The following is a 1,145,543-nucleotide window of genomic DNA, read 5'->3' as shown; positions in this document are numbered from 1 at the left end:
TTTAACTTGATGACATGTGTAGAAACCCAGTTTCCAAAGAGGTTCACTTTCTGTAGTACTGGAGGTCAGTTTAGCATATCTTTTTGGAAGACAAAATTCAACCCATGGGGCCAGGCGATGGCGCACCTGGTTAAGTGCTCATATTACAGTGCACAAGGAACCAGGTTTAAGCCTCTGATCCCTACCTGTAGGGACAAAGCTTCACGAGTGGTGAAGCAAGGCTGCAGGTGTCTCTCTGTCTCTTTCCCTCACTATCTCCTCCCAATTTCTCTCTGTCTCTCTCCAATAATAAATAAATGGGAGTCGGGCGGTAGCACAGCGGGTTAAGCACACATGGCCCAAAGCGCAAGGACCAGCATAAGGATCCCAGTTCGAGCCCCCGGCTCTCCACCTGCAGGGGAGTCACTTCACAAGTGGTGAAGCAGGTCTGCAGGGGTCTGTCTTTCTCTCCCCCTCCGTCCTCCCCTCCTCTCTCCATTTCTGTCTGTCCTATCTAACAACAACAACATCAATAGCAACAACAATAACTACAACAACAATAAAAAACAAGGGCAATAAAAGGGAAAAGTAAATTTAAAAAATTAAAAATAAATAAATAAGTAAATAAAATTAAAATTTTAACTCATGTTAAACTAACCAGTACTTCCTTTCATATCATTTACCAGAAAGTGTCACCTACCTGCAAGGGACAAGGGAAGACCTGGTCTTCAGGTGGGTACATTTTTGCAGCTTTCACCCCCCCCAATAAAGTCAAGACACTAGAGAGGTAGTGGATATTGTGCAGTGACTGAACATTTCCACTACAAATTAGAAAGATTATTTCCCCCTTTTATAAATCATCATACTAGGTCAAATTATTACCAGTTTTGCCCCATACAGCAGACAGAGAAGTGGATAAATATTTGTGGATATCTGTGGAGTGACAGGCACCATGCTGTTTACAAACACATGATTGCATTTCATCTTTAGACAACTCTGTGAGACAAACATTACTGGATTCTTTTTTTTCATAAATATTTATTTATTCCCTTTTTTTGCCCTTGTTATTTGATTATTGTAGTTATTATTGTTGTCATTATTGGATAGGAAAGAGAGAAATGGAGAAAGGAGGGGAAGAGAGAGGGGGAAAAGAAAGATAGACACTTGCAGACCTACTTTACTGCTTGTGAAGTGACTCCCCTGCAGGGTGGGGAGCCGGGGGCTCGAACCGGGATCCTTACGCTGGTCCTTGCGCTTCGTGCCACGTGCACTTAACCCGCTGCTCTACCACCCGAATCCCAACTGGACTCATTTTACAGGTGAGAAAGTCAGGGTTAAATCTTCTGTTTAAGGTTACACAGTTAATGAGAAACTGCAGGGACTTAGATCTGTTCTGGTTGGCTTTAGGTCTGTGAGTTAGGGCTTGGGAATGGGGAGTAAATTCAGAACAAAGAATGCTGAGTTGGAGAGACAGCTCTCCAGCCAGGGGGATTCCTAGCTACACATGTGGCCCAGATTTGACTTCCCAACACCAGTAGGAGGTGCTTTGGCACTGGAGATCTGTACCTCGGGAGACAGCTGAGGAACCAGTACTGAGAAAGCAAAGCTCAAGTTTGTTGAATGAAGATGGAATTACAGTCACAACCTTCCCCTAGACAGAGATTATGATGTTGAATTTAGTAGTAGCTTGGATTTCTCTTATGTTTATTTTCACTCTCTTTGAGGTTGAAGGCAAAGGTGAAAAAACAATAGTATGTGACAATTAAGCAAGTCACATACTTTCTCTCAAGTCACACCTGAGTCATTTCTGACAAGTGTGATGAGAAAACAGCAATAGTCAAGTGAAAACAATAGTAATAATAATAAACTCTCCACTGAAAATCCTCACTGTCTCCAGCCATTATTTCCAGAGCAAGAGCCACTGAGGGTGGAACAGACTGCTGGCTGTCCCGCATTCTTCAGTGGTGCTCAGATGAATCAGAATCCCCCTGCAGGACTTGATAAAACTGTAAATTGCTGGGCCCCACCCTGGAATTTCTGATTCAGTAGGTCTGTGTTTCACTGAGATTTTGTATCTCTGACAAGGTGGTGCTGAAACATTTTGAGAACCCCTGGTCAAAACAAACTTGAAGCATAGCCAGGCAAAAAGTCTATTTCCTTGAAAGAAGCCCCTCAGGCCTTCTCTGAAAAGGAAGTGGGTTGGAACAAAAACCAATCTGAAATGAATGACTGCACTGTTTCCAGACTATTAAAAAAACCAAAACCAGCGGTGTCAGTCCATCTCTCTTGTCAGACTTCTCTGGTTATGTGACCTCTTCTGTAAACCTCCCTTTATTCAAAATTGAGCAGGGTAAATGCCTACTTCCTGTCTTGGTGTCAGGAGCTGGTGAGTGTGGAAGTCCTTGACTAATGCTTAATGCCTAAATCAGCAAATGTGTTTTAAGTAGTAGCTATTAGTGTTTCCTCTTTCTTTCTCTTTCTTTCTCTCTTTCTTTCTTTCCTTTCTTTCCTACTATTTTTTTCTCTTGAAAGAGAGAGAAAGAAAGAGGGAGACAGGCATGAGGGTAGATAGCATAATGGTTATGCAGACTCATGCCTGAAGCTCCAAAATCCTAGGTTCAATCCCCCATACCAAAATAAATCAGAGCTGAGCTGTATTCTAGGGGAGAGAGAGGAGGGAGGGAGGGAAGAAGGGAGGGTGAGAGAGAGAAAGAAAGAGGATGTGAAAGAGACCACAACACCCAAGCTTCCTTCAGTGCAGTAGGGCCAGGCTCAAACTTGGATCACACACAAGGCAAAACAGTGCACAAAGTGAGCAATTTCACCAACCCTAAGTCATAGCTGTTAGTACTGTTATTCTGAACCAGTGCATAGAGTCAGAGGAGGAACTCTAGAAATGTACCAGAGGGATACTGCTGGGATGGCATTTGAAGAAGCAGCCCCATACGGTGTCTTTTGTAGAGGAAAAGTAAGCACCAAAGTTTCCTCCAGTATGGTAGGGCCTGGGCTCAGGACATTTTTGGACCTGAGCTGAAGAACACCCAGCAAAGGTCAGGGACTTAGGAGGTAGACCAGTGCAATGTGTGTGTGTGTGTGTGGGGGGGGTAGAATTCTATTCCACTCCTGTGTGCCTTCATGGGGACAGGGGCTGATGTGCTGGATACTGAGTCATGCAGGCCAGTCCTAGTCTCCTCTTGAAAACTTCACTTGCCCCGAGGAAGAATGGAGGCAGGCAGTCATGACAGACCTCAGGGCACTCCCACTCCAATGGCTGAGTGAACTGTACCAAAGTCTCCAATTAACTGACTTTCAGAGATAGAGATTTAGGTCAGCACTAAGGTCAGTGGAATCCACTCCAGGGTGGGAACCCGGAGTGTTTGCTTCTGTTTCTGAAGCCATGCCTGGTGTCCCTGAGGGATCCCAGGTCTTTCGGGTAAGCTCCCTTAACTGAAGCTGCTGAGCAGAGCCCTCAGAAACATGGATACCAGAGTCCTGCCTTTAAAAAGGACTTTTTAAAATGTAACTTCTTCTACATTTTGTTGGTTAAAATGTGTCACTGGGAGTCAGGCGGTAGCGCTGAGGGTTAAGCGCAGGTGACGCAAAGCACGAGGACCAGCCTAAGAATCCTGGTTCGAGCCCCCAGCTCCGCACCTGCAGGGGAGTCGCTTCACAGGTGGTGAAGCATGTCTGCAGGTGTCTATCTTTCTCCCCCCCTTGTCTTCCCCTCTTCTCTCCATTTTTCTCTGTCCTATCCAACAATGACAACAACAATAATAACTACAACAATAAAAAAACAAAACAAAGCAAGGGCAACAAAAGGACGTAAATAAATAAATACTTTTAAAAAATGTGTCACTCTAGAGCATTGGACTTAAGAGCATGAGTTTCCAAGTTTGACCCCTGTCAAAGCATGTATTAGAATGATGTTGTGATTCCCCGCTTCTCATTAGTAAATACGCTGTTAAAATTTTTTTAATTTATTTTTTGCCTCCAGGGTTAAAAAAAATGTGTCACTAAGAGTTGGGGAAATAACATAGCAGTTATGCCAAAAGACTTCCATACTTAAGGCTGACGTCCCAAGATCAGTCTCCAGCACTACCATAAACCAGAGCTGAATGAGCAGTGCTCCGGTGCACAACAAAGCAAACAAATAAACCACCTTAAAATGAGTCACCAAGCATCTTAGAGTAAATCTGGAATGGGACCACACAATGCCTGAATACTGGGAGATGTGGTTGATGGGGGGCCATCTTTGAACACTAATTAGTCCATCCAGTCATATACACCCACTGCTTCTGCTTTTAAGTCATCATCAACTTTAACCTGCAGGTCTGTGGTAATTTTCTAAATATTCTTCCATTAATGCCCTCCTGTCAACCTAACTTCCACAGTGCAGCTAGAGTGTTATTAAAATGTCAAAACGTGCAGCTTGGAAGGCAGGTTTATGACTAGAGCTTTGGACTTAAAAGCATGTGGTCCTCATAGGAAAAAAATGGGGAAGAATATATAGAGATAGATATAGGCATATAGATACAAATATAAAGTCAACCCATACCTGTGATCTTGGGAGAACTATTGCAGTTTCTGCTGAAGAGGGATGGTGGTAGGAATGGTGTGGAATTATAACTCAATTATCTTGTAATTTTGTAAATCATGATTAAATAACTATTAATTTTTTAGAAAGTAACTTTTAAAATTTTTTATATTTATTTATTTTCCCTTTTGTTGCCCTTTTTTATTGTTGTTGTTGTTATTGATGTCATCATTGTTAGATAGGAGGGGAAGACAGAGAGGGGGAGAGAAAGATAGATACCTGCAGACCTGCTTCACCACTTGTGAAGTGACCCCTGCAGGTGGGGGAGCCAGGGGCTCGAACCAGGATCCTTGCAACAATCCTTGCACTTGGCGCCATGTGTTTAACTTGCTGTGCTACCACCCAACCCCCTGTAAAAATAGTTTTAAAGTTGGAGAGTTGGGTGGTAGCACAGGGGTTAAGCACACATGGCTGAAGCACAAGGACTGGCATAAGGATCCTGGTTCAAGCCCCCGGCTCCCCACCTGCAGGGGAGTCACTTCACAAGCAGTAAAGCAGGTCTGCAGGTGTCTATCTCTCTCTCCCACTCTCTGTATTCCCCTCCTCTCTCTATTTCTCTCTGTCCTATCTAACAACAATGACATCAATAACAACAATAACTATAATAAAACAACAAGGGCAAAAAAAGGGAATAAATAAATATAAAAATTGATACTTTGAAAAAAATAGTTTTAAAGTAAAATGTCAAGGGTGGCAGTAGATAGCATAGTGGTTATGCAAATAGACTCTCATTCCTGAGGCTCCAAGGTCCCAGGTTCAATCTTCCACACCACCATAAGCCAGAGTTAAGCAGTGCTCTCTCTGGCTACTTTCACTCTGTATCTCTGTTTCATTAGAAATAAATAAAATATTTAATTATAGGTCCATGAAAGATGATGAATGACATAGTGGGGGTTATATTGTTAAATGGGAATCTGGGGAATGTTATGCATGTACAAACTATTGTATTTACTGTTGAATGTAAAACATTAATTCCCCAATAAAGAAATGAATTATTTAAAAAAATAAAAATAAAAAAATAAAAAATAATAATAATAATAATAATAATAAAAGAAATAAATAAAATATTTATTTAAGAAAGATAAAGATGAGTATGGGATGATCCCACTCACAAACAGAAGTTGAGAAAGAAGAACAGAAAGGGAAACTCAAAGTAGGATCTGACTAAATTTATAGTAGGGCACCAAAGTAACAACTCTGGGTGCAGGGTGTGGGTGGTGCTTTGGATGAGTCAATGCATTTTTTAATGCTAATAAGATCAAAGAGAACCCAACTCTAACATAATCAAAATGAATATACTACCCAGAGCCATTTACAAATTTAATGCTATCCTCATCAAGATCCCAAGCACATTTTTAGGAGAATAGAACAAATGCTACAAATGTTTATCTGGAACCAGAAAAGACCTAGAATTGCCAAAACAATCTTGAGAAAAAAAGAACAGAACCGGTAGCATCACACTCCCAGATCTCAAACTGTATTATAGGGCCATTGTCATCAAAACTGCTTGGTACTGGAACATGAATAGACACACTGACCAGTGGAATAGAATTGAGAGCCCAGAAATGAGGCCCCACACCTATGGACATCTAATCTTTGACAAAGGTGCCCAGGCTATTAAATGGGGAAAGCAGAGTCTCTTCAACAAATGGTGTTGGGAAAAAATAGGTTGAAACATGCAGAAGAATGAAACTGAACCACTGTATTTCACCAAACACAAAAGTAAATTCCAAGTGGATCAAAGACTTGGATGTTAGACCACAAACTATCAGATACTTAGAAGAAAATATTGGCAGAACTCTTTTCTGCATAAATTTTAAAGACATCTTCAATGAAATGAATCCAATTACAAAGAAGACTAAGGCAAGTATAAACCTGTGGGACTACATCAAATTAAAAAGCTTCTTCACAGCAAAAGAAACTACTACTCAAACCAAGAGATCCCCTCACAGAATGGGAGATCTTTACATGCCATACATCAGACAAGAGGCTAATAACCAAAATATATATAGAGCTTGCCAAACTCAACAACAAGAAAACAAATAACCCCATCCAAAAATGAGGGGAGGACATGGACAGAATATTCACCACAGAAGAGATCCAAAAGGCCAAGAAACACATGAAAAAACGCTCCAAGTCTCTGATTGTCAGAGAAATGCAAATCAAGACAACAATGAGATACCACTTCACTCCTGTGAGAATGTCATACATCAGAAAAGGTAACAGCAGCAAATGCTGGAGAGGCTATGGGGTCAAAGGAATCCTCCTACACTGCTGGTGGGAATATAAATTGGTCCAACCCCTGTGGAGAGCAGAATTTTCAGAAGGCTAGAAATGGACCTACCCTATGATCCTGCAATTCCTCTCCTGGGGATATATCCTAAAGAACCCAACACATCCATCCAAAAAGATCTGTGTACACATATGTTCTTGGCAGCACAATTTGTAATAGCCAAAACCTGGAAGCAACCCAGGTGTCCAACAACAGATGAGTGGCTGAGCAAGTTGTGGTCTATATACACAATGGAATACTACTCAGCTGTAAAAAATGGTGACTTCACCATTTTCAGCCAATCTTGGATGGACCTTGAAAAATTCATGTTGAGTGAAATAAGTCAGAAACCGAAGGATGAATATGGGATGATCTCACTCTCAGGCAGAAGTTGAAAAACAAGATCAGAAAAGAAAACACAAGTAGAACCTGAAATGGAATTGGCATATTGCACCCAAGTAAAAGACTCTGGGGTGGGTGGGTAGGGAGAATACAGATTCAAGAAGGATGACAGAGGACCTAGTGGGGGTTGTATTGTTATATGGGAAACTGGGGAATGTTATGCATGTACAAACTATTGTATTTACTGTCTAATGTAAAACATTAATTCCCCAATAAATAAATTTTTAAAAAAAGAAAAGAAAACCAAACTCAAATTGGCTCAAATAAAAAAAGGAATGCATTGCCTCATGTAACTAACTTGTTGAGGAATAAATGTTCAGATATAAACTGCATCTGAGAATTCACAACTGTTATTAAGATCCATTTTGTAGGAGAAGAAATAAATATTTTCCTTGACCCTTCTAGGCTCTTGATGGAGATGCCCCTGTAATATAGGATAAAGTAATAAAAGAAAAAAAAATTTAACATTTTATGTACTGGACCCCCAAAGATATATAATACCCAAGAGCAAGCTGGACCACTGAGTTTCATATTTCATCTGAAGCAAGGGAAATAAAGATCTAGGCCTTCAAAGGGAGGGACATGAGGCATTATGAGCATTCTTATGTCATAGGTCATAAGACAAATCATTCTGATAAACGTAATCTCTAGGAATAGCTCTTACTGAACTAGGTCTCCAGCTAAATTATTTTAGAAAGTTAAGGAAGGAGTAAAAGTTCTTGGGATTGGGTGATGACTTGCCCAGTAGAATGCATATGCTACCACACTTAAGGACCTAAGTTCAAGCCCCCATCCCCACCTACAAAGAGGTTGAAACCTCATTAGTGGTGGAGCAGTGTTCTACTTCTTTGTCTCTTTCTCCCTTTCTTTTTCTCCCTCTCTAGGTCTCTCTCTCTCACTGCCTCTATCAAGAGAGAAAGAAAGAAAGAAAGAAAGAAGACAGAGAGAGGAAGAAAGAAAGAAAGAAAGAAAAAGGAAGAAAGAAGACAGAGAGAGGAAGAGAGAAAGAGAGAAAGAAAGAAAGAAAGAAAGAAAGAAAGAAAGAAAGAAAGAAAGAAAGAAAGAAAGCAGGCAAAAAAAAAAGCAACTGGGGAGTAGGGTGGTAGCTCAGCGGGTTAAGCACACATGGCTCGAAGCTCAAGGACTGGTGTAAGATCCTGGTTCGAACCCCCAGCTCCCCACCTGCAGGGGAGTCGCTTCACAGGCTGTGAAGCAGGTCTGCAGCTGTCTATCTTTCTCTTCCCCTCCTCTCTCCATTTCTCTCTGTCCTATGTAACAGTGACAATATCAATAATTACAACAACAATAAAAAAACTAAAGGGCAACAAAAGGGAAAATAAATAAATAAATATTTTTTAAAAAAGGGGAAAAAAAGCAACCAGGAGTGGTGAAACCATGCAGGTACCCCCCAAAGATAACCCTGGTGGTAAATAAATAAATATAATTTAAATTGTTAAAAATAATAATCAATAAATAAAATTTTTCTTAAATCTGTTGGGTCTTGACTAACTTCAATTTAAAAATTTACATATCAAAGTGGTACAACCGGAAGAGGCTTGTTCTGAGCACCTTCATCCTCAGGTCTCAGCTCTATCATTTCAGAGGTTGGCATTCTCCCCACCTCACCTCATACACCAATCCTGGACCTCACAACTGTGTGTCTTTGACCCTGTTCTATTTTATTTTATTTTATTTTATTTTATTTTATTTTATTTTATTTTATTTTATTTATATTAGAGACAGAAAGAAATTGAGAAGGGAGGGGGAGATAGTAAGGGAAAGAGACAGAGAGACACCTGAGCTCTACTTCACCACTTCTGAAGCTTTCTCCCTGTAGGTAGGGACCAAAGGTTCGTTCAAACCCAGGTCCTTGCACACTGTAATGTATGCACTTAGCCAAGTGCGCCACCGCCTGGCCCCCGACCCTGTTCTTAATCTATATATCTGATTGGCCAGTCCTGAGTCTCAAGCCCCTCCATCCCTAATCCCCACCCCAAGCAGTCTGGGAGAGTCAGGAAGGGGTGGTCCTCAGAAAGATAAAAATGGAGGTGTTGAGGGAGTAGCGCAGCGGGTTAAGCACACGTGGCGCCAAGCGCAAGGACCGGCATTAGGATTCCGGTTTGAGCCCCCGGCTTCCCATCTGCAGGGGAGTCGCTTCACAGGCCGTGAAGCTGGTCTTCAGGTGTCTATCTTTCCCTCCCCTTCTCTGTCTTCTCCTCCTCTCTCCATTTCTCATATCCTATCCAACAATGACGACATCAATAACAACAACAATAATAACTACAACAATGAAAAACAAGGGCAACAAAAGGGAAAAATAAATAAAAAGAAGCCTCTTTAAAAAAAAAATGGCGGTGTTGGATGGTGGCTCACCCAGTGGAAAAAAGTTTCTCCCACATACGTTATCATACTCAAAGACCTGTGTAGGGGAAATTTCATAAACAGTGAAAGAGACTTGCGGGTCTCTCTCTCTTCCTCTCAGTATTTAATTTATTTATTTTAATAAGAGATACTGGGAGAAAGAAAGCGAATAGAGCTCTGCTTACTTGTCTTATTGGTGGTGCTGAGGATTGAATTCAAGACTTCAGAGCCTCAAGCATGAAAGTCTTTTTGCATGACCTTTATGCTATCTCCCTAGGCCCTGTCAGTCTCTTGATATCACTCTAGGAAATCTGAGTTGAGATTGAGACATTTTTCTCTGATGACAGAATATGTAACTTATTCTTATAGGGAATAGAAAATTACTTCCCAGCCTCTATGGCCATATCACCCTGAACTTGTCGAATCTCTTCTGATCTTGGAAGCTAAACAGGGTCTGGCCTGGCTAGTACTTGAATGGGAGAAAAATTATTTCCCAGGACACATTGGTGAAGTCATCTGCCCAGGGACTTAAGGGTGGAATCATAATAGCAGCTGCAACTTGGTGGCTGGAAAGCAATAAGATATAAAGCAGGACAAATTATTTAATAAACAGGAACCAAAAAGTAGGAATAGAGCAAATGAGATTAGAGATCTTGGGGTGGAAAGAAGCTAGGAAGTCTATTTTAGGTATATTCCAAGGGGTCCATGACTAATAATTTTTGCCTAAGCTTGATGACTAACATGCAGATATTGTCTGGGAAAGTGGTGTCAGAGTTAAGAATAGAGTTGGAAAGCTGTATTAGGGCAGAGAGTAGCTCCCAAACTTGAAGAAATTATATAAGTACAATTAACTGTTTACCCCATCAATCTGACTCAGGGCCCATATATATTCGTATTTTGTATAGGAGCCTCACTAACCTCTAAGTCCCTGTCAGTTTGAGCTCACAGTTCATGGTCACAGCTGGGAGTATTCTAGGCTGTACTCATTTCAGGACTAGTCTTCCTTGAGTGGTAGAGTAAGATGACCCAGCCTCACTTCAGAGAGAGGGGCAGTCTTTACCACTGCTACTTTATAGTGAAGGCAAGGTCCTGGAGAGGCCCACAAGAGATAGAAACAGACTGGGGTTACGGATCAACATGTCAGTAGAAAAGCAATTACAGAAGCCAGACCTTCCACCTCCTATACCACATGAAGAATTTTGATCCATAATCCCAGAGCATTTTCCCAAAGGGGAAATGTTTGGGGAAGATGACCAGAGGGCTCTGAACTCTAATTCCATCAGGACCTGGAGAGAAAAGGAAAAAAAAAAAAAAAAAAAAAGACATTTGGAAGTAGTAATAAGTGTAGGTGTGACTTAGAAGGCAGGACCATAAGGAAAAAAAGAGCAAATACAAATAAATAAAGACAGTTATATAAATAATAGTCAACACACATCTGTAACTTTGGGAGAACTACTCCAGTTCCCATTGGAGGGAATGGGAACACAGAGCTCTGGTGGTGGGAATGGTGTGGAATTATACTCCTGTTATCCCATAATTTTGTAAATCAATATTAAATCACTAATTTAAAAAGTATTTCCCAGTCTATGGGGTGCTGCTTTGCTTCTCTGCCTCTCTGTTTCTTTAAACCTAATGTAACTTTTCTTATAGGGAATAGAAATTTACTTCCCGGCGTCTACAGCCATATCATACGGCCATGTCTCCTACCCCTATAACTGACCATTTGCTTCATTGTCCTTTGTCCTCATTTCCTCTATGGTAAATGGATTTAGTGCTGTCTTCTCCAGAAGGTTGTTATGAGGAGTAAATAAAAAGAAGAAACACGGGAGTCGGGCTGTAGCGCAGAGGGCTAAGCGCAGGTGGCGCAAAGCACAAGGACCGGCATAAGGATCCCGGTTCGAACCCCGGCTCCCCACCTGCAGGGGAGTCGCTTCACAGGCGGTGAAGCAGGTCTGCAGGTGTCTATCTTTCTCTCCTCCTCTCTGTCTTCCCTTCCTCTCTCCATTTCTCTCTGTCCTATCCAACAACGACAACAACAATAATGACTACAACAATAAAACAACAAGGGCAACAAAAGGGAATAAATAAATAATAAAAAAAAAAAAGAAGAAGAAACACAAGGCACTTTGCATATCACATAAAACTGACACACCCAAAGTGTTCTAAAAAATAGTAGCTTGCCCATTCCTGGGCTTTGGACTAGCTCCTGCAGGTATGTGAGGGTTGGTGAGGGTTGGTGAGGGTCGGTGAGGGTTTCTGACATGCTCCCTGCATGGCAGATGTGGGCCCAAAGCTGTCTGCAGCTGTGGGGGCTGGATTGATGGGCAGAGGCTGTGGCTATTTCAGAGACAGCAGTTCCTTATGTCTAGACAGAGCTCTTGGCCCCTTGTATCTGCATCTCAAGAGTCTGAGTCAGAAGTCTGAGTTACAAACATGCTCAAATGTCCCTGGAAAAGTCATCTGGGCCAGGGGGATTTTAAAGTCCCCCACCCTCTGCCATGTGTTTCATTTATTAAAATATTGTATTCATCTTTTATAGCTACAAAACAGGCAATTCCCAAGCCTTAATGACTTAAAACAACAGACATCTATTATCATACACAGTTTCTACATTCAGGAAACATCTTAGCTGAGTGGCTTGGCTCAAGGTCTCTCACAAGTTTTTGGTCAAACAATCAGCCAAGGCTACAGACAACAGAAGGCTTTAACAGGGGCAGGAGGATCCACTTACTGTAAGCTCACTCACACAACTGTTTGCAGGAAGCTTTCGCTTAGTCACATGGGTTCCTCCATAGGAATATATGATATATAACCTTCCCCAGAATGAGTGTCCAAGAGGGGAGGATGTGTCAGTGGAGACACAAGAACAAAACTGCAGCATCTTCTTTAAAAGAAAAAAATATATGGTGGTCCGAGAGGTAGCACAGTGGGTAAATCACTGGACTCTCAAGTATGAAGTTCCAAGTTCAATCCCTGGTAGCACATGTACCAGAGTGCTGTCTGGTTCTTTCTCTCTCCTATCTTTCTCATGAATAAATAAATAAAAATCTTTAAAAGTAAATTAATGAAATTATTTTAAATATATACACATATATGTATGTATGTGTTTATGGAGCATGGGGAGAGAGAGTATCAGAGCATTACTGGCTAATATGATACTGGGGATTGAAGTCAGGACCTCATGCTTGAGAATCCAACACTTTATCCACTGTACTACCTCCCAGGCAGCAAAGCTGGAGCAGCTTCTATAGCCCAATCATAGAGACAGTCTACCATCCCTTCTGCCATCATTTATGACATAAAGACCAGCAGTCTGCAACATGGGGAGCAGGGATTGTACAAGGATACCAGGAAGCAGGGGCTCACTAAAGGCTATTTCAAATGCTGCCCATCACAACTTTCATGAAATGAATAGACCTCTAGTGAGTAGTTTGATCTCTCTCTCTCTCTTTTTTTTTTCTTCTTCTTTTTTGCTTGTTTGTTTGCTGGTAGGGTTTTTCCAAGGGGGGAGGTTTCATTTTTTTTAAATTTTGTAATTATCTTTATTTGTTTACTGGCTAGAGACAGTCAGAAATCAAGAGGGAAGGTGAGATAAAGAGGGAGAGAGACAGAGAGACACCTGCAGCTCTGCTTCACCACTCTCAAAGCTTTCCCCAGCAGGTGGGGACCGAGGGCTCGAACTTGGGTCTTTGAGCACTGTAATATGTGGGCTCAACCAGGTGTGCTACCACCCAGCCCCTGGGGGGGTTCATTCTTGCATGACACTACAACACTACCACTTGTGAGGTTTTCCCTTTTCCTGGTGCTCCCATGTGGCAACAGGAACCTTAAACCCAGGTCCTCGTGTATGGCAAAGTGCATAGCAAAGCAGCTAGCAAGTAAGTGAGCTCCTGGTTACTGCAGTTTGATCACTTTTAACAATTGAGCATTCCCCTGTAACCCACACTCCTTTTAAGGTTCAGAAAATTTCCATTACCTCCAAACATTTCTCAAAATATCCATCACCTCATGCTCTTTCCAGTCAATTCCTCCTCATGTCAAGCAACTATTGATCTTATTTGTGTAAATCATCCACAAATTTCCTTGGCCCACAATTTCATGAAAAATGGAATCATCCCAAACTATCTCCAAGACTTTGTGAGAACAGTCACACTTATTTGAGGTGGTGTGTGTGTGTGTGTGTGTGTGTGTGTGCGCGCAGCATAATCTTATAACTTTGTAAACCATTATGAAATCACTAATAAAAAATTTTAAATTAGGGGCCTGGTTGAGTGTACATGTTATAGTGCGCAAGGCCTAGGTTTGAGCCCCCAGTTCCCACCTGCGGCACCCCGTGCCTTGACCCCCCGTGGAGCTTGACAAGGTCAGCTGCCACAGCTATGAAGATGACAGACTTCAAGGAGCTGCATCCCCGGGAATGGGCAAGGACGCCGTTGAAGGAGTCTATGTTAGAATGTTTTGACTAGAAGATGGCACCCCCACACAAACATAATAAACCTATAAACACAAAAAGTATAGCTCCCACGGTCATGACTGACCATGGCCCCGCTTACAAAATAGGTGACATTTCTCATGATTAATATCAACTGTTTATAGAATTTGGATGAGGAATCATCCACAATATGGTCATGATCCATCAGCTGTTACTAGGCGTGCACTCCATAAGACTCATGCTCCCAAAAATCCTAGCCAAAAGAATTTACAGGACAAACAATAAAGTCACTGACTATACAGCCAGCTGATTATACAAATGTCAAGGGAAAAAACAAATGAACTAAAAACAAATAGTGCTGCATGAACAGTACAGAGCAGGAATTATGATTCTAGGCAAAACTACAAACCCCGATACTTCTCTTTTGATTTCGTTTTGCACCAATGTTTATGTAACTGTGAAACTGTATAAAAGAAGTTCTAATCAAGTAAAATTGAGTTAAGTTTTTAAGAAAGATAATCATACTTGAGAGTATGTAGATAATACTAAAAAAATGTTACAGTAAAGTGAAAGTAAAAAGAAAACTGCCATGCTATCCCCATAAAGATCCCAAGCACATTTTTTAGGAGATTAGAAAAAATGCTGCAAATGTTTATCTGGAACCAGAAAAGACCTAGAATTGCCAAAACAATCTTGAGAAAAAAGAATAGAACCGGAGGCATCACACTCCCAGATCTCAAACTGTATTATAGGGCCATGGTCATCAAAACTGCTTGGTACTGGAACATGAATAGACACACTGACCAGTGGAATAGAATTGAGAGACCAGAAATGAGGCCCCACACCTATGGACATCTAATCTTTGACGAAGGAGCCCAGGCTATTAAATGGGGAAAGCAGAGTCTCTTCAACAAATGGTGTTGGAAACAATGGGTTGAAACATGCAGAAGAATGAAACTGAATCACTGTATTTCACCAAATACAAAAGTAAATTCCAAGTGGATCAAGGACTTGGATGTTAGACCAGAAACTATCAGATACTTAGAGGAAAATATTGGCAGAACTCTTTTCCGCATACATTTTAAAGACATCTTCAATGAAATGAATCCAATTACAAAGAAGACTAAGGCAAGTATAAACCTATGGGACTACATCAAATTAAAAAGCTTCTTCACAGCAAAAGAAACCACTACCCAAATCAGGAGACCACTCACAGAATAGGAGAAGATCTTTACATGCCATACATCAGATAAGAGTTTAATAACCAACATATATAAAGAGCTTACCAGACTCAACAACAAGAAAACAAATAACCCCATCCAAAAATGGGGGGAGGACATGGACAGAATATTCACCACAGAAGAGATCCAAAAGGCCGAGAAACATATGAAAAAATGTTCCAAGTCTCTGATTGTCAGAGAAATGCAAATCAAGACAACAATGAGATACCACTTCACTCCTGTGAGAATGTCATACATCAGAAAAGGTAACAGCAGCAAATGCTGGAGAGGGTGTGGGGTCAAAGGAACCCTCCTACACTGCTGGAGGAATGTCAATTGGTTCAACCTCTGTGGAGAACAGTCTGGAGAACTCTCAGAAGGCTAGAAATGGACCTACCCTATGATCCTGCAATTCTTCTCCTGGGGATATATCCTAAGAAACTCAACACATCCATCCAAAAAGATCTGTGTACACATATGTTCTTGGCAGCACAATTTATAATAGCCAAAACTTGGAAGCATGGAAGCAACCCAGGTGTCCAACAACAAATGAGTGGCTGAGCAAGTTGTGGTCTATATACACAATGGAATACTACTCAGCTGTAAAAAATGGTGACTTCACCGTTTTCAGCCGATCTTGGATGGACCTCGAAAAATTCATGTTATGTGAAATAAGTCAGAAACAGAAGGCTGAATATGGGATGATCTCACTCTCAGGCAGAAGTTGAAAAACAAGATCAGAAATGAAAACACAATTAGAACCTGAAATTGGCATATCGCACCCAAGTAAAAGACTCTGGGGTGGGAGTGGGTGGGTGGGGAGAATACAGGTCCATGAAGGATGATAAATGACATAGTGGGGGTTGTATTGTTAAATGGGAAACTGGGGAATGTTATGCATGCACAAACTATTGTATTTACTATTGAATGTAAACCATTAATTCCCCAATAAAGAAAAAATAAAAAAGAAAGAAAGAAAGAAAACTGCCACACCTCACTCAACTCCAGAACGACGGGTCTGACAGGGTCAGCACCCAGGAAAACTCTCTTCAAGGAGGAAAAATCCTGGGAGTGGGTCTTGGCATCCTGAACAGATCTAAACTGGAAACTCTGATTATTGTTTTCATTATGAGGATAATTTCTGGAACTATCCGTTCCACCCCGGTTCCATGGCTGCCAGTTCTTAGCAACATCGCCCCACCAGATATTCGTCGGGATGCGGCATCATCTAAGTTCATTTCCCACGTCTACGCTCGACCGGACCGGCCAATATACGCGGATATCTTCGCCCACCCTGTCCAATGCTTGACGTCTCGTCACCCAATCTGGTCCCCTACGCCTACACTGAACTTCTCTGTTCCAGACTCTTGGAAACAGAGTTGGCAGTCAGCTGAGGTAAAGAACAAACACCTCATCACAGACCCCTGCAAGCGTCAACCCGGCTTTGACCTAGCACGTTATGATTGGGCCCTCCTCAATCGCTATGGAACAGGCCATGGCTGGTGCGCCGCTATGTTCCATCGCTGGGGAGCCAGAGACGACCCGAACTGCCCCTGCAGCTCCAGACAGACTATGACCCACATAGTCAACGATTGCCACCTCTCCAGATTCAAAGGAGGTCTCGAAACTTTACATCAGGCTCAACCTGACGCTATTGACTGGCTACGGAAGAAGGGCAAACGCTAGAAGAAGAAGAATTATGTACATGGTAATGATGCTATGTAATCGGGGATGAACAGCTCCTCTTCCCAGAATAGATACAGATGAACAAAAAATGAGGTAGACAAAGTTATGGGTCATCAAATACATAAAGTTTTAGGAAAAATTCTTAATAATACTTACCTCCTCTTATGAAATATGTTAAAACTCTACGTAAAATAGTATCTGCTAAGCCTATTACTCAGAAATACATCACCCCATGAAGTATGACATTTCTGTAAAACCACAAGGCCATCTAATCAAAAAATGAGCTTTACTTTCTGTATTCAGATATTGTTTATGTAAGGCTGAAAGATATATAAGTTCTCACTTGCTAAATAAAACTTGAGATTCACCCTCCAACAGAGTGTGGTGTATTCTGTTCTCCCCTGCGCGGCCTTCTGACCCACCAGGTGGTCACCTTCAGAGTCCCTGATCCTTCCTGCTGCTCCTCCACCTGAGTGGTCCGTCACACCCACCTGCAGGGGGAAAGCTTCACAAGTGGTGAAGCAGTGCTGTAGGTGTCTCTCTATCTCTCTCCCTCTCTATCACCCCTTCCCTCTCAATTTCTGGCGTGTCTATCCAATAAATAAATAAAGATAAAAAAATTTAATTTTAAATGAACCAGAGAGAACAGAAAGCACAATAAAATGGATTTTGTTAAATGTACAACAAACCTAAAACCAAAAAACAGATATTCAGAGAAATAAAAGTAATAAACCTAATATGAAAATATGAAGAAGCAATACATGTTCAAAAAATGGAACCACACAATCAGTACTCTTGTATCTGGGTTCTTTTGTTCTGCATGATGGGGGTTAACTAAACTTATCCTGGCAAATCACTCAGCAGTACATACATAAACCAGGTCCTCATGCTGCATGCCCCACCCCACATTCACACAGAGTCTTCAGTAAAGGAATGTCCATGGAAGACAGAGGGAAGACAATGATATCCTGAATGGGACTCACTTTCCAACTCTTGAGAGCTTGTTTGGAGGTTCTAGCAAGGGGGCGCAGCTACTCGTATACCCTCGACCTACCGAGGACCAGTCCATCTCTATTCACGGACTCTCTCTCTCTTCGACTGAGCATGCAGCTTCGGGAGGGATGCACATGGAGCAGTGAGGGAGGAAGGGGACACCTGCCTAGCCAGCCAGATCAGCTGAATCAACCCTAGCGATCAGTGAGGTGACAGATGTCGCAGTCAGATCGCCCTCACATCCACTTTCCAACTCTTGATGAGGGATCTACTTTATTTCTTTTCTGCCTTCCTATCTAGCACTGCATGGTCATGATCCAACGCAGTAGCCACTGGTGATGTATTTTGTTGAGCTCTTGAAATGTAGTTGGTTCAAGCTGTGAATGCTTGCAGGTGGCAGTGGTAGCCGGACACGAAGACAAGTGTATTAATGTATAGCAAGCACTCCACAAGGGATGCACTTCTTTGAGCTACCACTACCTTCTGCAGACCAGGCTGGCCCCTACCTGGCTCCCTACCTGGCCATCTCTGGCCACTGCCCAACCATTAGCTTAGTATGATGATCTTGAGATCCAGGGGGCTGGGAGATGGCACACCTGGTAGACAGAGTACACTCATTACCAAGTGCAAGGATCTAGGTCTAAGCCCCTGATCCCTACATGCAGGGGGGAAGTTTTACCAGTGGTGAAGCAGTGCAGCAGATAGCTTTCTTCTCCACCTCTAGTTCTCTCTCCCCTGAGGACAGAACAGGGAGCAACAGGTCATTTCCTCCTCCTAGAAAAGAAAGAGAGAAAGAATGAGAGGGAGAAAGGAAAGAAGGAACGAAGGAAAGAAAGAAGGAAGAAGAGCAAGCCACCAAGCTAACCTTCAAGTCACCCATGATATGAGTGAAGCAGTCCACAGACAATTCCAGTCCCTGGATTTTGGAATCTTCTGCAGCCATGGGCCCAGCTTGCATGGAGCAGTGTAGATGTTATCTAATGCTGCATAACAAATTACTGTCAATCTGTAATTGTTGTTAAAATTCGGCGGCTCCAGCCGGCCGGGCTAGCTTCACGGGCGGGTAACAGAGACGCGGAGACAACTGCTGGGGAAGCTGTATTTCTTTATTTTATTTCTTTATTCAGGAACAACGATTTATAAACTAAGACAAACTAATCACCAAACAGAACTCTGCTGCCTCTTTCCTCGCGGCAGCACCAAGCGCTCTCTCTAACTCTGCAACCCTCTTGGGGTTCTCAGGGGCGGGGCCAAGTGGGCCGCAAAACTGAAGGGACTGATCCAATTCTCTTGGCGGGGGAGAACTAGAACAACCCAATGTAAAGCATACAACAATTCCCCCTTTTCTTTTTAACTAAATGACTACAGTATCAAGGGTGTGGGGTGAACAGAAACCTCTATCATACAGGCATTTTTTAAAAAGGAAACTGGCACAAACATGGAGAAACATGTAAGCAAGTAACAAGAACCAGTGTGCTGCCAAGGGAAGGCCTGAGGGGGCCTTTTTTGCCTCTGTGGGCAAAACTTTATCAGCTTAAAAAAAAACATTTCTTGCCTCTGGGGGGCGTACTTGTCTCAACGGACATTTGTGTGGGGGTGGGGAACGGCCTAGAGTCCCAAAGGCAGCTGGCTGTAATTTACTTACTATGAAACAAAACTTGTTATTAGCATATCCACAGCACAACCTAATGTTCTAATAGAGAAGGAATTTGAGACTTTTACATATCAACAACGTCTTTTTAACCTTTTGTTACACCCATTCAAGATGGAGTCACACCCTAGTTGTGCGCAGGAAAGGAAACCTCAGGCATGAGAATAATTAGCATAGCCATTGTGCGATCTACCATTTCTAATAGAGAAGGTAACGGAGAGTTTTACATATCAACAAGTCTATTTAACCTTTTGTTTAGACCAACTTAGTTAAAATATATTGCTTGTTAACTAATTTTTACCTCAGACTTTAAATGTAAGTTAATTTTATCTTTATGAGAATTACATTGAAAACCTTTTTCATTTAACTTGGTCTAGTAAGAATTTAGCCTTAAAGTTACTGTTTACCAAACTTTAAACATACACATAAACATGGTCATTAATACACAAGGAGGGAAACATTTGTTACGAAGACATGTCATTTTAAACACGAATTTAAATCTGTACTGTCTTAGTTGTTGGGGGGGTGCGTTGTCCAGTGGTGGTCTCTTGGGCAGCTTCACTTCTAGGAATTGCAGGTTGTGATCTCTGCACAAATCTCTGCGTACTCCAGCTTGTCTGCCTTCAGACTGGACCGGCAGCTGGAGATCTTGTGTGCCCAGTTTCAGCAGGAAGCCCAGGGGTCCGGGAGGTCCGGGATCGTTCCAGAATTCATAGCAAGAGGGCAAGAAATACTACAAGAGGACCAGATGCAGGATACATTCCAGGACCCATAATACGACATGGCAGAACCTACAAAATCTGGCTCACAGAGACCTCTCTCCTACCCTTTCCCTGTATTTCTTATGTTATAACTGGCCAGTTGTTTTTGTGAGTGAGTGTGTTGAATGACCAAAAAAAAAAAAAGAAAAAATTTTGCATGACCCATCTGCTCAGAGTACTCTAAAAGGTAATTGGCTTTATATAAAAATGCTGGACGCAGCCAAAGTTTCTGGAGACGTCCAGAAACATTCCAAAAATTTTTTTCTTTCTCCCTCTTTTGATTTTTATATATAGTTTTGGTATATATGTAAGTGTTTAGTCTTAAACTGTGTTGTTGGTATGCATGAGACCCCTTCTGTTTCATTTGGTTTAAATCCCCCCTGCTTAACACTATTCTATTTACATAACCACTTCATTCTATTTACATAACCGCTGTTAACAAGCACCTCCCTCCAGGGCATTGGTTCAATCCCCACTGTTTCATGATATGTTTTTGCTCCACCCCCTCTCCTTGTCACACCCTGATCCTCTCCTTGTCACACTCTGATTGTCACCAGTCACTTTTCTCTCCAACCTCTCTATGTCACATCCTGTTTCCACCCTACTTGGAAAGTATATATAAAGACAGCATTGTGAGTTTTACAGTAACTTGAGTTTAGCTTAGCTCGTCTTAGATTGTGCTGCGTCCTGCATGAATAAAGAGATACTGCCTACAACCCAGCCATGAGTCCCTGGTCGTCTGTTGCCCGCCCTTGAAGCCAGACCAGTGAAAACAACATAACCCGTCGAAAACAACATGTAATAGCTTAAAACAATAAACATTATTCATTTCATGGAAAGGAATCAGAGAGTATCAGAACCGAGCAGTTCTGACTCTGTCACTCATGAGGATACAGTCAGTCATTGGGTAGGACTGTAGTCACCTAAGATTATCTCTGTGCCTACATCTCCTCTGCCAAGCTCACTTAGATGGTTTCTGGCAGGTGACCTCCACTCCCCTCCAGACAGACCTCTCCATATATGAGCGTCCACATGACATGACAACTGACTTCCTACAGAGAGTGGCCTAAGAGATGGAAGCCACAATATCTCTTTCTCTTTTTTTAAATTTGTATAAGTTTATTTTTAATTATCTTTATTTATTTATTGAATAGAGACAGCCAGAAATCAAGAAGGAAAGAAGAGATAGAGAGTGAGAGAGACACCCGTAGCCCTGCTTCACCACTCACAAAGCTTTCCCCGGGCAGGTGGGGGCTGGGTCCTGGCACACCGTAACATGTGCACTCAACCAGGTGTGCCACCACCTGGCCTCTCTCTCTCTCTTTTTTTTAACCAGAGTACTGCTCAACTCTGGTTAATGGTGGTGGTGAGGTGAATTGAACCTGGGATCTCAGAGCCTCTGGCATGAAAGACTTTTGCATAACCACTATGCTCTCTTCCTGGCCTGCCACAATATCTTTTATAACCTAGACTCACAAGTGGCATGCCGTCACTTCAGCCATATTCTGTCACACAGACTGCCCCTGATCTAGCGGGAGGGGAACTACACAAGACCTTCAATACCAGGAGGCGGGCCTCATTAGGAGCCATCTCAGGGGCTAAAAACCTCAAGCAGGGCCCAGCCACACCTGCTCCTTTGTATCAAACTCCTGACCTACAGAATCCATGATAAAAAGACGGTTTGTTTTTGCTGTAAAATTTTGGGTGTCTTACACAACTTGGATAACTGAAACAGTTGAGAATTGTCTCTGCCGCTTTTCAGTGCCACCAGAGGGCGCCTGACCTCTCATATCCTCTCTTACCCTGCTGACGTGCCTGGGAGCTGCTGAAAATAGGGGAAAGTTCACTGGAGCCCAGGTTCAAGGCAGCCATGAGCACGTGTCTCCTGGGTTAGAAGGAGAAAGATAGGGAGTCAGGCGGTGGTGCAGCTGGTAAAGCTCACATGGTGCAAAGCTCAAGGACCAGTGTAAGGATCCCGGTTCGAGGTCTACAGGTGTCTGTCTTTCTCTCCCCCTCTGTCTTCCCCTCCTCTCTCCATTTCTCTCTGTCTTATCCAACAACAACGACATCAGTAACCACAAAAATGTTAAGCAACAAGGGCAACAAAAGGGAAAATAAATAAATTTTTTTAAAAAAGGAGAAAGATGGATTCTGCCCACATCTACAGGTCTCAGCATTGGACTGCAGAGGCCAGATGTGATGGAGGCCACAGGTTGACATGGGGGTGGGTATAGGGAGGGGAGAGTCATGACGTGGTGGTGCTGTTTGACACCAAGTCTTTTATCCACTGGATCTGTTGGGGGCCTCACCCCAGGCAGCATTTTGTGTCCACAGGTTATGAGCTGAACAGCTGTTATAATAGAGAAGACAGAAATACGGCCACCTTACAAGCAGTTAAAAAAAAAAGGGGGGTAACAGAGCCAGTGAAATAGCTCACTTGGATAGTGTGATGCTCTGTCATGTGTTGCCACCCAGGTTCAAGCCCATCCTCCAGCGAATTAAAGAAAGCTTTGGTGTTGTTCTGTCTCTTTCTCTCTCTCTCCCTCCCTCTCAGCCTCTGTCTCTATCTAAAAAAAAATTAAATTAAGGGGGATGGGTAGTGGCGCACCTGGTTGAGTGCATGTATTACAATGCTCAAGGACCCGGGTTCAAGCCCCCAATCCCCACCTGCAGGGGGAAAGCTTTGCGAGTGGTGAAGCAGGGCTGCAGGTGTCTCTCTGTCTCTCTCCCTCTCTATCACTCCTTCCCTCTTGATTTCTGTCTCTATCCGATAAATAAAGATAAAAAAGTATAAAATCTAAAAAAAAAAGTTTAAAAAATTAAATTAAATTAAATTAAAAGAGGTCAATTATGGAAGGAAGCAAGTTCATTTTGTTCTTGTTTCTCCCCACCAGAAGACAAGGAAGAGAGAGAAGACCACACCCATCTCCTTTCCTGTCACAAACCCTGCCTGCTGGGACTTTGAATCCTATACAAGATTAGCCTTTGGAAAATGAAAAACTGGGGGTCAGGCGGCAGCGCAGTGGGTTAAGCGCATGTGGCGCAAAGCGCAGGGACCGGCTTAAGGATCCCGGTTCGAGCCCCCGGCTCCCCACCTGCAGGGAGTCGCTTCACAGGCGGTGAAGCAGGTCTGCAGGTGTCTATCTTTCTCTCCCCTTCTCTGTCTTCCCCTCCTCTCTCCATTTCTCTCTGTCCTATCCAACAACGAATTGAGTCAACAAGGGCAATAATAATAACCACAACGAAGCTACAACAAGGGCAACAAAAGGGGGAAAAAATGGCCTCCAGGAGCGGTGGATTCATGGTGCAGGCACCGAGCCCAGCAATAACCCTGGAGGAGGGAAAAAAAAATAAAATAAAAAATGAAAAACTAGCTTAATGTCTGGAACAGAAGACTGCATTAATAATTTTCAATGACTGCAGCTTCATGGCCAGCAGGAGATGTCATCAACCCCGTGGAATGACTGTCAGGAGAGAATTTTTGTGGCAACACCACTCTAAACGTGCCCAACCTCCTTCGATCATGGAAGCTTAACAGGGCCAGCTCTGACTAGTTATTTAAATGGGAGGAGAGAGAGAATAACAAATATATATATTATATATACGTAATTTAAGAGTTGCTCTAGGGAACAGGAGATAGCTCACCTGATAGAGTGTACACTTTACCATGCATAAGAATTCAGATTAGAGGTCCCAGAGCCATATGGGGGCACTGTACACAATAGGTGCATGGAAAAAGAATCTACTCACAGCAAAAGAAACCACTACCCAAACAAAGAGACCCCTCACAGAATGGGAGAAGATCTTTATATGCCATACATCAGATAAGAGTTTAATAAGCAAAATATATAAAGAGCTTGCCAAACTCAACAAGAAAACAACCCAAAATAATCCAAAAATGAGGGGAGGACATGGACAGAATATTCACCACAGAAGAGATCCAAAAGGCCGAGAAACACATGAAAAAATGCTCCAAGTCTTTGATTGTCAGAGAAATGCAAATAAAGACAACAATGAGATAGCACTTCACTCCTGTGAGAATGTCATACATCAGAAAAGGTAACAGCAGCAAATGCTATAGAGGGTGTGGGGACAAAGGAACCCTCCTGCATTGCTGGTGGGAATGTAAATTGGTCCAACCCCTGTGGAGAGCAGAATTTTCAGAAGGCTAGAAATGGACCTACCCTATGACCCTGCAATTCTTCTCCTGGGGATATATCCTAAGGAACCCAATGCACCCATCCAAAAAGATTTGTGTATACCTATATTCTTAGCAGCACAATTTGTAATAGCCAAAACCTGGAGGCAACCCAGGTGTCCAACAACAGATGAGTAACTGAGCAAGTTGTGGTCTATATACACAATAGAATACTACTCAGCTATAAAAAACAGTGACTTCATCATTTTCAGCCCATCTTGGATGGAGCTTGAAGAAATCATGTTAATTGAAATAAGTCATAAACAGAAGGATGAATATGGGATGATCTCACTCTCAGGAAGAAGCTGAAAAACAGGATAAGAAGAGAAAGCACAAGTAGAACCTGAACTTTAATTGGCATATCGCACCAAAGTAAAAGACTCTGGGGTGGGGTGGGGGGATAATACAGGTCCAGAAAGGATGACAGAGGACCTAGTGCTATGTAGAAAACCGAGAAATGTTATGCATGTACAAAATATTGTATTTACTGTCGAATGTAAAACATTAATCCCCCAACAAAGAAATTTTTTTTAAAAAAAAGAAAAAAAAAAGGTCTGGGAGGTGGCACAGTGGATGAAACATTGGACTCTTGAGCATGAGGTCCTGAGTTCCACATGTACCAGAGTGATATCTGGTTCATTCTCCTTCTCCTCCTATCTTTCTCATTAATAAATAAAAAAATATAAAATATAAAAGTAAAGTAAACACCTCTTATTTGAGTCATTGTCATTAGGGAGTCTTTTTTACTTTAAAAATATTTATTTATGGGAGTCGGGTGGTAGCACAGAGGGTTAAGTGCACGTGGCGCAAAGTGCAAGGACCGGGCCCACCTGCAGGGGAGTTACTTCACAGGCGGTGAAGCAGGTCTGCAGGTGTCTATCTTTCTCTCCCCCTCTCTGTCTTCTCCTCCTCTCTCCATTTCTCTCTGTCCTATCCAACAACAGTGACATCAATAATAACTATAACAATAAAAAAACAATAAGGGCAACAAAGGGGAATAAATAAATAAATATTTATTTATTTATTTATTATTGGATAGAGAGAGAAATTGAGAGGGGAGAGAGAGATACAAAGGGAGAGAGACAGAGAGATACCTGAAGTCTTGCTTCATCACTCATGAAGCTTTCCTCCTGCAGGTGGGGGAGCAGGGGCTTGAACTCAGGTCCTTGCACACTGTAATGTGTGTGCTTAACCAGGTCTGCCACCACTGGGAGTCTTTTTTATAGTAAGTGAACCAGTCTCCTAAAAAAACACCCCAACTCAGAACTTCCACCAGTCTCCAGGTTAAGTTCAACCATGTACTGCTCACTGCCTGTCTCTGCCGCCACCTGAGTTCCCTGCTGCAGGGAACACAAAGCAGTGACTGCCAGGCAGACTGGGTCAGAGCTCTTCCAACACAGTGCCCTCTACTCTCTATCATCACTTTCCAATAAAATCCCTGGCTTATTCCACATGGGTTTCCTCATAGGCAGCGGCCAATGTGCAACATTTCACAACCCAGTTTGTATTTGTTGCTATTAACATCATAAGTCTTTTCTTGGAAACTGGTGGCTTTTATGAAAAATTAACATTTGGCCACAGTGACCTCAAACAGTAACTGAAAGGCTGGGCTTGTTCAGGTGACTTGGGTTTAGTGAGTTCTTTAGAAAAACCACATCTGAGTGTTGTGGTTTGGTGGCAAATGGACAGGAAGCATGATGCAGAGATTGGAAAGTAAGTGACAGGTCAAAAGGGACTGTGAAGCTTAAAGGGGCACTGAAGGAGAGGCACACTCAGACAGGCGGCGTGGAGGGGAGGGGCAGGGCTCACAGTCACTGGTTGCTGGCCCACTTAGCAAGAGCCTCCTGCCCAGTCTTTATTCTAACCTTAATGTAGGTTAGATTCTTCTAGAGATTTTGCCAGAGTAAGAAACATCTAGGAAAATCTCAGTAGCTTCAAAAGACAAAATTAGGGGCCAGGAGATAGCTCACCCAGTAAAAGCACCATGCAAAGGGGAACTTTCATGAGCAGTGCTAGTAAATCTCTCTCTCTCTCCCTCCGTCTCTCTGTCTCTCTCTCTCCTTCTGTCTGGAAGAATGAGAGAAGTGCAACCTGGAGATGGCATAGTAGATAAAGCACTGAATAATAAGAGACAGAAAGGGAAAGAGGGTAGGGAGACAGCATAATGGTTATGCAAAGTCCCAGTTTTGATCCCCCACACCACCTTAAGCCAGAACTGAGCAGTGTTATGGCAAGAGAGAGAGGAGAAAGAAGAAGTGAAAGGAAAAAGAAGAAGGAGGAAGAAGAGAAACCAGGCGGTGGTGCCTCTAGTAGACTGTTCAAGTTCTATAATGTGCTAGGACATGGGTTCAAGCACCTAGCCCCCACCTGCAAGGGGGAAACTTCATAAGTGGTAGAGCAGTGCTACAGGTCTCTCTCTCTCTCTCTCCTCTATCTCCATATTCCCTCTCAATTTCTCTCTGTCTCTATTTAAAATAAATAAAAATTAATTGATTAAATATTTTTTTAAAAATGAAAACTATAACATTGAATCTTTCTTCAGTGCAGTAAGAGCCAGTCTCAAGCCTAGGCTGTGCACATGGCAATGTAGCACATTATCCAAGTGAACCATTTTTCCAGCTCTTTTATTGCAATTTTTAGATAGAGGATGAGAGCATCAGAAAGAAAAGAAGAGACACCACAGCGCTGTGTCATCATTCGTGACACTTCCGCTATGCAGGTGTTTCTATGTGGCGGCTGGGGAGGGGGTCCAACTGGAGTTTTCACACATGTCAAAATGTGCTCTACTGAGTGTGTAATCCCCTGGCCCCAGTAAATCTTTTTTTTTTTTTTTAAGAAAAAAAATAGCTTGCTAGGAATAGTAAAATCAGACAGGTGCAAAGTTCCAACGAAGCCCTGGTGGCAAAGTACTAGTAACAATAATTCACTTGCAGTGGGTAAGCTTCATAAGTGGTGCTACAGGTTTCTGTGTGTGTGTGTGTGTGTGTGTGTGTGTGTGTGTGTGTCTGTCTGTCTGTCTGTCTTTCTCTCTCTCCCACATGTAGCATCTGAGTTCAAGAGCTACTGCCCTAATCTGAGAAGGCCTGGAATTTCATTTGTCCTGAGTGGGTGTAGGTAGGCAGAGCTGGCCTCTGAACCTGCCTTGGTTCTTGACAGGTAGTCAATGAGGCCTACAAAATAAGGCCATGAACGTAGTTAGTGAAGCTCTCTGGAAGTCAGTATCATACTTTGGGGGTGTAAGGAAAGATAACAGGTGAACTGAAGCCAACCCTCCTAAACCTTAGAAAATTATTTGGATGTGTGTTGTGTACATGTTACTTGTACTAAGTGAGCAGATGGATGCATTAGCTGACTGCTGCCAGTTAGGAAGAGCCAGGAGGGTAGCTTAGCTCCTCAGAATGGGAGGGAAGTAAGTGCTTCTTACATCCAACAGACCCCTTCTTCTATGGGGCAGAAGCAGCTTATAGCTGAGCAGAAGTTTGGAAACTCTGAGCCAACTGTACCTCATTCTGGGAACATGCACATTGTCTCCTATTGGTGGAACCCCAAAGAAGATAGTTTTACATACATACAGTGTGCTCCCCCCCCACCGGGGTTATTGCACAGTACCTGCACAATCAATCTACCCCTCCCAGAAACCATTTTTTCTTTCTTCTGCTTCCTCTCCTTCTCCATCTCCTTCCCCTTCCACTTCCCCTTTCCCTTCCCCTTCCCCTTCCCCTTCCCTTTCCCCTTCTTCTTGTTCCTTTTTTACTTGGTAGGACTGAAAGATATTGAGAAAGGAGAGAGAAAGAGAAGGAGGGGGGGAAGATGAAGAAAGAGATGAGACACCTGCAGTACTGCTTCACTGCTCCTGAAGCTTCCCCTGAAGGTGGGGACCAGAGGGTTGAACCCAGCTCCTTATACATGACAACATATGTGATCTACTGGGTGCCCCACCATCTGGCCCCCTCCATATAGAGAGTTATTAAAGAAAACTGACATTCATTAATCCTGCTATTATTTTTCTTTGCTATAACTTTTTCCCTTACCATCTTATTGGGGATAGAATGATTTACAGGACAGTTGTTAATGTGATTTTCTTCTAGTTGCATCACTATCCTGGTGTGACACCCAGAAAAGCCCAAAAGCATCCAGTCTATACCAAGTTCTCTCTTTTGGGGCGCAGGGGAGAAGAAATTAGAGGATGCAGGGTGCTGAGCCAGAAAACAATGGCAAGAACCCTCGTGAGAGGAGAAGGCAGCCTGTGCCAGTGCTTGGCAGAAGGAATGAAGGACAAGATAAACAGGAGAGATGAGCTCAGAGGGATAGAATATGCTGAGTGAGGACAGCAAGGAAGGTTAATTCTCAGGACTAAAATGTATTTTTTTTCCATTTCATTTGGCACCCAATTTTTGTTTCTTTGGCAGCAAAATCTGATCCAAATAAGAAACGTTCAAATTCAAAAGCTGTGTATCTCCACAGTTTTCAGCAGATATAGTAGTAGATTTTACTATTTGGGTTCACCCCTAGATCACTAAGTACATACATAGGATCAATAGGATCATTGGTCCTATAGGATCAATGTCTAAAGTCCAAAAGAATTCCAAAATCTGAATCACATCTGGTTTCAGATAAGGGACTTGGGCCTGTGACACTAGTGGTAGCAACAGCGGCAGCAGCAGCTAGCTCCTCTGCTAGGCTCCTCCCAAAGTGTGTGGGAAATATCTTGTCCCCATTTGCTTTACAGTTATCCAGCCACAAGACCCTGCTGTTTGCTTCTTGGATCACACCTTCATCTAATTACCAGGTCACCACTGCAGCCCCCCACACCACATTATGGTCAGGCAACACACTCTACTGCTCCCCTACAGCACACAGGATCATAAGGACACCCATGGGTGTTTCTCTGGTCCTTGACTTTACTCTGAATAGTGGGATGAGGACAGGACTTCGAGATCATAAGTTTTCTTAGACCTTCACTGTTACACTCTATCCACCCATAGAAAAGTGACAGTGTTGTTTTAGTTTTTTTCATGCCTATCTGGATATCTAAAATTGCCACTAACCTGTGCCACCCATCCTCAGGGTGTTAAGGGAAAAGCCATGTGACCCATTTCTTGAAGCCTTCAGATTTGGGCTGAGGTATCTACTCTTCAGCAGTGGAGAACCAACTCAATTTTATTGATTGATTGATTGATTGACTTGGTTTTAGGTCAAGACCTCAGCTGATAGAAACTCTTTCTCTTCTGTTCTTTGGTTCCTCTGATGTCATCCCTCTCATGAGGCATCTTAATTGCAGAAAGAGATTGAGTAGTACTGAAAATGCCATGTGGGCCTACCAATCCACAGGCTGCCTCTTTCTAAATAAACCTTACTCCCCACTTAGCAATCCCCCACCCTCACCCCAAGTGACTATCTCTTTCCAGCCCCTGGACCACACATCTGTGATAAAAGTTATTATTAAAAAGACAAAGAACAGAAGTCTTCTGGAGGAGGGGCTACAGAGCAGCAGCAGTAGTGTTTCTCTCCTCTCCTCTCCTCGCCTCGCCTCGCCTCGCCTCGCCTCGCCTCGCCTCGCCTCGCCTCGCCTCGCCTCGCCTCGCCTCGCCTCGCCTCGCCTCGCCTCTCCTTTCCTCTCCCGAGTCAACTAGGAATACCAAAGGAGACAACTTGGGACTGCAACAAGGCAGGACTAAAACAACTTCAGGAACCCACTAAACCACCATTGAGTGCAAACACGTGTGGCTCGTGGACAGAGTGGAGCCTAGGGAGAGATTGAGTGGCTGGTAACAGTCCAGCAGTTTACCAGTTGAGGCACCACCTCCAGTTGGTATTACCAACAAAAAAGATTCACGAATGGAGGAGAGGAGTTGCCTAAGACTCACCTAGTGCAACTGTGAGTCTCCATTGCTACTACCCTCAGAGGCTAGATCAGGAGGGGGGAAGCCCTATGCTGACACCCGGGGACAGAGAACTGACCAGAAAACTCAGGAGAAGAGCTACACCTCAGTGCCCTAACAGTGGGGCTGTATAGTGGGAGCCTTTCCACATTATTCTCCTGATGAGAACATGGTGAATAATTGCCTCAGAACCCACAAACTATAAACGGGACTAGTTTAGAAACTCACAGGGCCCAGCAGTGCTGCCTAGCTTTGCAAAGAAGCTGAATTTAGCCCGGAGCTTTGGACCCTTGGGGTGTGAGAGTCTCTTTGCATACCACTGTATTATCTTTCTTACACCTTGATTTATCTCTTGGATAGGAGTGAGTGATTAAACTAAGAAACCTACTTATAGTTTAAAAGCTCTTAGACTCTCATAGCCTACATGGAAGAAGAAGAACAAAAGAGGCTTTAACAGCCACTCCAGCTCAAGAATTGAAATAATATTGAAACAACTGTTAATTTCCACAACTGTGAACTCTTTAAGTACCTTACATAGACACAAGTCAATCCAGGCAAGAGTGATCAGTAATTTGAAAAAAGTACTGAGAGAGGGACCTCATAACATACTAAATAAAATAGTTAAACCAACAAGAAGAAATATTGGAGAAATTAACTAAGACAAGAGTCCAGCTAAAAGCTCCCCAAAGGTTGAAGCACAAAATATTGAGGTCAACATCCAAACACTAGTTAAGGAAATAATCACAGGAGTGAGTAAAGCGTTGGAAAGAATTGTCATCAGAAATGCAGAAACAACAATGAGACTCTGGAAGAAAACACTAATTATCTCAAGGTTACTAGAGAGCTGAAAACTGAAATAGCTGAACTAAGAACACAACTAGCTGAACAAGCTAAAACAGTATCAGAACAGGGTAACAAAAGAGATGAACTCCACAAAACAGTAGAGGGCAGAGAGAATAGAATAAATGAGGCTGAAGTCAGAATTAGCAAGATCAAGGACAAATTAGAGACAACTAAAAAGGAAGAAACCTCAAAAAGAGATTAAGAGATACTGAAAACAACAACAGAGAACTATGGGATGACTTCAAAAGAAGTAATATACGCATTATTGGCTTACCAGAGGAAGAAAGAGAGGAAGGGGAAGAAAGCATTCTTCAGGACATAATAGCTGAGAATTCCTCTAGTCTAGACGACAAAAAAAGACATAAAGCGGGAGTCAGGCAGCAGTGCCACGGGTTAAACGCATATGGCACAAAGCCCAAGGACTGGCAAAAGGATCTCGGTTCGAACCCCCAGCTCCCCACCTGCAGGGGAATTGCTTCACAGACAGTGAAGCAGGTCTGCAGGTATCTATCTTTATCTCCCCTGCTCTGTCTTCCCCTCCTCTCTCCTTTTCTCTCTTTCCTATCCAACAACAATGACATCAGTAACAACAACAATAACTACAACAATAAAACAATAAGGGCAACAAAAGGGAATAAATAAATAAATATTTTTTAAAAGGCACAGAGTAGGAAGATGGATCAGAAAACATAATCCAGCAATATGCTGGCTACAGGAAATCCACCTAACTCAACACAGACTCAAAGTCAAAGGATGGAAAAACTACAAGCCAATGGCCCACAAAAAAAGGGTAGTAACATCTGATCTCATATCTGACATTATATACTTTAAAATAAATAAAATTAAAAAATAGGGGTGGATATTATATATGATCAGAGGATCAGTCAACCAAGAGGACTTAACAATTAATTAACATCTATGCACCCAATGAGAAGCCACTAAATATATCAAACATCTACTGAAAGAACTATAGCAATATATTAACAGCAACAGTAATTGTAGGGGACTTCAACACCCCACTCTCTCAATGTGACAGATCATCCAGACAGACAATCAACAAAGAAATGAGGGAGCTAAATGAAGAGATAGATAAACTAGAACTCTTGGACATTTTCAGAGTCATTCATCCCAAGGAACTGGAATACACTTTCTATACAAGTCCACATGGGTCATTCTCAAGGACAGACCATATGTTAGGCCATAAAGGTAGCATCAGCAATTTCAAGAGCATTGAAATCATCCCAAGCATCTTCTCAGACCACCGTGGAATTAAACTAACACTTAACAATCAACAAAAGATTAGTAGTAGTCACAAAATGTGGAAGCTCAACAGTATACTACTTAGCAACTACTGGGTCAAAGAGGAAATAAAGGAAGAAATCAAAATGTTTCGAGAGTTCATTGAAAATGAAGACACCCATACATCAGACAAGAAACTAATCACCAAAATACATAAAGAGCTCAGCAAACTTAGCACCAAAAATGCAAATGACCCCATCCAAAAATGGGCAGAGGATATGAACAAAACATTCACCTCAGAGGAGATCCAAAAGGCTAACAAACATGAAAAACTGCTTTAGGTCACTGATTGTCAGAGAAATGCAAATTAAGACAACACTGAGATACCACCTCACTCCTGTAAGAATGGCATACATCAAAAAGGACAGCAGCAACAAATGCTGGAGAGGATGTGGGGTCAAAGGAACCCTCCTGCACTGCTGGTGGGAATGTAAATTGGTACAGCCTCTGTGGAGAGCAGTCTGGAAAACTCTCAGAAGGCTAGACATGGACCTTCCATATGATCCAGTAATTCCTCTCCTGGGGTTATACCCCAAGGACTCCATAACACCCAACCAAAAAGAGGTGTGTACTCCTATGTTCACAGCAGCACAATTCATAATAGCTAAAACCTGGAAGCAACCCAGATGCCCAACAACAGATGAGTGGCTGAGAAAGCTGTGGTATATATACACAATGGAATACTATGCAGCTATCAAGAACAATGAACCTACCTTCTCTGACCCATCTTGGACAGAGCTAGAAGGAATTATGTTAAGTGAGCTAAGTCAGAAAGATAAAGATGAGTATGGGATGATCCCACTCATCAACAGAAGTTGAGTAAGAAGATCTGAAAGGGAAACTAAAAGCAAGACCTGACCAAATTGTAAGTAGGGCACCAAAGTAAAAACCCTGTGGTGAGGGGTAGACATGCAGCTTCTTGGGCCAGTGGGGGGTGAAAGTGGGTGGGAGGGATGGGTCACAGTCTTTTGGTGGTAGGAATGGTGTTCATGGTGTTTACCCTTGGATAAAATGTAGTCATATAAATCACTAGTTAATTAATATGAGAGGGGTAAAATTAATTGTATGTCTCGAAGTTTTTTAAAACACAGACTGAATCTTTTTAATATATAGGCTGTGTATTTGATATGTGGACTCTCTCAAAATCCTAGACCAAGTAGATCAGAAGCAACCAATAGCACAGCTATATACAAGATACTGGGTACTGTACAGCAAACCCTAACAAAAGGACTTTTCAAAGTTAACCCAATTACCAAATAATGTGATGATAACATTAACTATCGATTGTCTTTTGGAACCCTAAGACAGCAGGAACCTCACATGTCCACTATAGAGCCTCTACTTCCCCCAGTCTTGGAACCCTTGGATAGGGCCCACTTTCCCATATGCCTCTCCCAATCCATATCAAATAATATTGCATCTGCCGATCACAACCTAATCAATGCAACGATTGCCACCTCAACATGCTTCACTTTAGACTGTGTCCAGAGACTTCACGTGTGGAATGACAACCCTTCAGCTTCATTACTCGGGTGAGCCCTTTCCTTTCATAGTATACTCTAATTTCATCTCAGGTGGTTCACTTTCTAACAAAGTCCCAAAACCTAGATATACACCAGTTTCTGTGTGAAAGAGAGCATATGTTCACACGTATCCATAAACTACTGCAAAATATATACCTGAAAGCAGAAGTACACTAGAGTTTGCAGTGAGTATCCCCCTAACACATCCTCTCCACTATTCCAAGCTTTGGGTCCATGATTGCTCAACAATTTGTTTGGCTTCGTATGTTAACTCCCTTTTCAGTCACCAGGTTCCAGATGTCATCAGGATGTCCCTGGACTGAAGACCCCACCAATATGTCCTGGAGCTCTGCTTCCCCAGAGACCCACCCTACTAGGGAAAGAGAGAGGCAGACTGGGAGTATGGACCGACCAGTCAACGCCCATGTTCAGCGGGGAAGCAATTACAGAAGCCAGACCTTCTACCTTCTGCAACCCACAATGACCCTGGGTCCATGCTCCCAGAGGGATAGAGAATGGGAAAGCTATCAGGGGAGGTGGTGGGATATGGAGATTGGGTGGTGGGAATTGTGTGGAGTTGTACCCCTCCTACCCTATGGTTTTGTTAACTTATTCTTTCTTAAATAAAAAAAAAAAGAAAGAAAGAAAATGAAGACACAAGCTATCAGATTATTTGGGACACAGCTAAGGCAGTACTGAGAGGGAAGTTCATAGCCATACAAGCACACATTAGGAAACAAGAAAAAGCAAAAATAAACAACCTGATTGCACACCTTAGAGACCTAGAAGAAAAATAACAAAAGAACCTTAAAGCAACCAGAAGAACAAAAATAACTAAAGTTAGGGCAGAAATAAATAACATTGAAAATAAGAAAAACATACAGAACATCAATGAAAATAAATGTTGGTTCTTCGAAAGAGTGAACAAAATGGACAAATGTTTAGCCAGACTCACAAAACAAAAAAAGGAGAAGACCCAAATAAATCAGATCATAAGTGAAAGAGGAGATATCACAACAGACACTGAAGAAATTCAACATATCATGCGAGGCTTCTATGAACAACTATACGCCACCAAGCTAGAGAACCTGGAAGAAATGGACGATTTCCTAGATATCTACCAACTTCCAAAATTAAATAAAGAGGAACTAGATAATCTGAACAGGCCCATCACAGCAAATGAAATTGAAACAGCTATCAAAAACCTTCCCAAGAATAAAAGTCTTCGGCCAGATGATTTTACAAATGAATTCTACAAAACCTTCAAAGAAGAACTAATACCTCTACTTTTAAAAATCTTCCAGAAGAGTGAAGACACAGGAATATTCCTTGCCAGCTTCTAGGAAGCCAACATCACTCTGATATCAAAAGCAGACAGGGACACAACCAAAAAAGAAAACTACAGACCAATATCACTGATGAACATAGATGCTAAAATATTGAACAAAATTCTAACCAACCAGATACAGCAGTATATTAAAAAGATTATTCATCATGGCCAAGTGAGGTTTATCCCAGAAATGCAAGGTTGGTTTAATATATGTAAATCAATCAGTGTGATCCACCACATCAGTAAAATCAAGACCAAAAACCACATGGTTATATCAATAGATGCAGAGAAATCCTTTGACAAAATCTAACATCCTTTTATGATCAAAACGCTACAAAAAATGGGAATAGATGGAAAATTCCTGAAGATAGTGAAGTCTATATATAACAAACCTACAGCCAACATCATACTCAATGGTGAAAAACTGAAAGCATTTCCACTCAGATCAGGTACTAGACAGGGCTGCCCACTATCACCATTACTATTCAACATAGTGTTGGAAGTTCTTGCCACAGCAACCAGGCAGGAACAAGGAATTAAAGGGATTCAGATTGGAAGAGAAGAAGTCAAACACTCCTTATTTGCAGATGGCATGATAGTATATATAGAAAAACCTAAGGAATCCAGCAAGAAGCTTTTGGAAATTATCAGGCAATACAGTAAGGTGTCAGGCTACAAAATTAACATTCAAAAGTCAGTGGCATTCCTCTATGCAAAAGTTAGAAGAAGATAAAATCCAGAAATCAATTCCTTTTACTATAGCAACAAAAACAATAAAATATCTAGGAATAAACCTAACCAAAGAACTAAAAGACTTGTATACTGAAAATTATGAATCACTCCTCAAGGAAACTGAAAAAGACACAAAGAAATGGAAAGATATTCCATGTTCATGGGTTGGAAGAATTAACATCATCAAAATGAATATACTACCCAGAGCCATCTACAGATTTAATGCTATCCCCATCAAGATCACAAACACATTTTTTAGGAGAATAACAAATGTTATAAACATTTTGTAACAAATGTTACAAATGTTTATCTGGAACCAGAAAAGACCTAGAATTGCCAAAACAATCTTGACAAGAAAGAACAGAACTGGAGACATCACACTCCCAGATCTCAAATTGTATTATAGGGCCATTGTCATCAAAACTGCTTGGTACTGGAACATGAACAGACACACTGACCAGTGGAATAGAATTGAGAGCCCAAAAGTAAGTCCACACACCTATGGATATCTAATCTTTGACAAAAGTGCCCAGACTATTAAATGGACACCTTCAACATATGAGTCTTTTCAATAAATGGTATTGGAAAAAATGGGTTGAAACATGCAGAAGAATGAAACTGAACCACCATATTTCATCAAACACAAAAGTAAATTCCAAGTGGATCAGAGACTTGGATGTTATACCACAAACTACCAGATACTTGGAGGAAAATATTGGCAGAACTCCTTTCCGCATACATTTTAAAGACATCTTCAATGAAACGAATCCCATTACAGAGGCAAGCATAAACCTATGGGACTACATCAAATTAAACAAGCTTCTGCACGGCAAAAGAAAACACTACCCAAACCAAGAGACCCCTCACAGAATGGGAGAAGATCTTTACATGCCATACATCAGATAAGAGTTTAATAACCAAAATATATAAAGAGCTTACCAAACTCAACAACAAGAAAACAAATAGCCCCATCCAAAAATGGGAAGAGGACATGGACAGAATATTCACCAGAGAAGAGATCCAAAAGGCTGAGAAACACATGAAAAAATGCTCCAAGTCTTTGATTGTCAGAGAAATGCAAATAAAGACAACAATGAGATATCACTTCACTCCTGTCATACATCAGAAAACGTAGCAGCAACAAATGCTGGAGGGGTTGTGGGGTCAAAGGAACTCTCCTGGACTGCTAGTGGGAATGTAAATTGGTCCAACCTCTGTGGAGAACAGTCTGGAGAACACTCAGAAGTCTAGAAATAGACCTACCTTATGATCCTGTAATTTCTCTCCTGGGGATATATCCTAAGGAACCCAACACACCCATCCAAAAAGATCTGTGTACACATATTTTATCAGCAGCACAATTTGTAATATCTAAAACCTGGAAGCAACCCAGGCATCCAGTAACAACAGATGAGTGGCTGAGCACGTTGTGGTCTATATACACAAAGGAATACTACTCTGCTACTAAAAATAGTGACTTCACCATTTTCAGCCCATCTTAGATGTAGCTTGAAGAAATCATATTAAGTGAAATAAGTCCAAAACAAAAGGATGAATATGACATGACCTCACTCAGAAGTTGAAAAACAAGATCAGAAGAGAAAACACAAGTAGAACCTGAACTGGAGTTGGTGTATTGCACCAAAGTAAAAGACTCTGGGGTGCGTGGGGCGGGGGAGAATACAAGTCCAAAAAGGATGACAGAGGACCTAGTGGGGGTTGTATTGCTATGTTGAAAACTGGGAAATGTTTTGCATGTACAAAATATTGTATTTACTGTCTATTGTAAAACATTAATTTCCCAATAAAGAAATTTTAAAAAAGACTTTGGGGTGGCTTGGGGGGAGAGTACAGGTCCAAATAGGATGACAAAGGACCTAATGGGGTTTGTATTGTTGTTATGTGGAAAACTGAGAAATGTTATGCATGTACAAACTATTATATTTATTGTTAAATGTAAAACATTAATCCCTCAATAAAGAAGTGAAAAATAAAAAGAAATAAAATAAAAAGATAAAGAACAGCAAATGTCAGAGACAATGTATGGAAAAAGGTGATAATGTGTATTGGTATAGTCACTATGGAAAAGTGTGGAGATTTCCTCAAAGAAAAGAAAAATTGAAATAGAATTTCTGAATATGTCACCAAAGAATACAAAAACACAAATTTGAAGATATGTATGTAGCCCAGGTTTATTTCAGTATTAGTCACAACAGTCAAGAATTAAAAACCATTGAAGTGTCCATGAATAAAAATGATTAAATAAAGTTGAATGAGTAGAGTTTTGACTGAAGAGGGAGAGGGAGATAGAAGGGGAGAAAGAGTGGTCCGGGAGCTGGCGCAGTGGTAAAGCTTTGGACTCTCAAGCATGAGGTCCTGAGTTTGATCCCTGGCAGCACATGTGCCAGAGTGATGTTTGGTTCTTCCTCTCTCCTCTTATCTTTCTCATAAATAAATAAAATCTTTTTTAAAAATGAAGAAGAGGAAGAAGAAGGAGAAGGAGAAGGAGAAGGAGAAGGAGAAGGAGAAGGAGAAGGAGAAGGAGAAGGAGAAGGAGAAGGAGAATGAGAAGAAAAAGAAGGGGAGAAAGACACCTGCAGACCTGCTTCACCACTCATAAAGCGACTCCCCTGCAGTTGGGGAGCCAAGGGCTTGAACTGGGATCCTTATGTGGTTCCTTGCACTTTAGTACTATGTGCGCTTAACCCGGTTCACCACTGCCCAGCCCCGAGAAGCATATTCCTATATAACCTTAGTTGCAGATTAGACATGAGATTTGCTCAAGCTGTGCAATGTGAGTGCGGACTACCGACAGCACTTTCATAATGACCTCTACCATTTCTAAGCAGAAACCTTAAGGACGAGCAATATTTGTTAGCTTTCCTATTGCTGTTCTGGTAAATATTTAACAACTGCATCTCTAAAGAGAAGAAACATTGTCAATTCCCATAGTAAAAAAATACTTCCAGCGGTCAGATGGTGGCACATGCAGTTGAGCTCACAAGTTACCATGCACAAGGACCCAGGTTCAAGCCCCTAGTTCTCACCTGTAGAGAAGAAACCTCACAAGTACTATAGGTGTGTGTGTGTGTGTGTGTGTGTTTTTCCCTTTATATCTCTATCAATTTCTATCTGTTCTATCAAAAATAAGGAAGGAAGGAGGGAAGGAAGGAAAGAAAGAAAGAAAGAAAGAGAGAAAGAAAAAAAGAGAGAAAGAAAGAAAGAGAGAGAGAGAAAGGAAGAAAGGAAGGAAGGAAGGAAGGAAGGAAGGAAGGAAGGAAGGAAGGAGAGAGGGGAGGGAGAGAGAAGTGGATCTGTCATGTAGGCACAAGCACTAGTGTAACCCTAGTGGTAAATAAATAAAAGACTGCCACCAGGACCACATGGAAAGGAGTCAGTCTACTTGGAGACCTCTCCCCACCAATTGCCAGCCATTCATTTTTAATGAATGCTAGGTTTCTGGAGATGATAGTTTTGACAAGAATCTCTGTTGGTCTTGGAGACACAGTTGAATTTTTTTTTTAAGATTTATTGTATTTAAAGAGCGATAGAAGTATCATAATTCAGGGCTGAGTGGTGGTGCACCTGGTAGAGCGCATATGTTACAACAATGCACAAGGACCCAGGTTTGAATCCCTGGACCCCATCTGCAGGAAAGCTTCATGAGTGGTGAAGCAGTGCTGCATGTGTCTCTCTGTCTCTCTTCCTCTCTATCCCCCACTTCTCTCTTGATTTCTGGCTGTCTCTATCCAATATATAAATAAAGATAATTAAAAAATTTTTATTAGGGAGTTGGGCGGCAGTGCAGCGGGTTAAGCGCAGGTGAAGCAAAGCGCAAGGACCAGCATAAGGATCCTGGTTCGAGCCCCCGGCTCCCTACCTGTAGGGGAGTCGCTTCACAGGCAGTGAAGCAGGTCTGCAGGTGTCTTTCTCTTCCCCTCTCTGTCTTCCCTTCCTCTCTCCATTTCTCTCTGTCCTATCCAACAACAATGACATCAATAACAACAACAATAATAACAATAACAACGATAAAACAACAAGGGCAACAAAAAGGAAAAAAAAAAAAAAACCTCCAGGAGTGGTAGATCCGTGGTGCAGGCACCAAGGCCCAGCAACAGCCCCAGAGGCAAAAAATAATAATAATAATTAAGTAAAAATAAATAAATAAATAAAAGTATCATATTGTACTACTGTACCATCTCCTGGATTACAGTTGGATCATTTCTACATAGTGTTTATTTATCTTTAGTAGGCTATATTGCAAAATTGAATTAATGAGGTATAAGATATATATGTCCACCATGATCAATTTCAAGCAACCAATATGACATCACTGAGCATGGAGTGGAGGAAAGATATGCACTATGATCACTTGCTAATACAAGCAGACCTCAGTTCACCCAAGTATCACTTCCTTCTGTGCGGAGAGCACCATTATTTTAAGTAGAGGCTGCCCCTCAGCCAGCAGCCCTGATGTATAGCAGAGTCATGGCTGACTCACAGATGTAATGTCTTCTCTAAATTAACATTTGGGGTTGTCACTACAGTATCACCTGCCTGAAACTGACTAATACACTTCCTGAAACTCTTTGGCTATAGAAGCACTCCTTATCATTTTAATCAACATTTTACTAGTAAGAGACAACCCAATGTAGTTAGTTACAAGGACCTGGGTTCAAGCCCCCCACACCTGTGGTAAAGCAGTGCTGTAGATATCTCTTTCTCCCTACCTCCTTTCCCTCCTTCAATTTCTCACTATTCTATAAAATTAATTAATTAAATTAACAAAATTAAATTACAGCATAATGGTTATGCAAAAGACTTTCAGGCCCAGAGCTCTGAGGTCCCAGGTTCAGTCCCCCACTCCTCAGCATCTCCAGAAGCCAGGGCTAAGTAGTGCTCTGGTCTCTATATATATCTTTCTTTCCATATCTCTCTCATTAAAATAAATTTTATAAAATATTTTCATTTATAATTAAATTATTTATTTATAATAAAAAAAATCAACAAGACCATAAGATAAGAGGGGTACAATTCCACACAATTCCCATCACCATTCCCTCCCTTGAAAGTTTTCCCATTCTTTCTATCTGGGAGCATGGAACCAGGATCATTATGGGGTGCATAAAGTGGAAGGTCTGGCTTCTGTAATTGCTTCTCCACTGAACATAGTCTATAAAATATTTTTAGGAAGTTAGGAGGTAGAGTAATGCATTAAGCACATGTGGACCGGTGTAAGGATCCCGGTTCAAGCCCCCGGCTCCCCAGGGACCTGCAGGGGAGTCGCTTCACAGGTGGTAAAGCTTGTCTGCAGGTGTCTATCTTTCTCTCCCCCTCTCTGTCTTTGCCTCCTCTCTTCATTTCTCTCTGTCCTATCCAACAACAACAACAACAACAAATAATAACTACAACAATAAAACAAGGGCAACAAAAGGGAATGAATAAATATTTTTAAAAATCTAAGCAATATATTTTATAAAAAAGAAAAGAAATAACTGAACATCTTAGCTTGTCAGATAGCTCTGCCTTTTACCAATCATAACTTTAGGCAAATTACTTGACTTCTCAGCTTATCCACTTCTTTTTTGTTGTTGTTCAGAAACCCATTTTATTTATTTATTCATTTATTTATTTAATATGTTAATGAGAGAGATGGAGAAAGAACCCATGTAATGAACCTACACATGTGATGCCTGAAACCAAATCTGGGCCCCTGCAACCATACCTTCCATCTCAGAAACATGTTTTTGTTTGTTTATTTGTTTGTTTTTCATCCAGGGTTATCACTGGGGCTCAGTGCCTGCATTATGAATCCACTGCTCCTAGAGGCCATTTTTCCCATTTTGTTGCCATTGCTGCTGTTGTTGTTGGATAGGACAGTCAGAAATTGAGAGAGGAAGGGAAGACAGAGAGGAGGAAAGAAAAACAAACACCTGCAGACCTGCTTCACTGCCCATAAAGCGACACCCCTGGAGGTGGGGAGCTGAGGGCTCAAACCGGGATTCTTGCACTTCACGCCATGTGTGCCTAACCCTCTGGGCTATGGCCCAGCCCTCAGAAACATGTTTTAAGTGTAAAATTTTGTAAGTCCTGGGTCAAAGTAAGTGTCCAGATATGCTCCTATCAGATGTTTTCTGTGGCAATGTGAGCTCAAAGTCTTGCCTGGGTCACCCTCAGAGCTGGGACTCTCATCCACTTCATCCATAAAATGGTACCTACCTTATATAGTTGTCATGAGGATTAAATGACCTAATGTGTCAAGAAACACTTCACACATTGTTTGGAGCAGAATTATCATTCATCAAATATTAGCCTTCATTGTCATCACGAGCTGTCAGGTCCCATGCCAGGAGCAGAAAATTCTGCTCACAGGTAGTTAATTCATGGTCTCAAGCAGGAGACAGAAGCAAAAGCAGAAAAAGCACACTAAATCATGACAAGAGTAAGAACAGAAGGCTGTGCTGTGGAAGGCAGAACACTAGGATGGCTAGCTGGAGATGAGAGGCTGGGGTTGAAGGCCCAGGAAAACTTTATTGAGACAGGGATATTTAACCTGGACATCAAGTATGGCAGTTTTCTAGATTAAAAAGTGTGTGCTGGCACAGTGAAATTTAAAGTTTCCCCTTAAATGTCTAAAGTCTTTAACTTATCTACAGGCCAAGTTTTGGTTCCTTTCTTTCCTCTCAAGTTTGGTTCCCCAAATTAAGTCTCTTAATAAAAATTTTACATCAGACTTATATGCCAAGCTCCACTGGCACAATCAGTTAGCGCGTGGTACTTACACAGACTTACATGCCTGAGGACCCAGAGGTCCCAAGTCTAATTGCCAGCACTATCATATGCCAGAGTTAAGTAGTACCCTGGTCTCTCTTTCTCTCCCTCTTCCTCATGGAAATAAGTAGATCTTCTAAAAAATATTTTATTTGGGGGCTGGGCAATAGCACAGAGGGTTAAGCACACATGGCGCAAAGTGCAACAACCTACATAAGGATCCTGGTTAGAGCCTCCAGTTCCCCAAGTGCAGAGGGGTCGTAAGAAGCAGGTCTGTAAGTGTCTATGTGTCTCTTCCCCTCTCTGTCTTTCTCTCCTCTCTCAATTTCTCTCTGTCCTATGCAACAACAATGACAGCAATAACAATAACAGTGATAAACAATAAGGGCAACGAAAGGGAAAAATGGCAAAAAAAGAGAAAAAATATTAGAAATTATTTTATTTTGTGATAGAGAATGTGTGTATGTATGTGTGTTTTCCCAAAGCACCAACTCAGAATATGCAGTATCTAGAGTCAAACCTTGAATTTCAGACATTCAAATCTTGCACTCTAGTTCCACCTCTCCCCTCCCTGGTCACATCCTCAGATGTGTCTTAGTTTTCCCTCTCTCTCCACCTCCTTCCTCCCTCCCTCCTCCTATCAACCTCTTTTACATAGAGTGAAAGAGATAACAGCATTAAAACTTTTTTGAGGGGTGGAGTAAATTAATGGTTTACAGTAAATACAGTTGTTGGTACATATGTAAAATTTCTTAGTTTTCTGCAAAATACTCTCACCCCCAGCCTAGGCCCTCCTCCACCACTATGCACCAAGACATGAAAGTCTGCCCTCCTCCCCAACCCTGTCTTTTACTTTGGTGCAATACACCAAACCCAGTCCGAAGTTCTGCTTTTCATTTCCTCTTCTGTTCTTATTTCTCCATTGCATCAAAGCTCTTGAAGGAAGCTTTGAGGATTGAAGATGCAGTGGAGATGGGGCTTGAACCTGGTTCATGAACATGGCAAAGCAGCACACTATTGAAGTGAGTTATGTCACCAGCTCTTAATTCTCCCTATCTTCTCTACTCTTTAAGTCAAACTCATCTACTGCACAGTTTTGATACAGGTATTAATAGCATTTCTGTGTGCTTCCCTTAATTAAGACATTGTATGAAAAAACTTGACATTCATTTTCTTTTTTGATATTATTATTATTATTTATTTTAATGAAAGAGAAATACAGAGAGAAAGACATACTGCTCAGCTCTGGTTTTCTGCTGGTGCTGAGTGAGGTCTGAACCCCAGACCTCAAAACCTCAGGCATGAAGACATTCATTCTCTAATGCAATATTCACGGCAACTCTCTGAGACAGGCATCAGTATTCTTACTTTACAAAGAAAAAGCTGAGGCCCACAGGAGTTAAATGACTTTCAGTGTCTTATAAATTTCTTCCAAAAGCAGATATGAGAACACCCAAATAAATTTGGCTTGAATATCAGAGTGTGTCTTTCGTTGTAGCCAAACCTCACAATTTTAGTCCATCACTTAATTCATAGCTGGATATAACTAGTCATTGGATCATCATTGCTAACCTGTGCTCATATATCCCTGAAACAGCTTGTTTAAAGTCCCTTATCACTGAGAAATACTAGTTTTCTTTACAGAAGAGGCCCATACTCTCAAAGAAATCATGACCACAGACAACACAGTCCCAGCTGCTACTGACACCAAGTCTGGTTATACAAGATGTCAGTATGTAAAGAAATGTATATTCCCCTTTTGTCTTCCCTGAAATTCACACTTTTTGTTTCCTGACCTTCAAAAACAGATTGCTTATGGTTTCTATGAATGTGATAGACTTTACTATCTTATTTTCACTTAAACAATCTCTAAATAAATCCTACAACATACACACACACAGCTGTTTGTTGGGTGTGCACAGTTAAGTTGGGGCCTTTGGTAACACAGAAGAGGAAGGTGACACCCAATTATTTAATTCAGCAGCTCAGCAATAGCAGGTTTGCAATCAGTTTCTCTGAGTCTCCAGACATACCCCTCCTGGCCCCAAGAGAACTGACTGTTAGAGACTAAGTGTTACATCCTTCTTCAACATCCAAAGGCAGGCAAAGGGGGTGGGGGGTGGGGGGCGTGCTAGTCCTCCCAGGCAACTCTCTTCTCACTAGAGAGAAAAACCTTCCCTACAAGCTCCCAGGAAAACTCCTCCTTGTGTACCTCTATCTCCCTCTGCCTTTTCTTTCTTCCCCACCCTTTCATGTTGTAATGTCAACTAGATTGGCCCTCTCTCAGCTAGGTACCAATCAAGACTCTTGGTGGCTGGATGGGGAGATAGCATAATGGTTCTACAAAAAGGTTTTCATGACTGAGGCTCTGAGGCCCCTGGTTCAAACCCCAGTATCACCACAAGCCATAGCTGAACAGTCCTCTGGTCAGTCTCTCTCTCTCTCTCTCTCTCTCTCTCTCATTAAAAATAATTAAATGATAGATTTTTTTAAAAGAAAGCAAAAGGCTCTTGGTAGCCAAGATAAGCTGTAGAGAAGCTTATTGAACAGTGTAGGGAGCTCCTGCATCTCAGACAAGACTAGGCACCACAAACAGTTAGGCTACAAACACTAGCAAAGACAAGGCTCAGGAGCTGCGTGCCTGGTTGCACAGTTATCCCTGGCCACCCACTGCTGCTGGACTCTCACCTCTCCAAAACAGGCCTTGCCACTTTACTTTTCTCCCACAAAGGTCAAAGTCTTGGGCAGGGACATACCACTGGTCAAGTGCGGTCATGTGCTTATTCTCCAGCTGCCAGCAAGGCACAAGAGTCTGCCCTTTCAGCTTCAGTAGGGTGAGACGTGGCCCGGTGTTCCCAAGTCCCCCTGAGGTATTGGATTTCTAGGACATTCAATTTTTTCCCTTTTTTTTTCTAATATTTATTTATTCCCTTTTGTTGCCCCTGTTGTTTTATTGTTGTGGTTATTGTTGTTATAGCTGTTGTTGTTGGATAAGACTGACAGAAATCAAGGGAAAAGGGGAGGGCAGAGGGGAGAAGAGACAGACACCTGCAGACCTGCTTCACCGCTTGTGAACTGACTCCCCTGCAGGTGGGGAGCTGGGGACTGGAACGGGGATCCTTACACCGGTCCTTAGGCTTTGCACCGCATGAGCTTATCCCACTGCGCTACCATCGGACTCTCAGGACATTCAATTATTACTTTGCTGAATATGTAGTAACACTCAACTTGCCATAGTCTCTCTAGCCTCTGAGTCCTTGCATACACTGTTCCTTTTCCCTGGAATAGCCTTCTGTTCTGTCTTCTCTGGGCAAATCCTCTGCTTTGAGATTTCATTTCTCTTTCATGTCACTACCCCTCAAATCTGGGCTGGATGTCCCTCATCTGTGTTTCCTGGCCTCACCTCCATTACTGTGCTGTAATTGACACCTCACTTGTCTGATTTCCCCCCACCTGATTGCAAGGGCTTTTGAGGGTAGAAGCCTTGCCCTTCTTGTTCATCATGGGATCCCAAGAATCATATACAATACTGGACATTTAGGATGTACTCACTAAATGTATGTCAAACAAATGACTTAAATTTAATAAGATTAATATTAATGGTACCATCATCCTGCCATTCATCTGGCCCCAAGACTTTGATAAAGAAAAAGAAACCAGGAGTTGGGTGGTAGCACAGCGGGTTAAGCGCACGTGGCACAAAGCGCAAGGACCGGCATAAGGATCTGGGTTTGATCCCCCAGCTCCCCACCTGCAGGGGAGTCGCTTCACAGGCGGTGAAGTAGGTCTGCATGTGTCTGTCTCTCTCTCCCCCATCTTCTCCTCCTCTCTCCATTTCTCTCAGTCCTATCCAACAACAACTACATCAACAACAACAATAACTACAATAATAAAACAACAAGGGCAACAAAAGGAAATAAAATTAAAATTAAATTAAATTTTTTTAAAAGCGCACCAAAGTAAAAGATTCTGGGGTGGGTGGGTGGGGAGAATACAGGTCCAAGAAGGATTCAGAGGACCTAGTGGGGGTTGTATTGTTATATGGGAAACTGGGGAATGTTATGCATGTACAAACTATTGTACTTACTGTTGAATGTAAAACATTCATTCCCCAATAAAAAAATTTTTTAAAGAATATTTAAAAAAAGAAAAAGAAACCAGAGCATTACTCCAAAAAGGATCCCCCACACTCTAGCCCCCATGGAAAAAGCTGGAGGACAAAATATTCTCCTCAGCACTGCTACTTACCGATATCTAGATTATCTTAAATAGGCCTGGCTCCTCAGATTGAGGCCCCTAGTTGTACGATTATATTCTCCCAGGGAATTCCTTTCTTTTTTAAAATTTTTTTATTATATTTATTTATTGGATCAAAACAACCAGAAATTTAGAATAATGAGGAGCTAGGGAGGGAGAGAAACAGAGAGATACCTGCAGCCCTGTTTCACCACTTCTGAAGCTTTTGCTTTGCAGATGGGGATGGGGAACATGAACCCAGTCCTTTATACATTGTAACATGTGAGCCCAATCACCCAGCCCCTGCGGCATGATTCTTTTTTTATGTTTATATTGTTTTATTTCTTTGATTAATAATAATACTAAAACAAACACACCTGCTATATGCTGTGTAGAAATTTAATTTTTTTTCCCTCCAGGGTTATTGCTGGAGTCGGTGCCTGCACCATGAATCCACCGCTCCTGGAGGCCATTCCCCCCCCCCCTTTTTGTTGCCCTTGTTGTTGTATCCTCATTGTGGTCATCATTATTGCCATCGTTGATGTTGTTCGTTGTTGGATAGGACAGAGAGAAATGGAGAGAGGAGGGGAAGACAGAGAGGGGGAGAGAAAGACAGACACCTGCAGACCTGCTTCACCGCCTGTGAAGCGACTCCCCTGCAGGTGGGGAGCTGGGGGCTCGAACCGGGATCCTTAAGCCGGTCCCTGCGCTTTGCGCCACATGCACTTAACCCACTGTGCCACCACCTGACCCCCTTAAAAATTTTTTTTACATTTTTTAAAAAATTTATTTAAGAAAGGAGACATTAACAAAATCATGGGATGGGGGGGGGGACAATTCCACACAATTCCCGCCACCCAGTCTCCATATCCCATCCCCTCCCCAATAGCTTTCCCATTCTCTATCCCCCTGGGAATATGTACCCAGGGTCTTTGTGGGTTGCAGAAGGTGGGAGGTCTGGCTTCTGTAATTGCTTCCCCGCTGAACATGGGCGTTGACTGGTCTATTCCTTTCTTGCTTAATGGAGCCAGAGTCTGTTGCTTATTTGCTTATATCCACAAAGCACGTAAAAAAAAAAAAAAAAAAAAAAAAAAAGGCATGTATGTATTAGTTTCCTTTCACTGCCATAAGAAATTGCTACAAATCTGGCAGTTTAGACCAATACAAATTTGTTAACTCACAGTTGTGGAAGTAAGAAGTACAAAATAACTTTTATGGAGGATGGATTCAAGTTATCAGCAGAAGCTATGTTCTCTCTGGGGGCTCTGGTGACACAGTTTCCTGGCCTTATCGGTTTCAGAGGTGGCCATCATTCCTGGACTTGTGGTCCCAACTAGCAAGTGCATAACACTGACCTCTGCCTGTGTCGTTAGCCCTTCTTCTCTGCCTCCCCTGCCACCCTCTTACCCTCATGATGACCTTTGGGATTATGTTCGCCCAGCAGACAATCCAGGATAATCTCTCCACTTTTTAAAAAATTGCTACCAGGGTTATTGCTGGGGCTCAGTGTCAGCACTATGAATCCACTGCTCCTTGTGGCCTTTACTCTCTCTCTCTTTTCTAATTTTTTATTAGATAAGACAGAGAGAAATTAAGAGAGGATGGGAGACAGAGAGAGGGAGAGAATGTGAGACACCTGCAGACCTGCTTTGCCGCTCCTGAAGTGAACCTCCTGCAAGTGGGAAGCGGGAGCTTGAACCTGGATCTCTGAGCTTGGTAATATGTGTGCTTAACAGGGTACAACATCACCCACCCACCCCACGTCTGAATCCATAATTTAATCACAGCATCTGCAAAGTTCCTTTTGCCATGTAACATGGTCATAGGATCTGAGGATTAGGATGAGGACTTCCTGGGGACAAAGGGCATTAATCTGCCTACCATAATACACAAATAAAAAATTTGATATTGAGTGGGGAGGTAGCATAATGGTTATGCAAAGAGACTTTCATGCCTGAGCTTCCAAGATTCCAGGTTCAATTCCCTGCACCACCATATACTAAGCCGAACTGTGTGTGTGTGTCTGTGCGCATGCGTGCATGTGTGCGTGCGGTGTGTGTGTGTGTGTGTGTGTGTGTGTGTGTGTGTGTGTGTATGTGTGTGTTTTACCAGAGCACTGCTCAGCTCTGGTTTGGGATTGAACCTGGGGCCAACAAGCCTCAGACATAAAAATCTTTGCATAACCATTATGTGTTTCCCCAGCCCTGGTAATAAATAAATAATTTTTAAAAGATCTGGGATAAATATGAAAATGTACCCTGTGACAACAAAAATCCTGTAAATCAACATTTCCTCGATAAAGTAATATTGGAATTGAAAAAAAAAGTTCTTAGCTTGTCTGACATTTATATTTTTCTTTCCTTTCCTGTCTGTCCTGCAAATGACTTTTATTGTTATTGTCACTGGGGCTTCACTAGAGTGTCAAATTTCTCAGATAGATAGACAGACAGACAGATATTCTTTGAGAGAAAGACCACAGCACAGAAGCTTCTTCCAGTGCAATGAGAGCTAGGCTCTAACCTGGACCATGTGCATGACAAAGCAGGTATACTGTCCAGGTGAGCTATATTGCTGGATCAATCTTTATAAAATGTGAATCTGATCACAACTGTTCTACCTAAGAAACTTCCCCCCCTAAACCTATGAAATAAAACCCACAGATACAACATTAGTCTCTATCTCTTGTTCACCCCCACCCCCACCCCCACCTGCCATGGTTTGCTCTAAATGTTCTCTCAGCCTAGCTGTGGGAGAATCAGCACATGATCAGGTTAGCCAGTGGAATGCTCTTGCCCAGGACTTAGACCTTTGAGGGATAAAAATCACAGTGGCCAAAAAAAAAAAAAAATTTAAAAATTTAAAAATTAAAAATTAAAAAAAATTCACAGTGGCCTGGCCTATTTTGGAGAGGTGAGAGTCCAGCAGTAGTGGGCAGCCAGCCAGGCTTCTCCTGTGCCTTGTTTTTTATCTGTGTTCTTATCCTAATTGCTTTTGGTCCCTAGCCATGTTTGGAATTTACCAAGCACCCAAAGCCAAGTCCTTTGCATCCTTGGAGGTCCTTCTCTGTCAAAGAGACCTCCATGATTCTTCAGTTACAACCCAGATGAGTTGTGAGCTCCATGTCTGCAGAAGTTGCCTGTTTTGTCATCTAGCAGGACTAGAACTAGCCAGTAAGACAGGACTGAATTCAAATCTCCTCTAAGCCACAGGCTAGACTTGTGATCTTGGTCAAGGCATTCCATTTTCTAACTTAGGCTAGCTCTTTTTAAAAGTGTGATATTTTAGAAAGGGACTGAAAGTGGGGAGGGAGACCAATGGTCTGTGGTGGAAGGAGACTGGTTGTGGGCGAGGTGTGGTAACGCGTATTTTCAAGAGGTGTGAAACTGTATCCCTAAAACATAAACAGCTCTGGTAAATATTATCCAAATAAAAAAGCAAATAATAAAATAGTGGCTTCATATTTAGTTTCTCTTGAGAATAAAATAAATTAACTAGGAATACCAAAGGAGACAACCTGGGACCACAACAAGACAGGACTAGGACAACCTCAGGAACCCACCAAATCATCAGTGAGTGCAAACACATGTAGCTCGTGGACAGGGAGGAGCCTACGGAGAGATTAAGTGGCTGGTAACAGTCCAGCAGTTTACCTGAGTTGAGACACCACCTCCAGTCTGTTTCACCAACAAAAAGATGGCTGAAGGGAGGAGAGGACTCCCATAAGACTCACCAAATGCAATTGTGAGCCTCCATTACTACTGCCCTCAGAATCTGGAGGAGCAGGGGGGGGAGGCCCTGTGCTGACACCAGGGGACAGAGAACTAACAAGGAAACTCAGGAGAAGATCTATACCTCGGTGGCCTAGCAGTGGGGCTGTGAGAGTCTCTTTGCATAACCACTGGATTATCTCTGCACCAACCTGCTTTATCTCTTGGTCAGGAGTCAGTGATTAAGCTAAGAATCCTATTTATAGTTTAAAAGTGCTTAGGCTCTCATAGCCTACAAGGAAGAAAAACAACAAAAGAGACTTTTAAACCACTGTGTTCCAACTCAAGGATTAAAATAATATTGAAACAACTGTTAATTTCCACAACTGTGAACTCTTTAAGTAAGTACCTTACTTAGACACAAGTCAATCTAGGCTAGAGTGATCAGTAATTTGAAAAGTACTGAGAGAGGGACCTCATAACATACTATATAGAATGGTTAAACCAACAAGAAGAAATATTGGAGAAAGGAACCAGGGCAAGAGTCCAGCTAAAAGCCCCCCAAAAGTTGAACCACAAAATAATGAGGTCAATATCCAAACACTAGTTAAGGAAATAATCACAGGAGTGAGTAAAGAGTTTGAAAGACTTCAACAATTTGTTTGGCTTTGTATGTTAACTCTCTTTTCAGCCACCAGGTTCCAGATACCATCAGGATGCTGGCCAGGCTTCCCTGGACTGAAGACCCCACCAATGTGTCCTGGAGCTCTGCTTCCCCAGAGACCCATCCTACTAGGGAAAGAGAGAGGCAGACTGGGAGTATGGATCCACCAGTCAATGCCCATGTTCAGCAGGGAAGCAATTACAGAAGCCAGACCTTCCACCTTCTGCAACCCACAATGACCCTGGGTCCATGCTCCCAGGGGAATAAAGAATGGGAAAGCTATTGGGGAGGGGATGGGATATGGAGATTGGGTGGTGGGAATTGTGTGGAATTGCAGCCCCCCATCCTATGATTTTGTTAATGTCTCCTTTCTTAAATAAAATTTTAAAAAAAGAGTTTGAAAGAATTGTCATTAGAAATACAGGAACAACAAATGAGACTCTGGAAGAAAACACTAACTATCTCAAGGTTATTAGAGAGCTGAAAGCTGAAATAGCTGAGTTAAGACCACAACTAGCTGAACAAGCTAAAACAGTATCAGAACAGGGTTACAAAAGAGATGAACTCCAGAAAACAGTAGAGGGCAGAAAGAATAGAATAAATGAGACTGAAGTCAGAATTAGCAAGATCAAGGACTAATTAGAGACAACTAAAAAAGAAGAGCTCTCAAAAAGAGATTAAGAGATACTGAAAACAACAACAGAGAACTATGGGATGACTTCAAAAGAAATAATATACGCATTGTTGACTTACCAGAGGAAGAAAGAGAGGGAGGGGAAGAAAGCATTCTTCAAGACATAATAGCTGAGAACTTCTCTAGTCTAGACAACATAAAAGTCATAAAGGTTCAAGAAGCCCAGAAGGTCCCAAAGAAAATTAACCCAGACTTAAAGACACCAAAACATATCATATTTAGAATGGAAAGGAGAATAAAATAAATCACTGAGTGAGCTAAAGTGTTTAGCACAGGACTGGCATGCAGAACCCAAAAATAGATAGATGGTAGCAAATTTTATTTATTATTTATTTATTTATTTTGCCCCCATGGTTATTGCTGGGGCTTAGTGCCTGCACCATGAATCCACTGCTCCTGGAGGCCATTTTTCCTCCTTTTGTTGTCCTTGTTGTTGTAACCTTGTTGTGGTAATTACTGTTATTGTTGATGTCATTAATTGTTGGATAGGACAGAGAGCAATGGAGAGAGAAAGGGAAGACAGAGAGGGGGAGAGAAAGAATGACACCTACAGACCTGTTTCACCACCTGTGAAGCAATTCCCTTGCAGGTGGGGAGTCGGGGGATCGAACCGGGATCTTTAAGTCAGTACTTGCCTTTGTGCCACGTGTGCCTAACCCACTGCTCTATCACTCAACCCCCTTTTTTTTTCTAATCTATTTGTTTATTGAATAGAGACAGCCAGAAATTGAGAGGGAAGAGGGGGATAGTGAGGGAGAGAGACAGAGAGACATCTGCAGACCCGCTTCACCACTTGTGAAGTCAGGATGGAATCATAATAACATCTGCAATTTGATGGCAGATGCTACTATGATTCCATCCTGACTTCCCTGGGCAGATGGCCTCACCCATGTGTCCCAGAACCCCATGTCTGCAGAGTCCTACCCTACTAGGAAAAGATAGAAACAAGCTGGGGGTATGGATCAACCTGCCAACCTCCAGGTCCAGTGGAGAAGCAATTATAGAATCCATATCTCCCACCTTCTAAATCCCATAAAGAATTTTGGTTCATATTCCCAGAGGTGTAAATGTTAGGTAAAGATGACCAGAGGGTTCTGAACTCCAGTTCTATCAGGACCCAGAGAGAGGAGAGGGAAAAAAAGGACACTCAGAAGTAATAGATGTAAACTCAGAAAGGAAGAGAAGGCAGAACCATAGAAAAAATGGACAAGTACATATAAATATAAATAGATAGTTATAGAAATAATAGTCAGGGGTCAGGTGGTAGCACAGCGGGTTAAGTGCACATGACGGGAAGCACAAGAACTGGCTGAGAATCCCGGTTAGAGCCCCGGCTCTTCACCTGCAGGGGGTTGCTTCACAGGCAGTGAAGCAGGTCTGCAGGTGTCTGTCTTTCTCTCTGTCTGTCTCCCCTCCTCTCTTGATTTCTCTCTGTCCTGTTCAACAACAGTAACAGTAATGATAACGACAACAACAAGGGTAACAAGAGCAACAAAATGGGAAAAATGGCCTCCAGGAGCAGTGGATTTGTAGTGCAGGCACCCAGCCCCAGCAATAACCCTGGAGGCAAAAAGAAAGAAAGAAAGGAAGGAAGGAAGGAAGGAAGGAAGGAAGGAAGGAAGGAAGGAAGGAAGGAAGGAAAGAAGTAATAGTCAACCCATATCTGTGATCCTGGGAGAACTAATGCAGTTTCCAATGGAGGGAATGGGGGATGGAAGGACACAGAACTCTGGTGGTGGTAATGGTGTGGTATTAAAAACCTGTTATCTTATAATTTTGTAAAAAACCTGTTATCTTATAATTTTGTAAAAAAAAGTCAAATGGGGAGGCTAGGTGGTGGTGTACCTGGTTGAGTGCACGTGTCACAATGGCCAAGGACCCTGTTTTGAGCCCATGGTTCCCACCTGCCAGGGGAAAGCTTCACAAGTAGTGAAGCAGGGTTGCAGGTCTCTCTCTCTCTATCTCTATCTCTATCTCTATCTCTATCTCTCCCATCTCTCTCGATTTCTGACTGTCTCTACCCAATAAATAAATAAAGATAATACAAAGAAATTTGGAGGGAGAGTCGGGCAGTAGTGAGTGGGTAAAGTGCAGGTAGTGCAAAGCACAAGGACTGGCTAAGGATCCTGGTTTGAGCTTCAGCTCCCCACCTGCAGGGGAGTAGCCTCACAAGCAGTGAAACAGGTCTACAGGTGTCTTTTTCTCCCCTCTCTGTCTTCCCCTTTTCTCTCCATTTTTCTCTGTCCTATCCGACAAAAACAATAATAACTACAATAATAAAACAAGGCAACAAAAGGGAATAAATAAATAAATATTTTTTGAAATCTTAAAAAAAATTTTTTTTTAATCACCAAAGTGAAAGACCTGGGGGGCGGCGGGTAGGATCAGGTCTGGAACATGACAACAAAGGAGGACCTAGTGGGGGTTGTATTATTATGTGGAAATGTTATGCATGGAGTGGGGGCAGATAGCAAGCATAATGGTTATGCAAAGAGAGTCTCATGCCTGAGGCTCCAATGTCCCAGGTTTAATTCCCCACACTACCATAAACCAGAGCTGAGTAGTGCTCTGGTAAAAAAAGAAAAAAAAAAGTTATGCATGTACAAACTATTGTATTTTACTGTTGACTGTAAACCATTAATCCCAGTAAAGAAATTTTAAAAAAATAAAATGAGAAAATAGAACTTTGTGTTTGCTTCCCAGTATCACATAGAAATTAACTGAATGAATAAAATTCAATTTTGTATATTTATGAGTAATCTTGATTCTCAGGGGAGGGAGAAGTGTTAGAGGGATGTCATGTGTGATCAGAATCACTGTAGGGACTGGTGATAGAAGTGAAAGGATGTTCCCCTGCCCCTTCCTGGTGCCTTGAACATAGTTAATCTCTATAGACCCCGGCCTTCTTGAAGTAAACTTTGTCTGTAGAGGGGATTCCAGAAATATGCTTGCTCTATGAGCATTCTGCTTTGGAGCACCAGCCTGTTGTGCCCAGTCTTGTGACTCTGTGCTGCATTCAGGCTGGTCACTGCACCCTGCCAGGACTTTGCTTGATTCCTGAGAAATGGGCAGAACAATCCTTGCCTCCTTCAGGGGTATTTAGAGGATCCAACAAAGTCAAGGAGGCACCTTATTCAGTGTGGCAATAAGGAATTAATGCTAACTTCTTTTGTGCAGTAAAGCAGAGGAGGTAAAGTTGGAGGGATAGCAAATTCACTAGTAGGATGTGGAAATGAGTTGCTACCAACCTGTGGGGAAACATAATTGTTTCATAATCACATTTTGACTAAATTTCCCAAAGGGCCCTTAAAGCTAGGCTTGCCAGGGCTTCAGAGGTTGCTTCATAGAACCTGTGGGTGAAACCTTCACATAACAAGCTGTAGAAATGATTTCCCTGTCCCAAGAAAAGCTCGTTTCTTTGGAGGAAAAAACACTGCCTTCTCCTGAATTTAAAAAGTTGTTTCATTATTATAAGTGGAATATATTTTTATAGAATTTGCTGTAGAACTTTTTGAAAATATTAAAGTACAAGAAGAATGAAACTCCTGTATTCACACTACGTGGTCACTACTAGTAACTATCAAATTGAGACACTGTTCTAACTGCAATTTTGTATTCTGTTTGGTGGCCATTTCTCTAGGTGAATATATATCCTAAATAGGGGCTGGCTAGATAACACAACGATTATGCAAAGAGACTCATGCCTGCACTCTAAAGTCCAAGTTTAATCCCTGGCACCACAAACCAGAGCTGAGCAGTACTCTGGTAAAAACAAAACAAAACTCCACTATCTTGCATAATGAAGGATTCTGGTATAGAATTGACTCAATTTCTCTAACCAGTCTCTTATTGTTGAATAATCAGAATATCGACTTTGGTTTTTGTTTTGTCTATTTATTCGAGAGTTTGAGTCTGTTTTTAAAGGGGGGGGGTCTTTGTCATGCAAATTTTACACATTTCCTTGATTATGTCTTGGAAATGGAATTGCTGGACCAACGCCTATTACTAATATGTCTTCTAAAACTGAAGTGATTTTGTCCACTTGCACATCAACAGGCAATTTCAGAAGACTTCACGGAAGTTTCCTGCATCATTAACTGTCAGAGGTGAATTCGAACTCTCTACATAGTCCCAGTCTCGCTTCACCTTTTCCCGCCCACTCGCCGCACACAAGCCAGGAGTCCCACCCCTCGGGCCTTGCCCGCCCCTTCCTGACCCACTCAATCTATTCTGTCCAATAAAAAAAAAAGCTTTCTCCCGTATTGGTTCGTAATTGGTGAATGGAAGTGTCTGTCGCACGGAACAGACTGATGGACGTGGCGGATAGGCCAATGTGAGCGGCGAACGGGGCGTGCGTGGTGTGCGTGGCGCTCTGGCCTGGAAGGCTGAACCTGTGAAGTGTGCAGGCGGCTTGAGCTGCAAGAGTCTTCGGCAACCATGGCTCCCAACGCGCTCCCGCTCGCGCCGGAACCCAGCGAAAAGTATCCCAAAGGCATCCGGGCTGTGCTGCTGGGACCACCCGGGGCCGGCAAGGGTACGCAGGTGAGCTGCAGGGCCGGGCTGAATGGCAGAACACAGGGCCCCCCAAGGTCAGGGCGGCCAAAGGTCCGATCGCCGCAGACCGAGGCCTGGCAGCCTTGGCCGCCAACTGCGGTTCTGACAAGGCGCTTGGTTGGAGATCGATGGAGTCAAGTTTAGGATTAGAGTTCTTGAGGGTTCCAGCCCTGAGGTCTCGTGTGAGAGGGTGTGAAGATTTAAGGATCCTGTTCAGGGCTTAGAGGCTGACGGGCTTAAAGGGTAGGATGAGCCCTGGACCGAAGCCTCTAGATTACAGCCCTGAACGCCCTGCCACCTGGGTGGTGTCAGGATCGGACTTCCATTCCGGGCACGGGGGGGCGGCGAGGGGGGAGGTGTCTTATGTTTAGCGACTGGAAGTGGAGGAGCATCTCCAGCACGTGGGGCAGAGTGGGAGCTGCCATGTGCCCAGGAGAAGAACTGCTAAGAGGTGAGGCTGTTAGGCTGGAGAATGGAAAGAGAGCACCTCATATACAGGTAGGAAAACGGGCCTAAGGAGCCTTTCCCATTAACCACCCGTGTACACACACACACACACACACACACACACACACACACACTTTACAAATCGATGGTGTTCTGCTGACCGCTCAGTGCCCACTTTTACTACCCTGTAAAAATTTCCGATATTAAACCCCTGCTCATGTCTTAATTATTCTTGGAATTCCCATAGCACCTAGCACATTACTTGGCAACATGGAGGGGTGACCCGACAGTGGATGGATGACATAGATAATTGTGGATGATGAGGAAGGGCACATCAGGGAAATTTAGCTCATTCCATTGCCTTTGTTTCATATCTTTGACACAAGGTCAAGTAAGACCACTTTCCCTTTTATGTCTGTATCCTGAACTGATTCTTCCTTGGACCTGGATACCTAATCCCCTTTGTTTTGTGTTTTTACTAGTGTACTGCTCAGTTCTGATTTATGATATAGGGGGTAACCTGGGAACTGCAGGCAAGAAAGTGTTGTGCTACCAATGGTGTTCTCTTTCTGGACCAGTCCCTTTGTTCTTGGTTGAAGTTGCCTCTTTTCCTGTTGCTACTACCCTCAGTTATCAGGTACCTGCAGCCTAGGCATGTTTAATCTTAGACTCTGCAGGTTTTTGAGTGGCAGTATAAACAGGGTATTTTAGGTGTATCAGCTAATTCTTTTAGTTCGTAGTGAAGTGAATCTTTTCCATAGTTGTGAATTAGACTACCCATCCCAATGCAAAAACAAACCATTTGTGGTCTAGCAAGCTTTGTAACTTTTAAATCTCAGTAGGAAAAATAGAAATAGTACTGTCTTACTTATTCAGCATTTAGTGAGCACCAAACATTGAAGATAGAGCAGTGTTTAAGATAGGTCTAGTCCATGAAGATCAAAAGCTCACAATAATATTGGGGGATTATGTTATATACCTGCATAAAGTACCTGTAGCTGCCTAGAATACAACCAGGCACAGCATGGCCATTGAGTAATTATTGATTCCCTTATCTTAGTAAACAGTCTGCCCCCATTCAAACATAGTGTACTTGTTGTCATTGTCACTTGAACTTCACCACCAGACAGACTTTTTTCAAATAGATAAAGAGAGGGGGCCAAGTGGTGGTGCACCAGGTTAAGTGCACATAGTATAAAGTGTAAGGAGCCACACAAAGATCCTGGTTCAAGCCTCCAGCTCCCCACCTGTAGGCAGGTCACTTCACAAGTGGTGAAGCAGGTCTGCAGGTATTTATCTCCCTCTCTGCCTTCCTCTCCCTTCTCAATTTCTCTCTGTTTTATCAAAAAAAAAAAAAAAAAAATCAAATAAATGGCCACCAGGAGCACTGGATTTGTAATGCAGGCACTAAGCCCCAGCGATAACCCAGGTGGCAAAAAGAGAGAGAGAGACCACAGCCCTGAAGCTTCCCCAGGTTCTCAAGACTGGACCATAGCACTGAACCACAGCACTGAAGCTTCCTCTAGGTTCTCTAGACTGGAACCTAGGTCAAGCACATGGCAAAGCAGGCGCTCTCCTAGGTGAGCTATCTTACCAGCCCAACTTGGATATGTTTCAGTGTGAAGGGGAATGACTCCAAGGAATTGTTTTTGTTTGTTTGGTTACGGATTTTTTTTTAATTTGAGTTTTTATTGTTTTATTTGTTTTCCCTTTTGTTGCCCTTGTTGTTTTTTATTGTTGTAGTTATTGTTGTTGTTATTGATGTTGTCATTGTTAGATAGGACAGAGAGAAATGGAGAGAGAGGAGGGGAAGGGGGGAGAGAAAAATAGACACCTGCAGACCTGTGAAGCAACTCCCCTGCAGGTGGGGAGCCGGGGCCTCAAACTGGGACCCTTAAGCCGGTCCTTGAGCTTTGTGCCATGTGCGCTTAACCCACTGCACACCCAACTCCCTCTTTTTTATTTATTTTATTTTTTTCCCTTTTGTTGCACTTGTTTATCCTTGTTGTTGTTATTGCTGTTGTTGTTGGATAGGACAGAAACAAATGGATAGAGAGGGGGAGAGAAAGACACCTGCAGACCTGCTTCACTGCCGGTGAAATGACCCCCTGCTGGTGGGGAGCCAGGGGCTCAAACGGATCCTTAACACTGGCCCTTGCCCTTCGGGCCATGTGCACTTAACCTGCTGTGCCACTGCCTGGCTCCCTGTTTAAGTGATTTTTTTTAATAAATAAATATATATATATGTATATGTATATATTTAAAATATATATACATAGTTTACAGTCAACAGTAAAATACAGTAGTTTGTACATGTATAACATCTTAGTTTTCCACATAACTATTCAACCCCATTTAGGTCTTCCTCTGCCATCATGTTCAAGGACCTGAACCTTCCCCCCCACACACACACCCCGAGTCTTTTACTTTGGTGCAGTACACCAGGTTGTAGTTTTATGGCATCAAAAGTAAAAACAGTTGAGTTCATAAATCAGAAGTTTCAGAGTGGCAGCGTATAACAGCGTTTAGCCTGAAGACACACCTTCCATACACAACATTGGGGAGTGTAATAATCCCCACACATCCATTAAACAAACACGGTGTCTCCCATAATAACAATTTTTAATAGCAGTTAGTGTTCACATCTCCATTTGAAGTTTCTTAATTTACCCCTCCTTTGCCTTTTTTAACATCAGTGCTGGGGAATGAATGAAGCATGCACATGCATGGTACTACTGTGCTGCCTTCCTCGCCCAATTTTTTATTTTGAGAGACCCCCAAAGCACCATCTATGGTATTCCCTTGGTTCTGTCAGTGTTCTTATGGGGTGACCATAAAACCCAGAGCTCATGCATGTTGAGGCATGCACTCTAGCTACTGAGTTACCTCCCAGGCTTTCCACCTTACCCCCCTATATATATATATATATATATATATATATATATATATATATATATATATATATATATACTTGTCTTGTTGGGGTTTTTTGGTTTTTTTTTTATATTTTATTTTATTTTTTATTTTTGAGAAACACAGAGAGGAACACCAGAGCACTGCTCAGCTCTGGCTTATGGTGGTGTGGGGCATTGAACCTGGTACTTTGGAGCCTCAGGCATGAGAGTCTGTATAACCATTATGCTATCTTCCCCCACCCTATTTGTCTTGCTTTTTACACAGAGAATGTGTGTGTTACATGAGACAGAAACATGCCAGAGCAGGTATCAGACTGGGAACCGTGGGTATGGCATGTCTAGTGCTCACCTAATTAAGCTATTTCCCCAACTTCCCCATGTCCCTTTTTTTAAACTGAATTTTTAAAAAATATTTTATTTATTTATTTATTTATGAGAAAGATAAGAGGAAAGAGAGAAAGAACCAGACATCACTCTGGTACATGTACTGCCAGGTATTGAACTCAGGACCTCATGCTTGACAGTCCAGTGCCTTACCCACTGCACCATCTCCTAGACCACTAAACCGAAGTGTTTTTGTGGATGAAGCTGAGTTATTGATTGTAGTAGTATCATGATATACTATAACTCTGGTGTGTTTATTATCTTCCCTTTCCTGTAAATCGGTACTTTGATTATATACTTAGCCAGATGCAAGGTCAGGTTTTTGGACTTAGTGAGTCACAAAAATTAATAAATAAAATCGTGTGCTATCTTATCCATTAGGAGTTACAGACCGCCTGACTGTCTCTCTGGTGTTCAGTGCTTGGTGCAGAAATTCAATATAGGTGGCAAAACGGTGGTGTTTTAGCTTCAGTGAAACTGAGTAAAATGTTCCCATAAAGTGAACTCCAGCTTCTCTTGAGATGTCAGGTCAAGTGGGCGTGGGCCACCATTCTGAGCAGTGTACAGTTGAGTGGTGATGCTGCTTTGACTAACCCATGTGCCTTCTCTGCTGTCGATGACTTCTATGTGACCCACTTCTTCCTTTTGCACTGCCTGCCTGGCCTCCACTGGTAGGTCTTTGTTATCTTTGATGTCAAGTTCCTAACCTGGGGATAGTGCCTAGTGCCTACTCAGTAATGTTTTTCTTCCACAGTACTTCCTTTTTTAAATCTACACAACTCAGTATTTTTTTTTTAGTTTTCTTTTTTTTTATATTTATTTTATTTATTTATTCCCTTTTGTTGCCCTTGTTGTTTTATTGTTGTAGTTATTATTGTTGTTGTCGTTGTTGGATAGGACAGAGAGAAATGGAGAGAGGAGGAGAGAAAGACAGACACCTGCAGACCTGCTTCACCGCCTGTGAAGCGACTCCCCTGCAGGTGGGGAGCCGGGGTTTGAACCGGGATCCTTATGTTGGTCCTTGTGCTTTGCGCCACCTGCGCTTAACCCGCTGTGCTACAGCCCGACTCCCCACAACTCAGTATTTTATGCACCTTATGTTGGCATGATTGAAATAATGTTTCCTTTTTTTTTTTTTTTTACATTTTTTTGTCTTTATCTGTTGGATAGAGATAGTCAGAAATAGAGAGGGAAGGGGGTGATAGAGAGGGAGAGAGACAGAGAGACACCTGCAGCACTGCTTCACCACTTGTGAAGCTTTCCCCCGGGGGCTCGAACCTGGATCCTTGTGCACGGTAATAGGTGCACTCAACCAGGTGTGCCACCACCTGGCCCTCATCATGTTTCCTTTTAAGACTTATTATTTGGAGGGACATAGAACCTTGATGATAGGTGTGGTGTGGAGCTGTATGCTGTAACCTTACAATCTTGTAACCCATTATTAATCATAAATAAAAAATATGGGGGGGACAGTTTTTAAACTATATATTTTTTAAATTTATTTTTAGGTAGAGATAGAAATGAGAGGCAAGAGGGTGATAGGGAGAGATACCTGCAGCACTGCTTTATCACTTGTGAAGCTTCCCCACCCTGCAGGTGGGAACTGGGAGCTTAAAACTAGGTCCTTGCTCACTGGAGCACCTCTCTTTACTAAGTGCATCTCTACCTGGCCTCCTCTCCCTGCTTTTCATAAACATAATGTTTTAAACATCTGTATTTTTTAATTAAATGACTTTTAATTTCCTGTCTTTGGGGAGTTGGATATTCTTACAGTGTGATCAAAACCCAGGTGTTTCCTGTTTCCTCAGGTGTGTTTCTTTCCTGTGCCAACTTATTACCAGTTCCAAGGCCGTGTACACTTGAGCAAAAAACCACTGTCTTCCAAGTCAGGCTCAGTCTGTTTGGTCAGTGCAGTTACAACTGTCAGAGGTCTGCTTTGACAGCTGGAGAAACTGAAGTTCCAAACAAGGTTACACAGCAAGTCATTGCTGACCTTGCATCTTTATACTTCCAAAGCTCCTGCTCTTTCTGCTGCCCTGAGTTAGATGTCTCTTTGACCCTATGCATATATTGTTGGCTAAGTTTGATGCCAAACATGCAGAAAACAAAGACATTCCCTTCCAGAAGGTGTAATTTTAGTTTTATGTGACAGATTTCACCCTACCCTGGTCGAAGTCTTTATGTGTGTCATCTGACTTAATCCTATAATCCTAGAAAGTGTGAACTCTTTTTGTCCATATATATTTTTTCTTTTTTCTTTATGGGAGGGATTAATGGTTTACAGTCAACAGTAAAACACAGTAGTCTATATATACATGTGTAACATTTCTTAGTTTTCCACATAACAATTCAGCCCCTCTAAGTCCTCCTCTGCCATCATGTTCCAAGACCTAAACCCTCACCCCTTTCCCCAGTCTTTTCCTTTGGTGCAGTACACCATTATCCATATTTTTTACTTATGAACTGGCCCAGAGGCTATATCTTGCCCCAGGACACATGCACATTACATAGATATAATATCAAAGATAGAGTCAACTCTGTCTCAGTGTTTATTTTTTAATATATAATTTAGTTTTTTTAGTCATATTTAGGTTTATTCTTAATTAACCATCTATCAAGAATACACTTCAAAAGAGTAGAAAAAATTAAGAAGCCCAACAAAAATAATTCCCTGGCAAGTGGGAGGGAGGGCGTGTCATTAAGAACCTTTTTTAGGGAAGGAAATATTGTCCAGGTCATGGATGCCATTTCTGTCAATGATCCGAACACTGAAGGTTGGCGGATTAAGGGTCAATCTCTGTCTGGAGCTCCTCTAGACATTTGCTAAGAAGTTCCACTGCACTCTGATGAGATATTTGGTGTGTAGTATCGGTACAGGATACTGAGAGTCAGGAAGGCATCATAGCCAGCCAACAGGAGGTTGACATGATACGGGGTCCAACTCTGAAGACGGTCAGTCAGGTTTTGGCATCTAAAATTAGCTGCTGCTGTGAGAGCTAACCATTCATAACCATTTCACATTTTATAAAGTTGTACATTTTTCTGAATATATTCTGCAAATTGTACAGTGTCTCCAGCCTCTCCAACACAAAGGAGTAAGATTTTTTTTTCGCTCGTCCTAAACATCTTGTCGTGATGTCCTTCATTTGGGCAGTATTACTATCAGCCACGCGGTCAGAGGTGACAAGAACATAGTCAGGCCCTTGAATGCCGATGATAGTGATGGAGGATCAGAGGCTGAAGATTTGATGGAGTGCGGGACTCATTGGCTTCTCAGCCTCACTGGTGAGACAGCATCACTGAGAGGGTTCACACGATGCAGGCTGTGAGACCTACCCAAGTACTTATTTTTAAAATTTTTTTATCATCTTTGTTTATTGATTGGAAATCAAAAGGGAAAGTGGGGAAAGAGACATCTGCAGCACTGCTTCACCACTTGTGAAGCTTTCCCCCACAGGTAGGGATCGGGTCTTGTACCTGGGTCCTTGAGCGTTGTAACATGCACTCTACCAGGTGTGCCACCACCTGGCCCCTGATTTTTTTTTTTTATTTTAATGAGAGAGGTACAGAGAGAGAAAAAGAGAGGGACCAAAGCACTATTCAACTCTGGATTATGGTGGTACTGGGAATTTAATCTGGGACTTCAGAGTCTCAAGCATGAAAGTCTTCTGCATTATCATTATACAGTCTCCCTAGCCCCCAACCCTTTAAATTTATTCATTTATGTATGAGAGGAATGTGGGGGAAAGAGCCAGAACATTACTCTGGCACATACAATGCCAAGGGATTGAATTTAGAACCTCATACTTGAGAGTCTCAATGTTTCATCTGCTGTGCCATTTAATGAGCCACCAGAGGCAGGGTCTTAAACTCATGTATACATTTTTTTAAAAATATTTATTTATTTTCCCTTTTGTCACCCCTGTTGTTTTTCATTGTTGTAGTTATTATTATTGGTGTTGTTAGATAGGACAGAGAGAAATGGAGAGAGAAGGGGAAGACAGAGAGGAGAAGAGAAAGACACCTGCAGACCTGCTTCACCACTGGGGCCTCGAACTGGGATCCTTAAGCCAGTCCTTGAGCTTTGCGCCACGTGCACTTAACCCACTGCGCTACCGCCTGACTCTGTCATGTATACATTTTTTTTTTTTAAGTCATCATCTTACATTATTAAACTAGGCGTAGAGGCAGAAATAATACATACTCATGCAAAGTGCCATGTGGGAAATGTCAGAAGATTGACAAATACTGGAATAGTTCAAGTTCAGAACAAGAACTATAATTTGTTGAAAGTCTTTCTTCCTCTTACCCACCCAGTGATATTGGTAATGATGTCCCAGATTTACAGATGAGAAAATAGCCGCAAGAAACTACTGGTCTAAGGTTACATGGTCTAAAGAGACAGAGCTGAGATTCTAGTGCCAGCTGTGCTTTCTAAAGAGATTACCATGGCATGAAGTCCTGAATTTGATCCTCAGCATCACATATGCCAGAGTGATGTGCTGGTTCTCTGTCTCTGTCTCCATCTCATAAATAAATCTTAGGGAAAAAAAAGAAAAAGAACAAAACTTCCAGGGCTGGTGAGGTGACACAGTAAGGTAGTACAGGCTTTACACATGTGAGGTGCAGTCCCATACAGAGCCAAAGCTTATCCCTGATAAGCCAAAGCTGAGCTGTACTCTGGCTGGTTTCTCTCTCTTTCTCTTAATTAACGTAAGTCAATCAGGTCAGGATGTTGGTACAGGGGTAAAAGGAATTTGTTTGTACCAGAGTACTGCACAGCACGGGCTTATGGTGGTGCTGGGGAATGAACCTGGGATCTACTAGCTTCATTTGAAAGTTTGGCTTGTTTTTTTTTAATAACTGTTAGGCAGTCTCCCCAAGCCCCCACAAAAATCTTGTTAATTGGAGTATAATAAACAGAGAAAGGTGTGGGCAGCTTGATGACTTTTCACAACATAAATACACTTGTGTAGTTTACACCCATATCAAGAAAAAGAATGGACCTACCCTACGACCCTGCAACTCCTCTCCTGGGGATATATCCTAAGGAACCCAACACATCCATCCAAAAAGATCTGTGTGCACATATGTTCTTGGCAGCACAATTTGTAATAGGCAAAACCTGGAAGCAACCCAGGTGTCCAACAACAGATGAGTGGCTGAGCAAGTTGTGGTATATATACACGATGGAATACTACTCAGCTGTAAAAAATGGTGACTTCACCGTTTTCAGCCGATCTTGGATGGACCTTGAAAAATTCATGTTATGTGAAATAAGTCAGAAACAGAAGGATGAATATGGGATGATCTCACTCTCAGGCAGAAGTTGAAAAACAAGATCAGAAACGAAAACACAATTAGAACCTGAAATTGGCATATCACACCAAAGTAAAAGACTGGGGTGGGAGTGGGTGTGTGGGGAGAATACAGGTCCATGAAGGATGATAAATGACATAGTGGGGGTTGTATTGTTAAATGGGAAGCTGGGGAATGTTATGCATGTACAAACTATTGTATTTACTGTTGAATGTAAAACATTAATTCCCCAATAAAGAAATAAAAAAATAAAGTAAGAAAGAAAGAAAGAAAAAAGAACTTTGCCAGCACTTTGAGACCTCCGTGAACTCCCTTCTAATCACATGCACTTACCTTCCCCTGAGGGTTTATGATTTGTTTGTTCAATAAGGTGATGAGTAAGAGCCAAATCTTAACAGCCTTGGGGCCAGTTGACTCAGCTCCTACCACTGACTATATGGTCTTAGGCAACTTAGCTTGTTGTGGGGGACTTCTCATGTATGAGACTCTGTGAGGTAAATTTGGAGCACTCAGAAGGTATAGGAAACTTATGGTGGAGGTCACTGCATGCTCAGTTAACAACATTTGAGTTTTCCCCTGTTACACTGGGGAGACATTGAAAGCTTCAGAATGTGAGTGTTGGGGGATTTGATGGCATGCCAATATTTATGAGATGTTTCCACTGTGTGTACAAGGACATTGGAAATGGAGATGGGAGAGACTAGAGGCAGAAAGGCGAAAGATGGCTGCAGAAATAGCTCGACTTATTAGAATCCCCGAAACCAGTGGTCCCAAGTTTAACCCCTAGTGTCATCATAAACAAGAGCTGAGCAGTGCTCTGGCATCTCTCATAAAAATAAATTTTGGGAGTCAGGCGGTAGAGCAGCAGGTTAAGTGCACGTGGCGCAAAGCACAAGGACCTGTGTAAGGATCCTGGTTCAAGCCCCCGGCTCCCCGCCTGAAGGGGAGTCGCTTCACAGGCAGTGAAGCAGGTCTGCAGGTGTTTATCTTTCTCTCCCCCCCCTCTGTCTTCCTCTCCTCTCTCCATTTCTCTCTGTCCTGTCCAGCAACGACAACATCAGCAACAACAATAATAACTACAACAACAATGAAAAACAACAAGGGCAACAAAAGGAAATAAATAAAAATAAATAAATCTTTAAAAAGGAAAGCAAGACAAAACTCAACAACTGATAGTTGCTCTTTGTTTTTCTAAATGCTAGGCACTGTGCTGAATGCTTTTGCATATATAAACTTATTAAAATCCCCATGGCAATTCTAAAAGAAGAATTGTTCTCCGTACTCTAGGGGTGAAGAAACTAGGCCTTAAGGAGGCAGCCTGACTTGTTCAAGGTGGCACAAGGAGTAAACGATCCCAGTGTCTAACCCTGATCTGCACTGTTATATAACCCTGTCTTGTGCCACTGCCCCAGGACTCTACTTGAGGACTATTTAATCATAAACTTTAAGCCAACCAGTGGGCCTGGCTTTGTATTTTAGCAAGTACTCCAATGACTTTGGTGGTACATTGATCTTAGAGAACATTGAACCCAGCATGCTATCTCTCTAGTCGTGTTAGACAGCCCTAATCATACTTCACGAAAGTTTGCCTCCCATCCCGTAGTTCTTTTTATCTATTATTGGATAGAGACAGAGAGAAATTAAGAGGGAGACAGAGAAAGACAGAGAGAGGCCAAGTGGTGGGTACATTATAGTACCCAAGGATGAAGGTTTGAGCTCCTGGTTCCCACCTGCAGGGAAAAGCTTCATAAGTGGTGAAGTAGGGCTGCAGGTGTCTCTCTGTCTCCCCCTCCTCTCTCAGTTTCTCTCTGTTTCTAGCCAATATTAAAGAAATAAAAAATAGTAAAAAGAGGCAGTCAGGCGGTAGCGCAGTGGGTTAAGTACACGTGGCGCAGAGCGCAAGGACCGGCATAAGGATCCCGGTTCAAGTCCCTGGCTCCCCACCTGCAGGGGAGTCGCTTCACAGGCGGTGAAGCAGGTCTGCAGGTCTCTGTCTTTCTCTTCCGCTCCTTTCTCCATTTCTTTCTGTCCTGTCTTAACAACGATGACATCAATAACAATAATAACTAAAACAATAAAAAAACAAGAGCAACAAAAGGGAAAATAAATTAAAAATATATTAAAAAGAAAAAAAGGGGTGGGGGTAGATAGCATAATGGTTACGCAAACAGACTCTTATGCCTGAGGCTTCAGGTTCAATCCCTCGCACCACCATAAGCCAGAGCTGAGCAGTGCTCTGGTAAAAGAGAGAGAGAGAGAGAGAGAGAGAGAAAGAAAGAAAGAAAGAGAAAAGAAAGAAAACTGCAGTCCTGCTTCACCACTTGTGAAGCTTTCTTCTGCAAGTGGGTACCAGGGGTTTGAACCTGGGTCCTTGAGCACTGTAATGTGAGCGCTTAACCAGGTGCGCCACCACCTAGCCCCCATCCCATGGTTCTTAACAGAAATAATGGGGAGTCGGGTGGTAGCGCAGCGGGTTAAACGCAGGTGATGCAAAGCGCAAGGACCGGCATAAGGATCCCAGTTTGAGTCCCTGGCTCCCCACCTGCAGGGGAGTCGCTTCACAGGCGGTGAAGCAGGTCTGCAGGTGTCTGTCTTTCTCTCCCCTCTGTCTTCCCTTCTTCTCTCCGTTTCTCTCTGTCCTGTCCAACAACGACATCAATAATAACTACAACAATAAAAAAACAAGGGCAACAAAAGGAAATGAATAAATATTTTTAAAAAATAGAAATAATGAACCTATTTGGGGGGAGAGGGGGGTGGAGAAAGGGGGCAGCAACAGTCCTTAGCTGAGGCAAGTGGCTCAGGCTCAGCAGCTCAGTCAGGCCTAGGAGCTTGTTAATTCATCTGTATGCAGCCCAGGAGGTAGCTTAGTGGGTAGAGCCTGACTTGCAGGCATGAGGTCCCAACATCCATCGCTGGTATCATATATGCCAGAATGATATTTTGGTTCTTCTTCCCTACCCTCATTAATAGACTTTTTTAAAATGTAAATTAGAGAGATATATCAACATATGAGGACAGAGATTGCATCCCTGAAGCCCCAAAGGCCATAAGTTCAATCCCTAACACTATCATATGCGAGAGCTGAATAATGCTGTAGTCTTTCATTGTCTTTCTAACAGTAGATAAATAAGTAATTTTTTTAATGCAAATGCATAAACCTCAGCCTATGGTGTTAGAATTTACTTTAGCAGCATCTCCGAGTGATTTAGAGAGGGTGAGACAGTGCTCTGATCTTTCTCATAAAATAACAAAACAGAAAAGAGTCACCTATCGCAGTGGGTTAAGTGTATGTGACACAAAGCACAAGGACCGGCATAAGGATTCCGGTTCGAGCCCCTGGCTCCCCACCTGCAGGGGAGTCGCTTCACAGACGGTGAAGCAGGTCTGCAGGTCTCTATCTTTCTCTCCCCCTCTCTGTCTTCCCCTCCTCTCTCCATTTCTCTCTGTCCTATCCAACAACAACATCAATAACCGATAATAATAACTACACTGATAAAACAACCAGGGCAACAAAAGGGAATAAATAAATATTTTTTTAAAAAAGAGTCACCTATCTAATCCTTGGTATAAAGTCTCTGAAACTAACATTAGTCCTTCCTATTTGTTGTTTGTATATATTTCTTTAGTACCCTAACAAGCTATTCTTCATTTTAAACAGAGGGGGAAATTGAATCTCTGAGAAGTTAAGTGATTATAGCAAAGGCAATGCAGCTGCCTACTAACAGGGAGTGGGAATAACTAACCAATTCTTTCTGGGAAAGCCTTTTTTTTCCCCCTTTCCCCAGCTGCCTTCCAGGCCCAGTGACCACAGTGTACTTGACAATCACATGGTTCATTCCTTTGGCAGATGATCATTCAGTACATTATGTGTCAGACATTGTGCCAGGTCCTTTCTATCCCCAGTCTTAATATTGAAACTTCATTGCAAAAGTGAGGGCAGGTAGATAGCGCAGCAGTAACCGTAACTCAAGGACTTGGATCAAACAAGAGGTTCCAGGTTTGATCTCTGGTGCTACAAACAGCCCGAGCTGAGTAGTACTCTGGTCAATAAATAAATAAGCTTCATCACAACCATGTAAAGTGTTTGTACTGCTAGTTTTATCCTTTCTATTTAAAATAAGAAAGTGGACACTTAGATATTTACTGAAAGTAGTGATATTAGCTGATGTTTATGATATCTGCCTTTGCATTAAGAGCAACAGTTTTTAGTGCTTTACATGTATTATCTCATAATTCTTACCACAACTCTTATTTGTACATTTGAATACAGCTTGGAGTATTTTTATCCATGTTACAGGCATTTGCTGAAACTTACGCAGCTAATAAGCAGCAGGTTCAGGTTCACCTGTCTTGACTCCTGGCCTACAAGGTTAACTGAATCTTGATTTTTGTTTTTTCCATCCACAGGCACCTAAATTAGCTAAAAACTTCTGTGTCTGTCATTTGGCTACTGGGGACATGCTGAGGGCCATGGTGGCTTCTGGTTCAGAGCTGGGAAAAAAGCTTAAGGCAACGATGGATGCTGGGAAACTGGTAAGTTTAAGGTACCAGTGAATATTGCTTATTCCTCAGAGTCTAGATCTAATGGTAGCTATTAGCCACAGGTAGCTATCAAGATTAACTTTAAGCTCTCTTTTCTCTCTGATCCTTGCATCCCTAAATAAGTTTACTCGGATTCTTTTATTTTAAATCTTTGATTATTTTTCTAATAGAATTTCCTTAACATCTTAACTTTAATTTAAAATTCATTTTCTCAGTCTCATTTATTCTGTGTCAAGTATGCTATAATCAGCACAAATACAGAATATTTCCATCATGACAGAAAGTTGTATTGGAAAACCCCATGCTATATAACACATTGGCAGCTTATATGAACTTTTAGAACAACAAGTTATTTGGTTCATTCTGAATGTATGGCACTTATTTTGTTCACAGTATTCTTGAGGCTCTTTTTAGTTGATTCATTTTATAGTAATCTGGTTTTTAGGGGCAAAACCAAAACCGTTATCCTTAGAGTAGAATGCAGGAATGTATTCAGGAAAGAACTTGGGAAGAAGGACTAGGTGAAAAACACCCCGTTTTTAGCCTACTTTTGTGGCTCTCTGTTCTGTGTCTCTCACAGAGTCATTTGGTAAGTCACTAAAATAACCCTTCCCACTTGGGAGATACGTTAGCTTTTTCTCTTGATTTTAGGACATTAGATCTGATAAATACAGTCTATTATCTAGATAAATACAGTCTATTATCAAATAGGTTTTTCTGATTAGTGTGAGGTTTTAGTTGTAACTTGGTTATTGGGAAGTGTGGATCAAGGAATCCTCTTCAAATGTTACTTTGTGTTGCTCCTTCTGTTTGGGAAAGCCATTGAGCTTTGCCTCCATCCCCAATTTACTTTTTGTTGGTCCTTTCCATTTCTCTCTGTCCTACCTAACAACGACAACATCAATAACAACAATAATAACTACAACAGCAATAAAAAAAAAAAGGCAACAAAAGGAAAAATTAATAAATTTTAGAAAGAAAGATAGACAGATAGATCGATTAATCGATCAATCAAGTGTTGTGGTCCGAGAGGTGGCACAGTGGATATAGCATTGGATTCTCAGTCACGAGGACCAAGTTCAATCCCTGGCAGCACATGTGCCAGAGTGATGTCTGGTTCTTTCTCTCCACCTATCTTTCTCATGAAAAGTTGATAATTTTTATAGCCCACAAATGATGTCATAAATATGTACATGGCCCCTGGAAGAAAAAAAGATTCCCCCATCCCTGGTATAAAGCAACTACAGAAGTAATTATGAAATTGATTCTTCCTAATGGACCCATACCATGTTTGCTGGTTTTTGCTTCTTTGAGTCAAGAAAACATGCTGCCTAGTAGTCAGATTATATAGATAAGAACTTTGGAGCTGGTGAAATAGCTCACTTGGTTAGTGTGCTGCTTTACTATGTGTGGGACCCAGGTTGGAGCCCAGCCCCTACCACATGGAAGGACAGTGCTTCAATGTCTTTCTCTCTCTGCTTCTCTGTCTCTATTAAAAACTAACAAGCATGGGGCCCGGTGGTGGCTCACCTGGTCGAGCACACATATTACAACATGCAAGGACCCAGGTTTGAGCCCCCAGGCCCCACCTGCAGGGGGAAATATTTGCGAGGGGTGAAGCAGTGTTGCAGGTCTCTCTCTCTAAAGATAGTAAAATTAAAAAAAAAAAAAAAAACAACTTGTGGCCCTGGAGTTGGGCTAATGTCATCTATTTAATAGATTAAAACCCAAGATTATTATGTTCTTCACTTCCAGGTGAGTGATGAAATGGTAGTGGAACTCATTGAGAAGAATTTGGAGACCCCATCATGCAGAAATGGTTTTCTTCTAGATGGCTTCCCTCGGACTGTAAGACAGGCAGAAATGGTAAGTAACTTGAATTCAGATCATCACTGCATGCAAACAAACTCTGCCCCGTTATGTCTTGATTCCCTTGAGGAAAAATTGGGTCTGATCAAGCCTGGGTAGCTTAGGTGGGCCACACACTGTTTTACAGCTTGATAACCTCATGGAGAAGAGGAAAGAGAAGCTTGATTCTGTCATCGAATTCAAAATCCCAGACTCTCTGCTGATCCGGAGAATCACAGGAAGGTATTTGTCCCCCAAAAGTCCTTTCTCTCCATAGTTCTTCATAGTTTTGTCACATCATGGCACCTGAGTTTCCTAATGCCAGCCGTGACACTCTATCATTTCATTGTGTATTGGTCTTAACTTGGTGACATTGTTGAAATGGTGTCATGGGGTCATATAGGAAGAGCAGCAGGTGGGGAGTCAAACAGCTTTCAGTCCTATTATGGACAATTAAAACTTGTCTAGAATTATGGACTTGGAGCTGGTGAAATAGCTCACTTGGTTAGTGTGCTGTTTTACTATGTGTGGGACCCAGGTTGGAGCCCAGCCCCTACCACATGGAAGTGCTTCAATGTCTTTCTCTCTGCTCCTCTGTCTCTATTAAAATGAACAAACATGGGGCCTGGTGGTGGCTTTTAATTCTAGACAAGTTTCTTCACCTCCCCAAGACTTTCCTCATACATAGAAGGGAGTTAATATGTGCTTTAGTAACTTACTGTGTGTGTTAGGTAACAAAATGCTTAGTACAGAGCTTTTGCTTATAGTAAGCACTTAAGCAATGCTTTGGATTTTTTTTTAGTATTTATTTATTCCCTTTTTGTTGCCCTTGTTGTTATTAATGTTGTTGTTGTTGGATAGGACAGAGAGAAATGGAAAGAGGAGGAGAGAAAGATAGACACCTGTTGACCTGCTTCACTGCTTCTGAAGCGACTCCCCTGCAGGTGGGGAGCCAGGGGCTCAAACCGGGATCCTTACACCTTGCACTTTGTGCCACATTCACTTAACCTGCTGCACTACCACCTGACTCCCGTTATTTCTTTTATTAATATTTTTAGGGCTGGGGAGGTGGCATAATGATTATGCCAAAGACTTTCATGCCAGGCGGGGGTGGATAGCATGCCTGAGGCTCCAAAGTCCCAGCACCACCATAAGCCAGAACTGAACAGTACTTTGGTGTCCCTGTCTCTCTCATGCGTAAAAATAATATTTTTTTAAATTATTTCTTACATATTTACTTATTTATTTTGGATAGAGACAGAAATTGAGAGGGAAATTAAGAGAGAGGAAGAGACACCTGCAGCAGTTTCACCTCTCATGAAGTCTTTCCCCCTGCAGGTGGGGACTGGGGCCAGGACCCAGGTCACTGTACAGTGCAATGTATGTGCTCAACCAGGTGCGCCACCACCCAGCCCCCACGCCATGTTAATTTTTTTTTAAGATTTATTCTTTTTGAAAAAGATTTATTCATGATAAAAGGGAACCCAATTTAATGTTTTTTTAAAAAAGATTAATTTACTAATTAGAGAAGGAGAAAAACAGAGCATTACTCTGACACATGTGGTCCTAGACATCAAACTCAAGACCTTATGCTCCTTAGTCTAACACTCCCGCCTGAGCACTACTTCCCAGGTCTCATGTAACCTTTTTTATTAGAGGAGAAATGTTACCTTTGACTCCCTAATGGGATTGAACACTTCCCCATTTATCTGCAGTCCACATTTTGTAGGAGACAGGTAGACATACAAGCAGACAGTGGAGCGTTAGAAGGCTATACTAGGTACAGTATGATCCATCTTAAAGTAATACTCCTTTTATTTTGTTGTAATGTAAGAGATATAAAAAAAAAAAAAACAGAGCACTGTTCCGCTTTGGCTTACGATAGTGCTGGGGATTGAACTTGGGACCTCAGAGCCTCGGGGACTAAAGTCTTTTTGCATAACCTTTATACTGTCTTCCAGTAATATTCTTTTCAGTTGTGCAGTCTCCACATTTCTACCTATTCCATAGGCTCCCTCACTGTACAGTTTGGATTCTTTGCATCCCCAAAGTAGACAGTTGTCTACTTTGTTTAGTAGGCTAAGGAGGAGGAAGAAGAGATTTTTACCAGGGCTAGACTCCCCATTGTACAAAGCAGATGCTAATAAAACTAGGTTATGCTGGGTGCCTTTGATTCATCTAACCCAGCTTTCTGAGTGTCTGCTTTGTGTCCAGCACAATAATAGGCTCTAGGGTCAAGAGACTAGGCAAAGATAGAGACCAATATGATGGTAACCATGGCTGTCCTCAGTCTATAAACCATACCTGAAACCTTTTTTTTTTTTTCAATGCAGAAGGAAGTCCACAAAGAGAGCCTAAGGGCAGAGTGCTTAGAAGTGTAGTGTTGGGAAGTTGGGTGGTAATGCAGCACGTGGCGCAAAGTGCAAGGACCGGCATAAGGATCCCAGTTCAAACCCCCGGCTCCCCACCTGCAGGGGAGTCGCTTCACAAGTGGTGAAGCAGGTCTGCAGGTGTCTATCTTTCTCTCCCCCTCTGTCTTCCTTTCTCTCCGCCCTATCCAACAACAAGAATAATAATAACTACAACCATAAAACAGCAAGGGCAACAAAAGGAAATAAACAAATAAATTTTTTTTTTAAGTATAGTGTCAAATTTGACCTTCCAGGATAGATAGGATTTATTAGAGCTTTCCCCAGAATTAGTATATTGGGGGAAGGGCTCTAACAGGGAGAATTATCAGGAGAACTGGGGAAGGGGTATAGATCAATTGCTGTCAGGGAAAATGGGAGCTTGACTGAGGTAGGTGTGCCAGGGTGAAGAGAATAAACACAACAAAGAGGCAGGGGTCATAGGACACTCTGGAGCCACTAGATGTTGTGGCAAAGACAGCATTCTTAGAAGATTTTTCCTGGTATACAGGGTAGATTAGAGAAGAGGAAAAACAAGCAAGGACTCCCATCTAGTTGCCTGAGATCCACAGGTAATTTGAGGAGGCCTCTAAGTGAGGTAGACTGGTAGGGAGTATAGATTCTGAAGAGCAAATGACAGGGCTGCTGTAGTAGGTGAGGAGAAGATGCAGTTTCCACACCCCACTCTTTTTTTTTTCCCCCCACATCAGGACCTTACCTATCTACAGTCATTGTCTCTCTCTGGATCTCCAGAAGATGCCATTGCACAGTGAATGTACCCCTCCTGCCACTCAAATAAAAGAGAACTCAGATTACATGTTTACAGTTACAGGTCCACTCGCTGTAGCTTATTTATTACTCTGCCTTCATGTTGTCCCACCAATGCTATCAGTAGACCGTCTTGTACTTTGAGTGAACCACTTGCCCCCACAAAAACATACTGTTGTTAAAACATGGTCATATTTTACAAAGGTGTGACTTACAACAGGAGCTTTGATGATGGGGTGTGGTGAGTTGTATACATACACGTGTAAGTATGAAACTACATGCCCCAGAATCTTACAAAATTATAAACCAATCTCAAGTCAATAAAAAATAGTGTGTTGGCTATAGTTTAACCCGGACTTTTGCAACTAGTGTGATGAGATATTGATCCACTAGGATAGTAAGAGTAGTTGTGTGCCAGTGTGGGTCACAATAGTGAGAAATGGGTCACTGAGAGAAACAAAAATCCCCAGTGCTGTACCAAATACTACTACTGTGCATGCCAAAAGGTAGAACAGATTGAAAAGCTTTGATCTCACAGACCTTCACAGGAGAATATCTGTTAATTAAATGGCACAGAAGCAGGAAGACTCAAGAACTCGAGAAAGAGCTGTTTGTTGCAGTGTCTGACCTGGTTCTCAGCCAGCTGTTAGTTTTTTGGGAGCTTGAAGGAGTGAAAGGATTACTTTCAGGCAACCTAAGTGTCCATTTGTTGTCTTTCAGGTTAATTCATCCTCAGAGTGGCCGTTCCTACCATGAAGAGTTCAACCCCCCAAAAGAACCCATGAAAGATGATGTATGTAATTGAAGAAAGGACGTTTCCTTTTCTTCCCTGCCCACCCCCTTATTATTTTCCATCTTCCCTTTTTTCCAACCTTGAAATAGCTACTTCTTGGTACCCAGTTTTTACCTTTTGTACAGAAAAAAAAAAAAAGGCATTAGGCCACTTTAGTGATAACTAGTCAGGAAAAGGCTGCTTGGAATCCCAGAATTAGAGCCAAGATGAGTATAATACTGAGATGTTTGTTGACCAGTTCTGCTTCAAATGAATGTCTTCCTACTAACTGTTCTGCTGTGCCCTGCTGATTCAAGATATTTTTGCTGGATTAACATTGCTAAGTCCTTATGACAGTCTTATATTACTTGCAGATATAAAAGGAGTGTCTCATACATGTTCACTGTAACTAACATTTGCCATAGTCTTATTTTGTCTGTATTAGGGCAGTCAAGCAACAGTTGATGATTTCCTGGATTTGACTTAGTCATATGAGACAAGTTCATCAGTTTGTATAAGTTCCTAAGTCATCATGTCAACTTAGTCATATTTCACAAAGTAACTAATTCTATCACTTAGATTTTTTTTCTCACTTGGCCATTTTTAGAAGGTGGCTGGCCAGCATTCTAGCAATAAAACACAATAGTAATGTAACTAGAGTTATAATATTAGGCTAACACATCTCTGATTTTCATGTTTTTCCTTGTCTCAGTCACCTCCATTTTTCTTGCATCTCACCCTAGAAGTATGCATTTTGGAAACAACCTGGGCAAAAACTGTGGAGGAAAAGCATTGCCCATCCCTCACCATTTATTTACTTATTCACTCATTCATTCATTCATTTATTATTGGGTAAAGACAGAAATTGGGGGGGAGATAGAGAGGGAGAGAGACACCTGCAGCCCTGCTTCACTACTTGGTGAAGCTTTCCTCCTGCAGGTAGGGACCAGGGGCTTGAACCTGGTTCCTTGCATACTGTAGTATGTGCACTTAACCAGGTACACCACCACCTGACCCCAATCATTTCTTTATAGTTGTTTTTGTTTTGTATTCCCTCACTTCTTGGTATCTATTTCTGGAACCAACATGCTGGGAATAGCAACCTTTTTATTATTATTACATACAAAAGGTAGTTTTACATGAGGCAGAGAAAGTGGTGAGAATGACAAACCAGAGCACTACTCCAGTACATGCATCACTGGGGCTTGAACCGGCGACTTCAGACACGAAAGTCCATTTATTGTAGTTGAGCCATTTCTCCAGATGCAAAAGTAGCAGGCTTTTTTTTTTTTTTTTTTTTTTTTGCCTCCAGGGTTATTGCTGGGGCTTGGTACCTGCACTATAAATCCACTGCTCCTGGAGGCTTTTTTTTTTTTTCCTTTTGTTGCCCTTGTTTATCTGTTGTTATTGTTTCTACTGCTGTCATTGTTGTTAGATAGGACAGAGAGAAATGGTGAGAGGAGGGGAAGACAGAGGGGAGAGAAAGACACCTGCAGAACTGCTTCAACACTTGTGAAGCAGCCTCCTGCAGGTGGGGAGCTGGGGCTTGAACCAGGATCCTTGTGCCAGTCCTTGCGCTTTGCACCATGTGCACTTAACCCACTGTGCTACCGCCTGGCCCTAGGCCTTTATATATATACTTTTTTTTAATCTTTATTTATTGGATAGAGACAGCCAGAAATCAAGAGGGAAGGGGGTGACAGAGAGACACCTGCAGCCCTGCTTCACCACTTGTAAAGCTTTCCCCCTGCAAGTGGGGACTGGGGGCTCAAACCTGGGTCCTTGCGCATTGTAATACATGCACTTAACCAGGTGCGCCACCACCCAGCCCCACTTTTTTTTTTTTTTTACTTTATTTAATTTGAGTGGACAGAAAGAAATTGAGAGAGAGGGAGGACAGGGAGAGAGATGGGCACCTGCAATACTGCTTCACTGCTTGTGAAACTTATCTCCTGCAGATGGGGAACAGGGGCTTGAACCTGGGTCCTTGAGCATAGTAATATGTGCACTTAACCAGTTGTGCCACTGCTTGGCCCCTAGGCTTTTTATTAGAGAAGGTTAAGATGGAGTCAGGTGGTAGTGCACAGAGTTAAGCACATGTTTTATGAAGTACAAGGATCAAGCCCCTGACTCACCACCTGTGGGGGGGGTATTGCTTCACAAGTGCTAAAGCAGATCTTCTCAGTGTCTTCTCTCCTCATCTCTACTTTCCCTTCCCCTCAATTTCTCTTTGTCCTATCCTGTTTAAAAAAAAAAAATGGAAAGAATGGCCTGAGGAGCTGTGGATTTGTAATGCCAACACCAAGCCCCAGTGATAACCCTGGTGGCAGAGAGAAAGAGTTTAGATTACCTGCCTTTCCCTCTGATAAGCTATTGGATCAGATAGCATTTCAGTTTTGCATCTGGTATCAGATAAGGAAACCTCTCTAGTAGAGCACTGGACTTGCAGGCCTGAGGTTCCCAGTTCAATCCTTGGTGCCACATGTATCAGAAATGGTGCTCTGGTTTCTCTCTCTTTCTGTCTAAAGTGAAACTGTCCCATTTATAATAAATAAAATAAATCTTGAGAAAGAAGGAAAGAAAGAGAAACTCTTGCTAATAGTCCAAAGCTTATTATTCTCGTTCTGTTCTCAGGTCACTGGGGAACCCTTGGTTCGCCGGTCAGATGATAATGAGAAAGCCTTGAAAATCCGGCTGGAGGCCTACCACACTCAGACCACCCCCCTTGTGGAGTACTATTGCAAACGAGGAATCCACTCTGCCATTGATGCATCCCAGACTCCTGATGTCGTGTTTGCAAGCATCTTAGCAGCCTTCTCCAAAGCCACATGTAAAGACTTGGTTATGTTTATTTAATATTGGGTCCAAAATGGAATTTCTCTCCTCTTCCTTTCCAAGTTCAGGGAGGAGTGGGTAGGAATAGCAGAGCAGCAAGGGAAACTTCTTCAGACCAGCAAGGAGATCGATGAATTGATTAAAAAACACTTGCTTCATGTGTCATCAATGTATGTGCGACTCTCATCTGACGTGTGTGTGTGTGTGTGTGTGTGTGTGTGTGTGTGTGTGTGTGTGTGTGTGTGTGAGTGAGTGTGTGAACACTCTACTGCTTTCTCAGTTACAGGCATGGTGACTTTACAGCTTCTGACTTCTTTAGCTATACTCTTGATTTTATTTTTTGGCCTTTATTAGTAACTTTGCACCACATTTCGATGGCATATTCTATCTTCAGCAGCTGATCAGAAGTCCAGAGTCTTGTGAAATCAAGCAGGGCCAGAGTTATTGATGGCAGGTCATTGGCAAGGAATTCCACTTATTTTATAGCCTACAGTGAAACCCATAAGTGAAGTGGAAAAAAACAAAAGACACTTAAATTGCAGATTCCAGAAATTACTGGAAGAAGGTATTACCAGCGAAAGAGCCAAGCCCAGGTGACATGCATCATGGCGCTACAAAGTAGAGATTATTTGGGACTGATATTTGAAAAGGAAATTGTTGCCAAACAACTAAAGGTGAAAGATCCTTTTGAATCACGCTGCCTCCTGAATATCCAGGCTGAGCATCTGAGAGCAGCCAGCCCACTTCCCCTAATAGAGACTAGGGTAGGTTTGTTTTCTTTTCACACTTACCTGTTTTCTGAGTATGAACGAAACAGTGTGTTAGAATGATCCATTCTTGGATTTATTTTTTACTAGAATTTATTCAAATTCAGTCTGTCACCAAGATATAAGACCCAAATCAGATGTGTCCCTTTTAAACTTAGACCACCTTTCCAAATACAGTCCTTCACCTTCCTACTTCATAAAGCTTGTGACACAGAATCCCCAAGGAAAGATCTCTCAAAAATAAGACCACCTGTGACAGTAACCAGCTTTCAGTCCTAACTTCCAGCTCCCCAATTATTACATGTTTCTTGGGGTTCATGCTGTACCTTTTGACCTCTGTTTTGCTTGTGGCAAACAGATGAATTAAGTTGCTCTGAGGGAGCACATAACAGCAGCCTCTGGAAAAAACCATTAGAAAGTCAGTGTGGCAGATTGAGTAACTATTGCCTCCTCCGAGGCACCTCCGGTGTATTCTGCTGACTAAGCAGCAGACTCAGTCCCAGCCAGGCGTGAGCACTCCTGTCTGTGGGATTACCAAAGGGCTTGTCTTCTGTCTACCTGGAAGCTGGGTGTGGGTATGTGGCCATCTTGCTCTCTTCTTTGTCCGGTTTGAGTGAGTTTCTGCTGGCTCTGCTCTGCCTTGTTTCCCTGGTTCTAAACTAATTCCACTCATTTTTAATGGAACCTCAGTCTGGCATGAGGCATTTTTGAGAAGCATGTGGTGCTGGGCTTGGGCAAGGGAAAGGAGGGAAACCAAAACTATCAGCTATGTTTGTAGAAGCCTGGAGTCTTTCTTGTGGTGAGTGTAGCATTATGAATATTGGAGTCAACTCCTCTTTGGCGGAAGGACCATTGTAAACACCTGACCTCAAAGCTTTGAATGCTTATTAATTGAATATAAATGACCCTTGTGCAAATGTTTGTCTTCCATTCTTACACATTCACTGTTGCACAGGCGTACACATGTGCCTATAATATATGTTCTGCTGGTGAAAAAGGAAGACATGGTGGATGCATAGTCCCAACTAGGGGGTGGTTAGTATTTGACTTTTTACTTCATTTAATTCCAGAAACTTAACCTCAGCTGAGCATGAGAGCTTTCAACTGGCAGAGAAATGTCCAGTGTTTAATGCAGTTGATTGCTGGGGCATGCATGCCAGCCTTCTCTGATCATTTACTTGGTTTTTAAAAACCCATTTTGTTCTCTCTTGTTTCCTCTCTATTTCAGCCTAGTAACAGAAGGCCAGGCGAGACTACACCACTGCTCATCACCCCGCGGCGTGATCCCTGCTCTTAGGTGCTGGGCAGAGGGATGGGTGGTCAGGGTAAGGATGGAGGGAGGGGAGTGGTGAAGGGCTCAAAAAGAGTATTGGAAAAGCAGCAGTATTGTATGGGGCCATTTCTTTTACACAAATTAAGCATTTTAATAAGTGGAAGAGGAAATTAATTTTTTAAAAACTGATTGGAGGGTGCCAGTAGATACAGGGAGATGCAGTATTATTGCTAAAGAATCGAGTTTTCATTTACTCTGGACTGGTGACAGTATGTTTTAAAACTAATGCCCTAAGACCTCAGCTTTTATTTCAGGACCTCATGGGTTGCCAGCCCAGGAATGCAGGAAGTCAAGCTGTCCTATTCTTTCCTGTAGCATGGAAGAGAAAGGGTTTGACTACTCACCTTTCTTCCCTACATATGAAATTAAAAAAAAAAAAAAATTATGTCTGCATTGGGAAAAGACACATGTGATGTGTTCCTAGGAACAGTGGTTCAGCAAGCCAAGTTTACAATAGCTGTGGGGATGGGGGGACAGGCTGGACTCTCACCCTACTGGACTTAGAACTGATATACCAGTTTACCTATTCTCCTGGGAAAGCTCTCAGCAACCACCCAGCATATGTCACAATCCTCCACTCTTGCCTTCTTTTGCCTATGATATGTGAAAGGACTCTAGCAAATAACCAAGTGTCCTAAGCAATATCATCCAAAGATTATTTTTCCCATCCTCAAATCCTGTGACTGGAATCACTCAACAGCACTGTGATGTATTTTCAACGAGGTGCCTTTCTTAATGGACCAAATGCCTTTTTGACCCCTAAATCAATAAAGTATGTTAAAAGTTTGTATCCCCTGTTGTGGTTTTTTGTTTGTTAGGGATTCTGGTTTAGAAAAGTAGCATTGAATTTTGAATTCTGATTTGGAAATCCTTATGATCACTGGGCATTGTGAAATAGAGTTCCACATGTATACTCAAGACTCCCTTAACCTTGAGCTCATAGCCAGGCATTTCTTGAACCCAAGGACAAGTGAACTTGATCTGGTAGAAATGGTGGTATGTTTGGAGTTTAGGGAATATTCAAGAGATCCCAGTCCGTCATTTACTCTGATCTGTTTCCTTTGGGAGGGTAAGGGGAGAAGTCAGGGTTTTTGATGCCTGACACACAACAGACACTACATAATGTTAATTGGACTTGAATATACACAGAAAAATATCTGCTTCTGGCCAGGCTGGATAATTGTCCACAGCCTAGAAAGCCAACGCTTCTAATCGCTAATCCAGATCTTTGACTCCATTTCAGCTTCCTCTTTTTTTATTTTTTTCATTTATACATATGTATATTCCCTTTTGTTGCCCTTGTTTTTTGTTTTTTTATTGTTGTTATTGATGTCATCATTGTTAGATAGGACAGAGAGAAATGGAGTGAGGAGGGAAAGGCAGAGAGGGGAAGGGAAAGATAGACACCTGCAGACCTTCACCACTTGTGAAACAACTCCCTTGCAGGTGGGGAGCTGGGGGCTTGAACCGGGATCCTTCCGCTGGTCCTTGTGCTTTGCACCACCTGCACTTAACCCGTTGCGCTACTGCCCAACTCCCTTTTTTTATTTTGTATTTATTTACTGCAGGATAAATGTTTTATAGTTGACTAAATAGAATACTTTGCATAATGTTTCCCAGTTCTCCACATAATAATACAACCCCCACTAGGTCCTCTGCCATCAATGTTTCAGGACCTCTTCCCCCCCACCCCAGAGTCTTTTACTTTGGTGCAATACACCAACTCCAGTCCAAGTTCTGCTTAGTGTTTTCTCATCTTGTTTTTCATTTCCTGACTATGAGTGAGATTATCCCATATTCATCCTTCTGTTTCTGATTTATCTCACGTAACATAATTTCTTTAAGCTCCATCCAAGATGGGCTGAAAACGTTAAATTCACCATTTTTAATAGCTGAGTAGTAGTCCATTGTGTTTATAGACTACAATTACTCAGCCACTCATCTGTTGCTGGACATCTGGGTTGCTTCCAGGTTTTGGCTATTCCAAATTGTGCTGCTATGAACATGGGTATACACAAATTTTTTTGTGTTTGATTCCTTATGATAGATTCCCCAAAAGAGGAATTGCATGGATATAGGGTAGGTCCATTTCTTCCAGCTTCCTCTTTAATACCCTGGTTCCTTCTTTGTAAATCCATTTCTTCTCAGCGTAAATGAGCTTAAGTTGTTTTTCCAGACTGGAGCTCTCACTTTGTTCTGAAGGGCTGTGTTTGCCAGTGAGATTTCTGAAAAATGACTGCTGTTCCCAAAGCTGAGGGAGCCGACTGAAAGTACCATTCTTCACAAGGCTTTCTTGTTCTAGAGAGAGACGGCATCATCACTAGCATATTAAATCCTATTCCCTGGGGCAACCCCTCCTATTTCTCTACCTCTGCAGGGTCATTTTCAGATGTTAGTGTGACATACATTCTGGTCTTTCCTGAGCTATCTGAATGCCCTCCTGCCCCCTGATATTTTTCTTCCCTTTCTTGAGTGTAGTGCAAAAACTCGTGGGCAGTATTTGTCAAACAGACTGGGAGAGTCCATGATATAGTTGAGAAGAATAAACTGAAAGAAGAACTGTTTAAACTGTTCTGCCACTCCTTTGTACTTGGTTTCTTCATCTGGAAAAACTGGAATTGGGTGATATACCAATGGCTTCATACCCACTACCTCAACTTGACCCTCTTGAAGCACCGTAGACTAGACATTCAGAACTGTCATTCTGCTACTTTACTGGTGAGGAAACAATACTCAGCACAGTGAAATAACATCCTTAAGGTCACACAAGAGGCAAATGCAGTCTCTAACATCAGTCTGTCCCCTTGACCTTATTACTGAAGTCATTTAGTGACTTGTGTCACTCTACAGTAGGAAGGACCCTTCCAGGTGGATGATAATTATTTACTTACACTGCCAGAACTGATTTTGAAGAAGCTTGCCAGTCCAAGGATATAGGATATGTGTCTCAGGATTTCTTGTGTACATGAGGTGTCACAGAACAGAATAAAGAAAAACATCATTTCTTAGGAAGCCTCACCAGATTTTGAAAGACAACTAAATTCAAGACAGATTCCAGCGGCTACTCCACCAATATGAAACATCAGGAAGTTGATCTCACTTCACCAGTAAAATGGAAATGATCGTTATCCTGCAGATATGCTGACAGCATTCGTGATCAAGATATTCTTGTATAGAAGCAAATGCTTAGTATATGCTGGTGCAGTTCCAAAAGAGAATAGAAAATGCAGGTTGGGGAAGATAGCATAATGGTTATGCAAGAAGACTTTCATACCTGAGGCTTCAAAGTCCTATGTTCAATTCCCCAACCCCATAAACCAGGGCTGAGCAGTGCTCTGGTTAAAAAAAATAATAAAATACTGCGAAGAACTATTGTCTTCCTGATTTTTCCATGCCTGAGGTTCCCAGGTTTAATTCCCCCATACCACCATAAACCATTAATTAACAGAGTCCTGGTATAAAAGAGATACCTGTAGCAGTGCTTCATCACTTGTGAAGTTTACCCCCTACAAGTAGAAACTCGGGCCTTGAACCCAGGTCCTTGCACATTGTAATGTGTTTTCTACTAGGTGAGCCACTGCCTGGCCCCTTAGGGGATTGCAAGTTCTCGGACCTCTTAAATTGTGTGTAGAAACCTGTGCTTTTGTATTCTCTTGGTTAATGGTAGTTTAACATGTACTATATTTGTGTGAGAGAGACCAGTGTGCTGCTCTGCCTTTTATGATTTTTTTTTTCATTTTGTTTTTTGTCTTTTGTTCCGATGATACAAGGATTTGAACCCAGAAACCCAGGCATAGAAAGCTGCTTGTTTGTTTGCCACCAGGTTTATCACTAGGGGTTCAGTGCCTGCAAGGTGAATCCACTGCTTCTGGTGGTCATTTTGGTTTTGTTTTGTTTTGTTATTATTTTTGATAGAAATTGTGAGAGAAAGAAGAGAGGGCGGGGATAATAGCATAATGGTTATGCAAACAGACTCTGAAGCCTGAGGCTCCAATGTTCCAGGTTCAATCTCCAGTACCAGCACCATCATAAGCCAAAGCTGAGCAGTGCTCTGGAGAAAGAAAGAGAGAGAGAGAGAGACCTATAGCAGTGCTTCATGAAGCTTCCTCCCTGCAGTTGGGGACCAGGGCCTTGCACCCATGTCCTTGCACATGGTGATGTATACATCTACCAGGTACACCACCACCTGGCTCTAAAGAGCATGCACTCTTACAGTGAGCTACCTCCCTGGCTCACTAGTTTCTATTTAGTGCTTGCCTGTAGTAAGTTCTACATAACACCATCTCATTTACTCATCTCAACAGTCCTATGATAGTACCAGTGTGGCCTGAGAGGTGGTACAGTGGATAAAATGCTGGACTCAAACATGAGGTCCTGAGTTCAATACCTAGCATTACATACTCCAGAATAGTGCTCTGGTTCTCACTCTTCCTCTTTCCTTTTAATAAATAAATCTTTAAATAAATGTAAAAAGAAAATAAGAACTAGCGTTGTCAGGTGCCAGGCAGTGGCACACCTGTTGAGCACACACATTACCAAGTGGAAGGACACAGGTTCAAGCCCCCCAGTCTGTACCTGCAGGGTGAAAGCTCCATAATCAATGAAGCAGGTCTTCTGCTGTCTTCCCAATTTCTCTCTGTCCTATCAAATGAAATTAAAATATCACATCTATGCCATTTGAAGTTCTTCCCATACCTGAAAATGGCCTCTCCAGAGAGTCTGGTCTGTGGTTCCACAGTCCAGTGTCTTAGGTCTAAGCCAAAAGCTTTGACACTGACAGGAGTGAGGAAACATTCTCAAGGAACCTGTGATACAGAGAAGTCAACAAGCTGTGGATCTGAATAAAAGAAGAAATTAAGATTTGCTGTCACAATGAAGGACCTGAAGGGAGACTGTTGCCTCCAGTAAGGCTTTTGCTTTTGCCTCTTCCTCTTCTTCTCCTTCTTCATTTCATCATATTATTTTGCTTCTTTTTTTTTTTAATGTTTATTTTATTTGATAGGACAGAAAAATTGAGAGGGAGAGACAGACACTGGCAGCATTGCTTCACCACTCATGAAGCTTTCCTCCTGCAGATGGGGCTCGGGGCCTTGAACCTGGCTCCTTGTGCACTGTAATATGTATACTTAATCAGCTGCTGCACCACCACCCAGCCCCTTTCTGTTTTGCTGCTTTGCTGTGGATACCAGTAATGTGCTGACTTTGCAAAGCTCTTGGGTGTGCCCCTAATCTGGAAGGGCCAGAGAGGTGAGAAGTCATTCCCCCCACCACACACACACCCAATTCTGGAAAGGGTTGGCAACAGGAGGGTGTGTATACTGGACCTACTTCACAACATCAAATTATTGTCTTGCACCTCCCCACACTTCATGGCATTGCATTACTCATACTCCCCAAGGGGGTGTTATCCCTGTGATATGTTGGGAATATGGCATCTCTGTTTAGAGTCCAGAGGAATGTGTTGCTGAGCTTCTTTCACAGAAGACCCCCTTCCTGGTGCCCAGTCCAGATGAGGTGCCCTTCACAGAGAGCAGATGGGAATGGGAGAACTAGGTGTCAGAGGAGCAAGAGCAAAACAAGTTTTAGGTCCAGATCTTGTGCAGGTTACGCTCAGTACAAACAGACCTGTGCTTTGGGGGTACAGTGGCCGTGGAGTAAGTTAGTAATCCCACTGGCATCCCTTAGATAAAGACTTTGGGGACAAATTTCTCTGAACTTAGAACCAAGAGATAATTTTTCTTTCTACTTAGTTGGCTTGCATTTTGCTACTAGGTAAATGACTGTTTGACTTGCTATTGTGTTTTCCTCTTTGTCCTGACTGTGAGGGAACTCCCCTTTTGTTCACTTGCTATGTTTCCCTCTGCCAGGCTTTCTTAACAAAATGCTTACCCATCTTCACCCAATCTCAGTCCTTTTATGTTTAGTATTTCTGTGCTCGTACATGTGTTGTAAACTGCCTCAAGTCTATTTTGGAAAAGAAGCAGGGTGGAAAGAAAGGGCTAATTATGAGGTACAAAAAATCAGGCTGCAGTGAGAGAGGAGCTTTGTGGAGGAGGTGGAACTGGGTTGCCTCTGTGCAGAGGCTGGTGCTTTTGAGGCGGAGAGCACACCGGAGGGAAGGCCCAGAGACTCCTGCCACTCGGGGGCCATTTGGTCTAGTGGATGTTAGGGACCTTGAGAAATCTACATCTGGCCAGACATAGAGGGTTTTTTTTCCCTGTTTTTAATATTTATTTATTATAAGAAAGACTAGAGCACTCTGCTCAGCTCTGACACAAGGTGGAGCTAGAAATTGAACTTGTAGCCTTTTAAGAGACCCAGACATGTAAATTCTTTGCTCTAGCAGGCTGAACGCCCCAGCCTGGACATACTATTTCTCAAACAAAGTATAGGGTCAATTGAAGGGCAGTTTTGCCACCTCACCACCCCCCCCCCCAGAATGATGTGAGCCCAGGGGAGCAGGACTTTCTCTGCCACCAGAGCTCCCACCCCAACCCAATCCAATCCCAACACATACCACACTTTGTCCACGATTTATATTATCCTTTGCCGTGTGGCTAAAGAGAGGGGGATCCCTTGGTTTTATTGTCAACTGTGTTCAGTCATGTGCCTTACTGATAGAGATGAGGGTTTTGTAGATGACATGTTTGACCTGTGTGGTTAGATCCTGGCAGTGACTACGTGACTTAGGGAGACACTGAAGCTGAGCCACAGCCAGCTCACTTGTAAAATGAGAGTCAGCACTCACCTAGAAGTGTGGCAGAGTTAATTTAAAAAAAAAAAAGACAGCCACTGTCTTGGAAAAAGAATCTTAATCATGGTAGTTGACTATTTCAGAATATTTTGTTTGTTTTTTGAGCCAGAGCACTGCTCAGCTCTAACTTATGGATACCAAGGACTGAGTCTGGGACCTCCAGTGCCTCAGTTATGAAAGACCATTATATCAACTACTGGATATTTCCCCAGGCATGTGTGTGTGTGTGTGTGTGTGTGTGTGTGTGTGTGTGTGTGTGTGTGTGTGTGTTTATTTTCCTCCAGGGTCATTGCTGGGGCTTGGTGCCTACACTATGTATCCACTGCTCCTGGTGGCCATTATTTTTCCATTGTTGTTGCTGTTGTTGGATAGGACAGAGAGAAATTGAGAGAGGAGGGGAAGACAGAGATGGGAGAGAAAAACAGAAGATACCTGCAGACTTGCTTCACCACTTGTGAAGCGACCCCTTTGCAGGTGGGGAGCTAGGGGATCGAACCAGGATCCTTGATTGGGGGTCCTTGCACTTCGCACTATGTGCACTTAACCCGGTGCACAACTGCCCGGCCCCCTGTATTTTTTTTTTTTTACCAGAACACTGCTCAGCTCTGGCTTATAATAGTGTGAGGGATTAAACCTGAGACATCAAACCTCAGGCATGAGAGGTTATCTTCCTTGGCGTGTATGTATGTGTCCATATGAGAGAGAAAAACAGAACATTTCTTTGGCACATACAATGCCAGGGCTCCAATTTGGGACCTCATGTTTTTTAAGTCCAAAGCTCCAGCCACTGTGCCACTTCCCAGGTGATACAGCATCACCTATTCCCACTGCAAGTTGCACACACACACCCCATGGAATGCTTCACCAAAGCAGAACAGGTTGCTTCTCACTAGGCTATTTTCTCTCAAGTGCCAATCCCCCTGAGTGGGAAGGGGCATCAGTTCTCTTTCCTAGAGATGCTAGTCCTACTCCAGGCTGGCAGGAGGCACTGCTGCCCTAACAGGGCAGCCTGTGGTATACTGGTTGATGTGGCACCTGCAATGCCTACAATCCAGCCTGATAGACATTATGTCGCTGGAGATGAGGAAAGCAGGAGCTGCTGCTAAAGCCACACCTTGAACTGGTGTCCCTGCTCTCACCCCACAGACCTGCTCTGATGGCTAGCTTTTTCCAAAATGGAGACCCCAAATTTCCATCCATAATATTCTTGCCTTTAGGTTCATGATTAGTCAACAATTTGCTCTGCTTTCTATCTTACCTCTTTTTCAGACACCAGGCTCCAGATGCCAACCAGACTTCCCAGGGTAGTTGACCCCACCAATGCGTTCTGGATCCCCACCTCCCCAGATCCCTGCCCCACTAGGGAAAGAGAGAGACAGGCTAGGAGTATGGATCATCCTGTCAATGCCCATGTTCAGCGGGAAGCAATTACAGAAGCCAGACGCACCCCATAATGACTCTGGGTCCATACTCCCAGAGGGATAAAGAATAGGAAAGCTATCAGGGAAGGGGAGGGGATATGGAGTTCCGGTGTTGGGAATTTTGTGGAGTTGTACCCCTCTTATACTATGGTCTTGTCAGCGTTTCCATTTTATAAATAAAAACTAAAAAAGAAAAAAAAAAAAAAGGGAAACAGGGCCAGGCAAGTAGCACTGTAGTTATGCAACAGATTTTCATGCTTGAGACACAGAAGTACCAGAGCACTGCTCAGCTCTGGTTTATGGTGGTGCAGGGGATTGAACCTGGGACTTGGGAGCCTCAGGAATGAAAGTCTGTTTGCATAACCTTTATGCTATCTACTACTGCCCTCTTTTCTTTAAGATTCATTTATTATTAGTTAGAGATGGAGAGAAATTGAGAGGGGGAAGATAAAGAAACAGCCACCTACAGCCCTGCTTCATCATTCATGAAGCTTTTCCCCCTGTAGGTGGGGACCAGGGATCCTTGCGCACTTTAATGCGAGCACCTAGCCAGGTGCACCACCACCAGGTCTGATCTCTCTCCTTTTTTTATTTTTTATTTCTGAGTGAGATGAAGAGAGAAAAAGACACAGACACAGAGAGAAACACCAGAGCGCTGTTCAGCTCTGGCTTATGGTGGTACGGGGGATTGAACCTGGGACTTAGGAGCCTCAGGCATGACAGTCTTTTTGCATAACCATTGTGCTATCTACCCCTGCCTTTTTTTTTTTTTAATTCTACTTATTCATGAAGAATGAGGAGGAGAGAGAGAGAACCAGACATCACTCTGGCACATGTGCTGCTGGGGATTGAACTCAGGACCTCACACTGCAAAGTCCAGTGTTTTATACACTGTACCACCTCCCAGACCACCCCGGTCTCTAGCACATCATAAGCAAGAGCTGAGCAGTGAACCAGTCAGAAAAAAAAAAAAAAAAAAGGTGGGGGGGTGGGCGAGCTTGGATATAGCTCACATGGTAGAGAGTACACTTTACCATGCTCAAGGACCCACACTCAAGCCTCCAGCCACCACATGGTAGTAGCACATAAAAGGGAAGTTTCAGGAGCTTTGAGGTAGTGTTATGATGTCTCTCATTCTTTCTCTGTCTCTCTCCCTATCTGGCTCTCACCTATGTGAAAAAAATAAAATAAGGGTGGTGGAGGAAAATAGTCTGAAAACACATAGCTCTGGCAGCAAAAAAAAAAAGAATTGGGAACAACCTAAGTTTCCAGCAATAGAAGAGAGAGGTTGTGACTCATTCTTCAGATAGAATAGTATGTGATCATGAAATAAATCATTTCAAGACAGAAGAATTTCACAATAAACGATTAAGTGAATAAACAAATTCTAAAACAATAGAGACTGAGATGAGTTCATTTTTTAAAATAATGTTTTTTTTTTAACTTTGGAACAGTTTTAAGTTTACAAATAAGAGCCAAAGGTAGAGAATTTCTTCATATACTATATGATTTTTCCTAATGTTAATGACTTATATAAATATACATTTATATAAGTCATTAACATTTATATAAGTATATATATAACATTTATATAAGTATAATTTACATTTATATAAGTCATATAATGGTACATTTGCCAAAACTACGAGATTGATACTTTATTTAATTCTGCCGTTATCTGGCTTTTACCACTTCTCCCTCTAGTAACTTTTCTTTTTTAATGTTCTGGGCTCCTACCTAATATATCTCATTGCATTTAGTATGTTTGGTAAGTTTATGCACAACGCATATGGAGGGGCCAGGTGGCGGCGCACCTGGTTGAGAGAACGTTAGTTACAATGCGCGAGGACCCAGGTTCTAGTCCCCAGTTCCCACCTGCAGGGGGAAAGACTTTCAAGTGGTGAAGCAGTGCTGCAGGTGTCTGTCTCCCTTTCTATCTTCTCCATCCCCCTTGATTTCTGTCTGTCTCTATCTAATAAATCAAGATTAAAAAGAAAAAAGAAAAGCATATGGAAGGGGGCTAGACGGTAGCACAGTGGGTTAAGTGCACAAGGTGCAAAGCACATAGACCGGCTCAAGGATCCCAGTTAGAGTCCCTGGTTCGTCACCTGCAAGGAACTCACTTCAAGAGCAGTGAAGCAGGTCTGTAGGTGTCTGTCTTTCTTCCCCCCCCTCTGTTTTCCCCATCTCCTCTGTCGATTTCTCTCTGTCCTATCCAACAACAGCTATAACAATACTAACAATAACCACAACAACAAGGGCAACAAAATGGGGAAAATGACCTCCAGGAGCAGTGGATTCGCAGTGCAGGCACCAAGCCCTAGTGATAACCCTGGAGAAAAAAAACAAAAGGAAGGAAGGAAGAAAGGAAGGAAGAAAGGAAGGGAGGAAGGAAGGGAAGAAAGGAGGAAGGGAGAAAGGAAGGGAGGGAGGAAGGGAGGAAGAGAGAGAAAGAAAAAAAGGAAGACAGAAAAAGAAAAGCATATGGAAGATTATAAGTAATAATATTAATTGACTGGAGCTGGTGAAATACCTCACTTGGATAGTGCACTGCTTTGCCATGTGCTATGGTCTCTTTCATTCTGTCTTTCTGTATCTTATCTAAGTGGCTCAGGAGGTGGTGCAGTGGATAAAGCACTGGACTCTCAAGCATCAGGTGGTCCTGAGTTCAATTCCTGGCAGGACATGTACCAGAGTAATGTCTGGTTCTTTCTCCTATCTTTCCAATAAATAAATAAAATATTTTAAACAGAACAAAAAAATTAATCCAAATTTTAAAAATATCTTTGTTGGGGAGTCGGGCGGTAGTGCATTGGGTTAAGCACACATGGTGCAAAGCACAAGGACTGGCAGAAGGATCCTGGTTTGAGCCCCCGGCTCCCCACCTGCAGGGGAGTCGCTTCACAGGGGGTGAAGCAGGTCTGCAGGTGTCTATTTTTCCCCCTCTCTGTCTTCCCCTCCTCTCTCCATTTCTCTCTGTCCTATCCAACAATGACAGCATCAATAACAACAACAACTACAACAATAAAACAACAAAGGCAACAAAAGGGAATGAATAAATAAATTTTAAAAATATATTTGTTATAATTTTTTGTATTTGTTTTCTTTTTTATTTTATTTATTTTATTTTTGAGAGAGATGCAGACAGAAACACCAGAGCACTGCTCAGCTCTGGCTTATGGTGGTGTAGGGATTGAACCTGGAACTTTGGAGCCTCAGGCATGAGAGTCTGTTTGCATAAGTTTGTTTTCTTTTTAAACAAATTCTTTTTTTTTAAATTTTAATTTCTTTATTGGGGAATTAATGTTTTACATTCAACAATACATACAATATTTTGTACATGCATAACATTTCTCAGATTTCCATATAACAACATAACCCCCACTAGGTCCTCTGTCATCCTTTTTGGACCTGTATTCTCCCCCATCCACCCACCCCAGAGTCTTTTATTTTTTTTAATTTCTTTATTGGGGAATTAATGTTTTACATTCAACAGTAAATACAATAGTTTGTACATGCATAACATTCCCCAGATTCCCATTTAACAATACAACCCCCACTATGTCATTCATCATCTTTCATGGACCTGTATTCTCCCCACCCACCCACCCACCCCAGAGTCAATTCCATTTCAGGTTCGACTTGTGTTTTCTTTTCTAATCTTGTTTTTAACTTCGGCCTGAGAGTGAGATCATCCCATATTCATCCTTCTGTTTCTGACTTATTTCACTCAACATGATTTTTTCAAGGTCCATCCAAGCTTGGCTGAAAACGGTGAAGTCACCATTTTTTACAGCTGAGTAGTATTCCATTGTGTATATAGACCACAACTTGCTCAGCCACTCATCTGTTGTTGGACACCTGGGTTGCTTCCAGGTTTTGCCTATTACAAATTGTGCTGCCAAGAACATATGTGTACACAGATCTTTTTGGATGGATGTGTTGGGTTCCTTAGGATATATCCCCAGGAGAGGAATTGCAGGGTCATAGGGTAGGTCCATTTCTAGCCTTCTGAGAGTTCTCCAGACTGTTCTCCACAGAGGTTGGACCAATTGACATTCCCACCAGCAGTGCAGGAGGGTTCCTTTGACCCCACACCCTCTCCAGCATTTGCACAAATTCTATTTATTTATTTATTTACACAATATAGGAAGAGAGAACTAGAGCATCACTGACAGATGGGATGGCAAGAATCAAACTCATGACCTCATGATTCCAAGTTCAACACCCCACTCTGCACTGCCTCCCAAGCCCCCTTTCTCTTCTTTCTTTCTTTCTTTCTTTCTTTCTTTCTTTCTTCCTTTCTTTTTTTTTCCAAAGCACTACTCAAATTTGGCTTATGGTGATGTTACGGATTGAATCTGGGACATTTGGTGCCCCAGACATAGAAGTCTTTTTTTTTTTTTTTTTGCCTTCAGGGTTATCACTGGGACTTGGTGCCTGAACTGTAAATCCACTGCTCTTGGAGGCCATTTTTTCCCTTTTATTGCCCTTGTTGTTTATCATTGTTGTTATTGCTGTTGTTGGATAGGACAGAGAGAAATAGAGAGAGGAGGGGAAGACAAAGGGGGGGAGAGAAAGATAGACACCTGCAGAACTATTCCACAGCTTGTGAAGTGACAACACCACCCCACCATCCCACCCCACCCCTGCAAGTCATAATGGTACTTAATTGCTCCAGATTGACTTTAGATAGAGAGAGATACAGGAGAAAAGGAAAGATCACAGCAACAACACTTCTACCAGTGTGTTGGAGGCTGAGTTCCAACCTGGTGGGTCATGTAACTTGACAAAGGAGACACCTTCCCAGGTGAGCTATCTTGCCAGCCTAATTAAGGATGGTTTGAGTCAACAGAAACTGGCTAAGGTTGTAGATAGCATAATGGCTATACAAAAAGACTTTCATGCCTAAGGCACCAAAAGGTCCTAGGTTCAACCCCTAGTGCCACCAAAAGCCAGAGCTAAGCAGTGCTCTTGTAGAAAAAAAAAAAATCAACTGTAACAGAAAACTGAATAATAAAGAAAATTTGTTGGGGAGTCGGCGGTAGTGCAGCGGGTTAAGCGCACATGGCTCAAAGCGCAAGGACAGGCGTAAGGATCCCAGTTCAAACCCCCAGCTCCCCACCTGCAGGGGGACTCGCTTCACAGGCCAAGCAGGTCTGCAGGTGTCTTTCTCTCCCCCTCCTGTCTTCCCCTCCTCTCTCCATTTCTTTCTGTCCTATCCAACAATGATATCAATAACAACAGCAATAATAACTACAACAATTAAAAAAAACAAGAGCAACAAAAGGGAATAAATAAATAAATAAAAATTTGTTAGCTAATGCAACTGAAAATTCAAGTGGAGACTGGAAGTCAGGCACTGGTCGAACAGTTCTCTGCTGCCTTCCTAGCTCTGCACCCTTGGTCTCATCCTCAATCTGGCTTCTCTCATGGTAGGTAGCAAAGTAACTGAAGTAGTTCCACACTTCATATCTGCATTCCACACCCTCTGAATCCAGAGAAAATAAATCTGTGAGCCAAAATTTCCAGTAAGTTCTGAGATTCACTGTAATCTGAATAAGGTCACCCATCCACCCCTAAATCCGTTGGTCATTAGGAACAGAGTGGGCGGGGGCAGGAGAAAGTATAATCAATCTCCCTCAAACCATAAGGATTTCCAACAAGAATGGAGATTCAGGGAGAAGGGACAATAGTCTAGAGCCTGAGAAATTGACCCACAGGAATCCAGTTCAAATATGCTAACTTGTGTGGCTCAGAGAAGGGCAGCAGCAGTTCAGAGAAGGCAAGGGGTCAAGGTGGAAGCAGGCAGCAGAGAGGCTCCCTGGAGGAGGATGAGACGCTGAGCTAAACCCTGAGGAAGCGATGGGGCACTAGGGGCTGGGCGGGGAGGAGGAAAGGACAGTCTGTGATGACGTAATGAACACTGCCTGCCTGTCAGGCTAAACTCTTGGTGTGCATTGTCTCAGTCTTTTAGGAGAACTGTGATGTGAGGATCCCCTCCATTTCACAGATGAGTCACTGAAACCCAGCAGCCACATCACTACTAATGATTTGGGGACTTAAAGTCACCTGTCTGACTGTGGAACCATCCTGATACTAGTAAGTAAAGAGAGCCAAAGCCATGGAGGAAGTAGGGAACTAGTGAAGTGAGTAGCCGGACCTCAAATTAAAGGGCATCACAGAAGAAGCAGAAGGCATGAAGCCAGGGTCCAGAATCTCATCTCCCAGCCTGTGTTCATGCTGTTTCTTCTCCCTGGCATTCCTTCTCCACCCAAATTCTCCCTCTTCCTGGCTCAACACAAGGCCGGAACCCTCCCCCCCGCCCCCAGCTCATTCTAGCACCTGGCAGTAATAAACCACATGCACAACTGTCTTCCCACTAGACTTCTGCAAGCTTCTTACAAAACTAAACTTTATCTTTGCCTCCTGGGTACTGACATGGTAGACTTCCTTTTACAGTCACCCTGGTGATTTTCTTATCATGGACAGAGAGGGGAGGCTCAGAGAGGCTGAGGCTTGCCCAAGGAAGCAGTGGAGGCTAGTGCCCAGGAGTCTGGGATCCCAAAATGCTGTGGCTAGAATATCAGTCGCTCTGAAACCAGAGTTGTTGCATCTCAGTGTCCTGAGTGTGAGACCTGGGCAGGTCATTTAACCTCTCTGAGTATCAGTCCCATCATCTGTATAGTGGAGCTCTAATGGTTCCTAGCTCCTCCAGATTGCTGTGAGAAATTAGTCCTGACAGAGCTCCCAGCAGAACTCCTGGCACATGGTGGTTCTGCAGAAATCAAGGGTTGTTATCAGAGTTGTGACCTGTGAAAAATGCTGAAGCCAGCTCCACCCACCTGTGAAGCAGGTCTGCAGGTGTCTATCTTTCTCTCCCCCTCTCTGTCTTCCCCTCCTCTCTCCATTTCTCTCTGTCCTATCCAACAATGAACGACATCAACAACAATAATAACTGCAACAAGGCTACAACAACAAGGGCAACAAAAGGGGGAAAAAATGGCCTCTAGGAGCAGTGGATTCATGGTGCAGGCACTGAGTCCCCGCAATAACCCTGGAGGCAAAAAAAAAAAAAAAAAAAGGAGACAGTGCTTGCTTTCAAAGGCCATCCAGTCTAGTAGAAAAGATAGAAAATCAGAAACCCTGTGGAGGGTAGATAGCATAATGGTTATGCAAACAGACTCTCATGCCTGGGGCTCCAAAGTCCCAGGTTCAATTCCCCCCACCACCACCACCAGCACTATAAGTCAGAGCTGAGCAAGTGCTCTGGTTAAACAAAAAAAAAAGGAAGAAAATCAGAAACTCAGGGTAGGGGTAGATAGCATAATGGTTATGCAAAGAGACTCTCACGCCTGAGGTTCCACAATCCCAGGTTCAATCCCCCACACTACCATAAACCAGAGCTGAGCAGTGCTTTGGCATGTGCACAACCAAGGTTCGAGCCCGGCCACCATTTCATTCAAGAAACCTTCATTACTGTGGTCTCTTTCCGCTATCTTCTAATAAAATAAAATCAGAGGCTCATGGGAATAGTAGACACAGAACACAAAGTGATTAGCTCAGCTTGGTGGATTTGGAAATATTTGTCTTTTGATTACTGTACTATAAGAGTTAGAATCATCATCATTACCATCACCATCATGCTATGCTAATATTTAGTGAGTTGTATATATCCCATGGTGGACTCTGCTGTGTGCCCAGAAACTGTTACCTTGTGCTTTATTCATTCATTTATTTTTGTCACCACTAGAATTAGGAAGCCTAGTATAGTTTTCTGTGGTTCCACATACATTCTGGTACATACAATTTAAGGATCACATTGTTTAATTACTAAAGCCCTTACAACCTCAAAATTCTTTCACATGTGTATTTCTTACTTCAAGTGGATTCTACAGGTTTCTCTATAGCAGTCATCTGTCAACTAATGACCAGTGTTTAAATATTTGACTTTTTAAATTTTGCCTCGTGTTATTGCTGGGGCTCGGTGCCTGCACCACAAATCCACTGCTCCTGGAGGCCATTTCCCCCCATTTTTTGTTGCCCTTGTTGTTGTCGTTATTGTTGCCATTGATGTCGTTGTTGGATAGGATAGAGAGAAATGGAGAGAGGAGGGGAAGACAGAGAGGGGGGAGAGAAAGACAGACACCTACAGACCAGCTTCACTGTCTGTGAAGCGAACCCCCTGCAGGTGGAGAGCCAGGGGCTCAAACCAGGATCCTTAGGCCAGTCCTTTTTCTTTGTGCCATGTGCACGTAGCCTGACTCCCTGACTTATGTTTTTGCTGGGAGAGTACAAAGTCCTATCTATACTTCCTTACTTTCTTTCTCTTTCTTTCCTTTCTTTCTTTCTTTCTTTCTTTCTTTCTTCCCTCTTTCCTTCTTCCCTCCCTCCCTCCCTTCCTTCCTTTCTTTCTTTCTTCCTTTCTTTTTGGGTAGAGACAGAGAGAAATTGAAAAGGGGAGAGGGAGAGTGATAGATACCTGCAGCCCTGCTTTACCACTTGTGAAGCTTTCCCCCTGCAGGTAGGGACCAGGGGCTCGAACCTGGATCCTTGCACACTGAAGTGTGTGTGCTTAACCAGGTGTGCCACCACCTGGCCCCTATACCTCTTTTAAAATTATTATTATTATTATTATTATTATTAGTAGTAGTAGTAGTAGTAGTAGTAGTAGTATTACATAGTTTGAGAGGTTGTTGACATTAGTGTGATTTGAATTGTGCTTGGCAAGTAATAAGAAAGTAAAAATCAAAAAGAACTTGGGCAAACAGTGACCAGTAAGCCATCTTTTCCGCCCACCCACAGGATATTCAAACCTGATAGTCAGTCAGTCTTCATCCATTATTTTTACTCTTACTCAGATTGCACCTTGTGAATTTTCAACAGAGGATGTGCTTCTGGAGGCACCTGAACTGCATTGATGTGACCCAAATGATACAGTACAAGGAGCTACTTCTCTACCTATATTTTATAGCCTCCTGCCCAACCCCATCCTCATGACTTTACTTAGGTCCTGCTTGGCAGGATCTGATGGTTTGAGACACATTTCAGGATGTGAGAGGTTTCTTATTTAGTAGGAACCGACTATTTATTTTCAAATATTTTTGACGTTATTGGTTCTCTAGGTTGGGTATTGGACTTGTCTGAGGAACTTTAAAAAAAAATTCAAGGCCTGCATCTTTTTAAAAAATTATTTGTAAAATGGAAATATTGACAAGACCATAGGAGAGGAGAACAACTCCACACAATTCCCACCACCAGAACTCTGTATCCAATCCCCTCCCTTGATAGCTTTCCTATTCTTTATCCCTCTGGGAGTATGGACCCAGGGTCATTATGGGGTGCAAAAGGTGGAAGGTCTGGCTTCTGTAATTGCTTCCCCACTGAACATGGGCATTGATAGGATGATCCACACTCCCAGCTTGTCTCTCTCTTTCCCTAGTGGGGAAGGGCTCTGGGAAGTCAGGCTCCAGGACACATGGTATAGTTGTCTGCCCTGGGATGTCTGGTTGGCATCATGATAGTATCTAGAACCTGGTGGCAGTGTAATGAAGCTGAAGGGTTGACATTCCATGCCTGATGTCTCTGGACATAGACCAAAGTGTAACATGCTGTGGTGGTGCTGGTTGCATTGATTAGGTTGGTATCAGCAGATGCAGTATCAGTTGGTATGAATTGAGAGAGACATGCAGGAAAGTGAGCCCCACCCTAGAGGTTCCAGGACTGGGAGAAATATGGGCTTTATAGAGAAAGGGGAAGGTTCCTGCTGTCTAAGGGTTTAAGAAGGCAATATATAGTTATTGCTATAACCAAATTATTTGGCAATTGGGTTAATTTTGAAAATCCCTTTATTAACATTTGCTACAAAAACCTCACCATAATTTATGTCCTTTTATGCTATTTACATATAGATGTATCTTATAAAGTAACACCACCAGTTGTTTCTGTTCTCCCTGGTCTAAGATTTTAGAAGATTTAATATTTCAAAGAACATGTCATTTGTGTAGTTGTGTTGTTGCGTAGTTGTGTAGCTGTGTTGTTGTGTAGTGTGTAGTTGCATTGTGTTGTTGTGTAGTTGTGTTGTATTGTTGTGTTGAGTTGTTGTGTTGTGTAGTTTGTTGTTGTGTAGTTGTGTAGTTTCATTGTGTTGTTGTGTAGTTGTGTTGTATTGTTGTGTTGAGTTGTTGTGTTGTGTAGTTGCATTGTGTTGTTGTGTAGTTGTGTTGTATTGTTGTGTTGAGTTGTTGTGTTGTGTAGTTATGTTGTTGTGTAGTTATGTAGTTGTGTTGTGTAGTTGTGTTGTATTGTTGTGTTGAGTTGTGTAGTTGTTTTGTTGTGTAGTTATGTAGTTGTGTAGTTGTGTTGTTGTGTAGTTGTGTTGCATAGTGGTGTTGTTGTGTAGTTGTGTTGCATAGTGGTGTTGTGTTGTTTTGTTGTGTAGTTGTGTTGCGTTGTTGTATTGTTGTGTAGTAGAAGATGCTTCTTGGGAGTCGGGCTATAGTGCAGCGGGCTAAGCACAGGTGGCGCAAAGCACAAGGACTGGCATAAGGATCCCAGTTCGAACCCCGGCTCCCCACCTGCAGGGGAGTCGCTTCACAGGTGGTGAAGCAGGTCTGCAGGTGTCTATCTTTCTCTCCTCCTCTCTGTCTTCCCCTCTCTCTCTCTATTTCTCTCTGTCCTATCCAACAATGACAACAACAATAATAACTACAACAATAAAACAAGGGCAACAAAAGGGAATAAATAAAATAAATATAAAAAATTTAAAAATTAAAAAAAAAAAAAGAAGATGCTTCTTCAGGCTTTGTTGTATCTGAGCCATCTAGAGGGAAATGGCCTGGCCACCTCCCTAAATTGCTGACAGCGACCTTTGGCAGGGGCAGCAAGAGCCTCGTGCTGCAGTTGGCTGGGAGCCCAGGCAGAAGGGCTGAGCCAATGCAGAGCGAGCAGCTGCGGGTGGGGGAGTTGCTGTGGCCTCCAGGCACCATGGCTTAATGCCAGGACGCTGTTCCAGACTGCTGTGGGCCAGAACTGGGGTCCAAGAACTCCTGCTTTTTGAGTCCAGTGAATTTGCAGCTATGCTATGGGGTATTGGCAAAACCCTACCCTTCCATGAATGTTTTCTAGGGCATGAAAAGGTTTTCCCTGTTTGCCTTTCTTCCCACCTCACCTAACAGATTGGGGTTGAGCTGGGGAGACAGCATAATGGTTCTGCAAAAGACTCATGCCTGAGGCTCTGAAGTCCCAGGTTCAATGACCAGCATTACCATAAACCAAATCTGAGCAGTGTTCTGATCTCTCTTATTTCTATCTCTCTTGTTAAAATAAATGAAGAGTCTTTAAAAGCAGATTGGTGGGGGTCAGGCAGTAGCACAGCAGGTTAAGCACACATGGTGCAAAGCACAAGGACAGACATAAGGATCCTGGTTCAAGCCCCCAGCTCCCCACCTGTAGGGGTCACTTCATGGGTAGTGAAGCAGGTCTGCAGGTGTCTGTCTTTCTCTCCCCCTCTGTCCTGCCTTCCTCTCTCGATTTCTCTCTGTCCTATCCAACAACAATGACAGCAATAATAATAATGATAAACAACAAGGATAACAAAAGGGAAAAATGGCCTCCAGGAGCAGTGGATTCGAGTGCAGGCATCAAGCCACAGCAATAACCCTGGAGGCAAAAAAAAAAAAAAAAAGTAGGGCAGCCTGGTGGTGGCTCACTGGCTGAGCACACATATTACAGTGCACAAGAACACAGGTTCAAGCCCCTGGTCTCCACCTGCAGGGGGAAAGCTTTGCGAGTGGTGAAACACGGCTGCAGGTGTCTCTCCATCTCTCTCCCTATCTTCCTCTTCCCTCTCGATTTCTGGCTGTCTCTATCCAATAAATACAGATAATTTTTAAAAAAACATTACAGAAAAAAGATTTTAAAAAAATTTTTAAAAATTGAGCCTTGGGCCTTGTGCTCTATCCTACTAGAAAACCCAGAACCCAGTTTGTTTAGGATCTCTCCTCGGTATCAGGCCCTGTGCTGTGTTTGTCTCAATTGATACCTTTTCTAAATTTATGTGGGCTACAGCTCAGACAGGAGAAAGTGCTAAAAAGCTTGTAAGCCATATGCTCTCTTGTTTTGCCGTTATGGGGGTCCCATTATTTTTGAAAGCAGACAATGCACCTATGTTTACAAGCAAACAATTAAAGATTTTTGTTCCCTCTGGAATATTACTCATACCACGGGCATTCCCTACAATCCACAGGGACAAGGCATTGTCGAGAGGGCCCATCAAACTCTGAAGGCTCAACTAAATAAAGATAAAGGAGAAACCCCGAGAGAGGGTTCCTGAGTCCGAGAGTTCCTGAGTTCCTGAGTTCGAGAGGAAGAGAGAGAGGGCCAGAGGGTTCCTGAGTTCGAGAGTGCCAGAGTTTCAGAGGGTTCCCCAGTACGAGAGTTCCAGAGTGACAGAGTTGGAGCGTTTCAGAGTTCCAGAGTTGGAGAGTTCCTGAGTTCGAGAGTAAAAGAAAGAGTGCTGCGCCGCCGCAAAGAGACAGCCGAGTTCTGTTTGGTGATTAGTTTGTCTTAGTTTATGAATCGTTGTTCCTGAATAAAGAAATACAGCTTCCCTGCCCAGCCGTTGTCTCCGCGTCTCTGTTACCCGCCCGTGAAGCCAACCCAGCCAGAGCCCGCCGAAAAATTTAACAACACTGTGCTATATGCTGAGGAGACAAGCTGTGCTCAGGGAAGACAAGCTGATCCCACCTGTAAATTTTCAATAGTCATTTGTGGGGTTGGAGAGCTGACAGGAAAACCAAGCACAGTACTTTAGAGTTCTTTAGAGACAGAAGGATACCCAAGGGCTGTGGGCCTCCAAAAAGGGAGCAACTGACACTGTGTCCTGAAAGGCTGCCCAGTGAGGAGAACAAGGAACTGAGCTGTCTCTTGCGTCTTCCAGGAGAGAAGGAAGCAATGTGTGTGATATGTGCAATGTGTGCAAGGATCTGGAGGCAGGAAAGTCCTTGAGAGAAGAGTGAGCTCCATTTGGCAGATGTGGGTGTCAAGTGGATGGAGTGGGTGTGAGTACAAGGAGATATAGGGCCTGAAAGGTAAGCAGGAGGCATCCAGGGGCGGAAATGGGCCATGGGTTGCACAGCCACAGCTGCAGGCTCCCAACTGGAAAGAGCACATCCCAGCTAAGGGCCTGACAGGTATATGGGAGAGAAAAGAGCCTCTGGAAATCCCAGCGTGGCCCATTCCACTTCCTCCCTCCACTCCCACCCCAGATCAAAGACCAATTGCCTTCCTATCCTGGGCATTCTCTTTCCTTCCAATCTCAGATCAAGCTGGTCACAGAGCAGGTCAGTTTCAAACACCTCACTCCTATAGGCGATGTCCTCTACAGGGCTTCTCCAGCAATTTAGGGAGGTAGCTGAAATTCAGCCTACCAGGTGACGAAGAAGCAGTTACTGAGCACCTGGAGGTTAGCCTGTGCTGACCTGGAGAACAGGCCAGGCAGGTTTCCTGCAAGGAACCCATAGTCTGGCTGGGAAGGCTGATGTTAAACCTTCAGTTATGCCAATATTTCATTACTTATGATTGCTTTGTTATGATTCCTTTGTTTTTTGTTAAGAAAAGCCCTGGGAACTGGAGACCTTTACAACAGGGAGCTGATCTCTCTGGGTAGACAGGGAAGATAGTTCTAAGGAGAAATGCTGCAGTTAAGAGTTAGAGAATGCGAAAAGGCCACCTGGAATGAAGCAGCTGGGGAAGAGTGTTGTTGCCAAGTTCCAGGTGACAGATCCAAGGTCACCTGGCCACAAGAGGGAGCTGATTCCAAGGCCCACATCTCACAGTTCCCTCCCACTGGGGATTTTTCTCCAACTAGTCAACTGTCAATAACAAATAATTTACATATCTCGGTTCTTGCTGGCAGGAGCATTCTCCTCTTTTAGAGGGAAACTGAAACCTGGGAATCCTAAATGACTCACCCAAATTCACACAGCAAATCAGAACCAAGACAAGCACCCACATCTCTGGACTCTCAGATATCTAGTGAGATCTTAGAGGAAGGTCACCTCTGTCTTTCCCAGATTTGCCCTGGACTAGGCCATCTCTGGGATGATGGATACCCAAGGGACTTTCCTGAGAAATAACTTCCTGGAGGGACATAAGAGCTGCCAAGAAATGTTTTTGACTTGGGGACAACCCCATGCTAAATCGGAGGGTATCCAGGAAACCCAAGCGATTTTCTCAGCCTTACTGGCAGCCCAAAGCTAAGAGCAGTCTTTAGGACTATGGTTCTTTCTGCCCTTGTAGTTGTGTGTGTTCTTAAGATTTATTCATGGGGGCCAGGTGGTGGTGCACCTGGTTAAGTGCACATACTACAATACACAAGGACCCAGGTTCAAGCCCCTGATCCCCACCTACAAGAGGAAAGGTGTGTCTCTGTCTCTCTCCCTATCTCTCCCACCCCTCTCAATTTCTCTTTATCAAATAATAATTAAACAATTTTTTTCACATTGCTGAATAACAAAGTGCAAAATGTAAAGCAGACAAGGAAAAAAAAGATTTATTCAAACAAAAAAATTTTTAAAAAAAATATTTATTCATGTATTTATTTATCTATATGAGAGAGAGAGAGAATAACAACCAGAGCATCGGGAGGAGGGTAGATAGCATAATGGTTAAGCAAATAGACTCTTATGCTGAGGCTCCAAAGTCCCCTGCACCACCATAAGCCAGACCTAAACAGTGCTCTGGCTAAAAAGAAAAAAAGAAAAGAAAGAAAGAGAAGAAAAGAAAAAGAACCAGAGCATTACTCTGGCATATGTGATGCTGGGGTTCAAACTCAGGGCTTTATGCTTTTAAGCTCGACATGCTAGTCACTGCACCATCTCCCTGGCCACTGAGCTTACTGTTGTTATAATTTTAGTCATCCTCTGTATTTCACAGCTCCAAACTACCTTTTTCAGACAGAAAGAATGAGACAGAGAAGTGGGGGTTGGGAGAGGTGGGGAGGTGGGGAGATATGACAGCACCAATGCTTCCTTCAATGGAAGAGGAACAGGGCTCAGACCTAGACAATGTACCACTTGAGGATATTTTTGAATGAAATGGAGCATGAGCTCCTACCAGGTCTGAACAGGCCCCTCTGGAAGACGGTATCATCATCAGAGACCTATAAACTGCAGGAAGTTCTAATCCCCTGGATACTGGGCCCTAGGGTCTTATTGCAGGATAAGTATCTTTGGGCCCAAAAGGAGTCTCAGTCCCATTAAAGAGCCACAGGGTCTCTAGAGGAGGAGGGTCTCTAGACACTTATGCAAGAGATCTCTGAGTTCCAATGAGAAGTCTTTTAATCCTCTGAACCTCAGGAGAAGGAATTTCTAAAAATTACAAACCACCACCTAAGAGATGGTGTAGTGGGTAAAGCACTGGACTATCAAACATGAGGTCCAGAGTTTGATCCCCAGCAACACATGTGCCAGAATGATATTCTGGTTCTCTCTTTCCCTACTTTCTTCTCTCTCACAAATATTTTCTTTTAAATTATTATTGGATACAGAGAGAAATTGAGAGGGGTGGGGAGATAGAGGGAAAGAGACAGATAGATACTTGCAGCACTGCTTCACCATTCGTGAAGCTTTTCCCCTACAGGCAGGAGACTAGGGCCTTGAACCTGGGTTACTGTGCACTGCAATGTGTGTGCTTAGCCAGGTGTGCCACCAACTGGTTCCATTTATATATCACTTTTCAAAAATATGGGAACAGTTGAAGTATTTGAATATATTTGGAAGCATATATTTATCTATGGAGCTGAAGGGTTTTGTTTGTTTGTTTTTTTTTCCTTTATTGGGAAACTAATGTTTTACATTTGACAGTGAATACAATAGTTTGTACATGCATAACATTTCTCAGTTTTCCACATAACAATACAACCCTCACTAGGTCCTCTGCCAGGGACCTAGTCTCTCTAGGACCTGAACCCTCCCACCTACCAATTTGTTTTATTTATTTATTTATTTATTTATTTTAAACTGTTTTTACATTTATTTATTTATTCCCTTTTGTTGCCCTTGTAGTTTTTATTGCTGTATTTATTATTGTTGTCGTCCTTGTTGGACAGGACAGAAAGAAATGGAGAGAGAAGGGGAAGACGGGGGGGGGGGGAAGACACCTGCAGACCTGCTTCACTGCCTGTGAAGCGACTCCCCTGCAGGTGGGGAGCCAGACGCTTGAAACAGGATCCTTATGTCCTTGCACTTTGTGCCAAGTGCACTTAACCTGCTGCACTACCACCCAACTCCCTTTTGTTTTATTTTTTTAGTGGAGCTAGAGCACAACTTCACTGCTCTAAGGTTGTCTTTTTTTTTTTTTAATAGGTAAAGAGAGAAAGTCCACAGCACCAGAGCTTCCCCCAGTGCCATGGCAACTCTCACATAGTGCCAGGTCACATGCATGGCAAGGCATGCACTTGACCTAGTACATTCTCTTTTTTGCTCTTGAAGTTTCTTCAATAATTTACATTCCCAGAGTTCTCATATCTTAGTTACCTTTTTAAAAATATATATATGTATGTTTTTAAAAAATATTTATTTATGTGGGTGGTGCAATGAATAAGGCATTGGACTCTCAAGCATGAGGTCCTGAGTTTGATCCCCAGCAGCACATGTACCAGAGTGATGTCTGGTTCTTTCTCTCTCTCCTCCTATCTTTCTCATTAATAAATAAATAAAACCTTAAAAAATATTTATTTATTCCTTTTTGTTGCCCTTGTTGTTTTATTGTTGTAGTTATTATTGTTGTTGTTGTTGTTGATGTCATTGTTGTTGGATAGGACAGAGAGAAATGGAGAGAGGAGGGAAAGACAGAGAGAGGGAGAGAAAGATAGACACCTGCAGACCTGCTTCACCACCTGTGAAGCAACTACCCTGAAGGTAGGGAGCCGGGGGCTCGAACTGAGATCCTTACACTGGTCCTGCTCTTTGTGCCATGTGCGCTTAACCTGCTGCGCTATCGCCTGACTCCCTTTTCTAATATATTTTTAAAATATTTTATTTATGTACTAACGAGAAGGATAGGAGCAGAGAGGAAGAACCAGCCATCACTCTGGTACATGTGCTACTGGAGATTTAATTCAGGACTTCATGCTTGAGAGTTTAATACATTGTACCGCCTCCCAGATCACACATAATAATAATGCCATTGTTATTATTATTATCTTCCCAGAGCCCTGCTCATCTCTGGCTGATGGTGGTGCTAGGACTTAAACCTGAGACCTCAGAGCCTCAGGCAGGAGAATCTGTTTGCATAACTATTATGCTATGTACACCTACTAGTTATCTTTTTATTACTATAGACATTTTTTTTTGGATTTTCTTTATTGGGTAGAGACAGCTAGAAATCAAGAGGGGAGGGGGAGATGGGAGAGACGCCTGCAGACCTGCTTCACCACTTGCAAAGCTTCCCCCCTGCAGGTGGGAACTGGGGGCTCAAACCCAGGTCCTTGCACACTGTACATGTGCTAACCAGGTGCGCCACCACCTGGCCCCTTACTATAGACATTTCAAAGGTTGTCACTGGAGCTTCACCACTCCAGACCAACTTGTTCAAATAAAAAGACAAAAACAGTTTGAGCCCCCTGTGGGGGTTCGCTTCACAGGTGGTAAAGCAGGTCTGCAGGTCTATCTTTCTCTCATCTATCTTTCATCTATCTTTTCATCTATCTTTCTCTCCCCCTCCTCTCTCGATTTCTCTATGTCCTATCCAACAGCAATAATGACAATAACAATAACAACAGCAAGGGCAACAAAAATGGAAAAAGTGGCCTTCAGGAGCAGTGGATTTGTAGTGCAGGCACCAAGTCCCAGCGATAACCCTGAAGGCAGAGAGAGAAAGACACCACAGCACCAGTTTCCCTCAGTGTTGTAGTGTTGTGGGGGGCTGGCTCAAAACTGGACTATGTCCATGACAAACAAGCATATTATCTAAGTCTTTTAATTTAAAAAGAAAGAAATATTGAGAGAGAGAGAGAGATATCAAACTCGTCTCCATGAGTTCAATCACACAAGGACATCATGTTTGTTGAGTCCAGAGCTCTAGTGCTATGCCACCTCCCCAGCAGCCTCGCCCTGTAGTTATCTGTTTATTTTTATTCTTTCGACAAGAACACTGCTCAGCTTTGTTTTATAGTAGTGTCAAGGATTAAACCTGGGGCCTCTGGGATCTTAGGCATGAAAGTGTGTTGTAGTGGTCTAGGATGTGGGCTGGTGGATAAGCCGGTGGGCGCTCAGACATGATGTTCCAAGTTTAATCCCCAGCATTGCATGTGCTAAAGTAATGTTCTGCTTCTCTTCCTGTCTCTCACATTAATAAAAAGAAAGAGAGAAAGAAAGAAAGAGAGAGGGAGAGAAAGGAAGAAATAGAGAGAAAGGAGGGCCTGATGGTGGTGTACTCAGTAGAGTGCACATGTTCTCATGTGCAAGGGGTTGGGTTCAAGACCCCATCCACAACTACAGGAGAGAAGCTGAACAAATAGTGGAGCAGTGCTGCAAGTCTCTCTCTCTCTCTCTCTCTCCATCTCCACTCCCCCCCCACCATTTCTCTCTGTCTCTATAAAAAAAAAGTGATTGAGCGAAGTGAAGTAGGAGGTAGGAGGGTGTCTTGGCCCAAGTAGTAAATATTTGATTTTTTAAATATTTATTTATTTATTTATTTATTTATTTATTTATTTATTTACCAGAACTCTGCTCAGCTCTGATGGTGTGGGAGATTGAACCTGGGACTCTGGAGTCTCAGGCATGAAAGTCTCTTTGTATAACCATTACCTACCCCCCACTCAGTAGTAAATAGTTGATTAGATACTTTATGGTGTCTTCTTTAGATCTTTCTACTTGCTTGCTGAGCTTATTAAATCTAAGTCTAATCACAGCAGACTATTGAGCACTTTTTCTCTGAGGCATATGGTTGCCCCTAAATTAAGGATACATGTGCCATACATGTACCCTGTCCCTTAGGCCCTGGTCTACATCTAGGGCCTATAACTTTGTTAGGGAAATGTGCCATTTGAAATGGAACTAGGAAGTCCTACGTGTTAGGAAAGGTCTCTCCGGATTATTGACATTAAAAGGTTGGCATCTCAGACTTGGCCTCTCTGGATACAGTCCAAAGTGAAACGTGGCATGGTGGCACTGGTTGCATTGATTTAGTTGAGTCAGCAGAGGCAGGATCAAAGCATAGGGGATCAAAAGGAGAAGCATAAAGAAATACAAGCAAAGTGCCAGAGGTTCCAGGACTGGGAGAAATACAGATATTTTATCTTATTTTATTTTATTTTTTGCCTCCAGGGTTATCACTGGGGCTCGGCAATAGGACAGAGAGAAATTGAGAGTGGAGGGAAAGAGGGAGAGAGACATACAGCTGCAGACCTGCTTCACCGCTTGTGAAGTGACCTCCCCTGCAGGTAGGGAGCCAAAACTAGGATCCTTGAGCCAGTTCTTGTGTTTCCCACTATGTGTGCTTAACATGGAACCCTCACCCAGACACCTTTTTTACTTTTTTTGTTTTTAACCAGAGCACTGTTTAGCTCTGGCTATGGTGGTACAGGGGACAGAACCTGGGACTTTGGAGCCTCAGGCATGAGAATCTCTTTGAATAACCATTATACTATCTACCCTCTGCCCACTTTTTTTTAAAAAATAAATAAAATCTTTTTAAAAAGACAGAGAGAGAGAGTGGTTCAGGAGGTGGTACAGTGGCTAAGGCAATAGACTCTCAAGCATGAGGTCTGAAGTTCAATCCCTGGCAGCACATGTAACAGAGTGATGGCTGGTTCTTTCTCTCCTCTATCTTTTTTATGAATAAATAAATAAATTCTTGAAAGAGAGAGAGAACCAGAGTATCACTGTGGCATATGTGTAGCTGGGGGTTGAATTTAGAACCTCATACTGAGAGTCCAACATTTTTCCCACCGCACCATTTCCCAGACCTCAATAACGGGAAATCTAAAACAGGGAATGGGTACTCATGCAAAGGATTACTATTTCTTTTTTTTTTTTTTTTTTATAAATTTCTAAACAGAGGCTCGGAGTGAGCAATCAATTTCCCCAAAACTTCTGTATTATGCATTAGTCATAAATAGAAACTGTGTGTGTGTGTGTGTGTGTGTGTGTGTGTGTGTGTGTGTGTGTGTGTGTGTGTGAATACAGAGAGGGATTCCAAATATGTGTTAACACATAAGAGATGTATTAATAATCGAGCCATACATATATAAACACCAGCAAGTGCCAAGCTCTGAAGAGTGAGTTGGCAAACTGGAAACTCAGAAGAGCCAATGGTTTAAGTTACAGCCTTGCCCAAAGCTATCCAGGAACCCCTTGAGCCACTAAAGTTAATACAGAAAATAAACAATCACAGTCTTGTAATAGACGGTGGAAGATCTAGGGTTCAAACCCAAAGCCCTTTGTGCAGTTAGTGGGCAGAGAGAGATCCAGGGCTCTCCTTTCCTGACCTGGATTCCAGCATCATGCCAGCCGAATTCCTTAGAGAGTGATGGGAGAAAAAGCCAGGCCTTGCCTACATCAATATCCACTCTCTTCTGTTCATCCCATCGAGCTCAATAGCCCTGAGAGAGAGAGGAGAGGGAATGCTCAGTGGGCAGATAGAGAAACTAAAACAGAGAGGTGAAGTGGCTTGGCCAGACTCCCAGCTGGGAAATAATCACAGGACCCAAGACCTTAGGCCCATCCTCTTCTGTTTCACAGAGAAGGAACTAGAGGCCCAAAGGGGAATATCCCCAATTGCTGATGAGGAAGTGGAAACACATGGAAGTTGGAGCTCCTCCAAACCCTTCAGGGAATAGTGATCAAACCCTCTAAGTGTCTGAATGCTTTTTCACCTCTCCCTGGCACTAGGTCTAGCTACTGTCCCCAAGTCCAGAGTTTACAAAATACTCATCTTGGTCACTGGCCCTGGGTTCAAATTCATATCTGATGCAATTTCACTCTCAGTCGGTATATAGACCCAGAGAGGGGAGACTAGGTCACTCAGAAAAATCAGGAGCTAATTCCAAAGACTATTTCTTTCCCTGGACCTACACGTAGGAGAGCAGAATCGAAGTTTACCTGATGGAGCCAATTTCTGGGTGACTCTGGGAAATCTCTGGAAGGGGGAGGTTGTAACGCTCATAGATGGAAAATGGCTGGCCTCAGGCTGCACACACCAACACCTCTCACTGCTCTGTCACAGCTCAGGTACTTTCTGGTGGGGATGGAGGAGGGGCCGCTTTAGTGCCTTCCAGACCTCCCACCAAGAGAACACACCAGCAGCAGTAAGGGGCTTTCCATGCAGGTCCCTGAGAAGTTGCTCCATCATTATGTCTCACCACAACCATTTCCTTCTCTAAAAAAAACTCCCTTCCTCACAGCCCCTGAGGCCAGCCAGGCTCTCAGCACAAAGGGCCAGTCTGGCTTCTTCAGCTCTGCAGAGGCAGCCCCACCAGGCTTAGGAATGTCCCTGGAAGCCCTTTTACCTCTGTGTCCACTACAAGTCAGGAGCATATGTGGCTGGGTTCACAGACAACAGCCCTTCACAAACAGCAGCTGGCAATCCTCACAGCCATGGCGGGGGCTGGCAGGGGTTGGAAGTTATTACTGGTGGCCACATTACAGGAAACTGAAGGCTGGGAAGGAGCTAGGGCAAGGCAATTTTTCTGTCTGACTCAGAACTCTGCTCCTCCTAAGGGGCTGCTCAGTGGAGTCAAAGAAGATGCTGAGTACGCAGTTTTCAATTTGGTTTTGATGCCAAATATATATGTACACACACACATATATATAATTTTTCTCGTTTAGGTTTCAATTTTTTTAGGTTTTCATGCTATATATATATATATAATTTTTCTTTTTTAGGTCTCCTAGTGGTGCCAAAGCGAGAAGGCTCCCCAGTCCCTAACACACACACACACACACACACACACACACACACTTCAGGGAAAAGGAGACGTGTCAGTTAAAGTCACAGGAACTCAAAAAAAAAAAAGTCATAGGAACTCAGCAATCCAGCTGAGATCACGTTTCTGTCCTAATGAACCTGACAGGCTTGCACCCCGACTTCCAGGATGTCATCTCCCATCCCCCACCCCCAGCCTCTGTTTCTCCCTTTGAGGCCTGGACCCCTTCCAGAGCTCACACCTCCTATTGGGACCACAGACTGTGGGAGTTGGCGCCTATGCAACTGCAATCGGAAAATAGTTTGTGTGTCTGTTTAGATTCTGACCCTGCTGGGGGTCACAGGCGGTTCCACCACAAGCTGGCTGGGCTTCCCAGCGCTCTAGATGTGCCCCTAGGTGACAGACGCAGAGGCCCGCAGAGGCCCCGTCCCAGACAGCCTTGAGGGGCGGAGCCTCTGGGCCAAGCCAGGCTGGAGCTCCGCCTCCCAGAGGGCAGAGCCTACTTTGGAAGGTTGGAGAGATCACTCTCATGCGTTCGCCCATACAGATGTTTAATTTCTCCAATATAATCTCCAACAAATGCTTACCCCACACCCTCATTCTCTCAGGAGCCACTTCCTGACAGCCACTCTGGCTCAAGCCTTTGGCCATGCCCTTCTTCTTCTAGCGTTTGCCGGCCATGTCCTGAGGGTGCAGAAAGGAAGGTGGTCCTTGGATGTTCTTGTTCACAATAAACAAAGTGGACTCGATCTCTTGAGTGTAAGTGGCAAGGCAACGTGTATCGGATGCTGACAGGAAAAAGGAAGCAGCAGTTGGCTAGGTGAAAAGTTGATAGTAACAACCCGAATACAAGCTCTTTGTAAACACTCACGTGAGCCTTCTTTGTTTTTCTCTCTCTTCTTAATGATTTATTTATTTTTAGGCTGGGGGCAGGGACTAAAGTACTGTTCAACTCTGGCATGTGGTACTGCTGGGGATTCAACTTGGGACCTCTGGAGCCTCAGTCTACTGTGCTACCATTTTGCAGTCTCTCTACCCCACTTATGTGCCTTTTCTCTCTCCTCTCTCCCTCTCTCTCTGCCAAAGCACTGCTCAGCTCTGACTTATGGTGGTGTGGGGGACTGAACCTGAGGCTGCAGAGCCTCAGGAATGAGTCTCTTTGCATAACCATTATGATATCTACCCCCCCTTATTTATCTTAATTCTCATCTTTACCACAACCCTGGGAAGTAGGTTTGTTAGTTTTTTTTCCAATTTTAAGTAAACTTAAAATTTTACTTTTAAGATAATTGCATTACAAGTGATTTAGCATTGGTTTACAAAAGTATAAGATTTCAGAAGTGGGCCGGGGAGACCACATAATGGTTATGCAAACAGACTCTCATGCCTGAAGCTCCTAAGTCCCAGGTTCAATCCTCTGCACCACCATAAACCAGAGCTGAGCAGTGCTCTGGTGTTTCTCTCTGTCTCTCTCTGTCTCTCTCTCTCTCTCTGCATTTCTCTCAAAAATAAAATTAATTAAAAAACCTAAAAAAGAGATTTCAGAAGTATAGTTTCAAACCCATGTATGTGTGTGTGTAATTCACTACACCCACCAGCCACCAAAGTTGTTGTGCACCTTCCCCACCAGAAATCAACCACTTCTATTTCACAAATGAAGAAACAGAGGTTCCAGTGTGCACAGAAACCAAACTTTGGACTAAATCTCTCCCCAAATCCAGTGCTAAATTTACACCTGGAGGCTATACCCAAAGTATTAGTAATAGTCTCTAAGAGGTATGTTCACATAAAGTACATTGTCACACTTGAATTTTAGATGAGATACTTAAATATCTTAACAATTCTAGTTACCCCATGACACTATAGTTTTGTCTTCTCCAATTTGTTTCTCTTTCTCTGGAAATGAAAATTGCTTGAGTCTGAGTTTTTTGTTTACTTTTGTTTTTTTCCTTACTACCAGAAATAGAGGTCTTCTTTTTGAAAATCATTCTGCTTGAAACTGACCATCAGCAGTGATTTTCCCCCTTTGTGATTTCCTAACTAGCTACATCAAGTTTCTATTACTTTTATAATCTGAAAGTAAGTGCTATTTTTAAGAAATGAATTGTACACGTCATGGGCGGAGGTGACCCTGCCAACCAGAGCAGTTCCTGAGAAAAACGCCTGGGGTTTTTGGTTGACCTCAGATCAGAATGAATCAGCAGGGTGAAGTAGCTGCCAAAAGCCAGGACAAGTAGAAACATGAGTCCTGGATTAGGAACTTCCCTTGTGCCCCAGGGCTGGTCAGACCTCATTTGAGACTCAGGAAATGCTGCTCTGATGGGGAGAGACCTATGTACAGCTGAGGGACATTGAGAAGAGTCACCTGGGGAAAGTCATCACAATGCATATACCACTGGCCTACAGGTATGCACAGGGCAGGGTCAGAAACTTAACAAGCCAGGGGGAACAGAGAGTAAGGAAGGAGCCCCTCAAGACTACTTCAGTAAAGGGAAATCATAGTATTGACTGATTGTATTAGAGAGCTTCCACATATATAAAGTGTTTGTATGACAAGAGAGACACCCAATCAGCATCTCAAAGAGAATGTACTACAGCTATCAATAGTAAAAATAATAGTGATAATAACGAGTATCATTTGTTGATACTCTTTATGCCTAGCACATTATATACAATATAGTAAATATGTATTGATATTATATATGAAGTAATATATATGAAATACAGTAGACATAAAGATGAGGGATGCACACATTACACTGCATAAGGATGCAGGTTCAAGCCCCTGGCTCCCACTTGCAGGGGGAAAGCTTCACAAGTGGTGAAAGTGTTCCAGGTGTTTCTATCTCCTCTTCCCCCCCCCCCAATTTATCTGTCTCTATCCAAAATAAATACATAAAATATTTTGTTTGGGGGCTGAGGAAACAGCATAATGGTTATGCAAAAGATTGTCATGCCTGAGGCTCCAAGGTCCCAAGTTCAATCCCCAGGACAACCATAAACCAGAGCTGAGCAGTCCTCTGGGGTGTGTGTGTGTGTGTGTGTGTGTGTATGTGTGTGTATGAGTGTGTGTGTGTGTGTGTGATCAAAATAAAATAAATAGAATATGTATTTAAAAGAATAAATATAGGGGCCAGGCAGTGGTACAACTGATTAAGTGAACACAGTACAGTGCTCAAGGACCCAGGTTCAATCCCCTGATCCCCACCTACAGGTGGAAAGCTTTAGGAGTGGTGAAGCAATGCTGCAGGTATTTCTCTGTCTCTCTCCCCTCTCAGTTTCTCTCTGTCTCTATTGAATAATAAATAAATAAGGTGAAGGATAAATAGAATAATGGTTATGCAAAGAGACTCTCTTGCCTGAGCCTCCAAAGTCCCAGGTTCAATTCCCAGCATCACTACAGCTGAGCAGTGCTCTGGTAAAAATAAATAAATAAAATATTTTTAAAAGAAAAAATTTATTTTAAATGCTTATTTTAATTTAATTTTTTATGTGATAAGACAAAGAGAAATTGAAAGGGGAAAGGGAGATAGAGAAGGAGAGTGACACATGCAATACTACTTCACTGCTTGTGAAGCTTTTACCCTGCTACCAGTAGGGATGAGGGGAGCTTTAACCCAGGCCCTTGTGCATGATAATGTGTGCATTCAACCACTTACCTCCTAAATAAAATATTTATTAGAGGTTTATTTACTTACTTTAATGAGAGCATTATCCTGGCATATGAAGTGCCAGAAATCAAAATGTTCACCTCCAAAGTTCAATAGCTGAACCAGCTCTCTGGCTGCTATATTATCTAATTTATTTGTCAAACTTACCATAAAGATTCTGCTGTTATCTCTGCTTTAAAAAATCAAAAACAAACAAGAGAATATCTCACCTGGGGCTTCTCACAGGAATGAAAACTACTGTTTATCCTTAGGAAATAGCAGAGCCTATGTTTGGATTCAGCTCTTTTCTGACACCAAAACGTATATATAACCAAAACAATGTTTTCTTGTTTTTTTTTTTAATTGATAACAGAAATCAAGCACAGAGGGTAGATAGCATAATATTTATGTAAACATACTCTCATGCCTGAGGTTCCAAAGTCCCAGGTTCAATCCCTCAAACCACCATAAGCCATAGCTGAACAGTACACTGGTGTAAGAAAAAAAAAAAAAAAAAAAGAAAGAAAGGAAGGAAAAAATCAATATTTAAATTGTTTGATGTTAAGCCTGTAAATTGCTTTCTTTTTTTTTTTTAAAGATTTTATTTATTTATTAATGAGAAAGATAGGAGGAGAGAAAGAACTAGTCATGACTCTAGTACATGTGCTGCTGGGGATTGAACTCAGGACCTCATGCTTGAAAGTTCAGTGCTTTATTCACTGCACCACCTCCCAGACCAAAAATTTCTTTCTTTGTAAAAAAATTTTTTATTTTTATTTATTTATTGGATAGAGACAGCTAGAAATTGAGATGAAGGGAAAGATAAAGGAGAGAGACAGAGAGACACCTGCAGCCCTGCTTCACCACTTGTGAAGCTTTTCCCCAGCAGGTGGGAACTGGGGCCTTGAACCTGGGTCCTTGCACATGGTAATATATATGCTTAACCAGGTGCACCACCGCCAGGCCCCTACAAATTGCTTTCTTCAGTCTAATGTTCACCCAACTGAGCTATTTCAGCGGGCTACAAATTGCTTTCTTAAGACAGAAAATAAGGGGCCTGGTGGCGGCGTACCTGGTTGAGCGTACATGTTACCATGAACAAGGACCCGGGCCAAGTGGTTACACACCAGCTTAAAATATGACCTAAAAGTTGGCTCAGCAGGTAGATGCTGGTGGTCACGTGGGTGGCCTTGCGACAGAGGTAAGCCACTGGCGTCCCCATTGCCAGTTCAAGGGCTTGCACAAAACAGAAGGGACCCACCAGGAGAAATTCAGGTATGAACTTCAAATTTTAAGACAAGACTTATATAGCAAAGTGGAACAAAGAACATTTTTCACGTATGTCAGTATTCATAGGTTTCCAAAAGGTCAGTACCCCTATGGTGGGGAGAGCTAAGGAATGATGGGAATTGATGAGATACCAAAAGGTCAAAGCAGTTAGTTTCCATGAAGCAGAGGTGTTAATTACCTAAAGGTATTAAGAAAAACATGGTGGCTAAACCAGCAGAGTGAGATAAAGCAGAGAAGAGCAGAGCATGGATGTAAAACATGGTGATCAAAGAAGGAGGAATAAGGTGTGTGGTGGTCTCATTGTTAAGTTACTGTCAAGGCAGTGTGATGGAGTATACTTTGTATGTGATCAAAAGATGGTGACCTTATAGTCAACTTTAAGTGAACTTTCAAGCAGGCAACCATTTGGTTTACAGCAGAGGAATGAGTTAAGTGTTAGAGGTTGCAGGTGTCTGTGAAGCCTGGGAGACTGACAAGGGGGAACTGAGTCAGGAAAGCATTTTCTTCCAAGCTCTATCCTCGAAAGGGAGAGATTGACAGGTGGGGTGTCTTTTCAGACCTCCATCCCAAGGATGGGGGAGTTCCCCTATGCTCTACCATGCTTTCACATAATCCCACAATTCCTCCTTTTCTTTTTCATTAATGAGCAGTGTTTATGGGTCTGTATCAGCAAAGGATGTCATGTCTGTCATAGGGACAGCCGTGTAGGGATGAATGGAAACTTTCTGAACTGTAACGTTTATAATGTCATGTATGCGTCTTTTGAGGAATTGAATAAGGCAAGGAGTAATCAGTAATAGAACTGCAATAGCCATCAAGAAGCCTAGAAAAGGTAAAAGACAAGAAGTTAGAGGGAAGAAAACCAAGAGTTAGTACTGAAAGAGGAATAGGAATTCGTAAGGTCACAGCTGAGTTTATGCAAAGTATCAACATTTTGTTCTACCAGTCCAGATTCATTTATGAAAAAGCAGCATTCTTCTTGTAGTGCCACACATGTCCCCCCATGTTCCATCAGAATTAAGTCAAGAGCTTTGCGGTTCTGGAGTGTCACTTTGGCAAGAGAGTTTATCTGTCTCTGGAGAGACTCCAAACTGTCAGAGGTTGAAGTTGGTCTTCGATGAGTCCAGCCATATAGAGAGAATGTCCCAAAGCACCACCTGCAAGTCCAATGGAGGCAGTCAGTCCAGTGCCAATGACCAGGGGAAGAAACACTGCACGTCTGTTCCTTGGGTGGTGGGATGTCAGCTAGTGGAATTCTTCTTCTCCATAGAGGGTTGGCTGTGGAACAAGAGAGACTAGGAGGCAAGGACTGGGTAGAGAAGAGTTGACACGAAAATATAGGGTGGAATTGCACCAGAACACAAACAGAGGAGGGGCATACACGTTAGAAGATAAAGTGAGGTTTTTTGAACATTGGGGAACATTGGAAGAAAAGGAAGAGGTTAACAGACATATAAGGATGAAGTCAGAGCTAATAGCTTCTGTATAGACAGGAATTGAGGTAAGGAGTGGTAAATCAGCTAGGTAGGCTAATGAGGGTGGCTGGGGTATTGTTTACTGGTGTGGCTGCGAGAAGGGGTCTGTCAAGAGAAGCACACAGGAAGGAGTTTGAGGCATTTGGGAGAGCAGGGGATTGATCAATAAGAGAGACAACATATTGAAGATAGTCAGGCCATGACGAGAGATCAAGGTTGGAGGAATGGGAGCAAGAGCTTGAGAAAGAGCTTGTTCATGTTTGACTATCATATTTTAAGTTTGAACTTCTCTAGAGGCAGAGACAAACTGTCAAGAGATGAAAATATCAGCAGTAGGAGAATTAGAAGTAGCACTATAACAAAGCTTTCCAGTGACTCTAGTGGCCCATCTGTTATGCCAGGGGTCATGAATAATGATTTTAAGAGATCCCTTGCCAGAAAAATATTGTCAGCTAAGGTTGAATATTGGTGTGGGGTCCTTGTGGTAACCATATCTGATAAACCCAAAGAGAGATAATAGGTGGACAGTTTGAATTTTTGTAAATATTAAAAAGGTTTAGTGTAGTTACTCCATTAATGCTTTAGCCAACTGAATATTGGGGAGGGGGCATTCCCTCTCTTTTTTTATTTAATTGTGCCTAAAGGTTTGATGTGTCCTCTAAACAATGTCTCGTCTTTGAGGGTTATAGGAAATATCTGTAATGAGAGTAATGTTCTAAAGGGAACAAAAAGTAAGTCGAATTAGTATGTCTATTACAGCAAAATAGGAGAGCATATTGCTTATAAAAAAAGTATTCATAGTTATAGTTACAGTTATAATTACAGTTATAGTGGCAGTGCTCTGAAAGGGATCACACTTTAAAATCAGAACTCAAGTGAAAGAGCATGTTCAAAATTATATTTGAAAGCCCTTAAGTTACCTATATTTTGCAATATATATATATATATATTTGCAATATATATATATATATATATATATATCTGCTTTCTTAGATATCAGAACTAAGCTGAAAAAATAACTAATGGAAAAATAGAGGGGTTATCTCAAAATAGACATCAGACTATTCTGTTTCTTTTCCTTTAAATATATTTTATTTTAGAGAGAGAGAGAAAGAAAAACCAGAGCACTGCTCACCTCTGGCTTATGGTGGTGCTGGGGATTGAGTCTAGGACCTCTGGTGCACTGTTTTGTCTTTAAGAAAAAGATTTGAGGGAGTCAGGCGGTAGCATAGCAGATTAAGCGCACATGGCGCAAAGCACAAGAACCAGCATAAGGATCCTGGTTCGAGCCTCCAGCTCCCCACCTGCAGGGGAGTCGCTTCGCAGGCGGTGAAGCAGGTCTGCAGGTGTCTATCTTTCTCTCCCCTCTCTCTGTCTTCCCCTCCTCTCTCCATTTCCCTCTTCCTATCCAACAATGACAACATCAATAACAAAACAATAATAAATACAACAATAAACAACAAGGGTAACAAAAAAGAAAATAAATAATTAAAATATTTAAAAAAAAATAAAAAGATTTGGAAGGGATTGAGGTTGGGCAGAGACTTCAGCAGTGCTCCTGGTAGCTGCAGGGTGGTTCCAATAGACTTAAAAAATTTTTTTTTAATTATCTTTATTTATTTACTGGATAGAGATAGCCAGAAATCAAGGGAGATGGGGGTGATAGAGAGGGAGAGAGACAGAGAGACACTTGCAACACTGCTTTACCACTTGCAAACCATTCCCCTTGAAGGTGGGGACCAGGGTCTTGAACTTGGGTTCTTGAACATTGTAGCATGTGCACTCAACCAGGTGTGCCACCACCTAGTCCCCATCCAATAGACCTTTTAAATTCAAAATTCTTTTTTTATTATTTCTTTATTGGGGAATTAATGCTTTATTTTTTAAAATTTTATTTATTTATTTATTTTACCAGAGCACTGCTCAGCTCTGGCTTATGGTGGTTCAGGGGATTGAACCTGGGACTTTGAAGCCTCAAGCATGAGAGTCTCTTTGCATAACCATTATGCTATCTACCCCTGCCCGAATTAATGTTTTATATTCAACAGTAAATACAATAGTTTGTACATGCATAACATTCCCCAGTTTCCCATATAAACAATACAACTCCCACTAGGTCCTCTGTCATCCTTCTTGGACCTGTATTCTCCCCACACACCCACCCCCACCCCAGAGTCTTTTACTTTGGTGTGGTATGCCAATTCCAGTTCAAGTTCTACTTGTGTTTTTTTTTTTTTTCTGATCTTGTTTTTCAACTTCAAATTCAAAATTCTATTACAAGAACCACTTTTTTTTCCCAGTATTGAACACGGGGGTCACTTCACAGGTGGTGAAGCAGATTTGTAAGTATCTATCTTTCTCTACCCCTCTCTGTCTTTCCCTCCTCTCTCCATTTCTCTCTGTCCTATCTAACAACAATGACATCAGTAACAACAACAATAATAATTACAACAACAATAAAAAACAACAAGGGCAACAAAAGGGAAAATAAGTAAATAAATATTAAAAATTTTAGTGGTCCGGGAGGTGGCGCAGTGATAAAGCTTTGAACTCTCAAGCATGAGGTCCCAAGTTCAAAATCCAGCAGCACATGTGCCAGAGTGATGTCTGGTTCTTTCTCTATCCTCCTATCTTTCTCATAAATAAATAAAATCTTTTTTTAAAAAAAAGATTTTTTTAAATTCTTTTTTTGTTTTTTTGATTTTTTAAAATTCTACTACAAGGACCACTTGCTTTTTTTTGTTAATTTTTTTCCAGTATTGAGTGTTGAACTCCAAGGCTTCACACATTGCAAGGCATGTGCTCTACCACCTGAACAGTTCTTCCAGTTTGCTGTTATGTTAAGCAACTACCATCATAGTACATACTAAAAATCACTGTGTGTGTAATATTAAATTCATTTTAATTAATTTATTAATTTATTTCTTCCAGGGTTATTGCTGGGGCTTGGTGCCTGCACCATGAATCCACTGCTCCTGGAGGCCATTTTTTCCCCTTTTTGTTGGCCTTGTTGGTGTGGTTATTATTGTTGTTGCTGTTGTTGTTGCATAGGACAGAGAGGAATTGAGAGAGGAAGGTAAGACAGAGAGGGGGAGAGAAAGACAGACACCTGCAGACTTGCTTCTCTGTCCATGAAACGACACCCCCCACCCCCACAGGTGGGAAGCCAAGGGCTCGAACCAGTATCCTTATGACGGTCCTTGCACTTTGTGCCATGTGCGCTTCACCCACTGCTCTACTGTCTGAGCCGCGTAATATTAAATTAAAAGTTGCATCTTTGAAGATTGATGATTGGAGGCTAGGTTCTAAAGTTGGGATTAGTTAAATATCCCTCTGATGAATGCATAGCAAAGTGCCACTAGTTGTACTATGGAAAAGAGATGGACTCAGGAGAACCCACGTTGGGGACCTAGCGCAGGGTTCACAGAGATCTTCCCAGAGGAAGTTACAGTAAGTTGACTCCTGAAAGATTGGTAGTCACTAACTGGACAAGCTGACTCTGGGGAAGAAAGCTCTTGGCACACAAAACACCTTAACCAGTGGATAGTGGAGACCTCCTTTGAATGACTGATTGCCCATGTGACTGATTCCACAGCACCTTTGCTGCCCAGAGGAAGGCTAGGATCCTCTGTTCTAGTGCTAAGAATTCTGGGTGGTCCTTGAACCTCAGGAACCGTTCCACTTTCTAGGAAATACTAGTGAGTCCTTAAGACTTCAGGTTTCATGTTTTGTTTTTTAATTTATTTTCTATATTTATAAAAAGGAAGCATTGACAATTCACAGGATAAGAGGGTACAACTCCACACAATTCCCACCACCAGAACTCTGTATCCCATCCCTTCTCCTGATAGCTTTCCTATTCTTTTTTTAAATTATTTATTTATTTATTTTCCCTTTTGTTGCCCTTGTTTTTGTTGTTCTAGTTATTATTGTTGTTATTGATGTTGTTGTTGTTAGAACAGAGAGAAATGGAGAGAGGAGAGGAAGACAGAGAGGAGGAGAGAAAGATAGACACCTGCAGACCTGCTTCACTGCCTGTGAAGCGACTCCCCTGCAGGTGGGGAGCTGGGGGATAAAACCGGGATCCTTATGCCGGTCCTTGCACTTTGCGCCACGTGCGCTTAACCCCTGTGCTACCGCCCAACTCCCAGCTTTCCTATTCTTTAACCCTCTGGGAGTATGGGCCCAAGGTCATTGTGGGATGCCTAAGGTGAAAGGTCTGTCTTCTGTAATTGCTTCCCCACTGAACATGGGTGTTGACAGTTCGAGCCATACTCCCAGCTTGCCTCTCTCTTTTCCTAGTAGGGTGGGGCTCTGAGGAAGCTGAGCTCCAGGACACATTGGTGGGGTTGTCTGTTCAAGGAAGTCCAGTTGGCAACATGGTAGCATCTGGAACCCGGTGGCTGAAAAGAGAGTTAACATACAAAGCCAAACAAACTGTTGAACAATCATGAACCTAAAGGCTGGAATAGTGCAGATGAAGAGTTGGGGGTATCCATTTTGTAGATAGCTAGTAGGCATATTTTAGTTATATTTCAAAGGGCTGTGGCTATACTAGCTTTTTTTCCCCTTTTGTTGCCCCTGTTGCTTTATCGTTGTTGTAGTTATCATTGTTACTGATGTCATTGTTGTTGGATAGGACAGAGAGAAATGGAGAGAGGAAGGGAAGACAGAGTGGAGGAGTGAAAGATAGACACCTGCAGACCTACTTTGTCACATGTGAAGCGACGCCCCTGCAGGTGGGGAGCTAGGGATTTGAACCTGGATTCTTGCGCTCATCCTTGCGCTTTGCGCCATGTGCGTTTAACCCCTGCACTACCTTCTGACCCCAGGGATCCATGTTTATATCTGGTGCATACTTAGCTTTCTGAAATGATGTGGTGAGGCTTTGAGGGAGTAATTCTAGAATCTGCTCTGATGTGATATGACAGAACTTCTCTCCTAGGCCTCTCTGTAACGTGGGGGTTGGAGCTAGTTGAGCCCTTACAGCTCTAATAGTCCCTTTGACACTAAAGAAATAGTACCCAGCACTAATATGAAAACCTCCTCTCCCTACCTCTTGCTGTGGCATTAGCTTTGAGCATGAATCTAATTCCACCGATTACTGGAACCTTAGGGCAGTCATTTCACCTTTTTGAGGCTCATCTCCTCATGTGTAAAACAGGGGGGCACTGTCCCCATCCCTCAGTATTGTGTGAGGATTAAATAAGATCTCAGACATAAAGCATTTGTTGTGTGCCAAGCCCAGCAAATAGCAGCTGCTGTCACTCTTTGTAGTGGTTGTGAAATGGAACATGTTAACTCTGCTGATTGCTGCAAAAAGCACCACCTCCCTCAGGGTTTAACCATCAGTGAAAGCTCTGAAAGTAGCACCAGTAGGTCCTCTGATGGATGTTCAGGGAAACACCCAGAGTTGGGTAGCTTCATTTTGGCAGGAACAGAGGAAATTCCCTGCTGGGAAAAGTCTGCTCGGTAGGCGGTAGCTGCACTTGCTTGTGGGCACAAAGATTTCCAGACAAAGCTTTAGAAGCGAGCTTGGGATGGAATCTGGATGACCCAAATTAGGTCATGGTGGGAAAGAAAATGCCCATTGCCCTCAGCTGCTAACCAGGGCCAGGACCAAATGGGGCAGGATGAACAAGAGAAGTGAGAGCCTCTAGGCCCCGCCATCACCCTGGTCTGACCATCTGGTTTCTACCTATATTGTAACTTAAACAGTTTAACCTTTTTTTCTACACCAGGGCTGTCAGTACCTGCTCAGTGACTCCACCACTCCTGGTGGCATTCTTTTTTTTAATTATTATCATTATTTTATTTGTTTGATAGGACAGTGAGAAATTGAGAGGGGCAGGAGAGATAGGGGAAGAGAGAGAGGGGGCCAAGTAGTGGCATACACAGCTAAAACACATATGTTATCCTAGCTTGAGCCTCCCATCCCCACCAGTAAGGGGAAAGCTTCGTGAGTGGTGAAGCAGGTCTGCAGGTACCTATCTTTCTCTCTCCCTTTTTATTTCCCCACTCCCTCTCAATTTCTATCTGTCCTATCAAATAAAAAAATAGGAAAAAAATGGGGAGCCAGGTGGTAGCACACCTGGTTGAGCGCACAGTTACAGTGTGCAAGGACCCAGGCTCAAGCCCCTGATCCCCACCTGCAGGGGGAAAGCTTCACAAATGGTGAAACAGGGCTGCAGGTGTCTCTGTCTCTTCCCCTCTCTATATCTCTTTTCCTCTCGGTTTCTGGCTGTCTCTATCAAATAAATAAAGATAATAAAAAATAATAATAAAACATGTTTTAAAATAGGGAAAAATGGCCACTGGAAAAAGTAGATTTGTAGTGCCAGTACCAAGTCCTAGCAATAACCCTAGTGGTAATAAAAGAAAGGGGGTAGATAGCATAATGGTTATGCAAACAGACTCTCATGCCTGAGGCTCTAGAGTCCCAGGTTCAATCCCCCATACTACCATAAGCGAGAGCTGAGCAGTGCTCTTTAAAAAAAAAAAAGAAAGAGAGAGAGAGAAGAGAAGGGACAGCTGCAGCCTTGCTTCATCAATCATGAAGTCCCCCCAACACACACACAGGAGGAAACTAGAGGTTTGAATCTGGGTCCTTGCACATGATAACATGGACACTTAACTGAGTGTACCACCTCCCAACACCTTAGTCTAACATATTCTTTTTCTTTGTAATCATTATCTTTATTTATTAGATAAAGACGGTCAGAAATCTAGAAGGAAGAGGGAGATAGAGAAGAAGAGAGACAGAGAAACACCTGTATATCTGTTTCACCACTCATGAAGCTTTCCCACTGCAGGTGGGGACTGGATGCTCGAACCTAGCCAGGTCCTTGTGCATTATAACATGTGTAGTCAACCTGGTGTGCCACCACCCAGTCCCTCTAACATATTCTAAATACATATATTCAAACTATTAATGACAAATAATTACATATATATTCTATTATATTCCAGGTGAAATATAGAGTTTCACATGAGGGTGAGAAAGAGCAAAGTCAAAACACCCCTCCAGTATAAGCAGCACCAGAAATTAAACTGGGAGCCTCAGGCATGTGAGAACTGAGCTTTATCAACTGAGCTACTTCCTATTCTTTGTATAATATAAAGCTGAGTCCCAGAAAGGGATAGGGACTTGCCCAAGATAACACAGAAAATTGGAACCAGGCTCTAGGTGTCTGGCTTCAGATCCAAGAATTCCAGGCAAATTCCTTGACTTTTGTCAAGTGGGCAAGTTGCTGGTTGTTTCCTTGGCAACTGCAGCAACTCCAGATGTTTTCTATCTCCACATTTTCATGGGAATTAGGCCACCCAAGTGAGAGCTAGGTTCAGACTCAGAGAGACAATGTGTTTGGTTTAAGGGGCAGTGAGAAAGGCTTTTCTTATTGAAATACGACTCTGGACCAGACACAGTCAGTCTCTCAACCCTCCTACCTCACCCCATCTCCCCAGATCCCAGAACACCCCAGCCCCAACTATTTTTCTGGCTTAGGAACTGACTTACATGATTCCTTTGCTCCAGGCAGAGCTCAACTGTGAATTCTCATTGCAGAAAGCTGAAAGTTCTGGAAAGAAAACGCTGCCAGGATCCCTTAGTCACCACTGGGAGGCACCTGGAGGGATAAATGTGGAGCTACACCTGCACTAAACCATCTCTGCCACTTATCGGTTGCTCCACCTCTCTGCATCTATAAAATGGGGCTAAGTGGTCTGGGAGGTGGTGCAGTGGATTAAAGCACTGGACTCTCAAGCATGAGGTCCTGAGTTCAATCTCTGGCAGCACATGTACCAGAGTGATATATAGTTCTTTATTTCTCTCTCCTCCTGTCATTCTTATTAATAAATAAATAAAATCTTTTAAAAAAAATAAATAAAAAATAAAAATAAAATGGGGTTAATACTATCAATGTCTCAAGTTTCTATAAGAAGTAAATAGCATAATGAATGTAGAAGACCAGACATATAAATAGGTATTCAGAATAACTGTATCAGCGTTCTGAATTGTAAACTAGAGCCCTGTCTAGGTTATCTATCTAACAGAAACATGGTCAGAGGAGGCCAGGTGTTAGTTCACCAGTACAGTGCACACTTCACTGTGCATGAGGACCCAGGCTCGAACCCTCTGGCTGTTGCATGGGAGCAGCACGTAAAGCAATGGAGCAGTGCAGTGCTATGGTGTCCTCCGTGTGTCTCTGTCTCTCACCCTCTATGCAAAAAAAAGGGGGGGGTTCAGGCAGTAGTGCACTAGGTTAAGCACACATGGTGCGAAGCACAAGAACCAGCTTAAAGATCCTGGTTCGAGCCCCCCAACTTCCCACCTGCAGGGGGGTCGCCTCACAAGCAGTGAAGCAGGTCTGCAGGTGTCTATCTTTCTCTCCTCCTCTCATCTCCCCTCCTCTCTCAATTTCTCTCTGTCCTATCCAACTACATCAATGGCAACAATAACAATAATGATGACAACAACAAGGGCAACAAAATGGAAAAAAATGGCTTCCAGAGGGAGTCGGGTATTAGCGCAGTGGGTTAAGCGCAGGTGGTGCAAAGCGCAAGGACTGATGTAAGGATCCCGGTTCGAGCCTCCGGCTCCCCACCTGCAGGGGAGTCGCTTCACAAGCTGTGAAGCAGGTCTGCAGGTGTCTATCTTTCTCTCCCCCTCTCTGTCTTCCCTTCCTCTCTCCATTTCTCTCTGTCCTATCCAACACCAGTGACAGCAATAATAACAACAACAATAAAAAACAACAAGGGCAACAAAAAGGGTAGAAATGAATATTTTTTTAAAAATGGCTTCCAGGAGCAGTGGATTCATGGTGCAGGCACCGAGCCCCAGTGACAAGCCTGGTGGCAAAAAAAAAAAAAAAAAATCTAGTGTGTAGTCCAAGCAGTTACTCTGGCAGCAAAAAAAATAAGGTCAGAGCCCCATACATATGGACATCTCATTTTTAAAAAAAGATTTTATTTACTTATTTATTAAGGAGAAAGATAGGAGGAGAGAGAGAAAAAGCCAGACATCACTCTGGTACATGTGCTGCCGGGGATTGAACTCAGGACCTCATGGTTGAGAATCTAGTTTCTTAGCCACTGTGCCATCTCCAGGATCACAGACATCTCAGTTTTTATAATGGGGCCCAAATTATTAAATGAAGAAATTCATTTAATAAATGGTGCTGGGAAATTTGGGCTGAAATGTGCAGAAGAATGAAACAACCACTATATCTCACCAGAAACAAAAGTAAACTCCAAATGGATCAAGGACCTAGATTTTAGACCAGAAACTATCAAATATTCAGAGGAAAATATTGGTGAAAATCTTTCCCATCTAAATCTCAAGGGCATCTTTGATGATACAGACTCAATTGCAAGGAAGACTGAAGCAAAAATAAACCAATGGGACTATAGCAGATTAAAAAGCTTCTGCACAGCAAAAGAACCCATCACCCAAACAAAGAGACTCCTCACAGGATGGAAGATCATTATATACATCAGACAAGAGGCTAATAACCAAAACTTATAGAGAGCCCACCAAATTTAGCAACAAAAAAGCAAATGACCTAATTCAAAAGTGGGGAGAGGATGTGAACAGAATATTCACTGTAGAAGAGATACAGAAAGGCCAAAATATGAAAAATTGCTCCAAGTCACTGATTATCAGAGAAATGCAAATAAAGACAACAATGAGATACCACTTCACCCCTGTGAGGATGTCATACATCAGAAACGACAGCAACAACAAATGCTGGAGAGGTTGTGGGGACAAAGGATCCCTCTGGCACTGCTGATGGGAATATAAACTGGTCCAACCCCTGTGGAGAGCAGTCTGGAGAACCCTCACAAGCCTAGAAATGGACCTTCCTTATGACCCAATAATCTCTCCTAGGAATATATCCTAACGAGTCAAGCACATCCATCCAAAAAAGATATGTGTACTCCAATGTTTATAGCAGCACAATTTGTAATAGCCAAAACCTGGAATCAACCCAGGTATCCAACAACATATAAGTGGCTGAGAAAGTCGTGGTATATATACACAATGGAATACTAATCAGTTACTAAGAATAATGAATCCACCTTCTTCAACTCATCTTGTATGGAGCCAGAAGCAATTTTATGTTAAGTGAGATAAGCCAGAAAGAGAAAGAGGAGTATGGGATGATCCCATTCATAAACAGAAGTTGAGAAAGATGAACAGAAAGGGAACTGCAAAGCAGAATCTGAGTTTGGAGTAGGGCACCAAAGTAAAAAACTTGGAGAGGGGTTAGATTTTCAGCTTCACTGTAGTGGGGGTGAGGGTAGGGACACAGACCTTGGGTGGCGGGAATGGTGTTAATATATACCCCTATTAACTTATAGTCATATAAATCACTATTTAAAAAGAGTCTTTAAAAAAATTTATTATCTTTATTATTTATTGGATAGAGATAGCCAGAAATTGAGAGGAAGGGGGAGATAAAGAAGGAGCAAGAGAGACCAGGTGGTGGAGCATCTGTTGAGTGCACATGTTATAGTGCTGCGGGGGAAAGCTTTATGAGTAGTTAAGCAATGCTGCAGGTGTCTCTCTGTCTCTCCCTCTCTATCACCCCCTTCCCTCTAGATTTCTGGATGTCTCTGTCCACTAAAGAAATTTAAAAAAAAAAAAGCCACCATAAAAAAAGAGAGGGCTGGGGAGACAGCATAATGGTTATGCAAAAGCATATATATATATCCCCTTTTGTTGCCCTCATTTTCTTATTGTAGTTGTTGTTGTTGTTATTGATGTCATCGTTGTTGAACAGAACAGAGAGAAGTGGAAAGAGGAGGGGAAGACAGAGAGGGGGAGAGAAGGATAGACACCTACAGACCTGCATCACCACCTGTGAAGTGACCCCTCGCAAGTGGGGGTCTAGGAGCTTGAACCAGGATCCTTATGCCAGTCCTTGCGCTTTGCACCACGTGCATGCACTTAACCTGCTGCGCTACTGCCCAACTCCCACAAAAGTCTTTCAAGTCTGAGGCTCTGAGGTCCCAGGTTCAATTCCCAGCACCACCATAAGCCTGAAATAAACAGTGTTCTGGTCTAGAAAAGAAAAGAGAAAAAAGAAAGAAAAGAAAGAGAGAGCGAGAGCAAGACAGAGAGACACCTGCAAAACTGCTTCACCACTTTTATGCTTAACCCATGCACTCCTGTCCTGCCTGCATTCCCACCCCCTTTTTTTAAAGAAGTATGAGAATACAGCTCAGCTCTGAAGTACACAGTGTCAGGGATCTAACCTGGGACCTCATGCATGCAAGTCCTGTTCTCTAATGCTGAGTATCTCCCTGGTCTCTCTCTATTTTTTTAAATTTTTATTTATTGGACAGAGACAGCCAGAAACTGAGAGGGTAGGAGAAGACAGAGTGGGAGAGAGAGTGAGACAACTGCAGCATTGCTTCACCACTTGCAAAGCTTTCTCCCTGCTAGTGGGGAGTCAGAGCTCAAACTCAGATCCTTTAACCTTGTAACATGTGTGCTCAAACAGGTGTGCCACCACCCATCCACCCTGGCCTCTGCTCTTAATTATCTCATTTGGAAAATAGTACAGTGGGGAGCCGGGTGGTGACACACCTGGTTAAACGCTCACATTACAGTGCTCAAGGACCTGGGTTCAAGCAAGGCCCTGGTTCCCACCTCATGAGTGGTGAAACAGGGCTGCATATGTCTCTATCTCTTTCCCTCTCTGTCTCCCTTCCCCTATAAACTTCTCTCTTTTTATTATTTATTTATTTATTTAATATTTATTTATTTATTCCTTTTTGTTGCCCTAGTTGTTTTTGTTGTTGTAGTTATTATTGTTGTCGTCGTTGTTGGATAGGACAGAGAAATGGAGAGAGGAGGGGAAGACAGAGACGGAGAGAGAAAGATAGACACCTGCAGACCTGCTTCACCGCTTGTGAAGCGACTCCCCTGCAGGTGGGGAGCTGGGGGCTGTAGGTGTCTATCACCGCCTGTGAAGCTTGAATCGGGATCCTTAAGCCGGTCCTTGCACTTTATGCCACGTGCGCTTAACCCGCTGCGCCACTGCCCGACTCCCAACTTCTCTGTTTCTATATAATCAATCAGTAAATAAAATATTTTTAAAAAAGGAAATAAGGGAGCTGGTCGGTGGCACAGCAGGTTAAGCACACATGGCGGGAAAGCACACAGACCCGGCATCAGAATCCCAGTTTGAGCTCCCCACCTGCAGAAGGGTCGCTTCACAGGTGGTGAAAGTGGGTCTGCAGGTGTGTATCTTTTTCTTCCCCTCTCTGTCTTCCCCTCCTCTCTCCATTTCTCTCTGTCCTATCCAACAACAACAGCAATAACAACAACAACAATAATAATAACAACCATAATAAACAACAAGGGCAACAAAAAAGGGAATAAAATAAAATAAAATAAAATAGTAGAGTGATCCTCACTCACCTACTTCTTTGACTCAGTGAGTGCTTGTGTGTGAAAAGCTATTATGTGTAAGTACTGTGCAATAAGAGCTTAGAATGGTCTTTGAGGGACTGAGGAGACAGCATAATAGTTATGCAAAAGACTTTCAGGGGTCCAGGTGGTGGCACACCTGGTTAAGTGCACACATTACAGTGCACAAGGACCCAGGTTCAAGCCCCTGGCCCCCACCTGCAGGGGGAAAGCTTCATGAGTGGTGAAGTAGGGATACAGGTATCTCTCTGTCTCTTTCCCTCTATATCTCCCCCTCCCTTTTCAATTTATCTCTGTCTCTAATAAATAAATAAATTAATTAAAATATATTTTTTAAATGACTTTCATGCCTGAGGCTCTGAATTCCCAGGTTCAATTCCCCAGGCCCACCATAAGCCAGAGCTGAACAATGTTCTGGTCTTTCTCTGTATCTTTCTCTTTTCTCTCATTAAAAATAAATAAAATATAAAACTGTTCTTTGAATCCAGAGATTGAAAACATACAGACCTGTACTCAAATCCTTCCTCCATCACTTTTTATCTGTGTATCCCTGAGCAAGTAATGGAAACTCTCTGAGTCTGCATTTCTTTTCCTATGAAATGGGTCATTGATTTTCTCAACCGTGAAATAATTTGTCTCCTAGTGGTTTTGATGGTGAACTGAGATACTGCACATCAAGGACTAGGACAGACTTAATCTTGTTATTGAATCAAAGGCTCAATTTGCTTTCTGCACAGAAGGCTAATTTACTAAGAGACACAGGCTGGTGAGAAAAAAGGTTGCTCGCAGTCCTGAGAAGATGGTAGACTCTTTTCTTAAAAAAGCATCTTACTCTCTGGCTGGGGTTTATGAAGGGTAGTGGATTAGTGGGGAAGACAGGCCGTGTCATGTAGCCATTTGACTGATGTAAAAGGTCCTGTCACATGACTCTCCAGCTGGAAGGAGTCCTGTCATGTGGAATAAATTACTGGGACCCGGTGGTCTATCCCTTGTAAAGCCTTGAGATAACATCCACCACTAAGCAGCAGCTTTTCCCCCCAGAAGTTTGCATGACAGGTTTCTAGTTTTAACATTCTTTGGCATTAGGAGATAAGGCCAAAGAACAAAGGAGAGTGAGGATAAAAGAAATATAAATGGGAGTCGGGCAGTAGCGCAGCAGGTTAAGCATAGGTGGCGCAAAGCGCAAGGATCCTGATTTGAGCCCATGGCTTCCCGCCTGCAGAGGAGTCACTTCACAGGCGGTGAAGCAGGTCTGCAGGTGTCTATCTTTCTCTCCTCCTCTCTGTCTTCCCTTCCTCTCTCCATTTCTCTCTGTCCTATCTAACAATGACTATATCAATAACAAAACCATAATAACTACAACAACAATAAAAAACAAGGGCAACAAAAGGTAAAATAAAATAAATAAATTTTTTAAAAATTTAAAAAAAGAAATATAAATGTGGAGGGCAATATGGAGTCTGTAATGCTCATTCACTAACAGACTGAATGCAAACCCTGATGAATGCTGCTGGCTGTTCTTTTTTATTTTCTGTGACATCTCACTTGCTCAAGCCTCACTAGCCTTATCTAGTTCTAGTTGTGCACAGAATGAAGCCCCTCCTCTATTGCTTTGGCTAGACCTTTCTAATTTTGGGAGACCACAAATAATTGTTAATGTAGAGGGCAACTATATCTAGATTTTCAGTTATTATGAAACTAATATATATGTGGCAGGAAAAAATACTAAGGAAATTAGTGAAAAGAAGAAAATATAGATTACATATAATTTTACCACCTAGAGATAATAATAATAATAATAATAATAATAATAATAATAATGATTATTTTTTTTTGGCTCCAGGGTTATTGCTGGGGCTCAGTGCCTGCACCATGAATCCACTGCTCCTGGAGGCCATGTCTTTTTCCCTCTTTTGTTGCCCTTGTTGTTGTTGTCTTGTTGTGGTTGTTATTATTATTGTTGTTGATGTCATTCATTGTTGGATAGAACAGAGAGAAATGGAGAGAAGAAGGGAAGACAGAGGGGGGAGAGAAAGACAGACACTTGCAGACCTGCTTCACCTCCTGTGAAGTGACTCCCATGCAGGTGGGGAGCTGGGGGCTCGAACCGGGATCCTTACTCCAGTCCTTGCGCTTTGCGCCACCACCCGACCCCCTATTATAATTATTATTATTATTATTTTGCCTCCAGGGTTATTGCTGGGGCTCAGTGCTGGCACTATGAATCCACTGCTCCTGGAGGCCATTTTTTCCCCGTTTTTATTGGATAGGACAGAGAAATTGAAAGAGATGGGGAAGATAAGAGAAGGAGAGAGAAACATAGACACCTGCAGACCTGCTTCACCACTTGTGAAGCAACCCCTCTGCAGGCGGAGAACCGGGGGCTTGAGCCAGGATCCTTGAGTGGGTCCTTGTACTTCATACTATGTGCACTTAAACCAGTGCACCACCACCAGACCCAGATAATCACTCTTGACAGTCGGGGGTGACTTTCCTTCCTTATTTCTCTTTAATACATGTGTAACAGGATGTTAAATGAAAGTTTCCTGTCTTTTTTTTTTTCTTTCACTTTAGGTAGAGCAAGAAATGCCACTGACTACCAGATATGGCATACTGAGGAGAGAAACTGGTTTTATCAGTATTAATCATCACTCATCATTGGTCATCCTGGGGTGGGGAGATGGAGTAGAAGAAAAGCCATGTGGTGACGCACTTGGTTGAGCACACGTTACAGTGCACAAGGTCACAAGTTCAAGCCCACCACTCATGAAACTTTCCCCCTGCAGGTGGGGACCAAGGGATTTGAACCTAGGTCCTTGAGCATAGTAACATGTTCTCAATGGTGTGTGTTACTGCTGAGCCCTGGGAGAAATTTCTTTGGGTAAGGACTGTTAATCATTGTTTGGTCCCTACTGTAAAACCTGCCTCCATTCCACAGAGGAGGGGCAAGAATCTGTCTTTTTTTTTTTTAATTTTTAAATTATCTTTATTTATTGGATAGAGATGGTCAGAAATCAAGAGGGTAGGGGGAGATAGAGAGGAAGAGAGAGAGACAACTGTAGCCCTGCTTCACCACTTTCAAAGCTTTCCCCCTGTAGGTGGGGACCAGAGGCTTGAACCAGGGTCCTTGAGCATTGTAACATGTGCGCTCAACCAGGTGTGCTCAACCAGGTGCGCCACCACCTGGCCCCAGAATGTGTCTTTCTTTACATCAAGGTAAAGGCACTTGAAGAGAAATACTTAGAAAGCTTGAGATGTATTTCAGGATCCTCAGACAAAGGAGAAAGGCAAGTATAAGGTAGTGGCCCACTGCTCTGTCACCCACACTCCCCCAGCAGAGAGCCTATTGTGCTGAACTATGAATGTCTATTGAGTTGGCTGCCTTCCGCAGTTGACCTTTCAGACAGTCTAGGTTTTATACCCTGCAGAAAATCCACCAGGAGGTAGTGTAATAGGTAAAATGCCATGCTTGCATACATGAGGTTACTAGTTGAATTCCTAATATCGAATATGCAAGAGTGATGTTCTGCACCTCTCCTTCCCTCATTAACAAATGAATAAGTAGTGGCAGAGACTGGGTGGTGGCACAATTGGCTGAGCATATGTTACAATATGCAAGGAACCGGGTAAATTTAAGCCCCTAGACCCCATCTGCGGGGAGGAGGGGGGAAGGGTGCACTTCATAAACAGTAAAGCAGTGCTGCACGTGTCTTTCCCCCTGTCTCTCCTCTTCTCTCTCAACTTTTCTCTGTCTCTATCCAATAAATAAAAATTGAAGTATATTGGCAAATGAAAAGAAAGCTGAAAAAGCTGTGGAATATGAATCAGAGAGGAGAGGATTTTAGAATAATACAGATCTGAGTTCAAATCTTCCCTTTGGTACTTGTCACTCTCTAACTGTGGTTCCCTTCAGAAATCATGTATGTCTCTAACCTCATTCTCCTCACTTGTGAAATGAGGGTAAGTTGAATCTGTTCTGCAAAGTTTTGAATGAGATGAGATTAAGAACTGGCATGTTGTAGCTGTTGTAGCAATAATAGTGTGAGGTGAACGCGATATCCACTACTCTACTCTACAGAAACTAGTAATAAGAGTGAATTAAGGCACTATTGTATTGGAAACTTGTCGGACTGCAACACAGAGGAGAGAGAGAGGAGATCCAGAGCAGATAGGGAACACAATTCTTTATTTTCGGGGGCACCTCAGAGTTGGGTGAGAGCGCAGTGGTTTGGGCCACGTGGAGCTAGCCAAAATGTCAGCCTCCCACTATACACTGCACCCTTCCATTCACCTAGGTGAAAAGCGGGCAAGAGAGACAGTGAGAGGTGGAAGAAGAAGGGCTTTTATGAGAGACATGTCGGGACATGACTGGCTAGGAAACAAGGCACTTGGGGATAGGATATTGGCAAGGGGGAGGATTAACCAAAGCACTCCAACCATCGCAGGGAAAAGACAATGCCCTGAGGGAACAACATGGTGGCTGTGACTGCATCTGCACAATTTCCCAGCATCTCCCCCCCTTTTTTTTAACCTAATGGTCACAGTATAGGAAATTTAGAGTGGAGCAGGTTTAAATGTTTTTTAAGGAATGCCATGCTCAGGTGGGAAAATGTAGGATGTTTTGTGGGGGAGGGGAGACTTACATGGCTGCCAACCTTGTGAGATTATGTGTTCCCCCTATGCTCAACCCCTCTGTAGAGAGAGAGACTTACCTGGAAGGACTCATCTCATAGGTTAAGCTCTGCCAGGCTCCACCATCTCCTCACAATATTTCTACATCTCTCCCTATCTTTCTATCTGGTCATCACATTAAGATGGGTCAGTGTCTGTAAAAGACTCCATCTGTGACAGAGGAATAGTAGTGTAGGGGTGAGCAGAAACCTTTTGGGCATAAACCTGAATCCTATAACAAAGCAGGAAGGGACAAGTAGGGGAGCAATAAGAGTCAGTGTGATGCCAAGGGAAGGCTGTTGGGCAGGGGGGCATTTCCTGGGTTTCCTGAGAATTCCCTATCTGAGCTGCTACTGTTTTCAAATGTCTAGACCCTGTTTCCTCATCTACTTCTTCCTCAATTCCCATCATCATCATCTTTTTTTTATATTTATTTATTTATTCCCTTTGGTTGCCCTTGTTGTTTTATTGTTGTAGTTATTATTGATGTTGTTGTTGTTGTTGGATAGAACAGAGGGGAATGGAGAGAGGAAGGGAAGACATAGAGGGGGAGAGAAAGATAGACACCTGCAGACCTGTTTCACCGCTTGTGAAGCAACAATCCTGCAGGTGGGGGCCAGGTGCTCAAACCTGGATCCTTATGCTGGTCCTTGTGCTTGGCGCCATCTGTGCTTAAACCGCTGCACTATGCCCAACTCCCCACCATCATCTTTTCTTTTTCTTTCTTTCTTTTTTTTTTTGCCTCCAGGTTTATTGCTGGTGCTTTGTGCCTGCACTATGAGTCCACTGGTCCTGGTGGCCATCTTCCTTCCATTGTTGCTGCTGTTGTTCTTGGATAGGATAGAGAAATTGAGAGAGAAGGGAGAAAACAGAAAGGAGGAGAGAAAGATAAACACCTGCAGGCTTGCTTCACTGCTTGCAAAGTGACCCCCCTGCAGGTGGGAGCAGCAGGCTCGAATCAGGATCCTTGTATGGTCCTTGTGCACGTTTAGCACTATGTGCGCTTAACACAGGGCACGCGACCACCTAACACCTTCCCTTTATTTCTTCTTTCTTCCTTTCTTTCTATTTTATTTTAGAGAGATGCTGAGCAAGAGAAAGAGAGACAGAAAAATACCAGAGCACTGCTCAGCTCTGGCTTATGGTAGTGTGGGGGATTGAACATGGGATTTCAGAGCCTCAGGCATGAGAGTCTCTTTGCATAACCATTCTGCTATCTGCCCTGCCCCTCCTTTATTTTTTTCTTACCAGAGCACTGTTCAACTCTGGTTACAGCAGGTGCCAGGGATTGAACCTGGGAGGGAACTCAAAGCCTCAGGCACAAAAGTCATTTGCATAAGTATTATGCTGTCTCTCCACCCCATCATCATTATTTTTATAGAAGTAACAACAGCTGCTGCTTGTAAGTCAATCGACTGGAATTTCCATGACCTAGTCACACTTTAATCTTGTTGTGCCAGGCACTTAACATTAATAGACTGACTTAATACCTCTTTACAAATAACTGAGGAGGACAGACACAGAAGTCAAAACAATACCTATGACTTTGCATGGTAAGTACTGTCAATTAAAAAAAAAAAAAACAGAGCTGGGGAGATAGCATAATGATTTTGCAAAAGTCATTCAAGTCTTTATTTTTTTCATTCAAGTCTTTCATGCCTGAGGTTCTGAAGTGTCAGGTTCAACACCTAGTCCCACTATTGCTGAGCATTGCTCTGGTAAAAATAAAATAAGTAAATAAATACATAAATTAAAATGTTGACAATTCAGTTCAGTAGATAACTAAGTGACAGAGTGCATACCTGCCATGCATGAGATTCTGGGCTTCATCCCTACACTACATGGACAAAACCAAGGATAAAATGGGTAAAATTCCATGGATGGTAGGAATGATGTATTGGTGTCCATATTATATATTAGAAAAATGTTGAGGGAGTCGGGCAGTGGCGTGAAGCACAAGGACCGGTATTAAAGGATCCTGGTTGGAGCCTCCGGCTCCCCACCTACAGGAGAGTCGCTTCACAGGCAGTGAAGCAGGTCTGCAGGTATCTGTCTTTCTCTCCCCCTCTCTGTCTCCCTTCCTCTCTCGATTCCTCTCTGTCCTATCCAACAACAGCAACAATAATAACTACAACAACAATAAGAATCAACAAGGGCAACAAAAGGGAAAATAAATAAATAAACTTTTTTTTAAAAAAAGAAAAATGTAGAATAGGGGCCGGGTCGTGGCGCACCTGGTTGAGCGCACATGTTGCAATGCGCGAGGACCAGGGTTCGAGCACGGATCCCCAATTGTATGGGGAAAGCTTTATGAGTGGTGAAGCAGGGCTGCAGGTGTCTCTCTGCCTCTCCCTCTCTATCACCCCCTTCCCTCTTGATTTCTGGCTGTCTCTATGCAATAAATAAATAAAGATTTAAAAAAATGTTTTTTAATGTAGAATAAAATTTGGGTGTGGGGGACAGGGCAACAGGTTACCGGGAAGAGAAAACACATTACCATAGGTGATGACCTGGGTCCAAGCCTCCCAGCCACCAAATGGGAGCATTATGCAAGGGTGGAGGGGGGCTTCATGAAATGTGAAGCAAAGTTATGTTATCTCTTCTCTCTCTGTCTCCCTCTCCTTCTCTTGTCTTTCACCCTCTATATGAAAAGAAAAGAATGTGAAAGGCTCTGATGCATTTCCCTGCACTGCATTAAAAAAAAAAAAAAAAAGGTTATTTCTGCTGGGAGCAATTAACTAGAGAGAATGTCTATTCTACTGTTTTCATTCCCCCTTCTCTCCAGAACTGGAGCCTTATGCATGTGCAGTTCCACTGTCCCCAGGCTGCCTTTTCAATCAGCTAGAAAAGAACAGGGAGAGAAACCACAGCACTGAAGCTTCATGTGATGTTGTGGCACTCTCACATGGTGCTGAAGTTCAATCTGGGCATTGTGCATGGCAAAATACACACCCTACCCTCTAAACTATTTTTCATTCTTTTTAAAAAATATTTTATTCATTAATGTGAAAGACAGGAGAAGAGAGAGAAAGAACCAGACATCATTCTGGCACATATGCTGCTGGGGATTGAACTCAGGACCTCATGCTTGAGAGTCTAAGGCTTTATCCACTGAGCCACCTCCCAGATCACCCCACTGAACTATTTCTTGACCTTGAGTTTACTCAAGTTCTATCTTTTGTGGCTTTGAACAAACCACTTTACCACTCCGGGCCTTAATTTCTATAAAGTGGGCATTATGATAAAAAGTACATCTTTCGGGAGTCCGGCAGTAGCGCAGCAGGTTAAGCACCCATGGCGAAAAGCACAAGGGCTAGCGTAATGATCCCAGTTTGAGCCCCGGCTCCTCACCTGCAGGGGAGTTGCTTCACAGGTGGTGAAGCAGGTCTGCAGATGTTTATCTTTCTCTCCTCCTCTCTGTCTTCCCCTCCTCTCTCCATTTCTCTCTGTCCTAACAATGATGGTATCAATAACAACAACAATTATAACTACAACAACCATAAAAAGCAAGGGCAACAAAAGGGAAAATAAATTTAAAAAAAGAAGAGAAAAGTACCTCTATATAGATATATTCCCTTTTGTTGCCCTTGTTTTTATTGTTGTTATTATTGATGTTGGATAGGACAGAGAGAAATGGTGAGAGGAGGGGAAGACAGAGAGGGGGAAAGAAAGATAGACACCTGCAGACCTACTTCACTGCCTATGAAGTGACTCCCCTGCAGGTGGGGAGCCGGGGAATTGAACCGGGATCCTTACGCCTCTCCTTGTGCTTCACGCCATGGATTTTCACGCCATGTGTGCTTAAACTGCTACACTACCGCCCAACTCCAAAAAGTACCTCTTTTACAGATTCACTGTGGATACCAAAGACATTGTATGCTTAGAATACAGTATCTGACACAAGCAAACACTCAGTGATACACCTGGTTAAGTACACACATTACAGTGGACAAGGACCCAGGTTCAAGCTCCTGGTCCCCACCTGTAGGGGGAAACCTTCACAAGTGGTGAAGCAGAGCTACAGGTGTCTCTCTCTCTCTCTCTCTATCATCTCCTCCCCTCTCAATTTCTATCTCTCTCCAATAATAAATAAATAAAAATACAAATAGATGTCAACCAGGGGCCTCCTAATCCTTTGAGAGTTTCATGGGATGAACCCGAACACCCATTCTAAAGCCTTCTTCAAAATTATTGCGAATTCCTGGGAAGTTCTCTTTCTCTTCACCTAGCTCCTGTTGCAACTTCTGCTTTCCTTGGCTTGTATTACTTCAAAAACAGATACACCTACAGATACATTTACAAAACTTGGCCCATTCAGTCATTTCTACAAACTGCCAATTTGGACTTTATGAGTATATACTTAATAAAAATAAACTAAATTGGAGGGGCAGAGATAGCTCACCCAGTATAGTGAACATGCTACTATATTCAAGGACCCAAATCTGAGTACAAAGCATCACCTGGGAGTACTGTGCATGGCACCAAGGGAAGATTCATGAATGGTGGAGCCTTACTGTGGTGTCTATTTCTTTTCCTGTCTCTATTTGGAAAGCAAGTCTACCAGAAGCAGTGGAATAGCAGAGGCACACACAAAAATAGAGTAAAATAAAGATTTCCAGGAATGGGAGCAAAAAAGGAGATCACATCATAGCTACAAATAAACCTCAAGATGAACTAAAAATATACTGTTGCCCAATCCAACCTCAGCCTGCTCTTTTGCTTCCCTATTTTTTTTTTTTTTACCAGAGCACTACTCAGCTCTGGTTTATGGTGGTGTGGGGGACTGAACCTGAGACTTCAGAGTCTCAGGCATGAAAGTCTCTTTGCATAACCATTATGCTACCTACCTGCCCTTCAGGTAGCTCTCCCTCCCCCACTCCTTTGATTACAGCCAATTTCTCATTTCCCACATCCAGCCTTGTTTCTGGTAGATTCTCTGAGTCCTTGGGTAACTTAAAACATTCTGAGCCATTTTAGGAACAAATCCAAACTCAAGTGCTATTCTTTGTTGCTTCCACAACAGCCGCCTCTGGGAGCTGCAATATCACATTTTCACCCTACACAGTTTCAAGGTTTGTGTGTGTGTGTGTGTGTGTGTGTGTGTGTGTGTGTGTGTGTGTGTTTCCCACCCACCCCATGAAAGTTATCCCTAGGAGAGGTGGTCAGGCTGCATCTGGTCCTCGGGGATGTTTAAAAAATAAACCAACATTTATGCAACGAGAGATTACAAATAACAAAAGTCGAAAGTAAAGGCCTTTCTCATGAACTCAAAATACCTGGCCTCATAGGATCACCTGCTAGCAAAGAGCAAGCTGCCCTGAATATAGAGGAGTGTCCCTGCCCTGGAGATGATAGATGCTTTTTCTTTCTGCTCCTGCCTGTAGGCTTTATTTCACCTACTTGACCTGAGCAGGTCTTCAGGTTTGTGCTCTTTCCTGAAAGACATATCAGTACGCTTCCACCCTCCCTTGTTAATAATATATGTTGGTTCCACGAATCTGCCACCCTCACACAGATCATCCTAGGCAGAAGACACAAGGCTGGGCAGACATAGTCTTTTAGTTATGCAAGGGGTGGTGGTTGCTGAAAGTGGGGGAACCCAGAGGGGCTGGGTCTCCAGCGTGAGCGAGTCTCAGGACTGGAAAGAGTTAAGTTTCGGCTCCATTACGGGGAGATCCCTAAAGCTCTCATATAGGGGGCAACAGAATGTTAGAATAGTGGGTTAAAGTTAGGTTACACAGCTTTAAGTGTGCTTAGGAAAAATGTAACTGCGCAGCGTGGGGGTGGATAGGCTGACATCCTCCCACACATCCACGGCGATCCGCTTCCCCCAAGTCTCCGCGAGACTAGGGGTGTAGGGGGTGTGGTGGGACAGCGCTGCAGACAGAAGCAAGTGGCAGTCGTGGGAAAGACTGGGAGGACTCCGAGGGAGGGAGTCCAGGAGTGGGTCTGCTTGACCTTGAGAGAAAACACTGCGGGCGCTGGCTGCAGCTCGCTCCGCACTCTCCCCTCCCCTGCAATGGACTGCGGCGGAATCCCGGCAGCGCGCCCAGAACCCTCCCTCGCGGCTGCGGCACGCGAGGCACGGGGGGCGGCGGCGGGGGTGGCGGGATGGAGGGAATGCCCGTCTTCCCTGGAAGACTCGAGAGAGGGAGGCCGATCACATGGCGATGCCACTAGGCACAGCTCGATTGGCTGCTCCCGCAGCTCCGCCAGCTCCAGCTGTTGGGGTTTCCCGGCACGGTGCAGCCCCGCCCAGCGTGGTGCGGGATAGGGCCGGGTCTTGCTTCCTCCGAGGTGTGCAGGGCTGCCAGCTACCCGCCCTGCCTGCGCCTGTGGGGAGGTCTGGTTATAGTCTGCAAGAACGTGTCGGTTCTCTACTTCGCTCCTGCCAGCCCTACCTACCCCTGTTCCTACCGTGCTACCTGGATGCCAGCTTTGTTTGGGTTGGCAGAAATGGCTGTTTCTGTAACTTGCTTCAAGTCAGTTAACCTTGCTGGAGGTGGGAAAGAAGCAAATAGCCCAGAGACAACTCAAACCCTGCACGTTCAAAAAGATTTAGCCCCCTACTTCCACCCTCCCCCCCCCACTCCTTCATATCATTTTGGTTAAACAAAATCCCAGAGCCATCTCCATCTTGCTATCTTCCATCAAATTCATGACCACAACCTATCTTTTAAAAATATTTATTTATTTGTTTAATTGAAAGATAGATACAAAGAGAAACAGAGAAACAGAAACCAGAGCACTGCTCAGCTCTGGCTTTTGGTGGTGCTAGGAACTAAACCTGGGACCTCAGAGCCTCAGGTTTGAAAGCTTTTTGCAGAATCATAATGCTGTCTCCCCAGTCAAATATTTTTGTTTATTAGCATGAGATAGCGAACCAGAGCATCACTCTGGCACATACCAGGGATCAAGATCAGGACGTAATCTTTTTAAAAATCTCTCTCTCTTTTATTTTTTTTTCTTTTTAATACTTATTTATGTATTCCCTTTTGTTGCCCTTGTTTTATTGTTGTCGTTATTATTGATGTCGTTGGATAGGACAGAGAGAAATGGAGAGAGGAAGGGAAGACAGAGAGGGGGAGAGAGACACCTGCAGACCTGCTTCACCGCTTGTGAAGCCACTCCCCTACAGGTGGGAAGCCGGGGGCTCAAACCGGGATCCTTATGCCTGTCCTTGTGCTTTGCGCCACCTGCGCTTAACCCGCTGAGCTACTGCCGGACTCCCTCTCTTTCTCTTTTTACCAGAGCATTGCTTAGCTCTGGCTTATGGTGGTGTGGGGGATTGAACCTGAGACTTTGGAGCCTCAGGCATGATAGTCTCTTTGCATAACCATTATGCTATCTACCCCTGCCCTCCTTTTAGTCCTGAAATTTAGCCATTGTACCACCTTCATGACTGTCAAAGCCTATTGATTTTACCTCCAAAATGCTTTTCTTTTTTTCCATTTTTTTTTGGGAGGGTTAATGGTTTACAGTACAGTTGTTGACACATGAGTAAAATTTCTCATCTCACCATGATAGCTGTCTTCTAAATACTCTCACCTACAGCCTAGGTCCTTTTCCACCGTGATTTACCAGGATTCCAAAGCCCACCCCTCCCCTCCCTCTTTTTCCTCCCTTGAGTCCTTTGCCTTGGTGCAACACACCAAACCCAGTACAAGTTCTTTGTGTTTCCCCCTTTCTGTTCTTGTTTCTCAAGTTTGCCTGCAAGCGAGACCATCCCATATTCCTCCTTCTCTTTCTGGCTTATCTCATTTAACATGATTCCTTTAAGCTCTATCCTAGATTCCTAGATGACATGAAGAAGATAACTTCATTATTCTCTCTCTCTCTCTCTCTTTTTTTTTTTTTTTACAGATTTTATTTATTTATCAATGAGAAAATAGGAGAGAGAGAAAGAACCAGACATTACTCTGGTACATGTGCTACCAGGGATTGAACTTGGGACCTCCTGCTTGAAAGTCCAATGTTTTATCCACTACACCATCTCCCAGACCACACTTCATCATTCTTAATAGCTGATTAGAATTACATTGTGTATATATACCACAACTTTCTTAGCCACTCATCTCTTGTTGGACACCTAAATTGCTTCCAAATGTGGGCTAATGCGAACTGTGCTGAACATAGGTGTACACAGATCTCTTTCCAAAATATTTCTTAGACCTTATAACTCCGTATTTCCCACTTAGTTTTTGAAACTATGTTTACATACTATGATAACGAGGACAGTGTTTATTTTGCTAACCATTACAGCACCAGATAACATAGTAGGTACTTGTCCTATGATAGGAGCTGGGGGTGGGGTGGGGATGGGAGGGAGAGACAGGAGAAGGGAATTATAAGATGAAACACAGGGCCAGAAGATAACACTCATAGAGTACACAGCTTGCCTGAAACCCTGTTCAAAGGGCAACAAAAAAGGGAAAATAAATAAATAATAAATATATTTTTAAAAATGCACTGCATGTTATTCTCTAAAAAAAAAAATTCTTCAGGAGGATTTTGCATGTTTAGAACAAAGAGAAGGAAAATTCTCATTGGTAAATAAGATAAAAGATGTGACTGGGGATTGATATTGGGCACATTCCAGTTTAGCAAGAAGAGCGATGGGGCCGGGTGGTGGTGCACCTGGTTAAGCACACATGTTACAGTATGTAAGGCCCAGGGTTCAAGTTCTCAGTCCCCATTTGCAGGGGGAAATCTTTGCAAGTGGTGAAGCAGGGCTGCAGGTGTCTCCTGTCTCTCCCTCTCCATCTCTCCCTTCCTCTCAATATCTGGCTGTCTCTATCCAATAGACAATAAATAAGGATAATAAAAAAATAAAAATATATTTCAAAAGAAAGAAGAGTGATCTGAGAAAAATGAATTGGAGAGCTTTTGTTTAAGGTTATGGAGTTTTGATTTGGGAAGAAAAGTGCTGATGATAGGTGTAGTTGCACCAACAATGTGAATGCACTTGATATTAAATGGTATGTTTGTCTTTCTATCTTTATTTATATATTGGATAGAGACAGCCAGAAATTGAAAGGAGGAGGGGAGATAGAGAGGGAGAGAGACAGAGAGAAACCTGGAGCACTGCTTCACCACTCGCAAAGCTTTCCCACTGCAGGTGGGGACCGGGGGCTCGAACCTGGGTCCTTGTGCACTGTGACATGTGCATTCAACCAGGTGTGCCACCGCCTGACCCTTAAATAGTATAATCAAAATGTTTTTAAATTATGTGTGTGGGTTTTATTTATTTATTTTAATATATTTTTAAAATATTTTTATTTTATTTTTGAGAGAGATGCAGAGAGAGAGAGAGAAACACCAGAGCACTGCTCAGCTCTGGCTTATGGTAGTATGGGGGATTGAACCTGGGACTTTGGAGCCTCAGTCATGAGAGTCTGTTTGCATAACCATTATGTTATCTTTTTTTTTTAACATTTATTTAGTCCCTTTTGCTGCCCTTGTTGTTTTATTGTTGTAGTTATTATTGTTGTTGTTATTGATATCATTGTTGTTGGATAGGACAGAGAAAAATGGAGAGAGGAGGGGAAGACAGAGAGGGGGAGAGAAACAGACACCTATAGACCTGCTTCACCACCTGTGAAGCGACTCCCCTGCAGATGGGGAGCCAGAGGCTCAAACCAGGATCCTTACGCTGGTCCTTGCACTTTGCACCACCCGCGCTTAACCCCCTGCACTGCCACCTGACTCCCATCCTTCCACCTTGTAAAATGTGCGCTCAACCGGATGTGCCACCACCTGTCACCATACATAAATTTAATTTTTAAAATTATTTATTTACTTATTTATTTTGCCTCCAGGGCTATCAATGGGGCTCAGTGCTTGCACTATGAATCCACTGCTCTTGTGTCCTTCCCCCCCCCCTTTTTTTTTTTGGATAGGACTGAGAGAAATTGAGAGGGGAGGGAAAGACAGAGAGGGGGACAGAAAGATAGATACTTGCAGACCTTCTTCACTTGTGAAGAGACCCCCTACAGATGGGGTCTGTTAATTTTAGATAGTATACATTTTGCTATAATTTGAAAAAAAAGAATGTAGAAGAAAAGAAGCAGTCTAGGAGGTGGTGCGGTGGCTAGAGCTTTGAAATTCAAAGCAGGAGGTCCATACTTTGAGACCTAGGAATGCAGGGGCCAGAGTGATGCTCTAGTGCTCTCTCTCTCTCCCTGTCTCTCTCTCTCTCTCTCTCTCACACACACACAAATAAAGCTTTTAATTTTTTATTTTATCATTATCTTTATTTGTTTATTGGTTAGAGACAACCAGGAATTGAGAGAGAAAGGGTAGATAGAGAGGGAGAGAGACAGACACACCTGCAGCCCTGCTTCACCACTTGTGAAGTTTTTCCTCTGCAGGTGAAGACTGGGGGCTTGAACTCAGGTCCTTGCACACTATAACATGTGCGCTCAACCAGGTGTGCCACTACCCACCCCAGCCCCAAATAAATCTTAATAAAAAATTTCTTTTTAAAAAAGGGGTTGATATGTGGAGAAAAAAAGATGAATGACAGAGTACAGGAATTGGGTGGCTCCCTGAATGCTGTTGGTCCTTTGGCCCAGTTGCCATAGTACTTTTCTCAAAGGGTTACATGAGTCAAACAAAATCACTCCATAGGCTAACTTACGTTTGACTTCTTTTTGCTTGCATCTAGTGAACTACTGAACACAGCTTTTCCTTTCCTCTTCTCTCCTGCATCCCTTCATTTTCTGCTCCCTTCACGCCCTACTGCCCACAATTTCTCAAACTGATCCTGAGCTTGTAAGAATACTCCAGGTCCCTCAGTTTGGAATGTCCTTTTCCTTTCTTAAGCATGTCAAAAGCCCATTCATCCTTTGAGAAACAGCTTAAATGACTTTCTTAATGAAAGCAGTCCTTGACCACCCTGAGCAGGGTCCACCATGACCTCCTCTGACCTGCCACAGTTTTTGTTTTGTTTATGTATGTCCTTGTCACTAGTATCCCAATGACCTGCTTCTTTTCTATAACCCCTATTAGACTGTTTTTCATCTCTAAGGCTCTACTGCCTGGCAAATGGCCTAACCCAAAGCATAATAAATGTTTACTGAGTGAGTGAGTAGATGACTGAAAATCCTTCTCTCCCTCATACGATCTCCCTGAGTCACTACTCAGTTCCTACAAGGAGACACACAAAGGGGAAAGTGGGAGCAATTGCTTTCATCCCTCAATTCAAGGATGGTGGATTCAGGAGAGAAGAAAATCCATTAGAAATGGAGCCATTGCAAACTCTGATGGCATTTATGAAACCACTGATGGTGACAGCTTTTGAGGTGTGGCAACATTTGGAAGCTGGTAGTAAGATAAGAAAACACTCAGTGCATTTTTTGAGCTTTCCAGCAAGCTGGTATTCTGACAGCTGTTTGTATGAGCTTCACAGGGAAAAGCATCTAAAACTGAATTGAGTTTGCCTAAAGTGAAGGAACCCCGTCTCCTTCAGTACAATCTCATCCAAAGAACAGGACAACCCTCTCCTTCACTCTTCATTCCCTTCACAGGCATATACCTCCTCTAATGGGGTTCTGCAACTAATCTTGGCTGAGAATAGAGTCAACAGTGACTAAATAGGTGAGACAATATTGCTTACTAAATATCCATGGCTTCCAACTAGACCTCCCAGTTTCTCTTGCCATTCGATTAGGACTGCATGACAAATTCTGGTTCATGGTTCTGGCTAATAATGGATAGAAGTAATGTGTCATTTCCAGGCTGAAATGGTTCGTTGTTGCTGCAGACTCATCAGCTCTTTTTCTCCTATTGAAGCAATTCTGAAAGATTCATGTTGAAATGGTAGAGCCCAGAATGGAAGTGACTGAATCTCTGAGTTACCCAGAGGAGTGAAAGTTTTTCTCCAAATCTTTGACACATAGCAGGGTTTGCATGAATGGAGAAAATGTATATAATGGCTACATTAAGCTACTACTGCATTTGGATTGACTGTTGCCATAGCAGAACCTAGCCTATTCTGATCAAAATACAGAAATTAATTATGTGATCCAGGAGGCAGTGTAGTGGATAAAGCCATATTGGACTCTCAAGCATGAGGTCCTGAGTTCAATCCCTGGAAACACATGTACCAGAGTGTTGTCTGGTCTTTCTCTCTCTCTCTTATCTTTCTCATGAATAAGTAAATAAGAAATTAATTATTGTTTTAGCCACCTAGCATCAAACTTCCTTCCTACTTGAGGAGAAACATTACCCCTCCTTATAGGACTCTTTGGTATTACTAAATCAACGTTTACTTCTCTGTTCTTTTCTTAATTTCTCAGCAGCATCTGTCACAATTGGCCACTCCCCCTTGGAAACATTTTATCTTGGTGTCTGTGACATCACTCTTACTTGGTTTTCCTCCTATCTCATAGGCCATGCTTCTCAGTTTCCTTTGCTGGATCCTCTTCCATTGTTTTACCTCAAAATTTTGAAGTTTCTTGGGGCATATTATTGGGGAGCTTTCTTATAGTCCTGTTTTACTATTTTTGTTAACTTAAGCTATTACATTTATATAGGCTGGCAGTGTTTTTAAATGGTGAGGCTTCTACTAGTCTTTCAATTTCTCCAGCTTTTTTTTTTTTTTTAAGATTTTTTCCCCCCATAAAAACAGTAAGAAAATAGACCAGAGCACCATTCTAGTATATGTGGTTCCAAGTATCAAAACTTGGACCGTACTCACTCAAGTCCTGCACTCTACTGCTGAGTCATCTCCCTGGCTGCTCTTATGTCTTTACTGTAATAGCAGAGATGATAATGTAGGTTCAGACACCAACATATACCATGTTCATACAGGAACCACAGTGCCAGATCCCTACAGCTTGTTTCTTCATCTTGGTTTTATGACAGAAGCAAGTGTATCTAGCATCCTGACTGACATCAATTTTCTTTACTCTCAATTCCCCGAACCACCATAAGCCAAAACTGAACAGTGTACTGGTGAAAAAAAAAAAAAAAAAAAAAGCCCCCGGCTCGCCACCTGGGTAGTCACTTTTACAGGCAGTGAAGCAGGTCTGCAGGTGTCTCTTTCTCTCCCCCTCTCTGCCTTCCCCATCTCTTTCCATTTCTCTTTGTCCTATCCAACAAAGATGACTTCAATAACAACAACAATAATAACTACAACAACAACAACAAAAACCAGGGCAACAAAAAAGGAAATAAATAATAAAAAAAAATTTTTTTTCTTTACTCTTTTCCTGGGGGGGATGGAGGGTATGGAGCCCCAACTGTCCTGACTGTGAATCAGACCTTCATCATGTGTTTAGCCATGCTGCTGCAAACTTGGTTCAAGCTGAAAGAGAAAGAACTCTCTCAGTTTTAAATAGTGTCTCCCCGCCCACCCCACAGGACAGCTGGTTTCCTTTCAGTAGCCATTCTACCACTCTTTGTTAGTAACTGAGCCCTCATGTAAAAACATTTATTTTACTTGACGAGAGGATGAGAAATAGGGAGTAGTACTATGGTATATTCTATGGTGGGGTTGCAACACAAGAGTTTTGCTTCATACCCAAGAGCCCCTATTTTCAGTCAGGCACCTTGTGTCAGATAAAGATTATATATATATAGTTTATTTATTCCCTTTTGTTGCCCTTGTTTTTTTTTATTGTTATTTATGTCATTGTTGTTGGATAGGACAGAGAGAAATGGAAAGAGGAGGGGAAGACAGAGAGGGGGAGAGAAAGATAGACACCTGCTTACCTGTTTCACCACCTGTGAAGTGACTCCCCTGCAGGTGGGGAGCCGGGGACTCGAACCTGGATCCTTACACCAGTCTTTGCGCTTTGCGCCACCTGCGCTTAACCCACTGTGCTACCCCCTGACTCCCTAAAGATTATATTTCTCAGTATGACCATGTGAGTCTGTTTTGACCAATGAGATGTAAGCAAAGTGTGCAGAACTTCCAAGGCAGTCCTGTTAAAAGGAAAAGTCTGTCTGAAATGTGGATCCTAATGAGATAAGAATGGAAACCAATTGCTAAAGATGGAAAAATCACCTTGAACTATCTGCTGTCTGGATTTGTTTTTCTTTTTTTCTATTTATAAAAAAGAAACATTGACTAAACCATAAGATAAGAGGGGTACAATGTTGTATGCTTTACATTGGTTTGTTCTAGCCCTCCCCCGCCAAAAAAATTGGATCAGTCCAGTTAGTGTCGCGGGCTGCTTGGCCCCGCCCCTAGGAACCCGGACAGAGTTCCAGAGTTGGAGAGTTGCAGAGTAAGAGAGAGTGCTTGCAATGCCACAAAGAGACAGCAGAGTTCTGTTTGGTCATTAGTTTGGTTTAGTTTATGAATCGTTGTTCCTGAATAAATACAGCTTCCCTGCCCAGCCATTGTCTCCGCATCTCTGTTACCCACCCGTGAAGCTAGCCCGGCCGGCTAGAGCCTCAGGAATTTTAACAACAGTACAACTTCACACAATTCCTACCACCAGAACTCTGTATCCCACCCCTGGCCCTGATAGCTTTCCTATTCTTTAACCCTCTGGGAGTATGGGCCCAAGGTCATTGTGGGATGCAGAAGGTGGAAGGTCTGGCTTCTGTAATTGCTTCCCCACTGAATATGGGCATTGACGGGTCGATCCATACTCCCAGCCTGTCTTTCTCTTTCCCTAGTAGGGCAGGGCTCTGGGGAAGTGGAGCTCCAGGACACATTGGTGGGGTTGTCTGTCCAGGGAAGTCTGGTCGGCATCATCCCTTTGGAGGATGGAACATTCTCTCCCTTTGTTGATCCAAGTTGAGGGAAAGGTCCTATGGGGGCCCCACAAAGGGGCCTATTGTCTTGTTCCTGATAGAGATGACCAGTAACAATGGAGAGAGGGATTTATTTGAGGTCTAGGCCCATCATGTCTGTTTGGGAATCTCAGGATTCACCAACTAGGGCCCCAACTGATGGGGTGGGTTTATTTTTCATGGTGAGAAATAAAATTCTAACACAAGCCATTTTCCCTTTGTCATTTGCAATGGAATCTAACCTTAACTGGTACACTCCTGTAGAAACCACATGCTTTCCTCCCATTAGAAGACTGAGTGCAGACACCCACCCCTATCCACTAGGAACAGAGAACAGAAGAAAGGTACTTCCAGACAATATATATATATTGGGCCTCTTCCCATAAATTCTGTGGAACCAGGGGCCAGGTGGTGGCAAACCTGGTTGAGTTTGTGTTGCAGTGCTCATGCAGGGAAGAAAGCTTCGCAAGCCGTGAGGCAGTGTTGCATGTTCTCTTTCTTTCCCACTTCCTCTCAGTTTCTGTCTCCACCCAGTAAAGACTTTGTAAGGAACGCAACTACCAGGAAAATGGAAACGGAGGTAGATGCACAGTGACTGACGGCATTCTTTATTAATGAATGCTGTTTGCTTAATAAGAGTAACGTAGGAAAGTGGACCTGTGTGCATCACCTTCTAATGACCCTTGTCTACTTTTCTACACATGAATTAGCTGAAGCATCATTTGCTGGAAGTGGCAGTCAGTCTCTTGATGAGGCCAGACACCCAAAAACTGCACTTGACGGCCGATGCTGGGAGCGGTGATAGAACCAGGGCAGACACCTAGGAAAGCAGCGGGGTTAGGGTCTCCCCAAAATGGCCGTGCTGGAACCACCTGACCCACACCAGCTCGCGCGGCCCCACCCCTCGGCCCCGCCCAGCGCCCCCCTCCGGCCGGGGCGGCGCGGGTTGTGAGGTGTCTCGGCTAAGCGCCTGCGCAGTGGGCGGCGGCGCACGGGGCGGAGGCTTTATAACCACTTGGTCGCGAGCGCTCGACTTCGATCTCCGGGAGGGCGGCTGAGGCGGCAGCGGCCGGGGCGCCGGCAGAGCGGGCGCTGAGGCGGGAGCTGGGGCGGCGCTGGGCGCCCCTGGCCCCTCGGCCTCTGCGGGCCATGGGTTCCGAGAAGGACTCCGAGTCGCCGCGCTCTACATCGATACACGCGGCCGCGCCGGACCCCAAGTGCCGCAGCGGCGGCCGGCGCCGGCGCCTCACCTTCCACAGCGTCTTCTCCGCCTCGGCCCGTAGCCGCCGCGCCCGGGCCAAGCATCAGGCCGAGCCGCCGCCCCCTGCCGCACCGCCGCCGCCCGCCCCGACCCCCGCCGCGGCCCAGGCCCCGCCGCCCGAGGCGCTGCCCGAAGATCCGGTCGTGGAGGCCGAGGCCGCGGCCGCGGCGGCGGCGGGGCCGGGCTTCGACGATGAGGCGGCGGCGGAGGGCGGCGGCTCGGGCCCGGAGGAGGTGGAGTGCCCGCTGTGCCTGGTGCGGCTGCCGCCCGAGCGAGCCCCGCGCCTCCTCAGCTGCCCGCACCGCTCGTGCCGCGACTGCCTCCGCCACTACCTGCGGCTGGAGATCAGCGAGAGCCGCGTCCCCATCAGCTGCCCCGAGTGCAGCGAGCGGCTCAACCCGCACGACATCCGCCTGCTGCTCGCCGACCCGCCGCTCATGCACAAGTACGAGGAGTTCATGCTGCGCCGCTACCTGGCCTCGGACCCCGACTGCCGCTGGTGCCCGGCCCCGGACTGCGGGTGAGCGCGGGGGACCCCGGGGCCGGGGCGGGACGCGCGGCCGCTGCGGCGCGTGGGGGCCGGCAACCGCCCAACCGCCCGCGGCCAGGCGAGCCGAGCGCGTGTGGGTGCGGCGGGGCCGGGGTCCCGGGGAGCCCCTGCGAGGGCCCGCGCTTCAGAGGGGTGTGTCGGGCGGCGGGGCGCCGGCTCTGCAGCATTGCAGAAGGCGTGTGCTTCCCGGCCGCCGCCGCCGCGGAAAGTTGGGCTGAGGCGAAGGGAGTGGCAGTCGGGGAACCGGACACTTGCCCGCCGGAGATCTGCGGTGCCCAGATGTTGGGAAGGCACTTGGGGTGCTGTTACCAGGGCGAGGGGCGGGCGGACCCTTTCTTTGTCCCGGGGGCAGTGGAGCACGAGAACGATGCTCCGAGGTTGGCATGGGAGAAAGTGTGTCTTCCACACCTTGAGATCTCGAGCGTCCGAGAACAGTCTTTATTTTTTCCAGATCACTGCTCAGCTCTGGCTCATGGTGGTGCTGGGGATTGAACCTAGGACCTTAGGTGACTCGGGCATAGGAGTCTTTTTGCACAGCCATTATGCTGTCTCCCCCGCCCAATATTTTATTTTAGTGAGAGAGAAACAGTGAGAAAAATAGGGAGAGAGAGAAAGAGAAGGAAAAGGCGAGTGACCAGAACACTGCTTGGCTGTGGCTTATGGTGATGCTGGGACCCCTAAGGCATGAAAGCCCTTCTCATAACCTTTATGCTGTCTCCCGGGGCCCCAGGAAGTCTTCAGTGTGCCATCCATACCGAATGCATAAGGTCAATGAGAAGGTATGCATTGCCTGCAGAGATCTAACACCTCCAGGTTTCACTGTTGTTCAGAAATTTTCGGTGGACAGCCTCATCCCCTCCCACGCCACCCCCACCCCATTTCCTAAAATGTGATTGTGTGTGAAGGTTAAAACAGCCAGTGAATAGCAGCAGGGGCTCACCTAAGGGGTTGGGAACCAGGCTGCCATTACCTGCTCTGTGACCTTGGGCAGATTACTTTATTCTTGTGTGTCATGTTTTGGAGACTCCTTGCACTGTGTAAATGTAATGCTAATAAAAAGCTTCACAAGCTTTTGCTTCAAAGAGTTAAAAAGGGTTCATTTGTGACTTAACCATTAAGGCTGTTTTAGAATTTCCATGATGCTGCTCTGGTCCTCTTTGAAGGATACTGTCTTGGAATGCCTAAGAGTAAGAAGAGCTAACTTGTATTTTTCTACTCTGACTTGTTTAGAGAGGGTTGTGTTACTTGACCTTATTGAAATGGGATTTCTAAATTACTTTGAAGTATTGTGGTCAAAAGTACCATGTTTATCTGTGGTAAAAAAACAACTTTCACTTTCAGTTAATAAGTACTGGAAATAACCTCTGATTCTTGAATGCATTTGCTTTTATCTGGTGCTCTGGTGATCTTACTAGCTGTAAGAGGTTAATTGAGTGGCATTAGAGGTTTACAAACATTATTGATCTATTTTAAACATGCTTCTTTTAAAGAACACTGTACTTAATTTTGAAACGGGACATTAACTCCCTTTGAAATAGTGAGTTTCCTTGACTTTCAACCAAGAAGTGTGGTATCACTGATTATGGTAAAGTTTCCTTTTTGTTTTCATTTCTCTCAAATTTTACTTATTGTCAAAAAGGGACAAGAATTAGTTTATAATCTTTATGACTACCCTAAACCATTACTGATTTGGAAGTTATTTAAAAATTAAGACAATTTATTTCAGTCAAGTAATGAATCCAGAAGGCATTTTTTAATTAGCTAGAAGTATGACAATTATCTGTATATATAAATTTGAATGTGTCATCCATTAACTTAACGAAGTAGTCTGAAAAAAGAAAGCAAATAGACATCCATGTAGTTTGATCCTTACTTAAAACATTACAAGATTTGATCTAGGGGCTAGGCTATGGTGCACCTAGTTAAGCACATGCCTTACCACAGGCAAGGCCCTGGATTTGAGCGGCCCCCCCCCCCCCCCCTAGAGAGGAAGCTTCACAAGTGGTGAAGTATGCAGGTTTCGCTGTCTGTCTCTTCCTGTATATCTGTCTATCTGAAATAAAATGAGTGGAAAAATAACCCAGGAGTGATAAAGTTGTATGAGGCCATAGAGAGAGGTTGGAGGGGATAGTTTATCAAGTTTTGTTATTTTTTGTTTTGGACATAAACACAGTGTCTCTTTACATGTAAGGCTTGTGCTCTACCACTGGGCTACATCCACAGTTAGATCTAGTTACATTCCTAGTAGACCTAATTATATAGATGAGGACACTGAAATGTAAAGAAACTGAGTAAGATTTGTTCAGAGTCATATAACCACTCATTTATTTAAAGAGAAGCACCAGAGCAGTACCCTGCTGTGTGCTGGGCGTCTAACCTGGGGCCTCATGAATGCAAGTGTGAGCGCTATTGCTGAGCCACCTCCAGACCACTGGAATACTATATATATATATATATATATATATTTTTTTTTTTAATTATTACATGTGTAAAAGAAGGAGAGTCTCTAACATGAGGCAGGGAGAGAGTATACAGTACACAGCTTTTGGTACACGTGATGCTGGGGGTAGAACCAGCAACCTCAGGCATGAAAACGTGATGTCCTACCAGTTGAGCAATTTCCCCCAGCCACTGGAACACTGATTTTAACTCCATCCAAGACTCAGTCTCTGCTTTTAAAAAACTTGGACTTGGACCAACAAAATAGCTCATTTTGATAGTGTGCTGCTTTGTCATGCATGGGTTGGAAGAAGCATCGTGTTGTGGTTTCTTTCCCTCTCTCTTTGCCTCTCTGTCTGTGTGCAAAAATGCGCTCTATCTACTCCTTAAAACAGGGACTGAGGTACCGAGAATCATGAACAAGGCTAAAGTTTTACGGGCACGTGCAGGGATATAAGCCAGCAGGCACACCAAGGGCCATCTTCAGGGCCTTTTTATACATTACTAGGACATGGGAACAACTGGTCCTTTTCCCATTTGGCAAGAAGTAATGGGCTCACAGTCTAACCATATTCAGGGAAAGGGGATGGGAATGGGTGTGTGAGAAGTGGAAAGGGGGTCGGGAGGTCTAAGCTTACAATGTTTGGGAAGGGGGTGGGAACAGATGTATGAAAAGTGAGTGAGGAGGGGGCCGGGTAGTCTAAGCTAAATTTGAAGAAAACCAGGGCATGGTTGTAGTCATGTAGACGTGCAAGGGTCAGGGGTCTATAGTCGATAAACATCTACAAAATAGATGGGCTGAATAAACAGTGAAAGGCTACAACCAAATGGGCTGTTTCTCATAGTCTCTATCTGAAAAAGTCAACCTAAGCAGCTAAAGGGGCAGTGATGACATTTTGAAGTGGAATGAAAGGACAAGTTTGTACTTGTCAGCATTATTGGGTATACTGCTGTTTGTCACAGTTTGTCAGTTGTCTACTGTGGACAGCGTTGAGATTCAAGAATATCAGAATCTACTCCCCCCCCCCCCCCCGATTTTTACTGTTAACAGCTTCTTGTCTACCTCATTACTGGCTTGAGAGACCTAATATCTGCAAGGAGTTTTGAAGTTTGTTTGTTTGTTTTTAACCAGAGCACTGCTCAGCTCTGGCTTATGGTGGTGTGGGGGATTGAACCTGGGACTTTGGAGCCTCAGGCATGAGAGCTGTTTACATAACCACTGTGCTATCTAGCCCTGCCTGAGTTTTGAGATCTTTACTTAAAGATAGTAAATAAACAGCTTTAAAATTATGTCTCTCTAAATAGGTAATGAGGTCCCTGAGAGTATTACTGTCAGTGGTTTTACCATCCCCTTTTAATGCTAAGAGAAAAATTACTTGTTCTGTTTTAGTTGAGTGGTCCTAGTCTTCTGGCTCTGGCTAAGGTCATGAATGGTACTGGAAGAGAAGCCCATGTCCAGTTTATCTCCTCTTTCCATGCATGAGATCTTTCACTTTCCACAGAGCAAGTTCTTACCAGGCAAATTTACCCTTTCCTGTCTTTGTACTCTGTGTATGTGTATTTGACAGATACATGTAATTGATCTTAGATTTCTAATTACTGATATTACTGTGATTTTTTCATGGTAAGAATACTGTATGTTAAAATATTTATTAGTTCTTTATAAAATATTTGTAGACTGGCCTAGGGGGCGGTTCTCTGGCAGAGTTCTGGACTTGTGTACATAGAGCATTGCGTTCAGTTCCCCACACTACATATGTGAAATTGGTGCTCAGGTTCCCTGTCATTTTTCCTCAATCCCCCCCCCCCACCTTCCAGGGTTACTGCAGGTCTACAGACTCCTCTACTCCCAGTGGATTTATTTGTTTTTATTAGAAGGTGAGAGAGAGAGAGAGAGATAAAGAGAGAAGACATTACAGCATTACTCCACTGCCTGTGAGGCCATATAAAGCATGTAATGTTTTCCTCTGAAGTTATCTGTTGCCAATCTTTTATTTTTATTTTTTTATTATCTTTATTTATTGATTTATTTGATAGAGACAGCCAAAAGTTGAGAGGAAGGGTAATATATATATATGGGGGGGGATAGATAGATAGATAGATAGACAGACAGACAGATAGATAGATACATATACTTATAGCACTGCTTCACCACTTGAAACGCTTTCCTCCTGCAGGGTGGGTACTGGGAGCTTGAACCCGGTTCTTTGTGCACTCAACCAGGTGTTCCACTAACTGGCCCCAATGTTTTTTTTTTTTTACTTTTTATTAGTGAATTAATATTTATTTATAAGCTTGTAAGATAATAGGGTTATAATTCCATACAGTTCCCACTACCAGAGTTCTGTGTCCCATCCCCTTCATTGGAAACTTTTCCTGTTTCTGTTGGCAATCTTTAAACCCTCTCAGAATCTGTAGAAGACTGAAGAAGATTGTTTTGTGTAGGTCCACCACTCCAGCCCCTCACTGCTGCCTCTGCGCCTCTTCCCCAGCGCCCCATATGACCCCTGCAGATAGTGTCAGCTGTTGGTCTTCCTGAGCAACTGAACTGGACCATCTGGTAAACGGGCAGCTTCCGTTCATCTCTAGCACACTTGTGACTGAAGAGCATAAATTTCTCAGTGAAAGGGATTTTTTTCTTCTTCTTTGCAGAACTTATAGGGCCACTTAATTTATTTTCTACTGATACTTCACATCTCTTCTCTCTAATTTCTACCGCCGTCTACATTATCCTCCAGCACAGTACATCTTTCTCATATTTGCCAGAGTACTCATTTGAAAGTGGGATATTTTGCAGTGCACCAGGTAAGTGCACATAGTACGAACCACAGGAACCCTTACAAGGATCCCAGTTCAATCCCCCTGGCTCCCCACCTGCATAAGGGTCACTTCACAAGGGGTGAAACAGGTCTGTAGGTGTCTGTCTTTCTCTCCCCCTCTCTGTTCTGCCCTTCTCTCAGTTCTCTCTGTCCTGTCCAACAACAATGACAGGCAACAACAATGGGGAAAAAAATGGCCCCTAGGAGCATTGGATTCTCGGTGCAGGCACTGAGCCTCCAGCGATAACCCTGGAGACAAAAAAAAAAAAAGGAATATTTTATATCACTCCCATTTTTTATTAGTTTTTTAATATTGATTTACAAAATTATAAGATAATAGGAGTATAATTCCATACTGTTCCCACCACCAGAGTTCTGTGTCCCCATTCCTTCCAGTAGAAACTGCAGTAGTTCTCCCAAGGTCACCGATATGGGCTGATTCTATATGTTGTTTTTTTTTCCTCCTATTTTTTCAGTGGTCCTGCCTTCACCTCCTTTCTAAGTTGCCCCTGCACATATTACTTCTTCCTGTCTTTTTTTTTCTTCTCTCTCTCTCTCTCTCTCTCTCTCTCTCCCCCAGATAAGAGAAATGGTTGGCTTCCTCTGGTGTTTTCCAGATTCACTTCCCTTTTATTGACAGTATAAAAATAAGATTCCTAGTAACAAATGTTTCGGGTCCTAGTGGAATGGTAGTGCAGAGCCCTGGTTTACTTCCCTTATCATTTACCCTTCTGGGAGTGTGGACCAAAATTCTTTTTGGGGTGGGAGTTCTAGCTTCTGTAATTGCTTCTCCACTGGACTTGGGTGTTGGCAGGTCACCCCCAGCCTGTTTCTATCTTTTCCTAGTGGGGTAGGGCTCTGGAGAGCCACTCCCCTGTTTTAAACTGTTCATATCTGAGGCCAGGCAGTGGGTTGTAACTTTTAGAACATACAAGTTAGATGCACAAGGATCCAGGTTCAAGCCCCCAGATTCCACCTGCGGGGGGAAGTTTCACAAGTGATAGAACAGTGTTGCACATCTCTCTCCCTTTCCATTTTTTGTTTCTTTCTGAGTCTGTCAATAAATAAATAAAATATAGTTAAACATTGCTCATATCTGACCTGTAAGATGATTTTTGGGGGGAGTTAGGAGGTAGCATAGCAGGTTAAGCGCAGGTGGCACAAAGCTCAAGGACTGACATAAGGATCCCAGTTGGAGCTCCCAGCTCCCCACCTGCAGGGGAGTCACTTCACAAGCGGTGAAGTAGGTCTGCAAGTGTCTTTCTTTCCTTTTTTGTCTTCCCCTCCTCTCTCCATTACTCTCTGCCCTATTCAACAACGACGACAACAATAAAACAAGGGTAACAAAAGGGAATAAATAAATATTTTAAAAGATGGTATTTTATGATTTTAAGAACTTATGGCAGCAGGAGTGGTGACAGGTATAGAGCTCTGGACTCATAAGCATGAGATTCTGAATTTGATCCCCAGGACTGTATATGCCAGAGTGCTGCTTTGGTAATATTTATTTCTCTCTCTGCCTATCTCTGTGACATAAGTAAACATTATTATTTTAAAAGGGATTTATTTAGATGATCTCTCCTTATAACTTAAGCACCTTTATAGTCTCTTTCCATCTTTATACTTTATTTTCTATTTTTTTCCATAAGTATACCCCATGGTAGGTCTTAGATATGACTTCAAAGAAAATGTGAATTTATATTTATTTATGCCAGAGCACTTCTCAGCACCGGCTCATGGTGGTATGGGGGATTGAACCTGGGACTTCAGAGCCTCAGACATCAGAGTCTCTTTACATAACCATTATGCTATCTCCCCAATCCAGAAAAATGGTTTATTCAAATAGGTATGGAAAATGTTGGATTAAACAAAATGAAGTAAATGTATTTCTGAACTTCTTACACCTTTTAAGCATGCTAATGTGAAATATAAATCTTCCAACATGGCAAACTTTCCCTGAATTAAGATCAAGACGCATGCTCCCCCCCACACACACGTCTTTACAACTTAACTAAAACTTTCCCTATTTGCTGCCTTCCTGATGCCCTTTACAGTTACCAACCTGTTGTTAGTATATTTTAAGGGTGTATGTGTGTGTTTTAAATATTCATTTACCTACTAACAAAAAAGAGAATGGGAGAGAGATAAAACCTGAGCATTGGTCTGGCATATGTGAACTCAGGACCTCATGCTTGAGATACCAGTGTTTCATCTACTGTGCATCTGTCAGGCCATTCACAGTATTTTTTACCGTGACTATGAATCTTATTCTCTCTTTTTCAAAAATTATCTTTATTTATTACATAGAGACAGCCAGAAATTGAGAGGGAAGGGGATGATAGGAAGAAAGACAGAGAGACACCTGCAACACTGGTTCACTACTCCAAAAGCTTTCCCCCTGCAGGTGGGGACCAGGGGTTTGAACCCAGGTCCTTATGCATTATAACATGTGAGCTCAACCAAGTGCACCACCACCTGGTCCCTGAATATTATTCTCTTTATAACTATAAAAATAAATTTCTTTTTAAAATTAATTTATATTATTATTGTTGTTATTGTTATTATTTTACTAGAGCATTGCTCAGCTTTGGCTTATGGTGGTGTGTGTGTGGAGGTGACACTTACTCTTTTACATATATATTTTTAAATCTTTATTTATGTATTGGATAGACACAGCCAGAAATTGAGAGGGAAGGGGGTGGTAGACAGGGAGAGAGACAGAGAGACACCTGTAGCACTGCTTCACCACTTGTGAAGCTTTCCCCCTGCAGGTGGAGACTGGGGACTTGAACCTGGGTCCTTGCACACTGTAACATGTATGCTCAACCAGGTTGCACCACCATCCAGCCCCCGAAAAAAAAAAAAAAAAATTAATGGGGGAAGAGAGACATACCAGAGAATCACTTTGTTACATGGGCTTTCAGGGGTCAAACCCAGGGCGGCACACCAGCAAGACATGTCCTTTTTCTACTGAACCATCTCTGACAGAAACTTTCAGTTACCCATATGAATGGAGTGAGGGGCCAGGCAGTGGTGCCAGCACCTGGTTAAGTGCACACTATTCCCATGTTCAAGGACCCAGATTCAAGCCCCTGGTCCCCATTTGCAGGGGTAAATCATCACAAGTGGTGATGAAACAGTGTTGCAAGTGTCTCTCTTTCTCTTTCCCTATCCAGCCCTTCCCCTATCAATTTCTCTCTCTCTGCTAAAGGGGGTGTGGGGTGGTGAATACAATTTTCATGAGAAAGAATACCAATTTGGGGAAGAAAAATAAGAGGACAGGAGGGAAGACAAGAAGGGGACAGATGGAGAGGGCCAGCACAATAGTTCATCTAGGAGGATGCATGCTTTTCCACTCAGGCGACCCAAGTTCAAGTTTCCAGCCTCCCCCACCTCTATAGCAGGTGACACTTTGGTGCTGTTGTCTTTTCCTTACTTTGTCTTTTCATCTGAAAATGTTGATCCAGAGTGGTATAGCCCCATCAATAACAAAAGAGGTAGAGGGATACAAGTAATCATTCAATAGACACTGCTGAGCATTATTTAATGTCAAATCTTGGGTTATTACAACATGGTCCTTGACAGGGAGTTTGACAACATATGAGACAGATGATTGTTTAATTGTTGGGTGAGTGACAGGTAATTATAAATGTAGTATAATGAATATTAAAGAAAATGTTGGGGCCGACTTGGCTGATGAGCCTGCCTGCAGGGGCCTCAGACCAGCCGCGCCCTCCACCAGGACTGGGATCTGAGGAGATGCACGCAGAACACAGCTTGGCTTGGGGACCAGGGAATCCAGGAGGTATGGGGAGTAAGAGGAGGTGGCACCACTTGGCCCTCAGACCTAGTGAGACGCCCCAGTGTCCTCAGCTCTGCCGAGGTGCTGGGCAGGGCTTATTTCAAAACTTTTGTCCTGCAGTTGCAGGAGGCAGCATTTGCCAATGAAAAGCTCTAGGAAACGCCGGCCTGCAGTCCACATGCGTGTCAGCACATACACGCTTCCTGGAAGCCACTTGGACCGACTGGGAGGCAGCGTTTTGCGCACACAGCAACTTGTAGGTCTCAGATAGCCTCAACTCTGCTGGATCCCAAACTCACCTGGTGGGCGGGACCTGGCTCCTGCATCCCCACACCCCGCTGCCCCCCCCTTTCTCAGGTGGGAAGAAACCAAATCATGATCAGTGCTTCCCCAGGAAAGAAGATATGGCACACGCAGGCTCATACCCTTCCTCAAGGCCTTTGTCTCTTGACTTTTTTTTAAGTTTTAAGATTAAATGGTTCTGTACTCTTTTCTTTTTTTTTTTTCTATCTGAGAAAAAAAAAGAAAGAAATGTTGGGGCTGGGTGTTGATGCATCTGGTAGAGCACGCACATTACAGTACTCAAGGACCCAGGTTCAAGCCTCAGGTCCCTACCTGAAGGGGAAGGAAGCTTCATAAGAGGCAAAGCAGTGCTGCTGCAGGTCTTTCCCTTTCTCTCTCCCTCTCTCTCCCTTTCCTTCTCTCCCTCCCCCTCTCTCCCTTGCTTTCTCCCCTTCCTTCTCAATTTCTCTCTGTTTCTATCAAAAAGAGAAATAAAAGAATGATCACTGGGAGCAATGGATTCATAGTGCAGGCACCAAGCATCAGTGATAACACTGATGGAAAAAAAAGTTAAGAAAAATAATACTAAGTAAGGATAGATGGAAGGTTTTGCATGATGGTATATAGACTTCACAGAGGAGATGGTATTTTGATCTGGACCTTTAAAAACACAAATAGGAACCAGGCCCAACAAAGACACTAAGCATTTTAAACAAGTATTATGGCAATGCTTGGAGGTATAAGACATGATATTAAGTCTGGAGTCTAGTTTGGTAGCCTCTGGATACAGTGTGGTTAGCATAATCTGGGAAGTGACCAGAGGTCAGTCTGTTTGTTTTTAGTATCTTATTTACTAGAGAGAAAAGCACCCAGAGCAAATCTGGGACTTTAGAGGCCAAGGCAGGAAAGTCTTTCTGCATCACGATTATTGCTGTTCCCTCACTACCACACTACCTTTTTTTTTTTTTTAAACATCATGTCAGAACCTCATGCATAGGCAATATCACTGCTCTGAACCTTCCCCCCCCTCATTATTTAGAGAGACAGCAGGAAAAAGGAAAGATACCACACCACTACTCCAGTATCCATGGAGTTCCCCAGTACCATCCTTGGTGTTTCTGTGAGGTGCTGGGGCTCAAACCTATAGTCATAGTCAGTCTTGTGCATGGTAAGGCCCATGCTTTACTGTGTGAGTTATTTCCTGGCCCCAGAGATTAACCTGTTAGACTAAACTCAAATTGGCAGGCCTGTCTTTGCCATGCAAAGTTTAAAGAACTTTTTGCTTTTTAATTTTTTTAAATATTTATTTATTTCCTTTTTGTTACCCTTGTTGTTTTTATTGTTGTTGTAGTCATTGTTGTTGTTGTCGTTGTTGGATAGGACAGAGAGAAATGGAGAGAGATGGGGAAGACAGAGAGGAGAGAAAGACAGACACCTGCAGACCTGCTTCACCGCCTGTGAATCGACTTCCCTACAGGTGGGGAGCCGGGGTCTCGACTAGGATCCTCATGCCAGTCCTTGAGCTTTGCGCCACATGCACTTAACTCACTGTGCTATCGCCCGACTCTTTAATATTTATTTAAAAAAATTTTTATTACCTTTATTTACTTATTGGATAGAGACAGCTAGAAATCAAGAGGGAAGTGGTGATAGAGGGAGAGAGAGAGATACCTACAGTCCTACTTCACCACTTGTGAAGCTTTCCCCCTGCAGGTGGGGGCTGGGGGCTAGAACCTGGGTCCTTGTGCACTGTACCATGAGTGCTCAACCAGGTGTACCACCACCTGGCCCCTAATATTTATTTTTTAATGAGATAAATAGAGAAACACACACATATACCACCACCACACCACCCCTCAATAGCACTACACAGCTCTGGTTTATGGTGGTGCTGGGAATTTTTTTTTTTTTTGCCTCCAGGGTTATTGCTGGGACTAGGTGCCTGCAGCACTATAAATCCACTGCTCCTGGAAGCTATTTTTTCCCTTTGGTTGCCCTTGTTGTTTATCGTTGTTGTTGTTATTGTTGCTGTCGTTATTGGATAGGACAAGAAGAAATCGAGAGAGGAGGGGAAGACAGAGGGGGAGAGAGAGATAGACACCTGCAGACCTGCTTCACCACCGGTGAAGCAAACCCCCTGCAGGTGGAGAGCCGGGGGCTCGAACAGGGATCCTTATGCTGGTCCTTGCAATTCATGCCATGTGCGCTTAACCCGCGGCACCACTGCCCAGTTCCTGATTTTTTAAAAATCTTTTATTTATTTATTATGGGTAGAGACATGGAGACATTAAGAGGGGAGGGGGATAGAGAGGGAGAGACACCTGCAGCCCTGCTTCACCGGTCGTGAAGCTTTCCTCCTGCAGATGTGGACCAAGGACTTGAGTGCTGGGAATTTAACCTAAGAGCTCAGAGCTTCAAGCAGGAGTCTTTTTTTTTTTTTTTTTTTAAGATTTTATTTATTTATGAGGAAGATAGGAGAAGAGAGAGAAAGAACCAGACATCACTCTGGTACAAATGCTGCCTGGGAATGAACCCAGGACCTCATGCTTGAGAGTCCAATGCCCCCATCCACTGCGCTACCTCCCGGACCACGAATATGAGTCTTTTCATAACCATACTGTCTCCCCAGCCCTGAAGAACTTTCCTCCTCTTCCTTCTCCACATTTTTCTTTCTTTCTTTCTTTTTTTTTTTTTTTGGTATTAGAATTATTTATTTAATGAAAGAGACCAGAACACCTTTCTAAACCATACACAGCGCTGGTGATCAGATCCAGGGCCCCATACATGAAAACCATACACTCTGGTGAACTACTACCTCACATTGCTGTTTCTTTTTCATTGAAGGATTTTAAGCAGAAGAGTAATGTTATAACCATTTGGAAGTCTTTACCAAGAGGTAACCTGAAAAGGCCTAGGGTTTGATCTAGAGCTGGAATGTATATGGGCAACTTGGCCCTTATACCATGAGCTTAGTGGTCACGTGTAAATGAAATTTAATGACCTTGAGATGGGAAATACAGACATAAGAACACATTTCTTTAGTTTTCAGGGGGTCTGTTGGATCACTATCACACATAAAACTAGCTATCTCTTCCCTACAATTTAGAAAATGTTGTGGTCTTGCTCACACCTGATGTTTTGAGCATTTAGGAAAGTAACACATTAGTAAAAAACTGTATAAAGGGGAAAAGTGATGCATCTGTATTTTTAGCCACAGATAATTTCCTGTATCTTCCATCTACTTCTGACAAATCTAAATGCTTGGTTAAACTAAGTGACCAGGGTAAGACACTGCAGTGTCAGACATGAATGAAAAAACTTGAATTCAAGGCAGAGTGGTCTAAAGGAGAGAGCTGTTTGCAACTGCCTAAGGGATAAGATTTCCTTATTCAGAATTTAGGAGTTTACCCTCAAATGAGCTTTAAAATTTTAGCATCAAGTTTCAGTGTATGGCGTATAAATACATAGATAAATTTAAAAGATTAGTGGTCTTGGAGGTGGTGCAGTGGATAAGACTTTGGACTCTCAAGCATGAGGTCGTGGGTTCAGTCCCTGGCAGCACATATACCAGACTAATGTCTGGTTCTTTCTCTGTCTCCTATTATTTCTTTATTATTATTATTATTATTTACCAGAGTACTGCTCAGCTCTGACTTATAGTGGTGCTGGGGATTGAACCTGGGACTTTGGAACCTCAGGCATGAGAGTCTCTTTGCATAACCATTATGCTGTCTATCCCCCCACTTTCCTGTTATTTCTCATGAATAAATAAGTAAAATCTAAAAAAAAAAAAAAAACTTTAAAGATTACATTGAGGGGGCCAGGTGGTAGCACAGCAGGTTAAGCACACATGGCACAGAGCCCAAGGATCAACCTAAGGATCCCAGTTCGAGCCCCTGGCTCCCCACCTGCAGGGGGTTCACTTCACAAGCCATGAAGCAGGCCTGCAGGTGTCTTATCTCTTACCCTGTCTCGCTCCTCCTCTCAGTTTCTCTCTGTTCTATCCCAACAACAGCAGCAGTGGTAACAATAACTAGGAAAATGGCCTCCAGGAGCAATGGATTCGTAGTGCAGGCACTGAGCCCCAGCAATAACCCTGCAAGCAGAAAAGGAATAAATAAATAACAATAGTATGGGTGGGCCAGGCGGTAGCACAGTGGATTAAGCACACTTGGCGTAAAGGATCCCAGTTCGAGCCCCCGGCTCCCCACCTGCAGGGGAGTCGCTTCACAGGCCGTGAAGCAGGTCTGCATTAGTCTATATCTTTCTCTTCCCCTCTCTGTCTTCCCCTCCTCTCTCAGTTTCTCTATGTCCTATCCAACAACGACAGCAATAACAACAGCAATAATAATAACAACGATAAACAGCAAGGGCAACAAAAGGGAAAAATAGCCTCCAAGAGCAGTGGATTTGTAGTGCGGGCACTGAGCCCCAGTGATAACCCTGGAAGCAAGAAATAGATAAATAATACATTGAATAGAGTACTGGCCCTGGAGAAGAGCTAGAATCCATCAAGGCAAGGAAGGGGGAGAAAAAAATCCAGAGGAGGGAATAGAGTCTCCATCACTTAGCAGATATTTTAAGCAGGAATTGTTTGTTTGTTTGTTTTTTATTTTTAAATAATACTTTTCCTTTAATCTGGTTGAGGAAGCACACATATAAACAGTGATTACAGTATATTAAGTTTATTTTTATCTTATTTATTCATTTATTTGTTTATTAATGGATAGAGACAGAGAAATTGAAAGGGACAAAGGAGATAGAAAAGGAAAGAGAGGGAGTCGGGGTAGTGCAGTGGTTTAAGCGCAGGCGGCACAAGGCGCAAGGACTGGCGTAAGGTTCCTGATTCAAGCCCCCGGCTTCCCACCTGCAGGGGAGTCGCTTCACAGGTGGTGAAGCAGGTCTGCGGGTGTCTATCTTTCTCTCCCCCTCTCTTTCTCCCCCTCCTCTCTCCATTTCTCTCTGTCCTATCCAACAACGACATCAATAACAACAATAATAACCACAACAATAAAAAACAACAAAGGGAATAAATAAATATTTAAAAAAAAAAGAAAAGTAAAGAGGGGCCGGGTGGTGGTTCACCTAGTTGAGCACACATGTTAGTGTACAAGGACCCAGGTTCAAGCCCCCAGACAGCAGAGGGAAGGCTTTGAGAGTGGTGAAGTAGTGCTGCAGGTATCTCTCATCACTCTTTTTTCTCTTTTTTAAATTTCTTAATGTATATAGACATATATTTGGATAGGGACAGCCGGAAACCAAGAGGGAAGGGGGTCATAGGGAGAGAGACAGGGAGACACCTACAGCATTGCTTCACCACTCGCAAAGCTTTCCGCCTGCAGGTGGGGGCCAGGACCTTGACCCTGAGCCCTTGCACATTTGTAACATGTACACTCGACGTGTGTCACCACCTGGCCCCTCACTCTCATTCTCTATCTCCCCCTACCCTCTCCATTTCTGGCTGTCTCTATACAATAAATAAAGATTTTAAAAAATTAAAGAGAGAGAGAGATGGACCTGCAGCCCTGCTTTACTACTTGAGTTTTTTCCCTGCAGGTGAGGTCCAGGGGCTTAAACTTGGGTCGTTGTGCACTGTAATTGTGTGCTTAACCAGAAGCACCACCGCCGGGCCCCTAGTATATTAAGTTTATAAAGTAATTATAAACATAATGGATGGTATCAAACTTCCTAGAGAAGTAAAGTGAATTTTATAAAAATGGCATTTTAATTTTTATTGTATGGATAAATATCTACCAGGGTAAGAAATAAATGATAGCGCAGCAGGTTAAGTGCACGTAGCGTGAAGCACAAGGACTGGTTTAAGTATCCTAGTTCGAGCCCCTGGCTCCCCACCTGCAGTCTATCTTTCTCTCCCTCTCTGTCTTCCCTATCTCTCTCCATTTCTGTCTGTCCTATATAACAATGCTGACATTAATAACTACAACAACAATTAAAAAAAACAAGGTCAACAAAAGGGAAATAAATTAATTAATTAAAAAGAAATAAAGGATAGTCATTTGTAGGAGGAAGAAAGAAAGTACTCAAAAGTCAGGAAATAGGAGAAAGTTTGCTCTGTTTTTGTACCATAGCATTTAGGGCAAGATCTCAAATGAAATTTTAGAACATAATTTAGTTGCACTTGGAGGTGGCAAGCACACCTCCATTCTGATGATAGAAGCCAAGGGTTGACTATTTTAACTAGCTTGGTGTCATGCATTATGAGTCAGGGACAAGGAGCCCAGACCAGGTGTACAGAAACAGGAATGCCAGGTCTTGTGTTCTGAGTAATTCTATGTCATGATAATAGACTCTTGTGGGTCCATGAATATTTGAAATTATCTTACATTCTTAGACATCAAAATCTACATCCAAAATTTCCTTCTATCAAATGTCCATTTATTTATTTATTTATTTGCCAGAGCACTGCTCAGCTCTGGCTTAGGGTGATGCGGGTGATTAAACCTGGGACTTGTGCCTTGAGCCTCAGGCACAAGTCTCTTTGCATAACCATTATGCTATCTACCCTCTTCCCTGTCCTCTTATTTGTTTAACTTTAAAAATGGAATTTACTAATACTACTACCATGTGGGATAGATACGGGTCAAGAAATGCTTTAGACTTCTTAATAGGCTGTCTAACGTGTATCATTAAAAGTTGGAAGTGTGTCTGCAATCATGCCATACCTGTCCCACTTAATAAGAAATGACAAATCAGTTTCTTCACTAGAAATGTTGTTTATCTTTAGTAGTTATGTTGCAGCTAGGTGGGGTAATTTGCTCAGAACTCCTACAGGATATGAATCATTTGCATTCATACATTGACCTATTCTCACTTGGCTCTTTCTGAGAACAGCCTGTATTATATAATAGAGGAAATCTTGTCATTGATATTTTCAGTGTCATTCTCAAATCAATTTACAGACTCTATTACCAGTGAGTTTGAGTCACTATTATGAACATCTAATATTCAATACACTTGAAACAAACTAGAATAAATCTGAGATAGCATTACTAAGGCATTTTATTGTTATACTTACTTTATCTATTTAGTACCAGCTCTGGCTTATGATGGTACAGGGGATTGAACCTGGGACTTCAGAACCTCAGGCATGAGAGTATTTTTGCATAGCTGTTATGCTATCTCCCTTGCTACTAAGGCTTAAAAAAACAAACTTTTGTACATCAGTGTTAGTACTGGATCTCGCTGCCTTTTTCTCTTTCTTTCATTCTTTCCTTCCTTCCTCCCTCCCTCCCTCCTTTCTTTTTTTCCTTGTTTTTTTTTTTTTTTCTTTTCCTTTCTGACAAGAGATGCAAAGTTTAGAGAAAGGGATTGGAGAGACACCTGAAGTGCTGTCCCACCGTTCTTCAAACTCACACACAGGCGTGCGCTTAGGTGTGGACTGGGAACATGAATACTGGTGCTCACTAAGTATGTCATCACACAGCCCCTTATTAAGCTTCCTGCATAAGTTGTTAGAGGTTTTTGACTGTTGAAGAAGAACATAAGAAAGAGGACAACAAAGCCCACATGACAATACTTAAGCTTGCAGCCACTGATCTGTCTAAATATTGTATGAACTTACACAAGTTATATCTTACTTTCTCCATGTTGATAAGATAAGAGGTAATCTTGATTGATGGAACCTGTTAAGAGGGAAGATAGTTAAGGCAGAGGTAGGGAATGTCTGGCTCATGGGCTGGAAATGGCTGTGAAATCATTTGGTCTGGTCTTAACCAAAGCAACCACTGGCAGAACTCAAAATTTGATAAATCTATGAGCTTTTTTCATAGCAGCATTAAGTGCTAGTTTTTTTTGTTTTGTTTTGTTTTGTTTTTTAGGACAGAGAGAAATGGAGAGGAGGGGAAGACAGAGAGGAGGAGAGAAAGATAGACACCTGCAGACCTGCTTCACTGCCTGTGAAGCGACTCCCCTGCAGGTGGGGAGCTGGGGTTCGAACCGGGATCCTTATGCCGGTCCTTGTGCTTTGCGCCCCTGCGCTTAACCCGCTGCGCTACAGCCCGACTCCCCTAAGTGCTAGTTTTTATTATTTATTTATTTTTACCAGAGCTCTAGCTTGTGGTGGTGGGTAGGGGATGAGAGGGTATTGAACCTGGGACCTCTGGTGCTCCAGGAATGAAATTTTTTTGCATAACCGTTATCCAGAATTTTAAATCTTTTTATTCTTTTATTATTGAGTAGATAGAGACAGAGAGAAATTGAGATGGGAAGGGGAGATAAAAGGAAGAGAGATAGAGAAACACCTGCAGCCCTATTTCACCAATTGTGAAGCTCCCCTGCAGGTGGGGACCAGGCATTTGAACCTGGGTCCTTGCATACTGTAATGTGTGCACTTAACCAGGTATGCCACTGCCTGGAAATATCCAAATGGCCACTCCCTCCCCCCCAAAAAAAGAAAGTTCCCCATCCCTGCTTTAAGGTATAGATTTGAATTGTGGGGGAGAGGGGATATAGAAAATTAAAATGAGGGAATCGAGTGGGAGTGCAGTGGTTTAAGCGCATTTGGCGCAAAGCGCAAGGGCTGGCATAAGGATCCTCGTTTGAGCCCCTGGCTCCCCACCTACAGGGCAGTCACTTCACAGATGGTGAAGCAGGTCTGCAGGTGTCTATCTTTCTCTCCTTCTCTCTGTCTTCTCCTCCTCTCTCCATTTCTCTCTGTCCTATCCAATAACAACAACAATAATAACTACAACTGTCGTATGCTTTACATTGGCTTGTTCTAGCCCTCCCCCTCCAAGAGAATTGGATGAGTCCTGTTAATTTCGCGGGCCTGCTTGGCCCCGCCCCAAGGGACCCTGGGAGAGGGTTCCGGAGTCCGAGAGTTCCTGAGTTCCCCAGTGACAGAGTTCCTGAGTTCCGGAGTTCGAGAGTGCGAGAGTGCGAGAGTTTCAGAGTTCGAGAGTAAGAGAGAGGGTTCCTGAGTTCGAGAGTGCCAGAGTTCCTGAGTTCCTGAGTTCGAGAGTTTCAGGGTTACAGAGTAAGAGAGAGTGCCAGAGAGACAGAGTTCCTGAGTTCCTGAGTTCGAGAGAAAAGAGAGTTCCTGAGTTCGAGAGTTTCAGGGTTACAGAGTAAGAGAGAGTGCCAGAGAGACAGAGTTCCTGGGTTCCTGAGTTCCAGAGAAAAAGAGAGAGTGCTTGCGCCGCCGCAAAGAGACAGCAGAGTTCTGTTTGGTGATTAGTTTGTCTTAGTTTATGAATCGTTGTTCCTGAATAAAGAAATACAGCTTCCCTGCCCAGCCGTTGTCTCCGCGTCTCTGTTACCAGCCGTGAAGCAAGCCCGGCCAGCTGGAGCCGTCCGGAAATTTTAACAACAAATGGCGCCCACGTGGACCTGACCTGCGCATCTCTCAGATAAGTAAAGACAATTTGGCTACCTATGCACGATGGCCTTCTCTTCTGCTTGTGAAGAGATCTCCAAAGGCCTCTGCTCTTTCTTCACGAGACTGTTTTGCTGTTTCTGGAACATTTATCTCTGGACCACTCTGTGGTTTCCACTCGCTCGGGCGAACTCAGAACAGCCAGCGGGAAGAGCCAGCGGGCGGGAGGCAAGGCGCGGAGCTGCTGTTTCCACCTGGTCAAACAGCCAGCCAGCCGGCTGCGCCCAGACAACCCCGCGCACCCGCGCCAGCAACCCCGCAGCCCCGCAGCCCGCAGGAGGCCTACGCCACCATGCAAGAGCCCGATGCCAGCACGCTAGAGCCCGATGCCAACATGCTGGAGCCCGATGCCAACATGCTGGAGCCTGAGGCCAACATGCTGGAGCCCGATGCCAACATGCTGGAGCCTGAGGCCAGCCCACAGGAGCCGGCTCTCCACCGCGTGGTGCAGGGCACTGGACGCTTGATCCCTCCACGCTGCTCGGCCACTGCAAACAGGGCAGCAGACATGGCAGGGCCATGGGGCAGGGCCGCGGCGGCCTATCATGGCCGCCACCCCTGGGCACCTAGGCCCACGCCTTCTACAAAGATGGCCTGCCTGCCCTCTTTCTATGAATTCTGGAACCATCCCGGGCCTCCCGGACCCCCGGGCTCCCTGCCAAAACTGGGCACACGAGATCTCCAGCCGCCGGTCCGGTCTGAAGGCAGACAAGCTGGAGTATGCAGAGATTTGTGCAGAGATCGCAACCTGCAGTTCCTAGAAGTGGAGCTGCTCGGAAATGGAGCTGCACGGGAAGCCACCTCCGGATGGTGAACCCCCCCCCCCCCAACAACTAAGACAATATAGATTTAAATTCGTGTTTAAAATGACATGTCTTCGTAACAAAGGTTTCTCTCCTCGTGTATTAATGACTATGTTTATGTGTATGTTTAAAGTTTGGTAAACAGTAGCTTTAAGGCTAAATTCTTACTAGTCAAAGATAAATGAAAAAGGTTTTCAACGTAATTCTCATAAAGATAAAAATTAACTTACATTTAAAGTCTGAGGTAAAAATTAGTTAACAATCAATATATTTCAACTAAGTTGGTCTAAACAAAAGGTTAAATAGACTTGTTGATATGTAAAACACTACCTTCTCTATTAGAAATGGTAGATCGCACAATGGCTATGCTAATTATTCTCATGCCTGAGGTTTCCTCTCCGGCCCACACCTAGGGTGTGTCTCCATCTTGAATGGGTGTAACAAAAGGTTAAAAGACGTTGTTGATATGTAAAAGTCTCAAATTCCTTCTCTATTAGAAATGTTAGATCGTGCAGTAGATATGCTAATAACAAGTTTTGTTTCATAGTAAGTAAGTTGCAGCCAGCTGCCTTTGGGACCCTAGGCCGTTCCCCGCCCCCATGCAAATGCCCGTCGAGGCAAGTAGCCCCCCAGAGGCAAGAAATGTTTTTTTTTTCAGATATGGCCCCCTCAGGCCTTCCCTTGGCAACATGCTGGTTTTGGTTATATATGTTTCTGTTCACCCCACACCCTTGATACTATAGTCATTTAGTTAAAAAGAAAAGGGGGAATTGTCGTGTGCTTTACATTGGCTTGTTCTAGCCCTCCCCCTCCAAGAGAATTGGATGAGTCCTGTTAATTTCGCGGGCCTGCTTGGCCCCGCCCCAAGGGACCCTGGGAGAGGGTTCCGGAGTCCGAGAGTTCCTGAGTTCCCCAGTGACAGAGTTCCTGAGTTCCGGAGTTCGAGAGTGCGAGAGTGCGAGAGTTTCAGAGTTCGAGAGTAAGAGAGAGGGTTCCTGAGTTCGAGAGTGCCAGAGTTCCTGAGTTCCTGAGTTCGAGAGTTTCAGGGTTACAGAGTAAGAGAGAGTGCCAGAGAGACAGAGTTCCTGAGTTCCTGAGTTCGAGAGAAAAGAGAGTTCCTGAGTTCGAGAGTTTCAGGGTTACAGAGTAAGAGAGAGTGCCAGAGAGACAGAGTTCCTGGGTTCCTGAGTTCCAGAGAAAAAGAGAGAGTGCTTGCGCCGCCGCAAAGAGACAGCAGAGTTCTGTTTGGTGATTAGTTTGTCTTAGTTTATGAATCGTTGTTCCTGAATAAAGAAATACAGCTTCCCTGCCCAGCCGTTGTCTCCGCGTCTCTGTTACCAGCCGTGAAGCAAGCCAGCCCGGCAAGAGCCTCCGAAATTTTAACAACATACAACAATAAAACAACAAGGGCAACAAAAGGGAATAAATAAATGTTTTTTAAAAAAGAAAATTAAACTGAACTTTCTTTAGGAAAACTTGATCCTGAATCCATCTAGAGCTGCGATTAGACCAATTAAAAAAATTTAAAGGAGATATAAATCTCAGTTTATTTATTTATTTATTTATTTATTTATTTTATGAGAAAGAGGAGAGAAAGAACCAGACATCACTCTGGTACATGTGCTGCCAAGGATTGAATTTGGGACCTCATGCCTGAGAATCCAGTGCTTTATCCACTGCACCATCTCCCAGACCACGATCAGACCACTTTTATATTAGAACTTAAAAATTAAAAAGTAGAGGCTCACCTGGGTAGAATGCATGCCAGGAGCCTGGATTCAAGACCCAGCACTGAATGGGTACATCATCGACAGCATACATTGAGCTCCATGGAGTACGCCAGGGTGTGTCCCTGTCTCTTCTCCCTCCCCCATGTGCCCTACTAAAGTAAAGAATGAAGGGAGTCGGGCGGTAGCACAGTGGGTTAAGCGCACGTGGTGCAAACTGCAAGGACCAGCGTAAGGATCCTGGTTTGAGCCCCAACTCCCCACCTGCAGGGAAGTCCCTTCACAAGCAGTGAAGCAGGTCTGCAGGTGTCTATCTTTCCCCCTCTCCATCTTCCCCTTCTCTCTCCATTTCCCTCTGTCCTATCCAACAACAACAATAATAATAAAACAAGGGCAACAAAAGGGAATAAATAAATTTAAAAAATAATTTTGGCCTCAGGAGGCCACTTTGCAGTGCTTTTGTGCATTTGTTAGACCCTAGCTCATTCTCTAGTGCTGCATAAGAAAAAAGAAAAGGCTTTTTCCCTTTAGCTTTTGCTATAGCTCTTTATTTCACAAGTAATCTGTTCTTTAATATAAGCAAATGCTAACCATTTCTAAATAAACAAATCATCATAAGGTTATGGTTTTTCTAAAGGAGTTGGGGATCAAGCCCAGAACATGCAAAACATGTTCTACCACTGGGCTACATCCTGGCCCCATTAAACCACCAAAGGGAAATAGTTTTGTGCCCTGTTATTTATGAAACTTGCTGTGGCAAGCTGCTTCTAAAACTTAGTCTATGACTGAATACATGCTGCAGATTCTAGATACGTATACTGTCTATCTCCCCCTCCCCCATTTCTTAGGAAATAAATGTATCTTTTTTAAGTTATATGTTTGTTTTACCACTACATTACATATGATTATGGGAAGTGTAATGTTAGCCCACTGAAACTGATCAATTAAAGTCTGTCTTGGTTGGATTATCCTTACCTTACTTTTGTCTCTTCCTGTTTCAATACCTAGTTATGCTGTTATTGCCTATGGCTGTGCCAGCTGCCCAAAGCTAACCTGTGAGAGGGAAGGCTGCCAGACTGAGTTCTGCTACCACTGCAAGCAAATATGGCATCCAAATCAGACATGCGATATGGCTCGTCAGCAGAGGGCACAGACTTTGCGAGTACGAACCAAACACACTTCAGGTCTCAGTTATGGGCAAGAATCTGGACCAGGTATTTAAGTTGGCATTATCTCATTTTTCTCTTTATTTTGATATTTTATAATATGAGTTCAAAAACTAGGAGAGATTATCTTACTATGTAATCCTGATGTCAGAACAGAAATTATTTGGTAATACTTTTAATGTTACATTTGATAGGCAGTTTTCCTCTATGACTATTATAAATTACTCAACCTGGGTAGAATAGGAATACAGTAAAATCAGATTCTTTTTTTTTTTTTTTTAAGGATGCAGAGAGAGGGAGAGAAAGATAGACCCCTGCAGATCTGCTTTACCTCCTGTGAGGTGACCCCTCTGCAAGAGGGGAACCAGGGGCTCAAACTGGGATCCTTGTGCTTTGTGCCATGTGCACTTAACCCACTGCACTACTGCCCAGCTCCCTTAAAATCAGATTCTCTAGTTGCTACCTTCTTAGTGATGTCTCAAATTGGAGTGCAATTGGATCCTTTTACTAGAAGTTTTTTTGAAGCTTTAATTATGAATAGAAAAACATAACTCGTCTTAAAATTACACTATTTTCCTAAAAGCTTTAAGTGCATTACTGGTTTTGAGAGTAGTGTACAGATTTAAGGAAAAGAAATAATATGGAGTAATGATTCACCTTATATGAGTATCACACGTTCAGTTTCAGCCTTGACAAGTCAAGAGTAATCCTATTTTAAAATGTCAGTGGATTTATTGCCTTTTATAAATGTAGTTTATTTTGGGCCAGGAAGGTAACACAGCAGATAAGGTACTAGATTCTCAAACATGAAGTTCCAAGTTTGATCTCCAACAACCTGTATTAGGGTGATGCTCTAGGTTTGTTTTTTTTTTCCCCTCCTCTTGTGTTAATAAGGGGGAATTTTTTTTTTTAATGTACATCATTCCACTGGTGACATTGGAAGGGGTGGGGAGTGAATAGAAAGAATTTTGCTGTTTAGTTTTTCCTGGAATGGCATAATCTCTTTAAATGTCATTTAAATCTGATAGTTTGTAGCTTGTTGTAAAAATGACCAGGTATATGCTTTAGCGCATACCCACTTGTTTTTAGGTTTTGGATTTGAAGTATCATGGGAAGAAACTATGTATTGTGTTAACAGAAAATCACAGTGACACTTGCTGAGCCTGAAAAAAATGATTTTCCTGAACTAAACATTTCCAAATTTATAGTCAACACCCCTGTTCTTTCTGCAGGACTGTACTTCTGATTCTGTCAGCCTGCTAGCTGGTACAAATTATTTTTCTTAGAATCACCTTTTGGGAAAGTCTTCATGCTCAGAGTGTGACTTAAGTGTTGTGTAAAATGCTAGTTTAGGTATAATACAAGGCTCAATAGAAGACAGGGTCCAGTATATGAAATTTCCTGAAATCTAGACATATCCAGCCTTCCAGGGAAATGGATTGTATAATTTGGATATTTATTTATTTATTTATTTATAGAAAGGAAGCATTGACAAAGCCATAGGATAAGAGGGTGCAACTCCACACAATTCCCACCACCAGAACTCTGTATCCCATCCCCTCCCCTGATAGCTTTCCTATTCTTTATCCCTCTGGGAGTATGAACCCAAGGTCATTGTGGGATGCAGAAGGTGAAAGGTCTGGCTTCTGTAAATTGTTCCCCCACTGAACATGGGCGTTAACTGGTAGATCCATACTCCCAGCCTATCTCTCTCTTTCCCTAGTGGGGCAGGGCTCTGGGGAAGCGGAGCTCCAGTACACATTGGTGGGGTTCTCTGTCCAGGGAAGTCTGGTCGGCATCATGCTGGCATCTGGAACCTGGTGGTTGAAAAGCTGTTATGAATTCTTAATTGCCTCCTTGTTTCTTATATTCTTAGCAATAATAAAATCAAAGTAGATTTAATTGGAGTTATTTTTCTACCTTATTCTTCTCTTCCTTACAGATGACATCAAGCCATGCCCACGATGCAGTGCTTACATTATCAAGATGAATGATGGAAGCTGTAATCATATGACCTGTGCAGTGTGTGGCTGTGAATTCTGTTGGCTTTGTATGAAAGAAATCTCAGACTTGCATTACCTCAGGTGAGATGGGGAATGTGTCCATTGCTTTTATAGTCCTTGTTCTCTTATCAATTTAGGGAAGAGGATGTAAAAAAAAAAAATAGTTGCTTTCTCACTGCAGCATAAAGAAACTGTAAAATATTTCTCTGAAGCAACTCTCTGATCATGTTTTCTCCAGCTCAGCACTTCCAGTGACTGTCTCCATCATTTGCAGATAAGAATTAAATTTTTCCAGCATGGCTTTTAAGGTTTTCCAGAGTCTGGTTCTAACCTACTTTTTCCATTTTGCTTTACTTGATGTTCCCTGTGTTTCTTCTATGTTCTTACCTCCATATTCATTTTCTTTCCTTTGGCTGGAACACTTTCTAATCACATCCCAGCATCTCCCTTTTGTTTCAGACTGCTCAGTTTATTGTGTTTTTTTTTTTTTTTTTAAGTCATGACATTTTTTCTTTTTTTTTTTTTAATATTTATTCCCTTTTCTTGCCCTTGTTGTTTTATTGTTGTAGTTATTATTGTTGTTGTTATTGATGTCGCTGTTGTTGGATAGGACAGAGAGAAATGGAAAGAGGGAGGAGAGAAAGACAGACACCTGCAGACCTGCTTCACCACTTGTGAAGCGAAACCCCTGCAGGTAGGGAGCTAGGGGCTTAAACTGGGATTCTTATGACAGTCCTTGTGCTTTGCGCCACATGCGCTTAACCCACTGTGCTAATTTTTTATTTTTGAGAAAGATGCAGAGAGTGAAAGACACAGAAACACAAGAGAACTGCTCAGCTTGGGCTTATGGTGGTACGGGGGATTGAACCTGGGACTTCAGAGCCTCAGACATGACAGTCTCTTTGCATAACCATTATGCTATCTACCCTCACCCGCAGACTGCTCAGTTATTATCTACCTTTCAAGAGCCACTTAAATTTCATTGCATTTGTGTTGTCTTTCCTGTTTTTTTCTACCACATTCTTTTTTATTGGCATTCCATAAATGTTTCTTTCTCTCTTTTCTTCTTTATTTCTTATGACCGTCAGTGTTATCACTGGGGCTCAGGGCCAACACTACAAATTCACTGCTCCTGGTGGCCATTTTTTCTATTTTTTTTTCTTTCTTTCCCTTTTTTTTTTATTGGGGGATTAATGTTTTACATTCAACAGTAAATACAATAGTTTGTACATGCATAACATTCCCCAGTTTCCCATATAACAATACAACCCCCACTAGGTTCTCTGAATCCTTCTTGGACCTGTATTCTTCCCACCCACCCACCCCAGAGTCTTTCACTTTGGTGCAATACTCCAGTTCCATTTCAGGTTCTACTTGTGTTTTTTTTTTTTTTTTTAATTTCTTTATTGGGGAATTAATGTTTTACATTCAACAGTAAATACAATAGTTTTTACATGCATAACACTTCCCAGTTTCCCATTTAACAATACAACCCCCACTATGTCATTTATCATCCTTCATGGACCTGTATTCTCCCCACCCAACCACCCCATAGTCTTTTACTTTGGTGCGATACGCCAATTCCATTTCGGGTTCTACTTCTGGTTTCTTTTCTGATCTTGTTTTTCAGCTTCGACCAGAGAGTGAGATCATCCCATATTCATCCTTCTGTTTCTGACTTATTTCACTCAACATGATTTTTTCAAGGTCCATCCAAGATCGGCTGAAAATGGTGAAGTCACCATTTTTAATAGCTGAGTAGTATTCCATTGTATATATATACCACAACTTGCTCAGCCACTCATCTGTTGTTGGACACCTGGGTTGCTTCCAGGTTTTGCCTATTACAAATTGTGCTGCCAAGAACATACGTGTACACAGATCTTTTTGGATGGATGTGTTGGGTTCCTTAGGATATATCCCCAGGAGAGGAATTGCAAGATGATAGGGTAGGTCCATTTCTAGCCTTCTGAGAGTTCTCCAGACTGTTCTCCACAGAGGTTGGACAAATTGACATTCCCACCAGCAGTGTAGGAGGGTTCCTTTGACCCCACACCCTCTCCAGCATTTGATGCTGTTACCTTTTCTGATGTATGACATTCTCACAGGAGTGAAGTGGTATCTCGTTGTCTTTATTTGCATTTCTCTGACAATGAGAGACTTGGAGCATTTTTTCATGTGTTTCTCGGCCTTTTGGATCTCTTCTGTGGTGAATATTCTGTCCATGTCCTCCCCCCATTTTTGGATGGGGTTATTTGTTGTCTTGTTGTTGAGTTTGGCAAGCTCTTTATATATGTTGGTTATTAAACTCTTGTCTGATGTATGGCATGTAAAGATCTTCTCCCATTCTGTGAGGGGTCTCTTGATTTGAGTAGTGGTTTCTTTTGCTGTGAAGAAGCTTTTTATTTTTATTTTTTTTTAATTTTTTTTTATTTAAGAAAGGATTAATTAACAAAACCATAGGGTAGGAGGGGTACAACTCCACACAATTCCCACCGCCCAGTCTCCATATCCCACCCCCTCCCCAGTAGCTTTCCCATTCTCCATCCCTCTGGGAGCATGGACTCAGGGTCATTGTGGGTTGCAGAAGGTAGAAGGTCTGGCTTCTGTAATTGCTTCCCCGCTGAACATGGGCGTTGACTGGTCGGTCCATACTCCCAGTCTGCCTCTCTCTTTCCCTAGTAAGGTGTGTCTCTGGGGAAGCTGAGCTCCAGGACACATTGGTGGGGATGAAGAAGCTTTTTAATTTGATGTAGTCCCATAGGTTTATACTTGCCTTAGTCTTCTTTGTAATTGGATTCGTTTCATTGAAGATGTCTTTAAAATTTATGTGGAAAAGAGTTCTGCCAATATTTTCTTCTAAGTATCTGATAGTTTGTGGTCTAACATCCAAGTCCTTGATCTACTTGGAATTTACTTTTGTATTTGGTGAAATACAGTGATTCAGTTTCATTCTTCTGCTTGTTTCAACCCATTTATTCTAACACCATTTGTTGAAGAGACTCTGCTTTCCCCATGTAATAGTCTGGGCCCCTTTGTCAAAGATTAGATGTCCATAGGTGTGGGGGCTCACTTCTGGGCTCTCAGTTCTATTCCACTGGTCAGTGTGTCTATTCATGTTCCAGTACCAAGCAGTTTTGATGACAATGGCCCTATAATACAGTTTGAGATCTGGGAGTGTGATGCCTCCGGTTCTGTTCTTTTTTCTCAAGATTTTCACAATTCTAGGTCTTTTCTGGTTCCAGATAAACATTTGTAGCATTTGTTCTATTCTCCTAAAAAAATGTGCTTGGGATCTTGATGGGGATAGCATTAAATTTGTAGATGGCTTTGGGTAGTATATTCATTTTGATGATATTAATTCTACCAGCCCATGAACATGGAATATCTTTCCACTTCTTTGTGTCTTTTTCAGTTTCCTTGAGTAGTAACATAATTTTCAGTATACAAATCTTTCACTTCTTTGATTAGGTTTATTCATATATATTTTATTGTTTTTGTTGCTATAGTAAAAGGAATTAATTTCTGGATTTAAATTTCTTCTAGCTTAGTGTTTGCATAGAGGAATGCCACTGATTTTTGAATGTTAATTTTGTAGCCTGACACCTTACTGTATTGCCTGATGATTTCCAAAAGCTTCTTACTGGATTCCTTAGGTTTTTCTGTGTATACTATCATGTCATCTGCAAATACGGAGAGTTTGACTTCTTCTCTTCCAATCTGTATCCCTTTAATTCCTTGTTCCTGTCTGATTGCTATGGCAAGAACTTCCAACTCTATGTTGAATAGTAATGGTGATGATAGTGGGCATCCCTGTCTAGTACCTGATCTGAGTGGAAATGCTTCCAGTTTTTCACCATTAAGTATGATGTTGGCTGTAGGTTTGCTATATATAGACTCCACTATCTTCAGGAATTTTCCATCTATTCCCATTTTTTGTAGTGTTTTGATCATAAAGGGATGTTGTATTTTGTCAAAGGCTTTCTCTGCATCTATTGATATGACCATGTGGTTTTGGGTCTTGCTTTTGTTGGTGTGGTGGATCACATTGATTGATTTACGTATATTAAACCAACCTTGCACCCCTGGGATAAACTCCACTTGGTCATGATGAACAATCTTTAATATACTGCTGTATCCGGTTGGCTAGGATTTTGCTCTGTATTTTAGCATCTATGTTCATCAGAGATATTGGTCTGTAGTTTTCTTTTTTGGTTGTGTCCCTGTCTGCTTTTGGTATCAGAGTGATGTTAGCTTCATAAAAGCTGGCAGGGAGTATTCCAGTGTCTTCAATCTTCTGGAAGACTTTTAAAAGTAGAGGTATTAGTTCTTCTTTGAAGGTTTTGTAGAATTCATTTGTAAAACCATCTGGTCCAGGACTTTTATTTTTGGAGATATTTTTTATAACTGTTTCTTTCAATTTCATTAGCTGTGATGGGCCTGTTCATGTTATCCACTTCCTCTTTACTTACTTTTGGAAGTTGGTAGGTATCTAGGAAATCGTCCATTTCTTCCAGGTTCTCTAGCTTGGGGGGCATATAGAAGCCTCGCATGATATGTTGAATTTCTTTAGTGTCTGTTGTGATATCTCCTCTTTCATTTACTATCCGATTTATTTGGGTCTTCTCCCTTTTTTGTTTTGTGAGTCTGGCTAAAGGTTTGTCGATTTTGTTCACTTTTTCGAAGAACCAACATTTACTTTTGTTGATCTTTTGTATGGTTTTCCTATTCTCAATGTTATTTATTTCTGCCCTAACTTTAGTGATTTCTGTCCTTCTGGTTGCTTTAGGGTTCCTTTGTTCTTCTTCTAAGTCTTTAAGATGTGCAATCAGGCTGTTTATTTGTGCTTTTTCTTGTTTCCTATTGTGTGCTTGTATAGCTATGAACTTCCCTCTCAGTACTGCCTTAGCTGTGTCCCAAATATTTTGATAGCTTGTGTCTTCATTTTCACTGAATTCTCAAAACATTTTGATTTCTCCCTTGATTTCCTCTTTGACCCAGAGGTTGTTAAGAGGTGTACTATTGAGCTTCCACATTTTGGGACTATTACTAATCTTTTGTTGATTGTGAAGTGTTAGTTTAATTCCACTGTGGTCTGAGAAGATGCTTAGGATGATTTCAATGCTCTTGAATTTGCTGATGCTGTCTTTGTGGCCTAACATATGGTCTATCCTTGAGAACGACCCATGTGGATTTGAGTAAAATGTGTATTCCAGTTTCTTGGGATGAATGACTCTGAAAATGTCCAATAGTTCTAGTTTATCTATCTCTTCTCTTTTTTTTTAAAGTTTTTATTTATTTGATAGAACAGAGAGAAATTGAGAGATGGGGGAGATAGAGGACGAGAGAGAAAGGCACCCACTTACCTGCTTCACCACTCATGAAGCTTCCCCCTGTACATGGGGAGTGAGGGCTCAAATTGGGGTCCTTGAGCATGATGGGGTATGTATTCAACTGGATGTACTGCCTACCCCAGTGTTTCTTTTTTCTCTTCTTCTTTTTTTTTTACCTCCAGGGTTATTGCTGGAGTTAAATGTTTCTTTATGAGTATCACCATTCATATAGCACTCTAACATTAACTAAACATTAATTAATATAAGTTTCATAAAGCCAGCTACCTTTTTATACTTCCTTGCATGCAGTGAGTTTTCAAAGAATTCATTGAATGACTATTTAACTGCTATCATGAATGAGTTAAGTATTTGCAAGCTTAACATTTACAAGATGGCTGTATAGATGGAACTTTGATTTTAATACAGATTTGAGTACTTACAGTGTACCAACTTGGGGATAAAAGGGGCTAATAAGATATGGCCCTTTTAATTATTATTTTTATTATTGATTTAATAATATTTAACAAGATTGTAGGATAAGATGGGTACAATTCCCACCACCAGAGTTCCATATCCCCTCCATTGGAAGCTTTCCTATTCTTTATCCCTCTGGGACCATAGACTCAGGATCATTATGGGGTGCAGAGGGTGGAAGGCCTGACTTCTAAAATTGCTTCTTTGCTGGACATGGGCGTTGGCAGGTTGATCCATACTCCCAACCTGTTTCTGTCTTTTCCCTAGTGGGGCAGGGATCTGGAGAGGTGGGATTCCAGGGTACACTGGTGAGGTCATCTGCCCAGGAAAGTCAGGTTGACATCATAGCACCTTCAACTTGGTGGCTGAAAAAGCATGAAGATATAAAGCAGAACAAATTTTTAAATAATCAAGAACCTAAAGGCAAGAATATATCAGATGAGATTTGGGGTCTACATAGTGGAAAAAGCTAGTAGGTCTATTTTAGGTATATTCCAAGGGGCCCATGACTTTACAAATTTTTGCCTGAGCCCGACAGATAACATGCAGGTAGACTAAAGGTATTGTCTGATAAGATGGTGTTAAAGAGTTGGAAATAAGACTTACAGGACTAGAAAGCTGAATCTGGGGACCCTTTCAATTGTTTATTTATTTTCCCTTTTGTTGCCCTTGTGTTTTATTGTTGTTATTGATGTCGTCGTTGTTAGGTAGGACAGAGAAAAATAGAGAGAGATGAGGAAGACAGAGGGGCAGAGAAAGATAAACACCTGCTTAACCACCTGTGAAGCTACTCCCCTGAAGGTGGGGAGCTGAGAGCTCCAACCGGGATCCTTACGCCAGCCCTTGCACTTCGCGCCACGTGCAGTTAACCCGCTGCAGCTACCACCTGACTCCTTCAGTTATTTTTTTGTAATATTTATTTATTCCCTTTTTGTTTTATTGTGATAATTGTTGTTGTCATCGTTGTTGGATGGTACAGAGAGAAATGGAGAGAGGAGGGGAATACAGGGGGAGAGAAAGATAAGACACCTGCAGACCTTCACCGCTTGTGAAGTGACTCCCCTGCCGATGGGGAGCCGGGGGCTCGAACTGGGTTCCATATGCCAGTCTTTGCGCTTTGCGCCACCTGCACTTAACCCACTGTGCTACCGCCTGACTCCTGACCCTTTCAGTTATTATCCCATCTAGTAGGGAAGCTACTAGTGGGACAAAGGGAATGAGCAGAAATGGTTGACATGGAAGAGCTGACTGTAAAAGTAGTCAAAATCTTGTACAAACTCAATATAAAGGTTTAATGAAATCTTTTTATATCCTTTCCAGGAATGTGATTTATTGTAGATGTTGGATATTGTAGGACATATGCCAAGAAAACTATGCAAATCAGTGTTAATTGTAAGGCACTTGGATAAGATGTCAAGTGGTGGCTGTGCAAATAGTATCAAGGAAACTGAATCAGAGTTGTAGGATTAGGGAGGACTGAGTTCACCAGGGGTTAAAAATGGAAGTTTGAAGTCTGCCAGATTTTCTTTACAAAAATAAAACATAGAGCTTTCAATAGTGTGGTCTTATACTTTGCTCCATGTTATAAAATATATCCATTTTTAAATAACTTTTTGTAACTGCTAATCACTCCTGTTGAAAAGAAGGTTCATATTCTTGAATCAACCATCTGGTCATAAAGCTGAGGTTGTAATGTAACTATTAACTTCATTATGTTTTCTCTACAGTCCCTCTGGCTGTACATTCTGGGGCAAGAAACCATGGAGCCGAAAGAAGAAAATTCTTTGGCAGCTGGGCACATTGATTGGTGCTCCAGTGGGAATTTCCCTCATTGCTGGCATTGCCATTCCTGCCATGGTCATTGGCATTCCTGTTTATGTTGGTAGAAAGGTAAGATATGCTGAGTTCTGTGCATGTTGCGTCTTAGGTTTGTTCATAAAGGTTTGAAAGAAATAGGAAGAGCTTATATTTTTCAGAGGTGCCTGAAAACTGGTTCTTGGATAAAAATAACTTTAATTTCCTTTTTTCTTCACCACTGCTTTGTGTCTGTAAAATTCCACTGTTCCCAGCGGGCCCTTTTTCCTACCAGATAGAGGGCCAGAGACCAGGAAAGAAAGAAGGAAGGAAGGAAGGAAGGAAGGAAGGAAGGAAGGAAGGAAGGAAGGAAGGAAGGAAGGAAGGAAGGAGTGAGTGAGTAGAGGCCACAACATGACACCACCACTCATGAAGCTTTCCCTTTGTATACATACTGCTCCCATGTAGTAAACAGAAATTTGAAACCTGAGACCTAGCACATGATAAAGTGAGCTCCCTACTGTGTGACTGTTCTCCCAGTATGACCCTGCACTCTTATTTTCTTTATTTTCTCAGAATTAATTTATGTTTCCCACTGGGGCTTCATGCCCACATGACTCCAGATTCCAATAATCCTAGTACCCCCCTCCCCCTTAAGATAAAAGGTGAGAGAGCTGGAAGTCGGGCGGTAGCACAGCAGGGGGGTGCAAAGCACAAGAACTGGTGGAAAGATCCCGGTTCGAGCCCCCGGCTCCCCACCTGCAGGGGAATCGCTTCACAGGCAGTGAAGCAGGTCTACAGGTGTCTTATCTTTCTCTCCCCCCTCTTTGTCTTCCCTTCCTCTCTCCATTTCTCTCTGTCCTATCTAACAGTGGCAACATCAATAACAATAGTAACTACAACAACAATAAAAAACAAGGGCAACAAAAGGGAAAATAAATAATATATATATAAGAGGTGAGGACTAGGGAGACAGAAAAGCAAAACCATGACATCTCTATTTCTTTTTTCTTTTTTACCTCCAGGGTTATTGCTGGGGCTTGCACTATGAATCCACTGCTCCTGAAGGCCATTTTTGTTGCTACCCTTGTTGTTGTCAGTGTTATTGTTGCCATTGCTGCTGTTGTATAGGACAGAAAGAAATCAAGAGAGAAGGGGAAAACAGAGGGGGAGAGAAAGACACCTGCAGACCTGCTTCACCTGCTATAAAGCGACCCCTCCCCCCGCTGGTGGGGAGCTGGGAGTGTGTTGGGGGGCCTCAAACCAGGATCCTTACACTGGATCCTTGCACTTTGCGCCATGTGCGTTTATGTGCGTTTAACCCGCTGCGCCACTACTCAGCCCCCATCTCTTATTTCTTTTGAAGCTTCCCCTTTGCATGGTATGTTGATGTGGTGGCCAGAGGCTCAAACTCTTAGAGCATGTCCTAGAGCATGGTAAGGTATGCTCTGCTAGGTGAGCTATCTCCTGGCACCCTAACCACAGAACTTTCATAGACCCCTGAGGGAGCTGAAAGTTCTTATTAATAAGCTGGATCTGGTTTTTGTCTCAGTGATTAAAAGGTGAAATACTGGGCAGGGGAGATAGTACATAGGGCTTGCATGCAAGAGGTTCCAGCTTTGATCCTCATCCTTTAATAGCTAGAGCTTGAACACTACTCTGGTCAAAAATAAAATAAAATAAATGAGGGTGGGGGTAGGTAGCATAATGGTTATGCAAACAGACTTTGATGCTTGAGGCTCCAAAGTCCCAGGTTCAATCCCCTGCATCATCATAAGCCAGAGCTGATCAGTGCTCTGGTAAAAACAAAAATAAAGTAAAAGTTGAAATTTGTACCTCACTCCTGTGAGTTACTTTGTCTTTCCCTGTATTTTGAAAAAAAAAAAGGGGGGGGAGGGTTTATATCTTCCTGGTCTGAATTAGGTTAAAATTTGAGAAAGATACTTGAGAGTTGGGGGTGTTTTTATATAGATCACTTATAAAAGAATATTCACATGTCCTTTGTCTCCTGGCAAAAAAAGATAGCTGTCCTTACCTGCTAACCTGGATTTGGATTTTTCTTTCTGTTCTTAGATTCACAGCAGATATGAAGGAAGGAAAACCTCCAAACATAAGAGAAATTTGGCTATCACAGGTGGAGTGACCTTATCAGTCATTGCATCCCCGGTTATTGCTGCAGTTAGTGTTGGTAAGCTAGCAGGGATGAAAACTCCCTCTTTCTCTTCTATTCATTCCTTCTCTATTCTTCTTTTCTCTCCCACTTCCTCTCCCTCTTTTTTCTATATCATCAACTCTCGCCTTCAGTCGTCACTAACTTTTCTGATGGTAGCAGTTTATTGAATTGGCCAGGTATTTCTCCCAGAAGGCTCCTATATTTAGTGCCAAATCCATTTTAATAATTCACTATATTAGGCACTGCTGTTATGATTATAGACTACACTAAATTATGAGAATTTTGCATCTTTTACTCTAAAATTAATGTCTGCAACTCAGTCTGGCACAGGTAAATATATGACTTAAAGAACTTTAAGACCTAGTTTTTCACCTTTGTTTTCTTTTCTACTTGAAATGGAACCCAAAAAATTAACTTTTATTTTGATTTGATTAATGTCTTACAGTATTTTGGGAGACATTATAGTTTGCTTCCGAATGACAATAATACAGCTAAAGGTAGCCTTAATTGTTTTACATGTATTGATTTAATCCTCACACAGCACGGTAATTTGCCCAACATCACTTAATTGGAACAAAACCCAGTGCAGGGGCTAGGTTTAAGCCTTTGATTCCCACCTGCAGGGGTGAAGTTTCACACATGCTGCAGGTGTCTCTCTTTCTCCCCCTAACTTCCTTCCCCTTCCTAATTTTTCTGTCTCTATTCAAAATAAATAAATTTTAAAAAATAAAAAAAAATAAAAACCAGTGTAGATCCTGTGTTCTTAACAACTAAGCCATTCTTACATAGCATTAAATTTTTGGAATTAACACTCTTAGACATTCTCAACCATAATTTGTCACTTACTCAATGTTTGGTTATTGATTGGTTTTTGGATTAGCACATCAACGATGAATAGAAGAGAGAGATGAAAATAATATATACTTACTATGCTAGGTATTGTATTGGGTTGTTAGAAAAGTCAAGATAGGGGCCGAGCAATGGCACACCTGGTTGAATACACAGGTTTACAATGTGCCAAGGACCTGGTTTCAAGCCCCTGGTCCTCACCCTGCAAGGGAAGCCTCACAAGTGCTAAAGCAGAGCTGCAGGTGTCTCTTTCTTTCTCCCTGTCTATCTCTCCCTTCCTTCTTAATTATTCTGTCTCTGTCCAATAAATAATAAAAAATATATATTTTTTAAAGTTATGATGCAGTTTTGTGTAGAAAAATACATCATGATTTTACCAACAACCCAATATATGCATATGCGCTTCCTTTTTTTAAAATCTTTATTTATTTATTGAATAGAGACTATCAGAAGTGAGAGGAAGAGGGAGCGCGACACCTGCAGCCCTGCTTCACAACTTGTAAAGCTTTCCCCATAAAGGTGGGGATGGGGCCCGAACCCCAGACCTTGCACATTGTAACATCTGCTCAACCGGGTGCACCACCACCAGCCCCTGTGCACTCCCTTTTGATCACTGGTAACTACGAGGAGGTTATGTCTAAGGTTATACTGCTACTAAATTGGTGCCAGGATTCTATCCAGACTTTTGTGACTAGTCTAGTCAACATTGTCTTATACCAGGCTACTACCTTTTTGTAATAGCTGTCTACTGTGTTTGCCTGCTCCTTTATAAAATGACTTACCTGTGTCTAGGGCAGGAAGAATTTAGGGCAGTTGCAGCCTGGTGACCTGCTGACACGTTTCCTTCTCTTCCCCTAGGTATTGGTGTTCCCATTATGCTAGCATATGTCTATGGGGTTGTGCCTATTTCTCTCTGTCGTGGAGGTGGCTGTGGAGTTAGCACAGCTAATGGAAAAGGAGTGAAAATTGAGTTTGATGAAGATGATGGTCCAATCACAGGTAAAAGAAATAATTTAGCTTCCCTTGGAATTTATGGATGACAAGATAAAAATCAGTAATTTACATTTTACCAAGAGATTGTCCTTGGGTTGCTTTGGATAATGAGCTTTGTAGTAGATAAAGTATTTTTAGCTTTTCATTTCTTTGTTCCAGAGTTTTTAGGTTAATTCCTGTGCTGCTTGCCTCCCTGTGGCAGGTACAAACTAGTAGAATTCTCAGTAACTTCAAGTATGCTGGCAACATTAGTGATTACAATAAAGGTCTTGTATCTGCACAGTCCTTTATAATTTTCAGGTGATTTTACATAGTTATTATCTCACTTGCCTTTTATGATGGCTCTATGAAGAGAGAGGGCAGTGACTATTATTATCCCAATGTAATGAGAACTTCTATAAATCTTTGTCTCATCTGTTCAGTGGGCTTAACGGTTTCTGCACAGCTGGATGAGACAAGGGACTCTTTTGACTCCTACTTCGATCTCTTTCCTGTTATCATATTAACAAGCCTGGTGCAGAGATCCCCAAAGGTTTTTCAAGCCTAAATGTATTTGGACATCATGTTTGGTTAAATGGCATCTGTTGTACAATGGAAGGAATAGTGAACTTGGAAACAGAATTGTAGTTTTGTGTGACTAGACATGATGTTGGACAAGTCATGTAGTTCTAAGCCTTCATTCCCTCATCTAAGATGAGGACTTATTAATGCTTAGTTACTGGGAAGATGAAATATAAACAATGCAGCTGGGAAGGTAATTCAGCTGGTTGAGCTTTGGCTTTGCATGCCTGAAGCTCCTGGTTTGATCCCATGTACCAGAGTAGTGTTCAGACTTGTCTCTCTTCTTCCTTCATTCTCCTGTGAAACTCTTTCATGTATAAGAAGCCAGTGTTTATAGAATACAAACATATTACACAACCAACCGGTGGTAACTGTACACAATAACTGCTCATTAAGTGAATAAATTACTGTTTTTAATACATTGCTCTCTTAAATTGAGGTGCTTGGTTCTATCCCCAGTGGCAGATGCCTGGCGAGCCCTCAAGAATCCCAGCATCGGGGAAAGTAGCATTGAAGGTCTGACAAGTGTATTGAGCACCAGTGGAAGCCCTACAGATGGACTCAGCGTTATGCAGGGTCCATACAGTGAAACAGCCAGCTTTGCAGCCCTCTCTGGGGGCACACTGAGTGGTGGCATTCTTTCCAGTGGCAAGGGAAAATATAGCAGGTAAGTAAACAGGTAATTTCTTATTGAGTCATTGGAATTCTAGTTGTAGCATACCCGTGTTTAGTTATTTCTCTGTGCCAAACATGTTCCATCCATAGATTAATTTATTTTCAATTAATCATCAATCGTGCCCTCCCTCACTTTCATAATTAGAAAACCCAGGGCCAGGCGGTAGCACATCTGGTTGAGCGCACACACTACAGTGCACAAGGACCCAGGTTCAAGCCCCTGGCCCCATCTGCAGGGGGAAAGCTTCACAAGTGGTGAAACAGGGCTGCAGATGTCTCTCTCCCTCTCTATCCCCCCCCATACTTATCAATTTCTCTCTATCTGATAAATAAATAAAATATTAAAAAATAAAAATTAGAAAACAGACTCAAAGGTTGTGATTAATACAAAGTTCAGTCTTTTTTTTTTTTTTTCCTCCAGATTTATCACTAGGGCTTAGTGCCAGCACCATAAATCCACTGCTCCTGGAGGCCATTTTTCCCATTCTGTTGCCCCTGTTGTCGTTGCTGTTATTGTTATAGCTGCTGTTGTTGTTGTTGGGACAGAGAGAGATCGAGAGAGGAGAAGAGAAAGATAGACACCTGTAAACCTGCTTCACGGCTTGCAAAGCAAACCCCCTGCAGGTGGGAAGCTGGGGGCTCAAACCAGGATCCTTATTGCTGGTCCTTATGCTTTGCGCCACGTGCGCTTAACCAACACTGCACTACCGCCCAGTCCCCCAATCTTTATTTTTATTTTTCACCAGAGCACTGCTCAGCTCTGGGATATGGTGGTGCAGGGGATTGAACCTGGGACTTTGGAGCCTCAGGCATGAGAGTGTTATTTGCATGTTGTCTACCCCGCCCAGGTTCAGTCTTTCCACTGCGCCATAGCAACTCCATAAAAAACAGTCTTGACTTTATATATACTGGCATTTGGGAAAGGAAAACACACATTTATGTAGAATTCTCAAGACTGTGTTCTCTATATGGTCTGTCACTGGCTTTCAATTGAACATCAGTGCTGTATCTTACTGGCTATTGGTGTTACGATCCTACATAGAAAAATTGTCATGATTTTTCCAGCAGCACAATATTATCTGAAAGACCTTGAATTGAAGAAGATAAAAGGTGGGGTGTCCCCAGCTCATGCTAAGAGTTAAATTAAGATGAGTTGGCAAAAATTACAGAGGTTGATTCAAGCAATATTTGCTAGGTGGATTGGATTCTATGGCTGATGTATATGCATTTTTTTAAGGGAAAAAAACAGAATAAGAACTCTGTCCCAGAATTGTGGTCTGGGAGGTGGTGCAGTAGATAAAGCATTGTATTCTCAAGCGTGAGGTTCTGAGTTCAGTCCCCAGCAGCACATGTACCAGAGTGATGTCTGGTTCTTTCTCTCCTCCTGTCTTTCTCATTAATAAATAAATTCTAAAAAAAAAAATTAAAAAAAAAAAAAAGCAGAAGAAGAACTCTGTCCCAGAATCAATAAATTAGAATCTCCTGGAACATGGACTTAAGGATTGGTATTTTGGAGGCTAGGTGGTAGCACACCCAGTAGAATGCATACATTGCCATGCTCAAGGAACTAGGTTCAAGTCCCTGGTCCCAACCTACAGGGAGGAAACTTTATAAGAGGTGAAACAATGCTGCAGATATCTCTCTCTTCCCCCCAACCCCTCTTCCTCCAACTTTCCTCTAGTTTTTCTCTGTCTCTAAGAAAGCAAAAAGAAGAAAGCAAAAAGAAAAAATGGATAAAGGAAGGAAAAAAAGAAAGATAAACTTCCTGGGGCCAGGTGGTGGTGCACCTGGTTGGGTGCACATGTTACAGTGTGCAAGGGCCCAGGTTGGAGTCCCTGGCCCCCCATCTGCAGGGGAAAGCTTCACAAATAGTGAATCAGTGCTGCAGGTGTGTCTCTCCCTCTCTATCACCCCCTTCCCTCTCAATTTCTGACTCTCTGTCCAGCAAATAAATAAATAAATATTTTTTAAAAAATTTTTTTTAAAAAAGACAGACTTCCTGGGAGTAGTCAATTTGTCATGTAGGTACTCAGTCTCAGCAGTAACTCTGGAGGAAAAAAAAAAAAAAAATTCTGAAAAACCTCCCCGGGGGGCTAGGCCACAACTCACCTGGAAAAGCACCTATTACCACACACAAGGGTTTAGATTCAGTCAAGCTCCACCTGCAGAGGGAAAGCTGCATAAATGGTAAAGCAGTGCTGCAAATGTCTTATCTTCTCCACCAAGAACAGTGAAGTCTTCGTGCAGGCACTGAGCCACAGCAATAAGCTTGGTGGCAGAGAGAGAGAGCTGGGAATCAAACTCAGGACCTCATGCTTGAGAGTCCAACACTTTATTCACTGTGCCACTTCCTGGACCACATAGATAAAATCTTTAAAAAAGAGAGAGGGAGTCAGGCGGTAGTGCAGCAGGTTAAGTGCACATGGCGCAAAGTGCAAGGACCAGCATAAAGATCCAGGTTCAAGCCCCCAGCTCCCCACCTGCAGGGGTGTCGCTTCACAGGCAGTGAAGCAGGTCTGCAGGTGTCTATCTTTCTCTCCCCCCTCTCTGTCTTCCCCTCCTCTCTCCATTTCTCTCTGTCCTATTGTAACAGCGACACTAATAACAACAACAATAAAAAACAAGGACAACAAAAGGGAAATTAAATATTAAAAAAGAGAGAGGAAGAAAGAAAAGACCTACCCAGGTTCACATTTTGGAACCAACTAATTCTGAAAACAATTCTGTGGAAGAGATGGAACTAGAAACTAGAACCCAGGTCTTTCTGACTTGATGCATTTTCTATCACACTTCCTGGGATGTGGCACGTTTTTGAAGGGCATGAGACTGGAGAGGCTTGGTAGTTGCTTGAATGGTGTTTGTATGCCATTGGTAGTTGCTTAAATGTGCAGCTGTGAGCTGCTGACCTGTTTGTATATCATTTGTTAGGGGATCCCCCCCCCACTGTGTGCTTTCTTAAAACCAACACCTCTGTAAATGAGTAGACAGACATAATTGGAGACTGACTTGCTGAAACTACAGCTTAGCTGGTCCAGCTGTTCCAGTTCTGTGAAAGCCTTTTATAGGAAGTAAATGAGTCAGATGGGTTTGACTGTGAAATCCATTATGAGGAAACACTTAAGTGTGCAGCAAAATGGTATTGGAAACCAACAAAGGAAATAGTTACGGCTTTGCATCTCTGAGACACCATTTAGAAAGCTTGCTGCTCTTTTAGGAAGTGGGATACTGTTTGTCCTTCAGTTTGATTACATTTGAGTTCCTGTAATATGCAAGAAACAAAGGGTAAAGTGTAGGTATGTGGCTTTCTTAGATGCTCATAAACAAGTAGGAGATGGGTATATTGTTATAATAAATAGTACTGTGGCCATGCTTGGCTGAAAGAGTGAGGGGAGGAGATTCTTTTTTGTAAAAGACTTAAGATGAGTTTGTCTCACAGAGAAATGAAACTTCCAGAGAGGGGATAATAATGTGTATAATCATGGAGGCATAGAATGTATATTGGTGTGTGAGGAAAGAAATTTCTGAATGATTATGATTTAGGATCTATGATAAGAGGTGCAACTGGATAAAGAGCTTGGAGATAGATTGAGGAGTACTTTAAATGCCTGTTGGTGGTAGGGAACCGAGAAAGAACTGTTAGTGTTTGAGCCTTTGTCTACCTTGGCATTGATCTGGAAATTGTTGGACTTGGACTTGGACTACTAGAAAAAGAGCCAGAGTGTGATTGAGGCAGAAGGTGTTGACGACCTGAAGTTAAGAAGTAGCAGTGGGTATGGAAAGGAGGGGACAATTTCAGTAGATATTTAAGAGAAGAAAACTATGTGTATCTGTCTGAACTACCTGATAACTAGAGAAGGTTAGAGCTATTCAAGAGAATAATGTGCCAGGGAGCAGCTTGTGTCAGAATACCCAGGCCTCATATTAACTTAAAGTCCCCTCTTTACACAGGTTAGAAGTCCAAGCCGATGTCCAAAAGGAAATTTTCCCCAAAGACACAGCCAGTCTTGGTGCAATTAGTGACAACGCAAGTACTCGTGCTATGGCCGGTTCCATAATCAGTTCCTACAATCCACAGGACAGGTATGTGAACAGTCAGATATCCAGGAGAGGTTGGTTACCTTTTTTTGTTTTCTTTCTTTTTTTTTTTTCTTCGCTTGGGTACTAGGCTTCAGGAGCTCAACATCTCATGACAGGACTTAGTACCTACCACCTAGTGGGACCTATAGTTTGTGTACCTGTGAATCTATTGAGCAAGTTCTTCATTGCAGAAGTGGTATCTCTTGATTGGTTCTTCTTAGCATATGATTATTGTGAATGGATTTTTCCCCTCCTTTTTTGCTTCTGTTTTTGTGAGTAAAAAGGTGTAATTGTTTACCTAGAACTTTAAGAGCTAGATTGCTGTTCACTGGTGTCTGTGAGTCTACAGTTTCTGCTCTCATTGCCATATGCTTCATGTGGCTTCCATAGCCTATTTTTCTTAATGTTTGAGAAGCTAGTTTATCTAGTGTGGTGTGGTTACAACTGGTTCATTTTGTGGCACAAATAGTGAAAAGCTATGAATATTCATATGATAGTTGAAGCTCTTCGTTGAATTTTGGAAAGTCTTTCATTTGGCTAAAAATGTTTGAAGAGGTGTATGTGTTTTAAATCAATGAATAGGATCTAGTTGTTTTTCTTCGTATTTGAGTACTAGGTACAATTTTTTAAATTTTTTTCTAAAAGTGAGCTCCAGTCTACTGTTTTGTTTGCCTATTCTTTTGGACTTCCTAATCCTGAACCCACCAACTGCTTTTACCAACAGGTATAGCATGACTCATGCATGACTCAGCAAAGTGGATTTTGTCTCCACAGAGAATGCAACAATATGGAAATCCAAGTGGACATTGAAGCCAAGCCAAGTCACTATCAGCTGGTGAGTGGTAGCAGCACAGAGGACTCACTCCATGTTCATGCTCAGATGGCAGAGAATGAAGAAGAAGGTAGTGGTGGTGGTGGTGATGGTAGTGCCGGTGGTGGTAGCGGCGGCGGCAATGGCAGCGGTGGCAATAGTGAAGAGGATCCCCCCTGCAAACACCAAAGCTGTGAGCAGAAAGACTGCCTGGCCAGCAAACCTTGGGACATCAGCCTGGCCCAACCAGAGAGCATCCGCAGTGACCTGGAAAGCTCTGATACACAGTCAGATGATGTGCCAGACATCACCTCAGATGAGTGTGGCTCCCCTCGCTCCCATACGGCAGCCTGCCCTGAAACCCCCAGAGCCCAAGGTGCACCAAGCCCAAGTGCCCACATGAACCTCTCTGCCCCAACAGAGGGGAAGACTGTCTTGAAGCCAGATGGTGCAGAAGTCAGAGTATGAAGTGGAATGAATGCTCCTGTTCTGAGAAGCACACTTGTAACTGCATCTTTTGGAATCTTTTGCGGGGGGTGGGAGGGCTGGGAGGCAGGTATTTACATATTTTATTTCAAATATCCTCTGGTCACAGTCCCCCCCCAGGGAAATTCTGAGAAATTTGGAAATTTCTTACTAGATAAAACATGGAAATTTTGCCCTTCGTCCCATCCTTTTCCCCATCTTTTTCTAGTTTTAATTTATTGGTTAAACTGATGGTGGCGATCTGTGAGATGTGTCAAAGAGTGTACAGATGTATGTGTGTATATTGTATGTATGCTAACATATTACTGAAGGACACATTTTAATAAAGATTTCTGTTGTAAATCAACTCATCTCATTTCCTTGGCTTAGATAGTTACACAGAGCCAAGTGTCTAATGGAAACAGGCCACTATGTCTTGAACAATTTCTAGTTTTTAATTTTCGGAATCCAGGGAAGAAAGAACTTATTCTGGTCAGACTGCAGTGGAGTCATCTATAAAACCAGTGACTCCTAGAATGACAGAAAGCAAAGTTAGATTTGCTTCATAGGCAATTACACTGAAGACTTAAGCTGAGTCAGTCAGATAAAGAAGCTATAGATTCAGATAAACCTTGTTTACCCTCTAGAGGCAGCTGTGCACTTTCATGTTGAAAGTTTTTTCTCCCCTTTCCCACATAATTTATAATAACATAAATATACTTCAGAATTGGGAAGAGATGACATATCTAGCCGCTGTTTAGAGATCCAGTGAATGAAGTAGGTTATAAGTTGGTGAACAAGAAAAAATGGTCTGGGTCTTCACTACCACCACCAAGCAATAAAACCTAGATAGATGTTTATTGTTCTCTTAACTTAACACTTCCTGTTCCAAAAAGTTTTAAGTAAGAGGTACTAAGGAATCTGACTAAAATTTGTAATGAAATTAGTATGGCTTAGCTTCAGAATTTTAACATTTTTTAAAATTTATTTTCCCTTTTTTTTTTTTAATTGTTGTAGTTACTATTGTTGTCATCTCTGTTGGATGGAACAGAGAGAAATGGAGAGAGGAGGAGAAGACAGAGAGAGAAAGATAGACACCTGCAGACCTGCTTTACCGCCTGTGAAGCAACTCTCCTGCAGGTGGGGAGCCGGGGGCTTGAACCAGAATCCTTATGCTGGCCGTTGTGCTTTGCATCACGTGCACTTAACCTGCTGTGCTACCACCCACTTTTTTTTTTTTTTACACTGAAGCAATGCTCAGCTCTGGTTTATGGTGGTGCGGGGGATTGAACCTGGGACTTCAGAGCCTCAGGCATGAAAGTCTTTTTGTATAATAGTTATGCTATCTACACTCACCCATATTTAACTTTATTTGATCTGATAATGCATAAGAATTATAGTAAGTTAGAATTTTGGTTGTGCCTAGAATTATGGCTTTAGAAATGAAAACTCGTGCACAATATGGCAGAAAAGTTAATATATTTGTGAAATCCTTATATAAGATCCCAAATGTGGTAATAACTTACTTTGTTATCTATGTGTTATTTACTCTCTCATACCCCTGATTTCCCTAATTCTTGACAGAATTACTTTTCTATCACCTTGGGCATGGGCCCAGAGGAAGAATTGAAAATATTCTTTCCTAAGGGCCAGATGGCTTTCTGTTTCCTTTCACAGATGTACCTGCTCTTTGTCTTCTTGGCCTGTGCTTTAACAATGACGATGATGTATCTGGACAACAGCTGACTTGGAAGAGTCTTATTTCTTGGGCATTGCAGCCACACTTAGCACGTTTCCCTGAACCTGGGAGAGGAAATGCTGTTAGTGACTGTGGGTCTCTGGAAGAAAGCCCCTTAGAGGGGGTGTCCTTGTGTGAAAAATGGAACCTGCTGGGAAAAGGGGCAGTCTGGAAACCTGCCGTGCGAATTGTCAACTCAAGATTTGTAATTCTCTTGAAGAGTCCTCTAGAGAGCAACTAAAGCCTCACCTAGAGAGATTAAAAAAAAAAAAAAAAAAAAGTCTGTTGGAAGGGCAGAGTTTGCCGCCAAACTTATTCTTGGCTCCACTTATTACTACTGTGAGACTTGGGCAACTTACTCTGTTTTCACTTAGGGAAAAAAAAAAAAAGGAGTAGTAATCCTAATTATGGATGTCATGTAAAGATTAAGTGAGATGGCATACTGAAAATGGCTAGGAATTTTTCCTCTTGTAAAATAAGAAGGGAGGAACTGGGTATCAATGAAGAAAAGGCCTAGACTCTAAACTCTACATTATGAAATCTAAACTTCTAATCTTTTGTGACATTTATTTTATCTCTTAGACATTGTTAGTTGATGAAAAAGCCCATCAGCACCACCTGGAGGAAAACAGAATTAATGCACTGGAAAATCTGGTTCTAGGGGAAGAACATTCACACGAGGCGTAATGTACAATGGCCCTTAGTGAAGCAGTCTTGTTCTATTTGAACATACACTCGCACAAACTGTAGCAGGATATATGGTTTAGAACAAAGTTGAATTGAGAGTTGTAGATTAAATTGAAGAAGTGGATGGGACGAGGCTAAAATTGGAAACAGGCATCTTTGGTCACCAGTCTACTTGGATAGGCCAATGGAAAGAAGTTTGTCATATAGTATATGGGTATGTTAGCATTCTGATCTCTTTGTAATGTACTTTTCTGTGCTGCAGAATCTGGAAAACTAAAAGCATGTCTTAAACCCTTGAAAACAAGGCTCTGGATGTATTTAAATTTTACCAGTTACATGCACAAAGAAGGCGGTGTGCAAGGGGAAAGTGATTCAGCGATCATTTTCAGCTACTTAGTTTTAAGGATGCAGAGACCTTATGTTTTCCTTAAATGATGTTGTAATAGCCATTATTAGCTTTGCGGGTGTTGAAGGGCGTCCTGATCCATAAATAAGTTTGCAATGTATATCCATGTAGTCTGTGTGGTAGCGTGATTCTCACCTTTCTGGTGGTGGCAGATATAGCAGCTCCCATGCTAGATTAATTCTCGGAGTCTTCTGGAGACCCACCATGTCCATTCACTCTCTCTCCATTTCCTGTAGGAACCTAAATTTATTTGTATTGAATTATTTTTTACTTAAAATAAGAAGGGTTCTCTGCAACAATGAAATAACTGATAAGAGTATTTAGTTCTAAAAGTGGTGATTAGCAATAAGCCCTCTAGGCTGGGACCCTTAGATTACTCAGAACTAAGATGGGACTAGTAAGATAACTCACCTGGGAAGGTACCTTCATGCAACCCACATTTGAGGCCCTGCCCCCACCCCCACACTTGGCAAAGTTTGGTGCTTTAGTGTCTTTTCCTTTCTGAAAAGATAGACCCAGAGTGGTGAAGCCCCAGCAACAGCAAAAAACAGAACAAAAAAACTTGGGACCTGGTAAAGTGCGCTTATTACAATGCATAAGGACCTGCAGGGTGGGAGCTTCATAAGTGAAGAAACAATGTTGCAGGTCTCTCTCCCCTACTCTCCTTGCCTCTCAATTTCTCTTATCTCTATTTAAAAAAAAAATAGAAAAAAAAAATCAACAGTAGAGGTGAATTTAACAGGCACCAAGCACCACCAATAATCCTGCTAACAATTAAAAAAAAAAAATCTTGTCATTGGGAAATTGTAAACAACTAGGCTTATAGGTCACATAACGTGAAATGTTTTGGTTTTTTATATCTTAGCCTTTTTTTTTTTTTTTTTTACCAGAGCATTGCTCAGCTCTGCCTTGCAGTTCTTCTTCTAGCGTTTGCCCTTCTTCCGTAGCCAGTCAACAGCGTCAGGTTGAGCCTGATGTAAAGTTTCGAGACCTCCTTTGAATCTGGAGAGGTGGCAGTCGTTGACTATGTGGGTCATAGTCTGTCTGTAGCCGCAGGGGCAGTTCGGGTCGTCTCTGGCTCCCCAGCGATGGAACATAGCGGCGCACCGGCCATGGCCTGTTCGATAGCGATTGAGGAGAGCCCAATCATAACGTGCTAGGTCAAAGCCGGGTTGACGCTTGCAGGGGTCTGTGATGTGCCTTGCAGTGATGCAGAGGATTAAACCTGGGACTTTGGAGCCTCAGGCATGAGAGCCTGTTTGCATAACCATTACGCTAGCTACTTCTACCCTAAAGTGAAATATTTTACAGGAAAGACTTTGGCAGATCAAGTGACTGCTACAATAGACAGTCGGTAGAAACTGAGGACAAAAAATGTAGCTGTGCCAGAGAGGTTAAAGAAAATGAAAGTTAGGAGCCGGGTGGTAACACATCTGATCGAGCACACATTACAATGTGCAAAGACCCAGGTTCGAGCCCCTGGTCCCCACCTGCAGGGGGAAACCTTTGGGTGGCGAAGCAGTGCTGTAGGTGTCTGTCTCCCCTTCCCTCTTGATTTCTGGCTGACTACCCATTACATAAAGATACAAGAAGAAAAGAAAATGAAGGTCTAAAGAGTATTACATTTCCGACTCCGGTATATATGGGAGAGCCCCCAAAGGACCTTTTGTACCCATAATGCTATGCGTGTGAAAATCAGAAATTTCTGGGATATTTATAATACAAGTGGGACTAAAGACAAATTGGGCATTGTTTGGAAGAGTGGGACTCTGACATGAGCAAGGACTTGGAAGGCAAGAACTTGTGTGGACTTGGATAAATCTTAGTGTTCTGAACCCAGACTCCACTTAGGTTCCTTTACCCAAGTCCTATCTTACTTGGAGACTGAGGATAGTTATCTAGAAAGGGAATGCCAGGGGGCCGGGTGGTATCTCAGTAGGTTAAGTGCAGATGGCGTGAATCACAAGGGCTAGTGTAACAACCCAGGTTCAAGCCCTCAGCTCCCCACCTGCAGATGGTTGGCTTCATAAGCAGGTCTGCAGAGATGTCTTTTTCTCCCCCGTGTCTTCCCCTCCTCTCTCAATTTCTCTGTCCAGCAACAATGACAACAATAATAACAATACACAACAAGGGCAACAAAAGGGAAAAAATAGCCTCTAAGAGCAGGGAATTCGTAGTGGAGTCACTGAGCCCCAGCGATAACCCTGAAGGCAAAAAAAAAAAAAAAAAAAGCCATGTTCTGGGAGGTGGCGCAGTGGATAAAGCATTGGACTCTCAAGTATGAGATCCTCTGTTTGATCCCCAGCAGCACATATAGCAATTGATGTCTGGTTCCCTCTCTTTCTCTCCTATCTTTCTCATTAGTAAATAAGATCTCTAAAAAATAAGAATGCCAGTAATTTTCATGTCCCACCCACCACCCCTACTTTGCCACCTGATCTGAAACTAGAACAGATCCTAGAATGGTTTAAAGGCAAAAACAAAACGTGACCTTACAGACTTAGATAACAATTTTTATATTGTGTCTATCTTTCTCTCCCCCTCTGTCTTCTCCTTTGTCCATTTCTCTGTCCTATCCAACAACAATGTCATCAATAACAACAATAATAACTACAACAATAAAACAAGGGCAACAAAAGGTAATATATTTTTTTAAATGTTTGCTTCTCCCACGTGAAAGGGGAAAGCTTTTCAAGTGGTGAAGCTCCCTTTCTATCACCTCCTTCCCTCTCAATTTCTGGCTGTCTCTATCCAATAAATAAATATAATAAAAACATTAAAAAATGTTTACTTCTGGGGGCAGGGTGGTGGCACATCTGGTTGAACACACATGTTACAATGCACAAGGACCCAGGTTTGAGCCCCGGTCCCCACCTATAGGGAGAAAGCTTTGCAAGTGGTGAAGCAGGGCTGCAGGTGTCCCTCTGTCACTCCCCCCTCACTATTTCTCCCTTCCCTCTCAATTTCTGGCTATATCTATCCAATAAATAAATATAATTAAAAATATTTTTTAATGTATGCTTCTTTCCTGTGGGACTTTGTTCTTAATTTTGTTTTGTTTTTCTAAGGTTTTATTTTTATGAGAGACCAAACCACTGCTTTGCTCTGCTCAGGCATATGGTGGTACCAGGGATTGAACCTGGGACTTCTGAGACCTCAGAGATGAAAATTGGATGCTCTGCCTCCCCAGTCCTATCCCTGTGACTTTGATCTTTGTTGGCTTATAAGTCTTAGTGCAGGGGAGTCAGGCAGTAGCGCAGCAGGTTAAGTGCAGGTGGCGCAAAGCACAAGAACTGGTGTAAGGATCCGATTCGAGCCCCCGGCTCCCCACCTGCAGGGGAGTCGCTTCACAGGTGGTGAAGCAGGTCCGCAGGTGTCGTTCTCTCCCCCTCTGTCTTCACCTCCTCTCTACATTTCTCTCTGTGCTATCCAACAACTACATCAATAATAACTACAACAATAAAACAAGGACAACAAAAGGGGATAAATAAATATAAAAAAATAAAAAGTCTTAGTACATAAAGGAGAAGTTTCACCAGGGCACATGGCAATAAGTCTGGTTGTTGTCTGGGCAATTTGAGATCCTCACTTACAGGACCAATAGTCTAAAAGGAAGCAGTTAAGGTAGGAGGAATTATTTTTTTATTATTTTTTTAATATTTTATTTTATTTATTCCCTTTTGTTGCCCTTGTTGTTTTTATTGTTGTAGTTATTATTGTTGTCGTCATTGTTGGATAGGACAGAGAGAAATGGAGAGAGGAGGGGAAGACAGGAGGAGAGAAAGATAGACACGTGCAGACCTGCTTCACCGCCTGTGAAGCGACTCCCCTGCAGGTGGGGAGCCGGGGTTCGAACCGGGATCCTTATGCCGGTCCTTGTGCTTTGCGCCACCTGCGCTTAACCCGCTGCACTACAGCCCGACTCCCTGGAGGAATTATTGATCTTGATTATCAAGAGAAAATAGGTTTACTGTTGGGGGGCTGGGTGGTGGCGCACCTGGTTAAATGCACATGCTACAATGTGCAAGGACCGGGGTTCTAACCCCCAGACCCCCACCTGTAGGGGGAAAGCTTCACAAGCAGTGAAACAGTGTTGCAGATGTCTCTGTCTCTCTCCTTCTCTATCAACCCCTTCCCTCTCAATTTCTGGCTGTCTCTATCAAATAAATAAATAAATAAAATTTTTTAAAAAACAAAGAAAATAGGTTTACTGTTGTTCATGGAGTCAAAAGGATATATGCCTGGGTCCCCTAGAAGTAATCTTCATACTGCCATATTGAGAAGTAGAAGTTCTAAATGACAGAATCATTCAAGGCTCAATTCTTTTATTTATTTTGTTTGTGGGGGAAAAAAAGGGTCCATCAAGGGTCTGTGTTGGAGCATGTCAGCAGTGGCCAGAGGTTCACAGTCACAAGGCAGAGGCAAGGCAGAGGCAGGAGCACCAAGGTTCAGACAGCCTGGGTAATGACCAGGCGTTCAAGATTGTTAAGTGCTCAGCATCCACTATGTTGCTGTGAACGGGGTCAGGTCTGCAAGGAGGCTGGAGTCTCATTCCCAGGTGATGATGCAGTGTCCAAGGCTGACTGTTCTGAGGGAGTGGGCTATGAACTTGACAGAGGGCAGAGAAGGCAGTGAGTGCCCCGCCCCCTTGCAAGAGAGTTATGCTTAGGGGATCCTCAGGGTGTTTGCTGGCTCTATGGGTGTGTGTGTGTGTGTGTGTGTGTGTGTGTGTGTGTGTGTGATTTTTTGGTAAAATATTTACGGGGGGGTGGTAGATAGCATAATGGTTATGCAAAGAGACTCTTGTGCCTGAGGCTCCAAAGTTCCAAATTCAATCCCTCCCCCACCCCACCCTGCACCACCTTTAAGCCAGAGTTTAAAAAATATATATATTAGCACAGCTATATACAAGATACTGGGTACAGTACAGCAAACCCTAACAAAAGGACTTTTCAAAGTTAACCCAATTACCAAATAATGTGATGATAACATTAACTATCAATTGTCTTTTTGAACCCTAAGACAGCAGGAACCTCACATCTCCACTATAGAGCCTCTACTTCCCCCAGTCCTAGAACCATTGTATAGGGCCCACTTTCCCATATGCCTCTCCCAATCCATATCAAATAATATTGCATCTGCCGATCACAACCTAACCAACACAACAATTGCCACCTCAACATGCTTCACTTCAGACTATGTCCAGAGACTTCACATGTGGAATGACAACCCTTCAGCTTCATTACTCAGGTGAGACCTTTCCTTTCATAGTATACTCTAATTCCATCTCAGGTGGTTCACTTTCTAACAAAGTCCCAAAACCTAGATATATACCAGTTTCTGTGAGAGAGAGCATATGTTCACACATATCCGTAAACTACTGCAAAATATATACCTGAAAGCATAAGTACACTAGAGTTTGCAGTGAGTACCCCCCTAACACTTCCTCTCCACTATTCCAAGCTTTGGGTCCATGATTGCTCAACAATTTGTTTGGCTTCGTATGTTAACTCTCTTTTCAGTCACCAGGTTCCAGATGTCATCAGGATGCCGGCCAGGCTTCCCTGGACTGAAGACCCCACCAATGTGTCCTGGAGCTCTGCTTCCCCAGAGACCCACCCTACTAGGGAAAGAGAGAGACAGACTGGGAGTATGGACCGACCAGTCAATGCCCATGTTCAGCGGGGAAGCAATTACAGAAGCCAGACCTTCCACCTTCTGCAACCCACAATGACCCTGGGTCCATGCTCCCAGAGGGATAGGGAATGGGAAAGCTATCAGGGGAGGGAGTGGGATATGGAGATTGGGTGGTGGGTATTGTGTGGAATTGTACCCCTCCTAACCTATGGTTTTGTTAATTTATCCTTTCTTAAATAAAAAAGAATATATATATATATATATATATATATATATATATTTAATGAGATAGTAGAGAGCACTTTTCAGCCCTGGCTTATGGTGGTTCTGGCCATTGAACCTGGGGCCTTAGGGCCTCAGGCATGAGAGTCTTGGATAACCATTATACTGTCTCTCCAACTTACAGCTGTCATTTGTTTGCTAGCCAGTCGGCAAATGTGGCTTAGTGAGGACTGAGTCTACTGTCTTCCAGGAATTAGCACTCTTGATAACTTGTCTCTGAGAACCCAGCTGAGTCTACTCCCAGCTAGGGGCAAAATGCTCCTGGAATCTGCCCCAAGGCCAGTTACTATGGAGACTAAATTTCAATATGGGGTCAACCATCTCTGCTCTCAGTAAATTGCAGAGATCGTCTGGAAGTCTACTGCTCAACTCCCACCCAGTGGACACCATATATTGATCATTGTCAAAAAAAAAAACATATATTTTTCTTTCTTTTTTTAAAATTCTTCACTTTTTAAATATTTTTATTTATTTATTAGTGGATAGAGGCAGAAAGAAATTGAGAGGGAAGGGAGATAGAGAAGAAAAGAGACAGAGATGTCCTGCTTCACCACTTGTGAAGCTTCCCCCTGCAGGTGGGAACCAGGGGCTTGAACCCAGGTCCTTGTGCACTGTAGTGTGTGGACTTAACTAGGTGCACCTCCACCTGGCCCATGATATATTTATCTATCCAAAAAAAAAAAGGATCATGACTTTTCCAACAAGCCAATAGTTTCTTGCCTGCCATTGCAATGTTGTAAGATTGCAGTAAAATTGAAGTGCAGGAGTTCGATATAACCCAATCCCTGCTCCTCAGGTTAAGTGACACACCTTATAGTTCTCTTCCTGATTTTTTTTAAAAAAAAATTATCTTTATTTATTGGATTGAGAAAGCCAGAAATCAAGAGGGAAGGGGGCTATAGAGAGGGAGAGAGTGGGTGGGGGTGACAGCATAATGGTTATGCAAACAGACTCTCATGCTTGAGGCTTCTAAGTCCCAGGTTCAATCCCCGCACCACCATAAGCCTGAGCTGGGCAGTGCTCTGGTGTTTCCATGTGTGTCTCTCTGCATCTCTCAAAAAAAAATAAAACTAAAAAAAAAAAAAAGAGAGAGAGGGAGAGAGACAGACACCTGCAGCCCTACTTTACCCCTTGCAAAGCTTTCCCCCTGCAGGTGAGGCTGGGGGCTCAAACACAGGTCCTTGCGCACTGTAAGTGCTTAACCAGGTGTGCCACCACCCAGCCCCATTCTCTTCCTGAATGCAGCCTGTTATAATGTGGTGGAGTTTATTTCTTGGGGGAGGGCATCTCTGTGTCATCACTACCTGAATGAAGCCCAAAATGTACCTTTTCTTAAACTTTACAACTCAGGTTGGGAGATAGCACATCTGGTAGAGTGCACACCTTACCATGGGCAAAGCCTTGGGTGTAAACCTTAGCACCAAATGAGAGGAGCACTATAGTGAGCACTGGGGGGAGTTCCGAGGATACTAGAGGGAGAAGTACTGTGGTATTTTTTGTCTCCCCCTCCATCTCTCTCTACCCCCTCCCTCTTGAAAATCTGTGTGTATGTGTGTGTATGTGTGTGTGTGTGTGTGTGTGTGTGTACCCAGAAAGTCTTCAGCAGTTGTATCACTTGCCCACAAGAGACTTTGACTACATTCCTCAGCACTGAATTAAAAACCAACAAATGCACAACCTGGGAGGTGGCGCAGTGGATAGATGAAGTGTTGAATTCACAAGCATGGAGTTAGGTCTCCTACATAAAATGTGCCAGAGTGATGTTCTGATTCTCTTTCTTACTGCCTTCCCTCCCTCCCTTTCTCACACTAATAAATTAATATTTGGAAAACTCTAGCAAGCAGGGCAGGATAGGCAAAATAGCTCACTTACTAGTGCATTGTTTTGCATGTGTGCAACCTAGGTTCAAGCCCAAGCCACTGCATTGGAGGAGGCTTAAGTGCTGTGGTCTCTCACTTTCTCTGCCTCTCTGTTGCCAAAAAAAAAAAAAATTCAATTTATCAGATCTTAAACATATATTCACAGTTAATGCAGCTACCACCACTATCTAATTCTAGAACATTTTCACCACCCATCCACCCACCCCCCCCTTTTTTTTTTTCTGACCAGAACACTGCTCAGCTCTGGCTTATGGTGTGCTGCAGGAGATTGAGCCTGGTACTTTGGAGCCTCAAGCAAGAGAATCTCTTTGCACGTCCACTACGCTATCACTCCGCCCACAGTTTCATCACTGTCAAAGAAGCCTGCTAACAATCATTCCAGGTTTTCATTTGCCCCAGCCCTGCCAACCACTAACCTACATTTTGCATCTATGTCTTTCCTTATTCCGGACATTCTGTATAAATGGAATCAAGCAATATGTAGCCTTTTGTGTCTTATTTCTTCCACTTGGTTTAGAGTTTTCAAGGAATGGGAAGTGGTGCACCTGGTTGAGTGCACCACTCAACATACAGGGACCCAGGTTCAAGCTCCTGGTCCCCACCTGCAGGAGAGAAGCTTCATGAGTGGTGAAGAAGTGCTACAGGTGTCTCTCTTCCGCCCTAGCTTCCCCTCCCCTCTCAATCTCTCTTTATCCAAATAAATAAGTAAATATTTAAATAAAATTCTCAAGGCTCATCCATGTTCTAACTTGTATTGCTCTTCATTCCTCTTTATTATTTAATATAGTATAGACATTATGTGAATATACCACATTATGTTTTTTATTTATTTTTTATTTATTAAAAAAGGAGACATTAACAAAACCATAGGATAAGAGGAGTACAACTCCACACACTTCCCACCATCCGATCTCCATATCCCATCCCCTCCCCTGATAGCTTTCCTATTCTTTATCCCTCTGGGAGTATGGACCCAAGGTCATTGTGGGATGCAGAAGGTGGAAGGTCTGGCTTCTGTGACTGCTTCCTGGCTGAACATGGGCATTGACAAGTCGATCCATACTCCTAGCCTGTCTCTTTCCCTAGTGTGGCAGGGCTCTGGGGAATCGGAGCTCCAGGACACATTGATGAGGTCATCTGTCCAGGGAAGTCTGGTTGGCATCATGCTGGCATCTGGAGCCTGGTGGCTGAAAAGAGAGTTAACATACAAAGCCAAACAAACTGTTGAACAATCATGGACCTAAAGGCTGGAATACTGCAGATGAAGTGTTGTGGGGTACTCACTGCAGACTATTATGTACTTTTGCTTTCAGGTATATATTTTGCCCTAGTTTATGAATATGTGTGAACATATGCTCTATCTCACTGGACCTGGTCTATATCTAGGTTTTGGGACTTTGTTAGGAAATGAACCACCTGGAATGGAATTAGAGAATCTTATGAAAGGAAAGGTCTCACCTGAGTAATGAAGCTGAAGGGTTGATATTCCACACCTGAAGTCTCTGGACACAAGCTGAGACCACATTATGTTTATCCACCAATCAATGGATATTTAGTCTGTTGACACTTTTTGACCACTGTGAGAAGTATTCTGTGAATATTTATATACATGTATCTATTTAAGTCTCTGCTTTCATTTTGTTTGGATTTATAACCAGAAGTGGAATTGTTGTATATATGGAAATTGTTTAAATTTTTTAGGAGAGCTGGCCAGGTAGCTCATCTGGATAGTTGCACCTGCTTTGTCATCTGCACAACCCAAGTTTAAGCTCCCCACCACCACATTCAAGAAAACTTTGTAGGGAGTCGGGCCGTAGCACAGTAGGGTAAACGCATGTGGCCTGAAGCGTAAGGGCCGGCTTAAGGATCCCAGTTCGAGCCCCCGGCTCCCCACCTGCAGGGGAGTCGCTTCACAGGTGGTGAAGCAGGTCTGCAAGTGTCTATCTTTCTCTCCCCCTCTGTCTTCCCCTCCTCTCTCCATTTCTCTTTGTCCTATCCAACAACGACAACAATAACAATAACAACAATAATAACCACGACAACAAGAGCAACAAAAGGAGAAAAATGGCCTTCAGGAGCAGTGGATTCGTAGTGCAGTGCAGGCACCGGGCCTCAGCAATAACCCTGGAGGCGGGGGAAAAAAAAAAAAAGGATTCATCTACTTGAGAATCAAAGCATCACTTTCACAGGCGGTGAAGCAGGTCTGCAGGTGTCTATCTTTCTCTTCCCCTCTCTGTCTTCCCTTCCTCTCTCCATTTCTCTCTGTCCTATCCAACAACGACGACATCAATAGCAACAACAATAATAACTACAACAATAATGAAAAACAACAAGGTTGCAAAAGAGAAAATGAATAATTTTTTTTCCTCCAGAGTTATTGCTGGGCTTGGTGCCTGCACCATGACTCCACCGCTCCTGGAGGCCATTTTTCCCCCTTTTGTTGCCCTTGTTGTTGTAGCCTCGTTGAGTTTATTATTATTGCCATTGTTGATGTTGTTCGTTGTTGGATAGGACAGAGAGAAATGGAGAGAGGAGGGGAAGACAGAGAGGGAGAGAGAAAGATAGACACCTGCAGACCTGCTTCACCACCTGTGAAGCGACTCCCCTGCAGGTGGGGAGCCGGGGGCTCGAACCGGGATCCTTACGCCCGTCCTTGCGCTTTGCATCACGTGCGCTTAACCCACTGTGACACCGCCCACCCCCATGAATAATTTTTTTAAAAAGACAATAAAATCTTGTTACTTTGTTTAAATAATTAATAAAAAATAAACATTAATCCCTCAATAAAGTGAGAAATATCTAATATATATGCATTCTTGTATTAAATTATTTTCTGCTTCAAACAGTTAAAATGGTTTCTATTAACTACTGATTTTTGACTGATAAGCAACACAACTTGAAACCTTCAAGTAGAAATATGACATGTCCAAACTTTGTTACTGATAAAACTCCTGGAAAGTCAAACTTGGAAGCTTTGAAGAGCAATTGGCCCACCATCTTTCACTCATCAAGTGAAGGAAAGAAACTGAGATGCAACAGGGAAACACAAGAACTTCAAGGCTAAACACCTGCAACTCACTCCTGAGGCTAACAGAACTAGCTGATGGTGTTTCCTGAAATCTCTGTGATCTAGGTCACATAAATGCAGTGAGGCCAGCTCTTCCCTGAAACAGATTGGACACAGGATTTGGGCTCAAGCCAGATGCTGCCTCAAGCAAGCTAGCTGTGGTGAAGACTGTCTGATGCAGGAGACTTAAAAGCCAGGAGCATACCCAGAGCAGCTAGAGCATAGCCGGGTCATCATTTCTCCCCTCCATCTCTCTGCTCCGTGCTGCTGAAATGACTTCCTTGTGTCCTAAGATCCTCTGTACCCTTACCATAGCCCCTCATTGATGAAAGTCATCTGAGCATGGTTCTTCCTCGCACACCTGAAGGAGCTCATAAATGTACCCAAACATCGTCACCAGTTTTTTAGAGGTTGCACATCTGGGTTGGGGGGTGGGAGGTGGGGAACAGAGGAGACAAGCCACAAACCCAGTTCTAAAATTCTAGATACCATGCCTTTTCCACTCTGGCATGACAGTTTTATTGACAAATATGAGAGTTCCAGATCTGGATAGTTTGCCATTACTGTCAACTATAAACCATTAGCTATTCCAACCCCCCCAAAAAAAAATCTTTTAAAAAAAAACCCACTGATGTCAATAAAAAGACTTTTCCTTCACATAAATATTTAGCCAGTGAATGCAAAAAGGAACAACAACATGGGAGCCTGGTGGTGGCACACTCAGTTAAGCACATATATTACCAAGCGCAAGGACCCGGGTTCAGGCCCCCACTCCCCACCATCCAAGGGTCCACTTCACGAGTGGTGCAGATCTGCAGGTGTCTCTCTTTCTCTCCCTCTATCTCCCCACCCTCTCTCAATTTCTCTCTGCCCCATTTAATAAAAATTAGAAGAAAAAAAAAGGAACCACAAAAGGGAGGAAAAGATTAAGGAATGAACAAAATGATGGGGGCCCAAATGGTATGAGAGTTTCAGGGAAGGAAAGCATGCTTAGTACACATGTGAGACAGATCAGACTCACTGAGAGCTGGATTGGTCCCCATGTGGCAGGCAAGTAATTGGTAATCTGAGAGACAGCAATTTCAGAAGATAGCAGCAATTGAAAATGAGCTTCATTGAGTTGAAGTGTGAGTAAAAGTTGAAGAGACAGGAATGGTAGACAACTCTTTCCTAAACTAAGGTTGTTTTTTTTTTTCCTTTAAGCAGGAAAGACTAAGGTATGTTTGGTGGCTCAGAAGCAAATAGTGAGAGAAAAAACAAATCATATGAGAGAGAGAGGACACATTATTTGATGATACTTTGCCTTTAGAATATCTAAGGATAGAATCAAAGGCACAGACAGGAAAGGGTTGGGTCTGGACATGAGAAAGGGCCCCCTCCCCCTCTCAACCTGGAGAAAAATGAAAATAGCTCTCTCTCCAAAGAGGGTCTTCATTACCATAAGATATAAAATGCTTGCTACAGAGGGCTGGTCAGTCTTGCATCCCATTAAGCGCATACATTACCATGGGTGAGGACCTGAGTTCGAGCAGTGGGGGCTCATATATGGGGGGGACACTTCATAAGCAGAGAAGTGTGTCTATTTTTCTTTCTCTCTCTCCCCTCTCCCTCTCAATTTCTATCTGTCCTATCAAAATAAAAAAATACAAAAAAAAGAAAAATGGCCACCAGTAGTAGCTGACTGACCGTGCAGGCACTGAGCCCCATCGATAACCCTAGTAACAATGGAAGAAAAAAAAAAAAAACACTTGCTACAGAATAGGTGGCTAGTAGCCATCACCCTTTCTACCCCTTCTCTGGATGTGCCAATTCAGTCCTCGCAGGCCACAGGGGACATCACCCTGGGATGTCAAAACTAGACCGGAAGAAATCAAAGGCAATTCCGAATGCTTCCAGATTCTGAGAAAAATAGAATCTGACTTCTCCTCAGGTTGCTAAATGAGAGAAATATAAGCATTGATCTGCAGAGGAAGGAGGATCTGGGAACTAGAGAAAGAGCAAGACACAGAGACACCGGAAGAACACAGCAGATAACACAGGTTTAATAGTGGAACTGACCATGCCTCAAACTCCTGAACTCCCTCACAATGTAATCCAATAAATTGTTTCCCCACAACTCAAAGCCCATTTCTGTTGGAATCCTGTCACCTGGAGCTGAAGAAATGCTGGTTAATACAGGGAGTGTTGTGTTGTGTTGCTAGTGATGTCCCTAATTCGTGAGATTGGCTGAGTTGAGGTGGGCTCCAAAACTGAGAATTTACACCACCCCAGCCTGAGGGGAAGGAGAGCAGGTCCTGTAAAACAGGTGCAGAGTCTCCTGAAGCTTGGCCAACTTAACTAACATAGTGGAAGTGCTAGAGAATTGGCAGAAATGTGTCAGAAGATAGTGTGTGTTGACTATTTCCCCAGGCCTTCAGCATCAAAAAGACATCTCCAAGAAAGGAAAAATGAAAGGAGGCCGGGCAGTGGTGCACCTGGGTGAGTAGACATGCTCCAGCTCCTGGTGCTTATGGAGGTGGGGAGCTTCACGAGAGATAAAGCAGTGCTAAAGGTCTCTCTCTCCCTTTCTATCTCTACCTTCCTTCTCCATTTCTTTCTCTATCAAATAAATAAAAGGAGAGAGAGAGAGAAAGAAAGAAAGGGAGAAAGGAAGGAAGAAAGGAAGGAAGGAACAGGAGTACTGCAAACAGTATTTTTGATTTTTTTAATTTTTTAATTTATTTTCCCCTTTTGTTGCCCTTGTTGTTTTAATGTTGTTGTAGTTATTGTTGTTGATGTCATCATTGTTGGATAGGACAGAGAGAAATGGAGAGAGGAGGGGAAGACAGAGAGAGGGAGAGAAAGATAGATACCAGCAGACCTGCTTCACCGCCTATGAAGCAACTCCCCTGTAGTTGGGGAGCCAGGGGCTCGAACCAGGGTCCTTAACACTGGTCCTTGCACTTTGTACCGTGTGCGCTTAACCTGCTGCACTACTGCCCTACTTATTTTATTTTATTTTATTTTACCTCCAGGGTTATTGCTGGGGCTCTGTACTTGAACCATGAATCTATTGCTCTTGGAGGCTACTTTTTTCCTTTTGTTGCCCTTGTTGTTTTATCGTTGTTGTGGTTATTATTGTTGTTATTAATGTTGTTGGATAGGACAGAGAGAAATGGAGAGAGGAAGGAAAGACAGAGAGGGGCAGAGTAAGATAGACACCTGTAGACCTGCTTCACTGCCTGTGAAATGACTCCCCACAGGTGGGGAGGTGGGGAGCCAGGGGTTTGAACTGGGATCCTTACGCCTGTCCTTGCGCTTTGTGCCACATGCGCTTAACCTACTGAGCTACCGCCCGACTCCCGATTACTGCTCTTATTCCTCATTCTGTATTTGAGACACAGAATAATTTGCCCAGAGGCTGGGTGGTGGCCCACCTGGTTGAGCACACATGTTGCAATGAGCAAGGACCCAGATTCAAACCCCCAGTCCCTACCTGCGGGAGGAAAGCTTCACAAGTGGTGAAGCAGTGCTGAAGGTCTCTCTCTCTCTCTCTCTCTCTCTTTCTGGCTACCTCTATAAAATAAAGATAAAGTAAAGACAGAATAATTTGCCCAAGTTCTCCAAGGTGGACAAGGTTAGTTTGAATCAGGAGCTCAGTCCCTGAGTATGCCTCTACAGCTTTGCTAGGAAAAACTGCCTGTCACCAGCAATCCAAACAGTTGCAGCACCTGATGGTTACAGGATGCTTTACAGGAGTGGAAAAGTTCATATCTGTGGGGGGCCAGATGGTGGCACACCTGGTTGAGCACACATGTTACAGTGTGCAAGGACCCAGGTTCAAGCCCCTCGTCCCCACCTGCAGGGGGAAAGTTTCACAAGTGGTGAAGCAGTGCTGCAGGTGTCTCTCTGTCTCTCTGTCTCTCTCTCTCTCTCTATCACCCCCTTCCCTCTCAATTTCTGACTGTTTCTATCCAACAAATAAAGATTTTTTTAAAAGTTCATATCTGTAATGTCAAAACATAAAGAAACAAAGGGAGAGAGGCAGGAAAAACAGTCCTTCCTGTCTACCTCCACTAAAAGGATAGTACTCTATGTAAAGAGGTGTCCAGCACTGGGATTGTTCCAAGGCAGCAGGGAAGCTGGAGGCCCTGAGCCCAGGACTAGAAGGCACTTTTGCTAAGAGATGCCTCTCCTCTTGGCACACCAAGATCAAGTTCTGGCCTTAGAAGACATCATCTACATGGAAGGATCCAAGTATGAATAGTCAGAAAACTGAGTTTTCGGGAGTCGGGCAGTAGCGCAGTGGGTTAAGTGCATGTGGTGTGTGCCAAGAGCCATTTCTCTGCTTGATAGATGATAAGCTTTGAAACAATGGAAGCCCTTGAGACAAGTTTCATTTCCCCCCTGGGCAGGCCATTTTCCCCTCAGGTAGACCATTTATCAGAAATAGTGACACAACACATAGTTGTGGTAGCAAACATGATTTCATCCATTGTATGTTGCAAGGAACATTCCCCTTTCAAGATTGCTCCCCCTCCTCCTCCTCCAGCACTTCCCCCCCCTTCCCCAAAGCCTAATAATGCCTGTGTACACAATAAAATTTTGCAGCTTGATCAGAAACTTGTCTTGCTGTCGTTCTTTCGTGTCTCCTGTCCCTATCATTCCAGGTCTTTTAGGTTCCTAGCCCCTGTTCACCACCCTGCTGGTCGGGGCAGGTGTGAAGTGCAAGGACCAGTGTAAGGATCCCGGTTCGAGCCCCCAGCTCCCCACCTGCAGGGGAGTCGCTTCACAGGCAGTGAAGCAGGTCTGCAGGTGTCTGTCTTTCTCTCCCCCTCTCTGTCTTCCCCTCCTCTCTCCATTTCTCTCTGTCCTATCCAACAACAACGACATCAATAATGACTACAACAATAAAACAGCAAGGGCAACAAAAGGGAGTAAATAAAAAAATATTTTTTAAAAATGTTTTTAATTCTTTAAAAAAACAGTTTTTGATAGAGTGAGTTTGTCAGAAAAGAAAAAGAAAAAACAATTCCTGACACATGGAAGTTGTGACTGATCAAACCTAGGCAACAAACAATTCTAAACAATACTAAAACAATACTTTGTTCCAAACAATACTAAAAGGAAATCCTTAACTTTTTTTTTTTTCTTGCTAGCAAGGTAGCTCACCTGGATAGTGTGTGCCTGCTTGGTCATGTACATGACCTATGCTCAGGTCCGGCCACCACCACCCTAAAGAAGTTTTGGGGTGGGAGTCAGGCGGTAGCGCAGCGGGTTGAGAGCATGTGGCACGAAGCACAGGGACCAGCATAAGGATCCCGGTTAGAGGGAGTCGCTTCACAGGCAGTGAAGTAGGTCTGCAGGTGTCTATCTTTCTCTCTCCCTCTCTGTCTTCCCCTCCTCTCTCCATTTCTCTCTGTTCTATCTAATGATGACGACAACGGTAATAACTACAACAACAATAAAAACAACAACAAGGGCAACAAATGGGAAAATAAATAAATAAATTTTTTTAAAAAAGAAGTTTTGGGGTTCTGGTGTCTTTCTTTCTTTTCCTCTGCCTCTCTCTTTATATATGAAAAAGTCGGGGTCTGTCTGTGGCACACTGGGTAGGTAGAGTGCATACATTCCCATGTGTAAGAGCCTAAGTTCAAGAGACCTGTTGGTGGCACACCTGGTTAAGCACACACATTACAGTGTACAAGGACCTGGGTTCAAGCCTCTGGTCCCCACCTGCAGGGAGAAGCTTCACAAGTTGGTAAAGCAGTGATGCAGATGGCTCTCTCCCTCCCTATCTCCCTCTTCCCTTTAAATTTCTCTCTGTCCTATCAAATAAAATAAATAAAGTTAAAAATAATTTTTTTAAAAAAGAAGCTGAGTTCAAGTCCCTGCTTCCCAACCTGCTGTGGGGAAGCTTCATGATTGGCGAAGCAATTATACAGGTGTCTTTCTCTTTTTCTCTCCCTCTCTATTTCCTTCTCCCCCTCCCACCGCCTTGATTGAAAAAGATTGGGGAGATAGCATTACGGTTATGCAAATAAACTTTCTTTTTTAAATTTTTTTAATCTTTATTTATTGGATAGAGACAGCCAGAAATCAAGAGAGAAGGGGGTGATAGAAAGGGAGAGAGACACCTGTAGCACTGCTTCACCACTTGCAAAGCTTTCCCCCTGCAGTTGGGGACTGGGGACTCGAACCTGGGTCCTTGAGCATTGTGATATATGCGCTCAACCAGATGCACAACCAGCCGGCCCCCGCAAAGAGACTTTCATACCTGAGACTCTGAGGTCCCTGGCTCAATCACCAGCACTACCATAATGCAGAACTTAGCAGTGCTCTGGACAATGGATTTGTTGTGCAAGCATCAAGCCCCAGTCATGCTCCTGTTAGCAATTTAAATAAAAACAAAAAGTTGGCTTGGAGCTATGAAACCCAGGAAATGGCAATAAATATATTTTTTCCACTCCAGGGCTTTGCTGGAACATCTTGCCCATGCAATTTCATGACTTTCAGCAGCCTTTTTTTTTTTTTCCTCCTTTTTCCAAATAGAAGGTGGAGAAAGAGAGGGAAAACAAGCCAGACAGAGAAGAGAAACACGGAAGCACTGCTCATGAAGCTTTCCCTTTGGGGGCCAGGCAGTGGCACACCTGGTTAAGCACACACAGTGTGCTTAACACACAGTGTGCTTAACACACACAGTGTACAAGGACCCAGGCTCAAGCCCGTAGTCCCCACCTGCAGGGGGAAAGCTTCATGAGTGGTAAAGCAGCGCTCCAGGCATCTCTCTGTCTCTCTCCCTCTCTGCCTCCCTTTCCCCTCTCAACTTCTGTCTCTATCCAATAATATGTCTCTATCCAATAATAAATATATGTGTGTGTGTGTGTATACTTTAAAGCTTTCCCTTTGTATATTGCTCCCATGTAGTGATTAGAGACTTGAACATGGGTCCTCAGGCATGGCAGAGTACACACTCTAGCAGGTAAGTCATCTCCTGGCCCCAGTCTTTAAAATCATTTAAAGATGCAGTCACACAGTTATAACAGATAGGAGAGACTGCATATCACCACCAACTCCAAGAAGACAGGACAACTAAATAGGCCTCTGCAAAATCTGGAAACCCTTGCTCTTTTATTTTTTTAACAGTGGTTTAATAATGACTAACAAGACTGTAAGATAACAGGTACAACTCCACACAGTTCCTGTCACCAGAATGCCATTTCTCATTTCCTCCACTGGAAGCTTCCCTATTCTTTATCCCTCTGGGAGTATGAACCAAAATTCTGTTTGGGTGCAGAAGGTGGGAGGTCTGGCTTCTTGCTCTTCTGGACCCATAGGATGCAATACATACACACACCAGTAGGTGTTCTTCCTTCTTTAAAAGAGAGAGAGGGAGAGGCAGGTTCAAGCCTCAGATTCAGTCTGTACCAACATAAGCCAGAGCTGAAACAATGCTCTGGCGGTGGGGGGGAGGAGAGAGAGAAGGAGAGGGAGAGGAAGAGAGAGAAAGGAAGAGTTTACTGAGCTATAAAGAGATTCCAAATGAAGATTCATTTTACTATACAGTATTAAAAAATCATATTTGTTAGGGGGGTCGGGCGGTAGCACAGGGGGGTGGTAGCACAGTGGGTTAAGCGCACATGGCACAAAGCACAAGAACCAGCGTAAGGATCCCGGTTCGAGCCCCAGCTCCCCACACTCAGGTGGGTTGCTTCACAGGCGGTGAAGTAGGTCTTCATGTGTCTATCTTTCTCTCTTGCTCTGTCTCCCCCTCCTCTCTCCATTTCTCTCTGTCCTATCCAACAACAGCAACAACAATAATAATAACAACAACAATGATAAACAACAAGGGCCACAGAAGGGGAAAGGTAGCCTCCAGGTGCAGTGGATTCCTGGTGCAAGCACCGAGCCCCAGCAATAACCCTGGAGGCAAAAATAAAGCAAAATAAAAAGTAAAGTAAAATAAGATAAAAATCATATTTGTTAGTGTCACCATTGATCTTATCAAAAAGTCATTATGTACTCATAGTGGTGGGGACACATATGCCAAAAGTCTAATATCTACCCACATGTTCAAAGTTTATCATTGGCACCAAATATTCTCAATTTCCCTCTTAAATTGACAGACTTACTTTCTTCAATTTTAGAGAAAATCGAGGTGGGGGACACACTTGCATAAGCAGAGTGTGTCTTTCAATCCTTCCTTCAAGTAGAAATGTTGTTATGGGGGTGGGGGGAAGCAGCTAGCTCAGCACAGAACTCAAACAATTACACAAGTGCTTCTCCTTAAGACAACCACTGTACTTAGACACACAGCAGAATTCTTCCTGTTCTGTCAAAATATTTAAAAGAAGTGTACTCAAGGGTGGAAATTTAATAAAGTTAATAATTTTTACTGTTTCAAGTCACTCTTAAGTGACAGTGGCATTTGCTTCTTTTCTGTGCAGCATGCGGGCACACACTGACTCTCGCGCATGGTCTAGAGCCACTGCCTTGCTGCGTGCTAAGGGGCCAGCTCTCCCGCCCACCACTGCTGGTACACCACCGAAGAGACAAAATCAGCTGGTAAAACTGTTATGGGGGCCAGGTAGTGGTGTACCTGGTTGAGTCCACATGTTACAATGAGCAAGGACCTGGGTTCAAGCCCGTAGTTTCCACCTGCAGTGGAGGGAAGCTTCACAAACGGTGAAGCAATGTTGCAGCTCCTTTTCTCTCTCTCTCTCTTCTGTCTCTTTCTTTTCTCTCTCACCTTTCTCTCTCTTCTGTCTCTCTCTTCTCTCTCTCACCTTTCTCTCTCTTCTGTCTCTCTGTCTCTATACAATAAATAAATAAACATGGGGGGTCGGGCGGCAGCACACCTGGTTACACACACAGTGCAATGTGCAAGGACCCGCTCAAGAATTCCGGTTCCATCCATCCCCACCCCCCCCACTCCCCACCTGCAGGGATGTCGATTCACAAGCAGTGAAGCAGGTCTGCAGGTGTCTGTCTTTCTCTCCCCCTCTCTGTCTTCCCCTCTCTCAATTTCTCTCTGTCCTACCCAACAACAACAGCAACAGCAACAACAATAACAACAATGGGAAAAAGATGGCTGCCAGAAGCAGTGGACTCATAGAGCATGCAGCAAGCCCCAATGATAACCCTGGAGGCAAATAGATACAGAAATAAATAAAAGTAATTAATAATTTTTAAAAATAAATATAAAATATTTAAAATAATGTTTAGGTCTGGGGAGATAGTATAATGGTTATGCAAAAAGCCTTTCATATCTGAGGTACCAAAGGTCCCAGGTGTGATCCGTACCACACTATAAGGCAGAGCTGCTTCTCTCTCTCTCTCAAAGAAGTAAATCAGATCAAGAAGGCAGTTTAGTGGTAGAGGTTTGTTTTTGTTTTTGTTTTCCGGAGCACTGCTCAGCTCTGACTTATGGCGGTGCTGGGGATTGAACCTGGGGCTTCAGAGCCTCAAGCCTGAAAGTATTTTGCTGGGTCTTGGCAGTGGCATACCTGGTTGAGTGCACACATTTCCATGCACAAGGACCTGTGTTCAAATCCCCAGTTCCCACTTGCAGGGGAGGAAGCTTTACAAGTGGTGAAGTAGAGCTGCAGGTGTCTTTCTCTATCTACTTTTTCCCCTTTTAGTTTCTCTCTGTCTACACCCAAAATAAATAAGTAAATGAATGAATGAATAAATAAAATGTTTAAGAAACAGAATTTTTGCATTACCATTATACTATTTGGGAGTAGAGTGCTAAAGTGTAAGGCCTTATAGATTGTATAGTTACCACTGGTAACAAGGTCAATAACTTGACCAAGGCAGGGGAGGTAGTATAATGGTTATGCAAACAGACTATGTCATGCCTGAGGCTCCAATGTCCCAGGTTCAATCCCCCTGAACCACTTGGGCTCACCAGAGATGAGCAATGCACTGGTAAAATAAATAAATAAATAAATAACTTGACCTTGGAATAAGCAGTTGAGCGGCTGGGTGGTGACACATCCAGTTGAGTACACATGCTACAATCCACAAGGATCCAGGTTCAAGCTCCTGGCCCCCACCTGCAGGGAGAAAGCTTTGCGTGTGGTGAAGCAGGGCTGCAGATGTCTCTCTCTCTCCCCCTCTCTACCACCCTCTTCCCTCTCAATTTCTGGTTGTCTCCATCCAATTAATAAAGATAATAAAAAAATTAGAAAATGAGTAAGCAGTTGAGGACTCAACTTAAAGGTCTAAATTCAGGAGGGAGTAATCAACTGAAGAGACCAAGAGTGAGTGAGTGGTTCCAGAAGTAGGAGGAAAGTTACAAAATAAAGCAAGTCAGATTTTAAGCGGAATGAAATAGTCACTGCAGCTGATTTACTGAGCAGTTAAGCAAACAGCAGTGAATTGACCACTAAGTTTGACAATATGAAAGATCTCAGTGTCTTGATAAAGGTAGTTTTCCAGGGCCAGGCAGTGGCACACCAGTTTAGTATACAAACTACTATGCTCAAAGACCTGGGTTTGAGCTCCCAGTCCCCACCTGCAGGGGGGAAGCTTCATCACTCAAGAAGCAGAATTCCAGGTGTCTGTCTTTCCCCTCTCTATCTACTCCTTCCCATTCAGTTTATTTAAAAAAAAAAAAAAAAAAAAAGGTTTCCAGGAGTGGTGAATTTGTCATGTAGGCACAGAATGCCCAGCAACAACCCTGGTAAGAAAACAAAACAAAAAAGGAAAGGAAGGGGAGTCCAGTAGCGCAGCGGCTTACGTGCAGGTGGCCAAAGCACAAGGACAAACCCCCGGCTCCCCACCTGCAGGGGAGTCGCTTCACAGGTGGTGAAGCAGGTCTGCAGGTGTCTATCTTTCTCTCCCTTTCTCTTGCACCATGTGCACTTAACCCGCTGCACTACCACCCGACTCCCAATAAATCATACTTTTATCACTGGGAATTGAGAAGTTTATTTTTTATTATCTTTATTTTATTTTTATTTTCTTTCTTTATTTATTGTATAAAGACAGCCAGAAATTGAGAAGGAAGGGGGTGATAGAGAGAAAGAGAGGGGAGTCGGGCGGTGGTGCAGCAGATTAAGTGCACATGGCGCGAAACACAAGGACCAGCCTAAGGATCCTGGTTAGAGCCTCCGGCTCCCCACCTGTAGGAGAGTAGCTTCACAGGCAGTGAAGCAGGTCTGCAGGTGTTTATCTTTCTCTCCCCCTCTCCATCTTCCCCATCTCTCTCCATTTCTCTCTGTCCTATCCAACAACGACATCAATAGCTACAACAATAAAACAACAAGGGCAACAAAAGGGAGAAAATAAATAAATATAAAAAAAAGAGGAAGAGAGACACCTGCAGCCCTGATTCACCACTCAAAAAGCTTTCCCCCTGCAAGTGGGGACCAGGGGCTCAAACCTGGATCCTTGTACATTGTAACATGTGTACTCAACCAGGTGTGCCACCACCTGGCCATAATTATCTTTATTTATTGGTTGGATAGAGACAGTCAGAAATTGAGAGGGACGGGGGAGATAGAGGGAGAAAGAGAGACACCTTGCAGCCCTGTTTTATCACTCACAAAGATTTCCTCCTATAGGTGGGAAACAGGGCTCGAACCTGGGTCCTTATGCACTGTAACATGTGTGCTCAATTAGGTGCACCACCACCCAGCCCCTATGAGTTGAGAAATTATACCCATGTTTCAAAAACTGACCTGTAAACCATTAACCACCAACCCTGCCCCACCAGCTGTAAAGTGATCTGAAGAAGAAAAAGAAATAAAGAAATACATCTTTAAAAAATATAGGAAAATGAGGGGGATTCGACTTCCGGAGGCCGAGCTACGAGCAGCAGATCGCTTTCTCTCCTCTCCTCTCCTCTCCTGGATCAACTAGGAATAACAAAGGAGACCACCCGGACCGAAACAAGACAGGACTAGAATGACCACAGAAACCCAGTAAATCACCCGTGAGTACAAACACGCGTGGCTGGTGACAGAGAGGAGAGAGGGGCCTAAGGAGAGATTAAGTGACTGCTAACAGTTCGACAGTTTGTCAGTGGAGACACTACCTCCAGTCTGCTCCACCAACAAGGGGACAGCTGAAGGGAGGAAAGGACTCCCCAGAGACTCACCAAGTACAACTCTGAGTCTCCATTGCTACTACCCTCAGAATCTGGAGCAGCAACAGGGAGGGACACCAGGGCACAGAGATCTAACTGGGAAACTCAGGAGAAGACCTATACCTCGGTGGCATAGCTGAAGGGCTGTGAAAGTCTCTTTGCATAACCACTGGATTATCTCTGCCACACCCTGCTTTATCTCTTGGTCAGGAGTCATTGATTAAGCCAAGAAGCCTACTGATAGTTTAAAAGCCCTCAGGCTACCATAGCCTACAGGGGAAAAAAAAAAAAGGCTTTTACACCACTGAACTCCAACTCAGGGATTGAAAAAACTGTTAACTTATATAAAATGGTTAAAACAACAAGAAAAAATAATGGAGACTCGAACCAGGACAAGAGTCCAGCTAAAAGTCCTCCAGAGGGCGAAGCACAAAACAACGAGTTCAACATCCAAACATTAGCTAAGGAAATAATAACAGGAGTGAGTAAAGAATTTGAAAAAATTGTAATCAGAACTGCAGGAACAACAAATGAGAATATGGAAGAAAATTCTAATAATCTCATGGTTATTAGAGAGCTGAAAGCTGAAATTGCTGAGCTAAGAAGGCAACTAGCTGAACAAGCTAAAACAGTATCAGAGCAGGGCAACAAAATAGATGAACTCCAGAAAGCAGTAGAGGGCAGAGAGAATAGAATCAATGAGGCTGAAGACAGAATTAGCAAGATTGAGGATGAATTAGAGACAACTAAAAAAGAAGTAAGAGATCTCAAAAAGAGATTAAGAGATGCTGAAAACAACAACAGAGTCCTATGGGATGACTTCAAAAGAAACAATATACGCATTATTGGCTTACCAGAGGAAGAAAGAGAAGGGGAGGAAGAAAGCATTCTCCAGGCCATAATAGCTGAAAATTTCTCTAGTCTAGACAATACCAAAGACATAGAGATTCAAGAAGCCCAGAGGGTCCCAAACAGAATTAACCCAGACCTAAAGACACCAAGACATGTCATACTTAGATTGGAAAGGAATAAGGATAAAGAAAGGATCCTCAAGGCTGCAAGAGAAAAACAAAGAGTCACCTACAAAGGAAAACCCATAAGATTAGCAGCAGACTTCTCCATACAAACACTACAGGCCAGAAGAGAATGGCAAGATATCTATCGAGTGCTCAATGAGAAAGGCTTTCAGCCAAGAATACTATATCCTGCTAGATTGTCATTCAGACTAGATGGAAGCATCAAAACCTTCTCAGATAAGCAACAGTTGAAGGAAGCAACCATCACCAAGCCTGCCTTGAAAGAAGTTCTGAAAGGTTTCCTATAAACAACCAGACCACCACAAATAGAACATATATCAAAACACTCTAAAACTCTACAAGAATGGCGTTAAAATATCTTCAATCTTTGATATCAATAAATGTGAATGGCCTGAATTCACCTATTAAAAGACACAGAGTAGGAAGATGGATCAGAAAACACAACCCAACAATATGTTGTCTACAGGAAACTCACCTAACGCAACAAGACAAACACAGACTTAAAGTGAAAGGATGGAAAACTATCATTCAAGCCAATGGCCCACAAAAAAGGGCAGGAACAGCTATTCTCATATCTGACATGATAGACTTTAAAATAGATAAGATTAAAAAAGACAGGAATGGACACTACTTAATGTTCAGAGGATCAGTCAATCAAGAGGACTTAACAATTATTAATATCTATGCACCCAATGAGAAGCCATCTAAATACATCAAACTTCTACTGAAAGAGCTACAGCAATATATTAACAATAACACAATCATAGTAGGGGACTTCAACACCCCACTCTCTCAACTTGACAGATCATCCAGGCAGAAAATCAGTAAAGACATAAGGGAGCTAAATGAAGAGATAGATAAACTAGAACTATTGGACATTTTCAGAGTCATTCATCCCAAGAAACTGGAATACACATTTTACTCAAATCCACATGGATCATTCTCAAAGATAGACCATATGTTAGGCCACAAAGACAGCATCAGCCTATTCAAGAGCACTGAAATCATCCCAAGCATCTTCTCAGACCACAGTGGAATTAAACTAACACTTAACAATCAACAAAAGATTAGTAACAGTACCAAAATGTGGAAGCTCAACAGTACACTTCTTAACAACTTCTGGGTCAAAGAGGAAATCAAGGAAGAAATCAAAATGTTTCGAGAGTTCAATGAAAATGAAGACACAAGCTATCAAAATATTTGGGACACAGCTAAAGCAGTCCTAAGAGGGAAGTTCATAGCTATACAAGCACATATTAGGAAACAAGAAAAGGCACAAATAAACAGCCTGATTGCACATCTTAAAGACCTAGAAGAAGAACAACAAAGGAACCCTAAAGCAACCAGAAGGACAGAAATCACTAAACTTAGGGCAGAAATAAATAACATTGAGAATAGGAAAACCATACAGAAGATCAATGAAAGTAAATGTTGGTTCTTCGAAAGAGTAAACAAAATCGACAAACCTTTAGCCAGACTCACAAAACAAAAAAGGGAGAAGACCCAAATAAATCGGATAGTAAATGAAAGAGGAGATATCACAACAGACACTGCAGAAATTCAACATATCATGCGAGGCTTCTATGAACAACTATATGCCACCAAGTTAGAGAACCTGGAAGAAATGAATGATTTCCTAGATACCTACCAACTTCCAAAACTAAGTAAAGAGGAAGTGGATAACATGAACAGGCCCATCACAGCTAATGAAATTGAAACAGTTATCAAAAATCTTCCCAAAAATAAAAGTCCTGGACCAGATGGTTTTACAAATGAATTCTACAAAACTTTCAAAGAAGAACTAATACCTCTACTTTTAAAAGTCTTCCAGAAGATTGAAGACACTGGAATACTCCCTGCCAGCTTCTATGAAGCCAACATCACCCTGATACCAAAAGCAGACAGGGACACAACCAAAAAAGAAAACTACAGACCAATATCTCTGATGAACATAGATGCGAAAATATTGAACAAAATTCTAGCCAACCGGATACAGCAGTATATCAAAAAAATTGTTCATCATGACCAAGTGGGGTTTATCCCAGGCATGCAAGGTTGGTTTAATATACGTAAATCAATCAATGTGATCCACCACATCAACAAAAGCAAGACCAAAAACCACATGGTCATATCAATAGATGCAGAGAAAGCCTTTGACAAAATACAACATCCCTTTATGATCAAAACACTACAAAAAATAGGAATAGATGGAAAATTCCTGAAGATAGTGGAGTCTATATATAGCAAACCTACAGCCAACATCATACTCAATGGTGAAAAACTGGAAGCATTTCCCCTCAGATCAGGTACTAGACAGGGCTGCCCACTATCACCATTACTATTCAACATAGTGTTGGAAGTTCTTGCCATAGCAATCAGGCAGGAGCAAGGAATTAAAGGAATACAGATTGGAAGAGAAGAAGTCAAACTCTCCTTATTTGCAGATGACATGATAGTATACATGGAAAAACCTAAGGAATCTAGCAAGAAGCTTTTGGAAATCATCAGGCAATACAGTAATGTGTCAGGCTATAAAATTAACATTCAAAAGTCAGTGGCATTCCTCTATGCAAACACTAAGTTAGAAGAAATTGAAATCCAGAAATCAGTTCCTTTTTCTATAGCAACAAAAACAATAAAATATCTAGGAATAAACCTAACCAAAGAAGTGAAAGACTTGTATACTGAAAATTCTGAGTCACTACTCAAAGAAATTGAAAAAGACACAAAGAAGTGGAAAGATATTCCATGTTCATGGGTTGGAAGAATTAACATCATCAAAATGAATATATTACCCAGAGCCATCTACAAATTTAATGCTATCCCCATCAAGATCCCAAGCACATTTTTTAGGAGAATAGAACAAATGCTACAAACGTTTATCTGGAACCAGAAAAGACCTAGAATTGCCAAAACAATCTTGAGAAAAAAGAACAGAACCGGAGGCATCACACTGCCAGATCTCAAACTATATTATAGGGCCATTGTCATCAAAACTGCTTGGTACTGGAACATGAACAGACACACTGACCAGTGGAATAGAATTGAGAGCCCAGAAATGAGGCCCCACACCTATGGACATCTAATCTTTGACAAAGGGGCCCAGACTATTATATGGGGGAAGCAGTCTCTTCAACAAATGGTGTTGGAAACAATGGGTTGAAACATGCAGAAGAATGAAGCTGAATCACTGTATTTCACCAAATACAAAAGTAAATTCCAAGTGGATCAAGGACTTGGATGTTAGACCAGAAACTATCAGATACTTAGAGGAAAATATTGGAAGAACTTTTTTCCGCATAAATTTTAAAGACATTTTCAATTAAACGAATCCAATTACAAGGAAGACTAAGGCAAGTATAAACCTATGGGACTACATCAAATTAAAAAGCTTCTTCACAGCAAAAGAAACCACTACCCAAATCAAGAGACCCCTCACAGAATGGGAGAAGATCTTTACATGCCATACATCAGATAAGAGTTTAATAACCAACATATATAAAGAGCTTACCAGACTCAACAACAAGACAACAAATAACCCCATCCAAAAATGGGGGGAGGACATGGACAGAATATTCACCACAGAAGAGATCCAAAAGGCCGAGAAACACATGAAAAAATGCTCCAAGTCTCTGATTGTCAGAGAAATGCAAATCAAGACAACAATGAGATATCACTTCACTCCTGTGAGAATGTCACACATCAGAAAAGGTAACAGCAGCAAATGCTGGAGAGGGTGTGGGGTCAAAGGAACCCTCCTGCACTGCTGGTGGGAATGTCAATTGGTCCAACCTCTGTGGAGAACAGTCTGGAGAACTCTCAGAAGGCTAGAAATGGACCTACCCTATGACCCTGCAATTCCCCTCCTGGGGATATATCCTAAGGAACCCAACACATCCATCCAAAAAAGATCTGTGTACACATATGTTCTTGGCAGCACAATTTGTAATAGCCAAAACCTAGAAACAACCCAGGTGTCCAACAACAGATGAGTGGCTGAGCAAGTTGTGGTATATATACACAATGGAATACTACTCAGCTATTAAAAATGGTGACTTCACCGTTTTCAGCCGATCTTGGATGGACCTTGAAAAAATCATGTTGAGTGAAATAAGTCAGAAACAGAAGGATGAATATGGGATGATCTCACTCTCAGGCCGAAGTTGAAAAACAAGATTAGAAAAGAAAACACAAGTCGAACCTGAAATGGAATTGGAGTATTACACCAAAGTAAAAGACTCTGGGGTGGGTGGGTGGGTGGGTGGGGAGAATACAGGTCCATGAAAAATGATGAATGAAATAGTGGGGGTTGTATTGTTAAATGGGAATCTGGGGAATGTTATGCATGTAAAAAAAAAAAAAAAAAAGAAGTAGAAACGCAAAGCAGAAATTGACTGAGTTTGGAGTATGGCATCAAAGTAAGAAAGCAGAAGTATACTAGAGTTTGCAGTGAGTACCTCCCTAATACTTCCTCTCCACTTTTCCAAGCTTTGGGTCCATGATTGCTCAACAATTTGTTTGGCTTTGTATGTTAACTCTCTTTTCAGTCACCAGGTTCCAGGTGTCATCAGGATGCCGGCCAGACTTCCCTGGATTGAAGACACCACCAATGTGTCCTGGAGCTCAGCTTCCCCAGAGACCCATCCTACTAGGGAAAGAGAGAGGCAGACTGGGAGTATGGACCGACCAGTCAACGCCCATGTTCAGCGAGGAAGCAATTACAGAAGCCAGACCTTCTACCTTCTGCAACCCTCAATGACCCTGGGTCCATGCTCCCAGAGGGACAGAGAATGGGAAAGCTATCAGGGGAGGGGGTGGGATATGGAGATTGGGCAGTGGGAATTGTGTGGAGTTGTACCCCTCCTACCCTATGGTTTTGTTAATTAATCCTTTCTTTAATAAAAAAAAAATTAAAAAATATATATATAGGAAAATGAATAACAACAGTCAGGCAAGCATGTGGGGTCCGGGAAGATGTTTTCTGTTTGTATCTTTTTTTAAAATTTTGACATGACAGAAAGAAATTGAAAACAGGGAGAGAGAAAGAGGGACACCTGTAACACTGCTTTACCCCGTGTGAAGGTTCCTGCCTGCAGATGAAGACCAGGAGCTTGAATCTGGGTCCTTGTGTATGATAATGAGTGTACTCAACCAGGTGCACCACCACCTGACCCCCCTGTTATTGTCTTTAGAAAAAATGGAAATAGTGGTCCATTAGGTGGCACAGTGGCTATGGCACTAGACTCTCAAGCATGAGGTCCTGAGTTCAATCCCCGGCAGCACATGTACCAGAGTGATGTCTGGTTCTTTCTCTCTCTCTCCTATCTTTCTCATTAATAAATAAATAAAATCTTTAAAAAAAAAAGAAAGAAAGAAAGAAAGAAAGAAAGAAAGAAAGAAAGAAAGAAAGAAAATGGAAATAAGCCACATATAGAGCTGGGAGATAGTTTGCCAGGTAAAATGCATGCCTTCCCATGAGCAAAGCCCTGGGTCTGAGTCACAGCACTACATAAAAGCACTATGATGGGAGTCGGGCGGTAGCACAGCGGGTTAAGCACACATGGTGCAAAGCGCAAGGACCATCGTAAGGATCCTGGTTTGAGCCCCGGCTCCCCACCTACAAGGGAGTCGCTTCACAGGTGGTGAAGCAGGTGTGCAGGTGTCTGTCTTTCTCTCCCCCTCTCTGTCTTCCCCTCCTCTCTCCATTTCTCTCTGTCCTATTCAACAATGACGACATCAATAACAATAATAACTACAACAATAAAAAAAAACAAGGGCAACAAAAGGAAATAAATAAATATTTTTAAAAAGCACTATGACACCAGGGTAGTAGAGCAGTACTTTGGTGTCTCTTCCTCTCTCCCTGAGTGTGTGTGTGTGTGTGTGTGTGTGTGTGTGTGTGTGTGTAATTTAAAAGGAATGAAAAAACTGATCCAGAAACAGTGAAATGGTGCATGTACAAGGCCCAGACACTGAAAAAAGAAAACACACAAAGCCTGGGAGATAGCTCTCCCAGTAGAATGCACACTTTGCCGTGCATGAGAGCATGGATTCGACCTCCTCCCTGAACCAATGGGCATGCCATGCAAAGAGAGAACTTCATGAGTAGTGCTATGGTGTCTCTCTTACTCTGTCTGTCTCTCAACTCCTATCTGGAAAGGAAGGAAAGAACAGTCCACTGGAAGTGGTGGAATCACACAGGTGTAAAGAACTGTTGGCAAAACAAATCCAGAATATTTGGATATTGATTGGAATGATCCATTGGAAAGAGGAACTTGGTGCCTGATTAAAGAATATAATTACATAGGGTGGGGGTATAGCATAATGGTTATGCAAAGAGACTTTCATGCCTGAGGCTCTCAAGTCCTAGGTTCAATCCCCCACATCACCATAAGCCAGAGCTGAGCAGTGCTCTGGTAATAAAAATAAATAAATAAATAAATAAATAAATAAATAAAATTAAAAATTAAAAATTAAGAATATAATTACAGAAGCAAAGTCCTTGAAGAAGGAAAAAAGTGTGGGTTCTCTCTCTCTCTCAACAGAGCACTGCTCAATTCTGGCTTATGGTGGTGCAGAAGGATTGAACCTGGGACGTCAGAACCTCAGGCATGCGAGTCTTTGCATAACCATTATGCTATCTAACCCTACTTAAGTGTGGGTTTCTGTTCTAGAATGTGTTGATGTAATTATGAATAAAGTTGCTCTAAACTATGTATAACTTTAAATATGTACTTATTTTTGCATATTTTGCTTATATGAGAGTTTCATATCAAATAAAGAGAGAAGCCAAGTATCATTCTGATACATATGGTGCTTGTGAAAGAACAGGGAATCTGAGGGTCGGGCAGCAGCGCAGCGAGTTAAGCGCACATGGCGCCAACCGCAAGGACTGGCATAAGGATTCTGGTTCGAGTAACCAGTTTCCCACCTGCAGGGCAGTCACTTCACAGGTGGTGAAGCAGGTCTGCAGGTGTCTATCTTTCTCTCTCCCTCTTTGTCTTCCCCTCCTTTCTTGATTTCTCTCTGTCCTATCCAACAAAAGTAATGACATCAGTAACAATAAGGACAACAACAAGGGCAACAAAATGGAAAGATAGCCTCCAGAAGCAGTGGATTCATAGTGTAGACACTGAGTCCTAGCAATAACCCTGGAGAAAAAAAAAAGAACAGGGAATCTTAGGCATGCAAGTCAAATGCCCTACTAATTAAGCAATCTTCCTAGATACCATGTACAAAATTTGTTTTGCTTTGGTTTGGTTTGGTTTAGCTTGGTTTTGTTGTTGTTTTTCCCATTGTTCAATTCTGACATAGTGGTGCTGGGATTGAACCTGAACTTGGTGCTTCAGGCATGGAAATCTTTTTTTTTAATTTATTTCTTTATTGGGGAATTAATGTTTTACATTCAACAGTAAATACAATAGTTTGTACATGCATAACATTCCCCAGTTTCCCATTTAATAATACAACCCCCACTATGTCATTTATCATCCTTCATGGACCTGTATTCTCCCCACCCACCCACCCCAGAGTCTTTTACTTTGGTGCAATACGCCAATTCCATTTCAGGTTCTACTTGTGTTTTCTTTTCTGGTCTTGTTTTTCAACTTCTGCCTGAGAGTGAGATCATCCCATATTCATCCTTCTGTTTCTGACTTATTTCACTCAACATGATTTTTTTCAAGGTCCATCCAAGATCGGCTGAAAACGGTGAAGTCACCATTTTTAATAGCTGAGTAGTATTCCATTGTGTATATATACCACAAGTTGCTCAGCCACTCATCTGTTGTTGGACACCTGGGTTGCTCATGGAAATCTTTTTACGTATCTATTATGCTATCTCTCCATTCCTCAATTTTTTTTTATTTTTTAAAAATTATCTTTATTTGCTTATTGGATAGTAGATACAGCCAGAAATTGAGAGTGAAGGGGGAGATAGAGAGGGAGAGAGACAAAGAGACACCTGCAGCACTACTTCACCACTTGTGAAGCTTTCCCCCTGTAGGTGGGGGCCAGGAATTCAAACCTGGGTCCTTGTGCATTATAACATGTGCGCTCAACTAGGTTCACCACCGCCTGGCCCCTTCACAAAAAAACTTTAAAAGACTTTTTATTATTTACTAATGAGGGAGAAAAAGAGAGAGAGCCAGAGCACCACTCTGACATATGTGATTCTAGAAATGGAACTCAAGACCTTGTGCTTGAGACTTCAAAGCCTTATCCAGTGCACTACCTCCCGGGCTGTGTGTACACAGATTATTGTATGACTGTCTTTATTGCTCCTAGATAGTTATATAGGAATTGAATTGCTGGGTTATATGGCTAATTCTTTATTTTTTAATATTTATTTCCCTTTTTTAATATTTAATTTTTAATATTTATTTCCCTTCTGTTGCCCTTGTTGTTTTATTATTATAGTTATTATTATTGTTATTGATGTCATTGTTGGATAGGACAGAGAGAAATGGAGAGAGGAGGGGAAGACAGAGAGGGGGAGAGAAAGATAGACACCTGCAGACCTGTTTCACCGCTTGTGAATCGACTCCCCTGCAGGTGGGAGAGCGGGGGCTCAAACAGGGATCCTTATGCCAGTCCTTGTGCTTTGTGCCACGTGCACTTAACTTGCTGCACTACCGCCCGACTCCCCTGTGTGGCTACTTCTATCTTTTTTTTTTTTTTTTTTTTTTTTACTTTTTTTTTTTGATTTTTTTTTTTAATTTAAATTTTTAATTTAAGAAAGGATTAGTGAACAAAAGCATAAGGTAGGAGGGGTACAACTCCACACAATTCCCACCACCCAATCCCCATAACCCACCCTCTCCCATGATAGCCTTCCCATTCTCTAGCCCTCTGGGAGCATGGACCCAGGGTCATTGAGGGTTGCAGAAGGTAGAGGGTCTGGCTTCTGTAATTGCTTCCCCGCTGAACATGGGCGTTGACTGGTCGGTCCATACTCCCAGTCTGCCTCTCTCTTTCCCTAGTAAGGTGTGTCTCTGGGGAAGCTGAGCTCCAGGACACATTGGTGGGGTCTTCAATCCAGGGAAGCCTAGCCAGCATCCTGGTGGCATCTGGAACCTGGTGATTGAAAAGAGAGTTAACATACAAAGCCAAACAATTTGTTGAGCAAACATGGATCCCAAGATTGGAATAGTGGAGAGGAAGTGTTGGGGAGGTACTCACTGCAAACTCTAGTGTAATCCTGCTTTCAGGTATATATTTTGCAGTAGTTTATGGATACGTGTGCGCATACGCTCTCTCTCACAGAAACTGGTGTATGTCTAGGTTATGGGACTTTGTTAGAAAGTGAACTACCTGAGATGAAATTAGAGTGTACTATAAAAGGAAAGGTCTCACCCGAGTAATGAAGCTGAAGGGTTGTCATTCCACACGTGAAGTCTCTGGATACACTCTGAGGTGAAGCATGTTGAGATGGCAATCGTTGCGCTACTTCTATCTTTAACTTTCTGAAGAGCTGCCACATTTTCCCAAAGTGGCTATATATACTATTTGACATTCATTCCCACCAGCAGTACATCATGTTTCTTATTTCCTTTTTCTTTCTTTCTTTCTTTCTTTCTTTCTTTCTTTCTTTCTTTCTTTCTTTTTTTTTTTTTTTTACCAGAGCACTCCTCAGCTCTGGTTTATGTTGGTGCAGGGGACTGAACCTAGGATTTTGGAGACCTAGGCATGAGAGTCTCTTTGCATAAGCATTATGCCATCTACCCCTTCCCCTTATTTTTATTCTTGAGATGTAGTAGTTCTTTATGTTTTCTGGATATTAGACCCTTATCATATATACTTGTTCTGCAAACCTTTTTTCCTAGTCTGTAAATATTTTCTGTAGTCTACAGTTCAATTTATTGATAATGCCCCTTGAATTTGATTTTATATATCTCCAGCAGGACTTCAATAGGATTTTGAGCCTGAAATAATCTGCATTGATCTTGGTGGGCTCTTATTTTTCTCCCTTTTTTCAGATAAAGGGACACCATAGCACTGCTCCACCACTTGTGACACTTTGCCTGTGAAGATAAAACTGACTTTATCAAATTAAAAATGAATTCAGGGCTGGGAGATAGCTCTCCCAGTAGAACACACATTTTACCTTGGTGCACAAGGACCCTCCGAGTTCAAGTCTTTTTTCGTTTGTTAATTTTATTTATTTTATTTTTTTAAGAGAGATGCAGAGAGAGAGACACACAGAGAGAGAAACACCAGAGCACTGCTCAGCTCTGGTTTATGATGGTGGGGGGATTGAACCTGGGACTTAGGAGCCTCAGGCATGAGGCTGTTTGCTTAACCATTATGCTGTCTCCCCTGCCCCTGAGTTCAAGTCTTCATCACCACATAGGAGACTAGAATGGGGGAAACTTTATACGCAGTGGAGCAATGCTATAGTGTCTATTCTCTGTCTTTATCTATCTGTCCTTGCCCTCTAAGACAGACGAAAAGAAAAAAAAAGAGAGAGAAGAAAAGAAAAAAGAAAAGAAGAAAGAAAGGAAGGAAGGAAGAGAGAGAGAAAGAAATTGCACCAAAGTAAAAGACTCTGGGGTGGTCCTGGAGGTGGTACAGTGGCTAAGGCACTAGATTCTCAAGCATGAGGTCCTGAGTTCAATTCCCAGCAGCACATGTACAGAGTGACATCTGGTTCTCTCTCTCTCTCCTATCTTTCTCATTAATAAATAAATAAAATCTTTAAAAATAAAATAAAATAAAAGACTCTGGGCTTGGGGGGAAGGCTTAGGTCGTGGAACATGATGGCAGAGGATGACCTAGTGGAGGTTGAATTGTTACATGGAAAACTGGAAAATTTTATGCATGTACAAACTATTATATTTTACTGTCAACTGCAAACCATTAATCCCCCAATTAAAAAAAAAAAAAAAAGGAAGGAAGGAAGGGGGCTGTGCCATGTGTGTGATGGAGGTTTAAGCCTGTACCCCACTGCGCTAGGGGGAAGTTTCTGTGATATAGTGTCTTTCTCTCTCTTCCTCAACAAGGACAAAAGTTTAGAAGCAGAGAAGGTAGGAAGGAAGAAAGGGAGACTGGGAGGAAAGGAGGGAGGGAGGGAGGGAGAGAAAAAGACAAATGGCGAGCAGCCTGGGAGGTGGTGCAGTGGATGGACTGTTGAACTCACAGGCATGAGGTCCTGAGAGAAAGGGAGCCAGGGCGTGATGTATTTTCTGTAGAATAGAAGAGGCTTGAGTATTCAGAGGCTGATGGGAAGGATTTTGCAGAATGCAAGTAGAATGGGATCCATTTAAAGTTAGAGGAGCTGCACCAAAGTAAAAGACTCTGGGTTGGGTGGGGAGGAGAGTACAGGTCTCGGAAAAGGATGACAGAGGACCTAGTGGGGGCTGTATTGTTATGTGGAAAACTGAAAAATGTTCTGCATGTACAAACTATTGTATTTACTGTCGACTGTAAAACATTAATCCCCCAATAAAGAAACTTAAAAAACAAAGAAAGTTACAGGAGCAACTTGGAGAAGCAAGGAAGTAAAAGGATTTCAAACAGTGGTCTTCATTTCCTTTCTTTCTCTCTCTCTTCTTTTTCCTACTCCCCCCCCCCACCCCAGTGTTGGGGAGGGAGTCATCTCCAGGGCTTCACTGTCCTGGGCTGATTTTTTCAGAGAGAGAAAAGAGGGAGAGAGAACAGCAGCAACAAGCTTCCTTCAGTGCAGTCTTGTGCATGGCAAAGCAGTGCATTACCCAAGCAAGCAAGCAAGCTACTTCAGCAGCCCTGCAATTATACTTATGATTGGAGGAGGGAAGCTTTCCTTCCTTCCTTCCTTCCTTCCTTCCTTCCTTCCTTCCTTCCTTCCTTCCTTCCTTCCTTTCTTCCCTCCAGGGTTATAACTGGGGCTTGGTGCCTGCACTATGAATCCACTGCTCCTGGAGGCTATTTTTTCCCTTTTGTTGCCCTTGTTGTTTATTGTTGTTATTATTATTGTTGTTGTTGTTATTTCTGTCATTGTTGAATAGGACAGAGAGAAATGGAGAGAGGAGGGGAAGACAGAAAGGGGGAGAGAAAGATAGACATCAGCAGACTTGCTTCACCACTTGTGAAGCGACCCCCCTGTAGGTGGGGAGCCAGGGGCTCTAACCGGGATCCTTATGCTGGTTCTTAAGTTTCATGCCATGTGTGCTTAACCCTCTGCACTAACGCCGGCCCCAGGTTAAGTGCACTGAGCCACACCTGGTTGTTAATGTTCCAGGAAAAGAGAGAACTACTTATTACCTACTTGTTTTCCTCTAGCTAGGCTAGGCTGCTCTCTTCTCTCAAGTCACGTATGCCTCAGAAAGCTGGAACACCAAGAAGGCCATTGTTATCTCCATTTGATAGATGGGGAAACTGAGGCCCAGGGAACAGCAGTGAGCTGCTAGTGTGTCACAGTGAGCTGGTGGAGGACAAGGAGGTAAAGCTTGGAGCCAGCAGGGAACAGGTGGCTCAGACTACTGAACTTCGGCCTCAGCAATAAGGAAGAAAAAAGTGGGACTGTCCTTCCTCTTCAGAGGGCCCAGAGAGCAAGGCAGTTCCCTGGAGACTCTGCTTCCCCCATCCCCCATCACATACAGAAATCAGGTGTAGTCTCTATATTTGGGTCTAGATTCAAGTCTTGGTTCTACTGGTCATATATCCTGTGCAACCTTTGAAAATCCCAGGTTCAAGCCCAGACGCTGCACGGGGGTGCTATGGCACCTGAGGAAACTCCAATGTTATGATGTCTCTCCTTTTTTTTTTTAATTAACATCTTTTTAAAAATTATTTTATTATCTTTCTTTATTTATTGGATAGAGACACCCAGAAATTGAGATGGAAGGGAATGATAGAGAGGGAGAGAGTCAGACACCCGCAGCCCTGCTTTACCACTTGCAAAGCTTTCCCCCTGCAGGTGGGGACAGGGGCTCAAACCTGGGTCCTTGTGCACTGTAACATGTGCGCTCAACCAGGTGCGCCACCACCCAGCCCCTCTTTTTTTATTGGGGAATTAACGGTTTACAGTCAACAGTAAAATTAAATACAATAGTTTGTGATGTCTAGCTCTAGCTCTCTACATGAAACATTGTCTTTTTTTTAATTTATTTATTTTCCCTATTGTTGCCCTTTTATTATTGTTGTTGTTGTTGTTATTGATGTTGTCGTTGTTGGGTAGGACAGAGAGAAATGGAGAGAGGAGGGGAAGACAGAGAGGGGGAGAGAAAGATAGACACCTGCAGACCTGCTTCACCGCCTGTAAAGTGACTCCCCTGCAGGTGGGGAGCTGGGGGCTCGAACCGGGATCCTTTCACAGGTCCTTGCATTTTGCACCACGTGCCCTCAACCTGCTGCGCTACCGCCGGACTCCTGAAACACTGTCTTGAGCAGTGAAATCACAAATTGATGAATCCCCACCCCTTTTACTTTTCTGGACTTCAGTTTTTCTCATCTGCAAAGTGGAGTTATAGTCTTTTAACTCTTTGTGTTGTTCTAAAGATAAAAAGAAAGCACCCTCATCTATACAGCTGAAAACAGAAATATTTAAAAGGTCTGATCTGGCAGGGGTAGATAGTATAGTGGTTATGTAAAGAGACTCTTGGGCTTGAGGCTCCAAAATTCCAGGTTCAATTCCCTGAGCCACCATAAACCATAGCTGAGCAGTGCTCTTGGGGGAAAAAAAAGTCTGATCCAGCAGCCTAAGAGGTATATGCCAGAGTAATGCTCTGTGGCTCTATCTCTCTCTCTCTCTTTTTTTTTTTTTTTTTTGCCTCCAGGGTTCTTGCTAGGGCTCAGTGCCTACAAATCCACTGCTCTTGGAGGTTATTTTTTCCCTTTTGTTGCCCTTATTGTTTATCATTGTTGTTGTTATTATTACTGTTATTGTGGTTGTTGTTGTTGGATAGGACAGAGATAAATGGAGAGAGGAGGGGAAGACAGAGAGGGAGAGAGAAAGACACCTGCAGACCTGCCTCAGCCTGTGAAGTGACTCCCCTGCAGGTGGGGAGCCAGGGTCTCCAACCAGAATCCTTATGTTGGTCCTTGTGCTTTGGGCCATGTGCACTCAACCTGCTGTGCTACTGCCTGGCCCTCTCCTCTTACTTTTTTAAAGATTTTGTTTATTTATTATTAAGAAAGATAGGAGGAGAGAAAGAGAAAGAACCAGACATCACTGTGGTACATGTGCTGCTGGATCAAACTCAGGACCTCATGCTTGAGAGTCCACTGCTTTATCCACTGTGTCACCTCCCGGATCATGGCTCTCTCTCCCTCTCTCTCTCTCTCATATTAATAAATAACTTATTTGTAAAAATATTTATTTATTTATTTTTCCCTTTTGTTGCCCTTATTGTTTTATTGTTGTAGCTATTATTGTTGTTGTTGTTGATGTCGTCACTGTTGGGTAGGACAGAGAGAAATGGAGAGAGGAGGGGAAGACAGAGAGGGGGAGAGAAAATAGACATCTGCAGACCTGCTTCACTGCCTGTGAAGCGACTCCCATGCAGGTGAGGAGCTGGGGGCTCGAACCAGGATCCTTAAGCCAGTCCTTGTGTGATTTTGTTGTTGTTGTTGTTGTTGTTGTTACCAGAGCATTCTCAACTCTGGCTTATGATGGTGCTGGTATCTTGGAGTCTCAGGCATGAAAGTCTTTTGTACAACGATTATGCTACTCCCCTGCCAAATTTGTTTTCAATAAAATGTCTACCTCTGATCTAATGTCAAAGGCCCTCGGTGGGTTTTGTGTCAAGGGTACTAACACAAACAAGGATAGAGAAGCTGCATGCACGTACACATTCAGGCTTGGCATCAGCTCTTCAAGGGCTACACATGGAGGTGGCAACCCCTGCGAAGTGGTCTTTATTAGAAGAGAGTTACTGGTAGGGTGGGAACAGTGAGAGGAGATAGGGAAGAGTGTCTTTTTTTTTCTCTCTCTCTTCAACAAAAGTAAATAAATAAATAAATAAATAAATAAATGTCAAGGGAAAGATTCCTACAGTGCTGTCCTGCGGGAAACAAAAGAGTAAACTCCCTCCTTAACTCTGCTCCAGGCCCCAGCCTCTCTGGGTGATCTCTCTGGAGAAATATTGCCAGCCCTGAGAACAGCCCCTTTGTAAACACCACTGAAGTGAACTATTTTTTCTTTGTGTAGGATACAGACCCGGATATGGAACTGTCAGGTCACAAACATGAGTGCTCCACTATTTATTTGTAAGATGAATCTCTAGTGCCCAATTGCTCTACTAGAAGACTGCCAAACATTGATATTTGAGAGCCGGCTAGGAGGATGCTACTGCTCCCACACAAGGGGCTTAGAGTCCAGCTCAGCTGTGATCCACAACATGCATACACACGTTAATGTTCCTCATCTGCCTTCCACTTTGCCTGTCTTCCTCCTCACTGCATGTCTGCCATCCACCCTCCATTTCCATTTTCCAACAAGGAAGCACACCAGCAGAGTGGCTTACCAGACCAGCTTTCCTATCCACAGTGGTCTGCAGCTGCCCCAGGGGGCTTTCCAGAGCTGGGAGTCCAGATGGTTCTGCCTCCTTCTTCCATGTTAATGAGCTCTCCCAGCCGTAGAAGTTGAACTAACCTAGGGGCCCAATAGGTGCACAATAGGCACCAGTTCTGGGGCGGGGTGGTGGCACACCTGTTTGAGTGCATATGTTATAGTGTACAAGGACTAGGGTTCTAGCCCCCTGTCCCCACACGCAGGGAGAAAGCTTTGCAAGTGGTGAAGCAGGGCTGCAGGTGTCTCGCTCCCTCGTTATCTTCCCCTACCCTCTTGATTTCTGGCTGTCTCTATCCAATAAATAAAGATAATTAAAAATTAAAGAAAAGGGAGTCGGGCAGTAGAGCAGAAGGTTAAGCGCACGTGGTACAAAGTGCAAGAACCAGCTCAAGGAACCCGGTTCGAGCCCCGGCTCCCCACCTGCAGGTGAAGCAGGTCTGCAGGTGTCTATCTTACTCTCCCCCTCTATGTCTTCCCTTCCTCTCTCCATCTCTCTCTGTCCTATCCAACAATGATGACAACAATAATAATAATAATAACTGCGATAATAAAAAAGGGCAACAAAAAGGAATAAATAAAAAAAAATTTTAATTAAAGAAAAAACCATTACAGTAGGCACCAGTTCAGGTATGCAAGAAGACACACACTCAGTGGACACCCAGTGTTCCAGGCTCCTACTGAGCATGTAAACAGCATCAAGCTAGCCCCTGCCCTCAAGTCCACTGGTCAGTGGTTGCAGGTCAAACTGAGAACAGAGGCTACCCAGATGCCATAGCCTGCTCTGAGGGGGAAGAGAACAGGGCTGGGAGGGGGGCTATCATCACTCTGGAAAACACAGACATCCAACTTGGGTGCTCTGGGAGCTGAAGATGAAAGGACAGACTGAGCCCATCTTGGCATTTTATTTTTTTATTTTTTTTTTTAAATTTTTTTATTATTTATTTATTTATTTATTCCCTTTTGTTGCCTTTGTTGTTTTATTGTTGTAGTTATTATTGTTGTTGTCGTTGTTGGATAGGACAGAGAGAAATGGAGAGAGGAGGGGAAGACAGAGAGGAGGAGAGAAAGATAGACACCTGCAGACCTGCTTCACCGCCTGTGAAGCGACTCCCCTGCAGGTGGGGAGCCGGGGTTCGAACCGGGATCCTTATGCCGGTCCTTGTGCTTTGCGCCACCTGTGCTTAACCCGCTGCGCTACAGCCCGACTCCCCCATCTTGGCATTTTAATAGGGCTCCTCACCAATGGCCGGGTCACTAGAACTCCTGCTGTTTGCTCCTGCCAGCTCTATACTTTTTATTTATTTATTTATTTGTTGGGGGGATTAATGGTTTACAGTCAACAGTAAAATACAAATGTTTAGTCCCCGGCTCCTTATGTGCAGGGGAGTCGCTTCAGCAGGTCAGTAGGTGTCCATCTTTCTTTCCCCCTCTGTCTTCCCCTCCTCTCTCCATGTCTCTCTGTCCTATCCAACAATGATGACATCAATAACAACAACAATAATAACTACAACAACAATGAAAAACAACGGGGCAACAAAAGGGTAAATAAATAAATAAATAGCAAAAAACTGGAAATGTGTGAATAAAAAAATACAAATGTTTATACATGTGTAACATTTCCCAGTTTTCCACATAACAATTCAACCCCCACTAGGTCCTACTCTGCTATCATGTTCCAGGACCTGAGCCCTCCACCCCAGCCCAGAGTCTTGTACTTTGGTGCAATATACCAACTGCAGTCCAAGTTCTGCTTTTGTGTTTTCCCTTCTGTTCTTGTTTTTCAACTTCTGTCTATGAGTGACATCATCTCATATTTATCCTTCTGTTTCTGGCTGATCTCACTTCACATGATTCCTTCAAGCTCCATCCAAGACTGGGTGAAGAAGGTGAAATCATTATTTTTAATAGCTGAGTAGTATTCCATTGTGTATATATACCACAACTTGCTCAGCCACTCATCTGTTGTTGGACACCTGGGTTGCTTCCAGGTTTTGGCTATTACAAATTGTGCTGCTATGAACATAGGTATACACAAATCTTTTTTGATGCTTTTTTTTATGTTTCTTATTCTTTTTTTTTGTTCTTACTTTTTTATTTTTTTATTTAAGAAAGGATTAATTAACAAAACCATAGGGTAGGAGGGGTACAATTCCACACAATTCCCACCACCCAATCTCCATATCCCACCCCCTCCCCTGATAGCTTTCCCATTCTCTATCCCTCTGGGAGCATGGACCCAGGGTCATTGTGGGTTGCAGAAGGTGGAAGGTCTGGCTTCTGTAATTGCTTCCCCGCTGAACATGGGCATTGACTGGTCGGTCCATACTCCCAGTCTGCCTCTCTCTTTCCCTAGTAGGGTGGGTCTCTGGGGAAGCGGAGCTCCAGGACACATTGGTGGGGTCTTCAGTCTAGGGAAGCCTGGCCGGCATCCTGATGACATCTGGAACCTGGTGACTGAAAAGAGAGTTAACATACAAAGCCAAACAAATTGTTGAGCAATCATGGACCCAAAGCTTGGAATAGTGGAGAGGAAGTGTTAGGGGTGTACTCACTGCAAACTCTAGTGTACTTATGCTTTCAGGTATATATTTTGCAGTAGTTTACGGATACGTGTGAACATATGCTCTCTCTCACAGAAACTGGTGTATATCTAGGTTTTGGGACTTTGTTAGAAAGTGAACCACCTGAGATGGATGTTTCTTATTCTTTTTATCTTTATTTATTGGATAGAGAAAGCCAGAAATAAAGAGGGAAGGGGGTGATAGAGAGGGAGAGAGACAGAGAGACACCTGAACCCTGCTTCACCACTTGTAAAGCATAGTGGTTATGCAAAAAGGATTTCTTGTCTGAAGTTACAATTTCCCCAGCCAGGGTTGTTTTTTTTAATTTCTTTATTGGGGAATTAATGTTTTACATTCAACAGTAAATACAATAGTTTGTACATGCATAACATTTCCCAGTTTTCCATATAACAATACAACCCCCACTAGGTCCTCTGCAGGGTTTTGTGTTTGTTTGTTTTAAGAGATTTATTTATGGGCTGAGGAGATAACATAGTGATTATGTAAAAATGACTCACCTGTCTGAGGCACCAAAGATCCCAGGTTCATTCCCCAGCACCACTGTAAGCCAGAGCTGAGCAGTGTTCTGGTAAGTAAATAAATGAGAGAGGAGGTTGATAGAGGGAACCATCACTCTGGCACAGGCCCTCATGCTTGAGTCTAGTGATTTATCCGCTGTGCAGCCTCCTGAGCTGTGAGCTGCTACTGTTATAAATTTTACTGTTATAAATTTTACCCGTTCACCCCAAGAACAGACTCAAGAGACTTGAGAAAGGCAGGAAGTGAGACAGTTTATTTAATTCTGCGGAATTGGGCACCGGCCCAAACTGAGTGCACCATTGTTGGAGACAATAAAGTAGCCCCTACTGCAAGCTTGAAACTGCACTACTCTCCTCGGATTGGATACACAGATTCAGTCTTATGACTGATTGGCTAAAAGAAGAGGCGTGCCGCACTTGGGCCGGGTGGGGGTGTGTGTGAGAGGGGAAGAACTTTTTCCTTTTCTTTGCTTTTTTTTCAATGTTAAGGGCTTACCTGACCCTAGTCACACAGTTGGGTGGGATTTCTTAGCAGGCAGGGGTACTCAGGAAGAACTCTTTCCTGGGGATGGTGTGTGTGTGTGTGTGTGTGTGTGTGTGTGTGTGTGTGTGTCAGAGAGAGAGAGATAGATAACATTTTTGGTATATATATATTTTTATCTCACTGTGATCTTAGGGAGTAGGACTTATCCCTGGTTTTCCAGTGAGAGAACAGAAAGCCCAGGACAGAGAAACCATGCTAAACACGGGGAAACTCCTAGGCCAGGGCAGGGAGGAAAAGTTTATCCAATGTCACACAAGCGGATCAAGGACAGATCCCAGATGCCCGGACAACAGCATTTCCACCACCCACTGCAGCCCCCTTCTCCCAAAGGAGAGAATTCTGCCCTAAAGGTTTGCCCGCCCCACTGCCCTAGGCGGTGAGCACCGCATTTTAGGTGCTTAAAGGCTCCCGGGTCCAGGCGGTCGCAGCTCCGGAGCCTCAGCGTCCATCTGTAAAATGGGTACAGCTGGCGCGGGGTGCGGGGTGCGGGGTGCACGGGCCCGGATCCCGGCGGCGGGTGGGAAGGGGGGCCGGACCTGCAAGGGCTGCCCAGCCGGTCCGACCAGCCGGGACGCAAACGCGCCGCCAGGGGGCCGGGCCGCCCGGAGGGTGTCGGGAAGGGAGGCAGGGCGCCGGCGAGCCCGGGGCGCCGGGCGGGAAGTGGGCGCGGCAGCGGCCCCGAGCATGGGAGCGCGGCCCCCCGGCCGGCCGCAGCCTGTGGAGCCCGGGCAGCCGCGGAGGCCCCGCGCGGGAGCCGAGATGTGTCTGCGCCTCGGTGAGCCGCGGGGGGCGGGGCGGTCCGGGCGGAGCACTGGAGGGGGAGCCGCGGACCCGGGGTCCTGCAGCCTTCCGCGGGGCGCTCTGAGCACCGGCCTCAGTTTCCCCGGCAGCCCCCCAGCCCCAGCCCGCCTCTGCTTTCCTGTCTGGAGGAGGGAAGCGCAGGCGGGAGAGTTGGGAGCAGCCCCCGCCGGCCTGGAAGGGAGAGCGGAAGGAAGGCAGGCGCTTGGGGACTTGGGGCCAGAGGCTGCCGGCCGGGTGCGCCTCTTCCTCGGCCTCGCTCCTGCAAAGCCTCCCCTGGGCCTGGCCAGTCGGGAGGAAAAGGAAGCCGACGAACAGGGTCGTGGACTGAGCAGGTCTGATTCGTCCCTTCCCCTCCCTCAGACACAAGTGATGCGGCTTTGGGGGCAGCAGACAGACCTGGGGAGTTCCCCACTCTAATCAAAGGACTTGTGACTCTCAGTTGCCTGACCCATAAAATGAGATAACACCTCTTGCTATTATACAGAGAGAGAGATGCCAGAGCATTGCTCACCTTTGGTTTATGGTGGTGCTGGGGATTGAACCTGAGACCTCAGGCATGAAAGTATTTGCATAATTATTATGCTGCCTCCGCAGCCCATAACACCCTCCCTAAGATGAGGATGTACTTGGCTTTTAAAAGTGAGATACCTGCCAACCATGTAGTTAGGCTCTCCAGAGAAGTATTTTACCAGGAAGTGGCTAGACCCCCATCTTCCCCCCCACACACACACACACACAAGCTTCCCTCCAGTGCAGTGGCCCCTGCTTCCTTCTGTTTGATCAGATTCTGTCTTGGAAGCTGCTGTTGTGCATGAGCCCAGCCCTGAGCAGGGTGGTGCCTGAGCTGCCAGGTAGGTGGGTGGATAGAATGATCTGGGTCAGGCCCCTGGGACAAAACTGCCATGCCCTTTCCTGTTTGGCTAGCAGCTAATGGTCACAGGCCCTTCCAGTTCCACAGCACCTGTGCAGCCCATCATCAGCCCTCTGCCTCCCCAGGCCTGACCCAGCTCCAGAGGGTCCCGCACAATCCAGGGATCTCAGAGACCAGTCAGACCAACTCCTCAATTTTCATGTGAAGAATCTGGGGTAGATAGCATAATGGTTATGCAAAAAGAGACTCTCATGCCTGAGGCTCCAAAGTCCCAGGTTCAGTCTCCCGCACCAACATAAGCCAGAGTTGAGCAGTGCTCTGGTACAAGAATTTGGGGTCCAGAAGGGGAGCAGGTAGGAGTAAGGTCACATAGAGGGTTTGTGGGTAAATGATTTCATCCCTCCCTGCACCTTGGGGGCCCTCCCCTTTTACTAGCTGTAGATCTCCCAGAAATAAACTCATACCCTTTCTGCTTCAAGGGAGATTGAAACAGTGCTAGGACCAGACGCCCAGCCAGGCCCCACTAGGAGCAGCTAAAGGGAAAGGGGGCTGCTTGGTTCTGGGGAACCAGTCAGCCTTGGGGGTAAAGGAGGATTAGGGCTGAGGACCAACATGTGTGTCCTGGGGGGTAGAGCCACCTCCTAGGGAGATTCCAGAGGGCAGATCTGGAAGAATAGGATTGAGGGAAGAGGGCACCCATTTCTAGGAGTGTGCAGGTAGTGGACTCTGCGTGAATCCCGGGTGTGTGTTCCTTTGGCCTCAGCCTCCCCTGCTCACCCCATCTCTGCCCAGGGCCCCTGTACCAAAAACTGCTTTTCTCTTTTTTTAGCACCCCTAGGGTGTATTTCACTCTCCCATCCTGATGGGACCCTTCTTCCTTGCTGGGAGACAAGAGTTACTCTTCTGGATTTGTTTCCAGCTCTGACTTGAGTATCTACCGTGTGCCAAGCCCTATCCACTGAGCTGAATCCTGAGCACGTTGTCCTCTTACCTTGGTGCCTAGGACCTGACAAGGAACTGTGTGAGGAGCACATGAGTGAGGGCGTCAGTAAACAGGGAGCTTAGTGGAAGGGCCATGGAGCAAGAGTCAGGGGCCGGAGTTCAAATCCAAGCCCTGCTGCTCATGACCTGGAGTTCTAATCTTACTTGGATAGTACGCTGCTTTGCCATGTGCACAACTGAGATTCAAGCCTGGCCTCCACCACCTCACTGAAAGAAACTAAGGTGCTGTGTTCTCTGACTCTCTCTTTCTAAAAAAAAAAAAAAAAAAGCCATCCGCACGGTGGTTGCTGAGATACATCACCTGGGAACATACTTGCTTTGCTGTGTGTTCCACCTCGTCATCAGCCTTCAATACTACAGCACGTGGGGTGGGGAGCATAGGTGCTGTGGGGTGTCTCTTATCTGAAAAAGTCAGCCTTGGAATGGTGAAACCCTGGCAACAGCAACCAAAAAGAAAAAAGTCTTAAGAAAGCACTGTGGGGAATCGGATGGTAGCGCAGCGGTTTAAGTGCACATGGCACAAAGCCCAAGGGCCAGCCGGTTCGAGCCCCCTGCTCCCCACCTGCAGGGGGGTCGATTCACGTGTGGTGAAGCAGGTCTGCAGGTGTCATCTATCTTTCTCTCCCCTCTCTGTCTTCCCCTCCTCTCTCAATTTTTCTCTGTCCTATCAATGACTATGGCAATGCCAACAACAATAATAATGACAATATGGCAACAACAAGGGCAATAAAGCTGAGAGGGAAAAAAATGGCCTCCAGGAGCAGTGGATTCGCAGTGCAGGCACTGAGCCCCAGTAATAACCCTGGAGGCAAAAAAAAAAAAAAAAAAAAAGAGGAAGAAAGAAAGAAAGAAAGTACTGTGAATTCCTTTTCCAGATGAGGAAGCTTAAAGTCTGAGAGGACAAGTTTACTGCCCCCTAAGCCACTCACATACAGATCTAGAACTCCATGTCCCTCATGCCCATCGGAGGCTGGGTTTTTCCAGCAGGATGAGCCCCAGCCATAGCCTTGACACAGCCCTCTCCCACAGGTGGCCCCTGTGTGAATGACTTTGGGAGAGTGCTGATGAAGACGGGGCTGGTGCTGGTGGTGTTGGGCCACTTGAGTTTCATTGCCGCTGCTCTGCTCCACGGCACCGTGCTGCGCTACGTGGCTGCCCCCCACAACGCTGTGGCTCTGCAGTACTGTGTGGGCAACATCCTCTCTGTCACCTCTGCCATTGTGGTAAGGCCAGGCTGGGGAGGAGACTGCCAGGGACTGGGTGGGCAAGCAGGATCCTCAGCATTAACTGCTCTGCCACTTTCCAACTTCTGCACCAGTCACATGACCTTTGTGTTTCAGCTTCCTCGGGTATAAAGCAGGGGTGGGAACAGTGTCCATCTCAGGTGGTCCAAGTGAGTAGTGAGGGAGGTCATCCATGGAGAGTGCTTGGCACAGTAACTAACACCTGATAAAGGCTCACTCCTGTGAGTTAGTTATTACTAGTCTAGGCAGACATCACAGACACCCTGGATAGAAGGAAGGAACAGAGCTCAGCCTGGAAGGGTCCAGAAGGGTTCACAGAGGAAAAGCCCCTTTAGCTGGGTATTGATGGATGAATAGAAGTGGACAGATGGGCTACAATGATCAGAAGCCAAGTATGAGGCAAACTGGGGCCAGCAGGAAGGAGCAGAAGCTGGGTAGCATTCCAGACACCGAGTTTGGCAGGTACAAAAGTGTATGTGTGTGTGTGTGGTGGTGAGAGTAGCTAAGAACTGTTCTGGAGACGGACGCTAAAAGTAAAATTAGGAGCTGAGCTTTAGATCTGGTTAGTGCTCCACAAGTGGCAGCTGGGGATGGATTTGTGCGAATGAAGATTGCAGGAGAGCTTCAGTGGGACCAGCTGGGCCAGGCAGATCTGTGTAGTATCTCCAGAGTTACAATTATTTGTTCCTCTCCCCGGTCTTGTGAGGAAGATCAGGAAGCAACAGGCTTGTAGTGAGCCATAGCTCTAGGGGTAGGCACCTGGGCAGGTGAAGAGGAGCAGGAGGGGTGTTCCTGGCAGGGTTCTGTGAGTGGCATTATCAGCAGGCTGGTGAGGTGCCATGTCCAGGACAATGAGGGAAGAGACCAGCCCAGGACAGGGTTAAGAAGCTGATGGAGGGAAGTCAGGTGGTAGCACAGCCGGTTAATCACAGGTGGTGCAAAGTGCAAGGACCAGGGTAAGGATCCCGGTTTGAGTCCCCGGCTCCCCACCTGCAGGGGGGTTGCTTCACAGGCGGTAAAGCTGGCCTGCAGGTGTCTATCTCTCCCTGCTCTGTCTTCCCCTCCTCTCTCCATTTCTGTCTGTCCTATCCAACAACAATAACAGCCAGTAGTAACAACAACAATAAACAACAAGAGCAACAAAAGGGGAAAAAATAGCCTCCAGGAGCAGTGGATTCATAGTGCAGGTACAGAACCCCAGCAATAACCCTGGAGTCAAAAAAAAAAATGCTGTCACCAAGTGCCTGGGATAATTTAAAATACTCTGTAAAGTGCCCCAAGTTGTTTTAAATGAACACTTGTTTCACATTCCTTCCCAGTCCAGTTAGTTTTCTTCCAAAGTCTTTTTGACTCTAGGCCATGCATATCCAGTGGCTCAGCATCCCCCCTGACCTGCCCCTGGCCCCCTGGGAGATGGGTCAGTGCTGAGATGCACTATTATAGGCAGTGGGGAGTCAAGGATGGTTCTAGACAAGCAATGGCTGTGCTTTAGAAAATCACTTGAGGGCTGGACCATGAGGATGCAGTGCCTGTGTGCAGAGGAAGGGAATGAGGCCACAGCTAAGTGGCCAGTGAGGGTGTGGAGATTCCAAAGGCTAAAGTTGGCACTGGTGTGATCTTTCGACAGTGGTCTTGCCCCCTGTCTATTCCACAGTGGGGAAGTAAGGACTGACTTGAGCTTCCCTCCACAGGTCATCATCTCAGGCATTGTAGCCATCATCTTGTCACGCTACCTCCCCAACATCCCTCTGGTAGGTGGCATCTCTGGGTGTGGGGGGAGGCTGACCCTGATGCTCACTGACCGGTGGCTTTCCCCATCCAGCGCTGGACAGTGTTTAGCTCAAGTGTGGTCTGTGCCCTTCTCTCCCTGATCTGTGCTCTCGGCCTCTTGGCTTCCATCGCTGTGACCTTTGCCACCCAGGGCCAGGCACTGCTGGCTGCCTGCACTTTTGGGAGCACTGAACTACTGTCACTGGCACCTGACTGTCCCTTCGACCCCACACGAATTTATGTGAGTGCTTAGGCCCAGGGGTGGGGGGACAGAAGGTCTCCAGGGGGTGGGGAAAGGTGCTTCGAGTTCCACCCTGCAACCCAGAATCCAGGCCACCATCTCTGCCCCTGTGCCCTGCAGAGCTCCAGCCTGTGCCTGTGGACCATTTCGCTAGTGTTCTGCTTGGCGGAGAGTGTGTCTGCTGTGCGCTGTGCCCAATTTACCCACCAACTACTAGAACTGAGGCCGTGGTGGGGGAAACATAGCCACCACTCGGTAAGGTCCTCCACCCCCACCCCCACAGCCCTGGCTCTCATTTCCTAGTTCAGGCTGGTCTGCCTCCCACCTTGAGGACCAGGCAAGAGTTTTCTCCCCAGGACCAAAGGGAGAGGCGTGGAGAGGCCACCTAGTTGACACCTCACTCTCCCAAGGTCTAAGATGCATCTTGAAGGAGAGGGAAATCTGGGCTCAGATGGGAGGTAGCCCAAGGGTCTGACCCAGCTTCTGCGTGAGGGGCAGGCAGGAGCAGTGGTGCACTTTAGCCTCAACAGTTCCTCCCTGCCCCTCCTTGGGTGTCTTGGGGGGCAGAGACCAGACCATGCAGGTTGGAGCCTCACATGTCTCCCTCCCCACATGCAGGAGAGCCCGGAACCTGTGGAGGACCATGACCTGCTGAGCTGCGCCAGCTCTGAGCCACTGACCCTCTGACTGCCTAGCCTTCTCGGGGTCCCATAGCACTAGGGACCCCCTGCACTGTGACCAGGCTGAACTCCTGGAGCTGGCCCAAGAGGACTCCGTGGTGGCCACATAGGGGGTGGGGCTTGTAGCCCCTCTCCCGGCCGGCCACCCAGCCCACTGCACTGAAACAAGACTTTATTCTGAAGTTATTAAAAAGAACAGAGATGTTCCACTTGGATGCATGCAGCGGGGAGAGGGCTTGGCTTTCCTGCACAGGACACTGCTGGGGGGAAGCAAGGGGGATCCAGGTGCATTTGCCCGTCTGTCTGGGGGCCTGTGAGTGTGTTTGAGAAGCAAAATATACGGAGGGGTCCCTGGTTCTGTTTGGCTGTGCTGAGCGGCAGAGGGACAGGAATGGAGGTGCTCCTTTTGCATCAAGGAAGTCGGCCAACAGGAGCTGCAGCAGGAAGGGTTGAGGGCCTCCGCAGAAGTTTGGCCCAAGGAAGCCTTTTCCTCAGACCCCCACATTCTGGAACCTTTGCTCCCTTTCAAATAAAAGCTGGTTGCTCACCTAGCTGTGGCGATGACAGCACTCCTTCACACAGCTTAGATGGGGGGTGGGGGGGCTTGTCCCAGTGGCTGTGGAGGGTGGAGGGTGCTGAGAGGGGTGAAGTTCTGAGATCTTGGTAAGGGCAGGGGACTAAAGGGCAAACCTAGCTAAGATGCTGCGGAAGGGGGATATTGCCATGAGAGTTTTTTGGGGTTTTTTTTGGGGGGGGTGTTTGCGGACTACTTGCTTGGTTTTGGGGAGGTCTGCACAGTTCCTTTCTCTAGAGAACCCTCCCTCCAGTGCAAACTCTGGCGGTGGAGGGGGAGGTCCAATCTGACCCCCAACCTGGAGAGAGACAAGGAGAGGAAGCTGAGAGCCAGGGAGGGGGGAGGGTGTGGGTCTCCTCTCTCTCAGAACTGGGAGGCGCTGCTAGGGTCACACTGCAGCAGGCGCACGATGGACGGGTCGCTCTTGGCCCCGCGGATGAATTCCTCCAGGGACAGCTTGCCTGCGGGGCGGGCGAGGGAAGCAGTGAGTGGGGGGCAGGGCCAAGCCCGGAGGGAGAAGGGGGTGCAGCCCGCCCGCAGCCCGGCCCGCTCACCGTCGTTGTTTGTGTCCATTTGGCGGAAGATCTTCTCAGTCCTCTTTTCCGGGGTCGACTCATCCTCTGGCATCTTCATCACGGACGAAACCATCTTGTAAATGGCCTGGGGGGCAGGAGGGGAAGACCGAGAGTGAGAGGTGTATACCTGAACCCCCCAACCCCAGTAGGAAAAAGCGCCCCCGGGTCCACGGGTGGCTGCAGCTCCTCTAGGGGGGAGATAGAGCGGGGGTCGCGGAGACGTGGGGATCTAGAGGGTCTGGGAAGGTTTCCCTGAAGAGGGGGTGATGGGAGCGGCCCTAAGTGCCCTTGAAACGCGGGGTGGGAAAGGAATTGCGGGCAGAGGGATCTGCAAGAACAAAGGCACTGCACCCCGAGAGTAGGCGCCGAGAATTTGAATTTGGGGGAGACCAAGTGCCGGGGGTTACGTAGGAAGGCGAGACGCCGCTGGGACCACAGGGACTGAGGTAAGTACCGGTGAGCCTGCTGCTCACAAACACCTGGGCTGCCGGTTGCAGGCGCGCGCTGGCCGACAGGGGGCGCTTGGCTGCTGTGCTGCGGAGACCAGCAGGGGGCACGGTCACACAGGCTGGAGGGTCTGAGGCGATATATCCGCAGAGGCTTGGGGAAAAGGGCCTGGCTCTGGAGGACCCTGCAGCTCAGTGGCGAAGAAGGGTTTTGCACTAAATATACACAGAGCATGTAGGGTTTGGCCACTGTGGGATCAGGTGTGTCTGACGTTCCTGACTCTCAGTCTTCAAGCTGTTTGCACCTGACACCTCCTCTAGGAAACCTCCCTTCTCCCATACCCTAAACTTCCTCTGCCTCTTACCCTACATCACCCTCCGCACTTATCTCATCCTGCCTTTTTTCGTGGGTCTGTCCCCCCCTACGCTGCCTCTGAAAGCTCTTTGCAAGACACAGATCTCCACCAATTCCCCGGCCCAATGGGCCGCCCCCTCGTTCCAGTCACACACAGGCCTCCCCCCAGGCCCACAGTGCACCCAGCGCCTTCTGGAAGTTGCCCCACGCTCCTTCTGCTGCCTCCTACTCCTTCTTGGGGCTCAGCTTACAGGCACTTCCGTGGGGAGGCCTCTGATCCAGACTGGGTCAGAGCCCCACAGGGCCCAGCACCTTCTCAGCAGCACCTCTTAAACATGGTATATGCCCTGCTAGGACTATGCCTAGTCCCCAGAATACAGAGAACAATGACATTTAGCTAGCCCCCCACACACACACTCAGGATTTTGCAGAATTTAGCACCTGGTCAGACTGCTTTTTAAAATCCATTGGCAACTCCCACTGCCTTTTTTTTTTTTTTTGCCTCCAGGGTTATTGCTGGGGCTCAGTGCCTGCACCATGAATCCACTGCTTCTAGAGGCCATTTTTCCCCCTTTTGTTGCCCTTGTTGTTGTAGCCTTGTTGTGGTTATTATTGTTGTTGTTCGTTGTTGGATAGGACAGAGAGAAATGGAGAGGAGGGGAAGACAGAGGGGGGAGAGAAAGATAGACACCTGCAGACCTGCTTCACTGCCTGTGAAGCAATTCCCCTGCAGGTGGGGAACCAGGGGCTCATACCGGAATCCTTATGCCAATCCTTGCGCTTTGCACCTCGTGCGCTTAACCCACTGTGCTACCGCCCAACCCCCCCTTTTTAATATTTATTTCCTATTGTTGCCCTTGTTGTTTTATTGTTGTAGTTACTGTCGTTGTTGGACAGGACAGAGAGAAATGGAGAGAGGAGGGGAAGACAGAGGAAGAGAGAAAGAGACACCTGCAGACCTGCTTGACCGCCTGTGAAGTGACTCCCCTGTAATTGGGGAGCCCAGGGCTCAAACCGGGATCCTTACACTGGCCTTTGTGGTTTGTGCCACCTGCACTTAACCTGCTGCACTACCACCCGACTCTCTCCCACTGCCTTCTATACCGAGCCCAAGTCATTGTGCCCTTGACACTCAAGTCACTTTATCCTCTGGTCCCAGGTAACCTTCAGTCCACCCGTAGTAGGTGAGTCTACCACAAACACCTCTAGGCCTTCTGGATTGCCCAGCTTGTACAGCCTATGATAGAAAAACTACCTGAACTGTCACTTATCAGGCACCTACTATGTGCCAGGTATCTTATATGCATTAATTCTAAACTTCAGTCCTGAAAAGTAGATACCATAACTTCTGCTATCAGGATAAGAAACCAAGGCTCAGTGGTCCGGGAAGTGGCACAGTGGATAAAGCATTGGATTCTCAGCCAAGTGGTCCCGAGTTCAATCCCTGGCAGCACACATACCAGAGTGATGTCTGGTTCTTTATCTCCTCCTGTCTTTCTCATCACTAAATAAATTTAAAAAATAGATAAATAAAAGGAAGGAAGGAAGGAAAAGAAACCAAGGCTCAGAAATTGATGACAGAGACTAGATTTGAACTGGGTCCCTTTTTGCTGTTTGATAGACACTTGGGCAGCAGGGGTGGGAATGGAGAACAGTAATGACCAGCAGGAACTGTAGTAGCATCCTTGTCTACTAACACCTTGCTGTGTAGCCTTGGGCAAGTACTGAACCTTTTGGAACCTCAGTTTCCTCATCGGTAAAATAGGAGACCATCTCTCATTTGGATTGTCTAGAGGAGTAAGTGAGATGCATGCAGAATGGTGAAACAGTGGCTAGATCTAGAAAGTGACCCAGGAGGTGGTGCAGTCTGTAAAAAACTGGACTCTCGGGAGTTGGGCAGTAGCGCAGCAGGTTAAGTGCACGTGGCATAAAGCGCAAGGACCGGCTTAAGGATCTCGGTTTGAGCCCCAGGATCCCCACCTGCAGGGGAGTTGCTTCACAGGCGGTGAAGCAGGTCTGCAGGTGTCTATCTTTCTCTCCCCCCTCTGTCCTCCCCTCCTCTCGATTTCTCTCTGTCCTATCCAACAACAACGACATCAATAATAACTACAACAATAAAACAAGGGCAACAAAAGGGAATAAATAAATAAATATTTTAAACAAAAACTGGACTCTCAAGCATGAGGTCCTGAGTTTGATTCTCAGCATCACAAAGTATACACAAAGTAATACTCTAGCCTTCTCTCTCTCTTCCTTTTCCTCTCTCCCACTCATAAACAAATAAATCTTTAAAAAGCAGTGACCAGTAAACAATAGCGTATCAGAATCATCATTCACCCACTACATTCTTAGGTCTTCCCTGCCCATAGTCCTTTGGACCCCCAGGTGTCACATTTCAACCCCTTACCCCAAGCTAGTCAATGTGATCGGCACACCCATCTTTCCCACCAGGTGACCAGGTGGGAGCCACAAGCAGTCAATTTGCAGCCTCCTCTGGCCATTGTGCCCCCTGCTTGACCACAAGGCTGGGCCTCCAGAAGGACTGAGTGAGTGATTTAGAGTGGCTGCGCCCCTTGTGACAACCCTTCTCCTGGGCCTCTTAATTAATTGTCTGGAATTGTTGCTCACTCATTGTTTCGCTGGAGCCGACTTGTAATTAATCAGTTCCTAGGGCTTGCACAGTTCTGTCTGCATTCAGTCTGGGGCTGTGAGACTGCCATAAAGGGAACTAGGGCTTAGGTAGCAGTGGTCAGCCAGGAAGGGTCTGATAACACCCAAGAAATGGGACTGATTTGACCAGTGCCCTGGACTTGCCGGACTGTGATTTATCAGTCTAGACACAGTAAAGACACGAAGTGGTGAAATATGAACAGTCATCAGAATGGTTGCTGTCCGGCTACTGCACAATCCCTAAGTGATGTCCCACCACCTTGGCTACCCAGATTCTGCTGCCAGACCGCCAGAGCTCCCCACTGTCCATCCATCACCTAGACAATACCTAGCATCAACTAGACAGTACCTAGTCCACAGAAGTCACTGACAAACATTAAGCCTTTCCCCATCAATGGACACAGGGAGAACTCCCATCCCAACTATAGTTGGAGAAAGCAAACTCAGACACTCAGCAAGTGGAGAAGTCAAAGTCAAGAGTCCATTGGAAAGGCTAAGAAATAATTCAGCCAGTAGAGTGTGCACCTTACCAAGCACGAGGCCCTGCCAGCATCAGGGGAAACTTGTGGATGGTGAAGCAGTGCTGGGATCTCTCTCTCTCTCTCTCTCTCTCTCTCTGTTTTTCCCTCTCACTGAAGTAAAGAATAAAAAAAATCAGGGCTGGGGAGATAGCATACTGGTTATGCAAAAGGACTTTCATGCCTGTGGCACCAATGGTCCCCAATTTAATCCCCAGCACCACTATATGCCAGAGTTAAACAGGGCTCTGGTAAATAAAAAGAATGAAAAAAAAGATCAGTCCAGGAAGGCCACTCAGCAGCAGTATATTGCATGTCTGAAGCCCTAGGTTCATTCCACACATACACTCACTCACACAAGTCCAGTAATGGCTGGATGGGTTACAAGAGGGGAGCAGCCAACACTGCTGAGAGGCAGAAGGAATGGAAGCCAGGACTTGTGAACAACTATGCTGCAAGATTAAGGCACAATCTAAGAATGCTAGAAAGATCATTCTAGCTACAGCACAGAAAATACTGAGTACCAGCTAACTGATGTTGATGAGTCCCAATCATGCACTCTCTGTCCCACTTGATATCTACAATGCTTCCTGCAATATTAGGTAACACACTCTTCTACAGGGAAAGAAACAGAAGTGTGTGTTTTGGGGGCGGGGGTAGAGAACAAGAAACTGGATTGACTACAGAGAACAAAAGCCAGATGGTTTTCAATGCTTTTTCTCAAAATAAATGAATAAATAAATAAAAATAAAGGCAGTGGATATTCTGGAAGGTTTTGAGATACAACTATCAGGTGTCATACTTAAATTTATACTGAGAAAGGACATGCATATTAGTTCCCTGTGAGGTCAGCTTCACTACCCCCACTTTACAGATGAGACGTTATTTATTTATTTTTATCTGAGCACTGCTCAGCTCTGGTTTATGGTGGTACAGGGGGACTTGAACCTGGGACATTGGAGCTTCAGACATGAGAGTCTCTTTGCTATATACCTGGCCCTACAGATGAGCAGTTCTAAGTGTTGAAGCCAACTCCAGGACCAGAAGCCAGGTCCCTTTCAAGAAATATCTCTGAGGCAAGGGAGATAGCATAATGGCTATGAATAGTGGTTCCTAGGTAGCAGGTTCAATCCCTAGCATCATCATAAGCCAGAGCTGAGCAGTGCTAGTATGTGTGTGGGGTTGGGGACCAGCTTTGATTAAACTGGAAGTTTGAATTGGACTTCACATATGCACTGTGTGACCTTGAGCAGATCACATCACCTCTCTGAGCCTGATGTGTATAAGTTCAGAGGAATACACATCTAACTCAGTGGAAGGCACTTAATCAGTAGTTAGTTGGAAGGTGGTAGGGTAGCAGATGGAAATGTGGACAGTGGAGCCAGATGCCCCACTCACAAGCTGTGTGGCCTTAAACAGATGTCTTTACCTCTCTGAGCATCCAGTTTCCTCTGGGTAAATGAGAAGCTATAAAACCTAATTGGTCTGTACCCTGCAGACATGCCAACTCATGCAAGAAAGAAAAGCTGAAGAAATATTACAGATTGAAGGAACCAAAGATACATGACAACTAGATGCAATGTACCACCTTAGACTTGGACAAAAAAAATACTGTAAATAATATTACTGAGGGTCAGCAAAAGAGTTCACCTGGGAGGGTGGCTCTTTGTCATACATGAAACGCCCGGCAACCACCACACTAGGGGAGGCTTTCATGCGGTGGTATCTTTCCCAGTCTCCCACTGTCTATCATTGTTTCTCACTTTCTTCTTCTTTCTAAGATTTCATTTATTTATTCATGAAGAAAGAGAGAGAAAGGACCAGACATCACTCTAGTACGTGTGCTGCAAGGGATTGAACTCAGGACTTCATGCTTGAGAGTCTAATGCTCTATCTACTGCTCCGCCTCCTGAACCACTCTGTTTCCCACTTTTTGCCTTAAAAAGTAGGCCCAGAGCAGTGGAGCACCAGCACAACAATAACAAAAGGACATTACTGAGCAATCTGAGGGGTGTGCATAGGTTAGAGGACTTGCAGGTACGAGATCCTGAGTTCAATCCCTGGCATTGCACATACAAAGTGATGGTCTGGCTTCCTCTCTCTCTCTCTCTCTCTCTCTCTCTCTCTCTCTCTCTCTCTCATAAATAAGTAAGACTTTAAGAAGGAGGAAGAGATTACTGAGACAGTTGGCAAAATTGGAATATGGTCTGTAAGTTAGATAATAGCATTGTTTCTGTGTTAAATGCCCTAACTTTGATAATCATATTATGGGTTATGTAAGAGAATGTCCCTGTTCTCAGGAAATATATTCTGATGTATTGGGATAGAGTCATGTTTAGAACAACAAAACATCACACACACACAATGATAAAGCAAATGGGTTAACATGCTGCTTTGTGAATCAGGATTAAAAGGTTTTTGTGGGAGTATTCTCAACTTCTTCTTAAACTGGAAGTTACTTCCTAATAAAGAGGTTTTTAAATGGGGTCATAGGAAAAGTTGCTGCATGGCATTACCGATCCAGTGGCTGCAGGGAGGATGAAAAGGGGTGAAAGGTGCCAGCTGCTGGGCCTGATGCCCGGCATTCTCAGAGGCCCACCTGCACGATCTCCAGCATCTCCTCGCGACTGATGTAGCCGTTGCCATCTAGGTCATACATGCTGAAGGCCCACATGAGCTTCTGCTCCAGGCGCCCGCGAGAGGTCACGCTTAGCGCGATAATGAACTCCCGGAAGTCAATGGTGCCGTCGCTGTTGGTGTCGAAGGTGCGGAAGACATGCTCTGCGAACTTGGAGGCGTCCCCATAGGGGAAGAAGTTGGCATAGATCTTCTTGAACTCGTCCACGTTGAGGATGCCCGTGGGGCAGTCCTTGAGGAAGCCCTTGTACCACTCCTGCAGCTCCAGCTCTGAGAATTCCGTGTTCTCCCGCAGGTCCTGCAGCATCTCCGGCCGCAGCTTGCTGTTCTGCTTGCCCATGGCCACCAAGCCAAGTCCCACCTGGGACCCCCAGGGGGTCAAGGGACAGAGAAGAATGGTCAGGTCCTCCTGGCCCCCAACACCATTTCTGAAGGGACCCACCCACCAACCACCAGCCTCTCTCTCAGCTTAGGTCCAAGGCCACTCGGTTTGCACCTAGCATCCTACCTCTGGAACTGCTCCCAGACTTAACACTAACCCCAAGGGACATATCTGGAGACAGAGGAAGGGCAGGGGGCTGACATTCACTGAGGTTCTCAGTGCCAGCCACTGAGCCTACAGTGGCACACATCTGTCACCCTCACAAAGTGAAGCCTGGAGATTAGCCCCATTTCACAGGTGGGGAGGCAGGCTCAGGGGAGAGGACATGACCTGTGTTCAGTCACACAGCCATACAGTGATGAGGCTGACTCCCAGAAAGGGGTAAAAAGGCCTTCTCATCTTCCTGGCTCCTCCTCACTGCCCACTCATTGCTTTGCATATGCTGCTCACTGCAAAATACACCTGCAGTGCAGATGCAGACCTGGACTCTCCCTCACACAGGTGTGCCCGTCAAGGGCCAGCCTTGGTAGGTCTGAGCCTAGGCTCCAGACCACCTGGGCTGACTTTCACTTCCACCTCTTACCAGTTCTGTGACCTCTAGGCTGCATCCTTCAACTCTCAGTGCCTCATCTGTAAAATGAGGGTAATGATACCTACCTCATTAATACTTTGGGGATTAAATGAAGCACTTGGAATGATCCTTGTGTGTGTAAATGTTGAATAAAAATTATCCACATATGCCCAATGCCACAAGACTCACGCACAACACACACACATAGATAACACAACACACACGTGTTAAGTAAGTGCTGACACACATTATACATGCAGCTCACCAGATCCACACACTGGGTCCTATGCCACTCACATAATGGCCCACACCACCAAAACGCAACAGTGTTTGCTCTGCTCTGCATCTCACATGTACTGACACATGGCACCGTGCACAAGCAGCTCACAGACCCTGTGCACCAAGACCCAGCAGCCCCTGACCCCATGAGACTCACACATGCCCCCAGGAGCCAATCCCCAGACCAACCCCTCTCACATGGCCAGTGACACGTGGGACCCTCAGGCACCGTTGCTATTTATTTTTCTTATTTTTTTTTTCAAGGGTGCTTCCAGGTCCCAGAAGAGGGAGCTGCAACCCTTCCCAGATCAGCTCAGGGTCCCTTTCCCAGAGAGATCCCTAACCAGTCAGTCCTCCCTCATCACTTATCTTTCATCTAATCCAGACAGGTCCCCTGAATGCAGAAGGTGAGAGTGTGGTGGCCAGAGGGAAGGCAGCCAGGAGTTCTAGCCAGGAATGCAGGATGTGTGCATGCCCCCCCCAGCTGGGAGCAGGGAACATGTGTGCATGTTCATGAACCTCGGTGCACATGTGGGTGAGCATGGGCTCACGCATACATGTGTGTCCCTGCGTCTTGCGTTGCATCTGTCTCCCGGAGTCTTGTCCATGTCCGTGCATGTACATGTATGGGGCAGTGAATAGGTATGAGCCCATCGCAGTGTGTGTGGGGTGTTCCTGTGCAGCCATTTAGGGACCTGTGTGTGTCTTCAATGTGTCGCATGCATGTTTCTGCAAGTTGGTGACCCTCCTTTCTAGATCAGCCTCTTCTACCCCAAGCTGAGGACCCACTGAACAAGTGTGTGGGAGGGGACAGAGGAAATGTGTGGAGCCCACCGAGGCTGTGTAGTGTGTCCCTTAGGCCCCTTCTGAAGGTCCAAGGAACTGGGTCATCGGGGCGGGTGCAGAGATGTGCTGGGCAGGAGAGATTATCCAGTGCCCCCTCCTCCCTGCCATCCTCAGAGTTGCCCCTCCCAGATAGAAGACGCGGATGGCAGAACATTCAGTCGTCTCTGAAAAGAACCCCCACCCCCAATCGGAAGGACCCTGCGACTCCACCTGCGATTCCCGCCCAGGGACCCTCTGCAGACAGATCTCCAGCTCGCTCCCTGAGCCCCCACCTGGGTTCTTCCTCCGCTCACCCGGGGGAGCGTCGGGCGCGCCCGGAGGGGGCAGTCGGGGGGTCCCCAAGCCCCGCTCCTCGCGACTGGGCGCTCGGCGGTCAGGACCCTGGACAGCGCCGATCAGCTCCCCGGGGAGCCCGTTCCCTCTCCCAGCGCCCGGAGAGGGAGGACTCGCGGGAGCAGCGGGACTGAGGGCTCTGGACGTGCCCCTCCCCTCGAGGCGCCCCCTCCCCACCTCCCCCTGCCCGGCCGAGCGACCCCCACTCACCGAGCGACGCGGAGACACCGACTGCGCAGGGAAGGCGGCGCGGCTGCGGCGGCAGAGGCGGCGAGGGGCGGGCGGAGGGCTGCTAGGGAGACGCCCCGCAGCGCTGGCCCGAGCCCCTCCCCCGGGGGTCCCGGTTCCGCCCTCTCCCCCGCTGCTCGAGTCTCCGCCCCCGACCCTGTCCCGAAAAGGTAGGGGACGCCCTCACTTTCCCAGCCCCCCACTAGGGAGCACCCCGCCCGGGGAGGAGGGCCGAGGTCCCCATCTCCTTAGCCTGTTCATGCAGGTAGCTCAAATCGGGGGCTGGGGGCTCAGTGCCCCAGACTTCTTGCCCAAGCCGGGGACCACCCCCCACCCCAAGCCTCTCCTTCGCCTACCTGCGCTCGAAGCTGCACGTCGCTCCGAGGGCAGAATCCGGAGCCGACACCCTCCCGGCCCCCGCGCCTCAACTCACTGAGCCGGAGACCTTTGGGGAGAAGGTAGCGCCCACTTCAGTCCATGGAGGGCAGGGAGGAAAGGCGGACACACCCCCTACCTCACCTCCCGCCTAGGAAGCCCGCCCCCATCTCCCGCCCGCCTCTCAGGACCTCACTCCGGGACCCTCAGCACTAACCCCACCTCCCACACTGATTTAAACCGTCCCTCCCACTGCCCCTCGGATCAAGGTGACCCGCCTTCCCTCCCGGCCTCTGAGTAAAGCTGTGATCGATTGGGGTGCACCTCAGTCTGGGAGGGAGAGGCTGGGTGGGGGAGAGGGTTCTGAGGTGCAGGGGTCCCCTGCCTGCCGGCTAGACAGGTCCTCTCCAGATTCAGCCCTGTTGCAGCTCCTTCTGCCAGTAGGGGGGCTGCATCCTCCCCACTCCCCCCACCCCCACCCACAGCCACAGTCTTGGCAGCAATCCTCACATCCTGGGCTGGATTCTGTCCTTTGTAGGTCCTTATTCACAGAGGGGAAAGCAGGTTCAGGGGAAGTGGGGATTAATGTCTTTTCTAGTGTCTCACAGTCAGGGGAAGGCTTGGACTTCAATCACGGGCCTTTGGCCATTCTCTGCACTAGCTCTGTGTCCAGCATTATTCCAGGCAAGTGAATTCCAGGAGTGGACAGAAAACAGCAATATAGCGAGCACGTCATTTTGTCTATAGTGTATGAGGTAAGTAAGTGTCTGTGGAGAAGTTGGGATCCACGTATGGAGACTGGGACGTGGTGGCAGTGCTTGGGATCATGCCAAGGACTTTGGGTTTTATTCCCGGGGTGATGGGAAGTCTCTGGGTTTGAGCAGAGAGAGAATTCTGTCAAGAACACACTTTGAGGCTAGAGGGCACAGGTGGAGAGGAGAGCAAGGGGCCACTGCTGGGCAAGAGTTGGTCAGAGCAACAGAAATGGGTCTGGTTTCTGATCGAGATTATTATCATTATTGTTGTTGTATTTATTTATTTAGTTTTGTGAGTGGGAGAGAGATCAAAGCACCCCTATGACATATGTGGTGCGGGGGATGAAATGGGGACCTCCTTGCAAATGCTGCATTCTGTCTGCTAAGACACATCATACCCCTCTTTGCCTTCTGACCACACAGCTCACTCCTCGTTCTGTTCCTGGCTCTCCAGTGTACCACCTCCAGGTTCCCAGACCAAGCTTCTCAGGTGCTTAGTCCAGCCTTGGTCCCTCCTGCTGCAGAGGTGAGTGGAGAGATCGCCACAGGAGGACCCATGGAGAGTTGGGCAGCTGGGCCCTCCAGAACACTAGTTCCTCTGTGTGCCTTGGCATTGGCTTTGGGACCCCCTGTCTGGTGAGAGACGCCAGACAGGCGTGGGTGGTTCCCAGCTGGCTCCTGCATGAGGACCTGGGGACTGGGAGAGACTTGCTCAGCTCAGCCCCCACCCCAGGCCCTAGAGGCACAAGCTCCCTCCCATCTCCCACTAGGCTCCAGGGGCAGGAGAGGGTCCAGCCCTGCAGTCACACCTCAGCCTTCTTTCCTCCTTCCCACTCCCTTCTCCTCTGCCTAGAGTGTTCTCCATCTTATTTGGAGCTTCTCCATTCTTGCAGAGGCTCACTTTACCCCCAGTCACGTGACTGTCACTGCTCAGCCACCTGTGCTTGCTCCTGCTGCCCCACCCCAGACTCAATTCTCTCAGATCAACTCCATGGCCCCACTGTGAGGGTGATGGTGATGCCCTGGCCTCCAGATGTCCAGACTGTACTCTGTTTCCCCAACAGACATGCTTCTGAAGACAGGGCCATATCTTCTCACCCTGAGAGCCCTGCTTCTCTTTGGCCTTCTTGCAACTTGAGTGAGCACTGTGGAATTGGGGTTAGAGTTTTGACTCAGAAGTTTGTGCTGGCTACTTCCCACCAAAATCCTCTTCCCTCCTGGGCACCTCAGCAGCACTAGAATGCTAGAAATCCCTCCACACACAAACCAGAAGAGAGGGTTTGGTGCTCCCTACACTACACACCAAGGCCCTTGGTCCAAGACCTAGTGCCCCGACATTTAGTTCAGAAAAGAGAGCAGACTGCATCCTGTTAGGAGGTCTGGTCTCTTGGTCCCTAAAGATCCAGAATGAGGGGAAGAGAGATTGTATAATGACTATGCAAAGTAACTCCCAGTGGTCTAGAAGGTGGTGCAGTGTATAAAGCATTAGATTCTCTCTCTCTCTCCTTTTTTTTTTTTTTTTTTTGCCTCCAGGGTTATTGCTGGGGCTTGGTGCCTGCACTGTGGATCCACTGCTCCTGGAGGCTACTTTTCCCCCTTTTTGTTTGCCCTTGTTGTTTTATCATTGTTGTGGTTATTGTTATTGTCATTGTTGTTGGATAGGACAGAGAAATGGAGAGAGGAAGGGAAGACAGAGAGGGGGAGAGAAAGATAGACACCTGCAGACCTACTTCACTGCTTGTGAGGCGACCCCCCTGCAGGTGGGGAGCAGGGGGCTGAACTGGGATCCTTAGGCTGGTCTTTGCGCTTAGCACCATGTGTGCTTAACCCACTGCGCTACCACCCAACCCCCAGATTCTCTCTCTCTTTTTTTTCTTCCAGGTTTATCGCTGGGCCTTGGTGCCTGCACTACAAATCTACTGCTCCTGGAGGCCATTTTCCCCATTTTGTTGTTATTGTTGTCATTGCTGTTGTTGTTGGATAGGATAGAGAGAGGAGGGGATGACAGAGAGGGGGAGAGAAAGATAGACACCTACAAACCTGCTTCACCTCTTGTGAAGCGACCCCCCTGCACTTAGGGAGCCGGGGGCTGAACAGGGATCCTTATCAGGTCTATGCACTTTGCACCATGTATACTTAACCCACTGTGCTACCACCTGGCCCCCAGCATTGGATTCTCAAGCACGAGGTCCTGAGTTCAATTCCTAGTGGCACACGTACCAGAGTGATGTCTGGTTCTTTCTTTCTCTCCTCCTATCTTTCTCATTAATAAATAAATAAAATCTTGGGAGTCGGGCGGTAGCGCAGCAGATTAATTGCAGGTGGTGCAAAACGCAAGGACCAGCGGAAGGATCCAGTTTGGAGCCCCCAGCTCCCCACCTGCAGGGTAGTCGCTTCACAAGCGGTGAAGTAGGTCTGCAGGTGTCTGTCTTTCTCTCCCCCTCTCTGTCTTCCCCTCCTCTCTCCATTTCTCTCTGTCCTATACAACAACGATGACATCAATAATAATAATAACTACAACAACAATGAAAAACAAGGGCAACAAAAGGGAAAATAAATAAATAAACATAAAAAATTAAAATAAATAATAAGTAAAATCTTTAAAAAATAATAAAAGACTCTCATGCCTGAGGCTCTGAAGTCCCAGGTTCAATCCACAAGCACTATTACAAGCCAGAGCTGAGCAGTGCTTTCAGAAAATGAATGAATGAATGAATGAATGAATGAATGAATGAATGAATAAATAAATAAATAAATAAATATCTGGAGCAAGTCTCTTCCTTCTTCTGCACTGAGGGTGAGGTGACTCAGATGTCTTGTGTCATATACTGAAGCCCCTGACCAAGGGTTAAGGATGTGGCTTAGTGGCAGAGTGCATACTTCTTCTCATGTGTGAGCTTCCGGGGTTCCATCTCTGGCAGCAAATAAAGAGAAAGAGAACTCCTCAACTAGAGTGATGACAGGTCAGGACTCACTGGCCCTCAGGCCTGAAATTCTGGACATGAGTATGAATGAGAAGCCAATGATCAGAACCCTGAAGATATGCTTTCTTGAAGGTCTGTTGTGAGGATGGAAGGTGGGCATGGGGGTTGTCCTGGCTGCTGATATTCTGCCTCTTAGTACCCCAGACTCAGGCATCCAGGAGGGAGGGAGAGGCAGAGGTTAGGTAATTGTGAACTAAGGTTCTTTTTTTTTTTAAGAAAAAAAAAAGGTTTTTTTAAAAAGACTTTATTTATTTATGAGAAAGATAGGAGGAGAGAGAAAGAACCAGATATCACTCTGGCACATGTGCTGCCAGGGATCAAACTTGGGACCTCATGCTTGAGAGACCAAAGCTTTATCACTGTGCCACCTCCTGGACCACATGAACTAGGGTTCTTGAGAGAAGCTAGCAGAGGGTGGGATCAGGGAGGAGAGAGAGTACATGTGTGTGACCAGGGTCGAAGAATCTAAAAACCAGGGGGTTACCCTTCTCTAGTTCCACAGAGGAACAGACTGTCTCCCTGAATTCTCCAGAGAAGCAGGGGTGAGGGAGGAGGGTGGGGCATTGGTGAGGAGAGTGATACATCTGTTTACAAATATATATATTTTTGCGTATTGCACCAAAGTAAGACTCTGGGGTTGGGGGGAGGGCTCAGGTCCTAGAATATGATGGCAGAGGAGGACCTAGTGGGGGTTAAATTGTTATGTGGAAAACTGAGAAATGTTATGCATGTACAAACTATTGTATTTTACTGTCAACTGTAAACCATTAATCCCCCTATAAAGATATATATATATTGCACCAAAATAAAATAAAAGACTCTGGTATGGGGGTGGGGTTTCAGGTCCTGGAACATGATGGCAGAGGAGGACCCAGAGAGGGTTATATTGTTATGAGGAAAACTGAGAAATGTTACACATATACAAACTACTATATTTTACAGTCAATTGTAAACCATTAATCCCCCAATATAATATATATATATATATATATGTATATATTATGGGGCTGGGAGGTGACATTAGCAAAGCACACACATTACAGTGCAAAAGGACCTGGGTTCAAACCCCAGTCCCCACTTCAAGGGGGAAGCTTCATGAGTGGTGAAGCAGTGCTGCAGGTTTCTCTCCTCTATCTCCCCACCCCTTTCAATTTCTTTTTTTATATTTATTTATTTATTCCCTTTTGTTGCCCTTATTGTCTTATTGTTGTAGCTATTATTGTTGTTATTGATGTTGTTGTTGGATAGGACAGAGAAATCAAGGGAGGAGGGGAGACAGAGAGAGAGAGAGAAAGATAGACACCTGCAGACCTGCTTCACTGCCTGTGAAGCGACTCCTCTGAAGGTGGGGAGCCCGCGGCTCGAACCAGGATCCTTAAGGACTTGTTTCTCTCACCTGTGGTGGAATGGGGTGAGGGATGGGGATGGGGTAAGATAGTGAGTTGTGGGCAGGGTTTGGCCATGTCCAGTGAGCTGCAAGGCTGCTGGGTGACACATGCAGGCTCAGCAACTCTGGGAGTTACCTACATCGTTAGGCTTTGCTGGCCAGACCCCAGCCTCATAGGCTCGGCTTTGGGACTTCCCCAACACCCCCGCCCCCACCCTATTTCTCATGGCCAGCTCCCTTGAGAACAACCCCCCTCCTTCTCCTGGGCTGTGCTCCTGGCAGCTGTGCCACCCTGGGCTCTGGTCCGGGGGCGGTCCCTGGCAGCAAGTGGGGGGTGGGTAGAAGCTGGGAGCATTTGGGCCAAGGTGTGGGACATCCAGAGACGCCTTGGTGTCCACTGTGCTCCAGGCTGGGGTGGGCAGAGCTGTTTAGAAAGAGGTGGTTTGAGATTTTAATCACTTTATCAATGTTTGTTTGTGTAATTCAGCCCCGTGATGCTTTTCCCTCCATCTGTCCCCACCATCTGCTCCCATCAGGATTTTCCAAACCATTTGGGACCAAAGAGAGGAGGGTGGGTGGGGACTGAGCCTCTTGGGGGGAGTGGGGGATAGGGAGAGGTTACCTCCACTTATCTCCTAGAGGGGCCTCAAGGGAGGGGCCTAGGCTCTTGAGTCACAGGGAACTGGGCTCAAGTCCTGGCACCATCACCTTCTTCTTGTATTTCCCTGGAACAGGTGACCTCATTTCTCTGAGCCTCAGTCTCCATATCTGTAAAATGGCAGTAATATGATTGACTACTTGGGACCTGTAGAGTCAGATAAGGTAATGCATGCATATAAGAGATGCTCAGATGATATATGACTGGGTTGGGGAAGTAGAATAATAGTTTTTGCAAAAGATTCTCATGTCTGAGTCAGAAGTCCCAGGTTCAATCCCCAGCACCACCAGAGGTGAACAGTGCTTTGGTAAAATAATAAAATAGAACAAATAAAATATATTTAATTTTATTCAATTAATTTAGTTTGGACAGAGATAGAAATTGGGGGGGGGGGGAGGTCTGGCAGTAGCGCAGCAGGTTAAGCGCACGTGGCACAAAGCATTAATGGACCGGCATAAGGATCCCGGTTCGAGCCCCCGGCTTCCCACCTGCAGGGGAGTCGCTTCACAAGTGGTGAAGCAGGTCAGCAGGTGTTTGCCTTTCTCTAACCCCTCTGTCTTCCCCTCCTCTCTCCATTTCTCTCTGTCCTATCCAACAATGACAACAACAACAATAATAACTACAACAATGAAACAAGGGCAACAAAAGGGAATAAATAAATATTTAAAAATATATATTTATTTATTCCCTTTTGTTTCCCTTGTTGTTTTATTATTATTGTTGTTATTGATGTCATTGTTGTTGTATAGGACAGACAGAAATGGAGAGAAGAGGGGAAGACAGAGATACAGAGAGGGGGAGAGAAAGACAGACACCTGAAGACCTGCTTTACCGCCTGTGAAGGGACTCACCTGCAGGTGGGGAGCCAGGGGCTTGAACCCAGGTCCTTATGCCGATCCTTGTGCTTCACACCACTTGCACTGCGCTACTACCCGGCTTCCCTTTTTTTTTTTTTTTTTAACCAGAGCACTGTTTAGCTCTGGTGGTGCAAAAGATGGAACCTGGGATTTTGGAGCCTCAGGCATGAGAGTGTTTGCATAACCATTATGCTATCTACCCTCCGCCCACATGGAAATCTTTTTGTATAACTATCATGCTCTCTCTACAGCCCCTAGAAGAACTCTTGTGAAGATTTAGTGAAAGGAAGTCTGTAAAGTGTGGGAAGGAGGTGCTAGGTCTGCACGTAGTCAGCCTTCTATTCAAATGTCTTGGAGTCAGGGACAGGAAGCTTAACTTGTTGGAGACGATCCCTCTACAGAGCAGAGGTTTAAGCTGGCAGCTCAGGAGGTGGTACAGGGGAGAAAGGGTTGTACTCTCAATTATCAAGTCCTGACTTTGATTCTCAGCATTGCATGTGCCAGAGTGATGCTCTGGTTCTCATTTTCTCTCATAAATAAATAAATAAAATTTGGGGGATAGGGGATAAGAAGTGGTACATTTAGTTAAGTGTGTACACTACAGTGTACAAGCACCCAGGTTCAAGCCCTAGGCCCCACCTGCAGGGAGTGAAGCAGGTCTGCAGATGTCTCTCTTTCTCTTCCTTTCTGTCTCCCCTCCCTCCAAGTTCTCTCTGTCTCTATCCAAAATAAATAAATAAATAAATAAATCTTAAAAAAAAATCCTGGGGGAGACCCATCCTACTAGGGAAAGAGAGAGGCAGACTGGGAGTATGGACCGACCAGTCAACGCCCATGTTCAGCGAGGAAGCAATTACAGAAGCCAGACCTTCTACCTTCTGCAACCCTCAATGACCCTGGGTCCATGCTCCCAGAGGGATAGAGAATGGGAAAGCTATCGGGGGAGGGGGTGGGATATGGAGATTGGGCGGTGGGAATTCTGTGTACCCCTCCTACCCTATGGTTTTGTTAATAAAAAAAAAAAAGAAGTGAAGGAAGGTGGGCTTCGGGCAGTAGTGCAGTGGGTTAAGCACAAATGGCGCAAAGTGCAAGGATGGGTGTAAGGTTTGAACCCTCAGCTCCCCACCTGCAGGGAAGTCGATTCACAGGCAGTGAAGCAGGTCTGCAGGCGTCTATCTTTCTCTACCCTGTGGGACTATGTGAAAGCTTGGTAGAGCTTAGGAAAGTTCCCCCATCCATGGATGGAGTTCTGGAAAGACATCCTGCTTGTTAGCCTCTCTTCTTATAGAGATGAGAAAAAAAAAAAAAAAAGATAGAGAAAGAACATTTTAGGGAATCAGGCAGTAACATACCTGGTTAAGCTCAACTTTATAGTGCCCAAGGACCCAGCTTCACGCCCCCACTCCCCACCTGTAGGGGGAATGCTTCACAAGTGAAGCAAGGTTGCAGGTGACTCTTTTCTTATCTACCTCCCTTCTCCTCTCAATGTCTCTCACTATCCAATAATAAATAAATTTTAAAAATTAAAGTAAAAAAAAAAAAATCCTGGGGGTCGGGCGGTGGTGCAGTGGGTTAAGCGCACGTGGCGCAAAGCGCAGGGACCGGCATAAGGATCCCGGTTTGAGCCCCCGGCTCCCCACCTGCAGGGGAGTCACTTCACAAGTGGTGAAGCAGGTCTGCAGGTGTCTATCTTTCTCTCCCCTCTCTTTCTGTCTTCCCCTCCTCTCTCCATTTCTCTCTGTCCTATCCAACAACAAAGCAACGTCAACAACGTCAATAATAACCGCAACGAGGCTGCAACAACTAGGGCAACAAAAAGGGGGGAAAATGGTCTCCAGGAGCGGTGGATTCAGGGTGCAGGCACCGAGCCCAGCAATAACCCTGGAGGGAAAAAAAAAAAAAAATCCTTTGATCTTCTGACTCCTTCTCAGTAAAGTTCATATGTTCAGCTGCTTCCTAAATTTGCTCCCAGAGACCTAAAAACATCTTGGGGACTCTTGCAATAAACAACTCATCATCTTTGGACACCCTGGGTCCCCTTCTCCATTCACCAAACCCACCCCACCCCTGCTTCATTCTATCTGAGACTGACTCTCAGGCCTGCCTTCTCTGTTCACTGAAAACCCCTTCTCTGGGTCAGATGAGCTCTGTACTATCATTGCTCTGGCTCTCCTCACTGTCAGTTTCTCTAAATCTAATCCCCTTCCTCCCTGCTTAATAACCTTCCATGGCTCCCCACTGCCTCCCACCTCAGCTCCTAACCATCCACTTCCTTTCCTCAAATAACTCCCTACTGGCCCAGAATCTCCTCGCCAGATGGCTGGAATTGCCCTCACACCAAGTGAAGGGGTTTAGAGTCAAGACTGAGGAAAGTGGGCCCCCTGACTCCCATATTTCTCACATGGGTTTTCTTCCTGGAGGCTAGGGTAAGATGAGGTGAAGCAGGCCTCCAGGTCAGGCCCCATGCTCAACATAGTCATCCCTTATCTCCCTGCTGCTGGAAGCAACTTTTGCTGGAAGGGCCCCAGGTCAGCTGAGAGGGAGAGTGACTTGTCTGAAGTGATCCTGTCAGATCCATCTGCCCCCTGACCAAATCACGACTATCCTGACTGAGAAGCAATTTGGTCTTAACACTTTTCCAGTACTAAGCAGTTGGTTCTTATTGCTCCCCCTGCTCTACACAGTTCAGAAAAGTAGTTGGAACTCTAGTCACTTCTGTGGTGGCTCTGTGAGCTAAGGGACTGCATATGAGAAGCAGGGCCAGGCCTGGAGGTGTCATTGGGCAGCTCTGTCCTCTGGGAAATTCAGCTCTTCTGTGGCAAGTCCCCAAGCAACTGTGAGGAGTTCACAGGGCTGTGTCCATAAAGGAGGCTACTCTGTGACACTTTGGGATGAAGGAGTGCACACTGATGCAACCTTGAAGTCAGGTGTCCCTGAAGAAAGGAACAGTCGTTCTGACTCAAGGTCACTGCTAGAACCTGCTGTTTCTGCCATTTTCTAGGAGAGGAAACTGAGGAACAGAAGAGATGGACTTCTCTGCCTGATACCGCATCTGGTTAGAGTCAGATTCAATCCAAGGTGGGTTTCAGCTCTGGTTCCAAAACTCCTTGGAGAAATGAAGACTTCCCAAGGGGGTCAGAAAACTCCAGAGTCCCAGAAAACACTGTCTCCAGATGGCCAGGGTGCATTGTCCCAAGGGACTCACCTGTCTCATTTATCTCTCTTGCTGGAAAGACCAGGACAGATCTCGCTTCAGAAGCACCTCAGGCTGTCCCAAAGGCCAGGATTGCCTCTTCGTTTCCATAGTAACAGTGAACAGAGGGGCCTCCGGAATCAGTTCAGGGATACCACACACAGTACCTGCAAATACAGGTTTACCCAGGGACTCCCTTAGATAATTGCAGGTATACACACTCATGCACACCCAGTGCTGAATATATGCTCTGCACACACTGAATTGTCAGGCACATGCACACTTTGCCTACTACCCCATGCTTGGGTCAGGATTTCATTCTACTAATGTGGCCCATAGGCACAGCCACCTTGGCCCATGCAGTTACAGGGGAGGTCTTGGGGCTGTGAAGGATTTCCACTTTACAATCACCCCCACCGATACATTAATAGACACTTGCCATGTGGCTCGTGCTGCATTTTTCTGTTCACATGTAGTATCTCCTACTTTCAGGCTCAGAGAGTGATTTTCTAAGGTTGCTTAGGAGTCATGAGTCACATCTAGGTTTGAGCCCAGGATTGTTGGCCTCCTGCCCTCAACACCAAGCACCTCATGCCAACCCACAAACCCAGTTGAGGTTGCCTAGAAGCAGGTGGGAAAGGCATTAAGTCTGCCAACTGGGAACACCAGGTCTCTGGACTTGAGGTTCTGCATCCTCAGATTCCTTCTCTGACTTCCAGCCCTTCCTGGGACTGGGGAGTGGAGGAAGGCCCAAGAACAGCAGGGACTTCCCACCACTAGCTTCTTCCTGGTCAACAGAAAAAGAACTTTGGAGAGATGGTGACAGCACACTTAATTGAATTCATACATTCCTATAAGCACAGACCCAGATTCAAGCCCCAAGTCTCCACCTGCAGGGGTAGCTTCATGAGCAGTGAAGCAGGGCTGCAAGTGTCTCTCTCTCCTCTCTTCCTCCTTCCCCCTCAATTATTTATTTATTTAAAATATTTATTTTATTTATTCCCTTTTGTTGCCCTAGTTGTAGCTATTATTGATGTCATCGTTGTTGGATAGGACAGAGAGAAATGGAGAGAGGAGGGGAAGACAGAGAGGGGGAGAGAAAGACACCTGCAGACCTGCTTCACCGCCAGTGAAGTGACTCCCCTGCAGGTGGAAAGCCAGGGGCTTGAACCGGGATCCTCAAGCTGGTCCTTGTGCTTCGCGCCACCTACGCTTAACCCACTGCACTACTGCCCGACGCCCAATTATTTATTTATTTATTATTCGATAGAGACAGAAAAATTGAGAAGAGTGGGGAAAAGACAGAGAGACAACTGCAGCCTTGCTTCACCACTCATGAAGCTGTCTCCCTGCAGGTGGGGACCAGGGGCTTGAAATTAGGTTAAACACTGTAATGTGAGCATTTAACCAGGTGCACCACTGCCTGGCCCTCCCCTCTTAATTTGTCTATGTCCTATCAAGAAAATATTTATAGGGGGCTGGGTGGTAGCACACCGGGTTAAGTGCACATAGTGCAAAGCACAAGGACCCTTGCAAGGATCCCGGTTTGAGCCCCTAGTTCCCCACTTGCAGTGGGGATACTTCACAAGTAGTAAAGCAGGTCTGCAGGTATCTATCTTTTTCTCCTCTACTCTGTCTTCCCCTCTTCTCTCAATTTCTTTTCTTATTTTTTTAATTAATTTTATTTTTGAGAGAGATGCAGAAAGAGAGACACACACAGAGAAACACCAGAGCACTGCTGAGCTCAGGCTTATGGTAGTATGGGGATTGAACCTGGGACTTAGGAGGCTCAGGCATGAGATTCTGTTTGCACAACCATTATGCTGTCTCCCCTGCCCTCAATTTCTCTTTGTCTTATGCAACACAATAACTACAACAACAATAGAAAATAGATGGACACCAGGACCAGTGGATTTGTAGTGCAGGCACTGAGCCCCAGCCATAACCCTGAAGGCAAAAAGAAAATATTTATAGTCCACCCCCATCTTAGCTATCAAGTAAAAGCAAAGATTACCAAGACATGCTCATAGGAACATTCCTAAAATAGACTGCCTAGCTTCCTTCCATCCTAAGGTCCCTATTTTCATCTGTTCTAGTCCTACTTTATGGTTCTTGTTTATTAAACATTTTGTCCTGCTTTCTATCTTGCATTTCAGCCACTAATCTGCAGATGCTACTATGATTTGATCCTGATCTCCCTGGGCAGATGACCTCACCAATGCTTCCTGGAACCTCACCTCTCCAGAGCCCTACCCTACTAGGGAACAGTAGAGATAGGCTGGGGGTATAGATCAACCTGCCAATACTGATGTCCAAGAGAAACAGTTACAGAAGCCAGAACTCCAACCTTTTCTGCACCTCATAAAGAATTTTAGACAAGGGCGGGGGTAGATAGCATAATGGTTATGCAAACAGACTCTCATGCCTGAGGCTAAAAAGACCCAGATTCAATCCCCTCACACCACCATAAACCAGAGCTGAGAAAAATAAATAAATAAATAAATAAATAAATAAAGTCAAAATAAATAAATAAATAAAGTCAACCTATATCTATGACCTTGGGAGAACTACTGCAGTTTCCAGTGGAGGGGATGGGGACACAGAACTCTGGTGGTGGGAACGTTATGGAATTATACCCCTGTTATCTTATAATTGTGTATATCAATATTAAATTCTAATAAAAGAAAAAAATCCTTGAATGGCAAGAACAAGTCCCATTGGGAATCTCCTGATGGGAAAGTCACCTGAAGTCAGTTTCCTTCCAGTAAAGGGAGGAGCCCAGCTGCCAGGACTCTGGCTCCCTGAGCCCTCTGGTTTCTAATGCAGACACTGGGGAAATGAGGGGAACTGTGGCCAGAGGCCTGGTCAGCCAGGTCCCCCTAAGCGAGGGTATTTCCAGGAGGAAGCTTTCAGTAAGAGGAGGAGCTGACTGTGAAAATAGGTTGCTCTGGAGGAAGAGAACTCCTTGTCACCACAAGCATCCTAGGTCGGTGGGTGCTGGATGCTCCCTGTGCTGGATGCTCCCTGCTTAGGACTTGAGATAAACAGTGACTGAGTCCTGCATCATCATCATTATCATCATCACTGTCGTCGTCATAGCTACCGCTGATTGGATACTCTTTGTGGCAAGTTCTTTAAGATGCCACACAGCAGCCACCACAGCTAATAAAAATAGCAGCGCCTATGTACTCAGCCTCCATATAGTTGAACTTCGTTGACTCCTCACAGGACCCAAGCGACAGACATTGTGGAGGAAACTGAGGCTCCCAAGGAGGTTCGGGGACTTGTGCAGGGCAGTTGGCCGCAGTGTCCAGGTCTGCATAGCAACTGAGGCTATGGTCTACCCCCTCCCACCCCCGCTGGAGCCCCTCCCACCTCTCACCTGCTGGTTCCCTGGAACTGGGGCCCCAGAGAGGCAAAGCAGGAGGCACGACAGCCTGGCCAGCTAGGACTCTCAGTCCTTGGAGCCTTTCCTGTTCTGGGCAGCACTGACCTCACTAGGACCTAGGCGGGCGCCCTCTGCTGGTCACACCCAGACCCACGTTCCTTCTGGCTGAAGGAAGTCCTCTAGCACGGGTGGGCGGCCAGTTTTGGGCCCTGATTTCAGTGGGTGGGACCTGGGTCACTTAGCCAATCAAGGGTTGAGCTGAGATTGGAGCAAAAGGACTGATTTCCCACTTCTTTTTCTCAAGGGTTATCACTGGGGCTCAGTGCCTGCACTAGGAATCCACTGCTCCTGGAGGCCATTATTTTGCTGCCCTTGTTATTATTATTGTTGTTGTTACTGTATAGTACAGAGAAAAATTGAGGGGGGAGACAGAGAAAGATAGACACCTGCAGACCCGCTTCACCGCCTGTGAAGGGACCCCCTTACAAGTGGAGAGCCGGGGTCTAGAAGCAGGATCCTTCCTCTGATCCTTTCATTTAGAACCACATGCGCTTAATCCGCTGTGCTACCCTACCGCCTGGCTCCCATTTATTCTCAATTCTTTTTTCCCTCACTCTGGCGGGGAGGGGTTTTGACTGCAATTGCCCTCCCTGACACAGACCCTCAGGATCACTGAAGAGCAGTAGGGCCAGGGGAACTGTTTTAAGGAGCACAGCTTCTGTGCGCTGGCCCTACTGTTCCCCTGGCCCTACTGCTGTTCCCCTGGCCCTACTGCTCTTCAGTGATCCTGGGGCGAACTTTTTTTTTTTGGGGGGGGGGGAGAGACCTGATTTCAGTGGGTGGGGCCTTGGTCACTTAGCCAATCAAGGGCTGAGCTGAGGGTTATTGCTGGGGCTCCGTGCCTGCACTATGAATCCACTGCTCCTGGAAGTTGTTGCCCTTGTTGCTATTTGAGGTGTTACTTTGTAGATGAGAATCATCGCTAGAGGCTCGCTGTGATGTTGGATAGGCAAGACCTTCAACCTCTCTGAGCTTTGTCACTTGGGAACTGACTCCTTTGCAGAGGAGACTCCCAGGATTGACTGGAGGAGTCATTTGACTAATCCCCACCTGCTGTCAGCACTAAGGAAGTTCAAGCATCACTTCCTCCAAGAAGTCTTCTCTGCTTCCCTTTGAGACAGTTTATGCTCTCTTCAGGCCCTTGGTGCTACCTGCTCCACAGGAGATGCCCTCTCTATGTTTTAAAAGTGTGTCTCTCCACCTCCTCTACCATGAGAGCTCCTCTAAGGCTGGGATGGATCTACCAATAATCCATCACTATGAGCTAAGCACCCAGCCCAGACTCATTCAGCAAGTCTTGTTGCCTCTCTGATGTGGATTTAAGGAATCAAATATGTCAGCCAGTGCCTCCCAGCTATCTAACCCATAACAAATCACTTCTCTCTTTGAACCTCAATTTCCTTATCTGTAGTTTGGGTTTAACAATTCCAACTTGTCAGGGATATGAGGAGGCAAAAGAAGCTTCTCTCATTTATGCAGTGTGTCAGCACATAATAATGGATGGGGGTAGATAGCATAATGGTTCTGCAAAGAGACTCTCATGCGGGAGTCGGGCTGTAGTGCAGTGGGCTAAGCGCAGGTGGCGCAAAGCACAAAGACAGGCATAAGGATACCGGTTCGAACCCCGGCTCCCCACCTGCAGGGGAGTCGCTTCACAGGTGGTGAAGCAGGTCTGCAGGTGTCTATCTTTCTCTCCTCCTCTCTGTCTTCCCCTCCCTCTCTCCATTTCTCTCTGTCCTATCCAACAACGACAACAACAATAATAACTACAACAATAAAACAACAAGGGCAACAAAAGGGAAAAAATAAATAAAATAAATATATATATATGTAAAAAAAGAGACTCTCATGCGTGAGGCATTGAAGTCCTAGGTTCAATCCCCCTCACCACCATAAGCCAGAGCAGAACAGTGCTCTGGTAAAATAAAATAAAATAAAATAATAAAATAAAATAGAAAAGTTTAAAAAAAGAAAGAAAGAAAGAAAATTGTGGGTGAAGTAGGTGCCTTCTCCAGTACAGGCTGAGCTCTGGCTTAGCAACTGCTCACTAAGCTCTCCAGGAAGGAAAGCAGCCCTAGGTCCTGGACTTTTGCCCTGAAAAGCCACTGGAACTAAAGGGAGGAGGGAAGAAGACTGAATCAAGCTCTGGCTTGGAGCCACATAACTAAATCTGAAAGTGCCATAATTCATTGGCTGTGTGACCCATACCTTCTTTCTAAGCCTAAGGCTCAAGGGAAAAAAAAAATGGACACAAAGCCAAATTCTTGGTAGCTGCTGGGTGATTGTATTCTCATGTCAACTTCCTGCCTTCTTACTGATTCTTCCTATGATTTAGGCTATAGGGATCTAGAGGGTCCCCTAGATAAGATAAGACCAGGCCTATTTCAGACCACAAAGATGAACCTTCTCATTTGAAATGGTTACCTTGGATCTGGCTTAGGCACCTGCAGTCTAAGATAGGACCTGGGACTGTGGACAGCTCTGGACTCAGGAGGATCCAAATGCTCTTAAACTCTGAGGTGCCCCACCACCTGACTGGAGAGATCTGTGAAGTCCTGCAAACGGTATAACTTGAGAGAACAGAAGCCCACCCCACCCCACCCTCAACCTCCAGTCAGATCTCTTCATGCATTCATCCTTCCATTGCTGTTGCCAGAATGCTCCGCGGAGGCACGAAAGGTGCTCAGTAGGGGCTAAGGAGGTAGCTCAGCTTGTTAAAGCTTCAACTTACATGTCTGAGGTGCCAGAGGCCACAGGTTCAATCTCAGGTCCCACCTAATGCCAGAGCTGAGCAGGGCTCTAGTCTTTATCTCTCCCTCCTCTCTCATTCTTTTATAATAATACATTTAAATTTTATTATTATTATTTTACTGTTGTGGTTATTATTGTTGTTACTGATGTCGTCGTTGTCAGACAGGACAGAGAGAAATGGAGGGAAGAAGGGAAGACAGAGAAGGGGAGAGAAAGACCTGCTTCACCACCTGTGAAGCGACTCCCCTGCAGGTGAGGAGCCGGGGGCTCCAACCGGGATCCTTACACCAGTCCTTGGCATTTTGCAACACGTATGCCTAACCCTCTGCGCTACAGCCCGACTCCCAATACTTTTTATTTAAATTATCTTTATTTACTTATGGGACAGAGACAGTCAGAAATCAAGAGGGAAGGGGATGATAGAGAGGGAGAGAGACAGAGAGACACCTGAACCCTGCTTCACCGCTTGCAAAGCTTTCCCCTACAGGTAGGGACTGGGGGCTCAAACCTGGGTCCTTGTGCATTGTAACATGTTCGCCCAACCAGGTGCGCCACCACCCACCCGGTCCCTTATAATAATTCTTTTTATATATTTTATTTATTTGTTTTCCCTTTTGTTGCCCTTGGGTTTTTTTTTTTTTGGTTTGTTTGTTTGTTTGTTTTCCCTCCAGGGTTATTGCTGGGCTCAGTGCCTGCACCATGAATCCACCTCTCCTGGAGGCCATTTTCCCCCCTTTTTGTTGCCCTTGTTGTTGTATGGTTTTTGTTGTTGTTGTTTTAGTAGTAGTTATTTTTTTTTAAGATTTTTTTATTTATTTTTGTATTATCTTTATTTATTAGATAGAAACAGCCAGAAATCAAGTGGGAAGGAGGAGATAGACAGAGAGACACCTGCAGCCCTGCTTCACCACTCGCAAGGCTTTCCCATGCAGGTGGGGGCCAGGGACTCGAACCCGTGTCCTTTCGCATTGTAACATGCCGCTCAACCAGGTGCACCACCACCTGGCCCCTAGTAGTAGTTATTATTGGTGTTGTCGTTATTAGATAGGGCAGAGAGAAATGGAGAGAGGAGGGGAAGACAGAGAGGGAGAGAAAGATAGACACCTACAGACCTGCTTCACCACCTATGAAGCGACCCCCCTGCAGGTGGGGAGCCAGGAGCTAGAACCCTTGCTGCGTTACCACCCAACTCCCCCCTTATAACAATTCTTAAAGGTGCTTAACAAATAGATGTTGGAAGTGGTCTGGGACGTGGTGCAGTGATAGGGCTTTGGACTCTCAAGTATGAGGTCCTGAGCACAGTCCCCAGCAGCACATGTGCTATAATGATGTCTGGTTCTTTCTATCTCCTCTTATCTTTCTCATAAATAAATAAAATCTTTTTAAAAAATATTTTAACAAATAGATGTTGGAAGAAGAACAAGTTCATTCCATATATTCAGCAAACATTTATTGAGTGTCTGCTGCTAAGCAGTAGTGTGCAGCAACTGGGGGGGGGGGTGCTGACAACCCCAAGGTCGCCCAGGAGGCCTCTTCTTCTTCTAGCGTTTGCCCTTCTTCCGTAGCCAGTCAACAGGTCAGGTTGAAAGCTGTCAGGAGCTGCTTGTTGCTGGCTTTGAAAGTGACTGGGATCCATGTGGATTCAGTCGGCTAGGAAGGATCGTCAGTTTCCCCAATGAATGGGTACTCACGGGATGCACCACGAGAAGGTCGATCCAATGCATCCCAAGGAGGCCTCTTAATCCCCCCAGCTCTTCCCACAAGCTTCCATTGGATGTCAGGCCGGGCAGCAAAACCTCTTCTCAGAACTGAAGTAGTACTCAAGCACCCCATGCATCACTGGACTGGAAAAGCTGCACTCCTACAGGCATAAGTCTCCAAATACTCGGTGTCTGTCATGCCCACTCCTCCAGTACTGCCCCCACCCCCAACCCTCAGACAGTCATCTCCTCCCAATGCCCTACATCTATTTGGACGTTACACCTGGAGAGGCCGATAGGTGGCGCCGAGGCTCCCTTTTCTCCAGCGCTGGACTGGACACCAGAACCCACTAGGACCCTCTTCCTTCCCTCCCAGCAGAGACAGAAATGGAGTCTATGACCTCTAACTGACCCCTCTAGTGGCTGCTAGTGCCTGTGATGAGGCCCGAGGAGACTCCAGTTGCTGTTGCAGGCTCCCAGTTGTGTTTTCCTTCCTGGTGGGTGGGGAGGAGCGAGGAGGGGGTCCCTAGGGGCCAAGCTGCAGCTGGTGGGGCGTTGCCTGGTGGGGTGGGGCACCGAGCAGCTGTCAGGGGAGAGAAGAGAGAGACAGAGAAGAGAAAGAAGAGAAAGAGAGGTGTTCTGGTTCCCTGGCTCCTACCCCAAGCCAAGTGGAGCTTCTAACAGGTTCAACACCCAGGACAAGGTACGTAATGGGGTACTTAGGGTTGGCCAGTTAGATCCCCCTGCCCTGCAAGAATTCCCGAGTGCCCTCCAGTCCCACCCCCTCCCAAGATGATCAAGCAGAAACTTGGGGGAGGGGGACAAAGCAAGTCATCCTGGGGCTGGGCATTGGCAGCTAAGACCTCCATTGCAGCTCTGATAGTGTAATTTGCACCAAGCCTTTCTCATCTGGGCCTCATTTTCTCCATCAAAAATGGGAGAGAGGGGTCTCAAAGACAGACATCTGTCTAACAACTTTGAAAGATGTCTCCTTTCCAACACGATTAGTCCTTCCTGGAACCTCTGGAAGATCAGAAAGTCTTTTTGAATCAAAGAAATGGCCCCCTTAATAGAGGAATCTCAGACAGTGGGGAGAAAGGGCTGATTTGGGGAGATTGCTGCCCCCTTCCTGCCAGAGGTCCTCTTCTATACCTCTCTTCTCAGCCTCATTTCCTTGGTTGGGACTGGGGGTGGGGCTGGGGGTGGACCATGCTAGCTGCTAGGTGCACCTCTCATTATGGAGAGTGCAGTGGGTTCAGGATAAGAGTATTTCTGGACACCCCCAAATCAGAAGAGGAGTCGATTGGGCAGAAATGTATGTGAGACCAAGGCAGGGTCTGTGGTGAGCCTATAGATGTCCTCAATAGGGAAGGAGGGGTTTTGCAAGTCCTGTTACTAAACTGTGGCTATTTGCCAAGTCTCCAAAGCCCCCTGCACTTTAGAGTCATTAGCTTATTTACGGCTCAGTAGCATTCAGCCAGGCCAGAAGGAGTGTGTGTGTGTGTGTGTGTGTGTGTGTGTGTTGGGGGGGGTAGAGCCACTTCCTCCCTCACCCTGCTCTTGGGAAGAGAGTGTTCCAGATTGTTCTCAGTTGGGGGAGGAGCCAGTACTGGCAAGCTCTGGCATCTCAGGATGGGGGGAGGGGACAGACTGTTTGAGTTCACTCTGGTTTGGAAGCTGAGAGTCAAGCACGGGTCTAGAATCAGTTCAGCCTGTTCGAATCCAAGTCTGCCGTGGGTCCTTGGGCAACAGATGCTGCCTCCTGTGCGAAGCACCCACAGTAGGACAGCAGCATAGACAGGGAGATGCCAACAGTAAAGCCCTCTGCTTGGACCTGGCACCCAGCACATATTCATTGTTTTTATTCATTTATGTTTACTGAAGCACTGCTCAACTCTGGCTTATGGTGGTGCGGGGGATTGAACCTGGGACCTTGGAGCCTCAGTCCTTAGAGTCTGTTTGCATAACCATTATATACGTCTCACCACCACATTCGTTGTTATTCTTACTGAGGAGATAAAAATGAGGCTCAAGGGCTGGCCTGGGGTCACAGAGCCAGGCCCTCCCGAGAGGCAGAACACTTACTGTAGGTAAGCTGAGCACCTGGAAAAGTCGCCTTAGCAACTACTTGACGCTCTACAGTCACCCCCTGCCTCCTTGGGGCTCTCCCCTCTCTCTCTGCTCAGCTGTCCCAACCAGCAAAGCCTCTCGGGGGGAGGGTGGGGGGTGGAGTGAGGCCCCTCACTCAGGTCGATGGGCTGGAGGCCGCCTTGGGATCCGGTGGGGAATACTTATTAGAAGCAGCTTCGCGGGAGTCGGGCGGTAGCGCAGCAGGTTAAGTGCACATGGAGCAAAGCGCAAGGACCCCGGCATAAGGATCCCGGTTCGAGCCCCCGGCTCCCCACCTGCAGGGGAGTCACTTCACAAGCGGTGAAGCAGGTCTGCAGGTGTCTTTCTCTCCCCCTCTCTGTCTTCCCCTCCTCTCTCCATTTCTCCTTGTCCTATACAACAAGGATGACGACAACAACAACAGCAAATAATAACTACAACAATAAAAAAACAAGGACATCAAAAGGGAAAACAAATAATAAAAAAAAGAAGCAGCTTCGCGGTCTTTGTCCTGCTTCTGCCTTGAGAGAGGGCAGAGGTGGGGATGAGGGCTGCGGGGGTGGGGGGCACAGGTAGGGCCTGCGAGGCTGGGGCTGAGCGCGGTGGGGACGCCGAGAGCCCCACAAAGTCCCGGGCTCCCACCGGCCGTCCGCAGAACCTGGAGCAGGGGAGGGAGTGGGCGCGCCCTCCGCCCTCACCCGCCCCCGCGCTTCTCCCCGCAGCGGGGGCGCCCCGCCTCCCGGGCGCCCGACGTGGACGCCGCCGCCGCCGCCGCGCGGGAGTCGCTGTCCGCGGAGCCGACATGCAGGCGGCGCGGGGCGGCGCGGGGCGGCCGGGCCGGGCTGACCGCGGGCCGGAGGGCGAGCGGCCACCGGGCTCCGCAGCCCCGTCCCCTTGCGCCGCCCCGGGCCCGCCGGCCGCAGGAGGCGCCATGCACCCGGGGCCGCCCCGCGCCGCGCTCCGCCTGTGGCTGGGCTGCGTCTGCCTCGCGCTGGTGCAGGCGGGTAAGGGGGCCCGGGCGGGGGTGGGCGCGGGCCGGGCAGGCTCCCAGTCCTCGGCTCCCTCCCCGCTTCCGGGACCGCCTCTGCCCCTCGCTACTCTCCTCACCCCACCCCCAGCCTCTGCCCTATGTTCTTGACCCCCACACTGTCCTCCAGCCCTCAAGCCCCTTCCCGCCTTCCCAACCCCGGGCTCTAGGGGTTTGTGGCTTCCCAGTTCCCTCACTCGGTCCCCCTGACCCTAGACCTTTGCCCCTGTAGTCTCAGCTGTCCTCTGTGGCCCTGGGTGCATCTGAGGACACCTTCTTCCCACCTTGGGCCTGCTTCCCTGTCCCCAAAGCTCTGCAGCCAACTCTGCAGGTCAGAACTGGATAGGGTCCATGTATGTGAGCATGTCAGAAGGATGGAACAGACCTCCCAGGGCTGCGAGTGAGGATGGACCCCTGAGCCTGGCGCCCTGAGTGCCGGCCTGTCCCAGGGGCTCAGCCCCATCGTCTCTCAGTCTCTATTGATGCCCTATCTCTGTCCCTTCTGACTGCAGCTGCTTCCCTCAATGTATCTCTCCACGGCTCAGTGCTCTCTCTTGCTTGCTCACTCTCTGCTCACATCTCTGTCTCTCATATCCCGCTTGTCTGTTCTCTGACTCTGTGTCTGCCGCCACGTCTGCGTTCTTCTGTCTGGTTTGGATTCTACAGGACCAGCCCCTAGGCTTTGCCCACTCAGCTGTGAGGTGACAGATACTGCTGCGGCTCAGGTCTGCCCTTTGGGAGACCTAGAGGCTTGTGCGATCACTGCCCCTTCTCCTAGAAAGTTCTTCTATCCTTGAAGCCTGCCATCCTCACCACTGTCCCTCACTCTCTCCCCAGCTGCTCTGACCCTCCTTCATCCTTGTTCCTCCCCAGAAGCCCTATCTTGAGCCCTTTAGTCTGCTGAGTGGTCTTGCTTTGAGTGACATCATCTCCCCTGCCACTCTCACTGCCGCCCAGGGCTGGCAGAGTATGAAGAAGAGGCTCTGGGAGGCTCTCCCCTAGACTCCATGTCAGGGTCAGCACAATACTGGGCTTTCCTCTCTTGATCCTTATTCCTTTCTCAGAGTAGACCCCAGCCGGGCTCTTCACCTCTGGGTCTTTCTCCTTCCTTCAAGGTCACTTATTTGATAGTGTATTATTATAGAAAGAGCACTGGACTGGGAGTCCTTTTAACTGTTTTTCACCAGACAAACCTCCACTTTCTGCAGCCCTGCCCACTAGGTCTCTAACAGACCTTGCCCACCCCTCTCAGCTCTGATCCTGGTTCCAGCCCTTCAGTTTTTATCTTGGACCCCTAGTGAGGCCAGTTGTGGTCAGCAGAGGTTCCTAGCCTAGACATAAGGACCTGGGTCCTTTTTGACTTGGCTTTTCAACTCACTAAAGAAATGAGACCTTTGTGCTTCTCAGTAGGAGGCCTGGCTTCTTCCTTCTCTGACTGCATGGCCAGACTATGCCAGGATCCCCCAGATCAGACCCTGGGTCTGGGCCTCAGAGCAGGGGGGCTCAGGCTCAGGTGCCTCCCAACCCCTAGATAGCCCTTCGGCCCCAGTGAATGTCACTGTCAGGCACCTCAAGGCCAATTCTGCAGTGGTGAGCTGGGACGTCCTGGAAGATGAGGTTGTCATCGGATTTGCCATCTCTCAGCAGGTAACTCTCAGGTTTCCCAGGAGGGAAAAATGCATGAAGAAAATAATGGTGTGTGGGGGGGGGCGGGAAGGGTGCAGAAACAGAAAGGAACAAAGAACAAGAGAGTGAGGCAGAGTATATCTTGACCTCAATAAGGAATCAGTCAGGAAGAGAGAGCTAAAGACTCTTTGGCGACTGGGAATTAAGATCCTAGTTTTGTTTATTTGTTTGTTTATTATTTATTTAGAGACAGAGAGGCAAAGAGAGAGCACGTCAAAGAGACCACAGCACCCAAACAATAAGATGGAGCCCAGGCTCAATCCTGGGTCATTGTACATGGGAAAGCGAGCATAGTTTTAATCTTAAATAGACCTGAGATTGGGCAGGGAAGACAGCATAATGGTTATTATGCAGACAGGCCCTCATGCCTGAGGCTATGAGCTCCCAGGTTCAACCCCCCCACACACACACAACCATAAACCAATAACCCCATTAAAAAAGTAAATAAGTAAAATAAAACCTAAGATTAGGACCCAATTCCAGTTCCCACTAGGTGAATGGCCTTGGGCAACTTCTCTGTCCTCTCTCTGATCTCACTATCTCTGAAATGGAGATAATGATACCTACCCACCTGCAGAGGTGATGGAATGCATATAGAAGATGTCTCTGCAAAGGATTTAGCCTGGAGGGTTAGAGAGGCAGTCAAATGGGGTCAGCAACTGTGCACTGAGAGCCGTGGGCCTGGCTTTTGCAGAAGAAGGATGTCAGGATGCTGCGCTTCATCCAGGAGGTGAACACTACCACCCGCTCGTGTGCCCTCTGGGACCTGGAGGAGGACACGGAGTACATTGTGCACGTGCAGGCCATCTCCATTCAGGGCCAGAGCCCAGCTAGTGAGCCAGTGCTCTTCAAAACGCCCCGTGAGGCTGAGAAGATGGCCTCCAAGAACAAAGGCAAGTCCTGGTCTCGGTCAGGGAAGGACCGAGTGGGCAGGGTGAGAGCAGCAGGCAGTCCGGGGAAAGCACTGACTGCTCTTACCTTCGTGCTCACTGCTGCCTAGGCAAAGCAGTACCTGAGAGAAGGGGGTCACTCCAGGCTCCCAAGTAACTGTGAGCATGTTCTTGAATCTCTTTGTGTCTGGTGTATGGACACCTATAGAAATGAGCACTCACCATCGTGGGCTTGGCCCTGGAAGAGTAACTCGTTTCTCTCTTTCCACAGATGAAGTGACTATGAAGGAGATGGGGAGGAACCAACAGCTGCGGACGGGTGAGGTGCTGATCATTGTCGTGGTCCTGTTCATGTGGGCTGGTGAGTCTCACCTACTAGTCCTCCTCTCCCTCCTCCATTTTCTTTTTCTTTTTTTTTTTAAGATTTTATTTATTTATTAATGAGAAACATATTAATGAGAAAGAACCAGACATCACTCTGGTACGTGTGCTGCCGGAGGTTGAATTCAGGCCCTCATGCTTAAAAGTCCGATGCTTTATCCACTGTGCCACTTCCCAGACCACACCTCCTCCATTTCCATCTCTCTCTCTCCCCCCCCCCCTCTTTGATTGAGGGTGAGACAAAGAGAGAGAGAAAGAGAGGAGAGATACCTGCAGTACTTCATCACTTGTGAAGCTTCCCCACCCTGCAGGTGGGGCTAGGGATTTGTGCATATCTGGGTCATTGTGCATGGTAATGTGTGCGCTTTGGTGGTGCACCACCACCTGACCTCCCTTCTCTTAACCTCTGGGAAATGGAGGACCTTGACAAGATCCCTTCTCTCACAGAAACAAAAGGAAATGAACTTGGAGATAGCTGATGAGAGATGTGAAAAGTCTCTAAGCCTTGCCTGGGCCCAAGTCACCAGTCATTCAAAACAAAGAAAAAAGAAAGAATGGGTGGTCCAGGAGGTGGCACAGTGGCTGAGGCACTAGACTCTCAGGCATGAGGTCCTGAGTTCAATCTCTGGTAGCACATGTACCAGAGTGACGTCTGGTTCTTTCTCTCTCTCCTATCTTTCTCATTAATAAATAAATCAAATCTTTAAAAAAAAGAAAAAAAGAAAAAAGAAAGAATGGGGGAGTCGTGCGGTAGCGCAGTGGGTTAAGCGCACATGGCGCAAAGCGCAAGGCCCACCATAATGACCCTGGTTCGAGCCCCTGGCTCCCCACCTGCAGGGGAGTTGCTTCACAGGCGGTGAAACAGGTCTCCAGGTGTCTGTCTTTCTCTCCCCCTCTCTGTCTTTCCCTCCTGTTTCCATTTCTCTGTCCTGTTCCAACAATGACAACATCATTAACAACCACAATAATAACTACAACAATAAAACAACAAGGGCAACAAAAGGGAATAAATAAATAAATAAATATTAATACAAAATAAAAAAAAGAAAGAATGATTTGTAAGATTCATAAGTGTTTGTCTTTCCCCTCTGTCAGGGAAGAGTTAAGCTCCTAAGAGTGGCTATACCCATAGTCTCTTGCCTCTAGCCATGGCTTTGACACCTTTTCCCTGCTCTTAACGGTTTCTGTGTCTCCTGGCATGCCAAGCGAGGCAGCTCAGGCTTGGGACTCCTTCACTAACCACTTGTCCTTGCTAGGTGCCACTCTGAGACTGCTCCTATCTCAGTGCCCCTACAGAATACTTCTCCCTTTTTCAATTCTTTATTTGATAAGTTAGGCTCATGTCTCCCTCTTTTCTAGCTTCTCTGTGGTTCCATTTAGGATAAAACCCAAATTTCATTCAGTTTTTTGGTTTTGTTTATTCATGAAAGGGGGGAGGTAGAGCATAGCACAGGGCCTGGACCATGCTCAGCAAATGCTCTTTTCCCCTCATGGAAAAGAGGTGCTGTAAGATGTTTAAGAGAAGGGAGGAAACGTGATGGAATGGGTGTCGGAGGAAACCAGCCCAGCAGCAGTGAAGGGGGTGGCTGATTCAGGCACAGAGGAAGGCTGTTACAGTAATAAAGAGATCATCTGGGGAGTCGGGCGGTAGCGCAGCGGGTTAAGTGCAGGTGGCGCAAAGCACAAGGACCGGCTTAAGGATCCCGGTTCAAGCCCCCAGGTCCCCACCTGCAGGGGAGTCGCTTCACAGGCGGTGAAGCAGGTCTGCAGGTGTCTATCTTTCTCTCTCCCCCTCTCTGTCTTCTCCTCCCTCTCTCCATTTCTCTCTGTCCTATCCAGCAATGACGATATCAGTTACAACAACAATAAAACAAGAAGGGCAACAAAAGGAAATAGATAAATATTAACAAAATGATAATAATAAAAAAAGAAAATTAGAGTAAAAAAAAAAAGAGGTCATCTGTAGCTTACACCTAGTAGAACTTAGCAAGTGTTAGTAGAAATGAGTTGGTGGGACAGGGACTTGACCTCTGGCCACTGACTACCATCTCTCCCCTCTGCCCAACCAGGTGTCATTGCCCTCTTCTGTCGCCAGTATGACATTATCAAGGACAATGAGCCCAATAACAACAAGGAAAAAGCCAAGAGTGCATCAGAAGCCAGCACTCCAGAGCACCAAGGCGGGGGTCTTCTCCGCAGCAAGGTGAGAGCAAGGCCCGGAGCTTCAGTGCGTGGTGTTCTGACTTGGACTCTCTCTGGTAGGCCGTGGACTGAGGACAGGGTCACTCCAGGACCTGGCATGACTGCAGCTGGGCAGAGCCAAGCTTGCTTGCTGCCCGTGTGACACAAGGGACACTGTAAATTGATTTTGGCACCTTCAACAAGGTGCCAGGGGCCACTAGAGCTTGGGAGGGAGGGGTAAGTCATTACATAGAGAGAACAGAATTCTGGGTTGGTGTAGGGCAGCTAGAGTAGGAGTTCTGGGTTTATATTTGTTCCTGCTTGGTAGGTGTTTCACCTCTTTGATTTCCTCTTCTATAAAACAGATATGACAACATTTGCAGTACTTGCTCTGAACAGCTCAGAAGACAGTAGAGAATGTGAGAGGATCTCATGGTTCTGAGAATGATTACCCAACAAGCAAACATCTGGCCCTCTCTACATCTCCTTCCTCCAGCTCCTTAGGCCCTCTTACTTCCTGTCCCCTTGGCTTCTCTCTTCCTGGCACCTTTTTCCTGAAGCCTCTTATTAATCCCCATCTACAGAAGCGCCTCAATAGTGTCAGTGACCGAGGCTGCACTCAGAGGCAGATCTGCAGGATGCGAGAGAAGCAGCCAACAAGACGGCTCTGCTGGGGGTGGACTCGATACAGGGCTGTGAGCCCATAACAAGTCTTGGCCCTTCTAGTGAGACTGAAGACTGGGCTTGAGAAGGCAGAAACAAGACTTCAAGGCAGGGCTACCTTTTCCTTCTACTCTGGACAAGAGTCTAGCTTTTAGGCTGTGAAAGCTAGACTGTTTTCCTTCCCCTGCTATTCCTTTCCTTCTTGTGTTCTCTTCCTCTTTCCAACCTTGCAAGAAGTCTGTTCAATTAATCCTGGCTGCTTCTCTCATTTTTTCCCCCTAGTTTCCAAACAAGTCCTCAGTGAACATCACTGAAGCATGACTGTCTGTCTGCAGGGTGAAGGGTTTCATTTTTCTTCTCTGCTGGTCTCCAGGTCCACAGGCACAAGGAGAGGGAGGAGGGAGGGAGTTAACTTCACAGCCACCCATGCCCCCTCCTCCTGCCTGTCCTAGCCTGGTGAAGGAGGCTGAACTACAAACCCAAATTCTGCAAAGAAAAATAAATAACAAGCCACACAAAGTACAAGGCCTGGCCCCATTCTGGACGAGGCAAAAGCTGCACAAGACTCAGTCTTCTTTCTGCCTCCTGGCCTCTCCTGGACTGGCTTCCTCTTTGGAAAAATGCACAAAGTTCCTGGGAGATGACTGGCACCTAGACTGACTCAAGGTGTGTCTTTCAGATCAAGAACCATCAGGGAAGCTGTAGAGCTGCCTGCCAAGCAGGGTCATGGCTGCCATCAAACCGTTTCTGGATCCAGCCATCAAGGCCTTGCTTGTGGTGTGATGCACAACACTGAAGTGTGTAAGATGTCTGTTTTATCTCTTTTGGAAAACAAAATTGAAGGGCTTCACTTTAAAGGATGGAGGGATCCCTGAGTTGGTCGCCTGCATCTGTATCTCTTTTGGTCCCTATTTGACTGTCAGATCATCATTTTGAGATCATAAGCAAACAAAGTAGGTTCAAAGACCTGGAAGGTATTGGACCTGTTTTCTTAGGAAAAGTCTCTTAGAGTTTTAGCAGTGTTGGCTTAGACACCTGGAAAGAAGTACATCCACACAGGACACTCAAAGGGTTGCTAAGTCGCCTACTTCGGAGTGGAAGCTGCTGCAACAAAGCCTGAGCCATACACCGTGGACAGTGCAAACAGCTCCGGCCTCCTGGTCTCCACATCTTGCCATCTCATCCAGGGTCTATGAAAGCTCCCCAGGGTCCTCATGCCTTTCCCTAGAGCCCAAGTGGTGTGAGGCGACTGGTCTCTCTCTCTCTCTCTCCACTGCCCCTTTTGGCTTAAAAAAAAAAAATGGTGCTTGAAACGGGAAAGCAGATTCTTCCCTAAGACTGAAGACTTATGTTTGCTGGATGCCTGTGTGAGAACAGGTGGACCTCTGCATCGTCCATTGATGGCTAAGGACAGGGGTGTGGGAAGACCACATCTAGCACAAGCCTGACATATAGTAGACACTCAGCCAGTTATCTGTTGAACCAAGGAAAAGAGCACTGGCCCTCCCCAAGCCAGAGAGCTGAAAGCCATCACCCAACGACCACCCTTTCCTTCCGGTCTAGAAGAGCTCTTATGGCAAGGCTGGGCCAGCAACCACTCTGCCTGAGTATAGTGGCGTGGGGAGGGAAGAGAGACAGGGTAAGAGGCAGATGTCAGCAATATGCTAAGGGCTTCCTCGTGGGAGGGCATGAGGCGCCACTCATTGTCTTGTGACTTCCATCCTTGCTGAATGGGGCTGCAAGGCCAAGACTCCTTAGGGGAGAGAGGTCCTTACCTCTGATTCAGTTAGAGCAATAACCACTTTTTAAATGTAAAATAAAAGACAAATGAAAAGGCACATCCTTGTCTTCTGGTAAATGCCCAAATGTTGCCCTCTTTTTCTGGCAATTGGCAGCAAGTCAGGATGTGTGGAGGAGGGAGTCAGTTCTCTATTTTGGCCTGCAATTTCTTAGGGACATGCCTGCGAGCCAAGCTAGAGTTGGAAGGGAAATCTCGAACAGATGGGGGTGCACGTGTAGGAGGAAAAAATAGCTGCTCTATCATCCTATTACTGAGGTCCCCCCCCCCCCCAACCAGGCTTGGGCTGCCTCACTGAATAGGTATGTAGGCTGGTACTCAGTTTTTAAAACAACGGGTTTCCCCCTCTGGATGCTGTGTGCTTTCCCTGGTCAAAGGAACGCAGTATTTTTCCCCCTCCAGGGTGAGGTGGGATGTGAAGAGGAACTGCAAAAGCTGCTTGCTGCAGAGCTTAGTGTTCATAGCATGATGCTCTGGGCTGTTAAATGAGCATCATTATGATTCCAACAGCAAGCTGAAAGGTAGAATGATGATGCCATTAGCCAATGAGCCAACCAGTAAGTGGGGCACCAAGGACATTTCTTGTCTAGAGCCAGAAGAACTTGGAAAGGAAATACCAGGTGGAAGGAGTTTGAGTAGGCTGTTCTGGAAGGTTCTGAGAGCAGAGGGAAAGCAGATCTCAGAAGCTGTGTGGGAAAGTGGGAAACTGGTAAGTGCAAAGAACTCTATGCCACACAGCAGAGACGTACTTCTCAGATTCTTTGTGCCTATCTAGTGCCAAGTGGTGGAGAAATCCTTATCGGTATCAGGTTAGAGAGAGTGGTTGGTGAGGTTCAGGGAGCACTGCTAATGGGAGTTCCTGTCTTCAACCTATTGGTGCCTACAGAATTCTGATTATGAAGGGAGAAGACTGTACAGTGCTTCTGGATTAGATAAAATCCATTCCCTCCTAGCACAGTGGATTAAGCGCAGGTGGCGCTAAGCGCAAGGACCGGCATAAGGATCCGGGTTCGAGCCCCTGGCTCCCCACCTGCAGAGGAGTTGCTTCACAAGTGGTGAAGCAGGTCTGCAGGTGTCTTTCTCTCCCCCTCTGTGTCTTCCCCTCCTCTCTCCATTTCTCTCTGTCCTATCCAACTACAACATCAATAATAATAATAATAACTACAACAATAAAACAACAAGGGCAACAAAAAGGAATTAACAAATATTTATATAAAAAATCCATTCCTGGGCGGGGGAGACAGCATAATGGTTATGCAAACAGACTCTCATGCCTAAGGAGACTAAATCCCAGGTTCAGTCCCCTACACCACCATAAGCCAGAGCTGAGCAGTGCTCTGGTGTTTCTGTGTATGTGTCTCTCTCAAAAATAAAATAAATAAAAATTTTGAAAACATCCATTCCCTCCAACCCCTAATTCTTTTTTTTTTTTTTTTTTTTTACCAGAGCACTGTTTAGCTCTGGCTTATGGTGGTGCAGGGGATTGAACCAAGGACTTTGGAGCCTCAGGCTTGAGAGTCTGTTTGCATAACCATTATGCTATCTAACCCTGCCCTGCAACCCCTGATTCTTTTTTTTTTATTTTTTATTTTATGAGAAAGATAGGAGGAGAAAGAACCAGACATCACTCTGGCCCATGTGCTACCGGGGATCAAACTCAGGACCTCATGGTTGAGAATCCAATGCTTTATTCACTGCGCCACCCCCTGGACCACAACAACCCCTAATTCTGTAATAGCCAAACGTTTCCTGAATTAACTATAGTTGTACAAAAGAGCCCTAGAGCTACAACTTGGAATGTTTACCCGCTACTCAGATATACAGATTCTTCAGTTTGGGAAGGAATGAAACAAGCTCTTTAGACCTGACTTGCAGATTACAAATTCTTCTTCCTCTTCCACTTCTTTGCCTCCAGGGTTATCATTGGGGCTCAGTGCTTGCACTACAATTCCACTGCTCCTGGAGGTTGTTTTTTCCCCATTTTTGTTGCCCTTGTTCAATCATTGTTATTGCTGTTGTTGTATAGTACAGAGAAGAGGGGATGACAGAGAAGGGGAGAGAAAGATAGACACCTGCAGACCTGCTTCACCACTTGTGAGGCGACTCCCCTGCAGGTGGGGAGCCGGGGCTCGAATCAGGATCCTTATGTAGGTCCTTGCGCTTCACACCACATGTTCTCTCTCTTTTTTTAAAGACTTTATTTATTGATTGATGAGAAAGATAGGAGGAGAGAGAGAAAGAACCAGACATCACTCTGGTACATGTGCTCCCAGGGCTTGAACTCAGGACCTCATACTTGAGAGTCAAGCGCTTAATCCACTGCGCCACCTCCCAGACCACTGTTCTTTTTTTCTTTATTGGGGGATTAATGTTTTACAGTCGACAGTAAATACAATAGTTTGTACATGCATAACATTTCTCAGTTTCCCACATAACAATACAACCCCCACTAGGTCCTCTGTCATCCTTTCCCAGAGCCTGTACTCCCCCACCCCCATCCCAGAGTCTTTCACTTTGGTGCAATACACCATCACACCATATGCTCTTAACCTGCGGCCCTAGCCAGGAGATTCTTTTAATCACTCAGTAATCTAAATAACCTCAGGGCAGAGGATTACTTAGAAGGTGGGGTGGAGAGAGTACTGATAGTTTCCTTAAGTAAAAAACTGGTATAAGAACCCCAGATTTGGGGATGGAGGTTGGGCGGTAGCACAGCAGGTTGAGTGCACATGGCATGAGGTGTAAAGATCCTGGTTCGAGCCCCTGGCTCCCCACCTGCAGGGGGCGTTGCCTCACCAACGGTGAAGCAGGTCTGCAGGTGTCTTTCTCTTCCCCCACATCCCCTCCTCTTTCAATTTCTGTCCTATCCAACAACAAGATCAATGACAATAATGACAACAACAAGGGCAACACAATGGGGAAAATGGCCTCCAGGAGCAGTGGATTCCAGCCCCAGCAATAACACTGGAGGCAAAAACAAACAAAAAACAAGGGAGGATTCAGGGCCAGGTGGTAGCACACCTGGTTTAATGTACATGTTATAATGTGCAAGGACCCAGATTCAAGCCCCTGCTCCCCACTGTAGGGGGAAAGCTCTGCAAGTGGTGAAGCAGTATTGCAGGTGTCTCTGTCTCTGTCACCCCCTTCCCTGTCTCCACTAAATAAAGATGATTAAAAAACAAACAAAAACAGGATTCTCAAATCCTACCCACACCTAGAACAGGAACCAAAGGACTTTTTCATAGGAGCTAGAGTAGCCTTAGGAAGGACTGAGGGCTGCTTTTCTGGAGAGGGGAGGGGGCCTTTTCTCCTAATCCTGTCTCCATGACTCCTTTTCCATAATGAGATTCCTCTAGAATCTGCTTTTAAGATGTCTAATTCAATCCTCTATAGAAATATGTAACATTTTAGGGCAGGGGTAAATAGTATAATGGTTATGCAAACAGACTCTCATGCCTAAGGCTCCAAAGTCCCAGGTTCAATCCCCTGCACCACCACAAACCAGAACTGAACAGTGCTCTGGTTAAAAAAAAAAAAAAAAAAAAGTAACATCTTACCACTTCAGCCATGCGGATTTCAGATTTCTTCTTTTAAAAAAAATTTTTTTTAATTTATTTTTTAAAAGGAGACATTAACAAAACCATAGGATAAGAGGGGTACAATACACAATTCCCACCACCCGATCTCCATATCCCATCCCCTCCCCTGATAGCTTTCCCACTCTCTATCCCTCTGGGAGCATGGACCCAGGGTCATTGTGGGATGCAGAAGGTGGAAGGTCTGGCTTCTGTAATTGCTTCCCCGCTGAACATGGGCGTTGACTGGTCGATCCATACTTCCAGTCTGCCTCTCTCTTCCCCTAGTAGGGTGGGGCTCTGGGGAATCGGAGCTCCAGGACACATTGGTGAGGTCATCTGTCTAGGGAAGTCTGGTCGGCATCATGCTGGCATCTGGAACCTGGTGGCTGAAAAGAGAGTTAACATACAAAGCCAAACAAATTGTTGAACAATCATGGACCTAAAAGGCTGGAATAGTGCAGACGAAGTGTTGGGGGGGTACTCACTGCAGACTATGGTGTACTTTTGCTTTCAGGTATATATTTTGCCCTAGTTTATGGATACGTGTGAACATAATGCTCTATCTCAGGGGACCTGGACTATATCTAGGTTTTGAGACTTTGTTAAGAAATGAACCGCCTGGAATGGAATTAGAGAATCCTATGAAAGGAAGGGTCTCACCCAAGTAATGAAGCTGAAGGGGTGTTATTCCACACCTGAAGTCTCTGGACACAGTCTGAAGTGAAGCATGCTGAGGTGGTTGGTACTCGTTGTGTTGATTAGGTTGGGATCGGCGGATGCAGTATTATTTGGTATGAATTAAGAGAAGCATGCAGGAAAGTGTGCCCCACCCTAAGGTTCTAGGACTGGGAGAAATACTGACTCTGTAGCAGAAATGTGAGGTTCCTGCTGTTTTAGGGTTCAAGAAGACAATAGATAGTTATTGTAATAATCACATTGTTTGGTAATTGGGTTAACTTTGAAAAATCCCTTTGTTAGGATTTGCTGTATAGTACCCAACATCACCATAATTTATGTTCTTTGACATTATTTGTATGTAGCTGTGCTACTGGTTGCTTCTGGTTCTCCCTGATCTAGGCTTTTGAGAGTCAACATATCAAAGACTCAGCCTATGTATTAAAAATTCTGTGCTTTAAAAAGTTTGAGACATACAATTTTCCCCTCTCATATTAATTAGAGATTTATATGACTACAAATTAATAGGAGTGTACATAAACACCATTCCCACCACCAAAAGACTATGTCCCATCCCACCCGCCCCTACCTCCCCCCGCTGCCCTGGGAAGCTGAATATCCACCCTCACCTTCACCCCAGGGTTTTTACTTTGGTGCCCTACTCCAGATTTAGTCAAATCCTGCTTTTAGTTTCCCCTTTCTGTTCTTCTTTTTCAACTTCTGTTGATGAGTGGGATCATCCCATACTCATCTTTATCTTTCTGACTTAGCTCACTTAACATAATTCCTTCTAGCTCTGTCCAAGATGGGTCAGAGAAGGTGGGTTCATTGTTCTTAATAGCTGCATAGTCTTTTTTAAAAATATTTTAATAAACCAGGGCAAATATATACCTGAAAGCAGTAGTACACTAGAGTTTGCAGTGAGTACCCCCCCAACACTTTATCTCCACTATGCCATCCTTTGGGTCCATGATTCTTCAACAATTTGTTTGGCTTTGTATGTTAACTCTCTTTTCAGCCACCAGGTTCCAGATGCCATCAGGATGCCGGCCAGGCTTCCCTGGACCGAAGACCCCACCAATATGTCCTGGAGCTCCGCTTCCCCAGAGACCCACCCTACTAGGAAAAGAGAGAGGCAGACTGGGAGTATGGATCCACCACTCAACGCCCATGTTCAGCAGGGAAGCAATTACAGAAGTCAGACCTTCCACCTACTGCAACCCACAACGACCCTGGGTCCATGCTCCCAGAGGGATGGAGAATGGGAAAGCTAGTGGGGAGGGGACAGGATATAGAGATTGGGTGGCGGGAATTGTGTGGAGTTGTACCCCCCCATCCTATGATTTTTGATAATGTCTCCTTTCTTAAAAAAAAAAAAAAAGAGAAATAAACATATACTGATAAAAATATTTTATTTATTAATGAGAGAGGAGGAAAAAGAACCAGATAGCACTCTGGTACATGTGCTGCCAGGGATTGAACTTGGGACCTCATGCTTCAGAGTCCAGTGCCTTATCTACTGTGCCACCTCCCGGACCACAGATTTCAGACTTCTATTTTATTCCTCACCCTCTTTAAACCTATTTGACAGTTTTTAAAAACAAATTACTTCTATAAATGGGACATTCTTCACCTCCTCCCCACCAGGTCCATCAGTATATTCCCAAATCCTTTTTTTTTTTTTTTCCTCCAGAGCACTGCTCAACTCTGGCTTATGGTGGTGGTACAGGGGACTGAACCTGGGACTTTGGAGCCTCAGGCGAGTCACTTTGCATAACCATTATACCTCACCCCCCAAATCCTTAAATGTTATTTGAAGTCAAGCAAGTTGAAGCAGATTTTTGTACATGGTATTTTTTTTTATAAATTTTTTGTTTTACTTATTTATTTATTATTGTATAGAGACACAGAGAAATTGAGAGGGGAGGTAGAAAGGGAGACAGAGAGACACCTGCAGCCCTGCTTCACCACTTGTGAAGCTTCCCCCTGCAGGTGGGGACCAGGGGCTCGAACCTGGGTCCTTGAGCACTGTAATGTGTGTGCTTAACCAGGTGTGCCACCACCTGGCCCCTGAAGCAGATTTTTGTATACAAATGGTTCCTTGGTGACACATCTCAGGACGAGCATAAAAGTGTTTTAAAGGCTGTCTAAAAGATCATATTCTACTTTTCTCAGTGGGTTCTGGAGAAGGTCAAATATTCTATGGCATGTTCCAGCTGTCATTGGGGGAGGGAAAATGTGGAAGATTGACAAGGTGGAAGCTTAGTCATAAGGAATTACACTACTGGCCAGCTGATAAGTTTCTATGGCAAGTGGAAAACTTTTGTTGCTGACAGGTGCTCTAGCATCCAAAGAAAGTATATTCTTTTTTTTTTTTTTTTTTAACCAGAGCACTGCTCAGCTCTGGCTTATGGTGGTGGGGGCATTGAACCTGGGACTTTGGAGCCTCAGGCATGACAGTCTCTTTGTGTAACCATTATGCTATCTACCCTCTACCCAGAAAGTATATTCTTGAATCAGTTAGGAATACTTTTTTTCTCTCAAAAATGAGGCAATACTAAGAAAAGCCAGAAACTGCTTTCTAGTTCTAGATTTTGTAGTTGTTGTTGTTCTTAAAGTTCAAAATTCAGTGGTTGAGAGAATGAGCTTATTCCTTTATTATTTTTGCCTTCAGGGTTATCGCTGGAACTTGGTGCCTGCGCCACAAATCCACTGCTCCTGGTAGCCATCATTTTTCCCATTGTTGTTGGAGACATAGAGAAATTGAGAGGAGGGGAAGACAGAGGTGGGGAGCTTGGGGATTGACCTGGGATCCTTGGGCCAGTCTGAGCCTCGCACTATGTGCACTACTGCCCAGCCCCCCCTTTATTATTTTTTTAAGAGGATAATAAAAATTTTTAAGATTTACTTTTATTTTTTTAATAATTATTATTTAAATAATTTAAATTTTTAAAAATTTATTTATTTTCCCTTTTGTTGCCTTTGTTGTTTTTATTGTTGTTGTAAATTTAAATTTTTTTATTACATTCTATAGCTAATGTGTTGGCCAGTAGTTTTTTTTTTTTTTTTTAAAGATTTTATTTATTTATGAGAAAGATAGGAGAGAGAAAGAACCAGACATCACTCTGGCACATGTACTGCCAGGGATCAAACTCGGAACCTCATGCTTGAGAGTCCAAAGCTTTGTCACTGCACCACCTCCCGGACCACTAATAATTTTTTTAAAAAAATATTTATTTCTTTTTTGTTGCCTGTGTTGTTTTTATTGTTGTTGTAGTTATTATTGTTGATGTCGTCGTTGTTGGATAGGACAGAGAGAAATGGAGAGAGGAGGGGAAGGCAGAGAGGGGAAAAGAAAGATAGACACCTGCAGACCTGCTTCACCGCCTGTGAAAGGACTCCCCTGCAGGTGGGGAGCCGGGGCTCGAACCGCAATTCTCATGCCAGTCCTTGCGCTTTGCACCATGAGCGCTTAACCCGCTGCACTACCTCCCAACTCCCAATAATTTTTAATAGAATGAAAATACTAACAAGACTATAGGATAAGAGGGGTACATTTCCACACAATGCCCACCCCCAGAACTCCATATCCAATCCCCTCCCTTGATAGCTCCCCTGTTTTTTAAATTTTTATTTACCCATGAGAAATGAGAAAGAACCAGACATCACTCTGGTACATGTGCTGCTGGGGATTGAACTCAGGACCTCATGCTTGAGAGTCCAATGCTTTATCCACTGCGCCACCTCCTGGACCACAGCTTCCCTATTCTTTCTCCCTTTGGGACTATGGACCCAGGATCATTGTGGGGAGCAGAAGGTGGAAGGTCTGGCTTCTGTAGTTGCTTTTCCACTGAACATGGGCATTGGCAGGTTGATCCATACTCCCAATTACATTTTTAAAAAAGATTTTAAAAAAATATTTATTTCCTTTTTGTTGCCTTTGTTTTTATTGTTGTTGTAGTTATTATTGTTGTTATTGATGTCATCATTGTTGGATAGGAGAGAAATGGAGAGGAGGGGAAGACTCGGAGGGGGAAGAGAGAGATACCTGCGGACCTGCTTCACCGCCTGTGAAGTGATTCCCCTGCAGGTAGGGAGCCGGGGGCTCAAACTGGGATCCTCATGCTGGTCCTTGTGCTTTGTGCCACGTGTGCTTAACCGGCTGTGCTATCACCCGACTCCCACTCCCAGCTACTTTTACTGGAGAGATAAAGAACCAGAGCATCACTTGACATATGTGATGCCAAGAATCTAACTTGATACCTCATATGTTTTCAACTCCAAAGCCTTTATCCGCTATACTATACTGAGATACTTTATTTTTTTTATGTTTATGAGAAAGAGAACCAGAGAATTATTCTGACACAATGCATAGATTAAACCTTATGCTTGACTTTATCCATTGTACCACCTCCTATGCATGAGTTCATTTCTCCTTACTTTTCCATAACATGGAACAAAAGAATATCACCATTTCAGAAAATTCAGTCTGGTCTCTGAAAACTTTGATACGATGCTTACAGTAACAAAGCTAAAAAGGAAACAGGCAATTACAAAACAAAGGATCAGCTATACCTGATAAGAACAAGAAGGATGTAAATAGGTTGGGAGTACTTCCGATTCAGGTAAGACTAATAGTTAAGTATTTAGCAAGTTTATTTTGAACCTTTTGCCTGGACTGTAGAATATATAGTAGACGAAAGTTATAGAACAGCAGGATAGAAATCCTGTCCAAACACATTGCTACTTATTTTCTCAGCATGAGTTGGGATTTTAAAAGCATTGGCTTACATAGGTGACAAGCTATTACTGCCTTCTTTTTTCATCATTGCTGTTAGGGGGTAAGTCTAAGAAGCTTAGACTCACAAAAGGGATCTAAGGAATACTATGTTTCCCACATCTACCCACCCTTATCCAACCTTCAGCCCAGGTTCAGTCGATTTCTGGAGAAGCTAGGTACCAACAACCATCGATTTTGTATTATCAATTCTGGCTTCTTACATCCCTTTTCAAAGGGAGAATGCCCCAGGACAGCTCAGTTTCTTCATTAATCAGCGCTATCTCTGGAGAGGCGGAGACTTATTTGAGGTCAATCACACAGTCCTGAGAAGGAAAGAGTGCAAGGCAATGCCTATCTGAATGGGCGGAGCCATTTCCCCCTGCAGGGGAAAAAAAAAAAAAGTACAGTGATTATTTCAGGCACTCTGTGTCAGGATCCTGACATGCACTATATGTAGCTGCAAATCCCAATCAATCTCACCATTTCTTAACTGCTGGAACGCCTTTCTTAACACTGTAATTTACCCTCAAAAGAATAGGGAGCATGTACTCTTGCCTCCCCAGTACCACATTCTACTAGCTGCCACCCCCTCCCATACCCCACTACTAAGCTACCCACGCAAAGGGGGAAGGAACCCTCCAAAGCCTGCAACAGACGGCCACAGTACATATGCCACTGACAAGAACTTTTATTTCTTTTTAATGACATTAAACACAACTGCTACGAAGGGAAAAAAAACATGATAAAGAGGAGGCACCAAACTTCAGTTTCATAACTGGTCTTGGTAACAACTCAAGTAAATCAGGGTCTGCATTAGAAGCAAAGCTACCGGGTATCTCTGTCTCTCACAACTATGTAAACAGTACATTCTTATTCTGTTTTGTCGAGACCCTGTGGTGAGAATGCTGATTGCAAAAAGCTAGGCAGTCAAGTTAAATGTATATATCCATTACTCAAGCAAAATAACATGGAGCCAAGAATTACACCTGGAATATTAGATTTAGAGGCCAACACCAAATATGAGATATACAGCACTAAAAACAGATTACAAAGTCAGATTCTATCTACTGCCATCTTTAATTCAAACATGTCTGATGAGTTTTCTTTGGCTTTATTTTTTTCCTTCTTAAAGAATACCATCATGTTAACTGCTAGAGAACAGTTCTCTCTTCCTCCCCCAGCCCAATGGATTTAATTAAGCTGCTAATGCTTTAGAAAAACAGAATTATTTGAACAAAGAGGAAATGTGACTGTCACATTTTCTAGTTAACCCATCACTCACTTAATTTGGAGGCGATGCCCCCATTACACATTCTAACTTAAGCCTTCCTGTACAACGGAAGCAGGAACATGAGTCTCAGATTTTTGCCCAAGCAAAATACTGTACCCTCACTCCTTGGGCTAGCTAGACAGTTATGATATTAAGTTACTCCAGGTACAAGTAGTTTTTACTATGCTTTGATTCCAAGGGTAGATGTTTTCATGTCTCACTCCATTAAGCTAATTTAGGGAAACCTAAAGGAGAAATGACTGATGTTGTAAATGTCAACTAAACTGTTTGAAATAATAAATTCTGACTCCTGTCATTAAACAAAACTTCCTTGCATTTTGGTCTCAGAACCTAAACCATATAAATTTCCAAGGAGAAAAAGGCTCTTGATTAGATAAAAATAGTAAACAGTTAAAGGTATCATCTAAATTAACTGGTGGTATAAATAACCAAGTTCTTTCTCAAGCCAGTTTCCAAGTCAGGGTAGGCCTATGATTGTTACTTATATACAAAGACAGGGCTAAAGAAACAGTATGGGGCAAAGAGAGCTAGTCCATTATCACAATTTTGCTGCTACAGTAATTATGTATAACCTTCACAGAGAGTGAACAATAACACAAATACTAGTCATGGCCAAAATCTCCCAGAAGATGTCTACAGCTTTCTATAGAGAATTAACCAATCTCTTAAAACATCCATTATGATGGGTGCACAGAATCTGTCAGATTGAGTTAGAAGACCAAATCTTAAAACTTAATCAGTTTAACTGTTTTGAGAAAATGTGTATCAGGTATTTGATCAAATGAGAGGTAACATCCAGAGTCCAAAGGTACCTCATAACTAATAATGGAGAAGAAATGCCTCTCTAAGATTTCTCCTACAAGACAAGAGTCACTGACTTCCAATTTGTACTCAAAGTTGAGGTGTTACAACAGATATAACTGAAGATCAACTTGACATCTTAATGGCACTGACTTTTCTGCACCATTCTAGAGTCAAGATTTTGGTTGGGCAGTTCTTCATTAGGACTTGGAGACTTGTCATGAGACTTACTTATGACCAACAGGGTATAAATGACACTGGTAGGATCCTAAGGAGTATAGTGGCTACTGGTGAAAAAAAAGAAAATCCTTAGAGGCAGAAAATCAGTCACAAGATGACAAATCAACAGGGGTTAGTTAGCAACCTTTTGTCAGAGTTACAACATATCAGATTTGTAAACACTACTGTGCAAAATAAATTTAGTGAAGAATAAAAACAATGCAAAAAAGTAAAAAAATAAAGGCAGCTAGGTACAAAAGTAGAATATAAGATTTACTTTTAACAGGATTTTTGTCCCATTCTATTCTACTTCAAATATGCTGGATTACCAACACTAAAATACTGATATTTTGTATTATTATATTTAGGAACAGATTTTAAAAGAGGGCTGTTCAAAGTTATTTATATTTACTTATAAGCCATTGGCAAAGACTAACACTGTCGTATAATCTAATAAAGAATTTCTTCTTTACAGGAGATTTTTAAAAGATGATTTCTTTGGGGGTCGGACTTCTCACCCACACTGAAGTGGGTGTTTTGGCTTAATGTTGGCTTTTAGCAGACAGCCACCTTCAGTTAGAAAAATAAAATAAAATTACACCTTCAACTTAATACTGCTTAAACAATCACACATACACAAAATTTCAAGTTAGCAGTGCACTATTTCCAATAGGTCACAAGTTTTTTAAAATAAAAAATATTGTGGAAAATAAATCCAAAACAGAAGAGATGCTGCCTTGGACAGGATCCTGACCGAGGACCTTCACTGCTGCTGAGATGAGACGAAAGGAGTGCATGGGAGCCGTTGGAATCGATGGTGGCTTCGTTCATTTCTATCAACCCACTGAGTCAGACTGTATCTTTGCCGGGAATTCTGTCGGAACCGGGCATAGTTTCTAGCAGGAGAGAGAGAAATAAAAGCAGGAAGAACGAAGCTTTCAGCAGGGGTGGTTACTTACATCTTAAGGAGACCAACAATTCATTTAAGAATATATTTTCTTTGTGATCTGGGAGATGTGCAGTGGCTAAAGCATTGTACCTAAGAAAAGCAAGGCGCCCCAAGTTCAATCTCTGGCACTGCATGTACCAGAGTGATGTTCTGGCTATCCTTCTTCCTTTCTCCTTTCATGAAAGGGAAAAAAAAAAAAAAACAACTCTAATTTTTAAAAAAATATCTATTCATGAAGAAGATAGGTGGAGAGAGTCGGGCAGTATCGCAGCAGGTTAAGTGCACGTGGCTCAAAGCACAAGGACTGGCATTAGGATCCCGGTTCGAGCCCCTGGCTCCCCACCTGTAGGGGAGTCGCTTCACAGGCGGTGAAGCAGGTCTGCAGGTGTCTATCTTTCTCTCCCCCTCTCTGTCTTCCCCATCTCTCTCCATTTCCCTCTGTCCTATCCAACAACGATGACATCAACAACAATGACATCAATAACTACAACAAGGCCAACAAAAGGGAATAAATATTAAAAAAAAAAAAAAAAAAAGAAGATAGGTGGAGAGAGACAAAGAACCAGACATCACTCTGGTACATATGCTGCTGGAGATTGAACTCGGGACCCCATGCTTGAGAGTCCAATGTCTTATCCACTGCCCCAACCTCCTGGACCACCAAAACCAAACTTCAATAAAAAAGAATATTCCTATGCTTGAGGCCCCAAAGTAATTCCCCCTTAAAACAAAGAAAAAGAATATCTAGGGGCTGGGTGGTGGCGCACCTGGTTGAGCGCACATGCTACAGTGCACGAGGACCCAGGTTCAAGCCCCCGGTCCCCACCTGCAGGGGGATAGCTTTGCGAGTGGTGAAGCAGGTCTGCAGGTGTCTCTTTGTCTCTCTCCCTCTCTAGCTTCCCTCCTCTTCTCAATTTCTGGCTGTCTCTATCCAATAAATAAAGATAATAAAAAAATTAAAAAAAAAAAAAAAAAAGAAAAAGAATATCTATACCTCTAGAGACACTTGCAACATAGCTTTATTGGTTGTGAAGCTTCTCTTTCTGCAGGTGGGGACCAGGAGCTTTAAACCGATTGCTTGTACACAGTAATGTATGTGCTTAACCACGTGCACCATCAACTAGTCCCTTATAAGTACAATTCTTGTCTAACCCCCCAAAGTGAAGGTATTACTGTTTGTGCTATATACATATTTCTCCCCCAAGAAACACTTAGAGCAGGATATATATATAAAAATAAAAATGTTTTTTTGTTTGTTTGTTTTAAAGATTTTATTTATTTATGAGAAAGACAGGAGGAGAGAGAAAGAACCAGACATCACTCTGGCACATGTGCTACTGGGATCGAACTCAGGACCTCATGCTTGAGAGTCCAAAACTTTACCACTGCGCCACCTCCCGGACCACCAGGATGTATATTTTATTGTTTTCATCAGATCCATGTCTCAGCTGGACTTCCTTGTCTGACATAGTTCAAGGCTGGTCAGAACACAGTACTTAAAAACAGAATAAAGTTTTCAGAGAAGGTAAGTCATCACATGAGTATCACTTTGTAAGCTTAGAGACTGGACAAATAGTACAGATTCTTAATTAAAGTTTCTTGTGTTGCCTTTTGAGCTAGGGTTCTGAATAAGACACTCTGAGATCATTTGATTCCCTTCTCAATTCCAGCATTTCCTAATAAATACTGGGGGAATTTCAAAGAAGAATCTGACTTAGGCTTTGAAAAGAATGTTTTTAGCTGCTAAGCTGAGAACATTGAACTTGAAGAAGGCACGGGCAGAAGAAGCCTCCATTAAGGAGGCTTGCAATAACCAGGTAAAATGATGAATAATCACCAGGTTTGGATAAATTTTGTTTGTAGAATTTATAGTGTTTGCTAATGAACTACACATGGGGTAAAAGAGAAACGAAAATGAGTCCAAAGTTTCTAAATAACCAGATTAAAGTAACTGAACAAATCTGTGAAACAATACTGTAGATTTCAGAACTAGAAAGGCCCTTGACATCAATTAGTCCAACATGTTAAGATGTGAGAACCAGAGAAGTGAAGTAACTTAATCAAGTAAAAATCATAGCTAGTTAAAAACTGTGAAGGTAGTATTAGAACCCAGAATTAGAACTTCAGTCCTTCACACAGGTCCCCCCCCCCCCCCCCAGCACTGCTCAGCTCTGGCTTATGGTGATGATGGGGACTGAACCTGGGACCACTGGTGCCTTAGGCATGAGTCTTTTTGCATAACGACTAGCTACGTTATTTCCCTAGCTCTCAGTCCATTTCTTATTTCATCATATTATATTGCTTCTTTCCCTCCATACTCAACTCCAACAAATATCCTGCAATCAAATTCTACTCTCTTCATTCTTTTAAGTAATCCACTCACCGTTTGGTAAGGTCTGAAGGATGCTGCCACTTTGGGGTATGCGTATGATGAACTTGATCCATTAAGGCATAGAGCTCCCCCCAAGTACCTGGGATAAAGAGAGACCAGCAGTTAGGAAGCACTCACTAAATAACCACATATCAGCCTAAATCAAAGTATGTCCTTTCAGGGAGGGAAAACAGGGAGTGGTTCTAATACTATCTATCTATCTATCTATCTATCTATCTATCTACCTAGTCTATGATTATTACTACTAGTCAGCATAAAAGCTGAAAGCTAGAGAGTGGAGTTTATTCTCAGATGATGATGGTCATGAAGCAATAATGACAGTGCTTCTACAGTGTGTAAAGCACTTTACCAATTCCTAGAAAGTGATAGACAACACTGTACTTGCCCTGAATGAAGATCATATAGGAGAGAGATGATTCCAAAACTTATGTGTAAGGGTACTTACAGGGGAAGTATAGATGAGGAAACAAACAAAAAAACTGGAAGATGAAGACTAGGGGAAGCCTGCTCCAGGAAAAGTAAATTTTAAGGATTTCAAATACATACATTGAAGCTAGTGAGGTAAAAGGAGTGGCAAATGGAGGGGTGTTGTGTGGGAGGGGAGGGAAGGGTAGAAATAACTAATAGAAAACCCCAGAGAGGGCAGGTGTAGATAGCATAATGCTTATGCAAAGACACCCTGGTAGGAAAAAAAAAAGGAGACCAACAAAACAAATAAAAAGAATTATATGAAAAATATATGCTTTAAATTCATTTCACTTCTTCAATCCTCAGTTTACTGATTCATGAAACATCAGTAACAACAACAATTAGCTTAAAGTTGAGGATTAGGAATATTATACACAAAAGACCTAGCTCATGGTTTAAAGTCAATGTTCAGTAAGTACAAAGCTGGTGTTATTACTGTATTAGTTACAGGTCTATTAATTTGCAAAGACTCTTTAAATCCTGTGACAGTCAGCCACAATAGGTAATGTAGGCAAAACTGTTTCTTAAGTAGATCAACCTATGACATAATATATAAACTATGGCTTTTTTCAAGATAGAGACAGAGACAGAAAGCCAGAGAGAGTGTAAAAGACACCACAGCACAAAAGTTGTCTTGACTACAGTGGGGCTCTTATCTGGGCTGTACATACCAAAGCAGCACAGTATCTAAGTGAACTATCTCACCAGCACACTATGACATGTTTTGTTGTTGTTGTTGTTTTTAAAGATTTTCTTTATTTATGAGAAAGATAGAAGGAAAAAGAACCAGACATCACTCTGGTACATGTGCTGTCCGGGATTGAACTCAAGTGCTTTATCCATTTCGCCATCTCCTGGACCATCACTATGACATGTTTTACAGCACTGAAAATTTTTCTCCCTAATCAAGAAATAATTCTTTTAAAAAAAATTATGTACTTATTAGAAAGATAGGAGGAGAGACACAAGTCAACCCAGGAAAGTGTGATCAGTAGACTGAAAAGTAGTGAGGGAGGGATTTCATAACAAACCCAATATAATGGTTAAACCAAGAAGAAACATTGGAGAAACAGTGGGGGGAGGACAGACATGAACAGAATATTCTCCATAGAAGAGATCCAAAAAGCCAATAAACATGGGGAAAAAAAAAAAAAAAGAAAGATAGGAGGAGAGAGAAAGAACTGGACATCAATCTGGTACATGTGCTGCCAGGGATCAAACTCAGGGCCTCATGCTTGAGAGTCCAGTGCCTTAGCCACTGCGCCACCTCCCAGACCACAAGAGAGAATTAAAAAAAAATTTTTTTTAAATATTTATTTATTCCCTTTTGTTGCCCCTTGTTGTTTTATTGTTGTAGTTATTGATGTTGTTGTTGGATAGGACAGAGAGAAATGGAAAGAGAAGGAGAAGACAGAGGGGGAGAGAGAGACAGATACTTGCAGACCTGCTTCACCATTTGTGAAGTGACCTCCCTGCAGGTGGGGAGCCAAGGGCCCGAACGCCAGTCCTTGTGCTTTGCACCCCTTGCGTTTAACATGCTGCACTATCGCCTGACTGCCAAGAGATAATTCTTTCCAGAGCAGATAGCAGAATGAAAAATGTCTAGGAAGCACACTTGACTAAGTAGCTCAATGAATAACCTTATTCTACAAAGATTAGTATTTTTTTTAAAAAAATATTTATTTATTCCCTTTTGTTGCCCTTGTTTTATTGTTGTAGTTATTATTGTTGTTATTGATGTCATTGTTGTTGGGATAGGACAGTGAGAAATGGAGAGAGGAGGGAAGACAGAGGGGGAGAGAAAGACAGACACCTGCAGACCTGTTTCACCGCTTGTGAAGCGACTCCCCTGCAGGTGGGGAGCTAGGGGCTCGAACTGGGATCCTTAAGCCGATCCTTGCACTTTGCGCCACCTGCACTTAACCCATTGTGCTACCGCCCAACTCCCATCTTTTTTTGTTTGCTTGTTTTCTGCCTCCACAGTTTTTGCTGGGGCTCGGTACCTGCACTACGAATCCACTGATCCTGGAGGCCATTTTTCCCATTTTGTTCCCCTGTTGTTGTTGGATAGGACAGAGAGAAACCGAGGGAAGAGGGGAAGACAGAGAGGGGGAGACATTAGACACCTGCAGACCTGCTTCACCGCTTGTGAAGCAACCCCTCTGCAGGTGGGGAGCCGGGGTTCGAACCAGGATCTCTATGTTGGTCCTTGTGCTTTGCACCATGTGCACTTAACCCGCTGTGCTATCACCTGACTCTCAAAAGATTAGTCCTATAAACAAAAAAGGTTGGGGGCCAAGTGGTGGTGCACCTGGTTTAGCATAGGTGTTACAGTGTGCAACAACCCAGGTTCAAGCCCCTAGCCCCAACCTGCAAGGGGGAAAGCTTTAGAGATGGTGAAGCAGTGCTGCAGGAATTTCTCTGTCTCTCTCTCTCTCTCTCCCTTCCCTCTTGATTTCTGGCTGTCTCTATCCAATAATTAAAGGTAATAAAAAATAAAAAAATAAAAGTTAAAAAAGGTCAAGGACATGAATAGGCAATTCAAAAAAGAAATACAATCAATCAATAAACAGAAAAAAAGTTTAATCTCAATTATATGGAAAATAAACTATTAATTTCACTCTTGGATCTCATGCATGCCTAATACCCCAGATAAGATGCCCAGAACCACACATACCAGAGCTGAGTGGTGCTCTGGTCCCTCTCATTAAAACAAACAAACAAAAAAAACCCAAATACATGCCCGCATTCAAACTCAGCTCTGCATGAGGGTGCTGGGGTGTTAAGGGAGATGCTATGGAAGCTGTCCTTGCTCAATGAATAAAAGCCAGTCTGGGAGCAGTCAAAGTGCACAAGAGGAAGGCCTGGCTCCAGAAAATAAACGCATCATCTTAGCAATGTCTCTTGTCTATGTATCTACTTGGTACCTAGTAGTGCTGAATAAACATAGGCTCAACTCATACACCAAGAAACGTTTCTATTAGTACTGAGAATTTACTTGTGAACTAGGGTAACTTTTATTATTAGTGAAACTCAATGATCTAGAAATGACAGTTAACATATTGTCTTTATAGCACCCCATGTTATTAACTATTTTCTGTGTCTTATTTTTTAATCTTAAACACATAAGGCAAATAGCCTAATCTCCGTTTTATTCATAAGAAAAAAGGGAAAGTCAGGATTCAAATCTGTGTATGTCTAATCCAAAAACTTGATTTCAGTTCATAGCTGTATTCTCTTCTTACTCCAAATTTAGACATGCTAACAAGAATGGAAACATCTGAATTCTCTTCTCTCTTCACAGTCTCTAACAGATGGACTTTCTTGGACCAACAGTCAGTATCATGGACTTATTTTTAAGTTGTGGCTTAAAGGTGGTAAAGACTGTCTTTTGTTTTGTGACTAAGAATGGAAATTCACCCAAGAATAAAATTAGAAGAAAAAAAAAAAAAACTTCTACATTTCAGGAATGAGGTCAATTATTTATCTAAACCTTAGTCGATAAATATATATAGTTGACTGGTTTGGAGAATAATCCAGTCTCATATGGGCAGGGAGGGGGCTCAGTGGGTAGAATGTAGGACTTGCCTAAGTCCTGGGTAACAGTCCCTTGCATTCCATATGCTGGAATGGTGCTCTGGTTTCTTTTCTTTACTTTTTAAAGATTTTATTTATTTATTTATGAGAAAGATGGGAGAAGAGAGAAAGAATGAGACATCACTTTGATACATGTGCTGCCAAGAGTTGAACTCAGGACCTCAGGCTTGAGAAGTTCAATGCTTTACCCACTGCACCACTGGACCACAGATGCTCTGGTTTCTCTCTTCCCCCTCTCATTAAATAGTTAATTTAAAAATCCAGTCTAAAAACCATTCTTATTAAATGAAACTGAACCAGTTGTTATAAGGGGGGGGTAGTAGTGCACTGGGTTAAGTGCATATAATACATGGCATAAGGTCCTTTGCAAGGGTCCTGGTTCGAGTTCCTGGCTCCTCACCAACAGGAGAGGATGCTTCACAAGCAGTGAAGCAGGTCTGCAGGTGTCTTTCTTTCTCTTTCCCTCTCTATATTCCCCCCTCCCTTCTAAATTTCTCTCTGTTCTAAATAAAATGGAGGAAAAAAAAAAAAAAAGGGTCAATTGGAACAGTGGATTTATAGTACAGGCATCTAGCCCCAGCTATAACCCTGAAGGGAAAATAGAATAAACAACAAAGAGAAAAACAAGCAAACAAACAGGTGGTGGTGAACCCAGTTAAGTGCACATCACCAAGATTCAAGCCTCCCCCCCCAGTCCCTACCAGTCAGGGGGTAAGCTTTCATGAGTGGTGAAGCAGGGCTGCAGGTGTCTCTCTCTCTCTCCCACTCTCTATCATTCCCTTCCCTCTCAATATATGGCTGTCTTTATCCAATAAATAACTAAAGATAATAAAAAAAAAGAGAGATATAAATAGGGGCTAATTTATATCTGAAAGAGGGGATAATTTATCGAGTATTAAGTGATATACGAATGTTTTCAGTATTAAAGTTAAAGGCAGAATCAGAATTTACAGAATAACTACTACGTATTACTTATAGTCTCTTCAGTAGAAACCAAAGCACAGACTTTTACTTTTTTTCCCCCAAATTTATTACTTTTACAAGTCAATTTTTACTTACAGATGGCTTAAAAGACTTTAAGATTATATAGCTCCACATGGCACCCACCACCAAATTTCTGGCCCCATCTTCCCAAAGATAACAACCGTAGTCCTCACAAAGTCTTTTTTTTTTTGCCTCCAGAGTTTACCACCTTTAAGCCACAACTTAAAAATAAGTACCAGGTAGCCTGGGAGATGGTGCAATAGTCACTGGATGTGCAAACAAATGGAAAGAAATAAAGAGCACTAGAAATAGGGCAAAGCAAAATGACACACTTGGAGTGTGCCTACAGGGGAAGCTTCACAAGTGATGAAGCAGGGCCGCAGGTATCTCTCTGTCTCTCACCCTATCTCCCCTTCCCTCTCAATTTCGGTCTCTATCCGATAATAAATATATATATTAAAAAATATCTTTACTAAGACAACAAGGAAAATAAAAGGGAAAATAAATAAAATTTAAAAAAACAACAAAAAAAATATCTTTACCTAGGGGGTCGGGCGGTAGTGCAGCGGGTTAAGTGCAGGTGCTGCAAAGCAAGGACCAGCATAACGATCCTGGTTCGAGCCCCTGGCTCCCCACCTGCAGGGGAGTCGCTTCACAAGTAGTGAAGCAGGTCTGCAGATGTTCATCTTTCTCTTCCATTCTCTGTCTTCCCCGCCTCTCTCCATATCTCTCTGTCCTATCCAACAACAATGACATCAATAATAACTACAACAATAAAACAAGGGCAACAAAAGGAAATAAAGAAAAAATAAATAAGTACCTTTACCTTTTAAATCCCTAATATTCAGACCTACCACCACCGAAAGCACTTGAGAAGTTTTGCTGAATGAACAGTGAAGTGAAGCTAAAGGTAAAGAAATAAACAGTGATTTTTTTTTCCCTCCAGGGTTATTGCTGGGGCTCAGTGCCTGCACTACAAATCCACTGCTCCTGGAGGCTATTTTTCCCATTTTTGTTGCCCTTGTTATTATTCTTGTTGTCATTGCTATTGTTTTAGTTGGATAGGACAGAGAGAAATCGAGAGAGGAAGGCAAGACAGAGAGGGGGAGAGAAAGATAGACAGACACCTGCAGACCTGCTTCCACACACGTGAAGAAACCCCCCTGCAGGTGGGAAGCTCGAGGCTCAAACTGGGATCTATACGGTCCGTGCGCTTTGCGCCATGTGCATTTAACATGCTGTGCTACCTCGCCACCCTCCAGAGTGATTTTTATAAGAAGGAATTCTACCAATACCTCTCAAAACTCTGTACTTTCTGTAAATTCTTAAATTTCTATTTAGGAGTTTCCTGTCAGCTAATAGTTCCAGATAAATGGTAACATGAACAATAGTCTTTAGAGAACCAGAAAGAATCTAGCCAACTTGGAATGCAACAGTTTTTAGTGACCCAAGGAATAACTCATCTTGAAGGATCTGAAGGCATTAGTTAAAGCCTTTCCAGAGATTCTATTCAGAAGCCAATATGTAAAAGGTTTATTTCAAATTCCTGCTTTTTATATCTAGATGCCGTAGGCAAAAGAAAAATAACATCAAATTAAAACATACACACACATACTCACTCTCTATGATTACTGAACAGTGCCAAGTCAGTAATTTTTATCATTTTTCAGACGAAAACACCCTTGTACAAAAATTTTTTTCTGGCAATAGTTACTAAACACTGGAGATATTGGTTATGCAAAGAGACTCTCATGCTTGAGGCTCCAAAGTCCCAGGTTCAATCCCCCATACCACCATGAATCAGAGCTTTGCTGAGCAGTGGTCTGCTCAGCAAAATAAGAGAAAGAAAAAAACGTATCATGACTTCCATTAACCCAATACATGAAGTGAAAACCTTTGGGTAAAGAAGCTATCTTTCCCATTTATTTAAGAACACTCAAAAAAAATTTCACAAGCGCACATGGTACAAAGTGCAAGGACTGCTGTGAGGATCCAGGTTCCAGCCCCCAGCTCCCCTCCTGCAGGGGAGTCGGTGAAGCAGGTCTGCAGGTGTCTATCTTTCCCCCTCTGTCTTCGCCATCTCTCTCCATTTCTCTCTGTCCTATCCAACAACATCGACATCAATAACAACAAAAACAACAAGGGCAACACAAAGGAAATTAAATAACAACAACAAAAACAATTTCATAGTTTAACGTCATATTACACTGGAGAAAAAGTGACTTCATATAGGTGTATATATATGTATATATATATTTATACTTAAAGATTTTATTTATTTATTAATGAGAAAGATAGGAGGAGAGAGAAAGAACCAGACATCACCCTGGCACATGTGCTGCTGGGGATCGAACTCAGGACCTCAAGCTTGAGAGTCCAAAGCTTTATCACTGTGCCACCTCCCAGACCACGCCATATATATATATATATATATTTTAAGATTTTATTTATTTATTCATGAGAAAGAGGAAGAGAGAGAGAGAAAGAATCAGACATCACCCTGGTATGTGTGTTGCCAGGGACTGCACTCGGGACCTCACGCTTGAGAGTCCAGTGCTTTATCCACTGCACCACCTCCCGGACCACTGTGACTTCCCATTTCATACATGATGTTATTTGATTATTACGTACCTTGGTTAGCATCCTCTGAGCCTTCTATGTGAGCAATGACATTACTGAGATACCTTTGCTTCTCTGCTTCTAGATCTGCTTGAGGAGCATGAGTCCTTAAAGCAAACCAGGAAGGAAAACAGTTGATTAGAATAATAAGAACTGGATTTATTGAGAAGTTACATATTGTTGATCAAAATGCTATCAAAGGCAAAACTTTAAAACCCCTAAAATATGTTAGTGCACCCAGTTAAGTACATGTTACCATGCACAAGGACATGGGTTCAAGCTCCCAGTATCCATTTGCAGGGAAGAAGCTTCATGAATGGTGAAACAGTCTTGTGGACATCTTTTTTTAAAATAATTTTTTAAAAATTTATTTATTCCCTTTAGCTGTCCTTGTCGTTTTATTGCTGTAGCTATTATTGTTAGACAGAGAGAAATGGAGAGAGGAGGGGGAGATAGAGAGGGGGTGAGAAAGACAGACACCTGAAGACCTGCTTCACCACTTATGAAGCGACTCTCCTGCAGGTGGGGAGCCGGGGGCTCAAACCGGGATTCTGACGCTGGTCCCTGCGCTTTGCGCCACGTGCACTTAATCCACTGCACTACCTGCAGGCATCTAACTTCTCCTCCCCTCTCTAATAAAAGAAAAAAAATTATGATAGTGTTAGTCACATAGTTTGCAGCCAAAATTAAATAGGGAGTTAACAGAAAAAGGAAGCATAGAAATACTGGGTTGTCGGGAAAATCATGATACATTTTTTTTTGTTTGTTTTAACCAGAGCACTGCTCAGCTCTGGCTTATAGTGGTGCAGGGGATTGAACCTGGGGCTTGGGAGCCTCAGGCATGAGTCTCTCTGCATAACCATTATGCCATCTACCCCTGCCCCATGATATATTTTTCTATTCAAAAATACATCGTGGCTGGGGAAATAATACAGAAGTAGAGTAGCAGACTAATTAATGCCTGAAGCCTCAGTGGCTGCGGATTCAATCCCTGCCAACACTATACCAAAACTGAGCAGTGCTCTGGTCTTCCTCTAAAAAACAAACAAAAAAGCAAAGCATTTGGGGGCCGGGCAGTAGTGCAGTGGGTTAAGTTCACATGATGCACAGTTCAAGGATGGGCTCAAGGATCCTGGTTTGAGGTCCCCACCTGCAGGGAGGTCACTTCACAAGCGGTGAAGCAGGTCTGCAGGTGTTCATCTTTCTTTCCCTCTCTGTCTTCTCCTCTCTCAATTTCTTTCTCCTATCCAACAACAACAATAGCAGCAATAGTAACAATAACAAGGGCAATAAAATGGGAAAAATGGCCTCCAGGAGCAATGGATTTGTAGTGCAGGCACTGAGCCCCAGAGATAACCCTGGGGACCAAAAAAAAAAAAAAAAGCAAAGCATTTGCTGAATGCCTCAATATTAATCAGGAAATAGTTAGCTTCATAGAACTACAAAAGAATTCAATGAGATAAGACTGAGAAGAACCAACTGAATCTAGCAATTCAAACATTAGTAGCCCTGGCAAAACAAGTTTTGGCTTTCACTCACTGACTACATTGTACTAAGGAGCCTCAAGATGTGAACTTTTTTTTAAGTGTTTTATTTATTTTTTATTTTTGAGTGAGATGAAGAGAAAGACAGAAACACCAGAGCACTGTTCAGCTCTGGCTTATGGTGGTGCGGGGGACTGAATCTAGGACTTCAGAGCCTCAGGTATGAGAGTCTCTGCATAACCATTATGCTATCTATCCCCGCCCCATGTGAACATTTTGATAGTAAGGTTATTCCACGTAGACTTGTGTTCTTCAGGGTTAGCCTTATAGGGTTAGCCTTATAGGGCTGGTGTTCTGACTTGGTTGAATATACACATTAGTGTGCAAGGACCTGGATTCAAGCCCTTAGTCCCTACATGCAGGGAGAAAGCTTCATGAGTGTGAAGCAGTGCTACAGGTCTCTCTCTCTCTCCCCCCCCCCCCATCTGGCCATCCATCTCAACTTCTGTCTCTATCCAAACTAAATAAAGATAAAGAAAAGTAATCTATAAAAAAGAATAATTTCCATTGTAATCAAATCAAAAGTTTTTCTCAATTATGTAAACAAAACAACCCCCACCCCCAGAATACTGAGTGATATATGAATGGTAGTCAAATGGAACTTTAGCCTATTTATAACTAAAAAATTTAAAAACAGTTATTTGTGTAATAAAAAAAATCTTACTGTGAGAAAGACCATCTGATTCAACCAAACCAAACAGTGTTGTGGGGTCAGGAAGTGGCTTAGCCACTGAGCACATGTAAGAGGCCCTAGATTCAATGATACCACACTAGAAAAACAAACAAACAAACAAAAAACCATGGGGCCAATTGGTGGCACCCCAGCTGAGCACACATTACATGCACAAGGGCCAGGTTCCAAGACTCAAGTCCCCACCTCCAGGGGTGAGGAAGTTTCAAAAGTGGCAAAGAGGGGGCTGGGAGGTAGTACACAAGGACTGGCATAAGGATCCAGGTTCAAGTCCCCAGCTCCTCACCTGCAGGAGAGCCACTTCACAAGCGGTGAAGCAGGTCTGCAGGTGTCTATCTTTCTCTCCCCTTCTCTGTTTTCCCTCCTGTCTCAATTTCTATCCAACAGCAACAAGGGTAACAACAAGGGTAACAACATGGGAAAAATGGCCTCCAGAAGCAGTGGATTTGTGGTGCAAGCACCCAGCCCCAGCAATAATCCTGGAGGAAAAAAAAAAGTGGCAAAGAAGTGCTGTAGGTGTCTCTTCCCTTCTCCCTACCTCCCTCTCTCCTCTCAAAATAAAAATTAAATTTAACAAAAAAAAAGAAACATGGCCACCAGGAACAGTGAATTAATTGTGTAGACACTGAGTTCCAGTGATAGTCCTAGTAGCAATAAAAAGTGCATATATATATATATATATATATATATATATATATATATATATAAAAAAACACTATAGCACTTTGTTAATTGGAAAGGGTTGTGTAGAGATACTGCCATCTCCTGGCAACAACATAACAGACTGTAAAGACAACCTAAATGTCTAACTTTTATCAGAATTTTTACCATAAAGGACAGTTTTATTCAAGTTGGGAGATGACTAAATGACCTCTTTAAACTTTTATTTATTTATTATTGGATAGAGACAGAAAGAAATTGTATGGGGAGGAGGAAATAAAGAGTGGGAAAGAGACTGAAAGACACCTGCAGCCCTGCTTCACCAGTTGTGAAGTTTACCCCTTGCAGATGGGGACCAGGGGCTTGAACCTGGGTCCTTGTATACCACTGCCTGCCCCCCACTAAATGATTTTCTACTTAGTTATATTTTAACCTTTTTTAAAAATATTTATTTATTCCCTTTTGTTGCCCTAGTTGTTTTATTGTTGTAGTTACTATTGTTGATGATGTCGTTGTTGTTGGATAAGACAGAGAGAAATGGAGAGAGGAGGGGAAGACAGAGAGGGGGAGAGAAAGATAAGATACCTGCAGACCTGCTTCATCGCCTGTGAATTGACTCCCCTGCAGGCAGGGAGCTGGGGGCTCGAACCAGGATCCTTATGCTGGTCCTTGCGCTTCTCCTTGCGCTTCGCACCACCTGCTCTTAACCCGCTGTACTACCGCCTGACTCCCACCTTTTTTTTTTTCTTGTACAGTATTTTAACATTCTAAAAAAACATTTATTTACTGATGAGACAGAGAAATATATATAGATGAGAGAGACAGAGAAATATATACAGAGAGGAACAGAGCATCACTCTAGCACATGTGATACTGAGGATGAAGTAGGGACCTCATGTTTGAGAGGTCTACAATTTATTCACTGTGTCACTTCCCAGGCCACTACTATAACCTTACTTTAAAATAATTCTAATCTACTAAATCTGTGACTAGAATTCTCCATAAACAGAAAAAGAAATCTTATATATATAGTGTTTTGGTTTTTTTTTTTTTTTAAAGAATTTATTTATTTATTAATGAGGAAGATAGAAGAGAGAAAAAGGGCCAGACATCACTCTGGTGGTACATGTGCTGCCAGCAATTGAACTCAGGACCTCATGCTTGAGAGTCCAATGCTTTACCCACTGCGCCACCTCCTGGACCACCTGTTTTGGATTTCTTGTTTTTTTTCTTTCTTTCTCCCTCCCTCCCTTCTTTCCTTCCTTCCTTCGCCTCCAGGGTTCTCACTGGGGCTTGGTGCCTGCACTATGAATCCACTGCTCCTGGCAGTCATCTTTTCCATTTTTGTTGTTGTTGGATAGAAGAGAGAAATTGAAAAAGGAGGGGAAGACAGTGAAACAGAGAAAGATAGACACCTGCAAACCTGCTTCACCACTTATGAAGCGACCCCCCTGCTGGTGGGAAGCCAGGGGCTCAAACCAGGATCATTGCGCCGGTCCTTGAGCGTCACACTATATGTGCTTAACCTGGTGCCCTACTGCCCGCCCGGCCCCTTGCTCTCTTTACCACCAGGCTTCTTGCTGGGGCTATGCCTGCATGACTCCATCATTCCCAATGGCCTATTTCCACCTTCCCTCTCTCCTTTAGATAGAAGGTGAAAGAGGGAGTATGAAGGAGGGGAAAGAGAGACCTACAGCACTGGTCCACCACTCAGGAAGCTCTGCAGGTGAGGACCAGGGGCTTTAACCTAGGTCCTTTATACATGGTAACACCTGTTTGCTACCAGTTGAGTCACTACCCTATTGGGCTGCTTTTTCATTCAGATAGACAGACAGACAGACAGCCAGACAGCCAGACAGCCAGACAGCCAGCCAGCCACACACACACACACACACACACACACACACACACACACACGAGAGCACATGGTAGGAAGGTGCTCTGCCCAGTGAGTGGCTGTCTGGCAAAAATATACGTAAAAGTATGCATACTTTTTATGTAGCAACCCCCCCCACCCCCACACACTAAGGGAAAAGTGAGCAGGGAATGAAAAGAAACTGAAGAGAAGTAAGAGAAAACAGGATATTTCATTATACTATTACCTGGTTTGGGTTTGTAGAACAGGAATGACTTTACCTAGTCTTCTCTCTTGGATTTTTAGCTTCTCAGAATCCTTGCCAAGAGCACCCTGCCTCTTTTCAGAGCAGAAGAAAAGAGGTCTTTACTTTTAAGAAAACACATGCGGGGAATTGAACTAAAGGCAGTAGAGGCATATATCTTTGAACCCTACCACGTACCAGTCACTATAGTAGGTGTTTTTTTTTTTAAATTTTTTATTATTTTTATTTATTGGATAGAGAGCCAGAAATCAAGAGGGGAGGGGGAAACAGAAAGGGAGAGAGACAGAGAGAAACCTGCAGCACTGCTTCACCACTTGCAAAGCTTTCCCCCTGCAGGTGGGGACCGGGGGCTCAAACCTGGGTCTTGTGCATCGTAATGTGCGCTTAACCAGGTGCACCACCACCCAGTTCCCAGTAGGTGTTTTAAATGATAGTGACTATGATCTCAACTAGGCAGGAGGGATTACTATATTCTTCTGACAGAAAGAGGAATGGGCTCAAAGAGGTTAGGTAGATTTTCAGTTCTTCAGTAGTCAACTCAGAGCTGGTAATGCATCTAATACAACATGGCAACTATGAATGAGACTTAGGCTGAAATCCAGAGAAAGGAGAAGTGGTAAAATCATCATCCTAGCAATTATTCCATAATTGGTAATTTAGTTATTTATCAGTTACTGTAAGTACAACTTCTGAATTTTTTTTCTTTTTGACCTTGAAAATATATACTTACTTTGTCTGATGAAGTGGAAATAACTGGAGAACTCATTTCACTTGATTTATGTGATCCATTTTTCCATGATGACTGGACTTCTTGGGGAGTTTCTGAGTGGTCCAAGGTTTGAGAGACTACAGAGACAGTTTTCTTACTGTTTGAAGGAAAAGGGAAATGAGACCCCTTTTGGGCAGAGTTACTAGGGCCAGTTCCTTCAGATTCAGTGCAAAGGTTGGTCTCATTTGGGCTAAGACCATCTTCTGTTATCTTACTTTCATTATCTCTAGATGAGTCAGACTTTTCCTTATCAAGCACAGCACAGCAAACTGTTGGATCAAATGGTGCAACAACTGTTATTTTCTTGAGATTCTTTTCTACTGTAAAATGTCCGTTTAGTGGTTTAGTAGGAGATGGTCCATGACCAGGTGATGTAGTTAGTTGAGGTAGTTTGAAGAGGCCAGGGGTCTCATCTACTGGACCTAAGCTGCTCAATGAATCTTTCTCTTGGGGCACATCACTTTGAATTTGACTCCCTTCTCCTTCCTTCTTGACATGGCTATCGTCATCTTTAAGAAGCCCTGCTCTACAAGTGTTCTCATTTGATGGGTCATCATCCTTCAAGAGCTCTTGAACCTCTTCCTCTGTAAAACTGAATAATCCATCATCTTCTTCTCCTTCAGATAGCTCTAGCAAGGAATCATTCAATTCATCCTTATCCAAGGAACCCCCAGAAAATGGGGCACTATCTTTAGGTGAAAAAGAGGTACCAGAAGACTGTTCAGAGGGCACTAGTGAGCACGTCATATCTAGAGAAATAAGACAGTTTCACTGTGGAGTAATAAAAATACCCTTATAACAACTCCAGTCTCCTCTCTATAAGAATACTGTCCTACTGGTGTAAGGATCCCAGTTTGAGCCCTTGGCTCCCCACCTGCAGGGGAGTCGCTTCACAGGCGGTGAAGCAGGTCTGCAGGTGTCTATTTTCCTCTCCCCGTCTACCCCTCCTCTCTCCATTTCTCTCTGTCCTATCTGACAACGATGACATCAATAATAATGGCAACAACAATAAAAAAAAAACGACAACAAAAGGGAATAAATAAATAAATATAAAAAAAGAATACTGTCCTAATATTTCAAATTATGAGCACTGTAAGTTACAACATGAGAAATAATTTTATGAAATTGAACCTTACCAGAAACATGGAAACACATATTAGAATAATAAGATACTTTTTTCTCTATCAAAATTGTAAAAATTAAGATGACATGATAATTTGAGTTGGTATAATTGTGAGAGATAGGCAGGCGCCCTCCCTCACACACTACCAGTGAGAGTGTAAGTCAGCACAATGATTTTATGAGAGGAATTTGGCACTATCATTTGACTTAGTAATTCCACTTCAGGAAACTGACCCAACCTGCATAGATACATTTATAAGAATTATTCAAAACAGCCTAATATTGGTATCCATTTAAATGGTCACCACCAGAACTGCTAAATAAAATCATAATGTATTCATTCTATGGAATATTTTATAAATATATTAAAACATAATAAAGTAGAAATGTATATGTCATAATGGAATATTCACAACATAAAAAACAAAATACATATCATATGTCTAGACTTCAGTTCACAAACTTTAAAAAAACATTATTTTTGAAATTTAACAAAAACTTATAACAATAAGAGAAGATAAAGAACTGTCTTCCATACTGTGTGGAGCTGATGGCGTGATCTCTGCCTTTACCACGAGGCCAGATGGAATAAGATTTCAGCTCTTGTGAGCTGTTCCTTTCAGGAGACTTGTCAAAATGATTGACTCCCACCTTCCTGCAGGCACAAAGAAAATTAGAGGATCTTCTCATCACTTTCAACTCTGCTAATTACAAAGTCAACTGTATTATGCTTCAAGGTGCTCCATCTATTAATTTTAATCTTGATTTTATTTTAAATACCAGAAAGTTGGATTCTGAGTCAAGAACATCAAAGAAAATCCTTCAGAAGAAAAATTATGCAACTAAGGAACTAATTTTGTTCTACCCAATAATTTGTACTTTCTTAAGAATACATTTGGCTCTAGAAGGATGAATATTAGGGTTTGGGAATCCAAAGACCTAGTCTGTAGTCCCTGGTTCTGGCACTAAGAGGCTATAATCATTTTGGCAAGATAGTTAACCATTTCAACTCATATCACTCGTTTATAAAACTGGGAACAGGGTGGGAGAGAAAGCCTAATTGTTATTTATGCAAAGAGAATCTCATGCCTGGGGCTTTAAAATCCCATGTTCAATTCCCCCATACCATCATAAGCCAGAGCTGAGCAGTGCTCTGGTAAGAAAAAAATAAAATAAAAAGATAAAAAGACAAATAATAAAATGGGCTATAGATGAAGAGGGACTAGGTAGTGTTTAAGATTCCACCAAGGCTAAAAGTTAACCGTATAGGGAGTTAGGGAGTTCAGCGGTAGTGAGTGGGTTAAGCGCACGTGGCACAAAGTGCAAGGACCAGAGTAAGGATCCCGGTTCAAGCCCCTGGTTCCCCACCTGCAGGGGGGTCGCTTCAAAGGCGGTGAAGCAGGTCTGCAGGTGTCTATCTTTCTCTCCCCCTCTCTGTCCTATCCAACAATGATGACATCAATAACAATAACAATTACAACAATACATTCCTGAAGCCCCAGGTTCAATCCCCAGCATCGACATATATGCCAGAGGTGAACAGTGAGTACTCTGGTCCTCCTCTCATAATGAATAGATATTTTTTTAAAGAAAGATCAAGAGGAGACTTTAGTTATCATTTTACTTTTCTACTCGAGTACTTACTTTCATATTTATTTGATAGGACAGAGAGAAATTGAAAGAGTAGAGAGAAAGAGGAAAAGACACAACTGAAGCGGGAGTCGGGTGGTAGCACAGTGGGTTAAGTGCACATGGCACAAAGCGCAAGGAAGGATGTAAGGATCCCCGCTCCCCACCTGCAGAGGAGTCGCTTCACAGGCGGTGAAGCAGGTCTGCAGGTGTCTGTCTTTCTCTCCCCCTGTCTTCCCCTCCTCTCTCCATTTCTCTCTGTCCTATCCAACAACGACAGCATCAATAACAATAACTACAACAATAAAACAAGGGCAACAAAGGGGAATAAATAAAAAAACATAAAAAAGTATTTTAAACAAGAGATAACTGAAGCACTTCTTTATCACTGATGAAGCTTTCTATCCTCAGGCACGGCCCCAGTCCTTGCACATGGTGACATGTGTGCTCAACAGGATACCTCACTACTAGCCCTTTGGGTATTTACATATTATCTGTAGTACTGAAACTTGGTTTTAAAAATAGCTTTTGATGATTCAGGGGTAGATAACATACTGTTATGCAACAAGATTCCTGCCTGAAGCCCCAAAGTCCCAGGTTCAATCTCCTGTACCACAAGCCAAAGCTGATCAGTGGTCTGGTTAAAGAGTAAAAATGGGGGCCAGGCGGTGGCACACCTGATTAAGTGCACACATTACAGTGCACAAGGACCCCGTCTCCACCTGCAGGGGGAAAGCTTCACGAGTGGTGCAGGCAGAGCTGCAAGTGTCTCTCTGTGTCTCTCCATCTCTATTCCCACCTCCCCTCTCAATTTCTCTGTCATTATCCAGTAAATAAATAAAAAGAAAAAAAAAAGACTGTGTCAGCTCCTGGACCACTGAAAATCATATTTTCCAGAACACACTCTGAGTTGTTATCATCACAAAGTACTGAAGTAGATAATGTCTTTCAATGATTTAATTTGTTTTTATTTGTTTTGAATAAAGACATACAGAAATTGAGAGGGGAAGGAGAGGCAGAGTGGGAAAGGCAGACACCTGCAGCCCTGCTTCACCATTCATGAAGCTTTCCCACTGCAGGTGGGGGACCGGGGTCCTCGCACACTGTAACACGCAAGCTTCACTGGATGCACCATCAACTGACCTTCTTTGTATGATTTCTAAGAAGTAAAGATGTGGTTTTCACTTTCAAGGAATATAACACTGATATTTCTAGGAAGACAACACTGAAAGTTAAATTCATATAGAAGAAGCTATAAAATTGTACAGACAATAAAGTTCCAGAGAAAGACTAGGAGACTGCAGAACTTTAGAATTACAAATGACTTATGTAATGTACAACATGATGACTAGCTAACAATATGTATTTTATAGTCAAAAGTTGCTAGAAAGGGTGGGAAGATAGCATTACTGGTTATACAAAAAGACTTTCATGCCCGAGGCACCAAAAGTTCCAAGTTCAAATCCAACACCACCACAAGCCAAAGCCAAGCAGTGCTCTGATAAAATAAAATAAGACAATAAAATAGAGAGAAAATTTGAGCAGCACTCTGGAATGTGTGATGCCAGGAAGTGAACCTGGGATCTCATGCTTGCACTAAACACTGCACCACACCCCAAGCCACACAGTAGTTCTTAAAACTGCTTAAATCACAGAAATTTGCAACTGTGAGATGTATGTTAACTGAACTTATTGTGGTTATCACTTAATGATACGTGCACATATAAATTCACTACACTGAACACTCTATTTAAACTAGAATAGCTATCCGTTTATTATGTCTCAGTAAAATGGGAAAGTAAAGGAACCTACTTACGCTCATTTATTATTATTATTTGTAGGGACAGAAAGACAGAGAAGGTGAGAGACCACAGCACCAGAGTTTCCTTCAATTCAATAGGCACTGGGCTTAACCCTGGGTTGTTTCATTGTCCCACCTTTTCTTTTCTCTTTACTTTTATTTATTTATGATACTGAAGAGGAGGAAGGAGAGAGAGAGAACATGAGTATCATTCTGATACAAGGGATTTGCACACTGAACTTGGGACATCATACTTGAAAGTCCAATACTTTATCATTACAGACTGCGACATGTGTTCATGGATCAGAAGAATAAATATTGCAAAAATGGGCACCTTACCTAAATCAACCTATAGACTCAATACAACTCTTATCAGAATCTAATGATTCTTCAAGGAAACTCAACAAACAATCCTAAAATTAGTGTGAAACCACAAAAGATCCAAAACAGCCAAAGCAATTCTGAGAGAAAGGGAAAAAAATGGAAGTATCTCAGCTCCCAACTTCAAATTATACCACAAAGCTACACTAATTAAAGCTGCGGTATCGGAACAAAAATACTCCAAGGGGGCTGGGCAGTGGCGCACCTGGTTAAATGTACATATTACCAAGCACAAGAACCTGAGTTCAAGCCCCCCCCACCTGCATGGAGGAAACTTCACAAGTGGTGAAGCAGTGCTGCAGGTATCTCCCTCTCTCTCTCCCTTACCCCTCTCAATTTCTCTCTGACCTATCAAATAAAATAAAGTTAAAAAATAAAATAAAGTGAATCGGGCGGTAGCGCAGAGGGTTAAGTGCAGGTGGCGCAAAATGCAAGGACTGGCAGGTGTCTATCTTTCTCTCCCCTCTCTATCTTCCCCTCCTCTCTCCATTTCTCTCTGTCCTATCCAACAATGACAACATCAATAACAACAATAACTACAACAATAAAACGAGGGCAACAAAAGGAAAAAAAAAATATAAAAACCTAAAAAAACAACAGGTACTTAGAGCAATGGGATGAAATAGCTAATATATGACAAAGAAATGAAAACCATTCTGAGGAAAAGAAAATCTCTTCAGTGGTCTGGAAGGTAGCACTGTGGATAAAGCATTGGACTCTCAAGCACTAAGTCCCAAGCTCAATCCCGGCACCACATGTACCAGGGCGATGTCTGGTTCTTTCTCTCTCTCTCCTATCTTTCTCATAAATAAATAAAACTTTTTAAAAGAAAGAAAACCTCTTCACCAAGTATGTCATGAAAACTGGACCAAATACAGATTAAAGAAGATTATCATTTAGTGCTATATACCAAAATTAACTCAAGATGGATCAAAGACTTGGATGTTAGACCCGAAATTATAAAATACATAGAAAAAATAGCTGATACACATTGGGACCTTAAGGTCCAAGAGTTATCTGGAGACTCAAGTCCACTGGCAGGGAAGCTAAAGAGGATAACTAAATGGGATATCAGATTAAAACGCGTCTACAGAGGTTGGGGAGACAGCGAATAGCTATGCAAAAGGCTTTCATGGCTGACTCTGAGGTTCCAGGTTTATATTCAATCACTACCTTAAGCTAGAGCTGATCAGTGCTCTGGTCTTTCTCCTTCTGTCTGTATCTTTTTCTCTGAATCGTTCTTTCATTAAAAAACTAAAATATATATATAAAAAAAAACTTCTGCAGAGGGCTAGGCAGTGGCACACCTGACTGGGTGCACACATTACTATGCGTAAGGACTTGGGTTTAAGTCCCTGCTCCCCACCTGCATGAGGGGTGCAATGTGAGTGATGAAGCAGGTCTGCAGTTGTCTCTTTTGCTCTCTGCCCCTCTACCACCCACTCCGTTCTCAATTTCTCTCTGTCCTATCAAAAGAAAAGAAAGAAATGGCTGCCTGGGGCAGCAAATTAATAGTGCTGGCATAGATCCCCAGCAATAACCCTGGTAGCAATAAAAAAATAAAAAAGCTTCTACACATTGAAAGAAACTGCCACAAGGATAAAAAGGGAGCCTAGTAACTTGGGAAAAGATACTTGCACATCATACAGCTGACAAAGCATATAAAAATAATATAAAGAAATCATATAGCTAAACAACAATAAAACAACCCAATTAAAAAGTGGGCAGAGGTACGGGGAGACAGCATGATGGTTATGCAAAAGACTTTCGTGCCTGCCTGAGGCTCTAAGGTCCCAGGTTTAATCTCTAGCACCACAAGTCAGAGCTATGCAGTGATCTGGTCTCTTTCTCTCTTTCACTGAAGATATAATAACTATTAAAAAAAAAGTGAGCAGAAAATCTGAGTAGACAATTCTCTAAAGAAGACATACAGATAATCACCAAGGAAAAAAAAAAGTTCCACATCACTTATCATTAGAGAAATGCAAATTAAAACAATACTGAGATAACACCTCACACCTGCGAAAATGGTCTACATCAACTAAACAGGAAGTGTTGACAAGGATGTGCAGAAAAAGAAACCGGTTGATGGGGGATGCAAACTGGTGCAGCCCCTACAGAAAACAGCATGGAAAGTCTTCACACAAATATAACCAATATAAATGAAAATACTTTATGATCTAGAAATACCACTCCCAAGCAAATATCTGAAGGACATGAAAACACTAATTCCAAAAGATCTATGCAGCCCTATGTTCATAGATGCACTATTCACAATGGCCAAAAGTATGGAAGCAACATAAATGCCCACTGACAGATAGCTGGATAAAGGGAATTTACATAACATAATGGTTATGCAATGACTTTTGTGCCTGAGGCCCTGAGAGGTCTCAGGTTCAATCCCCAGCACTACTCTAAACCAGGGTTGAGCAACCAGGGTTGCTCTGAGAAAGGAAGGAAGGAAGGAAGGAAGGAAGGAAGGAAGGAAGGAAGGGAGGGAGGGAGGGAGGGATATATTTAACGGAATACTACTTTTCAATTAAAAAAGATGCTATTGTACCCTCCTGGACAAAATAAATGGAACTGGTGGCCTCAGAGGTGCTACAGTGGATAGTGTTGGACTCTAAAGCATAAAGTCCTGAGTTCAATCGGCGTTTATGAAAATCCCCCCATGCAGGCGCTCCCATGTGGTGGCCAGGGGCTCAAACCTGAGTCCTTGCCCATGGTAACATGTTCACTACCAGGTGAGCTGTCTCCCATCCCCTATCATTTTTAACATACAAAATTAACAACAATATTCATTATTAACTCATAGCTAATCTTCTATCCTCCCTTTACCAGATTATTTTGAAGCAAATCAAAGGCATTATTCCACCTGTAAATAACAAGAATTCCTTATCATAATATGCAGGTTCAAAATTCTAATTATATCATATTTTTTCAAGGTCAAAAATATCTATACTCAAATAAGATCCATATATTGCTAATAGTTGCTATGTCTTGTAAGTATATTAAATCATTTATTTTTTGATGCAATTTACTATTTAAAACAAAATATTGTATACTGTGTATTGAAAGGCTCAATTTCATTTTGGGACTCCTTCCCCTAGTTTGACAGACTGAAGAAAAGTTCTTCACCTTGGGGGCCAAGCAGTGGTGCAGCTGCTTAAGTGCATATAGTACAAAGTGCAGGGACCCAGGAAAGGATCAGAACCAGCCACTTCCCTGGGTGTTGGATAAAACACTTTCTGGAAGCAGTGAAGCAGGTCTACAGTTGCCTATCTTTCTCCTGCTCTTAGTTTCTCTGCCCTATCAAATAAAATGGAAAAAATAGCCTCTAGGAGCAGTGGATTTTTAGTGCTGGCACAGAACCCCAGCAATAACCCTGGAGGCACTGGAAAAAAAAAAGTTCACAACCCTCACATGGACTAGACGTAGAATTAAACTGGCTGTGTTTTGTGAAAAGGTCACCAGAGAAATCCAGGTGTCTGTGACCCACAATACCCACCTCTTACAGGTTGTTTGTACTTGGCACATCACAGGAATAAATACATAAGCTAAATAAATGGTGGCTGTAATTACTTCACCCCACCATCACCACCTCCACAGCCACTGAAGAGTGTTGAACAGAGAAATGTAGTGGAAAAGATTGGTGAAGTGGTAGGGATAATCCCCTAGTCCTTGTTAAGAAATTATCCAGTATACTCTATTCTCTTTTGTTTAGTATTCAATCATACTGTCATTAATTAACTTCAAACAGACTATCATGAGGATGACTTAAGGGGACATTTAGGAAAGCACTCTACATCTAAAATCCGATACTAATGAAGAAAATTGGTATTTAATGAATTTGCAAGGGAGGAGGGAAAACAGATAAAACTGAAGTTCTCAAGTCCCACAAGACAGCTTTAGTATTTCTGTACGTCACTTACTTAAATCACCAGCCTTTCTTATAACCTCCAGCTAAAATATGAGGCTCTCTTTATTTATTTATTTTTATTGCTAGAAGAAGAAGCCTCCAGGGTTATTGCTGGGCCTCAGTGCCTACACTAGGAATCCACAGCTGTTGTTGCTGTTGGATAGGACAGAAACTGAGAGAAGAGGGGGAGAGAAAGACACCTGCAGACCTGCTTCACCACCTGTGAAGCAACCCTCCTGCAGACGGGGAGCCGGGGCTCGCTTCACGCCATGTGCGCTTTAAGCCGCTGCGCTACCGCCTGCCCCACCCCCTTTATTTTTAACAAGACTGTTTTCCCCAACCTCAAAGTCTCTCTTAATTGCTCTACTTCCCATCCCTTCTGTGACCCTATTCTGTCCTTCCAAGTCTCTCTCACCTGTCCACCCCCTTCTTCATACTTCAGTTTGCCACCCCCTCGCTCTGTTCTCTAACCTCCTAGTTTGCAACCTCAGAAACTGGTTCCATTACTATTTTTACTGTAGCTAAGAAGACCTGCCTTACAGCACAAAGCCCTTTTATTCAGGCCACTAAAATCCCAACATTAGACACAACCCCACACCCCTCTGAAGGACCACTGCCAAGCTGGATCCGATAGGTATGACCAAAGGCAAAAATTATTCTCAATGGACGGTAGAAAATAATTCTTTTCCACTGGCCTTTTGACTTGAGGCACAGAGCACAAAAGGCACCCAAGTAGGGTCTCCCACTCCCTAAAACGGGCATCATGTTCAGAAGAAAGCAACATGAGCTGAAATGTCAGAATTCTGCGACTCCCTTTGAGATGGCTGCAAACACCAGGACAGATAAACTCAGTGCTGGAAACTTGTTCTTAGTAACATTTCATCCTACACGGGTGCCAGGACTCTCTTTCCACGGGGGCTAAGCGGCAGCCACCAGCTTTTAAGAGAAAACGTTTTAAAAATTAACTTACGGGGGGCCAGGCGGTGGCGCACCGCGTTGAGCGCCTACATCACCCGGCGCAAGGACCTGGGTTCAAGCCTTCAGTTCCGACCTGCAAGGGGGAAACTTCACACGCGAGGAAGCAGTGCCACAGGTGTCTGTCTCCCTCCCTTTCTAGCTGCCCCTTCCCTCTCAATCTGTTTGTATGCAAATATAAAATAATTCAGACAGGTTTGCTCAAGCTGGAGCCTGGAACGAACCTCTACGGAAGTGGGGGCTCAGCTCGGGGCAGCGCGTAGGGAGCCGACGCCCTCCCGGCCCTCCCCAGGCTCCAGCCTCCCGGGTCGGGGAGACGCGGGGTCCCGGGAGCGAGGGCCCCCGCCCCGCACGCAGTCCCGCCTCCCCACGGAAGGCAGCCGAAGCGCGGGCTCGCTGCCCGCCGCAGCCCCGTCGGGGGGCGCCCGCAGCTCACAGGCCCCGAGCCCGGCACTCCCCCCCCCCCCGGGCTCCGCGGAGACGGCGACGCCGGCCACCTACGCCCGCGCCCCCGCCGCCTCGGAGCCCGGACGGGGGGCCCGTCTCGGGGAGACCAAACAGCCTCGTCTCCCCAGCGCCGCCGACGAGGAGGTGGGGGCAGGGACACTCCCCCTGCGGGCCGCCATCACCCCCAGAACCGGAACCAGCCCCGCCGCCAGCAGGGCGACGGCCTCCCCACCTCTCTACGGGGCGGACGGCGTGCCGGCCCCCCCAGAAGCAACAGGCGCCCCCACCCCTCCTCGGCGAGGAACGCGAACCCCCTCGTCCCTCCTGCTCTTCACCTCGGAAAGCCGGGCCGAAGCCAGGGCGAACGACAGCGCCTCACTCCGCCCCCGCCGCCATTTTATCGCCCCCTCCCAGACCTCCTCCACCCGGAGGCAGCCGGCTGGCACCGGGCAGAGGGGGCGGGCAAGGGACAGTGATTGGCAGGGAAACGCCCCGCCCCTGGGGGGGGGCCGCGCCCGGCCCTGACACCGCCTACTCACGCCCAATGGCCCCGCCCCCTCTCGTCTCATCGACTCGCTCGGCTCTCGACTCTTTCCCTGCCGGTGAAGGATCCAGGCCGAGCTAGGCGAGCAACGAACTCATCTGATGCAACCTAACTCGACCCGCGTGTCCGCGTGACAGCTCCCTGCAGGCGGCGGCGACCGAGGAGGGGGCGCGGGTGCCGGGCGGAGTGCGAGACATAGTGTCGGCGGAGCCATGGGGGACGCCCCGAGCCCTGAAGAGAAGCTGCATCTTATCACCCGGAACCTACAGGTCGTGCCTCGGCTAGCCTCGGGGTTGGACATGGAGACTGGGGATCCGAGGTCGACAGATGCTGAGCCGGGTCCTGATCGTGTAGGGTCGGGGCCTCGGTGCACAAGCGGCTCTGGGAGCGGGTACCTGGCCCCCATAGGGCTCACAGTGGGCTCGCCTCGCGTGCGCGGCTCCCCGGGGTTGCACCCGACTTTAGATCCGGGGCGTCCACACCTTCCGGCCTACTGGGCTTCAGGCGCGGTGCTCGGCTCTGGGGTGCGTGAGGAACCCGCGCTCTGGCTGGGTTCAAACGTTCAAAGGAGAGCCCATAGCCCAGCTGTTACACGGGGACTGGGAGGGATCCCTCGTGCAGCTTTGAGGGGAGAGGGCAGCGGGAGTGTCGGGGAAGGCTGAGAAAGCGACCTTTGAACTGCGCCCTGGCGGAAGTGGAAGAGCGCTTCAGTCCCCTTCAGAGCGGCGGGGCGGGAATCACCCCGGGGGAGGGGGCGATGGGGGGAGCGCGGTAGGCGGTCGAGACCAGACGGGAGAAGAAGCACTGTGGCTGGGAGAGAAGGCTGCTAGTGCAGGTCAGGAACTTAGTAAATGCTGACAATGCTCAGTCCCTTCCTTGCCTCCTCCAGGCTTCTGCCTAGTAGTGTTACAATGTCCCGGCAAGCCTTTTTGGATCACTTGACTTAAATAGCAAACCCTCTGCCTCCAGAACTGTCTTATCCCTTGCTCTATCATTCAGTTGTTATTTCTGCACATAGACTTTATCATCATGTGAGGTGCTGTACATTTGACTTGTTTGCTTAGGAACAGACCAGCCTTAAAAAAAAAAGTTCAACCTTTTATCCAACGTGCTACCACCGCCGAGGCTGCCACTGTCAAGAGCATGTTTTTATGTCCCAAACAGAGGCTGGGATGCTGTCGTGAGCATAGGAATTGAGCAAAGGACTCACTTAGAGCGTGTCGGGGTAAAACAATGATTTTTACTTATTTTAGATGCCATAGGAAGATCACACAATTCATACAGCACACAGCCAAACCGACAGCCCCCTCCTTACTTAATATCTGTACGCAGGCAGCAGGCACGGCTCACTAACTGGTCACCACCGGCTGTGTTGCCAGGAGGCAGTCCTTTGTTCTGCTGGTGCAACCAGCTTGGAAGCTAATTACTGAGGCTAGAGGAGCACGCTGACAGCATGCCATTCAGTAATGGTAGAATGTGCTTGCTTTACCTGGTTTCTGAGTTTCTATTTATACTTAGCTTGCCTCTGGTTTCAGAGTTACATCTCCTTTGGCCATGTACCGGTTGATGTCTTACCTAATGCACACCTATGTCTCTGTCTTATCACTCTATGCAGTTGCACTAAAGTTACACTTGTTTTATGTTAGCGAGCAAAAATCAAACCACCATCCACTGCAAGGAAGCAAAGATGTTTATTCACGAATTCGAATCTGGGCCGAGTGGTGACTGTCAGCAGTCCACCAGCTCGACCCCGAACAAGGCTCAAACCACACAATTTATAGGATTTCTGAATACACTCAGGGAGGGGGAATGCATCACCTTATCAATCTATATCCAATAATATGCTATAGAAAACGCGGAATCCAATCATTTCAAACCTAGCAAAAAGTGGGATCCACTCAAAGCAAAGCGCAGGCTAATTTTAAACATTGCAAAACCACACAACCAATAAAACCTGGCCAGGGTAGGGTCACCACATCTTCCCGCCATCAGCTGCAACCTTCTGGTAAACAGTTTTCTTGTGCAAAGGTCCTGATAAGCCTTGCCTGTATGCGGGGTCTTGGTAAACAATTAGTGGCTTACTGATTAGGTCCTGTTTTTCAAGGGGAAAGGGTAAGGAATTTTCCATCTTACATTTTACAAGTTCATGTTCACTGCATTTAGGTACTCACTACATTAGGGTTACATGATCATTACAGATACAGAAAAGTTTGTATGAGCAGTCCTTGGGGCACTGCCCTTCCTTACTTCCAGATCCCCCAGACAGCACTTGTTTGGAAGTGCCAAACAAGAAGTGCCTTTTGGAATGCTTTTACTTGGAATTCCACACTAATAAGCTAATGGTTTAATATGTACACACATTAATACATCAAAATCATATATTACAAAGTATGCTGGGAGAGAAAGCAGTCCTTAAGGGTCACATGACTTTCAGATAGGTCCCTCAGATGGGGTATGAAATTGGCAATCACAAGCAGCATGTTCTTTCATCAGTGCAAGAGAGCCAAAGTTCTAGATCTTCTCTCAATCTGTATAAAGTATTCACTAACAGGCATCCCTAGTCACCAGTGGGCTCCTCTGCTGTTTATCTCTGATAAGGCTTTTTCTCCAGGTGTGCCCATTATGGGTCCCATTGATAATCCTCTTCTCACCTCCTCTGTATGGTATTATACAGCCAGCTCTTAAAAAAAATGACTCACAGTCCACAAAATGGAATTTCTCGTGTCAAGAGTATTATGCTCCAGTCAACTACACAAATTGGTCTTAACCATAAATTCTTACATGCTTCCCCTCAGCCAGACCTTTCGTTTCCTAAGCACTGTCCATAAAATAATGTTGGCTATGAACAAAGCTGGTGGTGTTGACTCACTTGGGTTTTACTCAGTGCTGGGAATCACTTGGGTTTTACTCAGTGCTCTGATCTGCAAAGCATATATCCTGCCTGCTGAGTTACAGTGACTTCACTTAGCTTTTATTTATTTATTTATTTATTTAATTAAAATAATCTTTATTTATTTACTTATTGGCTAAAGACAGTCAGAAATTGAGAGGGGGGAGAGCGACAGACACCTGCAGCCCTGCTTCACCACTCGTAAAACTTTCCCATTGCAGGTGGGTACCGGGGGCTCGAATCCGGGTCCTTGTACACTGTAACGTGTGCACTCAACCAGGTGCCTGTGCCACCACCCGGCCCCAGTTCACTTAGCTTTTAATGGATAAATCATAGATCTTCCCTAGAGTGGTGAGAGCTCTCCAAGTGTCCAAATAGGAACTTGGAAGATGCAAGGCCAGCCTTCAATCCAGGATTATAGGATTTTACTTATTTTTAATATTAGTTAATTATTTTTAGATAGAGACAGAGTGATTCCCTCATTAATGAATAATGAAGTTTTATAAAAATTATTTTTTATTATGTTTTATTTATTGGATACAGACAGTCAGAAGTAGAGAGAGGAGGGGGAGTTAAAGAGGGAGAGAGAGAGGCACCTGCAGCCCTGCTCCACCACTTGCAAAGCTTTTCCCCTGCAGGTGGGGACCAGGGGCTTGAACTTGGGTCTTTGTGTATTGTAACATGTGTGCTCAACCAGGTGTGCCACCACCTGGCCCCCCAAAATTATTTTTAAAAGACCTCTCTGGCTTCCTTTAGAACATAGATTAGAGAGGGCAAGAATAGATATGATAGCCTGGGGGTTAGCACAGTAGATAAGACATCAGGCTCTTGGATATGAGGTCCTGAGTTCAATCCCTAGTATCATATGTATCATAGTGATGCTCTGGTTCTCTCTCTCTTTCTCTCTCCTACTTTCTCTCAAATCTAGAAAGAAAGGAAAAAAAGAGATATGGTTGGGCTATTCCAGTTATCCTGGTAAGAGCTGTGATTTGAGCTGTGGTGGTATAAAGGTGAAGAAAAGTAGGAGGATTTAAAAGCTGTTTATGAGTAACATTCCACTGGATGAGTGATAGTGTTGCTACAGACCCAAAGCCGCGTTCGCAGCCCCCTGGAGAAAGTATTCACAGAGGGGGCCACCCAGTTAAGCACACATAGCACCTTCATGAGCGATGAAGCAGGTCTGCTTCTTCTTCTCTCTCTCTCTCTCTCTATTTTTCCACCTCCGCTTTCAATTTCTCTCTGTCCTATCAAGGAAAAAATAGAAGGGGGGGAAAAAAAGGAGAAAGTGGTTGCCAGGAGTAGTGGGTTCATAGTGTAGGCATGGAGCCCCAACAATAACCCTGGTTGCAAAAAAAAAAAAGTATTTGCAAGAGAACTTTATGAAGCTGGACAAGGAAAAGAAGGAAAAAAAAATTCACAGAGGGGGGCCAGGTGGTGATGCAACCAGGTAAGCATACATATCTTCATAAGCGATGAAGCAGGTCTGCTTCTGTCTCTCTTTCTCTCTCTCTCTCTATTTTCCCATCTCCGTTTTCAATTTCTCTTTGTCCTGTCAAGGAAAAAATAGAAGTGGGGGGGAGGAGAAAGTGGCTGCCAGGAGCAGTGGGTTCATACTGCAGGCATGGAGCCCCAACAGTTATCCTGGTTGCAAAAAAAAAAAAAAAAGTATTCGCAAGAGAACTTTATGAAGCTGGACAAGGAAAAGGGACTACAGGGAGCCATTCTGTATGAGAGGACAGAGTTGCTCTCCTAAGAAAAGAAGGTTCTGGTTTTACAGTGAAGAGTGCATTCATGGGGTGGGGTACACACCATGAATGATTGGTACACAGAGCAAAAATCAGCAAAAAAAAAAGTCTCAATTGTAGCCCAGGTACCTGTATGAGAAAGATAGGTGGAGTGAGAGAAAGAACCAGATATCACTCTGGTATATGTGCTACCAGGGATTGAACTTGGGACCTCATGCTTGAGAATTCAGTGCTTTATCCACTGTGCCACCTCCTGGACCACTTTTTCACTTTTTTAAAAATAAAAGATAGAGACAGACATTGAGAGGAAAGGGGGAGATAAAGAGGAAGAGAGAAAGAGATACCTGCAGCACTGCTTCACTCCTGCTGAAGCTTTTCCCACCAGGTGGGGGGTTGGGGCTTGAACTCAGGTCCTTGTGCATTCTAATATGTGTACACAACCAGGTCCCTTATGTTGACTCCTGTCTGTCTCTCTCTGGATGCAAAAGTGGCCTGGGGGTGGAGGGTAGCTAGCATAATGGTTATGCAAAGAGTCTCTCATGTCTGAGGCTCCAAAGTCCCAGGTTCAATTCCCCGCACCACCATAAGCCAGAGCTGAGCATTGCTCTGGTTAAAAAAAAAAAAGAAAGAAAGAAAAAGTGGCCTGGGAGTGGTAAAGTTGTACTTGTGCAAGGCCTCAGCTCCATACACAAATGAAAAAGTCATTGGGGTTCAAGAGATGGCACATGGGGCCAGGTGGTGGCACACCCTGTTAAATGCACACATTAAAATGTGCAAAGATCTGCCCCCCACTTGCAGGGGGGAAGTTTCACAAGCGGTGAAGTAGGTCTGTAGATGTGTCTGTCTCCTTCACTCTAAGTTTCTCTATCCTACCAAGTAAAATAAAGTCAAAAAAGTCAAAGAGATGGCACAGTGGCTAGAGCTGTACTCTCAAGTGTGAGGTCCTGAGTTCAACCCGCGGCACCTCATATACCAGAATGATGCTTTGGTTGTCTCATTAACAAATACATCTTTTTAAAGCCACACATACATTTCTATGCTTTTGTAATTGATTATAAAAATAAAAGCCTAAAGCTATTAAGATTATTAATAATCATGAGTACACTCTCCTTTATACATGTGCAGAAAAGGTTTGTGTGTAGAGGCTAGGGCTAGACAGTCATTATTATTATTTATTTATTTTTTTTTACCAGAGTATTGCTCAGCTCTGGCTTATGGTGGTGTAGGGATTGAACCTAGGACTTTGGAGCCTTAGGCAGGAGAGCCTCTTTATATAACCATTATGCTATTTCCCCCTACTGCCCCCCAACAGTCATTATTTTAGTTCAAGAACACATCCTGCATTTCATTTACCTGCACATATGCTGGTAAATTAGTGAAACAAGGAATTAAAGTGGCTAAGACACTCAGATGGCTATTCTAAAATATACATTCTTTTCGTTCTCTGTGTTTGTTTCAGGACCATTTACTGAACTAGGGATGAAACTGTAAATGGAAAATTTGGTTGGGGAGTAAGATACGAACACAAAAGCATGAGTTTAATTTTGAGCACACCAAGTTTAAATTAGCTGCATTGATGTTGCATGGTTCTATATATAGGTGTAGTTATTAGCTCATAAGTACTGATTGAAACAAAAGAGTAAGGAAAAAAGAGGTAAGACCCTAAGGATTGTTTATAGTTAACGATTAAGCTGAGGAAGAATAGCTGCAAAGCAATCTGAGCCTGAGTAGGATGGAAACTAAGAGTGTAAAACAGGACCAGGAGCTGGGCTGTAGCGCAGCGGGTTAAGCACACTTGGTGCAAAGCGCAAGGGCCTGCGTAAGGATCCCTGTTGGAGCCCCCAGCTTCCCACCTGCAGGCAGGTTGCTTTGCAAGCGGTGAAGCAGGTCTGCAGGTTTCTGTCTTTCTTCCTTTTTGTCCTCCCCTCCTCTCTCCATTTCTCTGTCCTATCCAACAGCAACAGCTATGACAACAATGACAACTTCAACAAGGGCAAAAAAAATGGGAAAAATGGCCTCCAAGAGCAGTGAATTTGTATTGTAGGCACTGAGCCCCAGCGATAGCCCTGAAGGCAAAACAAACAAACAACCAGGACCAATAAAGAAGAGTACTTTAGAACTAAAGATGCTTACTGAATTTAGCTATGCGTAGGTCATCTGTGATATTACTCAGAGCACTTTATTTATTATTATTATTATTATTTTTAACCAAAGCACTGTTCAGCTCTGGCTTATGTTGGTTGGGGATTGAACCTGGGATTTTGGAGCCTCAGGCATGAGAGACTCTTTGCATACCATTATGCTATCTACCCTCTGCCCTACTCAGAGCACTTTAAGTGGCATAATAATCTATGGAATTGAAAATGAAATAGGAGATAAGGAATGGGGACAAAAAAAAATCAGGAGATTTCAAGAATTGGCTGTGGAAAGAGGCGGGGCATGAAGTAGAAGTAAAGATTCCTTGAAGGGATGGTAGGGAGGTAGCATAATTGTTATGCAAAAGCCTTTTATGTTTGAGGTTCTGAGGCCCCAAGTTTAATCCCCAGCATCACCACATGCCAGAGCTGAGCAGTGCTATGGTCTCTCTGTGTATCATTCTCATTTAAAAAAAAAAAAATGTCTTGAGGGATATTTCCTGTTGCCTTTACTGTAGTGTCAATTAGAATGGTACTAGCAACAGTACCAATGTAGTTTGGTTCTCACTCAGCATTAAGAACATGGCTGGGGGGTCGGGCGGTGGCGCAGTGCGTTAAGCGCATGTGGCGCAAAGTGCAGGGACCGGCGTAAGGATCCGTGTTCGAGCCCCCGGCTCCCCACCTGCAGGGGAGTCGCTTCACAGGCGGTGAACCAGGTCTGCAGGTGTCTGTCTTTCCCCTTCTCTGTCTTCCCCTCCTCTCTCCATTTCTCTCTGCCCTATCCAACAACGAATTGCGTCAACAAGGGCAATAATAATAACCACAACGAAACTACAACAAGGGCAACAAAAGGGGGGAAAATGGCCTCCAGGAGCGGTGGATTCATGGTGCAGGCACCGAGCCCAGCAATAACCCTGGAGGAGGAAAAAAAAAAAGAACATGGCTGGACCTCCCAATGACATATGCCTTTGCTTTCCTTGTCATAGGGTAAAGGATGGACAAAATGGGGCATTAAATCAGCTCTTTTGCTTCTATAACAGGAGGTTCTGGGGGAAGAAAAGCTGAAGGAGATACTGAAGGAACGAGAGCTTAAGATCTACTGGGGCACGGCAACCACAGGCAAACCTCACGTGGCTTACTTTGTGCCTATGTCAAAGATTGCAGACTTCCTGAAAGCAGGATGTGAGGTAAGACCTCATGTCATTGGGAGTCAGGCAGTAGAGCAGCGGGTTAAGCACACATGGTGTGAAGCGCAAGGACCTGTGTAAGGATCCCGGTTCGAGCCCCTGGCTCCCCACCTGCAGGGGAGTCGCTTCACTGGCGGTGAAGCAAGTCTGCAGGTGTCTGTCTTTCTCTCCCCATCTTTGTCATTTCCCTCCTCTTTCCATTTCTGTCTGTCCTATCCAACAACGACAACAATAACAACAATAATAGTAACTACACCAATAAAACAAGGGCAACAAAAGGGAATAAATAAATAAATATTAAAAAAAAAAAAAGACCCCATGTCATATACCATATACCATTGCTTTAGGGAATGACCGAGAGAGGCTTCACAAAGGAGAAACCGGGAGGGGAGTTTGAAAGTACTTGGATGCATTCACATTTTGGTTAATTGTCTTGTGTCCAGGTAATTATTCTGTTTGCGGACCTTCATGCATACCTGGATAATATGAAGGCTCCGTGGGAACTTCTAGAACTCCGAACCAGCTACTATGAGAATGTGATCAAGGCAATGTTAGAGAGCATTGGCGTGCCCTTGGAGAAACTCAGATTTGTCAAAGGCACTGACTACCAGCTCAGCAAGTAAGTGCTTCATCATCCACCCTCCTTGTAGTTCTCTGTCTCTTCAGGGTAATTACAGGTCTGTAGCGTGTTAGCACTCTTTACATGTGGTCTAATTAGAAGCTGTTTGGCCCTACCTGTTAAAAACCATTAAAAAATGCATATACACTTTGTCCTTTGTCATTCACCTATCAAAAAACTGTGTTGACTAGTTAATATTTGCCAGAGACAGAGCCACGAAGTCCTTGGCCTTGAAGAGTTTAGGCATATGGCAGATTGATGAACAAGTCAGTTTCTTTTCTTTTTTTTTTTTTAATCAGAGCACTGCTCAACTCTGTCTTATGACTGTGTGGGGGATTGAACCTGGGACTTGAGAGCCTCAGGCATGAAAGTCTCTTTGCATAACCATTATGCTATATCCCCAACCCTGTGAGTTTCTCTTAAAATCAGTTTTGCTTGAAATCAAAAGATTGAATGGGGCACCAGAAGTCCCAGGTTCAATCCTTAGCACCACCATAGGACAGAGCTGAGCAGTGCCATGCTCTGGTGTAGAAAACAAAAAACAATGGGCTTTTCCCATTCCCACATTACCCTTCAAGAAAAGTGAGCTGGGGGATGGAGATATTGTTGGCAACCCGCCTGGTCTTTAGAGATGTTTATCGAGTTTCAGACCTACAGAAACTGGAGGGTGCACATACCAAGAACTGAATCAAGATAGAAATCACATATGAGTGGGGGTAGATGGCATAATGGTTATGCAAACAGACTCTCATGCCTGAGGCTCCAAAATCACAGGTTCAATCTTCTAGCTCTTCTAGAAGAAAACAAAGAAACAAAAAAGAATTTGACCCCAAAAGAAATCACATATGAGTGTAATATCTCTGATATTACCAAAAAGCTAATGAATTCTAAAATGCCACAGGGAAGATAGTATAATGGTTATGCAAAAAAGACTCATACCTGAGGCTCCAAGATCTCTGCACCAGCATAAGTCAGAGTTGAGTAATACTCTGGTAAAATAGGGCCGGAAAATCTAAAATGCCAAAGAATTGCATCTATTTAAAAGGGAGGAAATTACAAAACAGACAGAAATTAGATATGAATAGAAGTAAGTGGGAGTGGGGTCGGGCGGTAGTGCAGCGGGTTAAGCTCACATGGTGCAAAGCGCAAGAACCAGCATAAGGATCCCGGTTCAAGCCTCAGCTCCCCACCTGCAGGGGGTTTGCTTCACAGGCAGTGAAGCAGGTCTGCAGGTGTTTATCTTTTCTCTCCCCCTCTCTGTCTTCCCCTCCTCTCTCCATTTCTCTCTGTCCTATCCAACAATGAATGACATCAACAACAACAATAATAACCACAAGGCTACAACAACAAGGGCAACAAAAGGGAAAAAAATGGCCTCCAGGAGCAGTGGATTCATGGTGCAGGCACTGAGCCCCAGCAATAACCCTGGAGGCAAAAAAAAAAAAAAAAGTAAGTGGAGCTGAGCAGTGGTGAACCCAGTTGTGTACACACTACTAAGTGCAAGGACCCAAGTCCAAGCCCCTGATCCCCACGTGCAGGGGAAGCTTCATGAGTGGTGAAGCAGTGCTACAGGTGTCTATCTCCCTCTCTACCACCCTGCCCCCACTTTATCCAAATAAAAGGGAGATAAAATGGTCACCAGGAGTGGTGGATTCATTGTACAGTCACCAAGCCCCAGAGATAACCCTGGTAGGAAAAGAGAGAGAAGTTTTAGAAGTGATGTGGGGCCAGGTTAAGCACACATGATACAGAACCCAGGGGCCGGGCTGCAAGCCCCTGTGGTGAAGCAGGGATTCCGGTGTCTCTCCCTCCCCTCTCAGTTTCTGTATCTAATAATACATCAAAATGTACTTTAAAAAAGAAATGCTAATGTTGTAAAAGTCAACCATTAAAGTAATTTTTAAAGTGCCACAAAACAAACTTCCAATAAATGAGATTAATTCCTCATAGGAGTTGAACACGGTTGAAGAAAGAGAGATTTGCAGGATAGTAGTACTAAGAAATCAGTGTAGGATGTAGCCCACAGAGTTGGAGGGAGAAAAGAAAAAAAGCTTAACAGAGTTGTTGAGATGTAAGTTTTTTCTATTTATTTTTATTTATTTTTACAAGATTACTGCTCAGCTCTGGCTTATGATGAGGCGGGGGATTAAACCTGGAACTTTGGATCTTCAGGCATGAGAGTTTCTTCACATAACCATTATGCTAGCTACCTCCCACCCTGCATTTTTTTGTTTCTAGTTGCCTGGCAAACTAGGTACTCTGAGTAGCCTTCCTACTGGAAACAAATAAATGCTGGATATGTCTCTCTCTCCCTGCCGACCCTCCAACAGAATGAGATACAGGCTAAGACTGAGAGAGGGAAAAGCACCAAAGCTTCCCCTGGGCCCTTTTCCATAAACCAAGTACCCTATTTTTTTTTGGTTTTTGTTTGTTTAAGTTCTTTTTTTTTTTTTATCTTTATTTATTTATTGGATAGAGACAGTCAGAAATCGAGAGGAAGGGGGAGACAGAAGGAGCACATTGCAATATATGCGCTCAACCAGGTGCACCACCCCTTAGCCTCCCCTGTTATATATATATATGTGTGTGTGTGTGTGTGTATGTATGTATATATCCTTGACATATATTTAAGTTTAAAAGGGCATAGAAGATAAATCAAGATATCCTGGTGTTTACTGAGAAGGTATTTTCTCAGAAGAAGAAAATAATAGGAAAATATCATTTTAAGAGATGGGGGAAAGAATGATTCATCAAAGCCATCTTTTAAAAATATTTCTATTTAAAGATTTATTATGTGTCAGAGAAAGGGCTTCACATGAGAAAGAGAGAAGCCAGAACACCACTCCTGCAGATCCAGTTCAGTCTGGGAACCGGAGGCCTGGGCCTAGTCTTGCAGCTGTTCCCTCTTGTTTCCTCTGCAGAGAGTACACACTAGATGTATACAGACTCTCCTCTGTGGTCACACAGCATGATGCCAAGAAGGCTGGCGCTGAGGTGGTCAAGCAGGTGGAACACCCTTTGCTGAGTGGTCTGCTATACCCTGGACTACAGGTACTTACAGGGAATCGAGTTGCCTGGTGGCCTTTTTGTCTATAAGTACTGGTCAGAAACCTCTCTCTCGGCACCAATGAACCTCTTCATGCTTTAGACTTTCCTGTCTGTTTCCTCCTCACCTACTTCCTGGAATGTCTTTGACTGTGTGTGTGTGTGTGTGTGTGTGTGTGTGTGTTGGATAGAGACAGAGAAATTGAGATGGGAGGAGGAGGTAGAAAGGGAAAGAGAAGGGACTGGGTGGTGGCACACTTTGTTGAGCTCACATATTACAGTGCACAAGGACACAGATTTGAGCCCCCGGTCCCCACCTGCAGGGGGAAAGCTTTGCGAGTGGTGAAGCAGTGCTGCAAGTGTCTCTCTCTCTCTTTCTCTCTCTATTTTCCCCTCCCCTCTAGATTTCTTTTTTTTAAGACTATTTATTTATTCCCTTTTTGTTGCTCTTGTTTAATTGTTGTAGTTATTGTTATTATTGATGTCATTGTTGTTGGATAGGACAGAGAGAAATGGAGACAGGAGGGGAGGACAGGGAGAGAAAGATAGACACCTGCAGACCTGCTTCACCTCCTGTGAAGGGACTCCCCTGCAGGTGGGGAGCTGGGGGCTCAAACCGGGATCTTCATGCTGGTCCTTGCGCTTTGTGCCACATGCACTTAACCGGCTCTGCTATCGCCCGACTCCCACTCCCACCTACATTTATTGATGGAGAGATAAAGAACCAGAGCATCATTTGACATAATGGGATGCCAGAATCTAATTAATAGAAAAACAGAGGTAGGAGAAGACAGAGAGGGGGAGAGAAAGATAGACACCTGCAGACCTGCTTCAACGCTTGTGAAGCGACTCACCTGAAGGTGGGGAACCAGGGGCTGGAACTGGTATTATTATGCCAGTTCTTGCGCTTTGCGCCACCTACGCTTAACCCACTGCACCACCGCCGACTACCTCCTCTAGGTTTCTAACTATCTCTATCCAACAAATAAAGATAATTGAAAAAAAAATTTTTTTTTTTTTAAGAAAGGGAAAAGAGACAGAGACACCTGCAGCCATACTTCACCACTCGTGAAGCTTTCCCCTTGCAGGTGGGGACCAGGGACTTAACCCTGGGTCCTTCCTTGTGTACCATAATGTGTGTACTTAACCAGGTGTGCCACCACTTTGCCCCTCAATTTCTTTTATCGTAAATTCCACCTGTCTTATTTGTTCTGTGAGACACTGTACTTCTCCTACCTCTGTTTTTCTATTAATTTCATCTTTGAATTGAAGAAAATGCATTTCAAAGTGATGTTTGAAAGTCAGTTTGAGGAATAATCCTGTTTTCTAACAAATAAAACATTCAGTTTTGTGAGTGTATGTTTGATGAGCAAGGAAGAAGATGGAGAAATGCAAACCAGTCTCTTAATAGTGATTACCTAGAAAAGAAAAGATGAGGGGGCCAGGCGGTAGTGCAACTAGTTTATATTATTAAATATAATATGGTATCCTGGGTACCATGCGCACATATTATGGTGCGCATGGTACCCAGGATCAAGCCCCTGATCCCTACCTGCAGGGGGAAAACTTCATGAGTGGTAAAGTAGGGCTGCAGGTATCTGTCTCTTTCCATCTCTATTTCCCCCTCCCTTCTCAATTTCTCTCTATCTAATAATAAATAAATAAATTTTTAAAAAAAGAGAAGGAAAGACGAAACTGTAGATAGACTTAACTTTTCCTTTGTAAATTTCTGCATTTGATATAATATACATATATATAGTATTTTCTTTATTGCATAGAGACAGCCAGAAATCAAGTGGGGAGATGGAGAGGGGTGTAGCAAGAATAGTGGATATACAAAGAGATTGTCATGCCTGAGGCTCCAAAACCCCAAGTTCAATCCCCTGCACCACCATAAGCCAGAGCTGAGCAGTGCTCTGGTAAAAAAGGGGGGGGGGAGAAAGAGGCATCTGCAGCTCTGCTTCACCACTCGCAAAGCTTTCCCCCTGCAAGTGGGGACCCGGGGCTCAAGCCCAGCTCCTTGCACATAGTGACATGCACACTTAAGGAGGTGTGCCACCACCCAGCCCTTATCTGATAATATAATAACATTTGTTTTTTTGATGTGTTGATTTTCTTTTTTTTTGCCTCCAGGGGCTCGGTGCCTGCACTGCTCCTGTAGCCATTTTTTTTTTTCCCCTGATCTTTTGGATAGAACAAAGAGAAATTGAGAGGGGAGGGAGAGACAGAGAGGGAAAAAAAGATTGACACCTGCAGACCTGCTTCACCACTTATGAAGTGACCCCCCTGCAGGTAGGGAGCCAGGGGCTTGAACTAAGATCCTTGCACAGGTCCTTGCACTTCATATTATGTGTGCTTAACCCCCTGTGTCACCACCCAGCCAGTCCCCTTGATTTTCTTCTTTTTTTTTTTTTTTGCCTCCAGAGTTATTGCTGGGGCTCAGTGCCTGCACCATGAATCCACTGCTCCTGGAGGCCATTTTCCCCCCTTTTGTTGCCCTTGTTGTTGTAGCCTTGTTGCGGTTATTATTGTTATTGTTGATGTCATTCGTTGTTGGATAGGACAGAGAGAAATGGAAAGAGATAGGGAAGACAGAGAGGGGAGACAAATATAGACACCTGCAGACCTGCTTCACTGCCTGTGAAATGACTCCCCTGCAAGTGGGGAGCTGGGGCTCAAACCAGGATCCTTACGCTGCTCCTTGCGCTTTGCGCCACCTTCCCTTAACCCACTGTGCTACCTCCCACCCCCCCCTTTTTTTTTTTTTTTTTAGGATTTTATTTATTTATTAATGAGAAAGATAGGAGGAGAGAGAAAGAACCAGATATCATTCTGGTACATGTGCTACCGGGTATCGAACTCTGGACCTCATGCTTGAGAGTCCAAAGCTTTATCACTGCACCACCTCCCGGACCACTTGATTTTCTTATATAAATCTTTCTTCCTTTGTCTCCATTGAGAGACTACCCCAAAGGTTAAATTTGGAAACTTTTTTTGTTTTGTTTTCTTACTTATTTTTTTCCCTTTATTGGGTGAATTAATGGTTTACAATCAACAATTAAATACAGTAGTTTGTACATGTGTAACATTTCTCAGTTTTCCACATAACACTCTCACACACACACACCCCCCCCCCCCCCCGGTCCTCCTCTTCCGTCATGTTCCAGGACCTTAACACTACCCCCACCTGGAAACATTCTAGACATTAACTGTCCAATATATTAATTTCTGGTCATAGTCATATATGGATATTAAAAGTACTATTCTGGGCAGGAGTAGATAGCATAGTCGTTCTGCAAAGAGACTGTTGTACCAGAGGCTCCAAAGCCCCAGGTTCAATCCCTTGCACCACCATAAACCAGAGCTGAGCAGTGCTCTAATTAAAAAAAAAAAAACTAACATAAATAAAATGCTTTCCTTTACAAAAAAACAAAAAAGAAAAGAAATAAAAAGTGATTCTAGGGAGTCGGGCTGTAGCGCAGCGGGTTAAGTGCAGGTGGCGCAAAGCACAAGGACCAGCATAAGGATCCCGGTTCGAGCCCCGGCTCCCCACCTGCAGGGGAGTCACTTCACAGGCGGTGAAGCAGGTCTGCAGGTGTCTGTCTTTCTCTCCCCCTCTCTGTCTTCCCCTCCTCTCTCCATTTCTCTCTGTCCTATCCAACAACGACAACAACAATAATAACTACAACAATAAAAACAACAAGGGCAACAAAGGGAATAAATAAAATAAATACAAAAAAAAATTTTTTTTAATGATTCTAAAAGTAAAATTATTTTATTTTATTTTCCTCTTTTTTTATTGTTGTAGTTATTGTTGTTGTTGTCATTGTTGGGTAGGACAGAGAAAAATGTAGAGAGGAGGGGAAGACAGAGGGGGGGAGAGAAAGATAGACACCTGCAGACCTGCTTCACCACTTGTGAAGCAACTCCCCTGCAGGTAGGGAGCTGGGGGCTTAAACCAGGATCCTTATGCTGGTCCTTGCGCTTGGCGCCACGTGCGCTTAACCCACTGTGCTACTGCTTGACTCCCTAAAAGTAAAATTCTTTATTTCTTTGGTCACATTGGTTAATATTTCAAATGTTCACAAGCTACATGTGTCATTCATTATCACCTTTTTTTTTTTTTTTTTTAAGATTCATTTGTTCAGTAGACAGAGGAGAGAGCGCGATCATAACCCTGGCACAAGCAAGGCCAAGGAAACGAACTTGGGACCACATGCTGTAGTGTCTTTAACACTTAATTCATTTTACCACTTCCTGGGTTCCTGTTACAGAATGATCTGTTGAACTGTGCTATTCTGGATTTTTTTTTTCCAGCTTGCTCACCTTTCTCTCCCTCTTATTCTTCAATAAGATATTAAATTTTATTAACCCCCCCCCCACACACACACAAAGGCCTTGAGGTCTCAGGCATGGAAGTCTTTTTTGCATAGCTACTGTGCTATCTCCCCTGACCCAATGCTACCTCTTAAAAATCTCTTAGATTCATTCTTTTGTTTTTGGCTTATTGATTTTGGATAGAGACAAGCGAGAAATTAAGATGGAAGGAGGAGATAGTAAGATAGATACTTGCAGCATTGTTTCGCTGCTCATGAAGCTTCTCCCCTGCAGGTGGGGACCAAGGACTTGAACCCAGGTCCTTGTGCCGGGCTAGTGTGGGGGTGCCTCTTCCTGGGCGCGTACTCTCTGGGTTGGAGGTAACTCGACTGGAGCCAGCCTGGGCTGCTACTCACTCGGCGACGGGAGAGAGAGATGACCCAGGGACAGAGCTGATGGTGGCGAGGCGATTCAATTCTTTATTGATCAGAGAGCCAAGGCTTTTAAGAGTCGGACCCGGAAGTGGTAAATCGGAAACAGAAATGGCTTGACATGGTTTGGAAAGGGGCGGAGAAAGGCAAAAGGGGCTGGGAAGGTGGGAACTTCCTTAGCAACTGTTGTGAAGGTTTTAACTGGTAGGATTAATAATACCCTGCGGGCAAGGAGGGTCTTGAGGGTAGAAAGAAGATAGATCAAAGGAATGGAATGGGTGGGGATCTTTCATGCAAAACAATGACTATGTAGATAGGCCATCGTATCAAGAAAGCAGGGGAAGCTGGCTTAATGTTTTAAGGAATGCCAGGCTCCTGGAGGCAGAAAAATGCAGGGTGCTTTGTGAGGCTCCTCACAATTTCCCAGCATCTCCCCCTTTCTTTTTATGTAATGGCCATAGTATCAGGAATGCGGGGTGCTTTGTGAGGCAGGGATAAGACGGGGCAAACCTTTGTGGTTACTGCTGTCCCTCCTTGCTCAGCCTTTTGGTAGAGAGAGAGACTGACAGGATAGACACACTCTCAGGTCAAGCCCTGCCAGGCTCTACCACACCCTCACAATTTACCATGTGTGCTACCACCTGGCTCCTTAGATTTATTCTTGCTCTGCATCTCCACTAATGGCTCAATATTATTTCTCTCCTGCATTCGCATGGAAGCCTTCTATTTATACTTTTTCTCCAACCCACAGGCCTCCACTCTATGTTCTTCCCCCTTACTGGCATGACCTTCCTATAGTGCAGGTCGAGTTTCTGTCCTTTAAAGCCTTAGACTGAAACCCTAGCATGACAGAGTCCTTACCAACTTTTCTAACGTCATCACTAACCACTTCCCTCATCCCTTGAAGTTTATGTTTTTATATACTGAATCACTCATAATTTCTCTACACACTTCTTCACACCTCTGTGCCTTCTCACACTCTGTTTCCTCTGCATGGTTAAAAAAAAAACACAAAAGGGGCTGGGTTGTGTGTGCACCTGGTTAAGTACATGTATTACAGCGTGCAAGGACCCAGGTTCAAGCCCCCGGTCCCCACCTGCAGAGGAAAAGCTTTGCGAGTGGTGAAGCAGTGCTGCAGGTGTCTCTCTGCAGCTATCTCTTTCTCCCTATCACCGCCTTCCCTCTTGATTTCTGGCTGTCTCTATCCAGTAAATAAAGATTTTTAAAAAATTAAAAAAAAAAAAAAGAAAAAACATCCTATATACTCTTCTAAACCAAGCTCAACCCATACTATGGTTCTAGGAAGTCTTCACTGCCACCTATCTGACCTGCTAGAGACAATTGGTGCTTTGTGATAGCATGGCTCCTTAAATGGACAGCTAGCTTAGTTCTTAGCATATCATATTGAAATTATCTGCTCATGTGTCTCTTTCTCCTCAGCTGGGCCATTGGATTCTTTTGGTACACTTCTCTTTATTCACAGGACTGGTACTAGGCCTAGCTTGTAGTAATTGACAGTAACTAGCTCAATCTTGTCTTAATTTATTTACTTTTTGGTGGGGTAACACCTTTTTATTTGTTTCATATGAGAGAGAGAGAGACCAGAGTGCCTTTCCAGTATACATGGCACAGGGGCAAAATGGGAGCCTCAGGCATGTATGTCCTGCTCTCTGCCAGCTGTGCTATTTGCTCAGCAGCCTCACAGCACTTCTTTATTCCACTCAGATATTTCTCAAAGGCTGCCTTGTATAACGGGTTGACATGGCTATCGTTTTTCTTCCCTTCCTCTCCCACTGTACTGTGGGCTTGCTGAGGCTAGATTGTTCTTTTTCGTGCATGCCAGCCCTGTGGCATAGTGTTCACTGTGCACTCAGCAAATGTTTATGCAGCTCCTGCAGTCAACAAGGAGGCTGAATGGTACTGCTCGGCTTCCTGACTTCATGTTCTGAAAAATCTAGTGGTTTCAGGGCCAGGCAGTGGTGCACCCGGTTGAGTGTACATGTTACAGTGCACAAGGACCTGGGTTCAAGGCCCCAGCCCCCACCTACAGGGGGAAATCAAGTGGTGAAGTAGTACTTGCAGATGTCTCTCTCTCTCTCTCTTCCTCTCTATCTCCCCCACCCCTCTCCATTTCTGCCTATTGCTATCCAATAAGTAAATAAAGATAATAAAAAAATCTAGTGGTTTCCAAAAGTGTCTGACCTGTCAGACCATATAAAAGAAATACAGTAGAGTTTATGCTATATTTTTTTCCACAGGCCTTGGATGAAGAGTATTTGAAGGTAGATGCTCAATTTGGAGGTGTTGATCAGAGAAAGATTTTCACTTTTGCAGAAAAGGTTAGTGTCTTCTTTCCTGCCTTTCTTTTTTCTCTTTTTTTTCTTTTTTTTTTCCTCATAAGTATGCATTAAAGTTTAATGAGGGGCCAGGTGGTGGCGCAGTAGGTTAAACACACATGGTGCGAAGTGTAAGGACCAGCTTAAGGATCTGGGTTTGAACCCCCAACTCCCCATCTGCTTCACAATTGGTGAAGCAGGTCTGCAGGTATCTATCTTTCTCTCCCCCTCTCTGTCTTCCCCTCCTCTCTTGATTTCTCTTTGTCCTATCCAACAACAACAGCAATAACAATAATAACAGTAAGCAACAAGGGCAACAAAAGGCAAAAAAAAAAAAAAATAGCCTCCAGGAGCAGTGGATTCAAAGTGCAGGCACCGAGTCCTAGCGATAACACTGGAGGCAAAAAAAAAAAAAAAAAAGGTTTAATGAATGTGCCATTTTCACCAGTCATATTAACCATGTTGTATGACAGGTATTGAGACGTGAAAAATTAAGGTTGAGAGAATAAGAAAAGTTTTCCAGAGTCACAGTGAGTGGCTGAACAGGAATTAACACTCAGGACTGCTTGATCCAGAAGCCTGACCACTTGCTGCCAGTAGGAGGCTGTCTCTACACCTATTGGGCTTGTTTCTTTCCTAGTGGTTTGATATCCCAGGAAAGACTACCAGTCAGAGTACTTGGTTTGTGTTACTCTGGATCTTCAAAGCCAGTCATGTATAAGATGTTGTTTTTTTGTGCAAAATGCAAGGACCAGCATAAGGATCCAGGTTGGAGCCCCTGGCTCCCCACCTGAAGGGGAGTCGCTTCACAGGCAGTAAAGCAGGTCTGCAGGTGTCTGTCTTTCTCTCCCCCCTCTGTCTTCCCCTCCTCTCTCCATTTCTCTCTGTCTTATCCAGTGACATCAATAATAACTACAACAATAAAACAACAAGGGCAACAAAAGCGAATAAATAAATATTTAAAAACCCTAAGATGTTGTTTTTCAAGGTTTAAAGGAGAAAATTGGCACAAACCCATAACAGTTCTTTCCTGGGAAAGAGTCTGGCTCAGTTGAAACGGGGAACTGAGATGTGGTTGGTGTTTTGAAAGCTTCTTAAAACCACATGTATTGGCAAGAGTGTTGAGAAAATATTGCTAGTGGAAATGAAAGTTCCTGGAAAGTGATTGACAACCCAAGAATTTTCTACTGTTTGTTCTAATAACAAACTAATTTGTCCTAAGGGGATTGGTTTATTTTTTAAGTATACCACAGTTTCTTAATATTTTTGTCATCCCCCAGAGTCTTGTATATGTACATCTTCACCATTCCCAGGTCAACTTTTTTTATTTTTATTTGTTTTTTTAAAAGATTGTTTTTTCCTCAGCCAGAGCACGGTTCAGCTCTGGCTTATGGTGGTGCGGGGGAGTGAACCTGGGACTTTGGAGCCTCAGGTATGAGAGTCTGTTTGCATAACCATAAAAGATTTTTTTTTTAATATTCTTTTTTGTTGCCCTTGTTTTTATTGTTGTTGTAGTTATTATTGTTGTTGTCGTTGTTAGGACAGGGAAATGGAGATAGGAGGGGGAGAGAAAGATAAACACCTGCAGACCTGCTTCACCACTTGTGAAGCGACTTCCCTGCAGGTGGGGAGCCAGAGGCTCGAACTGGAATCCTCATGGCCGTCCTTGCGCTTTGCGCCACGTGCGCTTAGCCCGCTGTGCTACCGCTGGACTCCCTATTTTTAATTTTATTTATTTATTTATTGCCTCCAAGGTTATTGCTGGGGCTCACTGCCTGCACCATGAATCCACTGCTCCTGGAGGCCATTTTCCCCCCTTTTGTTGCCCTTGTTGTTGTAGCCTTGTTGTGGTTATTATTATTGTTGTTGTTGATATCGTTGGTTGTTGGAAAGGACAGAGAAAAATGGAGAGAGCAGGGAAAGACAGAGAGGGAGAGAAAGATAGACACCTGCAGACCTGCTTCACTGCCTGTGAATCGACTCCTCTGCAGGTGGGGAGCCGGGGGCTCAAACCGGGATCCTTACTCGGGTCCTTGTGCTTTGTGCCACATGAGCTTAACCTGCCCGACCCCCTATTTTTTATTTTTTTTAAATAGGAAGAAGAGACACCACAACACCAGAGCTTCCCATGGTGCCTTGCCATTCCCATGTGGTACCTGGGTTCAAATTCAGACCTAATGGTTAACAAGGCACACACCTTGGGAATGAACTTCCATTCCCAAGGAAATTGTTGTATTTATTTTAAGATAATTTTAATGTAATTTTTTTAAAGTTTTAATTAGTTCATTGGGTAGGGACAGACATTAATTGAAAGGGAAAGAGGGGAATGGAGAAAGAGAGACACACCTGCAGCACTGCTTCATCACGTGAAGCTTCCCCCATGCAGGTGGGGACTGAGGGCTTGAACCCAGGTCTTTGCACATGGTAGCATGTGCACTCAGCCTGGTGCACCTCCCCCACAGAAATGATTTTTAAAGTGCAGTGCAGAGGTTCAAAGTGTAATCCTTGGTATCATATATAATAGAGGAATACTCTTATTCTCTCTCATTAATAGACATTTATCTTTAAATATTTATTTATTTAAATTAACCCAAGACCTTGTGCTTGAGAGTCCTATGCTTTATCCACTGTGCCACCTCCTGAACTATTCTAGTGCTTTTTAAAAAATGGTATCAAAGATATGTTGTAGAGATTCTGGATGATTTTGACAGAGTTCTGTGTTTTCTAAAGACTGCCAAGCTACCTTGATTCTTTCAGGGTGTAGTGTTAGACTTTTTCTGGAACAGGTCTATTTCAGTTTTCTCTTTTCCAAATGGTCTGGGCCTTTCTGGGTTTTAAACTGAAATCTCAATAAATTTTGTAATTCATTCTCAACTGAAATTCATAAAGCCCTACCTGGTTTAATTGGACCTCAACCTTGTCTCCCCAGTACTGCTGAGCCTCTGAAATCTTTCTTCAGATGTTCAACCTACCAGAGTCTAGTCTCTCCATACATATGCATATATATATATGAGATGGTTGGCAAATCAGTAAAGAATTTTAATTTGGATTCTTGGAGGAGACATTTTTTTTTTTTTTTTTCACCAGAACACTGCTCTACTCTGGCTTATGGTGATGCGGGGGATTGTACCTGGGACTTTGTCAGTCAGACATGAGAGTCTCTTTGGATAACCATTATATTGTATACCCCTGCCCAAGACTCCCTTTTTTGTAGTACAGAACCCTTTCCTTTCCTTTTTTTTATTTTTTATTTTTTAATCTTTATTTATTGGATAGAGACAGCCAGAAATCAAGAGGGAAGGGGAACATAGAGAGGGAGAGAGACAGAGAGACACTTGCAGCCCTGCTTCACCACCACCTGTGAAGCTTTCTCCCTGCAGTGGGGACCAGAAGCTGGAACCTGGGTCCTTGTGCACTGTAACATGTGCCCTCAAGCAGGTGCGCCACTGCCCAGCTACTATAAAACTCTTTCCAAGGCAGCCCTAGAACACTGCTTTCTACTTGGTCTCTTTTTCTTAGTACCTGGTTTGAAAAGTCATCCTCAAGGAAAAAGCCAGTATGAGTGTAGAGTTAGACATTTGCTTCCTTTCTCTCAAGATTTATATCCTTATAGTGGTTGCCTAAAATGTTTATTTATTTATTTATTGTTTATTTATTTATTTTTATAACTAAGTTTTTCTTTATTTTATTCCCTTTTGTTGCCCTTGTTTTATTGTTGTAGTTATTATTGTTGTTGTTATTGATGTCGCTGTTGTTGGATAGGAGAGAAATGGAGAGAGGAGGGGAAGACAGAGAAGGGAGAGAAAGACAGACACCTGCAGACCTGCTTCACTGCCTGTGAAGCGACTCCCCTGCAGGTGGGGAGCCCGGGGCTCGAACCGGGATCCTTACACGGGTCCTTGCTTCACGCCACATGCGCTTAACCCATTTCGCTACCACCCGACTCCCCAAATGTTTATTTTATTTTATTTTATTTTAAACCAGATCACTGATCAGCTCTGACTTATGGTGGTCCAGGGGATTGAACCTATAACTTCAGAGCCTCAGGCATGACTCTAGAGTCTCTTTGCATAACCATTGTGCTATCTACTCCTACCCACTAAAATGTTTCTTTCTTTTTTCTTTTTTTAATGTTTCTTATATACTTCCAGCTTTTATTGTAGAAGTAGAAGTCAGTAGCCTCACAATGTAATACTAATAGAAAGCCAAATGGGGTTGCAGGGGACTTTCATATTATTCTCACCATTGAAAAATTATATCCTTACTAAGAAGAAAAAAAGATTGGTCAGAAAATATCAATCTCCTAATTTGCTGGCCAAGTAGATGAACCTGGGCCATTGAAAAGTAATTTATACTAACTTTTGTGTGTGTCTTTCAAACTTCTCAGTACCTCCCTGCTCTTGGCTATTCAAAACGGGTACATCTGATGAATCCTATGGTTCCAGGACTAACTGGAAGCAAAATGAGCTCTTCTGAAGAGGTAGGTTGCCAACTCTGACTTGAAATCAGAAGTCAACAAGATAGATTAAAGATGCAAAAGAACAGTGAGCTGGCTAACTTAAGATGTTCAAATATTTGAGTCATAAGGAATTTCTTGTTATTCAGTTAATTCTGGAGTATTGAAGAAAAAAAAAGTTTTTTGTTGTTGAGTGGCAATATTATGAGTAGTTCTTCACTCTGATTAATTCTGCTTTTTTCTATAATTGTTTAATGTTTGACTCTAGGGAGGTGGCTCAACAGTAGGGTCCATGCCTTACATACACAAGGCCCTGGGTGGGATCCTTGACACACGATAGACAAAAGAAGTGGGACTGTAAGAATTATACAATGGGGAGTCTGGGCAGTTGTGCATCCAGTAGAGTTACTGTGTGCAAGGACTTGAGTTCAGACCCCAGGCCTCTGCCTACAGCAAGGAAGTTTTACAAGTGCTAAAGCAGTGCTGTACCTCTTCTCTCCATCCCTCTTAACTCCATCCTTCTCTCAATCTCTCTCTGTCTTATCAAATAAATATATAAAAGATTTATAGAATGCTGTGTCAGTTTCTCTAGAATGTGATAAATAGGGGCCGGGCAGTAGAGCAGCAGGTTTAGCGCACATGGCTCGAAATGCAAGAACTGGAGCAAAGATCCTGATTTGAGCCCCCAGCTCCCCACCAGCACTTTCTCTCTCAGTTTCTCTCTGTCCTATCCAACATCAACAATAGCAGTGGCAATATTAACAGCAACAAAGGCAACAAAATGGGGAAAATGGCCTTTAGGAGTAGTGGATTTGTAGTGCAGGCACCGAGCCCTAGCTATAACCCTGAAGGCAGTAAAATAAAATTAAATAAAATATTTCAAGTTAAGTTTACTTTCATTTTCAACCACAAGAGGTCCCCTTCTATATGGCTTCTAGGAATCCAAGATTGATCTCCTTGATCGGAAGGAAGATGTGAAGAAAAAACTGAAGAAGGCCTTTTGTGAGCCAGGAAATGTGGAGAACAATGGTGTTCTGTCCTTCATCAAGCATGTCCTCTTTCCACTTAAGTCTGGTGAGACACTTTTCTTCTCAGAGGCCAAGCTAAAATAGTAGAACTAATGTTACTGGTGATTTCTTTGTAAGTCTTCCTCCAAAGATTACCTTCCCCAGTATTTTTATTTATTTTATTTTATTTTTTACCAGAGCACTGCTCAGCTCTGGCTTATGGTGGTGTAGGGGATTAAACCTGGGACTTTGGAGCCTCAGGCATGAGAGTCTTTTTGCATAACCATTATGCTATCTACCCCTGTCCACCCTCCCCATATTAATGTGTGATTGAAGTTGGGGTTATTTGGTTGCTTGTGTCTGTTACCGGGTCTAAGTGGGGTGTTGGGGCAAGTAAGGAAGATTGTAGTGAGAGAAGGGCCAGTACGTTGAACTGGAGGAATACAAAAGATATGTGCACTGGGTCTTCCCTTTGAGTTTAGATGCTAGCTGGATGTACAGCACTGTCACTTTCCCAATTTAAAAATACATAAATGAAATACCGTATTGGAAAGTTCAAACTATGCGATATAAACTACAAATAATCATACACTTCATGAGGCTTGCTAACTGACGTTATTCATGAGTTTGTTGGTGTGGATCCTTCTTATAGAGTTTGTGATCCTTCGAGATGAGAAGTGGGGTGGAAACAAAACCTACACAGCTTACTTGGACCTGGAAAAGGACTTTGCTGATCAGGTAATACCAGTGAACTCATTCTGATCAATCTCCAGTCTGGCCTGGCCAGGTTTCTATTTCTGTGTCACAGAGCTATGTCGTAATACTTCCCAGCTCGCTCTCTCTTTTTTTTTTTTTAAGACTTTATTTATTTATTCATGAGAAAGATAGGAGAAGAGAAAGAACCAGCCATCACTCTGGTAACATTGCTGCCGGGGATCAAACTCAGGACATCATGGTTGAGAATCCAGTGCTTTATCCACTGTGCCCCCTCTTGGACCACTCAACTTTATATATATTTTTATTTATTTATTTTCCCTTTTGTTGCCCTAGTTGTTTTATTGTTGTACTTGTTATTGATGTCGTCGTTGTTGGATGGGACAGAGAGAAATGGAGAGAGGAGGGGAGGGGAAGACGGAGGGGGAGAAAAAGATAGACACCTGCAGACCTACTTCACCTCTTATGAAACGACTCCCCTGCAGGTGGGGAGCTGGGGGCTTGAACTGGGATCCTTATGCTGGTCCTTGTGCTTAACCCGCTGTGCTACCGCCCAACTCCCAGCTCCATATATCTTATTAAAGACTTGGGTGAGGATTCAAGTGGCTCACAGATTATTTGGGCAAGTGATACAAAGGTAACATAGTGACATTTTAATCACTTTCACTCTCCAAAGGACTTAATCTGAAATGAAGGGCCATGCCCAGCAAATGAAACATTTTATATCAGATACAAAATTAAGGTTTATATTTTTTAAATTATTTATTAAATACTTGTTAATGAGAGAGAGAGAGAGCCAGTACATCACTTTAAAACATGGGATTCTGGGAGTTGAACTCAGGACCTCGTGCTTGAAAATCCTAGACTATCTACTCACCACCTCCTGGACCCCAAAGTTAAGGTTTAAGGAAGAGTCAGGTGGTGGCTCACTCAGTAGAGTGAACATGATACCTTGTGCCAGGACCCAGGTTCAAGTCCCCAGTCCCCACTTACAGGGGAGAAGCTCAAAAGCAGTGAAGCAATGCTGCAGATGTCTTATTTCTCTCCTCCTTTCCCCTTCCCTCTTGATTTCTCTGTTTCCATCAAATAATTAAAAATAAATAAAAAGAGACACGCTGTACAAGGACAGATTAGAGAATACTATTTTTAAAAGATTTTATTTATTTATGAGAAAGATAGGAGGAGAAAGAACCAGACATCACTCTGGCACATGTGCTTCCGGCGATTGAACTCGGGACCTCATGCTCGAGAATCCAAACCTTAAATCACTACGCCACCTCCCAGACCACTCAACAGACATTTTAACCAAAGATTTACAAGGTGCCTATGTGTTAGGCACCATGCCACAGGCTGTCATTGCAAAAGAATTAAATCCTCATGAAGCTCAGAGCTCAGTAGGAGAGGTAGGCATATAGGTAAACAAATACTATATGTTGTGATACTGTCTGATGGCCCAGAAATAAAACAGGGAATTATTGCTATGAATATTCAGAATTCATGAGGAAATCTGGGTGTGTAAGTTGTGCAAAGACCTGGTGAGGAGAGACTGCCTGGTATATAAAGGGGGGGGGGGTTGATCTCACTGGAACTTAAAAGGGGAAGGGGGATATTGTGGGAGAGGGGGCAGGTCCAGGTCATGAAGGGAAGCTTTACTAATAGTATATACTAGGGATGAAATGGGATTTTGATTCGCTGTGAATCAGGGCAGTGTCCGTAGTGTAGAAGGACTGTCAAAATGTTGAGCAAGGCCAGCAGGTAATCCTCACACTTTATTTTGTGTGAGGACCCAGGTTGGAGGCACACCATCCCCATACCACATGGGGGCAGCATGCATGGCAGGTACAATGGTGTCTCTCCTTTTCTGTCTCTTTCCATCTGTCTCAAAGGGGGCAGAGCTAGGGGGCTGGAAGCAGGAGTCCACTGGGAGCAGTGAAATAGCATGAAGTCTGGCAATTCAAAGGAAGAAAAAACATGAGGTCCCAAGTTTGATCCAGAGTAATGTTCTGGTTCTGCCTCTATCATTAATAAGTCTTGGGGTGGGGGAGATAGCATAATGGTTATGCAAAGAGACTCTTATACTCTTATACCTGAGGCGCCAAAGTCCCAGGTTCAGTCCCCCGCACCACCATAAGCCAAAGCTCTGAACAGTGAAATCTTTTTTTTTTTCTGCCTACAGGGTTATCACTGGGGCATGGTACGAGCATTATGATTCCACAGCCATTTTTTTTTTCCCATTTTATTGGATAGGACAGAGAGAAATTGAGAGAGGAGGAGATAGAGAAGAAAAGAGAATGCCACTTGCGAAGCTTCCCCCCTGCAAGTGGGGATCCTTTTGTGGGTCCTGCCTGACCCCCAAAAGTAAATCTTTAAAATTAAATATAAATTTGGGGTCTAGGCGGTAGTGCAGCAGGTTAAGCACACATGGCACAAAGTGCAAGGGCCAGCTTAAGGATCCTGACTGGAGTCCCCAGCTCCCCACCTGCAGAGAGTTGCTTTGAAAGCAGTGAAGCAAGTCTGCAGGTGTCTGTCTTTCTCTCCTCCTCTTGATTTCTCTCTGTCCTATCCAACAACAACAACAGCTATGACAACAATAACAACTAAAACAAAATGCAACAACAAGCAGAACAGTGTTAGCAATGCAACTGAAAATCTAACTTTTAATATACATTTAAATATATATATATATTTTTAATTTCTTTATTGGGGAATTAATGTTTTACATTCGACAGTAAGTAGAATAGTTTGTACATGCGTAACATTTCCCAGTTTTCCATATAACAATACATCCTCTGTCATCCTTCTTGGACCAAGCACCTTCCTTTTTTTTTTTTTCCAGGGTTCTTGCTAGGGCTTGGTGCTCCACTGTTCCTGGAGGCCATTTTCCCCTCCATTTTTTTAATAGGACAAAGAGAAATTAAGAGGGGAGAGACAGACACCTGCAGACCTGCTTCGCTGCTTATGAAACATCCCCCCGTGCAGGTGGGGGGAGCCAGGGGCACGAATCCGGATCCTTGCAGTGGTCCTTGTGCTTAGTACTATGTGCACGTAACCAACTGCACCACCACCTGGCCCCTTGGACTTTCTTTTTATTATTATTATTATTTTTTTTTAATTTCTTTATTGGGGAATTAATGTTTTACATTCAACAGTAAATACAATAGTTTGTACATGCGTAACATTCCCCAGTTTCCCATTTAATAATACAACCCACACTATGTCGTTTTATCATCCTTAATGGACCTGTATTCTCCCCAAACACCCACTCCCACCCCAGAGTCTTTTACTTTGGTGCGATATGCCAATTCCATTTCAGGTTCTACTTGTGTTTTCTCTTCTGATCTTGTTTTTCAACTTCTGCCTGAGAGTGAGATCATCCCATATTCATCCTTCTGTTTCTGACTTATTTCACTCAACATGAATTTTTCAAGGTCCATCCAAGATCGGCTGGAAATGGTGAAGTCACCATTTTTTACAGCTGAGTAGTATTCCATTGTGTATATATATATACCACAACTTGCTCAGCCACTCATCTGTTGTTGGACACCTGGGTTGCTTCCAGGTTTTGGCTATTACAAATTGTGCTGCCAAGAACATATGTGTACACAGATCTTTTTGGATGGATGTGTTGGGTTCCTTAGGATATATCCCCAGGAGAGGAATTGCAGGGTCATAGGGTAGGTCCATTTCTAGCCTTCTGAGAGTTCTCCAGACTGTTCTCCACAGAGGTTGGACCAATTGACATTCCCACCAGCAGTGCAGGAGGGTTCTTTGACCCCACACCCTCTCCAGCATTTGCTGCTGTTACCTTTTCTGATGTATGACATTCTCACAGGAGTGAAGTGATATCTCATTGTTGTCTTGATTTGCATTTCTCTGACAATCAGAGACTTGGAGCATTTTTTTTTTTTTAAATGAGGGCAGCCTACAATGTTCTCAGCTGTGACCATGAACTTTGAGCTTAAACCAACAGCATCTCAGAGATTACACAGGTTCTGGTGCTAAATATAAATATTTATATGGGTCTTGAGTCAGGTGGGTGGGTTTTGTTTTATTGTTGTTCTTTTTTTTTATTTTTTAAATAATTTATTTCTTTATTGGGGAATTAATGCTTTACATTCAACAGTAAATACAATAGTTTGAACATGCATAACATTCCCCAGATTCCCATTTAACAATACAACCCCCACTATTTAATTCATCATTTTTCATGGACCTGTATTCTCCCCACCCACCCACCCACCCCAGAGTCTTTTACTTTGGTGTAATACTCCAATTCCATTTCAGGTTCGACTTGTGTTTTCTTTTCTGGTCTTGTTTTTCAACTTCGGCCTGAGAGTGAGATCATCCCATATTCATCCTTCTGTTTCTGACTTATTTCACTCAACATGATTTTTTCAAGGTCCATCCAAGATCGGCTGAAAACGGTGAAGTCACCATTTTTTACAGCTGAGTAGTATTCCATTGTGTATATATACCACAACTTGCTCAGCCACTCATCTGTTGTTGGACACCTGGGTTGCTTCCAGGTTTTGGCTATTACAAATTGTGCTGCCAAGAACATATGTGTACACAGATCTTTTTGGATGGATGTGTTGGGTTCCTTAGGATATATCCCCAGGAGAGGAATTGCAGGGTCATAGGGTAGGTCCATTTCTAGCCTTCTGAGAGTTCTCCAGACTGTTCTCCACAGAGGTTGGACCAATTGACATTCCCACCAGCAGTGCAGGAGGGTTCTTTGACCCCACACCCTCTCCAGCATTTGCTGCTGTTACCTTTTTTGTTGTATGACATTCTCACAGGAGTGAAGTGGTATCTCATTGTTGTCTTGATTTGCATTTCTCTGACAATCAGAGACTTGGAGCATTTTTTCATGTGTTTCTGGGTCTTTTGGATCTCTTCTGTGGTGAATATTCTGTCCAAGTCCTCCCCCCATTTTTGGATGGGGTTATTTGTTGTCTTGTTGAGTTTGGCAAGCTCTTTATATATGTTGGTTATTAAACTATTGTTTGATGTATGGCATGTAAAGATCTTCACCCATTCTGTGAGGTGTTTCTTGGTTTGGGTAGTGGTTTCTTTTGCTGTGAAGAAGCTTTTTAATTTGATGTAGTCCCATAGGTTTATACTTTCTTTAGTATTCTTTGTTATTGGATTCGTTTCATTGAAAATATCTTTAAAATTTATGCAGAAAAGAGTTCTGCCAATATTTTCCTCTAAGTATTTGATAGTTTGTGGGCTAACATCCAAGTCCTTGATCCACTTGGAATTTACTTTTTTTTTTACTTTTTTTTTTAATATTTATTTCATTTATTTATTCCCTTTTGTTGCCCTTGTTGTTTTATTATTGTAGTTATTATTGTTGTTGTTGTTGTTGGATAGGACAGAGAGAAATGGAGACAGGAGGGGAAGACAGAGAGGAGGAGAGAAAGATAGACACCTCCAGACCTGCTTCACCGCCTGTGAAGCGACTCCCCTGCAGGTGGGGAGCTGGGGTTCGAACTGGGATCCTTATGCCGGTCCTTGTGATTTGCGCCACCTGCGCTTAACCCGCTGCGCTACAGCCCAACTCCCTGGAATTTACTTTTGTATTTGGTGAAATACAGTGATTCAGTTTCATTCTTCTGCATGTTTCAACCCATTGTTTCCAACACCATTTGTTGAAGAGACTCTGCTTTTCCCATTGAATAGTCTGGGCCCCTTTGTCAAAGATTAGATGTCCATACGTGTGGGGCCTCATTTCTGGGCTCTCAATTCTATTCCACTGGTCAGTGTGTCTATTCATGTTCCAGTACCAAGCAGTTTTGATGACCATGGCCCTATAATACAGTTTGAGATCTGGGAGTGTGATGCCTCCGGTTCTGTTCTTTTTTTTCAAGATTGTTTTGGCAATTCTAGGTTTTTTCTGGTTCCATATAAACATTTGTAGCATTTGTTCTATTCTCCTAAAAAATGTGCTTGGGATCTTGATGGGGATAGCATTAAATTTGTAGATGGCTCTGGGTAATATATTCATTTTGTTGATGTTAATTCTTGCAACCCATGAACATGGAATATCTTTCCACTGTAATGTGAGTGCTTAACCAGGTGTGCCACCGCCTGACCCTGCCACCTTGTGTAATTTTGTCCTCATTCTGACTTAAATAAAAGAAAAACTATTGGCTTTAAAATTAAGAGAAGAATCCAAAACTGGTTTTTTTTTTTTTTTTTTTTTTTGTTCTCCAGGGTTATCGCTGGGGCTAGGTGCTAGCACTATGAATCCACTGCTCCTGGCAGCTGTTTTTTCCATTTTATTGGACAGGACAGAGAGAAATTGAGAGAGGAGGAGGAGATAGGGAAAGAGAAAGGAAAACACCTGCAGACCTGCTTCAACACTCATGAAGTTTCCCTCTGCAGGTGGAGACCAAGGACTTGAACCTGGGTCCTTGAGCACTGTAATATGTGTGCTTAACCAGGCTTTATACCACCTAGCCCCCGAAGCCTAAATTTGTTAAGTGTCTTGTTAGGTGTCACACAGTTTACTAGAACTATGGCCCTTATTCTTCCTACTCACTTGATCCCCATCAGGCTTCTTTTAGCTCTCAGACTGCCAGTGTGTATGTTTCCCTGCTTACAAATGGCACCTGGTGGGAGTCGGGCAGTAACACAGCAGATTAAGCGTAGGTGGTTCAAAGCACGTAAGGATCCTGGTTCTAGCCCCCGGCTCCCCACCTTTAGGGGTGTTACTTCACAAGCAGTGAAACAGGTTTGCAAGTATTTCTCTTTTTCTCCCCCCCGTGTCTCCCCCTCCTCTCTCCATTTCTCTCTGTCCTATCCAACAACAATGACATTAATAACAACAATAATAGCTACAACAATAAAATAAGGCCAACAAAAGGAAATAAATATTAAAAAATAAATAAATGGCACCTGTTTTATGCCACTACTCTTTTAAGTTTACAATGCAGGAACTAGAAGAATTCTAACTATAAAAACATTCGTCTGGGGCAGGGTGGTGGCTCACCCAGTTGGGTACACAAAGATGGAGGTTCAAGCTCCTCGTCCCCACATGCAGGGGCAAGTTTCACAAGTAGTGAAACAGGTCTGCAGGTGTCTCTTTCTCCCTCTATCTCCTCTTCTCCTCTTGATGTTTCTGTCTTGCTGGGCTAGCATGGGGGTGCCTCTTCTTGAGCGCGTACTCTCTGGGTTGGAGAGATAGCGACTGGAGCCAGCCTGGGTTGCTACTCACTCAGCGACAGGAGAGAGAGATGACCCAGGGACAGAGCTGATGGTGGCGAGGCGATTCAACTCTTTATTGATCAGAGAGCCAAGGCTTTTAAGAGTCGGACCCAGAAGTGGTAAATCAGAAATGGAAATGGTTTGACATGGTTTGGAAAGGGGCAGAGAAAGGCAAAAGGGAAGGTAGGAACTTCCTTAGCAACTGTTGCGAGGGTTTTAACTGGTAGGATTAATAATACCCTGCAGGCAGGGAGGGTCTTGAGGGTAGAAAGAAGATAGATCAAAGGAATAGAATGGGTGGAGATCTTTCAGGCAAAACAATGATTATGTAGTAGCAGCCCATAGTATCAAGAATGCAGGGTGCTCTGTGAGGCAGGGAGTCTAATAAGACAAGGCAAACCTTGGGGGGTTGTGTCCTTCCTCGCTCGACCTCTCAGTAGAGAGAGAGATTGACAGGATGGATGTCCCCTCAAGTCAAGCCCTGCCAAGCTCAACCACATCCTCACAATTTCCCTACACTGTCTCTATCCCAAAAATACATAAATTAAATAAATTATTAAAAACTTAAAAAAAAGAAAAACATTTCACCACAAAGTTCAAAGATCTGTGTCTAAACACATTAGCTGACATTTCTGACTTATTTTCCCCTTCTCTTTTTTAGTCTTTTTTTTTAAACCCACATTTTACTTTATTTATTTATTTGTTTATTTACTCCCTTTTGTTGCCCTTGTTTTATTATTGTTGTTGTCGTTGTTGGATAGGACAGAGAGAAATGGAGAGAGGAGGGGAAGACAGAGAGGAGGAGAGAAAGACAGACACCTGCAGACCTGCTTCACCACCTGTGAAGCGACTCCCCTGCAGGTGGGGAGCCGGGAGCTCAAACTGGGATCCTATGCCTTTCCTTGTGCTTTGCACCACGTGCGCTTGACCTGCTGCGCTACCGCCCGACTCCCTTTTTTTTTTTAATTACTGCATAGAGACAGAAATTGAGAAGATAGATAGGGAGTGATACAGACACCTGCAGCACTACTTCACCACTCATGAAGCTTTCCCCCTGAAGGTGGGGAAGCCTGAACCCTTGTGCACTGTAGTGTGTGCGTTTAACCATGGGTGCCATCATCACCTGGCCCTATTTTCCCCTTCTCTACCAGCTTCACAAAATTACTCTGAAAATCAATTAAGAGTCTGCTGAGAAAACACCCTGAATCTTATAGACATATGCACACTATTCTGGGAACACGCAGGTTTCCTGTGCCCCCACTTGAGCACCTCATCTAATCAGGCTTTGTACACTCTTACAGGTTGTGCACCCTGGAGACCTAAAGAATTCTGTTGAAGTGGCCCTGAACAAATTACTGGACCCCATCCGGGAAAAATTTAATACCCCTGCGCTGAAGAAACTGACCAGTGCTGCCTACCCAGATCCTTCCAAGCAGAGTAAGGCCATCCTGGGGGCAGGGAGTGGGGGTGACTTCAGAATAGAGAGTTTATCACTGGGCCTCAATAAAAGGTCTTCAAGTAGCCAGGGGTTCTGAAGTGTAAGAATGTCATACACGAGGCCAGGCAGTGACACACTAAGTTAAGTGCTCACATCACAGTGCTCAAGGATTCAGGTTCAAGCCCCTGGTCCCTACCTGCAGGGGGAAAGCTTTGTGAGTGGTAAAGCAGTGTTACAGGTATCTATCTATCTGTCTCTCTCTCCCCCCTTGCCCTCTCGATTTTTGGCTATCTCTATCCAATAAATAAAGATGATTTTTAAAATATATTTTAAAAAAATTTTAAAAGGGGGGTTGGGCGCTAGCGCAGTGGGTTAAGTACACATGGCACAAGGACCGGCGTGGGATCCTGGTTTGAGCCCATGGCGTTTCACAGGAGGTGAAGCAGGTCTGCAGGTGTCTGTCTTTCTCTCCTCCTCTCTGTCTTCCCCTCCTCTCTCAATTTCTCTCTGTCCTATACAACAGCAATGACACCAATAATAATAACAACCCCAGCAACTATAAAACAAGGGCCACAAAAGGGAGGGGGAAAAAAGCCTCCAGGAGCAGTGTATTTGTAGTGCAGGCACCAAGCCCCAGCAATAACCCTGGAGGCAAAAAAAAGAAAGAAAGAAAGAGAGAGAGAGAGAGAGAGAGAAAAGAGAAATGTCATACACCATTGACTCCTGGAGTGGAACTTGAGTTATTTAGGGTTTTGGTTTCATTGGTACAATGAAGTAATTATACCTGTTTTGCCAATAGTGCTGAGAAATACTAGTGTAGGACATGTGCTGTGATCCTTTGAGCATCTCTCTACTAAATCTACTTCAATTAAGGAGACCAGTTATGTTAGGCCATGAGGGTGATACAACTGCACAGCCCTTCAAGGAGGCTATTTGTTTATTTATTTATTTATTTGTATTAGTGATTTACAAAATAACAGGTATGATTTCATTCTGTTCCCATTACCAGAGTTCTGTGTCACCATTTCCTTCACTGAGAGCTGCAGTAGTTCTCCCAAGGTCACAGATAGGGGCTGTTATTTCTTTCTTTCTTTCTTTCTTTCTTTTTTTTTTTTTTTTTTTTTTTTTGAGGTATTTTAAAGAGTTTTTTTTTTTTTCTTAAAAAAAATAATATAAAGTTATAAAAAGCGGCGGCAGCCTGGGGCCCGGATCTGGAAAGGAGGAGGTGCTGGCAGCTCCATTGCAGTGGGCAGGCACTTTCTCATTAATGGGCTTTTGACTTCAGTGTGGAACACTTCTCTTCAAAGGCGAGGGCTGGGCCTGGCTTCTTGCGGCGCACAGGACAGGCCACATCGGCAGGGGCATCCGCCTGGCAGTGCTTGGTCTTCACTGGCCAGCAGGGGGCTGTTATTTCTATAACTATCTATGTTTTTCTTCCATTTTATTTGTTAATGAGAAAGATAAGAAGAGAGAGAAAGAACCAGACATCACTCTGGTACATGTGCTGCTGGGGACTAAACTCAGGACCTCATGCTTGGGAGTCCAATGCTTTATTCATTGTGTCACCTCCCAGACAACTCTTTGTCTGTCTGTCTGCCTGCCTGCCTGCATGTCTGTCTATCTATCTATATTTTTGCCCATTTTTTCTATGGTCCTTCTTTCTCTTCCTAAGTCACACCTATACCTATGACTACTTCCAAATGTTTTTCCTTTTTTCCTCTTCTCTCTCTGAGTCCTGGTGGAATTGGTTTCAGAGCCCTCTCATCATCTTCCCCTAACATTTCTCCTCTGGGAGTATGGACCAAAATTGCTTTTGGAGTGCAGAAGGTAGGAGTTCTGGCTTCTGTAATTGCTTCTCTGCTGGACTTGGGTGTTGACAGGAATAGAACAGGTGATAATAGGGATTTTAGGGCTGTAAGAAGGTAGGAAATCAGGGTAGGGTGGTGTCACACCCGGCTAAGCACACATAGTACTATGTTCAAGGACTTGTTCAAGGACCCAAGTTTAAGCCCTACTTCCCACCTGTGGGGATGTTCCACAAGCAGTGAAGCAGGTCTGCAGTTGTCTGTCTTTGTCTGTCTATTCCCCCCCTCCCCTTTCAATTTCTTTCTGTCCTGTTGAATAAAATAGGGAAGAAAAGAAAATTTACTGCCAGGAGCAGTAGGTTTGTAGTGCCAGCACTGAGCCTCAGTGATAACCTTGAAGGAAGAAGAAAGAAAGAAAGAAAGAAAGAAAGAAAGAAAGAAAGAAAGAAAGAAAGAGAATAAGAAGCTAGGAAATCTATTTTAGGTATGTTCCTAGGGGCTTATTATGACTTTAGTGATTTTTTTTGCCTGAGCAACATGAAAGCAGGCTAAAAATACTGTCTGGAAGATGTAATCAGAGTTGAGAATAGAACTAGAAAGCTGGACTAGGGCAGAGAGTAGCTCCCAGACTTGAAAAAATTATATAAATGTAATTAACTGTTTGCCCCATCAATCTGACCTAGGGCCCATATATATTTATATTTAGCATTGGAGTCTGTATAACCTCTGAGGTGCTGTCAGTTTGAGCTCACTGTCCATGGTCACAGCTGGGAGTTTTCTGGGCTGCACTCATTAGGGAGGGGGAGAGAGGGAAGGAAGGAGAAAGAGAGAGAAAGAGAGAAGAAACCAAAGCATCACTCTGGCATATTCAGTGATGGGGGTAGAAGTAAGGACCTCATTCTTGCAAGTCTGGTGCTCTCTCCACTGCAAACTTTCCAGACCATGCTGAATATTTCTTTGCTTGTTTAAAGAGAGGAAGCAGAGACCAGAACACTTCTCAGCTCTGCCATAAGGTGGTGCTGTGTGCTGTATCCTGACAGGCTAAGCTATCATAAGCTTCCCCAGCCTTGGAAGCTCATCTTTACATTTGCCCAATTTCTTCCCATTTTCTGACATGTCTGACGCAGCTCTAACTGAAGTGGTTACAGTGTATCCATGATCCTGAAATATTACTGTAGATAATATTATGTCACTTTTCCACAAAACACCCAGTAAATATATGTGGAATGTATTAACAGACAACAAAAAGTAGCAAAAATACTGCCTTCTCATTTCCCCTCCAGCCTAATAACTGAGGGAAAGTCTATATGAAAACCACTTAGTGGGAGGGACAGGCTAATAGTTATGCAAAAAGCTCATGCCTGAGCTCCAAGGTCCCAAGTTCATTCCTTGGTACCACCATAAACCAGAGCTGAGTAGTGCTGAAGTGTCTCTCTCCTCTCCTCTCCCCTCCTCTCCCCTCCTCTCCTCTCCCCTCCTCTCCCCTCCCCTCCCCTCCCCTCCTCTCCCCTCCTCTCCCCTCCCCTCCTCTCTTCTCTCCTCTCCTCTTTCTCCCATTAAAATAAAATGTAAAAAAAAAAAAGAAAAAGGAAAAAAGAAAACTTCTCAGAGGTTTCTTAAAGAAGGTATAGCTCAGATGGTAGATCTGAGGACTCTGCACTAAATCCTGCTAATCTCAGTGTTCTCTGCAGCTGATTTGTCCTGGAAAGAAAGAAGGACATTCTGATGCCTTGGTTTCTTCCTATTCCCAGAGCCAGTTGCCAAAGGCCCTGCCAAGAATTCAGAACCAGAGGAGGTCATCCCATCCCGGCTGGATATTCGTGTGGGGAAAATCATTAGTGTGGAAAAGGTACTCATTTTTCACCACATCCCAGAGGCAGATAGGGGTCAGGTTTGTCTATTTCCATCTGGAGGAAACCTTCCCTGGGATAGGAAGTAATGCTGCTGGGGTCATATTACAAGTCAGAGCCCAGGCATCTAATTCTAGGCATCAGGCTTTTCCCTTTGCTGCCTCTGGACCTTAATGTAGCCAAATATGACCAGGAACTCAGAGTAGGGGGCGGATATTAGTCAGAGGGAATTTGTTGATCCATTAAATTCTGTCTGGTGGATTCACCTGGATCTCTACCAGCTTGTCTGGACTAGCTGCAGGCCTTTATCTTGGATTAGCCACTTTGTTCTCCATTTTCCTATTTCTGTGATACAGGAAAAAGGACTTCCTTTTCCCAGAGACAGAAAATTAATCAGCCAGTGGCCTGGGCCATTGTTTTGGGCTTTTTTTTTTTTCTTCCATTTTTACCTTTCAGCATTGATTTGCTTTTCACTATATAAACCCAACCACCAAAACTACCTTGCAATAGCTGCTGGAGCTCTCATTTCAGATGGAGAGGCCAGTAGCTGTGCTTCCAGTATTCCGTCCGTAGGACTCAGACAGTGTAAGATGTGGTCACAATATTAGCCGCCCAGACAGTTCAAACCATTTAATCTGCTAGAGAGCCCTCCCACCTCTTAAATGAATGACTAGACTCATAATACTCAAATCTTACCCCTTGACTGAGATTAGAATGTAACATCAAGATCTGTTCTCCTGGCTTCTGAGATCTGAAATAATGTGAGTTAGCTCTCAAGGGTCCTCTGCAGAGAGGGATGCCTCCTTCTGGAATCAAAGGGCTCACCAGGCCCTGTGATCTCTCCTGTTATCATAGTTTTTGCGACTGACTTATCTTCCCGTCAGCACCCAGATGCAGACAGCCTTTATGTGGAGAAGATTGATGTGGGGGAGGCTGAGCCACGGACTGTGGTGAGTGGCCTGGTGCAGTTCGTGCCCAAGGAGGAACTGCAGGACAGGCTGGTGGTAGTGCTGTGCAACCTGAAACCCCAGAAGATGAGAGGAGTCGAGTCCCAAGGCATGCTTCTGTGTGCTTCTATGTAAGTGAGGACCTGGGGTGGACCACATGATCGGGAGAGGCCAAGGGGAGTGGGGCGTTGACCTACATAGCTGCCCTCCTGTGTACCTAGGGAGGCTTTGAGATACTGTTCAAAGGATGATAGAGTTGTTATATAAGTACTGCAAATAAAGCACTTGACCTAAAGTTACAGTTTATTTTAAAATATTGAGCCTGGGATATGCTCAATGGTAGAGGATGTAAGAGACCCTGGGTTTGGTCTCTGGCATAAGAAAGAAAGGGAGTTCTCTCTGGCATAAGGAAGAAAGGTAGGTTGGTAGATTGGTTCATTCAAAGTAGTGGATATGTGCCCAAATCTCACTGCTTTTAAGACACAGGGTCAGGACTTCAATCTAGTTCTGACTGTGGTAAGAACCTGCTCTCTGTTATGTCATACTTTCTCCCCTTTTAAGAGGCTAGGTTTTGATATCTCAGTCTCACTTCAGCCCACATTAACAACACCCCAGTGCAAGAGGGAGACCCTGCGCTGACTCTGACATTGAGGGAGTCCCAGATGCCATAAAGATCCTGATCCCGGGGGCCGGGAGGTAGCTTAGTGGGTTAAGCGCACATGGTGCAAAGCACAAGGACTGGCATAAGGATCCCAGTCCAAGCCCCCGGCTCCCCACCTGCAGGCGGTGTGAAGCAGGTCTACAGGTGTCTATCTTTCTCTCCCCCTATGTCTTCCCCATCTCTCTCAATTTCTCTCTGTCCTATCCAACAACAGCAACAGCAACAAGGGCAAAGAAATGGGGAAAATAGCCTCCAGAAGCAGTGGATTCGTAGTGCAGGCACTAGAGCCCCAGCAATAACCCTGAAGGCAAAAAAAACCAAAAATAAACAAGACAAAAAAAAACTCCTGATACTGTGGCCTCCATGGTAATAGATGCAACCCATAGCTTCACCATTTCTTGTCTGTGTGTCTTCCCAGAGAAGGAATGAACCGAAAAGTTGAGCCTCTGGACCCTCCTGTAGGCTCTGCTCCAGGTGAACGAGTATTTGTGAAAGGCTATGAGAAGGGCCAACCAGATGAAGAGCTCAAGCCTAAGAAGAAAGTCTTTGAGAAGTTGCAGGTAAAAAGCTGCTGTTCTCCTATTACCTAGCCTGCCTGGGCTGTGGCCCTTGACTGCTCTGTGTGCGTTTGTAACATCAATAGTCTGGCGTATTCATTGCCAGGGACCAAACTCAAAAACTTGAAAGTTCAACACCTTACCTACTTAACAGCTTCCTGCTGAACTTAGAGCTGCTACCCTTTCCCAGGTAGTCTTTCTGACATCTAAGCCACTCTCTTCCTTTAGTCCAGACCTTTCTGATTGAGGTTCCTAAGGAGCATGGGGGCCTGTATATATACTGAGGCCCTGTGTGAGGGTCTTGGTCAGTGCCTCACCTGATCTTCAGTTTATGACAATAGATTGTCCCTATTTTGCCCTACAAGATACTTGCCAGACCACATTAGGCCACCAGGGAGTCCCTGCTGTCCACCTTGACCTTTGGCCACTCATTCCTTATGGGTATTGACTTACATATGGCTGCCACTGTGATTCCTGAGTTTATTCAACAAATACTCAATTCCTGAAATAAGTGTTGGACATTGTTTTAGACTGCATCAGTGACTAAAACAGTAAAAATCTACTTTTATGGAATAGTACATGTATAACTTCTAGTAAATACCTTATTTTCTCAACTAGGTAGTGTTTCTTGAGGAGAGCAAGTATGATTTCCATCTATTTTTTTAAAAATATTGTATTTATTAATGAGAAAGGAGGAGAAAGAACCAGACATCACTCTGGTACATGTGCTGCCGGGAATTGAACTCAGGACCTTATGCTTGAGAGCCCGATACTTTATCCACTGCGCCACCTCCAGGACCACTGATTTCCATCTCTCCATCCCCCTGCATGCGGCAGATGACTTTGTTTACTCCCTGCTTTCTTGTTTTCAAGGCCAATGCTTTTAATCACTTTTAAAAAAAATGATAGATAGAAATCAATGGAGGTGCAGGTCTGGTAGGAATTGACCTGTAACTGCTAACCCATAAAATAAATGTAATTCCCTGCTTAAAAAAAAAAAAAAAAAGGTCTTGGGAGTCAGGCAGTAGCGCAGCGGGTTAAGCACAGGGGTGGGGTGCAAAGCGCAAGGACTGGCGTAAGGATCCTGGCTTGAGTTCCCGGCTCCCCACCTGCAGGGGAGTCGCTTCATAGGCAGTGAAGCAGGTCTGCAGGTGTCTATCTTTCTCTCCCGCTCTCTGTCTTCTCCATCTCTCTCCACTTCTCTCTCCTATCCAACAACATCAATAACAACAATAAAGAAAAAAGGGGGGGGGGGGGCGACAAAAGGGAATAAATATTTAAAAATAAATCAATAGGGAAAGGGAAGATAGAAAGGAAGAGAAACATTTGCACACTCACTACATTTCACTACTCTTGAAGCTTTGCCCCTGCAAGCCAGAACCAAGGACTTGAACCCAGGTCTTTGTGCTATAGCATTGGTCTTCTACCAGGTATGCCACCACCTAGCCCCTTAGTCACTTTTTTTTCTGGCCATAAAATAAATTTTCTTTATAGAGCTGTCTAAGGTGTAGTGTGAAAGTGAAAAAAAGTACCCATAGTACCATCTGAAAGTACTGAAATATTTGTGATTTTAGTAGTGATTATTTCCTCTTGCACTCTTTCTATACGTAGAGGTGATATATTATCTGCTTAAGTCATATCATACTTATCTGCTTAAAAAAATAGAAACCGTTTAGCTATAAAGTTTTCTTAAATATTGAGACATGTATAATAGTATGCCATTATCATCATAATTTAACTGAAACTTGACTAGACATTGAGATTGTTCTTAATTTTTGGCTATCAAAAACAAAAAGGAGTTGGGCGGTAGTGCAGCAGGCTAAGCGCAGGTGGCACAAAGTGCAAGGACCGGCTTAAGGATCCCAGTTTGAGCCCCTGGCTCCCCACCTGCAGGGAATTGCTTCACAAATGGTAAAGCAGGTCTGCAGGTGTCTTATCTTTCTCTCTCCTTCTCTGTCCTATCCAGCAATGATGACATCAAGAACAATAACAATAATAACTACAACAATAAGACAACAAGGGCAACAAAAAGAAATAAAGATACTTTAAAAAAAGTCTGGGGCTGGGGAGATAGCATAATGGTTATACAAAAAGACTTTAATTCTCAAAGCTCCAGATTCCCAGGTTCAATCCTCATGCCACAAGCCCAAGCTAAGTAGTGCTCTCTCTGGTTTAAAACACATGTACACAGGTGCACACACATATGCCTGTGGCCCCCAGGGAGACCCTGGTGGCAACCAAAAATATATATACTGATGTCCCAGTACATAGTCCTCTACTCATGGTTGTTTTTCCTTTCTTTTTTTTTTTTATTTACTTTTTATCTTCCCTTTTGTTGCCTTTGTTTTTTTATTGTTGTTGTAGTTATTATTGTTATTATTGTTGATGTCATTGTTGTTGGATAGGACAGAGAAAAATGGAGAGAGATGGGGAAGATGGAGAGGGGGAGAGAAAGAGAGACAATTCCAGATCTGCTTCACCACCTATGAAGTGACTCCCCTGCAAGTGGGGAGCCGGGGACTCGAACCGGGATCCTTAGCTGGTCCTTATGACCCGATTGTTTTCTTAAACTAAATCAAGAGTCCAAAAGTATGAACATGAACGTTTTTGAGAAACAGATTCGTTAAATGAAGTTGAGTCAGTTCACACTAGTTGTAGTATAAGAGGTTGTTTGTTTTCTTGCAGTCAGCTGCCATCGCTGTGATCACTTTTTGTTTATTTATATCATTCAGGCTGACTTTAAAGTTTCTGAGGAGTGCATCGCCCAGTGGAAGCAAACCGACTTCATGACCAAACTGGGGCACATCTCCTGTAAATCGCTGAAAGGGGGGAACATCAGCTAGTCGGCCCAACACCACTTCCCTTCTCCCATGATCATCCTGAGTCACCTGCCGTCTCATTTTGCTCCTGCCATCATCACCCACTTGCCCATCTCCTAGGACACTGGTGCAGGAACTTTGGGACTTTGTTGGGTACAGAACTCAGTAAGGGGCAGTGCACCCGCCCCAGAATCCAGGATCATCTGTTTGGCCACAGTGAGAGGCTGGTCTCCCAGGTGGTAATGGCAGCAGTGTGGCAGCAGGGAGTCCAGCTCTGCTTTCTGCACTTGGCAGCTGACTAAGAACTCTGGTCTCAGTACAATTGTAGAAAAATGGCTCTGTCACAGTCTTTTCTAATCGGAAAAATGCTAGGTTTTCCTCAAGTCATCCCAGAATCTGTGCCTCTGGCTAGGATGTGGTGCCTGAACTGGGCTAATTACAGCCTCTCCCAAACAGGAAATTGTGGGATTTGGAAAGGGAAGGGAAAACAGAGAAGCTATGGTCTACCAAGTGGTTGGCAGCTTTCCCTAGTGCCTGCCAGCACGGAGGCTTGGCACTGGGGGCAGAGCTTGTCCTGGGGCTCTTAATTTCCCTTGGTCCTGCTAGGCTGGGACAGTCCCCAAATCAGTTATGTGCCGTTGATATGGGACGTGGGGTGGATGGCACAATCTGGTTGTTCAGAGAGGGTGGGAACTTGGAATCCATCAATGTCATGAGTTCAAATAAAGTCTGAATAGGACAGCCCTTTGAGTTGGTTGGTCTCATAAAAGAGGAATACAAGTTCACTCAGACTGGTTCACCCACTCAGCCTAGAGCTGCTTGTATCTTGGTGAAAGGGGAATATGATGGACAACAGACATTTAAACTTGCCCTCGGGCAGAATTAAGAGACCCACTTCATGGTCAAATGCTTGAACAGAGCTTTTACACTTCCAAATGTGGACCCAGATCAGCGTTCCTGCCCGTCCCCCATCCCCACCCCCATTAAACAGTGGCAACCACAGCCAGTTTTAATCATTTAATTAACACCTTTGAATGAGACAGCCTTTTCATGTGTCTTGCTCAGGCTTCAGAACAGAGGATTGTTTGTATAGTCATATCAAAGACTCAAAAATTTAAAGAAATATATATATTTTATATATACTTCTAACATTTTTTAATGGAAATTAAAAATCAGGCATTTGGTCTCTCCATTTGCACTAGATCAAACTCATTTACGCCAAAAGACAAAGAGGAGTTGCCTCTTCTAGATCCTCCTTTCTCTTTTGCACGCGGTCCCACCCAGTGGGGAAACAAACTCAGAGAAGTCTGAGAACAAGGAGCTTAAGTAACATGGGGTGGGGATTGGGCTCCTTCCTCCCTCCAAGTAGCTCCAAGGCTGCTGCCAGGACCTGATTTCATACAGGCCTTGGCCAGTCCTGGCAGGGGGTAGGCAGGGGAAAATCAGCTCTGAACGGAGCCATGCTTATGGACTGTCCTCTTGCCAGCACATTGGGCAGGCACAGCACATACCCAGCAGCTGCTCTCCGTCATCTGATGGAAGAACATTGGTCTACAGCTACAGGAAGATGATAGTACTGAGAGGGAGGGCTGAGGGAACCTGAGCTCTCACTATATCCCCAGTGCTCCCAGCTCTTGCTCCTGCAAAAGGGGTCATCCTCCCCTTGGTGAAGAAGCAGCTAAAAGTGAGGTTCCTTGCAAGGTCAAGCCCAAGTCAGTGGTGAACAGAGGATCAAAACAGAAGGGGTGGCACTGCTTGGCAGCCACAATACTATGGAAGGAGGCACGAGGGCCACCCCTGCGGGGCCATGGGCCGGTGGGAGAGCCAGCTTTACCTAGGCAAGTGGCAAAGGCTGAAGACAGAAAAGTGTAAAGATTCCTGCGGGGGGAGAGAACAGTAGCAGAGGTTCATGTCTGGGGGCAACCACCCAGCCTGCTCCCTAGGAGAACTGAATGCCCCCTGCCTGGCATCAAGTAGGGAAAGGGTCTGGAAGAGAATGCACCTCTGGCTTCCCACCCTTGTTACTCAGCCTCAGCTTTCCCCACCTCCAGCCCCAAATAGACCCACCTGTGCTGAAAGGCAGCTGCAGAAAGATGCACCGAGTCGAGTAAGACGGGGCAGAGTGAAACCCAAGAGATCAACTCTGGGCTCACTTGCCAAACCTACCCCTCCATCCGTCCACTTTCTGCAGAGCTGAAAGGGACACCTCTCACCACAGCCCATGGGCTTCTGCCTCTCAAGTGTTGTACACACCCAGCCCAGCCACACTAAGTGAAGCAAGGTGCAGATGGCTGGCAGTGCCACATGCCCAGCTCTGAGGACAGTTTGTGGCCCTGCCCTCTGATGTTAGCTCCCCAGCCCCAAACCACCACCCGTGTGTTTGGGCTCTGGCAGTCTCCCATCTGTTCCCTGCATGGAGCACCTAGCAGAATTGGAAGGCAGGAGGGTGGTTGGTGGTTAAGTTGAGGTACAGGAAGGATAACTCCTCACTGCACCTTTTGTGCTTTGGAACTCCACGGCCCCACACTTGCCTCCAGCCTGGAAAAGCCTGTAGGGAGTACACTGACTTGCCCACCTCCAAGAACTAAAAGGAGCCAACTGGACTGGAGGGAGGATAGGCTGGTCCCAGCCATGAGATGGCTACCAGGTACTGATGCTGTCACCATGTAAACAGGCCCTTGGAATGTGGCTTCACAGGAGGATGGACATAAAGCCACTTTTTCAAAGTGCTTTGATTCTGGACTACAGTGTGTGCATGATTCCAACAAAAAACTAAAAGGGGGGATGGGGAATGAAGTTCAAGTGAGGTGTTCTGCAACCAACTCTGTGGCCTCGAGGCCAGCAGGGGGTGCAGCCACCCACTCCTGCAAACCACCTCCTTCAAGAAAAGGCTTAAGGCCAAAGGATGAAGTGGCAGCCACCAGAAGTGAGTGGATCCATTCCCTAAAAGGCATGAGAGCAGGATGACTTGGAGGACAGGGTCGCCACCAGGCTTGCTGCATAAGTGTTGAAGGCTTGGAGGTTAAGGCTGCAGGCATCCTCTCTCAGGCTGTGTCTGCCATATCCTCTCATCCTTGGAGCTGCTCAGGTCCCTGAGATTGTATTCCTGGGATGGGTCAGCAGGGCCAGTGGGTGCCTGGTGGTCAGACCAGCTCTTTCTGTGGGTCTGTAAGAATAAAAACAATAAAAATAAAAGATGTAGCAGGTGGCCTCCCAGCTTGATTCTGACACATTCCCACCCCAGTCAGTGACCAGACCAGCAACACCAGCACCAGGTTAGAAGCTTTGGAAACATTACCCCCGACACTGTAGTGTGACATCATTCCTCCACATTCTACAGTAAGGAGTCTGAGGCTGGGCTAGCTAAAGAAAATGGCCAGGCTGGAATTCAAATTCAAGCAGCAAAAATAAACACACAAAAACTTTCAGGGAGTCGGGCTGTAGTACAGCGGGCTAAGCGCAGGTGGCGCAAAGCACAAAGACCGGCATAAGGATCCCGGTTCGAACCCCGGCTCCCCACCTGCAGGGGAGTTGCTTCACAGGCGGTGAAGCAGGTGTGTAAGTGTCTATCTTTCTCTCCCATCTTCCCCTCCTCTCTCCATTTCTCTCTGTTCTATCCAACAACAATGACATCAATTAACAAAAAACAATAATAAATACGACAAGTGCAACAAGAGGTAATAAATATTTAAAAAAAAATAGGGAGTCGGGTGGTAGTGCAGTGGGTTAAGCACACATAATGCAAAGCACAAGGAGCGGCGGAAGGATCCTGGAGCCCCCCAGCTCTGCACCTGCAGGGGAGTCGCTTCACAGCAGTGAAGCAGCAGGTCTGCAGGTGTCTATCTCTCCCTGTCTTCCCCTCCTCTCTCCATTTCTCTCTGTCCTAACGACGACATCAATAACAACAACTATAACAGTAAAAAAAGACAACAAAAGGGAAAATATAAAAAAATTAAACAAAATCAAGGACTGGCTGCAAAGCCCCACATTATAACTAACTCATCTTCTGACTTTAGATGCCTGTACCCCACCGTACCTGAGCCAGGTGGCTTCTGCTCCTCGGGGCCCACCAGGTGCATAACACCTCCATTCTCTGCCAGCTCCCCTTGAGTCCTGTCCTTGGCATGAGGGAGCCCATTGCTGGGGGCAGTTGGGGGCTCAGCCCGAGGAAAGCCAGGGGAGGTGGGTGCAAGTACCCCCCCAGAGGGCTTGCGGGCCACAGGTGGGGGAGTCTTGGGTGACTTCTTGGTAGCCTGGGGTGGCCGCTGCTCTGAGACACTCCGAAGTTCTGCCACCAGATTCCGCTGGAGGTCAGCAAGGGCCTCAGGGGACACGGGCCGCTCCAGCTGCAGCTTCTTAGTGCCCTTGGAGAAGATGAAGCTGGCTGTGGAGGCAGGGGATTGGGGGGACCGTGACTCGGCCTCAGGTGGTCCATTGGGCTGTGCACTCAGTGGACCCTCACTGGCAGCCAGGTTGGTGGCCTTGAGTCGGACAGCAGCATGGAGCCCAGAAGAGGGGGCAGTCACTGGGCTGGCCCGCCCTGACAGGGCCCTTCGGAGTGGCTTCTGAGGGGCTGGTGACCCAGATGCTGGAGTTGGAGGCCCAGTGGGGGCACCCACAGAGCGCAAGCGCACCATCTGCAAGAGTGAGGGGGTGACCAGGGGTGTGCCAGCATCCTCCTTGGGCATCCCAGTGGTCTTGCTGCAACTCACTGGTTCCTTCCGAGGGGCTTTGGTCACAGACCCTGTGACAGAAGCAGCAGGAGGAGGTGGAGGAGGGTCAGGGGTACTACAGGATGGGACAGTGGCTGAAGATAGAAGAACCAGAGAACTGGCAAGCTCTGGGGGGACTGAAGGGCCAGCAGGCTCAGAGCCAGCCACAGAGAAAAAGGCCTCTTCAGGCGGGGGGAAGTCGGCCATGGACAGGTCTTGCTCCTCAGGGGCCGGAGGTGGAGGTGGGGGCCAGTTGGGATCTTGGAGAGGTTCCTCAGTGGACTCTGGGGCAGATGGGGCGTCCTCTACCACTTCTGGCTTCTTAGTGGGTGGTGGGGGTGGGTGATAAGAGGGGGGTGGGGATGGTGGGGGTGACTGGTCTTTGGAGGCAATGAGAGACCTCTGTGGTGGGGCCAGGGATGTCTGGGAAGCAGGAAGGGACTCAGGACTGGCACCAGTGAGAGAGACAGGCCCAGGGGCTACTGCTGGGGCAGCCACAGCAGGGGCAGCTTGGTTAGGGTTCTTGGGCTTGGAGGGAGGTGGCGAGAAGGGGGCAGGTACCTTGGGGTGAGGGGGGATGACAAACCTATCACCCAGGGTGGCTGACGTGTGTGGAGCAGAGGGCACTGGGTCAGAGGAGGAGGAGCACAGAGATGTGAGGGAGGAGGAGACAGAGGCCCCAGGAGATCGAAGGGAAGTGACTCGCTCTGGTTTAGGAGGTTGGATTTTGCCTGGGGAAGGAGGGGCCCCTACTAGGACTTTGGGAAGGAGAGTAGGGGTACCACTTTGGCTTGAGTAGCCACTGGAGGGGGAGAGCGTCCGTTCTGGGGAACGCGGGGGCCGCCGAGAGCCACCTGGAGACAAACCAGGCACCCAGCGGCCTGCTGAGTTGGACGAACAAGGTGCTGCTCCAGTCCCTTCTGACCCACCAGTGGTGGGCGGCCTTGGCAGCTGGGGCTGCTGCTTCCGCTCAGGCTTGGGAGGCAGCCCTGTAGGCCCATCCGGTGAGGTTGAGCCCCGCTGATGCTGATGAAGTGAGTAGGTCCTGCGGGGAGGTGGTGGGGCCCGCTTCATCTTACGCAGGGACACACTTCGGCCAGACAACTGCCCACTGCTCCGAATGCTGACAGTGTCTGAGGCCTCAGCAGTGCTGCCCCCACTGGGAGAGCCCCTCCCGCTGCCCCCCTGGGGGGGAGGGGCCACACTAGCACTAGCCACAGAGCCCTCCGGCTGGCCCTCAGAGCCTCCCTTAGAGGAGAGGGTAGAGCCGTCAGACACAATGGTCTCGGAGGACTGAGAGTGGCTCCAGGTGTCACTGGAGGAGGAAGGGTGGCGGCTGCGGGGCCGGGGGCTGGAGACCGAGGAGAATCGGCCGAGTGAGTGGACGGAGGCTGGGCTGGCAGAGAGCAGGCTACAGCGGCTCAGTGTGCGCACACTGCAGCGGCCCAGGGCCACCACATCCACTGTGGGGGGCAGCACAGCATGAGGGATGAGCTTCGACAAGTAGGTGGCCTGAGGTGAGATGGACATGGCCGGGCTCAGGGGCTCCACAGGCCCTGCCCCTCCTGTCATTCCAGGCACTGCCAGGGACATGGGCCGGGTCAGAGGTGGGGGCCGGGCCCCCGTGGACCGGCCGACAAGGGTGTCATCTCGGTAGACACGATCTATGTGGCACTGCAATGTGGCCTCTGTCTCAGCATTGGCCTCTGCCTCCAGTGTCTGCAGGGACACTCGAACCCCAGTCCCAGAAGCCAGGCCTGCAGGGTGGCCATCCACGGTGGGGATTCGTACAGCATCCCGAGGACCAGGAGGCCGAGGAGTGCCGGGTGCCTCACGCTCATTCCGCAGGCCTAGAACAAACGGAAGACCTGAGAGTCATGGTGCTGGCAGTCAGGGCTCCTCAGCCACCACCACTGTCCCTCAAATCCGGGACTCACCCAGTTCCTTCTGCACATGTTGTGGCAGCCCCAGTACCGTGCTGCGCCGTTCCCGCCGCCGCCGCCGCCCTGACTTCCCTGATTTGGGAAAGGAGTCATGGGGTCGGAAGGTGGAGCCTGAGGGCAAGGGAGAATGAAAAAAAAAAATTTTTTTTAACAGTTCTCTGGGCACATTCTATAGAGAACTGCTTTAGAATCTGAACATAAACTCTTAGAAAAAGTTTTCATTGTCAAGTAGGCCTGGACAAAGCTAGGTTAAACAAAAGTTGCTTCTTTTCTGTAAGATCTCTGGAAGGTTTTACTGAGTCAATAATGATAATTTTCACTTAATGAACATTTATTGTTAGTCAACAGGCTAACCACTTCTCATTTATCCCCATAAGACTGAGTATTCTTTTCTTTTTCTTTCCTTTTTTTTTTTTTTTTTTTTGCCTCTAGGGTTATCACTGGGGCCTGGTGCCTGCACTATGAATCCACTGCTTCTGAAGGCTATTTTTTTCCCTTTTGTTACCCTTGTTGTTTATCGTTGTTGTTATTATTGTTATTATTGCTGTTGTTGTTGTTGGATAGGACAGAGAGAAATGGAGAGAGGAGGGGAAGACAGAGAGGGGGAGAGAAAGACATCTGTACTTGTGAAGCAACCCACTTGCTTCACCACTTGTGAAGCAACCCCCCCTGCAGGTGGGGAGCCAGGGGCTTGAACTTTGATCCTTATGCAGGTCCTTGCGCTTCATGCCACGTGCACTTAACCCACTACGACTACCAACCCATTGCACTACCACCCAGTCCCAAGACTGAGTATTCTTTTTGTTTAATATTTATTTATTCCCTTTTTGTTGCCCTTGTTGTTTTATCATTGTAGTTACTGATGTCATCGTTGTTGGATAGGACAGAAAGAAATGGAGATTTTTTTTTGACTGAGTTTGGAGTATGGCACCAAAGTAAGAAAGCAGAAGTACACTAGAGTTTGCAGTGAGTACCCTCCCTAACACTTCCTCTCCACTATTCCAAGCTTTGGGTCCATGATTGCTCAACAATTTGTTTGGCTTTGTATGTTAACTCTCTTTTCAGTCATCAGGTTCCAGATGCCACCAGGATGCCGGCCAGGCTTCCCTGGACTGAAGACCCCACCAATGTGTCCTAGAGCTCAGCTTCCCCAGAGCCCCACCCTACTAGGGAAAGAGAGAAGCAGACTGGGAGTATGGACCGACCAGTCAACGCCCATGTTCAGCGGGGAAGCAATTACAGAAGCCAGACCTTCTACCTTCTACAACCCTCAATGACCCTGGGTCCATGCTCCCAGAGGGATAGAGAATGGGAAAGCTACTGGGGAGGGGGTGGGATATAGAGATTGGGCGGTGGGAATTGTGTGGAGTTGTACCCCTCCTACCCTATGGTTTTGTTAATTAATCCTTTCTTAAATAAAAAAAAAAAGAGCAACAAAAGGAGAAAAAAAAATAAATATGTAAAATAAAAATAAAAAAGAAAGAAATGGAGAGAGGAGGGGAAGACAGGGGGAGAGAAAGATGGACACCCACAGACCTTCTTCACTGCCTGTGAAGCGACTCCCCTGCAGGTGGAGAGCTGGGGGCTCAAACCAGGATCCTTAAGCAGGTCATTTCGCTTTGTGCCATGTATGCTTAACCCACTGCGCTACTGCCCAACTCCCAAGACTGAGCATTCTTATAGAACATCCTACAGAAGCTCAAAGGTCAATGATTGGCCCAAGATTACACAGGTGGTATGTAGCAACGTCCAGCCCTAACCCTGCTTTCTGAATCTTAACTATTTTATTTATTTATTTATTTCCTTTTGTTGCCCTTGTTTTTATTGTTGTAGTTATTGTTCTTATTGTTACTGATGTCATCGTTGTTGGATAGGACAGAGAAATGGAGAGAGGAGGGGAAGACAGAGAGGAGGAGAGAAAGACAGACACCTGTAGACCTGCTTCACGGCTTGTGAAGCGACTCCCCTACAGGTGGGGAGCCAGGGGCTCGAACCAGGATCCTTACGCCAGTCCTTGCACTTTGCACCACATGCGCTTAGCCCATTTCGCTACCGCCCGACCCCCCCTTTTTTTTAATCAGATAAAGATAGTTAGGAATTAAGAGGGAAAGGAGAGATGGAGAGAAAGAGAGGCAGAGAGACCCCTGCAACACTGCTGCACTACTCGCAAAGCATTCCCCCTGCAGGTGGGGAGTGGGGGTTCGAACCTGGGTCCTTGTGCACTGTAACATGTGCTCTCAACCAGGTCAGCCCCTCTTAACTGTTTCTTTGTAAACAATGTCATCATGGACCTTCAAGAGGACATAGGGTACTGTATATTGTGAATTCACAGAATCACTGAGCCTTGAAACGCTTGAGATTAGGAACTTCAGGTGCTGGGACCCAGCTAGAGGCCACCACCCAGTCCTCCCCCTGCTTAGGAATCCCAGTGGCTGAGCAGGCACCTTTGCGCTGGATCATCTCTGAGCGGATAGAGAGCGCATCCTCTGCCGTGGAGCTCTCGGCTGTGTAGGATGTAGACTGGCTGCAGAAGGAGATGCTATCTTCATCCGGCCCTGTCTGGGAAGACTGTTGGAGGAAGAAAGGATCAGGCACTAACCTCAGACCCAGCACCCTCCCTCCTCCACCACCCCAGTTCTGTGTGGGGCCATTGCTGCCCCTTCAGGACTCCCCTTTGGAACTTTGGACTCCCGATTTCCCCCAAATCTGAGTAGGCATTTGCTGAGCAACCCTAAACTAGCTCTCAGGATCATCTAGTCTAGCCTTTCATGATACAGAAAAGAAAAAAAAAAAACCAGAAAAGTTCAAAGAGATACTGTCAGAGGCCAGGGGTTGGTTACCTGAATGCTCTGGGTGTCTCCATGGTCCCAGCCACCCCTGTTCAGCTTCTGTTTTTCTGAAAGACACCAGAAAGGTATGTCAGACGGTGGTTCTGATCTTGGGAGCTGAGAGCAGCACTGGAAGGGAGGGGAAGGTTACCTTGGTACTGCAGGGAACGGAGTCCCTCCTGGGCCTGCGTATGCAACTCCTCCAGGTGAGGCGGTCGCCCACTAGGGAAGAAGACGTTGTCCTGGTGGTCATCAATTACAGATCTTTGTCCCTGGCCTGGACCTACACTCAGACGTTTGTCACTCTCGGACTTGGCAGAACCTAGTGGAACACAGGAAAGAGAGAAGTGAGGCTCAAAAGCATTGAGACCCTGGGCATACACAAGCACTACAATAAGGGAACTCATAGTTCCCAGCCATACCCCCCCCACATGTCCATTCAATACCCACCCCCCCCAATCTACTCATAATACACAGTTCTCACCACACACAGCTCCCCTGTACAGGTGCATAGTAGACCTAGGTATACATAGATCTGAGTACCCATGTCAAAGGCCCATACAGCGCACCACACCTGGGACCCAGAGGCCCAGAGCATACGCACACAAGACCCACCTTCAGTCTGTACACACATCTACAGGTATCACTGTGTATATGAACAAGCAATACCCAGGCACAAACACATCTGTGTACACACGCAGGGGCCAGCACCAAGCACCTCCAGCCCCCATGTCTATACTACCCACAATCCCCATTCTATACACACTTCCACAGAACCTAAACACACACAACTGTACACCCACATACCCCTCAGGGCCCTATTCAAGATATACCAACACACACACACAGCCCACAGCAAATACATTCCTTTTGTCTCCAGGCCCCAGCTGCACTTTGCAGAGAAACAAATCACCCTTTTCGTGCACCTCCTTAGTCCAGGTCCAGGAACAGACTGGTGGGACATCAGGAAGGGATAAGGACTAACAAGATCCCCAGGAATCACAGCTAGATCCCCAGTAAGTACTGGAGTGGGCGTAACAAACCTGGGCTAGGATTTCTTGGGTCCCCTACTCACCCATATGACAGTCCCTTAGAAGGAGGGGAGAAGGCTCCAGATCTCTCCACCCCAGTCAAGGGAACTCTAGCCTCTCTTGGGGGATTGGTCCCACCCCTCTCCTGGAGGCCGCAGCCCCTGGTGCAGAAAGTCAGGGATCCATTACAAAGGATCCCATTACAGGCCCCGCCCAGAGGGGAGCAGAGTCAATCTAATCCTGGGAAGGGGGGGAGAGGTATGTCAGCACTTTGCAGCCCAGTCCCCCACCTCCCTTTAAATGGAACCCACAACATAAGCAAAAGTCTGGATGGTCATGTGACCTTGGCAACACCTTGTAGAGGGGCAGAAACAAAACAAACCCTTTAAAGGGCCAAGCCCCATGATCAGATCAGGGTCTTTGGTTCAGACACCTGCCCTTCCTCAGTCCAGTCTTCAACAAAGTTCCTGTCCCCGGGAGAACCAGCAGTAGAAACCAACAAGGCCTGAGATCTGGTGCCCCTAATGGCTTGATTTTACAAGTCAGACTTAAAGAGAAAAGGTCAGCCAACAAATCAGACTGAGGCAGAGCCAGCACTAAACTCCCAAGTTCTCAGATGAGACTCTTAGGTCACATTCAAACCAGGGATGCTCTATTCTCCCAAAATAGCCCATTAGATCCTGATCTTCCCTCCCAACCCAGCTCAGAAAGCTCACTCTCTGGGTGAGTTAGCACAGGCATCTCCCCGAACTTCTCCTTCCCAGAAACTAAACTAATCATGTTCCCCAACTCCCAGTGGAACTGCTTTCCTGTTCTCCACATCACATCCTCCCCCAACCATCTGACCTGGAAGGGGTACCCTATCTACCCCAGCTGTGCCCAGACAAATGAAGTATCTGGGAAGGAGGTATTGTCCCTTCACAGGAGGACTGCAGGTGTCAAGGTCAGAGACACCTGGATCCACCCGCCAACAGGCATGTCCAGACAAAGGCAGGGGAAAGCCGCTGGACGAAGACTCACTAGCGCCTGGGAGGCCTGGCCTTATTTCCACCCCCATCCTCCAGCCACTGCCCTCCCTCGGCCTGGATCCCACAGTCTACAACAAAGGTCTGGCAGAGCAAGGTAGGGGAATCTCTCTTCTACACCCCCCAGCCACACCCACTCACTCTTCTTCTTAAAGAGCCCAAGGAGTGCCAGGAGGTGGCAGACCAGGAACACCACCATGACTGTGCATGTCTCTAGGGCTGTTCCCTCCCTATTCTGACCTGTCACCATATCCCTAACACACTGGGGATGAGAGTGGTGCTGCAGAGCTGGCCACTTGCAGGGGAGAGGAAGGAGGGAGGGAGGGGGAGGGGCTACTGTCCAGGTCCTCCCCCCACCTTCGCCATCAGACTGCCCTTCCACCTCCAGGACCCTTCAGGGACTCCTGGAGAGAAACTAAGGCCTGGAATCTGCGGGGATAGGCTCCATAGAAAGTGTCTAAGATGACCAAAGATATTCAGTTCCAGTGGCAGACCTCTGACACTGTCCCCAAGTCCCTTTCTTTTTTTTTTTTTTTTTTTTTTTTATATATTTTTATTTTATTTATTTATTCCCTTTTGTTGCCCTTGTTTTATTGTTGTAGTTATTATTGTTGTTGTCGTTGTTGGATAGGACAGAGAGAAATGGAGAGAGGAGGGGAAGACAGAGAGGAGGAGATAAAGATAGACACCTGCAGACCTGCTTCACCGCCTGTGAAGCGACTCCCCTGCAGGTGGGGAGCCGGGGTTCGAACCGGGAACCGGGGTCCTTATGCCGGTCCTTGTGCTTTGCGCCACCTGCGCTTAACCCGCTGCGCTACAGCCCGACTCCCCCCAAGTCCCTTTCTAAAGAGCTAGGAGCCAGAGCTAAGATAGAGAGTCCCTGGGGCCAGGTGGTGGCGCACCTGGTTGAGTGTATGTAGTACAATGTGCAAGGACCCAGGTTCAAGCCCCCGGCCCCCACCTGCAGGGGGATAGCTTTACAAGTGGTGAAGCAGAGCTGCAGGTGTCTCTCTGTCTCTCTCCCTCTCTACCATTCCCCTCCCTCTTGATTTCTGGCTGTCTCTAATAAATAAAGATTAAAAAAAAAAAAAAAAAGATAGAGTCCCAGCTGCCAGCTGTAAGTAGAGGAACCATGGACTAGCCTTGGCATGGTGCCCACCCCCAAGTCCTCCTGGCTGGGGAAGGTAATTCCCTGGGGAAGGCGCTGACACATGGAACAGCCAGGCAAAGGACTAGCCAGGGCTGTCTGTGGGGACAGAGGGGCCAGTGGCAGGCTCAAAGGGGTGGGAGACATCCCAGGACACAGTGCTGGAAAGCTGGTTCATGTTCAGCAGCCCCCACCCCGCATGTTTCAAAGCACTTTTCCCCCACTTTGGTGATGTGACAGCAGCAGCCCAGAGAAGCACTGTGAACTGTTGAGGTCACACAGCAGAAGGAGACTATTATTATTATTATTATTATTATTATTACCTCCAGGGTTATTGCTGGGGTTCAGTGCCTGCACTATGAATACCACTGCTCCTGGAGGCTATTTTTTCCCTTTTATTGCCCTTGTTGTTTATCATTATTATTACTGTTGTCATTGCTATTGTTGTTGCTAAATAGGACAGAGAGAAATCAAGAGAAGAAGGGAAGACAGAGAGGGAGTGAAAGACACCTGCAGACCTGCTTCACCGCTTGTGAAGTGACCCCCCAGCAGGTGGCTCGAACCAGCAGAGGCTCAAACCAGGTTACTTAAGCCAGTCCTTGTGCTTGGCGCCATGTGCACTTAACCTGCTGCGCTACCACCCGGCCCCCAAAGGGAGACCTTCAATGTAAGCCCCCTGCCTCCTCTAGCCTGCTTCCCACTGGCTTCACTCTGCTGCTTCACCAGGCTCAGAGTGGGAGCAATAAGAGGCAGGCATACAACCAAGAAAGTGGCTCAGAAGCAGAGCACTGGACTTGCAGGCATGAAGTCATAGTTTCACATGCCTAAGTGGCTGTTCTGGCCTCTGTCTCACAAAGAAAATAAATAAATAAATCTTAAGGGAGAAAAAAAGTCAGGGGTGATGATGGAGAAAGGTACAGTCAGGTGTGATTCAAATCCAGCTCCAACAAGCACAAGCCAAATCATATGGAAAGTCACAGAAACCAAGGTCAAGAACTCCTCCTTTAGAGTGTTGCGTCCACTTACTGAATCAGAAAATATTTATTTACTTTTGAAAGAGATTTATTTTCTCTTACAAGACAGAAAGACTAGAGTACAACTCTGGCACATACAGGATTCAAACTTGGAACCTTATATACACAAGTCCTACAACTCTAGCCATTACACTACACCTCCCTTGCTGCCACAGCAAATACTTCTTTCTTTTTTTTTTTAATTCTCTTTTTAACATTTATTTTTCCTTTTGTTGCCCTTGTTGTTTTATTGTTGTTGTAGTTATTATCGTTCTTGTTATTGATGTTGTCGTTGTTGGATAGGACAGAGAGAAATGGAGAGAGAAGAGGAAGACAGAAGGGGAGAGAAAGATAGACACCTGCAGACCCGCTTCACCGCCTGTGAAGCGACTCCCCTGCAGGTGGCCAGCCCGAGGCTCAAACCGGGATCCTTACGCCGGTCCTTATGCTTCTGCTTTGCGCCACCTGTGCTTAACCCGCTGCGCTACTGCCCGACTCCCAGAAAATATTTATTTCTTACTTACTTATTGTACAGAGACACAGAGAAATTGAGGGAAAGGGGAAAGAGAGAGGGAGAGACTAAGAGACACCTGCAGCACTACTTTATCATTTGTGGAGCTTCCTCCCTGCAGGTGGGGACCAGGGGCTTGAACCGGCTCCTTGAAAATTGTACCATGTGCACTCTACCAAGTGCATTATCACCCAGTCCCACAGCAAATAGTCAGGATTTATTAAGCTAGTACTGGGGGATACAGCAAAAGACAGAAAAGTTTATCTTGTTCCATAGTGCCTAAAACAGTGTCTGACATGCTGTGAGTCCAATAGATAGTTGATGAACATAATATGTGAGGTAAACTAACAATGTAATTTTAGATAGTAAAGACTCAGGAGCTGTGACAGGGAGTACCTTTAAAAGACATAAATAAAAAATTTTAAAAGAATCTTTTGTGGTTCAGGAGGTGGCACAGTGGATAAAGTGTTGGACTCTCAAGCATGAGATCCTGAGTTCAACCCCCAATAGCACATATACCAGAGTGATGACTGGCTCTTTCTTTCTCTCTCTCCTCTTACCCCCCTCATTAATAAAGAAAATATTTAAAAGAAAGGAAAAAATAATATTTAAGAAAATGACACTGGGGGGGGCAGGGCCGAGCAGTGACACACTTGGTTGAGTGTACATGTTACAATGCACAAGGACCCTGGTTCAAACCCCCAGTCCCCACCTGCAGGGGGAAAGCTTCTCAAGTGGTGAAGTAGGGCTGCAGGTGTCTCTGTCTCTCTCCCTATCACACCCCTTCCCTCTTGGTGTCTGGATGTGTCTATCCAATAAATAAATAAAGATCAAACAAAAAAAAATTTAAAGAAAGATAACACTGGAGTGGCCTGGAAGGCGGTGCAGTGGGCGCAGCCTCTGACTCTCTAGTACGAAGTTCTGAGGTCCCTGGCATTAGGTGCGCCATAGTGATGCTCTGGTTCTCGTTCTCTCTCTCTCCTCCTCATCATCAATAAATACTTCTTTTTGGAATATTTATTTATTTTCCTTTTTGTTGCCCTTGTTTTTTTTTTTTTTATTGTTGTTATTGATGTCATCATTGTTGGATAGGACAGAGAGAAATGGAGAGAGGAGGGGAAGACAGACAGAGGGAGAAAAAGATAGACACCTGCAGACCTGCTTCACTGTCTGTGGAGTGACGCCCCTGCAGGTGGGGAGCCAGGGTCTCGAACTGGGATCCTTACCGGTCCTTATGCTTCTCGCCACGTGCGCTTAACCCGCTGCGCTACCTCCTGACCCCAAATACTTTTTTTTTAAGAACATTTGGGGCCAGAGGAAGACTGCACTTTGGAGGATGCCCGTTTTGCCATGTAGCAAGATCCAGGTCTGAGCCTCGCCCCTATCACTGCTTCAGTGCTATGGTGTCTCTCTATCTATAAATCTGAAAAAGTTGGCCAGAGCGGTGAAGCTTTGGTCATCTAAAAAGAAATTAGAACTGAGAATTCAAAAATGAGGAGTCAAACAGGCAAGCACTGGTGCACAGCCTTCTAGATAGAGCCAACAGCAAGTATAAAAGGCCCGGGGGGCAGGGGAAGGTTTCCCAGAATAGAGGGGAGACCAGTGTAGCTCAAATGCAGTGAGTACAGAAGAGAATGGCAGGGGCTGAGAAGAGGGCAGGAGCCAGGTCACGCAAGGGCCTTGGCAGTCTGGGATCTTATTCAAACAGCCCCAGGAAGTCAGTCAGTATTGAGGCTTAAGCTGGGTAGTGACAGTGTAGAAAGAGATTTCCCCCTAGCAACTCCAAAAAAAGTAGTAGCTGAGGCTGAAAGAGAGGGTGTGTGAAATCTAGTGCTGTCTCCCAAACTATCTAAGGACAACCCTCTCTCTCTCTTTTAAAAAATATTTATTTATTTATTTATTCCCTTTAGTTGCCCTTGTTGTTTTATTGTTGTAGTTATTATTGATATCATTGTTGTTGGATAGGACAGAGAGAAATGGAGAGAGGAGGGGAAGACAGAGAGGGGGAGAGAAGCTTGTGAAGCGGCTCCCCTGCAGGTGGGGAGCTGGGGGCTGGAACTGGGATCCTTACGCTGGTCCTTGCGCTTTGCATCACATGTGCTTAACCTACTGCGCTACTGCCCAACTCCCAACCCTCTCTCTTAGACCCTAGAGGCCTAAGAATTTTTTTTCCCCTTTCTTTCTTTTTCTTTCTTTCTTTCTTTCTTTCTTTCTTTTTTTTTTTTTTTTACCAGAGCACTGCTCAGCTCTGGTTTATGGTGACGCAGTGGATTGAACCTGGGACTTTGGAGCCTCAGGCATGAGAGTCTCTTTGCATAACCACTACGCTAGATACCCCTGCCCAAGGCCTAAGAATTCTGATGCAAGAATTATATGGAATTGTACCCCTCTTATCCTATGGTGTTGTCAATACTTTCATTTTATTTTTTTAAGTTTTTTTTTAAATATTTATTTACTTGTTTATTACCTTTTGTTGCCCATGCTGTTTTACTGTTGTAGTTATTACTGTTGTCGTTATTGTTGGATAGGACAGAGAGAAATGGAGAGAAGAGGGGAAGTCAGAGATGGGGAAGGAAAGATAGACACCTGCGGACCTGCTTCACTGCTTGTGAAGCGACTCCCTTGTGAGTGGGGAGCTGGGGGCTCGAACCAGGATCCTTGCACAAGTCCTTGTGCTTTGCACCACCTGTGCTTAACCCGCTCACTGCACTACCGCCTGACTCCCAATACTTTCATTTTATAAAAGGAGAAGGAAAGAAAGGAAGAAAGAAAGAAAGAATTCCCACGCAGCAAGACCCCCTCCTACAGTTCCTTCTCCCCCCTCCCATTTGCTGCCCGCCCCACCTCTCAGAAACCAAACCATGCAGGGCAGGGAAATAATATGATAGTTATACAAAAAGACATTCATGCCTGAGACTCCAAAGTCCCAGGTTCAATCCCCTGCACCACCATAAGTCAGAGCTGAGCAGTGCTATTAAAAAAAAAAAAAAATCAATCAGAGAGCTAATAAGTCTTCTCTGGAGAATAAATTTCCACGGAACTGGGTGGCATATATCCACAAATCACTGAAATCAAAACATCAATCCAAAGAAGTAGATACTTCAGGTGAAGAAATGGAGGCCAGAGAAGGTCAGCAACTATAAAGCTGGTCAGTGGCAAGACGGCATTCACACTCAGGGCACCTTGAACACAAAAGCCACATTCTGTCCACTGTTCCAGCTACAAACCTGACTTCCTCTCTGAAAGACTGAGTGACAGACCCTACCAATCCCACAAAGTCAAGGTTTCTTGACCATATCCTCTCCCCTATGTGTACCAGTCACAGAAAAGAGCAGTAGAGACCCAGGAGGTGGTACAGTGGGTAGAGTGCCCACCTTGCAAGCATATGTTCCTGTGCTTGATCCCTAGTATTACATGTGCCAGATTAACACTTTGGTTCTCCTTTTTGTTTTTACCAGAGCAATGCTCAGCTCTAGTTTATGGTGGTACAGGGGGTTGAACCTGTGATCTTGGGGCCTCAGGCTTGAGAGTTTCTTTGCATAACCATTATACTGTCTACTCCTGCTCCTCTTTCTTTCTTTAATAAATTAATAGATCCTGCTTGCAAGTCCAGCATTTAAAAATTTTTAATACTTATTTATTTATTCCCTTTTGTTGTCCTTGTTTGTTTTATTGTTGTAGTTATTATTGTCATTGTTACTGATGTCATTGTTGTTGGATAGGACAGAGAGAAATGGAGAGAGGAAGAGAAGACAGAGAGGGGGAGAGAAAGACAGACACCTGCAGACCTGTTTCACTGCTTGTGAAGTGAACTCCCTGCAGGTGGGGAGCCGGGGACTTGAACCAGGATCCTTACGCTGGTCCTTGTGCTTTGTGCCACTTGTGCTTAACCCGCTGCGCTACCACCTGACTCCTGTAAGTCCAACATTTTATCCACCATAGCACTTCCCAGGTCACACAGATAGCTCAGAGGGCCCAGATTCAATCCCCATCACTACTATAAACCAGAGCTGTGCTGAACATGCTCTGGTCTTTCTCTCTATATTTCTCTCTCATTAAAATAAAATAAATATAAAAAAGAGAGAGAGAGAGAGAAACAGAGAGAATCAAGAGACCACAGCCCTGCAGCTTCCTCCAGTGCAGTAGCCAGGCTCAAACCTGGGCTGCACACATGGCAAAACAGCACACAGTCCAAATGAGTATTTTGCTGGCCCAAATAAGTCTTCTTTAAAGATTTACTTAGTAAGGATGGGGGGCAGATAGCATATGGTTATGCAAACAGACTCTCATGCCTGAGGCTCCAAAGTCCCAGGTTCAATCCCCTCCATACCTCCATAAACCAGAGTTGAGCAGTGCACTGGTAAAAACAAAAATTAATAAAATATTAAAAAAGAAAAAAGATGTACTCATTGACACAAGTGAAACAGAACATTACTCTGGTGTGAGCGATGCCAGGGATCAAATATGGGACATCAAACTTTTAAGTCTAAAGTTTTAATCACTGGTCTACTTCCTGGGCCGCAATAGATAAATCTTTAACTTAAAAAAGAAAGCAAGAAAAGAGTAGCAGAGCAACACTTGCAGGGTGATTGATTCATGCCAGGCATTATGCCAGAGGCTAGTGGAAGGCGAAGTCTCTGCCCCCGTGGATCTTACATCAGCCCTCCAAGGCAGTTACTGAAAGATCCTCATGGTAATTGATGATAGACCTGTGACGCTCAGAAAGCTAGGTGAAGGAGTCGGATGGTAGCGCAGCGGATTAAGAGCAGGTAACGCAAAGGGCAAGGACCAGCGTAAGGATCCCGGTTCGAGGCCCCAGCTCCCCACCTGCAGGGGAGTCACTTCACAGGCAGTGAAGCAGGTCTGCAGGTGTCTATCTTTCTCTCCCCCACCCTGTCTTCCCCTCCTCTCTCCATTTCTCTCTGTCCTATCTAACAATGACGACATCAATAACAACAATAATAACTACAACAACAATAAAAATCAACAAGGGCAACAAAAGGGAAAATAAATAAATAATAAATCTTTTTTTAAAAAGCTCTGGTTACCTCCCAAAGTGAAGCCTCTGTCTATGCACGATTCCTCTAATGAGGAAAACTAAGCTCCCACTAAATCAGGGGCAGGAGAATAGCTGCTCATCAAGGTCTCAGGCCCACAACTGGCAGTGAGGGCCACAGCTGTGAATTCCCTGCAAATTCTAGGCCCTCAACACTTGATAAAAATCTTGGTTGCCCAGCAACACCCCTTCCCCCACCCACACACCCACCCACAGCTGGGACAGTGCCTGACTTCTCCCTGAACCAACCCAGGAGCAGGTCTACACACCTGTAGCTTGCTAGGGAAGGGAGCCAACCTGAGCCTCAGGTAGAAAGCCTGAACCTCACAAAGGAACTGAGGTCCAGAGTGGAATGACCTTGCCAAGGACACACTCTTGAGTTCCTGTTCCAGGACCCATGCTTCCCCAGATCTGAGAAGACACACGGTTCCTAGCCACACCCCCCGGGCAGGGCACATTGGGAAGCACACACACAAGTTCAGAAAGTCAACCAGCGATCACAGGGAAGCATGAATGGCCAAAATGTCCCACTGGAGCCACCCCCACAGCTGGGTTCCCTCAGAACCACTCTGCTTCTGCCTTCTCCAAAGGAACCTGGGGACAGGGAGGAATTGGGGGTGGGGACAAGGCCACAGGTATGTGTGCATACGCACCCACTGTGTTGGCAACATCCTGCTTGGGGTGAGGCCTCAACCTGCCCCATTCCAGAGCAAGGGGCAGGGGGGGGAGAGGGGGAGGGTTACACCCACAGCCAAACAGTTCTGACTCAGGGGAAAGGAATGAGGGGGAGGGCACAGCTGCCCAGGTGGCCTTGATCCTCCAGAGCTGGAACCTTCCAGACATGACTGCAACCCTCCCCCCCATTCTTCAACCCTAATTCTGGTAACCAATGTTGGTCAGCCCAGCAGACAGAACTCAGGGCATTCAGAGCCCTCAATCTCAAGGTGTCTTTCTTTTTAATATCCATTAATATGGGAGGAGGGTGTCAGAGCATCACTCTGGCATAAGTCATGCCAGGGATCAAACTCTGGACCTCATGCTTTTTTCAATGTGCCACCTCCCAGGATGCTGTCTCAAGGTTTCTTGATCACATCCTCTCCTCTTCCCTCTCAGAAGCCAAATCCATCCTCTCCCCTTATGAGTCCCACTCACAGAAAAGCACAGTACTACCTGCCTGCCTGCCCTGCAAACATGAGGTCTTGAGCTGGATCCCCAGCACAGCAAGTGCCAGAGTGATGATGCTTCAGTTCTCATTTCTCTCTCTCTCTCTCTCTCTCTCTCTCTCTCTCTCTCTCATAAACATATCTTTGAGAAGGAAGAAAGGAACGAGAGAAAGAAAGAGCAGTAAAGAAACACTTGCAGAGGGAGTCAGGAGGTAGCACAGCAGGTTAAGTGCACATGGTGCAAAGCACAAGGAGCAGCATAAGGATCCCAGTTCAAGCCCCCAGCTCCCCATCTGCAGGGGAGTCGCTTCACAGGCAGTGAAGGAGGTCTGCAGGTGTCTTTCTCTCCCCCCTCTCTCCATTTCTCTCTGTCCTATCCAACACTGATGACATCAATAACAACAACAATAACTACAACAATAAAACAAGGGCAACAAAAGCAATAAATAAGTAAGTAAATAAGAAAGACTTGCAGAGTGTTTAATTCATGCCAGGATCCATGGCTAGTATAGACAAACTAAGGCACAGAGGGGAGGGGGCCAGAGCCATTCCATAGAGCAGAACCCAGAGAGTAGATCTTAGTGGCGAGACAAAGAGAAGTGAATATAACTCAAACTTTAAGGGGGAGCTTGTCTAGGCAGTTTCTTTTCTAAATAGTTGTCTAGGACCTACTGAGGAAAATAGCCCTGCTGGACAGTGTGCTACTCTGCTGTGTGCAGGCTGAAGTTTAAGCCTCGTCCCTACCACTCTGAAGGAAGCTTCAGTGCTATGGTCTCTTTCACTATCTGTCTCTAAAACAATTTAAAAAGTAAAAATAAACAAAAAAATAAACAGTTGTCTAAACAGTGTCTCTTCTATTGTCTCACAGACCAGGAGAGTCCAGAAATGTATGGCTCCCCTTTTCATTAGGAGGTTCAAGGTCACCCAGCCAAGAAGTGACCCAGCCCAGTTTCCAGGATCTCACCCCAAGGCTTTAATGTTGTTAAGCCTGAGGGTGCTAGGAGTTATGGGAACCACAGGAAGAGGGAGAGCTCTGTGTCCTGCTTCTGCAAGGGCAGAGGGAGTCCCCACTTCCTTCTCTCATTATGAAGCCCTGCCCCAGCAGGGAAAGCTGACAGGCCGGTTCTAAAGTAAATATTGGGGGGCAGGGAGTGCCAGGACAGGAAGGAGAGAATCCCATCCACAGGTGCCTCGGGGAATGGGCAGCAGGGCAGGGAGGAATTAGCTACAATAATATTAATAAATGTCGTGTAAGAGTTTCTGGCTCAGTATCTGCTCCTGACAATGATATAATAATCATCATCTCTTTCAGCCAGCGTGCAATTTTGACTTTCCAAAGCCCTTTCCTTTGTTCCTTCAAGGCATGATTATCCTCATTTTATATATATTAGAAACTGGAAGAAGAAAAGCTTGGGAGTCAGGAGGTCTGGAAACCAGGCCTTAAACCAGGCATGTTAATCAACCTCTCTGGGCCTCAATTTCCTACTCCCTAACTACTCACCTCACAGAGCTCCTAGGAAAGTTACAGAAAGCTAGGCAACCAAGTGTAAATACAGTGTCACAACCAAAGGGGGCCCCTGCCTCTCCAGGGTGTGGGTAGGAGGTTAAGGGCCCTCTCAAGCCCTTCTGCCTTTCCACTTACAACTACAATAAACTAGCACTTGCTGAGTACCAGCTGACTGAGGCAGATAAGAACTCACTAAACCTCACTCACTGTATTGACATGGTCTCCTACAGTCAGAGACTTGCCCAAGGTCACACAGCTAGGGAACACAGAGTCAGGACTTGAGCCAGCTGACTGTAAAATCTAGTTCTTCACTTGCCACCCAAAGACCTCACTCCCAGCCACTTCCGGAGTTCTCTTCAAATCTCTAGTGGAGCTAAGGACCATATTAAGATAAGGTTTGATAAGGACACTTAACCCCAGCTTTCCTGCACTCCTCAGCGATCTTGCCGTAGCTTGTAGGCCTATCTTTAACATTTGGGTACAAAGAGAATCCCATATGGATGGACCTGCTAATGCTCATGTCCAGCAGAGAAGCAATTACAGAAGTCAGAACTCCTACCTTCTGCATGCTAAGAAGAATTTTGGTCCATACTCTCAGAGAGATAAACAATTGGGAAGTTTCTTTTTAAAAAAAAATTTTTTTAATTCTATTTATTTATTTTCCCTTTTGTTGCCCTTATTGTCTTTTTATTATTGTTGTAGTTATTATTGTTGTTATTGATGATGTCGTTGTTAGATAGGGCAGAGAGAAATGGAGCGAGGAGGGGAAGACAGAGAAGGTGAGAGAAAGACACCTGCAGACCTGCTTCACTGCCTGTGGAGGGGGCTCGAACCAGGATCCTTATACTGGTCCTTGCGCTTTGCGCCACGCCCACTTAACCCTCTGCGCTACTGCCCGACTCCCAATTGGGAAATTTCTAATGGTGGGGATGAGACACAGAATTCTAGTGGTGGGAATTGTATGGAATTACACCCCTATTATCTTACAATCTTGTAAATCAATATGAAATCACTAATAAAACAAAAGAGAGAAGGAAAGCATACTCTAGAGCCCACTGCCCTCAGAGTCAGTAGTCCTAGGTTTGGGTCCAGAAGATAGCTCGGTGCATTAGAGCACAGGATTTGCTTGCCTGAGATCCTAATACCTGGCACCACCATAAATCATAACTGAGAAGTGTTCTTGTCTCTCTCATAAAAATAAGTGGGGAGTCGGGCTGTAGCGCATCGGGTTAAGCACAGGTGGCGCAAAGCACAAGGACTGCTGTAAGGATCCCGGTTCAAGCCTTGGCTCCCCATCTGCAGGGGAGTCGTTTCACAAGTGGTGAAGCAGGTCTGCAGGTGTCTATCTTTCTCTCCCCCTCTCTGTCTTCCCCTCCTCTCTCCATTTCTCTCTGTCCTATCCAACAACAAGGACAACAATAATAACTACAACAATAAAACAATAGGGGCAACAAAAAGGAATAAATAAATAAAATAAATATTTTAAATAAATAAATAAATAAATAAAAATAAGTGGGGAGCCGGATGGTGGTGCAGTGGGTTAAGCGCACGTGGCACAAAGTGCAAGGATGGGCATAAGGATCCCAGTTTGAGCCCCAGCTTCCCACCTGCAGGGGGATTGCTTCACAGGTAGTGAAGCAGATCTGCAGGTATCTATCTTTCTCTCCCCTGTCTTCCCCTCCTCTCTCAATTTCTCTGTCCTGTCAAAAAAAAAAAAAAAAAGATGACAACAATAACAACAACAATAAACAACAAGGGCAACAAAAGGAAAAAAATAGCCCCCAGGAGCAGTGGATTCCTAGTGCAGGCACTGAGCCCCAACCAATAACCTGAAGCAAAAAAAAAAAAAAAAAACTTAAAAAAAATAAATAAGTGGCCCAGCAAGTGGTATAGTGGATAAAATGCTGGACCCTCAAGCATGAGGTCCTGAATTTGATTGGTCCTCAACACTACATGTATTAGAGTGATGCTGTAGGTCTCTCTTCCTCTCTTTCTCATTAATAACTAAGTCTCTAAGAAATAAATAAGGGGCCTGGGCTGTGGTGCACCTGGTTGAGTGCACACATTACCATGTCCAAGGACCTGAGTTCAAGCCTCCACTCCCAGCCTGCAGGGGAAGGTGCTTCACCAGCTAGAGAAGTAGGTCTGCAGATGTCTTTCTCCCTCTTTATTTCCCCTCCCCTCTCAACTTATCTGTCCTGTCAAATAACTTGGAAATAAACAAACAAGTGGCCTGGGACTTGGCATAGTAGGAAAAAAAATTGGATTCAAGCATGAGGTCCTGAGTTCAGTCCCCAAAGTAATGCTCTTGCTCTATTTCTTCCCACCCCCACAAATAAATAAATAGATCTTTGAAAATAAATGGAGGGCAGGTGGTGGCACACACATTAGAGTGTCCATGTTACCATGTACAAGGACCCGGTTCAAGCTCCAGTCCTCACTTGCAGAGGGAAAGCTTCACTAGCAATGAAGCAGTGATGCAGGTATGAGCGGTGACAACGACCCAGGTTAAAGCCCCCAGTCACCACCTGCAGGGAAAAAGCTTCAAAAGTAGTAGTGCTGTGGGTATCTCTCCCCTTCCCTTCCAAATTCTATCTCTATCCAAAATATACATATACGTGTGTGTGTGTGTGTGTGTGTGTGTGTGTGTGTGTGTGTGTGTGTGTGTGTGTGTGTGTTTATTTATTTATTTTTACTACAGCACTACTCAGCTCTGGCTTATGGTGGTGCTAGGGATAGAACCTGGAGCCTTTGGTGCCTCATGCCTGAAAGTCTTTTTGCATAACCATATCTTCCCCAGCCCATAAATAAAATTTTAAAAGGAAAGAAAGAAATGAAGAGAGAGAGAAAGGAAGCAAGGAAAAAGAAAGAAAGAAAGGTCACTAGCAGTGGTGGATTCGTTGTGTAGGCTACAGGCTCCCAGCAATAACTTTGATGATGAGTAAATAAAAATAAATCCTAGGGAGTTGGGCGGTAGCGCAGAGGTTAAGCGCACATGGCTCAAAGCACAAGGACTGGCATAAGGATCCCAGTTCAAGCCCCTGGCTCCCCACCTGCAGGGGAGTCACTTCACAGGCAGTGAAGCAGGTCTACAGGTGGCTGTCTTTCTCCTCCACCCGTCTTCCCTCCTCTCCCCATTGCTCTCTGTTCTATCCAACAACAATGATAATTATAACAATAAAACAACAAGGGCAAAATGAAAACAAAAGGGAAATGAATAAATATTAAAAAATAAAAAATGAAAAAAAAATCCAAAACAAAAAAAAAAAAAAAAAAAGGAGGCCTAGGTTTGAGCTTTTGCTATCACTCAATTACAGTTTGATTTGAAGCCAGGCAATGCCCTTTGATGGGTCTCAGATTCTTCATTCACCTCCACAGGTTTGGGTAAGTTGGAGAGATGATCTCTGAAGAACACTTGGCATGTCTGACTCTGCCCCTAGAAGGAGGGCAGTGTACCCACTTTGGGTCAGGGTCTGGGACACTGGAAGATCTGGCTTCTCTCAGATCAGAGAGGGCTGGGTCAGTCTCTTATCTGAGAGGCCAGAGTCCCACAAACAAGCCAGGTGATCACAAGTCACAGGAAATGGGAGGAGACACAGGAAAAAAGCCGCAAGTGGGGGTGGGGGGGGGCGGTGCAGAGAGGAGGGAAGATCTCAAGCCTCTTGTCAGCTGTGAACCTACCAAAGACCTATGGCACTCCAGGTTCAGAGGCAAGTTGTGCTGGGGAGACATAATGGTTCTACAAAAGACTTTCTTGCCTAAGGCTTTAAGCTCCCAGGGTCAGTCCCCAGCCCCACCAGAGCTAAGCAGTACTGTGGTGTTTCTCTCTATATCTCTCTCATTAAAATAAAATATTAAAATAAGAAAAAGAATTCCAGGTTGGGCTCAGGTGACAATTCAGCCCATTAGAGAACCAACATTCATGCCCGAGGTCACAGGTTCAACCCCCAGTACTTCCATATGACAGAGCTTAGTGGTGCTCTGGGTCTGTCTGTCTCCATCTTCCCCACCCCTCTCAACACTTCAAGATAAAGAAATCTAGGGAGCCAGACGGTGGTGCACTGGACAAAGCACACATAGTACTAAGCGCAAGGACCCCGATCAAGGATCCAGGTTCCAGCCCCGGCTCCCCACCTGCAGGGGGGGGTCACTTCACAAGTGGTGAAGCAGGTCTGCAGGTGTCCCTCTTCCTCTATTCCTTTTTTTTTAACTTTTTTAAAATTATCTTTATTTATTGGATAGAGACAGCCAGAAATCGAGATGGCAGAGGAGATAGAGAGGGAGAGAGAAAGAGAGACACCTGCAGACCTGCTTCAATGCTTGTCAAGCTTTCCCCCTGCAGGTGGGGGCTCAAACCTGGGTCCTTGAGCACTGTAACATCTGTGCTCAACCAGGTGCACCACCAGCCAGTATCTTCTTTTTCTATTCCTATCTCCCCCTCTTCTCTCAGTTTCTCTGTCCTATCCAATAAAATGGAAAAAATGGTCATCAGGAGCAGTGGATTTGTACTGCTGGCACCAAGCCCCAGCGATAACCCTGGAGAGAAAAAAAAGGGGGGGCTGGGCGGTAGCACAGTGGGTGAAGCGCACATGGCGCAAAGTACAAGGGCTGGCAAGGATCCTGGTTCAATCCCCCAGCTCCCCACCTGCAGGGGGGTTGCTTCCCTTCCGGAGTGGTGAAGCAGGTCTGCAGGTGTCTATCTTTCCCTATCTGTCTTCCCCTCCTCTCTCCATTTCTCTGTCCTATCCAACAACAATTACACCAATAACCACAGTAACAATAACCACAACAACGATAAAACAACAAAAAGGGCAACAAAAAGGGAAAAAACAGCCTCCAGGAGCAGTGGATTTGTAGTGTAAGCACTGAGCCCCAGCAATAACCCTGGAGGCAAAAAAAAAAGAATTTCAGGTGGCCTTACACATTCATCCTCCTCACCTGCAAGACAGAAACAATAAGCTCAACCAGGAGGAGGATCCTGTGTGTAAACAACAGTACAATGCAATGGGAAAATGAGGGCCTTGTGGTGTGGGCGCTCCTAATTCACATCTTCAGACAATCACCCAGCCTTTCCAGAATGCAGTGCCCAGCTGGCCTGGGGAAGGGAGGGTTGGCTCTCTCCTGAGAGGCTACAGTCTTTCCAACAGAGGAGGCCTCATCCCAGCCACTCTGGCTCTTCTTGGCTTCCCCCTCCCACTTCCCACCTGCTCCCTCGCTGAGCCTTTCGAGGCTTCAATGCTTTAGTTCTTACTCCCTAACCTTTGGGCCTTACAGAGTCCAAATCCTGCAAGGCCTCAGATTTTCTTTCCCCATGGGACCTGCAGATCCTTCAATCCAAGAGGAAATTCATCACTCCCTAAAATGGATACAGGTGCACGACCCAGGCTCAAGCCTAGCCCCCACTGCATTGAAAGAATCTTCAGTGTTGTAGTCTGTCTTCCTTCCTCCTTTCCTTCCTTCCTTTTTTTAAAAAAATATTTATTTATTTATTCCCTTTTGTTGCCCCTGTTGTTTTATTGTTGTAGTTATTATTGCTGTTGTTACTAATGTCATCGTTGTTGGACAGGACAGAGAGAAATGGAGAGAGGAGGGGAAGACAGAGAGGGAGAGAGAAAGATAGACACCTGCAGACCTGCTTCACCGCTTGTGAAGTGACTCCCCTGCAGGTGGGGAACCAGGGGCTTGAACTGGGATCCCTACATCAGTCCTTGCGCTTTTTGGCACATGCGCCTAACCAGCTGCACTACCACCCAACTCCCCCTTCCTTCCTTCCTTCTTTTACCAGAGAACTGATCAGCTCTGATTTATGGTGTTGCTGGAGACTGAACCTGGGACCTTTGGTGCCTCCGGCATGAAAGTCTTCTTGTGTAACCATTATGCTGTCTCCCTAGAACCTCTCTCCTATCTAAAATAAATCTTTTTAAAAATATTTTATTTAGGGTGGGGGTAGATAGCATAATGGTTATGCAAACAGACTCTCATGCCTGAGGCTCCAAAGTCCCAAGTTCAATCTCCCGTACCACCATAAGCTAGGGCTGAGCAGTGCTCTGGTGAAAAAAAAAAAAAAAAAAAAAAAACTCATTTATTGCCTAGACAGAAATTGAGATGAAAAGGGGAGATAGAGAGAGGGAGAGACACCTGCAGAACTGCTTCACCACTTGTGAAGCTTCCCCCCTGCAGATAGGGGCCACGGGCTTGAACTCAGGCCCTTGAGCATGACAACATGTATGCTCAAGCAAGTGCTCCACTACCCAGCCCTTTAAATTAAAGAAATAATGATAATAAAGAAAGACATTTTTTATATTTATTTTATTTTCCCTTTTGTTGCCTCTTTTTATTGTTGTTGTAGTTATTATTGTTGTTGTTACTGATGTCGTCATTGTTAGACAGGACAGAGAGAAATGGAGAGAGGAGAGGAAGACAGAGGAGAGAAAGACAGACACCTGCAGACCTGCTTCACCGCCTGTAAAGCTTAACCCACTGCCTGACCCCTGAAATAAAGAAATTTTTAAAATAAATAAAATGAGGGAGTCAGGCAGTAGCACAGTGGGTTAGGTGCAGGTGGCGCCAAGCACAAGGACAGACATAAGGATCCTGGTTCGAATCCCAGCTCCCCATCTGCAGGGGAGTCGCTTCACAAGCGGTGAAGCAGGTCTGTAGGTGTCTCTCTCTCTCCCCACTGTGTCTTCCCCTCCTCTCTCCATTTCTCTCTGTCCTATCCAACAACAATGACATCAATAACAACAATAGTAACTGCAACAATAAAAAACAAGGGCAACAAAAGGGAATACATAAATAAATAAATATCTAAAAATAAATAAATAAATAAAATGAAAAAGAGTGCAGGCTTACAAATGGTTAAGGGCACTGATTACAAATCTAAGAGGTTTGGGTCTGAATCCTGACTAGGCCACCTCCTTGCTGTGTGACTTTGGGCTAATGATCCACTTCTCTGAGCTCCAGCTCCTTTATATATAGAAAAGGACAAAAAGAATGACATAGTGGGGGTTGTATTGTTAAATGGGAATCTGGGGAATGTTATGCATGTACAAACTACTGTATTTATTGTTGAATGTGAAACATTAATTCCCCAATAAAGAAATAAATTATTAAAAAAAAAAAAAAAAGAAAAGGACAAAAAAAGACCCAGGAAGTGGCACAGTGGATAAAGCACTGGACTCTCAAATGTGAAGTCCTGAGTTTGATTCTTGGCGTCATGTGCCAAAGTGATGCTCTGATAAGCTTTCTTTCTCTCTCCTCTCTCATTAATGAAGAAATAAAAAGAACATAAAAACTGTATTATTTTTTTTTCCTCTCTGCAACGCTCCCTCAGTAAAACAGTCTCCACAGTCCTCCCTGGCCTTTACTCCAACATGTGATTAATCCCACTGCCTATCACTCCTGCCACCTCCTCCACAGTCTCTACAGCTGCCACTCCTCTCCACTCCCACCACCCCCACCAGTCCCCAGCCCTTACCCCATCACCTCTCCCCTAGATTGCTGCAACAGTCTCCCAAATTCACTGAGCTTCCACCCTTAATACTCCACCCCCAACCGGTCCTGCCTGCCTGCACCTGCCCCCACCCTGAAGCCATCTTCCTAACATACCACTTGTGTAGCTTTCTTCCTTGCTCAAAAACTTTCACTGGCTCCTTATGTCCTATTTTTGTTATATATATTTTAGATTTAGTTATTATAAGAGAAGTGAGAGGGAAAGCAGAGCACTGCTTAGCTCTAACATAAAGTGGTGCTGAGGATTGAACCTCTAAGGTCTCAGGCTTGCAAGTTGGTGCTCTAATAGGCTGAATTATCACTCCCTGCTCAGGCCTCCCCATGTCTTGGTAACTAAGCATTTTTTTTCTCTGCTTGATTTTTTTTATTATTTTTTTTTATTATCTTTATTTATTAGATAGAGACAGCCAGAAATTGAGAGGGAAGGAGGAGATAGATAGAGAGGGAGAGAGACAGAGAGACACCTGCAGCCCTGCTTCACCACTTGTAAAGCTTTCCCCCTGCAGGTGGGGCCTCGGGGCTCAAACTTGGATCCTTGCACACTATAATGTGTGCGCTTAACCAGGTGCGCCACCACTTGGCCCCTCTGCTTATTTTGCATCTTTTCCTTCATCCTTACAGATGAATAAAATGAGTAAGTACTCAGATCCTGCCAGGGAGACCCTTAGAATTCTCAGAAGTAGGGAGTCGGGCTGTAGCGCAGCGGGTTAAGCGCAGGTGGCGCAAAGCACAAGGACCGGCATAAGGATCCCGGTTCGAACCCCGGCTCCCCACCTGCAGGGGAGTCACTTCACAGGCGGTGAAGCAGGTCTGCAGGTGTCTATCTTTCTCTCCTCCTCTCTGTCTTCCCCTCCTCTCTCCATTTCTCTCTGTCCTATCCAACAACGACAACAACAATAATAACTACAACAATAAAACAACAAGGGCAACAAAAGGGAAAATAAATAAATAAATAAATAATAAAAAAAAAAAAAGAAAAGGCACAATGCATTTAAAAAAAAAAAAAAAAAAAAAGAATTCTCAGAAGTAGATCATTTGGATAGTGCACTACTTTGCCATCTCTGTGACCCAGGTCTGAACCTAGCCCATACTGCACTGCAGAAAGCTTCAGTGCTGTGGTCTCCCTCACTCTCCCTCTCTGCTTCTGCCTTCTCTGTCTCTACTTAAAAAAATTAAAGGAGACTGGGCAGTGACGCACCTGGCAAAGTGCACGTAGTAGGAAGCACAAGGACCCGAGCAAGGAGTCCCTGGCTCCCCAACTGCTGGGGGGATCACTTCACAAGTGGTGAAGCAGGTCTTCAGGTGTTTATCTTTCTTTCTCTCTCCCTCTTTTGTTTAAAAAGTTTTACTTATTTATTATTGGACAGAGACACAGAAATCGAGAGAGGAGGGGGAGAGAGAGGAAGAGAGAGAGAGAGAGAGACACCTGCAGCCCTGCTTCATCATTCATGAAACATTCCCTCTACAGGTGGGGACCAGAGGCTTGAACCTGAGTCCTTGTGCACTTTAATGTGAACCACCACCTGGCCCCCTCTCTATCTCCCTCTCCTCTCTTAATTTCTCTCTGTCCTGGGAGTCGGGCTGTAGCGCAGTGGGTTAAGCGCGGATGGCACAAAGCACAAGGACCGGCATAAGGATCCCGGTTCGAACCCCGGCTCCCCACCTGCAGGGGAGTCGCTTCACAGCTCTGCAGGTGTCTATCTTTCTCTCCTCCTCTCTCCATTTCTCTCTGTCCTATCCAACAATGACAACAACAATAATTAACTACAACAATAAAAAAAAAACAAGGGCAACAAAAGGGAATAAATAAATAAAATTAAATTAAATTAAAAAATTTCTCTCTGTCCTATCCAATAAAATGGGGAAAAAATGGCCTCCAGGAGCAGTGGATCCATAGTGCAGGCACTGAGTCCCAGCGATAACCCTGGAGGCAAAAAAAAAAAAAGAAAAGAAAGAACATTAAAAAAAAATTCAACACAAGTAAAACCAAAGGGATTCAAATTTGCATTCACAATGGAATTGATGGAACTTCTCCCAGGTATAAGGAAGGAGCCTCAGCTACTTTCCTTTTCTAAAGTATTTATTAATAGGGGTGGGGAAGGGCATCACTGTGGCACATACAGTGCTGGAGAATCAAGCTTGGGGCTTCATGCTCCCAAGCCCAATGCTCTAGCCGTGTGCCACCTCCCAGACTGCACATTTTTTGTTGTTGCTAGAGTTTCACTGCTCAAGGCTGACTTTTTTTTTTTTGCCTCCAGGGTTATTGCTGGGGCTCAGTGCCTGCACTATGAATCAATCCACTGCTCCTGGAGGTTATTTTTTCCCTTTTGTTGCCCTCGTTGCTTATTGTTGTTGTTGTTGTTGTTATTGCTGCCATTGTTATTGGACAGGACAGAGAGAAGTCGAGAGAGGAGGGGGAAGACAGGGGAAGAGAAAGGCAGACACCTGCAGACCTGCTTCACCGCTTGTGAAGTAACTCCCCTGCAGGTGGGGAACCGGAGGCTCGAACTGGGTTCCTTACACGGGTCTTTGCACTTTGCCATGTGCGCTTAATCCATCATCGCTACAGCCCGACCTCCAAGGCTGACTTTTTTAGAGAAGGGGGCAGGGAAGGAAGTTCCCCCAGTTCAGTGAAGGTTGGGCGCAAACTGGCTCACAGTCATGACAGAGCAGGCACCCTTCCAGGTGAACTATCTTGCCAGCCCACCTCAGCTACTTTCCTCTTCAACCTCCATGCTCAGTCTCAACACCCTGCCTTTGCTGACAACCATATCCCACAGCTGAAAGGCATCCTTGGCCAAGTTCTCCCCTTCAGCTGACAATTCAGGACTAATTCCAACCCTGCAGCTACTTCAAAGACCAACTTAAGATCACCTCCCCTATTTTCTTTTCTTTCTCTTTTATTTTTTTAGATATTTATTTATTCACTTTTGTTGCTTAATTGTTGTAGTTATTATTGTTGTTATTGATGTCATTGTTGTTGGATAGGACAGAGAGAAATGGAGAGGAGGGGAAGACAGAGAGGGGGAGAGAAAGATAGACACCTGCAGACCTGCTTCACTGCCTGTGAAGTGACTCCCCTGCAGGGGGGGGGGCTGGAACCAGGATCCTTGCACTTTGCGTCACCTACACTTAACCCACTGTGCTACAGCCGGGACTCCCACCTCCCGTTTTCTAAAGCTGACCTCTACCCAAAAGCTTTTTCATATATAACCTAGAATACTCCCCAGCCCCCACATTTACTTCTGTGTTGCCTTGGCATTGCTTTGTTTATTTATTTGCTTTCTGTTTTTTAAAAGGACATCTTAGAGCTTGTTTGATCCATGAGTTGCAGCAAGAACTGTAGAGCAAGTTGCTAGAAGCCCCAGTTTCTTCCTAAAGGGCCAGCAGGCAGCAGACTGTAAACATAGCCCTCTTAATCTCTTTCCCCCACCACAAAATGATCACAAGTCTGGACTCACAGTTAGTTCACAGGAAACAGTCAGCTTAGAGTGACCATGAGAGAACAAATGAAGAGCCCCAGCCCCACCCACTCAGGCAGATTTTAGGAGGCATGGGTGGGCACAACCCAGATTCAGGACTGCTGAAAGAACCTGAAGTCTCTCATCAACCCACCTTCTGAGGAATCCTAGGGGAGCTCACCAGAACTTAATTAGTCCTTTTCCTGCTGCTATTTTAATTATTTCTTTTTTAAAAAAATTTTTTATGTTTATTTTTTTCCTTTTGTTGCCCTTGTTTTTTATTGTTGTTGTTATTCATGTCATTGTTAGAACAGAGAGAAATGGAGAGAGGAGGGGAATACAGAGAGGGAATACAGAGAAAGATAGACACCAGCAGACCCGCGGAAAAGCGACTATCCTGCAGGTGGGGAGCGGGGGCTCGAACCAGGATTCTTATGCCGGTCCTTGCACTTCTCTCTCGCTACGTGTGATTAACCCAATGCGCTACCGCCCCACTCCCTTTATTATTTCTTAAACCACTGCAGGTAAATGACCTTGGGAAAGCCCTCCCCCCCTTCCGTCTTTATCCACAGCATGCCAGAACTAAAAGGGTCCCAGTAAGTCACCTACACCAAGTTCTACAAAGAGAGCCCCCACCCCAACTCACCCCAGCTCCAGGAACCAGTCTGAAAGCAATCTGCTCAAGGTCACCTGGGCCCACATCATAACTCCATGGAGAATTCAGCCCCCCACCCCCCAAAATACCTAGCCTAGGCTCTATCAACCCCCCTGCCGCCGCCCCCGCGTGGAGGGATGAGGTCATCAGGTTCAGTTCTGCACCTCTAGGAATGTGGGCCATCCTGGGAAGATATGGGTGGATTCTCCCACAATAACAGAGCCCCCCCACACCCCCATTCTGCCGAATTCTCACTCCCTCAGATCATCAGGTACCGCCTCTGTTGGGGACCCCTTACCTTGTGGGGGAGGTGGGGAGAGGGTCCACCATCCTTCCCCTACCCTATTTCTGGATTCACCAGATAAGGGGAACTAGGAACCCTCTGCAGTCCCTCCCTCCTCCCCCACCCCTCAGGACTTTGGGGGATACCCGAAACTGCTGCACCCTGCACCCTCTGGGGAAAACCAGAAACGCACCTCCCGCCCTGGTGTAAGAGGCCTCCCCTCTCCCACCCCCTCCCACCCCGCCCCCCTTGGTTGGAATGTGACCCGCGGAGGGATCCCGCAGCACGCTGGGAAGGGCTGCGTTCCAGCTTGGTGGCTGTACTGAAAGGGGGAGATGCGGCAGCCACCATGGGGACCGCGGGTGGGGGGGAGGAAGGCCAAGAGGCAGTGGAGCAACAGCGCGGGCGGGGGCGGGGAGGGAGCCCAAAGAACCAGTCCGACTCCCGATCACGCCAGATGGAGGCGGCCCCGAGCCTCCAGCCCCAGGTTTCCTGCTTCTCCCCTCCACCTTTGTTTCCCCTCCCTCCTGCAAACTTTCAGCCTGTTTGGAGGACGAGAGAGAAAAAAGAGAGAGAAGGGAAAACACACCTTAGGATCTGTTTCTGAGCTTGAGTGTGTAACTCTGCTTGGTTGTGCAGTTTTGAACCAGTGTGCCCATCTGTGAGTCTTTGACGCTCTGCAACTGTACCTACATGTCTGGTGTGTGTATGCGGTTGTGTCTGAACCTGCGCCTGTGATGTAGTTCGTGTGGCTACGCAGACCGTATGCATAGGTAGATGTACCTGTCTCGAGATCTCTGCGTCCTACAGCGATGGCGCGAGCGTGTGGGTGTGATCGTGTGTGATTTTGTGTCTGCATGTCCGCGCACGGAAGTGGATATTGTGTACATAAATTGTGGACATGGTCTTGTGCCCGCCCGTGGTTTTCGTGTGTTTATCTGTGTGCATGAGGGGTGGGGTCTGTGCAGGCAATACCCGGCCCCCCACGCTCACACCCACCAGGCCCCGGGAGGGGGCAGCAGCGGTGGCGGCGGCTGCGGCAGGAGAGACCCTCCTCCCTGCCTGCCCCGCCCCCACCCCAGCCCCTACCTGCCGGCCGCTTCGCTGACCGCCCGAACCGCCAGAAGCTGCGGACCCGGGGACCGCTGGGGGCCTTCCTCTTGTGGTGTGAGTTGCCCATAGCGGGCGCGGGAACCCGAGCACAGCCCGGCCGCCGGGCCCGCAGCCCCGGGAGGGAGGCAGCGAGACTCGCTAGTGGCCACCGCAAGCGCCCCCAGCCTCAGATAAGCCACGCCCCCGGGAGCTGTGGCCAATGGCCAGGCCAGGAGGGGCCACAGAGGGGCGGGGCATTGAGCACGTCTCGTAGGCTCCGCCCCTTCCAGGACCTGGGAGACCTGCGGAGCAGCCCCGCCCTGAGCGCCTGGGAAAGGTTGGGCAAGTCCAGGTGGGGCAGGAGGGTGAATAGCTCGCCCAGCCCAGCGGCCGCCTCTTTGAAGACCGCAGTGGATCCGAGAGAAATAGGGGTCGGGCTCCAGACAGGCGGGGTCCAGAGCCCGCCACTGGCTGCTAGTGCCCACCAACCAACCCACCCCATGAATGTCACGTGTCTGTGTATAGCTCTTGTTTCTATGTCTGGCTAAACAAATGTGTCAATCTGACTACTTCTGTAGTAACAGTGCTTAGATTAGCAGCACCCTTTTATATATCGATTAGTAGATGCTAGGCACTATGATGACCACACTCTTACTTCATCTCAAACAAAACAATTTTATAAGGTAGAGAGTCCTTTTGTCGTCCCCATTTTACAGATGGGAAAACTCAGGTTCTATGACTTCAGACTGGCTTAAAGTCAAACAGCACTAAGCTAGTACTCAAACTCATACTGCCTCTAACAGCCAATTCTCCGTGCTATCACCCCTCTGCTTTATGCCTCTGCCTGACCTTAAAGAGGGACATATAACTGAATATTTGTAATGTGTATGCTCTATCTTATACACCACCACTAGGTCCCCTGTAACTGGGTATTTGTAATTGTGTGCTTCAATGTAGTGATGGAGCTAGGTAGCTGTGTATGTATGTATCTGTGACCCTGAACATGTGGGTTCCTCTTTATGTAATCTGTGTGTGATTGTGTGCCTGTATCCATATAAGTGTTAACATGTGTCTGGTTATGTACTTTATTTTTATCTGTGTAATTATGACTCTCAAGATGGCTAAACACCACTGATTTTTGTGTATTTAAGTATGTAACAGTCTGCCTGTGCAAATTTAAGTGTACATGTTTATCTACAGGACTGTGTAATTGTATATGTTTTGTATATTAGTATGACTGTGCAATTGTTGAGAGTATCCTCATACCTACATTTGAGGTGTGGCTGTATATAAGGAATGGAGTATAGAAGTAAATGTGAAATCATCCATGTCTGTGTACATCTGTAGAGCTAACTGTCCCTCACTCATTTTTTTTTTTTTTTTTTTTTTACCAGAGCACTGCTCAGCTCTGGTTTATGGTGGTGCAGGGGACTGAACCTGGGACTTTGGAGCCTCGGGCATGAGATTCTCTTTGCATAACCATTATGCTATTCTACCCCTGCCCTCTGTCACTCATTTTTTTAAAAATAGTTTTGTTTTATTCTGAGAGAGATACAGAGAGAAAGAAACAGAAACATCAGAGCACTGCTCAACTCTGGTTTATGATGGTGCTGGGGATTGAACCTGGGACCTCAAAGCCTCAGGCATGAGAGTCTTTTGCATTATCCTGTCTCCCCAGTCCCACTCATTTCCTCATATACAAATCTTGTTCAAAATCCATGACATATGTTACCTTTTCTGAAAGCATCCAGGCTTTCAAGCTGCCCCACTATATCCTCTGTATCCTTACAAGAACCCTTATTCCCAGGGACCGTCCCCTGGGAAGTGACTATCACCATCTCTTTAACTAGGGGAAGCCTGGTGTAGCTGAGAGCACACTGAGTTGTGGGTGCTGAGCTGTTGGTTCTCCATACAGTGCATCCTTTCTGCCACTTGGGCAAGTCCGTCCATTACACCAAGATGCCTTTATGCGCGGGACACTCTGTTCCCTCACCCAAAAAATGACAGAGTAAAAGCTGATCTCCATCCTCCAAGAGTCTGAAGTTGACAACAGTGCAGTTCCTGAGGGATTCATCCCTCTAGAAAATACTCAGCAGACACACACTGTGTATCAAATTGTGTCCCTGTTTTGCACAAAGAGTAAGGTCCTACTGTCAAATCGAGAAGAGAACTCAGAACTCTGCTACCCAATTTCCTTGACTTGCTGATGAGGAAATGTGAGGTCTATAAAGGAGAAAAGTGACAAGAGAAGCAGAGAGAACATTCAAGGAGAAAGTCCATATCCCTTGGTTTGAATTGAGCTAGGACAGGTATGAAAAATCCAGAAGGGCATCCAGGCACATCTGCAGAGCACAGAACTTGCAGGTATGAATTCCTAGCTTCAGTCTCTAGCACTGCATATACCAGATGGTCTTTTTTTTTTCTTTTCTTTTTCACCCATTCATAAATAAATGCATAGGAGGTTGGGTAGTGGGTAAAGCATCAGACTTTCAAGCATGAGGTCCTGAATTTGATCCCTGCCATCACATATACCAGAGTGATGCTCTGGTTCTCTCTCTTCCACCTCCTTGTACTTATTAATGAATAAATATATCCATAAGAAATAAGGCCAGAAAGATGTCACATATAGCAGGTATCTTGGCCTTTGCATGAAGCCTTCTGCAGCTGCCCTATTAGTTTAGCCTCATCGCCTACTATATGCCTCACTTCTCCAGGTACACATGGCCACAGGTGCTCTTCTCTCTCCTTTTGCCTGGGAAACTCCTTGTCTTCACAGTCTACTCTACAAGGTCTTCTTCAAACAACAGTCTCCCATCTCATTCCCCATGCACCCTCAGAGCTCCCCATCACTTTGCAGACACCACCCTAGCACTTGTCTCAGGACAACAGTTTGTTTTTGTATGTCCCTGTCCAACTAGAAAACAGATTCCTCAAGGGCAGTGATTGTCTCACTCTTTTCACTAATTGCAGGTTCAGCATCATTCCTAGCACACAGGTGTGCCCTACAGGGGGAAGAGAAACTGGTGGGGATGATGCGACTTACATATAGCAAGCATGGCAGTAAAGATGACACTGTGGGGGAGTCGGGCAGTAGTGCCGCGAGTTAAGCACACGTGGTGTAAAGTGCAAGGACCAGAGTAAGGATCCCGGTTGGAGCCCCTGGCTTCCCACCTGCAGGGGAGTCGCTTCACAGGCGGTGAAGCAGGTCTGCAGGTGTCTATCCTTCTCTCCCCCTCTCTGTCTTTCCTTCCTCTCTCCATTTCTCTCTGTCCTAACAACGACACCATCAATAACAACAATAACTACAATAACAATGTAAAACAACAAGGGCAACAAAAGGGAAAATAAATAAATATAAAATAAAAAAATTAAAGAGATGACACTGTGGGGCAGGGGTAGATAGCATAATGGTTATGCAAAGAGACTCTCGTGCCTGAAAATCCAGAGTCAATGCCCCACACCACCATAAGCCAGAGCTGAGCAGTGCTCTAGTAAAAAAAAAAAAAAAAAGACACTGTGGAGGTGAAAGGGGACAGGCTGGAGAGGCATGGGCAGTTTTCCATTCTTTCACTGCAATGCAATGGCTATGGAAGAGTACTGCCAAGAGCATGAGAGGGCCTAGGTAGGACTGGTAGAAAAGAGAAGGAATGGACCAGAATTCCTGAAACCATAAGATAGGGCTTAAGTGCCTCCTGAGCCTCTTGCAGAATAGCAACAGTGACTTCCCCTGGCTAGAAGCTTGGAGGAGAAAGGATACTTAACAGACAAGAGGCCCTTCTTGGAATAGAACCCCCTAGATTCAGGGTTTACACTCTTTGGGAGCTGAGTAGTTTGTCTCCATTAAGCACAGAGCTGGGCACCCTGTGAGTAAACTGAAGACTTTGGTGAACCAACCCCCAAAGACAGGAGAGCACTGGTGTATTTGGTGCACCAAAGTAAGACTCTGGGGTGAGGGGTGGGGGAGTTACAGGTCCTGGAACTTGATGTCAGAGGACCTAGAGGGGGTTGAACTGTTATGTGGACAACAGAAACATCGTGGTCTGAGACACAGTGGATAAGGCATTAGACTCTTAAATATGAGGTCCTAAGTTCAATCCCTGGCAGCATATGTACCAGAGTGATGTCTGGTTTTTCTCTCTCCTATCTTTCTCGTAAAAAAATAAATAAAATTTAAAAAAACTTTAAAAAAAAAGAAAAAAGAAAGGGGTGGGAGAGATAGCATAATGGTTATTCGAACAGACTCTCACGCCTGAGGATCCTAAATCCCAGGTTCAATCCCCCGTACCACCAGAAACCAGAGCTGAGCAGTGCTCTGGTGTTTCTCTATGTCTCTCTCTCTCTCTCTGAATTTCCCTCACAAATAAAATAAATAAAATTAAATTTAAAAAAAGAAAGAAAACTAAGAAATGTTATACATATACAAACTACTGTATTTTACTTTCTGTTACTATATTTTATTGTTGACTGTAAACCATTAATCCCCCCAATTAAAAAAAAAAGATAGGAGAGCAATGTGTATGCTGTACCCAGTAGAGTGCTTGTGTTATATGTGCAAGGACCTGGATCTAAGCTTCTGGTCCCTACCTGCATGGACAAAGCTTCACGAGTGGTGAAACAGGTCTGCATGTATCTGTTTCTTCTTCCCTCCTGGTTTTTCTCTGTCTCTATCCAATAAATAAATAAAGTATTAAAAAAAATAAGTGGAATAATGGGATGGGCGGAGGCTGGGAGAGTGGTGCAATGGGTAAAGTGTTGAACTCTCAAATATGACGTCCTGAGTTCAATCCCTGGCACTGTATGTGCTAGAGTAATACTCTGGTTCTTGCTCTAGTTAGTTAATTTAAATAATAATAATTCCATTCCCCTCTCCAAGGAAGCTGCTGTCACTGACTCCCTTCCTCAAGTCAGCGGGGGGGGGGGGGGGGGGAGGCGGGGGGGGGGTGGCCTGGAAGCCTGCAAGTGGACGTGGAGATGGTATACCTGCTAGTCCCACCTACCTCATGCCCTAACAATGCACAATGCCTCTTCTCATTAGTTTTCTCCTGCATGTGACAGGCCAGGAGCTGTTGAGAAGGCTCTGAGGCTTGGGAAGAGGGGAGTTTCCAAGGGGCAGAGATGGGTGAATGGAATTTCTCCCCCATCCTCTGCCCATAAGGCTTGGCCACCCCAGTTGTGCAGACCTTGCTGGCAGCTCTGCTTTGGGGGCAGGACTAGATAAGAACAGTCAGGGGAGGGCCCCTCCCAACCTGAGGGAATTTCCAGAACACTGGGATGTGTGCCACATTGAGGATTCAGAGCCTCCAGGAGGAAGGAGGAGAAGGAGAGGCCTATGGTAGGGAGGGGAGGGAGACCTTCTTGCTCTCAGCTTCCTGCTCATCTCTCTCCACCCCTGTGGAGGCACTTTTCTGGGGTGGGACTTTCCATTTGAACAAAAGATTAAGGAGTATGAGGTCAGCAAGCAGGTCTGGACTCCTGTTCCACCTCTAACACTGGCTGATGGGGGATGTATGACCTTCAACAAGTCACTTTCTCCTCTGGGCCTCAACTGCCTTTCTGTCTGTGCTATGAAAGTTCCCTGTGACTGAATGTTTAGGATCCAGAGATGCCCATGCTCTGGGAGTGCCTAACACCCAAAGCCCCTAAGTGCCAGGCTCTGTGCTGGGAAGCACAGGAGGAAAAGACAGAGCAGTAGGGGAAGATAGCATAATTTTTATGCAAAGAAACTCATGGGGGGGGTAGATAGCATATTGGTTATGCAAAGAGATTCATACCCCTGAGGCTCTGGAAGTCCAGATCCAGTCCCCTGCACCACCATAAACCAGAACTGAAGTAGTGCTCTGGTAAAAAAAAAAAAAAAAAAAAGGTGGAGGGGACACAATCCAGACCCCACCCTCAGGGTATTTGGTGTGGCAATCACTCTGCCCACAGAACCCCAGCCAGACAGCCAGTTACAGTTCCTAACAGCGCCTTGTCTGATGCCAGGGTTATACATCCCTCAGGCCCAGCATCAGCATCTTCTCTCCATTTTAGTTCACTTGTCACCTCTTCGGGAAAGCCTCCCCTGATGTCTTCTGGGATCACTAATCTATACATTCACTTTTGTCATAGTTATTTATTTTTTAAAAAATATTTATTTATTTATTCCCTTTTGTTGCCCTTGTTTTTCATTGTTGTTGGATAGGACAGAGAGAAATGGAGAGAGGAGGGGAAGACAGAGGGGGAGAGAAAGATAGACACCTGCAGACCTGCTTCACCACCTGTGAAGCAACTCCTTGCAGGTGGGGAGCCTGGGGCTCGAACCGGGATCCTTACACTGGCCCTTGTGCTTTGTGCCACGTGCGCTTAACCTGCTGCGCTACCGCCCAACTCCCTTGTCATAGTTATTTTTTAATTTGACACCAAGGTCATGATGACTCCACCATTCCTGGTAGCCATTGTTTTCTTCTGTTTTTCTGATAGAGACAGAGAGAAATAGAGAGGGGAAGAAAGAGAGACACCTATAGCATTGCTCCACTGCTCGTGAAGCTTCCTCTTACAGGTGCTGACAATGGGCCTGAACCTGGGTCTTCACACATAGTAATGTGTGTTTTATCACATGCACCACCACCTGACCCTTGTCATACTCCTTGACCCTTAATTACTTGTTTTGTTTTTGCCTCCAGGGTTGTCGCTGGGGCTCGGTGCCAGCACTACAAATCCACTACTCCTGGCAGCCATTTTTCATTTTTATTGGATAGGACTGAGAGAAATTGAGAGGGGAGTGGGAGATAGAGAGGGAGAGAAACAAAGAGAGATTCCTGTAGACTTGTTTCACCTCTTGTGAAGTAACCCCCCCTGCCCCTGTCCCCGCAGGTCCTGGATCCTGGTGCAGGTCCCTGCACTTCATACGATGTGCGTTTAAACTGGTGCACCACTGCCGGACCTCCTAAATGATTTGTTTAATGTGTGCTTCCCCCTGACTCAAATTGTGGGGCTCACAAGGATAGGGGTCTTGTCTCTCATTCATCCCCAAAACACTGACACATAGTAGGTACATATCATCAAATGTAAAACTCACTATTTGTTGAATAAATTGGTGAGGCTCCCTCTCCCATTTAGACCCATGGTACAAAATGCCTGGAAGAGGTGGACCCAGACTCCTCCCCTAAGATTGTACCCTAGTGGGCCCAGAGCAGGTGCAATGGATAAAGCAGTGAACTCGCAAGCTGGCAGAATAGTTCACTTGGGTAGTATACTGCTTTGACACATGTGTAACCCACGCTCAAGCCCAGCTTCAATGTTGTGGACCCATTCTCTCCCTCTCCCTCTCTCTGCTTCTCCATCTCTATCTATTAAAATATATATATATATATACTGGACTTTCAAGCTTGAGATCCTGAATTCAATGCCAGAGTGATGCTCTGGTTCTTTCTCCATTATTAGTAAGTATATAAATCTTTCATATATTTATTTATCTTATTTGATAGAACAGAGAGTTATTGACGAGGAGAGAGAGAAACAAGACACCTGTAGCCCAACTTCACTGTTTTTTTTTTGAGGCCTGACTCAGACTGCGAGTGGCGTGATCATCCTGGTCAGCAGTCTAACACGTGCTCGAAGGTGGTCATCACCGAAGGGCAGCCCTCTCCGCCACCACCCGCCACCGCCACCCACCACAGACCCGCACACTCACCACTCACCACCAGCCGCAGAAAAAAACAACTTCATTGTTCTTGAAGCTTTCTCCCTGCAGGTGGGGACCAGGGCCTTGAACCCCAGTCTTTGTGCACTTTAGCAGGTTAGCCATTACTCAGCCCCTAAATAAATCTTTATAAATAAATAAATAAAGACTGCACCCCATACCAAAAGAACCCAGCCCCCATTACATTGTTCCAGTCCCAAGATAAGACACTGAGCTGCCCCTAACCAAGAAATTATCCAGAAAGAAAGGAATATGATATCCAACTTGAAATCTTTTTTTTTTTTTTGCCTTCAGGGTTATTGCTGGGGCTCAGTGCCTACACTACAAATCCACTGCTCCTAAAGGCCATTTTTCTCCATTTTGTTGCCCTTGTTATTGTTGCCATTGATGTTGTTGTTGGATAGGACAGAGAGGGGGAGAAAGACACCTGCAAACCTGCTTCATCGCTTGTGAAGCGACCCCCCCTGCAGATGGGGAGCGGGGGCTCAAACAGGGATCCTTAAGCCAGTCCTTGCGCTTTGTGCCATGTGTGCTTAACCCACTGCACTACCACCCGACCCCCACTCCAAATCTTTTAAGTCCCCTGCTCCAGAATCAAGGGAAATTAATTTCCCTCAAGAAAATCACAGAGATGATGACACTAGAGCCAGGCCTCCAGGATAAACTGGATGGAAAAGTTAAGGTAGGGCTAGGGAGATAGCTCAGGCTGTTAGAGTACCAACTTGCATGTCTGAGGCCCCAGAGGTCCCAGGTTCAATCCCCAGCACTACCTTATGCCAGAGCTGAGCAGTTCTCTGGTCCTCTTTCTCTCCCTCCCTTCTTCCCTTTCTCATTATCTCTCATAATAAACACTTTTTTGGGTGGTCGGGCAAGTAGGGCAGCAGGCTAAAGGCACATGTCACGAAGTACAAGGACCAGCTTAAGGATCCTGGTTCAAGCCCCTGGCTCCCCACCTACAGGGGAGTCACTTCACAAGCAGTGAAGCAGGTCTGCAGGTGTGTTTTCCTCTCCCCCTCTGTCTTTTCTCTCTCCATTTCTCTCTGTCCTATCCAACAACAACATCAATAACAGCAACAATAATAACCATAACAATGATTAAACAAGAGCAACAAAAGGGAAAAAAATAACCTCCAGGAGCAGTAGATGGCTGGTTCAGGCACCGAGCCCCAGCAATAATCCTAGAGGCAAAAACAAACAAACAAACAAACAAACAAACACCTTTTCTTTTTCCCTCCAGAGCACTGCTCAGCTCTGGCTTTTATGGTGGTGCTGGGAATTAAATCTGGTACTCTGAAGCCTTAGGCATGGAAATATTTTTGTATCACCATTATGCTATCTTGCATCACAAACAGATCTTTATTTTAAAAAGAAAGAATTTGATCCAGGAAGTGATGCAGTGAGTAAAGTGTTGTGTTCTCAAGCACTCTCAGCACTGCATATGCCAAAATGATGCTCTGGTTCTTGTTTAACTAATTAATTAATTATTTTTATTGCCACCAGGGTTATCGCTGGGGCTTGATGCCAGCACTATGAATCCACTGCTCCCAGTGGTTAATTTTTCCTTTTTTCTTTTTCTTTCTAATTTGTATTAGATAGGACAGAGAGAAATTCAGAGAGGACAGGGAGATAGAGAGAAAGAGAGAGGCTGTAGCAAAGTGGGTTAAGCGCACGTGGTGTGAAACTCAAAGGATCCCGGTTGGAGCCCTCAGTTCCCCACCTGCAGGGGGGGTCACTTCACAAGCAGTGAAGCAGGTCTGCAGGTGTTTATCTTTCTCTCCCCATCTTTGTCTTCCCCTCCTTTCTCCATTTCTCTCTGTCCTATCCAGCAACAACAACATCAATAACAACAATAATAATAACCACAACAATGATAAAAACCAGGGCAACAATAAAAAAGGAAAATAAATGAATAAAATATTTTTTAAAAAAAAAGAAGAAGAAAGAAAGAAAGAAAGAAAGAAAGAAAGAAAGAAAGAAAGAAAGAAAAAGAGAGGGGCCGGGTGGTTGAGCACACATGTTACAATGCGCAAGGACCCAGGTTCAAGTCCCCGGTCCCCACCTGCAGGGGAAAAGCTTCACAAGTGATGAAGCAATGCTGCAGGTGTCTCTCTGTCTCTCTCCCTCTCAACCCCCCACTTCCCTCTTAATTTCTGGTTGTCTCTATCCAATAAATAATTATAACAAAAAAATTAATTTTAAAAAGAGAGAGAAAGAGAAAAGAGAGAGAAGACAGATACCTGTAGACCTGGTTTACCAATTTTGAAGAGTCCCCCCTGCAGATGGCTGGGGGGGGTGGGGCTGGGGCCAAACCCAGGTCCTTGCAGTTGGTGATATGCACACTTAGCCAGGTGCTCCACCGCCCAGCCCCTACTCTGATTCTTTTTCTCTTTCATTAATAGAGAAATAAAAAAAAAAAAAAAAAAAAAAAACAGAAAACAAAACCGGAAGGCACCTGCAGGTAGGTGGTTCAGCAGGTAAAGCACAGAACTTGCATGGATGAAACTTTGGGTTCAATTCCGGGCACCAAATATGCCAGAGTGGAGCGGGGCTTTATTCTTTCTCTCTTCTGTGAAATCAACATAGAGACAGGAGGCAGGAGAGTACAGTGGCTTGTGCAACAAATTTTCATGCCTGTGGTTTGGAGGCCCCAAACCATAAGCCAGAGCTAAGGAGCATTCTGGTTACAAAAAAATAATAATACACTTACAAATAAATCTACAGAGAGGAGGGGAGAATACAGCCTAGGTAGGGAGAACAGTGCATGCAATAGCACAGAATGGAAATACATGAAGTGTTTATCAAAAGGCAAATAGATACCAACCTGACCTCAGAGAGGCAAAGAGCCCAGTACTCAAGGTGACTCCATATTCTCACTTTGCTTTAGAGCTGCACAGTCTCTTCCTCAGTGGGGATAGATGGCAGCACTGACAGTGTACTCCTCACCCACTTTCCTACAGTAGCCACTGGGTTCCCCATCCTCTCTATGTCCTGTCCATATATCCACCTGACTGGCCAAAGGTAGGCTCTCCTTTCCTGGACATTGAGCCCATCCTCAGGCTCAGTCCCTACTGCTGGCTCCTCCAGCTCACTCGCAAACCCATAGAATTCTATTACTGAAAGGGGCCTCACAGGTCATTAAACACCATCTCTGCTTTTTTCCCCCTCCGCTTTATGGGTATACAGTACAGCTCTCATCATAGGCACAATTTCTCATCTCCCTATGACAGGCACCTGCAAGACACTCTCCTCCAGCTTAGGTCCCCCTCCATCATCAGTACACTGACATTTATACTAACCCTTTCCCTCCTTCCCTAGAATCCTTTGCTTTAATGTAATACATCATTATTTTTAATTGTATTTATTAACATGAAAGAGGGGTAAGGAGAGAGAGAAAAAAAAACAACAACAGAGCATCACTCTGGCACATGCAATGCTGGGTTTCAAACTCAGTACCTCATGCTTCTAAATCCAACAGTCTAGTCATTGCTTCACCTCCCGGGCAACAGACTCCTCCATCTTTATCAAGACAGGGTATGTCTAGCCCAGGTGGTACAAGACTTGCCTGAGGACATACAACTGAGTCTCTCCACAACCCCACCCCTAGGACAGTTCTCCCTGAGTCAGTGGCCAGAATTTGTAGAGTTAAATCCCCTGGGACAAGACCCTTAAGGTGACACAGTGGCTAAAATATTGAACTTACAAGCATGAAGTCCCGAGTTCAGTCCTCAGCATTGCATGTACCAAAGTGATGCTCTGGTTCTCTCCATATAACATTAATACAATATGTTAAACCCACTGGTCGAGGAAGTATAGCTCCTGAATTATCACTGTTGGTATAAGGAAGCCAACCCCATTCCCACCCCTAGCCACTGCCCACACAAAGCACAAAAGAAGCAGTCCTTCTGGAGGGCTACAAACTCCAAACTGGTTCTAAGACTGCAGTGGTTATTCCTCCCCAGAGTTAGGAATACATCCAACCTCATATTATCTTTCGTTTGCTTATCTCTTTGGGGAGAATGACCTCTGGAGCCAAATTAAGTGGTCTGTCACTGATGTGCACTGAACATCACTTCCACACAAGGAGGAACCTTACCTGTGTTTTCCCAGGTACAACAACTACTTTGATCAGTGCCTGACACTGCATAATAAAGAATATACCGGCCTGGGAGGTACCATAGTGGATTAAATGTTCGACTCTCAAGCACAAGGTCCTGAGTTCAATCCTGGATATAACATGTGCCAGAGTGATGTTCTGGTTCTCTCTCGCTCCTTTTTCTCTATCACCAGTAAATAAATAATTCATAATTATATATAATTTGGGGGGAGAGGCAAGAAATAGCTTATGCAGTAGAACACAAACTTTACCATACAGGAGGACTTGTTTGAACCCCTAGTCACCACATAGGAATACTATACAAGGGCGGGGAGGCAGCATAATGGTTATGCCAAGAGACTCTCATGCCTGAGGCTCCAGAGTCCCAGGTTCAATTCCCTGCACCACCATAAACCAGAGCTGAGCAGTGCTCTGGGAATAAAAGGGGTGGGGCACGCAGGTGCACACCTGGTTAAGCACATACATTACAGTGCGCAAGGACCCAGGTTCAAGCCTTTGGCCCCCACCTGCAAAGGGAAAAAACTTCATGAGTGGTGAAGCAGGGCTGCAGGTATCTTTCTACCTCCCCCCTCTCAATTTCTGTCTCTATCCAATAATAGATAAATAAAATATTTTTAAAAAATTAAATACAGGGGTTGGGCAGTGGCGCAGTGGGTTGAGCGCACATGGCGCAAGGCACAAGGACTGGCGTAAGGATCCCAGTTCGAGCCCCCAGCTCCCCACCTGCAGAGGAGTCGCTTCACAGGCGGTGAAGCAGGTCTGCAGGTGTCTGTCTTTCTCTCCCCCTCTCTGTCTTCCCCTCCTCTCTCCATTTCTCTCTGTCCTATCCAACAACGAACAACATCAACAATGGTAATAATAATAACTACAAGGAGGCTAAAACAACAAGGGCAACAAAAGGGGGGAAAAATGGCCTCTAGGAGCAGTGGATTCATGGTGCAGGCACCGAGCCCAGCAATAACCCTGGAGGAAAAAAAAAATTAAATAATAGTATGCAAAGAGGAAGCTTTATAAGCATGAGAGGTTCTGTAGTATTTCTCCTCTTCCTATCTCTCCCTCTCACATGGGGAAAAAAAGAACAAAACAAAAACAACAAAGTCCACTGGGACCAGTGGTATCACATAGGCTGAACACCCCAACAAAACCTTGGTGGCAAAAAAAAAAAAAAAAGACTATTTTTTTTTCAGTCCCAGAGAAGTGTCTCAGTAGTAGAATGCATACCTTTTTCTTCTCTTTTCCATTTCACTAGTGCTCTGACTTATGGTGGCATCAGGAATTGAACATGGGGCCCCAGAGCCTCAGATATGAAAGTCTCTTGTCTAAACTGTTGTGTAAACTGCCCCATACCTTTTTTTAAGATTTGTTTTTTATGAGAAACTGAGTGGTCTGGGAGATAGCACAGCAGATAAAGCACTGGATTCTTGAGCATGAGAGCCCAAGTTCCATCCCTGGCAGCACATGTACCAGACTGATAAGTGGTTCTTTCTCTCCTCCTATCTTTCTCATTAATAAATAAATAAAATATTTAAAAGAAAGAAAGAAAGAAAGAAGCTGAGAAAGAAATTAGAGCACTGCTGTGGTCTGGGAGATGGTAATGTGGATAAAGCATTGGACTCTCAAGCATGAGGTCCCAAGTTCAATCCCTAGCAGCACACATACCAAAGTGATGTCTGGTTCTTTTCTCTTCCCTATCTTTCTCATTAATAAATTAAATTAATAAAAAAAAAATTAGAGCACTGCTCAGCTCTGACATGTGGTGGTGCTAGAAACTTAATCTGGGACCTCTAGGGTCTCAGACATGCCAATTTGGTGCACAAAACACTGTGCAGTCTCCTCAGCCCAAGACTGCCGGACTTCCCTGTATCAGGCATAGGGTTCCATCCCCCCACCACATATGCCAGTGATGTTCAGGCATGTGCCACATGCTGGAGCACTCCCCCCCTTTCCCTCCAGGGTCATTGCTGGGGCTCAGTGCCTGCACTATGAATCACTGCTCCTGGAGACTGTTTTTCCACCTTTTGTTGCCTTTGTCATTTATCATTGTTGTAGTTATTATTATAGTTGTTATTGCTATCATTGTTGGATAGGACAGAGAAAAATTGAGAGGAGGGGAAGGCAGAGAGGGGGAGAGAAAGATAGACACCTGCAGACCTGCTTCACCACCTGTGAAGCGACCCCCGCGACATCCCTCCCCCCTGCAGGTGGGGAGCCAGGGACTGAAACCAGGATCCCTACGCCGGTCCTTGTACTTGGTGCCATGTGCGCTTAACCCATTGTGCTACCACCTGGCTCTGGCTCTCTCTCTCCATTGTTAAATTAATAAATCCTGGGTGGGGGGAGATAGCATAATGGCTATGAAAAAGACTTTCTTTTTAAAAAAATTTTTTTAATCTTTTATTTTATTTATTATTGGGTAGAGACAGAGAGAAATTGAGAGGAGAGGGGGAAGGAGAGAGGGAGAGAAACAGAGAGATACCTACAGCCTTGCTTCACCACTTGTGAAGCTTTCCCCCTGCAGGTGGGGACCAGAGGCTTGAACCTGTGTCCTTGTGCACTGTAATGTGTGTGCTTAACCAGGTGCGCCACCACCTGGCCCCTGAAAAAGACTTTCATGCCTGAAGCTCCAAAGCCACGTCCCCTCTGCCCAATCACAAACACACATACACTCACACACACACACCGCAAGCCAGCACTGAGCAGTGCTGAGGGAGGTGCACTTAAATATTTTAAAAGAGAGAGAGAGAGAATATTCCTCTTTCAAATGAATTAAGCTGAATGACTGCGATCAATTTTTGTTCATTGTCTAGGCCTATATATAGTGCTAACTGCTGATTTCCCCAGTTGCGAGGAAAAGGGAAAACCTTATCAAAATGCCTGGCTGGGGTCTGGCAGATTGCAACCTTCATTATTCTCCTTTAAAATAGCTAGTATTCTGCCCTCTTTTCACACTGCTCACCTCCTCCAGAAAGCCTCCCCTGATTATCTACTGAGTTGGAGTCTTGGCACTGGTCCCAGAAACACTTCCTCCCCACACACTTGACTAGAGCATCCTGGTGTTATTTCTGGAAAATATGGATTCTTATGCTGTTTTTTACTTTTCCTTGTGCCCGAGTCTCTGCACTGAACAAAGATAAGACTCCACCTTCTGGGACCATGTGTGCAACCTAGGTTCAAGCTTGACACTCACCACACTAAAAGCTTAGGTGGTGTGTGTGTGTGTGTGTGTGTGTGTGTGATCTTTCTCTATCTTTATTAAAAAAAAAAAAAAAAAGACTTCACCGTCTGTGAGTCCCTCTTCAGTAATAATCAGCACTGGGGTATCTGAGGTGTAACCAAGTAAATCGTTTTCCCAACTTGGAATGTTCCCAACTTAGCTAATGCCCAAGTCCTCACATATACTACTAATAGGATCAGCTACTGTCTGAACCATGCTCCACACTTCACAAAGCACTTGCATGTCCATTATCTAACTTGATCTTTGAATCACCTCTCCTGACGGCAGGACTTAGGGCCTCCCACCTGCAGGGCTTGTGCACTACTGTTAATTCACTTCCCCTGCCCCACATTATTGTGTCTGGAGTTGAATCACCTAAGCTCAAAGGCCCTCATCGGGAAGGAGTGAGTTTTGGAGTTGACAACTCTGGTGAGAGGGTCCCTTTTACCGGAGACAGTAATAGAATCAGTGAGCCCTTAGAGAAGCTGCTCACATCACAGAGTTTGCTAATAGTAGAGTCAGGATTTGAACTCTTTTTCTCTTTTTAGATTAAAAAGAAAGATTTCTGTTGATGAGAGTTAAGGGGTACAAAAAGACCAGAGTACCACTCATCTCTGGCATATAACGTTGCTGTGAATTGAAGCTAACATTAAACTGTCTTCCCAGCCCAGGATTTGAACTAGCATTTTGGCTGACTCTGACAGTCTTTCTATTCCATCAAGTTCCCTGCCTTCTTTCTGGGTTTATTCCCATCTGCAGAAGGTGCTGAAGGAGAATATTATTAAGCTTTACCCCTGATCTGTGCCCTAAGGAGAATCAGAAAAACAGTACCAGTTGAGTTCAAATTCCAACTTGGACAAATCAATCACTCACTGTCCTTGAGCCTCAATTTTTCATCTGCAAATGGGCTCAGATGACATAATCGATGTCGAGTTCCTGGCACAGTTACAATAATCCACAACATATCAAATTTCTCAAAAGAGCTCACTTGGATAATGCACTGCTTTGCCATTTGAGTGGCCTAGGTTTGAATCCAGCCCACAAAGCACTAAAGGAAACTTCAGTGCTGTGGTTTCTTTCCTCCTTTCTCTCTCTCATTCTCTCTCTATCTTTGTCTCTGTCTCTATCTGGAAAAACAAATAAATAAATCAACCTGGAGCAGTGAAGTCTTGGTGATAACAAAACATCAAATTTCCTCTCGGGCTCAGTGCCAGCACTCTGAATCCACTGCTCCTGACAGGTTTTTTTTTTTTTTTTCCTCTCTCTCTCTCTCTCTCTCTTTTTTTTTTTTTTTCGATTTTATTCAACAGGACAGAGAGAATTGAGAGGTGAGGTGAGGTAGAAAGGGAGATAAAGATAGACATCTACAGACCCACTTCACTCACTGCTCATGAAACATCCCCACTGCAGGTAAGGAGCAGGGATTTGAACCCAAGTCCTTGTGCAGGTCCTTCCATGTAGTACTTAGCCAGGTGTACCTACCACCACCCTTCAAATTTCCTCTTTACTTTCTAAATCTGTGCAGGGCAATGAGGAACAGAGGAGTCCTGGAAGATAGACTCACAGTACTGTCCCAAGCTCGGTTTTCTAGTTTTATAGCAGGAGAGTCAAGATCTGCATCTCTGGGTCTCTGGTTCAGAGACTAGGATGGGAGAGATACTGACTTTCCCAGCTAAGGTCTCTGACTTCCTAGGAATTTCTTCTCCCTTCTCCCCAGCTCATCCATTTTTCAATCTGAACATTTCCCCCAGAAAGAGTTAAGTCTTCTTTGGGCTTCCCCTTCCCAAGCAAAAGTGCCAGGGGAGATTAGAAAGATCAGATTTATTTCTAGAAGTTTGGCCAGGCAGGCGACAAGGAAACAATTGGAATAATGGGGAGGTTGGAGCAAAAGAAAACAGGACTTCCTCCACTGGTCAGGGGGCCACCTCCAGACAAGGAGAAACAACAGCCAGGGGCAGGGAGGCATTGCCCATGCACGTGGGCTCAAGTTAGGCCAACCTGCTGCCAGGAAAGCTCGGTGCTACCTGACACCTGGCAGTGGGAGCCCTGGCCAATGACCCAATGGCCCCCAAACCCAGTCTGTTACAGCGGGAACCTACAAGGTTAGTTTTTCAGACACTGCCTCCAGGCTGGAGCTCCCCATCCCCCTGCCCCCATTAAAGGAAAAAAAAAAAAAAAAAAGGCCACCACTAGCTTCTATCTCCAACTTTGACAGTCTGTCCACAATCCATGCTGCAGCAATTCTGACCTGTGATACCTTAAGTGACTTGGGGGGGGGGGGGTGGTGACAAGACAGAGTCTCTGTGAGTCATAGCATGGGAAACACCTCTCAGCCTCCCCCCTGGCCATCCCCAGCACCCTGACTTATTTGTGGCTAGGCCACAGGGGAGCAGGGCCTTTATCCAAAAGGAAGATCAGGCCGGATGCAATCACACAAGAGGCTTGTCACCCTCTTCCTGACCCCTGAAGTGTTCCTTCTAATTCTCTTCCAGAGGCAGTGGTTAAAGGACACTGGGACTGTAAACACAGGTCAGGCCCAGGGGCTGGGCCCCATGACACCCGCCATTTTCTCACCTCCAGGTCTACTGCAGGAGGATGGGGAAAGACAGTCTGCAAGGAACTCTGCAAGCCCCAGGGGAGCCCCACCTTCCTGAAGAGACTCCAGCCTTCCCACTCCCCAAATGGAAAAGAAACAGAGCGGAAAGTAAGGAGGAAAGCAAGTGGCCAAGAAAAGTCCTCCCAGTGGGGATGGGTCAGGCCACCTGCCTTCAGGTTTTCCAGACCTCTGAGAACCCAGAGAAAGGGAACTAGCTATTGTATTCTAAGTACCCACCCCAGCCCAGGTCGAGTCTTTGCCTTGGGCCTTAGTTACCTCTGTCTGTGAGCACATTTCCAACACCGAGGGAATGTTCCTACCAGGGCTGGGGGGGGAGGAATGATGGGGAGGGGCGGTTGGTTCACCTGGGTGAGCTCACCAATCCCCCCTCCCAGGTGAATGTTTGCGGTTTGGTCCACGTGAATGGGGTGGGGGCAGGTGGGAACAACTAGCACAGTTAAAACCCAAAAGCACACGATGTTCCCTGCAGGGTGCTTTGTGGGGTGAAACACCTTTTGAACGCAGTTGACCTTCCAGACCCCGGGGGCTCCCCAACCGGGATGCGAGGCCACTTGCCTTTCGCACTAGCCCCAGGCAGGGTCAAGTCTCTAACCTGTCTCAGCAGAGGACTTGGGGGGGGGGGGTGTGCCCCCCCCCGCCCAAGAACAAGACTTCCTGCTTAAGCCAAGGGATCCCTGCCCAAGCTGGGGGCCCCTGGAGACTCCTAGAGCGGGACAAGGCTCTGAGTTTGGGAAATTCTTGGGGAGTTGCGCAAAATGGGGGTGCTCTGAGTCAGCTCCCCCAGCATGGGCGCCTCGGGGGTCAGCACTCTCCAGCGCGGCGGCGGCGGCGTACACCCGACGGAGCCTCCCCGCCGCACCCTCGGCGCCTCCCAGGTGCTGGCGCCTTACCTCGGCCTTTCCCCTTGGCCTTCCTGGCCTTGTCGTCCGCCTTCTTGGCCCGGGGGGCGGCCGGCTCGGAGCCCTCGGCCCCCGCCGCCTTCTTCTTGCGCCTCTTGCCCCGCAGCCAGCTGAAGGCGCGGCGCAGGCCGGACGCGCCCGAGCGAGACTTCTTCCTGCGCGGGGGGCTGCCCGGACCCCCCGGCTCGTCCGCCGCAGGTGCGGCGGGGGGCGCGCGGGCCGCCATGGCGCTGCGGGCGGACCTGGCTGCGGGCTCAGGCCCCGGGCAGCGGGGCGCCCATGCGGGGAGAGGCGCTGGGAGAAAAGTTTGGGCGGCGGAGGCTGAGCGGGCGGCGCGGGAGGGGCCGCCTGCGGGCTGCGGGCGGGGCGCGGGGCCGGGAGGGAGGGAGCGGCCGGGGCGGGAGCTGCGCTGCGGGCCGCCGTCCCCGCCTCCTCCCGCCCTGAACCCCGATCTGGGCGCTCCTGGGCTGGGGAGGGCGAGGTCCGATCGCCCGTTAGAGAAAGTGATCCGGAGCCCCCTGAGCCCCCGGGCCCCTGACTAGCCGGATCCGAGAGGGCGGGGTCGCGGGGCGGGCCCGGGCGGGGCGGGACTGAGCTTCTGTCCCGGCCGCAGTACTGAAGGGAATTGGCTCCGCGAGGTCGGAGTGAGGGCAGGTAAAGGACACCTGGAGCTAGGGAAGAAAATGCTGGGGTTGCACTCTCCCCCCCCCAAGAACTTTAAATCCTAAGTTTGATCCAGGGGGAGATGGGAGGGCGGGGTTGAATTCTTTTCCTGGAATAAGAGAATTCTGAGAATTCTTTCCAGAACTCAGGATGAAGGGTTTTGTTCCAGAGCTGGCTTCAGACCTGCCTGGGACCTGTGGCCCAAGTGGGCATTCCCAGCAGTCGCCCCACTACTTCTTTCCCCTTCTAGCTCTGCCTCCCCCCAGGCTTCAATCCAAACCTCTTGGGTGCCTACTTCACCAGATAGTGATTGGAAGGAGAGTCATGCTTCAGTATACCCTTGAACTAGGTTGTGGGGCCCCAGGGCACCCCTGCCTGGGTCTGGATTTCCCAGTGAGATAGATGCAGGGCACTGAAAAGGGCTGACCCTGGGTTCTCGGAACTGCCAGCCAGCCTGTAAGGTGCTTTGAGAAGTGAGAGCAAGGAAGCTTATAGGGAAGAAAGCCTTTAAGAACCAAGAAAATGCTGTGCTCATTTCCTCCAGGCCTCCATCTCTTTATTATAGCTGATCAAGCATTTTCATATTATCTGATTCCACAACAAGCTGTGAGGGAAGCAAGGCAGGGTTGAGGGAGGGAAACTGAGGCCAGGAAGTGACAGTGACTGACAGAGTGACAAGTGGTGAGCAACAGAGGCACCAGAAACAACCATCGAGGTCCTGCCCCTGCCTCATCCACAGGGTCTAGAAATGGCCCTTGGGGGCAGCTGTGGGTTAGTACTATTGGACTTTCTCCCCAAGCCTCCATAATGGCCACTGTGGTCACCCCACCAGCTAGATTATATCTTCATCATCCAGTGTGACTCTGGTCACATCATTTTCATGGTCTCCACAAGAGCAAGTATCCACTTGGGGCAGGTAGCCCATTAGCCCTGATATATAGTGTAGATAGTGCCCTCTGTGACATATGTGAAGTTTAGAGATGACCTCTCTGATCAGTCATAGCTCCCTGAATATCCCAGAGACCCAACTATGGAAAACCTAGGCCATCACTGATACCCCCCCCACACACACATGTCCTGTTCTTGCTGAACCTCAGTTTCTCACCCAGTGGCAATTCACTCAGCTCCACCCCTCAATCCAGAGCACCTATGCTGAACCAGGTACTGTGCCATACACAGATGTCACATAGGGTCCTCAGGGTGCTCTCTGTAGCAGCCCGCCTAAACATGAAGGACCCTGTCTCCCCCTTAGTTGGTAAGGACCAAAGGAAAAGTGTATAGGGAAGGCTTATGTTTAGATATTACAGACTTGGTGCGAGAGCATCAGGCACAGGAGCTCGGCCTGTGGGACTAGCTTGACATATTGAGTGTAGAAGAGGGAAGGAGGGAGGTAAGCATATTTAGGCTTTGGGAAGGAGAACATTGAGGAGATAGCACAATGGTTTATGCAACAGACTTTTCCCAAGGCTCAGAGGTCCCAGCTTCAATCCCTGGCATCATTATAAGCCAGACCTGAGTAGTGTTGCTCTGGTAAAAATAAAACAAAAGAAATGTTAGTCAGTCTTATCATTCCTCTACACTCTCACCCCCCTCCCCTTCAACAGCTGATGAAAGTGGCCAGGGCTGTGTAAAATGAAAATTCAAGGTCTAATGTTAAAGAATCATTGGGGCTGGGACTGGGTGGTGGTACACCTGGTTTAGTATACATGTTATAGTGCACAGGGGCCCAGGTTCACAGCTCCCAGTCCTTACCTGCAGGGGAGAAGCTCTTTCCCCCTCCATGGGAGTGGGGTAGGGGGGTGGTTACAAGGAACCATCTTTGTGCAAGCACTGAGTTCCAGTGTTAACCCAGGGGGATTAATAATAAAATTAAAATTATTGGGACCAGGGGCTGGGCAAGTAGCGCAGCGGGTTAAGTGCACATGGTGTGGAGCGCAAGCACCCATGTAAGGATCCTGGTTTGAGGCCTTGGCTCCCCATCTGCAGGGGCATCGCTTCACAGGTGGTGAAGCAGGTCTGCAGATGTCTATCTTTCTCTCCCCATTTTTTTTTTCTTTGAGTGGAAAATAGCTTTTATTGAGTTGAGGGTGTGGATCCAGTCTCAGAACTTCTGGAACTGCTTCTTGGGGCCGGCGGCCTTGGTCACCTTGAGCACATTGAAGCGCAGGGTCTTGCTCAGGGGCCAGCACTCGCCCATGGTGACAATGTCGCCCATCTGGACATCCCTGAAGCAGGGGGACAGATGAACAGACATGTTCTTGTGGCACTTCTCGAAGCGGTTGTACTTCCGGGTGTAATGGAGGTAGTCTCAGCAGACAACAATGGTCCTCTGCATCTTCACCTTGGTCACCATGCCTGGGGGTGGGGGAGATCACTGGTCAAAGCCACTTGACGGGATGCATTGGATCGACCTTCTCGTGGTGCATCCCGTGAGTACCCATTCATTGGGGAAACTGACGATCCTCCTAGCCGACTGAATCCACATGGATCCCAGTCACTTTCAAAGCCAGCAACAAGCAGCTCCTGACAGCTTTCAACCTGACCTGTTGACTGGCTACGGAAGAAGGGCAAACGCTAGAAGAAGCAGCCACTTGACAAAGGGAGGCACGGAACAGAGATCCCCAAGAAGACCCACTCCTGACATTCTCTCCCCTCTCTGTCTTCCCCTCCTCTCAATTTCTCTCCTATCTAACAACAATAACAACCACAATAAGGGCAAAAAAAGGGGAACAATAGCCTCCAAGAGCAGTGGATTCCTAGTGCTGGCACAGAGCCCAACTGATAACCCTGGAGGCAAAAAAAGAAAAGAAAAAGAAAAAAATATTGGGACCATATGCATGATCTAAGTTCAAGTTTGGCTCCCACCATGTTAAAGGAAGTTTTGGTGCTGTGATTTCTTTTCTTCTCTCTCTGCCTGTTTCACTCTTTCTGTCTTAAAAAAAAAAAAAAAAAGTCGGGGCCAGGCAGTGGTGCACCTGGTCAAGCGCTCATATTACAGTGCACAAGGACCCAGATTCAAGCCCCTGGTCCCCATCTGCAGGGAAGAGCTTCACGAGTGGTGAAACACGTCTGCAGGTGTCTCTCTGCCTCTTTCCCTCTCTATCTCTCCCTCCCTTCTCAATTTCTGTCTCTATTCAATAATAAATAAATAACAAAAATGAATTAAATTTTTTAAAATGTCAGCCCAAAGTGATGAAGTTTTGGAGATAAAAAAAATTATACACACACACATGAGAGATGGTCATGGGCACAGGAGAACAACATAAAGATGGGGGTCGGATGGTGGCACACTGGGTTAAGCATACATAGTATGAAGCTCAAGGGCCTGTTCAAGGATCCTGATTTGAGTCCCTGGCTCCCCATGCAAGGGGTTCACCTCTTAAGCAGTGAAAAAGGTCTGCAGGTGTCTATCTTTGTCTCCCCTTCTCTGTCATTCCCTCCTCTCTCAACTTCTCTCTGTCCTATTCAACAAAAATGGAAAGAAAAAAAAAAGCATAAAGATTATTCAGAAAGACTTTCTTTTCCTTCTTTTTTTTCCTTCCTACCAGGATTGTCACTGGCTGGGGCTCGGTGCCTGCATGATGAATCCACTGATCCCATTGACTATTACCCCCCAAACCCCCTTTTATTTGATAGGACAGAGAGAAATTGTGGGGGGAAGCAATGGTGCAACAGGTTAAGTGGACACAGTACAAAGTAAGGATCCTGGTTCGAGCCCCCAGCTCCCCAAATGCAGGGGGGTCGCTTCACAAGTGGTGAAGCAGGTCTGCAGGTGTCTATCTTTCTCTCCCCTTCTCTGTCTTCCCCTCCCCTCTCAATTTCTCTCTGTCCTATCCAATAAAACAGAAAAAAAAAGCCACCTAGAGCACTAGATTTGTAGTGTCAGTACACTACAAAGCCCCAGTGAAAACCCTGGAGGCAAAGAGAGAGGGGAGAGAGATATGGACAGAGAAAGGAGAAAAACATCTCCAGACCTGCTTCACCACTCATGAAACTCCCCCACCCCCGCAGATGGGGAGCAGGGGTTCAAACCTGGGTCCTTGCACATGGTAACATGTGGGCTTAACTAGGTGCACCATCACCTGACCCACGCAAAAAATCTTTCATGTCTGGGGTTCCAAAGTTCCAGGTTCAACCCCCCTGGAGATGGCTCTCTGATAGAGTATATATCCATCCATCTAAGGATGTGTGAAGCCCCTGGGTTCTAGCAAAGGTAACACATGGGAGTCCCATTGATGACACTGGGGGAGCCCCTGGATAATGGAGTAGTGTTATGGTGACTCTCCTCTCTCCATCTCTCCATCTCTCCCTTTCTCCCTCTCTCCTTTTCTTTTCTTTCCTTTCCTTTCCTTTTCTTTTCTTTTTTTTTTTTTTGGATAGGACAGAGAGAAATGGAGAGAGGGAAGACAGACATCTGCAGACCTGCTTCACCGCCTTCTAAGCAACTCCCCTGCAGGTGGGGAGGCGAGGGCTGGAACAGGGATCCTTACTCCGGTCCTTGCGCCACATGCGTCTAACCTGCTGCGCTACCGCCCAGCCCCCTCCCTCTCTCTTTTCTCCTTTTTCTCTTAAAAAAATTAAAAGTTTTTAAATTATATTTTTTAACAAGCAATAGTATTCAACTAAGTACAGGGCCTTTCTGAGCGTAAAATCAAGGGACAGATAGTGCAGTTGTAGGGCATAGGCCTGGCATGGGAAAGATTTCAGTTTCTATCCTTGGCAGCAGCAATCAATAGTTAGAGCTGAGAGGGACTCTGGTCAAAAGAAAAAGAAAAAAAAAAAAAGAAGTTTCCCCTCAAACCAGAATCCCCAAGAATCAACCTCTAGATTGGGCCCCTAACTTGGAGGAGACTAAGAAAATGAGAGGGAGAGGGGAAAATGTCAAGATTGTATTCCCTTCCCTGTTCCAACTCCATCTCCATAACCCTGACCACATGTGGGCCCATACCCCAGTCTCCTCTCTTGTCTCCTGACCTAAAGGACAGGCATGCTGCTGAGACACCCAAAGAGGGATATCCTGGGAAGGGCTGGCCCACAACCTTGTCCTCTGCAATTCTGGCTCATCATTTTAGTCTGTTTCCTTGCTGGTCCTAAGGACAGTCAAGTAGATTAACTTCCTGGTAGCCCTGGCCTGCAAGGCCCAAAGTCCAATCTGGAGTCAGGCCGCCACCTGACCAGGCAGGAAGCCTTCTCTTGGGGTTTCAGCATTCCATCTCTCCAACTTTACTTTTTTTAGTTCCCTTTTTTTGCCCTTGTTTATTTATTTATTTATTCCCTTTTGTTGCCCTTGTTGTTTTTATTGTTGTTGTAGTTATTGATGCCATCATTGTTGGATAGGACAGAGAGAAATGGAGAGAGGAGGGGAAGACAGAGAGGGGGAGAGAAAGATAGACACCTGCAGACCTGCTTCACCACTTGTGAAGCGACTCCCCTGCAGGTGGAGAGCTGGGGGCTGGAATTGGGATCCTTAAGCGTCCTTGGCTTTGCACCACATGCGCTTAACCTGCTGTGCTACCGCCCAACTCCCTGCCCTTGTTGTTTTATTGTTGTAGTTATTGTTGTTATTGGATGGGACAGAGAGAAATGGAGAGAGATGGGGAAGACAGAGAGAGGAGAGAAAGATAGACACCTGCAGACCTGCTTCACCGCTTGTAAAGTGACTCCCCTGCAGATGGGAAGCCGGGGGCTCGAACTGGGATCCTTGAGCTGGTCCTTGTGCTTTGCGCCATGTGTGCTTAACCTGCTGTACTACTGACTCCCACTATTTTTTTTTTTACCAGAGCGCTGCTCAGCTCTGGCATATGGTCGTGTGGGGGACTGAACCTGAAACTTGAGAGCCTCAGGCATGAAAGTCTCTTTGCATAACCATTATGCTATACCCCCACTTTTTTTTAATTAATTTTTAAAAATATTTATTTTATTTATTTATTCCCTTTTGTTGCCCTTGTTGTTTTATTGTTGTAGTTATTATTGTTGTTGTCGTTGTTGGATAGGACAGAGAGAAATGGAGAGAGGAGGGGAAGACAGAGGAGGAGAGAAAGATAGACACCTGCAGACCTGCTTCACCACCTGTGAAGTGACTCCCCTGCAGGTGGGGAGCCGGGGTTCGAACCAGGATCTTTATGCCAATCCTTGTGCTTTGCACCACCTGCGCTTAACCCGCTGCGCTACAGCCCGACTCCCCCACTTTTTTTTTAAACTAAGGCCCACCCTAATTTGCTCTCACATTCCCCCCATCCATAAGAGACCAGACTTCAAGGTCACCAGCTACATCCTCTGCTAGGCCTGGCCTCCAACCAGACTCCAGGCTAGGTAGCCAGGCCAAAGTGTGGCAAACCTCCCTTATTTTACAGAGAGCATCAGGCTATAAATTGCACGGCCCATGGAGGTGCACCTATATCTCTCCCCAGGCCTTGGGCCAATTGGAAGGGTAAAAATGGCCATGAAGGGAGGAGCATTTTTGCAAAGGTACACAATTGAGAGATTAGTAGTAGTTCTGCTCCAGGACAAGAAAACTTGAGAGTTGGAATGACCTGCCAGTAGTCACACAACTACCTTGAGCAGAGGTAGAACTAATTTGTGTGTGTGTGTGTGTGTGTGTGTGTGTGTGTGTGTGTGTGTGTGTATTTGTGACCTTAGGGCCTTACATATGCATGACTTCATCACTCTTCCCACCTACTTTTTCCTCTCCAGATAAGGAAACACACAGAGAAAGTTACCACAGCCCTGGAGCTTCCCCTGATGTTGTGGGGCTCAAATCCAGGCCATGCACATGGTGAGGCATAAGCCCTTTAGCTTGAGTTACTTCCAGCCCAGAGTTTCTTCACTGAGCATTTGCTTTGCATCAGGCACGTCCCCTACTCCACCCACATTGTTTTTAGAAGTTGATAGTGCAGCAGATTACACAACAGACTTCTGAGCCTGAGGCTCAAATGTCCCAAATTCAGTCCCTAGCACCAACATAAACCGCAGCTGAACTGAATTCTGGTAAATATATAGTCAGCATCTTGGAATAGGCAACTGGAGAGATGGCTCTGCAGTAGGACCTGTGTTCCATATGTGAGGCCCTGGGTTTGATGTTGGGTTCCACATTATGGCACCAAAACAGAGGGAAGTGGAGCTCTGTGCTGGCACAGTAGTCTCTCTTCCTCTTCTTTTCTATCGTATTGCGATTGAGCAGTGGTTCACCTGGTTAACTGCATATGTTACCTTTTCTTTCTTTCTTCCTCTCTATCTTTCTTAAAGACTTTATTTATTTATTAATGAGATAGATAGGAGGAAAGAGGTAAAGAGCTAGACATCACTCTGGTACCTGGAGACTGAACTCAGCACCTCAAATTGAGAGTCCAAAGCTGACGGGGTGTTTGTGTGTGTGTGTGTGTGTGTGTGTGTTTTGACTGGTGTGTGTGGGGTGTGGTATAGAAGCACAGCACATACGCATAGCCCTGAATTCAACCCCCAGCCTCACATTAAAATATATATATACAAGGATTCAGGTGGTAGCGCAACAGGTTAAGCAAAGGTGGCATGAAGCACAAGGACTGGCGTGAGGATCCCAGTTCGAGCTGCCGGCTCCCCACCTGCAGGGGAGTCACTTCACAGGCAGTGAAGCAGGTCTGCAGGTGTCTATCTTTCTCTCCCCCTCTCTGTCTTCCCCTCCTCTCTCCATTTCTCTCTGTCCTATCCAACAGCGACGGTATCAATAACAACAGTAATAACTACAACAACAATAAAAACAAGGGCAACAAAAAATAAATATTTTTTTTAAAAAAACAATGGTAGCACATAGATTTGCATGTAAGAGATCTCACAGACTTGAGCCACGGTATCATCAATCACCAAAGTTTAGCAGTGCTCTGGTCTAATTAATAAATTTTTAAAAAATATTTATTTATTTACTTTCCCTTTTGTTGCCCTTGCTGTTTTACTGTTGTTGTAGTTATTATTGTTGTTGTTATTGATGTCATTGTTGTTGGATAGGACAGAGAGAAATGGAGAGAGGAGGGGAAGACAGAGAGGAGCAGGGAAAGATAGACACCTGCAGACCTGCTTCACCACCTGTGAAGCGGACTCCCCTGCAGGTGGGGAGCCGGGGCCTCGAACCGCGATCCTTACATAGGTCTTTGCACTTTGTGCCACCTGCGCTTAACCCACTGCGCTACCACCCGACTCCCTCTAATTAATAAATTAAGTAAAGCATTCAGGGGAAGTAGTTCAACTAGTAGAACACAGGCCTTGCATGCCTGAGGTTCCAGGTTTGATCCCCTGTGTCACATGGACTGGAATGATGCTCTCAGTTGCTCTCTTTCATGTGAAACTCATTTTAAAATACACCTTTAAAAAAGATCCAGGTGGCTGCACACCTGGTTGAACACACATCTTCTAATGTTCAAGGATTTAGGTTGAAGCCCCTACTCCCCACCTGCAAGGGGGAGCTTCACAAGTGGTGAGCTCGCTTTCTCACTCCCTCTCTGTTTCCACCTCCCATTTCAATGTCTCTGTCTGTATCAAATGAAAGAGAGAAAGAAAAGAAAATGGTCTCCAGGAGTGGTGGATTTGACCCTCTCCTTTTGATCTTTATTTAATTAATTATTTATTTATTTGTTTGTTTATATATTTTAATTAATTTTTTATTTGTTTTTATTATTGGATGGAGACACAAAGAAATTGAAGGGGAGGTGGCAATAGAGAGGGGAACGAGAGACTGGTCAGTGCTCTGGTGAAAAAAAAAGAGAGAGAGGGAGAAGAGAAGTGACAGAGAGACACCTGCAGCCCTGTTTCACCCTCATGAAGCTTTCCCTCCAACAGGTGGGGACCAGGGGCTTGAACCTGGGTCCTTGGGCATTGAAATGTAAGCACTTAACCAGGTACCAGGTATGCCACTTCCTGGCCTCAGATTGTTTCTTTTCTTTTTTTTTTTTTTAAAAGGAAACACTGACAAAACCATAGGATAAGAGAGGTACAACTCCACATAATTCCCACCACCAGAACTCCGTATCCCATCCCATCCCCAGATAGCTTTCCTATTCTTTAACCCTCTGGCAGTATGGACCCAAGGTCATTGTGGGATGCAGAAGGTGGAAGGTCTGGCTTCTGTAATTGCTTCCCCGCTGAACATGGGTGTTGACAGGTTGATCCATACTCCCAGCCTGCCTCTCTTCCCTAGTGAGGCGGGGTTCTGGGGAAGTGGAGCTCCAGGACATATTAGTAGGGTTGTCTGTCCAGGGAAGTCTGTTTGGCATCATGGTAGCATCTGGAACCTGGTGGCTGAAAAGAGAGTTAACATATAAAGCCAACCGGAGCTCCAGTGGCACAATCGGTTAGCGCGCGGTACTTATACAACATATAAAGCCAAGCAAGTTGTTGACTAATTATGAACCTAAAGGCTGGAGTAGTGCATATGAAGAGTTGGGGGGGGGGGGAGTCTCTGTTCTGTAGATAGCTAGTAGGCATATTTTAGTTATATTCCAAAGGGCCTGTGGATATACTAGGTTTTTTGTTTTCCCTGAGCCTGAAATCTGATATGCAGGTGGATCCTAGTTATTGTCTGGGGAGATGGTGTCATGGCTGGAAAAAGGACCAGAAAGCTGGATCTGGGAAGAGAGGAGCTCCCAAATATGGGAATGGTATACTGTTGACTGTAAACCCCATTGATTTGATGTGATCTGGGGCCCATATTCAGCTTAGGAGCCTATGTGACCTCTGCATCCCTGTAGATCCGAGCTCACATTCTGTGGTCATCAGTAGGAACATTCCAAGCTGTCCCAATATCAGGACCCATCTTCATCAGGTGTAGTATAGATTATGTTGTCCAGCCTCCCTTCAGAAAATGGAGCATTCACTACCATTGTTGATTCAAGTTGAGGGCAAGGTCCTATGGGGGTCCACAAAGGGGTCTGTTTTGTCGTTCCTGATATAGAGGGCCGGTAACAATGGAGAGAGGGATTTATTCAAGGTCTAGGCCCCATCATGTCTGTTTGGGAATCTCAGGACTCCCCGACTAGGGCCCCAGATGATGGGGTGGCCTGATAGTGACTAAAGAGTCATCGTGGTTCGAGCCCCTCCCCCATTCCCTGCAGGGGGAAAGCTTCACAAGTGGTGAAGCAGTGCTGCAGGTGTCTCTCTGTCTCTCACCCTCTCAATCCCTCCCTTCCCTCTCAATTTCTGACTGTCTCTATCCAATCAATAAATAAAGATAAATAAAAATTTTAAAGTTAAAAAAAAAGGGTCATCGTTAAAGTTTGCCACTCTCTTGCCCTTATTCAACTTTTGCAGTCCTTGCTTTGATAAGGATAGCTTGGGAGTGAGGGAAGTATAATAGGAAATAGGTGAGGAGGGTATCTAAGTCTAAGTAGACACTATTTCATTATGAACTTCATACTGACTCACTGCAGACTATTGTGTACTTTTGCTTTCAGGTATATGTTTTGCCCTAATTTATGGATACATGTGAACTTATGCCCTATCTCATGGGACCTTGTCTATATCTAGGTTTTGAGACTTTGTTGGGAAGTGAACCACCTGGACTGGAATTAGAAAGTCCTATGAAAGGAAAGGTCTCACCTGAGTAATGAGGCTGAAGAGTTGACATTCCACACCTGACGTCTTTGGACACAGTCTGAAGTGAAGCATACCGAAGTGGTACTCGTTGCATTGATGTTTGTTTCTTTTTACCAGAGTATTACTCAGCTCTGGCTTATGGTGGTGGGGGAGGGGTTGAACCTGGGACTTTGGAGCCTCAGGCATGAGAGTCTCTTTGCATAACCATTATGCTATGTTTAGGGTTAGGTGCAAAGCCCCAGAGATAGGGAGTCGGGCTGTAGCGGAGCGGGTTAAGCGCAGGTGGCGCAAAGCACAAGGACCGGCATAAGGATCCTGGTTCGAACCCCGGCTCCCCACCTGCAGGGGAGTCGCTTCACAGGCGGTGAAGCAGGTCTGCAGGTGTCTATCTTTCTCTCCTCCTCTCTGTCTTCCCCTCCTCTCTCCATTTCTCTCTGTCCTATCCAACAAAGACTACAATAATAAAAAAAAAAAAGGGCAACAAAAGGGAATAAATAAATAAAATAAATATTAAAAAAAAAAAAAAAGCCCCAGAGATAACCCTGCTGGCAAGAAAAAAAAAAATTAAAAGGCCTGGGAAAAGTGCATGGTGGAACCGTGTTATGATACTTGCCCCATCTGTCTCTGTTTCTCTGTCTCTCTCCTCTCTCTCCCTCTTTCTCAATACAAATAAATATAAATATATAAATATATATATGCCTGGGATAACTCACTTAGACTTTCAAGCATGAGTTCCATCCCTAGGCTGATGCTCTGGTTCTTTCTCTCACAAGTAAGTAAAGAAAAAACAATCAAGGGGGTCGGGTGGTAGAGCAGCGGGTTAAGCACAGGTGGTGCAAAGTGCAAGGACTGGCATAAGGATCCCGGTTGAGCCCCGGACTTCCCATCTGCAGGGGAGCTGCTTCACAAGTGTTGAAGCAAGTCTTTAGGTGTCTGTCTTTCTCTCTCCCTCTTTGTCTTCCCCTCCCTTCTCCATTTCTCTCTGTCCTATCCAACAATAATGACATCAATAACAACAACAATAACTATAACAATTAAACAACAAGGGCAACAAAAGGGAAAATAAATAAATCAATAAATCTAAAATAAAAATAATGGGGTGGGGTAGATAGCATAATGGTTATGCAAAGAGTCTCTCATGCCTGAGGCTCCAAAGTCTCCAGTTCAAACCCTTCCTCCCCGCACCACCATAAACCAGAACTGAGAAGTGTTCTGGTAAAAATAATTAAATTAAATTTTTAAAAAATCTTAAAAAGAATGAAAAAGTCAAGTCATCAGTGGTGGAATAGTACATATAGGATTGAATACACACATAAACACACCTTTAATGCAAATGTTTTCACAGCTTAAACCAGACTCTCAAAGGGGGCTCCTATCTCAGAATTAAGACCCTATCCCCCCATTTTGGTGGTTGGTGAGAGAGATCTAACCCAGACCATATATATGAATCATGCACTCTACCATTGAGCTATAGAATCCCAGAATCAACTACCCTTGACCCTTTTCAATGGGAAGAAAGACAAAAAGGGTCCCCCCTGCATCTGAGGTCCTCTACCTCTCTCCTTCTTGATGGGAAGCGGAAGAACCTGCAGGTCCCATGCCCAAGTTGGCACCACTCTGTCACTATGGCTTCTGGCATCTGTGACAGCCTGTTAACATTTCAGACAGCCTCCAGACTGAAGCCTTTGATCCTCCCAGCAACTGTCAGAATAAGGCCCCAAGCCTAACTCCACTCATCTTCCCTGCTGGGTTGAGAGGGAAAATGAAATAACACCCCAGGTATTGGTGCTGAAATGGAGATGAAGTCATATATACTCCCAGCTCTGAGTTTCTGCCAGCTACTAGGAGGCTGGGGAAAGGAGGAGTAAAGGCAAAAGGTGAGAGGCACTGCCCAGTCTCCAGTGTGAAGAAACTCTGATTTCCTTCATTAAAAAACAAAAACAAACAAACAAACAAAAATTTGCTTATTTATGATAAAAAAGAAGAGGGGGCGGGGGTAGCAGTGGGTTAAGTGCACATGGGAAGCGCAATGACCAGTGCAAGGATCCCAGTTCGAGACCCCGGCTCCCCACCTGCAGGGGAATCGCTTCACAAGCAGTGAAGCAGGTCTGCAGGTGTCCGTCCTTCTCTCCCCCTCTTGGTCTTCCCCATCTCTCTTGATTTCTCTCTGTCCTATCCAACAACAACAGCAATAACAACAATAAATTACAATAACAACAACAAGATGGAAAAAATGGCTTCCAGGAGCAGTGGATTCCTAGTGCCAGCACTTCTTCTTCTAGTGTTTGCCAGTGCCAGCACTGAGTCCCAGCAATAATCCTGGAGGAAAAAAATGAGAGAGAGAGAGAACGCATCACCCTGGCATATATATATATATATCATATATATATATATATATATGAATATATATATATTCAAGTGATTTTTTTTTTTTTTTTTTTGTTTAACCAGAGCACTGTTCGGCTCTGGCTTATGGTGGTGTGGAGGATTGAACCTGTAACTCTGGAGCCTCAGGCATGAGAGTCTGTTTGCATAACCATTATGCTATCTACCCTCCACCCCTGTCTTTCTTGTTATTAAATAAATACACCTTTAAAATAAATAAAATGATTAAAAATCTAAAAAATTAGGTAAATCAGAACTGGGCAGTGGTGCACTTGGTTGAGCATGAGCATACATATTACCATGTGTAAGAACCTGGGTTCAAGGCCTTGGTCCCCACCTGCAGGGGGGAGTTTCACCAGGAGTGAAGCTGGGCTGAAGGTGTCTCTCTTTCTCTCCTCCTCGGTATCTCCCCTCTCAGTTTCTCTCTGGCCTATCAAATAATTTTAAAAAGAAATTATTAATTAATTGATTGATTGATTTGCCTCCAGGATTATCGCTGGGGCTCAGTGCCTGCACTACAAATCCACTGCTCCTGGAAGCCATTTTTCCCATTTGTTGTTGTTATTGTTGTTGGATAGAACAGAGAGAAATTGAGAGAGGAGGGGAAGATAGAGAAGGATAAAGATACTTGCAGATTTACTTCACCACTTGTGAAGGGACACATACACACACACACACACACACACACAACCCCGCAGGTGGGGAGCCGGGGATCGAACCAGAATTCTTGAGCTAATCCTTGTGCTTCACACTGTCTGTGCTTAACCCTGTGTGCTACCGCCCAGCCCCCGAAAAAGAGATTATATTTAAAATATTAGATAAATCGGGGGGCCGGGTGGTAGTGCAGCGGGTTAAGCACACATGGCACAAAGTGCAAGGACTGGCATAAGGATCCCAGTTCAAGACCCGGCCCCCACCTGCAGGGGGTGTCGCTTCACAAGTGGTAAATCAGGTCTGCAGGTGTTTTCCTCTCATCCTCTCTGTCTTCCCCTCCTCTCTAGGTTTCTCTTTGTCCTATCCAACACAATGACAGCAATAACAACAGTAATAATAACCACAACAATAATAAACAACAAGGGTAACAAAAGGGGGAAAAAAAGCCTCCAGGAGCAGTGGATTCGTAGTGCAGGCACTGAGCCCCAGCAATAACCCTGGAGGCAAAAAAAAAAAAAAAAAGAATAGAAAAGTAAAAGAAAAAAAGTAGATAAATCAATAAAATAAAATTCTTGCAACAATCTGATAGTTGTAACATTATCCCTGCTTTCTACAAATATGATAAAATATAACATGCATGCCTATAAAAGGCCCACACAGTGCTGAAGCACACACATTTTTCACCCCACCTCAGTCACCATTAATGTTTGTGGACAGTATATGCTTCTTCTATGCAGGTACACACAAGGACTTAAAGATAATGCAAATTTGAACTAACTTCCTCCACAAAACCATTTCAGATAGGTTAAGAAATGTGACCAAGGGAGTCGGCAGTAGCACAGTGGGTTAAGTGCACGTGGCGCGAAGCACAAGGACAGGCGTAAGAAATGTGACCCATCCAAAGTCCCAGGTTCAGTCCCCCACACCACCATAAGCCAGAGCTGAGCAGTGCTCTGGTGTTCCTCTCTCTCTCCCTCTGCATCTCTCTCAAAAATAAGATAAATAGGGGCCAGGTGGTGGCACACCTGGTTGAGCGCACATGGTACAGTGCGCAAAGACCCAGGTTCAAGCCCCCAGTCCCCATCTGTAGGAGGAACGCTTCACGAGTGGTGAAGCAGAGCTGCAGGTGTCTCTCTGTCTCTCTCCCTCTCTATGCTCCCCACTCAATTTCTATCTGTCTCTATCTAATAAATACAGATAATTTAAAAAATTTTTTAAAAAAGATAAAATATTTTTTTAAAAAAGAAAGAAAAGTGACCAAGTTCAGCTAGTTAGTAGCAAAACTGGGATTTGGGTTGAGCTCTGGCTCACAGGGGAAATGCTCTTTCTGCTGCCTCAGCCCACAGACAAGCACAGAGACAGAAACTCACAAAGGGAGGCCCAGGGCAGGGGGAGGGGCGGCACCTCTGGGCTGAAGCGGGCTGGCAGCCCAGCAGCCTCTCTGCCTGATTGCTCTGGGTCCCTTGGGTGCCTCCTCCAGCTGAAGGCGCTGTCCCTGTAAATTCCTGTTCAGAGGCAGAGGTATTCTTGGGACAGGAACCTTTGATTTATTGACCCCAGGTGAGCACCAGCGAGGTGACTAAGTGAGCCAAGCCCCAGCACTAACACACCTTGGCCACATGCTCCATAGGGACCTTTCCTAAGGCTAAATCTGGGTGGTGTCTCCACACTTCTTAATTCCTTTCCTCCTGTTTCCAGGCTAAGTCTTGGGTTTGTGTAGCTCTTTTTGCTCCAGCTTGACCTGCCTCTCACTTTTCCATTTGGCAAAGAACTTCTCTTTCAGGACCAGTTCAAACTTTTTCTTTTTCTTTCTTTTAAATTTTTTTTTTATCGTGATTTATTGGATAGAGACAGCCAGAAATCATGAGGGAAAGGAGAGATAGAGAGGAAGAGAGATAGAGAGACACCTGCAGCCCTGCTTCACCATTCATGAAGCTTTCCCCCTACAGGTGGGGACCAGAGGCTCAAACCCGGGTCCTTGTGCTCTGTAATGTGTGAGGTGCGCCACCATGTGGCCCCTCCTCTCTCTTCCTTTCTTTCTCTTTCTTTCTTTTGAACTGCATGTGAATGAACCCAGGGCCTTAGCATACAATGAGTGTAGTTTTAGAAAGCACTGCTCCTCCAGCCACGGAGTCTTTCACTTCCTGTACTGTGCTGTCTATGGCTCCCCTGTGGTGCAGGGATTCTAACCCAAGGCATGGGGCATGCAAGTTAAGCAGTCCTCCAGGCCCTAAGTGCTCCTCCTCTTCTTTAAAAAAAAAAAAAAATTATTTATTTATTCCCTTTTGTTCCCCTTATTTTATTGTTGTAGTTATTGTTGTTGTTATTGATGTCATTGTGTTGGATAAGACAGAGAGAAATGGAGAGAGGAGGGGAAGACAGAGAGGGGGAAAGATAGACACCTGCAGACCTGCTTCACCGCCTGTGAATCGACTCCCCTGCAGATGGGGAACCGGAGACTTGAACCGGGAACCTTAAGCGCTCCTCTTCTTGAGTCTTCCCTGATTTCCCCGTGAGGAATTCCTCCCTACTTCCATCCTCCCACCAGCACTCCAGTTTCTTCAGCAGACACTCACCACAGAATGTTTAAAAAATCATTTATTAGTAAAAAAAAAAAAAAAAAAGGGGGAGAGCAACAGCATCATACTGGCACATACCTCATGCTTGATGCCCAAGGCTTTAGCCACTCTACCTATTGTGCCATCTCCCGGGCCACAAAAAAATTAAATTTATTCATTATTTTAAAATTTTTATTTTTTTAACATTTATTCATTTTCTTTTGTTGCCCTTGTTGTTTTATTGTTGTAGCTATTATTCTTGTTGTTGGATAAGACAGAAAGAAATGGAGAGAGGAGGGGAAGACAGAGAGGGAGAAAGATAGACACCTGCAGACCTGCGTCCCCATCTGTGAAGGAACTCCCCTGCAGGTGGGGAGCCAGGGGCTGGAACTGGGATCCTTATGCTGGTCCTTGCACTTTGCGCCTTCGCTTAATCCTCTGCGCTACCGCCCGACCCCCTATTTATTTTATTTATTATTGGATAGACAGAGAAATTGAGAAAGGAGAAGGAGGGAGAGAGAGAGAGAGAGAGAGCTGCAGCCCTGCTTCACTACTCGTGAAGCTTTCTCCCTGCAGGTGGGGTCCAGGGGCTTGAACCCAGGTCTTCAAGTATGTAAGGTGTGTGCTTAACCAGGTGTGCCACTGCCTGGCCCCCCAAAAAATTAAAATAGAGACATAGAGCTGGGGAGACAGCATAATGGTTATGCAAGACTTACACACTTGAGGCCTCAAGGTCCTAAATTCAATCCCCAGCATCACCATAAGCTAGAGCTGAGCAGTGCTTTGGTCTCTCTCTCCCTCTCAAATAAATAAATCTTAAAAAGAAAAAAAAAAAAAAAGAGAGACAAAGATAAATTAGAGGAAAGAGAAACATCTACATAGCTGTTTCACTGCTCATAAAGCTTCCTCTTGGAAGATAGGGACTGGAGGCTTAAACCAGAGTCCTTACCAGACAATAACTTGGATCCACCTGCATATCAGATGTCAGGTTCAGGGGAAAAAAAAAACAAACAACTAGTATAGTCATGGCCCCTTTGGAATAGAACTAAAATAGGCCTACTAACTATCGACAAAACAGAGACCCCCCCCAACTCTTCATCTGAACTATTCCAACCTTTAGGTTCACAAGGACTAGAGTCCTTGTGCATGGTGACTTGTGCACTCTAACTGGTACACACTGCCCACCGCCTCCGCCACAGATTTGTTTGTTTGTTTATTTATTTATTTGAGGAATAGAAGGTGATAGAGACAGAAAGAATCAGACATCACTTTAATATGTGTGCTGCCAGGGATCAAACTTGAGACCTCATGCTTGAGAGTGCAATTCTTTATCCACTGTGCCATCTCCCAGACCAAGATCTTTCTTTTTTTAAGCATTCCTTATAAATTCATTTTTTAAAATATTGATTTATTCCCTTTTGTTGCCCTTGTTGTTTTATTGTTGTAGTTATTATTGATGTCGTTGTTGTTGGATAGGACAGAGAGAAATGGAGAGAGGAGGGGAAGACAGAGAGGAGAGAAAGACAGACACCTGCAGACATGCTTCACCGCTTGTGAAGCGACTCCCCTGCAGGTGGGGAGCCAGGGCCTGGAACCAGGATCCTCACACCGATCCATGCGCTTTGCTGCCATGTGCTGCCCGCTGCGCTACCTCCCAACTCCCTATAAATTCATTTTTATTATTTGATAGTATCAGAGAGAAATTGAGAGGGAAGACTAAGGTAGAGAGGGAGAAAGAGAGACACTGCTTTGCTTTACCACTTGTGAATCTTCCCTCCCGCAGGTGGGGACCAGGGGCTCAAACCTAGGTCCTTGAGCATGGTAACTTGAGCGCTTAATTGGGTCTGCCACCACCCTTCCCCTCTTTCTTTTCCAACCAGAGCACAGCTCAGTGTTTGTTTATGAGGGTGTGGGTGATTGAACCTGAGAATTTGGAGCCTCAGGCATGAAAGCCTGTTTGCACAACCATTATGCTATCTCCCTGAATCAATTTTTTTTTTTTGACAAGAGAATTGCTCAGTGGTGGTGGTGGGGGGGGGATTGAACCTTGGACATTGGAGCCTCAGGCATGAGAGTCTCTTTGCATAACCATTATGCTATCTAACCCCCAAGCAACTTTTTTTTTTTTTTAATAAAGGAGAGGAAAAAAAATAAAGGAGAGGAAAATAGAGATTAGAGCACTGCTCAGCTCTGGTTTATGGTGGTGCTGAGGACTGAATCTTGGACCAGCCTTAGAGGAGGCTTTTACATAACCATTTTGCTGTATTCTTTCCTCCATCATAGATTTTTTTTTTACACTCTTTTTTTTTTTTTTTACCCTCTATTTAGCTCTGGCTTATGGTGGTGTGGGGGACAGAACCTGGGACTTTGGAGCCTCGGGCATGAGAGTCTGTTTGCATGACCACTATGGTATTTACCCTCCACCCCAGATTTTTTTTTGATATTTATTTGTTCCCTTTTGTTGCTCTTGTTGTTTTTTATTGTAGTAGTTATTGTTGTCGTCATTGTTGGATAGGACAGAGAGAAATGGAGAGAGGAGGGGAATCCAGAGGGGGGGAGAGAAAAACACATATAGACCTGCTTCACTGCTTGTGAAGTGAGTCCCCTGTAGGTGGGGAGCTGGGGGCTTGAACTAGGATCCTTGCGCAGGTCTTTGTGCTTTGTGCTACCTGCACTTAACCCACTGTGCTACCCCCTCTGACTCCCTCCATCATAGAATTTATTTTATTTTTTATATTTATTTATTTATTTTCTCTTTTGTTGTCCTTTTTTATTGTTTTTGTAGTTGTTGTTGATGATGATGTCGTTGTTGTTGGATAGGACAGAGAAATGGACAGAGGAGGGGAAGACAGAGAAGGAAAGAGAAAGATAGACATCTACAGACCTGCTTCACCGCCTGTGAAGGGACTCCTCTGTAGGTGAGGAGCGGGGGGCTTGAACCAAGATCCTTACGCAGGTCCTTGAGCTTTGTGCCACGAGCGCTTAACCCTCTCTGCTACCACCTGACTCCCCACCATAGATTTTAAACACTATCATCATGGCATCTCTGATCAGCTCTGAGCTCTTGCCTTCCTGGACTTGGTGAATCCCATGTGTCCCCTTCAAACTTTACATTATCCCATTGTCCCCATTTTATAGGAGCTTAAGTGGAGACCCAGGAGGTTTAAGTCTTTTTCTTTTTATTTATTTACTTATTTATCTTTACTTATTTGTTGTATAGAGACAGGGAAAGGGGAGATAGAGAGGAAGAAAGACAGAGAGACACCTACAGCACTGTTTCACAATTCGCAGAGTTTGCCCCCCTGCAGATGGTGACCATGGGCTCAAACTTGGGTCCTTCTGCATTGTAACATGTGCTCAACCAGGTGCACCACCACCCGGCCCCCAAGTCCTTTTCTAAGGTTTGATTTTCCCCCAAACCAGTTTGTGAATTAGTTGCATACAATCTCACTATAACCTTTCCCCCACCACCTTCCACCACTTTCCTGAGACTCGTGCCTTAACAAGAAGTCTGGCATTTCTCAACTCTGTGTCTCTGGTGCCAGTCCAAAGTGGCACAGTGGAGGAGGACACAGTAAGCAACTCTTGAACACAGTGCCCATCCCTTTGCTGAGTGACAGAATGAGAGATTAGCAGAGAGGTGGGCTGGAGTCTTCTGGGAAGGCCCCTGCGAGCTGGGATTCCCCCAGGAAGTACTGATCTGGCTTCAATGGCCCCTGGAGCCTAGGGACATCCATGCTGACCCTGGTGAGCAGGCAGGTGTCTTCTGGCTTCTCCACATGTCCCTTCAGCCAGGAGCTCTCTGCCAATGTGTTATCAAATATTTACTGTTTCCCAGTCTGCTCAGCTCAGTGCTAGGTCATGGAGGAAGGGACAGGAAAGCAGGGGATAGGAACTATTTACAGTTAATCTTCATCTATCTACTTGGTGCATTAGAATCCTCCCAATAGACTTGTGGGTTGAGTTCAAAGCCATTTATTTATTTATTTGCTTTCTTTTGGAGAAAAGTGTTTCCCAGAGAGACTAAGACACTGACCCCAGGTCACACAACGGGTGGGCCAGCATGCAGTCAGGTATGCAGTTATCATTCCCAGCATCCTGTGCCCCACCCCCATGCTAGGGAGGGTGAGGACTCAAAAAGCCTTTTATTTTATTTTACTTTATTTTTTTGATGTGGGCCTGTGGCTGGAACACAGCTTGCCCTGGTAGATTTTCTACAAAAAACAACTGCTTGCATTTGGCCAGCACTTTCCTTTCCACTAGCACATTCAGTCCTCCCCAACATCCCCCCGGGTGCCTATTATTATCTCCATCTGACAGATGAAGGATGGAAGCTCAGTGAGATCAAGTGACTCTCCCAAAGCTGCACAGCTCTTGTATAAGGAAGCAGGAATGGGGGGAGGGGGGATAGACAGCATGATGGTTATGCAAAGAGACTCTCGTGCCTGAGGCTCCCAAGTCCCAGGTTCTATCCCCTGCACCACCATAAACCAGTCCTGAGCAGTGCTCTGGTAAACAGGAAAAACAAAACAAACTAAAAAACAAAAAAACAAGGAAGCAGGAATAAACTTTTAGACTCTAACCTTCCTCCTGAGTCTCCTTGATACTTTCACTCCTTCCTGCTCCCAGCAGCCCTCTGCACTGCTCCAAGGCAGATTTCCTTATTTTTTTTCTTTTATTTATAAAAAGGAAACACTGACAAAACCATAGGATAGAGAGGTACAACTCCACACAATTCCCACCACCAGAAATCCATATCCCATCCCCTCCCTTAGTAGTTTTCCTTTTTAAAAAAATTGTTTATTATCTTTATTTATTGGATAGAGACAGTCAGAAATCAAGAGGGTAGGGGGAGATAGAGAGGGAGCGAGACAGAGAAACACCTGCAGCTCTGCCTCACCATTTGCAGTTTTCCTCCTGCAGGTGGGGACCAGGGGCTAGAACATGGGTCCTTGTGCATTGTAACATGTGCACTCAACCAGGTGAGCACCACCTGGCCCCTTGTTGGGCATTAAACCAGCTCCTCCTGCTCCATGCTGCATTGCTGATAGTATGGCCTATTTACATAATCATTGTTTTGCCTGATCTATCTACTGTCTACCTGGAGACCTGTCCTGCCTGCAGGGTAACATTAATCCCACCGCCTAAAACCCTGGCAACAGTTGCTAGGAAGCTTCCACCTTCCCAGCATGTTTTTGCTCTTCTCCACTCCCTTTGCTAGTCATTTCCTTTTCCGACTTGCCACTTCTGGTTTTATCCTCTAAAGCCACTTCTGTTTCTGGTTTCTCTCTCTTCCTCTCTTTTCTCTCCCACATCCCAACCTGGAGAAGGGCTAGCGTGCAGAGCAGGAGGTGGCCATTGCAGTTTGGCACCATGTGGCTTAACCCGCTGTGCTCACACCCAACTCTGAAGCTCCCGCACAAATAAAGAATTGTATTACCACGCTGCCAGGAGTTCCTGGTCTCTCTCCCTGGAAGCTAGCCCAGCAGCCCCTGGTAGCTTTCCTATTCTTTAACCTTCTGGGAGTAGGGACCCAAGGTCATTGTGGAAGGTCTGCCTTCTGTAATTGCTTCCCCGTTGAACATGGGTGTTGACAGGTCAATCCATACTCCCAGCCTGCCTCTATCCCTAGTGGGGCGGGGTTCTGGGGAAGCGGAGCTCCAGGACATATTGGTGGGGTTGTCTGTCCAGGGAAGTCTGTTTGGTGTCATGGTAGCATCTGGAACCTAGTGGCTGAAAAGAGAGTTAACATACAAAGCCAAACAAGTTGATGGCTAATCATGAACCTAAAGGCTGGAGTAGTGTAGATGAAGAGTTGTGTGGGGAGTGGGGGTGGGGGTGGGGGGGTGTCTCCGTTTTGTAGATAGTTAGTAGGCCTATTTTAGTTATATTCCAAAGGGCCTGTGGATATACTAGGTTTTTTGTTTTTCCCTGAGCCTGAAATCTGATATGCAGGTAGATCCAAGTTATTGTTTGGGGAGATGATATCATGGCTGGAAAAAGGACCAGAAAGCTGGATCTGGGAAGAGAGGAGCTCCCAAATATGGGAAAGGGGTATAAATATTGTTGACTGTAAACCCCATCGATTTGATGTGATCTGGGGCCCATATTCAGCTTAGGAGCCTATGTAACCTCTGCATCCCTGTAGATTCTGTGGTCACGAATAGGAACGTTCCAAGCTGCCCCAATATCAGGACCCATCTTCCTCACCTGTAGCATAGAGTATGTTGTCCATCCTCCCTTTGGAGGATGGAACATTCTCTACTGTTGTTGATGCAGATTTTCTTTTTTAAATTTATTCCAACGTGAGGGAGATGACTCATGAACAGAGCTCATGGCAGCTAGGCAATTCGATTCTTTGTTGATCAGGGAGCCCAGGCTTTTAAAGGTTGGACCCGGAAGTGGCAAGTCGGAAGCAGAAATGGCTTGACATGGTTTGGAAAGGGGCAGAGAAAGACAAAAGAGGGCTGGGAAAGGTAAGTTCCTTAGCAACTGTTGCGTGAGTTTTAACTGGTAAGATAAATAATAATACCCTGCAGGAAGAGAGGGTCTTGAGGGTAGAAAGAAGATAGATCAAAGGAATGGAATGGGTGGGGATCTTTCAGGCAAAACAATGATTATGTAGCTAATAAGGGAGCAGGCTATAGTATCAGGAGTTCAGGTGCTTTGTGAGGCAAGGAGTCTGATAAGACGGGGCAAACCTTTGGGGTTACTACTGTCTCTCCTTGCTCAACCTCTTGGGAGAGAGAGAGACTGACAGGATAGACACACTCCTCAGGTCAAGTCCTGCCAGGCTCTACCACATCCTCACAATTTCCCAACAATTCCCCACCTCTCCACTCCAAGGGAATTTGTTTTTTTTTTTTTTTTTGGGTCTCCCGGGTTATCACTGGGGTTCAATGCCTGCACTATGAATCTACTCCTCCTGGAGGCCATTTTTTTCCATTTTGTTGCCCTTGTTGTTGCCTTTCTTGTGGTTGTTATTCTTGTTATAGCTGTTGTTGTTGAACACGACCGAGAGAAATTGAGAGAGGAGGGGAAGACAAAGAGAAGGAGAAAAAGATAGACATCTGTAGACCTGCTTTACCGCTTGTGAAGCGACCCCCCTGCAGGTGGGGAGCTAGGGGCTCGAACTGGGATCCTTACACTGGTCCTTGCACTTTGTGCCATGTGCTCTTAACCCTCTGTGTTACTGCCCAGATTACTCCCCCAAGGGAAATTTTTAAAGCATTAATGTGAACTTCCATCTCAGCCAGTCTCTGCCCTCTCCTTCCTTAGACTGCTGCATCCTTGGCTTTTCCTGACTTAGTCCACTTTCAAGCTTCTATTCAGCCTATAAGTGCCAACTCAAATGCTACCCTATCCAGGAAGTTTTCCTGAGTTGGCCTGCTCCATATCTACCTCTAATAGAACAATTATCTCATTACACGTAATTGTTTCTCTGAAACCTTCCCAAACTCTGAGTTCCTTTAGGGCAGAAACAGCGATTTTCTTTTCCTATTTTAAATTTTATTTATTAGTGAGAGAAAGGAAAAGGATCAAGGCCAGAGCATCACACTGGCACACGCAGTCAGGATGTCATACTTTTTATTTTATTTTATTTTATTTGTCTCTTTTGTTGCCCTTGTTTTATTGTTGTAGTAATTATTATTGATGTCGTTGGTGTTGGATAGGACAGAGAGAAATGGAGAGAGGAGGGAAAGACAGAGGGGGGGAGAGAAAGACAGACACCTACAGATCTGCTTCACCAACTGTGAAGCGTCTCCCCTGCAGGTGGGGAGCCGGGGGCTCGAACCGGGATCCTTACTCCTGTCCTTACACTTTGCACGACGTGTGCTTAACCCACTGCGCTACCACCCAACTCCCAGGACATCATACTTGAGAGCCCAATGATCTATCTACTATGCCGCCTCCTAGATTGCAGTCTTTCTCTTCTACTTTTTTAAATAGTTTATTTATTTGTTGGATAGACAGAGGAATTGAGAAGGGAGAGGGAAATAGTGAAGGAGAAAAAGAGACACCAGCAGCAGCACCGGATCACCACTTGCGACACATTTCCCCCCTACAGGTAGGGGTCACGAGCTTGAAGCCTGGCCCTTGCATATGGCAGTGTGCACTCAACTAGATGAGTCACCACCCAGCCCACAATGATTTTTCAATTTAGTGCTCCCTGAACAAAGTTTTCCCTGAGTTCTCTGTATGTACTTGTTGAACATATTAGTGACTTTCTTAAGAGCTGGATCTAGGGGAAGATGTTAGTAACTTAACAAAAATAGAGGCAATAAGAAGAGAATCTAGGGGTTGGGGTAGATAGCATAATAATTATGCAGAGACTCTCATGCCTGAGGCTCCAAAGTCCCAGGTTTAATTCCCCAAACCACCATAAACCAGAGCTGTGCTGTGCTGTGGGAGAGAGAGAGAGAGAGAGAGAACCTAGTGAAGAGGTAGTTCAGCAGATAAAGTCCATTCTTTGTATGTGGAAGGCTCCAGGTTCATATGACCAAGTGGTACTCTCATACCTCTCTTGCATTAAGTAAAGGAGAAAAATGGCGTAAGTTTGAATTTGGGAGGAAAAAGAAAGGATGGGATTTTTTTTTAATTAATTAATTTTGTTGCCCTTGTTGTTTTATTGTTGTTGTCGTTGTTGGATAGGACAGAGAGAAATGGAGAGAGGAGGGGAAGACAGAGGGGGAGAGAAAGATAGACACCTGCAGACCTGCTTCACCTGCAGGTGGGGAGCCTGGATCCTTACGCCAGTCCTGGTCCTTGCGCTTTGTGCCACCTGTGCTTATCCCGCTGCACGACAGCCCGACTCCCAAGGATGGGAATTTATATCTGATCATTTAGCACCTGAAGTGCCATTAGGACATCCAGCTGGATATGGCCTACATACAGGTGGAAGTTGAGTTGGGGAGGAAACTTGGCCAGGAAGAAAGGATATTAATAGGGCTGGGGAGATGGCATAATGCTTATGCAAATGACTTTTATGCTGGAGGCAATGAGTTCCTAGGCTCAGCCATCAGCACCACCATAAACCAGAGCTGAACAGTGCTCTGGAAAGAAAGAGAGAGACAGAGAGAGGGAAGGTATTAATAGTATCCCTGTAGGTGGCATAATGTATGCTTTAGACTTAGAGGCATGAGTTCCTGAGTTTTATCCCCAGCACCACATAGGCTAGTGATACTCTTGTTCTCTCTCTCTCTCTCTCTACCCTAAAATAAATAAGCAAATCTTTAAAAAATAAAAATATTTTTTTTTTTTTAGAAATAATTTTTTATTATATTTATTTATTTGTTGGATTGAGACAGCCAGAAATAAGAGAGGGAAAGAGACAGAGAGACAATTGCAGCCGTGCTTCACCACTCATAAAGCTTTCCCCCTGCAGGTGGGGTCTGAGGGCCTGAACCCAGGTCTCTCTACATTATAACATGTGCATTCAACCAGGTGGGCCACCACGTGGCCCCTGAAGAAATAATTTTTAACAGCAGCTGCCAGTAGTTCTTCTTCTTCTAGCGTTTGCCATTCTTCCGTAGCCAGTCAACAGCGTCAGGTTGAACCTGATGTAAAGTTTCGAGACCTCCTTTGAATCTGGAGAGGTGGCAGTCGTTGACTATGTGGCTCATAGTCTGTCTGTAGCTGCAGGGGCAGTAGTTATTTCTACACATGAGATCAGGCACTGCCTGCTTTGTGTGCATCATCCCTTTTGGTCCCCCAGAGGTAGTTAATAGCAACCCATTTGCTGGAGAATAAAGTCGAGGCTCAGAGAAGCAAACTCATTTATCCAGTAGAAAGTAGTAGAAAGCAAAGGCAGAATTTGAACCCTGGCCCACGTGATGCCAAACTCCACGCAGTTAGCCCCTCCTCTCTTTGGTAAGCTAGGAAGGACAGATTGTCTACTTTTAAGGGAAAGAGGAGGAAGTGGAGATAAGAAAGGGAACTATCAGGAGGCCAGATGGTGGCACACCTGATTGAGCACACCTGATTGAGTGTTATAATGCACAAGGACCCAGGTTTGAGCCCCTGATCCTATCCTGCGGGTGGAAAGCTTTACAAGTGGTGAAGTAAAGCTGCAGGTGTCTCTCTCCCTCTCTATCTCCCCCTTCTCGTTTGATTCCTGTCTATCAAAATAAGTAAAGATAATAAAAACATTAAATTTTAAAAAAGGAAACTGTCAGGTGGGGGTAGATAGCATAATGGTTATGCAAATAAGATTCTCATGCCTGAGGCTCCAGAGTCCCAGGTTCAGTCCCCTACACCACCATAAGCCAGAGCTGAATAGTGCTCTGATTAAAAAAAAAGAAGAAAGAAAGAAAAGAAGGAAAAAAGAAAAAATAAAAAACAGAAAGGGAGCTGTCTAAAAGAGAGAAAAGCAACCAACAGAGTGGTATTTGAGCCCAGGGAAAGCACTCGAAGAAGGGCCAGGTCAGCGTTAGCCACTCTCCCTGTGAGATGAGTGGGGTGAGGGACTATGCAGCTAAGAGACTGACTTCCCAGTGCTTAGAAGTAGGCAATAATAGGATCTTCAAGTGGGAGGTGAGGAAGTGGAGGTGGCTAGCTGGAAAGAGAGAACAAGGAAGGTAGGGAGTTACCTGTGGGCAGGCAGGCCTGAGAGTGAGGGGCAAGTGGGTTTGGGCTGGCCTGGAAAGACTAGGGGTGAGATGCGTACAGGTGGGAGAAGGAGGTGTGAGCTTTTGAGCATTTTAAATTGAGTCAGCGCTGGTCCACGCAAGGACATCCTCTGTCTCTTCCTTGGCAGCCTCTGTGTCCTTCCTTCACCCCGTGCCCATCTTGCAGGGAGATCTCATTCCACACTATCCTCACTCCTTCTCTTTCCCCTCCCCTGCCCCCACTGCTCCCCTGAGGCTGCTCAGCACCAGCCAGCCCCACCTCCAGTCTGCAGTCTCACCCTTCCTGGCCTAGCCTGGTGAGGCAGGCAGGGAGGAGTTTCCAGGCAGGAAAGGGCTGAGTCATTCAGCCCCACATCTGGTCTCAGATCTTGATACCCAGCTGGAAGGGGCAGGAAGGAAGTGGACTCCTCCCCCCACCCCTCAACCCCAGCTCTCCTGGGCAATGCTGCCAGCTGTGGACTGTAGGCTAGGAGAGGAGAGCCCATGGCATATGAAGTGCCAACATTTGCTGAGCTGCTGCACCCACTGCCCAGATGAAGTTCTTTGCTTGGTGCTGCCCTTCAGTGCTGGGGACACCCTGTAAAAGTAGAGTTTGCCCCCTCCCTCCATTTTTTCCTTTTAATATTACACGCAATTCTCATTACATTGGGCTGGAAAAAGAAGTCATAACTGGCTAGAATTGCAATATGAGAGAGTAAAACAAGGAGAAAGAGGGAGACGAAGGAGGAGAGGTGGAGGAGGGGAGGGGGAGAGGAGGAAGAGGAGGGGAGGGGGAGAGGAGGAAGGGATGAGGAGGAGGGGAGGGAGAGAGGAGAAAGGGAGAGGGAGGGAGAGGGACTGTTTCATTGTCCTGCAAATAGAATTCTCAGTTGTGGGGCCTGGCAGTGGCACTGGCTGAGCACAATCACCATGGGTAACACCTGTGGACATCTAATCTTTGACAAAGGGGACCAGACTATTAAATGGGGAAAGCAGAGTCTCTTCAACAAATGGTGTTGGAAACAATGGGTTGAAACATGCAGAAGAATGAAACTGAACCACTGTATTTCACCAAATACAAAAGTAAATTCCAAGTGGATCAAGGATTTGGATGTTAGACCACAAACTATCAGATACTTAGAGGAAAATATTGGCAGAACTCTTTTCCGCATACATTTCAAAGACATTTTCAGTGAAACGAATCCAATTACAAAGAAGACTAAGGCAAGTATAAACCTATGGGACTACATCAAATTAAAAAGCTTCTGCACAGCAAAAGAAACCACTACCCAAACCAAGAGACCCCTCACAGAATGGGAGAAGATGTTTTCATGCCATACATCAGACAAGAGTTTAATAACCAACATATATAAAGAGCTTGCCAAACTCAACAAGACAACAAATAACCCCATCCAAAACTGGGGGGAGGACTTGGACAGAATATTCACCACAGAAGAGATCCAAAAGGCCCAGAGACACATGAAAAAATGCTCCAAGTCTCTGATTGTCAGAGAAATGCAAATAAAGACAACAATGAGATACTACTTCACTCCTGTGAGAATGTCATACATCAGAAAAGGTAACAGCAGCAAATGCTGGAGAGGGTGTGGGGTCAAAGGAACCCTCCTACACTGCTGGTGGGAATGTCAATTGGTCCAACCTCTGTGGAGAACAGTCTGGAAAACTCTCATAAGGCTAGAAATGGACCTACCCTATGATCCTGCAATTCCTCTCCTGGGGATATATCCTAAGGAACCCAACACATCCATCCAAAAAGATCTGTGTACACATATGTTCTTGGCAGCACAATTTGTAATAGGCAAAACCTGGAAGCAACCCAGGTGTCCAACAACAGATGAGTGGCTGAGCAAGCTATGGTATATATACACAATGGAATACTACTCAGCTGTAAAAAATGGTGACTTCACCGTTTTCAGCTGATCTTGGATGGACCTTGAAAAATTCATGTTAAGTGAAATAAGTCAGAAACAGAAGGATGAATATGGGATGATCTCACTCTCAGACAGAAGTTGAAAAACAAGATCAGAAACAAAAACACAAGTAGAACCTGAACTTTAATTGGCGTATTGCACCAAAGTAAAAGACTCTGGGGTGGGTGGGTAGGGAGAATACAGATTCAAGAAGGATGACAGAGGACCTAGTGGGGGTTGTATTGTTATATGGGAAACTGGGGAATGTTATGCATGTACAAACTATTATATTTACTGTTGAATGTAAAACATTAATTCTCTAATAAAAAAAAAAACACAAAAAAACAATTACCATGGGTAAGCACTTTGGTTCAGGCCCTGCAGTCCCCACCTGCTGGGGGGGAACTTCATGAGCTGTGAAGCAGTGCTGCAGGTGTCTCTCTTTCTTTGTCCCTCTCTGCCCTCCACTCTTAATTTCTCTGTCCTATAAAAAGAAAGAAGGCCACCCAAAGCAGTGGATTCTTCACAAAGAAAGAATCTCAACCATATCCCCGGTAGCAAAAACAAAACAAAAAAAGAATTCACATTGTACAGAAGGATGGGGTCTTCTGGGAGGAAGGAAGGAAACTTGAATAGATTTGACAAGGGAGATTCAAAGTCCCGAGTTACCATCCTGGACCTGAGGATACGCCACAACATTCAGTGGGGGGCACAATGCAGCTCTCAGCTGCCCCTAAGTATAGAGGATCAGACAGATTTGGGGCTGAAACTCAGGAGATGAGAGTTTTGGAGAGATCCAGAAGACCCCAGCTGTATAGGGGACAACTGAGAAGATATGCTTCCTACTGTGTCCTAGGGCTTTTTTCTGGGGGATCTTCATAAGGGTGTCACCTCCATTTCATAGGTGAAAAACTCAGACCAAATGGCTGGGGTAAAGTCACAGAGATTTGGAGAGCTGATGGGTTGGTGTCCCTGTCTCATGCTTTGGACACACAGAAGCTGGTGATGTTTGGGGCGCAAAGTGTCTGGGGGGGGTTAGGCAGATCAGTGAATGATGATTGCTAAGACTGGGGTGGGGAGAGAGGGGATAGGCACTCTTGCCCAAAACAGTCCCTCTCCAAAGTTCCTGGTGGAGGGAGGACCCTTCTTCCTCTCCTGGCCCTCTTTTCTGCCTCTGCTATTGTTGGCTCAGCTCTAAGTCACCCCACCTCATGTCTCAGCATCTTACAGGCTCTCCTCCTTCCTCCATGCTGAGAGGAATGGCAAAGGGCCTGGACAGAGGTTCTCTGCCCATCCTGAGCTCTGCTGGGTATAGTGTCCCCATTGTTCTGAGCAGGGAGTAGAGTTCAGGTCCTGGAGGGACTGGCAGATCAAGCCATGTTTTCTTCTGCTCAGCAACCTTCTCTGGGGCCTATGCTGTTTGTTTGCTTGCTTGCTTTTTTTTTTTTTTTTTTTTGACAAAGTGACAGAGAGAGAGAGAGTACAGAATAGAAAAAGACCAGAGATCCAGCACTGAAGCTTCCTTTAATGCAGTGCGCTCCAGGCTCAGATATGTGCTGGTGTACACAGCAAAGCAGTTCATCATCCAAGTAAGCTGTTTTGTAGGCCCACCTATGGTGTTTTTCACAAAGCATTCTTCTATAGACTCAGACCACCCCTGATAGGAACTTTTAACTGACTTATCTGTAGGTAGTATGGTTAGAGCCCCAACTCCTGTCACTTGCTGTGTGATCTTGGGGGAAATGTCTGTGTTTGTTTTTGTTTTTTGTTTGTTTGTTTTACCAGAGCACTGCTAAACTCTGGTTTATGATGGTTCTGGGGATTGAATCTAAGAGGTTGGAGACTTAGGCTTGAAAGTCAATTTGTACAATTATGCTGGTTCCCTGGCCCTGTACTTTTGTAAGTTTGGGGTACTTCCTATTTTATTTGATTATATTTTGTTTATTTCTTCCTCTGTTGAGGGAGAGTAATGTGACTTGGGTGGTGACACAGTGGATAAAGTGTTGTACTCTCAAGCTTGAGGTTTCAAGTTTAATCCACAGCATCCTGAGTGTCAGAGTGATGCTCTGGTTCTCTCCTTAGTTCATAAATAAATACTTTAAATAGTATGGTAGGTTAGAGATAGCATGATGATTATGCAGAAGACTTTCATGCCTGAGGCTCTGAAGTCCCAGGTCCAACCCCTGCACTACCTACCATAAACCAGAGCTAAGTAGTGCTCTGATAAAAAAAAAAAAACTAATTAATTAAATGGTAATAGCAGGAGGGGCAAGATAGTTCACTTGGAGAGTATGCTGCTTTACTATGTGTGCAACTCACTCAGATTTGAGGCCTGCCAAGGAAGGAAGCTTTGGTGCTGTGGTGCTCTCTCTCTCTGTGGAAGCAAACAAAACAAAACAAAAAAGTGGGGGGTGGGGTGAATAATTGTGACCTAGGAGGTGGCACCGTGAATAAAGTATTGGGCTTTCAAGTATAAAGTCGTGAATTCAATTCCTGGCATTACATATGTCAAAGTGATGCTCTGGTTCTCTTCCCTCCTCCATAAATAAGTATTTTATTTATTTTATAAAATATTTACTTATTCCGTTTTGTTGCTCTTGTTTTATTGTTGTAGTTATTACTGTTGTTGTTATTGATGTCATCATTGTTAGATAGGACAGAGAGAAATGGAGAGAGGAGGGGAAGACATAGAGAGGGAGAGAAAGATAGACACCTGCAGACCCGCTTCACCGCCTGTGAAGCGACTCCCCTGCAGGTGGGGAGCCGGGGGCTCAAACCAGATCCTTACTCCAGTCCTTGCGCTTTGCGCGCCACATGCGCTTGACCCACTGCGCTACTGCCCGACTCCCAATATTTTATTATTTTTAATTATCTTGATTTATTTATTTGGATAGAGACAGCCAGAAATTGAGAGGTAAGGGGGTGATAGAGAGGGAGAGAGACAGAGACACCTGCAGTTCTGCTTCACCACTTGTGAAGTTTTCCTCCTGCAGGTGGGGGCTTGCGGGATCAAACCTGAGTCCTTGTGCACTGTAACATGTGTGCTCAACCAGGTGTGCCACCACACAGCCCCCAATAAATAAGGATTTAAAAAAACAAGAAAACATGGAACCAGAAAAGACCTAGAATTGCCAAAACAATCTTGAGAAAAAAGAACAGAACCAGAGGCATCACACTCCCAGATTTCAAAATGTATCATAGGGCCATTGTCATCAAAACTGTTTGGTACTGGAACATGAATAGTCACACTGACCAGTGGAATAGAATTGAGAGCCCAGAAATGAGGCCCCACACCTATGGACATGTAATCTTTGACAAAGGGGCCCAGACTATTACATGGGGAAAGCAGAGTCTCTTCAACAAATGGTGTTGGAAACAATGGGTTGAAACATGCAGAAGAATGAAACCGAGGGAGTCGGGCGGTAGTGCAGTGGGTTAAGTGCTTGTGGCACAAAGCACAAGGACCAGCCTAAGAATCCCGGTTCGAGCTCCCAGCTCCCCACCTGCAGGGGAGTCACTTCACAGGCAGTGAAGCAGGGCTGTAGGTGTCTATCTTTCTCTCCCCCTCTCTGTCTTTCCCCTCCTCTCTCCATTTCTCTCTGTCCTGTCCAACAACGACAACATCAACAACAACAACAATGATAAACAACAAGGGCAACAAAAAGGGAAAAATAAATAAATATTTAAAAAAAGAATGAAACTGAATCATTGTATTTCACCAAATACAAAAGTAAATTCCAAGTGTATCAAGGACTTGGATGTTAGACCACAAACTATCAGATACTTAGAGGAAAATATTGGCAGAACTCTTTTCCGCATACATTTTAAAGACATCTTCAATGAAACGAATCCAATTACAAAGAAGACTAAGGCAAGTATAAACCCATGGGACTACAGCAAATTAAAAAAGCTTCTGCACAGCAAAAGAAACCACTACCCAAACCAAGAGACCCCTCACAGAATGGGAGAAGATCTTTACACGCCATACATCAGATAAGAGTTTAATAACCAACATATATAAAGAGCTTGCCAAACTCAACAAGACAACAAATAACCCCATCCAAAACTGGGGGGAGGACTTGGACAGAATATTCACCACAGAAGAGATCCAAAAGGCCCAGAAACACATGAAAAAATGCTCCAAGTCTCTGATTGTCAGAGAAATGCAAATAAAGACAACAATGAGATACTACTTCACTCCTGTGAGAATGTCATACATCAGAAAAGATAACAGCAGCAAATGCTGGAGAGGGTGTGGGGTCAAAGAACCCTCCTACACTGCTGGTGGGAATGTCAATTGGTCCAACCTCTGTGGAGAACAGTCTAGAAAACTCTCAAAAGGCTAGAAATGGACCTACCCTATGATCCTGCAATTCCTCTCCTGGGGATGTATCTTAAGGAACCCAACACATCCATCCAAAAAGATCTGTGTACACATATGTTCTTGGCAGCACAATTTGTAATAGGCAAAACCTGGAAGCAACCCAGGTGTCCAACAACAGATGAGTGGCTGAGCAAGCTATGGTATATATACACAATGGAATACTACTCAGCTGTAAAAAATGGTGACTTCACCGTTTTCAGCTGATCTTGGATGGACCTTGAAAAATTCATGTTAAGTGAAATAAGTCAGAAACAGAAGGATGAATATGGGATGATCTCATTCTCAGACAGAAGTTGAAAAACAAGATCAGAAACAAAAACACAAGTAGAACCTGAACTTTAATTGGCGTATCACACCAAAGTAAAAGACTCTGGGGTGGGTGGGTAGGGAGAATACAGATTCAAGAAGGATGACAGAGGACCTAGTGGGGGTTGTATTGTTATATGGGAAACTGGGGAATGTTATGCATGTACAAACTATTATATTTACTGTTGAATGTAAAACATTAATTCCCCAATAAAGAAATAAATTTAAGAAAAACAATAAAACAAATAAATAAGATAGGAGCAGCAGAACTAGGGAGAAACAGTGGTTGAACATAGGACTTGCAGACTGGAGGCCCCAGGTTTGTATCTTTTTCAATTTTTTTTTTTAATACCAGAACACTGCTCAGCTTTGGCTTTTGGTGATGTTGGGAGTTGAACCTGGTATGTGAGAGCCACAGACCCTAAAATCTTCTGCATAACTATTATGCTATCTCCCCTGAGGGCCCAGGTTTGGTCTCCAGCACCACAAATGCCAGAGCTGAGCAGTGCTATTATTTTTCTCTCACTGACTTCTCTCTTCCCTTCATAAAAATAATAACATATAGGGTGCTGGGTGGTGGCACAGCAGGTTAAGCACACATGGTGCAAGGTGCGGGCTGTTGTAAGGATCCTCGTTCAAGCCCCCAGCTCCCTACCTGCAGGGGGCATGCCTCACAGCAGTGAAGCAGGTCTACAGGTGTCTGTCTTTCTCTCCCCCTTCTCTGTCTTCCCCTCCTCTCTCAATTTCTCTCTGTCCTATCCAACAACAACAATAGTAACAACAACTACAACAACAAACAACAAGGGCAACAAAAGGAAAAAAATTATTAAAAAAAAATGTGGTAGGGGGTATAAAAAGGGAAAATGACATAGTTATGCAGAAAGACTTTCATGTCTAAGGCATCAAAGGTTCTAGGTTCAATCTCTAGCACCACTATAAGCCAGAGCTGAGCAGTTCTATGTTAAAAATAAGTAAATAGGGAGTCGGGCTGTAGTGCAGCGGGTTAAGCACAGGTGGTGCAAAGTGCAAGGACCGGCTTAAGGATCCCAGTTCAAGCCCCCGGCTCCCCGCCTGCAGGGGAGTCAGTCACTTCACAGGCAGTAAAGCAGGTCTGCAGGTGTCTTTCTTTCTCTCCCCCTCTCTGTCTTCCCCTCCTCTCTCCATTTCTCTCTGTCCTATCCAACGATGACAATAGCAACTACAACAATACAACAACAAGGACAAGAAAAGGGAATAAATAAATAAATTTAAAATAAAAAAATAAGTAAATAGGGGGCTGAGTGGTGGTGCAACTGGTTACAATGGTGGTGCACATGTTACAGTGCTCAAGGACCTGGTTTCAAGCACCCAGTGCCCACCTTCAGGAGGAAAAACTTTACAAGTGGTGAAGCAGGTCTGCAGGTGTCTCTCTCCCTATCTCACCCTTCCTCCTCGATTTCTGGCTGTCTCTATATGATAAATAAATAAAGATTAAAATTTTAAAAAATAATAAATAAATAAATAAATAGGGAGCAGACGATGGCTCACTTGGCCAAGTGTACAAATAACCATATATAAGGACCAGTTTTCAAGCCTCAGTTCCCTACTTGCAGGGGGATGCTTCACAAATAATGAAACAGGTCTGTGTCTTTTTCTCTCCCATCCCCTCTCCCTTCCCCTCTCAATTTCTCTCTGTCCCATCTAATAAAAGTAGAAAGAAAAGAATGCGGCATTAGAGTATTTTGCATATGACCAACAACTGTATTTACAGTTGACTGTAAACATTAATCCCCCAATAACAAAATTGTTTTAAGGGCCAGGTGGTGGCACAAGTGGTTGAGTACACATGTTACAATGCACAGGACCTGGGTTCAAGCCCCTGGTCCCCACCTGCAGGTGGAAAGCATTGCGAGTGGTGAAGCAGTGTTGAAGGTGTTTCTCTGTCTCTCTCCCTCACTATTTCATACTCTAAACTGGGTGGTGGTAGGGAGCTGGGGAAGGAGGAGAGTTTGAGTGTTTACTTCACTGAAAAGGAAGTACATAACGTATGCAAATAGCAAACATACCAGCAGCTATTCCTTACCAGCTCAAGCTTGGCTATCTTAAAATTCAATTGTCATATGCAAATTAATGCAAATAAATGATCTTGTCTCATTAGCAGCCCCTGGAATTCTTTGGGCTATAGAGTCTTAGCCCAACCTGTGGATACACCCAGGGTCAAGAGTCTTCCCTGAAGGTGAGAAAGAGCAGTGCCTGAAAACTTTAAAGCTGGCTTCAGTCCTGGTATGACAGTTCAGTGAGGGGTACCTGAGCTCAGTAAAGAGACACTGAGAGGAGGTTGGTTGGTAGAACAGCGGTTAAGTACACGTGGCTCAAAGCGCAAGGGTCCCCAGCTCCCCACCTGCAGGGAAGTCACTTCACAGGCGGTGAAGCAGGTCTACAAGGTCTGTCTTTCTCTACCCTCCTCGCTCTATTTCTCTCCATCCTATCCAACAATGACGACATCAATAACAACAACAATAATAACTACAACAACAATAAAAAAATAAGGACAATAAAGGGAAAATAAATAAGTATATATATGCCGGGATAGCCTGAGGGAGCTTCTTCCCGAGCAAATGCTCTCTGGGTTGGAGAGAACTCAACTGGAACCAGTCTAGGCTGCTGTGTGGGAGAGGGATCAGGAACTCTTGCCGAGCTAACATCGCAGGAGATACACTCCAGAACTCTAGGAGCCAGAAAGCAATTCCAAGTGTTTTTACTCAGAAAAGCAGCTTGTATATATACTCGCCAAGTAGGGTGGAAACAGGATGTGATGTAGAGAGAGTGGAGCAAAAAGAGACTGGTGAAAATCAGGGTGTGACAAGGAGAGGGGGCGGAACAAAAAGAGTATGAACCAGCGGGATTAAACCAATGCCCTGGAGGCAGGGTAGTGCTTACTTAACAGTGGTTATGTAAATAGAATACAATGTTAAGCAGGGGGGATTAAACCAATGAAACAGAAGGGGTTTTAGAAGCAGAATTAGAAGCATACCAACATATATATATATATATATATATTTTTTTTTTTTTTTTTTTTTTTGCCTCAGGGTTATTGCTGGGGCTCAGTGCCTGCACCATGAATCCACTGCTCCTGGAGGCCATTTTTCCCCCTTTTGTTGCCCTTGTTGTAGCCTTGTTGTGGTTATTATTGTTGTTGTTTATGTCATTCATTGTTGGATAGGACAGAGAGAAATGGAGAGAGGAGGGGAAGACAGAGAGGGGGAGAGAAAGATAGACACCTGCAGACCTGCTTCACCGCCTGTGAAGCGACTCCCCTGCAGGTGGGGAGCCTGGGGCTCAAACCGGGATCCTTACTCCGGTCCTTGTGCTTTGTGCCATGTGAGCTTAACCCGCTGCGCTACCGCCCGACCCCCAATAAATATATATTTTTTTAAAATAATTTTTATTTTATTTATTTTTTATTTAATTTTTTTTTTAAATATTTATTTTATTTATTTATTCCCTTTTGTTGCCCTTGTTGTTTTATTGTTGTAGTTATTATTATTGTTGCTGTTGTTGGATAGGACAGAGAGAAATGGAGAGAGGAGGGGAAGACAGAGAGGGGGAGAGAAAGATAGACACCTGCAGACCTGCTTCACCGCCTGTGAAGCGACTCCCCTGCAGGTGGGGAGCCGGGGTTCGAACCGGGATCCTTATGCTGGTCCTTGTGCATTGCGCAACCTGCGCTTAACCCGCTGCGCTACAGCCCGACTCCCTAAAATAATTTTTAAAAGAAGAGACACTGAGAGAACTAGAGACTGTAGATGGGGTGAGCTCAATCAAGAGGGAGGCCCTCTGTAGAAGAGATGGGTCATCAGATAGCTTATCTGAATGGAAAAGTTGGCAAGCAGTGAAATCACATGCTTGAGGCCTGGGTCCACAGGGGGGAAAAAAAGTAAAGTAATTTAAGGGAAGGGACAATGTTGCACCTGTGCATCTGGTAGAGGGTGTGCATCACCATGTGCAGATGCCCAGATTCAAAAACCCAGGTTCATGAGCAATGTCGCAGATGCCCGTGTTCTTCTTTCTCCTCCCTCTTTCTCCTTGCCTCTATCAGATGAAAAAAGAAGAAGGAAAGGAAAATAAAGATAGAAAGAAAGAAGGGAAGGGAAGGGAAAAGAAAAAAAGGGAAGGGAAAGGAAAGGAGGGAAGGGAGGGGCCAGGTAGCACTCCTAGGGAAGTGCATGTTACCAGGCAGAAGAACCCAGTTCAAGGCCCTGCAGGTGGGAAGCTTCACAAGCAGTGAAGTAGTGCTGCAGGTGCCTGTCTTTCTTTTATCATCTTTATTTACACTTCCCTCTCGATTTATCTCTGTCTCTATCCAAAAATAAATAAATAAATAATAAAGATGTAATTTAAGAGCTAACAATAGGGAGTCGGGCAGTAGCGCTGCAGGTTAAGCGCAGGTTGTGCAAAGCGCAAGGACCGGTGTAAGGATCCCAGTTTGAGCCCTCGGCTCACCACCTGCAGGGGAGTCACTTCACAAGTGGTGACACAGGTCTGCAGGTGTCTGTCTTTCTCTCCCCTTCTTTGTCTTCCCCTCCTCTCTCCATTTCTCTCTGTCCTATCCAACAATGATGACATCAACAACAATCATAACTACAACAATAATAAAAATAAGGGCAACAAAAAGTAAATAAATAAAATAAATAAAAAAGAGCTAACAACATAGCTCATCTACTAGGGCGCCTGTATTACCTTGAGGGTAACCCAGATTGGAACCCCCAATACACCACATGCGAGTACTCTGACACTGGGGACAGGTCTGTGCTGTGGTGACTCTCCCTCTCCTTTTATCTGAAAAAGCTGGACCAGATGCAGTGAAAGCCCAACAATAACACATAGAGAGGGATTCAGTGATAAGGAAGCTGCTAGGGAGGGAGGGAGGAACCTTCCAAGAAATAAGGAAACCTGGAAAATGCTCCCTCACTCTCTAAAGTCCCGGGTCAGATCTCAATCTCTCTCTCTCTCTCTCTCTCAATCTCTCTCATTTCAGGAATTTATTCCCAGTCTAGCTACTAAGTTTAAAGGTGTCACAGTTTCTTTCTTTCTTTTTTTTAATAGGAATTTTTTTTTTCTTTTTTGCCTCCAGGGTTACCACTGGAGCTCAGTGCCAGCACTACGAATCCATTGCTCCTGGAGGCCATTTTTCCCATTTTGTTGTCCTTGTTGTTGCGCTTGTTGTAGTTGTTATTGTTGTCATAGCTGTTGTAGTTGTTGGATAGGACAGAGAGAAATGGAGAGAGGAGGGGAAGACAGAGGGGGAGAGAGAAAGATAGAAATCTGCAGACCTGCTTCGCCACTTGTGAAACAACCCCTTGCAGGTGGGGAGCTGGGAACTAGAACCAGAATCCTTACGCCGGCCCTTATGCTTGGTGCCATGTGCGCTTAACCCACTGCACTACTGCCCAGCTCCCAATAATATATTTTTATTACCTTTATTTTAGTTATTTTAATTTTTTATATTTATTTATTTATTTTTCCTTTTGTTGCCCTTGTTGTTTTTCATTGTTGTTGTAGTTATTATTGTTATTGATGTCATCATTGTTAGATAGGACAGAAAGAAATGGAGAGAGGAGAAGAAGACAGAGGGGGAGAAAAGAGACACCTGCAGACCTGCTTCACTGCTTGTGAAGCGACCCCCCCTGCAGGTAGAGAGTCAGGGGCTTGAACCGGCATCCTTGTGCTTTTTGCCACATGTACTTACGCTGCTGCGCTACCGCCAGAGTCCCCCATTATCTTTATTTATTAGATACAGACAGAAATTGAAAGGGAAGGGGAGATTGAGAGGGAGAGAGACAGAGAGACACCTGTAACCCTGCTTCACCACTTGTAAGTCTTTCCCCCCTGCAGGTGGGGACCAGGGGCTTGAACCTGGGTCCTTGTGCTTTGTAGCATGTGTGCTCAACCAGGTGTGCCACCACCCAGCCCTGATGCCTCACAGTTTCTAGTGTTGGGTGTTGCTTCCCTGAGTCCCTTCGCAGCAGACGGAAGTGTCTAGTTATGTCTTTCACAGTCAAATTGAGGATTGATGCAGTTATACTCAGAGACCAGAACTGGGGCAGGAAGGGATCATTAAGTTAATTTATTCCAGAATCTTTTTTTTTTTTCTTTCTTCACAAGGGTTATTGCTGGGACTGATTCAGTGTCTGCACAACTCCACTGTTCTAAGTCATCCTGTCTCTTTTCCTTCCTTTCCTTTTTCTTTTTTTAAAAAAAGATTTTATTTTTTAAAGTTTTTTTAAAAATTTATTCCCTTTTGTTGCCCTTGTTGCTTTACTGTTGTAATTATTATTGTTGTCTGTCTTTGTTCTTTGATAGGACAGAGAGAAATGGAGAGACGAAGGGAAGACAGAGAAGGGGAGAGAAAGATAGACACCTGCAAACCTACTTCACTGCTTGTGAAGCAACTCCCCTGCAAGTGGGGAGCCGGGGGCTCGAACCGGGATCCTTCTGCCGGTCCTTCTGCTTTGCGCCATGTGCGCTTAAGCCACTGTGTTACCGCCGGACTCCCTATTTTAATTTATTTATTAATGAGAAAAATAGGAGAGAGAAAGAAAGAGTGAGCCAGACATTACTCTGGTACATGTGCTGCCGGGGATCGAACTCAAGACCTTATTCTTGAGAGTCTAATGCTTCATCCACTACACCACTCCTGGACCACTTTTTTTTTAAGTACATTTTATTTATTTATTTTCCCTTTTGTTGCCCTTGTTTTTTTATTGTTGTTGTAGTTATTATTGTTGTTGTTATTGATGTTGTTGTTGTTGGATAGGACAGAGAGAAATGGAAAGAGGAGAGAAAGACAGAGGGGGAGAGAAAGATAGACACCTGCAGACCTGTTTCACTGCCTGTGAAGTGACTCCCCTGCAGGTGGGGAGCCAGAGGCTCGAACTGGGATCCTTACGCCGGTCCTTGCACTTTATGCCACGTGTGCTTAACCCTCTGTGCTACTGCCCGACTGCCTTTTACTTTCTTTTTAAAGATTTAATTTGTTACAAATGAAAAAGAGCTTCACATTAGACAGAGACAGAAAGATAGAAACCAGAGCACCACTCCAATACATGCAGTGCTGGAGACTGAACTGAAAATGTCAGGCATATAAGCCCATGAGCTACCAGTTAAGTCATCTCCTTTCTCTCTCTCTCCCCCCCACCTCTCTCTCTCTCCTTTTTTGATAGAGAATGAGAGACAGAAAGATAGCAAGGGGAGGAAAAGGGAGACAGAGAAATGGAGAGATGTCTGCAGCACTACTCCACTGCTTGTAAACTCCCTGCCTCTCTGCTTCCCTGCCAACCCACCTCCTACAGGTGGGGACCAGGAACCTGAATTCTGGTCCTCATGCAGGGTAGCATGTGCACTCTACTATGTGAGCAGCCACCTGGCCCCAGAGTCTTGTCTACGCATTTCTCCTAGTCCAGCCCTAACTTAATCTCTGTCTTTTCAGGGCACTCCCATCTATCACTGAGCCCCACTATTTTAACTGGTACTGTGTCTCCCTAATCATGTTTTGTCAGTGAGCCTCCAGCTCCTTACTTGGGGCTCTGAAACTGCAACCCAGCACCATGTTGTCTGTCTAATCTCTGGCCATAGCCACAACAGCCATGTTCTTATCTTCTCCAGGGCCTAGGGTGTAGGTCATGGAATGGAGGAGCCAGAAGGAAAGGGATCAATAAGCACTTGGAAGAAGAGCCCAGCGAAGGGCCTTTTTGGTCAGTTTTCACAGTGGCATGGGGCAGGGTGTTGAGATGACCGCTGCAGGCAGAGAGGCAGCTCACCCGCTGGCCTGCCAAGTGGCTGGAACACAAGAGTAGGCATCCGTCCCACCCTGATCCCCTGAACAAGAGCAGCACTGTGCACACGCCCCCCCACACACCCCCATCCTTAGGCCAGGACAGGGTCAGGCAAGGCCACCCATGGAGGCCAAGAAACAGGAGACCCAGGCAGCAAAGGAGCAAGGGAGAGAGGCTGGAGACCTGGGGTCAAGGATTTGCAGTTAGACTAGCAGGCAGAGCAAAGCTGTGTGTTCTGCCTGGAATCTGCTGTGGCAGAGCAGCCTCCAAGTCCCAAGGCCTCTCCAAGGACACAGACCTAAAGCAGGGAGTCTGTGGGTTTACAAGCAGCAAAGCTGGAGGTGGTGGTTATCACTGAGTGCCTGGGACAAAGACACAGACATCACAGGTCTCACTGCACTGCACGGCACAGCCTTCAACAGAGCCCCATGTTTCCTTGGCTGACTTGTCAGCACAGCAACAACAATTTAACTCTGCCAGCTCTGTGCTGAACTCTGCAGGCATAGAGACAGAAATACTGTCCCCAGCTTCATGGTGGCTGATGAAGTCAAGATCTGAATTCAAGAGTGTTTTTTCCCTGAGTGTCTGCCTTCACCATAGTCTTTCCTCCCTCTCTCCCTCCTTCCCTTCCTTCCTTCCTTCCTTCCTTCCCTCTCTCCTTTCTTCTTTTTTTTAAGTTTTTTTTTTTTTTAATTTCTATTCACCTACCCTTTTGTTTCTCTTGGGTTTATTATTATCATTGTTGTTGTTATTGATGTCATCATTGTTGGATAGAACTGAGAAAAATGGATAAAGGAGGGGAAGACAGAGAGGGGGAGAGAAAGACAGACACCTGCAGACCTGTGTCACCACTTGTGAAGCGACTCCCCTGTAGGTGGGGAACCAGGGGCTCAAACCAGGATCCTTACTCTGGTCCTTGCGTTTTTTTTGTGTCACATGCACTTAACTTAAATGCGCTACTGCTACTGACCAGCTCCCTCCCTCCCTTCTTTCTTTCTTCCTTCCCTTCCTCCCTTCCTTCCTTCCTTCCTTCCTTCCTTCCACTAGGGCACTGTGCGCTCAGCATGGAAGTCTTTTTGCATAACAATTATGCTGTTTCTACAGCTCCCCCACCCCACCCCAGTCCTTTAGAGGATTTTTATTTCATGTATGTGTGTGTATGTGTGTGTGTTCACCAGACCCTCACACATGTGTAATTTCACCACTTGGTGTCAGTTTCTTAATTCAGAGAGAGGAGAGACATCACAGCATGGGAGCTATCCCCCAGTGCCATTGTAGTACTCCTGTGTGGTGCAGGGAATCAAGCCTGGCAAGGCAGATGCTGTAGCCAGTGAGCTATACTCCCTTTAAAATAAAATATTTTAAAATCAAGTATGGCAAGGCAGATGCTGTAGCCAGTGAGCTATACTCCCTTTAAAATAAAATATTTACTGATGGGAGTCAGGCAGTAGCGCAGCGGGCTAAGCACAGCGGGTGAAGTGCAGGTGGCACAAAACGCAAGGACCCGGCATAAGGATCCCGGTTTGGTTTGAGTCCCCGGCTCCCCACCTGCAGGGTGCCCCTTCACAAGCGGTGAAGCAAGTCTGCAAGTGTCCTTCTCTCCCCCTCTCTGTCTTCCCCATCTCTCTCCATTTTTCTCTGTCCTATCCAACAACAACGACATCAATAATAACTACAACAATGAAACAACAAGGGCAAAAAAAGGGAATAAATAAATATATATTTTTAAATGTACTGACTTACATACTTATTTGGAGAGAAAGAAAAAGGACCAGAGCACTACTCAACTTGGGCAGAAAGCAGCACAAAGGATTGAACCTGTGGCCTCAGGGTCCTCAGGCAAGCAAGTGCTCTGACAGGCTGAGCCATCTTTCAACCTCTAGAGGTTTCTTATGCTGCTGTACTAAACCAAAATGTACTAAACCAACTGCCTGACCATTAACTGAATCAGAGGTGAGCCTGACCCAAGTTCTGGCCTTCTCTCAGTTAGTAGCTCCATGAAGTGGCTTGACTGGAAACTGCCCTCCAGGAATCAGATTCATTGAACTAAGCAGATCCATTCTGGCAGAATAAGGGAGTGGCCCAGGGGAAACTATGAGCAGGAGTAGAGGGCTGTGGGAGCTAAGCATGCATGGTAAGGATAACAGACAGGCAGAATGTGCAGAAAGGCCAGATGTTCGAGACCCTGAATGGAGGTCCCTCTGACAACTCATTTTCAGATTCAGGAGCATCAAGTGCCTACAGCAGAGACAAACAAATAGGGGAGAAAGGGGCTGGGCAGTGGCACACTGGGTTAAGTGGATAGTACAAAGCGCAAGGTCCCACACAAGGTCCCAACTGGAGTCCCCGGATCCCCACCTGCGGGGGGGGGGGGTCTCTTCACAAGTGGTGAAGCAGGTGTCTTTCCTCAATTTCTTTCTGTTGTAGCCAATAAAAATGGGGGGATGGCTTCCAGGAGCAGTGGGTTCATAATACAGGCACCAAGCAGGAGCCCTAGCAATAACCCTGGAGGCAAAATAAAATAAATAAGGAAGGAAAGCCTGATGATTTAGAGGCTGTTGCAGGACAGAAAAAGACAATGTGTGTGGTCTGGGAGGTGGCACAGTGGAAGGAGCACTGGACTCTCAACCATCAGGTCCTGAGTTCAATCTCCCACAGCACATGTACCAGAGTGATGTCTGGTTCTTCTTTCCTCCTGTCTTTCTCATGAATAGATTCTTAAAAAAAAAAAAAAAAAAGACAATGTGTGAGCCAGTTCTGGTGTTCCCCTCAGGCCTGCATCTCTCACCCTCCCTTCTAGCCTGTGGCCCCATTTCCATTGTCCCCTCCCTATCCAGAAGGATAGTCAGAACTTCCACCAGTCTGAAACCATCATCTCCAGCCATACTCCCTGGACTAGGCTGGGGGCGGGGCGGCAGTAATCACTGCAGGAGCCTGAGTTCTAATCTAAGAGGGCAGAGGAATGCTAGAATTTCAAACACTTGTGACCATCGGCAGGAAGGTTGCTCAAGTCTGAGTCCAATTAGTCACGTTTTCCCTCAGCTCAGAGCCTCAGTCCAGGGGAGGGAACCTCCAGGCAGCCGGCCAGACTCTGGTCAAAAGAGGAAGTCCTACAGGCCTTTGATAGAACTCACATGAGACTGTGTCACTTCAACTCTGTGTACTATGCCTCACGGGGACTTTCTGAAGCCCCCTCTCCTCCTTCCTACCCATGTCTCCCCATCTTCCCAGCTTTTTCCTCAGGACTAGATGCCCATCAGCCCTGCTCTGGCCTGCTACCTCATCCCTGCCCATAGGAGCATGAGCTTCAGAGTTAGACAGACCTGAATCCAAATTCTGGTTCAGCTACTTCCTGACTGTGTGACCCAGTGCAAGCTGCTCATCTCTCTCAGAAATACTAAAGTGAATATTTTGAGGTCTCAAGTTCAACCCCCTACACCACTAGAGTTGAGCAAAATTAATAAACAAATGACTAAAGTGAATAAATGGCAGTAAGGCAACAGCCAAACAAGTGACTGAGGGGTTCCTCTAATGTCAGTTCCTGTTCTTCTCATTTCCAGAGCCACAGACTGCAGCACTGGTGAAACTGGCGGAGCCTGATGAAGTTGGAGGGATTAAACACACGTGCCCACTGTGTCAACTGCCACAGGTCACTTCTTGGTTTGTGTTTTCATTTCTCAGTGGGGGTACCTTCTGGTACCCCCCCTTTTCTGGTCATAGAAGGTTGACTAGAAGAAGAAAAAAGGTCAGACTTGAAGGAAAAGAGAGAGAGAAGAGTGAAAGAGGGCAGGGCAGGGTACCAGGAAGAGAGGGAATAGAGAGCTTGGTTTCTCTGAAGGTTTGGGGCTGGCTTTATACCTGCATCAGTTGAAGCTGGAGTAGAGTCACTGGATGTGGACTGTGTGTGTTGCTTTGTTTTGCCACCAGAATTTTCCTGGAGCTTCACACCTGCCATATTCCACCACTCTTTTTTTTTTTTTCTTTCCCCCAGATCTGGGTCCTCCTGTTTGGTAAAGTGTGTGTTCTACCAGGTGGGCGGCTATTTCCTGGCTCCTTCAGACCTGTTCTGAAAGGACTCTGCTTTGGATACCCTGAATATATATATATCCTCCAGGGTTATCGCTGGGGCTCAGTGCCTGCATTACAAATCCACTGCTCCTGGAGGCCATTTTTTCCCATTTTGTTGCCCTTGCTGTTGCCATTATTGTTATTGTTGCCATTGATGTTGTTGTTGGATCGGACAGAGAGATATGGGGAAGACAGAGATAGGGGAAGAAAGACACCTGCAAACCTGCTTCACCGCTTGTGAAGCAACCCCCTTGCAGGTGGGGAACCCGGGGCTTGAACCGGGATCTTTATGCCGGTCCTTGCGCTTCGTGCCATGTGCGCTTAACCCGCTGCGCTACCGCCCGAGCCCTAAAATATTTTATTTATTAGATAAAGACAGAGAGAAAATGAGAGGGGAGGTGGAGACAGAAAGGGAAATAGACACCTGCAGCCCTGTTCCCCCCCCCCCCCCCCCCGCAGGTGGGACCAGGGGTTTGAACTTGGGTCCTTGCGCACTGTAATGTGTGCGCTTAACCAGGTGTGCCACCACCTGGCCTCTCTCTCTCTTTCTTTTCTTGTTTGTTTGTTTGTTTGTTTGTTTGTTTTTGCCTCCAGAGTTATTGCTGGGGCTTGGTGCAGACACTGAATCCACTGCTCCTGGAGGCCATTTTCCCCCATTTTATTGGATAGGAAATAGAAATTGAGAGAGGAGGAGAAGATAGAGAGGAAGCGAGACAGATAAGACACCTGCAAACCTGCTTCACCACTTGTGAAGCGTCTCCCTGCAAGGGGAGGAGCGGGGGGCTCAAAAAATGAATCCTTGCGCGGCTCCTTGCGCTTTGTACTATGTGCGCTTAACCAGGTAAGCAGTGCCCGAGGCCCGGGCACACATTTCTTTTGTACACACTCCCGTAACCTCTGCAACGGGCACAGATCCTTCTTAGACACCTAAGTACACTCATCCACCCGCACATACAATCTCCCTCACCCACCCTCCTCCAGCCATCAGGGTTCTGCCCCTTTTCCCCACCCACTTCCCACTGTCCTCTGGGGCCTCTGGGGCCCTGCAAGAGCTGGGGGAGGGGTTCGGGCGGGGCGGGGCTCCCGGGCTCCCCCCCTGCTGATGTGGCAACTCCGCTCACCTGCAGTCTGGCCGCACCCTCCGCTGAGAAAAGCTTAAAGGAGCGGGAATCCTTATCGCTGCTCTCTCCTGGTCTCTGCGTAAGCTTCTAAGCTGGAGAAAGGCCCAAAAAGGGGTCAGTTGGTGAAATGACTTCATCATCTGACCTCAGGACCCCAGTCCTAGCAGTGGGGAAGGGATGCTCCTGCTGGGGCCAAGAATGACTCAGTTCCAAGCCCTCCTCCTGCCTGTCAAACCGGCTCCTGGTTGTTCCATGTCCCCCTGGCAGGCACTTCCATCCTCTGGCAGTGCTGATCTCTGGAGCCGGCACCACAGGCCTGAACTGGAAGCCTGGGCATTCACTCTCACGTACACACACCCTAGCAGCGCTGTTGAATCTATTTCCCTAATGTTTCTCAAACCTGGGCAAGAAGGGGCCTGTGCAGTGGGAAGCCCAGCTCTGCCACTTCCCAGCCAGGTGACTTAAGGCAAGGCAGTGCTTTCTCTGAGTCTGTTCCTTGTCTATAAATGGAGTGAGGCTCACATCTACCTCCCAGGATTGGATTGGCATAAGAATTAAACGACATGGTCTGGGGCCCTCAAAATAGCTTACTGGGGTAGTGTGCTGCTTTGCCTTGTGTAAGATCCAGGTTCAAACTTGCCTCCCACCAAATTGAAGGACGTTTTGGTGATTATAGTCTCTCCCCCCCCCTCTCTCCCCACCCCCCTTTTTTTAGCCAGAGCACTGCTCAACTCTGGCTTATGGGGAGCAGGGAATTGAACCTGGGACTTCAAGACCTTAGACATGAGAGTTTCTTTGCATAACCATTATGCTATCTCCCCTGCTCCCTTCTCTAAGTAAATAAATAAGATTTAAAAATAAAAAAATAAATTACATGATCTGGCCCCCCAGAGATGTATCAGTGGTGCCTGGGCTCAAGCCCCTGTAGCACATGGGAGGGGAAAATAAAATGAGATATAATAAAATAAAATACATTGGTGGTGCAGCGGATAAGGCATTGGACTCTCAAGCATGAGGTCCTGAGTTCAATCCCCAGCAGCACACATACCAGAGTGATGTCTGACTCTTTCTCTCTTTCCTCCTATCTTTCTCATTAATAAATAAATAAAATATTTAAAAAATAAAATAAAATACATTGAGTAGAACTCCATAGATGATGGAGCAGTACTTTGCACTCTCTCTCACTCTTGTTCTCTCTGTCTCACTATCTCATTTTCTCATTACAACAACATAATTTGGTTGAGCACATACTTACCATGCATGAGGTCTAGGGTTTGTGCCCTGGCACCACGTAAGATGGAAAAGTACTGAGGTATCTGTCCTTCTTTCTTGCTCCCTCTCTGCCTTTCTCCATGTGAAATTGAAAAGAGAGACAGAGTGTGTCTGACAGTAGCAGAGAATCCCACATGCACAAGGCCCCCAATAAATCTTTTTAACAATTGAGCTAGGATGTCCAGAGCAGTGATCAGTGGCTAGAGTGCTGAACTCTCAAACATCACATGTGCCAGACTGGTACTCAGGTCCTCTTTCTCACTCTCTCTGCCATATTCATACATAATTTTTTTTTTTTAACTGGGCTGGAGAAATGGCTTAGCAGCTGAGGCCCTGAGTTGCAACTCCAGTACAATCATGATAAAGGGAAAGTGATGCATGGCCAAGCACTTACTAAGTTGCTTGGATTCACAAATGAGTTGCCAGGACTTACAGAGTTAGACCAGATCACACACACACACACACACACACACACACACACACACACACACCCCACCCCGCTAGAGGCTGTATCCCAAGGGATCCCACAGGACCAGCTTCTCCCTCTTACAGTGTGCTTTGCTACTATTTCCAAAGCACCACCACACAGATTATAGAGAGGGGGAGAGCTTCACAAGTGGTGGAGCAGGACTGCAAGTGTCTCCCTGTCTCTCTCCCTCTCTATATATCCTTCTCCCTCTCCATTTCTCTCTGTCTCTATCCAATAACAAATAAAGATATTTTTAAAAAATTACTACTCAACATAGTGTTGGAAGTTCTTGCCATAGCAATCAGGCAGGAGCAAGGAATTAAAGGCATACAGATTGTAAGAGAAGAAGTCAAACTCTCCCTATTTGCAGACGACATGATAGAAAACCCAAAAGAATCCAGCAAGAAACTTTTGGAAATCATCATACTTAGTGGGGAGTATATGATGCAATCCATATTAGCTATTCTATTAGCTTTCTTTCTTTTTATTTTATTTTTTATTCATTTAATAATGATTGAGTAGACTATAGGACAATAGGGGTACAATTTCACAGAATTCCCATCACCAGAGTTCCACACACACCCCCCCAAAAAGCAAAAATAGCATCCCTTTAAAAAAGCAAAAATAACAAAAGCATTAATAAGGAAAAAGAGGAGAAATGATGGGGTACATAGGGATGGTTTGAAAAAGTGGGGCACATAGGGATGGTTTGGTCTTTGTGGAGATATGGCGTGGAAAGGGAAGAAAGAGGGCCAGAGTGAGATGGAGAAGGGAAAACACCTGAAAGGTGTGATTGGAAGCAGGAAGTGGGTCCTCGCAGGTTTTCTTGATTATGGATAGAAGCTACAATTACTAGAAGCCTTCCCCCTCACCCCCCACCCACGTATGGCTGACAGCTGTGGTCCAGAGGTTAAGTCTAAGGTAAGCCTGAAAGGTAAGCCCCTGGGACCTCCCCCCTCCCTGAAGAGGGAGGAAGAGGGAGGAAGAGGGGGGAAGAAAGGAGGAAGAGGGGGGAAGAAAGGAGGAAGGGGGAAAGAGAGGGAAAAAGAGGGAAGAGAGAGGGGCAAGAGAGGGGGAAAGAGGGAAAGGAGGGGGAAGGGGAAAAGAGGGGGAAGGGGAAGAGAGGGGGAAGAGAGGGGAAAAGAGGAAAGAGAGAGAGGGAAGAAAGGGGGAAAAGAGGGGGAAGGGGAAAAGAGGGGGAAAGGGGAAGAGAGGGGGAAGAGAGGGGGAAGAGGAGGAAAAGAGGGGGAAGAGGGGGAAGCCTTTTACTATAGCAACAAAATACGATAAAATATCTAGGAATATATCCAACCAAAGAAGTGAAAAACTTGTATACTGAAAATTATGAGTTACTACTCAAGGAAATAGAAAATTATTTTACTTTATTTTTTTGATGTGGGGCTGTCTTGCCCTGGTGGATTTTCTACAAAAAACAACTGCCAGCACTTTCCTTTCCACTAGCACATTCAGTCCTCCCCAACATCCCCTCAGGCTGCACAGCTCTTGTATAAGGAAGCAGGAATAGGGCGGGGGGGGGGGGGGGGGGGGGGTGTTGATAGCATAATGGTTGGGGGGGGGGTTGATAGCATAATGGTTATGCAAAGAGACTCTTGTACCTGAGGCTCCCAAGTCCCAGGTTCTATCCTCTGCACCACCATAAACCAGTCCTGAGCAGTGCTCTGGTAAACAGGAAACAAACATAAAAAAAACAAGGAAGCAGGAATAAACTTTTAGACTCTAACCAGCAACAAATACTGGAGAGGGTGTGGGGTCAAAGAAACCTTCTTGCACTGCTGATGGGACTGTAAATTGGTCCAACTCCTGTGGAGAACAGTCTGGAGATCTCTCAGAAGGCTAGAAATGGACCTACCCTATGACCCTGCAATTCCTCTCCTGAGGATATATCCTAAGGAACCCAACACACCCATCCAAAAAGATCTGTGTACACATATGTTCTTGGCAGCACAATCTGTAATAGCCAAAACCTGGAAGCAACCCAGGTGTCCAACAACAGATGTGTGACTGAGCAATGTGGTCTATATACACAATGGAATACTACTCAGCTCGAGCTTAAAGAAATCATGTTAAGTGAAATAAGTCAGAAACAGAAGGATGAATATGGGATGATCTCACTCTCAGGCAAAAGTTGAAAAACAAGATCAGAAGAGAAAACACAAGTAGATTGAACTGGAGTTGGTGTATTGCACGAAAATAAAAGACTTGGGAGTCAGGTGGTAGTGCAGCAGGTTAAGCACAGATGGCACAAAGCGCAAGGACCTGCAGAAGGATCCCGGTTCAAGTTCCCGGCTCCCCACCTGCAAGGGAGTCACTTCACAGGTGGTGAAGCAGGTGTGCAGGTGTCTAAAGGATGACAGAGGACCTAGTGGGGGTTGTATTGTTATGTGGAAAACTGAGAAATGTTATGCATGTACAAACTATTGTTTTACTATCAAATGTAAAACAATCCCCCAATAATATAATTTAAAAATAAATAAATAATTAGATAAATTAATAAAAGAAAAAAAATAGGAAGTCGGGCAGTAGCACAGCGGGTTAAGTGCACTTGGGGCAAAGTGCAAGGACCAGCATAAGGATCCTGGCTCCCCACCTGCAGGGGAGTCACTTCACAAGCGGTGAAGCAGGTCTGCAGGTGTCTATCTTTCTCTCCCCAACTCTGTCTTCCCCTCCTCTCTCCATTTCTCTCTGTCCTATCTAACAAGGGTGACATCAATAACAGCAACAATAATAACTACAACAACAATAAAAAAAAAACAAGGGCAACAAAAGGGAAAATAAATAAAAATTTAAAAAGATATTGAACAAAAGAGAGAGAGTAGCCAGGGGAGACAGCCATACTCATGGGAGGCAGCAATCTAATAGAACAGTTGACTTACATTTTACAATAAAACATTGACATTACATTTGCCAGAATGATGCTCTGGTTCAGTCTCCTTTACTCTCCTCCCCATTAATATATAAGTAAATATTAAAAGAAGGAGGAGGGGGAGAAGGAAGTGGAGGAGGTGAAAGAGAGGGGAATAAAGAGAGATACAGAGACAAAGGAGGAGACGCCACAGATCCCCTCAATGCCATGAGGCCAGTTTTGAACCTGGGTGTAAGCATGGCAAAGCAGGATCCTTCCCAGGGGAGCTATCTTAGCACCCCTAGATCATCTAGTTTAATTAGACCCGTATGTATGTGCCCTAAAACTAGTCATTAGGGGTGATGCAGCTCTCCCCTAATGGCTCCAGGCTTAGTCTGAGAGCCCCCAGGTTACTGGATAGGACAGGCCAACTGGGGAGTTGAGAGATACATATAACCGGATGCCAGGTTAGTAAAGGATAACACATTTGTCCTAAGGGATATCAAGTCACATGAGAGAGAAATGTGCGTTCAGGCTGGCAAAACAGCTCATATGGGTAGTGTGCAGCGCTGCCACGTCACAACCCAGGTTTGAGCCTGGCCCCTGCTGTGCTTGAGAAAGCTTTGGTATTGAGGTCTTGGTCTCTCTCTCTCTCTCTCTCTGTTTCTTTCTCTCCTTTGTCTCTGTCTCTCCATCTGAAAAGAGAGAGAAGAATGAATGCATACCTAGGACATAAAAGCATGCAGTAGGCACAGGTACGTTCAGCGTATGCTCACGGCTGCTTGTGACTCAGTGCGACCTTTTTTTTTTTTTTTTTTTTTTTAAGATTTCTCTATTAATGAGGAGAGGGGACTGCAAACACCACTCCATCCATGGAGATCCAATGTGGGAAACTTCTTTACCCACTACGCCACCTTCTGGCTGTTTTGAGAGTGTTTGTAGCCTCCAAGTGTGAGTCTGTTTCTGTGACTGAGCTGAGGCTGCTAAGAAACCTCAGTGAGTGGACTCCTCTGGGTCAGGCCATTTGCTGGGCAGGCATTTGTTGGTATTCTTCGTGATGGTTTGGTCCCCTTCCCCCTACCTCTGAGAGAATTGGTTTGGCCATTGCTAGTTTCGTGCCCCTCTTTCTCCCCACCCTGCATCCTAAGGACGCCCAGAGTCCCAGCAGCAGCCTGGGAGAGAGAATGATGGGGGAAGCACATGGTGTGGTGATTTGCCTGTTCGTGAATAAAGATTAAACTGCAGCTTCTCAGCTCAGCCGTGTGTCCCCGAGTCTCTGTCTCTGGTTGTCTCTGTCTACCGCCATGACGCTAGCCCAGCCTGCTGGCGCCCCCGAACCTTAACAACAAGCATTTATTGAGCTTGCGTGTTCACTTTGTTCCAGTTACCATACTCAGCTCTGGGATGCCAAGGAGCCCTGACTAGGTACAGTTCCTGCTGTTGGGGGCATTGCCATTTAATGAAGCATTAAACCATCATCCCCTTTGCTGTGTCCTGTTTGAGGAAGCCCAGGGGACTACAGGAACATAAGGGCAGGGTGTTTCCTGGAAAAAATGATGTGTAAGCCATGCCCTGAATAACAACAGGCTTTAGGACTAGAGAAAAAGAGAGTTCAAACAGAGGAAACAAACAGCATGCACAAAGGTTGGGGTGGGGGCCGGGTGTTGGCGCACCTGGTTGAGAGCACATGTTACAGTGCACAAGGACCTGGGTTTGAGCCCCTGGTCCTCACCTGCAGGGGGAAGGCTTTACAAGCAGTGAAGCAGGACTACAGTTGTCTCTGTCTCTCTCCCTATTTCCCCCTCCCCTCTCGATTTCTGACGGTCTCTATTCAATAAATAAATAAAGATAAAAACAATTAAAAAAAAAAACAGTGGTCCAGGAGGTGGCACAGTGGATAAGGAATTAGACTCTCAAGCATGAGGTCCTGAGTTCAATCCCTGGCAGCACATGTACCAGAATGATGTCTGGTTCTCTCTCTCCTCTCATTTCTTATAAACAAACAAATAAATAAATTTTTTTTTTAAAAAAAAAAGGTTGGGGTGGGGAGCAGAAACCTAGGAAAGGTTTTCTAGAGAAGGTGACCAGATGAGGTTTGGAAAGAGGTAGGTGGAGGAAAAGGCAAAGCTTCAGTTGAAGGGTGGGTTATAGTGGAACTTGCCAGGGGGAGTTTGCTGGCCTGAGACCACACCTGGGGAGAAGAAGGATGCTGTCCAGAGGAGTCTGAGTGTCTGAAGGTGAATCTACAGCTTTGCAGAGGAGAGTGGCTGCCAGATGATAGCTTTAGGGCTTGGACTCCGGAACCTGGGATAGACTAGTCTGAGAGAGAAAAGGGGAGAGGGTTCCATGGAACCTCACTTTGTAAACGAAGTTTATTAATAGCTCCCTCAAGGGTAGGAGTGAGAATTACAGTAAATATACTTTTCCACATCCATCTCCTATGGGCTCTTCAGTTCATTTATTCCTGCATTGTTATATTTCCAATTTTATTTATTTTTATTTTTTTTATATTTATTTTCCCTTTTGTTGCCCTTGTTTTTCATTGTTGTAGTAGTTATTGTTGTTGTTGTTGTTGTTGATGTCGTCATTGTTAGAGAGGACAGAGAGAAATGGAGAGAGGAGGGGAAGACAGAGAGGAGGAGAGAAAGATAGACACCTGCAGACCTGCTTTACCTCCTGTAAAGCGATGCCCCTACAGGTGGGAAGGCAGGGGCTCGAACCAGGATCCTTACACTGGTCCTTGTGCTTTGGACCAAGTGCACTTAACCTGCTGCACTACTGCCTGGCTCCTTTTTATTTTTTTAATTATTATCTTTATTTATTTCTGGATAGAGACAGCCAGAAATTGACAGGAATAGAGAGATAGAGAAGAAGGAGACAAAAAGACACCTGCAGGGCGAGGAGAGATAGCATAATGGTTATGCAAACAGACTCTCATGCCTGAGGCTCCTGTGTCCCGGGTTCAATCCCCCGCACCACCATAAGCCAGAGCTGAGCAGTGCTCTGGTGTTTCTCTGTGTCTTTCTCCGCATCTCTCTCAGAAATAAAGTAAATAAGTAAAATATTTTTTTAAAAAAAAGATACCTGCAGCCCTCCTTCACCACTTGCATAGCTTTCCCCCTGCAGGGGGAGGGAAGACGCTGAGGGCTTGAACCGGGGTCCTAGAGCACTGTGACATATGCACTCAACCAGGTGTGCCCCCACCTACCCCTTTTATTTTATGTTATGTTATTATTTTTACCAGAGCACTGCTCAGCTCTGGCTTATGATGGGACAGGGGATTGAACCTGGGACTTTGGAGCCTCAGGCAGCATGAGAGTCTCTTTGCATAACCATTATGCTATCTACCCCTGCCTCCTTTATTTTTTTTTTAACATTTATTTATTTATTTATTCTCTTTTGTTGCCCTTGTTTTATTGTTGTAATTATTGTTGTTGTTGTTGGATGGGGGGGGGGGAATATAGACACCTACAGACCTGCTTCACTGCTTGTGAAGCGACTCCTCTGCAGGTGGGGAGCCGGGGGGGTAGAACTGGGATCCTTACTCCAGTCCTTGCACTTTGTGCTACCGCCCAACTCCCTTTTTTTTTTTTTTTTTTTTTTAAAGATTTTACTTATTGGGGCCAGGTGGTGGCACACCTGGTTGAGCACACATGTTACAGTGCACAAGGACCCAGATTCAAGTCTCTGGTCCCCACCTGCAGGGGAAAGCTTCACAAGCGGTGAAGCAGGGCTGCAGATGTCTCTCTCCCTCTCTCTCTCTCCCTCTTAACTCTCAATTTCTGGTTGCCTCTATCCAATAAACAAAGATAATAAAAAAATAAAATAAAAGTTAAAAAAATTTAAAAGGGGGGGTCGGGTGGTAGCACAGCGGATTAAGCGCACATGGCTCGAAGCGCAAGGACCGGAGTAAGGATCCCGGTTCAAGCCCCCGGCTCCCCACCTGCAGGGGAGTTGTTTCATGGATGGTGAAGCAGGTCTACAGGTGTCTATCTTTCTCTCCCCCCTCTCTGTCTTCCTCTCCTCTCTCCATTTCTCTCTGTCCTTTCCAACAAGGACATCAATAAGAACAATAATAATAACCACAACAATAAATCAACAAGGGCAACAAAAGGGGATAAATGCATATTTTTAAAAATATTTATTTATTTATTTAAATAAATTTTTTAAAAAGACATCGAAGTGCCAAGCATGAAAAGTTCTTAAAAAAAAAAAGAAAGAAAGAGGGAGTCAGGTGGTAGTATAGCGGGTTAAGCGCACATGGCGCAAAGCACAAGGACCAGCGTGAGGATCTGGGTTCCAGCCCCCAACTCCCCAACTGCAAGTGAGTTGTTTCACAAGTGGTAAAGCAGGTCTGCAGGTGTCTTTCTCTGCCTTCCTCTCCTCTTTCCATTTCTCTTTGTCCTATCCAATAACGACTACAACAACAAAACAACAAGGGCAACAAAAGGAAATAAATACTTTTTAAAAAAGAAAGAAAGGAAGATAGGAGGAGAGAGAGAGAAAGAAACAGACATCACTCTCGTGGTACATGTGGGGCTGGGTATTGAACTCGGGACTTCATGCTTGCAAGTCCAATGTTTTATCCACTATGCCACCTCCTGGGCCACCTTTATTTTTATTTTTATTTTTAAGATTTATTTACGGGGGTCGGGTGGTAGAGCAGTGGATTAAGCAGATATGGCGCGAAGTACAAAAACCAGTGTCAGGATCCCAGTTTGATCCCCGGGCTCCCCACCTGCAGGGGTTTCGTTTCACAGGTGGTAAAGCAGGTCTGCAGGTGTCTATCTTTCTCTCCTCCTCTCTGTCTTCCCCTCCTCTCTAGATTTCTATTTGTCCTATCCAATAACAATGACAACAACAACAATAAGAGCAGAGCAGCAAGGGCAACAAAAATGGGAAAAGAATGGCCTCCAGGAATAGTGGATTCATGGTGCCAGCACCAAGCTTCAGCAATAACCCTGGAGGCAAAAAAAAAAAAAAGATTTATTAATTAGGGATAGATATGTTGGTAGGTAGACAGGTATATGCTGGGGATCAAACTCAGGATCCCCATGCTTTCAAGTTCAGCACTATAGCTACTGTCATCTCCTAGGCTGTATATTTTCCATTTTAAGGTTGAGGATGCAGAGTCTGGGAGATAGTTCAACCTATTAGAACAGTAAAATGAAGGAAAACATGAAATATAATCCAGGAGTGACAGTGCTATAGACTTGTGAACACACATACACCAACCTTCTTGTATGCCAGAGGCTGCAGAGATTGCAAGTTTTTTTCTTTATTGGGGGGAGTATTGGTTCACAGTGAACAGTAAAATACAGTAGTTTGCACATGTGTAAAATTTCTCAGTTTTTCTAATCCCCCTCAGGCCCTCCTCTGAGGCTGTAGGTTTAATCTCATGCACAAGCATATGTCAGAACTGAGCAGTGCTCTGAGACTCACTCTTCCCTCTCTCATAAAAAATTAATGGGGGGTGGTGGTCCGGGCAGTGGCACAGTGGGTTAAGCACATGTGGCATGAAACACAAGGACTACCTTAGGATTCTGGTTCCAGCCCCAGCTCCCCACCTACAGGGGGGTTGCTTGACGAACAGTGAAGCAGGTCTGTAGGTGTCTATCTTTCTCCCCCACTCTCTGTATTCCCCTCCTCTCTTGATTTCTTTCTCTTTTTTTCCCCCCTTTAGTTGCCTTTGGTGTGTGTGTTTTTTTTTAATTGTTGTAGTAATTATTATTGTTGATGATGTCATTGTTATTGAGTAGGACAAAGGGAAATGGAGAGAGGATGGGAAGACAGAGAGGGGGAGAGAAAGATAGTCACCTACAGACCAGCTTCACCACCTATGAAGCGACTCCCCTGCAGGTGGGGAGCCGGGGCTCGAACCCGGCTCCTTACGCTGGTCCTTACGCTTCGCACCACATGTGCCTAACCTGCTGCGCTACCGCCCGACTCCCAATTTCTCTTTGCCTTATCCAACAACAGCAATAACAATAATGGGATAAATATGGCCTCCAGGAGCAGTGGATTTATGGTACAGGCTTGCCAAGCCCCAATGACCCTTGAGGCAAAAAAAAGGAGAAGGAGAGAAAAATTTTTAAAAATTAATAAGGAGCTAGGAGACAACATAATGGTTATGCAAACGGCTTTCATACCTAAGGCTTGTATGTCCCAGGTTCAATCCCCAGCACCACCATAAGTCAGAGCTGAGCAGTGCATTGGCCCCTCTCCCTCCTCTCTCTCTCTCATAAAAATAAAATAAAATTGGGAGTCGGGAGTAGCGCAGTGGGTTAAGCACAGGTGGTGCAAAGAGTAAGGACCAGCGTAAGGATCCCGGTTGGAGCACCAGCTCCCCACCTACAGGGGAGTCCCTTCACAGGCTGTGAAGCAGGTCTGCAGGTGTCTGTCTTTCTCTCCCCCTCTGTCTTCCCCTCCTCTCTCCATTTCTCTCTGTCCTATCCAACAATGACAGCAACAACGACGATAAACAACAAGGGCAACAAAAGGGAAAATAAATAAATATAAAAGATAAATTAAAAAATTAATAAGGATGGAGGAGCTAGCATAATGGTTATGCAGAGAGACTCTCATGTCTGAGGCTCTAAGGTCCCAGGTTCAATCCCCAGCACCAGTATAAACCAGAGCTGAGCAGTGCTGGTCTTTCTGTGTGTGTGCATGTGTGTGTGTGTGTGTGTGTGTGTGTGTGTGTGTGTGTATCTCTTTCATAAATAAATAAATATTAAAAGAAAACAATTTAGGACCTCATGCTTGAGAGTCTAGAGCTATACCTCTGTATCACCTCTCAGGCAGTTAGTTATTTATTCATTATTTTTTATTTGTTTTTATTTATTTTATTACTAGAGCACTGCTCAGCTCTGGCTCATGATGGTATGTACAGGGGATTGGACCAGGAACTTCAGAGACTCAGGCATGAAAGTGTTTTGCATAACCATGTGCTGTATCCCCAGACCAAGGTCCAAAATTTGATCCCCAGCACCATATGTGCCAGTGTTGCTCTAGACCCCCACCCCACCCCTCAAAGTCTACCTATCTCTTGTGAAAGAGATGAAAGGAAAGGATCAGGCTAGAGTGATAGCATAATGATTATCCAAAAGACTTGCATATATATATATATGAGAGAGAGAGAGAAGTTGAGAGGGAAGGGAGAGATGAAAAAAAGAAAGACACCTGCAGCATTGCTTCACTACTAAGGACCCGGGGCTTGAACCCCGGTAGTTGCACATGGTAATGTGCATTAAACAGGGTGTGTCATCAATTGGCCCCAATAATTTTTTTAATTTAATTAATTTTTTTTCACTTAAAAAAAAATTTTTTAACCAGAGCACTGTTCAGCTCTGGCTTATGGTGGTGCGGGGGATTGAACCTGGGACTTTGGAGCCTCAGGCATGAGAATCTGTTTGCATAACCATTATGTTATCTACCCCCCCTCACATTTCTTTTTTTTAATATTTATTTATTTATTTATTTATTCCCTTTTGTTGCCCTTGTTTTATTGTTGTAGTTATTATTGTTGTTGTTATTGATGTCGTCGTTGTTGGATAAAACAGAGAGAAATGGAGAGAGATGAGGAAGACAGAGAGGTGGAGAGAAAGATAGACACCTGAAGACTTGCTTGACCGCTTATAAAGCGACCCCCCTGCAGGTGGGGAGCGGGGGGGGGGAGGGATCGAACCAGGATTCTTACACTGGTCCTTGCGCTTTGTGCCACCTGCGCTTAACCTGCTGTACTACCGCCCAACTCCCTAATTTTATTTATTTATTTATTTTTATTCTTTCCCCTTTTGTTGCCCTTGCTTATTGTCATTGTTGTTGTTATTACTGTTGTTGTTGTTGGATAAGAGAGAAATGGAGAGAGGAAAGGAAGACAGAGAAGGGGAAAGAAAGATAGACACCTGCAGACCTGCTTCACCGCCTGTGAAGCAAGTCCCCTGAAGGTGGGGAGCCAGGGCTCGAACTGGGATCCTTACGCTGGTCCTTGTGCTTTGCGCCATGTGCGCTTAACCCACCTCGCCACCACCCAGCTCCCCCCAAGAATTTTTTTTTTTACTCCCTCTCCGCCAGTCCTGCTCGGCTCTGGCTGATGGTGGTGCAAGAGATTGAACCTGGGACTTCAGAGCCTCAGGCAAGAGAGTCTCTTTACTCTCTTTATCCCTCTCCTCACCCCCAGAGCTCCTCCAATAACTTTTTTTAAAGACTCAGGATGTGGGGAGGGAGTCTGGGGAGATAGCATCATGTGGGGAGCCACATGTGCTCTCAAGGTTGCTATTGGCATGGCCATAGAGTTTATGTTAAAAGATAGTTCCTGGGAATCGGGCGGTGGTGCAGCGGGTTTAGCGCACGTGGCGCTAAGTGCAAGAACTGGCTTGAGGATCCCAGTTTGAGCCCCCGGCTCCTCACCTGCAGGGGAATCACTTCACGGGCGGTGAAGCAGGTCTACAGGTGTCTTTCTCTCCCCCTGTCTTCCCCTCCTCTCTCCATTTCTCTCTGTTCTATCCAACGACCACAATATCAGTAATAACAACAATATAATTACAACAATGAAACAACTAGGGCAACAAAAGGAAAGATACAAAAAAAAAAAAAAAAAAGGGATAAGATAGTTCCCGCTTCCCTACACCTTAGAGTCTTTGTTAAAAGATAAGTTCTTTTTCCCCATGAATCACCCAGGACCTTCCAGATAACAGCTGACCACCATGACAAATAATATAAAATATAATCATAAATGAATAGGAAAGATTCATCCCCCAATACTCAGTTGGTCAAGGCACCAAACCTCTTTTTCTATAAAGCATTCAAATCAGATGCCCTGCTAACCACGAGAAGCAGATTATTTGTGTTTCTTCCACAGGAATCCCAGAAAAAAACATCTGGACCCCTGCACACCCTGACATCACCCACTAGATGGCACGACTACAGTGGCACACCCCCCGAAACCCTAGATGTCACCTGATGTGATCTGAAGAACCTGATTCACAGACTCCAAGGACAAAACCTTTTTACTGCCTGTCTGCCTTTCCTGCTTTTGCTTTGACCTGTCACGTTTTGGCAGTTCCAGCTCACTTTCTACAGAAAAGCAGAATTCCAGAGGCTGACCTTCCTCATGCAGCATTTCATCCCCTGCCATTTCTCCCCCTAGTCGCCTACTTTGGACTGAGACTTTTATCGGACTTGCTGGTATACCCTTTGGACACTTTAGACAATTTTACAGCAGCTTTCTTCCCTTCACGTTGCTGGTTTTTCATAGACTGACCCTGAGTAGTTCACAGGCTTTACACACTGTTGCCTTGGGCATTAGATAAAAGGAAAGGGGGAGATGCTGGGAAATTGTGCAGATGCATTCACATCTGCCATGTTTTCCCCTCAGGCTACTAGTTCCCGTGAGAGTTGGGACATTCTGGGAGTGCCTGTTTCGCCATGTTGTGCCCTCAGGGCATTGTCTATATCCCCGCAATATTTGGAGTGCTTTGGTTACTCCTCCCCCCACCCATTCTCATGAGAGTTAGCATCCTATCCTGGAGTGCTATGGTTACTCCTCCCCCTTCCCATTCTCGTGAAAGCTACTCCTATAAAAGCCCTTCGTTTTCCGGTTTTCCGCACCTCGATCTCTTGCCAGCACTTCACTCCAGTGTTCAGGCAGGAAAGGTTACTGCGTGAGGCGGCCATTTTCGCTACCACCACGTGGCCCAACCTGCTTCTCTAGCACCCAACTCTGAGGTGCCAGCGCGAATAAATATTTGTGTTTCCTCTTCGCTCCGGACCCCTCCTCTCTCTCTTCTCCACACAACAACACCTGGCTCAACAACAGCATAATGGTCGTGCAAAAGACCTTCACGCTTGAGACTCTGAGGTCTCCAGCCCCACCATAAGCCAGAGCTAAGCAGTGCTCTGGTAAAACAAAAACAAAACAAGGGAGTCGGGTTAAACGCATGTGGCGCAAAGTGCAAGGACCTGTGTGAGGATCCTGGTTCGAGCCCCCAGCTCCCCACCTACAGGGGAGTCACTTCACAGGTGGTGAAGCAGGTCTGCAGGTGTCTTTCTCTCCCCCTCTGTCTTCTTCCCCTCCTCTCTCCATTTCTCTCTGTCCTATCCAACAAGGACATCAATAACAACAATAATAACTACAACAATAAAAAACAACTACAAAGGGGATAAATAAATAAAACAACAGCACTTAGGTGTATGCTCAGAGGTGAAAGTTTATAGAACAGAGCAGGAGATTTGAGTGAGCCGTCTAAACTGGAAGCTGGTCTGAGTAAGCCTGGCTCCTTGTAAACTAGTGAGTAAGCTTGGCTCCTTGGCTCCTTGGTCGCACAGTCTGCCAGCAAGTACTGGAGTGCATCTAAGTAGTGGGTTAGTGCTATTACTATTATTGTTTAATAGTAATTAATCATTGTAACTGACATCATTCTGGATTCATATGGGATCTTTGAAAACTCAGAGTCCAGGCGACCCCATGCGGCTGTGGAGGAAACAACCCTCAAGGCGCCGGCTCGGTATTGTGGCGCCCCCTGGAGGCAACATTGAACACTACTACAAGAGAGCTGAGACAGGGCTGTCTGGTCCCCAAACTATTCCTGGGACAAGAAAGGCAGAAATAAAGTGAGTAACATTTATCAACCGGCTGTTATATACTGAGAGTTCCCTGCACACTTTCTCATTTAGTACCCACAGAATTTGAGGTTGAGAGAGGCCACACTGCTTGACGGGGTCCGTGTTGTGGTGAGATTTCAGTTTAAATTCCTGGCACCACTTTATGCTGGAGCTGAGCAGTGCTCTGATCTCTCCATTTCTCTCTCTCTCTCGCTCTCTCTCTCTCTCTCTCTCCTCTTGTCCTCTCATAACAAGCACATTTTCCCCACCTGCAGGGGTGTCGCTTCAAAGGCGGTGAAGCAGATCTGCAGGTGTCTGTCTTTCTCTCCCCTTCTCTGTCTTCCCCGCCTCTCTTCATTTATCTGTCCTATCTAACGATGACATCAATAACAACAATAGTAACTGTAACAACAATGAAAAACAAGAGCAACAAAAGGGAAAATAAATAAATATAAAAATATATATAGGGAGTCGGGCTGTAGCGCAGCGGGTTAAGCGCAGGTGGCGCAAAGCACAAGGACCGGCATAAGGATCCTGGTTCGAACCCCCGGCTCCCCACCTGCAGGGGAGTCGCTTCACAGGCGGTGAAGCAGGTCTGCAGGTGTCTATCTTTCTCTCCCCCTCTCTGTCTTCCCCTCCTCTCTCCATTTCTCTCTGTCCTATCCAACAACAACAACAATAATAACTACAACAATAAAACAACAAGGGCAACAAAAGGGAATAAATAAATAAATAAATAAAATATTTTTAAAAAATAAAAAATAAAAAAATATATAAATAAATATTTAATTTAGGGGTGAGAGGTGGCACACCCACTCTAGCACACGTTACAATGTTCAAATTCCAGGGTTCAAACCCCTCCCCCTTTCCCCACCTGCAGTGAGGGAAGCAATAAGTAAGGCTGCATATATCTTTCTCTCCCTATCACTCTTCATTTAGTCGTCTCTATAAAATAAATAAAAATTAAATAAAAATAAAAATTAATTAATTAAATCAAAATGCTTAGTTTAGGAAAATAGCTCACTTAGATATTGTGTTGCTTTGCCGTATTCACTACCCAGGTTAGACTGCCCCCCCAACAATTCCACATTTAAGGGAACTTCAGGCACTGAGGGTAGATAGCATAATAGTTACACAGAGACTTTCATGCCTGAGGCTCCAGTGTCCCAGGTTCAATCCCTAGCAGTGAGCAGTAGTGCTCTGGTCTTTCTGTATTTTCTCTCTGTATCTTCCTGTCTCTAAAATAAAGTATTTTTAGGGGCCAGGTGGTGGTGCACCTGGTTGAGCTCAAGGACCTGAGTTCGAGCCCCCAGTCCCCACCTGCAGGGGGAAAGCTTTTCAAGTGGTGAACCAGGGCTGTAAGTGTCTCTCTCTGTCTCTCTCCCTTTCTATCACCCCCTTCCTTCTCAGTTTCTGACTGTCTCTAGCCAATAAATAAATAAATATAAAGTTTTTTAATTAAAATAATATATTTTAGGTGGGTGAAGGAGATTGGGTATTAGTTATGCAGAAGGACTTTTATGCCCAAGGTTCCAAAAGGCCCAGGTTCAGTTCCCTGCACCACCATAAGCCAGAGCTGAAAAGATGTTTCATTCTTTCTTTTAAAAAAAAAGGAATAGGAAGAGGAGAATTTCTCGGAGGAGAAGGAGAATGTGTTGATTGTTCACTTTGCAGGCCATGAACTGAGGTTCACAGAGAAGGTGGCTTCTCCAGGCTGTGTAGAACAAGCTCTGGGGATAACTGCGAGACTACTGCCAAGGCTACGTTCCCTATTGCCCTCTGGTGCCTATTCCCAAGCTCATTCTTTTGACATAGTCCATCCATCCCTCCCACACCCTTCCTGCCACATTTGTGTAGCCAGGGTAACAACAGGACTAAACCTGAATTAGGTGAGCTAAGAGGCACCTCTCAGGTTGGGACCCTATGGTCACTTTTCACCCAAGGTGGGATTTTGATCTGTTCAGTACTTTCTATTATTATTTAAAAATGTGTATTTATTTATTTATTTTCTCTCTGTTGCCCTTGTTTTTATTATTATTATTATTATTAAAATATTTATTTATTTATTCCCTTTTGTTGCCCTTGTTGTTTTATTGTTGTAGTTATTATTGTTGTTGTTATTGATGTCATTGTTGTTGGATAGGACGGAGAGAAATGGAGAGGGCAAGAGAGGGGAGAGAAAGACAGACACTTGCAGACCTGCTTCACCGCCTGTGAAGTGACTCCCCTGCAGGTGGAGAGCAGGGGGCTCGAACCGGGAGCCTACGCCAGTCCTCCAGCTTTGCACCACGTGCACTTAACCCGCTGCGCTTCCGTCTGACTCCGTATTATTATTATTTTAAAGACAGAGAAGCAGAGAGAGTAAAAGAGATCACAGTACCAAAGCTTCCTTGAGTGCAAGGAGGCCTGGGCATGAACCTGGGTCATGTGCATGGCAGAACAGCACATTAGTCAAGTCACCTATTTCACTGGGCCACCCTGTTCAGGACTTTCTGGCTTTGGTTTTGAATGGTGAATTAGAAAGTTAGTCTTTGGGAGTCGGGCGGTAGTGCAGTAGGTTAAGCGCACCGCGCAGCAGGTTAAGCGCACCTGGCGCAAAGCACAAGGACCGTCTAAAGATCCTGGTTCGAATCCCGGCTCCCCACCTGCAGGGGAGTCGCTTTACAAGCGGTGAAGCAGTTCTACAGGTGTCTGTCTTTCTCTCCCCCTTTCTGTCTTCTCCTCCTCTCTCCATTTCTCTCAGTCCTATACAACAACGACGGCAACAGTAATAACTACAATAATAAAACAACTAGGGCAACAAAAGGGAATAAATAAATAAATATAAAAAAAGAAAGAAAGAAAGTCTTCGGGCGGTAGCGCAGCGGGTTAAGCGCACGTGGTGCAAAGCATAAGGACCAGCGTAAGGATCCCAGTTCGAGCCCCCGGTTCCCCACCTGTAGGGGAGTCCCTTCATAAGCAGAGAAGCAGTTCTGCAGGTGTCTATCTTTCTCTCCCCCTTTCTGTCTTCCCCTCCTCTCTCCATTTCTCTCTGTCCTATCCATCAACAACAACAATAACCACAACAATAACAACAACAAAAAACAAAACAAGGACAACAAAAGGGGAAATAAATAATAATTAAAAATAAAATAAATAAAAATAAAATAAAATAAAAAGAAAGTTAATCTTAGTGGTCCAGGAGGTGGTGCACTGGATAGAAGCATTGGATTCTGAAGATTGAGGTTCTGAGTTCAATCCCCGGCAGCACATGTACCAGAATGATGTCTTGTTATTTTTCTCCTCCTATCTTTCTCATAAATAAATAAATAAATTATTTTTTTAAAAATAAAGAAAGTTAGTCTTCTCAAAATAATCCTTTTTTATTTTTTATGTATTTATTTGACATTCTGATTTTTCTTTTTAAGTTTATTTTATTGGATAGGATAGGAAGAAATTAAGAGGAAAGAGGAATAGAGTGGGAGAAACAGAGAAACACCTGCAGCTCATGAAGATTTCTCCCTGCAGGTGGAGACCAGGGGCTTGAACCTGGGTCCTTGTGCATTATAACATGTGCCCTTAACCAAGTATGTTACTGCTGGGCCCATTTATTTATTTATGAGAGAGAAAGGAGGAGAGATCCGGAGCATCAGTGTGACACATGCAATGCATGGGATTGAACTCGGGACTGCAAACTTGAGGATCCAATCTTTATTCATTGTGCTACCTCCCAGGTCACCCCTGGGTTTAGTTCTTACCTTCACAGTCTCCCAGCAGGAAACAGAGAAACATTCAAAGCATATTCCAGAAGAAGACTTAAAGGAGATGCACAGAAGTGTGGCCAGAAATGGTGAAACACCTTGGGCTCACAACAGTGGCTTAGAGTCACTAAGGAGCCTTGTACCTATTGGTGCAGGGTCACCCAACAGGAGCTGTGGTACCACCCCACCTGAGACAGCAAAATCACAAGGGCATGGAGAGCATCAGTGTCTGCTCTCACTCTTCTCTTGTCCTCGGGCCTCCTGCCAGTCTCTCCCACTAGCCAAACTCCACCTGAACTCTTAAGGACAGGGGGCCTGGGGGTGACTGGCAGCAGGAGTCAGCCCCAGGGTACTGGCAAGGCAGAGAAGCACAGAGGATGAAGTCAAGGAAAGAGTAGCCAACCCTACCTTTGGGGTTTCTCTTCTCTTGCTGGATCTGGCTTTGTGGAGCAGCTGAGAGACAGAGTAGCTGGGTTTGTCTATCAGAGCGGTCTGGATCTGACACCAGAGCACCTCTGTTCATCCTGTTGGCCCAGAGTACTTTGTCCACCACTCTGTCCCCTGTACTCTCTCAATCCCTAGATTCTCTATCAGTGCTTATCAGATCAGCGCTGAGCTCAGTGGTTTGACTTATTCTCTACATGGGTTTGTCTCCCTGAGGATCCATTCTAGCATCCTCTACACTGTGAGCTCTTTGCAGTCAGGGGCCTGGGCCAAATAAAGCATTTGTTCTGATGTAGGGCCTGGCATAGGCTACGTGATATTTGCCAAGTGAACAGAGTCCTATATCCTCACTTGCCTCCCTCTGCCTTGGCACACAGAATCTGGGCACATGTGTATGTCTGTCTCCCTGAGTACACTGGGGCTACTGGTGGTGAGTGACAAACAGCAAGCATCAAGGGCTTCCTACACGGATCACCTTCTTGTTTTAAAGGATTGGTATATGGACTGGGGAGATAGCATAAAGGTTATGCAAAAAGACTTCCATGCCTGACGCAGCAAAGTTCAATCCCCCACAATGCCATAAGCCAGAGCTGAGTAGTGCTCTGGAACATAAATAAAAAATATTGTTTTATTTATTAACAAGGTGGTGGGAGAACTGGAGCATGTGATGTGGATAATTGAACTCAATACCTCACGCTTTTTTTTTTTTTTTTTTAGAGGGCCAGGCGGTGATGCACCTGGTTGAGTGCACACATTACAGTGTGAAGGAACTACATTCAAGCCCCTGATCCCCATCTGCATGGGAAAAGCTTCACAAGTGTTGTAGCCAGGCTGCAGGTTTCTCTGTTTCTTTCCCCTCTCTATCTCCCCCTCCCTTTTCAATTTCTCTCTACCTCTATCCAATAAAAAAATAAACAAATAATTAAATAAAATATTTTTAAATTTTGATTTATTAATAATCAACAAGACCATAGGATAAGAGGGGTACAATTCCACAAAATTCCCACCACCAGAGTTCCATATGCCATTCCCTATTGGAAGATTATGTGTTCTTTTTCAATTAATTAATTAATTAATTAGTTTATTTTTTCCCTTTTGTTGCCTTGTTGTTTTATTGTTGTAGTTATTATTGTTATTATTATTGATATTGTCATTCATGGATAGGACAGAGCGAAACGGAGGGAGGAGTGGAAGACGGAGAGGGGGAGAGAAAGATAGACACCTGCAAACCTGCTTCACCGCCCATGAAGCAACCCCTCTGCAGATGGAGGTCCGGGGGCTTGAACCGAGATCCGTACTCTGGTCCTTGCACTCCATGCCATGTGTGCTTAACCCACTGTGCTACTGCCTGACCCCCAAGAGTTCACACTTTTTAAGTTCAACAATCTAGGAGGTCGGGTGGTGCGAAGCGCAAGGACCGGCATAAGGATCCCGTTTCAAGCACCCCGGCTCCCCACCTGCAGGGGAGTCACTTCACAGGTGGTGAAGCAGGTCTGCAGGTGTCTATCTTTCTCTCCCCCTCTCTGTCTTTTCCTCCTCTCTCGGTTTCTCTCTGTCCTATCCAACAACAAATGACAACAATAATAACCACAACAGGGCAGGGAGACAGCATAATGGTTATGCAAAGAGACTCTCATGCCTGAGGCTCCAAAGTTCCAGGTTCAATCCCCTGTACCACCATAAGCCAGAGCTGAGCAGTGCTCTGGTTAAAAAAAAATAAAAATAAATAAAAATAACCACAACAAGGCTACAGCAACAGGGGTAACAAAAGGGGGGGAAAATGGCCTCCCGGAGCAGTGGATTCATGGTGCAGGCACTGAGCTTCAGCAATAACACTGGAGGCAAAAAAAAAAAAAAAAAAAAAAATTCAACAATCTAGCCATCATGCCATCTCCTGGGTCACAGGACGTCACTTCATTTGAAAATTTTTGTTTGAGATCCTACTCTGTCACACCCTGTGGAGAAAGCAATGAACAAAACACACAAATTTGGGTCTGGAAGGTGAAGCAGTGGGTAAACTACAGTTCTCAAGCATAAGGTTTCAAGTTATCACCCTATATGCCAAAGTGATGGCCCCTCCCCCACCCCAAATAACAAATAAATCTTTTTTAAAAAGGACATGCAAAGTTCCTGTCCTCATAGGGTTTTCATTCCAGTGAGGAAAATCAATAAGGAAGGAATTTAAAATAAACATTATGGGAGCTGGGCAGCAGCACAGCGGGTTAAGTGCAGGTGGCGCAAAGCGGAAGCACAAGAACCAGCGTAAGGATCCCAGTTTGAGCTTCCGCCTCCCCACCTGCAGTGGAGTCGCTTCACAGGCGGTGAAGCAGGTCTGCAGGTGTCTATCTTTCTCTCTTCCTCTGTCTTCCCCTCTTCTCTTCGTTTCTCTCTGTCCTATCTAACAACAACGACATCAATAATAACAACAATAGTAACTACAACAATAAAACAAGGCCAACGAAAGGGAATAATTTTTTTAATTAAATTAAAAAATAAATAAATATTATAAGTGCTATACAGAAATTAAACTAAGGGGAGGCAGTTGGTGGTGAACCGAGTTAAGTGTACATAGTATGAAACACAAGGGCCCACTCAAGGATCCCAATAGGAACCCCCGGCTCCCCACCTTCAGGGGGGTCGCTTCACAAGGGACGAAGCAGGTCTGTAAGTGTCTATTTTTCTCTCTCCCTCTCTATCTCCCCCACCCCCAATTTCTCTCTGTCCTATTAAAAAAAAAAAAAAAGGCTGCAGGAGCACTGGATTTGTAGTTCAGGTACTGAGTCCCAGAGATAATCCTAGAGACAAAAAATAAAAAATAAAAAAAAACCCAGAAAATAAACAAGGTAGGTGGTCTGGGAGGTGGCACAGTGAGCACATCGGCCTCTCAAGCATGAGGTCCTGAGTTCAATCCCTGGCAGCACATGTACCAGAGTGATGTCTGGTTCTTTCTCTCTCCTCCTATCTTTCTCATAAATAAATAGCACATTTTAAAAAGTCCTCAATTAAAAAAAGAAAGGTGACAGAGATAAACAATGAATGGATGGATGTTGCTGTTACACACATTAGGGAAGGACTTTCCAAGGAGACCTGCAAAACATGCTGAGACCTGGAGAAGAGAACTAGAATTTGAAGACCTGGGGAGGGTGTTTGAAGTAGCAAGAACAAGAACAAAATCTTGGAGGTGGAATTTTCTGGAACCATGGGGGCATTCATGTTTGATCGAAAGAAGGGATTAGGTGGCCTGGGAGGTGGCAAAATGGGTAAAATGTTGGACTGTTAAGCATGAGGTCCTGAGTTTAATCTCTGTCATCACATGTACCAGAGCGATGCTCTGATGTCTCTCTCTCTTGCTCTCATTTGCTCATAAATAAATAAATAAACCATTTTTAAAAGAAAGAAAGAAAGAAAAGGAGAGATTCGGGAAACTTGGAAGGGTCCGGAATTTAGTTTGGGTATTGCTCTTAGACTGGGGGTGGAGGGGAAGGGACAGCCCTTCTTAATGCCACCCATGCTGCATGTTGCCTAGCACCCACAGCAAACACCACTGCTGCCAGGCCTGGCCCTTGCCCCTCATCTCGGACTGGCAGCAGCTGTCAAATGACCAGCAGTTGAGGCTCTGCCAGCCTCCACCCCTGGAATATTTCAGGGGTAAGTCAGAAAATGACCAGCAGCCTCCAAACCTCAACTTTTTCTCCTGCATACCTTACAAGGGTGTATTTAGCTGCCCTGAGTGTTAATCTCCCACCACCACGCCCCAGTGTTAGAGAGATATAAATATACAGTTACCGTCAGCAGCACATTCAAACACAAGGATTCATAAACACATGCTCAGGTCCCAGTCCCAGCAGACACCCCATACTTCTGTTTGTGAGCACTCCTCTACACCCATAAACCCCACGGTCCAGTCACCCACAGGCACAGAAGGTGACATGGGACCACAGACACACTTTACAGCACAGCCATTATAATTGGCCACGCAGACACTCGGATAAAGGCATAACTATCATACTTTCTGATTACACAGTCGCCAGTCCACATGACTGTTTGCGCCTCACACATGAACACCCAACCCCACACTCCCCCTTCCACACTTTACACATACAACCACATGGCTCATACAGCCCAAAGCCGGCACCCTGATCACCACACACAGGGTGGTCTCCCCACCCCACCCCCCATCCTATCCTCAAGGCCTTTCTGATTAAGCACCCAGCCGGCCTCTGGCTTCTGAAGCACAACATTTTTCTGAGACAGAGTCCAAGATCTCTCCAGACAAAGGGGCTCAGTGGGAAAAAGGCACCAGAAGGGAGAATGCCTGAAGCCCAGGGCTGGGAGAAGAAGCCTAGTGTGTCCTTTGGGGAGTAAAGGTCTTAAAGGCTGACCCTGACTCTGCTGGTCCAAGGACTTGGGGGGGAGAGGCCACCCAGGGACAGGGCTGAACGGGGTGACAGCTGGTGGCAGTGGAGAGACCCACACAACCTCGTAGGGGTGGGGGTGGAAAACGGTGTGAAATACGGACTCAACCTTGTAGGCCTAAGCTTCTCCGGTCGCCCTTAACCCAGCCTGAGTGTCCCTAAACGCGCAGGGTGGGGCTGCTAACCTTCTTGGCCGCCATCCTTCGCGTCAGCCACCCACCATGCTGGGGGCCGAGCCTGGGGCTCCCCTGACCCTGGCGCCAGGGGTGCGGGGTCCCACCTCGTGCGCCACCCAATCCCTGCCTCTGCAGGCACCCCCGGGCCGGCTGGGCAAGAAATGCACCCGGGAGGTTGCAAACACCACCACCCCCTCGTCCCCCCAATAGCTGGAACCCAGGAAGCGAAGGTGGGAAGTAAGAAGCTTGGAGAAGACCTGGGAGGGCCGGCTGGCTGGGAACCGCGACGCGCCCGCCACCCCACCCCACCCCACCCCCAGCGCTCCCCCCGCTCCCGGCCCCGCGGCCGCTCCCTCCCCCGCGAGCAGGAGCGCGGGCCAAGCGGTGTCGGTGCAGCTGGCGGGGCGCGGGCGCGGAGCGCGCTGCCCGCGGGGCCGCTATTAATAACGCGGCTCGGCCGGGTCGGGGTCGGCAGCCATGGCCAGCCAGGAGCCCCGGCTCGGCGGGGACGGCGCCGCCCAGGCCGCGAGGTAGGACTGGCCTAGGCCCGCGTCGCCGCCCCTTTGGGGAGGGGGTGCCGGGGCCCAGCACCTTCACCCTGACGCGGGTGGGGTTGGGGGTGGGGGGGGCGGTTCGGCCGGGGTGGGGCAGCCGGCGCAGTCACCCCAGCAGTGGAGTTGGGGAGCCCACCACCTCTTTTTGTCCGTAGCTTTTAAATCATCCCCGCCCTCCAGGGGCAGGGTTAGGATTAGCCTTTTCAGAATAGTCGTCACCAATAGTTCAATGCCACTTGCTCCATAGTGGCACAATAACAAGAAACTAATAATTTATTTTTTAATCATCTTACTTGGGGGGGGCTAATAATGTTTACAGTATTGTTGTCGACATGGGTACAATTTCTCACTCCCCCCTTAGGTGTCTACAAAACTGTCACCCCCAACCTAGGTCCTTTTCTACCATCAAGCACCCAGTCCCCTAAGCCCTTTCCACCCCTGCCCTGTTAGTTTTCTTTCATTCTTCACCCCTAATATCAGCTGGAGAAGAGAGCCTCCTGTGCTGGATTCTCTGAGCCGAGGACACTTGGTGCAAGGCTGGGCAGCTGCCAGCTTAGTTAAGAGTCTGTTTAGGCAGCTTATTCTCTCCTCTTTCTGTTGGAGCCTGGGATGGGAGTGGGAGGAGAGTGGTGGACTGAGTCACAGCCGTGGCAGCCTGGGCTGGGCAGGGGCTCTGGACCAGAGGTTCTCTCCTCCACACAAGCAGCCAGTGGCTAGGGGAAGGGACCTGTGGCTAAAGAGCTTGCTTGAGTAGGGAGTATTGAAGTCCCAGGTCAGACTGTGGTCTTGGGACTTCCAGTGTACCAAGTGGTGGGTACACTGCCCCCCCTCCGCCCCACCCCTTCTTCACACAGGACACAGTCTGAGCACAGTGTGCCACATATTCACCCATATCTGCACACACACAGTCAGGTACACATCAGCCCAGGCCGGCACATTGTCACCAACACGCCCAACTACAGCCCTGATGGACAGAATTGGGAGCTGCTGGAGTCTGGGGACAGGGACAGAATGAGAGATAGGCTATCTGATGTCCAAGGAAGCCTGAGGTCAAGGGCCACTGTGAGCTGGCTGCCTTGCCTTTGGGATTCCAATGATTAGTTTCTCCCCCTTCACACACTCCAACAGAGAGGCAACTGTATGAGGGTAGCACCTGGCAGAAACCCGGCAGCAAGGGTGGGGACTGAGGCAACACAGTGTGTGGCAACAGCCCTGTGGGCAAGTCAGAAGGCCTGGGTTCTACTTCCAGCTTTGCCTCTCGACCTTGGGCAATTTTCCTTTTTGGATCCCCATTGCTTTCTGCCTGCCTTCCAGAGAGCCCCACCCTGTGATCTAGAGAGAAAAACTATACCTGGCCTGATGAAATTCACTACTGGGAGACACATGCCAGTGTGGTTCGGGAGGTGGCACAGTGGATAAAACACTGGGCTCTCAAGCATGAGGTCCCAAGTTCAGTCCCCAGCAGCACATGTACAGAATGATATCTGGTTCTCTCTCCCCTCCTATCTTTCTCATTAATAAATAAACAAAATTAAAAAAATAAAATATATATTTGTTTTAAACTAGAGTCTTGCTCAGCTTTAGTTTATGGTGGTGATGGGGATTGAACTTGAATTAGATATATATTTTGAGTGCTATGTGCCAAACTACTACACATGCCCGTGTTGTTTCACCTCTTATAGACCTTGTGTCTTTCCTAAGAGTGGTAAATAGGAGCTCTAGCTCTGGGGCTAGACAGACATCTGTGTTGAGGCTTCACCATTCAGTGGGTCATGGAACCATTGTTTACACTTTGCTTTCCTCGCCTATAAATGGGGGTGATAGTTGAGTATGATATGAGTGAGTATTCACATGAAATGTTCATATCGCGACCAGGGAATCATTTAGGAGAACAGGACTTGCAGGAGGCCTCAGGTTTGCTCTCTTCTATTGCATATGTGCCTGGGTAGCACTCAGTTCTCTTTCTCTTTCATAAAAAAATATATCTCTTAAAAAATAAAATAGGGCTGGAAAAATAGTGTGATAGTTATGTGAAAAGACTTTTTTATTTATTTCTTTATTGCGGAATTAATGTTTTACATTCAACAGTATGAAAAGACTTTAATGTCTGAGGCACTAAAGGTCCCAGGTTCAGTCCCTAGCACCAACATAAGTCAGAGCTGAGCAGTGCTTTGGCAAAGTGAATGAGTGAATGAATGAATGAATGAATGAAATAAAGGCTAGCAAAATAGCTTACCTGTGTAGTGCACCTGCTATGCCAGGTTCAAGCCTGACAAAACTTTATTTTCTTTTTTTTCCCTTTTTTTTTAATTAATGAGAAAGGGAGGGAGAAAGAGAGTATACTGAAGGAAGCGCCAGTGTTTTAGTCTCTCTCTCTCTCTGTAGTTTTATTTATTTATTTTTTAATATTTATTTATTTTCCCTTTTGTTACCCTTGTTGTTTTTCTTTGTTGTTGTAGTTATTAATGTCGTCGTTGTTAGGACAGAGATAAATGGAGAGGAGGGGAAGACAGAGAAGGGGAGAGAAAGACAGACACCTTCAGACCTGCTTCACCACCTGTGAAAGGACTCCCCTCAGGTGGGGAGCCGGGACTCGAACCGGAGGCTGGAACCGGGATCCTTACGCGGGTCCTTGTGCTTTGTGCACTTAACCCGCTGCACTATCGCCCGACTCCCTCTTTGTAGTTTTATTTTTCAAAAAAGTAATTGTTAACATGTGAGAGAGAGGGAAGGAGAGAAAAATCAGGATAACTGACACATTTGATGCTGGGGATTGATCTCAGAGTCTTGTACTTTCTTTTCTTCCTCTCTTCCTCCTCCTCCTCCTTTTTAACAAGAGCACTGCTCAGCTAGGGCTAGTGGTGGTGGGGCTGTGGTTGAACCTGGGACTTTGGAGCCTCAGGCAAGGGAGTCTCTTTGCATAACCATTATGCTATCTACTTCCACCCAAAACTTTATTTTCTTTTGCTTTCTTTTTTCTTTTTTTTAATTAGAGAGAGAGAAAGGGAGGGAAAGAGGGAGGGAGGTAGAAAGAGAGAAAACTGTGGTCTGCGAGGTGGCGCAGTGGATAAGACTTTGGACTCTCAACCTGAGGTCCTGAGTTCAATCCCCAGCAGCACATGTACCAGAGTGATGTCTGGTTCTCTCTCTCCTATCACTTCTCATGAATAAATAAATAAAATCTTTAAGAAAAGAAAAGAAAGAGAGAGAAAAAACACACCTGAACATCAGGGACTCTCATGTTTTGTTTTGTTTCCACCAGGGTTATCACTGGGGCTTGATGCCTGCACTATGAATCCACTGCTCCTAGCAGTATTTTTTTTTCTCTTCTCCTCCTCTTTTTCTTTTTTTCTTTTTTTTATTTTTTTATTTTTTATTTAAGAAAGGATTAATTAACAAAACCATAGGGTAGGAGGGGTACAACTCCACACAATTCCCACCGCCCAATCTCCATATCCCACCCCCTCCCCCGATAGCTTTCCCATTCTCTATCCCTCTGGGAGCATGGACCCAGGGTCATTGAGGGTTGCAGAAGGTAGAAGGTCTGGCTTCTGTAATTGCTTCCTCGCTGAACATGGGCGTTGACTGGTCGGTCCATACTCCCAGTCTGCCTCTCTCTTTCCCTAGTAGGATGGGTCTCTGGGGAAGCTGAGCTCCAGGACACATTGGTGGGGTCTTCAATCCAGGGAAGTCTGGCCGGCATCCTGATGACACCTGGAACCTGGTGACTGAAAAGAGAGTTAACATACAAAGCCAAACAAATTGTTGAGCAATCATGGACCCAAAGCTTGGAAAAGTGGAGAGGAAGTATTAGGGAGGTACTCACTGCAAACTCTAGTATACTTCTGCTTTCTTACTTTGGTGCCATACTCCAAACTCAGTCATTTTCTGCTTTGCGTTTCTACTTCTTTTTTTTTTTTTTTTTTTTACATGCATAACGTTCCCCAGATTCCCATTTAGCAATACAACCCCCACTATTTCATTCATCATTTTTCATGGACCTGTATTCTCCCCACCCACCCACCCACCCCAGAGTCTTTTACTTTGGTGTAATACTCCAATTCCATTTCAGGTTCGACTTGTGTTTTCTTTTCTAATCTTGTTTTTCAACTTCGGCCTGAGAGTGAGATCATCCCATATTCATCCTTCTGTTTCTGACTTATTTCACTCAACATGATTTTTTCAAGGTCCATCCAAGATCGGCTGAAAATGGTGAAGTCACCATTTTTTACAGCTGAGTAGTATTCCATTGTGTATATATACCACAACTTGCTCAGCCACTCATCTGTTGTTGGACACCTGGGTTGCTTCCAGGTTTTGGCTATTACAAATTGTGCTGCCAAGAACATATGTGTACACAGATCTTTTTGGATGGATGTGTTGGGTTCCTTAGGATATATCCCCAGGAGGGGAATTGCAGGGTCATAGGGTAGGTCCATTTCTAGCCTTCTGAGAGTTCTCCAGACTGTTCTCCACAGAGGTTGGACCAATTGACATTCCCACCAGCAGTGCAGGAGGGTTCCTTTGACCCCACATCCTCTCCAGCATTTGCTGCTGTTACCTTTTCTGATGTGTGACATTCTCACAGGAGTGAAGTGATATCTCATTGTTGTCTTGATTTGCATTTCTCTGACAATCAGAGACTTGGAGCATTTTTTCATGTGTTTCTCGGCCTTTTGGATCTCTTCTGTGGTGAATATTCTGTCCAATTCCTCCCCCCATTTTTGGATGGGGTTATTTGTTGTCTTGTTGTTGAGTCTGGTAAGCTCTTTATATATGTTGGTTATTAAACTCTTATCTGATGTATGGCATGTAAAGATCTTCTCCCATTCTGTGAGGGGTCTCTTGATTTGGGTAGTGGTTTCTTTTGCTGTGAAGAAGCTTTTTAATTTGATGTAGTCCCATAGGTTTATACTTGCCTTAGTCTTCCTTGTAATTGGATTCGTTTCATTGAAAATGTCTTTAAAATTTATGCGGAAAAAAGTTCTTCCAATATTTTCCTCTAAGTATCTGATAGTTTCTGGTCTAACATCCAAGTCCTTGATCCACTTGGAATTTACTTTTGTATTTGGTGAAATACAGTGATTCAGCTTCATTCTTCTGCATGTTTCAACCCATTGTTTCCAACACCATTTGTTGAAGAGACTCTGCTTTCCCCATGTAATAGTCTGGGCCCCTTTGTCAAAGATTAGATGTCCATAGGTGTGGGGCCTCATTTCTGGGCTCTCAATTCTATTCCACTGGTCAGTGTGTCTGTTCATGTTCCAGTACCAAGCAGTTTTGATGACAATGGCCCTATAATATAGTTTGAGATCTGGCAGTGTGATGCCTCCAGTTCTGTTCTTTTTTCTGAAGATTGTTTTGGCAATTCTAGGTCTTTTCTGGTTCCAGATAAACATTTGTAGCATTTTTTCTATTCTCCTAAAAAATGTGCTTGGGATCTTGATGGGGATAGCATTAAATTTGTAGATGGCTCTGGGTAATATATTCATTTTGATGATGTTAATTCTTCCAACCCATGAGCATGGAATATCTTTCCACTTCTTTGTGTCTTTTTCAATTTCTTTGAGTAGTGACTCATAATTTTCAGTATACAAGTCTTTCACTTCTTTGGTTAGGTTTATTCCTAGATATTTTATTGTTTTTGTTGCTATAGAAAAAGGAACTGATTTCTGGATTTCAATTTCTTCTAACTTAGTGTTTGCATAGAGGAGTGCCACTGACTTTTGAATGTTAATTTTATAGCCTGACACATTACTGTATTGCCTGATGATTTCCAAAAGCTTCTTGCTAGATTCCTTAGGTTTTTCCATGTATACTATCATGTCATCTGCAGATAAGGAGAGTTTGACTTCTTCTCTTCCAATCTGTATGCCTTTAATTCCTTGCTCCTGCCTGATTGCTATGGCAAGAACTTCCAACACTATGTTGAATAGTAATGGTGATAGTGGGCAGCCCTGTCTAGTACCTGATCTGAGGGGAAATGCTTCCAGTTTTTCACCATTGAGTATGATGTTGGCTGTAGGTTTGCTATATATAGACTCCACTATCTTCAGGAATTTTCCATCTATTCCTATTTTTTTTAGTGTTTTGATCATAAAGGGATGTTGTATTTTGTCAAAGGCTTTCTCTGCATCTATTGATATGACCATGTGGTTTTTGGTCTTGATTTTGTTGATGTGGTGGATCACATTGATTGATTTACGTATATTAAACCAACCTTGCATGCCTGGGATAAAAACCCCACTTGGTCATGATGAACAATCTTTTTGATATACTGCTGTATCCGGTTGGCTAGAATTTTGTTCAATATTTTCGCATCTATGTTCATCAGAGATATTGGTCTGTAGTTTTCTTTTTTGGTTGTGTCCCTGTCTGCTTTTGGTATCAGGGTGATGTTGGCTTCATAGAAGCTGGCAGGGAGTATTCCAGTGTCTTCAATCTTCTGGAAGACTTTTAAAAGTAGAGGTATTAGTTCTTCTTTGAAAGTTTTGTAGAATTCATTTGTAAAATCATCTGGTCCAGGACTTTTATTTTTGGGGAGGTTTTTGATAACTGTTTCAATTTCATTAGCTGTGATGGGCCTGTTCATATTATCCACTTCCTCTTTACTTAGTTTTGGAAGTTGGTAGGTATCTAGGAAATCATTCATTTCTTCCAGGTTCTCTAACTTGGTGGCATATAGTTGTTCATAGAAGCCTCGCATGATATGTTGAATTTCTGCAGTGTCTGTTGTGATATCTCCTCTTTCATTTACTATCCGATTTATTTGGGTCTTCTCCCTTTTTTGTTTTGTGAGTCTGGCTAAAGGTTTGTCGATTTTGTTTACTCTTTCGAAGAGCCAACATTTACTTTCATTGATCTTTTGTATGGTTTTCCTATTCTCAATGTTATTTATTTCTGCCCTAACTTTAGTAATTTCTGTCCTTCTGGTTGCTTTAGGGCCTCTTTTTCTTTTTTCTTTATTTTTCTTTCTTTCTTTGATAGAGACAGCCAGAAATTGAGAGGAAGGGGGAGATAGAGAAGGAGACAGCACCTGCAGCCCAGCTTCACCACTTGTGACGCTTTCCCCCTGCAGGTAGGGACCGGGTGCTCGAACCTGTGTCCTTGTGCATTATAACATGTGCGCTCAACCAGGTGCGCCACCACCTGGCCCCCTTTTTCCTTTTTAAATTATATTTATTTATATACTAGGTAGAAACAGTCAGAAACCTAGAGGGAAGGGTTGATAGAACTGCTATACCACCCAAAAAGCTTTTTCCTGAAGATGGAGGCCGGGGGCCCGAACTTGAGCCCTATAATGTGTGTTCTCAACCACCACTCAGTCTCCCCTTCTTCTTTTTTTTATTTGACAGGACGGGGACGGGGAGATAGAGAGGGGAAGAGAAATATAGACCCTTGCAGACCTGCTTCCTTGCTCATGAAGTGTTTCCCCTGCAAGTGGGGAGCAGGGGCTCAAACGCAAATCTTTGCTCATAGTGGTATGAGTGCTTACCTGGGTACACCACCTCCAGGCCCCTGGGACCTCATGCCTTCAAATCCAACCCTCTAGCCACTGTGCTACCTCTGAACCACTCTGGCTTTCTTTCTCCTTTACTTCTGTTTTGCTTTCTTTCTTTCTTTCTTCCTTTCCCCTTTTCTTTCTTTCTTCTTCTTCTTCTTCCTCTTCTTCTTCTTCCTTCTCCTCCTCCCCCTCCTCCTCTTTTTCTTTTTTCCACAGTACTGCACAGCTCTGGTAGTGCTAGGAACTGAACCTGGGACCTCTGAGCTTCGGGCACAAAAGTCTTTTGCATAACCACATGCTGTCTCTCCAGATCTCTGCAAGCATACATATCTCTCTTCAAAAGAGACAGAGAGAAATTGAGAGAGAAGGAAGACAGAGATCAGGGGAGAGACAGAGAAACACCTATAACTGTCTTATCACTTGTGAAGCTTCCTTCATGTAGGTGAGAACCTGGGGCTTGAACCTGGTTGTTTGTGCATGGTAATGTGTGCACGTTACCAGGTGCACCACTGCATGGTTCTCTCTGCCTCTCTTTCTATTTTTTAAAATTTCTTTAAATATTTATTTATTCCCTTTTGTTGCCATTGTTGTTTTATTGTTGTCATCGTTGTTGGATAGGACAGAGAGAAATGGAGAGAGAAGGGGAAGACATAGAGGGGGAGAGAAAGACACCTGCAGACCTGCTTCACTGATTGTGAAGCGACTCCCCTGCAGGTGGGGAGCCTGGGGAAGCCAGGGGCTGGAACCGGGATCCTCCCGCTGTCCTTGCATTTTGCGCCACCTGCACTTAACCCGCCACGCTACCACCCGACTCCCTCTACCTCTCTTTCTGTCTGAAAAGGTAAGCCCAGAGCAAGTGAAGCCCCAGCAAAGGCAAAAGCAGAGAATAAGTTAATAAACTAAAATGCTTATTACACATGTCGTAGTCTAAAGCTGTACTCCTGAAACATATGCAATGTTATAAACCAGTGCTGCCTCAACTAATGAAAACGCTCAAGGACCTACTTGGGTTCAAGGCCCCAGTCCTCCTCCCCACCTCTCAGGCAGAGAGGAAGCTTAAGGATTAGTGAAGCAGGGCTGCAGGTGTCTGTCTTTCTCTCTCACTCTCTACCTTCCCCATCCCTCTCAATTTTTCTTTGTCCTATCTAATAAAAGAAAGGAAAACTTTAAAAAAATGAAAAAACGATAAAATGAAAAATAAAGTGCTGCAACCCAAGAGATGACACATTGGCTAGAACACTAGACACAAACAGGCCAGCAGCACAGCTCACCTGGACAGTGTGCCTGCTCTGCTCTGCTTAGCACCCAGGTTCAAGTCCGGCCCCCACTGCATTGGAGGAAACTTGCATCTCTCTCTCTTTCTCTTTGTGCCTCCAGGGTTATCGCTGGGGCTTGGTGCCTGCACTACAAATCCATTGCTCCTGGAGGCCATTTTCCCCATTTTTTTGTTGCCCTTGCTGTAGGATAGGACAGAGAGAAATGGAGAGAGGAGGGGAAGACAGAGGGGGAGAGAAAGACAGACACCTGCAGACCTGCTTCACCACCTGTGAAGTGACCCCCCCCACCCCCGCAGGTGAGGAGCGGGGGTCCAACTGGGATCCTTGCACCCGTCCTTGGGCTTCACACCACGTGAAGCAGCTTAACCTCCTGTGCTACCCCCCTTCTCTTTTTATTTAACTCGCTGTCCACCCCCCTTCTCTTTTTATTGTCACCAAGAGCTTGGTGCTGGCACTACAAATCCAATAGTCCTGGTGGCCTTTTTTTTTTTTTTTTCATAAAATTTTAAAAAATATTTTATTTATTCCCTTTTTGTTGCCCTTGTTTTATTGTTGTAGTTATTGTTGTCTGTCTTCATTGTTGGATAGGACAGAGAGAAATGGAGAGAGGAGGGGAAGATGGGAGAGAAAGATAGACACCTGCAGACCTGCTTCACCGCCTGTGAAGTGACTCCCCTGCCGGTGGAGAGCCAGGTGCTCCAACTGGGATCCTTACTTGGGTCCTTGCACTTTTTTTTTTTTTTTGTCTCCAGGGTTATTGCTGGGGCTCAGTGCTGGCACTGCTCCTTGAGGCCATTTTTCATTTTTATTGGATAGGACAGAGAGAAATTGAAAAAGGAGGCAGGAGATAAAGAGGGACAGAGACATAAGAGACATATGCTGATTTGCTTCACTGCTTATAAAGCAACCCCCTTGCAGGTGGGGAGCTGGGGGCTCGAACCTGAATCCTTGTGTGTGTCGTTGCACTTAGTACTATGTGCACTTAACAGCACCACCCAGTTTATGGCAGTGAATTGAATTTGGGACTTTGGAGCTACAGGCAGGTGAGTCTCTTTGCATAACCATTATGCTACCTTCAACTGCCATTTTTTCTTTTCTTCCTTCCTTTCTTTTTTTTTTTTACTTTATTTGAAAGGACAGGAGAAATTGAGAGAAGAGGAGGAGACAGAGAGGGAGAGAGAGAAAGATGGACACCTGTAGACCTGCTTTACCGTTCATGAAGTCATGAAGTATTTCCCCTGCAGTTGGGGAGCAGGGTTCTTGAGAAGGTGCTGTGTGCACTCAACCAGGTGACCCACCACCAGGCCCCACTCTCTCTCTCTTTTTAAATAGAAACAAAGAAGCAGAGAGAGAAAGTGAAAAAGACAGCAATACTGAAGTTTTCTTTTCTCCTCCTCCTCCTCCTTTTTACTGTCCAGCTCTGGTTTATGGTGATGCGGGGGGATTGAACCTGGGACTTTGGAGCCTCAGGTATGAGAGTCTGTTTGCATAACCATTATGCTATCTACCCCCACCCCTGAAGTTTTCTTTAATATTGAAGCAGTGCATTATCCAACTGAATTATTTCACCAGCCCCCTCCCTCTTCTTTCTCCTCAGCTTAACCAGAACACTGCTCAGCTCTGGTTTATGATGGTGCTGGGGATTGAATTTAGGAGCTCAGAACTTCGGACATAAAAGTCATTTGTATAACCATTACGCTGTTGCTCTGGCCCTAAATAAAATAATCTTTATTTGGAACTTGGAGTTGAGATATCTAGAGCTCAAAGGTCATGGTGTGGCTCAGCAGTGGAGTGTCTGCCTTGCATGAGTGGGGCCCTGGGTTTACTCCCTGCCCTCAGGGGAGTGGTGTGAGTGGAAGTACATGGATGGTGAAGCAGTGATTTTTGTGTTTTCCTTAACTCTTACTAAACAAAAATTGACTTGGGGAGATAGTTCAGCAGAATATAACCATGAAACCATGACTTTGGATTTCTGACATTGAATTAAAAAAAAAAAAAAAAAAGAGGGTTGGGGGAATAGCATAACAGTTTACATAACAGAATTTATTTTTATTTTTTTGTTTTTTTGTTATTGTTTGCCAGAGCATTGCTCAGCTCTGTCTTATGGTGGTGCAGGGCATTGAATCTAGGACTATGCAACCTCGGGCATAAACATTAAGCTATCTAGCTCCACCCCGTAGCAGACTTTCATACCTAAGGTTCTAAGGTCCCCTTTCCAGCACCACCATTAGCCAGAGCTGAGTCATGCACTGGTGACAAATTGGTAAGTGGGACTGACAAGATAGCTTATCTGTTTGTCATATATACAACCCAGGTTCAAGTCTGGCCCCACCACTGGGGGAGACTTTGCGCTGCTATGGTGTGTGTGTCTTCCTTTATCTCTGGGTATCGGATTCTTGGTGCCAGGGATCAAGCCTGGGACCCCTTGAATGTAAGTCCTCTGCACTACTGCTATGCTATCTTTTTTTCTTTTTCTTTTTCCCCCTAGCAGGGTTTTCCTCACACCTACATGATTCCATCTCTCCCAGTGAACTTTCTGTTTTTGTTTTTTTTTTTTTGTAGACAGTGAGATACAGAGAGGGAGAGACACAGAGAGCAGAGACACCACAAAACTGAAGCTTCCTCTTTGTGTGGTGTTCCCATGTCATGACTAGAGGTTAGAACCCAGGTCCTGACACATGGTAAAATGTTTACTGGGTGAGCTATTCTCCTGGCCCTTTAAATTTTTGTTTGTTTAATATATATATATCAGACTACTACTCATCTCTGGAATATGTTGGTGTCTAGAACTGAACCTGGGGTCTTTAGGGCCTCAGATATGTAAGTCCAATTATCAACTGCTGAGCTATTGCTCTGGCCTCTGATTCTAGAAAAAAGGATCAAGTCCATATAAAAACTGCAGGGAAGGTGGTCCAGGAGGTGGTGTAGTGTATAAAGCACTGAACTCTCAAGCAAGAGGCCCTGAGTTCAATCCCCAGCTGCACATATACCAGAGTGATGTCTGGTTCTTTCTCTCTCTCCTACCTTTCAAATAAATAAATAAAATCTTTAAGCAAAAAGACTTTTGTTTTGAGAGAACAATGGAGGAGGAGAAAGAGAGAGATGGAGGTGGTAAGAGGCAAGGAGCCAGAAAGATACCAGCAGCACTGCTCCATTACTCATGAAGCTTCCCCTGAAGGTGGGGACCAGAATCTGAACTCAGGTCTTTGTGCATGGTAATACATGTGCTGCTACCTGACCCTATAAGCCACTATTAAATCACTAATAATAATAATAAAATGATGCTTCTGTCTCCAAAGTCTTAGGTTCAGCTCCTGGCACCACCATAAACTATGGCTGAGCAGTGCTCTGGTTAAAAAAAGAAAAAAATTAGCAAAAGACTCTCATGCCTGAGGCTCCAAGGCCCCAGTTTGAATTGCCAGCACCAGCATAAACCAGAGCTGAGAGTGCCGAGTAGTCTCTGTGTGTATCTTTCTCTCTGATTCTCTCTCTCATTAAAATAAACAATAAAAAATATCTTACGGGGAGTCAGGTGGTAGCACAGCGGGTTAAGTGCAGGTGGCACAACGGCAAGGACTGGTGTAAGGGTCTCGGTTCGAGCCCCCGACTCCCCACCTGTAGGGAAGTTGCTTCACAGGCAGTGAAGCAGGTCTGCAGGTTTCTTTCTCTCCCCCTCTCTGTCTTCTCCTCTCTCCATTTCTCTCTGTCCTAAGAATGACGATATCAATAACAACAATAATAACTACAACAATAAAACAAGGGCAACAAAAGGGAATAAATAAATAAATAAATATTTAAAAAAGTGAAAAAAAATCTTATGATAGTGGAACTAATGGTAGCTGTTTCAGTGTGCATTTCTGGGAGTCAGGCGGTGGTGCAGGGGTTAAGCGCATGTGGCGCAAAGCACAAGCACAGGCGTAAGGATCCCGGTTCAAGCCCCTGACTCCCCACCTGCAGGGGAGTCACTTCACAGGCTGTGAAGCAGGTCTGCAGGTGCCTATCTTTCTCTCCCCTTCCTCTCTCCATTTCTCTCTGTCCTATCTAACAACAACAACATCGATAATAACTACAACAATAAAACAACAAGGGCAACAAAAGGAAATAAAAAGAAAAAAAATCCAAAAAAATGTGTGCATTTCCTGACCTTGGAAATATATATAAGTAGAGACTAGGCACTGACATTGTGGGGGTGTTGTCAGGGGACAGCTGGAGTGATGGATAGAAGGAGGTCAAGAATGCCCTCTGAGACCTGTAGTCTGATGGCTTGAGTCATGAATCACCCTGGGATAGTTAGTGACTGCCCTCTTACTTTAGTTGATTTCTCTTGTGGCCCTGGAGGTGGCAGTTGATAAAACCTTGAATTCTCAAGTATGACATCCCATGCTTGATTCCCAGCATCACATATGCCAGAGTGAAGCTCTGGTTCTCTCCTCCCCTCCATAAATAAATACATGAGTAAATCTAAAAAAAAAACAAATTATGGCATGTACAAGCTATTGTATTTAATGTCGACTATAAAACATCAATCCCCCAGTAAAGAAATTAAAAAAAAAAATCTTTGGGGTTGGGTGGAGGCACACCTGGTTGAGCACACGTTATAATGTGTAAGGACCGCGGTTCAAACTCCTATCGCCACCTGCAGGGGGAATGCTTTGCAAGTGGTGAAGCAGGGCTGCAGGTGTCTCTCTGTCTCTTTCCCTCTCTATCTTCCTCTTCCCTCTTGATTTCTGGCTGTCTCAATAAGTAAAGATAAAAAATTTTTTTAAATAAATTATCTTTCAGGGAAACAAGAGCAGAGACCAACTCTCTTCAGGAGAACACAGAATATCTGAATGAAATGAGAACCTCCAATCCAGAAGTTACGCTATCATTGGAGGGGACTTTGAACTTAGAGGACATTCTCTTCCTGGGAAACACAGATGACTTTGATGAGACACTGTATATGGGAGAGAATGAAAAGCCGGAGCAGACACTGTTTATTGAGGAGACCAGGCAGCCAGATGAGACCCTGTTTGCGGAGGAGACTGTGAAACCAAAGGAGACACTGTGTGTAGAAGAGACTGTGAAACCAGAAATACAGTTTGTGGAGGAGACTGTGAAAACAGAGAGGCTGTGTATAGAACCAGAGGAGATAAAGTTTGTGGAAGAACCAGAGAAGGCAGAAGAAACAGCCACAAGCCCAGAGCAGAATGTTTATGGGGGAGAGACGGTCACAAGTGAGGAGAAAACTAATCCTGAGGAGAACCCCAGGGCTGGGTCTAGCCCTAGCGCAGAGGAGAACCTGAGCCTAGAGGACCTGGAATTGCTGGAGTGCCGTTTCCAGGAGTGTGTCCAGGCTGTGGCCCAGCTAGAAGAAGAGAGGGACCAGCTGATCCATGAGCTGGTGTTGCTCCGGGAACCAGCCTTGCAGGAAGTCCAGCAAGTCCATCAGGACATCCAGGCTGCCTACAAACTCCATGCCCAAGCAGAACTGGAGAGGGATGGGCTAAAGGAGGAGATCCAGCTGGTCAAGCAGAAGCTATTCAAGGTGACCAAGGAATGTGTGGCCTACCAATACCAGCTGGAATGCCGCAGGCAGGATGTGGCACAGTTTGCCGACTTCCAGGAAGTGCTCACTACACGGGCAGCCCACCTCTCAGAGGAACTGGCCCAGCTCAAGGATGCCTGCCTGAAGCAGAAGGAACAGCTACGGCAACAGCTCGAGGCACCTCCGGCCCAGAGTGATGGCCACTTTCTCCAGGAGAGCAGACGCCTCTCTGCCCAGTTTGAGAACCTCATGGCAGAGAGCCGCCAGGATCTGGAGGAGGAATATGAGCCTCAGCTGCTGCGGCTCCTACAGAGGAAAGACGCTGCGGCCAAAGCTCTGCAGAAAACTCAGGCCGAGATCCAGGAGATGAGAGAGGCCTTGAGACCATTGCAAGCAGAGGCCCAGCAACTCCACTTGCAAAACAGAAATCTGGAGGACCAGATCACACTTGTGAGGCAAAAACGAGACGAGGAGGTGCAGCAGTACCGGGTAGGCCCAGCAGGCGTGTTAAGTGCACTGGAAAGAAGAGAAAAAAAAATTATTGCAAGCTGGGAGGCTAGAGCTTTGAACCTAAAAGCATGAGGTCCCAGATTCACTCCCTGGCGTCACATTTGCCAGAGTAATGCTCTGGTTCTCTTTCCTCTCTCAAGTGAAATACCACTCTAGTATATGTGATTCTGAGGCTTCAACTGGGAGCCTCAATCCTGTAAGTCCTGAGCTCCACTAAGCATTTTTTTTTTTTTTTTTTTTTTTTGCCAGAGCATTGCTCAGCTCTGGCTTATGATGGTGTGTGTATGGGGGTGAGGGCTGAACCTGGGACAACGGAGCCAGGCATGAAAGTATTTTTTGTTTTTTAAAGATTTTATTTATGAGGAAGATAGGAGGAGAGAGATAGAACCAGACATCACTCTGGCACATGTGCTGCCGGGGATCGAAATCAGGACCTCATGCTTGAGAGTCCAAAGCTTTACCACTGCACCACCTCCCAGACCACAGAAAGTATTTTTAAAAATATTTATTTATTCATGAAGAAGGTAAGAGGAAAAGAACATCACTCTAGTACATGTGCTGCTGGGGATTGAACTCAAGATCTCAGGCTTGAGAGTTCAACAATGGGGGTCGGGTGGTAACACAGTGGGTTAAGCGTACATGGCAAGAAGCACAAGGACCGGCATAAGGATCCCAGTTCAGTCCCAGGGGGGTTGTTGCATGGGTGGTGAAGCAGGTCTGCAGGTGTGTCTTTCTCTCCCCCAACTCTCCATTTCTCTCTGTCCTATCCAACAACAGCAATGACAATAACAACAAGGGCAACAAAATGGGAAAAATGGCCTCTAGGAGCAGTGGATTCCTAGTGCAGGCACCGAACCCCAGCTATAACCCTGCAGAAAAAAAAAAATCCACTGTGCCACCTCCCAGACCACAAAGATTTTTTTCATAACCACTATACTGTCTCCCTCACCCCCCCCTTTTTTTTTTTTTAAAGATTTTGTTAATGAGGAAGATAGGAAGAGAGAGAACCAGACATCACTTTGGTACATGTGCTGCTTGAGACTGAACTCAGGACCTCACGCTTGAGAGTCTGATGCTTTATCCCCTGCACCACCTCCCAGACCACTTTTTTTTTTAAAAATATTTACTTATTCCTTTTTTGTTGCCCTTGTTGTTCTTTTATTGTTGTAGTTATTATTGTCTGTCTTCGTTGTTGGATAGGACAGAGAGAAATGGAGAGAGGAGGGGAAGAAAGAGGGGGGAGAGATAGACACCTGCAGACCTGCTTCACAGCTTGTGAAGCGACTCCCCTGCAGGTGGGGAGCCAAGGGCTCAAAGCGGGATCCTTACACCGGTCCTTGTGCTTTGTGTCACATGTGCTTAACCTGCTGCGCTACCACCCAACTCCCTTTTTAAAATTTTATTTCTTTTGTTGCCCTTTTTATTGTGTGGTTATTATTGTTGTTATTGATGTCATTGTTGTTGGATAGGACAGAGAGAAATGGAGAGAGGAGGGGAAGACAGAGGGAGGAGAGAAAGACACCTGCAGACCTGCTTCACCACTTGTGAAGCGACGCCCTGCTGGTGGGGAGCCAGGGACTTGAACCAGGATCCTTGAAATGCCAGTCCTTAAACTTCACACCATGTGTGCTTAACCTGCTGTGCTACCACCCAACTCCCCAAAACACTTTTTTTCTAAAATGCAGTGAGGGAAGTGAACCCAAGGCCTCCCACAGTACTACCTAGGTCCATGTTTTTCATTCTGTTAATTAAAAAAAATTTTTTTCTTGTTTTTATATATTGAATAGAGACAGCCAGATATCAAGAGGAAGGGGTGATAGAGAGACAGACACCTGCAACACTGATTCAGGACTCACAAAGCTTTCCTTCTGCGGGGGGGACAAGGGGCTCGAACCTGGGTCCTTGCACATTGTAACGTGCACTCAACCAGGTGTGCCACCACTGGGTCCCCATTCTGTTAATTTTTCTAGAAAGATAAAAGCGAGAGGGAGATACAGGGACAGAAGGAAGACAGACACCACAGTACTACTCCATCATCCATGGTGTTCCCTCTGTGCTCTCATGTGGTACTGGACCTATGACCAGGGAGCCAAGGCCTCACATGGTAGGTAACGTGTGCACTATACTGAGTTAGCTCCTTGTCTGGAAATATACTAAAGTATATGAGAAAGGAGGAGAGAGAGAACCAGAGCATCACTCTAGCACATACGTTGCTGAGGATTGAACTCAGAACCTCATGCTTGAGTCCAGAACCTCTTGGGCAGTCATTTGCTCGTTCTTCGCTGGTCTTCACTCATTTATCTGCATTTTTAGAACACATAGCACTTTTACATGTTATCTCACTTGAATTTCTCCTCATAGTTCTACAAGTCATATATATATGTATTTTTAGCCAGAGAATTGCTCAGTTCTGGCTTTTGGTGGTTCAGTGGGTGGGACCTTGCAGCCTCAGGCATGAGTCTGTTTGCATAACCATTTGCTGTTTCCTCTGCCCCACATTGTCACTTTTTTAAAAAAATTCATTTATTTTCCCTTTTGTTGCCCTTGTTTATATTGTCACTTTTTTTGTTTATAGATGAGGAAGCTCAGGTCCAGTGAGTTGGAGTAATTTGAACCAAGCCTTGCCAACAGTTCCAAACATCTCCGTGTTCTCTTCATGTGGATTAACATGCATTACAGTAGAGCAGGAGGAAGGAGCAGTAATTCATTCTCTATTACTCGTACTCACTCTCAATACCCACCTTAAACTAAATTCATTCCCTCCCTTCCTTCCCAGGGGAAGTGAACTCTCAGTTTAATTGAACCTGACACCTTGGACCCTCAAACTTTTTGCATAACCTTTATGCTATGAAGTTTCAGGAGACAGAGTGCATGCTTTACTTATCATTGCCATTGGAGTTCAGAGTACACATCAGTTAATAGCAGACTATAGTCTGGCATCTTTGGAGTATCATTTTTGTCTCTTTTAAAAATATATTTAGGGGGGAGTCGGGCTGTAGCTCAGCAGGTTAAGTGCAGGTGGCACAAAACACAAGGACTGGCATAAGGATCCGTTCGAGCCCTGGCTCCCCACCTGCAGGGGAGTCGCTTCACAGGCGGTGAAGCAGGTCTGCAGGTGTCTTTCTCTCCCCCTCTCTGTCTTCCCCTCCTCTCTCCATTTCTCTCTGTCCTATCTAACAACTACGACATCAATAACAACAACAACAACTACAGCAACAAAACAACAAGGGCAACAAAAGGGAATAAAGAAAATTAAAAAAAAAAATTTAGGGCAGAGGGTAGACAGCATTGCTAATGGTTATGCAGACAGACTCTTGTGTCTGAGGCTCCAAAGTCCCATGCTCAGTCCCCTGTACCACCATAACCCAGAGCTGCAGTGCTCTGATTAAAAAAAAAAAAAAAAACTTAAAATCACTTGATATGACAGAGATATTGTAGAGATTTTTTTTAAGTTCTCTCTCCTTTCTCATTATTAAAAAAATTACTTATAAAATGGAGATACTGACAAGACCATAGGGTAAGAGGGGTATAATTCCACACAATTCCCAATACCAGAACTCCATCTCCCACCCATCCCCTTGAAAGCTTTCCTATTCTTTATCCCTCTGGGAGTATGGACCCAGGGTCATTATGGGGTGCAGAAAGTGGAAGGTCTGGTTTGTGTAATTGCTGAACACGGGCATTGGCAGGTCCTAGCCTGTCTCTTTTCTTTCTGTAAGTGGGGCAGGGCTCTGGAGAGGCAGGGCTTCAAGACACACTGGTGAGGTCATCTGCCCAGGGAAGTCCGGTTGGTATCATTTTTTGAATAGTCAGAGAAATCAAGAAGGAAGAGGGATATATATATATGGAGAGAGGACAGACGTCAAAGACATGAAGCTTCTCCCTCCCCTCCCCCGCAGTTGTGGACTAGGGGCTTGAACCTGGGTCCTTGTGCACTGTAATGTGTGCACTTAACTAGGTGCGCCGCAACCCACAGCTTCTCACATCAGTTTATCACTGATGGTGCAGGCTTGCCTTTCCAAACATGTATTTTTGTGCTTTCCCAAAATGACAGGTTTGCTAGTAGAAGCTTGGGAATTGGGGCAAAAGTACGGAAGCATTCCTTCAGATAGCTGAGGCCACACCTGTGCGATGCCAAAGCATGGATAGGCACCAAAAGCTTCTGACAGTGCTGATGGAAGTTGAAAACAGATTCAGCCAGTGTCAACACTGCAGATTGACTGATGTGCTGTATGTATACCTGTGATGATTCAGAACAGAGTATTTAGATCCTTCTAGTAATAGTATGTGCCCAAACCCTATCTTGTTATTCTTCAAAATCTTAAGTGAACTCATTGCTCTTTTAGAATATACTTTCAGGGAGTCAGGTGGTGGCGCAGCGGGTTAAGCGCATGTGGTGCAAAGCACAAGGACGGGTGTAAGGATCCTGGTTCAAGCCTCCAGCTCCCCACCTGCAGGGGAGTCACTTCACAAGCAGGTCTGCAGGTGTCTTTCTCTCTCCCTCTGTCTTCCGCATCTCTTTCTATTTCTCTCTGTCCTATCCAACAATGATGACATCAACAATAACAATAACTACAATAAAACAAGGGCAACAAAAGGAAATAAATATTTAAAAAAAAAAGACAATGCTAAGGTCCCATGTTTAATCCCCTGCACCACCATAAACCAGAGCTTAGCAGTGCTCTGGTAAAAAAAAAAGAAAAAGTGGCCTGGGAGGTGGCGCAGTGGTAAAGCTTTGGACTCTCAAGCATGAGGTCCTGAGTTCGATTCCCAGCAGTACATGTGCCAGAGTGATGTCTGGTTCTATCTCTCTCCTCCTTTCTCATAAATAAAAAATTATTTAAAAAAAAAAAAAAGGAGCATATCAGATTTTTTGTTTAAGACAGGGACACAGAGGCAGAGACTACAGCTTCATTCAGTATTTTGGGGGCAGGGCTCCAACCTGGCAAAGCAGCGCACTATCCACGCGAACTATTTCACCAGCCTGCGAAGTCCCAGTTTTCACTCTCATGAGAAATGCTTTTCACCTTCTTATGCAGGAACAGGTAGAGGAAATGGAAGAGCGACAGAGGCAACTAAGAAGTGGAGTGCAACTCCAGCAACAGAAGAACAAAGAGATGGAGCAGCTAAGGACCAACCTTACTGAAGAGCTTTCAACTTATAAGTTAGTTTTTGCTGCTATCTGAATCTCTAATGCTGATGAGGGAGTGGTGGGGCAGGCAGACTTATTCAGGGTAAATTTCACTTAACAGTGGAAGAAATGATTTGGGAAACACCTATCAAAGTATTTGTACCCATGAACAGATGGAAAATGGTTTCTTGTTTTTGTTTTTTTTAAGGGCCATGCTACCCGAGAGTCTGGAACAGAGTACTGCTCCCACTTCACAGGGAGGTGGAACTGAGGCATAATCTCAAGCTGACTCTTGTGGGTATAATAGTGCTATTACTATTAAAATGTCATTACTGCTTTCCTAACTTAGCAAATACTAATGCCTAACCAAACTAAAAATGTCTAGTGACCAGTCATTTAGTCTCTAATTGTTTCAAGCATTCAGGATGTACTTGGAATGTTTTAATTTCTAGGACTAAAAAACATGACACAATTTATCACCAAGAATTCTGTGATAGGATAAAACATATAGACCCTGCAGTCTTTCCTCACCTTATCCTAACCCACCCATTTTTTATTCAGTCTCCCTAGAATAGCAGAATATTGTTAGGCTTAATTTAGTCTTTGACAAGGGAGGCCAAGGCCAAAGGAATCTTTAACAGTCACGAAAAATGTCAGAGAACTTTGTTTATAGGTTGAGGGACAGGTTTAATACATAAGCAAGGAACACACTTGTCCATTTTGTATTACAGTATATTCTCATTCTCTAACTTCTAGATTCTCTGAGAATGAGAGACCATAGCACTGAAATGTCCTTCAGTGCAGTGGGGGCTGGGTTTGAACCTGGGGTATGCACATGGCAAAGCAGTGCACTATCCAGGCGAGCTATTTTGCTGGTCGTTTTAGATTCTCTTGATAAATGATTAAAGCAGTTTGTGTCAAATACTAGACAGGTCTCCATAAATTTTATTTGTAATTTCCTATATAACTGGTGCTTTTTTATTTTTTAAATGTTTTTTAAAAATATTTTCCTTTTTGTTTTTATCATTGTTGTGGTTATTGTTGTTCTTTGATGTTGTTGTTGCTGGATAGGACAGAGAGAAATGGAGAAAGGAGGGGAAGGCACAGATGGGGAGAAAGACACCTACAGACCTGCTTCACCGCTTGTAAAGTGACCCCCTGCAGGTGGAGAGCTGGGGGCTCTAACCGGGATCCTTACACTCATCCTTGAGTTTTATGCCATGTGTGCTTAACCCATTGTGCTACAGCCCGACCCCCTTTTTTGCCTCCAGGGTTATCGCTTGGGCTAGGTGCCAGCACTATGAATCCACTGCTCCTGGAGGCTACTTTTCCCATTTTGTTGCCTTTGTGGTTGTTGTTATAGCTGTTGTTGAACAGGACAGAAAGAAATCTAGAGAGGAGGGGAAGACAGTGGAGGAAAGAGACACCTGGAGACCTACTTCACCACTTGCGAAGTGACCTCCCTGCAGGTGGGGAGCTGGGGGATCGAACTGGAACCCTTATGCCTTGTGCTTTGTACCACCTGCACTTAACCCACTGTGCTACCGCCTAGCCCTTTCACTTATTTTTTTTTCTGCCTCCAGGGTTATTGCTGGGGCTCAGTGCCTGCACCATGAATCCACTGCTCCTGGAGGCCATCCCCCCTTTTGTTGCCCTTGTTGTAGTTATTGTTGTTGATGTTGTTGGATAGGACAGAGAGAAATGGAGAGAGGAGGGGAAGACAGAGAGGGGGAGAGAAAGAGACACCTGCAGACCTGCTTTACTGCCTGTGAAGCGACTCCCCTGCAGGTGGGGAGCTGGGGGCTCGAACCGGGATTCTTAAACTGGTCCTTGCACTTTGTGCCACGTGCGCTTGACCCACTGCGCTACTGCCCAACCCCCTTTTATTTACTTTTTAATGAGAAAAATACAGAAAGACCAGCTCATACTGTTCACCTTATGGTGGTGCTGGGGATTGAACCTAGGACCTCAAAGCCTCAGGCATTAAAGTCTTTTGCATAGCCATTATGCTGTCTCCTCAACCCATAACTGATGCTTTTTAAACAAAATTTTAACTGTACTTTATGCACCGCTGATTAGAGAAAGTAACCATTGCACATATGTAAATGCCACCCAAGCAATCGTTCCCCAACACAGCCTGCATTAACTTCAATGTTAAGTCCTACACTATTATTTCCATGTCACAGAAAATGTATTTTTCCCCCTTTTTTCAACTTACAGGGGCTGTTTAGAAACATATGGCTGAATATGCAGCCCAGAAACAAAAAGACTTAAGGAAGCGATCACCAAGTATGACATACTTTTTTCCAGTGAAAAGGGAGTTCCAGGGCAGTTCACCCTGAGAAAGTTACAACTGGCTGGCCTGTTTTTTTCAAAAAGATTCTAGAACTGGCTGGAGGCAGAATATCATCGCTGAACTCCTGGCAACCAATACTGATGTCAATGCAGAAGAACAGGAAAATGGGCATCCTATCCTTCAGCAGCTCATGCACACGGAGTAAAGGATGACTGCAATGACACATGTTGTAGTATTATGAAAAATGTATCTTGCCTGGTGTTGATGTAAACCAAAAACTTTTTGAAGCCCAAAATGGGTCAAAAAAGACAACTGAGTTTTTATTATATAGATTTACAATTTGAATTACTTTATGCCGTAAGTGTTAAGACGTAAAAACTTACTTTATCTCTAAATACAGGTCCCAGTGTGTGTGTGTGGGGAAAATCTTGACTTCTCTATGAGAAAAGGTTCAAACACCTTTTCCAAATTTAAATTTTGCCTTAAAAGTCTTTCTGCCACACTGCCTTGATATTCTTCAAAGTCTATATAGTCCTTTAGAAACAAACTTCAAAAAGATGTTATTTTATAAAGACTAAGTCTGTGCACCTGATTCAAATGTATTATGTCTTTTATTTTCCATGGGAAAAAGTTTTTTTCTACAGCTCCGAGTCCATTATTTTTAATCCTGTTCTTGGGTAAAGACCACTGAGAAGGAGGCTCCAAAGTCCTAGGTTCAATACCCTGCACCACCAAAAGCCAGGGCTGAGCAGTGCTCTGGTAAAAACAAACAAACAAACACACAGAAAACTGTCACCTATATAACCCTTCTAGATGTCAAGAGACTGCTGTTCTATGAATGTTACATAAATAAAACCCACCAGCACTGGATTATATAGAAAAGCAATTTATTTCATTATAAGCACTTACACAGTTAGTCATTGTGTGTAACAGGCCTGCTGGTGAAACAGGTCACCCAAAAGAGAGATGGTATCAAACTAATAGTCAAGAACTCCTTTAACAGAAAGCAACTCTCATTCAGGATTAATTTAAATTTTAAAACAAATACAAGTTCTTCTCAACTTAACAGCCTACCTGTGGTATAACTGTCAGGCAAAAACATATATCTTTACAACTTGGCAGTCCCAAGTTAAAAAAAAAAAAAAAACACAAACAAACCATTTCACAGAAAGGAAAGAAATATGAGAACAGCTCAAGAAATACACTAACAAGCAAAATATATGGATGAGGAACATTAAGTTTTGACTTAACTGAGACACTGAGAATGGTCTAAATAGGAAATGTGTATTCTGAAATCAGTCTCGAAGATTTTAGAACAGGAACTGATGACTTCAATCTCCCCCATTTCCTGAATAAAAAAAGGATATCTTATACTATTTTTATTTCATGGCTCAGACACCTACCTCACTTGGCTCTATTCCTTATTTACTCTAGTCTTTCCTTCAACAAGTCTGGAAAATTTGGGGATATATAGCTTAAGAAGAAAAATAACCACACACAACATTCCCCTTTTCTGTGGCCACTTCAGACCTTTGTTACTAGAAAATTCCTGAAAATTTAAATATAAGTCTGTGGGTTTGCTGAGTCAAGCCCCCCTCCCCCCAGTTAGTATTTAGAAAATACCCTCTGAGCTAATAGCATTGTTGACCTAATATAGAGGGAGAGCTGAACAAAGTCTGTCTCAAAACCAGTGTCAAATCAATCTCAGGGTTGAGAAGGAAAAAGGGGAGTCTAAAATCACAAGGAGTGCTGATGTATCTAGGACCCTTGTCCTTCTGGATCCACGCTTCCTTCAGGGTCTTCATCATTATAAATGTTCTCTGCCTGTCCCAAAATAAGAAAAAAGAACACGTTACTTAGTAAGTACAGAGGTTACTACTTGAAGTTAAGTTTTCAAAAACAATTTAGAGGTCAGGGAGATAGACTGAGTCATATGATCTCTGTTGCAACTATTGTGTTTGTTAGTATTTTGGGCAACAACAGATGACATATACATACATTCAAAGTGCAACTATCTTCAAGGTGATAGTGTTGAAAGATGAGAGTAAAACACTGCAAAGGCAGACAATATAAAAACCGTCAAATTTAGCAGACATGGGGTGAACAAAGGAGAGCTAGTTTTAAAAGATTACTAATGAAAGAGAACCAGAGTGCTACTCTGGCACATGTAATGCTGTGAACTGAACTGAGGAACCCCCTTCTTGAGAGTCCATTTGCTTTACCCACTGCATCACTTCCAGTGCTGTGAATTCTATTTTTCAAGTATGTTAAACTGGGAAAACATCAGAGTTAAATAAAAAGTAACAGTGGGCTGGGTGATGATACACCAAGTTAAGCACACAGGGTACAAAGTGCAAACACCTGTGCAAAGATCCAAGATCAAGTCCCTGGCTCCCCACCTGCAAGGGGGAGGGGTCACTTCAAAAGTGGCAAAGCAGGTCTGCAGGTGTCTTTCTCCCTTTCTCTGTTCTATCCAATTAAAAAAAAATGTGGAAAAAAAAAGGGGGGGGGGGAATGGCCTCCAGGAGCAGTGGATTCATAGTGCTAGCACTGAGCCCCAGCAGTAACCCTGGAGGCAAGAAAAACAAAGTCAAGAATGTAAAGGGGCCATGTGCTGGCACACCTGGTTGCAGTGTGCAAGGAGCCAGGGCTCAAGCCCCCAGTCCATACAAGCAGTGGGAAAGTTTCACAAGTGGTGAAGCAGTGCTGCAGGTTATCTCTCTCCCTCCCCCTTCAATTTGTATATATATATAAAAAAAAAAGCACCAAGAATTGTAGCCAAGGAGGTGGCATAGGGAACAAAGCGCTGGACCTGCAAGTATGGGGTCAGAGAATGGTGCCCATAATTATATGAGTCAAGGTGATGCTTGATTCTCTTTCTCTGCCATGTAGTGATCCCTATATGTCTAATTTATGTAATCTCCCCTAAATAAAAGAGTACACACACTTACCATCTGCCACACTTGCATGATATTATCTTCTGATACAGAACAAATCACCCATGGTTCATTGGGATTCCAGGAAAAATCAGATATCTTGGCAGTGTGACCACCATGAATAAACTGAAAGGAAGAAGGAAGACAAAGATTTGAAAAGCAGAAACAATAAATTATAGACTATCAATATGGTTTTATATATGTATATATTTATTTTTATTATTGGATAGACAGAAATTGAGGTGGGGAGACAGACACCTGTAGGACTGCTTCACCACTCATGCAGCTTTCGCCCTGCAGGTGAGAATCAAGGGCTTGAACCTGGGTCCTTGTGACCGGATGCGCCACCACCTAGCCCCGTGGTTTTATATTTTAACATACCAGTAACTCTGGTGGTCCATCTTCTGCATCTTCTGGGGATTGTTCCTCTCCGATTTTGCTAGCAAAAAAGGATGCATTTTAAAAGTTAAAAATAAATTTACCCTGAACAAATTTTGGAAGGCATAAATCAAGTAATCCCAGAAAGGGTAACTAATACATGACTTACCTCAAATCCCAGACATTCAGTCTGCGATCAGTGCCACTGGAAGCCAAAATAGTCTCATTGTGTGGTGACCACTGAACCTATACATAAAAATGAAGTAAAAGACTGTCAATTAAAAAAAACAGGAAAATATCTAAAAATCACATTTAAGTATCAAATAAAAATAGTACATCAATAAAAATGCTACCTTCACAGAACTAATTTTGACCACCCTTATAGGTACTTGACAATGAATTTTTTTTTTTTTTTGCCTATTCATTTGTAAGAGACACCTACAACGCTGATCCACCACCAATGAAGCTTCTGCCCTGCAGGTGAGGACTGAGGGCTTAAAATTGGGTCCTTGTACTATTATAGCATTTAAAATTTTTAAAAAATATTTATTTATTCCCTTTTGTTGCCCTTGTTGTTTTATTGTTGTAGTTATTACTGTTACTGATGTTGTCACTGTTGGATAGGATAGAAATAGAGAGAGGAGGGTAAGACAGTGATGGGGAGAGAAAGACAGACACCTGCAGACCTGCTTCACCGCCTGTAAAGCGATGCCCCTGCAGGTGGGGAGCCAGAGGCTCGAACTGGGATCCTTATGCTGGTCCTTGTGCTTTGCACCACCTGTGCTTAACCTGCTGCGCTACCGCCCGACTCCCTATTATAACATTTCTAAATGGACTTTCCTCTCTATAAAAATGTAAGCTCTTTGACTGGAAAAGATTTTTATAACGTATTCCTCATAGTGCTCTAGCAATAAGTAGTAAATACACAGGGCACGTTACAATGTGCAAGGACCTGGGTTTGAGCCCAGGTCTCTCTTTCCCCTCCCCACCTTCGTTTTCTAGCTATCTCTATCTAATAAAGATTTTTTAAAAATAAAAATGACAGGTAAACAGCACAGTGGATAGTTTTGGATGCTTAAACACAAGGTTGCAGGTTCCATTTCCTGCAATGTATATGCCAGAATGGTACTTTAGCTCTCTCATTACTTAAGTCTCTCTCTTTTTTAAAAAAATTTATTTCTTTATTGGGGAATTAATGTTTTACATTCAACAGTAAATACAATAGTTTGTTCATGCATAACATTCCCCAGTTTCCCATTTAACAATACAACCCCCACTATGTCATTTATCATCCTTCATGGACCTGTATTCTCCCACCCACCCACCCCAGTCTTTTTTTTTTTTTTTTTAACCAGTGCACTGCTCAGCTCTGGCTTATGATGGTAAGGTGGACTGAACCTGGGACTCGGGAGCCTCAGGCATGAAAGTCTCTTTGTATAACCATTATGCTATCTACCCCTGCCCATAAGTCAATCTTTAAAAGTTTCTTACCTGGAATATTTCATCTTTGTGTGATTCAAAGGAATGCAACTTAAGTTTCAGATTTCTGAGATCCCACAAGGCAACAGTCTGCAAAAAGGAAAGCACAATCACTGATGAGAAAAGAAAACCCATTACATTGTACATGGGGGTGGGGATAAGGGCTCAGACAAATCCAGCCAACATTTTCTTTAACAATAAACTGACCTGGGTCAAGAGACAGATCACCCAGTGCACTTTACCATGTGTGATGGCTTGCAGTCAAGCCAGTCACCATCCAGGACATCAGGGCTAAAGTCCCACAGAGGGTAGAGCAGTACTGTGGTGTCTCCCCTCTCAACCTGTGTGAAACAACAAAACAAACAACCCCCAAACTGACCTTGTCGGCTGATCCTGTGGCAAGAATGAACTCACTATAAGGGTTGAAAGAAAGACAGTTCACTTCAGCGGTGTGAGCATCAACTGAGTGACTTGGTTTTGAAGTATTGTTTGAACGAGTATCCCAGCTTTAGTAAGAAAAACAAAACAGGAAAGATTGAAACGGATACTTAAACATAATGTTTAAATATTATAGACAAACTTAAAATTGATCCTACTCACATCATCAGTTTCTGATCATCAGCAACTGATCCAAACAGGGACTCATGGAGCAGATGCCAGGAAACATCTTCTACTACTGCTGTGTGGCCTGTGAAAATGGTCTTCGCGTCCACCACCTTTCCCTCCTTTGGAACAGCACTGATGTCCCATAAGCAGATGGTCTTAAATGTAAAAGGAACAATTTTTATTCTTTTTAAAAATATTTATTTATTCCCTTTTGCTGCCCTTGTTGTTTTACTGTAGTTATTATTGTTGATGTCGTTGTTGGATAGGACAGAGAGAAATGGAGAAGGGGAAGACAGAGGGGGAGAGAGAGACAGACACCTGCAGACCTGCTTCACTGCTTGTGAAGTGACCCCCCCCCCCGCAGGTGGGGAGCCAGGGGCTCGAACAGGGATCCTTACTCCAGTCCTTGCGCTTTGCATCACATGCACTTAACCCGCTGCGCTACCGCCTGACTCCCTAAAAATAACAATTTATATAAACGGAAGAACCTTACTTTACATGATTCAGGAAATGAAACTGATAACTAGCCCAGATTTGGTTCAAAATGAGTAAGATACACACATGGTCATCTGAAGCACTAAGTAAGTGCCCACTGAGATTTGGATTCCAGGAAAGTCCATATCCTTCCTTCTGATGTCCACGGAGACGCAAGTCTGGGTTGCACTCTCCAGAAGGGTCTGAAAAATACCAGATGCATTAAGACTTTCAAGCCCAGTGCCTTTGGGTCTACTAAACATAATGGACTTCTAACCAAGATGTTTCAAGTTCTTAATGTTTCTATGTAAAGAATGACTATCCACACATAACATATACGCCAGATGTTAATTATTTAATGTTAAAATGTTAATTATTTAAAGAACAAGCAATTAAACTTAAGATTGAGTTGAGAAATGTATTCCAACAGCAACTCATGATCTGTATTTGAACAAAAGAGAGCAGGTACCTGGTTTAGAAGGATGCTTTGTATAGTCAAAAACAAGAACATCACTGGACGGAGTCTTTGTTGCAATGATGCAAGGGTTCTGAGGCATATAACGTGCCCTGTTTACTTCTCCTTCATGGTTAATCTTGATTTCTATTTCAATTTTTCCACTAACTGAGCCAAAACCTCCAAATTCTGTAAATAAGATAAATTGCAAATGGTGAAAAAGCTAGAGGTACTCTTAGCATCACTCAAAGTACAACACAGCAATTAAAAAAAATATTTTCTCTTTAGACAGAAATTGAGAAGGGAGGGGAAGATAGAGAGAGTAATAGATAGGAGGCCGGGTGGTTGTGCACCGGGTTAAGTGCACACAGTACAAAGCATAAATAAGGACGCTAGTTCAAGCAGGGGCGGGGGGTGTCACTTCACAAATGATGAAGCGGTTCTGCAAGTGTCTATCTTTCCCCCTCTTATCTTCCCCATCTCAATTTCTCTCTGTCTTATCCTAAATGGAAAAAATGGCCTCCAGGAGCAGTGGATTTATAGTGCAGGCACCAAGCGCATCTGACACAAAGCACAAGGACCAGCATAAGATCCTGGTTCAAGCCCCCAGCTCTGCACTTGCAGGGGACTCGCTTCACAAGTGGTGAAGCAGGTCTGCAGGTGTCTATCTTTCTCCCCCCCGTCTTCCCCTCCTCTCTCCATTTCTCTGTCCTATCCAACAATGACTGCAACAATAAAACAAAAAGGGCAACAAAGGGGGGAGGGAGCAAAATTAAAAGAGAGAGAGAGAGAAAGGACAGAGACACCTGCAGCCTTGTGAAGCCTTCTCCCTGCAGGTGGGGACCAAGAGCCCTTGCATACTGTAATGTGTGCGCTTAACCAGGTAAGAATTTTTATCATCTTTATTTTATTTATTGCATAGAGACCATCAGAAATCGAGAGGAAGAGGAGACAGAGACAGAGAGACACCTGCATCACTGCTTCACCACTAGCAAAGCTTCTCCCTGCAGGTGGGGACTGGGGCTTGAACTTGAGTCCTTGCATACTGTAACATGTGCGCTCAACCATGTGCGGCACCACCCAGCCTCACAAGACTTTTATTAGCTGATATAATGTCGTAATCCAGACATGCTTTTAGACCAAGAATCAATTTCATCTGACTCTTACCACAATCCTATAGGCATTATCTCAAAAACTTTCCATGGGTTAAAAAGCTCACACAGGTTGATTTACTGATAACTATGGTAGAACCTAAACAGAGTCCTCATCTTTCTGACTCAGCCTAGAACTTCACGAACTCCCCTTCAGAATTAGACCATTTTTCCTTGGCAAAATTTCCATCACTCTTAAGCTACCCTTTTCTTTTTCCTACTTTATCTTTTTGGAGAGAGACAGAGAACTGAGGGGAAGAGACAGAAACCTGCAGCACTGCGCTTCACTGCTCCTGAAGTTTCCTCCCTGCAGGTCCTAGGGACCAGGGGCTTGACGTGGGTTCCTGCGTACTGGATGGAGTCTGTGCGCTCAACCAGGTGAGCCATTACTTGGCCTCGTAACTTTTTCAGTATTATTTTTTTGGCCATTGTAGAGACTGTTGCTCTGGGGTTATTTTTTCAGGTAGACACACTCCAACAGCAAAGCTTCCCCTACTGCTGTGGTAGTAGGGCGCCAATCTATAGAGTCGACATGCTCATCTGGCAGAGTGCAGGACTTAGATACCTGAAGCTCCCAGTTTGAGCTGCTGCACCACATGAGCCAAAGTGGTGCTCTAGCTTCTCACTGTTTTCATGTGAAATAAATAAAATCTTAAAAAAAAAAAAGGCCTAAAATATAGTATAGTTGAGGCGACCTTTCTGAAATACCATACTGTATCTTCTCCTTGCAGCATTTCTTAGTCCAGTGAGGAAAAACAGAACTACAACGGCTAATCCATTTTCCTAACTAACCACTTACACTTACCAACCTTAGTGCCTGGTTGAAATAAACCAGGTAGACAAGAACAACTGCACTGAAGGAGAGTGCCCAAGTACTATTATCAAGTGTTAAACGATATAATATTTGATTATGTAACCCTGGCAAAGTAACAGATAAACAAAAGTATTTAATGATTGCTCAAAACAAATCACAGAAGGTATGTCAGATCAAGACCTGACCGGCTCTGCCACTTACTAGCTTTGAGATTGACAAAGATGTTCAATTTGTCTTGAGTCTCAAATAACTTATCTATAAAGTTGTGACAAAGATGTTCAATTTGTCTTGAGTCTCAAATAACTTATCTATAAAGTTGTGAAAGTAACTTATAAATGCTCTACAATACTGTTATACAAGTTTTACAGACTGAGTACAATAATCTTAAAAAAAAAACCCACTTTTAGAATAAGCCCCCAGTCCCCAACTGCAGGGAGGACATTCCATGAGTGGTGGACAGTGCTGCAAGTGTCTCTCTCTCCCTCCCTGCTCAATTTCTATCCCTATCAAATACAATTAAAAAATAAAACATATTTTCTTTATTGGGAGGAATAATGGCTTATAGTTAACAATAAAATACAATAGTTTGTATATGTGTAACATTTCTCAAGTTTTCCACATAACAATCTAAACCCCCATCTAGCTCCTCCTCTGCTATCATGTTCTATAGCACCTGAACACCCACCCCCCCACCCCAGAAAAATAAAATGTAAAACAAACAAACAAACAAAAAACATCCCTGGTCCCCACTCACAGGGGGGGAAAGCTTCACAAGTAGTGAAGCAGTACTGTAGGTATATTTGTCCCCCTCCCCTATTTCTCCCTGTCCTAGCAAAAGAAATAACCATTTTTATGAGATCAGAGGATCACTTAGCTCTGGCACACAGTGCAAGGCGTCAAATTTGGGGTTTTCAGAAGAGGTCATCATATATATAATGTGGGTTATTTTGGTATTGGGTATACATCTCAAACTGAGGGTTTCTTTAACTGTAGTAAAAAAAAGTATAGTAAAATGAAAGGGTTCATGACTTTCTGTGCAAATGTGCATCATGACTTTCCCGATAACCCAACAGATACACATTACTAAGCCTCAGTTGTACATACAGTGTTTCATTTGAAAACAGGAATACTGATTCTCCACTGCACCTCTCCACCCCCGCAATACATACACTTTAAATTTGGCCTTTTGGGGCCAGGTGGTGGTATACCTGGTTGAGTGCACAAGTTATAATGCCAAGGACACAGGTTCAAGCCCCCAGTCCCCACCTGCAGGGGGAAAGCTTCACAAGTGGTGAAGCAGAGCTGCAGGTGTCCCTCTGTCTATCTCCCCCTTCCTCTCAATTTCTGGCTGTCTCTATCCAATAAATGAAGATAATATTTTTAAAAAGAAAATTATAATAAACCATAAAATTTTGGCCTTTTATCAGTTTTGACATGGGAGAGCCTAATTTTTTTAGTTTTTATTTTGCCTCCAATTTTATTGCTGGGGCCCAGTGCCTGCACTACAAATCCACTGCTCCTGGAGGCCATTTTTGTTGCCCTTGCTGTTGTTATTGTTATTGGACAGGACAGAGGGAAATCGAGGGAGAAGGGGAAGACACCTGAGAGAGAGGGAGAGAGACACCTGCAGATCTGCTTCACACCCTGTGAAGCAACCCCCCTGCAGGGGGGAGCCGGGGCTCAAACAGGGATCCTTACGCCTGTTCTTGCGCTTTATACCACGTACGATTAACCCACTGCACTACCGCCCAGCTCCCTGAGAGCCTAATTTTTACATATTTATTCAATAGAAACAAACTGAAAGGGGGAGGTAGAGATAAACTCGCAACACTGCTTTACAACTAAGGAAACTCCCCTCCTGAATGGAACTTCAAATCCCATGCTCTTTGGAACGTGTTCTCAGTGTGCCACAGCCTGGCCTCATTCCTGTTTTTTATTTTAAATCAATACTCTCATCTTCATAAACAAACAAACAAACAAAACACAAACAGTTGTGAAGCCTCCAGTAGGCAACAATCATTCTGATTTCTACCAAATTATTTTTGAGCCCATACTTTGCCTATGAGATGCACCAGGTCACCTTTTCATTCAAGTAAAACACACACACACTACACATACACACACACACACACACATACACACACACACACACCCCAAGTGGTACATAGCACCTTCACTTGGTGTTTTAGGACTCAAACCTGGGTGGTGCTCATGACAAAGTGATCTATCTCTCTGGCCGCCCAGTTTCTAATGAAAGGAAGAGACAGATCAAGCATCACTCAGCCATCACTGGTTGTCTACTACTTCCTATTTTTAGACAGAGGCACAGTGAAGGAGATCACAGCACCCAAGTTAATGTGATGAGAGCTAGGCTTGAACTTGAACCTGGGTGGCACACAAAGCAGTGTACTATCCAAGTGAGCTATTTCATTCATGTGAGGTAGAGGATACCACTCCAGTACATAGGGTACTGGGGACTGAACCTAGGACTTCAGGCCCATTTCCCAGTTGCAAGGATGATAATCTTCATGGATGGCAAGACAATGCTATGGTGTCTCTCTCCCTTTCATCTCTATCATATATTTATTCCCTGATGTTGCTTAGGAAAGCAGAGCCGAATAGTAACAACCCCCCCCCCCCCGCAACTTGTTTCCAATAACTAGAAATAAAATTACTATGTGCAGATTTTGGTAACAGCCTGAAGCAATGCTTTACATCTATTTTTTAGGGTTTAAAAATCTGATTTCGGGAGTCAAGTGGTAGCGAGAGGGTTAAACACATGTGGCGCAAAGCACAAGGACCTGCGTAAGGATCCGGGTTCGAGCCCCCGGCTCCCCACCTGCAGGGGAGTCGCTTCACAAGCAGTGAAGCAGGTCTGCAGGTGTCTGTCTTTCCCTCCTCTCTTCATTTCTCTCTGTCCTATCCAACAACAACATCAATAACAACAACAACTACAACAATAAAACAAGGGCAACAAAAAGGAATAATATTAACAAAAACTAAACTGATTTCAGAGGGTCCAGGCAGCGGCACACCTGGTTAAGCCCCCACTCCCCATCTGCAAGGGGATGCTTCGTGAGTGATAAAGCAGGTCTGCAGGTGTCTTTCTTTTCTCCTTGCTCTCCCCCTCCCAATTTCTCTCTGTTCTGTCAAATAAAAAAAAGAAAAATATGGTTGCCTGGAGCAGTGGATTCATAGTGTAGGCACTGAGTCCCAGCAATAACCCTGGTGGCAAAAATAAAAATAATTCAGAGTCTAGGTCTTTTCATCCAAGAGCAAGGATAAATTAGGAAGCTACCTACTTAATCAATGGGCAAAAACATTGAGACTTAGGAAAGATCTACCCCCCACTACCGGCAAGACCATATGAACCTCCAAAGTCTATCTACAAGGTAGCTCATAAAGTCTTACATATGGAGGTTGGGCGGTAGTGCAGTGGGTTAAGCTCAGGTGGCGCAAAGTGCAAGGACCTACATAAGGATCCCGGTTCAAGCCCCTGGCTCCCCACCTGTGGGGGGTCACTTCACAAGAGGTGAAGCAGGTCTGCAGGTGTCTATCTTTCTCTCCCCATCTCCCCCTCCTCTTCTCTCCATTCCTCTCTGTCCCATCCAACAACAACCACAATGATTAAAAAAAAAAATAAGGGCAACAGAAGAGAAAAAAAAAAAGCCTCTAGGAGCAGTGGATTCATGGTGCAGGCACCAAGCCACAGCAACAACCCCAGAGGCTAAAATAAATTTAAAAAAACAGTCTTACATATAAGTCATATATCACAGTTATTCCATCTTTCCTGGTAAATTCCTTTTTTTGTTGTTTCCAAGGCTTCAAAGCTTCAGGCTGACTTTTTCAGATAGGATGAGACAGAGGCAGAAAGAGTAAGATAGCCACAGCACTAAAAAATTTGTTCCAATGGCTGGAAATGGCTTAGCACACTATCCAAGTGAGCTACTTTGCCAGACCTTAAAATTTATTTTACTTTATTAATTTTTACCAGAACATTATTCAGCTCTGGCTTTGAGTGGTACTGAGGATTGAATCTCGGACCTCAGAGCCTCAGACAAGAAGTATTTTTGCACTATCTCCCAACCCCCACCTTAACTCCCAGCTGCAATGCAAAGCAATCTGCAGTATCAGTAATACTTGAAAATGTTCTGTTCTTGACCCAGAATCCCACTTACGCACATAAATGAAAACAAGGACTATTACAGGTCAGCAGTCATCAAAAGGAGGTAGATTAATGCACGCACAGAAACATGCCCAACATACCAGGCTAGCTCAAGTACCAAGAACAATGCCTGCTATTAATAATAGAGACCTATTGGGGCAGATAATGGAGCTAACTTTTACACTGTGTCATGCTCCCTCCCCCTTTTTTAACTGACCAATAACCTTTATTGACAGAGGAACCTGACACTGCTCACCCACGAACAGGCTCCTCAGGCGTGGGGTATCAAGGCTGTCAACTGTAGTCCAAGCTAGACTTTTATTACTCATCAGAATATCCGCTTTGAGGGGGCCAGGCGGTAGCGCAGCGGGTTAAGCTCACATGGTGCAAAGCACAAGGACCAGTGTTAAGGATCCCAGTTTGAGCCCCCAGTTCCCCACGGGCAGGAATGCACTTCACAAGTGGTGAAGCAGGTCTGCAGGTGTCTCTTTCTCCCCCCCCCGTCTTCCCCATCTCTCTCAATTTCTGTCCTATCGAACAACAGCAACTGAAATGCTGAGAATAACAATAACAAGGGCAACAAAATGGAGAAAATGGCCTTATATAGTTAAAAATCTCATTTAAAGACAATTTATCTTCATCTGACAGGAAATAAGGTTCAGAGAGGCTAAACGATTATCCAAAGCCACAGTTACTGAGTAGAACAGCAATCTCAAATCCATGCTTTTTTGGGGTTTGCCTCCAGGGTTATTGCTGGGGCTCAGTGCCAGCACTACAAGTCCACTGCTCCTTGAGGCTATTTCTCCCATTTTGTTGCTCTTATGGTTGTTGTTATAGCTGTTGTTGTTGTTGGGTAGAACAGAGAAAAATTGAGAGAGCAGGGGAGACAGAGGGGAGAGAAAGATATCTGCAGACCTGCTTCACTGCTTGTGAAGCAACCCCCCACCCCCACGCAGGCTGGGAGCCAGGGGCTCAAAGCAGGATCTGTACGCCAGTCCTTGCGCTTTGCACCATGTGCGCTTAACCCACTGTGCTACCGCCCAGCCCCCAATCCATGTTCTTTTTTTAAAATGAATTCTTTCAAAAAAAATATTTACTTATTCCCTTTTGTTGCCCTCGTTTTATTGCTGTAGTAGTTGTTGTTATTAACGTCGTTGTTGGATAGGACAGAGAGAAATGGAGAGAGAAGAGGAAGACAGGGGGAGAGAAAGAGATAAAGACAGACACCTGCAGACCTGCTTCACCGCCTGTGAAGCGACTCCCCTGCAGGTGGGGAGATGGGGCTAGAACCTGGATCCTTATGCCAGTCCTTGCGCTTTGCAACACCTACATTTAACCCGCTGCACTACCGCCTGACACCCCAATCCATGTTCTTTTATAGCTCCTTGCCTCCAAGACTTCATGCTCACCAATTTTACTATTCCTGCTGACAGCCCCCCACCCCAGAGGGAAAGGAAGATGGGTGGGGGTAGGGAGGAGACAATACATGCTCTACTGTGTACGCCAACTCTTGGCCTCTCAAGTCCATGTCCTTTATAAAAGGCTTTCTTCCTGCCAGGGCTTCACACAACTTTGCGATTTCATCTTTAGCAGTAGACTCATTTTTCCAGACAGACACCACAATGTTGCCTCACCTCTTGCAAAGCATCCCCTTTGCATGATACCCTAAAAGTAGTGGCCAGTGGCCTGAAAGTGGTTCCTTGAGCATGGCAGTGTGTGTGCCTGTGGTCTAGGAGATGGCACAGTAGATAGAGCTGGACTCTCAAGCAGGAGGTCCTGAGTTCGATTCCTAACAGCACAGCACATGTACCAGACTGACATCTGCTTCTTTCTTTATTACTTATTTATTTATGTATTTATTCCCTTTTGTTGCCCTTGTTTTTTATTGTTGTAGTCTGACATCTGCTTCTTTCTCCTATCTTTCTCATTAATAAATAGTATCTTTTTATTAAAAATAAAAGTGTGTGCACTTTACTGGATAAGCCATCTTCTGGTTCTCAGCAACTGGGGCAAAATATTTGTATATCACATTATCTAATAATGGGTTGTCACCAAACATCTATAAAGAACACAGATACAACTCCATCTTCTAAATTCAGTGTCCTCTCCCCTCCACTGTGCTTTCTCACAGATTAATTTTTCAGTAATCATTACTAGTTACACACTTGAGTTAGTGACATAAAAATTATGCCTGTTGATCTGGTTTTTTTTTTTTTTTTTTTTGCCTTCAGGGTTATTGCTGGGGCTCAGTGCCTGCACTATGAATCTACTGCTCCTGGAGGCCATTTTTCCCTTGTTGTTGCACTTGTAGTAGTAGTTGTTGTTGTTGCTAAATAGGACAGAGAGAAGTCGAGAGAGGAGGGGAAGACAGAGAGGAGAGAAAGATACACACTTGCAGACCTGCTTCACCTCTTGCAAAGCAACCTCCTGCAGGTGGGGAACTGGGGGCTCAAACTGGGATCCTTACGCCGGCCCTTGCGCTTTGCACTATGTGTGCTTAACCCTCTGTGCTACTGCCCAGCCCCTGATCTTTATATTAATAATTTATTTTGCATTCCGCATATCAACAATCAAATGAAAAACCTGTAATGAACAAAATGATTGCAAGATGGGGAAAGATAGCAATAATGGTTATGCAAACAGATTCTAATGCCTGAGGCCCCAAAGTCCCAGGTTCAACTCCCCCATACGCCAGAGGTGAGCAGTGCTCTGGTAAAACAAAAATAAAAACAAAGATTAACTGCAGATGACAGTCCTGTTAAGAAATCGGAAGCCAAAAGAACAACATCTATAGGGGCCAGGCAGTGGCGCACTTGATTAAATGCACACGTTACAGTGGCTAAGGACCCTGGTTCAAGCCCCTGGTCCCCACCTGCAATGGGAAAGCTTCACAAGCAGTGAAGCAGGACTGCAAGTATCTGTCTCTTTCCCTCTCCTTTTTCATTTTCTCTGCCTCTATGAAGTAATAAACAAATAAAAATATTTAGGGAGTCGGGCGATAGTGCAGTGTGTTAAGCGCACATGGCGCAAAGCACAAGGACCAGCATAAAGATCCCAGTTCGTGCCCCTGGCTCCCCACCTGGAGGGGAGTCGCTACACAAGTGGTGAAGCGGGTCTGCAGGTGTCTATCTTTCTCTCCCCGTCTTCTCCTCCAATTCTCTGTCCTATCCAACAATGAAACCAATAACTACAATAATAAAAACAAGGGCAACAAAAGGGAATAAATAAAAAGAAAATTTTTTTAAAAGAAAGAAGCCAATATCTATTTTTTGGTATACAAATCTCAGTAAGAAGAATCTACTACATCTTGGTAGTAACTTGAGCTTAAGAACTATTATAAAGAAAATCCACTTATTTTTACTTCTGACTGGGGAAAGTAATTCAGACAAGTCCTTAGGTTTATCATTGGTGGTTAACTGTAGTTCCAAAATAAGATAACATTTTGAGTGACTAATTTTTTCACCACAGCACCTTTTTTTTTGTTTGTTTGTCCTTGTTTTTGCCTCCAGGGTTATTGCTGGGGCTCAGTGCCTGCACCTGCTCCTGGAGGCCATTCCCCCCCACCCCTTTGTTGCCCGTATTGTTTAGCCTTGTTGTGGCTATTATTGTTATTGTTTTTTTAATTTTCCCTTTTGTTGCCCTTGTTGTAGTTACTATTGTTGTTGTCATTGATGTCGTTGTTGTTGGATAGGACAGAGATAAATAGAAAGAGAAGAGGAAGACAGAGAGGGGAGAGAAAGATAGACACCTGCAGACCTGCTTCACCGCCTGTGAAGTGACTCCCCTGCAGGTGGGGAGCCGGGGGCTCGAACCGGGATCTTTATGCAGGTCCTTGTGCTTTGCACCACATGCACTTACCCTGCTGCACCAACACCCCACAACTCTCATTTTTGTTATTGATGTCGTTCATTGTTGGATAGGACAGAGAGAAATGGAGAGAGATAGGGAAGACAGAGAGGGGGAGAGAAAGACAGACACCCACAAACCTGCTTCACCATCTGTGAAGCGACTCCCCTGCAGGTGGGAAGCCGAGGGCTTGAACCGGGATCCTTACGCCAGTCCTTGCACTTTGCGCCAGGTGTGCTTAACCCGCTAAGCTACTGCCCAACCCCCAGCATCGTTTTATTACCAACTTTGTTAAACTTTTTGAGAGGCCAATGTTTTATCCACTATGTACCTCCTGTTTGTTAACCTTATTTTGCTTATTTATAAATTTTCATAAACATGTATGCACTGTTAAAAATCCACTGCATTACTTTCTGGGCTACTCATTTAAGTTTTTTAAAATATATTTATTTACTTCCTTTTGCTGTCCTTGTTTTATTGTTATAGTTATTATTGATGTCATTGTTGTTGGATGGGACAGAGAGAAATGGAGAGAGGAGGGGAAGACAGAGGGGGGAGAGAAAGCTAGACACCTGCAGACCTGCTTCACCGCCTGTGAAGCGACTCCTCTGCAGGTGGGGAGCCGGGGGCTCGAACCGAGATCCTTACACTGGTCCTTGTGCTTTGCGCCACCTGCGCTTAAGCCGCTTCGCTACCGCCCAACTCCCTCATTTAAGTTTTATATATATTAACTATTGCCATGGTTAAGAGATTTCTACAATTTTAAGCCAGAAGGTAATGTAAGTTAGTGCTTCTAAATCTTTATCATTATTGTCCATTCTAAGACCTTGCATTTTTTCCCCTCGCTGAATTTAATAAACTTTATTTTGATAGGACAGAAATTGAGAGGGAACAGGGACAGAGAGGGAAAGACAGACAGATACCTGCAGCACTGCACCACTACTCATGAAGCTTTTCTCCCTGCAGGTGGGGACTGGGGGCTTCAACCCAGTTCTTCGCACATGGTAACACGTGCTTAGCCAGGTGTGCCACCACCCAGCCCCTCTCCCCTGAATTTTAGAGAGAAGATTCTCTGCCACAGATACACATAGTAATTAATAAATACACTGGGTATGGTGTCTTATATGACACACACACACACACGCACACGCACACACACACACACACACACACACACACACACACACACACACACACACACAACCATGGGAAAGACAAAAGGAGAAATGAGAGATACCACAGAACTGCTTCAACATTTGTGAAGCTTCCCTTTCATAAGGTCCTCACTTGTAATGGCAGAGGGCTGGAACCTGGGATCTTACACAGGGTAAGGCACATGCTCTACTGGGTGAGTCACTGCCCAGCTTCCCTGTACACCCATTAAAAAACAAAAACCAGAATTCAGATATGAAAGATACAACCCACACACAATTCGCCAACCCTTCTTTCCCCTTTAATATTCCTACCTCCTTTCTCACTGTCGTAGTGTGAAGCATCAAACTGAGCATCATCATTAGGGAGTTGCACGCTGGCTATCACAAGATGGTTTTGTTCATCTGATGTGTGGGTCCCCAGGACAAGACGATGGATGCTGAAATCTTTCCCTTCTGGTCTGTAAGGTATTCATATGGAATATGGTCACTATTCAAATTAGTAACACCAAGAGACCAGGAATCAGTTAATATACCTATGCAAAACAACAACAAAAACACCATTACAATCAGGTTTTTGGAGAAGCCATTAAAAAAAATTTTTTTGTGAAGTCCAGCGGTAGCGCAGCAGGTTAAGCGAATGTGGCAGGAAGCACAAGGACCTGCATAAGGATCCCGTTTCGAGCCCCTGGCTCCCCACCTGCAGGTATCTATCTTTCTCTCCTCCCTCCTCTCTCCATTTCTCTCTGTCCTATCTAACAACACCATCAATAACAACAATAACTACAACAATGATAAAAAAACAAGGGCAGCAAAAGGGAAAATAAATAAATACAGAAAAATTTAAAAAAATTATTTACTCATTAACAGGATAAAACTGTGTATGGTGGTGGTGGGGTGGATAAGCATAATGGTTATCAAAGACTCTCAGGCCTGAGGCTCCAAAATCCCAGCTTCAACCTCCCTTACCATCATAAGCCAGAGCTCTGGCATAAAAAAAAAGGTGTGTGTGGGGGTGGACAGCATAATGGTTATGCAGAGACTCTCTTGCCTGTGGCTCAGAAGTCCCAGGCTCAAACAAGCTGGGCAGTGCTCCGGTGTCTCTCTGTATCTCTCATTAAAATAAAACATGTAAGAGTCCAACACTTTATCCACTGTGCCACCTCCTATTGAGGAGAAAGTCATTAAGAGCACCATTTTCTTTTTCTCTCTCTCTCTCTTTTTTGCCTCCAGGGTCATTGCTGGGGCTGGGTGCCTACACTACAAATCCTTTGCTCCTGGAGACCATTTTCCCCATTTTGTTGCCCTTGTTGTTGCATAGGACAGAGAGAAATGGAGAGAGATGGGGAAGACAGAGAGAGACAGATAGACACCTGCAGACCTGCTTCACCGCTTATGAAGAGACTTCCCTGCAGGTGGGGATCTAGGGGCTCAAACTCAGATCCTTACGCCGGCCCTTGCACTTTGTGCCAAGAGTACCATTTTCTTTTCTTTTTTTTTTTTTTTCTTCCCTTCCCCAAGAGTACCATTTTCTAATTTTCTTTCTTTTTTATTGGTTCCAGGATTGCTGCTAAGGCTTGGTGCCAGCACTATGAATTTACCTCTCCTAGTGGCCAGTTTTTCCTATTTTATTTGACAAGGCAAGAGAAACTGGAGAGGGGGAGAGATAGTGAGGAAAGAGACACCTGTTTCACTGTCTGAAATAGCCCCCCAAAGGTGTAAGGACCAGAGGCTTGAACCCAGGTCCTTACACACTAATGTGTGCACTCAACTCACCCTCCAGGCCTCACATTTTCTACTTTTAACCAATCAACCCTCCTTCCTTCACCAGAGCACTGTTCAGCTCTGGCTTATGGTGGTAGGGAAATTGAATCTGGGACTTTGGAGCCTCAGGCAAGAGAGTCTTTGCATACCATTATGCTATTTTACCCTCCACCCATAATATCTTTCAAAAATACAAAAAGAACATTATAGTACTTTGTATTCTAAGCAGCCTGAAGGGGCCTTGCACATATACAACTCCACTGCTCCCAGGTCCGTATTTTTTTTTTTTTTAAAGAATTTATTTATGAGAAAGATAGGAGGAAGAAAGAATGAGACAACACTGATATATGTGCTGCTGGGGATTGAACTCAGGACCTCATGCTTGAGAGTCCAATGCTTTATCCACTGTGCCACCTCCTGGACCACAGGTCTACTGTTTTCCATCTAGATAGATGAGGACACCACAGCACCAACTAAGTTTCTCTGGTGTGATGTCAAGGCAAGGCACACACCATACCTGATGAAAACTCTCTTTCTAGCTGTAGGTAATTTTTGTTGTTTTATTTTTAATATTTTATTTTTTAGTGAGAAATACAGAGAAAGATAGAGACCAGAGCACTGCTCAGCTCTGGCTTATGGTGGTGCTGTGGACTGAACCTGGGACCTGAGTGCCTCAGGCATGAAAGTATTTTGCATAGATTAGAAAAGAAAACACAAGTCGAAATGGAATTGGAGTATTACACCAAAGTAAAAGACTCTGGGGTGGGTGGGTGGGTGGGGAGAATACAGGTCCATGAAAAATGATGAATGAAATAGTGGGGGTTGTATTGCTAAATGGGAATCTGGGGAATGTTATGCATGTAAAAAAAAAAAAAAAAAGAAGTAGAAAAAAAAAAAGTATTTTGCATAATGATTATGCTCTCTCTCCAGCATTACAGGTAGTTCTTTTTTTTATGTTTTCTTTATTTATTTCCCTTGTTTTTTATTGTAGTTGTTATTGATGTCACTGTTAGAATAGAGAGAAATGGAGAGAGGAAGGGAAGACAGGGAGAGAAAGACACCTGCAGACCTGCTTTACCACCTGTGAAGCGACTCCCCTGCAGGTGGGGAGCCGGGTGCTCTAACCAGGATCCATAGAACTGGGATCCTTAGGCCCATCCTTGCACTCTGCACCGTGTGTGCTTAACCCGCCGTGCTACCGCACGAGACTCCCTATAGGTAGTTCTTAGCACAAACTTTATAATTACTTTGGGGAAATAGTTAAAGAACTAAAAGGTAAATTAATTACTCGGTTTTTACAAAGGGGTACAGCGAAAGCAAGTAAATGTTTAGAACACTAATATTTTAGGTTATTCATTAGGTTAGCCTCATTAAAAGGTAAAAGTGGAAATAACACTAGACAAAAAACTCAAATATTTACTAAGTGCCTAATAAAGAACACATCGCTCCAAATGCCACAAAATACATTATTGAGGAAGACATGATTTCTGTCTTCAAAAAACAATGGGAGGGGGACCAAATTTAGCTTACTGAAAGAGTGCATACCTTGCAAAAGGCAAGGCCCTGGGTTCTACTGCTAGTACCACACAGACAAGCAAAAACTCACCAGGGGGAAATTAACCATGTAAACAAACTAAGCAGATATACAACAGGAAAGGCACACAAGAATCTGGGAGTTAATAGATAAGGATCATCTCTGGAATGGAGGAAATGCTCATGAAGCAGGTAATAGCTGAACTAATCTCAAAATGAGTTAAGACCTAGAAGATAAGGAATCCCAAAACAGTGTTGTAAGAAAAGGAAAGTGGGCAAGGCGAGGTCTAGTAAGTGTTAAGCATATTAAGCATGTTAAGCATACTGCAAACCTGGTATCATTCAAACACTACCCCCCACCAGCCCCCCCCAAGAGAGAGAATACATACAGAAAGGCAGAGTGAAAGAGACCACAGCACTGAAGCTTCTTTCAATGTGAGGGCCTGGCTCGAACCTGGGATGTGCACATGGCAAAGCAGCGCAATATCCAAGTGGGCTATTTACCAGCCCAATAATCCATCTCAAAGATGAAGATAACTAAGTTTAGGAAAACCAAGCACCTTAGCTAAAACCACACAACTATTAACAGAATCACAACCGAAGTCCAACAGTGACATTGGATATGGGAAATAGTTTTGAGAAAAGACTAGAAAAACATTAAAATCAGTACTGCATACCAGCTAAAGGCATTTGAACTGCATTCAACAGGAACAATGAACCATGGGAAAAAACTAAGTAACACAAATATCATTTGAATTATTTCAGAATTAAACAAATTCTCAGATTTACTCCAGACCTACTGAATCAGAAACTTATGGGGTGACTGAGGCTCTGAATTACCAGGTTCAATTCCTGGTACCACCACAAGCCAGAGCAGAGTTCTGATAAAAATGTATCAAAGAAGCTCTGGTCTAGATGAGAAAACTATTAACAAGTAGAATTAATTGAGCTTTATAAATGGATTCTCAAGAAAGAAAAAGACAGCAAAAGAGGCTGGATGGTGGTGTACCCAGTTAATCACATGTTACAACGTGCTAGGACCTAGGTTCTAACCCCTGGTCCCCACCTGCAGAGGGAAAGCTTTTGCACCTGGTAAAGCAGTGTTGCAGGTATCTCTCTCCCTCCCCCTCCCCCCTCCCCATCACCTCCTTCCCTCTGACTTCTGGCTGTATCAAAAAAGGCAGCTACAGAAAGAATTCAGGTCTCTAAAATATTAACAGGCAAAGGTAGATAGCATAATGGATATGCAAAGAGACTCTCATGCCTGAAGTCCAAAGTCCCATGTTCAATCCCCCCCCATCATAAACCAGAGCCGAGTAGTGCTCTGGTTAAAAATAAACAAATAAATAAAATAAAACAAAATAAAATACTGGGGCCAGGCAGTAGCGCAGCAGGTTAAGCACACATGGCGCAAAGTGCAAGGACAGGAGTAAGGATCCTGGTTCGAGCCCCTGGCTCCCCACCTGCAGGAGGTTACTTCACAGACGGTGAAGCAGGTCTGCAGGTGTGTATCTTTCTCTCCCCGTCTTCCCCATCTCTCTCCATTTCTCTGTCCTATCCAAAAAAAAAAAAAAAAAGAAAGAAAATACTAACAAATTCTTTGCAGAGGTCTACAGGCAGAGAGGAAAGATAGATGTTAATAGAAAACAGAATATTTTAACTTTAGAAGAGGAAGGAAAAGCAGCTAGGGAGAAAGAAGTACTAAAGAATCATAAATGTAAATTTTAATTGTTTGCTTGTAAATAATTCTATCTTCAAGAATTAAGTTTTTGGGGGCTGGGCGGTAGCGCAGCAGGTGGCGCAAAGTGCAAGGACTAGGTAAGGATCCCTGTTCGAGCCCCTGGCTCCCCACCTGCAGGTCTGCAGGTGTCTGTCTTTCTCTCTCCCTCCCTGTCTTCCCCTTCTCTCTCCATTTCTCTCTGTCCTATCCAACAGCAGCAGCAATAGCAACAATAACAACAACAGGGGCAACAAAAATGGGGGACAAAATGGCCTCTAGGAACAGTGCATTTGTGGTGCAGGCACCAAGCCCTGGAGGGGGGGAAAAAAAAGTGGTCCGGGAGGTGGCACAGTGGATAAAGCATCGGACTCTCAAACATCAAGTCCTGAGCTCAATCCTGGGCAGCACATGTAGCAGAGTGATGTCTGATTCTTTCTCTCTCCTATCTTTCTCATTAATAAGTAAAATCTTAAAAAGAAAAAAAAGAGAATTAAGTTTTGGGGTAGAAGGCATAATGGTTATGCAAACGGACTTTCATGCTTGAGGCTCAAAAGTCCCAGGTCCAAGCCCCCCACACCACCATAAGCCAGAGCTGAACAATGCTCTGGTAACAAAACAAAACAAAACAAAACAAAAATTAAGTTTTATGAGTAAACTACATGTAAAAATCAGGGGAAAACAAAACAAAACAGGGCATCTGGACCAACATCAAAGTTTGTTTACAGAAAGATTTACTTCCATCTGCCAAGGTAGAAAACTACTAAAATTAAAGACAGATTTCAGCCTTGTATTTAGTTCACATTTTTGCTATTCAAAGGTTGCTATGGGAAAATGGTCTTGTAAAGTGACCTTCATGCCCGAGGCTTCAAGGTCTCAGGTTCAATCCCCCACAGGATCAAAAGCCAGAGCTGAGCATTGCTCTGATAAACACACTGCCAATCAGTGCATTCAATATATTAGCTTTTTAAAACTATGGGCTCCTTGGGCAGGAGGAGATGGCATCATAGTTATGCAAAAGACTTCCATACCCAAGGCTCCAACGTCCCAGGTTCAATCTCCTGTACCACCATAAACCAGGGCTTTGCTGGGACCAGGTGGTGGCACACCTGGTTGAGTGCACATGTCACAGTGCTCAAGGACCCGGGTTCAAGCCCCTGATCCCCACCTGCAGAGAGAAAGTTCTGCAAGTGGTGAAGCAGGGCTGCAGGTGTCTCTCTTTCTCCTTCTGTATCTCTTCTACCCTCTCAATTTCTGGTTCTCTCTATTCAATAAAGATAATTCAATGGAATACTACTCAGCCATAAAAAATGGTGACATCACCGTTTTCAGCCGATCTTGGATGGACCTTGAAAAATTCATGTTAAGTGAAATAAATCAGAAACAGAAGGATGAATATGGGATGATCTTAGGCAGAAGTTGAATAACAAGATCAGAAAAGAAAACACAAACAGAACCTGAACTGGAATTGGCATATTGCACCAAAGTAAAACACTCTGGGGTGGGTGGGTGGGGAGAATACAGGTCCAAGAAGGATGACAGAGGACCTAGTGGGAGTTGTATTGTTATATGGAAAACTGGGGAATGATATGCATGTACAAACTATTCTATTTACTGTTGAATGTATAACATTAATTCCCCAATAAGGAAATTAAAAAAAAATAATAAAAATCATGGCTGCTTTGCACTGCTCTGGAAACACACACATACACACAACACTTAGTTAAAACCACCCATCGCCAGTGACACAGCTACATACAAATAATGTCAAAGGACATAAATACATAAATTATGGTATTGTGTATGATACAGCAAATCCTAACAAAGGGATATATACATAAAAAAACCCCACACATCACAGTGTACAAAGATGAAGGTGTTCAAACTCCTGATCCCCACCTGTAGGAGAAAAGCTTCTCGAGTGGTGAAGCAGGGCTGCAGGTGTCTCTCTCCCTCCCTATCTCCTCACCTCTTTCAATTTCTGTCTCTATCCAATAATAAATAAATACAAAAAAAAAAAGAAAAAGAAAAGGTGCTCCTATGGGATTAGTGAGGGGGAGAACGTCACAGTGATTTAGCATAAATGAATGAAATAGCTAAACATTAGGAATCCACTGGTTTAATATAATCTAGCACAATCACAAATCTGGAATCAATTACCACTAATTAAATACGCTAACATAAGGTCCTAAATAATTGGAATAACCACTTCTTCTTCTAGCGTTTGCTGGAATAACCACTAACACCACTAGACAAAAATAAAACCACTTGGGAGTCCGGTGGTAGTGCAGTGAGTTAAGTGCAGGTGGCACAAAGCACAAGGACCAACATAAGTAAGGATCCTGGTTCAAGCCCCTGGCTCCCCACCTGCAGGGGAGTTGCTTCACAAAGCTGTGAAGCAGGTCTGCAGATGTCTCTCTCTCCCCCTCCTCTGTCCATTTCTCTCAGTCTTATCCAACAATGATGACATCAATAACAATAATAACTACAACAACAATAAAACAAGGGCAACAAAAGGGAATATTTTAAAAATCTATCGATATTATTATAGTGGATATATATATTATAGGACAGAGCCTACCCTAGAAAAGATATACTTCATGTATGAGAGAGCTGAGTACCTGGGCAAGTTTGGTGCTAAGATGCAACTGGGAGGTCTATACAAGCCGCTTCCAAGTTTTGTGCTCGACCAATGAGTGGTTCACCTCCCTCCCAAGGCTCACTACCACCTGCTTAAAATCTAAGGGTAGCAGCCTCATTCTAAAGTTATCTATGAAACTTATATATCAAATTCCTCCTATTTAGAAATAAAGTTGAAGGATTGGCCAGTGGCACTGATAAAACGGTAAGTTACTAGGCACAAGGACCCAGCTCAAGCACCTGGTCCCCACCTGCAAGGGGTTAAGCTTCACCAGCCATGAACAGACTATAGGTGCCCCCACCCCAGTTTGTCTCCATCATAATTAAAATTAAGTAAGTAAAGCTGAAGAGGGTGTTATCAACCATACCTCAACTTAAAACCAGAGCTTTGATGGCACCCAGTTATCCAGCAAAATAGACTAATATTTTCTGGGGAAGTTTTACATGAGAGAAGCCAGAGAGAAGCCACTTCAGTACAAATCCCACACGACCATTTAAACTATTTCTCTGGCCACACAATGCCATTTTCAAATGTTAATCTAATTAGTGAAAAAATTTTATAGTGAAAAATCTACTGTTCCAACAGCTAGGATTTCGCTAACCCCTTGCCATCTCAGTAAAATTAAGTCAAATATTTAGTCCTACCTATTAAAGGTAAGAAAGACATGATTACAAGGACCAGCTAAATACCCCGTTTCCAGCCCCCATCTGCAGGGGAGTCCAAGCAGTGAAGCAGGTCTGCTGCAGCTGTCTGTCTTTCTCTCCCAGTCTTCTTCCCCTCCTCTGTTTCTCTCTGTCCTGTCCAACGAGGACAGCAAGATCATAACAACGATAAACAAGGGCAACAAAAGGGAAAAAATGGCCTCCAGGAGCCCCATCAATAACCCTGGAGGCAAAAAACCAAAACAAAACATTCCATATATATATACACACACTTTAGATGAAAATCCTTTTGCCTTGTGTTTTCTGAATCTGCTCTCAGCTCACATAATTGTAATAGTTTACATCTGCATTTTAAACTTAAACACATCATTTCTGAATTAAGCAACTACTACCAAAGACCGGGACTCATTACTTCTGAAAGCTAATTAAGTCATATTGTTTTCTGATCAATTATAGTTGCAATATGGACATTTAACCCACTATCAGTAAAACGAAGCATCAACAAGTCTTCCGTTGTCAAGTCAACTACAAAGCAATTGTATATTTTGTCTTGTCTTGTCCTAAAACAACAACAAAACAAAAAAACCAGAACGTCTTCAATAGATTTAGGCGGGACTGGAGAGAAAAGCAGGGGCAAACCGGTCTAAAACCTACACTGAGAAGACACAAAAATAACTTTCAAGCGACGCACATCACCTGGTCACATCTGGCAGCCACTGGGCAGTGAGGCTGGGCCACTCGAGAGCGTGGGTCATCACCAAGTCGTACAGAAAAGGCGTGTTCTTTTTCCATATCTTATACTCTTCGTTGATCACACGTTCTTCTACTGCGTCATCAAAGGCTGCTAAAATAAATAAATAAATAAATAAAGTTCAGCCACGGAGCACAAACGGAGAGCGAGAGGATATTTCCCCAGCTGGCGGCTCGGCTCCCGAACGCGGCTCTGAAATGGAGGGGGGTCTGCGCGAACCTCCCGAGGGCGGAGGTGCTCGGTCCTCCCCCTCCTCCTCCGCGGGGCCCGACTCGCTCGCGCCGGCGCCAGGCCGCGCAGCCCGTGAGCCCAGTGAGTCGCCGGAGCCGGAGGCCCGAGCCCCGACCCTGGAGGGACGGGGACAGAGGACCGCGGGCAACGCATCAAACACCCCCGGGCCGCCGCCGCCAGCGGCGCCCTGACTCCGCTAGAGGAGCTGGCGCGCCGTCAGCCCGGCCGGCGGGGCGCTATCTCCACTCAGCTCCGATGGGGGTGGCACGTAGCGGCGTCGGGCCTGCTGCACTGTAAGGCCGGAGGGAGGCCGCGGGCTCGCGCCACCTCAGCCCGGACCTCCGGGGGCCACTCCAACACTCTCACCTTCCTTGTCGGCCATGGCGGGGAGACCAGCCGGACGGATTCCGGGCTCGAGTATTGCAGGAGGGGCCGGGAGGCAGCGGGCGCTCGCTCTGCGCGCGCGGCCTCTATTGTTTCCTGCGGCTCCTGCGTGAGGGCCGACTCGCGCGCCTTCGCGCCAACATCGGCCAATGGGGACGCGCCGAAAGGCGAGGTGGGCGGGGAAGCCGAGGCCTCAGCCTATCCAGAAGCGCGGAGTCGCTTTCCGCGGGGCCGAGGCGCGAGCTCCCACCCCTGCCCCCACGCGGCCCCCGAGTCCACTTCCTTCGATTGCGCGCGCGCAGGGTCGATGGGACTGCGCCCGTCGGGGTCACGTGACAGAGGTTTAGTTCCGTGCTCCCCTGGGGGCAGCCATTTTCTTTAGCACATACTCTTACAACTCCTTCAAAATACGCAGATGAGAATCTTAGCTTGATTTTCCGGAGGAGTCGGGAGGTGCTAGTTGTCAGCTCTGGAGATCAAGAGGCCAGAAGAGGCCTCTGTCACTGTGATTTAGAGGCGTCTAGTTTAAATGATCCCTACTCCCAGGCCCTCTTCTTTAGTTATTAGGAAATAATGACCATAAGCGGTCAGGATATAGGATTTTGGCAATCTAAAGGTGCTCCAAGCAGCTGATCCTAGGGGGAATCTTTAGGGTATAAAGTCCACCGGCGACAGAGGAGTGCTGGCCCTTTAAGGGGTGTGTGTGTGCTAAGGGGCGGGGCCTAGGGAGGAAGTTGTAAATCTGGGCCGAAGTCGGGCTGGTGAAGGGCGGAAGCAGTGTCCACTATTGCAGTTATGGCGCAGGAAAAGGAAGATGTTAGAGATTATAATTTGACTGAAAAGCAAAAGGTGATCAAGGCCAAGTATCCTCCAGCTAATCGAAAGTACGAATGTGAGTAAGTGGTTTGCTTTTCTTAATTCCTCATTCGTGACTTCCGCCGCTTTCTTGCCCCACGATGCCCTTCCGCCCTGTATCCCGGTCTCTTAAACTTGTCCTGGAGATGCTGAAGGCATATCCCACCTGGCTTGAGGATCGTCAAAGCTTTGACACCCTCATTTATAAGCTCTCTTGAGCTTTTCCACATAAGTCTCAGAACTTTACTAGTGTCGTAATTTCAAATATACTGTTTTCCAAAACTTGAGGGACTGTGACTCTATTAACAGCAATGGGTAGAGTGTGACTACGTTAGAAGACTCAGGGAGCTGGGAGTCCGGCGGTAGTGCAGCGAGTTAGGCACACATGGCGCAAAGTTCAAGGACCGGCGTTAAGGATCCTGGTTCGAGCCCCGGCTCCCCACCTGCAGGGGAGTCGCTTCACAGGCGGTGAAGCAGGTCTGCAGGTGTCTTTCTGTCTCTCTCTGTCTTCCCCTCCTCTCTCCATTTCTCTCTGTTCTATCTAACAACGACGACATCAACAAGAATAAAAAAGGCAACAAAAGGGAAAATAAATAAATAAAAATGTAAAAAAAAAGAAGACTCAGGGGGCTAAGGAGTTTTCTAACTTGGTGTTTTACCTGGGTCATGTTGTTAGTAAAATCCTGATTTTGCCGTTTATTAGTTTAATGACGTTAAGGAACTTATATTGCCTCTTTGTATCATAGTTCCTTTTATGTGAGAAATACATGCAATGATAATGTCAAAGTACGTTGAAGACTGGCAAGTTATTTTATAGGCTGCTCCTTTAACCCTAAAGGTGGTTGTAGTTTTAGAAGCATAATTTTTTTATTTTTCTGCTTTAAATGTCTCGTTAATTGCACTTTGTCCACAAAGTCAACTATTTACTATAGCATACTGGGCTTTGTACTTCTTGGATCCTTAATAGCTCTCTAACTCACCTTTCTTTCACAAGAAAATCTAAAAAATTTTAACAAGCTGTATATATGATTCAAAAAACACAACAGGTATGCAGTGAAAATAGGTCTTACCTAATCATCAGCCACCTAGTGTTCACCTCGAATAAACTGTTCTTATCATTTTCTCAAACATTTTAACTAATTTTGAAACAATTTATTAGTGAGAGATAATCAGAGCATCACTCTAGCACATGAGGTACTCAGGACTAAACGCAATACCACATATTTTAAAAAATACTTATCTTGAACTTGGGAATGTATCCTTGTAACAAGAAGACTGTAAATCAACACTTTCTCAGGGAAAAAAAAGTACTGAAAAAAATTATTTGCCTACAAATGAGAGCGAGGGAGAGAACCAGAGCATCACTCTGGCATATATAGTGCCAAACTTGGCATTTCATGCTTGCAAGCCTGTTCCTCTATCGGCTTCACAACCTTCCAGATCCAGGTCAGCACTTTAGCCACTACACCACTTCCCCGGCCCTACATTCATTTAGCTAGTTCCCCAAGTGGTTAACTTTTTGGGATTTATACTCTTATTGTTAGAAACAGTGCAGCTGTGAATTTTTGCATATGTCTGTAGAATAAAAAATTTAGACTGCTTGGCCAACAAGTATGTGTGTATTTGTCAGTAGGATTGTCTCTGGGGCATGCTGCCCACACTACAACATCGCCATTTCCAGCAGCCTTTTTTTTTTTTTTTTCCTTTTCTGATACGGGGAGAGAGTGAGAGAAAGGCATTTGTAGCACTGTTCTACCACTTGTGAGGCTTCCCCTCTACACTTGGAGATTGGGGGCTTGACTGAGGTCCCTTGCACATGTGCTTTTTTTTTTTATTATTCCCTTTTGTTGCCCTTGTTTTTTTTTTATGGTTGTAGTTATTATTGTTGTTATTGATGTCGTTGTTGACAGAGAGAAGTGGAGAGAGGAGGGGAAGACAGAGAGGGAGAGAGAAAGATAAGAATTACAGACCTGCTTTTCTGCTTGTGAAGCGTCTCCCCTGCAGATGGGGAGCCGGGGCTCAAACCGGGATTCTTACGCAGTTTCTTGCTTCGCGCCACATGCGCTTAACCTGCTGCGCTACCGACCGACTCCCGGTAATGTGTGCTCTTTACTGGGTGTGCCACTGCCCCGCCTAGTGAGGTATGTGCATTTTTTTTTCTTTTTTTTACCAGAGCACTGCTCAGCATTGTCTTATGGTGGTGTGCAAGGTATGGAACCTGGGACTTTGGAGCCTCAGGCATGAGTCTCTTTGCCTAACCATTATGCTATCTAACTCCCCTCCCACGCACATTTTTAACTTCACTGATTACCCTCAAATTTCCAGAAGGGCTGTGGGAATTTATACTCATTATCATTGTATGAATGTGCCTCTTTTCTCACATAGTTACACACCAATTTACAGGTTGCCATGCTTTTTTTTTTTCCCTGAAAAGACTATTGTATGTTATACCAATTGCATTTTTCTTTTTTTTAAATATTTATTTATTCCCTTTTGTTGCCATTGTTGTAGTTACTGTTGTTATTGATGTCATCGTTGTTAGATAGGACAGATAGAAGTGGAGAGGGGGAGAGAAAGATAGACACCTGTAGACCTCCTTCACTGCCTGTGAAGCGACTCCCCTGCAGGTGGGGAGCCAGGGGCTGGAACCAGGATCCTTACTTAACGCCAATCCTTGGCACTTTGTGCCACCTGTGCTTAACCTGCTGCACTACCGCCTGACTCCCCAGTTGCATTTTTCTTACTAGTAAAATTGAGCTCTTTTATTATTATTAATTGTCATTGCCTGGGCTTCATTGCTCTGGGCCAGCTTTTCAAAGAGAGACATACCCCAGCACTAAAACTTCCCCCAGTCCTACAGTATTTCCATGTGATGTATAGGGGACCTGAACTTGGTTCATGGACATGACAAAGTAGGTGTCCTCCCAGGTGAGCTCTGGTATCTTGCTGGACCCCTGAATTATTTTAGTATATTTGGAGCTATTTCTATTTCCTCTTCTGGAATGTATATATTCATTTTTTTTCAACAAGTGATTATCAGTGTATTTGAAAATCTGATGCAAGAATCTGCAGATGTGCTCATCTGCTAGAGCATACACTTTAGCATGCGCTCATCTGCTAGAGCACATACTTTAGCGTGTGGCAGGACCCTTTTTGAAGCCCTGCTACCAAATGGGAACACCACAAATAGCATCAGTGGGAAGCTCTGTGAATAGTGGAGCAGTTCTGTGGTATTTGTCTCTCTGAAATTGAAAGGAGAGGGGAAGCCCACCAGGACCAATGGCATTGTGTAGATGCAAAGTCCCAACAGGAACAACAACAATAATAATAGCTGCAGTGGTGACTTTAGCCTTAACCTGTATTTCAGAATTGATGGAAGTAATCTGCTTAATGAAATCTCCAGGGGGATGAAAGTCTATGAATTGTTGGTGGTTTCTCATCTGAAAATACTCCCAAGCTTTCGACTTTCACCACACAAGTCCTGTTACTTCAGTAGTGTGCCACATAGGTTGCTCAGTACTGATTCTCAGAGACTTACTAGACAGTGGAATGGTTCCTTTCATTTTGAAATGTTTTGCCTGTGCACCTCTGATCAACTTAGCACACACCTTCTCTAAACCATTGCACTTCGAGGGTGATTAGAGTAATTCTAATTCCATGACTTGCCACTTCAGGTTCTACATCTTTGCAGTACATTTTAAAACCAGGATTCGGGGCCTAGGCAGTGCCTGGTTAAGCGCACACATTACAGTACTCAAGGATCTGGGTTCAAACCCCTGATCCCCACCTGCAGGGGGAAAGCTTCATGAGTGGTGAAGCAGGTCTGCAGGTGTCTCTCTGTCTCTCTCCCACTCTGTCAACCCCTTCCTTCACAATTTCTCTGTCTCTATTCAAAATAAATAAAGATTTTTTTTTTTTTTTTTTTTAAAAACCATGACTCAAGAAAAAAAGACTTCCTGACCAGTTTGGGGAGAGAAAACAGCTATGTGTATTTGATTTTATGTTTTCAGATGATTTACCAGATGTCCTGACATGATATGTTCAGTAGTTTATCTCTGTGATTTAAATGCAGCATCTTTCTCATCAACAAGTCCCCTACATATATGAAGGGCTAGAAGTTGAATTACCACTCAGTTCTGTTACCAAGCTTCACCCCTGGACCAAAAGCTTTCCATTTATACTAAGTTCCTTTTTTCCAGATAAGAGGTGTGATTTTCTGTTTCTTCAAATCTTATTTTGGTGAAGCCTGAGAAGGTTATTTCACTGTTTTTTTTTTTTTTTTAATTTCTTTATTGCGGAATTAATGTTTTACATTCAACAGTAAATACAATAGTTTGTACATGCATAACATTCCCCAGTTTCCCATTTAACAATACAACTCCCACTATATCATTTATCATCCTTCATGGACCTGTATTCTCCCCACACACCCACCCCAGAGTCTTTTACTTTGGTGCGATATGCCAATTCCATTTCAGGTTCTACTTCTGTTTTCTTTTCTGCTCTTGTTTTTCAACTTCTTCCTAAGAGTGAGATCATCCCATATTCATCCTTCTGTTTCTGACTTATTTCACTCAACATGATTTTTTTCAAGGTCCATCCAAGATCGACTGAAAACGATGAAGTCACCATTTTTTACAGCTGAGTAGTATTCCATTGTGTATATATACCATAGCTTGCTCAGCCACTCATCTGTTGTTGGACACCTGGGTTGCTTCCAGGTTTTGCCTATTACAAATTGTGCTGCCAAGAACATATGTGTACACAGATCTTTTTGGATGGATGTGTCGGATTCCTTAGGATACATCCCCAGGAGGGGAATTGCAAGGTCATAGGGTAGGTCCATTTCTAGCCTTCTGAGAGTTCTCCAGACTGTTCTCCACAGAGGTTGGACCAGTTGACATTCCCACCAGCAGTGTAGGAGGGTTCCTTTGACCCCACACCCTCTCCAGCATTTGCTGCTGTTACCTTTTCTGATGTATGACATTCTCACAGGAGTTAAGTGGTATCTCATTGTTGTCTTTATTTGCAGTTTTCTGACAATCAGAGACTTGGAGCATTTTTTCATGTGTTTCTGGGCCTTTTGGATCTCTTCTGTGGTGAATATTCTGTCCAAGTCCTCCCCCCATTTTTGGATGGGGTTATTTGTTGTCTTGTTGTTGAGTCTGGCAAGCTCTTTATATATGTTAGTTATTAAACGCTTGTCTGATGTATGGCATGTAAAGATCTTCTCCCATTCTGTGAGGGGTCTCTTAGTTTGGGTAGTGGTTTATTTTGCTGTTAAGAAGCTTTTTAATTTGATGTAGTCCCATAGGTTTATACTTGTCTTAGTCTTCTTTGTAATTGGATTCATTTCATTGAAAATGTCTTTGAAATTTATGCGGAAAAGAGTTCTGCCAATATTTTCCTCTAAGTATCTGATAGTGTGTGGTCTAACATCCAAGTCCTTGATCCACTTGGAATTTACTTTTGTATCTGGTGAAATACAGTGGTTCAGTTTCATTCTTCTGCATGTTTCAACCCATTGTTTCCAACACCATTTGTTGAAGAGACTCTGCTTTCCCCATGTAATAGTCTGGGCCCCTTTGTCAAAGATTAGATGTCCACAGGTGTGGGCCTCACTTCTGGGCTCTCAATTCTATTGTTTTTGTTGTTAATGTAAATGTTCTCTTCTTCTTGCTGCCAGGGTTGTTGTTGTTGTTGTTCTCCTTTTTTTTAAACCTTTATTTATTGGATAGAGACAGCCAGAAAATGAGAGGGAAGGGGGTAATAGGGAGAGAGACAGAGAAACAGCTGCAGCACTGTTTTACGTCTTGCAAAACTTTCCCCCTACAAGTGGGGACTGGGGGCTTGAACCTGGTTTCTTGTGCATTGTAGCATGTGTGCTCAACCAAGTGCACCACCACCCAGTTCCAGCTGCCAGGGTTCTCATTGGGGCTTTTTTGTTGCCTTCTAACACCTTGAAGTTGTCACCACACCCTCTCCTGGCCTCCATGGTTCCTACTGAAAAGTCTCATGTGAGTCTGCTATGCTGCCTTTGTAAGTCATTTATTTTTTTTTCCATAGCAACTTGCATTTTTTTCTTTATTCTTCTTGACTTTTGATAGTTTCACAGTGATGTATCTTCAAGTAGGTCTATTCAGGTTTAGGAATTTGTGAGTTTTCACTGCTTCCTGAACATCTACATCCTACCATCTCCCAGATTTAGGAAAATTTCCATGGGTTGGGGTAGACAGCATAATGGTTATGCAAAGAGACTTTCATGCCTGAGGCTCCAAAGTCCCAGGTTCAATCCCCTGTCCCACCATAAGCCAGAGCTGAACAGTGCTCTGGTAAAAAAATAAATAAATAAACAAAATTTTCTACTATTATTTCTTTGAATATGGTTTCTGTTCCCTTCTTTATCTCCTCTCCTTGGGCCTCCTGTAATTCTGATATTTGCCTTTCTGTTGGTGTTATCAATCTCAAAGAGTTGCTTCATTTTTCATTATTTTTCTCTTTTCTACTATGAGGTCAAAAGTGTGGTCATTTTGTCTTCTGTTCCTGATATTCTGTCTTCTACATGGGTGAGTTTGCTTCCTTGACTTGCTATTTGAAACTGGAATGCATTCAGAGTACCCTTCATACTCTAGCTCTTTTTTCATATTTTCCATTGTTATATCAAGTAAATCTTTGGGTTCATGGATTTCTTTTTTTTTAATTTTTAAAAAATATTTTATTTATTTATTAATGAGAAATATAGGAGGAGAGAGAGAAAGAACCAGACATCACTCTGGTACATGTGCTGCCGAGGATTGAACTCAGTACCTCATGCCTGAGAGTCTAGTGCATTAGCCACAGCGCCACCTCCTAGACCACTTTAATTTTTTAAAATTATTTATTTATTCCCTTTTGTTGCCCTTGTTGTTTTACTATTGTAGTTATTATCGATGCCGTTGTTGGATAGGACAGAGAAAAATGGAGAGAGGAGGGGAAGACAGAGAGGGGGGAGAGAAAGGCAGACACCTGCAGACCTGCTTCACCGCTTGTGAAGCGACTCCCCTGCAGATGAGGAGCCAGGGGCTCAAACGGATCCTTATGCCAGTCCTTGCATTTTGCGCCACCTGTGCTTAACCCGCTGCACTCGGCGGACTCCCATGGATTTCTTTTTTAATCCATTTCTTCATATAAAATAAAGGGCTTTGTATTTCCTCAAGATTTCTGAGAATGAATTTTCTTTTTTTAAAAAAAGTTATTTAAAATTTTTTTAATTATATTTATTTATTTATTGGCTAGAGATAGCCATAAATCGAGAGAGAAGGGGAGATAGCAAGAGAGACACCTGCAGCCCTGCTTCACCACTCGTGAAGCTTCCTGCCTACAAGTGGGGACCAGGGGCTTGAACCCTGGACCTTGTGCATTGTAATGTGTACACTTAAACCAGGTGTGCCACCACCTGGTCCCCTTTAAAAAAGTAATTTATTTAATCTTTATTTATTTATTTATTATTTTCTAATATATTTTATTTATTTTTGTTGTTGTTGTTATTGATGCCGTTGTTGTTGGATAGGACAGAGAGAAATGGAGAGAGGAGGGGAAGACAGAGAGGGGGAGAGAAAGATAGACACCTGCAGACCTGCTTCCCTGCTTGTGAAGCAACTCCCCTGCAGGTGGGGAGCTGGAGGTTCGAACCAGGATCCTTATGGTGGTCCTTGAGCTTTGTGCCATGTGCGCTTAACCCATTGGGCTGCCACCCAACTCCCAATCTTTATTTATTTATTGGATACAGATAGCCAGAAATCAAGAAGGATGAGGTGATAGAGAGGGAGAGAGAAAGAGAGACTCCTGCAGCCCTACTTCACCAGAAAAGCTTTCCTCTGCAGGTGGGGACCAGGGGCTTGAACCCGCGTCATTTCTAATGGTAATGTGTGATCATCTGGGTTCACCACTACCTAGCCCCTTTATTTATTTAATACTGAATAAAGACAGAGAGAAATTAAAAAAAAGATTTTATTTATTAATGAGAGGGAGGGATAGGAGGAGAGAGAGAAAGAACCGGACATCACTCTGGTACATGTGCTGCCGAAGACTGACCTCATGCTGGACAGTCCAGTGCTTTTCCACTGTGCCAACTCCCAAACCACAGACTCCTTTTCTTAAGCCACTTGGTTCCTGAGTAATTTTTCTGGGAGCCCTTTATATTTGCCGGATTTGAAGCAGTTGCAGATAGATAGTGGTGCCCATCAGCAGTGCAGTGCTGTGTTTCTGCTTGAGTCTTCCTCCTCCCTATTACTCCTATCCACAATCACCAACCTCCAGACAGTGCTTTTTTGTTGTTTTTTAATCTTCTTTTGTTTTCCTTTTTCAGAAATCCCAGCTGTGGTCTGATGAAATCTGTTGAAATATTTTGTTTTCTGGGGTTAGACTAGGTCATCTGGAAGTCCGTTTATTCATTTTTTTCTCTAGAGCACTGTTCAGCTCTAGTTTATAGTAGTGCTGAGGAGTGAGCCTGGATTGAGACTAGGGCTTCTGGTACCTCAGGCATGAAAATCGTTGCCCTACAGATGACACTGCCTCACTGAATTATCTCTTTTAAAAAAGGTGTATTTGTTTATTGGTGTGAGAGAGCTAGAGCATTATCCTGACATATGCATTGCCAATGATAGGATTTAGGGCCTTGTACATGTAGTTCCGGCATTTAAGCGATGCACCACCTCCCTGACCACTTTGTGAATTTTCTTAGGGTTATGAACTTGTGTTATTTACTTTCCCAACACCACTTCTAACATCAAATGTTTGGTTTCTCCACACCAGGCAATCTCCAAAAGCCGATGACATTTTAATCAGTTCAATTCATGGATCTAGGTTTAAGCCCCTGGTCCCCATCTGCATGGAGAAAGCTTCACAGGTGGTGAAGCAGTGCTGCAGGTGTCTCCCACTCTCTCCCTCAATCTCCCATTTCCCTCTCAAATTTTCTGTCTCTATCCAAAAATGAATAATCAATAAATATATCTGTGAACGGATTTTTAAAAAACCATATGTGTTAATCATAGAGATGCGTCTCAGGGAGAAATGTCTAGAACACTGTGGGGAAAGGGCATGAAATTCCCAAGCCTCCTCTAGACTCCCACTCTCTCAGCACCTACAAGCTCATCAATCAGATATTCTCTTTGTTCAAGTGGTTTCATAACCCATGGAGTGGGAGGCTGGAAGTTCACACCCTTTAATCACTTGTGACTGCCCGCAACCTAAAACTATTATTACTATTATCCTCAGTTTTGCTTTCCATAGTTTCCTTTATCTCCCACCCCAAAATGTTACATTCAAGAAGTGATTTTGAGAGAAACTACATTCACATAGATTTTATTTATTTATTAGTGAGAGAGTGCACACACACGGCAGAGTATCGTTCTGGCACATGTGATGTTGGGGATAGAACTCAAGACCTCATGCTTGATATAGTCCAACACCCAATGTACTTTGCCGCCTCTGGGCGCGCATATATATATATATATATATATATATATATATATATATATATATATATATATATATATATATATATGGAGAGAGAGAGAACCAGAGCATCACTCTGATATGTGTGATGCTGGGAGTTGAACTCAACCTCTAAGTTCAACCTCTACACAGCCTCCTGGGCCACCAAGTAGATTTTACTACAGCATTTTTATAGTTGTTGTATGGTGCTAATGAATGAAACTGCTACAGAAAGCCAAACTGTCTCACCAGCTTTGCAGAAAGGGAAATCGGCTTTATTGCAGTTTGTAAGTGCAGTCATGGTTGAGGCATTGCTCTGATCTACCTCCGTGTCCTCCTTGGGGGATTAGCCATTTATACAAGTGGGTGTTGGGAAAGGCAGGAAAACCAGAAGCTGGGTTTGGGCCTATTAGGCAGGGCTAAAAGGCTCCCAAATCTTCCTGCTTCTTAGAACAAAGTTTTAAGTGGCCAGACCAGCAGGAGCAGGAGGTAGGAACTTAAGTTTGTAAACTGCTCAAGTCAAACCCCTCCCTCATCCCCTGGTCTTACAAACAGTTGAACCCCAGTCCTTTATTAGCCCCTGTAAGCAGGTCAAGTCCAGGCCTAGTCCTTTTAGAGCTCTGTCTCACTGTTAATCTTTTACTATGCGTAATTTATAAATTAAACTTTGTTTAAGTATATATTGTTACTGGATGCCAGGGCTGGGTGCTTGCCTTTTGAAAAGCAAAAGCAATATTCCATAGACATGTATTGGTTGAAAGCAAAGCAGATTTATTTTCAGATGGTAGGCTCATGTCTCCAAAAACCATCCATCCTGTTAGATTAAGTGTGTGTGTGTTTTTAAAAATAAAAGACATTTGTGAAGAGGGACTGGTATGCTAGCAGGTTATGGCAAAGAGGCCTAGTGTCAGAGTCATCTTTCTGGTGCCTGTGGTTAAGGGATTCATTACAGCTTGCTAAGTTGTTAAAAAAGAAATTCAAGGGAGTCGGGCAGTAGCGCAGTGGGTTAAGTGCAAGTGGCACGAAGCTCAAGGACCAGCGTAAGGATTCTGGTTCAAGCCCCTGGCTTCCCACCTGCAGGGGAGTCACTTCACAAGTGGTGAAGCAGGTCTGCAGGTGTCACTTCACAAGTGGTGAAGCAGGTCTGCAGGTGTCTTTCTCTCCCCCTTTCTGTCTTCCCCTCCTCTCTCCATTTCTCTCTGTCATATCTAACAACGACAATATCAATAACTACAACTATAATAATTACAACAACAATAAAAAATAAGGGCAACAAAAGGGAAAATAAATAAAGAAAAAAAGAAATTAAAAACAAAAAGAAATTCAGGCCTGGAGAGACAGCATAATGGTTATGCAAAGGGCTTTCATGCCTGAGCCTCTGAGCTCCAGGTTATGTTGTCAGTACCACCATAAACCAGAGCTGAGCAGTACTCTGGTTTCTCTCTATATCTTCCTATGTCTTTCATTAAAAATAAATAGATTCAAAGTAACATTATTATGCAAGACTTCACATCTGGAGTTTTTTTGTGCCGAGCATCAGATACTTTCCCCAAGGACAACTGGACTGTGGTCTAGCAGGCACAGTGAAAACTTTTATTTTTCTAGTACATATAACTAAGTAGAAATAATATGAGAAAGCCTGAAGTGAAGACCATGGAGAGGACTGCTATGGCAAAGTAACAGCTGAGAGGACTTCAGCAAGTGCAGGGTAGCTTGGTTAAAATTAAAATGGATTCCGTGGTCTGGGAGGTGGCGCAGTGGATAAAGCATTGGGCTCTCATGCATGAGGTCCCGAGTTCAATCCCCAGCAGTACATGTACCAGAGTGATGTCTGGTTCTTTTTCTCTCTCTTCCTATCTTTCTAATAAATAAAATCTTTAAAAAAAAAATTAAAATGGATTCCATCCTGCTCTGTTACAGTATAACAGGAAAAATTTAACTGCTGGCAGTTTCAGTCATCCACTGGAATCTTGGACTATATCCTCCACAGATAAGAAAAGACTGCTATAAAGTAATGAACAAATAGATATATAGGTATGGGCAAGGAGACAGAGTAATTTTCATGCCTGAAGCTGTGAGGTCCCAGGTTCTATCCCTGGCACCACCACTATAAACCAGAGCTGAGCAGTGTTTGGAAAAAAAAAATAGGGGGTCGGGTGGTAGGACATCAGGTTAAGCACATAGGGCGCAAAGCACAAGGACCGGCATAAGGATCCTGGTTTGAGCCCCTGGCTCCCCACCTGCAGGGGAGTCGCTTTACAGGCAGTGAAGCAGGTCTGCAGGTGTCTCTTTCTCTCCCCCTGTCTGTCTTCCCCTTCTCTCCATTTCTTTCTCTGTCCTATCCAACAACGACATCAATATAACCACTATAATAACTATAACAATAAAACAAGAACAACAAAGGGAAAAATTAAAAAAACAAAATAAACAAAAAAGCTCTAGGCCTTTCCTCCTAAAAAAATAGGGGGCCAGGTATGGTGCACCTGGTTGAGCACACGTTACAGCACACAAGGACCCAGGTTCAAGTCCCTGGTCCCCACCTGCAGGGGTAAGGCTTTGCAAGTGGTGAAGCAGGGCAGCAGGTGTCTCTCTGTTTCTCTCCCTATCTCCCTCTTCCATCTTGCTTTCTGGCTGTGTCTATCCAATAAATAAATAAAGATAATTTTTAAATTATAAAAAAAAATAGGACTCCAGAATTGTTCTTGATGATTACATATCAAAGAAATGGCTCTAAAGTTATTGAGAAAAGACACTGATGAGTTGTAAGAGACACTTACTCACAGTTGTAAAACCCTTTTCTGGTAGTCCGGAGGTGGTGCACTGGATAAAGCATTAGATTCTCAAGCATGAGGCCCCTAGTTCAATTCCCAGCAGCACATGTACCAGAGTGATCTCTTGTTTTTCTCTCTCTCACTGTCCTCCTTTCACATGGATAAATAAATTCGTTAAAAAATAAATATAGGTGGGGTCGGGCGGTGGCGCAGTGGGTTCCAGTCCCCGGCTCCCCACCTGCAGGAGAGTCGCTTTACAGGCGGTGAAGCAGGTCTGCAGGTGTCTATCTTTCTCTCCCCCTCTGTCTTCCCCTCCTCTCTCCATTTCTCTCTGTCCTATCCAACAACGAACAGCATCAACAATGGCAATAATAATAACCACAACGAGGCCACAACAACAAGGGCAACAAAAGGGGGAAAAATGGCCTCCAGGGGCGGTGGATTCATGGTGCAGGCACCGAGCCCAGCAATAACCCTGGAGGAAAAAAAATAAATAAATAAACATAGGGAGTCGAGTGGTAGTGCAGTGGGTTAAGCGCACATGGTGCAAAGCGCAAGGGCCTGGCTTAAGGATCCAGGTTCGAGCCCCTGGCTCCCCACATACGGGGGGGGGGGGGGGGGGTCGCTTCACAAATGGTGAAGCAGGTCTGCAGGTGTCTGTCTCTCCCCCCCTCTCTGTTTTCCCCTCCTCTCTCCATTTCTCTCTGTCCTATCCAACAACGACAACATCAACAACAGTAATAACTACAACAATAAAACAAGGGCAACAAAAGGGAATAAATAAATATTTAAAAAAATTAAACATAAAACCCTTGGGAGTTGGGCGGTAGCGCAGTGGGTTAAGCACAGGTGGTGCAAAGCGGAAGTGCAAGGACCAGCTTAAGGATCCCGCGTTCGAGCCCCCGGATCCCCACAGGTAGGGGAGTCGCTTCACAAGTGGTGAAGCAGGTCTGCCAGTGTCTATCTTTCTCTCCCCTTCTCTGTCTTCCCCTCCTTTCTCCATTTCTTTCTGTCCTATCCAACAACGACAACATCAATAACAATAATAACTGCAACAATAGAACAAGGGCAACAACAGGGAATAAATAAATAAACATTTTTTTTTTTAAAAAAACCCTTTTCTGTAAATATAATAAATAGAAACATGGAGGGCCTCTTTGGGCTTGGCCAGCACAAACAGTGTGCTTGTGAAATGTCCCAATTTCCATACATTTCTGGAGACTCCAGTAGCCATAACTGAGCAGTACTCTGGCCTCGAAAAGTAAATTCTGGCGGGAGTCGGGCAGTAGGCAGCGGGTTAAGCGCACATGGCATAGAGCTCAACTGGCTTAAGAATCCCGGTTCAAGCCCTGGGCTCCCCACTTGCAGGGGAGTCACTTCACAGGCAGTGAAGCAGGTCTGGAGGTGTCTATCTTTCTCTCCTCCTCTCTGTCTTCCCTTCCTCTCTCCATTTCTCCCTGTGCTATCCAACAACAGCGACATCAATAATAACTAAAAACGAACAAAGGCAACAAAAGGAAATAAGTAAATTAAAAAAAATAAATTCTGGTAGTGTAGATAGCTTGTATGTGTGTCTTCCACTGTGTGTATGTATCCATGCATGAGTGCCTTAAGTTGCTAGATGTTGTGCTTTACTTTGAACAAGTCTCTGTATACAAGACTTGGAGTTGTGTAGGGAGAATTTTTTCTTTGTTTTGTTAATTTACCAGAGCACTGCTCAACTCTGGCTTATGATGATGGGTTAAAAACCTGGGACTTTTGATGCCTCAGGCATGAAAGTGTTTTTGCTAACCATTATGCTCTCTCCGTACTTGAAAGCCCCTACTTAAAGCTTTGGAGATTCATATTTATACCTGTATTCATAATGATACCTCACATTTTTTTATTGCTGAATAATTTTATATGTCGTCTCTCAGTTTCTTTACCTGTCCTTTGATTGAATTTTTAATTTTTGCAATACAATTCCCATGAGCATTCTTACATGCCTTTTTGTGCACACATGCCTTCATTTCTCTAGAGTGAATTGACACCTGTCATTTTCTATTAACTTGCTTGTCACCTCTTCTGTCACTGGATCCCTTAGTGCCAACAACTCACTAAGTCCTTGTATTTTCAGTGAGTTAGAGATAAATTTGACTCTTTAAAAAATTTTTGTTTGGGGGGCCAGGTGGTGGCGCACCTGGTTGAGCGCACATGTTACAGTGCTCAAGGACCTAGGTTCGAGTCCCCGGTCCCCCCCTGCACGGGGAACGCTTCACAAGTGGTGAAACAGGGCTACAGGTGTCTCTCTGTCTCTCTCCCTCTCTACCACCCCCTTCCCTCTTAATTTCTGGCTGTCTCTATCCAATAAATAAATAAAAAGATCAAAAAATTTTTTTCTCATTATCTTTATTACTTTATTGGATAGAGAGAAATCGAGAGGGAAACAGAAGGTAGAGAGAGAGAGACCTGCAGCCCTGTTTCACCACTCGCAAAGCTTTCCCCTTGCAGGTGGGGACCAGTGCTCGAGTTTAGTGCATTATAACATGTGCTCACGCAGGTGCGCTACCACCCGGTCCCAAACTTGACTCTGAATGCCATCAAAGACTGTGCTATAGCGCAGTGTGCCCTCCGCAGAGAGTCAGAAAAACTCTCTTCTTGCCCTGCCTCTGTCTGTAATGAACAGTGTAGTCCCAAACAAGTCACACAGTCTCTTTGGAGTTTGGATTTCTGATAAGTGGAGGAGTTATATTAAATGATCTCCGAGACTTTCTTCTAGCCTTAATATTCTATAATTTTAAGTGGGAAGAATTGATGAAAATTGCAGTACTGAACTAGGCTCTGAACTGTTGAAATGACAAATCCAATGGGAACTTGTTATAGTTGTGATTAGTACCGTGTACATGAGGTGATACGGAGAAAACTCACTACATATTGTAAAGTCTACTTTCTCCAATCCAAGTACTAACCAGGCCCGACCCTGCTTACCTTCCGAGATCGGGCGTGTTCAGGGTGGTATGGCCATAGACAAAGTTTACTTTCTCAAACTTTAAAAAAAATATTTATTTATTCCCTTTTTATTGCCCTTGTTGACTTTTTTTTTTTTTTTTAATTTACCAAAGATGCCATCAAGGAGTATTTGTTTTGTTTTGTTTATCTAGGATTTGACCAACTTTATGACAAAATGAAATGAAGAAGTCTAGATTTCTTTTTTCTACCACAGCTTTTTATACCTGCAAACTTCCATTGCTCTTGGGAAAGTCTTCCCCCTCCCCTTTTGTTGCCCTTGTTACTTTGTCATTGTTGTGGTTATTATTGTTGTTGTTATTGATGTCGTTGTTGGATAGGACAGAGAGAGTTGGAGAGAGGAGGGGAGTCAGAAGGGGAGAGAAAGACAGACACCTGCAGACCTGCTTCACCGCTTTTGAAGCGACTCCCCTGCCCGTGGGGAGCCAGAGGGCTGGAACCCAGATCCTTAACACCGGTCCTTGTGCTTCCGTTTTGCGCTACCTGCACTTAACCCGCTGAGCTACCACCCAACACCCTCTTTTTAAAATTATATATATAATTTTTAAAATATTTATTTATTCCCTTTTGTTGCCCTTGCTTTATTGTTGTAGTTATTATTGGTGTCGTTGTTGGATAGGAAAGAAATGGAGAGAGGAGGGGAAGACAGAGGGGGAGAGAAAGACACCTGCAGACCTGCTTTACCGCTTGTGAAGCAACTCCCCTGCAGGTAGGTAGCCGGGGGCTCAAGCCGGGATCCTTATGCTGATACTTGCACTTTGCCCCACGTGCGCTTAACCTGCTGCACTGCTGCCGGATTCCCAATATATATTTATTTATTATTGGATAGAGACAGAGAGAAATTGAGAGGAGAGGAGCTTTCCTCCTGCAGGTGGGGACCAGGGGCTTGAACTTGGATCCTTGCTCACTGTAATGTGTGCTTTACCAGGTGCACCACCGCCTGCCGCCTGCCCCGAAAGTTTTTCTTCCACCCTCCCCCTCCCCCCTCTTTGAATATCAGACACACACACAGAAAGAGAGACACCACAGCAATGCTCAACTACTCTTTGAACTTCTCTATGCATGACACTCCTATATGGTGCCAGGAGCTTGAACCTGGTTCCTTGCATGTGGGAAAGTGTGTGCTCTACTGGGTGAGCTATCTCTTGGCCCTGGAATTTTGTGTGTTTAATGATCATGTAGTTCTTAGAAGTTTGGCCATCCTCACAATAGCTTTTAGGAAAGATAGTGATTTGTTCATAGAGGAAAAGAAACTAATGGCACTGTTTGAAAAAGTGCAATGTGTCACTTTTTTTTTTTTGGAGTTAAAATCGCTTTTATCTGAAGTCATTGAACTTGTCCAAATTGGGTTAAGTACCGTGTGCTAACCGATTGCACCACTGGAGCTCCATCACCTCTGATAAACCCTTGGAGCCAGACCAGGCTGTGTTGAGATGGTCCAGAATAGGGAAAGAAGAAGAGGGAGGGAAACTGCCAGGAGTGAGTGACTCAGACTCCTCACCTCACCTCTGCACTCCCAGGACCATGTCATATCCATGGGGGGGGGGGGCATGGAGGGTAAGTTTTCCTTTATTCCTTGTAGTATTATTTCCACTAAAACATGTCAAGGTATAATAAAGCCAAAGTTACTCAGTCGTCTTTTTTTTTTTTTTAAGTTTTAAATTTTTATTTATGATTGGTTAGAGACAGAAAGAAATTGAGAAGGGAGGGGGAGATAGGGAGAGAGAGACAGAGACCTATAGCCTTGCCTCACCACTTGTGAAGCTTTCCCCCTGCAGGTAGAACCAAGGGCTTAAACCTGGGCCCTTGCACACTGCAATGTGAGTGCTTAACCAAGTATAACTCTGCCTGGCCCCTGTTACTCAGTCATCTTTAGGGGAGATGACAAAGGGCCTTTACTTTTTCTCAAACAAAAAGAGCTGTATTTCCCTAAGGGTGAGAGAAAAAGACTTCGGGTAGGAGAAATGTCCTGAGATCTTAAGTCTCATAGAAAGGCACTGGGGTTGGCGTGAGGATCCTTCTGATTCCAGAATCTCATTGCTACCCAAACACCAAAGATCTCTGTAAAGCTAAAGAAGAGTCTGACACCTCCCAGGATTTTCAGGGCTTCATCTGAATGTCTCAGAAGCTTCTCTCCACACAATCGGCACATGTTCCACTTTTTGCAGCTTGCCGCGCAGAAAGCATAATCTTGTTGATGTAGGGTTGTGAGTTTGAACAAGCCACAACAATCAAAACTTCTTTCAAGTTCATGCTGGGTTTTTGTTGCTCATAACCCGCCAAGAAGCACTGATGACATCTGTCTGTGTGCTATGGTTAATAGCCAGACTTGGTGGTGGTTGACAGCACCCACCAGTCCAGCCACCACAATGAGGAGAAGGAAAGCTATGGCAATGACTCCCTGATGATTCCGATGCTGGACGCCAGGCCCAAGCCTGTCCCCCAAGCAGCTGTTCCAGTGAGCAACAAGCCCACCAGCGTGTAGACCATGTTGAGCACACACAGCGCATTCTGGGAGCAGGCAAAGCCCCTGAAAACCATCTCCCCACCTTTGGGGACCCAAGTGGTCCCAAAGATGTGGGGTGCGAGTCTGGGGACTGTCTTCTTGGACCCTGACAGCTTCTGTCTCTTTAAATGAGTCCAGCCAAACCCAGTCAGTCCTCTGCACCTGCTACTTTTTTTTTTTTAATTAAAAAAAAATATTTATTTTCCCTTTTGTTGCCCTGTTGTCTTTTTACTGTTGTGGTTTTTGATGTCGTCATTGTTAGCACAGAGAGAAATGGAGAGAGGAGGGGAAGACAGAGAGGGGGAGAGAAAGAGAGACCTGCAGACCTGCTTCACCGCTTGTGAAGCGACTCCCCTGCAGGTAGGGAGCTGGGGCCTCGAACCCGGATCTTTACGTTGGCCCTTGCGCTTTGTGCCATGTGCGCTTAACCTGCTGCGCTACCAACCAACTCCCCCACCTGCCACTTTTTTTTGCCTCCAGGGTTAACACTGGGGCTCAGTGCCTGCACTACCAATCCATTGCTTCTGGAGGTCTTTTTTTCCCCATTATTTGTTGTTTCCCTGGTTGTTGTTATTGCTGTTGTTGGATAGGACAGAGAGGGGGAGAGATAGACACCTGCAAACCGGCTTCACCCTTGTGAAGTGACCCCCACTGCAGGTGGGGGAAGCCGGGGGCTTGAACCAGGATCCTTGAGCTGGTCCTTGTGCTTTGTGCCATGTGCGCTTAACCTGATGTGCTACCACCCGGCCCCCTGTCAGACTCTTTTTTTAAATATTTATTTATTTATTTTCCCTTTTGTTGCCCTTGTTGTTTTTCATTGTTGTTGTAGTTATTATTGTTGTTGTTATTGATGTCATCGTTGTTAGATAGGACAGAGAGAAATGGAGAGAGGAGGGAAAGACAGACGGGGAGAGAAAGACACCTGCAGACCTGCTTCACCACTTGTGAAGCGACTCCCTGCAGATGGGGAGCCAGGGCTCAGAAACAGATCCTTACGCTGGTCCTTGTGCATTGCAGCACATGTGCTTAACGTACTGCGCTACTGCCTGACTCCCAGACACTTTTTTACATATATACCTAGAAGACTCTAGCCCTGCTGCCTTCCAGAAATTGTCATCCATTTATATGTAAGTTTAGGATTAAAGAATCCTAAACGCAGGTTAACGCACATAGTGCGAAGTGCAGCTATTGCTCAAGGATCCCAGTTCGAGCCCCTGATCTCCACCTGCAGGGAGCTGTCTCCAGAAGTGGTGAAGCAGGTCTGCAGGTGTCGATCTTTCTTTCTCCATCTCTGTCTTCCCCTCCTCTCTTGATTTCTCTCTGTCCTGTCCAACCACAAAAATGGGAAAAGATAGTGGTCTGGTAGGTGGCTGATAAAACACAGGACTCTCAAGCATGAGGTCCTAAGTTCAGTCCCCAGCAGCACATGTCCCAGAGTGATGGCTGGTTCTTTCTCTCTCTCCCTGTCTTCTTCATAAATAAATAAATAAATAAATAAAAATAATAAAAAAAAAAAAAGAACACTGAGAACTGGAGGGCATGGCAATAAGGAAAAATGAGTTGGAGGCCACATTTAAAAGAAAAAGATGGTCGCAGGGACCAAGCCCCAATGATAACTCTGGAGGCAAAAATGATGATGATGATATCCCTTAACAAAATAATTGACTTTATTGTATAAATGGATAGTAAATATGTAATTTGCCCACGTTTTCTTGTTTTTTGAGGATGATGTTCTTAATAAAGAACTAAAGTATGGGGAGTCAGGTGGTAGCGCAGTGGGTTAAGCGCTGGTGGCACAAAGGTCAAGGACCCATGTAAGGATATGGGTTCAAGCCTTCGGCTCCCCATCTGCAAGGAGTCCCTTCACAGGCGGTGAAGCAGGTCTGCAGATGTCTGTCCTGTCTTTCCCACCCCCACCCCCCCGCGCCCCCGTCTTCCCCTCCTCTCTCCATTTCTCTGTCCTATCTAATAAAACAACAAGGGCAACAAAAGGGAATAAATAAATATTTTTTAAAAGAACTAAAGTATGTTTTTTTAATTTTTTTTTATTTATAAAAAGGAAACACTGACAAAACCATAGGATAGGATCAGAGGGGTACAACTCCACACAATTCCCACCACCAGAACTCCATATCCCATCCCCTCCCTTGATAGCTTTCCTGTCCTTTAACCTTCTGGGAGTATGGACTCAAGGTCATTGTGAGATGCAGAAGGTGGAAGGTCTGGCTTCTGTAATTGCTTCCCCACTGAACATGGGCGTTGACAGGTCGGTCCATACTCCCAGCCTGCCTCTCTCTTTCCCTAGTGGGGCAATCGGAGCTCCAGGACACCTTGGTGGGGTTGTCTGTCCAGGGAAGTCTGTTTGGCATCATGTTAGCATCTGGAACCTGGTGGCTGAAAAGAGAGTTAACATATAAAGCCAAACAAATTGTTGACTAATCATGAACCTACAGGAGTAGTGCAGATGAAGAGTTGGGGCGAAGGGTCTCCATTTTGTAGATAGCTAGTAGGCATATTTTAGTTATATTCCAAAGGGCCTGTGGCTATACTAGTTTTTTTTTTTTTCCCCTGAGCCTGAAATCTGATATGTAGGTGGATCCAAGTTATTGTCTGGGGAGATGATGTCATGGCTGGAAAAAGGACCAGGGAAGAGAGTAGCTCCCAAATATGGCAAAGTTGTATAAATATTGTTGACTATAAACCCCATCGATTTGACGTGATCTAAAGTATTTTTTGTGAGTCAAGTTTAATACAGAGTTTTTCTTCCCCTCTCTCTCTCAGATTTGGATCATACAGCAGATGTCCAGTGAGTATAACTGGAGTTTATTTATGTCTCTGAAACTGCCCTAAAATAGGACTGATGCTGGTCTTGATACTTCTAGCATTACATTTACTACTGTTTTCATCAGAACATCAAAATGGGTGGTTAAAAGTACCCGACTGTAACATAGGAGGTTGTGTAGTGGACAGAGCTCTGGACTTGCATGCATGAGACCCTAAGTTCAGCTTCTGGCTTTGTATGTGCCAGAGTGGTGTTCTCGTTCTCTCTTGTTTTCATTAATAAGTAAACTTTTTTTTAAATTTTATAAAAGTGCCATTAAATTGATTGAGGTCTTTGGGTTTGCTGTTGATTTGATTGTGCCTGCCATAAAGTTTTCTCTCTAGTATTATATTATATTTCACAGGGCCTAACTGTAATTCTTTAGGTTACACGCATGGGGAGATACCTTGGAGGAAGCATTTGAACAGTGTGCAATGGCCATGTTTGGTTACATGACAGATACTGGGACTGTGGAGCCCCTCCAAACAGTAGAAGTAGAAACTCAAGGTAACCAGTTTACTCAAAGGGAAGAAATGTGCAGTATTCTGTATAATTTCAGCATATTTTCACAACAAGGTTGTTAAGAACTTCTTTTCCTTCTTTCAGCTAGCCTAAGGAAATGCATTGTGCTTTTAAACTGAAACACATGGTTAGAGATAAGAATTATAAAACATACTGTTGTGTTCTTTGTGATCCTGTGCAGGAGATGACCTACAATCTCTTCTGTTTCACTTCTTGGATGAATGGCTTTATAAATTTAGTGCTGATGAATATTTTGTACCTCGGGTAAGCAACTTAATCTAGTTTTCACTGAGAAATTGGATTCTTAGTTGATATTTTAAAATAAAACAAATTATATAAAATAATGTGATAAGTGATCCGGAAGGTGGTGCAATGGATAGAGCACTGATCTCTCAAGCATGAGGTTCCGAGTTCAACTCCCAGCAGCACATGTACTGGAGTGATGTCTGGTTCTTTCTCTCTCTCCTCCTATCATTCTCATTAGTAAGTAAGTAAAGTATTTTAAAAAATAAAATAATCTGATAAAAATCAAGTTATGTGGTCCGGGAGGTGGCACAGTGGATGAAGCAGTAGACTCTCAAGCATGAGGTCCTGGGTTCAATCCCTGGCAGCACATGTACCAGAGTAACATCTGTTTTTTTTCTCTCTGGCATATCTTTCTCATTAATAAATAAAATCTTTTAATTTTTTTTAAATCAAGCTACAATGATATATATATATATTCCTATATTGACTTGTAGGAATTACAATGATAGGGCTGGGCAGATAGCATAATAGTTATGCAAAGAGATTGTCATGCCTAAGTAGCAAAGCCCAGGTACAGTCTCTAGCACCACCATAAGTCAGAGCTGAGTAGTGCTCTAGCAAAAAAAAAAAAATTCTTGTTTACATAGAGTTTTTCCATGTTAGAGATTTTGTTTCTAGATTTTTAAAAAATTTTATTTACTTATTTTCCCTTTTTTTTTTTTTGCCCTTGTTTTTTTCATTGTTGTTGTTATTGATGTCGTCATTGTTGGATAGGACAGAGAGAAATGGAGAGAGGAGGGGAAGGCAGGGGGAGAGAAAGAGAGACACCTGCAGACCTGCTTCACCGTCTATGAAGTGACTCCCCTGCAGGTGGCTGGAGGTTCGAACTGGGATCCTTACACTGGTCTTTGTGCTTTGCGCCACGTGTGCTTAACCCACTGTGCTACCGCCCGACTTCCTGTTTCTAGATCTTTTATTACATACTAAGATTGTACTTGCAAACCCACGTCCTCACACATGGTAAACTCTGTGCTCTACCAGGTGAGCCATCTCCCAGCCTGCCTTTCCCACCCCCAACACACATTTTTTTAAAAAACGTATATTTATTGTAAGAGAGAGAATGAGAGAGAACGGGGAAGAGAGAGGACCAAAGCATTCCTGACCTCTGACATAAGATTGTGTGGGTTATTAAACCTGTGGCCTGAAGGACCTCAGGCATACGGGTTGGTGCTCTTAATAGGATGCCTGGCTCCATCCATATTTGTTAATACCTCCCAAGTTTGAGCTATTTATGTCCACCCATATGTTTCTTTTGTTCCATTTGAAATAGGACAACATCGTCATGCTGGCCTAAGTCTAAAAGTTACTTTTAGTTTTCCTTAACATGGAAAAAAAGCAAGCAACTTGCTTCGCTGCTTATTATCATCCTCTCGAAGGGAGACAATATTGTTAGCTAGCACACATGGCCCTCCCTTTAAAAGTAATTCCTCTATTCTCCCACACCAGCTCTTCATCTGCTTTTCCATCACATTCATCCCACAGAGTTCAGGTGCCGCCAGTACTATATTAAAAATATTAGGCTTATCAAAATAAAGACTTCTTAGAGCTTTGTCAGTTATACCTCAAAGTAAAAAAAAATAGAGTAACCAAAATTACACATAACTTTTTTTTATATATTTATTTATTCATTCCTTTTTGGTACCCTTGTTTTATTTTTGTAGTTATTATCGTTGTTGTTACTGATGTCATTGTTGTTGGATAGGACAGAGAGAAATGGAGAGAGGAGGAGAGGACAGAGAGGGGGAGAGAAAGATTGACACCTGCAGACCAGCTTCACTGCCTGTGAAGCGACTCCCCTGCAGCTGGGGAGCCAGGGGCTTGAACCAGGATCCTTACTCCAGTCCTTGTGCTTTGCGCCACATGCACTTAACCCGCTGTGCTACCATCCAACTCCCCACACATAACTTTTTTTTTCCAGTAGGGTTTTTACATGGGCTTCTCCCCCCCCCTTTTCAGATAGAGAGGGAGAGATACCACAGCACCACTCCACTGCTGATGAAACTTGCTTTGTGCATGGTGCTCCCATGTGGGGCAGGGTGGAGAACTTTGAACCTGGGTCCCTCTGTATGGAGTGTAGACTCTATGAAGTCCCATCATCTTCTATCTTACAAAGACTTTTTTTAATAAATATTTTATTTATTTTATTTTTGAGAGAGATGCAGACAGACACACAGAAACACCAGAGCATTGCTCAGCCCTGGCTTATGGTGGTGTGGGGGATTGAACTTGGGACTTTGGAGCCTCAGCTATGAGAGTCTGTTTGTATAACCATTATGCTATTTCTCCCACCCATACAAAGACTTTTATTTTTTATTTGAAAATATGTGTTTATTTTTATGAGAGAGATGTACACAGAAAAATCAGAGTACAACTCAGCTCTGGCTTATGGTGGTGCTGGGGACAGAGGTATTCTTTTGACTCATTTTCAGATTGTGCATTTTTGAGGAACACAGAATATGTAAAAAAAATTTTATATTTATTTATTCCTTTTTGTTGCTCTTGTTTTATTGTTGTATTTATTATTGATGTCATTGTTGTTGGATAGGACAGAGAGAAATGGAGCGAGGAGGGGAAGACAGAAGGGGAGAGAAAGATAAGACACCTGCAGAGCTGCTTCACCGCCTGTGAAGCGACTCCCTGCAGGTGAAGAGCCAGGGGCTTGAACCAGGATCCTGTAGCAGGTCCTTGCGCTTTGCGCCAAGTGTGCTTATCCTGCTGCACTACCGCCTGACTCCCATGTAAAACATTTTTTTCCTTGAAGTATACTTGGTTGTTCTACTTCTGTTAACATTGTAATCTTCAGAAAAGTATGTTATTATTATTATTATTATTATTTTTTTTTTTTTTTTTAACTAGAGTACTGATCAGCTCTGGTTTATGGTGGTGTGGGGATCAAACCTGGGACTTTGGAGTGTCAGGCATGAGAGTCTCCATAACCATTATGTTATCTATGCCCGCCATATGTTACTATTTTCTAGAAAGAGGCAATACCTGTCTTGATAGATGGTCTATTCTAAACATTTTAAACTGATTTTTTTTTCCCCTTTAGGAAGTGAAAGTACTTAGCATCGATCAAAAAAATTTCAAAATACGGTCAATTGGGTAAGTTTTAAATATTTTGGGGGACCCAGGTGGCAGTGCACTTGGTTGAGCACACATTACATGTGCGAGGGCCTGGGTCTGAACATCTGGGCCCCACCTGAGGGGGAGAATTTTGCAAGTGGTGAAGCAGTATTGCAGGTGTCTCCTTTCCCTTTCAATTTATCTATCCAATAAATAAACACCCCCATTTTCAAAAATTTCTTTTATTTCTATTTTATTTTTACCAGAGCACTGATTAGCTCCGGTTTATGGTGGTGTAGGGGATTGGACCTGGGACTTTGGAGCCTCATACATGAAAGTCTCTTTGCATTATATATATATATATTGTCACCAGGGTTATTGCTGGGGTTCAGTGCCTGCACCATGAATCCACTGCTCCTGGAGGCCATTTTTCCCCCTTTTTGTTACCCTTGTTGTGGTTATTATTGTTGATGTCATTCGTTGTTGGATAGGACAGAGAGAAATGGAGAGAGGAGAGAAAGACACCTGTAGACCTGCCTCACCGCCTGTGAAGCGACACCCGTACAGATGGGGAGCCGGGGGCTCCAGCCCCAGGCTCGAACCAGGATCCCTAAGCCGGACCTTACATCTTGCGCCACATGCGCTTAACCCGCTGCGCTACTGCCCGACCCCCTACATAACCATTATATTATCTATCCTTGCTCATTGCTTCACCACTTGTGAAGCTTCCCCTGTGTAGGTGGCGACTGGAGGCTTGAAGCTGTGGCCTTGCACATTGTTAACACACACTCAACCAGGTATGCCACCAATAGGCCCCTAAAGTTGGATTTTTTACTAAACTAACTAGGTTAGGCCTGAAGGAGACATTGGACTCTGAAACATGACATCCTGAGTTCAGTCACTGGCCTCACACTTGCCTCACACTTGCCGGTGTGCTGCTATGGTGTTCTCTCTCTTTCTCCCTCTCTCCCTACCCCTCCCCCCTTTAGTAAATATAATTATTTTCTTAAGTAAAACAAGGGGTCTGGGCAGTGGTACACAGGTCAAGGACACATAGTATAAAGCACAAGGACCAGAGCAAGGATCCCAGTTTGAGTCCCTGGCACCCCACCTGAAGGGGGCTCACTTCACAATCAGTGAAACAGGGCTACAAATGTCTTTCTCTCTCCCTTTTTTTTTAAAATTTTTTTATTATTATTTATTTGCCCTTTTGTTGCCCTTGTTTTATTGTTGTTGTTGTTGTTGCTGGTGTCATTGTTGGATAGGACAGAGAGAAATGGAGAGAGGAGGGGAAGACAGAGGGGGGAGAGAAAGATAGACATCTGCAGACCTCCTTCACCGCCTGTGAAGCAACTCCCCTGTAGGTGGGGAGCTGGGAGCTCCAACTGGGATCCTTACCCAGGTTCTTGTGCTTTGCGCCACGTGCACTTAACCCGCTGCACTACCGCCCAACCCCCTCTCTCTCCCTTTCTTTTTTTTTTTTATTGTTATAGTTATTATTGTTGTTATTGATGTCGTCATTGTTAGATAGGACAGAGAGAAATGGAGAGAAGAGGGGAAGACAGAGAGGGGGAGTCTCTCTCCCTTTCTATCTTCCCCTTCCTTCTCAATTTCTCTCTGTCCTATCCAAAAATAAATAATAAAAATAATGGCCACAGGAGCAGTGTATTTGTGGTGCAGGAACCAGCGATAACCCTGGAGGCAAAAAAAGAAATAAAACAATTACTTAAGAAAAAAAGAAACAAAAAAATAAAATAAAATAATAAACTTGTCAAAGCAAAGTTAATTCTGGTTAATAAACCTGATCCCAAACTTGTTGATTTTTACTATATGTAATTACTAGATAGTATAAATATTTACATACCACTATGATTGGTAGGTGGGAAGCACTGATGTGTCCTTTCTCAAATATCCTCACATTCCTTTCAAATCAGAGCCACGCATCAACAGATTATTTTTCAAAAACATTTATTTATTCATGAGAAATATAGGAGGAGAGAGAGAAAGAACCAGGTGTCACTCTGGTACATGTGCTGCCGAGGATTGAACTCGGGACCTCATGCTTGAGAGTCCAAAGTCTTATCCACAGTGTCACCTCCGGACCACCGTATCAACAAATTACACTTTTCCTTCTGGAGTTGCAAACTCTTAACTAGGTTATTATGACTGGATTTGGTGTTTCCTAAGTTTAAGTCAGTCAAGGAAGGATAACTTTTATTTTCCCTTATCCCTCTCCTCTCCATTGACTTTTTCATTCTTATCTACATTTATGAGGTTTATTTTAAAAGTATGTAAGGAGAAAACAGATGCTAACTCTTGGAAATTCTAATCATATTTTAATTTTCCTTTTCAAGGTGGGGAGAAGAATTCTCATTGTCCAAGCACCCTCAGGTATGCTTTTTTTTTTTTAATTTATTATTCTTTTAATATTTATTTATTTTCCCTTTTGTTGCCCTTGTTGTTTTTTTATTGTTGTAGTTATTGTTGTTGTTACTGATATCGTTGTTGGATAGAACAGAGAGAAATGGAGAGAGGAGGAGAAGACAGAGAGGGGGAGAGAAAGATAGACACCTGCAGACCTGCTTTACCACCTGTGAAGCGACTCCCCTGCAGGTGGGCTCGAACCAGGATCCTTACACCGGTCCTTGAGCTTTCACGCCACCTGCACTCAACCCGTTGCGCTACCTACTGCCCAACTCCCCAGAGTTCTATTTCTTAATTCCAATGCTTTTATTTAGTTAGTTACTTATGAAAGAGAGAGAAAGGAGAGAGAACCATAGCGTCACTCTGGCACACTTGAGGCCACAGCTCAGTGTTTTTCACTGTTGTGTGCCCTCCTTAGTTTTATTCCATCATTGTATAATATGTTACCACTTGGATAACTATTTTTTTTTGTATTTCAAGATAATACTAAAATATTTATTTTTCCATCAATTATAGAAATAATGATACTGGTTGCAACATTCTTATTTCCTGTTGCTTTTTGCTTAACTCCAACTTTAGGGTACTGAAGTCAAGGCAATAACATACTCAGCGATGCAGGTGTATAATGAAGAAAAGCCAGAAGTTTTTGTAATCATTGACATTTAAGATATCAAACAAAATAAAAGGCTCTTATGAACTGCTGCTTCTCTTCCTGTTGAGAAAATAACATGATATACATCTACAGTATCTGTTATACATAAAAATCTGTAAAATGAAAAAAAATCTGTAAAATGGACTTTTTAATATCTATAAAGTATATTATATAAAGTGTGTGATTTCAGATTGGTCTATGTTATTCAAATATTGAGACTTTAAAACTTTTCTTCAGGGAGTCGGGCGGTAGCGCAGCAGGTTAAGCGCAGGTGGCACTAAGCACAAGGACCAGCGGAAGGATCCCGGTTCGAGCCCCCAGCTCTCCACCTGCAGGGGAGTCACTTCACAGGCGGTGAAGCAGGTCTGCAGGTGTCTGTCTTTCTCTCCCCCTCTCTGTCTTCCCCTCCTCTCTCCATTTCTCTCTGTCCTATCCAACAACAATGACATCAATAATAACTACAACAATAAAACAATAAGGGCAACAAAAGCAATAAATAAATAAATAAATAAAATTAAAAAAAAAACTTTTCTTCAGGGAGTCGGGCGGTAGCGCAACGTGTCAAGCACATGTGGCACAAAGTGAAAGATTGGTGTAAGGACCCTGGTTCGACCCCGGCTCCTCACCTACAGGGGAGTCGCTTCACAAGTAGTAAAGCAGGTCTGCAGGTATCTTATCTTTCTCTCCCCCTCTCTGTCTTCCCCTCCTCTCTCCATTTCTCTCTGTCCTATCCAACAACAATGATGACATCAATAATAATAATGACTACAACAATAAAACAACAAGGGCAACAAAAGGGAGTTAATAACTTTTTTAAAAAAAGATTTTATTTATTTTATTTTATTATTATTTTTAATTTATTTAATTTATTTATTCCCTTTTGTTGCCCTTGTTTTTTTATTGTTGTAGTTATTATTCTTGTTGTCGTTGTTGGATAGGACAGAGAGAAATGGAGAGAGGAGGGCAAGACAGAGAGGAGGAGAGAAAGATAGATACCTGCAGACCTGCTTCACCGCCTGTGAAGCGACTCCCCTGCAGGTGGGGAGCCGGGGTTCGAACCGGGATCCTTATGCCAGTCCTTGTGCTTTGCACCACCTGCGCTTAACCCGCTGCGCTACAGCCCGACTCCCTAATAAATATTTTTTTAAAAAACTTTTCTTCAGCTGGCAAGTGTGATCCCTCTTTTATGAATTCCCTGTCTTGGCAGCTTGTGCCTCACACCTTTCCAGTGGGATGCAAACTCCCCAGCATGGTCCCAAATGAGTTCTCTGATGTAAGCAAAAGCCTGACAGATTCCACAGCCTCCAATCTGTTACTGAATCAAGTTTGAAAAAGAAGAAGAAAAAGAAAAGAGTGATTTGAGCAATGCCATGCCCAAGAATTTTCTTTCAAATTTGTGAAGGAGCATTTTCTTTTTTTTCAAAGACTTATTTTTAAAAAAAGATTTTATTTATTTATTAATGAGAAAGATAGGAGACGAGAAAGAACCAGTTACCACTCTGGTACGTGTGTTGCTGGGAATTGAACTTGGGACCTCATGCTTGAGAACCCAATGCTTTATCCATTGCACCACCTCCCAGACCACTTAAATACTTTTTAAATCTTTATTTGTTTATTGGATAGAGCTAGCCAGAAATTGAGAGGAAGGTGGGGGCGGGGGAGATGGGGAGAGACAGAGAAACACCTGCAACACTGCTTCACCACCACTTGTGAAGCTTTCCCCCTGCAGGTGGGGGCTGGGGGCTTGAACCAAGTCCTTGTACATTGTAACTTGTATTCTCAACCAGGTGCACCACCACTCAGCCCTACATTTTCTGTATGTACAAAAGATAGATTCTACTTTAGACCATGGGGACAGAACCCACTATTTTGTATCCTAGTTGGTTTTCTTAGGAGGAAGAATTATAGTTAAACAACTGAAGACTTCTCTAGAAAGAGCCCTGTGTTTCTCCCTCTTACTTTGAAAATATTGATATATTGATAATTTTTTAATTTGTCATAGGAAAAGTTCAATGACTTTACAATTGAGCCTTTCAAACATGTAATTTTGTTTTTAATTTTTTCTATTGTTTTAAAGATTTATTTATTAATGAGAGGATGAGAGAACCAGAGCATCACTCTGGCACATGCTGTTCCAAGGACCAAACTGAGGAACTAATGTTTCAAGTCCAAAGATTTATTCCACTGTGCCACCTCCCAAGCCAAGTAATTTCATTTTTAAAGTCAGTATATTTACTCACTTACTATTTTTAAATTTTTATTAGCCCTTTATTCATTTATTGGGTAGAGACAGCCAGAAATCAAGAGGGAGGGAGGAGATAGAGGAGAAGAGAGACAGACACCTGCAGCCCTGCTTCACCGCTCATGAAGCTTTCACTGCGGTTGGGGACTTGGGGCTTGAACCCAGGTTTTTGCACATTGTAACAGGTGTGCTCAACCAGGTGTGCCACTGCCCAGCCCAAGTCAGTATATTTATATAGTGACCAGGGAGGTGGTACAGTGGCTAGATCACTGGATTTAAGGGCTGGAGAAATAGCATAATGATTATATAAAAGACTTTTATGTCTGAGGCGCTGAGGTTCCAGGTTCAGTTCCATGCCTCTATAAGCCAGAATTGAACAAGGCTTGGATCCTTGGCATTACATATGCCACAGTGACACTCTGATTCTCTCTCCTTCCCATCCCTTTTCTCTCTCTACCTCCCCCCCTTCCCTCTTCTCTCTCTCTCTCTTTCTCTCTCTCTCTCTCGTATGTAAGTAAATCTGCAACCAGGTAGTTGGCAAATGGTAAACCTTTGAATTTATAGGCCTGAAGTCTTGAGTTCAGTTCTTGGTACCATATACATCAGAGTGCTCTGACTTCTTTCTCTAGCTCATGAAATAAAATGGGGGCCGGGAGGTAGTGCAGCAGGTTAAGCGTACATGGCACAAAGTGCAAGGACGAATGTAAGGATCCCGGTTCGAGCCCCCAGCTCCCCACCTGCAGGGAGGTGGCTTTACAGGCGGTGAAGCAGGTCTGCAGGTGTCTATCTTTCTCTCCCCCTCTGTCTTCCCCTCCTCTCTCCGTTTCTCTCTGTCCTATCCAACAACAACAATAAGCAATAAAAGGGAAAAAATAATCCAGGAGCAGTGGATTTGTAGTGCAGGCACTGAGCCCCAGCAATAACCCTGGAGGCAAAATAATAATAAAATAAAATCTGTTTTAAAAGCCAGAGAAAGGGTAGGGTAGATAACATAATGGTTATGCAAAGAGACTCTCATGCCTGAGGCTCCAAAGTCCTAGGTTCAGTTCCCTGCACCACCATAAGCCAGAACTTGATCAGTGTTCTGATAAAATAGATAAATTAATTAATAAAATAACTAAGAATAAAAAGAGGAAATAATTTTTAAATGATCTGAACTTTTTTTCATGCCAAGACTTCTTACCTGCTTGATTTCACCACTCATAGTGAATTCTTATTTTCTTTTTAATTTCAAACGGAGAGGAGAGCTGCCACAATACCATTCCACCAAAGCTTTGCATGGTGCCACGCATGGCATTCTCAGGTGGTACGAGGGCTTGAATCAAGGTCCTAGCAGATAGTAAAGTGTGTGCTCTACCGTGTGAGCTCTCTCCTGGCCCATATCTGAATTTTTATAAAGGAAATAACTTTAAAAGGCTGTGGGGTCAGGTGGTGACATATGTGGTGTACACATTACAGTTCATAGGGACCTGGGTTCAAGCCCCTGGTCCCCATCTGCAGGGAGAAAGCTTCACGAGTGGAGAAGCAGGGCTGCAAGTATCTCTCTGTGCCTTTCCCTCTTTATCTCCCCCTCCCCTTTGAATTTCTATCTAATAATAAATTTTAAAATATTGGAAAACAAGATGAAGCTGTTTTTGTTTAATTTAAGACATTACTATATTCTCTACTATTGCTTGAAGGATTTTTTAATCTTTTTTTTCTTTTTAGTTTTTTAAAAATAACTATTCCCTTTTGTTGCCCTTGTTGTAGTTATTATTGTTGTGATTGATGTTGTCATTTTTGGATAGGACAGAGAGAAGTGGGGTGAGGAGGGGAAGACAGAGAGGGGGAAAGAAAGATAGACACCTGCAGACCTGCTTCACCACCTGTGAAGCGACTCCCCTGCAGGTAGGGAGCCCGGGGACTCTAACTGGGATTCTTAAACCTAAACCGGTCCTTGCGCTTTGCGCCATGTGCGCTTAACCCACTGCGCTACGCCCAGCTTCCTTACTTTTGTAATCTAATAGATTGTAAATTTACAGCCTGGGAGGTTGCACAGCAGTAGAATTTTGGACTTGCAGGTATGAGGTCCAGCATTGCATGTGCCAGAATGATGCTCTGACCTTCCGCTCCCCTGAAATTTTACATATATTGCATATTGTATATTATTAACATACACGTATACATGTATGTATATATGTTTGAGTTTGAAAAGTTGTAGTTTAAGGGCGGGGGTGGGTGGTAGATAGCCGAATGGTTATGTGTTGTGACCCCCAAAGAGAGTTTGGGGCAATTAGCATACGAATGACGTCAGCCTGAGGTGGGGACACACATGGGAATATATAAAAGCACGGACTTGGAGCAGCTCGGGCTCTTGAGCTGCTGCTGCTGCTTCTAGTCAGAGGCATCTCAGTGGAGGCTGTTCTAGGTGTCCGCCATGGCTACTTCTCCTGGGAACTAAACACCTGTGACTCTGTTAGCCGATAAACTCTTAAGACTCCCCTACAGCCATGAGCAACCTATACCTCCCTCGGCTAATAATTGTTTATCTCATGGGACTGAACTTTTGATAACTATTCATAGACTTTATGGACCTAGTGTATTCTTAACCCCTGATAATTGCTTATTTTTCATATCTAAATATATGCCCCATACTTTTATACTGCCCTAATAAACCCTCTATTGTTTGAACCTGTTCTCAGCTCCCCGCTGCGGTCCCAAATCCCCTTTTAAGTTAAAGTTTCAACAGTCATGCAAAGAGAATCTCATACATGAGGTTCCAAAGTCCAGGACTCAATCACCCATAGCCACCATAAGCCAGGGCTGATCAGTGCTCTAGTTTAAAAAAAAAGGGGGGGTTAGCTCAGCGGGTTAAATGCACATGGTGCAAAGCACAAGGACCAGCATAAGGATCCCGGTTCGAACCCGGGCTCCCCACCTGCAGAAGGGTGCTTCACAGGAGGTGAAGCTGGACTGCAGGTGTCAATCTTTCTCTTCCCTGCTGTCTTCCTGTCCTCTCTCAATTTCTCTCTGTCCTCACCAAACAACGACAGCAATAACCAATAACAACAACGACAATAAACAACAGCAACAAAAGGGGAAAAAATGGCCTCCAGGAGCAGTGGATTCGTAGTGCAGGCACTTGAGTCCCAGCAACAACCCTAGAGGCAAAAGGGGGGGGGGGTGCGGTCGGGCAGTAGCGCAGTGGGTTAAGTGCACATGGCCCGAAGCACAAGGACCGACTCAAGGATTCCGTCAAGCCCCCAGCTCCCCACCTGCAGGGGGGTAACTTAACAGGCTGGGAAGCAGGTCTGCAGGTGTCTAGATGTCTATCTTTATCTCCCCCTCTCTGTTTTCCCCATCTCTCTCGATTTCTCTCTGTCCTATCCAACAACAACGACATCAATAACAACAATAATAATAACCACAACAACGATTAAAAAAACAAGTGCAACAAAAGGGGGGGAAAAAGCCTCCGAGAGTCGGGCGATAGCGCAGCGGGTTAAGCTCACGAGGCGCGAAGTGCAAGGACTGGCTTAAGGATTCTGCTTCAAGCCCCCAGTTCCCCACCTGCAGGGGAGTCGCTTCACACGCAGTGAAGCAGGTCTGCAGGTGTCTCTCTCCCCCCTCTTGGTCTTCCCCTCCTCTCTCCATTTCTCTCTGTCCTATCTAACAACAACAACATTAATAACAACAATAGTAACTGCAACAACAACAACAACAAAAAGGATAACAAAAGGGAAACTAAATAAAAAAATTTTTTTTTAAAAATTAAAAAGCCTCCAAGAGCAGTGGACTCGTGGTACAGGCAGTGAGTCTCAGCAATAACCCTGGAGGCAAAAAAAAACAAAACAACGTAGTTTACATCTATGTAAAAAAGATTGCCATTGAATGGTGCCAGCTATTATTACATCAATAGTGTCCTGAACTTGACCTAAATGAAGAGATTGGCTATGAGTTTCCTGAATGTTCTCTCTGTATGTTTAACAGAAAAAAAGTTACCAAGTGTAGACCAAAAGACAGCATAGTTTGGTTTTGGGACTTGGAGACATGCTATGATTGAACTCATACATGCAAAGCATACACTCTATCAGTAGTCGCCTATGATTTGAAAAACAGCTTTTAAGTCAATACATGGTAGGATTACTGTCAAAGTGCTTTTAATGTTTTTATTTTTTTACTGTCAGACACATTTTATAAATCTGAATTGTGGCCACTCAGAAAATATCTTGAAGAACCTCTCTCTCTGCCTTTTGCTAGGATGGATTTCCAGGTGGAGATTACCTTATCTTTTTCATGGACCACTTTGTAGAATATGGTCTACAGGGGCCGAAGTTTGACTGTGAGAATGAGTCGTGGAATACTGTGGAAGAGTGGAATCCAGGGTAAAAGGAGCTCTTGGAATATATTAAAACAGAGTGGGGTGTAAACTTAACTGGGGAAGAAAAGCCATGTTTCTCACCACATGCTCTTGAATTCAATCCAGTAAGAACAAGTCAGATGTAATTATGCAACACAAATTATACTTCTATTTGTAATTATAATTTTTGTAAATTTCTTGTAATTTTTATCTAATCTTTGTGTTAGCTGTAAAGGAGGCCAAAAACAAACATGAGTATATTACCCTTCTTTCTGAAACTGCCATTCTTGTGCCGTGCACTTAACCCGCTACGCTACCACCTACTCCCCAAAACTGCCATTCTTAACCCATCTTCAGTAGTACACATTTTGGTTTATTTTAAGTTTTTTTTTTTATTAATTGCCTCCAGAATTATTGCTAGGACTAGGTGCCTGTACTGTAATCCACTGCTCCTGGGGGTTATTTTTTCCCTTTTGTTGGCCTTGTTTCTTCTCGTTGTTGTTGTTGTTGTTATTGATATGGTTGTTGTTGGATAGAACAGATAGAAATCGAGAGAGATGGGGAAGACAGAGAGGGAGAAAGATAGGCTTGTGAAGCCATCCCCCTGCAGGTGGGGAGTGGGCCGCTCAAACTGTGATCCTTACTTAGGCTCTTGCACTTTGCACCATCTGCACCTAACCCACTGTGCTACTGCCCAGCCCCCTAATTTTTTTTTTTTAATTGAGATAGTTACATGTGTTTCTCATAAGACACTTTAAAAAAATATTTATTTATTTTCCTTTGTGTGCCCCTTTTTTATTGTTGTTGTAGTTATTATTGTAGTTGATGTCGTCGTTGTTGGATAGGACAAAGAGAAATGGAGAAAGGAGGGAAAGACAGAGAGAGACACCTGTAGACCTGCTTCACCACCTGTGAAGCGACTCCCCTACAGGGGGGGATCCGGGGGCTCGAACCGCCGGGGGCTCGAACCCGGGTCCTTACTCCGGTCATTTCGCTTTGCACCAAGTGCACTTAACCTACTATGCAACCGCCCGACTCCCCATAAGACACTTCCTATCTCAGGTGCATATCTTGGCTGGAGGAACGTATTTCCCCCTGATGTAGAGATAAATCTCCCACTTGGTAACCACCCTCTTGATTTTACTCCCGTTCTCCTTTCCACCTTATGTCTCCATTCGGATTTTGGAAGAGAATGATCCAAAGAGATAGAAAAAGAGCAGTTTGGAGAGCCCGGCGGTGACACAGCAGGTTAAGCACACATGGCAGAAAGCGCGAGGACCGGCATCAGGTTACCGGTTCCTGTCCTCAGCTCCCCACCTGCATGGGGATCGCTTCACAAGCTGTGAAGCAGGTCTGCAGGTGTCTATCTTTCTCTCCCCCTCTCTGTCTTCCCCATCTCTCTCCATTTCTCTCTGTCCTATTCAACAACGACAGCAATAACAACAATAATAAAAACAACAATGATGATAAACAACAAGGGCAACAAAATGGAATAAATAAAACAAGAAATGAAAACGAGCAGTTTATGCCCTCCTTCTAAGATTGAGATGTTGGAAAAGATCCTCCCTGACCTATTCACAGAGCAAACATCACTAGCATTTAGTGACTGTAGGGCCATTTATAATAGCAACATCATTTCCCATCTAGTATGCCATTACATTTTTTTTGGTTTGACCACTTATGATTATATAATGTCAAATTCTAGACAAGGAAGCACTCTTAGAAAAGTCAAATATAGGAGTCGGGCTGTAGGGCAGCGGGTTAAGCGCAGGTGGCGCAAAACACAAGGACCGGCATAAGGATCCCGGTTCGAACCCCGGCTCCCCACCTGCAGGGGAGTCGCTTCACAGGCAGTGAAGCAGGTCTGCAGGTGTCTGTCTTTCTCTCCTCCTCTCTGTCTTCCCCTCCTCTCTCCATTTCTCTCTGTCCTATCCAACAATGACAACAACAATAATAACTACAATAAAAAACAACAAGGGCAACAAAAGGGAATAAATTAAATAAATTAAAAAAGAAAAGTCAAATATATTTGCAAAAAATAGAAAGGGGGGGTTGAGGGTAGATAGCATAATGATTATGCAAAGAAACTTATGTCTGAGGCTCCAAAGTCCTAGGTTCAATTCCCCACACCACCATAAACTAGAGCTGATAAGTGCTTTGGTAAAATAAATAAATAAAAACAGTGCAAATATATTTACTTCTTTTGTCATAACACATATCCATGTCTCTATTTAAAATGATTGTCCAGGTGCTTTCAGTTTATTAGTCTTGTCAGCAATTCTTTTTCTTTTTTTCCTTTTTTATTTATAAAAAGGAAACACTGACAAAAACCATAGGATAAGAGGGGTACAACTCCACACAATTCCCACCACCAGAACTCCATATCCCATTCCCTCCCTTGATAGCTATCCTATTCTTTAACCCTCTGGGAGCATGGACCCAGGGTCATTATGAAGTGCAGAAGGTGGAAGGTCTGGCTTTTGTAATTGCTTCCCTGCTAAACATGGACATTGGCATGTTGGTATGTTCCCTTCCCCCCGACCTCTGAGAAGAATTGGTTTGCCCCTTGCTAGTTTCGCGCCCGCTTTCTCCTCGCCCCCTATGCTAAGGACGGGCAGAGTCCCAGCAGCAGCAGTGGAGAGAGGATGATGGAGTAAAGCACATGGTGTGGTGATTTGCCCTTCCGTGAAAAAGATACATTGGCAGGTCGATCCATGCTCCCATCCTGTCTCTCATTCCCTAGTGGGGTGGGGCTCTGGGGAAGCGGGGCCCCAGGACACATTAGTGGGGTCATCTGCCCAGGGAAGTCTATTTGACATCATGTTAGCATTGGAAACTGGAGGCTGAAAAAAAGAGTTAACATATAGAGCCAAACAAATTGTTGTCTAATCATGAACCTAAAGGCTGGAATAGTGCAGATGAAGGGGGGGGGGGGGTCCCTGCTTTGTAGATAGTTAATAATTCTATTTTAGTTCTATTCCAAAGAGCCCATGACTATACTAGTTTTTCTTTTTTTTTTTTTTTCTTTTTTTTTCCCCCTGAGCCTGATATCTGATATGCAGGTGGATCCAAGTTACTGTCTGGGGAGATGATGTCATGGCTGGGAAAAGGACCAGAAAGCTGGATAAGGGAAGAGAGTAGCTCCCTAATATGGGAAAGGTGTATAAATATTGTTGACTGTATACCCCATCGATTTGACCTGATCTGGGGCCCATATTCAGTTTAGGAGCCTATGTGACCTCTGCATCCCTGTAGATCTGAGCTCACATTCTGTGGTCATGAGTAGGAATGTTCCAAGCTGCCCCAATCTCAGGACCCATCTTCCTCAGGTGTAGCATAGAGTATATTGTCCAGCCTCCCTTCGGAAGATGGAACATTCTCTACCATTGTTGATCCACATTGAGGGTAAGGTCCTATGGGGACCCCAAAAGGGGTCTATTGTGTTGTTCCTGATAGAGATGACCGGTGACAATGGAGAGAGGGATTTATTTGAGGTCTAAACCCATGTCTGTTTGGGAATCACAGGACTCCCCGAATAGGGCCCCAGCTGATGGGGTGGCCTGATAGTGACTAAAAAAGTCATTGTTAAAGTATGCCAGTCTCTTGCCCTTATTCAGCTTTTGCAGTCCTTTGATAAGGTTAGCTTTGATTGAGGGAAGTGTATGTAATAGGAGGTAAGTGAGGATGGTATCTGAGTCTAAGTAGACACTATTTCATTAGACTTTAAGGTGTCTTTTTAGGTCTACTTGCTGTATATACTGACTCACCGCAGACTATTGTGCATTGTTGCTTTCAGGTATACATTTTGCCCTAATTTATGGATACATGTGAACATATGCCCTATCTCATGGAACCTGGTCTATATCTAGGTTTTGGGACTTTGTTAGGAAGTGAACTACCTAGAATGGAATTAGAGAATCCTATGAAAGGAAAGGTCTCACCTGAGTAATGAGGCTAAAGGGTTGACATTCCACACCTGACATCTCTGGACATAGTCTGAAGTGAAGCATGCTGAGGTAGTACTCAAGTTCTTGTCAGCAATTCTATGTGTAGTACATTTATTCTATATATTGCAAATAAGGAAATTAGTCACACCTAAAACCACATGGATGTGAGAGGCTTGGTATGTGCATTGTATTTAACAAATCATATCTTTGGCATGGCTGTTTGCACAATGAATCCACCACTCTTAGTGCCATCTTTTCAGTTTTTTTCTTCCTTTATTTGATAGAACAGAGAAACTGAAAGGGGAGGAAATAGAAAGGGAAATAGAAAATGGAGGGTAGACAGGGTTATACAAAGAGACTCTCATCCATGAGGCTAAAAGTCCTAGATTCAGTCCCCTGCCTTGCCATAAGCCAGAGCTGAGCAGTGTTCTGGTAAAAATATATATCTGTATCTACATGTAGATACAGATATATATTTTTAAATATTTTATTTAGGGCAGGGGTAGATAGCATAACAGTTATGCAAAGAGACTCTCATGCGTGAGGTTCTAAAGTCCCAGGTTTACTCTCCAGCACCACCATAAACCATAGCTAAACAGTGCTCTGGTAAATTATTGGGGGCTGGCTGGTGGCACACCTGGTTAAGTGCACACATTACCATGTGCAAGGACCTGCGTTTAAGCCCCTTTTCGCTATCTGCATCTGCGGGGGGGGGGGGAGCTTCATACGTGGTGAGGCAAGTACTACAGGTGTCTATCTCTCTTTTTTTTTTTTTTTACAGGAACACTGCTCAGCTCTAGTTTATGGTGGTGCAGGGGATTGAACCTGGGACATTGAAGCCTCAGGCATGAGTCTGTTTGCATAACCATTATGGAATCTACCTTCCGCCCTCTATATCCCTTTCTATTTCCTCTCAATTTCTCCCTGTTATATCAAATAAAGAAGAAAAAAATGAAAAGATGGCACCAAGAGTGGTGGATTCATTGTGGAACATCAAGCCCCAGTGATAACCCTGGAAACAAACAAACAAAAATAGTATCAACTAAGCCAAACCAAGAGACCCCTCACAGAATGGGAGATGTTTACATGCCATACATCAGACAAGAGTTTAATAACCAACATATATAAAGAGCTTGCCAAACTCAACAAGACAACAAATAACCCATCCAAAAATGGGGGGAGGACATGGACAGAATATTCACCAAAGAAGAGATCCAAAAGGCCAAGAAACACTTGTAATAGGCAAAACCTGGAAGCAACCCAGGTGTCCAACAACAGATGAGTGGCTGAGCAAGTTGTGGTATATATACACAATGGAATACTACTCAGCTGTTAAAAAAAAAGGTGGCTTCACCGTTTTCAGCCGATCTTGGATGGACCTTGAAAAACTCATGTTAAGTGAAATAAGTCAGAAACAGAAGGATGAATATGGGATGATCTCACTCTCAGGCAGAAGTTGAAAAACAAGATCAGAAACGAAAACACAAGTAGAACCTGAAATGGAATTGGTGTATCGCACTAAAGTAAAAGATTCTGGGTGGAGGTGGATGGGTGGGGAGAATACAGGTCCAAGAGAATGACAAGAGGACCTAGTGGGGGTTGTATTGTTAAATGGGAAACTGAGGAATGTTATGCATGTACAAACTATTGTATTTACTGTTGAGTGTAAAACATTAATTCCCCAATAAAGAAATTTTTAAAAAAGTATTAACTAGAGTGAACCAGAGCAGAACAATATTCTGACACATGTGTTGGCAAGGATTAAACTCAGGCCCTCATGCTTGCAAATCCAACACTCTATCTACTGCGCCAACAACTAGGCTGATTAACAAATGGCATATATATATATGGTTGTTTTAAAAAATGTTTTTTTAATATTTTTTCCCTTTTGTTGTCCTTGTTTTTATTGTTGTAGTTATTATTGTTGTTGTAGTTGATGTTGTCGTTAGATAGGACAGAGAGAAATGAAGAGAGGAGGGGAAGACAGAGAGGGGGTGAGAAAGATAGATACTTGAAGACCTGCTTCACCGCCTGTGAAGTGACACCCCTGCAGGTGGGGAACCGGGGGCTCAGAACCGGGTCCTTATGCTGGTCCTTGCACTTCATGGCACATATGCTTAACCTGCTGCACTACCACCCGACTCCCTGTTTGTTTTTACCAGTGCACTGCACAGCTCTGGTTTATGGTGAAGCTGCAAATTGAACCTGTGACATTACAGCCTTGGGCTTACAAGAGTTATTGCATAATAATTGCTTTATCTCCCTAACCCATCTGTTGTTCTTTTATCTATACTAAAATTCCATGAGGTTAATACAGCAGCTATTGCTCATTTAAAACTTACCTTTATTTGTTGGATAGAGACAGCCAGAAATCGAGAGGGGAGGGGAACAGAGAGACAGTTGCAGCACTGCTTCACCGCTTGTGAAGCTTTCCCCCTGCAAGTGGGGACAGGAGGCTCGAACCCAAGTCCTTGCACATTGTCAGGTGCACTCAACCAGGTGTGCCATCACCTAGCCCCTCACTCTCAACTAATGCTCATTTTATATATAAATACTTCACGTTGGGTGGTAGTAGCAAAGTACAACAGCAATAAAAAAAAAAGATAGTATTGTTAAATGGGAATCTGGGGAATGTTATGCATGTACAAACTATTGTATTTACTGTTGAATGTAAAACATTAATTCCCCAATAAAGAAATAAATTATAAAAAAAAAAAAAAGATAGTCTAGGGAGTAGTGCAGCGGGTTAAGCGCAGAGCGCAAGGACTCGCCTAAGGATCCCTGTTGGAGCCCCCGGCTTCCCACCTGCAGGGGAGTCGCTTCACAGGTGGTGAAGCAGGTCTGCAGGTGTCTATCTTTCTCTCTCCCTCATTGTCTTCCCCTCCTGTCTCCATTTCTCTCTCTGTCCTATCCAACAATGATGACAACAACAATGATAACTATAACAATAAAACAACAAGGGCAACAAAATGGAATAAATAAATATTCTGAAAGCTCAAAAGCTACTGTTTGGAAAAATATTTCAGTTGTAAAACTACCTAGTTTCTTTGGGTAATAGAGAACAGTGAATTTCTGTTGCTCTTTTCACCATCAAATATAAAACTCAAAAAGATATCTCCAAGGGGTAGTGGGTAGATAGCATAATAGTTATGCTAAGAGATTCATGCCTAAGGCTCCAAAGTCCCAGGTTTAATCACCCATACCACCATAAACCGGAGCTAAGTAGTGCTCTGGTAAAAAAAGAAAAGAAAATATCTCCAAGTATAAACTCTAAGATAATTAGAGTTATGGATTCAAATCCTGACCCTTATATTCACTAGCTGTACGACTGTAGGGAAGTTTTCTTCACTTGAATGACCAGGTGGGTCCCATATTGCGAGGGTAAGTAAGAACCTTATTTTGCAAATTAAAAGAAAGAACCATTTTGGAATTATACTTGGAGATATGAAATTTAAGCAGTACTATGATAACAAGTTTATTTATTATTTATTTATTTGCCTCCAAGGTTGTCGCTAGGACTCAGTGCCTGCACTCTGAATCCACTGTTCCACTGTTGCCTTTGTTGTTTACGTTGTTATGTTATTGCTGTCATTGTTGTTGGATAGGACAGAGAGCAATGGAGAGAGGAGGGGAAGACAGAGAGGGGGAGAGAAAGACACCTGCAGACCTGCTTCACCGCCTGTGATGCGACTCCCCTACAGGTGGGGGTGGATATCGAACCAGGATCCTTGCGGTGGTCCTTGCGCTTCGAGCCAAGTGCACTTAACCCACTGCGAAACTGCCTGACTCTCTCTGTCTTTCCCTCTCTCAATTTCTCTCTGTCCTATCCAACAACAATAGAAAAAGATCGCTACCACGAACAATGGATTTGTAGTGCAGGCACTGAGCCGCAGTGATAACTCTGGAGGAATATACATATATATTGTTTATACGTTTATTTAATCCTCTCAACCATTCTACAAGTACTATCATTACCTAAATGGAGAAATTAAAGCACAGAGGGGTTAAGCAATATACCCGAAATAGATAGTGGTAGAACCAGGATGTGAACTCCAGTGGTTGTGCTATTAACCACTGTATTCCCAAACTCTTAAAAATAAAATTGTTGGGGTCTGGGTGGCAGCGCATCGGGTTAAGCTCGTTATTACAACAGTAATAACTACAACAACAATAGAAAACAACAAGGGCAACAAAAGGGAAAATAAGTATAAAAATTTATTTTTAAAAAATTTTTTGTTTCGTTTTGTTATTGGATAGAGACAGAGAGAAATTGAAAGATAAGGGGGAGATAGAGAGGAAGAGAGACACCTGCAGACTTGCTTCACCGCCTGTGAAGCGACTCCCCTACAGGTGGGGAGCTGGGGGCTTGAACCGGCATCCTAACCAGTCCTTGCACTTTGCGCCACATGTGCTTAACCCGCTGTGCTACCGCCAGACTCCCTAAGTATAAAAAATTAAAATAAAAAAAAGAAGACATCTGTAGACCTGGTTTACCACTTGCAAAACAACCCCTCTGTAGGTGGGGAGCAGGGAGCTACAACTGGGATCCTTGCACCGGTCCTTGTGCTTTGTACTGTGTGCACTCAACCCTGTGCGCTACTGCCCAACCCTCGTTCAAACAAGATTTCTAAGACAGTGTCTGACACATGTAAAGACTTAGGAAGTGATGGATTTATCACTATTATTAGGAGACAAGTATAAATGCCTAGTGCACCCCCGTTTTGTTTTCTTTTCATTCAGATGGAGGGAAAGACACACACTAAAGCACCAGAATTTCCCCCAGTGCCATAGGACTCAGAATTGTAGGTGGTGCCAAAGTTTGAACCTGGACCATGCACATGGCAAAGCATGTGCCCTATTCAGTGAACACTCTTGAAACTTGAAATTTCTCCTTTATTTATTTATTCCCTTTTGTTGCCCTTGTTTCATTGTTGTAGTTATTATTTATTGTTATCGTCGTTGTTGGATAGGACAGAGAGAAATGGAGAGAGAAGGGGAAGACAGACAGAAGGAGAGAAAGACCTGCCTCACCGCCTGTGAAGCGACTCCCCTGCAGGTGGGGACCGGGGGCTCGAACCGGGATTCTTAGGCTGGTCCTTGCGCTTTGTGCCACAAGCACTTAATCCGCTGCACTACCGCACGACTCCCAATTTCTCCTTAATTTTTAAAAAGGTTCATAGTGCCTGGGCATGACCAGCTCACAGACAACTTGATTATCCCTGCTGACGTTTCGTTTCATTAAAAAAGGCAGGCAGAACCACTTCTACCTCTTCTTTTTTCCTTCTCCATCTTTCCTGTGTTAATCTAGTTTTCTTGCCCTGCATCTGCATAGGCCATCTGTTTTCAGAAGCTGTGCTCTACCTTTTCTGCTGCCTCCAATTATCTCTTCCTGATTTCATTGTGGGGAGTGGGCACTCGGAACAGGAAAATAACTCGCTTGAGTAGCACCCTGCTTTGCCTGTACGCAACTCAGGTTTGCTCCTGACTTTACTACACTGAAGGATGTTTTGGTGCTGTCTTTTCTTTTCTCTCTCTGTCTCTGTCTTTATGCCTGTCTCACTCTATCAGCTTGGAGTAGTGAAACCCTAGAGATCACCTCCCTCCAAAAAAACAGTAAACAAACATTCACATTCAGGGCTGTCGGTCAGTTAGAAAGATGGACAAGGGAGTCGGGGCTGTAGCGCTGCGGGCTAAGCGCAGGTGGCGCAAAGCACAAGGACCGGCATAAGGATCCTGGTTCGAACCCCGGCTCCCCACCTGCAGGGGAGTCGCTTCACAGGCTGTGAAGCAGGTCTGCAGGTGTCTATCTTTCTCTCCCCCTCTCTGTCTTCCCCTCCCTCTCTCCATTTCTCTCTGTCCTATCCAACAACAACAATAACTACAACAATAAAACAACAAGGACAACAAAAGGGAAAAAATAAATTAAATAAATATAAAAAAAATTTTTAAAAAAAGATGGACAAATCTGACAGCTGTTAGCCTCATGGCCTCTGGAGTCTTCTGTGAGTGAGTGCAGCGCACCATGCCACTGTCAACTACCATCAAAGCCGTGCTACATTACTCAACAGTTTCAAGAGGTTTTTCCCAGATAATTTTTCTTTATTTTTACAGCTTTATTGAGATAATTCACATACCATATAAATTACCTATTTAAGTGTGAATAATTCATTGGTTCTTAGTATATTTAGTAGTGCAACCATCATAATAATCAATCTTAGGCAATTTACCCCAGAAAGAAATCCGTTTTCAGGTAGTTACTCTCCTCTCCCTTGGCAACCATTATCTACTTTCTTTTCTGTGGGTCTGCACTTTCTTACCTAGATATTGTCTGATAATAATCTTGTCCTTTTTCAGTATAACTGGGAATTCTCAAAAAAAAAAAATCTTTTGGATTCATCCCAGCTGCTCGGTCTTTGCTTTACTGAGTCCTCTCAATTTTGATCAAGTGCTTCTATTACCTTTCAAAGTTATGGATACATTGCTGCTTAAAGTTCCTTATGTCAATATATGTGGTCACAACTGCCCTCTAAATTGCAAACATCTGAGGGAGCAAAGGAACTGTTCAGCTTCCAGTTATTTTCTTTTCTTTTCTTTCTTTTTTTTTGGCTCCAGGGTGGTGGCTGGGGCTCAGTGCCCGCACTACGATTCCACTGCTCCTAATGGCCTTTTTTTTTTTTTTGTATACGACAGAGAGAAATTGAGAGAGGAGGGGGAGATAGAAAGGGAGAAAGACACCTGCAGCACTGCTTCACTGTGAAGCGTCCCCCATGCAGGTGGGGAGCGGAGTGCTCAAAGGGGATTCTTGCGCTTAGTACTATGTGTGCTTAACTGGGTGCTCCACCGCCCAGCCCCACCTTCAATTATTTTCTCTGCGTCTTTCCTACTTCCGTGACATGTAATAACCACATTCTATATTCTTTATTTCTGTCACCAGCATCCTTGTCCTCTCACTGCCCAGACAGCAGTCCTTCCTCTTGGCTTCCACTTCATTCCCTGCACTGTGCTAGTTTTTCTTCAACTCTCTTTCCCCTTCATTTAATCTCCTAATAGGGTGTTCTTTCCAGTCTTTAAGGTGCAACTCAAAATTATCTTTTTATTTTTAATAGCAGGGGTTGAGGGTAAGGAACAGTTTTCATTTCTTTCCTTTTTCTTCTCTCAGAACTCAGGGTAATGTGTGTGCTTAACCAGGTGTGCCACCACCTGGCCCCTTCTGAGAACTCAGGGTACTGTCTACCATTTTATGCAGTGCTGAACCCACAACCTCATGTGTGCTTTACTGATGAAACATTTACATCCCTTTTTGGTGTTTAAAAAAGAAGTAATAAGTGTGATGCTCTCTGAGGAGCGTCTCTTAAAAATGCAGAACGAGCACAGTGGGCACGCCTTCTTCCAGGATATTCAGAAGCCACCGCAAGATGAGTAGGGTAAAATGCAGGATGCCACGGAAGCCGCCTTAGTCTTGGAGAAAAGCCTGAACCAGGCCTGGCGCAGGCACTGCCATGCGAGCTGCTTGACACGGTACCAGCTCTGCAGGAAGTTCAGCACGGCTGGACTCTCCAGGCCAAACTGAACCATGTTGCCTTTTGCCATGTATAGGGCTTGGGATTAAGCTCTGTGTGGTCTTAATAATGTTTACCTCTGGCCAGGCTCTTAGCCTGACCAATGAAAAAAGTAATGACAAAACCTGCACTGCACTCTGTAAGATTGATCATAATGGAACAAGCAATACCAATAATGCAGAATTTTTTAGGAGACTCCAAGAGGAAGAAATGTTTCCCCCTTTATCTACACCACTTCCTTTAGTATTTCTACTAAAATACAGGGAAATATTGGTGCTTCTCAAAGTGGAGCATAATTAGTAAATGGAAAGTTATGGTACCTGCCTAGATACAATGGGCCTTTTAATCTACCACCCACCACTGTGCTCCCACTTCCTTATGCAGGAATAGTACAGGAGAACCTAGGTCACACAGTGAGCATACACAGAAGATGGATTCCAGCTAGAGAGCTTAACTTTATGGAGAGGCTGGCCAGGTCAGCACCACCTTGGTGCCTTCCCAGTAAGGAACAAAACACAACTCTTTGATCAAACAATGCAACAGATTTTTATGAAAAATGGGCTGTTCAATTTGTTTAAGGCCCCTAGAAACATAACAAGCTTGAACTTTCTATGAACCACGGCTTCTGATGCATAGGAGCAAGAGGATGGCATAAACATACAGGTAGAATATTAATCTTAATCAATAGGACATCTGCCTAGCACACAGGTACGGGAATAACAACACAGAAACTGTGATGTGATCTCTAGGGAGAAAAGTGCCCCTGGAATGTGAATATTCCACAAAGTAGGAGGTGTTCCCTACCTGTGCTGTTCTTACTTGGTGATTTTTTTTTTTTAATGAGATAAGCCTTATGAGACTATAAAAAAATAAAGTTCTCAGTGGTCCGGGAGGTGTTGCAGTGATAAAGCTTTGGACTCTCAAGCATGAGGTCCTGAGTTCAATTCCCGGCAGCACATGTGCCAGAGTGATGTCTGATTCTTTCTCTCTCCTCCTGTCTTTCTCATAAATAAATAAAATCTTTAAAAAAAATAATAAAGTTCTGCTTAAGTATGACAGAGATGTCTGCTTGAGCTTGATTCAGCATCAACTCACTCGTCTCTCCTTCTTCATTCTGCACTGATGCCCCTCATCTTTCAGGTTACCCTAATAACCTGCTGGTGCTGGCCCCTGGCACAGGCCCGTCTGGATTTGCACTCTTTTGAGTTCTGCCCACACAGACCCTCATATCCGTGGTTTCTTAAAGAGCCATTTCTTAGAGGAGGAGAAGAAAATTATCAAGAAGATGGGTGACCATCTCACTAACCTCCATAGATTGGAGGGCTCCCAAGGTGGGGTGGGCAAGTATGACTAAGACACTCCAGAGCCCTGCAACCTTCAAGGGGCCCAAGTGGCATCAGCCCCAGCCTGGTGTCAAAGGCTTCATTGAAGCCTCTCCCTGCTTTCAGTAGAACCACCCTAGAAATGTTTCTCCAAGCCTTGGACCAAATGGGAACAATGAAGCTTTTTTTCAGCAAATAATAATAGTAATAGTCTCTCTAAGAAAGTAACAATAACTAAAAATAGAACAATTATAAGAATATACTGTAGTAGGGATTCGGGTGGTAGCGCATCAGATTAAGCGCACATGGCACAAAACGCAAGGACTGGAATAAGGATCCCAGTTCAAGCCTCTGGCTTCCCACCTGCAGGAGAGTCGCTTCACAAGTGATGAAGCAGGTCTTCAGGTGTCTATCTTTCTCTCCCCTTCTCTGTTTTCCCCTCCTCTCTCCATTTCTCTCTTTCCTATCCAACAATGACATCAATAACAACAACAATAATAACTACAACAATAAAACAAGGGCAACAAAAGGGAATAAATAATAAAATAAATATTTTTAAAAAGAATATACTGTATTAAAAGTAATCTGAATATGATCTCCTTCCAACAGCTTTTTTAAAAAATATATTTTCATTTATTTTTACTTATTTATTTTTGCCTCCAGGGTTATCACTGGGGCTTGGTGCCAGCACTACGAATCCACTGCTTCTGGAGGCTATTTTCCCCATCTTTTTGCCCTTGTTGTGGTTATTATTGTTATTGTTGTTATAGCTGTTGTTGTTGTTGGAAAGGACAGAGAGAAATTGAGAGAGAGGACAGGAAGACAGAGAGGGGGGAGAGAAAGATAGACACCTGCAGACCTGCTTCACTGCTTGTGAAGCGACTCCCCCTCCCAGGTGGAGAGCCGGGGTTCGAACCGGGATCCTTAAGCCAGTTCTTGAGCTTTCCGCCACCTGGCTTAACCCGCTAAGCTATCGCCCACCTCGCGTGAGCTTAATGTGCAGCTTGGCGATACGAGAATCCGGCATTAAGCCCAGCCAGTCTATCTTGGCGTTACTCTCGATCGCACTCTGTCATTTCACGAACATCTCATAAAAACTGCAGCAAAGGTGGGCGCGAGGAATAACATCATTGCAAGACTGGCCAGCTCCTCATGGGGCGCGAGCGCTTCCACACTACGATCATCCTCTCTGGCACTATGCTATTCCACTGCAGAATACTGTGCCCCAGTATGGTTCCGTAGCCCCCATGTCCACTTGGTCGATTCCAAATTATATTCCTCCATGAGGATAATTTCTGGAAGCATCCGTTCCACCCCGGTTCCATGGCTGCCAGTTCTTAGCAACATCGCCCCGCCAGATATTCGTCGGGATGCGGCATCATCTAAGTTCATTTCCCACGTCTACGCTCGACCGGACCTGCCAATCTACGCGGATATCTTCGCCCACCCTGTCCAACGCTTGACGTCTCGTCACCCAATCTGGTCCCCTACGCCTACACTGAACTTCTCTGTTCCAGACTCTTGGAAACAGAGTTGGCAGTCAGCTGAGGTAAAGAACAAACACCTCATCACAGACCCCTGCAAGTGTCAACCCGGCTTTGACCTAGCACGTTATGATTGGGCCCTCCTCAATCGCTATCGAACAGGCCATGGCCGGTGCGCCGCTATGTTCCATCGCTGGGGAGCCAGAGACGACCCGAACTGCCCCTGCGGCTCCAGACAGACTATGACCCACATAGTCAACGACTGCCACCTCTCCAGATTCAAAGGAGGTCTCGAAACTTTACATCAGGCTCAACCTGACGCTGTTGACTGGCTACAGAAGAAGGGCAAACGCTAGAAGAAGAAGAATCGCCCACCCCACCAGCAGTTTTTGCACATAAATATCTTTGGAGGCTGACTGACCAAATGCAACTACAACGGGGAAAGCAAAACCCAGAGATAATGATAAGGGGAAGTTAGTTCTGTTGTTCCCCAGAGCCGGGGTAAGGTAGCTAGTTCTCCCTGGAAGCAGTGGAATGGTTTTAGGCACCACTAGGCCCCCCATTGGATGGTCTCAGATTCCCTTTGGGTTTTAAGGTGTGAGTAGCTTTTGGGTCAGTCATTCATCTTGAAGCCTCAGCCTCCTGTCTTGCATGGAGACAGTAAAAGAGCTTCTCTCAGATGACAGGGACTCAGGAAATGTAAGCTCTGTTTTGGAGTCCACTACAGTGACAACTTTATTTATGACAACTCATTTATTTAAAGATAGAGACAGAGACGGCAGGGGTTGGATAGTGGCACACCTGGTTGAATGAACGTTACCAACTGGGGTTCCAGCCCCTGATCCCTATTTTGGGTGGATGGGAAGAGCTTCACAAATGGTGGAGCAGTGTTGCAAGTATCTTTGTATCTCTCTCTCTCTCTCTCTTTTTAAATTTATCATATTTATTTATTTATTGGATAGAGACAGCCAGAGGAATATAGAGATAGAGAGGGAGTGAGACAGAGAGACACCTTCACCCTTGCTTCACCACTTGTGAAGTTTTCCCCCTGCAGGTGGGGACTGGGGGCTTGAACCTGGGTCCTTGCACATTGTAATATGGGTACTCAACCATAATTCTTATGCTCCATCTACCAAATATGTGGATTTGCTTAGACATCTGTATGTTTAAAATCTTCCCAGTTTATTCTAATGGACAGTCACAGTGGCGAACCATTGGGGGGTTTTAGACAGCATAATGGTTATGCAAAGAGATTCTCATGCCTGAGGCTCCAAAGTCCCAACCACCACAGCCAGAGCTGAGCAGTGCGCTGGTTTAAAAAGTGGGGGGGGGGGGTTCGGGCGGTAGCACAGAGGGTTAAACACACATGGCGCAAAGCACGAGCCCCCCAGCTCCCTACCTTCAAGGGAGTTGCTTCACAGGTGGTGAAGCAGGTCTGCAGGTGTCTGTCTTTCTCTCCCCGTCTTCCCCTCTTCTCTCCATTTATCTCTGTCCTATTCAACAACAATGACATCAATAACAATAATAGTAATCACAACAACAATAAAACAACAATGGCAACAAAAGGGAAAAAAATAGCCTCTAGGAGCAGTGGATTTGTGGTGCAGGTGGACAACAATAACCCTGGAGGCAAAAAAAAAAGAGTGGGAGATGGCGTAGTGGATAAAGCACTGGATTCTCAACCATCAGGTCCTGAATTCGATCCCTGTCAGCACATGTACCAGAGTGATGGCTGGTTCTTTCTCTCCTCCTATCTTTCTAATGAATAAATAAATGAATGAGAAGAGAGAGAGAGAGGAAGAGAAGGAACCATTGGTCTAGGCAGATACGTTGTTCCATTCTTTTAAAATTATTTTTATTTCTTTGATAGAGACAGAGAAGTTGAGAGGAGAGGAGGAGATAGAGAGGGAGAGAGACACCTGTAGTCCTGTTTCACCACTCCTGAAGCATTCTCCTTCCAGGTGGGGACCATGGGCTTGAACCCAGAACCTTGCACACTGTAATGTGTGTGCTTAATCAAGTGCACCACCTCCTGGCCCCAGTTGTTCCATTTTTTCCCCTAACGGACTGAATAAAAAGAAATTACTCTTAAATAAGTAATTAGGTAATTGTAATATAGCAAATAATGAAAGGAGTTTCCTATGATGAATAATTACAAGATAGATTTGTGTATCCAGAATTTTGAAAGAACAAAGCAAAATAAATTATTAGCTGTACTTTAAAAGTTGTATTCAGTGTAGGTGGGGAGATAGCATACTGAAACATGTTCATGCCTGAGGTCTCAGGTTCAATCCCTGACACCACCAGAAGTCAGAGCTAAGCAGTGCTTTGGTTAAAGAAAGAAAACAAACAAAAAAACCCCACCAAAGCTTTTAGTGTAATAGTGTCTGTAAATGATCTAATTCTAATAAAATCCAAAGGGAAATAAATATTTTGTATATAGTGGTTTCCTATCTATAAGCGATAAAGAATTCAAGGATCACTATTTAAATAAATACAAAAAGGGATGCGAAAAGTGTTTATCATGCTATTTAAAAGTAAATTCACCACCACACCTATGGACATCTAATCTTTGACAAAGGGGCCCAGACTATTCAATGGGGAAAGCAGAGTCTCTTCAACAAATGGTGTTGGAAACAATGGGTTGAAACATGCAGAAGAATGAAACTGAATCACTGTATTTCACCAAATACAAAAGTAAATTCCAAGTGGATCAAGGACTTGCATGTTAGACCAGAAACTATCAGATACTTAGAAGAAAATATTGGCAGAACTCTTTTCCGCATAAATTTCAAAGACATCTTCAATGAAACGAATCCAATTACAAAGAAGACTAAGGCAAGTATAAACCTATGGGGCTACATCAAATTAAAAAGCTTCTTCACAGCAAAAGAAACCACTACCCAAACTAAGAGACCCCTCACAGAATGGGAGAAGATCTTTACATGCCATACATCAGACAAGAATTTAATAACCAACATATATAAAGAGCTTGCCAAACTCAACAAGACAAAAAATAACCCCATCCAAAAGTGGGGGGAGGACATGGACAGAATATTCACCACAGAAGAGATCCAAAAGGCTGAGAAACACATGAAAAAATGCTCCAAGTCTTTGATTGTCAGAGAAATGCAAATAAAGACAACAATGAGATACCACTTCACTCCTGTGAGAATGTCATACATCAGAAAAGGTAACAGCAGCAAATGCTGGAGAGGCTGTGGGGTCAAAAGAACCCTCCTACACTGCTGGTGGGAATGTCAATTGGTCCAACCTCTGTGGAGAACAGTCTGGAGAACTCTCATAAGGCTAGAAATGGACCTACCCTATGATCCTGCAATTCCTCTCCTGGGGATATATCCTAAGGAACCCAACACATCCATCCAAAAAGATCTTTGTACACATACGTTCTTAGCAGCACAATTTGTAATAGGCAAAACCTGGAAGCAACCCAGGTGTCCAACAACAGATGAGTGGCTGAGCAAGTTGTGGTCTATATACACAATGGAATACTACTCAGCTGTTAAAAAAAAAAAGGTGACTTCACCGTTTTCAGCCGATCTTGGATGGACCTTGAAAAATTCATGTTAAGTGAAATAAGTCAGAAACAGAAGGATGAATATGGGATGATCTCACTCTCAGGCAGAAGTTGAAAAACAAGATCAGAAACGAAAACACAAGTAGAACCTGAAATGGAATTGGCGTATCGCACCAAAGTAAAAGACTCTGGGGTGGGTGGGGAGAATACAGGTCCAAGAAGGATGATAGAGGACCTGGTGGGGGATGTATTGTTTATATGGGAAACCGGGGAATGTTATGCATGTACAAACTATTGTATTTACTGTTGAATGTAAAACCTTAATTCCCCAATGAAGGAAAAAAAATAAAAGTAAATTCACTTCAAAAATATTTTGCCTTGTGGTCCGGGAGATGGTGCAGTGGCTAAGGCACTAGACTCTCAAGCAAGAGGTCCTGAGTTCGATCCCCGGCAGCACATGTACCAGAGTGATGGCTGGTTCTTTCTCTCCTCCTATCTTTCTCATGAATAAATAAATAAATTCTTAAAAAAATATATTTTGCCTTTGTTAAGTGTCCCTGGCTTTTTTTGTTTGTAGTTTATTGGTTTGTAATATATTTGACTTTTTGTTGGCACCATTACAAGTTTTATAGGGAGAAGACTGATACTATAAAATGAAGTTTGGGGGGAGTCGGGCAGTAGCACAGCGGGTTAAGCGCAGGTGGCACAAAGTACAAGGACCAAAGTAAGGATCCCGGTTCCAGCCCCTGGCTCCCTACCTGCAGGGGAGTCACTTCACAGGCGGTGAAGCAGGTCTGCAGGTGTCTATCTTTCTCTCCCCCTCTCTGTCTTCTCCTCCTCCCTTCATTTCTCTGTCCTATCCAACAACGACATCAATAACAACAGCAATAAAACAATAAGGGCAACAAAATGGAATAAATAATAAATAAATATTTTTAAAAAGCTTTTAAAAAAGAAAATAAAGTTATATTTTGCCATTATTTCACTAGGCTGTCTTAGGTTGGTTGCTTCACTGTTCTGTGACACAATTTCTTTAACTTTCATGTCCAACAACTGTCTGATTTCATAGGGTAACATAAAAGTCATAAATATTTTGCAAATATAAATGACATATAAATAGAAAATACTGATCCACTCTAATATAAAATGACATTAAGCTTTCCATTTATAATAAAGTTTTATCCTTTAGCATCTATTATTACTACTCTTCCCAGTTAAACACAACTTACACTATACTGTTTTTAATGTTTTCTTTTTCCATAGAACTGATTTTAGGACTCAAAATACATATGTACATAAGCCAATATGAACATAAAGTTCAATATTCTTTATGTGACTTGGCAAAATAACTTTACAGATTCAAATAATTGAAACACCTGGCCACATAAAAACAGTAGCTATGTTTGTTTTGATTTCACTACTCAGAAGTACAATACTGAAAAACTGTTTCTGGAAAAATGAAATCTCAAGATATGATAACTAGAGAAAGAACATTATATTCTAAGGAAATTATTTGCTATTGTAAGAGACCCTCTGGTTCCCTTCTAATAGTGCAATGAGTAATAGGTATAATTATGAAGCAATACTCTAGTTTAATTCAAAGACAATTTAAAAACATATCCAGTGCCAAGGTTTTCAGTGTTATTCTCCAGAGCTCTGTAAGGGGGTGAGAAGAGGCTGAGAAGAAGCTCATAAGGGGGCTATAGCTAGAGCAGCTCTAATTTTTGGGTCTCCCTTAAATGTTGAGTTTCTTTATGAAATAATTCACTTGAAACACAAACAAAATAAGATTTCATGGGTTAAAAAATATCTTCTAAACTGTTGGTCTAGTCTGTTTTATTTCTTTTTAAAAATATTTTATTTATTGATTTATGAGAAATGATAGGAGAGAGAGAGCCAGACACTACTCTGGTACATGTAATTCTAGGGATTCAATTTAGAACCTCATGTTTGAGAGTCCAGTGCCTTATCCACTGCACCACCTCCCAGACCACTCTCTTTTATTTCTTTTTTTTTTAAATATTTTATTTATTAGTGAGAAAGATAGGAGGAGAGAGACAAAGAACCAGATATCACTGCTACATGTGCTGCTGGGGATTGAACTCAAGACCTTATGCTTGAGAGTCCAATGCTTTATCCACTATGCCACCTCCTGGCATATTTTATTTATGTATTTATCTTTATTATTTTTTTTGTCCCCAGGGTTATCACTGGGGATCACTGCCTGCACAGCTCCACCATTCCAGGTGGTTTTTTTCTTTCTTTTTCAATAGAGAGACAGAAATAGAGAAGGAAAGAGATAAGAGAGACACCTGTAGCACTGCTTCACCACTTGTGAAGCTTCCCCCCTGCAGCTGGGGACCCAGGGCTTGAACTTGGGTCTTTATTGAGCATGGTGATGGGTGCACTCTACCAGGTGCACCACCACCCAGTCCCTAGTCTCTTTTACTTCCTCCAGAAACAAAGGTCAACTGCAGCAGGCTTTATGTTTGCAAAACTTCATCCACCAACCAACTCTATTAGTATCATAGAGTTTGGTGTTCAGGAACTGACAGTGATCCTGCAAGAGCAAATTTTGGTCTAAACCATTATTTACCTAATACTAAACAAAATCCCAGGGCAGGATCTTAGTGGTAGAGTTCATGCTTGGCAACTCTGAAGCCTAGGATTGATCCCTGTTACATGTGTACACACACACACACACATACACACACACACACACACTCATATACACACTTAACTTATTCAAAAATTTCCTTGTAAAATCTTTTGCAGAGGTCAGGTGGTGACACACCTGGTTGAGTGCACCTATTACAATGTGCAAGGATCCGGGTTTGAGACCCTGGTCTCTACCTGTAGGGGAAAAGCTTTGTGAGTGGTGAAGCAGTGTTGCAGGTGTCTGTCTCTTTTCCTATCTCCCCCTTCCTTCACAATTTCTGGTTGTCTCCATCCAATAAATAGATAAAGATAATTAGAAAATTATAAGTGGGCTGGGCGGTAGAGCAGTGGGTTAAGTGCAGATGGCGCAAAGCACAGGACTCGTGTAGGGATCCTGTTTGGAGCCCCTGGCTTCCCACCTGCAGGGGGGTCACTTCACAAGCAGGTCTGCAGGTGTCTTTCTCTCCTCCTGTCTTACCCTCTTCCCTCAATTTCTCTCTGTCCTATCCAACAACAATAGCTATAATAACAATAACAACTATAACAAGGGCAACAAAATAGGAAAAAAGCCCTCCAGGAACAGTGGATTTGTAGTGCAGGCACTGAGCCCCAGCAATAACCCTGGAGGCAAAAAAAAATTTTTTTTAATCCTAAGAAAATAAAATCCTTTGCACAAAGCTTGTTTTATCATCCCCCGGACTGGCAAAATAGCTCACCTCAGGTTCAAGCCTGGCCCTCCACCACATTGAAGGAAATACTAGTGCTATGGTTTCTTTCTTTCACATACTTTCCCTGCCTTTCTGTCTCTAAATGTGTACACACACACACACACACACACACACACACACACACTTCCCCCATGTGACATTCCTAACATTTAAATGCCACTCAGTTTCTCAGAAGCTGTTACTGGTGTTAACTCTAAAATAAAGAATTAGGAGGTGGCGCAGTGGTTAAGGTGCTGGACTTCAAGCGTGAGGTTTTGAGCTCGATCCCTGGCAGCACATGTGCCAGAATATCTGATTCTTTCTCTCTCATCCTATCCCTCTTATTCATTTAATAAATAAATTAAATGTAAAAAAAAAAAAAAGGAATTAGGGCCTGGAGAGAGAACATAAGAATATAGTGGCTATGCAAAGACTTGCACGCCTGAGGCACCAATGGTCAGTCTCTACTGTCACTATAAGCCAGAGCTGAGCAGTGCTTTGGTAAAATAAAATAAGAACAAATTGAAAGAAAGAATTGATCTCTAAACTCTTAGATTTATGTGTGATAAGCAGAATTGTTATTTACAACTTAAGAGACAGATCGCAAATAATCTTTTATGGTACTAAAATGACAGAAAAGTTGAGCTGCCTGGTTTGGTAAATATGATGGATGTTTTGTGGAAATGGCTCGATGCTTGTTTCAAAGATGATGAGAAGGCAGAGTTTCTAAGAAGGCTATCACTCCACAAGCGCTGGTGGCACTGGGCTCAGTGCTTATATCGCTTTGCTTACATTCGTGCTGATGTACGTAGAGCTCCTGTGCAGCGGCAGTAACACAAAAGGGCATTTGGACTGTGGACTAAAGTGCACTCGAGGACATACACATGCAAGCACTACTTCATCGCTATGAGTAAAGCTCAAATCAACTGCTTTTACTACTGGTCCCAAGACCTAAAAAGAAGAAAAAATTGAAAGTAACAACACTCTGGTGAAATTACAGCATCACACATTTTTCCCTTCCTCCTTTGGATACAGCTTGAAGACTCCTGATTCAGGAAAGGTCATGTTGGGAGAAGCCAGTCCCCACACCCAGTCTTTCCAGAAAATTCGTCACCTTGAAAAAGTCTCAGAACTGAGTACAATAAAATTAAGTGGTTTTATCTATTTGTGTAAAAAAAAAAAAAAAAGTTAGAAATTAAAAATGTTTTTCTTGCTTCTCAGACTTTTGGTTAAGATCAAGTGTAGAAATTAACCATGTAGGAGCTGGGTGGTGGCACATCTGATAGAATGCACACTAATTACCATGTGCAAAGACACAGGTTCAAACCCCTGGCCCCCACCTAAAGAGGTGAGGCTTCATGATCAGTGCTGCTGCAGGTGTCTTTTTTCCTCCCTCTCTCTCCCCACCCCTCCATCTCTATTCCTTTCTCTCTGTAAGAAAAAGAAATCTGGGCAGCCTGGTGGTGGTGCACCTGTTTGAGGGCACAAATTATAGCGCACAAGGACCCAAGTTCAGGCCACTGGTCCCTACCTGCAGGGGGAAAACTTCATGAGCAGAGAAGCAGTGTTGCAGGTGTTCCCTTCTCTCTCCCTCTCAATTTCTCTTTGTCTGAAATGAATAATTAAAAAATATTAAAAGAAACAGAATTTTTTTTTCTTTTTTACCAGAACACTGCTCAGCTCTGGCCTATGGTGATGCAGGGGATTGAACCTAGGACTTTGGAGCTTCAGGCATGAGAGGCTGTTTGTATAACCATTATGCTATCTACCCCTGCCCAAAGAAATAGAATTTTTTTAAAAGAAGAAACTAACCATTTGAGCCCACAAATTTGTATCAAGGATAGCCATTAGTTAAATAATAAGAGAAAATAAAAAGCATTATATCAGATAGATCATTTTATTAAAAATAAAGAATACAAGGAACCTCTATTAAGGGTAAATTATATCAAAATTGCTTGAAATAACTTGCTGAGACCTTTATGATGCTCAGTTCCTTACTTCTAGTATTTAGATTTTTATCTGTAAAATTAAAATAATGCTTTTCCAATTTAACTAATTTTGGAATGTTTAATAATTCATATAGGAGACCAGTTTACGCTTTGTATCCCGTGAGAGAAAATTCATTTTTGATAAACAAGATAAACAGAAATGCTTAAAGATACAATGACTTATATGAAATTTACATATAACCAATGATATACTAAGATGCCAATAGGCACTGTGGGGACATAGCGCTATTTGCATAACCACAGTTCACGAGGTTGAGCACTGTTGAAAATTAAATCCCTCTTTCAACTTTCCACTTCTGATAAGTTTATTTATTGGGGGAGGTGTGACTTCCATTCTACGCCACTTTAGGAGACAGACAGCTGAAAGAGAACTGTTTAAAATCCAAACATGACCAGTCATCAATTCCACCACTTAAAACTTTATTTTAATCAGGGTTCTATTTTATCTGAACAAATAGTTTAAAATTTTATTTTTTAAAGTAAAATTTTAAATTAGAGATGCCAACCTTGTTAAGTGAGAAAATGTCTGAAAGTATTATATAAATGACATACTGGGGGAGGGGTGGTGGGTGGTGGCACACCGGGTTAACCTGCTCCCCCAACCCCAGCAGGGGGAACACTTCACAAGTGGTGAAGCAGGTCTGCTGGTGCCTATCTTTCTGTCTCCCTCTTTACCTCCCTTCCCCTCTCAATTCTTCTCTGTCCTATTCAATAAAAACAGGATAAAAAAAAAAAAAAAGGAAGAAGGAAAAAATGGCCACAGGTAGTGGTGGATTCATAGTGCAGCAGCAAGGCCCAGTGATAATTAGCAATTAAAGAAAAAAAAAAAGATATACTGATACACAAAAGTTAAGAGATTATTCTTGGGAATTGCTAAGAGCATTCTGGGAGGTGGCATAGTGGATAAAGAAAGCACTGGATTCTCAAATATGAGGTTCCAAATTTAAGCCCTAACACCGCATATACCAAATAATCTCCTTTTTTGTTTTTTTTTTTTGTTTGTTTGTTTCCAGAGTTATCGCTGGGGCTTGGTGCTTACATTACGAATCCACTGCTCCTGGAGGTCATTTAAAAAATTTTTTTCATAAGAAATTGTGAGGGGAGGTGATGATAGGGAGGGGAAGTGAGGGGCAGGGGTAGATAGCATAATGGTTATACAAAGTCACTCTCATGCCTGAGGCTCCAGTGTCCCAGGTTCAATCCCCTGTACCACCATCAGCCAGAGCTAAGCAGTGCTCTGGTAAAAAGAAAAAAGAGAGACAGAAGACACCTGCAGACCTGCTTCACCACTTGTGAAGCAACGCAGGGGCCTTGAACTCTGGATCCTTGAGGGAGTCCTTACACTTTGTCCTATGTGCACTTAACCCAGTGCACCACCACCAGGCCCCCATGTTCCTCTTTCTAATAATAAATTAACATCTTTTAAATAATTCTTTAAGAACCTCAAGTTTTCTTAAGGGAGAAAAGATTATATCAACAGATTATCTTCAAAGACTATTCTGACTTTCAGGCAGTATTAATTTCTGTGCATTAAGAAAATTATGCCTGTAAATAATTTCTTGTCAGCTTCAAGGTTTTTGTTTTTAATACTGATAACATAAAAGTAATTTTTAATTTGACAAAACATAAAAATGGAGGACTTCAGATGTTTTAGATTGGTTTTCTGCCAGTTGCGGGATTTTGGGACAGTGGTATGTTGCTTTAGACCTGAAGTTAACAGACCTGTTGGTTTACTCAGGTGGATTTGCTAGACTCTGAAATGAGCTTTTTCTTGGTTCCCCGTGAAATTTTGATATTGGTGGTTCATGCATTTTTGAAAGATCTTGAAATTATATAAAGTTCAGTCGTAACTTTATTTAAAATATATATCCTTTGAAAAATGTTTGCTATGTAGACTTTCCAATATTAAAAAGAAAAAGTATCTCTGTGATAAAACCAAGAGGATTAGTTACTTATCTGTCGTATCAAATCCAGGGAGGTCTTTCTTTACAGTGCAGCACATTTTAGGGCAGCAAAATTCAGAATGAATATAATGGCCAGTTCAGAAAGCATGCAAGGTCACCATTTTTAAGCCAGCCTGACTGATAAGCTTGCTAACCAGACTCTGGCCATGGAATGAGAGACACAGGAAGAAAGTTGCAGATGCCAATTATTGGTTCATATCACAGCTACCTAATGTTGGGCTTTACTTCTTTTTCCTCTTCTTCTTCACTATCATCAACCTGTTGTATGACCAGATCAGCAGACCCATCCTCTACAATTTCCACATATGATCTGTTCTCATCTTCACTCAAGTGCCATCTGGAATCCTTCTCTCCATCAGACGGGGACATAAGATGCTGTTCAGCTTCTAAATCAATGGGGAGGCTGTCTGCGCCAACTTCAGCAAGGCACTCATTACAGAGTCTGTAGCGCCTGGTTCCTTCCTGTACCACTTGTCCTGTCAGATCTGTCACATGACGTTTACATTTCCTGCAGATTAATTTGCATGCCTGGTGAATCTGTGTAGAGATTTAAGCACTTATTCATAAAAGGAAGTTTTCAAAAGCAGAACAGTTTTACTATCCTAGGAAACAGTTCAAAAACTTAGATGTTTAAAGCTAAGCAGTAAGTTAACATTTAATTGTTAGATTTTTTGGTGGTAAACTGATATCACAGATATGTTTAAAAATCTCTTTTGAAATAATGGCTATAATGTTTATTTTTAATTTATTTATTCCCTTTTGTTGCTCTTGTTGTTGTTGTTTTATTGTTGTAGTTATTACTGTTACTGATGTCATCACTGTTGGATAGGACAGAGAGAAATAGAGAGAAGACAGGAAGACAGAGAGGAGGAGAGAAGGACAGACACCTGCAGACCTGCTTCACCACCTGTGAAGCGACTCCCCTGCAGGTGGGGAGCCAGGGGGGCTATAATGTTTTATGGCTAATACTTGATTTCACATATTTCTCTCTCTCTCTCTCTCTCTCTCTCTTTGCCTCCAGGGTTATTGCTGGTGCTCAGTGCCTGCACCATGAATCCACTGCTCCTGGAGGCCTTTTTTCCCCCTTTCGTTGCCCTTGTTGTTGTAGCCTTGTTGTGGTCATTATTGTTGTTGTTGATGTCATTCGTTGTCGGATAGGACAGAGAGAAATGGAGAGAGGAGGGGAAGACAGAGAGGGAGAGAGAAAGACAGACACCTGCAGACCTACTTCACCGCCTGTGAAGTGACTCCCCTGCAGGTGGGGAGACGGGGCTCGAACCAGGATCCTTACATCAGTCCTTGTGCTTTGCACCATGTGCACTCAACCGGCTGCGCTACCGCCCAACCCCCAATTTCACATATCTCTTAATCCAATACTATTTTGATATCTGAGGGAACAAGGGACACCTTTCTAGACTAATAATAATTGTAGACACACTATATATTATCCCAGGGTATTTACATATTTTCATTTGGTGTGTGTGGGGACCTCTTTTACTAAGCATTAACTTCTATTTTATTAGAAAAAGAAAAAAAATATTGTCCGAAGTTTAAATTTATCAGACAGTATTTTTTGAATAGAATATTCTTCATCTTTACTAATCAAAGATCTGATGGAAGAGATTATTAGGTTAGTTATCAGAAGCCTTGAGTTCCAGTTCTCATTATGTCATTTGCTAGCCATGTATTTAAAGCACATAATTTAAAACACTGTAAAACTGCTTTTAAACTGAAAGTCAAGATATTTAAGGGGCTGAATGGTGGCACATCTGGTTGAGGCCTGTTATAATGCACAAGGACCCAGGCTCAAGCCCCAGGTCACCATCAGCAGGGAGATAGCTTCATGGGTGGTGAATCAGTGCTGCAGGTGTCTCTGTCTGTCTGTCTCTCTCTCTCTCTCTCAATTTCTGGCTGTCTCTAACCAGTAAGTAAATAAAGATTTAAAAAAAATAGTAAACAAATTTTTTTTCCTCCCAAGGTTATCACTGAAGCTTGGTGCCAGCACTATGAATCCACCGGTTCCAGTGGTCATTTTTTTCTTTTTTAAAAAATTTTATTTGAAACTCTCCTACACTGCTGGTGGGAATGTCAATTGGTCCAACCTCTGTGGAGAGCAGTTTGGAAGGAGCACTCAGAAGACTAGAAGTGGACCTACGCTATCACCCTGCAATTCCTCTGCTGGGGATAGCCCAACGAACCAAACATAACTGTCCAAAAACACTTTTGTACACCTATGTTCATGGCAGCACAATTTGTAATAGCCAAAACCTGGAAGCAACCCAGGTGTCTAACAACAGATGAGTGGCTGAGAAAGTTGTGGAATACTACTCAGCTATTAAAAATGGTGAATTCACCTTCTTCACCTCATCTTGGATGGAGCTTGAAGAAATCATGTTAAGTGAGACCAGCAAGAAACAGAAGGAAGAATATGGGTTGATCTTACTTATAGACAGAAGTTGAAAAATAAGAACAGGCAGGAAAACACAAAGCAGAACTTGGACTGGACCAGGTTTATTGCGCCGAAATCAAAGACTCTGGGGTAGGGGGGAGGGGTCAGGTCCTGGAACATGATGGCAGAAGAGGACCTAGTGGGTATTGAATGGAAATGTGGAAAACTGAGGGCGGTGGTAGATAGCAGAATGGCTATGCAAAGACACTGTCATGCCTGAGGCTTCAAAGTCCCAGGTTCAATCCCCTGCACCACCATAAGCCAGAGTTGAGCAATGCTCTGGTGTTTCTCTCTGTATTTTTTTCTCTCTGCATCTCTCTCAAAAATAAACTAAGGGAGTCGGGCGGTGGCGCAGTGGGTTAAGCGCACGTGGCGCAAAGTGCAGGGACCGGTGTAAGGATCCCGGTTCGAGCCCCTGGCTCCCCACCTGCAGGGGAATCGCTTCACGGAAGGTGAAGCAGGTCTGCAGGTGTCTATCTTTCTCTCCCCTCTCTCTGTCTTCCCCTCCTCTCTCCATTTTTCTCTGTCCTATCCAACAACAAAAGCAATGTCAACAATGGCAATAATAACCGCAACGAGGCTGCAACAACTAGGGCAACAAAAAGGGGGAAAAATGGCCTCCAGGAGTGGTGGATTCATGGTGCAGGCACCGAGCCCAGCAATAACCTTGGAGGAGGAAAAAAATAAAATAAAATAAAATAAATAAAATAATTTAATTTTTTTTAAAAAAAGATACGAAATGTGGAGAACTGAGAAATGTCAGTATTTTACTGTTAACTGTAAACCATTAATCCCTTAATAAAGAAATTTAAAATATATATTTTATGGGGAGTCAGGCAGCGGGTTAAGTGCAGGTGGCGCAAAGAGCAGGAACCAGCTAAGGATCCTGGTTCGAGCCCCAGCCTCCCCACCTTTAGGAGGGTTGCTTCACAAGTGGTGAAGCAGGTCTGCAGGTGTCTACCTTTCTCTCCCCCTCTCTGTCTTCCCCTCCTCTCTCCATTTCTCTTTGTCCTATCCAACAACAATGACAGCAATAACAACAACAATAATAACCACAAAAACGATTTTAAAAAAAGGGCAACAAAAGGGGGAAAACAGCCTCTTGGAGCAGCGGATTCATGGTATAAGCACTGAGCCCCAGAAAAGCTCTGGAAGCCAAAAAAAAAAGAGGAAGGAAGGAAGAAAGAGAGAGAGCAAGGAAGGAAGGAAGGAAGGAAGGAAGGAAGGAAAAGAGAGAGAGAGAGAAAGAACAATGGGTTGGGGAGACTGCACCACTGGTAGGACAAAATACGTTTATGGGGAGCCGGGCGGTAGCGCAGCGGGCTAAGCGCAGGTGGCGCAAAGCACAAGGACCGGCATAAGGATCCCGGTTCGAACCCCGGCTCCCCACCTGCAGGGGAGTCGCTTCACAGGCGGTGAAGCAGGTCTGCAGGTGTCTATCTTTCTCTCCTCCTCTCTGTCTTCCTCTCCTCTCTCCATTTCTCTCTGTCCTATCCAACAACGACAACAACAATAATAACTACAACAATAAAACAAGGGCAACAAAAGGGAAAAAATAAATAAAATAAATATATAAAAAATTAATACGTTTATGGTGAAGGTCCCAGGTTCAGTCTGCCAAACAATCATAAACCAGAGCATCGTAGTGCTCTGATTTAAAAAAATAAATAAATAAAGGGGCCAGGTGATGGTGCACCTGGTTGAGCATACACAAGGACCCAGGTTCAGTATCCTGGTCCCCACCTGCAGGAGAAAAGCTTTGCAAGTGGTGAAGCAGGGCTGCAGGTGTCTCTCTGTCTCTCTCCTTATCACCCCTTCCCCTCTCAAATTTCTGCTGTCTCTATTCAATAAATAAATAAAGATTAAGAAAATAAAGTAAAATGAAGAATCATATACATACTGTTCGAAAATGGCTACTTAGATGGTCTAGTCTGCTGAATCTTTTCCCACAAGCTTGACATGGATAAGGCCTTTCTCCCGTATGACAGCGAAGGTGGCGTTTGAGGTCCGCTTTCCGCTTTACCACGTGTGTGCAGTACGGGCACTTGAATCGCATCCTGGGCAGGTCATCTGTCAGGAGACAGTCCGGGTGAACCACTAGAGAGTTCATATTAACAATTCAGATAACACAGAGAAGGATTTTAAATGTTTGTTTAAAGAGTCATTTGAGGGCCAGGTGTTGGTGCACCTGGTTAAGTGCACACATTGCAGTGTTCAAGCCCCCGTCCCCGCCTGCAGGGAGAAAGCGCCATGGGTGGTGAAACAGGGCTGCAGGTGTCTCTCCCTATTTTCCTCGCCTCTTGTAATTTCTGTCTCTATTCAGTAATAAAAAAAAAGCAAAATAAAAAGATTTCAAAAAAAGTAATTTGTATTCAAAATGTTAGTTGTGATTGGCGGTAAACATCAATTCAACAGCTGTGAAGTATAGCTACTTATCACTGAAATTTTTGATAGGTTTAGGGCTGGACAGAATGCCCTGGGCAGGGTGCATGCCTTGCCACACACAAGACACAGGTTCAAGTCCTGGAACCACATGGAAAAATACTATGTGTGGGGTGGGGTTAGATAGCATAATGGTTATGCAAAGAGTCTCTCCTGCCTGAGCCTCTGAAGTCCCAGGTTCAATCCCCTGCACCACCATAAACCGGAGCTGAGCAGTATTCTGGTATAAAATAAATAAAATAAAATAAAATAAAATGGACTATGTGCTGTGTGTGGTGTCTCTCTCTGTCTCCATCTGAATGAAAAAGTGGAGCAGAGTGGTGAACTCACACATGCATGAAGATCCAGTTCCACATCTCAAAAAAAATAATAAAGAAGGTGTATTGCACCAAAGTAAAAGACTCTGGGGTTGGGGGAAGGGTTCAGGTCCTGAAACACGATGGCAGAGGATCTAGTGGGGATTGTACTGTTACATGGAAAACTGGGAAATGTTATGCATGTAAAAAATAATGTATTTACTCTTGACTGTAAAACATTATCCTCCAATAAAGAAATTTAAAAATAATGGGCAGAGGGTAGATAGCTAATGGTTATATAAACAGACTCTCATGCCTGAAGCTCCAAAGACCCAGGTTCAATCTCCTGCACCACCATAAACCAGAGCTGAGCAGTGCTCTGGTAATTAAAAAAAAAAAAAAAAAAAAAAGAAAGAAAGAAAGAAATTTAAAATAATAATAATGAGCCAAATTAATTAATAAATTTTATATTAGGGTATGGCCAGGGCTTAGTGCCTAAATGACTATAAGAGTAATTTGGGGGAGTCCGGCAGTAACGCAGCGGGTTAAGCCCACGTGGTGCAAAGGACCGGCATAAAGATCCCGTCCGAGCCCCCGGCGCCCCACCTGCAGGGGAGTCGATTCACAGGTGGTGAAGCAGGTCTGCAGGTGTCTATCTTTCTCTCCCCCTCTCTGTCTTCCCCTCCTCTCTCCATTTCTCTCTGTCCTATCCAACAACAACAACATCAATAACAACAATAAAACAACAAGGGCAACAAAAGTGAATAAATATTAAAAAAAAAAATTGGGGGGGGGGGAGTCGGGCAGTGGAGCAGTGGGTTAAGCGCTGGTGGCTCAAAGCGCAAGGACCGGCGTGAGGATCCCGGTTCGAGCCCCGGCTCCCCACCTGCAGGGGAGTCGCTTCACAGGCAGTGAAGCAGGTCTGCAGGTGTCTTTCTTTCCCCCTCTCTGTCTTCCCCTCCTCTCTCCATTTTTCTCTGCCCTATCCAACAATGACAATATCAATAACAATAATAACTGCAACAACAATAAAAACAAGGGCAACAAAAAGGAAATAAATATTAATTTATTATTATTATTATTTTTTTTTAGTGAGGGCAGGTAGAGAGAGATGAGAGATACCGTTGCACCTCTCCACCATTCACTGAGCTTCTTATGTGATGCCAGAGCTTGAACTCAAGGGATCACACATGGTAAGGCATACACCTCACCATGAGGGGAAATATCTCTTGGCCCACAAATAGTTTTCTTTTTTTTTCCTTTTATTTATTTACTATATACTGACAGAGGAAGTTGAGAGGGGGTGAGGCAGACAGAGAGGGAGAGAGAGACAGAGACACCTGCAGCCCTGCTTCAACACTCATAAAGCTTTCTCCCTGCAAGTGGGGACCAGGGGCTTGAACCGGGTCCTTGCACAATATATAGTGTGCGTTTAACCAGGTGCACCACTGCCTGGCCCCCTGACAAATATCACTTTTAATTAAAATTGTAATATATGTTTTATAAAATAAATTTCACTAGAGAAGTATGACTGGGAAAAAAATTTCATTTAATTCTATTGCCTGTAACACCTAAAGTTAAGGACATGTTGCAATAGGGCTGACCTTATTGCTAGAGAAATACAATTTAAGGGTGGGGGAGATAGCAAAATGGCTATGCAAACAAACTGTCATGCCTGAGACTCCAAAGTCCCAGTTCAGTCCCCCACAACACCATAAGCCAGAGCTGAGCAGTGCTCTGGTGAAAATGAGAGAGAGAGAGACAGAGAAAGAGAGAAATATAACTTAACACCCCACTGAGATACAAGTGTTGATAAAGACATGGAGAAAAGGAACTCTGATACACTGTTGGTGGGAATACAGTGGTGCAGCTCATATCAAAAACAGTATGGAGGAGGGCACCCCAGTGCAAGGACCCAGGTTCAAGTCTCCAGTCCCCATCTGCAGGGGGTACACCTCATGAGCGGTGAAGCAGGTCTGCAGGTGTCTTATCTTTCCCTCTCTATCTTCCTCCCTCTCAATTTCTCTCTGTTCTGTTAAAAAACAAACAAAAAAGATTAAAATGGCCGCTAGTAGTGGTGGATTCATTGTGCAAGCACCGAGCCTCAGCAATAACCCTGGTGACAAAAAAAAAAAAAAAAAAAAAACCCAGTATACAGAGTCCTCAACCGGGAATCGGGCGGTGGCGCAGCAGGTTAAGCGCACTTGGCACAAAGCGCAAGGACCGGCATAAGGATCACGGTTCAAGCCCCTGGCTCCCCACCTGCAGGGGAGTCAGTCACTTCACAGGCAGTGAAGCAGATCTGCAGGTGTCTCTCTTCCTTTCCCCCTCTTTCTTCTTCTCCTCTCTCCATTTCTCTCTGTCCTATCTAACAACGATGACATCAATAACTACAACAACAATAAAAAATAAAAGAAAAAAAATAGAGTCCTCAACCAAAGAAAAATGGAACTACCTTATAATCCAGCAGTACCATTCTTAGGCATATACCGAGAGGACACAAAAACAAAAATTTAAAAAGATATATGGGGCCAGGATAGATAGCATAATGGTTATGCAAAGAGACTCTTGAGCCCCAGGTTCAATCCTCTGCACCACCATAATCCAGAGCTGAGCAGTGCTCTAGTAAAAAAAAAAAAAAGATACATGTACCCCCATTTCATAATTAGACAACTGGCAATAACCAAAACATGTAATCAACTAAATGCCTACTGAAAGATGACTTGAATGAAATTATGAAACATATAATTAATGGAATAGTAGTTCGCAATTACAAATAATGACTTTTTTTTTTTTGCCTCCAGGATATCAGTGAGGCTCAGTGCCTGCACTACAAATCCACTGCTCCTGGAAGCCATCTTTCCCCCCCACACACACACTGTTGGTGGTGTTATTACTGTTGTTGCTGTTGCTATTGCTGTTGTTGAATAGGATAGAGAGAAATTGAGAGAGGTGAAGACAGAGACGGGGAGAGAAAGATAGACACCTGCAGACCTGCTTCACCACTTGTGAAGCAACCCCCCTGCAGGTGGGGAGCCAGTGGCTTGAACCGGGATCCTTATACTAGTCCTTGTGCTTTGCACTATGTTCGTTTAACCTAGTGTACTACCACCTAGACTGACTTTTTTTTTAGTGATATTGTATCACTCAGGACAAAAATATATGGAACTGGAAGTGATTAGTCTAAGTGAAATATGTAAAGAAGTGAACGACAACAACTGTACAGTTTCTCTCATTTGAATTATAGATAACAAAAGCAAAACAAAACAAAACTGTATCTTAGAGTCTGTCATTATCAGAGGGAAGAAAATGGACCATAGCAACTTTGGTGATAGGTACAGTGAATTGTACACACACATACACATACGTAGCTTTGAAACCTCAAAAAATAAAATAAGATTTACAGAGATATCTTGAAGCTTGACTTATTCTTTTTAGGTACCTGGAAAACTTCGGGATGTAATATCCGGTCCTTGACCACCATACTGATAAGCAATCGGAGTAGAGTCCATTTCAGTATTAGGGTGTATTTGTTCTTCTGACTGGGAGATGTGGCTGGAAGAATCAGATGTTTGTGTGTTCTGTTTGTTTGGTTTATAATGAGAAACTTCAGAAGTCTGTGATAATCTCAACTGTCTGGACTTTTTAATGGGATCTTTCCTTTGTTCATTCTTGGCCAAAGCTTGTTGAGTATTCCTTTGGGATCCTGGATGATAATTATATTTACTCCAAGACTTTCCACTTATTATACTTGGTCCTTGATCCGGGCTTAGGTGAGGATGTGGAGAATTGCTTTCTTCTTGCCAGCCACTGCTATAAAAAGAAGAGCGTTCTATACCATTTGAATTAGCACCTTTATCAGAGAGACTGAAATAACGATCCTTTTCCTTCTCACTGATGTCTAGAGAAGATTTAATAAAAGTCTTACATACACTAATGACATCAGTCATCTGAAGGAAGCTAGCAGCTGACATCACTTCTATGACATTCTGACCAGTAAGAGAGAGTTTGCCGGAATAGACAAAGTCCAGGATCACAGTAAATGTGTCAGGGGAGAAAGCCTGAAATGTAGCTGTGGTTGACTGACTTGTCTCCTTTGAATTCTGGGAAAGAAACATTTTAAAGTAGCCACTACTGGCAAACAACACATTCCGGTGTGCCTTGAAGACCTTGTCTTCAACTAAAATGCTGCAGTCACAAAATACGTCTTGCCTGCGCTGCTCATTCAGTTGCTGCAGGAGGTGAGACTGATGAGAGGAGATCTCCATTCTAAAGAGGAAAAGACACAGGGAGTCAGGACATCATCTTTCTCAGATTAATCAATTAAAATAACTATCAGTTTTTGTTCACACTAAAAACATTCTTGGAGTTTCTCTCTGTCCTATCCAACAACGACATCATCAACAAGAATAAGTACAACAATAAAATAAAGCAAGGATAACAAAATAAATAAATATTTTAAAAAAATTTTTAAAAAGGGGAGTCGGGCAGTAGCGCAGTGGTTAAGTACAGGTGGCGCAAAGTGTAAGGACCGGCGTAAGGATCCCGGTTCGAGCCCCCGGCTCCCCACCTGCAGGGGAGTCGCTTCACAGGCGGTGAGGCAGGTCTGCAGGTGTCTATCTTTATCTCCCCCTCTCTGTCTTCCCTTCCTCTCTCCATTTCTCTCTGTCCTATCCAACAACGACGACATCAATAACTACAACAACAATAAAACAACAAGGGCAACAAAAAGGGAAAATGAATAAATAAACATTAAAAAATTTTTTTAAAAAGGTAATAGTTTTTTCCAGTCACTATCAAATAGAAACTTGGTTCTGACTACATTAAATGTTTTGGGGAAGTGAAGTAGTCACACACCAGGTAGAGCTCACTCATCACCATGCTCAAAGATCCAGGTTCCCCTCTCTGTCTTCCCCTCCTCTCTGGATTTCTCTCTGTCCTACCCAACAATAGTTATTAACAACAGTAACCTCCAAGAGCAGTGGATTCATGGTGCAGGCACCAAGCCCCAGCAATAACCCTGGAGGCGACAAAAAAAATGCAGGTTCGAGCCCCCAGTTGCTACCTATGGGTTAGGGGTGGGGGGACAGAGTGATGGAGCAATGCTGTACGCATCATGTCTTCTATCTGTCTCACCTTTCTCCTTCTCTTCTCTCTCACCCTCTATCAAAGAAAAAAAAATGGTTACAGGGATCAGTAGAGTCATGCAACATCAAGACCTAGTCATAATCCTGTTACAAAAAGAAAAACTTGGGCGTATTTCACTGTGGATATGTATACTAATGATTTTTAAATTTTGTGGATAAGATTATAGACTGAGAAAACAAATCTGTTTTCCTAAAGAAGTATAGGCTAGGGAGTCAGGTGGTAGCGCGGCGGGTTAAGCGCATGTGGTAGCGAAAGGATCCTGGTTCCAGCCCAACACTGCCCATCTGCAGAGAAGTTGCTTCACAGGTGGTGAAGCAGGTCTGCAGGTGTCTTTCTCTTTCCCTCCTCTTTTCATTTCTCTCTGTCCTATCTAACAATGACGACATCAATAACAACAACAATAAAAAAAAACAAGGGCAACAAAAAAAAGGGAAAATAAATAAAAATATAATTAGAAAAAAGAAGTATAGGCTAGGGGCAAGATGGTTACCTCATGTAGAGGAGAGCATACGCTGCAATGTTGGGCTCAATGGTCCCCTATCTGCTGGGATGGAGAGCGGAGGTTCACGAGCAGTGCTGCAGGTGTCTCTCCCTCTCTCTCTCTCTCTTAAATATTTTTATTTATTTATTATTGGATAGAGACAAAGAGAAATTGAAAGGGGAGGGGAAGATAGGGATAGACACAGAGAGACATTTGCATCCCTGCTTCACCTCTCCTGAAGCTTGCCCCCTACAGGTGGGGCCCAGGGGCTTGTACTTTTCATTTTGCACTGTAATGTGTGTGCTTAACCAGGTGTGCCACCACTGGGTCCCTCTCCCTCCCTATCGATTTCTTTCTCTCCCTCCCCACTTCCCAAACTCTATAAAAAAATGGCCAGGGGCCAGGCGGTGGCAAACCAGGTTAAGTGCACATGGCGCAAAGTGCAACTACTGGCATAAGGATCCTGGTTCCAGCCCCCAATTTCCCACCTTCAAGGGTGTCTTTATTTATTTATTCCCTTTTTTTGCCCTTGTTTTATTATTGTAACTGATGTCGTCGTTGTTAGATAGGACAGAGAGAAATGGAGAGAGGAGCAGCCAATTAAGCTGACTGTGCTGCCCTCCCTATGGCGCCCAGTGTGCAGTGGCTGCAAACAGCAGCCTCCTGGGTAGTGCATGCAGCCTGTTGCTTGTATGGCTGCCCTAAGGGACCCTGGAGACAGCCCTTCCTACTCTGCTGCCCCTAGCCTGAGGCTCCAGACAGGGATGTGAGGAGCTTTTGGGAAGCCCCAGGGCACCGTGGCCAGAGTCCACATTGACCAGGTCATCATGTCCATCTGCACCAAGCTGCAGAACAAAGAGCATGTGACCGAGGCCCTGTGCAGGGCCAAGTTCAAATTCCCTGGACGCCAGAAGATCCCCATCTCCAAGAAGTGGGGCTTCACCAAGTTTAACGCAGACGAGTTTGAAGACATGGTGGCTGAAAAGCGCCTCATCCCAGACGGCTGTGGAGTTAAATACATCTCCAACCGCGGTCCCCTGGACAAATGGCGGGCCTTGCACTCCTGAGAGTCTCAGAGGTGTCCCTTAATCAATGAAAATAAGTCAAGATCCTGCTTAAAAAAAAAAAAAAGCACTGGATTCTTGAGAATAAGGCCCTGAACTCTATTCCTGGCGCCACATGTGCCACCAGAGTGATGCTCTGGTTCATTCTCTCTCTCTTTTTCCCCCAAGCACTGCTCAGCTGTGGCTCATGGTGCTGGGGATTGAATCTAGGGCTCTGGAGACTCAGCCATGAGAGTCTCTGCATCTCCAGCATGCTGGATAGCCCCCGACCATAAATAAATCTTTTAAAAAGTAAAAAAAAAAAAAAAGAAAGAAAGAAATGGAGAGAGGAGGAGAAGACGGGGGGGGGGGGGAGAAAGATAGACACCTGCAGACCTGCTTCATCTCTTGTGAAGCGACTCCCCTGCAGGTGGGGGCTGGAACCGGGATCCTTATGCTGGTTCTTGGGCTTTGCCTAAGTGCACTTAACTCCTGCACCGCCCCCCCCCCCCCACTAAGGGTGTCTTTAACAAGTGATGAAGCAGGTTTCCAAGTGTTTTCCTCTTCCTTTCTCTGTCTTCCCCTCCTCTCTCTCTCTCTTGATTTCTTTCGCTCTTATCCAACAACAATAATAGCAACAACGACATCAACAATAACAACAAAGAAATGTGGGAGAATGGTTGCCAGGAGCAGTGGATTAGTAATGCAGGCACCTGAGCCCCGGTGAAACCCTGTAAGCAAAAAAAAAAAAAAAAAAAGGCCAATGGGAATGGTGACTCATGCTGGCACTGAGCCCTCAAAATAACCTTGGTGGGTAAGGAAAAAAAAAAGGGCAAAAAACAACAACAAAAAAGGCTAAAGGTGGTCCGGGAGGTGTTGCAGTGGATAAAACATTGGACTCTCAGGCTTGAGGTCCTAAATTCTGTCCCCGGCAGCACATGTACCAGAGTGATGTCTGGTTCTTTCTCTCTCTCCTATCTTTCTCATGAATCAATAAATAAAAATCAAAAAGGCTAAAGGTTTGGAGTAGGGCACCAAAGTAAAAACCCTGGGTTAAGGGTGAGGGTGGATGTTCCACTTCAGGGGGGGTGGGGGGAGTGGTGGGGGGATGGAATGGGACACAGTCTTGGTGATGGGAATGGTGTTTATGTACACTCCTATCAATTTGTAGTCATATAAGATACTTTAATATGAGAGGGGAAAAATTGATTGAATGTCTCAAATTTTTTAAATCACAGATTGAGTCTTTTTAATTACATAGTCTACGTCTTTGATATGTTGACTCTCTTAAAAGCTTAGAACAGGGAGAACAGAAGCAACCAGTGGCACAGCTATATATAATGTCAAAGAACATAAATTATGATGATGTTGTGTATGATACAGCAAATCCTAACAAAGGGCTATTTCAAAGTTAACCTAATTACCAAATAATGTGATTACAACAATAACTCTCTATTGATAGAGAATGGGAAAGCTATCGGGGGAGGGGGTGGGATATGGAGACTGGGCGGTGGGAATTGTGTGGAGTTGTACCCCTCCTACCCTATGGTTTTGTTAATTAATCCTTTCTTAAATAAAAAAATAAAAAATAAATAAATAAAAATAAATAAAATAACTCTCTATTGTCTTCTTAAACCCTAAGACAGCAGGAACCTCCCAGTTTCTCTATAGAGCCTATATTTCCTCCAGTTCTGGAACCTCTAGGGTGGGGCTCACTTTCCTCCATGCTTCTCTCAATTCATACCAAATGATACTGCATCTGCCGATCCCAACCTAATCAACGCAACGAGTACCACCTCAGCATGCTCCACGTCAGACTGTGTCCAGAGAAGTCAGGCATGGAATGTCGACCCTTAAGCCTCATTACTCTGAGACCTTTCCTTTCATACTATTCTAATTCCATTCCAGAAGGTTCATTTCCTAACAAAATCCCAAAACCTAATATAGACCAGGTCCTGTAAGACAGAGCATATATTCACATGTATCCATATTAGGGCAAAATATATACCTGAAAGCAAAAATACACAATAGTCTAGTGAGTCAGTATAAAGTTCATAATGAAATAGTGTCTACTCAGACTTAGATACCCTCCTCACTTACTTCCTATTACAGTTCTCTCACTCATTCCAAAGCTAACCTCATCAAAGCAAGGACTGCAAAAGCTGAATAAGGGCAAGAGACTGGTATACTTTAACTTTAGCTTGGAATGTTCCTACTCATGACCACAGAATGTCAATGACTGCCACCTCTCCAGATTCAAAGGAGGTCTCGAAACTTTACATCAGGCTCAACCTGATGCTGTTGACTGGCTATGGAAGAAGGGCAAATGCTAGAAGAAGAAGAACCACAGAATGTGAGCTCAGATCTACAGAGATGCAGAGGTCACATAGGCTCCTAAGCTGAATATGGGCCGCAGATCACATCAAATCGATGGGGTTTACAATCAGCAATACTTATACCCCTTTCCCATATTAGGGAGCTACTCTCTTCCCTGATCCAGCTTTCTGGTCCTTTTCCCAGCCATGACATCATCTCCCCAGACAATAATTAGGATCCACATGCATATCAGATTTCAGGCTCAGGAGAAAAAAGAAAAAGAAAGAAAAAAATTGTATAGCCACGGGTCCTTTGGAATATAACTAAAATATGCCTACAGCTATCTACAAAATGGAGGACCCCCCAACTCTTCATCTGCACTATTCCAGCCTTTAGGTACATGATTGGTCAACAATTTGTTTGGCTTTGTATGTTAACTCTCTTTTCAACCACCAGGTTCCAGATGCTAGCATGATGCCAACCAGAATTCCCTGGACAGACAACCCCACCAATATGTCCTGGAGCTCCACTTCCCCAGACCCCCACCCTACTAGAGAAAGAGAGAGGCAGGCTGGGAGTATGGATCAACCTGTCAATGCCCATGTTCAGTGGGGAAGCAATTACAGAAGCCAGACCTTCCACCTTCTGCATCCCACAATGACCTTGGGTCCATACTCCCAGAGGGATAAAGAATAGGAAAGCTATCCAGGGAGGGGATGAGATACAGAGTTCTGGTGGTGGGAACTGTGCGGAGCTGTACCCATCTTATCCTATGGTTTAGTCAATGTTTCCTTTTTATAAATAAAAATTTTTTTTAAAAAAAGGTTAAAGGCCCAATTGGAGTAGAGAATTTGTGCATATATCTGGAAAACAGCAAGTGGAAAAATAATTTCATTCTACTTCTGAGTAATACTGTTGAAAACAGGCGCTTTGCCTCATTTACTTAGACATCTGTGTTACATTTCCTCTTAGATAATAGAGCCCAGCCTCAAAAGTGGCCAAGGAATATGGTTACATCATATTTATTTAAAAAAAAAATTTGAAGTCTTCAGCACTTTAATGCTCTGAGTTGACTTTTTTAGATAGAAAGAGAGTGGGTGGGCTAGGTGGTAGCACACCTGGTTAAGTGCACATGTTAGTGTGCACAAGGTTCTGGGTTCAAGCCCCCATCCCCCACATGCAGGGGGGGAAGCTTTGAGTGGTGAAGCAGGGCTGCAGGTGTGCCTGTATCTTGCTTTGTCTCTACCCCCTTCCCTCTTAAATTCTTTGTCCTATCAAATAAATAAATAATTTTTTTTTAAAAATTGAAATAAAAAAGGGAGAATGTCACAGTACCAAAGCTTTCCCGGTGTGGTGCGGTCACACACATAAGAAAGCAGGCATCTTCCCGGGTAAGCTATTCTGTCAGTCCAATAAAAACACTAACATCTTATTGAAAAGTAGTGAAAACCCTGGCATTGTGGACCGACAAGTAAAATGTGGTAAAATTCCATTTAACTAGAATCCGTAGGGATGAATCATTCTGTTGGCATAATTTTCTAGGGAGTGGAAACCTACTTAAAGCAATAAAGTCCTTTATGGTCCTAACCTAAAGTCACACAGAAAGCAACCAATATGGTGGAGATAAGAGAGTCCTGACTTTCCCCTCTCCCATGTACACACCAAATGCACAGCTCCACACTGATCAATTCTCCAAATGAAATCTACAAACTCACTAGGCATGCTTACGTGGGCAGCACATCTACAGAAACTAGCTGAGTGATTCCTATACATTTGGGAGACTGAGAGAAAAATTCACATAGAATCAAACAGAGAAGGTGGGGAGAGAGGGCAAGAATTTTGCAAAAGGCTTTCATGCCTGAAGCCCTCAGGTACCAGGTTCAACCCCCAGCAACACCATATGCCAGGGCTAAGCAGTGCTCTCGTAAGGGAAAACAAACAAACAAACAAACAAAAATCAGGCAAGACTGAAACACTTCCACAAACCCCACCCTGGCACAGCGCCTTAAAATCGGTAGGGAGGGAACTCCCAACTCCCAATTTCTCCCGAGAAGTGAAGTGTCGGGACCTTCCATCTAGCACTCCACTATTGAGGGTGTCAGTGGAAGAAGGGGTCCCCATATCACCTTGCTCATAGAACTTCACATCTACAAGTAGTTTTTAAACATGGACACAAACACTTCTCATAGTTATTTCCCTCCAGATCAGCACGGAGGTGGCAGACGCAAAGCTTCTATGTCCATCTCTCCCAGCAGCTGCATGAGAGCCTGGCTTCTTGCAGCTGACCTGCATGTGAGCACTGACTCAGATCCTTCCAGGAGACTAAACAGCTGGTGGACACGTGTCCCCACTCACAATAAAATCAAGTTGCCTGGGGAGTCAGGGGGTAGTTCAAGGGTTAAGCACACGTGGCTCGAAGTGCAAGGACCAACATAAGTATCCCGGTTCAAGCCCCTGGCTCCCCACCTACAGGGGAGTCGTTTCACAGGCAGTGAAGCAGGTCTGCAGGTGTCTCTCTTTCTCCCCCCACTCCATTTCTCTCTGTCTTATCTAACAACGACATCAATAACTACAACAATAAAAAACAAGGGCAACGAAAGGGAAAATAAATAATAAACAAAAACAAATAAACAAAAATCAAGTTGCCTGGTTTCCCTGGAAGAAGCTTGTTCATACATCTAGAACTCCAAGTAACTTGGCTACTGCCCCAAAAGTAGCCCCATATCACCTAATGCTGAAAGCCAAAGACATCCGCACTCACAAATATATTAGGATCTTGGAATAGGGCACCCGGCCCTGAAGGGGGAAGGGCCTGCTTTCAGACCCAGGGAAGAGAAAAGAGGCACAAGGTGGACTCAGGTTCAGTGGTTCTCCAATTCTTCCTGAGTACTTTCTAAATAAGTAGAATCTTTTAAAAATCTTATATGACGATATTAAGTGTTGGATGGGTGTAGATAGCATAATGGTTGTGTGAAGAAGCTCTCATGCCTGAGGCTACAAAGTCCCAGGTTCAACCCCCTGCACCACCATAAACCAGAGCTGAGCCGTGTTCTGGTTTAAAAAGGGGGGGGGGGGGCGGCGCCAGGCAGTTAAGCGCAAACAGTACAATGGACAAGTACCCAGGTTCAAACCCCTGGACCCCACCTGCAGGGGGAAAGCTTCATGAGTGATGAAGCAGGGCTGCATGTGTCTCTCTGTCTCTCTCACCTTTCAACTTCTCTGTCTCTATCCAAAATAAACAAATAATTTTTTTAACTGTGGGGGGGGCCTCTGTGGTAATGCACTGGGTTAAGCGCACATAGTACAAGGATCCAAGCAACGATCCCAGTTCAAGCCCCCGGCTCTACACCTGCAGGGGGCTGGCTTAATGAACAGTGAAGCAGGTCTGCAGGTGTCTGTCTTTCTTTTCCCCACTTTATCTGCCCATCTTCTCTCAATTTGTCTGTCCTATCCAATAAAAAAAATAATAATAAGGGAGTCCAGCGGTAGTGCAGTGGGTTACATGCACGTGGCACAAAGCACAAGTACCTGCTTAAGGATCTGGTTCGAGTCCCCGGCTCCCCACCTGCAGGAGAGTCATTTTACAAGCGGTGAAGCATGTCTGCAGATGTCTATCTTTCTCTCTCCCTATCTATCTCCCCCTCTTCTCTCCATTTCTCTCTGTCTTATCCAACAATGATGACAATAATAATAACTACAACAATAAAACAACAAGGGGAACAAAAGAGAATTTAAAAAAAAAGCCTCCAGGAAAAGTGGATTCATAGTGCAGGCACTGAGCCCAGGCAATGACCCTGGAGGCAATAAAAAAAAAATTGTGGATAGGGGAGACAGCATAATGGTTATGCAAACAGACAGTCATGATTGTGACTCCAAAGTCATAGGTTTAATCCCCAGAACCACGATAAACTAAAAAGTAGATAGATAGATAGATAGATAGATAGATAATAGACAGACAGACAGATAAGCTGGGCAGTGGTGCACTCTGTTAAGCAAAGGTAGTACTAAACACAAGAACACACACAAGGATCTGGGTTCCAGGCCCCAGCTTCCCCACTTGGATGGAGGTATGCTTCAAAAGTGGTGAAGCAAGTCTGCAGGTATCTATCTTTCTCTTATTTATTTATTTATTTATTTATTTACCAGAGTACTGTTCAGTTCTGGCTTATGGTGGTGCAGGGGATTGAACCTGGGACTTTGGAGCCTTAGGCATGAGAGTCTCTTTGCATAACCTTTATGCTATCTACCCCCCAACTTTTCCCCCCTTGTCATTCCCTTCCCTCTCAATTTCTCTCTGAACTATCCAATAAAAATGGAGGCAAAATGGCCACCAGGAGCAGTGGATTCGTAGTGCCAGCACCGAGCCCCAGAGACAACCCTACTCTCTGCCCTAATACAGCTTTCTAGTCTTGTTCTTAACTTTGACACCATCTTCCCAGACAATACTTTTAGTCCACCTACATGTTAGTTATTGGGCTCAGGCAAAAATTACCTCTAGAAATATACCTAAAATGGACTTCCTAGCTTCTTCCAACACCAAGACCTTTAGTTCTACCTACTCTATTCTTACCTTTAGGCTCCTGATTATTAAACAATTTGTTCTGCTTTATATCTTAATGCTTTTCAGCCACCAAGTTGCAGATGCTACCATGACACCATCCCGACTTCCCTGGGCAGATGACCTCACCAATGTGTCCTGGAACCCTACCTCCCCAGAACCCTGCCCCACTAGGGAAAGAGAGAAACAGGCTGGGGGTATGGACTGGCCTGCCAATGCTCATGTTCAGCAGAGAAGCAATTATAGAAGGCAAACTTTCCACTTTCTGCTCCCCATAAAGACATTTGGTCCAAATGGGGAGAGGACATGGACAGAATATTCACCACAGAAGAGATCCAAAGGCCAAGAAACACACAAAAAAAATGCTCCAAATCTTTGATTATCAGAGAATTGCAAATAAAGACAACAGTGAGATACCACTTCATCTCTGTGAGAATATCATACATCAGAAAAGGTAACAGCAGCAAATGCTGGAGAGGGTGTGGGGTCAAAGGAACCCTTCTACACTGCTGGTGGGGATGTAGATTGGTCCAACCTCTGTGGAACAGTCTGGAGAACTCTCAGAAGGCTAGAAATGGGACCTACACTATGATCCTGCAATTCCTCTCCTGGGAATATATCCTAAGGATCTCAACACACCTATCCAAAAAGATCTGTATACACATGTTCTTAGCTGCACAATCTGTAATAGGCAAAACCTGGAAGCAACCCAGGTGTCCAACAACAGATGAGTGGCTGAGCAAGTTGTGGTATATATACACAATGGAATACTACTCAGCTGTAAAAAATGGTGACTTCACCACTTTCAGCCGACCTTGGATGGACCTTGAAAAATTCATGATAAGTGAAATAAGTCAAAAACAGAAGGATGAATATGGGATGAGCTCACTCTCAGGCAGAAGTTGAAAAACAAGATCAGAAAAGAAAACACAAGTAGAACCTGAACTGGAATTCACGTATTGCACCAAAGTAAAAGACTCTGGGGTGGGTGGGGGGAGAGTACATGCCCAAGAAGGATGACAGAGGACCTAGTGGGGGATGTATTATTATGTGGAAAACTGGGAAATGTTATGCATGTACAAACTATTGTATTTACTCTCAAATGTAAAACATTAATTCCCCAATAAAGAAATTAAAAAAAAAAAAAAAGATGTTTGGTCCAAATGGGGAGAGGACATGGACAGAATATTCACCACAAAAGAGATCCAAAAGGCTGAGAAACATGAAAAAATGCTCCAAGTCTTTGATTGTCAGAGAAATTCAAATGAAGACAGCAATGAGATACCACTTCACTCCTGTGAGAATGTCATACGTCAGAAAAGGTAACAGCAGCAAATGCTGGAGAAGTTGTGGGGTCAAAGGAACCCTCCTACACTGCTGGTGGGAATGTCAATTGGTCCAACCTCTGTGGAGAACAGTCTAGAGAACTCTCAGAAGGCTAGAAATGGACCTACCCTATGATCCTGCAATTCCTTTCCTGGGGATATATCCTAAGGATCCCAATACACCTATCCAAAAAGATCTGTGTACACATATGTTCTTAGCAGCACAATTTGTAATAGGCAAAACCTGGAAGCAACCCAGGTGTCCAACAACAGATGAGTGGCTGAGCAAGTTGTGGTATATATACACAATGGAATACTACTCAGCTATAAAAAAACGGTGACTTCACCGTTTTCAGCCCATCTTAGATGGACCTTGAAAAATTCATGATAAATGAAATAAGTCAGCAACAGAAGGATGAATATGGGATGATCTCACTCATAGGCAGAAGCTGAAAAACAAGATCAGAAGAGAAAACACAAGTAGAACCTGAACTGGAATTGGCGTATTACACCAAAGTAAGACTCTGGGCTGGGTGTGTGTGTGTGTGGGGGGGGAAGAGTACAGGCTCTGGAAAAGGATGCTGTCATCAATAGGACCTATTGGGGGTTGTATGGTTATGTGGAAAACCAGGAAATGTTATGCATGTACAAACTATTGTATTTACTGTCGAATGTAAAACATTAATCCCCCAATAAACAAATTTAAAAAGGAAGAAAGAAAGAAAAGGGAAAAATTTAAAAAATAGGGAGTCGGGTGGTAGCACAGACAGACCAGCCAAATCAACACTGGTAATCATGGGGTGACAGATGTCACAGCCAGATCGCCCTCACATACTAAAGAACTCGTTTTTTATTTTTAAAAATATTTTTATTATCTTTATTTGTTTATTGGAGATAGCCAGAAATCGAGAGGAAGGGGGAGATAGAGAGGGAGAGAGACAGAGAAACACCTGTAGCCCTGCTTCACACTTGCAAAGCTTTCCCCCTGCAGGTGGGGACCAGGGGCCTGAACCTGGGTCCTTGTAGACTGTAACATGTGCACTCAGCAAGGTGCGCCACCACCAGGGCTAAAGAACTCTTAATAGGCAGTTCAAAGGGTGGTACAGTGAACAGGGCACTGAACTTACAAACATGATGTCCCACTACATTTTACCCCCACCATTACATGTACCAAAGCCATTCTCTGGTTCTTTGTCATTTACAAATTAAATAACTTTTTTTTAAATGTTAAAAGTTCTTGCCTACTGGTGAAAGCTCATAGCTCTATAAATGGATCTAACACCCTTCGAGACCTTGTCTCTGCCCATGTCTATATGCTCATCTTCTACCATCTGCTTCATCTCTCTCTTTTTTTTTTTGCCTCCAGGGTTATTGTGGGGGTTCAGTGCCTGCACTATGAATCCACTGCTGCCAGAGGCTATTTTTTTCCCTTTTGTTGCCCTTGTTGTTTATCATTGTTGTTGTTATTGCTGTCGTTGGATAGGACAGAGAGAAATCGAGAGAGGAGGGGAATATAGAGAGGGGGAGACCTGCTTCATCACTTGTGAAGTGATCTCCCTGCAGGTGGGGACCCAGGGGCTTGAACCAGGATCCTTATGCCCGTCCTTGTGCTTTGTGCCATTGCACTACTGCCCAGCCTCCTCTTATCACCCATTTCTTTTTTTTTTTTTTTTTTTTTTACAAGAGCACTGCTCAGCTCTGATTGATGGTGGTGCAGGGGATTGAACCTGGGACTCTGGAGTCTCAGGTATGAGAGTCTGTTTGCATAACCATTATGCTATCTACCCCTGCCCTTTTTGTTTTTTTTAAATAATTTTTTAAAATATTTATTTATTTATTCCTTTTTGTTGCCCTTGTTGTTTTATTGTTGTTGTCATTGCTGTTGGCTAGGACAGAAAGAAATGGAGAGAGATGAAGGAAGACAGAGAGGAGGAGAGAAAGACAGACACCTGCAGACCTGCTTCACCGCTTGTGAAGTGACTCACCTGCAGGTGGGGAGCCAGGGCTCGAACCTGGATCTTTACACCGGTCCTTGCGCTTTGCGCCACCTGCACTTAACCTGCTGCACTACAGCCCGACTCCCAAATCTCCCATTCTTAAACTATATGGTCACCCCTTGGCACTCTGTGTCCTCCATGTTGCCAAGTTTGTGTACATATTGTTCCTGAAAAACAATAAAACCACTCATCTCAGTCTAAAAAAGCGTTACTTCTTGCTAAGAGTCAGCTCAAACAGGAGCCTTCATTGAGAGTTTGTCTGAATGTTCCTGGGCTGCCTGATTGCTGATCTTTCTTCCATGCCCACTATATTTCATAAAAGAACTACATGTATGCTGCTGGACCTCATTTTGCCTACTTTAATGTATATTTCCATGACACATTTTTAAAAAATATTTATTTATTGAGGTCAGGTGGTGGCACTCCGGGTTAGATGCACATAGTACAAAGTGCAAGGATCCCAGTGAACTCCTGGTTCCCCACGTGCAGGGGGCGGGTAGCTTCACGAGTGGTGAAGCCGGTCTGCAAGGTCTGCGGGTGCTATCTTTCTCTCGCCCTCTTTATCTCTTTCTCCCCTTCTCAACTTCTCTCTGTTCTACACAATAAAAAAAATAAAATAAAAAAGGCCTCCAGGAGCAGTGGATTTATAGTGTCAGCACAGAGCCCCCAGCAATAACTCTGGAGGCAAAAAAAAAAAAAATTATTTATGAGAAGAAGAGAGAAAGAGAACCAGAGCATCGGGCAGAGGGTAGATAGCATAATGGTTATGCAAACAGACTCTCATACCTGAGGCTCCAAAGGCCCAGGTTCAATCCCCTGCACCACCATAAGCCAGAACTGAATAGTGCTCTGGTTATTAAAAAAAAAAAGAGAGAGAGAACCAGAGCATCACTCTGGCACATGTGCCGCTGGGGACTGAACACAAGACCTCATGCTTGTGAGTCCAACTTTATTCACTGTGCCACCTCCTGGTCCACTTCCTGATACATTTAAATGTTCCAAAAATTTTTTTTATTATCTCTATTTACTTACTCAATAGAGACAGTCAGAAATTCAGAGGGAAGGAGTCATAGAGAGGGAAAGACAAGAGACACCTGCAACACTGTTTCACCACTTGCAAAACTTTTCCATTGCAGGTGGGGACCAGAGGCTCAAACCCAGGTCCTTGCGTATTGTAACACGTGCACTCAACCAGGTGCGCCACCACCCAGCCCCATTATTATTATTATTATTATTATTATTATTACTACTACTAGGAGGCGGGCAGTAGCATAGCAGGTTAAGCGCATGTGGTGCAAAGCCCAAGGACCAGTGTAAGAATCCTGGTTTGAGCACCCTGGCTCCCCACCTGCAGGGGAGTCACTTCACAAGTGGTGAAGCAGGTCTGCAGGTGATTATCTTTCTCTCTCCCTCTCTGTCTTCCCCTCCTCTCTCCATTTCTCTCTGTCCTATCTAACAATGACGACATCAATAACAACAACAATAACTACAACAACAATGAAAAACAGCAAGGGCAACAAAAGGGAAAATAAATAAATATTAAAAAATTTTAAAAGTTATTATTATTATTACTCCTCCAGGTTTCTCGTTGGGGTTCAGTGTATGCACCATGAATCCACTGGTCCTGGTGCCCACCTACCATTTTTGTTGTCTGTTGTTGGATAGGACAGAGAGAAACTGAGAGAGGAGGGGAAGACAGAGAGGGGGAGAGAAAGACAGACACCTGCAGACCCTGCTTCGCTGCTTGTGAAGAGAGCCTCTTTCAGGTGGGAAGCCCAGGGCTAGAACGGGGATACTTAGGCTGGTCTTTGCCATTCATACTATGCGCAGAACCTGGTGTACCACTGCCCAGCCCCTCAACGAGTGTCTTTAGTGAACAAAGTTCTTTATTTAGAGAGAAAGACCAGAGCACTTGCTCTGCCACCTATGCTGTTATTACTAACTTAATTTTGTTCTTGTTATTATTAACATGGCCATGCAATGAACTCTGGGCCTAGCATGAGTACAGTATCACTGAGCCTCGCTGAAGCTCAATTTTTGTGATACAGCATTTTTAGAAACAGGAAGGGAGGGACACTACAGCATGATTGCACCATCCATGGGATGCTATCTGTTGTTGTTTAGTGCTGTCCATAGTGCCCCCATGTGTGCCAGGGGTAGACTCCAAAGTTACACACATTAGAAGGCATGTGCTCAACCAGTGTTCCACCAATCTCTGGAGTCCGTATGACTTTTCTGTCCTGTTTTGTTTTGTTTTGTTTTGCCTCCAGGGTTATCGCTGATGCCTGGTGCCTGCACCATGAATCCACTGCTCCTGGAGGCTATTTTTCCATTTTGTTGCCCTTGTTGTTTATCATTGTTGTTATTATTATCACCATTACTGTTGGACAGGACAGAAAGAAATCGAGAGAGGAGGGGAAGACAGAGAGGGGAGAGAAAGATAAGATACCTGCAGACCTGCTTTATCGCTTGCGATGCGACTCCATTGCAGATGGGGAACCCCGGGCTCAAATCTGGATCCTTGCCCTCGATCTTGCGTTTTGGGCCATGTGGGCTTAACCCGCAGCACTACCGTCTGGCCTCCTGACCTTTTTTCTTCCCTTTCCTCTATCCCTTTCCTTTCTTCCTTCCTTCTTTATTGCTGTTATGGAGAGCCAGTGCTTGGGACTAAGCATAAGGTCTCACACATGCCAGGTACCCACTCTACCATTTCCGGGGTCCCTAACAAAAGTTTTCTTTTTAAAACATATTTAACTGATCTAATATTTTAATGAAAAAGAGAGAGAGTGGGGAGTCGGGCGGTAGTGCAGCGGGTTAAATGCACGTGGTGCAAAGTGCAAGGACCAGAGTAAGGATCCCAGTTAGAGCCCCGGGCTTTCCACCTGCAGGGGAGTACCTTCACCCGCGGTGAAGCAGGTCTGCAAGTGTCTATCTTTCTCTCCTCCTCTCTGTCTTTCCCTCCTCTCTCCATTTCTCTCTGTCTTATCCAACAACAACGACATCAATCAATAACAACAATAATAAGTACAACAATAAGACAACAAGGACAACAAAAGGGAATAAATAAAATTGAAAACAAAAACAAAAAAGACAGAAAAAGTGAGAGGGAGTCAGGGGTAGCGCAGCAAGTTAGGCGCAGGTGGCGCAAAGCGAAAGGAACAGGAGTAAGAATCCCAGTTCCGGCTCCCCATCTGCAGGGGACTCGCTTCACAAGCGGTGAAGCAGGTCTGCAAGTGTTTTGCTCCCCCTCTTTGTCTTCCCCTCCTCTTTCCACTTCTCTCTATCCTATCCAACAAAAACGCCATCAATAATAACTACAACAAAAGGGAATAAATACCCCAGAGATCACATCAAATCGATGGGGTTTACAGTGAAGAGTATTTATACACCTTCCCCATATTCGGGAGCTACTCTCTTCCCTGTGCAATTACCTGCAGGGTGGGTCACTTGACAAGCAGTAAACTGTATGTCTTTCTCCCCCCCCTTCCCCTCCCCTCCCCTCACAATTTCTCTCTGTCCTACCCAATAAAATGGTAAAAACAAACAAACAAACAAAAAAACACACCTATGGACATCTAATCTTTGATAAAGGTGTCCAGACTATTAAATGGGAAAGCAGAGTCTCTTCTTCAACAAATGGTGTTGGAAACAATGGGTTGAAACATGCAGAAGAATGAAACTGAATCACTGTATTTCACCAAACATAAAAGTAAATTCCAAGTAGATCAAGGACCTGGATGTTAGACCAGAAACTATAAGATACTTAGAGGAAAGTAGTGGCAGAACTCTTTTCTGTATAAATTTTAAAGATATCTTCAATGAAACAAATCCAAAGACTAAGGCAAGTATAAACCTATGGGACTACATCAAATTAAAAAGCTTCTGCACAGCCAAAGAAACCAATACCCAAACCAAGAGACCTCTCACAGAATGGGAGAAGATTTTTACATGCCATACATCAGACAAGAGGCTAATAACCAAAATATATAAAGAGCTTGCCAATCTCAACAACAAGACAACAACCCCATCCAGAAGTGGGGAGAGGACACGGACAGAATATTCACCACAGAAGAGATCCAAAAGGCAGAGAAACACACGAAAAAATGCTCCAAGTCTTTGATTGCAAATAAAGACAACGAGATACCATTTCACTCCTGTGAGAATGTCATACATCAGAAAAGGTAGCAGCAACAAATGCTGAAGAGGTTGTGGGGTCAAAGGAACCCTCCTGCAGTGCTGGTGGGAATGTAAATTGGTCCAACCTCTGTGGAAAGCAGTTTGAAGAACTCTCAGGAGGCTAGAAATGTACCTACCCTATGATTCTGCAATTTCTCTCCTGGGGATATATCCCAACGAACTCAACACAACCATCCAAAAAGATTTGTGTATATCTATATTCAAAGCAGCACAATTTGTAATAGGCAAAACCTGGAAGCAACCCAAGTGTCCAACAACAGATGAGTGGCTGAGCAAGCTGTGGTATATATACACAATGGAATGCTACTCAGCTATTAAAAATGGTGATTTCAGGGAGTGGGGCAGTAGCACAGCAGGTTAAGCACACATGGTGTGAAGCACAAGGACCAGCGTAAGAATTCCAGTTCGAGCCCCTGACTCCTCACCTGCACAGGATTCACTTCACAGGTGGTTTAGAAGGTCTATAGGTATCTATCTTTCTCTCCCCCCTCTCTCCATTTCTCTCTGTCCTACCCAACAACAATGGCATCAATAACAACAACAATAACTACAACAATAAAACAAAGGCAACAAAATGGAATAAATAAATATTTCTTAAAAATTTTAAAAAGTGGTGATTTCACTGTTTTCAGCCCATCTTGGATGGAGCTTGAAGAAATCATATTAAATAAGTCAGAAACAGAAGGATGATTATGGGATGATCTCACTCACAGGCAGAAGTTGAAAAACAAGGTAAGAAGAGAAAACACAAGTAGAACCTGAACTGGAGTTGGTGTATTGCACCAAAGTAAAAGACTCTGGGGTGGTGGTGGGGAGAGTACAGGTCCTGGAAAAGGATGGCAGAGGACCTAGTGGGAGTTGTATTGTTATGTGGAAAACTGAGAAAGGTTATGCACGTACAAACTATTGTATTTACTGTTGACTGTAAAACATTAAACCCCCAATAAAGATTTTTTTTTTAAAAAAGGCCTCCAGGAGCAGAGAATTTATAGTGCCTGCTCCAAGTCCCAGCAATCACCCTGGAGGGAAATAAATAAATTCTAGACTAGAGACAACTCACTGAATACGTAATATGTTGAGTGGGGCCAAGCTTGGAGCCGCAGCACCACACAGGAGTACCAGATAGCACTTGGAAAACTCCAGTGCTGTGATGAGTCTTCGTATCTCTCTTTCATTTTATATATATATATGACTTGGGGGTGATGAAATTGTATATGAACAAGTCTCCAGCTCCACCAAGAAATGAAAAATTAAACAGGGGGCTGGGCGGTAGTGCACCTGGTTAAGCACACACATTACAATGCACAAAGACTAGAGTTCGAGCCCCTGCTCCCCACCTGCAGGTAGGAAGCTTCACAAGTGGTAAAGCAAGTACTGCAGAGGTTTCTCTTCCTCTCTATCTCCCCCTCCTCTCTCAATTTCTCTCCGTCCTATCAAATAAAGAAAGAAAGAAGGGGAAAAAATGGCCACCAAGAACAGTGGATTTGTCATGCAGGTACTAAATCCCAGACAAAACCCTGATAGCAATGAAAAAAAAAAAACTGAAATAAAAAAAAAATCTCAATATATCATTATTTCCTGTTCAACGTAAAAAAAAAATAAAAAACAAAAAAGCTTGATACTACTAATATAGCCAGAAGAAAACAGGCGTACGCATTCTCAAGTAAGTTATATCACTAGCCCCATAATTAGGGTTTTAAAACGGCAAAAAAAAAAAAATAGGAAGGAAAAATAAATAGAAGCCCTAGATATATCTCACCCATAAGGAATTCAGAAAAGAGGCTGTTATTTGGAGATGAGTAGGATCTGGAAGATAGGAGACTAAGCCGAGAGGGAGACTTTACACAAGATACATTTCAGTTATATAAATATATTTTCTTTCCTTTTTCTTATTTATTTTTACCAGTGTACTGATCAGCTTGAGCTTATGGTGGTGCAGGGGATTGAACCTGGGACTTTGGAGCCTCAGGAGTGAGAGTCTCTTTGTATAACCATTAAGCTATTTACCCCCGTGTTGGAAAATTGTGCAGATGTGGTTGAGTTAGGCAGGACCCACAAACCACCATACTTCCATTCGAGTATTATTATTTACATATCAATCTTCTGCCTTGTTTTAAAAATGACTCCTCCACCACCACGTTATCCCCTCAGGGTATTGCTAATTCCCACCAGCCAGCTAAAACTACAGCAACCGCAACTAAGGAGGTTCCCAGAATGCCTTTTTCTGTTCTCCACCCTCTTCCCTAGCCAATTCCGTCTTGACCTGCCACTTTTGTATTTACCCTATAAAACCCGCTGCTGTTCCTGGTTTCACTCTCTCTTTCTCTCTCTCTCTCTCTCTCTTAGGTGTCCTGACCTGGAGAAGGGCTGGCGTGCACAGCGGCAGGCGGCCATTTTGCTAGCTCCACGTGGCCTAAACCCGCTATGCTCACACAGGACTCTGGAGCGTCCTCATGAATAAAGATTTGCGTTCCCTCTCCACCAAGAGTTCCTGGTCTCTTCTCTCTCCGAAGACACTACCCTAGCACCCCGATCTTTCTTCTTTTTTTGTTATTTTAAAAAATATTTTATTATTGGGAGTCGGGCTGTAGCGCAGCGGGTTAAGCGCAAAGCACAAGGACCGGCATAAGGATCCCGGTTCGAACCCCAGCTCCCCACCTACAGGGGAGTCGCTTCACAGGCGGTGAAGCAGGTCTGCAGGTGTCTATCTTTCTCTCCTCCTCTCCGTCTTCCCCTCCTCTCTCCATTTCTCTCTGTCCTATCCAATAACAACAATAATAACTACAACAATAAAACAACAAGGGCAACAAAAGGGAATAAATAAATAAAATAAATATTAAAAAAAAGAAAAATATTTAAAATATATATATATTATTATTTTAATGGAGAGATACATAGATGCCAAAGCACTACTCAGCTCTGCCTTATGGTGGTACTGGAGACTGAACCTGGAACCTCAGAGCCTCAGGCATGACTTTTTTTTTCCTCCATAGCCATTATGCTGTCTTCCCAGCCCTCTTTTACTTACTATTTTCTATTTAATTATTATTATTATTATTATATTTTATTTTTTTAGAGTGCTGATCAGCTCTGCATTATGGTAGTGCAGGGTATTGAATCTGTGACTTCGGAGCCTCAGGTATGAAAGCTTTTTTAGTTCTGATGGTGGGAATTTTGTGGAATTGTACCCCTTTTAGCCTATTGTCTTTTCAATACTTCCATTTTATAAATAAATTTTTTAAAAAGGAAGCTTTTTGTATAGTCATTATGCTATCTCCCATTTCCAGAATAAAAATTTTTTGTTTTCTTAAATCAAACAGGTAGATAAAATGTTAACAGTCTCACATTTACCCAGATCTGAGCTATACTTCAAGATTAACAAATCCTGGGTATTCTCAATTAATAATATTCTGTATCTTTATTTAAATCAAAATTCACATGAACAAGTAACAAGATGCCATTTCATCATGAAAAAGCAAGAGGCTGTATTTCTTGAGAAAGAGAGCTAATAAACCAAGCTACAGGTGAATGAACAGCTAGTCTATTAAAACTGTCAGTCTGGTGAATTGTCTGAATGTGGCAAGAATGAAAAAGAAGGGAAAGATGCGAATAATCTGAGAAGGAAAGAATTCCATGAGTGTTGAGAGCTACAAAAGTAGGAGTGTGCAGTGATTCATTTCATTCTCACACACTCAACACACAGCTAACTGATATTGTTATGCTATTTTACAGGAAAGGGCATTATCCCAGATGGCAGTCATGGAGGATGTAGTTGCTGAGTTTATACGCCTTCACCACTGTTGGGAAGAGAACAGGAAAACCAGAGTTCTGATAGTTCCAGCACTAAAAATTATGTGTCCATGGACAAGCTACCTTTTCTAGTTTTAACTTCAGAGCTTCTCTACAAATTGAGGAGACTGGTCTGGATAATCTCCAACTTTTGAGTAATGTGAGACTTTGCTTAAGGTAGAATGCATGAGACACATACACCAGAGAATCAATGCTTTAAAATTAAACAATGGGGGCCAGCCAGGAGGTGGCATACCTGGTGAAGCACACACATTGCAAGCTCCTGCAAGCTTTCCCCATCTCTAGGGGGAAAGCTTCACCAGTGGTGAAGTAAAGCTGCAAGTGTCTCTCTGGCTCCTCCCTCCTCTGACTCACCCTCCCCTCTCAATCTCTCTTTGTCTCTACCCAATAATAAATAAATAAATGATAAAAAAAAAAAAAGACTTAAAGAAACTAAGCAATGGGGGCCAGGTGGTGGTGCAACTGGTTAAGTGCAAATTGCCATGCACAAGGACCCAGGTTCAAGCCCTCAGACCCCACCTGCAGGGGTGAAGCTTCAGAAGCAGTGAAGTCACGCTGCAGGTTTCTCTCTCTCTCTCTATCTCCCTCCCCTTCGATTTCTCTGTCCTATCAAATAAGGTACGTAAAATAAAAATAGAAACTAACAATGGAGGAGCCAGATGGTGGCACACCCTGTAGAGTACACATGCTACTGATATAATGTATAAGGACCCAGGTTCAAGCAAGGGGGAAGCTTCATGAGTGATGAAGTAGCACTGCAGGTGTCTCTCTGTCTCCCTCCACCTATATCACCTCCTTCCCTCTTGATGTTTCTCTGTTCCTAATTATTCAATAAATAAATACTAGGCAATGAGTGAACTGGGATATTTGGTCAAGAAGATCAAAATGTTGAATGCATTATATAATGAATTTGCAATCAAAAAGTCCCATTTGATGAAGAATAACATATAACCTACAATTATACAATTCTACTTTTTATATAGGTATTTTTATGATAGACATGTTAGCTGCAATTAAAAGTTTTCATACCTGGGAAACTAGAAATGTTGCTCTTAGAACCCCGCAGAGCTGACTGAATGAAGCAAAAAGCAGATCCCAAGTCAAACACAGTCTGTCTAAGAACTGCCCTGTAGAGAGAGAAAATAACCACTTTAAATATACTGATTTTTAAAAATTATTTATTTATTTATTCATGAGAAAGATAGGAGGAGTGAGAAAGACCCAGACATCATTCTGGCACATGTGCTGCTAGGTATTGAACTCAGGACCTCACGCTTGAGAGTCCAATGCTTTATCCACTGCGCCACCGCCTCTCAGACCACAATATATTGATACTTTAAGTAAATTTCCTGGGGATATTTATCAGTCATGTAAAAATAAAGAATCTGGGCCCGGGTGGTGGTGCACATGTTACAATGTGCAAGGATCCAGGTTCAAGCACCCAGTCCCCACCTGCAGGGGGAAAGCATTGCAAGTAGTGAAGCAGTATTGTGTTTCTCTGTCTCTCTCCCTCTCCCTCTCCTTGTCTTCTCAATTTTTAGCGGTTTCTATCCAAAAAATAAAGATAATAAAATTTTTTTAATTATCTTTATTTATTTGGATAGAGACAGCCAGAAATTGAGATAGAAAGAGAGAGACAGAAATGGAGAGGGAGATAGAGAGACACCTGCAGCCCTGCTTCACCACTTGTGAAGCTTTCCCCCTGCAGGTGGGGGCCGGGAGCTTGAACCCAGGTCCTTGCACACTGTAACATGTGCACTCAACCAGGTGCGCCACCACCTGGCCCCTGATAATAAAAATTTTAAATACAGAAAGAAAGAATCTGAGGTCTTAGATTCAGTCTCTAGCACCACCAGAAACCAGAGCCAATGGATGTTCTGGTTAAAAAAAAAAATTTTAAGTGGAGGTGGTGGTGGAGGTAGATAGCATAATGGTTATGCAAAATAAGATTCTCATACCTATGGCTCCAAAGTTCCAGGTTCAATCCCCCGTACCACCCTGTAGAGTGCACAGAGCAGAGCAGTGCACTAGTTTAAAAAAAAAAAAAAAAAAGTACAGTGCTGGGGAAACAGCACAATGGTTATGCAAAGAGCCTTTCATCCCTGACGCACCAAAGATCCCAGGTTCAATCCTCAGCACTACCATAAGCCACAGTTGAACAGTGCTCTGGGGAAAAAAAAAATGGTATGAACATTAAAATAAAGGAAAAAATCTGGGGGCCGGCTGGCGCAACTGACTGAACACACATTTCATAATGTGCAAGGACCCGGGTTCAAGCCCCTGGTTCCTACCTGCAGGGGGAAAGCTTTGCAAGTAGTGAAGCAATGTTGCACGTGTCTCTCTGTCTCTCTCCCATCTCTACCACCCCCTTCCCTCTCAATTTATGGCTGTTTCTATCCAATAAATAAATAAAGACAATAATTTTTTTTTTTTTAAATCCGTGTGGTCCAGGAGGTGGCGCAGTGAATAAAACACTGAACTTTCCAGTGTGAGGCCTGTTCAGTTCCTGGCAGCATGTATGTCAGAGTGATGTCTGGTTCTTTCTTTCTCTCTCTCTCCTCCTATCATTCTTCATAAATTATAAATAAAATCTTTAAAATGCAAAAATAAAAAAATTTGGCACAGATCATTAGTTTATGAAAATTAATTAAATTGTTTATTTATAACCTGAAACTTAATATTAAAGTCTGCAAGGAGACATTTTCAATATTAAAATAATATATTACAAAGGGCTGGAAAATAGCTCACTCCGTAAAATGTAAACTTTTTCATGTGTAAGGACCCAGTTCAAGCTTCCAGTGAAAGTTTCATGAATCGTGCAGGCATGTTGTGGTGTTTCTGTCTCTCCTTTTTTTTTTTCCCCTTACCTCTGGAGTTATTGCTGGGGCTCAGGGCCAGCACTACAAATTCACTGCTCCTGGCTGCCTTTTTTTCTATTTTACTGAATAGGACAGAAAGAAATTGAGAGGGGAGGGCACCATAGAGAGGGAGAAAGACACCTGCAGACTCGCTTCACTACTTGTGAAGCAGACCCTCCAGCAGGTGAGGAGCTGGGGGCTTGAACCAGGATCCTTGCGTGGGTCCTTACTCTTTGTACTATGTGCACTTAACCTTGTGTGCTGTATGTAGTGTGTGCGTTTAACCAGGAACCAACTTTTTTTTTTTAATTTCTTTATTAGGGGAATTAATGATTTATAGTCAACAGTAAAATAAAATAGTACATGTGTAACATTTCTCCATTTTCCACATAACAACTAGGTCCTCCCTCCTCTGTCTTTCAGGATCTGAACCCTACCCTCACCCCAGAGTCTTTCACTTTGGTGCAATACACCAGGAAACAACTTTTATTCATTTATTTTACCAGAGCACTGCTCAGCTCTATCTTATAGTAGTGTTAGGGATTAAACCTGGAACTTCAGAGCGTCTGGCATGAAAGTCTTTTGTATAACCATTATACTGCCTTTAGCCAAAGGAACCACCTTTTTTCTGTTTTCGGTTGTTAGTGCTGGCAAAAGAAAGACATCTGCAGTACCACTTTACCATTCGTGAGGCTTCCCTTCTGCAGGTGGGGACTAGGGGTTTGAACGCCAGTTCTTAAACACTGTAACGTGTGCTCTACCCAGTGTACCTCCCACCCCACTCCTTCAATCACTTTATATAATCTATTTCATTGAGAGCAATTTAAAGGATTGTTTTCCCAATTAAAAATCTAGATATAATCAAATTAAAGGGGAGATAACATTCAAAAGTAACTGAATGTGTTGAGCAAATCCTAAAAACAGACTGGTCAGTGTGTTATGAGTGGAAGAATTACCAGCACATTGTCTTGAGAGTTACTAGGTCCAGCATCTCCTCAAACATTAAGAACAATGAAGAGCATATATCCAGAAGTTGGGGGGGAACATACACCTTAAAGCAAAAGTGCATCGTAGTTTGCAGTGAGTCAATAAATGTAACAAGGAAGCAGAAAGACCTAAAAGACACCATAAAGTACCTAATGAAATAGTTTCTACTTAGACCTAGATACCCTGCTCACCTACCTTCTATTGCATGTCCCTCAATCACTCCAAAGCTAAATAAAGTAAAGACTACAAAAAAAGCAAAGTAAGGACTACAAAAGCTGAATAAGGGCCAGAGACTGGCAGACTTTAATGATGACTCTTTAGTCACTACCAGGCCACCCCCATCACCTGGCGCTCTAGTCAGGGAGTCCTGAGATTCCCACACAGACATGATGGGCCTAGACCTCTAACAGATCCCTCTCACCACTGCCACTGGTCATCTCCATCAGGAACAACATAGACCCCTCTGTGTGCCCCTATTGGACATGGCCCTCAATGTGAATCAACAATGGTAGGGAATGTTCCATTCTCCAAAGGGAGATTGGATAGCACACTCTGCCTATCACCCGAGGATGACGGGTCCTAAAATTGGTGCAGCCTAGAATGTTCCTAGCCGTGACCACTGAATGTGAGCTCAGACCTGCAGGGATGCAGAGGTTACATAGGCCCATGTGCCCCAGATCAGATCGATGGGGTTTACAGTTAACGATATTTATATAGTTTTCCCGTATTTAGGAGCTACTCTCTTCCTTGATCCAGCTTTCTGGTCCTTTTTCCAACCATGACACCATCCCCCTCAGACAACAGCTTAGGCCACCTGCATATTAGATGCCAGGCTCAGGCAAAAACTAGTTGGGTCATGGGCCCCTTGGAATATACCTAAAATAGACCTACTAGCTTTTTCCAAAATGGAGACCCCAAATCTTTATCCACAATATTCTTGCCTTTAGGTTCATGATTAGTCAACAATTTGCTTTGCTTTCTATCCTAACTCTTCTTCAAGCCACCAGGTTCCAGATGCTACCATAATGCCAACTGGACTTCTCAGGGCAGACGACCCCACCAATGTGCCCTGGAGCCCCACCTCCCCAGATCCCTGCCCCACTAGGGAAAGATAGAGATAGGCTGGGAGTATGGATCAACCTGTCAATGCCCATGTTCAGCAAGAAAGCAACTACAGAAGCCAGACCTTCCACCTTCTGCACCCCATAATGACCCTGGGTCCATGCTCTCAGAGAGTTAAAGAATAAGAAAGCTATTAGGAGAGGGAATGGGATATGGCACTCCGTGGCGGGAATTGAGTGGAATTGTTTCCATTTTATAGATAAAAAATTAAAAAAAAAAAAAAACAGTGAAGAGAAACATCACCTTAAGAGCTTTCTCTCATCTATCAGAAAACATCAGCAAAAGTGAAGAAACAATCACCAACAGAGCCAGGGCACCAGCCCAGTGGTGGGCTAGTCTTTCCTTTGTCAAGTTTGAGGCCCCAGGATCGAATCCCATTCTCCCCAGTATGATGTGGTTTTAGCCTGGGCCCAAGATTGCCAAACCAAAGAGAGACTCAAGCATTCTTTGGTGTAAAAAGATATACTCTATCAATAAGTATAAGAGGATATTGGGCGGGGGAGAAAGCATAATGGTTATGCAAAGAGACTCTCATGCCTAAGGCTCCAAAGTCCCAGGTTCAATCCCCAACACTACCATAAGCCAGAGCTGGTTAAAAAAAAAAAAAAATATATATATATATATATATATATTCATATATTCATGTTCTGGCCCGAGTAGGCTCTTGATATATTAAGTTTTACTATTTGACACTTTTGTAAACAGCTCTCTTTTGTATTTAGCTCATTAGACTTCATTCATGCACTTTAGACTGTCAGTAAGCTCTCCTCACACCAGTAGGACTAATGTTCCCATATATTCCTAACAGTAAAGATTATTGGGAGTCGGGCTGTAGCGCATCGGGTTAAGCGTAGGTGGCGCATGCTCAACAATTTGTTTGGCTTCATATGTTAACTCTCTTTTCAGTCACCAGGTTCCAGGTGTCATCAGGATGCTGGCCAGACTTCCCTGGATTGAAGACCCCACCAATATGTCCTGGAGCTCAGCTTCCCCAGAGACCCACCCTACTAGGGAAAGAGAGAGGCAGACTGGGAGTATGGACCGACCAGTCAACGCTCATGTTTTGCGGGGAAGCAATTACAGAAGCCAGACCTTCTACCTTCTGCAACCCACAATGACCCTGGGTCCATGCTCCCAGAGGGATAGAGAATGGGAAAGCTATCAGGGGAGGGGGTGGGATATGGAGATTGGGCGGTGGGAATTGTAAAAAAAAAAAAAAAAAAAGCATAGGTGGCGCAAAGCACAAGGACCTGTGTAAGGATCCTGGTTCCAGCCCCCGGCTCCCCACCTGCAGGGGAGTCGCTTAACAAGCGGTGAAGCAGGTCTGCAGGTGTCTATCTTTCTCTCTCCCCTCATCTCTCTCCATTTCTCTCTGTTCTATCCAACAACGACGACAACAATAATAACTGTAACAATAAAACAAGGGCAACAAAAGGAAATAAATAAATATTTTTTTAAAAATATTATTTTGCACCTTAACTTTTTTTTTTTTTTGCTTTCAGGTTATGCCTTATTCTATGGCTCAGCCAAATTTAAGTGAGCAACACAATTTGAGTATGAAGATCAATAATGCATTTGAATATAGAAGCTACAGTCAGGGTGGGGGTAGACAGCAAACTCATGCCTAAGGCTTCTAAAGTCCCAGGTTCAATCCCTTGCACCAGAGCTGAGCAGTGCTCTGGTATAAATAAATAAATAAATAAATAAATAAATAAATAGTGTTGGATGGTGGCGCACCTGGTTGGGTGCATGTTACAATGCACAAGGACCCGGGTTCACGCCCCCAGTCCTCACCTGCAGGGGGGAAAGCTTCATGAGTGGTGAAACAGTGTTGCAGGTGTCTCTCTGTCTCTCCCCTTCCCTCTCTATTTCTGTCTTTTTATTTTTTTTATTATCTTTATTTATTGGATAGAGACAGCCAGAAATCAAGAGAATAGGGGAGAGGGAGAGGGAGAGAGAGAGAGAGAGACACCTGCATCCCTGCTTCATTACTCGCAAAGCTTTCCCCTTGTAGGTGGGGACTGGGGGATTCAAACCTGGGTCCTTGCGCATTGTAACATGTGCACTCAACCAGGTGCACCACTAAGAAAATAGAAGCTATAGTCATGCATGATTTTCATAATGGTCTGTCCAAACTTAGCAGTTTTCAGCTCATAGCTTTGCCATATTAGATATAGCCCACAGTTGAATTTTGAACATGACATAACTTGTGACATGGTATATCCAGTTACATACAGCTATAGAAAGAACCATCTGGTAATACTAGAATGGCTGGTGTGAAACATCACAGGTTCTGGAGGTGGTGCACTAGGTTGAGCTCACAAATTGCTATGCTTAAGGACCCCCCCACCCCCACCCCTGCTCCTCACCGGCAAGGGGAAAACTTCCTGAGTGGTGAAGCATTGCTGCAGGTGTCTGGAAAACAAGTACTGAAAGCTCTTTTTCACCTTTTGTCATAAAATAAATATCATCTTTGAGTTTCTTTCCATTAATGAAAACTGGTACAAACATAGAAATTCCATAAAATTGAAGTGGCATAACACAAACTAACCCCAAAAAAGGACTAGATCTATTTTTCAAACTGTCTTTTTTCAGTCTTTGAGTCTGTAAGTTGAAACAAGAATTTCTATTAATTCATATGGGACTCCCAAAATACAACTAGTAGCATTTAAAATATCTTTTTTTTTTCACTTTCTTTATTGGGGAATTAATGCTTTATATTCAACAGTAAATACAATAGCTTGTATATGCATAACATTCCCCAGTTTCCCATATAACAATACAAGCCCCACTAGGTCCTCTGTCACCCTTCTTAGACCTGTATTCTCCCCACCCATCCCAGAGTCTTTTACTTTGGTGCAATACGCCAATTCCAGTTCAGGTTCTACTTGTATTTTCTTTTCTGATCTTGTTTTTCAACTTCTGCCTGAGAGTGAGATCATCCCATATTCATCCTTCTGTTTCTGATTTATTTCACTTAAGCATTTAAAATATCTTTAAGAGTTCAATATTGTGGCCTGGGAGATGGCACAGTGGCTAGGTGCTAGGCTTGCAAGTTCTATTAGAATCATATGTGCCAGAGTGATGCTCTGGTTCTCTCTCTCTCCCCCAATGAGTAAATAAATCTCCTTGGTGGTTTTTTGTTTTTGCCTCTAGGGAGTGCCTGTACTACAAATCCACTGCTCCTGGAGGCCATTTTTCCCTTTTGTTGCCCTTGTTGCCATTGATGTTATTGTTGGATAGGACAGAGAGAATTCGAGAGAGGAGGGGAGACAGAGAGGAGGAGAGAAAGATAGACACCTGCAGACCTGCTTCACCGCTTGTGAAGCGAGCCCCCTGCAGGTGGGGAGAGCCGGGGCTGGAACCGAGATCCTTACACTGGTCCTTGTGCTTTGTGACATGTGCGCTTAGCCTGCTGCGCTACCATCTGACCACCGCCCCCCCCCCCAGCCCCGTGGTGTTTTTTTTTTTTATTATTTTTTTATTATTTTATTTATTCCCTTTTGTTGCCCTTGTTGTTTTATTGTTGTAGTTATTATTGTTGTTGTCGTTGTTGGATAGGACAGAGAGAAACGGAGAGAGGGAGGGGAAGACAGAGAGGAGGAGAGAAAGATAGACACCTGCAGACCTGCTTCACCGCCTGTGAAGCGACGCCCCTGCAGGTGGGGAGCCGGGGTTCGAACCGGGATCCTTATGCCGGTCCTTGTGCTTTGCGCCACCTGCGCTTAACCCGCTGCGCTACAGCCCGACTCCCCGGTGTTTGTTTTTATAGAGACAGAAAAGTAGAAAGGCAGAGAGAGAGATACAGAGACAGAAACAGAAGGCTTCCTTCATTGTCGTGAGCCAGGCTCAAACCTGGGTAGGACATATAGCAAAGCAATGCACTATCCAAGTGAACTATTTCGCTAGCCTAAATAAGTCTTTTCACGTCTTTCTTTTTCTTTTCTTATCTTTTTTTTTTTGGTGTGTGCTGTTATTTTATTTTCAGTTCTGGTTTGTGGTGGTGCGGAATATTGAACCTGGGACTTTGAAGCCTCATGCAGGAGAGTCTCTTTGCATAACCATTATGCTATCTCTACCAACTCTGAATAAGTCTTTTAAAAATTTATTATATTTATTTATTTATTGGATAGATACAGACAGATATCAAGAAGGAAGGGGGTGATAGGGAGACAGAGAGACATCTGCAACACTGCTTCCCTGCTTATGAAGCTTCCTGCTTGCAGGTGGGGACCAGGGGCTCAAACCCAAGTCATTGTGTATTGTAACATGTGCGCTCAACCAGATGTGCCACCGCCAGGCCCCCTGAATAAGTCTTTTCAAAGACTTAAATATGTATTTTAATCCTAGTAGCATTACAGAATTCACAATTTCATTAGAATCAAAGGTAGATGAAAATAACATTACAGGGTGAAGTAGGTCTGCAGGTGTCTGTCTTTCCCTCCCCCTCTGTCTTCCCCTCCTCTCTCCATTTCTCTCTGTCCTATCCAAAAACGATGACAACAATAAAACAACAAGGGCAACAAAGGGGAATAAATAATAAATTAAAAAAAAAAAAGAAATGGCTTCTGGAGTGGTGGATAATCTTAGTGCCGACACCAAGCCCCAGCTAATAACTCTAATGGCAATTTAAGAAAAAGAAGAGGAAAGAAAAGAGAAGAGAAAGGAGAGAAGTAAAGAGAAAATGTTCCAGGGGCAAAGAAGTGTTCCAGGGAGATTTTACAGTAGCAAGTGCAAGGGTTCTGAGGCAGGTCAAATAGGCAGTGGAGGACAAGAAAGGAGGGGAGAACAATGACAGATGAAGTCAGAAAGGGCTGATTAGACTGTGAGACGGACCTGTATCAGCAGGCCTTGACTTTTAATCTGAGTAAGATGGAGAGAGACTGCAACAAGAGCCCACTCACCAATGTTGAGTGAAGTAGCAAAAACTTCCCTCAAAAACATACATCAAATCCTTCAACTATTAACAAAATATTAAAAGCATGTAAAATGGGAGATGGGCAGTTCCACATATGTTATCATGCACAAGGACCTGGGTGCAAGGCCCAAGTCCCCACCTGCCAAGAGGGAAGCTTCATGAGGTGTCAAGCAGTGCTGCATCTCTCTCCTTTTCTCTCAATTTCTCTCTGTTCTGTAGAGTGAAAGGAGGGGGGGATGTGGGGTGGGGGAATGGCTACCAGGAGCTGTGGATTCCTCTCAAAAGCATTGAGCCCCTGCAATAATCCTGATGGGAATAAAGAGAGAGAGAGAGGAAGGTAGAGAGATGGTGGCTGTGGAACCATATACTGTAATCCGACAATCTTGTAACCCACTATTAAACACAAATAAAAACTGGAAAAAAAAAAAAAGAAAAAAAATATGGCGTTGAAAGAGTTTTTGTTTTGTTTTGTTTTTACCAGAGGCTTGAACCTCTGGCTTCTAGTGAGAGACTGGCATTTGAATCTGAAGCTCCGCTGCCTCAGACCTGAGGCCCATGTGCAGAGCCACTACAGTCGGTCAGCACTCAGCAAAAAGTTAAGCCTATGGGGCCAGGCAGTGGCGCAACTGGTTGGTTAAGTGCTCACATCACAGTGCGCAAGAACCCAGGTTCAAGCCCCTGGTCCCCACCTTCAGTGGGAGAAGCAGGGCTGTAAGTCTCTCTCCCTCTTCTCTCAATTTCTCTTTGTGTCTATTCAATAATGAATAAATAAATAATAATAAAAAGAAAGGATTAAGCCTTTCAGTCAGGAACTGTTTTTCGTTTCGTTTGTTTGGAGAGCATAATGGTTATGCCAGAGGCTCCAAAGTCCCAGGTCCATTCCCCAACACCACCATAAACCAGATCTGAGTGGTGTTCTGGTTTTAAAAAAAAGGAGGGTGGGGGGCACAGCTGGCATACCTGGTTGAGCACATATGTTACCTGCAAGGGGGAGGGAGCTTCACTAGCGGCGAAGCAGTGCTGTAGGTGTCTCTTTAGCTCAACCTCCCTCTTAATTTATCTCTGTCCTAGTACATAAAATAAAAGACAAACAAACAAAAAAGGGTGGTTCAGAAGACAGTGCTTGCCATGCATACCAAAGCAGCCAGGTTCAGTCCATTATGTGGTGCGCCAGTCTCTCATGAAATAAGATTTTAAATTAAAAAATAATAATAATAAAAATCACCAATAAAAAATTAATTACGGGGACGAGTGTTGGTGCACCTGGTTGAGTGCACATGTTACAGTGCATAAGGACCCAAGTTCAAGCCCCCAGTCCCCATCCGTAGGGTGAAAGCTTTGCCTGCAGTGAAGCTGGGCTACAGGTATCTTTGTTTCTTTCCCTCTCTATTTCCCCCTCCCCTCTCAATTTCTGGCTGTCTCTATCCAATAAATAAACACACTAATTAAAAAATTAATTACACATAAAAATAAGATTTAAATATTATAGGATCAATCAGATACAACTTCACAATGATGAGTGGCCCAACACGTGCAGTTGACACCAGAATTTCAGATGTTGGCAACTACCTCCTTGGATGCATGAGTGATTCGATTTCATGAATTTTCAAATTAATGTAACGGGCTTCTGTGTGTTTTTTTGTAATAGGCTTGTCCCATCACTTATTTGATAATGTGCACCTAACCAGGTGTGCCACCAACCCCTTCAACTTATCTGAACTGCCTTTGGTAATAAAAGTATTTTTCTCTCCCCCCCGGGGGGGGGGAACAAATCAAGCATTAGGGGTCAGATAGTGAGCACACATATTATAGTGCCAAAGGATGTTGATTCAAGCCCTCCATGCCCAACTGCTGGGGGAAGCTTCATGTGCGGTGAAGCAGTGCTGCAGGTCTCCCTCTATACCTCCCCACTCCCCTTCAATTTCTCTTTCAAAAAAAAAAAAATATATATATATATATATATATACATATGATTGCAAATCAAGCATTACTCTTTTATTTTAAATATTTACTTATTCTTTTGTTGCCCTTGTAGTTATTATTATTGTTGTTACTGATGTCATTGTTGGATAGAACAGAGAGAAATGGAGAGAGGAGGGGAAGACAGAGAGGGGGAGAGAAAGACAGACACCTACAGACCTGCTTCACTGCTTTTGAAGTGACTCCCCTGCAGGTGGGGAGCTGGGGGCTCGAACCGGGATCCTTACGCCAGTCCTTGCGCTTTGTACCACATGAGCTTAACCCACTGAGCTACCGCCCGACTCCCTAATATCTTTTTTTTTTTTTTTTAGAATTTATTTATTTATTCATGAGAAAGATAGGAGGAGAGAAAGAACCAGACATCACTCTGGTACATGTGCTGCCAGGGATCGAACTCAGGACCTCATGGTTGAAAATCCAATGCTTTGTCCACTGTGCCACCTCCCAGACCACCCTAATATCTTTTAAAAAATATTTATTCATTTATTCCCTTTTGTTGCCCTTTTTCTATTGTAGTTATTATTGTTATTGATGTCATCATTGTTAGGACAGAGAAAGAAATGGAGAGAAGAGGGGAAGACAGAGAGGGGGAGAGAAAGAGACACCTGCAGACCTGCTTCACCACTTGTGAAGCCACTCCCCTGCAGGGGGGAAGATAGGGGCTTGAACTGGGATCCTAAGCATTACTCTTTTTACAAAGTGTTTCCTGGAGGGCTATGGAGACAGCATAATGATTATGCAAAAGGCTCTTGAGCCTAAGGTTCTGAAGTCCCCAGGCCCAGCACCACGACAAGCCAGAACTGAGCAGTGCTCTGGTATCTCTCCTCTCTTTCCTCATTAAAACATTTTTAAAATTTTTTTAAACTTTATTTATTTATTCATTTTTCCCTTTTGTTGCCCTTGTTGTTTATCATCATTGTTGCTGTTATTATTATTGTTATTCCTGTCATTGTTGTTGGATAGGACAGAAAGAAATAGAGAGAAGAGGGGAAGACAGTGAGGGGGAGAGAAAGATAGACACCTGCAGACCTGCTCCACCACCTGTGAAACGATCCCCCTGCAGGTGGGGAGCCAGGGGCTTGAACAGGGATCCTTACTACGGTCCTTGTGCTTGACGCCATGTGCACTTAACCCACTGTGCCACCACCTGGCTCCCAATAAAACAATTTTTAAAAGTGTTTCCTGGGGTCCAAATATTACCAACAGCAGAACTGGTGATTTCAAGGCCATGAGATAAAGTCTTGCAGGGTACTATGTTATTTTTTATTTTAATTTTTATTTATCATAGTTTTTTTTTTTTTTAACATAGCACTACTCAGCTCTGGCTTATGGTGGTGTGGGGTATTGAACCTAGGACTTGGCATGGCAGTCTCTATATAATCATTATGCTATTCTCTGCCCCCCCCATCCTGCTATCTTTCCAGTGGTCTGAAATTTGCATACCTGGAAGGAACCCAGTTACTCAAGATAGCTCCTAGTGACATCTTAGAACCTAAGCTGTTACCTGCTCCATTCAGCCAAGGGTGGCAGGCCTCACCTCCCATGTTTGTGTAGTCGGGCTATTTTCCAGATGTAAAGATATCTGACTTCTGGTTATCAGTGACCATCTCACTCTTTTATTCTTTTTTTTCCTTAAGATTTTATTTATTTATTTATTTGTTTATTTATAAGAAAGGAGAGGGCAGGAGTAGATAGCATAATAGTTATGCAAGAGACTCTCATGCCTGAGGCTCCAAAGTCCCTGGTTCAATCCTCTACACTACTACAAGCTAGAGCTGAGCAGTGCTCTGATGAAAAAGAAAGCAGACATCACTCTGGTACATGTTCTGCTGGGGACTGAACTTAGGAGCTCATGCTTGAGAATCCAATGCTTTATCTCTGGACCACCAGTGGCCTTCTCTCTAGGGGTTATATCTATCCATACCCTAGGTTTGGGGAAGATAAAACTATCTAAGAGGGGTGGGGAGATAGCATAGGCAGGGTTTTTTTGTTGTGCAAAAAAGAAAAAAACTTCCAAGTGGGCCTTGCAGTGGAACGCTTATTTGAGTGCACAAGTTACAAAGTTCAAGAATCCAGTCCTGTGGTCCCGGAGGTGGCACAGTGATAAAGCTCTGGATTCTTAAGCATGAGGTCCCAAGTTCGATCCCCGGCAGCACATGTGCCAGAATATCTCTGGTTCTTTCTCTCTCCTCCTATCTTTCTCATAAATAAATAAATAAATAACATCTTTAAACAAAACAAAAGAATCCAGTCCTTGTCTGCTGTGAGGAAGCTTTGCCAGATGTGAAACAGTGATACAGGTCTCAGGTCTCCCTATCTTTTTTTTTTTATTATTTATTTTATCCCCTTTTGTTGCCCTTGTTTTACTGTTGTAGTTATTATTGATGTTGCCGTTGTTGGATAGGACAGAGAGAAATAGAGAAAGGAGGGGAAGACAGAGAGGGGGAGAGAAAGACACCTGTAGACCTGCTTCACCGCCTGTGAAGTAACTCCAATGCAGGTGGGGAGCCGGGGCTCGAACTGGGATCCTTACTCCAGTCCTTGCGCTTTGCGCCACGTGCGCTTAACCCGCTGCGCTACCGCCCGACTCCCTGCTCTCCATCTTTATAACCCTGTTCCATCTCAATTTCTATCTGTCTCTATACTATAAATGAATAAAATATGAAAAAGAAAAGGCTTTTCAATGCCAGACTGGGGAGGCAGCATAATGGTTATGCAAAGAGACTTTCATGCCTGAGGCTCCAAGGTCCCAGGTTCAAATCCCAGCACCACTATAAATCAGAGCTGAGCAGTGCTCTAGTCTCTCTCCCTCCCTTCATCTCTCCCTCTATCACTCTCATTAAAAAAAAAAAAAAACTTTCAATGCTTGAGGCAGCAAAAAGTCTCAAATTCAATCCCCAGCACCACCAAGCCAGAGCCGGATAATGCTCTGGGGTAAAAAAAAAAAAAAGACTGTAAAAGGAAGTTGGGCCTCCATTCTTCATCTGCTGAGAATTCTTTCTGATAAAGATCAGTTAAAGTTTTTAGAGCAAGAGACATGAGATAAACATGCTTTCTGGAAGACTCTAAAAGTACCTTTGTGAGGGATGGAGAACAGGAGTAGGAGGCAAGGGTGCTGGAAGGCTGTCATTCTCCACTTGGTTTAGAGGTGAAACCACGCTTAACTCATTTCCTCTTCTGAAAAGTGGAATAGCTAGCCTCCAGACTGGGTCGTTGTTTTATAGGAAATTCAACTGAATAATTCATATACATGGAAGCACTCCATTTACTAAAGTTCTGCCGATATTAAAAAAGGAATAGAAAGATGTGTAGTGAAAAGCCCACTAGGTGGAAATTTACTGCTTCCAAACACTTCTTTGACTAAAACTAATAAATATTTTGCCATGCGTCTCAATTTTAAAAGAAGTGGGTGGTGTAAATAGCATAATGGTCATGCAAAGAGACTCATGCCTGAGGCTCCAAAGCCCCAGGTTGGATCCCCCACCACCACCTCACCATAAGCCGGAGCAAAAATGGGAGAAAAGCAAGTCTTAGAAAGCTGTGGGTCCTGGAGGCTACCACCATCGAGAAATAAGCTTATTTGAAGGAAAAGAAGCAATGCTGCTAACTTAAAAAAAAAAGGGGGGGGACAGTCTACATAGGTAAAGTTGCGTACCATGTCTGTGATTCATCGTAAAATACTGTAGCCCAGTATGCTTTAGGCGTTAAACTAGGATGTCGCATCAAATTTAAAACCAAAGGGTGGGGGGTGAATGGAGAAACAGGCTCCTGAGGAAGCACCTGACGTCACCTGGGTGCTAACCGGGGCTCCCCGACCGCCAGCCCCGCGTTGGGCGCAGCGTACAGGCCGCCCAGCCCTGCGCGCCGCCCGCCGCCCGCCCACCCTCCGCGAGCCCCGGCGCCCGGCGGCCGCAGACACGCCCCGCGCCGGCCCCGCCGCCCGCCCGCCCGCCGCCAGGAGGCTCCGCGCGCCTTCCCGCCTTTCCCCGCGCTGCGGCCGGGCCGGGCGGGACGGCGCGGCCATTGTCCCGCAGCCCCTCCCGGGCGGCCGGGCGCCAGAGCGGCGGCCGCGGGCTCCGACAACCCGGGCGCCCCGCCGCCGCCGCCCGCCCGCGCCGCCTTTGTGAGCGTCTCCAGCCCCTCGGAGGCGGCGCGCCGCCGCCGCTGCGCCCCCGGCTGCAAATGGCGCCCGCGCGCCTCTGCGCCTCCCGCCGCTGTCCGGGCCCCGGACGTCTGGGGGCGCCGCGCCCCGGCCGCTTCCTGCCGCCGTCGCCGGTGCCGCCCGGAACCCGCGGCGCCTCCGCCCGCAGCCAGGCTCGCGGCCCGTCCCGGGCGGCCCCGACGCCCCGCCCGTCCTCCGCCCGCGCCGGGCGCAGCACTTACCGCGGGCCGCGACGCTCCGGCGGGTCGCGCGCTGGCCGGGGTAGAGTCCTGGTTCCCGGCGGGGGAAATAGCCCTTTTCGAAGCTGCTCCTTTGCGCCCTAAAACAAGTAGCCCCAATGTGAGAGAAACAAAAGGTATTTGCTGACGTGGGCGTTGGACAGAAACGCCCGAGGGCTGGGGACACAATTAAAGGGGCAACGCACAGATTTCAGGCACCAACCAGCGGCGTTGCCCACTCCCCCTGCCCCTGCCTACACCCCTCGCACCTTCTCTAGGCCCAGGGGTGTCCAGGCTCCCTCGCAGTTGCCTATGGAATCACTGTTTAATCAGGAGCTTATGTTTCAAATTGTGCTTTACGTTGAGAAAGACGCCTCTGGAGGGCCGAAGGGCTGGATTTCTAGGATCTGGGGAATTTGGGTTAGGAAAGAGGGAGGGATTGAGGCGTGCCCACAGTACTGTACAAGTACATGTGACATTATTGTACTTAAGTTTAGCAACGTCAAATGTGGGCGATTTCCAAAGCTTTTTTTTTTTTCTTTATTGAAACATTTAGTCGAACATAACCTTTTCTAAACTTACATAGATCACATTTTGTTTGAAGAGGAGAATGTAGAGGGACTTGAGTTGGAGAAAAGTCAAGGTTCAGACAAAATATAACATTGGCAAATACATATATTTAGCAGATTCTGTGGTTTCAAATACAAAAACATAAATCAAATCTGTTCTGACATTCGTGTCCCTAATATTTAGAGTATAAATGTCAGGTTATATAAATTTGCTAAAATCTTTAAATCACTGGCTTTTCACTGTTACTTAAAGAGACATTTCTCTTGAGATGATTTTTCTGGAACAAACTACTGTAATAATGAATGGGCTGGAGAAGTAGGAGACTGCTTACCCAGCAGAGCATTGTGTTAGCATTTGTGAAGGCCTGAGTTGGAGCTTTGGCCCTACACAGGAGCATCAAGGCACCAGGGGAACTCCATGGGTGGTGCAGTGCTGTGGTGTCTTTACTGTCCCTTCTCTTTCACCCTCTCTTACAAAATTAAAAAAAAAAAAAAAAAGGGAGGAGGATCCATGAGACATCTCAGTGATACCTTGTTTTTCGGTTTGGTTTGGTTTTGCTTTCGCCAGAGCACACATCTGATTTATGGTGTGCCTGGGATTAAACCTGAAACCCTGGAGCCTCAGACATTAAAGTCTTTTGCATAATGATTGTGCTACCGCCCACCCACTGACTCTACTTTAGTTTTTTCTTAATGTAGGGGGAGTGGAAAGAGGTTAAGTCAAGTAGTTTAACCTCCAGTTCCTTGGGTTCAAGGACTCTTACTGCTATGGCTTATATGTGTTACAAAGTGACCTGCATTTCTTTGAAAGACAACTTAAGGATGATTTTGTTCATATATACAATAAAAAGAATTGAAATATATGAACTTCTAACAAAAATAAATAGCCAAATGATCTGTAGGACTGTGAAAACTACAGTGGTTATGGGAGGAGGGAGGGAGCATAGAACTATGGTGCTAGGTACAGTGTGGAACTAAACCCCCTGTAATTTTATGATCTTATAAGCCATTATTAAGTCACTAATAAAAATGAATTTAGGGAGTCGGGCGGTAGTGCAGATCTAGCGCAGGTGGCACAAAGCGCAAGGACCGGTGTAAGGATCTCGGTTAGAGCCCCCGACTCCCCACCTGCAGGGGGGTCGCTTCACAGATGGTGAAACAGATCTGCAGGTGTCTTTCTCTCCCCCTCTTTGTCTTCCCCTCCTCTCTCCATTTCTCTCTGCCATACCCAAGAACAACGACATCAATAATAACTACAACAATAAAAACAAGGGCAACAAAAGGGAATAAATATTTTTTTAAAAAAGAAAAAAATGAATTAAAAAAAATTAGTTTTCTAGTTCCTTATGGTGGCATTGGAAACTGGAAAACACTGTAATATAGTAAAACCGAAAAGAAAAAAAATAGAAGAATCACAATTTTGACACCATTTAATTTTTCTTTTTTTTATGCCTTTTTTTTTTAAAGATTTTATCTACTTATTTATGAGAAAGGAGAGAGAGACGGAGGAGCCAGACATCACTCTGGTACATATGGAGCTGGGGATTGAACTTAGAACCCCATGCTTGAGTCCACTGCTTTATCCACTGTGCCACCTTCCAGACCACAGTGCTATTTAATTTTCCAGTGAATTCCTTTTCATGGCATAATCAGTCATATCAAATAAAGTTTCTTACTTTGGTTTCATCGATAATTAGCTACGCATTTTGAAAATCATACTCAGGATACAAAAATATTCCTTTTTTTTTTTTTCCACAAGAGCACTGCACAGCTCTGACTTATGGTGCCACTGAAATATTCACTAAAATTAAAACCACTTCTTTATTACTGTAGACGAATTTTTTGCTATTTGGATGCATTTTCTCATATTCTGAAAATCGAAGTGCAAATAGGTATTTTTGAAAAACAGGAGTGGGCAGGGGTAGATAGCATAATGGTTATGTAGACTCTCCTGCCTGAGGCTCTAAATTCTGAGGTTCAATCCCCTGCACCACCATAAACCAGAGCTGATTAAGTGCTCTGGTTAAAAAAAATAATAATAAAATAAGGAGTCGGGCGGAGCACAACGGGTTAAGCGCTGGTGGCGCGAAGCACAAGGACCAGCGGGAGGATCCCCGTTGGAGCTCCATACTGTATAGTGCCCGTTTAGAGAAATGTGAAATTGCAAATAAAACTGAGAAATTACTAGCGAGACCCCAGGTTCTATCCCCCACTCCACCCCATAAGCCAGAACTGAGCAGTGCTCTGGTTAAAAAAAAAGGGGTGTGTGTGTGTGTGTGTGTGTGTGTGTGTGTGTGTGTGTGTGTGTGTGTGTGTGTGTCAGGCAGTAGCGCAGCAGATTAAGCGCACATGGAGCCAAGTGCAAGGAGCGGAGTAAGGATCCCGGTTTGAGCCCCTGGCTCCCTACCTGCAGGGGAGTCACTTCACATGTGGTGAAGCAGGACTGCAGGTGTCTGTCTTTCTCTCCCCTGTCTTCCCCTCCTATCTCGATTTTTCTCTGTCCTAACAACGACGACATCAATAACAACAATAATAACTACAACAATAAAAAACAACAAAAGGGGGGAAAAGCAAAAAGAATAAAATAATTTTAATTATTTTATTTTTTAATAAAAAAGGACAGAGGGTAGATAGCATAATGGTTATGCAAACAGACTCTTATGCCTGAGGCTCCAAAGTCCCAGGTTCAATCCCCCGCACCACCATAAGCCAGAGCTGAACAGTGTTCTGGTAAAAAAAAAAAAAAAATTTAAAAAAATTACCAGAGAGAAAGAAATTATGGCTGGTGATGCACAAATATCTGTGAGAGTCAGGTAGCTGCATGATTATAAAGTTTATTGAAATAAATTAAAAATAGTAACAGGCAGGGTTAGATAGCATAACGGTTATGCAAAAAGCTCAAGCCTGAGGCTCCAAAAGTCCCAGGTTCAATCCCCCGCACCACCTTAAGCTGGAGCTGAGCAGAGCTCTGGTAATAAAATATTCCTGAAGTCTAACTGCAGTGAGGTTTATCAGGAGGACATGGAGTCCTGTCCACACAGGTTGAAGAGACATATTGTCCTATAACTTACTAAAGGCACATGTAAATGGATTAGTGAAATAATTTAATTGAGATCTTCTAGCATTTGCCCTTCTTCCGTAGCCAGTCAACAGCGTCAGGTTGAGCCTGATGTATAGTTTCGAGACCTCCTTTGAATCTGGAGAGATGGCAGTCGTTGACTATGTGGGTCATAGTCTGTCTGTAGCCACAGGGGCAGTTCGGGTCGTCTCTGGCTCCCCAGCGATGGAATAAAGGACATGTAAATGGACCAATGAATAACCTGATGGCGGTTGCCCTACTATTTCATTAAGGAGGAACCTACAAGCTGGGTTGGGTCAGAGATAGTAGCTCATATATAGAAAGATAGCTAGGTTTTTTATCACACTAAATCTTACCTAGGTCTCATGTACACTAATATTTATCAAGAAAGCTTGTATGACCTCTGAGTCCCTGTTAGTTGAATTCACAGCCTGGTCACAACAGAGACACTTCATGCTGTTGTAGGACCTCTCCTAGGCAGTGCAAAAGACTGACCCTCCCTCCCTGCAGAGAGTGAGGAAAGCTTTCTTCCAGTGAGCCAGCTGTTAGCATTGTTAGTACTGACAACACCCTCGAGTGGGCTGATAGAGTTCATCCCACCTAAAATGACCAGGCTGTATGATAGCAAACAGAGGTCCTTTCAAGGTCTAGGCCCATAGTACTTATGGGGAGCCCTGGGATTCCCAGACTAGTTGGGCCCCAGGGGATAGGTGGCATACCATTGGCCAAAGCAGCCATCATTTAGGTAAGCCAGTCTCCTGTCCCTATCCACTGTTTTATTTTTGCCTAAAATATTTTTGGTTATTAAAACTTTGATAGATATCTTTATAATTTTTAATGTATTTATGACATCTTTTACTGAGCAGAGGTTTAACATTGTATCTTTTTTAAAATGATGATTTAGATACATTTATTTTTTTTGATATATTTATTTGTTTTTTATTAGAAAGAGAGACTCTGACTTACAGTACTGTGGGGGATTGAACCCAGGACTTTAGAGCTTCAGATATATTGGTACTTTTACAGAGTCTTTTTTTTTTAATTTTTTCTTTTGTTGGGAGGGGAAGACAGAGAGGGGGAAAGAAAGATAGACACCTGCAGATGTGCTTCACTGCCTGTGAAGCAACTCTCCTGCAGGTGGGGAGCCGGGGGGCTTGAACCAGGATCCTTAAGCTGCTCTTTGCGCTTTGCTCCACATGCGCTTAACCTGCCGCGCTACTGCTGGATTCCCACTTTTACAGAATCTTGACTCAAGTTGATAAAGAAATATATCGGGTTCCCATTGGGGCTCAGGTTAAACTCAATTTAATAAAGATAAAGAAAGGATCCTGAAGGCTGCAAGAGTCACTTACAGAGGAAAACCCATAAGATTAGCAGCTGACTTCTCCACACAAACACTACAGGCCAGAAGAGAATGGCAAGATATCTATTGAGTGCTCAATGAGAAAGGCTTTCAGCCAAGACTACTGTATCCTGCTAGACTGTCATTCAGACTAGATGGAAGCATCAAAACCTCAGACAAGCAACAGTTGAAAGAATCAACTATCACCAAGCCTGCCCTGAAAGAAGTTCTGAAAGGTCTCCTATAAACAGTCAGACCACCATAAATATGCCATAGATCAGAACACTCTAAAAAAATCTACAAGAGTGGCATTAAAATATCTTTAATCTTTGATAGCAATAAGTGTCAATGGCCTGAATTCACCTATTAAGAGACACAGAGTAGGAAGATGGATCAGAAAACCCAACCCAACAATATGCTGTCTACAGGAAACTCACCTAACGCAACAAGACAAACACAAACTCAAAATGAAAGGATGGAAAACTATCATACAAGCCAATGGCCCACAAAATAGGGCAGGGACAGCTATTCTCATATCTGACACGGTAGACTTTAAAATAAATAAAATTTAAAAATATAGGGATGGACACTACTTAATGCTCAGAGGATCAGTCAATCAAGAGGACTTAACAATTATTAACATCTATGCACTCAGTGAGAAGCCATCTAAATACACCAAACATCTACTGAAATAGATACAGCAATATATTAACAGCAACACAGTCATAGTAGGGTACTTCAACACCCCACTCTCTCAACTTGACAGATCATTCAGGCAAAAAATCAACAAAGACATGAGGGAGATAAATGAGGAGATACATAAACTAGAACTATTGGACATTTTCAGAGTCATTCATCCCAAGAAACTGGAATACACATTCTACTCAAGTCCACACGGGTCATTCTCAAGGATAGACCATATGTTAGGCCACAGAGACAGCATCAGCAAATTCAAGAGCATTGAAATCATCCCAAGCATCTTCTCAGATGAAGTGGAATTAAACTAACACTTAACAATCAATAAAAGATTAGTAATAGTCCCAAAATGTGGAAGCTCAACAGTACACTTCTTAACAACTTCTGGGTCAAAGAAGAAATAAAGGAAGAAATCAAAATGTTTTGAGAGTTCAATGAAAATGAAGATACAAGCTATCAAAATATTTGGGACACAGCTAAGGCAGTTCTGAGAGGGAAGTTCATAGTCATACAAGCACACATTAGGAAACAAGAAAAAGCACAAATAAATGGCCTGATTGCACATCTTTTAAAAAAAAATATTTATTCCCTTTAGTTGCCCTTGTTGTTTTATTGTAGTTATTGTTGTTGTAGTTATTGATGTTGTCGTTGTTGGATAGGACAGAGAGAAATGGAGAGAGAGGAGGGGAAAACAGAGGTGGAGAGAAAGACAGACACCTGCAGACCTGCTTCACAGCCTGTGAAGTGACTCCCCTGTAGGTGGAGAGCCGGGGGCTCGAACTGGGATCCTTCTGCTGGTCCTTGCCCTTTGCGCCATGTGCACTTAACCCACCACGCTACCACCCAACTCCCCTGATTGCACATCTGAAAAACCTAGAAGAAGAACAAAGGAACCCTAAAGCAACCAGTAGGACAGAAATCACCAAAGTTAAGGCAGAAATAAATAACATTGAGAATAAGAAAACCATACAAAAGATCAGCGAAAGTAAATGTTGGTTCTTCGAAAGAGTGAACAAAATTGGCAAACCTTTAGCCAGACTCACAAAACAAAAAATGGAGAAGAACCAAATAAATCAGATCATAAATGAAAGAGGAGATATCACAACAGACACTGCAGAAATTCAATATATCAACCACATGCATTTAATCAGGTGCGCTACCGCCAGACTCCCTTAACTCTTTTTTTAAATCTTTATTTATTGGATAGAGACAGCCTTAAATCGAGAGGGAAGGAGGAGATAGACAGAGAGACACCTGCAGCCCAACGCTACGCGGAGGAGAGAGAGGAGATCCGGAGTGGAGAGGGAACACCAATCTTTATTCATGCGGGCACCTCAGAGTTGGGTGAGAGCGCAGCCTCCCGCTACACGCAACAACCCTTCCACGCCAGGGTGAAGAGTGGGCCAAAAAAGACCGAACCCACAGCAGCAGCGGCTTTATAGGATGAAAAAAACGGAAATGGAAGTTGGGGACAGGATTGGTCGGGAAAGGCACTCCGGGAATATCTTTTCAACTCTCTCAGAAATTGGCAATACCCCGAGGGGACAACATGCTGGAACAAGGCACTCCGGGAATATTGCTTCAATTCTCCTGGGAACTGGCAATACCCTGAGGGGACAACATGGTGACTGTGACTGCATCTGCACAATTTCCCAGCACAGCCCTGCTTTACCACTCACAAAGCTTTACCCCTGGTGGGGCCAGAGTCTCAAACCCAGGTCCTTGCGCACTGTAACATGTCACTCAACCAGGTGCGCCACCACCTGGCCCATCTCTCTTTTTTCTTATTCTTTATTTATTTATTGACTAGAGATAGCCAGGAATCCAGACGCAGGGGACATAGAGCAGAAGAAAGACAGAGAGACACCTGCAGCACTGCTTCCTCACTTTTAAAGTCCCCCCCACATGCAGGGACTAGGGCCTTGAACCTGGATCCTTGTGCATTATAATATGTGCACTCAACCAGGTGTACCACCACCCAGGCCCTATTATTATTTTTAATAAGGGGAAGATACAGGGAGAAAGACACACAGAGAAACACTGCAACACTACACAGCTCTGGCTTACAGTGATGCTGGGGACTGAACCCGGGCCTCAACTGAGAGTCTCAGGCAGGGGAGTCTTTTTGTATAACCATTATGCTGTCTCCCAAGTCCCATAGCTGACTTTTTACACGCTTCACACAATTCTGGAATATCTTTATTGATGTACAAGTGTATAGATAAAGCAATTTTTTAAATTATCTTTATTTATTACACAGAGACAGCCAGAAACTGAGAGAGGAGGGGATGATAGAGAGGGAGAAAGACAGACACCTGCAACACTGCTTCACCACTCATAAAGCTTTTCCTCTGCAGGTGGGGACCAGGGGCTTGAACCCGCGTCCTTGAACATTGTAACATGTGCAGCCAACCAAGTTCACCATCACCTGGTCCCTATATATATATAGAAATTTTTAGACAATATTTTAGACACTGAGATGTTCTTTGATAGATTTTTTTATCCAAAGTAATACTACTTTGACAGCACATTAGTAAGTATAGTATTATAGAAACTAGGAGAAAGGAGGAATTCAAGAAGGACATTATTGTTAAATACTTCTCTTAGTAGTCTAAGAAAAAATGCCTAGGGCTGGGAAAACAGCACAATAGTTTTTCAAAGAGACTTTCATACCTGTAGCTACAAGATACCAAGTTCAATCCCCAGCACCACCATAAGCCAGAGCTGAGTAGTGCTCTGGTCTCCGACTCTCCTTCCCTCTCTCTGTATCTCTCATTAAAATAAATAAAATACTAAAAAAGGAAAGAAAATGTCTATTAAAAATAACTTAGAGGGCCTGGGTGTTGGTATACCTGATTGAGCACACATGTTCAATGTACAAGGACCCTGGTTCAAGCTCCCCACCCCCCCAACAGTGCTGCAAGTCTCTCTCTAAATTATCTTTATTTATTTATTTTTTTTTGTAATTTTATCTTCCCTTTTGTTGCCCTTGTTGTCTTTTTATTGTTGTTGTAGTTGTTGTTGTAGTTGATGTCGTCGTTGTTGGATAGGACAGAGAGAAATGGAGAGAGGAGGGGAAGACAGAGAGGAGGAGAGAAAGACAGACACCTGCAGATCTGCTTCACCGCCTGTGAAGCGACTCCCCTGCAGGTGGGGAGCCGGGGGCTTGAACCGGGATCCTTATGCGGTCCTTGCGCTTAGCGCCACCTGTGATTAACCCGCTGTGCTACCGCCCAGCTCCCATTATCTTTATTTTTTTTGGTAGAGACATTTGAAAATCAACAAGGAAGGGAGAGATAGAGAGGAATAGAGACAGAGAGAGACTGCAGCCCTGCTTCACCACATAAAAAACTTTCCTCCTGCAGGTGGGGACCAGGGGCTTGAACCCAAGTCTTTCTGGACTATAACATGTGCATTCAACCAAGTGCACCACCACCAGGCCCCTGTCTCCTCTATATCCCCTTTCCTCTTGATTTGTGGCTGACTCTGTAAAATAAATAAGGATAATAATTTTTAAAAATGTAACTTAGAGATCACTGACTTCTGAGATGGGGTGTGAAACATAGAGGTACTGGCAATAGACAACTCTGGAGAGTTATGAAGCAGACATTCAGTTATTACTGCTGTGTAGCAAAACAACACAGAGGCAGTGTATAAAATGAAAACAAGGGAGTCGGGCGGTAGTGCAGTGGGTTAAGCACAGGTAGCGCCAAGCACAAGGACCATTGTTAGGATCCCGGTTCAAGCCCCCTGCTCCCCACCTGCAGGGGAGTCACTTCATAAGCAGTGAAGCAGGTCTGCAGGTGTCTGTCTTTCTCTTTCCCTCTTTGTCTTCCCCTCTTCTCTCCATTTCTCTCTGTCCTATCCAACAATGATGACATCAATAACAACAATAATAATAACTACAACAATAAAATAAGGGCAACAAAAGGAAATAAATTAATAAATAAATATTTTTAAAAGGGTATAAGCTAAGGGGATATTTGGGTAAAATACTTTTCTTTTTTTTTAATTTTTTTTTATATTTATTTATTCCCTTTTGTTGCCCTTGTTGTTTTATTGTTGTAGTTATTATTGTTGTTGTCGTTGTTGGATAGGACAGAGAGAAATGGAGAGAGGAGGGGAAGACAGAGAGGGGAGAGAAAGATAGACACCTGCAGACCTGCTTCACCGCCTGTGAAGCGACTCCCCTGCAGGTGGGGAGCCGGGGTTCGAACCGGGATCCTTATGCCGGTCCTTGTGCTTTGTGCCACATGCGCTTAACCCGCTGTGCTACAGCCCGACTCCCAATACTTTTCTTTTTTTAAGATTTTATTTATTTATTCATGAGAAAGATAGGAGAGAAAGAACCAGACATCACTCTTTTTTTAAAAAAAATATTTTTTAAATTTATTTATGAGAAAGATAGGAGGAGAGAGAAAGAACAAGATATCACTCTGGTACATGTGCTGCCGGGAATTGAACTCAGGACCTCATGCTTGAGAGTCCAATGCTTTAGTCACTGTGCCACCTCCCAGACCACATTTATTTTCTAATACTTACTTATTTGCCTCCAGGGTTATTGCTGGGGCTTGGTGCCAGCAGTATGAATCCACTGCTCCTGGAGGCTGTTTTTTTCCCATTTTGTTGCCCTTGTTGTTACTGTTGCCATTGGTGTTGCTATTGTTGGATAGGACAGAGAGAAATCGAGAGAGGAGGGGAGACAAAGAGGAGGGGAAAAGACATCAGCAGACCTGCTTCACCGCTTGTGAAGTGTCCCTCCTAACCCCCACAAGTGGGGAGCCAGGGCTCCAACGGGGATTCTTAGGCCTGTCCTTATGCTTTGTGCCATGTGTGCTTAACTTACTGCACCACTGCCCAACCCCTATTTTCTAATACTTTTTAATCTGATGAAAAGTATGAAGATGAGGCCAGGTGGTGGTGCACCTGGTAGAATGCACATGTTAGGGGCTGGGTGGGCATGTTAAGGGCAACAAAAGGGAAAAATGGCCCCCGGAGCAGTGGATTCGTAATGCAGGCACCGAGCCCCAGCAATAACCCTGGAGGCAAAAAATAAAAAAGAATAAAGAATACACATGTTACAGTGTGCAAGGACCTGAGTTCAAGCCCTGGGTCTCTACCTGCAGAGGGAAAGCTTCACAAGTTGTGAAGCAGTGCTGCAGGTGTCACACTTTCTTGCTCCCCCTTTCCCTATCAATTTCTCTGTTTCTATCCAATAAATAAAATCCTTTTTTTTTTTGCCTCCAGGGTTATTGCTGGGGTTCAGTGCCTGCACCATGAATCCACTGCTCCAGGAGGCCATTTTCTCTCTTTTCGTTGTCTTTGTTGTTGTAGCCTTGTTGTGGTTATTATTGTTATTGTTGATGTCATTTGTTGTTGGATAGGACAGAGAGAAATGGAGAGAGGAGGGGAGGACAGAGAGGGAGAGAAAGACAGACACCTGCAGACCTGCTTCACTGCCTGTGAAGCGACCCCCCCTGCAGGTGGGAGCCGGGGGCTCGAACCAGGATCCTTATGCGGTCCTTGCCCTTCCCTCCACATGCACTTAACCACTGCACTACCGCCCAACTCCCTAAATAAATAAATTAAAAAAAAAAAAAAAAGAGCAAGACAGAAGTGATAATGTCCGGTTTTAGAGGCTTGGTGCTAAAAGGCACAGCTGGCTCTCTGTTCTTTTTCTTTACTTTTTTTTTTTTTTTTTTTTTTTTTTGCCAGAGCATTGCTTATCTGCTCAGCTCTGGTTTATGGTGGTGCAGGAGCAGCGGAAGGGGTTGAACCTGGGACCTGGGAACCTCAGGCATGAAAATCTTTTGCATAACTTTTATGCCATCTCCCCTACCCTGCTTGTTCATTCTCTGTCTTGGATCAGTTGCACAGAGAGAAGTCAGCTGCCATGTAGAGATGAACTGAGGCTTCCTGCCAACAGCTGTGTGAGTGAGCCATGTTGGAATGGATCCTCCAGCCCCAAGCAAACTCAGCTGACTGTAGCCCAGGCTAACAGCTTGACTGAAACCTTAGGAGAGATCATGAGCCAGAACCAACCATCTAAACTACGCCAAGATTCCTGGTTCTCAGAAACCTTGTGAAATAATCAGTTTGTGCTATTTGAAGCCATTAAATTGTGGAGGTTGTTAGGCAGCTTTGGTTTATATTTATTGTAGTACCCAAAAATGCTGCCATAATAAATACCTAAAACTGTGGTTTTGGAACTGAGCAGTGGGTAGAAACCGAAAGAATTTTCAGCTGAGTGTTAGTGAAAATTTGAAACTTCCAAAGCATAACAGAGCCCTGATGACTTGAGAAAGCTGAAAGTGAGGCCTTCAAGAAAGATCATGGGTGTGTGTGTGTGTGTGTGTGTGTGTGTGTGTGTGTGTGTGTGTGTGAATCCCCCACACCACCATAAACCAGAGCTGAGCAATGCTCTGGAAAACAAACAAAACAAAATATTTTGTTGCTTTCCCAGTATTACTTGTGCAAGGGTGATGTTCTGGTGGTCTCTCTCTCTCTCTCTCTAATGCCTAGATAAACCTTAAAAAAAAAGAAAAAGAGGGAGTCAGGTGGTAGTGCAGTGGGTTAGGCACACGTGGCACAAAGCGGTAGGACCGCTTAGGGATCCCAGTTCAAGCCCCGGCTCCCCACCTGCAGGGGAGTCGCTTCACAGGCAGTGAAGCAGGTCTGCAGGTGTCTATCTTTCTCTCCCCCTCTCTGTCTTCCCCTCCTCTCTCCATTTCTCTCTTTCCTATCCAACAACAAATGGCATCAACAACAATAACCACAGCAAGGCTACAACAAGGGCAACAAAGGGGGGGGGAAGAAAAAGAATGTTTTATGGGGCCAGGTGGTGGGGCACCTGATTGAGCACACATGTTACAATGTGCTAGGACACGGGTTCAAGCCCGTGGTCCCCACCTGCTGGGAAAATCTTTGCAAGCAGTGAAGCAGTGCTGCAGTGTTATGGAAATATCCACACAACAGCTCCAAGTGTTAAAGTTCCAAAGTATTTCAGCCCCAGGGTGCAGCAGATCCAAATGAAGAGTCTGGGGCGGAGGGTAGATAGCATAATGGTTATGAAACAGACTCTCATGCCTGAGGCTCCAAAGTCCAAGGTTCAATCCCCTGCACCACCATAAGCCAGAGCTGAACAGTGCTCTGGTTAAAAAAAAAAAAAAAAAAACAGTTAAAAAAAAAGGAAGAGTCTGAAGCCGAGACCGAGTTGAGTGTTAACATGCCAGTTGAATCTAGTAGATTCCTGCCATGCTAGACTGTCCACGATTTGAAAGCAGTTTATATGCTCTTCAAGCCGGGTGCAGTGTGCATTGATTGGTTACAGGGTGGTTACAAGATGCACCAATCAGGTGTGTCCAGGTACAAGGGTAATGTGCAAACGGATTGGTCACATTGTGAAACATCAAAGTACATGTAAGATGTGGGAAACAGTGCGAAATGCACTCTGTCTATGCCTTAAAATGAGGAACTGAGCCACCGAGAGTCATGAGCAAAAGTTTTACATATATATATATATACATATATATATGGGTATAAGCCAGCAAGCACACCAAAGGCAATCTTCAGAGCCTTTTTTTTATATAAAATATTTATTTATTTCCTTTTTGTTGCTCTTTTTTATTGTTGTAGTTTTATTGTTGATGTCGTCATTGTTGGATAGGACAGAGTGAAATGAAGAGAGGAGGGGAAGACAGAGAAGGGGAGACAGAGAGGGGAAGAGAAAGATAGACACCTGCAGACCTGCTTCACCGCCTGTGAAGTGACTCCCCTGCAGGTGGGGAGCCTGGGGCTCAAACCGGAATCCTTATGCCGGTTCTTGTGCTTTGTGCCAAGTGCACTAAAACCACTGCACTACCACCCGACTCCCCTTCAGAGCTTTTTATACATTACTGGACCTGGGAACAACCTGTCCTCTTCCCCTTTGGCAAGAGGGAATTGGCTCACAATCTAACTACGTTCAGGAAAAGGGGATGGGAGTGGATATTAGCAGGGATCCAGGGGTCTACTATAGTGGGAAAGAAAATGCAAGGAAGGGGATTTTGGCCAGGACAATGTGGCTATACTGGGAAAGAGAGATTGAGGAAGGGGCTTTTGGCCAGGAAGTCTGAGTTTACAATGTGGCTAGAATGGGGAAAGGGAGATTGAGGAAGGGGCTGGGAGTCTAAGCTAATTTTGAAGAAAAACAAGGCATGGTTGTAGTCATGTATACATGTAAAAGTCAGGGGTCTGTAGTCAGACTTCATTGATAGACATCAATGAAAAGGCTACAGCCAACTGGGCTATTTCTCACATAAGACAAAGGATGAGGTGAATTGGTTACATTCCATGCCCAATCCGGGTTATCAAGGAGCAAGTGAATACAAAATAAAACATACAATTTGGTTGGCTACATGCAAAAGGAAATGATTCAACCCGATTGGTTACATTTCTAGTCCCCTAGGTTTACTGAAATGCAAGAACAGTGGATGCACCTGTCTATGGTGTAATTGGGGAACATTTTATTTCAGCAGGTGTTTCTCTGTCTCTCTCCCTATCTCTTCCTACCCTTTTGATTTCTGACTGTCTCTATCCAATAAATGGAGATAATAAAAAATAAATAAAAATAATAAAAAATAAATAAATAAATATAAATGTTTTGTGGTATGGGAGGTAGCAGAGTGGATAAAGTGTTGTGCTCTCAAGCATGAGGTTCAGAGTTTGATTCCTGTACCAGCGTGATGTGCTGGTTCTCTCTTCTCCTATCCCTTTGTTAATAAATAAAATATTTTTTAAATGAATAATTTGTGACCAAGCTGTAGCACACCTGGTAGAGCATAAGTTTTAAAATGTTCAAGGATTCAGGTTCAAGGCCTTAGTCCCCACCTGCAGGGGGAAAAACTTCACATGTCAAGGGTGGGGTGGGGGTATATAGCATAATGTTTCTGCAAAGAAATTGTCATGCCTGAGGTGCTAAAGTTCCAGGTTCAATTCCTCCTACCACAAGCCAGAGTTGAACAGTGCTCTGGTAAAAAAAAAAAAAAAAAATTGAAAAAAATATCATGGATCAGTGTTGAAGGTGTCTCTCTTTCTCTTTCCCTATCTTCCCCTTACCTCTCAATACTCTGTCTTTATACAATAAATAAAAAATGCAATTTTTTTCGCATTTAAAAGCATAAAGGTATAGCCCAAGGATAATACTGGAACTTGGTTCTATGCAGCCCATAGGGGACTAGATTATTACTAGTTTCATGTTCCACTATACTTTGGATCCTCATATTCCTATGATAAAATGGGTCATGAACCCCACAATCCAAGAAGAATGACAGGGGAAGAAGGAAAAATAAGTAAAGGGTATATGCACTTGATGTCTCTTTCAAGTTGCTGGAATCTGGCATGTCATATTTGTGTTAGCATTCCATTGGTCAGAACTCAGTCACATCTGGCTGCAAGGAAATCTGGAAAACATGGTCTTTGTATGTGGTTCTCCCAGGTATAGCTAAATATTCTGTTCCCAAAATCAGGGATAGCTAATACTCCCTTGTAGTCTATATTGTCACATGTAGAGAATAGAATCCACTACAGTAGGTTTTTGTTTTATGAATTTATGTATTTATTGCCACCAGAGTTATTGTTAAGGCTTGGTGCCTGCACAAACAAATCCATTGCTCCTGGTGGCCACTTTCCCCCCCTCCCTTTCTTTTATTTGATAGGACAAGACAGAGACTAATTGAGAGGGAAGAAGAAGTTAGAGAAGGAGAGAGAAAAAGAGACACCTGCAGTAGTGCTTTACTGCTTGTGAAGCTTCCCCCTACAGGTGGTAAGCGGTCCTTGGGCATGGTAATGTGTCAGCTGATAATAAGCACACTCATTTTGTTGTTGTTGAAAAGTTGAGAAGTAATCAAAAGAAGACTATTTTGTGATATAAGAAGCATATGAAAATTAAATTTTATCAGGTTCAAACCCTTAGTCCCCACCTCATTGAGAAAGTTTCAAATGGTGGAGCAAGGCTTCAGCTCACCTTTTCCCTCTCTCTCTCTCTCTCTCTCACCCTCCCTGTGTTAACAAAAAGAGAGAGAGAGACACCAAAAGTCGTGGAACCATCATTAGGCACTAAGCCCCACTGATAACCCTGCTCAAAGAAAGAAAATCAAAGAAAGAGTGGGTGGGTCCCCATCTGCAGGGGGGTGGCTTCACAGGTGGTGAAGCAGGTCTGCAGGTGTCTATATCTTTCTCTTTCCGTCTCTGTCTTCCTCTCCTCTCTTAATTTCTTTCTCTCTTATAAAAAAAAAAAGTGCATGGGTGGGTTCAGGAGGTGGCACAATGAATAAAGCACTGGACTCCCAAGCATGATTTCCCAAGTTCAGTCCCCAGCAGCACATGTACCGGAGCGATGTCTTGTTCTTTCTCTCTCTCCTGCTATCCTTCTCATAAATAAATAAATAAAATCTTTAAAAACCTGAAAAGGGGGAGTCGGGTGGTGGCACAGCGGGTTAAGCACAGGTGGTGCAAAACCCAAGGACCAGTATAAGGATCCTGGTTTGATCCCCCGGCTCCCCACCTGCAGGGGAGTCGCTTCACAGGTGTTGAAGCAGGTCTATAGATGTCTACCTTCCTCTCCCCATCTCTGTCTTCCCTTCCTCTCTCCATTTCTCTCTGTCCCATCCAAAAATGACGACAACAGGGAGTCGGGCGGTAGCACAGCAGGCTAAGCGCACGTGTTGCAAAGTACAAGGATCCCGGTTCTAGCCCCCGGCTCCCCACCTGCAGGGGAGTCCCTTCACAGGCGGTGAAGCAGGTCTGAAGGTGTCTGTCTTTCTCCCCCCCTCTGTCTTCCCCTCCTCTCTCCATTTCTCTCTGTCCTATCAACAACAATGACATCAATAACAACAATAATAACTACAACAATAAAACAAGGGCAACAAAAGGGAAAATAAATAAGTATTTTTAAAAATGCGACATCAATAACTACAACAATAAAACAATAAGGGCAAAAAAAGGGAATAAATAAATAAATATTTTTTAAAAACTGAAAAGGTATATCACATAATGATTATGCAGAGACTTATTTATTCAGGAGGCTCCAAAAGTCCCAGGTTCAATCCCCTGCACCACCATAAACTAGAGCTGAGCAGTGCTCTGATTAAAAAAAGAAAGAAAGAAAAAATGAAAAGAGAGAAATTTTAAGTTTAGTGTTTGTTAGCATATACCCATTAGTTTACATATTGCCTGTAACTGTTTTCATGCTGCCAGGGTAGATGTGAGTAGCTCCATCATAGACCACGTGCCCCCACAAAGCTCCATACATCTACTTTGTCCTTTGTAGAAAAAGTCAACTTTCTGCTATAAACTACAGGGATTTTGCTCAGATGGTTACCTGAGCAAAAATGACTAATATAGCCAGGAAGAGGTTAAGGAGAAAAAGGGAGTAGTCCCAGAGAAGGAAGTGCCTGGCACCACAAAACTATTTTGGATCTTTTCCAGTTGTTGTCACTGTGGACAGGCAGTTCTGAGCTATGAACTTTTGGTTTTTCAGAAGCAGCAGTCTTGGGATGCAGGCGTCTCTCAGTTAATAATTCCTTCAGCTTGAATGTCTGGAGAGGCTGGCACAGAGATTCCTTATGTGCTGTGGTTAATCCACTCCTACCTTCATTCCCCCAGAGGATTTGGCATTGCACTGATTTTAACAGCCTAAAGTTTTTTATTTTTCAAAAAGATCGATATATTGAGAAAGACAGAGTTTAGAGCATCAACTTGGAATATGTGATGCTGGGGATCAAACTTAGGATTTTATGTTTGCAATCCAGTGTTCTACAAACTGCCATCTGTCTGTCTGTCTGTCTGTTTGTTTATTTGTTTGTTTGTTTATTTATTTGCCTCCAGGGTTATTGCTGGGATTTGGTGCCTGCACTATGAATCCACTGCTCCTGTCAGGCATTCCCCCCCCCCCCCATTTTACTGGATAGGACAGAGAGAAATTGAGTGAGGAGGAGAAAGAACGACACCTGCATACCTGCTTCACTGCTTGTAGGTGGGGACCCAGGGGCTGGAACCGGGATTCTTCAGCAGGTCCTTGCACTTTGTACTATGTGAGTTTAGGCCAGTGCACAGAAGAAGGGCAAACGCTAGAAGAAGAAGAAGAATGCCAGTGCACCACTGCCCAGCCTCCCCCTCCCCCTGTCATCTTCTAAGCCAAGAGTTTTTGCTCTTTAAATTGCAGCCAAAATTACTTAAAATATTTTTATTTTTCTGAATCCCACACTGTGTTGGCATTTCTCTGAATTATGTAGTAAAGGAATCAGAATAACTCCCAAATATGCTATATATTGCCTCCAAAATTTATGCTCTTGCAAAAGTGCTTTATTTATTTATTTACCTTGCATTACGAATCCACTGCTTCTGGAGGCTGTTTTTCCATTTTGTTGCTGTTGTTATTGTTGGATAGAACAGAGTGAAACTGAGAGAAGAGGGAAGACAGAGAGGGAGAGAAAAAGACAGACACCTGCAGATCTGCTTCGCCGCTTGGGTGGAGGGATCGAACTGGTTTGCTCAGTGTGTGCTTAACCTAGTGCGCTACAGTCCAGACCCGGCAAAAGTGCTTCTTAATGATAGCCTTTACAATAGGCAGCAACTTTTTTTTTAAACTTTATGTCATCTTAAATCTTTTTTTTTCTTTTTTCTTTTTTTTTCCCTACCAGAGCACTGATTAGCTCTGGTTTATGGTGTGGTGTGTGTGTGGTGGGTGGGTATTGAATCTGGGACTTTGGAGCCTCAGGGATGAGGGTCTCAGCATAACCAGTATGCTATCTAACCCTGCCCAGCAACTTTTTTTTTTTTTTTTTTTTGCTTAAATGAAATATCCTTCAGCACAAAAGATGACTCACTGGTAGAACACACGTTCTATATTGAATGAGACCCTAACTTCAGCACCATATGGAGACACCATAGGTAGCACCAAAATGAACTTCATGAATGATGGAGAGATAGTTTCTTGACTCTCCTCCCCTCTCCTCTCCTCTCCTCTCCTCTCCTCTCCTCTCCTCTCCTCTCCCCTCCCCTCCCCTCCCCTCCCCTCCCCTCCGCTCCCCTCCTCTCTCCTCTCCTCTTCTGTTTTTACCAGAGCATTGACCCTGGAACTTTGGAGCCTCAGGCATGAGAGTCTCTCTGAATAACCATGCTATTCCCCCCTACCCCTTTGTTATCTTTTTCTCTTAAACTCTCCTCTCTATAAATATATATATTTTTTCTTTTTTCTTTTCTTTTCTTTTTTTTTCCCTCCAGGGTTATTGCTGGGCTCGGTGCCTGCACCATGAATCCATCGCTCCTGGAGGCCATTTTTCCCCCTTTTTGTTGCCCTAGTTGTTGCAGCCTCGTTGCGGTTATTATTGCCATTGTTGACGTTGCTTTGTTGTTGGATAGGACAGAGAGAAATGGAGAGAGGAGGGGAAGACAGAGAGAGAGGGGAGAGAAAGACAGACACCTGCAGACCTGCTTCACCGCCTGTGAAGCGACTCCCCTGCAGGTGGGGAGCCGGGGGCTGGAACCCGGATCCTTACGCCGGTCCCTGCGCTTTGCGCCACGTGCGCTTAACCCACTGCGCCACCGCCCGACTCCCATTTTTTCTTTTTTCTTTTGGGAGGGGTGCATAACAGAGTAATTGACAGGGAAGTGAGTTAGAGAAGGAGAGAAACATCGCCACTAATGACCCTTCTCTGCCACAGGTGTGGATTATGGACTTGAACCCGGGTTCTTACGCATGATAACATATGCACTCAACTGGCTGTGCCATTGTCTACCCCCAAGTTGTTGTTATTTTAGTTCTGTGAACCTCTCCAGCAAATTAATAAAACCCAAGAAGGGGGTAATTAGAACTCTCTAGCCTTGTAGCTGGTCAATCAGAAGCAAAAATGAGGTGGAAGACAGCTCAATTTGTAGAATTGAGTACCTGATCCTATTTCCAGCTATTCTCAGAACTGAGTTAGATTGTAGGACAACCCATCTGATGCTGGAAAATTGCTCTGTGATGCCAGAAAACCCAGGCTTGTTTCTGAATCAAAAACACTCACTTTGCAAAGAGTAAGACCCAGTCTTGTGGTCCGGGAGGTGGTGCAGTGGCTAAGGAATTATACTCTCAAGCATGAGGTCCTGAGTTCAATCCCCAGCAGCACATGTACCAGAGTGATGTCTGGCTCTTTATCTCTCTCCTCCTATCTTTCTCCTTAATTAATAAATAAATAAATAAATAAATAAATAAATAAAAAGACCCAGTCTTGCCCTCCTGGAACAGAGAAGTGTGGGAAAGAAAGTCCACTGTAACTGGGTATTGAAGGAGTTTTCTTCTTTTTTTTAATTTAATTTTTTTTTTTTAGACACCTGCAGACCTGCTTCACCACCTGTGAAGGGACTCCCCTGCAGGTGGGGAGCCGGAGCTCAAACCAGGATCCTTACGCAGGTCCTTGCACTTCATGCCATGTGCGCTTAACCTGCTGCACTACCGCCGGACTCCCCGAGAATTAAGTTTTCATCAGAGCGGAAAAATGTACATGGGGTCAGGGAAATAGCATAATGGTTATGCAAAGTGATTCTCATGCCTGAGACTGCAAAGTCCCAAGTTCAATCCCTCAACCATCATAAAAGCCAGAGCTGCGCTGCCCCCACCCCACCTGGAGCTTCAATCATGTTTACCTAGTAAGGTGCCACTGCACTGTTACTCCAGCTCAGCTGGCTGGGGCTTCTCTGCTTACCTGTTGACCTCTGACAGATGAGGGAGATCTGTGGCCATACTGCTTTTTTTTTTTTTCACTTACTTGAACTGAGGACACAGGGAAAGCTGCTTCTAAGTGTTCATAGACACAGTGACAAGATATTGATTTCACATGCCATGCAGTATGTTTAGGTCTTACACAGCACACATAAATAGTTTGAGAGATAATTTTTAAACGTTCACTATATCATTTGCATGTCTTAGTGCTTGTTAGCCAGTATGTCAGCATGTCTAGACTCAAATCACAGCATTTATCACAATGACTAACACTAAAGTTAAATTCTGTCCTGTCTACTTTTATACATTGCACAAAAATCTACGAATACTGTTGAAACTTATTTCTACTTTAGCTTGTCTCTGGTTTTTTTGTGGTAAAATAATCCTATAAATTTATCCTCCACATGTGGTCTGGGAGATGGCACAATGGATAAAACATTGGACTCTCAAGCATGAGGTCCTCACTTCAATTCCCAGCAACACATATACCAAAGTGAGTCTGGTTCTTTCTCTCTCTCCTATCTTTCTCATCAATAAATAAATAAAATATTTTTAAAAATTATCCTCCACACAATAAACTATAGAACGTGCTTGAAAGTTTAACCCTGACTAGATAAAATTTTCCATGGATTTTGTTATTATTTTCCATAATAGACATCATTATGGATTTAAAAATAGAGTAGTAAATGAAGTTTTCTTTTCTTTTTTAAATTAAAAAAAACTTTATTTATGGGGCTGGGTGGTGGTGCACCTGGTTGAGCATACATGTTACAATGTGCAAGGACTCAAGTTCGAGCCCTCAGACCCTATCTACAGGGAGAAAGCTTTACAAGTGGTGAAGTAGTGTTGCAGGTGTCTCTTGTGCTCTCTACCACCCCTTCCCTCTGGATTTCTGACTGTCTCTACCCTATAAATAAATAAAGATAGTTAAAATTAAAAAAACAGCTTTATTAATTTTATCTGATAGAACAGAGAAATTGAGGGAGGGGAAGAGAGAGAAGGAAAGAAAGATAATTATAGCTCTGCTTTACCACTCATAAAGTTTTTCCACTGCAGGTAGGGACTGGAAACTTGAACCTGGGTCCTTGTGCATGGTAATACATGCATTTAACCAGTTGTGCCACCACCGAGCCCTGTAAAGGAAGTTTTCTCATCTATAGAATCCAAGAATGTGCTCTGCCAAGAGTCAAGTAGGTGGAGTTGGGAATATAAGCTTCACTGTACAAATCACCTAGTTGAACTTTGTTGCTTCCTCCACATCCAAAAACATAATTGACTTAAAAATAGTATATCTCTGAGATGAAAGAAATGCATACATTCAAAAAAGAATTAGAAGGTACTATAACTGACAGTTCAGGCTTACCAGTATGCACAGTAGGATGATGGTTTTGTTTTCTAAAACTTCACTGTATTACTCACATACTTTAAAAAAAATATTTTATTTATTTATTAGTGAGAAAGATAGAAGGAGAGAGAGAGAGAGAGAGAGAAAAAAACAACATATCACTGGTGCATGTGCTGCTAGGGATTGAACTCTTGCTTGAGACCCCAATGCTTTGTCCACCGCTTTTTTTTGTCCAATGCTTTTGCACCACCTCCTGGACCACCACATACCTGTTTACACAAAACATCTACTCTTCCTGCTCTCTGGATTGGCAGTCTTGGGCCCAAGCTCAAACCATATCCCAAGGGGAGGATGGGAATTGAGCCAAGTGTTGTTCCTCTTCCAGGAATATTTTCTTGGATATGGACAAAAGCAGGTGGGGTTTCCCACTGGGGGTGCGGGGGGAGGGGAGAGAGTGTAGGAGAAACAGACACAGGTCAGCTTTGGGGCAACCAACCTGCAGAGATGGTCAGTGATACAATATCAGGGTCATGAAGAGTTCCTAGTTCTGGGGGTCCCAGCTACATCTAGTCTGTGCGAGCTGCATGGTAGAGGGCACTGCCCATCCTTTGGGGGCTGCTCTGTTCTATGACTGTGTTACTGAACCACTGACCCCTCTGTCCCCTTCTGTCCCTGTGAGTCTCCTCTGCCCATAACTAACCTTCTCTATAGCCTAGATTTGCAGTCTCTTCCTTCTGCTGGATTCATAAAGAATCTGAATGTAGGGAGTCCGGTGGTAGGTAGCGCATCAGGTTAAGCGCTGGTGGCGCAAAGCACAAGAACCAGCATAAGGATCCCAGTTCGAGGCCCTAGCTCCCCACCTGCAGGGGAGTCGCTTCACAAGTGGTGAAGCAGGTCTGCAGGTGTCTATCTTTCTCTCCCCCTCTCTGTCTTTCCTTCTTTTCTCCATTTCTCTCTGTCCTATCTAACAACAATAATATCAACAACAACAATAATAACTACAACAACAATTTTTAAAAGGGGGGCAAGAAAAAGGAAAAGTATATTAAAAAAAAGAATCTGAATATTAGGGCATACAACCTATACCCCCCAGAGACTGTCAGGAAGGCACTGCAGATAGCCACATTATGCATCAGCCATCAGAGGCCCAGAATCAGAACACACACACACACACACACACACACACACACACCCCTGCCCATGCCCATGCTGAACCAGTGCACCAAAGCTAAGAATCTGAGGAATGGAGTTGCCTTCATACACCACCAGCAGCCAGTGCTCAAGTCACAACAGCTAGACCAGTTACCACTGGGCCATGCCCCACCTATTTGCCCCATGTCTGGACAGACCACAAGGCAGACAAGCTAGTTCTGAGACTAGAAGGCTCTTTACATAAAGGAAGAGCTGGGCTTTGGAGAAATCACCTAGAAACTGAGCAACTATGCTTAGAATAGGGCCCAGGGCAGCTGATGTCCAAACTCCTTCTTACACCCTCATGAAGTGGTTGACAGGGTGACCTCCACTGCATCAACCAGAGAGATGAGGCACAGAGAAGGTGAATTACTTGCCTGAGCCTACACAGCAGGTAAGTGGCAGAGACTTGTTCTAGACATCACACTTCTTAATATTACTTTTCTTATGTGCTACCTAGAATCGAGCTCAGGGTCTCGTGCAGGTACAGTGCCCTAAGTGGTTTACCAATGTCCAATTTTTAAAATAAAAAAATCAATTTATTTATTCCCTTTTGTTGCCCTTGTTGTTTAATTATTGTTGTAGTTATTATTGTTGTTGTTGTTATTGATGTTGTTGGATAGGACAGAGAGAAATGGAGAGAGAAGGGGAAGACACAGAGAGGGAGAGAAAGATAGACACTTGCAGACCTGCTTCACCACCTGTGAAGCTACTCCCCTGCAGGTGAGGAGCCGGGGGCTCGAACCTGGATCCTCACGCCAGTCCTTGCACTTTGCGCCATCTGCACTTAAACTGCTGTGTTACCGCCCAACTCCTCCCAGTCCAATTTTTGATTCGTCATCAGAGAAAGAGAGAGAGAGAGAGAGAGAAAGAGAGAGAAAGACAGTGGACAGATGTCTCATTACTGCTCCACCATTTATGGAGCTCACCCTGTGCCAGCCGACATGGTGCAGTAGCCAACTCTCTTTTATTCCCCTTAGTAGTGAAATTACACATACCTGTACCACAGCTATGAGGGAGGCTAAGAATGACAGCTCTGGGTTATTGATTCAGACTACAGTCTGAGATGGCCATATCATCACTGAGTCTGAGCTATCTTCAACCCCAGGCGGGCGGGCCTCTGTGTCCTCTCAATAGCGTAAGTATTAAAATTAATCATTGTTATAAAACAAAACAAAAACAAACAAGTGTAAATAATAAACTCATGGGGTTTGCTGGCAGCGCACCTGGCTAAGTACACACATTGCAGTGTGCAAGGACCTGGGTTCAAGCCCCTGGTAACCATCTGCAGGAGGAAAGCTTCACGAGTGGCGAAGCAGGTCTGCAGGTATCTCTCTGTCTACTTATCATCCCCTTCCCTCTCGATTTCTGACTGTCACTATTCAATAAATAATCAAGATAAAAAAAATAGAGAAATAAAGAATCATAACATCACTCTGGTACATACAATTTGATCTGGGGATCAAATGTGGGATTGATGTTTTGAATTTTTTTTCATTATCTATATTGTAATATGTGTGCTCAACCAGGTGTGCCACCACCTAGCCCCTAGGGATTGATGTTTGTTTGTTTGTTTGTTTGTTTATTTATTCATTTATTTGCTAGAGACAGAGAAATTGGGGGGGAGGGGAAAGATAGAGAGGGAGAGAGACAGAAAGATGCCTGCAGCACTGATTCACCACTAGTGAAGCTTTTCCCCTGCAGGCGGGGGCCAGGGGGTTGAACCTTCGACACTGTGCACTATAACATGAGTGCTTAACCAGGTGTGTCACAGCCTGGCCCCAGATTGATGCTTTTAAGGTCAATGCTGTGGTCATTGTGCCACCTCCCCAGGCTTTTTTTTTTTTTTACCTCCAGGGTTTATTGCTGAGGTTCAGTGCCTGCACTACCCCACCATTCCTAATGACTATTTTCCCTTTTTCTTTCTTTTTAATATAGGGGAAAAGAAATAGAGACAGCTATAAATATAAATAGAAAAAGAAATAGAGACAGCTTAATATAGGGAAAAAGAAATAGAGACATCTTTAATATAGGAGAAAAAGACTGGAAGGAGAGACATCCATAGCAATGGTCCCTCCACCCCCACCCAGGTGGGAACTGAAGATGGAGCTCAGACCTCTGTGATGGTAATGTGTACACTGTGCCCAGTGAGCCACCCAGCCCACACATTATTATTATTTTGTACTTTTTACTATTTTATTTTTACCAGAGCACTGATCTCCTCTGGCTTATAGTGGTGCAGGGGATTGAGTCTGGGACTTTGTAGCCTCAGGCTTCAGAGTTTCTTTTGTATGACCATTATACTATCTACCCCTGCCCCCCTTTTTAATTTTTTTTAATTTCCTTATTGGAGGGTTGATGGTTTACAGTCAACAATAAAATATGATATTTTGTACATGTGTAACATTTTCCAGTTTTCCACATTTCCATTCAACTCCCACTAGGTCCTCCTCTCCTCCTCCATCACATTCCAGGACCTGAACCCTCCTCCCCACCCCAGAGTCTTTGACTTTGGTGCAGTACACCAACTTCAGTCCAAATTTTGCTTTGTGTTTTCCTGTCCTTATTTTTCAACTTCTGTCTATGAGTGAGATCATCCCATATTCTTCCTTCTGTTTCTGACTGGTTTCACTTAACATGATTTCTTTAAGCTCCATCCAAGATGAGGTGAAGAAGGTGAATTTACCATTTTTAATGCCTGAGTAATATTCCACTATGTTTATATACTGTAACTCAGCCATTCATCTGTTTTCAGGCACCTGGGTTGCTTCCAGGTTTTGGCTATTACAAATTGTGCTATGAACATAGGTATACACAAATCTTTTTGGATGGGTGTGTTTGGTTTGTTCAGATAAATCCCCAGGACAGGAATCGCAGAGTGATAGGGTAGGTCCACTTCTAGCCTTCTGAGAGTTCTCCAGACTGCTCTTCATAAGGGTTGAACCAATTTACATTCCCACCAGCAGTTCAGGAGGGTTCCTTTGCCCCCACAACCTCTCCAGCATTTGTTGTTGCTACCTTTTCTGACGTATGACATTCTCACAGGAATGAAGTGGTATCTCATTGTTGTCTCTATTTTCATTTCTTTTTTTTTTTTTTTTTTTTTTACCAGAGCACTGCTCAGCTCTGGCTTATGGTGGTATGGGAGATTGAACCTGGGACTTTGGAGCCTCGGGCATGAGAGTCTCTTTGCATAGCCATTATGCTGTCTCCCCCCACACTCCTTTTCTTTCTTTCTTTCTTTTTTTTTTTTACATTTTTTAATTTTATTTTTATTGTTTTTAAATTTTCTTTATTGGGGAATTAATGTTTTACACTCAACAGTAAATACAATAGTTTGTACATGCGTAATATTCCCCAGCTTTTCTTTTTTTTTAAATTATTTATTTATCCTCTTTTGTTGCCCTTGTTTTATTGTTGTAGCTATTGATGTTGTCGTTGTTAGATAGGACAGAGAAAAATGGAGAGAGGAAGGGAAGACAGGAGGGAGAGAGAAAGATAGACACCTGCAGACCTGCTTTACCACATATCATGCAACTCCTCTGCATGTGGGGAGCTGGGGGCTCGAACCGGGATCCTTATTCCAGTCCTTGCACTTTGTGCCATGTGCGCTTAACCCGCTGCGCTACCACCCAACTCCTCTATTTTTATTTCTTTTTTTAATTTCCCTTTTGTTGCCCTTGTTGTTTTTTTATTGTTGTTGTAGTTATTATTATTTTGTTATTGGTGTTGTCGTTGTTAGATAGGATGGAGAGAAATAGAGAGAGAAGGGGAAGACGGGGAGAGAATGACACCTGTAACCAGCTTCACCGCTTGTGAAGCGACTCCCCTGCAGTGGGGAGCCTGGGTCTCGAACCTGGATCTTTACGCTGTCCTTGCACTTTGTGCCATGTGCGCTTAACCCACTGCGCTACAGCCCGACTTCCCTCTATTTTTATTTCTCTGACAATCAATGACTTGGAGCATGTTTCATATGCTTCTTGGCTTTTTGGATCTCTTCTTTGGTGAATATTTTGTTCATATCCTCTCCCCATTTTTGGATGGGGTCTTTTTTTTTTTTTTGCTGAGTTTGATGAGCTCTTTATGTATTTTTGTATTAGCCTCTTGTCTGATGTATGGCATGTAAGATCTTTTCCCATTCTGTGGGAGGTCTCTTTGTTTGGGTGGTGGCTTCTTTTGCTGTGCAGAAGCTTTTTGATGTAGTCCCACTCGTTTATTTTTGTTTTACTCCTCTTTGTAATTGGATTTGTATCACTGAAGATGCTTGTAAATTTTATACGGAAAAGAGTTCTGCCAATATTTTCCTTTAACTATTTGATAGTTTCTGAACACAGGTTCTTGTGCAGGGTAATATATGTATTCTACTGAGTGTGACGCCGACCAATCCTTATGTTCCCCTATATTCTTTTTTTCACTTCACACTGAGGTTTGTGTTGAAGAGGGTGATTTGGAAATTGAGACTGGGTGATGGGACAAGGGGCAGATTTCCTGAGTATGGGCCTGGCCTTGGAGAGGACAAGAATATTGTCTTACATGTTTTCTATTTAATATGTCAGGAAACTCAAGGTAACCTGGAAATCATTCAAGCATGCTAGCTACACCTCCAGAGTGTGTGTGTGTGTGTGTGTGCGCGCGCGTGTGTGTTGGGGGTGGGGTGCAGATGAATGTAGGGTTATTAGAAGAACAAAATTTCATTTAGTTATATGTCCACAAGAATTGAATTAAAAAAAAAAAACTTTCTCAAACTTTCAGGGTAACTCTATTCACTCTTATTTTAAAATTAATTTCTTTAATTTATTAATTATTATTATTATACCAGAACACTGCTCAGCTCCAGCTTTTGGTGGTGCAGGGAGGGAGACTCAGTCCCAGACTGAGTCTGGGACTTTGGAGCCTCAGCATGAGAGTCTCTTTATATAATCATTATTTTATCTTACTCTCACCCTATTTATTTATTTTACCAGAGCACTGCTCAGCTCTGGCTTATGGTGGTTCGGTAGGGGATTGAATCTGGATCTTTGGACCCTCAGACATGAGCCTCTTTGCATAATGTTATCTACCCAGCACAAAATTCATATACATATATATATATATATACACACACACACACACACACACACACATATATATATATATATATATAGTCTCCAGGGTTATTGCTGGGGCTCAGTGCCTACACTATGAATACACAGCTCCTGGAGGACATTTTTCCCATTTTGTTGCCCTTGTTGTTATTTTTATTGTTGTCATTGCTGTTGTTATTGCTGGATAGGACAGAGAGAAATTGATGGGGGGGGGAGACAAAGAGGGGGAAAGAAAGACACCTGCAGACCTGCTTCATCTCCTGTGAACTGATCCCCTTGCAAGTGGGGAGCCAGGGACTCAAATCTTGACCCTTGTGCTGGTCCTTGTGCTTCACACCTTATGCGCTTGACCCACTGCTCTACTGCCTGGCCTCCAATTTATACTTTGTTTGCTTGCTTATTTATTTATGTATTTAATAGAGACAGAGAGAAATGAAGTGGGAAGGGCGACATAGAGAGGGAGACAGAGAGACACCTGCAGTCATGCTTCACTGCTTGTAAAACATTTCCCCATACAAACAGACAGTGAGGGTTCAAACCTGGGTCCTTGTGCATTGTAGCATGTGTGCTCAACACCACCCACCAACCTAATATTTTATTTGTTTGTTATGGATAGAGACAGAGACCTAGGTAAGCCTTAAAAACATTGTTAGTCTCTGGGTAGTGGTACAGTGGCTAGATTGTTGGACTTAAACTTCTTTTTTAAAAATATTTTTATTTTTATTTATTTTATTGCCTTTGTCTTTTTTTTTAAATTGTTGTTGTAATTATTATTGTTGTTGTTGATGATGATGTCGTCATTGTTAGATAGGATAGAAAGAAATGGAGAGAGGAGGGGAAGACAGAGAGGGAGAAAGAAAGATAGACACCTGCAGCCCTGCTTCACTAGGAGCCCAGGGCTGGAACCGGTATCCTTACACCTATCCTTGTGCTTTGCAGCCATGTGCATCTAACCCGCTGCATTAACACCCGACTCCAGGAGACTCCAGATTTTACACACACACACACTGCTTCCCTCTAACCCCCAATAGCATGTGCCAGGTTAATGGCTCTGCTTTTTTCTTTTCTCTCTCTCTCTCTCTCTCTCACTGCTTAATAATAATAATAATAAAACATTATGCTAGATAAACCAGTGATAGAGGACATTTCACCACATTATTCCGTTTATATAAAATAACCATATTAGACAAGTCCATAGAAACAAAAAGTAGTGTGGTGGTTTCCGTCATTTGGTGGGTGGAGGTTGGGAAGGGAATAACTGCCATCTGCAATGGTACAGAATTTCTTTTATTTCTTTTATTTTTTACCGGAGCACTGATCAGCTCTGGTTTATGGTGGTGCAGGGGACTGAACCTGGAATTTACAAGCCTCAGGCATGACAGTCTGTTTGCATAACCATTATGCTGTCTACCCCTGCCCCAAAATGTCTTTTAAAGTGAATAGATAAAATTAAAAAAAAAAAAAAAAAAAGCAAAAACCTGTAATGGTTGTTCAACACTGTGACAACGGAATTATACTTAGACAATAATTTTTTTAATTTAATTTATTATAGGATAGAGATAGTGAAACTGAGAGGGGAGGGTGAGAGAGAGGGAGAGACAGAGACACCTGTAGCCCTGCTCCACCACTCGTGAAGCTTCCTCCTTGCAGGTGGGGACAATATTTCTGTTACATACTTTTTTTTTTTAAGATTTTGTTTATTTACTAATGAGAAAGATAGGAGGAGAGAACGAACCAGACATCACTCTGGTACATGTGCTGCCGGGGATTGAACTCATGACTTCATGCTTGAGAGCCCAATGCTTTATCCACTGCGCCACCTCCCTGACATACTTTAATTATTTTACTTTATTGTTATTATTTTAATTAAAATATTTATTTATATTTATTTTTCCCTTTTTGTTGCCCTTGTTGATTGATGTCGTCGTTGTTAGATAGGACAGAAAGGGGGAGAGAAAGATAGACGCCTGCAGACCTGCTTCATTGCCTGTGAAGCTACTCCCCTGGCAGGTGGGGAGCCTGGGGCTCGAACCGTGATCCTTAGAACTGGGATCCTTGCACGGGTCCTTGTTCTTCGCACCACGTGCGCTTAACCCATTGCGCTACCGCCCGACTCCCTACTTTATTATATATATATATATATATATATATATATATATATATATATATATATATTTTTTTTTTTTTTTTTTTTTTTTTTTTAACTAGAGGACTGCTCCGCTCTGGTTTATGGAGGTGCAGGGGATTGAGCCCGGGACTTCAGAGCCTCAAGACAAGTCTGCTTGCATAACCATTATGCTACTGCTCCGCCCTCACGTACATTTCTACACACGCAGTTTATCAGTCAGGATTCTGGGCCTCCCCCGCGTATTCACTTTAGGCGGGGCGGCGGGGCCGCCCGGGACGGGCCGCGAGCCTGGCTGCGGGCGGAGGCGCCGCGGGTTCCGGGCGGCACCGGCGACGGCGGCAGGAAACGGCCGGGGCGCGGCGCCCCCAGACGTCCGGGGCCCGGACAGCGGCGGGAGGCGCAGAGGCGCGCGGGCGCCATTTGCAGCCGGGGGCGCAGCGGCGGCTGCGCGCCGCCTCCGAGGGGCTGGAAACACTCACAAAGGCGGCGCGGGCGGGCGTCGGCGGCGGGGCGCCCGGGTTGTCGGAGCCCGCGGCCGCCGCTCTGGCGCCCGGCCGCCCGGGAGGGGCTGCAGGACAATGGCCACATCGTGCCGCCCGCCCGGCCCGGCTGCAGCGCGGGGAAAGGCGGGAAGGCGCGCGGAGCCTCCAGGCGGCAGGCGGCGGGCTGGCGCGGGCTGGGGGCTGCGCGCACAGCGCTGGGCGGCCTGCAGTGTGCACAAGGCGCTAATTTGAACGATCTCTCTTTTAGCCAGAGCACTGCTCAGCTCTGGCTAATGGCGGTGCAAGGGATTAAACCTGGGACCTCAGAGCCTCAGGCATGAGAGTCTCTTTGCATAAGCATTATGCTATCTACCCCTGCCCTTCTCTCTCTCTCTTCTAGAAGATTCAGCTTGTGCATTTTAGCCAGAACTTTCAGTACAGTGATGCTGCGTTCTTCCCAAAGTATCATATCCAGTGGTCCATCATTCCTCCAACTTGCCATATTGTCTCGTTAGTAATTTGCTACTTGATTAAGATGATCTCTGTCAAGCTTCTGCACAGTAAAGTTCCACTTTCTTTTTCTTTTAATTTTTTTATTATTTATTTTCCCTTTTGTTGCCCTTGTGGTTTTGTTGTAGTTATTGTTGATGTCGTCGTTGTTGGATAGGACAGAGAGAAATCGAGAGAGGAAAGACAGAGAGGGGGAGAGAAAGACAGACACCTGCAGACCTGCTTCACTGCCTGTGAAGCGACTCCCCCTGCAGGTGGGGAGCCAGAGGCTTGAACCGGGTCCTTCCGCGGGTCCTTGTGCTTTGCTCCATGTGCGCTTAACCCGCTGCGCTACCACCCGACTCCCTATTTTCTTCTAAGAAACGTTTTATTTAAGGTTGGGTGGTGGCACACTGTGTTGAGCGCACATATTACCATGCACAAGGAATCTGGTTCAAGCCCCTGGTCCTTCGAAACTTTACCAGTGGTAATGCAGAGCTGCAGGTGTCTTTCTCTCCCTTTGTATTGCCCTTTCCTCTGTATTCAAAATAAATACTTTTTTTTATTTGCCTCCAAAGTTATCATTGGGGCATGGTGCCAGCATCAGTGCCTGCACCGAATCCACTGCTCCTGGAGGCCATTTTTTTCCATTTTTGTTGCTGTTGTTGTTATTCTTATTTATTTAGTTATTCCCTTTTGTTGCTCTTGTTTTTTATTGTTGTAGTTATTATTGATGTTGTTCTTAGATAGGACAGAGAAATGGAGAGAGGAAAGGAAGACAGAGGGGGGAGAGAAAGATAGACACCTGCAGACCTGCTTCACCACCTGTGAATCACTCCCCTGCAGGTGGGGAGCCAGAGGCCTGGAACCGGGATCCTTACACCGGTCCTTGCGCTTTGCGCCACCTGCGTTTAATCTGGTGGGCTACTGCCAACTACCTTGTTATTCTTGTTGCTGCTATTGTTTTTTGTTTTTGGATAGGACAGAGAGAAATTGAGAGAGGAGAGGAAGATAGAGAGGGGGTAGAGAAAGATAGCCTGATCCCCACCTACAGAGGAAAGCTTTCTCCCCCCCCCACCTCCCCATTCTCTCTCAATTTCTCTGTCCTATCTAAAAATAAATAATAAACAAATAAATAAATAAATAATGGCTGCCGGGAGCTGTGAATTTGTAGTGCTAGCATTGAGCCCCAGGAACAACCTTGGTGGGAATAAAATAAAAGAGAGAGAGAGGCAGAGACAGAGAGAAACATGCCAGAGCACCACCCCGGTATAAGCAGAGCTGGGGATTGAAGCAGGAGCCTCAGGCATGTATATTTGAAGTTCTACAAATTGAGCCATTAAGTAATTCTTTAAAACAAAAGCTTTCTTGAGATATAATCTCTATACCAAACAATTCACCTGGTTAAAGTATAATGCAGGAACTCCCAGCCAAGATGGCAACAGACTTCCAAGTCCTGTCTGCTCTCATTGCTACCACCACAACAAAAACTACAACATGTGTGGAATAACCAGTATAGAAATGACCTTGGAGTTCAGATACACCAACAACAACAGGAGTAAAAACAAAGAACAACAACAAAACCCCAGAGCATAGTTAAGGGTAGACAGACTTTTGCAGCAAAGCTAGAGACATCCCCCCCTGGTCCCCCCCCACACACACCCATGCACCCAGTCTCCTGCCCCAGGTTCCACACCAGCCAGCCAGGTTCTTGCCACTACATAACTCTGTGTTCTCAGCTTTACAACAGTAGGCAAGGGGAAAGAAAGAAGGTGGGGGTGGGTGGAATGATAGAGAGAAACAAAAACTATAAACTTGGCTAGGGAGAGAGCATAATGGTTATGCAAAAAGCCTTTCATACCTGAGGCACCAAAGGCCACAGGTCCTATAGCCACTCTCCAGCACCACTATAAGCCAGAGCTAAGCAGTGCTGTGGTATGAAAACAAACAAACAAAAAACTATAAACAGCTGGCAACTGGAGGTAGTTGAAAACAGTCACTGTAAAATTCAGTTGCCATAGCTGTGGGGCCCTGGTGATGCAGCCACAGAGAAACATTCCACAGGTGTAGACTGCCAAGATTCTGCTAGTTTGTAATACACCCACAACCTCAAACTTCCTTTCCTTTCTTTTCTTTTCTTTTAATATTTTATTTATTTATTCACGAGAAAGATAGGAGGAGAGAGGGAAAAAAACAGACATCACAGTGAGCCCCCACACCTATGGACATCTAATCTTTAAGAAAGGGGCTCAGACTATTCAATGGGGAAAGCAGAGTCTCTTCAACAAATGGTGTTGGAAACAATGGGTTGAAACATGCAGAAGAATGAAACTGAATCACTGTATTTCACCAAATACAAAAGTAAATTCCAAGTGGATCGAGGACTTGGATGTTAGACCACAAACTATCAGATACTTAGAAGAAAATATTGGCAGAACGCTTTTCCGCATTCGTTTCATCTTCAATGAAACGAATCCAATTACAAAGAAGACTAAGACAAGTATAAACCTATGGGACTACATCAAATTAAAAAGCTTCTTCACAGCAAAAGAAACCACTACCCAAACCAAGAGACCCCTCACAGAATGGGAGAAGATCTTTACATGCCATACATACAGATAAGAGTTTAATAACCAACATATATAAAGAGCTTGCCAGACTCAACAACAAGACAAAAAATAACCCCATCCAAAAGTGGGGGGAGGACTTGGACAGAATATTCACCACAGAAGAGATCCAAAAGGCTGAGAAACACATGAAAAACTGCTCCAAGTCTCTGATTGTCAGAGAAATGCAAATAAAGACAACAATGAGATACCACTTCACTCCTGTGAGAATGTCATACATCAGAAAAGGTAACAGCAGCAAATGCTGGAGAGGCTGTGGGGTCAAAAGAACCCTCCTACACTGCTGGTGGGAATGTCAATTGGTCCAACCTCTGTGGAGAACAGTCTGGAGAACTCTCAGAAGGCTAGAAATGGACCTACCCTATGACCCTGCAATTCCTCTCCTGGGCATATATCCTAAGGAACCCAACATATCCATCCAAAAAGATCTGTGTACACATATGTTCTTAGCAGCACAATTTGTAATAGGCAAAACCTGGAAGCAACCCAGGTGTCCAACAACAGATGAGTGGCTGAGCAACTTGTGGTCTATATACACAATGGAATACTACTCAGCTATAAAAAATGGTGACTTCACCGTTTTCAGCCGATCTTGGATGGACCTTGAAAAAATCATGTTGAGTGAAATAAGTCAGAAACAGAAGGATGAATATGGGATGATCTCACTCTCAGGCAGAAGTTGAAAAACAAGATCAGAAAAGAAAAGACAAGTAGAACCTGAACTGGAATTGGCATATTGCACCAAAGTAAAAGACTCTGGGGTGGGTGGGTGGGGAGAATACAGGTCCAAGAAGGATTCAGAGGACCTAGTGGGGGTTGTATTGTTATATGGGAAACTGGGGAATGTTATGCATGTACAAACTATTGTACTTGACTGTTGAATGTAAAACATTAATTCCCCAATAAAAAAAAATAGTACTTAAAAAAAAACCAAAAAAAAAAACCCAGACATCACTGGTACATGTGCTGCCAGGGATTGAATTTGCTACCTCATGCTTGAGAGCTCAACACTATCCACTGCGCCACCTCTTGGACCACTCAAACTTCTTATTTAGTAGAATCTTGGCAGTACAGCCAGGCGTTTGTAACTTCAAATCCTTGGTCACTACTCTAGCCTGCCCTAGCACAATCTGCTGGCCTTGGTCCTCACAAGAACCAAACATAGGAGGAAGACAGAGGAAAACACCTAAGATGATGGATCAAGATAGCAACTTAAAGAAAATCCTGGGAGTCGGGTGGTAGCACAGCAGGTTAAGCACAGGTGCGCAAAGCGCAAGGACCGGCCTAAAGGTCCCGGTTGGAGCCCCTGGCTCCTCACCTGCAGGGCAGTCGCTTCACAAGTGGTGAAGCAGGTCTGCAGGTGTCTATCTTTCTCTCCCCCTCTCTGTCTTCCCCTCCTCTCTCCATTTCTATCTGTCCTATCTAACAACAACATCAATAACAACAGCAATAATAATTACAACAACAATAAAAAGACAACAAGGGCAACAAAAGGAAAAATAAATAAATAAATAAAAAGAAAGCCCTGGAGCAGGAGCAGATAGCAAAATGGTTATACAAAGAGACTGTCATGCCTGAGGCCCCAAAGTCCCATATTCATACCCCCCACACACACATACCCCATCATAGCCAGAGCTGAGTAGTGCTCTGATAAAAAAACAAAACAAAAAACCCAAATTCTACAGAGCTATCTAGATCTTCTGAGAAAGACTTTAAAGATATAGCTCAGGGACCTGGGCGGTAACGCAGCGGCTTAAGCCTACGTGGCACAAAGCGCAAGGACCAGCGGAAGGATCCCAGTTCAAGCCCCTGGCTCTCCACCTGCAGGGGAGTCGCTTCACAGGCAGTGAAGCAGGTCTGCAGGTGTCTGTCTTTTTCTCCCCCTCTCTGTCTTCCCCTCCTGTCTCCATTTCTCTCTGCCCTGTCCAACAACAACGACATCGATAACAACAATAATAACCACAGCAACAATAAAAAACAACAAGGGCAACAAAAGGGAAAATAAATAAATATAAAAGAATTAAAAAAAAACACAACAAAAACAACTACCATGGGAGTCGGGCAGTAGCGCAGCTGGTTAAGCCTAGGTGGCATAAAGCCCAAGGACTGGAGTAAAGATCCCAGTTTGAGCCCCTGGCTCCCCACCTGCAGGGGAGTCGCTTCACAGGCAGTGAAGCAGGTCTGCAGGTGTCTATCTTTCTCTCCTCTTCTCTGTCTTCTCCTCCTCTCTCCATTTCTCTCTGTCCTATCCAATGACAACGACAATAACTACAACAGTAAAACAACAATGGCAACCAAAGGGAATAAATAAATAAATATTAAATAAAAAACAACTACCAGATGGTTTTATTTATTTGTGGAATCTAGATAAATTAAACACATGAAGTTGGAAAGAAAATAAAACATAAAAGTAGCCAAATTGTTTTTAACACTCTGTGAGAACTGTAGTGGTTATATGAGGGGATCACAGAGCTATGGTGTTGAGTACAATGTGGAACTATACCCCTGTATTCTTATGATCTTGTAAACCACTATTAAAACATAGTAGAAATAATATTAAAGAGGGTGGAGGAGTTAGCATGATGGTTATACAAAGAGACTTTCATGCCTGAGGCGCTAAGGTCTCAAGTTCAATCCCCAACATAAACCAAAGCTGGGAAGTATTCTGGTATATTAAAAAAAAAAAATCACATTAGAGGTCTGGGCGGTAGTGCAGTGGGTTAAGTGCACATGGCACAAAGAGCAAGGACTGGCATGAGGATCCTGGTTCGAGCCCCCGGCTCCCCACCTGCAGGGGGGTTGCTTCACAAGCAATGAAGCATGTCTGCATGTATCTATCTTTCTCTCTCCCTCTCTGTCTTCCCCTCCTCTCTCCATTTCTCTCTGTCCTATCTGGTAACAACAATAACAGCCAGGGTGACAACAAGGGCAACAAAATGGGAAAAAATGGTCTCCAGGAACAGTGGATTCATAGTGCAGACACCAAACCCCAGTAGTAACCCTGAAGGCAAATAAAATAAAATAAAATAAAATAAAATAAAATAAAATAAAATACAAATTAAAAGACTCTGGGGTGGGTGGGTGGAGGGGAGAATATAGGTCCCAAAAGGATGATAGAAGACCTAGGGGGGGTTGTATTGTTATATGGAAAATTGGCAAATGTCATGTATGTAGAAACTATTGTATTTACTGTCAAATGTAAAACATTAATTCCCTAGTAAATAAATAAATACATTAAATAAAAAGAAAGCTAGTCTTCTGAGATTGACTGGAACCTCACATAAGTACAGAAAGAAATGGACAGTGATAGACCGGCAACCTTAGTCCTCCTTTTTAAAAACACCTTTTTAAAACTTTTTATTATCTTTTATTTATTTATTTATTTATTGGATAGAGACAACCAGAAATCAAAAGGGAAGGGGGAGAGAGATAGACCCCTGCCACCCTGCTTCACCACTCATGAAGCTTTCCCCCCTGTAGATAGGGACCAGGGGTTTAAACCTGGGTCCCTGCGAACTATAAAATGTATGCTCAACCAGATGTGCCACCATCTGGCCCCTAATAACCTCTTTATTTATTTATTCAATTAATTAATTTGTGGAGCTAGAGCTCATCCATGTGCAATTCCATTGGAAGTTTTTGACTTTTTCTTTTAGTTCAGATACACTGAGAGTAAAGAAAAGAAAGAGAAACCACTATAGCACTGCTCCACCATCCATAGATAGAGCTCTTCCATGGCACTCTCATATGTTATTGGAGCTAGACCCTGGGTCCTCACACTTAACAAATCAAGCACTCTACTGGGTGAGCTTTCTCTCTCCCTTCCTCCCTCTCTCTCTCTTTAAAATATTTTTAATATATTTATTTATTTATTGGGTAGAGATAGCCAGAAATTGAGAGGGGAGGAAAATAGGGAGAGAGGCAGAGAGACACCCGCAGCCCTGCTTTACCACTTACAAAGCTCTCCCTCTGCAGGTGGGGACCAGGAGCTTGAACATTGTGCATTGTAACATTAACCAGGTGTACCACCACTTGGCCCTGGTGAGCTTTCTCCGAGCCCCACAGTCCTGACTTCTAATTCTGGGTGAATTGTTGATTTTCTTTTGTAGACTTCTTATAAAAATCATTTGAATTTGGAAACACTGACAAAACCATAGGATAATAGAGGTACAACTCCACATAATTCCCACCACCAGAACTCCATATCCCATAGCTTTCCTATTCTTTAACCCTCTGGGAGTATGGACCCAAGGTCATTGTGGGATGCAGAAGGTGGAAGGTCTGGCTTCTGTAATTGCTTCCCCGCTTACCATGGGTGTTGACAGGTTGATTCATACTCCCAGCCTGCCTCTCTCCCTAGTGGGGCGGGGTTCTGGGGAATCGGAGCTCCAGGACACATTGGTGGGGTTGTCTGTCCACGGAAGTCTGATTGGCATCATGGTAGCATCTGGAACCTGGTGGCTGAAAAGAGTTAACATATAAAGCCATACAAATTGTTGATTAATCATGAACCTAGAGGCTGGAATAGTGCAGGTGGAGATTTTGGGTCTGCATTTTGGAAATGCTAGTGGGTCTATTTTAGATATATTCCAAAGGACCCATGACTTTATTAGTTTGTGCCTGAGCCTGACATCTGATGTGAAGGTTGGCCCAAGTTATTATCTGAGGAAATGATGTTATGGCTGGAAAAAGGACCAGAAAGCTGGATCAGGGAAGAGAGTAGCTCCCAAATATGGGAAAGGTGTATAAATATTGTTGACTGTACCTACACATATGTCTTAAAGATTTATTATAAAAATGGAATGCCAAAACAACAGAAATGAAAAGGTATAGATTATATCCACTGATTTATTATTTTATTGTCTTATTTTTAGTTTTTTTAAATCTATAAAAAGTAAAATTAGGGTGGGGGAGACAGCATAATGGTTATGCAAATAGATTCTCATGCCTGAGGTTCCAGAGTCCAGGTTCAGTCCCCGCACCACCATAAGCCAGAGCTGAGCAGTGCTCTGGTGTTTCTCTCTCTGTCTCTTTCTCTCTCTGCATCTCTCTCAAAAATAAAATAAATAAAATATTTTTTAAAAGTAAGATTAGCAAGATATATAACCTGGACAACATTGAGTCATATAAACAAATCTGGAACATAGCCACTTAACATAAGATCAACTCAGTTTCAAAAAGCAGTAGATTTTCCACTCCTTAGAAAAGGTATAAACTGCAGGTAGGCAAAATAGCTCACCTGTACAGTGCCTTGCTTTGCAGTGTGCACAACCCCGCTTCAAGCCCAGTTCCAATGTAACAAGAAAGGTGAAGTGCTGTGGTATCTACCAATCTTTTTTATTTTTGAATTTTTTAAATTATCTTTATTTATTTGATAGAGACAGTCAGAAATGGAGAGGGAAGGGGGAGATAAAGAGGAAGAGAGGCAGACACCTGCAGTACTGCTTCACCACTTGCAAAACTTTCCAGTTGAGTGTGGGGGACTGGGACTCGAACCCTGCTTCTTGTGCATGCACTCAACCAGGTGCACCAGCACCCTGCCCCACCCCCCGCCTTTTTTTTTTTTTTACCAGATTATAGCTCAGCTCTGAGAGTATCTTTGCATAACTTTTATGCTATCTACCCCTAACCCCCATCTATCTGTCTGTCTGTCTGTCTGTCTGTCTGTCTATCTATCTATCTATCTATCTATCTTAAAAAGTCAGGTTAGGATAGCTTCCAACATTGTCTTTTTTTTTTTTTTTTTTTTATCTCTATGGTTATCAATGGGGCTTGGTGACTGCACTATGAATCCATGGCTCCTGGAAGCCATCTTTTTTCCATTGTTGTTACTGCTGTTGCTGCTGTTGGATAGGACAAAGAGAAATTGAGAGAGGAGGGGAAGACAGAGGGGGATAGAAAGACACCCTGCAGGCCTGCTTCACTGCTTGATCCCCCTGCAGGTGGGGATTCGGGGGCTGGAACTGCCATCCCTGAGCCTGTCCCTGGTGCACTACTGACCAGCCGCCCCCCCACCACCTTTTTTTAAAGTATCTTTGTGAGAGGTATGTCTCCACTTGGAGATGTGGCAGTCAATGATTAATTCAGTTTCAAGTTTTCTTCTTAGTTTGTTGGAAAGTATGTGGAGAGCTCAGAGCTTAGAATTCTTTTTATGTTAATTTTTAAAAAGATTTTATTTATTTATTAATAAGAAAGAAGAAGAGTGAGAAAGAGCCAGACATCACTCTGGTACATGTGCTGCTGGGGATTGAACTCAGGACCTCACAATTTAGAGTCCAGTGCTTTATCCATTGTACCACCTCCTGGACCACTTATGTTAATTTTATATTGTCCACAAATACCTTTTGCTTATATTCATTTTTACATTCATTAAGTAGTGGTTCATCTTATATCAGAGAATTTGTCATATCCTGGCTTGGAATATTCTGCCTAGAAAATGTCTTATGGGGAAATAATTGCTCCTAACACCATGGGAACTGCTTCTGTTATTTTTAGAATAGTTTTATTTATTTATAATTGGATAGAGACAGCAATTGAGAGGGCAGGAGGAGATAGAGAGGGAGAGAGACAGAGAGACACCTGCTTCACTATTCATGAAGCTTTCCCCCTGCAGGTGGAAACCAGGGGCTTGAACCCAGGTCCTTGTGTACTGTAATGTGTGCACTTAACCAGGTGTGCCACCACCTGACCCTGCTGCTTCTGTTTAGAGTTTTACTTAAGTAGTTTTCTTTATTTTGTGTTTTTCCCAAACAATATCTTATCCATAAATTTTCACGTAAAATAATTGTCCTGAAAAAAGTTAATGAAGTAATTCATCCATGTGAGTTAATTTCACTTTATTTTTCCTTTTCTTTTTCTTTTTTACATTTTATTTATTTATTTTGTCTAGAGAGAAACTGAGAGATAAAAAGAGGGTAAGAGGAGATATAGGGAGAAGGAAGTGATGGAGAAAGACGTGCTTGCAGCAATGCTTCACCACTAGTGAATCTTCCATGCCTGCAGGTGGGGATCAGGAGCTTGAAATCAAGTTATTTAGCACTGTAACACGTGTTTTTCTGGGTCTACCATTTTCTGGTCCCAATTTCACTCATTCTAAACAAATAGTTTCAGGCTGAGAGATAATATGCCAGACTGAGATGCCAAAGGCACTAGGTGTCGTAGGTTCAGTCTTCAGCATCACTATATATATACCAATAACTGAGCAAGACTGTACTCTTTCTCTGACTCTCTTTAATAATAATTATTTTACTAAAAATTTTATTGCCCCCAAGGTTATCATTGAGGTTTGGTGCCTGTACAATGAGTCCACAGCTCCTGGTGGCCATTTCTTTCTTTCTTTTTTTCTTTCTTTCTTTCTTTCTTTCTTTCTTTCTTTCTTTCTTTCTTTCTTTCTCTTTTTTTTTCCCACTGAAGTTATGTATTTTAACAGTCTTGCATGTAATATTCATATAAAAAAACTTCCTTTTTTTTTTTTTTTTTTTTGCCTCCAAGGTTATCACTGGGGCTTGGTGCCTGCACTACAAATCCACTGCTCCTGGAGGCCATTTTTTTCCATTTTATTGGATAGGACAGAGTGGAAATTGAGGGAGGGGGAGACAGATAGATACCTGCAGACCTGCTTTACCACTTGTCAAGCGACTCCCTGCAGATGGGGGGTCAGGGGTCAAACCAAGATCTTTTAGCAGGTTTTTTTTTTCCTAGGGACATATTTTATTTTATTTATTTATCATTTTATTTATAAAAAGGAAACATTGACAAAACCATAGGGTAAGAGGGGTACAACTCCACACAATTCCCACCACCAGAACTCCATATCCCACCCCCTCCCCTGATAGCTTTCCTATTCTTTATCCCTCTGGGAGTATGGACCCAAGGTCATTGTGGGATGCAGAAGGTGGAAGGTCTGGCTTCTGTAATTGCTTCCCCGCTGAACATGGGCATTGACAGTCAATCTATTCTCCTAGCCTGCCTCTCTCTTTCCCTAGTGGGCAGGGTTCTGGGGAATTGGAGCTCCAGGACACATTGGTGGGGTTGTCTGTCCAGGGAAGTCTGATTGGCATCATGGTAGCATCTAGAACCTGGTGGCTGAAAAGAGAGTTAACATATGAAGTCAAACAAAATATTGACTACTTTTAGCAGGTTCTTATGCTTATATAAAAAATGTTAAGTGCTTTTCTCCAATTTAAAAATCTAAAGAATTCAGGAGCTGGGCGGTAGCACAGTGGGTTAAGTGCATGTGGTGCAAGGACCTGCGTAAGGATCCTGGTTCGAGCCCCAGGCTCCCCACCTTCATGGGGTTCGCTTCACAGGTGGTGAAGCAGGTCTACAGGTGTCTATCATTCTCTCCCCCTCTCTGTCTTCCCCTCCTCTCTTCATTTCTCTCTGTCCTATCCAACAACAACGACATCAATAACAACAACAATAATAACTACAACAATAAAAAAAAGCAACAAGGGCAACAAAAGGGAATAAATAAATATTTTTTTAAAAATCTAAAGAACTCAAAAATAAGGCATTAAATATTTGAAAAAAGTACAGATTTACAAGGTGTATGTATATTGTCATGAAAACTACACACCATATTATACACTTGGAAAAAAATACAAATAGGATAAATTACAAATTTATGTAAGCAATAAAAAATACATTAATGGGAAGTTGGGAGGTAGCACAGCAGGTTAAGCACACGTGGCACAAAATGTAAGGAGCGGAATAAGGATCCCGGTTTGAGCCCCAGGCTCCCCACCTACAAGGGAGTCGCTTCACAGGTGAAGCAGGTCTGCAGGTGTCTATCTTTCTCTCCCCCTCTCTGTCTTCCCTTCCTCTCTCCATTTCTTTCTGTCCTATCTAATGTCGACGATATCAATAACAACAACAATAATAACTACAACAACAATAAAAAAACAAGGGAAAATAAATAAAAATACATTAATCAAGATACACAAGTTTTGTAGGCTCTAAACTGAAGGACTTTTTCTGCAGAATCCTTAAATCCTGTGGCACTTAAAATCTGTTAGTCTTGGGACCGGGTGGTGGCACACCTGGTTGAGCGCACATGTTACATTCCTCAAGGACCTGGGTTCGAGCTTCCAGTCCCCACCTGCAGAGGGAAAGCTTTGCAAGTGGTGAAGACGGCTGTAGGTGTTTCTCTTTCTCTTTCCCTCTCCATCTCCCATACCCTCTCGATTTCTGGCTGTCTCTATCCAATAAATAAAGATAATTTTAAAAATTAAAAGAAAAAGACTTCTCTGTTAAAAAATGATTTTTTTTTTTTAGTTTTGGGAGCCAGGTGGTGGTGCATCTAGTTAAGTGAATACATTACAGTGTGCAAGGACCTGGTTTCAAGCCCCTGGTCCCCACCTGCAGGGGAAAAGATTCATGAGTGGTAAAGCAGGGCTGCAGGTGTCTCTCTCTCCCTCTCTATCTCCCCTTCACCTCTCAATTTCTTTCTGTCTCTATCCAATAATAAATCAATCAATCAATCAATAAATAAAATCTGAAGAAACATTTGTTAGCCTTTTTACTGAGAAGTAACATATACACAGTAATGATGAAAAGGATTAACAGACCAGTTGTCTAATATAAATCATTCCAACTCTGTTCAACAATGGCTGAAACTCTTTACTCATATTCTCGTTTGTTTTCCTGATAAAGCTGTGCTGCCTGGTTATTGGCTGGACTATTTGGATTTGCTTCATCCAAAAAAGACTGAACTGATGTTAAAATATAAGATAAATCATATGTTTGACTCCATTGATTCTGAAGGATGTCTAAACATATGCTACCATCAGCATACACATTTGGATGAAACATTTTGGATTAAAAATCTAACGGTGGTTTATTTGGACATTCTTCAGAAAATTCAGTTACTAGTTTACCATCTTCAAAGGGACGGTGTTGTTTTCAGATGGTGTGCCACTGACACCCACAGGTGGGTCCTTTTGCAATTGCCTGAAATCCTACGTGAGCCTCCTCCAGGCCAGGTAGACATGCTCCCCAGCTGCCCGGTAGTCAGTCTGAAAGAAGAGTCCCACGCAGCCCTCCACACCCTGGCGAGGGGGCCAAATTACTGTGTCCCTTCTTTCTTTAACTTTGATAGGACAGAGAGAAATTGAGGAAAGGAGGAGATAGAGAGTGAGAGAGACAGGGCAGCACTGCTTTACTACTTGTGAAGCTTCCCCTCTGCGGCTAGGGACTTGCCTTGGTAATGTGCCTGTACCAGGTGCACCACCTAACCTTTCTCTCTGTTAATTAAAAAATATATTTTTTAATTTATTAAAAGCTAAAGAAAGCTAAAACTATTTTTGTTGGTCTGCTTTTAAATTCTGCTTCTAAGACCCCTTTTGTTTCATTGGTTTAATCCCCCCTGCTTAACACTGTATTCTATTTACATAACCACTGTTAACTAAGCACCGCCCTGCCTCCAGGGCATTGGTTTAATCCTCACTGTTTTGCACGCTTTTTCCTTCTCCCCACCCCCTATCCTGGGACATCCTCTTCAGACCTGACACTTCCGCCTCAGGATACATAAGGACAAGATTGTGATTAGAGATAGCTTAGATTGCGCTGCACTCCACATGAATAAAGACTGAACTGTGTTCCCAGCTCAGTCATGAGTCCCTGGTCATCTGTCTCTTACCTGAGAAGCTAGCCAGGCCCCACAAATGGCGCCTGAACAGGGACTGGCAATTTTGAACTTAGGCATTCTAAAATCTGTAGTTATCTAATTTAGGCCAATTTTAAATTCTGGAAGGTACAGAAAATGGTTAAACTACATTTGTTTCAGCAGCCTGGGAGGTTGTATAGTGGACAGAGAACCTGACTTGTAAGCATGAATTTGTGGGTTTGATCACTAATATCAAATAACTGCTCCTGGGGGCGGCAGTAGCGCAGCAGGTTAAGAGCCCATGGCGCAAAGTGCAATGACCGGAGTAAGGATCCCAGTTCAAGCCCCTGGCTCCCCACCTGCAGGGGGGGGGGGGAATTGCTTTACAAGCAGTGAAGAAGATCTGTAGGTGTCTTCTCCTTCTCTCCTCTATTTTCCCCTTCTCTCTCCATTCCTCTCTGTCCTATCCAACAATGATGGCATCAGTAATAACTACAATAAAACAAAAAGGGGGAAAAATAAAAAAGAATAAATGTTGGCTTTCTGGCAGGGTGATCTCCAGGAGAAAGGTAACGGACCAGTTCTTTCTCACTCGCGCAAGGGACGACATGAAGTAAAGACACTGGGGAGACCTGCAGTGTTCTCAGATCTCAGATCTCGTTTATTAGCAGGTGAACATGAGCTAAATAGAAAAGCAAACAAAGGGAATTATTGAAATATGTCAGAAATTACAGGTTTCTTAAAGGTCAGCTTGCCCCTATGGTAGGGGGCTGGTTATGACAGAAATTTGATGAGATACATAAAGGTCAAAATAATTAGTCTCCTGATGCAGGCATTTAATTACCCAAAGGTGTTTGAGGGGAGGAGAGGGGTTGAACCAGTTAAGGTAAGAAAGAGAGAAGATAAGCAAATTAAGGACATCAAAGGGCACTGCTAGGAGTGTGTGATAAGGTGTGTTCTCTGTGATCAGAAGGTGAGGTGAACTTTGAGTAAGTGAATCTTAAAGTAGGCGGCCATGTGGCCTGCAGTTAATGGAGAGAAGTATTTAGGTCTCTGTGGGCTTGAGAGACTAACAAGGCAAGCTAAGTCTGGGAGACTTTCCCTCTTGGTTCACCTCTATGACGAGAACGACTTACAGGCGAAGTGTCTATCCAGACCTCCATCCAAGGATGGGAGAGCTCCCCTATGCTCTACCAAGCTATCAAATAGTCCCACAAATAAATATATATTTTAATTTTTTCTATTTATTTATTTATTATTGATGTCATCGTTGTTTGACAGGACAGAGAGAAATGGAGAGGGGAGGGGAAGACAGAGAGGGGGAGAGAAAGATAGAGACCTGCAGACCTGTTTCACCACTTGTGAAGTGACTCCCGTGCAGGTGGGGAGCCGGGGACTCGAACCCAGATGCTTATGCTGGTCTTTGCACTTTGCGCCACATGTGCTTAACTCGCTGCTACCGCCCAGACTCCCAGGAATAAATTTTTTCTTTAAATGTCATGTTCCTGTTAGAAAGAAGTTAACAAAATAATTCCAAGATGGTGTTGAATCTTTTTTTAATTTGTAAAGTCTTTTTTTTTTAATTTTAAAATCAGAAGTAAACAAAATGGGAGTGGGGTGGTAGCGTAGCGGGTTAAGCGCACGTGGCGCGAAACAAGGACCCACATCAGGACAGGGTTAGAGCCCCTGGCTCCCCACCTGCAGGGTAGTCACTTCACAGGCGGTGAAGCAGGTCTGCAGGTGTCTATCTTTCTCTCTTCCTATCTTCCCCTCCTCTCTCCATTTCTCTCTGTCCTAACAATGATGACATCAATAACAACAATAATCGCTACAACAATGAAACAACAAAAGGGAAAATAAATAAATAAAATGTAAAAAAATTAGGGAAGTGCACGTGGCCCAAAGCACAAGGACCGGCTTAAGGATCCCGGTTGGATCCCCTGGCTCCCCACCTGCAGGGGAGTCACTTCACAAGCGGTGAAGCAGGTCTGCAGGTGTCTTTCTCTCCCCCTCTGTCTTCCCCTCTTCTCTCCATTTCTCTCTGTCCTATCCAACAATGACGACATCAATAACAAGTACAACAATAAAACAACAAGGGCAACAAAATGGAAAATAAATAAATATTTAAAAAATGTTAAAAAAAATTATAAAGATACATAGAAAAATTTAAAAAGGGGGTCGGGCGGTAGTGCAGCGGGTTAAGCGCACGTAAGACAACCAGGGTGACAAAGGGGAAAAAGTGGCCTCCAGGAGCAGTGAATTCGTGATGTAGGCACTGAACCCCGGGCAATGGCCCTGGAGGCAAAATAAAATTTTAAAAAAGAAGTTAACTAAATAATTCCAAGACAGTGTTGAATCTTTTTTTTATTTGTAGTCTTTTTTAAAAATCATCTTTATTTATTGGCTAGAGACAGCCAGAAATCAAGAGAGAAGGGGGAGAGAGAGAGACACTTACAATCCTGCTTTACCACTAGTGAAGTTTTTTTTTTTTTGAACCGGGGTTCTTGCATACGGTATCATGTGCACTCACCACCTGGCCCCAATCTGGAAAGTCTTTACACACAAAATGACTACATTAAAATCAATTCTAAATTTTAAATAAGTGAACAGTAAGGATTTTTGTCTTGCCTTGTGTGCAGTGATGGATTTTGTTGTTTCAGATGAGTCTAGTGATTATTGGAAAGAAATGAACTGTGCTCAACATGTGATTTTCCCCCTTCCCTTTCTAGGTATTACCAGAATGCAGGCCCTGAACACACAAAGTCACACTAAGCAAAAACCAGCATTTTCTTCTTTGATTTTATTTTTTTAATTTTATTTTTTTAAATTTTATTTATTTTTTTAAAATATTTATTTTATTTATTTATTCCCTTTTGTTGCTCTTGTTTTTTTTTTTTTATTGTTGTAGTTATTATTGTTGTTGTCGTTGGATAGGACAGAGAGAAATGGAGAGAGGAGGGGAAGACAGAGAGGAGGAGAGAAAGATAGACACCTGCAGACCTGCTTCACCGCCTGTTAAGCGACTCCCCTGCAGGTGGGGAGCTGGGGTTCGAGCCGGGGTCCTTATGCCAGTCCTCGTGCTTTGCGCCACCTGCGCTTAACCCACTGCGCTACAGCCCGACTCCCTGATTTTATTCTTTTTATTTGATAAAAATTATAGAGAAATTGGGGGGCAGGTGGTGGTATACCTGGTTAAGCTCACACACTACAGTGTGCAAGGATCCAGTTTCAAAGTCCTTGGTCCCCACGTACAGGGGGAAAGCTTCACATGTGATGGAGTAGAGCTCGATGTCTCTGTCTCTCTCCCTATCTATCTGCCCCTCCCCTCCCAATTTCTCTCTGTCTCTATTCAATAATAACTAAAGAAATTGAGGGAGTCCGGCGGTAGCGCAGTGGGCTAAGCGCACATGGTGGGAAGCTCAAGGGCTGGCTTAAAGATCCGGGTTTGAGCCCCGGCTCTCCACCTGCACAGTAGTCTCTTCACAGGTGGTGAAGCAGGTGTGCAGGTGTCTTTCTCTCCCCCTCTCTGCCTTTCCTTCCTCTCTCCATTTCTTTCTGTCCTACCAATGACGACATCACTAACAACAATAATAACTACAAGGGCAACAAAAGGGAAAACAAATAAATGAATTAATTTAAAAAGAGGGAGTCGGGCGGTAGCGCAGCGGGTTAAGCGCACGTGGGCAAAGCGCAAGGACTGGCGTCAGGATCTCCCGTTGGAGCCCCCGGCTCCCCACCTACAGGGGAGTCACTTCACAGGTGGTGAAGCAGGTCTGTAGGTGTCTATCTTTCTCTCTCCCTCTCTGTCTTCCTCTCCTCTCTCCATTTCTCTCTGTCCTATCCAACAACGACATCAATAACAAAAACAATAACTACAACAACAATAAAAACAAGGGCAACAAAAAGGAAATAAATACATAAATAAATAAATATTAAAAAAGAAACAAGGATTAAAAAAATTAAAAAGAAAAAAAAAGAAATTGAGAGGGGAGAGGGAGATGGAGAGGGAGACAGAGATAACTGCAGACCTGCTTCACCATTTGTGAAGCTCCCACCCTGTAGGTGAGTATTGGGGGCTTGAATCGAGCTCTTATACATTGTAACGTGTGTTCAACAGAGTGTGCCACCACCTGGTCCTTTCTTCTGTGGTTGTAATCTGGTGATACCCAAGGTAATAAATGTTATCTCCAGAAGGTCTGTCTGCTTAAACATATTTGTTATCAGTGTTGACCTGGCGGGAACTGATTTCTGATGCTAATTGGTTATGTGAGGGCCAGGAATTAGTTGTTTTGCCTTCTGTAGACCATTTCTTTTTTTTTTTTTAATTTATTTCTTTATTGGGGAATTAATGTTTTACATTCAACAGTAAATACAATAGTTTGTGCATGCATAACATTCCCCAGTTTCCCATTTAACAATACAACCCCCACTATGTCATTTATCATCCTTCATGGACCTGTATTCTCCCCACCCACCCACCCACCCCAGAGTCTTTTACTTTGGTGCAATATGCCAATTCCATTTCAGGTTCGACTTGTGTTTTCTTTTCTGATCTTGTTTTTCAACTTCTGCCTGAGAGTGAGATCATCCCATATTCATCCTTCTGTTTCTGACTTATTTCACTCAACATGATTTTTTCAAGGTCCATCCAAGATCGGCTGAAAACGGTGAAGTCACCATTTTTTACAGCTGAGTAGTATTCCATTGTGTATATATACCACAACTTGCTCAGCCATCTGTAGACCATTTCTAAAGTTCCTTCTATTTAATGGTTCCATTCAATGTCTACCTGGGCTTGGGGAGGGTATTAATTATAGGTCCCCTAACTTAAAATTGTTCTACTTATGATGCTGTCAACTTATTGGGACATAATCCTATAGTAAAGTGAGGAAGATCTGTAGTTTACATGGCCAGCCAAGACCCAATTCAGATAAAAAGGGTCCCTTCATATCTGTTACAGTAACAATATCTCTGTTCTATCTTATTAAAGTCGACCAAGATAATGGGATGTTTATTATAATTTTATAAGAAGAAAACCACAGCACTGTGAAATTGTGATAGTATTTTATATACCTCAATAAAAAAGCTGATTTTTTTTACTTTCTTTTATCAGTTGTTTTATTTTTTTAATTTTTATTTATAAAAAGGAAACACTGACAAAAACCATAGGATAAGAGGGTACAATTCCACACAATTCCTGCCATCAGAACTCTGTATCCCATCCCCTCCCCTGATAGCTTTCCTAGTCTTTAACCCTCGGGGAGTATGGACCCAAGGTCATTGCGGGATGCAGAAGGTGGAAGGTGTGGCTTCTTACTTCCCCGCTGACAATGGATGTTGACAGGTCGATCCATACTCCCAACCTGTCTCTCTCTTTCCCTAGTGGGACAGGGCTCTGGGGAAGCAGAGCTCCAGGACACATTGGTGGATCTGTCCAGGGAAGTCTGGTTGGCATCATGGTAGCATCTGGAAACCTGGTGGCTGAAAAGAGAGTTAACATATAGAGCCAAAAAATTGTTGACTACTCATGAATCTAAAGGCTGGAAAAGTTCATATGAAGAGTTGGGGGCTCTCTTTTTTATTTATTTTTTTAATATTTACTTATTTATTATGGGGGTAAAAGAATCAGAGCATCAACTGGGGAATGTTATGCATGAGCAAACTATTGTATTTACTGGGCTTTGCAAACATGTGGGATTCCACCACTCACAGCAGCACCTCCCCTTTTTATTTCCTCTCCAGATAGAGGATGACAGAGAAAGGAGGGACACCACAGCACCATTCCACCTTTCCTGAAACTCACCTTTTTTTTTTTTTTAGCCAGAGTAATGCTCACCTCTGGTTTATGGTTGTGTAGGGGATTGAGCCTCAGACTTCAGAGCCTCAGACATGAGTCTCTTTGCATAACCATTATGCTATCAGCCCCTGCCCCAAACTTTTACTTTGCATGTTGCTTCCATGTGGTGGCCAGGGGCCTGAACCCCAGTCCTTGGCTCCATGTCAGTGATATTTAAATAGGAAATTCCTCCTGCTATATTTTATAGGAGCCAGAGTGCCTACTGTGTAATTTCTCAGCAATACTGTATGGTGAAGTAATAGAACCCTCCCCCCTTTTATGTGAGATTTGTGACCTTCAGTTCATTTTTTAGCTCGTTTTTTGTTTCCTTGGCAACCCAGTAAGGAGTAGTATGCTAATTATGTGGCTAAGAAAAAAAGACTCATAACCAGAAATTCATCTGGACTGGGAGAACTGTAACCCCATCAGCAGTCATATCTTTGGGTTTCCCTGGGAACAGAGACTCTTAGAACAGGCATGTTCTAAGGCAGGGAGGGACCCTGAAAGTATGTCGATGGAGCTGTTATAAGAGATACTTGCTCCTGTGGGACACGAGGCTCCTAAGCCAGGAGAGGCCTAAACTTGCTTATTGCCATTCTGTTTTCTTGCACCTGGGCTGTGCCTCACAGATAGCTGCCAGGGACTCTGTCAGAAGGGCAACATCTGGCTCTGTCCTCTTGATAAACTGTACTTCCCATTCAATAGTCTTCACAGTGAGTCTGATGTCAAGGAGCTTGAGTGTTATTGTTGTTATTGATGTCATCCTTGTTGGATAGGACAGAGAGAAATGGAGAGAGGAGGGGAAGACAGAGAGGGGGAAAGATAGACACCTGCAGATCTGCTTCACCACCTGTGAAGTGACACCCCTGCAGGTGGGGAGCCAGGGGCTCGAACTGGGATGCTTACACAACCCGCACTTAACCCATTGCAATACTGCCCTACTCCCCTGTATTTAAAAAAAAATATTTATTTATTCCCTTTTGTTGCCCTTGCTGCTTTTTTGTTGTTGTAGTTATAATTGTTGTTGTCATTGTTGGATAGGACAGAGAGAAATAGAGAGGGGAGGGGAAGACAGAGGGGGAGAGAAAGATAGACACCTGCAGACCTGCTGCACCAACTGTGAAGTGGCTCCCTGGCAGCTGGGGAGCCAGGGGCTCAAACTGGGATCCTTATGTCAGTTCATGTGCTTTGCACCACCTGCACTTAACCCGCTGTGCTACCACCCAACTCCCTGTATCATTATTTTTTTTAACCAGAACACTGTTCAACTCTGGCGTCAGGTGGTGCAGGGGACTAAACCTGGGATTTTGTAGCCTCAGATGTAAGAGTCTTTTTGCATAACCATTATGCTACCTACTCCCGCCTAGTTATTGATTATTAATTTGTTACTAATACAGGTACAGATATCAAAAGATGGGTTTTAAAAAAGAACTGCCTCCCAACCCAGGCCAGGGAGATAACACCAGCAGTGGCACAACAACAGGAGGCACCAAAGATCTCAGGATCAATTCCTGGCACCATCATAAACCAGAGCTCTGGAAAACAAACAAACCTGCCTCCTCCCAACTGTAACTGCCAATGAAAACTTGGAGGTAGTAAAATTCTCGACCAGGAATGTCATAAAAGATGCTAAAAAGGGTGAGGGTAGATTGCATAGAGACTTTCATGCTTGAGGCTCCAAAGTCCCAGTTTCAATCCCCTACACCACCATAAACCAGAATTGAGCAATGCTCTGGTAAAAAAAAAAAAAAAAAAAAAAGCTAGTTCTCCGGAACTTATGGTTCCATACTACTTGATCACAGTAATGTTACATGTCATCAACCAACTAAATAAATCAAACTGAATAAATGACTCAATAAACTACCCCTTAGGGAGTGGGGCAGTTGAAGAGAGTATGTCTGGGTAGAGCAGATAGTGTAATGGTTATGCAAAAAGATTCATGCCGGAGGTTCCAAAGTCCCCAGTTCAATCCCCTACATCATATGCCAGAGATGACAGTACTCTGGAGTATCTGTCTTTTTCTCTATATTCTTTATTATTTCATTCATTATTGGATAGACACAGAAATTGAGAGGGGAGGGGGAGATATAGAAGGAGAGAGACAGAGAGACACCTGCAGCTCTACTTCACTACTTGTGAAGCTTTCTCATTGCAGGTGGGGACCAGGGGCTTAAACCTGGGTCCTTGCTCATTGTAGTGTGTACACTTAACCAGGTGCACCTCTGCCTGGTCCCTTTCTTTCTTTCTTTTTTCTTTTCTTTCTTTCCTTTTTTTTTTTTTTTCTTTTTTGCCTCCAGGGTTATCACCAGGACTCCATGCCTGCACTATGAATCCTCTGCTCCTAGAGTCCCTTTTTTTTTTTTGCCCTTGTTGTTGTTGTTGTTGTTGTTGGATAGGTCAGATAGGTCAATAGAGAAGAGAGGAAGGGGCCAGGCGGTGGCGCATGGGGTGGGGAAAATAGCAAGGAGAGAGAGAGAGAGACACCTGCAGCACTGCTTCACCACTTGTGAAGCTTTCCCTGCTGCAAGTAGGGACCAGGGGCTTGAACCTAGGTCCTTAGGTATTGCAACATGTGCACTCAACCAAGTGTGCCACCACCGGGCCCCCCTCTCTGTATCTTTTTGTCTGTATCTCTCTCATTAAAATAAAGCAAATAAAATATAGTAGAAAGAAGAGAGTAAGCCCACATGAAAGCACAGGGCAAGTTGCAACAAACGCCCAACAGAAGGAAGTACCATGGCAATGCTCAAAACAGTGCAATAGGAACTTCTCATCTGTCCCAATCCTTTAACCCTCCTTATCCTGTTACTATTTCACAGAGATAATTCTATTATCAATGCACAAGGGATACACAAAAAACCCTAGAGGTCCAAATGAAACAGTCTGAATTTAGCAGACCGTAGGCCTTCAGAATACTCAATCCACATTTTGCAGACCACTAGGTCAGTAGCTTCTTTCTTCCTTCCTTCCTTCGTTCCTTCCTTCGTTCCTTCCTTCCTTTCTTGTTGTTTCCGGGGTTGTCACTGGGACTCTGTGCTGGCACTACTGAAGTAGAAAAATAAATGCATATTCCTTTGTTATAACCCGTGTTCCTATTTCCCTCGTGTCTTGGTCTTACAGCAATCAGAGGTTGCTGCTGCTGCACCCAACCCCACATTCCTAAGCAGAGCAGCCTGATATAACCATGTGAGATAAGAGCTTTTATGGAGGAAATCCAGGTTGGCTGGAGCCAGGGAGGAATTCAGGCCCAGAATAGATAAGTCCTATCCCCGGCCTCTCTAGAGCTGAGTTGCACTGTCTCAATGTAAAACATTTATCCTAACCGGCTTTCTGTGAAAACTAATTCCTCTAGTCCTGCTTATTTGTTCTGATATGTAACCATGTTATAAATTCTGTTTTAAGCCTGCTTTGTTCCTTTGTCCAGGGCAGAGAACTTCCTGGAAATTATCCAGTTCTCTAGCCCACTGGTATGAAGTAAACTCCTTTTCACCACACCAGGCTCAGGTCTCTTGTTTGCGTGTTTGGATTTTTTTTTTTTTTTAAAGGATTGTGCAGTGTCTCCCATTGTAGGTGGGGAGATGGGGTCTGGAACTGGGATCCTTGTGCATCATACTATGTGTGCCACCCACCGCCCAGCCCCCTCAAAGAATATTCAAGGGTAGGGGGTAGATAGCATAATGTTTATGCAAAGAGACTTTCATGTATGAGGCTCCAAAGTCCCAGGTTCAATACCTTGCACCACCATAAGCCAGAGCTAAGCAGTGCTCTCAGAAAAAAAGAAAATTAGAAAAAAGAAACAGCCAATATTTTGATTTGGGTTAAAAAATTATTTTGGTCTTGATCATTTTCAATTTGTTACATTTAACCTAGAATGGTACTTTTCCAAACTATCAGTAATGGAAGACCAGTTTTTTGTTTGTTTGTTTTTAAATTTCCAATCTACTGCAGGCCCTACATGGCCCCACTGTACCTGTGGGTTAGTCTGAGTAACACGATTCTAGAGTTAAATACTCACTGAATTCTTCCATAGCTAACAAGTCAACTATAATGGTTTTGATTATCTTTGTTGTTGTTGTTGTTCAAGAAACTGAAAAGTGAATTTTCCACATTCTAAAATATAACTATCAAAATTAAAAGAAAAAGTGATTTCTAAAAATTCATTTTGGGTACTTTATGACAAAATCATAAAAAAAAAAAAAAAAAAAACCCTTAAATGGGCAGTTTGAAGCACAAGGGCGGTAGCACAGCAGGTTAAGTGCAGGCAGTTTGAAGCACAAGGACCAGCTTAAGGATCCTGGTTTGAGCCCCCAGCTCCCCACCTGCAGGGGAGTCACTTCACAAGCGGTGAAGCAGGTCTGCAGGTGTCTTTCACTCCCCGTCTTCCCCATCTCTCTCCATTTCTCTCTGTCCTAACAATGACGACATCAATAATAACTACAACAACAATAAAAATACAAGGGCAACAAAAGGGAAAATAAAATAATAATAATAAAACACCTTAAATATTATTGAGCTCTACTATTTCCTATCCTTTAGAGCTTTAAAGAAGTGTAACCTCAGGAGTCGGGCGGTAGTGCAGCGGGTTAAGTGCAGGTGGCGCAAAGCACAAGGACCTGCCTAAGATCCTGGTTCTAGACCCTGGCTCCCCACGTCCCTTCATAGGCAGTGAAGCAGGTCTGCAGGTGTCTGTCTATCTTTCTCCCCCTCTGTCTTCCCCTATCTGTCCTATCCAATAATGACATCAATAACAACAATAATAACTACAACAATAAAGAAACAAGGGCTACAAAGGGAATAAAGAAAATTTTAAAAATTATTAAAAAAAAAGAAGTGTATCCTCTTTTATTAGCATAATTGGTTGTCTACAGAACAGGTGAAAAGCAAACTAGTCTTTAAAATTTGTTTTTCTACTAGCCTTCTCTTCTCCTCCAGAGTATCTTTTAAAAGGTAGACAGTTGGGGTCAGGCAGTAGTGCACCGGTTAAGCGCACATAGTGCGAAGTGCAAAGACCCACATAAGGATCCCAGTTTGAGGCCCCGGCTCCCCACCTTCGGGGGAAGGGGATGTCGCTTCACAAGTGGTGAAGCAAGTCTGCAGGTGCCTTTTTCTCTCTTTTTTTTATTTTTAACTTTTATTTAGTTATTATTGAATAGAGACAAAGAGAAACTGAGAAATCGGAGGGGGAGATAGGGAAAGAGACAGACATTTGCAGCTCTACTTCACCACTTGTGAAGCTTTCCCTCTGTAGGTGGGGACTAGGGGCTTAAACCTGGGTCCTTGCACATTGTCATGTGTAAGCTTAACCAGGTGTGCCTGGCCCTGTATTTTTCTCCCTCTCTGTTTTCCCCTCCTCTCTCCATTTCTCTCTGTCCTAACAAAACCACCAATAACAATAACAACAACAACAACAAAATGGAGAAAATGGCCTCCAGAAGCAGTGGATTCATAGTTCATTCAAGCCCCAGTGATAACCCTGGAGGCAAAAAAAAAAAAACAAAAAAAAACCCAAAAAACAAGGTAAACAGTTTGGGTTTATACTTTACGTCCAATTAAGTATCTGTTCATAAGCTAAGTAAAAGAAAGTCAGTTGGGGCTGTGTTTCCAGGTTACAAAGCAATAGCATGTGGAAATGGCTAGAGGGATGACATTATTTTGCATTTTGTACAAATGACTTGTTTTCTAATCCCCAAACGGGTTATTAGAGTGCATGGAATTGAACTGTCAAATAACAAACCAGACATGGAAACCACCCAGACCTAGACTCACAGGTTCCCTTCCTGAGGCAAACTTAAAATTTAATTCAACGTGACAAGTCAGCATGCCATAAGGAAACTTTCTTTTTTTTTTTTAATAAATATTTATTTATTCCCTTTTTGTTGCCCTTGTTGTTTTATTGTTGTAGTCGTTGTTGGATAGGACAGAGAAAAATAGAGAGAGGAGGAGAAGACAGAGAGGGGGAGAGACAGACACCTGCAGACCTGCTTCACGGCTTGGGAAGTGACTCCCCTGCAGGTGGGGAACCGGGGGCTCGGACCAGGATCCTTACGCTGGTCCTTGTGCTTTGCGCCACATGCGCTTAACCCACTGTGATACAGCCCGACTCCCAAGGAAACTTTGTAATCATTTCCATGCTTGTCTACATACAAATATACTCAGCCTTCACAATTATGGCCTTAGATTTTGAAAATACAGTTTATAGTCATGAAGCCACACAGTCCTGCCTGCCTTGTATCAATGCTGCTTTCCCTTTACTGTCTCATCAGAAAACTGAAATATACAGCTCATTAGGAGAGACCTGGCAAAGGAAAACTGATCTCAAAACTTAGTATATTCTTGCCCACCTTTTCAGAGAAAGATGATGATAAAGAAATGTAGAGCATGGAGACAATATGAAAACAAGCATGGGGGGTTTCTTAACTTGCTTCTAATTCAAAGTTGGATGCACAGCAGGAAAACAAGAAGCCTCAGAGTCTGCCTTGATACACACAGGATACACTCAGAATAAAGGAGGGGCCGCAAAACCCTCAGAAACCAAGGGACACCACGCTATAAAGTCACTAGTCCTCTGAGTCACAAAATCTACCTCTACTAAGTCCAGCAGACCCTCAAACAACTTCAGTTATTGACAGTTTAAGGGCCGTTCATTATAATCTCAATGAGAAAGGACTATCTGGGATGAAGATGAAGGAATCTCAGTGAGAAAGGACTATCTGGGATGAAGTTGAAGGAATCTCAGTGAGAAAGGACTATCTGGGATGAAGCTGAAGGAATCTCAGTGAGAAAGGACTATCTGGGATGAAGCTGAAGGAATCTCAGTGAGAAAGGACTATCTGGGATGAAGCTGAAGGAATCTCAGTGAGAAAGGACTATCTGGGATGAAGCTGAAGGAATCTCAGTGAGAAAGGACTATATGGGATGAAGCTGAAGGAATCTCAGTGAGAAAGGACTATCTGGGATGAAGTTGAAGGAATCAGCAGTTGATTGAGCACCTGCTTTCCTTGTTTTCTCGTTTCACTTAAGCCACAGTTTCCAAGGATTTACCCACAATGTTAAGGGATGATTTACTGCAGTCTAACAAAAAACAAAAGTGCAAACATACTAACAATGAAAAAACAAAAGCTCCTCTTGGGGTTCCACAAAATTGGACAGTGGTGGCTCCCAGCCACAGAATGAACGGTGACAAATGCTAACACCTCTTCCCCACCAATTTGCTGCTACGTTAGAGTCTCTCTCTCTGAGAAGTTGGACAGAAGCTGTGGTCGGTCATCAGAATCATCTCCAGCAGGGTCATTTTCTTCCCCTGACTCCACATAGATTGGCCAGTCGTTGTCTGTGTCACTCTTTTCTTGGCTTTCGGATGAAGCCTCTCCCAGGCTGAGGTTGATGGGTATCAAATCATCATCGTCATCATGTGTGTCTGTGACGCAGGTGCAACTGTCACACAGCCCAAAGCGCCGCAGCCCCTGGGACAGATGGTTTGTGAAGGTTCTTCTGCAGCCCTTGCAAATAATGGGACGGTTGGATCTGTGGACCTGAAACGAGAAAGTAGATGTCACAGGAAAGCCATGGCTTTCAGGCCTCCAAGATCTTTGGCCACTAACTGGCCCTCATACCTCACTTTTTTAAAAAAAATGTTTTTTTTAATATTTATTCATTTTCTCTTTTGTTGCCCTTGTTGTTTTTTATTGTTGTTGTTACTGATGTTGTCATTATTAGATAGGACAGAGAGAAATGGAGAGAGGAGGGGAAGACAGAGAGGGGGAGAGACACTTGCAGACCTGCTTCACCGCTTGTGAAGAGACTCCCCTGCAGGTGGGAAGCCAGGGCTCGAACCGGGATCCTTATGCTGGTCCTTGCGCTTTGCACCACATGCGCTTAACCCACTGCGCTACAGCCCGACGCCCCCCCCCCCTTTTTAAGATTATATTTTACTAATGAGAATGATGGGAGAAGAGAAAGAACCAAACATCACTCTAGTATATGTGCTGCTGGGGATTGAACTCAGGACCTCATGCTGGAGCATCCAGTGCTTTATCCACTGCACCACCTCCAGACCACTTTTTAATTTTTTTTATCTTTATTTATTGGATAGAGACAGCCAGAAATCAAGAGGGAAGGGGGTGGTAGAGAGGGAGAGAGACAGAGACACCTGCAGCCCTGCTTCACCACTCATGAAGCTTTCCCTCTGCAAGTGGGGACCGGGGGCTCAAACCTGGGCCCTTGCGCATGATAATACATGCACTCAACCAGGTGCGCCACCACCTGACACTTAAATTTTTTGTATATATTTATTATTGGATAAAGACAGAAAGAAATTGAGAGGGGGAGGGAGCAACAGAGAGGAAAAGAGACAGAAAGACACCTGCAGCCCTACTTCAGCATTCATGAAGCTTTCCCCCTGCAAGTGGGGAGCAGGGGCTTGAACCTGGGTCCTTGTGATCTGTAATGGATGCGCTTAACCACTGCCTGGTCCAATTGCTTGATTCTTAGGAAGACAGAATTGCTAGATGACATACTCCTCAGATGCTTCATCTGACTTTTATTGATGAATGACTTTTATTGATGAATGACTTTTATTGATGAATGCATTCTTTTTCCTTATGTAAAAGAAAACCTAGAGGCTGGTGAGAGTGCACCCAGTAGAGTGTACAATGTACATAACCATTACGGAGAACTCTGGTTCCAGTCCCTGACCCCACCTGCAGTGGGGAAGCTTCAAGAGTGGTGGAGAAGCGCTGCAGATGCATCTTCTCTCTGTCTCTGTCTCTCTCTCCCTCTCTCATCATCTGTCTTTCACATTCTATCAAAAAGAAAGAAGAAAAAATAGCCACAAGGAACAGTGGAGCTGTGCAGGCACTGAGCCCCAGTGATAACCCTGGCAACAACAAAGAAGGAAAGGGAAGAAGGGAGGGAGGGAGGGAGGATGGTGGGAGCGAGGGAAAACCTACTTTTCTTATGCACGCAGCTTCTCCAGAGGGCAGTACCCACAGAGGCCCCTTGGAATAAGGAACTACCATTTCAGTGTGTTCACCTTTTAAGAACTCTACTCAAGGGGCCAGGTGGTGGTGCCTCTGGTTGAACACACGTTCCAAAGCACAAGGACCTGGGTTCAAGTCCTCAGTCCCCACCTGCAGCTTTGCAAGTGGTGAAGCAGTGTTGCAGATGTCTCTCTGTTTCCCTCTCTACCTCCCCCTTCCTCTTGATTTCTGGCTGTCTCTATCTATCAATCAATCAATCAATAAATAAAGGTAATGAAAAATTTAAAAATATATATAACTCGGGGGGTCGGGCGGTAGTGCGGTGGGTTAAGCGCACGTGGCACGAAGCACAAGGACCTGCGTGAGGATCCTGGTTTGAGCCCCCAGCTCCCCACCTGCAGGGGAGTTGCTTCACAAGTAGTGAAGCAGGTCTGCAGGTGTCTATCTTTCTCTCCCCCTCTCTGTCTTCCCCTCCTCTCTCCATTTCTCTTTGTCCTATCCAACAACAAAAAAAGCAATAACAACAACAGTAGTAACCACAACAACGATAACACAACAAAGGCAACAAAAAGGGAAGAGAAAAAGACCTTCAGGAGCAGTGGATTCGTGGTGCAGGCACCGAGCCCCAGTGATAACCCTGGAGGCAATATATATATATATTCTCAATAGGGACTCTGTGATTCAGTTAAGGCTATTCTTTCAGAGACCTCTGGATGCAAGATACACACAAAAGGCAGAGATGAGAGAGACTGATGCAGGAAATTTCCCAGGTTGTCAGAGATGCCATTACATCCCAACTGATGGCCCACTTTCCATGGGCTTTCCTGCACTCTCTATATAAACCCCTAGCACTTGGCCAAGAATCCTTGAACTCTGGTCAAATTTTTGAATACCAATTCTCTGGGGTACAACAGTGGTCCTTGTATAACATGGAAACATAAAGGGAGTGAGAATTCCAACCGTCTTACAGACACCCAGGCACTTACTGCTGCCAAGAGAGAATATAAACATAATTTAAAAATATATATAGGGAGTTGGGCGGTAGCACAGCAGGTTAAGCACACGTGGCGCAAAGAGCAAGGACCTGCGTAAGGATCCCGGTTCGAGCCCCGGCTCCCCACCTGCAGGGGAGTTGCTTCACAAGCGGTGAAGCAGGTCTGTAGGTGTCTATCTTTCTCTCCCCCCTCTCTGTCTTCCCCTCCTCTCTCCATTTCTCTCTGTCCTATCCAATAATGACGACAACAATAATAACTACAACAATAAAAAACAACAAGGGCAACAAAAGGAGATAAATAAATAAATATATACATATGGGCTGGGGAGATAGCATAACAGTTATGCAAATGACTTTCATGCCTGAGACTCCTGTGGTCCCAGGTTCAATCCCCAGCACCAAGATAAGCCAGAGCTGAGCAGTGCTCAGCTTCTTTCTCTGTATCTTTCTCATTAATTTTTTAAAATATTAATATATATATATATATATCTCCTTGGGGTAAAGTCTGTCTCAGACTGATGTGCTGAAAGCAGCACGGAAGCAGAGGAGTCATCAGCCTTTTACTTTTTTTTTTAACCTGCTTCACCACTTGTGAAGTGAACCCCCTGCAGGTGGGGAGCCGGGACCTTGAACCAGGATCCTTGTACCGGCCTTTGCACTTTGCGCCACCTGTGCTTAACCCATTGTGCTACCGCCCAGCCCCCTACTTGATTTTAAAGCCAGACTCTTTTTAAGCCTTAAAATTTTATTGTTATTTTTATTTATTTATTTTACCAGAGCACTGATCATCTCTGGTTTATGGTGGTGCAAGGGATTAAACGTAGGACTCTGGAGCCTCAGGCATGAGAGTCTCTTTGCATAGCCATTATGCTATCTACCCCTGCCCTTATTATCTTCATTTATTGGAGAGACAGTCAGAAATCAAGAGGAAAGGGGGAGACAGAGAGAAAGAGAGATACCTGCATCACTGTTTCACCACTTGCAAAGCTTTTTTCCCCTGCAGGTGGGGAGTGGGGGCTGGAACTTGGGTCCTTGTGCATTGTAACATGTGTACTCAACCAGGTGCACCATCACCCAGGCCCAAAACTAGATTCTTTCAAAATTATAATTTACATAAAATTCGCATTCATATTCATATATAAATTCATATGCATAAAATTAACCATTTAAAGTATATAATGAGGGGGCTAGGTGGTGGTGTACCTGGTTAAGCATATATACTATCATGTACAGAGGACCTGGGTTCAAGCCCCTACTTCCCACCTGCAGGAGGAAACTTCACAAATAGTGAAGCAAGTCTGTAGGTGTCTTTCTCTTTCCATGTTTATCTCCCCCCAACCCTACCAATTTCTTTTTTTTTAAAATAATTTTTTACTAGTGATTTAATAATGATTGACAAGATTATGGTATAAGAGGGTACAATTCCATACAATTTCCACCACCAGAGTTCTCCTCCCCTCCATCGGATGTTTCCTTATTTTTTTCCCAGTCAACTTCTTTATTTTATTTCTTTATTTTTCTAATTTTTTATTATCTTTATTTACTGGATAGAGACAGCCAAAAACCAAGAGGGTAAGGGGATATAGGGAGAGGGAAAGAAAGACGCCTGCAGATCTGCTTTACCTCTGCGAAGTCTTCTCCCTGCAGGTTGGGACTGGGGGCCTTGAGCCTGGGACCTGCACACTGTAATATGTGCACTCAACCAGGTGCACCACCACCCAGTCCTTCAATTTCTATCTGTCCTATCAGATAAAAGTAATAAATAAATTAATTAAAATTTTATTAAAAAGGAAAAAAATGGCCACCAGGAGCAGTGGATTCCTAGTGTCAGCACTAGGCTTCAGTAATAACCTTGGTGGCAATAAGTAAACAAATAAATAAATAAATAAATGTATGCAATGTGGAGGAGTTGGGCAGTGGACACATATATTGTGCACACATTATTACCATGCACAAGGACCCAGGTTCAAGCCTCTGTCCTCCATCCACAGGAGAAGTTTCATGAGATGTGAAGCAGTGCTGCAGGTACCTCCTCTCCCTCTCCCTCTCAATTTCTCTTCTAGGTGCCAGGTGGTGGTGCACCCGGTTGAGCTCATGTATTACCATGCACTAGGATCCAGGTTTAAGTCCCTACTTCCTACCTGCAGGGGGAAGCTTCATGAGTGGTAAAGTAATACCACAGGTGTCTACCTATCCCTCTCAATTTCTCTGTGTGTATCCAATAAAGTAAAACTTTTTTTTTTTACAAAATTACATGTTGACAGGGGTTTAAATCCACACCATTCCCACTGCCAGAGTTCTGAATCTTCAGTCTCCCCACTGCAATCCACCATAGTTCCCCCTAAAGTTGTGGACATGGGCCAACCATCTTCTCTACAATTATCTGTCCACATTTATGCATAGTTGCCCCCTTTTTCTCCTGATTCAGTACTCTCTTTCCAATAAAGTAAAATAAATAAAAATAATAATTTTTTTCTCTGTCCTATCCAGTAAAAAAGAAAATGGGGGGGTGGTGGTCTGAGAGGTGGCATAGTGGATAAAGCACTGGACTCTCAAGCATTAAGTCCCAAGTTCAATCCCTGGCAGCACATGTACCAGAATGATATCTGGTTCTTTCTTTCCTTTCTCATTAATAAATAAATAAAATATTTAAAAAAGAAAAAAAATGGCTACCAGGAGCAGTGAATTCATAATGCAGGCACCAAGCTCCAGTGATAACCCTGATGTCAATTAAAAAAACAAAAAAAAAGCAAGTAATCCAGTGGTTTTTCATGTGTTCACAGGTTGGGAAATCATGATCATTATCTAATTCCAGAATATTTTTATCATCCATAAAGAAAGCCAATGCTGGGAATCAGGTGGCAGCGCAGCAGATTAAGTGCAGGTGGTGCAAAGCTCAAGGACCAGCATAAGGATCCCGGTTCAAGCCCTGGCTCCCCACCTGCAGGAGAGTTGCTTTACAAGCGATGTATATCTTTCTCTCCCCTTCTCTATCTTCCCCTCTTCTCTCCATTTCTCTGTCCTATCCAACAATGACGACAACAATAACTACAGCAATAAAACAACGAGGACAACAAAAAGGAGTATAAAAAACAAAAAGCCTATGCCCATTAATAGTCATCCTTCTCCCATCCCCACACCCTGGTAAGCACTAATCTACCTCCTGTTTCCATGGGGCTGACAATTTTGTACACTTCCTATAAACAGAACTAGGTAACATGTGGCATTTGCTTTTCTTTCATTTAATATGTTCTCAAGGTTCATTCATATTGTAGAATGTGTCAGAATTTCATTCCACCTTATGGTTGAAAAAACATAATCAAATGGGAACAGACCTACAATTCCACCCATTGTCCTCTGCCTACAACAGCCATCCCTAATGAGCATCTGAACTTTCTTGACTCTTTCCCTAAGAAAACTAATTTGTTACCATACAAGTGTTAATGTTGTTCCGGTTAACTACTGGGCTGTCAGAAAAGTCATGCCTTTTTGGGTACGTTTTTCCATGCAAAATTGCATCATGACTTTTCCGACAACCCAAAAGCTTTGCCTTAGTAGTAGAAATCAACATTTAAAATTCTTTGAAAAATGACCCAGTGGGCAAAGATATGAACAACAGACTGGCTTTACCCTGATGTCAGACAAACGTCATGAACCACCCTGGCCCCCTGGTCACAGAGAATGGTCATCTGGCCACTTACACTCAGGGCATGGCTCCGCAGGTGCTCCTGTCGAGTGAACCTCTTGCCACAGGTCTCACAGGGGTAGGGTCGCTCACCCGTGTGTGAACGAATATGCCGCTTAAGGATGCCCTTCTGTTTGGCAGTGTAAGGGCAGAAAGGACACTTGTGGAGCTTAATGGGGACCACCAGCATATCACCTGGGGGAACCAAATGAATTGATTTAGCTGTACTGTAGCAGCACCAACACTGGCTGTCCACTAGTAGAGGAGACCCACGGCTGGGAAATTCTACTAGTCCAGAGGGAGAGTAGAGTGAAGCCGAAACCTGACCAGCAAGGCATTGTCTATAAATGCCAACTCTGTCTGGTTTCCAATCAGCCAGAGGATACAAAAGGCTTCTGACATAAGGTTCTAAGGAATGTCAGAAAGCACTGACTTTCAAGCTTCTTTTTTGACCCACAGTTGAAATACAGCTTCTATAACACTTTCAGAACACACATTCCTTCATGTGGAGAGGTAGAAAATGTCCAAATACTCACCTTGATAGTGTCTTTTCTACTTGATTTCATTTGAAGACAATGTTAGTTGAGACCTTGTTATGGTTGCATCTCTCTCCTCCCAAAATTCATACATTGAAATTCTAACTTTCAATGCGACTGTATTTGGAGATAGGGCCTTTAAGGAGATAGTTAAAAGTTAAATGAGGTTTAAAGGGGGATTCTTTATCTGACAGAACTGATGTCCTTGTAAGAGGAGAGACGCCAGGGCCAAGGAGGTGATATGTGTGTAGAGCACATAGCTAACTATGCTTCAGGCCCTGGGATAGATCCCCAGTCTGCTATGGAAACACGAGGACATTACCAAAGGAATTTTATACAGGGTGGAACAGTATTTTTGTGTCTCTCTCTCCCTTTCTTTTCTTTATAAGTAATACAGTGTTCAGTGGGGAAGCAAATACAGAAGCCAGACCTTCTACCTTCTGCACCCCATAATGAGCCTGGGTCCATGCTCCCGGAGGGATAAAGAATAGGAAAGCTATCAAGGGAGGGGATTGGATGGGATACGGAGTTCTGGTGGTGGGAATTGTGTGGAGTTGTACCCCTCCTATCCTATGGTTTTTGTCAGTGTTTCCTTTTTATAAATAAATAAATAAAGTAATATAGAATTTTAAAAAGGATCTGGAGGCATTTAAGTGGTACCAACACTGAAGCACTGGATGAAGCTGTGGGTTCATGAAGGAAAAGGAGGAGAAGGAGGAAGTGGAGGAAGGAAAAGAGAAGGAAAAGGAGGAGGAGAAGGAAGCGCGGGTGTGTGTGTGGGGGTGACACTTGAGATATCCTTTCTGCTTGTATAGAGAAAAAGTCCTGCAAGAACCAGTTAGAAAACAGAAAGGGAGCGCTCATCAGAAACCAGTCTTGCTGTGGTCCAGGAGGTGGCGCAGTGGATAAAGCATCAGACTCTCAAGCATGAGGTCCTGAGTTCAATCCCCAGCAGCACATGTACCAGAGTGAGGTCTGGTTCTTTCTCTTTCCTCCTATCTTTCTCATTAAGAAAAAGGAAACCAGTCTTGCTGACATCTTGATGAACTCCGCCTCCTCCTCTTCTTCCTACTTCATTTTTTGAAGAGACAGAGAAGGAGAAGATAGGGAGAGGAAGGAGGGAGAGAAAGGAGGGAGAGAGAGAGAGATATACTTTCACACTATTTGTGAAGCTTTCCCACTGCAGGTGGGTGTCAGGGTCTTACACCCGAGTCCTTGTGCATGGTTACATGCATATTCAACCTGGTGCTCCACTGCCAGGCTCCAACACCTTGATCTTGCTCTCTCAGCCTCTGAAACATGAGAAAATACATCGTAAGCAGCTGGAGAAGTGACTTAGCAGGTAGAGAACATGCTTTGCAAACCTGTTACTCCAGTTTTGATCTCTGGTACTGCATGTGGCCAGATCAGTGCTCCAGTTCTTTCTTTCATTAAACAATCAATTTTTTAAAATTTATTTATTTATTTTCCCTTTTGTTGCCCTTGTTGTTCTATTGTTATAGTTATTGTTGTTGTTAGTGATGTCATTGTCATTGGATAGGACAGAGAGAACTAGAGAGAGGAGAGAAGACAGAGAGAGGGAGAGAAAGACAAACACCTGCAGACCTGCTTCACCTCCTGTGAAGTGACTCCCCTGCAGGTGGGAAGCTAAGGGCTCGAACCAGGATACTTACGCAGATCCCTGTGCTTGGTGCCACCTGCGCTTAACCCACAAACAATCAAATCTTAAAATCAGATATTTAAAAAAATAATTCTTCAAGGCATTGATTGGCAGAGAAATGCAGATAAAGACAACAATGAGATACCACTTCACTCCAGTGAGAATGTCATACATCAGAAAAGGTAGCAGCAGCAAATGCTGGAGAGGGTGTGGGGTCAAAGGAACCCTCCTGCACTGCTGGGAACATCAACTGGTCCAACCCTTGTGGAGAGCAGTTTAGAGAACTCTCAGAAGGCTAGAAGTGGACCTACTCTGTAACCCTGCAATCCTTCTCCCGAGGATATATCCTAAGGAACCAAACACACCCATACAAAAAGATTTGTGTATACCTATGTTCATAGCAGCACAATTTGTAATAGCTAAAACATGGAAGCAGCCCAGGTGCCCAACAACAGATGAGTGGCTGAGAACGTTGTAGTATATATATACAATGGAATACTACTTACATCTTACCTGTTAATAGTTAAAACAATTTAACTCATCATTCAGAATTGTTCAAGGAGTCTACCAAGTTCTCTTAAAACACAAATTTGTACCAAAGCCTTTAAAAAAATGCTCACATGAAACCACATGTCAACTTGAAAATACTATATATTTTTGTTTGAATATTTGTTATTAATATTATGTTACAAGATTATAAGATTATAGTGGATAGTACCACACCCACCAACAAAGTTCTGTATCCCATCCTCCAACCGCCCCACAGATAATCCCTATAGTTCTTACAAGTCTTGCTTCTGTTTTTTTTCCTCCCAAGTTCATGTGTATTAGATCTCTAGAATCCTCATGAGTGAAACCATTGGGTCTTTCATCTTTCTTCATCTCTGTACTTATTTCGCTAAGCATAATAAAATTATGTATATACATATATATAATGTTTTTATTTGCTTTATTTTATTTAATAGGACAGAGCAAAACTGAGGTGAGGGGAAAATAGATAGGGAGTTAGAGAGACACCTGCAGCACTGCTTCACCACTTGTGAAACTTCCCCCCTACAGATGGGAAAATATCTTTATTTTTTAATATTTATTTATTAACTTAATTTATTTACTACTGGATACAGACAGAGAGAAATTTAGAGGGATGAGGGAGACAAAGAAGAAAAGAGACACACAATCTGTCATGTCTGAGGCTTTGAAGTCCCAGGTTCAATCCCCACATCACCATAAGCCAGAGATGATAGGTGCTCAGGTAAAAAAAGAAGAAAGGGAGTCGGGCGGTAGCGCAGAGGGTTAAGTGCACGTGGTGCAAAGCGCAAGGACTGGTGTAAGGATCCCAGTTCGAGCCCCCGGCTCCCTACCTGTAAGGTAGTCCCTTTACAGGAGGTGAAGCAGGTCTGCAGGTGTCTATCTTTCCCTCCCCCTCTGCCTTCCCCTCCTCTACATTTATCTCTGTCCTGTACAATAACAACTACAACAACAATGAAAAACAAGGGCAGCAAAAGGGAAAATAAATAAATAAATAAGGAGGAGAAGGAGAAGGAGAAGGAGAAGGAGAAGGAGAAGAAGAAGAAGAAAGAAGAAAGAAGAAGAAGGAGAAGGAGAAGGAGAAGAAGAAGGAGGAGGAGGAGACAGAAACACACCTGCAGACTTGCTTCACCACTTGTGAAGCTTCCCCCCTATAGGTGGGGCCCAGAGGCTTGAACCTGGGTCCTTGTGTACTGTAATGTGTACGCTTAACCAGGTGTACCACCACCTGGCTCCAATATATATATATATATATATATATTTTTTTTTTTAAGGAATTTATTTATTCATGAGAAAGATGGGCAGAGAGAGAAAGAACCAGACATCATTCTGGTACATGTGCTGCCAGAGACTGAACTCAGTACCTCATGGTTGAGAATCCAATGCTTTACCCACTGTACCACCTCACCGGAACACATATTTTTAAAGGTTCGTTTATTTATTTATTTATGAATGAGAAAGAGAGAGAACCAGAGTACCACTCTGGCATATGTAATGCTGGGTATAGAACTCAGGACCTCTTCCTTGGGAATTTGATGTTTTATCTACTGCACCACCTTCTGGGATGAAACTCTAAAATATTCTTAAGTAGATCAACCATAGCAAGTTTATTGAGCATGGACTATCATGTCCCAGGTATCATGGCTGACACAAAAATGTATAAATAGCTACCTGTACGTAATGTTATCATATGTAAGAAAAAATACGGAAAGCCTTCTCATTTGGTCAACTCTATGAGAAAGGCAAGGTAGGAGTGATTAGCTCCTGAACAGAATGGGTTCAAAGCGATTTAATCATTTCACTCAAGTTCTATTGCTGGGTAACAGAAGACAATGGGGTCTATCCATGTTCAGAAACTGTTCTAAACAGGTTCTCCTATGGACTGGTGAGATAGTTCATTGAGATCGTGTGCTGTTTTGCCATGTGTGTGACCCAGATTTGAGCCCAGCCTCCACCACACTGAAGGAAGTTTCAGTGTTGTAGTCTCTTTTACCTCTCTGCTTCACTAGCTTTCTGTCTCTATCTAAAATAGACAAATAAAATCTTAGGGGAAAAAAAAAAAACAGGTTCTCCTGCTACCTGAAAGTAAATCATTCTTATATGGTAGGGTTTTTTTTTTTTTTTTTTGGGGGGTGAGAATGTCATTACAATTACTGTATACTAGAAAATATATAGAAAGGGAGTTGGGCGGTAGTGCAGCTGCTTAAGCGCAGGTGGCGAAGTGCAACGACTGGTGTAAGGATCCCGGTTTCAAGCCTCCGGCTCCCCACCTGCAGGGGAGTCGCTTCACAGGCGGTGAAGCAGGTCTGCAGGAGTCTGTCTTTCTCTCCCCCTGTTTTCCCCTCCTCTCTCCATTTCTCTCTGTCCTATCCAACAACAACAGCAGCAGTAACAACAATAATAAATAACTACAACCACAATAAAAAACAAGGGCAACAAAAGGAAAAATATAAATATAAAAAAAAGGGGAAAGAAAAAAAAGAAAATATGTAGAAAAAGAAAGCTACTCCTGCTATACATTCTGATTTGGTAGGTTATTTTGGAGGTGTGAGGATGTTATTACAATTAGTGTGTATGGAAAAACGAAATAAAACCCCCCAAATAACATATCAGACCAAAGGGCCTGTGGCTATACTAGTGTGTTTTTTTGTTTCTTTTTTTTTTTTTTTTTGCCAGATCCTGAAATCTGATATGCAGGTGGATCCTAATTATTGTCTGGGGAGATGATATCATGGCTGGAAGAAGGACCAGAAAGCTGGATCAGGGAAGAGAGTAGCTCCCTAATATGGGAAAGGGGTATCAATATTGCTGATTGTAAACCCCATCAATTTGATGTGATCTTTGGCCCATATTCAGCTTAGGAGCCTGTGTGACCTCTGCATCCCTGTAGATCTGAGCTCACATTCTGTGGCCATGAGTAGGAACATTCTAAGCTGCCCCAATATCAGGACCCATCTTCCTCAAGTGTAGCATAGAGTATATTGTCCAGCCTCCCTTTGGAGGATGGAACATTCTCTATCATTGTTGATCCAAGTTGAGGGCAAGGTCCTATATGGGGGCCCACAAAGGGGTCTATTGTGTTGTTCCTGATAGAAATGACCATAACAATAGAGAGAGGGATTTATTCAAGGTATACGCCCATCATGTCTGTTTGGGAATCTCAGGACTCCCCGATTAGGGCCCCAGCTGATGGGGTGGCCTGATAGTGACTAAAGAGTCGTTAAAGTATGCCAGTCTCTTGCCCTTATTCAGCTTTTGCAGTCCTTGCTTTGATGAGGTTAGCTTTGGAGTGAATGAGAGAACTGTAATAGGAAGTAGGTGAGGAGGGTATCTAAGTCTGAGTAGACACTATTTCATTATGAACTTCATACTGACTCACTAGACTATTGTGTATTTTTGCTTTCAGGTATATATTTTGCCCTAACTTATGGTTAAAGGCCCTTTGGAATATAACTAGAATATGCCTACTAGCTATCTACAAAACGGAGACCCCCCCCCCCAACTCTTCATTTGCACTATTCCAGCTTTTAGGTCCATGATTGGTCAACAATTTGTTTGGCTTTGTATGTTAACTCTCTTTTCAACCACCAGGTTCCAGACGCTAGCATGATGCCGACCAGACTTCCCTGGACAGACAGCCTCACCAATGAGTCCTGGAGCTCCGTTTCCCCAGAGCCCTTCCCCACTAGGGAAAGAGAGAGACAGGTTGGGAGTATAGATCGACTGGTCAATGCCCATGTTCAGCAGGGAAGCAATTACAGAAGCCAGACCTTCAACCTTCTGCAACCCACAATGACCTTGGGTCCATACTCCCAGAGAGTTAAAGAACAGGAAAGCTATCAGGGGAGGGGATGGGATATAGAGTTCTGGTGGTGGGAATTGTACCCCTCTTACCCTATGGTTTAGCCAATGTTTCCTGTTTATAAATAAAATAATAATAATAATAATAATAATACCACATCAAACCATAGCAAATAGGAGACTGGGCGGCAGAGCTCGGGTTAAGCACACTTGGGGCAAAGCACAAGGACCGGCAGGCATAAGGATCCCTGTTCAACCCCCCCACACACACTTGCAGGTGGGGGAAGTAGGTCTGCAGGTATCTTTCTCTCTCCCTCTCTGTCTTCCCCATCTCTACTCGATTTCTCTCTGTCCTATCCAATAACAATAACAACAACAACAAAAGCAACAAAAAAATGGGGAAAATGGCCTCCAGGAGCAGTGGATTCATAGTGTAGGCACCAAGACCCAGTGATAACCCTGGAAGTAAAAACAAAAAAAACAAAAACATAGCAAATAGAAACACTACTTTCAGATAGCAGAGGAAACCCATACACTGATTGCTGAGGTAAAAAAATTCAAACAGGGGAGTCGGGCGGTAGCGCAGCAGGTTAAGCGCACATGGCTTGAAGCCCAAGGACAGGCATATGGATCCCGGTTTGATCCCCCAGCTCCCCACCTGCAGGGAATCGCCTCACAAGAGGTGAAGCAGGTCTGCAGGTGTCTATCTTTCTCTCCCCCCCACCCCCCGTCTTCCCTTCCTCTCTCCATTTCTCTCTGTCCTATCCAACAACAATGACAACAATAAGACAACAAGGGCAACAAAAGGGAATAAATAAATAAATAAATAAATATTAAAAATAAATCAAACAGGGGGCAGGGGTAGATAGCATAATGGTTATACAAACAGACTTCCATGCCTGAGGCTCCAAAGTCCCAGTTTCAATCCCCTGCACCACCATAAGCCAGAGCTGAGCAGTGCTCTGGTAAAAAAAATAAATAAATGGTTATACAAAGAGACTCTCATGCCTGAGGCTCCAAAGTCCCAGGTTTAATCCCCCACACCACCATAAGCCCATAAACCAGAGCTGAGCAGTGTTCTGGTTTTTAAAAAAAAAAAAAAATTGAACACACATGAAGAGACAATGCCCTGAACACAGCAGGTGTTCAGTTAATTCCCATGAATGATGATGGTAGTGATAATGATGGTGGCAGTGATGGCAATAGTGACAATGACAAAGGTGATGTCAGTGATGATGGTGATGGGTGACTGTGGCACAGAAATGACCAGATAAATGATGTGCTAATGACTATGCGGCATGCTAAATGAGCAGCAGAGATGATGAATGCTGACAGGGCTCACCTGAGTCCTCTCCATACCAGTCAGTCTGGACATCCATCATGGAGTTTGCAGCTAGTCCTGCACCATCTGGTCTTCCCTCCAAGCTCCTGGAAAAGTGATGGTCCGTATCATCTTTGCCCCGGACAGCACTGTTTCGAAGGAGTGCTTCCAGGAATTGCTTCATGTGGTAGTTGCTACAAGCCAAGTCAACAGCCTGGGCGCTGGGCAAGCCCTCCTCCATGTGAGCCAGGCTCAGTGGGGCTGCAAACTGCTGTAACTGGCCCCCCACCTCCACCTCTATTTCCTCAGCGTCAAACTCCACCTTGGGCTCTATCTGCTTGGGCAGAGTGGAGAGGCCACTGTCAGTGGAGCTGCTCCCATGGCCGTCTTTGACAACCAGTTCCAGGGGGTGGCAGCCTCTGCAGTCACCACAGGGAGACTCTTGTGGACAGTCCCCACTCTCTTCTCCCTCAGCAGAAGAGGAAACCACACTCTTGGTGTCACAGGAGGTCCCTTCCCTGCCTGAATTGGCACTTCCGCTGTCAACCTGATGAACAACGGCTGCTGCTGCTGCCGCCGCTGCTGCCACTGCAGCCGCCACAGCAGCCTCCTTCTCCATCTTTCGGCAGATATCCAGCGATGACCTGATGTATGTCTTGCAGGAGTTCACCACATCGTTCATCTGCAGGTAGCTGGCAGCTGACATCACTTCAATCACGTTCTCCCCACATAAGTCCAATTTGCCTGAATAGAGGAAATCTAAGATGGTGGAGAAGGCGTCGGAGGTGACGATGTCCAGGGATGCAGTGCTGTGCCGCCCACTGTCCTGGATGTAGTGAATGAGCAGGGCCCGGAAGTAGCCACTGTTGGCAAACAAAATGTTCCTGTGGGCTTTGAAGATCCGCCCTTCCACAATGATGCTGCAGTCACAGAAAAAGTCCCTCTTGCGCTGTTCGTTCAACTCCCCTAAGAGCTTGGCATAGTATGACTCCATCTCCATCTCTCCACCAGCTGCTTCTACCTGTATCCCTGCCAAGGTGGTTTTTACATTAATTCACACAAATAAGTCGCAAACAAGTTGTTCATTTTTCATTAGATTTGTTGATTTATGGGGTGGAGAAATAGCTCACCAGGTAGAATACACACTTCACAAAGGACCAGATTTGAAGCCTCCAGTCACCACACAGTAGCACCTACACTGGGGTAGTTTATCCTATGGTGGAGCAGTGCTGTGGTGTCTCACCTTCCCTGTCTACTACCTCTCCTTTCCTCTCTGTCTCTCATCCTTATCAAAGATGAAGAAGAAAGGGGGAAAGAAAGAAAGAAAGAAAGAAAGAAAGAAAGAAAGAAAGAAAGAAAGAAAAAAGTCAGCTAAGAGTGAAGGAATCATAGAGCTCCAGCAATAACCCTGGTGGCAGAATAAAAACAAAAATCTTGATGTATTTAATGAGAGCGAAAGGCTAGACCATCACTACAGAATATGGGTGCCACAGACAGAACCTGGAACCGCACACATGCACATTCTGTGCTCTGTCACTGAGCTCAGCTCACACCTATTATCATTTGGTGGAAACATTAGTGGATTCTCTGGACTAATCAGCATTTATTCTACGTATTCCCCATTTTTATGGTTTTAGTGTCCTCTCTATTTTTCATTGCTACCAGGGTTATCACCAGGGTTTGGTTACCTGCACACGGAACCCTTTCCCAGTGGCCATTTTTCTTTTCTTTTCCTTCTTTTTTTTTTTTAATTTCTTTTTTATTTGATAGGCCAGATAGAAACTGAAAGGGTTGGGGAAGACAGAGAGGGACAGAGAAAGAGAGATAGCCACAGAGCTGCTTCAGATAGCTAAGAGCAGCTTGTGAAGCTTGCCCCCTGAAGTTGGGGACAGAGGCTTGAACCTGTCCTTGTACGTTATGGATGCACCACTGCCCAACCCCCTCCTATTTCATTTCATTTTAATTTTTAATTTATTTATTAATGAGAAAGATAGGAAGAGAGAGAGCGAAATAGAACCAGATGTCATTCTGGTACATGTGCTGCTTGGGGATTGAACTTGGGACCTCATGCTTGAGAATCCAATGCTTTATCCATTGTGCCACCTTCTGGACCACTTTATTTTATTTTATTTTATTTTATTTCATTTCAGGAGAACCACCCTTCCCTATTCCTTATTCATCAGGCTGGCTCCATCCCCAGGTTCAAGGAATATAAAAAGCAATACAGGGTTCAGGTGGTGAAACACCTGTGTGAGACATACACTCCAGCCAGGCAGCACATAGGAGGTGTTATGATAGTGGAGGAGGCTTCCATTCTATGGTTCACTGTCTCTGTCTCTCTTTGAAAGAAAAAGTGACTCAGACCAAAGATTTTGCACCTGCAGGAAGCCCTGGTTTCACCAAAAGAGGGGTGGAGGGAGAGGGAAAAAAAAAAGCATTGCAATGATTGCTGTGTGCTCAAAACAATAAACAGCACTCTGCTCATGAGGCCTCCTGCTGCCACTCCGTCAAGGGAGTCAGCCTATAGCAAAGATAACGGTTCAGCTCAGGCAAGCGGGAACAACAGAAGGAATCTGGGACACCATCTGAATCCCAACTCATGCTGTGCCAGGAGCAAGTTAAATGTCTGCTTTAGCTGATTTGAGATGGGTTTCTTGCACTGGTTCTTGCACTTTGTGCGCTTAACCCGGTGTACCACCCGGCCCCCTTGAGATGGGTTTATACTGCTTCCAACTTTTTTTTGTCTTCACCAGTGCACTGCTCAGCTCTGGTTTATGGTCTTACAGTGGTGTGGGGGATTGAACCTGGGTCTTTGGAGTCTCAAGCATTAGAGTCTCTTTGTATAACCATTATGCTATCTACCCTCTGCCCTCCAACTTTTCTTTTTTAAATATTTTGTTTATTTTATTAAGAAAAATATATAGATACAGAGAGAAAGGAAGAGGGAGATGGGGGAGGGGACGACCTCTCTATCTAATGTAAACAAACAAATCCTCTGAGTGAACTTGGAGAACAATGCATTAGAGCACATGACTTGCATGCCTGAGGATCCAGTTTCCATGCCTGCCATTTCCATATACCAGTGTCAAGCAGTGCTTTGGTCTCTCACTCCCTCTCATTAAAATACACACATAGGGGCCAGGCCATGCCAGTTGAGTGCACAGGTTACCATGCTTAAGGACCTGGGTTCAAGACCCTAATTTCCACCTGCAGGGGGAGACTTCATGAGCTGTGAAGCAATGCTGCAGGTGTTTCTGTCTCTCTCCATATACATCCCCTCTCAATTTCTCTCTGTCTTACCAAATAAAAAGAAATATAGAAATATACATATGTAATTCTTCTGCTAATAAGAAAGACACTGACATTCTTCCCTAAGTTCTCCTATCCTATCCATTTTTTCCCATCACAAAAACCATTTAACCATCTTTCAACTAGTCTTTTCATCTGCTGACTCACTGAGCTCAGAAAAGTATCTACAACTCTGTACATAATCTTCCTCTGTCTTTACAAAAGAACCAGTGAGAGCTGCCAACTATGGCTAACAATTCTAGCTACTCTTGCTTTCAACAGATGGAGAACACTACCTCCACCAACCAGAAATCAAACATCCTCATCACACAAAGATCCCCTCAACTGGAGAAACAACTTATTTGATAACTGAAAACTTTACTCATGAAACACAATCACGGTCTTACTAAATGGCAGTTTACACTCACTTATACATCTTTATTAAGTGATATTACATCAAACACTAGAGAACCAATCAGGGGTGGGGGTATATAGCATAATGGTTATGCAAAGAGCTCATGCCTGAGGCTCCAAATTCAATCCCCTGCACCACCATAAGCCATAGCTGAACAGTGCTCTGGAAAAAAAAAAAAAAAAGAAAAAAAGAAGGGAAGAAAGAAGTCAGGGAGGGGAATGGAGAGGCATCTCAAAGTGAGTAAAATGACAAACTGAACAGTGAGATCAAATAGGAAAAAAAAAAAAGAGAGAGAGAGTTCATTATAAAAAACAGACTTAGCGGGGGTCGGGCAGTAGCATAGCAGGTTAAGCGCACATGGCGCAAAAGGCATGGACCATCATAAGGATCCCAGTTTGAGCCCCCGGCTCCCCACCTGCGGGGGGGGGGGGGGTGTCGCTTCACAGGGAGTGAAGCAGGTCTGCAAGGTGTCTTATCTTTCACTTCCCGTCTTCCTCTTCTTTCAATTTCTCTCTGTCCTGTACAATAACAGCAATGGCAAGAAGGGCAACAAAATGGGAAAAATGGCCTCCGGGAGCAGTGGATTCTCAGTGCAGGCACCAAGCCCCAGAGATAACCCTGGAGGAAAAAAAAAAAAAAAAGATTTAGCAATTCTTTCAAAATGTCAGCTTGAAGCCATTTAGCTAAGGGTATTAAGAATTCCTACTTATTCAAAATGGCCTAAGGGCCTCACTAAATCATAGCCCTAGCGTATAAACTGATTGGGCATGTGCCTTCAATGTGATTCTTCTCATTTTCAACTCAAAAATGTTATGTCATAATTTCAAGAATTGTTTCTTTCAGAGAAGTTAAAATTATCATGTTAATTCAGAAAGTAAGAAAACTGTCAGTAAGCTGAAACATTCTATCTGTCCCATATAAATTAGTCATGAGAGTCTTCACAGGAATAAGATTTCATTGTCACTCTCACTTCCTGCCTTTGACAATCAGAATACTAAAGGAAAAACAAAATATAGAAAAATGCTACATTTAAATACCACATTCTGGGCCGGGGAGGTAGCATACTGGTTAAGCTAAAGAACCTTTCATGCCTGAGGTTCTAAGGTGCCAGGTTCAATTCCCAGCACCACCATAAGCCAAAACTGAACAATGCTCAGGTAAAAAAAAAAAAGAAAAGAAAAGAAACCACATTCTATTCTTCCTCAGAACTAAAATAAAGCCTATCAGACTGGTGGTCCAGGAGGTGGCACAGTGGATAAAGCACTGGACTTTCGATCATGAGGTCCCGAGTTCAATCCCCATGCAGCACAGATACCAGAGTAATGTTTGGTTCTTTCTCTCGCTCTCCTCCCACCTATCTTTGAATAAATAAATAAATTCTGAAAGAAAGAAAGCCTATCACACTAGTAAAATAATAATTTTCAATGTAATATATATTTACTGTTGGTAGGTTTTTTGTTTGTTTGTTTGTTTTTGTTTTTTTAATTTGGAACAATGTTTTCTTCCTCCCTCCCTCCCTTCCTCTCTCTTTTTTGCCACCAGGGTCAATCTTTGGGGCTTAGTGCCAGCACTACAAAATCCACCACTCCTGGCAGCCATCTCTCTCTCTCTTTTCCTTTCTATTTATTAGATAGGACAGAAATTGAGAGGAATGAGATTTAAAAAAGAGAGAAAGAACAACAATGATAATAATAACCACAACAAAAAAACAAACGAAAAGGGAAAAAAATAGTCTCCAGGAGCATTGGATTCATGGTGCAGCATGGGGCCCCAGCAATAACCCTGGAGAAAAAGAGAGAGATAGATAGAGAGAGAGAGAGAGAGCAAGACAGACATATGCAGATCTGCTTCACCACTTCCTCCCTTGCAGGTGGGAAGTGGCAGCTTGAACCCTGCTCCTTGCACATGGTTATGTGTGTGCTCAACTGGGTGTGCCACCTCCCAGCCTACTGGAAGTCTATTATCAAGGAGAATTCAGCAATATTTAAAATCCATACACCCAAGAGCTGAGAGATGACCCACCTGATTTTACCAGGGTTGAGTTCTTGGCCACCACATGAGAGCACGTTCATGAGGAAGGTTCACAAGCAGTAAGGTTCACAAGCAGTATAGTGGTGCTGCTCCTCTGTCTTTCTCTCCCTTTCTACTTCTCTCTTCCTATTTCTCTCAACCTCTTTCAAAAAAAAAAAAAATACCTAGGGGGCTGTGGAATCCCAGCAATAACCCTGGTAGTAAGGATAAAAAAAAAACAAAAAAAAAAAAAACCCACACACCTTTGGCCTCAGAAAAAGTCATTGCTTAAAATGAACTATTTAAAATATAGTCTCCAAAATACATAAAGTTATCAGTTCAGGGATGCTTATTCCATCAAACTTTTGTACTAGTGCAAAAACAGGAGACAGAGCTGAAAAGAGAGCTCACCAGGCAGGATGTATACCTTACCATTCATGCAACCCAAGTTCACACTACATAGGAGTACCACAACCAAAGGCTGTTCTGGCACTATGCTCTCTCTCCCTTTTTCTGTCTACGTGAATGAATGAAAGCCTCAGCCTAGAAGCAATGAAACCATGCATATTCAAGGCTCCAGCTCCATGAAAACACACACACACACACACACACACACACACACACCACAAATAATACAAAACAATCTGATCCAATGGGGACCATTTAAATCATTGAAGTATAACCACATAGTGGAATACTATGTTTTAATGAGCTTGAACTGCTATATTCATATGAAAAGGTCACTGATATATACTTTTCTGGAAAAGTATATAAACTAGACTTAACCCCTAGAGAGACAAGAGTAGGCCTAAGAGGTATGACAGGAACTTCACTTTTTAGTTTCAATCTTTCCATATTATCAGTATGTTGTTTTGAGTCAGCGATTGGTAAACCAGAGTGATAGCTACAGGTCCTTCTCCCAAAATACCTCCACCTTCATTGGCAGATGCTCACACGTTCACTGAGCCCCACCCAACCATGATTCTGGCGACAGAAAGAATATACTTGTAGCCTGGGAGGTGGTGCAGTGGAGTGTCAAACATGAAATTTCTCCCCAGCACTGCATGTACCAGAGTAATACTCTGGTTTTCCCTCTCTTAAATAAGTAATAAATCCTTAACTTTTTTCATATCAATACCACTTGCTTTCTGGATTCTGCATTCCTAGGACACATTTCCCAAAAAAGAAGTTGTTAGGGCATGAAGGTCTCAGAAGTAAGTTATCTGCAATGCTCTAGCAGCAGAGACCCTCTACACTTCCCATGGCTCCCATTCAGGTCAACAGTTGCTGACTACATACCAAGTCCCACACCAGTAGGATGCCAGGAATAGAAAAATGAACAAGCATCCAATAGCACAGCTATATACAAGATACTGGATACTGTACCGCAAACCATAACAAAAGGACTTTTCAAAGTTAATCCAATTACCAAATAATGTGATGATAACATTAACTATCGATTGTCTTTTTGAACCCTAAGACAGCAGGAACCTCACATCTCCACTATAGAGCCCCTACTTCCCCCAGTCCTGGAACCCTTGGATAGGGCCCACTTTCCCGTATGCATCTCCCAATCCATACCAAATAATATTGCATCTGCCGATCACAACCTAACCAATGCAACGATTGCCACCTCAACATGCTTCACCTCAGACTGTGTCCAGAGACTTCACGAGTGGAATGACAACCCTTCAGCTTCATTACTCGGGTGAGACCTTTCCTTTTATAGTACACTCTAATTTCATCTCAGGTGGTTCACTTTCTAACAAAGTCCCATAACCTAGATATACACCAGTTTCTGTGAGAGAGAGCTTATGTTTACACGTATCCATAAACTACTGCAAAATATATACCTGAAAGCAGAAGTACACTAGAGTTTGCAGTGAGTACCCCCCTAACACTTCCTCTCCACTATTCCAAGCTTTGGGTCCATGATTGCTCAACAATTTGTTTGGCTTCGTATGTTAACTCTCTTTTCAATCACCAGGTTCCAGATGCCACCAGGATGCTGGCCAGGCTTCCCTGGATTGAAGACCCCACCAATGTGTCCTGGAGCTCAGCTTCCCCAGAGACACACCCTACTAGGGAAAGAGAGAGGCAGACTGGGAGTATGGACCGACCAGTCAACGCCCATGTTCAGCGGGGAAGCAATTACAGAAGCCAGACCTTCTACCTTCTGCAACCCTCAATGACCCTGGGTCCATGCTCCCAGAGGGATAGAGAATGGGAAAGCTATCAGGGGAGGAGGGGGTGGGTTATGGAGATTGGGTGGTGGGAATTGTGTGGAGTTGTACCCCTCCTACCTTATGGTTTTGTTAATTAATCCTTTCTTAAATAAAAAAAAAAATGAACAAAAGATAGCCCAGTCCTCCAGGAGAGGGCAGATGCCAGCAATGCCACCTGCTACTAATTCCCACATTCCCCTAAAGGCCCCCTGGCCAGATCACAGCTGACTTCACTCCCAAACCCAAAGCAGCCCTCCACTTGCACTAATTCTGACAACACTCCTCACCAACCTGAGAATAGTGAAAACCTGGCCATCCATCAATCGGTAGCATTTGGGGAGCACTATTCCTCATGGAGCAATGTACCAAATACTTCATGTGCAAAGATTACTTTTAACCTCACAGTGACCCATCTTCTTTTTCAGGGCAGAACACTGAGGTTCAAATGTACAGATAACATGCCCCAGTAAAGACAAGCGAGACAGAAATCAATTAAGATTCCAAAGGTGGCACCCTTAATCACTATGCCAACCTAACTCCCCCAGACCCTTTAAGACACAGTGAGAAAGGCTGAAGAAGTCATCATCCCTTCTGCCACGCGTGGAGTGGCAGAGAGCCAGAAAGTGTTTCCATTTCCACAGAAAAGATATCTGGGTCAGCTGTATCTTTGGTTCACCTGCTAAATCAATTGCTTGTAAGAGCAATTAATTCATCCCTGTCCAAAGCCGGGAGACCCTGCGGGGATCACGGAGACCAATTATTGGACACGATCGTTTGCTCCCCGAGGCTGGAAATCAAGGCCTGGCCCCTCCCGGTGGCCTCGCGGGGACAAAGTGACCGTCGCGGGCCCAGCCTGGCTGTGTCCCCAAGCTCCGGCACCGTCCAAAAGAGCCGGCGCCCATACTACCCGACTGGATGGCTCGGGGTACGGCCCCACGCCGGGGCAGGAGCTGCAGCTGCCGCGCCGAACCCTCCCCAAGCTGAACGCGGGAGGGCGCCGGCCGGCGAGCGCGGACCGCAGGGGCTGGGGATGTGAAGGGACCCAGGAGTGGCCGGGCCCAGCGGTCCGACGGACGCTGGCCGAGAGAGGACATCCTCGTCCGCTGCCCCGCCCCGCCCTGGGACGACCTCGAGAGGCGCCCCGGATTGTCCCCCAAGCCAATGAAAACCGCAGAGTGAACCCGCTCCCCCGCTCTCACCTTCCAGCTGGTTCCAGCCGCGCGGCCGCCGAACTACGCCAACGACACGCCCCCCTTTCATTCACCTGGCTTCCCTGCGGTGAGTGGCAGGGCAACTGACCAATCGCTCTGGATCTTGGGATCGGGGGGGCGGACCTTTGGGCCAGCAGGTTAGTCACTGGCGCCGGCGCCCCCTCCAGAGGACGCTCTGAAGGCTGTGATCAATTCTCGTGGGGTGATGGGAGTTGTGGTCTCAGGGTAAGTTTTTCCGGCAAAAATACAGTGGACGAAACTACAAGTACCAAGAGACCAAGAAGGGTCTAATAGCTGCGCTTCGGAAGGCTGAACTGGGTTGCGTCTTCTGAGTCCCACTGGAGGACCTGAGATGTCCTGTCCCCTTTGTCCAGAGTGCACAATCATGCATATAATAAAAAGCTGCAACTTACCTGGCCGGACGCATATGACTTCCTGATACTCTTCGTTAAAAAAAAAATCCAAATGGTTGACATGGTTCAATGTACTCAACAGGTTTTATTTTTTTTAAAAGAAAAGATTTTATTTATTTATTTATTAATGAGAAACATAGGAGGAGAGAGAAAGAGCCAGGCATCACTTTGGCACGGGGATTGAACTCAGGACCTCATGACTGAGAATCCGGTGCTTTATCCACTGCGCCACCTCTTAATCCACATCAACAGGTTTTTACTTTAAAAACTAGTGGCACTCCCTTTGAAAGACTTTCAGGTTCACATATACCGATGAAACAGTTAAGTACCAGTACAAGGTGATAAGTAATGGTATAGGTACTTACTGAGGCAACTGTGGATCAGACGAACCAGATAAGGGAACTCAGGGAGCATAGTTCTGGTGGGAGGTTGTCATCGTTTGCTAGGGCTGCTGTACCACAAACTGGCTTCAAACAACAGAAATTTACTTTCACACAGTTTTAGAGTTGCTAGCAGAGTTGGTTCTTTCTGAGGGCTGTAAGTCTGTTCCAGGTGTCTTTGCTTGTATATGGACAGCTTTACACTTTTTACAAGGGAGAAAATTTTTTTGTAAAGACATCAGTTACATTGGATGAGGGCTTCAGTCAGTCTACGCCATTAAAGCATAATCTTGACTAATCACATGTTCAGTGACCCTGTTTCCAAGTAAGACCACATTCGGAGGTACTGGACATTTAGAACTTCAATGGAGAATTAGGGGCAGCCCATTTTTACCTGGAATAGTGGGAAGTGAGCAAAGATAATAAACAACTACCGGGAGTCGGGCAGTAGCGCAGCTGGTTACACACGTGGTGTGAAGCTGGTTAAGCGCACTGCAAGTGGTGTGAAGCACAAGGACTGGTGCTCCCCACCTGCAGGGGAGTCGCTTCACAGGCGGTGAAGCAGGTCTGCAGGTGTCTATCTTTCTCTCCTCCTCTCTGTCTTCCTCTCCTCTCTCCATTTTTCTCTGTCCTATCCGACAACGATGACAACAATAACTACAACAATAAAAAAAGGACAACAAAAGGGAATTTTAAAAAGATAAACAACTACTTATTTATTTAAAAAAAAAAGGTAGTTAAGTTATTTTTGAGGAGTAGCCACTTTTTAGTTGGTGACTTGTCAGCTGTGACTCCAATGAGGTGTTATCCCTGCTAAGATTAAACAGAAGGGCATTCAGGCAGAGGAAAAGCCAGTACAAAGACTCAAAACCAGATTGGTATATATGCAAAAAAGAGGAACATGATAACTAAGATGAGGAAAGAGGTGACAGGCAGACCACAGGTATGCAAACTGATTAGTCACACAGAATCCTGCACTGAGAAAGAGTCCTACTTGTCCTAACACTGTTACTGCCCTCCTATAGTTCTCAATATATGTTTAACAAAAAAACATGAATTTTCATTTTATACTGGGCCATACAAATTATGTCCAGGTGATGGGATTGGTGAGTAGCCAGGCAGAGGTCACATCACTTATATGCCAAGTTAAAAGGTTGAGCATACATATTACCATGCACAAGGACCTGGATTCAAGTCCCCACTTCTCATCTGCAGGGGGGACACTTCATGAGGTCTGCAGGTATCTATCTATCTCTCCCCCCCTCCCTTCTCAATTTCTCTCTGTCCTAGCAAATAAAATGAGAGAAAGGAAAAGAAGGAAGAAAGGAAGAGAAAAAGAAAAGTGTGTGTGTGTGTGTGTGTGTGTGTGTGTGTGTGTTTTGGGGGAGAATGGCCACTGGGAGTGGTGGATTCCTAGTGCTGCCACCAAGCCCCACTGATAACCCTGGTGTCAATTAAAAAAATAAATATATAGAGGACCTAGTGGGGGTTGTATTGTTAAATGGGAAACTGGGGAATGTTATGCATGTACAAACTACTGTATTTACTGTTGAATGTAAAACATTAATTCCCCAATAAAGAAATTATATATGTCGTGGGGTAGCACTCTGGGTTAAACTTACATGATGCAAAGAGCAAGGACGGGCATAAGGATCCCGGTTCAAGCCCCCGGCTCCCCACCTGCAGGGGAGTCGCTTCACAAACAGTGAAGCAGGTCTGCAGGTGTCTATCTTTCTCTCCCCTCTCTCTCTGTCTTCCCCTCCTCTCTCCATTTCTCTCTGTCCTATCCAACAAGGACAACAACAGCAATAACTAATACAACAATAAAAAACAACAAGGGCAACAAAAGGGAAAATAAATAAATATAAAATAAAAAATTTAAAAAGAAAGAAAGAAACTATACCATTGGGGTATAGTTTCTCTATACCAGAGGTTTAGGCAACAAACTAACGTGCTTAAGATAAAATCCTAAGGGAGTCGGGCTGTAGCGCAGCGGGTTAAGCGCAGGTGGCGCAAAGCACAAGGACCAAGGACCGGCATAAGGATCCCCGTTCGAACCCCGGCTCCCCACCTGCAGGGGAGTCGCTTCACAGGCGGTGAAGCAGGTCTGCAGGTGTCTATCTTTCTCTCCTCCTCTCTGTCTTCCCCTCCTCTCTCCATTTCTCTCTGTCCTATCCAACAACGACGACAACAACAATAATAACTACAACAATAAAACAACAAGGGCAACAAAAGGGAATAAATAAAATAAAACATTAAAAAAAATTTTTAAAAAAGATAAAATCCTAAAAAAAAAAAAAAAGATCCAATCCTAGTATCAACATAAGGCAGAGACAGATATTGGAGAGATTGTGAACATTCAAAAGCTATTGTTGCCCATGATAATTTTTTTTTCTTGCCACCAAGAATATTGCCAGGACTCCATGCCTGTACAATTCCTTAGTTCCTGGCAGGGTACTTCACTGTCGTCATCTCTCCCATCCCACTCACACACCCCCCTTTTCCTTCTCCTCCTCCTACTCTTCCTTCCCCTCCTCTTCTTCTTTTGGATAGAGGATGAGAGAAATAGAGAAAGAAAGAGAAACAGACATCACAGGATTGCTCTAACACTGGTGAAGTCTCCCCATATGATTGCTGGGTCTTAAACACTGGTCCTCATGCAGTGCAAAGTGTGTGTTCTACCAGGTAAGCTGACTCTCAGTCCTTACCCATGACAATTTTTAAGCCTCTGGGGCCACAGTAGTGAGGGTCCCTGCCCAGGTATTACAAAAATGGGAATTTCTTAATCAGCTTATCACCCTCACAGTAGTTCTCTTCTCTGAAAGGTCCCTCCCACACCATTATTTTCTGTGTTGGCATCTAAGCTGGGCTTTATTCCCTCTGGTGAGAAACCATCCTTCTTGACAACTATTCAGCTGTTCTGCTTATTAAACTCTTATTCAGCTTCTAACCAACTGTCTCTGCTCTGCTGCGTGATGACTAGGAAAATTGTATGTGTAGGTGTTTGTTTTATAATTTATTTTTTAAAGACTTTAAAAAAATATTTATTTTCCCTTTTTGTTGCCCTTGTTTTTTATTGTTGTTGAAGTTATTATTGTTTTTACTGATGTCATCATTGTTAGATAGGACAAAGAGAAATGAACAGAGGAGGGGAAGACAAAGAAGGGAGAGAAAGACACCTGCAGACCTGCTTCACCACCTGTGAAGGGACTCCCCTGCAGGTGGCGAGCCGGGGACTCGAATATAATTTATTTTATTTATTTATTTTTAATATTTATTTATTTATTCCCTTTTGTTGCCCTTGTTGTTTTGTTGTTGTAGTTATTATCAATGTCATTGTTGTTGGATAGGACAGAGAGAAATGGAGAGAAGAGGGGAAGACAGAGAAGAGGAGAGAAAGATAGACACCTGCAGACCTGCTTCACCGCCTGTGAAGCGACTCCTCTGCAGGTGGGGAGCCGGGGGCTCAAACCAGGATCCTTTCGCTGGTCCTTGCGTTTGGCGCCACCTGCGCTTAAGCCGCTGCGCTACCACCCGACTCCCTCCTATAATTTATTTTTAACAGCTGTCAATAGGGGTCACCAGGGCAGGGGTTAGATAGCATAATGGTTATGCAAAGAGACTCTCATGCTTGAGGCTTCAGAGTCCCAGGTTCAATCCCCTGCACCACCATAAGCCAGAGCTGAGCAGTGCTCTAGTAAAATAAATAAATAAATAAATAAATAAATAAATAGTCACCGAAGGGAGATTACAGGCTTGGAGAGGCATCCTTCCTGCTCCTTCTTCCTGTCTGCTGGCTATTTCTGTCCACGTCACCTTAGCTCCGACTGATTCTTCACCCTGGAGGATACAGTATATATGAGTAGCAGCGGCTCATTTCATTTAAAAAATATTTATTTACTTATTCCCTTTTGTTGCCCTTGTTTTATTGTTGTAGTTATTATTATTAATATTGATGTCGTCGTTGTTGGATAGGACAGAGAGAAATGGAGAGAAGAGGGGAAGACAGAGAGGGGGAGAGAAAGACACCTGCAGACCTGCTTGTAAAGCGACTACTCTGCAAGTAGGGAGCCGGAGGCTCGAAATGGGATCCTTATGTTGGTCCTTGCATTTTGTGCCACCTGCGTGCGCTTAACCCGCTGTGCTACCACCCAAATTCCTTCATTTCATTTTCTATCACCATTGTTATTTCTGGAACTTAGTACCAGCAGGAAGACTCCCCCTTGCACTGCAAACATAACCATTATGCTATCTACCACCCCCACCTACAGCCATTTTTTTTATTTTCTGTTTTGATAGAGGGTTGGAGACAGATAGAGGGAGAGAGAAAGGGAGGGGAAAGTGAGAGGAGAGTCGCCTATAGCACTTCTCCACCACTCGTGAAGCTTCCCTTCCACAGGTGGGAGCTGAGGTCTTGAGCCTGGGTCCTCCCCCGTGGTATTGAGTGTATTCTACTGGGTGCTCCACCACCATTTGGCTGCTCAGTTTATTCTTTTCCAACTCTCACAGGGTGAGTTTTCTTGTGTCTTCCTCAGTTGTCATCTACTGCCAAGCAGTCCCCTTTCTTCAGAGATCTGGTTTTTTGCTACGGTTGCCAGATTTTGCAAAGTTAAAATACCAAACGTTACTGGGGGTCGGACTGTAGCGGGAAACTCGAGGACCGGCGTAAGGACCCCGGTTCGAGTCCCGGGCTCCCCACTTGCATGGGGGTCGCTTCATAGGCGGTGAAGCAGATCTGCAGGTGTCTATCTTTTCTCCCCATCTCTGTCTTCCCCTCCTTTCTCCATTGCTTTCCTATCCAGCAACAACAACATCCATAACAACCATAATAATAACCACAACAATGATAAAAACAAGGGCAACAAAAGGGAAAATAAATAATAATAAAAAAAGAAAAAAATATCAAACACCACTTAAGTTTGAATTTCAGAAAATCAATAGTGTTTTAGTATGAATACAATCCAAATATAGTTCGGGACAATAACTGAAACTCACATTTAACTGGTGTTCAGTGTTTTGCTTTGGTAAACCTGGCAACTCCATTTCCTTCTTCAAAAACTGAACCAGTTCTACCCTTATCCCTACCACTTCCCAGCAGAAGGAGTGGCAGTACTTCTTACAGTTATTTTCTTTGTGATGTGTCAATTTCCCTTTTTCTTGGTTCTTTAACACCTGACTCACAATAATTTATATTACATTATTTTTCTTAATATAATTTGTTATGTCTCCTGACTATGACTGTCAGTCTATCTGAGAGCTGACCACTGTAGCCCATTTCCTGATGGTATAAATTCCAGGGAGCCAGGAAAGAAAGATTTTTGAGTTAGGGGCAGGGGTAGATAGCATAATGGTTATGCAAAGGAGACTTTCATACCTGAGACTCCAAAGTCCCAAGGTTCAATCCCACTGCATGACCATAGCCAGAGCTGATCAGTGCTCTGGTAGAGAGAGAGAGACACACACAGAGAGAGATTACTGAGTTACAAAAGGTATTGGGAAGATAGTGCTGAGGTAGTGTGATCAACTTTCAGGCCCTAGCCACCAGAGGTCATAGCTCAGTCCCCAGCATCTTCACTTGTTAGAGCTGAACAGTGCTCGGCTTTCTTTTTTTTTTCCACACTCCTCTGAAAATAAATTTTAAAAAATTTTTAAAAAGAGAGAGAGAGAGAGAGAGCTGTGAATTCAGCAGTGGAAAGCCTGGCAGGGAACATATGTTACATTCTCAAGCACCTGGGTTCAACCCCCCTCCCTCCAATTCCCACCTATAGAGGGAAAGCATCAGGAATGGTGAAGCAGTTCTGCAGGTGTCTCTTTTCCTCTCTCCCTCTTCTTTCTCAAGTTCTCTCTGTTTATATAATAAATAAGAAAATAAGATAAATTTAAAAAATGATTTCTTGGGGCCGGGTGGTAGCACAACGGGTTAAGTGCACATAGCGCGAAGCACAAGGACCAGCATAAGATCCTGGTTGAAGCCCCCGGTTCCCCATCTGCAGGGGGGTCACTTCACAAGCGGAGAAGCAGGTCTGCAGGTGTCTATCTTTCTCTCTCTCCCTCTCTGTCTTCCATCTATTTTTCTCTGTCCTATCTAACAACAATGACCACAATAACAACAATGATGAACAGCAAAGGCAACAAAAGGGGGAAAATGGCATCCAGGAACAGTGGATTCATGGTGCAGGCAGTGAGCCTGCATAACCCTGGAAGCAAAAAAAAAAAAAAAAAAGATTTCTTGAAAAATAAGTAAATGAGGGAGTCTGGCGATAGCACGTGGTGCAAAGCACAAGGACCAGTGGAAGGGTCCTGGTTCGGGCCCCCGGCTCCCCACTGCAGGGGAGTCACTTCACAGGTGGTGAAGCAGGTATGCAGGTATCTTTCTCTCCCCCTCTGTCTTCTCCTCCTCTCTCCATTTCTCTCTGTCCTATCCAACAACGACGACATCAATAACAACAACAATAACTACAACAATAAAAAACAAGGGCAACAAGAGGGAATAAATAGGGAGTCGGGCTGTAGCACAGAGGGTTAAGCGCAGATGGCACAAAGTACAAGGACCGGTGTAAGGATACTGGTTGGAGCCTGCAGCTCCCCACCTGCAGCAGAGTCGCTTCACAGACGATGAAGCAGGTCTGCAGGTGTCTATTTTTCTCTTCCCCTCCTCTCTCCATTTCTCTCTGTCCTATCCAACAACAACATCAATAACAACAATAATAACTACAACAATAAAAAAACTAGGGCAACGAAAGGGAATAAATATTTTTAAAGATTTTTTTAAAAAGAAAAGTAAATAAGGGGCCGGGTGGTGGCACACCTGGTTAAGTGCACATATTACAGTGCACAAGGACCAGGTTTTAGCCCCTGGTCCCCACCTGCAAGGGGAAGGCTTCATGAATGGTGAAGCAGGGCTGCAGGTGTCTCTCTGTCTCTTTCTCTCTATCTCCTCCCTCCCCTCTCAGTATCTCTCTATAATCAATAATAAATAAATAAGATTAAAAATAGAAAAATAAGTAAATAAGAGTTATACCAGCAGAGTGAAAAACTGGGAATACTGTGTCTGCATGCCATTATTACACAGTGAGAAAGACAGATGGGGGTCAGGCGGCGGCTCCACCAGTAGAGCACACACACTATCCCGTGCAAGGACTCATGTTCAAGGCCCAGGTCCCACCTGCAAGGGAGAATCTTCATAAGCAGTGCTGCAGCTGTTTCTCTTCCTCACTGTCTCTCTGTCTCTCACTTCTATCAAAAAAGAAAATTAAAAAGCGGGGGTGGCCAGCTAGGATGGTGGAGCTATGCAGGCACCAAGCCCCAAAGATAATCCTGGTGAGGGAGTTGGGTGGTAACGCAGCGGGTTAAGCGCACATGGCGCAAAGCGCAAGGACTGACATAAGGATCCTGGTTCGAGCCCTGGCTCCCTAACTGCAGGGGAGTCGCTTTACAGGCGGTGAAGCAGGTCTGCAAGTATCTATCTTTCTCTCCCCCTCTCTGTCTACCCCTCCTCTCTCCATTTCTCTCTGTCCTATCTAACAATGATGATATCAATAATAACTACAACAACAATAAAAAACAAGGGCAACAAAAAAGAAAATAAATATATATATTTTTTAAAAGTAACTGTGTAGGTGATTGATGTTAACTAGATGTATCTTGATGATGATTTCTCATTACATACAAGTATTGAATCTTAGAGTAGTCGGGCGGTAGTGCAGTGGGTTAAGTGAGTGTGGCTCAAAGCACAAGGACCAGCACAAGGACCCCGGTTCGAACCCCAGGTCTCCCCACCTCAGGGGCATTGCTTCACAGGTGGTGAAGCAGGTCTTCAGGACTCTATCTTTCTCTCCCTTTCTCTGTCTTCCCCTCCTCTCTCATTTCTCTCTGTCTTATCCAACAATGACAACATCAATAATAACTACAGCAATGAAAACCAAGGGTAACAAAAGGGAATAAATAAATATTAAAAAAATTAAAAAACAAGTATTGAATTGTTATGCTAATACTGAGTCAGTGTCTTGTACCCCTGGAACTAATATAATATTTTATGTCAACTATATCTCAATTAAAAATATATAGGGAAAATTGAGGAAAGGGGAAAATGTAAATGATTTTTAGGGGGGCCAAGTAGTGGTGCTCTTCGTTAAGTACACACATTTACTGTGCACAAGGACTTTGGTTCAAACCCGGGTCCCTACCTGTAGGGGAGCTTCATGAACAGTGAAGTGTTGCTGTAGGTGTCTCTGTCTCTGTTCCTCTCTATTTTCCCCCTTCTCTCTTGATTTTTCTCTGTCTCTATCCAATAAAAATAAATAAATGGGGAGTTGAGTGGTAGCGCAGTGGGTTAAGCGCAGATGGCGCAAAGCGCAAGGACCAGTGTAAGGATCCGGGTTCAAGTCCCTGGCTCCCCACCTGCAGCGGAGTCGCTTCACAAGTGGTAGCAGGTCTGCAGGTGTCTATCTTTCTCTACCCTCTCTGTCTTCCCTTCCTCTCTCCACTTCTCTCTGTCCTATCCAACAACAACAACATCAATAATAACTACAACAATAAAACAATAAGGGCAACAAAGGGGAATAAATAAGAAATATTTTTTTAAAAACTTAAAGAATAAAAATAAATAAATAAATGATTTTTAGTAAAAGTGAATGGATCCTTGAGAGAACAAATGGGAGATATGATAGCTTGACAACAGCTAAGTGTGGTGTCAACTTCTAGTTCCCCTTCTTTAACAAAAGCCAATCTTCCCGGTCTGGTGGGAAGCTTCTTTTTCCAGATGAGTGGACTTATGACAATTGAGGGTTGTTTTTTAAATCTATCATTAAGCAGGTAGTGGAAGTTCAGATTAAAAAAAAACACAAACTTGTCCTTGAATTTATTGCTTTTCAAGTGCCTTTGACTCAAAAGAAACAAAATACCAATGCATCATATTTTGGGCTGGCATTTCATGAAAAACAGTATCCAATTCCAGTCTCCCTTTTGGGAAATATCCTCCCTTTGCCACAGTAAAGAAAGAAATGCCATTTTTCACCTCCCACTGCTGTGTCCTTCTACAAAGTAGAGGGGGCTAGATCTTTCATCTGCCCACTCTCAGATGGAACCAAGGAGCAAGCTTGTGATGGTTAGGCCCCAGAGCAATGCTGCAGGCGGCCAGAAAGAGAAAGTGATTCCCTGAGTCAGTACACAGCGCCACCTTCTGGGAACGTTTGGTGATAACCGTGAGACACCAACTCCAGCTGTTGAGTGCAGTATCCTTCGCTCTTCCAATCTTAATAATCATAGTAATTTATATCCTGGTTGGTTGCACGAGATACATGAGATAACAGTGCCCAGCACACAAAGAATTCCTCCTTTTGTAAACTATAAGTGCTTAATAAGTATATGGGAAGCTAGAAGAACAGATACAATCATGCGCAAATCCATCCAGCACAACACATTAGGGCTACAACCAGGAGTAGGGGTGCAAATACAAAAGCCGAACAACTGGCTCGGGTGTGAGAATAGAGAGGCAGAAAATGACTTTTCTAGGAGCAGGTTAGGGTCATAAGGGGGCCCTGGAGGAAGGGTCTCCACCCCACTGGGAACAAAAACCAGTATTATGGGATGGACTGGGATAGACACCTATGCAAATGAGGCATCTTAGTGTGACCAACTGCCACTGGCCAACTTCAGGGACCAATAGCAGAAGGGAATGATCTATTCCCATTTAAATTTGTCAATAGCTTATGTAAGTACTTGGCCTTGGGAAGCCAGGGTCACTATGGGTGGTGTCCTGCATGTCTCTGCATCTTGTGTTTTTTTTTTTTTTTTAACTTATTTATAAAATAAAAAATATTGACAAGAACATAGGATAAGAGGGGTACAATTCCCACCACCAGATCTCCTATCCCATTCCCTCCCTTGAAAACTTTTCTATTCTTTATCTCTCTGGGAGTATACACCCAGGATCTTTATGGATTGTAGAAGATGGAAGGTCTAGCTTCTGTAATTGCTTCTCTGCTGAACATGGGCATTGGCAGGTCGATCCATATTCCCAGCCTGTTTCTATCTTTCCCTAGTGGGGCAGAGCTCCTGAGAGAGTGGGTTCCAGGACACATTAGAGAATTCATAAGGGCTTCGGAGAGGTGGGGTTCCAGGGTACATTGGAGAGTTCGTCTGCCCAGGAAAGTCAGGTTGGCGTCATGGTAGCATCTGCAACTTGGTGTCAGCTAACTGAGTCACACCTGTTCATTTCCCAGGAGAAGTAGCCATGGCTACTTCTGTTGAGATGCTTCTGACCAGGAGAAGCAGCAGCCACAGAGCGTATCTTGTGTTTTCTTCCTGGAAAATAAAGATCACCTTGGCTGGCTCACAAGGTTCCACTGATATTTCTGTAGCACTACAGACTGGGCACTGGGAAGCCCATTGGGGCCTCCCTAACACAGTGGGAACCTGCTTCTACCACCCATCCATAAAGTTACATGTGTAGATTTTAATGATATAAATACTTCCACCTTCACCTATTTTTAACTATGAAGGTGGTTGCTCTAAGTATGAAGCCGGGGGAGTTGGGCAGTAGCGCAGCGGGTTAAGTGCACATGACGCAAAGCACAAGGACTGGCATAAGGATCACGGTTCATGCCCCAGCTCCTCTCCTGTAGGGAAGTCGCTTCACAAGTGGTGAAGCAGGTCTGCAGGTGTCTTTCTCTCCCCCTCTCTGTCTTCCCCTCCTCTCTCCATTTCTCTCTGTCCTGTCCACTAGCAGCCACAACAACAGTAACAGCAGCAACAACAATGGAAAAAAAGTTGCCCACCAGGAGCAGTGGATTCATAGTCCAGGTACCAAGAACCACCGATAACCCTGGAGGTAAAGAAAGAAGGGAATAAAGAAAGGAAATAGCAAAATGTGTTAAAATAATTATGTGCTGGTGAGGATTTTTTTAATAGACTTACTTATCTGTGAGAAAGAAGGGAAGGAAGAACCAGAGTATCATTCTGTACCAGGGATTACACATTTGGTGCCAGGGATCGAACTTCGTGTCCAACATTTTATCCACTGTGCCATCCCTTCCCTGGACCAGAGTTTGTTTTTATATAGTTCTTTTCCTTACTTTTTGTGGTTCTGGAGAATCGTGCATGCATAGTTTCACCAGTCCTGGCCAACTTTTTCATTCAGAGAGAGAAACCGGAGCTTCCTGTGGTATATAAGCTGGTGTTCTAACCTGGGACACACACAGTGTACATGCCCTATCAGTGAGCTGTATCTCCAGTCCTATAATTTATTTAATCAACAATTATATGCTTAATTTTTTTTATAATGACTATACTCCAGTCTTCTTGAAATTTTAGCAGTCAGCTCTAGAAAGTTTAGCAAGGGTGGTCCGGGAGGTGGCATAGTGGCTATGGCACTAGACTCTCAAGCATGAGGTCTTGAGTTCAATCCCCAGCAGTGCTGTACCAGAGTGATGGCTGGCTCTTTCTCTCCTCCTATCTTTCTCATGAATAAATAAATAAATAAATTATTTTTAAAAAATTAAAAAGAAAGTAGCGCAGCGGGTTAAGCGCAGGTGGCACTAAGCGCAAGGACCGGCATGAGGATCCCGGTTCGAGCCCCCGGCTCCCCACCTGCAGGGGAGTCGCTTTACAGGCGGTGAAGCAGGTCTGCAGGTGTCTATCTTTCTCTCCTCCTCTCTGTCTTCCCCCATCTCTCTCCATTTCTCTCTGTCCTATCCAACAACGACGACATTAACTACAACAACAATAAAAAGACAACAAGGGCAACAAAAGGGAAGATAAATAAATTACAAAAAAAAATTAAAAAGAAAGTTTAACAAGGCTCATTCTGCTGGCTTTTAGGTCTTGTTCTGCCTCTACTAGCACTGTGTTTTCAAGTTTGCGTTGGGTTCCATAAATTATGTAGCTGGTTCTTTTGACAATTCAGGCTGGAATCAATCAATCACCAGAACCAGGGTGGGACTGGAATTTGAGGACTTCAGCTCTCACACTCTTCCCAAGCCTTCCTGTGCAGGGCTTGCCAGCCATTGAGGAGGCCCAGTGTCTCCGAAGACTCCTTTTGGTTCTGCATGGAGACAGGGAGAATGAGTCCATAGCACCATCTGGTGGCTATTAGGTGTCACGGCTCCGAGGTCAGGTATTTTTCAGCCAGAAGGAGGGTGTGGTAATTCTTAAGATGGTTCTGTGTTGGAATGTAGGACTTGTTTGCATTCAGTACCAAGCCCCTCATATTCCAGCACCACCCCACCACTGATGAAGCCCTTGCAGTGCTGACCACTAAAATAAAGCAGAGATTTAAAATAGTCTGTACCTCATAAATTCATGGGGAAGATCACACAAAATGTACCTTGTAAAATACTCTCTTGCTTAATATATGCCATAGTTACTTGATCACGTAGTTCTCACAAGTCATCTCTTTATTCAAAAACCTTCGGTGACTCTCCATCCATTTATATAATGTGTGGTCCTTAGCTCTGCACTTAAAGCTCTCAGGAGTCTATTGAATATTTGTAATTTTAAAATATATTTTTAAATATTTATTTATTCATTCCCTTTTGTTGCCCTTGTTGTTTTATTGTTGTAATTATTGTTGTTGTTGTTGTTGGATAGGACAGAGAGGAACAGAGAGAGGAGGGGAAGACAGAGAGGGGGAGAGAAAGATAGACACCAGCAGACCTGCTTCACCGCCTGTGAATCGACTCCCTTGCAGGTGGGGAGCTGGGAGCCCAGACCCTTATGCCAGTCCTTGTGCTTTGCACCACCTGCATTTAACCCGCTGTGCTACCACCCAACTCCCTGTTTGTGATTTTTATAATCTCATCTTCCTCTTTTTTCCTTTTTTTATTTTAGCCTTTTAAGATTATTCCAAATTAGTCCTATCTTTGTTCTAACTCTGCTTATATCCATTCATTCATGTGCTCAATAAATGTTAAGAGTTCATTATGTTCCAAGCACTATTCTAGATGTCAAGGAAAGATAGGTAAACAAGACACACACACGCACACGCACACGCACGCACGCGCGCGCACACACACACACACACACAGTCTGTTTTCGTGGAGGTCACATTTCTTGTGAGGGTAGAATGCAATAGATAGATAGATAGATAGTAACAGATGGTGGTGAAAGGCATGAAGGAAAACATTAATTATGAGAGAGAAATGCTGAAAGTTGTGGGATGTGGTTGCTGCCTTAGGAGGTGGTGCAGTGGCAGAGCTGTGGACTTACAAGCATAAGGTCCTGAGTTTGATCCTGGTAGCACATGCACTAGAATAGTTCTCCAGTTCGTGCTCTTTTTTTGTTTACTTTTATTATTATTATTTTATTTATTGGGTAGAGACAACCGGAAATCAAGAGAAAAGGGAGTGATAGAGAAGGAAAGAGACAGAGAGACACCTGCAGCCCTGCTTCACCAATCACAAAGCTTTCCCCCTGCAGGAGGGGACCGGAGGCTCAAACCCGGGTCTTTGTGCATTGTAATACATGGGCTTAACCAGGTGTGCCACCACCCAGCCCCTTATTATTATTTTTTTTAACCAGAGCACTGCTCAATCCTGGCTTATGGGGGTGCAGGGGATTGAACCTGGAACTTTGGAGCCTCAGGCATGAAAGTCTCTTTGCATAACCATTATGCTATCTACTCCCTCACCCACAGTTCTCTATTTACCTATCTATTTCTTCTTGCTCTCTATCTCATGAAATAAATAAATCTTTTTAAAAAAATAGGAGCTGGGCAGTAGAGAAGCGGGTTAAGTGCAGGTGGTGCAAGGTGCAAGGACCAGCACAAGGATCCTGGTTCAAACCTCCAGTTCCCCACCTTTAGGGAGGTGACTTCACAAGCGGTGAAGTAGGTTTGAAGGTGTCTTTCTCTCCCCCTCTCTGTCTTCCCTTTCTCTCACCATTTCTCTCTGTCCTATCCAACAACAATGACAGTAATAGCAACTACAATAATAACAACGACGATGAACAACAAGGGCAACAAAAGGAAAAAAATAGCTTCTAGGAGCAGTGGATTCATGTATAGGCACCGAGCCCCAGCTATAACCCTGGAGGCAAGAAAAAACAAAAAAATAATAAAATGATGTGGATGGAGGCTGACAAGATAGTTCACCTGCATAGTTCTCACCTGCTTTGTTACACAAACACACACACCTAGGTGTGAGCCCAGCTGTCACTACACTGGAGGAAACTTTGGTGCTGTGGTGTTGTTCCCTCTCTGCCTCTCTTTTTCTTTTTCTTCTTCTTCCCTTTTTTTTCTTTTTACACTTAATTTAATTTGATAGGACAGAGAGAAATTGAGAGGTAAAGAGATACAGTTGAGGCACCACCTCCAGTCTGTTTTACCAACAAAAAGACGGCTGAAGGGAAGAGAGGACTCCCCTAAGACTCATCAAATGCAACTGTGAGTCTCCATTGCTACTGCCCTCAGAGGCTGGAGCAGCAGGGGGAGGCCCTGTGCTGACATGGGGGACAGAGAACTGACCAGGAAACTCAGGAGAAGAGCCAAACCTTGGTGGCCTAGCAGTGGGACTGTATAGTGGGAGCCTTTCCACATTGTTCTCCTGATGAGAGCATGGTGAATAACTGCCTCAGAAGGTGCAGACTATAAACAGGACTTGCTTAGAAACTCACATGGCGGGAGTTGGGCAGAAGCGCAGCAGGTTAAGCACATGTGGCGCGAAGAGCAAGGACCTGCATAAAGATCCTAGTTCAAGCCCCCAGCTCCTGACCTACAGGGGAGTCCCTTCACAGGCGGTGAAGCAGGTCTGCTGGTCAGGTGTCTATCTTTCTCCCCTCCTCTCTCCATTTCTCTCTGTCCTATCTAAAAAAAGAAAAGAAAGAAAGAAAGAGAGAAAAAGAAAGAAACTCACATGGCCCAGCAGTGATGCCCAGCTTGGCAGAGAAGCTAAATTGAGCCCTGGAGCTTTGGATCATTGGGGTGTGAGTCTCTTTGCATAAGCACTGTGATATCTCTCTCACACCCTGATTTATCTCTTGATCAGGAGTCAGTGATTAAGCTAAGAAGCTTACATAGTTTAAAAGCCCTCAGGCTCCCATAGCCTACAGGGAAGAAAAAGAACAAAGCCACTGTGCTCCAACTCAGGGATTGAAATAATATTGAAACAACTGTTAATTTCCACAACTGTGAACTCTTTAAGCACCTTACTTGGACACAAGTCAATCTAGGAAAGAGTGATCAGTAATTTGAAAAGTACTGAGAGGGGGCCAGGTGGTGGTGCACCTGGTTGAGTGCATATGTTACAGTACACAAGGACCCAGGTTCAAGCCCCCATCCCCCACCTGCAGGAGGAAAGCTTCACAAGTGGTGAAGCAGGGCTGTAGATGTCTCTCTGTCTCTCACCCTCTCTATCTCCCCAATCCCTCTCGATTTCTGACTGTCTCTATCCAATAAATAAATAAAGATAATGAAAAATTTAAAAAAAAAGAAAAAAGAAAAGTACTGAGAGAGGGACCGCATAATATACTATATAGAATGGTTAAACCAATAAGAAGAAATATTGCAAAAATGAACCAGGACAAGAGTCTGGCTAAAAGCCTCCCAAAGGTTGAAGCACAAACACTAGTTAAGGAAATAGTCACAGGAGTGAGTAAATAGTTCGAAATAATTGTGATCAGAAATAGAGAAAAAATAAATGAGACTCTGGAAGAAAACACTAATTATCTCAAGGTTATTAGAGAGTTGAAAGCTGAAATAGCTGAGCTAAGAACACAACTAGTTGAACAAGTTAAAACAGTATCAGAACAGGGTAACTGTTGGGAAATTGTGCAGATGTGGTTGAACATTGGCAGGGCCCACAAACCACTATATTTCCATGCAAGTATTAATTACATATCCCCACCATGTTATCCCCTCAGGGTATTGCTAATCCCGCCAGCTTTCTACCTTCCCAGATGCCTTTTTCTTTTCTCCAACCTCTTCCCTAGCCAATTCCGTCCCAACTTGCCACTTCCGGAATTCTCCTATAAAAGTCACTTCTATTTTTGCTCTCTCTTCTCCTCTCTCTCTCTCTCTCGCTTTCTCTTCCGCATCCCAGCCTGGAGAAGGGCTGGCGTGCATAGCAGGAGGAAGCCATTTTGCTAGCTCGCTCCACGTGGCCTAAATATGCTTTGCTCACACTTGACTCTGGGGCATCATCTGGGGATTTGTGTTTCCACTCCGCCACGAGTTCCTGGCCTCTTCTCTCTCTGGTGACGGTAGCCTGGCAGGTAGCAAAAGAGATGAACTCCAGAAAACAGGAGAGGGGAGAGAGAACAGAATAAATGAGGCTGAAGACAGAATTAGCAAGATCAAGAACGAATTAGAGACAACTAAAAAAGAAGTAAGATATCTCAAAAAGAGATTAAGAGATACTGAAAACCACAACAGAGACCTATGGGATGACTTCAAAAGAAATAATATACGCATTATTGGCTTTCCAGAGGAATAAAGAGAGGGAGGAGAAGAAAGCATTCTTCACGACATAATAGCTGAGAACATCTCTAGTCTAGACAACATAAAAGACATAAAGGTTCAAGAATCCCAGAAGGCTCCAAACAGAATTAACCCAGACTTAAAGACACCAAGACGCATCATATTTAGAATGGAAAGGAATACAGATAAAGAAAGGATCCTGAAGGCTGCAAGAGAAAAACAGAGTCACCTACAGAGGAAAACCCATAAGATCAGCAGCAGACTTCTCCACACAAACACTACAGCCCAGAAGAGAATGGCAAGATATCTATTGAGTGCTCAATGAGAAAGGCTTTCAGCCAAGACTACTGTATCCTGCTAGACTGTCATTCAGACTAGATGGACGCATCAAAATCTTCTCAGACAAGCAACAGTTGAAGGAATCAACTATCATCAAGCCTGCCCTGAAAGAAGTTCTGAAAGGTCTCCTATAAACAGTCAGACCACCATAAATATGCCATATATCAGAACACTCTAAAAATCTACAATAATGGCATTAAAATATCTTCAATCTATGACATCAATAAATGTCAGTGACCTGAATTCACCTACTAAAGGGCACAGAGTAGGAAGATGGATCAGAAAACACAACCCAACAATATGCTGTCTACAGGAAACCCACCTAACTCAGCAAGACAAACACAGACTCAGAGTGAAAGGGTGGAAAATTATCATACAAGCCAATGGCCCACAAAAAAGGGCAGGAAAAGCTATCCTCATATCTGACACAATAGACTAAAATAAATAAAATAAAAAATATAGGGATGGACATTACTTAATGCTGAGAGGATCAGCCAATCAAGAGGATTTAACAATTATTAACATCTATGCACCCAATGAGAAGCCATCTAAACATCAAACATCTACTGAAAGAACTACAGCAATATATTAACAGCAACACAGTCATAGTAGGGCGCTTCAACACCCCACTCTCTCAACTTGACAGATCATCCAAGCAGAAAATCAATAAAGAAATGAGGGAGCTAAATGAGGAGATAGCTAAACTAGAACTGTTGGATATTTTCAGAATCATTCACCCCAATAAACTGCAAGAAACATTCTACTCAAGTCCACATGGGTCATTCTCAAGGATAGACCATATGTTAGGCCAAAGACAGCATCAGCAAATTCAAGCGCATTTAAATAATCCCAAGAATCTTCTTAGACTACAGTGGAATTAAACTAACACTTAACAATCAACAAAAGATTAGTAGTAGTCCCAAAATGTGGAAGTTCAACAGTACACTACTTAACAACTACTGGGTCAAAGAGGAAATAAAAGAAGAAATCAAAATGTTTTGAGAGTTCAATGAAAGTGAAGACACAGCTATCAAAATATATGGGACACAGCTAAGACAGTTCTGAGAGGGAAGTTCATAGCCATACAAGCACACATTAGGAAACAAGAAAAAGCACAAATAAACAACCTGATTGCACACCTTAAAGACCTAGAAGAAGAACAAAGGAACCCTAAAGCAACCAGAAGGACAGAAATCACTAAAGTTAGGGCAGAAATAAATAATTTTTATTTTTACTCCCCACCTGCATGGGAGTTGCTTCACAGGTGGTGAAGCAGGTCTGCAGGTGTCTATCTTTCTCTTCCCCTCTCTGTCTTCCCCTCCTCTCTCCATTTCTCTCTGTCTTATCTAACAACAACAACATCAGTAACAACAATAATAATAACTAAAACAACAAGGGCAATAAAAGAGAAAATAAATAATAATACAAAAGATTAAATAACATTGAAACTAAGAAAACAATACAAAAGATCAACGAAAGTAAATGTTGGTGCTTCGAGAAAGTAAACAAAATCAACAAACCTTTAGCCAGACTCACAAAACAAAAAAGGGAGATGACCCCAAATAAATCGGATTATAAATGAAAGAGGAGATATCACAACAAACACCACAGAAATTCAGCATATCATGCGAGGCTTCTATGAACAACTACATGCTACCAAGATAGAGAATCTGGAAGAGATGGACAATTTCCTTGATACCTACAAACTTCCAAAATTAAGAGGAACTAAATAACATGAACAGGCCCTTCACTTCTAATGAAATTGAAACAGTTATCAAAAAACCTTCCCAAAAATAAGTCCTGGACCAGATGGTTTTACAAATGAATTCTACAAAACCTTCAAAGAAGAACTAATACCTCTACTTTTAAAAGTCTTCCAGAAGACTGAAGGCACAGGAATACTCCCTTCCAGTTTCTATGAAGCCAACATCACTCTGATACCAAAACCGGACAGGGACACAACCAAAAAAGAAAACTACAGACCAATATCTCTGATGAACATAGATGCTAAAATATTGACCAAAATTCTAGACAACTGGATTCAGCAGTATATTAAAAAGATTGTTCATCGAGAGAATCAGGTGGTAGTGCAACGGGTTACGCGCATGTGGCCAAAGCGCAAGGACCGGTGTAAGGATCCCGGTTCCAGCCCCTGGCTCCCCACCTGCATGGGAGTTGCTTCACAGGTGGTGAAGCAGGTCTGCAGGTGTCTATCTTTCTCTTCCCCTCTCTGTCTTCCCCTCCTCTCTTCATTTCTCTCTGTCCTAACAACAACATCAATAACAACAACAATAATAACTAAAACAACAAGGGCAATAAAAAAGAAAATAAATAATAACACAAAAGATTAAAAATAAAATAAATTTTAAAAAAAGATTGTTCATCAAGACCAAGTGGGGTTTATCCCAGGCATGTAAGGTTGGTTTAATATACGTAAATCAATCAGTGTGATCTACCACATCAGTAAAAGCAAGACCAAAAACCACATGGTCATATCAATAGACACAGAGAAAGCCTTTGACAAAAGCCAACATCCCTTTATGATCAAAACACTACAAAAAATGGGAATAGATGGAAAATTCCTGAAGATAGTGGAGTCTATATATAGCAAACCTACAGCCAACATCATACTCAATGGTGAAAAACTGGAAGCATTTCCCCTCAGAAGAGGTACTAGACAGGGCTGCCCACTATCACCATTACTATTCAACATAGTGTTGGAAGTTCTTGCCATAGCAATCAGGCAGGAGCAAGAAATTAAAGGGATACAGATTGGAAGAGAAGAAGTCAAACTCTCCCTATTTGCAGATGACATGATAGTATACATAGAAAAACCTAAGGAATCGAGCAAGAAACTTTTGGAAATCACCAGGCAATACAGTAAGGTGTCAGGCTACAAAATTAACATTCAAAAGTCAGTGGCATTCCTCTAGGCAAACACTAAGTTAGAACAAGATGAGAGGAGGCTGCATCTGGCTTCTGCTCTCAGCCATTGCAGTACATTGAGCTCCATAGAGTACAGTGGTGGGGCAAGTGCGAGCCAGACAGGCACTGGGTGACTCTGTGCCTCACAGAGGAAAAGTGATCAAATATGGGCAAAGGATATCCTAAGAAGCCAAGAGGCAAAATGTCATCATATGCATTCTTTATGCAAACTTGCCTCGAGGAGCACAAGAAGAAGCACCCAGATGCTTCAGTCAACTTTTCAGAATTTTCTTTATTTATTATCTTTATTTATTAATCAGACAGAGACAGAAATCGAGAGGGAAGGGAGGGATAGAGAGAGTGAGAGACAGAGAGACACCTGCAGCACTGCTTCACCACTTGTGAAGCTTTCCCCCTGCAGGTGGGGACTGGGGACTTGAACCTGAGTCCTTGAGCATTGTAACATGTGCGCTCAACCAGGTGCGCCACCACCTGGTCCCTAGCTTTTCAGCATTTTCTTTTAAAAAAATTTTATTTATTTATTCCCTTTCATTGCCCTTGTTGTTTTATTGTTGTAGTTATTCTTAATGTCTTTGTTGTTGGACAGGACAGAGAGAAATGAAGAGAGGAGGGGAAGACAGAGAGCAGGAGACAAAGATAGACACCTGCAGACCTGCTTCACCGCCTGTGAAGTGACTCCCCTGCAGGCGGTTAAGCCAGGGGCTCGAACCGGGATCCCTACGCTGGTCCTTCGCGTCACATGCTCTTAACCCACTGCACTACTGCCAGACCCCCTTTTCAGAATTTTCTAAGAAGTGCTCAGAGAGGTGGAAGACCATTTCTGCTAAAGAGAAAGGAAAATTTGAAGACATGGCAAAGGCTGACAAGGCCCATTATGAAAGAGAAATGAAAACTTATATCCCCCCTAGAGGGGAAACAAAAAAGAAATTCAAGGACCCCAATGCACCTAAGAGGCCTCCATTGGCCTTTTTCTTGTTTTGTTCTGAGTATTGCCCCAAAATCAAAGGAGAACATCCTGTCTTATCCATTGGTGATGTTGCAAAGAAACAGAGAGAGATGTGGAATAACACTGCTGCAGATGACAAGCAGCCTTAGGAAAAGAAGGCTGCTAAGCTGAAGGAAAAATATGAAAAGGATATTGCTGCATATCGAGCTAAAGGCAAGCCTGGTGCAGCCAAAAAGGGAGTTGTGAAAGCCGAAAAAAGCAAGAAAAAGAAGGAAGAGGAGGAAGATGAAGAAGAGGATGGGGATGAGGAAGAAAAGACAGATGAAGAGGAAGATGATGACGATGAATAAGTTGGTTCTAGCACAGTTTTTTCTTATTTTCTATAAAGCATTTAAATCCCCTGTACACAACTCACTCCTTTAGAGAAAAAAATTGAAATGTAAGGCTGTGTAAAATTTGTTTTTAAATTGTAAAAAAAAAAAGATGAAATCCAGAAATCAATTCATTTTACTATAGCAAAAAAAACAATAAAGTATCTAAGAATAAACCTAACCAAAGAAGTGAAAGACTTGTATACGGAAAAGTATGAGTCACTACTCAAGAAAATAGAAAAAGACACAAAGAAGTGGAAAGATATTCCATGTTCATGGGTTGGAAGAATTAATATCATCAAAATGAATAAACTACCCAGAGCCATCTACAAATTTAATGCTATCCCCATCAAGATCCCAACCACATTTTTGAGGAGAATAGAACAAATGCTACAAATGTTTATCTGCAACCAGAAAAGACCTAGAGTTGCAAAAACAATCTTGAGAAAAAAGAACAGAACCGGAGGCATCACACTCCCAGATCTCAAACTATTATAGGGCCATTGTCATCAAAACTGCTTGGTACTGGAACATGAATAGACCTACTGACCAGTGGAATAGAATTGAGAGCCCAGAAGTGGCTCTCAATTGAGGCCCCACACCTATGGACATCTAATCTTTGACAAAGGGGCCCAGACTATTCAATGGGGAAAGCAGAGTCTCTTCAACAAATGGTGTTGGAAACAATGGGTTGAAACATGCAGAAGAATGAAACTGAATCACTGTATTTCACCAAATACAAAAGTAAATTCCAAGTGGATCAAGGACTTGGATGTTAGACCACCAACTATCAGATACTTAGGGGAAAATATTGGCAGAACTCTTTTCCGCATAAATTTTAAAGATATCTTCAATGAAACGAATCCAATTACAAAGAAGACTAAGGCAAGTATAAACCTATGGGACTACATCAAATTAAAAAGCTTCTTCACAGCAAAAGAAACCACTACCCAAACCAAGAGACCCCTCACAGAATGGGAGAAGATCTTTACATGCCATACATCAGATAAGAGTTTAATAAGCAACATATATAAAGAGCTTGCCAGAATCAACAACAAGACAACAAATAACCCCATCCAAAAATGGGGGGAGGACTTGGACAGAATATTCACCACAGAAGAGATCCAAAAGGCTGAGAAACACATGAAAAAATGCTCCAAGTCTCTGATTGTCAGAGAAATGCAAATAAAGACAACAATGTGATACCACTTCACTCCTGTGAGAATGTCATACACCAGAAAAGGTAGCAGGAACAAATGCTGGAGGGGTTGTGGGGTCAGAGGAACCCTCCTGCAGTGCTGGTGGGAATGTCAATTGGTCCAACCTCTGTGGAGAACAGTCTGGAGAACTCTCAGAAGGCTAGAAATGGACCTACCCTATGATCCTGAAATTCTTCTCCAGGAGATATATCCTAAAGAATCCAACACATCTATCCAAAAATATTTGTGTATACCTATGTTCATAGCAGCACAATTTATAATAGGCAAAACCTGGAAGCAATCCAGGTGTCCAACAACAGATGAGTGGCTGAGCAAGTTGTGGTCTATATACACAATGGAATACTACTCAGCTATTTTAAATGGTGGCTTCACTGTTTTCAGCCCATCTTGGATGAAGCTTGAAGAAATCATGTTGAATGAAATAAGTCAGAAACAGAAGGATGAATATGGGATGATCTCACTCTCAGGCAGAAGCTGAAAAACAAAATCAGAAGAGAAAACACAAGTAGAACCTGAACTGGAGTTGATGTATTGCACCAAAGTAAAAGACTCTGGGGCGGGGGGGGGGGGGGGGAGAGTACAGATCCAAAAAGGATGACAGAGGACCTAGTGGGGATTGTATTGTTATATGGAAAACTGAGGAATGTTACGCATGTATAAACTAATATATGTATTTACTGTCAGTGTAAAACATTAAAATAAATAAATAAAAAGAATTTCCTAACCACAACAGCAGTCCCACAAGAAATACTAAACACTTACATAAAAGGAAAATTTTGAATGTTCTCTCTCATATGGAGGAAATGAAACAAAACCAGGGCATTAGGTAAAGTCAAGTGAAGATGAGATTTTGGTCTTGAGCACAGATAAGTCAAGGGGCCTAGGAGACAGTGGGTTGTAAAGGTAGACGGAGCAGATGAGGTGCAGTGGACTTTGGTGATGGGATATAGGTGCTTTGGTGAAGGGGCAGGTGAGGTAACAGATTTTGAGGAGGTGAAAAATTGTACTTCTGAAACACTTATGGTTTGGGTTTTGATGCAAACTGAGGTTGCCTCTAAAAACCATTGGGCCAGAGAAATAGCTCACTTGGATAGTGTGCTGCTTTGTCATGTGTGTGATCTAGGTTTGAGGGACGCTTCAGTGCTATGGTCTCTCTATCTTTGCCTCTCTGTCTCAATCTAATTTTTTTTCCCCTCTAGGGTTATCACTAGTGCTCAGTGCCTGCACTATGAATCCACTGCTCCTGGAGTCCCCCGTCCCTTTTGTTTTCTTCGTTTTGTTGCTGCTGTTATTATTGTTGACATTGTTGCTGGATAGGACAGAGAGAAATTGAAAGAGGAGGGGAAGACAGAGAGGGGGAGAGAAAGACAGACATCCATAGACCTGTTTCACTGCTTATGAAACGAACCCTCTGCAGGTGGGGAACTAGGAGCTCGAATCTGGGGCCTTGCACTTCACATTATGTGCGCTTAACCCGGTGTGCAGGACCCCTCTATATAATTTTTTTTTTATTAAGATATAGGGAATCGGGCGGTAGTGCAGTGAGTTAAGCGCAGGTGGAGCAAAGTGCAAGGACCAGCGTAAGGATCTGGGTTCAAGTCTCAGGCTACCCACCTGCAGAATAGTTGCTTCACAAGCAATGAAGCAGGTCTGCAGGTGTCTTTCTCTCCTCCTCTCTGTCTTCCCCATCTCTCTCCATTTCTCTCTGCCTTATTTAATAACGACGACAACAAGAATAACTACAACAGTAAAACAAGGGCAACAAAAGGGAATAAATAAACTTGCTAAAAAATTAAGATATAGGGAATCGGGTGGTAGTGCAGCGGGTTAAGCGCAGGTGGCGCAAAGCTCAAGGACCCGCAAAGGATCCCGGTTCGAGTCTCCAGCTCCCCACCTACTGGGGAGTCGCTTTATAAGCGGTGAGGCAGGTCTGCAGGTGTCTATCTCTCCCCCTCTCTGTCTTCCCCTCCTCTTTCCATTTCTCTCTGTCCTATCCAACAACGACGACAACAAGAATAACTACAACAATAAAACAAGGGCAACAAAGGGGAGTAAGTAAATATTTAAAAAATTTTGAAACCTCATATAAGTCAGGCAATCTACCTTCTATATCATCTTCCAGGCTGCCATTATTTTAATTAGAGAGAAGAAGAGGGGAGAAATACTACAGCATCACTCCCCCACTTGTGAACACCATGGTTTAGCAAGGTTGTGCACACGATAAGACACTTAACAGGGTAAGCAACTTCCTGGTTCCTCTACCTTATACTTTAAAAAAATACATATTCAAAAAATGATTTTCAAGGGAGAGCAGGTAATGGCACACCTGGTAGAGCACACATGTTACAGTGCACAAGGAGCTGGGTTCAAGCCTCTAGACCCAGCTGCAGGGAGCAAGCTTCACCAGGAGTGGAGCACGGCTACAAGCGCCTCCTTCTGCCTTCCCTCTACTTTCTCCTTCCCTTTCAATTTCTCTCTCTCTCTTCAATCAGTCAATCAATCAATCAATAAATAAATAAAATATTTACAAAGAAACTTTGAAAACATTTAAATTATTTTCAGGATAAATTAAGACCCGATAATAGGTAGGGCAAGGGTTTATTTAGAGAAGCCAGTCAAGAGGCTCCTACATTGTGGTCCAAGAAGTAGTGTAGTAGTTATAGCTTGAGGCACAGAGTTCAATTCCTAGTTCTGCATGTGCCAGAGTGATGACCTGATTACCTCTCTCATATTAACAAATAAATAAATCTTGAGCTGGGGTGATATCATAATGAATATGTAAAAAGACTCCCCAGGTTCAATCCCCAGCAGCACCACTAGCCAGAGCTGAATAGTGCTCTGGTAAAAAATAATAAAATAGGGGCCAGGTGGTGGCACACCTGGTTAAGCAAACATGTTGCAATATGCAAGGACCTGGGTTCAAGCCCCTGGTCCCCATCTGCAGGGTGACAGCTTCACAAGTGTGAAGTAGTGCTGCAGGTGTCTCTCTGTCTCTCTCCCTCTCTATCTCCCCCTACCTTCTTGATTTCTGGCTGTCTCTATCCAATAAATAAAGGTAACCAAAATATATTTTTAAAATAATAAAATGCACTGATTAATTAAATAAACAAATGCTAAGAATAACAACAAAAGACTCCTATACTTATTCAAGTAAGAGATGATGGTGGTATGGAAAGTTTGCAGGAAATTGAGATAGATACATCAGGAGTTTGGGGACACTTTAACTTGAATATGCCTATTATACATCATGTTGAGGGGCTGGGTGGTGCACCAGGTTGAGTGCACATGTTACAATGTTCAAGGACTCAGGTTCAAACCGCCCCCCCCCCCAGGCCCTGTCCCCACCTGCAGAGGGAAAGCTTTGAGAGTGGTGAAGCAGTGCTGCAGGTATCTCTGTCTCTTTCCCTCTCTATCTCCCCCTTCCCTTTCCATTTCTGGCTATCTCTATCCAATAAATAAACAGATAATTTTTTAAAAAAGAGATATTCATGGAAGTGTTCAGAAATGTATTAGAGAGAAAATTTGAGTCACCAGTGTATGATGGCATTTTAAGTCATCAAATTTAACCTGCAACTAAGTGTAATGTAATTATGCTCTATAACCTGTACTGCTAGTCTTAGAACTAAAGATCTTTCAGTCCAGCAACTGCTTTATGCTTATATAAATGTGCATTTATCCACCTTTATGTAATCTGTATTATATAGCAGGAAATAAGAAGAGTTTCATGATGTATGCCTTCCAAAGGCTATTTCTTTTTTTTTAATATTTATTTTATTTATTCCCCTTTGTTGCCCTTGTTGTTTTCTTGTTGTTATTGATGTCGTTGTTGTTGGATAGGACAGAGAGAAATGGAGAGAGGAGGGGAAGACAGAGAGGGGGAGAGAAGGACAGACACCTGCAGACCTGTTTCACGGCTTGTGAAGCGACTCCCCTGCAGGTGGGGAGCCGGGGGCTCGAACCGGGATCCTTACGCTGGTCCTTGCGCTTTGCGCCACCTGCGCTTAACCCGCTGCGCTACAGCCCAACTCCCCAAAGGCTATTTCTTAAAGCTGGCAGAAGGGGATAATGGTATTTCAACTAGTTCTTAGCAAGTGACAATACATTGCACCACAAATTGTTCTTCTAGCTATTCGATTATATTAAAGTACTGGGTCCTTCAGAGTGTGTGGAAAGAGAAGAGAACACACTACACCTGTGTTATGGATGAACTGAAGACTCTGCCTCTTCGTTTTAAAAATATTATCTCAGGTCCTTTGCTTACCAAAGGAAGCCGAATTTACTCAAATGATTTGAGAACTGTTTAAATAAATGCAAATGAAAAGAGAAAAAGAACAAACATCATCAAATTTAATGAGATCATCTAGGAAAAAGAGTATAGTTATCAAAAAGGGAAGGTCAAGGACAAGATATGGTGGGGGGTTCACTTGGGTAGTTTGCTGCTGTATCATGTGCAATGCCCAGGTTCAAGTCCAGCCCTTATATCATCGAAGTTAAGTTTTGGTATTATGGCCTCTTTCACTCTCTATCTCTCTGCCTCTATTAAAAAGGGGGGGGGGGGGAGTTGGGCGATAGCGCAGCGGGTTAAAAGTGGTGCAAAGTGCAAGGCGTAAGGATACTGGTTTGAGCTCCCTGGATCCCCACCTGCAGGGGAGTGGCTTCACAAGCGGTGAAGCAGGTCTTTCTCTCCCCCTCTCTGTCTTCCCCTCCTCTCTCCATTTCTCTGTCTCATCCAACAACGACAACATCAATAACAACAATAATAACTACAACAATAAAACAACAAGGGCAACAAAAGGGAGTAAGTAAATAAATAAATAAATGAAAATTGCTGCATTGCACCAAAGTAAAAGACCCTGGGGTGGAGGGTGCAGGTCCTGGAACATGATGAAAGAGGAGGACCTAGAGGGGGTTGAAAAATGTGGAAAACTGAGAAATGTTACACGTGTACAAACTACTGTATTTTACTGTTGATTATAAACCATTAATCCTCCAATTGAAAAAAATGAAAAGACTAGGAACATTCCAACAACAAGACATTAATAAGAAAACAGCAAAGTACATTGAGAAGGAAATGCCAGTAAGATAGGAGGAAAACCAGAAAAACAAGGTCTCCTGCAAGCTAAGTGAAGAGAAGTGTTTGAAAGAGAAAGGTGATCAACTATATTAAACAAAATGCTGAGGGACTGGCCGGTAGAGCACCTGGTTGAGCGCACATATTAACCATGCACAAGGACAGAGGTTCAACCACTCAGTCCTCACCTGCAGGGGGAAATTTTCAGGATTGGTGAAGCAGTGCTGCAGGTGTCTCTCTCTCTCTTTCTCACCCTCTCTATCTTCCCTTCCCCTGTCGATTTCTCTCTATCTTATCAAATACATAAAATAAATATTTAAAGTAAATAAATAAAACAAATGCTGATGGTTCTAGTAAGATGAGAACTGAAAGTTGATCATTGCTCTTGGTAATTTAACAAGAGTTATCTCAAAGGATTGAGAGGAGGCAAACACCTGAAGTGTCAAAAGATTATGGAAAAAGGTGGAAGGTGAAGACAGTGAGTATAGACAACTCAGGATGTTTGCTGCAAAGGAGTAGGGCAATGATGAAGGATCAACAGCAGACTGGGATTTATTTACTTTTTGTTTAATGGAAGAAACAGCAGTATGTATAATACTTGGAATAACTCTGTAAAAAGGGAAGAAGAATGGAGGGAGGGTAGAATACTAAAGTTAATCCCCTTTGACAGACAAAAGAGGATGGGGTTCTGGTGCAAAATATGTGGGCACAGGTGCAGGTGGGTGGCAGAGAAAGCAGAACGAACAGTGGAAACTTCCTCCTCCTCCAGAAAGTCACTCTCAAAAACACACACACCTCCTTCAACCCCCCTGCTCCAGGTAGTCTTCAGATTTCTCCAGATCACATCCACTTTTCAGCGTTTTAGGGTGAACTGCCACAAACTGAGGTAACTGAATGTGTGCGTCTTATCTCCTCCATATCCTGACAGCCCTCCAGAAGTACCCCTGGAAGTTACCCCTGAACTTTCCTCGACTTCCCCAAACCCTGGCGCTAGCAGGTTGAACTAGCCCCAAAGGATCCAAGGAGCTGCTACGCAGTTGCGTTCACAAAGGGGGGCGGTCCTAGGCCTGCGCTCGCCGGTCCAGACGTTCTAGCTCCAGCCGCGTTCACGCCCTTCTCTTCCCTCCTTCCCACCCGACTCCAGGATCCCAATTCTCCGCATTACAGTCCAAGGACTAATCATGGTCCACTGCAGCCGCCGTATCGGACGTCGGCTTATACCTGCTTAGACTCCAGGAAGGTGGAGGTGGGACTAAGGTTGGAGGGATGGACCTAAAGATACGATTAAGTGGCGATTGGATTGAGCGTTCAGGGGCGGGCTTTCACGATGAACTCTAGACAGGATTGGACTGAGTTCCAGAAGGCGGGGCCTGCTGATGGAGAGGAACGGAGATTGGGTTGAGGGCGGTGCGGGCGCGGGGATTGGACCGAGCGCTCAGGGCGGTGCCTGAGGGGGCGGGGCCGTGTCGGAAGTCAAAGGTCAGTAAATAGTGGTGATGTCATGTAGGCAAGATGGCCGAAGGGTGAGCCAGTCTTCCAGCTCTCGGGCGTTGGGGCCTGAATTCTCTCAGGGTTGGGACGCTGGACCAGGTTCCCCGCGGGGAACAGGAGGCCAGAGCGGGCATGGACGGGACTGAGCAGGCAGGGTGGACACGCTGTGTGTGTGGGGGTGGGAAGCGATCTCTGCGAAGTCTCGGCTGGTGAGCCACATCCGAGGGGGGACTGACACTGGATGGTGGCGCGGGTCGGAGCGCACCACAGGGTCGCCAGATATGTCTGTCTCCACAGGGAGGACGTGGGATGGTGGCGCAGCTGGCTGCAGCAGAGCTACCAGGCTGTCAAGGAGAAGGTAAGCCGGGCCGGCGCCTTTCCTACGTCTGGGCCCCGCGCCGCCTCCTAGCAAGCCGGCCCCAGCGGCCCCACCCGACCGGAGTTGGGCCCCGGGCCTCGGTGGGGGCGAACCTTTTGATCCTACTTTTAGTCCTCGTCTGTTCTCGGGAGGAGTGGTTGTAGCTATGGTGAAATAAAGATCGTCTCGGCTGCGGCGATCCTTTCTGAGGAATCCACAGGAAAGAGCAGTTTACTCTAGCTCAGGGTGTGATAACTTGGTAAAGGAGAAAACGTTTTATCTGCACTTTGAAGAAAAAGCTTCTAGTAATAGCCGTTTGCTTCAGAAGTCATTCAGTTATTAAAGTATGTGCCACAGCCAGTACTCTGACAGATTTTTGAGGATACAGATGGTAGCCAAAGAGACACGGTCCTGGGCCTCATGCGGTTCACAGTCTGGTGGAAAGACGACAGTGCCAGTGGGATGAATGAGGTTTAACTCTGCCGATGGACTGTGCCAGTGTGTGCTCCTGTTTCATTCCATTGCTTGCTTGTCAAAACCAGCCCAAATGATTTCTGGAAAAAATTAATTACTATTTATAGCAAGCAGCTGGGGTGAGTCCTGCTTCGGGGCAGACTCTGGGAGGCTTCTTGCCTCAGTTAAATTAGGCCTTTACTTTGAGAGTTTTGTTTGTTTGTTTTGTTTTTTTAGATGTATTTATTAATGGGGAGAGAGAAAGAAGCAGAAGCAGAACATCATTTGGCACATATGTTACCATGGATTGAACTCATATCTGAGAGTCTAACACTTTATCCACTAAGCCACTTCCTGACTTTCCCTTGGTTCTTTTTTCTAGAGCACTCCTTGACTGTGGTTTATGGTCATATCAGGGATTGAACCTGGGACCTCAGAGCTTCCAGCATGAAAATCTTTTGCACTATGTTATTTTCCCAGCCATTTTATTTATTTACTTATTTATTTTTACCAGAGCACTGCTCAGCTCTGGCTTATGGTGGTGCAGAGGATTGAATCTGGGACTTTGGAGCCTCAGGCATGAGAGTCTGCTTGCATAACCATTATGCTAGCTACCCCTGCCCTTTCCCAGCCATTCTAAGAGCATTTTTATCTCAGACACGCACCCTCCCCCCCACTTCCTCTCTCTTTCTCTGTCTCTCTCTCTCTCTCTCTCTCCTTATCAGGGATCGAACCTGGGACCTCAGAGCTTCCAGCATGAAAATCTTTTGCACTGTGTTATTTTCCCAGCCCTTCTAAGAGCATTTTTTATGTCAGACACAAACACACACACACACACACACACACACACACACACACACACTTCCCCTCTCTCTCTCTCTCTCTCCTTATCAGGGATCAAACCTGGGACATGAGAGCTTCCAGCATGAAAATCTTTTGCACTGTGCTTCTAAGAGCATTTTTTATCTCAGACTCTCTCTCCCTCTCTCTCCCTCCTTAGTGGCCCTGTCCCTCAAATTCTGAGAGTGCCCTCAGATGTTTATGAGAACTAGGTTTATTTATTAGAAGAGAGCCCAAAAGTAGCTTCCCATTGAGCAAGAGACTACAAGGAGTGTCTGGTGTTCCTTCAGAAAATATACAAGGACACCCTGTGTGTTTCTCTCAAGGTTATCTGATTGTAATGGAAGCCAGGTTGTTTATTAGCTATTTATGCTTATATGCACCTGAGCAAAGTATTTAGCTTCTGTAGGTCTCAGTTCTTCATCTATAAAGTATAAAAACTGTCTACCTAATAAGACTGTTATGGGGATTATATTAAGTGTTGCAGGGAACTTTTTTTTAAGGTGTTTTTTTTTTTTTTAAATCTTTATTTATTGGATAGAGACAGCCAGAAATCTAGAGGGAAGAGGGTGACAGAGAGACAGACACCTGTAGCATTACTTTACCACTCGCAAGGCTTTCCCCCTGTAAGTGGAGACCAGGGGCTCAAACCTGGGTCCTTAATGCATTATAATGTGCACTTAACCAGGTGCATCACCACCCGGCCCCTGGGGGGGTGCTTATTAAATACAAGTTCATTTTTCCTTCCATTTTTTTCTTGGCCTTTCAGTCCTTTTCTGGCCTTGCTTCCTTCCATTACTATCCTGACTGCATCTGGACCACTGGGTTCTCACCATTTTCAGTTTTCTTGCATTCTTAGTGTATGTTTCCCTAGAGATGACATCTCTCCTTCCTCTGCTTCTTACTTCATATATATAGTGCGTTTGTATAAATACACATATTTGCCCACCAGCATCGATAGGGAAAATCACACTGTGGGGCCGGGTGGTGGCTCACCTGGTTGAGCGCATATGTTACATTGAGCAACAACCTGGGTTCAATTCCCCAGGCCCCACCTGCAGGGGGAAGGCTTCACAAGTGGTGAAGCAGGCCTGCCAGTGTCTCTCTGTCTCTCTTCCTCTCTATCATCCCCTTCCTCTCAATTTCTCTCTCTCTCCCCAATGAATAAATAAAGTTAATAGAAAAAAATTTAAAAAGAGAAGGTGAGAGCATCACTCTGGCACATGCAGTGCCACGGATCATGCGGGGAAGTCCAGTGAATCCCACTGCTCTCTTTCCCATCACCGATCACTCAACCTCAGCTAGGCCTGACTGCCCTCTCAGCAAGGTTTTGCTTCTTAGTCTTGCCTTCAGAAACTTCCAGATATAAAGTCTTCTTCCCACTTCCTCTTTTTCTTCCTAGAAACAACTCATCTCCTATTTTTTAATGTTTGAGGTCAATGACCCAGGAAGTGGCACAGTGTCTAGAGTGCTGGACTGAAAAATCATCAAGTCCTGAGTTTGATCCCTGACACCACATATATCAGAGTGATGTTCTGTTTCTCTCTGTTATTAATAAATCCTGAGAGAGAAAGAACGAAATAGAATTTGAGGACTGAGGAGATAGCATAATGGTTATGCAAAAAGTGACTCATGTCAGAGGCTGCAAAGGTCCAAGATTTTGTTTCCTGTCAGTTTCCCTTTCCCTCTGAATTTTTCTTGGTCTCTACCCAAAGTAATTAAATTAAATTAAATTAAATAATAATGAAAAGAAAAAAGAGAATTTGAGATCAGCAATATGATATATATATATATAAACACACTTCTTGGGGGGAGGATTAACGGTGTACGGTATACTTGTTGACACATAGGAGCAACATGCTATCTCTTAACTCCATCCTCATCCCTGAAACTACCACATGTGAACTTATCTGTCTTGACACTCAGCTGCCTCACCTACAGCTTGCCAAATCCAGTGGGCAGTTCTCAGCCTTTATCTTCCTGGACCTTTCTGCTGCATTTGACACTGGTGATCACTCCCTCTCTCTTGAAACTTTACTCCCTTTGGCATTTGAGACAGAGTTCTCTCTCAGGTCTCCACATGATTCTTTAGGCTTTTCTTTCCCAACATGAGTTCCTGTTCCTCAGCCTGCCCCTTTAAGGTGGTGTTTGAGGGACTTTACCTTCAGCTCACTGTTCTGTTCACTCTACAAATTCTTTCTGGACAACATTCTTCATCCTCATGTTAGGGTGATTCCTAGTCCTCCCTGAACTTTAGTGTTTGAGAATAATTCTTGCTGGATACCCCATGCTAATCAAAGATTCTACATGAGTAGGGGGCTGGATGGTGGCGAACTGAGTTGAGCACACATGGTACTATGTGTGAGAGCCCACACAAGGACTTGGGTTTGAACCCATGCTCCCCACCTGCAGGGGGCATGCTTCACAAGTGGTGAGGCCGGCAAGTGTCTTTCTCTCTCCCCCATGCCCCCTCCCCTCTCATTTTCTCTCTGTCCTATCAAATAAAACAGAGACATAAAAAGGGGAAATGGCTACAGCAAGCAGTGGTTTTGCATTGCCAGCAGCAAACCCCAGCAATAACCCTGCTAGCAAAAAAAAGATCGTACATGACCAAAGCCATTGTCTTCTCTAAATTTGCCTTTCATCATTTTTTTTTCTCTTAGCTGGCAGCAATGCACCTACTCAATCATCTATTACTGATTGATTGATTTTACTAAGAGAGAGATACCAAAGCCCTGCTCAGCTCTAGCATATGGTAGTGACAGGCATTGTACCAGGGACCTATGGGCCTCAGACTTGGAGGTCTGTTAACCAACTTTTGGGCTATCTCTCAGACCCAGTCACATTTTTTAAAGTTTCTGAAAGATTTGTTTATTTGTGAAGAGCAGCAGAGAGAGGAAATGAAAGCACCACTGGTAGATTCAGTGCTGGGATCTAACTCTCAGGATGCCATGCTTGAGAGGCCAATGCCTTATCTGCCACTCTGCTCCTAGGCCACCTTGTCACCTATCTTAACAGCCAGTGATTCTTGCCATTAGTATATTTAATCATAACATTTACACACACACACACCTTTTTTTGCCTGCCATTTCTTGAATATCATCCTTTCATCCTTACCAGCACTGTCCTTTTCATATTTGTAAAAAGTTTTCTGTCTTCAGTTATTGTAGTGGGGGCTGAATGGTGGCATACTTGGCTGAGTGTGTACACATTATAGTGTACAAGGACCTGGGTTCGAGTCCCTGGTCTCCACCTGCAAGGGGAAGCTTCACAAATGGTGAAACCATGCTGTAGGTGTCTGTCTCTCATTCTCTGTCTTCCACCTTTCCTCTCTCCTCTATCTCTTTGTTTTTAAATACTTTTATTTATTATTTGATAGAGAGAGAGAAATTGAGAGGTGGGGAGGAGATAAAGAGAGGTAGCTCTGCTTCACCACTTGTGACGCTTTCCCTTTGCAGGTGGGGACGAGGGGCTTGAATTTAGGTCCATGCGCTCTGTAATGTGAACTATTAACCAAGTGCACCACCACCTGGTCCCCCTCTTTCTCTGTCACTTTCTTCTCAATTTCTTGGTCTCTACCCAAAATAAACAAACACACACTCACTTCAGTTATCGTAACAGTCTCCTTACTGATCTTCCTTCATCTTCTAGTCTTGTCACTCTTGGACCTGTTTACCAAACCAGTCATTGGAGTGACCCATCAGACATACAAATCTTATTATTTCCCACTCCTTGCAAACCCTTTGCAGACTTTCACCCATAGGCCTGACTGATCCCACCATGGTCGCCCTCATTAAGTGGTTTTTTGTTTGTTTTCGGTTCTTGTGGTTTGATTTTTTAATTCAGGAGATTAATGGTTTATAGTGAACAGTAAATACAGTTGTTGGTTCATTGTATAAAAATTTCTCAGTTTTCTGCAAAACACTAACCCCTCACCTAGATTCAGTCCCCCACACCACCATGAGCCAGAGCTGAGTAGTGCTCTGGTAAAAAAAAAAAAAAAAAAGTGGGGGCCAGGTGGTAGCGCAGCTGGTTAAGTGCACATGGTACAGAGTGCAAAGATTGGCATAAGGATCCCAGATCGAGCTCCCGGCTCTCCACTAATAACAAGGGCAACAAAAGGGGGAAAAGGTAAGGCAAGAGGGTTCATTTACTGTTTTCTCGGTTATTTGTTTTGAATAGTTACAACTGTAGGTAGATCAAGGAGAGGAAATAATGTGTTTAGGTACCCTGATATAAGGAGAGTGCTAAGGCATTTAAGAAACTTTGAAGAGGCTCACCTGGTAAAGCATGCGCATTAGTATGCTCAAATGCCTGTGTTCAAGTCCCTAGCCCCCCACCTGCAGGTTCACAGGTAGTAGAACAGTGCTGCAGGTGCTTCTCTCTCTGTCCTCTCTCTCTATTTCTTTTTTCTTTTTTAAAAATATTTATTTATTCCCTTTTGTTGCCCCTGTTTTTTGTTTGTTTATTTTGTTTTAATAATTTATTTATTTATGAGAAAGATAGGAGGAGAGAGAGAGAACCAGACATCACTCTGGTACATGTACTGCCAGGGATTGAACTCGGGAACCTCATGCTTGAGAATCCAAAGCTTTATCCACTGCACCAACTCCCGGACCACAGTTGCCCTTGTCTTTGATTGTTATAGTCATTGTTGTTGGATAGGACAGAGAGAAACAGAGAGAAGAGGGGAAGACAGAGAGGGGGAGAGAAAGATAGATACCTGCAGACCTGCTTCACTGCTTGTGAAGTGACTCCCCTGAGGTGGGGAGCCGAGGGGCTCGAACAGGGATCCTTACACAGGTCCTTGCTCTTTGTGCCACCTGCGCTTAACCCGCTGTGCTGCCGCCCTACTCCCTCTCCTCTATTTCTTGCCTCTCACTCTCTATCAACAAGAAAGAAAAAGGAGGAAAATGGTTTCTGGGAATGATGGTGATATAAAGGCACTAAACCCCAGCAATAAACTTTGGGTACGGGGCTGGGGGGAAGGAAAGGAAAGAAGAGAAGAGAAAAGAAAAACCTTGAAAGAGGCTGGGGAAATAGCATAATGATTATGTAAAAAGTCTCCCAGGAGCTTTGTGAGTGGTGAAGCATTGTCTCTCTGTCTCTCTGTTACCCCCTAACCCTCTCGATTTCTGGCTGTTGCTATCTAATTAATAATTACAGATTTAAAAGAAAAGTCTCTCAACATTAAAGCTCCAGTGTCCCAGGTTCATTCCCCAGTACCACCATAAACCTGAGCATTGCTCTGATTAAATCTGAAAAAAGAAAAAAGAAAAGAAACTTGGAGCATGGGGGCTGGGCGGTAGCGCAGCGGGTTAAGCTCAGGTGGCGAGAAGCGCAAGGACCGGCATAAGGATCTCGATTTGAGCCCTCAGCTCCCCACTTGTAGGGGGGTAGCTTCACAAGTGGTGAAGTAGGTCTGCAAGTGTCTATCTTTCTCTCCCCTTTTAAAAAAAATTTATTTATTTATTTATTCCCTTTTGTTGCCCTTGTTTTACTGTTGTTATTGATGTCGTTATTGTTGGATAGGACAGAGAGAAATGGAGAGATGAGGGGAAGACAGAGAGGGGGAAGAGAAACATAGACACCTGCAGACCTGCTTCAAAGCGACTCCCCTGCAGGTGGGGAGCCAGGGCTCAAACCAGGATCCTTACTCCGGTCCTTGTGCATTGCACCACTCCCTCTCTCCCCCTTTCTGTCTTCCCCTCCTCTCTCGATTTCTGTCCTATCCAACAACAATAACAATAATAATAATAAACAACAAGGACAACAAAAGGGGGGGGGGAGCCTCCAGGAGCAGTGAATTGGTAGTACAGGCACTGAGCCCCAGCAGTAACCCTGGAGATAAAGAAAATACTGGGGAAAAAACAAAACAAAACAAAACTTGCAGCTCAGCAAGGAACACAGTGGTAGGGAATGAAGGTCTGCCAGAGGCAAGATTCTGTGACCTTTGGAAGTGACTGTTAAGATTTATACTTGCTTCGAGAGTACTGTATAGCCACTGGAGAATATACAGGAGAGGTAACAGGGTCTGCTTTGCCGTACAAAGCTCCTACCTGTTGAGGGCAGTATCCTTGAGAGGGTGTGACAGAGGTAGACAGGACAGGAGGAAAAGAGAGTTAAGAATATCAACATCTGTCCTGTAAGCAAGTATTTCCCCAATAAAATGATTTGAGGGGGTGGGGAGGAGTTGAGAGTCTGCTCTCTTGATCTGGGTCTTAGTGAAGTGTAAGAAACAGATTGGTACAATGGGAAAAAAAAAAAAAGTAGCACGGGGGCCAGGCGGTAGCACAGTGGGTTAAGCACATATGGCGCAAATCACAAGGACCAATGTATAGATCCTAGTTCAAGCCCCTGGGCCTTCTCCTCAGAACATACGTTCCTCTATGCTCTCTGCTGTTAAGTAATCCTAGTCGTGGAATGAACAATTAAGCATTGTTTCTGAGCCCAGACTCCTCAAGTCACTTAAGTTCTCCATGTGTCTGTCTGTGAAGGACGGGGATTAAGAATGGGACCAGGGTGGTCTGGGGGCAGGGGGTAGTGGTATACCGAACTGACTTTCATCCCTCTATCTCTCCATAGTCCTCTGAAGCCTTGGAGTTTATGAAGCGGGACCTGACAGAATTTACCCAAGTGGTACAGCATGACACAGCCTGCACCATTGCAGCCACTGCCAGTGTGGTCAAGGAGAAACTGGCCGTGAGTAATACCCTGACCCTCTGAGTGATTGTTCCTACAGCCTGAACCTGCCCAAGGACCTTGGTGGGGTCTCCCAAACATTCTACTATTGGATTATTTGTGAAAGGAAAGGGTTTAGGTTTTTTGTTTTGTTTGTTTTTTGTTTTTTAACCAGAGCACTGCTCAGTTTGGTTTATGGTGGTGTGGGGAGTTAAATCTGGGATTTTGGAGCCTCAGGCATGAGAGTCTTTTTTTTTATCACTATTATTATTATCTTCATTTATTTATTGGATAGAGACTGCCAGAAATTGAGAGGAAGAGGGGAGATAGAGAGGGAGAGAGACAAAGAGACCACTGCAGCACTGTTTCACCACTCGTAAAGCTTTCCCCCTGCAGGTGGGGACCAGGGTCTCGAACCCGGATCCTTGTGCACTGTAGTATGTGCGCTCAACTAGGTGCATTACCACCTGGCCCCGAGAGTGTTTGCATAGCCATTAAGCTATTTATCCCTATCCCTACGTGTGTAATTTTTTTTGAGAGAGAGGCAGAGGGAGAGAGTGAAAGAAACCACAGCATGAAAGCTTCCTTCACTGTGGTGGGGACGCAGCTGGAGCCTGGCTTGTGCACATGGCTAAGCAGCACATTATACAAGTCAAACTATTCTGTCAGCCTAGCAACTTATGTTCCCACTGACCCTGGTTCTTTTTTGTTGTTGTTGTTTTTAGATTAAAGGGGTTTTTTTGTTTGTTTTATTATTTTTTTAAATATTTGTTGGATAGAGACAGTCAGAAATTGAGAGGGAAGGGGGTGATAGAGAGGGAGAGAGACAGAGAGATACCTGTAGCACTGCTTCACCACTTGTGAAACTTTCCCCCTGTGGGTGGAGACCAGGGACTCGAACCTGGGTCTTTGCACACTGTAATGTGTGCTCAACCAGGTGCACCACCACCTGGCCCCCTTAGATTAAAGTTATTTAATTTAATTTAAAGTTATTATTTATTTATTTATTTATTCCCTTTTATTGCCATTGTAGTTATTGTTGTTGTTATTGGTGTCGTTGTTGTTGGGACAGGACAGAGAGAAATGTAGAGAGGAGGGGGAGAGAAACATTCACATCCATGTCTGACTTCACAGTCAGTAGCATTCTTTTTTTAAAAAATATTTATTTATTCTCTTTTGTTGCCCTTGTTGTTTTATTGTTGTAGTTATTATTGTTGTCATCTGTTGTTGGATAGGACAGAGAGAAATGGAAAGAGGAAGGGAAGACAGAGAGGGGGAGAGAAAGATAGACACCTGCAGACCTGCTTCACTGCTTGCGAAGCGATTCCTCTGCAGGTAGGGAGCCAGGGGCTTGAACCAGGATCCTCACGCCGGTACTTGCTCTTTGTGCCACCTGCGCTTAACCCACTGCACTACTGCCCAGCTCCCTAGTCAGTAGCATTCTATCCAGAGGTTCCCAACAATAGATCCTCCTTGTCATTTTTTAAACATTTATTTATTACTTAACATGAATAAGAGAAAGAACCAGAGCCTCACTCTGGTATATGGGATTCCAAGATCAAACTCAGGACCTCATGCTTCCAAGTCCAAGGTTTTACCCACTGCACCACTTCCTAAGCCAAGCCACCCTAGCAGTAAAATTTGGATCAAACAGCCAGTTAAAGAGTTTTGCCCCAACCGATGGCACCCTGCTCTACACGCCCACCTTGGAGATGGTACACCTGATTATGCCTCTCTCCTTCAGCCCCAGAGATGTTCATGAATATTTTCCTGACCCTCACATGCCTTACTGCCCCAATGTTTTACCCTTCAGTACCCCACTCCTCAGATTACAGCCCTTTTCTGGGCCACTTGCTTCCTCTGCTGGCTTCTTTCTGCAGACTGAAGGCTCCTCGGGAGCAACGGAGAAAATGAAGAAGGGGTTGTCTGACTTCCTAGGGGTGATCTCTGACACCTTTGCTCCCTCGCCAGACAAAACCATTGACTGCGATGTCATCACCTTGATGGGCACACCCTCTGGCACAGCTGAGCCCTATGATGGCACCAAGGTACTCACTAGCATCCTCCCTTGCAAATACCTAGCCGCACTGGCTTTGGCTTCCAGTTTATATTCACAGCGCAGTGTGTCTGCAGGCTCAACTATCATATTTATCTGTGGGGTATATGTTCCAGGGTCCCTGGTGGGTATATGAGGCTACAAGTAGTACTGAAACCTATATACACTATGTTTTCTCCTATACATACTAAAGTTTGACTTACAAATTGAGTGCAGTAAAAGATAAATAAAACCAACAATAATTAAATAGAACAATTATGACAATATACTATAATAAAAGTTATGTGAATTTGGCCTCTCAAAATTGTCATCATGTATAATTTTTTTCCGATAGTGAGAACTGAAACTGCAGGAAGCAAAGCCGTAGCTAGGGGGAAACTACTGTATATACTTAGAGAATACCAGTAAATAAAATGAGCAAAATCCCATCAGCTGCAAGAGTACTGCCCAGCCTTTGCTGTCTGTAATCTTCTGTTTCTTCATAAACATTGTAAAGATAGTTTGGACTTTTTTTTCTTTATAACAAAAAAGACACATTATACGTTCAGTTTTATGACCTGCTCTAAGAAATTTTACAATAAACCATTAGCATCTTACTAATTGCTATAATTTCTTTTAAGAATCATTCTTTTTTAAAATACATTTTTATCTGTTTTATTTCAGTTACACACAAATACACACATGCACACCAGAACACTACTCAACTTTGGTTTATGATAGTGCTGGGGACTGAACCTAGGACTTTGGAGTCTCAAGCATGAAAATCTTTTACATAACCTTTATACTATCTCCTCTGCCCAATAATTATACTTAAGAGAAAGAGAGACACCAGAGCAGTATTCTGGCATGTGTATTGCCACTATTGGGGAGGTGGGGAGGAGCTTGAGCACTCAAGGAACTTATTTTTCTTGCTGAGCCACCTCGCTTGCTGCTCCTTTATTTTAATGTGCTAGAAATTAAACCCAGGGTGTTGTGCATACTCCTTACTGCTGAGACATACCTCCCTGGTGCCCCTCTCCCCTTTTAAAAAGAATTTTAGAGTGAAAGAAACAGCACAGCACCATTCCACCATCCATAGAATTCTCCAGTTGCCCTCGTGTGGTACCAAGGTTCAAACCCAGAGCCTCACACATGTGAGGCAGGCACTCAGCCACTGAGCCACCTGCCCTGCCCCTCTGATTACCATCATTAAAAAAAAATATTTATTCATATTTATTTATCAACAAGAGAGAGAACCAAAGCACCACTCCGGTATTCTCAATGTTGGGGATTGAAGTTGGGACTGCATGCATGCAAGTCTGATGCTCTATCTGCTTCACAAACTCTCAGGCCACAGGATTTAAATTTTAGCAGTGGGGAATCACCAAAAACCACTTAACTTAATTTCTGATGGAACAACCAGTCCATACTTCACATAGTACTAAGAAAGAAAATGGTATCTTGTGTTTATTAGCTAAAGATTGCCGCCCTGTGACTCTAGAGGGACACAGCTGAAAGTTTTCTTAGCAGACTAACTAGGGGATCAAGAAATTCTTGAACTTTTGATGAAATTTCACATAATTCAAAAGTATTTATATGTATAATTGTGTGGCCTGTTTAAATACAGTGTATTTCTTAGTCCTTAGGAATGTAATCTTGGGTAAAACATTTTTTTTTTTTAAGAGCCCCCATTTTGGACTCCTAACCCACTGTTTCACTCCCTCATCACAGTGTCAATTGACAAGTGCCCCATGGGCATAATAGAGACAAAGCTGGGTTATGGTTGAGTGCTATAACAGATAGGTAGTGCTTTCTGTGTCTAGCACTCCAGAATTTCTGTTCCTTTTTCTCTTTTATAGGCTCGCCTCTATAGCCTGCAGTCAGACCCAGCAACCTACTGCAATGAACCAGATGGTGAGAGGGTAGTGGTGAGGGGTGGGTTTTCAGGGTAGATAAATCAGGATACCTAGGCTGTATTCCTTGTTTGTCTTTGATTAACAGTGACCAGGTAGAGTCTATGTATAGGACCAGAGTGGAGATGGTGTGTACACCTGGTGAAATGGCTGATGATGCCTTTCCTCCCTGAACTCAGGTGGTATTCACCACTGTCCACAGAGGTTTTGTCACCCAACCTTGCTGCCCTATTAGCCTTCCCTTCCACACCTGTCTGCTAGAAGCAAATGAGTCAACCCTCCAACCCAGACCAGACTTCTAGGAACTTGCTGTTAAGGGAAATAAAGAAGAAAATAAGAAATGGTGAACAAAGTAGAGAGTAGAGGACTGATTTAAAAAAAAAAAAAAGACAGGTCAGTAAGAACCCAGAGGGATGGCTCTCAGCCTAGCTTGGGTGGGAAACCAAGGATGTGACACTTTGGAGTTTTTCTTTTTTCTTTTCTTCCTCTCCACTTCTCCCACCCCAAGCATTACTTGACAGGGATTGAACCTGAGACCTTGGAGCCTCGGGCATGAACGTCTTTCATATAACCTGGCCTTGAATGGAGGTTTATTTGTTTGTTAGTATTTATTTATTTAATGGATGGAGACAGAGAAATTGAGAGGGGGGAGGAGGTAGAGAGTAAGGGAGACACCTGCATCCCAGCTTCCCTTACACCTGCAGGTAAGAACCAGGGGCTTGAACCTGAGTCCTTGACCACAGTAATGTGAGTGCTTAGCCAGGTGTGCCACCACCTGACCCCTTGAATGGAATTTTTAAGGTTGAGTTAGAAGCAAGCTAATTTCACTTAATTTGGAAGCAGGGGAATTTTGTTCGGGCAAAGGCCATTTGGGGGGCAAGAAAGAACAGGGAGTACTAGGGCCAGTAAACCAGCTCACCTAGATGGAGCACTTGCTTTGCTGTGCACACTGTCCAGGTCTGAGCCCAGCTCTCACCGCACTGAGGAAACCTTCAGTGTTATAGGGCTTTCCCCTCTTGCTATCTGAAAAGTCATTTTGGAATGGTGAGGCCCTGGCAATAACAAAACAAAAGAAAACAAAAAACAGGTAAAAACCAGCGAGTACTTAGTCATTTGAAAAAAGATATTAGGGAGTCGGACATTAGCGCAGCGGGTTAAGCGCACGTGGTGCAAAGCGCAAGGACCGGCGTAACGATCCTCATTCAAGCCCCTAGCTCTCCACCTGCAGGGGAGTTGCTTCACAATTGGTGAAGCAGGTCTGCAGGTGTCTATCTTTCTCTCCCCCTCTGTCTTCCTCTTCTGTCTCAATTTCTTTCTGTCCTATCCAACAACAACAACATCAATAATGACTACAATAATAAAATAACAAGGGCAACAAAAGGGAATAAATGAATAAATAAATATAAAAAAAAAAAAAAGAACAGAGAAGTAGCCATTGGATCTGGCAATGTGGAATCGCTGGTGCAGAGAGGAAGGGATTCAGTAGCCAGATGTGTGGATTGTAAAGTAAGTAGACACTTGAGAACCTGGAGATAACCAGCATCTTGCTACTAATGGCACATAACCCTTTACCTTGCTTAACTCTCATTGGTTCAAATGGCTTTGAAACAAATATGTAAGCTTTCCTTAATGTCCATGCTGGGACTTGATGTATGTTATCTATGGGTCCAGTGTTCTTTCCCCGAGCTCAGGAAAATGACCATCAGTGTCTGTCCTCTGCAGGACCCCCAGAAGTGTTTGACACATGGCTTTCCCAGTTCTGCTTGGAGGAGAAGAAAGGGGAAATCTCTGAGCTCCTTGTAGGCAGCCCCTCTATCCGGGCACTCTACACAAAGATGGTAAGGGCCCAGCTGGCAGCACTTCAGCCAGCTCCAGACTCAAGGTGCAGGGAAGTGGGAAGGACATGTTCAGAGCCATGGAGTTATCTGACCCAGAGAGCAGTGATCCTATAGACCCAGACCCAGACCAGCTGTGTCCTGGGTCAAGAGTCTACATGAGGGAGACTGATTGACCAGGCTTCTGCCAGTCAGGGTGAGATATGAATAGGCCAACAAAACCTGATGGGAATTTTTTTTTTCTCCTTCCTTGACCAAGTGGGGCCAGAAGAGTGGTCCAAGGGTGGTAGAAATGCTTTGAATCACTGCTCAGCCATTTGTCTGGAATCTGGAGCTGCTAGGAACAGGCTGATAAGACTGGGGATGCAAACCCCACACAGCCACTCCCAGAGTCTCACCTCTGCCGTCTCCTTCCTCTAGGTCCCAGCAGCTGTTTCCCACTCAGAATTCTGGCAGCGATATTTCTATAAGGTCCATCAACTAGAACAGGTATGCTAATTTGTCCTGGGACAGTACTGCATTCAGCCAAAGGGAATTGGGTTGTGTTTTAGTGAAGTAAAATAGGTGCGGGTACCAGGAGTTCTGGGGGTCAGGACCAGGATTTGGGAAGAGTGTTATCTGACTGTTCTGGTCATCTGCTCCCCAACATAGGAGCAGGCCCGGAGGGATGCATTGAAACAGCGGGCAGAACAGAGCATCTCTGAAGAACCTGGCTGGGAGGAGGAAGAAGGTAAGAGGAATTGAGAGGTGAAAGCCAAGTAATAGTTCCTACTTGTGGGGAGCTGTTAGGGTCATTCTCCCTGAATCTAGAGACTTGGTGCTCGAGGTAAGAGTAAGAAATGAGTACAGTGTATCATTGTATATGCTGAAGACAAGCTGGGCTAACAGATGTTTTCTAAGCTGGTGGAATCAGAGGCTTAGGTACAAAATCACATGTGTCATTTACAGGATTCCCTGCACAAGGACCCAGGTTCAAGCCTCTGGTTCCCCACCTGCAGGGAGAAAGCTTCCCAAGTGGTGAAGCAGGGCTACAGGTGTCTTTCTGTCTCTCTCCCTCTCTATCTGCTCCTCCCCTCTCAATTTCTCTTATGTCTCTATCCAATAATAAATAAAATAAAATAATAATATTTTAAAAATACAGTAGGATTCCCTTGCTAGCTGAGGGACCAGCTACTTTACCTAAATTAGGATGCTTATTGAAATTCTGGATTCTCTTGCCTATCTTGTAAATGAGACTCTGAGGATGTGGCCAGATGTGTATGCTTAACAGGCTTTCTTGGTAATGTTAAGATACCAGTAACATAATGAGATAGCATAATGGTTATGCAAAAAGACTTTCCTGCCTGAGGCTCAAGTCCCAGGTTCAGTACCCCACACCACCATAAACTAGAGCTGAGCAATGGTCTGGTAGCTTCTCTGTGTCTCTGTCATTAAAAATAAATAAAATATATTTTTAATTTTTTATGACTACAAATTAATAGTGTATGTAAACACCATTCCCACCACCAAAAGACTGTGTCCCATCCCTCTGCCTCTCTCCTCACCCTCAACCCATGAAGCTGAACATCCATCCTCACCCTCAACCCAGGGTTTTTACTTTGGTGCCCTACTCCAAATTTAGTCAAATCCTAAAAATAAAACATTTTTTAAAAACACCCAGCCTGGTTTGGAAATGGCTGCCTTCAGGAGAATGTCCGCTGTCTGGACTTTTCACTGTTTTAGCTCAGCTTTAAAACAGTGTGTTGGAGCCACCTGCATGAGACAATCTTGACTTTTTACTGTGTGCTTATATACTGAGAGCTTTACAAGTCCCATTCCATGTGCCACATACAGTTCTTACCCCAACTCTATTAACTTCTGTTTACACGTGAGGCAGGTAAGTTAAAGAAACATGTCTTATCTACGATCATACACGTAATATGTAGTAGAGCCAAGCCTAACCTTATTAACTAACTGACTTTCAAGTCTAAGCTTTCTTTTTTTTTTTTCTTTTTTTTTTTTCAAGTCTTAGCTTTCTAACCTACAGTATTACGTTGGGCTACAGTGCTAGAAGCTGAGTGGTCAACAGGCATGCTAGACCCCACAGAAAGGAGAAACTTAGATTAAGAGGGAATCTCTGCAGGAGAGCCACAATAGGGAAAGGGTGAGGAAGTCAGCAGCCACTCCTCTTCATCAGAGTAAATTTGGCAGGAACCTGACATCTTTCTCCAGAGGGCTCAGAGTTGGCTGGCCAAGGGTTTTTGTTTGTTTGTTTGTTTCCCACTTTCCCTGCCTCTTTCTCTCTACAGAAGAGTTTGTGGGCATTTCACCCACATCTCCAAAAGAGGCAAAATTTCCTATCACCAAAACATCCACATCCCTTGAAAAAGGACCTGATCCCCAGCAGAGCCTCTCAGAAGAGAATCTAGTGACTCCAGCTGAACTTCCAACAGAAGTGACTCCCTCAGAGAGCAGCGAGAGCATCTCCCTTGTGACACAGATTGCCAAGCCTGCCACTGCACTCGAGGCATCGCCGCTGCCTAAGGACCTGCCCCAGAAGCTTCTTGAGGCATCATTAGAGGAGCAAGGCCAGACCCTAGATGTGGGCGAGACTGGACCCACACCCTTAACTCAGTCCAAGCCTCACATCCCAACCAGCCGCTCCAGTGGTCCAGAACCCAGGCCTGCAGCAAGAGTAGAGACTCTGAGGGAAGAGGTGCTCACAGACTTACGGGTGTTTGAGCTGAACTCAGACAGTGGGAAATCTACACCTTCCAACAATGGAAAGAAAGGTAAGTCTGAAGGCCTGAGCAAGCCTGGGAAGCAGATAGAGTTGCCACCCCACCAGGCACAATTGTCTCCTGCGTAAATATCCTTGAAGCTGATGTCCTTCATTTGTAATACTGACAATAATGACAGCAGATGCTATATATTATTTATATTATTAGCATTTTTTCTTTTCTTTTTTTAAAAATTTTATATATATTTATTTTTCCCTTTCTGTTGCCCTTGCTTTTTATTGTTGTTGTAGTTGTTTGTTTTTTTTTAATTTTAATTTATTTCTTTATTGGGGAATTAATGTTTTACATTCAACAGTAAATACAATAGTTTGTACATGCATAACATTCCCCAGTTTCCCATTTAACAATACAACACCCACTATGTCATTTATCATCCTTCATGGACCTGTATTCTCCCCACCCATCCACCCCAGAGTCTTTTACTTTGGTGCAATATGCCAATTCCATTTCAGTTTCTACTTGTGTTTTCTTTTCTGATCTTGTTTTTCAACTTCTGCCTGAGAGTGAGATCATCGCATATTCATCATTCTATTTCTGACTTATTTCACTCAACATGATTTTTTCAAGGTCCATCCAAGATCGGCTGAAAACGGTGAAGTCACCATTTTTTTACAGCTGAATAGTATTCCATTGTGTATATATACCACAACTTGCTCAGCCACTCATCTGTTGTTGGACACCTGGGTTGCTTCCAGGTTTTGGCTATTACAAATTGTGCTGCCAAGAACATATGCGTACACAGGTCTTTTTGGATGGATGTGTTGGGTTCCTTAGGATATATGCCCAGGAGAGGAATTGCAAGGTCATAGGGTAGGTCCTTTTCTAGCCTTCTGACAGTTCTCCAGACTGTTCTCCACAGAGGTTGGACCAATTTGCATTCCCACCAGCAGTGTAGGAGGGTTCCTTTGACCCCACACCCTCTCCAGTATTTGCTGCTGTTACCTTTTCTGGTGTATGACATTCTCACAGGAGTGAAGTGGTATCTCGTTGTTGTCTTTATTTGCATTTCTCTGACAGTCAGAGACTTGGAGCATTTTTTCATGTGTTTCTCAGCCTTTTGGATCTCTTCTGTGGTGAATATTCTGTCCAAGTCCTCCCCCCATTTTTGGATGGGGTTATTTGTTGTCTTGTTGTTGAGTCTGGCAAGCTCTTTATATATGTCAGTTATTAAACTTTTATCTGATGTATGGCATGTAAAGATCTTCTCCCATTCTGTGAGGGGTCTCTTGGTTTGGGTAGTGGTTTCTTTTACTGTGAAGAAGCTTTTTAATTTGATGTAGTCCCATAGGTTTATACTTGCCTTAGCCTTCTTTGTAATTGGATTAGTTTCATTGAAAATGTCTTTAAAATTTATGTGGAAAAGAGTTCTGCCAATATTTTCCTCTAAGTATCTGATAGTTTGTGGTCTAACATCCAAGTCCTTGATCCAGTTGGAATTTACTTTTGTATTTGGTGAAATACAGTGATTCAGTTTCATTCTTCTGCATGTTTCAACCCATTGTTTCCAACACCATTTGTTGAAGAGACTCTGCTTTCCCCATTGAATAGTCTGGGCACCTTTGTCAAAGATTAGATGTCCATAGGTGTGGGGCCTCATTTCTGGGCTCTCAATTCTATTCTACTGGTCAGTGTGTCTATTCATGTTCCAGTACCAAGCAGTTTTGATGACAATGGCCCTATAATACAGTTTGAAATCTGGGAGTGTGATGCCTCCAGTTCTGTTCTTTTTTCTCAAGATTGTTTTTGCAATTCTAGGTCTTTTCTGGTTCCAGATAAACATTTGTAGCATTTTTTCTATTATCCTAAAAAATGTGCTTGGGATCTTGATGGGGATAGCATTAAATTTGTAGATGGCTCTGGGTAGTTTATTCATTTTGATGATGTTAATTCTTCCAACCCATGAACATGGAATATCTTTCCACTTCTTTGTGTCTTTTTCAGTTTCTTTGAGTAGTGACTCATAATTTTCAGTATACAAGTCTTTCACTTCTTTGGTTAGGTTTACTCCTAGATATTTTATTGTTTTTGTTGCTATAGTAAAAGGAATTGATTTCTGGATTTCAACTTCTTCTGACTTAGTGTTTGCATAGAGGAATGCCACTGACTTTTGAATGTTAATTTTATAGCCTGATACCTTACTGTATTGCCTGATGATTTCCAAAAGCTTCTTGCTGGATTCCTTAGGTTTTTCCATGTATACTATCATGTCATCTGCAAATAGGGAGAGTTTGACTTCTTCTCTTCCAATCTGTATCCCTTTAATTCCTTGGTCCTGCCTGATTGCTATGGCAAGAACTTCCAACACTATGTTGAATAGTAATGGTGATAGTGGGCATCCCTGTCTAGTACCTGAGTGGAAATGCTTCCAGTTTTTCACCATTGAGTATGATGTTGGCTGTAGGTTTTGGCTATTACAAATTGTGCTGCCAAGAACATATGTGTACACAGATCTTTTTGGATGGGTGTTTTGGGCTCCTTAGGATATATCCCCAGGAGAGGAATTGCAGGATCATAGGGTAGGTCCATTTCTAGCCTTCTGAGAGTTCTCCAGACTGTTCTCCACAGAGGTTTGACCAATTGACATTCCCACCAGCAGTGTAGGAGGGTTCCTTTGACCCCACACCCTCTCCAGCATTTGCTGCTGTTACCTTTTCTGGTGTATGACATTCTCACAGGAGTGAAGTGGTATCTTATTGTTGTCTTTATTTGCATTTCTCAGGGACTTGGAACATTTTTTCATATGTTTCTCGGACTTTTGGATCTCTTCTGTGGTGGATATTCTGTCCATGTCCTCCCCCCATTTTTGGATGGGGTTATTTGTTGTCTTGTTGTTGAGATTTGCAAGTTCTTTATATATTCTGGTTATTAGCCTCTTGTCTGATGTATGGCATGTAAAGGTCTTCTCCCATTCTGTGAGGGGTCTCTTGGTTTGGGTAGTAGTTTCTCCAGCCAGTTCTTGCGCTTTGAGCCACATGTGCTTAACCCGCTGTGCTACCATCTAACTCCCGGGTAGTAGTTTCTTTAGCTGTGCAAAAGCTTTTTAATTTGATTTAGTCCCATAGGTTTATGCTTGTCTCAGTCTTCTTTGTAATTGGTCTCCTTTCATTGAAGATGTCTTTAAAATTTATGCGGAAAAGAGTTCCGCTAATATTTTCCTCTAAGTATCTGATAGTTTGTGGTCTAACATCCAAGTCCTTGATCCACTTGGAATTTACTTTCGTATTTGGTGAAATATAGTGGTTCAGTTTCATTCTTCTGCATGTTTCAACCCATTGTTTCCAACACCATTTGTTGAAGAGACTCTGCTTTCCCCATTGAATAGTCTGGGCACCTTTGTCAAAGATTAGATGTCCATAGGTGTGGGGCCTTTCATCTATTTTTTTAAATATATATTTTTTTATTTATTAATGAGAAAGGAGGAGAGAGAGAAAGAACCAGACATCACTCTGGTACATGTGCTGCCAGGGATTGAACTCAGGGCCTCATGCTTGAGAGTCCAATGTTTTACCACTGTGCCACCTCCCAGACCACCCTTTCATCAATTTTAAGGTGTAAACATTACCTAAAATATGGATTTGTCTTACAATCACTGATATCTTAGATTCAACGAAGTAAGGTCAAATGTCAGGTCGTATGCTACTCGTACTGTAATGTATTTAATTCCTCACATCTCACAACCCAGTGAGGTCAGGATGCTGCCACTATTCTATACATGAAGACTATGCAGTATGGAAATGTTAAATGATTTACTCAGACTCATATGAACAGGAGGCACCAAGGCCATTTTCAGACCCAGGTGTGGTTGATTAAGCCCATGCCTTAACTAACACCATGTCAATTTCTTTTACTGTCTTTTTTTTTTTTAATTAGGATTAATGGTTTACAGTCAACAGTAAATACAGGTGTTGGTCCATGTGTAAAACTTGGTTTTTTGCAAAACATTCTAACCCCCAACTTAGGTCCTCCTCTACCATCATGCCAGGGCCTTAAATCCCCCCACACACACTCACACCCCTAATCTGTTTCAGCTTTTTTTTTTTAAGAAAAAATTTGTTATCTTTATTTATTGGATAGAGATTGCCAGAAATCTAGAAAAAGGGGGTGATAGAGAGGAAGAGAGACAGACACCTGCAGCCCTGTTTCACCACCTGCAAAGCTTTCCCCTGCAGTTGGGGACTGGGGTCTTGAACCCGGGCCCTTGTGCACTGTAACATGTGTGCTTAACCAGGTGTACCAACACCCAGCCCTTATTTATTATTATTTTTATTATTGATGAGAAAGATAGGAGAGAGGAAGTACCAGACATCACTCTGGTACATGTGCTGCCAGGGATCAAACTCAAAACCTCATGCTTGAGAATCCAATGCTTTATCCACTGCACCACCTCCTGGGCCACAACTCAGTTTTATCTTGGATTGGGAATCCCTATGACATTGATTGGTGTCACTCTCCCTGAGTGACCTTTCATTTAGCTCCCTAAACCTTAATTTTTTTTATGAAATAAACAAAGCATACACATGCATTTTGTTTTGTTTTTACTAGAGCACTGCTCAGCTCTGGTTTATGATGCTGCTGGGGATTGAAACTGGAAGTTTAGGCATGAAAGTCCTTTTACATAACCACTATGCTGATCTCCCCAGCCCCATACATGTACATTTTAAAGAAAAAATGAAAGTGAATATTAGTGAACTTGCTATGACCTAGCTTATGTAATAGAGCTTTAGTTTCTTATCTCTCTAATAGATTTTAAGCTGGAGACTCTGACTTTGCATCAAAGGGGAACTTCTCTAACTCCTTGAATTAAAAAGGACAGTAATAGTTCTAGCTTTCTGTTTATTTGTTCTTTGGTATTTGTTTGTTCAACTCTGGATGTGATGTTGCTGGCAACTAAACCCAGGACTTGGAGCCAAAGGCATAAAAGTCTTCTGCAGGACTGCTGTGCTATTTCCCTGGCTCCAGTGTTACCTTCTTTTCTTTTCCTTCCCTTCCTTCCTTCCTTCCTTCCTTCCTTCCTTCCTTCCTTCCTTCCTTCCTTTTTTTCTCTTTCTAAATCAGAGTGCTGCTTAGCTCTGATTTGGTGATATCAGGAATCAAACTTGAAACCTCTTTGCATGCAAGTCCTGTGCTTTAGTCCCTGACCCTCTGTTCATCTTTTTTTTTTTAATTATTTATTTCCCTTGTGTTGCCCTTGTTTTTATTGTTGTAGTTGTTGTTCTTATTGATGTTTGTTGTCATTGTTAGATAGGACAGAGAGAAATGGAGAGAGGCGGGGAAGACAGAGAAGGGGAGAGAAAGATAGACACCTGCAGACCTGCTTCACTGTCTGTGAAGGGACTCCTCTGCAGGTGGGGAGCCGAGGGCTTGAACCAGAATCCTCATGCTGGTCCTTGGTGCTTTGCTCCATGTGCACTTAACCCGCTGCCGCTACTGCCCAGCCTCCCCGCCCTTTTTTTTTTGCCATATTCAAAATTCCTCTCCAGGTAGAGCTTATTGTCAGGAAGACTGCTCTCAACTCCTCATGCACACATGCACCCTTGTCTTTGCTAGCACTTGCTACCAGTCAGTCACAAAGCTTGCCCAGCAAGGGTACCCTGATCTGCTGGCACAGTGAACAACTTGATTTGCTGTAGTGGATGAGAAATGGACCCTTCCCCACCCCTTCGCTGCTCCCAGATGGGAACTTTTGAATTTCCACTTTCTAAAACAGTGCTGTCTTCTCTGATTCAGTGAGGTCATCCATTGAGCCCTTACCTACTCTTTGTGAGACACTGAGGAGGGAGGGGCAAAAGCTTCAGTCTTTATGATGAAATATGAAGCGGGATGGGACAGACAAGGTACCAAAGGAGTTCAGAGAAAGAAGGAATTCCTGGGCATCAGCAGGTGTTTCACCGAGGAGACAGGCATTGTATTAGGAGAGTTGGAGGTAGATGCAGAGGGATGGTAGTCTAGCCTGAAGGGTGGTGCCAAGAGCAGGTAACAGAGGGCATGGGGTACATTTAAAAGCAGTGACCATAGTCCATTTTCTGTATTGTCTTCTAGGGGAGGGAGGAACAAGGTGAATGGGTTGGTTCAGAAATAGAAATTGGGGGCCGGGTGGTAGCACACCAGGTTAAGTGCACATAGTAAGAAATAGAAATTAAGAATTTTAAATCTTTCATAATGTTGCATGTGGTGTCATAAAGCAGCAGGGTGGGGTGGTTGGTGGCACACCTGGTTGAGTGCACACATTATAGTGTGCAAGGACATCCACCCCCCCCCCCCCGGGTTCAAGCACCCAGTCCCCACATGCAAGGGGAAGTTTCACAAGTGAAGTGCTACAGGTGTGTGACTGTTTCCCCCTCTTTACCTCCCCCTTTGCTTCTCAATTTCTCTCCGTCTCTATTCAAATTAAATGCATATTAGAAAATAAGCAGCAGGGCATGGAGACCAAGGGTTCAAGTTCTGGAGTCCGGACAGTTTGAGTTTATATGCCACATTTTGTTCATAAGCCATGTTGTTTCAGCAGTATTCCTGATCTCTGAGCTTCCATTACTCTGTAAGTTAAGAGTAATTATTTGGGGGGCCAGGTAGTGACGCACCTAGTTAAGCAGTCATGTTACAGTGTATAAGGGCCCAGGTTCAAGCTCCTGCAGAGGAAAAGCTTCACAAGTGGTGGGGGGGGGGGGCAATTATTTCATGATAGGTCTTTAAAAAGATACAAAAAATAGAGTAGTTGGAAAGTTGTCAGAGCTCTTTTTTAATTTTTTTAATTATCTTTCTTTATTGGATAGAGACAGCCAGAAATCGAGAGGGAAGAGGGAAATAGTGAGGGAAATGACAGAGAGACACCTGCAGCACTGCTTCACCACTTGCAAAGCTTTCAGCCTGCAGGTGAGGACTGGGGTTTTGAACCCAGGTTCTTGTGCATTATAACATGTGCGCTCAACCAGGTGCGTGTGCCACCACCCGGCCCCTCAGAGCACTTTCTATATGTGCTAATCACTCAATCCTCACAGGAGATGTGTAATTTTTGTTTGTTTTGTTTTGTTTTTGTTTTCTGGTAAGAAATTGATTACTCATTCACCCAGTAAATGTTTATGGAAGTGTAAGGAAGTTTTATGTGTGTGTATCTGTTTTTGTTGTTGTTGTTGTTGTTGTTGTAGCTGAGCGGGTAATGGCCTTGACAGATGGATGAGTGCTGGTTGGGTTGTCCTTGGAGGCTGGGCAGTGGCATTCTTTTTTTTTCCTGCCTCCAGGGTTATCACTGGTGCTCAGTGCCTGCACTACAAATCTACTGCTCCTGGAGGCCATTTTTCCCCTTTCTTTGTTGCTCTGTTGTTTATCGTTGTTGTTGTTCTTATTATTATTGTTGTTATTGCTGTCGTGGACAGAGAGAAACAGAGAGGAGGGGAAGACAGGGAGAGAAAGATAGATATCTGCAAACCTGCTTCACCGCTTGTGAAGCGACCCCCCTGCAGGTGGGGAGCCGAGGGCTCAAACTGGGAGTCGGGGTTCTTGCGCCCATTGCTTGCGCTTTAATAAATAAAATACATATATAAAAAAGTTTTTTAAAAAGAGTGACTGCCTCCCTTCTCCCTAATTATTTTTTTTTTCTGCCTCCAGGGTTATCATGGGGGCTCAGTGCCAGCACTACACTACAAGTCCACCTCTCCCAGGGGCCTTTTTTTTTTTTTCTTTTCCTGTATTCGATAGGACAGAGAGATATTGATAGGAGGGAGAGAAAGAGAGACACCTGCAGATCTGCTTCACCACTCATGAAGCATTCCCAGTGCAGGTAAGCTCGAACTTGGGTCCATGCACATAGTACTGTGTGTGCTTAGCCGAGTGCACCACCACCCAGCCCCCCAGCCTCCTTTTATGTCCACATGCTAGGATGGCATCATGGAGACTTGGTCCTTGAGTGTGGCAGTCTCTTGGAGTGTCCTCTCCACTAGGCCTCTCGGGGTTCCCAGATGATGCCTGTCATTGCAGAGCTGCTTCCCATCTGCATTTTGTCCCAAGATCCATTTGCTCTAAGAGAGTGAGCTCCACCAGCAGGGACAGGTGAGGAAAGACTGGGACAACCTGTGGTCTAGAAGGAGCCTTGGACTCCTGTCAGTGCCTTGCTTCACCACTGACTATTTGACCTGGAAGCAACTGTTAGGTCCATTTTTTCTCTTGGGAAGTGGGGATCTAATTAAACAGTAAGAATATCTGTGAGTGGGAGTAAAGTTAATAATTACCATCCTCCCAGCGGGATAGAGAATGGGAAAGCTATCAGGGGAGGGGGTGGGATATGGAGATTGGGCGGTGGGAAAAAATAATAATAATAATAATAATTACCATCCTTCATGAGTCCCTCATTATTGTACAAATCTTTTTTTTTTTTTTTTTTTGGAGAGAGGATGGGAAGACAGAGAGGGGGAGAGAAAGACACCTGCAGACTTGCTTCACCGCCTGTGAAGCGACTCCCCCTGAAGGTGGGGAGCTAAGGGCTTCTTGCGCCAGTTGCTTGCGCTTTGTGCCATGTGCGCTTAACCAGCTGTGCTACTGCTCAACTCCATCATTTCCTTTTTTTTATTTTAAATATATTTTATTCATTTTATTTTGTTTACCAGAGTACCACTTACCTCTGGCTTATGATGGTGCAAGGGATTGAACCTGGGACTTTAGAACCTCAGGCATAAAAGTCTTTTTTTTTATTTTTTATTTTTTATTTATTCCCTTTTGTTGCCCTTGTTTTATTGTTGTAGTTATTCTTGTTGTTGTCGTTGTTGGATAGGACAGAGAGAAATGGAGAGAGGAGGGGAAGACAGAGGGGGAGAGAAAGATAGACACCTGCTTCACTGCCTGTGAAGTGACTCCCCTGCAGGTGGGGAGCCAGGGTCTCGAACCAGGATCCTTGCGCTGTTCCTTGCGCTTTGTGCCATGTTCGCTTAGCCCACTGCGCCACCGCCAGACTCCCTACCAGACTCTTAAGATATGATATTCCAGGTACCAAATGGGGGCTTTAAGACCAGTGAGCCCCAGAAAAGGTCCAGAGGGTGGTTACTTGAACAAGTGCAATAGAACATAGTCAGTCCAAAGGCCTGGACTTACCTTCAACTGTGAGATGGACCTAATTATTCCTTCCTTTCTGAAGAGTGTTGGAAAGCCGGAAGACAATGAGAACTAGGAAAAGGCTTTGTCAGATGAGGAGGGCTCCATCTTTACCATGAGGCACTTTTCTTTTTCTTTTTCTTTTTAAAATATTTATTTATTTATTCCCTCTTGTTGCCCTTTGTTGTTTTATTGTTGTAGTTATTATTGTTGTTGTCGTTGTTGGATAGGACAGAGAGAAATGGAGAGAGGAGGGGAAGACAGAGAGGAGGAGAGAAAGATAGACACCTGCAGACCTGCTTCACCGTCTGTGAAGCGACTCCCCTGCAGGTGGGGAGCCGGGGTTCGAACGGGGATCCTTATGCCGGTCCTTGTGCTTTGCGCCACCTGCGCTTAACCCACTGCACTACAGCCCGACTCCCCATAAAAGTCTTTTGCATAACCATTATGCTATCTTCCCTGCCTTACATATACTTTTTTTTTTTAAGATTTTATTTATTTATTAATGAGAAAGATAGGAGAAGAGAGAGAAAGAACCTGACATCACTCTGGTACATGTGCTGCCGGGGATTGAACTTGGGACCTCATGCTTGAGAACCCAGTGCTTTATCTACTGCGCCACCTCCCAGACCACTTTACATATACTTTTTTTTAATTTTCCCTTTTGTTGCCCTTGTTGTCTTTTTATTGTTGTTGTAATTATTGTTGTTGTCGTTGTTGGATAGGACAGAGAGAAATGGAGAGAGATGGGGAAGACAGAGAGGGGGAGAGAATAATAGACACCTGCAGACCTGCTTCACTGCTTGTGAAGCGACTCCCCTGCAGGTGGGGAGCCGGGGGCTCGAACCCGGATCCTTACGCCGGTCCTTGCACTTTGCGCCACCTGCGCTTAACCTGCTGAACTACCGCCCAACTCCCTTTACATATACTTTTTTTAAAGGAACTAGTTTTTGTAGTGTTTTTTGTTTTACTGGTTGCAGTGCACCTCAGCTTATTTCTAAAAACCAAGAATTAAAAGCAAAACATTTTAACAAATGAAAACAAGATGAATCCAATCAAGTAGGAGGAAAATTCCGACTACTCTATAATCTCTACAGAGCTGTTTTTGTTGTTTGTTTCTCTTTATTTATGGGATAGAGAAAGCCATAAATTGAGAGGGAAGGGAATGATAGAAAAGGAGAAAGACAGAGAGACACCTACAGCACTGCTTTACCACCTGCAAAGCTTTCCCCCTGCAGGTGGGGACTGGGGGCTCAAACCCAGGTCTTTGTGAATTGTAGCATGTGCGCTCAACCAGGTGCACCACCACCCGGCCCCTGTTGTCTGTTTTTTATAGTTTTTTTTTCTTAGTTATAACTTTCTCTTGGTCTTCAATATTGCTGTAAGAATTTATGCTCAAAAGTAAATAAAAGAATTAATACTCAAATGCAAATATCTAGAGTGTTTGTCAAATGTAGACAGATGTCAGAACCACAGGATTAGGGACTGGCCAGATCACAAATATTTTAGACTTCTGAGGTGTGCCATGTCTATTCCAGTTACTCAGCTCTGCTGTTGTAGCATGAAAACAATGGCCATGACTATGTCCAAAACTTTACTTCCCAAAAATGTCAGCAGGCTGAATTTGCCAACCTCAGTTTAGAGAAAGGGACCAAGGTTATTGCTGATTATAAACTATGTGTTCTAGGCATTGAGAACACATAATAAATAAATAAATAAATAAATAAATAAATAAATAAAACCAAGGCTGGTTGAGCACACACATTACAGTGCACAAGGACCAAGGTTCAAGCCCCTAGTCCTCACCTGCAGGGGGAAAGCTTTGCAAGTGGTGAAGTAGTGCTGCAGGTGTCTCTCTTCCCTAGCCCTCTCAATTTCTGTCTCTATCCAATAAATAAAACATTTAAAAATAGAGAAAAAAGAAAACAAACATGTTAATTCCTATTATTGGACAATAAGTGTATTACATTTGATTATGTAGTATTTTAAGCAGCAGTTAAGAAAATACGATAGACAAAAGAACAACTAGGGCAGGGACAGACAGCATAATGGTTATGCAAAGAGACTCTTACACCTGAGGCTCCAAAGTCCCTGGTTCAATCCCTGTATCACCAAAATCCAGAGCTGAACAGTGCTCTGGTTTAAAAAACAACAACAATTAGAGCAGAGTAAGGGAAGTGGGCTACAATTTCAAGTAGTAAGGTTAGAGTAGACCACATTTAGATGAAGAGATCCAAGCGACAGTATGAAGGAGATGAGGAAGGTGGTCTGTGAATTTCTAAGGAAGAGTTTCAGGGACAAAGAACAGCCTGTAAAGGACCTAAATTGGTAATGTGCATGGCATGTTCTGAGGAGATAAGGCTCATGTTTTATTTCTCCTAGAAGGCTCCTACAGCTTCTTGGGAACTTCTGAGCCAATGGATATCTCTACTATTCATTAACTTGTTTCTTCTCAATTAATAATTTGTATAGTTTGCTACTGTATATAAATGTTCTACAGTGCAGTAGGGATAGATAGCATAATGCTTATGCAAAGAGACTCATGCCTGAGGCTCCAGGTTCAATTCCCCACACCATCAAAAGCCAGAGTTGAGCAGTATTCTGGTAAATAAATAAGTATTCTATAGTGTAACCTGGAAAAGTCACATCATGTTCCATCATGTGACCTCACTTTTTTTTCTTTAAATTTTCATCACTATAGGAGCACTGTGAGATTCACTGTAGTGAATGTCCTTTTGGCTAAAATTTTTTTTACTGAAATCACTATTTTTCCTTAGACTCTATTTCTAAAAATGGGATCACTGACCATTTTTAGTGACTGAAAGAAGACTGTAAAAACCCTTTGGGGCTGGGGAGATAATATAATGATTTTGCAGAAACACTTCCATGCCTGTGGCACCAAAGGTCCCAAGTTCAATCCCCAGCACCACCATAAGCCAGAGCTGACCAGGTTCTGGTTAAAATGTGTGTATGTGGGAGTCGGACGGTAGCACAGTGGGTTAAGTGCAGGTGGCACAAAGTGCAAGGACTGGCGTAAAGATCCTGGTTTGAGCCCCCCAGCTCCCCACCTGCAGGGGAATCCCTTCACAGGCGGTGAAGCAGGTCTGCAGGTGTCTGTCTTTCTCTCCCCCTCTGTCTTCCCCTCCTCTCTATTTCTCTCTGTCCTATCCAACAACAACAACATTAATGACAACAATAATAATAACTATAGCAATAAAATAACAAGGGCAACAAAAAGGAATAAATAAATATTAACTAAGTAAAAAAAATAATAATGGTTAAAAAATGTGTGTGTGTTTAAAAAAAAAAAACGTTGATGTATATTTATCAGACACCTTTTAAAGAATGACATAGGGAGCCAGGTGATGATGTACCAGTTAAGCTCACATTACAGTGTACAAGGACCCAGGTTTAATACCCTGGTTCCCACCTGCAGGGGGAAAGCTTCACAAGTGGTGATGTAGGGCTGCAGGTGTCTCTCTGTCTCTTCCCCTCTGTATCTCCCCCCTCCTCAATTTGTCTCTATCTAAAAATAAATGAAATTAAAAAAGAATGTTAGGGCTGCCGGGCAGTAGCTCACCGGGTCAGGCACACATGACATGAAGTGCAAGGAGATCCATACAAGGACTTGCAAGCTCCCGGGTTCCTGCCTGCAGAAGACACACGACACAGGCAATGAAGCAGGTGTCTGTCTTTCTTTTCCCCTATCTTTCCCTCCTCTCTGAATTTCTCTCTGTCCTGTCCAATAAAATGGAAAAAAAAAATGTCTTCCAGGAGCAGTGGATTCGTAGTGCCGACACTGAGCCCCAACAATAACCCTGGAGGCAAAATAATTAGAAAAAAAGAATGTTATAAACCTCAGCTACAACCTTTTCTTACAACCTTTCTCACCATTCACACTGTGAATCATGGTTCTAGGTTCAAGCACAGACATCAGTGAAGACTGGGAGAAGGATTTTGACTTGGACATGACTGAAGAAGAAGTACAGATGGCACTTTCCAAAGTGGATGCCTCTGGGGAGGTGAGTGTACCTGGTTGGCCACAGAGAAGTGAGCCCACTGATCTGGGGGTGTAAAGCCTTTACATTTTAAGTTGTCTCCATTTCTACCTGTGGTGGCAGGGTGCCTGAAAGGAGCCAGGACCTCCCACAAGGCCCTAAACAGTTGTCATCAGTAGGTTCTGCCTCCCCTTAATTCCAAGGTAGATAGATGGGAAAAGTTCCAGTCTATCAAAATCATCAGAGGAACTACTAAAAACTACAGATGCCAAACCCTGCCCCATATCTCCTGGTCCCCGTGTGTTGAACCTAAGCAAATTCCTGACCAAGCAAAAGATACTGTGATCTAGAGCAAGTTCATGGCCTGAACCTCTGTTAAGAATTATAAGCATAACGCTGGACATACTGCTCACCAGGCAGAGCATGTACCTTGTGGTGCACACAGCAGAGGTTGAAGCCCTGGCACCATCGCCAGTGCTGTGCTGTCTCTTCCTCTGTCTATATCTGTCTTTATCTGTTTCTCATGTATGGGATCAGAATGAAAAAGCAGCCAGGGAACTGTGAAATTGCACATATGCAGGGCCTTGACTCTGGCGGGGGGAAGCTTACTAGCTGTGATAGGAAAATGGAAGCACTGATAGATGTTACTAAAACCACCACAAACCGTTAGTTCAGTTATAAACTGAGGCCTTGTTACTCTACTCTCATTATTCACTACCTCTCAAAATTAAGAATGGGATTCTCATTTTGAATAAGAGATGAGGTGGGGGGGAAGCTCTCACAGCTATTAAATGTGACAAGACTAAGGCTGCAATCCACATGTCTGATTCAAATCAATGTTAACTTCCACTTCATACAAGAACCATATGAGTGGTCCAGGAGATGGCACAGTAGATGATAAAGCATTGGACTCTCAAGCATGAGGTCCCAAGTTCAATCCCTGACAGTACATGTACCAGAGTGATGTCTGGTTCTTTCTCTGTCTCTCCTCCTATCTCTTATGAGTAAATAAAGTCTTTAAAAGCAAAAAAGGACCACATGATTCCTTCATCATGTTCATGAGCATGACATCAAGAAGTGAATGAATTAGACATTAAAGACCTGTTTTTTTTTCTTACTGGGAAACTTCCCCAAGACTAGTTTGGCCTGTGACTGACCTGACTATACCTAGGATAGAGAAAGCACATGGTACCCTATCAGGCCACGAGGGACTGTTTGCTTCTGTGTCTTTGCAGCCACACCCTTTGCCATGACACCCCCTTTATTTTTTTTTTTTTAATTCAGAGCATGACTCAATTCTGGGTTATGGTGGTGCTGGGAATAGAACCTGGGACCCTGCAGGCATACAGTTTGTTTTGTTTGTTTGTTTGTTTTGCCACCAGGGTTATCACTGGAGCTCAGTTCTGGCACTATGAATCCACTGCTCCTGGAGGCCTTTTTTTTTTTTCTCCCCATTTTATTCGATGGGACATAGAGTAATTGAGAAGGGAGGGGAAGATAGAGAGGAACAGAGAAAGATAGACAACTGCAGACCTGCTTCACTGCTTGCCTAGTGTCCCCACTGCAGGTGGGGAGTGTGGGCTCGAAGCCAGGTCCTTGCACATAGTACTATATGCACTTAACTGGGTGCGCCATGGCCCCTTTTTATACACAGCCATTAAGCTCTCTCCCTAACTTTTTTTTTTTTTTGAGAGAGAGACCAGAACACACCAGTTCTTACATATACATTGCCAAAAATTGCACCTGGGACCTCATATATACAAGTCTTGTGCTCTCTCTACTGCTATCTCCCTGACCCCGCAGCCTTCTGTAAGCGCTGACACATGATATACTTGAACATAGTCCTTCTATAATCTGTCATAGCAATAGGCCTAGAGAAAGTTGCCTGGGGAGGCTTCAGCTGGGCACTGGATGCCAGATGCCCTGGTGAAGACCCTGTGGGCTCCTGTAGCCCAGTGCCACCCTTGCTTCCAACTAGTATTATTCTCAAGTCCTCTGCCTCTTAGGGCTGTATTCTTATCTGCTTAGCAAGAGACAAGTTCTCCTTAAAGGATTGACTGCCTTGGTTTCCAATGACATGGCTTCCCTTTTATTGTCAAATGCTGGTTGGTAGAAGCATTTTCTTTGGGTCTGGAACTATCAGAGCAGCAGACACACCCCTTAAACTGAAGACAGCTTGGCTCCAGAAAGTCATTTTCATAAGGAGTGGAGTATGACCCAGGGAGGGAGGGAGGTGGGGGGATGGCTATCCTAGAATGGAGGCTGCAGGGGGAGGCTGGGTCTGGGCTAGACTCAGAGAAGTAATGGTGTTTGTGCTCTCCATTATCCCCTCCTGTTTGCAGCTGGAAGACGTAGAGTGGGAGGACTGGGAATGAGGGAAGCCAGAATGAGCACCTCCCCCACCCACAGCACCTCCCACCACCCTTGCTCGTCTCATCCCAGCCTCGGAAGACACTTGAGAATGTCCCCCAAATGACCTCTGTCAACAAGAACTTTGGGCACAGATTCTGAGTTATACCCTGTTGGACCTTTGGGCCTCCACTTACATCTGGGAAGAGGCTCACTAAATCCAAGTCAGGAACTCTGATCTGTGCCAACCTTACGATGACTTAAGGGGAAGGGAACCTACCCCCCTCACCAGAAGAGCCTACATTTCTCTGCTAAACACCCACTGTTCCTGGATACTCTTGATGGGGAGTCCCAAAGGGTAGCTCTCAGCCCTCTCCTGTATAGACAGAAGCTAACCCCCACCAGTCTCTTGAAGGCAACTAAGAAAACGCACTCTGTTCGTCATAGGCAGACAAGGAAGACCATGTCACCTGTCCTTGGCTAGACAGAGATAGTGAGTAAATTCTGATTCCTATCCCAATGGGTAAGAGGCATTTGCTTCTCTGGGGAATCTCCCCAACTCAGCTATTTTTCATTCCTGGAAACCTTCCTTATGGTTCAAAATCTAGAGACCAAACCCTGAGTTCCCACACCTCCTTCCTTTCATCCAGTCCAGGCTGGTATGCCCCCTTCTTACCCAGGGGCTTCTTCATGTCAGTGCACCCAAGTCCTTAGCCCGGCTGTGCCACCTGCAAGAGTCTTCTCTTGCATTTATTCCCCTCCCCCAAGAAGGGAGGAGACCACTTCAAGCCCTCCTGTGCATTGCCTGGTGTGGGATACCTTGTCCAAGCAGCAGCCCGCCCTGACTCCCCAGTTAGCTTAGAACACACGCCAGCTACCAGCGGTACAGAGCAGTGATGAAAGCCGAATACTTACAGCTCTGGTAAGCCCAGCCTCTCCACCTTGACCCTTCTGCTTCATGAAGGAAACCAGAAGGGCTGAACTTGTTGACTCTCGTCAGGCTTCTGCAAAAGCTCTCCTTTGTACAGACAGACCAGTCCTTGTGGCTCTTTCTCACCTTCCACTCTTGGGGAAATGAGGGGCTGCAGGAATCCCTGGAGGCCCTGGTGCTTCACAGTGCTGCTCTGGTGTTTCTTGGAGTCTGATGTGTTCGTGATTTAAAGGGATCGTGGTCAGGGATGCCAAGAGGGTGATGGTCACATCCACATCAAACCTTCAGTGAGGGTGGGATGTAAAGAGTGCTGAATCTTTTTTTGGTTTCGATGGGATGGGATTTTTTTTTTCTCTTTGTAATTATTTCTTTAGACTAATTAACCTTTTGGTTGTTTGTGCAATATTGTATATTTTAAATTATAATGCATCTCCCCAGAGTATTTTGTAGCCAGGAAAAGAAAAAAAAAAAAAAGATTCTAACAGCTGTTAGTTTTATAATTAAAAAAGAAAGAAAAAAAGAACTTTGTCCTGAACCTTTTCCAGACTTGCCATTAACAGCATTAAAGAGATTCAGCAGAAGCTGTAAGTTGTCTAGGGGTCTGTTCTTCTCCCCTGCAGCAACTATCTGGAAGCAGGGGCAGGACACAAACCACGTTTGGGGTTAACATCCTACTTGGAACCCGAAGGGGCCTGGGGGTGAATAGCAGGGACCCTGAGAAGTCCCCTACTTATCCCAGACTTAGTTTTACCTTTAGGATGAGAAAGGACCAGGGCCCCCAATAGGCCTCTTACCAAGAGAAGGAGTCAAGAGGCCTTTGTTTCTGTATTCCCAAAACTTCTGCTTTTATTTGGAAAGCAAGTTGCAAACAAGAGTGGTTCCAGTTGATTTCGGTCATTTCTCCTCTCCTCCCCCTGTGTGTTTATGATTTTGGGGTCTATTTTTAACTTTTAAACACCTTGCTTTGTATGAAAATCACTTGTCAGTCATAATAAAAGGGAAGCTTGAATGAGGCCCTCTGGTTCCATGAAGATCTTTAAAGAAAAAGGAAGGAAGACTGGGGAGGGTGTAGGTAAGTTCTAGGGTAAGTAAACCTAAAGTGTAAAATATATATCACCATTTTAGAAGCGGGTTTTTGAATTTGCTTTCTCCCCCTACTTTATTGGGGAGGACTTGCCATTGCTTTTATCAAGTGCTCGCTAGCCATGGATGCCAACTAACTTCTTCAATGGAAGGCCGGAGAATCATGTCTGGATCCAGGAGCCTCTTGAGCAGGTCCTGGCATTCAGCCGAGATGCCCAGATGAGTAGGGAAGGACACCCCCTTCTGCTGCTGCCACAGCATCTTGGGGATGTCGGTGTCATCAAAAGGTAGGCTGGCACAAAGCATGACATACAAGACCACGCCCATGCTCCAAACATCTCCCTTCCTGCTGTCATGGGGAATGCCCTGCAGCACTTCAGGGGCGGCATAAGCTGTGCTGCCGCAGAAGGTCTGGCTCAGCTCCCGGCGTGATTTGGGTAACACCTTGGCAAAGCCAAAGTCGGTCAGCTTCAGGTTGAAGCCCTGCAACAAGGCATTCTCACATTTGAGGTCCCGGTGGGCCACACCACAGCCGTGGCAGTAGCGGATGGCCTCAACCATCTGACGGAAGAGGGCCTTAGCCCGGCTCTCGGGTAGCGGCCCTCCATTCAGCACACAGTCAAAGACGTCACCTCCCTCAGCCAGTTCCATCACCAGGTAGATTTTCCCGTCAGCAGACTCCAGCATTTCATATACCTGGATGATGTTCTTGTGATCCAGGGTACGGACAATCTGGAGCTCTCGAGGCAGGAATCTCTGGATAAACTCTGAGGAAAAAGATATTACAAAGATGAGACACCAGTTCTGGGGTTTTTTTGTTTGTTTGTTTGTTTTTGTTTTGTTTTGTTTTGTTTTGGTTTGGTTGGTTGAACTAACAGGAAGAGGGAACCAGAATATCACTATATGGCACATGTGTTGTCAGGGATAAAACTCAAGACCTCATGCTTGGAACTTTTAACACTTGATCCACTCTCAGACCAGGTCCTGTCTGCTAGCAGTCTACCTAGCAAGCTTAGGTCTTGTTCTTTGGTTCCCTTTAACAGTCTTAAATGTCTAGCTACTGAGACATTACAAAGAATGTTCACCTCATTAACTTTTTTTTTTTTTGCTTTTTTATCATGAGATGGGTTTGTACATACATGACTTCACTGCAGGCAGAGCCCTTCAAATATGACAAAGGGGAAAGAACACGGCACTGGACCTCCCACCAGTGGTGTAGTATTCTATGGAGCATTCTGGGGGCTCAAACCCAGGCCAAGCACATAGCAAGGCAGTTCCCCCACCAGGTGAACTATCTCTCCACCCCCTTACTTCATAATGTCTACAATCTGCCCATGTCAGGAGCTGCTGTGGTGGCCTAAAAGTGCTTTAAGCCATTGAACTCAAATTATGAGGCATAATTTGCCCACAGCATGGTGAACCAGGTCCCCTCACCCCCATCCATTCCATGTTCCATCTCAGTCTGCCTTGATAACCAGCTACTGCCCTATGTAACCCTGGCCATGACTGCTGGCACAGCAAAGACTTGTGCCTGGATTAGGAAAAGCCCTAGCAGGTCTGGGTTCTGCTTCTGAGAACCCTTCCCCTGACACTTTTAATCGAGTTTTTGGAAGAGTGGTGTTCCTGAACATCCCAGCACATAGTCTCTCTCTCTCTCTCTCCCTCCCCCCTTCCTCCCTCCCCTCCTCCTCCCGCTACCTCTACCTCTCTCTCCCTAGTTGGTTCCAAATTAAGGAGGATGGAATCATCCTTCTGAAAAGGACACACCCACCCACCTCATGCAGCCCTCCAAAGGGGCCCCGGCTCACCTTCTGGCCCTCCCATTTTGTCAATAATTTTAATTGCCACTTTTCTTTGGTGTTTTTTGGAAAATGCCTCTTTGACTTTTGAGTAGGTCCCTTCCCCAATGGTCTTGCCCAGCTGGTACCCATTGGAGAGCAGAAAGTCCTCCATGCTGTCTAGCGCCTCCTTCCTTCCTGTCACCCTCTCAGCTCATGCTGCCTCTGTGAGGCAGCTCTACTCCACCATCGCCCTTGGTCGGCTCCTATTCCCCCCAAGGACTTCATCCGCAGCCGCTCCCAGCGCTACCACATTCTCCGTCTGGACACAGCAGCCGCCGCGGTGGTGAAGAGGGAGAGGGCCAGACATTTTAAAATCTCCCGTCCAATTATGATGTAAAGACTGTGTGACCCTTGTCCAAAATGGGCAGTGCCCCTACCTGTCCTCACCACCACCAGCCCCAAACCAAGCCGGGTAGTCATCTCCGCGCCCCCGCGCCGCCCGGCCAGAGAAGGGGCCACTCGGCGCGGGAAGCCGGTGCGGGGCCCCGGGCTCCGCTCGCTAGACGTCGCCCCGCGGAAGGCCGGCTGGGGGTCCACGGCGTCCCGCGTCGATGCGCCATGGCCAGGGCCCTTCGGCCCCCGGCTCGCGGCCGCGCTAGGTGCGGGGGCGTCCCGAAGCGGCTGGGGCTTCCCCGGCGAGAGGAACGGGCTCTGTGAGGTCAGCGCGCCGGCCCCGGGTCACAATGCAGCAGCCCCCGACGCCCGGGCCCGGACGCGCCGCAGACACCAGCCCGGCTCCGCCCGGACCGGAGCGTCCTCGCGCGGCCAGGGCTCGGGCAGCTGCTTCCAGCCTTGGACCGGCCTCGGCCTCCGGCAGGTGAGCGGTGCGGGGCGGCGCGGGGGGCCCCGGAGCTGCCTGACCGCTTCTCCCCGCGCAGAGCGCCCCGGGGCCTGGACATGAGCGCCCAGGAGCCCCCGCAGGGTCGGAGATTCCCCATTGAGGCCGGAGACTCCCCTGGTCTTGCCGCCGCCCCTGAGTCCCAGGACAGCCCGGAGCCGGTAGCTACGGAGCATAACCCGGTCAGGTGAGGCCGGCGGCGGCCCGCCCCTGCCCCTGCCCCCCAGCTCCCGCCAAACCCGGGCGCCGCCCCATCCAACCTCCACCGCGGACTCGCCGCCCCGCCCCGCGACCGACAGCTTCCAGACGCTCGCCCCGATGTCCCCCCAGCTGGACCCTGTCCTCAGCGCCGTTTGTCTGTCTGTCGCGCCCCGCACCCCCAGGCCGCTTCGCCGCTGCCCGGGCTGCCACTGCCTGACGCTACTGCACGTGCCCATCGACGTCTACCTGGCCATGGGCGGGAGCCCCCGGGCCCGTGCCACCTGAAAGCCGGCAGACGGGGACGAGGCCCGTGGGGGCCACCACGCTGAGGTCGCGCTCGCCGAGCACGAGACAATGATGCACATTTTTAAATAAAAGAATGATGCACATTTTAATAAAGCACAGCATAAACTGTTCTTTCCACTCCCGGCTGGCCGTGTGAGTCTATCCCGTCCGATTGGCCCAGAGACTTTCCCACCACCACCTGCCCAGTCCAATAGCGTCTCCCTTTGCTCCGTTGCTTCCCTCGGAATCTCAGACCAGAGGCTTGCGCTTTGTGTGTGGGTGGGGGGTGGGGGGTAGCCTTTATTTCACCTCGGTCCGGCCCTCATCACTTTGCCAGCCGTCTTCCTGATTCTTGAGCAAAAATCACTTAACTGTGCCTGCCTGGAGACTCTCAACTGGAGGGCAGGGGTAAATAGCATAATGGTTATGCAAAGAGCCTCTATGCCTGAGACTCCAAAGTCCCAGGTTTAGTCCCCTGCACCACCATAAACCAGAGCTGAACAATGCTCTGGTGAAAGAAAGAGAAAGAAAAAGAAAGGAAGAAAGAGTTTCAACTGAAGGGAGTGAACAGTTTATAGCAGACCCAATTCACTCAGCCAAGACGGACTTGGGCCTCGTTTGTGTAATCTTTGTGACCCTCCCCTCTGGCTTTGTCGGAGGTGAGGTAGTTAGGGAATGGCCATCCACCTTGAACTTTGGTGTTTTTTTTTTTAAGATTTTATTTATTAATGAGAACGATAGGAAAAGAGAAAGAAAGAACTAGACATCACTCTGGTACATGTGCTGCCAGGGATCAAACTCGGGACCTCATGCTTGAGAGTCCAGTGCTATATCCACTGCACCATCTCCCAGACCATAAACTCTGGTTTCTTCTAGGATTAGTGGGACCAGAAAAAGACTGGGGAGAAAGTCGTTTAGAATACATTTGGGGAAAAAAAAAAAAAGTGGTCTGGGAGGTGGTGCAGTGGATAAAGCATTGGACTCTCATGTATGAGGTCCTGATTTCAATCCCCAGCAGCACATGTACCAGAGTGATTTCTGGTTCTTTAACTCTCTCCTATCTTTCTAATAAATAAAATCTTTAAAAAGAAAAAAGGGGAGCAGAAGTAGATAGCATAATGGTTATGCAAACAGTCTCATGCCTGAAGCTCCAAAGTCCCAGGTTCAATCCTCTGCACCACCATAAGCCAGAGCTGAGCAGTGCTCTGGTAAAAAAAAAAAAAAAAAAAAAAATTTTTTTTTGATTGGGTGAGGGTAGATAGCATAATGGTTATGCATAGAAATTCTCATGCCAGAAGTCCCAGGTTCAATCCCCACACCACCAACATAAGCCAGAGCTGAGTACTGCTCTGGTAAAGAAAAGAAAAAAAAAAAAAAAAAAACCTTTGAGACTTACTCCACTCCATCATCTATTAAGTTTTGTTGTTGCTGTTCATAGTGTTCCCATGATAGTACCAGGGGTCAAGGCATGTGGTGTGTCCACTAAGCCACTTGCTGTGCCCCTGATTAGCCCATCTTCGGTCCCATTACACACTCTGGGTCAATTATCACTGTCCAGGAGATGGGAGGCTATAATTGCCCAGACAGAGCCATAGGTAAGCCCATATTGAGGAACAAGCATGGCAAGTGACTGGCAGAATCAGCATCATCATAAAAGTATGGATAGAGATGGAGAGAAAGCAGAGGCCAAGTGGTGGTGCACCTGGTTAATTAAGTGCACACCTTACAGTGCACAAGGATCCAGGTTCAAGCCCCTGGTCCTGCAGGGGGAAAGCTTTACAAGTGGTGAAGCAGGGCTGCAGGTGTCTCTCTGTCTCTATAATAAATTTAAAAATATATTTAAAGAAGAGAGAGATGGAGAGAAAGTATTCCAGGAGTACAGACAGCTTGTGCAGACAGCTTTTCCCCTCAGTACCTGAGGGGAAAAGAAGCCTAAGAGGGTGAATAGATGTGTTGGGAGCAAGTATATCATCTCTGTTCCACGGCAATGAGGATCCCTGGGCGGTATGACCAGGAGTTAGGCGCTAGGTTCAAGTTCAGGCTTTGTCCCAGGAGTCTAACCAGACAGGCCTAAGAAGGGCACTGAGGATTCAGCAGTGAACTTGACAGATACAGTCCTTGGCCCTCATGGAACTCACATGAATTAGCAATAGCAACCAAGAAGCCTCAAGCAGGCAGGCATTCTCTTCTCTGGACCCATTTCTTCACTGGTGAAAAAAGGTATCAGATGATCTCTATGAACCCTACAAGTCCCAAAATACCAAATCCCTTCCCATTCTTCCTTTTTCTCTTACCTCCCTCACTTCCTTTATTTTTTTAAAACTTTTTTATTATCTTTATTTATTGGATAGAGACTATTAAAAATTCAGAAGGAAGGGGGAGACAGGAAGAGGCAGACATGTGCAGCACTGCTTCACCACTCACAAATCTTTTCGCCCGCAAGTGAGGACAGGGGGCTCAAACCTGAGTCCTTGTACACTGTAACACTGTGTACTCAACCAGGTGTGCCACCACCCAGCCCCCTGTTTATCTGTGTTTTATAAAGGTTCTTTTTGCGGGATGTGGGGCAGAGCATTGCTTAGCTCTAGCTTATGGTGGTTGTGGGGTTTGAACTCAGGACCTGGGAGCCTCAGACATAAGAGTTTGTTTGCATAACCATTATGCTATATCCCCCATCCCCTATTTTTATTTTATTTTATTGCCACCAGGGTTATCATTGGAGCTTGGTGTCTACATCATTAACCCACTGCGCCCGGTGGCCATTTTTCCTTTTTTTTTTAATATTTATTTTTTTATTCCATTTTGTTTCCCTTGTTTTATTGTCGTGGTTATTTTTTTTTTTTTTTGTTCCTCCTCCAGGGTTATTGCTGGGCTCGGTGCCTGCACCATGAATCCACTGCTCCTGGAGGCCATTTTTTTTCCCCCTTTTGTTGCCCTTGTTGTAGCTTTGTTGTGGTTATTATTATTGCCCTTGTTGACGCAATTCGTTGTTGGATAGGACAGAGAGAAACGGAGAGAGGAGGGGAAGACAGAGAAGGGGAGAGAAAGATAGACACCTGCAGACCTGCTTCACCGCCTGTGAAGTGACTCCCCTGCAGGTGGGGAGCCGGGGGCTCGAACCGGGATCCTTATGCCGGTTCCTGCGCTTTGCGCCACATGCGCTTAACCCACTGCGCCACCGCCCGACCCCCAATTGTCGTGGTTATTACTGTTGTTGTTACTGATGTCGTTGCTGTTGGATAGGACAGAGAGACATGGAGAGAGAAGGGGAAGACAGAGGGGGAGAGAAAGATAGACACCTGCAGACCTGCTTCACTGCTTGTGAAGAGACCTCCCCTGCAGGTTGGGAGCTGGGGCTTGAACCATCTTTTTTTTTTAAGTTTTATTTAACTATTTGACAGGACAGATAAATTAAGAGGGGGGGTGGCAGTAGGTGACATCTGAGGGTGAGATTCAGTGGCTAAAGCCAGTGGGACCTCAACTCACCACCCACCTGCAAATGAAACTCAGCCCCACCCCAGACACACCCCTGCTCCCCTGTGGGACAGTCCCTACCTTCTAACCCAGCCTTTGCCTGAAGAAAATTTGAGAGATAAAAGAGGGAAAGCAGGGGATGGAGGGTAGGAAAGGGGAAGGCAAGGAAATAGACAGACAGAATCTGCAACTCTGTTTCACCACTCATGAAGCTTTTCTCCTGCAGCTTGGAAGCAGGGGTTTGAACACTTGCAGAAGAATAAATAGAGGGAGTCAGGTGGTAGCACAGCGGGTTAAGCGCACGTGGCACAAAGCGTAAGGACCATAAGAATCATAAGAATCCCAGTTCAAGCCTCTGGCTCCCCACCTGCAGGGGAGTGGCTTCATAGGCGGTGAAGCAGGTCTGCAGGTGTCTTTCTCTCCACTTCTGTCTCCCCCTCCTCTCTCCATTTCTCTCTGTCCTATCTAACAATGACGACATCAATCACAACAATAATAATAACTACAACAACAATTAAAAAACAAAGGGGAGAATAAACAGAAAAGAGGCAGAGTGAGGAAGGCTGGAGCTTGAACCTGTCTTGTAGGTGACAGAAAGCATGACTGGCTCCAAACTGAGTTGTTTCACTCTCCATTTGCAGCTTCAGCTTCTTCTTGCTCTTTCCTTTTAGACACTGGCCTAAATCCAGGTCCTAGGTTTGAATCCTGACTCTGCCTTTTACTATCTGTGTAGTCTTGGGCTCGTTACTTACCTTCTCTGTGTCTCCATTTCCAATCTATAAAGTGGAGTTAACAACACCTGCTGGGAGATTGCCGAAAAGTCACGTGTCTACAGCAGCAGGCAGGGCTCTCTGGCACAGCTAGCACTTCATGATTAAGAGAGGTGGCTGCTGCTCCTGCTTTTGGCTTCAAGGGGCAGTAGAGAGCCAGCCGGCTCTGTCCCCATGGGCTGGGTGATGTCCCACTGTGGAAAGGGATTGGGGAATCCCACTTGCCTCTCTCTGGCCCAGCTTCCCAGGGGGTTCTGCTCAGGAGCCTAGAAGCTAAGGGTGGGGGTGGGGAGTATTGTCAGGGATATTCCCAGGTGAGAAAAGCAAAGCTGCCTCCCTCACCCTAGAGGGTAAAGCTATCCCTCGGCCCCAAAGCACGACCCCCCCCCCCCCAGGTCCCAGCTTCCTTCTCCTGGCCCTGAGGAGTGGAGAGGGGCCCAAAAGAAGGAGGATGCTTGAATCACTGACTTTCTCCACTTCTCTCTCAGACATCTTATTAGCCAGCCCCTCCCTAAGGGACCCCCTTTTAGAAGGAGGGGGCGAAGTACAGATGGACCCCCCAGGTTACCAAGGAGACAGCAGGGAAAGGGTTGCTGCATCACCATGGCAACAATTGACGTCAGCACTACCCTTTCCCATTGCTTGATATGAGAGGGGGGCAGCCTCCCCAACTGTGAGCAAATCCCCCACAAAGCCTCCTCCCCTCACTAAGCCAATCAGCCAGGGGGTCGGCAGGCTTAATATAGCACAGAAGTGAAAAGCACTGGCTCTGATGTCAGTCAAGCCTTGGTTCAAATCCTTCTTCTGCCTTCTTGTAACTGAATGTGAGCGAGTTCCTTAACCCCTGAAGTCTCAAGTGTACAACGTGGCAGAGTGGGTCACTTCACTGCCTGTGAAGCGACTACCCTGCAGGTGGGGAGCCGGGGTCTCAAACCGGGATCCTTATGCTGGTCCTTGCGTGCTGCGCTACCACCCGACTCCCAATAAAATTTTGTTAAGATTCAAAACCATAGAGTCGGGCGGTAGCACAGCAGGTTAAGTGCACGTGGCACAAAGCAAAAGGACCGGCATAAGGATCCCAGTTCGAGCCCCCAGATCCCCACCTACGGGGGTCACTTCACAAGTGGTGAAGCAGGTCTGCAAGTGTCTATCTTTCTCTCCCTCCCTCTGTCTTCCCCTCTTCTCTCCATTTCTCTCTGTCCTATCCAACAACAAAATCAATAACTACAACAATAAAGCAACAAGGGCAACAAAAGGGAATAAAAAAAATTTAAAAGATTCAAAACTCTTAGAGTCCCCTCCAGGATTTCCAGGATCTCAGGGAGTAGGCAGAGACAGTGGAATTTCCAGAGCCTGAAGAAACCCCAGATACCACTTTCTCTGAAACCCCATCACACCCAGACTCTGATCCAACTTCCCTTTTCTTCTCTCTGCCTACTCTCGGCTTCTCTAGGCAGCCTTCTGCCTCTTGGACCTTCACCTGCTCCTCTGGGAAAAGGGTTGGATGAGGTCCCAGTGAGCACACCAGGTAGGCAGTAGGCAGCGTGAACGCTGTAGTGGTCTGGGCGTGGCAACTCCCACTGACTTCTCCCCTTGGAGGTACAGGCACCTGGATCATTCTCACTCCCTCCCTCTTTTCCAGCAGCCAGTCCTGGTGACCTGCCCCAGGTCCTGCCAAATCCCAAATAGGGCCCCTTCAGTACTCATCTACACCAGTAGGCTCTTGGCGTTGTCCTGCTTCCTTGCTCTTCTGATTCCTCTGGTCCATATTTTCTTTCTTTTTTGTTTTTAGATTTTATTTATTTGTTAATGAGAAAGATAGGAGAGAGAGGAGAGAGAAAGAACCTGATATCAATCACTCTGGTACATGTGCTGCCTGGGATTGAACTCAGAACCTCATGCTTGAGAATCTAATGCCACTTAGCCACTGTGCCACTTCCCAGACCACCAGAATTATTTTATAAAGACCACACACCAAGACCGGGTGGTGGCGCACCTGGTTGAGCGCATGTTACAGTGCTCAAGGACCGGGGTTTGAGCCCCTAGTCCCCACCCACAGGCAGAAAGTTTTGCAAGCGGTGAAGCAGTGTTGCAGGTGTCTCTCTGTCCCTCTGGATTTCTGGCTATCTCTGTCCAATAAAAAAAAATAAAGATAATAAAACAATTTTTAAACTGTTAAGTTCTTTAAAAAAAAAAAAGACACACCCAGCTCACATGATCAAGACCCATGTTTCAGCCTGGCCCCTGGCTCACTGAAGGAAGCTTCAGTCCTGTCATCTCTCTGTCTCTATCACACACACACACACACACACACAAACACTGCTTGCAACGTTTTCCCCCTGTAGGTAGGGGCTGGGAGCTTGAACTGAGGGTCTTGTGCCTTGTAACATGTGCACTCAACCAGGTGCGTCCCCGCCCCCCAACCCCAGTAGCTTCTTTACCACTTACTTTTCCAGTCACACTGCACACCCCCAAATCATTCTTCCATCCTTTAAGCATGTAGTTCCTTTTGCCAGGAAAGTTTCCCCACCCCACCCCCAGAAAAACAAAGAGGAGGTGGTGGGGGTGGTAAGGATAGCATGATGGTTATGCAAAGAGATGGTCATGCCTGAGGCTCTGCATTTCCAGGTTCAACCCCAGCACCACCATAATCCTGAGCAGTGCTCTGGATAAAACAAGAAGGGGGGGGGGAGAGGGTGAGGGAGAGAGGAAGAAAGAGAGAAAGAAAGAAAGGAAGGAAGGAAGAAAGGAAGGTGCTGGGCGGTAGCGCAGCGGGTTAAGCGCAGGTGGCACAAAGCGCGAGGACCGGCATAAGGGTCCTGGTTCGAGCCCCCGGCTCCCCACCTGCAGGGTAGTCGTTTCACAAGCAGTGAAGCAGGTCTGCAGGTGTCTATCTTTCTCTCCCCCTCTCTGTCTTCCCCTCCTCTCTCCATTTCTCTCTGCCCTATCCAACAATGATGACATCAATAACAATAATAATAACTACAACGATAAAAAACAAGGGCAAAAAAAGGGAAAATAAATAAATAAAATAATTTTTTTAAAAAGTTTTAAAAAAGAAAGAAAGGAAAGAAGGAAGGAAGGAAGGAAAAGGAAGGAGGAGAAGCTTCTTTCTCAGTCCCACTTATCCTTGCCACCAGTAGTCACTTCTGGAAGCAGGCACCCCTGACTATCTGTCCTTCCCCTCTTGTGGCACCTGTTTGTCACACCATCTTCTTGTCTCTTTTGAAAACCCCTGTTTCATGCCAGTCTTCCTCATGGCACTGTGAAGCCACTGAGGACAGAAATTGCATAGTATTCATCTTGACATCCCCAGGGCCTAGAATGGGAGGGCTCAGGAGTTTGTAGAATGTCTGCAGATTTGACTAGTTAGTGGATGTTTCCCTGCTAAATTCAGAGGAGAGGCCCCAGGACTGAGAGAAGGAAGAGCAGAGCCAGCCATGAGGTCAGAAGTGGCTTCCTTAAGGAACTGACATTGGAACCGAAGGGGAAGGGTGAGAAGTGTTTACCCAAGTGAAGACCTGGGGGGAGACATAGCCTCCTTGGCGTTGGGGTTGGTACATAGAGACACTGAGCAGAGGGACATATCCATGTTTTGGAAAGACAATGTTGGCTGCTCCCTGGGAACCAATTGCACGAGGGCTTGAGAAGGGTAGCAGGGAGACAAGTCAAAAGGTTGCTGCAACCTCCCAGTGAAAGACTGAGAGCCAGGCTGGCAAAACAGCTCACTTAAACAGTGCGTTCCTTTGCCATGTGTGGGACCCAGGTTCAAGCCAGACCCCCACCACACTGGAGGAAGCCCAGAGCAGTGAAGCTTCAGAGAGAGAAAGCACAAGAAGTAAAAACAAGAGAGCCTTGGAGCAGGTTTTTGTGAAAATAGAAAGCAGCAGCAGGTTTTTTGTTTGTTTGTTTTTAGATATGTCCTGAAAAGAATAGGATTACCTCACTGCTTGGATATGAAAAGGGAAGAAGTAGGTATAGAACTGGGACTGGATTTTCAGTGCAGGCAAATGAGGAAAACACAGAAAGAAAGCCAGATGTAGCACATGTTTCCTGTGAAGTAGGACCTTCAGGGGCCAAGGAAGAGAGACTGGGGCTGAAAGACACTGCAGGTATGGAAACCCATGAGATCCTCAGGGAGAGACCATAGAGGGTCCAAAGGACAGCCACAGTTAGGCAGTAAGCAATAGATGAGAAATTTCCCATGTGACAAGCAACCACTAAGATAGAAAAAAAAAGAAAGAAAGAAAGAAAAGAAAAAGTAGTGCACAGTGTCCAGAAAAACAAAGACACAAAAGGTAATTCAAACAGGAGGGAGTATTTGTGTCAAAGCCAGTCCAGCCCACAGAAGAGGTCAGATCAGATAAAAACTTACAGTGCATCCCTAGGATTTAGCTACAAGGTCAGCAGCAGCCTTCACGAGCTGTTCCTGAGGGATGGTGGGGGAGAAGCCAGGATTGAGGGAGCAAGTAGAAACAGCATACCGGCACAACTCCTTCAAGAATGTTGGCTGTGAGGGTGAGCTGGGCATGGGGTGGAGAGAGGACTTTCTTCTTTTTCAAAGATAGGAAAGATTAGAGCCTGTTTGTTTGCTGCTTTGAAAGGAGCCATCAGGGAGAGAGGCTGGAGACAGAGGAAAGAGGAAGAGATGAAAGGAGGGGGATCCCCCTAAGAGGGGGAAAGAGGAGAGTAAGACCACAAATGTGGCTGCATAAATTGGGGTGGGGTGGCAAGTCAGGGCCTGTACTGGGCTGTGGAAGCCCAGAACAGCTGCCCACTCTTTCCAGCAGCCAGTGTAAATCACTGGGGGGCGGGGGAGTAGCCCAAACTGGCAAGGTGGGAAAGGGACCTGGGCCAGTCAGTGTTCTTAAGGATGCCCCTTGGGATTGGAAAGCAGGACCTAACCTGGGATAGGAGCCCTGAACCTCATGTTCTGAGCAGGACAAGTGTGCAAAGGGCCTATCACCCCCCATGTAGGGGCAAGCACAATAGTAGAAAGCCTAGGTTTTATTTTTTTTCTTTGTTTCTTTCTGAACCTGTTTCACTTTCTGCAAGAGCAGATTAGACCAGATAAAGATTTTTAACATTTGTGTGTGTGTCAGGGACCCTCCTATGATAAAAAAAAAAAAAAAAACTATGTGTATTTGGAAATTTACAGAAGATCAGGTGGTCCTGAAAACCCAAAAACTCATTTCTAGCTCCCTGATAAGAACTCCCAAACAAGAATTAACAAAGGAGCTTTCTTTAAGAGCACCTTGGAAACAAGGGAAGAGGCTCTCTTAAAGAGTCAGAAGAGGTGGTTCAGGAAGTGGCGCAATGGACTCTCAAGCATGAAGTCCAGAGTTCAGTTCCTGGCAGTACATATACCAGAGTGATGTCTGGTTCTTCTCTTCTGTGTTCTTCATTAATAAAATAAAATAATAAAAATAAAATAAAAAGAGTCAGAGGAGCCAAAGGTGAAGGGCTCCTAAGCCGGGGAGCCGGGGGTCTCTAAACATACCCCGGGGTGTGTGAGCAGAAGCTACCAGGCCGCGTGGGTGGGGTAGAAAAGGCTAAATCCAGCAGCAGCTGACCTTCCTACCCCGCCCGCTCTGATGCCTGTGCCAGTCGCTGCGCCCACAGTTCTTGGATCTGGAGGTGAAGGGGGGCAGCCCCTTCCCAGTCAAGTGGCTGGTGAAGGACAAGACGCGGCTGGAAAGGATGGCGCTGCCTCCACCCGCCTTTGCCAGCTGACAGCTCGGCTAAAACAGTAGGGCCCGGGGGGACTATGGGCTTTTCGGCCGCCCTCCCCACCACCCCGGGCGGGTATTAAAGAGCCGGCGCGGACAGGCGGGCAGGACACCACGCTGCTCACCGAGACCGCCCACTTCGTGGTAAATTTCCTTCTGCCGCGGTGAGGGGCGAGGGTGCGGGCTGGGGGCTGGGGGCTGGGGGCGGGCGGCGAGTCGGGACCCGGCGACGGGGGGTGGCGCCCCATCCCTGCTAAGGCCCCGCCGCGGGCCTCTAAGCCGCGCGGCCCCGCCCGGCTCTCTCCGCCCCCGCCCTCCCGTGACTGCAGCTCGGTCTTCCCCGCCGGCGGCCCCGGGCCACGCCCCCACACCGCCTGTACCAGGAGTTGTGTTTCTGGGGCTGCCGGGGCCTTGCCCGGCCGGCGCCCGGCACCCGGCGCCCGTCGCCCGCCGCCTGGGCGACTACTGGCTGAGCCCGCAGCGCCACCTGGCGCAGGCCCGCGCGCAACCTGGTGCTGCTCCCCGGGACCAGCGGGCTGGCAGACGTGCCCTCGGTGCCCTGGCCCAGCTGCTACGGCGCGCGGCCGCGCCTCATGTGAGCGCGCGCGGGTCCCGGGGGCGGGGCCCGGTGCCGGCGGTGGGGGAGGGGCGGGCCTGGGGTCGCGGCGGCTCTCTCTCCAGGACCTGGATAGAGGCTCGGAGGCCCGATGCAGCCGAGGGGCGGTGCAGGAGGGGAACGGCCGGCCGGAGGTGACCAGAGCCCAGCAGTGGGCGGGGCTATGTGAGTGGGCGTGCCCCCGGCGGGGGCGGGGCCTCGTTTTATTAGGCTGCCCAATTTTCCCTCCTTCCAGGTGGAAGCACAGGAGGCAAGAAATTAACTACCATTTCCTAGGCAAGAGGAAGAGACATTTGGTTCCCCGGCGCCCCTGAGAGCCGGTGAGGGGCTGGATCAAGAGAGGGTGTGGTCGGTGGGCGTGTCCAGGGCGGGACCTATCTGTGGGGAAGGGCGAGGCCTGAGTCCCGAGCGGCCCACTGAAGCCACTGCCTTCCAGGCGCGCGACCCAGAGAGGTTGATCTGAGCTTGAGTCTCTCTAGAGCTATTCATCCCTGCCCTTTGGCGCGGGGCGGGGGGGGGGGCATATTTTTAAAGAGATTGACAGGGGAGTCAGGCGGTAGCACAGCGGGTTAAGCGCACGTGGCGTAAAGCGCAAGGACCGGGGTAAGGATCCCGGTTCTAGCCCCCGGCTCCCCACCTGCAGGGGAGTCGCTTCACAGGCGGTAAAGCAGGTCTGCAGGTGTCTATCTTTCTCTCCCCTTCTGTCTTCCTCTCCACTCTCCATTTCTCTCTGTCCTGTCCAACAGTGACGACAACAATAATAACTACAAGAATAAAACAACTAGGGCAGCAAAAGGGAATAAATAAATTAACAAAAAAAAAAGAGAGAGAGATTGACAGGTTTGGCTATAGTAAGCGATTCTAACAGGGCGCCTAACATATATATACAAAATGTGTGAAGCCCCCTAGGATCCTGATCGCTGCATTTGACTGAGTATGGTCTCTCCTCTCATAAAATTAGTAAAATAAAATAAAATAAAATAAAATCAGGGTCATCAAACCTAATGCCAACTTCGTGCCCAGCAAGGTGAGTGTGGAGACCAGAATAGGTTTTGCCCTTCGGCACCATTTGTTTGAGCCACTCCCCCACCAGTAGAAATGACCTGAAGGAGAAATGGTTCCAGCTGGAGTGAAGCACGCAGTCACGGTGATATCTTGTGTTTCCAAATTTTGTGTGTCTCTGAATGTCCACATACATCTTTGGGCATGGCTCCTTCTATGTGTCCATCTAGCCCCAGTCTCTGTTCATTTATTTCTGAAAAAATATCTGGGCTGGGCAGTGGTGCACCTGGTTAAGTGCAATTACTACAAAGCACAAATACCTGCACAAAGATCCGGTTTGAGCCCCCACTTCCCACCTGCAAGCAGTGAAACAGGTCTGCAGGTATCTATCTTTTTTTCTCCCTCTCTATCTCCCCCTCCTCTCTCAATTTCTCTGTCCTATCCAATAAAATGGGGAAAGAAAAAAAAATGGCCGCCAGGAGCAGTGGATTTGTAGTGCAGGCACCCAGCCACAACAATAACCCCGGAGAAAATTTAAAAAAAAAAAATATATATATATATATATATATATATGTATATATGGTTCATGCTCAGTTTATAGTCTGAATTAGTCACTGAGTTCACATTGTGACACAAACTGTTTCAGTCTCTGTCCTCAGGAAACGTAAATTCTGGTTGAGTAGACAATACAAAGAGGAAAGCCCACGTGGGGAAGGGAAGTAGCAGAGCTGGTAGAGAGTAGGCCTTGTATGCTGCAAGTCCTGAGTTGCATTCTTGGCTCTGCATATGCTGGAGCAGTGCTCTGCTGTACCATCCATTGTAATTCCCAATAAATCTTTAAGAATGAAAGAGGACAGAGATAATAACCAGAGATGATTAAGAACAGGTGGGCTGTGGGCCCGGAGGTGGCGCAGTGGATAAAGCACTGGACTCTCAAGCATGAGATCCTGAGTTCAATCCCCAGCAGCACATGTGCCAGAGTGATGTCTGGTTCTTTCTCTCTCTCCTCCTATCTTTCTCATTAATAAATAAATAAAACCTTAAAAATAAAACACAGGTGGGCCAGGCTTTATTTTATATGGATCATGAAGGAACTTAGTCTTATTCCAGGCCTAGTGTGGCACATAACTCATATTTGGGACTCGGTAAATACGGAATTAATGTTTGGGTTGGCAGAAGGCCCTGTTGAGGATGTAGCTCTCAAATCAAGGCTTGAAGGATGAGGGGTCAGTCACTCCAGACCCTGAGAAGAATCTTCTGAGGAGAGGTGGTAGCATCTATCTAGTGGGTGGCTTCTTGCTGATGTCTCTGGAGTATACTTGTCACTGTGTTCCTGTCCTTTGTCTTTCTGATCCTCAGAGCAGAACTCAGGGGCAGGTTTAAAGAGGGCCCCTCCAGGGTCTCTGGAAATGAGGTCACTGCCAAGTTGATTCACCCCACTGGCCAGCTCTAGCCTGACCAGTCAGGTCCAGCCACTCCCGTGGAAGCAACCCCTCCTCCTGGGAGCTTAGTCCCAGGACCTCCGGCTCCTTCCCAGGATAGCACCCTGCAGCCTGGAAGGAAGTCCTTCGTCCTGTCTAACCACAGTCCCTGCTGTGGCAGCCCCACCCCTTTCCTCTCATTCTGCCTTGTGGGCTGAGGGGAGGAGGTGAATAGGTCTTGACATAGCAGCAGAGGACCCTATAAAGACTGACAAAGTTAAGAGCAACAGCCTCCCTGCCTGCAGCCCCAGGGAAGTGAGCCTCAAGGGAGTAGAGCTAATCACTCATCTTAGAAATCACTGCCACGGGAGTCAGGCGGTAGCACAGTGGGTTAAGCGCAGGTGGCGCAAAGCACAAGGACCAGCATAAGGATCCCGGTTCAAGCCCCTGTCTCCCCACCTGTAGGGGACTCACTTCACAAGTGGTGAAGCAGGTCTGCAGGTGTCTATCTTTCTCTCCCCCTCTCTGTCTTCCCCTCCTCTCTCCATTTCTCTCTGTCCTATCCAACAACAACGACATCAATAACAACTACAACAATAAAACAAGGGCAACAAAAGGGAATAAATAAATTAAATTAAAAAAAAAAAAGAAATCACTGCCACTACATTACTTCATGACTCCAACACCCCAATTTGCAGACAGGAACTCAGGCAGTTCCAGAGAGGAGAATATGGCAAAACTGAGACTAGAACTCAAGTCCTTTGATAAAACAGTAATACCATAGTAGCTAATATGTATTAAATACTTACTCTCTGCCTAGTATTCTCAAGTATTTTGCTAAAAAATGCATACACTTATTTTATTTTATTATTTTATTTTTTTGCCTCCGGGGTTATTGCTGGGGTTTGGTGCCTGCACGATGAATCCACTGCTCCTGGGGGCCTTCCCCCCCATTTGTGTTGCCCTTGTTGTTCTTATTATTGCTATTGTTGTTGGATATGAGTTGTTGAACAAGAGAAATTGAGAAAGAATGGGAAGACAGAGGGGAGAGAAAGACACCTGCAGACCTGCTTCACCGCCCATGTAACAACCCCCCTACAGGTGGGGAGCCAGGGGTTCGAACAACAATCCTTGCACCGGTCCTTGCGCTTCATGCCATGTGTGGTTATCCTGCTGCACTACCACCCAGCCCCCACACTTTTTCTTTTTAATAACATCTTATTTATTTTCTTTATTTATTATATATATATATACATATATATATATATTTGCCTCCAGGGTTATTGCTGGGGCTTGGTGCCTGCACCACGAATCCACTGTTCCTGGAGACCATTTTTTCCCCTTTTGTTGCCTTTGTTGTTTTATCATTGTTGTGGTTATTATTATTGTTGTTGTTGTTGCTGTCATTGGATAGGACAGAGAGAAATCAAGAGAGGAGGGGAAGACAGAGAGGAGGAGAGAAAGATAACACCTGCAGACCTGCTTCACCCCCTGTAAAGCAACTCACCTGCAGGTGGGGAGCCGGGGGCTCAAACCGGGATCCTTACACTGGTCGTTGCCCTTTGCACCACATGTGCTTAACCCGCTGCGCTACCACCCAACTCCATATGTATATATTTGCTTTTGCCTCCAGGGTTATTGCTGGGGCTCAGTGCTTGCACTACGTATCCACTGCTCCTGGAGGCCATTTTTTTCCCTTTTGTTGCCCTTATTATCATTGTTGTTGTTGCTATTATTGTTGTTATTGCTGTCATTGGATAGGACAGAGAGAAATTGAGAGAGGAGGGGAAGACAGGGGGGAGAGAAAGACAGACACCTGCAGACCTGCTTCACCGCTTGTGAAGCAACCCCTCTGCAGGTAGGGAGCCAGGGGGCTCAAACTGGGATCCTTACTTGGGTCCCTGCGCTTCCAGCTATGTGTACTTAACCCACTGCGCTATAGGCTGGCCCCTCATTTATTTATTTATTCATTTATTTATTTATTGCCTCCAGGGTTATTGCTGGGGCTCGGTGCCTGCACCACAATCCCCTGAAGGCTATTTTCCCCCTTTTGTTGCCCTTGTTTATTTTTTTTATCATTGTTGTGGCTATTATTGTTTTTATTGATATTGTTGTTGGATAGGACAGAGAGAAATGGAGAGAGGAGGAGAAGACAGAGAGGGGGAGAGAAAGACAGACACCTGCAGACCTGCTTCACCACTTGTAAACCAACCCCATGCAGGTGGGGAGCCAGGGGCTTGAACCGGGATCCTTACTGGTCCTTGTGCTTTGTGCCATGTGTGCTTAACCCCCTGCACTATCGCCCAACCCCCTATTTACTTTATTTTAATGAAAGATACAGAGAAAAAGACCAGAACATCGACTTATAGTATTCTTGGGACTAAACTCCATGACGTCAGAGCTTCAGGCATGAGTCTTGAATGACAGTTATGTTCTCTTCCCAGCCCACGTGTTTTCTTTTTTCTTTCTTTCTTCCTTCCTTCCTCCCTTACTTTCCTTCTTTTTATTTTATTTTATTTATTTTGGATAGAGATAGAAGAGAAATCAAGAGGGAACAGGGAGATCGAGAGGGAGAGAGAGGCACACCTTCAAAACTGCTAATTAAACTTCCCTAAGCAGGTGGAGATCGGGTGCTTGAACCCGGGTCTTTGTGCACTGTAATGTGTGTACTCAACTAGATGTGCCACCACAGGCCCCATGTTTTATTCTCTAAGCCTCCTCTCAGCCCTTGGAGGAGGGCATCATCTCAATTCTCATCATCCTCAGGAGACTGAGGCTCAGGGTCATTAAAGGATTTGCACAAGGACATTAGCTTGTTAATGGCAGGACTGCCTGTGAGCCCAGCAATACACTCTGTGCTATGGGGGTTCCATAAAAGTCATGGATGGTGGGGAGTCGGGTGGTAGCGCAGCAGGTTAAGCACAGTTGGCGCCAAGCACAAGGACCGGCATAAGGATCCCGGTTCGAGCCCCCGGCTCCCCACCTGCAGGGGAGACGCTTCACAGACAGTGAAGCAGGTCTGCAGGTGTCTGCCTTTCCCTCCCCCTCTGTCTTCCCCTCCTCTCTCCATTTCTCTCTGTCCTATCTAACAACAACAACAATAATAACTACAACAACAGTAACACAACAAGGGCAACAAAAGGGAAAATAAATAAATAATAAAAAACATTTAAAAAAAAGTCATAGATGCTTTTTTCCCCAGGGATCTGGGGAGACAGGCTTCAAGTTCATCCTCTGATGGTCCTAAGGCCAACCTATGCCAGGTGAGGATGAGCAGGAAGATGGCTTGGGAGCGCTGCACGGTCCCAAAGTCCCTCTCTGCTGGTAAAGATACTCTCCATGTGCCCTCTGTCTTGGAGTTTTCTTGTTCCCACCCTTCATTGCCCTAATAAAGTAGCTTTCTCTCTTGCCTGGTTCCCTCTGCATTGGGAAGTGATGGTTTCAATTATTCCTATTCACACACTCTTAGACCAAATCCATAGGACTGGAAGAGCATCCGCTGGCACCCTCTCATCCTCCGACTGCACCCATGTCCCCAGAGTACCCCCACACACACACACATTGGAGTGAGCAGACTGGATGGACAGACCTGACTCTTGCCACCCAGATTTTCTCAGTACCATAGAAAAAAAAAAAAAAGAGGCATGCACTAGCTTATAAAGTGCCAAAGGAAGCTGGCATTGGTTTGTTTGGAGGGCACTTGGGGTCCTCTGGTGGGCCTGGAAGGAATCCCTTTACCCAAGTAGGCTGGGTGGGCATACATGTCAGATAGCACTCCAGCATAAACAGCAGAAGGCATGGATTTGCAAGCTGAAATGGCCAACCCACTGAGGGAGCCCCTGAGACCAGCATTTAGGTAGGCTCTGCCTTGAAGAGACTTGCTGGGTCTAGAGTTTCAAGATCATGAAGACTAGAACAAGGGGTTGGATATTGTTCAGGAGGAAGTAGGGAGCCATTGGCTGGTTTAAAGTAGAAGAGGATTGTGGACATAAAACCCTCCTGCAGACTTATGGACAGCTAGTAGTCTCTGACCCTTGACTAGGTCCAAGGTCTTGGCTCACCAGCCCTTATGCCCCTCACTTACTCTGGACTGAGGCCAGGGTGGCTCCAGCCCAAGCCTTCCCACCAGTCTCTGGTAGGGGTGCTGATAGTTGGAAGAAGTCTTCAGGCTGCTACCATGACTCATCCACATGGTGGTCTACAGCATTACCTCTCCGGCCCCACTTCATAAGATTCCCTTATGACCCAGCCCCCGCCCCTTGTGAAGGTTTTAACCACAGAAACTGGTAACAGTAACCCTACTCCAGTAGATTCCTCTGGCTCCCTCTTCTTTCCTATGGAACCCAGTCCCTGTCTCTGGTGCTCCCCACTTCCCTGAATATCTCTGAGTTATCTCTTCCTATGTCCTCTGGAGTCTCCTGGTTCAAGTCAATATCTCCTTTCTTTGGACCAGTCCAATTGGACTCTTTATTTTCCTCATTCATGTGCCTCCACCTCTATCTCCTCTAACGTATGTCCATGTGGGCCCATTTTTCTGTCTTACAGATTCCTGTGTAGCATTCATGGTTATCTCCAAAAACAGTTGAAGCTCTAGAGAGATCTGAATTGGATCTGAAGTGGTCCAGGAGATAGTGCAGTGGATAAAGCATTGGACTCTAAAGCATCAGGTCCCAAGTTCAATCCCAGGCAGCACATGTACCAGAGTGATGTCTGATTCTTTTTCTTTCTCATCCTATCTTTCTCATAAAAAAATAAATAAAATTTTTAAAAAGAGAGAGATAGGTGTGGTCCAGGAGGTAACACAGTGGATAAAACATTGGACCCTCAAGCCTGAGGTCCAGAGTTCAGTCCCCGGCAGCACATGTACCAGAGTGGTGTCTGATTCTTGCTCTCCTACCTTCCTCATGAATAAATAAAATCTTTTAAAAAAATATTTATTTATTCCCTTTTGTTGCCCTTGTTTTATTATTGTAGTTTTTATTATTGTTGGGTAGGACAGAGAGAAGAGGGGAAGACAGAGAGGGGGAGAGAAAGATAGACACCTGCAGACCTGCTTCACCGCTTGTGAAGTGGCTCCCCTGCAGGTGGGGAGCCGGGGCCTCGAACCAGGATCCTTACACCAGTCCTTGAGCTTTGCGCCACTTGTACTTAACCCACTGCACTACCACCCGACTCCCATAAAATCTTTTTTTAAAGATATTTTAAAAAATATTTATTTATTTATTCCCTTTTGTTGCCCTTGTTGTTTTATTGTTATAGTTATTATTGATGTCACTGTTGTTGGATAGGACAGAGAGAAATTAAGAGAGGAGGGGAAGACAAAGAGGGGGAGAGATAGATAGACACCTGAAGACCTGCTTCACTGCCTGTGAAGGAACTTCCCTGCAGGTGGGGAGCCAGGGGCTCGAACCAAGATCCTTAAGCCAGTCCTTGTGCTTTATGCCACCTGCGCTTAACTCACTGTGCTACCGCCTGACTCCCAATAAAATCTTTTTAAAAAGAGAGGAAAAAAGAGAGAGAGATCTGGATTGGAGACAGAGATCTCAAAGTTATCAGTATAAAGATTTTAAAAATATTTTCCCTTTTGTTGCCCTTGTTTTTCATTGTTGTTGTAGTTATTATTATTGTTATTGATGTCATCATTGTTAGATAGGACTGAGAGAAATGGAGAGAGGAGGGGAAGACAGAGAGGGAGAGAGAAAGATAGACACCTGCAGACCTGCTTCACCACCTGTGAAGCAACTCCCCTGAAGTTGGGAAGCACGGGGCTCAAACCGGGATCCTTGCACCAGTCCTGGCACTTTGTGCACCAAGCGTTTAACCCGCTGCGCTATCGCCCAACTCCCCAGTATAAAGATTTTTATAGCTATGTGACTGGGGAGGAATGCTGTGCATGTGTGCTCAAGGTCCTGAGTTTGATTTCTAGCACTACATGTGACAGAGTGGCGCTTTGGTTCTTATCTCTTTCCCACTCTTACACACATATTAAAATAAATAAATCAAAATAAAAACAACAAGGACAACAAAAGGGAATAAATAAAATAAAATAAACCTTCCAGCCTTGCCATAGTGGATAATGTATTGGACTATAATACGTGAAATCATAAGTTCAATCCCTGGCATCGCGTGTGCCAGAACCATGCTCGGCCTCTCACTCTTCCCTTCCCCTCCTCCTCCTCTCTCACTTTGTCATAAACTTTAAAACCCTATGGTGTGCTGATCTCAGCCGAATCAATGCAACCTCACATGTTTCACTTCAGACTGTGTCCAGAGATGTTAGGTGTGGAATGTCAACCCTCCAGCTTCATTATTCTGCCACCAGGTCCCAGATGCTACCATGATGCCAACCTGACTTCCCTGGGCAGATGACCTCACCAGTGTATCCTGGAACCCCGCTTCCCTAGTTCCCTATCCCACTAGGAAAGAGAGAGATAGGCTGGGAGTATGGATCAACCTGCTAATGCCCATGTTCAGCGGAGAAGCAATACAGAAGCCAGACCTTCCATCTTCTGCACCTCATAATGATCCTGGGTCCATATTCTCAGAGGGATAAAGAATAGGGAAGCAATTAAAAAGGGGGGGGGGCTGGGTGGTGGCACATCGGGTTAAGCGCACATGGCGCTAAGCACAAGGACTGGCATAAGGATCCTGGTTTGAGCCCCTGGGTCCCCACCTGCAGGGGGTCGCTTCACAGGCAGTAAAGCAGGTCTGCAAGTGTCCGTCTTTCTCTCCCCCTCTGTCTTCCCCTCCTCTCTCGATTTCTCCCTATCCTATCTAACAATGACAGCAATAACAACAACAATAACAACAATGATAAACAAGGGCAACAAAAAGGAAAATAATAGCCTACAGGAGCAGTGGATTTGTAGTGCAGGTACTGAATCCCAGCAATAACACTGGACGCAAAAAAAAAAAAAAAGAATAGGGAAGCTATCAAGGGAGGGGATGGGATATGGAGTTCTGGTGGTAGGAAATATGTGGAATTGTACCCCTCTTATTCTGTGTTCTTGTCAATATTTCCATTTTATAAGTTAAAAGAAAAAGAAAACACTATGGTGAGTGATCTGGGAGGCGGCACAGTGGATAAAGCACTGGACTCTGAAGCATGAGGTCTCAAGTTCAATCCCTGGCAGCAGATGTACCAGAACGATGTGGTTCTTTCTCTCTTTCATGAATAAATAAATTAAATATTCAAACAAACAAACAAAAACACCATGTTGATAACTCAGTAGACAAAAACCAAGTCTTACCATGTGTGAAGTCTTGGGTTGAATCTCTAGAGTGTGAAAGCACCATGGAGGGAATGGAAGGAACCCTGTGGATGGTGGAATGGCTCACTGGTGTCCCTCCCCCAGCCCCAAGGGTATAGAATTTAAAAATTAGGGCTGAGGAGATAGCGTAATGATTATAAAAATCAAAAACAACTCTCATTCCTTAGGCAACAAAGTTCCCATGTTCAATCTTCAGTAACACCATAAGTCACTATAAGTCAGAACTGAGCAGTGTATTGCTCTGGTAAAAGGGGGAAAAAAAAAGTTAAAATTGGGCCTAGGTGACGTGGGAGGTGGTTCAATATTTGTATGATTTGCAAGCCGGAAGTCTCAAATCCAATCTCCAGCACTGTATATGCCAGAGTGGTACTCTGGTTCTCCCCATCTGTCTGTCTATCTAATATCTACCTCTGCATCTCACTGATAAATAAATCTTTAAAAACGCAGTTGAAGTGGTGGTGCACTTGGTTAAGTACACACATTACAGTGCACGAGGACCCGGGTTCAAGCCCCTGGTCCCCACCTGTAGGGGAAAAACTTCACGAGTGGTGAAGCAGTGCTGCAGGTGTCTCTCTGTCTCTCTCCCTCTCTATCTCAATTTCTTTCTCTCTCTCTCTCTATATATATATATATGTAAAATAAAATAAATAAAAATATTAAAGTCTTTTTAAATATTTATTTATTTTCCCTTTTGTTGCCCTTGTTTAGCATTGTTGTGGTTATTGATGTTGTTGTTGGATAGGACAGAGAGAAATGGAGAGAGGAGGGGAAGACAGAGAGGGGGAGAGAAAGACACCTGCAGACCTGCTTCACCGCTTGTGAATCGATTCCCCTGCAGGTGGGGAGCCGGGGGCTCGAACTGGGATCTTTACGCTGGTCCTTGCGCTTTATGCCACGTGCACTTTACCTGCTGTGCCACCGCCTGGCTCCCAAATAAAAATTTTTTAAAAATAAAATCTTTTAAATTTTTATATTATTATTATTATTATTATGCCTCTAAGGTTATTGCTGGGACTCGGTGCCTGCACTACAAATCCACTGCTCCTGGAGGATTTTTTTCCTCCTTTGTTGTCCTTGTTGTTGTTATTATTATTGCTGTTGTTACTGCTGTTAGATAGGACAGAGAGAAATCGAGAGATGAGAAGACAGAGGGGGAGAGAAAGATAGAAGCCTGCAGACCTGCTTCACCGATTGTGAAGTGACCCCTCCCCACCCCGGCAGATGGGGATCCTTATGCTGGTCCTTGTGCTTTGCATCATGTGCACTTAACCGACTGCACTACTGCCTGGCCCCCAAATTTTGTATTATCTTTATTTATGTTTTGAATAGAGACAGCCAGAGTTAAGAGGTAAGGGAGAGAGAGAGAGAGAGAGAGAGAGAGAGAGAGAGACCTGCAATACTGCTTTACCCCTTGCAAAGCTTTTCCCCTGCAGGTAGGCTAGAACTGTCGTCCTGTGCATTGTAACATGTGCAGTTAACCAGGTGCGCCACCACTCAGCCCCAAATCTTTTTAATAAATGAAATTAAAATAAATCTTTAAAATGCAGCTGGGGGGAGTTGGACAGTAGCCAGCGGGTTAAGCGCAAGTGGCGCAAAGCGCAAGGATCCGCATGAGGATCCCAGTTCTAGCCCCCGGCTCCCCACCTGCAGCGGAGTCGCTTCACAAGCAGTGAAGCAAGTCTGCAGGTGTCTATCTTTCTCTCCCCCTCTCTGTCTTCCCCTCCTCTCTCCATTTCTCTCTGTCCTATCCAATAATGATGACATCAATAACAACAATAATAACTACAACAATAAAACAATAAGGGCAACAAAAGGAAATAAAGATTTAAAATTTTTTTTGATTTATTTTTTCTTTATTGGGGAATTAATGTTTTACATTCAACAGTAAATACAATAGTTTGTACATGCATAACATTCCCCAGTTTCCCATATAACAATACAACCCACACTGGGTCCTCTATCATCCTTCATGGACCTGTATTCTCCCCACCCACACACCCCAGAGTCTTTTACTTTGGTGTGATATGCCAATTCCATTTCAGGTTCTATTTGTGTTTTCTTTTCTGATCTTGTTTTTCAGCTTCTGCCTGAGAGTGAGATCATCCCATATTCATCCTTCTGTTTCTGACTTATTTCACTTAATATGAATTTTTTTTTTTATTTATTTATTCACTTTTGTTGCCATTGTTGTTTTATTGTTGTAGTCATTGTTGTTATTGATGTTGTTGTTGTTGGATAGGACTGAGAGAAATGGAGAGAGGAGGGGAAGACAGAGAGGGGGAGAGACAGAAAGACACCTGCAGCCCTGCTTCACCATTCACAAAGCTTTCCCCCGGCAGGTGGGGACCGGGGGCTTGAACTCGGATCTTTGCGCATTGTAACGTGTGCGCTCCACCAGGTGCACCACCACCTGGCCCCCCTGATCCAGCTTTCTAGCCCTTTTTCCAGCCATGACATCATCTTCTCAGACAGTACTTGGTCCACCTGCTTATCAGAGGTCAGGCTCTGGAAAAAACTAATTTAAACTAAGTCTTGGGCCCTTTGGAATATAACTAAAATAGGCCTACTTCAAAACGGAGACCCCAAATCTTCATCTGCAATATTCCAGCCTTTAGGTTCATGTTTAGTCAATAATTTGTTTGGTTTTATATGTCAACTCTTTTTTTTATTGTTGTAGTTATTATTGATGTCGTCATTGTTAGATAGGACAGAGAGAAATGGAGAGAGGAGGGGAAGACAGAGAGCAGGAGAGAAAGATAGACACCTGCAGACCTGCTTCACCACCTGTGAAGCAACTTCCATGCAGGTGGGGAGCAGGGGCTCGAACCCAAATCCTAAGCCAGCCCTTGAGTTTTTGCGCCACATGCGCTTAACCTGCTGCACTACCGTCCGACTCCCATGTCAACTCTTTTTTCAGCCACCAGGTTATAGATGCTACCATGATCCCAACTGGACTTCCCTAGGCAGAGGACCCCACCAATGCATAATAATCTCTACTTCCCTAGATCCCTGCCCCACTAGGGAAAGAGAGGTTGGGAGTATAGATGGACCTGTCAACATCCAAGTTCAGCAGGGAAGCAATTACAGAAGACAGACCTTCCACCTTCTGTACCTCAATAATGACCCTGGGTCCACACTCCCAGAGGGTTAGAGAAGAGGAAAGCTGGGAGTTGGGTGGTGGTAGCGCAGCGGGTTAAGCACAGGTGGTGCAAAGAGCAAGGACCGGCGTAAGGATCCGGGTTCAAGCCCCCAGCTCCCCACCTGCAGGGGAGTTCCTTCACAGGCCGTGAAGATGGTCTGAAGGTGTCTATCTTTCTCTCACCATGTTTGTCTTCCCCTCCTCTCTCCATTTCTCTCTGTCCTATCCAACAATAATAACTACAACAATTAAACAAGGGCAACAAAAGGGAACAAATAAATAAATATTTTTAAAAAATAGGAAAGCTGTCAGGGGAGAGGATGGGATACGGAGTTCTGGTGGTGGTGGGAACTGTGCGGAGTTGTACCCCTCTTATCCTATGGTTTTTGCCAGTGTTTCCTTTTTTATTTTATTTTTTTAATAGTTTATTTTCCTTTTTTGTTGTCTTTATCATTGTTGTGGTTATTATTATTGTTGTTGGTGATGTTGTTGTTGCTGGATAGGACAGAAAAATGTAGATGGGGGGAAGACAGAGATGGGGAGAGAAAGACAGACACCTGCAGACCTGCTGCACCACTTGTAATATGTGAGCTCAACCAGTTGTGGCACCCCGCGGCCCTACTGCTGCACCACTTGTAAAGTGACTCCTCTGCAGGTGGGAAGTCGGGGCTGGAACCGGGATCCTTACTCTGGTCCTTGGGCTTTGTGGCATGTGCGCTTAACCCGTTGCGCTACTGCCCGACCTCCGTGTGTTTCCTTTTCATACATAAAAATTAAAAAAAAAAAAAAAGAAAAGAAAGTCAGTCCTAATGCACAAGACCCTGACACTGAAAATCAAAAAAAAAAAAAAAAAAAAAAGGAGGGGTCGGGCGGGCGGTAGTGCAGCCGGTTAAGCGCACGTGGAGAAAAGCGCAGGGACGGGCATAAGGATCCCAGTTGGAGCCCCCAGCTCCCCACCTGCAGGGGAGTCGCTTCACAGGCGGTGAAACAGGTCTGCAGGTGTCTGTCTTTCTCTCCCCCTCTCTGTCTTCCCCTCCTCTCTCCATTTCTCTCTGTCCTATCCAACAACGAATGACATCAACAATAACAATAATAGATACAACAAGGCTACAACAACAAGGGCAACAAAAGGGGAAAAAATGGCCTCCAGGAGCAGTGGATTCATGGTGCAGGCACTGAATCCCAGCAATAACCCTGGAGGCAAAAAAAAAAAAAAAAAAAAAAGTAACAGAAAATGAGAGGCAGCCAGGGGGGAGGGTTAAAAGGAAGAACAATCTTCCTCCTCCAGTGGGGACCAGGCTCAAACCTGGGTTGTGCATATGGCAAAGCAGTGTTTTGTTTTATTTTTGTGAAAGAGAGGGAGAGGCACCAAAGCACTGCTCCACCACCTATGGAGATTCCTTTGTGCTGTCCATAGTATTCACATGTGGTCTCAGATCAAATCCAAGACCAAACATGGCATGGTGTGCACTGTACCCGCTGAGCCATACTCCTTGTCCTGGCTCTGCCTGTTGAGTCACTTCTCTTTAATGGCTCCTATCCAAGCCTGTGGGTTAAAAGTTGCCATAACCCCCTACATTTGTCTCTGAAGTCCAGACTCATAGATCCATTAAGTACCAAACTTAGTACTCCACAGGGACTCTAGCAAGCATCTTTTAAAAAAATGTTTTGTATTATCTTTATTTATTGTATAGAGACAGCCAGAAATTAAGAGAGAAGGGAGTGGTAGAGAGGGAGACAGAGAGATACCTGCAAAACTGCTTCACCACTCACAATTATTTCCCTTGCAGGTGGGGACTAGAGGCTGGAACTCAGATCCTTGCACATTGTAACATGTGCACTCAACCAGGTGCGCCACTGCCCGTCTCTCTAGCAAGCATCTTAAACAGTCTCCAAGGCTAAGCTTGTAACCCCCACCACTGAGGACAGTGTCTTCTTTGACTCTCCCCTCTGTCTTCTAGACTTGGGCCCCATCCTCTCTTGCCTGGATTACTTCAACAGCTATGTTCCCCTGCAGCATAGCAGGGAAGGAGGAGGATCAGGGCAGAGCGATGGCTGCCTGAGCAAAGCCCAGGAGAGTGAGGTTATGACTTGGCTGGAAGCCCAGAGTGTGCTATGGGGATCAAATGGGGAAGACCTTAATGTAAGGCACAGATTTGTCCTTGGGGCAGTAGGAGGCCACAGAGAGGTTTACAGCCAAGCAGGATACATTTGGTTTTGTTTAAGATTTGTTTTATTTATTACATATGAGAGAGTGTATTTCATATGAGACAAAGAGAAAGAAAGAAGCCACAGTACCACTCTGGCACATGCAGTACTGGAGATTGAACTAGATACAAGTCTAGTGCTCTACCAGCTGAGCTATTTCACTAGATACGTTTGATTTTTTCTTTTTTTAAACAAAGACCATGTTGCCTTGCCCCCTTTTGTCAACATCAGTTGATTCAATGTTATAAAGGAGCAGGATTTTCTTTTTTTTTTTAATATTTATTTATTCCCTTTTGTTGCCCATTTTTTTATTGTTGCTGTTATTGATGTCATCGTTGCTGGATAGGACAGAGAGAAATGGAGAGAGGAGGGGAAGACAAAGAGGGGGAGAGAAAGATAGACACCTGCAGACCTGCTTCACCGCCTGTGAAATGACTCCCCTGCAGGTGGGGAGCCGGGGGCTCGAACCGGGATCCTTAGGCTGGTCCTTGCACTTTGTGCCACCTGCACTTAACCCGCTGCGCTACCACCAGACTCCCAGGATTGTCTTTTTTTTTTTAAAAAAAAAAATGTATTTATTCCCTTTTGTTGCCCTTGTTGTTTTATTGTAGTTATTGTTGTTGTTATTAACGCCGTCATTGTTGGATAGGACAGAGAGAAATGGAGAGAGGAGGGAAAGACAGAGAGGGGGAGAGAAAGATAGACACCTGCAGACCTGCTTCACCGCCTTTGAATCAACTCCATTGCAGGTGGGGAGCCAGGGGCTCGAGTCGGGATCCTTAAGCCAGTCCTTGTGCTTTGTGCCACATGTGCTTAACCTGCTGCGCTACTGCTCGACTCCCATATTTGACATTTTTACAAAAATATTTTAGGGACTGGGTGGTGGTACACCTGGTTGAGTACACATGTTACAATGCACAAGGGCCTGGGTTCAAGCTCCCAGTCCCCACCTGCAGGAGGAAAGCTTCACGATTGGTGAAGTAGGTCTGCGGGTATCTCTCTGTCTCTCATCCTCTCTGTCTCCCCCTTCCCTCTTGATATCTGGCTGTCTCTATCAAATAAATAAAAATAATGAAAATGTTCATTTTATTTTATAAATTGTATTTATTTTGGATTAGAATTTTTTTAAATTTTATTTATATTTTTTGGATAGAGACAAAATGAAATTGAGAGAGAAGAGGAAGACAGAGAGGGAAAGAGACAGAGAGACAACTGCAACAATTCATTATCACTCATGAAGCTTCCTCACTGCAGGTAGGGACTATGGATTTGAACGCAAGTCCCTGCACATGATAATGTGTGTGCTGTACAGGGTACACCACCACTCAGACTGCACATTTGACTTTTAAAACAGATTTACTTATGGCTAGGCAGTGATGCCTGGTTGAAGTGTGCAAGGATCCAGGTTCAAGCCCCTGGTCACCTACCTGCAGAGGAAGCTCCCCAGCAACAGTGCTACAGATGTCTCTCTCTCTCTCTCTCTCCTCACAATCTCTCTCTCTCCTCTCAACTTCTCACCATCTTTATACAAAATAAGTGAATAAATTTTTTTCAGGAATTTTCAATTTTATTTGGGAAAATTGAGAACATTCAGGTGTTAAGACATGGGAGGGAAGGTGAGGGGAGGAAGAGCAGAGCTAGTACTCACATGATGCCCTGGACAGACAGAGAATGAATAAAATATTTTTAAGAAAAAAAGGTTTACTTATTAGGACTGGAAAGGTAGCATATGCAAAAACTTTCATGCTTGATGCTCCAAAGCCCCAGGTTCAATCCTTAGCACCACCATGAGCCAGAGCTGAGCAGTACTCTGGTGAAAGAAAAGCAAAAAAGGCTAGAAGATGGGTCTCTCAGTAGACCACACTTTTAAAAAAAATTCTTTACTGAGGGATTAATATTTTATAGTCGACAGTAAATAGTTTGTACATGCATAAAATTTCTCAGTTTCCCACATAGCAATAAAATACCCACTAGGTCCTGCCATCCTTTTCCAGAACCTGTACTCCCCCCCGCCCCCAGTGTCTTTTACTTTGGTGCAATGCACCAACTCCAGCTCAGGCTCGACTTGTGTTTTCTCTTCTTACCTTGTTTTTCAACTTCTGCCTGTGAGTGAGATCATCCCATATTCAACCTTCTGTTTCTGACTTATTTCACTTAACATTTCTTCAAGCTCCATCTAAGATGGGCTGAAAACAGTGAAATCACCATTTTTAATAGTTGAGTAGTATTCCATTGTGTATATAGACCTCAACTTGCTCAGCCACTCATCTGTTGTTGGACACCTGGGTTACTTCCAGGTTTTGGCTATTACAAATTGTGCTGCTATGAACATAGGTGTACACAGATCTTTTTGGATGGGTATGTTGGCTTCCTTAGGATATATCTCCAGGAGAAGAATTGCAGCATCATAGGGTAGGTCCATTTCTAGCCTTCTGAGAGTTCTCCAGACTGTTCTCCATAGAGGCTGGACCAACTGACATTCCCACAAGCAGTGCAGGAGGGTTCCTTTGACCCCACAATCTCTCTACCATTTGTTGCTGCTACCTTTTCTGATGCATGACATTCTCACAGGAGTGGGGGCAAAATAATACAGTGGTTATTATGCAAAGAAACCCTCATACCCCAAGGATCCAAAGCTCTGTGCTCAATTCAGGTTCTCTGCCAAGCCAGGCAGCACTACTGGAGTCTGTGAGTTTCTTTTTTTTTTTTAATTTTTAAAAAATATTTATTTATTTTCCCTTTTTGTTGCCTTTTTATTGTAGTTATTGTTGTTGCTATTGATGTCATTTGGATAGGACAGAGAGAAATGGAGAGAGGAAGGGAAGACAGAGAGGGGGAGAGAAAGTTAGACACCTGTAGACCTGCTTCACTGCTTGTGAAGCGACTCCCCTGAAGGCAGGGAGCCAGGGGCTTGAACCATGATCCTTACAATGGTCCTTGTGCTTTGTGCCACGTTCGCTTAACCCACTGCACTGCCGCCCAACTCCCCGCCCTGTGAGTTTCTAGGTAAGTTCTATTTATAGCCTGTAGATTCTGAGGAAATTATTCACCATGCTCTCATCAGGAGAACAATGTGAAAAGGTTCCCATTATACAGCCCCACTGCTAGGCCACCGAGGTGTAGCTCTTCTCCTGAGTTTCCAGGTCAGTTCTCTGTCCTCCAATGTCAGCACAGGGCCTCCTCTCTGCTGCTCCAGCCTCTGAGGGCAGTAGCAATGGAGACTCACAGTTGCATTTAGTGAGTCTTAGGGGAGTCCTCTTCTCCCTTCAGCCTTCCTTTTGTTGGTAAAACAGACTGGAGATAGTGCCTCAAGTGGTAAACTGCTGGACTGTTACCAGCTGCTCAGTCTCTCCTTAGGCTCCTTGCTGTCCACGAGCCACACGTGTTTGCACTCACCGGTGATTTGGTGGCTTCCTAAAGTTGTTATAGTCCTACCTTGTTGTGGTCCCAGGTGATCTCCTTTGGTATTCCTAGTTGACCTGGGATAGGAGAGGAGAGAAATGCAGCTGCTGCTGCTTCGTAGCCCCACCTCCTGAAGTCTCCTATTGTGTATTTAAAAAAAATATTTAATTATTTATTTTTCCTTTTGTTGCCCTTGGTCTTTTTTGTAGTCATTATTGTTATTGATGCTGTCATTGTTAGGACAGAGAGAAATGGAGAGAGGAGGGGGAGACAGAGAAGGGGAGAGAAAGACACCTGCAAACCTGCTTCACCGTGACTCCCCTGCAGGTGGGGAGCCGGGGCTCTAACTGGGATCCTTACTCAGGTCTTTGTGCTTCGTGCCAGCGTGTGCTTAACGTGTGCTGTGCTACCTCCAGACTCTCCCCTAGCTTGTAATTTAAAAAAATATTTATTTATTTATTCCCTTTTGTTGCCTTGTTGTTTTATTGTTGTACTTATTACTGTTGTTATTGATGTCGTCGTTGTTGGATAGGACAGAGAAATGGAGAGAGGAGGGGAAGACAGAGAGGGGGAGAGAAAGACACCTACAGACCTGCTTCACCGCCTGTGAAGCGACTCCCTTACAGGTGGAGAGTGGGGGGGCTCGAACCAGGATCCTTGTGCCGTCCTTGTGCTTTGTGCCACCTGCGCTTAACCCACTGCGCTACCACTTGACTCCCCCTAACTTGTAACTTTTTAATGACATTTATCTCTTATTTTTTAGCTTTTTTATTATCTTTATTTACTTATTGGTTAGAGATAGTCAGAAATGGAGAGAGAAGGGGAAGGTAGAGAGGGAGAGAAACAGGGAGACACCTGCAGTACTGCTTTGCCATTCACAAAGCTTTTCCCATGCAGGTGGGGACTAACTTGTAATTTTTAAGTGTCCTCAGACCTCAGACCGCACACTTTAACATGCTCAAGGACCCGGGTTCCAGCCCTCAGCACCCAATGTAAGTGCCACACAAATGGGAAAGTTCATAAGCTGTGGAGCTTGTTAGGTGGACCCTCGCTGTAGTGTCTCTCTTCTTTTTCCCTCTCAATCTCTTTTTTTCTGTTATCAAAAGAAAAAACAGTGGTCTGGGAGGTGGCACAGTGGATAAAGCATTGGACTCTCAAGCATAAGGTCCTGAGTTTGATACCTGGTAGTGCATGTACCAGAGTGATATCTGGTTCTCTCTCTCTCTCTTCCTATCCCACTCATTGATAAATAGTAAAAGGCGAAAGATTTATGCGATCCGAAGAGAAACCAGACTGTGCACTCACTGATAAATAAATAAAATATTGAAGAAGAAAAAAAAGCCTCCCAGGAGCAGCAGAAACATATATTGGAAATGCACTCCTTCTGGGAAAAGTCACTAAAAGCCTGGCTAGTGGCCAGAAAAGACAGAAAGATTTTTTTGTTTGTTTGTTTGTTTGTTTTTAATATTATTGTAATGAGAGAGAGATACAGATGGGAGAGAAAGAGGTAGAGAGAGAAGCTAAAACACTGCTTAGTTCTGGTTTATAGTGCTGGGGATTGAACCTGGGAGCCTTAGGCTTGAAAGTATTTTACATAAGAATTAATGCTATCTCCCTAGGCCCAGGCAGTAAGTCCCTGGGAGAAACTTCTAGGGTACAGGAAGTGAAGGACAGAATCCTCAGGGGTCTAGAGAAGGTAGATTCCTTTACCATTTAAGGAAATTCAGGGCTGGCCTCACAACTCACTTGGATTGTGCTCCTCTTTGTCATGCAGGCACAGCCCTTTGTACTTAAGGAAGCTTTTGTGCTATGGTCCCTCTCTCTCTCTCTCTCTCTCTCTCTCTCTCTCTCTCCTCTCCTCCCCCCACCACTCTGCCTCTGTCTCTTATCAAAAAAAAAAAAAGGGAGGGTGTGGGGAAGCTAACTGAGAAGATAGCATACTGGCTATGCAGAAAGACTGTTATGCATAACTTTTTGATGCATTTGAGGCATCAACAATACCAGGTTCAATGCATCATAAGCCAAGCTGTGCAGTAGCTTAGTTCAAAATAAGAATCATGTATTATTATAAATTCATTGAGCCAAATGGAATGCATGGAATAATTCTGCTTTTTTTCTTTATATATATTAATAAGGAAGATAGGAGGAGAAAGAAACAGACATCACTCTGGCACATGTGCTGCCGGGGATTGAACTCAGGACCCCATGCTTCAGAGTCCTGCGCCACCTCCTGGACCACGTCTTTTTTTTTTTTAATTATCTTTATTTATTTATTGGAGAGAGACAGCCTGAAACTGAGGGGGGAAGAGGGTGATAGGGAGAGAGACAGACACCTACAGCACTGCTTCACCACTTGCAAAGCTTTCCCGCTGCAAGTGGGGATCAGAGGCTCAAACCTGGGTCCTTACTCATTATAATATGTATGTGTGCTCAACCAGGCGTGCCACCACCTGGCCCCATAATTTAGCATTCTAAGTAGTCGATTCCTCTGCCTCCTGCCCCAGAAGAAAGCTGCTGGAGGGGCTGCAATGTTACCTCAGGGTGATCCTGAACTCCCACCTCCTCTCCCCAGGACCACAGGAGAAGGAAAGGAGGAGGGGAGAGAGAGTATGTATGGTCTTGGGGTGCACTTCTGAATATCAAGTTTGTGTTGGGTCCTGACCCTTCAGGTCATCTTACCAATAAACATTGTTGAATGTTTCTAAAGTGCTCTTCAACTCAGAGGTGAGACTCTATGGCTTCACTTGGTGGTCCAGGGTAATTTATCTCACAGTAGCACCAGTAAGTGAATACTATGGTGGTGGGGCAGGTGGTTTAGTGGGTAAGGCACAGACTAGCATGAGTTAGGTGTGAAGAACAGCTTATGCTGAAGTAGAATGGTACTGTGGCCTCTCTCTGCCTTTTATTTTTTATTTTTATTTTATTTTATTTTATATTTATTTATTCCCTTTTGTTGCCCTTGCTGTTTCATTGTTGTAATTATTGATGTCATCATTGTTGGATATGACAGAGAGAAATGGAGACAGGAGGGGAAGACAGAGGGGGGAGAGAAAGACAGACACCTGCAGACCTGCTTCACCGCCTGTGAAGCGACTCCCCTGCAGGTGGGGAGCCGGGGGCTCGAACTGGGATCCTTATGCCGGAGTCCTTATGCTTTGTGCCACCTGCACTTAACCCGCTGAGCTACAGCCCGACTCCCCTCTCTCTGCCTTTTAATCTCTCTCATGAAATACATAAATCTTGTAGTCTGGGCAATGGTGCAGTGGATGAAGCACTGGCCTCTCAAGCATGACGTCCTGAGTTCGGTCCCCAGCAGCACATGTACCAGAGTGATGTCTGGTTCTTCCTCTCTCCTCCTCCTTTCTCATTAATAAATAAAATATTTTTTAAAAAGAAATACATAAATCTTTTAATATATTTATTTTTAAATGACAGAGGAGAGAGAGAGAGAGAGAGAGATAGAACCAGAGCATCAGGGGCCGGGCAGTAACGCAGTGGGTTGAGTGCAAGGACGGGTGCAAGGATCCCACCCGGTTCAAGCCCCCAGTCTGCAGGTGTCTATTTTTCTCCCCTCTCTGTCTTCCCCATCTCTCTTCATTTCTCTCTGTCCTATCCAAGAACAACAACAGCAATAACAACAACAATGATAAGCAACAAGGGCAACAAAAGGGAAAAAATGGCCTCCGGGAGCAACGGATTCATAGTGCAGTAGTGCAGGCACAGAGCCCCAGTGATAACCCTGGAGGCAAAAAGCAAAACAAAACAAAACAAACAGAGCATCACTCTGGCACATGTGAAGCTGGGGATTGATCTGGGACCTCATTTTTGAGAATATGACACTTTGTCCACAGCACCACCTCCCAGGGGCTATGAAATAAATAAGAAAGAAAAGGGGGGGGGTGAAGAAGGAGAGATGGCTCACTAGGTAAGTTATCTGCACTGGCACATGCACAACCCAGATTTGAACCCCAGCACTGCATTGGAGACACTGAGGCACTAGACCTTCTTCCAGTGCTACGGTGTCTCTCACTCTATCTGGATGAGAAAGTAGTCGAGAATGGTAACATATGTGCTAAGACCCAGTTATTCAGAGAGAGGAGTGGGAGATGTGTGTACTATTACCATTACTATTATAGTATTATACTATTACTACTCTGAGGCTCCAGAGCCTAGAGAACCTAAAGGCACATATCTAGGACAAGATAGACGAAACCTGCTCAACCCAGCACTACCTCACTGAAACTGTTGCTACAATGTGAAGTGGCACCCAATGTCTTTTTTTTTTTTCCTCCCAGAGCACTGCTCATCTCTGGCTTATGGTGGTACTGACGATCAAACATGGGACCTCGGAGCCTAGCATGAAAGTCTTTTGCGGGCAGAGGGTAAGTAGCATAATGGTTATGCAAAGAGGCTGTCGTGCCTGAGGGTCCAAAGTCTCAGGTTCAATCCCCTGCACCACCATAAACCAGAGCTGAGTAGTGCTCTGGTAAAAAAAAAAAAAAAAAAAAGGGAAAGGGAGTTGGGTGGTAGCGCAGTGGGTTAAGCACAGGTGGTGCAAAGCACAAGAACTGCCAGTAATGATCCCAGTTCGAGCCCCCAGCTCCCCACCTGCAGAGGGGGTCCCTTCACAGGTGGTGAAGCAGGTTTGCAGGTGTTTCTCTCCCCTTCTCTGTCTTCCCCTCCTCTCTCCATTTCTCTCTGTCCCATCCAACAACAATGACATCAATAACAACAATAGTAACTACAACAATAAAACAACAAGGGCAACAAAAGGGAATAAATAGATAAAAATATAAAAAAAGAAAAAACTTTGAAAAAAAGAAAAAAAAGTCTTTTGCATAACCACTGTCTCTCCAACCTACATATTTATTATTATTTTTTTTATTTTTTGTTTTTTTGCCTCCTGGGTTATTGCTGGGGCTCGGTGCTGGCACTGTGAATCCACTGCTCCTGGAGGCCATTTTCCCCCCATTTTTGTTGCCCTTGTTGCTGTTGTTATTATTGTTGTTGGATAGGACAGAGAGAAATTGAGAGAGGAGGGGAAGACAGAGAGGGAGAGAGAAAGATAGACACCTGCAGACCTGCTTCACCGCTTGTGAATCAACCTCTCTGCAGGTAAGGAACCGGGGGCTCGAACCGGCATCCTTACAACTGGTCTTTGCACTTCGCGCTCTATGTGCTTAACCCGTTGTGCTACTGCCGGGTCCCCACCCCCTTTTTTTTCAGGTAAAGACAGGGAGAGGGAGAGAGAGAGACCACAGCACCAAAATTTCCTTTAGTGGAGGCTGGGGTGGAACCTGGGTGTTGTGTGTGACAAAGCAGCACACTATCCAATTGAGCTATTTTGCCAGCCTACAGCACTTTCACTTTATAGAGTGGGTGGTGAGGCTTGGCAATGGAGAAGAGTTTGCCCATCATTACAAAGCTGGAAGTTAACAGCAGATTGGGCCCAGATCATGTGGGGGAAGGAAGCTGAGCGGGGCAAGAGTAAAGTAGAGAGGAAGAGTGGGACTAGTTGTGATCCAGGTGACACAGTGGATAGTGTTGGACCCTCAAGCATGAGGCCCTGAGTCTGACCCTCAGTATTGTGTGTACCAGAGTAACACTCTGGTTCTTTTTTTATTTCATTTTATTTATTTATTCCCTTTTGTTGCCCTTATTTTATTATTGCAGTTATTATTGTTGATATTGATGGCATTGGATAGGACAAAGATAAATGGAGAGAGGAGGGGAAGACAGAGGGGGAAAGAAAGATAGCTGTAGACCTGCTTCTCCGCTTGTGAAATGACTCCCTTGCAGGTGGGGAGCTGGGGACTTGAACCGGGATCCTTAACGCCAGTCCTTGCGCTTTGTCCCATGTGTGCTTAACCTGCTGTGCTACCGCCCAACTCCAGGTTCTCTGGTTCTTACCTCTCTAAAAAAAAAAAAAAAAAAAATCCTTTAGAAAAACAGACTACTGGGATAGGAACTGAACTAGGAAAAAGCTTCAGTTTCCTTTTTAGAGGGACTTTCCCTAAGTGGGGGATTTCAGTTGGAAAGTTGTCAGCAATCCACCTTCTACTGATTTGGCCTCCTCTCCCCCAGGATCTGAAAAGAAACTGAGGGCTGGAAGCTAGTTTACACAGTAGAACAAGTGCCTTGCTGTGTGTGAAACCTAGAGTTCAAATCCCAGCACTACAAGGGAGCAACAGAGACAGCCTTGGGGGACCTCCATGAATGTAGGACCTGTGGTGTCTCTCTTTTTTCTTTTTTAAAATTTTGTTTGTTTATTTATTTATTTATTTATTTATTCATGAAGAAGACAGACAGAGAGAGAAGGAACCAGACATCACTCTGGTACATATGCTGCCAGGGATTGAGCTGGAGAGCCCAATGCTATCTATATTTAATGCACCTCCTTCTGGGACAGTCTCTCAGACCACTCTCCTTTCTCTATGTCTCTTTCTCAAAAAAAAAAAAAAAAAGAGAGAATGAATGAATGAAAAATTGGACCAGGGTATCCTAGGAAATGACAGAGTGGTTACGTGTTGGAATTAAAAGCATTAAGTTCAATCCCTAGCATCACATGTGCCAGAATGATGGTGCTCTGGTTCTTTCTCACATAAATAAATCCTTCTATTATTTTTTTTTAAATCAGGCTAGAGAGGCCATTCAACAGCAGTTGTAATACCCTTGATTCATTTCTGGCACAGCATTTTAAAAAGAGAGAAGAAAAGAAAAGAAACTGAAAGTTGGGAAGAGGGGAGGGGAAGGGAGAGTTTCAAGAGAGCTTAGAATGGTTGGGTTGAATTTCTGATGACCTGATCAAGCTTGGGGGAGATAGGCAGAGAGCTGGGATTACACACTTCTTTGCTATTAGGACAATCTAGCCCCAGAGAGACAACTAACTCTATTAGATAGTGGCTGGGCTGTGTCCAGTTTACTCAACCACCACACACACACACACACACACACACACACACACACACACACACACACGTCACGCTCAGGAAACTAAAACTCTGAAAACGGACTTTTAGAATCCCTGTCCTTGGATGATGTGAGATAATCTATGCTATGGTTATGCCAAAGACTTTCATGTCTGTAGTTCTGAAGTCTCAAGTTTAAATCTCTGGACTACCACAAATCAGAGCTGAGCAATGCTCTGATAAAAATAAATAAATAAATAAATAAGTCCCTGTCCCCTTATGATTTGAGGCCTGGTTGGATAGTGGTCCCAGTGAAGATTCCCTAAAGTGGGGTCCACCGGTGGCATACCTGGTTGAGCATAAACATTACAGTGCACAAGGACCCAGGTTCAAGCCCTGGGCCCCACCTGCAGGAGGAAAGCTTCACAAGTGGTAAAGCAGGGCTGCAGGTGTCTGTCTCCATCTCCCCCTTCCTCTAAACGTCTGGCTGTCTCTATTCAATAAATAAATAAAATATATATATATATATATATATATATATAAAAAGGTTCCTAAGGTGTCCCAGTAACCAGACCTTGGTTCAAGGTATAAGGAGGCTGCGTGTCTGACTAACATGAAGCCAAAACCTAGCATGTCTATGGCTTTTGGGGTGCCAGGCCCCTGGTGTCCTGACTCTGATTGCTTGGCTTCTTCTGACCAACATCCTGACCTGCTCCTCCTTGACCACAAACACCAGATCCTTCTGTGGATGGTTCCAGGTGATCCCAGCTTCAGCATGTTCCTCAGGCTCTTGAAGACCACTTTTCTCTCTCCTGATCTCCCCCTCTCCTACTCACACCAATGCCTTGCCTCACTGGCTCTGCTTCCTCCTCTGTAAATGAGAACAATACTGGTACACATCTCACTAGGGTGTGAGAGAATGTAGGGAAAACAGCTGGCACAGAGCTTGACATACAGTTGGCATGGAATCGACGTCAGCGGCAATGATGACTACTATGATGGTTGGGCATTCTTGCTGTTTAAAAACACTCCCTTGTGGTCAAGGATCTCCATGGTTCTCTCCCCTAGGGTGTTTCCTCTTTATTACCTCCCTGCCGGGCTCCTTCCTGGGCCTCTCTTGCTGCCTGCCCCTCCAATGGCAGTGTTCCACACTGCCCTCATACTTCCCGGGTGACCCCATGAACTGCCTGGTTCCAGTTACCCTCACACTAGCAATCACAGATTTCCTGGGGTCAGTACAGACTTAAAGCCTTCTGTCTGTTGTCCCTGTAAGGTCACTAGCCAGACTCAGGGCCCTGGCCTTTGGCTCAGGAAACATGATCGCATGCCTACGTGCTGAAGCCTCTTGGATGCCCCCTCCCCCCTTCAGGGCTCCTTGCGTACCTCAAATTCAACATGGCTAGTTTCAGCAACTTCCTCTCAAGTTCTTTTTTTCCCACTGATGTCCTGTTTCTGTCACTGGATCCACTTTGCCAGTTTTCACCCCCAAAACAGAAACAATACGATCACCTTTTCATCCCACCCTACTCCCAGACGTTGCTCTGGACTAGGCCTCTCCTTCCGTCATCACCCTCACAGGTCATTTGCTGTCTTCATTTTGTCCTGCCTGCCTTTAGTTTTCCCTTCATCCTCTGGCCAACTCAGAGGTCTCTCTCCTGCCTGAGGCCTGGCTCTTTCTTCTTCATTAGGGCAAAGAAATGGGAAACCCCTGAAAGCAGGGACCCAGCTTGACTCACCTTTTGTCTCTGTGAGCAGAAGAAACTCTAGTTTGAGTATGAATCATGGAGACCAACTTGTGACTGTATAGATGAACAAACTGAGGCCTGGGGAGGAGAGAGGACTGATTCATAGTTACAGAATAGGTGGAGGCAGACGGGGCTAGCTAAGGTCAGGGTCCTGAGAAAGATGGATACCCTAGGGCCGTGCCAAGACACTGTTCCTGAGGTCTCTACTGCTCTCTGTGGTCCCCTCCTGCCTCACAGCCTTCACATATGCAGGTCTCTCTACTAGTGCTCACCTCTAACCACTTCCACCACATGTGGCATCTACCCCAATCTGCACCCCCCTCCATTATGGGGGGTCGTGTTCTCTGCTGCCATGCTTCTAACTCTAGCCTTGTTCTGTCTCTCTCTGGAGGTTCCAGGTTAAAGAAATCAAGTCTCTTTTCTCCAGGGGAGTCCTGAAGTATCTCTGGCCAGAACCAGGGTCTGAGCCTTCACCTCTGAACTGAGATGGTGGAAATGTATGAAAAACACTGGGTATCTAGTCTCTGCGGCTCCCATTCCCTATTCATTCCAGAGTCACCCTATTCTATTTCCTGCCACTGTGGTCCTGGCTCAAATCTTGTAACTCAAAAGTTTTGACCACCACAGCCACCCACTCAAACATGGAGTTGCCCCTCTTTTTACACACACACACACACACACACACACACACACACACACACACACCCCTCAGTCACACTCAGATACAGTCACCAACACACAATCTTGCTTGGAACATACCCAGAAAGTCTCAGAGTCTCTGGAAATCACCAAGCCTCTCTCACCCTAAGTACACATACCCAAACCAAGGTGCAGACTCACATAACCAGGAACATACACAACTGGACACACACAGTCACCAAGTCTCATACAGAGCTACAGAGCAGTAGTCACACAGAGAAACAGACACACACAGTTGCACACAGGCCCCTGGAGACACAGAACAATGGACACATTGTCTGGGCTGGCAGCAGCTGGGGAGGAAGGAGCACTATGTGGATGGAGGAGGACATGGGGGCTGCTCTCTCCACCCCCCAAGGCCCCCACCCCACCCCCAGCAATCCAAGCCTCTTTCCTTTTCCAAAAGGGGACCTGATTTGACTGAGAGATTGGGTTCCCATGCACCTCGTTCCCTGCCTCTGTCTAGTGGGTAGGGGGTAGTGGGGGTCATCTTGGGGGCCAGGCTTCCTCTGGGACTCTGGGTCCTGATGATTCTCCCTTCCCCGAAGATCACCTAGGCATGTTTGCTTCCTGTTACTATGGGGCAACTTCTCTAAATCAAAGCTGTGGGATCAACACTGAATTGACCCCAATTTCTTCAGGGTTCACACACCCTCTGTCTGAACCCTGTCAGCCAGTGCAGGCAGTGCCTGGCAGCATTATGAGTGCTCTGCTGTAGCTGAGCAGAGGTGAGAGCTGTCCCAGAGTGGCAGAGGGTAGAGAAGTCACTGTCCTGTCAGTGAGCTGCAGGGGTGAGCGCACCTTCCAGTCCTCAGACTAGCTCTCCTCCTGCTTCCCACTGTGAAGAGGCAATCTTAGATCTCGGGGGGAGAGTTCTCCCACAGTTTTGTTTATCTGTTTACTTATTTTTAATTTCATTTATAAAATGGAAATATTGACAACACTATAGGATAATAGGGGTACATTCCCACACAGTGCCCACCCCCAGAGCTCCATATCCAATCCCCTCCCTTACTCTTATTTATTTTTTCCCCCACCAAGACTATTGCTGGAGCTAGGTGCCTGTATAATGATTTCTGCACTCTCCACGGCCTTTCTCCCTTTCCTTCTCCTCCTCTTCCTCCTTTTCTTTCTTTTTTTCTTTTCTTTTTTTAAGAGACAGACAGAGGGCAGGGGTAGATAGCTTAATGGTTATGCAAACAGACTCTCATGCCTGAGGCTCCTAAGTCCCAGGTTCAGTCTCCAGCACTACCATAAACCAGAACTGAGCAGTGCTCTGGTTGAAAAAAAAGAGAGAGGGACAGAAATAGGGAGGAAGACAGAGACACCTGCAGCACCTCTCCTCTTGTGAAGCTTCCCCCCTTCAGGTGGGGGTGGGGATTTGAACCCATGTCCTCACACATAAGCACATGTGTACTGGGAGTTGGGCGGTAGTGCAGCGGGTTAAGCGCATGTGGTGCTAAGCGCAAAGACTGGTGTAAGGATCCTGGTTTGAGCCCCCGGTGAAGCAGGTCTGCAGGTGTCTGTCTTTCTCTCCCCCTCTCTGTCTTCCCCTCCCCTCTCCTTTTCTCTGTCCCATCCAACAACGATGACATTAATAACAACAATAAAAAACAAGGGCAACAAAAGGAATTTTTTTTTAAAAAAGGGCAACAAAAGGGAAAATTAAAAAATATATATATATATAGCCCGGATGGTGGCGCACCTGGTTGAGTGCACGTTACAGTGCACAAGGAACCAGGTTTGAGCCCCTGGTCCCCTCCTGCAGGGGGAAAGCTTTATAAGTGGTGAAGCAGGGCTGCGGGTGTCTGTCTTTCTCCCTATCTCCCCCTTTCTCTCGACTTCTGGCTGTCTCTATCCAATAAGTAAAGATAAAAAAATATATATGTGTACTTTACCAGGTACACCACCACTTGACCCCCCTCAAGGAGTTGTTTTTTTTTTTTTATTTTCCCTTTTTTTGCCCTTGTTTTATTGTTGTTGTAGTTATTGTTGTTGTTGTTGTTATTGATGTCGTCGTTGTTGGATAGAACAGAGAGAAATGAAGAGAGGAGGGGAGACAGAGGGGGGAGAGAAAGATAAGACACTTGCTTCACCGCCTTTGAAGTGACTCCTCTGCAGGTGGGGAGCTGGGGGTTCGGACCAGCATCCTTAAGCCAGGTGTGCTTAAAGCGCTGCTCTACCGCCTGACTCCCCCTCCAGGGGTTTCTTACAGACCACAGCAGGTCTTTCTTAACTCTTTCTCACTCTCAGTTATTGGTATCTGTCATATGCTCTTGACACTTCCTTTCTGAACTTCATGTCCCAGACTATAAAATTGGAGGGGGGGGTACTAATGAAGCTGAGAGGTCTCTGTAGGGGCATGGAGGATACAGGAGCAGGTGTTGATTATAGTAGCTACCTCAGTCCCTCCCTCTTTGGTCAGATCTGTGGGGAATTCCCGATTTCTCAGGCCCTGGGGGTATCTCTACACCTCATAGCCTCTGACATCCCAGGAGGCCTTACTCATAGGAGGGGGAGGGAGGGAGCAATGTGCTGAGCTCTGCAGGACCCTGGCTTGCTTTTGCAACACTCTGCTTCCTCCAGTCTCTTTCCCCTTCCTCCTGGGGGTGGAGAGCTGCAGCTGGAAACACGTATCTGGGGCCAGCCAAGATTCTGAGGTTCCCACAAGCTGAACTAGGGGAAAGGGAACTATCAGGGGATAAGAACTACCCTACCCTACCCCACCCGCATCCAGGCTCCCTCACCAGCATCTAGGCTCCAAACTCTTGGGCAGGGTGAGAGGCTCGGACACTGTGTGGACTCTCCTCAAGGGACCATCTAAAGTGTAGAGGGAGCTTCATCAATACTTTTCAGGAAATGAAGGGTTTTGAAGTTGGTTGAGTCCTGTCTTTGGGGTTCCTCCATCTTTGGGGTTCCTCTGCCTGTTTGTGGAGCCCTTATGCAGAGGAGCAGTGGGGAGGTATTAGGAAAAGTCAAGCAGATTATATTTCTGAGCTTTAGGCTCCTCAGTTTTCAAATGGGGACACAGATGACCTTCAAGGTCACAAGAACAACCCAGGTGGGGCTTTGAAATGGGTGCAGGCTGAAGGCAGGAGGGAGGAGGGTGAGCTTGTCTGAGAGGTCACTGATCTTGGTCACCAAGGAATGAGAGGAGAGTTGATGGACGAGCCTCACGTTTTACCAGACAGACCCCACGGCGGGTCAGAAATGCCAGGCTGGCATGGGGCATGTAGGTAGGTGGACCTCTGTGAGATGTCCTGGCCAGAGGGAGCACAGAAACCCAGAGGGCCCTGCGGCTTCTATGACCATAGTTTCTGGAACGCAGTTCAGGAGAAGCCGTCTGACGAGTCTGGGCATGTGGACCCTTCAAAGAGTTCATAGGGGCTGCCAGGCTATGGGGTCACTCAAGGTGTTGGGGCGTCCAGCCTGAGAAATGGGCGGTGAGGAGGAAACCACTGCTCTCTCCTTTTTCTTCTAGGAAGCCCCCTCTGCTCAAGTCGATGGGAGGACCCGCCTCTCTCCTTCCCACACCGGGCCTCATCTGCCCCGAGTAGTCTGTGGGTTGGGGGGTCCAGACCGCCAGCATCGCCCACCATCATGCAAGTGGGACCCGCGACTGATCCCGCCTCCGCCCCTCGATTGGGCGCTCATTTAAATGCCCGGCCCCGCCCCCAATTCTGGGCGCATATATATAGGCAGCTTGGCGGGCGGCAGGCGGCATTCTGGCGCGGAGCGGAGCGGCGGCGGGTGCAGGTAGCGGGTCGGGTGCGGAGCTGGGGTGCAGCTCGGTTTCCCCCCGACACCCCTCCCCCTAGGGCGCGAGCCCCACCCCTCTGCGGGCCAGGCGACTCGACCGAACTCTCCCCTGTGGCGCGAGCCCTGGGCGGCTCCGGGCGCCCCCCAGCAGACCCCCATCATGGGCAGCCAGAGCTCCAAGGCTCCCCGGGGCGACGTGACCGCCGAAGAGGGAGCAGGCGCATCTCCCGCTAAGACCAACGGACAGGTGGGTGCGCTCGGCACGGCCCGCCCTGGCCCCGCCGCTCGCGCCTCGCCCCCTCTGGGACCCTGGGCCGGGGCCGCGCGCTTTGTCCGGCCCGGGACACGCGGCGCCCCCTCCCCCGCCCGGTCCCTTTGTTCTCGGCGCCGCAGCCCCCGCGTGCGAAGCGAGGGGAGGGGCCGGAGGGGGCGCCGGCCGAGCCCCGCCGCCTTCTTTGTTCGCGGCCCCGGCCCCCGGCACTGCCCCCCGGCCGCCCCGAGCGCCGAGCGGGGAACAAAGGCGCTGCTGGGCCGCGCCAAGGGGGCGCTCCGGGGCCGTGGGGCGGGCGCCGGGAGGGGATGGCACTGCCCCGCACACCCGGCCTCGGGGGCCCACGGCCTTATTTTTGGGGGGTTGGAGGGAGAAGGGACTGGAAATGTGGAGGGAACCGGAGGTGGGTGGGGGCCGTTCACACAAAGCGGGAGGCTGGGAAAATAGGCCGTCCAGGTACGGAGAACAGCGCCCCGAGGCGGCTTCCCGCCCAATATCGGTTGGCACGGCTCCCCGCCTGCCGGGCATCCGCGGCTGCAAGCGGTTCTGCGCGCAACAGTGAGCGCGCCCTGGGCGATGCGGGTGGGGGGCCCCGGGACCCCAGCGCCTCCTGCTGGCCGCGGCCTGCGCGCCCGGAGGGCGATGTTAGACGGGGTCCGTGTGGGGTGAGGCCACAATCCCTGGATCCCGTTGAGAGAAGGGTCAGGACGTGGGCTGGGGGAGGGGAACAGAGCCCCAGCCCCAGCCCTCATCGCCGTCTCTTCTGCCCTGCAGGAGAACGGCCACGTGAAAAGCAATGGAGACTTATCCCCCAAAGGTGAAGGGGAGTCGCCCCCTGTGAACGGAGCAGAGGCAGCCGGGGCCACTGGTGATGCCATCGAACCCGCACCCCCTAGCCAGGGCGCTGAGGCCAAAGGGGACACCGCCCCCAAGGAGACCCCCAAGAAGAAGAAAAAATTCTCTTTCAAGAAGCCTTTCAAATTGAGTGGCCTGTCCTTCAAGAAAAATCGGAAGGAGGGAGGGGGTGACTCCTCAGCCTCCTCACCCACAGAGGAAGAGCAGGAGCAGGGGGAGATCGGTGCCTGCAGTGAGGAAGGCACTGTCCAGGAAGGGAAAGCTGCTGCCACCCTTGAGAGCCAGGAGCCCCAGGCCAAGGGGGCCGAGGCTGGCTCCACATCCAAGGGAGGAGACACAGAAGAGGAGGCAGGGCCCCAAGCTGCAGAGCCATCTACTCTCTCGGGGCCTGAGAGTGGCCCTACACCAGCCAGCGAGCAGAATGAGTAGCTGGGTGGGGGCAGGTGGGTGATCTCTAAGCTACAAAAACTGTGCTGTCCTTGTGAGGTCACTGCCTGGACCTGGTGCCCTGGCTGCCTTCCTGTGCCCAGAAGGGAAGGGGCTGTTGCCCCCTCCCAGCCACGTTCCCTTATCTTCCTCTCCTCCCTGTGGATTCTCCCATCATCCATTTATTTGGCTTTTCTCCTAAGGCCAGTTGAAGATGGTCCCTTGCAGTTTCCCAAGTTAGGTTAGTGATGTGAAATGCTCCTGCCCCGCCCTCCTCCCGCCCCGCCCTGCCCTTGCAGAAGGCAATTGCTGGTTTCCTCCCCAATTCTTTTCCAAGTAGGTTTTGTTGACTCCACTCCCCAGACCCCTGAGCCACATGTGGGGTGCCTACACTCCCAAACCCTGATTGTCCAGCTTTCCTCCCCCTGTTGAGTTTTTAGTCTCTTGTGCTGTGCCTAGTGGCACCTGGGCTGGGGAGGACACTACCCCGTCTAGGTTTTTATAAATGTCTTACTCAAATTTCCAACCTCCAGCTTGTGAATCAATTGTGTCTTTTTTGACTTGGTGAGCAAGTATTAGGCTTTGGGGTGGGGAGGTATGTAATGTGAAACAACTTGTTGTTGTCTTTTTTTCCCCCCCTCCCATTGTTGTAAATAACTTTTAATGGCCAAACTTCAGATTTGTACTTTTTTCTTTCTAACTGCTAAAACCATTCTCTTCCACCTGGTTTTACTGTAACATTTGGAAAAGGAATAAATGTTGTCCCTTTTGTGGTGCTTTTAATGACTGGTCTTCCAGGGATGAGGTGCGAAGATGCGTTACCCTCAAACCTTGAGGGGAGGAATTACAACGCCTGGTAAGTGGGACTCAGTAGTTGTTAAGGAGGGTTCGTCCTTGTGGACCCTCGAAGGTTAGGAAAGTGGAGCTGTGAAATCAACCCATGGATAGTGCTAGGAGACAGCTCAGGAAGGTCTAAAAATGTACCATTTTTATTACAAAGATTCTCAAAAAAATGAAAATAGTATCTCAAAAGAGGAAAACAACCTACCAATCTCCACCTGTAGAAATGGGGGAGGACAGAGGGAGTTCCTTAGCGGAGAAAGCTAAGAGAATAGAACTAACCTAAACACGGTTTATTGCCTTAAGGAGCCAGCCTGCATAGGATAAGGGATTCCCTGAAGATCCAAACATCCCTTCTAGAATGCTCATAAGGGCACTCACTCCCCCAAAGCTACTAGGCAGGCACTTGGCATTTCAGAATTTGGTTCTATGGCTGCTTAAGAATATCCCTTCCACCCAGATCCAACAACCGTGGCTAGATCAAAATTCACAAGTGGGGGAGGTGTGGCAAGGCAGCTACTAGATGAGCTCACCCAGCGTGTACACCCTGGGCTCAGCTCAAGCCCTGTTTCCTGTCTAGTCCCTGGGGGGTTGTTTATATTTAATATAGTTTTATATAAATACACAGAAATAGAAAATATAAAACTTTTGAGGGGTTGTGGGAGAAAGGTGGGGAGTTTGGCAACATGCCAGCACTGAAGGTCAGCTCAGGCCAACTTGACCTCCTCCTTCACCCTGTGGAGAGAGCAGAGACTGGTATGAGGTGAGTCGCCCAAGACATCCTGAATGTGGGTCCAGTGACTTCCACAGGACCCTGGCTACCCAGGTGACTACGAAGGGGGTTTCCCAACTCTGCAGACATCTATAGACTGGCCCCTGAAAGGAGCCTTTGTAAGCTGCTCCAGCTGTCCTGTGCCTTTCCTCTCAGTGTGGCAGGGCAAAGGGGACATGGCTGACAGCTCCTTCCTCACCCTTTGGCTTCTTGCTTCTCCTCGGTTTTCTCCTCTTCCACGACTTCTAGAACATAAGAATGCAGAGATAGCCAAAAGCCGCCCCTCTGGAAAGGTCCTGGTGATGTTCACTTATCCTAAAGCTCATTCCTCAACTCTACAGCTCATCTGGCATAAGCGAGAAAAGCCCATCCCTACCTAGTCTTCCTTCCCAAGAGACCAGTAGAGAATAAACGGGTCAGACCGGTTTCCCAGCCTGCTACAGCTTGAAGCAGGTGGGTGGAGGCAGCCCCCTGGGAAACTGGGGTGAAGTGGGGGTGTGTGTGTGTGGGGGGCTTGGGTGGTATGTGAGAGCCATGCTCCTGGCTGCAGGGAGCCTAGGCATGTTTGGCTCCTCTGGAGGCTGGCAGGGCTCAATCAGCCAATGGAGATGACTCAAGTTTCATTCTTTTGTGGGCCCTGCCATTTCTGGGAGCCACTGAAAAGCCCAAGGAGCTCAGAAAGAGCTCCACAAAAGCTGTTGGCAGGGTCTGAATCGGCTCCCTCCTCCCAGTGCCCTACATAGACTCATCACCCTTTAGGGCTTGGGGTTCAAGACCCAAGTCCAGCCACAACCCAAACCCACCTTTCTTTTCTTCTGGCTCTTTCTCTCTTTCATCTTCTGTTTTGACTCTCTTGGCTTTCTTGAAGTTGGAAGCATTCTTGCGGCCCCCCTCTCCCTCCTCATCAGAGTCAGAGAACTCTTCCTCGCAGGCAATACGTTTGTCAGAGGAACAGACTGGGGGCAATGGAAAACATGGATGAGAGCAGGAGATTCTTTATCTCAGGGGTGTCCCCTCTTGTTCTCCAAGACCGAGAGAGAGAGAGAGATCTTGGGAGAGAATGCTTTAAACTGTTGCCAGAGGCACTGGGACTTGGTTAATCTCGGAAAACTTGAGGGGAATGTGGCACCAGGAAGGGTAGAGGGAAGTACAGCCCCCCAAGATCTGTCTTACTAGAGATGCGCTTGTCGGGATCCTCTTCATCCTCATCCCCGCTCTCCTCGGGGATGGCATCCTCAGGAATGGCCTGCATCTGGACCCCAGGTGCATGGGGCAGCATTCTCAGGTTCTCAAACAGTCGTTGTCTGTGACCAGTGGTAGAGGGTAACTGGGTTCTTGTCAAGGTCAAGCCACAGCTTAGAATGTTCAACTAATGTGTGTCTAAGGATATACTCACTTGATCTTTTCCAGGTACTCATTCGTGTTCTGGTTAGTCATATTGGAAGGACTGATGTGAAGTTTGAAATCCGGGCCAAAGTATTCAAAGTAGTCATTGTATGGAAGTTCTGATTGGGACAGGGAACAAGAAAGTCAAAAGACTTGTCTGTGATGAGACCCCTGAGAAAACATAATGGTTATCTAGGATCAATTTGTCTATCTGACAAAGAAGAATGCCTCCAAGATACGGTAAAACCTGGATGTCTACAGGATTTCTCTCTCTCTCTCTCTCTCTCACAAAGCACTACTCAGCTCTGGCTTATGGTGGTGTGGGGGACTGAACCTGAGACTTTGGAGGCTCAAGCATGAGTTTCGTTGCATAACCATTATGCTATCTACCCCTACTGTTTAAAGGATTTCAACCTTTATTTTGGTGTAAAAATAGATAACTGTGTGGTCCAGAAGGTGGCACAGTGGATGAAGCACTGGACTCTTTCTTAAGCATGAGGTTCCGAGTTCAATCCCTAGCAGCACATGTACCAGAGTGACAGCTGGTTCTTTCTCTTTCCTCCTTTTTCATGAATAAATAAATAAGATCTTAAAAAAAAAAGAAAGAAGAAAAAATTGGACAGTGAGCACTGAAAGCAGTACTCCTTAACTCACTAGTCCAGTTAGACTATAGAGTACAAATTCCTGCTGATAATTTTGCCCAGACGAGAAACAGGACAGAGGGGTAAGCGTCAAAAAGGACTCAGGAAAAAACTGGTGGTGATATTCTGTCAATCATAAGGGTATGCAAGAAAATTAGTGCCTAGTATCAGAAGAGGTCACTCATCAATGGGGAAGAGGCTATAAACTTGAGAATACACCAACTCCCAACTCTGCCCAGCCCAACCAGGCCCAGCAGCTATTACCATTGGGGATCTCTGTATCCAGGGCCACAGCAGTTTCGTAAGTCCAGCACCGAGCAACATTACGGATAGTGTAGCCGCCTCCCCCCAGCATCAGCATAGGTAGGTTGAAGCTCTTGACAAATTCCACACACTTGGCGTGCCCTTTGGTGGGAGATGGGGGGCTGGGTTAGAGCAGCATCCAGCAAGACTTACCCCCCCATACCCGCCACACCCCACCTTCTCTCACCTTTGATAGTCAGATTGAAGCAACCTAACCGATCTCCGGACAAGGAGTCAGAGCCACACTGTAAGACGACCGCACTAGGTTGGAACATCTCCATTACTTTGGACATGACCTAGAAGAACACCCACTGGTCACTAAGCAAAATCAAGGAGATTTATTCGAGATTTAGGGCTAGAAAGTAGATTGATGACATTCTTCGTCATCAATCTACTCTGCTCCTCCTCAGCTGGGTGGTAGAGAGAAGGGAGTCTCACTGGGGGTTCTCATCTTTTCCCGCTTTGGGTTTCAATCTGCCAATTTGAAAAGGTCACCAAGAGCCTTTCTACCCCCTAATAACCCTGAACCTAGAATCATCTTACCAGCTTCCTGATCTTTCCCTTTCTTTCACTGCCCAAATTCCAGCAGCACCTCCTCTAGAAAGTCTTTCTCACCTTTGGCTGCATCTGTTATACTCATTAGCTCTTGGAAGCTGTGAGTCTTACGCTGCTGAGAACAGAGACCACAACTAAGGTGGCTCTTGCCCTTAGTGCAAGGTGCTTAGTATAGATTTTTGATGTTTGCTCAGTGACTACCTGACCTGGTTGGGTTAACATTCTAGTTATCGATTCTTGGCTGCTTTCAGGTGGAGATATTTAACTACTTAGCATTGCAAGCGAGGCCCCTTTTGAAATACTAACCCCTGCATATGTTTCCTGCCACATCCTTAAACAACCGTCTCTTACATCTTAATGGCCCCTCAGTATCTCCATACTGTTCCCTCTGCTGAATGTCAGGCCTTCCTTTCAGTTCCTACCTCCTTCATATAAGTAACTCCTCATATTTCAAGGTCTACTTCAAATGTCACCACCACTGTAAAATTATCTCTGACCACTCTATCACCCTTCCCCTAGCCCAGGTGTGTGTCCCATTCTTCTGTTCGGCCAGTGCTTGTCACCCGTGCCACAGCCTGAGAACTTCAGGGGCACCGATCATATATGACATATTCTGGTATCTAATAGATGGTCCGGCCCATAGATAACATCACTGGGTATTTGGATGGATTTTGTTCTTCTAAATGACAACACTGCATGCAACCCAGGGCTGAAACACATCTCAGCCAAAGATCCTTGAGATAAAATGGAGCTGCCTTGCTATTTAATTCATCCTCCTTAGACCACCCCCATCTGTATTCCAGGTGGTTAGAGAAGTTACTTACCGGCTTAAAAATGGCTTCATAGGACTCATCATCAATCCCATCTCGGAGAGGGTAATTAACAGCATAATACTTTCCTTTGCCAGCACCAATATCCTAATCAAGAAGGACATTAAAACAGGGAGTCGGGTGGTAGTGAAGCAGGTTAAGTGCACACAGTGCAAAGCACAAGGACCGGAGTAAGGATCTTGGCTCGAGCCCCCAGCTCCCCACCTGCAGGGGAGTCGCTTCACAGGTGGTGAAGCAGGTCTACAGGTGTCTATCTTTCTCTCTCCCCCTCTCTCTTCCCCTCCTCTCTCCATTTCTCTCTGTCCTATCCAACAACAACAACATCAATAACAACAATAATAACTACAAGCAAAAGGGAAATAAATATATACATATATATATGTGACATTAAAATAAATAGATGAAGCTATAAGGAAGTTCAAGGATAGGAGCTGGGAAGCAGCAGTTCTAAGAAGCACTGGTACTGCAAGAGACCATCTGAGTCGATGAGGTAGACCAGGGACAGGGCAGGATACCTTGGTTAGTACCACTCTCCTGTCTGGCAAGTCCAGCTCACACCCTGAACACACCACTGAGCTTGCACTCAGACCAAGACATTGAATAATCTGCCTTATAATTCAAGATCTCTACTTTTGGGTTGGGTTAGAAATGACTGGGTAGGGGGCCAGGTGGTGGCGCACCTGGTTAAGTGCTCACATTACAGTGTGCAAGGACCCAGGTTCAAGTCCCTGGTCCCCACCTGCAGGGGGAAAGCTTCACAAGTGGTGAAGCAGGGCTGCAAGTGTCTGTCTCTCTTCCTCTCTATCTCCCTTTCCTCTCTCAATTTCTCTTTGTCTTTATACAATAATAAAGAAAGAAATGACTGGGTCACAGGAATAACCACCACCGCCATTAACAAGAGAGCTTTACTGCTCATTCCTCCATCATCTACTTTCCTTTAGAGAGGTATGGATGCGTGGTCCGGGAAGTGCCACAGTAGATAAAGCACTGGATACATAAGCAATCCCCAGCAGCACATGTACCAGAGTGATGGCTGGTTCTTTCTCTCTCTCTCTCTTCCTTTTTTTCATGAATAAATAAAATCTTTTTTGAGGGGGAGTAGGGCAATAGTGCAGTAGGTTAAGTGCAGGTGGCGCAAAGCACAAGGACAAGCATAAGGATCCCGGTTCGAGCCCCTGGCTTCCCATCTGCAGGGGATGCTTCACAAGTGGTGAAGCAGGTCGGCAGGTGTCTTTCTCTTCCCCTCTCTGTCTTCCCCTCTCTCCATTTATTTCTCTCTGTCCTATCTATCAACGACAAAATCAGTAATAACTACAACAATAAAAAACAAGGGCAACAAAAGAAGAAAATAAATAGTAAGTAAAAAAAAAAGAGTGGTCCCGGAGGTGGCGCAGTGGATAAAGCATCGGACTCTCAAGCATGAGGTCCTCAGTTCAATCCCCGGCAGCACATGTACTAGAGTGATGTCTGGCTCTTTCTCATCCTATGTTTCTCATTAATAAATAAATAAATAATTTTTCTTTAAAAAAAGAGAAGTATGGATAAGAAGCAGAAAGGGAAAAGTTCTTCAAAATTATAAACACTATTACTTTTTTTTTTCTTTAAAGAATTTATTTATTCATGAGAAAGACAGGAGGAGAGAAAGAACCAGCCACCGCTCTGGTACATGTGCTGCCGGGGATCAAACTCAGGACCTCATGCTTGAGAGTCTAGTGCCTTAGCCACCGTGCCACCTCTCGGACCACTACTTTTTTTTCTTAATCTTTATTTATTATTGGTAGAGACAGAAATTGAGAGGGAAGAGGGAGATAGAGGGAAAGAGACACCTGTAGCCCTACTTCACTAGTGAAGCTTTCCCACTTCAGGTGGTGACCAGAGTCTTAAACCTGAGTCTGTGCACACTGTAAGGTGTGCGCTTAACCAGGTATACCATCGCCTGAATCCTTATAAACACTATTACTGTTTGCCATAGCAAACAACTGATTTAATTGTCACTTTTTCATGTATGGGGTTAATGGCATGACCAAGTGGCTATTTTCATTGTATTTATGCTAATTAAACAGACTGGTTCAAAAAAAATAGCTTTGAAGGGTTTTTATCCTGAGGTCCATGAATGGGATTAAATAAAGGAGGTATCTACTAACGGTACTATCGGGTCCAGAATTTCAAGTACTTTTCTGGAAGGGTCTGTCAGATGATCAAAAGGGGAAGGTGGGGGCTGGGGAGACAGCACAGTGATTATGCAAAAGACTGTCCTGCCAGGGGCTCCAAAGTCCTAGGTTTAATTCCCAGCACCACCATAAGCCAGAGCTGAGCAGTGCTCTGGAAGCTCTCTGTGTGTATCTTTCTGTCATTAAAAATAAATACGTAGGGAGATGGGCGGTAGCACAGTGGGTTAAGTGCATGTGCCACAAAGCGCAAGGACCAGCATAAGGATCCTGGTTCGAGTCCCAGCTCCCCACCTGCAGGGGCGTTGCTTCACAGGCGGTGAAGTAGGCCTGCAGGTGTCTTTCTCTCCCCCGTCTTCCCCTCCTCTCTCCATTTCTCTCTGTCCTATCTAGCAACGATGACATCCATAACAACAACTCTACAATAAAACAACAAGGGTGACAAAAGGGGATAAATATAAAAAATATGTAATATATTTATAAATAATACATATATACAGGGGAGGGGCATAACAAAAAAATGTTAGAACTCTTGAGATGGACCATAAAGATCCCAATTCCTAGCTCATGGGAGATAACCTAACTTATCTAGCCTAGAACTCAAGCCAGATGGGACATCTAAATGGTACAATGCAACCTAACCATGGCTAAGAAGGACAAGCAATGAGCTAAGAGACCCCCCCTCCCCATGTCTCCATCCTTAAGTGTCTTCTTCCAGAAGAAGGTTGAGAAATTGAGCACAGCAGTTTCCCAGGATGGGATATGGTATTCTGAGTATCAGAATAGACAGAAAATGGGTTTTTGTAACATGAAACCTGAAAGTTAGAGCTGACAACTGAGTGGGAGCTAAAGGGAGTCCTCACCCGTAGGTCCCCAGTTCCTGGGAAGTACTCTCCGTATTTATGAAAGGACACGGTCATGACCCGGTCTGTGGTATAGAAGGCTTCCTCCACGCCATCGCCATGGTGAATATCAATGTCAATATACAGCACTCTCTGGTGATACCTAGGATCAGAAAGGGGTCAGGGTTCTGGGGGCTCTTTGGGAGCAGGACGCGCCAAGGGCGCCAGGTCCCAGCTTACCGGGCTGGCTGCCTCCCTCAGGTATCTCTAAGCACCAGAGACGTGGAAACTGGCTGAAGGAAGGTGGAAGAGCGGCAAGGTGTCTCCAGAGGCCTGGCCAAGCCGACCAAGTTCGATCTTCCTACTCTATAGCCAGGGTCAACTCCAACCACACATGGACACTCTGGAGGCAGGATCTGACAGCGCCTGCCCCTGAGCTTGCCATGGGCTCAGATCAAACCAAGACCCCATCAAGAGGATGGTCAGAGATGCTCACTGAACACATCCTAGCCAGCATACCGCAAGGAAAAGCAAACTAGGGGAGTAAGCCCAGGGGAAAAGGGAAAGTGGGAACCTGGCCTAAGGTGCTCCTCCAAGAGACAAGGCCAGGTAGGCATACTTTAGCAGTTCGAGGATGGCCAAGACGATATCATTGACGTAACAGAAGCCAGATGCCTCAGACTTCTTTGCATGGTGCAGGCCCCCAGCCCAATTCACAGCGATGTCCGTCTGCTGTTTGTTAAGTTTCACAGCACTTGCTGGGCATGAGAAAAGAGAACACAAGCCTGTTAACAAGTCACTCTTCCCCTTGCCCCAAAAGGTCAGAGAATGCAGTGAGAGGAATAATCTCCCTGTTCAATAGCTGTACTGTAAAATTTCCAAATCAACTGCAAGTATATTAGCGGTAGTGTAACTTTTGTGAAACTATCTAAATAATCCAACAAAAGGAGAAGCAACTATAGCAACTGAGGTAGGTCTATAAGCAGGGATTAATCATACAGCCACTAGAAATGTGTCATATCCCCACCTGAAGGGGGAAAGCTTTTTTAAAAAATGTTTTTATTTATTCCCTTTTGCTCTTTTTTTGGTTGTTGTTGTTGTAGTTATTATTTGATGTTGTTGGATATAGGACAGAGAGAAATGGAGAGAGGAGGGAAAGACAGGGGGAGAGAAAGATAGAAACCTGCAGACCTGCTTCACCGCCTGTGAAATGACTCCCCTGCAGGTGGGGAGCCGGGGGCTCAAACCAGGATCCTTATGCCGGTCCTTTCGTTTTGTGCCACCTGCACTTAACCCACTGCGCTACCGCCCAACTCCCAAGGGGGAAAGCTTTGCAAGTGGTGGAGCAGGGCTGTGGGGCTATCTGTTTCTTTCCCTCTCTATCTCCCCTCCCTCTCAATTTATCTCTTGTCTCTATCCAATAATAAATCAATTAATTAAACAAGAAAAAAAACTTGCTTAAAAAAAGAAATACTAAGTAAAATGTGTAGGCACAAAACCACACACAAAGTCCATTTTTGTAAAATAAAGACATTATATCCAGATATATGCCCATAGGAGCATAAACACCATGAGGTATATTTATACATACTATAATTGTGTGTGTGTGACCCCACACACTTTTTTGTTAGCTGAGATTATATCAGACCAGGGCAATAGTGGAGTGGAATTGGGAGTAAATAATGATCATATGACAATACATATATTTTTGCATCTAGGGTTATCGCTGGGGCTTGGTGCCTGCACTATAAATCCATGGCAACTGAAGGCCATTTCCCCCCATTTTTGTTGCCCCTGTTGTTATTATTGTTATTGCTGCTGTTGTTGGATAGGACAGAGAGAAATTGACAGAGGAGGGGAAGACAGAGGGAGAGAGAAAGATAGACACCTACAGACCTGCTTCACCGCCTGTGAAGCGACGCCCCTGCAGGTGGGGAGTCAGGGGCTTGAACTAGAATCCTTACTCTGTTCCTTGCGCTCCCAGCCATGTGCACTTAACCCACTGCGCTACCACCTGGCGGCCCCCTCATGCTTTTTTTTTTGTTTTTAACTAGAGCATCACACGTGCAATTTCTTTACTCCCAGGCCACTTTTTCATTCAGATAGATAGAAAATCAGAGACAGTGGGAGTCAGGTGGTAGTGCAGCGGGTTAAGCACACATGCTCAAAGAGCGGGGACCGGCGTAAGGATCCCAGTTTGAGCCCCCGGCTCCCCACCTGCGGGGGAGTGGCTTCACAGGCGGTGAAGCAGGTCTGCAGGTGTCTTATCTTCTCTCCCTCTCTCTGTCTTCCCCATCTCTCTCCATTTCTCTCTGTCCTATCCAACGACATCAATAATAACTACAGCAATAAAAAGCAAGGGAAAAAAATGAGAAGAGACACTATATAGCAATACAGATTCCCCCAATGCTATAGCAACTCCCATGTGGTGCGGGGACTTGAACCTGGGTCACACATAGAGCAAAGCACACACACTACCTAGTAAGTTATCTCTCTAGCCTAGAAAAACATTTGTTAAGAAAGGGTTCAGAGGAAGTCGGGTGGTAGCGCAGCAGGTTAACCAGCATGGCACAAAGCACAAGAAGTGGCATAAGGATCCTGGTTCGAGACCCCGTCTCCCCACCTGCAGGGGAATTGTTTCACAGGTGGTGGGGCAGGTCTGCAGGTGTCTGTCTTTCTCTCTCCCTCTCTGTCTTCCCCTCCTCTCTCCATTTCTCTCTGTCCTATCCAACAACAATAACTACAACAATAAAACACCAAGGGCGGATTCAACTTCCGGAGGCAAAGCTACGAGCAGGAGATCGCTTTCTCTCCTCTCCTTCCTCTCTTCTCCTCTCCCGGATCAACTAGGAATACCAAAGGAGACCACCCGGACCGAAACAAGACAGGACTAGAATGACCACAGGAACCCAGTAAATCACCCGTGAGTACAAACACGCGTGGCTGGTGACAGAGAGGAGAGAGGGGCCTAAGGAGAGATTAAGTGACTGCTAACAGTTCGATAGTTTGTCAGTGGAGACACCACCTCCAGTCTGCTCCACCAACAAGGGGACAGCTGAAGGGAGGAAAGGACTCCCCAGAGACTCACCAAGTTCAACTCTGAGTCTCCATTGCTACTACCCTCAGAATCTGGAGCAGCAACAGGGAGGGACACCAGAGGACAGAGATATAACCGGGAAACTCAGGAGAAGACCTATACCTCCATGGCATAGCTGAGGGGCCCTGAAAGTCTCTTTGCATAACCACTGGATTATCTCTGCCACACCCTGCTTTATCTCTTGGTCAGGAGTCAGTGATTAAGCTAAGAAGCCTATTGATAGTTTAAAAGCCCTCAGGCTCCCATAGCCTACAGGGAAGAAAAACAAAGAGGCTTTTACACCACTGAGCTCCAACTCAGGGATTGAAAAAACTGTTAACTTCCACCATGGTAAACCCATTAATTAAATTACTTAGACACAAGTCAATCCAGGCAATAGTGATCAATAATTTGAAAAGTACTGATAAAGGGAACTCATAACATAATATATAAAATGGTTAAAACAACAAGAAAAAATATTGGAGACTCGAACCAGGACAAGAGTCCAGCTAAAAGTCCTCCAGAGGGTGAAGCACAAAACAACGAGTTCAACATCCAAACATTAGCTAAGGAAATAATAACAGGAGTGAGTAAAGAATTTGAAAAAATTGTAATCAGAAATGCAGGAACAACAAATGAGAATATGGAAGAAAATTCTAATTATCTCATGGTTATTAGAGAGCTGAAAGCTGAAATCGCTGAGCTAAGAAGGCAACTAGCTGAACAAGCTAAAACAGTATCAGAGCAGGACAACAAAATAGATGAACTCCAGAAAGCAGTAGAGGGCAGAGAGAATAGAATCAATGAGGCTGAAGACAGAATTAGCAAGATTGAGGATGAATTAGAGACAACTAAAAAAGAAGTAAGAGATCTCAAAAAGAGATTAAGAGATGCTAAAAACAACAACAGAGTCCTATGGGATGACTTCAAAAGAAACAATATACGCATTATTGGCATACCAGAGGAAGAAAGAGAAGGAGAGGAAGAAAGCATTCTCCAGGCCATAATAGCTGAAAATTTCTCTAGTCTAGACAACACCAAAGACATTAAGATTCAAGAAGCCCAGAGGGTCCCAAACAGAATTAACCCAGATCTAAAGATACCAAGACATGTCATACTTAGAATGGAAAGGAATAAGGATAAAGAAAGGATCCTCAAGGATGCAAGAGAAAAACAAAGAGTCACCTACAAAGGAAAACCCAAAAGATTAGCAGCAGACTTCTCCATACAAACACTACAGGCCAGAAGAGAATGGCAAGATATCTATTGAGTGCTCAATGAGAAAGGCTTTCAGCCAAGAATACTATATCCTGCTAGACTGTCATTCAGACTAGATGGAAGCATCAAAACCTTCTCAGACAAGCAACAGTTGAAGGAAGCAACAATCACCAAGCCTGCCCTGAAAGAAGTTCTGAAAGGTCTCCTATAAACAATCAGACCACCACAAATAGGACACATATCAAAAAACTCTAAAACTCTACAAGAATGGCGTTAAAATATCTTCAATCTTTGATATCAATAAATGTCAATGGCCTGAATTCACCTATTAAAAGATACAGAGTAGGAAGATGGATCAGAAAACACAACCCAACAATATGCTGTCTACAGGAAACTCACCTAACGCAACAAGACAAACACAGACTTAAAGTGAAAGGATGGAAAACTATCATACAAACCAATGGCCCACAAAAAAGGGCAGGAACAGCTATTCTCATATCTGACAGGATAGACTTTAAAATAGATAAGATTAAAAAAGATAGGAATGGACACTACTTAATGCTCAGAGGATCAGTCAATCAAGAGGACTTAACAATTATTAATATCTATGCACCCAATGAGAAGCCATCTAAATACATCAAACTTCTACTGAAAGAGTTACAGCAATATATTAACAGTAACACAATCATAGTAGGGGACTTCAACACCCCACTATCTCAACTTGACAGATCATCCGGAAGAAAATCAGTAAAGACATAAGGGAGCTAAATGAAGAGATAGTTAAACTAGAACTATTGGACATTTTCAGAGTCATTCATCCCAAGAAACTGGAATACACATTTTATTCAAATCCACATGGATCATTCTCAAGGATAGACCATATGTTAGGCCACAAAGACAGCATCAGCCAATTCAAGAGCACCGAAATCATCCCAAGCATCTTCTCAGACCACAGTGGAATTAAACTAACACTTAACAATCAACAAAAGATTAGTAACAGTGCCAAAATGTGGAAGCTCAACAGTACACTTCTTAACAACTTCTGGGTCAAAGAGGAAATCAAGGAAGAAATCAAAATGTTTCGAGAGTTCAATGAAAATGAAGACACAAGCTATCAAAATATTTGGGACACAGCTAAAGCAGTCCTAAGAGGGAAGTTCATAGCTATACAAGCACACATTAGGAAACAAGAAAAGGTACAAATAAACAGCCTGACTGCACATCTTAAAGACCTAGAAGAAGAACAACAAAGGAATCCTAAAGCAACCAGAAGGACAGAAATCACTAAAGTTAGGGCAGAAATAAATAACATTGAGAATAGGAAAACCATACAAAAGATCAATGAAAGTAAATGTTGGTTCTTCGAAAGAGTAAACAAAATCGACAAACCTTTAGCCAGACTCACAAAACAAAAAAGGGAGAAGACCCAAATAAATCGGATAGTAAATGAAAGAGGAGATATCACAACAGACACTGCAGAAATTCAACATATCATGCAAGGCTTCTATGAACAACTATATGCCACCAAGCTAGAGAACCTGGAAGAAATGAATGATTTCCTAGATACCTACCAACTTCCAAAACTAAGTAAAGAGGAAGTGGATAACATGAACAGGCCCATCACAGCTAATGAAATTGAAACAGTTATCAAAAATCTTCCCAAAAATAAAAGTCCTGGACCAGATGGTTTTACAAATGAATTCTACAAAACTTTCAAAGAAGAACTAATACCTCTACTTTTAAAAGTCTTCCAGAAGATTGAAGACACTGGAACACTCCCTGCCAGCTTCTATGAAGCCAACATCACCCTGATACCAAAAGCAGACAGGGACACAACCAAAAAAGAAAACTACAGACCAATATCTCTGATGAACATAGATGCAAAAATATTGAACAAAATTCTAGCCAACCGGATACAGCAGTATATCAAAAAGATTGTCCATCATGACCAAGTGGGGTTTATCCCAGGCATGCAAGATTGGTTTAATATACGTAAATCAATCAATGTGATCCACCACATCAACAAAAGCAAGACCAAAAACCACATGGTCATATCAATAGATGCAGAGAAAGCCTTTGACAAAATACAACATCCCTTTATGATCAAAACACTACAAAAAATGGGAATAGATGGAAAATTCCTGAAGATAGTGGAGTCTATATATAGCAAACCTACAGCCAACATCATACTCAATGGTGAAAAACTGGAAGCATTTCCCCTCAGATCAGGTACCAGACAGGGCTGCCCACTATCACCATTACTATTCAACATAGTGTTGGAAGTTCTTGCCATAGCAATCAGGCAGGAGCAAGGAATTAAAGGCATACAGATTGGAAGAGAAGAAGTCAAACTCTCCTTATTTGCAGATGACATGATAGTATACATGGAAAAACCTAAGGAATCCAGCAAGAAGCTTTTGGAAATCATCAGGCAATACAGTAATATGTCAGGCTATAAAATTTACATTCAAAAGTCAGTGGCATTCCTCTATGCAAACACTAAGTTAGAAGAAATTGAAATCCAGAAATCAGTTCCTTTTTCTATAGCAACAAAAACAATAAAATATCTAGGAGTAAACCTAACTAAAGAAGTGAAAGACTTGTATACTGAAAATTATGAGTCACTACTCAAAGAAGTTGAAAAAGACACAAAGAAGTGGAAAGATATTCCATGTTCATGGGTTGGAAGAATTAACATCATCAAAATGAATATATTACCCAGAGCCATCTACAGATTTAATGCTATCCCCATCAAGATCCCAAGCACATTTTTTAGGAGAATAGAAAAAATGCTACAAATGTTTATCTGGAACCAGAAAAGACCCAGAATTGCCAAAACAATCTTGAGAAAAAAGAACAGAACCGGAGGCATCACACTCCCAGATCTCAAACTGTATTATAGGGTCATTGTCATCAAAACTGCTTGGTACTGGAACATGAACAGACACACTAACCAGTGGAATAGAACTGAGAGCCCAGAAATGAGGCCACACACCTATGGACATCTAATCTTTGACAAAGGGGCCCAGACTATTCAATGGGGAAAGCAGAGTCTCTTCAACAAATGGTGTTGGAAACAATGGGTTGAAACATGCAGAAGAATGAAACTGAATCACTGTATTTCACCAAATACAAAAGTAAATTCCAAGTGGATCAAGGACTTGGATGTTAGACCAGAAACTATCAGATACTTAGAGGAAAATATTGGCAGAACTCTTTTCCGTATAAATTTTAAAGACATTTTCAATGAAACGAATCCAATTACAAGGAAGACTAAGACAAGTATAAACCTATGGGACTACATCAAATTAAAAAGCTTCTTCACAGCAAAAGAAACCACTACCCAAACCAAGAGACCCCTCACAGAATGGGAGAAGATCTTTACATGCCATACATCAGATAAGAGTTTAATAACCAACATATATAAAGAGCTTGCCAGACTCAACAACAAGACAACAAATAACCCCATCCAAAAATGGGGGGAGGACTTGGACAGAATATTCACCACAGAAGAGATCCAAAAGACCGAGAAACACATGAAAAAATGCTCCAAGTCTCTGATTGTCAGAGAAATGCAAATCAAGACAACAATGAGATATCACTTCACTCCTGTAAGAATGTCATACATCAGAAAAGGTAACAGCAGCAAATGCTGGAGAGGGTGTGGGGTCAAAGGAACCCTCCTGCACTGCTGGTGGGAATGTAAATTGGTCCAACCTTTGTGGAGAACAGTCTGGAGAACTCTCAGAAGGCTAGAAATGGACCTACCCTATGACCCTGCAATTCCCCTCCTGGGAACCCAACACATCCATCCAAAAAGATCTGTGTACACATATGTTCTTGGCAGCACAATTTGTAATAGCCAAAACCTGGAAGCAACCCAGGTGTCCAACAACAGATGAGTGGCTGAGCAAGTTGTGGTCTATATACACAATGGAATACTACTCAGCTGTAAAAAATGGTGACTTCACCATTTTCAGCCGAACTTGGATGGACCTTGAAAAATCATGTTGAGTGAAATAAGTCAGAAACAGAAGGATGAATATGGGATGATCTCACTCTCAGGCTGAAGTTGAAAAACAAGACCAGAAAAGAAAATACAAGTCGAACCTGAAATGGAATTGGAGTATTACACCAAAGTAAAAGACTCTGGGGTGGGTGGGTGGGTGGGGTGAATACAGGTCCATGAAAGATGATGAATGACATAGTGGGGGTTGTATTGTTAAATGGGAATCTGGGGAATGTTATGCATGTACGAACTATTCTATTTACTGTTGAATGTAAAACATTAATTCCCCAATAAAGAAATAAATTATTAAAAAAAAAAAAAAAGAAAAAAGAAAAGAAATTCCCAGTGTTTCATGAACTCTATCAGAAATATGGCTGAATGCCAATGATCCAATTCTTAGATTCTCCTCACTAGGGTCCTGGCTTTCACAGAAAGGGCTGGTAAAAAAAAAAAAAAAAACCAAGAGCAACAAAAGGGAATAAATAAATATTAAAAAAATAAACAAAAATAAAAAGTCAACTTGGAGATGACCCCTCCAAAAATATATTAAAATAAATTAACAAAAATAAACAAACAAAAAACACAGGGGAGGAGGAGTGAGTGTGGGCAGTGGCACACCTAGTTGAGTGAGTATTCCCATGCACAAGAACCCAATCCCCACCTGTAGGAGGGAGTGAATCAGTGCTGCAGGTATCTCTTTCTCTTCTCCTCTATCTCCCCCTTCTTTCTGTCTCAATTTCTCTGGGAAGGGAAAGAAAAAAAATTGTGGCCAAGGAGGTAAAGTATTGGACTCTCATTAGCAGACAAATCTAAAGAGGAAGAGGAGGAAAGAGAAGAAGCAGCTCACCCAACAGAGTGCACACATTACCATGCCTGAGGACCAGACTCAAGCCTTCCTCCCAACATCATCTAAAGGGGGAGGGAGCTCATCATTTGGGAAGCAGCAGTGTTGTGATGTCTCTTCTGTCCTTTACCCACTGGGGGGGGGAGGGGGAGAAGAAGAGACCTGGTGGGAAAGAGAGAGAAACAAAGAAAGGAGGAGAAGAAGGAGGAAGAGGGGAAATAGAGGGGAAAGGAAAGAGAGAAACTGAGAAAGGGAGGGAGGGAGGCCAGGTGGTGGAGCACCTGGCTGAGCACACCCATCACAGTGCACGAGGACCCAGATTCAAGTTCCTCGTCCGCACCTACAGAAGGGAGCTTCATGAGAGGTAAAGGTTTCTTTCTCTCCTACCTCTCCATCTGCTCTCAATTTCACTCTCTCTATCCAAAGGAAGGGAGGAAGGAAGGAAGGAAGGAAGGGAGGGAGGGAGGGAGGGAGGGAGGGAGGGATAAAAGGGTTCACAGTGATCTTAGAAGATACCCAGAAGTCACAAATACAAGTGGGGTGTGTGTGTAGAGAATATTTCTGACCTCTAAAAGTAATCACCATGCTCTTTTGTAAGGCACAGATGATAACACTGCCCATTTTTAGAGCACTGTGCAGCGCACAAATTGCTTTTATGAATAGCATCTCAACAACCCCATGAGAAATGCGAGGAGTCACAGATCATTCTGTAGAAGAGGACAGCCAAGGACACCTGTTAGTATTGCTAGAACCCGGACTGGGACTAAACCAGAAGGACATTTTATAACCTAAGGCAAAGCCCCAGGCTGGGAGAGAGGCAGAGAAAGGCACAGATGTCACTAATTAATCCCAACACAACCCTTGGAGAGCTGATAAATATTCCTTACCCACAGAGCCACCAGTAGACAACTGGCAGAACTCAAACAGGCCATCAAATACTGGACAATCCTCACCGACGTTGACTTGAAAAACAAAATAAAAAGGTTACTTTCCTTTAATATTTGTTTACATATTCATGAGCACACCTACACACATTGGATTCTGAAGACCTGGGTTCGATCCCAGGGTCTACTACATGTTGCCTGTATTAGTGTGACAAACTAAAGTCATTTAACTCTTCCAAATCTTGGTTCATTACTGGTAACAAACAATAATGATAGTCACCTCACTAAAATGTAGAGAAAACAGAAATCTTATGTGGATAAGTATTTAACATCAAGTACTTTTAAAAAGTTCATTTTAGGAAGGAGAAAAACCTTCTGGCCAGGTGGCGGAGTGCCTGGCTGTGCACACGTATTATAATGCACAAGGACCTGGTTCAAGCTCCCAGTCCCCACTTGCAGGGGGAAAGCTTTGCAAGTGGTGAAGCAGTGCTGCAGGTGTCTCTCTCTCCCTCTCTATCATCCCCTTCCCTCTTGATTTCTGGCTGTCTCTATCCAATAAATAAAGATAATTTTTTTTTTTAATCTTCCAGCCCAACCAGGCGGTAGTGCACCTGGTTAAGCACTAACATTACAGTGCACAAGGACCCAGGTTCAAGCTCCTGGTCCCCACCTGTAGGGGGAAAGCTTCATGAGTGGTGAAGCAAGGCTGCAGGGTGTCTCTCTCCCTCTCTATCTTCCCCTTCCCCTTAATTTCTCTCTGTTCCCAGAATACTTAGCAAACCCAACAATCAGATATGGAAAAGTAAAAAGTGACATGCCCAGGGGAGGGGTGTGTGTGTGTGTGCACCAGGTCACACAGTACAAAGCGCAAGGACCCCACGCCAAGTATCCCAGTTTGAGCCCCTAGCTCCCCAACTATGGGGGGGTGTCACTTCACAAGTGGTGAAGCAGGTTAGCAGGTGTTTCTCTGTCTCTCCCTCTCTATCTCCCTTCCCCTCTCAATTTCTCTGTCCTATCCAATAAAAATGAAAAGTGGCCACCAGGAGCAGGAGATTCATAGTGCTGGCACCAAGCCCCAATGGTAACCCTGGAGGCAAAAAGAAAAAAAAAAGTGACACGGCCAAGATTATATAGTCAAGTAGTAGAAGAACCAGGTGCTCCCCAGTCCAGTACTTTCTACTACACCCACAAGTGACAACTGGAGTCAAATGGTTTCTGGCTTTAAGGGGGTAAAAGTACAGACTGTCACATAACGGGGAAACACATGCAAACAATAATGCAAATGAAAGGAAAAGGGAAGGAAGAGAAGCACACCTGAAGGCTGTCGACTTATAGAGCTAGAGAGGAAGTTTATGACTTCAAGTCTCCTTCCACAAAAAAAAAAAAAAAAAAAAAGAAACTAAGTGAGTGGCACACAGCAGAAGCATAGTAGTTAGATCCTTATTCTTTCACCGCAGTCTCTCCTCTGTATCCACTGTTATCAACAAGGGTTCCCAAAATAGAGCTGGGAGGAGTCCTAAGAGAGGAGGTTACTGTGATAACTACTGGAGATATAGCTGAAAATCAGAGTTGGCAATAAACACAAGAGTTATCAACTCTGGTACTGCCCACACCTGCTGGAGAGTCCTCACCTGGTGCCTTGCCAAGTTTAGACGCTCAGAAGTGTAGCCTGCATAAAGGGGTGAGCAGTGGGTGGCCTTCTCCCCCACTTCTCAGGTAAACACTGGGGAGCTGTGTCAATAAGGACTTTGGTCTCAGAAGCCAGGTTATTTATCCACTAACAACTGGACTCTCCTTTGGCTGTTCCCTCCTTCAGTGGGCTGGGCCTAACAAAGCTTTCTTACATTCCTATTTGGAATGTGGTGCCTCCATGGCAGAAAGTAGGTGTTTTAGACGGGGGGGGGGGGGGGGGGGGGGGTGTTCATCTGAGGGGCTGGCACACCTGGTTGAGTGCACGTGTTACAATGTGCAAAGACCAGGGTTCAAGCCCCTAGTCCCCACCTGCAGGAGGAAAGCTATGAAAGTGGTGACGCAGTGCTACAGGTCTCTCTCTCTCTTCCATTCCTTCCCCCTCAATTTCTCTCTCCATATATATATATATATATTTTTTTTTTTTTTAAGATTTTATTTATTGATTGATGAGAAAGATAGGAGGAGAGAGAGAAAGAACCAGACATCACTCTGGTACATGTGCTGTTGAGGCTTGAACTCAGAACCTCACACTTGAGAGTCAGGCGCTTTAGCCACTGCGCCACCTCCTGGACCACATATATATATACTTTTAAAGATAGATGGGGGGAGCTGGGCTGTAGCGCAGTGGGTTGAGCACACATGTGCCAAGTACAAGGACTGGCGTAAGGATCCAGATTCAAGCCCCCCCGGCTCCCCACCTGCAGGGAGGTCGCTTTGAAAGCAGTGAAGCAGGTCTGCAAGTGTCTAGGTCCACAAGTGTCTGTCTTTCTCTCCCCGTCTCTGTCTTCCCCTCCTCTATTTCTCCGTCCTATCCAACAACAGTAACAGCTATGACAATAACAACTACAAGGGCAGCAAAATGGGAAAAATAACCTCCAGGAGCAGTGGATGCATAGTGCAGGCACTGAGCCCCAGCAATAACCCTGGAGGCAAAAAAGAGAGAGAGAAAGACAAAGAAGCCAAATCAGCACCCTGGCATATCTGATGCTAAGGATGGAACAGGGCACTTCATGATCGCAAATCCAGAGCTACAGATCCACTAATTTTTTAAAAAATCTTTATTTGTTGAATAGAGACAGTCAGGAATTGAGAGGGAAGGGGGTGTAGCACTGCTTCACCACTTGTGAAGCTTTCCTCCTGCAGATGGGGACCATGGACTTGAACCTGGGTCCTTGTGAGCTATAACATGTGCGCTCAACCAGGTGCGCCACCACCTGGCCCCTAATTTATTTTTTTTAAGATTTTATTTCTTTATTAATGAGAAAGATAGGATGAGAGAGAAAGAGAGAAAAACAGACATCACTCTGGTGCATGCACTGGTGGGAACACTGGTGGGAACTGAACTCAGGCCCTTCTGCTTGAGAGTCCAATGCTTTATCCACTGTGCCACCTCCTGGACTCTTTTCTTACCAAAGCACTGCTCAGCTCTGGTTTATGGTGGTGTGAGCGATTGAACCTGGGACTTTGGAGCCTCAAGCACAAGTCTCTTTGCATAAACATTATTTATGCTCTCTACCGCCACCTATCTCTATGTTTTATATCCCTGCTTTACTGCAATAAAAACTCATCTCCCTGAAGGAAAAAAAAAGTGAAAAATGGACTGGAAATGTAGCTCAATGGCAGAGTATATGCTTCACCTGGATCTGAACCCCCGCAAAACTTCTCCCCATACCCCATCCAAATACCCCTAAAAATGATTAAAAACAAAAGTCTCAGACAAGAATACAAAACAAAGAGCAGAGCCAAAGGATTCAAATCAAAATATCAAGTTCATTTTCTGGCTTCAATACCAAGCTATTCTAACAGCCCTTCCTGCTGACAGCAGAACCTAGGCAATGGCCAGTGGGCATGGAAACCTCTAAAGCCATCAAGGAGAGAAAAGAAATTAATTTGTCTCACCTTGGAAGTAAATAAGAACTTGACGATTCAGAAAGCAAACATTTCACTTGGGGGTTAATAGGCATCAGTTCCGGGAGTTGTGGGTAGCAAAGAAGCTTAATGTGTCAAAGAAGGTCTCTGATTCTGTGCTCATTACCACTCACAATTATAACAAACGGGTTGGCGAAACAACTCACTAGCATATGGTGCTGTTTACAGCCAAGGTTCAAGCTCACATGATCCAGGTTTGAGCCCAGACCCATCCAACCCCACCAGGTTTTTTTTTTTCTTTTTTTGCCTCTAGGGTTATTGCTGGGGCTCAATGCCTGCACTATGAATCCACTGCTCCTGGAGGCCTTCCCCCGCCCCCGCATTTTTGTTGCCTTTGCTGTTATTATTATTGCTGTTGTTGGATAGGTCAGAGAGAAATTGAGAGGAGGGGAAGACAGGGGGAAAGAAAGATAGACACCTGGGGGTCAGGTGGTAGCACAACGGGTTAAGTGCACATGGTGCAAAGAGCAAGGACTGGCGTAAGGATCCGGGTTAAAGCCACCTGCTCCCCACCTGCAGGGAGGTGGCTTCACAAGTGGTGAAAGGGGTCTGCAGGTGTCTTTCTCTCCCCCCTTTGTCTTCCCCTCCTCTCAATTTCTCTCTGTCCTATCCAACAACGACAACATCAATAACAACAACAACAATAACTACAACAATAAAACAATCAGGGCAACAAAAGGGAATAAATAAATACTTAAAAAAAGAAAAGAAAAAATTTAAAAAAACAAGGGCAACAAAATGGACAATAAATAAATATTAAAAAAAAAAGACACCTGTAGACCTGCTTTACCACTTGTGAGGGGACCCCCTTGAAGATGGGGAGCCGGGGGCTAGAACCAGGATCCTTACACTGGTCCTTGTGCTTCATCCATGTGCCCTCAACCCGCTGCGCTAAGGCCCAGGCCCACAGAGGCAGCTTTGTTTCTATGGTGTCTATTTTTCCTTCTATCTTTCTATCTGAGAAAGTTGGTTCAGAGCAATGGAGACCCAGCAAAAACAAAGCCCCCCCCAAAAAAAAAAAAAAAAACTTGTCTTATTATATAAGACTTTAAGTGCTATGGATTTCTTGTAAAGGGAAAAGCTACTAGGTATGACTTCCAGATCTGAACATAATTTCCCTGCATTTCAATTAAAACCCATACTTCCTACAAACTGAGTGTGGCTTCTCAGACAGGACTTGTTTCCTGAATTTCAAGTCCCAAGGGGCAGAGGTAGAATCATTTCCACTCACAGGTTCCATCACCTAGAGTCTGTCCTGTATAGCTGCTATTATTACAGAGCAGTAGCAATTACACTCCATGTCATCCAGTCCGTTTTACAGACGAAACTAGTTTTATGATTTATTTATTTATTTACTAACAAGGTAGATAGACAGAACCAAAGTATCTTGCTGGTATATACAATGCTTGCAAGTCACGTATTCTACTCACTGTTAAATCTCCTGGGTTACCAAGGGAAATTTTTTTTTTTTAGTGATTTGCCCAGTCATTTAAAACTTAGAACTGGCCCTTACATCTCTTATATTCCCTTCCCAGATCAGTGCTTCTTTCATTACAACTACAGTTTCTTGGCACAGTATTGGAAACATACTGGATAAAAGTCAATCTCTTCTGTTTTTTATTCAGTGCCAGGGGTTGAACCCAGCGCCTACTTGATACTGCTGAGTTGCTCCGGATCTAATTTTTATTCTGTTTCTGCTTATTATTATTGTTATTTTTTAACTAGAGTACTGCTCAGCTCTGGTTTATGGTGTTATGGTGGTGCTAGGGATAGAATATGGGACTTCTGGTACCTCAGGCATGAAAATCTTTTTGCATGATCATTATGCTATCTCTCTAGCCCCTATTTTTTACTCTATATGTTTAGAAAGAGAAAGGTAGAGAAAGAGAGCAACGGAGAGATGTCTATATGCCACACTATCAATCATGGGGTCCCTGAGTGATACCATTGGGTGTGAGGGACCAAACTCAGGAGCTGACTCATAAGACATACTCCCTACGCACTAAGCCAATTCCCAAGCACTCAATCTCTGTCCTTTTTAAAAATATTTATTTATTTATTCCCTTTTGTTGCCCTTGTAGTTATTATTGTTGTTATTGATGTCGTTCGTCGTTGTTGGATAGGACAGAGAGAAATGGCGGGGGGAGAGGGGGAGAGAAAGATAGACACCTGCAGACCTGCTTCACTGCTTGTGAAGCGACTCCCCTGCAGGTGGGGAGCTGGGGGCTCGAACTGGAATCCTTAAGCCGGTCCTTGCGCTTTGCGCCACGTGCACTTAACCCACTGTGCTACCGCCCGACTCCCTCAATCTCTGTTCTTTACAGTCAGAAAAAACAGACTGAGGAAAAAAATACTCTGGCACTACTAGAAAGAGAAAGTGCTCTGGGTAGTGGCACAATCGATAAAGCATTGGACTCTCAACCATGAGGTCCCGAGTTCAGTCTCTGGCAGCACATGTACCAGAGAGATGTCTGGTTACCTCTCTCTCTCTCTCATTTATTTATAAATAAATAAAAAAATTCTTTAAAAAAAAAAAAAGAGAAAGGGACTGGGTGGTGACACCTGGTTGAGTGCACATGTTACAATGTAAGGGTCCAAGTTCAAGCCCCTGGTCCTCACCTGCAGGGGAAAGCTTTCCGAGTGATGAAGCAGTACTGCAGGTGTCTCTCTGTGTCTCTCAGTCTCTCTCCCTATCACCCCTTCCCTTTTGATTTCTGGCTGTCTCTATCCAACAAATAAAGGTAATAAAGAAAAAGTAAGAGAAATCAAGTGTCAGGTGAATGGAAGAGCCACAGGGCAGGAGGGTGAGCCTCTCAATGGGAAAAAAGATCCAAATGGGGACATGAGAATAGGAGAGGAATAGACAGGACTTACATCTCTGCATCTGCTTGCTATACTCCGACATGTTATCTGGGCGGATGGAACGCAAGAATTTAATGTAGTCATCACTATGGTACTTGGTCATTTCCTCAGCATTGGCTTTGTGAGGGCGCTGCAATACACAAGAGAAAAGGCACGTTAGTCTTGATTAATACCTGTCTTCAATAAATCCAGTTTGAACACTTATTTTTCTGCACAGCAATGAGGCAGGTGCTACAGAAAACATAAAGAAATTACTAAGTAGATCAAGGCCTCAAAAACCTTATGATCTAATTACTTATTCCCTTTTTGTTGCCCTTGTTTTTATTATTATTTATTTTCCCCTTTGTTGCCTTTGTTGTTTTATTGTTGTTGTTGATGTCGTTGTTGGATAGGACAGAGAAAAATGGAGAGAGGAGAAGACAGAGAGGGGGAGAGAAAGACACCTGCAGACCTGCTTCACCGCCTGTCAAGCGACTCACCTGCAGGTGGAGAGCCAGAGCTGCCCTTGTTGTTTTATTGTTGTAGTTATTGATGTTGTTGGATAGGACAGAGAAATGGAGAGAGGAGGGGAAGACAAAGAGGGGGAGAGAAAGATAGACACCTGCAGACCTGCTTCACCGCTTCTGAAGTGACCCCCGAGCAGGTGGGAAGCCGGGGGCTTGAACTGGGATCTTTACATCAGTCCTTGCACTTTACAACATGGGCGCTTAACCTGCTGCACGACCACCCGACTCCCACTAAATCTTTTTTTAAAAGATTATTTTTATTATCTTTATCAGATAGAGACAGCCAGAAATTAAGAGGGTGGGGGAGATAGAGAGACAGAGACCTGCAGCACTGCCTCACCACGTACGAAGCTTTCCTCCTGCAGGTGGGGACTGGGGACTCGAACCTAGCTGCTTGTGCATTGTAACATGTGCACTCAACCAGGTGCACCATCATCCGGCCCACGAGATTGCTAAATATCACAAAACGTAAAGTGCCTTACAAATTATTATTGTCTACAACAATAATAATAAATACTATTCCCTGAATTAACTTGAACTACTTTTAAAAAATCTAAACACACAAATTTGTCTAAATATAGTAATATTTAATTATGGGACTAGAGACAGCTCAACCTGTCAGAGCCCCAACTTGCATGCCTCGGGCCCTAGAACTGGGCAGGTTTAATTTCCAGCACCACCTAATTAATGCCTATTGTCACAGCTGAGCAATGCTCTGGTCGTCTCTCATTTCTCATTTTCTTTTCTTTCTTTTTTAAATATTTATTCCCTTTTACTGCCCTTGTTGTAGTTATTATTGTTGTTGTTGATGATGTTGTCATTGTTGGATAGGACAGAGAGAAATGGAGAGGGGTAGAGAAGACAGAGAGGGGGAGAGAAAGACAGACACCTGCAGACCTGCTTCACCGCCTGTGAAGTGACTCCCCTGCAGGTGGGGAGCTGGAGGCTCGAACTAGGATCCCTATGCTGGTCCTTGTGCTTTGTGCCACCTGTACTTAACCTGCTGCACTACTGCCCGACTCCCTTCTTCTTCTTCTTTTTTTTTTTAAAAAGAATTTATTTACTTATTCATGAGAAATATAGGAATGATAGAAAGAATGAGAGAAAGAACCAGACATCACTCTGGCACATGTGTTGCCAGAGATTGAACTCAGGACTACATGGTTGAGAATCCAATGCTTTACCCACTGTGCCACATCCCAGACCACTCATCTCTCATTTTCTCTCACAGTAAATTAATCTTTAAAAATGATGGGGCGGGAGTCGGGCGGGTTAAGCACACGTGGCGTGAAGTGCAAGGACTGGCATAAGTCTCCCAGTTTGAGCCCCTGGCTGTCCACCTGCAGGAGGGTCGCTTCACAAGCAGGCCTACAGGTGTCTAACTTTCTCTCCCCGTTTTCCTCTCCTCTCTCCATTTCTCTCTGTCCTATCTTACAATGACGACATTAATAACAATAATAACTACAACAACAATAAAAAACAAGGGCAATAAAAGGGAAAACAAATATTAATTTTTTTAAATGATGGCGGCAGAGGAGACAGCATAATGGTTATGCAAAAGACTTTCAAACCTGAGGCACCAGTGGACCCAGGTTCAATTCCTCCACACCACCCCTAAGTCAGAGCTTAGTAGTGCTTTGGTAAAATACATACATACATACATATGATGAGCTGGAGAGACAGCATAATGGTAATGTAAAAAAACCTTTCAGGCCTGATGCTCCAAGGTCCCAGGTTCAATCCCCAGCACCACCAAAAGCCAGAGCAAAGCAGTCCTCCGTATAACTCATTAAAAAAAGGGGTAGGGGGGGAGCCGGGCAGTAGTGCAGCAGGTTAAGCACAGGTGGCGCAAAGCACAAGGACCTGTGTAAGGATCCTGGTTCCAGCCCCCGGCTCCCCACCTGCAGGGGGAGTCACTTCACAAGCGGTGAAGCAGGTCTGCAGGTGTCTATCTTTTTAATATTTATTTATTCCCTTTTGTTGCCCTTACTGTTTTATTGTTGTAATTATTATTGTTGTTGTTACTGATGTTGTTGGATAGGACAGAGAGAAATGGAGAGAGATGGGGAAGACAGAGAGAGGGAGAGAAAGATAGACACCTGCAGACCTGCTTCACCACCTGTGAAGCGACTCCCCTGCAGGTGGGGAGCCCGGGCCTGGAACTGTTGAGCCACCTGCGTTTAACCCGCTGTGCTACCGCCCGACTCCCGAACCCAGATCTGTATGCACTGTAATGTGTACACTCAACCAGCTGCGTCACCACCCAGGCATTTTTCTTTTTACCAGAATACTGCTCAGCTGTAGCTTACAGTGGTGCTGGGGATTGTCCTGGGGCATCAGAAGCCCAGGCACTAAAGTCTGTTCCAGAATCATTATGCTGTCTTCCCCTGTCCACTCTCCTTCTCCTTCACATGTGTGATTTCACCACCTCATGGCCAACATTTTTAAAAAATTTTTTATTTTCCCTTTTGTGGCCCTTGCTTTTTCATTGTTGTTGTAGTTATTGTTGTTGCCATTGATGTCGTCATTGTTAGGACAGAGAAATGGAGAGAGGAGGAGAAGACAGAGGAGGGGAGAGGAAGATAGACACCCACAGACCTGCTTTACCACCTGTGAAGCGACCCCTGCAGGTGGAGAGCCAGGGGGTTCAAACTGGGATCCTTACACCAGTCCTTGCACACTGCACCACCTGCGCTCAACCCAACTTTTATTTATTTATTTATTTATTTATTTATGCCTCCAGGGTTATCGCCGGGGCTCGTTGCCAGCACTTCAAATCCACTGCTCCTGGAGGCTATTTTTCCCATTTTGTTGTCCCTGTTGTGGTTGTTACTGTTGTTATAGCTGTTGTTGTTGGACACGACAGAGAGAAAGACAGACACCTACAGACCTGCTTCACTGCTTGTGAAGCGACTCCCCTGCAGGTGGGGAGCCGGGGGCCTAAACTGGGATCCTTATGCGCTTTGAGCCAAGTGCGCTTAACCCGCTGCGCTACTGTCCAGTCCCCCACCCCCCAGGTCAACTTCTTCATTCAGATAGAGAGACATAGAGAGCAAAAGAGAAGCCACAGCAACAGAGCTTCCAATGTGCCACGGTATTCCCATGTGGTGTCAGGGCTCGAGCCAGGGCTTCATGCATGGTAAGGAATGTACCCTACCTAGTGAGCATCTCTTCTTGGTCCTTGCGTGTACTCTCTGATTCAGCACCCTAGTAGGAACCCCCCTAGATAAGTCAGGTGTATTATATATACACTGAGACATACCTTCAAGAATGTTCACAGCATCAGTGTTTGCAAAAGCACCAAACTGGAGCAAACCACATGCCCACCAATAATAAATATACACACAGCAGTATATTCTTTAAATGAAGTACAGTGAAAATAAATAAGCTCAGCCCGGGAAACAGTCCAGGTGGTAGACAACACTGAGGTCCTTAGTTCCTGAGTGCAGTTCATACCAGAGTCGTAGTCTTGGCTTCTCACTCTATCTTATGAAACTCTCATATGATTAAAATAATAGAATAAATCTTTTAAAATATTTATTTATTCATTCCCTTTTGTTGCCCTTATTTTATTGTTTGGTTATTATTGTTGTTGTTGTTGATGCTGTCATTGTTGGATAGGACAGAGAGAAATGGAGAGAGGAGGGGAAGACAGAGAGGGGGAGAGAAAGACACCTGCAGACCTGCTTCACCGCCTGTGAAGTGATTCCCCTGCAGGTGGGCAGCCGGGGGCTCGAACTGGGATCCTTATGCTAGTCCTTGCACTTTGTGCCACCTGTGCTTAACATGCTGTGCTACCACCCGACTGCCAGCCATTATGCTTTTTATATCTGCTCACAACTTCTTTTTTGACTTATTATTATTATTTTTTTATTATTAATTTAACCAGAGCACTGCTCAGCTCTGGCTTATGGTCGTGTGGAGGATTAAACCTGGGACTTTGGAGCCTCAGCCATGAGAGTCTCTTTGCATAATCATTATGCTATCTACCCTCCACCCCACAACTTCTTTTTTTTTTTTTTTAAGATTTTATTTATTTATTAATGAGAAACATAGGAGGAGAGAGAAAGAGCCAGACATCACTCTGGTACATGTGCTGCCGGGGATTGAACTCAGGACCTCATGCTTGAGAGTCCGATACTTTATCCACTGCACCACCTCCCGGACCACCACCCCACAACTTCTATAAGAAGTCTAAGATGCTTTTTTCAGGACTCTCAAAGCCATCAACTGGGCTGGGTGAGCAGATAGTATACTGGTTATACAAATACCTTCATGGGGCAGGGGTAGATAGCATAATGGTTATGCAAAGAGACTCTCATGCCTGAGGCTCCGAAGTCCCAGGTTCAATCCCCTGCACCACCATAAGCCAGAGCTGAGCAGTGCTCTGGTTAAAAAACAAACAAACAACAAAAAAAAACTTCATGACGGGGACCAGGTGGTGGCGCATTGGGTTGAGTGCACATGTTACAAATACTTGCATGATGGAGGCACCAAAGGTCTCGGCTTCAATCCCCAGCACCACCATAAACCACAGCTGAGCAGTGCTCTGACCTCAGTCTCTGTCTCCCTCCCTCCCTCTGTGAATATCTCTCATCAAACTAAAATATTTTGAAAAATAAAATGTAAAAAAAAAGTCATCTGCTTTAGCACAGGTACTAAAATGACTGTATGTGCTTTGGAAAAGTGATACCAGGGTGGTCTAGGAGGTGGCACAGTGGATAAAGCACTGGACTCTCAAGCATGAGGTTCTGAGTTCAACTCCCAGCAGCACATGTACCAGAGTGATGTCTGGTTCCCTCTCTTTCTCTCTCCTCCTATCTTTCTCATTAATAAATAAAATATTTTTTTAAAGTGATGCCAGGGGGGGCCGGGTGGTGGCGTACCTGGTTGAGCTCACACGTTACGGTGCACAAGGACCTAGGTTCGAGTCCCCGGTCCCCATCTGCAGGGGGAAAGCTTTGCGAGTGGTGAAGCAGTGCTGCAAGTGTCTGTTTCTCTCCCTATCTCCCCCTTTTGTTCGATTTCTGGCTGTCTCTACCAATAAGTAAGTAAAGATAATTAAAAAATAAAGTGTTTAAAAAAAAAAAGTGATGCCAGGGTCACATTCTAGAGAAAACAGTGGACAATCTGAAGTCTGTTCCTAGGTTCAAGTCACTCTCCTCTTCGGCTCAAGTTCCAGTTAAATACTTCTGTCCCTCTTCATGTCTTCCCATGCTTCTTATTTTCCCTCTGTGGCTACCCAATCAATAAATAAAAATTTAAAAATATAATTAAAATGATGAATTAGGGGAGTCAGGCGGTAGCACAGCGGGTTAAGCGCAGGTGGAGCAAAGCACAAGGACCAGTTTAAGAATCCAGGTTCAAGCCCCCGGCACCCCACCTGTAGGAGAGTCGTTTCACAAACAGTGAAGCAGGTCTGTAGGTGTCTACCTTTCTCTCCCTCTCTCTGTCTTCCCTTCCTCTCTCCATTTCTCTCTGTCTTATCCAACAATGACGACACCAATAACAGTAATCACTACAACAACAAGGGCAACAATAGGGAATAAATAAATTAAAAAAAAAGAGATAGGGGGTCGGGCGGTAGCGCAGCGGGTTAAGTGCACGTGGCACAAAGTAAGGACCGGCATAAAGATCATGGTTGAGCTCCCAGCTCCCCACCTGCAGGGGAGTCGTTTCACAGGCGGTGAAGCAGGTCTGCAGGTGTCTCTCTTTCTCTCCCCTTCTGTCTCCCCCTCCTCTCTCCATTTCTCTCTGTCTTATCCAACAACGAACAACATCAACGACAAGGGCAACAAAAGGGGAAAAAAAAAAAAAAAAAAAAACAAGGCCTCCAGAAGCAGTGGATTCATGGTGCAGGCACTGAGCCCCAGCAATAACCCTGGCGGCAAAAAAAAGATGATAAACTAGTTTTTAAAAAAATATCTATAGGGGTCGGTCAGTAGAGCAATGAGTTAAGTGCACATAGTATGAATTACAAGGACTGGCGCAAGAATCCCAACTCAAGCCCCTAGCTTCCCACCAGCAATGGGGTTGCTTTACAAGTGGTGAAGCAGGTCTGTGGGGTCTTTCTCCTGTCTCTCTGTCCTATCTAATAACATGGGGAAAAAAAAAAAAAAAGGTCACCAGGACAGTGGATTCATAGTGCCAGAACCGAGCCCCAGTGAAAATTCTAGAGGAAAAAATAAATCTATTTATCAGGACTCAGTGGTGGCACACCAAGTTGAGTTTATATATTACCATGCACACGGATCTGTGTTCAAGCCCCCAGTCCCCACCTGCAGTAGGGAAGCTTCACAAGAGGTGAAGCTATGATGTAGGCGTCTCTTTCTCCCTATGTATCTCCCCTTCCATCTCAATTTCTCTCTGCCCTATCAAATCGAAAAGTAATGAATATCTTTTTAAAGATTTATACATTTATCAATGAGAGAGGTCTAGAGCATCGTTCAGGTACACATGATATGAGGAATAAAACACAGGGGCTCATACTTTCAAGTCTAACACTTTTTCTACTGTAGTAGCTCCCAGGCCACCTCAACTTATTTTTCTAAACCAGAGCACTGCTCAGATCTGGTTTATGGTGGTGCAGGGGATTGAACCTGGGACCTTAGAATCTCAGGCATGACAGTCTCTTTGCATAGCCATTATGCTATCTACCCCTGCCCAATTTTTTTTTATTTTCATGTGCTTAAGAACTTTCCTAGTGGGGGTTGGGCAGTAGCGCAGCGGGTTAATAAGCACAGGTGGTACAAAGCGCAAGGACCAGGCACAAGGATCCTGGTTTGAGCCTGGGGCTCCCCACCTGCAGGGGAATGTTGCTTCACAGGCAGTGAAGCAGGTCTGCAGGTGTCTCTCTTTCTCTCCCCCTCTGTCTTCCTCTCCTCTCTCCATTTCTCTCTGTCCTATCTAACAATGACAACATAAATAAGAACAATAATTACTACAACAATAAAAAAACAACAAGGGCAACAAAAAGGGGGGGGGGGAGCAAATAAAAAAAAAAAAAGAACTTTCCCAGAGGTTTATGTTTATTGGGAAGTGCTCTGCCCTTCGGCAAGGCAGAGCATTGGGCTAAGAAAACCAGTATCCTCCTCCACACTCAGTCTATTCATTCAGTAACCCAAATTTCTCAGATCCCTCTCAATAGTTCAAAGGTAAAATGGCCTGGGGCCACACCATGATGCTCTCTCAGAAGTCTGTTGAATCAGTTCCAGAACTATGGAATGTTAGAAGTTCTGCCCATTTAGTGCAGCAAATAGATAAGCAGAAGCAGGAGAGAGAAGCAAAAATGCTGGCGAGCCATGCATCTTTCTAGGTCTTTATAGCTGTGTCTCTGGGTTTGTAGGCCACTCCTTGACTTTTCAGCTCCTGTATGATTCCTCTGGGCAGACCACCAGTGACAGACACTACATGCACACCAGGCTTAAAGCTACTGACTCACTGCCATTTGCCGACCCAGCTGTCCTCTGGACTCATCAGTGCAATGATTCCATCAAAGGAAGAGCTGATGCAGTCATATACCCTCCTGATTAACCGTCATCTGAAGGTATGCATCACAACTACCACAGCCATCATAGTCAAACTGGTCTACAGCCTTAACCAACGAACACAACAATGAAGCCCGTAGATGCCACAGACCCTTCCTCATTGTCTCCAGGGCCATCTTGGATATAGTAGCGAGAGCTCCAGCAGCCCACCAGCTCAATTTAATCTTTTAATAAAGACACCAAGAGTAGGAGAGAGTTCACTTGGACAAGGTGTTGCTTAGCCATGTACTCAGACCAGGTTGGAGCCCAGCCCCTACCACACTGAAGGAAGCTTCAGTGCTGTCATCTCTTTCAATTTCTCTCTCTGCTTCTCTCAAATAAATAGATAAATAAATAATAAAATAGAACATTTTGAGAAAAACTCACCTAAAATTCTAACTTGCCTATTATCAATTGTCAAGACAAAGAAACAAGACGAGTGGTTGGGAAGGTTATTCAGCCTGTACAGTGTAAGGATTAAATGAGCTGGGCTCCTGACTCTGCATATGCCAGAGAAGAACAGGGCTCTGGTTTCCCTCGTCCTCTAAGAAAAATAAATAAATAAGTAAATAAATGAAGTATAATATAAGTAGATAGGATTACAAGTTTATAACCCAGTATTAATAATAATAAACCACACACACACACAAAGTAAATAAGGGTCAGGAGATATCTCCCCTGGTAAAGAGCACATGTTTTGCCATGTGTGAGGATGCAAGTCCTTGGCCACCGCACGGGTGTACCATACAAAGAGGAAGTTCCACAAGCAGAGGAGTAGTGGTGTGGTATCTCTCCTTCTCTCTCCCTCCCTGTTTCTCTCTATCCAGAAAAAGGAAAGTGTTTGCTGGGAGCAGTACAATCACAGAGACGGTCAAAGAAGAAAAGGCAGAGGTGATGGAGCAGCACAAAGCAACCTGTACAATCCCCAGCACTGGAGAATCAGAGTATCCCACAGTGATATTCCAAATCTCTGTCACATTAAAAAAGAGATCTTGGGAGTCAGGCGGGTAGCGCAGCAGGCTAAGCGCAGGTGCCACAAAGCACAAGGACCAGCGCAAGGATCCCAGTTCACGCCCCCGGCTCCCCACCTGCAGGGGGGTTGCTTCACAAGCGGTGAAACAGGTCTGCAGGTGTCTATCTCCCCCCCCCGTCATCCCCCCCTCTCCATTTCTCTCTGTCCTATCCAACCAACAATGATGACAACAATAACTAAAACAATGAAACAAGGGCAACAAAAGAGAATAAATATATATTTTTTAAATAGATCTTTAGGGCCCTGGAGGGGCACGGAGGATAAAGAATTGGACTCCTGGGGCCAGGCGGCGGTACCCCAGTTAAGTGCACATATCATCATGAGCAGTGACCGGGGTTTGCGGCCCTAATCCCAGCTATAGGCTTATGCTTGACGAGCAGTAAAGCAGGCCTGCAAGCACTTATCTTTCTCTCTTCCCGTCTAAGCTACCCTTCTCAACTGCTCTGTCCTGTCAAACAAACATAGAAAGAAAAGACAAGGGGAAAAAATGACTGTCAGGCATCCTGGACTCATTGCACAGGCACTGTGCCTCGGTGACAACCCTGGAGGCAAAAAAAAAAAAAAAGAAACAAACAAAAAACTGGACTTCAAGCACGAGGTCCTCAGTTTGATCCCCAACATTCCATGTACCAGAGCACTGCTCTGGTTCTCTCGTTCTCATTAAATAAATCGTTATCTGCGGCCCAAAAGGTGACATAGTGAATGGAATGTTGAACACTTAAGCATAAGGCCCTGAGTTTGAGCCCAGACATATTATGTACTACTGCCATGCTCTTTGGTTCTCTCTATTTTTTTTAAATTTTTTAATCTTTATTTATTTGTTGAATAGAGACAGTCAGAAATTGAGAGGGAAGGGGGTGATAAGAGAGGGAGAGAGACAGACAGACACCTGCAGCACTGCTTCACCACTTGTGAAGCTTTCCTCCAGCAGGTGGGGACCAGGGGCTCGATCTTGGGTCCTTGCACACTGTAACATGTGCGCTCAACCAGGTGTGACACCACCAGGCCCCTCTCTGTCTTCTCCTTCTCTTTCGATTTCTCTCTGTCCTATCCAACAACAACAGCTATGACAACAATAACAACTACAACAAGCACAACAACAAGGGCAAAAACTGGGAAAAATGACCTCCAGGAGCAGTGGATTCATAGTGCATGCACTGAGCCCAGCTATAGCCCTGGAGGAAAAAAGAAAAAGAAGAGAAGAGAAGAGGAGGGGAGGGAAGAGGAGGGGAGAGGGGAGGGGAGGAGAGGGAAGGGGGAGGGGAGGGGAGGGAAGGGGGAGGGGAGAGAAGGTGAGGGGAGGGGAGGAGAGGGAAGGGGGAGGGGAGGGGAGAAGAAAGGTGAGGGGAGAGGGGAGGGGAGGAGAGGGAAGGGAGGAGGGGAGGGGAGGAGAGGAGAGGAGAGGAGAGAGGGGGAGGGGAAGGGAGAGGAGAAAAGAGAATAGAGGAGAGGGGAGGGGAGGGGAGGGGAGGGGAGGAAATAGTCAATCCATATAACCTTGGAGAACCACTGCAGTTACCAATGCAGTTTCCACCACAGAACTCTGGTGATGGAAACTATGTGAAATTGTACTCGTTATCTTGTAATTTTGTAAACCAATATTAAATCAATAATAATAAACAGACATTGAGGTGACTCTTAAGGATGAACAAGGTAAGATTGACCAGAGGAAATAATCCTTCGAGTCAGCACGGAGCGGAAAGAGGTAGAATTTGTTCTGGCTGACTCGGAAGTTTCTGAGGAGAAACAGCAGGGAAGGAAGCAAACTGCAGTCAGATTATCATGGCATACGGGCACAACAGGCATCTCTGAGGGCATCCGTGACAAAATGCTAGTCTGCTTCCTAACATCCCTGAATACCTCTGCTACCTCTTGCATTCTCCATGCCCAGCTGCCCTCCACACCTGAAAAAGTTCTCCGGTCCCAAGATCCAGTTATCTGTTCTTCTATCTTCCCTTCTTGCCTCCACAACATGGAATCTGAGCCAGAACATTTGTCTCCTTTTAGTCTCTGGAATTGTAAGAAAGGATCCTGCTGTTGCTAAGTTACTAAAGCTGTATAACAAAAGACTTTTATTCTGTAACCATAAGTAACATGGGTCCTCAGCTCCTCTGTATTTTCCCATTTAGACAACTGGATCCTAGCTGTCCTCCCTACTTCTAAAATGCTTGCCTGTGCATAGTGCCACTTGGGTTATTGCTAGGGGTTTGGTGCCTTAACAATGAGTTCACTGCTCCTGTTTTTTGTTTGTTTGTTTGTTTGTTTGTTTGTTTGTTTGTTCTGTTCTGTTTTTGATGGAAACTGAGAAATTGAGAGAGGGAATCCGGGTGGAAGCATATCGGGTTAAACGCACTTAGCACGAAGCACAAGGAACTATGTAAGGATCCCAATTCAAGCCCCCAGCTCCCCACCTGCAGGGGGGTCGCTTCACAAGTAGTGAAGTAGGTCTGCAGGTGTCTATCTTTCTCTCCCCTTTTCTTCCCCTGCTCTCTTGATTTCCCTGTCCTATCCAACAACAATAACAATACTAACAACAACAACGATAAACAAGAACAAAAAAGGGGAAAACAACAGCCTCCAGGAGCAGTAGATTCATAGTGCAGGCACCAAGCCCCCGCAATAACCCTGGAGGAGGGGGGAAAAATTTAAAAAACACAAGGCACAAAGTTCTACTCATTAAATTCACGAATTTGTGCCACCTCCTATATTATGCCCCCCTTTTAATTATTTTTTTAACTTATTCTTATTTTTCAATCTTTATTTACTTACTAGATACAGCCAGAAATTGAGAGGGAAGATGGTGACAGAGAGGAAGAGAGAGACACCTATAGTATTGCTTCGCCACTCATGAAGCTTGCCCCCTGCACGTGGGGATCAGGAGCTTGAACTTGGGTCCCTGCACATTGTAACATGTGCACTCAACCAAGCTCTGGCTTATGGTGGTGCGGGGGATTGAACATGGGACTTTGGAACTTTAGCATGAGAGTTCTTTACATAACCATTATGCCATCTATTTTCCTTCTTCCTTCTCTCTCTCTCTCTTCTTTCTTTCTTTCTTTCTTTCTTCCTTTCTTTCTTTCTTTCTTTCTTTCTTTCTTTCTTCCTTTTTGCCACCAGGGTTATTGCTGGGGCTCAGTGCCTGCACCACAAATCCACTGCTCAAGGAGGTTATTTTTTTTCCTTTTGTTGCCCTTGTTATCGTTGTTGTAGTTATTATTATTGCTGTTACTGCTGTCATAGTTGTTGGACAGGACAGAGAGAAATGGAGAGAGATGGGGAAGACAGAGAGGAGAAGAGAAAGATAGACACCTGCAGACCTGCTTCACCGTTTGTGAAGCGACTCCCCTGCAGATGGGGAGCCAGGCTCGAACCGGGATCCTTATGCCGGTCCTTGTGCTTTGCGCCACTTGCGCTTAACCTGCTGTGCTACAGCCCGACTCCCCCAAATTCAGTACCTTATATGCTTAAAGGTCCAATACTTTATGTGCTGTCCCACCTCCAGGCCATTTCAAGTCTTTTTGTATATGCCTTTCCCTTGCCTAAGAATGTCAGTCCCTCCTCAACTCCAAATTAAATTCTACTCAATCTTTTAAACCCTACTCAGATATCATCTCTTGGAAACATTCCAAGTTTCCCTTCCTCCTACATTCATTACCTCTGCATCTTCAGTATTTTTAAATTAATGCATTACCCACTGTAGTACAATTTGTTTATATATCAGTCTCCAATACTAGAGTGAACTCTTATTAGTTGCCATGCCTGATACATAACAGCCACTCAACATATGTCTGATAAATGAGTAGTTGAGAAAAATGAGATAATGAATGATATATGGGAACCATGATGCTAGGGAGGGCGGAATTCCCAGTAACTCACATAGATTTCCATTTTTCTGTAGAGACCATAATTAAGTAGCAAATTGTGAGTCATGCGGATTCGGTGAGGCTTCATTGGGTGCCCTTGTCCATAATAGTAATTTCCAACATCCCCTGGAGAAAAAAGAGTGACAGTTTCAGTAACACAGACACAGGTTCCCAGGAGAACCCAGGAATTTCTATGATAATCTCCTAGGCAAGTTCTCTTTCTAGGTCATTAGAGTCTGAGAGTTTCACCTACTTTGAGGAAGGATGACTCTAAAAATAAATAACAACAAATATAGGAAACACTTAAAGATACCAGTCAAACACAGTTTCTTTCTTTCTTTTTTTTTTTCAAACACAGTTTCTTTCCCTAGAGCCCACAGGCAAATAGTTTGAGGGGTTCATTCCAAAGTTACTGGGGAACAGCAATAAATGAGGTGACTTGCCTCACTAAATTTCCATGGAATTCACTTCCACAATAGAAAAAATAGCCATTATTACTAGAATTACCATGAGCCTCAGTTCACGCACTGTGAACACTTTATAATGTTAATTCACACTCATTTTCTTACTAGATTCACACAATAACACTGGAAAATAGTTAGGACAGCAAGTGTTATTACGGTTTCATAGATAAGAAAATGGGACTTTTATCATCTTTTACTTCATCTATAATAACTAACTGGTCCCTCTGCCTTCCATTCAAATTATTTGCCCAACTGCTGCCAGTTATTTTCCAAATTCATGGCCTTGATAACATCACATCCCTGCTTAAAAAGAATTTTTTTTTTTTTTTAGACAGGACAGAGAAATGGAGAGAGGAGGGGAAGACAGGGGGGAGAGAAAGATAGACTCCTGCAGACCTGCTTCACTGCCTGTGAAGGGACTCCCCTGCAGGTGGGGGGCCAGGGGCTCGAACCGGGATCCTTATGCCCGTCCTTGTGCTTTGTGCCACCTGCGCTTAACCCACTGAGCTACTGCCCAACTCCCCAAAAATTTTTTATGGCTGTCTACAGGATAAAGGATAACTTCAGCAGCCTGGCATTGAAGGACTTTCTTCTTCTGTTTTTATTTCTTTTGCTTTGGTCATCTTGGAGTTTCACTGCTTGCTCTAGGCTGACTTTTGTTTCAAGAGAAAGTGATAAAGAGTAAGAGGGAGTGGGGGTAGATAGCAAAATGATCATGCAGAGAGACTCTCATACCTGAGGCTCCCAAGTCCCAGGTTCAATCCCCCACAACACCATAAGCCAGAGCTGAGCAGTGCTCTGGTTAAAAAAAAAAAGAATAAGGGGGGGGGGGGGAGTGGTGGCACACTAGGTTAAGCGCATATAGTAAGAAACGCAAGGATCCCAGTTCAAGTCCCTAATTTCCCACCTGCAGCGAGGTCACTTCACAAATTTTAAGCAGTTCTGCAGCTGTCTACCTTTCTCTCTCCCCACCCCTCTCAGTTTCTCTCTGTCCTATCCAAAAAATTGGAGAAAAAAAAAAATAGCCAGAAGAACAATGGATTTGTAGTACAGACACCAAGCCCCAACGATAACCCTGGAGACAAAAAAAAAAAAAAAAAAAAAAAAAGGTAAGAGAGAGGGCCAGGGTGGTTCACCTAGTTAAATACTCACATTACGGTGCACAGGGACACAGCTTCAAGCCCTGGTCCTCACCTGCAGGGGGGAAAGCTTCAGGAGTGGTAAAGCAGGGCTGCAGGTGTCTCTTGTCTCTTCTCTATCTTCCCCTCCCCTCTCCACTTTTCTGTCTCTATCCAATAAATAAATAAATATTTTTAAAAAAAGGGGGGTGAGAGAGAACCCAGTGCCAAAGCTTCCTCTAACATGGTAAGATCCAGGCTTAGGGTGCAAGGCAGTGAGGTACCCACTACAGCACACATGTGGCCATGTGCAGGGTGCAGGGTTCAAGGTCCAGGTAACCCCCACCTGTAGGAGGCAAGCTTCACTGAGAAGTAGTGCTGCAGGTATCTCTCTGTTTTTCTCTCCCTATGCCCCTTCCCTCTCAATTCAGTCTCTATTTAGAGGGGAGAGAGAGAAAATGACCACTGGACATGGTGGATTCTTCATGCAGACACCAAGCTCCAGCCACACAGTGAGCTATTTCGCCAGCCCCTTCTTCTACGGTGTCTGCACCATAATCCATTGCTCCTGGCGGCCATCTTTTTTCCATTGTTGCTGGACAGGACAGAGAGAAATTGAGAGGAGGGGAGGGGGGGATAGACACTTACAGACCTGCTTCACCACCTCTGAAATGACCCTCTACCTCCACCCCGCCACACAGGTGAGGAGCCAGGGACCTTGAGCCAGTCCCTGAGCTTTGCACTATGTGTGCTTAACCCAGTGCACTACTGCCCAACCCCCTTAACCTACTTTTCTAACTTCACCTTCTACTGCCTATCATGCTCCCTTCACCACCCCGCCCTCAACACGCTATCTCTCCTATGCCCCAATAAGCAAACCATGGTCCCTGGGCCAAGCATAACTAGCTGCTTGTTTTTATAAATTTTTTTTTTTTTACTGGGGCTGGCTGGGAAGATTTGCATAATGGTTATGCAAAATGTCTTTCATGCCTGAGGCACCAAAGGTCCCAAGATCACTCCACAGCACCACCATAAACCAGAGACGAGAAGAAAAGAGTTTTTACTGGAGCACAGCCACACCCATTAGCTACCCCGCCCCCAGTCCGGTATCACTTTATCCCATTAGCTTATATATGGCTTTTTTCACAATATGATAACATAGTTGAATAAGTAATTGCCAAAAATAGTGCCTAGCAGCGGCATACCTGTTAAAACAAGGACCAGGGAGGTCTGGGAAGGAGCAGTGGATAAAGCACTGGACTCTCAAGCATGAGGTGTTGACTTCAATCCCTGGCAGCACATGTACCAGAGTGAGGTCTGGTTCTTTCTCTTTTTCCTATCATTTCTCATGAATAAATAAATAAAATCTTGAAAGAAAGAAAAGAAAAAAAAAACAAGGACCAGGGTTTCAAGCCCTTTTCACATAAATTTGCCAATCTCTGCTCTAAACCCACTATCTTGCTTATTTTGCTGTTTCTGGGGCTACGCAGGCCCAAGCAAACATATTCAAATAGAAAGAGACAAAGTAGGGAGATGTACTGTAGCACAACGGGTTAAGCACAGGTGGCCCAAAGAGCAAGGACTGGCATAAGGATCCCAGTTCGAGGCCCTGGCCCCCTACCTGCAGGGGAGTCACTTCACAAGCGGTGAAGCAGGTCTGCAGGTGTCTTTCTCTCCCCTTCTCTGTCTTCCCCTCCTCTCTCCATTTCTCTCTGTCCTATCCAACAACGACAACAACAATAATAACTACAACAATAAAACAACAAGGGCAACAAAAGGGAATAAATAAATAAATATTTTTAAAAAGAGAGAGAGAGACAAAGTAGAGAGACAGAGGGAAAGAGCACAGCACCAGTTTCCTCCTATACTGCAGGGCCCTAGGCTCAGACCTGGACCATGTACATGAGGAATCAGACACACTAGCTAGTTATCTTGCTAGCCCCAGACATTTTTATTCATTTATTTGTTTATTTATTTATTTATTTATTTTCCACCAGAGCATAGCTCTGGGGAATTGAACCCAGGACTCTGGAGTCTCAGGCATGAAGGTTTTTTGCACAATCATTACATTATCTCCCCTGGCCTCAAACTACATTATCAATATACTTGAACCTGGCACTCATCTGTCTCCACACCAAAGTATTCTTTTTCCTTCAAATGCTTCTACTGGAATGTCTTGTCTTGTCTTTTTGCACGTTTTTTTAAATTTCTTTATTGGGGAATTAATGCTTTACATTCAACAGTAAGTACAATAGTTTGTACATGCGTAACATTCCCCAGTTTCCCATATAACAATACAACCCCCACTAGGTCCTCTGTCATCCTTCATGGACCTGTATTCTCCCCACCCACCCACCCCAGAGTCTTTTATTTTGGTGCAATACGCCAATTCCATTTCAGGTTCTACTTGTTTTTTCCTTTTTTTTTTTTTTTTTAATATGGGCATTGACAGGTCAATCCACACTCCCAGCCTGTCTCTCTCTTTCCCTAGTGGGGCAGGGCTCTGAGGAAGCAGAGCTCCAGGACACATTGGTGGGGTCATCTGCCCGGGGAAGTGAGTTTGGCATCATGGTAGCATCTGCAACTTGGTGGCTGAAAAAGAGTTAACATATAAAGCCAGCCCATGTTCAGCGGGGAAGCAATTACAGAAGCCAGACCTACCTTCTGCAACCCACAATGACCCTGGGTCCATGGTCCCAGAGGGATAGAGAATGGGAAAGCTATCAGGGGAGGGAGTGGGATATGGAGATTGGGTGGTGGGAATTGTGTGGAGTTGTACCCCTCCTACCCTATGGTTTTGTTAATCTTTTCTTAAATTAAAAAATTAATTAATTAATTTAAAAAACATATAAAGCCAAACAAGTTGTTGGCTAATCATGAAACTACTAGAGAAAGGGAAAGAGACAGAGAGACACCAGCAGCCTTGCTTCACCACTCAAGATTTCCTCCTACAGGTGGGGACCTGGGGCTTGAATCCAGGTCCTTGAACACTGTAATGTAAGTGCTTAGCCAGGTGTGTCACTGCTTGACCCCTCTTTTTCTTTCCTTTTCTTTTTTTTTTTATTTTTTATTTTTAAAATTTATTTCTTTATTGGGGAATTAATGTTTTACATTCAACAGTAAATACAATAGTTTGTGCATGCATAACATTCCCCAGTTTCCCATATAACAATACAACCCCCACTATGTCATTTATCATCCTTCATGGACCTGTATTCTCCGCACCCACCCAACCCAGAGTCTTTTACTTGGGTGCAATATGCCAATTCCATTTCAGGTTCTACTTGTGTTTTCTTTTCTGATCTTGTTTTTCAACTTCTGCCTGAGAGTGAGATCATCCCATATTCATCCTTCTGTTTCTGACTTATTTCACTAAACATGATTTTTTTCAAGGTCCATCCAAGATTGGCTGAAAACAGTGAAGTCACCATTTTTTACAGCTGAGTAGTATTCCATTGTGTACATATATCACAACTTGCTCCACCATTTGTCTGTTGCTGGACACCTGGGTTGCTTCCAGGTTTTGGCTATTACAAATTGTGCTCCCAAGAACATATGTGTACACAGATCTTTTTGGATGGATATGTTGGGTTCCTTAGGATATATCTACAGGAGAGGAATTGCAGGATCATAGGGTAGGTCCATTTCTAGCCTTCTGAGAATTCTCCACAGAGGTTGGACCAATTCTTTTTTTTTTAATATCTATTTTATTTATTTATTCCCTTTTGTTGCCCTTGTTTTTTGTTTGTTTGTTTGTAGTTATTATTGTTGTTGTTCATTTCCCACGTCTACGCTCGACCGGACCTGCCAATATACGCAGATATCTTCGTCCACCCTGCCCAACGCTTGACGTCTCGTCACCCAATCTGGTCTCCTACGCCTACACTGAACTTCTCTGTTCCAGTCTCTTGGAAACAGAGTTGGCAGTCAGCTGAGGTAAAGAACAAACACCTCATCACAGACCCCTGCAAGCGTCAACCCGGCTTAGACCTAGCACGTTATGACTGGGCCCTCCTCAATCGCTATCGAACAGGCCATGGCCGGTGCGCCGCTATGTTCCATCGCTGGGGAGCCAGAGACGACCCGAACTGCCCCTGCGGCTCCAGACAGACTATGACCCACATAGTCAACGACTGCCACCTCTCCAGATTCAAAGGAGGTCTCGAAACTTTACATCAGGCTCAACCTGACGCTGTTGACTGGCTACGGAAGAAGGGCAAACGCTAGAAGAAGAAGAATTGTTGTTGTTGGATAGGCTAGAGAGAAATGGAGAGAGGAGGGTAAGACAGAGGGGGAGAGAAAGGCAGACACCTGCGGACCTGCTTCATAGCCTGTGAAGCGACACCCCTGCAGGTGGGGAGCCAGGGACTCAAACCAGGATCCTTATGCCGGTCCTTGTGCTTTGTGCCATGTGCACTTAACCCGCTGCACTACCGCCCAACTCCCTGGAATGTCTTTTCTTGATGGCTCTCATACTACAATCCCACAAACACATTCCTGAAGAGAGTGAATGGTCTTTTCCTTGCATGCGATTTGTATATTGTACTTAATTTTGTCTATATCTGAACTGTTTTGTTACCTATATCCATAGATTGTTTTTAAGGTGCTCCTTAAAGACAAAGGTGTACGTTACAATGGCTGAAGATTCAGGAATTGAACTGAGACTCAGATGTCTTGGCGAATATAATACCTCTTTTGTTGTTGCCAGAGTTTCATTGAAGCTTCTTGCCTACATGATTCCACCACTCCTAGAAGGCTTCTGTCTTTTCCCCTTCCAGATAGAGGGTGAGATGCAGAGAGAGACACAGAGAGGACAGACAGCACAACACCACTCCACCCCTTTTAAAACTTCCCCTTTACATGGTGCTCTCACATGGTGGCTGAGGGTTTGAACTCAGGTTCTGGGGCATGGCAACATGGCAGCTCTGCCGGGTGACCTATCTCCTGGCCCCAGTGTGGGCTCTACTCACCATAGGTTCTACTTAATGTAGAGTTTTAAATACAAGTGTTGATTTTTTTTTTTTTTGCCTCCAGGGTTATCACTGGGGCTGTGATATGAATATACTGCTCCTGGAATGAATATACTGCCCCTGCGGCTACAGACAATGACCCACCTAGTCAACGACTGCCACCTCTCCAGATTCAAAGGAGGTCTCGAAACTTTACATCAGGCTCAACCTGACACTGTTAACTGGCTACGGAAGAAGGGCAAACGCTAGAAGAACTGCTCCTGGAGGTTATTTTTTCCCCTTTTTGTTGCCTTTGTTGTTATTGCTGTTGGATAGGACAGAGAGAAATCTAGAGAGGAGGGGAAGAGAAAGATAGACACCTGCAGACCTGCTTCACCGCCTGTGAATCAACTCCAATGCAGTTGGGGAGCCAGGGGCTCCAACCAGGATCCTTACACGGGTCAGTGCGCTTCGCGCCATGTGGACTCAACCCCGGTGCACTACTGCCTGGCCCAACAGGTGTTGAATTTTAATAATCCATATCCACACCTGAAGCTTATAGGACATAGACAACCAGAAATTGAGAGGGTAGGGAAAGATAGAAAGGGAGAGAGTAGGGGCTGGGTGCTGGCACGCCTGGTTGAGCATACATGTTACAATGTACAAGGATCCGGGTTCAAGCCCCCAGTCCTCACTTACAGGGGGAAAGCTTTTGAGTGGTGAAGCACTGTTGCAAGCATTTCTCTCTCTATCACTTCCCCATCCCTCTCAATTTCTAGCTGTCTCTATCAAATAAATAAATATAGATAATACCAAAGATAATTAAAAAAAAAAGATACCTGCAGCACTGCTTTACCACTCTCAAAGCTTCAAAGGGGAAATGTATAAGCAATGGAGTGATCCTTTTCTTTCTAGTTCTCTCCCTGTATTTCACCCTCTAACAGGAGGAGAAAGAGAAAAAGAAAGCAGGGGGGGAGGGGAATGGCAGCACACCTGGTTACACATTACATTGTGCAAGGACTCGGGCTCAAGCCCTTGGTCCCCACCTGCAGGGGAAAAGCTTCATGAGTGATGAAGTAGGGTTGCAGGTGTCTGTCTCTTTTCTTCTCTAACTCTCCCTCCCTTCTCAATTTCTCTGTATCTATTCAATAACAAATAAATAAAGATAAAAGAAAAAGAAAGGAAATCTGGGGGTAGGGCGGTAGTGCAGTGGGTTAAATGCAGGTGGTGGGAAGCGCAATGACAAGTGAAAGGATCCCAGTTCGAGCCTGCGGCTCCCCACTTGCAGGGAAGTCGCTTCAAAGGCAGTGTAGCAGGTCTCCAGTTGTCTATCTTCTCTCCCTTTCTCTGTCTTCCCCTGCTTTCTCGACTTCTGTCTTATGTAACAACAACAATGACAACAATAATAGTAACAACAATGATAAACAACAAAGATAAAATCATGGGGGAAAGACACATACAGCTAAAAGTGATACAAGAGGGAGTCAGACAGTAGCACAGTGGGTTAAGCACAGGTGGCACAAAGCAAGGACCGTAATAAGAATCCCGGTTCGAGCCCCCGGCTCCCCACCTGCAGGACAGTCGCTTCACAAGTGGTGAAGCAGGTCTGCAGGTGTCAGTCTTTCTCTCCCCCTCTCTCTTCCCCTCTTCTCTTCATTTCTCTCTGTCCTATCCAACAACAACGACATCAATAATAACTACAACAATAAAAACAACAAGGACAACAAAGGGAATAAATAAATTTTTAAAAAGTGATATGGGAGTCGGGCGGTAGCACAGCGGGTTAAGCACACGTGGCACAAAGTGCAAGGGCCGGCGTATGGACCCCTATTCGAGCCCCCCTCTGCCCACCTGCAGAAGGTCGCTTCCCAAGCGGTGAAGCAGGTCTCCAGGTATCTGTGTTTCTCTCCTCCTCTCTATCTTCTCCTCCTCTCTCCATTTCTCTCTGTCCTACCCAACAACAGCTACGACAACAATAACAGCTACAACAAGCACAACAAGGGCAACAAAATGGGAAAAATAGCCTCTAGGAGCAGTGGATTCTATAGTGCAGGCATTGAGCCCCAGGAATAACCCTGGAGGCAAAAAAAAAAGTAGTACAAGAATTACTATGCTAAAATCTACACTGGGCTGTCCAGGTACCTATTTCAGTTACATTTAATTCACTGGCTAACTGACAAGAAAATTCCTTGTTCCAAACCTCAATGAATGAACTGTATACCCAAAGATCTCTCCTTAAAAAATAGTTATAGGGAGTCAGGCAGTAGTGCAGTGGGTTAAGTATAGGCGGCACTAAGCACTTGGACGGTGTAAGGATCCCAGTTCGAGCCCCTGGCTCCCCACCTGGAGGGGAGTCACTTCATAAGGCGGTAAGGCAGGTCTGCAGGTGTCTGTCTTTCTCTCCTCCCTCCATTTCTCTCTGTCCTATCCAACAATGATATCATCAATAATAACAATAACTACAACAATAATAAAAAAACAAGGGCAACAAAAAAGGAAAATAAATAAATATAAAATAAATTAAAAAAACAGTTATGGTGGTCCAGGAGGTGGTACAGTGATAAAGCTTTGGACTTTCAAGCACGAGGTCCGGAGTTCGATCCCCGGCAGCAAATATGCCAGAGTGATGTCTGCTTCTTTCTCTCTCCTATCTTTCTCATAAATAAATAAAAATCCTGGGGGTCGGGTGGTGGCGCAGTGGGTTAAGCGCATGTGGCGCAAAGCGCAGGGACCGGCATAAGGATCCCGGTTCGAGCCCCCGGCTCCCCACCTGCAGGGGAGTCGCTTCACAGGCAGTGAAGCAGGTCTGCAGGTGTCTATCTTTCTCTCCCCTTCTCTGTCTTCCCCTCCTCTCTCCATTTCTCTCTGTCCTAACCAACAACGAATTGCGTCAACAAGGGCAATAATAATAACCACAACGAAGCTACAACAAGGGCAACAAAAGGGGGGAAAAATGGCCTCCAGGAGCGGTGGATTCATGGTGCAGGCACCGAGCCCAGCAATAACCCTGGAGGAAAGAAAAAAATAATAATAATAAATAAATAAATAAATAAAATCTTTAAAAAGTTATGAGAGTTACAGAGCATAATAGTTATGCAAAAGATTTTCAAGCCTAAGGCACTAAAGATCTGAGTAGTACTCTAGTAAAAATATATATATATATATATATATATATTTTTTTTTTTTTTTTTTTTTTTTTCTCCCAGGCTTATCGTTGGGGCTCGGTGCTGCTCCTGGAGGCCATTTTCCCCTTTTGTTGCCCTTGGTTTTTTTATCGTTTTTTAAAAATATTTATTTATTTATTCCCTTTTGTTCCCCTTGTTGTACTTATTATTGTTGTCATCATTGTTGGATAGGACAGAGAGAAATGGAGAGAGGAGGGGAAGACAGAGAGGGGGAGAGAAAGACAGACACCTGCAGACCTGCTTCACCACCTGTGAAGCAACTCCACTGTAGGTGGAGAGCTGGGGGCTCGAACCGGGATCCTTATGCCAGTCCTTGTGCTTTGTGCCACGTGCGCTTAGGTTACTCGCTGTACTATCGCCCTGTTTTATCATTTTAAAGGTTGTAATTATTATTGTTGTTGTTATTGAGGTCATTGTTGTTGGCTAGGACAGAGAGAAATGGAGAGAGGAGGGGAAGACAGAGGAGGGAGAGAAAGACACACACAGACCTGCTTCACTGCCCGTGAAGCGGCCTCTCTGCAGGTGGGGAGCTGGGGGCTTGAACCGGGATCCTTATGTGGGTCCTTGCACTTTGCACTATATGAGCTTAACCCACTGAGCTACTGCCCAACCCCCAAAATATTTTTAAGAACAGAAAGGAAGGGGGTGGGTAGTGGTGCACCTGGTTGGTCACACATGCTCCACCTACAGGGGAAGAGCTTTGTGGGTGGTGAAGCAGGGCTGCAGGTGTCTCTGTCTCTCACCCACTCTACCACCCTCTTGATTTAAGACGGTTTCTATCCTGTAAATAAATAAATGTAATAAAAAATAAATTAAAAACAGGAAGGAAGGAAGGGAGGGAGGGACGGAGGAAGGAAGGACAGAAGGGAGGGAGGGAGGAAGGAAGGAAATAATCAAGAGGACTGGAGAATGGTGAAGCAGTAGTTCACAGGAGCTGTGTAAGAGAGCTTTTGGGTCTGATACCCAGCACCAATAGCCAGAGCTGAGAAGTGATCTGAGTAGTGGTCCGGGAGGTGGCGCAGTGAATAAAGCATCAGACTCTCAAGCTTGAGGTCCTAAGTTCAATGCCTGGTAGCACATGTACCAGAGTTATATCTAGTTCTCCTTCTCTCCTCCTATGCTTCTCATTAATAAATAAAATGAAAAACAATTTCCCTGCTTTAAAAAAAAAATTAAAAACGGGGCTGAGTGGCGACACACCTGTTTAAGCGCACATATTACAGCATGCAAGGACCTAGGTTCAAGTTCCCCATCCCCACCTGTAGAGGGAAAACTTAACAAGTGGTGAAGCAGAGCTGCAGGTGTCTCTCTTTCTCATCCCCCATGCCCAAATTTCTGGCTGTCTCTAACCAATAAATAAAGAGAATTTTAAAAAATGTAATTAAAAGCAGAAATTCATCAAATAACAGATATATAACATGCTCAGGGAGGTGGCACAATGGATAAAGCATTGGACTCTCAAGCATGAGGTCCTGAGTTCAATCCCCAGCAGCACATGTACTATCTTTCTCAATAATAAATAAATAGAATCTTAAAAAAAGAAAAGATTTTTTACTACCAGAAGGAGAAAAAAAAAAAAACACTCATGCATTGTGGCTTGGTGGTCCCTTGAACAGGTTCCAAATATAACAGCATCCAAGCCATACTTCAAGTCTCTTTGAAGGGTGGGGGTAGAGCATAGTGGTTTAGCAAAGAGACTCATCCCTGAGGCTCCAAAGTTTCAGGGTTCAATCCCCCACACCACTATAAACCAGAGTAATAGATGTGTATTGGGATAATGAAAAATTCCTAAACAGCTGGATATTTAGAATACTAACAGCTGGATATTTAGAATACTCTTTCAGAAAGGTTCACTTATAAAGAGGAGAGAGAACCAGAGTTATCACTCTGCCACATGCAATGCCACAGATTGAACTCAGGACCTCAGGCTTTTGAGTCCAGTGCTTTCCACTGTACTACCTCCTGGTGTTTTTTTGTTTTGTTTTGTTTTTGCCTCCAAGGTTACTACTGGGGTTCAGTGCCTGCACTAGGAATCCACTGCTCCTGGAGGCTATTTTTTTTTTCCCTTCTGTTACACTTGTTTACTGTTGTTGCTGTCATTGTTGGATAGGGCAGAGAGAAATTGAGAGAGGAGGGGAAGACAGAGAGGGGAAAGAAAGACACCTGCAGACCTGCTTCACCGCTTGCGAAGCAACCCCCCTGCAGGTGGGGAGCTGGGGGCTCGAAGTGGGATCCTTCTGGTCCCTTTGCTTTGTGCCATGTGTGCTTAACCTGCTGCTCTACCATCCGGCCCCCAACACTTCTTTTTTTTAAATATGATACATGGGATCAAGTTCAGGGCCTCACATGTGAGATATATGCTCTACTACTAAAGCACATGCCCAGCTCCCTCCTTTTATTTTTTGCCACTAAGATCATCTCTGTGACTCCATGCCTGCAAGATGCCACTGTTCCTAGTAGCCATTTCTTTCTTTTTTGATAGAGGGTGAGAGAGAGAGTTTATGCCTAAGAAAGGGAGAGAGAAAGAGAGGGACTTGCAATGCTGCTTCACTATTAGTGAAGCACCCCACCCAGCCTCACAGGTGGATTAAGAACTTGAACCCAGGTCCTATGCTCTACCCCACTGCCTGCAACAGACAGCATAATGGTTATGCAAAGAGAAGAGACTCCCCATGCCTGAGGCTCCAAAGTCTCAGATTCAATTTCCCAATCCCATAAACCAGAGCTGAGCAATGCTCAGGAAGGGGGAAAAATTCCTTAATATGGGAGTTGACTGGAAGCACAGTGGGTAAGAACCAGTGTAAGGATCCTGGTTCGAGCCTCCAGCTCCCCACCTGCAGGGGAGTCCATTCACAGGCGGTGAAGGAGGTCTGCAAGTGTCTCTCTCTCTCTCCTCCTCTCTCCATTTCTCTCTATCCTATCCAACAACGATGACATCAATAACAACAATTACTACAATAAAAAGGACAACAAAAGGAAATAAATAATTCCTTAATACAATTTCAGATTTATAGAAAATATAGAGAGAGGGAGCACAATAAAGTCTCAGATACCCACACCCCGCTTCTCACATTACTTTATGTTAGTAAAATCACAAGTATTCGCTGGGATGGGGAGATAGCATAATGGTCATGCAAAGAGACTCCCATGCCCGAGGTGCCAGCACTGCCCTCAGCTAGAGATAACAAGTGCTCTGGGGGGCTGGTGTGGTGGTGCATCTAGTTCAAACCCCCACCCTCACCTGCAAGGGGAAAGCTTTGCAAGTGGTGAAACAGTGCTGCAGGTGTCTCCCTATCTCCCCTACCTTTTCAATTTCTGACTCTCTATCCAATAAATAAATAAATAAATAAATACAATTTAAAAATTGGGGGCCGGTGGTGGCGCACCTGATTGAATGCACATGTCACAATGCACAAGGACCCGGGTTCGAGTCCCCAGTCCCCACCTACAGGGGGAAGCTTCACGAGTGGTAAAGCAGTGCTGCAGGTGTCTCTCTTCCTCTCTCTATTCCCCCCTTCCCTCTCGATTTCTGGCAGTCTCTACCCAATAAATAAAGATCATTAAAAATTTTTTTCTGAGGGGCTGTGTGGTAGCGCAATAGGTTAAGTTCACATGGTGTGAAGCACAAGGACCAGTGTAAGGATCCTGGTTTGAGGCCCCCGGCTCCCCACCTAAAGGGAGAGTTGCTTAAAAAGCTGTGAAGCAGGCCTGCAGGTGTCTATCTTTCTCTCCCCCTCCTCTGATTTCTTCCTGTCCTGTCCAATAGCAATAACAAGGGCAACAAAAATGGGGAAAAAATGGCCTCCAGGAACAGTGGATTCATAGTGCAGGCTTGACCAAGCCCCAGTGATAATCCTGGAGGCAAAAAAAAAAAAAATGCTCTGGTGGAAAATGTACTGAATTCTCAAACAGAGTTTCGAGTTCAATCCCTGGCAGCCTATGTACCAAAATGATGTCGCCTTTCCTCCTCTCTCATTAATCAATAAGTTAATTATTAAAAATATTTTATTTATTTTATTTTTGAGAGAGACAGAGAAACACCAGTGCACTGCTCAGCTCTGGCTTATGGTGGTGCAGGGGATTGAACCTGGGACTTAGGAGCCTCAGGCATGAGTTTGTTTGCATAATCCTTATGTTATCTCCCCCGCCCAATCAATAAGTTAATTTTTTAAAAGATTTATTTCTTTTTTGTCTTTAATTTTTATTATGTTTATTTATTGGATAGAGAAAGTCAGAAATCGAGTGATGGAGGCTATAGAGATAGAGAGAGACAGAAAGCTTACAAAGCTTTCCCTCTGCAGGTGGGGACTGGGGACTCAAACCTGGGTCCTTGTGCACTGTAATGTGTGTGCTTAACCAGGTAGTACACCACCACCTGGCCCCCAATAAGTTAATTTTTAAAAGGCATAAAAACTGGGCAGGGGTAGATAGCATAATGGTTATGCAAAGAGACTCTCATGCCTAAGGCTCCAAGTCCCAGGTTCAGTTCCCCACACCACCATAAACCAGAGCTGAGCAGTGCTCTGGTAAACAACAAAAAAGACATAAAAACTTAACAGAGGTGGTTGGGGAGGTGGCACAGTGGATAAAGCATTGACCTGAGTTCCTGAGTTCAATCCCCTGGCAGCACATGTACCAGAGTGATGTCTGGTTCTTTCTCTCTCTTATCTTTCTCATTAATAAATAAATAAATAAAATCTAAAAAAAAAAAACCAGAAAAAAAGTTTTTGTTATAATTGATGGATCCATATTGATACAGCAACTCCCCTCACCAGAGCACTTCTCAGCTCTGGCTCACGGTGGTACCTGAGGGAACAAGAAATTGTGTCTACTATAGAGATTCTGAGATGCAGACGGAGAAAAGTAGACAGGGACCCTCAGACATTCAGATCCAGCCCCATGTATGACTATGCTCTACAACAGGATTCCAGCCTCTTTTTTTTTTCTTTTTACCTGGTTATCACTCAGGTTCAATGCCTGAATTATGAATCCACTAGTCCTGGTGGTCATTCTTCTATCTATTAATTTAATTATTATTGGATAGAGACACAGCAAAATTGAGAGGAGAAGGGGAGACAGAAAGGAGAAGAGACGACACAAGTGGTGGCACAACTGGTGGAGCATGCACATTACAGTGCACAAGGACCCAGGTTCAAGCCCCCGGTCCCCACCTGCACAGGGAAAGGTTCAGAGTAGTGAAGCAGGGCTGCAGGTGTCTGTCTTGTCTTTCTCCCTGTCTTCCCTTTCCTCTCAATTTCTGTTTCTATCCAGTAATAAATAAATAAAAATTAAAAAAAAAAAAAGAAACAGACACCTGCAGCCCTACTTCACCTCTTGTGAGGCTTCCCCCAACAAGTGGGGCGCGGGGGCTGAGCCCACCCAGGTCCTTGTGTATGGTTAATGTGTGCGCTTGACCCTGTGCACCATCACCCAGCTCCTCCCCCTCTTCTTCCAACTTTACTTATTGTGGGGGTACAAGGGAAGAGAATCAGGACATTTCTCTGGCATATGCAATGCAGGGATTCCAACTTGAGAGTCCAACACTTTATCCATTGTGCCATTACCCTTGTTGCTGAATTCCTGCTTATCTTTGTCCCAGACTTAAATGGGAACCCTAGCAATTCCCTTGCCTATTAAGTCTAGACTTAGCCAAGACTTAGATTTGGGGAACTAAGAAAGAAGATACCTTATGTAAAATCTAAAAAGGAAGGGGCGTAGAAGCATTCTTTTCTCTCTCTCTCAGAAATGACAAGACAGAGAGACAGAGACAGAGAACCAACACCTAGCACCGAAGCTTTTGGTGATGCCATGGGGGCCAAGCTCAAACCTGGGCAGTACAATGTAACTGTTTCTTTAAATTTTTATAGACTTATTTTATTTATTACACAGAGACAGAGAAAAACTAAGAAAGGGAGATAGAGGGGAAGACAGAGATAGCTGCAGTCCTACTTCACCATTTGTGAAGCTTTCCGCTTTCCCCCTATAGGTGGGGGCCAGGTGCTTGAACCCAGATTTTTTAAATTATCTTTATTGGATAGAGACAATCAGAAATCAAGAGAGATGGGGAGATAGGGAGAGAGACAACACCAATGTTTTACCACTTGTAAAGCATTCCACACTATCCAAGAGGGCTACTTCACTGACCTTTTCAACTTTCTCTTAAAAAAAAAAAAAGCCGTTGGTGGAGGGTAGATAGCATAATGGTTATGCAAACAGACTCTCATGCCTGAGGCTCCAAAGTCTCAGGTTCAACACCCCCCCCCATAAGGCAGAGCTGAACAGTGCTCTGGTTTAAAAAAAAAAAAAGTTATATCTGAATACAAAGGATTTATTATTTATATATTTATTTAATTTATTATTATTTATTTATTTTTTACCAGAGCACTGCTCAGCTCTTGCTCAGTCCATAACCAGAACTGAGCAATATTCTGGTAAAAAAAAAAATTTAATTAATTAATTAAATAGCACACCTGGTTGCACATGTTACAATGCGCAAGGACCGGGTTCGAGCCCTGGGTCCCCACCTGCAAGGGAAAAGTTTCACAAGTGGTGAGGCAGGGCTGCAGGTGTCTCTCTCCCTCTCTATCTCCCCCTTCCCTCTCAATTTCTGGCTGTCTCTATCCAATAAACAAATACAGATAATTAAAAAAATAAGAACTTTCAAAAAAGTGTACAAGGAGCCGGGTTCAGGCCTCCAGTCCCCACCTGCAGGGGGAAAGTTTTTTAAGTAGTAATAAATCAGTGTTTTACCAGAGCATTGCTCAACTCTGTTTCATGGTGGTGTGGGGGATTGAACCTGGAACTTTGGAGCCTCAGGCATGAGTTTCTTTGTATAAATAATTACTATGCTATCTATCCCTGGCCTCTCTCCTTCCTTCTCTCCTTCTCTCTCTCTCTCTCTCTCTCTCTCTCTCTTTCTCTATCTTCTTTTAATGAGAACACTGTTCAGTTCTGGCTTATGGTAGTACAGGGAAATGAACCTGGAATTTTGGAGCCTCAGGCTTGAGAGTCTGTTTGTATAACCATTATGCCATCTACCCTCTGCCCGCCTCTATCACCTCCTTCCCTCTTCCCTTTCTGGCTGTCTCTATCCAATAAATAAACATAATAAATATTTTTCTTTTTTTTCAATTTTTTATATTTATTTTCCCTTTTGTTGTCCATGTTGTTTTTCATTGTTGTTGTAGTTATTGTTGTTGTTATTGATGTTGTTGTTGGGTAGGACAGAGAGAAATGGAGAGGGGAGAGGAAGACAGAGAGGGGGAGAGAAAGATAGACACCTGCAGACCTGCTTCACCGCCTGTGAAGCGACTCCCCTGCAGGTAGGGAGCTGGGGGCTTCAACAGGGATCCTTCTGCTGGTCCTTGCGCTTTGCGCCACCTGCAATTAACCCTCTGTGCTACTGCCTGACTCCCAATAAAAAATTTTCTTTGGTGTAATACCCAAGACCAAACCCAGAGTCTCATATGCACTGAGACCTCCTCAGTCTAACTTTCTATTTTCACTGAGAGAAGCACTAGAGAACAAAGTATCATTCTACCATCCTCAGAAATGCATGTGAGCCACATGCTCTACTGCTGAGTCACCTGTCCTCCCCTCTACTTTTTTTTTTTCCTTTGACAGGATAGAGAGACTGAGAGGAAAAAGGGAGAAAGATACCTGCAGACCTGTTTTACCGCTCATAGAGCTTCTCTGTAGGTAGGGTCTGGGAGCTTGGATGTCGGTCCTTGTGCATGGTAATGTGTGCGTTCAACCGGGTGTGCACTGTCCGGTCCCCTTCCCTCTACTTTTAATTTCCTGTTGTTTTTGTTTGAGGCACTAGGAACAAACCGCTGAAGGTTATCCCTCACCACCCCAGCCCAATACTTATTGGGGGTAGAGACTAAGAGAAGAGGAAGAGAGAGACAGTAAGGAGAGACCACACCATCACTCAACCGTCTATGAAGTTTGTCTGTTTTTTTTTTTTTTTTTTTTTTACCTCAGTGGTAGATAGAACTCATATCTTCCAGGTACGAGGCCCTACATTTGACCCCCAGCACTATGTGGAAGCAACAAGGGTGAGAATGGGTGGAGTTTCACAGATGAAGGAGTAATGCTTTGCACTGTCTTTTTTTTTATGCTTTTTTTAAAAATTATTTTTATTTATTGGATAGAAATAGCCAGAAATCAAGAGGAAAAAGGGGAGATAGGGAGAGAGACAGAGACACCTGCAACACTGCTTCACCATTCACAAAGCTTTCCCCCTGCAGGTGGGGGGCAGGGCCTTGAACCTGGTTCCTCACGCACAGTAACACGAGCACTTAACCAAGTGGGCCACCACCAGGCCCCTTTGCACTGCCTCTAAAAACAGAAAAAAGCCATTGGGAGGTGACTTAGTGGATAAAGCACTGAACTCTCACATATGTGGTCATGAGTTCACTCCCTAGCAGCGACTGTATCAGGATGATGTCTGGTTTCCTTTCTCCATAATTTCCTCTCTCATTAATAAATACAATATTTAACTGGGGAATGTTATGCATGTACAAACTATTGTATTTACTGTTGAATGTAAAACATTAATTCCCCAATAAAGAAATAAATTTTAAAAAATAATAAAGTAAATAAATAAATAAATACAATACTTACAACACACACAGACCCAGGTTTACCACCCTGGCCTCCCCTGCAGGGGGACAGCTTCACAAGTGGAAGCAGTGCTACAAATGTCTGTCTCCCGTCTCTCGATTCCTCTGTTTTATCAAATAAAATAAAGTCTAAAAGTAAATAAATAAAAATAAGAGATTTAATACACACACACACAATGGCCTAAGTAGGCTGCTCACTGTTATCATGCATGTGTTAAAACAAAAACAAAAACAAAAAAAAAACCTCTAGATTCCTTCTAGCATCACCTTAAAAACAAAGCAAAAACAGTATCCCAGGCTGGAAAAAGCAGCATGAAGGTTATGCAAAAGACTCACACATGATGAAGTAAATCAATCTCACACCCCACCCCGAAAAAGAAACTCATGGATGAGTCTCCAAGTTCTCAGGTCCAATTCCCAGCACCACCATAAGCCAGGACTCAGGAGTACTGTATTTATCGTTCATTTTAAAAATAACAAAATAAGGGCCAGGTAGTGGCACACCTGGTTAAACACACACTATACAGTGCACAAGGACCCAGGTTCAAGCCCCTGGTCCCACCTGCAGGGGGAAAGCTTCACAAGTGGTGAAGTAGAGCTGCAGGTGTCTGTCTCTCTCCCTATCTACCTTCCTCACCCTCCCAATTTCTAATATTAAATATATTATATTATTTAAATTATTAAAATAATAATATTAAATAAAAATATTTTTAAAAATAACAAAACAGGGAGTCGGGTGGTAGTGCAGGGGTTAAACGCACATGGTGCAAAGTACAAGGACTGGAGTAAGGATCCCGGTTCAAGCCCCCAGCTCCCTAACTGCAGGGGAGTCGCTTCACAGACAATAAATCAGGTCTGCAGGTGTCTTTCTCTCCCCCTCTCTATCTTCCCCTCCTCTCTCCATTTCTCTCTGTCCTATCCAACAACGATGACATCAAGAACAATAATAACTACAACAATAAAACAACATGGGCAATAAAAGGAAATTAATTAATTAATTAGTTTAAAAAAAAAATAACAAAACATTGTGGTCCGGGAGGTGGTGCAGTGGTAAATCATTGGATTCTCAAGCATGAGGTCCCGAGTTCAATCCCCAGCAGCATATGTACCAGAGTGATGTCTGGTTCTTTCTCTTCCTACCTTTCTCATTAATAAATAAATAAATTCTAAAAAAAAAAAATTCTTTTTAAATTATAACAAAACATTCAAAATGGGGCTGGGTAGTGGCCACACTTTACCATATGTAAGGACTGAGGTTTAAGCTCCCAGTCTCGACCTGCAGGAGGGGAGCTCTCTAAGCAGTGAAGCAAAGCTGCAGTTATCTATCTCTATCTCCCTTTCTCTCTCTTTTTTTAATTTTTTGAAACCTTTTTATTTTATTTATTATTGGCTAGAGACAGAGAAATTGAGAGGGGAGGGGAAGATAAAGTGGGGGAAGAGACAGAGAGATACCTGCAACCCTGCTTCACCACTTGTGAACCTTTCCCCCTGAAGGTAGGGACCAGGGGCTTGAACCAGGGTCCTTGTGCACTATAATGTGAGTGCTTAACCAGGTGTGCTATCACCTGGCCCCTCTCCCTTTCTCCTCTCACTTTCTCTCTGTCTCTATCCAATAAATAAATAAGCAACAGTCAGCAGTCCAGGAGGTGGCTTAGTGAATAAAGAGTTGGGAACATGAGATCCCAAGTTCAACCCCTGGGATTGCATGTACCAGAAAGAAGCTCTGGTTCTCTTTCTCCCTCCCCACTTCTCTTTTGTTGATAAAAATAAATAAATAAATAAAAATAACACAGTAAGGCTGGCAAAATATCTCACTTGGATAAGGCATGGCTCTGCCATGAACTCAACCTAGATTCAAGCCCAGCCCCCACCACATTAAACGAAGAAGCTGCAGTACTGCTGTCTTTTTAATCAGTCTTGGCCTGTCTGCCAATATCTAAAGAAAGAAAAGCTACTAGGAGGGGTGGAATCCTGTAGGTGCCAAACTCCAGTGACAACTCTGGTAGCCAGAGGGGAAAAATAAAAATCTTGTATGGCTAGGGAGACTTTCAGGCCACAGGTGCTTAAGTCCTAGGTACAACCAAGCCCTCACACCACCTTAAGCCAGAGTTAAGTGGGACTCTGACAAAAAATAAAAGCAAGGCAGGAAATGGCACAATAGATAAAGCGCTGGGCTTTCAGGCATGGGATCTTAAGGATCTTAAGTTTTGATCTTAAGGATCTTAAGTTTGATCCTTGGCATGGTCTATGCCAAAGTGATATTCTGGCTCTCTTTCTTCCTCTCATTAATAAGTAAATAAATGTTTTCTTGAAATCCAGGAGCTGAGAGGTAACTCTGCAGTACAGTGTATGTCTTGCATGCATGAGGCCTTAGGTTCAATCCCTGGTACCCTATGTGCCAGAGCAGGTGCTCCAGTTTCTCCCTTTCCCTCTCTTGCCTTCTCTCAGGAGATAAATTCAAGAAAAACAAAGACATTCTGGGGATGCAGGTCAGTGCTACAGCACATGCTTCACAAGCATGAAGCCCTGAGTTCTGTATCAGCAACAGCTACAACAAAAGATCATCAGCTGAGATGGCCTCCTCCAAACACTCAACATCAAATTGCCCTGATGGGAAACTTGAGGTTCTTGTCTTTTTCCTTACTTCTACATTAAATGTCTGTCCCAAAAAGGTATAATCTAGTATCACTCATCTACATGAAAACTCAATGATTCACAACTGCCCTCAGGACAAAGTCCAACTTCTCTAAGAGAGGATTCCAGCTTTCCATGATCTTCCTCATTTCTCTATCTCATCACTTGCAACCTTCCCCTCACCCTACTTCTACACTCCTTAACTTCTACATCCTGCTCTCAAATACTCCTCAGCCATACTGCAAAGATTCTGTGCTCTCTAAGGTTGCAGTGGAAGTTGCCTTCCCTGCACCTGGCTGCAACTCTCCAGTTATTCCTCAGGACTTGGCTGAGATGTCACCTCGGATCCTGACTCTTGAGGCTACTTGGTGCCTCTTCTAAGCACTCCCAGAACTCTCAGCAGGGCGCTACAGAGCAATGTTCTCTGTCACCATCTTCCCCTCCAGGCAGAACCGAAGTTCAGAAGTGGCTTGATGATCCCCAAGGCCCCAGCACCTAAACACCTCTTGGAGCCGGGTAAGCTGTTTTCTTTGGCTAAATGAAGAAGTCTGCTGTAACTGGGTACAGCCTTCTCCTTCCAAGCCCACTCCCCACTCCCTTTCCCAGCAGAAACTGCAGGCCCAGCTCAGAGCCGGGGGAGGGGAGGCTGGTGACTCCTCCAGAACTCTCACCAAAGAGGTGGGGCGGCGCGGGACGGAGCAACACCTCGGTGTTCTCTGCAGGAAAAGATGCTCGCGACCTTCTCCATCACATTCGGCTCCCCCCACCCCGGCCTCCGTCTAGGACTCCCACTCAACTTTCCTCATCAGACTTCAGAATCCGCCCGGCGCCCCCACACACGCACACACTCCTTCAGGAAGCCCCCGACCCGCCTCCCGAGGCCTCGACGTCCCTCGGCCTCCCGCTCCAGCCCAGATCTCCCCTCGGCCTCGACCTCCCTCCCTCCCTCGCAGCCTCCCGTAACGCCCGGCCTCCCCCGCGCACCCCGCTCCGGCCCCGCCTCCGCCGCGAGGACGGCGCTCACCATCGTAGTAGTAACAGACTTTCCTCCGGGTGCCCTGAGTCTGCGCCATCTTGCTCGCCTCCCGACCCTCCAGTCAGTCTGTCCGTCCAACCTCCAGCCAGAGGATCCGCTCGGCGTCGGACTCTGGGGGTGGGTGGAGCCCCAGCGTGCTTGGCTCCACCCCTCCAGGGCTCACCTATGGCCGCGCAGCCCGGGCACCACTCTAGCCAATCAGCTTGCGCGGGGACAGCCCGGAACTCGGGAGGGGGCTAGGACTGCCCTGAGCCGCGGCCGAGGGCCCCCTGGGCCTGTACCAAAGGCTGCGACGAGGAGGGGAAGCTGCTCTGGGACTGTACCATTTACCTGTAAACTTTGCAGTCTCCTTCTTAGTTGAGAAAGTGCTTGGGGAAGACAGGCCAACTTCACGTTTTACAGTCTACCAAGGCCTGTGGGGGCGGGAAAGTGACTTGTGCAAGGCCACTCGGCTCCTGTAAGGACGGGACCTGAACTAGAGTTGGAAGAGGGAGATATAAACTGACAAAGAAAAGCTGTCCTGGGCCTACTGCAGCCCAAGGATTATGCAATGGTTTTACCTACATTGTTTAAGTTTTCTCGATTAGTCCTCACAATAGCTGTGAAGGAGAGGTTTTCCCCATTTTGCAAGTAAATTCAAACTTCTGTGACTTGGTCAGAGTCACAGTTCATAACCAAATTCAAAACGGTGGCAGAAGCTAGCTTTCTTATTCCAAAAATCTACCTGCCTGGTGCAGGCTACCCAGGAGGACTAAGAAGTGCCTTTAGATGGAAGGAAACTGAATGTCTCCTTATCCCAGAGCAGAGTTTCTCACCCTGGAAGCTACTGACATAAAAGACAGGATAATTTTTTACTGTGGGGGGACAGTCCTATGCACTTAGAGAACATTGCTACACCTTTGGCCTCAATTCATTAGACGCCCTTCCCCCCACAGGTACAATCTACACCACCACAAACCAAAAGCTGAGCAGTGCTCTAAAAAAAACTGCGAGTGCAGTAGCAGATTAAGCACAGGTGGCGCAAAGCTTCTGGGTTTGAGCCCTCTCCCAGGCTCGCCACCTGTAGGAGGTCGCTTCACAAGCAGTGAAGCAGGTCTGCAGGTGTCTATCTTTCTCTCCCTTCTCTGTCTTCCCCTCCTCTCTCCATTTCTCTGTCCTATCCAACAACGACGACATCAATAACAACAATAATAACTACAACAATAAAACAACAAAGGCAACAAAAGGGAATAAATAAATAAATATATATATATAAAAAAAAACAAGCTGTTGTCCGGGAGGTGGCGCAGTGGTAAAGCTTTGGACTCTCAAGCATGAGGTCCCCAGTTCGATCCCCGGCAGCACATGTGCCAGAGTGATGTCTGGTTCTTTCTTTCTCCTCCTTTCTCATTAATAAATAAAATCTTTTTAAAAATTTAAAAAAACAACGGGAGTTCGGCGGTAGCGCAGCCGGTTTAGCGCACGTGGAGCAAAGTGCAAGGACCAGCATAAGAATCCTGGTTCGAGCCCCCGGCTCCCCACCTGCGGGAGAGTTGCTTCACAGGCGGTGAAGCAGGTCTGCAGGTGTCTATCTTTCTCTCCCCCTCTGTCTTCCCCTCCTCTCTCCATTTCTCTCTGTCCTATCCAACAACAATGACATCAATAATAACTACAACAAAAAAACAACAAGGGCAACAAAAAGGGGAAATAAATAAATATTTAAAAAAAGACACCCAACTTCCTCCCCCTGTCACTTGTGACAACCAAAGTTGTCTCCAGGCTTTGCAAAAATGTCTCTATAGTAGGGCTGGGTGAGTGGCTCTCCCCATAAGAACCAACCACCTTATTGCATAGAGCAACTTTTAGCTGGTTGTTATTGGAAGCTTAAAAATTGAAAATTATGCAACTGAGTGGTGGCATACCTGGTTGAGCGCACACATTACAGTGTGCAAGGACCCAGGTTCAAGAGCTCAGTCCCCACCTGCAGGGGGGAAGCTTCATGAGTGGTGAAGCAGGGCTGAAGGTGTCTCTCTCCCTCTCTATCACCCCTTGGGCACTTGTATTTCTCACTCGGGAAATGCATTTGAATTATAAAGATAACAGAAAATCTAAAGGCTGGGCAATTCTGTTAAAGAAACAACAGAAGACAGGCTGGGGAGACAGCATAATAAGTATACAAAAGAGATTTTCGGCCCCACACCTGTGGACATCTAATCTTTGACAAAGGGGCCCAGACTATTACATGGGGAAAGCAGAGTCTCTTCAACAAATGGTGTTGGAAACAATGGGTTGAAACATGCAGAAGAATGAAACTGAATCACTGTATTTCACCAAATACAAAAGTAAATTTCAAGTGGATCAAGGACTTGGATGTTAGACCACAAACTATCAGATACTTAGAGGAAAATATTGGCAGAACTTTTTTCCGCATAAATTTTAAAGACATTTTCAATGAAACGAATCCAATTACAAGGAAGACTAAGACAAGTATAAACCTATGGGACTACATCAAATTAAAAAGCTTCTTCACAGCAAAAGAAACCACTACCCAAACCAAGAGACCCCTCACAGAATGGGAGAAGATCTTTACATGTCATACATCAGATAAGAGTTTAATAACCAACATATATAAAGAGCTTGCCAGACTCAACAACAAGACAAAAAATAACCCCATCCAAAAATGGGGGGAGGACTTGGACAGAATATTCACCACAGAAGAGATCCAAAAGGCCGAGAAACACATGAAAAAATGCTCCAAGTCTCTGATTGTCAGAGAAATGCAAATAAAGACAACAATGAGATACCACTTGACTCCTGTGAGAATGTCATACATCAGAAAAGGTAACAGCAGCAAATGCTGGAGAGGCTGTGGGGTCAAAGGAACCTTCCTACACTGCTGGTGGGAATGTCAATTGGTCCAACCTCTGTGGAGAACAGTCTGGAGAACTGTCAGAAGGCTAGAAATGGACCTACCCTATGACCTTGCAATTCCTCTCCTGGGGATATATCCTAAGGAACCCAACACATCCATCCAAAAAGATCTGTGTACACATATGTTCTTGGAAGCACAATTTGTAATAGCCAAAACCTGGAAGCAACCCAGGTGTCCAACAACAGATGAGTGGCTGAACAAGTTGTGGTATATATACACAATGGAATACTACTCAGCTGTAAAAAATGGTGACTTCACCGTTTTCAGCCGAACTTGGATGGACCTTGAAAAAATCATGTTGAGTGAAACAAGTCAGAAACAGATGAATATGGGCTGATCTCACTCTCAGGCAGAAGTTGAAAAACAAGATCAGAAAAGAAAACACCATTTGGGAGTCGGGCGGTAGCGCAGGGGTTAAGCGCATGTGGCGCAAAGCACAAGGACCGGTAGAAGGATCCCGGTTCGAGCCCCTGGCTCCCCACCTGCAGGGGAGTCACTTCACAGGTGGTGAAGCAGGTCTGCAGGTGTCTGTCTTTCTCTCCCGCTCTCTGTCTTCCCCTCCTCTCTCCATTTCTCTCTGTCCTATCCAACATCAATAATAACTACAACAATGAAACAACGAGGGCAACAAAAGGAAATAAAGAAATAAAAAGGGGAAAAAAATTTAAAAATTCAGAAAAAAAAGAAAACACAAGTAGAACCTGAAACGGAATTGGCATATCGCACCAAAGTAAAAGACTCTGGGGTGGGTGGGTGGGGAGAATACAGGTCCATGAAGGATGATAAATGACATAGTGGGGGTTGTATTGTTAAATGGAAAACTGGGGAATGTTATGCATGTACAAACTATGTATTTACTGTTGAATGTAAAACATTAATTCCCCAATAAAGAAATAAATTTAAAAAAAAAAAGAGAGAGATTTTCATACCTGAGGCTCCAAGGTTCCAGGTTCAATCCCCCACACCACCATAAGCTAGGGCTAAGCAGTGCTCTAGTCTCTATATAATCCTAATAATAGCAAGAATAGGGGCCGGTGGTGGTGTACCTGGTTAAGCGTTCACAGTACAGTACACAAGGAACTGGGCTCAAGCCCCCAGTCCCCACCTGCAAGGGGAAAGCTTTGCAAGTGGTGAAGCAGGTCTGCAGGTGTCTGAGGTGTCTGTCTCTCTCCCTCTCTATAACCCCCTTGCCTCTTGATTTCTGGCTTTCTTTACCCAATAAATAAAGATAATAAAAATTTAAATAATAATAATAGCAAGAATAAAAACAGCAAAAGACCAGGGATCAGATCTTGTTTCCAGTTCTGTGTTGCAGCTTCCCAGTTAGGCTGAGAGTGGCATAGGAGTAAAGTTTATGTGATTTGTCTGAGCCTCCATTTCTCCCTTGTAAAAGTAAGGATGAAGATATGAATACAAAATTCACCTATTCAGGCCGGGTGGTGGTGCACCTGGTTAAGTGCACATGTTTCAATGCGCAAGGACCCAGGTTCTAGCCTCCAGTCCCTAACTGCGGGTGGAAAACTTTGTAAGTGGTGAAGCAGGATTGCAGGTGTCTCTGTCTCTCTCCCTTTCTATCTCCTCCTACCCTTTTTATTTCTGTCTGTCTCTACCCAATAAATAAATAAAGATAATAAATAAAGATCCTTACTCCGGTCTTGTGTTTCGCCACGTGCACTTAACCCGTTGTGCTACCGCCTCCCAATTAAAACTTTTTAAAGTTGGGAGATGGGCGGTAGCGCAGCGGGTTAAGAGCACGTGGGGCAAAGCACAAGGACCCCCGTAAGGATCCAGGTTTGAGCTCCTGGCTCCTCACCTGCAGGGGAGTTGCTTCACAAGCAGTGAAGCAGGTCTGTAGGTGTCTTCCTCTCCCCCTCTCTGTCTTCCCCTCCTCTCTCCATTTCTCTCTGTCCTATCTAACAACGACATCAATAATAACTACAATAACAATAAAAAACAAGGGCAACAAAAAGGGAAATAAATATTTTAAAAAATGTTTAAGTTAAAAAAAATGCTCTAAAAATGTTTATTCATTTATTTATTTTACCAGAGCACTGCACAGCTCTGGCTTATGGTGGTGTAGGGGACTGAACCTGGGACTTTGGAGCCTCGGGCAGGAAAGTCTCTTTATATAATGATTATGCTATCTACCCCCTCTAAAAAAAATTTTAAAACAATCAAAGTTCACCTACTCTACTATTACACTGTCTAAATGAGGAGGGTTGATGGGGATCAGATCTGAGGTCATGGATAAGGCAACATTTTATAAAATACAGAGCAGGGGTTGGGGGTAGATAGCACAATGTTTATGCAAACAGATTGTCATGACTGAGGCTCCTAGGTTCAGTACCTGGCACCACCATAAACCAGAGCTGATCAGTGCTCTGGTTAAAATAAATAAATAAATAAATGTAGGGCAGTAGCACAGTAGGTTAAGTGTACATGGCAGGAAACACAAGGACCAGCATAAGGATTCTGGTTCAAGCCCTGGACTCCCCACCTGCAGAGGGGTTGCTTCACAAGCAGTGAAGCAGATCTACAGGTGTCTTTCTCTCCCCCTCTCTGTCTTCCCTTCCTCTCCCCATTTTACTCTCCATTTCTCTGTCCTATCTAACAACAGTGACATCAATAACAGCAACAACAATAACCACAACAACGATAAAACAACTAGGGCAACAAGAAGGGGAAAAAAAAGTCTCCAGGAGCAGTGGATTCATGGTGCAGGCACCGAGCCCCAGCAACAACCCTGGAGGCAAAAAAATAAAGCGCAGAGCAGGAACCACAAATGCAGGTGAACTGCAAAGGTCAGGCAGGGTATATAAATGAGTGAAACTTATGTAATATCTATATTGATTTGATTCATGTAATTTTCATATTTTAAAAAATATTTTATTTATTTATGAGGAAGATAGGACAGAGAGAAAGAACCAGACATCACTCTGGTACATATGCTGCTAGTGATCGAACTCAGGACCTCATTCTTGAGAGTCTAAATGTTTTATCCACTGAGCCATCTCCCGGACTACTAATTTTCATATTTTAAAAATAAGGTTCTTGTTGGGCCAGGTGGTAGCGCACAGGGTCAAACGCACATAGTGTGAAGCACAAGGATCAGCTAGCTTAAGGATCCGGGTTCAAGCCCCGGCTCCCTGCCTGCAAGGAGGTCGTTTCACAAATGGTGAAGTAGGTCTGTAGATGTCTTATCTTTCTCTCCCCTTCTCTGTCTTCCCCTCCTCTCTCCATTTCTCTCTGTCCTATCCAATAACGATGACAATAAAACAAGGGCAACGAAAGGGGGGAAGAAGCAAAAATTAAAAAAAAGAAAGAAAGAAAGCTTCTGTACTATGATATCTTTTTTTTGTTTTTAATTCTTTTTCTACTTATTATTATTATTGTAAAATATTTATTTATTTGATAAAGATGGAGAGAAATTGAGAAGAGAGGGGAAGATAGAGAAGGAAAGACCTAAAGAGACACTGGCAGCTCTGATTCACCACTCATAAGCTTTCCTCCTGCAGGTGGGGACTTGGGGTTTGAACCTGGGTCCTTGAGCATTGTAACATGTGTGCTTCACCAGGTACTCCACCTCCCAGCTCCCTTTTTAATGATCACCAGGGTTAACTCTGGGGCTTGGTACCTGTACAATGAATCCTCTACTCCCAGGAACCATTTACTTTTCTTTCTTTTGTTGATAGAGACAGAGATAAATTGAGAGAAAGAGGGGATATAGAGAGGGAGTGTACCACCCTCAGGCCCTCTGAAGCAGTAGTTACATTTATTTATTTATCTACCTATATAATATTTTTTTATTTATTAGATAGAAACAGCCAGAAATGGAGAGGGAAGGGGTGATAAGGAGAAAGACAGAGTTACCTGCAATACTGCTTCACCACTTACAAAGCTTTCCTCCTGCAGGTAGGGACTCGGGGCTGGATCCCAGGTCCTTGCACATTGTAATATGTGTGCTCAACCAGGTGCGCAACCACTCAGCCCCATTATTTATTTATTTTTATTTTCATTAGCGCTACAAAGATTATTGCTGGCGTTCTGTGCCTGCACACCAAATCTACCACTCTTGGCAGTAATTTTTTTCTTTTGTTAAATTTATTTTATTAATTACATATGAGAGAGTTTCAAATGTGACAGACAGAAGGAGAGGGAGTGGTGAGAGACATGCAGCACTGCTTTACCATTCAAGTTGCCCACCTGCAGGGGACTTAGGGCTTGAACCCTTTTATTTTAATTTTTATTATTTTTTATTAGGGAATTAATGTTTTACATTCAACAGTAAATACAATAGTTTGTACATGCATAACATTCCCCAGTTTCCCATATAACAATACAACCCCCACTAAGTCCTCTGTAGGGCTTGAACCCTTGAACCTGGGTCCTTGTGCATAACAATGTGTGCTCTCTACAGGATGTACCGCTGCCCAGCCTCAACAGTAGTTGTTGTTTGTTTGTTTTTGCTTTTTGTTTTATTTTGTTTTGTTTGCTTCCAGGGTTATTGCTGGGGCTTGGTGCCTGCACTAGGAATCCACTGTTCCTGGAGGCCATTTTTTCCCCCATTTTTGTTTCCTTTGTTGTTATTATTGTTGTCATTACCGCCATTGTTGTTGGATAGGACAAAGAGAAATCAAGAGAGGAAGGGGAGAGAAAGGCACCTGCATACCTGTTTCACCGCTTGTTGTTTTTAAAAGTTGTTATTGCCCATGACGGCAATAACAACAATAATAGTAATAACAAGGGCATCAAAAGGGAAAAAATAGCCTCCAGGAGCAGTGGATTCATAGTGTAGGCACCAAGCCCCAGTGATAACCCTGGAGACAAAACAAAACAAAACACTGCTATTGCCCTTACATAATGGTGGAGTGGGAGAGGGATCCTGGACATACCCGTTTCCTAGGAAGTTCTGGGAAAGGGGGTATAGTATTTTGGGATAGGGCTGATGAGTGTCAATTCAGGATGGCTGTTACCATTTTATGAACAACCCATTTTCTCTTCCCAAGGGAGAGGGATGGAAGTGGGGACCAAAGAGAAGTACAACTGTCATCAACAAACAGACATTTATTGAGCTCCTTCCTGTGTGGGCTAGGCACTGAGGAGCACAGAGGTAATAGATAAGGCCCAGGCCATTAAGGAGGTTCTTAATGACCTGAGGGAAGGAAAGGAGGGTGGGCAGAAGCTGGTGTCAGTCAGAGACATCTCCTCTCTCTGTGGAAGACAGATGTGGGCAGGCCCAGACACACATGCACAGGCCACACATGTGCAGAGCTCAGGGAGGAGATATGAGAAGTGTATGTGTCACACAGGGGCAGGATTCCTGGGCAAACTCCAGGTGTGCACAGGCCACTTGTATGTGGCCCAAGAACTTCTCTTCTCCAGCCAGCTAGGCCCTCAGGGTTGGGGCTGGTACTGGCCCTCTGTGGCAGTGAAAAAGTCCTCCAGCACACTGCGCAGGTAGTCAAAGGTGGGCCGATCCTCTGGGTGCTCCTTCCAGCACAACATCATGAGATGGTACAGCTCCTCCGGACAGTTGTCAGGTTGCACCATGCGGTAGCCTCGCTCCAGGTTCTGAATCACCTCAGGATTGGTCATCCCTGGAGGTCAGAAAGAGAAACTTCAAAGCTCTAGACTTTGGAAGCCCACAGGGGCAATATTCAGAATATTTAACCACTGGCACAGCACAAGCACAATTCAGAAGGACCCTGAGTGAGTCTGCCGGTAGATCACAGGACTTGCATCATGAGGTTCTGGGTTCCAGTCCTAGCACCATTTATGCTGTGACTATGATCTGATCACTCCCTCGTTAAAAGAAAGGTAGGAAAGAAGGAAGGAAGGAAGGAAGGAAGGAAGGAAGGGAGGGAGGGAGGGAGGGAGGGAGGGAGGGAGGAAGGAAGGAAGGAAGGAAGGAAGGAAGGAAGGAAGGAAAGAAGGAAGGAAGGAAGAAAAGGTTAGGTGGTACTGCAGTGGGTTAAGCTTGTGGCTCGAAGATCAAGGATGCGTAAGGATCCCAGTTCAAGCCCTCAGCTCCCCACCTGCAGGGGGGTCGCTTCACAAACGGTGAAGCAGGTCTGCAGGTGTCTTTCTCTCCTCCTCTCTGTCTTCCCCTCCTCTCTCCATTTCTCTCTGTCCTATCCAACAACAATGAGAGCAACAAAAACAATAATAACAACAGCAATGATAAACAACAAGGGCAACAAAAGGGAAAAAATAGCCTCTAAGAGCAGTGGATTCGTAGTGCAGGCACTGAGCCCCAGCAATAACCCTGGAGGAAAAAAAAAAGTGATTTTAACTGAAATATATATATGAGAGGAGGAGAGAGAGAAAGGAAAAAGAACCCGAACATCATTCTGGCACATGTGATGATGAGCATCAAACTGAGGAGCAGCTGCTTCTGAGGTTGACCCTTGGCAATATTCTGCCTCTCAGGTAAATAAAATAAAATATAAGAAAATCTTATGTGTTCCATGAAGTGACTCAGGATAAAGTATTAGGCTCTTGGGACCAGGCATTGGCACACCAGGTTAGTACAAAGCACAAGGTCCTGTGCAAGGATCCCAGTTTGAGCCACCGGCTCCCCACCTGCGGGGGGTGGGGGGTGTCACTTCAGAAGCAGTGAAGTGAATCTTCAGGTGTCTTTTTTTTTTCTCTCTCCCTATCTTCCCCTCCCCTTTCAATTTCTCTCTGTCCTATCTAAAGAAAATCGAAAAAAAATGGCCACAGGAGCAGTGGATTCATATAGTTCAGGCACCGAGCCCCAGCAATATCCCTGAAGGCAAAATATATATATATATTTTCTCCCACCCCCCTTTTGTTGCCCTGGTTGTATATCACTGTTGTGGTTATTACTATTATTTTGTTGTTATTGATGTCGTTGTTGTTGGATAGGACAGAGAGAAATGGAGAGAGGAGGGGAAGACAGAGGGGGGAAAGAAAGATAGACACCTGCAAACCTGCTTCACTGCTTGTGAAGCGACCCCCCTGCAGGTGGGGAGCCAGGGGCTCCAACTTGGATCCTTAAGCTGGTCCTCGCACTTTGCGCTGTATGTGCTTAACCCGCTTTACTACTGCCTGATCCCCATGTTTAGACTCTTAAGAACGACGTCCTGTGGTCCGGGAGGTGGCGCAGTGATGAAGCTTTGGACTGTCAAGCATGAGGTCCTGAGTTCAATCCCAGGCAGCACATGTGCCAGAGTGATGTCTGGTTCTTTCTTCTCTCTCCTCCTATCTTTCTCATTAATAAATAAATAAAATCTTAAAAAAAAAAAAAAAAAAGAGGACAGGGGTAGATAGCACAATGGTTATGCAAAGAGATTCTCATGCCTGCGGCTCCAAAGTCCCGGGTTCAATCCCCTGCACCACCATAAGCCTGAGCTGAGCAGTACTCTGGTAAAAAAATAAAAAAATAAAAAATCCTACTTTCTTTAAAAAAAAAAAAATGAGTTTGATCACCAGCAGAACTTGCAGCAGAATGATGTCTGGTTCTCTTTCTCCCTCTCCTCCTAATAAAGTCTTTTTTTTTTTTTAGATCTTATTTATTTATTAATGATAAATATAAGAGGAGAGAGAAAGAACCAGACATCACTCTGGTACATGTGCCGCCAGATATTGAACTCAGGACCTCATGCTTGAGAGTCTAATGCTTTATCCACTGAGCTACCTCGTGGACCACACACAATAAATAAAATCTTTATTAACCTAAAAAGTGATCTTGGGGGAGTCGGGCTGTAGCGCAGCGGGTTAAGTGAAGGTGGCGCAAAGCACAAGGACCGGCATAAAGATCCCGGTTCGAACCCCGGCTCCCCACCTGCTGGGGAGTAGCTTCACAGGCGGTGAAGCAGGTCTGCAGGTGTCTATCTTTCTCTCCTCCTCTCTGTCTTCCCCTCCTCTCTCCATTTCTCTCTGTCCTATCCAACAACGACGACAACAACAATAATAACTACAACAATAAAACAACAAGGGCAATAAAAGGGAATAAATAAATAAAATAAATATTTTAAAAAAAGTGATCTTGGGGGGTCAGCAAAATAGCTCACTGAAATAATGTATTGCTTTGCCATATGTGTAACCCAGCTTTGAGCCCAGCTCCCACCACAATGAAGAAAGCTTAAGGGATTGGGAGAGAGCATAATGCTGGAGCTGGGCAGGGGTGTAAGTGGTTGAGCACACACATTACAATACAATGGGCAAGGAAGGACCTGTGTTCAAGCTCTTCAAGCCCCCCAGTTCCCACCTACATGAGTGAACCTTCAATGGCTGTGATTACAGGTGTCTTTTTCTCTTTCTCTTGCTCTATCTCCTCCTTCTTCTCAATTTCTCTGTTCCTAGCCAATGAGTTAATATATTTTTTATTTTATTTTGAGAGAGATGCAGACACACACACACACACACACACACAGGGTGGGGTGGTAGAGAAACACCAGAGCACTGCTCAGCTCTGGCTTATGGTGGTAAGGGGGATTGTAAATAAAATATTTTATAATAAAAAAAGAGGTGGGTGGTCCAGGAGATGGCACAGTGGCAGTGGATAAGACATTAGACTCTCAAGCACAAGGTCCTGAGTTCAGTCCCCTGTAGCACATGCACCAGAGTGATGTCTGATGCTTTTTTTTTTTAATCTTTACTTTATTTATTTATTCTGTTTTGTGCCCTTGTTTTTTATTGTTGTAGTTATTATTGTCGTCCTTGTTGGACAGGACAGAGGAGTGGAAGACAGACAGGGGGAGAGAAAGATAGACACCTGCAGACCTGCTTCACCTCTTGTGAAGCAACGCCCCTGCAAATGGGGAGACAGGGGCTCGAACTCAGATCCTCATGCAGGTCCTTGCACTTTGCGCCACGTGCGCTTAACCTGCTGCGCTGCCACCCAACTCCTAACGGCTGGCTCATTAATAAATAAATATAGTCTTTTTTTAAAAAAAGCTAGTCCCACTCCCAGTTTAAAAATGAAAAATAAAGAGGGAGTCGGGCGGTAGCGCAGCAGGTTAAGCGCACGTGGCGCAAAACCCAAGGACTGGAGTAAGGATCCCGGTTTGAGCCCCCAGCTCCCCACCTGCAGGGGAGTCGCTTCACAAGCAGTGAAGCAGTTCTGCAGGTGTCTGTCTTTTGCTCCCCCTCTCTGTCTTCCCTTCCTCTCTCCATTTCTCTCTGTCCTATGCAACAATGACGACATCAATAACAACAACAATAATTACAACAATAAAAAACAAAGGAAACAAAAAATGGGAAAATAAATAAATATTTTTTAAAAGTTAAAAAAAAAAAAAAGAAAGAAAGAAAAGCTGTCCTAGGGCAGACAGAAGATAGCATACTGGTTGTGCAAAAAGATTCTCATGCCTGAGGCTTCAAAGCCCCAGGTTCAGTCCCTTGCACCACCATAAGCCAGAGCTGAATAGTGCTCTGGTTTAAAAAAAAAAAAAAAAAAAGGACTGGGTGGTAGCGCAGTGGGATAAGCACACATGGCATGAAGCACAAGGGCTGGCTTAAGAATCCTGGTTGGAGCCCCTAGTTCTCCACCTGCAGGGGAGCCCTTTCACAAGCAGTGAAGCAGGTCTGCAGGTGTCTCTCTTTCTCTCCCCCTCTCTGTCTTCCCCTCCTCTCTCCATTTCTTTCTGTCCTATCCAACAACAATGACATCAGTAACAACAACGATAACTTCAACAACAATAAAAAACAACAAGGGCAACAAAAGGGGAAAATAAATAACTATTTGATTGTTTTTTAAAGGCTGTTCTGGAGAACTGCAATGCCGCTGCGGACATGTAGCTCCTTGTTTCATCTTTTTCTTTCTTTTTTCCCATTGTTTTTCTTTTTATTGTCACCAGGGTTATTGCTGGGGCACATTTTATGCTGCACATAAAATCCACCACTTTCAGTGGCCATCATCCCCCCATTTTTTTTTTTTAATTTGATAGGACAGAGAGGAAGAGAGACAGAGACACCTGCAGCACTGCTTCACGAAGATTCCTCCAGGTGAGGACCAGGGGCTTGCACCTATGTCTTTGTACATGGTAACATGTAAGACTTCTCTCCTTCCTGTTTTTCTTTCTTTTTCATTTCTGTTTATGTATTGGATAGAGACAGTCAGAAATCAAGTGGGAAGGGGGAGGCAGAGAGGGAGAGAGACAGAGAAACACCTGCAGCTCTGCTTCACCACTTGCAAAGCTCTCCGCCTGCAGGTGGGGACCAGGGACTTGTACTGGGATCCTTACATCAGTCTTTGCGTTTCACACCACATTCACTTAACCCACTGCACTACCACCCGACCCCCTAAATCTTTTTTTTTTTTTTTTTTAACCAGAGCACTGCTCAGCTCTGGTTTATGGTGGTGTGGGAATTAAACTTGGGAATTCAGAGCCTCAGGCATGAGGGTCTCTTTGCATAACCATTATGCTATCTACCCTCTTATTTTTATGTATTTATTTATTTTTTGCCTCCAAGGTTATTGCTGGGGCTCGGTGCCTGCACTACAAATCCACTGCTCCTGGAGGCTATTTTTTTCCCTTTTGTTGCCCTTGTTGTTCTTTATCATTGTTGTTATTATTGTTGTTATTATTATTGCTGTTTGATAGGACAGAGAGAAATGGAGAGAGGAAGGAAAGATAGAGTAGGGGAGAAAGATAGACAACTGCAGACCTGCTTTACCGCCTGTGAAGCGACTCTTCTGCAGGTGGGGATCCAGGGGGCTTGAACCAGGACCCTTATGCTTTGTGTCACCTGCTCTTAACCCGTTGTGCTACTGCCCGACTCCCAGATCTTTTTTTTTTTTTTTTTTTTTTTTTAAAGTGGTGATCTGGGAGGTGGTGCAGTGGATAAATTGCTGGACTCTCAAGCATGAGGTGCCGAGTTTGATTCCCAGCAGCACACCTATCTGAATGATGGCTGGTTTTCTCTCTGTCTCTCTCTCTCTCCTTATGTCTTTCATTAATAAATATATAAAATATTTTAATTTTTGTTTTTATTTTTATTTATTTTTGCCTCCATGGTCATCTCTGGGGTTTGCTGCTGGCACTATGAATCCACTGCTCCTGGTGGCCATTTTTTCCATTTTATTAGATAGGACAGAAATTGAGAGAGCAGGGGGGAAATAGAGAAAAAGAGAGAAAGATAAAGACCTGCACACCTGCTTAACCCTCATGAAGTGTCCCTACTGCAGGTGGGGAGCCAGGGTTTTGAACCCAGATCCTTGCTCAGGTCTTTGCACTTAGTACTATGTGCACTTAACAGGGTGTGTCACTGCCCAGCCCCCTATACTAAATCTTTTTTTTTTTTTAATTTTTTAAAATATTTATTTTATTTATTTATTCCCTTTTGTTGCCCTTGTTGTTTTATTGTTGTAGTTATCGTTGTTGTCATTATTGGATAGGACAGAGAGAAATGGAGAGAGGAGGGGAAGACAGAGAGGAGGAGAGAAAGACAGACACCTGCAGACCTGCTTCACCGCCTGTGAAGTGACTCCCCTACAGGTGGGGAGCCGGGGCTCGAACCGGGATCCTTATGCCGGTCCTTGTGCTTTGCGCCACCTGCGCTTAACCCGCTGTGCTACAGCCCGACTCCCACTAAATCTTTTAAACAAAGTTATAAAAGCTAGCCCAGGAAGTAGAACATTAAATAAAGCATTGGACTCTCAGGCATGAGGTTTGAGTTTGACCTCTGAATTGCATATCTCAAGTTCTCTTTCTCTAATTAATAAAAAAATCTATAAACAAATGTTATTTATAGATTTAGTTATTAATAATAATAGGAGAGAAAACCAGAGCACCACTCAAGCACAAGCAATGCTCAGGACTGAACTCAGGACCTTGAGTGTGAAGGCCGTGCTCTACAGACACCCACCAAGAGGAAAGGCTGTACCTATGTGTCAACAACTGACCCTGTAAGCCATTATTTTTCCCCAGTAAAATGATACATATTAAAAAAAAAAAAAAAAGTAGAACCTGAAATGGAATCGGCATATCGCACCAAAGTAAAAGACTCTGGGAATACAGGTCCATGAAGGGTGACAGAGGACCTAATGAGGGTTGTATTGTTATATGGGAAACTGGGGAATGTTATGCATGCACAAAGTATTGTATTTACTGTTGAATGTAAAACATGAATTCCCCAATAAAGAAATAAAAAAATAAAAGAAGGAAGAAAGAAAAGAAAAGAAAAGGAGAACAGGGAGTTGGGCGATAGTGCAGCAGGTTAAGTGTGTGTGGCGCAAAGCACAAGGACCGGCACAAGGATCCCGGTTTGAGCCCCCGGCTCCCCACCTGCAGGGGAGTCGCTTCACATGTGGTGAAGCAGGTCTGCAGGTGTCTTTCTCTCCTCCTCTCTGTCTCCCCCTCCTCTCCCCATTTCTCTCTGTACTATCCAACAACAATATCAATAAGTACAACAATAAACAAGGGCAACAAAAGGGAATAAATAAATTAATTAATTAAAAAAAAAAGAAGAGCCCTATTGAAATATCATTTGAGTCCCAGAACTGCCCCTGGACTCCATGATGGGGCCGGTCCAGGGCAGGGAGGTCCTGCAGGCTCTCACTTGATTCTAAGCTGCTTTTACCTTCCTCCTAGGAGGAAAGGTTTGTGCAAAGGTTTAGCAATGTGGGGAGTCTGTAAATCCATCACTGTGCTCCAGAACTTCCCTACTGCTCTATATTCCATTTCTTTTCCCCAGAGTTCCTAGTAGGTTCTTACAAATTATTCCATTACTGTCCTGGCTGAATGAAAGGGTATAGAACATTGTCCAAGGCGCCAGGTGGTGGCACACCTACTTGAGCGCACATGTTACAAAGCACAAGGACCCAGGTTTGAGCCCCCAGTCCCCACCTGCAGGGGGAAAGCTTTACAAGTGGTAAAGCAGTGCTGCAGGTGTCTCTGTCTGTCTCCCACTCTATCTCCCCCTTCCCTCTCAATTTCTGTCCCTATCAAATAAATAAAGTCAATAAAATAATTTTTATTATCTTTATTTATTGGATAGAAATTGAGACAGTTGGGAAGATTGAGAGAGAGAGAGAGACACCTGCAGCACTGCTCCACCACTTGCAAAGCTTTCTCCCTGCAGGTGGGGGCTGGGGGCTCGAACTCAGGTACTTGAGCACTATAATATATGCGCTCAACCAGGTGTGCCACCGCCCATTCCCAAAGTAATTTTTTTTAAAGAACATTGTACAACAGGTTGAAGGCAGGATAGGAGAGGGTGGTAATTATCTGTTTACATGTCACTTTAGACAAAATCCTTCATAGGGAACTGGACTACAGCGCAGTGGTGGACTATGCACATGCTTCTTATGTATGAGATCCTGAATTCAATCCTTAGTTTATGCATGCAGGAAAAGGAGTGGGGAGAGAAGGGGAGAAGGAGAAGAGAGGAGGGGAGAGGAGAGGGGAAGGGAGGGGAGGAGAGGGGAGGAGAAAAAAGGAGAAGGAGGGGAGGAGAGGAGAGGGAAGGGGAGGGAATAGGAGAGGGGAGAGGAAGGGAGGGGAGGGTAGGAGAAGAGAGGGGAGGGGAAGAAAGGAGAGGAGAGGACAGGAGAGGACAGGAGAGGGGGGAAGGGGAGGGAGAAAGGGAGGGGAGGGGAGGGGAGGAGAAGAAAGGAGAGGAGAGGAGAGGAGAGGAGAGGAGAGGAGAGGAGAGGAGAGGAGAGGGGAGGGGAGGGGAGGGGAGGGGAGGGGAGAAGAAAGGAGAGGAGAGGAGAAGAGAGGAAAGGAGAGGGGAGGGGAGGAGAAGAGAGGGTGGGGAAGAGGAGAGGGGAGGGGAAGGGAAGGGAAGGGAGGAGAAGAGAGGGGAGGGGAGAGGAGAGGAGGGGAGGAGAAGGGAAGAGAGAGGAATAGAGAGGGGAGGGGAGGAGAAGAGAGGGGAAGGGAAGGGAGGGGAGGGGAGGAGAAGAGAGGGGAAGGGAAGGGAGGGGAGGGGAGGAGAAGAGAGGGGAAGGGAGGGGAGGGGAGGAGAAGAGAGGGGAGGGGAAGGGAGGGGAGGAGAAGAGAGGGGAGGGTGGAGAGGAGAGGGGAGGGTGGAGAGGAGAGGGGAGCGGAGGGGAGGGGAGGGGAGGGGAAGAGAGGGGAGGGGGAGGAGAGGGGAGGAGAAGGGAAGAGAGAGGAATGGCGAGGGTGACTGACCTGGCTGACTGCACATGTTACCTGTGTTCAAGTCTCTAGTCCCATCTCTTGGGAGAAAAATCGCAAGCAGCGAAACAGTGCTGCAGGTCTCTCTCATTGTCTCTATTCTCTCTGTCCTAGCTACCTCTTTATCTCTCACCTTCTATCAAAAAACATGGCTGTAGGGATCAATGGAGTTGGGCAGGCATTGAGTCCCAAAGACAACCCTGGTTGTGAAAGAAAGAGAGAGAGAGAAGAGTGAGAAAGAGAAATTTTCAGTGGCTGGAAAATAACTCAGCTAGCAAAGTGTGGCACTTGCATACAGAGACTCCTAATGTGGATCCAGTTCCACACGTACCTGAATGGTGCACTGGCTATTCCTTTATTTTTTCTGTTTTTATTTTTATAAGCATATTGAGTCCCACAACAAGCCAGACTTACAGTTTGAATATATATATATATATATATATATTATATTTATATAAAATATATATATATCATCAAAGCAGTGCTGGCCTCTGGCTTATGGTGGTGGGCGATTTAACCTGGGACTTCAAAACCTTAGGCATGATAGTCACTTTGCACAATCATTATGCTATCTGCCCTGCCTCTTGCTACTCTCTTGTGAAACTATCTCATATGAAATAAGGACAATACATATATTTTAAAAGAAAAGGGCAGGGGTAGATAGCATAATGGTTATGCAAATAGACTCTCATGCCTGCGGCTCCAAAGTCCCAGGTTCAATCCCCTGTACCACCATAAGCCAGAGCTGAGCAGTGCTCTGGTAATAAAATAAATAAATAAATAAATAAATAAATACAGAGATTAAACCTGGAACCTTTGGTGTCTCCAGCATGAAAATCTGTTTCAGGAGCCAGGTAGTGGGTGCAGCTGGTTGAGCACACATGCTACAATTCACAAAGATCTAGGTTCAAGCCCCCAGCCCCCACCTGCAGGGGGAAAAGCTTCATGAGTGGTGAAACAGAGCTGCAACTGTCTTTCTCTCTTCCTCTCTATCTCCCCCCGTACTTCTCAGTTTTTCTCTGTCTCTCTCCAAAAAAAAAAAAAAATTATTATTTAAGAGTTTATTATTCTACTGATGGCACCATCTTCCTATCCCACGGGAAAGAAGGAATGGTCTGCTCACCACCACCCAGAGAGTTAGCATTGTAGCAGTTCTGGTAATAAAAGACAGACCTCTGACCTCCTGAGCAAATTCCTTCCTCCTTATTATCCTTCTCATTCTTCTTCATTTTTAAAGTATTTTATTTATTTATTTATTCATTCCCTTTTGTTGCCCTTGTTGTTTTATTGTTGTAGTTATTATTGTTGTTGTTATTGATGTCATTGTTGTTGGATAGGACAGAGAGAAATGGAGAGAGAGACACCTGCAGACCTGCTTCACCGCCTGTGAAGCGACTCCCCTGTAGATGGGGAGCTGGGGGGCTAGAACTGGGATCCTTCTGCCGGTCCCTGCGCTTTGCGCCACCTGCACTTAACCCGCTGCACTATCACATAGCCCCCTCATTTAAAAAAAATTTATTTTAGAAATATTTTATTTTTATTTGACAGGACAGAGAGAAATTAAGAAGGAAGGGAAGATAGAGAAAGAAAGAGAAAGATATGCCTGTAGACCTACTTCATTGCTCATGAAACTTCCTCCCTGCAGGTGGGGAGTGGGGACTCGAACCTGGATACTTGTGCATGAGGATATGTGCGTTAAATTGAGTGTGCCACCACCTGACCGTGCAAAATCCTTTTCTACCATAAGAAGCTATCTGTGTAGGAAGTAAAGATGTGGAAATACTGAAGGGGTAGAGAGAGAGAGAAAGAAAGACAGAGACAGACAGATAGAAAGAGGAGAGATACCCAGAGGCAGAGTTGGAAGCCAGTCCTAGGAGATGTGACATCTTTTTGGGAATGCATCACATCCGTATGTGAGAGATATGGTGGAGAAGTAGCTAGAGAGCTTCAGATTCTGAACCTGGAAAGGAATGCATGGAAACATGTGGATCTGTTTTTTCTCTCTTTCTTTCTTTCTTTCTTTCTTTTTTTTTGCCTCCAGGGTTATCACTATGGCTCGGTGCGCACTACAAATCTACTGATAATAGTGGACATCTTTTTCCATGTTTGTTGTTGTTATTGCTATTATTGTTGTTATTGGATAGGACAGAGAGAAATGGAGAGAGGAGGGGAAAACAGAGAGGGGGAGAGAAAGACAGACACCTGCAGACCTGCTTCACTGCCTGTGAAGCAACTCCTCTGCAGGTGGGGAGCTAGGGGCTCAAACCTGGATCCTTGCGCTGCTCCTTGTACCTTGTGCCATGTGCGCTTAACAAGGTGTGCTACTGCCCGGCCCCCTCATTGTTCCTTCTCATTATCCTTTCAGTTCCCATCCTGTACCTGACCTGGATAAGGAATGCGTCCATGGGTGACAATCTCTGTCAGCAGGATCCCAAAAGACCACACATCCGATTTGATGGTGAATGTCCCGTAGTTAATGGCTTCTGGCGCTGTCCACTTAATGGGAAACTTGGCACCTGAGGTTGGGGTAAGGTAGCAGAGGGAGGTCACCTGGAGTTGTCTGGGCAGACCCTGAAGACCCCACACTTCTTTTATTATTATTAATTTATTTGTTATTTTGAATAGAAACAGAAAGGGGGAGAGAGAGAGACCAAGACCTGCAGACCTGCTTCACTGCTTGTGAAGTCTGTCCCCTGCAGGTGGGGAGCAGGGGCTTGAACCTGGGTCCTTGCACACAGTAATGTGTGTGCTCTATTAGGTGGGCCATCATTTGGACTCCACACACTTCCTTTACATGCCATTCCTACCTTCCCTGGCTGTGTACTCGTTGTCCTCAATGAGGCGTGCTAGGCCAAAGTCTGCAATCTTGCAGCTCAGGGTGTCAGACACCAGGATGTTGGCAGCCCTCAGGTCACGGTGGATATAATTCCGTTCTTCAATGAATGCCATGCCTTCTGCAATCTGCAAGTCATGTATAGATCGGCAGCCCAGGGTCAGACACTCTTACCCCTTACCTCATGTCCTATGCCCATGCCAAGCCCATCCTGTCTTCGTACTTGTGCTGCCATGTCCAAGAGCTTGCTGACGGTCAGTTTCATGCCTGTGGAGGTCTTCAGAAAATCCACAAGACTTCCTGTGAGCAGAAGCAAGAGTTGCTAACCCAACTTGCCCCAGGGGGCAGCTCCCAAGCCCTTTCTTCTAACTGAAAGTCTAGAAACAGAGTTTAATATGTGGAGTGGGGAAGACAGCATAATAGACAAAAAGATACTGTTGGGGTTGGGGGGGCAGGTGGTGGAATGGGGCTTGAGCCCCCAATCTTCACCTAAGGGGGGGATGATTCACAATTGGTGAAGGAGGTCTGCAAGTGTCTGTCTGACTCCTTCCCTGTCTATTTACCCCCTCCTCTCTCTTTTCTATCAAATAAAGTAGAAACAAACAAAAAAAAAAGAAGAAGAAGAAAATAGCTCAGTGAGCAGTGCATTCAGAGTGCTGACACCAAGCCCCAGAGATAACCCTGGTGTCAAATAATAATAATAATAGTAGTAATAATAATAATAAAAGAGGTACTGATATGTGGAAAGGAGAATAAGGGATGATAATGGAGCCTACATTCAGGGTGAGGAAACATAGATAAAAGAAAGTCTTGGGAGTCAGGCGGTAGAGCAGAGGGTTAAGCGCACGTGGCGCAGGGCACAAGGACCGGCGTTAAGGATCCTGGTTCAAACCCCGGCTCCCCACCTGTAGGGGAGTTGCTTCACAAGCGGTGATGCAGGTCTGCAGGTGTCTATCTTTCTCTCCCCCTCTCTGTCTTCCCCTCCTCTCTCCATTTCTCTCTGTCCTATCCAACAACGATGACAATAACTACAACAGTAAAACAACAAGGGCAACAAAAAAGAATAAATAAATTTAAAAGAAAGAAAGTCTTTTCCAGGGAATTAGAACACAGAACGCTTGGATAGGTCTATAAGCTTCTTCCCACCAGAACAGTAGAGTTCAGATTCTTTTATTTATTTTTATTTATTTATTAGATGTTTATGCCTGAGACTCGGAGTTCCCAGATTTCTTTCTTCTTTTTTAAGATTTTATTTATTAATAAGAAGATAGGAAGAGAGAGAAAAAGAACCAGACATCACACTGGAATATGTGCTGCTGGGGATTGAACTTGGGACCTCATGCATACTTGAAAGTCCAGTGCTTTATCCACTGTGCCACCTCCCAGACCAGAGTTTGTATTTTTTTTTTTTTGGCCTCCAGGGTTGTTACTGGGGCTCAGTGCCTGCACTATGAATCCACTGCTCCTGGAGGCCATTTTTTCCCTTTTTTTTTTTTTTTGCCATTGTTGTTATCATTATTGTTATTGTTGGATAGGACAGAGAAATGAAGAGAGGAGGGGAAGATGGAGGGGGGGAGAGAAAGATAGACACCTGCAGACCTGCTTCAACTCTTGAGAGGTGACCCTTCTGCAGGTGGGGAGTCAAGGGTTTGAACTGGGATCCTTAGGCCAGTCCTTGTGCTTTGTGCCATGTGCATTTAACCCAATGTGCTACTGCCTGACCCCCCAAGTTCGTATTTTTTAACCTGTTACCCAAAGCTCTGAGTGTCCACAACTGCCATTTCTTCTCTTCGCTCTACACTTGTCTTGTTCATTACATTCACCCTAGACAATTTTTTAGAGAGACCACAACAACAAAGCTACCTTCAATGTGTTGGGGGTTGGACTCAAACCTGGTTTGTGTACATGACAAAGCCGAGCACACTAGCCCTATCCTAGATGATTTTAAGAGCTTTCATACAGAGGACTGAGCGGTAGCACAAATGTGCAAGGACAGTGTAAGGATCCTGTTTCAAGCCCCCAGCTCCCCACCTACAGGGGAGTCGCTTCACAAGCCATGAAGCAGGTCTGCAGGTGTCTGTTTTTCCTTTCCTCCTCTCTGTCTTCCCCTCCTCTCTCGATTTCTCTCTGTCCTTTCCAACAGCTATAACAACAATAACAATTACAATTACAACAAGGGCAACAAAATGGGAAAAATGGCCTCCAGGAGCAGTGGATTTATAGTGTTGGCATCAAGCCCCAGCGATAACCTTGGAGGCAAAAACAAAACAACAACAAAACTTTCATACAGAATTTCTGCTGCTAAAAAATTATTTTCTATCAGGCTATGTTAGAATATTCCTTTGAGGAATTTTTTTTTTTGGTCTCCAGGGTTATTACTGGGGCTCAGTGCCTGGTTATTACTGGGGCTCAGTGCTCAGTCCACTGCTCCTGTGGCCATTAAAAAATTATTTATTTTTTTGATAGAACAGAGAGAAATTGAGAAGGGAGGGGAAGACAGAGAGGGAGAAAGAAAGACAGACACCTGCAAACCTGCTTCACCACTTGTGAAGTGACCCCCCCTGCAGGTGGGGAGACAGGGGCTTGAACCAGGGTCCTTGAGGTTTGTACTATGTGAGCTTAACCTGGTGCACCACCGCCTGGTCCCTTTTTTAGGGTGTTCTCTTTCTCTCTCTTTTTTAAAACTTTATTTTAGTGGTCCGGGAGGTGGCACAGTTGATAAAGCATCAGACTCCCAAGCATGAGGTCCTGAGTTCAATCCCCGGCAGCACATGTACCAGAGTGATGTCTGGTTCTTTCTCTCTCTCCTCCTGTCTTTCTCATGAATAAATAAATAAAATCTTTTTTAAAAAACTTTATTTTATTTGGTAGAATAGAGATAAATTGAGGGAGTCGGGCTGTAGCACAGTGGGTTAAGCGCACGTGGCACAAAGCGCAAGGACCAGCATAAGGATCCCGGTTCAAGCCCCCGGCTCCCCACCTGCAGGGGAGTCACTTCACAGCGGTGAAGCAGGTTTGCAGGTGTCTATCTTTCTCTCCTTCTCTCTGTCTTCCCCTCCTCTCTCCATTACTCTCTGTCTTATCTAACGACGACATCAATAACTACAACAACAATAAAAGGGGAAAAAAGGCAACAAAAGGGAAAATAAATAAATATAAAGAAAGAATAGAGAGAAATTGAAAGGAAAGACAGAGAGACACCTGCAGCACTGCTTCACTGCTCATGAAGCTTCCCCCTGCAGGTGGGGACCAGGGGCATGAACCTCAGTCCTTGGTTCTTATGCATGGAAATAGGTATCACCATCTAGTCCCTTCTTTCCCTCTCTTTATCATTGTTGTGGTTATTATTGCTGTTATTGGTGTCATCGTTGTTGGACAGGACAGAGAGAAATCGGGAGAGATGGGAAAGACAGAGAAGAAGAGAAAGATAGAAACCTGCAGACCTGCTTCACCGCCTGTGAAACGACCCCCCTGTAGATGCCCACCCCCTACCCCATCCCTGTCTCTCTTTCTTTTACCAGAGCACTGCTCAGCTCTGGTTTATAGTAGTGTGAGGGATGGAACCTGGGACTTTGAAGCCTCAGGCATGAGAGTCTCTTTGCATAACCATTAAGGTATCTACCCCAGCCCACCTTCTCTCCCTCTCTGTCCAATAAATAAATAAAATATGGTGGTACATTAAAAGGGGACTTTAAAAAAAAAAAAGGAAGAAGAAGGAAGAAGACAGAAATGGGAGTTACTGGGACAAGGTGATGATAGATCCTTCTCAAGAGAGTAAGACATTGAAGCACCAAAATAACCCAGACTTGAGCAGTGCTCTGATAAAATACATAACTATAAAAAGAGAACTTCAGGGCAGATTTGCTTTCCCAAGACTCTGGGGCAGAACGGAGTTAAACGGGGGCTAGGGACTCACTTATTTGAGATCTGGAAAGGGCTTTGAAGAAGGCAAAGAGGACAGCAGATCAGGAAAGATTCGGTAGGGGTAGGGTGAGAGTGAGGATGAATGCTCCCCCAGTATCTGCCACCTTAGGCTATGTCCCCCAGATGGAGTCGGTTGACACACTTCTTTCCCACAGGGACCCAGGAAATCTCTAAGAAACCCTAGTGGCCGAACCAGACTAAAAGGAAAAATGTTTGTCTCCTCCACCCTGGGGCAGGAGCAGCGGTGCAAGCAGTGCCCCCCAGCGGCCTCACGCGGCGGCGCCGCCCACCGTTCTCCATGTATTCGGTGATGATGTATATTGGCTCCTGAGTGACCACCGCATAGAGCCGGACCAGCCGCTGGTGCTGCAGCTGCTTCATGAGGTTGGCCTCGGCCAGGAAAGCGTCGGGGGACATGCTGCCCTGCTTTAGACTCTTCACTGCCACCTTCGTGTGCCCATTGTAATAGCCTGGAGCAGGGAGGGAGAGGGGGAAGTCACTGAGGGCCCAAGCACCCAAAATCAGGCAGCAGCCCGGCAACAGGACTCCTCTCCTGCCCCTGCCCGGGCAGACCGGGAGAGCCTCACTCACCCATCCACACTTCTCCGAATTGTCCAGCCCCCAGCCGCTCCACCAGCTTCAGCGTCTCCCTGGGAACCTCCCACTCGTCCTCCCACCATGGCTTCTGGGGCTTCTGGGTCTGGCAGGGGCGACTCAACCGTGTGCACAGCCCATCCGAATTATCTATGAGGACAATGAAGAGAAGCAGAGCTGTCAGTGTGTGTGTGTGTGGGGGGGGCGCTCGGGTGACCCCCACCCAGTCCCATCTCACCAAGCCCCTGTTCTGGGAAGATGTACTGGCATGGGGAGGTGTGAGGCTGTCACCTGACACCTGGAGCGAGAGTACAAGCACCTCACCCCACTGTGAGGGACTTGGGGGAGGCAGGTTGACGGGACACAGGTAAAAGGAACCTCAGGTCCACGTGCGCGGGGTAGGGGTGGGAGGGAGAGTAGGCGAGGGGGCCTTCCCCAAGGCTCACTGGTGTAATGGCGGACCAGCTCATGCAGGCCGGAAAAAGTAATGCGGGGGGAGATGTAGAAGCCGCCGTTGTCCAGGTTACGGATCTTGTAATGTTTCACAACCTCTCCCTGATTCTGGTCGAAGTCCCGGACAGACAGCGAAAATGATCCTGAATGAGTGAATGGGTGAGTGAATGCAAACGAGAGGAAGGGAGAGTGGGTCTTGTGAGGAGCCACGAAGACCCCTAGGCCTCCTGGCCTCTGCAAAAGCGCACCTCCGCGGGTGGAGCCAGCTCGAGGTCCCGCCCACACCCCGCCCACCAAGCCCTGCTCCCCAGGGACCCCGCCCACTAGAGCCCCGCTCCGCGGCTCACCAGCGGTGGTCTCGCTCTCCCGGATCAGAAATGATCCGTGTGTGTTCCCGGGCGCCAAGAGCTGCCTCTCCGCGTCCTTACGACTCAAGTTTTTGAAGAACCAGCTGCTCGGAGGCAGAAAAGAAGGCCCTCGTCTTTTATTTATCACCCTCAAGCTTTCTTCCTCACCCCTATTATTCCTCTCTTTGGGGGTCTCCAGTCCATCCTCACTCCAAGTGCCCACTCACGGTTCAGGCTCCAGGCTGTTTGCTTTGGCTACGAAGTTGAATGGGATGAAACCTTCTTGGCCCGTGGTCAGGGACTGAGCCTTCCACCACTCGCCGTTCCTGTGCGACAGCGGGAGTGAGCATGTCTGCTCAGTTTTGGACTAGCCTGAAAACCCAGCTAAACCACCCTCCAGCTCAGCACTGATTTTGCTTCTAGGTTGAAAGTTCCCTTCTCTAAGCCAGTCTGCGACCACAGGAGGTACTGAGATACTTTGGGAAGTAAAATCTCCAGTAGCAAGGCAAAATTGGATAGGGTGGGGGTAGAAGAGGGTACTCACTGCTCCAGGATACGCAGCTGTTCACCCTTCTCAAAGCCCAGGTCCCCGTCGTGGGAGGGCTTATAGCTGTGCAGCGCAATAACCAAGTTGTCTGTAATAACAGAGTGCATTATGGGAAACAGACCTAGAATAAGCTGGGAACATGGAATTAGTTCAGGAGATAAAGGGCTGTGGGAAAAATTGAGGACAGGAGAGGTAGGATGCAGTCGAGGGTAACTGGAGAGGAGGTGGAAACCCACAACCAAAAGTCCACAAGTCTTCTTCCAGTCCCTGTTTTAGATCACCTTGTAATGGGGACGCAGGGGGATCGCTGCCTTCATAGGTGACCAGTGGATCCCGCACCTCTGAGCCATTCCTCATGGGCAGCTGTGGAGCAGAGGGTGACAGTGAGGTCAGAGAGGAGACTGGTTCCCCTTCCAATTGCCCTGCTCTTTGCTCCTCCAGGCTGACTGGGTATTATTATCCCCAAAATCATCAACTATTTGCTGTGTGATCATAGGAAAGTCCCCCTGGGGCACTTTTCCTTTCTGTATTGGGGTAGCCCATTGCTTAGGTGGCCATTGCTTTCTTCTGGCTTGAGTACTGCACCCAACTTCCTCACCAAACCTTCAGCCTCTTACCAGGCCCTTGCCATCCAGTGGGACTATGGGATAATGGCAGTTTTCACAAACATCAATGTTTTCCATCCAGTCATCTTCAGGATTTGAGCTGCAGCTACAGCCCATGTTCCCTGGGGAAATAGAGAGGAGGCTCAATGAATCCTCTCAAGACCTACTACTGCATCTCACCCCTACCCTCAACTCAGACATCATCCTAGGACCTTGCCCTGGGAATTACTGAAGGTACCTAAGATTATCAGCCCCCACCCCATTCACCAACTGCAGACAAGCTGAAATGGGGTCCTTGTCCAGGCTCTCTCAGCATCTGGGCCACATGGCAAGTGACATCAGGCTCCGCCCTCCCACCTGGGATGGGCAAACCGCCACAGGCACCTTTGTTAGTCAGTCTAGTTGCCCACTTCCTGTCTCTTCCCTCTCTGGGTCCTGCCCATCCCCCAGGTTGGGGGACTACCTTCTAGAGATCACACACCCAACCCTGAGAGAGACCTTGGTTTTGCACCTCCCCACCTAAGAGGTGTGTGCACCTCATCTCCTCACTGAAATTCTCCTTCAATCAAGGAAGCTGCATACAAGATTCTTATTTCCAAAACTCAGCCAGTCCCTGCCCCTTGCCCATTCCACACATAGTCTCCTTCAGAGGCTTTTTCTCTTTTTCCCCAGTAGAAACCCTTCAGTGGCCCCATTGGCCATAACTTTTGCCTATCTTAGCAGTGGAAAGTTTTTGTCAGATGAAATCAAGCAGATGAAGCAGGTAAAAGTGGAGCTGCTTTGCCTGAAGCAGAATGGGGACTTGGCTCTAAAATTTCAAGGAGTCACTAAGTAGCCTCCTTCACTAGGGCTGTTCCTCACATAACTTACCGTGCATTCAAGACTCTCTTCCTCCCTCTACTTTCTCTGTCATTATTTTATTTTATTTGCTTATTTAATTTTTCTTTTTCTTTTTTTAATTTTTTAATGATTATTTTCACTTTTGTTGCCCTTGTTGTTTTATTGTCTTAGTTATTATTGTTGTTGTTATTGATGTTGTCATTGTTGAATAGGACAGAGAGAAATGGAGAGAGGAGGGGGAGACAGAGAGAGGGAGAGAAAGACAGACACCTGCAGACCTGCTTCACAGCCTGTGAAGCGACTCCCCTGCAGGTGGGGAGCCGGGGGCTTGAACCAGGATCCTTGTGCTGGTCCTTGTGCTTTGTGCCACTTGTGCTTAACCCGCTGCGCTACCGCCCGGCCCCCTCTTTTTTTTTTTTTTTTTTTTTTTTAGTAAAGATTTTACTTATTTATGAGAAAGATAGAAGGAGAGAGAAAGAACCAGACATCACTCTGGCACATGAGCTGCTGGGGATAGAACTTGGGACCTCATGCTTGAGAGTCCCAAGCTTTACCACTGTGCCACCTCCCGGACCACTTATTTATTTTTTTAACCAGAGTACTGTAAAGCTCTGGCTTATTGTGAGGGGGATTGAATCTGGGACTTTGGAACCTCAGGCATAAGAGTCTCTTTGCATAACCATTATGCTATCTACCCCACCCTCATTTTAAATTTTATTTGTTTTTATTTATTTTATTTTTGCCACCAGAGTTAATGTTGGGGCTCAGTGCCTGCATGAGGTGGATTTAAAAAAAAATTTCTTTCTTTGTATTCAATAAGACAGAAATTGAAGGGGAGGGGGAGCTAGATAGATAGAGAGAGAGAGATAGACACCTGCAAACCTGCTTTGCCATTTATGAAGCACCCACACTGCAGGTGGGGTGCAGGGGCTCAACCCCTGGTCCTTATGCAGATCTTTGCTCATAGTACTTTGTGTGCTGAAACGGGTGTGCCATGGCCTAACCTATTTTTTTAAAATTATGATAGGGACAGAGATAAATAGGGTGAAAGAGGGTGAGAGAGAAGAAGAGAGACCTACAGCCTGCTTTACCACTCATGAAGCCCCCACCCCCACCCCTGCAGGTGAGGACCTGCTCAAAACCAAGTCCTGCACATGGTAACTTGTGCACTTAACTGGTTGGACCACCACCTGGTACCCCTTTTTTATTAAACCAGAGCACTGCTCAGCTCTGGTTTATGGTGGTACCAAGGACTAAACCTGAGATTTTAGATCCTCAGGCATGAAATTCTTTTTATGTAGTTACTATACCGTCTCCCTGGCCCCTACCATTGCTTCAAACAACCACCACCACCACTACCACTACTACTATTACTACTACTACTACTACACACACACACACACACACACACACACAGTTTGTGTTCTTACTCTTCCCAAACATTACATGCTATTTTCTTGCTTACCCCATGCCTTTCTATATTAGTTTCCCTGCTTCAGAATGCTCCTCTGTCTACCTACTCAAACTTCAAGACTCAATTCTAAGAAGCCTTCCCAGTGCTCTTATTTTTATATATTTTTATTAGCTTTATTTATTTATTCGATAGAGACAGCCAGAAATCAAGAGGGGAAGAAGTGAGAGAGAGAGAGAGAGAGAGAGAGAGAGAGAGATCTGCAATACTGAAGACTGCTTCTCTTCTCATGAAGCTTTCCCCCTGCATGTGGGGACCAGGGGTTCAAACCTGGGTCCTTGCACATTACAGCATGTGAGCTCAACCAGGTGTGCCACCACCCAGCTCCCCCCCATGCTCTTTACTTTAAGCTTTTTATTTATTTTTATTTTGTGCTAGTAATAGAACCAGGGCCTCATACATGCAAAGCACGCACTCTATACCTGCTAGAATCTTGGCCTCCCAGTGTTCTTTATTCCCCCTGCTCACCTTAGTCTGCAACATTTTATTTAGACCAAGTCACCAACTAACTCAGTGCCACAAGTAGATTGACTTATGTGTCAGTCCCACGGCCTCTCATACTCTTTGATGAGATGGGGGCGGTCTCAAGAACAACAGTTAAGCTTTATTTACCTGAATGCTCAGCACCCTGAACTCGTTGTTGTTGAAAAATGTCAACTGGTATGTGGAAGATCAAGGCACAAGCTCTCCCATCTGCAAAGGTCTTAGAAACCACCAAGTCTACTCTCTGGCTTCAGGTGAACAAGCTGAGACTCACAGAAGTCTGCCTAAAGTCACTCAATCTGATCAGGGCAGAATAAAGCTAGAGGTGCCAATCCATGTGGAGACCAGAAGGGAGGGAAAGTATAAGAGATTTTTTGTTTTGTTTTTTAATGTTTGTTCATTTTTAACTTTCTTCTTTTTCGCATTTTTATGGGGGGTGGTTAAAGGTTTACACGTAGTGACTGACTGATGAGTGCAGGTTCATTATGCACCAGGAGCCCATGGTTCACACGTAGTGACTGACTGATGAGCACAGGTTCATTATGCACCAGGAGCCCAGAGTTGGCTTCAACATCCCCTCCCTCCTTCCCCATAATCCTCTGCTTTGATGCAATACACATAATTTTTAAAATTTTATTTATTTTTTTTTTTTTTTAATTTTCTTTTTTTCTTTTTTCTTTTTTGGCCTCCAGGATTATTGCTGGAGCTTGGTGCCTGCACTATGAATTCACTGCTCATGGAGGCCATTTTTCCCATTTTGTTGCCCTTGTTGTTACCCTTGTTGTTGTTGTTATTACTATTGTTGTCATTGCTGCTGCTGTTGTTGGAAAGGACAGAGAGAAGTTGAGAGAGGAGGGGAGACAGAGTGGGGGAGACACCTGCAGACCTGCTTCACCGCTTCTGAAGTGACCACCCTGCAGTTGGGGAGCCAGGGGCTCCATCCACGATCCTTTAGCTGGTCCTTTCACTGCGCACCATGTGTGCTTAACCCACTATGCTACCACCTGACCCCCCTAAATTATCTTAATTTGTATATTGGATAGAGACAGCCAGAAATCTTGAGAGGAAAGGGGGTGATAGAGAGGGAGAAAGACAGATACCAGCAGCACTGCTTCACCACTCAAAAAGCTTTCTCCTTGCAGGTGGGGACTGAGGGCTCAAAGCTGGGTCCTTGCTTATTGTAACATGTGCTCTCAACCAGGTGTACCACCACCCAACCCCAGTTTCTTTATTTATTACTGGATATATAGAGAGATAAATTGAGAGGTAAGTAGGTGATAGAGAAAGAGAGAGACAGAGAGACACCTGCAGACCTGCTTCACCACTTGTGAAGCTTTCCCCCTGTAGTTGGTGACCAGGGGCTTGAACCCAGGGTCTTGTGCACTGTGATGTGTGTTTTTAACTAGATGTGCCACTGCCTGGTCCCTTAAAATTATTTAAAATTTTTAAAATATTTATTTATTTATTTTCCCTTTTGTTGCTCTTGTTTTTTATTGTTGTTGTAGTTATTATTGTTGTTGTTGTTGTTATTGTTGTTGTTGTTGTTGTTGTTGTTGGATAGGACAGAGAGAAATGGAGAGAGGAGGGGAAGACAGAGAGAGAGAGAAAGATAGACACCTGCAGACCTGCTTCACTGCCTGTGAAGCGACTCCCCTGCAAGTGGGGGTCCAGGAGCTTGAACCATGATCCTTACGCTGGTCCTTGTGCTTTGTGCCACGGGCACTTAACCCGCTTAACTTGACTCCCTTTTTTTTTTTTCTTTACCAGAGCACTGATTAGCTATGGCTTATGGTGGTGCAGGGGATTGAACCTGGGACTTCAAAGCCTCAGGCATGAGAGTCTCTTTGCATAACCATTATGCTATATACCCCCACCAATAGATTTATTTTTTAAACATTTATTTCAAATTTTATTTTATTTTATTTATTTTTCCTCCAGGGTTACTGCTGGGGCTTGGTGTCGGCACCATAAATCTACTGCTCCTGGCAGCCATTTGTTCCATTTTATTGGGCAGGACTGAAAGAAACTGAGAGGGGAGAGGGAGATAGGGAGGGGGAGAGAAGGACAACTGCAGAGCTGCTTCATGGCTTGTGACATGACCTCCTGCAGGTGGGGAGCAGGGGGGGGGGACTTGAACTGGGATCCTTGTGCAGGTTCTTGTGCTCTATACTATGTGTGTTTAACTTGATGCACTACCACCTGGTTTATTTTAAATTTTAACCAGACCATTGCTTACTTAGAGTTCATGGTGGTGCTGGGGATTGAATGTGGGACCTCTGGATTTAAAGCATGCAGGTGCTGGGCAGTGGCACATCTAGTTGAGCATACATATTACAATGTACAGAAAGACATGGGTTCTAGTCCCTGGTCCCACCTGCAGGAAGGGGGGAGCATCATGAGTAGTGAAGCAATGCTGCAGGTATATGTCTCTCTCTCTCTCTCTGTTTTTAAGATTTATTTTTTAAAATATTTATTTATTCCCTTTTGTTGCCCTTATTGTTTTATTGTTGTAGTTATTATTGTTGTTGTTATTGATGTCATCGTTGTTGGATAGGACACAGAGAAAACAGAGAGAGGAAGGGAAGACAGAGAAGGGGAGAGAAAGATAGACACCTGCAGACCTGCTTCACCCTTGTGAAGTGACTCCCCTGCAGGTGGGGAGCCAGGGGCTCGAACCAGGATCCTTATGCCCGTCCTTGCGCTTTGCACCACCTGCGCTTTGCACCACCTGTGCTTAACCCTCTGCACTACCGCCTCACTCACAATTTATTTATTTATTTATGATAAAGATAGGAGGAGAGAAAAAGAGCTATATATCACTCTGGTACATGTGCTGCCGCGGGTTGAACTCTGGACTTCATGCTTAAGAATCCAATTCTTTGGGGTAGGAGTAGATAGCATGCTCGTTATGCAAACAGACTGTTATGCCTGAGGTTCTGAAGTCATAGGTTCAATCCCCTGCACCACCATAAACCAGAGCTGATCAATGCTCTGGTAGAAAGGAAGAAAGAAAGAAAGAAAGAAAGAAAGAAAGAAAGAAAGAAAGAAAGAAAGATCCAATGCTTTATCCGGTGTGCCACTCCTTGAACCTCTCTCTCTCTCTTTTTTTAAAATTTTTTTTAGGTTTTATTTATTTATGAGAAAGACAGGAAGAGAGAGAAAGAACCAGACATCACTCTGGCACATGTGCTGCCGGCAATCGAACTCAGGACCTCATGCTTGAGAGTCCAAAGCTTTATCACTGCGCCACCTCCCGGACCACTCTCTTTCTTTTTAATTATCTTTATTTATTAGATAGAGGCAGTCAGAAATCAAGAGGAGGGAGTTGGGCGGTAGCGCAGCGGGCTAAGCGCACGTGGTGCAAAATGCAAGGATCCCAGTTCGAGCCCCTGGCTCCCCACCTGCAAGGGAGTCGCTCGAAGCAGGTCTACAGGTGTCTTTCTCTCATCCTCTCTGTCTTCTCCTCCTCTCTCCATTTCTCTCTGTTCTATCCAACAACAATAATAACTACAACAATAAAAGAACAAGGGAAACAAAAGGGGAAAAAAGGAAAGAAATCAAGAGGAAGGGGAGATAGAGAAAGAGAGAGACAGAGAGACACCTGTATCCCTGCTTCATCACTCGCAAAGCTTTCCCCCTGCAGTTGGAGGCCAGGGGCCTCAAACCTAGAGCATGTTAACATGTGCACTCAAACAGGTGCGCCATCACCTACGCCACGCCCCCCCTATTGTCACCAGGGTTATGGCTCAAACTTGGTTCCTGCACTATGAAAATGGTGGCTCTCTTTCTTTCTTTCTATCTATCTATATCTATCTCTCTTCCTCCCTTCCTTCATTCTTTCTTCCCTTTATCTTTTCTAATTTATTAAGCAGGGCAGAGAGAAATTGAGAGGGAAAGAGGGAAATAGAGAAGGAGAAAGGAAAATAGACTCCTATAGATCTGCTTCACTGCTTGTGAAGTGTCCCCCTTGCAGGTAGGGAACAGAGACTTGAACCTGAGTCCTTGCTCATGGTGATATGTGCGCTTAGCCGGGTGCACCACTACCCTTTTCTATCTCTGCCTTCCCTCTCAATTTCTTTCTTTTTCTATCAAAAAATAAATTAAAAAAAATAGGGGGGTCAGGCATTAGTGCAGCAGGTTAAGCGCAGGTGGCACTCAGCACAAAGACTGGAATAAGGATACTGGTTTGAGCCCCTGGCTCCCCACCTGCAGGGAAGTCACTTCACAGGCGGTGAAGCAGGTCTGCAGGTGTCTTATCTTTCTCCCCCCTCCTCTGTCTTCCCCCATCTCTCTCCATTTCTCTCTGTCATATCCAACAACGGCATCAATAACAATAACAATAATAACAACAACAAGGGCAACAAAAATGGGGGGAAAAATAGCCTCCAGGAGCAGTGGATTCACAGTGCCAGCACCGAGCCTCAACAATAACCCTGGAGGCAAAAAAAAAATCATTTTGCATAACCACTATGCTATCTTTCTGACCCTATAGATTTATTTTAATAAATCAATCAATAATAATGTAATAAATAAATAGTATCAATCATTCTGTCATATGCATTGCTGGGACTCAAACTTAGGACCTCATGCTTGAGTGTCCGACGCTGAACCACCTGACAGACCACCTACCAATAATAATTTAAAGTATTTCCTCGAGGCCAGAAAATAGTTCACTCAGTTGGGCTTATACCTTGTCAAGTGCAAGGCCCTGGCCTTGAGCCTCAGCACTCCATGGGAACACCATGGATGGTATCCAAGGAGCTTCATGGATGGTGGAGCCATGCTATCTCTTCTCCAACACTGATCTGAGGAAGCCTGCTGAGAGGTAGTATCACACATGCACAAGACCCTGGTGCTGCACAGAAAATACACACAAGTGGGGAGTAGATAGCCTCATGGTTATGCAAAGAGACTCTCATGCCTGAGGCTCTGATGTCCCAGGTTCAATCCCCCACACCCCATCATAAGCCAGAGCTAAGCCTTGCTAAGCAGTGCTCTGGTATCTCTCTGTCTCTCTCTCTCTCTCTCCCACCCTGCCATGTAGATCAGTAGATAAAACATTAGACTCTCAAGCATGAATTTCTGAGTTTGATCCCAGACATTGCATATGCCATAGTCATGCTCTTGCACTCTTTATTGATAAGAAATATATATATATATATATAAATTATTTTTTTATTTCTTTATTGGGGAATTAATGTTTTACATTCAACAGTAAATACAATAGTTTGTACATGCATAACATTCCCCAGTTTCCCATATAACAATACAACTCCCACTAGGTCCTCTGTCATCTTTCTTGGACCTGTATTCTCCCCATCCACCCAAAATTATTTCTTTATGTGATAATATAGAGAAAAATTGAGAGAAAAAGTGGAGGGAGAAAAAAAAAGTGGAGGGAGATAGAGAAAGAGAGACAACTGCAGCTCTGCCTCACCACTTGTGAAGCTTCCCCCCTGCAGGTGGGATCTGGGAGTTCAAACCTGGGTCCTCAAGCTTATGATAACATAACACTCAATTGGGTGTGCCATTGCCTGACCCAGTTAAGTAAATAAATCTTCTCTCTCTCCAAGTATTTAACACACACACATTTATTTGTTCTTTTTCTTTGGGCAAGATTTGGTTATTGGCAGAGTTGTATGTTTAATGATGAGCCCTCGCTGTAAATGCTTACTCAGAGTCTATAGTATAGTACACACGAATTAGGGTAGTATGGTAAATGATTATTTATTTATTTAGACAGAGAGAACTTGAGAAGGAAGGGAGATAGAGGAGAGAGAAAGAGAGCTGTAGCACTGCTCTGCCCTTTGTGAAGCTCCCCCCTAACTAAGTAGGGACTAGGCACTTGAACCTTCATCCTTGCACATGTGCACTAAACCAGGTGTACTAGCACCCAGAGCTATGGTGGTACAGGGGGTTGAAGCTGGACCTGGGAGCCTCAGGCATGGGAGTCTGTTTGCATAACCATTATGCTGTCTACCCCCCTCCCTCTCTCTCCTTTCAAAGCTCTTTATCAAAGTCTCTGGGAGTTTGTAGGTCATAGAGGCTCAGCTCACTATGTCTATTTCATAGTGACCTTCTGTTTATGCCAGAGTTCAGTCTTTTATTTTTTTTTAAATGATTCATTTTAAAGATATTTATTTTCCCTTTTTTTGCCCTTGTTGTGGTTATTGATGTCGTCATTGTTGGATAGGACAGAGAGAAATGGAGAAAGGAGGGGAAGACAGAGAGGGGGAGAGAAAGACAGACAGCTGCAGACCTGCTTCACCGCTTGTGAAGTGACTCCCCTCCAGGTGGGGAGCCGGGGGCTCGAACCAGGATCCTTATGCTGATCCTTGCACTTTGCGCCACGTGTGTTTAACCCGCTGCGCCACCGCCTGACTCCCACCAGAGTTCAGCCTTAACCACCCCCCAGTCACTGGCAGAGGATATTTGGATGATTTACTAACCTTTGCTCCCTCAGTTTCTTCATCTCCAAAATGTGAATTAAAAAATAGGACCTGTAACTAGGGATGTTGTGAGCACTATAACTGAAATACAGATGATTTCAAATCATAAAGTATTTAATGTGGTGCATGATGCATAGTAAGAACTAAGTCAAACAGTTATTACTGAAGGTTTCCATTGATATAAATATTTTTTAATTTAATTTAATTTAATTTTTTCAGAGAGATGCAGAGACACACAGAGAGAGAAACACCAGAACACTGCTCAGCTTTGGTTTATGGTGGTGCAGGGGATTGAACCTGGGATTTAGGAGCCTCAGGCATGAGAGTCTGTTTGCATAACCATTATGCTGTCTCCCCCACCCTACATGGATATATATTATACATATAATTGTGAGAAAAGAGGGACCAGAGCACTGCTCCACCATTTATGATGTTTTTTTTTTTTTTCTTCCTCCAGGGTTATTGCTGGGGCTCTGTGCCTGCACTACGAATCCACTGCTCTGGAGGCCATTTTTCCCCATTTTGTTGCCCTTGTTGTCATTATTATTATTGTTGCCACTGATGTTGTTGTTGGATAGGAAGGGAAAAATTAAGAGAAGAAGGGAGACAGAGAGGGGGAGAGAAAGATAAGACACCTGCAGACCTGCTCCACCGCTTGTGAGGCGACCCCCTGCAGGTGGGAGCTGGGTGCTCAAACACAATGTTCTATTTTTATTTGTTTGCCTTTTTTGTTCTTATGTGGTGCTGGGGTAGAACTGAGGGCTTCAGGGAGTCGGGCGGTAGGTAGCACAGCAGGTTAAGCGCACATGGCGCAAAGCGCAAGGACCTGCTTAAGGATCCCAGTTAGAGCCCTTGGCTCCCCACCTGCAGGGGAGTCGCTTCACAGGCAGTGAAGCAGGTCTGCAGGCGTCTGTCTTTCTCTCCCCCTCTCTGTCTTCCCTCCTCTCTCCATTTCTATCTGACCTATCTAACAACAACATCAATAACAACAACAATAACTACAACAACAATTAAAAAAGGGCAACAAAAGGAAATAATTAATTAATTAATTTAAAAAAAGAACTGAAGGCGCCTTGACCACAAGGCGGTATGTGCTCAAGCACTGAGCCACAGCCCCAGCTGCTAGCACAGGCGTGTCATTTCACCGGGCTTTGCTACTTTCCAGACAAGCTTACCATTTTCATTCTCCTTTATGATTTTTGGTACCTTCAGAGAGTCCGAGAGTATTTCTCACCTTTGATATGCATTGATATTTACCTCAACTGGAAACTTCATTACAGTAAATGGAAAACCAGCATCACCAAACTTAAATAGAAGTTGGCATGTTGCAACACAATTAAATAAATAATATAATATAGAAATTCACATTTGTGGGGGGAGGACTTGGACAGAATATTCACCACAGAAGAGATCCAAAAGGCTGAGAAACACATGAAAAAATGCTCCAAGTCTCTGATTGTCAGAGAAATGCAAATCAAGACAACAATGAGATATCACTTCACTCCTGTGAGAATGTCATACATCAGAAAAGGTAACAGCAGCAAATGCTGGAGAGGCTGTGGGGTCAAAGGAACCCTCCTACACTGCTGGTGGGAATGTCAATTGGTCCAACGTCTGTGGAGAACAGTCTGGAGAACTCTCAGAAGGCTAGAAATGGACCTACCCTATGACCCTGCAATTCCCCTCCTGGGGATATATCCTAAGGAACCCAACACATCCATCCAAAAAGATCTGTGTACACATATGTTCTTGGCAGCACAATTTGTAATAGCCAAAACCTGGAAGCAACCCAGGTGTCCAACAACAGATGAGTGGCTGAGCAAGTTGTGGTCTATATACACAATGGAATACTACTCAGCTGTAAAAAATGGTGACTTCACCGTTTTCAGCCAATCTTGGATGGACCTTGAAAAAATCACGTTGAGTGAAATAAGTCAGAAACAGAAGGATGAATATGGGCTGATCTCACTCACAGGCCGAAGTTGAAAAACAAGACCAGAAAAGAAAACACAAGTCGAACCTGAAATGGAATTGGAGTATTACACCAAAGTAAAAGACTCTGGGGTGGGTGGGTGGGTGGGGAGAATACAGGTCCATGAAGGATGATAAATGAAATAGTGGGGGTTGTATTGTTAAATGGGAATCTGGGGAATGTTATGCATGTTCAAACTATTGTATTTACTGTTGAATGTAAAGCATTAATTCCCCAATAAAGAAATAAATTATTAAAGAAATTCACATTTGGGGAGTCGGGCTGTAGTGCAGCGGGTTAAGCGCAGGTGGTGCAAAGCACAAGGACCGGCTTAAGGATCCTGGTTCGAGCCCCCGGCTCCCCACCTGAAGGGGAGTTGCTTCACAGGTGGTGAAGCAGGTCTGCAGGTGTCTGTCTTTCTCTCCTCCTCTCTGTCTTCCCCTCCTCTCTCCATTTCTCTCTGTCCTATCCAACAATGACAACAACAATAATAACTACAACAATAAAACAACAAGGGCAACAAAGGGAATAAATAAATAAAATAAATATTAAAGAAAGAAAGAAAGAAAAAAACAATAAAAAGGGCAACAAAAGGGAAAATAAATATTAAAAAAAATTTTTTAAGTTAAAAAAAATTTCACATTTGGGGAGCCGGGTGGTAGTGCAGCGGGTTAAGGGCACATGGCGCAAAGCGCAAGGGCAGCCGTAAGGATCCGGTTCGAACCCCCTGATCCCCACCTGCAGCAGTGAAGCAGGTCTGCAGGTGTCTATCTTTCTCTCCTCCTCTCTGTCTTCCCCGCCTCTCTCCATTTCTCTCTATCCTATCCAACAACAACAGCTATGACAACAATAACAACCACAACAAGCACAACAAGGACAATAAAATGGGAAAAATAGCCTCTAGGTGCAGTGGATTCGTAGTGCAGGCACCAAGCCTTGGCAATAACCCTGGAGGCAAAAAAAAAGAAAGAAAGAAAGAAAGAAAAAATAAATTGACATTTGAGGGCCTGGCGGTGGTATGTCCAACTGAATACACAGTTTACCATGCATAAGGGCCATGTTCAAGCCCTGGTCCCCACTGGCAGGGGCAAAGCTTCACAAACTGACGCAGTATTGCAGGTCTCTCTCTCTCTCTCTCTCTCCCCCCTGTCCCTCTCACTTCTCTCTATACTATCAAATAAAAGGAAGGGAAAAAAGGGGGGACATCGAACCCCAATGATAACCCTAGTGGGAAAAAAAGGAAAAATAACCACTGAGAGTGATGGATTTGCTGTGCAGGCACATCACCCCAGTGATAACCCTGGAAGCAACTGAAAAAGAAGAGGAGGAGGAGGAGGTGGAGGAAGGAAAGAAGGAAATGTTGTAGAAACCATCCCCAAACACAATACCAGAACCAGATGTGGTGAATAGAGAGAAGTTTAATACACCGTACACTGGTGGGCGAGAGATCTGGATCTCACTAGGAAGTTCTCTGCCCCGAACAAAGAACAGCACTGTTTATATAGAGTTTTACATCTTGGTTACAAAGAGAATGCAGACATTGGCACACTGCAGGCACATGTTTTTTGGGCCCTGGTGCTAGCTGGATAAGGGGGTCTTATCTCTTCTGGCTAGGCTGGATTCCTCCAAAGCTGTCTTGCTTAGGAATGTGGAGGGAGGAGGTAAGGCAGCTGCAGTCACTGATTGCTGTGAGACCCATCTGGCACAGAGGAAATACAGACTTGGACTCTATGTCCCTAGATGACAGAGGAAATACAAATCTCTACCAGGCACATAGACTAAAATACCTACATAGGGTGAATCAGGAGAGTATGCACTCTGTGTTCATCTATTTTTCCATTTCAGCCTATGGTGGTGTAGGGGTATTGAAACTGGGACTTTGGAGCCTCAGACTTGAGAGTCTTTTTGTGTAACCATTATGCTATCTACCCCCACCCATTTATTATTATTATTACTATATTAGTATTAGTATTACCTTCAGGGTTATTGCTGGGGCTCGGTGCCTGCACTACCAATCACTGCTCCTGGAAGCCATTTTTCCCTTTTGTTGCCCTTGTTGTTTATCGGTGGTGTTGTTACTATTATTGCTGTCATTATTGTTGGATAGGACAGAGAGAAATGGAGAGAGGAGGAGAAGACAGAGAGGGAGAGAGAAAGGTAGACATCTGCAGACCTGCATCACCGCCCGTGAAGCAACGCCCCTGCAGGTGGGGAGTCGGGGGCTCGAACCGGGATCCTTCCTCTGGTCCCTGTGCTTTGTGCCACGTGCGCTTAATCTGATGCGCTGCCGCCCAGCCCCCTAATTATCTTTTTTTACTGGATAGAGACAGCCAAAAATTTAGAGGATTGGGGTTATAGAGAGGAAGCGAAACAGAGACACCTGCAGCTCTGCTTCACCGCTTGTGAAGCTTTCCCCCTGCGTGTGGAGACTGGGGGCTTGAACCTGGGGGCTTGTGCATTGTAACATGTGTGCTTGATCAGGTGCGTCACCAGCCACCAGCTCTGAGAAATTCATATTTGTAAACTTTGTTTTCTCCACAATATTGCTCATGCACATCACACACAACCATATTCTGAGAAATGCTAAGCTGTGAACCAGAACTTTGGACTTAAGCTCCATCAGTGAGTAAGAAAAGGTACAAATTTTCGCTTTTCAATCTCAGACGGAAAGAGGCAGACAAGGGGGCCAGGTGGTGGTGCACATGTTACAGTGAGCAAGGATCCAGGTTCGACCCCCTGGTCCCCACCTGCAGGGGGAAAGCTTCACAAGTGGTGAAGCAGTGCTGCAGGTGTATCTCTGTCTCTCTCCCTCTCTATCACTCCCTTCCCTCTCAATTTCTGACTGTCTCTATATAACAAGTAAAGAACAAAAATATATATTAAAAAAAAGAGGGCAGGGGTAGATAGCATAATAGTTATACAAAGAGACTTTCATGCCTGAGGCTCTGAAGTCCCAGGTTCAATCCCTCATGCTACCATAAGCCAGAGCTGATCAGTGTTCTGGGGTTAAGTGCACAGGGCACAAAGCACAAGGACCGGCGTTAAGGATCCTGGTTCGAGCCCCCGGCGCCCCACTTGCAGGGGGTCCGTTTCAGGAGTGGCGAAGCAGCTCCATAGATGTCTATCTTTCCCTCTACCTCCCGGTCCTAACTCCCAATTTCTCTCTATCCTCTCTTAAAAAGAGAGAGATCAAGGGAGAAAGAGAGAGAGAAGAGGAGAAACATCACATCCTTCCATTGTTTATGGAGCTCCCCCTGGCTCCATACTTGGTGTTCCCAGGTGATGTTGGGGATCTAACCCAGGTCCTCACGCATGGCAAAATTTGCACTATGTGGAATAGGCTATCTATACTAGCCCAAGGCACAATTTTTTCCTTTTTTTTAGAAAAAAACATTTACTCATGTATTAATGAATGAGAGGGGAAGAGAGAATCAGATCACACAAGATACCAGGAATCCAACTGAGGAACCCCAGCTTGTGAGTCCAGTGACTTATCCACTGAACCACCTCCCCAGTCACAGCACAATTTCCGTCATTGAACAGCCTATCAACAAAAATATAATGAGTACCTCTCATGTGGTAGGCTGTCCTCTAGCACTGGGAACACAGAGGTGAAGTTTCCTACCTACTTGGCCCTGCCCAGTGTGGCAGGGGTCCCTCTAGTGGGTCACTCCATTTCCACAAGAGGCCATAAGGCCTGTCTTCAGTTTGCTGGTCTTTAATATGTCCCTAACAACAACAACAACAACAACAAAAAACAAACAAACAAACAAAAACAGCAATAGCTGCCAGGAAGTAGCTTCTCAAATTCACCATCTTCACCCATTTACTAAACTGAGCCATCTCTCTGGCCCATTTCTAACCTGACATTTAGCTCAAATAATGTTTGAGCTATATGTTGACATGGCAAGACATCCCAAATATAAGAGGCAAACAGTTATAAAATAAGATGTAGCATATATGTTTATTTGCATTTAAATATATATGGGATTATTTTTAAGCAAGGTTCTGTGCCTTTATTTGCATGCCTTCATGTCATTCTCATCATAATTCTATGAAGCAAGTGTTATTACTAGCCCCCACCTCACAGATGCAAAAACAGAGACCCAAATGGCATAAGATGATTAGTCTGAGCCTCATAACAAACAATTGTTGAAATGATGATTGAACCTTGGTCTACCTCCCTTCGATAATGAGACTGCTAACTGCTCTGCTTTTCAGCACAGGACAATATAGGAGAATGGACAGCAGATTGCTCACAGTGAGAAAATCTCAGAAGTGAGATTGCAAAGTGTTGCCTTTCTTTTTTTCATTCTATGCCTCTTCACCATTTGAAATTTTAAAAAGCAGCCATGTGCTAATTTTGAAGCTGAAAAACAGGAATATCAAACGCACCACCAATGCAAAAACTCTGCCAAGAAATCTGATCATTTGAGGAGAATCAACCACACAGTTCTCCCTTCCACTCCTCACTCCTTTCGTGTCCAAAGGTGTAAGTATTACTTAAAAAAAAAATTCTATAGCCAAGGAAGTTTGGGTAATGTTGAACACTGGGTAGGTTAGACAAAATTGATCAGGCTCCTGTTTTGGGGGACTTTCAGACTTTTAGCTAGATAATATCGACTACAAAACTAGTATGGAACAATCTGTAGCTGAGGCCCTGTTGATATGGTCACAGAATCCTTTCCTTTTCAAGTGCCTCACAAGATGAGAGATCTCTAACAAGAGTCAGAACAACCTGGAAGGTGATGCAGTGGGTTAAATGTTGAACTCTCAAGCTCGAAGTCTCAAGTTGAGTCCCAGCATCACATGAGCCAGAGTGATGCTCTGGTTCTCTCTCCCTCTTTCTCTCACTCATGAGTAAATATTGACTACCCAGGAAGTGGCTCAATGGATAGTGTTAGACTGTAAGGCTTGAGATCTTGAGCTTGATCCCTGACATTGTCATGTACCAGAGTGGGTTTTTTTTTCTTTTCTTTTTTTAATATTTATTTTATTTATTTATTCCCTTTTGTTGCCCTTATTGTTTTGTTGTTGTAGTTATTATTGTTGTCATCGTTGTTGGATAGGACAGAGAGAAATGGAGAGAGGAGGGGAAGACAGAGAAGGGGAGAGAAAGACAGACACCTGCAGACCTGCTTCACCACCTGTGAAGCGACTCCCCTGCAGGTGGGGAGCCAGGGGCTCGAACCGCGATCCTTACGCAGGTCCTTGCTCTTTGCGCCACGTGCGCTTAACCCGCTGCTGCACCGCCTGACTCCCTCTTTTCTTTTTTTTTTAATTTTATTTTTAATATTTATTTATTTATTTCCTTTTGTCGCCCTTGTTTTATTATTGTTGTCATTGTTGGATAGGACAGAGAGAAATGGAGAGAGGAAGGGAAGACAGATAAAGGGAGAGAAAGAGACACCTGCAGACCTGCTTCACCGCCTGTGAAGCGATCCCCTGCAGGTGGGGAGCCGGGGTTAGAACTGGGATCCTTATGCAGGTCTTTGCGCAATGTGTGCTTAACCCACTGCGCTACCTCCTGACTCCCTTCTTTTCTTAAGTATTTATTTATTCCCTTTGTTGCCCTTTTTTATTGTTGTAGTTATTGATGTTGTTGTTGGATAGAACAGAGAGAAATGGAGAGAGGAGGAGAAGACAGAGAGGGGGAGAGAAAGAGATACAACTGTAGACCTGCTTCTCTGCTTGTGAAGCGACTCCCCTGCAAGTGGGGAGCCAGAGGCTCCAACTGAGATCCCTACACTGGTCCTTGTGCTTTGCACCACCTGCGCTTAACTGGCTGTGCTACTGCCTGACTCCCCAGAGTAGTTTTTCGAGTTCTCTCTCCTCCTCTCACAAATAAATAAGTCAATCTTTAAAAATTAAAAAAAAAAAAAAAGGAGCATACTAGGGAGTCGGGTGGTAGAGCAGCAGGTTAAGCGCAGGTGGTACAAAGCAGAAGGACCCACATAAGGATCCCTGTTCAAGCCCCCGGCTCCCCACCTGCTGGGGAGTTGTTCTCTCTGTCCTATCCAACAATGACAACATCAGTAACTATAACAATAAAACAATAAGGGCAACAAAAGGGAATAAATAAATTTTAAAAAGTCTTAAAAAGTGGTCTGGGAGGTGACACAGTGGTAAAGCTTTGGACTCTCAAGCATGAGGTCCCGAGTTCTATCCTCGGCCGCACAATGTGCCAGAGTGATGTCTGGTTCTTTCTCTCTCCTCCTGTCTTCCTCATAAATAAATAAAAATCTTTATTTTAAAAAGTTTTTTTAAAAAAGAACATACTAAAAGTTAGAAACACAACTCCAAATACTTTCAAATACTTTAAAGCCAATAGCAACTTACTTGATGGAGTCCACATTCCTGGATATTTCAATCCTCCCTGTCCCTAACCCACACACATACCCTCAGAACTGTTTTCACTACTGAACTTGGCCTTAAAGCTATCAGCTGTGTGGTGTGTGGATTCTCAGGAGTGTTTTATGAGAAGTCCCTGCCACGCCCTCTGAACATATCTGCATACATTTTCTAGTGGTTTTTACAGTGTTTGAGATAGGAAGGGAGTGTATGTGTGTGTGTGTGTGTGTGCAAAGCTATATATGGAACCCTCTTCTATGGTAGACCCTGAGGCCCAGCCTAGAATTCTCATACCTGCCATGCACAGGAAACCCATTTGCAAAGCCACAGCACAAGTGCAAGAATACAGGAGGTTCACAAGCCTGACAGTGCTTGTGAACAGTGCTGAGTGGTGAGTTACTCTGGGTGTGGGTGAGCCCTCCCTTTGGTACACCAGTTGCAGGAGGGAGTGCCTAACTTCTGCTAACCACCTATTGTGTCAGGTACTACTCAGGGCACATCACAGTCATTATTTTGATTCCCCATAGGAATTCTGTAGAAAAGGGATTTATTGTTCCCTATTTACCATTTATTTATTTATTTATTTATTGCATACAAAAAGAGGGAAAACTAGAGAGAAGGGGAAAAGGAAAGGGGAGAGAGAGAGAGAAACCTGTAGCATTACTTCACCACTTGTAAAGCTTTCCCACTACAGGTGGAGACTAGGGACTTGAACCTGGGGTCCTTGCACATTGTAACACATGTGCTCAAGCAGGTGTGCCACCATCCGGCCTCTATTATTTCTTAACAGATAATAGGCAAGTTCAAAGAGGTGGAGTTCAAGAAAATGGCAGAACCGGAAATGTGCCCGAGGTTGGTCTGACTCTGAAATCTATTTTCTTTTCTTTTTTTTTTAAATTTATTTTCTCTTTCTCCTCTTTCTTTCTTTCTTTTTATATTTTAATGACTTTTATTATCTTCATTTATTAGATAGAGACAGTCAGAAATTGAGAGGAAAGGGGGAGATAGAAAGAGAGACAGAGAGACAACAGTAGCACTATATTGCCACTTGCAAAGTCTTCTCCCTAGGTGGTGACCAGGGGCTCAAACCCAGGTCCTTGTTTATTGTAACATGTGCGTTCAACCAGGTGCACCACCACCCAGCCCCTCTGAAACATATATTCTTTATTTTTTATTTATTTTATTTATTTATTTATTTTGCCTCCAGGGTTATCACTGGGACTCAGTGCCTGCACTATGAATCCACTGCTCCTGGAGGCCATTTTTCCCATTTTGTTGCCCTTGTTGTAGTTATTGTTGTTGTTATTGATGTCGTCAATGTTAGATAAGACAGAGAGAAATGGAGAGAGGAGAGGAAGATAGAGGGGAGAGAAAGACACCTGCAGACCTACTTCACTGCTTTTGAAGTGACTCCCCTGCAGGTGGGGACCTGGGGCTCAAACAGGGATCCTTATGCTGTATGCCGGCCCTTGTACCTTGTGCCATGTGCACTTAATCTGCTGCGCTGCCGCCTGACCTCCAAAACATATTTTCTTTGCATTACACCACACTCACTGATCGTCTTGCTTTATTATTGCTATGATTTTTTTTCTCTCTTTTTTAACCAGAACACTCTTCAGCTCTGACTTATAGTGGTGTTAGGGATTGAACCTGGCACTTTGGAACCTCAGGCTTGAACTTTTTGCATAATCACTATGTTATCTCTCTGTCCCTCTAAATTTCCTCTTTTTTTTTTTTTTTAGAATTTGTTTATTCATGAGAAAGATAGGAGGAGAGAAAGAACCAGCCATCTCTCTGGTACATGTGCTGCCGGGGATCGAACTCAGGACCTCATGCTTGAGATTCTGGTGCCTTAGCCACTGCGCCACCTCCCGGACCACTAAATTTCCTCTTTTTTTTTAAATGATTCTTCTTTTTTTTTTTTATAAATTAAGTTTTTATTTATTTATTTATTTTCCTTTTTGTTGCCCTTGTTGTTTAACATTGTTTTGGGTTATTAATGTCATTGTTGTTGGATAGGACAAAGAGAAACGGAGAGAAGAGGGGAAGACAGAGAGGAGGAGAGAAAGACAGACACCTGCAGACCTGCTTCACCGCTTGTGAAGCGACTCCCCTGCAGGTGGGGAGCCGGGGGCTCGAACTGGGATCCTTACGCAGGTCCTGACGATTTGCGCCACGTGCGCTTAACCCGCTGCGCCACCGCCTGACTCCCCTAAATTTCCTCTGTTGGAGCTCCCTGCCCTCATGGTAGCCAAAGGCAAGATCCCAGGGGAAGTAGTGTTGACTTCATGTTCTTGTTCCTTCCTGTATTGGGTTTTAGTCCCTCTCAGAATTGTCTTTTGTTGCCTGTTGTTTGTTTGTTTGCTTGCTTGCTTGTTTGTAGTACCTGGATCGAACCCAGCCCTCACTAATGTACAGCGTGTGTTCCCACACTAAGCCACCTCTCTGGTCTAGTCTGCCTTAACTTCCAGGCAGCCTTCCAGATCACCTACGGAAGTCTTCCCCTGTACTCTGAATCCTCAGCTTGTCCCTTTGCCCTATCACTTGATCTCTTTTCCCTCTGAGAAAGACTTCTGTTTCTTTCCTTTTTTCTTTTTTTTTAAATTTTATTTATTTATTTTCCCTTTTGCCGCCCTTGTCTTTTTACAATTTTTTTATTATTGTTGTAGTTATTACTGTTGTTGTTATTGATGTTGTTGTTGGATAGGCCAGAGAGAAATGTAGAGAGTGGAAGGCAGAGAGGGGGAGAGAAAGATGGACACCTGCAGACTTGCTTCACCACTTGTGAAGCGATTCCCCTGCAGGTGGGGAGATGGGGGCTCAAACCAGGATTCTTAAGCCGGTCCTTGTGCTTTGCACCACTGTGCAAAGCGCTTAACCCACTGTGCTATCACCCAACTCCCAAGACTTCTGCTTCTATGCTACCTGAGTGAGGGCTACTACTCTGTCTGAATCATCCACTGACACAGGGATTGCTGCTTTCTGACAGGCTATGGATGAACCCTCCCACCCTCCATCCCAAATCTAGGGGAGACTCGGCGTATTTCCCTAGATACCACGAAAGAGCCATGAATCTTGGCAGGAGAGAGGTTGGAACATACTGAGTAGGTGGAAATTGTTGATCAAGAAATCTCCAGTGGTAGAGGGTGTGGTAGGGGAAACCTGGAAAGTTTGGCTCAGGTGGGGCCTCCCCCCATAGACTAGAGACTGAGAGTTATAACGTGAGGAAGTGGGCAGGTAGCTGATTATGTTTTCCTAAGCCTCCACCTTTCTGGGGGTTGAAGCAGGAATCAGTATACTCAACTGCCTGCATGTGCAGCAGGCAGTGTGTGAAGGGCTGAAGTTGGGGGGAGGGAGGGAGGACATCCTGCCACAGTTGGCAGGGACAGGAATGGCAACTTTCCAGTTACAAGTTCAGACGTTCCTTGCCCAGGGCCAACTGAACCCATATCCAGGATAAAAATAACTCTTTCTCCATCATTCTTGCTCCTCCAGCTTCACAGTATCCGGACAGACACATCCGCTATGGAGGCCACATCTCAGATAACAACCCCTCACGGGAGTCAGGCAGTAGCACAGCGGTTAAAACACAAGGACCACAGTGGTACAAAACGCAAGGACCAGCGTAAGGATCCCAGTTCGAGCCCCCGGCTCCCCACCTGCCTAGGAGTCTCTTCACAAGTGGTGAAACAGATCTGCAGGTGTCTATCTTTCTCTCCCCCTCTGCCTTCCTCTCTCCTCTCTATTTCTCTCTGTCTTATCCAACAACGATGACAACAATAACTACAGCAATAAAACAAGGGCAACAAAAGGGAATAAATAAATATTTAAAATTAAAAAAAAAAAATATCTCCTCACATACCCCAGAGGGTGAGTCTGCCTTCTCTCAAGCAGTGCTGGTCACTGAGGCTAAAGTCATGACTCCTCTGTCCACTCGGATGCTCTGAGTAACTTTGCTTTCTCCGGAGGGTCTTCTTGCCGGGGTCTGTTCCAGCAACTAGAGGATTCTGGGATTCCTGGCTTATGAGTGTCCTTCACCCTGAACCATGGTGGAGGAGAGCCATAGCCTAGGCCACCATGCTCCCCCAGGACCAGGCTCTGCCAATGCCTTGCTGAGGAGCAGCAGGATGGATATCCTCAGCCTCTCAGGGTCTCAAGAGGATCATCAGTCTTGGGACAAGGGAGTGGATGTGGGGATGTCTGAAGGTCTTTTAATACCTGATAATGCATATGTCAGATCTCCAAGAAAAATGCTCCAGGGAGGTGGCAGTCGATTGCGGACCAGGTGACTAGGTGACGTAGGCAAAAGCCAACAACTCCAAAAACCAAGAGGTGCCCTGACTGTTCAGCATGCTCCCTCTCTGACTTCCATGAGGGCTTTTAGGTCCCCAGCTTGAAGGATGCTGTAGAACTGGGGAGCCTTGCCACAGTGCCCAGCTATCAAGCCCTCACTCCAGCCCCTAGGTCCCTATTCCCAGGACTCCTTACCTGCCCAGCCCAGGAGCCCCCTGGCCCCATTCACATGGTCCTCCTGGCCTGGCCTGGCTGCCCAGAGACAGCTTCAGCTCCCCTTGAGTAGAGCTGTCGTCGTCGTCGTTGCCACTGGCTGCCTCCCCGCACCTACGTCCCACGCTGACTTCCTGCCTCCTCCTGAGGGCTCCACAGCCAACCCGGCCCCAGCAGCCCAACCACAAGCCTCTAGCACCCTAAGTTTCCTGCCACCTGAGCCTCCCACCCCTCAGTCCTAGGGGGTCCTGTACATTTCTAACTCAGGCTGTATTCTCCCCAGGTCTGCACTTAAAGGTGAAGGAAGATATTTGGTGGGACCTTCCTCCTGCCCCCCCAGGGTACATTTGGACAACAGATTTAAGAGCAGCTTTTAAACCACAATGAAAGGGATTTAGAATGAAAGGCAATGAGAAGCCTTTTTATTATAGCCTGGGAGCAGGGGGTAGCATCGCTTCAGACTCAGAGGGGAGGGTATTGTCCGAGTAAGCAGAATACCCGTTACACTCAGATGTCAGACTAACACTGTGACAGTCGGCAGCAGAATCTTAGCCTTGTCCTCCCAGGGTGCAGCACTGGAGCTCTTATAGCCAGAGGGTAAGCTGGTCAGCCTCTCAGACAGAAAGCTGGACAGCAGGTTATTTAAAGAAATAGACATTTCTCTCTCTGTCTCTCTCTCTCTCTCTCTCTCCTCCTTTCCAGAGTACTGCTCTGCTCTGGCTTATGGTGGTGCTGGGGATTAAACCTGGGAGCTCAGAGCTCCAGACATGAAAGTCTTTTTGCATAATCACTATGCTCTTTCCTCTACCCAACAGGCAAGTCAGAAAGAGGGCAGAGAGACAGTCTCTATTGTGCGCAGAGGGCTAAGTATCATTTCAGTTGGAGAGTAGGACAACAGTTTATTTACGTATTTATTTATTTTTATTTTATTTTATTTTGCCTCCAGGGTTATTGCTGGGGTTCAGTGCCTGAACCACTGAATCCATGGCTCCTGGAGGCTTTTTCCCCCCTTTTGTTGCCCTGGTTGTTTTTATTGTTGTGGTTATAATTATTGTTGTTGATGTCGTTGTTGTTGGATAGGACAGAGAAAGAAGGGGAAGACAGAGAGGGGTAGAGAACGACAGACACCTGCAGACCTGCTTCACTGCTTGTGAAGTGACTCCCCAGCAGGTGGGGGAGCGGGGAGGGGGGTGTCTCCAACTGGGATCCTTAGGCCAGTTCTTGCGCCTTGCGCCATGTGCGCTTAACCATTTGCGCTTAACCCATTTGCGCTACCTTTAATTAGAGCACTGCTCAGCTCTGGCTTATGGCAGCATGGGGGATTGAACCTGGGGCCTCTGGGGCCTCAGGCATGAACATGTGTTTTGTAAAAAGCTATGCTGTTTGCCCAGCCCTAGTGTAACAGTTTAAAACCCGGTGGAGGTAAGGCCCTGGGTTTTGTGGGAGGAGACAGAAGCTTGTTTCTGCTGGGCACCCAGGTGCAGGCAGCCGCCTGGTGGGACTTTCTGATCTGGGTAGGAGGCAGAAATCTTGTGACAAGCAGCAAGGAGACTGAGAATCTCCCTTTCCCCTGGGGCCAAGCTAAGCGTGTTATCTCTTATAGGCCCAGGGTCAAGTCACTAGTGTTGTGAAGCACTCTAGGTGGCCTCTGTGAGGCCCAAGAGCTGGGCCTTGACCCACCGGAGGAGGAAAGTGTAAATGCGTCACCGCCGAAGGCACCACCTCTACCGGCCTCCAGCGCTTGCAGTGCTTGGACTGGGGGAGGGGTGCCCACAGAGCATTGTTGGGGTTTGTGAGGTGGAAGCTGATGCTGAAAGCACCTCTGCCACAGAGGGAAGGGGGGGCAGGAAGTAGGTGGGGGAAGAGGAAGCTAGAGTTGGAAGGTCAGACACAGACACAAAGGCTTGAGAGATACAAAGCAAAAACTACAGAGTGACACAGAGCCCAGAGTCCAGGCTGCAGGCCCCAGCTTCCCACTGCGTTCCACAGTCCACCCCTGAGCACTCCACACTCCACCTCTGGGTCACAGCAGAATAGTACTGATGCCACTGGTGACAGCAAGGGCAAGCAAGCAAAGGCTCACATTTACTGACTGCTTGTACTTGGCACACACCCACAAAGCCAGAGAGGTGGCTCAGCAGTAAAACACAGGACATGCCTGAGGGAGGCTCTGTGTTTGATCCCCGAGACTGCATGTGAATTATCTCTGGTCCTCTCTCTCTCTCTCCCAATCATTAAATAATAATAATAATAAAAAGTTTAATGAGAAAAGGGGGGTTAGATAGCATAATGGTTATAGAAAGAGACTCACGCCTGAGGCTCCAATTCCCAGGTTCAATCCCCTGTACCACTATTAGCTACAGCTGAACAGTGCTCTGATAAAAAAGAAGCAGAGTGGTCCAGGAGGTGATGCAATGGATAAAGCACTGGATTCTCAAGCATGAGGTCCTGAGTTCAGTTCCTGGCAGCACATGTACCAGAGTGATGTCTGGTTCTATCTCTCTCCTATCTTTCTCATTAATAAATAAATAAAATATTTAAAAAATAAGAAGGGAAAATAGTGGCACAGAATTGAGCAATGCTTTCATAAATATAGAAATAAATAAAAATTCAACTACTTCTGGCTTGAGAATAGACACTTCCATTCAGATTCAGGGGCTAGAGGACCTTTTCAAGGTCTAGTAGCAATCAACTGCGCAGCCCAGGAGATAGTGTACTGGCTAAAGTGACGGACATAAGAATGAGGTCCTAAATTCCATCTCCCCACTCTCACCATGGATGGGGAAACAGCATAATGTTTATGCAAAAAGGCCGAAGTTTCATGTTCAATTCCTCACATCAACATTAGCCAGAGTTGAGCAGTGCTTTGGCTTAAAAATAATAAACAAGCAAATAAACCCAGATCTGCTAGACTCTGATTTCCTCAGATTTGCCTAGTCACTTTCCATGACTTAGCACTTGAAGTGACCTGGCCAGTTTTCATCTTGATAAAATAGAAATTGAGTGGTCTGGGAGGTGGTGCAGTGGATAGGGCATTGGATTCTCAAGCATGAGGTCCTGAGTTTGATCCCCGGCAGCACATATACCAGAGTGATGTCTGGTTCTTTCTCTCTCTCCTATCATTTCTCATGAATCAATAAATAAAATCTTTAAAAAAATTTATTATCTTTATTTATTGATTGGATAGAGACAGTCAGAAATCAAGAGGGAAGAGAGGGACAGAGAAGTTGAGAGACAGAGAGACACCTGTAGCACTGCTTCAGCACTTGTGAAGCTTTCCCCCAGCAGGTGGGGACTGGGGGCTCAAACCCAGGTCCTTGGCATTGTTACATGTACTCTCAACCAGGTGGGACACCACCTGGCCCCCAATAAATAAGATCTTTAAAAAAATAGAAATTGAAGGTTATGGGAAGATGGTGACCCATCAGTCCATCTCTCCCCCACCCCTAGTCTTCTCTCCTTCAGTGGAGTGTCTTGTCCCAGGACAGATGACACACAGAGAGTGTGTGGGCCTAAGTAAATAACAGTAAAGACCTTGATGAGAAGCACAGACAGAGTTTATTGAGGAGACTGGGGATGTGTTAACTCTTCCCTTTCCTCCGCCAACCCCAAGCTGGAGCTGTAGGTAGGACAGAATGTCCACCCCTACCCCAGTTGCCAGGTGCTCACAACTCTGGGACACTCATTCTTTCCCCCTTTCCAGGCCAGCTGAACAAGAGGCAGCGGATGACCCAGAAGGCAAGCAGGTTCCCATCAGCAGAGGGTGAAACGCCGGGCACTGATGTTCATGCGAGTGAGACCAAGATGTCGCAGCGGTGGGGCCAGCTCCAGCTCTAGCTCAGCCTCGTCTAGCAGTTCCTGGTGCAGGTGATAGGCTTGGTCCACCTTCAGTCGATGCAGCTGGGCCCTCAGCCGAAGCAACCGCCCTGCCAGCTGCCGATCTTGAGCTTGCATTTCCCGCTGGCACAGAGAGAGGACAGACAGGACTCTGCTGCAGCAGCCCACAGCTGCCGGCACCATGCTTCCCTTCCTGTCAACACCCTGGGTTTTGAGCTGGCTGTGTCCTTTACCACCCTCCTCCCCTAGCTTGTTTTCGCCTTATCTCTTAGATCTTGTCCCACAGTGCTGGTTCTAAAGTCAAACTAAAGGGGGCCAGGTGGTAGTGCACATAGTACAAAGCGCAAGGACCCACTCAAGGATCCTGGTTTAAGCCCCTGGCTCCCCACTTGCATGGGGTTTGCTTCAAAAGTGGTGAAGCAGGTCTTCAGATGTCTATCTTTCTTTCTCCCTCTCTATCTTCCCTTCTCTCAATTTTTTCTGTCCTATCCAACATAAAATGGAAGAAACTCCAGGAGCAGTGGAGCAAGAGAGAAAATAAGAAAGAAAAAAGAGGAAGGGAGAAAGAAAGAGGCTGGATGGCTGCACACCCAGTAAAGCATATGTGTTATGGCTGGGGGAGATAATATAGTGGTTGTGCAAAAAGCCTTCCATGAGGAGTCGGGTGGTAGTTAACCTGCAGATTAAGCGCAGGTGAAACAAAGCACAAGGACCAGCATAAGGATCCCAGTTCGAGTCCCTGGCTCCCCACCTGCAGGGGAGTCGCTTCACAGGCGGTGAAGTAGGTCTGCAGGTGTCAATCTTCCTCTCCCCCTGTCTTCCCCTCCTCTCTCCATTTCTCTCTGTCCCATCCAACAATGAAGACAGACAATAATAATTACAACAAAAAAACAAGGGCACCAAAAAGGGAATTAATTAATTAGTTAATTAATTAATTAAAAAGGGGGAGCCAGGTGGTAGTGCAGTGGGTTAATCACACGTGGCGCAGAGCACAAGGACCGGCATAAAGATCCTGGTTCAAGCCCCTGGCTCCCCACCTGCAGGGAAGTCATTTCACAAGCGGTGAAGCAGGTCTGCAGGTGTCTATCTTTCTCTCCCTCTCTCTGCCTTCCCCTCCTCTCTCCATTTCTCTCTGTCCTATCCAACTACAACGACAGCAATAACAACAACAATGATAACAATGATGATAAACAAGGGCAACAAAAGGGAAAAAAGTTTCTTTTTTTAAAAAGAAAGTTTTTAAATAATAAATAAATAAGATAAAAGCATGTATGTTGCAATGCACAAAGATTTTAAATCCTGGTCCGCATGTGGGCAAGGGAGCTTCAGGAGTAAGCTAAGCAGCGCTACAAGTGTCTCTCTCTCTACCTATCTCCCGCTTCATTTTTTTTTTTTTTTGTCTCCAGGGTTATCACTGGGTGTGCCTACACTATGAATCCCCTGTTCCTACCAGCCATTTTTTCCATTTTTTTTTTTGTTATTCCCACTTCACTCTTAATTTCTGTCTCTACCCAATTAATTGATTAATTGGAGGATCCAGGTGGTGGTGCATCTGATTGAGTACACATGTTACAATGTGCAAGAACCTGGGTTCAAGCCAGGAGTCCTCACCTGCAGGGGGGGAAGCTTTCCAAGTGGTGAGACAAGGCTACAAAATTTTTTTAAAAGTTTAAATTAATTGATTGAATTTTTTTTAAATATTTATTTATTCCCTTTTGTTGCCTTTGTTGTTTTATTGTTGTAGTTATTATTGATGTCGTTGTTGGATAGGACAGAGAGAAATAGAGAGAGGAGGGGAAGACAGACAGGGGGAGAGAAAGACAGACACCTGCAGACCTGCTTCACTGCCTGTGAAGCGACTCCCCTGCAGGTGGGGAGCCGGGGGCTCGAACCGGGACCCTTCAGCCGATCCTTGTGCTTTGCTCTACCTGCGCTTAACCTGCTGTGCTACCGCCCGACTCCCCATTGATTGAATTTTTATTTTAAGTTTTTTTCTTAATTTTTGATATTTATTTACTTATTTTCCCATTTGTTGCCCTTGTTGTTTTTCATTGTTGTTACAGTTATTGTTATTGTTGTTGTTGAGTCATCATTGTTGGATAGGACAGAGAGAAATGGAGAGAGAAGGGAAAGACAGAGAGGGGGAGAGAAAGACAGACACCTTGCAGACCTGCTTCACCACCTGTGAAGCCTGTGAAGCGACTCTCCTGCAGGTGGGGAGCCAGGGGCTCCAACCAGGTTCCTCCCGCCAGTCCTTGCACTGGTCCTTGCGCTTTGGGCCACGTGCACTTAACCCACTTCGCTACCACCTCACTCCCTAATTAAATGTTTTTAAAGAAGAAAAGAGAGAGAGAAACTATAGTACTGAGGCTTCCTTCAATGAATTGGAGACTGGGCTTGAACCTGGGCTGTACACATAGCAAAGGGTCACACTATCCAAGTGAGCTGTTTCACTGGCCCTTCAACAAGTTTTTCTTTCTTTTTGTTTTAAAATATTTATTTATTCCTTCTTGTTGCTTTTGTTTTATTATTGTAGTTATTATTGTTGTTGTTGTTGATGTCATTGTTGTTGGATAGGACATAAAGAAATCAAGAGAGGAGGGGAAGACAGAGAAGGGGAGAGAAAGACAGACACGTGCAGACCTGCTTCACCGCCTGTGAAGTGACTCCCCTGCAGGTGGGGAGCCGGGGGCTCGAACCAGGATCCTTACGCCAGTCCTTGTGCTTGCGCCATCTGCGCTTAACCCGCTGTGCTACCTCCTGACTCCCAAGTTTTTCTTTCTGTCTTTTTTTTAAGACTTTATTTATTTGTTAATGAGAAAGATAGGAGGAGAGAGAAAGAACCAGATATCACTCTGGTACATGTGCTGCCAGGGATCAAACTCAGGACCTCATGCTTGAGAGTCCAAAGCCTTATCACCGTGCCACCTCCGGGACCACAGTTTTTCTTTTTTTTAAAGTTATTGTTCTTCTTATTTTTTAAAGATTTTTTTTTCCTCCAGGGTTATTGCTGGGGCTCAGTGCCTGCACCATGAATCCACTGCTCCTGCAGGCCCCCCCCCCTTTTCTTGCCCTTGTTGTTTTAGCCTTGTTGTGGTTATTATTGTTGTTGATGATGTCATTCATTGTTGTATAGGACAGAGAGAAATCGAGAGAGGAGGGGAAGACTGAGAGGGGGAGAGAAAAATAGACACCTGCAGACCTGCTTCACCATCTGTGAAGCGACTCCCCTGTAGGTGAGGAGCCGGGGGCTGGAACCGGGATCCTTACACCGGTCCTTGCGCTTTACGCCACATATGCTCAACCCACTGTGGTACCCCCCGACCACCTAAATATTTTTTTAAAACTTTATTTGATAGTACAAAGAGAAATTGAGAGGGGACCTGGCTGGTAGCTCACTGGGTTAAGCGCACCTAGTATGAATTGCAAGGTCCCAAAGAAGGATCTGCGTTTAAGCCCCCAGCTCTCCACCTGTAGGGGCGGTACTACACATGCGGTGAAGCAGGTCTATAGTTGTCTTTCTTTTGCTCCCCTTCTCTGTCCTATCTAATAAAAAATGGGAAAAATGGTCTCCAGGAGCAGTGGATTTGTAATACCAGCACCAAGCTCTAGCAGTAACCCTGGAGGCAAAAAAGAAAAAGAGAGAGAGAGACAGAGAGAATAGAGAGTTGATAGCTTAATAATTATGCTGAGACTGTCACGCCTGAGGCTTTAAACTCCCAGGCTCAGTCCCTCTGCACCAACATCAGTCAGAGCTGAGCAGTGCTCTGGTTAAAAAGGAGAGAGAAAAAAAGAAAAAAGAAAAATCCCCGTGGTGGTGTACCTGGTTAAGTTCATGTACTATCGTGCACAAAAACCTGGATTTAAGCCCCCGCTCCCCACCTACAGGTGGGAAACTTCACGAGCAGTGAAGAAGTGCTGTAGGTGTCTCTGTCTCCCTCGCTTTCTCTCTTTTCTATCAAATGAAATAGATAAAGCTAAAACAAATTTTAAAGGATAGGGTGATAGCACGGCGGGTTAAGCACACATAGCACGAAACGCAAGGGCTGGCATAAGGATCCCGGTTTGAGCTTCTGGCTCCCCACCTGCAGGGGGGTCACTTTATGAGCAGTGAAGCAGGTCTGCAAGTGTCTCTCTTTCTCTCCCCCTCTCTGTCTTCCCCTCCTCTCTCCATTTCTCTCTGTCCTATCCAACAACAATGACATCAGTAACAACAACAATAATAACCACAACAACAATAAACCAAGAAGGGTAAAACAAAAAGGAAAAAAAATAGCCTCCAGGAGCAGTGGATTCATAGTGCAGGCACTGAGCCCCAGCAATAACCATGGAGGCAAAAAAAATTTTTTTAAACATTATAAAAATAGAGAGAAGAGACATTTTCATCACTCTTCACTGCTTATGAAGCTTTCTTCCTGCAGGTGGGGACCAGGGGCTTGAACCTGTGTCCTCTCATATGGTAGCATATGCACTTAAACTGAGTGCACCACCACCTGGCTCTGAACAAGTTACTCAGAGTCACCCATCCAACTTCTGCCTCTTCAGACTCTGTTTATAATGTGGTATGGTCAGTACCTCCTTTTGCACTTCACTACATAGGGGGCATGAGAGTGGGGAGCAAGTGGCAATTTCCAGAGTAGGAAATGTCATGCCTTCCCCACCTATAACTGGTGGTCCTAAGGGCTGGAGTTTTGTCTCTGAGGCACAGGAGCACCAAGTTCTTCAGCCAAGTTCCCTGAAACAGACACGACAAGTTCACTCCTGGCCCTGGAGCTCCAGAACACAGCCAGAGGAGAGGGCAACTGCTAGAGGCAGGGTCCATCCTCATACCCTCCCACATTTCAGGTCCTCCAACAAGCTGCCCACTCCACCAGACTCACCAGCTCCTGACGGAGCCACTCAAGGGCAGAATCCATTGAATCAAAGCCGCAAATTGCCCCGGCTCTTCCTGGCCCGGGTTTGGTCTGGGTCCTGCTCCATGCCTGGCTCTGGATGCGGGCTGTCCACTCCAGATATGAGGGCCGCCGGGTCTGCAGCTGCAGCTTAGCTGTGAGTGCCTTCAAAGAGTCCAGACTCTCTTCCTCCTCATCCTCCTCATCTTTACCCACTACCTGGAATTTTAGTGGCATAAGGGACATGGGGGCTTGAGGTGAGTGACAGGGCAAGACAGCAGCTCTGGGGTTGAGAAAGGCTGGCACTATTGCCCAAGGAAAGGAAGAAAAGTGTGCCAGGTAGTGTGCATGCAAAAGTCAGTGTTGAAGGTGGGCCAGGGCAACGGACTGTGTCAGGAAAGCCAAGTGTGCAGGGCTGGGATTTTCCTGCTTGCTAACTCAGGAGCCACGTGATGCCCATCCGGGTGGGGGAAGGAGGAACCCTGCACCTCTGGCCCCTCAGATGAATTTTATTGTCTTTGCCCAGAAGGAGACACCCAGTTCCCAGAAAGGAAGCTGCTCCAAGATAAAGAAAGCTTCATCCACACCAGACTTGGCCCATTTCCCAAGATCCAAGGTCAGAGAGTGGGGAGGGAATATGATGCTGTGGAACCCCTCACACAGGCGCTCCTCTCCATCTTCAGTTAGAACACTTGCTGTCCTCAAGGAAGCTATGTTTTGGCAGTCAGGAGACCTGAGTTCTGATGTGAAGTCAGTGGGACTTTGAGCAAGGTATTGACTCCCCGCTGGGACATATGGATGATTTTGAACTATACTCTAAGGACTTCAGGTTCCTCTGGAAATCTCCCAAGGATTGTGTGTGGTCAGGGCAGAGCTGTGGATAGGCTCCTAGATTCCCTTGCCTTAGCCTTCCCAGGGATTCAACCAGAACAGCCCTCCCTCCCTTTTATTTTATTTTTTATTCTTTTATTCCAGTTTTTTTCCCCTCCAGGGTTATTGCTGGTGCTCAATGCCTGCACCATGAATCCACTGCTCCTGGAGGCTATTTTTCCCCCTTTTGTTGCCTTTGTTGTTTTAGCCTTGTTGTGGTTATTATTGTTGTTGATGATGTTGTTCTTTGTTGGATAGAACAGACAGAAATGGAGATTGGAGGGGAAGACAGAGAGGGGGAGAGAAAGATAGACACCTGCAGACCTGCTTCACCGCCTGTGTAGCGACTCCCCTGTAGATGGGGAGCCGGGGGCTGGAACTGGTCTTGCACTCTGCACCACATGCACTCAACCCACTGTGCGACCACCGACCCCCTTATTCCAGTTTTTTTAATATTATATTTATTGATTAATGAGAGGGATAGGAGAGAGAAAGAACCAGACATCACTCTGGTACATGTGCTGCCGGGGATTAAACTCATGACCTCATGCTTGAGAGCCCAACCCTTTATCCATTGCACCACCTCCCGGACCCCTTATTCCAGTTTTATGATAAATAGTTGACACAATATTAAGTTTAAGGACTATAATATAATGATGTTTTTTCAAGATGTAATGACTTATGTGCAGTTAAAAATACAATTTCTGGTCTGGGGAGGTGGTGCATTAGATAAAGCATTGGTAGGATTAATAAACCCTGGTTTTTGTGGTCCGGGAGGCGGCACAGTGGATGAAGCATTGGACTCTCAAGCATGAGGTCCTGAGTTCAATCCCAGGCAGCCCATGTAACACCATGATGTCTGGTTCTTTCTCTCTCTCTCCTATCTTTCCCATGAGTAAATAAATTCTTTAAAAAAAAAAGGGGATCGGTTGGCAGCACAGCGGGTTAAGCGCACGTGGCACAAAGTGCAAGGACCCGTGTAAGGATCCCGGTTCAAGCCCCCTGGCTCCCCACCTGCAGGAGAGTCTCTTCACAGGCGGTGAAGCAAGTCTTCAGGTGTCTGTCTTTCTCTCCCCCTCTCCCCCTCTCTGTCTTCCCCTCTTCTCTCCATTTCTCTCTGTCCTATACAACAACGAACGACATCAAGAATAATAATAACCACAACAAGGCTACAACAAGGGCAACAAAAGGGGTAAAATGGCCTCCAGGAGCAGTGGATTCATGGTGCAAGCACTGAACTCCAGCAATAACCCTGGAGGCAAAAAACAAAAAACAATTTCTAGGGGCTGGGCGTTAGCACAGCGGGTTAAGCACACATGACCTGAAGCGCAGGGACCAAGGTAAAGACACTGGTTTGAGCTCCTCACCTGCAGGGGGGCTGCTTCACAAGTGGTGAAACAGGTCTGCTGGAGTCTCTCTCCCCGTCTCTGTCTTCCCCTTCTCTCTCGATTTCTCTTTGTCCTATCCAGCAGCAATAACAACAATAACAATAAACAACAACAAGGGCAACAAGATGGGGAAAATGACCTCCAGGAGCAGCGGATTTGTAGTGTAGGCACCAAGCCCCAGCAATAACCCTGGAGGCAAAATAAAAATTAGAAACTGAAAAAAATTCAGTTTCTAAGATGACTTCTGTTTATAATGATTTTATTTTATTTATTTATTTTATTTTTGCCACCAGGGTGATCACTGGGGCTCAGTGCTGGCACTAAAATTCCACTGATCGAAGTGACCTTTTTTATCCCCCCCCTTCTACTTTGACAGGACAGAGAAAAATTGAAATGGAAGGGGAAGATAGAGAGACAGACACCTGCAGACCTGCTTTACTGTTCATGAAGCATCCCCCCCTGAGGTGAGCAGTAAGGCCTAGAACCTACATAATGATTTTTTAAAAAAATATTTACTGTGCTGGGGAGACAGTGTAATGGTTATGCAGACAGACTTTAATGCCTGAGGCTCCAAAATCCCAACTTCAACGACGACATCAATAACAATAGTAACTACAACAGCAATAAAAAAAAAAAACAAGGGCAACAAAAGGGAAAATAAATTTAAAAATAAATAAATAAATAATATTTAGTCAACATGAGTGAGTGAGAGAATCAGACATCCTCTAGCACATGTTATGCGGAGGCACAAACTTGGAACCTCATACTTCCAACACCAACATTATAGTCACCTCCTAGGCCTCCTAACATAATGGTTTGTTGTATGTACACACTGCAAAATGATTACTACAAACAAGCTAGTCGACACCAGCATAAAGCAGAATTGATCAGTGCTCTGGGCTCTCTCTTTCTCTCTCATAAAAATAAATCAGTCTGGGAGTCGGGTGGTAGTGCAGTGGGTTAAGAGTACGTGGCACAAAGCAACAAGTACCTGTGTAAGGAGCCCGGTTTGAGCCCCTGGCTCCCCACCTGCAGGGGGGTCACTTCACAATCGATGAAACAGGTCTGCAGGTGTCTTTCTCTCCCCTTCTCTGTCTTCCCCTCCTCTCTCCATTTCTCTCTGTCCCATCCAACAACAATGACATCAATAAAAACAACAATAACTACAACAATAAAACAAGGGCAACAAAAAGGAATAAGTAAATATAAAAAATAATCAATCTTTAAAAAATAATTTTAAAAATTAATGAAAGAATGATTGAGTGAATGAGTCCTCCAGTAAATCAGTTTATTCTCCTGTAATTTACCAGTTTCTGTGTATCTCTTGGCCAGACTATCAACTCTGTGAATGGTCCCTTCTTTTGGTCATCCATAGGCACCAAGGCCAAATGCCAGGCTCTTCCCACTATGTGCACAGTGCATATACACAGTCAAAGGATGGATTATTAGAGGATGGGATTCTTGAGGGAAAGACTCAGCCAGGAGTGGCCTCCATCTTGAGTACCCTGAGACAGGGATTTCCAGCTGTGGTAGCAGACTACACAGCTGCTCACACTTAAGGTGGATCAAGGGATTCCCCCACCCAGCCTCAGTGACAGGGGAGGAAGTAGTCAGTTCCCCTCTCACACCCACCCTTTCCATTCTTTCAACTAGAGTACAGGGGAAAGGATGGTTATTTTTCTTCATTTTTAAAAGCCAATTAGGGTGCCAGCACTCTAGAATTTTTAAAAGCAAAAATACTGCTTGCCAGGTGGGGAGAAGAACCAGTAAGGGAAAGAGGGAGTCCAAGCTACGCCCAGCACTTGAGGGACTCAGCACACGGTGGTAACTAGATAGGCTAGCACTATTTTGGGAAGATATGAAGTTGTACCCCTGAGACAGTCATGTAAAACATTTCCTCAATTAGAAAAAAATTAAAGATTTTATTTATTAGTGAGAAAGGTAGGAGGAGAGAAAGAACCAGACATCACTCTGGTACATGTGCCTGCCGGGGATTAAACTCAGGACCTTGTGCTTGAGAGTCCACTGCTTTATCCACTGTGCCACCTCCTGGACCACCCTCAATTAGAAAAATTTATGTAAATACGTATTTCTTGCCTTCTGAGACACAGGCAAGACAAGGCCAAGGGTTTTAAACTAGGTTATTCTCATTTCACAGATGATGAAAGTATGCTTTTCTTTTTACATTTATTTATTTTAAATGTACTTTATTTGTTTTATTCTGATGAGAGAGCTACACACACACACACACACACACACAGACCTGAGTGCTTCTCAGTTCTGTGTTATGGTGGTGCCAGGGACTGAACCTGGATCTTTGGAGCCTCAGTCATGAAAGTACTTTTCCTTAATTACTATGCTGTCCCCCCTCCCCAACTACATTTATTTATTTATTTTTATGAGAGAGAGAGAGAGATGGAATAAGAACAATATTCTGATGGTCTGGGAGATGGCTCAGTGGATAAAGCAATGGACCCTCAAGCATGAGGTCCTGAGTTCAAGCCCCAGCAGTACACGTACCAGGATGATGTCTGGTTCTTTCACTCTCCTCCTATATTTCTCATTAAAAAAGAAACAAAATCTTAAGAGAGAGAGAGAGAGAGGAGAGAGAGGAGAGAGAGAGAGAGAGAGAGAGAGAGAGAGGGAGAGAGAGGGAGGGAGAGGGAGAGAGAGAAAGAGAGAGAGAGAGAGAAAACAGTATTTTGACAGTATTCTGGCATGTGAAATGACAAAATGACAAGGACAAAACTCAACACCTCCTGGGCCGGGAGGTAGTGCAGCGGGTTAAGTGCACATGGCAAAGCACAAGAACTGGTGGGGTAAGGATCCTGGTTGGAGCCCCCAGCTCCCCACCTACAGGGGGGTCACCTTACGGGCAGTGAAGCAGGTCTGCAGGTGTCTTTCTCTTCCTCTCTCTGTCTTCCCATCCTCTCTTGATTTCTCTTTGTCCTATCCAACAACTACAGCAATGACAACGATAATAATAACAACAAGGGCTACAAAAGGGGAAGAAATAGCCCCCAGAAGCGGTGGACGATTCCCGGACCACACACCTTATATTATTTTTAAATTCAAACTTCTAGTCACTCCATCCTCGTCTCAGAAATTGTGGTTTTCTTTTCTTTTCTATATTTATTTATGTATTTATTGGATAGAGACAAACTGAGTGGGGACTTGGAGGCAGAGGGTAGAGAGAGAGAGACGGGAAGTCGGGCAGTAGAGCAGCGGGTTAAGAGCATGTGGTGCGGAGCGCAAGGACCCATAAGCATCCTGGTTTGAGCCCCCGGCTCCCCACCTGCAGGGGAGTCGCTTCACAAGCAGTGAAGCAGGTCTGCAGGTGTCTGTCTTTCTCTCCCCCTCTCTGTGTTCCCCTCCGCTCCCCATTTCTCTCTGTCCTATCCAACAACGACGACAATAATAACTACAACAACAAAACAACAAGGGCAACAAAAGGGAATAAATAAATAGATAAATAAAATAGAAAAAAAGAGACACCTGCAGCTCTTCTTCAACACTTGTGAAGCTTTCCCTCTGTAGTTGGGGACCAAGGGCTTGAACCCAGGTTCTTGCCTACTCTAATGTGTGCAACTAGCCAGGTGTGTGATATCACCGGGCCCCTGGTGGTCTGCTGTTCCTCTTTCTTCAATATATTTATTTTATTTTATTAATATTTTATTTATTTATTAATGAGAAAGATAGGAGGAGAGAGAAAGAACCAGACAGCACTCTGGTACATGTGCTGTGGGGGCTTGAACTCAGGACCTCAGGCTTGAGAGTCAAGCGCTTTATCCACTGCACCACCTCCCGGACCACTGTTTATTTTATTTTAAGAGAGACAAAGAGAAACACCAGAGCATTGCTCAACTCTGTTTATGGTGGTGCTAGGGATTAAACCTGGGACTTCAGTGCCTCAGGCATGAAAGTCTTTTGCATAACCACTATGCGGTCTCCCCAGCCCAGAAATTGTGGTTCTCTCTCTGTCTTTTATAAATATTTATTTATTTATTTCCCTTTTGTTGCCCTAACTGTGGTTTTCTGAACAGGTTCTGGCCAGAGCCCTCACGCAGAGATATGGCAACGGGAGGGGAAAGTTTCTGTGTAATTTTGCCATCCCTTCCTCCAAAGTTTTTGGCCAGGGTCCCTTTTGGGTCCTGCCCACCATTTATGCCGCTCCTAGGATGCCCTTCTAGATGAACCCCAAGCCCGAGGAAGGCGGGGAGTTATCCGGGGACCCCAGCAGAGCTCCCGCAGGCCCCGGGCGCCCCCGCTGCGCGTCACCCCCGCACTGCTGTTCCCTGGGGCCCGGCCTGTGCCGGTGCTGCTCTTAGAAGCGGTGAGACCCCGCGGGAGGTCCCAACAGCCGGGGTCCTCGCGGGGATCGTGGCGCGGACCAGCACCCTTGGGGTGACTCCCAGGCCCTCCGGCGTCTCTCCTCTGCTGAAGGGCCAGAGTCGCCCCCTGGTCGCGGCTGCTCCGACACTGTCACGCTGCGCTGGGGACCTGCAGGGGCTGCAGCCGAGGTGGCACGGGGTGTATCCCAGTCCCTAAACGGCCCTCTCTCCCTTACGGGGCGAGCAGGAGCTGCGGGGCTGGAAGGCGCTGTGCTCCCTGGACGCGACCATCGCCTCCTTCCAGTCCCTCTGTCACCCCGGGAGCTGGAGGCAGGCACGGCCCCGCCCAGACGCTGCTCCAAGAGAGCCGCGCGCTCAGGGGCCCAGGCCGGCCGGCGCCCCTCCGTCCCCACAGACCGTGCAGGAGGCCAGGGAGCAGAGCTGAGCTCAGCCGGCGGCCCGCTCCCCGGGCGCCCTCATCTCGCCTCGCAGGGCCAACTAGAGGGCGGACAGGGGGCGCAGCGGCCCCTTGTGGCGGGGAGGCCGCTACCCGGTATTCAGCTACCACGACTCCCCGCCTAAGCCCTCCACCAAAGCTCCAGAGCTTTTTTCTTAATATTTGTTTATTTATTTTTCCTTTTGTTGCCCTTCTTGTTTTATTGTTGTAGTTATTACTGCTGTTGTTACTGATGTCGTTGTTGGGTAGGACAGAGAGAAATGGAGAGAGGAGGGGAAGACAGAGAGGGGGAGAGAAAGACACCAGACCGGCTTCAAGGCCTGTGAAGCCACGCCCCTGTAGGTGGGAGCCCGGGGCTCCAACTGGGATCCTTGTGCTTTGTGCCACCTAGACTCAACCCGCTTAACCCGCTGCTCTACCGCCCGACCCCCCCTCACCCCCCCTTTTATGGAACTACTTCATGAATTTGCGTGTCATCCTTGCGCAGGGACCGTGCTAATCTTCTCTGTATGGTTCCAATTTTAGTATGTGTCGTGGAAGAGAGCACCAAAGCTCCAAATCTTTACACTGCTCCTCTCCCTCAAAGGGTTTTGGTGTCTCACCTTCCTCTGGTTCTGCCACCACCCACTTCCCCAAAACAACCTAGGCCTTTTTGTTTTTTAGATAAATTATTAGAGACAGATAAATTGAGAGGGGAAAAGGAGATAGAGAGGGAGAAACACTTGGAGCCCTACCTCACCACTGTTGAAGCTTTCCCCCTGCAGGTAGAGACCAGGGGTTCGCTCCCTGGTCCTTCTGCATTGTAACATGTATGCTCAACCAGGTGTGTCATTGCCCACCACCCCCAATCTTGCTGTCCTAATAAAATTAATTTCATGAGAATGTCATGAGGCAGAGAGGAAACTAGCCTGAGCACCATTCTGGTACATGTGCTGGGGCCCAAAGCAGAAACCTCAGCCTTAAGTCTGGTGTTGGGGGCTGGTTGGTAGTGTACCTGGTAAAGAATCTGTGTTAAAGTACGCAAAGACCCGAGTTTAAGCCCCTGGGTCTCACCTGTAGAGAAAACACTTCATGAGCCATGAAGCAATGCTACAGCACATGTCTCTACCCCTCCACCTCCCCCTTCCCTGTCAGTTTGTCTCTATCCAAAAAGAAAGAAGGAAAAACAGTAGTGTTCAGGCTGGTTAAAAATATATATATTATATATACTATATATATATTAACCAGAGCACTACTCAGCTCTGGCTTATGGTGGTGCAGGAGATTGAATCTGAGACACTGGAGCCTCAGCCATGAGTTTTTTTTTTTTTTTTTAACCATGAGAGTTTCTTTGCAGAGCCATTATACTATCTGTCTCCAAAGCATTATTATTATTATTATTATTTAAAGTTTTTATTTATTTATTCATGAGAAACGATAGGAGAGAGAGAAAGAGCCAGACATCACTCTGGTATATGTGCTGCCGGGGATTGAACTTGGGACCTCATGCTTGAGAGTCCAAAGCCTTATCCACTGTGCCACCTCCTGGACCACTCAAAGCATTATTTTACTTTACCGCTAGTTAGGATCAATCTCTGTTTCTTCTCCCATGTCAAGGTGAAGTTTACTTGTCTCTCCCCCTCCCCAAACTGTGAAGAACATCAGTGCAGTGATAGCAGCAACACAGACTAAAACATGGCTCAGAGGAAGAAAACTTCCAGGGTCTGCGCTTTTATTTATTTATTTATTTTGATCTGGTCATATTCAGGACTGGCTATTTCTTGTAGAATGTTTTTGGAGCCCTTTTCAGCAGAAAGGGAAGAGTCTTTTTGCGGTACCTTTTGGGACCTTGACAAGCCTGCTGTCAGGTATGTGGTCAAGTCTGAAGCAGGACTCCCACAGGCCAGTTGTCTCCTTTGAAATCTGACACCCTATGGCAGTCAATTTGGTCTTGTGCCTCCCCAGCCCTTCACTGGGATGTGAGGGTGAGTCCCCATCTCCTACCCAGCCCCCCCATCCTCCCCATCCCCCCCACCCCCCCACCCCGCCGCCAGGGAAGCAGGGGGCCTGGTTGGGCTCCAGGTGTTTGCAGCCCAGGTCAGCGGCTTTGCCAGCACCAGGGCGCGCCTGTGTCTGCACTGGTGGGTCCTGTCAGCAGGGGTGGGCTTCACCACACACACACATATTTGCAGAAACACCAGGAGCTTCCCCTGTGTGCTGGGTGAATGAAGAATTCCCACAGGCAGACTTTGCTGGCAGGAGGGTTCTGGAGACACAGGTGTTGGCAGCTGATGTGACTGCACAGGAGGTGCTGCTGGGGCATTGGACCCTGGGGTCCTTGTCCGACTCAGAGAGGAGCCAAGAAAGACACTTTCCAGTGAAGTCAGAGCTTGACTGTGGAAGGGAGATGGAGACGTTTGCCAAAAAGAAGCCTTGGAGCAGCAGAGAAACAGGGTCCCTCTCTCTCCCTCTCTATCAAATAATACAAATGTATTATTAATTTATTTGATAGAGTGGGAGAGAGAGGGACCCTGTTTCTCTGCTGCTGTCAAGCTTTGGTGCTGTGATCTTTCACTCTGTCTCTTCCTCTGTGTATCTATTAGATAGATGATAAATCCATCCATAGATGACAGATAGATGGATGGATGGATGGATGATAGTAAACAGAGCTGATCAAGTTCAGAGGTGTTAGGATAGGGATGGGGCCAAGGCCAGGCTGTGAGTTCCCGCCAGTCAGGCCCAGAGGAGACAGAGGACCGCCCCCCAACCCCCCCTCACATCCTGGGCCTGCCCACCCCCGGGGGAGGGGGAGGCGCGGCCCTCCTGGGTGCCTCCAGGCTTCCAGACCTGGGGGCTGGGGGTGCTCACCAGCAGGTGGAAGCCCCCCCCCCCCGCAGAGCAGCTCTGACGTCACAGAAACTGGGGAGGGGCAAGGTGGGAGTCCTTTGCCAGAGCTTCCTGGGACCCAGCTCCTGCCCTCGCCCCTGCCCCCCTTCTTGCTTGCTGCTGGGGTGAGTCCGGGGTGAGCCTCTGGCATCCTGTGCAGATAGAGGTGGAGGGTGCTGGGCCGCGTCCAAGAGTGTGTGGGGAGGTACCCCAGCCCTGAGTCTGCGCCCCGCCCGCGCTGCCCTGCGCCTCATGGTCGGCAGAGGGCGCCCGCGAGCAGCTTGGGCGGCAGGGGTTGGGGGGGGGGGAAGTTCTCAGTGCGCAGCGCGGCTGACCTGGGCAAACCGACTCAAGGATCCACAGACAGCAGGGACCAGACGGCAACTGGCAACTCCTCCGCGATCCGGCCGCCACACCCCGCGCACCCCGGGGTGCCCATGGCGCAGCTCCCGGCGCCCCTGCCCCGGACAGCGCTGCTGCTGCTCCTGGCCACGCTGCTGCCCGCCGGCCGCCCGACCGAGGTCCCAGGCAGGCGCCCCACGGCTGTCCCCGCCCTACGCACCCCGCCCCAACGCACCCTAGGGACCCCAGCACTCAGGGGAGCCCCCCCCCCGTGCCGGCGATGTGTCCTCAAACCGTGCGTACCCAGGGACGCAGGTCCAGGCTCTGGAGGGCTCTGCACCCGGGGACCCCCGCGCCTCCGCGCGTAGCCCAAGGACCCACGCAGCCCGGGGCAGCCACCCCTGGGACCCCCACACACACACTGTGCGGTCGACCTGTCCCCAACCCGCGCATCTCGTCGCCTGGGGACACGGATCCTGGCTTGAAGGGGGGAGACTCTGCACCCAGGGGCCCCGCACCCCCACACCCCAGGGATCCCGCACCCCCACACCCCGGGGACCCCGCACTCACACACCCCGGGGACCCCGCACCCGCACACTCCCACACCCCGGGGACTCCGCACACCCACTGCCTTGGCGAGGTGTCCCCATCCCGTGTGTCCTCCTCGCCTGGGGGATGGGGGAGCAGGTTTGGGACCAGGAGGTAGGGGGTCTGCACCCAGGGAACCCCACTCCCTGCCCTGCACCCTGGCCTTGCACTTAGCCGGCCAGCACTCAGCACCCCAGAGGGGCGGCTCTCTCAACCGTCTAGGCACCCAGGAAGACTTTGGCCAACTTATTCCAGAGAGAGAAGAAAAGTAAAGGGGGGTGGTGGTGAGCATAATGATTATGCAGAGACTCCCCAGGTTCAGTCCCCCAGACCATCATAAGCCAAAGCTGGTAAGTGCTGTGGAAAGAAAGAAAGAAAGAAAGAAAGAAAGAAAGAAAGAAAGAAAGAAAGAAAGAAAGAAAGAAAGAAAGAAAGAAAGGAGAGAAAGAAAGAAGTGGAGAGAAAGAAAGAAAGAAATAGAGAGAAAGAAAGAAAGAAAGAAAGAAAGAAAGAAAGAAAATAGCGACCCTTTGGTGTCACAGGACCCCCCCCCCCCCGTCCCCCACTTTCCAGGATCCTCTTCTCATGGCCACACCTCAGCACTCCACATCAGTTCACCCGACCCACCAAGGGCTGGTGGCAGGAGGCTGGCTCCCTGGAGGTGGAGAGGGAGGCTGGACTGGTCAGGAAGACGAGAGAGGAGGGATCATGGAGGGAGTGGGTGGAGGGAAGGGCCTTTATCTGTAGGGAAGGGACAAGTTGGTAGGACAGTGAGGTCCCCAGGCTCCCAGGCTGGCTTCAAAGGGGTGGGGGTTGATATCTGCACAGGGCTTTTCAGAAAAGGCTTCCCTGCAGGTGGACATGAGGGGTGTGGGGGGGTAGGCTTCACCCCTCAGCCTTTGGTGACCCTCCTCCCACCTCCCTGCAGGCACCTCCCCTCCCCAAGGCAGATTTGCCGGCATCCTCAGAGATCTGCGGTTCTGTGGATTCCTTTTTTTTTTTTTTTTTTTTTTTGTGGATTCCTTTTCTGGGTGTGAGGTGATGGGGTGGGCGCTGCTGTTGCTAGGTCTTGGTTTGTTTGCTTATTGTCCCTGGAAGCCAGTGACAGCCTTCACGTCCTGTCCTCTGTGACTCCTTGGGGTGGGTAGTGAGTGCTTCAGATGCCAAATGCCAGTGTCTCTTTTTCTTTGTTCTTTTCTTTCTTTTTCTTTTTTTTTTTTTTTTTTTTTTGGCAAAAAGGTGGTTCTAAGCTGGAGGTTCTGTGTTCTTACTTCTACCTAGAAATCATCTTTTTTGTACAGCACTTTACAAAAAAAGAAAGAAAGAAAAGAAAAAACAAACAGAAAACCTTTCAGCTTCCCCACCAGCCACCCACTGATCCCCTCCCTTGTCAAACTGAATTTTCCTGAGTGCTGAAAGAGCTTCTGTTCCAGATGCCAGACTGGAGCTGGAACTGGTGAAAGGGCACTGTCCCTGGGATGTAGCACTGCCACCTGTCCCTTCTTTCCCTCACTCCCCTCCCCACCCCAGCTTGGCCCCTGAAGTTGGGGTTCTTCTGAGCCAGCCCTCCCAGCCCCCAGCGGCCTCAGTGGCCTTCTCCCTCCCTGCTGCTCCCTGCTCTGTAACTCTCTGGACTGTGGAATGTTGGCCGGTTCCCCACTGCACTGACTTGGGTTCTGCAGGGAAGTGGTGGCCAGGCTGGAAGTGGGCAGAGGACGACAGGGGCATGTGGACATGGGTCTGGAAAGGGGGCAGAGCTAGCCACAGCCACCCCAGGTGGGGGGGCAGGGAGCGGGGAGTCTTTTCCTCCATCGAGAGGGGACTATGTCCCCTCTCGATGGAGACCCAGTAAGCAGCGGGACCCTGCCTGTCCCCTGTGCTGGGGTTGTCCCCAATCACTGGGGCCAGAACCCCTGCCAGGGACTCACAGTAGTAACAGGTCACAGCTCAGAGGAGTGGCTCTTGGAACAAAGCTGATCTGATCTGCAGGAAACGTGTAAGCTAGCCACTGAACTCCCAGCTGTCCCCACATCCAGCTGTGATGGTTGTGGCTGGGGGTTGGCTCAGAGGTGGAGCAGAGAACTTGCAGGCAGTGACGCCCAGGTTCAGTCCCAGGCACTGCATGTGCCAGAGTGATGCTGGGCTTCTCTCTTCTTCCTCCCTGCTGCCCCACCAGTAAATAAGCACATCTGAAAAACACGCTTGTCGGTTTGATAGTTTCCCGAGAATATGCTTTGATGGAGGCTGTTTTTAGGTGGTTGTGGGTGGTTTTACTTTTATTTCTTTACTTTTAATTATTAAAAAAAAAAAAAAAAAAACCAGAGCCCTGCTCAGTTCTAGCTTATGGCAGTGTGGGGGATTTGAACCCGGGACTTTGGAGTCTCAGGCCTGAGGTCTCTGCATAACCATTATGCTATCTACCCTCCCTCCACCCCGCCCCCACTGCCCTTGGTTTAAGTTATTATTGGAGAGCTTAAAGGCCCTTTCAGCTCTAAAGGTGGCACTAAGATGCCGTGTGTCCTTTTATTTTGGTCACTGTGTTGACATTCACAGTCTCTGTCTGTAGCATCAGCAGGATGGAGACCAGAGACCCATGATGGAAGGTGGGCTGCTCGCTGAGCTGCCCAGGCCTCTGAACTGGAGACAAGAGATGCCCGTTTGGGTTAGGAGTGTCAGTGCAACAGCTATGGTGATTCATTTGAGCAAGCCTCGGCCCCAGCAGGCTTATGTTATCCTTTGAGTATTCTGTGGTCTCTGTGTGTGTGTGTGTGGGGGGGGGGGGCGGGATTGGGAAGGTCACAGAAAGCCCTGCTGCTGGTTATCAGGGTCCTGTGGGGATGCTGAGGAAATGCTCCTGTGAGGCGTTTTGTGAGCTGCACCAGCTGCTTCTTGGCCTATGTCTATGTTTCTGTGATGAGGGAGGGAGAGAAACAGCACTCTGCCACCTGGTGGTGCCCCTTGTCCTCGATGGGCCAGGGGCTCTTGCCAGCCAGCACCCCATCTAGCCTGGAGCTGCCTCCCTGACCCCACAGGGGACCCTGCAGCTCTCCGAGTGTTTGGCAGGAGTCCTCTCAAGATTGAGCAAAGGGAGTCTCCCACTTCTGGACAAACAACTGGTAGTCTGCCTTGCCAGGGAAAATGTGTGAGCAGCTGGGGAGATGTGTGCAGCCCTGAGTTCGATCCTTGGCACTGCCTGTGTAAGAGCTATGTTTCTTCTCTCTCCCCACCCCCACTCTCTCATAAAAGGATAAGTAAGTCTTTCAAAACAAACAAACGAGCCTGGAGTTCTCAAGCTTGGCTTTTTTTTTTTTTTTTCCAAGTTGTCTCCAACACTAAAAAGTGTAAACATCCCAGTACTAAACCAAAAATTCGAAAATAAGATGGGTGGTGGTGTAACTTTTTTAATGAGTAACTTTTTTTTTTTCGTGTATGAGAGAGGAGAGATACCACAGCAGCAACATGTGGGCCCCATGAGACTCATGTCTTCACTACCCATGGAGCTCCACTCTGACATCGAGGGGGTTCCCATGGGCACCAGGGTTCAAACCCAGAGCCTCAAGCACGGCGAAGCATTTGCTCTACCAGAATTTATTTATTTATTTTTAATTTCTTTATTGGGGGGTTAATGTTTTACAGTCGACAGTAACTACAGTAATTTGTACATGCATAATATTTCTCAGTTTTCCACATGACAATACAACCCCCACTAGGTCCTCTGTCATCCTTTTCAAGGACCTGTACTCTCTCCCCCACCCACCCCAGAGTTTTCCAAATTTCAGCAAATATTGGGCCATATGGAATGAGGGGACTCTTTTTGTTTGTTTGTTTACTGCTTTATTTTAAGGAGAAAGACATAGAGAAACCAGAGCCCTACTCAGCTCTGGCTGATGGTGGCACTGAGGATTGAATCTGGGAACTCAGAGCCTCAGGCTTGAGAGTCTTTTTGCAGAACTATTAAGCTATCTCCCCCACCCTTTTTTAAAAAAATATTTTTATTTTATTTATTCCCTTTTGTTGCCCTTGTTGTTTTATTGTTGTAGTTATTATTGTTGTTGTTGGATAGGACAGAGAGAAATGGAGAGAGGAGGGGAAGACAGAGAGGAGGAGAGAAAGACAGACACCTGCAGACCTGCTTCACTGCCTGTGAAGCGACTCCCCTGAAGGTGGGGAGCCGGGGTTCGAACCGGGATCCTTATGCGGGTCCTTGTGCTTTGCGCCACCTGAGCTTAACCCGCTGCGCTACAGCCCGACTCCCTTCCCCACCCTTTTTACGTGTTTATTTAACCAGAATACTGCTCAACTCTAGCTGATGGTGGTACTGAGGATAGAACCCGGGACCTCAAAACCTCAGGCAGGAGAGTCTTTTAGTAGAACCGTGATGCTGTCTCACCAGCTTGGGATGAAAATATTCTCTTTGTCTTGGTCTTCTTCTGAATGTTACTGGCTCAGTGGCAAAGAACATGAGTTAATCTGGGGCAGGTGTGCTATTATTCATTCTTCAAGGGACATTCTCCACCTGAGCCGGCATGGTTTAAGCCTCAGAGCCTTGGCTGAAGAACTTTTGTGCCTCTGAGGGGGTGTCCTGTCTGGAAGACAAGTTTTTCTGCAGTTGCTTTCCTGTTCTGAGCTGTGGCCAAGGAGGGGGTGGTGCTGCGCTCTGCTGCCCTTAGAGGGCGCTCCTGCCTGCTGTCTGGTCTCTCCACCAGTCCCCATCGTCCCCCGCCTCCCCCCCCCCCCCCCAAGAGTCCTCTGCTGTGGGACAAGTGAGATCAATTGGCTTATCTGCCTCCCCTTTAGGGATTAAGGCAGGAAGGACCCCTGACTCACTAATTCTGGGAGCAATGAACACTGAGGCTGAGGGTAACTGCCAGTCGCTGTGGGTGAGGGAAGTGCTTTGAAGCAGACCCTGAAGACACCCCAGCTCCTTGGCAGGCAAGTCCACAGCTGTAGCAGCTGGAGGAGGAGAGCAAGGGTGACAGTGACCAGAAGGGAGGGGGTGACCCCTGAGCCCTGGGTCCCTTCTGAGCCAGGTGCTTTTGGTCTGTTTAGCCAGAGCACCGCTGAACTTTGGCTCTTGGTGGTGCCGGGGGACTGAACCCGGGTCCTGGTGAGTGCTGGTCCTAGGTGTTACTGCTGTGCTATCTCTCTGGCCCAGGGTGAGTTTTGATGAATTCCATTTACACCCTCTTGGATTTGCTGTGCATCCTGGGAGAGAAAGGCTGAACCAACCAGAGGCAGGTATGTAAGTGCAGAAAAGTGACTGAAATATTCTTATTTCCTTCCTGAAGTTGGGATGGGAGAAAGAGAGAGAAAGAGAGAGAGGGAGAGGGAGAGAGGGAGGGAGGGAGAGAGAGATTGAGAGAGAGAGAGAAGAGAAGAGAGAGAGAGATGGAGGCAGGAAGGAGAGAGAGTACTGTAGGGGCTCCAGCTTGGGTCTTAGATAAAGCTCTGTCTGGTGAGCTGTCTCTGCAACCCATATTTTAATCTTTGCCAGGTGATAGCAGGGGTACATTTTCAACTTCCTTTTTCTTATATTTATTAACTTTTAATTTGATAGAACAGAGGGAATTAAGAGGGGAGAAGAAAGAAGACACCTGCAGCCCTGCACTGGTTGTGAAACATCCCTTTTGTAGGTGGGGGCTAGGGGCTTGAACCTGGGCCCTTGAGCATGGTAAGTGTGTGCTCAGTCTGCTCAGTTAGTTGCACCACTGCCCCTTCATCCCTTTTCCTTCCCTTCCCTTTCCTTTCCTTTTTTGTTTAAATTGTTTATATTTATCTATTTTCCCTTTTGTTTCCCTTGTTGCTTTATTGTTATAGTTATTATTGTTGTTATTGATGTCGTTGTTGGACAGGACAGAGAGAAATGGAGAGAGGAGGGGAAGACAGAGGGAGGGAGAGAAAGACAGACACCTGCAAACCTACTTCACCGCTTGTGAAGTGACTCCCCTGCAGGTGGGAAGCCGGGGGCTCGAACCGGGATCCTTACACCTGTCCTTGCCCCTTTCCTCTTTCTTTCCTTCCTTTTTACCTCCCTTCCTTCTTTCTTTCCCTCCTCCCCCTCCTCCTTTTGCCACCAGGGGTTGTCACTGGGGCTCAGTGCCTGCATGAAGGATCCACCACTCCCAGCAGCCATTCCCACCACCCTCTCCCCTTCCCCCTTTACTTGCTAGGACAGAGAGAAATTGAGTTAGGAGGCATAAATAGACAGACACCTGCAGCCCTTGCTTACTGCTTGGGAGACTTGCATCCTGCAAATGGGGAACAGGGGCTCAAACTAAGGTCCTTGTACATAGTAACGTGTGGTTAACTGGTTCACCGCCCCCCACCACCTTTGTTACCTTTTACTAATGACTAGGTACCAAAAGTACTAGAGAGGCCAGAGAAACAGCTCAGCAGATGGGGAACCTGTCTTGCCATGCATGTGGCTGCTTTGAGCCCCAGCACCACATGGGAAGTGCCAAGGCAGCAGGAGAAGCTCTGGTGCTGTGATGTCTCTACCTCCTTCTCTGTCTGGAAGAAGATATGCAGGCGTGACAGCTGTGACTGTCATCACTGGGTGGGTTCTGGGTGCCCTGGCTCTCATGTTTTCACTTGTGGGGAGAGTGGTAGAATGTTAATTAATTTATTTATAATTTACTAGTGATTTAATACTGATCTACAAAATTGTAAAATAACAGGGTATAATTCCACACTGTCCCCACCACCAGAGTTCTGTGTCCTCATTCCCTCCACTGGAAACTGCAGTGGTTCTCCCAAGGTCCCAGACATGGGCTATTGTTTCTGTAACTATATTTATTTGCCCACTATTTCCTATGGTCCTGCCTTCTCTTCCTTTCCAAGCCACACCTGTTACTACTTCTGAATGCCCTCCCTTTTTTCCTCTTCTTTCTCTGGGTCCTGACAGAATTGGATTTGAGAGCCCTCTGGTCATCTTCCCCTAACATTTCTCCTCCTCTGGGTCTATGGACCAAAATTCGTCTTTGGGGGAGCAGATGAGGGAGTTCTGGCTTCTGTAATTGCTTCTCCGTTGGACATGGGTGTTGGCAGGTGGATCCTAACCCCCAGCCTGTCTGTCTTTCACTGGTGGGGCAAGGCTCTGGGGAGGTGAGGTTTCAGAACATACTGGTGAGGTCATCTGCCCTGGGAAGTCAAGATGGCTCATGGTAACATCTGTGACATGGTGGCTGAAAAGCAGTAAGATATAAAAGCAGGACAAAGTGTTTAATAAACAGGAACCAGAAAGTGGGAATCTAGCAGATGAAAATAGGGACCTTAGTTGTGTGGAGTTGTACCCCTCCTACCCTATGGTTTTGTTAATTAATCCTTTCTTAAATAAAATAAAAAAAAATAAATAAAAGAAATTAAAAAAAAAGAAAATAGGGACCTTAGGGTAGACAGAAGCTAGGAGGTCTGTTTTAGGTATGTTGCAAGGGCCCCAGGACTTTAGGATTTTTTTTTTTAATAAATCTTACCCTATCTTCTATTTCTTTTTTAAAAATATTTATTTATTCCCTTATTTATTCTCTTTTGTTGCCCTTATTTTATTGTTGTAGTTATTATTGTTGTCGTAATTGTTGGATAGGACAGAGAGAAATGGAGAGAGATGGGAGAAGACAGAGAGGGGGAGAGAAAGACACCTGCAGACCTGCTTCACTGCCTGTGAAGCGACTCCCCTGCAGGTGGGGAGCCAGAGGCTCAAACCGGGATCCTTACACTAGTCCTTATGCTTGGCGCCACCTGTGCTTAACCCTCTGGGCTACTGCCCAACTCCTGACTTTAGGAATTTTTGCTACGGCTTAACAGCTAACATAAAGGTGACATAAGAGTGTGTGAGAACATGGTGTCAGAGTTGAGAATAGACCTCAGAAGCTGGATTAGGGCAGAGAGTTGCTCCCAAATGTGAAGAAAATATATAAATACAATTAACTGTCTACCCCATCGATCTGACCAAAGCTCATATAGATTCCTGTTTAGCACAGGAGCCTGTGTAACCACCGAGTCTCTGAAAGAGAATTGCTTGCTGAGGTCAGAGTATCCAAACACTTGCATACAGTGGCTTTGAGGTCAAGGGTCAGCCTATGAGCAAAGCTCATTGCTGTGTCCAGGGAACCATGCCTTGGCACCCATTCCAGGAGCCCACTGAGGTGGGGCATGTCTTCTAGAATGTATGACCTTCCCCTGTTCTACGTTTAAAAATATATTTATCTAGTTTTAGGAGAGTGAGAGGGACTAGAGCCCTGCTCAGCTCTGGCTGGTGGCGGTGCCAAGGACTGAACCTGGGTCCTAAAGTGCCAAGCCAGCTCCCCAACAGCTGTGGTCTTTCTGCCTCCTCTCAACAACTGTCCTTTATTGTTTTCTGTAAAAGGTAGTGTTGGGTATCAGCATTTGTGTGTGGTCCAGAAATCTCAGGACCCAGCAGGAACCTGGGGAGGGGCTGGGGAGTTGGGCCAGAAAGGACTAGGTTTTTCTTCACAGCTGTGTCACAGCCCTTTATTTTATTTTAATTTGAGGTTTAATGGTATATAGGATAGTCTTTAACCCACGGGCACAGCCTCTTGTCTCCCCTTGGTGTCTAGGAGACACACCAGGACACCAGTGGCCCTTCATCCTGTCTTCCATCCTCCCTCCCTCCCTCCCCAGAGTCCTTTGCTTTGGCGAGATATGCCACACCCATGCTTTGACTCTAGTGCTTGGAAGAAGAGACCTGGGAGACTAGGCAGGCTGTGGGCTCTCGCTCTGTGTGTGTGTGTCTCTCTCTCTCAGAATATAACGGGTCCAATTCCACACTGCTCCCATCACCAGAGTTTTGTGCCTCCATTGGAAACTGCAGTGGTTCTCTCAAGGTCACAGATATGGGCTATTATTTCTATAACTATCCATAATTCTATATACCTGCCCATTTTTTTCCTGTGGCCCTGCCTTCTTTTTTATGATTTTTTAAAATTTTTATTTATTCTCCCTTTTCTTGTCCTTGTTGTTTTTCGTTATAGTTATTATTGTTGTTATTGCTGCTATTGTTGTTGGATAGGACAGAGAGAAATCAAGAGAGGAGGGGAAGACAGAGGGGGAGAAAAAGACAGACACTGCAGACCTGCTTCACCGCTTATGAAGTGATTGCCCCACAGATGGGGAGCCGGGGGCTTGAACCGGGATCCTATGTCAAGTGTGGGGACATGACTCCCCCCAAATCACCACTGGCCATATCCTGAGAGCTCCCGGGGAAAAAAAAAAAGAACCTTCAGAAGACAAGCCAAGCAGATGCTGGAGAGAGGTAGCTCTAATGTGAAGTGGAGGGGACAGATGTGGTCAAAAGCCAAGGTAACGTGGATGCACAGTGCAGCTGACAAGCACTCTTTTTAAATATTTATTTACTTATTCAAAAATGGCCACTGGGAGCAGTGGATCCATAGTGCTGGCATTGAGCCCCAACGATAACCACTTCACAAGTGGTGAAGCAGGGCTGCAGGTGGCAAAAGAGGTACATTATCCAGGTAAGCTATTCACTAGTCCTTAAACACTTTTTTTTTTTGCCTTATCCAGGAATTCATGGCTCTGAGTTGATCTTTTAAGACAGAAAGACAAAGAGACAGAGACAAGGAGGCAGAGAGAGAAAGAAACCATAGCACTGATCTTCCCCCAGTGCTGTGGGAGCTGGGTTGGGTTTCAACCCAGGTCTCAAACATGTCAAAGCAAGACCATTATGCATGTGAGCTGCTTTGCTGGCTCTGAGATAGATTTTAAGAGTGAATATTTTAAAGAGGGGATCCAGCAAGATAGCTCAGTGTTAGAACACAGGATTCATGTGCCCCAGGTATCCTGGGTTCAATTCCCACACTACCACATGAGAGCTCTGGGTCTTAGTCTCTCTCTCTCTCTACAATTCATAAAAACAAATACTGACCATGTATTTTTACCAGATTCCTCATCCTTTGGTGATCGAAACTTTCTTTAAAATGGGGATATAGGGATCATTCCTCAACTTCTTTTAATTTTTTTTAATATTTATTTTATCCCTTTTTGTTGCCCTTGTTGTTTTATTGTTGTAATTATTGATGTCGTCATTGTTGGATAGGACAGAGAGAAATGGAAAGAGGAGGGAAAGACAGAGAGGGGGAGAGAAGACAGACACCTACCCTCTTGATTTCTGGCTGTCTTTATCCAATAAATAAGGATAATAATAGGTTTGTTTTGTTTTTTTTTTTTAAAAAGAGACATTAAAAATAAACAGAATGCCACTGATCTTTATACATTGATTGTGTAAGCCGCCACCTTGCTACATTGTGTAGTGGCCTCTTAAGTGTTTTCTGCTGGGTTCTTCTGAGTCTCCTGCAGGTACTGCCATGTCGTCTGCAGATAGTGACAGTTTTACTTCTCCGGGACCAGTGCTTGCTTACTTGCCTGGCCGGCCCGCGCTTTACAGGATCATGTAGACAGTAAAGTGGTGGTGGGCAGCCTGGTCTTACTCATGGTCCAAGAGAGGAAGCTTTTCAGGTTTTCATCACTGGGTGTTTTCATCACAGCTGTGGTTTGGGATGTAAATAGAATAAAGAAGTTGAGGAATGGGGAGTCAGGCGGTAGCACAGTGGGTTAAGCGCACGTGGTGTAAAGCACAAGGACTGGCTTAAGGATCCCGGTTCGAGCCCCCTTCTGCCTTTCCTCTTGCTGTTTGCTTTAAGACAGAGTTCCCGCAGCTTCCTTTCATTGTTGTGTGTTTGTGTTGTTCATTTTTGCAGCTCTTTCTCAAGTTCAGGGAGAAGGAGGGCAGAGGGAGAAAGGGGAGGGCTGGAAGATGATGAAAGGGAATAATGTGGAGTTAGGGAGATGAACAAGGACCCAGTCTCTCTCCGCTCGGTTTCTGACAAATACAAATCAAATAAATAGTCCAGGGGCCAGGTGATGGCACAGCACATGGCTGAGTGCATGTTTCAATGCCCAGGGATCGGGGTTCAAGCCTCTGGTCCCCACCTGCAGGGGGAAGCTTCACAAGTGGTGAAGCAGGTCTGCAGGTCTCTCTCTCTCTCCTCCTTAGATAAAGTCAATAGCCTAGAATGCATTCTAGGATGCCTTCATTTTTCAAGGGTCACGGACGAGCCCCAGAGGTGATGAGAGGATGTTGAGATGAAAGTCTTGGTCAGGGGCGTGACTGTGTTTCAGGAGCAAGTGAACCTTAGCTGAGCATTGGGCCCAAGTTTGTGGGGAGAAGACAGACAGAGAAAAGCCCACCCAAGCAGTCCCACGGCTTTGGACATCCCCCTCCTGCCCACCAGGGTGTGAGCACAGTCTCTGCAGTCCTTGGAACAGGTGGCAAAGCCCAGGCGAGGACATGTTTCTGTGACGCTTGCTCACCTGAAACTCACCAGAGGAGGACTCCACCGGCATGAGACACCTATGAGGGGTAGTGTCCCCAATGGACTGGGGAGAGAGGACAGACAAAGACACCCTCTGCTGAAGACCGGCCATGACTTGTGCTGTGGGTCTGGGTGGCTTCATCCTGTGTCCCCTGACAACTGATGGAGAAAAATGTGATTCACTATTGTGCTACTGGCCATCTTGGCACGCCCCCCCCTACCCAAACCCACTCCTCCCATGGATGCTGACCTTCCCTACAGAATGAAGCAACTCTTTATTGTCAAGACACTGAACACTGCTGGGTGGGGTGCGGAGGGGACGAGGGGGTGACTGCAGAGAGACAGGTTTAGCTGGGGCTGCAGTGGGCCGGGGCAGGGGATGAAGGGGGGACTCATGGGTGGCATGAGTGACAGCATGCCTTGGCCACACACAAGAGGCTCCTGGGGACATTTTGTGTCTTCTGGGGGCTCCTTCTCTGTGTGTGCTCCTTCACCAGGTCAGTAAGACAGGACCCAGGGGTGTGGGCACAGCATCCATGGTGATGCAAGGAAATTGGGTTTTCTGGAAAGTGACCCAAAGACAAGGCCTTTGATTCTCAGGGGTCCTGGACCACCTGCTGAGCTGGTGGCAATGTCTCTCTCTGCACCACTGATTGACTCCCATTTCAACACCCTCGAGTCCTTTGAAAGATCACAAAAGTTCCAGCTGGCTTGCACCCTTACACACTTGTCCTCCAATCCCTGAACCAAGTGTGGAGACACACTTTTTTTTTTTTTTTTTGTGACTTAATATTGACTTACAGAATTGTAAGACAACAGGGGTATAATTCCACACCGTCCCCACCACCAGAGCTCTGTGTCCCCATTCCCTCCCTTGGAAACTGCAGTGGTTCTCCCAAGGGCACAGATAAAAGTTGACTATGATTTCTATAACTATATTTTTATATAGTTGTCTATTTTTTCATAGCCATGCTTTCTCTTCCTAAGTCACACCTACACTTTTACTACTTCTTCCTCTTCCTTTTCTCCTCCTCCTTCTCCTCTTTCTTCTCCTTCTTCTTCCCTCAAGGGTTATCGCTGGGATTTGGTGCCCACACTATGAATCCACTGCTCCTGGAGGCTATATTTTTCCTTTTGTTGCCCTTGTTTTATCATTGTTGTTGTGGCTGTCACTGTTGTTGGATAGGACAGAGAGAAATCGATAGAGGAGGGGAAGACAGAGAGGGGGAGAGAAAGACAGACCTGCTTGACTGCCTGTGAAGCAATGCCCCCTCCCTGCAGGTGGGGAGCCAGGGGCTTGAACCGGGATCCTTACAGTGGCCCTTGTGCTTCACACCATGTGTGCTTACCCCACTGCACCATCACCCAGCCCCCACACCTACACCTCTTACTACTTCTGAGTGTCCTTTCTTTTTGTCCTCTTCTCTCTCTGGGTCCTGATGGAACTGGAGTCAGAGCCCTCTGGTCATCTTCCCCTAGGTATTTCTCCTCCTCTGGGAGTATAGACCAGAATTCTTTATGGGGTGCAGAAGGTGGGAGGGCTAGCTTTTGTAATTGCTTCTCTGATGGACATGGGTGTTGGCAGGTGGATCCTAACGCCCAGCCTGAAAACAAACTTTTACTGTGGAAACCCCACTGGTACTAGGAACTGCCTGAAGAGGACCAAGTTGTTGGTTGATCGTTTACTTACTTATTTTTGCCTGCCAGGGTCTCACACTTAAGCAACTACAATGCTACTGGAAGACTTTTTGATATATATATATATATATATTTTTTTTTTATTTATTAAAAAAGATAGGGGAGAGAGAGAGAGAGATTACTCTAGGATATGCACTACTAGGGATCAAACTCAGGACCTCAGACTCAAGAGTCCAATACTTTATCCAATGTGCCACCTTCCAGATCATTCCTGGTGGGTCTTTAAACTTTGTTTTTTTATGCTACCAAAATAGTTATTGCTAGCTATCATTTTAAAAACAGAATGGAGAAAAATTGAGAGGGAAGGGGGAGATAGGGAGAGAGACAGAGAAACATCTGCAGCCCTGTTTCACTGCTCATGAAGCTTCCTCCCCACAGGTGGGGAGTGGGGGCTTGAACCTGGGTCCTTGTACACGTAGTTATATCTTTATCTTTCTTTCCTTCTGTCTTTATTTCTTCCTTTCTTCCCTTTCCCTCTCTGCTTCCTTCCCACTCTTCCTTTCTTTCATTAACCTAGAGAGAAAGAAGAGAGCCACCACTCCATCATTCATGGAGCTTCCTGACACTGTTCCTGATGCTCCCATGTGGTACCAGGGGATCGATCCTCAAGCATGAGCAAGTGTGCGCTCTACTGACTGAGCTATCTCCCCATACAAGGCTGTTGTTGTCAATCTCAGACTGTGTCTTCCGGACCCCAGCCTCCCCGGAAATGCAGTCGGTCAGTGTGTGAAGTCCCCGCCCCAGTTTCACATCCTAGAGTCACAGCGCAGTCCACACTGTCCCCAACTCCCTCCCCTGTTGGAGAAGGAGAGAAAATAATTCTCTGTTAAGTGTAATCCCCACATCCATTTGAGAAAGCACTTAAACCACAGGGTTGTGGTTTGTCTTTTCTTAGTCTTGCACACACATCACCAGCCATCTGGAAGTTTCTGCTATTCTTAGAGTCCTGTGCTGTCTGGGATTGTATGGACGAACAGTAGCTGCATTTTTTGTTTCCCTTCCCGCCAGTCACTGTCTGAGAGTCCCTGCTCCCAAAGCTGGGATAGAGGTTTAATCTCCCCTGGCACCGAGTTCTGTTTCTTCTCCTTTCAGTGACCTGGCAGTGTTGGGCCAATGGAAAGTAGCAGTCACCTTTCAAACAGACTAAGCTGGGAGACACATAGGCATGAGGGGATTTGATGTGGTCGTAGTCGATCCCGGGGAAGACTTCAGAAATCGCTGGAGCATGCCTGAGGTTTTCAGAGACCAGTTTCTTTCAAAAGTCCTTATCATTCCTTGGGGGTCTGGGGGGTGGTGGTGGTGGTGGTGTTTCTTTTTTGCCCAGGGTGCTGTTCCTGCTCCCTCAAGTCCACAGTCAGGAGGGGACAGCCTACTGGCTGGCCCTGGGCTTCATTCCCTCCTCCTGTGCCAGAGCCTTTTGTTAGTAGGTGTCCTGGCTGCCAGGTAGCCGGGAAAAGCAATTCTGGACTCCCAGGGCGCCTGGGCCCACTGGGGTCTGACTGCAAATCTCAAACCCCCTACTTGAGATATTTCACCCCCAAAACTCAGCAACCGGCTTTGATGCTCAGGCTGGGGGTGGGGGTAAGGCTGGAGGAGCTGACTGCCTCAGGGCACCAGGAACCAGGACTAGGAACAGCACCCCAGGTTCCCCCTCCGCCCTCATCCTCTTGTTCCTGTGACTATGAGAGCCTCTCTACCTGTCATCTACCTGTCTCCCCTCATAGCCTCATGGCAGTGCCCCCCACCCTTCACAGCCAGGGTTCAGCTCCAGTGAGGACAGTCCTTGTGAGGGTCCTGGGCCGGATGGGGTCACCTGATCCTGGTCCTGCCCTACAAAGCACCCAGTGACAGATGAGTATAAAAGGAACCTGTGGCTGACAGACACTGCAGATGCAGCTCAGCTGTGGAAGACATGAGGTCTTCTCTTTTGCTACAACATGGACAGAACGGAGTGGGTGGGCATGCGCTAAGTGCGAGATGAGCCAGAGGAGCGCAATCTTACCCACCGGTGGATTTAAGAAACAAAGCATGCAGGACTGCAGGGGCAGCGTAATGGTTCTGCCAAAGACTACTCTGCCTGAGATTCTGAGGTCCTAGGTTCAACCCCCAGAACCACCATTAACCAGAACTGAGCAGGGGCTCTGGTCTCCCCCTCCTTCTCTCTCTGTGTATGTGTATCTTTTTCATTAAAAAAATGCAAAAAAGGATTTATCATCAAAAGAAAGAGAAAGAAACAAAGGGAAAGCACAATAAAAAATGTTAGGAAACTGTGGTCTCTGCTAGCAGGGCTAAACAAACATGAGGAGTCTGGTTTCATCAGATGCTGAGAGTGGACCCCAGGTAACTGAGACGTGCAGCCGGACGAACCCCGCACTCAACAGCTCGTCTTGGGAGAACCTTCGAGACCCGGAGCTCGGCCATGGGCCTTGCTTTCCAGAGCCGCAAGCAAGCCCAAGGCAAAGGTCTCTGAGCTCGGCAGCCCTCCTTCAGCTAAGGTAAGAGGGACGACACTTCGTGGAGGCCCCTACCTGTGGGTCCACTGGCTCTGCAGCAACACCTTTTCCAGCAGCTTCGGGGGTCACGGAGGCCTCTTCCTTCTCTGCCGGGCTGACCCTGCCCCTCTCCGGCCGCCACCTCCATTTTTTCTTCAGAACGTGTGTTCAGGGCCACAGAGGGGAGAAGGTGCACAGTTAACATGCAACACGTTTGATCAACAAGAGAGAAAAGCTCTACAGAATCCTCACCTTGGGGCCTCGTGGGAGTTGAGTTGGTATCTGGGAAACTGGGAAATGTTGTGAATATACAAACGATGGTTATTTTATTTGTATTATTTTGTTTATTTTTTAATGTATTTATTGGGTTAATGTTTTATAGTCAACAGTAAATACAATCGTTTTTTAAATACAATAGTTTTTACATGCATAACATTCCCCAGTTTTCCACATAACAATAAAAACAACTATTTTACTGTCAACTATAAACCATGAATCCCCCAATCAAGAAATTTAAAAATATCCTGATGTTCAACGCAAATAGAAAATTAGAATCCTCGACATGAAGAGAGAACTGGGCTTTTACTGCCAACATGAGGCATTTTTGTGATTCATTCCTGAAACTTATAAACTGTTCAAATATCAGAAACTGACTTCAGTGAAATGTAGCCGGGAAATGATAAAATCCCCAGTGCCTTCCCCTGTGCTATGAACTGCCCCTGCTTCCCAGAGAAATATTTGTCCGTGTGAGTAACAAAGACTCATCTGTCTTATTCTGTCTACTGACTCCATTCTGACATGTTATTACAGAAATAGCTAAGAAATCCTTGAGTATTGCACCAAAGTAAAGGACTCTGGTGTGTGTGTGTGTTGGGGAGGTGATCAGGTCCTTGTGCAGTTGTGGAGGGGGGACTAGACTGGGGGTGGGAATGTTTGGAAGAAAACTGAGAAATTTTACACATGTACCAACATCTGCATTTACTGTAAACCATTAAACCTCCCAATAAAAAATAAAAAGTTTTCTCACACCTCTTTTCAAAGAAGAGGGGCCAGCTAGTGGCTCACCTGGTTAAGCATACACATTGCAGTGCACAAGGACCTGGGTTCAAGCCCCTGGTCTCTACCTGCAGGGGGAAAACTTCACGAGTGGCGAAGCAGGTCTGCAGGTGTCTCTCTGTCTCTGTCCCTTTCTATCTCCCCCTTCTATCAATTTATGTCACTATCCAATGATAAATAAAATTTTAAAAGTGGAAAATCTGAGTGTTATTGCTAGAACCCTACGAGGTAGGTAAAAGTAATGTCAAGGAAGAGACAAACTATCTCAGGATTCCAGCTGGTGTCACACTGAGCGGGAGTTTTATGGCCACAGAGGCAGAGTGAGATGCCCAGCTCACTCTCCTGAGTCTGCGTGGGACCCCAAAACACAAAGCCAAGGCTGTTAAGAATGGCAGAGAATTGAGTGCTAATGTGGCCGGTGGGGGGGGGGGGTAGGTGGCGAGGGCAGGAGGGCGGCCATCTACAGCAGATCCCAGCACCAAGCTCTGAGTCTGTGGACAGTCTCCTGCGAGTGTGACTCCTGTCTCCACCTCAAGTTTCACCTTGTGCTCATCAGCTTAGCAAGGGGTGGGTGTGAGCCAGGCCTTGCTGGGGAAATCCACAGGTCTTAGATTTTTCTAGACTCCTCCCAAATGCTGCTGTCACATATATTCTACCATTTATAAAAACAACTAAAATCAACACCTGTTGCCCATTGATTGATAGGACTATGCACTCAGGAGTCTGTTTGCCTATTTATTTGTTTATTTGCTTATTTATTAATAAGATAGAAGGAGAGAGAAAGAACCAGACATCACTCTGGTACATGTGCTGCCAGGGACTGAACTCAGGACCTCACGCTTGAGAGTCCAATGCCCTGTCCACTGTGCCAGCTCCCGGACCACAAGAGTCTGTTTCTAACACGGAAAATGCCCCTGTGAAATCACAGCACGGGAGCGCGTGTGGAGCTCACCTTTCTCTCGTTAGCAGCCACTTGTTTCTCTAGAGACAGGCACCTCTCACGAGCTAGGCACAGCCGTTCTCTCCTCTGAAACAAAGGGGCTGAGTTTGGTGTGTCGCCTCACAGGGTCCTGACCAGGTCCTACAGCTGCCCTGACAGCAACACGCAGTGTCTCCTGTGCTTCCTTGATATTTCTATGCAGAAAAATCCCTGTGGATAAACAAATGTCTGAATGAATCAGATGACCCAGTTCTCCCCTGTCCTTTGTTCAGTGAGGTTCTAGTTATCAGACCTAGGGCCACACACGGGCCAAGTACCTGCTCCATCCTCAACCCAGCATGGTGCAGAAGTACACAGTTCTCCCTCCTCCTCCTCCTCCTCCTCCTTTTCCTCTTTCTCTTTTTCTCCATCTCCTTGTTGTTATTCTTCCTCTCCTTTCCCTTCTCCCCCACCTTTTTCTCCCCTCACTCTTCTCCTCCTCCTTCTCCTCATTCCTCTTCTTCCCTCCTTCTCCTCCCCCCTCCTCTTACTCTTCCACCTCCCTTTTTCTCCTCCTCCTCCTCCCCTTCTCCCGCTCCCTTCTCCTCCCCCTCCTCTTCCTTCTTCCCCTCCTCTCCTTGTCCCTCTCCTCCCCTTCTCCTTCTCCTCATTCCTCTTCTTCCACTCCTTCCTTCTCCTCCTCCTCCTTCCTCCTGCACCTCCCCTCTCTCCCTTTCCTCTTCCTCCCCCTTTCTTCTCCTCCTCCTTTCTCCCTGTCCCCCTCTTGCTCCTCCTTCGCCTCTTCCTTCTTCCCCTCCTCCTCTCTTTGTCCCTCTCCTCCCCTTCTTCTCCTTCTCCTCCTCTTTCATCATCTTCCTCTCCTTTCTCTTTCCCTTCTCCTCCTCCTTCACCCCCTTCTCCCAACTTCCCCTTCTCCTCCTCTTTCTCTTCCTCCTCTTTCCTCTTGATTCTTCATTTTTCTTTTTAATTTTTTTTTTTATAAAACGGAAACATTGACTAAACCATAGGATAAGAGGGGTACAACTTCACACAATTCCCACCATCTTCCTTTTTCATGGCTCCAGACCAGCTTTCTCAGATACAGAGAGAGAGGGTTGGCTAAATGTTGATGGTTTGCTTGAACAGAACATAGATTCTCCTTGCCTGCAACCCAGGTTTGAGCCTGGCCCACTCCTTGGAGGAAGCTCTGGTGCCTCGGTCTCCTTCCCCTCTCTCTGCGTCTCTGTTTCTGTCTCTGTGTGAGCAGCAAAAAAACAGTAAGAAAAGACTCAGAGAGCGGGAAAGACGACAGCACCAAAGCTTCCTCCTGGGTCTGGAGTTGGGCTTGAACCCGGGTCACCAGGTGGTGAAGCAGGAGCACTGTACACAGCAGCTGTGTGACTGGCCTGTGCCCAATTCTGAATAGAAGATCAATAGAACACGCTAGGGTAGTTATGCCAACTAGTACTTTTTTTAATATATATATATATATTTTAATTTTATTTTTATTGGATAGGACAGAGAAATTGAGAGGGGAGGGGAAGATAGAGTGAGACAGAGAAACCTGCAGCCCTGCTTCACCACTACTGAAGCCTCCCCCCTGCACGTGGGGATTGGGGGCCTACACCCAGGTCCATGTGCATGGCAATGTGCGTACTCAACCAGGTGTGTCACTGCCCAGCCCCCTCCAACAAGTCCTTTTAAACATCCCAGAACCTGAATTTCTTTAATAAATATGTATATATATTTATTATTGTTATTTATTTATTGGACAGAGACAGCCAGAAATCAAGAGGGAAGGGTGAGGGAGGGAGAGAGGGAGGGAGACAGACAGAAGGCACCTGCAGCCCTGCTTCACCACGTGCAAAACTTTCTCCCTGCAGGTGGGGGCTGGGAGTTTGAACCTGGGTCCTTCCACATTGTGATCAGGTGTACCAGAAAATGGCCCCACCCTTTTTTTTCTTTAAAATTTGTGATGAATCCTGGGTTACAAGCTCTTAAGATGAGCGCCTGGTCCCACACCACAACCACCACCAGAGCTCCGGGCCCCACCCTCCCTCCTTCCAAAGAACTGCCAGCGCTCTCACAGGTCATAGGCAGTTTGCTGGCTTCTGTTTCGCTTGTTGGGCTTTAAAGGCTTCTGGGCATTTCATGTGTCACTGTTACTCTGGCTCTGATGAAAACCCTGGATAGGGAGTCGGGCTATAGCGCAGCGGGTTAAGCGCAGGTGGTGCAAAGCACAAGGACCAGCGTAAGGATCCCGGTTCGAACCCCGACTCCCCACCTGCAGGGGAGTCACTTCACAGGCGGTGAAGCAGGTCTGCAGGTGTCTATCTTTCTCTCCTCCTCTCTGTCTTCCCCTCCTCTCTCCATTTCTCTCTGTCCTATCCAACAACGACAACAACAACAATAACTACAACAATAAAACAACAAGGGCAACAAAACAGAATAAATAAGATAAATATTAAAAAAAAAAAAAAACCCTGGATAACAGACCAGACAGACTGTGTTCTGGTGAACCGAATTTGGGTTCTGTTCTTCCCATCAGCACTTGGTTATCCGTGGCTCCCCTGAACCAGGAGCACGCATGACTGACCAAGCCCCAGGGGGACAAACTCTCCCGGGAGAGCGTGTTCTCACACCAGGCCACTCACTAAATCAACCCGCTACCCAGAGGCCTGTGCCTCCCTCTCCTCCTTGGCAAGTGCTAAAAACACCCAGTCAGTGTTCAGTAGAGACAAACTGGAAAAGGAGGAGCAAGGAGTCTGGTTTGGTCAGATGCTGAGAGTGGATCCCAAGTAACTGAGATGTGTGGCTGGACAAACCCCGCACTGTACAGCTCGTCTCGGGAGAACCTTCGAGACCCGGAGCTCCACCATGGGCCTTGCTTTCCAGAGCCGCAAGCAAGCCTAAGGCAAAGGTCTCTGAGCTCAGCCCCCTCCCTCAGCTAAGGTCAGAGGGACGACACCCCGCGGAGGCCCCTACCTGTGGGTGCACAGCCTCTGCAGAAGCTTTACCAGCAGCTTCGGGGCTACGGGGGCCTCTTCACACTCTGCTGGGGAGACCTTCCCCCTCTTCAGCCACCTCCTCCATTTCTCCTTCAGAACGTGCATTCAGGGCCACAGAGGTGAGAAGGTGCACAGTTAACATGCAACACGTTTGATCAACAAGAGAGAAAAGCTCTACAGAATCCTCACCTTGGGGCCTTGTGGGAGTTGAGTTGGTATCTGGGAAACTGGGAAATGTTGTGCATGTACAATTGATTGTTATTTTATTTGTATTATTTTATTTATTCTTAATGTATTTATTGGGCTAGTGTTTTACAGTCAACAGTAAACACAATAGTTTTTACATGCATAACATTCCCCAGTTTTCTACACAACTATACAAAGGATTATATTTTACTGCTGACTATAAACCATTAATCCCCCAATAAAGAAATTTAAAAATATCCTGATGTTCAACGCAAATAGAAAATTAGAATCCTCGACATGAAGAGAGAACTGGGCTTTTACTGCCAGCATGAGGCATTTTAGTGGTGCATCCTGAAACTTATAAACTGTTCAAATACCAGAAACTGACTTCAGTGAAATGTAGCTGGGAAATGATAAAAGCCCCAGTGCCCTCCCGTGTGCTGTGAACTGCACCTGCTTCCCAGAGAAATATTTGTCCGTGTGAGTAGCAAAGACTCATCTGTCTTATTCCAACATATATAAAGAGCTTGCCAAACTCAACAACAAGACAACAAATAACCCCATCCAAAAATGGGGTGAGTACTTGGACAGAATGTTCACCACAGAAGAGATCCAAAAGGCCGAGAAACACATGAAAAAATGCTCCAAGTCTCCGATTGTCAGAGAAATGCAAATAAAGACAATAATGACATGCCACTTCACTCCTGTGAGAATGTCATACATCAGAAAAGGTAACAGCAGCAAATGCTGGAGAGGGTGTGGGGTCAAAGGACCCTCCTACATTGCTGGTGGGAATGTCAATTGGTCCAACCTCTGTGGAGAACAGTCTGGAGAACTCTCAGAAGGCTAGAAATGGACCTACCCTATGACCCTGCAATTCCCCTCCTGGGGATATATCCTAAAGAACCCAACACATCGATCCAAAAAGATCTGTGTGCACATATGTTCTTAGCAGCACAATTTGTAATAGGCAAAACCTGGAAGCAACCCAGGTGTCCAACAACAGATGAGTGGCTGAGCATGTTGTGGTATATATACACAATGGAATACTACTCAGCTATAAAAAAACGGTGACTTGACCGTTTTCAGCTGATCTTAGATGGACCTTGAAAAATTCATGATGGGAGATTCGACTTCCGGAGGCGGAGCTACGAGCAGCAGATCGCTTTCTCTCCTCTCCTCTCCTCTCCCGGATCAACTAGGAATACCAAAGGAGACCACCCGGACCGAAACAAGACAGGACTAGAATGACCACAGAAACCCAGTAAATCACCCGTGAGTAAAAACACGCGTGGCTGGTGACAGAGAGGAGAGAGGGGCCTAAGGAGAGATTAAGTGACTGCTAACAGTTCGACAGTTTGTCAGTGGAGACACCACCTCCAGTCTGCTCCACCAACAAGGGGACAGCCGAAGGGAGGAAAGGACTCCCCAGAGACTCACCAAGTGCAACTCTGAGTCTCCATTGCTACTACCCTCAGAATCTGGAGCAGCAACAGGGAGGGACACCAGGGTACAGAGATCTAACCGGGAAACTCAGAAGACCTATACCTCGGTGGCATAGCTGAGGGGATGTGAAAGTCTCTTTGCATAACCACAGGATTATCTCTGCCACACCCTGCTTTATCTCTTGGTCAGGAGTCAGTGATTAAGCTAGGAAGCCTATTGATAGTTTAAAAGCCCTCAGGCTCCCATAGCCTACAGGGGAAAAAAAAAAAGGCTTTTACACCACTGAACTCCAACTCAGGGATTGAAAAAACTGTTAACTTATTTAAAATGGTTAAAACAACAAGAAAAAATATTGGAGACTCGAACCAGGACAGGAGTCCAGCTAAAAGTCCTCCAGAGGGTGAAGCACAAAACAACGAGTTCAACATCCAAACATTAGCTAAAGAAATAATAACAGGAGTGAGTAAAGAATTTGAAAAAATTGTAATCAGAAATGCAGGAACAACAAATGAGAATATGGAAGAAAATTCTAATTATCTCATGGTTATTAGAGAGCTGAAAGCTGAAATCGCTGAGCTAAGAAGGCAACTAGCTGAACAAGCTAAAACAGTATCACAGCAGGGCAACAAAATAGATGAACTCCAGAAAGCAGTAGAGGGCAGAGAGAATAGAATCAATGAGGCTGAAGACAGAATTAGCAAGATTGAGGATGAATTAGAGACAACTAAAAAAGAAGTAAGAGATCTCAAAAAGAGATTAAGAGATGCTAAAAACAACAACAGAGTCCTATGGGATGACTTCAAAAGAAACAATATACGCATTATTGGCTTACCAGAGGAAGAAAGAGAAGGGGAGGAAGAAAGCGTTCTCCAGGCCATAATAGCTGAAAATTTCTCTAGTCTAGACAACACCAAAGACATAAAGATTCAAGAAGCCCAGAGGGTCCCAAACAGAATTAACCCAGACCTAAAGACACCAAGACATGTCATACTTAGATTGGAAAGGAATAAGGATAAAGAAAGGATCCTCAAGGCTGCAAGAGAAAAACAAAGAGTCACCTACAAAGGAAAACCCATAAGATTAGCAGCAGACTTCTCCATACAAACACTACAGGCCAGAAGAGAATAGCAAGATATCTATCGAGTGCTCAATAAGAAAGGCTTTCAGCCAAGAATACTATATCCTGCTAGATTGTCATTCAGACTAGATGGAAGCATCAAAACCTTCTCAGACAAGCAACAGTTGAAGGAAGCAACCATCACCAAGCCTGCCCTGAAAGAAGTTCTGAAAGGTCTCCTATAAACAACCAGACCACCACAAATAGGACATATATCAAAACACTCTAAAACTCTACAAGAATGTCATTAAAATATCTTCAATCTTTGATATCAATAAATGTCAATGGCCTGAATTCACCTATTAAAAGATACAGAGTAGGAAGATGGATCAGAAAACACAACCCAACAATATGCTGTCTACAGGAAACTCACCTAACGCAACAAGACAAACACAGACTTAAAGTGAAAGGATGGAAAACTATCATACAAACCAATGGCCCACAAAAAAGGGCAGGAACAGCTATTCTCATATCTGACATGATAGACTTTAAAATAGATAAGATTAAAAAAGATAGGAATGGACACTACTTAATGCTCAGAGGATCAGTCAATCAAGAGGACTTAACAATTATTAATATCTATGCACCCAATGAGAAGCCATCTAAATACATCAAACTTCTACTGAAAGAGCTACAACAATATATTAACAGTAACACAATCATAGTAGGGGACTTCAACACCCCACTATCTCAACTTGACAGATCATCCAGGCAGAAAATCAGTAAAGACATAAAGGAGCTAAATGAAGAGATAGATAAACTAGAACTATTGGACATTTTCAGAGTCATTCATCCCAAGAAACTGGAATACACATTTTACTCAAATCCACATGGATCATTCTCAAGGATAGACCATATGTTAGGCCACAAAGACAGCATCAGGCTATTCAAGAGCACTGAAATCATCCCAAGCATCTTCTCAGACCACAGTGGAATTAAACTAACACTTAACAATCAACAAAAGATTAGTAACAGTGCCAAAATGTGGAAGCTCAACAGTACACTTCTTAACAAATTCTGGGTCAAAGAAGAAATCAAGGAAGAAATCAAAATGTTTCGAGAGTTCAATGAAAATGAAGACACAAGCTATCAAAATATATGGGACACAGCTAAAGCAGTCCTAAGAGGGAAGTTCATAGCTATACAAGCACACATTAGGAAACAAGAAAAGGCACAAATAAACAGCCTGATTGCACATCTTAAAGACCTAGAAGAAGAACAACAAAGGAATCCTAAAGCAACCAGAAGGACAGAAATTACTAAAGTTAGGGCAGAAATAAATAACATTGAGAATAGGAAAACCATACAAAAGATCAATGAAAGTAAATGTTGGTTCTTCGAAAGAGTAAACAAAATCGACAAAACTTTAGCCAGACTCACAAAACAAAAAAGGGAGAAGACCCAAATAAATCGGATAGTAAATGAAAGAGGAGAAATCACAACAGACACTAAAGAAATTCAACATATCATGCGAGGCTTCTATGAACAACTATATGCCACCAAGCTAGAGAACCTGGAAGAAATGAATGATTTCCTAGATACCTACCAACTGCCAAAACTAAGTAAAGAGGAAGTGGATAACATGAACAGGCCCATCACAGCTAATGAAATTGAAACAGTTATCAAAAATCTTCCCAAAAATAAAAGTCCTGGACCAGATGGTTTTACAAATGAATTCTACAAAACTTTCAAAGAAGAACTAATACCTCTACTTTTAAAAGTCTTCCAGAAGATTGAAGACACTGGAGTACTCCCTGCCAGCTTCTATGAAGCCAACATCACCCTGATACCAAAAGCAGACAGGGACACAACCAAAAAAGAAAACTACAGACCAATATCTCTGATGAACATAGATGCAAAAATATTGAACAAAATTCTAGCCAACCGGATACAGCAGTATATCAAAAAAATTGTTCATCATGACCAAGTGGGGTTTATCCCAGGCATGCAAGGTTGGTTTAATATACGTAAGTCAATCAATGTGATCCACCACATCAACAAAAGCAAGACCAAAAACCACATGGTCATATCAATAGATGCAGAGAAAGCCTTTGACAAAATACAACATCCCTTTATGATCAAAACACTACAAAAAATGGGAATAGATGGAAAGTTCCTGAAGATAGTGGAGTCTATATATAGCAAACCTACAGCCAACATCATACTCAATGGTGAAAAACTGGAAGCATTTCCCCTCAGATCAGGTACCAGACAGGGCTGCCCACTATCACCATTACTGTTCAACATAGTGTTGGAAGTTCTTGCCATAGCAATCAGGCAGGAGCAAGGAATTAAAGGCATACAGATTGGAAGAGAAGAAGTCAAACTCTCCTTATTTGCAGATGACATGATAGTATACATGGAAAAACCTAAGGAATCCAGCAAGAAGCTTTTGGAAATCATCAGGCAATACAGTAATGTGTCAGGCTATAAAATTCACATTCAAAAGTCAGTGGCATTCCTCTATGCAAACACTAAGTTAGAAGAAATTGAAATCCAGAAATCAGTTCCTTTTTCTATAGCAACAAAAACAATAAAATATCTAGGAATAAACCTAACCAAAGAAGTGAAAGACTTGTATACTGAAAATTATGAGTCACTACTCAAAAGAAATTGAAAAAGACACAAAGAAGTGGAAAGATAGTCCATGTTCATGGGTTGGAAGAATTAACATCATCAAAATGAATATATTACCCAGAGCCATCTACAAATTTAATGCTATCCCCATCAAGATCCCAAGCACATTTTTTAGGAGAATAGAAAAAATGCTACAAATGTTTATCTGGAACCAGAAAAGACCTAGAATTGCCAAAACAATCTTGAGAAAAAAGAACAGAACCGGAGGCATCACACTCCCAGATCTCAAACTGTATTATAGGGCCATTGTCATCAAAACTGCTTGGTACTGGAACATGAACAGACACACTGACCAGTGGAATAGAATTGAGAGCCCAGAAATGAGGTCCCACAAAAAAAAAAAAAAAAAAAAAAAAGAAAAATTCATGATAAGTGAAATAAGTCAGAAAAAGAAGGATGAATATGGGATGATCTCACTCTCAGGCAGAAGCTGAAAAACAAGATCAGAAGAGAAAACACAAGTAGAACCTGAAATGGAATTGGCGTATTGCACCAAAGTAAAAGACTCTAGGGTGGGTGGGTGGGGAGAATACAGGTCCATGAAGGATGATAAATGACCTAGTGGGGGTTGTATTATTAAATGGGAAACTGGGGAATGTTATGCATGAACAAACTATTATTGTATTTACATTAATTCCCCAATAAAGAAATAAATTTTTTAAAAGTGTAATAATTAACTTACCCATAAAAAAAAAATTATGTCAAGTAAAATAAGTCAGAAACAAAAGGATGAATATGGGATGATCTCACTCTCAGGCGGAAGTTGAAAAACAAGATCAGAAAAGAAAACACAAGTAGAACCTGAACTGGAATTGGCATATCGCACCAAAGTAAAAGACTCTGGGGTGTGTGTGTGGGGAGAATACAGGTCCAAGAAGGATTCAGAGGACCTAGTGGGGGTTGTATTGTTATATGGGAAACTGGGGAATGTTATGCATGTAAAAACTATTGTACTTACTGTTGAATGTAAAACAATAATTCCCCCAAAAAAGAAAAAAAAAAAAAAGAAAGAGAAAAAAATTGTGGTCCAGGAGGTGATGCAGTGGATAAAGACTCTCAAGCATGAGATCCTGAGTTCAATCCCCGGTAGCACATGTACCAGTGTGATGCCTCGTTCTTTTTCTCTTCTCCTATGTTTTTCATTAATAAATAAATAAAATCTTTAAAAAATTAAATAAATACAAATTGATTAACCTACTGTGCTACATGTAGCAACATAGACGAGTGTCATAGGCAATATGCAGAATGAAGCTGGACATAGGAGTATCTATGCTGTGGCCCAGGAAGTGCTGCAGTGGACAAAGCATTGGCCTCTCAAGCATGATAACCCAAATTTGGTCCCCAGTATAGCAGATGCCAGAGTGGTGCTCTGGTTCTCTCTCTCCTCTCATGAATAAGCACATAAATGAATATAAGTTAAAAAAATAAAAGAATTTCATACTTTCCAGTACATACGGAGAGCTTTGGACTTAAGAGCATGAGGTGTCATGCTCATTCTATGGTAGTCCATATTTCAGAGTGCTACTCTGAATGTTCTATCTCCTGGAATAATTTTTAAAAGGAGGGGGCAAAATAGCTCACCTGGGTAGTGCACTACTTTGTCATGTGCACAACCCAGGTTCAAGTCCAGCCCCCACCACATTGAAGGAAGCTTCGGTGCTGTGGTTTCTTTCCCTTTCCCTCTGTGTTTTATCCTTCCTTTTTCTTCTTTGTTTTTTAAAAAATTAATTATTTAATTTATTTTCCCTTTTTTATTTTGTAAATTGTAGTATTTATTTTGTAAGCCAGGAGAAAAGAGATAGCTAAATGACTGACAAAAGATAGGCAAGTAACTAGGCAAATACACTAGAAAATGAATGATCGCGATAATATGGCATAGTGGGAGCATGGAAAAGGGACAATGAACCTGTACTGAGGGGTCAGAAAAATGCTCCTGGAAGAAACAAAATACTAAAGAATGAATTGGAAGGAATCAGGAAAGGTTGGGGAAAAAACTAGAACAAATGAACAAAAAAAAAAACACTAGTCAGGCATCATATGCAAAGCCCGAAAGCAAAAGTAAAAATACAATTTGAGGATCCAAAGAGATCTAGTCTGGCTAAAACAGAGTATGAGCTGAGGCATGGTAAGAAACAAAACAAATGTAACAAAAACAATGGAGGCAGTAGCGCAGCAGGTTAAACGCACGTGAAGTAAGGATCCCGGTTCAAGCCCTGGATCCCCACCTGCAGGGGAGTCGCTTCACAAGCGGTGAAGCAGGTCTGCAGGTGTCTCTCTCCATTTCTCTCTGTCCTATCCAACAATGATGACAACAATAACTACAACAATAAAACAGGGGCAACAAAAGGGAATAAAATAAATTAAAAAAAAAAAAGAATGGAGGCCGGACTGTGGCACACTCAATTAAGCACACATATCACCATACACAAGGATCAAGGTTCAAGCCCCTATTTCTCACCTGTAGGGAGTATTCTTTAAGAGTGGTGAAGCAGGTCTGCATGTCTGTCTTTCTCTCTCCTTCTTTATCTCTCCTTTCCTCTCAATTTCTCTGTCCTGTCAAGTAAAAATAAAACAGAAAGAAAAAGAAAAAAATGGCTGCCAGGATTGGTGGATTCATGTTACCAGTACCAGGCCCTAGCTATAACCCTGGAGAAAATTAAAACAAACAACAAACTGGGGGTATGGGCCTGTCAACGCCCGTGCTCAGCAGAGAAGCAGCTACAGAAGCCAGAACTCCTACCTTCTGCTCCCCATAAACAACCTTGATCCATACTCCCAGAGGGGAGAAGTGCTAGGATGAAGATAAGAGGCTCTGCACTCCAGCTCCATCAGCACCCAGAGAGAGAGAAGGAAAAGGAGAGGGGCATATGGAGGTAGCTACGATGTTATGAGTGGATTAGAGAGGAAGAGAGGATTGAATCAGAAAAAGAAGGGGCAACTATGTATAAATGTGGACAGAGAGTTGTAGAGAAGATGGTTGGCCCATGTCCACAACTTTAGGCGAACTGCGGTGGATTGCAGTGGGGAGAGTGAAGATTCAGAACTCTGGAGGTGGGAATGGTGTGGATTCAAACCCCTGTCAACATGTAACTCTGTAATAATAAATAAATAAATAAATAATAGTAAAAAAACAAAACTAGCAGGACCTCCATTCACCAACTGGGTAGCCACGTAAAGGACCCTGATAGTTATCTGCAGACTATGGTGAATCACAGACCAGGTTTATCCTCTTATGCAGCTATGCTCAATTTTTCTCTTTTTTTTTTTTCCTTTGAGGGGAGGGAGGGGAGGGCGGCTGTGGGTGCGGCGCGGGGTCCCCCAGCCCTGGGCGCCGGTCGGGGTGCAGGGACCCTCCTCAGACTCCGGGGTCAGTGGGGCGCCCTGCTGTCCCCGCCCCAGGACCCCGCGAGCGCCCGGCCCGCTCACCCCTCCGTGTACTCCGCCTGCAGCAGCCCCAGGCAGGCCTCCCACTTGCTGCTGAAGATCTGCCCGCAGGTGAAGCAGCGCATGGGGATGATCATGGCGGCGAGCGGACTAGCGGACTAGCGGGCTGGAGGGAGGACGCACCGCACCAACCGACGCACCAACCGACCCACCAACCGACACACCAACGGCCCACCGGAAAGACGCACTGACGCACCAGTGAGCGTAATGACGTAATGACGCACTGACGCAGGGTTGAAATGACGTGCTGGCGGGCAGAAAGACGCACCGACGTCTCTCTATTTTTTATTGAATAGAGAAAGAGAGAGAGGGAGGGGAGATAGGGACAGAGAAAAAAATTAAAAGGGCGGGATTAGATAGCATAATTATTATGCAAACAGGATGTCATGCCTGAGGCTTCAAAGTCCCAGGTTCAATCCCTCGCACCACCATAAACCAGAGCTGATCAGTGCTCTGGTGAGAGAGAGACAGAGAGAGAGACAGAGAGAGACAGAGACAGACACCCGCAGCCCTGCTTCACTGTTCATGAAGCTTTTCCCCAGCAGGTGGGGACTTGAACCTCGGTCCTTGCGCACACTGTCTGGCAGGGAGAGCCAACATAACACCAGGAGGCTTGGCCTCTGTGGCCTCCCTTTGCATCACTGCTGCTTGGTGGGCCTACCTCTACAAACTTGTCCTAGGGGCCTCCTCTCTTCCAGGCCTTGTGTTTGCCCAAGACAGACGTGATTCAGAAGTGGTCCCAGCCTTGAGGAGCTTCCAGTCTAATTGGGGGAATACATGCAGGAAAATTAGTATAATGTGGATGAGCGGTACTGTGATAAAGAGCTATAGAAAAGCTAGGCCCTTGGGGCCAGGTAGTGGCACAGCTGATTGAGCACACATGTGCAAGGACCTGGGTTCAAGCACCCCAGTCCCCACCTGCAGGGGGAAGCTTCACAAGTGAAGTAGTGCTGCAGGTGTCTCTGTTTCTCTCCCTCTCTACCTCCCCCTTCCTCTCAATTCCTGGCTGTCTCTACCTAAGAGAGAAAGAAAGAAAAGATAATCAAAATGTGGTCTGGAAGGTGGCGCAGTGGATAAAGCATTGGATTCTCAACCATGAGGTCCTGAGTTCAATCCCCAGGAGTACATGTGCCAGAGTGGTGTCTGGTTCTTTCTCTCTCTGCCTATCTTTCTCTTGAATAAATAAACAAAGCAAAAAAAAAAAGGATAATCAAAAAATAAAAAGAAAGAAAAGCTTGGGAGTAGGGCGGTAGCGCAGCGGGTTAAGCACAGGTGGCGCAAAGCACAAGGACCGGCGTGAGGATCCCGGTTCGAGCCCCCGACTCCTCACCTGCAGGGGAGTAGCTTCATAGGTGGTGAAGCAGATCTTCAGGTGTCTGTCTTTCTCTCCCCCTCTGTCATCCACTCCTCTCTCCATTTCTCTCTGTCCTATCTAACAACGACGACATCAATAATAACAACAACAATGATAACTATAACAACAATAAAAAAACAAGGGCAACAAAAAGGGAAATAAATACAAAAAAAAATCTCCTACTAAAAAAAAAAAAGAAAAAAAAGAAAGAAAAGCTGGGCCCGCAGGTGGGATGAGCCAGGTGTAGAAGGAGAGCTCAACATCTCAGGGCTCCTGAGCAGTGTGACGTCCACCTCTACTCTGGGTACAATGCAAAGTACAAAACTAGTCCTCTTCTCTGAGATTCATTCTATTTTTATGCACTGTCTATATCCCCTACAAGGCTGGGGACTCCTCAAGGACCTTATCTGAGTCATTTCTTCCCTGCTGCTCTCCTACCCTGGTTAGGGTTCACCGTCAGGTAATAAAACATCACATCCTATCACTCATTGCTATTTTTTCTTTTTAATTAATTATTTTCAGGGCTTGGGAGACAGCATAATGGTTATGCAAAAGGCATGCCTGTGGCACTGAAGTCCCAGGTTCAGATCCTAGCACCACCATAAGCTAGAGCTGAATAGTGCATTGGTGTGTCTGTCTGCCTCTCTCTCAATAAATACAATTTTCTTTATTTCGGAACTAATGTTTTACATTCAACAGTAAGTACAATAGTTTGTAAATGCATAACATTTTTCAGTTTTCCATATAACAATACAATCCCCACTAGGTTCTCCGTCATCCTTCTTGGAACTGTATTCTACCCTCTGCATCAACCCACCCCAGAGTCTTTTACTTTGGTGCAATAAAATAAAATATATGAAAACACAAGTCGAACCTGAAATGGAATTGGAGTATTACACCAAAGTAAAAGACTCTGGGGTGGGTGGGTAGGGAGAATACAGGTCCATGAAAGATGATGAATGACATAGTGGGGGTTGTATTGTTAAATGGGAATCTGGAGAATGTTATGCATGTACAAACTATTGTATTTACTGTTGAATGTAAAACATTAATTCCCCAATAAAAAAATAAATTATTTAAAAAATAAAATAAAATATGTATTTTTTAAAAAAGTAGATAACTTTGGGAGTCGGGCAGTAGTGCAGCGGGTTAAGTGCAGGTGGCTTAAGGATCCCGGTTCAAGCCCCCAGCTCCCCACCCAGCAGGGGAGTCACTTCACAAGCGATGAAGCAGGTCTGCAGGTGTCTTTCTCTCCCCCTCTCTGTCCACCCTTCATTCCTGCCCCACCATGGGAAAAAGAACTAGACATCCTCTTCAAAATGACTTAGAGTTCTTGCACCCCAGTGCAGAATGGGAAGTTGTCGTGTTGAGGGCACAGGAGGCAGGGCTGCGTGAAAGGAGTCTTTATGCCAGCTAGCCTAAGGTCAAGGGCACTGGGTTTGTAGAGGAGAGTGCAGCTTGCCTTCTGGCTCTGCCACTAGCTGATTATGGAAGCATGGGGGCAGGGGGTGGAGCCCAGTTTCTGCTTCTACAGCGCAGCCATGATCCTGTGTCCTCTCTGTCTGAGCTTCAGGAGGCTGAACAAGATGATGCCTTGGGAAATGCCAAGTGACATATTGTTTACTTTGTCATTTTATTGGGGGGGGGATAATGGTTTACAATACAGCTGTTGACACACTAAGGGACTGAGTATGTGTACACACATATCCGTAAGTTACGGGCAACTATATTCCCTAAATTAAAGTGCTTACCAGTCCTCTGTGATTAGACTTAGCCCTAATAAGCTCAGCAATCTGGTAGAACAGACTAAAAAGGGACCATCAATTTTCCAGTGAAATGTCTATTACATAGGCCTAAACACCCTTCTCTTCCACACCCTGCTTCAGGTCCCTTAGTCACTGTGTCCACTCAGCTCAACACACACACACACACACACACACACACACACACCAGACAAGCAAAAAGCAACTGCTGAGAGTGGTGGGTCACTGCAGGTGAGGAGACACAGAAACAACACTGTATGTACCCGTATGTCTGCGTGTCTCTATGTTTAATAAAGCTCTATTTTATTTTATTTTTTTATTTTATGTCCAGCTAGAATCTCTGTTTCTTCTGCCATGTCAAGGTGAAGTTTACTTGTCTACTTCTATTTCTTTTTTTTTTTCCCCCACAAGCTGTATTTATTTTTATGAGAAAGACTTGCAAGGAGATAGAGAGGCACAGAGAGAGAGCGAGAACATTTCACTACTCGGCTCTGGCTTATGACAGTGCTGGGGATTGAACCTGTGACCTCTGGACTTCAAATAAGCAATTCCTGTGCCTTTAACAGGTTGAGACATCTTCTCAGTCTTTATCTCTGTTTTCTCTCTTTTATTCCTCCCTGTTTATGGAAACGGAGAGAAAAATGCTCTCCTCTCTTCCCCTCATCTGCTGGATGTGAGGGCGATCTGACTGAGAACCTTCACCCCACTGCTCGCCATGGTTGATTTGACTGATCTGGCTGGCTAGGCAGGTGTCCCCTCCCCCCTTCACACTCCATGTGTGTCCCTAGGTGGAAGAGAATAGCCTTCCCTGTCTTTGGTGTGGGGGAGGGGGGTGTACGAGTAGCTGTGCTCCCCTGCCAGAGCCCCCAGACAAGCTCCCCTCTAGTCTGCTGTTGGGCTCTTCCTGATATGTTAGGGTTTTCTCTTTGGCCTTCAGCTTTAGTGGTGGGTGACTTTTACTCAAGTGTGTGCATGCAGGCCAGGCTACTGTCACTGTGTGGTGACAGATTCAGGCCAGGTGCTAGTAAAAGGCTCAAGCAAGCTGAGACCTGAATACATGTTCCTGCCCTGCAGGGCAAGAGACCCCGGGGCTGGCTCAGGACAGTCTCGTGAACTTGGCCTGTTCTGGTCCAGCCTTTTCCCAGGAAGTCCACAGCAGTGCCAACACAGAACTCTCAGAACACACTGTCATCAGAAGAGTATCCAGAACTAGAGGCAGTCCACAGAGACAGGACCGACTGAGGATGCCTGAATGGAGGCAGGCCTCTCCTGTGTCATGTTTTCACAGCTAACGACATGGCTACCCCAAAGAGACACCACTCTATTTTGATCATCAAAAAGCAGAAACAAACAGGACCTTTAAAATTATGTGTAAAAGGGACCAGGTGGTGGTGCATATGGTTAAGTGCACACATTACAGTGCGCAAGGACCCAGGCTCAAGCCCCTGGTCCCCAACTCCAACAGGGGGAAGCTTCACAAGTGGTGAAGCAGGGCTGCAGGTGTCTCAGTCTCTTTCCCTGCCTACCTCCTCCTCCCATCTCAAATTCTGTCTCTATCCAATAATAAATAATGTGAAAAAACACTGGAATATGCATATTGTTTGATAGAGCATTATTTTATTTGGCATATATATGTATATTACAATGCACAAAGAACCAGGTTTAAGCCACCAGTCCCATCAGCAGGGGAAAGCTTCACAGTGCTGAGGCAGTGCTACAAGTGTCTCTCTCCCTCTCAATTTCTGTTCTATCAGATAAAATTAAGTTTTTTATTTTTTTTTAAAAAAGTGGTCTGGGATGTGGTGTAGTAGATAAAGCACTGGACTCTCAAACATGAGGTCCTGAGTTCAATCCCCGACAACATGTGTACCAGAGTGATGTCTGGTTTTTTCTCCTCATAAATACTTAAAAAAGTAAAAATTCTTAAAAAAGAAAAAAAAGAGAGGGAGTTGGGCGGTAGCACAGCGGTTTAAGTGCAGGTGTCAAAGCACAAGGACTGGTGTAAGGATCCCAGTTCGAGCCCCTGGCTCCCCACCTGCAGGGGAGTCACCTCACAAGCGGTGAAGCATGTCTATCTTTCTCTCCCCCCATCTTCCCCTCCTCTCTCCATTTCTCTCTGTCCTATCCAACAATGACATCAATAGCAACAATAAAACAGCAAGCGCAACAAAAGGGATTAAAAAAAAAAAAAAAACCTCCAGGAGCAGTGGATTTGTAGTACAGGCACCTGGAGGCAAAAAAAAAAAAAGAGACTGAATAGGGGACTTCATGCTTACCTAGTGTGATGCATGGCCATTCTTTATCCGGGACAGTCATCCTATTTTCACTGGCCCTCTAACCTCCATTCACAACCCACTCAGATGGAGGTCTGCATTTTGAGTTCCTAGCATAAGTCCCTGCACTCGACCTCACCTGCCAGTTGCTTAGTCCACCTCTAGTGTGAAGACTCTGCCCTGAGCTGAAGTCAATGAACTAGAGCTGTCCAGAGCTGAGTCCCTGCCTGCAGGTTCTGCTACACCACAGCCATCCCAACTGGGCCATAGAAGCAGAGCTGATGATAAGGAGCTTCTGTAAACTGTACTAGTGGTAATGCTGGGGTGGTCCCAGAATTAACTGTGGACACAAGTTTTGGCCCAAACCACCAAACAGGCCTGCAAGACCAACAACACAAGGTCAAGGTGACCTATCCTGGCTGAAAACATCAGCACAGGCCCATCCTGGGCTCTCTTGCTAGGCCCGTTCCTTCACAGATGTGGTTGGTGTGTGTTGTGTTATTTCACGAGTCCATCTCTGAAACTTTTGTGAAACTCAACGTGGCCTACTGAAATTCTGGGTTTATAGTATACAATGTGCAACAGCTAGCTTTCATAATCTTTACTAGTCATGATGTTCAAGTATTTTATTTTATCTTTTTTTATTTCTTTATTGGGGAAATAATGTTTTACATTCAATAGTATCAAGTGGTATATTAAATCATTTGTGCTTTTCATATATTACCAGTTATAAATCTTACTGGTTTCGATCTTGTAAATATATCAATAGATGAAAGCAGGAAAAAAATGTGTAGTGAGAAAATACAAATAATGAATGCATCCACAACTGGCAACAGCTTGCTGGTCACCAAGCAAGGGAAGATAACATAGACCCAACAGAAATACTGATACCAGAAATCAATTATTTCCAAACAAGTTTATTTCACAGAGTCCAAAATGACCCTGGAACAGATGAAGATCCAACTTAAGCTTCAAACTCAAATTCAAAGTACTGTGGGTCGAAGTAGTGGATGCGGACATAACCGTCTTCTCCTCCACTGCTGTAACTGGAAAGAGAGAGCCAGGAAACAGTCAGATGCCTACTCTGGAGAAGGCAGAACCAAATCGTAGGGCATGGGAAAGGGTCAAAGACAGAAATTAGATTCAAAATCAAGGAGACTGCATAACAGCAGCACACAGAACTTGCATGCATGAGGTCAATACTCAGAACCACCAATAGCCAGAGAGGAGTGTTGCTCTGGGAACAGAGGGAAGGAGGGAGGGAGGGAGGGAGGGAGGGAGGGAGGGAGGAAAACAAATCAGATCCATGAACTCAGCTCCCTTTCAAGGATCTCACCTCTTGCCATCAGGATGGAAGGCAACACTGTTGATAGGCCCGAAGTGACCTTTGACTCTACCAAACTCTTCTTCAAAGGCCAAGTGGAAGAACCTGGTAAAAAGGGACAATTAATTCATTCTTCATCTCCTTCCACAACACTCTGGAGGTACCAATTCCCAAAAGCAAACTACAAAGTGGACAACATGGGATAAGGAGAAATGAGTGCATAAAATAAGGTGGCAGGGTAAGCCCCCACACCTATGAACATCTAATCTTTGACAAATGGACTCAGACTATTAAATGGGGAAAGCAAAGTCTCTTCAACAAATGGTGTTGGAAACAATGGGTTGAAACATGCAGAAGAATGAAACTGAATCACTGTATTTCACCAAATACAAAAGTAAATTCCAAGTGGATCAAGGACTTGGATATTAGACCACAAACTATCAGATACTTAGAGGAAAATATTGGCAGAACTCTTTTCCGCATAAATTTTAAAGACATTTTCAATGAAACGAATCCAATTACAAAGAAGACTAAGGCAAGTATAAACCTATGGGACTACATCAAATTAAAAAGCTTCTGTACAGCAAAAGAAACCACTACCCAAACCAAGAGACCCCTCACAGAACGGGAGAAGATCTTTACATGCCATACATCAGACAAGAGTTTAATAACCAAGATATATAAAGAGCTTGCCAAACTCAACAACAAGACAACAAATAACCCCATCCAAAAATGGGGGGGGGGGGAGACATGGACAGAATATTCACCACAGACGAGATCCAAAAGGCCGAGAAACACATGAAAAAATGCTCTAAGTCTCCGATTGTCAGAGAAATGCAAATAAAGACAATAATGACATACCACTTCACTCCTGTGAGAATGTCATACATCAGAAAAGGTAACAGCAGCAAATGCTGGAGAGGGTGTGGGGTCAAAGGAACCCTCCTACACTGCTGGTGGAAATGTAAATTGATCCAACCTCTGTGGAGAACAGTCTGGAGAACTCTCAGAAAGCTAGAAATGGACCTACCCTATGACCTTGCAATTCCTCTCCTGGGGATATATCCTAAAGAACCCAACATATCCATCCAAAAAGATCTGTGTACACATATGTAAAAGAAAACACAAAAACAGAACCTGAAATGGAATTGGCACATCGCACCAAAGTAAAAGACTCTGGGTGGGTGTGTGGGGCAAATACAGGTCCAAGAAGGATTCAGAGGACCTAGTGGGGGTTGTATTGTTATATGGGAAACTGGGGAATGTTATGCATGTACAAACTATTGTACTTACTGTTGAATGTAAAGTATTAATTCCCCAATAAAAAAAAGAGAAATAAATAAATAAATACGGTGCCAGGGGCCAGGTCACCACCTGGTGCACCTGGTTGAGTATACACATCTGCAGGGAGGATACTTCATAAGCAGTGAAGCATGTCTGCAGGTGTCTATCTTTCTCTTGCCATCTGTCTCCCCCCCCCTCAATTTTTCTGTTCTGATAAATTATAGATTAATAATAATAATAAAATATGATGAGGTCTGGGGAGATACCAATGGTTATGCAAACAACCATCATGCCGGAGGCTCTGAGATCCCAGGTTTAACCCCCAGTAACACTATAAGCCAGAGTTGAACAGTGCAAAATAAACTTGTGAAAAATAAAACTGCTCTATTACACACATCACAGAAGGGCTCCAAATCTGGCTGCCAATGAAACAAGGGAAGTCTCTTCAGGTATGTTTCCCCTCTATTAGGTCTCTTCTCCCTCCCTCCCCCAACCTCTCTTTCTCTAACAAAGGCAGGCAGGGAGGGAGACCACAGCTTCCTCATTTGCACACTGCAAAGCAACACATCCAAGTGAGCTATTTGACATGCCTTCCATAATGTTTGTTTGGAAGAACTCTCATTTACCTGGCCTCAAATTTGCCAATCCTGGTAGAGGTTGTGGTTACATCCATGGCTTCCTGACCACCGCCCAGCACCACCTGAAGGAGACACGAAATTCTAGATAGGTCCAAAGAGCAGCTAAGTCCATTTTCTGTTCCTCCAACCCCAATGAGCTATTGACATCTGTCTCATCACACTGGGTAGCTATTAACAGAGGATGTTTTAGTCACCTCCTCCTTTGTCCCCCAGGGTTTCCCAAACATTCAGCTTTGTTGCTGCTCTGGTAACCTCCTCTCTACTTAATGCCCTTTCCCCCTTGGTGTGTAGTTTATCTGCTAGGCAAACACCTAGATCCTGGAAGCATCTGGATCTCCCTTACATGGTCATAGTTGGGAGAGAGGGCAGCTGAGTTGACAGGACGTTCTGTTCGGAAGGTCTTCTGGTGATCAAGGGTTGTGGAATCAAAGAGCTGGAGAGAGAAGGTAGGGGAGAGATCTGTCAAAAGAGCCCTCTTGGGCAAGGAAGTCAGGCAAGGTGAAAGTTGTGCAGGAGCAGCCCCGCCAGACCAGTTGTGTAGACTCACCTTGGCTGTGTTGTCTTTGGATGCAGTGACAAACATAGTCATATCCCTAGATAACTGGATGTCGTTGATCTGCCGGGAGTGCTCTTTAACATTCACTAATACCTCACCAGACTGGGAAGGAAGGAGAGAGAGGTTCTGACCAGGCTGAACCCATTACACCACAGTCTAGCCAGGGTTCTTCACTGCTTCTTGTCCTATTAAGGTGTCAGTCTTGGGGCCAGGTGGTGGCACACATGTTGCAATGCACAAGGGTCCGGGTTCAAGCTCCTGGCTCCCACCTTGAGGGGGAAAGCTTCACAAGTGGTGAAGCAGGTCTGCAGGTGTCTGTTCCATCCCCCGCCCCACCATACTTGGCTGTTTCTATCACTACTGTGTCTAGCCATCTCCCTGAGGTATCACAGTGTTTCTTTTAAAAAAAAAAATACCTCCCTTGACTCTGCCTTTGTTTGCAATGTCCTTTCTTCATTATTTGAAGCTCCATCTGTTCTTCCTGGCTTAATGTGGCAGAGGGCGCTCTGCACACTGGGTTGAAATTTCCATAGTGGCACAATGTACAATCTGACTCCTGCTTAATGTATATTGAGTGAAGTTTTTCAGTATCTGAAGTTACTTGATTCTTAGAACTGTTTTGGTTTGTTGGACAGAGACAGAGGTAGAGATAAAAGATGGGAAAGGGGTAGGTAACATAATGGTTATGAAAACAGGCTCTCATGCCTGGGCTCCAAAGTCCCAAGTTCAATCCCCTGCACCACCACAAACCAGAGCTGAGCAGTGTTCTGGTTAAAAAAAAAAAAAAGAAGAGAGAGAGAGAGATAAAGAGTGAAAGAGGGAGTCGGGCAGTAGCACAGTGGGTTAAGCGCAGGTAGTGCAAAGCACAAGGACCAGCGTAAGGATCCCGGTTCGAGCCCCCGGCTTCCCACCTGCAGGGGAGTCGCTTCACAGGCGGTGAAGCAGGTCTGCAAATGTCTCTGTTTCTCTCCCCCTCCTCTCTCCACTTCTCTCTGTCCTATCCACCTACAATGACATCAATAACAACAACTACAAAAAAAACAAGGGCAACGGGGCCTGGGTGGTGGCGCACCGGGCTGAGCGCACATATTACAGTGCACAAGGGCCTGGGTTTGAGCCCCCGGTCCCCACCTGCAGGGGGAAGGCTTTACGAGTGGTGAAGCAGGTTTGCAGATGTCTCTCTGTCTCTTTCCTCTCTATCTCCCCTCCTCCTCTCAATTTCTGGCTGTCTCTATCCAATAAAGATCCAATAAATAAAATAAAGATTAAAAAAAAAGGGCAACAAAAGGGAAATAAATATTTAAAAATGTTTAAAAAAGAGTGAAAGAGACCACAACATCAACGCTTCTTTCAATGTTGTGTGGGCCAGGCTCAAACACGGGTCACATACATGGCAAAGCAGCACACTAACCGAATGAGTTATTTTGCTGGCCCTGAAACATTTTGCACATAAAATAAACTTAGGGAATCAATGTACCATGCCTAAAATCACATAACTAGAAAGTGGTGGAATCTGTATTTGAATCCAGTCTTAAACATTTTATTATTTATTTTGCCAGAGCACTGCTCAGCTCTGGCTTATAGTAGTGGCAGGGGGATTGAACCTGGGACTTGGAACCTCAGATATGAAAGTCATTTACATAACCACTATGCTATCTTCCCAGCCCCCAGTCTTTGTTCTTAACCAATGCATTATTCTGCTCCTTGTGGAGAAACATTCTGGTGGGCTCAGGACCCTTACCTTAGCACTATACTGGTTGAGCTCTCCACTCTCGTGGCCTGCAATGATGCACTCTCCCAGGGGCCCCCAAACAGCACTGGTAATCTTGGAGTCATTGCAAGGGATCTTCATGTAGGGCTCATTGTTGTCTGTGTGGGACAGCAGATGTCTAGTCCTGGATTCTGAAGCTGAACCCCTCACCCCAACCCCAGACTGGCCCTTGTTCTTACCGATCTGGCTTGGATCCCGCAGGTCAAAGAAGCTCACAAAGCACTGGTAGCCCATCTGCTTGTCCGTGGAGAGCATAATGATGTTACCCCCAAAGTCAAAGCCACAAGTTCGAACAGCTGAATTGGTCTTGAGTAAAGCCAGCTGCTTCCCTGGGGACAGGCAGAGTGTTGGCCACTTGCAGTCACTACAAGAAGGGGACTCTATTCCTGTCTGCCCCTGTGACTGTAGCACATTCCCTCCTCCTCCTCACTGTGTGCTCTGGTTCAAGTCTTTTTCACATCTTACCTACAGTCCTTACCTCCAGAGAACCCCTGCTTTCATATACTAGCACAGCGTATAGCAGATTGCAATGGATCTCTCTCATGCTACTCTGGCAAAGACGTGCTCTAATTTTCCTGCACGTCCCCAGTGCCCAGGTCAACCCGGTATGGAATTGGGAGCCCAGGAAGTATTTACTAAACAGAACAGCTTAACAGCCTCCCTTGTCGTCAGTCTCAGTTATTCCAAGGACCCCCACGGCAACCTGAGCTTGCTAAAACTAAACACAGACTACCCTTCTTCCCTGCTCAGAGACTTCCATAGCACGTCAAGCCCTGCAGAACAAAGTTAGGCTTACAAGTTCAGTATTCAAGGTCTGTTCTGAGCCTCATCTGCCTCATCTTCCCTATACACTGTCAATTTCATCACCCAAGAAGCAGTAAGTTCCTCCAAGTTAGATAACCTGGACATTTGTTGTGCTTTCACTCTGGTAAAGACCAAAGCGACGACCACTTTCTCACCCTTTAAGCCCCAGCTCATGTGATGTACCTCTTGGGAAACCTTGCTGGGCTGGTCCTTGCCCCACTCCCCGCAGTTGGTTGCCTTCGTCCTGGCCGTCTGCAGTACTGTATGCTTTCTCTAACAAGACTTAACATAACCCAGGAGGTGGGTGCAGTGGATAAAGTGTTGGGACTCTCAAACATGAGCTCTGGAGTTCACTCCTAGGCAGTGCATGTGCCAGAGTGAGACTTTGATTCTCCTTCTCTCTTCCTTATAAATTCATAAGAACTTTATTTTATTTTTATGGAGGGGATTAGTGGTTTATAGAACAGTTGTAGATTCATCTATAAAATTTCGCAAATTTCTGCAAAATACTCAAAGCCCCCCCGCCCCCCAGTGCAGGTCCTCCATCATGCACCAGGACCTGAAAGCCACCCACCTCCACCCTCAATCCTTTGCTTTGATCCAATACAATACACCAATAAAACAAAATTTAAGACTTATAGCTTACTGTTGCTTTTTCTTTCTCATTTGTTTTTCTTATTTTCTCAAGTCATTGGTCCCCAATGTAAGAACTAGGAATCATCTCCTGATTTATCTACATTCCCCCAGAATCTGTTCACTTAAGCAGTATACTGCTGGGGTAAAAAAAAAAAAATGAATGATCCCGCTTACCTGTCTCACAGTCCCAGAGACGACAGCTGTTGTCAGCTGAGCCAGTGAGGACATGTTTGGTGTCCCCTGAAGAAAGGTGTTAAGAAACATGACCATGGTCCAGGAGGTGGCACAGTCAATAAAGAGCATTGGACTCTCAAGCATGAGGTCCCGAGTTCAGTTCCCAGCAGTACATGTACCAGAGTGATGTCTAGTTCTTTCTCTCCTCCCATCTTTCTCATTAATAAACAAAGAAAATCTTTAAAAAAGAGAGAGAAATATAACAGGGCTGGGTGGTGGAGCACCTAATTGCATGCATATGATGTTACAATGTGCAAGGACCCGGGTTGGAGCTACTGGTCCCCACCTGCAGACGGAAAGCTTTGCAAGTGTCTCTACGTCACTCTCCCTCCCTATCTCCCCCTTCCCTCTTGATTTCGGGCTGTCTCTATCCAATAAATAAAGATTAAAAAAAGAGACATGACAAAGTTCTTGTGAGCCCTTGCCCTTTGGGAGGTCAAGTGAATCATCGTCCTGTTTACTCTTTTTTAAAAATTTATTTATTTTAAATATTTATTTATTCCCTTTTGTTGCCCTTGTTTTATTGTTGCAGTTATTATTGTTGTTACTGATGTTGTTGTTGGGTAGGACAGTGAGAAAATGGAGATGGAAAAGTCAGAGAGGGGGAGAGAAAGATAAGACACCTGCAGACTTGCTTCACCGCTTGTGAAGCAACTCCCCTGCAGGTGGGGAGCTGGGAGCTCGAACAGGTATCCTTATGGGGGTACTCATCCTGTTTACTCTTAAAGAAACCCTTTTTCGCTAAACCTGTCAGCTTCTCGCTCTCTCTGTCCAGACTATTATGTAAGTGGTAACTCAGCTGTTTTACACACTCCCCCCCATGATTTAATATGTGAATGTTCTCAAATTCCTGAATAAAGTTTAAAATTCCTGAAAAAAAAAACTTTTTTCCCCTTTCTTTTTTAATCATCTTTATTTACTTATTGGGCAGAGACAGCCAAAAATTGAGAGGGGAGGGAAGATAGAGGAGAGACAGAGAGACACCTGCAGCCCTGCTTCATCACTCGCAAAGCTTTCCTCCTGCAGGGGGGGACCAGGAGCTTGAACCTGGGTCCTTGCACATCGTAACATGTGCGCTCAACCAGATGCACGACCACCCGGCCCCTCTTTCCTTCTTTCTGAGAGCATAATGAAGACCACAGCACCAAAACTTCCTCTGTTGTGGTGGTAGCCTGGCTCAAACCTGGGTGGCACACATGGCAAAGCAGTGAGCTATCCAAGTGAGCTATTTTACTGGCCCTCCAAAGAAGTTTTCGTCCTCTCTTACCTCAAAGCACTTTAGTCTTCTCATCCAAAACTGGAACTTAGCCTGACTGAACAGACTGGCGAATAGGCTCATTCTTTAGACCCACCCACATGAGCCCAAACTCCCAACCTCCAACATAGCAGATCTGCCATTGTTTGCAGGCTCGGGCTCCATGTACTCAACGATAAGGATACAGTCAGCATCTACACACCATACAGCTCCAGTATGGCCCATGTAGGTGCCCAGCCTCTCACCATTCACAGAGTACCATACATTGACAATCTGGAAGAACAAGAGGGGAGGGAGAGAGTGTAGTACGCACACCAGACAGAACACTGGCCTCCTATTCTGCCTCAGGAAGCAAATCTTGACTCTTTCCAGGCCAGAGTCCGCCTACCCACTCACTTCTTAGGAAACAGCTAATTACTTAGTAAAAAGATCAACTCCTAGAGTCTCCTCTCTGTCAGTAAGGCGCAAGAGGCTCTGCAGGCTTGCAAAAAAAAAAAAACCTCTCATTTGCCATGTCTCAGACCTCTCCCAGATTCCTAAATACCCAGAAAAATCAGATCTCAAATTGAGCACCAGTGTCCTTGGTGCCTTGTCCAAGAGGAAGCAATTCGTAGTAGAAAACCAGGGCTGCAGTTCCAGCCCTGACATGTTCTCACTGTCTCAAATTAGTGCTTTTCCCCTCAGATTCTCTTCCTGTCAGTAGAATAACCATGACAATGTCTTCTTCAAAGGGAAGCTATTGTGCTCCAATGTAATGAGATGTAAGGAATTTAACCTACTGTTGTTTATTTTTTGCCTCCAGGGTTATTGCTGGGGATCAGTGCCTGCACTGAACTGGGATCCTAGCATAGGTCCCTGTGTTTTTTATTATATGTGCTTAACCCAGTGTGTCACCACCTGGCCCCCATATGTAATATAAGACTACAGGGATTCAGGTGGTAGCACAACGGGTTAAGCGCAGGTGGTGCAAGCGCAAGGACCAGCATAAACGATCCTGGTTGGAGCCTCCAGCTCCCCACCTGCAGGGGAGTCGCTTCACAAGAGGTGAAGCAGGTCTGCAGGTGTCTCTCTTTCTTTCCCCTTCTCTGTCTTCCCCTCCTCTCTCCATTTCTCTGTCCTATTCAACAGTGACAACAACAATAGTAACTACAACAATAAAAAACAAGGGTGACAAAAGGGAATAAATAAAAATTTTTAGAAAAATAAAAGACTATCATTACTTATGCATTCGTGTGCACCAGGTACTAAACTAAGAATTATGAAAGATCTACTCTAATTCCTAATCTTTTTAAAAAGATTTTATTTGTTAATTAATGATAAAGATAGAAAGAGACAAAGAAACAGATATCACTTTGGTACATGTGCTGCCCGGGATTGAACTTGGGACCTCACACTTGAGAGTCCAGAGCTTTATCAACTGCACCATCTCCTGGGCTGCTTTTTTTTCCCTCCTTTTGTTGCCCTTGCTGTTTTTCATTGTTGTCATAGTTACTATTGTTATTGTCATCGTTGATAGGACAGAGAGAAATGGAGAGAGGAGGGGAAGACAGAGAGGGGGAGAGAAAGATAAGACACCTGCAGTCCTGCTTCACTGCCTGTGAAGCGACTCCCCTGCAGGAGGGGAGCCGGTGCTTTGTGCTGCCTGCACTTGTTTTTATTTTTACCAGAGCCCTACTCAGCTCTGGTTCAAGGTGGTGCAGAGGATTGAACCTGACACTTAAGAACCTCAGGCATAAAAGTCTATTTGCATAACCATTATGCTATCTACCCCCACCAAGCTCCCCTAGTCTTGATCACCTAATGTGGATGGTAGTATTAGTGTTCACAGTTTACAAAAGAAAAACCAATGGACTGGGTAGTACTGCATCTGGTAGAACACATATTATATCTGCACAAGGACCAGACTTCAAACCCCTGGTCCTCATCTGCATAGGGGAAGATTCATGAGTGGTGAAGCACTACCACAGAGGTCTCTCATTCTCTCCCTCGACCTCCTCCTTCCTTCTCAACTTGTCTGTCTCTATTCAAAATAAATAAAGTATTTAAAAAATAAAAGAGAAACGGGAGGCTTAGAAAGGGTCGACGATTTGCTTAGAACGGCAATGCTAGATTGCAGACGGTCTGGCTTCAGAGCGCCTACTTTTAGCCACCAAAGTTAATTTCCTCCGTATGGAGGAGACTCAAAGGGCAGTAGTGTGAGGGTCAGTTTTCACTCTGTGGCTGGCAAGATGGGACCCAGAAAAGACAGACTGAAATGAAAACAGAGACACCTTGGTGTTCCATCAATCAGTTATCCTCTATTCTCATACAGAAGTTTCTTCTCCAAAATGGTCTCCTGCCGATCCACCGGAGGAGGTGACCCTCGTCCCTGCCACCCCTCCACAACACTCAGGCTTTACTTCTTCCCGGCTCCTTTCTCCTACCAACAACTGAGTTCCTTCCCGTTTCCCCCGGCAGGATGTTGCTATCTATCGCCCACCTACTATGGGGAAGGTCCCCGCCCCCACCCCCCTTCTCAGAACGGGCCGCTCTCGGCTCCCGTTTCACAGCCCTCACAGCCCAGGCAGAATGAGCCCGGCCCGCCGCATGCTGCCGCCCGCTCGCCCGCCCTCCGGCCGAAGCTCACAGGGTCCTTGGCCACCGTGAAGAGGAGGTCTCCCTCGCGGTTGTACTTGATCTGTGTTATGGACCGCTCATGGCCCTGCAGCAGGATCGGCTTCTGTGGGGACAGGAGCAGAGTGTCAGCACCCAAAATCGGCACCCGGTCAAGTCGGGGACTCCCCGGACCACAGCCCCAACTCGGAGAAACTCACCATCCCTGTGGAGACTGCAGGAGAGCGGCAACGTGAGTGACACCGGAAGAGGCTTGGGTGCTACTTCCGGGTTCAGAGGTCTCCGCCCCCTCGTTCCCGGAAGTGAAAGGGAGAGGCGCTGCCATGGCGGCGTCTCTGGGTAGGTGAGCGACCCCGCTCTCCCTCCCCGCCTCAGGCTTCTAGACCTGGGTGGGGAATTCCACCTCCTCCACGCACCTCGGGTCCATCCTACGACCGCAACCCCGGGGCTCCTCTCCTTTTTGGGTCTGTGCAATCCGCCAATCAGACCCGAGGCGTTGGAGAACTAGGGAGGGCAGGTGGGGCGGCTGGATGGGGTAGGAGCCCTGGAGAGGGCCGGGCGTGATGGAAGGACAAAGAAAGTGCACCGAGGGGGCGGCCGCTCCTTGGGGTGGAGGAGGACTCATTCACTTCTCCATCCAGGGCAGGTGATCGCCCTGGTGCTGGTGGCCGCTCTGTGGGGCGGCACCCAGCCGCTGCTGAAGCGGGCCTCCTCCGGCCTGCAGCAGGTTGAGGAGCGGACGTGGGCCCGGCAGTTGCTGCAGGAGATGAGGAGTCTCTTCCTGAATACTGAGGTGCGTCTCTTGGGAATAGGTAGCCTCTCTGTGAGGTGAGGCGCACATAGCCATTAGGCCTGGTACATCACAGTGCCAAGTCACTGACTGCTGAGTGAGTTCAGAAGGACTGAGACTAGACCTTGAGAAATTGGGAGAGACTTTTGCAGGGAGTGACATTGGCATCTCGTGGAGGATGAGGACTGAAGCAAAGCATACGCAGTGGTGTGGAATTCAGCCAGTAACTGTCTCTGCCGTGAGAGGGTTCTTTTTTGTTTGTTTATTTTAATGAGAACTTCATAGAAAGACAGCGAGCAGAGCATTGCTCAGTCCTGGCTTATAGTGGTGCTGAGGGGTGAGCCTGAGACTGCGGAACCACAGCCTTGGAAGTCCTGTATAACCATTATGATGTCTCTCCAGTCCTGTAAGATGGTTCTTTATAGAAAGCACAATGTTGTCTGGGCCCTATGGTTATCACTCACTGCAAAGAAAAGCATGTTTAGAATCTCAAAGAAGATAATGCACACCCATGTTCAGCAGGGAAGCAGTTACAGAAGCCAGACCTTCCACCTTCTGCATCCCACAGTGACCTTGGGTCCATACTCCCAGAGGGATAAATAATAGGAAAGCTATCAGGGGAGGGGATGGGATATGGAGTTCTGGTGGTGGGAATTCTGTGGAGTTGTGCCCCTCTTATCCTATAATTTTTGTCAGTGTTTCCTTTTTATAAATAAAAATCTTTAAAAGAAGAAGAAGAAATGCACAGCCAAGTAATCACACTGACTGCAGATTTCTTCTGTTTCCAGTACCTGATACCCTTTTTCCTCAACCAGTGTGGCTCCCTTCTCTACTACCTCACTTTGGGATCAACAGGTGGGTGTGTGGCATGGGACTGCTGGGCTTAGTGATGGAGGCCACCTGGAAGTTATTTTAGAACAAACACTTAAAACACTTTACTCCCCCAGATGGGTGAGAGCCCACTGTATCTGGTTCCATCTGCACCTTATTCTCTGAGCAGTGTCAACACTTGGCTGGTAATGAATATGCTGCCAGTAGTAAATGAAAAGGAAAGGTTCATTTTTCTGTGGTGATTCTGACATTGATTTCTTCTGGATGCTACCTAGCTGACTTTGAACAAGTTCCTTAAGTGGGGCTATACTCAAACCTGCATAAGGCAAGGCAACAAACTATCCAAGTGAGCTATTTTTTTTCCCGGTCCCCAAATATAAATTGGCGGGGGTGGGGGAGTAGCACAGAGGGTTAAACACACATGGCTCAAAGCTCAAGGAGGACTTAAGGATCCCGGTTAGAGCCCCTGGCTCACCACCTGCGGGGGGGGGGGCGTCACTTCACAAGCAGTGAAGCAGGTCTTCAGGTGTCTGTCTTTCCCCCTCTGTCTTCCCCTCCTCTCTCAATTTCCCTCTGTCCTATCCAACAACAATGACATCAAGAATAACCACAACGGGAGTCGGGCTGTAGCGCAGTGGGTTAAGCGCAGGTGGCGCAAAGCACAAGGACCTGGCATAAGGATCCCGGTTCGAACCCCGGCTCCCCACCTGCAGGGGAGTCGCTTCACAGGTGGTGAAGCAGGACTGCAGGTGTCTTTCTCTCCTCCTCTCTGTCTTCCCCTCCTCTCTCCATTTCTCTCTGTCCTATCCAACAACGACAATAATAACTACAACAATAAAAAAAACAAGGGCAACAAAAGGGAATAAATAAAATAAAAATATTAAAAAAAAAATTAAAAAAAAGAATAACCACAACAACGATAAACAAGGGCAAAAAAGGGGAAAAATGGCCTCCAGGAGCAGTGGATTCGTAGTGTATCGTGTAGACACTGAGTCCCAACGATAACCCTGGAGGCAAAAGAAGGGGGGGTGCACCAGGTGGTGGCACACCTAGTTGAATGTGCACCTTATCATGTGCAAGGACCCAGATTCAAGCCCCTGCTCCCCACCTGCAGGAGGGATGCTTCACAAGCAGTGAAGCAGGTCTGTATGTGCCCCCCATATCTCTATCTCTGTCCCCGTTTCGTTTTTTTTTTTTCTCTCCTATCAAATACAATGGAAAGGAAAGGGCCAGGTGCACCTGGTTGAGCACACGTTACTGGGCTTGACTCCCCCATCCCCTGCTGCAGGGGGAAAGCTTTGTGAGTAGTGAAGCAGTGTTGCTTTGCTCTTTCTCTACCACCCCTTTTCCTTTCAATTTCTGGCTATCTCTATCTAATAAATCAAGATAATAAAATTTTTCAAAAAATAAGTAAAATGGAAAGAAAAAAAGGAAAATGCCACAGGTGCAGTAGATTCATAGTATCAGCATTGAGCCCCAGTAATAACTCTGGAAGCAATTAAAATAAATAGGGAGGGAGTCAGGTGGTAGCGCAGTGGGTTAAGTGCAGGTGGCGCAAAGCGCAAAGACCTGTGTAAGGATCCCGGTTCAAGACCCCAGCTTCCCACCTGCAGGGGAGTCACTTCACAGGTGGTGAAGCAAGTCTACAGGTGTTTTATCTTTCTCTCCACATCTGTCTTCCCCTCCTCTCTCCATTTCTCTGTCCTATCCAACAACAATGACTTCACTAACAACAAGAAGAATATAACTATAGCAGTAAAACAACAAGGGCAGGCGGAGGGTAGATAGCATAATGGTTATGCAAACAGACTCTCATTCTTGAGGCTCCAAAGTCCCAGGTTCAATCCCCCGCACCACCATAAGCCAGAGCTGAACACTGTTCTGGTTAAAAAAATTTTTTTTAATAATAATTTTTAAAAAGTGGTAGACCAACACTTTTGGTTTTTGTGGTCCGGGAGGTGGTGCAGTGGTAAAGACTCTCAAGCATGAGGTCTTGAGTTCAATCCCCGGCAGCACATGTGCCAGAGTGATGTCTGGTTCTTTCTCTCTCCTCCTATCTTTTTCATAAATAAATAAAATCTTTAAAAAAAAAAAAGGGCAACAAAGGGAATAAATAAATATTAAAATAAGTAGATAAAACTTTGGAGGCTTGGATATCCCAGGTTCAACTCCCAGCACCAGCCTGAATCTGTGTTCTTGTACATTGTAACATGCACTCAACCAGATGTGCCACAACCTGGTCACTATTTTTATTTTGGATATATGTCCAGATGCCCCTAATATCTTTGATGATGTATTTGAGTACAGAGACTTTTTTTTTTTTTTTTTTTTTGCCTCCAGGGTTATCACTGTCGTACCTGCACTACAAATCCCACTGCTCCTATGGGCTATTTTTTCCCTTATGTTGCCCTTGTTGTTTATCGTTGTTGTTATTATTGTTGTTATTGCTGTCGTTGTTGGATAGGACAGAGAGAAATCAAGTAGGTAGAGGAAGACGGGGAGAGAAAAATAGACACCTGCAGACCTGCTTCATCTCCTGTGAAGCCACCCCCACATAGGTGGGGAGCCGGGTGCTAGAACCAGGATCCTTACACCAGTGCTTGTGTTTTGTGGCATGTGCGCTTAACCTGCTGCCTACTGCCCAGCCCCCCAGACCTCATCTTTATCAGAAATCCAGGATGGTCCCAGACTTAAGGATAGTTTTGGTGAGGAATAGACTTAGGAAAGCTTTGTTTTCTTGTTGTTGTTTTGCCTTTTCACCAATCTCAGAGATACTTTCATTCTGATCACTTAGATCTGACCCTAGCTGTGCCTATCAGTAACTCCTTGGCCATCGTCTTCACACTGATTGTTGGGAAGGCCCTTGGAGAAGATATTGGTGGAAAGCGTAAGTCAGGCCACTTTACAAGGGGAAGCAGCTACTTGGGCTTTGGTGCACCTGGTTCTTTCTCTAGGGGTGTGTGTGTGTGTGTGTGTGTGTGTGTGTTCTCCCCCATTGTGCCCTTCTGTATAGCAATAGCCCTCCTACTTCCTTGTGGCTATCAGTTTCCTTCTCCTGGGATGTCTGGGGACACATACTATCTGAATCTTTCCCTCAGTCCTACACTAGTTCCAATTGGCATGACTGACTTAAAAGCCTCTCGATTTCTACCACTATTTCAGAAGCATTTGTAGGCATGGTGCTCACCGTGACAGGAATTGCACTCTGCATCACAAGCTCAGCGAGCAAGACACAGGAGCACCCATCAACTCTTTGAATGGACCAAAGCCACTCTCCAGCTCTGCTGTCTCCAGGAGCCCTGCTGGCCATAAGGTGCAGACAGTGAGCTGTTGGCCTAACACTTCCCACCACAGAACCTCAGTTTCCTCATCCCTCATGAAGATAATAGCTACCTCATGGATCAAAATGACAAGTGAAAGGGTTTTATAATTTCCAAAAGCTGTTCAACCCTCAGCAACATTCCTGCTTCAGCAACTGTCTCCCTACTGTCTTGTCTGGTCCACAGCCCAGGCACCATGACTGAGGCATGGCTGAGGCATTACTGGACTATCACAGTGGCAGGGTGGATGGACAGCAGAAGCCTCGCTGCACAGAGAGGTGAGCTATAGCCTCTGAATCAGGACTGTAAACTAGAGGCCTCCAAGCTTCAGTCAGAGAGCTGTGGCTGACCGGGCATGTGGCAGGATATGGATAGACTAGGGGAGGGGATGCAGCAGAGTCACAGATGTAAAAGAGATGCCCTGGGAGTCGGGCGGTAGCGCAGCAGGTTAAGCGCATGTGGCGCAAAGTGCAAGGACCGGCGTGAGGATCCCGGTTAGAGCCCCTGGCTCCCCACCTGCAGGGGAGTCGCTTCACAGGCAGTGAAGCAGGTCTGCAGGTGTCTTTATCTCCCCTTCTTGGTCTTCCCCTCCTCTCTCCATTTCTCTCTGTCCTATCCAAAAATGATGACATCAGTATCAACAATAATAAAACAACAAGGGCAACAAAAAGGAATTAAATATTTTAGATTTTAAAAAAAAATAAAATAAAGGGAGCAGGTGGTAGTGCAGCAGGTTAAGCACAGGTGGTGCAAAGCTCAAGGACCAGCGTAAGGATCCTGGTTCGAGCCCCCAGATCCCCATCTGCAGGGGAGTCGCTTAATAGGCTGTGAAGCAGGTCTGCAGGTGTCTATCTTTCTCTCCCCCTGTCTGTCTTCCCCTCCTCTCTCGATTTCTCTCTGCTCTATCTGACAACGACAGCAATAACAACATTAACTACAACAATAAAACAAGAACAAGGGCAACAAAAGGAAATAAATATTTAAAAATAAATAAAATTAAAAAGAGATGCTCTGATAGCTTTTCCTGGCGACAGGTGGAAACCCTCAACAACCCACCCCTCACACAGATGGCAGCCCCAGTACTGCCTGACTACAGCGTATAGCACAACTCCTGGCACGTAGTAGCCTGTAATAAACTGCAATAAATAGACAGAGGTTGGTGAGTACTGTTTATTGTGACAGACTTACTCCAAGTTTGTGAGCTGCTCTCCCAAGCTCCTAATTCCCCAGGGATACCCATAAAGAAATAGCCTCCATGGCTGGGCTGTGGGTTTGGCACCTAAAGAATAGGGAAGGACTGAGGAGGCTGCTGTGTGTCCTATGAACCCAGGGGAGGTGCTGGCTCCCTGAAACTGGTGGCCAAAGGCTGAAGGTAGAAGTTGGATGCAGAATGGTGGTGTCCAGTTCCTGGCTGAAGCTGCTGATTCAAGATGGTGAGGCAGGGACTGTGACTGAATGACTTGCCTTAGTCCCAGGTTGATTTTCCAGGACCTCTTCCACTATCTGTGCTACCCTCTGGAGGAGGGAAAGGCAGGCAGAATGAAGCCATTAGCAACCTGGGTACAGCCCCAGCCTGGAGTTCCCCACTCCTCTTCCGTTCACTGCTCCCCCAACCCCCAGTCTCTTTCAGAAAATGGGAAGAGACTTTAGAATCAGGACACGCCCCGCCACTTAACAAAGTAGAAAGTTAGGCTCTGAGATGTTAGGAGATCTGCTGGCAATCACAAGGGGAAAACTATCCCAGAGCCCAGAGCTGTTAGTTTGGAGCTCAGAATTCCTCCTCACATAAAATACACATCCAGATGCAGCCCACCTGATCCAGGGGTTCCTCTGTCTTGGTGTCTTCATCATCTGCTACTACCTGAGCCCCTGCTGTCTCCCTCCTTGGATGGGTAGCCCCATATACTCCCTTGATTCCTGATGAACAAGGCAACAAAGACTGATGACCTTAGCCTTCTTTCCCTCGACCTCCCCTTTCAGCTCTTGTTTTTTTGTTTTTGTTTTGTTATTAGATAGAGTGAAAGAGACCACAGCACAGAAGCTCCCATCAATTCAATGAGGGCTAAACTTGAACTTGGGTCATGTGCATGGCAAAACAGCACACTGAGTGAGCTAGTTCACCATCCAGCTCTTAGGCTTTGTGCCACATTCCTCACTACTGTGGTGGATAACAGGAAAATTTCAGAGGCAGGTCTTCGGCCCCCACCCTATCCCTTCCAAATCCTGTCCCTTAAGTTTCCTGGCTTTGAGTTTCTTCTTCTTCTTTCTTCTTTCTTCTTTCTTCTTTCTTCTTCTTCTTTCTTCTTCTTTCTTCTTCTTCTTTCTTCTTCTTCTTTCTTCTTCTTTCTTCTTCTTCTTTCTTCTTCTTCTTTCTTCTTCTTTCTTCTTCCTTCTCCTCCTTCTCCTCCTTCTCCTCCTTCTCCTCCTTCTCCTCCTTCTCCTCCTCCTCCTCCTCCTCCTCCTCCTCCTCCTCCTCCTTCTCCTTCTTCTTCTTTTTTTGCTATCTATTTATTTTTAAAGATTTATCATTTTATTTATTAACCTCCAGGGTTATCACTGGAGCTCAGTGCCTGCACTATGAATCCACTGCTCCTGGAGGCCATTTTTCCCATTTTTGTTGCCCTTGTTATTGTTGGCACTGCTGTTGTTATTGGATAGGATAGAGAGAAATCTAGAGAGGAGGGGAAGACAGAGGAGGGAGAGAAAGACAGACACCTGCAGACCTGCTTCACCACTTGTGAAGCGACCCCCTACAGGTGGGGAGCCAGGGGCTCAAACCTGGATCCTTGTGCAGCTCCTTGTGCCTCACACCACATGCACTTAACTTGCTGCGCCACCACTTGGGCCCCTATATTTATTGGATAGAAACAGCCAGAAATTGAGAAGGGAGTGAAAGAGAGATGGAGAGACACCTGCAACACTGCTTCACCATTCTCAAAGCTTTCTCCCTGCAGGTAGGGAGTGGGGACTTGAACCTGGGTCCTTGCCCATTGTAACATGTGCGCTCAACCAGGTGTGTCACCACCCACCCCCACCCCCACCCCCGGCTTTGAGTTTCCATGAGCTTCATTTCATATGCTGGGTTCCTATGAAAAGGCCTAAAACTGGATGAACACATAGAAGAGTAAGAAACAGTTGTGCTGTGGCCAAGACCAGCTGTGGACCTGCATTTGCTTTCTCCACGGACCTCCCCAGAACAACAGCAACCATCCTGTATCTCTGTTAGAAGGAAGGTCTCCGGAGCTCCTCACCTGATGGAAATGAGAGAGGAGGGAGTTTGCTCTGTGGCTGAATAACCTGCTGGGGGCTAGCGGAGAAAGCAGATTGCTCAAGTGGGCTTGGTTCCTTTGGAGAGGGCTGGGTTGCCTGTGCCTCTGGGTCATGGGCCTGGAGAAGGGACACTGGGCTTGGACTGCAGGTGCTGACTCTTGTTATCTTCTCTAGTTCCACTCCAGGCTTGTGTGCCCCTGGTGCCTGTGGGAACTTGAGAGAAGAAATTTCATCCATCTTGGTAGCCTGCATCCACCCTCCCAACTCCCTCTCCCCATAAAGTTGCCGTGTTCACACTGATAACCAGGCTAAGGTACCCTCCTTTCCAGCTCCTGGGGGTGTTTGTTTGTTAGTTTGATAGATGCAAAGAATGAAAGAGACTACAGCACCAAAACTTCATTCAGTGTGGTAGGGCTAGGCTCGAACCTGGGTCATATGCATGGCAGAATAGCAACTATCCAAGTGAATAGCTAGTACCTGCCACTCAAGATGCCCAATAAAACCAGGTTCTATCCCTGTAGCTTCCCCCACCCAGAGTTCACCAAATGCTTTGGAGGGTACAGGCCTGCAGTAAGATAGGTGGCAGATAAGCTCACATGCTGCCAGACATGCCAGTTCTTTCTCCCACTAGCTGACCTGGCAAAAAGGCATTAGGTCTAGCAACTCCAGAGTCCTGAAGATCTTCACAGATGAAACCGGCCAGGCTGGCTTCCCACCCCACCCCCCCCAAACTCTGAGTTGGGCTCTGGCATTCAACAGCTGTCACCCTGAACAACTGTCTTCAGTCCTGTGAACCTCGGTCTCTGTTCTGGAAAATGGGAACGGCAATCTGTTTCACAAGATGAACTGAGAAGATGCTGTGAGATAAGGGCCTAGTCCCCTCCCCCACTCCCTCCCTCCATTCCATGGCCGCACACATCACCTACCCACTGCTTACGGGACCGAGACTTCAGGCCTGAGGGGTGCCTGCAGTGAAAAAAGACTTGTAGTAGGCAAAGGAGGATACAGGCCAGGGTGACTTCCTCTGCTCCAACCTGCTACCCCTCAACCTCACACATACATACCAGCAGCCCCTGGGCATTGAGGGACTGGGCACCAGCAGTTCCAGATAGGGGAGGGCCTTGAATTCCTCCGCTCCAACGGCCACGTAGTAATGGCCACTCACCAGAGCCTCCCCTGCTGATAGTGGGGTCCCCTCCAGTGTGCAGAGTCTGAGAGAAACGAGTAGCTAAGAGTCAATGGGCAATATGCCTCTTCCAGTTCAGTAAGACTGCAATGGGTGGACGTGGCTATTCCAGGGTACTCTCTGACTTGTAGCCCTCTGGGCAGCAGGGCTCAGTCACCCAAGGTCTGCTCTGAGTGCCAGGCTGGAGGGTCTCTCTGTGGTATAAGAGGAAGTGGCATTTAAAGAAGCATGACTTATGGTGGTGCTGGGGACTGGACCTGGGACCTTTGGTACCTCAGGCATGAAAGGCTTTTTGCATAACCACTCACTAGGCTATCTCACCAGCCTGGGGAGCATGCTTTCTTTTTGTCTCTTCTTCCTCTAATCTTTTTGATCCTGCACTATTCCTCTGCTCCTGGCAGACTCTCCCCTCCTCCAGGCCACCCTTTTCAATATCACAGAGACAGAGGTAGAGAAAAAGAAACACTGCAGTACTGCTCCACCAGCCATTAGCTTCCCTTAAGCACAATGCTTCCATGTGATGTTAGGCCTCAAACCCAATTCTCAAACATGCTAAGTGTGTCCTCTACCAGGTGAACTATCTCCCAGACCCATCCTTCAGTAATCTATTCAAGTATGGTCAGAGCCAAGAGGGAGTTTGCTGGGGGGCTGGAGGAGAGCATTTTGGGCCTTCCGTCTTCCTTCACTCACTTGCACACAGCCCCGCTGCGCAGCTTGGCCTTCACTGTCAGGAGTTTCAACACCAATTCCCAGTCCTTGTTGGCAGCCTGGGACAGCTTCAGACTGAATGGAGGACTTACTAGGTCCCCATTCCTAAACACACTGGGACAAAGAACAGCCTGGTAAGGAGAGTCCCTAGGACTCCCTAATTATAAGAGGATGTGGGGTGACTAGAGGGGGGGTCCCTGACATGCTCTGACAGTCACTGCACTGGTCTATTTTCCTCCATCAAGCTTGGTGGCCTATAGCCCCACTAGCCCCCTGGGATAAAAAATGCTTCCATTTTCACTCTCTCTCTTTTTCTAAGATTTATCTATGAATGAGAGAGAGAGAACCAGGGCATCACTCTGGTACATGCAATCCTAGGGATCAAACTCAGGATCTCATGCTTGAGAATCCAATGTTTTACCCACTACACCACCTCCAGGACTGCAAACCACCCCCGTTTCTTGGCCTAATGCACTGCTCCTCAACACCAGCACTCACTAGATACAGCAGGGGGATCCTGTAGATACTCGCCATCCCAGGGGCCTGCCATGGGGGTGGCAAGTGACAGGAGGACCCTGAAATCCAAATTGGGGAAAAAGTGAGGTCCTTGGTTAAGAGTGGGTCATCGGGGTCAACGGTAGTACAGTGAGTTAAGCACACATGATGCAAAGTGCAAGGACCGGCGCAGGGATCCCGGTTCAAACCCCCAACCCCCCCACCTGCAGGAAGGTCACTTTCCAAGCAGTGAAGCAGATCTGCAGGTGTCTTTATCTTTCTCTCCCCCTCTCTGCCTTCTCCTCCTCTCTCCATTTCTCTATGTCCTATCCAACAACGATGACATCAGTAACAACACTAATAACTACAACGATAAAACAAGGGCAACAAAAGGGAATAAATAAATATTTTTTAAAAGAGTAGGTTATCTAGGGTGAGGAGGTAAAGGAAAGGAACGTGTGTGTATAGGGTGGGGAGATGGTCACACCAGATAATGCTTCTACCTTTAAGTCACATTCTTAAAATTTAGCACCTTTTGTTGCCCTTGTTTGTTTTTTTTATTGTTGTAGTTATTGTTGTTGTTGATGTCGTTGTTGGATAGGACAGAGAGAAATGGAGAGAGGTGGGGAAGACAGACGGGAGAGAAAGACACCTGCAGACCTGCTTCACCACTTGTGAAGCGACTCCCCTGCAGGTGGGGAGCTGGAGGCTCAAACCGGGATCCTTGCCCCAGTCCTTACACTTTGCACCACGTGCGCTTAACCCGCTGTGCTACCACCCAACTCCCTTTAAGTCACATTCTAATCCAGCTCCTACCCCCCATGTGTTTTACAGCTTTCTCTTTCCTTTGAGGACTCCAACCTAGAGAGAATATATGTAAAAGGCTAGGAAAGGAGCAGGGCGTAGTGTTATTTGTTTTTGTTTTACCATAACATTGCTCAGATATGACTTTTGGCAGTGAACCTGGGACCTTACAGTCTCAAGTATAGAAGTCTTTCTGCATAGATATTATGCTCTCTCCCCTACCCACAGCATAGTCTTGAAATCCTGCACCCCAGGAAGGAGTCGCTGGCTCCAGAGTAGGTGTGGAGAAGATCCCCATGGAACTGGCAGATTCAGCTCTTTCCAGGGTCCAGCTTCCCAGAACAAGTTGAGAGCAATCCCAGGAGGGTGCAGAGACAGAGGGATAGGGAAGGGTATTGATACTCACTAGATGTCTGTTGTTCTTTTCACCTGGCTCCTTTCTTCCAGGGGGTAAGTAGCTAAAAGGACAAATATATTTCAGCCTCAAATTCCTTGCTAACTGCCAGGTATCCCTTCCCATTGGGAAATTCTCAAATCATCTCAGTTTATAAACAGATATTGGCACTTAAATCTGACTGAAGACCTCGGCTGAATATTCTGATTGGGGTCTCCAGAACATTTCACCCAGCAGAGCACAAAACCGGGGGATTGAACCCTGCCACTACATGGGAGTACCACAGCACCAGAGGAAGCTCCACAGAGGGAAGAGCAGTCTATCTACCTGAAATTTTTAAAAAGGGAGTCAGGGGGTCAGTAGCACAGCGGGTTAAGCACATGTGGCACAAAGCACAAGGACCAGTGTAAGGATCCTGGTTCGAGCCCCGGGCTCCCCACCTGCAGGGGAGTCACTTCACAAGTGGTGAAGCAGGTTTGCAGGTGTCTGTCTTTCTCTCCCCCTCTCTGTCTTCTCCTTTCTTTATTTCTCTCTGTCCTATCCAACACTGACAACAACAATAATACCACAACAATAAAACAACAAGGGTAACAAAAGGGAATAGATAAATAAAATATAAAAAAATTTTTAAAATGAAAATAGTGGTCCAGAAGTATGGAATTGTGAGTGTATGAGGCCCAGGAACTGCAAAAGAAAGAGAAATCCTGTTTTTTAAATTATCTTTATTTTTTGGATAGACAGCCAGAAATCGAGAAGGAAGGAGATAGACACCGGCAGCCCTGCTTCACCACTCACAAAACTTTCCCCCTGCAGTGGGGGCCAGGGGCTCGAACCTGGGTCCTGCACACTGTAACATGTCGCTCAACCAGGTGTACCACCACTGGCCCTGAGAAATTCACTTTTAAAGATTTATTTATGGGTAGAGAGTAGATAGCATAATGGTTATGCAAACAGACTCATGCCTGAGGCTCCAAAGTCCCAGGTTCAATGCCCCACACCACCATAAAGCCAGAGCTGAATAATGCTCTGGTAACAAAAACAAGCAAACAAAAAGATTCATTTACAGGGCCAGGTGGGAGCATATGTGGTTAAGTTCATGTTACAGTGCGCAAGGATCTGGGTTCAAGTCCATGGTCCCTACCTGCAGGGAGAAAGCTTCATGAGTGGTGAAGCAGGGCTGCAGGTGTCTGTCTTTCCCTCTCTATCTCCCCCTCCTCTCTCAATTTATCTCTGTCCTATCCAACAACAATAGCAACAGCAACAACAGTAGAAGAAAGATGGCCACCAGGAGCAGTGGATTCATAGTGCAGGAACTGTGCCCCAGCAATAACCCTGGAGACAAAAATAAAGACTCTCATGCCTGATGTCCCCAAATCTTGGTTCAATCCCCAGCACCACCTTAAACCCAAGTTGAGCAGAATTCTGGTAAAAATAAAGAATGGAGATAAGCCCACCCCATTTCAAGGGACTGCGATCGCCCAGAGATAATATATAAAAATACTGAACATTATTGCTACTCCCTCCCTCCCCAGGCTCTTTGGCCGGCCCTAGCCTACTCACTGGAGCTTGTGGAATCGTTCGAAGCCAGCAGCCACATACTGTCCTCCATTCTGTAGGTCTGCTAGGTTAGTGACAGGGTGGCCATGACATGGTGTGTAGAGGGCACGCACCGCCAGTGGGGCCTGCACTACTGAAGTCACCTCACCGAGAAAAGTCTCCAGGGTGGGGAATCGGCGTTGAGTCACCACCAGTTGGTGACCTGGGGAGAAGGGGTCCCCATTCCGGTACACTACTACCTTCTTTGCCATGGGGCTGCCACCTGGCATGGTGTTTCCTCAGCTAGAGACACAGAGCTGTTGCCAGGAAACCAAAACAAGGGCTGGGAAGAGTGCCAATCAGAGGTGAAGCCCTGCCTCTCAACCAGGAAGGCAGGGAGGTCCTATACAGGAATATGTCTGCATTCGGGGTGTCTTTCAGTCTACCCTCAGTGGAGCTTCACAAGAGAAGAGTTGCAGGGGCCAGGCAGTGGCACACTTGGTTAAGTGCTCACATTACAGTGTGCAAGGACCCAGGTTCAAGCCTCTAGTCCCCACCTGCAGGAGGAAACCTTCACGAGTGGTGAAGCAGGGCTGCAGGTGTCTCTTGTCTCTCTCTCAATTTCTGTCTCTATCCAATAATAAATGAATATTTTAAAAAAGGGAGTCGGGTGGTGTCGGGAAATTCTGAGGATGTGGTAGAGCCTGGCAGGGCTTAACCTGAGGAGTGTGTCTATCCTGTCAGTCTCTCTCTCTACTGAGAGGTTGAGCAAGGAGAGACAGGAGTAACCCCAAAGGTTTGCCCCGTCTTATCAGACTCCCTGCCTCACAAAGCACCCCGCATTCCTGATACTATGGCCATTAGATAAGAAGAAAGGGGGAGATGTCGGAAAATGGTGAGGAGCCTCACAAAGCAACCTGCATTTTTCTGCCTCCAGGAGTCTGGTATTCATTAAAACATTAAGCCAGCCCCCCCTGCTCCACTGTGCATTCCTGATGGCCTATCTACATAATCATTGTTTTGCCTGAAAGATCCCCACCCATCCCATTCCTTTGATCTATCTTCTTTCTACTCTCAAGATCCTCCCTGCCTGCAGGGTATTATTATTATTTTTTAATATTTTATTTATTTATTCATGAGAAAGATAGGAGGCGAGAGAAAGTACCAGATATCAGTCTGGTACATGTGCTAACGGGGATTGAACTCAGGATCTCATGCTTGAGAGGCCAATGTTTTATCCACTGTGCCACCTCCCAGACCACAAAAACCAGGGTTTATTAATCCTACCAGTTAAAACCCTCGCAACAGTTGCTAAGGAAGTTCCTACCTTTCCAGTCCATTTTGCCTTTCTCCGCTGCTTTCCTAGCCATTTCTGTTTCTGAATTGCCACTTCCGGGTGGGCCCTTTAAAAGCCATGGCTCTCTGATCAACAGAGAATTGCATTGCCTCACCACCATGAGCTTGGTTCATGAGTCATCTATCTCCCTCGCATCACTGAGTGAGTAGCAGCCCAGGCTGGCTCCAGGCTCGGTTGCATTCTCTCCAACCCAGAGAGTACGTGCACGGGAAGAGGCACCCCCACGCTAGCCAGGCAGGGTGGTAGCACAGCGGGTTAAGCGCACGTGGCGCAAAGTGCAAGGACCAGCATAAGAATCCCGGTTTAGGGAGTCGGGCTGTAGCGCAGCGGGTTAAGCGCAGGTGGCACAAAGCACAAGGACCGGCATAGGGATCCCGATTTGAACCCCGGCTCCGCACCTGCAGGGGAGTCGCTTCACAGGCGGTGAAGCAGGTCTGCAGGTGTCTATCTTTCTCTCCTCCTCTCTGTCTTCCCCTCCTCTCTCCATTTCTCTCTGTCCTATCCAACAACGACAACAATAATAACTACAACAATAAAACAACAAGGGCAACAAAAGGGAATAAATAAATAAATATTTAAAAAAAAAAAAAAAGAATCCCGGTTTAAGCCCATGGCTCCTCACCTGAAGGGGAGTCGCTTCACAAGTGGTGAAGCAGGTCTGCAGGTGTCTATCTTTCTCTCCCCCACTTTGTCTTCCCCTCCTCCCTCTATTTCTTTCTGTTCTATCTAACGATGACATCAATAACAACAATAACAATAAACAACAAGGGCAACAAAAGGGAAAATAAATATTAAAAATTTAAAAAAATAAAAAAGAATCACTACAAACACTATATACAAAGGAAGACCCAGGGACTCTGTGAGAGGTGGTACCAGAGATACACAAAAACAAATGTTCTAGTAACAATCAGAAGAAGGATTCTGATCCTTCCTGCCACTCCCTAGCCCAAGAGTTGAGTTTAAAGGAGAATCAGTGGTCTGGGAGATGGCACAGTGAATAAAGCGCTGGACTCTCAATCATGAGGTCCTGAGTTCAATCCCTGGCAGCACATGTACCAGAGTGATGTCTGGCTCTTTCTCTCCTCCTCTCTTTCTCATTAATAAGTAAATAAGGGAGTCGGGCGGTAGCACAGTGGGTTAAGCGCAGGTGGTGCAAAGCGCAAGAACCGGCGGAAGGATCCCGGTTCGAGCCCCTGGCTCCCCACCTGCAGGGGAGTCGCTTCACAGGCGGTGAAGCAGGTCTGCAGGTGTCTTCCCCTCCTCCCTCCATTTCTTTCTGTCCTATCCAACAATAATGACATCAATAACAACAGCAAGGGCAACAAAAGGGAATAAATAGATAAATATTTAAAAAATACATAAGTAAATAAAATATGTTGAAAAAAAAAAAAGAATCAGTTTGGGGGGCTGTTTCCCAAGGAGGATGACTAATCTTCTAGTTAGTGGCTCTTAGCAGGTGATGGGGAATATTCCTCATGTCAGGAGGTGGGCAGAAGAACCAATTCTGTCTGGATCAGGAAAGGAAAATGAGGGTCTGGCGGTGGCGCACCAGGTTAAGCCCACATAGTAGGAAAGGAAACAACTTGGCTCAGAACACAAGAGAAACCTTTATTCATCAGACGCCTCCCTTTTCTCCGCCAGACACCTAAGCTTGGATTTAGCTAGAAACAAAGGATGAATCTCCATCTTCTTCTTCTTCCTACACTGGTTCCAGTTCCTTGCCTCCATTAGTCACTACAGGGCAGGGACAGGATACAGGCTGGTTCCAGGGAGCTAGGATGATGCTGTGTCTCCCTCACTGTGTTCTCATGGCACCTGCCTTGAGAACCTCGCTCTCCCCTGCTCTCCTGCATGTAGCCTGGTGTTCCTGTTTTCCATGGCCAGCCTCTGCACTGGTTCTCTGTGTGCTGAGGTGCCGTGGAAGACTGTTTCACAGTTTCTGGGTTCACCTTGACTTCCATGGTGCAGTCCTCTGGTTTCCCCAGTCTTCCTGACTGGGTTTACTATAAGTTCTTTCCCTAGAAATTTTTTCACTGCAAGTCTGGCCCTTGGGTGGTTTAGTCCTCCGGAGATCCAGGCCACCATCCTCTGGCCCTGCCAAAGTCTCATCCCAGGAGATGCAGCCCTCTGAGAGGTCTAACCCTTGTGGTCTAGCTCTTTGGCAGGCAGGTTCTTTGTGGTCTGTCTCTCTGGAAGACTTGTCGAATATTTGGCCTTTCACAGAATACAGGTAACTGTGTTCTAATTTCTCCAGAACAGATGCCTTTGGGATTCTGGCCCTCTAAGACTTTGTCCATTGTAGGCAGATTCCTTCCAGAGTCCTTCTCACAGCTTGGCCCTTTGGTGAACCTGTTCTCTTTGGCCTGATCATCTGATAGTATGGACAGTTGTGGTCCAGTGCTCCTGTGGCCAGGGTTCCTATATTTGGTCCCAGCAGTAGTGTCATCTGTGGAGGCCAATTCTGGGGATTCATGGATTGTCACCTGAGCCTCCAGTATGGACTCATCTGTGCAATCTCTCTCTATAGTGATCCTGTCTCTGTAGGTTGGTCTTCCAGAGATGGGCTTGGTTGTGTCCTGGCCCTTTCAAAGGCCTATCCCCTGTGGTCTAGATACAAGCTGGACTTGTCTCCGGTCTGGTCCACCTCTGGGGAGTTCAGTGTCTGCTTGAGAATTAGATACTGTGGGAAGAAAAGATACACTGCATTTATGCAGGCTGGCTTGGAAATGAAAAGTGGCTTTTCCCAAACCCCCATGCTTGGCCCTAACGGTGCAGAAAGGGCTCCAAGTAGGGCTCCAAGTCAGTGCCTACCTCCTTGCGGCTATTGATAGCCTGTTGAAGCCATAATAGCTCCATGGCCAAGTTGCTGCGGTGGTGCTGGAGCTCTTGGAGCTGAGTCTGGCTGTGGGGAAGTCTTGGACCTGAGTCGTCTGTGCAGGAGGAAGGAAAGAAGAGAGCTGGACCAGGAGAGAGCTCACCTGACATGCCTTAACAGTGTGACGTCTAGGATCCGAATTCTGGTAGGACATAGCAACACCATGGGAATGCTGTGGATGGTGGACCAGTGTGTTATGATGGCTCTCTTTCTCTTTTCTTTTCTTTTTTAAAAATTTATTTATTATTGGATATACACAAAAAAATTGAGAGGGGAGAGGGAGACAGAGAAGGAGAAAGGGAGACAGGCGGTAGCACACCAGGTTCAGCACACTTAGTGTGATGTGCAAGGACCTGTGCAAGAATCCTGTTTTGAGCCCCTTGGCTCCCCACCTGCGGGGGGGGGGGGGGGCATTGCTTCACAGGTGGTGAAGCAGGTCTGCAGGTGTCTATCTTTCCTCTTCTCTGTTTTCCTCTCCGCTCTCAATTTCTCTCTGTCCTATCCAACAGCAACAACAACAACAACAAAGGGAGAGACACACTTGCAGCTCTACTTCACCAATCATGAAGCTTTCCCCATGCAGATGGGGATCAGGGGTTTGAACCAGGGTTCTTATGTACTACTTTGTGTGTGTTTAGCCATGTATGCCACTGCGATGCAGTCTACCCATGTTTGGGCCTGGACGACCCTGCACTGGGGGAGGCTTCAGCAGTATGATCTCTCCCTCCGGAAAAAAAAAAAAAAAAGTCAGAGGGCCAGGCAGTGCAAGGACCCAGGTTCAAGTCCCTGGTCCCCCTCTGCCAGGGGAAGCTTCACAATGGACCAGTCCTGTAGGTGTCTCTCCTCTGTCTCTCTCTGATCTAGCCCCTAAAAAAAATTTTTTTTAAAGTCGACCTGGAGTGGTAATGGCTGAATGATGATCAAAAAATGAGGAAAAGAAGGGGTGGTGGTGGTGTGAGGTGAGTAAAATAGTATAATGGTTATGCAAAGCACTTTCCAACCTGAGGGTCTGAGATCTTTGGTTCAATCTCTGGCATTACCATAAGCCAGAGCAGAAAAAGAAAGAAGGAAAGAAAACTGCGGCCTTGGAGGTAGCAGAGTGGGTAAAGAGTTGGACTTTTAAGTATGAGGTCCCACGTTTGATTTCCAGCAAAGAAATGAAAAACGGGGTCAAAAGAGTGAACTCACTGGGCAGGATACATACCTTGCCATGTGCGAGGCCCAGGTTCAAGCTCCAACGCCACACAGGAGGTGCTCTGGCACCGGTGGAAGCTCTGGTGCTCCAGAAACAAAATAAATAAGTGGGGGCCAGGTGGTGGCACACCTGGTTAAGCACACACATTACAGTGTGCAAGGACACAGGTTCAAGTCCTTGGTCCCCACCTGCAGGGGGGGAAGCTTCACGAGTGGTGAAGCAGGGCTGCAGGTATCTCTGTCTCCTCTCAATTCCTCTGTTTGTTTGTTTGTTTTTTACCAGAGCACTGTTCAGCTCTGGCTTATGGTGGTGCGAGGGATTGAACCTGGGACTTTGGAGCCTCAGGCATGAGAGTCTGTTTGCATAACCACTATGCTATCTACCCTCTTCCTCTCAATTCCTCTGTCTTTATCCAATAATAAATAAATAAAAATATTTAAAGAAAAAAGAAAATAAGGGGGTCGGGCGGTAGCACAGTGGGTTAAGCACACATGGCGCAAAGTGCAAGGACCGGTGTAAGGATCCTCGTTCGAACCCTCGGCTCCCCACCTGCAGGGAAGTTGCTTCACAAGCAGTGAAGCAGGTCTGCAGGTGTCCATCTTTCTCTCCCCCTGTCTTCCCCTCCTCTTTCTATTTCTCTCTGTCCTATCCACAACGATGACATCAATAACAACAACAACAACGAAGGGCAACAAAAGGAAATAAATAAATAAAAACAAGGGCAACAAAAGGGAAAATAAAATAAATATTTAAAAAAAGAAAATAAGGTGGTCCGGGAAGTGACACAGTGGATAAAGCATTGGACTCTCAAGCATGAGGTCCTGAGTTCAATCCCCGGCAGCACGTGTACCAGAGTGATGTCTGGTTCTTTCTCTCTCTCCTCCTAACTTTCTCATTAATAAATAAATAAAATATTAAAAAAAAAAAAAGAAAAGTAAAACTTGGCTGGGGAGGCTGCACAACAGCTTCATACATATTCAAAGCGCCAAATGAAATAAAGAGAAAGCCCATGGTCTGGGAGATGGCGCAGTGGAAAAAGCATTGGACTCTCAAGCACGAAGTCCTGAGTTCAATCCCCAGCAGTACATGTACCAGAGTGATATCTGGCTCTTTCTCTCTCTCCTCCTATCTTTCTAATCAGTAAATAATAAATAAAATATTAAAGAGAGAGAGAGAAAGCCCTATATATACATGAGGAGAGACAGAAATTGAAAGGAAGGGAGTCAGGGTGGTAGTACAGTGGGTTAAGCGCAGGTGACGCAAAGCACAAGGACCACCGTAAGGACTCCTGGTTTGAGCCCCTGGCTCCCCCACCTGCAGGGGAGTCACTTCACAAGCGGTGAAGCAGGTCTGCAGGTGTCTATCTTTCTCTCCCCATCTGTCTTCCCCTCCTCTCTCCATTTCTCTCTGTCCTATCCAACAATGAAGACATCAAGAACAAGAACAATAATAACTACAACAATAAAAGAAGGGCAACAAAAGGGAATAAATAAAATTTAAAAAAAGAAATTTTAAAAAAGAAGATACTGAGGGACCAATATCTGTAGTACTGCTTCACTACTCGTGTCTCGGAAGAATAATCAACGTAGTGTGTGCATTAAAAAAAAGAAATGGAAAAAAAAAAAGTCCAATGCTAGGAAGGAATCGACAGGGGTTGGTGGTGGTAGTGGTAACTGAGGAGTGGGTTAAACCCGGTTCTTGTGCATGGTAATGTTGTGCTCAACTGGGTACACCACCACCCAGCCCCAAGAGAAACTCTTTTTTTTTTAAGAGATTTTATTTATTTATTTATTCATGAGAAAGAGAAGAGGAAAGAGAGAAAGAACCGGACATCACTCGGTACATGTGTTGCTGGGAACTGAACTCAGGACCTCGTGCTTGAGATCCAGTGCTTTATCCACTGTGCCACCTCTCAGACCACCCAAGAGAAAGTCTTAAGGTATAAAGACAAGATGCCTTAGCAACCATTAGACCTCAGCACTCTTCCCCTCACCATTATGTGTTGCCCCCAATAAGGCAACAGAATCAAGGCAAAGAATGTACCTTATAAAACAAGTCTTTCACTTTCAGGTGGGAAAACCGAGGCCCAGAGGTGGTCAGGGCTTGCCCTGATCTAGGTAGAGAGGTACCTGGGTTCTTGATCCTTGATGTATTTCTGATCTCTTTGTGGCTGGGTTTCCTGCTCTGCTCATCCTGAAGCCAGGGGCTGTCATCTCTGCAGGGAAGGCTGTCTGAGGTCACTGAGCTCTCTCCTTGCTTCTTCATCACCTTCTTTTCCCAGACAGCCTTTTTCTCAGGTTCATTACATGGGATGTGGCTGCACTGTTTTTGCTCTGGACCTGGTACCTTTTCTCCACTTTGCCTGGTCCAATGAAATTTTGCTTTCTGAAAAATAAGAAGTATGAGAGCTCTAGGACCCTCCAAGTTTGTGGGTACTGTAATTTAACAGACAAATTGGTAGTGATTAAGGATTAGAACATTAACAATCTTGTGACAGGGAGAGAGACTGTCAATGAATATATATGACATCTATTTGTTTTGAGGGGTGACTCCTATTTTAATGAATAGAGACAGAGAGAAATTGAGCAGAAAGGAGAGATAGATGGGAGTCGGGCAGTAGCGCAACGGGTTAAGCGCACGTGGCACAAAGCGCAAGAGGCACAAAGCGCAAGAACCGGCAAGCATCCTGGTTCGAGCCCCGGCTCCCTACCTGCAGGGGCTTCGCTTTACAGACGGTCAACCACATCTGCAGGTGTCTGTCTTTGTCTCCCCCTCTCTGTCTTCCCCTCCTCTCTCCCTTTCTGTCCTATCCAACAACGAGAACAATAATAACTACAACAATAAAACAACAAGAGCAACAAAAGGGAAAATAAATAAATATTTTTAAAAAGAAAGAACGCGCAGATAGAAAGGGAGGTGGGGTCGGTTAAGCGTAGGTGGCACAAAGTGCAAGGACCAGCGTAAGGATCCCGGTTCAAGCCCTGGGTCCCCCCCACCTGTAGGGAAGTCACTGCACAAGCGGTGAAGCAGGTCTGCAGGTATCTATCTTTCTCTCCCCCTCTGTCTTCCCCTCCTCTCTCCACTTCTCTCTGTCCTATCCAACAATAAACGACACCAACAACAATAATGACCACAACAAGGCTACAACAATAGGGCAACAAAAGGGAGAAAAAATGGCCTCCAGGAGCAGTGGATTCATGGTGCAGGCACTGAGCCCTGGAGGTAAAAAAAAAAAAAGAAAAAAGAAAAAAAAGAAAAAGAAAAAGGAGAGAGGCACCTGCACCACTTGTGAAGTTTCTCCCCTCCCCCCCATGTAGATGGAGACTGGGGGCTTGAACCCCTGTTCTTGTGCATGGAAATGTGTGCACTCAACTAGGTGCACTACTGCCAGCTCCCAGAAAGGTCGGGTTCTGCCATTCCTTTAACCCCCCTGCTCACATCCTTCCTCTTCCCCTTGGCTTGTGTAGTACCTTTGGAAGGAATAGAGGCCTGGGAACCCAGCCTTCTGTCCACCGAAGTGTTCCCAGATCACCCTCGATCTCTTGTACAACAGCCTCATATTCATCTCGCAGACTCAGGAATTGGCGACGGACCAAATAGCCCCGGATACAGGCCTGGTGGGTATGAGGGAAAAAGAAAACTTTTTTTTTTAATTTTTAATTATTATTGGATAGAGACAGAAATTGAGAGGGGAGAGAGACAGACATCTGCAGACCTGCTTCACCACTCGTGAAGCTTTTCCCCTGCAAGTGGGGACCAGAGGCTTGAACCCTGAGCTGATTTATGAAGGCTGACTCAGAACATGGGAACTTTGGCACCTCAGGCTTGAAAGTCTTTTTTGAATAACCACTACGCTATCTCCCCAGCCCTGAACCAGTCTTTTCCATATTTATTTTTATTGGACAGACAGAGAAATCGAGAGGGAAAGGGGACACAGGGAGAGAGATGCCTGAGTACTGCTTGGAGGATTTACTCCTGCAGGTGGGGACCAAAGGTTTGAACCCGGGTCCTTACACATGGTAATGTGTGTGCCTGCTGGGTGCGCCACCACCCGGCCCCTGGACTCTCAGTCCCTCCCGCCCCTTCTCGATGCCGCAGGAGCAAGTGGCAGGGGGGCAAGTGGGCCCCAACATTCGTCCGGTCGGCGGGGCTGGGTCGCTGTCTGCAGAGACGTGGGTAGGTGACTAAACATGACAGCCTCCCTTCGCTAGAAGGTCCCAACCCGAGATCCCACGGCAGGGAAGTCAGGTGCATCCCTGGCCAGGCCGTACTTGCAGTGCCGTCACCCTTCGAAGAAATTGTTCCCGCTGCTCCATTGGGCGCTAACAGCCAGCTGCCCTGGTGGGCGCCTTCCAAATACGTCACTGGCCTGCGCCTGGCGCAGGTCCTGCCCCGTCGTCTCCACGGCAACAGTCCCCGGCCCTCCGGGAGGTGACTCTGCCGCTTGCGCCGGCCCACAGCCCCGCCCCCAGAGCGCCCGGGGGACTCCAACCCCCGCGGGAGCCCGGGTCTCCTAAAGCTCAAGGGTGTTGCGCAGGGGGGCCGGGGGCCACGGCGACCCCGCGGAATAAAGGAGCGAGCAAGTTAGTGAAGACACGGACCCGCTATTTTGCTTCTGGTTTTATTCCATCCAATGCCCCCCTTCTCCCCATAGCACCTGGGGGGCAGGGGAATACCCCAATCGCGCGCATAAAAAGTCACAGTTTGAAGGGAATCGGAAATCTGGGTCAGGTGCGGCACCGACCCCTACGCGGCTGACTGTTCTTCAGGCTCCGCGTTCTCGGCCAGGTGCAGCTTCTGTCTGTGCCAGTCAAGGATTGCGGTGCTTGGACCCGTCTTGCTCCACGCGCACAGGCTCATCACATTCCCGACATTCGGGGGAGAGGCGGGGCGCCCATGCCGGTGCTGATAGCCGAAGCCTCACTATCCCCTCCTCTCTCTCCCTTCCTTTTTTTCTTTCTTTCCTCCAGGGTTATCACTGAGGCACTATGAATCCACTGCTCCTAGAGGCCATTTTTCATTTTTATTGGATTGGACAGAGAGAAATTGAGAGGGGAGAGGAAGAAAGAGAGACAGAAAGACACCTGCAAACCTGCTTCACCGCTCCTGAGGTGACCCCCTGCAGGTGGGGAGCCAGTGGCTGGAACCAGGATCCTCAAGCTTTGTACTATGTGCGCTTAACCCCGTGCGCCACCTCCAGGCGCCCTCTCTTTTCCTTGTTTAATTTTTTCCTCCTTTTCCTCCTCTCTTTTCTCCCTCTCCCTCACACCAGAGCGCTGCTCTGCTCTGGCTGAATCGTGGTGTTGGTGTTCTGTAAATTCAGAGCCTTAAGCATGAAAGGTTTTTGGCATACCCATTAGGCTATCTCCCCAACCACATCATTTCTAAGTGGGGCAGGTAGTCTAAATAGGATATATATATATATGCAAAGAAAGATAGCATAATGGTTATGCAAACAAACTGTCATGCCTGAGAGTCCCAGGTTCAATCCCCCACATCACCATTAGCCAGAGCTGACTTGCGCTCTAGTTAAAAAAAAAAAAAAAATTTAAAGGCCTAGGAGTGAGTAGGATGCTGAATTTGGAAGCATGAGGTCCTGGATTTGATCCCCAGCATCCTATGTGCTCTGGTTCTTTCTCCCTCAGTTTGTGTTTATAAATACCATCCTTTTTTTTTTTTTAATAAACTAGAAAATAACTTTTCAGTACTGAAATAATAGAAAGTTATCAAACAAGTTTTGCAACAGATTGGGGTCTGCTAAAGTGCTTACAAACATTTTGATAGGTAATATATATTCCCTACAACTTTCACCTAATATTTGAGAAATTCTTCCTGTGCTCTTGGCCCCTTCCCCCTTTTTTAAAGATGTATTTATTTACTGGGCAGAGGACACAGCTTAATTGTTATGCAAACGATTTCCATGTCTGAGTCTCTGAAGTCCCAGGTTCAGTCCCTGGCACCACCATAGACCAGAGCTGAGCAATGCTTTGATACAATTTTTTTAAAAATTACTTATCAATATGTGAGAAAGAAGGAGAGAGAGAGAGAACACCAAAGTATCACTCTGGCACACTCATTGCTAGGGACTGAACTTAGGGAGTACAGTGCCTCATCCACTGTGCCATCTCCTGGGCAGCCACCCTGCACTTCTTTAATCTTAGTTAGGCCTAGGGTTAGGGTTAGTGCCCAATTCTGACTCGGTAGGACTGAATGAGATTCGACGTTTATTATATGTAAGTAATCCTGGGGTGGAGGGGTAGGATCAATCTAATCTCATTCTCTCTCTCTCTCACACACACACACACACACACACACACTGGAAAGGATACATAGAATTACTTAGGTCTTCCAGCTGTTAACAGAAAAAGAGAAGTTTCTGTCAGGAGAGGCCCCAGGCTGAACCCCAGACACCAGGAGCAGGGGCACCTTCTGTTGGGAGTTGAGGGGCTCACAGGTCTTGGATCCATGCACCCCAACTTTTTACCCAAGGACCAGGAGGATGTAGAAGCATGTACCTCCCCCACTTCCCACTGTCCCCAGGAACAAAAACACCCAGTGTGGTGACATAAGCACCCACATTGCTAAGCAACTGGTCCAGGTTGCGATCAGCCATGGTCGTCTTCTGCTCCTCAGGCAGTCCTTCAGTGACTCCGTCCTCTTCCTCCTCCTCGTCTTCCTCCTCCCCACACACATCCAGGCTGAAGTGCAGCCGGGCCAGCTTTTCTTGCATCTCCCGCACATGCTCCAGCTGCTCAAAGGAGCATTCTTTTCCTGGACAGCATTTGTCTGAGTCCTAGGAGGCAGCTTGGGACCCTAGCCCCAGCCTTACCCAGAAGCCAGACCCTCCAGTCCCACCCACATGTCCTTCTAAGCCCAGGCCTCAGGACTCACCAAAGGCCTGCAGGCGGCCTGAGTGGAAATCATTGAGCAGGTTCAGCAGGCCCCCTTCCATTTCATAGACATCTGTCACCTCCGTCAGGAAGGAGTGCTGCAGTGGGGTGCCTGCAGAGCCGCCCCCACCTCCAGCCAGAATTGGGCGGCACTTCTCCTTGCCCGCCCTGTATAGGATGGGTATGACCATGGTCACAAAGCCAGGCAGCCAAGTACCTCAGATCTTTTGTACCTCCTGTGTATTTCACCTTTCTATCCACTCACCAGCATACCTGGGTGTTCTTCTGGCCCTGGGCTCTGGGACTGGTAAAGGGAATGCAGTGGGTGAGGCGGGGTAAAAAGAAATCTTTGCCAGTGGCACACAGTCAGGCCTGTGTGTGGAAGGGGGCTCCTGGCCTCTTACTCATTACTCCTGTGACCTTCCTGGTCCTTGATGAATTTGGGGATAGGAACTCTCGTAATTCCATGATAGTCTTCTTAACTCGTCTCAGAACATCATTCTGCCCTTCTTTTAGTTAAAGCTGTTTGGAGGCTGGTGAGATAGCATAGTATATTAGAGCATCAGTATGCATGACCAAGACCACACAAGCTGCAGGTTCAATTCTTGCCAGCAGCATAAGCCAGAGCTGAGAAGTGCTTGCGTCTTTCTCTCGCTGATAAAAATAAATAAAAAGAGAGTGGGTGGTAGCACAACCAGTAAAGCACAAAAGTTACTAAGTGCAAGGACCCTTGTTCAAGCCCTTGGTCCCCCCCCCCCCCCCCGCAGGAGTGAAGCTTCACCAGAGGAACTGCAGACATCTCTCTTTCCCTTTCTATTTCTCTATTATAAATAAAAATAAGTAACTAAAATCATAAATAAAAATAAGTAAATAGGGGGGGCCTGGCGATGGCGCACCCAGTTAAGCACACTTATCAAGCACAAGGACCCAGGTTCGTGGTCCAGGAGGTGGCACAGTGATAAGGCTTTGGACTCTCAAGCATGAGGTCCCGAGTTCAAACCCGGCAGCACATGTGCCAGAGTGATGTCTGGTTCTTTCGCTCTCCTCCAATCTTTCTCATAAACAAATACAATCTTTAAAAAAAAAAAAAATTTAATGGGGAGTTGGGCGGTAGAGCAGTGGGTTAAGCACACATGGCGCAAAGTGCAAGGACCTGCATAAGGATCCCAGTTTGAGCCCCTGGCTCCCCACCTACTGAGGAGTCCCTTCACAGGCAGTGAAGCAGGTCAGCAGGTCAGCAGGTGTCTGTCTTTCTCTCCCCCTCTCTGTCTTCCTCTCCTCCATTTCTCTCTGTCCTAACCAACAATGACAACATCAATAACTACAACAACAATGAAAAACAACAAGGGCAACAAAAGGGAAAATAAATAAAATAAATATATATTTTTTAAAAAAGGGACCCAGGTTCAAGCCCTCACTCCTCACCTGCAAGGGGGATACTTCACAAACAGTGAAGCAGTTATCCAGGTGCCTTTCCCTCCCTCCTTCTATTTATCTTCCCCATCTCTCTCAATTTCTCCCTGTCCTAATAAAAATTTAGAAAGAAAAGCAGGAAAAAAAAAAAGAGGCAAAAATGGCTTCTGGGACTGGTGGATTCATAGTGCTGGCACCAAGCCCCAGTGATAATCCTGGAGGAAAAAAAAAAAAAAGCTGTAAATAGGCCAGGGAGATATTACCATTGGTAGTATAATACTCTGAGGCACAGGTGGTCTGCAGGTTTCCCAGTACCACCATAAGCCAGAGCTGACTGGTGCTCTGATAAAAATAAACACATCTTAAAAGAATAATAAAATACGGAGTCGGGCAGTAGCGCAGCGGGTTAAGTACACATGGAGCAATGTGCAAGGACTGGTGAAAGGGTCCCGGTTCAAGCCCCAGGCTCCCTACCTACAGGGGCATTACTTCACAGGCAGTGAAGCTTTGGTGGTGTCTATCCTTCTCTGCTTCTCTCTGTCTTTCCCTCATCTCTCAATTGCTCTCTGTCCAATCCAACAACAATGACAGCAGTAACAATAAAAATAATAACAACAAGGGCAACGAAAATGGAAAAAAATTGGCCTCTAGGAGCAGTGAATTTGAAGTGCAGGGACCAAGCCCCAGCGATAACCCTGGAAGCAAAATTAACTAATTAATTAATAAAATAAAATGAATACATGAAATATTTCAATAATAACATGATTAATAATAGTTTAAAATTTGCCTTCAGGATACCACTGAATGCCCTTGCCAGTCTGGTCCCCCTTGCCTCTCCAGGTACATTTGCTACTATCCCTGCCCCAGTCCGAAATGCCACTTACACCTCATTTTGGTCATCTCCAAACAGGCCTCTCAGAGATAGGACACATTGTATTTATTTATTTATTCATTCATTTATTTTTACCAGAGCACTGCTCAGCTCTGGCTTATGGTGGTATGGGGGAATGAACCTGGGACTTTGGAGCCTCAGGCATGAGAATCTCTTTGCATAACCATTATGCTATCTACCCTCTGCCCGGACACATTATATTTAGAGGGAAACAAACACTGGGCACATTATTGGAAAGGTTGCAAATGTCCCAACTGTAGAAAAAATCAAGCAGAGAACACAAAGTGGACACCTGGAGTATTCCTTAACCATTTCCTGCCCTGTGTCACTCCAGACAATAGGTATGGTTTCTACTTAGGCCAGGCAAGCCCCAGAGCACGGACAGTTTTCATTCTCCAATGCCCTTCAGCTTTCTCTCACTTCCTGGCAGTTCTGCTCTTCCTGATCTGAGTTGCATCATCATACCATGTGACCCCAGGGACCCGGGTCCCTGCCCATACATACTTGAGTGAGGGATGAGGTGTGTCTGAGGCAGCTCTGAAATCTCAGGGGACAGCTAGGGCTGTCTTCAGAGAGGCATCGATTAACCAAGGTTAAGGGCCCCCTGCTTCCCAACAAAGTTCATGTCTGAGTTGGGGACCCCTTGCTTAGCCTTGCTAGTCCTCTGCACTCACCTCCTGAACTTGGCTCGCTGTTTGGGGGATGGTAGATGAGGGAGTCCCAGGGCCAAGGAGCCACTGTGGCTGGTGGGCACAGGGACCCTGCGCAGTGTGCCGGAGCTCTGGGCTGGCTGAGTGAGGCATGGCTTGGGACTCTGCTTCTTCTTCTTCTCCTCCATTGGATGCCAACTGGGCCTCAGATCCTGGGAGGGAGACAGCCCTGTGAGACAATGAGTGGCAAAGTCTTTTTTTTTTTAAATAAATATTTATTTATTCCCTTTTGTTGCCCTTGTTGCTTTATTGTTGTAGTTATTTGATAGGATAGAGAGAAATGGAGAGAGGAGGGGAAAACTGAGAAGGGGAAAGGCAGACACCTGCAGACCTGCATTACCGCCTGTGAAGCAACTTCCCTGCAGGTGGGGAGCGGGGCTCGAACCAGGATCTTTGTTCCTGTTGTTGCGCTTCGCGCCATGTGCGTTTAACCTGCTGCGCTACCACCCCACTCCCGGCAAAGTCATTTTTAAAAAAGATTTAGTTTATTTATTTATGAAAAAAATAGGAAGAGAGAAAAAGAAGCAGACATAGCTCTGGATTGAACTCAGGACCTCATGCTTGAAAGTCTAGTGCCTTATCTACTGCACCATCTCCCAGACCACAACAATGATATATATATATATATATATTTAAAGATATGTTTATACATTTTTTTAATATTTTATTTATGGGAGTCAGGGGATAGTGCAGCAGGTTAAGCACAGATAGCGCAAAGCACAAGGACCGGCATAAGGATCCTGGTTCAAGCCTCCGGCTCCTCACCTGTAGGGGAGTCACTTCACAAGCGGTGAAGCATGTCTGCAGGTGTCTATCTTTGTCTCCCCCTCTCTGTCTCCACCCCCCTCTATTTCTCTCTGTCCTATCCAACAACGATGACAACAAGAAGCAGGTCTACAGGTGTCTATCTTTCTCTCCCACTCTCTGTGTTCCTCTCTCTCCATTTCTCTCTGTCCTATCCAACAATGATGACATCAATAACTACACAATAAATCAACAAGGGCAACAAAAGTGAAGAAAGAAAGGAAGGAAGTCACCTGTAGACCTGCTTCACCGTTTGTGAGGCGACCACCCTACAGGTGGGGAGCTGGGGGCTCTATGTTAAGGACCTGTGTCAAAGCCCTTAGGCCCCACCTTCGGGGAGGAAGCTTCACAAGTGGTGAGGAAATGCTTGCAGATGTCTCTCTCTCCCTCTTTCTCTCTTTGTATTTCTCTCTTCCCTCTCAATTTTTCTCTATCTCTCTTTTAAAGAATTTATTTATTTATTCATTAGAAAGGAGTGTTAGCGATCATAAATCAAACCACCATCCACTGTAAGGAAGCAAAGATGTTTATTGACGAATTGCAATCCGGGCCGAGATGGTGACTGGTGTTAGTCTACCAAGCTCGACCCCGAACAGGGCTCAAACCATACAATTTATAGGAATTCTGACCACTCAGGGAGGGGGAGCACATCACCTTATCAACCTACATCCAATAACAGGCTATAGCAAACACAAGATCCAATCATTTCAAACTTAGCAAAAAGCGGGGTCCATACAAAGCAAAGCGCGGGCTAGTTTCAAATATAGTAAGATCACACACCAATAGAATTCAACCAGGCACATCCTCCTGCCATTGGCTATGACCACCCATCCGGTAGACAGCACACCACAAAGTCTGTGCAAAGGTCCTGATAAGGCTTGTCCCCATGCAGGGTCCTTAAAACAATGGGTGGCCTTAACTGATTAGGTCCTGTTTATTCAGGGGGAAGGGGCAAGGAATTTTTCTACTTCACTCAGCAAGACATACTAAAAGCACTTAACAAACAACTGCATAAAAAGGGAATTTCAAGGCTACTGCCTTTTACAAGGAGGAGAGAAAGAACCAGCCATCACTCTGGTACATGTGTTGCCAGGGATCAAACTCAGGACCTCATGCTTTAGAGTCTAGTGCCTTAGCCACTGCGCCACCTCCCGGACCACTGAATTTCTCTTTTTTTAAAATGTTTATTTATTTATTATTGTATAAAGACAGAGGGAAATTGAGAGGATAAGATAGGGAGGGAGAGAGACAGAGAGACACCTGCAGCCCTGCTTCACCACTCAAGAAGCTTTCCCCCTACAGGTGAGGACCAGGGGTTTGAACCTGGATCCTTGTGCACTGTAATGTGCGCGCTTAACCAAGTGTGCCACCGCCTGGCCCTTGAATTTCTCTTTTTTTAATTTAATTTAATTTAATATTTTTTTCCTCCAGGGTTATTGCTGGGCTCGGTGCCTGTACCATGAATCCACTGCTCCTGGAGGCCTTTATTTGTTTCCCCCTTTTGTTGTCCTTGTTGTTGTAGCCTCGTTGTGGTTGTTATTATTGCCATTGTTGATGTTGCTCATTGTTGGATAGGACAGAGAGAAATGGAGAGAAGAGAGGAAGACAGAGACGGGGAGAGAAAGATAGACACCTGCAGACCTGCTTCACTGCCTGTGAAGCGATTCCCCTGCAGGTGGGGAGCGGGATCCTTGCCAGTCCTTATGCTTTGCACCACTTGCGCTTAACCCACTGCACTATCGCCCAACTCCCTGAACTTCTCTTTTTTAAGAAAAGAATTTATAGGGGGTCGGGCCGTAGCACAGCCGGTTAAGCCCAGGTGGTGGCAAAGCGCAAGGACTGGCGTAAGGATCCAGGTTGGAGCTCCTGGCTCCCCACCTGCAGAGGAGTCACTTCACAGGTGGTGAAGCAGCTTCTGCAGGTGCCTATCTTTCTCTCCCCCTCTGTCTTCCCCTCCTCTCTCCAATTTTCTTTGTCCTATCCAACAACGAGTGGCATCAACAACAACAATAATAACCACAACATGGCTACAACAACAAGGGCAACAAAAAAGGGGGGGAAAGAATTTATAATAAAAATAAAGGGAGTTGGGTAGTAGCACAGTGGCCTAAGCGCAGGTGGCGCAAAGAGCAAGGACTGGCATAAGGATCCCGGTTTGAGCCCCGGCTCCCCACCTGCAGGGGAGTCACTTCACTTCATGCTTTTATCCACTGTGCCACCTCCCAGACCACATCTCTGAACTTCTCCAATGAATACCTAAATAAAATTAAAGTCTTTTTGCATAGCCACTATGCTGTCACCTCAACACAATTTTTTTTTTAAATATCTTTTTTATTAGAGATAGAAAGAAATTGAGAGAGAAGGGGGAAATAGGGAGAGAGAAATACACCTGCAACACTGCTTCACCACTAGGAAACTTTCTCCCTGCAGGTGGGAATACAGGGCTGGAAGCCCATGGTAGCATGTGTACTCAATCAGGTGTGCTACCATCTAGGTCAAGCTGTGCATTTGAATGGTCTTCTGTGGCCTACCTTAGACCCCTCATGCCTCCAACCTTGGCCTGAAAACCCAGGCCTTCCCTGAAAGAAGCAGTATTACTCTCTTCCTGCTGGTGGTGCTGGGACTTCCTGTCTCTGTAGCCCAGGGGTGGGGTTGGAAAAGGAAATGGGGGGGGGGTGTCAGGGTGGATGTGAGCTGACAACAGCCAAGCTGAGGATTAGCAATCTCTCAACTGGGTCTTGTTTGGTTTATCAACAGCCTGGGCAAAGCCTGTCAGCCTGGAAGGGGAGGCGGTGATCTAAGTGTGGGTGTGGCACCTGGGGAGATGTGTATCAAGCAATAACCACCAGAGGGTGAATAACAGTGGGAGATCTGGCACCAGCACCCATTCTCAGTGTGGGTTTTCCCCTCACTTAGACACTGCCATCCCTTTCACCCAACCCCCAACTGCAAGCTTCCGAGGGACTCCCAAAGTCCTGTGACACCTTTCCAGCTGCTTCACCCTCCCCAGTCAGAAAGTCCCTGTCTGGCTTCCGCTGCACCAGCTGGCTCGCCTGAGCTCCCGCCGACAATAGCAGCGCCTGTGGGGAGCACTGCTCAGCCACCGAAGGACCCCGCCCTCTAAGCCTCCCTTCCGCTGAGCTCCTCCCTCAGAGACGTCTCCCGAGACCTTTACAAGGTTATCTCAAGCTGCAGCCACCAAGCCTGACTGCATTCAGGGATGGTGTTGGTGCTGGGGACAGAAAACTTATAGGATATGGATATTGGGTGGTGGGAATTGTGTGGAGTTGTACCCCTCCTACCCTATGGTTTTGTTAATTAATCCTTTCTTAAATTAAAAAAAAAAAAAGAAAGAAAACAACTTGGCATCTGGCTGGCTGGTATGTCGTTGTTAGATAGGACAGGTGGCGGCGAGCTAGGATCACGTCATCAAGCAGCTTGGCTCAATTTAGGGACTCGATAGAAGAAAGGAGCAGGAGATCCTGCTCCCAGGGAGCCGCAAGGGGCGACCTGGCAGGTTTCCCAAGCTCAGTCTCCGCAGTTGCTTTCCAAAGGAGCCACTCTGCTCCAAGGCCAGGATTCCATCTAGACCGGGAGTCCCGCCTCGCTGCCCCCACCCACCCCCACCCCCACCCCAAGGAGGTCACTGACCTGGAGGTTTGGGGTCGGGGTGATGATGCTCCCTGCAGCCTCCCTCTGCCCTCAGAGCTCCTCTTGGGGAAGATCTGGTGGAAGCAGGGCTAGCAGGAGGTAATTTGCATTTAAAGGGAAAGCGCCCTTTTTTGGCGTCTGGGAGGGAGGAAACCGGGCAGAGAAGGCTGTTCTTAAATAGTTAATCTCACTGGACTTCACGGCCCCACCCGCATGAAAGTGACTATATTGTGGCTTCTGGCCACAAGCTAAAAAGCCACTTTACTTTATCATCAGTTGTGGAGAGATGATAAAATGGTGGCGGCTTCATCAGGAGGAGGTGGGAGATGCTAGTGGGGGCATATGAAGCAACCCTGGGCCGGGCAGCCCTCTTCACTGCTGGTGGAGCGTCCCCCAGTGGGTGGAGAGCATCCCTGCACATAGTCACACGTGTGCTCTATCAGATGCGCCACCGCCCAGCCTCCTCTGCTCCCCCACTTTATAGAGACCTGTACTTAACTTGCTGCTGCGCTACAGCCTGACTCCCCCCTTTTTTTTTTCTTAAAGATTTTATTTATGAGAAAGATAGGAAGAGAGAGAGCAAGAGCCAGACATCATTCTGGTACATGTGCTGCTAGGGATCCTATGCAGGACCTCATGTTTGAGAGTCCAGTGCTTTATCCACTGCACCATCTCCCAGACCACATTTTCTCTGTTTTTCTGTCTGAAAAAAGGTGAAGTCCTGCTTCACCACTTGTGAAGCTTTCCCCCTGCAGGTGGAGACAGAGGGTTTGAACCCAGGTCCTTACACATTGTAATATGTGCCTTCAACCAGGTGTACCACTACTTGGCACCCAGCCCTTATGTACTTTGAATACTCATAACATCCCTGAAGGAGGGTGTCTTCATTGTCTCTTTTTACTGAAAATCACCATTTCTTTTTCTTTCTTTTTTTTTTAACCAGAGAACTGCTCAGTTTTGGCATATTATGATGGTATGGGTGCCTCAGACATGAGAGTCTTTTTGCATAACGATTATGCTATCCACCCTCAACTATTTTTTTTTTCCCTCCAAGGTTATTGCTGGGCTCGGTGGCTGCACCATGAATCTACTGCTCCTGGAGGCCATTTTTTCCCCTTTTGTTGCCCTTGTTGTTGTAGCCTCATTGTGGTTATTATTGTTGATGTCGTTCGTTGTTGGATAGGACAGAGAGAAATGGAGAGAGGTGGGGAAGACAGAGGGGGGAGAGAAAGATAGACATCTGCAGACCTGCTTCACCACCTGTGAAGTGACTCCCCTGCAGGTGGGGAGCCGGGGGCTGAACCGGGCTCCTTATGCATCCGGCACCGGGCTCTCCCATCGCTCAGGGCCCTCCACGCCAGCTTTTTCTCCCACAGAAAGCCAGTTCCTGGCACCAGCAGAGAAGAGAGAGGACACACAGCAGCAGCTTCTTATTGTTCCTCGGGGAAACTGTGCGTGGCTTGAAAAAAGAAACAGGAAAAGATTTCCTCCCACAAGAGGCATCTTTTGCAAACACATGCGAAACAGGCAGCCGGTGTGCCCGAGAGAACCTTATAAATAACAGAATAGACACTCAGGGCCCTGCACAGGGACTCAGCACAGGGAAAGTAAAGAAACCAAAATGCCTTTTGGCATATCAAGATATTTGGCACTCTTGTGATTATAATTTTTTACAGTCCATTAGAGAGAATTAACTGACATGGTATCAGAGAAAAACAAGCTGCTCACACAACAGACCGCAAGGCAAGGTCAGAGAAAGCTCAAGCAGGCTTTGCGCCACATGCGCTTAACCCACTGCGCCACCGCCCAACCCCGTTTATTTATTTTCTACCAGAACACTGTTCAGTTCTGGCTTATGGTGGTGCGGGGGATTGAACCTAGCATATTGGAGTCTCGGGTATGAGAGTCTGCATAACCGTTATGCTAATCTACCCTCTGCCCATTTATTTATTTATATTTTACTTATGTACCTGGGTTATTGCTGGGGTTTTTTGGTGCCTGCACTATGAATCCACCTGACAGCTATTTTTTCCTTTTCTTTCTATTTTTATGATAGGACAGAAACAGAGAAGATAGGGGGAAATATAGAGAGACAGGCACCTGTAGACCCGCTTTACCACTTGTGAAGCAGCTGCCCCTGCAGGTGGCCTCTGCAGGTAGGTGGCTGGGGTTCAAACCAAGGTCTTCTCACATGCTCTAGTGGTTGTGTCACCACCCCACCCAGCCCCCTCAATTCTTTTGTTGTTGCTGCCAGTATTACTAGGGTTGAGTGCCTGCACAACTCCATCACTTCCAGTGTTGAGTTTCTTTTACCTTTGCTATTTTCTTTATTAGATAAAGAGAAAACTCAAGAGGGAAAGGGGAGGTAGAGACAGTGAGACAGACACCTGCAGCACTATTTAGCTACTCGAGAAGCTTTTCCCTTGCAGGTGGTCCAAGGGGTGGCGCAGTGGATAAAGCACTGGACTTTTCAAGCATGAGGTCCTGAGTTCGATCCCCAGTAGCAAATGAACCAGAGTGATTCCTGGCTCTTTCTCTCTCCTACTGTCTTTCTCATTAATAAAAATAAATAAGTAAAAATTTAAAAAAGGAAAACAAGTGAAAAAAATAAATTTTTTAAAAAGGGGAAAAAAACAGCCACCTTTGGGAGAGAGGGGTAGATTCTTAGTACAGGCACTAAGAATAGTGGATAACCCTGAAGATTAAAAAAAAAAGGGGGGGCGGGAGGTGGCACAGTGGCTAAGGCACTAGGCTCTCAAGCATGAGGTCCTGAGTTCAGTTCCTGGCAGCACATGTACCAGAGTGATGTCTGGTTCTTTCTCTCTCATTCTCCTCCTATTTTTCTCATTAATAAATAAAATCTTTAAAAAAAAAATTAAGTCACATAAATATGCTGTCTCTCCATCCAGCCCTCTCTACCTTCACTTTTCCTCTCAGTTTCTGTTTCTTTCTTTCTTTTTTTTTAAAAAAGATTTTATTTATTTATGAGAAAGATAGGAGAGAAAAAGAACTAGACATCACTCTGGCACATGTGCTACAGCGGATTGAACTTGGGATCTCATGCTTAAGAGTCCAAAGCTTTACCACTGCGCCACCTCCTGGACCACAACTTTTTTTTTAAAGATTTTAAAAAATATTTATTTATTCCTTTTTGTTGCCTTTGTTGTTTTTATTGTTGAAGTGACAGAGAGAAATGGAGCTTGGAGAGGAAGACAGAGGGGGAGAGAAAGACAGATACCAGCAGACCTGCTTCACCTCTTGTGAAGCGACTCCCCTGCAGTTGGAGAGCCAGGGGCTCGAACTGGGATCCTTAGGCCAGTCCTTGTGTTTTTTTTTTTTTTTTAATATTTATTTTATTTATTCCCTTTTGTTGCCCTTGTTGTTTTATTGTTGTAGTTATTATTGTTGTTGTCGTTGTTGGATAGGACAGAGAGAAATGGAGAGAGGAGGGGAAGACAGAGAGGAGGAGAGACAGACACCTGCAGACCTGCTTCACCGCCTGTGAAGCGACTCCCCTGCAGGTGGGGAGCCGGGGTTCGAACTGGGATCCTTATGCTGGTCCTTGTGCTTTGCGCCACCTGCGCTTAACCCGCTGCGCTACAGCCCGACTCCCCCAGTCCTTGTGTTTTGCAGCACCTGCGCTTAACCTGCTGCGCTACCACCAGACTCCCTATTTTTTTTTTAAGATTTTGTTTATTTATTAATAAGATAGGAGAGAAAGAACCACACATTACCCTGGTACATGTGCTGCTAGGGCTTGAACTCAGGACCTCATGAGAGTTCAGTGCTTTATCCACTGGGCCATCTCCCAGACTACTCAGTTTCTATCAGTCAATAAATCAATATTAAAACAGCTTTTTTTAAAAAAAAATTAGTATTTTCCCTTTTGTTGCCTTTGTTTTTTATTGTTGTAATTATTATTGTTGTTGTTATTAATGTTGTTTAAATCAACTTTTTAAGTTTTCCCTCCCACCAGTGCTCAAACCCAGGTCCCCACACTTGGCAATGTTTGTCCTCCACCTGGCGAGCCACCCGTGGGTTGCCAAAATCACTCCGTGCACAACACCCAGCCTCTGGTCACTGGTAGGTGGTGGGGAATGATGAACTGACAGCACTAAGCCTGCCAGGCTGAGGGGAGCTTTCCAGGAATATCAGGTTTGTGGGAGGCCATCATAATGACCTGGCACCGGACTCCATCCATACTCAGGAACGGGTACCTGAAAACTGGATGATGGCTCAGCCTTGTTTGTGCTGCTTTTGATGCCTAGATAAATGGGGCAGCTATTTAAAGACCTGGCAGAGTCTCCCAGGTCAAGTCTCCAAGGAAGCATCTGATGTAACAGGATAGGTTTGTCCTGGGCTCCATTGCTCTAAAGTCTCAAGTTACAGCTCCAGGTCAGTGCACGTGGCCAGCCCACACACCTTCCCCTCTCACAGGTAGTAACAGCTTCCCTGTGCCTTGCCCTCTACCTGAACTAGGATGGGGAAGGCACCTTTCCACAATTTGTGCAGGGCACTTCCCCAGGTGCTTCTTTTTCTTTTTTATTATTTATTTTCTTTTGTTGCCCTTGTTTTATTTATTTATTTATTGTTTTTATCATTGTTGGATAGGACAGAGAGAAGTGGAGAGAGGAGGGGAAGACAGAGGGGGTTGAGATAGACACCTGCAAATCTGCTTCACCACTTGTGAAGCGACTCTCCTGCAGGTGGGGAGCCTGGGCTCAAACCTGGATCCTTAGGCTGGTTCTTGCGTGCTTTGCGCCATGTGCACTTAACCTGCTGCGCTACCGACCGACTCCCACCCCCAGGTGCTTCCAACTTCAGCACTCTTCCAAATGTAGGACATTCATTCAAGATTTAAATTTTTTTAAAAAAAAAATACTTATTTCCCCTTGTTTTATTTTTATTTTTGTTGTTACTGATGTCGTCGTTGTTGGACAGGACAGAGAGAAATGGAGAGGAGGGGATGACAGAGAAAGGTAAAGACAATTGCAGACCTGCTTCACCGCCTGTGAAGCGACTCCCCTGCAGGTGGGGAGCCGGGGGCTCAAACCAGGATCCTTCCGCTTCATGCCATGTGTGCTTATCCCACAACCGCAACCACAAGGACTCCCAACACCTTTTTCTTTTTTAATTGTTGTAATTGTTTTTATTTATGTCATCGTTGTTGGATAGGACAGAGAGAAATGGAGGAGGGGAAAACAGAGAGGGGGAGAGAAAGACAGACACCTGCAGACCTGCTTCACCGCTTGTGAAGCGACTCCCTGCAGGTGGGAGGCCTGGGCCTCGAACCAGATCCTTAAGCTTTGCGCCACGTGTGCTTAACACTGCTGCTTCCTCCCAAGACTTTTTAAAAAAATATTTTATTTATTTATTTATTTATGAGAAAGGAGAAGAAAGAGCCAGAGATCACTCTGGCACATGTGCTGCCGGGGATCGAACTCGGGACCTTATGCTTGAGTCCAAAGCTTTATCACTGGGAGTCCGGCGGTAGCGCAGTGGGTTAAGCGCAGGTGGCGCAAAGCGCAAATCCCGGCGTAAGGATCCCGGTTCGAGCCCCCAGCTCCCCACCTGCAGGGGAGTCGCTTCACAGGCGGTGAAGCAGTTCTGCAGGTGTCTGTCTTTCTCTCTCCCCCGTCTTCCCCTCCTCTCTCCATTTCTCTCTGTCGTATCCAACAACGACGACATCAATGACAACAATAACTACAACAACAGTAAAAACAAGGGCAACAAAAAGGAATAAATATTAAAAAAAAAAAGCTTTATCACTGCGCCACCTCCCAGACCACACCAAGACTGTATTTATTTACTTATTCCCCTTTGTTGCCCTTGCTCTTTTACTGTTGTAGTTACTATTGTTGTCGTTGTTGTTGGATAGGACAGAGAAAAATGGAGAGGAGGGGAAGACAGAAGGGGAGAGAAAAACACCTGCAGGTGGGAAGCCGGGGGCTTGAAACAGGATCCTTAAACCAGTCCCTGAATTTTGCGCCATGTGCGCTTAATCCGCTGTGCTACCGCCTGACTTTGCTTGACTTTGGGGGTCAGCGGTAGCGCAGCAGACTAAGTGCACGTGGAGCAAAGCTTAAGGACCCGCATAAGGGTCCTGGTTCGAACCCGCGGCTCCCCACCTGCAGGGGCGTCGCTTCACAGGCGGTGGAGCAGGTCTGCAGGTGTCTGTCTTCCTCTCCCCCTCCTCTCTCTATTTTTCTCTCTGTCCTATCTAACAACGAAGGACATCAACAATAACAATAATCACAGTAAGGCTACAAGAACAAGGGTAACAAAAAGGGGAAAAAATGGCCTCCAGGAGCAGTGGGTTCGTGATGCAGGCACTGTGCCCCAGCAACAACCCTGGAGGCAAAAAAAAAAAATTATTCTCCTTTGTTGCCCTTGTTTTATTGTAGTTATTATTGTTGTTGTTGGATAGGACAGAGAGGAAAGGAGAGAGGAGAAGACAGAGAGGGAGAGAGAGACACCAGCAGACCTGCTTCACCACCTGTGAAGCGACTCCCCTGCAGGTGGGGAGCCAGGGGCTCCAATCAGGATCCTTACACTGGTCCTTGCACTTTGCACAGCCTGTGCTTAACCCTCTGGGCTACTGCCTGACTCCCCAGACTTTTTTTTTAAATCAGAGCACTGCTCAGCTCTGGCTTATGGTTGTACGGGGGATTGAAACTAAGGCCTCAAGAGCCTTTAGAATCAGTCTCTTTTTGCATAAACATTATGCGCTTAACTGAGTACACTACCGCCCAGGCCCCTGTAGTGTCTTTCTACCTGAAAAAGTTGGCTTACCTGGAGCAAACCTCCGGTGATGACAAAAATTTGACTTCATTTAGTGATGATTTTGTTTACTTAGCAGTGAGGGTGGTGGACCAAATCACTACAATTATGTATGCTATATTAAGGAATTCAGGCTAGGTCCAGAAAATAAGCAGAGCGACTGAAGGTGACAGGCTTTGATAGATTCCATGAGGAAGGCAAAGTTAACAGGCAAATTTAGATAAAAATAAAGCATACTCAGGACTCAGGCGGTAGCGCAGCAGGTTAAGCACATGGGGTGCAAAGCATAAGGATCCCGGTTCGACCCCCCTGCTCTCCACCTGCAGGGGAGTCGCTTCAAAGGCAGTGAAGCAGGTCTGCAGGTGTCTATCTTTCTCTCCCCGTCTTCCCCTCCTCTCTCCATTTCTCTCTGTCCTATCCAACGACGACATCAATGATATCTACAATAAGAAACAAGGGCAACAAAAGGGGAAATAAATAAAAATAATAAAGCTTGCTCACCACTGCTGTTTAGAAAATACACACAGGGCAGGGGTAGATGGCCTAATGGTTATGCAGAGACTCTCATGCCTGAGGCTCCAAAGTTCCAAGTTCAATCCTCCACACCACCATCAGCTGGAGTTGAGCAGAGCTCTAGTAAAAAAAAAAAAAAAAAAAAAAGCAAAGAAAAAGAATCCGTGGTGCTCTGATGATGATGACTGTTCAGGAAGCTCAAGGAAACATTCTAGTGTACTGAGCCTGAGTTAATTGCTGGAAGGCAGGAAGGCGTAGCCAGACCTTACAGATCTGGACATGCCAATGACTGGATGGGTTCAGAAGCATTGACTACAAAGGTCAGGAGAGAATTAAGGCAACAAACTTTATTTAATGTGGTTTAAAATACATCAAAATCAAGTCCCTGGCTGATGTGAATACCAAAATGGGGGGGGGGGGGGGAATACACACAGCTGTCAGCACAGCTTCAAACAAACTTGGGAGTGGCCAGGTTGGATCAAGGAAGCAGTTATAGGGAGAGAAGGTTGCACCCCTCCCCCAGGCAGGTGCCTGGCTGTCCCTGGGGTGACCATCTCTGTGCTGTGCATGATGGGAAGGCTGGGGCAGCAGCTGCACATCAGCTCAGCACGCCCAGCCCTCCCCACTGGCCTTCTGGTCAGCCCTCAGCAGGGCACCATGATGGGGGAGGGGCAATGACCATCGTACACATAACATCCTCTTACAGAAAGTGCCTGAGCTCAGCCCATGGTCCAAAAACCTCATGGAAAACAAACAACAAATAACAAAAAGTGCTGCTGAGACCTATCAGAATCTGGGGTCCATGAAGCTTTCAGCCGGACAGTCCTAAACATAAATTACTGTCAGCAGAGCCAGGGGCTCTGGACTCTGAGCCTCACGACTATGGTCCCCTGGAGAAAAAGCTAGCAATCTAAGACACCAACACAGCTCTTGGTCCTAAAATTGAGGTCATGTGTATGAGACCTGCTCTGGTGAGGAAGGCACTGACCTTCATAGACAGGCCACCTCCTCTGTATCTGACCCAGGCTCCTGGGTTGACTTGGGAAAGCAGAACAAGCAGAGCAGCTGTAGTGATTGGTTAAGATTTGGTCAATGGCGAAAAAGAGGAAGAATGAGGCCCCTATCTAGAGCCTGGCCTAGAAGCCTAGATGGTTGGAGCTAAGTGTAAAGGCTCTACCCTACCTAGGGTCTGTAATCATTTGATTTTTCCCAGAGTACTCAGTTCTGGCTTATGGTGATGCTGGGGACCAAACCTGAGACCTCAAGAATCTCAGGCATTTTTGTCATTATACATCTCCCCAGTCTCTGGGCCTGTATTTCTTTGCTAGGAGACCCACTGGGGGGGGGGGGGGGTGTCACCTTGTTCCGTGTAGCTCCACAGCAAGCAGCTAAACTGTTTTACACAGTTGCTGTACACCACACTGGGCTCTAACACCCGCTTCCTCATCCACCCACTGGGCTTTAAGAGGTAGCTGAAGTGAGGCAGGCACTCCCCATTTTCTTTAAAGGGGGTAAGCAGAAGCTTCAGCTTCTTCCCTGTGCGTCCACAGCCCATTAGAACCTGGGTAGGGTGGTAACTCTGGTACACCTCAGTCAGGCACAGCCTTACCTGGAGCAGAGAGGGACGCATTCAGGGATCATTCCAGACAGTCATTTTAGAGAGCAAGGAGAGATCCTAAGAAACATCTTTACAGGAGGACAGGATCTTAGTCAGGGATGGCAAATAGGTAATAACATTGATACTGGCTGTAGGGACAGAAAGATACACCTCAAATGAGAGATTAGTGGGAAACAGTAGTGGTAGCTACCATGGGGGAGGGGAGATGGTGTGCCTTTAGTTTACCATCTCTGGTCTAAGTTGTGACATGATTCAGGAGTATTTGAACTTGTCTGTGCTAAAGACTGAAGGAGTAGGCTAGTTGTGAAAGATGAAGGGGTCTACAAAACAATGAAATAATGCAAGAGAAACACAGCAAGAACTCAATCACCCCATCCATCTTTGTCTGTGGCTCCTTCAGCTACATTGAAATGGGGTGTTAAAACCCTATACCTAGCAGAGGGGTTTCCTGATATGATACTACTATCTCAGAAAACTACTACTACGGCCCTGACAAGGTTGCAACCAATATAGCTTTCAAAGAATACGCAGCAGCATGTACTAGGGAGAAGAGAAAAGACTCAATTATCTGCAGTCATTTTGTGACTTTCTGGGACCTAGTCAATTACCGGGTCTCATTCTTATCCCTTGGTTATCAAGAGCTGAGGGCTTCCAAACAGGAAGTGAACTGTCACAGACATACCTCACTCTTTATTCCTTGGGTAATAAAACGAGGGCAAATCTTAATAATTGCACACTTGGGGATGGACAGGAAGAAACAGACTTGTTAAATCAAGGAATAGTTGGGCCTGGGTCCTAGCAACTGCTGGGGGGAGATGGTGGTGATGGGAATCAGCGGTAGCCTCCCAGGATCTATAACCACAGACAGGATGTGACAAAGCCATCAGAAGCTCTTTCCTACTACAATTTGATTTCATCTAACAGGAAACTTCATGGCAAAGGTGCCAGGTGGGGTGATGGCGCACTGGGAGGCCAGGAACCCAGGTACCACTATTACAACACCCCTCTCTTCCTTCCTCTGAAGATCCTCAAAACAAACTGTCATGTGCAAAAATAAAACAATAATAAAAGAAACCTTTCAGAAAGAATCCTTTGGATAATCTCTTGTCAATCATTTGTGCAGGCTAGAGAGGCACCTGTGAATGATAAGGCTACTGAGAAGGAACACTGGCCTGTTCCTGGCACTACCAGAGGGCAGGGGAAGCGGTGCCTCAGGGGCTCCCTGCCAGTTCATCATTCCACAGAAACATTCTCTAGGTCCCTTGTCCTAGGCAGGAAAATAGTCCCACCTGAAATTCTGAGGTGTCCTGCCAAAGTTCCGCCCGGGATCTTTTCCAGGTCAAGACTGTAAAGGAGCTTCCAGGGGTGCTAGGAAAGGTGGAGCTACCCAGGCTCAGCTCATAATAGACACATAGTCAAAGCCTGGGTGTGTTGCTTGCCATGAGCCTTGAAGGGCAAGGGAGGAAGGATGAGTCTCCAAATCAGGCAGGAACAAGCTTAAATCACTGCCAGCTACAGATGACAACTCCTCTGTGAGACTCTTTAGCTCAGGAAAGAGCCACAGACCTCATCTGTACACAACCCCACCTCTACTGCAAGCCTGTTTAACACCTTACAGATATAAATGTATGACTTGCACGTGTATCATATATATGTAAAACTGACCCATAAAATCCAAAGCTGCAAAGTGTCAGATGCCAGCCAGGTCAGAGCACCCTTGATCTTAGCAGTGGACTGCTTAGCGGTGGGAGTTCTGCTTGGGCCAAGCCTGGCTGGGCTGCTTGCTCCCTTCCCAGCATGCCCCCTAGTGCCAGGCACCTAGGCGGTGGTAGAGGTGGGCTCCTGGGGCCCACTTTGGCCTGATGCTTCTGTGTTTGGTGCTTCAGGGCAGCTAAGACCTTCTGTGGCCCTGGGGGAGCTGGGTGCCTGAGGCCCAGGCTCCTCACCAATTTGCTCCTGAGAGGCAGTGGCTGCCCCTGGCCTTTGCTCAGGGCTGCTGTCTGGAAGGTGGCCCCAGCCACCAGCACTCAGGTCCTGTACCCTCTTATTCAGGTCATTGCGCTCTGTCTGCAGGGCCCGGCACAGTTTCTCTAGCCGCTGGATTTTCACTTGCAGGCCCTCTAGTTCTTTATCCCGGAGTGTTTTCTAGGGAAAGAAACAAGGACTTCAGTGTCATGCCACCAAGCCTAGTCACCCAAAACTGCAATGCATATCCCCCCCCCCCCCTCTCTCTCTCTCTCTCTCTCTCTATATATATATATATATATATATATATTTGGCCTGTTTTTTATTGTTTTATTAGGACACCAGAGCACTGCTTAGGTCTGGCTTGAACCTAGGACTTTGGGGCCTCAGGCATGAGAGTCTCTTTGCATAACCATTATGTTATCTACCCTGTCCCAGTAGTAGAATTTTTTATCTCCCCATGATAGGTGTTTGCAATTCATATTTTTATTCATTGCTGTAGCTAGTGTTTCATTGCACTAAATCTTTCTATTGTTTTCTCCAGATGGAAACAGGTATCACAGCGCTGAAGCTTCCCCCGCTGCAGTGGGGGCTGGGCTTGAAACTGGGTCTTGGGTATGATGAAGCAGGTACACTGTCCAGGTGAGCTATTTCTGCTGATTTAATGTTCATGCTTTAATAAGGCTAGGAAGAGAGCAGAGTCAAAAGCTGGCTCCTCCTGAGTAAACAGTTTAAATTTATACACAGATTATAATAGGGGCAGAATGGCATAGAGAGGGGCATGGTTGGAAATCAGAAAATACATTCCCAGATGACTGTTGCAATGTCCTCGGCTTTCAAGTCTTTTATAATTTATTTAAATATTTTTATTTATTATTGGATAGAGACAGAGAAATTGAGAGAGGAAGAGGAGATAGAGAGGGAGAAAAACAGAAAGACATCTACAGCACTGCTTCACCACTCGTGAAGCTTTCCGCCTGCAGGTGGGGGCCGGGGGCTTGAACCTGGGTCCTTGTGTACTGCGTGTGCGCTCAACCAGGTGCACCACCACCTGGACCTTCTTTTATTATTTATTTAAAATTATTTATTTATTTATTGCATACAGACAGTGAGAAATTGAGAAGAGAGAGGGTGGTAGAAAGACGGGGCCAGGCGGTTAAGTGCACACAGTACAAAGAGCAAGGGCCTTAATAAGGATCCCAGTTTGAGCCCCCACCTGAAGGAGGGTCACTTCACAAGTTGTGAAGCAGGTCTGCAGGTGTCTATCTTTCTTTTCTTTCTTTTTCTAAGATTTTATTTATTTATTCATGAGAAAGACAGGAGAGAAAGAACCAGACATCACTCTGCTACATGTGCTCCGGACCTCATGCTCGAGAGTCTAGTGCCTTAGCCATTGCGCTACCTCCCGGGGCATGGTGTCTATCTTTCTCTCTCCCTTTCTGTCTCCCCTCTTCTTTGAATTTCTCTCTGTCCTATCCACTAAAAAAAAAAAAAAAAAAAGGAAAGAGACAGAGATACCGGCAGCTCTGCTTCACCACTCATGGGCTTTTCCCCTGCAAGGGGGAGCAGGGGCTTGAACAACCAGGTCCGTATTGTGTGTGATTAAGCAAGTGCACCACTGCCTCGCCCTATAAATCTTTTATAATGGACTTTGAATTACAATCTTAGATTTCAAGAGAAGAGTAAAAGAGTTGACATTATCTAAAATATTCACAAGAGCCGGGATGACAGTAACTGTTCCAGCAGTACAGTTCTTTTCCTATATATACACCAAGCCATGAAACTGAATCATCTAGGTCATTCTATGTACAAGCCATATATATGTAATCACTGGTGCTCCTTGATTTTCCTCAATTCCTTTCTTCCATCTGCTCTTGGTTTCTCCTGTTCACCTATTACTGGACTCACCACCTGCCATGAGGAGACAGCTAGCCGGCAGTGCAACTGGCCTTGGACAGATACAGTTACAATTCCAGTTCCACCACAAGCTGGCTGCATTATGCTCCAATAGAATGTACAATCCTCAACAAGTGCACAGCCCCAGTCTCAATACAGATCCCAACTTACCTCCTCAGCCATCTCAAGCAGGGCTTTGTTGCTGCTCTCCCACCGGGAGCGGTACATGGTGGTTTCTTTTTCCAGTTTCTTGATCTTCTTAGTCATCTGGGTTATGTGACAGGCAGAAGAAAATGATCAGGGCGCCAGGATGGCTGAATGTACACACCAGTGCCTCCAGTGTGGGGGAACAGTGACCAAGGGGGGATGTGGGGAGTCACATGTGCCCTCAAGGTTGCTATGGGCATGACCACAGAGTCTTTGTTCAGACTGGCCTTGCTTAAAAGTTAAGTTCCTGCTTCTTTACACCTTAGAGTCTTTGTTCACAGACAAGATAAGTTCCTGTCTCCCAATTCCACTTCCCTATGAATCACCCAGGACCTTCCAGATAACGGCTGATTACCATGACAACACACCACTTCAGTCAACAGTCCCCAGCTGCTAACTACCCTCTTGCCCTGGCCTTAAAAACAGCATCTTTGGTGCTAATAAACAGACTTGATCAGAATCTTGACTTGTCTCATTTCTCTCACGTGTCTTGTCCCCTTCCCTCACCCTTCTTTCCTTGTCCTCACTCCCTCTCCTAGGTTAACCCACGTTGAAGGTCCCGCGGGACGGGACAGGGGGAGGTGTCACCACGGGGTGCAGTCACTGTCTTTTGTGCTACCTCAGGATAGCTCTTTTACAAAATTTTTTCAAAATTTTAATTTATTTGGGTAGAGTGAGGAAATCGAGAGGGGAATGGGGTAATAGAGAAGTAGAGAGAGGCAGGGATAGATAGCATAATGGTTATGCCAAGAGACTCTCTGGCCTGAGGCTCATAAGCCCAAAATTCAGTCTCCCACACAACCATAAGCCAGAGCTGAGTAGTGCTTTGGTTAATACACACACACACACACACACACACACACACACACACACACACACACACACACACACACACACACTCTGCTTCACCACTTGTGAAGTTTTCCCCCTACAGGTGGAGATCAGGGGCTTGAACCTGGGTCCTTGTGCATTATAGCATGGGCACTCAACGAGGTGCACCACCACCTGGGCCCCACCTTAGGATATCTTTTTTTTTTAAATTTTTTTAAAAATTTATTTTATTTATTTATTCCTTTTTGTTGCCCTTGTTGTTTTTTTATTGTTGTAGTTATTATTGTTGTCGTTGTTGGATAGGACAGAGAGAAATGGAGAGAGGAGGGAAAGACAGAGAGGAGGAGAGAAAGATAGACACCTGCAGACCTGCTTCACTGCCTTTGAAGCAACTCCCCTGCAGGTGGGGAGCCGGGGTTCGAACCGGGATCCTTATGCCGGTCCTTATGCTTTGCGCCACCTGCGCTTAACCCGCTGCGCTACAGCCTGACTCCCCTTAGGATATCTTAATGTAAATAACTATCACCAGTGATAGGACATAACCAGACTACCTTTTCTCCAGGACACTTGGAGGGAGCACATACCACCCCTTCCTTAAAAGGGCAAAGGGCTGCCTATGACCTCGTCTTATAGTTCCACCACTGCTATCAATCACAGAGCTCCTAAGAGGTACCCTAGGGATAGGGGCTTCCAGAAGGCAGGTCCAGTGTCTAACCAGGAAGGATACAGTTACACCCCAGAAGCAACATCAAGCCTGGATCACCGTTACCTTTTCCATCTCCTGTTTAAATGTCGTGAACACTTCACTACTTTTGGAAAGAGTATTCTGGAACTCCTCAAACTTCTCAGTGTAGAGGGCAAGCTGGGTGAGAAAGAAGCCCTCAGGTAAGACTGGGTTTCTGTGAAGGGTTTGTCTGATGAACACATTCAGATCTGTACCTGGCCCTATGAGGTAACTGTTCTTCAAAACAAAAACTTACTTGGAAGAATATAATCCAAAACATTGAGACTAGGTAGGAAGTAAGATTAGGAATGACTTGCATTTACTTTTATGCATTTTAATTTTTTTCCTTTTGGAATTAAGTATAATTTATGTGATTAAAAAAACACACAACAACAACCATTCTATCACCACCTCCTCAGAAACAGCACAACACTTCCGACTAGGAAGGAAGTCCTCCAAGCTCTCCTAGCCACCTAGTCATCACCACACAGGTGCTGGGCGGGTCCAGAGAGAACAAAGGTTCAGCAAGGTCACACAGCAGTCAAGGTGGTTCTAGAATGAGGGTCCCATTTCCCTCCCAGGATGGGGCCCAGCAAGGGGATACTGGTGGCACAGGGTCAGGGTACAGCCTTACCTGCTGCTTTAGGTGGGTCTCCTGTTGCTTCATCAGTTCACACATCCTCTGGGATTCCACTGCCTCTTTGAGGAGCTATTTCCAAGATAGGACCCCCAATTGTCAGAAGCCCCAAGGGGCTGTGTTTGGTTTTTTTTCTCTTTTTAAGCCATGTACACCAGAACCCATTGAAACTTCCTGAGTAAACTATGCTCTGGTCTCCCATTAAATCTCACTATGAGTTGAGTCAGAAACCAACCCACCTCCACCCTGACCCAAATCCAGGGGAGCCTCACAAAATCTTTCTCCCGCTGGTGTCTCTCCTCTGCCTCCTTCAGCATCTCCTGGGCCTGCTGGAGCTTGGCATCTACCAGTTGCTGCTGTAGGTCCTTGTGTTTGAAGACTTTGTCGATGTGCTATAGGAATGAACATTGAGAGGGACCAGCTGTCAGGAGCCCTGCCCCCCACATATTTTATTTATTATTTATTTATTTTGGACAGAGACAGAGAAATGGAGGGGTAGATATGGAGAGACACTTGTAGCACTGCTTCACCACTCATGAAGCTTCCCCTTGCAGGTGGGGACTGGAGGCTTTAGCTGGATCCTTACGAAGTGTAACGTGCACGCAACTGGATGCGCCTGCACCCATTCCCCTGAACTCAGGTCTCTGTGCACTGTAGTGTGTGCATTCAATCAGGCGGTCACTGTCTGGTCCAGGAACTTCCTTGCTAAGGAAGGCCCAGTGCCTGCAGGATATTCCATCTGTAGAAACCAGGTAACTTACATGTATATATAGGACATAGGCCCCAAGTCCGTGAAAAGTCTACTTCCCAACCTCACATAATTTCTTTTCAGTGTGTCAGTGCTGGGTGAAAACAGGGGCTCATCTAGAGATAAAACCAGTTCCCTGTAGTAACCCACACACACACACGGGACTGACAATCCTCACTTTTGTAGTCTGAACCCCATAAGCAGGAAGAGCAAGCAAAACGGACACCTCTAGCAACACAACTTAGCTCAGATGGGAAAGACCTAATATGTCTATAGGTGAAGATTAGACATGTGCATCTCTTGAGAATTTGTACCAGATCAAAAAACAGGTAATGGACTCACGTGCTATTGCAAATTAAAAAGAGAGGGGGAGTTGGGCAGTGGTGCAGCGGGTTAAGCGCACATGGCACAAAGCACAAGGACTGCTAAGGATCCCCAGCTCCCCACCTGCAGGGGAGTCGCTTCACAGGCGGTGAAGCAGGTCTGCAGGTGTCTGTCTTTCTCTCCCGCTCTATCTTCCCCTCCCCTCTCCATTTCTCTCTGTCCTATCCAATGACATCAAGAATCACAACAAGGGCAGCAAAAGGGAAAATAAGTAAATATTAAAAAAAAAAAAAAGGGAAATTTTATAGATCTCATTTTTGCACCAGGGTTATCACTAAGGCTTAGTGCCTGCATGACTATACCCCTTCTTTTGGATCTTTTTCTTCCTTTTAAAATACTTTTGTTTATTTAATGGAGACAGAGACAAATCAAGAAGGAAGCAGGAGACAGAGACACCTTTAACACTGCTTCACCACTCATGAAGTTTCCCCCCTTCAAGAGGGGGTAAGGGGCCTGAATCAAGGTCCTTGGACATTGTAAGATGTACATTAAATAAGCATGCCACCACCTGGCCCTACCCTATTTTTTTCTTTTAAGATGAGAGATAAGGAGAGAAGGAGAGGAAAAGAGGCAGAGAAGGAGAGAGAAGAAGGAGAGACACTGCAGCACTGCTCATAAAGTCTTCTCCCTGCAAGTGCTCCAAGTGGTAGTCCAGGACTTGAACCTGGGTTCTTATGCATGCTAATGTATGTGCTCTACTGATCGAGCCACCTGCTGGCCTACCCGTGACAGGTCTAGACTGGGACATGATAAATTTTAATGGCCTGTGATCTATGGTCTTCAGATAGGGTAGGATGGGAGTGTGCCCATCTTAAGGACAGGGTATTAAGGAGAAGCAGTAAAGCCTGGCATGCCTGTATATTCTTTTGTGCATTGGAGGGAAGAAAGGAAAGAGGGTCTCCACTCTGGTAAGACTTAGGACATCTCCAAAGTTCTGAGTACTAAGGGATAAGAACCAAGTACAAGGGGAGTCAGGCCTTTCTCTCCCCCCTCTCTTTCCATTTCTCTCTGTCCTATCCAACAATGATGACATCAACAACAATAATAACAACAACAATAAAACAAGGGCAACAAAAGGGAAAATAATAATAAAAAAATTAAAAAAGAACTAAGTACAGGAAAAGAAGGAGGATGTTCTTTAGACTGTGGATACACTATTGCCACATTAGTAAGACATGTGCTTTACTGAGTGGGTTACTCTGGGTCATAACTGCTACACCAGACCCACACTCCCAGACATAGGAAGGGGCCTGGTCCAGTCGTGAAAGGCAGTTGTCAGTTTCCCTTTTCATGATGAGGAAACAGAGACCTAGAACAGCCAAGCAAATGGCATGTGAAAACCTAAAGAAAAGCAGCCTACTCCCTATCCTTTCAGACGGCAGGGGCAGCAGAGCAGCAGGGACCCAGAGAACAGAGCCCCTGGAGTCATCGTTGACCACCGGTGCGGCTCCCTCTTTGAGATTTAAAAATCTGAAAAATTCTAACTAGTGAAATGGTCACAACCTAGCAGACAAGCTTAAACTGTACCTTTGTAAGCCCGATTAAAGCTAGGCAAGTACTCAGAAGTTTCACTGCATAAACGCTGTTCCAAAATCCAAATACAAAGCACGTGAACATATTGCTTTTTTTTTCTTTGCCTCCAGGGTTATTGTTGGGACTCAGTGCATGCACTATGAATCCACTGCTCCTGAAGGCTATTTTTCCCATTTTTGTTACCCTGTTGTTGTTACTGTTATTGCTATTGTTATTGCTATTGTTGTTGATAGATAAGACAGAAAGAAATCAAGAGAGATGGGGAGAGAAAGACAGACACCTGCAGACCTGCTTTTGAAGTGACTCCCCTGTAGGCGGGGAGCCAGGGGCTTGAACCAGGATCCTTATGCAGGTCCTTACGCTTCACACTATGTGTGCTTAACCTGCTGCACTACCGCCCAGTCCCCGAACATGCACAAGTTCAACTGCAAAAGACACTTAGCTCTACCACCAAGGCATTGCAGAAAGTGGTTGTGTCTATAGGAAAGTCTCCTCTCTGTATGAGGATGCATGACATTAGATCCCTCCCAAGGAAGGAAGAATGGGAAAATGGAATGTAACAGAGGTCTGAAAAGCGCTGTTTCAGTGCCTCATACACACCCAGGACATCACAGTTCCATGGCAGTGACTGTCCACAATACCTTACCTCCTCCCGTAGTTCATACTGCTCAATCAGTTTCTTCAGCCTCTCTGCTAGCTCCATGTTCTCTTGGCGCAGCTTAGAATTGCGCTCATTGTGTTGTTCCATCTGCAGCTGAATGTCATTTAGCGTGACCTGAAAGTGTGAGGTCACCTCTTTGCGTTTCTCTTCCTCCTCCCGGGCTCGCTGCACACCTTCTTCCTGGGCAAAGAAGTCAGACCCCAACTTCATCATCCACTGCTCCCCAGCCAGCCAGCCACACAAGAACCATCCCACCTCAATCATAGTCAGAGATGGTCTCTATCAATACAGCCTTCCCTGTGTTCACAATGAGTAAGTCAGGCTCCTTGGGGTTCGGGCGGTAGCGCAGTGGGTAAAGCGCACGTGGCACAAAGTGCAAAAACTGTAAGGATCCTGGTTCGAGCCCCCAGCTTCCCACCTGCAGGGGAGTTACTTCACATGCAGCGATGCAGTGAAGCAAGTCTGCAGGTGTCTATCTTTCTCTCCCCCCTCTCCATTTCTCTGTCCTATCCAACAACAATGACATCAGAAATAGCAATAATAACAACAACAACAAAACAAAGGCAACAAAAGTGAAAAGAAAAAAAAGTCAGGCTCCAAGATGCCAGGAGACATCAAGTGAGAGATTCTCTCCCAAGAAATAGGCAAGCTATTCTTAAGCAATATACATCTGTTGAAGCACATTATTTCAGATTTAAACTAGATTAAGTGGTTCTTTTTCTTTTACATGAACCCAGGACCTCATGTAAGTACAATACAATGCCTTCTCTGGTTCATTTTTTTAAACGCTTTATTTCATTTCATTTCATTTGGGTAGGAGAGACACTCACTATACACGGAGCTCCTCAGTGCATGCAATCTGGTGTTTCCATGTGGTACTAGGGTTCAAATTTTGAGCATCATGGCTCTACCTATCTACCTTCCATTCTCTGACTATGCAAACTCAGCATATTTTCTTGACTCTGGCCTCTTCTCTCCAAACTTTGGTAATAGCCAGAATTGGCAAAGGTGTGCTGGGTCTGTACCAAGTCTGGACTACTTTTTAAGGGAGAAAGCCCTCTTCAAATACGTGGCAGTAGGGAAGACAGCATAATGGTATACAAAAAGACTCTCATGACTGAGGCTCCTATGGCCCAGCTTTAATCCCACACAACGCCATAAGGCAGAGATGAACAGTGATCTGGTAGATAAAAATAAATCAGGGGAGTCTGGTGGTAGCACAGCAGGCTAAGCACAGGTGGTGCAAAGTGCAAGGACCAGCGTAAGGATCCCAGTTCGAGCCCCTGGCTCCCCACTTGCTGGAGAGTCACTTCACAGGTGGTGAAGCAGGTCTGCAGGTGTCTATCTTTCTCTCACTCTGTCTTCCTCTCCTCTCTCCATTTCTCTCTGTCCTATGCTACTGCTGTTGCCGGCAACAACGACATCAATAACAACAACAATAAAACAAGGGCAACAAAAGGGAATTAATAAATAAACAAACATTAAAATAAATAAGTAAATCAGAAGTTGGGGCCAGGTGGTAGCATACCAAATTATAAATGTATGTTACCATGCACAAAGACTCAGGTTCAAGTCCCTGGCCCCCACCTGCACAGAAGCGTCACAAGCAGACAGTGCTGCAGGTGTCTCTCTCTCTTCCTTTCAATCAGTTTCTCACTATCTCTACCTGAAGATAAATAAACTGATGATGAACAAACAGAAGACAAACAAACCAGAGCTGTCTGTTCTCTGGGGTAGGCAGACAGCCTACCTTGAGGGAGCGGTTGTGGCGCTGCAGCTCCCGGCACAGGCTTTCCAGCTTGCTGCGAGCCAGGACGGCCTTGCTATGCTCGCCCCGTAGGTGGTCCTTTTCCTGCACCAGCTGACTCTGTTTCTTCTGCAGGAGCTTCATCTGCTTTTGTGAGTTCCGGTGTTCTTCCAGCTAGGGACCAGGAGAGCCAGTGAGTGTCTAGTGGACATTCCAGAGCTCACCTTCCTCTGTTCCACTTTCTCCAACTATTAACCCACACTGCTCAGGTTGTGCAATGGGACACAGGGGTGAGTGGGCACACCGTGCAGGGGGCTTACATTCTTTTCCTAGTAACCTTGAAGACTGTACCCACTCTCTCATGACACTCGTGACTGATAGCAACCCTTACACTGTCACTGCTGTCAGACTTTCACACCAGAGCCCCTACATAATTAGTAGCTATTCTCCAGCATTACTCAAAAACTCACCAGCTCAGCATATTTCTTGCACAGAGCTGCCAATTTCTCCTCTGGAGTACTCAGTGTGTTCAAGGTCTGCATTAGCAACGTGATTTCCTTCCCTGCAAAGTACAGGAAATAAAAGCATGTGTCTGGGGACCAGGTGGTGGTGCACCTGGTTAACTGCAGATATTACAATGCCAAAAGACCCAGGTTCGAGCCCCTACTCCCAATCTGAAAAGGGAAAGCTTTTGCAAGTGGTGAAGCAGGTCTGTAGGTGTGTCTTTCTCCCTCTCAGTCTCCCCCTTCCCTCTTGATTTCTGACTACCAATAAATACCCAATAAATAAATGAAGATAATTTTTTTGGGGAGTCGGGTGGTAGTGCAGCGGGTTAAGTGCACGTGGCACAAAGCACAAGGACCAGCATTAAATATCCCGGTTTGAGCAACCGGCTCCTTACATGAAGGGGAGTCGCTTCACAGACGGTGAAGCAGGTCTGAAGGTGTCTTTCTCTCCCCCCTCTGTCTTCTTCTCTCTCCATTTTCCTCTGTCCTATCCAACAATGACAACATCAATAACAACAACAATAAAACAAAGGAAACAAAAGGGAATAAATAAGTGGTTCGAGCCCCCAGCTTCCCACCTGCAGGGGAGTCGCTTCACAAGTGGTGAAGCAGGTCTGTATCTGTCTGTCTTTCTCTTCTCCTCTGGATTCCCCTCCTCTCTCCATTTCTCTCTGTTCTATCCAACAATGACAACATCAATAACAATAACTACAACAGTAAAACAACAAGGGCAACAAAAAGGAATAAATAAATGTGATGTCTGGTTCTTTCTCTCTCTCCTATCTTTCTCATCAATAAATAAATAAAATCTTTAAAAAAAGATAATAATTTTTTTTTTTTTTTAAAGCAGGAGTCTCCTCTTGCAAGTTCCCTCCAAGTCAGGGCCCACACTCATCAGCCTGAGTTCTCCCATCCCTATCCCATTTTATTTTAGCCTCCATGGTTATCGATGGGACTCAGTGCCCATGCTACAAATCCACTGCTCAAGGTAGCCACCACTTTTTTCCCCATTTTATCGGACTGGACAGGACAGAGAGAAATTGACAGAGGAGGGGGGGAGATACAGAGGGTGAGAGAAAAACAGACCCCTACAGACCTGCTTCACTGCTTATGAAGCTTCGTCCTGCAGATGGGGAGCTGGGGGGACTTGAACTTGAGCTTATCCTTGAGCTAAGTACTATGTGGCTTATCTGGGTGTGCCATCACCTGGCCCCGCCATCACATTTTATATTTGTTGAACTGGTTACCTTCTCTACTGTTTGCTGTATACTTAACAAGTAATGGGACTAGGGCGGCTAGGGAGACAGAAAAATGTTTTGTTTTGTTTTTTTTAAAAATTTATTTATCCCCTTTCGTTGCCCTTGTTGATTTATTGTAGTCATTATTATTATTGATGTCATCATTGTTGTTGGGTAGGACTGAGAAATAGAGGAGGGGAAGACAGAGAGGGAGAAAGACAGACCCCTGCAGACCTGTTTCACCACTTGTGAAGTGATTCCCCTGCAGGTGGGGAGCCAGGGGCTCAAACCAGGATCCTTACACCTTGGGCCACCTGTGCGTGACCCGCTGCTCTACCGCCTGACTCCCAGAAAAATGTTTTACAGGTGTCTAGGAAGTGGCACAGTGGATAAAACACTGGATCTTAACTGAGGTTCCCAGTTCAATCTTCAGCAGCAAATGCACTTTGGCATAATGTTCTGGTTTGCACTCTCACTCTTCCTCTCACTCTCCTTTAACAACTAAAATCTCTCTCTCTCTCTCTCTTTTTTTGGTTATGCAAGTAACTCTGCATGTCTGAGTCTCTAAGCTCTCAGGTTCAATCCCAGCACCACCATATGCCAAAGCCAAACAATACTCTGGTAAAAGAAAAAGCAGAAACATCAATCAATCAATAATAAAGTGAGTCGAGTGGCAGCACAGAGCGCTAAGTGCACATGGCACAAAGCGCAAGGACTGGCATAAGGATCCTGGTTCGAGCCCTGGGCTCCCCACCTGCAGGGCAGTCGTTTCACAAATGGTGAAGCAGGTCTGCAGGTGTCTATCTTTCTCTCCCCCTCTGTCTTCCCCTCCTCTCTCCATTTCTCTCTGTTGAGAGGACTCGGGGAGACAGAGGAGAGTGCAACCTGCAGTCCTGCTAAGCTTTTCCCCTAAAGGCGGGGACTGAGGACTTGAACCTGGGTCCTTGCACATTGTAACACGTGCACTCAACCAGGTGTGCCACCACCAGGACACCAATTTCCCTTTCTCTACCCAATAAAGAATAAAAAATACAATAAAAACAGCGAACACTACAACAACAATAAAAAACAACATGGGCAACAAAAGGGAAAATAAATGTAAAAAAAAAAAGAAAAAAGAAAACCACCTCAACATTTGTCAAAAGAAATAAATAGTCCATAAAGTTAGGTATCAGGGTGGTCCGGGAGGTGGATAAAATGTTGGACTCTGGGAGTCGGGCTGTAGCGCAGCGGGCTAAGCGCAAGTGGCGCAAAGCACAAGGACCGGCATAAGGATCCCGGTTCGAACCCCGGCTCCCCACCTGCAGGGGAGTCGCTTCACAGGCGGTGAAACAGGTCTGCAGGTGTCTATCTTTCTCTCCTCCTCTCTGTCTTCCCCTCCCTCTCTCCATTTCTCTCTGTCCTATCCAACAACAACAACAATAATAACTACAACAATAAAACAACAAGGGCAACAAAAGGGAATAAATAAATTAAATAAATATAAAAAAAAAAATGTTGGACTCTCAAGCATGAGGTTTGATTCCCCAGAAGTGCATGTACCAAAATGATATCTGATTCTCTCTTCCCATGTCTTATATAACTAAATAAATAAAATATTAAAAAATTAAAACAAGATAGGTAGCAGGTTCAATCCCTGGCGACAACATTAGCCACAGCTGCACAATGATTATTCTGACTGGCAGCCGGGGAGGCAATGAGGTGGCTACAGTGTTGGATTTGGGAACAGGAGGTCCCAAGTTCAATCCCTCACATCATCATGTGCTAGAGTAATACTCTGATTCTCTTACCTTCTTTTGTTAATAAATAAATATTTTAAAACACCTCTTTCTTTTGGGTGGAGAAATGCCTGATGGGAGAGTACTGAAGGTTTCCAATCTGACACTCAGTACAGCATGTTCAAGTGGTGCTTTGGCCTCTGCCTCATATGACACTATTTTTTTTTAAAATTATATTTATTCATTTATTACTGGATAGAGACAGAGAGACATCTGCAGTCCTGCCTCACCACCTGTGAAGCTTTTCCCCTGCAAGTAAGGACCAGGGGCTTGAACCTGGGTCCTTGCATACTGTACTGTGTGCATTTAACCAGACGTGCTACTGCCTAGCCCTAAACTAGCTTTTATATGTACTATATATTTTTTCTCATTATCTTTGTTTATTGGGTAGAAACAGTAAGAAAGGGAGCTGGGCAATAGCGCAGCAGGTTAAGCACAGGTGGCACTAAGTGCAGGTGGCACAAAGCGTAAGGGCCGGCTTAAGGATCCTGGTTCCAGGCCCCGGCTCCCCACCTGCAGGGGAGTCGCTTCGCAGGCGGTGAAGCAGGTCTGCAAGTGTCTATCTTTCCTTCCCCCTCTCTGCCTTCCCCTCCTCTCTCCATTTCTCTCTGTCCTATCCAACAACGATCGACATCAACAATAATAATAATAACCACAACAAGGCTACAAGGGCAAAAGGGCAACAAAAGGGGGGAAAATGGCCTCCAGGAGCAGTGGATTCATGGTGCAGGCACTGAGCTTCAGCAATAACCCTGGAGGCAAGAAAAAAAAAAAAGCAGAGAGGTAGAGAGAGTAAAATAAACCAGTACAGAAGCTTCCTTTAATGCATTGGGAGTTGGGCTTGAACCTGAGTGGGTGGAGTACCTAGCAGAGCAGCACTATACACATGAGCTATATCTCCAGGCCTCAGTTCTGTCCAGTTTTTCAAAGAACAAGAGGCGGGGTTTCCATTTTCCACATCTCTCTACTGCCCATGGCCTTGGCTTTCTTTAAGCTAGCATGGCTCCAGGCTCTGGGAAGCTGGTTTCCTCTGAATCCTGGTAGAGCAGACGAGTCCAAGGAATGTCAGGTCCAAACTCCCTCCCCTCAACCAGCCTCACAAATAGCTGCCCTCTGCTCACCCAAGCCCTTGGCTTTCTTCTTCTCTTGTGGCCTTCGGTGGTCTCGGTCTCCAACCTCATTTGTCCGGATCTCTTCTATGCCCGGCTCCCCCTTGGAGGTCTCCTTCTCACCATTGACTACTGGAGTCTCTGGCTCAGGCTCCCCATTCCGTGAAGCATAGGGCCGGGACTTCTCTGCATCTTCGGATTCAGCAGGCTCACCCTGTGCCCCATCATCACCTGGGCCCCCCTGATTGTTGTCCACGCAGTATGTACTTAGGATGTCTTCCAACTGGCGGCTCAGCTCCTCAGAGACATCACAGAGGGCCCCAGCCTGAGGAGTTTTGGCCTGTGCTCCTTATAACAGAGGATGAGGAGCAGAATGAAAAATGAAATAGTTATACCACTGGCTGATATTTTCAGGGACAAACTTACTGGTCTGGGTTAAATGTTGCCTAACTGCCTTCTTCTTCTTCTAGCGTTTGCCCCTAACTGCCTTAAGCCTATTTATCTAAAGAATCCACAGAACTGTTTACTATTACCTTCTAGCCATGCTTGTTATTACAGAGGCCAAGTACGGGGGAGGTAAGACATGACATCAACCGTCTTGTGAACCACTAGGTGCTCCAATAAAGTGATTTGGGGTGGGGGGGAGATGAAAAAAATCAAGCAGGCTAGGAAAACAGCGAAGCAGTTCAAGCTACACACTTTCATGGCTGCATGCCTGGCCTGAGATTCGTATGTCCCAGGTTCAATCCCTGGTACCAGCACAAGCCAAAGCTGAGCAGTGTTTGGTAAAAAAAATATATATATGGATAAAACATCCAGCACACAGGGTTGGCATGTGGCAATTCAATGACTATTCATTCCATCCCTAGCTTCCCTCAAAAGTCACAGCTTCAGAGATAAGGAGCACTGAACCACCGAGTGAGGAGTTTCTATACAGTATGTGCTGATGGCTGTCTCAACTGGCTACCACCGGATTAAATCCCGCCAGACTTCTGTCCGAGGTATCTGTCCTGTGTCTAGCTCGGGAGGCTGCACCAACTCCCCATGGGCTGGTGGGCAGCAGGCAGCCTCTACACCCCTCCCTCCAGGTAAACAGTGGTCTTGCCTCCCGGGCCCCTCCCCCTCCTGCGGCGCGGAGGCTGCACACACCCTGAGTCCTCCCTGGAGCCGGGCTGTTGGGACCTTCAGCTTCCAGCACAGGAGTCGGCTGGCCGGGCCGCCCCTGGCCTCCCTCGGCTCCTGCGTCCGACTGACCCGCGTTGTTTTTAGGGTTGAGAGTGTTGCTTGTTTGCCTGGCAGCTCCATTCTTTTTGTCCTGGTTCTTCATTGTGGTTTGCAACGCTCGGTGAAGAACAGCCTTTAAGACACAAACACACTTCCGATTTCCCAGATTTCCAAAGTCTTCGCAGCTCACGCGAAGGAGAAATGCTCCTTCCTCCCTGACCGTGTACCCAAGGAGATTTTCGGTCCGGACCTTGGAGGAGGGGAAGAGGCCTCCCTTCCCTCCACCCTCCCAATAAGTCACTTCCTGGCAACCCGGGCCCCTCAAGACCTGCAGCGCGCGGGATAGGCTCGGAACTCACACTGACGTGGCGGGACGCGCGCCCCGCGGCCTCCCCGCCCCCTCGGCCCACGTGGGCCCCTGGGCGCGCACGCCACCGCCCACGCCCCGCGTGCCCTCCCGCCGCCCGCCCGCGCGTGCGCACAGGCATCGGACCCCCGTCCCCCACCGGTGCGAACACCAGCGTGGAACTGACGTGATTTCCCTCACGGCCCGGAGCATCCAGGCTCGCAGGGCCTCCGATGGTGTCTTGTCTCTAGCCGCCCCGGTACGAACCTCACAGACGACGTACAGACGGCTTCACCCGCTCCGGCTTGGCACCGGAAACCTGGGTAACCGCTGCTGGCCGAACCGCCTGCTCCTGCCACAGCCAATCACTGGCCAGTGCCCGCGCGGGGCTTGCTGGGAAAGATGAAGCGAGAGGCCTCGGAGGCGGGTGGCCGGGAAGGCGGGGGAGAGAGTGGACTACACCTCCCTTCCTGCTCCCCGGCCCGCGCCCGCTCCCGAGATGCAACAGGAAGGAGGCTGCGGTCTGGAGGAGCGAGTCGTCAGCGCTGAGCAGCGTGTGGTCCTCTTTGCTGTGGCACATTAGGCTTCAGCTCGAAATCGCGGGCGCTGGCGTGGCTGCTCTTCCCTCCACGCCACCAGCCACCCTTTCACGCCCGTCCCTGGCCGGGAGCACTTGCGACTCCGTATGTCCTCCCAGAGCACAGTACCTTCCCTTCCGGGCGAGGAAAGAGAACCGGGCTGGGAATCAGGGATGTGTTTTCCAGTCCTCACTCCATCACTAACGTGCCGGATGGCTGGGCATTCCTTCCAGTTCCGGGGCATCTGTTTTCCTGTTCCTACAGAAACTTTCTTTTGAGTAACAATAACGCTGCTGAATGGTCAGACTTATGCAGCCCTCAACTACTTATCAACGGAGGTGCTATCTGCAGTTGAGGACGGGAGTGGGGAGATTAGATGACCTGAGTGTTCAGGCATTCAAAACCAGGAAGTCTGGCACCAGCATCCATCTTAACTGCGATTACCTGGCTCGTAGCCAGAGGAAATAACCACCGGTCCTTGTAGTTCGTGAAGATCCCCACCCCCAGCCCCCATCCTTTGGAAGGTGCTGAGTTTGGCCTTAACTGTCCTTGCTGCACTGGGGCTAAAGGAGGGGGAAAAACAAACAAACAAAATGTTTATGTATTTATTTAGTGAGAGACCAGATCACAGTATTGGATATGCAATAATAGGGACTGAACTTACGTTCTCAGGTTTGCAAAGTATTGCACTTTACCACCTGGGCCAACAGTCTCCTCGAAATTAAACGTTTACTTCAATTTTATATATATATATATATATATATATATATATATATATATATATATATATATATAGTGCATTTTTGCTACCAGGATTATTCCTGGGCTTGGTGCCTACACAGTGAACCCACTGCTGCTGGCAGCCACCCCTCTTTTTTTATTCAGGTAAATTAAACTTTTATTGAAAACAAAACATGTTAGGAAAGGAGAGGTAGAGAAAAAGAGAAAGAAGGGGACCCGGTGCACTTACAGGCTGGATAGTCACATGGTGGTTATGAGAGAGAGAGGAGAGAGAAATTAAGAGGCTTGTATGATGCTGTCTGGGCCAAATAGAGAGAGAGAGACCGAGATCCCCCCTTTTTGATAGGACAGAGAGAAATTTAGAGGGGGTGGGGGAGATAAGAGAAACAGGCACCTGCAGTATTTCCCTGACTATTCCTGAAGCTTCCCCCCCTGCAGGTGGGGTGCATGGGTCCTTGCACATGGTAAATTTTGCACCACCTCCAGCCCTCCCCCCCATATGATTTTATTTATTCTTCTTTTTTTTTTTTTTTTTTTTGCTATCTCCAGCGTCATTGCTGGGGCTTGGTGCTGGCACTACAAATCCATTGCTCCTGGTGGCCACTTTTCCATTTTATTTATTTATTATTGGATAAAGACAGAGAAATAGGGCAGGGAAGAGATAAATAGGGGGAGAGACAAACACCAGCAGTACTGCTTCACCACTTGTGAAGCTTCCCTTCAGTAGGTGGGGACCAGGGGCTTGAACCTGGGTTCTTGTGCACTATAATGTGTGCACTTAACCTGGTGTGCCACCACCTGGCCCCCCATTTTTTCCATTTTATTGGATAGGACAGAAACGAGAGAGGAGGGGGAGATAAGGAGAAAGATAGACATGTTCAGACCTGCTTTATCACTTATGATGCAACCCCCCCTACAGGTAGGGAGCTTGGGGTTCAAACCCAGATCTTTGAGTGGATCCTTGTGCTTAACCAGGTATGCCACCCCCCCACCCCTGCATCATAGTTCTTAGGAATTCGTATTATATGAGTTTAACCCAGTGCATTACCTCCCGGTTCCCCGGGCTGCTTTTTTTTTTTCTCAAGATTTATGTATTTATTTACTAGAATTATAGCATTACTCTGGCACACTGGATGTCATATGATCCCATGTTTAAGAATCTAACACTTGGAAGTTGGGCAGTAGCTCAGCGGGTTAAGTGCACATGGCGCAAAGAGCAAAGACGGGCCTAAGGATCCTGATTCCCACCTACAGGGGAGTCGCTTCACAAGCGGTGAAGCAGGTCTGTAGGTGTCTGTCTTTCTTTCCCCCTCTCCATTTCTCTCTGTCCTATCCAACAATGACATCAATAACTACAACAAAGGCAACAAAAGGGAATAAATAAATATTAAGTTGTCCGGGAGGTGGCGCGGTGAATAAAAGCATCGGACTCTCAAGCATGAGGTCCTGAGTTCAATCCCCAGCAGCACATGTACCAGAGTGATGTCTGGCTCTTTCTCTCTCCTCCTATGTTTCTCATTAATAAGTAAAATCTTTTTAAAAAATATTTTAAAAAAACAATTTAACACTTGGGGGCTGGGTGGTAGCACACTGGGTTAAGCGCACATAGTGCAGAGCACAGGTACTGGCGCAGGGATCCAGGTTCCAGCTCCAGGCTCCCCACCTGCAGGGAAATTGCTTAGCAAGCAGTGAAGGAGGTCAGCAGGTGTCTCTCTCCCCTTCTGTCTTCAACATCAATCGTCGATGACATCAATAACAACTACAATAAAAAGAGGGTAACAAGGGAGTTGGGCAATAGTGCAGCAGGTTAAACTCAGGTGGCACAAAGCGCAATGACCAGCGTTAAGGGTCCCGGTTCAAGCCTCCAGCTCCCCATCTGCAGGTGAGTCGCTTCACAGGCAGTGAAGCAGGTCTGCAGGTGTCTTTCTCTCTCTCCCTCTCTGTCTTCCCCTCCTCTCTCCATTTCTTTCTGTCCTATACAACAACAACGGTATCAGTAATAACTACAATAAAACAACAAGGGCAACAAAAGGGAATATTTTAAGAAAAGGGCAACAAAAGGGAAAATATAAAAAAATTAAAGACCTTACTGGAAAATCATAAACTATATTGTTAAATTTCTTTTTAAATATTGCCTTTTGTTGCCTTACTGTTGTAGGTCCTGTTATTGCCGTCGTCATTGGATAGGGCAAAGAAAAATGGAAAGAGGAAGGGAAGACAGAGAGGGAGAAAGACACCTGCAGACCTGCTTCACCGCTTGTGAAGTGACTCCCCTGCAGGTGGGAAGCCAGGGACTCGAACTGGAATCCTTATGTTGGTTCTTGCGCTTTGCGCCACCTGCACTTAACCCACCACGCTACTGTTATATTTAAAGTAGTTGTGCACATGGACCCAGGTTCATACCCCTGGCTGGCCCTCACCTGGCAAGGAGAAAGCTTCACAAGTGTGAAGCAGTGCTGCAGCTGTCTTCCAGTTTCTCTCTCCTCTCAACCTCTACCCAACAATAAAATATTGAGTATATATACATGTGTGTATATAGATACACATTTTTTTTCCTCCAGGGTTATTGCTGGGCTCGGTGCCTGCACCATGAATCCATTGCTCCTGGAGGCCACCTTCCCCCCCCCTTTTTTGTTGTAGCCTCGTTGTGGTCATCACCACTGCCACTGTTGATGTCGTTCGTTGTTGGACAGGACAGAGAGAGATGGAGAGAGGAGGGGAAGACAGAGAGGGGGAAAGATTCAGACCTGCTCCACCGCCCGTGAAGTGACTCCCCTGCAGGTGGGGAGCCGGGGGCTCGAACTGGGATTCCCTAGGACGGTCCCTGCGCTCTGCACCACATGCACTTAACCCACTGCGCCACCGCCCAACCCCCATATATACACATTAAAAAAAAATGAAATCCAGAGAAAAAAGACCAGGAGGCTGGGCGGTGGTGCACCAGGTGAAGCGCACATAGTATGAAGCACCAAGAATCTGTGCGAGGATCATGCTATCTCCTCAGCCTTGTAGTAATCTTTTGTGGCTACAAGATCACATACATTTTTTCTTTTTTGAAACCTGAACACTGCTCTGGTACAAAGTCCTAGACTCTTGGGGCCAGGCTACCTGGTTAAGCGTACACATTACAGTGCACAAGGATGTATGATGCTATTTACCCTCACCCAACACTTTTTCCTCATTCAAAAAAAAAAAAAGTCTAAGACCACACCAAAGAATACAATTTAGAACTTTGCAACAGGTTTTTATTTTTTGCTTTATTATCTATTACAGTGTTTAAAACCTAAAGAAATAACACTTTCTCTTTAAATTGGATGTGTATATAAATATCATTTGTCTGGATCAGCACACTCAATGCCACTGTTTCTTGGCCTATATCTGCTCTGAAATCAAACTTTGTGTCTGTCTACCCAGGGGCCCTGAGAACATCGAAAATAGCTAGTTTAGTTTTTGAAAAACTTAAAATTAACTAGAAAAGAAAAATCAGTAAGGAAAAGAATTTGATTCACCTTCCTCAGGTCTGTAGCTGAGAACCTAAGACTCCTTGATTCCCTTAGTTGTCCAATTAAAGGTAGTACCAACAAAAACTGGTAAAAAAAATCAACACCCAACTCCAGAGTCTTGAGAGTTCTCAGAGTTAGACTCCAAGGACATGAATGAGTCAGAGGCTTCCAACCAGTTCTTAGGAGCTAAACTTTTGACTTCCTTCACTGCTCTCTGCAGTCCCAGGAAAAGTTTCTATTCTCAAACCCATAGATTGAAAATCTAGCTTACATAGGAAAGCATGGCTAGTATTTAGCAGAGAGGTTCATGTATATGCTAATATGGACATGAGCAGTCAGAATGGCCCAGAAATAGTGAAGTAGGCCCCAAACCTCTGAAGACTTTTGTAACATACTATTCAGAAACCTTTTTCCCAGAGTTCTGGGCCCAAAATTTAATGCTGTCACTTCTAATTCTCCCACCCACTTTTGGTTCTACACATAGCACAGACCTGATGCAAAATGTCCTCTCAGAGGAAAAAAGTAACAGCACAGACTTGGTTGGTATTGATCTCAAATTCTTCCCTTGCCGTGATCTGGGGGTAGCACTAGGAGTTGGACAATGGGATGACTGAATCATTTATGAAGGCCTTGGCCAAAGAGCAGTGGGTATCTACTACCTGGTTCTCCTTAGGGCCAAACTCTCAGCGTAATCGACTTAGCAAAAGAATCTGAAAGACACAGAAAAAATACTGAACAAAATTGGTTCGACTTAGCAAATGAATCTGAAAGACACAGAAAAAATACTGAACAAAATTGGTCTATAATGTGCAATCCTCAAACAGCTGTAGAAGAAACCTACTCCAAGCAATCTCTCAGTCTCACATTCATTACTCTACCAGGGTAGTCCAAGTTGAAGATGTTGCTATCGGTTATAAACAATTTCTATGGATCATTGCACCGAGTCATATCTCTCCCCAGCCTGCCAGGCAAGCAGTCAGGCACACATATTCCTGAGTACCCCAGCCAGTCTGTTCTCCCTATAGAGCCCCTTAAGAATCTACTGAGTTGGCAGAAAAGCCAAGGCACTTTTTTTTTGCATCATGACTTTTCTTACAACCCAGTAGCTCCTTGACTTCAACTGAGAATACAAATTTGAGCTTACAAGATAAATCTGAATACTCAAGATGGTGGGTACCATGTTCTCTCTAGGGGAGAAAAGATGAACTAGCTAGCTGAGGCCTTCAGAGAAAGGCCTATGTGAGATGAGAAGGAAAGTATTGCTAGACTTCCATCTCTTTCCCTGTAGTTTACTAGACACTCTAGGATAAGGATGTAGGGCAAAGGCAGGTAGAAACATGAGACTATGGGAATCCAGTTCATCCTGCTTGTTTTCATTCTTCACTGGTTTAGCTTGAGAAATAGAAAGCCTGTGCCTAAAAGCCTTCTTCCAACTAAGCACTGTAGCAGCTATTATCTGTGCAGTTAAACTAACAAAACAAAAACAAAAAAAAAGGAAAGAAAAAATCCTGGAAGGTGGTTTCCATAAGAGTAGAAACAGATCTAAGAGCTAGGTAAGGGGGAACACTAAGGGTCCCTGAGAGCTGAGGTCATCAACGCCTGTTCCTTGTAAAGGTCATTTATACCCACTGCCTCAAGTAACCAGGATGGCCAGCTGGGTCAGAAGGCTGCAGCCTCTGGGGACATGTAGGAACTAAAGGCAGGTTTTACAACCAGACCTATGGAAGATGATGATTTAGGTTTGGAATGCCCAGAGCAGTTGGCAATAAATAGGTGGCACTGTTCAAAACATTCTTTGAACACTTTTAAGAAAACGGGCTCCTTGCCTATTACAGCCACACCTGGTTACTGCTGCTAGAAGCTTCAAAAACATGTTAGGCTATTCTCTAAAGTAGACTGGGGAATGCCTTCATCATCCCTGCAGCCTCTACTCATAAATTTATCAGAAAGCTTTGGCATTACCCTGGTCAAGGCCAGGAGTCCAAATTGGCCTGGATGGGACCTATGAAGACTTGTCAAGTCTGAGCTTTATATGGAGATTATGTCGTTTTCCAGGATGGCCAAAGGAGAGAAAGACACAGATGATGATGTATCTACTTTTGTTGTCTGGAAGAATTTCAGTGAGTGAGTGGGAGTTAGAAAATGGTATTAAAACAAAGGAAAGCTCATAGGTATCACCCCCCCCTTCCTGAAATCTGTTCTCATGTTGTGCTCTGGGAGACTTAAGACTTTGAAGTCCTTGAAGAAAAAATGCATTTTAAGTAGCAGCCAGCCAGTTGATCAAACGTTTTCTATCCAGTAGAGATAGAAAGCAAAGGTAGATTTTTGGAAGAACAGCTGGAGAAGCAAGGATATGTAAGTCTCACAGCAACAATTTAGCCCCAATGTCAGAAACTTAAGTATTGCTTGAGATGCACAAGGTAGATCCTACTAAAGTGCCCCGCCCTGTATCCTGGGATACTGGGGAATGGGGGTGGGCTCTTCTTTGAACCATAAGGGAGCAGTTTTGGAATGAAGTCAGTAGGTGAGGTGAAAGTAGTACTCTGCCTGGGAGACTGGAGGCAGCTAGATCATTCCAAAACTAAAGAGTGCTATCCAACTAATTGAGGTGATACAGCATTGGTGACTTTTCAGTGATAACCACTAGCTCTGTATCACCTTCCTAAAAAAGGAGTTCTAGAGTTGGATTTCAACACTAGGAGAGGGCAAAATCAAGACCAGCGGCCAACAGTGAGCACCTGAACTTTAGATCTGTACACAGAGAAGCATGGATTTTACCTGAGCCAGAGGGTATATGTAGTAATGGAAGCAAGACTGCCATTGCTTTTGAGAAAGAAGTACAGATTGGAGCAGGACACTCTGACAGAACACAATAGAGTGGGAGGGGCAAGGAAGACTATTATGTCTTCAGCTCCACAACTGGTTTACACTTATCTGACAACTTTCTTCACCCTTTCTTCCCAAACCGGGCTTTATTATCACTATCATGTGCAATCCACACAAGCATAGGCAAGCCACTAAGGCACTGCACTAGCTTTACTCAAAGAGAAAGAAAAGGTATTACGATTATAACTGTCACAAAGAAGGGTAAAATCCAAACCAGGTGTAAGGATTTTGAACTGGGAAGATATCAATAACACTCAAAAGTATGGAGGCTGCTAAATTTCTGTGATAATAGTAGAGACAGCCATATATGATAAATTAAAGATAAAAAGGTCTTTGAGACTCTGAGAAGGCAGACTACTTTCTGGTTTCCTGATATAAACAGGATACTCAGCGGTAAGAACTAGGGTGGGAGATTTCACCAGGCTCTGGTACCATCCTTGCTCCCTTCAGGTACTGGGACAATCAGAGCAGGCTGGTCTGCTGTATAAAGGTTCCAGAGAGAAGGGTTGGTCCCAGGTGGTAGCCCGGAACAAGCAGAGAAGAAAAAGACCAAGCTCAGGCTTTCTGAGCAAGGAAGATTCTACATCTCTTTTTGTTCTTCCTCACAGTATCCTACTTATAGAAATTACAGTTCTTCCTCTTGAGACCAATTAAGACTGACCTACCTAATATATAGAATATAAAAAAATACAGAATTTTTTTTGACATTCTCTCCTTTGGAAATAAAATATACATGATACATGATCCAACTATGGAAGAGGAGGATGAAGGAAGGTCAAAGGCAGGGACCCTTGGCTATCCCAATACATGACACTCTCATTCCAACCTCCTCTGTAATTTAAGGATTACTAGAGCCCAAGGGCTTTCTCCCCAGGAGAAAGGATTCAGCTCCCTGTCTCATGCTTAGGAGAAAATACAGCTACCTCAGAAGTTTAACTCCGAGGGAAATTTTCAAGTAAACAAATGAAGTTGGGTCGCACCATTGGAAGGTGGGAAGGAAACATGGGATCAGTAGCAACACATAGGAAGCCCTGTCTGAAGGCCTGTGTTCCTCCCCTCCATTCCCACTGGTGTAATTCCCGCAGGAGAGTGAGGGTGATCTCCCAAAACTAAAGAGGTCTGGGCAAGGGTTAAAGGGAGGGAGGGAGGGGCCTTTGTCTCTTGGTAACCTCCCCCTCAGCCTCTAGTCCCAGACAATGCTGGCAGCTGGGATTCCTAAAACCAGGAACTCAAGGCTCTTGGAAAGAGCTATCTTAATACAAGAAGAATGTGCAAAAGGAAAAAAAAATTAAATAACTCAATCCAAGCATACAAGGTTAATATTCTGTCAGAGCAAGAACACTTTGTTTTAGATTTCCCCTTCCCTAGCCCTCCCCCAACCTCTGGAATATTCCATCTGCTCCAGTACCCAAGATAAAGAGTTAACATAGATCAGGGCAGAGGACTGGGAAGGATGAAGGAAGATAAAAAGGGAAGGAAGTTACCAAAGAAAAAAATAAAATAAAATAAAAAAGGTGCAAAATTGATTGCCTCAGTCCTCCTTTGTCTACCCCCTGGGCTCTTGGGTTAAAGACATATGTGCAGCCAAAATATAGTGTAAGGAAGAAAAACCCAACATGTCCCCTTCTTGTCACATATCCCCAATGTGAGCCTCAAATGGTTCTTTCTGTCCAGAGGGTGCTCCCTCCAGGGAAGGGGGTGGAGCAGGTCAAAGAGCAGTCTCCAGGGCAGCAGAGGTGTGTGGTGGCTGATGATGGGGGGGGGTCTGGTTTCCCTCCCACCAGAGGGCTGCTTTTTCTGCTGGCTGGTGGTGCGTTCCATCCCCTCCCCTCCCCAGAGGCAGACATTATAGCTGGAAGCCCTCCATGGGGGCCTCAGGCTGCTGGAAGATGAACTGTTGTTGCGTTTCATCCACTTGGGGAGCCAGGCTACTATCATCATCTTCTACACCAAAGTAGTGCTCAATGAGGTCAAAGGCCTTCTGGTAGATTTCCTGGTTCTCATGGCTCTGGAGAAATTCGATTTTATCCAATCCTATGGTGGCAAGGACAAAGGGGGATGAGTAGAGTTTGGGTAGATTTAAAAAAAAAAAAAAATTAACATGAGAAAGATATCAAGTGAACCACAGTACCACTCTGTGTCTTATCTTTCTTCCCTCCCTGTCTCCCCTCCCCCATTTCTGTCCAAGAAAATTTTTTTTTTTATTTAAGCGCACATGGTGCAAAGCGCAGAACCAACATAAGGATCTTGGTTGGAGCCACCAGTTCCTCACCTGCAGAGGAGTCTCTTCACAAGAAGTGAAGCAGGTCTACAGGTGTCTTATCTTTCTCTCCTACTCTCTTGATTTCTCTTTGTCCTATCCAACAGCTACAATAATAACAACCACAAGGGCAACAAAATGGGAAAAAAGCCTCCAGGAGCAGTGGATTTGTAGTGCAGGCACTGAGCCCCAGCAATAGCCCTTGGGGGTGGGGGGAGGAGAAAAAGAAAACCAAACCCACAATGACTTGGAAATGATCAGTTTCTTGGAGGTGAGTGATGAGTCAATCAGGTATGCTTAACTGAATTGGCTAGAAATGGCTGAAAACATGCCTTTTTTTTTTTTTTTTTTCCTCCAGGGTTAGTGCTGGGCTTGGTGCCTGCACCATGAATCCACCACTCCTGGAGGCCATTTTTCCCCTTGTTGTTGCAGCCTCGTTGTGGTTATTATTATTATTGCCCTTGTTGACGCAATTCGTTGTTGGATAGGACAGAGAGAAATGGAGAGAGGAGGGGAAGACAGAGAGAAGGGGAAAGAAAGACAGACACCTGCAGACCTGCTCCACCGCCTGTGAAGCGACTCCCCTGCAGGTGGGGAGCCGGGGGCTTGAACCGGGATCCTTACGCCGGTCCCTGCGCTTTGCGCCACATGCGCTAACCCACTGAGCCACCGCCCGACCCCCTGAAAACATGCCTTTTAGTGCATGATACAGTTCTGGGTCTTTGTTTTTGCATCTGTACTTACTTGTGAAACCTACCAAAAGAAAACTGACTTGCTGCTTCTCAGAAGGAGAAAAGAACTATATTCAATGATGACCAAAAGCACACACACAAATATTGCTTTACAGGTCCCGGATTCAGACGTAGAAGCTGTCTATAAGAAGATGTGAAGTTGGGGAAAGGGCACATACCATAGGCTTCCTCGATGAGGCCACAATAGGGATTAACCCCTGAGCCACTGCGCTTGCCCTCTTGCTCTCCAAGCCGAAGGATGTTCTCCAGTCCATTGAGGGCCACTTGCACAATCTTTGAATCCATCACAGTCAGTAAGTCACACAGGGGTTTGATGCAGCCAAGTGAGACCAGGTATCTGAGGGCCAGAATCCAAGTAAATTCTGCATTAATGCAGGGTGAGGGATGCCCAACAGAGGGAGTTGCTAGTATGCAGGTGTTAATATGTCCTCTGGGTTTCTCGCATACACTACAATATTGAGTCTTCTAATTTACCCACTGTATCTCAAACTCTCCCTCCACCCTCCCAATACTACCTGTCCCCTTCATTTCCATACAGGTTACATTACATTTCTCTTTCATTGAAATATCCCACTGCTGTGACTTCATCACTATGAAGACAGTTTCCTACCTAAAATTCTTCACAGTACAACCTCTGAGGGCATGATGATACAGATCTTGATTTTTTTTTTCTTTAGCTTCATGTTGTATTATTCCTTCCAAGTACATTACATCCCAGCCAAATAAGTAAAACTCTCCAGTCTTTTCATTCTTGTACCTTTACTTTAAAAAAATTTTTTTTAATTTTATTTATTTATTCCCCTTTGTTGCCCTTTTTTATTGTTGTATTTATTGATGTCGTTGTTGGATAGGACAGAGAGAAATGGAGAGAGGAGGGGAAGACAGAGAGGGGGAGAGAAAGAGAAACACCTGCAGACCTGCTTCACCGCCTGTGAAGCGACTCCCCTGCAGGTGGGGAGCCGGGTGCTCGAATTGGGATTCTTATGCTGGTCCTTGTGCTTTGTGCCACCTGCACTTAAACTCACTGAGCTACAGCCCGACTCCCTAACTTTTTTTTTATATTTATTTCTTTTCTTTTTTGTTGCCCTTGTGTGTTATGCTTTACATTGGTTTGTTCTAGCCCTCCCCCGCCAAGAGAATTGGATCAGTCCTATTAATTTCCCGGGCCTGCTTGGCCCCGCCCCAAGGAACCCCGAGAGAGGGTTCCTGAGTCCGAGAGTTCCTGAGTTCCTGAGTTCGAGAGTTTCAGGGTTACAGAGTAAGAGAGAGTGCCAGAGAGACAGAGTTCCTGGGTTTCTGAGTTCCAGAGTAAAAGAAAGAGTGCTTGCGCCGCCGCAAAGAGACAGCAGAGTTCTGTTTGGTGATTAGTTTGTCTTAGTTTATGAATCGTTGTTCCTGAATAAAGAAATACAGCTTCCCTGCCCAGCCGTTGTCTCCGCGTCTCTGTTCACCACTGCGAAGCCAACCCGGCTGGCAAGAGCCTACAAATTTTAACAACACCCTTGTTTTTCACTGTTGTAGTTATTATTTTTGTTGTTACTTATGTCATTGTTGTTAGATAAGACAGAGAGAAATGGAGAGAGGAGGGGAAGATAGAGGGGGAAAGATAAGACACCTGCAAACCTGTTTCACGGCTTGTGAAGCGACCCCCTGCAGGTGGGGAGCTGGGGGCCTGAACCGGGATCCTTGCGCCAGTCCTTGTGCTTCGCGCCACGTGTGCTTAACCTGCTGGGCTACCGCCTAACTCCCTGTACCTTTACTCTTAACAGTTTTTTTTATTTTTTATTTAAGAAAGGATAAACTAACAAAACCATAGGGTAGGAGGGGTAGAATTTCACACAATTCCCACCATCCAATCTTCATATCCCCTCCCCTCCCCTGATAGCTTTCCCATTCTCTATCCCTCTGGGAGCATGGACCCAGGGTCGTTGTAGGTACTCCTAACAGTTTTAAAGGCCTTTAGATAGCATAATGGTTATGCAAAGACTCTCATGCCTGAGGCTCTGAAGTCCCAGGTTCAATCCCCCCCCCCCCAAGCAAAAGCTAGAGCTGTGCAGTGCTCTGGTATGTCTCTCTGTGTCTTCTCTCTCAAAAATAAAAGTAGTAAAATACTTTTTAAAAAAATACGTCTTTTTTTTTTTTTAAAAAAAAGATTGCATTTGCCCTACAAAGATTAACTCAACAACTATCCCTTTCCTCCTAAGGTTTATAGATATTGAAGATATTCCCTGCTTCCTAGGCTACAAGCTTAGGATAAAGAACTTGTCCAATTCTCCTACTCATATAGATAATGAAAACTAAAATCAAATAACACACAAGTACAAAATAGCTTTCTATTTTCGCTTCCCAAGTATCACCCCCCAAAATGGTTTCCCTTTTCAAAAGATCGGAGAGCCACAGAGAAAGTAAAGCATTCCGCTGTACAGGTGCTGCTGGGGGAGAAGCTCAGGAGCTCATGCCAGCAAGTCCAATGCTTTCTCCATTGCTCCACTTGCCAGACCACCCCAGAATGATTTCTTTTTAAATCTTTTATTTATTTCTAATTGGATAGATACAGAGAGAAACTGAGAGTGAAGGGGGAGATAGAGAGGAAAGAGACAGACACACCTGTACACCTGCTTCACCATCCATGAAGCTTTCCCCTTGCAGGTGGGGAAGTGGGGATCAAGGGTTTGAACCCAGGTCCTTGTACACTGTAATGTGTGTGGTTAACCAGGTGCACCACCTCCCGAACCCCCCCCAAATACTTTTTTTTATTAGCTTTATATTGGATAGAGACAGCCAGAAATCAAGAGGGGAGCAGGAGAGACAGAGACAGAGAGAGAGAGAGACAGCTGCAGTCCTGCTTCACCACTCATGAAGTTTTCCCCCTGGCAGGTGGGGAACGCAGACTTGAATCCAGGTCCTTGCACACTGTAATGTGTGCACTTAACCAGGTGTACTACCTACCACCCAGCCCTAAAAATGATTTAATTTTTTTTATTTATTGGATAGAGACAGTCAGAAATCAAGAGGGAATGGAGGGACAGAGAGAGTGACAGACAGAGAGACACACCTGCAGCACTGCTTCATCACTTGTGAAGCTTTCCCCTTGAAGGTGGGGGACTGGGGGCTCAAACCTGGATTCTTGCGCACTGTAATATGTGTGCTCAACCAGGTACACCACCACTCAGCCCCCCAAATGATCTTTTTTTTGCCTCTAGGTTTATGGGTAGGACTCGGTGCCTACATTACAAATCCACTGCTCCTGGAGGCTATTATTTTCCTTTTGTTGCCCTTGTTGTTGTTATTGGTGTTGTACAGGACAGAGATAAACAGAGAGGAGGGGAAGACAGAGAAGGGGAGAGAAAGACAGACACCTGCAGACCTGCTTCACTTCCTATGAAGTGACCCTCCTGCAGGTGGGGAGCCGTGGGCTCGATCTGGGATCCTTCCGCAGGTCCTTACGCTTCGCACCATGTGCACTTAACCCACTGTGCCACCGGCCCAGCTCCCCCCCTCACTTTTTTTAACCAAAGCACTACTTAGCTCTTTGAACCTGGGACTTTGGAGTCTCAGGCGTGAGAGTCTCTTTACATAAACACTATGCTATCTACCCTCTGTCCCCAAAATGATTTCTTACAGAGTAGCTACTTTTAGGGCCAGCAAGATAGCTGGCTTGGATAGTGTACTTGCTTTGTTATGTGCTCAGTCCAGGTTCTAGCCTAGTCCCTAACCATAATGAAGGAAGCTACAGTGGTATGGTCTTTTTTTCCTCTGTCTCTATCTCTCTACCTGAAAACTAGCCTGGAGGTAGAGCAGTGACTATACACTGGACCCAAATGAAATGAATGAAGTCTAGAGTTTGATCACTGGAATTGCATGTTCCAGCAAGATGGTGTGTGTGTGTGTGTTTGTTTTATACTCATGCTCTCTGTTCATATGCGCACGCTCTCTCTCTCCTTCCCTTCCTATTAATAAAAAGAAAAGAGGGGTCAGGTGGTGGCACACCTGGTTAAGAACACACATTACAGTGCTTAAGGTCCTAGGTTCAAGCTCCTGGTTCCCCCCCACAGGTAGAAAGTTTCACAAAAGGGCAGGGGTAGATAGCATAATGGTTATGCAAATAGATTCTCATGGCTGAGGCTCCGAAGTCCCAGGTTCAGTCCCCCCGCACCACCAGCAGCCAGAGCTGAGCAGTGCACGGGTGTTTCTCTCTGTGTCTTTCCCTCTCTGCATCTCTCTCAAAAATTAAAATAAATAAAATATTTAAAAACAAAAGAAAGTTTCACAAGTGGTGAAGCAGTGCTTCCGGTCTCCCTCTCTCCCTCCCCCATCACTCTCAATTTCTCTGTCTCTATATAATAATAAGAAAAAGCGAACCTGGAGCAGTAAATTCCAATTGACAACAAAAAGCTGTTTTTAGATTTACTGTTACTTAAAAACATTTTCTCTGAAATACCTTTATTATTTGCAATTAAAAATTTTAATTTCAAGAAATTAGGCAGTAGTGCAGCGGGTGGTGAGGAGTGCAAGAAGCAGTGTGGGGGGGGGTGGGGAAGAAGCAGTGTAAGGAGCCCAGTTCAAGCCCCCGGCTCCCCACCTGTAGGGGAGTCGATTCAGAAGCGATGAAGCAGGGGGAAAAATTTGATTTTATTTCATTAGAGAAGACAAAGAATAAGCAAAAAAGAGATGAGAGAGAACTACTCTGGTATCAGGATTGAACTTGGCACCTCATACTCACAAATTCTACCAATATGCTACTTCCAACAACAAAACACACACACACACACACACACACACACACACACGACACAAAGACCTTCCCATTGAGAGAGAGAAAGAAAAGTCAGAGTACCACTTGAGTACATGTAATGATGTGACGTTAGGGCTTAAGCTGGAACCTTTCTACCTAGTCCATTAATATCTCCCCTCTTTCTCCAATACCAGAGCTTGACTCTGGTTTGTGGTATTGCTGAGGATTGAAACTTGGATCTCCAATGCCTCAGGTGTGAAAATATATGCACTACTGATGCTGCAATCTCCTTGGCCCAGACTTATTTAAAATATTTATTAATGAGAAAAAGGAGAGAATATCACTTTTAACACTTATGGTGCCAAAGATCAAATTCAGAACTTCATATCTGAAAGCCCAACATCTATCTACTGTACTACCTTCTGGGTCACCAAAGTTTTTTTTTCTTCTTCTTTCTTTCTTGGTGTGTATGTGAAGGCTGCTGGCCTGCTCTGTCATCTGTGCTCTCAGGAATTGAACCCACAGTGGTCTGGAAGGTGGTGTAGTGGATAAAGCATTGGACTCTCAAGCATGAGGTCTTGAGTTTGATCCTCCGGCAGCACATGTACCAGTGATGACTGGTTCTCTCCTTTTTTTTTTTCTCTCCTATCTTTCAAAATAATACACACACACACACACACACACACACACACACACACACACACACACACTGTATCCAGGGTTATTGCTAGGCCAGTACTACAAATCCACTACTCCTCGTGGTCATTTTATTTTTCTATTTTAGTGGATAGGACAGAGAGAAACTGAAATGGGAGGGGAAGATATAGGGAGGGAGGATTTGACTTCCAGAGGCAGAGCTATGAGCAGCAGATCATTTTCTCCCCTCCCCTCCCCTCCCTCCCCTCCCCTCCCCTGCCCTCCCCTCCTCTCCTCTCCTCTCCCGGATCAACTAGGAATACCAAAGGACACCACCCGGACCGAAACAAGACACGACTAGAATGACCACAGGAACCCAGTAAATCACCCGTGAGTACAAACATGTGTGGCTGGTGACAGAGAGGAGAGAGGGGCCTAAGGAGAGATTAAGTTACAGCTAACAGTTCAACAGTTTATCAGTGGAGACACCACCTCCAGTCTGCTCCACCAACAAGGGGACAGCTGAAGGGAGGAGAGGACTCCCCAGAGACTCACCAAGTGCAACTCTGAGTCTCCATTGCTACTACCCTCAGAATCTGGATCAGCGACAGGGAGGGACACCAGGGGACAGAGATCTAACCGGGGAAACTCAGGAGAAGACCTATACTTTGGTGGCATAGCTGAGGGGCTGTGAAAGTCTCTTTGCATAACCACTGGATTATATCTCCCACACCCTGCTTTATCTCTTGTCCAGGAGTCAGTGATTAAGCTAAGAAGCCTATTGATAGTTTAAAAGCCCTCAGGCTCCCATAGCCTACAGGGCTTTTACACCACTGAGCTCCAACTCAGGGATTGAAAAAACTGTTAACTTCCACCACGGTAAACCCTTTAATTAAATTACTTAGACACAAGTCAATCCAGGCAATAGTGATCAATAATTTGAAAAGTACTGATAAAGGGAACTCATAACATAATATATAAAATGGTTAAAACAACAAGAAAAAATATTGGAGACTCGAACCAGGACAAGAGTCCAGCTAAAAGTCCTCCAAACGGTGAAGCACAAAACGAGTTCAACATCCAAACATTAGCTAAGGAAATAATAACAGGAGTGAGTAAAGAATTTGAAAAAATTGTAATCAGAAATGCAGGAACAACAAATGAGAATATGGAAGAAAATTCTAATTATCTCATGGTTATTAGAGAGCTGAAAGTTGAAATCGCTGAGCTAAGAAGGCAACTAGCTGAACAAGCTAAAACAGTATCAGAGCAGGGCAACAAAATAGATGAACTCCAGAAAGCAGTAGAGGGCAGAGAGAATAGAATCTATGAGGCTGAAGACAGAATTAGCAAGATTGAGGATGAATTAGAGACAACTAAAAAAGACGTAAGAGATCTCAAAAAGAGATTAAGAGATGCTGAAAACAACAACAGAGTCCTATGGGATGACTTCAAAAGAAACAATATACGCATTATTGGCTTACCAGAGGAAGAAAGAGAAGGAGAGGAAGAAAGCATTCTCCAGGCTATAATAGCTGAAAATTTCTCTAGTCTAGACAACACCAAAGACATAAAGATTCAAGAAGCCCAGAGGGTCCCAAACAGAATTAACCCAGACCTAAAGACACCAAGACATGTCATACTTAGAATGGAAAGGAATAAGGATAAAGAAAGGATCCTCAAGGCTGCAAGAGAAAAATAAAGAGTCACCTACAAAGGAAAACCCATAAGTCACCTACAAAGGAAAACCCATAAGCCTCATAGATTCTATTCTCTCTGCCCTCTACTGCTTTCTGGAGTTCATAAGGTGACCCATAAGTCACCTACAAAGGAAAACCCATAAGAAAGGAATAAGGATAAAGAAAGGATCCTCAAGGCTGCAAGAGAAAAACAAAGAGTCACCTACAAAGGAAAACCCATAAGATTAGCAGCAGACTTCTCCATAAAAACACTACAGGCCAGAAGAGAATGGCAAGATATCTATCGAGTGCTCAATGAGAAAGGCTTTCAGCCAAGAATACTATATCCTGCTAGACTGTCATTCAGACTAGATGGAAGCATCAAAACCTTCTCAGACAAGCAACAGTTGAAGGAAGCAACCATCACCAAGCCTGCCCTGAAAGAAGTTCTGAAAGGTCTCCTATGAACAAACAGACCACCACAATTAGGACATATATCAAAACACTCTAAAACTCTACAAGAATGGCGTTAAAATATCTTCAATCTTTGATATCAATAAATGTCAATGGCCTGAATTCACCTATTAAAAGACACAGAGTAGGAAGATGGATCAGAAAACACAACCCAACAATATGTTGTCTACAGGAAACTCACCTAACTAAACAAGACAAACACAGACTTAAAGTGAAAGGATGGAAAACTATCATATAAGCCAATGGCCCACAAAAAAGGGCAGGAACAGCTATTCTCATATCTGACATGATAGACTTTAAAATAGATAAGATTAAAAAAGATAGGAATGGACACTACTTAATGCTCAGAGGATCAGTCAATCAAGAGGACTTAACAATTATTAATATCTATGCACCCAATGAGAAGCCATCTAAATACATCAAACTTCTACTGAAAGAGCTACAGCAATATATTAACAGTAACACAATCACAGTAGGGGACTTCAACACCCCACTATCTCAACTTGACAGATGATCCAGGAAGAAAATCAGTAAAGACATAAGGGAGCTAAATGAAGAGATAGATAAACTAGAACTATTGGACATTTTCAGAGTCATTCATCCCAAGAAACTGGAATACACATTTTACTCAAATCCACATGGATCTTTCTCAAGGATAGACCATATGTTAGGCCACAAAGACAGCATCAGCCAATTCAAGAGCACTGAAATCATCTCAAGCATCTTCTCAGACCACAGTGGAATTAAACTAACACTTAACAATCAACAAAAGATTAGTAACAGTCCCAAAATGTGGAAGTTCAACAGTACACTTCTTAACAACTTCTGGGTCAAAGAGGAAATCAAGGAAGATATCAAAATGTTTGGAGAGTTCAACGAAAATGAAGACACACGCTATCAAAATATTTGGGACACAGCTAAAGCAGTCCTAAGAGGGAAGTTCATAGCTATACAAGCACACATTAGGAAACAAGAAAAGGCACAAATAAACAGCCTGATTGCACATCTTAAAGACCTAGAAGAAGAACAACAAAGGAATCCTAAAGCAACCAGAAGGACAGAAATCACTAAAGTTAGGGCAGAAATAAATAACATTGAGAATAGGAAAACCATACAAAAGATCAATGAAAAGTAAATGTTGGTTCTTCGAAAGAGTAAACAAAATCGACAAACCTTTAGCCAGACTCACAAAACAAAAAAGGGAGAAGACCCAAATAAATCGGATAGTAAATGAAAGAGGAGATATCACAACAGACATTGCAGAAATTCAACATATCATGCGAGGCTTCTATGAACAACTGTATGTCACCAAGCTAGAGAACCTGGAAGAAATGAATGATTTCCTAGATACCTACCAACTTCCAAAACTAAGTAAAGAGGAAGTGGATAACATGAACAGGCCCATCACAGCTAATGAAATTGAAACAGTTATCAAAATCTCCCAAAAATAAAAGTCCTGGACCAGATGGTTTTACAAATGAATTCTACAAAACTTTCAAAGAAGAACTAATACCTCTACTTTTAAAAGTCTTCCAGATGATTGAAGACACTGGAATACTCCCTGCCAGCTTCTATGAAGCCAACATCACCCTGATACCAAAAGCAGACAGGGACACAACCAAAAAAGAAAACTACAGACCAATATCTCTGATGAATATAGATGCGAAAATATTGAACAAAATTCTAGCCAACCGGATACAGCAGTATATCAAAAAGATTGTCCATCATGACCAAGTGGGGTTTATCCCAGGCATGCAAGGTTAGTTTAATATATGTAAATCAATCAATGTGATCCACCACATCAACAAAAGCAAGACCAAAAACCACATGGTCATATCAATAGATGCAGAGAAAGCCTTTGACAAAATACAACATCCCTTTATGATCAAAACACTACAAAAAATGGGAATAGATGGAAAATTCCTGAAGATAGTGGAGTCTATATATAGCAAACCTACAGCCAGCATCATACTCAATGGTGAAAAACTGGAAGCATTTCCCCTCAGATCAGGTACCAGACAGGGCTGCCCACTATCACCATTACTATTCAACATAGTGTTGGAAGTTCTTGCCATAGCAATCAGGCAGGAGCAAGGAATTAAAGGCATACAGATTGGAAGAGAAGAAGTCAAACTCTCCTTATTTGCAGATGACATGATAGTATACATGGAAAAACCTAAGGAATCCAGCAAGAAGCTTTTGGAAATCATCAGGCAATACAGTAAGGTGTCAGGCTATAAAATTAACATTCAAAAGTCAGTGGCATTCCTCTATGCAAACACTAAGAAGAAATTGAAATCCAGAAATCAGTTCCTTTTACTATAGCAACAAAAACAATAAAATACCTAGGAGTAAACCTAACCAAAGAAGTGAAAGACTTGTATACTGAAAATTATGTCACTACTAAAAGAAATTGAAAAAGACACAAAGAAGTGGAAAGATATTCCATGTTCATGGGTTGGAAGAATTAACATCATCAAAATGAATATATTACCCAGAGCCATCTACAAATTTAATGCTATCCCCATCAAGATCCCAAGCACATTTTTTAGGAGAATAGAACAAATGCTACAAATGTTTATCTGGAACCAGAAAAGACCTAGAATTGCCAAAACAATCTTGAGAAAAAAGAACAGAACCGGAGGCATCACACTCCCAGATCTCAAACTGTATTATAGGGCCATTGTCATCAAAACTGCTTGGTACTGGAACATGAACAGACACACTGACCAGTGGAATAGAATTGAGAGCCCAGAAATGAGGCCCCACACCTATGGACATCTAATCTTTGACAAAGGGGCCCATTGGAAACAATGGGTTGAAACATGCAGAAGAATGAAACTGAATCACTGTATTTCACCAAATACAAAAGTAAATTCCAAGTGGATCAAGGACTTGGATGTTAGACCAGAAACTATCAGATACTTAGAGAAAAATATTGGCAGAACTTTTTTCCGCATGAATTTTAAAGACATTTTCAATGAAACGAATCCAATTACAAGGAAGACTAAGGCAAGTATAAACCTATGGGACTACATCAAATTAAAAAGCTTCTTCACAGCAAAAGAAACCACTACCCAAACCAAGAGACCCCTCACAGAATGGGAGATCTTTACATGCCATACATCAGATAAGAGTTTAATAACCAACATATATAAAGAGCTTGCCAGACTCAACAACAAGACAACAAATAACCCCATCCAAAAATGGGGGGAGGACTTGGACAAAATATTCACCACAGAAGAGATCCAAAAAGCTGAGAAACACATGAAAAAAATGCTCCAAGTCTCTGTCAGAGAAATGCAAATCAAGACAACAATGAGATACCACTTCACTCCTGTGAGAATGTCATACATCAGAAAAGGTAACAGCAGCAAATGCTGGAGAGGGTGAGGGGTCAAAGGAACCCTCCTACACTGCTGGTGGGAATGTCAAATGGTCCACCCTCTGTGGAGAACAGTCTGGAGAACTCTCAGAAGGCTAGAAATGGACCTACCCTATGATCCTGCAATCCCCCTCCTGGGGATATATCCTAAGGAACCCAACACATCCATCCAAAAGATCTGTGTACACATATGTTCTTGGCAGCACAATTTGTAATAGCCAAAACCTGGAAGCAACCCAGGTGTCCAACAACAGATGAGTGGCTGAGCAAGTTGTGGTCTATATACACAATGGAATACTACTCAGCTGTAAAAAAATGGTGACTTCACCGTTTTCAGCCGATCTTGGATGGACTTTGAAAAAATCATGTTGAGTGAAATTAGTGAGAAACAGAAGGATGAATATGGGATGATCTCACTCTCAGGCCAAAGTTGAAAAACAAGATTAGAAAAGAAAACACAAGTCGAACCTGAAATGGAATTGGAGTATTACACCAAAGTAAAAGACTCTGGGGTGGGTGGGTGGGGAGAATACAGGTCCATGAAAGATGATGAATGACATAGTGGGGGTTGTATTGTTAAGTGGGAATCTGGGAAATGTTATGCATGTACAAACTATTGTATTTACTGTTGAATGTAAAACATTAATTCCCCAATAAAGAAATAAATTATTTAAAAGAAAAAAAGGGAGGGAGATAGACATCTGCAGACCTGTTTCACCACTCAAGAAGCAACACCCACTGTAGGTGGGGAGCCAGGGGCTCAAACTGGGATCCTTGAGCTTCATACTATGTGCACCTGAGTGTGCTATAACCTAGCCCCATAAATTTTTTTTTTAATGTTTTTTTCATTCTTTTTTTAACCAGAGCACTGCTTAGCTGTGGCTTATGGTAGTGTGGGGGATTGAGCCTGGGATTTGAGATCTCAGGCATGAAAGTCTCTTTGCATAATCATTATGCTATATCCCCACCTGGCCCCTAAAATCTTTAAAAAAGGGGTGGGGAGACTGGACCCTGGCCAGCAGGCACTCACGATACCTGTGAAATACCTTCCTGGCAATCAAAGAAGCTATTTTGAAACATTCAGAGTACAATTTGCTTTCATTTACATGGATAATTGATAACTACAGATTTAAATTCTCCAGGGGTAGGTAAGATATCCATGTCCAAGGTTTTTACTCTTCAGGATGAAAAAGACACATATTCTATTTAGGGTTTCATTGCCACTCTTGCAACTTGCCAGTAAAACCTTCACATAACTAAACTGGCATAGATTAAGCCTACAAACAGATGGACAGGGGTAGCAGCACAATAGTTATGCAAAAAGACTCTCATGCTTGAGGCTCCAAAGACCCAGGTTCAATCCCCTGGTTAAAAAAAAAAAGAGAAAAAGTTTAGAAGTGATATGTAAACCAAGACTATGGGAAAGGATATACCTGATCTGTTCAGGGGTTCCACCTGAAGTAGCATTGGTGATGGCCCAGGCTGCTTCTTTCCTTGTACGGAACTCTGCTTTCTGAAGGATTTCAATCAACACGGGGAAGATATTTGCATCTATGACAGCCTGAGAAAACATTGGAGGGACACAGGATGAGAGGGGTAGAAAGAAGTTAGCTCAATTGGTCCGGGAGGTGGCGCAGTGGATAAAGCATCGGACTCTCAATCATGAGGTCCTGAGTTCAATCCCCGGCAGCACATGTACCAGGGTGATGCCTGGTTCTTCCTCTCTCCCATGTTTCTCATAAATAAATAAATAAAATCTTATTTTAAAAAAGTTGCCTCAAGAACAGAGAACAAATCCTGTACAGCTAAAAATCAGAATACATGGAAGAACAAGACCTTTGTTCTTCCTTTTTTTTTTCTCTTAATTTTATTTATTTACTCATGAGAAAGGAGGAAAGAGAGAAAGAACCAGGCAGGCATCACTCTGGTACATATGCTGCCGGGGACTGAACTTGGGAGGAATCTCATGCTTGAGAGTCCAGTGTTTTATCCACTGAGCCACCTCCCAGACCACTGTTCTTCTACATACTTGAGAGGCAACAGAGGACTGGCACCTGCTATAATCTCTAACCAACAACACATTTCCCCCTCATCCCTTTCCTACCAGAGCAATGCTCAGCTCCGGCTTAGGTTGGTGCAGGGGATTAAACCCAGGACTTTTAGAGTCTGGCAGAGCTTACATGCATAACCATTATAGTATCACCTCCTGTCCCCCAAACACACATTCTATCTTTTTTTAAATTTCTTAAAATTATCTCTTTGGTTGCCCTTGTTTTTTATTGTTGTTGTAATTATTATTGTTGTTACTGATGTCATCGTTGTTGGATAGGACAGAGATAAATGAAGAGAGGAGGGGAAGACAGAGAGGGGGAGAGAAAGATACCTGCAGACCTGCTTCACTGCCTGTGAGGCGACTCCACATTCTATCTTCTAGAAGCAAATATCCCACAACCTCTCATGCTTTCTTTCATACCTCCCCATATGTGGTCCTTGAGCCCATATCCTGAAGTACCTGTATTTGAGCCCTGTTGCCTGCAGTGATGTTTGAAATAGTCCAGCAAGCTTCTTTTCGGATTGACTCCTTAGGGCTGCTCAGCAAGTGGAGGAGGCAAGGGAGGGCTGAACAGTTAAGAATGACCTAGAACACCAAAAGCACAGGCAACAGCAACAAAAAATTAGGTAAATTGGACTTAAAAATTTAAAAATCTTGTGCATGAAAAATACCATCATCAGAGTAAATTAGGCAAACCACAGTATGGGAGATTGTATCCCTGATAAAGATTTACATAATGTCAAGAATAAAAAACTCTTAAAACTAAATAAAAATCAAGCTAACCAACTTCTAAAAAATGGGCAAAGAGTGGTCTGGGAGGTGGCGTAGTGGTAAAGCTTTGGACTCTCAAGCATGAGGTCCTGAGTTTGATCCCCGGCAGCACATGTTCCAGAGTGATGTCTGGTCCTTTCTCTCTCCTCCTATCTTTCTCATAAATAAATAAAATCTTTAAAAAAAAAAAAGAAAACAAAACAAAAAAGGGCAAAGAAGGACTCAGACATTTCTCCAAAGAATACAGACAATGACACAAAAATGTTAAACATCAATCTTTAAGGAAATGCAAATTAAGTCAAAGGAGGTACCACTTTAGCTTTAAAAGGTGACTATTATTGGGTCTTAGGAAGTCAGGACACATTTTTGCATAGAAAAAAATATAAATCAGCAAGTGGGGGAGAGAGCATAATGGTTATGCAAACAGACTCTCATGCCTGAGGCTCCTAAATCACAAATTCAATCCCCCCGCACCACTATAAGCCAGAGCTGAGCAGTGCTCTGGTGTTTCTGTCTTTCTCTGCATCTCTCTCAAAATAAAATAAAATAAAATAAAATAAAATAAAATAAAATAAAATAAAATAAAATAAAATAAAATAAAAATACATCAGCATGTTACAATGTGCAAGAACCCAAGTTCCAGCCACTAGCCCCCAACTGTAGGGGGAAAGCTTTGCAAGTGATGAAGCAGTGCTACAGGTGTCTCTCTCCCTCTCTATCTCCCCTTTCCCTCTCCATTTCTGGCTGTCTCTAGCCAACAAATAATAATTTAAAAAAAGATCTATCTATCCATATGTATATTTATCAGTGGTCAGAGAGATGGTGCAGTGGATAAAGCATTGGACTCTCAAGCATGAGGTTCTGAGTTCAATCCCTGGCAGCACATGTACCAGAGTGATATGTTCCAGAGCAGGGTGGCGGCACATCTGGCAAAGCACACAATAGCATGAAGCACAAGGTCCCAAGAAAGGATACAGGTTCAAGCCCCTGGGCTCCCCATCTGCAGGGGGGAATGCTTCACAAGTGGTGAAGCAGATCTGCAGGTGTCTATCTCCTTTATCTCCTCTCCCCTCTCAATTTCTCTGCCCAATACAATAAAATGGGGAGAAAATGGCCATAAGGAACAGTGGATTACTAGTGCTGGCACAGAACCCCAGTGATAACCCTGGAGGCAATAAAAAAAAAATTTAAAAAGAAAAAATACATCATGACTTTGCCGATAGTCCAGTATTAAAACAAACAAACAAACAAGGGTTGGGGAAACAGCATAATCGTTATGCAAAAGACTTTTATGTCTGAAAATCGGAGGCCCCAGATTCAAGCACCAGCACTACCATAAAACAGAGCTGAGAAGTGCTTTAGTCAGTGTCATTCTCTCTGTATCTCTCATTAAGATAGATAAACAAACAAACAAACAAATAAATGATTAGCTGGGGAATTAGGATGGTGTGTCAGTGCACACAATTTGGAGTTTCTTTCTTTCTTTCTTTATTTTATTTATTTATTCCCTTTTGTTGCCCTTGTTGTTTTATTGTTGTAGTTATTATTGTTGTTGTCGTTGTTGGATAGGACAGAGAGAAATGGAGAGAGGAGGGGAAGACAGAGAGGAGGAGAGAAAGATAGACACCTGCAGACCTGCTTCACCGCCTGTGAAGTGACTCCCCTGCAGGTGGGGAGCCGGGGTTCGAACCGGGATCCTTATGCCGGTCCTTGTGCTTTGCGCCAATTTGGAGTTTCAAGTCCTCGGGAACTGCAGGTTCAATCCCTGGTACCATTAGAGCTGAATAGTACTTAAGTCTCATTCTTTCTCTCATCTTTCAAAGCAAAGAAACAATGATAATAGCAGAGTAATACTCTGGTTCTTTTTTTTAATTTTTTTTTTTTTAACTTTAAAAAATAATTATCTTTCTTTCTTGCATACAGACAGCCAGAAATCTGGTACGGGGTGAGTGGTGGTGGAATCTGTGGCTTGGGAAACAGTGCAGTGGATGAATTAAGACTCTCCAGCATGAGGTCTAGAATTTGATCCTTGGCATCACATGTGCCAGTGTAATGCTTTTGTTCCCTCCCTCCCTCCCTCTTAATAAATTTTAGGGAGTTGGGCGGTAGAGCAATGGGTTAAGCGCATGTGGCATAAAGTGCAAGGATCCTGGTTCAAGCCCCCAGCTCCCCACCTGCAGGGGAGTCGCTTCACAGGCGGTGAAACAGGGCTTCAGGTGTCTATATCTTTTTCTCCCCAACTTCCTCTTCCCACTCTTAATTTCAATCCTATCCAACAACAATGACAGCAATAATAACAACAACAATAAACAACAAGGGCAACAAAAGGGAAAAAATAGCCTCGAGGAGCAGTGGATTCGTAGTGCCGGCACCAAGCCCCAGCAATAACCCTCGATGGCAAAACAAACAAACAAAAAACACAGAATGACAATTTTTCACTTAAGACCATGCTTTTTTTAAAAGCACATTTCTGGGGGTCAGGCGGTGGCGCAGTGGGTTAAGCGCATGTGGCGCAAAGCGCAGGGACCGGCGTAAGGATCCCGGTTCGAGCCCCCGGCTCCCCACCTGCAGGGGAGTTGCTTCACGGGCGGTGAAGCAGGTCTGCAGGTGTCTATGTTTCTCTCCCCCACTCTCTCTGTCTTCCCCTCCTCTCTCCATTTCTCTCTGTCCTATCCAACAACAAAACAACGTCAACAATAGCAATAATAATGACCGCAACGAGGCTACAACAACTAGGGCAACAAAAAGGGGGAAAAATGGCCTCCAGGAGCGGTGGTGGATTCATGGTGCAGGCACCGAGCCCAGCAATAACCCTGGAGGAAAATAAATAAATAAATAAAAGCACATTTCTGTGAGGTTTTTTTTTTTATTATTATTTTAAATTGTGTTTATTTATTATTGGATAGAGACAGAAAAATTGAGAGGAGGGGGAGATAGTGAGGGAAAAAGAGAGAGGAGGGGGGAGATAGGGAGAGAGACACTTGCAGCCCTGCTTCACCGCCTGTGAAGCGACTCCCCTGCAGGTGGGGACCAGGGGCTTGAACCTGGGTCCTTGCACACTGTGATGTGAGCACTTAACCAGGTGCGCCTCTGCCTAGCCCCCAAAGCCATGCTTTTTGTCTCGGAGATCATGATGTCTATCCTCAGCCCTAAACTCCTTGGCAGGGAAGGTGTTTGCCTGTGAAACAGCTCTCCTTTTCTCCTTACCTGTGTCTGGATGTCATCCCCAGTGACGATATTACCCACAGCTCTCAGGGCTGGAGAAGCCACTTTGTAATCATTGTGCCTACAAAGGAGGTAGATCTGATTAGTGGTCAATCCTACTGCATATAGTAATCAATCCTACTGCCCACCATGATTGGCAGCAATGTCAAGGCTCTATGAATTTGGATGAGGCAACTAACTGCAGTTCTAAATCTGGGCTTGAACAAGCTTCAGGAATCCATACCCCTTCTAATTGAGACCACTTACATTAGTAGCTCTACCAATCTCCGGCAAACTCCAGAGTCTATAACTGCCTGGATCTTCTCATTGGGACCATCAGACAGATAAGAAAGAGCCCAGCAAGCATCTGCCAGTAAGTCTGAATCACTGCTAAAGAGTAGGCGAGACAGCACAGGCAAACAAGGGGAGACCTGTTGGAAGCAAGGTGAGAAAGCAAGATATAGGGACACAGGACACATTAGCTCTACTACCACTTCTAATATTGCTGTTACCACCATCCCTCCTCCAGTAGTAGTTTTCAGTCTTAGAGATCTAGTTGCAGTACTTCATTAGGTCTACCATCCAGGCATATGAGCTCAGCCAGTCACTGACAATCACCTCTTTCAGTTTCCCATGGACTGAAACTCTGCATACTATCTAAGTGAGTTATTTTGCTGGCCTAAAACCAGATCTTCCACATGAAGACATCTGTGAATCACTCAAAACGGAGAGTAGCTATATCACCTTTGCAAATTCCGGGGGTGGGTTCTTCCCTCGGCAGAGGTTTGACAGGGCCCAGACTGCATTCCGTGTCATTGTCAATCGTGTGGACTTGGTAAGGAGCCTGAAGAAAATGTAAAGACAGAAACCTAAGCAATGATGCCCTTGATATGAGGCTGTTGTAAAAGATTCCCAGAGACAAACCTGATCAGACTCCTGGACTCTAGGAACTCAGGAACAACTTTGCTGTTTCTTCAATCATTCTTTATTCGTGTTTTTTTTTTTTTGCCTCCAGGGATATTGCTGGGGTTCAGTGCCTGCACCATGAATTCACTGCTCCTGGAGGCCTTTTCTTTTTTCCCCACTTTGTTGCCCTTGTTGTTGTCGTTATTATTATTGTTGCCACTGATGTCATTGTTGTTGGATAGGACAGAGAGAAATACAGAGAGGAGAGGAAGACAGAGAGGAGAAGAGAAAGATAGACACCTGCAGACCTGCTTCACCACCTGTGAAGTGACTCCCCTGAAGGTGGGGAGCCGGGGGCTCAAACCGGGATCCTTATGCTGGACCTTGCACCTGGTGCCACGTGCGCTTAACCTGCTGCGCTACCGCTGACCCCCCATTAATTTTTTTTTTTAATTGGCTCTGGCTTATGGTGGTGTGGGGCATTAAACCTGGGACTTGACTACACGGTCTTTTTGCATAACCATTATGCTATCTACCTCTCCTCAAAAATACACTATTTTTGGGGAGTCGGGCTGTAGCGCAGCGGGTTAAGCGCAGGTGGCGCAAAGCACAAGGACCCGGCATAAGGATCCCGGTTCGAACCCCGGCTCCCCACCTGCAGGGGAGTCACTTCACAGGCGGTGAAGCAGGTCTGCAGGTGTCTATCTTTCTCTCCTCCTCTCTGTATTCCCCTCCTCTCTCCATTTCTCTCTGTCCTGTCCAACAACAATGACATAAATGGTGACTACAACAATAAAACAGCAAGGGCAACAAAAGGGAATAAATAAATAATAATAAAAAAATTTTTAAATAATTTAAAAAGGTCCAAGACCAGTTAAAAACAAAACATTTGCTCAAATATTTAATTAAGTGAAAGTAAGAATAGAAATATATGTGATTTTTTCATAGTTATCAGAAAATGAAACTTCTGGTAGATACAGGACACAGCAGATTTAGGTTACTTGAAATCACAGGCTTTCTCATCCACTTTATAGTTTTATAAACTGAAGTTCAGGGAGGTTAAATCACCCTCTTGTGGTCACACAACAAGGTGGTAATAGAACTGGTAGGACAAAGAAAGGACCTCAAGTCCCCTGCATCTGGAATACTTTTTTTTAAAAAAAAAGTTTTTAAAATTATTATCGTTATTTATTTTATTTCTTGGATAGAGACTTCCAGGGGCCAGGCGGTGGCACACTTGGCTAAGCACACACATTATAATGCGTAAGGATCCAGGTTCAAGCCCCTGGTCCCCCACCTGCAGGGAGGAAGCTTCACAAGTGGATAAGCAGGTCTGCAGGTATCTCTCTGTCTCTCTCTATATCTTCCTCCACTCTCAGTGTCTCTCCATCTATCTAATAAATAAAAGATATGAAAAAGGATAGAGACTGCCAGAAATTGAGAGGGGAGTAATAGAGAGGAAGAGAGACAGAGAGACAGCAGCAGTCCTACTTTACTACTCATGAAGCTTTCCCCCTGCAAGTGGAGACCAGGGGATTGAACCCATGTCCTTGTACACTGTAATGTGTGCACTTAACCAGGTGTGCCACCACTCAGCCCTGCTTTGCTATTTGTTAACTGTGCATGTTTGGGTCAATAGGCAGACCAATATCTTCACAGTAGTGAAGCAATACTGCAGGTGTCTTTTCTTCTCTGCCTCTCTCTTATCCTCTATTGGGGGGGGGTAAGTCAGTGGAAATGGAGTTGTACAGGTCTGAGGTAACACTGGTGGTAAAAAAATTAATAAAATTTTGTGGTCAGGAAGGTGGTGAAGTGAACAAACCATTGGAAACTCAAATATGAGTTTCCAAATTCAATCCTTGGCCACACGTTTATCAGAATGTTGTTGTTTGGTTCTTTGTCTCTCTCCTCTCATCTCAGCAAGAAATAAAATTTAAAAAAAAAAAAAATCACTTTTAATTTTTAGCTTTTCCTTACTGGCATCCCTGCATATGAACAATATCATTAATCGTTCTTACTCATTTTTAAAGCCACACAAACACACACATGGACCATGTCCCATCATTGACGAAGGTTCCTTTGATGCGAAGGATTGAATGTGGTGCTCAAGATTTTAACCGAGGACCTCATGTAGGTATGGCATACATTGACCCTGCTGAACTATCTCCTGATCTCAAATATTTCTGCATTTATATGTTGTCTTAAGGTAATGTGTTCCCCCAAACTCCTGCATGTGTCTGCCCCATACATGCCCCAGGTGTAGAAAACCATAATTAACTCACGTTAACAAAGGATTAAGGATGGAACAGTTCAAGACGTAATCTCGGCAAACGGAACTGTCTCCAGCTATGTTTCCCAGTGCCCATACCGCCTAAAAAGGAGATGATGGAACTGTCACTCAAAGATTCTAATAGATTTTGTAAATACTTTATACTCACAAATACAGAATGCACACACACCAGAAACCAAGAAAAAACAAGAAACAAAAAAACAAACCAAGGCTTGAGATACACTAAGTATTTGCTCTGTAAGATATTTCTTCTGAGTTCCTGGTTCAGTTGCAGATATCATACTGTGGTCAGAGAAGCCAAATTCTAACCTCCCCATCTCTATCTCCTCAAAAAGGAGAAAATGATGTTAGCATGTTGACCACAGTCTCAAAGGTTCTACTTCAGCATCACCTTTTTCTATCTCGTTTTTTTATTTTTTGGGGGGAGGGGTCTATTAATGGAGTTTATCTTCCACATTTTTCCCCTAGAAATTTTTATTTCATGTGAACCAAAAATCAAGCAACAGCTTAAAAACCATAGCCCTCCCTCTGCACCATATAAAGAATTTCGGTCTATACTCCTAGAGGGATAAGAATAGACAAGTTTCCAGTGGAGGGCATGGGACACGGAACTCTGGTGGTTGAAACTATATGGAACTGTACCCATTATCTTACACTCTTGATCACTAGTAAAAAAAAATAAAGGAGAAAAGTGATGGGAAAGGAGCATTCCCGTGACTTCAGATTCAAAGGAGGCTTCGAAACTTTACATCAGGCTCAACCTGACGCTGCTGACTGGCTACGGAAGAAGGGCAAACGCTAGAAGAAGAAGAGGAACCATCCTATAAATAGGAAGGGAAAATAACCCAGGGGGCAGGCAGTGGTGCACCTAGTAGAAACCATATGTTGCAATGAGCATGGACCCAGGTACAAGCACCTGCTCCCCTCCCCAGCTGCAGAGGGAAAGCTTCATGAGCAGTGAAGCAGGGCTGCAGTTGTTTGCTTTTATATCTCTCCATTCCCTCTCAATTTGTCTCTACCCTGTAAATTAAAATATTGCCTCCATGGTTATCGCTGGGGCTCAGTGCCAGCATTAAAAATCCACTGCTCCTGGAGGCTATTTTTCCCATTTTGTTGCCTTTGTTGTAGTTATTATTGTTATAGCTGTTGGATAGGATAGAGAAATCAAGAGAGAAGGGGAAGACAGAGAGGAAGAAAGATAGACACCTGCAGACCTGCTTCACTGCCTGTAAAGCAACGCCCCTGCAGGTGGGAAGCTGGGGGCTCGAACCGGCCCTTGTGCTTTACACCATGTGTGCTTAACCGCTGCACTACTGCCCAGCCCCCAAATAAAAATTTTTTTTTGTTTTTTTTAATATTTATTATTTATTTATTCCCTTTTGTTAAAAATATTTTTAAATGAAAGAAAAATAACTCAACGCCACTTTCTACTTTTATCTAACCAACAAATTTTTAGTTTTTCTCACACCAGAACCAAACACCAACGTTTACCCAACAACTCAGTTCTGACATCAACTCTCAGATTGGTGCAGACCTCACAAGCTTTCCCCCACCCCCACCAGTCTCTAGATATCAGTTCCATATCTCAGGTACCACCTATTAGCTATCAAATTTAAAGTCCATACAATCCCCTCCATAGGTTAAGTAATTCAGTAGAATAATTTAACTCAAAAGAAATGTCACATTAATCAGTTATAAAGAATACAACTTGTGATCCAGGAGGTGGCACAGTGGATAAGGCATTGGACTCTCAAGCATGAGGTCCTGCGTTCAATCCCCGGCAGCACATGTACCAGAGTGATGTCTGGTTCTTTCTCTCTCCTATCATTTCTCATGAATCAATAAATAAAAATTAAAAAAAAAAAAAAAAGAATACAACTTGGGAAGAGTTAAATCGAAGTGGTGAATAATGAAAGGTATGGATGGAAGTGAGGAAAAGGGGGTTGCAAAGTTTCTGTCTCAGAGAAGACATGGAAAAACATGTCACCAACTCAAAAGCTCTTGGAAGTATTTCTAGCCCCTCTCCATCATCCCTGGGGAGACTGAAGTGGAAGTTCTCACTCTGTAATCCAGATGACAATCCTCCACCTGAGGCTCTCTAGAGGCCCTAACCCAAATCATTTCAGAGTATGGACTCAGGTGTATTCTGAAAGGGCTCATTATGAATAACAGTCTAGACACTGGGAAATTTCGTTTGTTTTTTTTTAAACCAGAGTATAGCTCAGCTCTGACACACAGTGGTGTGGTATGGGGGATTGGGCCTGGGACCTTGGAGCCTCAGGCATGAAAATATTTTGCATGACCATTACACCATCTCCTTTGCTCAAATCCAAAGTTTTAAAGATTCCCTTTGCCAGGAACTTGGGACACTAGATTTATTATATCATAGATATAATAAAAATTAGCAAAAAAATTAGGCTAAATCTGAGCATTACCTGTTCTTGTACATCCTCAAAGTCTGAGTTAAGCAGTTCTATAAAAATGGGGACAGCCCCAGCTTCAATGACAATTTTGGTCTGCTGAGAGGTTCCAGAGGCAATGTTTGTTAGGGCCCAGGCAGCTTCAAACTGAAAGTGAGATTAAGCCATGACTGAGAGATCAATCCAGACAGAACAACTACAAATTCTTTCCAGTTGGTTCAGAATTCCTCTTCTCAACCAAAACAACAATAAACCAGAACCACCCCAACCCCCTTAAATACTAGAAATACTTAAATTTCTTAAGCATCCTCTCTTGTCTGAAATCAGGGTGAGAGTGATAATGATTCTTTTCAGTTGAACTTTACCAATTTACATTCATTTCTAAGAGACTCAGACAGGCTAAATGACTGCATCATGTCATACAAGTAATTATAAGTAGACAAATCTCTGATTTAAAATTCAGTGACTAGGGTGGCCAATTTGCTATGTGCCATGGCTTAGGGTCAAATCCTCAGCATAACACATGGGAATATTTCAGCACTGGAGGAAGTTTCAGTACAGCTCAAACTTGCTCTCTTGCTCACTCTCAGCCTAGAAGAACAACAGTCACAGTTATGACAAAATAAATAAATAAGGAAAACTATCTTATTATCTTTTCTTTGAGAATGTTTTAAGGAAAAAACTGACATTATTATTTGAGGCCAGGATTTTTGGGGCAAGTGAAAACTTACCTTAAATGTTTCTTACCATTATTATTTCCTGAGAGATGTATCTGTAGAAACATTCTACTACAGTTTTTTAGAAGGAAATCTTGTCTAGTACCATCCCCCTTTTTTTGCCTCAGGGTTATCACTGGGGGCTCAGTGCCTACACTACAAATCCACTGCTCCTGGAGGCTATTTTTCCATTTTGTTGCTCTTGCTGTTATTGCTATCATTGTTGGCTAGGACAGAGAAATGGAGAGGGGAGGGGAGGATAGAGAGGGGGAGAGAAAGAGAGACATCTGCAGACCTGCTTCACCGCTGCAGGTGAGGAACTAGGGGCTCGAACCGGGATCCTTGAGCTGGTCCTTGAGCTTCATGCTATGTGTGCTTAGCCCACTGCACCACTGCCCAGCCCCCTATCTAATACCCTTCCACCCCAGGCTCACCTGCAATGTACAATTCTCATTTCTCTTTAGAAACTCCACAAACCGATCTACCACCCCTGGAGTGTTGATTACTTCATCTATTGGAGGACTAGGTTCTAGAAGAGAGAAAGATAAGGAGAATCAGGGAAGGCATTGGCTGATTCACTCACTAGGGTCGGCATACCATCCTTTCTAGGCTAACCCTGGCCATGTTTAAAAATATCCTCAAACTCCCTTTTGGTGAAGTGCTTTTAACAATGACTTTTAACAATCTTAGAACGTTACATTGCAGTTTTGATTTATAGAGGAAAGTCAACCCTAACTTAAGTGTGCTCACCTTTGGTTTAATGAACCGAAGTGCTAAGTAAGCTTACTTACCTAAGCAAGCATGGAAGGGGAAGGGGAAGAGAGGAATGAGCAACTCAAGTTGAACACTACTCTTTTGTGAGCAAGATTCTGTTCTTGGCAGGGCTGCTTACTATACTGGTGTAAGGGCCTGGTGGTGACACACTCAGTTGAGTGCACATGCGACCATGTACAAGGAGCAGGGTTCAAATCCCCAGTCCCCATTTGCAGGGGGAAAGCTTTATGATAGCTGAAGCAATGTTACAGTTTTTCCCCCACCCTTTCAATTTCTCTCTGACCTATCAAATAACAATAATAATTAAAATGATAATTTAGGAATTCGGGCGGTAGCACAGCAAGTTAAGCGCAAGGACCGGCGTAAGGATCCCGGTTCGAGATCCCAGCTCCCCACCTGCAGGGGAGTTGCTTCACAAGCAGTGAAGCAGGTCTGCAGGTGTCTATGTCTTTCTCTCCCCCTCTCTGTCTTCCCCTCCTCTCTCCATTTCTCTCTGTCCCATCCAACAACCATGACATAAATAACAATAATAACTACAACAATAAAACAAGGGCAACAAAAGGAAATATTTTTAAAAAACAGTAATTTAAAAACACTGATGTAAGAACTCTATTTTCTTATTCTTTCTTTCTTTCTTTTTTTTTTTTTTAGAATTTATTTATTCATGAGAAAGCTAGGTGGAGAGAGAAAGAACCAGACATCACTATGGTACATGCACTGCTGGGGACTGAACTTGGGATCTCATGATTGAGAATCCAATGCTTTATCCACTGCGCCACCTTCCGGACCACAAGTAGTTTATTTTCTAGGGTTGGGTTGTAGCTCAATGACAGAGTATATGCTTTACATGTGTGACATCGTGAGCTCAATCTCCAGCACCAAATAAACCAAAACTAAAAAGGCTATTTTTTTTTAATTTAAAAAAAAAATTATCTATTTAGTGGTCCAGGAGATGGCGCTGAGATAAGGCTTTGGACTCTCAGTTGGATCCCCGGCAGTACATGTGCAAGAGTGATGTCTGGTTCTTTCTCCTCCTACCTTTCTCATTAATAAATAAATAAAATATTTTTTAATATCTACTTATTGGGGGTTGGGTGGTAGTGCAGCAGGTTATGCGAAGCACAAGGACTCAGTAAGGATCCCAGTTCAAGTCCTGGCTCCCCACCTACAGGGGAGTTGCTTCACAAGCAGTGAAGCAGACCTGCAGGTGTCTTTCTCTCCCCCCACCTTGACTTCTCTCTGTCCTATACAAAAATGATGACATCAACAACAACAATAAAACAACAAGGGCAACAATAGAGAAAATAAGTAAAAAATAATTTAAAATTTTTTAAATCTGTTTATTTGCCTCCAGGGTTATCACTGGGGCTTGGTGCCAGCACTACGAATCTACTACTCCTGGAGGCTATTTTTCCCATTTTGTTGCCCTTGCTGTAGTTATTGTTGTTGTTATAGCTGTTGTCAAATAGGACAGAGAGAAATCGAGAGAGATGGGGAAGACAGAGAGGATGAAGAAAGATAGACACAATAATAACTCCAACAATAAAACAAGGACAACAAAAGGGAATAAATGAATATTTAAAAAAACAAACCATGGAGTTCAGTGGTAAATAAATATAAAATAAATATTTAAAAATATAAATAAAATATAATTTATAAAAATATAAATAAATATAAAAATAAAAATAATAACACAAGACAAAGCTGAGTGGTGCTCTGGTTAAAAACAAAAAAACCTTCAATAAATCTTAAGACATCATAAATCTTTTTTTCCCTTTTCCTCCAGGATTATCACTGGGACTCGGTGGTACCTGCACTATAAATCCACTGTTACTAGAGGCCATTTTTCCCATTTTCTTGCCCTTGTTATTGTTATTGCTATTGTTGTTATTGGACAAGACAGAAAGAAATGGAGAGAGGAGGGGAAGATAGAGAAGGGGAGAGAAAGATAAGACACTTGCAGATCTACTTCACCAATTGTGAAGCAACTCCCTGGCAGGTGGAGACCCGGGAGCTCTAACTGGGATCCTTATGCTGGTCCTTGAGATTTGAACCATGTATGCTTAACTCACTGCACTACCACCCAGCCCGACATCATAAATCTTGTGTTACCCACTGTAAAAATTATTTATTTATTATTGGATATAGACAGAGAGAAATTGAGGAGGGGGAATATACAGAGTGAAAGAAAGAGACACCTGTAGCCCTGCTATACCACTTGTGAAGCTTTTCCCCTGTAGGAAGGGGCCAGGAGCTTGAACCTGAGTCCATAAGCTTTGTAATGTGTACACATGTGCCCCCAACCTGTTTTTTTTTCCTGTCATGTACAAAATCTTGAGTATGAACCATATTACAGTTGTAGGAGCTGAGGTTACAGTGATATACCAATGATCAAAACCAGAAAAGATTTTACTCATATAAATCATACATCCTAATGAAAGACATTCTGTTAGAAGGAAAAAATAATGGGGGGGGGGGACATAGGCGGGCAGTGGCGCACTTGGTAAAGTGCACCACCATTTGCAAGGATCTGGGTTCAAGTCTCCAATCCTCACCTGCAGGGAGGACACTTCAAGAGGGATGAAGCAGTTTCCCTCTATATTATCACCCATTTTCTCTATCAATTTCTTTCTGTCCTGTCCCAAAAAAGATGGCTGGCAGGAGCCTTGGATTAGTAGTGTGTAGTACTGGCACCAAGCCCCAGCAATAATCCTGGAGGCAATTAAAATAAGTAAATAAATTAAATAAAGTAACAAGATCTAAAAAGCTAAGGGTAAGTAGGGAGGCTTGCAAGTTTAGAGTGTCTGGATAGATTTAGTAAGAAAGTACAATTTGTATTGCACCAAAGTAAAAGACTCTGGGGTGGGTGGGTGGGTGGCTGGAGAATACAGGTCCAAAAAGGATGACAAGAGGATCTAGTGAGGGTTGTATTGTTATATGGAAAACTGGGAAATGTTATGCATGTACAAACTATTGTATGTACTGTCGAATATGAAACATTAATTCCCCACTAAAGAAATTAAAGGGGAAAAAAAGTACAATTTGATCATGGAAATGAGGGAGTTGTCATATGTCTGTCAACAGGCAGAAGAAATAGTTAATGTAAAGGAAGCACCTGGCATATCCAAGGAACATCAAGGTCAGCAGGGCTAGAGCAACTTGAGTAAAGGGAATGGTTAGTAAGCTCAGTGTGTGTGTGTGTGTGTGTGTGTGTGTGTGTGTGTGTGTGTGTGTGTGTGTGAGAGAGAGAGAGAGAGAGAGACAGAGAGACAGAGACTATATCTATCACACAAGTCCTGCCTCTTTGGGGAAGTCCAAGCTTTTGTACCTTTGGAGAGCAGTTTCCGAAATTTCTGTGTAGTTGTTAGCTGCAAGTCAGAATCATCAGAAAAGAGCATCTCCACCATCTCTCTTGTGATCACACTCTCCTAGAACAGCAGCAACAACAAATAAAACAGATCGCAGAGTTTGCAAACCAACACTAGAGCCGGATATAATTTTGGTTGACATCGTTAAATAGTTCAGGGCAAGATGATCATACATCCTTTGAGGCAATCGATGGCTTCCCTGTATGTTTCCTAATTGGCTCCTTAAGGTAACCAGCAAAAGAAGAGTCCAAGGAAAAAAGAGCTGAGTATAATTAACATGAAAGCTTCAAGATGACACAAACTAATTTCTGCTCTGTAAAAGCATGCACTTCCCAAACCTATCTGAAGCACAAAGCCCTTACCCCAGTGGTAGAGCTCACATAAGAGTCCATGAGAAGATTATCGAACATGGCAGCTTCATCATTAATCAGCTCCACATTTCTCCGTTTAAAAAGCTGAAAGTAAAAAAGAAATGCTAGTATGACCACTCATTTAAACAAACAAACAAACAAACAACCAAAGTGAATTTCAAGGAAATACTTGTGTAGAAGAAAATACCACAGTTCAGAAAGTAGAACGGATAAATTGTTAAAAACTCTCAGGCATGAGGTTTCATGTTTTAGTGTTGTTGAGATGCTTATTATTGTTGTTGTTGATTATGATGTTGTTGGATAGGACAGAGAAATGGAGAGCAGAAGGGAAGACAGAGAGGGGGCAAGAAAGATAAGACGCCTGCAGACCTGCTTCACCGCCTGTGAAGCGACACCCCTGCAAGTGGGGAGCCAGGGTTCAAACTGGGATCCTTATACTGGTCTTGGTGCTTCATGTCATGTGTGTTTACCCGCTGCACTACTGCCCAACCCCTTTCTGCATTTCTTTCCCTCCTTTTATGCAGGATCTTACCCAGGACCTTGTACATGTGAATTGTGTGCTCTACCATAAAGCTATCTCCCCAGTTCATTTACATTTTTATTAGAGCATTTGACTTTATTTTATGTAGACTGGGATGGGGTAGGGAGGGCTAATGGTGGGTTTCACTGCTCCAGATAAACTTTTTCAGATAGACAATAAAGTAAAAAATGAGGGGACAGGCAGTAGAGCACCTGGTTGAGCGCACATGCTATAGTGCGTAAGGACCGAGGTTCAAGCCCCTGATCCCCACCTACAGGCGGAAAGCTTCACAAGTGGTGAAGCAGTGCTGCAGGTCTCTACCTCCCACCCCACCCCCCCCAATTTCTGGCTATCTCTATCTAATAAATAATTTAGAAGCCTGCATGGCAAGAAAAGAATTTCTTTAAGGGGGGGGGGTGTTGGGCAGTAGCGCAGCAGGTTGAGTGCATGGCGCAAAGCGCAAGGACCAGCATAAGGATACCGAATCAAGCCCCCAGCTCCCCACCTGCAGGGGAGTTGCCTCAAGGGCGGTGAAACAGATTTGCAGGTGACTATCTTTCTCTCCCCCTCTGTCTTCCCCATCTTTCTCCATTTCTCTGTCCTATTCAACAACAATGACATCAATAACAGTAATAATAACCACAACACCAACAAAAAAAGGGCAATAAAAGGGGGAAAAGTGGCCTCCAGCAGTGGATTTGTGGTATGGGCACTGAGCCCCAACAATAACTCTGGAGAGAGAGAGAGAGAGAGAGAGAAAGACACCACAGAAGAGTCTTCTCTGTTACTATAGAACTCTTTTCCATGTGGTGCCAGAGCTAGAACCTGGGCTACACACAGGGCAAGGCAAGTTCCCTACCCAGGGAGCTAACTCCCTGGCTCAGAGAATACTTTGGTTTACCCACTTGTTGTTCCCGCTTCTGCTTCCGGAGCTGAATGCCTTCTTCCTCTCTTCTTCGCCTCATTTCCTCAGGGTTTAGGGCATTGTTCTTATAGCTCTTCATTCGATAATTGTCTTTCCCTGGGCTCGCCATGGTCTCTAAAAGAGAAAACAAAAACATGCTGGCAAAGATTCTTTTTAAAAAAAATTTATTTTCCCTTTTGTTGCCCATTTATTGTTGTAGTTATTATTGTTGTTGTTATTGATGTTATCATTGTTACATAGGATACAGAGAGATGGAGAGAGGTGGGGAAGACAGAGAGGGGGAGAGAAATATAAGACACATGCAGACTTGCTTCCCTGCAGGTGGGGAGCGGAGGGCTCGAACCAGGATCCTTACTCCGGTCCTTGTGCTTTGCGCCACGTGTGCTTAACCCGCTGGGCTACTGCCCAACTCCCTTACTTTAACTTCTAAATCTAGGATGCTAACTTTAAAACAGAAACATGGTAGTTTCTATTTCATATGTTTTTTTTGCTTCCAGGGTTATTGCTGGGGCTTGGTGCCTGCATTATGAATCAACAGCTCCTGGAGCCTGCCCCCTCCCTTTTGTTGTCGGATAGGACAGTGAAATGGAGAGACCTGCTTCATCGCTTGTGAAGCAAACCCTACCCCCACCCCGCACGCACACAGGTGGGGAGCCAGGGGCTCAAACTGGGATCCTTGTGCTTTGTACTATGTGCGCTTAACCCACTGCACTACTGCCCAGCCCCCTCTACTATCTTCTCGAAACATCAGTGCAAATGTCAACAGAGAGTGGCAAATTACAGAAATTTTCCTTGGTGGTGGGTGGGAAGAACACAGTGGATAAAAAGCATTGAACTCTCAGTATGAAGTCCAAAATTCAATCCCCAGCACTGTATGAGCTACAGTGGTATTTTGGTGCTCTCTTGCTTGCTCGCTCGCTTGCTCTCATGCTCTGGTGTTAATCTTTCTTTAAAAAAAATTTTTTATAGCGCAAGGACTGGCGTAAGGATCCCAATTTGAGTCCCCAGCTCCCCACCTGCAGGGGTGTCACTTCACAGGCAGTGAAGCAGGTCTGCAGGTGTTTTTCTCTCCCCCGTCTTCCTCTCTCCATTTCTCTCTGTCCTAACAACAATGACATCAATAACAATAACTACAAAAAATAAAACAAAATAAAATAAACAATGGCAACAAAAGGGGAAATAAATTAATTTTAAAAATTTAAGTTATCTTTATTTACTGGATAGAGACAGAAATTGAGAGGGATGGGAGAGACAAGGTGAGAGACAGAGAGATACCTGCAACAGTGCTTCACCACTTGTGAAACTTTCTCCTGCAGATGGGGGCTGGGGGCTTGAATAGGGATCCTTATGCTGGTCCTTCCACTACTGCAACTTGTGTGCTCATCAAGGTGCACCACCACCCAGCCCCTAATAAATCTTTTTGTAATATGTGCAATTTGGCTTGGGGAGATAGTAGACTTTCATGCCTGAGGCTCTGAGGTCCCAGGTTCAATCTCTAGCACCACCATAAGGCAGAACTAAGCAGCACTCTGATATTTTTCTTTCTATCTCTCTCATATACATATATATTTTTGCCTCCAGGGCTATTTTGGGGGCTCAGTGCCTGCACTATGAATCCATTGCACCTGGAAGCCATTGTTTCCTTTTTTGTTGCTATTGCTGTTGTTGATGGTGGATAGGACAAAGAGAAATCAAGTGGCGGAGACCTGCTTCACTGCTTGTGAAGAGACCCCCCCCTGCAGTTGGGGAGTTGGTAGTTGGGATCCTTGCGCCCCTCCTTGCTCTTCAAGCCATGTGCGGTTTTAACCCACTGCACTACTCCCCAGCCCCCAACAAAACCATTTTAATAGTGTGAGATAATTGATAACATCCTGTAAATTTAAAGTAATAATCTGCTATCTGTCTATACTGTAAGATGGTTACTACAGTTAAACCAGTTAACATACTTGTCAACTTATAGTTACTGTGTATATACAATACAACTACTCTCTTAGCAACTTGAAAGTATAAAATACAGTATTGCTAACTAGAGTCACCATACTACTTATCAGGGGCTGGGGTAGATAGCATAGTTTTTATGCAAAGAGACTCTCATGCCTGAGGTTCTGAAGGCCCAGGTTCAATCCCCCGCACTACTGCAAGCCAGAGCTGAGTAGTGCTTTGGTATAAAACAAAACAAAACACATACTTGTGTTAAATGGGAAACTGGGGAATGTTATGCATGTACAAACTATTGTATTCACTGTTGAATGTAAAACATTAATTCCCCAATAAAGAAATAATAAAAAAAAAAAACACATACTTGTGGTCCAGGAGGTGGCACAGTGATAAAGCTTTGGACTCTCAAGCATGAAGTCCCAAGTTCAATCCCCGGCAACACAGGTGCCAGAGTGATGTCTGGTTCTTTCTCTCTCCTATTTTTCTAATAAATAAAATTTTTTAAAAAAAAAACCCACATACTTACTGGTTAGGGTTAGGGTCTGAGTTATGGGTTATAATTAGGGGTTAGGATTAAGATTATTTCTTAGGGGAATGCCACTGGAATTTCACTGGACTGTGCTATGAGTTGAGGATGCAAATATTATTGCATAGAGACAGCCAGAAATAAAGAAGGGGGGTGATACAGAGGGAAAGAGACAGAGAGAGACACCTACAACACTAACCTGGGTCTTTGTACACTGTAACATGTGCACTCAACCAGGTGCACCATCACCTGGCTCCCCTGCTCTTTTCGCCCCCTGAAATCCCAATGGCACTGGTCTAAACCGTCGGTTTTCTCCTACCCCTTCTGCCTCCTGATTACCCTGGTATTTTTCCCTTTGTGATTCTGTGGCATTCTGTTAATCCCCAGCATTTTATTAAAATTAAGTATCATCTAAATCTACAATCTGAAACAATAACTAACATTTTATTTACTGGACAGAGACAGCAAGAAGTTAAGAGGGACAGTGAGACAGAGGGACAGATGGACAGACAAATGAACACCTGCAGTACTGCTTCACCGCCTACGAAGCTTTCCCCCTGCCGGCAAAGATTAGGGGCTTGAGCCCAGTTCCTGGTACACTGTTAGATGTGCGGTCAACTGTGTACACCACTTCCCAGACACAATAAATTTTTTTTTAATATATTTTTCTTTTTTTTTTATTTATTAGATAGAAATAGTTAGAAATCAAGAGGGAGGGAGTCGGGCGGTAGCACAGCGGGTTAAGTGCTCGTGGCGAGAAGCTCAAAGACAGAAGTAAGGATCCCGGTTTGAGTCCCGGCTCCCCACCCGCAGGGGAGTCACTTCACAGGCGGTGAAGCAGGTCTGCAGGTGTCTGTCTTTCTCTCCTCCTCTCTGTCTTCCCCTCCTCTCTCCATTTCTCTCTGACCTATCCAACAACAATGACAGCAATAACAACAACGACGATAAATAACAAGGGCAACAAAAGGGGAAAATTAAAAATAAATAAATAACATTATATAAAAAAAAGAAATCAAGAGGGAGAGAGAGGGAGAGAGACAGACACACCTGCAGCCCTGCTTCACCTCTTGTAAAGCTCCCCCCACCACAGGTGGGGACCAGGGGCTGAAATTATTTTAAAAGGGATGAAAAATAAAAATTTTAGGCACACCAGAGCTTTGCCACTTGCAGTGCCCGGGAATGGTTGACAGTTCAAAACAATCTTCCAGAGGGGCTGGGTGGTGGCACACCTGGTTGAACCATGTATTACAATGCACAAGGACGCGAGTTAAAAGCCCCGGTCCCCACCTGCAGGGGGAAAGCTTTGTGAGTGGTGAAGCAGTGCTGCAGGTGTCTCTCTTTCTCTCCCACTCTATCACCCCCTTCCCTATTGATTTCTAGCTTTCCTTACCCAATAAATAAAAATAAATAAATAAATAAATCTTCCAGGACCAACAAGGGCAACAAAAGGGAGTATTAAAAAAAAAAAATCTTCCAGGATCAGGGAGATTATTTATCATGGATAAGGTCCCTGGTTTGTTCCTGGTCACTGCCAAGTGGCAAAGCTCTGGTGTGACACTCACAGAAAATAAATAAAGGAGGTGGGTAGAGGAAACAGCATAATGTTTATGCAAAGATTTGCACACCTAAAAGATCTCAGGTTCAGTTCCTGGCACCATCATAAGCAGAGCTCTGGTGCGTGTGTCTCCTTCTCACTCTTTTGTATCTCTTTCTCATAAAGTATATGTATCTGGGGAAACAGCATTATAGGTAACACAGACATTTATGCCTGAGGCACAGGAGGTCCCAGGTTCTAGTCTTTGGCACCAACAAAACCAGAACTGAAAGTACTCTGGCAAAGAAAAATAAATTAATTAAATGGGAAAGTAGCTCTTTCCCAAGTAAATAAAAACCTGGGAAGACAGCATCATGGTTACGTAAATGATTTTAAAAGCCTGAGGCTCTGAGTTCCCAGGTTGAATCCCCAGCACCACCACCATAAACCAGAGATGAGCAGTGCAAATTTATACTTTTTAATTTTTTTTATTTTTAAGAAATTGTGGTCTGGGAGGTGGCACAGTGGATAAACATGAGGTCCTGAGTACAATCCCCAGCAGCAAATAAACCAGAGTGATGTCTGGCTCGTTCTCTCCTCCCATATTCCTCAATAAATAAGTAATATAGTAAAAATAGACTTCTAGGGATTCGGGCAGTAGGTAGCGCAGGAGTTAAGGGCACGTGTCACGAAGCACAAAGACTTCTTCAAGGATCCTGGTTTAATCCCCCAGCTCCCCACCTGCAGTGGGAGTTGCTTTACAGGCGGTGAAGCAGGTCTGCAGGTATCTATCTTTCTCTCCACCTCTCTCCTATCCAACAACGACATCAATAACAATAATAATAACTACAGCAACAATGAAAAACAAGGGCACAAAAGGAAAAATGAATAAATATTAAAAAAATACTTCTAGAGATCTGATTCAAACATCATGTTGAGGGCATAAAAGAATAAGGAAGTACACAAATGTAAGGAGAGCACACAACCTATTTCTATCTAAATCCTAAAAGAGAAATGAAAATGGAGGTTAAAAAGAGCTGAATTCAAGAACTATTAGATATTGAGAAAAAAAAACTTCAAAGATGGTGATTCTGGAAAGTAGTGTGGAGAACAGCAGCAGCAGGATCTTAGAATGTGCAAGTCTCCACACTCACTTGACAAAGTCCAAGTAGATTTATTCTATTTAAAAAAGTTCTGGGAGTCGGGCTGTAGCGCAGTGGGTTAAGCGCAGGTGGCGCAAAGCACAAGGACCGGCATAAGGATCCCGGTTCGAACCCCGGCTCCCCACCTGCAGGGGAGTCACTTCACAGGCGGTGAAGCAGGTCTGCAGGTGTCTATCTTTCTCTCCTCCTCTCTGTCTTCCCCTCCTCTCTCCATTTCTCTCTGTCCTATCCAACAACAACAACAATAATAACTACAACAATAAAACAACAAGGGCAACAAAAGAGAATAAATAAAATAAATATTTTTTTAAAAAAAAGTTCTAAGGGGTTGGGCAGTAGTGCAGCTGGTTAAATACACGTGGTGCAAAGTGATCCGGTTCCAGCCCCGGGCTCCCCACCTGCAGGGGAGTCTCTTCACAGGCAGTGAAGCAGGTCTGCGGATGACTAGCTTTCTCTCCCCCTCTGTCTTCCCCTCCTCTCTCCATTTCTCTCTGTCCTATCCAAAAATAAACATCAACAATAACAATAATAACCACAACAACAAGGGCAACAAAAGGGGAAAAAATGGCCTCCAGGAGCAGTGGATTCACGGTGCAGGCACTGAGCCCCAGCAATAACCCTGGAGGCAAAAAAAAAAAAAGTCTAGTGGTCTAGGAGGTACTACAGTGATAAAGCTTTGAACTGTAAAGCATGAGGTCCTGAGTTCGATTCCCGGCAGCACATGTGCCAGAGTGATATCTGGTTCTTGCTCCTCCTATCTTTCTCATAAATAAATAAAATCTTAAAAAAAAAAAAGTTCAGGGAGTTGGGCGGTAGCGTAGTGGGTTAAGCGCACATGGTACAAAGTGCAAGGACTGGCCTATGGATCCCGGATGGAGCCCCAGCTTTCCATCTGCAGGGGAGTCGCTTCACAGGTGGTGAAGCAGGTCTGCAGGTGTGTCTATCTTTCTCTCCCCGTCTTTCCCTCCTCTCTCCATTTCTCTCTGTCCTATCCAACGACAGCAAGAACAATAATAACCACAACAATGTTAAACAACAAGGGTAACAAAAGGGAAAATAAATAAATATTTTAAAAAATTTTTTAAAGTTCTAGAAGACTGCAGTAGCTTCTCTTTGGGGTCCATAATTATTCTTGTATCTGGAGAATAGCAGGCACAGATTCCTAAAGGCGGTACTGTGGACTGCTATCTCCCATTACCTGACATATGGTTCTTCATGATGCTGAGCCTGGGCTTTCCCAGAGGGGCTGAGTGAAGCCGGAAGGAGAACCAGGCTGTGCTTCCTTAGTCACCATGGTGACAAGAAACTATCACAAATATTTGCTTATGACTTCACTGAAGAAGCAAGGCAGAGGAGATTAGATTGTTAGGAGGACCACCTGCAAAATAATCAGGCATCAGAAACCAAAGACATGGTCCAGAAGGTGGCACAATGATAAAGCTTTGGACTCTCAAGCATGAGGTCCTGAGTTTGATCCCCGGCAGCACATATGCCAGAGTGATGCCTGGTTCTCTCTCTCCTCCTATCTTGCTCATTAATAAATAAAATTTAGGGGGTCGGGCGGTGGCGCAGTGGGTTAAGCGCATGTGGCGCAAAGCGCAGGGACCGGCGTAAGGATCCTGGTTCGAGCCCCCGGCTCCCCACCTGCAGGGGAGTCGCTTCACAGGCGGTGAAGCAGGTCTGCAGGTGTCTATCTTTCTCTTCCCCTCTGTCTTCCCCTCCTCTCTCCATTTCTCTCTGTCCTATCCAACAACGAATTGCATCAACAAGGGCAATAATAATAACCACAATGAAGCTACAACAAGGGCAACAAAGGGGGGGGGGATGGCCTCCAGGAGCAGTGGATTCATGGTGCAGGCACCGAGCCCAGCAATAACCCTGGAGGAGGAAAAAATAAATAAATAAATAAATAAAATTTAAAAAGAAAAGAAAGAAACCAAAGGCACCAGGAGGCAAAGGGACTTTTTTTTCATCATGTGTTCACTTGTTGGGATAAGATCAAGAAATACATGAAACAAACATTCCTTTTCTAGCATCTGTCTTAGTCTTTGGGTTCTATCAGTCAACAATCAACTAATGTCATGCATCGTTTAACTTTCAGAGCAAAGAGAATAATAATATAAGTACGGAGAACTTCCTGAACTATGCCCTTATGTTGAAGTTGTAACCCCAACACTTCAAAAACTATGACCGTTTGAAGATAAGGTTTTAAAGAGGTTAAGTAATTAGGTAATTGCCGAGGTTAATACCATAATTCACTATGACGAGTGTATGAGACAATTAAGATGCAGACGCACATAGAATGCACAATGTGAACATTCCATTTCTGTTGTTTAAGCCAGCCCGTCTAGGGTACTTTGATATGGAAGCCCTAGCAAATGAATATAGGCCCTAACTGGCAGATGAAAAAACTGAATCTGTAGCTGGGGAGATAGCAAAATGACTATATGAAGGATATCCAGAGTCCCTCGGTTTAATCAAAAATGTTTATTTTTTAATTTTTTAATATTTTATTTATTTATTCATGATAAAGATAGAAGAGAGAAAGAACCAGATACCACTCTAGTACATGTGCTGCCAGGGATTGAACTCAGGACCTCATGTTTGAAAGTCCAATGCTTTATCCACTGCGCCACCTCTCGGACCAAGATTTTTAAATTTCTTTTAAATAAGTAACAGGTACAGAGAGAATGTACAGAGACACCAGAACACTACTCCCCGCTGACTAGTGTCAAGGACTGAATGTGTGATATATGGGTCCTCAGGTATGAAAGTCTGATGCATAAACCACAGTACTATCCTATAGAGCCTTAAGCCACCCTGCTTTGATAAATCCTCCATTGCTGATACTATGGACTATTTACATAATCATTGTTTTGCCTGAGGCCCACCCTGCCTACAGGATATTAATTAATCCCACCAGTTAAAACCTTTGCGGACTTCTGGAAGCAGAGCTACGAGCAGCAGATCGCTTTCTCTCCTCTCCTCTCCCGGATCAACTAGGAATACCAAAGGAGAACACCTGGGACCTAAACAAGACAGGACTAGAATGACCACAGGAACCCAGTAAATCACCCGTGAGTACAAACACATGCAGCTAGTGACAGACAGGAGAGAGGAGCCTAAGGAGAGATTAAAAAACTCCTAACAGTTCAGCAGTTTATCAGTTGAGACACCACCTCCTCTGCTCCACCAACAAGGGGACAGCAGAAGGGAGGAGAGGACTCCCCAGAGACTCACCAAGTGCAACTCTGAGTCTCCATTGCTACTGCCCTCAGAATCTGGAGCAGCGACAGGAAGGGACACCAGGGGACAGAGATCTAACCGGGGAAACTCAGGAGAAGACCTATACCTCAGTGGCATAGCTGAGAGGCTGTGAAAGTCTCTTTGCATAACCACTGGATTATCTCTGCCACACCCTGCTTTATCTCTTGCTCAGGAGTCAGTGATTAAGCTAAGAAGCCTATTGACAGTTTAAAAGCCCTCAGGCTCCCATAGCCTACAGGGAAGAAAAAAAAAAGAGGCTTTTAAACCACTGAGCTCCAACTCAGGGATTGAAACAACTGTTAACTTCCACCACCGTGAACCCTTTAATTAACTTACTTAGACACAAGTCAATCCAGGCAACAGTGATCAATAATTTGAAAAGTACTGATAAAGGGAACTCATAACATAATATATAAAATGGTTAAAACAACAAAAAATATTGGAGACTCGAACCAGGACAAGAGTCCAGCTAAAAGTCCTCCAAACGGTGAAGCACAAAACAACGAGTTCAACATCCAAACATTAGCTAAGGAAATAATAACATGAGTGCGTAAAGAATTTGAAAAAATTGTAATCAGAAATGCAGGAACAACAAATGAGAATATGGAAGAAAATTCTAATTATCTCATGGTTATTAGAGAGCTGAAAGCTGAAATTGCTGAGCTAAGAATGCAACTAGCTGAACAAGCTAAAACAGTAACAGAGCAGGACAACAAAATAGATAAACTCCAGAAAACAGTAGAGGGCAGACAGAATAGAATCTATGAGGCTGAAGACAGAATTAGCAAGATTGAGGATGAATTAGAGACAACTAAAAAAGAAGTAAGAGATCTCAAAAAGAGATTAAGAGATGCTGAAAACAACAACAGAGTCCTATGGGATGACTTCAAAAGAAACAATATACGCATTATTGGCATAACAGAGGAAGAAAGAGAAGGAGAGGAAGAAAGCATTCTCCAGGCCATAATAGCTGAAAACTTCTCTAGTCTAGACAACATCAAAGACATAAAGACTCAAGAAGCCCAGAGGGTCCCAAACAGAATTAACCCAGACCTAAAGACACCAAGACATATCATACTTAGAATGGAAAGGAATAAGGATAAAGAAAGGGTTCTGAAGGCTGCAAGAGAAAAACAAAGAGTCACCTACAAAAGAAAACCCATAAGATTAGCAGCAGACTTCTCCATACAAACACTACAGGCCAGAAGAGAATGGAAAGATATCTATCGAGTGCTCAATGAGAAAAGCTTTCAGCCAAGAATACTATATCCTGCTAGACTGTCATTGAGACTAGATGGAGGCATCAAAACCTTCTCAGACAAGCAACAGTTGAAGGAAGCAACCATCACCAAGCCTGCCCTGAAAGAAGTTCTGAAAGGTCTCCTATAAACAACCAGACCACCACAATTAGGACATATATCAAAACACTCTAAAACTCTACAAGAATGGTGCTAAAATATCTTCAATCTTTGATATCAATAAATGTCAATGGCCTGAATTCACCTATTAAAAGACACAGAGTAGGAAGATGGATCAGAAAACACAACCCAACAATATGCTGTCTACAGGAAACCCACCTAACTCAACGAGACAAACACAGACTTAAAGTGAAAGGATGGAAAACTATCATACAAGCCAATGGCCCACAAAAAAGGGCAGGAACAGCTATTCTCATATCTGACATGATAGACTTTAAAATAGATAAGATTAAAAAAGATAGGAATGGACACTACTTAATGCTCAGAGGATCAGTCAATCAAGAGGACTTAACGATTATTAACATCTATGCACCCAATGAGAAGCCATCTAAATACATCAAACTTCTACTGAAAGAACTACAGCAATATATTAACAGTAACACAATCATAGTAGGGGACTTCAACACCCCACTCTCTCAACTTGACAGATCATCCAGGCAGAAAATCAATAAAGACATAAGAGAGCTAAATGAAGAGATAAACTAGAACTATTGGACAGTTTCAGAGTCATTCATCCCAAGAAACTGGAATACACATTTTACTCAAATCCAAATGGGTCATTCTCAAGGACAGACCATAGGTTAGGCCACAAAGACAGCATCAGCAAATTCAAGAGCACTGAAATCATCCCAAGCATCTTCTCAGACCACAGTGGAATTAAACTAACACTTAACAATCAACGAAAGGTTAATAACAGTCCCAAAATGTGGAAGCTCAACAGTACACTTCTTAACAACTTCTGGGTCAAAGAGGAAATCAAGGAAGAAATCAAAATGTTTCGAGAGTTCAATGAAAATGAAGACACAAGCTATCAAAATATTTGGGACACAGCTAAAGCTGTCCTAAGAGGGAAGTTCATAGCTATACAAGCACACATTAGGAAACAAGAAAAGGCACAAATAAACAGCCTGATTGCACATCTTAAAGACCTAAAAGAACAACAACAAAGGAACCCTAAAGCAACAAGAAGGTCAGAAATCACTAAAGTTAGGGCAGAAATAAATAACACTGAGAATAGGAAAACCATACAAAAGATCAACGAAAGTAAATGTTGGTTCTTCGAAAGAGTAAACAAAATCGACAAACCTTTAGCCAGACTCACAAAACAAAAAAGGGAGAAGACCCAAATAAATTGGATAGTAAACGAAAGAAGAGATATCAAAACAGACACCACAGAAATTCAACATATCATGCGAGGCTTCTATTAACAACTATATGCCACCAAGCTAGAGAACCTGGAAGAAATGAATGATTTCCTAGATACCTACCAACTTCCAAAACTAAGTAAAGAGGAAGTGGATAACATGAACAGGCCCATCACAGCTAATGAAATTGAAACAGTTATCAAAGATCTCCCCAAAAATAAAAGTCCGGGACCAGATGGTTTTACAAATGAATTCTACAAAACCTTCAAAGAAGAACTAATACCTCTACTTTTAAAAATCTACCAGAAGATTGAAGACACTGGAATACTCCCTGCCAGCTTCTATGAAGCCAACATCACCCTGATACCAAAAGCAGACAGGGACACAACCAAAAAAGAAAAATACAGACCAATATCTCTGATGAACATAGATGCAAAAATATTGAACACAATTCCAGCCAACCGGATATAGCAGTATATCAAATAGATTGTTCATCATGACCAAGTGGGGTTTATCCCAGGCATGCAAGGTTGGTTTAATATACGTAAATCAATCAGTGTGATCCACCACATCAACAAAAGCAAGACCAAAAACCACATGGTCATATCAATAGATGCAGAGAAAGCCTTTGACAAAATACAATATCCCTTTATGATCAAAACACTACAAAAAATGGGAATAGATGGAAAATTCCTGAAGATAGTGGAGTCTATATATATAGCGAACCTACAGCCAACATCATGCTCAATAGTGAAAAACTGGAAGCATTTCCACTCAGATCAGGTACTAGACAGGTCTGCCCATTATCACCATTACTATTCAATATAGTGTTGGAAGTTCTTGCCATAGCAATCAGGCAGGAGCAAGGAATTAAAGGCATACAGATTGGAAGAGAAGTCAAACTCTCCTTATTTGCAGATGACATGATAGTATACATAGAAAAACCTAAGGAATCCAGCAAGAAGCTTTTGGAAATCATCAGGAAATACAGTAAGGTGTCAGGCTATAAAATTAACATTCAAAAGTCAGTGGCATTCCTCTATGCAAACACTAAGTTAGAAGAAATTGAAATTCAGAAATCAATTTATTTTACTATAGCAACAAAAACAATAAAATATCTAGGAGTAAATCAACCCAGGAAGTGAAAGACTTGTATACTGAAAATTATGTCACTACTCAAAGAAATTGAAAAAGACACAAAGAAGTAGAAAGATATTCCATGTTCATGGGTTGGAAGAATTAACATCATCAAAATGAATATATTACCCAGAGCCATCTACAAATTTAATGCTATCCCCATCAAGATCCCAAGCACATTTTTTAGGAGAATAGAACAAATGCTACAAATGTTTATCTGGAACCAGAAAAGACCTAGAATTGCCAAAACAATCTTGAGAAAAAAGAACAGAACCAGAGGCATCACACTCCCAGATCTCAAACTGTATTATAGGGCCATTGTCATCAAAACTGCTTGGTACTGGTACATCAGTAGACACACTGACCAGTGGAATAGAATTGAGAGCCCAGAAATGAGGCCCCACACCTATGGACATCTAATCTTTGACAAAGGGGCCCAGACTATTACATGGGGTAAGCAGAGTCTCTTCAACAAATGGTGTTGGAAACAATGGGTTGAAACATGCAGAAGAATGAAACTGAATCACTGTATTTCACCAAATACAAAAGTAAATTTCAAGTGGATCAAGGACTTGGATGTTAGACCACAAACTATCAAATACTTAGAGGAAAATATTGGCAGAACTCTTTTCCACATACATTTTAAAGACATCTTCAATGAAACAAATCCAATTACAAAGAAGACTAAGGCAAGTATAAACCTATGGGACTACATCAAATTAAAAAGCTTCTTCACAGCAAAAGAAACCACTACCCAAACCAAGAGACCCCTCACAGAATGGGAGAAGATCTTTACATGTCATACATCAGACAAGAGTTTAATAACCAACATACATAAAGAGCTTGCCAGACTCAAAAACAAGACAACAAATAACCCCATCCAAAAATGCGGGGAGGACTTGGACAGAATATTCACCACAGAAGAGATCCAAAAGGCCAAGAAACACATGAAAAAATGCTCCAAGTCTCTGATTGTCAGAGAAATGCAAATCAAGACAACAATGAGATATCACTTCACTCCTGTGAGAATGTCATACATCAGAAAAGGTAACAGCAGCAAATGTTGGAGAGAGTGTGGGGTCAAAGGAACCCTCCTACACTGCTGGTGGGAATGTCAATTGATCCAACCTCTGTGGAGAACAGTCCAGAGAACTCTCAGAAGGCTAGAAATGGACCTTCCCTATGATCCTGCAATTCCTCTCCTGGGGATATATCCTAAGGAACCCAACACATCCATCCAAAAAGATCTGTGTACACATATGTTCTTGGCAGCACAATTTGTAATAGCCAAAACCTGGAAGCAACCCAGGTGTCCAACAACAGATGAGTGGCTGAGCAAGTTGTGGTCTATATACACAATGGAATACTACTCAGCTGTAAAAAATGGTGACTTCACCGTTTTCAGCCGATCTTGGATGGACCTTGAAAAAATCATGTTGAGTGAAATAAGTCAGAAACAGAAGGATGAATATGGGATGATCTCACTCTCAGGCCGAAGTTGAAAAACAAGATCAGAAAAGAAAATACAAGTAGAACCTGAAATGGAATTGGCGTATTGCACCAAAGTAAAAGATTCTGGGGTGGATGGGTGGGGAGAATACAAGTCCAAGAAGGATGATAAATGACATAGTGGGGGTTGTATTGTTAAATGGGAAACTGGGGAATGTTATGCATATACAAACTATTGTATTTACTGTTGAATGTAAAACATTAATTCCCCAATAAAGAAATAAATTTAAAAAAGAACAAAAACCTTTGCAACAGTTGCTATGGAAGTTTTCTACCTTCCTGCTCTTTCCTTTTTCCCATCTCCTTTCCTAGCCATTTCCTTTTCCGACTTGCCACTTCCAGTTCAAAATATATAAAAGCATTGTCTCTGATCAATAAAGACACATTGTGTTCCCGCTCCACCAGGAGTTCCTGGTCTCTCTCGCGTCACTGAGTAAGCAGCTTCCCAGGTTGGCTCCAGTTGAGTTCTCTCCAACCCAGAGAGCACATGCCTGGGAATAAACACCCCTGCACTATCCTTGCAGCCTGACTCTACAATTTTTTAAAAATATTTTATTTACTTTTTAATCTTATTGAATGGGGGGGGGGGATAGGGAAGTAAAGACTCAGAGACACCTGCAGAACTGCTTATCCAGTTGTGAAGCTTTCCTTCGGCAGGTGGGGACCAGGGTCTTGAGCCTGGGTCTTTTTGCATCGTAATGTGTGTATTAAGCATGTGTGCTACCACCTGGCCTCGACTCAATAATTTCTAACAATATCATATTTAATGTATTCACATACACTCATATTATTTACTCAATATGTGAAGCTGCTAGTATGATTTAGGGTTTTGATTTAATAACCGGTATGCATCTCATAATAAAGAGCTTCTTGAGTGGTGAGTGGTGAAGCCGTGCTGCAGGTGTCTGTCTGTCCCTACTCTTTCTATTTCTGGCTCTCTATCAGTAAATAAAAATGATAATAACAACATGGTTTTTAAAAAGTTGTATTTTGGAGGAGTCCGGCGGTATCGCAGCAGGTTAAACGCAAGTGGCACAAAGCACAAGGACCTGCGTTAAGGATCCCAGTTTGAGCCCCCAGCTCCCCATCTGCAGGGGAGTCGCTTCACAAGTGGTGAAGCAGGTCTGCAGGTGTTTGTCTTTCACCCCCCTCTGTCTTCCCCTCCTCTCTCCATTTCTCTCTCTCCTATCCAACAACAATGACATCAATAACAACTACAGCAATAAAAAAAGAGCTTCTTGAGTAACTTATATTAATTAAAATTTTTTTTAAATTAACAAATTTCTATATTATTATTATTACCACCAACAGTGTTATCACGAGCTTGGTGCCAGCACCACAAATCCATCACTCCTATTTCTTTTCCTGTTTTTCTATTTTATTGGATACTGTGAGAGATGGTTAGGTCTTCTCTTCAAATGAACATAAATAGAACAACTGTTTAGTACAAAAATTCTTTTTGTTTGTTTGGTTTTTGTTTTTTTGTTTTTACCAGAACACTGTTCAGTTCTGGCTTATGGTGGTGCAGGGGATTGAACCTGGGATGTTGGAGCCTCAGGCATGAGTCTATTTGCATAACCATTATGCTATCTACCCTCCGCCCACAAAAATTCTTTTTATAAATTGTTATCTATGACCACCTGTGGCCAGTAGTTTTGTATTCTTTAGGTCAGCTCCTTGCAGTGCTTGCTAATCCTCCAGCAGAGACACTCAAGACTCTCTTCCTCATTTCCTTAGGGGGAGATTGTGAGCTCTGAGCCCAGGGGTGGTGAAGACAGTTCTGCATCAGGTACAAAAGATGGGAGAAAGGTGAAGGGGGCACACTGCCGCCTGATGACCACTGTTGGTGGCATGCCCTTTTGCAAAAGAATAAATGCCTTGCTTCAACTCCTTATTTTTTGCCTTGATAATTAATTTTAATTGGACATCATTTACAACAGATAGGACAGAGAGAAACTGAGAAGTGAGGGGAGATACAGAAGCAGAGAGAAAGAAACAGACCTGCTTCACTGTTCATGAACTATTCTCCCTGTAGGTGGGGAGTGGGGGCCTCAAACCTGGGTCCTTGCACAAACATGCATACTTAACTGACTGTGCCACAGCCCAAGTCCTCTATCTTATTATTTTTAAATATTTTTGTCTCTTCCTTGAAGAGACAGAGAAAAATCAATACAGAAGGGGGAGAGACAGACACTTGTAGTACACTGCTTCACTTCTTGGGAAGTTTCCCCACTGTAGGAGCGGACTGGGTCTTGAATCCAGTCCTTGCCCATGGTAAATGAGTGGGCTCTACCAGATGTGCCATTGCCTAGCCCCAACAAATGTCTAATTTTATACTCTGCTTTTCCCTCACTTATTTCAAAATGGCTTCATTTTTCTGTGGCAATGCGGAATGAACTCAGAGCATTACACGTATATGGTATCATGGTTGAACATCCTCCCCTAGCTACTTTTTCATTCCTTTATTTTACTTTGTTTTTTGCCTCCAGGGTTACTGCTGGGGCTCAGTGCCTGCACTATGAATCCACTGCTTCTGTGGCCATTTTTTCGATGTTCTGGATAGAACAGAGAGAAACTGAGAGGGGAGGGGAAGATAGAAAAAGAAAGATAAGGCACCTGCAGACCTGCTTCAGCTCTTGTGAAGCAAACCCCCTGCAGGTAGAGAGCCAGGGATTCTTATACAGTTCTGTCCACTTCGTATTATGTTTGCAAGCCTTTCATTCCTTGATTTTAGAGATCAAAAAGAAAGATAAGACACAGGAGAGAGATCACAAAGCACTGCGTCTCCAACCATAGTCCTTTGGTGTTGTCCATGGCACTAGAGACTTCCGACAGGCAACAAGAAAAGTAAAGACGATGCTTCTGCCAAGAGTCACGTATCTGTGTCCTCACTGCTAGATAGGGTCTTCTCAAATTTAGTCTAGAATGAAGTTTCAGTGCTATGGTCCCTTTCATTCTCTACCTCTTTGTCTCTATCAAATAAGCAAACAAATAAATATCAAAAGTCATGACAGTCTATGTATTTATTATTGGATAGAGACGAGAGAAATTGAGAGGGGGTAGAAGAAATAGAGACATCTGCAGCTCTGCTTCACCACTTGTAAACTTCCCTCATGCAGGTAGGGACCAGAGCCTTGAACCTGGGTCCTTGTGCACTGTAATGTGAGAAATGGAGAGAGGAGGGGAAGACAAAAAGGGAGAGAAAGATACCTGCAGACCTGTTTCACCACTTATGAAGCGACTCCCCTGCAAGTGGGGAGCCAGGGGCTTGAGCTGGGATCCTTACGCTGCCTTGCACTTCATGCCCTGTGTGCTTAACCCACTGCACTACTGCCCAACTCCCGGAAGTATTGGCTCTTAAGTATCAGAATTTCATGGGACCAAGGAGACAGCTCAACATTATAAGACCTGCAAACCTGAGGTCCCAGATTCAAATTACAGCACTGCAGAGCTGAATGGTATTCTGGAATCTTGTTAGTAAATAAAATCTTTTAAAAAATACTAAGACTAGGGAGTCGGGAGATAGCGCAGCAGGTTAAGTTCATGTGGCACAAAGCCCAAGGAGTGGCTTAAGGATCCCAATTCCAGCCCCTGGTTCCCCACCTGCAGAGGAGTTGCTTCACAAGCAGTGAAGCAGGTCTGCAGTTGTCTTTCTCTCCTCTCTATCTCCCTTCCTCTCTCCTACCCAACAACAATAATAACTACAACAGTAAAACAAGGGCAACAAAAGGGGATATTTTTTTAAATATTAAGACTAAAAAAAAAAAAATTAAGACTATGACCAACTATAATGCCACCAAACTAGAGAACCTGGAAGAAATGGAAGAATTCCTACAAACATATACCCTTCTAAAACTGAACCAGGAAGAAGTACAGAACCTAAATGGACCAATCACAGACAAAGAAATCAAAACAGTTATTAAGAACAAGTCCCAACAAGTCAAGCACTGTAGACCAGAGCAGCAACATGGAAAACACAGGCATCAGTTCAGTACAAACTGCTTCTTTGTCCCCCAGTGTCACCAAGGCGCGTGAGCACCCAGTACGGGAAAGCAGCCGGGGGCCCTGCACCATCAGTGACACAGCACACAGAGCTCAAGGGCCAAATTTCAAGCCAAGGCTTTGGCCCCTTTGTGCCCAGTGAAAGACAACAGACTGACACTCAGCATATTCAAACTTGAAGGGCCCAACAACATCCTCACTTTATACAAGAGGACTCTGAAGCCCAGAGAGAGGAAATTAATCTGAGGAATGGAAGGACTCAGGAAGGAGACATAAAAGGTGTTGGCTTTGAAATCACCCGGTCTGGCCTGGACAGCTCCCATGTCTGTCATTCATTCATTCCACAAGCATTGACTGTGTCCCCTCTCAGCACTGGCTCTGTTCTGGGTGAAAGGGATACACCAGCAAACAGAAGTGTTCTTTCCACCTAGTGGTATTTACATTTCTTTCTTTTTTTGCAGAAAAAAAATACCAGTTTTGACAAAGGCTGCAGATGAACAACCAGACAAAGAAATTCATACAGTGAAACCTGGGAGGATCATTTATAGGAGATACATGAATATATAGCATAGAAGCATATGAAAAAATAATGTAATCAGTGGTCTGGGAGGTGGTACAGTGGATAAAGCATTAGATTCTCAAGCGGGAGGTCCTGAGTTCAATCCCTGGCAGCACACATACCAGAGAGATGTCTGTTTCTTCCTCTCTTTCTCTCTGTCCATCATTCTTCATGAATAAATAAATTAATATAATCAGAGGTTATAATTCTGCAGAAGAAAACAGTATATATTTATCTACATAAAAGCAGCTTACAGATGCTATTAACGTCACAGTTAAGGACACTATTCTTGATAATTGTTGCAAGAGTCAAGCAATAAACAAATGTTAAAAAAAAAAAAAAGACCCTTCCCAACAATAAAAGTCCAGGACCAGGAACAGATGGCTTTACCAATAAATTCTACAAAATATTCGGGAAACAGCTAGTACCTATCCTTTTAAAGCTCTTCCAAAAGACTGAAGACACAGAATACTCCCTTTCCACCAAAAGCAAATGAAAAAAGAAAACTAGACTGATTATCTCTGATGATGCTCAAATACTAAACAAGATCCTAGCCAGTCAGATACAGCAGTACATTAAAAATCTTGTTCATCATGACCAAGTGGGATTTATCCCAGGAATAAAAGGCTGGTTCAATACATGTAAGTCAATCAATGTGATTTACCACATCAATAAAAACAAAACCAAAAACCACATGATTATCTCCATAGATGCAGAGAAAGCTTTTGACAAAATACAATATCCATTCATACTCAAAATACTACAACAAATGGGAACAGGTGCCAGACGGTGGCGCACCTGGTTAAGCACACGTTATAGTGCTCAGGGACCCAGGTTCCAGCCCCGTCCCCATCTACAGGGGGAAAGCTTCACTGAGTGGTGAAGCAGGGCTGCAGGTGTCTCTCTGTCTCCCTCTCTATCTCCCCTTCCCTCTCAATTTCTGGCTGTCTCTATCCAATAAATAAAGATAAAAAAACTTTTTAGGGAGCCGGGTTGTAGCGCAGCGGGTTAAGCGCAGGTGGCGCAAAGCACAAGGACCGGCATAAGGATCCCGGTTCGAACCCCGGCTCCCCACCTGCAGGGGAGTCGCTTCACAGGCGGTGAAGCAGGTCTGCAGGTGTCTCTCTTTCTCTCCCCCTCTCTGTCTTCCCCTCCTCTCTCCATTTCTCTCTGTCCTATCCAACAACAACGACAACAACAATAATAACTACAACAATAAAACAACAAGGACAACAAAAGGGAATAAATAAAATTTAAAAATATTAAAAAAAGAAATTAAAAAAAAACTTTTTAATCTTTTTTCCTTTTTAAAAATTTTTTTATATTTATTTATTTTCCCTTTTGTTGCCCTTGTTGTTTTTTATTATTGTTGTTATTGATGACATTGTTGTTGGATAGGACAGAGAGAAATGGAGAGAGGAGGGCAAGACAGAGGGGGAGAGAAAGACAGACATCTGCAGACCTGCTTCCCCACCTGTGAAGTGACTCCCCTGCTGGTGAGCCGGAGCTTGAACCAGGAACCTTAAGCCGGTCCTTGCGTTTCATGCCAAGTGTGCTCAATCCGCTGTGCTACTGCCAGATTCCCAATTAAAAAAAAAATTTTAGGAGTCTGTCCTATCCAACAACAACGACATCAGTAACGACAATAAAAAGATATGGAAAACAAAAGGGAAAATAAAATTTTTTTAAAAATTAAAAAAAAATTTTAATGAGAATAGATGGAAGATTCCTTAAGATAGTGGAATTCATATACAGCAAACCTACAGCTAACATCATACTTAATGGACAGAAGCTGAAAGCAGGGGGTCGGGCAGTAGCGCAGTGGGTTAAGCACACATGGCACAAAGTGCAAGGACCAGGACCAGAATAAGGATCCTAGTTCGAACCCCGGCTCCCCACCTGCTGGGGAGTCGCTTCACAGGTGGTGAAGCAGGTCTGCAAGTATCTTTCTCTCCCCGTCTCTGTCTTCCCCTCCTCTCTCCATCTCTGTCCTACCCAACAACGAACATCAACAACAATAATAATAATAATAAAAGAAGCTGAAAGCATTCTCCTTCAGATTGCAGACTAGACAGGGCTGTCCATTATCTCCATTACTCTTCAACATAGTACTGGAAGTTCTCACCCTAGCAATCAGGCAAGAGAAAGAAATCAAAGAAATACAGATTGGAAGGGAAGAAGTCAAACTCTATTTGCAGATGATATGACAGTATATATAGAAAAACCTAGGGGCCAGGTGGTGGTGCACCTGGTTAAGCGCATATATTACAGTACACAAGGATTCAAGGGTTCAAGCCCCTGATCCCCACTTGCAGGGAGAAAGTTTCATAAGTAGGGCTGCAGGTGTCTTTCTGACTCTCTACCTCTCTATATCCCCTTTCCTCTCTTTTTCTATCCAAAATTAAATGAATAAAAATATTTTAAAAAGAAAAAAGAATGAAAGAAAAACCTAAAGAATTCAGCAGAAAGCTGGTTCAATCCCCTACACCACCATATGCCAGAGCTGATCAGTTTCCTGGTTTAAAAAGAGTTGGGCAGTAGCAACGGGCTAATAAGTAATAAGCACACGTGGCATGATGCACAAGGACTACCTTAAGGATCCCAGTTTGGGAGGCGGGTGGTAGCGCAGCAGATTAAGTACACATGGCACGAAGCGCAAGGACGGGAAGAAGGATCCCAGTTCGAGCCCCCAGCTCCCCACCTACAGGGGAGTCTCACAGGAGGTGAAGCAGGTCTGCAGGTGTCTGTCTTTCTCTCCCCGTCTTCCCCTCCTCTCTCCATTGCTCTCTGTCCTAACAACGACATCAATAACAACAATAAATACAACAATGAAAAACAACAAGGTCAACAAAAGGGAAAATAAATTAAAAATATATATTTAAAAAAACAAGGATCCCAGTTTAAGCCCCTGGCTCCCGACCTGCAGGGGAGTCGCTTCACAGGCAGTGAAGCAGGTCTGCAGGTGTCTATCTTTCTCTCTCCCTGTCTTCCTCTCCTATTTCTCTCTGTCCTATCTAACAATGATGACAACAATAATAACTACAACAATAAAAAACAACAAGGGCAACAAAAGGGAAAATATAATAAAAATTTAAAAAAAAAACAACTTGAGATGTGAATGTAAGCCATACAACATTAGCAGACTACCTTCCCCCAAGGTAGCCAACAGCTGGCAGGAGCTTAGTGATCTGTGAATATTATTAAGTTCCACAAGTGGTGAAACAGTGCTGCAAGTGTCTTTCTTCCTTTCTATCTCCATCCATGTTCCCTCTCACTTTTTTTTACAGTTTGTTTTTAAATTTTATTTACTTACTGTTTTTAAACTTTATTTATTTATTGGATAGAGGCAGTCAGAAATCGAGATGGAAGGGGGTGATGGAGAGATACAGAGAGACAACTGCAACACTGCTTCACCGATCGCCTTCACGGCGTGCAAAGCTTTCCCCCGCAGGTGGGGACTGAGGGCTTGAAACCAAGTCCTTGTGTACTGTAGCATGTGCACTCAACCATGTGAGCCACCACCTGGCTCCTTTATTTTTTTAACTTCATTGTATTTGATAGAACAGAGAGAAATTTAGAGGGAAAAAAAGAGATAGGGAGGAGTGAGCTAGAGAGACACTTGCAGACCTGCTTTACTGTTTGTGAAACTTTCCCCCTGTAAGTGGGGACCAGGGGCTTGAACCTAGGTGTTACAGACTGTGTGCACTTAACCAGGTATGCCCCAAGAAGAAAAAGGGGGAGGGGGAAAGGCTACCAAAAACAGTGGATTCATTGTACAGGCACTGAGCCCCAGCAATAACCCTGGTGGCAATAAAAATCTCTTAAAAATCAAATTAAATCGGGAGTCGGGCAGTAATGCAGTGGGTTAAGCGCATGTGGCGCAAAGCATAAGGTCCGGTGTAAGGATCCCGGTTCGAGCCCCCGGCTCCCCACCTGCAGGGGAGGGGATCACTTCACAAGAGATGAAGCAGGTCTGCAGGTGTCTATCCTTCTCTCCCCCTCCCTCCATTTCTCTGTCCTATCCAAAAAAAAAAAAAAAAAATCAAATTAAATAAATCTCCCCCATCTTTCATCTTTTACAAAAAAAAGTGTATATAATTTATGTTAAAAACTCAAAAGGGGCCAGGAGATGAGTACACATTACTATGTACAAGATTCCTACCTACAGGGTAGGAAGATTCACAAACAGTGGAGTAGCACAGAAGTAGAGGGGTGTGTGTGTGTGTGTGTGTGTGTATGAAGTTATGACTTTTAAAAAATTTTATTTATTATTTATTCTCTTTTGTTGCCATTGTTGTTTTATTGTTGTAGTTGTTATTGTTATTGATGTGGTAGTTGTTGGATAGGACAGAGAAATGGAGAGAGGTGGGGAAGACAGAGAGGGGGAGAGAAAGACACCTGCAGATCTGCTTCACCACTTGTAAATCCACTCCCCTACAGGTGGGGAGCTGGGAGCTTGAACTGGGATCCTTGAGCCGGTCCTTGCACTTTGCACCACATGCGCTTAACCTGCTGTGCTACTGCCCGACTCCCAGTTATGACCTTTTTTGCCACCAAGGTTATCACTAGAGCTCTGTGCCTACAGTACCCATTCACCACTCCCAATGACCATTTTTTCTATTTTATTGGATAGGACAAAAAGAAATCGAGAGGAGTGAGGGAGATAGGTAGAGAGAGATAAAGACACCTGCAGACCTGCTTTACTGCTCGTGAAAGGAGCAGGGGCTCGACTGAGGTCCTAGTGCATAGTACTCTGTGTGTGCTCAACCAGGTGTGCCACCACCTTGGTCCCTTTTTCTGTCTTTCCCAACAGCTCAATAAATAGATGTAGACACAGAGAAAGAATTCATATGTGTGAGTTCTTTAGTCCATGGTTTCACGTGCTAGTGATACTATGGTTCTCCCTAGCCCAACACCACCACATTAATAAATTAATAAAACTTAAGAAAAAACCCTCAAAGTGGTCCAGGAAGTGAAGCAGTAGATAAAACATTGGACTTTCAAGCATGAGGTCCTGAGTTCAATCCCCAGCAGCACATGTACCAGAGTGATGTCTGGTTCTTTCTCTCTCCTCCTTTCTCATTAAAAAATAAATAAAATCTTAAAAAAAAAAAAAAAAACTTCAAAGACAGAGCTGGGAGACACTGTAGTATTATGCAAAAGACTGTCATACGTGAAGCATTAACCAGAGCTGAGCAATGCACTGGTTATAACAAAGAAAGGCAAATTTACTAATCCTTATATTTAAGTTAAGGTCTTGCACACAATAAACATTTAATTTGTTTACCAAGTAACTACAGCAATTAGTTATCACTTAGTGCAACATTAAAATGTGTTAAACATCATACTTTATATCCATTATCTCATTTAATCCCTCTAGTGATTTATCAAGCAGGTATTTTAAGCCCTATTCTTGAGATGAGGAAAGTGAGGCTCTATAGATTTAAGTAACAAGTTGAAGAATGAATATATGTGATCCAGGAGGTGGCACAGTGGATACAGCATTGGACTCTCAAGCATGAGGTCCCGAAATTGATCCCTGACAGCACATATCAGAGTGAGGTCTGGTTCTTTCTCTCCCCCTACCTTTTTAATTAATAAATAAAATCTTAAAAAGTTAAAAAGAACTGTGGTCCGAGAGGTGGCAGTGTTTGATAAAACATTGGACTTTCCAGTGTGAGGTCTTGAGTTCAATCCCCGGCAGCACATGTGCCAGTGATGTGTGGTGTTCTCCCTCTCTCCTCCCATCATTCTTCATGAATAAACAAAAACTTTAAAATAAGTAAATAAAAAGAACTAATTAGGGAGTCCAGTGGTAGTGCCAGTGGGTTAAGCGCACATGGCCCAAAGCATAAATACCAGTGTAAGGATCCCGGTACAAGTCCCCGGCTCCCTACCTGCAGGGGAGTCACTTCACAGACAGTGAAGCAGGTCTGCAGGTGTCTATCTTTCTCTCTCCCTCTCTGTCTTCCCCTCCTCTCTCCATTTCTCTCTGTCCTATCTAACAATGATAACATCAATAACAACAACAATAATATCTACAACAATAAAACAAGAGGGCAACAAAAGGGAGTAAGTAACAGCTACAAGAAAGAATATGGAAGGAGCAGCTAGGAGATGGCACACCAGGTAGAGCATATACTTTATATTCACAGACTTAGTCTCCCAGGGGTGGGCAGTGGCACCCAGGGTTAAATGCACACAGCACAAAGTACAAGGACTGCCTCAAGGATCGGTGTTCGAGCCCTCACCTCCCCATATTAGGGGGGTCACTTCACAAACAGTGAAAAAGGTCTGCAGGTGTTTATCTTTCTCCCTCTGTTTCCCCTCCTCAATTTCTCTGTCCTATCCTATAAAAAAATTAATTAATTAATTAAAAAGGAAAAAATGGCTGCCAGGAGTAGGGCGGTAGCGCAAAGCACAAGGACCTGAGTAAGCAGGTCTGCAGGTGTCTATCTTTCTCCTCCTCTGTCTTCCCCATCTCTCTCCATTTCTCTTTGTTCTTTCCAACAACCATGACATCAATAACAATAAAACAAGGGCAAAAAAAAGGGAATACATAAAAAAAATTAAAAATTATAGGGAGTTGGGCGGTAGCACAGTGGGTATAAGCGCATGTGGCGCAAAGCACAAAGACGGGGTAAAGGTCCTGAATCGAGCCCTCAGCTAGCCACCTGCAGGGGAGTCACTTCACAGACAGTGAAACAGGTCTGCAGGTGTCTATCTTTCTCTCTCCCTCTGTCTTCCCCTCCTCTCTCCATTCCTCTCTGTCTTATCCAACAATGATGACATCAACAATAACTAAATAACAATAAAAACAAGGGCAACAAAAAAGGAAATTTTTTTTAATTATAAAAAATATTTTATTTATTTTGGATAGACAGAATTTGAGAGGGAGGGTAAAAAGTGAGAGGGAAGAGAGAGACATCTAGAATACTGCTTCACTACTCAAAGCTTCCCCACTCTCTTGCAGGTAAGGGCTGGAGGCTTGAACACAGGTCTTTTTGTATTGTAACTTGTGCACTTAACCAGGTGTGCTACCATCCAGCACCCCCAGCAGAGATATTTCATGAATGGTTGAACAGTACTGTAGGTGTTTCCCCTGTCTCTCTCCCTTACGTTGGGGGCCGGGCAGTAGCGCAGCGGGTTAAGCGCACATAGTGCAACACGCAAGGACCCCCGTAAGGATCCCAGCTCGAGCCCCTGGCCCCCCACCTACAGGGGGTTGCTTCACAGGTGACAAAGCAAATCTGCAGGTGTCTATCTTCTGTCTTCCCCTCCTCCATTTCCTCTATCTTCACCTCCTCCATTTCTCTCTGTCCTATCCTACAACAAAAGCAATGACAACAATAATAACGACGGCAACAAAATGGGGAGAAATGATCTCCAGGAGCAGTGGAGTTGTAGTGCAGGAACTAAGCCCCAGCAATAACCCTGGAAGAAATAATTTGTTTAAATAAAAAGGGGGGAGGGGCAGGCGGTAGCATAGCCGATTAAACACACATGGCACAAAGCGGCCAAGGACCCCTGCAAGGATCTGGGTTGGAGACCCCAACTCCCCACCTGCAGGGGGGGTCGCTTCATAGGCGGTGAGGCAGGTCTGCAGCGGTCTTTCTCTCCCTGTATTCCCCATCTCTCGATTTCTCTGTCCTATTCAGCAACAACAATAAAAATAACAACAAGGGCAACAAAAATAGAAATGGCCTCCAGAAACAGTGGATTCATAGTGCAGGCATTAAGCCTCAGCAATAATCCTGGAGGGGAAAAAAAAGAAAAGAAAAGAAAAATAAGGTTCAATCCCCTGCACCACCATAAAGCAGAGCTGAACAGTGCTCTGGTAAAAAAAAAAAAAAAAAGAAAGAAAGAAAGGAAGGAAGGAAGGAAGGAAGGAAGGAAGGAAGGAAGGAAGAAAAAAGAAAAATTAAAAAATAAACTAGTGGGAGTCGGGCTGTAGCGCAGCGGGTTAAGCGCAGGTGGCGCAAAGCACAAGGACCGGCATAAGGATCCCGGTTCGAACCCCTGCTCTCTACCTGCAGGGGAGTCGCTTCACAGGCGGTGAAGCAGGTCTGCAGGTGTCTATCTTTCTCTCCTCCTCTCTGTCTTCCCCTCCTCTCTCCATTTCTCTCTGTCCTATCCAACAACAACAACAACAATAATAACTACAACAATAAAACAACAAGGGCAACAAAAGGGAATAAATAAATAAAATAAATATTAAAAAAATAATAAACTAGTACTAGCTTCTTTCCTTTGAGATACCACTATCTCTAAAAATGAAAGACAACAAAAGTTTGCAATTTTTAAGATTTTATTTTAGTTTGTAAGAGATATAAAGTTCCACACAAGAGAGGTTTCAGGGCTAAAGTAGATAGCATAATGGTTATGCAGAAAAACTCACATTCCTAAGGCTCCAAAGTCCAGGGATCAAATTCCCAAAACCTCAAACCACCATAAGCCAGAGCTAACTAGTGTTCAGGTTAAAAAAAAAGGGGGGGGGGGGCAGGTGGTGGCACACCTGGTTAAACACATACATTACTGTGCAAAAGGACCCAGGTTCAAGCCCCTGGTCCCCACCTGCAGAGGGAAAGCTTCACAAGTGGTAAAGCAGGGCTGCAGGTGTCTGTCTCTTTCCTCTCTACCCCTTCCCTCTCAATTTCTCTGTCTCTATCCAATAATAAAAACAGGGGAAAGAATTTTTTTTTAAAAAGTTGGGGGTCGGGCAGTGGCATGCCAGGTTACAGGTTAAGTACACATAGTACAAAGAACAAGGACCCACACAAGGATCCCAGTTTGAGCCCTTGGCTGCCCACCTGCAGGGAGAAAATTTCACAAGGTCTACAGGTGCCTATCTTCGTGCCATGTGTGTTTAACGCGATGCACTGCCACCTGGCCCCCTCTTCTTCTTCTTTTTTGGCACATTACCTTTATTTATTAGATAGAGACAGCTAAAAATCAAGAGCAGGCTGATAGGGAGAGGAAAAGAGACACCTACAGCCCTGCTTCACCACTTGCAAAGCCTTCCCCCTGCAGGTGGGCACCAGGGGCTTGAACCTAGGTCCTTGAGTACTATAACATGTACGGGTCAACTAGTTGAGCCACCACGCAGCCCCCTTTTTTTTTAATTTACTTTTATTTTAATGAGAGTGAAACAGAGACAGCTCTGGCTTATGCTGGGGCTGAGGATTGAACCTGGGACCTCTAGGTCTCAGGTGTGTCTTTGCATAACCATTATGCTGTGTTCCCAGCCCCTCTCTCCCACTTTCTAAAGATGAAAAAAGAAAAAACTCAAAGGAAAATGGATTCATTATAGATAAATGTGCTATGTGATGTGCTATGATTTCTTTTCCAAAAGAGTTTATTTTTTAATTTAAAAAAGATGTACACGGCTCCCCACCTGCAGGGGAGTCTCTTCACAGGTGGTGAAGCAGGTCTGCAGGTGTCTTTCTCTCCCCTTCTCTATCTTTCCCATCTCTCTCCATTTCTCTCTGTCCAATCTAAAAAACGATGACATCAATAACAACAACAATAAAAAACAAGGGCAACAAAAGGGAAGATAAATAAATATAAAAAAAATGTACAGAACCGGGTGGGGGGTATAGCATAATGGTTATACAAAGAGACTTTCATGCCTGAGGCTCTCAAGTCCCAGGTTCAATTCCCCACACCACCATAAGCCAGAGCTGAGCAGTGCTCTGGTAAAAAAAAAAAAAAAAATGTACAGGGTGGGGGTAGATAGCATAATTGTTCTGCAAAGAGACTCTCATGCCTGAGGCACTGAAGTCCTAGGTTCAATCTCCTGCACAACCATAAGCCAGAGCTGAGCAGTGCTCTGGTAAAAAAAAAATAAAAATAAAAAAGATGTATTTAGGGAGTCAGGTGGTAGTGCAGTGGTGTGAAACACAAGGAAGGACTGGCTTAAGAATCCACATTCCAGCCCCCCCCCACCAGCAGGGGAGTGGCTTCACAGGCAGGTCTGCAGGTGTCTTTCTCTCCCCCTGTCTTCCCCTGCTCTCTCCATTTCTCTGTCCTAACTAACAACGATGACATCAATAACAATAATAACTACAAGGGCAACAAAAGGGAAAATAAATCTATATATTTTTAATAAAGATGCATTTATTAATGGTTTAGGAGTGCAGTAGATAAGGTGTTGGGACTCTCAAGCATGAGGCCCCAAGTTTGAATCTCGGCGTCACATGTGCCAGCTCTCAGGTTTGCGTCCAAGGCTTTATCCAATGTGCTACTCTGCTGCCACTAGATACTTCCTTTTTTTAAATTTGTCTTCATTTATTTATTGGATAGAGATAACCAGAAATTCCACAGGGAAGGAGGAGATAGAGGAGAGAGACAAGGTAGATAATGGGTTATGCAAAGAGACTCTCATGCCAGAGGTTCAATCCCAGGTACTACCATAAACTAGAGCTGTTCAGTGTTCAGTGCTCAGGTTATAAAAAAAAAAAAAAAAAAAGCTCAAGGACCAGCATAAGAATCCTGGCTCCCCACCTGTAAGGGCATTGCTTCACAAGGCGTGAAGCAAGTCTGCAGGGTCTGTCTTTCTCTCCTCCTCTCTGTCTTCCCCTCCAAGCTCCATTTCTCTTTATCCTAGCCTACAACAATGATATCAATAACAACAACTACAACAATAAAACAACAAGGGCAATAAAAGGAAATAAATATTTAAAAAGAGAGTGACACCTAGCTACCTACAACACTGATTCACCACTCGCAAAGCTGCAGGTGGGGACCAGGAAGCTAGAACGTGGGTCCTTGTGCACTGTAATTGAGTGTGCTCAACGAGGTGTACCAAAGCCCCTATATACTTTCCATATGCATTATTGCATGTGACATTTAAGATACTTCTATAGATGAGTTAGGTAATGACAGGGTTTGGTTATAACACCAGGTCTGGCTCTAAAATCACTGCCTCGTAGCTCAAGGGAATTCTGTCTTCTCAAAATCAAGGATCTTACACTCAATCCCACAATTTCATCACCCCCCACCCCGTGGTTAAGGGTAGCAATTCAATTTGGAGTTTTGCGTTCAGACGAAGGATTTCAAAGCAGGTCCACCAGCAAAAAAGCAAAACATACAAACACCTTTACAACTCCACCTGGGGTTAAAAGCATCCCTCCCCCCTTTGTCCAGCCCAACCACAGAGGGCCAAGCCTTAGAGAACAACCGCTATGAACTAAGGTTTAGGAGTGATCGCCGAGGTTTAGCCACTAACTGTGTGACCTTGGGTAAGTTACTTTACTGCTTATCTGCAAATCAGGGATAACAGCAGAGTCGAGTTCACTAAGTTGTGCCTATTAAAACCAGACACGTAACACCAGCGGAACAAGGCTTGCACCTAAGAGTTCAGCAAAGTCTTCATCATTGGGAAGGAAATGCCGCTGAGGGTTCTGGCCCTGTCCTGACACCTCGCCATCTAACTCTGAGCACAGCCTTGCCAGCTGGGTCCCTTCGGAGAGAGAAAGCAACAGGTCGCTTCTCTTCTGCGAGCCAGGGTCGGGCCCAGTCCCCTCAAGTCCCTGACCTGTGTTTGGCCACGAGGTCTGGGTTTTTCTCTCATTACGACGGACGTCACCCCGAGTCGGACCGGCCCGTTCCATTTCCGCCTCGGCTGGGGAAGTTGTCCGGGCCACAGCGGCCCAGGCTGCCCCCGGACACCGGCCTGGAAGGCTCGACCGACGTCGCCCCTCGGCAGCAGCCTCAACCCGCGACGTAGGCGGGATTCCCGAGCCCCCGGGAGCCGCCGCCTGCGGCGGAGGCGACGCGGCGGTCAGGCGCGCCGGGAAGGGGCTTCCTCCGCGCCACCGGGCCTCCGCCCCCACCCGGCCCTCAGCCCCGCGGCGGCCCCTGCTCGCCCCAGCAGCGCGCGGGCTCCGGCCCGGGCCACCACGTGGGGCTCCGGCCTGCCAGGGCGGCCCCGGAACCCGCTCCCGCACGGGCTGCTAGGTCGGCCCCAACCTGGTCTGAGGGGGCACCCCCGGCCTGGCTTCTCCCCTCCACCCTATTTGAAGGGTCCGCAGATAGCTTGGGCAGACCGAAGACAGACTCTCGCCGGGGCCCCAGCCCCCACACTGCCTCAGTTCCTGCCCCCAGTTGCCTGGCTTCCTTACCCATAGCGGCTCCACTGGCTTTTACTTGGCGACGGCGGCAGCAGCAGCGGCGGCTACTGGAGCAGCTTCAGCAGACAATATGGCGGACCTTCAGGACGGCAGGCCGAAACGGACAAACTTTCAACCCCGTAGGAGGGAAAAACGCGTTCTCAAACTCGCTGCCTAGTTTACATAGAGGATTCCACTTAAAGAGACCGCCCTATTCAAGGTGGAAAATAGGGATGAAATTTTCAGTGGTGAAGCTAGATGCAGGTGTCTTTTTCTCTATGTATCCACTCCCTTCTCAGATTCTTTATTCCAAAACAGCAATAATTAAATGCATAAGGGCGGGGTAGATAATATAATGCTTATGCAAAGAGACTCCCATGCCTGTGGCTCCAAAAGCCACAGGTTCAATCCCCCGCACCACCATAAACCTAATCAGTGCTCTGGTAAAAAAAACTAATAATAATAATAAAATAGGGCTGGGGAGATAGCATAATGATTAAGCAAAAAAGCCATTCATGCCTGAGGCACCAAGGTTTCAAGGTTCAATCATCAGCCAGAGCTGAGCAGTGCTCTGGTAAAAGAAAAAATAAAATAAAATAAAATAAAAGCTTATGTTTAAAAAAAAAAAAAAGACTCCAGGTCAGGTGGTGGCGCAGCTGGGAGAGTGCACATGTTACAATGCTCAAAAACCCAGGTTCAAGCCCTGGGTCCCCACCTACAAGGGGAAAGTTTTCTAAGTGGTGAAGAAATGCTGTAGGATGTCTCTTTCTTCCTACCCCTTCCCTCTCAATTTCTGACTTTATAAGCAATAAATAAATAAAGATAATTTAAAAAATTAAACAAACAGAAAAAAAAAAAAGGTTCTAAAGCCTCAGGCACAAAACATACCTGGTTCAATATCCCACACCACCATAAGCCAGAGCTGAGCAAAATTCTGGTTAAAAAAAAAAAAGGGGGGGGGGGGAGTCGGGCAGTAGCGCAGTGGGTTAAGCGCATGTGGCGCAAGGACCGGCATAAGGATCCCAGTTCTAGCCCCCGGCTCCCCACCTGCAGAGGAGTCAGTTCACAGGCGGTGAAGCAGGTCTGCAGGTGTCTACCTTTCTCCCCCTTTCTGTCTCCCCACCCCCATTTCTCTCTATCCTATCCAACAACAACGACCTCAACAACTACAACAAAAATCACAACAATAACAAAAGTAAATAAATAAATATTAAAAAAAAAAAAGATGAAACTGCAAAAAAAAAAAAGACCTGGGGGCTAGTCGGTAGCACAGCGGGTTAAGCGCAAGAGGCATGAAACTCAATAACCAACTTAAGGATCCTGTTTGAGCCTCGGGCTCCCCACCTGCAGGGGAGTCACTTCACAAGCAGTGAAGCAGGTCTGCAGGTGTCTTTCTCTCCCCCTCTCTGTCTCCCCTCCTCTATAAATTTCTTTTTGTCCTATCCAACAACATCAATAACCAAAACAAAAATAAAAACAAGGGCAACAAAAGGGAAAATATATTAAAAAAAAAAAAAGGGCAAAAAAAGATTGAAAAAAAAAAGCCTCCAGGATCAGTGGGCTCGTGGTGCAGGCACCCAGCCCCAGCAATAAACCTGGAGGCAAAAAAATTAAAAATTAAAATAAAGAGTTTGGTTGGTAGCGCAGCGGCTTAAGCCCACCTGGTGCACAAGGACTAGAGTAAGGATCCGGTTTAGCCCCCAGGTCCCCACCTGCATGGAAGTCACTTCACAGGTGGTGAAGCCAGTCTGCAGGTGTCTATCTTTCTCTCCCCCTCTCTGTCTTCCCCTCCTATCTCCATTTCTCTCTGTCCTAACAACAACATCAATAACAACAACAATAACCACAACAATAAAACAACCAGGGCAACAAAAGGGAATGAATAAATAAATAAATATTTTAAAAACTTAAAAATAAAATAAAAAGCGGGCCTGTCCAGATAGCTTACTTGAGAGAGGGTGATATGGGGATCTTTCCACATCCCATCTTCCTCTCCCTCTGTCTTTCTATTTGAAAAGAACAGCCAGTAGCTGTAAAGCCCAGAGGATGACCAAAAAAAAAAAAAAAAGAATAAATAAATAAAAATTGTTCCTATGAGTGCTCAACTTTTTTACTTCTTCTTTTTTTTTTTAACCAGAGCACTTTTCAGCTCTGGCTTTTGGTGGTACCGGGGATTGAAAAAGGACCGACCAAAGGATACCGGTTCGAGCCCCCAGTTCCCCACCTGCAGGGGAGTAGCTTCACAGGCAGTGAAGTAGGTTTGCAGGTGTCTGTCTTTCTCTCCACCTCTCTGTCTTCCCCTCCTCTCTCCGTTTCTCTCTGTCCTATTCAACGACATCAATAAGAAAAATAACAACAACAATAAAAAAAAACAAGGGCAACAAAAGGGAAAATAAATTAAAAAAAAATTTTTTTTAAACCAACTTCTTCCCTATATATGGGGATCAGAGGCTTCACCCCAGGTTCTTGAGGATTGTAATGTGTGAGCTCAACCAGGTGTGCCACCACCAGCCCCTTTTAATTACCTTTTTTTATTTATTCATTTATTTATTTTTTCTCCAACGTTATTGCTGAGGCTCAGTGCCTGCACCATAAATCCACTG

General features: G+C 44.6%; 28 protein-coding genes, 5 long non-coding RNA genes, 3 other non-coding genes and 5 pseudogenes across 78 annotated transcripts; 17 read left to right on the top strand and 24 right to left on the bottom strand.

The window, feature by feature from the left end:
* The first annotated feature begins 56,596 nt into the window (after window positions 1–56,596).
* Window positions 56,597–81,915, top strand: AK2 (adenylate kinase 2). 3 transcript variants are annotated; one of them, XM_060205816.1, is made up of 7 exons: window positions 57,168–57,282; window positions 70,260–70,385; window positions 72,150–72,260; window positions 72,391–72,485; window positions 76,139–76,211; window positions 78,825–79,020; window positions 81,021–81,915. In XM_060205816.1, exons 1-7 carry the CDS (start codon window positions 57,208–57,210, stop codon window positions 81,023–81,025), a joined length of 681 nt encoding a protein of 226 aa, XP_060061799.1. In that variant the 5' UTR covers window positions 57,168–57,207; the 3' UTR covers window positions 81,026–81,915. The 3 variants fall into 3 exon arrangements, with proteins under 3 accessions (XP_007523308.1, XP_016043687.1, XP_060061799.1); XM_007523246.3 differs by lacking the exons at window positions 57,168–57,282; window positions 81,021–81,915 and adding an exon at window positions 56,597–56,772 and having other exon boundaries at window positions 78,825–79,190; XM_016188201.2 differs by lacking the exon at window positions 81,021–81,915 and having other exon boundaries at window positions 57,162–57,282; window positions 78,825–79,190.
* On the bottom strand, window positions 63,166–63,757 carry LOC132542585 (proteasome subunit beta type-2-like; annotated as a pseudogene).
* Window positions 81,916–150,492: 68,577 nt separating the features above from the next.
* RNF19B (ring finger protein 19B) lies at window positions 150,493–196,883 on the top strand. 6 transcript variants are annotated; one of them, XM_060205813.1, is made up of 10 exons: window positions 150,493–151,282; window positions 173,587–173,792; window positions 175,687–175,828; window positions 183,282–183,444; window positions 185,422–185,536; window positions 187,229–187,369; window positions 188,384–188,591; window positions 192,548–192,679; window positions 193,451–193,511; window positions 195,630–196,883. In XM_060205813.1, the coding sequence occupies exons 1-10, from the start codon at window positions 150,651–150,653 to the stop codon at window positions 195,696–195,698; spliced, it is 1,869 nt and encodes a 622-aa protein (XP_060061796.1). In that variant the 5' UTR covers window positions 150,493–150,650; the 3' UTR covers window positions 195,699–196,883. The 6 variants fall into 6 exon arrangements, 5 of the variants coding, with proteins under 5 accessions (XP_060061796.1, XP_060061798.1, XP_060061794.1 ...); XR_009553780.1 differs by having other exon boundaries at window positions 150,494–151,282; window positions 193,401–193,511; window positions 195,630–195,693; XM_060205815.1 differs by lacking the exon at window positions 192,548–192,679.
* A 43,620-nt stretch (window positions 196,884–240,503) lies between these two features.
* On the top strand, window positions 240,504–247,053 carry TMEM54 (transmembrane protein 54). Of its 3 annotated transcripts, none has more exons than XM_016188204.2 (6): window positions 240,507–240,668; window positions 243,597–243,790; window positions 245,503–245,562; window positions 245,634–245,822; window positions 245,943–246,077; window positions 246,441–247,053. In XM_016188204.2, exons 1-6 carry the CDS (start codon window positions 240,578–240,580, stop codon window positions 246,507–246,509), a joined length of 738 nt encoding a protein of 245 aa, XP_016043690.2. In that variant the 5' UTR covers window positions 240,507–240,577; the 3' UTR covers window positions 246,510–247,053. The 3 variants fall into 3 exon arrangements, with proteins under 3 accessions (XP_060061792.1, XP_016043690.2, XP_060061791.1); XM_060205808.1 differs by lacking the exon at window positions 240,507–240,668 and adding an exon at window positions 242,704–242,789; XM_060205809.1 differs by lacking the exon at window positions 245,634–245,822 and having other exon boundaries at window positions 240,504–240,668.
* Window positions 246,658–256,967, bottom strand: HPCA (hippocalcin). Of its 2 annotated transcripts, none has more exons than XM_016188206.2 (4): window positions 256,899–256,967; window positions 254,240–254,638; window positions 247,631–247,736; window positions 246,658–247,537 (listed from the first exon to the last, which is right to left on the bottom strand). In XM_016188206.2, exons 2-4 carry the CDS (start codon window positions 254,615–254,617, stop codon window positions 247,440–247,442), a joined length of 582 nt encoding a protein of 193 aa, XP_016043692.1. In that variant the 5' UTR covers window positions 254,618–254,638; window positions 256,899–256,967; the 3' UTR covers window positions 246,658–247,439. The 2 variants fall into 2 exon arrangements, with proteins under 2 accessions (XP_016043692.1, XP_060061793.1); XM_060205810.1 differs by lacking the exon at window positions 256,899–256,967 and adding an exon at window positions 255,243–256,444.
* An 18,635-nt stretch (window positions 256,968–275,602) lies between these two features.
* On the top strand, window positions 275,603–285,799 carry FNDC5 (fibronectin type III domain containing 5). 4 transcript variants are annotated; one of them, XM_060205805.1, is made up of 7 exons: window positions 275,606–275,727; window positions 277,856–278,137; window positions 279,692–279,807; window positions 280,541–280,739; window positions 281,008–281,097; window positions 283,187–283,320; window positions 284,244–285,799. In XM_060205805.1, exons 2-7 carry the CDS (start codon window positions 277,936–277,938, stop codon window positions 284,280–284,282), a joined length of 780 nt encoding a protein of 259 aa, XP_060061788.1. In that variant the 5' UTR covers window positions 275,606–275,727; window positions 277,856–277,935; the 3' UTR covers window positions 284,283–285,799. The 4 variants fall into 4 exon arrangements, with proteins under 4 accessions (XP_060061787.1, XP_060061788.1, XP_060061789.1 ...); XM_060205806.1 differs by having other exon boundaries at window positions 275,611–275,727; window positions 283,664–285,799; XM_060205804.1 differs by lacking the exon at window positions 284,244–285,799 and having other exon boundaries at window positions 275,603–275,727; window positions 283,187–283,529.
* Window positions 285,800–295,460: 9,661 nt separating this feature from the next.
* Window positions 295,461–324,639, bottom strand: S100PBP (S100P binding protein). 2 transcript variants are annotated; one of them, XM_060205802.1, is made up of 7 exons: window positions 324,506–324,639; window positions 315,557–315,673; window positions 313,858–314,645; window positions 313,110–313,201; window positions 308,125–308,219; window positions 300,436–300,523; window positions 295,461–297,999 (listed from the first exon to the last, which is right to left on the bottom strand). In XM_060205802.1, the coding sequence occupies exons 3-7, from the start codon at window positions 314,641–314,643 to the stop codon at window positions 297,867–297,869; spliced, it is 1,194 nt and encodes a 397-aa protein (XP_060061785.1). In that variant the 5' UTR covers window positions 314,644–314,645; window positions 315,557–315,673; window positions 324,506–324,639; the 3' UTR covers window positions 295,461–297,866. The 2 variants fall into 2 exon arrangements, with proteins under 2 accessions (XP_060061785.1, XP_060061786.1); XM_060205803.1 differs by lacking the exon at window positions 315,557–315,673 and having other exon boundaries at window positions 324,506–324,633.
* A 147-nt stretch (window positions 324,640–324,786) lies between these two features.
* On the top strand, window positions 324,787–367,626 carry YARS1 (tyrosyl-tRNA synthetase 1). Of its 3 annotated transcripts, XM_060205799.1 has the most exons (13): window positions 324,787–324,983; window positions 332,525–332,671; window positions 333,115–333,290; window positions 336,212–336,341; window positions 343,342–343,422; window positions 347,807–347,899; window positions 348,814–348,949; window positions 349,535–349,620; window positions 358,110–358,245; window positions 361,803–361,900; window positions 362,786–362,979; window positions 363,928–364,069; window positions 366,799–367,626. In XM_060205799.1, the coding sequence occupies exons 1-13, from the start codon at window positions 324,927–324,929 to the stop codon at window positions 366,907–366,909; spliced, it is 1,587 nt and encodes a 528-aa protein (XP_060061782.1). In that variant the 5' UTR covers window positions 324,787–324,926; the 3' UTR covers window positions 366,910–367,626. The 3 variants fall into 3 exon arrangements, with proteins under 3 accessions (XP_060061782.1, XP_060061783.1, XP_060061784.1); XM_060205800.1 differs by lacking the exon at window positions 347,807–347,899; XM_060205801.1 differs by lacking the exons at window positions 347,807–347,899; window positions 348,814–348,949; window positions 349,535–349,620.
* Window positions 367,627–367,889: 263 nt separating this feature from the next.
* NHSL3 (NHS like 3) lies at window positions 367,890–420,859 on the bottom strand. Of its 4 annotated transcripts, none has more exons than XM_060205796.1 (7): window positions 420,341–420,859; window positions 376,520–376,690; window positions 376,381–376,436; window positions 375,985–376,111; window positions 373,535–373,651; window positions 370,922–373,447; window positions 367,890–370,051 (listed from the first exon to the last, which is right to left on the bottom strand). In XM_060205796.1, the coding sequence occupies exons 1-7, from the start codon at window positions 420,573–420,575 to the stop codon at window positions 370,029–370,031; spliced, it is 3,255 nt and encodes a 1,084-aa protein (XP_060061779.1). In that variant the 5' UTR covers window positions 420,576–420,859; the 3' UTR covers window positions 367,890–370,028. The 4 variants fall into 4 exon arrangements, with proteins under 4 accessions (XP_060061779.1, XP_060061780.1, XP_060061781.1 ...); XM_060205797.1 differs by having other exon boundaries at window positions 375,985–376,108; XM_060205798.1 differs by lacking the exon at window positions 420,341–420,859 and adding an exon at window positions 401,822–402,008.
* On the bottom strand, window positions 409,368–409,437 carry LOC132532564 (small nucleolar RNA SNORD104). The gene has a single exon (XR_009544504.1). It is a non-coding gene; the product is annotated as a small nucleolar RNA SNORD104 (small nucleolar RNA).
* A 2,213-nt stretch (window positions 420,860–423,072) lies between the features above and the next one.
* On the bottom strand, window positions 423,073–423,365 carry LOC103113684 (small ribosomal subunit protein uS17-like; annotated as a pseudogene).
* A 3,557-nt stretch (window positions 423,366–426,922) lies between these two features.
* Window positions 426,923–810,322, bottom strand: LOC132542810 (uncharacterized). Its single transcript, XR_009553776.1, has 2 exons — window positions 810,268–810,322; window positions 426,923–427,069 (listed from the first exon to the last, which is right to left on the bottom strand). It is a non-coding gene; the product is annotated as an uncharacterized LOC132542810 (long non-coding RNA).
* On the top strand, window positions 491,425–514,775 carry SYNC (syncoilin, intermediate filament protein). 3 transcript variants are annotated; one of them, XM_060205786.1, is made up of 5 exons: window positions 491,640–491,914; window positions 505,502–506,735; window positions 511,796–511,920; window positions 514,108–514,248; window positions 514,284–514,775. In XM_060205786.1, exons 1-4 carry the CDS (start codon window positions 491,862–491,864, stop codon window positions 514,130–514,132), a joined length of 1,437 nt encoding a protein of 478 aa, XP_060061769.1. In that variant the 5' UTR covers window positions 491,640–491,861; the 3' UTR covers window positions 514,133–514,248; window positions 514,284–514,775. The 3 variants fall into 3 exon arrangements, with proteins under 3 accessions (XP_060061770.1, XP_060061769.1, XP_060061768.1); XM_060205787.1 differs by lacking the exons at window positions 491,640–491,914; window positions 514,108–514,248; window positions 514,284–514,775 and adding exons at window positions 491,425–491,614; window positions 512,096–512,181; XM_060205785.1 differs by lacking the exons at window positions 514,108–514,248; window positions 514,284–514,775 and adding an exon at window positions 512,096–512,181 and having other exon boundaries at window positions 491,641–491,914.
* LOC132542807 (tetraspanin-31-like) lies at window positions 509,397–559,967 on the bottom strand (annotated as a pseudogene).
* Window positions 515,054–541,553, bottom strand: RBBP4 (RB binding protein 4, chromatin remodeling factor). Of its 2 annotated transcripts, none has more exons than XM_007523250.3 (12): window positions 541,303–541,553; window positions 540,651–540,795; window positions 531,953–532,098; window positions 520,526–520,699; window positions 520,144–520,259; window positions 519,577–519,737; window positions 519,356–519,482; window positions 518,989–519,066; window positions 517,667–517,743; window positions 517,501–517,558; window positions 517,135–517,245; window positions 515,054–516,007 (listed from the first exon to the last, which is right to left on the bottom strand). In XM_007523250.3, the coding sequence occupies exons 1-12, from the start codon at window positions 541,316–541,318 to the stop codon at window positions 515,942–515,944; spliced, it is 1,275 nt and encodes a 424-aa protein (XP_007523312.1). In that variant the 5' UTR covers window positions 541,319–541,553; the 3' UTR covers window positions 515,054–515,941. The 2 variants fall into 2 exon arrangements, with proteins under 2 accessions (XP_007523312.1, XP_007523311.1); XM_007523249.3 differs by having other exon boundaries at window positions 540,651–540,798; window positions 541,303–541,551.
* ZBTB8OS (zinc finger and BTB domain containing 8 opposite strand) lies at window positions 541,692–569,899 on the top strand. Of its 2 annotated transcripts, none has more exons than XM_007523252.3 (7): window positions 541,692–542,212; window positions 562,714–562,738; window positions 563,139–563,260; window positions 563,457–563,539; window positions 566,631–566,683; window positions 568,999–569,035; window positions 569,648–569,899. In XM_007523252.3, exons 1-7 carry the CDS (start codon window positions 542,116–542,118, stop codon window positions 569,732–569,734), a joined length of 504 nt encoding a protein of 167 aa, XP_007523314.1. In that variant the 5' UTR covers window positions 541,692–542,115; the 3' UTR covers window positions 569,735–569,899. The 2 variants fall into 2 exon arrangements, with proteins under 2 accessions (XP_007523314.1, XP_060061778.1); XM_060205795.1 differs by having other exon boundaries at window positions 542,106–542,212; window positions 563,118–563,260.
* ZBTB8A (zinc finger and BTB domain containing 8A) lies at window positions 599,421–648,216 on the bottom strand. Of its 3 annotated transcripts, XM_060205791.1 has the most exons (6): window positions 648,066–648,216; window positions 647,800–647,897; window positions 632,581–632,678; window positions 610,119–610,945; window positions 605,839–606,008; window positions 599,421–602,026 (listed from the first exon to the last, which is right to left on the bottom strand). In XM_060205791.1, exons 4-6 carry the CDS (start codon window positions 610,942–610,944, stop codon window positions 601,694–601,696), a joined length of 1,329 nt encoding a protein of 442 aa, XP_060061774.1. In that variant the 5' UTR covers window position 610,945; window positions 632,581–632,678; window positions 647,800–647,897; window positions 648,066–648,216; the 3' UTR covers window positions 599,421–601,693. The 3 variants fall into 3 exon arrangements, with proteins under 3 accessions (XP_060061774.1, XP_060061776.1, XP_060061775.1); XM_060205793.1 differs by lacking the exon at window positions 632,581–632,678; XM_060205792.1 differs by lacking the exons at window positions 632,581–632,678; window positions 648,066–648,216 and having other exon boundaries at window positions 647,800–648,049.
* On the top strand, window positions 612,896–613,028 carry LOC132532538 (small nucleolar RNA SNORA70). Its single transcript, XR_009544482.1, has one exon. It is a non-coding gene; the product is annotated as a small nucleolar RNA SNORA70 (small nucleolar RNA).
* On the top strand, window positions 613,060–613,661 carry LOC107522519 (large ribosomal subunit protein uL16-like). The gene has a single exon (XM_016188212.2). It carries the CDS (start codon window positions 613,133–613,135, stop codon window positions 613,370–613,372), a length of 240 nt encoding a protein of 79 aa, XP_016043698.1. The 5' UTR covers window positions 613,060–613,132; the 3' UTR covers window positions 613,373–613,661.
* On the bottom strand, window positions 705,063–728,704 carry ZBTB8B (zinc finger and BTB domain containing 8B). Its single transcript, XM_007523254.3, has 4 exons — window positions 728,654–728,704; window positions 719,538–720,545; window positions 711,687–711,865; window positions 705,063–705,545 (listed from the first exon to the last, which is right to left on the bottom strand). Exons 2-4 carry the CDS (start codon window positions 720,514–720,516, stop codon window positions 705,228–705,230), a joined length of 1,476 nt encoding a protein of 491 aa, XP_007523316.2. The 5' UTR covers window positions 720,517–720,545; window positions 728,654–728,704; the 3' UTR covers window positions 705,063–705,227.
* LOC103113690 (high mobility group protein B1-like) lies at window positions 749,300–750,785 on the top strand (annotated as a pseudogene).
* On the top strand, window positions 758,253–792,517 carry BSDC1 (BSD domain containing 1). 3 transcript variants are annotated; one of them, XM_060205789.1, is made up of 11 exons: window positions 758,253–758,285; window positions 758,551–758,611; window positions 766,490–766,606; window positions 768,466–768,633; window positions 770,480–770,534; window positions 772,256–772,371; window positions 772,789–772,857; window positions 773,020–773,098; window positions 774,657–775,139; window positions 788,145–788,248; window positions 790,567–792,517. In XM_060205789.1, the coding sequence occupies exons 1-11, from the start codon at window positions 758,275–758,277 to the stop codon at window positions 790,597–790,599; spliced, it is 1,296 nt and encodes a 431-aa protein (XP_060061772.1). In that variant the 5' UTR covers window positions 758,253–758,274; the 3' UTR covers window positions 790,600–792,517. The 3 variants fall into 3 exon arrangements, with proteins under 3 accessions (XP_060061772.1, XP_060061771.1, XP_060061773.1); XM_060205788.1 differs by lacking the exon at window positions 758,253–758,285 and adding an exon at window positions 758,329–758,462; XM_060205790.1 differs by lacking the exon at window positions 758,253–758,285 and having other exon boundaries at window positions 768,557–768,633.
* Window positions 792,645–794,595, bottom strand: TSSK3 (testis specific serine kinase 3). Of its 2 annotated transcripts, none has more exons than XM_060205794.1 (2): window positions 794,515–794,595; window positions 792,645–793,354 (listed from the first exon to the last, which is right to left on the bottom strand). In XM_060205794.1, the coding sequence occupies exons 1-2, from the start codon at window positions 794,516–794,518 to the stop codon at window positions 792,693–792,695; spliced, it is 666 nt and encodes a 221-aa protein (XP_060061777.1). In that variant the 5' UTR covers window positions 794,519–794,595; the 3' UTR covers window positions 792,645–792,692. The 2 variants fall into 2 exon arrangements, with proteins under 2 accessions (XP_060061777.1, XP_007523318.1); XM_007523256.2 differs by having other exon boundaries at window positions 794,396–794,582.
* FAM229A (family with sequence similarity 229 member A) lies at window positions 794,859–795,890 on the top strand. Its single transcript, XM_007523257.3, has 3 exons — window positions 794,859–795,245; window positions 795,307–795,453; window positions 795,650–795,890. Exons 1-3 carry the CDS (start codon window positions 795,112–795,114, stop codon window positions 795,750–795,752), a joined length of 384 nt encoding a protein of 127 aa, XP_007523319.1. The 5' UTR covers window positions 794,859–795,111; the 3' UTR covers window positions 795,753–795,890.
* A 27,505-nt stretch (window positions 810,323–837,827) lies between the features above and the next one.
* MARCKSL1 (MARCKS like 1) lies at window positions 837,828–840,216 on the top strand. Its single transcript, XM_007523258.2, has 2 exons — window positions 837,828–838,142; window positions 838,941–840,216. Exons 1-2 carry the CDS (start codon window positions 838,056–838,058, stop codon window positions 839,448–839,450), a joined length of 597 nt encoding a protein of 198 aa, XP_007523320.1. The 5' UTR covers window positions 837,828–838,055; the 3' UTR covers window positions 839,451–840,216.
* Window positions 840,217–840,413: 197 nt separating this feature from the next.
* On the bottom strand, window positions 840,414–899,382 carry HDAC1 (histone deacetylase 1). Of its 2 annotated transcripts, XM_007523259.3 has the most exons (14): window positions 899,225–899,382; window positions 877,240–877,352; window positions 864,311–864,428; window positions 857,819–857,893; window positions 848,404–848,542; window positions 847,806–847,947; window positions 844,769–844,861; window positions 843,577–843,685; window positions 843,351–843,491; window positions 842,456–842,564; window positions 842,233–842,363; window positions 841,863–842,015; window positions 841,259–841,304; window positions 840,414–841,022 (listed from the first exon to the last, which is right to left on the bottom strand). In XM_007523259.3, exons 1-14 carry the CDS (start codon window positions 899,271–899,273, stop codon window positions 840,995–840,997), a joined length of 1,446 nt encoding a protein of 481 aa, XP_007523321.1. In that variant the 5' UTR covers window positions 899,274–899,382; the 3' UTR covers window positions 840,414–840,994. The 2 variants fall into 2 exon arrangements, with proteins under 2 accessions (XP_007523321.1, XP_016043700.1); XM_016188214.2 differs by lacking the exon at window positions 877,240–877,352 and having other exon boundaries at window positions 899,225–899,378.
* LOC132542809 (transcription elongation factor SPT4-A-like) lies at window positions 871,662–872,717 on the bottom strand (annotated as a pseudogene).
* A 7,803-nt stretch (window positions 899,383–907,185) lies between the features above and the next one.
* On the bottom strand, window positions 907,186–947,720 carry LCK (LCK proto-oncogene, Src family tyrosine kinase). The gene is made up of 13 exons (XM_007523260.3): window positions 947,616–947,720; window positions 925,574–925,683; window positions 925,238–925,319; window positions 924,954–925,044; window positions 924,637–924,735; window positions 924,410–924,513; window positions 924,056–924,205; window positions 923,607–923,759; window positions 923,306–923,485; window positions 919,315–919,391; window positions 919,066–919,219; window positions 918,643–918,774; window positions 907,186–907,744 (listed from the first exon to the last, which is right to left on the bottom strand). Exons 2-13 carry the CDS (start codon window positions 925,676–925,678, stop codon window positions 907,542–907,544), a joined length of 1,530 nt encoding a protein of 509 aa, XP_007523322.1. The 5' UTR covers window positions 925,679–925,683; window positions 947,616–947,720; the 3' UTR covers window positions 907,186–907,541.
* Window positions 947,721–951,172: 3,452 nt separating this feature from the next.
* Window positions 951,173–963,314, bottom strand: FAM167B (family with sequence similarity 167 member B). 3 transcript variants are annotated; one of them, XM_060205783.1, is made up of 3 exons: window positions 962,780–963,314; window positions 956,351–956,581; window positions 951,173–951,593 (listed from the first exon to the last, which is right to left on the bottom strand). In XM_060205783.1, exons 1-3 carry the CDS (start codon window positions 962,780–962,782, stop codon window positions 951,387–951,389), a joined length of 441 nt encoding a protein of 146 aa, XP_060061766.1. In that variant the 5' UTR covers window positions 962,783–963,314; the 3' UTR covers window positions 951,173–951,386. The 3 variants fall into 3 exon arrangements, with proteins under 3 accessions (XP_060061766.1, XP_007523323.1, XP_060061767.1); XM_007523261.3 differs by lacking the exon at window positions 962,780–963,314 and having other exon boundaries at window positions 956,351–956,769; XM_060205784.1 differs by lacking the exons at window positions 951,173–951,593; window positions 962,780–963,314 and adding an exon at window positions 955,897–956,205 and having other exon boundaries at window positions 956,351–956,997.
* Window positions 963,315–963,850: 536 nt separating this feature from the next.
* Window positions 963,851–963,953, bottom strand: LOC132532501 (U6 spliceosomal RNA). Its single transcript, XR_009544455.1, has one exon. It is a non-coding gene; the product is annotated as a U6 spliceosomal RNA (small nuclear RNA).
* A 7,245-nt stretch (window positions 963,954–971,198) lies between these two features.
* LOC132542802 (uncharacterized) lies at window positions 971,199–976,746 on the top strand. The gene is made up of 3 exons (XR_009553771.1): window positions 971,199–972,449; window positions 972,768–972,874; window positions 975,419–976,746. It is a non-coding gene; the product is annotated as an uncharacterized LOC132542802 (long non-coding RNA).
* Window positions 976,747–977,424: 678 nt separating this feature from the next.
* On the bottom strand, window positions 977,425–996,767 carry LOC107522520 (uncharacterized). 3 transcript variants are annotated; one of them, XR_009553768.1, is made up of 7 exons: window positions 996,537–996,767; window positions 995,569–995,663; window positions 987,702–987,814; window positions 984,750–984,947; window positions 982,778–982,894; window positions 978,550–978,710; window positions 977,425–977,723 (listed from the first exon to the last, which is right to left on the bottom strand). It is a non-coding gene; the product is annotated as an uncharacterized LOC107522520 (long non-coding RNA). The 3 variants fall into 3 exon arrangements; XR_009553766.1 differs by having other exon boundaries at window positions 995,569–996,764; XR_009553769.1 differs by lacking the exons at window positions 987,702–987,814; window positions 995,569–995,663 and having other exon boundaries at window positions 996,537–996,759.
* LOC132542801 (uncharacterized) lies at window positions 977,620–981,056 on the top strand. The gene is made up of 2 exons (XR_009553770.1): window positions 977,620–977,725; window positions 978,566–981,056. It is a non-coding gene; the product is annotated as an uncharacterized LOC132542801 (long non-coding RNA).
* On the top strand, window positions 981,613–988,392 carry LOC132542803 (uncharacterized). The gene is made up of 2 exons (XR_009553772.1): window positions 981,613–982,744; window positions 987,669–988,392. It is a non-coding gene; the product is annotated as an uncharacterized LOC132542803 (long non-coding RNA).
* A 6,074-nt stretch (window positions 996,768–1,002,841) lies between the features above and the next one.
* EIF3I (eukaryotic translation initiation factor 3 subunit I) lies at window positions 1,002,842–1,013,399 on the bottom strand. The gene is made up of 11 exons (XM_060205778.1): window positions 1,013,260–1,013,399; window positions 1,013,073–1,013,165; window positions 1,010,632–1,010,719; window positions 1,009,132–1,009,197; window positions 1,007,697–1,007,846; window positions 1,007,488–1,007,615; window positions 1,005,738–1,005,848; window positions 1,005,534–1,005,623; window positions 1,005,179–1,005,252; window positions 1,003,281–1,003,373; window positions 1,002,842–1,002,990 (listed from the first exon to the last, which is right to left on the bottom strand). Exons 1-11 carry the CDS (start codon window positions 1,013,260–1,013,262, stop codon window positions 1,002,909–1,002,911), a joined length of 978 nt encoding a protein of 325 aa, XP_060061761.1. The 5' UTR covers window positions 1,013,263–1,013,399; the 3' UTR covers window positions 1,002,842–1,002,908.
* On the top strand, window positions 1,013,354–1,018,973 carry TMEM234 (transmembrane protein 234). The gene is made up of 5 exons (XM_007523275.3): window positions 1,013,354–1,013,398; window positions 1,013,701–1,013,852; window positions 1,014,638–1,014,704; window positions 1,017,475–1,017,567; window positions 1,017,843–1,018,973. The coding sequence occupies exons 1-5, from the start codon at window positions 1,013,383–1,013,385 to the stop codon at window positions 1,017,935–1,017,937; spliced, it is 423 nt and encodes a 140-aa protein (XP_007523337.2). The 5' UTR covers window positions 1,013,354–1,013,382; the 3' UTR covers window positions 1,017,938–1,018,973.
* A 183-nt stretch (window positions 1,018,974–1,019,156) lies between these two features.
* On the bottom strand, window positions 1,019,157–1,026,686 carry DCDC2B (doublecortin domain containing 2B). Of its 2 annotated transcripts, XM_060205774.1 has the most exons (9): window positions 1,026,418–1,026,686; window positions 1,024,870–1,024,921; window positions 1,023,663–1,023,739; window positions 1,023,147–1,023,278; window positions 1,022,335–1,022,481; window positions 1,022,197–1,022,236; window positions 1,021,252–1,021,483; window positions 1,019,814–1,019,917; window positions 1,019,157–1,019,515 (listed from the first exon to the last, which is right to left on the bottom strand). In XM_060205774.1, exons 1-9 carry the CDS (start codon window positions 1,026,681–1,026,683, stop codon window positions 1,019,426–1,019,428), a joined length of 1,140 nt encoding a protein of 379 aa, XP_060061757.1. In that variant the 5' UTR covers window positions 1,026,684–1,026,686; the 3' UTR covers window positions 1,019,157–1,019,425. The 2 variants fall into 2 exon arrangements, with proteins under 2 accessions (XP_060061757.1, XP_060061758.1); XM_060205775.1 differs by lacking the exon at window positions 1,019,814–1,019,917.
* A 2,652-nt stretch (window positions 1,026,687–1,029,338) lies between these two features.
* LOC132542797 (IQ domain-containing protein C-like) lies at window positions 1,029,339–1,036,294 on the bottom strand. The gene is given in 6 exon segments (XM_060205777.1): window positions 1,029,339–1,030,295; window positions 1,030,298–1,030,430; window positions 1,030,562–1,030,680; window positions 1,033,950–1,034,205; window positions 1,035,291–1,035,434; window positions 1,036,092–1,036,294. Coding segments are annotated over 6 exon segments (1,092 nt in total). The 5' UTR covers window positions 1,036,137–1,036,294; the 3' UTR covers window positions 1,029,339–1,029,900.
* A 131-nt stretch (window positions 1,036,295–1,036,425) lies between these two features.
* On the bottom strand, window positions 1,036,426–1,050,427 carry CCDC28B (coiled-coil domain containing 28B). 4 transcript variants are annotated; one of them, XM_060205781.1, is made up of 6 exons: window positions 1,050,361–1,050,427; window positions 1,046,181–1,046,269; window positions 1,038,712–1,038,878; window positions 1,038,398–1,038,591; window positions 1,038,150–1,038,172; window positions 1,036,426–1,036,621 (listed from the first exon to the last, which is right to left on the bottom strand). In XM_060205781.1, exons 1-6 carry the CDS (start codon window positions 1,050,379–1,050,381, stop codon window positions 1,036,567–1,036,569), a joined length of 549 nt encoding a protein of 182 aa, XP_060061764.1. In that variant the 5' UTR covers window positions 1,050,382–1,050,427; the 3' UTR covers window positions 1,036,426–1,036,566. The 4 variants fall into 4 exon arrangements, with proteins under 4 accessions (XP_060061764.1, XP_060061765.1, XP_060061762.1 ...); XM_060205782.1 differs by having other exon boundaries at window positions 1,046,181–1,046,254; window positions 1,050,361–1,050,396; XM_060205779.1 differs by lacking the exon at window positions 1,050,361–1,050,427 and adding an exon at window positions 1,041,690–1,041,877 and having other exon boundaries at window positions 1,046,181–1,046,438.
* Window positions 1,050,428–1,053,800: 3,373 nt separating this feature from the next.
* TXLNA (taxilin alpha) lies at window positions 1,053,801–1,073,402 on the bottom strand. Of its 4 annotated transcripts, XM_016194968.2 has the most exons (11): window positions 1,072,813–1,073,401; window positions 1,072,205–1,072,412; window positions 1,071,068–1,071,403; window positions 1,066,895–1,066,986; window positions 1,066,428–1,066,598; window positions 1,064,663–1,064,857; window positions 1,061,624–1,061,743; window positions 1,061,349–1,061,423; window positions 1,060,760–1,060,852; window positions 1,059,124–1,059,219; window positions 1,053,801–1,057,236 (listed from the first exon to the last, which is right to left on the bottom strand). In XM_016194968.2, the coding sequence occupies exons 2-11, from the start codon at window positions 1,072,380–1,072,382 to the stop codon at window positions 1,056,910–1,056,912; spliced, it is 1,683 nt and encodes a 560-aa protein (XP_016050454.1). In that variant the 5' UTR covers window positions 1,072,383–1,072,412; window positions 1,072,813–1,073,401; the 3' UTR covers window positions 1,053,801–1,056,909. The 4 variants fall into 4 exon arrangements, with proteins under 4 accessions (XP_016050454.1, XP_007538560.1, XP_060061748.1 ...); XM_007538498.3 differs by lacking the exon at window positions 1,072,813–1,073,401 and having other exon boundaries at window positions 1,072,205–1,072,595; XM_060205765.1 differs by lacking the exons at window positions 1,072,205–1,072,412; window positions 1,072,813–1,073,401 and adding an exon at window positions 1,072,432–1,072,592.
* Window positions 1,073,403–1,077,166: 3,764 nt separating this feature from the next.
* KPNA6 (karyopherin subunit alpha 6) lies at window positions 1,077,167–1,143,059 on the bottom strand. 3 transcript variants are annotated; one of them, XM_007538497.3, is made up of 14 exons: window positions 1,142,953–1,143,059; window positions 1,112,553–1,112,686; window positions 1,111,119–1,111,211; window positions 1,110,717–1,110,816; window positions 1,107,049–1,107,143; window positions 1,105,914–1,106,045; window positions 1,103,471–1,103,559; window positions 1,101,027–1,101,126; window positions 1,100,550–1,100,713; window positions 1,100,286–1,100,364; window positions 1,096,767–1,096,892; window positions 1,095,688–1,095,815; window positions 1,083,504–1,083,682; window positions 1,077,167–1,082,367 (listed from the first exon to the last, which is right to left on the bottom strand). In XM_007538497.3, the coding sequence occupies exons 1-14, from the start codon at window positions 1,142,954–1,142,956 to the stop codon at window positions 1,082,180–1,082,182; spliced, it is 1,611 nt and encodes a 536-aa protein (XP_007538559.1). In that variant the 5' UTR covers window positions 1,142,957–1,143,059; the 3' UTR covers window positions 1,077,167–1,082,179. The 3 variants fall into 3 exon arrangements, with proteins under 3 accessions (XP_007538559.1, XP_060061747.1, XP_007538558.1); XM_060205764.1 differs by lacking the exon at window positions 1,142,953–1,143,059 and adding an exon at window positions 1,142,367–1,142,387; XM_007538496.2 differs by lacking the exon at window positions 1,142,953–1,143,059 and adding an exon at window positions 1,118,932–1,118,981.
* Between the last annotated feature and the right edge of the window lie 2,484 nt (window positions 1,143,060–1,145,543).

Source organism: Erinaceus europaeus, chromosome 13 (genome assembly GCF_950295315.1).
Source record: "Erinaceus europaeus chromosome 13, mEriEur2.1, whole genome shotgun sequence".
NCBI classification, from domain to species: domain Eukaryota; kingdom Metazoa; phylum Chordata; class Mammalia; order Eulipotyphla; family Erinaceidae; genus Erinaceus; species Erinaceus europaeus.
Note: the sequence above shows the minus strand (reverse complement) of the source record. Positions and strands in the feature narration are given on the sequence as shown.

Excerpts from the sequence above, each read along its gene's own strand:
- AK2 (XM_007523246.3), top strand. The coding sequence starts at position 56,668 with ATGGCTCCCAACGCGCTCCCGCTCGCGCCGGAACCCAGCGAAAAGTAT. Across the intron at positions 72,261-72,390 it reads CTGTAAGACAGGCAGAAATG|CTTGATAACCTCATGGAGAA; the intron begins GTAAGTAACTTG and ends ACTGTTTTACAG. Across the intron at positions 72,486-76,138 it reads ATCCGGAGAATCACAGGAAG|GTTAATTCATCCTCAGAGTG; the intron begins GTATTTGTCCCC and ends GTTGTCTTTCAG.
- RNF19B (XM_060205811.1), top strand. The coding sequence starts at position 150,651 with ATGGGTTCCGAGAAGGACTCCGAGTCGCCGCGCTCTACATCGATACAC. Across the intron at positions 151,283-173,586 it reads TGCCCGGCCCCGGACTGCGG|TTATGCTGTTATTGCCTATG; the intron begins GTGAGCGCGGGG and ends TTCAATACCTAG. Across the intron at positions 183,445-185,421 it reads CTGTTTATGTTGGTAGAAAG|ATTCACAGCAGATATGAAGG; the intron begins GTAAGATATGCT and ends TTCTGTTCTTAG.
- TMEM54 (XM_016188204.2), top strand. The coding sequence starts at position 240,578 with ATGGGAGCGCGGCCCCCCGGCCGGCCGCAGCCTGTGGAGCCCGGGCAG. Across the intron at positions 245,823-245,942 it reads TCGACCCCACACGAATTTAT|AGCTCCAGCCTGTGCCTGTG; the intron begins GTGAGTGCTTAG and ends TGTGCCCTGCAG. Across the intron at positions 246,078-246,440 it reads GGAAACATAGCCACCACTCG|GAGAGCCCGGAACCTGTGGA; the intron begins GTAAGGTCCTCC and ends CCCCACATGCAG.
- HPCA (XM_016188206.2), bottom strand. The coding sequence starts at position 254,617 with ATGGGCAAGCAGAACAGCAAGCTGCGGCCGGAGATGCTGCAGGACCTG. Across the intron at positions 247,737-254,239 it reads AGATGCTGGAGATCGTGCAG|GCCATTTACAAGATGGTTTC; the intron begins GTGGGCCTCTGA and ends CCTGCCCCCCAG. Across the intron at positions 247,538-247,630 it reads AATGGACACAAACAACGACG|GCAAGCTGTCCCTGGAGGAA; the intron begins GTGAGCGGGCCG and ends CCCGCCCCGCAG.
- FNDC5 (XM_060205804.1), top strand. The coding sequence starts at position 277,936 with ATGCAGGCGGCGCGGGGCGGCGCGGGGCGGCCGGGCCGGGCTGACCGC. Across the intron at positions 278,138-279,691 it reads CCTCGCGCTGGTGCAGGCGG|ATAGCCCTTCGGCCCCAGTG; the intron begins GTAAGGGGGCCC and ends CCCAACCCCTAG. Across the intron at positions 281,098-283,186 it reads GGTCCTGTTCATGTGGGCTG|GTGTCATTGCCCTCTTCTGT; the intron begins GTGAGTCTCACC and ends CTGCCCAACCAG.
- S100PBP (XM_060205802.1), bottom strand. The coding sequence starts at position 314,643 with ATGACGTGCTCACTAGTGCCCTCTGAACAGTCTTCTGGTACCTCTTTT. Across the intron at positions 313,202-313,857 it reads TTTCCACTTCATCAGACAAA|AGGCAGGGTGCTCTTGGCAA; the intron begins GTAAGTATATAT and ends TGCTCTGAAAAG. Across the intron at positions 300,524-308,124 it reads CTCAGAGGATGCTAACCAAG|GTACTTGGGGGGAGCTCTAT; the intron begins GTACGTAATAAT and ends TCTTTATCCCAG.
- YARS1 (XM_060205799.1), top strand. The coding sequence starts at position 324,927 with ATGGGGGACGCCCCGAGCCCTGAAGAGAAGCTGCATCTTATCACCCGG. Across the intron at positions 332,672-333,114 it reads TCCTGAAAGCAGGATGTGAG|GTAATTATTCTGTTTGCGGA; the intron begins GTAAGACCTCAT and ends TCTTGTGTCCAG. Across the intron at positions 358,246-361,802 it reads CCCAGATCCTTCCAAGCAGA|AGCCAGTTGCCAAAGGCCCT; the intron begins GTAAGGCCATCC and ends TCCTATTCCCAG.
- NHSL3 (XM_060205796.1), bottom strand. The coding sequence starts at position 420,575 with ATGGCGGCCCGCGCGCCCCCCGCCGCACCTGCGGCGGACGAGCCGGGG. Across the intron at positions 376,437-376,519 it reads CCGTTCCCTGCAGTACCAAG|AAAAACAGAAGCTGAACAGG; the intron begins GTAACCTTCCCC and ends GGTGTCTTTCAG. Across the intron at positions 373,652-375,984 it reads AGAGATGATCCAGCGCAAAG|GCTCCACCTTCCGACCCCAT; the intron begins GTGCCTGCTCAG and ends CCTTGCCCTCAG.
- SYNC (XM_060205785.1), top strand. The coding sequence starts at position 491,862 with ATGGCCAGCCAGGAGCCCCGGCTCGGCGGGGACGGCGCCGCCCAGGCC. Across the intron at positions 491,915-505,501 it reads GGCGCCGCCCAGGCCGCGAG|GGAAACAAGAGCAGAGACCA; the intron begins GTAGGACTGGCC and ends ATTATCTTTCAG. Across the intron at positions 506,736-511,795 it reads AGGAGGTGCAGCAGTACCGG|GAACAGGTAGAGGAAATGGA; the intron begins GTAGGCCCAGCA and ends CTTCTTATGCAG.
- RBBP4 (XM_007523249.3), bottom strand. Across the intron at positions 519,738-520,143 it reads TTAGTGCTTCAGATGACCAT|ACCATCTGCTTATGGGACAT; the intron begins GTGTGTATCTTA and ends TTTACATTTAAG. Across the intron at positions 517,559-517,666 it reads CTGAATGTCTGGGATTTGAG|CAAAATCGGAGAGGAACAAT; the intron begins GTAAGTCATGTA and ends CTTTTTTGCTAG.
- ZBTB8OS (XM_007523252.3), top strand. The coding sequence starts at position 542,116 with ATGGCGCAGGAAAAGGAAGATGTTAGAGATTATAATTTGACTGAAAAG. Across the intron at positions 562,739-563,138 it reads GATCATACAGCAGATGTCCA|GTTACACGCATGGGGAGATA; the intron begins GTGAGTATAACT and ends GTAATTCTTTAG. Across the intron at positions 563,540-566,630 it reads ATGAATATTTTGTACCTCGG|GAAGTGAAAGTACTTAGCAT; the intron begins GTAAGCAACTTA and ends TTTCCCCTTTAG.
- ZBTB8A (XM_060205791.1), bottom strand. The coding sequence starts at position 610,944 with ATGGAGATCTCCTCTCATCAGTCTCACCTCCTGCAGCAACTGAATGAG. Across the intron at positions 606,009-610,118 it reads TACATCCCGAAGTTTTCCAG|ATGACCTGCCCAGGATGCGA; the intron begins GTACCTAAAAAG and ends GTCTCCTGACAG. Across the intron at positions 602,027-605,838 it reads TAAGTAGCCATTTTCGAACA|ATTCACCAGGCATGCAAATT; the intron begins GTATGTATATGA and ends ATCTCTACACAG.
- LOC107522519 (XM_016188212.2), top strand. The coding sequence starts at position 613,133 with ATGTCCATCTGCACCAAGCTGCAGAACAAAGAGCATGTGACCGAGGCC.
- ZBTB8B (XM_007523254.3), bottom strand. The coding sequence starts at position 720,516 with ATGGAGATGGAGTCATACTATGCCAAGCTCTTAGGGGAGTTGAACGAA. Across the intron at positions 711,866-719,537 it reads CTGGTATGGAGAGGACTCAG|GTGATATGCTGGTGGTCCCC; the intron begins GTGAGCCCTGTC and ends TGGTTCCCCCAG. Across the intron at positions 705,546-711,686 it reads TGCGGAGCCATGCCCTGAGT|GTCCACAGATCCAACCGTCC; the intron begins GTAAGTGGCCAG and ends TTCTCGTTTCAG.
- BSDC1 (XM_060205788.1), top strand. The coding sequence starts at position 758,386 with ATGGACGGGACTGAGCAGGCAGGGTGGACACGCTGTGTGTGTGGGGGT. Across the intron at positions 772,372-772,788 it reads GGGCACTCTACACAAAGATG|GTCCCAGCAGCTGTTTCCCA; the intron begins GTAAGGGCCCAG and ends TCCTTCCTCTAG. Across the intron at positions 775,140-788,144 it reads TTCCAACAATGGAAAGAAAG|GTTCAAGCACAGACATCAGT; the intron begins GTAAGTCTGAAG and ends TCATGGTTCTAG.
- TSSK3 (XM_007523256.2), bottom strand. The coding sequence starts at position 794,540 with ATGGAGGACTTTCTGCTCTCCAATGGGTACCAGCTGGGCAAGACCATT. Across the intron at positions 793,355-794,395 it reads CAAAATGGGAGGGCCAGAAG|AGTTTATCCAGAGATTCCTG; the intron begins GTGAGCCGGGGC and ends CTTTTTCCTCAG.
- FAM229A (XM_007523257.3), top strand. The coding sequence starts at position 795,112 with ATGCAGCAGCCCCCGACGCCCGGGCCCGGACGCGCCGCAGACACCAGC. Across the intron at positions 795,246-795,306 it reads CCGGCCTCGGCCTCCGGCAG|AGCGCCCCGGGGCCTGGACA; the intron begins GTGAGCGGTGCG and ends CTCCCCGCGCAG. Across the intron at positions 795,454-795,649 it reads ACGGAGCATAACCCGGTCAG|GCCGCTTCGCCGCTGCCCGG; the intron begins GTGAGGCCGGCG and ends CCGCACCCCCAG.
- MARCKSL1 (XM_007523258.2), top strand. The coding sequence starts at position 838,056 with ATGGGCAGCCAGAGCTCCAAGGCTCCCCGGGGCGACGTGACCGCCGAA. Across the intron at positions 838,143-838,940 it reads CCGCTAAGACCAACGGACAG|GAGAACGGCCACGTGAAAAG; the intron begins GTGGGTGCGCTC and ends TCTGCCCTGCAG.
- HDAC1 (XM_007523259.3), bottom strand. The coding sequence starts at position 899,273 with ATGGCGCAGACTCAGGGCACCCGGAGGAAAGTCTGTTACTACTACGAT. Across the intron at positions 877,353-899,224 it reads AGTCTGTTACTACTACGATG|GGGATGTTGGAAATTACTAT; the intron begins GTGAGCGCCGTC and ends TTTTTTCTCCAG. Across the intron at positions 844,862-847,805 it reads CAGGAACTGGGGACCTACGG|GATATTGGTGCTGGCAAAGG; the intron begins GTGAGGACTCCC and ends CTTCTTGATTAG.
- LCK (XM_007523260.3), bottom strand. The coding sequence starts at position 925,678 with ATGGGCTGTAGCTGCAGCTCAAATCCTGAAGATGACTGGATGGAAAAC. Across the intron at positions 925,045-925,237 it reads CCCTGCGTCCCCATTACAAG|ACAACTTGGTTATTGCGCTG; the intron begins GTGATCTAAAAC and ends CTGTTATTACAG. Across the intron at positions 923,486-923,606 it reads ATTCGGAGAAGTGTGGATGG|GCTATTACAATGGGCACACG; the intron begins GTGAGTGAGGCT and ends TCCCTGCTCCAG.
- FAM167B (XM_007523261.3), bottom strand. The coding sequence starts at position 956,608 with ATGTCCCTTATGCCACTAAAATTCCAGGTAGTGGGTAAAGATGAGGAG. Across the intron at positions 951,594-956,350 it reads AGTGGCTCCGTCAGGAGCTG|CGGGAAATGCAAGCTCAAGA; the intron begins GTGAGTCTGGTG and ends TCTCTGTGCCAG.
- EIF3I (XM_060205778.1), bottom strand. Across the intron at positions 1,005,624-1,005,737 it reads CCAAAGACAACACAGCCAAG|CTCTTTGATTCCACAACCCT; the intron begins GTGAGTCTACAC and ends TTCTCTCTCCAG. Across the intron at positions 1,003,374-1,005,178 it reads ATTGGCAAATTTGAGGCCAG|GTTCTTCCACTTGGCCTTTG; the intron begins GTAAATGAGAGT and ends CCTTTTTACCAG.
- TMEM234 (XM_007523275.3), top strand. Across the intron at positions 1,013,853-1,014,637 it reads GTCTCTTCCTGAATACTGAG|TACCTGATACCCTTTTTCCT; the intron begins GTGCGTCTCTTG and ends TTCTGTTTCCAG. Across the intron at positions 1,017,568-1,017,842 it reads AGAAGATATTGGTGGAAAGC|AAGCATTTGTAGGCATGGTG; the intron begins GTAAGTCAGGCC and ends CCACTATTTCAG.
- DCDC2B (XM_060205774.1), bottom strand. The coding sequence starts at position 1,026,683 with ATGCCAGGTGGCAGCCCCATGGCAAAGAAGGTAGTAGTGTACCGGAAT. Across the intron at positions 1,024,922-1,026,417 it reads GAACGATTCCACAAGCTCCA|CTACTTACCCCCTGGAAGAA; the intron begins GTGAGTAGGCTA and ends TTGTCCTTTTAG. Across the intron at positions 1,019,516-1,019,813 it reads CAGAGGAACCCCTGGATCAG|AGGGTAGCACAGATAGTGGA; the intron begins GTGGGCTGCATC and ends TCCCTCCTCCAG.
- CCDC28B (XM_060205779.1), bottom strand. The coding sequence starts at position 1,041,853 with ATGGAGGAGAAGAAGAAGAAGCAGAGTCCCAAGCCATGCCTCACTCAG. Across the intron at positions 1,038,879-1,041,689 it reads CAGCGAGCCAAGTTCAGGAG|GGCGGGCAAGGAGAAGTGCC; the intron begins GTGAGTGCAGAG and ends CATCCTATACAG. Across the intron at positions 1,038,592-1,038,711 it reads AGGCCGCCTGCAGGCCTTTG|GAAAAGAATGCTCCTTTGAG; the intron begins GTGAGTCCTGAG and ends AATGCTGTCCAG.
- TXLNA (XM_016194968.2), bottom strand. The coding sequence starts at position 1,072,382 with ATGAAGAACCAGGACAAAAAGAATGGAGCTGCCAGGCAAACAAGCAAC. Across the intron at positions 1,066,987-1,071,067 it reads GAAGAAAGCCAAGGGCTTGG|GGAAGGAAATCACGTTGCTA; the intron begins GTGAGCAGAGGG and ends TGTACTTTGCAG. Across the intron at positions 1,064,858-1,066,427 it reads GCCACAACCGCTCCCTCAAG|GAAGAAGGTGTGCAGCGAGC; the intron begins GTAGGCTGTCTG and ends TTCTTTGCCCAG.
- KPNA6 (XM_007538496.2), bottom strand. Across the intron at positions 1,111,212-1,112,552 it reads AGCAGAAGCGGGAACAACAA|CTTTTTAAACGGAGAAATGT; the intron begins GTGGGTAAACCA and ends TTTTACTTTCAG. Across the intron at positions 1,100,714-1,101,026 it reads CACCCCCGGAATTTGCAAAG|GTCTCCCCTTGTTTGCCTGT; the intron begins GTGATATAGCTA and ends TGCTTCCAACAG.